Raw genomic sequence first — 1,152,382 nt, 5'->3', positions numbered from 1 at the left:
GTGAAATGAGTGAGTTCTTGTCAATGGTAGTGTTTTGAATCAGTGTGAACACCCACTTGACCAGGTTCTGAAACACAGGGCCCAAGCACCAAATTGATGATCAGAAGAGCTGACTTTGACTTTTAACGTGACCTAGGAGTCTGATTCCAATTAGACTTTCCCCCCTAGATTGTAACATACCTACAGAACTCCCTCAGCACTAACCAAAATATTCCTGCAGTTTCTGCTAATTCTGGAAAGCTACTAAGCTTTACATGATAAGAAACCTTAATGTAAAAGCAGCAAAAAAACTAAGAGGGCAACTTGGAAAGTATTTGAACCTAGTGCAATTATCCTCCAGTGAATCAGACAAAAGGGAAGTAATTAGATGGGTCCCGCTTTCTATTCCTCTGTCTTCTTACCTCCCTGATGTTTGAGGGTGCCAGCATTTGTCTATCTGTTGGGAGACATGTCCAAGTAATGCTTAGGAGCCCAAGCTTTGGAACCAGATGTGAATGCAAGCTTGGAGCTCTGCCGCTACTAGCTATATGACATTGATATGGTTTGGCTCTGTGTCCCCACCCAAATCTCATCTTGTAGCTCCTATAATTCCCATGTGTTGTGGGAGGGACCCAGTGGGAGATGACTGAATCATGGGGACAGATCTTTCCTGTGCTGTTCTCATGATAGTGAATGGATTTCACAAGATCTCATGGTTTTAAAATGGGAATTTCTCTGCATAAGCCCTCTGTCTTTGCCTGCCATCCACGTAAGATGTGACTTGCTCCTCCTTGCCTTCCCCCATGATTGTGAGGCTTCCCCAGCCATGTGGAACTGTGAGTTCTCCATTAAACCTCTTTCTTTTGTAAATTGCCCAGTCTCAGGTATGTCTTTATCAGCAGCATGAAAATGGACTAATACAGACATTGGATAGGGAGCATTGGCTCTCTGAATCTATAATGACAACAATAAATGTTATTTCACATGGGTTAGAGATGGTGATGGAAAACACTTATCACAGTATCTGGAACAACATAAAGGGTTGTATCCATTATAACTATGAATTCACTCACTCAATAAACATTTACTGAAAATTATCTTTGTTATTCATTGTGCAAGCATATCAAAGTGTGCTGGCTACACTCTATAAATCTATATTCATGAAACCTACAGACACTATTGGACTCAGAAATTATAACTTCAGTAGATATAGAAAGCTCCTAATCACAGAAGGGTGGCCCCAAGACTGGCTTTGATCTACATTTTGTAGGTCCTGTAAAAGAAGATCAGTGTCTTGAAAGGAGCTGAAATCCCTCCATCGAAAGCTTCTCTTCCTAAATACGTGTACACACATCATCTTCCTTCATGCTGAATGCTGTGCACCCTCTTAGCAAATGGCAGCAAGCATACTAGACTATACTTGGAACTTTCATCCAGTAAGTGTTAGAACACCATATTGTCAAACCTCTCAGCCAGAGTGTTCTTGGTCTCATTTTGAGATGACTGTGCTCAGCAAAATGGGCTATTTACCACTGTGACCTCTATTTTGCCATTATTTTGGGGTTCTGGGAAGTGGTTGATGAAATTATGCCAGTACCATACCTGGAACTAGACAAAGAAACAAAAGACATTAAAATGCAAGTTCTACATGGTTTGAAGCACTGTCCTGTTAATGGTGGTGAAAGGGTGTGTAGAGAACAGCAGGCAAATGGGGATTGGTGAGAGTCCTCCCAAAGTCAAAGCAGCTCAGGAGGCTGAACCAACAATTGCAGGAACAATGCCTGGGGAAAAAGCTACATCTGAAGGCACAGCCTGACTTCAGGGAACTGAAAGGAAACGAAAAGTAATTTCCAGTGTAAAATGCCCACCCTTTGTCCTTAAGGGCTACACCGTAGTAAGTGGATCCCTACAATGCTGATCCCCTAGGAGGCCATTTTCAGAAAGTAGGCCCCAGCACTAAAGAATTATGTGTATACATGTTAGGTTAGGATGACCAGTCTTCTCTGAGCAAGAATAACTTACATTTCTCTAATACCTGACTGCCTTCAAAATGATGTGCACAGTAGCCATGCATTTTATTAATATTTTAATTTTTAAATGAGGAAACTAAGACTTAGAGCATTTAAGTCACACAACTGATAAATGAGTAGAGCCCAGTTTACAGATCAGCTCTTCTGACCCCAAGTTCAAAAATTCCTTCTCTAAGCAACAGTCAAATCTCTGAAAAGGACTATTATTCCTACCAGCAAATTCTGCTGTAAGAGAAATCCACCTGCAATGCAAATAATTATCCCTAAATTATTCAGATTTCATAAACCTTTTTTGTTCATTAAAACAGAGTATCCTATACAGCAAATCTCAGATGGATAGCTTTCAGAGTTATAATAGAAGAAACACCTAGCACAAACTTGTCCTTCCACTGAGAAAACTGACTCAGGAAGGTGGAGAGGCACACAGATTACAACCAGAAAAGTAGTGACCGAGCTGGATATAGACCATACACTGTAAGAGTTCCAGGACAGCACCCTTCACATTTGTGTATACTACCAAAAAGCATTCCACAAAACCAAAAAACTTTACTATATGCTTAAGAAACCTCAGCATTTATATTGGAGGTTTTCCTGATGACCATCTACTGGGCTGGTCTATATTCTTCAGGATCTGTCTTGAAATTGTCAGAGACTTAGGTTCCTATCTACCAATGTTTTACTGTCCGCTTTTCACCTTATTTTGTGAATGATCTTGTGTCCAAGGCTCATTAGAAACTGGTACAAATCATTTAACAGGTCCAATTGCATAAGTTAAGATACATCCATATTCTATCCCCTGATATCAGGGCCTCTGGGTACCATCTGATTTCTTTACAGCTCCTGTCCTGAGGAGGAAAGGATGGCAGCATGCACAATGGGGATTTGGGTTTCAGGTGGGTGGGTGTCACATATTAATTAACTTCTTCCTAACCAAGTTTACCTAATTGCTGATTAACCTTGCATATGCTTGAAGAAATATTTTAGACAATAAAATTGGTTGGCTTATTAACACTACTAAAGTATCAGTAGAAAGATAATATGTATATAAGTAACTTAAGAATTATTTTAGCAACCACAATACCCTTTCTCAGGCTAATTTCAACCTTTCGGCTTCAAATTTTACCTTATATGCCAATGACTCCCAATTCTCTATAATCAGCTCTCATCTTAGTTCCAAACCCAAGGCCTGCATATTCCCACTTGATCTTTTAAAAGAACCCACCACCTTGTCTCCCTAACTGGTTCTTTTTTTATTTTTTAAGATGGAGTCTGGCTCTGTCACCCAGGCTGTAGTGCAGTGGTGCAATCTGGGCTCACTGCAACCTCTGCCTCCCAGGTTCAAGTGATTCTCCTGCCTCAGCCTCTAGTAGCTGAGCATGCCTGGCTAATTTTTGTATTTTTAGTAGAGACGGGGTTTCACCATGTTGGCCAGGCTGGTCTCAAACTCCTGACCTCAGGTGATCCACCCACCTCAGCCTCTCAAAGTGCTGGTATTACAGGCGTGAGCCACTGCTCCCGGCTCTTAACTGGTTCTTATATACCCTGCTGGAAGTACCTTGGAAATCAGTCCCACACCTTCTTCCAGATAGCACATATAGAACTGGCCCTTGATTCTTCCCTTCCATCACCTTCCACTTGCAAGCAGTCACCAAGCCCTTCTGCACTTGTCTCCTACATCTTGGCAAAGTCACTTCTTATTCACTGTGCCCTATTCTTAGTTCAGGTAGGTTACCTCTTCTAGATCACTGCAGTATCCTCCTCCAACTTCTCCTAATTTAAACTCACCTTCCTTCACTCCATCAGTCACACCTCTGTCAGAAATGGGCTTTCTAAAGGCAAGTTTGGTGAGACCATTGCCCTGAGGATTCTTCCAGAACCACAGCTTCGTACGCAAGGCTCCTGCCTACCTCTGCAGCTTCACACATCACCATTTTTTCATACTTACCTTTTGCTCATCACTAACCCACACCACTTGCAGCCTCACACTCTACATGCTTATATGCCTTCGAACATGCCATTTTCTCTCCTACAATGGCCCTCACTCGTACTTCCCTGGCAGACCCACATATACCTTTCAGGATTTACCAAGCTCATGACTTTTACTTGACCTGCATCAGAAACAAGAGTGTATCTTTCATCCACCACAAATTTTTTCCCTAATAAATCTTCTTGTTGTTTTGTTTTTTTGTTAAAAAGTGTGAACTCTAGTCAAGGTTCTGCTTTTCTAAAAACTGTCATAAAGCTAACAAGGTCAGTGATATGTACAGGAAGTAGTTCTGTGCTGGTCTCCACATGGTCCAGATCCTCTATATCTAAAACCACCTCAGAATAGGCTCAGAAGAGTCAACTCAACCTGGTTTCCTTCTTGTTTAATTTAAAGGTTCTGAAAATAATGTACCTTCCCTATAAGGCTATTACTCTAACCATTTCCAACACAGCCTTAAGAACTAATCAGAGGATCTTTGTGAAGCCTTTACCCCATACTGTTTTTAGCTGAAAAAAATACCATCAACTCAAATTAAAACTGATCATAAAAATCTTCACAGCCCTCTTGCCCAGTTGAACTAAGCTTAACAACGTTCCTGACTAAAACAAAAATTAAAACCTGAGAGTAAAGTGGACCAGCCTCATCAATGCAAGATGTCAACACAACCTGAAGTAATGGCATACTTGCTACCATTAGCAGGAATACTTGTTTACTATCTGACTTGATTAAGAGGCTTCTGGTCACTTACTAAATGAATTAAATCAATATATGATAGTGAACAAAAACAAAATACAAAATGTAAAGTCCTCTAGAAAGACTAATCGGAAGGATAACACTTCATAGCAGGTCATAACTTAGAGTTTAAGATTTGAAAGGTGGGGAGGAGGAAACAAATACTAAGATTTCTCCAGCAAATCTCAGAAATAAAGATATAGATGGAAAATAGGCAACTTTCCAACTCCTTTTCCTAGTTGAGGATGACATCCGGGATCCTTGGTGATCTGGCCTCTGTCTATATGGCAGAGTAACTGCTGGCAATAGTATTGATGGCAATAGTAATAGAGTTGTAATTAGATATCCAGCCTCCCTTGCAGCTATGACTACAGGCCACATGACTATATTCTCACCAATGCAAGGGGAGAGAACTGATGAGCAGCACTTCCAGGTCTGGGACTTAAGATACTGGGTATGTGCTCCCTCATAGCTCTTCCTTCCCTCAAGCTGTATTAAAGTAACTATGTTTCAGCTTTCTCCATGCAGACAAGAAAAATGCTGATGTTAGAGCAATAAAAGAAAAGGGCTCTGGAAACTGAAGGAACCTGTGGAGCAGAGCCACCTTCAACTGGGCCACTCACCTGAGGCTGATAAATGAAAGAGAAACTCCAAGGTTCTTGTGGCTACTGTATTTTATAGTCACTTTGCTACAACCTGTTAGCTTCCTAACTAATACACACATATCCAACTTCTTTTGAGATTCCCAAGGTGCACGTACCCTTCTTCTGAGTCCCCAAAGCCCACTGTTGTCATCTCGATCACAACACTCATCACAGGTCATTTCAATGGGTTGTTTAATCTTCTGCCCCCTCCCCCCACCAAAAAAACCTAACTCACTCTTAGAATTCTGAAGGCAGAAATTCATCATATCCTATGTCTTGCACAATGCCTGGCACAAGTTTGTGGCTTAATAAATCCTAAGTGAATAAATCAAGTTGGAAACTACACAGACTTTCCTAAATTGTTTGAAAATAAATAAGAATTGTTGCTATACACATCCATCAGCTCACACTCCACACTAATCATGCAATGTTAACCATTAGAAAAAAAAACGTTCAGGTTTTTCAACAGGCATGGCCTTTGTGTCTAATAGAAGTATGAGCAAAATACAATGGTTGCCTCATCTAAAAACCATGGTTCAAATGTATCACAGTAATGAAGACTGAAAAATAACTACAACTGAGTGGAGTAAAAGAAATGACAAAAATGACATTCAATAAATTACCCCCAATCAGCAACAGTTGTTATTTAATGTTGATCATTTTGGTTATGAAAATTAATATGACTATTCACGGCAATGGGTTATAGTAATGTTGGCCTCCTCCACAATAAATCATCTTTTCAGTTTTTAACATCAATGACAAAAAAGTAATAACTTTACCTCTATCTGACCTCTGGCATGAATGCAAGTGATACTAACATTGGTTTGATCCAAGTACTACACTGGATTTCACTCTATGAACAAATATTACATAAAAGTCAAATGTAAGAAATATATCATGTTTGCAGATGTGTGAAAGAAAGGAAATTGTAGTTGAGGCAATGTAACTACTATGAGGTAGAGTACTGGATGATATTCCTTTGGATATGCAAATATTGTCATCTGAAGATTTTGTGTCTTACAGACAAATATTTGGAAATTTTTTTTTTTTAACTTCCATCAGTCTATTGTGGACTAACAATACATTTTTAAATCTGAACTGCTCTGATTATTAACTGGAATTGGGCCTTTAAAATTAGTTCATATTTAACAATCCTGTGCTGTGTAAGTGCTTTGTCCCCACCTCAAACTGCAGTAAGAGTTAACAGCCTTTGTCATGTTCCTTCTGTCTTAGGAAGAGAGGTAAACAGGTAGAACCACAAGTAGTCTTGACACATGTATTCTATTCATTATAACAATTAAATTTACAGAGTTAGGCAAATGCTCTGGAGAATCTGCTTCCTCAAGTTTGATTTGGGTTGAAGCCAAAACATTTCAGCTTTGGTACTCAGGAGTATTATTTAGAAGATAAATTGCCTGATATCAGATTTTGGAAAAGGTAGAATTACCATCAAGACTTGTTACACAACAATTCATTGGAGGGAACATACCTTGTATTATTCAGTTTTTCTTATCATAAAAAAGGATTACTACTATGGAGAATTTAATTGGAATAAAGTATCACTGAATTATCATTTAGTATAGCATTTCAATAATATATAGACCACCTCCTTCTCCTAAAAAACAATGTTTTATTTTGAGGTTTGACTGTACCACTGGTATGTAATATGTATTTAGAAATGTGTTTTTATCATAAATCTTTTAACATTAAAGTAGACTGTACCAACTAATAGGAGAGCTTCAGTATTGATCTTCTACTTCTTTTGAATGACAAAAATGGTTTTAACTTTCAATGTGGCAATTTCTCAAAAATAAATTTGAGTGGAGGAGATTACATTCAACTAAAACTACATTATGAAGCAGCAGCAGCAAGATAATATAAAGTACTTTTCCTGGGTATATTTGAGATCTGTACATATTTTCAGTTTCTTTCAAGGTCTTGATTCAACAAGATTTATTAGCACTGTCTTCTTTAAAGGAAAAAAATGGCTCTCTATAAAAGTTTGTATTTTTCTGTCTCTAGAACCCACATTTCTGTACTTAACTGTCTCTAAATAAACACTGTGAATAAAAGGCTTTTCTTAATTTGGTTAAGCTGAATTACCATTGAATTGTAGCCAAGATTTACTCTTTTCACGGAAAAACTTTTAATAGAAATAGCAGGCTTTCAAATTGGAACTTTAAAATTGAAATGCTAAAGTGTGATCAAGGATAATACTAATGCTGAGGCCAGGTTCACAATGGTTTTGTGAAGTGGCCTGTTGAAGAATTAAGACAATAATGGACATAATTAAATAGAATGGGTAGAGATCAAGAAATGTGCCTCAATTGCATTGATATTTTGGCAAAGCTTTTATTTTGGCAGAGCTTTCTACATCAATTTGAATAGATAGTTCTATCTTAATAAAATTTCACAAAATGACAAGAAAATTCCTTATATACCTGGTGGGTGGGCAAGTCCTTGTTGAACATATTCGTCTTTCCCATTATGAAACATATCTGTGCATCCACAGGTGCTTCTAAATAGAGAATTCAACACCCAGGAAACAAACATCCATTTCACCATCACTCTCTTTTCCTTTCCATATGTGATTTCTAATAACATAGGAAACCATCTAGTTGGAATATCCCCAGAGGTGCAATGAGGAAGCCTTAGTAAAACAGGAATTGTCCTGCATGGAGGAATAACGAGAAGTCAAAATTTTTCCAGGACTCAGTGCCCACACTTTTACCTGTAAAGGATGTGGACATATATAATAGTTCATGTTCTATCTGGTACTGAAACCGGCCCAATTGTCCCATAGAACTGATATTTATGGTTTCTTTTTAATAAACATAGAAGTTAACCCTCCCTGTCTTAAAACTTGAGAAAGTTATATTTGTCTTATCTGAGTTCCTTTCTCAGGAAACCAACTCTCATGCTTCCCAAGATGATATCAAGGAACTGAAATTCACCAGATCACCACATCTGGACAATGAGACACCAGACTCCTCACCAGTCATGACTACCTAACTAACCACCTGCTTCCTGTTGACCAACTCCTCTTCCTTACCCCTCCCTAATTCCTGTTTTCCAAAACATGGTTACATTTCCTCCCTGCTATATAAACCCCTCAGTTTAGGGTGTTGAGGAGACAGATTTGAGGCTGATCTCTCATCTCCTCAGCTGCAGCACCCAGTTAAAGCCTTCTTCACTGGCAATACTTGTCTCAGTGACTGGTTTTCCATGTGGCAAGCAAGCAAAGGGACCTAGAGCAAATCCCTAGTGTTTCGGTAACAGTATTTCCTTCTTTTTGGCTAATATATGGTCACAGGTACCTCACCATTTTTAATTTACACTTTAAGAAACACTTTTTATGTGTACCCACAAGAAGAAAATGGTACGTAATTGGAAAAAGAATATGACAGGTTGTTGAGAACTTTCAATTTGCTAATTCAAATTATATCTGTTGAAGAAATTGTCATCATCACAAAATTTCTCGGTCTTAGAAAACTCTTGGTCATGCTTTGACTGTGTATTATTACCTTCATAAATATCTCTTCATTTCCTACTGGTACAGTGAAGTAAATATGTTCATGTACTTATAAACATTTCATAAGTAACTGACCTGAAGCTGTCCTGAGATAGAATATTATTTTCATTAGATATACAGGACAGTGAACAAATCACTAGAGGCCATTAATATGTATTAAGTTTTAAATATATTACTTGATTTCAACAATTTGAAATGGAGTCTATTATAGCTAATTCCTACCTTTAAGTTCCAATACTAATAATGATCCTCACCTCCTACTTTCACACCAATAAGCTCTGGACTAGCAGTCAGTAGACTCAGTTTTAGTTTTAGTTCTGCCACGTAGTACAGTGCAGCCTTGACAAACTCACTTAACTACTCTGTGTTGTGGTTTCCTGTTCGAGAAATTGGGAACAGTAACAAGCCAGCTGTCTGACAGGGTCATTGAGAAGTTCGGGCGCTTGGGGGAAAAACATCACTGTGAAATGCAAGTTCTATGCAAATGTGAAGGGTTATTATTAGTGTTTTAATTACCTAAATCTGCAAAGGGAAAAGATGTTAAATGTCATTCACTAACCACATTTTGCATGTAAGAAAAGCAAAGTGACAGGTTAGAAGACTTAGGTAAAGCCACATACCCGTTAGAGGGAGGTGGGTTAAGAACACAACCTTGGGGCTTTAACTTTGCTTCCCTCCATGATTCCACTTAACTCATGAAATGAAGTAATAAACAAAGTCATATGTGTATTAGTGCCTCCTGGTATGTAGATCTTTGGGGGGTGGGTATTAAAGTATCATTGATGACGCAATTGCCATTCTGTAGACTATTTTATGGTTATGCAAAGTCCATTTTCAATAGTGCTAACCAAATGCATGTAAGAATGACTCATTTTATACACAATTATTATATAAAGTACCCCAATATCTGTTGTGATCCTCATTTCATATCAAGATATTTGGAAAACTTCCACTCCTACCCAGCACTTCAGTTATCTCTTTGATTTCTAGTCTGGCAAAAACAAGTAAAGCAAGTCAGCTAAGTATACAGTTGTTTTCTTAGTATATGTAAAAATGCCTGTTATTTCCTTGAAACAATAAATTCCTCCATTCAGTAGCCTCTTGAAAACAGCTAAAATGACATCCTGAGATACTTCTGTTTCCCCCGATTCAGTTACAGAGTGATCAAAAGGGGAATACCCCTGCAGGTTACTGCCACTTCTAGTCAGTCACAATCCTAACAGCCTAACTCTGGAATCTCATTAATAAAATTCACTGTAGTAAAAAAAAAAAAAAAAAAAAAGAAAAGAAAAAAAGAAAATATTTGTCAAACAGCCTTTTCTTGAGGGAGGCCTTATAATCTGGTATTCAAAAATATTTCCATAAGGAAAAAGTAGAGCCTCACATGGAAAAAAATAATTAAATAGATCACCAAACAGAATTCTATCAAGGAAATGACTGAAACGTACAAATATACCTTGTGTCTCTTTCCCCTTCTCTATCAATCTAAAGTTAGCCAGATTAATTTAAAGGCCTGATTCCCAGACCCCAGGCCCCTGTGTGCAGTCTGCACAGGTACCGTGCCTGCTATTGAAAGTGTTTAATAATAGAGGAGCTTGCACTTTCATGTAATTCATAATTAGAAGACGACTACAACTGCATTATTTAAAATCAAGCCTTTGTTATCAGCACCAGTTTTAGACAGAAGCTGAGAATCATTTGTGAGCTGTGGCAGACCCAGACTGTTCAAAGCAATTGCTGTTCAGCATGAAAGCTGCAATGGAGGTCACGAAACAGGTCAGGAGGAAAGATAGTGTATCGATTTCACACCAGGAATAGAGGCAAAGCGAGGGCCCACTGTTGCTGCATGTGATGTATTTCACTTCAGTTTAAGGCACATTTCATTCCAGTCCAAGAGGGGGTGGGGAGCAAAGGGCAGTGGATTTCACACTGAATCATGATGAATTCTGGACTTGTGGATTCCAGTAAATATCTCCTTTCCTGGCATTAAGTATTTCTGTAGCAGAGTGAATATAATGGAAATTAGGCCTCTATTGGTAGCAAGAATGTATCTTTAAAAAAAGGTAACCATGTTGTAGGAAGTTATTTTCCTCCACTTATTAAAATGCAATAAAAGCAGACATGAATGTAAAAGCATAAAATGTAGGCAAATGATAAATTGCAGAATAACCTCACAATGAGCATCATTTACAAAGCCAGAATGATGCTATAGATCACTCAATGAAAGAAGTTAATTAACAGAAATAAACCTCTCAAAAAAGAATTCTTGGTCATGGCTTCATGGGTAAATCTTTGATGTCACACATGGGATACTGATGACATCCAGATATGTCATTTTGTCTTCCCACACTGCACACAGTCTTTTCTTCCTCATCTCTGAAAAGCCACTCATACTCAATAGGATCAGAGAATTATTTCATACCAAACTTCATCCTGGTAAGTTGCCCTAAGATAACTGATAAACTCTAATGTTTGTTCCCAATAAATGTCATTAATTTACAACAATGACCTTGTATATGCCTTGACTATGCCCTTTAGCATTTTTCTACCTTCAAAACTTAGATCAGTTGGGTGGGCTTAGGAATATAAAATATCTGATTGGATGTTTATATAATCTAAACAACTGGCAAACACAGCAGCCTTGTTCTCTGTCCTCCCATTTTCCAGTGTGCATACCCAACATATACTACAGATAAACCCAAATGCTATCCAACTATCATGGAAAATAATTTGCTTTTTAATAATAATGACATCCCTTTAAAAAGCCAATTTCACTACACATTATATCATTTTATATATATGTGTATATATATGTGTGTATATATATATGTAGATGTATAAATAGACAGATACTTTAACATTATTTCTGAAACATTGGTTTTTCCTGCCTTTTTAGAAATATTTGTTTTTTGTTTTTTGGTTTTTTTCAGAAAACCAAGATTATATTAGAAATAGCACAGGAACATTCTCTTAAAATTATTTCTCCACCTAATCATTATTTGTATTAACCTGATCCTAGGCATCCAGGTAGACCTTTTCATTCCCCCTCTTCCTGTATACCTTTCCTTTGCTATTTTGTAAGTAAGGATCAATTAGCTATCTGCCGTGGAAATAAAGAGATGGAAATTAAAGCATACATCTTGATAGACTTTTAAAAATCATTTCATTTATTCCCAAGCCTTCATCCCTAGGGGGAAAAATGAAGAGGGAATTAGCACATTTTCTTTTTATCCTACAAAGGAAAACTTTAAAAGCTCAGATAGGGAAACATGTTCAAACAGAAAAGAGGAAATAGATTTTTCCTCCACAACTGAAGCTGACAAATAAGAATCTACACACAGGCAGGGGGAAGTTAGATGGAAATAAAGTGACATGGTGCTTCTATAAACCAGATGCCTCTGATTTTGAATCCAAAGTATCAAAGAAAAGTCCAAGCATCCACAGAAATCTATAAGGGTAATCAATCCAATCAGTTATTGGGAAGAACATCAATTTAATAGAGTAACACAACTGAGATGAGTCACATAGAAATGTCCTCTTAAACTATTTACAAAATTTGGCTGATATTTCCAATTCTTTCAAATGATCTAAAGCATCAATCCGATTTCCCTTGGCATTTCATGAAAGCATTTGTTATTGGAAATGTATTTATTTGAGAATCTTTTTTCTTCTTTTTTGAGACAGGGTCTGCCTCTGTTGCCCAGGCTAGAGTGCAGTGGCAAGATCACAGCTCACTGCAGCCTCAACCTCCTGGGCTCAAGCAATCCTCCCACCTCGGCCTCTTGAGCAGCTGAGACCACAGGTGTGCAACACCACACCAACCTAATTTTTTCTGTTTTCTTTTTGCTGAGATGGGGTCTCACCATGTTGTTCAAGCTGGTCTCAAACTCATGGGCTCAAACTATCCTCCTGCCCTTGCCTCCCAAATTGCTGAGATGACAGACATGAGCCACCATGCTCAGCCAAGAATCTTTATTGTATACAGTAGGATTCATTTCTCCAACAAATATGTTGGCTAGTATAATAATTTTGAGAAGTTTGGCAAAGTGCCAATCACCTATCTTAATACATGATATGAATGCAGAAAGGATTAATGATGCTCTAATATGGATTAGAACTCACAAATATATTAACATTTTTTAAAACCTAATTAAAGTAGCTAGTTCTTATATTCATTCCTGAGATATTAATTCTTGGCTTTTGTTTTTAGATTTCCCCTACTCTACACAAGCGACAGTATGAGCTTTCAATCAAGAGTGATGGTATCTAAACACATTCTATGCAAAATCACAGTGGTTCAATTTCCAAACAAAAATCTACAAAACTAGTAAGAGGATGATAAGTCAGAATTCTAGCTTTAAACTGCATCCACAGTTCATAAGATGGCTGTGGCTTTTCTGCAACAATAATTATGATACCTTAAGTAAGATACCTAGATCTGTGTGCAGGTAGCCCCTTGATGGGATGGGTCTGAAACAGAACAAGTCAGTAGTATACGCCAATATAATTTGTTCAACTCAAGTACCTGAAAACATCATTTTTTTCAGCATCCTTCAAAGAGTCTTTTATAGTTTATCAGTAAAGGTCTGATTTTTTTTTTTTACTGTTTTTAACCTAGAAGTAGACAAAGTAATTTCCTTCCATACTATATAACGACGAATTTTAGATATAAACTTACTACACAGAGAGCTGTATTTCACAAAACTAATCTTCAAATTACCTTTAAGAAAATCTCTGTTTCAGGTATTACTTCCCACAATAATAAATGCTATACTGTGCTTTATTCTGGCCTTGGAAGAATTATGGAGTCCAGGAATTTTGCTTTCTGTACTGCCTTCTTCAGCTTTTTTCTTTCTACTATCTTGAAGTGTCCAGTTTCCTCTTTTTGGTCCTAGGCCTTTATAGTAGCAACCCTATACAGCTCCAAACAGTGCTATTATTCCTTGTTCCTTACTGGTGGGCCTCCTCTATCACCTTAATCACTGTTCTCTGCAAGCACCTTGTTCTTATCAAGCTGCCAGCAGTTATTATATACTTTAATAATACAACTCTCCCTCTTCTGGAAACTAGCCCAGAACTCACAGCCCCTTGGGCTTCCTACCCTACTGAGGCAACTGCTAGAAACAAGGATTACAGTACCCACCAGCCCCCATCCCTAACCCAGAATTCTGACCCTTCTGCTTTCCAGAGCTCTTTGCCTTAGAAGGCGACTTGGAATAAGATGAAGAATACAGCTGTGGCATAACACAAGGATCTTTCAGCTCAAACATCAGGGAAGTCCCACCAAAAGGCTGTAGCTTGTACATAGATTGTAAAGGATGTGGCTTCTAGGGCAGTTTCAAAATAAGTTACGAAAGCACAAGATGCTTTTGTTTTTGTCATCCTATTTCTGTTCTCTGAGACCAAAGAAACTGGCCTCCCACGTGACAATTCTATGAAAGCCAGACATCCACTAGGAAATGACCAAAGAGCACTGGCAACTTCCATATCTTAAAGGCGTCCCCTGTACCCAAAGCCCAGAGTGCAAAGATGCTGCTAAGGAGGGCAAAACACAAATGGTACAAAGAGAAGAACTCATGTCAATGGAAAGTCTGTTTATCCTTAAAGCCACATTTGTAGACTAGACAATTCCAAAATATCCCTTGGCAATCCCTTTTGCAAAGTAATTGGAAAATGCTGTGCCAAGTGATAAAAAGCATTTCAAGTTCCTGCCTAATGTCTGTTACAGTTTTCAAAGCCCTGAATGGCAAAACAAGATTATAACTAGTTCTGAAATAAACAACAAGTATTTACTGAAGAACAACTATGAGGCACTCTGCTGGAACTTTGGGGATTTGAAGATGTGTAAGACTGAGCTTACAATTTAGTTGGGGAGATCAGACGTGTGCACAGCAGAGGTTAAGCTCTAATACAACATGAAAATATCTGAAATGTCAAAAAACACCAGCAACTGTTTCCATCTCAGGGAGTGAGGCTACTATCCTCCAAAGGCAAGCCCTAGCCCCATCAAAATAAAAAAAAATCTTCTTCTAGGTAATAATAACGCACAAAAACAAATCAAAGAGATCACTGTCAATTTAGAAAATGTCCTCTAAAAGGCCCTTGATTTTTGCTTGCCCATTTAGTGAATATTATGTATGCATTAAAGAGATCATTTGCTAGGCTTAATTTACATGCAAAATTCACTAAATACATTCAGAAAATAAGACTAACTTTTTAAATGATGCCCTTTCATTAGATGTCTGCAAAATATCAAAATAACTGATCAGCTCAGTCATTAAGTAAAAGAAATGTATCAGATGTATGTGATTGGCATTGGTTACACATATCAAGCAATGTGATATTTTTTCTATGAAATTGACTTCTTATAAACTGACAGATGATCTTAAAAGAAAATAATAAGTTGTCTTAACACAACTTTTCCAAAGAAGCAGAATTGCTATGTTCAAAGACAAGGAGTAAAGTGTCCCAAGGTGGGCTATCATTGGTCCTATGAGGTTGGTCCTACTCAACCTCCTTGGTTGAGTCATTATCCTCTCCTTGCCCCAGTTTTCTCATTTATGAAAGGAGATCACTGCGTTAGGTGCTCTCTGAGAGTACTATAATCTGTAACTGTTCCAGGAAAGGACTATCTGGGGTTACTAAGTTGAATACAATTATTTTAGGGTTGACAAACACTTTCCTTCAAAATATCCATACCAAGCCCAATAGTGCATTTTACTTTACTAAAATATATTCTATTTTCTATTATGTAGACTACATAAATGTAAATACACTTTCATTTTAAATACCTAAAGCAACAGCTATATATTAATAAATATGTATTAATATATGGTATATATTAACTCTATTAATATATAGTTTTACATATTAAAATTCTAACTTTGAAGAATATTTCCTTATATAACTAAGATCATCTTTCTTATTTTTTAGCTGAGTGTACCAAGTTGGTTTATTTATACCAACAAGTATAAATAAAATTTATCACACTGTAATAGAATGAGCATGAAGACTCAAGGTTTCATTTACAATGTTACATAATGTTTTTGGAAATATTTTAAGACAAAATGTTTTTATAAATTTAAACTAATAATCCTACTTTAGAAACATATTGTAATTTAGCTTCTGATTTCATGTAATAATACATAATATTTTCAACTCTAAATTCTGTAATATATCTTTAAAGTGAAAAAAAGCAAATAAGAAATAAACATTAACCCCATATAAAAATAACACTTTATTCAAATTAGAAGAAAAATCTCCATTAAGTAAACATAAAAATGCAATGATTAAAAGCCATTACATTTATTTATCCTCAGAATTACTGATTATCCGATTTAAATTTGTCATCACTTCAATTTATAATAAATTGTTTTCAATATTATGTTTTCAAATAACACCTCTAAACATTATTAAATAAATGTAGTTGTTTCTTATGCATAAGGTTCAAAGGCTAAAGGCCAGTGGATAATTGTGCCTATAATAACAATCTTGTTCTTAATTTAACAATTTACTGCATGTTCTTAACACACTAAAGGAATGTCAATATACCAACAATAGGAGTAGATATAAGCAGAGCTTGACACTTGGCCAATGTTACAATGTGATGAGAGGTAACTGATATAGCTGTGGAATGCAAATATGGAAGGTATCATTATTATGTGACGTATGACAGCTCTTAGAGAGAGTGGTCATCAGTTAAGCAAATGAACCATTGGGCAGAGAATATATGTGACACTGGGGGCATGATCTACTAATTTTCTAATAGGTGATAGACATTAACTGGTTCACAGATTTAATAAGGACAAAGACAATATGTAGTATATACACATGTACAAATAGTCATATAAATATATATATATATATTTTTTTTTGAGTTAGGGTCTCACTCTGTTGTCCAGGCTGGAGTGCAGTGGTGCAATCCTGGCTCACTGCAACATCCACCTCACAGGTTCAAGCAATTCTCATGCCTCAGCCTCCTGAGTAGCTGCGATTACAGGCACCCACCATTACACCTGGCTAATTTTTGTATTTTTAGTAGAGACAAGGTTTCACCATGTTGGCCAGGCTGTTCTCGAACTCCTGACATCAAGTGATCCACCTGCCTCGGCCTTCCAAAGTTCTGGGATAACAGGTGTGAGTCACCCACGCCTGGCCCAAATAGGCCTATATATTTAAGTGAAATTATGATATTAATATATTACAATGAAAAATTTAATTTTGTTTCTACTTTTCAAAATGTTTTGAAATCTACATTTCTCTGTCGACACAAAGAGATTGGGCCAAATCACCTCTTGGAGTTCTTATTTGATTTGACAGTCTGCCTTGGATATCTAGAGACTACAGGCAAGCTGAAACTGTTTGGGGACCAAGAATGAAACAAATTGTAATTTCCAGTCTGAACTTGGTGCCAGTAAAAATTCTGACTCAGAAAACCCCTATATATAATACAAGCTCACAAGATCAAATTGGGACTTCGCATTTATCTTTGTTTAAGATCTCCCAGAAGCAGTCCATGAGCTCAAGATTTAAGTACAAATAATTTGTTTGGAAATAACGGAAGCACTGGAAGGGTACGGAGAAGTGTCACAGGGAAGACAAGGCAGCCTGTAAGAATGTGCAGTCAGTGCTACCACTGTGGACCACTGGAGCTCAATCCTGCCAAGGAACTCTGGGAGTCCATGTAAACTGCATATAAGGATTAGCGCATCCATAGAGTGGAGAAACTGGTGTGCTTACATACCATCTCTGTCAGTCCATGCAGACTGTGTTAATTCCCTGGCCAGGACTTCAGCAGTCAGAGAAAGCCTTGGAGCAAGAATGCAAGCAGTTAGAAGTCAAGTTATGGTCACTAATCACATGTGCTGTGGTGTTCTAATGCACTCAAAAGCTCCATAAAGAAATAACCCTTAGGCATGCTGGCATCTTCCTGGAAGCCTTCATTTCCTTTTGCCTTGAATGTTGTAAGTACCTTCTAACTGGTCTTCTCATGTACCTACTCTCTCCATTTCTATCTCTCCTTTGCACCACTGATAAATTAATCTTTCTAAAACCCAGTTCCAATCTGTCATTGCCTTGCTCAGAATCTTCCCATGATTTCCCTTTTGTCTGCAGAACTAAGTCAAATGTTCAGTCTGGCTCTCTTCAGCCACATCATGTACAATCCTCCTGCATTTATCTTGCATTCTGGTCACCATGAGCAGTCACTATTCACCTAAACAAATTTTTGTCCTTATTCTCAACTTCCTGTTCAGTTGACAGAATCTAGACTTTATCGTAGTCTCCTTCAAAGGGTGCCTACCGTCATCTAAGAAGATGAGTCTTCTTCACATGGGCTTTCCTTCCATACTGTCACAGCATCTGATTTCCCTTTCTATGCTGGCATTTATTGGGCTTAGAATTGTGTCTATTTATATGCAGCAAATTACATGTCTATTACATTCCACTCTGTGAGATCAAAATCTTTGTTTTAATCACTTTGTATCATTTACCCTACCTAGAACAATCTGGAGCATGCAATAGATGTTCACAAAACACATGCAAGGGCCAAGTGCAGTGGCTCATACCTGTAATCCCAGCATTTTGGGAAGCCAAGGCAGGGGGATTAACTTTGGGAACTTCGGGAACCCGAGAGTTTCAGACCAGCTTGGGCAACACTGTGAGGCCCCATCTCTACAAAAAATAAAAAATTAGCCAGGTGTGGTGCACAACTGTGGTCCCAGCTATTCAGTAGGCTGAGGTGGAATGATCACGTGAGCCTGGGAGGTGGAAGCTACCGTGAACCATGATCACACCACTGCACTCCAGCCTGGGTAATAGAGTGAAACCCTGTCTCTAAAAAAACAAACAAACAGCAAAGCACATAGTGAACTGACAACTACAAATGTAGGAAGCTGCCATGTGTCATAAAAAGAGAACTGAACTTGGAGTCTGGACATCTAAGCTGTAGCCATAACTAGGCATATAACATTGGCATCCACTTAACCGTTCAGTTGCCTCATCATAAAACTGGATAATAAACTTCCTTTTGCTACACATTTCATATAACTAACTGGAGAATCAAATAAATTAATATCCATGAAGTTGCTTCAAAATGTTTAGTGACAGAACATGAGAAGTTATTGGTATTATCATAGCAAGGTACTGTCCTTCAGGTGATAATGGAAATAACACCAGTCTGCTGCTGAAACGCCGTGAGTAATTTTACCAGTAATTGTCCTGATTGTGCTTTCCTCAATTTTGGCTCTCCTTAAAATCGATGCCTGCATGTATAAGTTGACTATCTGGAGAGAGGGCTCAGCATTTGAGTTCAGTTCAGAACGGGGTTAACTGGCCTCATATGGAGATTGAATGAAGAACCTTGACTTCATTAACACCAGGCTTCCACCAACACAGTCAAACAAGTGTGTGTGGGGGTGTGCATGTGTTTGCATGTATTAAACACAAAAAAAATGTCTATTAAAACAAAGAAGAAATAAGGCTCTCCTGCTTGTCTCTAGTGCATATGTAGGTTATTTTCACAGAATGCACTTGTGTATATGTACAGACAAAATACATGCATGTCCTCGTCCTCCATTCTAAATGGCATACACCGACTTTACAGTATAGTCATACACTGGCATTGACACACCTTTTAAATATTACTAAAAGGCTGCCTTTCTACAGTGTATTAAGCAGCTGCTTGCATATGAGTATCTTGTTGTCCAGAGTGACAGCTGTATTTTCGCCTGTTTTGACATTGAGTCTGATCTGGGTGAATAGCTCATATCCATTAAAGTGCTATTACAACACTGAATGACTGCCAGAATACTTCCTGATCAATTTTAAAAGCCAGCTAGCTGTCATCATCTAATCGCAACAGCAAAAAACAAATCTTTGGGGAATAAAATGAGATTTTTAAACATTTTTAAAGCAGTATATTAAATATAATCCCTAAAAACTATTTGAATAAGAATTCTAAGCTACAGAAATAGGAAGGTGGAAATAATATTTTCTGCACTTTGAAACCCTTACACTTGCATATTGGCAGGCAATCTCAAATACTCCTTAAATTTACCATTTCGGCAATCACTGAGTTTGAACTCCTGCCATTACATAACTTAATAAAGCAGCACTGAAAACAATCACCACCAAGCGCGATTGTGCTCACCATTAAATTTAGTTCTATAAAATTTAAGACTGAATTCAATCATCTTTCTGTCTTTGCTTCAATGGTTGAAATCCAAATGTTCAGGTTTACTTTTTACTTTCCTCAACAGCCAGACAATATGCATATTTTTAAAGCTACAATGCCAGCATTTTAGATTTGCATTTATTAAGCATTGCCAAAGGGAGGTACAACTCACTGAGACAGTTAAGACCACTTGAATCAACAGTTTAATTGGGGAAGTCTGATTCAAAGTTGTAATTCTGCCACTATTAAACCAACAATATCAACAAGTACACAATGTATAAATTGACATAATCCATTTGGAGGGCAAATATTTTAAGGATGTAGTCTGTCAATATAATTAATCATCTGGGATGGTTTTTCTTAATGGGCAGCACTCAGTTCTTCTCATTTTGGTTTTGGCATTCAGTATTTTCACACCACTGTTATGCCAGTAATACTCCCTCACAATTTGGAATGGGCTGTCTTAATTGCAGAAATGAAAAGACCCAACTCCATTTGATCACGAGGTTTGGTGGTCCTCAGTTCCTTCCAGGACCATGTGCTACAGTGTTGGAGAGTCTGAGCAAAAGACTAGAAATGCTAACATTCCAACTCATATTTTATAGAGTGTGATAAATAATGAATAATACATCATATTTTTCAGCCCCTTCAGAATATAAGTCTCTTTAATAAAAGAGAACTATTAATGGAAATACCGGGCTGATTTTTGGAGATTCAAGAGCTCTCTTAAGAAACTGAAACCTATGCTACAAATAGTCTTCTCCAGACTATTAGATGATCCCCTTCATTTTTGATCAAAGTCTCCCTTCATTTTTTACTTTAAAAGATTCTCTTCACTTTTTGATCCATTTTTAAATATTAAAATTGATATTATTCTAAGAAACTGACTCTACCCTCTTCCCCACTTAAATTGTCAATGCTCCCCACTGCATAGAGGAGAAAGCGTCCGTCACTTCACCTGGCATGCCAGTCTTTCCAGTGGTGCTGTGAAAAATGTATCCCTACCCGCCTCACTCCTATGTTCCCTTCTGTTTAGCCACATCACACAGTCCCCTGTTCTTCCCCCACTCTGGGCCTTTCCTCTACTCTGCCTTTGCTCCTGTTACACCCTCGACTAAACCACTTTTGATCACTTCCACCTAATCAAACTCCTAAGCTGTCTTCAAAATACCTCCCCCATTGGGGGCGGGGGGAAGGAGAGCATCAGAAAAAATAGCTAATGCACACTGGGCTTAACACTTAGGTGATGGATTGACAGGTGCAGCAAACTACCATGATACACGTTTACCTATGTAACAAACCTGCGCATCCTACACATATAATGGAACTTAAATAAAATTAAATTTAAAAATATATATATATATGTATGTATGTATCTCCTCCATCACCTCAAAAAAAGTCTCCCCCACTTCTTTATTTCTTGGTGTTCCCACTGTACCTGTACACAACTACTCCAGGCCAGATATACATGACTATTTTACCTACTTATCTATCTGCCTATGCTAACTGCCATAGATACTAGGTTCAGATAGGAATTATATAAATATAAATTCCACAGAGTCCAAATATATCCCAAAATGACAAAATTGTCTAACAGTGAAATTCCAGCATGAAAAGAAAAATAGTAGCAGCAGAATAATGTCTATAGCACCAAGTTTTGTGTTTATTTTGTGGTGGCATTCACTCGTTATTTTTTATCATTCCCACTATTGTTCAAGCTTTTCCCTTGTAAAGCAGAATTATCAAAACCCATCTATCAGTTTAAAAATAGGGAATAGCTGGGGTTTAGTCACAAAACACAACACAGAAATGACACAGTAAAATGTCAATGAATGACATTGAGGCAGAAATACAGAAAAGATCTCAATGTTTTTTCAAATCCACATGTTATTTTTAAAGGGAAAGCTACTGTTTATGAGCTATAAATGTATTTCACACGTGGAGGCAAAGACCAAATGTTCCAAAGTCAGAGAGTAACTAAGATTCACTACAGACACTAAAGTGTAACCTACATGATGGCCCAAGGCATGAGGCACTAAGTTTACCCCCAAGAAACTTCTTGAATTCATAAAAAAGTGACATTTTATGAGTAACTATGTGCTAAGTGAAAGTAGCCCAGGTTATATTAGTTTGAAAACTCACTACCATATATTTGATTTTTTTTCTATTTTAAGTTTGACTATACATTGGACATAGTATCATGTGATATACAAAAGAAGGTACAGGAAAAGTTTTATCTGAGAGCAGCTATTAGTGCCAATTCCCATTTCCATGATATCCAGCCTATTACTCTCAGTACAAGTTAGTTCAGCCTCCCCACATACTGTTAAAAATATGTATATTGCTTCTGGGAGATCTACTGCCCCTTGTAAATTCACATATTAAAGGGTAGCATAGAAGGGAAAGGAATCTATAATAGAGCTGTTTATAGCCAAGCACTAAATCATATGATACAGAAAACAAATGTAGATGGTTTGAAGGGTGGGGGCAATTATATTACCTCTCCTCAATGAGCATTCATAAAATAAAATGGGATTTCCAAGCTGCCAAAATTAAGTGGGAGCTGGGCTACAAGAAAATTAAAGACAGAGGAAAAGAAAGAGAGACAGAAATACCAACTTAACCTAATCAGAGTAAGTAGTTTAAGTAAATGAACCTTTAAAAAATGGAATTCCTTTCTAACAAACTCATTATACTAATATATATTGAGAGAGAGAATAAAAGCTTTAGAAAGAAAAGACTGGAAAATCAGGCCTTTTCCAGCTTTTCCAATGATTCCTATTCCTCCTGACTCAGAGCCCAAGCACGTCTTTCTCTGAACTGCCTTGCTATTTTGCCAAAAGAGAAAACTTATTTTCCATCTATGTAAACTCCTAGAAGAGGAGGGAGCAGGAAGACTACTCAATTCAGCCCAAGAAAAATAGGGCCCTTGTGCCTATCTCCAAGTATCTGGCAGTGGCCCAATTCCCTGCCAACGTTGGTGGTCCAGGCTAGAGGCTATGATCTGACCTAGGAATTAGAAGCGTTTTGGTAACCTCCCTTCACTTGGTCAACTGGAGAAAATGATACACTTACCAGGCAGGAAGGAAGGGCATGAAGCACATCACATCTAACACCACCCCTTTCCTTGAGCTGGCAGATCCTAGAGAGTCCCTGGAATCCAGCTACAAAGGATTAAGCCTTGCTAAACTCCATAATAAAAGGAACAGCTTCAATTTAACAGGGTGGGAAAAAAGGGAAAGGGCTGTAGGGGGGAAGGATGAGGAACTCAAGCTCTGAATTCAAGAAGCCAAATCTGTTGTTATTTACATGAAATGTTAATTAACAAAAGCAATAAAAAGGCATACAAAAGACTAACAATATATTTAAACTAGCTTTCTGATGAATGAGTATACTACAGCTAAGAGACAGATTGTACAGTAGGAGTGAATGAATTGGAAGGAAGAGTAAAAAGGACAGTAAATTCATTGTTAGGAAGAAGTAAAATCAGACAGGAAAGATTATAGATCTTGATTCCTCCTTAGCTCTCCATAAAATATGAAAAACCAGCAAGAAGAACACAGTGAACAGAGAGGAACGAAAAAAAAAAAAAAGGAAAATCACTTAGCACATTGTTGTTGCTGTGTAGACTCCGTTAACATGAGTGACTTCTTCCCAAACCATTCACATGAACCGAAGTTAACTGAATAGCTACTGGATCAGAAACTATGGCAAAGACTGCAGATACAAGGAGGAACCATACAGAGTCCCTGCCCTAAGAAGGCTTACGTTTAGTGAAGAACAGTTGATTAACACACAATTGCAAGTGAGCAAGATAAGAGTTACATAGAAAGGTCAAACCAAACTTGAGGTATCTGAGATGTCCTAGAAAGTGGCATCTAGGCTGGGACCTGACGGTTGAATTGGGGCCAGCCAGAAGACTAGCTATGGGAGGACATGCTATGTTTTTGCATTGAATAATGGTCATCTTATGTAAACAGTAATTTGAATTTGACATATGCCTCCTATTGATTTACCTAAAATCAACCTGGAATTTTGTTCCTTTTGTAGTAGTAGACAAGAGAAGAGGCTGCTATTGGCAGTGAAGGCCTCAATGAAGAATAGAAAATTAAAACATCTTATTTTAAATAATCAAATTACAAATACCTCTTTTTCAATATTTTGACAATTCCCTATGGAACCTACTTGGCAACTGTATTAGTTAATTCTCACACTGCTATAAAAGCGTATCTGAGACTGGGTAATTTATAAAGAAAAGGGGTTTAGTTGGCTCACAGTTCTGTGAACTATACAGACTTCTGCTTCTGGGGAGGCCTTAGGAAACTTACAATCATGGCAGAAAGCAAAGGGGAAGCAAGCACATCTTCATACGGCTAGCAGGAGAGAGAAAGAATGAAGGGGGAAGTGCCACACACTTTTAAACCATCAGATCTCGTGAGAATTCAATCGGGATCATGAGAACAATAAGGGGGAAATCTACCCCCATGATCCAATCACCTCCCACCAGATCCCTCCCCCAACATTGAGAATTACAATTCAACACGAGATTTGGGTGGGGACACAGAGCCAAACCATATCAGAAACTTATTAAGATCTCCCTGATATTTCCTAGCCTGGCAGACTTGCTCTCACCAACCTCTCTTGTAGAGGATACCAGCAAGTTAACACCTGAACTATATCTATGATTGGGAGTAGGGCAGGCTAGGCAGAAAGAACTAATACTGATACCTACTGTGTGCTTCATGCTTGGTGTGTTATGTGTATTATATATTCAATTCTGGCAACAAGCCAGCAAGGCATATCCTGATATTCCCATTTTTAAGATTAAGACACAAGACTCGGAAACTTAGAGTGCCTTACCCAAGGTCTTACAGCCAGTCAGTAGCAAAGCCAAGACCCAAACCTAGAGTCGTCTGATCAAAAAGCTTGCTCAAAACCATTTAAGCCAGCTGCCTTCCACTTTCTAAAATCTCAGTGATCACTGTACCTGTGCAGTAGCAGCCTCCTCTGTTCTCTCCCTCTTTTTTTATAAGCTTCTTATTTTAAAATCTATGACGACACATATGTTACTTTTATTAGAGGACATGGAGGCTCATTTCAAGAGCACCCTAACAATTTAGATATGCACAAATAGGTTAAGAACAGTTTAGAAAGCATAGCTATAGGATGTATTTTAATGGCAAAACTATATCTGATTTATAACTTAGATTTTAAAAACATTATATGGGTATTGTGGTCTACAATATTGAAAAGATCCATTTTCTGCATGTTTGGTGTTTTCCGATTACAAAAGTAATACATGTTCATTATGAAGAGTTTGAAAACTACAGATACACATAAACAAAATAAAAATTATCCATAATCCCAACATTCAGAATTAGCCTATGTGAACATTTTCATTGGTGTATTTCTATAGTCTTAGGTGTGTGTATCGATATATATGTAATTTTCAACTAAGATAAAAATTGTGAACAATGTTTTGTAAATAAATGTTTTCATTTAACATTATATGGTAAGCATTTCCCTCAACCCCACAGTATTCAAAAACATGATTTTCAATTAATCAAAGGTATTCTTATTTTATAGACCCATGCTCCTCAATATGGTAGCCACCAGAGACATGGAGACATGTGATGATTTAAATGTATTACTTGGGAGGCCAGGCGCGGTAGCTCACGCCTGTAATCCCAGCACTTTGGGAGGCCAAGGCGGGCAGATCACGAGGTCAGGAGTTCGAGATCAGCTTGGCCAACATGGAAAAACCCCTTCTCTACCAAAAATACAAAAATTAGACGGGTGTGGTGGTGGGTGCCTGTAATCCCAGCTACTCTGCAGGCTGAGGCAGGAGAATTGCTTGAACCCAGGAGGCGGAGGTTGCAGTGAGCCGAGATCATGCCACTGCACTCCAGCCCGGGTGACAGAGCAAGACTCCATCTTGCACACACACACATATACACACACACACATATATACACATATACACACACATGTATATATACACACACATATACATATATTACTTGAATGTGTATTGCTGTTGTTCTGTCCAAAAGACCTACCAAGTTACTCTTCTGCCAAAAACAAATTGAAGTGTCTGGTTTCCCTTCAATTTATCCATACTATGAACATCTAAGGGCCACATCAGTATCTTTTTTCATCTTTGCACTCCTACATTAGTGGCCGGCATACAGTAAATGTTCAGTAAGTATTTGCTGAGTTGATCTAAATGTATGCCTATGTGAGACCCACTGGATAATAAGGCCAGGCTACGGATGGTGGATTTTTGCATGCTCTGTAAATACATACACAATAAGCAAACAAATCTAGGCTCTCAATTGTAATACAATATTAAAAAACACAAAAGAATATTCAAGACAAAAGCTCTATCATTATTTTATACCAAGAGCAGGAAAAGATGTTTCCTAAAACCTCAAAACTACTAAAGGATTTTAATGTCTAATATGAAAATGATGTATTCTGAATACTCTTCCCATCCACTTTACCAATGCTACATTCAGGTTATAAAACTACAGAATCAATCCACCTTTATAATGCATTTTTAGAATGTATTAGAATGACAATAATTGTTAACAGCCTACAGATCTATTTCCAGCAGCAGAAAGCATCAACACATGTATGAAAAAAGGTGATTCTGACTCAAAGTCAAATTAGGAAATAAGATACATAGAAGAAATATGGAGATTAGGTCACACCTTCCAATGAAAAAAAATATTCATTCCAAAAGTGATGTCATGGGTCAGCATTGAATCCAAGTGTAAGGTTAACATTTTGTCTCACTAGAAAAAAATGAATTTGACCTTGTAATATTTATAACACACAAAAAATACTGCAGACAGATTTCTTTCTGAAAGCCTTCAGATTGCTTCTTGTCAAACCGTTTGTGTCAGAGATGTGAAATGTGATAGTAACTGGTAGCCATATTTGATGGTGACAGCCCCGAAGACAGGACTGAGAAAGGTTTTAGTGTGGCCTCTTTTCTTTTTTTAAATTTGTGTTTGCCACTATTTTTTGTTACGTCTGCTCAGAAGCGTACAGATGTCTTTGAGGGCAGCTCTCAGGTAGAATTGCTTCTTTTTGTAAAACTGTTAACAGTTTTAGACTAAAAATTTAAGGGCAGTAGATTCTGTCTGCACTCACTCAGAAAGGCAAAGTCACATGCCTCAACTTTTGACTAAAGCACAGCAACTCACTGTAAAGCAATCACAGAACAAAAACTTACAAACATGACACTGGCAAATAAAAAGCTATCATGATTTTGATGAATGTTAATAATAGTAAAATATATTATTTATGCTTTTAAATGTTTACAATGAATTAGGGGAAGGAGAGCGTTGCAAAGTTTTTAAACAGGCACTAAATAAACAATGAGTTGGGTTTTCTTACACAAAAGTAACTTTTTTTTTTTTGAGACAGAGTCTCGCTCTGTCACCCAGGCTGGAGTGCAGTGGCGCAATCTCGGCTCACGGCAAGCTCCGCCTCCCGGGTTGACGCCATTCTCCTGCCTCAGCCTCCAGAGCAGCTAGGACTACAGGCTCCCGCCACCACGCCCAGCTAATTTTGTGTATTTTTTAGTAGAGACGGAGTTTCACCGTGTTAGCCAGGATGGTCTCAAATCTCCTGACCTCATGATCCGCCCGCCTCAGCCTCCCAAAGTACTGGGATTACATGCGTGAGCCACCGCGCCCAGCCAAAAGTAATATTTTTTAATCTCCAAGAATGTATAATTTCTAACAACTTTAATGGAAATGCCCTACAGGATAATATTTAAGCAGCTTATATAGACTTTTTCTTCAAAAATCAAGGCGTATGCTCCAATGTGTTTTTCAAGTTATTTCGTATTGACTCGTAATCTCTATCTTCATTATTTTCCCACTGGCAGAAAGTTTATGCCTTATATTTTGTAAACAAAGGTAAATATACCTTTTAAAGGCCAATCACGTGATTCCTCTGACATGGTTCAACATGCAGTAGGTGAGCAGGAGGCTACAGAGATGCAGCCTGGTGAATAAGGTGGGAAAAGTGCAGGGTTTGGGATCTGACAGATGCGGGTTGGAATGTCCAGCCTGCAACTTCAGCCATACCACCTAACCTCTGCAAGTCTCCATTTAGTTTCCTCATCAGTGCAATGGGGATGATAATACCTACCTTGACATGTAGTTTTATGGGATAGCCTTTACATGTATAAAATACGTGTTCGTCATCAATGGTAACAGTTATTGTTCTATTACCACTCCTGCAATTATTATATTGGCCTTTGCTATGAGAACCTAATTGGTGAAAGCATGTTACAGTCAACAACACAAAATATTTTATTTATTATCTAATTTGATGTTAAATTAAATATATAAAAAGACCAAAAGTGCTGAGGGGCTCAGAAGAGAAAGGAATATTAGGGTGCAAATAATTACGGATGACTTCAGTGGGAAGGCACTTGATCTTTGCTTTGAAAAATAGGTGGGATTTAGGAAGTTTAGAGGGGCAAGGGGGTGGGTGCACACATGTGAAAGGCATTTTTATGTGAAAATCTCTGGTTACTAAAACCATGTACAGCCCAAACCAAATGTGTCTGTAGGCTGGTTTTGACCCTTGGGCCATAACTTGTGACTTCTATTGTGCAAGAAATATACACATTTGGAGAAAACAAGGAAACTACTCAGGGACTTAGGTGAAGGTAACAGTAAAAATAACTCCCACTTACTGAACAACTGCTGTGTACCAACTGCCCTCTGTGTCTCAACTTCCTCTTCTGTAAAATGGGGATAATAGTTCTTAATTCAGAGAAAACACCTAGAACATTTCCTAATCTTTGTACACACTGAAACACTGGCTTTGATTTTCACGCTGCTGCTGCTGCTGCTGCTGATGATGATGATCCAGTACCAGGCCCTCTGCAAGGCACTTTCCATAAGCAACATCCTCTACTTCTCACGATAACCCTTCAAGCCACATAGCAACAAATTGGAGGCAGTGGGTACAACAGAATAGAGTTGAACATAAAAATGTCAGACCTGGCTGGGTGCGGTGGCTCACACTTGTAATCCCCTGCACTTTGGGAGGCTGAGGCAGGTGGATCACCTGCGGTCAGGAGTTTAAGACCAGCCTGGGCAACATGATGAAACCCCATCTCTACTAAAAATACAAAAAATTACCTGGGCGTGGTGGCACGCACCTGTAATCCCAGCTACTCAGGAGACTGAGGCAGGAGAATCGCTTGAACCCAGGAGGCGGGGGTTGCAGTGATCCGAGATCACGCAACTGCACTCCAGCCTGGGCAAGAAGAGCAAAATTCCATCTCAAAAAAAAAAAAGAAAAGAAACAAAAACGTTGGACTTGATATGGTGAAAGGAATCACTGATGAACAGCTTTAGGCAGACCAATATTTTTTAAAGATTGGTGTGGCAGAAGCAGGCTAGCTGGGAAGCAAAACAGCCACTGAGATCTTTGCTGTCCAAGCAATGAGATTCTGAGAGGCACTTTGAGGGCTATAGAAATGGGGTGGAGAGAAAGGAACTCTGATCAAAAAAATGGGCATGACATATTGCCTTTATGATTCACCATTTATCGAGTGCTTAAAATGTGCCAAGCAATGTGTTCAATGTTTTTATGCTAATTATATCACTGGATTTTCCCTGCATTACTCTGGGTAGTTACCGTTAACATTTGCATTTTGCAGATGCGTAAACTGGGGCTAAAGTTTACATCACTTTTCCATGGTAATACAGCTGGCTAGCAGTGGGGCCAGGATTTGAACTCAGATTTGTCTGACCCCAGAACCAGCCCTCTTGGCCTCTACGCTGCCAGTTCTCGTATGGGAATATTTATGATGATAAATACACTATCTGGTTGTAAGAATTAATTGATACTGATTTTTTTGTTCTTCAGAATGCATATCTTTGGTATCTGAAGTTTTACTCTGTACTAGATATTGTCAAGGCATACCTATTTTTAAACAAAGAATGCAAATTCCAATTGCCAATCATCAATATTTTGAAAAATATAATACTGACAAGACATTTCTTGTATATATGACAAGACATTTCAAGGTATATATCTGTGGTGGTTTTCATGAAAATCAACTTATTCATGAAAATAATTATTGTTCTTCTCCATTGGGTCCAGGTTTGTAATCGGATGGAAAAGAGACTCATATAAAGGCAAAGCAAAAGAAGTTCCTATATGGCAAAATCAAAAAGTTAATTTCATGAAACTAGCTATTTTAAATGGGGTTGTTTAGAACGCATTGTTCATATCTATTCAAATAGACCCCAGCCCGACCAAAATGTTAATCTGTCACTTCTAACTGATCCTTTACAAAGCCTTAGACCACTGCTTACAAAAGGAATGTAGTTTATTACAGTGTTGCACTCCAAATGAATATTGATTTCAATCTCAGAATGCTATGAAAGGACTTGCATCAATTACATAGTACATCAGAGTCATAATGCAAGTTACCTAGTTCCAATGATGCACACAGCAAATCAATCATTCACTTTCACACACCTTTGAAGAGACACCAGCCACCAAGAGCTTCCTTTATCTAAACCTTAAAATAAGCCATGCAGTGCAAAGTGGTGATAGAAAAGGAAACCATCCCCAGTTTCTTCAAAAGCCATAGGCTACTGTCAGAAAGCCATTATAATTACTCCCTTTCAAGTGGGCTGTGTGTTAATACAAATACAAATGAGGGGGTAAAAAAATGAAGCCTTAATGACAGCATTATGAGGGGAGGTTTCTCCTTTACATTATTTATTTATTCAATGGAAAATTATTTGGCAATTATGATAAAGCAACTAGAGGACAATGACTTTCCTTTGAATCACTAATTAAAATGCTGATTGCCTGTGGAGTGAGATGTGCAGTTATGGTCAAACAAGAACTTTCATTGTGCTAAACAGCTTGGGCTGGCCTGACACCTGGGTGGGGAGGCGAGGTATGAATCAAACACACTTCATTACTAAAATCATACTCATTTTTATTCAGCAAAATTCTAACAGAATGTTATGAATCTGGGCAAGATAATACTGTAGCCAGTAATCTTAAGAGATTAAAAAGAAAGAAAGAAAACCCAAGTTCTAAAATGAATAACCTTATGAAGTCCAAGAGTATATTTGATACATATCAAGTAGCTTTTCATGTGAAAGGTTTTTTTTTTATAAATTTGCACTTCCTGTGTTCTTAGATCTCTCTACAAGTTACCTTTATGTGCATACAAACGTCAAAGAAATGTCACCTTCTTAACTCAACATAAATGCTCTTTAAACACAGATGATTTCCCTTCAATAAGGGAAGAAATGTCTTACAATTAATTGTGAAGAGGAAATTGGCTTTCTTGTAACCTAATGAATTCAGTGCTTTAAATTTTACTAACTAAAATTATGGTTTTCCCAATAACACTGAAATAGTCATCATTTTTGAAAATGAAAAATACATTTCTTATACTTTCAACTTGTTTATGTTCTAAAAAATTCAATTAAATTCATAAAGTTAAAGGAGAGTAGGTGCCTTTAACCAGTAACACTCCTCATTAGAAAATGCATTCTTTTCAAAGATTCAGTCTCTCACAGAACGATAAATTTTTAGATTTAGAAGAGAAATGAAAGTTCATTTACCCCCATCCAATTTGGGAATTTCCTCTATTGTATCTCTCAGAAAGTCCTGCCTCTGCCATGACTTGGAGAAGATGATGTTTATCACCCTGAAAAGACCATCCCACTTTAAATGGTTCTGAAGGTCAGCAAAAATGTAAAGGTCAAATTGGACTTCCCATCACTTCTACCCCTGGAGCCCATTCTGCCACTGGAGCATCACAAGATAAATCGATCCCTCTTCCAAATGACACCCTTCAAATGTTTTAAGACAGCATTCACGCTTCCTTCAAAGTTTCCACTTTTCCAAACTTATTAACTCTAGTTCTTCCAGCTAGTCCCTTTGTACTTTTGTGTCCACCTACGCAATCTGTCCCTCTTAACAAATTGTCAGAGAAAAAGAAAAAGATACATATTCTAGATGTGGCCACATTATTCAAGAGTAATGGGACCAGTTTCTTTTTTTGTTTGCTTGTTTTTTCTGTTTCTAATTCTTAAAGCCATGACATGACAATGAATCATATTCATCTCACAGTCAACTAAAACATTTAGATCAATTTTATAAAAATGATTTAATAAAAGTACAAATTTTATGAACTTTACATTTATTGCTCCTAGATTTCATTTTCTTTGCCCATTATTAATCCTAGTGAAATCTATTTCTGTCCACTTGATGCTATTTGATCTCTCTAAGGCTTAGTTTTTTCACATATAAAACACTTAGTGCAGTAAATTCTAAATAAGCACTAGCTATCATTTAGGGAATATTTCACAAATGAGAAAACTAAGGCACAGAGATGTTCAGTAATTTGCTCAAGGTCACTCAGCTAATGACAGGGCCAGGCTTTAAGTTTAGACCACCCTTAACCCTCACACCATCAATGACCATTCCTTTTAATTTTCTGACTTGTAAAACATGAATAAATGGGACTGTGATAAACTGTTGAACAGAACCATATTAAAGCAGCATCTCTTTAAAGACCAGACTTCTATTCGATTAATTTATCTCTGGGAGATCATTTGCTCAAAAGCCCATAAATCCCTCACCACACAATACATGTATCCACAAAATGCCCACAACCATAATATAATTTCTCATTTCTCAAGTGACTTGCATAAACTGAGATACACTATGCCCTGGGAATTTTTCTACTCTAGGTTCAGTAATCATTTTTTTAAAAAAGGAAATGAGGTTAGTTTGGCACGTCTAATTTTAGGCATCCATTTGTTTCAAAATATCAAGAAATTGGCTCATCTCTCCTCTTTCCTGGATTTTCCAAAGTTTTCCAAGAGTGATTCCACAGTCCCAGCTGAAAATTACTTTAGTGCCATGAGATGAATTTGTAGCGATTTAAGGCAGCTAGGAGCTCATTTAGAATCTCTACACTTACTTGAGGTTTTCAGGTTCTTTTAGTTATGGTTGTGCTGCCCTTTCTAATTTGAAAAACCATTATCATTCACAGAGAAAACAGAAATTAAATAGAATGTAGTAGTGTTTCTTTCTCTGTAGTCATCTTTTAATATTATACCATCTGTTCCAAACAATGCAAATCGGCAAATATTTATGAAACGCCTGGAATGTGCAAATATTTTTTATGAGAATGAAAGGAACACAAAGATGACACAGTGTGCTTAAAAATTAGGAAGGAGGTGGGGCAGAAGGCCGCAAGGGGAGTTACAGAGAAATAAATGGTTAAGTATTTCATAAAAGAGAAATGAACACATAGGAGAACAAAAAAACTGCTACAGGATCCCACAGAGAAGGTGCCAATTAAGCAATGGGTTAGGTCTTTCTTTTTTTCCTTTTTTTCTGTTTCCATACACAACTTTAAATCTTTTTTCATGGTTCATATTTTACATGTGTACTCTGAAAACTGGTGTGTGATGCTTTAGACAACCACTCTCTTTTTCTTTGGTTATCAATTATTGTCAGAATTTTATTATTAGAGCCTCCCATATCCACAGGCCATCACTCAATCACCTTTTCATTCATTCATTCATTCCATGAATATTGCTATGTCCACTAAATACCACGTAGTCTTTTACAGTCTGAAGTCATGGAATTACACATATCACATTTTTAGATTATCTAACATGGGCCAAGTGCTGCAGAGACACTGGCTCTGTATTAAAGGGGCAAAAAATTTTTTTATTTGGATTGTTTAAAAATCTGCTGCCTAAATTCTCAGTTACAGTATAGCTATACACAGTCTTCACTTGACCAGCAAATTCTCCCTTAATTTAGAATTAAGTTGAGGGTATTCAATTATTCCATTGTTTCCTCAATCATTTGAGAGATTGTTTTTCAGGGCAAAGCATCAATTTTTCAGATTTTAGGAGACAATCCATAGAGATGAAATTCCCTGACATTACTATACCTACATGACTGATAGTTTTACAATCCCAACAATTAAAACATTATTCGTTTCAAAAAGTAGCCAAAAACTACTCTTTTCAATTATTTTATCCATACCCAAGTGCTTTCTACTCAAATATGTTTTGATAGTTCTGGGATTTAAAAATATTACTTAAATACTATTTATATTGTCAAAGTAATAGATGTTTACTGTTGAAACATTTAAAAATATAAAGAAGCAGAGAAACAATTACCCACAATTTTACTGCCTGTAGGTAATTTCTTTAGCATTTTAGTGTATTTCCTTCTTGAGAATATGTAGGGGTGTGTATGTGAATACACACACTTGTCTGTGTATGCATATATATTCTGTGTGTGTATATATGTGTGAGTACTGCATGTGCATCTACATAATACATAGTGGGTCCTCTGCATTTTTTTAATCTGCTCCTTGCAAAGAGAAAGTTTAGTCCTTACATTGTAAGTCCTTCCCCTTAATCCTTGGGACAAGATTGGCTCACACTCCTTATGCTGTAATTTAGTTTTCTGCTTAAAACCTCTACTTTATACTCAGCATACAGATATCTGACAGTGTTAATTCCATCCCCATTATTACTGTGGTTTCCAGGGAATTTTCAGGACCTTCATTCCCCCTTCCTTTTTGGTAGTCAGGTATTAATTTTACGTTTTGCTTATTTTTTATTTTCTTCTCTTTACTAGCCCCAAATTTCAATTTAAAGCCCTCTTGGTCCTAACAACAAGCCACCCATGAAGGTCATTCTTCCCAGTCCTGACAGCTTGAAAAACAGATGAAGACAGTTTGTCTCAAACCTTGTAAGTTAGAATCTAGAACTTTAGAGATACATTCTCAGGCCTTTCTCACCATCTCACTCCTAAATACATTGATCAGCAGAACTAGTAGCCCCCCCGGCTTCAAAGAGATTTAACAGACCAGTCATTAATTCTCATATTCTCACTCCAAGAATGTAGTCTTTCATAAAACCATTTCTGATCTACATACAACCTCCTGCCACCTCCCAAGAGAGACTACTGCCAGTATCTGAAGTGTACCGAGTAAGAGTCCTCTACAACTCAGCACCTGTGAATACTCCTTACTGCTGGGCACAGCACAGAGCAGTGCTTCCTCCGAAGGCCCGGCCTCATGCTCCAAGGGAGTCTCCCTCACCTGCTGTGCAGCTCTGGTGAGGCAGAGGTACCTCTTCTCTTTCCATGTGGAATCCAGTTCCTATGTTCACCAACCTCTTGATGTTGGTTTATAATTTCCTGCTGATGTTCTTTTCTTCTTGGAATGTTTATTCCATTCATTTTGCCCTCATCAAAAAATAATCTAAGAAGTAATGTTATTACCCAGGTACCTAAAACAAGCAAACCTTCTCTTTCCACAGTTCAACACATTTATTTACGAAAAAGAATAAATATGACTTCTTATTTTAATATACTAAGTTTTCATTACGTGTCAGTCATTTAAGATATGTCATATATCACATTTCAAAGACTATATTAATAATGATTTTCATAAAAGGATGTGATCATTATCTGAAGAATTAGTTCAAACAAATGGTATAATATTTTATTACAATTGTGATATTTGAGTAGCTTATTTTATACTGAGGATACTAATTAGAAATGTATCTCTACAACTTTAGCAGGAACAAAAAACAAATTTATATTTCTCTACAATTATTTATATATTTTTCATACTAAAAGCATACTATGAAATAGAATCCTTGAACAAATATTCTCAATAAATAAACAATTCCCTTCCTCATCTGTGTCTCTGCCATAAAAATGCATCTTAGCATCCTCCCCAAATAATGTGACGGTGTAACATTTTAATATTAGCTAAAAATCAACATTTTTTTCTTTGCCTATTCTAAAGAGATTATGGGAATAATTTTTTAAATAATCTTTTCTGATTTGAGTAATACCTTATGGGAAGTAAGGAGTCAACTCTACTGATCCTGCACTGAAGATGTTTTAGATTAAATTTTTTTTGTTGTTCACTTGGACTATATAGAAAAGTGGAAATAGTTTTATTTCTTTTTTCAGCTTATTTTATTGTGACATTTCCATGTTGTTACTGACATGAAAAGAAAATGACAAAAATTTTGGAGAGCAGTTTGACAATATTTATCCAAATTTAAATGCATATTCCACCTCTCTAAATTTATCCTAACAAATCTAGTAACTGACACATACACAAATGCAAAAAGATATCCACAGCATTGTTTATAAAAACAAAATATTGAAATCAGATTAAACATCCATTAATAAGCAACTGCTTACATAAAATAATGTGCAGTTAAATCATGTGCAACTATAGAAAATGTTGATGTAAAGATTTCTAAAATACATTATTAATTTTTTTAAAAGCATAGTAAGATCAATGTGTAGAGTAAAATATATTTTAAATGTATAGACGTATAAAAAGTTTACAAGATTATCACCAAATTTTTTAAAATGGTTATATTTCTGTGAAGTGGGATCACAGGTTTTTGTCTTTACATTTCTGTACACTGTGTGGCATACAATAAGTATGTATTACATTTAAAATAAAAAAGGGAGATAGTAAAACTATCCAAAATATAAATTTTCCTTTAAACTCATTATCTTAAACTAATTAAAATAAGCCAAAACACATGATTCCAAATTCCATTTAAGACTTTTTCTTTTAATAGAAATGCTAAGTCTGGATCATTTTAAAACATTTATAAGAGAATCTGCCGTAAACCTTCTTAATAACTGGAGAAATAGACAAGACAACCTCTACGGATAAAGAGATCCATGTATTTATGAAATAACAGCCAACATTCTCATTTGTTGTATGATGAAACCATCTAATCTGATCTGCATGTATTCTTTGGGTATGGAGAAACTGAGTGAAGAATACTTTTTCTGACTTATTTTACTCATTTCATCAGTATATCTTATTAGCAAGCAGACAAAGGTCCAGTGAAGTAGACTGTTCGGATTTGCTCTCACACAAGGGTATGGAACATTTTCAGTCAGAAAACCCATCTATTCCCACTGCTTTCTCAGTCCCCAAGAACGCTCAGATTCCACTGCTCATGATACTAATCAACAAATCTGGACAGTGAATTCTCTTTCATGCTTTGCCACTGTTTATATATAAACATGTTAATCAAAAGATATGACTTTGGGCCAGGCGCTGTGGCTCACGCCTGTAATCCTAGCACTTTGGGAGGCAGAAGAGGGTGGATTGCCTGAGCTCAGTAGCTCGAGACCAGCCTGGGGAACACAGTGAAACCCCGTCTCTACTAAAAATACAAAAAATTAGCCATGTGTGGTGGTGGGCGCTTGTATTCCCAGCTACTTGGGAGGCTGAGGCAGGAGAATCGCTTGAACCCGGGAGGCGGAGGTTGCAGTGAGCCGAGATCGCGCCACTGTACTCCAGCCTGGGCGAGACAGCGAGACTCCATCTAAAAAAAAAAAAAAGACATGACTTTGAGGCTGAAAACATTATATACTTTTCCGATACCATTTAATTTGAAGATTCTCATAGGGTCTAAATCTGAAAAATGAAACTCTAAGTTAAAAGACAGAAAACAAAAAACATGGTTCCCGCTATTTAGCAAGTTATTAGTTCTTTTAAACTTTGGTTACATCCACCAATACATGCTTTCATTGCAATAATCAGCCAATATTAGAAATTGAATATTTGAAGTAGATAGCAACTAAAAACGTTGTTTTGTGCAAGTAGGGGTCTCAATTCTCTTCCACTCTACACCCCTACCACTTGAGAAGAGAAAAAAAAGTTAAAACCTATAACAAGTGTGATAAAACTCACAGTGCTCCTATATCATTAGTGAAATTATAAGGGACAGGGCAAGGCTGTTTTTAATTGTTCTGTGCAGAGGCCTGGATGCTGGAGGGAGGACACAGGTTGGAGAGAGGAAGGGAAGTAAAGGCAGGCACAGTCCCAGGCCTCACTCAACCTGAGCAGCCCCACTTCTATCTGTTGTACATGCTGGGCTCCTGCGTATGATTTTATATGGAGAAACAGGCCTATTGCTAAGGGGGGAAAGAAAGAAGAAGAAAAAAGAAAGAAAAGAAAAAAACCTTTGTGAGGTAAAAAAAAAAAGCACATGAATCCTGGCCTTTCGAAACTTGAATTTTTTATTCATGTCTGCCACAAACCAAGAGTACACCTTGGGCAGGCCGTCTCAATTCTCACAGCTTGCAATTAGAAGCAACACCAAAGTGGAGAAAAAGGCACCAAAAGCAAAAACAAGGAAGGGAAGGAAGAAGCATATCTGGTTTATAATTAAATTATTTTCTAAGCATAAGTAGGACATAAACACTAAAGACAATGGAAAAACAAGAAAACAAGTAGGAAATGCAGGACTCTGCTTTAGAAATTGCTGATTTCTTATGAATTACAGCAGGTCCTCCAACAATGTCATTCTGTTCAACCTTATTTCCTTATAACATTGATGAGGGAAAAAAAAAAAAAAAACTGATTTCTAGCCAGGGCCACTGTCTGTGTGGAGTTTGCAATGTTCTCCACAAGTCTCTGTGGGTTTTCTCCAGGTTCTCTGATTTCCTCCCATATCCCAAGGCTGTGCACATTAAGTGACCTGCTGGCATGTCTACATTGTCTCAGTCTGAGTAAGTGTGGATGTGTGAATGTGCCCTGTAATGGGATGATGTCCTCTCCAGGGCTGGAACCCACATTGCACTCTGAGTGGAGCTGCCAGGATAGGCTCTGGCTACTTATAACCCTGAATTTGAATAAGCAGGTTGGAAAAATGAATGGATACAAATTATTGTCAAACAAAAATTTAAAAGTATACAATAATCATACAAATGCATGGCGAAAAATGATGCAGTACAAAAGTGCTCAATGTGCCACCACATCAGTTATTGTTTTTGAACTGCATGACGGTTGAAAGTGCTTCTTACAATTTTCACTTTTGCAAACATCTATTCCTCCATTTAACCCACCACCACAGTAACTGCCATTACTCACAAATTCAACAAAAATTTCATAAATAATTAGTCTTTCTTAAATGTATTTAGAGCTCACATTTATGTCAATGTTTTTCTTTTTCTTTTTTTTTTTTTTTTTTTTTTGAGACAGGTTCTGGCTCTGTCACTCACCCAGGCTGGAGTACAGTGGCATAATCCTAGCTCACTGCAGCCTCAAACTCCTGGACACAAGCGATCCCCCCACTTCAGCCTCCCAAGTAGCTGGGACTACAGGTACATGCCACTACTCCCAGTTATTCTTTTTTTTTTTTTTTTTTTTTGCCCAGGCTGGTCTTGAAACTCCTGATCCCAAGTGATTATCCCTCCTTGGCCTGCCAAAGCACTGAAATTACAGGCATGAGCCACTATGCCCAGCCTACTTCAATGTTTAATATTAGAAGAGTTTGAGGTCTTTATTTAGAAGCTTGGTGATGTTTTTGCAACCAGAAATATCTCATAGGAACTTAATTCTTATTTATGCCAATTTTATATCAATTAGCCTATGGTAAAATTGTTATCACTATATATCATTTTGCTTACAGCTTCCAAGAACTTATCAATGACATTAAGTGACAGCTTATTGTATTTGTAAGTACGTACCTTCTTACATAGATTGGCTCAAAGTTAGTCTGAAGGAGAATTGGCTTGTCCACTTCTCACTTTGACTACTGAAACTATATTTGTTGGTACTTTTAGAATGCTACTGCCAAATATAATAGGTATGCAGTTACATTTCAATGAAAAAGAGGATCTCTCACAACGTATCCCCCTGGTTATGACCCACATCTGTAGGGACGTTCTCCACCCTGGATGTAAACAGAGAGGTTCATGCTAACTATGCAACATCTCCTTCATCCAGAGTTTAGGGTGTAGCCAGTAGAATAAATGTTGAGGCAATTAATTAAACTGGCTGTTTGATGATGAGATGATAACATTTTGTTTACTGGACTCTAACATTTTATTGAATGTCTACTGTTTGCCTGACACTGTTCCATGCATTATCTCATTGTCTCATCCAATCCACACAGTAAAATTATTAGCCCTGTTCTCTGTGGAAGTAACTGAATCGTAGAATGAATGCAATGAATCTTGAAGATTACACTGTCCAGTGCCTTTATTTTATGGTGAAGGAAAATGAGGCAAGGGGTTCCTTAGTGTCAGAACCAGCACTAGACTATGGTTGGACTTGTCTGCGTCTGCTTGGTGTTGGAGGTTTGGGGCTCTGGAGTTAGACAGAAAGTATTTACATACCTGCTTTGGCACTCAACCAGCCACGTGTTCTTGGCCAGTTATGTGATCTCTCTAAACCTAGGTTCCTCACCTTTATAATGAAGAAAAAGTGGTACTATGGCCTTGGACTTAGACAGAAAAGATAAGGGTGTGAAACACTTAGCATCTTGCCTGGCATAAAACTCTTGGTGAAAAAACAAGACTCTAGTATTACTACTACCACTATTTATGCTACTTCTCATGCTTCCATTACACCAGCACCAGCATTAATGTCATTATTGTTGCCACTGTCATCATTACTACATTAGGCTCTTCTTCCAAATAGATGCCTAAAGATGCTCTCTGCCTCACCATCATTGCTTGCAATCACTTTCCCTCCTGAGCCTTTCCATCTTCCCATATCAATCCAAACTTTGCATTGAGGCCCAAATCAAGACACAATTCTCTCAAGAAGCTGACCCTCAACTGTTAGAGCCCACACTGGTCCCCTAATCTGGTTTCCATATTACTGGATGCTTGCATTGGTGTTTAAAACTATGATGTCTTTTGGTTTTATTTAATTTCTTCTTATTCCCCAGTGAGGTGGCTTGCTCTTTCAGGAAAGAAGCTGTCATTCACATTTCTTTTATTAGCATTTACTTTTCTAATACAGTGAGGAGCTCATAGTCGGCCCTCAAGAAATACTTGCTAGATTGAAAATAGAGCCTCTTCTCAACCTATAAACAAGATTCTTTTTATGTTGTTATCCAGTCTGGGTCTGGACTCACATACTATGCTAGTCTATAACAGTCACATTTTAAAACAATGTGATGCTAAATTAAGGTACACTGGCATCAGATCCTCACAGATTTTACTTGAGAAGGTAGCATGTTGCAAAATAAGCTTCCCTATCAAAATGTGACACAAGCACAGGTATAAATTCCTAAGGCCAGACTGACCATAACACTGACATACAGCTCATAAATTGCTGACTACAGTGGTCAGTCTATTACCATTGCTAAGTTATTGAGTTTCTCAAATTTCATAATGTTCAAAGATTTTCTGTACATCCAAGGCCTACGCAATAAATAAATCGCATGCTCATTCTATGGGAGGTAGAATTCTTACCTAACGTTCATTTCTTATATTTCCTATAAAACCCTCAAAATTACAAAGACTATAACTTTCATGTGCTACAACTTTAAACTTAAAAATTATAAATCCTCATTCTTTATACTCTTTCAGAATGTAAATGTCTGTCTAGCTTTTGTGTACATCATTCTCTAGGGTCTTTTTAAATTTCGTGATTTCACATTCTCTTTGACCTTTGACTAACACTCCTACGACCAGTCTCTGCTCAGAGATAATCACTGTTATCAAGTTGGTATGTACTCCCCTATAGCTTCTTTATATAAATTCACAAATATGTATTTTTACCTACAGAAAATATACTGTATTCTTTTGTGACTTTTTTGTTTAGCATAAACAGTGTTGTATTGTATATGTCACTCTATAACTTGCTTTTTTATCCCTCAAGAAATGGTGCTGGGGATAAATTTCCTTGTCAGTAAAATAATACATGTAGTTCATTTTTTTTAACCATGCAGATTTCCACAATTTGTTTAACCAGTTCTCCATCAATGAACATTTAGGCTGTTTCTCTTTCCTGCTTTTATAAATAATGTTGCAGTAATAATCTCTGCTAGTGTTTCTCTATCATTCTTAGCATTTTATTAGGAATTATTTTAATTAAGCATACATCCTAATTACGTACAATTCCTTGGTAAACAATATGATACAGGATATTTTTTTTCTTTCTTCTTTAACTGGAATAAATTTAAAATATGGCTTTCCTCTAAGTTAATATTGAATTTAGAGCTCTATCCTCACACTAGAACAGGAGTTGGCAACCTTGGCCAACAGGCTAATCTCACCCATTGCCTGTTTTTGGAAATAAAGTTTTATTGGAACACAGCCACACTCATTCTTTTACATATTGTCTTTGACTACTCAGAGCTGAATGGTTGTGACAGAGACCATATGGCCCTCAAAGCCAGAAATATTTACTATCTGTCCCCTTTCCAAAATATTAATACTTTACCAACCCCTATACTAGAACATGAAACATTCTTCCTCTGAAATTTTTCTTTTGTTTATACAAAGTATAAGTTAAAGGGTCAGTATCTTTATATTTTAAGTGTAAAGCATGTAGTAGCACTTGCTTCTAAAAACCAAACAAAAATTCCACATCTGCAGAACAAAACAATATCTCTTTTGAATTCCACAACTGAAACTATGCAGTATAAAGCCATATCTGCTTTGGATCCTTCATAACTTTTCAAAATATTTAGTAATTTAATTAAATTAGAGATTTCCCTTTAAAACAGGAAGTTATCCCTCAGCCTGACTGCTGATTTAGGTCACCATTTTGAAAACATATATATACAAATTTTTAAAAAACGATGTACCTCCTATAGCCTAGTAGTATTTCGTAATATTTGAGATATGGAACAAAATTACAGAATTAGGCAACGAGTGAGTTAAGCCAACTGACTCGTGCTTCTAGGCTTCCCTGCACCTTGTGGCATCCAGGATGCTTGCGCCAGGCACTACTAAGACCCCTCCCAGTCCTCATATTCTGTGGCTCCTACAATCCACACTTAGAAGGGGGTACTTATAATAGGAACCTCATTTATTTAAATTAACACTTAAAATTATAACAACATGCACTGACAAGCTCTATTATCAAATATTGCCACTGACTGTGACATCGACATTAAAGTTGGAAAATAGGTGCTAATGGATAACAAAAAAAGTCATAATTCAAGCTTACTCTATGCTCATGTACAATAAACTAGTGTTTACAAAATTAATTACTAATAGATTCTACCACTTATTTAAAATAACACAAGGAGACCTAAAACATGCATAGATGAATTTGCTCCTATTAGAATTATAAATGTTCTGATTATTTTAAACTTGGCTTGCCAGGTTGTGTTATGCTTGTAGGAAAAAGGAAGAATGCTTCCAGCCGTTGCCCGACATAAATGTTTTTTCAACATTTCTCATTATGAAACATTATGGAAGGTATAAAGAGGGTCCCAACAGTTATATAAAGCAATAAAATCCCATTTTGTTCTCCCCTAGTGAGAGAAAGATGAGAGAAATGAGTCCACCCATTGCATTTGGCCAAAAATAATGGTAATAATAATCACTGATCAATTATTTGCTGATTGACAGTTGGCAGACTTTCTAAACTTTTTAGATGTGTTTAGTGACCAGATTGCTTAGTCTCTTAGAAGACCAGGCTGTGGTAACCCATGGTTACCCCTCCCCCTGCCAATTACTCACCAAAAAATTAGCACGATAATTTGTTGGTAGTGCTTTTGTTGTGTGGAAAGAATATGGAAGAGGGGTGGAGAAATAAATGCTTTTCTCTACCAAAGTCTTAAGTCCAGGGTGGATGCAGGATCCAGTTTGCCCAGGACAGCCAGCTTTACACCAGGTTGTCCTAGTGTTATTATGAACAGCCCCTACTTTCCCCTCAAAATGTCCCAGGCAGAAACACAAATGATGTGATCACTCTCTCTAGGCCCAGACTTTCTCCCTTCAGCTTTGTCTCTTCTAGTGCCTCCTCTTTATCTTTTCTTTGAAAGTCCTGATTAGGAACGTTCTGAAGGGAGAAGCAGGGAAGCACTGGGTTGGAAAAATCAACAGAGCCAGAGACAAGTAGACTCCAGAGATCCAGAGAGCAAGAGGAGATGAAGGAAGTGGTCAATGTGCCGAGTCAGGGGAGGAGGCTGAGGTCAATGTCAATGGCTCCCTGCCTTCTGGTCAGCCAGCTGGCTCATGGGGAGGGAGTTACATGCTTCCAAGTTTGGCTGTTGAGGGTTAAGTGTTAGGGGCAGAGTTTCCATGGAAGGACTGTTGTCATAATCATAAGGACACAGGTCAGTATCATGAGGACAGGTTATAGGAAAAACTGAAAAGAATATCCTTGTTCAAAGGTCTAAAGTGAGACTGAAGACTCACAAGTGCTATCATGAAAGCCGACATTTAAAAAAATGAGGAAAGCTTTCTGAATCCTTGGGACCCAACCACCAAGTAACGACCAAGGAGCAGTAGCTTTAACAACTTTGAGACTTCCACTGCCTACAAATTTGGAACAACTCCCCCCTTCAACCCCAGTCTGACTCTGAACTAAAGGGTTTCCTCTATTTCCCAGCACAGATTATTTCAGAGTGAGTTTCCTCTAGAAGGATGCCTTCCCTAGGTGGAAAATGTCATCTGCTTGGGGTTCCAGCTATCTCAGGGGCTGGGGACCCAACTCTCAAGCCCACCTCTCAGATTAATTGTTACCAGCTGAGTACTGGGCAGCTGAAGGACTGTGACATGATGGGACTTGTGCTCCCAACAAAGTACATAGATTCACTAAGTGATCACAGAATAACAATATAGTCATGTGCCACTGACATTTTCAGTCAAAGGCAGAACACATATATGTAAGTGGTCCCCTAAGATTATAATGGAGCTGAAAAAAATTCCTATCACCTAGTGACGTTGTAGCTATCATCGTAACATGTTACTCACATGTTTGTGGTGATGATGGTGTAAACCAACCTTGTCCAACCCTTGGCCCACGTAGTATTTGATATATGCATAGTACATAATATTTGAGAATGATAATAAATGACTAAGTTACTGGTTTAGGCATTTCTTATACTATATTTCTCATAATTATTTTAGTATACTCCATCTACTTACAAAAAAAAGTTAACTATAAAACAGCCTCAGGCAGGTCCTTCAGGAGGTATCCAAAAGAAGACATTGCTATCATAGGAGATGACAGCTCCAAGCATGTTATTACCCCTGAAGACCTTCCAGTGGGACAAGATGTGAAGGTGGAAGACAGTAGTATTAGTGACCTTGATACTGTATAGTCCTATGCTAATGTGAAGGTTTGTGTCTTAGTTTTTAGTAAAAGACTTTTAAAACAAAAAAATACAAAAAGAAAAAAAAAGGAAAACTTTTTACAATAGAAAAAAGCTTATGGAATACAGATAAAGAAAAATATATTTTTGTATACCTGTACAATGTATTTATGTTTTAAGCTGTTACTACAAAAGAGTCAAAAAGTTTTTAAAAATCAAAAGTTTATAAAGTAAAATAGTATAGTAAGCTAAGGTTATTATCGAAGAAAAATATTTTTAAAATAAATTTAGTGTAGCCTAAATGAACAGTGTATTTATAAAGTCTGGAGTAGTGTACAATAATGCCCTAGGCCTTCACATTCACTCACCACTCACTCACTGACTCACCCAGGGCAACTTCTAGTCCTGCAAGCTCCATTCACAGCAAGTGCCCTATACTGCGGTACCATTTCTCATCTTTTTTCTGTATTTTTACTGGACCTTTTCTATGTTCAGATACACAAATACTTATCATTGTGTTACAACTGCCTACAATATTCAGTACAATAACATGCTGTACAGTTTTGTAGGCTTTGAGAAATAGGCTATACCATATAGCCTAGTGTGTAGCAGGCTATATCATCTAGGTTTGTGTAAATGTACTCTATGATGTTTGCACAATGACAAAGGAGCCTAATGATGTATTTCTTAAAATGTATCCCCGTGATTAAGCAACACACACTGTACTAAAAATTATGATTAGAGTTGTTGCATAGCTAATATTTGAGTGTTTTCTACATGTCTGTTCTAAATGCTTCACACTATTAATAATTCATTTAATCTTCACACATCCCTAATAATGATGGCATAACTCCCATTTTACAGATTAGAAAACTGTGGTTAACTAATCTGCCCTAAGTCACATGTTAATAGGTGCTATAACCAGGATTCAAATCAGTGTAATGAGACTCCAGACCCTACCCCCTCAACCACTTTACTACAATACCTTTCTTATGTCAAACTCTTCTGAAATTCCAGGGTAAGTGCGGTCTTAAAACCAGTTTTGATGCTCAACTTTAAAAGACTAGAATATCAAACTGCCTTAACCCGAAGTAAGTCCAGGAAATCACACACACTATTCTTGAATTTCTCCCTTGAAAATTAAAATTAAAATATAAGGGACAATGCTTTGTATTTTCCCCTATTCCTATGAATCACATAATAATCTTAAATCATTCAACTGTTGCAAAGCTTCCACTGTGAAAATCTTACTTGGATTTCTTCTAAACCAAAATAACCTTCCAAAATATTCAGGGAAGATAACTCATGATGGTGTTATAGTCCTTTCTGAATGCTTCATTTAGACACCTACCAGAGATCCCTTCATGGACACAGAAAAAAATCTTAAACTGTCTCTATTTGATTGTGCTTGCCTAGGGCATTAAGTCCAATCCACCATGTCGCACCTCAGTAACTCAACACAGACTAGAAAATTCTTACAGTCAGCTTTCCCAAGGGATTTGTTAAGTTTCACATGCATTTAGTTGTGCAGTTGGCCTGCTTAAATTGATAAACTTGTAGCTAAATTCTTTCTGCAGCAATGGGTTGTTGGGCTTATTTCTTTTTATCAACAAGAGAATAAATACTGCAAAAGAAGCTGTTACTATGTGTTAGTGTTAACCATTAGTTTTTAGCATAATTGGGCTTACATTCCATTTTCTCGGTAACTGATAAGTATTTATTTTTTGGATGCAGTTAAAGGGTGAAAGGGATTAAAAAGGGCTAACACTGAAATATAATTATAACAAGAAAGGTAAGGAAATGTTTGTCTTCAATTCTGCAAAAAGAAAAAAGAAACAAAAATTATGAATGAAATCATCATTTGTATTAAAATTCTCAAGTTGCTATGATGCACGCCTATACAGGGAGACTCTCAATGATCTGCCCCATCAAGATGTTCTAGCCTAACTCACACAATAATATACAGAGAGTGTGAATGACTTGCCCAAGGTCACAAACCCCAACAACAACAAAGTTGGGATTAGATCACTGGTCTCCTAACTCTGCAATCAGAGCTCTTACAAACATACCAACCTACCAATGTCTGTAGTACATCTGCATCTGAAATCCTGTTTCATCCTAAACCTGAACATCTATTAAATCAACACATTACAGTCATTCAAATCATCATTTATTCCCAATTTGTTACCATCAATACTACATTTATCAGAATTTGTGGAAGCCACCTATTTCTTTCAGTCTCCAGGTATCAGTAAGTCTTATCACTTACTTTTATATCCTATGTTTCACAACTCAAAAGCCTATCAGAAATCTCTGGTCTCAGACTTCTACCTTCTCTAATTCTGTAGGGCACAGGGCCACTTCGCTGTCTGAAAAAAGCAGGCTCCTTGCTTTGACTCCATCTCTAACATGTATTTGTCTATTTGCAACTTGACAGGATCCTCCAAACAACCATAAGAATTCCCTTCCCTGAATAATTTTTGATTCCTGTTCTCAAAAGCCATCAATGGCTCCCAATTGCCTCTTGAATCAAATGAAAACACCTATCCAAATCTCTACACCTAAGTGTGTTCATCTCCATCCAATACGTTTATTCAGCAAGTATTTGTTGAGTAATCACTGTGCACCTAGTTACATGCTAGGCTCTGTGGGAAATTATGAGATATATGACATAGTCCCTGCTCTTATGGATCTTAACTATCAATGCAAAGAAACAAAACATGCACACAAACATTTTTATAGCAAAACGAGGCCAGATAAGTCTGAGCACCCAGAGAAGTGAATGAAACACACAAGTGAAGTATTACTGGGAGACAATGTGTTTGTGTGTAAGGTTTCATGAGTTATACATGACATGAGCTGAGACTTGCTCCAGAAGTGTACAAAATAATACATTCTCCAGGGTCAGAATTAGCATCCTCTAAATTCAGAGACTGCTGTGACCAGTCTGCCTGGAGTAGAGCCTTCCTGTGATTAGCTGTCAGAAATGAGGGTAGGAAGGAGGTGAGGCTAGGGAACAGTGATTGTTTAGGTACAGGCTGAGGAATCTGGAATTCATTCTCACACAAAAGGGAGGAAAAGAGATTACTAAATGAGAATGGAGCAAGAAGAAAATGATTATTTATGTAGCAGGAATATTCGGGGTGGAGTTCTAGGTAGGGACTTACTATACCAATGCCATCATTAGGAGATAAGGTCACTATCAAGAGTGTGTGCAGATGGAAGAAGAAAAGAAAGAACAGGCTGAAGAGGCATCCTGAAGGAACACTGCTAACCATAACTGCAAGGTACGTGCTAGGGTAATACAAGAATGAAGAGACTGTTGATAAAAAATAATGAATAATGAAGTCAGGAAGGGAGAGAGTGGTGAGTGTGAGGTGATGGCAGGGCACGTAAGCTCCATAGGAAAATTGGAGACTCAAATCACCTAAATTTTAGGTGAAAAAGAAGGACGTGCTCTAGATTCACAAGATACTAGCAAAAAAGTGATGGCGAGAGATGATGTGTCCCCCAAAGCCCATGCCTTTTCCCTCAGAGGCGCCCACCTACATTACCTTTCCCAGGCTCTTGCATGGAGCTGGGGACACAAGACTGAGTTCTGGTCAGTAGAATGTGGGTAGAGTTACTTCCAAGCTGGCCCCATATATACCTCCCACAGATTATCCTCCATTTTCTGTCCATTTCACCAGCTAAATGAAAGAGGTTCTTAGAACCTACAGGAAGACTCCTAGAACCTAGAATGTAGCTATTACAAACCTGCATCCCTGAATAACTGCATGGAATAGAGACACACACACACAAAGATTCCCATTGGATCTGATGTAAAAAAGTAATCTTTGATTTTATTAAGTCACCGATACTTGGCACTGATTGTTACAGCAGTTAGCCTACTCTAGTATAGCTGCTTTTCCAAAAGAAATATGTGTCCTAAAAATACTCAGCTTTTCCAGCAAACATTATTGTCATCTACAATAGCCTGCCTGTTCCTTCTGTATTTTCATTTCATTCTTACTTCCTAGAATGATTTCCCCCACACTAATCCTTGTCCTTCCTGGCCTTAATATTTTTGCATAAGTTTCACATCCTGTATTAAAACAGTTTCTGACTTACCCCAGCTGACAATAGTCACTGCAATAATTTTCTCAACTCCACAGCACTTGTGCAAATATCTCTAACCATCTGTAACTGGTTATGACTATGTTTTTATGTTTATTTTATCTGTTATCATGTATCTCCATTTATATTTGTTCCATTAGATTATAAACTCAATATGAACAAAGATTGTGTTTCCTATTTCCTTTGTAATTTCCTACATGCCTCATATATTGCCCTACACTGTCAGTGCTTCATAAACCCAACTAATTGAAGTTCAAACTTCTACTCATATACTTGCACCAGATACATAACAACTCACAAAATCTGTGTCTATAACATAAATACATGCAAAGTCTTGCAGTGGCATCCTGGTTTATCCAGCACATCAGGGAGTGAGCTGACCCACAGAGTTAATCTTGGCCATCAAATATAATGCAGTATGGAGAAACACAGTGGCTAAACAACCTGCCACACTTAGTCGGCATTTGAGCCTGAAATACTTTCTAGTAAATCACATTTTGGCAATAGTCATTAAAACAGGTCTCTACTAGACTTGGTAGCAAGCAAGTTCAAACTGATCAAAATTAGTTTACACTTATGCGACCTGGGCAACAACTGGCAAAAAATAAAAATAAAAATAAAACATTTTATGTAAGAGGCTGTTGACACTCTCCAGACACCATTAAATCCTGTTGCCAGCAACTCCTTCTTAGAAACTCAACTGCATATGGCATGGTGCTGCCATTCTCTATTCTCCCAGCAGAGTGAAGGGTTCTCTCCTTTGTGTACTAGGTCATTTTGTATAAATGTCAATTGTAGCATCATCATACTATGTGGCAATTGTGAGCCTTTCTGTCCACTTCATCACAACTCACCACAAATACCTCGGAGACAAGGACTGAATCTTTTTCCTTTTCATATCTCCAGAGTCTATGCAACACTTGTAGCATCCTAAGTTATAATACTCAGGATATTTTTTATTACAAGCAACAGAAACCCAAGTTAAACAATCTGAAGGGGAAAAAAAAACATGTAAGAGTAAGTATAACTGGGTCTAAGAAAATATATCACTAACAGATTTTCCCCGGGCTATATGTAATTTTTGGAGCATCTTTACTAAAGGTAAGAAGCTTATGTTGAAATTATTTTCCTCCAAAATATCAAAGGAAATAACTAGAAAAATATACATGTAATTACTAAAAATAAAAACACTTCAGTGGGGGAATACAGACTGGGTAATCATTTAGAAAATGCAACTGTGTTAGACAAGGAATATAACTTTTTTTTTTTTTTGAGATGGAGTCTCGTACTGTCACCCAGGCTGGAGTGCAGTGGTATGATCTCTGCTCACTGCAAGCTCCGCCTCCTGGGTTCACACCATTCTCCTACCTCAGCCTCCTGAGTAGCTGGGACTACAGGCACCTGCCACCATGCCCGGCCAATTTTTTGTATTTTTAGTAGAGACGAGGTTTCACTGTGTTAGCCAGGATGGTCTCAATCTCCTGACGTTGTGATCTGCCCACCTCAGCCTCCCAAAGTGCTGGGATTACAGGCATGAGCCACCGTGCCCGGCCGGAATATAACATTTATAATAATACCCATCTGGTTCCTCACAGTACTCCTACTGTAAATCAAGATATAGAAAAGAAGTTCAACTGAATTTTTTTACCACAATCAACAGCTGAAATTAAAGAAGCAAAAATTACTGTTTAAAAAACTAAACGACTGTTTAAAAGCAAATTTTGAGTACCCACTATGTTCCCTACACTGTACTGGGCATGAGGAATAGAAACATGAATATGATGTGGTTCCAGCCCTGATGAAGCACACAGTGTGATGATGGGAAGAGGCAGGGCCACCACAACCCTCAGCACAGCGCGAAGGGGCTTTGAGGAGGCCTCCAGAGCAAGGGTGAGCAAGGGCAGGAGGCCAAGAAAGAATGCTACTGCCTGGGGAGGGGCAAGGCAGGGGCATGCACTTCATAGAGGAGCCAGCACTACTGTTCTTCACCAAGAAAGGAGACAGGAAGAAGAGCATCAGCCGAAGTAGAGAAGGATTAAACAACAACAATAACAAAGTGTTTTGGCAACAGCAATTATTCCCCTATGGGTGAGAGGAGACTACAGGGGAAGGAAAAGCAGGACAGGAAATGGGAAATTAGGTTGCAGGTGGATTGTGAAGGTCTCCTATAGGAAGCTGGGGAAACTGGAGCCTCATTCTGTACACAAGGGGGAGCCAGTGAAAGTTTGTTGAATTGTTTTAATTGAAGTGAAATTCACATGATACAGTATTAATCATTTTAAAGTGAACAATTCAGTGGCATTTACTGAAAGAGATGTGAAACCACTACCTCTATCTAATTCCAAAATATTTTCATCACCCCAAAAGAAAACCCCATACCCATTAAGCACTTGCTCCCATTTCCTGCTTCTCCCATCACCTGGCAACCACCAATCTGTGTTCTGTCTGTATGGATTTACCTATTCTGAATATTTCATATAAATGAAATCATAGCATATGTGACCTTTTGTGTCTGGCTTCTTTCACTTAGCATGGTTTTGAGGTTCATCCACCCTGGTACATGTATCAGTACTTCATTCATTTTTATTGCTGAATAATATTCCAGTGTACATTTATAACACAATTTCTTTTTCTAATCATCTGTTGATGGGCATTTGGGCTGTTTTTGCCTTGTGGCTATTGTAAACAGTGCTGCTATGAACATGCATGAGCATGTACTTATTTGAGTACCCATTTTCAAATATTTCAGGTATATACCAAGAAGTGGAATTGCTGGGTGAGAAGGTAATTCTGTGTTTAACTTTTTGACAAACCACAGAACTGTTTTCCATAGTGGCTGAACTACTTTACATTTTAAACTAGTTTGCTTTCATGCTGCTGATAAAGACATACCCGAGACTGGGGAATTTACAAAGGAAAGAGGTTTAATGGAGAACTCACGGCTCCACGTGGCCAGGGAAGCCTCACAATCATGGTGGAAGGCAAGGAGGGGCAAGTCACATCTTACATGGATGGCAGCAGGAAAAGAGAGAGCTTGTGCAGAGAAGCTCCCATTTTTAAAACCATCAGATCTCATGAGACCCATTCACTATCCCGAGAACAGCAAAGGAAAGACCCACCCCCATTATTCAATCACCTCTAACAATACGTGGGAATTGTGGGACTTGCAACATGAGATTTGGGTGAGGGACACAGGACGAAACCATATCGTTTCACCCCTGGTCCCTCCCAAATCTCATATCTTCACATTTCAAAACCAATCATGCCTTCCCAGTAGTCCCCCAAAGTCTCAACTCATTTCAGCATTAACTCAAAAGTCCACAGTCCAAAGTCTCATCTGAGACAAGGCAAGCCCCTTCCGCCTATGAACCTGTAAAATCAAAAGCAAGTTAGTTACTTCCTAGAAACAATGGAGGTACAGGCACTAGGTAAATACAGCCATTCCAAATGGGAGAAATTGGCCAAAACAAAGGGGCTACAGGCCCCATGCACGTTTGAAATCCATCAGGGCAGTCAAATCTAACAGCTCCAAAATGATCTCCTTTGACTCCATGTCTCACATCCAGGTCATGCTAATGCATGAGGTGGGTTCCCATGGTCTTGGGCAACTCCACCCCTGTTGCTTTGCAGGGTACAGCCTCCCTCCCAGCTGCTTTCATGGGCTGGCATTGAGTGTCTGTGGCTTTTCCAGGTACACGGTGCAAGCTGTCAGTGGATCTAGCATTCTGGGGTCTGAAGGATGGTGGCCCTCTCCTCACAGCTCCATTAGGCAGTGCCCTAATATCAACTCTGTGTGGGGGCCCCAACCCCACATTTCCCATACCCACTGCCCTAGCAGAGGTTCTCCATGAGAACTCCATCCCTGCAGCAAACTTCTGCCTGGACTTCAAGGCATTTCCATACATCCTCTGAAATCTAGATGGAGATTCCTAAACCTCAATTCTTGACTTCTGTGGACTGGCAGGCTCAACACCACATGGAAGCTGCCAAGGCTTGAGGCTTGCACCCTCTGAAGCCATGGCCTGAGCTCTACACTGGCCCCTTTCAGCCACTGTGGGAGTGGCTGGGATACAGGGCACCACATCCCTAGACTGCACACAGCACAGGGACCCAGGGCCCGGCTCACAAAACCAGTTTTTCCTCCTAGGCCTCTGGGCCTGTGATGGGATGGGCTGCTGTGAAGCCTTCTGACATGCCCTAGATACATTTTCCCCATTGTCTTGGGATTAACATTTTGTTCCTCGTTATTTATGCAAATTTCTGCAGCCAGCTTGAATTTCTCCTCAGAAAATGGGATTTTCTCTTCTATCACATTATCCAGTTGCAAATTTGCTGAACTTTTATACTCTTTTTTCCTTATAAAACGGAATGCCTTTAAAAGCACCCAAGTCACCTATTGAATGCTTTCTGCTTAGAAATTTCTTCTGCTAGATACCCTAAATCATCTCCTTCAAGTTCAAATTACAAACCTCTAGGGCAGGGGCAAAACGCCACCAGTCTCTTTGCTAAAACATAACAAGAGTCACCTTTGCTCCAGTTCCCAAAAAGTTCCTCATCTCCATTTGAGACCACCTCAGCCTGGACCTTATTGTACATATTGCTATCAGGCTTTTGGTCAAAGCCATTTAACAAGTCTCCAGGAAGTTCCAAACTTTCCCACATTTTCCTGTCTTCTTCTGAGCCCTCCAAATTGTTCTGCCTGTTACCCAGCTCCAAAGTCACTTCCACATTTTCAGGTATCTTTTCAGCAACACCCCACTCTACTGGTACCAATTTACTGTATTAGTCCATTTTCACACTGCTGATAAAGATATACCTGACTGGACAATTTACAAAGGAAAGAGGTTTAACGGAGAACTCACAGTTCCACACGGCTGGAGAAGCCTCACAGTCATGATAGAAGGCAAGGAGGAGCAAGTCACATCTTACATGGATGGCAGCAGGAAAAGAGAAAGCTTGTACAGAGAAACTCCCACTTTTAAAACCATCAGATCCTGTGAGGCTCATTTGCTATCACAAGAACAGCATGGCAAAGACCTGCCCCCACGTTTCAATCATCTCCCACAATACGTGGGAATTGTGAGACTTACAAGATGAGATTTGGGTGGGGACACAGAACCAAACCATATCACATTTCTACCAGTGGAAGCTTTTAAAGAGGCCATCCCATGGAATGAACAAGGCAGTTAAGAAGCTGTTCTGGTTATCTGGAAGAAAGATGAGAGGGCCTCAGCCAGGACCACCATGGTGGGAATCAGAGAAGTAGGCACAATGATGGGGCAAATAGGAGGCAGAAATACCATGTAAGGAAGAGCCAAACATGATTCCCAGGCTTCTGGCTTAAGTAACTGGATGGATGGTTCGACCATTAACTAGGTTACAGAACAAGAAGGATAAATCCCTACTGAAGGGAGGGAGTTGGATGGGCTGATTTGGAAGAGCTGAATTATCCACTAAAGATGTCCAATGGGTCATCAAGAATTCTGGTCAAGGGATGAGGGTTTGAGCCCATATTCCTTTTTCTGTGCTGAGCTGCCCAGCTTCAGTTTCCTACTAAAACAGTCCTCTTTCTTTCCTGTCTTCTTTATAACATTTCCCAAGAGCCACTTGTTTCTTTAATGAAATAACAATTGCTCCAAAGACAGAATCTTGATTCAAGGAACTCAAAGTGCTTAAATATTTAAAATAGAAATACTAGAACGGGCTGGGTGCAGTGGCTCATGCCTGTAATCCCAGCACTTTGGAAGGCCAAGGCGGGTGGATCACCTGAGGTCAGGAGTTTGAGACCAGCCTGGCCAACATGGCGAAACCCCGTCTCTACTGAAAATACAAAAATTAGCTGAGTATGGTGGCGCATGCCTGTAATCCCAGCTACTTGGGAGGCCAAGGCAGGAGAATTGCTTGAACCTGGGAGGTGGAGGTTACAGTGAGCTGAGATCATGCCACTGCACTCCAGCCTAAGCAATAGAGTGAGACTCTGTCTCAAAAAAAAAAAAAAAAAAAATAGTAGAATGGCGAGCCTATCCAATTTTTTTTTTTTAATTTAAGGTCCCAGTAGCAAGCAGTTATCTTGCAACCTGCATCAAAGATTAGCTTCTCTTTATATAAAATCATTTTTATTCATTTAAATTAACATCTATCATAAAAAAAATTTGGGCTCTAATCTAAAATTTACAAAAGTTCAGTATGTTATTTTCATTTTGATATATTATTTTTGTCTTTTGCTGAAATGACGGAAGTATAAGTAGTATTCACTTGTCATAATTTTTGTTAACAGGATATTAATTTAATATACAGGAAGTCAGTTGGCAAGTATTCACTGTAACAGAACAGTGAAGTACCATAAAATGCCCAAACCATTTACATTTTGTTCTCAATAGTGTACATTAAGCACACTTGCACATTTAAAATATTCATGGAATTTATAATATAGTATTTCAAACAAAGTAACAAATAACTTCCTATCCCAGTCCATCATCTATACCCCCTTCCTCCAGCTCCCCCAGAAAACACCAGCCGCTCTATCACCTTTTAATCTAAAAAACTCAAACGATGATATCTCTGCATATTTACTGGTTTCCTTTCCCTGGGGCAGAAGGTAATTAATTTGACTTAAAAACCCTCCTCTTCAAATTCCTTCCAGGCTAGATAAGCTAAGATCCTGTTTATGTAAACAAAAGTGCTTTATTAAACAGAGCATGTGAGAGTGCCAAAAAGACCTGGAAAGATTTTCATGCTACCATTTTGTTGATCAAAATTTGACTATATCTACAGAACCATGAAGATGTATCGGTCTTTTAAAAGGTAACAATATCTTCTTTTTTTCCATTTTCTTAAACTAACTTCACTTTCATTCAAAATTAAAATCAATTTCCATAAAAATTCATTGGAAAGAATGCTTAATTTACTGTAGGAAATAAAAACCATAATCTGTCAGTAAAGCCCAGCACTTCTGCCTGACAAATGGAAAACAACCCTTAGTTATTTGAATATAAAAATACAAAACGGTTAATATTAATAAATGACTCTTTTGCCATATATGACACTGTCATCAAATTCAGTGGCCATTTCTAGCTCTAAAATCTTCTTTTCACTTTGTGCGTTTGCTTATAATTTTCTCCTCAATTTCTCACCACCTTAGATCTTCTGTCCCTACACAAAGGAAGGAATTTGATTGTATTTGATTATATTTACCTCTCGAATGTCTCACCTCTTTGGATTTCCTGCCCCGCTTTCAACTGCCTCCTTGAAAGTTTATTTCATATTTCCTTCCTGGAGTCTCCTGTTCTTCCTACTCTCAAACCTCTAAAACTGGTCAGTCCCAAACCTACATATTTATCCCTGTCCTCACACAGCTCCCGTTCTTGCTTTAAGGGCCCATGGACATTTTTAGTTTAATAGCAACATCAATCAAATGCAGCATAGTCTCAAGAGACCATCATTTTCCCTTTTTTTTTTTTTGAGACAAAGTTTCACTCTTGTTGCCCAGGTGGAGTGCAATGGTACAATCTAGGCTCACTGCAACCTCCACTGCCCGGGTTCAAGATATTCTCCTGCCTCAGCCTCCCAAGCCGCAACAGGTATCTGTGACCACACCCAGCTAATTTTTTGTATTTTTAGTAGAGACAGGGTTTCACCATGTTGGCCAGTCTGGTCTTGAACTTCTGACCTCAGGTGATTCACCTGCCTTGGCCTCCCAAAGTGCTGGGATTACACATGTGAGCCACCACACCCTGCCGAGAGACAATAATTTTCCTTGCCAAACCAGCCCCATATCATGGTCTTCCTATTTTGATTATTCATATTGCCATTCTTCTTGTTACATAAAACTTTGGAGTCATCTTTGACTCAATTCTCTCCATTCTAAATTTAATCATGAGTTTATGTATGTTTCATATAATGTTTTCAATAAGGGTAATATTTAGTATCTTCACATGAAGATATAAGCTAGCTTGTGTCTTTTTACCTCAGAAAATATGGTCACTACACTCCCTGATTACTTACTTTCTCCTACACTTCCAAAACATCAATAACTACAGCAACTTACCTGTCAGACAGCCTTATGCCAGGCTCTAGGACAAGTGTGGTTTCTAGGCCAGGGACAAGCAGAGAATCAGCCTTGGTTGCTCATGCCCCACTACCTCAGGTCTAGACACTACCTGTACCTGGGTGCTAGGCAGTGCCCACCCCAAACATCTGGAAATTAAATACCTATGAAATTTCTACCATAACTAGAACATATCGGAACAGAAATAGGCAAAGTCATCTTAAGAAAACAGAATGGCTTCCAAACCATCAAAATTTACCACCTAATGACCTAAAGAAATAATATGGTAGAAAACATATTCATTAACCACAGGTACTACCTAGAAAATGAGAGCAACAGACACAAATGTGGGATGTGCCCTTCCCTACCATTCTCCATGGAGGAGCAGCTTTGGTTAATAGACTTTTAGGAGTCCAGTTTACTGACCAGTCCATGTGCAGATGGCAGCATCAGGCCATCACAGTTTGATTCCTCCAACTCCCCCATTCTGACTCCAGGCTCACTGGGCCCCTTCTAAGTGTAATCGGGCTCTTCATTTTGAAAAAGAATGTTTGAGTCTTGCTAAGACAAGCATTCCATCTGTGTGATTGTATTTCTAATGGTAAGCGAATAATTTGGCATTCTGGTTTTATTAGCCTCATGAATGTAGTTAATGTGAGTTCACCCGAGAGAAACGGATCTGCCCTCTGAGTGCTGACAACATCAGACTTCTGAGTTGGCAAAGCTGAGTGACAGACCCTGCACCAGACACAGTCAAATTACCAAGGCAACGAATGCCTTACTGTGAGGCCCAAAGGGAGGTGCAATCGTATTTTTTTTAACCAACCCTGAATGATATTTTCAAACGTTGAAAGTATGGGATAGCATTTATAATCCAAATTGCTTCAAACTAATCATGGGTTATGATCTAAATGATGCAAATTAAGAGATGGTCAGTAAAATAACTGTCATTGATATTCTGCGTTATCTAGTCATTAAATGAATTACATGTGTTATTCGTATTGTTTTGGAGAGCCAGGGGGAAGAATTCTACCTACCTTTTATCTCCACTGCCATTACAAGGATATAAATGAGAGATCCAGGACACCACTACCTTGTACAGCTTCAATGACAAAGGCCACTAGTGTTATTGGGCAAACTATGGCCGATGGACAGAAAGCTAAAGACATCAATGCTGCGCTTTACCAAAGGGCCAGGTATCTCTTGACAATCTTCATTCTCTAGAGTGAAGACTTCTAAGGTAGTCTTAGGGGACATTACCCTTCATGTCCAGATTACATTTTACATGGGACTTGATTCTGCTGAAATTATAGCCCCAACACCTAGAAAGTCTTTCTGGGGAACCATCAAGAACATAAAGCAGGAGTTTGAGACTAGCCTGGGCAACATAGTGAGACCCCGTGTCTACAAAAAAAAATTAAAAAATTAATCAGGCATGGTAACACTTGCCTGTAGTCCTAGCTACTTGGGAGGCTGAAGCAGGAGGGTCACTTGAGCCCAGGACTGTATATAACTATCCTGTATCTATCTCATTGATCCTGATAAGCCTCCAGTAATACACTTCACCAAGAACAAACTTTGACAAATGGATTAATCCTCCAATCAGTGGCTTGTTTTTTTTTGTTTTTGTTTTTGTTTTTGAGATGGCAACTCACTCTGTTACCCAAGCTGGAGTGCAGTGGCATGATCATAGCTTACTGCAGCCTCGACCTCCTGGGATCAAGTGATCCTCCCACTTCAGCCTCCCAAGTAGCTGGGACTACCAGTGTGCACTACCATGCCTGATTATTTTTTAAAATTTTTTGTAGACACAGAGTCTCACTCTGTTGCCCAGGCTAGTCTCAAACTCCTGAACTCAAGCAATGCTCCTGCCTTAGCCTCCGAAAGTGCTTGGATTATATGTGTGAACTACCGTACCTGGCCTGACTTTTTAAAATCTGTACTTACTCCTAGTTTTCAAGTTTTTGATTGGTCATTTCTCTTCCAGTTATTCCTCTACCTACTGGATTTGACCACTGGTAGCCTTCCATTATTACTAAAACATTCAAAAAAATGGGCAATGAGGGAAGGAGGAATAATGGTAGCATCTAGATTAATCAACTTTAAGTACAGAGTTATGTATAGTCACATCAACCTATCTGGAAAATTTAAAGCCACAAAAAGAGTTCTTTGTGCCACTTATCTTTTCACTTTTATAATAATTAGAATGCTTCCTGTTGTGCTGTATGATTTTAAAATAATCATAGCAAGTCAATAATAGTCATTTAAACTGTAATGAAAGCTAATCACATCCATTCAATCATTCAATAAGCACTTGCTTATCAAATACATTCCATTATTTTCATATTCTGGATTAGTCTGCAAATATCTGGGTTTCTGCCATTTCACGTTTTCATGGAAGACATTGGTCTCAAAGCATCCAAAATAGGATTCATGATCTTTTGGCACATATTTGCTCCTTTTCCTACATTCCCTGTTTCAGGGAATAGAAACACAGTGTACTGAGTCAGAACCCAACCTTTGCTTATCGTGACTCCCTCCTTTACCCTCACCCCTCATATCCATTCACTAATTAGTTTGTGTAGATTTGCCTCCTATAATTTATCAAGTCCATCTCTATTCACACTGCTTTCAATGGGGGCACCAAGTCTTGCCTGGAATACTGCAAGAGCTTCACACTGATATCTCCTTCCGTGAATCTCACCTCCTTCCTCTCTCCTCCACATCACTGCCAGAGTCATCTTTCTGAAATTCAAATCTAACTAGCTCACTCCCAAGCTGATCTTTGTATTTCTTTCAGCTTAATTCAATCCACAGGTATTGTGATAGGAAGTAGAAAATAATGGTCAAAATTCATTGCGTAGAATACAAGTTTTTTTTTGTTTTGTTTTTGTTGTTGTTGTTGTTGTTGTTTTGAGATGGAGTCTCGCTGTCGCCCAGGCTGGAGTGCAGTGGCGCGATCTCGGCTCACTGCAGGCTCCGCTCCCTGGGGTTCACGCCATTCTGCCACCTCAGCCTCCCGCGTAGCTGGGACTCCAGGCGCCTGCCACCTCGCCCGGCTAATTTTTTGTATTTTTAGTAGAGACAAGGTTTCACCGTGTTAGCCAGGATGGTCTCGATCTCCTGACCTCGTGATCCGCCGGCCTCGGCCTCCCAAAGTGCTGGGATTACAGGCGTGAGCCACTGTGCCCGGCCACAAAGTTTTAATAACTTCTCAAAATATAGCTTTTCAACCTCATTTCCTGTATATGACTACATCTGTCCAGTCACAACAGCCTGTATAGATTTCCCTATGGTATTTCTGCCTCTGTGCCTGGAATGTCCTTCTCCACTTTATCTACCTGCTTAGTTCTTCCTCATTCTTCAAGACTCAAAGGGTTCCTTGCTCTTGACATCCACTCCTGAGCCTCCACAATGCAACTGGTAGCCCAGCTCTATGCCACCAGAATATCGTCTACCTACCTCTTCCACAGCATTCATCACACTAGTTGCAACTGTTGCTTTGCACATATTTCCGCTTCCACTCCTGCTCCTCCCCACACTCAGACGGGGAGATCCTAGATGGCAGATACCATGTCTAGCTCATCTGTGGTCTCCACCACCCTGCTTAGTGGCTGTGGCATAGTGGTACTCAATAAATATGTGCTGAGTGACTAGATGATAGGGAAGATTCCACGGGAGTTGTGCCATGGGTTACATAATTGGAGATATAGAATAAATAAATTTAGAGAAAAGTATAAATTGGAAGGTCTTCTTAAGGGGTACAAATTAAGTATTGGAGAGATTAAGCAAGCCCTAGAGAAGTTTTGGAGAACATTAGTCAAGTGACATCAGTGTATGACTGTGAGGACAAAAGGACATGTGTCCAGTCTACTTAGTTGCCATGTGGCTAGTGAGATTCAAAGATGACACACCCCACTGGTGATATAAAACCAGATTCAACCTCCAGGGTCCTCATAAAAAAAGGTATCGTATAAATACAAGATTTTCTCTTTTCTCTCATATAACAACAGACCAGTTGAAAGCTTGAATCCCAAACATGTTTTTGGATTAATCAGTTTCTTATTCATTATTACATTTTAATCAATCATTTTTTAAAATTTTCATTTTAATGGAGAAAAGGTTTTCATTTTAATGTATAGGATGTGTCTGTTTCTAAACTACTATTGTATACCAAAGGAATTACTTTTTATAATTTAGTTTTACTGAGAAGATAAAAGATTAAAGAAAACTGTCCTTTTCCTTTGACATAGATCTGCTGTGGACATACAGAAAAGGCAGTCTTAGAGGGCAAAAATAATCATTTTTTCAAAGTTACATGAGGACCAGATCAACTATGCCAACTGCTCAACTAGGAAAGCTTCAATCTGTTGTTCCCAAAGTATCCTAAACAACTTTAAACAATAAATAGTTAATAAACAACTATAAAATTCCTAAATTATTTATATTGTACCTACAAAACTGCAAGCACATATTTATGAAGAAACTAATTACCAGAAAAATGTGTTTAAAAAAGTAAAGTCAAAAAGGCAACAACTATTGAGGAATAAATGGCTTGAATCCATAGTTAAAGTGGAACCCGTATTCAGAAGTATATAAAAGTTATCTGCTTTGCCTTCTGTGTCTATAAACTTCCCTCATTTTGTTCTAATAGTAAAGCAGCTACGTGCTTGCCCCAAAGAAAGAGCCATTAGTAGGCATGCACCCAAGATTATGCAGCATAAGTGAGAGGTCTGTGCTGTCCCATCATTTTTTTTTATTGTTTCTCATGGTTCAATTTCCAGAAATCACATATAAAAAGTAGACAGACGTTGCCTTTTGCCAGCCTCTGTCCACTGAGACTCCAAGGTCTAGTTAAGCACGAAAGCGCCCTTCTCACAGGCTCCTCCTTCCCACTCACCAGGCACACTTTGAAGCGCCATGGGATAGAGAGGAGGCACGCCCTGCCCTTGCCTGTGTTCAGCCCACATGATCCAGCCACTTGTTTTCTCTGTTTTTCCTTCTTCATGTTTAATGTTCTTCCTTTCCATGGAGGCAGAAATTCTTTGATTCATTAATACTCTTCTTAGTGTAAACAGCTTTACCATCTATTATATAATGATTAATACTTCAAACCATAATTTAATGGAGAATTGCCATATTCAGACATTACAAGTCTTAAATATATAGGCAACAAATCACCACATCAATGTTTTCTTAAATCTTATTTGAATATTTTACATATTGGCATTTTGATATATTTTACTGAAATTGTTTTTGTTAAAATGTTTTCTAGAACTTCCATTTTCTCCTATTGATGTAGAATCAGGAGTGGAAATTAATAACAATAATTAACTTTATCTATAAGGATACCAATAGTTAAAAAGAAAATAAAAGCAGCATGCTTCTTTCATATGTTGAAACATGACAGAATGTTTAGTTGTTATTTTAATTAGTATGTACTTTATCCAAGTATAAGAAATTTCATGAAAATGCTCCAAATTAAGTCATGGTAATAGCTAAGAAGAGTAAAAAGAAATTTAAAGTATTTTTTACATACAATAATTTAATGTAAGTCTTATAAATTCATTAAATTACGCTGTCTAAAATAAAAGCAAAGATTTGGTCTTTAAAATTTACAATTTTAAGTTTGTAATTTTTGTAGAATATGTAATTGTATGCTGTCCAATTGTTGTTACTGTCATCAATTATTATCATTTGTTTTATAAAGACCACAGCACATTTCCTATTTCAAGAAAAATGCTATATTACTAATTTTCAAAATCCAATTCCAATGTTGGTATGTTTCTAATCACTGGGAATAAAAAATAAGAAAACTTGTGTAAAAGTCTGAAACTAACTGCTCTCAGGGATCATCCTTAATTTTTTAATCCATCCTGGAAAATGTAACATTTTTTTCAAGCAGCTGATGCTTTCAAACATGCAGGACTGGGCTGAGCATTCCTTCATCCTGATGTCATGGACCAGCATTTGTCTCAGAAGACATCTTTTGTAGTTGTAACCAAAAGGCAAAAGAAATCAGAGCTGTGAACAGGGAGAGAGAGGGAGAGAAGGGAAATTGCTTAGACCAATTCACTAAAAAAAAAAAAAATTCTGACACAAACTTGTGTATTTTTAGTCACTCAATGTGCATACTTTAAAATAAAGCCTTCCGACTTTTATAAGGTATTGTGCTTATTTTCACACTATTGGTTTAAAAATACTCTCTGCTCTATGGTAATGTGTCACAGGGAAGTTAGCTATAGTTTCATGAAAGACGTTTTCATCCCTGACTGGCATCTTCTCAATAGCTGGGGCCCAGGCACACCGCTCTCTTCCCGGCAAAGCCCTCTGCACTGAAAACAGTGCAGCATTCATAACTTATTCTCAGCACCGCGGGGCAGCGCCACAGAAAAGCTTCTCCAGCCTAATGGGTTACATCACTGAAAAGTCTTCCATTTGGCCTAGGTGAAAAACATGAATGCATGCCTCATTCATTTCTCCACCTTAAAAAAAATAAAGTAAAATCATATCCATCCTTAGCTAAAGACCTGCATTCCCACAGCCCAGCTCAATCAAAGCTACAACGCTGCTGTTAACTAAATGTTATGCAGTGGAACTGCTAACTTTTTTAACCACTACCATTAACCTTCAAAATAATTTTTACAATTATGCCACTATTAAAAATGTAGAATGAGACACCGAAAATAACTTTAAATTTCAATAGAAAAGTCTTTGATTGGAGCTAGCATTGCCTTTAGATTTAGGTCACATTTTAAAATATACTTGACATATAGTAACGGAATCAAAACCTCACCCTCCCCACTGACATCAACACACAAAAACCCATGCACACAGAGGTTTCCCTTTCTCCTTCTCCATAGTTTTCCTGATAGTCAAAGGAAATCAGCTGTGTCCAACTCTTTCAGAATGTGTCAAAATGTCCATGGTTCCTTGGAAGGAAGGCACCCAGTAGTCTATCCAAAATATTTTAAATTAAAGAGACTATACTTCCCTTTCTCCTCATTAAAATATGCTGAATCATAATGAATGACATGAGAACATTCCCACCCTTTTCTCAAAACACAAGCTAAAGTGTGAACACAGGTCACACTTGGAGGGAAATGGAACCAGTTTTCATATTCTCTACTCTAAATCATACAAATCAAAGTGAGAAACTTAAAGCTAGAGCTCCAGCCATGATTTCTAAAATGATGCAACACATCCAAAACCACAGCTGCACACAGACGGTTCAAGAGGCACACAGTGTTCTCCTGCACTGCACGGAGAGTTCAGAATCCTCACAGCGGCACCCATGTAGACTCTTAGGGCTGTAGTGACAATGGCTGCAGCCCCATGTCCTTACTGCTGTTTGTCTGAATGACAAGGGGAAGCCACGTCAATTAGGAAGAATCGTGGACCTTATGACTAACGACTCACTCAAAGCCATTTATATCCTTGATCGTGTAAATCCATCCTCGCTCACCAAGCCATGACATGACAGAACTTTATAGCTTCTTCTAAGCTATTTCCTTGCATTATGGAGAATCAGGCTGCTGCCATCCATGTTCAGAATCTGAATCCTAAACATCCTTGTTAAATACAAAAATCAACTCTTTGCACTCCTACAGGCCCGAAATCTTTTTTTCTGCTTTCTTTTCCCTTCCATGGTGTATCTTTTCTTATGAGTGTGTTGATTTTTGTGTTTTGTTTTGTTTTTAAAACATAATCCCTAGCTGGCATACATTAAGAAAAATCTTCCCTAGTAAGTCTGCACTGAAAATTCCAAAAGGAGCTAAATTTCTTTACTAGACATGTATTTTTGGCATTAGATAAATTCTTTACAGAAAACAAGCATAAATATTAATTCTTGAAACACTAAAAGTTCCCATTTGCAAGAGAATAGCCTAACAACAAGGCTGAATATTTTAATAACCAAAGGTCCCCTCTCTGTGTTATTTGGATAATTAAAATTTTTGTGTACTATAGATTTCTGACTTTTCAAAAATGTTCCATAGCCTCTAAATTGTGTAGCTGCACCTCTCTCCTTCAACACACACAAGCCCTACCTAAATTAAGTTAAAAATGAGACACCAGCATACATAAAGACCACAGTCACCAAGCCCATCGGTAGGATTACTTTCTTTGTTTACCATTTTCTGTATCAATATATATGAATTCCTTGTTATCTGACTATAAGCACATCAAGCTGAGACAATGTTCTGATGTCTCATATCATATGGCCCCCATGAATATCAACAAATAATCATTACCACAATTTAAAGAACTCCAAGTATGAAAGAATACATATAATTTGGCTGTCAAATTATGTACATTTTTATGCACATTATACCCATGACTTAATTAGTTTGCAACATAGATATCAAGTCAGAAAAATCCCCACTGATGCAATTGTCCTTAGCAATTAAATCAAATACTGAGCTTTTAGAACACAGGAATGACTGCACTGGAGCTGTAGACCTGGTGGCCATTCCCCCACAAACTCTTTTAGAAGACAGTGTAAAAATATACAGAATATTCACATGACTAAGGATAATTAAAGTCAACCATTTCCACCCTACAAAAGAAAATGGAGCTTCTGTTAAGAATGAACAATAAAGACATTATTTCGGTTCCACTGTGTTTTTTTAAGGAGTTTCCATCTCTAAAAAACACATGCAAACACAATAGTATTCCTGCTATCTCAATGTCATCCAATTCACTGATAATGTTGTTGGAAAGAATTTTGTGAATACCGAAGAAAAAACTGTTTTAAAATTATTTCCATTCAAAATACAGCACAAGAAAGGCTTATAGAGAACTGAAGCATAAGTATTTACTCAACTTAGCCACATCTCCAAAGACTCATGAAACAAAATGTTCATGAAAAACCAGATCTCTGTTACAGTTCATCTCTTTCCCTCTTACTTTTTTTCCCAAAGTAAGTTTGTATTTACATAACCCTATTTGAGCATTTTCACCTTACAGAAGCACTAAAAATGTGGCAAGATTTATATAAGCACATTGCTCTAATCTAAGCGGAAGATCCTTGAAGAACAGCTGGAGAAAAAACCCTCACTCTGCTTCTAACTCCATACAAAATTCTAAGATACGGCAGGGATTAAAACCAAACAAAATAAGATTGAGGCATTGTAACAGGTCAGGGTTGCATCTAAAGACTGGCAACTCTCTTTCACAACATGGGAAAACATATAATGTGTTACATATACTGAATCTAGTCAGTTAAACTTCACTTTACCACACTGTATTAAACGACTTCTCTTCTAAATGAGTTTTTCTGTACAATACTTAATAATTCTATTTGGCTGGGTGCAGTGGCTCACACCTGTAATCCCAGCACTTTGGGAGGCTGAGGCAGGTGGATCACTCGAGGTCAGGAGTTTGAGACCAGCCTGGCCAACATGGCAAAACCCCATCTCTACTAAACATACAAAAATTAGCCAGGCTTGGTGGCACATGCCTGTAGTCCCAGCTACTCAGGAGGTTGAGGCAGGAGAATTGCTTGAATCTGGAAGGTGGAAGTTGCAATGAGCCAAGATCATGCCACTGCACTCCAGCGTGGGTGAAAGAGCAAGACTCCATTTAAAAAATATATAATAATAATAATAATTCTATTTCATTCAATATGTGTTATAAATTGCATGAATATAGCACAGCATCACTAATATATAGCCATTATTGAAACAGAAGGGAAACCACACATATCACACAGTTTCAGCCAAAGATTTAAATTTATACTGTTTGGCAAAAGCTTTTAGAATGAATACCGGTGTATATTATTTTTTCAGCTAAAAAGGGAAATTTTGCACTTAATATTATTGTTAGAGGAACAAAAATGAGTGGAAACCTACAATGACGGATGAAAGTGTTTATCTCAAAAATAAATAATTTAATACAAGTGAGTGTCCTGCCCTGAATAGTGGGAATGTAAACAGGTTATTTAATGTACTAAATCATTCCATCAATATAAAGCATGCATGTACATATGCATGCACACATACACAATTTGGTGAAGTAAGAAGTGGGACAATTTTTATAGTCTAAAGAAAAATACAAAATTTCACAAGGACATATTTTTCAGGGATGTAAACCCTACAAAATACTCTAATAAAGACAGAACTTGAAGATTTTTTTAAAATAGTCTTTGATGGGGAATATATTCACTATTGTTACTAGTTGAAGGCGGTGAAAATACCCCTTGATACCTTTGTATGATGGCAATATGCTACTCAAACATCTACAGTTTTTAGTGTTGAAATAGGTTTTTCTTCTCTAATTATACCTAACAAACTTTTTTCCTTTCATCTTCACTTAAGATAACTTATAATTGTATGCCATGCTATAAACTGTTACAACTGGCCAAATCAGACACACTTCATTTCTGCTGTAGCCTCAAACTTTTAAATTATTCCTATCATTACAGAACAATAAGCAAAACTGCAAGTTACCTACAGCTTTATTTTGGCCAATAGTTTTAACTCCACCTGCACCATCTGAGTGATATTAGCAACCAGGGAAATTGAGTGATACGGGTTTTATCTTCTTTCTGTTCCTTTATCCTACAGTTAGCAATAAAATGCCTATTGACTGGTTCATATAATGCAGTGGACAGATGCAAGGGACCATGCTGAAGATAAGTGTATCAAATTTAGGAACTAATTGGATTTGAGAAGGAAGAAGTTGTCTCAAGTCTTGAACATTTATAACAGAAGTAAGAGCATGGACTAAGAGGTCAGTCACTTAAGTAGTGCAGATAGAGATTTTTTTTTTCTTTTGGTAGAGATGAGATCTCACTATGTTGCCCAGGTTGGTCTCAAACTCCTGGGCTCAAGCAATCGTCCTGCCTCTGCCTTCCTAAGTGCTGGGATTACAGGCATGAGCCACTGTGTTTGGTAAGATACTATTGTAGGGGATATCTTATTTTGGAATTTGAAAGTACTATGGTTTGAACATGTTTCCCAAAATGCATGTGTTGGAAACTTAATCCCCAGTACAACAGTGTTGGGAGGTGGGGCCTAATAGGAGGTGTTTAGGCCATCAGGGCTCCGTCTTCAAGAATGGATTAATGCTGATTATTAAAGGATATGAAACTGCAAGTTTAATCTCTTCCTCTCTCAAGCTCTCTTGCCCTTTCATCTTCTATCACGAAATCACTCCATAAAGAAGTCCCTCATGAGATGCCAGCACCTTGATACTGGACTTTCCAGACTCCAGGAGTATGAGAATTAAATTTCTCTTCTTTATAGATTACCCAGTCTGTGGTATTCTGCTATAGCAACATAAAACTAAAACTAAGACAGAGTTCCTGGTGAGATATCTTGAGAGAGGAGTTCATCAGACAGTTTGAAAGATTAAGCAGAAAATAAGGCAAGAGATGGGAAGAAGAGATGAAAAGGAATGGGCCATCAGCAGAGCTGCTATTTGACACCCTAAGAGTGGATGAGATCATCTAGCACGGAAGCCTAAAGGGAAAAGAAAATGGCCTGGATTATTTCCATTTGTGCAATTAAGAGTTGAGAGTGCATTGGTTCTGTCCATCAAGATAGTATGCTGTTGGAGTTCTTCTCACCCCCCGCTCGCCACCACCCCAAGATGAAGTAGGACTTGTGCTGCCGTAAGAAAACCCGAGACACAACTATGTGATACATTAAAGAATCTTTTTTGGCTTGACAAAAAGACTCAACAGAGATTTATTTTTAAATAGTCAACTTTCTGAGTATTTTTCTAATCAAAAGAACATGTTATTTTTTAGTAAGAATAAAAATAAAGTCTGAACATTTTAATGTGAAATATAATTGACAAAGTTCCTCAGCAAAACATTTATTGCATAAAGATACAACTGTGCTTAATACGTAGCTTGTTAAAAAATAATTAAATGGCTACCACATTTTACTCCAGAGGTAGATTCATTTCATTTCCATATTGGACTCAAAGATCACTTTCTATAAAGTAGTCTCAAGATGCATGTTCCATTTACAAAAGCCCTTCAGATGAAAGATGTTTTTGCAAATGCAAAATATGAATTATTGTCATCATCATCATTTTTATTGTGCTAGGCATGTGAATGGATTTTGCATCTAGTGGCTGGGTTAAAATCTAAATTCCTAAAGCAATACTGTAATACTTTGAACCATAGTGACATCCAAGAGGGATAATGACTTTCTGATGAAGTGAGCAGCTCCTCCGTGGTATGAGGAGAAATGCCAAACCTGGAACCTGGTGCAAACTCACTGCTAACTCCTGGCTGAAAGTGGATAATAAATGGCTGCAGGCATTTCCGAGTCCTTCTGTGTGAGCCTCTAACAGCAAGAACCACTGGAGGTCACAGTGCTGAGGAGTCTAACAATTTGAAAGATATATGTGTGTGTGTGCATGTGTGTGTGTATGCGTGTGTGGGTGTATATATAGCTAAAAAATTAAACTGAAATACTCTTTTCTAAATACCTTACGCAACATAAGTGGCCTATATCATCTTTCAAGACAGAGTATCAGTTTATTTCAAATTTAGAGATACTGGCCTCGATTCAAATTCATGGCAGTTATAGAAACCAATGTTCCGTGCCTTGATTCAGGTGGCAAGCATTAAATCTTTTTCCGGCTGTCATGCAACAACAACTTTAATACAAATTAGTACTGCCAAACTCAGTTTCCTGGACTCAGAGGTCCTTGATGCTACTCCGTGAATTTTATTCAGACTTTCACATGATCTGTATGTTTTTTAAAATGGTGGCGTCCAAGAAGAAAAACATAAGCAAAATATAATTTAATTATTCCAAATTCAATATTCTAATTTACAGCTTATTACAAAAAATTTAATATCCCCCTTTGTTATTTTGATTAATATGAAACAATCATTACATCATACAGGAGAAGGTACTCATGCAAATTCCATTTCTATAACTGCACTCTCCGTTTAAGCTGTTTACATTGAAGAGAGACATGTCAATCAATAGTAATTCAAAAATGTAGTGCGTTAGTACCTCATGGTTTCTAAGTCAAACCTTTTCAAAGCTCAAAACCCTGGGAACAACCGACCAAAATAAGAGAGCCACCTCTTTTCACTAGACAGAAAAATTCAATTACCTCTAAACCTGACACTCCAAACAACTTTGGAATGACTTCCAGGAAGGAAAGATCTGTCTGGGAAACAATATTTTAAGGTAGGAACCAATTTTTCTTGTTTCTTACATTAGTTTTTAATTAAGACACACAAGAGGAAATGTACTAGTTAGTTTTAGCTCCCCGGTCTGGATATGTGATATGTTCAAAATCATGATTCTCTGGCAAAATTTTAACAGTCATAGGAAGTCTATCTAGCTGCTTTAGAATTCATAATAATGTCATTTCTTTTCTTTACAACAAAATTTTTTGACAAGTCAATTGACATAATCCTAAAACTAAGTGACCTCCCAGTTTAGTAGCTGATTTTACTTAATAACCACTTCAAGACCCACAAAATGGGCAATGTAAAACAAAAATAACCTAATTTCAAACTTTGGCCAAGTGGTTTTATTCCTTTGTGATCTTGGAAATACAGAATTCAGTATTTTTAGACTGATCATTACAAGAAAAAGAAGTGAAAATTTCAAAACCAAAGAGAAGTTTAGGAAAATGTTATTTCTTTAAATATGTATTGTACTATGATGCATTTAAATCCCTCAACAGGGCAAATAAGGACTCTACTATATTGCAGCCCTCAGGCCCAAAGAAAGAGATGCTACAATCATGGCCCACATATGTGTATGGCCCTTTTAAATGGACTTAGAGTTTGTAAAGTACAGAACGGTGGCTTCAGACAGACACTTGCTATTACTACCGATGTGACCTTACACTGATACCCTCATTCCCCGAGACCTGGTGTTTGAAATTGTAAAACGAGAACACTGCTACCTACCACAAAGGATTTTTTCCAATGATCAAATGAGATAGTGTGTCTAATTCAGTGGTGCATATAATACACACTAAGTAACTGTAAATTCTAAATCCTATTTAAACTTTACAGCAATCAGTGAAGTAGGTAGTAGTAGTATCCCTATTTTATATAATAAGACCCAGAGAGTTCAATTTGTTTGAAGGCATAGAGGTTTTAAGCAGCAGAGTCAAGAGTTATCTTTTAAAGATAAACCACTAATCAGAATAATAACTATTAAAAGAAAGCATTTCTTGTATACCTCCAGCGTGGCAGGTACTGCACTAAGCTCTTTAATATGTTATCTAATTTAATCCTCTTAAGAATACTATGAGAGTCACACTATTATCCCCATTTTATAGATAAGGAAAACTGAGGCTCACAATGGTTGAGCAACTTTAAATTACTCAACAGTTATTTTTTGAGCCCTTATGATGTCCCAGATATGGGAGATACAAACACAAGCAGACAGATGAGATTCCTGACCTCTCGACTCTAAAAACATCACACCTAAGACATCTTCAAAGGGTGTCATCTTAGAGACGAAGGAAAATATCAGCCTGAAACTGCAAGTAGTCATTATCTGACACTGTCATAAGGGAGAGAGCAACCGACCACTTGAAGACCTTTCTCGCCAATCCATTCAATGCTTCTCTAATACACAAAGCAATGATCATTCCCATTTCAGAAAGGAGTAAACTGAGATGCAGAAATACTAATAATCTTGGATCAAAGGACTGAAAACAGTTTCATCAGTGAAAATAAAACGTTTCGGAGAGAATGGAACCTAGACACCTAGTGAGCCCCACAAGTGACAGAGACCCAGTTTCCTCCAAAGAGTCTAGATGGCCCTCCCTCCACCTAGCTTCCTAGCTCCCCAATCCACAAAAAACTGCCAATATTTATAAATACACAAACTCTATAACCCCTTCTAGCTTGTTGTGCTCAAGACAGAAGTTCCCAGCCAGTACTACCATTTTGCAGAACTCTGGAGGACTCTATTCACGCAAAATACAAGTGAAATGATGCTCTCTGAGTTGTATGTGGATGGCCCTTCTCCCAATTGTGTGTTTGGGCTTCTCCTTTGGGGTAGGGTAGGCTGTGTTTGTTTTCCCCAAAGAGGTCCGTCCCCATCCCAACTCCCAGTCTTACAAAAGAGCCAACCCTCCAGTCACAGTAGAAAGGCAGATACTAAGAAGCAGAATATATACACATAGCTAAAAAATAGACCCTTGATATTTGGAGTCCTGCCTCTTCTCCAGCTTACTAGCTGAGTGACTGAAGGCAAGTTTTCTCACCTCCCCACATCTTCACTTCCTCATTTGTAAAGTGGAATAATAATGAAAGCACTTGCCTCAAGGGGTTATTGCAAGGATTAAATGAGATAATAAAGTGGCTTGCACAGTGTCACGCACATGTAGGCTCAATAAATATTATTAGTAGTAGCTATATTTATTATCATTTTAAGTCCAACTTTGCCAGTCCTCTTCAAATTACCCAGACCCATGCAACAATAATGCTGATAAATATCAGTAATAAATAGCATTAAAATAAAAGATAATTTTTCAAATAAGAAACGAAAATAGACTTCAGATCTTCAGACACTGCCTGTGCTATGTGGCTACTAAAATATTAACAATATTGAGAGAAACTGCTGAAGTTTTTCAAATGAGAAATTTATTTATTTACTTAGAGACAGCGTCTTGCTGTCACCCAGGCTGGAGCGCAGTGGTGCAATCACGGTTCACTGCAGCCTCAACCTCCTGGGCTCAAGCGATCCTCCCGCCTCCGCCTCCTGAACAGCTGGGACTATAGATGCACACCACCATGCCCAGTTAATTTTTTTTTTTTTTTAGTAGAGTAGTAGAGACACAGTCTTTCTATGTTGCCCAGATTGATCTCAAACTCCTGGGCTCAAGAAATCCACCCACCTCAGCCCCTCAAAGTTCTGGGATTATAAGGGTGAGCCACTATGCCCAGCCTTAAACCAGAAATTGCACATGTGCTTTTTCTCCTTTATTTACAATTCCATTAAATAAATAGGTTGGGGTGTGTGTGTGTGTGTGTGTGCGTGTGTGTGTGTGTCAGAGATAAAACTCGTAGAAAGGTAATAATGGCCTTATGTCTAGAAATACTGACTAGAAGAACCTAGATAAAAAGACATGGCATCTTTGGATCCTATAGACTATTTTAAAGAATAAAAAATATTAGTAAACAAAGTCTTGATGCCAGCTCCAAAATAAGGGAAATGAAAGTTTACCTATGGGACTATATTCATAATTATAGTGACAAATCAGTGTTTTTAGTTGTTGCAATCTAAAAGTATCTTTTAAAAATAACGTTATGCAGTTAAAAAAGTGTGTGTGTGCGTATGTGTGTGTGTGTGTGTGTGTGTGTGTTACCTTGACTAGAAAATACTTTATAGGAAAGGGTCCTGTGTGAACAGAAGGGTTTATTAAATCAAGTTTTAAAGACAAAGAATGAGTAAACTCTCTAGAAAATCCACATTTATTTATATCCACTTTTGGGCCACTGAGTCACCATTACTAGAAGGTAAGTCTATTCACGGCTGAAGCGAGGGCCAGAACCTGAGAGACTGAAGTTACCTTGATTCTTCTGATTTCTCAGTAGGAGTTTGTTCAAATAAAGGTGTTAAGTCAGATAACGAACCTTAGCACACAGATACTTCTACTTGCCTTTAATTGCAAAACCTTTTTGTCCTCACAATCTTTTGCTGTGCTCTGTGTGTATGCATATAGTAGTAAAAGAAGCATTGGCTAATGTTGATACCTAAATGAAAAACAACTAAGGAACAATAAACTCTTGCAGACAGCTGGAAAGAGATATGGATTTTGGCCTTGTAAATCATTTAAAGCAGTGCCCTCCAAACTTCTTTGATCATGCACCACTATCAGTAAGACATTTTCTAGAACAGGCCTCTAATACATGTGTACCACTCTATTTCTAAAGTACGAATATATAAAACTGTACTGATACAGCATGTGTGTTACAAAACACAAATAAAAAATAAATTTTACATGGCAAAGTCAAAAATAAATACAAATAGAAGTTTCATTATTTCCTTTCTGAATCAAAATGAGTCTCCCTACAAACCACCTGGAGTGCTCACATCGCACTTCAGAGACCTCAGATTTCAGAGACCAGAGCAGGAGAGACACACTGAGGCCCAGTGCGACAGCCGTCTTCCTAACTGTCCCTACCACCTCGCTCACTGGCTGCAGGAGTGCTTCTTAAAGCGGAGTCCAGGGGCCACCTGCAACAGAATTGTGTGGAGTACCTTTAGATTCCCAATCTCCACTCTTGCCCGACTTAATAAATCAGCAGGCCTGTAAGCCTTCATGTTTATCAAGCTCCCTGAAGGATTTTCACACACACTAATGTTTATAAGCCACTGATGTATAACAATCACCAGGAGCTGATTGTCTTTGCTCCTTCATAGTTGTGGTCCCCAAGGAGGCCAGAGGAAGAAAAAGTCTAAGGTTAGGGTGGTTCAGGTAAAAAGCACGCGTGTCTGCAAACTCTCTCTCTCTCTCTCACACACACACATACACCCCTCACCACCAACAATCACAAATTACCAAGGAAGAAAATTACCTTTAAGAGGTAGAAATGCTGTAAAACATGCAGAGCTGTTTGTTGCTGTTGTTTTGTTTTGTTTTATTAACTACCAGAGCTATCAATCCTTCATATCTGTTGGACTATAAAGCACTTCATATTCCTCTACTAAAACATGTTTTTAAAACTGATGTAAGATTAATAAAAAAAAACTGTGAGCAACTTTTGCTCAATCACACTGGTCTCATGATTTAAAGATAGCAAAGATGTTTCCTTATAAAACTCCTTTGTTGGCAACATCAACAAAGGTGACAATGACCATTTGAAAGGAATAACAGAAACAAGTTCCTTCTAGAAACTGAAAGGAGTCAGGCACAGTAGTTCACATCTGTGGTGGCTCATGCTATTTAGGAGGCTGAGGCAGGAGGACTGCTTGAGCCCAGAAGTTCAAGGCTGCAGTGAGCTATAATGGTGCCAGTGCACTCCAGCCTGGGCAATAGAGTGAGACTCAGTCTAAAAAGGGAAGGAGGCAGGGAGTGAGGGAGGAAAGGAGGACAGGAGGGAGGGAGGGAGGGAAGGAATGGAAGGGCAGACATAAAAAAAAAAAACAGCCATACTTTCTCAAATGGAGACAAGAAATCAGCCAACTGTTAATGCAAGTTCTCTGCACTGGTAGTATTAAAAGACTTGATCTGTAAGTGACAGGTTCTCTATTCAGATATCCATCTCTATGATTAAAGGAGTCTTTAATCATTCAAGTGCTTGTTGTAGACTTTTATGTCACACTTTCACTAGTATGGTACTCTGTAAAACGATTCAACAAATAGCATCCACTAATACAGACAAATCTAAAGATCATCATTGATTACCCACTAAATTCTGACAGACTACTTTATTAGTCAGATACTCTATATTTATTCTCAGTAGTAACAATAAAGAAAAACTTCTTTAGTTTTTTTCTGCTTGTGATTTGTTTTTGTTTGATACTGATATTTTTAGACCTTTCTAGTATAGTCTGGATGCTACCATGATAATTAAAGATAGGCATGTGGCTCTGTTCTGACCAATGAGATGTAAAGAGAAGTCAGCTTGGGGCTTCTGAGAAAGACTTTGCTTTTCTGATAAAAAGTATGAAAGTGGATGGACCTCCAGGTACCCTCACCCTTTCTGCCTTGAGAGCAGACATGATAGAGCTGAGGTATCCATGTTGAAGAGACTAAGAGAACCAACAGAGACATTAGCTCTGTCTTTGTTTGGTTGTTAAACCAATGCCAACAGTCACCCACCTCTATACTTCTAATTATTTGGAAAAAAAAAATAACTAATCTTTGTTTAAGCTACTACTGGCCAATTTTTCTGATTATCTGCAGTGGAAAGCACCCCTTGCTGGTACATACCTTCTTTTCCTTCATCACATTTCCAAATTCAAATTCAGATATCACCAAACACCTCAACTATCCTAACACTCTGCTGAACTACAAAAGCATTATCTGTAACTTAGCTGTGGCCATCTTCATGTTTTTGTGTGTTATTATTATCACCATTTTTCCAATGGAAAGCAAACTCCTTGAGGATGGGATTTCTGTTTCATTCATCTTCCTTCCCCACAGAGCACTCAGCACAGTGACTAGTAATCTTAAGTGTTCAACTAAATATTTATGAATGAATTGATAATAAAGAATAACTTCTTTTGTCACTTAGATGACAATAATCAAACTCACAGTTCTGCTCATGTAAATGACCTCTGGGAAGGTTCTCTCTCTACACTCTGTAGAGCCATTCATGTACTAATTCCTCATTATTAACTGACCACTTACTGTGTGCAAGGCAATATCCTATGTATCAAAGGAATAGAAATCCATTTAATACAGTTCTTGACTTCAAATCGTTTCTAGAAAGTATAGTTTTATATAGAAAATGAAAATATATTCACTAAAGTTATGCCTTATGGCCTATTTCAGATGTCAGCACTTGAAATAGTTACTCAAGCTAGGATTCCTTGTGATAGAAATGATATTCAAAATTCAAAATGTGGCCAGGCATGGTGGCTTACACCTGTAATTCCAGCACTTTGGGAGGCCGTGGCAGGCAGATCACTTGCGGTCAGGAGTTTGAGACCAGTCTGGCCAACATGGCTAAACCCCATCTCTACTAAAAATACAAAAAATTATCCGGGTATGGTAGCATGCACCTGTAATCCCAGCTACTCAGGAGGCTGAGGCTGGAGAAATGTTTGAACTCGGGAGGGGGAGGTTGCAGTGAGCCAAGATAGCATCACTGCATTCCACCCTGGGCAACAGGGCAAAACTCTGTCTTAAAAAAAAAAAAAAAATCAAAATATACTCATAGAACTATAAACAGAATTGCATTTACAAGCAATTCCAAACTTACAAACAAAATTCTGAAAGTACATTTTTAGATGAAACTTGGAACACTTTTTTCAAACAAATGACTTTTTAGATTGTAGTTAGGTGTCTGATCAGCCCCAGATGCCTGTTTAACCTTAACATGGCAGAATAATGGACCATGTATTCTCAGAATAAAGACTAAGTCAGTGAAAAGGAAATTTAAAAAAAATTAATAAGAGACAAAAACCCCGTACTACCCCACTCCTGGTTTGGGCTTGGTGTTAGCTCAAGGCAAAATCTCCAAACAGATGAATGTGTCCTCAGAATGTCTCTTTTATGTAGAGTCTTCTTTTTCTTAGATTCTAAGCTGAAAGTGCCTTTATTCAAATCTTAATCACCATTCCCATTCTCTAGATGACAAAGCCCCACCACCACCAAAATCATTTTCCCTGCCCTAACAGTCAATGAAAAACTCTCTTTACCTCAGATATAAGAAAGAAGGCAATGTGACCAAACTAATCTGCAAGAATGCCTTCCAGCAGTATCCACCTTGTAAAAACAGAATATGTGCTAACCATTAAAATGAGCTGAGTACTTCAGGTAAGGTAGCGGTTGTCCACTGTGTGTGAGAGAGGGTGCTTTTTTGTGAGTAATCCTGAAATGAATGGAATCTGAGGGCAAACTATCCTATTCCAATCCTTCTATCACTTCTATCCATTTCCAATTCCTGAACTCCCAGTTCTTGATGACTCTTCTAACAAAATGTATTTTGTTCAACAAAGAAATATGAAGGATCTACTCTGTGACAAAGTGTTTCTCTTTTCCCCCCTCCTACAGTAGGTTCCACAGCAGACAAAGCAAAGATTTTAATAAGGGGGAGAGCAATGGGTGAGCAGGGGCAAACTGCTGGATTCAGCGTGGGTCATTTGAAATTTGGCAACCATCTGTACTTACAGCGTTGAAGACTAATTAAAACAAAAATGTGATTTCAAGGAATTTAGTTTAACTATTCTTTTATGCTGCAGAATTTAGCAAAAGTTTTGTGTGCATGTGCATGTGTGTGTATTTTACATTGAGCAAACTTGATTTTAAGAATCTTCAAAGATAGGACAGACATGAATTATTTTCAATATTTTTTAAACTAAATCCTACATTCATTCCTTAATAAGGCTTAACAGGGTCACTAAAACATCAAGTTTCTTTGCTTTTAACTAGTATTGTATGGGCAGTGTCTTACTACACAGGATAACTCAGGCTGATCAAGAGTCCCACCGATGGCCAGGCACGGTGGCTCATGCCTGTAATCTCAGCATTTTGGGAGGCTGAGCGGGGCAGATCATGAGGTCAGGAGATTGAGACCATCCTGGCTAACACGGTGAAACCCCATCTCCACTAAAAATACAAAGAATTAGCTGGGCGTGGTGGCAGGCGCCTGTAGTCCCAGCTACTCGGGAGGCTGAAGCAGGAGAATGGCGTGAACTCGGGAGGTGGAGCTTGCAGTGAGCCAAGATCGCGCCACTGCGCTCCTGCCTGGTCGAAGAGTGAGACTCTGTCTCAAAAAAAAAAAAAAAAAAAAAAAGAGTCCCACTGATTTAATAGATATCTGTCACTAACTCATAAAGAATGACGACTTTAACCTATCTTAATAAATGCTGTTTACCAGATTAAAATATTTTGAAATGGATCTAGAAGGAACATGGTAATTTGAGTTCTTAGTAATAAACCGTTTGGAGACCATGATAATGAATTTTGTTACAATATGAATACATTGCAGAAATAAAACATATTCTGGAAAAGTATAGTATATATGGATATTAGTCCTCAACTAAGGAGTAGTATCTAAGCATAAAAAAATTAAAATGTGATCCAAAATGGAGCTTACAAAACATCACTTCTACTATTATGCCTGCTGAAAGCTATCAGTATTATTTTAAAGTTATTTATCTTCACTTATGAAAGTAGGCATTTTTAATAAAGATTGTCTCAGGGAATTGAAGATAACATTATAAATGACTTATAATTTACAGTCCTGCTTTTCAAAGCTTATCCATTTCATTAAAAGATGCCTTAAAAGCTATCTTTATTTTAGAGATGATGCACAGGTAGTAAGACTATAAAGAAAAACACAGGCCGGGCGTGGTGGCTCACACCTGTAATCCCAGCACTTTGGGAGGCCAAGGCAGGTGGATCACTTGAGGTCAGGAATTCAAGACCAGCCGGGCCAACATGGTGAAACCCTGTCCCTACTAAAAATACGAAAATTAGCCAGGCATGGTGGGGCATGCCTGTAATCCCAGCTACTCCAGAGGCTGAGGCAGAAGAATTGCCTGAACCTGGGAGGCAGAGGTTGCAATGAGCCGAGATTATGCCATTGCCCTCCAGCATGGGCGACAGAGCAAGAATCTGTCTCAAAAAAAAAAAAGAAAAAAGAAAGACACAGAAATCATTTTCACTAAAGTCCAATCTTAACTGCCACAGAGAAGAGAGAGTGCCATACTTCCAGGTGGTCATTTCTGAAATGGTAATAACATCCTAGGTAGGTGTCATGGGTTGGACTGTGCTCTCTCAAAAAAGGTATGTTGAAGTTCCAACCCCCAGTACCTACTTAGAAATAGGGGTTTTGCAAATGCCATTAAAACGAGGTCATTAAGGTGGATTCTAATCCAGTATGGCCAGTGTTCTTACACAAACGAAAAATGTGTTACAGACACACACACACACAGGAAAAACACCACGTGAAGATGAAGGCAGAGACTGGGATGAGGCATCAAGAAGCCAAGGAGTGCCAGAGATTGCCAGCAAACCTCCAGAAGAAGATAAGAGGGAGGCATGGAACAGTTTCCAACCCTTACAGCATTCAGAAAGGATTAACGCTCCCAACACCTTGATCTCAGAATTCTAGCCTCCAGAATGAAAAGACATAAGGCTGCACTGTTTAAACCACCCAGTTTGCAGCACTTCATTACAACATCCCCAAGAAATGAATACAGTAGGGTAATTATTTTTAATAATTACTTTTAAACTATATATGTGTGTTGTGTGAATTTTTCTGAATGTATTTTTTAATTAGCAATAAAAAGTAGAAGGACAGCCACTTCTTTGAGAAAGGTAAGAGAAAACCATGGAACTGTGCAAGAATCAAAAGGGACATATTATGTTAGGTCTCTGAGTTGGAAAATTAATCAAGTTACAGAATTTGAGGGTAATGAAAGCAACTAAGGGCAGCAACAACAAAACTGTAACGACAAACATTTTGTCTTTTCTCAAAAATTGAGAATTTTCAGATATGAATTTAGTCTATCTCTAGCCTAGGAAAAAATGATATAAAAGAATCAAAATCAAGTTCAGTTGCTTTTCCATTAACACATTTGATTCCTTTTATCCTATGTTTTGAAATTGTTCCAGAGGTTTATAAAATCATTTTCCTTAATATCCAGATATCTCAATGTGTTTTAGAATTTTAGCCCCTACTGTTGCAAATGCCCTTTAAAAAGTTTTTAGTTCCATATTCAACCTGGAAGCTAGTGACTCTTTGCTCTTCTCATTAGCTTCATATTGTTTTCAGTAATTAGTAATGTGGTTTTCTTTTCACTTATTAAGTTAGAAAAGGCAATCCTATGTGACATTCTTTTCTGAATTATAGCAGAGTACTAAAAATTATTTTTAGTGCACCTTGTTTAAAAAGTGTTTCTGAGAAGTAAACATTTATTTGTCTACTATTCATCAACTAATTCCACGACCTACCACTTACTTTTCATTAGCAGGCCAGGATTTTTACAAAGTCTACAAGGCTGATGTTAGTCTTATTTTACAGATAAGAAAGCTGAGATTCAGAAGTGGCACAGTGGACATTCTAATCTAGTACTTCTAGTTCTTCTATCCTAAGAACTGCTTTTCAGTCTGATATACTAAATGCCATCTAAACCTACAAACTCAATCTAACAAAATCACCAATCCTATCCATGTGCAATGCAGAAAGAGGATTTGGTCCAGACCTTTCCATATAAAATGCAATATTTAAGTCACAATATGGGCAGTATTTCCTCATGAAAACTTTGGCACATTATTAGTACATTTTTTTCCTAATGAAATACTTGTTGTGACAATCAGTCCCTAGGACAGTTCGCAATAATCCACACCTCCTAGTACTTGGCACCCTCATGTACTCCCCACTCCCCATCCACACTTAGAGACCACAGGGTTGGTCTCTAAGTCCAACAGAATGTGGACTGAGATTTTTAAGATTAGGTTCTAAGAGACTACAGCTTCTGTTTTGGGTTTTCTCTCTCTCACCACTGTACTCTGATGTGAGTAAATTGCCATTCTGAGGACACTCAGGCAGCCTCTGGTGTGGCCTAGGAGGTGAGGGACTGAGACTACCAGGACAGCCACAAGGAACTAAGGCCTGTCCACAACCACAGGTGTTGAGCCATTTTAGAAAGCAGTGGCTTTTGTTATCCTCAGCAAACTAATGCAGGAACAAAAAAACAAACACTGCATGTTCTCACTTTTAAGTGGAAGCTGAACACTGAGAACACATAGACACGTGGAGGGTACAACACACACTGGGGCCTGTCAAGAGGGACAGCATCAGGAAGAATAGCTAGTGGATGCTGGGCTTAATACCTAGGTGATGGGTTGATCTGTGCAGCAAATCACCATGGCACACGTTTACCTATGTAACAAAACTGCACACCCTGCACAGGTACCCCAGAGCTCAAAATAAAAGTTTAAAAAAAGAAAGAAAGTAGTGGCTTCCCTGGCCCTAGCATTTGACTCCAACCTCATGACAGACTTGGAACCAGAACCACCCAGGCAAGCACTCCGAGATTCCTGCCCCTCACAGATTGTGTTAGATAATAAATGTTGTTGCACAAGCATATTAGTTATGCAAAGTAATATGATTTAAAGTGTGGAAATGTACTATTATTAAACTTTATTACTGGATTTAGAAAACAAGTAATTCATAATTATATTCCAAGTACAAAACTGATGAATTCATTGATATAGTTAAATTTCTACATAAGACACCAACCTATATCACCTTCAGAATTTTAATACTAATAGTTCAAATCAAAACATTTTATATACATTTACATTATATGACAGGTACATTAAGAAGTTTTTTAATGTTTTATTTTTAATTGACACATAATAATACATATTTATAAGGTATAGTGTGATTTCCAATATATACACAAATTAGTTAATGATAAAGTCAGGGTAATTAGCATATCCATGATCTCAAACACTTGTTATTTCTTTGTGGTGAGAACATCCAAAATCCTCTCTTCTAGCTATTTTGAAGAACAAAATACATTATTATTGACTGTAGTCATCCTACTGTGCAATAGAACACCAGAACTTATTCCTCCTAATTCTCACTCTGCACCCCCTGACCAACCTCTCCCCATCCCCTGCCCCTCTAGTCTCCCAGTCTCTGGTAACCACTATTCTACTCTCTACTTTTATGAGGTCAACTTTCTTAGATTCCACACTAGTGAGAAATGCAGTATTTGTCTCTCTGTGCTTAGCTTACTTTGCATAATATAACGTCCTTTAGGTTCATCCATGTTGTCACAAATGACACACACACTCTCACAATGTAATACTATTGCCATGATACACAATGATATCTCCTCAACATATTAATTTCATTTATTTTTGATACCTATCCAGTACTGGGATTGTTGGATCATATGGTACTACTGTTTTTTATTTTTTAGGACCCCCCCATGCTGTTGTCCATAATGGCTGTACTGTTCCTTCCCACCAACAGTGTACAAGAGCTCCCCTTTCTCTACATCCTTGCCAGTATTTGTTATTTTTTGTCTTTTTGATAATAGCCATTCAAACCAGGCTAAGATGATGACTCATTATGGTTTTGATGTGCATTTCCCTGGTGATTAGTGACATCGAACATTTATTCATGTACCTGTTAGCCATTTGTATGTCTTCTTTTAGGAAATAGCTATTCAGATGTCTTGCCCATTCTTTAATCAGATTTTTTTTCTATTGAGTTGAGTTCTTTATACAGTTGAACCTTGAACAATGCTGGGGTTGGGGGCACCAACCCCCGACAAAGTTGAAAATCTGTGTATAACTTCTGACTCTCCAAAAACTTAACTACTAATAGCCTATGTTGATAAGAAGCCTTGCCAATAACATAAACAGTTGATTTCCACATACTTTGTAAATTATATGTTGCATTATATATTCTTATAATAAAGTAAGCAAGAGAAAACATTATTAAGAATATCCTAAGAACAAGAAAATATATTTACTATTCATTAAATGGAAGTGGATCATGAAAAAGGTCATCATCATCTTTTCATTGAGTAGGCTGAGGAGGAAGAGAAAGAGGAGGGGTTGGTCTTGCTGTCTCAGAGGTGGCAGTAAATCCTCATGTAAGTGGGCCTGTGCAGTTCAAACCCAAGTTTTTCAAGGTTCAGCTGTATCTTCTGGATATTAGCCCCTTGTCAGATGCATAGTAGTGAATATCTTCTCCCATTTTGTAGGTTGTCTCTTCACTCTGTCGATTGTTTCCTTCACTGTGCAGAAGCTTTCTAGTTTGATGTAATTCCATTTGTCTATTTTTGCTTTTGTTGCCTGTGCTTTTTGAGGTCTTATTCAAAAAATCCTTGCTCAGGCCAATGTCATGAAGTGTTTCCCCTATGCTTTCTCATAGCAGTTTCATAGTTTGGGTTCTTACGTGTAAGTCTTTAATCCATTTTGAGTTAATTTTTGTAACTAGTGAGAGAGAACTGTCTAGTTTTATTCTTCCACATGTAGATATCCAGTTTTCCTAGTACCATTTCTTGAAGAGATTGTCCTTTTCCTAATGTGTATTCTTGACATCTTTGTCAAAAATCAGTTGGTTATAAAAGCATGGATTTATTTCTAGCTTCGCTATTCTCTTTCATTGGTCTATGTGTCTGTTTTTATGACATTACCATGGTGTTTGGTTACTACTATTTTGTAGTATATTATAAAGTTAGGTAGTATAATGCCTACAGCTTTGTTCTTTTTTCTCAAGATTCTTTAGCTATTCAGGGACTTTATGTGGTTCCTTGCAAATTTTAGGATTGCTTTTTCTATTTCTATAAAGAATCTCATTGGTATTTCTATAGGTATTGCACTGATTCTGTAGATTGCATTGAGTAGTATGGCCATTTTAATAATATTAATTCTTCCAATCCATTAACATGAGATATTTTTCCATTTGTTAGTGTCCTCTTCAATTTATTTCATCAATGTTTTATAGTTTTCATTGTAGAAGTCTTTCACTTCCTTAGTTATATTTATTCCTAGATTTTTTTTATCTATTATAAATGTGATTGATTCTTTCTTTTTCAGATAGTTTGCACTTTGTCTATAGAACCACTACTAATTTTTTGTATATTGATTTTATATCCTGCAATTTTGCTAAATTTGTTTTTTAGTCCCACCAGCTATTTTTAAATGGCGTCTGTAGAGTTTTCTATATACAAGATCATGTCATCTGCAAACAAGAACAATTTGACTTCATTCTTTCCAATTTGGATGCCCTGTATTTCTTTCTCTTCTCTAATTGCTCTGGCTAGGATTTCAGTACTATGTCAAATAGAAGTGGTGAAAGTGGGCATCCTTGTCTTGTTCCAGATTTTTAGAGAAAAGGGTTTCAACTTTTCCCCATTCAGTACAATGTTAGCTGTGGGTATGTCATTTCTGGTCCTTATTGTGTTGAGATACATTCTTTTTATACCTGATTTGTTTAGGGTTTTTATAATAAAGAAACATTGAATTTTGTCACATGATTTTTCTTCATTTATTGAGATGATCAGATGGTTTTTGGCCTTCATTCTGTTAATGTTATGTGTCAAATTTATTGAATTGTATACGTGGAACCATTCTTGCATCTCAAGGATGAATCCCACTTGATCACTATCAATGAGCTTCTAGATGTGCTGTTGAATTTAGTTTGCTAGTATTTTGTTAAAAGATTTTTGCATGTATGTTACTTTGTGACACTGGCCTTTTTGCTTTTTGTTGTGTCTTTGGTTTTGGTATCAGGGTAATGTTAGCCTTTTAGAATGAATTTGGATCAATTTCCTCTACTTCAATTTTTTTGAATAGTTTGATAAGAATTGGTATTAGTTCTTCTTTAAATGTTTGGTAGAATTCAGCAGTGAATCCATCAAGTCCTGAGCTTTTCTGTGCTGGGAGACTTTTAGTACTGATTCAATCTTGTTACTTGTTATTGGTCTGCTCAGGTTTTCTATTTTTCATAGTTCAATACTCTGTTTTGCTATCATTTCTTTCTTTTTGTGTTTTAGAGACAGGGTCTTGCTCTGTCACCCAGGCTAGAGTGCAGTGGTGTGATCATAGTTTATTGCAGCCTCCAACTCCTGCGCTCAAGAGATCCTCCCACCTCAGCCTCCCTAGTTGCTTAGCACCACCACACCGAGCTAATCTTTTTATTTTTTTTTGTAGAGATAGGGGTCTTGCTATGTTGCCCAAGCTGGTCTTGAACCCAGCTTCAAGCAATCCTCCTGCCTTGGCCTCCCAAAGTGCTAGGATTACAGGCGTGAGCCACTGCACCTGGCCTCAAACTGCCATTGTTTTAGGCTTCTCTAATTACACATTTTAAAATGTATAACCTTTCTCTGGCAGAATATATGGGCTGCCTATTTACAACAGATGTATCTATTAAATCTTCAGAATTTTTTCTACTCATATAGAATTTTAAACATCTTCATTAATATATTTCTTTCTCTATTTATATCACATTGTATGCATATATGTAACCATTGGACTTTTTTAACTTAAAGAAGTAATCAGGAGGTTGAGAGTTATGCCCTGTTTGCATAAATATGGTATACTGGATGGGAATGTGGGATCTGAATTCAGGAGACATAGACTGCAATCCTGGCTATCAAATTTGCTAGTTATATGACCTTGGTAATTTACTTAACCTCTCTGTTCCTCACATCCTCATTTATAAAGTGGCAATAACACCTACCCCATAGAGTTGAATAAGAAATGAAGAATACAAAAAACACTCTTAGTACAGAGTATAGCATGCATATAGCAAATACTAAATCAATTAATGTTCTTTTTTTTTTTTTTCAGTGTAGCAAAATGTACAACAAAAGAGCTGAAGAAAATTTCCCAGTTGGGGATAATATTGTTTTGGATATTATCAGTCATTTTGTCTATATTCTGATCAGCATTTTTTATAAATGTGATCACTTTGGATTTTGCATTTTAGTCAGGACAAAATAATTATTCTTTGAATATTATTTTAAGGTATACCAAGGAAGAATAGCAAAAAACTGAATCTTCCATTAATTAATGGTGTCTCAGACCTCCCAAATCATGGCTTCTCAGTGTATTTTTCTTTATCCTGTAACAATAATAAAAGTCCTAATACTGAGGATCAGGATCATTCATGCCATGCAATTATCATATTACTTGCTACTTACAGAGAACTTTAGAATCTATAAAGCATTTTCCAATGCATTACCTAATTGAATCATCTACTAAGTTCTAGTTGAATACTAAAAATTAATTTTAAATGTAAAATTAATTTAAACATTAAAATGGGGAGTCCAATTCTGTCTAACTTCAAAGTCAATCATGGCACTAATGACTGCCTCTGTCTCTTGGATTATTCGTCCAGGGGAAGAAGGGGACAAACTGGGTGGAAGCTGTGGACCACCATGTCAGTAAATATGTGCAGGGATCGCGATCTACCCTCCTCGGCATCAATTATACAGGGAATACCCACTCCATTCCCTCCCCTCACAGCCAGCTCTTTGCTGAGGTAAAAGGAAAACCTGTCTTTGAAAAAGCTAGAGAACCCAGTTTCAAAGTTTTTCTCTTCTTTTTTCCCCCATGATTTGCTTTGGAACAGCCTGATCCATTATCTTTTTTAGCAGCTCATTATTTCAATTTAATGTCCTTATCTGCTGTTTCTTTCCACTTGGCAAAGCTCCTCTTATCAAATGTTACTCTGTATTTAAAATCTGAAAGATAGCTAATATGGGGCCTATTACAGCAAACACAGAAAAAAACCTTATTTTGCCATTATTTATTTGCATTCAGAACTGCCTTCCTTTTTGGAGCAAGTTCTTTAGCCTCAGAAGATATAGTTTTTATCATTAAATTCTTTTACACTTTCTTCAGAATCGTCAGCTATCACCACTATGAGAAAAGCCACTGGATAGCAGCCATTTAAATGATAGATGACTTTCCAAAAGAAAGGAGATGAAGGGATCTTGAATTAGAAGGAAATGTGCACTTTAAAATTGTGGTTAGGCAGCTGAGGCAAAAGGATCACTTGAACCCAGGAGCCCAAGACCAGCCTGGGCAATATAGTGAGACCCCACCTCTTTAAAAAAAAAAAAAAAAAAAGAAAAACTACCCCTGGCCAGGTAGTGAGATTACAGGTAGCTCACGCCTGTAATCTCAGCACTTTGGGAGGCCAAGGCGAGCAGATCACTTGAGATCAGGAGTTCAAGACCAGCCTGACCAACATGGTGAAACCCTGTCTCTACTAAAAATACAAAAATTAGCCAGGCATGATGGTGCATGCCTGTAATCCCAGCTACTCGGGAAGCTAAGGCAGGAAAATTGCTTGAACCCGGGAGATGGTGGTTGCAGTGAGCCAAGATCGCACCACTGCACTCCAGCCTGGGTGACAGAGCGAGACCCAGTCTCAAAAAAAAAAAAAAGAAAGAAAGAAAGAAAAGCTACCCCCCAAAGGTTTGTGGTATAAACTCTGAAATTTTAGCATTTTCTTAGATTTCACAGTTGTTAGTAATCTATCTCTTGTTAATACTTGCATTTAATACGCTGCCATTTATAAACACAGTATCTTCTTATTAAGACATTTTAATCATTTATTAATGGCTTATTAAGTGGTTTGTCTTGTTCCAGCTTTATGCCAATGTTATTACTTGCAGTTTGAAATAAATCAGTAGCAGTTAATAGTTTCAAAATTCATTTTAATAACAAAAAATCTAGTCTTATGTTTTTCAATTTAAACCAATATTAATAAACCAACTCACTTTTTGGCATCCTCCTCTACAGGCAGAAATTCTTCAAAATATCACCCACATGTCCTCTCCTTCCCTTTATTACAGAAAGACCCTAAATCCACATAGAAACAGTTTCTTACTAACATCAAAAAGCAACACAACACTGTACCAAAATATTTGTTAATTCAGCTTCCTTTTTTTTCTAATCACCTGTTTTGACCCCAAAGCTGCAAATGAACATTATTTGAGGAGTTTTATATTTGTGTTTAATTATTTACTTAGAGTAAATAATTAACTTGTGTTCATTTGTATTACACTTAGGCAACAGAATATCAATATTCTATTCTGTATTTGAACTTCCAAGCCACTGTATTCACTCTTTTATGTTTTATTTACCCCTAAAATTTAGCTTCCTAAAAAGAATCTAAATGAGACGGTGACTGAGTAGCAAAGGTCATAGCTTCTGAAAGACTTAGTTCCTCATCTATAAAATGGGGATATATCTTCCTCAGAGGGTTACTGGAGGAATTAAATGAGATAATGTATGTAAAGCTCTCAGCATGGTGACTGAGACAAAGTTCAAGAAATGTTGCATTTATGGTGACAAGGATGATGAGAATGAGGATGATGACAATCATCATGATGATGATGGAGGGTGTGTCCGGGTAGGATATCACATGATATGCACACTATTGATGACGAAGAGGCATCCTCAATTGGAGATATGGAGCAATTTATCACAACACGTTACTGAGATTCAGTGTGAAAACAGCAGGACCAATATAAGGTGGCACTACTACAATCCGATACGAATTCAATTTTTTTTTTTTTTTTTTTTTTTTTTTTTTGAGACAAACTCTTGCTCTGTCACCAGGCTGGAGTGCCGTGGCGCGATCTCGGCTCACTGCAACCTCCGCCTCTCTGGTTCGAGCAATTCCCTGCCTCAGCCTTTCGAACAGCTGGGACTACAGGCACGTGCCACCACACCCAGCTAATTTTTTGTATTTTAGTGGAGACAAGGTTTCACCATGTTGGCCAGGATGGTCTCGACCTCTTGACCTCGTGATCCGCCCACCTTGGCCTCCCAAAGTGCTGAGATTACAGGCGTGAGTCACCACACCCAGCCGAATTCACATTTTTTTTCAGAGAATTGTATTTAGGCTTCAAATTACTGGTCAAATATTACTTTGAGTTTTAAGTATTTGTTTCTGTAATAGAAATAGTCACAAAATATTTTCAAAAACAAAAATGTTTATTTCAAGAACTGCCATGAAATTATCACTTACATGGAGAATTAAGCAGCACAAACATTTCTCTAAATACTTCCAGAGGTTAGTAAACATGTTTAAACACATATGCTGAGGAAAACAAAACTAACCCAAACACAAAACGCTGCTGTCAGGGTTCTTATGATTGAATAAAGCTGTCTTATTGCAGGTTTTCACCTGCTACTATTTCTTAAATGATCACTGCTAGGTTTTATGTAAGTTCTTTCCTTTTTTCTAATTCCACATCAAGCATATAAGTATATATGCACTATGAATAAAATTCATGGACATGAAATGATTTCATTCTATAGTAAGAAATCCAAATAATGTTTTAAAAAACAAATAAATGTACGACTGCGTTTGACTAATTGGTAGAATAATGAAGAAAATCCATTTTTATTACTTCTGAATTAATGAAAGCTGTAATAGTGCATGAAATAGCTGCTCACCCTTCCCTTTAAAAAATGGTCTACAATTTGACATTCCACCGTGGTGTTCTTGGTGATTTGTCAGAGACGCTCTCTCAGCCAACCACCATTAAGCACTGGAAGAGGTATGTCTTTTTAGCTTCCATTTGTATTCAAAAATGACTCTTTTTATATTAAAATCTGATTTTATTTTTACTTTTCTCCTGCTGTTCCAAGAAATATTCAAGGATACAAACATAAGACATGGCTTCTCCATGGCTACTCTAATAAATATTATTTTTCCTGCTTCTCTCCAGAACTCATTACATAACTTTGGTAATCACTGTAAGGAATATGTAAAGAATATTTAAGTCAATGGAAAAAAACTACATAAATACAAAGAAAACATAAAAGTAAGTAAATCCTCTTGGGTGATCTCTCTTTTAAAGTTGTTCCACATGTTTGATTACTATCATATAACCAATATATTACACTTCTTTTCCAAAGTTCCCTAACATATACTTGGAAGGACAGGAAGAACTACAGATCTGCCTAATTCAACAATTAAGTACTCATTACTCACCAAAAAAAAAAAAAAATCGAAACTCACATAAAACATCATTAGATATCACATGTCTCTTATGTAGCATTCATAGAATGTTTATGCCAGTTGACATAAGCTACCTGACTTCAGTCAGCATATCCCCTCTTTTTGGGTATAGGTGGGCACAGAAAGAACATAGATATCATCACTACATGAATGTTTGCTACTTGATAAATTCAGCAAATATAGTTTTCCCCTCAATAAACCCAAAAATACTCAGGAATCTCGACACAAAGTAGTGATGCTGTTACTGAGGAAATGAAGTATGCCCGACGCTTCTAAAACTAGCACTATGTGTATATTCATGCAGCTACATGAAAGTGCTCACTCCTTTACATCATAGTCGTAATTAAGTCTCTGTCTACGAGAAACTGGAACACAATTCATGCAGGCTGCAGAAGGTTTCATGAAAGAAAAGAAGTTTTAAACTGGCAAAATTAAAATAAAATCAAAGTATATGAAATATTTACTCACGTAAATGTAAACATAGTTTTCTGAAGGCTTAGCTTATTTCAGTTTTCTAACTTTAATATTATTAGACTCAAGGTCATTACTTATGTTTGGAATCTTTACTTGAACTACAGTTAAAGTGTGAACACAGATGCACACATGTGCACACACACCCCCTCACAAATGTATTAAATACCAGGCAGCCCCTAGTAACAATCAAGCCAAGTGTGGTTTCTGGGGCATAAGAAGCAAAGCAAAGGTTTCAGAGCAAGAACACTGAGGCAGAAATAAAGAAGTTCAAAAATCAGTCAAAATAAGCAAATAGTGTGTCTAAAAACCAGGAGGTCAAAGACAGATTAAAAAGGACAAATTTCACTGGTCAAAGCAAACAAGACTTACATCAAGCTTGTCCAACCCAGGGCCCAACACAAATTCTTAAACTTTCTTAAAGCTTTATGAGATTTTTTTTGCCATGTTTATTAGCTCATCAGCTATCGTTATTATTAGTGTATTTTATGTGTGGCCCAAGACAATTCTTCTTTCAATGTGGCCCAGGGAAGCCAAAAGATTGGACACCCCTAACTTACATGTTACAGTTTGGCAGAGCAAGACAATACAACCACCATCACCATTTTGTTATGAGCCTGTTCTGGGGCCACTTCATTTTCTAAAGTTTAGTGTGTTTTCCTGCCCATGTATTTATTTACCCACTCACTCATTTCATGTATAATATACTGAGCACGTACTATGTGCTAAATATTGTATAATTCAGTTTTGGGTCCCATTGAGTTTGAGGTATCCATGGGAAGTATGAATGGCCATGGATAATATACAGCTGTGTATACAGGTTTAGAGACGAGGAGAGAGATCTTGATGGAAAATGAGAAACTGGTGTTGTCAGCATCTTCAGTCTTTTTTATGAAGCCATGAGAATGAATGCCAGGGTCCTGGAGGGAGTGCAGAATGAGATGAGTAGAAAACCTAGACAGAACTCTGGAAATCAAACTGATAACTGGGAGGAATACCAGAAAAGCATGACATCACGGAAGTCCAGGGATCAAAGTAGCTCAAAAAGAAAGGAGTGATCAATAGTGTCAAATGCTGCCAAGAGATTATGGAAGATAACAACTCAAAGTGTCTATTGGCAGTAGATGACCTCAGGTTTGGAGGTATACAAGGAAGCTGAATGTAGTTGGTTAAGGAAAGACTGAAGATAATGGTAGGTTCATGGCGTTGGTGGGCGGGGGTTATTAACCCTTCTGGAAGCATTCAGTTATTTGGGGGAAGAGAACTTTCATTTTAAATAATATATAAGATGAAAAAACCAAGGTAGACCATAGGGGTCACAGGCTTTTTTAAAAAGAGAAATAAATCTTTAGGTGGCAATTAAAAATGGAAAGGCCCAACTTTGAGGGGAACTGATGAAGTATATTTAAGGAAACACTGGGTGAGTCTGAGTTAACGGAGTACAGCAAAGAGTGGTTATAATGTAAAAGCTAAACTGGAGCTTTTCTGTACTGAGTTGGAGTGGTGGACAGTGAATGTAACTGCAATAATTCCAAAGCTAGTTTTTCTACATTTATGCTAGAAAATGTCCTATCCTAAAAATCTCAGAGATAACGAGAACTTCTGTAAGCCCATAATGCTTACTGTGATTTTACCACCAAATTCAGGATTAAGAAGTGCACAGTCCCCACACTAAGAGACAGAAGTCAGCCCAAAGGATAAGGGAGTAACTCTGTTAAACAAAACTGAAAATTTTTAGCTTTCAAAGTTGTTAAGAGAATAGGCAAATGCAAAATAAAATGCTGGAATAGAAAATGAATACTTAGGCCAGGCGCAGTGGCTCACGCCTGTAATCCCAGCACTTTGGGAGGCCGAGGCAGGCGGATCACCAGGTCAGGAGATCGAGACCATCCTGGCTAACAAGGTGAAACCCCACCTCTACTAAAAATACAAAAAATTAGCCGGGCGTGGTGGCGGGCACCTGTAGACCCAGCTACTCGGGAGGCTGAGGCAGGAGAATGGCGTGAACCCGGGAGGCGGAGCTTGCAGTGAGCCAAGATCGCACCACTGCACTCCAGCCTGCACCACAGAGCAAGACTCCATCTCCAAAAAAAAAAAAAGAAAGAAAGAAAATGAATACTTATAATAACCCACACTTAAAAGATATCAAAGATAAGTTACAAATTAACAAATTCAAATGTTTAGAAAGTTAATAAAGAGCTTATCACTATGTTTGATATATAATAACAGTGAAATAACCAGTAATTATTAAAATCTTATTTTTAAAACTGTAAAACATATATATTTACACAGCTTTTTCCGGGAAGAAGAGCATAGCATAGAGATGGCATACATTTTTCAGAAAAAAGATCAGTCTTCCCACGCAGACACTGAACATCGAAGACCAGTTTCATCTGGAACTGGGAAGCCAGAATTAATTTGGACAAATTAACTAAAATCATCGTCATGCTAAGGCACCACACCAAACAGCCATTCATGGTTATACTGGTTTGTGGAACTCAGTGCTCTCACTGGAAAAATAGAAAGGTTTTGGCCAATAGATTGAGTTTTCAATATTAACACTGAATAGAATCTCTAACTGTGTTATAGAGTAGATCTCTGTCTAAATTTTCATGGTGTGTACAGGGGGCATATTTTAGATGTGTTTTCAGACATACTTAGGTGTATACATAAACATATCAAAAGTAATTTGGGTTTCGGAAAAGTGGATGTGTTTCCTTACCTGTGCATTAATAAACTGGTATTTAAATTTTATTCCAACATGTATTCAAGATATATGTCAATATGTCTGAATAAGGCTAATATGCATTAAAGACAAAATTCAGTGTCAACAGATTATAAACTTTGGAGAAAGTAAGCTATGTCCAGAGTAAAGACAGAAAGGAATAAGTATATTTGAACTACTGATCCACTCTTTCCCTGGAGCTATTAATGATTTCATTTCTTTTAACATATTAAGTTCAAGCAAGTTTATCAAGGTTTAGCTCACTACTGGTTTGTATGAAATAACAATGTTCATCACTATCAGTCAATCATGGTGAGGAGCTAAATTAATTGTGGTTATTTCATGTAACCTTGCATGATATTTTCAGTGCAAAGATTCGTGTTATAGGTACTATATACCCAAGGCCATGTGATGACTGAATTGTGCCAACAGAGGAGAAATCCCTAGAAAAACTGTCAGCCCTCTTTGTAACCTGTTCTATTTTACATGATTGAATTTTTCAATTTTGGCCTAATCAACTTAAATTATTATTGGTACAATTTTGTGAAATATAGAATTAATGCAATTCAAATTTTATGGAATTATAACTGACTATAAAATGGGTTTAATATGATTCTAATTTGAAATCATTCATTGTTCCAGAATTCATCTATTTGGTGGTATCATTTGAAAGTTAAAAAAAAAATCAATGGTATATTTGGTTGTAACTGATTTTCTTCACTCCTTGCTTAATAGAGAGCTGTGACACATCTTGAATCTAAAACTATTATCTGTAGAGTTACAGGGGTATAATCTTCAGGGACCCCACAACATAGGATATAAACAATTCAACTTTGAAACCCAAAATACACTAGGAATTACTAAGCATTAGTTAAAAATATATATTGAAAAATGCTTATATTTCTCTATTAATTTCTTTTTTACATCTGAGATCATGGGGTATGTTATGTGTGGTTGTAGATTTTTGACAGACATGGGAAATTCCTGGGATGAAATGTAAATATCAACAGGCAGAATTAGAACTGGAATTCATTTATTCCTTCATTTTCTAACTCTGTTCCAGGAAGGTGTTTCAACACTGGGGGTGCAAAATGGAGACCAATTTGTTCCCTTCTAGAAAGGTCACAATTTATGTAAAAAGACAAGTACAGAAGAAGACTATACTTTATTTCTTCATCATCCATCATTTTGGTTAATGGTCCTCGATATTGGTTATGGATATCTTGAGTTTTCGCAATAGATTCTGATAGTGAACTATGATCAGCTTCTCAAAAGACAGGTAATTTCCATGTTATGTTGTCACCTCTTCATGAGCATCTTACACCTTGATGTCTTAGCGTGATCTCCAAAGTTTATGTAAGTTACGTAAGTAGTCCCATTGCAGAGAAAGACTGCAATGTATCCAACAAAGCATATTTTGGTCTGTGTGATCTCACTACTTATTCGAGTACACTTTGATAATTAATTTGCATTAAATTATATTAATATATATTGTTATATCCTATTGAGATAGACATTGAGCTAGAAGACTAGAAAGGGAAAAAGCAAAATGCCAAAATCATTGGACATTGATTGCAGGTGAATGCTTAATTTTAAAATTGAATCTGAGTTGACCAGAAGCCACAGGTTCTTTTGACCAAGCCTTTTAAGTGAGCTACAATAACAAATTACGGTGCATACAAAAGTGTGACTCCATGCAAAAGGTAGGAATATATTATGACCATAAGAATGCCCATGCCACCATAATTTACAAAATGCATGTCTATTCACAATTGAAAAGATGGTATAAACTATGCAGGAAATAGAACTACAGATTACAACTTGCTAAGCAAGATTGTAATCTCCTCATAACCATCTTTTAATGTAATACCTCACCATTATGCTAGGCAGGATCAAACTTTTGGTCAATCTATTTATGTTATAATTGCAATCATTAGCTTTACAGGACAGTTACTATGAAACCAGAAGATAAGTAAGGTGATGATTTAGTACAATTTGAGAGTGCAAAAATGCTTAATACCAACAATGTCTATGGGAGGTATTAAAAGGCAAGATAGAAGAGGAGAGCTATAGGGTCAGCTAGACTCATACTGGGATTAGGAGAAGGGTATGGGGAAGAGAAAAACAGTGTGATGCACAACAGTTATGTGGGGAAATGGAGGGGCCCCAGAAGAAAGAATGAACTAGAAAACAACTTTACAAGAGTCAGAAGGTAGCTAACATGGTAAAAGAATGTCATCCCATCAATCCAGACTGAGGCTTAAATCCAATTTCAAAACTTTACTAGCTATGACCTCATCTACAAAGGAGAAATATTACAGAACCTATCTTATTGGGTTATGGAGAAATTTAAGTGATCTAATGTAAAGATGAAAAAGTGAACTTTAAACAAGGTAAAGTTTATGGGTAAATAGAACAAACCAGGAAGCGAGCATGCTTACAAAAAGGACAAACACCAACTGTGATAAAATAGAAGACATGAGAACAGGAATACATTAACATCATTAGGACCCATCCACTACTGAATCAGCTAAACCGAAACAAACCTGGTGTACTCCATCACACGATTAATGCTTAAGAAATTTGGGGAAGATTACATATTTGGAACCTTCATCATTTTCTCTCCAAATTGTTGACTTTGTGTTGCATTAAGCTCAAGGCAGCTCTCAACTACAGGACTACGCCACCACTAGGTCCTCTCATCCCTCTATAATAATCTCCATTTTAGTGGTTCAGATTGTTGAGAGACAAGTCTCTATGTCTCTCACATTTCTGCACATCTTGCAGACAAAGTACTATTAACTGTCCTTTGTTAAGGACTAATTAAGGTTGTACAGAGAACAGTCTTGGAAGACACAGTGTCTTCCTCCAGAGTAAAAGGAAGACATGTTTACTGCCTGTTTTAAAAGATTCAGGTTCCCTAAACTCAAGGGTCCTCTTGTAACACAACCTACTGCAATACTGTGTGTACAGGTATCATTTGACCCTCTTTTTATCACCCTGTGGGAAATGGGGCTCAGATAATTAACTTACACACTAATATTGTTAATGCTGTGAGTAATAAACTGTCCTTCATCTCCGACCCAGCATTCATTAAAGTGTGGCAGGCCATGGCTTGAAAGCAGAGTAAAATCTAAGATCCTTCACAATTCTTGACATCGATCTTTAGGGAAAACAGACCCCCTCGAATAACTGATAAAATGGTATGAAGATGCTGTTTCAGTAGATTATTGGATTTCCTGAAGCCCATTCACTGACTGCTATAACACTGATAGACCACAGGACAGAAGATGCCTCACTCAGTCAAGGCCTACTGAAAGTCTTTGTGACCACGTATGAAATAGATGCTGCTTACAAGTGAATAGCAGCAGAATACAGCTTGGTGTTTATCCTTGAAACAACACTTAGTAAATGAAAACAGTTGCAGGAGGGGGAAAGGGTCCAGATCTTGTGAAGTCTAACGTGGTTTGGTTCAACCCAAGTCTAAACACTTGCTGTGGAGGCCTTTCTACAAAAATACACTATAGCCATCTATAAATCCCAAGTTTAAATTCTATTTCAGCATTGAGTAGATATTTCCAATTCTGTTTTTTTTTTTTGGTTGTTGTTTTGGGGTTTTTTGTTGTTATTGTTATTTGTTTGATGTTTTGTTTTGTTTTGAGACAGGGTATCACTCTGTTGCCCAGGCTGGAGTGCAATGGCATGAACATAGCTCACTTCAGCCTCAAATTCCTGGGCTCAAGCAATCCTCCTCCCTCAGCCTCCCAGGTAGCTGGGACTACAGGTGTGCACTATTAAGCCTGGCTAATGTTATTTTTTTGTAGAAACGTGGTCTCACCATGTTGCCCAGGCTGGTCCCGAAATCCTGGGCTCAAGTCATTCTCCTGCCTAGGCTGTGATTACAGTGCTGGGATTATAAGCATGAGCCATAGGTATTTCCAATTTTGGTTGACACTACATATCACTCAATTCTAAATTTCTTCATTGGTGGTAGATTTTTACCACAGTTAGTGACTTTTAACTAGATAGAAAAATATGGTTAGCAATGAAAATATGTACAACACAGGTATTTAACCCAACTCATGACATTTACCCATTTTTATACTCAATGTTGTGATAAAATTAAAATTTTTTTTCTAAAACAATGTCACTATGAGACATTGTTTCCAGGGGAGGTACTTCAAAGTGTTGACTAATGTATCTATATATGTGTGGTATGGGAGACAAGCAAGGGCACACTAAAGGTTTTTCATGTTCTATTAATTGAAAACATGTTTGTTTTGATAGGCTCCTTTTAAAAATTCAAATAAAGTTCACCCCTGACTCTGAATTGTTCTAATCAGATCATCTTCTAATACCTAGCCAAAATTAGCTTCAGGAAAACAGAGTTTTGATGAGTGATGAGGGGGAAAAAGGAGTTATGGAAGTCTAGTACACATTATAACATTTTAAAACATTTTCCTAAGTGTCTTCATAACGGAAAAATAGAAAATTACCTTTTGTAGAACTGTATTTCTTTGGGGAACAATATTTTATCAGTGGTATATTCAATTATTACTGACAAGAGCTATAACTACATACTTAGAGGGATTAAATACTCTTAATCTACATATGATACATAGAATATATGTATAATCTACACACACATATAGAAATTAAGCAAAAAAGTTAATCATCTTACAAAAATATACAAGCAATACCTATTAAGTATCATTAATTGGGAATTTTCAAGAAACCATAAATAAGTGATACGTCTATTTTAAAAGTCATTAATTTACTAGATGAAAGAAATCTCATCCACTTGTAAATCTTCAAATCTGTCTGCACTACAAACCTCAAATCAGTTAACCTTTACAAGTAAAGGAGAAGAATTAGGAGAAAGTGCTTTTTAAAAACAAGGATAAAAAGAAATAAGTAACTGTTGTAGTTTGGGTAACTATCTCACCACAGAAATTTATTCCTCTATAAATGTTTTAGGAACACACAAAATCTTCAGAGATTAGTTATTCCCTTAAGCAGTTGCCTGTCCATCAAATATTACATTGTTAACTTCCTTCTTCATGGTATATCATCTAGTTTTCCAATATTTCCAGAGTTCTTCTACTGTCTCAATTGAATTTAACAAACAAATGTATTTATCTCCAAACATTTTAGTATTTTTCTTTAGTGTTACATTGAGTCATGGCATCATATGTCACTTTAAAATTTAACTTAAGGCATCCTATAGCTTCCATTGCAAAGTCCTCTGGACACCTTGAAATAAGATGTTTCCTTTCAAAGATGTTTTCATGAAGAAAAATATTTAAACATCCTATATTTTATGGACTGAAATCTGTATAACAAGCACCATATTTGACATAAAAAAATTTATTTAATCATTTTATAAATATGGAATATTTGTAAATGTTAATGACATTGGAAAAACAATCTGCCAGTTATAGCACCTCATCTCATTATTTTATATTATATATCCACATAATTCAAATCACATAATCATAGATTTTTGCAGCTGGAAGTAGGTATTAGCAACTGAATATGCAAATAAAGAAACTGAGGCTGTGAAAGGTTAAAGAACCTAGGTAGAATACAACTTCCTACAAAGATAATGGAAGACTGACACTGGTGACCAGGATTTATGCCATCCCATGCTGCTGCACCAGTTCCCAAGCAGCAAGTAACCAGTGGTAATTCATAATGTATTGCCCTGACAACCTCGATATCCATGGGCTTCTGTCTTAAGTACACATTTATTACTGAGCAATGGAACTCTTGCTTTTTGCCTGCCCACTGTTGTACACAAAGATTGACACCCTTTGGTGCATCTTGACTTTCAGAGCTCTCTACTAACTTCTGTCCTAGTGTATTTCACTGGCAGTTTAAAAATCCTGATTCAGCAATGTTATGTCAATACTATTACAGCTATCTTTTAAAATATACAAAACCACATTAGCTAGAGGATGGTGTCACTATCGTAAAAAGGGCTATGTCCCAATCATTTGTTTCAGTTGCTATGCAGCCACATCAATACGGCACAGATTAAGGCCTCAGGAAATTCTTAACATTCTGAGGTAAATATAAAGATGTGGGAAGATTATTTCTTTTTGTTAAGACTGTTGTACCTTGCTAGTAGTTGTATCACATCTGAAATGGATGCTGAAATGTAGATATACCTAACTTTTTATAGTTATAAGCTTCCCTATGTTTTATTTTTTAAATGATCCTGATCTTTCTCGTCCTAAAAGCAATAATATATGTACTGTATGAAATTAAACCCTATGGATGAAACCACATGCAAGAGCAGTATAGGTTATGGAAAAATATGCCTTTATAATGCTTCTGTTATCTGTGCTGCTAACTATAACTCTTGCATATATAATTCCATTATACTTTTGTAATTCAGGGCTTTGAAAATGCTTTTGAACCATTAATATATTTTCCTGGTTAAAATTCTTTGAGATGTTCTTAACAAGAGTCTTAGATAATGAATTTGGGCAAACTCTGGAACAGTCTTTACAGTATTATCATTCTCATTAATTTTCAGAACTACCCACTGTGTTGAGATGATTGTCATGGACCTAAGACTTCAATTTGGCTAAATATTTTTGCATATATTTCAACATATAAGTAACTAACAGATGTTTAAATGTTAAGTTCATATGGAAGAAATAGTTAAATGTATTTAATCTCATGATTTCTTTGCCACACTAATTCTTATTTTACTATTTCTTTATGTATTACACTATTTCCTCTATACTTTGGCGTATAACAAACCAAAAATTCCAAAATCCCTTCAAAGACAACAATCCTTTAAAACATTCTGGAATGTAAGACATCTATGCATATAAAAATTGAATACATGTAGCATAATTAATTTTTTTAAAAAGAATACCTTAAACAGTGATATAATTAGTAATATAAAATAATTATTTTTATAAAATATACAGAGTTCATATAAAGCAAAGGGCTGGACTTTTTCCTTTTTTCTTTTTTCTTTTTAACAGAGAAAATGGTTTCCATTTATATTCTTATTTGGCTTTATCAACCTGATATATGATACTGCCCTAACCTGCCGGTAAAAGATGGGTAGGAGACTAAAAATAATATGACTTTAAGAGAGTTAATGCAGTACACAGTTCCATACTTTCATCTAGTTTATTCTTTTCTCTCTGCTTGTTTGGTTATCTCTTAAGACTGCTTCTGTTTCCATTGTTTCATCCTTTAGCATTCACATATCAGAGCAATAAGTATTTCATTACTGGTTTATCTGTCCAGAGGCTTGAGAAGCGGTAACAATTAACCCTCCCTTCACAGTGATTGATACAGGCTTTGCTTTCAATTTGTTCCACTACACAGATCATGAAATTCTGAATGCAATCATCCTCATTGACCTACACTTTCAAACACACAGCTACAATGAGACTAAAGTAATTATTAAAAGGAACACAGGACTACCGAGATCTGAAACAAAGTCTTTTAAAAATCTGTTAGATGACCTTCTGGTAAAATTGGCACATTCTGATGCTAAGGAAAATGATAGCTTAGTGTCCCTGTCTGGAAATATTCAATGCAAGCTGATCAATGCATATTATGGTGATTGCATCGGCTGTAGCATGTACTTAGAAAATACAGAAAGCCATTCTAGAACTGTTACAAACACACAGAGTTAAACTGTTAACATTGTGCCTTATCCTGTATAAAATTTTTTCAAAGAAACTGAAGTTCCTGATTTCTGTAAAAAGTAAAATACACTGACCATAGCAAAGAATTAAAACTGGAAACACAATAGTTTTATTTTCTAAGAGTTGCATACCTGAGCCCTACATTTTCCCTCTCCCTGCTCCCTTTAGATGAAGAGTCACAGTAAGAAATGAATACATTTTTCACAAAGTCTGGAAAAATGGCTTCAAATAAATATTAATCTACTGCAATCGATATATATGAGGAATGGAGAGGGGCTGGTAGGAGAGTGGTGACTGCAGAACTATATTAAAACAAGGGTTGCAGTTAAAGAAAATCAGGGCAGAAAGCAAGGCAGCAGGCCTGAGGCTCTAATCACAGAACAGAGTGATGGAGATGAACCAATACTGCATGGATTAGCGATGAATTATTTTGAACCGTAATCATATGCCTGCACAGGAGAGAGGCAAAAACTAACCATTGCTCATAAACTGATCTGCTGATTTCCAGAGACAGAAAGAGAGAAGCAAACAGAGAGAAAAGAATGAATTCATATGCTAAACTAATTCAGAATAATGAAAACCTAAAGATGGGGTTATACTTCACGTAACATTTTATTTTTAATGTCTGCTACATACTACATAATATGGAGTGTTTTGAATATAAACTGTAAAGTTCTTAGATTCAAACAGGATTAAACCAACCATTTCTTCTAAGATTAAGATGCAATATATCTACTCTACATTCTTCGCTGCCCAATAAAACCATTTTTGGACAACTTTGACATCCCCAAAATATAAATGTTTTAAGTATTTATTTATAAAGAAGAAACAGCATTCAAGAAATTAACTTCCTCTGGATAATCTGAAAAATTCATAGCAAATGAAGATTCAATTGTTAAAACTAATTTGGTTAGGAAGAAAAAAATAAAAACTGCTGGTAGCAAGAGATTCCTGAGATTCTTATGAACAGACTGTTTAAATGAAGAGCACTTTAATCAGTAGAGGAATCCTCACGTTTCTAATGTCTTGCTGTGCATTCTGCAGGTTATAGTAGCAGCTGGTAGAGGTCATATATCTTTTGTGAGCATCCCAAAAAGGCTCACTGCCAGACTGTTAAATTATGAATAAGCAATGAACAAAAGAATGCAGATACGGTGGTGACAAGATAATCCAAGCAAATTTATCTATGACAAATTTCACAGGATTAACAAATTACATTTACACAGAACAATAAAAATGTGCAAAAAAAAATGATGAGCCTACTTTGCCTTACAGCATTAGGAAAACAAAAAGTCACCAATCCACTGCATACATTTAAATTTAACTCAATCTAAAGTAAGACATTTATAATGTTCAAGATATCTTTGTAACATTTTTCCATTTTAGATAGACATACACAAACATGGTATATCTCATATATATTTTATATATAATTTATGTTGTAAACAGTGTATATGTATGTGTATCACGTGACATATATATGCTGTGCACACTATATACAAAAATCTTGTATAATTAAAAAAATTCACGTACATGAATAGAATATATATGTTTTTAGAAGTGGATTCTGATGAATAAATTATATTTGTAAAGGGAAAATGCCCCTTCCATCAGCACAATACATACTAGTTAATAAAATATCCATATTCATTAATGTCTCCATTTTCTAGGACCAGAGAGAGAAGTTCTGCAAACAATTTCAATCATTCCACTTGCCACCATTGAAATACTGCCATCTTTCTGAGCTAAAGTGCTTCTGAATGAAGTTTAGAGCTAGCATCCTTTTCCGCAGTGTTACTTTAGCAGAAAGGAAAATTCAGAGATTTAGGGAAGAGAGTGTTAATTATAGCTATATTCACACACAGATGACCCTTAATCCAATATTAAATTTTTCTTTATAAGAAAATTATTTTTATAAATCTTACAAATGAAAACGCCCTAGTTCATCAGATATAATGAAATATTATTGAAATGACCTATAAGTTTATCAAGTGGTCTTAAAATGCTGTGGGACACTACTTTCCAAAATATGCAATTAAGATTTGTAAGTTTAATGTTTTATACTAGGTACCCAACTCACAGCCCTTTAATTCTGCATTAGCATACTGATGATAATATAATACTGTAATCAGATGTAATCTCTTTTAAGATGATCTGATGGCGGTTTAAAATTTTGTAGTCTATTTTTCACTTATACTTCCTATTGACTTTTGTTTTTTATCTTCAACATTTCAGTAAAATATCCCTTTAAATTTTAAGTCCTTTGCAACATTTTATAAGGCAACTTATCCTTTCATAAACAAGATATTTGCTGAATGTAAAAAATGAATCCAATACACAAGCAAATTACCTTGCAACCACAAATACTCAAGCACTTCTTATCTAGTCCTTTTAAGCCCAAAATTTCTATTATACCTGTTATTTTTGAAGAAGCTATTTAGTTGACAATATTACATCCAAAAACGTAAAGATAAATGTGGCATGTTTGTCTGCTACTGCAATCTTGCATATATTCTGCAATGAACACCCACATCACACGCTACAAAGTTTCCTAAAGTACAGCTTTTGTTAAAGAACTGTTATGTATCAGACCAACCCTAGGGTTCCTAGCATAGAGGAAAACAAGTTACCAAACGCTAACTTTCCCTTCTTGAAGATGACTCTGTGTGTGTGCATGCATGTGTGTGTGTGCGTGCGTGCGTGCGTGCGTGCGTGTGTGTGTGTGGTGGGGGGATGGGGGAGTAAATAACTTACCATTTATGTGTTTATTGTGGCCCATTTTAACATGTCGTGTTTTTAATTAAATGAGTGAATGCATGTAAAGCTCTTAGAAGAGTACCTGTTTATTAGCACACGGTGCTATATAAATGCTTACTGCCATTATTATAATGCCAGATAATTTGGCAGGAGGCCAACTTGTACAAATCCTTATAAATTTCAAAAGACAATGTCCAGAAATACAGTTAGGTACTAAAATGAGTTATTCAGAAAGCCTTATGAGACAGTTTCTACACAACCAGTGGCAAAACTATTACAAAATAAAAATGCTTCAACTATAATCTTTAGAGAAACTTGTGGCATACTCTGAGCCACGAATTATATGAGCAGAAGAGGGCCTTGAGAACTTCATATGCTGTGACCAAAGAGGCAGATGTACATGGCAAACTGATTCTTCTGACACCACTCAGCTACAAATCTGCCCTAAAGTATGTATAGTTATGGAGCTTGCCCACAAAACTACTGGGATAGTAAAGGGTGAGGTAACAATGCTTTCAATATTGATTCTTTCTCTAATTTCATAAACACTGTATTTCTCCAAACATCTGATGAAGGACCAAAACAGAGGGCTGTCGTTCACTACCCACAGTGAACTGGTCTTTCTGCCATTGGAACTCTCTGATATTGGCTCGGAAATCTCTGAGTTTGGAAAGTCTGAAAACGCAGGCCCTTCCACACTGGTGTTAAGGTACACTTCTACAAAGACTGTACTGCCTAAATTCACCTGAGAGACAAACCTGAATTCAGTCTCTAACTCCATCACCTTCCTTGGGAATGCTAAACCTCTATTTTCTCATGCATAAATGGGGATATTAGCACTTCCCTCATAGGTCAGTGAGGAAACTAAAGAGAAAATTATTGTGAAGCATGTAATATAGTGACTGAGACACGGCAGTGTCCAATGTTTATATTATTATATAATCATCATCATCATATATAACCTATTTTTATTTTTAAATCCCATCAAAATAACTTTCATAAGATTTACTATAATTTCACTTCAATTTATATAGTATCTTTTCTCTCTCTGTCCTCCAGGAGCCTCTAATCACTTTATAGTCACTAATTACAATATTTTACAAGTTGAATAATTATCCTCACAGAACACTAAGCTAACAGAAGTGAAAAAATAAAGCCTTATATTTCTATGAATTTATTACTTCTTACTCTTTTAGAAAAGGGTATCTTCTGGCTCTCTATAATATTTCGTATATCCAATAGAAGGGCAAGCCTATAACCAAAGCAACTGCTCTTACCAGGTATATATTTAGTACTGTACCTGGCGCGCATCGCCATGGTCCATGGTAGAGGTTCAATAAATGAAGCTAAATGAAAGAACCAGTCAATCATTACAGTCTAGGGCCAGGAGAACTGTGGGCCATAGTAACATAAGATCTTCATCTTGCTTCTCCTGATTTCATATACAAGACCACAGTATTTCAATTAATTCACCAGGACATTATGTTTTACAAATGTATACAGAAAACTTCAACTACTGTTTAATGTTGTCACTGCCCTAGTCATTTCAGATACAGTAGCAGTTACTTTATTCTTACTAAGCCACGTCCTGTTTATGCATTGTAGTATTACTAATATTACTACACATTCTTCTAACTATTCTATCAAACTTAATAGTGCAAACATCCTATTCACACTAATGAGGCTCAGCGCAGTAAAAATTCCATTCAGTTACAGTTGGTTTATTATACTGACCAATGAGGGGGGAAAAAAGGCCACTATTTACTGGGAAAATACTAACATCATCGAATGCAAACAATTGGATTTTCTGATAAATTCTAGTTCTTACTAATCATAGATGTATATATTTAAAGTTTCACATATTCCATTACGTGCAATTTTGATAGCATTTAAAATTTAAAGAATAATATTTAATCAACTAAAATTTAACATACTAACTTATTTACTAAGTTTCAGCCTTATTCATCCTAAGCAATTAAAGACATGTCTATAAAACACCTGAAGTTAGACTGTAGCCCAAATACAATGCGGAACTTTAAAAAATCAATTAGAATGATTAAATGTTATAAGCAGAAAAAGTGACTGTGTAAACATAGCATGGAGGTGGCAGCAGCTAGTTCTGCTTTCATGTGTCTTAATTTTCTTTAAATTTAGTGACATTCTGTATAAGACATAGGTTTACTAGAATTGTAGAAAAACAAAAACAGATTAAGGTTACATTAGGGTCATTATTAATAGTAAAGCACTTAAGGAAGTTAGCAAAGCATTAAAAGGATTTTGAAACTTTTGTAATATATTCTCCTTAAATATCTCCAAATAAAGGCCAGGCACAGTGGCTAATGCCTGTAATCCCAGCACTTTGGGAGGCTGAGGCAGGCGGATCACCTGAGGTCAGGAGTTTGAGACCAGCCTGGCCAACATGGTGAAACCCCTATCTCTACTAAAAATAAAAAAAATTAGCTGGGCATATTGGCATGTGCCTGTAATCCCAGCTATTTGGGAGGCTGAGACAGAAGAATCACTTGAAGGCAGAGGTTGCAGTGAGCTGAGATTATGCCACTGCACTCCAGCATGCCTGGGCAACAGAGCAAGACTCTGTCTAAAAAAAAAAAAAAAGAAAAGAAATCCCCAAATATGAAGACCTACAGCTTAAGAAAATAAATAATGCTTTCCCAAAAGTATTGCTTTACAGAAACCATAGAAAACCTCACCAGAGAGCATGGGATCCTAGTATCAGGTCCCACTTCAAACAGACACAATTGTAACATACCACTGAATCCCACACCAGGATCTGGGGCAGGGAAAAGGAGTAAGGTGGTTCATAAGTATTCTGGCATTCTCATAAAATAGCTATATTATAGTATAGAGGCAGCCATTGGGTAGAAGAATTACAGGGGAAAATCAAAATTCATATGACTAAAATTATCAAACTGCTCCAATTTCTGGATTATATTTGAAGTACAGTATAAGTCTTACCAATTGATTACTGAGATATTAATTACACATCACTTTTTTAAGACTATATAAAGGCACAGAAACCAAAACCTTACTAATAATACTACTAGGTGAAAATACCTCATGTAACTTTAAAAAAAAAAGTATCAAATAATGTTGAATTGAAGTTTGCTCATTTGCTCACTGTAAGGAATCAAATCTAGTGATTGGCATATTGCACATGTGGAGTAGTTATATGCCTTTCAATTCATAAATCAGAAATTGGAAATCTGAAAATATGTTGTAATGTGGGAGGGTCTTACATAATAAAGGTCATTATAACTCCTGGCTCTGGAGCTATATGATCTAATATCCTCTCTGGTGGATCATGATATGCCCATGCATTACAGTTCTTGTTGACAGTCTGTTGCCTTGGAAATATTTCATTATTTCAGTTTTTCCATTTGTAGACCCTTGGCCTTGTGATATGAAGGCCATCCTATTTCATATTTTCGATTATCATTTAAGCAATCTTGTGGAGCTATTTATATATATAAGGAAATGTTAGACAATGCATATAATCATTTATCACCCCTATTTAAGCTTATACTGTAGACAGAAATACCCCCAAAAAACAGTCTCCACCACCTTTACTTTTTAAACTAAAAGCCTTGTGCTATTGGGATATGCTTTGCAAATCAGCATGGGCAAATCACATGCTTGACACTTCTCTCTAATTTTCTCGGTTATACATCCACATAGTAGAAAAACTTTGTGGTAGTGCTATATAATTTGCAGTCTATTGGAGTTTAAAGAAAATCAAACAAGTTTATGTACACAAGGTTTTCAACTTGTTCTTTCAGGCTCTAAAGAGACACTTTCTGTATATATAATTCGGAGAAATGTAAGGAGCACTAAATAGTAACCAAAGACATTATCAAGAACGAGCTTATTTTTCTGAAATTCACATTATAAACATTACTATAAGGAAATGACTTTGGTACTGTATTACTATACACAGGTTAGACATTTCATAAATAAATGAGACAATTCAAAAGATATATTTTTCTCTGTAAGTTTCAGCTTACTAATATATTTAAAAAGCAGTAAAGAATAGACTGTCCATAAATGCCTCTGTGAAATCAATGATTTGGAAAACATTTTTTTAAATAAATAGGAGGATACTATTTAAAACATATCCTCAGAAAGTCATCTTTTATAAACATATTTGTGTTCAACTGCTACAAGGAAATACTACTATTAACCAACAAGTTCTAGGCACAATGTGCAAATAAAGGTGGAATTACTCACTTACTTGAAGCAAGTATGAAAAACAGCCCCCTCCTAAACAAATCATCTGATTTCCCATTTCTCATTACAAAACCAAATCAACTTACATGTGTAATGTTTACACTTAAAGTGTTAAGAGCATTTAAAACCCTTGGGGCATAAAACCCAAAGTGAACCCTTGGGGCATAAAACAACTGTTTGGATAAGGGACCAAGTTTGTGGTTGTTGCCTTTTGAAAGGCTTAGTTTATAACTCCTTCCTTCCTATCTTCTAAGGTGCTCCTGCCTCCCACCCCGCTGTTACTACTCCTCCTTCTCCATACAGGTTAAACCTTCTCAGATCCAACCTTTAAAATGACAGCATCCAAGCTGAACAAGAAGATGCTATTAAAGGGCATTAAATTAAATACAGTATATCCTCGTACAACTTCAATCAGAATTTCAGACCAAGTGTTATTTAGTTCAGCTCTCAAGTGGAGCAGAATAACAAATCGCACACTTTGATTTACCTTCTTCGAATGCCAAATGGAGACAGGTGATAAAGAACGCACTCATGCACAGGCTATGAAGTTTCCCCTAGAAATTAATTCTATCTCCGAGATTCTTATCTCAGAGAAATTCCTAAAATGGCACGCGAATAGGCCTCTGCTAGAGAGATTACTGGGACCATCCCAGTAAACATATTTATTAACAACAGAACTGGGAAGAAGGAAGGAAGGAAGGAAGGAAGGAAGGAAGGAAGGAAGGAAGGAAGGAAGGAAGGAAGAAAGGGAGGGAGGGAGGGGGGAGGGAGGAGGGGAGGAGAAGGAGGGAGGAGGGGAGGGAGGGAGGGAGAAGGGAAGGGGAGGGGAGGGGAGCGGAGGGGGAAGAAAACCAATTATAAACCTCTGATTTCAAAAAGTATTCATCTTCATGTTAGATAAAAAATAATTTTTAAAATCCTTGCACAATGCTCTGAGAAATTATTTTTTCTACTACAAGAGTAAAGTGAATTCTTCATGAAACACTGATACTTCTTAAGAAGTAAATGCTCATTTTAGCTGTATGAGTTGTCGATTTTCTACAGTTTGGGAGCAATAGTTAATGCTATACACATTTAACATCTTTAAAAACTGGATTATGTATGATTTACTCTCTGATATATGATGTTTACAGAATCATCTAGAGTTCAGAATTAGTCAATTATGTATCTACTTAACAAAAGTATTTCCTTAATCCTGACAATTCTGCCTTCCCTATTGTATGAAAGAAATAAGCAACAGTACAATAGAAGCTTTTTAAATGAATGGATGTCTGAATATCTCCTTATCGTCTTCTGATGTAAGCTATAGGTTAAATATTATGTTGAATCAAAAATAAAACTATGTTATAATAATTAAATCTTGCAACTAAGCACATCCCTTGTCTTCTTTTCAAGTTCACTTAAGCCTGTGAGGAAAATCAACGCGCCTGCTGCGGGTGGGGGTGCATATATCTTACTGTATTTGTTTTCCTCATGAATCAATGGGTAACGTTTTATACTTCCTACTGCGCCTTTCCTCTTCGGAGACAGAAAGAGATATCCACTTTGCTCAAACCAATATGCTATATGCAATTAATGTCATTAACGTTGCCAATTAATAGTAAATAGGATTCCAAAGAAAGTAGGCTGGGTGGACAGCAGGAGGGAAAACCACGTTGGTGGTGATGGGGAGGGGGTGCTGAGTTACTCTGAAAATCTATCAATGCTACTCACGTAGGACAGTTACGGGTATTTTGAACACAAACTCCCTTTCCCTGTGGCTGTACTAGTTTAACTAACTTCAAACAGACATGCTCGACTGAGCCCCTTGCCTGGATATGCAATTCTCACCAGGAACTTTTTAAAACACAGATCCCCAAACAGTAACTAACGGGGCATAGATGCTCACAGCTGACACATTTTGGATCTCGCTGTTTGTTTGCTTATTTGGATTTGAGGGTTTTCTTTATTTTTCTTTTTCCTTTGGGAGGGGTATGGAGAGGAGGGAAAGATGAGAGCGGAGGGCAGAGCGGGAGACCCACAAGTTGCCGAGCGGAGGGCGCAGCCCGGGAGGCAGGGAGGCGGCGGCCGCGCTCCTCTGGGCTCGGCCCGGCCTAGCTGCTCGCGCGGAGACGGAGCCGGGGCCGGCCCCTCCGCGACACATTCCGGGCCTGGCGCGAGCTCCGCGCTCCCCGCCCCCGGCCTCCTCCTCCTGCTCCTCGCCTCCTCCCCCTGCTCGCCGCCTTCCCTCCCCCTCCCCAGCCTCATTCCCTTCCTCGAGAGCAGCTGCCAGGGGACCTGCGGCGGCCCCGGGGATCCCCGGCCCCCCACCCTCGCTGCTGCTCCCGTCACACGGCAGCGCCTTTGCATCTCTGTTTCTCTTTTTCTTTTTCTCTTTTCTGTTTCTTTCTTCTTTTTTTTTTTTTTTTTTTTTTTTGTCAGCGAGTCACTCTATTCGCCGAGCCGAGGAGGTGCGACTGCTCAAGACAGCCCGGCCGCCGCCAGAGCCTCTCGCTGCCGCAGCCGCCGCGGGGACAATGCGCGGGGCCCCGGGCGAGCGCTGCGCCCAGACGAGGTCCCCGCGGGCTCGCGGCCCAGGAGGCGGGCGGGCGGCGGAGCGGGGCCCTCGGCGGCGGAGGCGGCGGCGGCGGCGGCGGGAGCAGCGGCCCGGCGGCAGGTTCAATAAACAGAAAAGTGTTACCGTTCTCGCCTGGAAGGATCCTGCTGAAAGCTGGGCTTGGTGGGCGCCATCTTCCTGCTATTTTTTTTCCTCTCTTACTTTTTGCCTCTCTCCCCCCTCCCGGGTGGGGGGCGTGGGCGGGCGGGGGTGTGCGTGTGCGTGGGGTGGCGGGAGAGTGCGGCCGTGCGCGGCGCTCTGGGCTGCCCGGCGGGCGGCGGCCGGCGGCCGGGGCCGTGGACGTGGCCGTGGCCGTGGCGGCGGCGGCGGCGGCGGCGGCCGTGCTGCTGAGGTGGGGAGGCTACGGAAAAGTAGTGGGGCCGGAGCCTCGCGGGCGGCCGGCCGTCCCCTCGCGCAGCCGGTGCTCCCAGCCGTGGGTCGCCGCTTCCGCCGCCGCCTGCGCCTTCTCCTCCCGCTGCTCGCCCGGCGCCGCCGCCGTCCATGCGCCGCAGAGCGCCCGCGGCCCGGGCCGCCCCGGCTCCCGAGGCATGCCCGGCGCGGAGACAGGCGACCGGCGGCGGCGGCGGAGGAGGAGGAGGAGGAGGAGGAGGAGGCGGCGGCGGCGGGGGGAGGCGGCCGCGCGGTCCCGCGGGCAGCCCGGCCCAGGGCCCAGCCGCCTCCGGGTTCTCACCCCCGCGCCGCCACCCGCCCCCGCCCCCCGTCACCCCTCTCTACCACCCGGAGCCGCCCGGTGGCAGGTGGGGCGCACACCCTCCCGGCGGGGGGCGCGGGGTCTAGGCCTGGAGGAGCGGGGAGGGGGAGGACACGCGGGGGGTTCCAGCTTGACCGCTGTGAAAGTATTTCTGGGCATTTTCCAGCTGCTTTGCTCCAGAGCGCTCTCTCGTACGCAGACACACACCTCCCCCCGCTTCTCTCTCTCTCTCTCTGAATCTCTCTCTCTCTCTCTCTCGTTGGGGGACTGGGAGGCTCGGCTGCCGGCGCAACAACGCCACTCAGTTGCAGTTTCAAACACTTCCCTTCTCTGGAGTATTGCAGCCAGGAGGAAAGAAAGAAACAAAAAGGAACTGGGAGGCCACAGGAGCAAGCTGGGGCAGGACACAGTCCCGGGAACTCCTTGGGGGCAGCGGAAACCAATACGGGTGGGGGGTGCGCTGGCCCAAGCAGGCGGGCCCAAGAGCCCCGTGGGCGGTGCAGCAGCAGCACAAGCACCTTGTGGCTCTGGCGCTCTCAGCAGCGTTCCCAAAGCCGGAGCATCTGCATGAGTCACGGACGTACAGGAGTGCAGACCCCAGGGTTCACAGGTGAATCCCCGCGCGTTTAAACTCACATACGGAAGCACCTCCCTACTTGGGTCCCGGGACTTAGGACCGGACTGCCACCCTCTGGGATCTAGCCCAGCCGCACCCCGGTTTGACAGTTCAGCAAGGCCTAGAGAAAGGCTGGCTACTCAGTGCAGGGCCCGGGCTAGAATCCTGTTACCTGGGTAGACCCTGGTCAGAGCGTTATCTCCACTAAACCAATCAGAAGCGTGTGGACAGCTTTTTACGCAGAGACTTGGGTCAGTCATGTGTCAACCAGGCAAGTAGAAAGGACTCCCAAAGCATTTCCACTTTGAATGAATGAAAGCGCCTGATGGAAAACATCAGTCCTGTGTGAGGTTCTGCATTTGACTTTAAACTTAAGAAAAAAATAAAGACCTGAAAAGGGGTCCTCCATTCGGTCTCTACGACTCCAGTAAAGTTGGAGTTGGAAACTTCCAACGGAACACATAAATGTTTTTCGTGGTAGAGGTGTTTAATCTGCATGATGGTGTTTAAGTTCTCTTTGGAGTACACTCTACAGGTAGGAGAGAATGAGAAATGAACTGGAGTGGAGAGGGTTATGGACAAGATATACATGGGCTGGCAGAGAAGGGAAAAAGTTGCCAGTTCAAAGTTTTGGCTCCAGGACACCCAGTCTAGGGGGTTTCTGCCCGAAGATGACAAATGAGAGAAGCTTGTAGTCTCCCAAGAGGCCACTCTTTGCTTGAAAAACCCCCCACTCCTGTCACTCCCGCGGCGGACTCCTCAAAAGTACTTAAAAATAATTTTTTGGTAAAATGATATGTCACTATTCACTTAACAAACAAATCAAGATGGAAACAAATCCAAGCGGAAACTAAGTCTGTCCTTCAGAACCCCACAATCCTGTTGAGGTGCCAGAGGACAGGGGACTCCTGACTCAGACCCTACCTCCAACACCTGCCAATGACCTTGCCCTACACGGCTCACTCTCTGCTCCCCTCCCCCTATTTTAACTAAAAGACAGTAACAGGTGTCATCATGTCTTAGTAACAAAATCAAAGAAGGCTACATTTTTCACAGCTATCATCTTCTCTTCTGCCAATATAACGTAAAAATCGAAGGAGGGAATAATACACCCCAAAGTCTAAAGTTTAGAGATGCTAGAAAAAAAAAAATAAAAGCCTTAGTCTTTACAACTGCAGTGGGATTCAGAGACTTCATAAGGGGCCCAAATTCAAAGTTGAAAGTGGAAAGCACCAGTGCAGCTCTCAGTGTTGAGGTGGCAGACTAGGGGACTGCCCCTGGTGCTTCTGCCTTGAGGGAAAATTGTCTCTGAGGTGATCTTTATGGTAAAGGATAACAACACTCAGAGCAAACCTGATGGCAGAAAATTCCTAATCCCCCACCCCTTTATGCCCAATTTATATGGTATAGGTTAGCTCAAGTTCCCGGAGGTCCCTGCAATCTTCCAAAGGCCATCTGACATTTCTGACCCTTGACTCCCTACTTCACAGACCATACTATTGTGACCATCGCCTGCACTTCCTAGTTAAAGTGACTGCCAGATTCTATTGTCATTTAAATGTTGTATAAGTGACAAAAAAAACATACCTGAACCATGAAAAGGAAAAATCTAATTCTTTGCTAGTCTTTTATGTTTGAAAGAGTCCCAGATCTTTTGTATTAAAGGTTCTTGTAATCACTGAAGTAAAACAAGACTAAAATAATTTAAATCAAAAATCTCTTTGACAAGGAATAGCCCCTTTTTGAGTTATTTTCCAAACTCTTTAAAAAAAAAAAAACTTCAGACAGTACACAGAGCATATAATGAAGTCTTCTACAGAATATTTGGAATACTGGGCATCAACTTGGAAAACAGTGTGTTATGCAAAATCTGCTCTGGTCACTGGGCCATTGGTTGGAAGGCACAAAATATGGCAGTGATAGATTATCTTAACCTTTTCAGTTTAAATACTGTTGGTTCAAATCAAAGGTTCTCAAATCAATGAAGTTTGAAATACAAGGTAAAAATAGGAACTGTTGTTTGAATTATGCATTGTGTATATTTTAAGTTAAATGCCATTGGCAAATCTCTCAGATGTTTAATCATGTGCAATCTGGGAAACACAAATATTTAATTTCACACTTTCATGTGTTCTTTTTTCTTCCATCTTTTATAAAACCAAGCCCCACAAATGGGGAGTTTACCTTTCATAGTACATTGTTAGTTTTTCTCAGCGCATTTTCGTGGATTACATTTTCAGTAAAATCTTGGAACATCAAAAGTTGTCCTTCAGGAAAAACTTCAGGGTTCTAAAGCTGTTGGTGGTGGTAAATTGCTTTCCCTTTCTTTCCTAATAGAATCAAATTACTATTTCAATGTCAAATACATAATTTTTAGAAAAATCTATAAATACGTTTAAGAGAACTACAAATAATACTCTAAAACTTCCTTCTCACCACCTAGCCTGACTTTGTAAAATTTGCTTCCTAACTTGTATCCCTGAATCTTAGGCATTTGCATTATAATGCGTTTAAGATGAATACTTAACAGCGCCGAAGAGACTCGGATTTCATGCTGTATTTCCCTGTAGTAACAGGTGACATGATAACACTATTATGTAGAATTGCAAGTCTACAGCTACACGTGAAAATCGTTCCTATGCTGTTTGGAAACAAATGATCAATCAGCCTCCAGTGATCAATTGCCCCCCTAGCTGTCCGTCTGCGCGGGTCCGCATCCCGCTGAGGCATTGAGAAAATTCCACTGGAAAGGGATGAGGATCCTAAACTTTGCAAAAGCACCTTGTGCGGCGTCTCAGACTTCGCTGCAACTCCTCCGCTACTCGGGGCTGAGGCTCTGGATTTGGGGCCAGGCAAAGGGCAAAGGATGATTTCACTTCGCCAGCGCACTGGAGTGCTTTTCAATCCACCAAAGTGAAGTGTGTTTTTCTTCCTCATCTGTAGAACGAGGGGCAGGCAAAGTGAGCCCTGGCAATGTGCATGTGTGTTGTAAGACACAAAACAGGAGGCAAAGTGAGTCCCACCCCAGCACCCCGGGGCGGGGGCACTATCCCAGCCCAGGCGGGACTACTCACCGCTGCTGGTAGGAGGTGATGCCCTGGACGTTCTGCGGGGTGCCGTTGGCCGCGGCGCCGGCCCTCCCCATGCCCGCGCCGGCCGGCACCCCCGCGGCCGCCCCGCCGGCCGCCGCGGCCGTCACCTGCACGCTGAAATCCGGAAAGATTCGGATCATTGCCGCGGCTTCGGCCCCCGGGCGCGGCGGCTCTGGGCTCGGGCTGGCGGGGGCTCGGGCTCGGGCTCGGGCGGCGGCAGCAGCAGCAGCGCGAGCAGCGGCGGCGGCAGCAGCGGAGCCAAGCACCAGCCTGCAATCCCATTAGTGAGCCGCGGCCACTGTGCGCGGCGGAGAGGCGCTTTGATGTGCGCGCAGCGGGCTGGGGTGGGGGGGGCCGCAAGCGCGAGGAGGAGGTGCGGGGGGCGTGCGAGGGACTTGCAAACAGCAAAACGTGTCAGGGTGGGGCCTTTTTTCCCTTTTGGGGGGCGGCGGTGCTCCCCCCTCTTTCCAGGATGTTGCTCTCACTGGCTGCTCCGGCTGCGCCGCGCGAGCCCAGCTGAGGGAAGAAGGGGAGGGGGTGGCGGAGGAAGGATGCACCGGGAGGCTTGGCGAGGACTTGGCCGGTGCAAGGGAATGACCAGCAGCGGAGGGTGCGTTTCTTTCCCGCCCCCCTCCACACACACACACACACACACGCACACACACACACGCCGCGCACTTCCGACCCAAAGTGCAAGACTCAGGCGCGCTCTCTCTCTCCTTTCTCTAGAGAAATAACCACCATCCAGGCAAGCTCGCGCCTCCCGCGGCTTCCAGCAACCTGGAAGCCAGCCCGCGTGTGCAGGAATGGGGGCGTAGAGCCTCCCTTCCTGGCCGGAACCCCTCTCTGCCCGTCTTATGCACATCAGGCAGCGCGAGGGCTGCCAAGCTGAAGTTGGGCTCCTCGAGAACTTGATACTTATCGAGGAGGGATGGTGTGCAAAGACGGAGAGAAAAAAAGAAGCCGCTTTTGTGCAATGGAGAGTTTGTTCTCCTTATAAGAATGGGCTCTTCCCGCTGCTGGTGGGTGGGCGGGTTGGTCCTGGACAAACTTGTGAGGTGAGGTCCGGCTAGAGGGATCCGGTTGTGCCCCGATGACCCACCTCTATACGCCCCTTTCGACCGATGAAACGAATAAATTAGCAGCCACCACTGAAACGCACTCTGCAAATTCCAACCACCAGGGAAACAAAAAGAGAAAACACGTGCATTTATTTCCTCGCGTCTCTCAGTTACTTCTCCACACTATTACATCAATGTTTCTTTAAGGGGTGAGGAGGGATGCCTGCGGGTTTGGGTGAGCCTTTTTAAGTGACGACTTGCATTCCAACTCGGCTAGTGGGTGGGGGCGGTGGGAGTTGATCGTTTCCCCTACCCCCTGCCCAGGACCCCCGTTGTCCCACTTCCTCCTCTTTCTTCCGGCTCGCGAGCCTGGAGTGGAGTTGCGGGCGGTGGGCGCAGCCTCCTTCGGGATGCAGGGCTCCAGCTCCCCTCATCTTGCGCGCGCCACCCTCGCCCCCTTTGCTGGCGCGGCTGGTGCTTGCCCCTTCTCGTCCTTTTCTCCTTCCCACTCCCTGCGCGCCAAGGCCTGGGCCCCGCAGCCGCAGCCGCAGCCGCAGCCGCAGCCGCAGCCAGGGGACGAGTGGCCGCCTTGCCTTCCGCAGGAACCCAAGTTGGGATCGGCGAAGCGTGGTGACCGCGGCCGCGCCGCCCCAGCCCTCGGCCAATAGCGCCTCGCCCGGAGAGGCACCTGCTTAACCCTTTGAGCCTAGGGCGCAGCCGGCCCGCCGGGACCCAGAGGGGCAGGGCGGATTGGCCAGAAGTTGCCAAGGCCGAGAGTGACACAGGCCGCCCAGCCTAGCGTCCCCGCACACGGTGTAGGGGCCAGACGCCTGCCCTTGCCGCAGACCCGGGCGTCCCCTCCCACCCTGATGACTCTCGGGAAACAGCCAACCCGCACAAAGGCAAGCCTTCGCCCTGGCGGCGTCCCGCGCCTGCTGGGGCAACCTCTGAACTCCCCTAACCCAAGTCAGTTTCCGGAGGCGCCTCCTGCACCCGGCAGCCGCTGGGAAACAGAGGGAGGGAGCCCCAGCTCTCGCTGGCCGGGCCCACGGCGCAGCTGCGTTTCCATTTTCCTTTCAAAGAAAATGCTTTGGACGGCAGATAATACCAGGAGATATGAAACTGCTTCGTCCCCCACGTGTTGCACGTAAAAAGAATCGTAATGAGCATCTGTGCCTTGTGTGAGGGATCCCACGAGTTTGTTGAAGACCTAACCGAGGTCCTGACTCCCTCCTTCCCGAGAAGAGATCATTTTCTAGCTTAACGGCATTCATTTCGGGGATACTTATTGTGCAGAGGCCAAACGCAAGGTCTTTGGGCCGGGACTGTGGGCGTGGGGGCGGAGGCCGGGCTGGTGGAAAAGATTTGATCACAGAAGTGGGTCCTCATCCCACGCGGAGCACACAGCGCTGGGCGTCGCAGGTTGACTTGGATCTCAGCGCGCTCTCCTCCCTACTTCTCTTGCTCTGAAAAGATCACAAATATCACTCCTTGGCTCTGCGCAGGCTTTCTCAGGGCGAGAAATGGGAGTTCATGTCAATTCGAGAGAGGTCAGGAATGTTTTAGGGGTTGGGAAAAGTTTCTTTCTCTGACTGCACTGGTCAAGGCCGGCGGTATTGTAGGCCAAAGGAAGTCTAGTATGTAAATGACTCATGAATGAGGCTAAAAATGAACCCCGATGCAGGCGGTGACTTTTTCTATAAAATAGTTTTGTTTTAATTGTTGCCCCATTGTGGGGTGGTGCTGTGCCTGCCACAGATGTCTAGGCCAACCAGTTGATGGAGGTTTCCAGCAAGTGGCTCCTGGATCCATGTGTACTCCAGGAATGTAATGCAATATTCCACCCTCGATCCTGTGCATCCATAGGCAGCCTCAATGTGCCAAGTGAGTTAAAGGAGGGAAAAGCCGTCTGTGGCCAAAAGTGCAGAACTTTTAGAAGATTAGTTTCCCTTTTGAAGTCTTTCTGCACAGTCAACAATGAGTTATATTTACAAAGAATATTATTGCTCTTCTTTGTTTCAGTACCAATTCTATGACTAGAAGAGGCCAGCAATTACATTTTATTCACTACTTATTTTACAAAATCGTTGGCTTGAAAATGTATCAGCCTGTTGTTTCCCGTCACTTTTGGAGGGCAATTTTTTCTTGGAAGCCCAAAGGGCAAAATTGCCCCAATGGAAAGAAAATGTGAGATTTGTTGTTGGACATTTAAAACTACATAAGCTGAAGCCTTTTCAATTATACTTTGTTATTAAAATAGTTTAATGAGCACATTCAACTTCAAAGTTCCAAGCTTTCAATAACCCATCTTTATGAGAATTAATATGGCTCCTGCCCTCCAGAAACTTTGTTTTCTAAAACAGGAATACACAAAATACTCAAAGAAGATTTGCACAATAGGTTACCTTACAATGCACATGTTAAGTCTGTTTCAGTATTTTATCCTTACATGTATAGTTTCAGAAGGTCGGTTTGCATGCATAAGAGACAAATTCCTTATTGGATCTGCTTATCTCCATGTTCATGACCTTAAGCAAAATATAAGTTTATTCTCATTAGTAATTCAGATTTCATTACTCTGCTCCTTCAGTTAAAATCCTTACATGCTGGCAGCTGTTTTGAAATATTTTGAAAGTTGCTTTGGCATTCACCCAACCAAAAGGACTCCAGTTAGCACTAAACTGTATACTCTCTCATTTTATACCCCTGCAACATATAAATTTCAGTGCATGTAGAGACTTGGAAAAGGATTATTTGATGTTTTAACCCCAAATACATGCATATGATATATAGATACACAGTTACATATTTACATCTTTATCCTTGTCAGTGTACAACTGTGCCTTTTACTCATACAATACTAATATCTATTCTCTGAAAAATTCATTTCCATATACTTAAATTGTTTGACTTTGAATTTTCACTATTTCCTGTCAGAAGGTGCCAATGACAGGTAGGAGAGAGAAGGCTACAAAGCCTGAATATATCTAATTTTTGCTTCAATTTGGTCAGATATTTAAGAAGAAAAATATATATACAGAGATCAGGAAAAGGTAAAGCAAAACAACCTAAGTAGAATAAAAATACTATAGGTAATGAATAAAGTAAAAAATGCTTTTCTCTGAAATGTTAGATGTTTTTACTGAAGTGATTATGCTGCAAAAAGTGTTTTGGTTTTTTTGTTTTTTTTTTTTTCTATAAAGAAACTCTCATAATTTCCAACAACCTGACAGTTGAGTCTTTATTATGGGAGAAGCCATGAACTAGTATTACACAGTCCCTCCATCGTATCTTGGGAAGAAGATTTTTACATTCTGTAGAGGGCTTAAATCTTTAATTTAACCAATTTTCCATCTTTGCTCCTCAATCCAAATGGAATTGTAGCTCTTACTGCTAAATTTGCCATGCTATTAAAATGTCCTTAGTACATTCAAAAGCAAAACAATAATGTCGGGGGGGGAAACAACCATAAACTTAGCAATATAATCATTCTTGGTATTCCAGAAGAGAAACTGAGGAATTAAGAGATAATGGCTAATAAATTTGTATTATATATGTATATCCATATATAATATATGAAAAGAGTTCTGAGGATTTTTTCATATTAGTACTACATATATCAAACTGAAATATCTCAAGCTATTATGCTAAACTAATTCTCAGAGGACTTTATAAATGTATAGCTAGAAAAAGAAGAGGTATAGTTAGAAGAGTCTTTTAGCTTTTAAACTCAGTAGCAGGCAGTAGGGGAGGAGACATTGTTTAGAAAAATTAGTGGGGAAGGGTTTCAGAAATCCATATGAGGATTTTACTTAAAATATTTACACGTTGTGGTACACATAATTCTAAAGCATGTGCAAATCAATATAACTATAAATGAGCTTTGATTTAAATGCAAAATAACTACTCTTAACATATTTAAAAGACAGATTTGTCTTTAAACAACAATCTTTTAAGTTTCTTTTGCTTATTTTCTCATGATAGTGGATTTGATGTTGGGATTGAAATATTTCTAATTTCTAGAGAACTGATTTGGTGTTTTCCTGTGAATATAAGAGTCCTAAATGTTGGTTCTAGTAGTTTGCTGCTTCTATTACTGTCAGCATAATTAGAACTTTGATGGAACTACTGAGACATAACTTGGTACCTGCAGCACAGATCTGCAGATCATGGCTAGTTTTTGTTTCACTGGAAATTATACACAGTGCTAACTGGAACTTGAGTTTCTACTTGACTTGGTTCTTCCTGGTAGGCATACCCATGTAGCCATTGGACTCTTCACTGAATTTTCTTATTGATTATAAAATTATTAATTCAATGCCTGATTGACTAACAGAATAGCTAATTGCTTTGGATTGAATTTTTTTCAAAATAAAAGCATTAGAGTTCTGAGATGAATTTTTCATTTTCAATAAGATAGAATATTGCATAAGCCTAATAATACAGAAAATCAAACAAATGGATTTATTAAGCTTCATGCTGAGTAAACCTTTCTGTTTTTATTAAACTGTTATGTTCCTTCACCCTAGAGAGATGATTCTCAGACTTTAGGGTGCATCAGAATTACAAGAAGGGTTTTTTAAAACACAAACTTCTGGGGCTTACCTCTACAAAATCTTATTCTGTAAATCTGGAGTGAGACCAATAACTTGCATTTCTAACAAGTTCCTAGGTGATGCTGATGCAGTTGGCCCAGGCGCCACATTTGAGAACCACTGACCTAGAGTGTTTATGACAGAAGATCCCAACTTTGCTACACTCACTGACTGAGCAGTCAAAGGCATATTATTTAAGCTCTCTTTGCATCCGCAACCTGGTATTAATTCGATCCAGCAAGAATATATTTGTCCTGTGTGATGGGAATCCAGACACACTTTCCTCCTTTAGTGAGTCAATAGTTTATTAGAAGAGGTAGATAGTAAATAAATAAATTGCAACAAAATATCATAAGGGCAACAATAGATTTATGTAAAATACACAAAACTGGCCTGGGGGTTGGGAGACAAGCCAGATGAGAAGAGTAATCAAACATGGTCAAGACACAGGGTGTGAATTATGTTCTCTGAGTTGAAGGTGATTCTACCATTTACAAGCTAAGTGACTTCAACCAATTTGTTTACTTTCTCCAAGCCTCAGTTCCTTTATTTGTAAAACTAGTATAGGCCGGGCACGGTGGCTCACGCCTGTAATCCCAGCACTTTGGGAAGCTGAGGCACGTGGATCATCTGAGGTCAGGAGTTCGAGACCAGCCTCGCCAACATGGTGAAACCCCATCTTTACTAAAAAAAATTAGCTGGATGTGGTGGCAGGTGCCTGTAATCCCACTACTCAGGAGACTGAGGCAGGAGAATCCCTTGAACCAGGGAGGCAGAGGTTGCAGTGAGCCAAGACCACACCACTGCACTCTAGGCTGGGTAACAGAGTGAGGCCCTCTCTCAAAAAAAAAAAAAAAAAGAAAAGAAAAAGAAAGAAAGAAAAAACTAATAATATAGATCTTAAAGGATTATTGTAGGCATTAATTGATATAAAGTATATGTAAAGTACTTAGTACAGTGCCTAACGCATGTTAATTACTCAGTGTAAGGTAATCATTCCCAGAAGACCAATGTCAATTCTCTTCCAAGTTTTTTTTCATGGTGATGGAAAAGGTCTTGGTGATTACTCAGACAAGTTATAAAATATTTACGTGTTCTGTTTATGAAGGTTGACAAGTCTAAACAGTTATTTCTTCTAAACTTACAACAATATAACTGAAATTATGAGTGACTAACTTTTTCATCAAAGTCAAGAAGGATGCCATGTAAAAGTCTTGCAAGTGTTCCATGAAGTCAGGAGCACTTTTCTAGAGGCTTTAAGTTTTGCTTTACACAAAAGTTAGTAATCTTCTGGCATCAATAATATACAAGAAGTGTAGAGGCATAAAATAAAATAGCTTCACAAAGTGTAAATACAATTTGGATATCAGATTCTATATTGGTTATTATTGGAAATAAGAATATTTGGATTTTATTCCAAATCTTTTTGAATCAATGAGGGTATGGATAATTGAAATCTTTCACTAAAGTATTACATAATGCAATGATTCACAAACATTTTTGTCTCAAGTCCCCTTTAATATTTTTGAGCCACTGAAAGAGATTTGGATTATATATATCACATGTATGAATATTTACTGTATTCAAATTTAAAACCTATAAACATTATTTCATTTAAAAATAACAATGATAAAATCATTACACAGCATAACATTTTTTATAAAAAATTAATTATTTTATCCCCAAACAAAAAATAGAACTGTGATACTGTTTTATATTATTGGTTCTCTTTAATATCTGGCTTTGTAGAAGACAGATATCTCTTCTGTATTCAGTCTCTTATAATGCTATGTTGTTTTGATTGTGCATGAAGAAAATCCAGCCTCACACATATATGGAGTTAGAAAAGAGTTAAGTTCAAATATGATCGCTTTTTCATATAATTTTGGGTATTCTTTGCTATTACACCAAAACTCAACAAGTAGTAATTTCTTAAAAGTTAGTCATAATGTGGGATCTGAAATAATAGTAATAATATATTCATAACTGTAGCCATTAAAATCCATTGACCTATAGATTCTTTTGTTCATGCATAATTTTTTTTTTGAGAGAGGGTCTCACTCTGCCACCCAGGCTGGAGTGCAGTGGCAAAATCATAGCTCACTGTAGCCTGGAACTCCTGGGCTCAAGCAATCCTCTTGTCTCAGCCTCCTGATTAGCTGGGACTACAGGCATTCACCACCACAGCTAGCTAAATTTTTGTCTATGGTGAAAAGGGAAAATAATGTCTTAGTTTTACTGTAAAATAGTTTTGTCCTCATAGGCACCCCAAAAGGGTCCTCAGCCCACACTCCAAGAACTGATGCCTTAATACTATGCAATTCTCAAGTTGTTATTACTAATAAATTAAAAAATTAAAATTCTCTTTGCTGTATTTTTTAAAAGAGTTAAAATGTACTTTAAAATTCTATATTACTTTACTATCAAATTATGAATGGGTTATTACCAATGTTGTACTTAGAATTTCTTTTCCTCTCCTAGTTTTTATTTCCGTGGGTATAGTTGGTGTATCTATTTATGGGTTACGTGAGATATTTTCATACAGGCATACAATGCATAATAATCACATCAGGGTAAATGGGGTATCCATCACCTCAAGCATTTATTCTTTCTTTGTGTTACAAACAATCCAGTCATACTCTTTTAGTTATTTTAAAATGTCCAATAAATTATTGTTGACTATAATCACTCTGTTGTACTATCAAAAACTAGGTCTTATTCATTCTATCTAACTGTATATTTGTACTCACTAACCATTCCCACTTCCCCCTCACCCCACTGCCCTTCCCAGCCTCTGGTAAGCATCATTCTACTCTCTATCTCCATGAGTTCAATTGTTTTAATTTTTTCAGCTCCCACAAATAAATGAGAATATGCCAACTTTGTCTTTCTGTGCCTGACTTATTTCACTTAACATAATGACCTCCAGTTCCATCCATGTTATTGCAAATGACAGGCTCTCATTCCTTTCTGTGGATGAATAGCACTCCATTGTGTATATATACCACATTTTCTTTAATTTCAATTTTATCTAGAACCCGAAATAGGTACTTTGTTCCCTTATACTATTATTATCATCCAGGAAGTGGGTACTGTTTTGATCAAAGGAACTCAATTACTTGATGTTGAAGATCTCAGGTCAGGAAGTTCATTTTTTCTCTATTCTCTGAGAAAGGTATGAGAATGCATAAGTGAGAATGATATTTCAGAAGGCTGGAAAGATGAAATATATAAGGATCTAGATTAAGTCACATATCAGAAAGAAGTTTTCCATCATTCAGAATGTGAATAGGGCCACCTCTGAAAGAGCTGAGCATCCCTTACCTGGCACATATTTTAGCAGACAAGAAGACTACCTTCTAGGTATTTAGAAGAGAAATTTTTGCACTGGGGGTCAGAGGGAGTCAATTTCCTCTAAATTTATAACTTATATAGACATAATCTTTAACCAAATCATCTCTGTATCATAAACAACACATCATAACACTATTTTCAAAGCGTGTGATCTTTCTAACATGGTTTCCACAGGCAACCACAAATAATTTCTTTATGTTTATCACTATTCTAAGGCAGGAGGATCTCAGGTTCTTGTTCAAAATGGAAAAACAAACTGAATTATTGTGCAAAGCATCTTCACTTACTCAAAAGTATAAGGAAAAAGATCTGTAACGTAAGTATTTCCAATAATTAATTTTATTTAAGTACCCTGGACAGCTGCTCAGGGTACAGACCAAATAGGGTAAGACAACCTCTTGAAGTTAAGTCACTATCTATTATCAGTGACTCATAATCAAATCAAGGATATATTTCAAACAGGTGATAAACAACTGAAGAATTAATCAGCTAACATAGAAATGAATATAATCTTGCCCCAAAATTATACCTTGTCAGATATATACATAATGGAAAGTTCTAGAAGAATATGCTTCTTTGTTTATTTATAGAGACAGCTTTTCAGTCTCTGTGCCTGGAGGGATCAAGAAAGGATATGATAGAAATTTTATCTGTGTACCTTTGCACAAAGCTAATACACTAACAAAACTTTTAATTCTATTTATTTTGACTGAATGATCCCTCCTACAAAGTTACTTGTGTGGTTATGGCCAACAAAAACTATAAAATTGAAGAGGATTCACTGAGAATTACAACTTACTATATACGAGGGAAAACATCTAAACCAAAGTTTTGTCAATTTTTTTTTTTTTTTTTTTTTTTTGAGATGGGAGTCTCGCTCTGTCACTCAGGGCACAGTGCAGTATCGTGATCTTGGCTCACTGCAACCTCCGATCCCAGGTTCAAGCGATTTTCCCACCTCAGCCTCCCAAGTAGCTGGGATTGCAGGCACATGCAAAAACGCCCAGCTAGTTTTTGTATTTTTGGTAGAGACAGGGTTTCACCATGTTGGCCAGGCTGTTATCGAACTCCTAACCTCAGGTGATCCACCCGCCTCAGCCTCCCAAAGTGCTGGGATTACAGGCATGAGCCACCATGCCCAGCAATCTTATTTTGTTTGATCTTGAAAAGTGATATAAAGTATCTTCACTTGGAGATTTCATTGTTGCTAAAGATCTTGGCTTATTATAATTTCCTTATTTTTTTACTTTTTTCTAAAAAGATATATTGAACAGTATAGAAGGAAAATATACCCTAGATGAAGCTACCTTAGCTTTGTGTAACACAAACCCAAATTAATAGTTGCTTATATAAGACAGAAGTTTGTTCCTCTCTCATGTTAAAATTTAAAAGTAGATGGTTCAGGAGCCCGGGTTTCTTCTCTCTTATTGTTCCACCACGTCAGGGGTGTTTGGCTAATCCACACAGTCCAAGATGACCAGCTACCACATCCATATTGCAGGACAGAAGTACCAGGAGGGAGGGAGAGAAGGGCATGTACACTGCCCTTTAGAACATGTTTTGGGCATGACATGTACTGCTCTCTCATCTCATTGGGCAAAATCTAGTCACATGGCCACAAATGGCTGGAATAAGCTGGGAAATGAAGTCTGTATAAAGAGTGATGTGGCCAGATAAAAATCAAGAGTTCTATTATTGTAGAATGAGACAGTTCAATTCAAAAATCCACTTAAAATTAAGAGACAAATAGAAATCCACTTAATAGGAAATGAAAATATTAGAAGTAACTCTTCACTGAAGCTTATGAGGATTAAGTTCAACAGTGTTTATTTGAAATAACCAAATTTGAAAGTATTCACCAGTGAAGCAGATAAAGATGCTTCTGATTTTCAATGAAGCCAAAGGGGAAGGGATATAGGAGTAAACTGTGGTGACATTTTTCCTTTTTTAAAAGGAAGAAGATGACAAATTTCTAAGAATTCTAGTATAATAAGAAATTTTGTATTATGAGGTATGATTTTCATTTGATTTATGATTTAGAACTTAAATTCGGGCAAATGTGCACATCAATAATACTGTGGTCATCTATTGTTCCTTTAGCCTATATTCATAATATGAGGGAGGGATAACAAGGATCAAGTTTATTCCATCACCGTTTATACTTTGTGGGATTTAGAGAAATGGCTTCAACCAAGCCTCAACCACACCCTTCATTGAAGGAGAGACTGCAGGCACTTAACAGTTTGGGAAAGAGAGAACCCCCTGTTGGTGATACCAGATGTCATGCCATTTTCAGTCCAGTTTTACACAAAGACAGGCCTCAGAGTAACTTGTTTCCTCCAGTCTTCTCTATAAAAGATGCTCTTACCTTCACCCTGAGTTTATTTTGAACTTTTACCTAAACTACAGGTTTCTTTCAAAGCACATTTTGATATTACATACACTACTCTTAGCATTTGAAAGCTGCAAAGAAAGTAATACAAATGCCTCAGATATTTTTTAAATAGTTGAGAAAAGTTCATCTTCTGCAGGGCATGTGAAGGGTCAGGACAGGGAAAACTTGAGTGAGAGTTCCTGGATTTTAATATTGGCCAGGGTCTTGGGGCAAATTGCTTAACTTCAATACTTCCTTTCATTGATGCATGAATTTATTTTGACAAACTCTCATTAAGCACCTACCATATGCCGAGTTTTTTGTTGTTGTTGTTTTGTTTGGTTTTGTTTTGAGATGGAGTCTCGCTCTATTGCCCAGGCTGGAGTGCAGTGTGCGATCTCAGCTCACTGCAACCTCAGCCTCCCTGGTTCAGGTGATTCTCCTGCCTCAGTCTCCAGAGTAGCTGGGATTACAGGTGTGCACCACCATGCCTGGCTAATCTTTGTATTTTTAGTAGAGACAGGGTTTCACCATGTTGGCCAGGATGGTCGTCGCAATCTCTTGACCTTATGATCCGCCCGCCTCCGCCTCCCAAAGTGTTGGGATTACAGGCTTGAGCCACCGCACCTGGCCACCAAGTATTCTTTTAAGCAGCAGGGCTACAGTAGGGTATAAAACGAAGCCCCTGTTCATCAAAGCTTTCACTAGAGGTAAGAGGAGATATCAATGAACAAATATGTGTAAAAGTCAGAAAAGATACCTCACAGGGTTATTTTAAGGATGAAACAAGGTAAGCAATATGAAGTGTTTAGCACAGTCTCTGACATGCAAACGTACTTTCATGGAAAAGTTATTATTGGTAGTATTACATGGATTTGGCTATAGAATCAATTAAAAAATTTGAATTTTTAATAATAGTCTAAACTGGCATGCCTAGTCTGTATTGAAGGCATTGTTCCTATTATCTAATTTTTTTTGTAAAAAATAATTTTTTTAAAAAATCCCCAATTCCAATTATTGCAATGTATAATGAAACATAATCTAACATTTAATCAAATTTGTAACTTCTCCTCTCCTATTTCTCTCACTTTTCAGTACCAAATATTTTTTTTTAAATATCATCATAAAGAATTTAATGGGGCCGGGCACAGTAGCTCACACCTGTAATCCCAGCACTTTGGGAGGCCGAGGTGGATGGATCACCTGAGGTCAGGAGTTCAAGACCAGCCTGACCAACATGGTGAAACCCCGTCTCTACTAAAAATGTAAAAATTAACTGGGCGTGGTTGCATGTGCCTGCAATCCCAGCTAGTCAGGAGGCTGAGGCAGGAGAATCACTTGAACTGGGAGGCAGAGGTTGCAGTGAGCCGAGATGGTGCCATTGCACTCCAGCCTGGGCAATAAGAACGAAACTCTGTCTCAAGAAAATAAATAAATAAAATAAAATAAAACACAAAATTAGCTAGGCATGGTGGCACATGCCTATAATTCCAGCTACCCAGGAGGTGGAGGCAAGAGAATGGCTTGAACCCGGAAGACAGAAGTTGCAGTGAGCCAAGCTCAGGCCACTGCACTCCAGCCTGGGCAACAGAGTGAGACTCTGTGTTAAAAAAAAAAAAAAAAAAAAAAAAAAAAAAGAATTAGTGGTGTTGAAATGGTTAAAGGAATGAAAATAAAACATTAATATTTCTTGATTATCTGATACTGTCAGACACTGTTAGGCATTCTGTACATACTCTTTGTTTTAACCTTCATAACAATCCTATAAAGTGCATCTAATTAAGCCTTACTTTTACAGAAAAAAACTTCGTAATCTACTATTGATTCCAATAAGTATTTGAGACAACTAAAGAGTGTTCAACATAGCTTATACTTTTTAGTTTCCAGTTTTTGTTTTACAAATAATTGACCACATATACATTTTTGTAAGAAACAAAGGAGTGCAATATCACCCACCAGACTGAGAAGATAAATGACGGTTTTATCTCAATAATTATTTATTCTAAAATAAATCAGGGTTTGTAACTTTCCCTATTAATTCAGTTATGATATAAAACAGTCATAACCCCCTAGTTCAATGAACAATGTTCATAGAAATTTGAGCTTTTTTTTTTTTTTTTTTTCTCCTACTGTGTTCTGACAGCAAAGGCATAGATCAGTGGTTCTCAAAGAGTGGTCCCGGGACCAGCATTATCATCACCTGGGAACTTGTTAGAAATGCAAATCCTCAGCCTTCCCCTATTGAATAAAACATGCTGAGAGTGGGGTCAGAAATCTGTATTTTAAAATGTTCTCCAGGTGATTATGATGTACTCCAAAGTTTGAGGGTCATTGGCTTAGATACTTACTGATATAACCAATAAGCAATGTTACAGATCATTATAATACTATTTTCTCTGAGGCAAGACTCCCTCTCCCTAGCCCACAAAATGTACATCATTAGTTTTTTTTCCTGTGGAAAGAGAAAACAAAAAACAAAATATTTCTTTAAAGACTCAAATTTCAAGAAATTTCTAAATGTCACTGGTTTGAGAGCTGCCCTGATAGTAAAACTAGAGCAAACATTTCAAAAGCAACCAAAGTCCACTTCCTGTTTTATATTCTTCTGCTTCTAAAAGGGTAGGGAATATATTGCAAAGACCCAAGATCCTGAAAGTACAGAAGAACAAACCAAAAGAGTGAATAGAGAGCCCTCACCAGAGTACTTTAGAGGCTTACTTTCCTACCTGGAGGGCCAGAAAGAACAGGTCCTGTTCAATATGTAGGAGGCCAGAGAGCGGGATTGGTTTGTTAAGGCTGTCACTGAGATTAGAGCTTCCCGGAGCTCCTGTCCTAACATCAAGTCAATTTCTTGCTAAACTCATTCTCATTTTAAATGGGAAAAAGATTAGACTGTTGAGTGCTTGGGGAAAAATATAAAACTGGCTGGTAGGCAAGCTTTCTTTTAAAAAAAAAAAAATCTCTCAGCCTTCTGAACTCAAAGATAGCTTAATAAAAGCAATGGAAAAGACTAATAGCAGTGGAAGAAAAAATAAGAGGATGAGGAAAAAAAAAGAAACTAGATCCCCCTTAAAATCAGCATTCGTTAAATACCAGTGAAAGAAAACAACTTTAAAGTTCTTACAAAGGTACTGTTGAGACAGAGGAAGAGACTAACAAATAATTCAAGTAATATTTTGAGACTTTAACTCCAGAATGATGTAGGAAACAGGAGTTAAGGATGCGAAAATATGCTTACCATTAAAAGAAGCCATAATTCTCACATGAATACTTGCCCTTCCATGGTGTGGACGCCCTTCTCACCATGGAATCAGAAACTGTCCTGAAAGAGACCTGTTGCATGATGTAACTGGAAGACAGCAACAATGATTACATTTTATTTTCTTACAAATGTGAAAAATAGTAAAGAAAGGGCTCCTGGAGGTTAACTTATCACCCCAGTCCGTTCAGGAGACAGGAGTGCAAGAGGATTTGGGGAGAAGGTTTTTTAGACCAGACATAGAGCTGAGATTTATGAAAGGCAAGTGGGGAGGATACAGAATTGAGCAAAGAGACTCAGACGCTGGAAAAGTAGGGAGTTATATAGTGTATTAAAGGAACTCCCCCATGCCTGGCAGAAGTGGCTGGCCCTGGCACCCCCATCATGTACAGTCATTGTTTGAGGACCATCAGGGAAGAGTGTGGCCTTGGTTCAAAAGTTGTAACATACTCCAAAGATACTGCTTCAGAAAGCTGTCAACCCTCTGTACTCCTCACAGGTGAGTAGCAGGTTCTTTCTTAAGAAGAGATGGCCTCTAGTACACCTCCCTGGCAGCCACAGGCCATTCCTGTGCCATTTGGATCTACTTCTCCATAAATATTCAGGGGGCAGCCCTGCAGGCTTCCCAAGGGTTGTTCTTCCGAAGGCAGTCGTTGAAACTGATATTCACTTCCCTTCTCCTCCTCCTCCCTTATCATCTCTATTGGTTTTGATGGTTTTTGAAAAAGTGTGTATTTCTCTTTTGCAGATGACTTGGATTTGTTTCAAAATCCCAGGGGTCTGCATTGAGATTCTCCAACTGGGCTTTTCCCTAAATGCCAATGTATCCTTTCCCACTACTACACAAAATCATAGGGTCTGCCTGATCGTGTGGTCTGAGCAGCGGGGCTACTTGAACATGAAGTGTGCATCTGATACCTGTCGCCTGATATTTCCGCTGAGGGAGTATTTCTAGGTATAGAATGTGTTGTCTACAGAACCCAAAGCAGCTTACCAGACACTGTGTTCCTTTCTTTCCTGTAGGGTATACAAGATGCCACAATCTGTTTTTTGTTTGTTTATTTGTTTTTTACTTTAGAGGGAATGTCTCGGCATGTCTCTGACTGCTGGGCCCCTAAAAACTTTATCCATGTGACAGGCCCCTGAATCCTCAAAGGGTTTATTTCCTTCACTCTGTAGTACATGTGCCTTACTCAATCTGTCTGTCTGATCAGCATAATATCATCAATGCAATGGATAAACATGATATTCTGAGGGCTCTTCAGATGATTCATATCACTTAAGACTATGTTATGGCAGAGTTAACATAGCCCTGGGGCAAAACTGTGAATGCAATCTGCTCTCCATACCATATAGATGTGGACTTTTTCTGTTCGCCTTTCTTGATGGGAATCAAAAGCAGCATATTTGCTAAATCAAAGGCTACATATCATGTACCTGAGGTCCTTGCCAGGGTGAAATCCTATATTCCAAGAGAGTGCCCCTAAGTCGATAAACTCTCCTTCATCCAATCTTATGTTCTGGTCTCCTTTGTCAAGCAACCTCAAAATCCAATCCCAGGAGTACTTTCCCAGCTTCTGCTGGTAGATGCTGACTAATTTTTGTAGCAACTTTTGGACACAGTTGCTGTCTCTGTGATCAGGCCAGTGCAGATGTGGCTTATGCTGAACTTAATCCTAGGTATCAACATGCAGCCAGAAGTACAGATAAACCCCGAGTGGACACCCCCGATGCCTTGCTGGGAAGAAAGCCCTCCCAGTGTCTCCTCACATGCAGAGAGCTCTAGCTCTTAACAGGGATGAATGGGTTCCCCACACAGGCTCTGAGGAATCTGGGAAACCAAACTCTTTAAGGATATCAACTCAGATGTCCCTATCCAATATTCAAGCTTCCTCCTATCCAATATTCAAGCTTCCTCATATTCCCAACTCGTGCTCGATTATTAATCCTGCCTCTACTAAGCATCTCATCATCTCTGAAGCTCAGGGATTCCAAGCCCTGAGGTTGGTTTTCAGGTTTTTCTGAAGGTAAAGTCTGCTTTTTAAGCTGCCAAAGAGGCCCCCTGGACCTCTCACTGAGTTTTCTGTTTGTTAACTGCCCTTAGCTTTTCATTATTCTTCTGCAGGGTTTCAATTCAATCTAATAAGAGCAAACCAACTTTATTGTCCTTGTATGCATTATTCCCCTCTCATCTCCTACTCAGCCTTTTTCAAAGTCCTGAATCATTATAGCAAGCACGATGTTCCCTTCCACTGCAACATTGTCCTAGGTCACAGACTGTGAAGGTTTGAGCAGTGGGGTCAGCACCTTGTGCCAGGAACTACGTGTGCTCTGTTTACCACCCACAATGGGGTCCTCATTGCTAGATGAGTGCCAAATGACCCAGCCTGAAAGCCCATCTTACCACCAGTGTAGGTTGCCCAGGTGGTAAATGCTGAGACAGAGCCAGGAATGCACAACGTTTACTGGGAGGTAACACTTGTGAAAGATACAGGGCAAGAAAGTGGGATTAGACAGGGAAAGCTTTCAGACTTTTAGATGTACTCTGAAAGTGTGTAAGAAAATGGGAGGAAGCAAATTGGAGAGCCTCAGACTGCCGTGCAGACCTAACCAATTCTTAGCCAACCCAATGGGAAGCTTCCAATCAAAGAGTGCCCATAGAGGAGCACAGCATTGGGCAGAAATATCAGGCCCTAGAACCCCGCCATGCTCAGTCATGAGGATGGGGCTGTGCAGGAAGAGTGTAGTTTGAGCTAGGGTGCTGTGGTGGATCCTGAAGTCACTGCAGATGGAGATCAGCCGATTGTAATCTGAGTGTCACACTTCCATAGCTGCCACAGTTATTTAATGAACAAATGTTTATTTCTCACTTCAGAAAACAGTGATGGGGTTGGGCTTGGTGGCTCACGCCTATAATCCCAGCACTTTGGGAGGCTGAGGTGGTGGATCACTAAAGGTCAGGAGTTCGAGACCAGCCTGGCCAACATGGTGAAAGCCCATCTCTACTAAAAATACAAAAATTATCCATGCGTGATGGTGGGTGCCTGTAGTCCCAGTTACTAGGGAGACTGAGGCAGGAGAATCACCTGAAGCTGGGAGGTGGAGGTAGCAGTGAACTGAGACTGTTTCACTGCAGTCCAGCCTGGGTGACAGCGCAAGACTCCATCTCAAAAAAAAAAAAAGATGAGGCAAGCCTAGAGTTACAAGAGAACACCACATGGAGAGGACCTGCCTGAGAATGAAGCCAAGTGAAAGGAAAGCAGCATGGAGGAGAAGAACTTGAGGACCTGGATTTTCAGGACACATTTGGAGCCCTTTGATCCCTCCAGACTTTAAAAATCTAGATCTACTCCAGGACTTTTCAGTTATGTGAGCCAATAAAGTGTTTCTTTGGCCTAAGGCTGTTTGAGATGGGTTTACTTTCAACTAGAAGATTCTTAAGTCAAAACTGGTAGAGAAAGGGCTGAGTCTGGAACAGTGGTATAAGGCATAATCCTCTTTAATATGGGTCCAGAGAAGAGTCATTTCATATTAGAGTTGGAAAAGACCTCACACAGCCCTAGGTCCAGCCCAATCCCTTTAAACAAGAGTCAATGAAAACTGAGTGACTTGTCTAAGGTCACAAAGCCACTTGGTAGCAAATCACATTTTGATTTTAAGTCTACAGGTTTCTGGGTTGCAGTTATTTTCACTGTAAAACATTATGTCCCTTGAGAGAAAGAAGGAGATTACACAATGTTTAGATTCACGGAACTCAAAAAGTGGAAAAAAAATTATAAACAATAGCAGCCAGCTAATGCTAATTTAGTATTAATGCCAGTAATCCTGGGTAATGCGGCTATTGAAGAATAGTTACTAATGTAGGCTTCATACTATAATTTAGCATTATTTAAGTAAGAACAAAATCAAAATACACACTTTTGAACAAAGTGTGAAAAATGTTTAATCCTTATTTTCTTTTTGCAACTTGTCTGAAAGTGTTTCTTCCCTTTGTTCAGCACATTTCTATTCTTTAGAACTTACTGATAAAATCTGGAATGTTGCAAGAGTAAAACTGTTTGGAAAATTAAAATTAACTTTTTTTAGTGCATTGTTATTTTCTTAATTATTGCAAAGCACTTCAGGGAGGCTTTCCTGTCTTAATAGTGCCACTATCTTGTTTCTTATAATGTATTCTTATAACAGCATTTAAAAAAAATCAGCCTTCCTAGATTTTAAAGGTTAAATTAAAAGCTAAATTTTTGAATGATGACTGTGTCCACGTAAAATACCTTAAGGAAAAGGTGAAGAATTTATACATTTATGAGTAATTGATACCTTTACAATTTTTTTAATTTTCTATAAAAGGGCTTATGAATCATTTGGGGCTTTATATTTCAGAGAAGATTTATTTGTAGGTTTTCATTTGTTTTACCTAGGCTTTATATATGTGTGTGTGTGTGTGTGTGTGTGTGTATATACATATATATACATACATATACATATATACATATATGTATATGTATGTATGTGTTATATATGTGTATTATATATATATACACATATACATATACATATACATATATATAATTTTTTTTTTGAGTTGGAGTCTCCCTCTGTTGCTCAGGCTGGAGTGCGGTTGGTGGTGAGATCTTGGCTCACTGCAACCTCCGCCTCCCAGGTTCAAGTGATTCTCCTGCCTCAGCCTCCCAAGTAGCTGGGATTACAGGCGCATGCCACCACACCTGGCAAAGTTTTGTATTGTTAGCAGAGACAGGGTTTCACCATATTGGTCAGGCTGGTCTCGAACTCCTGACCTTGTGATCCGCCTGCCTCAGCCTCCCTAAGTGCTGAGATTACAGGTGTGAGCCACCACACCCGGCCCAGGCTTTGTATTTTTAACGTTATTTCTAATTTTAAAATGTACATGAATTTTTTTTAATTACCAGATTTTGGGGGTATTTTCCAGACTTCTCCAAAAGCAACATTATGATCAATCACACCTCACTCCTGCATAATTAGCTTAGTGCATCAGTTTTACACACTGCAGAATGGAAATAAGGAGCAGGCAAAGGCTGAAGAGTGGCAATGAAGAGAGTGCACACCTTGATGCACACTCCATTTGGAACTCTCTGTGCTTCTATGTTTTAAAATAAATTTGATTTCAGGAATTTTGTCTATAATCTTTTATTCAAAGCCTATTGTTCAGTCTCACTGTATCCCAGCAAATCTTCATATTCATGGACATCATAATTGCAAAGAGATGGCAGTTTAAATTATATACAGAAGTACTATCATTGCAAACACCTAGTTAAAAATATTGATAAGCAAAAAACAAAACTTGATCATATTAATAAGAAATGAGAAAAGTAGTATCTTCACATTCCACTATGAAGAAAGCCTGTTTTTGCCTCCTCGGCTACAATAAATTCTTTTATACATTCAGTAAATATTCACTGGGCTTCTATGTTCAACACTGAAGATATGAACGGACTCCATCCTCACTCACCCCTGAGGACCTTGAAGAAGCAGGGAGGCTAGACACATAAACTAACATCTAGGGGACCATGTAGCCAGGTGGCCCCAGAACTTAGTGATGATTGATGTGAAAACAGATGAGAAGGTGAATGTGACTTGGGCAAATGGAAGGGAGGACAGAAGCAGCCTTCATGGAGGAGAAAATCAGTCTCAATTTCACAGGCGTGGAAGCAAAGGGCATTCTAGATCAGTAGTTTCTAGTAGGTGAGTGGGAGCACGCGTGTCTGTCTCACGCAGGGAATGGAGCACCATGAGAGCAGATGGGGTTGTGGTGGGCTGCAGAAGTGAAGTAACAGAGCAAAGCGAGCAACAGGAAATTAGACTCAGGTTTGCAAGCTTAGCAGGAGTCATATTTTAAAGACTTGAATGCCAGATCACGGAATGTGGATTTTATCTCACATACATCTGTTAACTGAAAGTCACGCACAAGAATGTTCATGGCCACACTATGCAAGCCCCCAACTGGAAATTTCCCAAAAGCCCAAGTATAATAATAAGAAAAAAAAGAAAAAAAAAGTATAGCATAATAAATACATAAACCCATTACATAGTCATAAAAAAAACAGTAGAATGGACAAATCAATCAGAGTATATTCATGATAGAATGAGAAAGAAAAGGAGCACAACTCCATACAATATGGCTAAATCTCAACAATGAAAGAAGTTGCACAAAATAGTACATATGTAACGTTTCAATTTACAGAAATAGTTTCAAAACAGGCAAGATTACATTATGCTGTTAGGGGACAGGAATGGGTTACTTTCAAGGTGGAAGAATGAATAGCTTCAGGGGTACTGATAATATTCTGTTTCTTGATTTGGGTGCTGATTTTACAAGTATGATTTGTAAAAATTCATGGAGCTCTATACCTAGTTTTTTTGCGTGCACATGATATTTCAATAAAAGGTTTTAAAAAATCTTCCCAGTGTCTAACACATGAGTAACATTCTGTATGAGTCATTGTTTTTAGATATATCTATGTATTTAGCTTCCAGGCATCCATCTACCTTTCAGATTAGGTCAGCATGCCTTTCTGATTAGGACAGTCCTTTCTGTACAATCAATGGTTTGTTGCAATGTGGAAAAGCATGCAGGTTTTTTCTCACTGGTTGTGACTGGCAATGCTTCCTAGTGGACAAGTGCTGAACTGGACACCGTACAATGTTTGCAGTGAACCATGTGAAAACGCTCTGCTTAGAGCCTTTCCATGTGAAACTTGCTTAATATATACCAGCTCAGGGGCTAGGAAAAATTTGTCCCTGAACATCAAAACATTAAAACCATAACCAACTAGGTTCTTGAATGCATCGGCAATTAAATCATTCTTAACAGTTGATTTGAAAGCACCTTATAAATAAATACACCTCATGCTCTGATCCTCCTTGTACACTACATTTTATTTTGATACATTCAATTTACATTATAGAAAATTAATGTTGATTCTACTGTAAATGATGCTTTCTAATTATTGTAACCTGGCAAAAGTTGTCCTATTGATTAGATTACCATGCTAAAAATAACACGCAGTTTTACAAATTAAAATATCAAGTCAGGAAAACCAATACTTAAAATTAGGTAGTTTTTAAAAGTTTAACACTGTCAGAGGTTTAAAGCCATGAAAACTAGGGACAGAAGTTTTTTTTTTTTTATTTCATATATTGCATTTCTGTGATGATATAAAAAAAAAAAACTCCAGGTTTTTAACTGAATTTTCTTGAGGTATTTAACATGTTTTATTTTAATTTTAGTTTGTGTAAAATTAACCAACCAAGATTGGAAACTTATTTGTCAAACTTGAAAGAATGCTTAACATTTGTTAGGTGAATTAAGATTCATGGATTGAATTTAATAGTACCTAAATCTTCTAATTCTTTAGCCCATTTTCTTTGTCCAAATTAAAATAAAAAAGGATTCTAGGTTTGAAATCCCACATGATTTCTTTCATTATGCTGCTTTATATTTAAAAATCATCTCTAGGTAAGGGGAACCCTCTTGAAAAAGAATAATTTTAAGTTTCTTGTAGGAGACAAATAATTTAAATGCAATATATCAAAAAAAAAGTGGACAATTAGTGGTGACAGAGGTAGTTGCACAATAGCCCACAGAAAGGAAAACTAACACAAGAAAGATTAAGAAATGTGAATACCTGTTTGCTTAAAAGAAGTTTTAATATGGTCATCTCCTGCTGGCCACGGGTCTTCCTCTCGAATGCGTATCATACACGCATTCTGTATGAAACATTCTGTTATCAAGCTGTCCTCATGTTCATGGGTCAGTGGACTGGCCTGGAGGCATTTTTAGCAACTTGGATTTACAGGTACCTGGATATGGCTTTCTATTTAAATTTGAAGAAACCCTTTGGTCTCTTGCTTCTGACTGTCCTCTAACTTCTGACTTGGTGAGGACATCGCTAGTGTTATCCCTGCTTCTTCCCACACAGTTTCTTCTTCCCCTTCTCCTTCTCTTTATTCACCCCATGGTTAGAGTCCTTATGAAGTATTTTTATTTCAAGCCTTTGTTTCACAACAAAACTTATTATGTTATTTTCTCTTTTTTTAATTTTTGGATTTCCCCACATAAATAACACCCTTCATCAGCTCCCTACGATTGTCTGATGGAAGAACACTAATTCAGAGAAGAAAAAATGTTAATGTAAAAATCACAACTTTTAGAAACAACCATTCATTTTCAGTGTTAGAGAAAATGTGGAGGAAATGCAAGTCTTACTAAATAGGAAATGGCAGTGTTAAAGAGGAAAGTGATCAGCAGTTTAAAGTTTCAAGTCAAATAACCACCAGTACCAGAAAATAATGGCAAAATCAAGGTTAAAAAAGAAGATGACAGATATGCTGATTAAAAACGATCTTAAAAATGAGCTTCCCTTGAACATTAAATGGAAAAATCCAGAGTTGGGATTGCCAACTGTTTACAAAGAAAAGATTATTCAGAAAGACTACGTGACTTAAACAATAACATCTTTCACATTCTTCTGGGAAGATTGGTAGATAATATGAAATTTAAACTAACATTTGGACTTTGTCCATTTTGTGCACAGTGAAGACATTTTTGGCATGCTATTTAAAATATTTTCATACCAGTTTATCCTTCCAAAATATAGTGAAAACACACTTCCGCAGTTGTATTCTGTGGTATAAAGAAAAAAAGTCAAAGGCAGTGGCTACTTTACCTTTTATAGAAACAAATAACAATTCTTTGTAACTATTTTGCATTTATTTGCACCCTCTAATGTATGTAAGATACAGTATGAAGAAATTCTTTGCAAGAGCAAAATCATCACTTAAACTTGGGCAAGTTACTTAACCCCTCTCCCCAAAACCATACTATGCTTTAGTTTTCCAGTCTAAAAAATGGAGACAATAGGGGTACCTATTCCTTGAGTTATTGTGAGGATTTGATGAGTTGATACCTAAAAACTACTTAGGACAGCGTATACCCATAGTGTCAAAAGTCGAGAAAAAAACATAAGACAGTGAGATGATACTTACTGTTTATAAGACTACAAGCTATCAAAACATTTGTAACTGCTAGAAAGATTAAAAAGAAGGTGTTTCAGGCCATAAGAGGCCTGCAAAGCCTAAACTATTTACTGTCTGGCCCTTTACAAGAGTGTTTACCAACCCCTGCTCTAAAAGATCATCTTGACTACAGTAGATATGTTGATTAAATGTAAGTGAATAATATATATGGAAAACTACCAATATTTAGATTTTCTCTAGGGTTACATAGCATTTACTAAGATTAAAAATTGATTCTATAACCAGATTACAGTTACTTCTATAACTTCAAATGTTACCAAAGTATTTATCAAAGGAAATCATTCTGAGGTATGTCTGACATCTGACGTCAACAAATTGTTAGTCAGTGATTTTTTTGTTTTGTGTTGAAGTCTGGCCTATGAACATAATCACCAGGAGCTAGCAGAGACGCAGAGAAGCTTCAAGAATATTATTGTCAAATTAACCTCATTCAGGCTGCAGGGCTACACAGCTCCAGGGGAACCAGCCATATTGTATTCCACATATATGAGTTATGCTTAGCGATTGCCTTTTGAGCAAAAGACAAGATGAACCAAGCCCTCGAATTCTGCAACCCAGTAGCACTGACCTCAGCTCCATTTTAAATGGTAACAACTTGGTAAATGAGGACAATAATTTAGACAATGTATTTTTATTTTAGCAGAGTAACAAACTCAGCCTTGATATCTTCTTATCAAGAAAGAGAAATATAGGTTGGATGTTAATATAATGATTTCAGCAGATTGAAGAATATTTTTCCAAAGATTTAAAGATCATGGACTCAGGGATGGATGCCAACTGGTTGGGGGTCAGGATGGTAGGACAAGTGGCCTACCATAAAACGAATATCTTGGTCTAGGAAAGCGTAACTAAGTTTTAATCCATGATCTAAATGAGGGCATAGACACCATGATTATCAAATTTGCTTATGATGTAAAACTGGGAGGACTAGAGAATTCTAGGTATGGTTGCCACATGAAAATTTTAACAAAGGACCAAAAGTAAGCAAAACAATCATAACAGAATTTTTTTTTTTTTTTTTGAGACAGAGTCTTGCTATGTCTCCGGTGCTATCTCAGTTCACTGCAACTTCCACCTCCCGGGTTCAAGCGATTCTCCTGCCTTAGCCTCCCAAGTAGCTGTGACTACAGGCACGCACCGCATGCCTGGCTAATTTTCTCTATTTTTAGTAGAGACGGGGTTTCCCCATGTTGGCCAGGCTGGTCTCGAATTCCTGAGCTCAAGCAATCTGCCTGCCTCAGCCTCCCAAGTGCTAGAATTACAGGCGTGAGCCACCGCGGCCGGCCTCATAAAAGAAATTGATCCTTTGCACTAAAGAACCTGTGAAATCATGGCTCTCTCAATATTGATATGTGTAACTGATTTTTTAACTTAACTGTATTTAGGCTTCAAAAGACTCAAGGAATATTAAAAGACTGGGGTAAGTATAGAGAAAAATAGCCCTAGATATTTAACATTTTTTATTGAGTTTAGTATATTTTTTTCCAGAGGTGAGGTTGTAAGGCAGGATTTAAAATCCTTAGTTATAAAAACTAAAGGGCCGCATGCCAGATTTAGTCCATAGATGGGTTTCATTTACCACCCTCCACATAGTATCTTATTTAACCTTTTTCATTTACCACCCTCCATGTAGTATCTTATTTAACCTTTTTAATCAGTTGCTCACATTGAAAAATCCCATGATTTCACACAAACATTGGATTTTCAGCTTCTCTTGAGTCACAGAAGTGCTGGTGACATGGGTCTCTGATTCCCCTGGGAGCATGTCTCTGGTGTAGCATAGCACCCACTCTCCCGAGGCCAGGCCTGCACCCATGGGTCCCCACAGCCCCCACCACTCCCTACTGTATTATACTGGCCTGCTTTCATCATTTCTCTAGGCATTTAAATTTGTATGTGCCTGGTCTCTAGGCATTTAAATTTGTGTGATTCCTGTAAAATTCAATTTCCCTGAAAAAATGGAATCAGACTCCAAACACAGTTGGTGCCTTTAAGAGGAGCTGAGCTTCCTGTCATGGAGGGCAGTATCGTTGAGGAACACGATATGGATGTTAGAGAAGAGTTCTGCATGGGGCTAGAGGTTAGACTAGATCAATGTTTATCAAATTCCATTGTATTTGTTTCATTTTATTTTTTGAGATGGGGTCTTTCTCTGTCACTGAGGCTGGAGTTCAGTGGCCTGATCATAGCTCACTGCAGCCTTGAAGTCCTGGACCCAGGTAGCCCTCCTACCTTATCCTCTGGGGTAGATGGGATTACAGGCGCAAGCCACTACACCTGGCTCTCAAATTTCTTTTTAAAAGAAAAGAGACTTGCAGTGTTGTTTGCTTAAATTATTTCTGCTTTTATGACTCTTAAACATCCATAAGCATACAACCCGCAAAATTCTTTTTATCTTTTTAATAAAAAATCCAAATATTTAAATCAAATTTCAAAATTATTGCTGTCAAACAGCTCTATAAGCTTTTTAAAAAGTCAGATCTTATGTTTTTAGATACTTATATTGTCATGTTTTAATTCGAGCATTTATGATGTGTAGACATAGGCTATATTTGTGATATTTTATCATCAACATAGTTTTGAATGAACACTTAGGCACTGTGCTTAGCTGGGACTGTAAATTTAGGAATGAGCCCCACGGTCCAAGACTCACACAAAGCTTGGTCATTCACAACCAACATTCAGTGAAAAATAAGAAGATAATCTTCATCATGCCAATTCTTTCCAATTATGAATTCCAGAGTGCTGGTTTATACTATTTGAGATTCAGCTGCACATGTGTAGGTTCCTCTTTCAAACAGAAAACTCTGACTCATTGAAATGGAGTCAAGGGATATTCATAGTAAGTGCTTAATAAGTGGCCACCATTGTAGGGACCATAAAAGATACATAAGATAAGTCTCTGCTCCTAAGGAGCAGACTCCCTCATTAAAGAGAAGCCACAAAAACAAAGAATTAATGAAACATAAAAATAGTGCATAGTCTAATATACTCCAGACTACATATATGATCGACATTTGGAGAAGGGAAGGATGAACACAAACTGATGTAATTTGTGGAGAATGAGTAGAATGTGGATGATCCAAAGGAAGGGCGGAAACGTTCCAAGTAATGGATACAGCATGTGCTAAGAAACATACTCCTCCTACTTGATGGAGACGTGCAAGGCGCATGTGGTGTGTGGGGAGCTGGATTACAGAGGTCCTGAACACTATACAAGGTTGCATCCTTGAGCACTGCCATAGTGATTGATGAAAGAGATGATATGAGGTAATGAATGTGACGGCATCTCGAAGACCAGCAAGGAGGCCAGGGCTCTGATTCAGGTGGGCATGAAAGGACTCCTCCAGGAGGGCACAGAAGGGAAAATATGATTTGTTTCTATACGTGGATGTGTTGTGGCGGGCCATGGATTGGTGTAGCATGATGGTGACACATCCAAGAGAAATGCCATTTAAAGTGTAAGGGACTGTGAACGTGCTGACAGAGATAGTTGAATAACAAGCTCGTATTAGACCTATTGCATTTCATTTGATATCATAGCCTTAAAGGGTAGAATTTGCCCCATGAGAAATAAGCTCATTTTCCCTCAGAGACAGACGCAAAGAGAGTTTGGGTAAGGCTACAAAGTTTGAGATGAAAATAAAAGAAGTTGAGGTGACTTATGTCACAATGTCGCTTTTTTTTTCAGTGAAGTAGAAATAAAGGGCTTCTACTGAGAATGAGTACATAAGATGATGAGTTGAAGTTTAGGGAATGCAGAAAAGGCAAGCAAGGAATCCACTAGTACAGGGATTCAAAAACACATAAATAAGATTGGTGTTTAAGCAGAGATGAAAGAGTGTGAATTTGTAGCTGAGTGTGGTATCATGGTTTTGAGAATTTTCCCCAGCATCTTGATAATAACCAAGGACACAGAACTAAGAGTATAGACAGTAGGAAAAAGTGGTGTAGGATTTTAAGGTAATATCTATATATTATTCACATTGTTGTTCATTTCAAGAAGTCCAAGCTAGGTATGAAAGCAAATCAAAACAGAGTTGCTAGGACGTGGGCTGGGAAGAAGGGAAGCACCAGAGGGCACAGCAGAACAAGGAGAAGAGCAGAGGGGACAAGGAAGGAAAATGTTGTGTACCAAAATAATCATTATAAATTCCTGTGTTCGGGGCTGGGTGTGGTGGCTCACGCCTGTAATCCCAGCACTTTGGGAGGCCAAGGCGGGCAGATCATGAGGTCAGGAGATCGAGACCATCCTGGCTAACGTGGTGAAACCCCGTCTCTATTAAAAATACAAAAAATTAGCCAGGCGTGGTGGCGGGTGCCTGTAGTCCCAGCTACTCAGGAGGTTGAGGTAGGAGAATGGCGTGAACCTGGGAGGTGGAGCTTGCAGTGAGCCAAGATCACGCCACTGCACTACAGCCTGGGCAACAGGGCAAGACTCCGTCTCAAAAAAAAAAAAAAAAAAAAAAAAGAATAAATTCCTGTGTTCAAGCTTCATAAGTACAGAAGCCCTGGGTGATTCTGTTACCACAGGTATGGCTGTGCCAAGAGTCACTGAAGTTGGTAGACGACTAAGATGAGAAATTGTGATGCCAGGGAGTTACATGGTCGTCACTGTGTGTACTGAAGCCATAGAAAACAGTGACAGAGCCCAGGTTATAGAGGAAGGTGGAGGCTTTAGTGCCACCATCATTGAGGAAGTTGGAGCAGCATCTTGGAAGCTGAGGTGAGGGAGAGAGTGGTTTAGGGAGATGTCATGGATTCCAGAAGACGATTGTTGACTGGGTAACAATTGTTACAGGGGATCAGTTGCCTTTTATATAGGACACTTCATGTGCCTCTCTTCATATCCTCTTGAGCCACTGCTTACTGCAGGAATTTGCTGCAGCAACCAGCTTCAAATAAGTGTAAGCAGACAGCATCTCAGCTCAACTGCACCACTCAGCTCCTGTCTTCTCTTTCAGAGCTTTTCTGTTGATGCACTGATGTGGCACTCACTTATGCGTGATCTAAAAACCAGGAGTTAAGACTGATTGGAACAACACTTGACCAACACTTAGCTGGTGGATAAGCACTCCCCTTTTCCATCCCTTAGGCAAACAATGGAGATGCTTTCTTTAAGTTTCCTCAGAGCATCCCGGATGGATTGCACTTCAGCTGTCCATCACAGTGATCAGTTTGATAACACATCTTTGTATTGGCTTTCCCTCCTACCTGAGTCACTCTTCCAATTCCCCACCCTGTGCTCTGGACCACGTCCTAAAATATCCTATCAGAATGCAAGCCCTTGTTGCAGACCTGCTATCTTGGAGAAACCCAAAACCCCTTATCCGTAAATGAAGCCATTGAGCGAGTAATAAGGAAGGTTTCATGGTCAAGTAAAAGCTAACTTTCAGTTAAGTAGAGGAGAAAGGAGCCCTGAAAGAGAGGAGGTTTTTACAGAACACAAGTGTCAGACAAATCCTCCTGGAATGGGTGGAAGGTCAGAGCAAGAGCAGGGCTGACACAGATGAAAGCATAAGAGGAAAAAGAGAAAGGTTAAATATGAATTGTATATATTAAATAGGCCCCTCTGCATCAGAAAATAAATGTACTAATAACCATGATGGGCACGTTTTAGACAGTTGTATTTATTGCTGTAGCTTTGTATTTGCCTTCATTTGTTCCACCCCAGGCAGGACATCAGACAGTCTCGCCTTGCTGCGTATCTCCCTTTCTTGCCAACATGCTGATGTCATCCTGTATCTAGACCTTAACATCACTTAGAGTCACATGTCTTTTGTCTTTTTCTTGGTGTCTAATTTACTATGGTTTTACTGAACTTGCTTTTCTCCAAATGGGATACATGGTCAATTCATCTAAGAAAAAGTATCAAGAAAGAAAACATAAGTATCCACAATAATACCATGTAGTATCCCCTGGGGAAATTTTTTAAATATACATTTATATATAATTATATAATTTTTAAAAATACTGTGTATTTTTTAAACACATGCAATCCTGACAGAATGATACATTCCCCTGGGAAAAATTTTTTGAATATCACCACCAAATTTTACCATATTTCTTGAACTTTCAAATTTTGAACCAAGAAATCAAGTTATTTTGAGTCCTATTTATTCTGAGCTGAAGATGATCACTTTCAGACATTTTGGTTTAAATTTTAGGTCATCAGAGGCATTGGTAATGAGTTACAAGCAAAAAACTGTCTGTTACTACTTCCTGAATCTGCTGAGTCACAAGCCATGTATATACACTGGTCCTGTGAAACCTATATCATCAGCCTGCAGGCCTGGAAGAGGGCCCCACATGTTCAATATTCAACCGAACCTTGAACTGTTATTGCTTAGAAATAATTCACAAACGAGACACATTTGGTTTGGAATAATAGAAAACTGAGATCAAGAGTCATTAGCTCTCTATCTCCTGCCAGTCTTTAACACAACTGTTTAGGTTTTTTTCTCCTGTACTGCTCACCCTAGCCTTAAGCCATTTATGTTTAGTGTTCCATTATTGGAACGCTAAGCTATTGGGAGTTATTCATATCCTACTCTTCAAGGTCACAGCCAAGGTCTGATTTTTCACACAAATTTTCGCAACTTGCAGCATAAATTGGTTAAACGTCTTCCTAGATGAGACTTTATGAAATTATTCCACACAGTAATGTTACTGATAAAACCGATTTACATTTGTAGGTCTCGTGCCCACAGTAATACTAGGTCTGGTCTTTCTAATGGAAAGCAAGGTTTTGATTTCATTTCTCATTTCCATCACCCCCTTCTCTTACCTGCCCACATTTATGTACATAGAATCATCTCACTTTCATAGTCATGGCTTAATTAGTACACACAGCTTTTAGAAGTCATCTCCTTTACCTGGGTTCTATCAATTATTTCTTCTATTCATTTTTTAATTCCTCCTCCTTTATCTCTCACCTCTCAGTGATGAGGTTTTAGCAGATTTTTTTTCTTAAAGATAATTCATCACTCCATCATCACAGCTAGTGGTGTCAGTTTAAGTCATGAATTTCAAAGTGCAAGTCAACAAAATGTAATCCTAACCATCCAACAGGCTCTAATTCTCAGAAACAGTTTTGTTAGGGGTCCTCTATCCATTCTTGAATAGCTAAGCTCTCCAAAAGCTACTCGGTCATAACAATGCTAATTATCAAGATTAAAATGTATTTATTAAGCATGTATGCCTAAGCCATATATAGAACAAGTTAGTTTAGTGCTCTGTCACTAGGAGGTAGAAATCTAAGATTGTCCATGAATAGCTAGTTGGAGGGAAACAGTAATTTACTAACATTTATTTATGTGAAATGTGTAATGTAGTAGACTTGGGCTGTTTTCCATGGCCAACATATTGACTTTTTTGTTAGGAGGGTGGAATCACCCCTACTCCATAGTCAATTCATGGGATGTCATTGGAAGCGTCCATTCCCCACATCTCCCAAACAACACAAACATATGCTCACACACACTTACATACATACTCACTCATCTGGGGGCTGGAGGAGGAGGAGGAGTTTTTCTCTGGCTTGGCCATTCAGAGCATTCTACCCACTGGCCGTGGAAATTGTCTTTGGGATTGGGGTGTGATACAATTTAGTCCAATGGGAACTCAGTAGTAGGAGTGTTGTCTTTCCAATGAAGTCCTGAGAAGATGTCATAAAAACATAGAACCACTGGTGGCTGTCTTGCCACCTCTTGGAGTCTGCCTAAAAGAAGCAACATAGAGGAAAACAAATCCAGAAGATGGACAGAGAAATCAAGACTTGATGACATCCTCCAAAAGCTAGCAGATGGTTATATTTTATGAGTCATGACTATAAAAATATTACTCAGATCAAGTAGTTTTTTTTTAAACAAAGTGACCTGTAAGTTCAAACAAGAATTCTTTTCAAATAATTGATCATCAGATTTTTAAATGTCAGCATTGATGTAGATAGAAAACAAACTAAATACTCAAGGGCATATGTGAAGAAACTGTAGTAGGACTTACATGTTTAAATAACTGCAGAAGTTCCTGATTACATTTTACCTGTAATCTAAGTGGCCATTAGGAGAAACAGACTTCTACTAGATACAAGGCTCAGGAACACTGGCAGATAAGGTAGGAGGGAAAACTTAAGTTTACCTTTAAAAGATACCAGAATCAAGGGAGACCGCAGAGGAGACAAACGACTATGCTGTGCCTTTGTTCTTTACAATGTTGAATAAACTACACCTCTCCGATGAGGCATGAATTTCCCACACGTGAATAATCTCCCAAACAACATCAGTACAAGAAAATATTCTTCCTTTTTGAGGACCCCATGGATCCTCTGCTTCTCTGGATCTTTTCTGTTACGTTTCAATACAGATGTGTTTAATTAGCTCAGTTTTGGGACCAGACATTTTGAAACTCAAGGAATTCACTTTCAAATCAGTGTCAGAGGAAATGGAACATGTAGAGCAAAATCAACATGACTCTTGTCAGCGAGTCAATAGATAAATATATTGTGATATATACTGAGCAAAAAACAAGAGAAACAACTATACTGATGAATCTAAAAAAATCAGGCTAAGTGAAATAATCCAAGCACAATAGAGTACACAAAGTATGAGTCCTATATGAAATTCTGGGAAGGTCAAAAGTACAATGAGAGAAAGCAGGTCACTGGTTACTTGGATCTGGGAGTCAGGAGAAGGCATCCACCATAAAGAGGCACAAGGGAACATTTTAAAGGAATGGGATTGTTCCATCTCTTGATTGGGGAGGTGGTTTCATGACTGTGTATAATTATGAAAATGTATTAAATTATATACCTCGAGTGAGTGAATTGTATTATATGTGTAAATCATACTTCATAAAAAGTATTATTAAAAAGTGAAACTTAGATGGAGTGAGAACAGACTTTTTTTTTTTTTTTTGTGGGGGGGACAGAGTCTCACTCTGTCACCCAGGCTGGAGTGCAGTAGTGTGATCTCGGCTCGCTGCAACCTCCACCACCCTGGTTCAAGCGATTCTCGTGGCTCACTGCAGCCTCCGCCACCTGGGTTCAAGCGATTCTCCCACCTCAGCCTCCAGAGTAGCTGGGATTACAGGAGCCTGCCACCATGCCTGGCAAATTTTTGTAGTTTTTAGTAGAGACGGGGTTTCATCAGGCTGGTCTTAAACTCCTGACCTCATGATTTACCCGCCTTGGCCTCCCACCATACCTGGCCAGAAAACAGAGTAGGACACAAGGAACAGTCTGCAGAGGCATGGGTTGTAGTTTGGGGAAAAGGTCTAGGGCCTGGAGATTTGGGCAGGTCCCAGCAAAGGAAACACCTTGGCAACTTAATGGAGAAGAAGGGGAAACTCTTCTCCTGGGGTGGCAGCTTCTTCATTTTGCTTTGTCTTATGTTGCTTGTTGGCTTCAGTGCCACACTGATCAGAGCTAGAGGAAGCCCAAAGCTCTACCTGAAGGTGATTAAGATATTTGGAATTTGCTTACTGATAGCAACATAGTAACATAGGAGGTATGGACCAGGAAGGGTTGAAGTAGACGACAACATGCAGAGTGGCATCCCGGTGTGGGCATGTGTGGTGTTCAGCTAAGGGATGTACTGGGAAGGAAGACAATACTTTCCAGTCTAAAGGACATTCGTCTAGAGACCAATGGCCTCTTTTGCAGGCTAGTCTCCTTGGGATTATTCTAATGATGTTAACAGATTATTTGATCTAGAAGCAAGTTACAAGCTACTAAATGATGCTAGAAGCAAGTTCCAATCCGCGAAAGAATGCTAGTAAACATTGATTGAGTTAGAAAGTATATCTCTGGGAAAAAAAGAAAACTTTGTAAAAGATACAGAAAATTGCTTCTGAAAAATTGAGGGCATTTAACAAGCAAGCTTGATTACAGCAGCTTTACCCCAGACCTCTCCAATGAGAATGGAAGCTATTTTTTTTTAGACACTTTCCCATAAATATCCTGTCTGCATGCAGAGAATGAGAACAGTTGAATTCTCTCCATTTCATGAACCCCTTAAAAATAATGGGGTGTCCCCATCAGTAGTGTTTTATGAGTTAGACAATAGATTTGGGTTGCCAAGTGGGATAACTTTTTATTTAAACTCTAATTTTCTTATTCACTCATGTGCTGTCACAAAGCAAATGAAATTTGGCTCTTAAAAAAAGTGGTAACTCATGTAAAGAAACAATTAGAGGGAATATTAAAAATCCATAAATCATATTCAATTTATAAAAAGCTCTTAGTGCCAATAAATAAGTCATGTCCTTATCTAGACACATTCAAACTGGGCATCCATTAAAAAAGCCCAAGGAAATGAAAAGTTCAAATGGAAGAAGAATCACCAGATGAATTACTTCATCCTAAATGTTGCAATTGGCTTCTTTAACAGGAACAATTTTTTTTCCAGAGATGATGCAGAACCTCATCAATCTAGCTCTTTACCCTTGGCGGATACTTGTCTTTCTATATGCATATATTTTTTTTCTCTTTGGCTTCAAGCACAAAACAGGGTATCATTGTGATCCGGGATTTGTTTGAAGAGATTTCATCTGGAAAGAAGTCAAGCAGGGCACTAGCAGGGGAGCTTTTACAGATTATGACCTGTAATCTGGTTAATACTCTGAAACACAAAGATGCGAATGTTGGGATAAGACTACTTCATACGTGGCCATGTGCCCCACCTCCCCCAGCCCCTAGGAAGTCATCCCAGAGGCTGACAGGAAGCCAGCTCAGGCATACTGGCAGGCTAAAAGGAACGATAATGTAAATATAATGGCATATATTCCAAATCTTGCATAGGATAATCATCTAATAATAGGATTCACTTATTCTGCTGTTATTGCCATAGGAATCAATTTCCTTTTTGGTTTAAGGACTTTACACCATATCCGTGGTCCTTGATAAAGAGAGGGTGTTGGGTTTGAGTGTAAGGCTTTATTTCCATTCAGATATTTGGACTAAACCTTCAAGTTTTACTTTTTAACTAAAAGGTTATGTAAAACCAGTGTTTAACTTTACATATCCATTTGGAGACCAGTAAATTTTAATTCATCCTCTTTTAGGAACCATCTGCTGAAAGTAAATCTTCATAACATCTAAGTTAAATTGTGAATATGTTTTCCTTTATTTAAATGCAAAGAAGTTTCTATAAGACACTAAATGATATATTTTTTCTCGATCCAAAATAAAAGATTAAAGTTTGTTTCCCAAGTCAAACGAGGGATTTTTAGGTGATTTGGCTTACAAACAGCTCAATAAAGGCCATTTTAAAGTCCCAGGACATTATTTCTGTTTTGAAAATCAGAACTGCTCATGAGAGACTAAATCTCAGAAACTCTTCTTTTGTGCAAATCCATCTTCCAGCATATTCACATGCATCCCGTGCCCTGTGATCATGGTGATTAGGCATCCCAACAGTGATTCTCCAAGAAATAAATACTTAACAATTTACATGCAGAAAAAGTTATCAGAGGAAGCAAACCCCAAACTCCTAGTTCCTGGGCACCATTTCTTCATTTCTTAGTCATAATGGAAAGTGACCCATTCAGAGGAATACTTTATCTAACAAACATAACAACAGAGTCACTGGACCTCAAAAATATTGATCCACCTGCTCTGGGAAGGAGTTGTTGTCCTCTGAGTCTGTTCCCTTTAAAGCTGATGCCACTGAAGCAGAGAGATGTGTGAGATGCTGGAGTGCTTGTGGCTCTTGGAATATTACTAGAGCTCCTAAAGGTGTACATCAACTACGTACCCACAAAAATTTTTAAATAAAAAAAATTAGACCTCCTGATTCACTGTCAGTGAAGTTTTTGCAGACTAGTTGGGGAACTGAGCCGCATTCCTAAAAACACTGTCAGGGAAAGAGTAAATACTACATTTCAGACAGCTTACATATATACTGACTCTCGGAAGTGACCCACTTGTAAATCAGAAGTATCCAGAATTATTCTTCTGAGGTCAATCATTTTTCAGTTTGGTTGAGAAACTGAAGTTAGGCTGAAACTGAAGTTAGGCTGAGTAATTTCTGCAACAGTTTCAGAGACCAAAATGAGGAGAAATTCGGAGACATGTCTAGTCTACAGATTATTCACCTCATTCATCCTGCAAATTGTTATTTTGTTTATATATAGACTTACTTGTTTAAAAAAATGAGCCAAAGCATTGCTCCAAGTGAAATTTTAAATGTGAACATTAAAAAAAATCCTTTTGGGTAGGCAGGACAGTAGATTTTAACGGAGTTCTTCTATGACTCAATGGAAAGAATCAGTTCTAACACTACTGTCACCATCCCAGTGTTCAAATAAACATCATTTTAAACTTCATGTTTTGCACATTTTGTACTTGTAGAGAAGAAAAAGGAAATGGAAAGGAGAGCTTCAATCTGAAGGTGTATGGCTGACTTTGGCACTTAGGAAGTTTCTCTGCTCTATTTTCTCTATTTATGAATGCTGCTTCTCAATGTATTTTTACACTGAACATTTTAAAAACAGATTTATTTTAATAGAGAAACAACAGAAAAAATTTAAGATGCCATTAATACACTTCCAGGATAGAGCAAAGCATTAATGCAAAATGAACATACATTAGAGAAAATGTAACCTTTCTCAGGATGGACTTCCCACATAAATCCTCCCCTACCTCCGGAGGCTGTGCGACAAATATCTTGACAAATATCAAATCAGAAAGCTTTTGATATGGGTCCCGAGGCAAATTACATATTTTTATACCATTTTTCTCATTTCTAAAATGAGGATAACACCACCTTCGTACTCTACAACACAGTGAAAACTGAAAATTAAAAATAAATAATGAGTAGTTCCAATTTTTTAGAGGTATGCTCTAAAAGATCAGTCTTTAAATTCAAAGACCACAGGACCATTTGACTGTAACTTTTAAATGCCTGAGCAGGTGAGTTCTAGTTCTTTTGAATATCCAAAGCATTTTCCCTCCTTTCTTTTAATCAATAAGCCTGTTAATTTTGGAGATTTACTCTGTTCTCACAAGTCTATGATGCACTTCTACATCCATTATTTCATTTGCTCCTCAACAGAGCTCTGTGAGGTAGACCTGATTTTTTTTTCAGTGAAGAATTGAAGGACAGAGAAGCTACTATCTTGACCGAAACTTATAACCTGGCAGCAGTGGCGGTCAGCCTTGAACCTAGGCCTGTGAGGTCAAATTGTCATGCAGTTTGTGCAGTCTCCTGGCTGGACACAGCCATTTCCTCATTAGGGAGAAGGCAGCCTTGTTTTCTTTATCCCTCTCACTTCCAGAGCCACATTAAAACCCAACAGAATAATGGGATGAGTTTTCCGGAAGGGGGAAGTGTACATGGATATATCACAAACAGAATAGAGATTCCATACAGGAAGCCCTGGAGTTTTACATAGCTCGACTAAGAATTGCTAGTCATTCCTCTGTTACCTTATTTGTTCCAAACATTTTTTTTTCAGACAGTCAAATGCGGGATGGGAGCAGGAGGGAATGAGCAAGAAAGAAATGCCAGTAATCACGGTGAATAACAGTCGTAGGGGTGAAGTGACAGCTCAAGGTTTTACTGTTGTCATAAAAGTGGTGCAGTTTTAGAGCTTTAAGATGAGCAAATCTCTGGGGTCTATGTCCACCGTGGTTCTAATAGCATTAGAAAGGGTGAGTTGGTATAAACAACAAGATTTATGTTAGTGCAAACTGCTGACTATTGAATCTGATTTTGAAGAGAGGAGAAAAGAGAAAGCGAAACTAAACCAGATTCCTGTTATGTCCCTATTTATGGGAAAGTGAGAAACTTGACCGATTCTAGTGGACATTAACAACGGGAAGGCAAGCAACAGAGTCTAATGCCTTAAGATTATAGTCAGTAGAAATAAAACGGAAAAAGAGGACAATAAAAAAAAGCTGTGGTGTGACTGTTTTGAACTGGAAGTTTCTAACCACAGAAAGGAGCTGACCAAAAGTAGCTAGACTAGGACAGTTGTACGCCCAGAGGAACAGAGATTTTGAAATCCTACTTTGGAACGGAACACCTGACCAAAAGTGGCTACCAGTAGAAGATAAAACCCCAAACAGTCTTCCATGCTGACGTGTCTTTTAGTTTGTAAAATGTTTTTGAAACAGAAGACCTAGGATTTGCCTTCACTACCTGGACTTGACTTTTATGCCAAATTAACATATAAGGATGTCATCTCCCTCCCTTTTTTATCAATAAAAAGGAGACTGAACCAGGCTCTTCTCCTTTTTGCAGTTCATTATCTATTACAAGAGGTACTTCTCTACCCCGAGGAAACTTTCCATTGGGTTTATGATTATTATTGAACTATCACAAACATTTTGGCTTCGTCAGTTTATATTAACAATCTCATTAGCTCAGATAGATATTTTCAGCAACAAAAAAATGACCCTTATTGTATTATTTTAGGTGGGAAGTCCATCTTCTTAAAAACAACCACATTGTTATAAAAACAAATATGTAGGAAAGAAGTCTTTGGCCACAGGAGGGAACTTAACCAAAGTTCCATTGACAGATCTTAGTACAGTAAAAAAGAATTCAAGCTTAAGACAGAGAACTGAAAATTGAGCACAAGATCTGCTCCCATAATCTGGGAATTTTATGACCTCCCTAAAGGAAAGAGTATGTGGTCTGTTAAATCTGATAATAAAATATCTCCTTGAGGCCTTCAAATGTAATGTGTCGGATGCTCAATCCATTCGGTACAGGCCAAATGGACAGCTGTCAGCCCCCCCCCAATTCCAGGGTAGTCCTTCTGGTATTATTGCCACAGTATACAGCCTTCAGAAAAAGGATGCAAACTATAAAGCCAATGAAATATTACCAATATTAGGATAGAAATATATGTTCATTATATATTTATTAAATGTACCTGAATATTATACCTATATATCTACTTTTCTATATAGGACCTGGAAAGATAGAAATTAAATTTTTAAGTGGTTATCTATGGAGTGTGAGATTGGTAAGCAGTCTTTACTTTTTATTTTGTATATTACTGTATTCATTTTTCTTTACAGTGAGAATTTATTAATTTAGCAATTAAAAAAAGTCAAGACAGTTTTTTTTTTTCCTAAAGAACATATTAGGTAATAAGAGACCAAAAAAAAAAAAAAACTGATTGTCTCAGACAAGTTCAGTGCACAGTTAAAACTAATTATTTTGGGGTGATCTTGTGGCTAAGAAATCATGATGTGAGAAAGATTATTTTTATATTTACTAGAACATCTCTATAAATTCACTAATTTGTCCTAATTTTTATTGTCTTTGAGATTCATTTAGATTCGAGTAGTGAGCAATTATTTCTGCCTCAGGAGGATAAATTATTACCCTAGGTAAAGCAAGTCAGAACCATTACTAAGGGTTCATCTCAACCAAAGAACATGTTAGAGTACCAATTCTAGAGATGCATGTTGTAAAAAGATACACTCTGATGGTTTGAGATTGGAAGCTCACGATCAAGAAGTAGAATAACAGCAAGACCATAGCTTTTGTGCAAGATCATGATCAACACTAAGCTACTTAGAAAGCTGGAGTATTTGGGGCCTAGAGCCCTCTGTATCCTGACATGTGCAGTCTCACACTGAACAAAGCAGGTGTTTAAATACACAAATTTCCTGTGAGAATGAAGACAAATAACCAGAGTGCAGTTAGATTTGTTTGTTTGGCAATATTTTTTAAATACGTAGTAGAAACAAAGGATCTAGTGCTGAGGTGAGGAAAGGAGAGGGGGAATAAAGCGTGAGAGGTAAGGGGGTACTTAGAGTTGTTCCAACCAATTTCATAAATCAAGCCACTGAGGAAGGTATAAGAAGTGAAGACCAAGTTCATGAAAGCCCAGAAATTGAGGATTTGTGTGTGAGACATACTCTCTAAAGCAACTGAACAAGGAGAAAAAGGGCAAGAAAGAAATACTTCATAAAGCCAAGCCTAAACTAATGCTTTTTGCCCTACACCTTCACATTTACACTTAACCTAAAAAGATTAAAATATCATAATAATTCTGAGATTCCTGGCTCTCAAGATTTCCATTATGACACATCAATAAAGCAAGGCAAGGTGACTGAGAAAGAGCGGCCGGCTTTCATTTCCTGCTCATTTGAAGGTCACTTTTGGAGATAAAGATTATATTTTTGCAGAACCACAGGATACACGAACATTTCTAGAAACTTGTAACATCAGATGTTCTGAACGAGCAAAGGAAAATGAATGATCCTATTAAGATACTTCTGACCATAAATCAGAGGTGTTAAGCTCTGACTGGCTAACTTCAGCTTCCCATTTGACTCATTTGAAAATGGAACTGATGTGAATGTAGATTGGAGGAAGATACTCAGTGCCATTAGAAGTGGCTCATAAGCTGCTCCTCACGGATCTCAGATTGAAATACAGGGTGCCTAGCACCCGGGGACAAATATTTGCATCGTATCATTGTTAAGTGACTCTGTCCAAGTAGCAGAAAAATGGGTGTCATGCCTGTAATACAAAAGAATTGGTTGTGTTAAAACATACAGGCCTGCAGGGAAGGGTGGTGAGCAAATTACTAATGCCTGGCACTTGGAAAGGGTGATTGCGTTTTCGAGGTTTTTAATAAGGGATTTTTTTTACCCCTCTCCTATTTGCACAAGCATCTATTTCTCCCTATGCTCTGATGTCACAAAATTTGCTTGCTCTAATATTTGTGATATTTTGCTTGACCCTCTAAGGGAGCAATTCTTCAGCAAGGGATATGTGGACTCATTTTCTGCCATTTGTTCTGAGTTCTTAGTATCCAGGGACTTTTTCCTAGGTAGCTTGGTGAAGTTCTGCCACTCGCTCACAGGCAAGTGACTTAACCTTTCAGAGCCCCAGTTTTCCCATCTGCAAAATGAAGCTAAAAAAATTCTCATCCCAGAGCAGTGCTTTGAGGCATAGAATTGGATTTGTTAAGGAAAAAAAAACCTGGCACTTAATAAATGGCCAACGAATGTTATCTTTCTTTTACTACAAAGGTGCCATGTGGGTAAAGATGAACTCCTTGACAACAAAACCCCCAACAATTAAGTGATCAAAGAATTATTTTTCCTTGCTGAAAACATTGAATGCATTACCTTTGCTTTTCCAGGGCTCCATGCAGTGTCGGACACACAACAGCTACTCAATAACGTTTGTCTCATAACTGTTGCTTTAAATGACCCGTATCAATGCAAACAGATCAGCCATTTCAATGGTCAACTGAGGGGGAAAGAAGATATCAGAACAGCGGAAGAAACGTCGGTGAGCATCTGTGATCGAGGCGAGTGTTGGGGAACTTGGTGAGGGCCTCTGAAGGCCTCTCTTCCGAACCACATGTGATCGCCATGCCACGTGCCACTAATCAACACAATGCGCAGGGCAGAACATTAGAAACAGCTGTTTAAGGATTTCATAAATATCGCTTATCCTTAAATGTGCCATGGTGAAATACGTATATACTAGTCCCTGCAAAGAACAGAGCAGAGACACCCAGCCATGATCTTTAAAAGAAACCAAATGGTATCTTACATATTCTAATATAACTACCACAGGTATTACAATTAGGAAAGTCACATATGAAGGCAATTAAATGATTAATTATTGAAAAAACACCCTAAGAACTAAATAATGACTCAATCTCTAAATTATAATTTTATCATCTGGGCAGTTTCTTATACTGCAAGTTGTTGAGAAATAGTGCTAAATATTTTTCATACTCAGTTTGAATTATGAACTATAGTCCTTTAATACCAACACATCTTAAAGAAAGAAGAAAACATATTGAAGGAACATTTTATCTTTCTTAATAAAGGATTTTTTGAGAAGTCTATTAAATTCTGAAAGAAATACTTCAGATTAAGTCAGACCTCACTGAAAACCCACAGCACATCTGAACTGATATTTTTTTTCAGTAAATAAATGATCAAAACGCCATGTTATACATGCCAGAATTTCTGTTTCTATCCCCTAAGAAATTCCTGAAGAGGAAACTCTAATTTCGTTTCGACGTGTTTTTGGTGCTTGTGGGGAGGACTTTTGCACCCAGGTACAAATACTGTAGTTTGTAAGGCTTTGAAAGTTATTTGTTTCTTCATTCAGTCACATGCCAAGGTTTTCTTTCTCTGTTTTCACAAGACTAAGTTTTCTTCATTCAAGTTGGAAAATTAAACTAAAATAATTAAAATATTAAATATTTCTCATAAATTCTGAAATTATTCACTAAAGTTGTTGGGTATAGATGTTAGAAGCAAGAAAATATTTGACAACTAAGCTTGTCAATTTACCATCTGTGAAAGTATTTTCAAGGTCTTTCAAACTTCATCCAAAAAAACAGAATATCATTTCTCATCTTTATTATGTAGTATATACTTGATCACATACTCCCAGTATGTTCATACATTCCTCTGAATGTATGAATTCATATTCACACCTTGATTTTTTCATTTGTGTTCATTGTGCAAAATTTTGTTGTTCTATTATGCACTAAGCTCTGGATATAATTATGAACAAATACCCCAATACTCACTGCCTTCGTGGGGTTGACGATCTAACATGGGAGAGAGATGTTAATAAAAAATCACAGAAGATAAGTAATTACACACCATGGTACACATGCTCTGGGGAAAATGCGTTAGGTGTGATGAGAGCAAAGAACAGGGGATCTGACCTGGTTTGGTGATTACAGGAAGACTTCCCTGAGAAGGAGAGTTGGGTTGAGGTATGAAGATTACTGATCAGTCATTAATGATGGAAAAAGCTGGAAAAGAATGCAGTTGACTGACCTAGTTTCAAAAATTGGGAAGAATCATTCTACTTTGAAGTAAGTAGAAACAAGACCAGTGTAGCTAGAGACTTTGAAGCAGTAATTCCCAACCCTGGCTGCACTTGGGAGTTTTTTAAAAAATGCAGACACCTGGGCTCCATCCCCTGAGATTTAGGTATAATCATCAGGGGATGAGGCATGACTCTGGTATTGTTTTAAAAGTTCCCAGCTGAATCCAATGCATAGCCAAAATTCAGAACTGCTGCCTTAGAGTTAGAGGGAGAGTGGCAAACAAAATGCTTGGGGTTAGACCGTGTAAAATCTTGAGCGCCTCGTCAAAGTTTTTGGTCTTTATGCTAAGAGCAAGGAGAAGCCTTTGAAAGAGAATGTAAAAAATGAATATGCAAATATGATGGTGGCTGAGACAGCAAATGGCTATAATAATGAGAAAATCACTAGCTTTAGTGACCTGGATACATACACTCATTCATTCATGTGGTCATTTCTTTTTTCCCTATGGAAGAATAGTTTATTGAGTTATTATTTTGTGTTTTTTCCTCCTGTATTTTTTTTTCTCTTGAGATGGAGTTTCACTCTTGTTGCCCAGGCTGGAGTGCGATGGTGGGATCTCGATTCACTGTAACCTCCACCTCCCGGGTTCAAGTGATTCTCCTGCCTCAGCCTCTTGAGTAGCTGGGATTACAGGCGCCCGCCACCACGCCTGGATAATTTTGTTTTTATATTTTTAGTAGAACTCCTGGCCTCAGGTGTTCCTCCTGCCTCGGCCTCCCAAAGTGCTGGGATTACAGGCATGAGCCACCGCGCCTGGCCTTTCCCTCCTGTATTTTTAAATTCCTAACCTCCACTAGCAGATAACCTCTTGTGTCAAAGTTGCTTGAAGTAAATGCTCTTCTGGTCAGGCTCAGTGGCTCATGCCTGTAATCCCAACACTTTGGGAGGCCGAGGCAGGAGAATCTCTTGAGCCCAGGAGTTCAAGACCAGCCTGGGCAACATATTAAGACCTTGTTTCTACAAAAAAATACAAAATCATTAACTGGTTGTGGTGGCGGCACCTGTGGTCCCAGCTACTTGGGAGGGTGAGGCAGAAGGATTTCTTGAGCCCAGGGGCAAAAGGCTACAGTGAGCCATGATCGTGCCACTGCGCTCTAGCTGGGGTGACAGAGCAGGACTCTGTCTCCCCTGTCTCAATAACAAACAAACAAACAAAAACTGCTCCTTATGTTTTTTTTTTAAAGAAATTATTTCATTATTTTATCCTAGAGAGTAAAGGAGGAGACGGCAGTGCCTGCAAAGATTAGGGTCAGCTGGGGTCAGAGCAGGTAGAACACCTCATGGGAGAGTAAAATGATGTTACAGTGGGTGTTTTGGGGGTCCCACAGCTGAAGAATTTAAGAGATGGTTAAGAGTTGGTAAGGATACCTTCCCAGAATCCACCGCCTCACCCACTATGAACAACCAATGTTGATTAACATTCTGTTTCTCACTATCCATGTGAGAAATACAGTGATAGTGAGATAGTGAGGGTGTGGATTTAAGGTTCAGTTTAACTTGATTTAAAGAAAATGAAGATATGTGACATGCCTTATATACTAAAGTTATGGTTGTAGATTCACAACCTTTATATCACATTGAGCCATATATAGTAAGCGCCAACTACATGACAGTCATCATGCTAGAGGCTGGGAACAGACCAGTGTGCAAGATAGACCCTGGTTACAGCTTATAGCACAGTGAGAAAGACAGACTGGAAATAAAATAATTGTTCTGTAAATAAAAATACTAGGAAATAAATTTGCAGGGATGGTAAATGTGCAAGGAGAGTCTATGGAACTCTATTCCACTGATCTATTTTTCTATCTTTACAACAGTGTGACACTATCTTGATTACTGTAGCTTAATAATAAGTCTTGAAGTCGGTAAAAATTCAACTTTGTTCTTTATCAATATTGTTTTACTTGTTCTAGGTTTTTATCAAATCTGTATAGAATCAGTTTGTCAATTTCTGAAAGAAAATCCCAATGGTATTTTTATTAAAATTATGTTTTATTGGGAATATATTATAAAGTAAACTTGTGGGGAATGTATGCCTTGCCAATGTTGAATCTTCTGATCCATTAACATAGTAAAATATCTCCGTTTATTTAGGTCGTTTTAAAAATTCAGCAATTTTTTAATGTTTTAAATGTGCAATTCTTGTACTCACATTTGTCCAATTTATACCTAAATATTTTATTTTATGATGCTATTGTAAGTGGTATTTTTCAGTTTTAATTTCTAATCATTTGTTGCTGGTATGTAGAAATGCAATTGATTTTTATATATTTATCCTACAGCCTTGCTAAATTTGTTCAAGTAGCCTGTTTGCAGATTTGTTGACAGTTTTATATTTCTTTTCTAATCCGTGTGCCATTTTATTTCTCACCTTATTGCACTGGCCAAGACCTCCAGTACCATAGTGAAAAGAAGTGACTAGAATTGTAGGTCTTTGCCCTTTGTCAGATTAAGGAAGTTCCCTTATATTCATAGCTTGCCGAGAGTTTTTAACACAAATGGAAGTTGAATGTTGTCACATGCTTTCTCTGTGTCTATTAGAATGGTCATACAATTTATTCTACTAATTTTTTGAATCATCTTAATTTATTTTCAAATATTAAACTAACCTTGAATTCCCGAGATACTTCACTTAGTCATTTTATATTATCCTTTTCATATATTGCTGAATTTGACTGCTACAATTTTGTTAACAATTTTTTCATTTATATTCATGAGGAATATTGACCAAGAACTTTATTATAATATCTTTGTGTGGTTTTGATATGAGTGTAATGATGACCTCATAAGATGTGTGGGAAAGTTTTCTTACTCTTATATCTTCTGAAAGAATAGGTGTATATTGGTATTATTTCTTTCTTATATACAGGTCATCTATTTCTTCTTGAGTGAGTTGTGAGCATTTGTGTCTTTCAAGCAATGTATCTATTTCATCTATGTTTTCATCTGAGCTTTATTGGCATAAAGCTACTTATACTATTCCTTTATTATATTTTAAAGTAGTATGTGTAGTGATATTTTATTTTCTTTTTTCTTTTCTTTCTTTCTTTTTTTTTTTTTAACCTCATAAGGTCTCACTCTGTCACCTAGGCTGGAGTGCAGTGGGATGATCACAGCTCACTGCAGCCTCGACCTCCCAGGCTGAGGTGATTCTCCAACCTCAGCCTCCTCAGTAGCTGGGACTACAGGTGGCCCCAGCTAATTTTTGGGTTTTCTTGTAGAGACAGGGTTTTGCCATGTTGTCCAGGCTGATCTCAAACTCAGGCTCAAGCGATCCACCAATATGAGCCTCCTAAAGTGCTGGGATTACAAGCCTGAGCCACCATGCCCAGCCAATATTTCCATTTTCATTCTTTTTGTGGGTAATTTATGTTTCTTTTTTCTTGATATTTTTACTAGAAGTTTATCACGTGAATTTTTTTCCAAAGGACCAACTTATGATTCAATTAATATTTTTATTATTTTGTTTTCTATTATATGGAGTATTGTTTTCTATTGTATCTTTTCTTCTGCTTACTTTAGGTTAATTTGTTCTTCCTTTCTTAGTTTCTTAAGGGGGAAATTTAAATTATCCTTGTGAATCCCTTCTTCTTTCCTAATATTAGTATTTAAATTTATAAATGTTCCTCCCCTCATTGATTTAATGGCATCTGACAAATTTTGATATGTTGTCTTTTCCTTTTCATTCAATTAAAAGTATTTTCTAATTTCCCTTCAGCTTTGTAATTCAACTCATGGGCTATGTAGACTTGTTCAGTTACAAATATTTGGGAACTCTCTATATGTCTTTTTGTTAACTTTAATTCTATTGCCGTCATAAGGCATAGTTTTTATTATTTAAAATATCTTAAATTATTAAAACTGGTTTATGGCCCAGAATATATTCTATTTTGGTGAATGTTTCATATGTACTTGAAAAGATTGTGCATTCTGCTATTATTGGACAAAACGTTCTATCAATTTATTATATCAAGTTGGTGATAGTATTGTTCAAATCTTCTGTATCCTTTTGATTTTTGTCTGCTTATTTTATCAAATATTTTAAGAGAATGTTTAAAATCTCCAGCTCTAATTGTGGACTTTTTTATTTTACTTTTCAGTCCATAATTTTTTTTTTTTGCTTCATGTGCTTGAAACTCATTTATTAGCAACTCAAATATTTATCATTATAAAATACCCCCACTTATTCCTGATAATATTTATTATTCTGAAATCCACTTATTCAATATTAATAAATTATAGATTTGTTTAGCCTTTTCATAGTATTTGTTTTTTTCCATCTTTTTAGTTTTGGTCCATCTTTTTTTTCAATATTTACAGTGAGTTTCTTATAGACATCAACTAGTTTGGTCTTGCTTTTTCATCCAATCTAAAATTTGCTGCCCTCTAATTGGTTGTTTAGACCATTTACATTTAATGTGATTATTGATGTGATAATTGACATTATTTGTTTTAGATTTATCATTTTGCTATTTATTTTCTATTTGTCTCATCTCATCTCCTAGTATCTTTCTGCCTGTTAACATGCCTTAGACCTCTGGAGCTCACAGTTTTAATTCCACTTTGTGGGCTTTTTTTTTTTTTTCCTGTAGTTGGCCAGTTAAGATATTGATTGATTGATTACATTGGCTATGTCACTCAATGTTTATTGCTATATTTAAATTTTGTATAGTTTAATATTTTTACAACTATAGATTTATAGCTTATGATAAACTGTAAAGTGTTATTACAATAGTATCATAGTAGGAAGTGCTCCAATTTTATTCTTGTATGGAGGATTATCAGAAGGGAGAAGAGACAGATCAACAGAGGAAGGTAGGACGTCAGAAAGAAGGCTATTGCTGTAGTCCAAGTTAGAGCTGATGATGGTTTGAAGTAGGGTGGTATTCTAGTTATTTTTTTACTGCCTAACAAACTTCCCCAAACTTAGTGACAAAAGACAACCATTTTATTTTGTTCACAGATTCAAGTCAGGACTTTGAACAGGGGCACAATGAAGAATGTCTTGTTTCTGCTCCACAGTGTCTAGGGCCTCATTTGGATAGACTCAGATGGCTGGGGTGAGTGCAGTGGCTGAGGGCTGAAGTTATCTGGAACTTTCTTTATTCACATATCTGGTGCCTGATTTCAGCTGACTCAATGGCTGGCTTGGCTGGGGCTGTTTACTAGATCACCTACATATCACCTCTCCATGTAGTTTGGGTATCCTCACAGCATGACAGCCTCATTAGTGTTGGATTATTTAAATGGCTACTCAGGGCTCCAAGTGCATGTTTTCCAGAGACCAAGGAAGAAACTGTATGCCCTTTGATGACCTAGCCTCCAAAGTCACATAGCCTCACTTCTGACCTTTTCACTTTTTTATAAGCCCACTCAGATTTGAGGGAAGGGGATAGACCACACCTGCCAATGGGATAACACTATTTACAGTTGTGTGTATATGTAAATAGAATAAAAGTAAATGCTCTCTTTTATCTGTTTTTTTTTTTTTTTTTTTCTTCTCAGTATAATGATTTTGAGCATCATCTGTGTTGTTGCAGGCATCAATCAACCTGCTGGACACACACTAAGGTGACTCTCATGAGCCACATCCTCTTACAAACCCATCACCTTGAGTGTGGGTGGGACCCATGACTTGCTTTTAACCAATAGAATGTGGCAAATAAGGGACACCATGCTCCTATTTATTTTATTTTTCCTCACTGTTAGATTTGGGTTTTCAGTTCACCTAAAATTTATTTTGAATTGGGATTTGAAAATGAGGTTCTAAATTTTAAAATAGCTAATAAGTGGTCCCAAAATAATTTATTGATTTCATTTCCTCATCATTCTGTGGTGTCTGTTTTATTGTATATTAAATGTTTATATTTAGAACAGATTCTGGATGAGGCAGGACTTTTAAACATGAAAACCAGTTCCTAGAGTTGGGGCTGGAATCATGAGAAAATATAATTAAAAAATGAAAAGATAAAAAGCAATTACTTGAGCCCAGGAGGCAGAGGTTGCAGTGAGCCAAGATCGTGTCATTCCACTTCAGTCTAGGTGACAGGGGTGAAAAAAAAAAAAAAAAGAAGCAATTAGTGGGACAACAATTTGGCAAAAAAAAGGGGAAAATAAAGGTTTGTTTTCTGATTATAAAGTTCTGAAAATATTCTGTATAAAGAAATTTACAAAAAAGAAATTGAAAAAGACACAAATAAATGGAAAGATATTCTGTGTTCATGAGTTGGAAGAATTAAATTGTCAAATGTTAATGTTAATTTGGGGAGTAGCATTGCCCATACTACCCAAATTAATCTACAGATTCAATGCAATCCCTACCAAAATTCCAATGGCATTTTTTATGGTAATAGGAAAAACAATACTATAATAACATTCATATGAAATCACAAAAGACCGGAATAGCCAAAGCAATCTTGAGCAAAAAAAGAACAAAGCTGGAAGCATCACACTACCATATTTCAAAATATACTGCAAAGCTCTAGTAATCAAAACAGCATGGTGCTGGCATAAAAACACACATATAGACCAGTGGAACAGAACTGAGAGCTCACAAATAAATCTCTACACATTCAGTGTAATTGATCTCCAATAAGGGTGCCAAGAACACACAATAGGGAAAGGACAGTCTCTTCAATAAATGTTGCTGGAAAATCTGGATATCCACATACAGAAGAGTAAAACTAGACTATTACCTTAAACTATGTACAAAAATCAAGGCAAAATATATTAAAGATGTAAACATAAGATTTGAAACTGTAAAACTGCAAGAAGAAAACATACGGAAAAAGCTACTTGACATTGGTTTGGTTAATGATTTTTTGGATGTCCCAAAAAGCACAGACAACAAAAGCAGTAACAGGCAAATGGGATTACATCAAACTAAAAAGCTCTTGCACAGCAAAGGAAACAACAGAATGAAGAGGCAACCTATGGAATGAGAGAAAATATTTGCAAACCATACATCTGGTAAGGGCACAGAAAGATATTACCTCATACCTATTAGAATAGATACTATAAAAAAGCCAAAAGCTAACAAGTGTCAAAGACGTCGAGAAAAGGGAACCCTTGCACATTGTTAATGTGACTGTAAATCGGTACAGCCATTATGGAAAATAGTATGGAAATTCCTTGAAAAGTTAAAAATAAAACTACTATATGATCCAACAATTTCACTACTGAGTATATATCCAAAGGAAATAAAATCAGTATGTCAAAGAGATATCTGCACACCAATGCTCAGTGCAGTTTTATTCATAATAGCCAAGATATAGATTAAACCGAAGTGTGCACTGAGGGACGAATGAAGAAAGAATGTGTGATATATATGCATACAGTGGAAAACTATTCAGCCTTTAAAAAGAAGGAAGTCCTGTCATGCAACAACATAGATGAACCTAGAGGACGTTACGCTAAGTGAAATAAGTCAGCCACAGAAAGACAACTACTGCATTATGCTGCTTATATATAGAAGCATTGAACCCATAGAAGCAGAGATGAGAATGGAAGTTGCAAGTGAGAAGAGTGAGGGAAAGGGGACTGAGGAAATGATCAAAGGATACAAAATTTCAGTTAGACAGCTTGAACAGGTTCCGGAGATCTGTTTTACAGTGTGTGATGGCTATAGTTAATAATAATAGATTGTATACTTGAAAATTGCTAAGAGAATACATCTTACATGTTCTCAGCACAAAAAAATGATAAGTATGTGAGGTCATTGACATATGAATTAGCTTGATTTAATCATTTCACAGTGTACAGCAGTCTTCCCAAAGAACAATTTTTTTTGAGACAGGGTCTTGCTGTGTGGCACAGGCTGAAGTACAGTGGTGTGATCACTGTAAGCTTGAACCCCTGAGTTCAAGTGATTAGCCCGCGTCAGCCTCCCAAGTAACTAAGACTATAGGCATGCACCACCAAGAACAATTTTTTAATTTGCAAAAATACTGTAAAGTTATATGAATGTGGTCTCTCTCAAAATATTTTATTGTACTGTACTCACCTTTCTTGTGATGATGTGAGATGATAAAATGCCTACGTGATGAGATGAAATGAGGTGAATGACATAGGCCTAGGATGTACTGTTAGGGCTACTACAGACCTCTGACAATATGCCAGGATAGTCAGCTGCTTCAGGTGATCTTGGATCATCAAGCCATGATGATGCCGAGGCTGTATGTCAGGAGCAGACGATGCAGTTGACTAATGGGTGTTCTGACCTAGGTATACAGTGTGGAGACACTTGACAAGAAAATGATTCATGTCCTGGACAGTATGGGTCAGGACAGCTTGAGATTCTTCACGCTCATCAGAACAAAGCAATTTAAAAGTTATGAATTATTTCTGGAATTTTCTGCATAATATTTTTTGACCCAGTTGACCACAGGTAACTGAAATCATGGAAAGCAAAACTATGGATAAGAAGGGACTATCGCACACCTATGTCAAAACATCATGCTGTATGCTGTAAATATATTCGATTTGTATATTCGATTCAATTCTCACAACAGCTCCAGAAAGTAACAGAGGCTGAATATATTTTAATATTTGCAATATATATTATTCATTTTCACTTGGTAAATTAGCAAAGTTTATTGAAATTCTGGTGGTAAGACAATTTCTTGGGTAGAACACAAAAAGCACAGGACAAAAGGACAAGCCACAAAATGGGAAAAAGTATTTGCATTACATATATCTAACAAAAGTACTTATATCCAGAATATATAAAAAAGTCCCAAAACTCAAGAAGACAAACAATCCATTTAAAAAACAGGCAAAAGATTGGAGGCGACACTTCCCCCAAAGATGTAGAAATGGCAAGAAAGCATCTGAGAGGGCTCTGCGTCAGCCGCCATTCAGGAAATGCAAATTAAAACCACAGTGAGATCCCACTGCAAACCCATTAATATGGCTAATATTCAAAAGATTGGCCATACCAGGCTGGGTGCAGTGGCTCACGCCTGTAATCCCAGCACTTTGGGAGGCTGAGGTGGGTGGATCATTTCAGGTCAGGAGTTTGAGACCAGCCTGACCAACATGGCGAAACCCCGCCTCTACTAAAAATGCAAAAATTAGCCGGGTGTGGTGGCACCTGCCTGTAATCCCAACTACTCAGGAGGCTGAGGCAGGAGGATTGCTTGAACCTGGAAGATGGAGGTTGCAGTGAGATCATGCCACTGCACTTCAGCCTGGGCAACAGAACGAGACTCTGTCATAAAAAAAAAAAAAAAGATTGGCCATACTAAGTGTTGTCAAGGATTTGAAGCAAGTGGAACTCTCATACACCGTTGGTTGGCACGTTCAGTGGGTTACAACTTTGGAAAAACAGTGTGGTAGTTTCTGATAATATCAAGCATCCACTTACCATATCACTAGGCAATCCTGCTCCTAGATGTTTGCCCTGGAGAAATGAAAGTCTCACATGAACACCTGTAAGTAAATGTTCATAATGGCTTTATTCAAAACAGCCCAAACCTAAAGCAACACAAATATTCCAAAGGGAGAAAGAATAAACAAATTGTGAATCTGCCACTCAGCAACAATGAACTTGTCACAAATAACAACAGGGATGGATAGCAAAGTCATTACGCTGAATGAGAAAAGCCAAACCCAAAAGCATATACACTGTGTGATTTCACTGACAGGAAACTCTAGAATAGGCATAGGTTATATAGTGACAGATCAATGGTTCTCTAGGCCAGGGAAGTGGGGGACACTAAGGGACACTTGTCTGATTGGAATACTCTGAGTTCTAACTATAATCATGGTTGCATGGGTATATATATAATTCAAATTCCTTGAAATAAAACTTAAAAAGAGTGTATTATGTCATAAGCAAGTTATAGCTAAATAAAGCTGATTAATAAAAAATATTTTTCATCCCAGTGGAATTTTTTTTTACATTATTGAAACTGAAAAAGCAAAAAATAAAAGTTGAAAAGGAGTTTTGCTATATAAAAGAAAGCTTTGTTAAAGCAATAATGGCATAGCCCCCTGTTGAAGTATTATACATTTATTGTACAGCATGAATAATATTTAATGACATAAGAAAATGATCAAAATGGATTTTTAAGGAAAGAGTCACACAACTATATGTGAATTATACCGCTCTTTAATATTTTCAAGTCAGTCCTTACAGCTTGCAATTTAATTTCTTTGTGCTTTCACACTCCCTTATTAGTTTTTCAAATCTTGGAAAATGCTTGTTTAACTGTGTAGCCTTTTCACAAATTATCGTGTTGCCCAAAGATACATCTCTTTGTGCCTGGATTTCTATCTATAATTGAGAATATAGAAAAACATATATACATAATGTGTTTCTTCACAACCTTAGAATGCATGTAGCCACATGGGGAAATACATTTTGCAGTCTTTTTTGTTGTTTAACAGGATTGAACCAGGCCAGACACATTAAAATTATTTCATATTAAAAATGTGGCATAAATTATAATGTGTTATGTTAAAAACACATTTAGGAAGGGAGTATAGTGATTATGCTATTTTTCTCTCTTGAAAATTAAAGTTTCTGAATTTTTGCACAGAACACAATTTTATGCCACAAAATAATTATAAACACTCAGAAGAAATTATGTTTGACTTTCTTTCCCATTTAACCTGACATTTTATCATTTTAATTGTCCTTGTGATTATTTGCGTATCAGAGGAGAATTTTACATTCAAAAAGTTAACCCAATTCTCTTTAATTGAGGGAGTAGAATCAGAAATTGAGTCCTTGGGCAAAGCCTGAGAGAGAAATTGAATATCAGCTCCATTTAGGTTTCAGAGGTGAAACTACCAATTGGCTATTATAATTCAGGGCATGAATACTCCTACTAATCAAATATTTTAAGAATTATTTTACTTTGCTCAAAACACCCTCAGTGCCTCCTAGATGTCAATTAAATAAAGTCTTCATTCTCAGTGTGGTATTCAAACCCTTCTACAACCAACATCTGGTTCTACCACTTACCGACTATGACTTTGGCCAAGGTACTTTTTTTTGTCTGAGCTTCTGGTTTCTTAGTTGTTTGTTTTTTAAGTTTTTGTGGGTACATAGTAGGTATATATATTTATGGGGTACCTGAGATATTTGGATACAGGCATGCAATATATAATCATCAGCATGGAAAATTGTGTATCTATCCCCTCAATCATTTATCGTTTATCATTTATCATTTCATAGTTGTTTTTTTAAGTTTTTGTGAGTACATAGTAGGTATATATATTTATGGGGTACCTGAGATATTTGGATACAGGCATGTAATATGTAATAATCAGCATGGAAAATTGTGTTATCCCCTCAATCGTTTATCCTTTGTGTTTCAAACAATTATACTAATTATACTCTTTCAGTTACTGTAAATGTACAATTAAGTTATTATTGCCTATAGTCCCTCTGTTGTGCTAGCAAATACTAGCTCTTATTCATTCTTCTAACTATGTACGTTTTGTACCCATTAATCATTCCTACCTTCCCTCCACTCCCCCACTATTTTTCACAGCCTCTGGTAACCATCGTTCTATTTTATATCTCCATGAATTCAATTGTTTTTGATTTTTAGAACCCACAAATAAGTGAGAAAATATGATGTTTTTCCTTCTGTGCCTGGCGTATTTCACTTAATATAATGATCACCAGTTCCATCCATGTTGCAAAGGACAGAATCTCATTCTTTTTTATGGCTGAATAGTACTCCATTGTATATAACTACCATGTTTTCTTTATCTTAGTTGGTTCAAAAAATATTGGCCAGACACTGTGGCTCATGCTTGTAATCCTAGCACTCTGGGAAACTTTTTTTTTTAAAATTAGCTGGGCATGGGGGTGTATGCCTATAGTCCTAGCTACTCTGGAGGCTGAAGTCGGGGGATTGCTTGAGCTTGGGAAGTCATGGCTACAGTGAGCCATGATCATAATTGTGTCACTGGACTCCAGCCTGGGTGACAGAGTGAAATCTTGTGAAAAGAAGAGAGAGAGAGAGAGACAGAGAGAGAGAGAGAGAAGAAAGAAGAAGAAAGAAAGAAAGAGAGACAGAGAGAGAGAGAAAGAAGAAAGAAAGAAGAAGAAAGAAAGAAAGAAAGAAAGAGAAAGAAAGGAAGGAAGGAAGAAAGAAAGAAAGGGAGGAAGGAAGGAAGAAAGAAAGGAGAAAGAAAAGAAAGAAAGAAAAGAAAAGGAAAGAAAGAAGAAGAGAAGAGAAGGAAGGAAGGGAAGGAAGGAAAAAAGAAAGAAAGAGAAAGAAAAGGAAGGAAGAAAGAAAGAAAAGGGAGGGAGAAAGGGAAAGAAAAATATACAGGGAGAGTAATATCTTGCTTATAGAATTGTGGGCAATAAAATAAAATGTTGAGCACACTATGTGTGTGGTATATACTAACTAGTCAGTCCATGGAAACTATTCATTTAATGTGTTACTGGGTTTATTTATTTATTTATTTATTATTTTCCCTACTGGGTTGTAGCTTGAAGGACTGCTGTTGTTTTTCTTTTTCTTTTTGTCTTGTCTATTCAATGGATATTTATTGAATGCCTTCCATTGCCAGGCATCATTCCAGGTGCTGAAGTGACAACAATAAAGAAAACCAACATGGCTCCAGACTTTAAGTAGCTTTCAGTCCAGTGGGGAAGACAGTCAACAAACAAGAAAAGAAATTCAAAGGGCAAAATAGCTGAAGGGGATATTAGCATAAGGTTAAGGGATAGAAGCACCATTTTGTAGTTGTTGTTAGAGAAGGGCTCTAAAAGGTAAGGCTGAGGCCTGAGAAATGAGGATTTGGACAACATGCAAAGAGCAGAAGGGAAGTGCATCCCAGTAAAAGGAATGCTATGGGCCATAGGGCAGGTTGAACTAAGAGCATGGCGTGTGAATGTGCAGAGAGGAGGGGCTGGAAATTAATGAGCAAAGGGGATACAGTCCTGAGATTTGCCTAGAGAAATCTGCAGGGACCAGGTCTTCATTGTCTTGGAAGCTTGGCTACGAGTTTGAGCACTATTCTGAATGCTGTGGGAAACCCTGGAAGGATGCTAAGCAGAGGAGTGGCAGCATGCAATTGACAAAGGAAAAAGAACATTCTGTGGAATGCTAAACACCAAATGAATGGGGCCTGGGAGTCAGGAAGGTGGTGCAGGAGGACAAAAGGGGAAGAGGAGTCTTTTCACCTGCCTCTCTTGGAGGTGTGACTATAGAATATGTTGGGTAGGGCCAACTCTGGAGCACTCAGATTCATAAAGCAAATGTTACTAGATCTAAAGAGAGAGCTAGATTGCAATACAATAATAGTGAGGAAGCACATATTCAACACTCTACTTTCAACATTAGACAGATTATCTAGGCAGAAAATCAACAAAGAAACATTAGATTTAAATTGGACTTTAGACCAAATGAACCCAAGAAACATTTACAGAACATTCTACCCAATAACTGCAGAATATACATTCTTTCCATTAGCACATAAAACATTCTTCAGGATAGACCATACGTTAGGCCACAAAACAATTCTCAACCAATTTTTAAAAATTGAAATTATATCAAGTACCGTCTCAGACCACAATGGAATAAAACTAGAAATCAATATAAAGAAAAACTCTGAAAACTATATAAATACATGGAAATTGAACAACATACTCCTAATTGACCACTGGGTCAACAAAAAAATTAAGAAAGAAATTTAAAAATTCCTTGAAAAACAAATAAAAATGGAAACAAAATATACCAAAACCTGTGGGATACAGCAAAAGCCGTGCTAAGAGGAAAGTTTATAGCAATAAATGCCTACATCAAAAAGAAAGATTACACGGCCAGGCACGATGGGTCATGCCTGTAATCCCAGCACTTTAGGAGGCTGAGGCTGGGTGGGTCACCTGAGGTCAGGAATTCAAGACCAGCCTGGCCGACATGGTGAAGCCCCATCTCTACTAAAAATACAAAAACTAGCCATGTGTGGTGGCGGGCACCTGTAATCCCAGCTACTTGGGAATCTGAGGCAGGAGAATCGCTTGAACCTGGGAGGCAGAGGTTGCAGTGAGCCAAGATAGCGCCACTGCACTCTAGCCTGGGCAGCAGAGTGAGACTCCATCTCAGAAAAAAAAAAAAAAGAATTACAAATTAATAAAAGAATTACAAATTAATGATCTACAACGCACCTTAAGGAACAAGAAAACCAAGAACAAACCAAACCCCAAATTAGCAGATGAAAAGAAATAATAAAGATCAGAGTAGAACTGAATGAAATAGAGACTAAATAATAAATAATACAAAAGATCAACTAAATGAAAAGTTGTTTTTTTGAAAAGATAAACAAAATTGATAATCTGCTCGCTAGACTAACCAAGAAGAGAGAAGACCCAAATAAGCAAAATCAGAAATGAAAAAGGGGACGTTACAAGTGATACCACAGAAATACAAAAGATCAGGTGACTGAGGAAGATGGTGGACAGGAGGCAGGATTAGCTTGCTGCTCCTGCTTGGACGGACAGAGCACCAGGTGGAGACTCACATCGTAAACTTTTGTTCCCACAACCACTGCAGGAATATACCAGGAAAGCCAAGAGAATCCATAGACCCTTTGAAGGAAATGGATCACCGCTGCCTGCTCCCTGAGATGCTGAAAGTGAGTCTGCTTGTTTTCTCAATGGGGAGGCTTGTGATCTGGGCCAAGTTCTCAGCCCTGGTCACCAGCTACCTGGAAATAGACTCTGTGCTGTTGGAGGGGGCACGATGGGACTGAGTCCAGACTTTAGGACTGTGGGCTGTGTGGGAGCAGAGTGAGGCATGTGACTGCCGGCTTTCCCCCACTTCCCTGGTGACCTGTATGACTCAGCAAAGGTAGCCATGGTCCCCCTGGGAATATAACTCCATTGGACTGGGAACCACACCCCATCCCCCACAGCAGCCACAGCAAGCCCTGCCCAAGGAGAGGCTGAGCTCAGGCATCCATATCCCTGCCCCCTCCTGGTGGTCTTTCTCTAACTGCCCTGGTAGTGGAAGACAAAGGTCATAATCTCTTGGGAGCTCTATGGCCCGGCCCACTGCCTGAGAAACCTGAATACTTAACCAGGTGTCCCAAGGGCAAGTTTGCATCTTCCGCATAGGACCACAGCTGATGCGCTCTTGAAAGCACCACCTCCTGGCTGGAGGCCAACCAACAGAAAACCAGTGCACTAAACGAAAACACAACCAAGGACCCTCACAGAGTCCACTTCACTCCCCTGCTACCTCCACTGGAGCAGGTGCTGGTATCCATGGCTTCAAGACCTGAAGATGGATCATATCACAGGACTCTTTGTAGACACTCCCTAGTACCAGCCTGGAACTGGTAGCTCCACTGGATGGCTAGACCCAGAAAGGCAAAAATAATCACTACAGTTCAGCTCTCAGGAAGCCCATTCCTAGAGGAAGTGGGAGAATACCACACCAAGGGAGCACCCTTTGGGGCAAAAAACTCTGAACAGCAGCTCTTGAGTCCCAGGTCTTCCCTCTGACATAGTCTACCAAAATGAGAAGGAACCAGAAAAACAACGCTGGTAATATGACAAAACAAGATTCTTTAACACCCCTGAAAGATCATAACAGCTCATCAGCAATATCCAAACCAAGACAAAATCTCTGAATTGCCAGAAAAAGAATTCAGAAGATTGATTATTGAGCTAATCAAGGAGGCACCAGAGAAAGGTGAAGTCCAACTTAAATAAGTCAAATACATGATAGAGGATATGAAAGGAAAATTCTTCAGTGTAGTAGATAGCATAAATAAAAAACAATCACAACTGGAAATCAAGGACACACTTAGAGAAATGCAAAATGCACTGGAAATTCTTAGCAATAGAATTTAACAAGCAGACAAAAGAACTTCAGAGCTTGAAGACAGGCTTTTGAATTAACCCAATCCATCAAAGACAAAGAAAAAAGAATTTTAAAAAATGAACAAAACCTCCAAGAAGTTTGGGATGATGTTAAACATCCAAACCTAAGAATAATTGGTGTCCCCGAGGAAGAAGAGAAATCTAAAAGTTTAGAAAACATATTTGAGGGAATAATCAAGGAAAACTTCCCCAGCCTTGCTAGAGATCTAGACATCCAAATACAAGAAGCTCATAGAACATCTGGGAAATTCATTGCAAAATGATCATCACCTAGGCACATAGTCATCAAGTTATCTAAAGTCAAGACAAAGGAAAGAATCTTGAGAGCTGTGAGGCAAAAGCATCAGGTAACTTTTAAAGGAGAGCCTATCAGATTAACAGCAGATTACTTGGCAGAAACTCTACAAGATAGAAGGGATGGGGGTTCTATTTTTAGCCTCCTTAAACAAAACAATTATCAGCCAAGAATTTTGTATCCAGTGAAACTAAGCTTTATAAATGAAGGAAAGATACAGTTATTTCCAAACAAACAAATGCTGAGAGAATTCACCACTACCAAGCCAGCACTACAAGAACTGCTAAAAAGAGCTCTAAATCTTGAAACACATCCACAAAATACATCCAAATAGAACTTCCTTAAAGCATAAATCTTACAGAACCTATATAAAATAACACAAAGAATAAAAAAACATATTTGGGCAACAAATAGCACAATGAGTAGAATAGTACCTCACATCTCAATACTAACATTGAATGTAAATGGCCTAAATGCTCTACTTAAAGATACAGAATGGCTGAATGTATAAGAATTCACCAACCAAGTTTCTGCTGTCTTCAGGAGACTTACTTAACACACAGGGACTCACATAAACTTAAGGTAAAGAGGTAGAAAAAGATATTGCATGCAAATGGACACCAAAAATGAGCAGGAGTAGCTGTTCTTATACAAGACAAAACAAACTTTAGAACAATAGCAGTTAAAAAAGACAAAGAAGGACATTATATAATGATAAAAGGACTAGTCCGCCAGGAAAATATCACAGTTCTAAATATATATGCACCTAACACTGGTGCTCCCAAATTTATAAAACAATTACTAGTAGACCTAAGAAATGAGATAGATGGCAACACAATAATAGTGAGGGACTTTAATACTACACTGACAGTACTAGATATGTCATCAAGACAGAAAGTCAACAAAGAAACACTGGACTGAAACGATACCCTAGAACAAATGGACTTATTAGATATTTACAGAACATTCCACCCAACACCTGCAGAATATACATTCTATTCATCAGCACATGGAATATTCTCCAATATAGACCATATGATCAGCCACAAAACAAGTCTCAGTAAATTTAAGAAAATTGAAATTATATCAAGTATATCAAATACTCTTTCAGACCACAGTGGAACAAAATTGGAAATCAACTCCAAAAGGAACCCTCAAAACCATGCAAATGCATGGAAGTTAAATAACTTGCTCCTGAATGATTGTTGGATCAACAATGAAATCAAGACGGAAATTTAAAAATTATTTGAACTGAACTATAATGGTGACCCAACATATCAAAACCTCTGAAATACAGCAAAAGTGGTGTTAAGAAGAAATTTCATAGCATTAAATGCCTACATCAAAAAGTATGAAAGAGCACAAATAGACAATCTAAGGTCACACATCATGAAACTGGAGAAACAAGAACAATCCAAACCCAAACCCAGCAGAAGAAAAGAAATAATGAAGATCAGTGCAGAACTAAATGAAATTTAAAAAAAACAAAAAATACAAAATGTAAATGAAACAAAAAGCTGGTTCTTTGAAAAGATAAATGAAATTGATAGGCTATTAGTGCAATTAACCAAGAAAAGCACACAGAAGTTCCAAATAAGCTCAATTAGAAACAAAATGGGAGATATTAGAACCGATACCACAGAAATACAAAAGATTATTCAAGGCTACTATGAACACCTTTATGCACATAAACTAGAAAACATGAAGAAGATGGATAAATACCTGGAAATATACAACCCTCCCAGATTAAACCAGGAAGATATAGAATCCCTGAACAGACTAATAACAAGCAGCAAGATTGAAATGGTAATAAAAAAAATTGCCAACAAAAAAAAGTCCAGGACCAGATGGATTCACAGCTGAATTCTATCAGACATTCAAAGAAGAATTGGTACCAATCCTACTGACACCATTCCAAACTATAGAGAAAGAAAGAAAGAATCCCCCCTAAATCATTCTATGAAGCCAGTATCACCCTAATACCAAAATCAGGGAAAGACATAACAAAAAAAGAAAACTTGGGACCAATATCCCTGAGGAACATAGATGCAAAAATCCTCAACAAAATACTAGCTAACCATATCCAACAGCATATCAAACAGATAATCCACCATGATCAAGTAGGTTTCATACCAGGGATGCAGGGATGGTTTAATATATGTAAGTCAATAAATGTGATACACCACCTAAACAGAATTAAAAACAAAAATCAAATGATCATCTCAATATATGCAGAAAAGCATTTGACAAAATCCAGCATCCCTTTGTGATTAAAACCCTCGGCAAAATCAGCATAGAAGAGATATACCTTAAGGTAATAAAAGCCATCTATGACAAACCCACAGCCAATACTATACTGAATGAGTAAAAGTTGAAATCATTCCCCCTGAGAACTAGAATAAGACAAGAATGCCCACTTTCACCACTTCTATTCAACGTAGTACTGAAAGTCCTAACCAGAGCAATCAGACAAGAGAAAGAAATAAAGGGCATCCCAATCAGTAAAGAGGAAGTCAAACTGTCACTGTGCGGATGATATGATTGTATACCTAGAAAACCCTAAAGACTCATCTAAAAAGCTCCTAGAACTGGTAAATGAATTTAGCAAAGTTTCAGGATACAAAATTAATGTACACAAATCCGTAGCTCTGCTACACACCAAGTTGAGAATCAGCTTGCTAGCAACCATGCTGAGAATCAAATCAAGAATTCAACCCCTTTCAAATAGTTGCAAAAAATAAAATAAAAGACTTAGGAATATACCTAACCAAGGATGTGAAAGACCAACACAAGGAAAGCTACAAAACATTGCTGAAAGAAATCACAGACAACACAAACAAATGGAAGCACATCCCATGTTCATGGATGGGTAGAATCAATATTGTAAAAATGACCATGCTGCCAAAAGCAGTCTACAAATTCAATGCAATTCCCATCAAAATACTACCATCGTTCATCACAGAACTAAAAAAAAAGTCAATGCTTTTATGAAAAAAAATCATATGGAACCAAAAAAGAGCCCACATAGCCAAAGTAAGACTAAGCAAAAAGAACAAATCTGGAGGGATCACATTACCTGACTTCAAACTATACTATAAGGCCATAGTCATCAAAACAGCATGGTACTGATACAAAAATAGGCACATAGACCAACGGAACAGAATAGAGAACCCAGAAATAAAGCCGAATACTTACAGCCAACTGGTCTTCAACAAAGTAAACAAAAACATAAAGTGGGGAAAGGATACCTTATTCAACAAATTGTGCTGGGATAATTGGCAAGCCACATGTAGAAGAATGAAACTGGATCCTTCTCTCTCACCATATACAAAAATCAATTCAAGATGGATTAATGACTTAAATCTAAGACCTGAAACCATAAAGATTCTAGAAGATAACATCAGAAAAATCCTTCTAGACATTGGCTTAGGCAAAGACTTCATGACCAAGAACCCAAAAGCAAATGCAACAAAAACAAAGAAAATGGATGGGACTCAATTAAACTAAAAACTTCTGCGCAGCAAAATAAATAATCAGCAGAGTTAACAGACAACCCACAGAGTGGGAGAAAATCTTCACAATCTATACATCAGACAAAGGATTGACATCCAGAATATTAAAAGAACTAAAAAAACAGCAAGAAAAAAAACAATCTCATCAAAAAGTGGGCTAAAAACATGAATAGGCAATTCTCAAAAGAAGATACACAAATAGCCAACAAGCATATGGAAAAATGCTCAACATCACTAATTATCAGGGAAATGCAAATCAAGGTCACGATGCAATACCACTTCACTCCTGCAAGAATGGTCATAATAAAAAAAATCATAGATGTTGGCATGGATGTGGTAAAAAGGGAACACTTTTACACCGTTAGTGGGAACATAAACTAGTACAACCACTATGGAAAACAGTGTGGAGATTCCTTAAAGAACTAAAAGTAGATCTACCATTTGATCCAGCAATCTCACTACTAGGTATCTACGCTGAGGCAGATAAGTCATTATACAAAAAAGATACTTACACACACATGTTTATAGCAGCACAATTTTCAATTGCAAAAATATAGAACCAGCCCAAATGCCCATCAATCAATGAGTGGATAACCAAAATGTGGTGTGTATATATATATATCATATATGACATATATATATCATATAATGTATATATATGTGTATATATGTATATATGATATATATGTGTATATATGTATATATGTGTATATATGTATATATGTGTATATATGTGTGTATATATATGTGTATATATGTATGTGTATATATGTGTATATATGTATGTGTATATATGTATATATGTGTATATATGTATATATGTATATATGTATATATGTCATATATGATATATATGTCATATATGATATATATATATCATGGAATACTATTCAGCCATAAAAAGGAACAAAATAATGGCATTCACAGCAACCTGGATGGAACTGGAGATGATTATTCTAAGTGAAGTAACTCAGGAATGGAAAACCAAACATCGTATGTTCTCACTCATATGTAGGAGCTAAGCTATGAGGACGCAAAGGCATAAGAATGAAACATTGGACTTTGGGCACTCGGGAAAGGGTGAGGGGTGGTGAGGGATTGAAAAACTACACATTGGGTACAGTGTACACTGCTTGGGTGATGGGTGCATCAAAATCTCAGAAATCACCACTAAAGAACTTATTCATGTAACCAAACACCACCTGTTCACCAAAAACCTATTGAAATAAAAAATAAATAAATTTTAAATACAAAAGATCGTCACAGACATTATGAACAACTATATGCTGAGAAACTGGAAAAACCTAGAGGAAATGGATAAATTCCTGGAAACATACAGACTACTATGTTTGTACAGCTTGCTAAGGTTGAATCAGAAAGAAATAGAAAACCTGAACAGACCTATAACAAGTAGCAAGATTGAACCAGTAATACAAAGTTTTCCAACAAAGAAAAGCCCAGGACCAGATGGATTCACAGCTAAATTCTACCGAAGGTACAAGAAATAACTAATAACAAATGAAGCCAGCATCACTCTGATACCAAAGTCATACAAGGACACAACAACAACAACAAAAAGAAAACTACAGGCCAGTATACTTGATGAACATAGACACAAAAATCTTTAACAAAATACTAGCAAATCAAATCCAACAGCACATCAGAAACATAACACAACACAATCAAGTGAGTTTTATTCCAGAGATGCAAGGATGGTTCAACATACACAAATCAATAAACAGGACACACCACATCAACAGAATGAAGGACAAAAACCATGTATAGAATAATCTCAATGGATGCAGAAAAACATTTGACAAAATTCAACATTCCTTCAACATAAAAACTCTCAAAAAAGTAGGCATAGAAGGAACATATCTCAGAATAATAAAGGCCATATATGACAAACCCACAGCTAATATAACACTGATGTGGAATAGTTGAAAGCTTTTCCTCTAAGAACTGAAACAAAACAAGGATGACTACTTTCACCACTCCTATTCAACATAGTACCAGGAGTCCTAGCCAGAGCAATTGGGCAAAAGAAAAAATAAAAGGCATCCAAATTGGAAGAGAGGAAGTCAAATTGTCCCTCTCTGCTGATGCTATGATCTTATATCTATAAAAACTGCAAAAGATTCCACAACAAAACTAAAAATAGGCCAGGTGCAGTGGCTCACACCTGTAATCCCAGTGCTTTGGGAAGCCAAGGCAGGAGGATCACATGAGGCCAGGAATTGAAGACCAGCCTGGGCAACATGGCAATACTCCATCTCTATAAAAAATTAGCCAAGGATGGTGGCTCATGCCTGTAGTCCTAACTACATGGGAGGCAGGAGGATAGCTTGAGTCCAGGAGGTTGAGGTTACAGTGAGTTATGATTACACCATTGTATTCCAGCCTGGTGACAGAGCAACACCCTGTCTCTAAAAAGATAAAAAGTAAAAATAGAATTACCATTCAGGCCAGGAGTCCCACTACTGGGTATTTACGCACAGGAAAGTAAATTTATAAAAGGGATACCTGAACTTGCATATTTATTGCAGCTCTATCCACAATAGCAAAGATATGGAATCAACCTAAGTATTCACTAACAGATGAATAGAGAAAGAAAATGTAGTATATATGCCAGGCACAAAAAGACAAATATCTCATGTTCTAACTTATATGTTGGAGGTATAAAATTTGATCACATGGAAATAGAGAGTGGAAAGATAGATAACAGAAACTGGGAAGAGTGAGTGGGGTCAGAGAGGAGGATGAAGATAAGTGGGTTAAAGGGTACAAACATACAGTATGATAGGAAGGATAAATGCAATATTTGTTAGCAGAGTGACTATACTTAACAAAAATGTATTGCAGTTGGGTGTTGGACTCCCAAAATACCCTGACTTGACCACTGCCCATTGTAGACATGTGACATTTCCCATGTACCCATACATTTGTACAAATAAAAATAAATACAAATAAAATGAATATTCAAATACTAAAAATGTTCTAATGATAGACCTTATTCTCTCACTGATGTTGTCACTGAGGTTAGCAATGCTGAAAATCTGCATGATCACCCAATCAGTAACTACTGACAAGTTTGGGGATGCCAAAAATGACCTCAGAGTAGATCTTCAGCTATTTGGCCTTTCCAAAGGCTGAGGTCAAAGACAACAAAATGTGAAGACCCAGACAAAAATGCGACGCCTCTCTACCTACTGCCACTTTATTTTCATTACTATACTCACCACTAACTGGGTTTTCCATGTTTTTAAAATGTTTTGTGTTCTTTGTTTAGAATGTTGTTCCATGGGAATAAGGACTCTGTCTGTCTTGTTCAATAGCATGACTCTCAAGCCCAGAAAAGTATCTGGCACACTATAGATGTCCTATTGATGTTTGCTGAGTAGATGGGCAGATGGATCAACAGATAAATACAACTGTAGTACAGGCAAGAAATGATGGTGACTTGGACTTTTGCAAAAGAAATGGAGAAAGTAACAGATTTTGTTTGCCTATAGAATCAACAGGACTAGCTAAAGGAAGTCCTATTGGAAGATGACGGAATATTATTAATCAGGGTGACTTCCAGGGTTCTGGCTTGAGAAACTTCTGTATCTTCACTAAGATACAATAGTATTAAGTAGCATCCAGCCTTACACATAGGTGCCCCCCAAATTCTTGTCAAATTAGTGAATTGAGCTGAGCTTCAACTTTGATAGATTAAATTAGTAGCTGTGTAATTGAGAAGTATCTGTGAGAATTCTGGATATGATTTTCCTAAATCTGCCCACACTACTGACGTTTGAGGCTCACATTCTCTTCTCAGTGACAGAACTATGAAGGCAGAGGTTGCTGAGTGGCAGCTTGTTGAGCCTCACTGGCCTAGAGAGAGAGAGAGCAGAAGTAGTACATTGCCATTGCTATCCTAACTTGTGGTTTTCACCAGGTTGCTATAAAGGTAAGTGGTTTGCAGTTCCTCACCTTGTTCCCTGGAGAAAAATGAAGAACAGCAATTCAGAAAAATATGGCAAATTTTCAAATTAATTATTGGAACAGTATCTGAACCATGAAAAATTCCGTTTCCAGAGAAGGATTAAAAAAGGGCATACGGCACTAATTGTCATAAAGTCCTTGTTACATTTTATGGATTTTCCATTTTGTAAAGCAGTGACTCATTTAAAGGAAAAAAATTAAACAGCAATTCCAGCAAAACGTTAAATTAATACAGACATTATCCCAGACTCCGTGTGTGTGATGTTGGCAGGCTCCACACAGCTCTTGTTCCTGTGGACACCACACATAGGGAGACAACATCCTGGGCTCACTGCTACTCAAGCCATTTACTAGAATGTGAAACCTGATGTGTCCTTGTCCCTGAAATTCATTATGTGGGCTTCATGGGCCTGCTGGCCCTCCAATTAGCCATGTTTTCTTGCCTGATTTCTGAAGAAAGGGACAAAGCTATTTGAATGCAGCAGTATCTTACACAATATGGAGTCTTTATCATTTTTCCCCTTTCAATGATTTTACAAATAATGATGTGTAGTGCAGAGGGAAGATAACCATTCCAGGATGTAACCACCAATCATCTCTTATTATTTACAAAGAATGGGCAAGTGTTATTCTACACTTTGGGTCAAAAGAAATTTTAAAAAATTTGCTAGAGTCATATGCACACATAAGTAGAAAAGTTTCATTCTTCGAATCAACAAAATCACAGTATCTTCTCCCAAATGGCCTCACTACATCAAATCTTCATTGCCTGCAATGATCCTGAAAAGCTGTAAACCTGATATCCTCTTCCCACTCCTCGATGCTCCCTACTCTCATTGCTTCTACCCACTTCAGGTGGCAAGCAGGGCAGTGCAGGGTAGATGGAAAGTAACAGGCTTTAGAAGAGATGGGCCTGACTTCAAATATTGGCTTATCCCCATCATTGCTGTTTGACCTCAGGAAAGTTGCTTGTCCTAATCTGTGGAGTGGGTTTAATAAACATCTTGAAAGGTGAGTGTTAGAGATTGTACATGTATTAAATAAACATCTTGTAAGGTAAGCATTAGAGATTGTACATGTATTAGAGATACAGTACACATGAAGTTCCTGCGATGTACTAAGTGATCACAGCTGTCATTGTGCCTGCCTGTACCATGGCCTAAATTCTCGTTGCACTCTGATTTGCTCGTTTATCAATACCACCATCTTCCCTACAGTTCTGTATTGTGAAACTGTCTCTTCCCTTCCATATATTGAACATCTCCCTGTCTTTCCTCATTTATTCGTTTAACAAATATAAACTGTGGAATTATGATGTCTAAGTCTGACATCAGTCAAACTGCTCTGGAAATCTCCTTGCCTTTTGAAAAACTGTGTCAAAAGACGTTTTTATATTTTTAAAAAGCCACAGTATTTTTATTTAAATATTTACATGTATTTCAATGTTAGCACCAATTTATTTATTGGATGCTGCTACTTTGGAAGGCATCAGAAGACTGAGATACAGACCACTAGGAATTTGTATTCTAACAGTTGATGCAGCTGTGGGCAAAGTATTTCAAACAAGTAACTTAGTAAACATGTCCATAATTTAGGTCTGGAATATTATAGTTTATTATCTCTATTGCAGGAGGCCATGTAAGATCTAAGGAATCAGAGAACAAAATGTGGAGGGGCAGAGCCAAGATGGCAGACTAGAAGCAGCTCCTGTGCGCAGCTCTCAGGGAGAAGAAACAAAGCGCTAGTGAGCACTGACCCTGCAGGCCGATCATCTGAGAAACACCTGGGGATCCGTCAAGGCAGCAAGGGGACACAGACAGCAGAGAGAAGCAAAGCTGGGCACCAGCTCGTCTGGGCTCAGTGCAGAGCCAAGAAAACCTCTCCAACACGGGAGACAGTCAGTGAGTGAGAGCCGTCAGGAGAATTCATGGTCCCCATGAGGACATGTGCAACATGGGGAATGGGAGAATCCCTCTGAACGCCCTCCACCACGCACTGCACTTCTAGACTGAAGCAGAGAGCCACCCAGCTGTTTTTCAGGGTCAGCTAAGAGGACCTCTACTAGCCTTGGGCTCCAGAGTAGACCAGCGCCCGTTCCATAGCACCAATAGAGGCCACAGTCCTGGTGCCTGGAAGCAGTAAGATTGCTCCACCCTGCCCCTTGCTGGATGGGGCTTGATGTGAGATTCCGACCCAGCAGTCCCATGTCATCTGAACATGGCCAGCTACTCCACCCACCCCTGCTACTGGTAGCCAGGCAGTCCATGCCTGCTAGAGCTTCTGGCCTAGTGGCCCCACTTCGGTGTGAACTCGGCTAGAGGACACAGCCTCCTGTTGTCCCAGAAAACACCTGGATGGCAGGGTGCATGACCCTTCATCCAACTCTGCCACAGGGAACCTGGTGGACAACACCTGCTAGAGCTTCTGGCCCAGCAGTCCCACTTCTGTGTGAATTCAGGCAGTGGACAGTGGACACAACCTTCTGTTGTCCCAGAAAGCACCCACATGCCAGGGCAGATGACCCCACCCATCCCTGCTCCTGATAGCGGGTGAGCAATGCCTGCTAGAGCTTCTGGCCCAGTGGCCCTGCTTCTATGGGAACTCAGCTAGAGGGTACAGCCTCCTGTTGTCCTGGGAAACACCCAGACGGCAGGGCAGGTGTCCCCACCCACCCTCTCTGCTGGTAGGCAGGTGAGCCACGCCTGCTAGAGCTTTTGTCCCAGCAGTCCTACTTCTGCCTGAATTTGCTGAGGGGGACAGCCTCCTCTTGCCCTGGAAACACCCAGAGAGCAGGGCGGACAACTCCACCCACCCCTGCTTCTTGTAGTCAGACAAGCCACACCCACTAGAGCTTCCAACCCAGCAGTTCCACTGCTGCTTGAATTCTGGAGGCAAGCACAACCTTGCGTTTTTCCAGGAAGCACAGGGAGAGCAGATTAAGGTCAACCTGGCAAGGATACAACTTCTCTGCCAACGGTGGCCCCTGCCTAAGGGAGCTCTGTGGACTGGAATACCCAACAAAAGAAACACGCACACAGAGACAGTAACTGGAGGAGCCTCTTCCAAGATAGCAGACTAAAAGACTGAAGGAAGATCATACCCACATAAATGAGAAAGAACCAGCTCAAGAACTTTGAGGCCTAAAACAATTCTCAGCAAATTAAAAAACAAACAAAATCGTACGAACCATCCTCTCAAATCACAGTGCAATAAAAATAGAAATCAAGGCTAAGAAAATCACTCAAAACCATACAATTTAACAGAAATTAAACAACCTGTCCCTGAATAACTTCTGGGTAAATAATGATATTAAGTCAGAAGTCAAGAAATTCTTTGATACTAATGAGAAAAAAGATACAACGTACTAGAATCTCTGGGACACAGCCAAAGCAATGTTAAGCAGGAAGTTTACAGCACTAAACGCCCACATCAAAAAATTAGAAAGATCTCAAATTAACAGCCAAACATTACAATTAGAGGAACTAGAGAAACAAGGCAAATCAACCCCAAGGCTAGCAGAAGGCAAGAAATGACCCAAATCAGAGCTGAGCTGAAGGAAATTAAAATGTGGAAAACCATACAGAAGACCAATGAGTCCAGGAGCTGGTTCTTTGAAAGAATTAATAAAATAGGTCGACCACTAGCTAGACTAATAAAGAAAAAAGAGAGGAAGATTCAAATAAACACAATCAGAAATGACAAAGGGGCCATTACCACCGATCCCACAGAAATACAAAAAAACTCTAAGAGCCTATTATGAACACTCTTATGTATATAAGCTAGAAAACCTAGAAGAAATGGATTAAAAACATACAAGCTCCTATGATTGAACCAGGAAGAGATTGAATCCCTGAACAGACCATTAACAAGTTCCAAAACTGAATCAGTAATAAAAACCAGAAAAAGCCCAGGATCAGATGGATTCACAGCTGAATTCTACCAGATATTTAAAGAAATGGTACCATTTCTACTGAAACTACACCAAAAAATGGAGGAGTGGGGTATTTTTTCCTAAGTCATTCTTTGAGGCCATCATCATCCTAATACCAAAACCTCCCAGAGACACAACAAAAGAAAAAGAAAATGTCAGGCCAATATCCTTAATGAACACAGATGCAGAAATACTTGACAAAATACTAGCAAACCAAATCCAGCAGCACATCAAAAACTTAAACCACTACAATCTAGTAGGCTTTATTCCTAGTATGCAAGTTTGGTTCAGCATTCACAAATCAATAAATGTAATTCACCACATAAACAGAACTAAAAACAAAAAACACATGATTGTCTCAAGAGATGCAGAAAAGGTTTACGATAAAATTAAACATCTATTCAATCCACTTGTAAAAAACCCTCAACAAACTAGGCACTGAAGGAACATATCTCAAAATAATAAAAGCTATCTATGAAAATTCCACAGCCAACATCATACTGAATAGGCAAAAGCTGGAAGCATCCCCCTTGAAAACCAGAACAAGACAAGGATGCTCTCTCTCACCAGTCCTATTCAACATAGTACTGGAATTCCTAGCCAGAGAAATCAGGTAAGAAAAAGAAATAAAACACATCTAAATAGGAAGAGAGGAAGTGTAGTTATCCCTATTTGCAGTTGATATGATTCTATACCTAGAAAACCCAATCGTTTCTGGCTCCTTGATCTGGTAAACAAATTCAGCAAGGTTTCAGAATACAAAATCCTAGGAATACAGCTAACAAAGGAGGTGAAAGAACTCTACAATGAGAATTACAAAACACTGCTCAAAGAAATCAGAGATGACAGAAATAGAAAAACATTCCATGCTCATGTATAGGAAGAATCAATATTGTTAAAATGGCCATCCTGCCCAAAGAAGTTTACAGATTCAATGCTATTCCTATCAAACTACAAATGACATTCTTCACAGAAGTAGAAAAAACTATTTTAAAATTCATATGGAATAAAAAAAGAGCCTGAATAGCCAAGGCTATCCTAAGAAAAAAGAACAATGCTGGAGACATCACATTACCTGACTTCAAACTATACTACAGGCAGTAACCAAAACAGTATGGTACTGGTACAAAAACAGACACGTAGAACAAGGGAACATAATAGAGAGCCCAGAAACAATACCTCACACCTACAACCATCTGATCTTCAACAAAATTGACAAAAACAAGCAATGGAGAAAGGATTTCCTATTCAGTAAATGGTGTTGGGATAACTGGCTAGCCATACACAGAAGTTTGAAACTGGACCCCTTCCTTTCACCATATACAAAAATCAATTCAAGATGAACTGAAGATTTACATGTAATACCTAAAACTAAAAACCCTGGAAGATGATCTAAGAAATGCCATTCTGGACATAGGACTTGACAAAGATTTCATTATGAAAACACCAAAAACAATTGCAACAAAAATAAAAATTGGACAATGGGACCTAATTAAACTAAGAAGCTCCTGTACAGCAAAAGAAACTATCAACAAAGTAAACAGACAGCCTAAAGTATGGGAGAAAATATTTGCAAACTATGCATTTGACAAACGTCTAATACCCCAAATCTAGAAGGAACTTAAACTTACAAACAAATCCCAAACAACCCCATTAGAAAGTGGGCAAAGGACATGAACAGACACCTTTCAGAAAAAAAAAAAAAAAAAAAAAACATACACATAGCCAACAAGCATATGAAAAAATGCTCAATATCACTAATCATTAGAGAAACACAACCCAAAACCACAAAGAGATGCCATCGCACACCAGTCAGAATGGCTACTATTAAAAAGTCAAGAAGCTGGGCGCAGTGGCTCACGCCTGTAATCCCAGCACTTTGGGAGGCTGAGGCAGGCGAATCACAAGGTCAGGAGTTTGAGACCAGCCTGGCCAACATGGTGAAACCTCGTCTCTACTAAAAATACAAAAAATTAGCCAGGCGTAGTGGTGGGCGCCTGTAATCTCAGCTCCTCAGGAGGCTGAGGCAGAAGAATAGCTTGAACCTGGGATGCGGAGGTTGCAGTGAGCCAAGATCACTGTGCTCCAGCCTAGGCAACAGAGCAAGACTCTGTCTCAAAAATAAATAAATAAATAAATAAACAGTAAAAAAAAAAATAACAGATGCTGGTGAACTTGTAGAGAAAAGGGAATGCTGATACACTGCTGGTGAGAATGTAAATTAGTTCAGCCATTGTGGAAAGCAGTTTGGACATTTGTCAAAGAATTTAAATTACCATTCAACCCAGCAATCCCATTATTGAGTATATGCCCGGAGATAAAGGGTTCTACCATAAAGACACATGCATGTTTATATTCATTGCAGCACTATTCCCAATAGCAAAGACATGGAATCACCCTAAATGCCCTTCAACAGTAGACTGGATTTTTAAAATGTGGTACATACACACCACAGAATACTACACAGCCATAAAAACGAACAAAATCTTTTTTTTTTTTTTTGAGATGGAGTCTCTCGCTCTGTTGCCCAGCCTGGAAGTGCAGTGGCGTGATCTCAGTTCACTGAAATCTCTGCCCTCTGGGTTAAAGCGATTCTCCAGCCTCAGGTTCCTAAGTAGCTGGGATTACAGGTGCCCGCCACCACGCCCAGCTAATTGTTGTATTTTTAGTACAGATGGGGTTTCACCATGTTGGCCAGGCTGGTTATGAACTCCTGACCTCATGATCCACCTGCCTTGGCCTCCCAAAATGCTGGGATTACAGGCATGAGTGCCCGGCCCAAAATCATGTCCTTTGCAGCAACATGGATGAAACTGGAGGCCATTATCCTAAGCAGACTAACACAAGAACAGAAAACCAAATACTGCATGTTTTCACCGATAAGTGGGAGCTAAACACTGAGTACAAGGACACAAAGAAGAGAACAACAGACACCAGGGCCTACTTGAGGGTGGAGGGTGAGAGGAGGCTGAGAACCGAAAAACCACCTATCAGGTACTATGCTTATTATCTGAGTGACAAAATAATCTGTACACCAAACCCCCATGACATGCAATTTACCTATATAACAACCTGGACATGTACCCCTGAACCTAAAATCTTCAAAGTAAATTAAAAAAGAAATGTGTATACAGCACGTCTTCCACTTTATGTAAGATGACAATTTCCTAAACAATACAAAATACACAATTTTTTATGTTCAGTAGAGCACCTGAAACAGTTGGATCTTCAGTTATATCTAGAAATAAAAGTCCTAGTTCTACATGTTACTCAGTTTTTATGTTGTGCCTTAATCTCTGAACTTTTGGGTCATAAATAGATTTTCATAATTATAAATATTCTGGGAAGAGACTGTAGCCCCATGCTTGATTCTCTGGGTAGTTCTTGGACAGATAAAGCGTGGATAATTGGTACCTGCAAATAGTATCTCCAAGCCCATTTTAATTGAAAGTTTTAATGTTTACCCCTAGTGAACTTTCTGCCAGAGCTACTGACAAATAGCAAAATAGATGGAGAATGCTAGTGATCCTGAACCCACAGGTGTTTGAACACAGCTGCTGTAGCAGTGAGAGTTTAGGACTGTAGCAGAGTGTATCAGTCAGGGTTCTCCAGAGGGAAAGAACTAATAGGACTTATGTATACATGAAAGGGAGTTTACTAAGGAGAATTGACTCAATCACAAGGTGAAGTCCCATGATACGCCATCTGCAACCTGAGGAGCAAGGAAGCCAGTAGTGGCGTTCAGTCCGAGTCCAAAAGCCTCAAAAGTGGAAGCTGACAGTGCAGCCTTCAGTCTGTGGCCGAGGCCCAAGAGCCCCTGGCAAGCCACTGGCATAAGTCCAAGAGCCCAAAGGCCAAAGAACCTGGAATCTGATGTTGAAAAGCAAAAAACATCCAGCACGGGAGAAAAATGAAAGCCGGAAGACTCGGCAAGCCAGCTTATTCCACCTGCTTCTGCCTGCTTTGTTCTAGCCACGCTGGCAGCCGATTGGATGGTGCCCACCCAGATTTAGGGTAGGTCTTCCTTTGTTCTAGCCACACTGGCAGCCGATTGGATGGTGCCCACCCAGATTGAGGGTAGGTCTTCCTTTGTTCTAGCCACACTGGCAGCTGATTGGATGGTGCCCACCCAGATTGAGGGTAGGTCTTCCTTTGTTCTAGCCATGCTGGCAGCTGATTGGATGGTGCCCACCCAGATTGAGGGTAGGTCTTCCTCTCCCAGTCCACTAACTCAAATGTTACTCTCTTCTGGCAACACCTTTACAGACACACCCAGAAACAATATTTTACCAGCCATCTAGGGATCCTTCAATCCAATCAAGTTGACACCTAATATTAACCATCAAAGAGAGGATCCAAGGCTTGGCCACCCCAGAGGGAAGCGAGGCATTTGCCCAGGACCCTGTAGCGGGGGCCTGGTCTTCAAGCAGGATGACAGAGCCACAGAGGGAGCCAGGACTGTCTGTGAGGTCCAGTAACTCAGCTTTATAACCTGAGGGAGAATTCCCAGCACGCTCTGTGAAGATAATTAAAACCCCTCTAGGAGGAGGGACCCAATCTTCTGAATGCTCACAATATTATATAGAAAATGCCTATTCATTTAGCAATAATTAAGTGCCTACTATGTGCAACAGCTCTAGCCTGTACCTGTAACCTAGCATTTCATGTGACCTTGAGTCTACTTTTATTCTCCTCAAGAGAGTCTACCAGCAAAATCTTGTTGTTAGGGGGAGAAAAGCGCTTTATTTGTCATTTCTGAACTGAAATGCTTCCATCAACCTTGAATTACAGGAAAAGTCTCCTATACTTAGCTATTGTTTTCATCATCATCATCATCATTATTGCAGACTCCTGAAAGGGAGCAGAGAGTGCTTCTTTTAATGCCAACTGTGATTTGCATGTTCATAGAAGGTTTGAAGTTTCAGAAATTAAATGTCGGGGTGTAAAATTCTCTTGAAGGAAGAAAGTATGACTGCATCAAACTTTCAAAGTACAATCAAAGTCTAAAGGAAATATAATTATTATTGTCGGTTTATCACCTCAAACATGTTGTTGTAAATGTCATTATATCAGATGAGTTTGGTAACAGGTTTTCCATTTTGCACTTTATTTGACAAGGTGATTCATTGTTTAGTGCAGTTTAAGATGTCAGTCCTTCTGGAAGGAATTGCGCTGAGCGATGTGCATAAGAATATTCTTCCATCAAAGTATATGATTAAAGAAGGGTTAGACTCCTGAAATATTGTTTCCAAACTTGCTTTGAATAAGAGTGGTTTATTTGTTGAGATATAATTTATCACAGTTTGCAATAACTGGGAAAGTGTACATAGACTCTACATGCTGTCTATAGTATAATACTTTGTATGGCTCTAAGCCTGGGCAAGATAATCCTATCTTGGGTAAGTTTGTCTCTATCATGGAAACCTATCTCATAATTGCAACTGTGTGTTTTTTTAAGTAAAATATCTCACAGTGAACCAGAGTGATAGAGTAAACTATTTGGACCCGCATTATTGCGTAGCATGTATTGGGCTATCATGTGTTTGTCGCCTAATATGAGACACTTCACAACAAAGCATTCAGGTTTTGAGCACTAGAAGGGAGCCAGAGCCTTCTTTTTGCCATTCTGATGATGCCACAGCATTTCCTTTTTCTCTTTGTTAATGTCCCATATCAAAATTGTAAATAAGAACATACATCTTCGTAATAAAGAAGAACACCATTTTTATATCTATACCTGCAAAATGCCAGGAACTGGGCTACTTAAGGACTTACCTCTCATATACAAATTGATCTTGTAAATTATTTGCATCTTCATTATATAATTGAGGGATCTGAGGCTCTGAAGGAGTAAGTAATTTGCCTAAAGACATGCAGACAGCAAGTGGCAGAGCTGGGATTCCAACCAAGCCTCTGTGACTCCAATGCCCAGAGCTCTTTTCTTCATTGTGGTTGCTGTGCGTGTCCAAAATGCACCAAGTTTACCCTCCTCTTAGCAGTGTGGCCTATGGGTTTTACTGTTTGCCTAAGCAATGCCTATATGTATATGTGGTATCTTTTAAAATTCCTCTTGATACCTGACTCTTAGTGTCTTATTTTAGGTGCAACAGCACACAATACATGTAAACTGTAAGAAGCAACATTCTTTCTTTCCTTTCCCCAGTTGAAATCTATGCTGATTTCAACAAAGGTCAAAATGTCCCAGGCTTCTTTAAAGGAAAATTAGATGTAAACGAACTCCCAAATATCTTCCAAATTACATTATTTAAAATTACCTAGGTGGAGGGTGTCATGTGATAAAAATTTCTTGTTTAAATTGAATTGAACAGCCTTTTTATGAGAGATGCAATGACCAACATTTTGAGAATATAAAATAATAGTGATGTATTTATGCAGTTGCAATTAAAAAATGACAGATATGTCATAGCTGAATAATATCCTCTTCAATGATGAAAAAGAGGCAGCACTGATACTTCCATGGGCTCAGGGCTGAAATATTTTCAAGGCCCCTCAGTTTTCCTTGAGTGTAGAAAGTCCAGGATATTTGCAGGACGCTCTGTCCTGATGTAGCTCTACTGCTTGGAGTTAAGGTCAAGACACCAAATTTCAGATCCATTTGAAAACATGTATACCACACTAGGGGAAGTGTGACATTTCTATTTATGTTACTGCTCTGGAAGCTTTGAAATTTGAGGTTTGTATGTGTGTTTGATCATAGGTTTCTTGGCTTACATTTCTATAAAGCCATCTCTTGATATCAGGAATTGTTTTCGTTTTATTTAAAATTTTAAAATGTGTATCTGTATGCATCTATCTACCCCTACATATCCACAAATGTACACTTTATGGTTTTAAACTCCTCATAGAATTAAAATGGTCATATACCTTCTTTAAATAACACTTTGCTCAGCAAGCAGTAGAGGACTGGATAGTGGTTACACACTTGGTTTCTGGTGCAAGCTCAGATCCCAGTTCTCACTCCACACTATTTCTGGGAACTTGGGCAAACTCCCAACTTCTCTGTACATCAGTCAGTTGCTCCATTTTTAAAGTGGCATCTAATTCACAGGCCTATATGAATTTATATGTTTTGTTTTGTTTTCTGTTTTTTGAGACAGAGTTTCGCTCTTGTCACCCAGGCTGGAGTGCAGTGGCACGATCTTGGCTCACTGCAACCTCCACCTCCTGGGTTCAAGCGATTCTCCCACCTCAGCCTCCTGAGTAGCTGGGACTACAGGCACCTGCCACCACTCCCAGCTAAGTTTTGTACTTTTAGTAGAGATGGGGTTTCACCACATTGGCCAGTTTGGTCTCAAACTCCTGACCTCAGGACATCCGCCCACCTCAGCTTCCCAAGTGAGGGATTACAGGCATGAGCCACCACACCCCACCCTGAGTTTACATTTATAAAGTACCTTGAAGAATATTTGGACATATAGTAGTGCTGTGTAACTAGGTGCTTAAAAAATGAAATTTTGTTAGAAGCACTGTAGGTATAATGGATTAGGATAATATGTTTAAAAGCATATTTTGAGAAGCATCAACTTTTTTGAAGTTTTTGCTTGGTTCTCTTGGGGAGATAATTGATCAAATGTGAAGATACACATCACCTTTAAAAGCGAATTGACAGATGGAGCCAAGATGGCCGAATAGGAACAGCTCCAGTCTACAGCTCCCAGCGTGAGCGACGCAGAAGACGGGTGATTTCTGCATTTCCAGCTGAGGTACCGGGTTCATCTCACTGGGGAGTGCTGGACAGTGGGGGCATGACAGTGGGTGCAGTGCACCGTGTGTGAGCCGAAGCAGGGCGAGGCATCACCTCACCTGGGAAGCGCAAGGGGTTAGGGAATTCCCTTTCCTAGTCAAAGAAAGGGGTGACAGACAGCACTTGGAAAATCGGGTCACTCCCACCCTAATACTGCGCTTTTCCAACGGGCTTAACAAATGGCACACCAGGAGATTATATCCCGCACCTGGCTCGGAGGGTCCTATGCCCACAGAGCCTCACTCATTGCTAGCACAGCAGCCTGAGATCAAACTGCAAGGCAGCAGCGAGGCTGGGGGAGGGGTGCCCGCCATTGCCCAAGTTTGAGTAGGTAAACAAAGCAGCTGGGAAGCTCGAACTGGGTGGAGCCCACCACAGCTCAAGGAGGCCTGCCTACCTCTGTAGGCTCCACCTTTGGGGGCAGGGCACAGACAAACAAAAGACATCAATAACCTCTGCAGACTTAAATGTCCCTGTCTGACAGCATTGAAGGGAGTAGTGGTTCTCCCAGCACGCAGCTTGAGATCTGAGAACGGGCAGACTGCCTCCTCAAGTGGGTCCCTGACCCCTGAGTAGCTTAACTGGGAGGCACCCCCCAGTAGGGGCAGACTGACACCTCACACGGCTGGGTACTCCTCTGAGACAAAACTTCCAGAGGAACGATCAGGCAGCAGCATTTGTGGTTCACCAATATCCTCTGTTCTGCAGCCACCGCTGCTAATACCCAGGCAAACAAGGTCTGGAGTGGACCTCCAGCAAACTCCAACAGACCTGCAGCTTAGGGTCCTGACTGTTAGAAGGAAAACTAACAAACAGAAAGAACATCCACACCAAAAACCCGTCTATATGTCACCATCATCAAAGACCAAAGGTAGATAAAACCACAAAGATGGGGAAAAAACAGAGCAGAAAAACAAGAAACTCTAAAAATCACAGCACCTCTCCTCCTCCAAAGGAATGCAGCTCCTCACCAGCAACTGAACAAAGCTGGATGGAGAATGACTTTGATGAGTTGAGAGAAGAAGGCTTCAGAAGATCAAACTACTCCGAGCTAAAGGAGGAAGTTCGAACCAATGGCAAAGAAGTTAAAAACTTTGAAAAAAAATTAGATGAATGGATAACTAGAATAAACAATGCAGAGAAGTCCTTAAAGGACCTGATAGAGCTGAAAACCATGGCATGAGAAATATGTGACGAATGCACAAGCCTCAGTAACCGATGCGATCAACTGGAAGAAATGGTATCAGCGATGGAAGATGAAATGAATGAAACAAAGTGTGAAGAGAAGTTTAGAGAAAAAAGAATAAAAAGAAATGAACAAAGCCACCAAGAAATATGGAACTATGTGAGAAGACCAAATCTACGTCTGATTGGTGTACCTGAAAGTGGTGGGGAGAATGGAACCAAGTTGGAAAACACTCTGCAGGATATTATCCAGGAGAACTTCCCCAATCTAGCAAGGCAGGCCAACATTCAGATTCAGGAAATACAGAGAACGCCACAAAGATACTCCTCAAGAAGAGCAACTCCAAGACACATAATTGTCAGGTTCACCAAAGTTGAAATGAAGGAAAAAATGTTAAGGACAGCCAGAGAGAAAGGTCGGGTTACCCACAAAGGGAAGCCCATCAGACTAACAGCGGATCTCTCGGCAGAAACTCTACAAGCCAGAAGAGAGTGGGGGCCAATATTCAACATTCTTAAAGAAAAGAATTTTCAACCCAGAATTTCATATCCAGCCAAACTAAGCTTCAGAAGTGAAGGAGAAATAAAATCCTTTACAGACAAGCAAATGCTGAGAGATTTTGTCACCACCAGGCCTGCTCAAAAAGAGCTCCTGAAGGAAGCACTAAACATGGAAAAGAACAACCGGTACCAGCCACTGCAAAAACATGCCAAATTGTGAAGACCATCAAGGCTAGGAAGAAACTGCATCAACTAACGAGCAAAATAACCAGCTAACATCATAATGACAGGATCAAATTCACACATAACAATCTTAACCTTAAATGTAAATGGGCTAAATGCTCCAATTAAAAGGCACAGACTGGCAAATAGGATAAAGATTCAAGACCCATCAGTGTGCTGTATTCAGGAAACCCATCTCACATGCAGAGACACACATAGGCTCAAAATAAAGGGATGGAGGAAGACCTACCAAGCAAATGGAAAACAAAAAAGGCAGGGATTGCAATCCTAGTCTCTGATAAAACAGACTTTAAACCAACAAAGATCAAAAGAGACAAAGAAGGCCATTACAGAATGGTAAAGGGATCAATTCAACAAGAAGAACTAACTATCCTAAATATATATGCACCCAATACAGGAGCACCCAGATTCATAAAGCAAGTCCTTAGTGACCTACAAAGAGACTTAGACTCCCACACAATAATAATGGGAGACTTTAACACCCCACTGTCAACATTAGACAGATCAACGAGACAGAAAGCTAACAAGGATACCCAGGAATTGAACTCAGCTCTGCACCAAGCGGACCTAATAGACATCTACAGAACTCTCCACCCCAAATCAACAGAATACACATTCTTTTCAGCACCACACCACACCTATTCCAAAATTGACCACATAGTTGGAAGTAAAGCACTCGTCGGCAAATGTAAAAGAACAGAAATTATAACAAACTGTCTCTCAGACCACAGTGCAATCAAACTAGCACTCAGGATTAAGAAACTCACTCAAAACCGCTCAACTACATGGAAACTGAACAACCTTCTCCTGAATGACTACTGGGTACATAACAAAATAAAGGCAGAAATAAAGATGTTCTTTGAAACCAATGAGAACAAAGACACAACATACCAGAATCTCTGGGACACATTCAAAGCAGTGTGTAGAGGGAAATTTATAGCACTAAATGCCCACAAGAGAAAGCAGGAAAGATCTAAAATTGACACCCTAACGTCACAATTAAAAGAACTAGAAAAGCAAGAGCAAACACATTCAAAAGCTAGCAGAAGGCAAGAAATAACTAAGATCAGAGCAGAACTGAAGGAAATAGAGACACAAAAAATCCATAAAAAACTCAATGAATCCAGGAGCTGGTTTTTTGAAAAGATCAACAAAATTGATTGACCGCCAGCAAGACTAACAAACAAGAAAAGAGAGAAGAATCAAATAGACGCAATAAAAAATGATAAAGGGGATATCACCACTGATCCCACAGAAATACAAACTACCATCAGAGAATACTATAAACACCTCTACGCAAATAAACCAGAAAATCTAGAAGAAATGGATAAATTCCTTGACACATACACCCTCCCAAGACTAAACCAGGAAGAAGTTGAATCCCTGAATAAACCAATAACAGGCTCTGAAATTGAGGCAATAATTAATAGCTTACCAACCAAAAAAAGTCCAGGACCAGATGGATTCACAGCTGAATTCTACCAGAGGAACAAGGAGGAGCTGGTACCATTCCTTCTGAAACTATTCCAATCAACAGAAAAAGAGGGAATCCTCCCTAACTCATTTTATGAGGCCAGCATCATCCTCATACCAAAGCCTGGCAGAGACACAACAATAAAAGAGAATTTTAGACCAATATCCTTGATGAGCATCGATGCAAAAATCCTCAATAAAATACTGGCAAACTAAATCCAGCAACACATCAAAAAGCTTGTCCACCGTGATCAAGTGGATTTCATCCCTGTGATGCAAGGCTGGTTCAATATACGAAAATCAATAAACGTAATCCAGCATATAAACAGAACCAAAGACAAAAACCACATGATTATCTCAATAGATGCAGAAAAGGCCTTTGACAAAATTCAACAGTCCTTCATGCTAAAAACTCTCAATAAATTAGGTATTGATGGGACGTAGCTCAAAATAATAAGAGCTATCTATGACAAACCCACAGCCAATATCATACTGAACGGACAAAAACTGGAAGCATTCCCTTCGAAAACGGGCACAAGACAGGGATGCCCTCTCTCACCACTCCTATTCAACATAGTGTTGGAAGTTCTGGCCAGGGCAATCAGGCAGGAGAAGGAAATAAAGGGTATTCAGTTAGGAAAAGATGAGGTCAAATTGTCCCTGTTTGCAGATGACATGATTGTATATCTAGAAAACCCCATCATCTCAGCCCAAAATCTCCTTAAGCTGATAAGCAACTTCAGCAAAGTCTCAGGATACAAAATCAATGTGCAAAAATCACAAGCATTCTTATACACCAATAAGAGACAAACAGAGAGCCAAATCATGAGTGAACTCCCATTCACAATTGCTTCAAAGAGAATAAAATACCTAGGAATCCAACTTACAAGGGATGTGAAGGCCCTCTTTAAGGAGAACTACAAACCACTGCTCAAGGAAATAAAAGAGGATACAAACAAATGGAAGAACATTCCATGCTCATGGATAGGAAGAATCAATATCGTGAAAATGGCCATACTGTCCAAGGTAATTTATAGATTCAATGCCATCCCCATTAAGCTACCAATGACTTTCTTCACAGAATTGGAAAAAACTACTTTAAAGTTCATGTGGAACCAAAAAAGAGCCCCTATTGCCAAGTCAATTCTAAGCCAAAAGAACAAAGCTGGAGGCATCATGCTACCTGACTTCAAACTATACTACAAGGCTACAGTAACCAAAACAGCATGATACTGGCACCAAAACAGAGATATAGATCAATGGAACAGAACAGAGCCCTCAGAAATAATGCCGCATATCTACAACTATCTGATCTTTGACAAACCTGAGAAAAACAAGCAATGGGGAAGGATTGCCTATTTAATAAATGGTGCTGGGATAACTGGCTAGCCATATGTAGAAAGCTGAAACTGGATCCCTTCCTTACACCTTATACAAAAATTAATTCAAGATGGATTAAAGACTTAAATGTTAGACCTAAAACCATAAAAGCCCTAGAAGAAAACCTTGGCAATACCATTCAGGACACAGGCATGAGCAAGGACTTCATGTCTAAAACACCAAAAGCAATGGCAACAAAAGCCAAAATTGACAAATAGGATCTAATTAAACTAAAGAGCTTCTGCACAGCAAAAGAAACTATCAGTAGAGTGAACAGGCAACCTACAGAATGGGAGAAAATTTTTGCAATCTGCTCATCTGACAAAGGGCTAATATCCAGAATCTACAATGAACTCAAACAAATTTACAAGAAAAAAACAAACAACCCTATCAAAAAGTGGGCAAAGGATATGAACAGGCACTTCTCAAAAGAAGACATTTATGCAGCCAACAGACACATGAAAAAATGCTCATCATCACTGGCCATCAGAGAAATGCAAATCAAAACCACAATGAGATACCATCTCACACCAGTTAGAATGGCGATCATTAAAAAGTCAGGGAACAACAGGTGCTGGAGAGGATGTGGAGAAATAGGAACACTTTTACACTGTTGGTGGGACTGTAAACTAGTTCAACCATTGTAGAAGTCGGTGTGGCGATTCCTCAGGGATCTAGAACTAGAAATACCATTTGACCCAGCCATCCCATTACTGGGTATATACCCAAAGGATTATAAATCATGCTGCTATAAAGACACATGCACACGTATGTTTATTGCGGCACTATTCACAATAGCAAAGACTTGGAACCAACCCAAATGTCCAACAATGATAAACTGGATTAAGAAAATGTGGCACATATACACTATGGAATACTATGCAGCCATAAAAAAGGATGAGTTCATGTCCTTTGTAGGGACATGGATGAAGCTGGAAACCATCATTCTCAGCAAACTACTGCAAGGACAAAAAACCAAACACCGCATGTTCTCACTCATTGGTGGGAATTGAACAATGAGAACACATGGACACAGGAAGGGGAACATCACACACTGGGGACTGTTGTGGGGTGGGGGGGTGGGAGGGATAGCATTAGGAGATATACCTAATGCTAAATGACTAGTTAATGGGTGCAGCACACCAACATGGCACATGTATACATATGTAACAAACCTGCACGTTGTGCACATGTACCCTAAAACTTAAAGTATAATAATAATAAAATAAAAAATAAAAAAATAAAGGAAATTGACATCCAGAACACAACAACGATGCCCACTTTCACCACTGTTATTTAACATAGTACTGGAAGTCCTAGCTAGAGAAATTAGACAAGAAAAAGAAATAAAAGGCCATCAACTTGGAAAAGAAGAAGTCAAATAACCCTTGTTTTCAGGTGACATGAACTTATATTTGTAAAAACCCAAAGATTCCGTCAAAAAACTATTAGAACTGGTAAAAAAAATTCAGGAAAGTTGCAGGACACAAAATCAACATACCCAGATCAGTAGCATTTCTATGTGCCAACAGTTAACAAAAGAAATCAAGAAGGTAATCTCATTTACAATAGCTACACATAGAATAAAATACCTAGGAGTTAACTTACTAAAGAAGTGAAATATCTCTGAAATGAAACCTATAAAAGATTGATGAAAGAAATTGAAAAGGACACCAAAAGATGGCAATACATTCCATGTTCATGGATTGAAAAAATCAATATTGTTTAAATGTTCATGCTACCCAAAACAATCTACAGAGTCAACGCAATCTCTATCAAAACACCAATGATATTCTTTACAGAAATAGGAAAAAACAATTCTCAAATTTATATGGAATCACAAAAGACACAGAATAGCCAAAGCTATCCTAAGCAAAAATAACAAAACCAGAGGAATCACATTACCCGACCTCAAAATATACTACAGAAATAGTAGTTAACCCAAACATCATGGTACAGTCATATAAACAGACACATAGACCAATGCAACAGAATAGAGAACCAAGAAACAAATCCATACATCTACAGTAAACTCATTTTTGACAAAGTTACCAAGACATACACTGGGAAAAGGACAATTTCTTTAATCAATGGTGCTGGGGAAACTGGATATCTATATGTAGAAGAATAAAACTAGACCTCTCTCTCTTGCCACATAAAAAATAAAATCAAAATGGGTTAAAGACTTAAATCTAAGACCTCAAACTATGAAACTACTACAGGAAAACACTGGGGAAACTCTCCAGGGCGTTGGACTGAGCAAAGACTAGCGACCAAAGCAAAAATGGACAAATGGGATCACATCAAGTTAAAAGACTTCTGCACAGCAATGGAAACAAGCAACAAAGTAAAGAGACAACACACAGAATGAGAGAAAATATTTGCAAACGACCCATCTGACAAGGGGTTAATAACCAGAATATATAAGGAGCTCAAACAACTCCATAGGAAAAAATATATAATCTGATTTAAAAATGGGCAAAAGATCTGAATAGATATTTATCAAAAGAAGACATACAAATGGCAAACAGGTTTATGAAAAGTTGCTAAACATCATTGATCATCAGAGAAATGCAAATTGAAACTACAATGAGATGTCATCTCACCCCAGTTAAAATGGCTTTTATCCCAAAGACAGGCAATAACAAATGCTGGTGAGGATGGGGAGAAAAGGGAGCTGTCGTCCACCGTCGGCTGGAATGTAAATCAGTACAACTACTATGGAGAATAATTTGGAGGTTCCTCAAAGAACTAAAAATAGAACTGCCATATGACCCAGCAACACCACTGTTATGTATATAACACCCCCTAAAAGGAAATCAGTGTATCAAAGAGATGTCTACACTCCTACGTTTATTGAAGCACTATTTACAATAGCCAAGATTTGGAAGCAACCTAAGTGTCCATCAACAGACAAATGGATAAAGAAAATGTGGTACATATACACAATGGAGTACTATTTGGCCATAAAAAAGAATCACATCTTGTCATTTGCAACAACATGGATAAAATTGAAGGTTATTACATTAAGTGAAATAAGTCAGGCACAGAAAGACAAACTTTGCACGTTCTCACTCATGGGCGGGAGCTAAAAATTAAAACAATTGAACTCATGGAGATAGAGAGTAGAATAATCGTTATCAGAGGCTGGGAAGTGTAGTAGGGGGCAGGTAAGGGGTGATGGCTAATACGTACAAATATATACCTATTTGTATATATTGTATATTACATATTGTTTATATTATATTATATATAATATATAATAGTTACAAAAATATAGTTAGAATGAATGTGGTCTAGTATTTGATAGCACAACAGGGTGACTACAGGCAACCATAATTTATCGTATATTTAAAAATTACAAAAAGAATATAATTGGATTGTTCGTAACACAAAGACAGGATAAATGCTTGAGGTGGTGGACACCCCATTTACCCTGATGTTATTATTATGCATTACATGCCTGTATCAAAATATTTCATGTACCCCATAAATCTATACACCTACTATGTACCCATAAAAATAAAAAATAAAAAAAGTAAAATAAACTGACATCCACAGTAGGGTAACTACAGAAAGAACCAGAGTAAGCTACACAATGCAAGTCAGTATGACCATCGTTATTCTGAACTACAGTTCTTGAAAACAGTAAGGGGCAGTGGTCAGAGAATTAATCTGCTTAAATCCAAGACTGACCTTAGACAAGTTCCTAAATGTTCCTGAGTCCCAGTTTCCTCATCTATAAGATGGAAATGTAATGTATCTACCTGTTAGGTTGCTATGAGAATCACATGAAATAATATTTGTTAAGCACTATTAATTTAATAACAGCTGTGATCAATATTAGTATTGATAGTTTTATTATTTCAGGCCCTTTTTCACATGCTTTTCTCATATGTCTGTTAAGAATAATTGTAACTAGCATCAATTGACTCAGCTTACAATGGGAAAATACACAAGACTTACTGTGGACCACAGTAAGAATTGAAGAAGCCCATATATACATACACAGTGATAGAGTTTTATAACATAATTTGTCAAACTTTGATTTCAGTATTTTTTAAAATATGTGAATAAATCACAGTGAATTTATAGAACCAAAAAATAAAAGAAGAGTAGATAAAATAAAATGAAATATTTAGTAAATAAGAAACCAGCCCTGAAATAAACGATAGAAAGAATCGGCCTCATTTACGTGAAAAGAGACTGAGAAGTGACCGGCTCAAAGTTTCAAAGGACAGTTTTTCTGAGAATGTTGACTTTCATTTATGAGAAGATAAAAGTGCTGACTGGAGATAGTGGAGATCAAGTTGGGTAACATAAGGACTTTTAGACACAAATGATGTTCCCACAGCAGGACAGTCTCTCAACAGAGATAGTATAATAACGGCCTCTAGAAATCTTTAAACATTAACAATCACTGTTCTGAATGTTTAGTAATTAAATCTAATTTCTGGACATGAAAAACTGGAACTGATAACCACTTTCTACTCCAAAACTTTGATTTTGTATATCACAGACCAAAGCCTCCCAAACTTAGTTAGGTGGAACACCAGAATGCAGCGTTACTGTTGTGCTGAGGTTGGACCTTCTTAGGCCCGTGTTGGGCCCCCAGGAGGGACCACAGGGCCAGTCACCACAAGCAGCCTCCTCCATTTACCCCAGAGTATGATACCATCTCTTACGTATGCCTTGAGGCAAAAAACATAGGGAATCGTAGACTTGGATGCATAATGTACTGAAAAATAGCTGGTATCTAAATTCAAATATATTATCAATCAACTGAAAGGTTTTTGGAGGCCAAATACAATCCTTTTGTATATATATGGGAGCCAGAACAGAAATGAGAAAATTAATGAATTTATAGCTTTCATTATTCAGACTGTCTAGGTGTTCTTTGTATTTTTCTCAGGAAAAGGACATTAGAGGAATCCAACTGGGATATTGCAATGGCTTGGCCAAAGTGACAAGGCCTGTATCTCCATGGCAAGTGCTGACAGACCCGAACCATTTTCAACAATCCATACCTTGAAAGTCTCAAGTGATACGATTCCAAATTTCCTTGACAGAAAGCCAAAACAACTTCTTGAGCTGAAGGACACAGATCACATTCATCATGTTCTTTGAATTTTTGTCTCTTTCTTCTGTGCTTCCAAATTGTTTGGTTAGAAACTTTATATTTAATCATGACTAAAAGGAGGAAATATTTATCCATGTATTCATCCATCTACCAGTCATTCATTCTTTCATCAAGCAAACATTTAGAGAAGGCATATATTTATAGAATGACTGTGAAAGCGTTGAAGAATCTAAGAAAATAGGAAGCTAATTCAAGCCATCAGATGTATGCAAACCTAACTATAATATAAGAGCATATAAAGAAGAGGCCTGAGGACAGATTAGGAAACAGGTTGTGGACAGTTGGGAGAGAGGTAAGAAATCAGCATGCAGCATACATGTCTGTGGATAAAATGCAGTCTCTCAATCAGTTAGGAGCACTTTAAGACTTTTCATGGAATTATTGATCCATCGTTGGTCATTGAATCTATAAAGAGGCCTAAGTGTATAATCTCAACATAGATTCCAGACTTATAATTCTCTCTCAGAGCCATTACTGCTGGCAATATGGCACAAATTAACATGGATAGGAAAGGCCTTCTTTTTGAGAGATGAAATGTCTATCTTAAATGGCATAAAACAGGGCTGGATCCCAAGTGCCCTCCTTTTAATTTTATAACTGAATAAGTTGGTTGTCTTTAGATGACCTAGCCACAGTGTGACAAGTACCTCTCATGTGTTGATGACATGCCTTCCTATATGATCACAGAAGTGGCTCTGACAAGCAGTTCAACCCATTGGCCAAAGTATATCAGGAAAAGCTGCTAAATATTATTTTTTCTAAAACTGAAATAATTAATTTTGGCAGACACACTTTGATGTCCAGGTGGATAATATCAAATTATTCTGCTCAACTGATAGCCATAGTTAGTTCCTAAGGACCCCAACTGGTGATTTACCTGGTTAACCCTTGTGATGCAGTTGCATTTTACAGGAGGCATGTTAAGGATCTTCTCTAGTCAAGACAGACCTTTAGTACTGCTTATCCTCAAAAGCTTTCAAGACAGGCTAACTCTTTTGTGCCTTATGGTACAGAGTTATGGCATTTGCATCAACAATTTGCACAGACCCCAAAGTGTTTTGTGAGCATTGCACTTGATCCCTTTGAAAGTGCTCATTTGGCTCACTGTTGAGCCAAAGGTGAAGTGACCTTCCATTAAAATAAAAATATCAGATAAGTCTGTTTATTTTCACAAGGAAACAACACCCTTGTCATCTTCACTTGGGATCTTTTTTCAGTCAGCAATGTGGGCTATCTCTGAGTAGAAATGGATAGTAATCTCAATTTTAAATTGTCTATTATTAATCTCTTGTCAAAAGTGTAGCTGAAGCTAAGGGGGCCACCAATCACTCATCTTCAAGATTCTCCAAAATGCAACCATATTATGCCTTAAGTTCTCACATAAGCTTATGCTACAAAGTAGCTCTATGTAGACTTCTTATAAAAAGGATTTAAATTATAGTATTCATCATGTCATTCAATGACCCTTAAAGCAAGACATAAAGGGTGCATTCCTCCCAAAGTTCAGGTGCAAGAGAAAGTTACTCCTTTTATTAGACAAAGAGTACTCCTATTGGTCATTTTTTTCTTTACTTTAATGGGTAAGAAGCTCAGAGTAAATTTATATGCTCAGTTTCAGTATTTGTTCTCTGTCTGGATTTTCATATAATTATTCCTTCACTACTTTTATTTCTTGGCTTGTGTCTTTCATTATATTAATGGTTTCCCACTTAACCATGATTTTTATTGTAAGCTGCCTCACATCACACATCACCTTTGGAAGAAGGCAGTGTCTAGATGCATATGAAAAATATTTCTTCAACCTAGACTGGATACTAGAGCAGGCACTCCCTGGAGGACTGTCTAAAAGTGTGGTCAGTGTAATACCTAGAAAAGAATAACTTGGGATATTTGTTCTGTAGATTCCTAGGCTCCATACTAGGTCTATTGAATTAGAATCAAGGTAGACTGGGAATCTGCCTTTTTGCAAGCAACTCAGATGAGTCTTCTACACACTAAAGACTGAGAACCACTGGCCTAGAATCATTCTCCAATTGATCCACAAGTTAATTGTGTCTCCCCAAGTTGGAAAATTGCCTTTAAGACTAGGATATACCTCATGTTTCACCAGCATTGTTTGCAGATCTAGCAGGGGACAAATTTAGATATTCACTGTCAGTGACCCACAAATGAAAAAGGAATTAGGAAATCTTTCTTTCTGTTTTCTTTCTTTCTTCCTTTCTTTCTTTCTTTCCTTCTTTCTTTCTTTCCTTTCTTTCTTTCTTTCTTTCTCTCTCTCTCTTTCTTTCCTTTCTTTCTTGCTTCTTCTTCTTCTTTCTTTCTTTCTCTTTCTTTCCTTCTCTCTCTCTCTCTTTCTCAGAGACAGGGTCTCATTGTGTCACTCAAGCTGGTCTCAAACTCCTGGGCTCAAGTAATCCTTCCACCTTGGCCTCCCAAAGTGCTAAGATTACAGTCATGAGCCACCACACCCAGCCAGAATCAGGAAGTCATAGCCACCATGTAAAAATCATAGGAGTCTTGTCATCAGAGAGGGAATGGAAATGAAAAGTATTTAAAAGGGTTTCAAAATATGGGGAAGAGCTTCAACCAGGACCTTTCTAGACACATTAGGGGATTTAGAGTGAGAGAAAGGGGGGGGCGGAGAGAGAGAGAGAGAAGAAGGAGAAGGAGAGAAAAAGATCAGAGATATCCCAGAGTTTGAATCTTGAACAATTAGGAAAATGTGAATGCCATTATCTGAGATAGGAAATGTTATATATAAGAGTAGAAAATCATGTTTGATTTTAAAGTATGAAGTCCTAAGGAAACCACCAAGTGGAAAGATGGACCTAGACCTGAGAAAAGTCAAGTTTAGAGATGAAATGCTAGAATTTTACACCTCGAGGTGAGCAGATAGTATAGGAATACAGAAATAACTCAGATAGGAACTACAGAGTGGAAAGAGAGGAAGGCTAAGAAGGAAACCGGGAGGAAGACATTTAGTAGATAAGGAAGGAGACACGTGTCAAAATGAAGGAGGGAAAAGAGAATTTTAGGATTCAGAAAACAAGAAAAAGGACTCTCAAGAAAGGTTTCAAGCACTAAAAGATTCTTTGTGTTAGGTAGGATTAAGATTTCCTGAGGCATTGTGGTTGAGCAGTTACAGTAGAGGGAATGGGGCAGAAATAAGACTGCAGAGGAAGAATGAATGGGAGGGATACAGCTAAGATGAAACTCTGAGAAGTCTGATTGTGTAGGGTGGAGAGATGTGATGGTAACTCTACAGGGAAGGAGGGTTGAGGACAGGGCTGCTACTAGAGTTTATAGTGTCTTTTTGAAAATTAAGAAAATGCATCCCTTCCTCTTGGTAGACATTTTTCAACATGTGAGCCAACATGACTTGGCCAGATGAATATTGGATGGATTTCATCCCGACTGGCCTCTCCAGCTAGGAGTCTTTATGCAGTGTGCAAGCCCATGCTTAAATATCTGCTGCCATCCAAAACTTTCTCTCAACAGTGCGTGCACACTGCACTGGCCTAGGGAAAGTAGCCAGTTGTTGGTAGAGGTGAGGGGGGCATCAAATTTAGTTAAGGGACAGGAGAATAGGGGTAACTGCCAGAGGAAAGTCAAAGAGAAGCATGAAAAGATGGACTTAAAGCACAGTTGCTCTTAGACAATGAACACAGCAGATATGGTCATTTATGCCAACACTTTTCTTGAAAAGTTTTTCTCATGTCATTAATCCTTTCACATAATACAGGCGTGGAATGAAATCCAATCTCCTTTCATATTTTTTTAAGGACCTCAAAAAGGTTGTGATATCAGTGTGTGTCATATAATTATAAAAGAAAGACTGAGAAAGATATCTATGAACTAATGTGGAGTGATTTCCAGAGGATATTAAATTTTAAACTCAAAGACAAAAAATACATTTAGTATGATACTTTTGAGGCTAGAAAGAAGGAAAATACAAAAATATAAATATATCTCCTTATTATTACAGAAAGAAACAGAAGAAGAATCAGCCAGAAGACAATGAATTTGTGTATTTACAGGGGCTGGGAGGAAATGGGATGGAAGAGATAGGGAAGGTAGTGACGGTTGTTTGAGTGCAGCTTTTTTATAGTTTTAAGTTGGAAAGCACATGTGTTAGTCCATTTGTGTTTCTATGAAGGAATTACCCTGAGGCTGGGTAATTTATAAAGAAAAGAGGTTTATTTGACTCACCATTCTGCTGGCTGCACAAGAAGCATGACTCCAGCATCCACTTCCAGGGAGGCTTCAGGAAGCTTTCACTCATGGCAGTAGGCAAAGCAGAAGCAGGTGTGTCCCATGGCGAAAGAGGAAGCAAGGGAGATGCCAGGCTGTCTTCCTTCCTTCCTTCCTTTTTTCCTTCCTTCCTTTGTTCCTTCCTTCCTTCTTCCCTCCCTCCCTCTCTCTCTTTCTCTCGTTTTCTCCTTCTTTCCTTCCTTCCTTCCTTTTTTCCTTCCTTCCTTTGTTCCTTCCTTCCTTCTTCCCTCCCTCCCTCTCTCTCTTTCTCTCGTTTTCTCCTTCTTTCCTTCCTTCCCTTCCCCTTCCTTCCTTCCTTCCTTTTCTTTCTTTCTCTCTCTTTCTTTCTTTTCTTTCCTTCCTTCCTTCCCTTCCTTCCTTCCTTTTCTTTCTTTCTCTCTCTTTCTTTCTTTTCTTTCCTTCCTTCCTTCCCTTCCTTCCTTCCTTCCTTCTTTCTTTCTTTCTTTCTTTCTTTTTCTTTCTTTCTTTCTTTTCTTTCTTTCTTTCTTTCCACAGGATCTCAATCTGTTGCCCAGGCTGGAATACAGTAGTGTGATCACTGCAGCCTTGACCTCCTAGGCTATAGCAATCCTCCCCTTTCAGCCTCCCAAATAGCTAGGACCACAGGTGTGTGCCACCACACCCAGTGTCTAATTTTTTATTTTTTAATTTTTTGTAGAGACAAGGTCTCACTGCATTACCCATGCTGGTCTTGAACTCCTGGGCTCCAGCAATCCTCCCACTTTGGCCTCCGAAAGTGCCAGGATTACAAGCATGAACCACTGCTCTTTTTAACAACTAGATATCATGTGAACTATCAGAGTGGGATTACTGCTGGGAGAGCACCAAGCCATTCATGAGGGATCCACCCCGGCCCACCTCCAATGTTGGAGGTCACATTTCAACATAAGATTTGGAGGGGACATATATTCAATTCATATCAGCATTCTACAGGTTCAAAAAATAAAATTAGGTCAACAAGAATGGGAGGGAAGAAAAAAATAACCTAAACTGAAAGGAAACTGGAACAAATGGACTTAACTTTAATTATTTTAAATGAATGCCATAATTAAATTGAAGGGAATAAATAAAGAAACGAGGGAAGAAAGGAAAAGAGAAGGAAGGGAAGGGAAGGGAGGAGAGGGGAGGGGAGGGGAAGGGGGAGGGGAGGGGAAGGGGGAGGGGAGGTGAGGGGAAGGGGAAGGGGAGGGGAGGGGAAGGGGGAGGAGAGGGGAGGGGAAGGGGGAGGGGAAGGGAAGGGGGAGGGGAGGGGAGGGGAAGGGGGAGGGGAGGGGAAGGGGGAGGGGAGGGGAAGGGGGAGGGGAGGGGAGAAAGAAACCAATCCATGTAGCTTATGAACTTTGGAACACAGTATTTAACCACATACCCTTAGTATTGAATAGCACTGGGTATTTGGGAAGGGGAGGGTAGGAGATGGGATAATTGTAAATGAATCCTGAACTCTTTTAAGTAGGTTGATTATAATGGTTTTTAAGCAATTCTGACACTATTTTAAATGTATTATGCTATTTAGCAAATGGGTATATATGTTGATGTTGTTATCCATGGTTCTTATAGTGAAAGAAGGGAAATACAAATATGGAATCAGGGAAGTAAAGAAAGAATCCTGTGAGAATGGACTAAAATTGGAGACATTGATGTGAGCTCTTGATTTCTAAAATATGTGTGTATACACATTTATATGTGTGTATGAATATGCCTTTGTGCATATAAAATTATATATATGTTTACATTAATGTGTATAGACATTCACTTATTTCCTAACCTTGTTGGCTGAAAGCATCAAGAAGCAAAGATACCCTAGTAGCAATAAACACACCTAACACTAAAATCTTGGCCTCTAATGCCAACCCCTATTAAAAAGAACCAAGGATCCTCAGAGACATGGCTGATTCAAGAGTTGGGACACTTAGGTACAAGACCAGAGCACTTTCTAAGAAATTAAGAAATTGTTTAAAAGAGGTCACAAGGATACAAGACCCAGATTGAAGAGGCTCCCACTGGCCAAACCTGGGACAATTTGAGCCCAAAATAATTTAAGTAATAAATTATAAATAATTGGGGAAAAGGAATTCATAAGTTTCTGTCTATGATAAAGAGGTAAATAAGTAGGAGTGAAGGAAGAGATTTTACTGGGGAATACAAAGGGCCAAGTGATAAATGTGGACAGAGTACTAGAGTTGGAAAAACAATTTCACAAGCATCTTGGTAAAGATTGATTAGACAAGAATTACCCATTGATGCTAAATATAGGAGAAAACTTGAAGAGGGCAGGATATTTGCATGGTTTTAAAGCATCTCTCCACAAAATGATCAAAATTAACATAACATATGGGGGACAGATGGACATTGCATTTCTCCAGATATGATACTCTGAGGAGAGACCACCACCCATGCAACATTTCTGCTGAGAATGCATAAATTCAATCTCATCCCGAGGAAAGGGCAAACAAAAACTGAAGAAAAATCTAGTCAAAAAGTGTGTGTGTGTGTTGGGGGGGGTCTATTCTTCAAAATTGTCAATGTCATAACAAGACAAAGAAAAGCTGGAATAATGGTTCCAGATTAAAGGAGGCTAAAGAGATATGACACCTAAATTTAATACCGAAATCATGTACTGAAGGAGGGGAAATGCTATAAAAGATATTATTAGGAAAACTCACAAAACTGGAATGTGAAAAGATTCGATAGAAATAATGCATCAATGGAAATTTATAAAGTTGATAACTGTACTATGGTTATATAAGAGAATATAACTATAGACACATTAGGAAATACACAATGAAACATTCAGGGATAAAAGGCCATGATGTCTGCAACTTACCTTCAGATGGTTCAGAAAGTAAAAAACAGATAAATACATAGATTGATAGACAGATACATAGACAGACAGGTAGATAGGTAGAGTTCATAAATGATAAAGCAAATGGGGTGAAATATTAACAAAAGGTGAATGTGGTTAAAGTGTACAATTTTTGGTTTTGCAATATTTTATACATCTAAAATAATTTTTAAAAAGTAAAAAAACAGTTGTCATTTGTTATTTTAAATGTTTATAGCAGGTGTCCTGCCAGTGGTGAATCTAGCAAACATGATGCACAAACTGTGCTATCTTAGGAAAGCAGCTCTTGAAAATAATGAGAAATTTTGAATCAAACTTTTTGGGCACTGAGACTTTAGTATTTACTCTTAAAGCCAGAATATCTTTGGGAGGAGAGGGGTGAAGTCTCATGTAAAGAAGAGTCACATAAAGGGTGCTAGGAATATAGCAAAACCCACATTTTTATTTCACTAAATTGAAATTTATACTTTATAGAATTCTCTCTCTCCACCACCTCAGATATTAAACAAAATACACAATGAGAAGTTGCATGTTTTAAAGTATTTCTTGAGCAAAATGTAATGATAAAAAAGTATGTTCATACTAGAACATTTATCTCATTCTTCATAATTAACTATTGCATTTTTCTTTCATCAGGCTCTGACCTTTAAGGTGTTCCTGTTGTGTGTGTTTTTAATGCCTAACTTTTCTGGAAAATGTGCAGAGGTCATAATGAGGCATAATTATATACAGTATACAATTTTCTTTGGCCTTTTTCCAGCACTAATTTAGCTATCACTTCTTCCTATAGAATTTTTATAAGAAATACTTTTTAAAATGAAAGTCCTGTCTTCAGTTTTGGCATGAATTATATATTTAATAAGCATTTAATATAGGCAGGAAATTTAGCAAGGTATATACGGATATTAAATGAGCACCGTTCACTATAGTAAGTCCTCCCTTATCTTCAAAGGATACGTTCCAACACCCCTAATGGATGCCTGAAATCTGGGGTAGTATGAAATCCTATAGCTAAACCGTGTTTTTCCCTACACATACATACCTATGATAAGGTTTAATTTGTAAATTAGGCACAGAGATTAACAACAACAATTAAATAGAACAATTACAACACTATACTGCAACAAAAGTTACTATACACTGTGGCTGTAACTTTACAGTTTGTAACAGCAAAACTAGCATGGATTTCTTTTTCTTCCTTCACAATTTCATGGATAGAAGATTTGCTCTTACCATAGATTGTAGCAGCCTAGGCATACTATTTGTTATCTTTCCTTTCTGAGAACTTTCATCTTTTCATTTAAAGGAAGCACTTGACAGCTTCTCTTTGGCATATCCGAATTGCCAGCATCACTACTCTTGCACCTTAGGTTCAAGGGTTGCTTCAACTCAAGCACTGTGATATCAAGACAGTCGCTCTGATAACCAAGATGCTACTGGGTGACTAATGATGGGCAGCACCTATAGTGTGAAGACACTGGACAGAGAGAGGATTCGCCTCCAGATGGGACAAGGAGGGACTGCAGGAGATGTCATTAAGCAACTCAGAACTGTATGCAATTTAAAATGTATAAATTGTTTATTTCTGGAATTTCCCATTTAATATTTTGGGACTGCAGGTAACTGAAACCGCATGCAAAAAGAGACTGGATAAGGGAGGACTACTGTAAATCCTTATTTATCTCGATCGCAAATGAGATAATTTCCTTATATAGAATGGATAGCACCAATCATAGAGTATTGTGAAGATTAAATTGAGTATGTAAAGTGCTTAGCACAGTGCCTGGCATATAGCAAGCACTCAAGGGATAATGATTTATTAGATTGATTTAAAAAATAATATCCAGAGTGTGTTTACTTATTTAGCCTGATTTCCTATAATTTACTCATCTACAACACTAAACAATAATTGGTAATCATATGGTGAAGCTGAACCATCAAGGATTAAATTTTGTTTAAAACTGTTTGAGTTGCCAGTAAGTCACAAATGAGTTAAATAATCACACCCTAAGGTTGATAAGAATAGTCTGTTGTTCAATCATTCTGAATTAAACAGAATCTGTTTTGTCTATTTAAAAAAAGTTTTACCCACTAGAGCATTATTTCATTCCTATAGAAAATGCCTCAACCTGTAAATGATTAGTAATTTAACTTACTAAAAAATATTTTTAAATATAGTTTGCATGGGAAGATGTCACTGGTAAATTAGAAAAGAATATATGGAACTTAGAACACTTAATGAAGTGTTTAGGAACGAGGCAAATGGTACATATGTAAAAATAGAATTCTTTCCTGAAAAGTTAAGGAGTTTTCACTTTATAAAACCTTGCCGTAAGCATCATTAGTTATTTGAGATCGGCAGGGATAAGAGCACAAATATGAAGAATGATTTGATTTTCACATCATTTTAATGACACGATAAATTCCACCAACTTGGCTTTCTATATAAAAAGACACTTTAAAATAAATGAAACATATTTGCAAGCAAACAAACACAGAGGGAATTATTTGTTTTGAATTGCTGACTTAGTGTAAGTAACTTGATCAACTAACAGAACCAAACTAATTCTATAAACCTGAGAGTATTTTTTATAAACCAGTGGTTAGGGAATATTGGGATTTAAAAGAGGATCTTATGCATTTTTATGTTCCTAATGCCTTCAATCATTTTAAGTCCTTGAATAAATTTCACTGAATACTATTTGTTTTACATCTGTAATGGCCCATTTGTTTATAGAGTTAGGTGTCTTTTAAAATGGCAGGTTAGGTTTAAGTAAGGACAAAGAAACATTTTCATAATTTCAGGATTGTTTCTTATTACATCATATTTTTATGCATTTGTGTTAAATTAATAAAATCCATTATCATACATCTTAATGGTATGGAAAAATTACCAAATTTACATCTGGGGATCCTAGTCAAACTTCCCCATACAAAATGAATAAAGAAGGGAGGAAGAGCAATGGTATATTCTAAAACGTTGATGAACATGACAGGTTACAAGGTATAGACACAAAAGGCTTTGGGTATATCTGGAAAACTTTGATATTCCATTATCATATGGCTCTGTAGTTAACAGCGGGCAAAGCAAGTTACCTCGACCAAGTCATCAGGACTGGCTATTTTTCCAACATCACTTTGAGGCCAAGTTCTGTTGCATTTTACATTTGCTTTTTGAATTCCTTTTTTTCTGAAGAACACACCAGGAAGCTCAAGTTCTTTGTGCCTGTGGATTATCTGGGGCAGCACATAAATGCACAATGGGGTTGATTCTCTTGTTCTTTGGGAGCCCTCTCCCAGGTTTGGGGGCACTTCATTTCAAGCAAGAGAGTGCAAGCCTCAATAGCAGTGGCTCTTAAATATGGTGTCACAAGGGCTTTGTAACCAATAATAGAGTACCAAAATTTTGGAATACTTTTTTGAGTATGAATTAGATTGGCTTCACAGTTACCCTTAGAGTAATGTCACTCCCATCTGCTGCCTTAAGATACTCTGCTTGAGTAGGAGAGAATGGGGCAGAGTATTCACTGGAAACTGTTTACTAATGTTTGGCAAAAGCCTGGAAGTGTCTCACTATCACCTCAATATTTGTGTACCCCCAAAATTGATATGTTGAAACCTAATCCCCAATGTGATCGTATTAAGAGATGGAGCCTTTGGGAAGTGGTTAAGTTGTGAAGTCTTCATGGATGGGATTAGTGCTTTTATAAAAGGGGCCCAAGGGAGCTTGTTCACTGCCCCTTCCACCAGATGAGGATGCAGTAAGGTGCATCAGTGAAACAGAAAGTGAGCCCTCCTCAGACAGTGAATCTGCTGGCGCCTTGATCTTGAACTTCCCAGTCTCCAGAACTTTGAGCAATAAATTCTGTTGTTTATAAACAACACAGTCCAAGCAGTCTGGGCAGACTAAGACAGTCTTACACATATGAACACATTCCAAGTCCTGTGTGTTGCAATGGAAAAGAGACAAAAAAGTTGCTTTATGCAGGCAATGATTTACTTCAAAATGCAAGGACAAATAAGCTCTGCATAATTTCTGCTTTGGTGAGAACCCATTAATCAAGGGCCAGAATGGTCTTACGGCATTGGCCAAAATGCCTTTGCCAAAGAAACCATACTATTGTGGGCCTGACCCGCCCACGTCATTCTATTATTTTACTCTGGAAATGCAAACATGTGGCAACTCTCAAAGTAAAGGGCCATTGTTATATAGAAGGTATGTGGTTGCTTGTAAAAAAGAAGTGGCTAAACGGTTTCTTTGAATGTTCCCTTCCCAGACGTGTGGCAGTGCTATCAAAGGTGAATTTAAGAAAGAAAAGAAGGACTATTCTTTTTGAACATCTTCTTTTTAATTAGAGTGTCCACCTATGACCACACCAGGGTTTGTGGTGAATACTTAATTCCTTGATGAATTCAGCAGTTGGGAACTGAAGGTGTACTGTATACAATATTTTGATCATGGTTTTGCCTTTGAGTTGAGAAAGGAAATTTGAAAAAAACTGACTGTGAAATGGCCTGAATTTAATTCCTTGGATTGCTTTAGAAAAACATTTAAAGAAAGGATTCCAGTTTATTGGTGCATGGAAGTGAGTTTAAGTTGTGTCAATTTTTCTGATGGTTTTGATTGAACTAATTATTTAGTCTGTAATTGACTAACCCTCTAAATCAATCAAAGCCAGGCAGTAATAGTGAACTAAATTTAAATTCTTAAACAAACTGTGGATGTGAAACAATCTTTAAGTGCTCTTTATTTTTTTAGGTAATATGAAACAAGTTGAGAATGCAATAAAATCTAGGAAGTAAAAAGAAAAAAACACACAACTGTTGCAGGTGTTTATGTATTACATTGAATTTGCAAATGGAAACCTATCCTAAGAAAATGTGTCGGAATACAGAATATCATAGACCAGGGATCAGACAACTTTCTGTAATGATCCAGATAGTAAATGTTTTAGGTTTTGCAGGCCATATGGCTTCTGTTGCAAGTACATAACTTTGTATAGTGTCAAAGCATCCATAGACTATGGAAACAAATGTGTGTGGATGTGTTCTAATAAAACTTTATACATGGACACCAAAATTTAAATTTCAAATGATTTTCACATGTCATGAAGTATTCTTTTGTTTAACCACTTAAAAATGTAAAAATTGTTTGAAGCTCGTCAATTGTTCAAACAGGTCAAACCAGAACAGGCAATGAGCTGAATTTGGCCCACGCACCACAGTTTGCTGACCCTTGCCTTAGATGGATGAAGCATGGGCTGAAAGAGTAAGCTGTGAACTTTAAAACATATCAGGAATGTCAGTTATTCAGTCAATCTTCATTAAAGAGTGGCTGTGAATGCAAAGTCACCTATGTATTTACTTGACAAAAAAAGTTTACCCTGAGTTTAACAATGAGAAAACAACTAGACCCATCAAGATTGTGGATCATTCTGCAAAACTGGCCTGGACTCTTCAGAACTGTCGATGTTATAAAAGCCCAAAGAAAAACAGAACAAAAGCACAGGGAAACTATTCAAGATTTAAAAAAAAAAAAAAAAAGACTTGGAAACTAAAAGCAGTATGTGATCTTTGTTTGAATCCTGTATTAAAACAAAAACAACTATAAGAGGACATAATTTGGGTATTTAGAGAAACTTGAATATAAACTATCAGGTATTATTGTATTAATATTACATTTTTTTTGAGACAAAATTTCACTCTTCTTGACCAGGCTGGAGTGCAGTGGTGCAATCTTGGCTCACTGCAACCTCTGCCTCCTGGCTTCAAGCGATTCTCCTGCCTCAGCCTCCCAAGTAGCTGGGATTACAGCTACCACGCCTGGCTAATTTTTGTATTTTTAGTAGAGACGGGGTTTCACCATGTTGGCCAGGCTGATCTCAAACTCCTGACCTTAGGTGATCCACACGCCTCGGCCTCCCAAAGTGCTGGGATTACAGGCATGAGCCACCACGCCCAGCCAATGTTACATTTCTTGAGTATGAAGATGGTATTGTAGACTTGTAGAAGAATGCCCATGTTCTCAGTTAATAGATGCTGAAGTGTTTGCAGATGAAGTATCATACTCTACAATTTAATTTCAAATGATTTAATCATACAAAAAAGTGTGTGTGTATACAGAGAGATGAAGTAAATATGGTGAAATATTAACAATAAATGAACCTGAGGGATGAGTACCAAGTATCTTTGTTCTACTCTCAACTTTTACATAGGTCTGATTTTTTTCAAAATGAAAATTGAAAAAAGAATATGTAGAAAAAAATACAGCAGTAAATTTAGTTGGTTCAATTTATATTTAAAATGTAAGAATTATATGACATTTGAAAAGTTAGTTTTTCTTTGAAATTCTAAAAAATTTCAACTTCTTTTGGAAGCTAAAGAAAATTGACTTGTAAGAAAGACCTGGATCATTTCATTGATATTTTCATCTAGTTTGTTTCTAGGAATTATAGAATGGGTGAAACCTAGTCCGGATGAACCAAACACAACAAAATCATCAAACTCAGGTTTCCAGAAGCCCTACATTTAGGTTGTTCTGTTGTTGTATAAGATGCATATTTATTCAGTGACCAGAAATCTAACAAATGTTTTTCTTTCTGTAATTAAAACCACTTTACTTTTTCTGGTAGTCAGACCCAGATGATTTTATATACTGTTTTGCTCACTAGATTTTCTTAAATATAGAGAAATGTCATCAGAAACTAAATGAGGTCATCATTTAATTTAGACAAAAGTCATAATCACTCTATTCAAGGACACAAAAGGCACTTTCAGAAGAAAAACGGTAAACCTTTGGAGACAGATACCATGTGTTAGTTGCCTTTATATACCTAATGCCAAATATAGTGCCTCACATAGGTAGCCATTTAATAAATGTTTGCTGAATGGCTGAATAAATGAATAAATAAGCGCAAGGAGTGCCCTACTTGGCAACAGGTTAGGTTTGTATTTGATGTAAGGAGAAGATTCAAGATGACTTAGGCACTGGACTGGGCCACTGAAGGAAGTCATGGATTCTTATTTATTTATTGTTTGAAATTTACAATAATAGAATAAACATATCTTGAATATATTTCGAGAAAACTTCGCACTCAAATGTTCAGATTCTTTTCTACATGTATGATGATGAAGACAGTTCCTTAATTTCAAGAATTCTGTCTGTTAACATTCAGTCAGGTTGGAATGGATCTGAAAACCATGACATATGAAGGGCAGTTGAGGAAACAGTGGTTGGGAGATGATGAGTAACTGGCCTCAATTATCTTCAGGGTTGCCAGGAGAAAGAGGGAGTAAAGGTAATCTGGGCTGCTCCATAAGACAGAACAGGGTAGCAGGGTACTAGGCAGATTTTAGCAACCTCAGAAAGAACTTTCTAACAAAGAGATATGCCCAACAGTGGAACAGTTTGCCTTAACAGACAATGAACCACTATCACTGGAATTGTGTAGGCAGAGGTGGTGTGATCATTTTCTAAGGGTAATTGGGGAGGTAGTGCCTACATGGGGTGGGAGATTGAGGCTATTTTTCTTCTTCCAACCTGAAAAGGCATTGTTCAACAAACCTGAAAGTCATTCTACAAATTTAGTGTTAATACTAAGCAGATAATTGACAAATACTCTCAATACTGCACGGTCTTCCATGAGCATGTAACAAGTAGGTAGAACATCATTGTCAGTTTGTTCTTTGAATGTTTTACCAGTAGATGTAGACTTGACGTTAGTTACCACCCAAAGAAAATTTAGGTTGTGTCAGTATATAAAATAATACCATATCCCAACAGAGGTCTAGAATGCCCTTAGAAATTTCAAAGACTCTAGGATTTGTTCTTTCTCTACATCCTGGGCCACTATACTTGTGTACTCTGTTATTGCAAACTTAGCTTATTTTCTCCAGCTGCCCCCTAACTAGACAATTATCTCTAATCTCTTTCCTCTATAATCCTCTTGAACACTGCAACTAGATGTCTGGCTAAAACCGCTTTTGAACAAATTACTACCTATTAAGAAGCCTAGAATAATTTATCCATTTAGAAATATGTATAGAAAAGAATAGAAGGGGCATAAAAATACAAATAATTATTAAAGTGGTAGAATTACAGATAAGCATCGTCTAAGTGATTTGGTTTGGTACTAATAATAAATAAAATCAGGTGCAAAGCAGCCTGTACAAAGTGTTCTTATTACCTAGCATTTTACATACAAAAGCTCCAAGTTAACTTTTTAAAAGACCTTTCATTAAGTCCTCCCAATTTACTTTTTCTTCTATTACCCCTGCAATGAAGTTTTATGAATATTCCACTAACTTTCCACTCTCTGCAAGCCCTTTTTCTTCCTCTTTGTACCCACTGCTGCTTCTCTCATTGCGCCTCTATCACTGCATTTGCTCTGTTCCTCAGCTCTGCAACAAATACTTCATGTCATTTGTGTGCTCACTTGTTCCTAATGCAGGAGAGCCTTCTGAGGGCAGGGCTTTGTCTGTTTGTTCAACATTGCATCTTCTGGATCTAGAATAGTGCCTTGCAGATAAAAAGTGTTTCTGAACTATCTGTTAAATGAATGATTGTCATTCCTGTGACTACATGAACCCATAACATTCTTTACCTTTTAGAAATTTGATATATATTATCTATTGTGATTTTATGTTGCATTGTACCTTTTTCTAGTTGTGCCCACGTTTTAGCGTCAAAATAAAGGGATAGATGTCACCATGTCACCTAATTTAATCCTTTAATTCAGTAAATTTTTATTGAATACCTACTGTGTCAGGCACTTAAGTAGGTGTCACGATATAAATTTAAAACTGCATTTAACAGGAGTCAGTAAAGGCCAGATTAAATATTTCTTTGTCAATTTCTTTTACACATATAAATATACCTGAAATCTATAAATAATAGTCAAATTTTCTATACTTTTCTACTAGTTTTCTATCAAACTCATTCAAAATAAATATTTAAAATAAATTAAGACATACAAGGTATCCTGAAATCCAACATCAAATCATTAATGATAAGTAGAAATAAAAAATCTAGTATAAATGTTTATTGGTTTAGGGGAACTGACATTTAATCATTTGCTGTTCCAAGATCTTTATAGTGACCAGAAAGATTTTGAAAACTGAAGGCTTTATGTCTAGTCTCTAGTTTAGGTAACGTTAAGCCTCTTAAGCAATATGAATATGTTTGGAAGCTGCTACATGCTATACTTTTTCAGAACCAGATGCAACAATTTGGTAAAGAACATAGTAGAAGAGATCACTAATTTTCCTTTTCCCCCAATAATCTGTGTTTATTATGCCAATTTTAATTACCATGCAATCTAATGGATTTAAGGCTTATATTTTCCACACCACTAGACATCACAAACATGAAAGCATTTTATACTGTCATTATACATCAATGTTTGTACTTGGTTATACATATATACAGAAATTATTCACACATCTTAACCTTGCTATTTCCTCCTTTCAAACCAACATAATTTTACCGTGAAAGCAGCTTTTTAATAAATGGTATAAGAAATACAGCAAGGCACACTTTTTTAAAAAACTTTTTTCTCATTACCACCTCAAGAAGCATAAAAAATGAAAATGTTGTACATAATTCAATAGTAGAATGTCATCAGTTTATAATATACAACACCATATGGTTGTTTCTTGAAATGCTGCATAGATTATTTTTTAAATGAAATAAATAAAATGGCGCTTTTAATAGTTGCTTAATTTTGAAAGAAGGACCAGTGTTTCTTCTCTATGCTGCAATCAATTCAAATGTTGGCTTTTTAGGTAAAACTCCTTCAATAAACACAGTCATTATACCATTAAAAAAAAATCCAGATTGAAACATGAAATTGGTCAAGTACTGGTGGGGAGTCATTCTAGACAGGAGAATTTAATGGACCACCAGTTGGTGAACTGCAGAACTTTAAAGAGTGGAAGGGAGGGGAGGAGGCAAAGAGAAAAGTCTAGCTGGAGAGAGAGGGTTGGTAGAGGTAGCTTGGGACAGGAATCCATGGGAGAACAAGCAGCTTTGCTGAACTTCAAAGACGATCACCTAAAGAGAACCAGCGCACACATTCAGATCACAAGGCTCATGTGGAGAAAACACATTTGGAAGGAAGATTCATCTTGGGAGAAGTCAATGTAATAAACGGCAGTGACAAACGTGATGGAACCAGAGACCAGCCCAGGGCGGGAGGATGAGGCCACCCCTGAGTTGCAGCCAGGCGTATCTACAAGAAACAAAAAAGTGACAAGAAAAGGTTTCAGAAATGTATTTTTCATTAGCAAAACCAAGCCCTTTGAGGAACCATTGAAGGCTGCAATTGTGGGACTACTTGCTAATGTTCTGAAATAAAAAGATACATAAAATATAAATAATTTTAATAGCCCAAGCTTCACATTACTGACAAAAAAAGTCTCGGTGTACATGTGAAAAATACATTGATTTTTTTTTTTTTAAAAAGATGTGGTTTCAAAGAAAACAAGAAAAATCATCAAGTTTGACCTTTTCTCTGGATCTCAACCACTCTTTTGCCTGTGAACTCAGTTTGGAACATCAAAATAGCTTCAAACCAATATGAAAATGTTAGGCCGCTGATGCCAAGTGATGCGGCAAAGTATTTACAATGTAGAATGATTCCACAGACTGGGAACTGATAGGCTCTCAGGCTTAATCCTTCCTGCAGTGATTTTACGTATGATATCGAACAATTCCACTATTGTATAGTGGTGAAATATTCATAACATTGTGATTATCCTAAGTGTTTCAGCCTATAAAAAGATACAACTGGGGCTTCTAGCTCAAATAGTAATGCATTTCATTTAAGGTACATACAGCATTGTGGAAACAAGACGGATTCAATTATATTTGTACATCTCATGGCTATAATATAAATTTGTTCCAAACTCAATCCATTCTGCCTATTTCTAAATGGCTAGAAGCAACTGGTCAAATGTGAGGAACACCTAAATACCAAGTTTAGGCAATGCAGGATGCAATTATTGTAAGTCCCCCAACCAGCTCTCAAAGAAAGCAGGCTTTTGCTTGTCTGGGCTTAAAGTGAGTTCTGATGTCTCACATCAGGTTGTTTTACTGTCCTTCAAGAACAAATATTCTTTGTCTTGCTCTCTGTTTTTCTACAATCTTTCAACTTAAGAGCCAGAAAAACCTTAACAAAAAGTGGTTTGGCTGGAGCCATGGGGAGTTGGAGAAAGAAGAAAAATTAGATAAAGAACAGGGGGAGACAGACAGAAACAGATGGGACGAAATTTGGTAGAGTAAAATAATGCAGTAACACAAGAAAGCCTGGTGCATTGTTCAAATGCTGAGGACATGACTCATTTGAAATCTGGCCACAGAATACGGATTCCTTAGGTGAGGCAAATCTGGTCTTACTAAATGCTGGCATTTAAATTCTCTCTAGGTAATCAATTCTTTCATCTTGGCCCACTTGGAAATGGGCAGGCCAAATTGGCTGAGGCACAGATCTGGGGTGTGACTGTGTGTGTGTGTGTGTGTGTGTGTGTGTGAGATAGATGATAGGTGATGCCCAATAACATCCTTGTTATTTAGCATAGCAGGGCTAGTTATTCAGAAGTGCCAGATAATTTAAAGACACTTCACATCCAGCAAAACATTGGTTTATTACAGTGATTTTAAAGGTAAGTTTGATAAGATTATACCTGTATTGTCTAGTGAAAAATTCATACACAATCACCAAAGGCAGTTTCTTAAACCCGGTTGACCAGCTTTGGAAAATATTAAGCACCTAATGTCAATCCAATTAACAGAATGGGAATTGTGCTGCGTACATGAGAAATGTTTGCTCTTACAGCTTTCTCAGTTTGTAAAATCTGAGCATCAGCATTTAAAACTCTTTATGTGTATACTTGAGCATGCACAAATATAAGTAATTGCCTAAAATCTAAAATCTACTGGCCACCAACTATCACATTTACAGACCAATAAAGTAGAAAAGGCAATAACGCTAAAAAATTCTAAAGGAAATATATGCACTGTAAGTAAATACAGCTCCTCACCCCACCCCCCAAAACACCACACTCATACACATACACATAGTAAAACAAAACCCCAAATCACTAGAGCAGACCAAAAGGAAAAGAAAAAGCACACACTGGCTGCATATGATGAGTTAAATTTTTATACCATGGGATTTATCCAGCCTGAAGTTTAGGGTTAAACCATTCATCAAAGATCAGAGGCTTATGATGAGGATTATGAAGAAATAACTGTCAGAATACAGCAAAAAGATTAGCGCAAAGTACATCTCTTAGGCAGGTCCTAGGAGGCACTCCAGACATACATTATGTGCTTCCTCCAAATTAGGCAGAAAGATCTGGATCTATCCAGTTACCTTTCCTTTGATGTGATTTGCTGTAACTGACCTCTCTATTTTTATAGAAACATGACACATAAATGAAAATAGTGAAAAGCACAGCAGTATGCCTGGAAATCAGTGCAAATGCATACTGTCAGATCATGTTAAAACTTCTCAAGCAGTTTCAGTGGGTTTTTCATTAGAACACAGTAAATAAAAAACCTTTGAAAATCTGAAAAACATTTTTGTTACTGTTGCAGACTCTATCTGCTATTCTAAGTTATATCTCTTCTGGATGGCATTATAATCATTTCATCATCTGAAAACTTAGTTCTGGAAAAAAAAAACCGAGCAAATGGAATTTGGTGAATTTTACTGTCCTGATAAAAAGAGCATCCCAACTGATGGTTTCCAAATGACTTTAAAAAGCACAGCTTTTTCTTTTTCTTTTTCTGAACTTGTAGAAAGAACAATGACAACAATTAAGCTCTTGTAGACCTGAAACCTCATATTTATCAAACAATTTTACTATGTATTCTTGACATTAATACTGAAGGCATGTCAACATTTTGAGATTAAATAACTTGTCCTGGTTGATAGTATTTTAACAATATGTGACTATTTATACCCAGTTATCCAATGCTAACGTCTGGTAAAAATTTCAGGCATCCAGATGTTTTGTCCACATGATACTGAAAAAAATCCTGAATAGGACCAGTAAATATGGCTATTTAAATGGCTCTAGGCCTATAACAAGTCACTTGGGGGCGATGTGAGTTCTGCAGAAGTAAAATCTGGCTGTTTCTCCCTTTGCCCGAGATAAGGCCAGGCATCACCGGGGCTTAACAAAAAATATTGCTGACTGGCAGACGGGCTGGCTGCTAGTTTGACACTGTCCCTGCTTGTAAAATGTGAGGGTTACACAGATCCACCAGCACATTCACTTCCTCCAAGTCTAAAGATGGAGCTGCTCATCATTTACATTTCATTTCAATTCTACGTCTATGTAAGAGAGAGAAGAAATTCCCAGAGGATCAAAAAAGGGAGAGTGCATCGCAAAGGCTTCTCCAGTGCCAGAGCTTCTGGAGCTCCAGATCTCAGCATGACTGGTGACTTGAGGGTCACAGTCACATGATGTCATGCTCAGAGTGGTGTTGCTTTCAAGCCTTTATCCCCTTTCAGAAAACAAAATCAGCCAGGCTCTACCAGCCCTTCTGCGGAGGTTGGCAGAGCCAGCAGTACAATCGGTTCTAATAGAACTTGTTTTGAAGCAGCTTATGGAATTGCAGTTACTCTCCCTTAATGGTCAGTTTTACTGCATACTGATGGAGAATGTGATTATAGGGTGGACATGTTTCACAGAAAATACATTTCTCTCTCTCTCTTACTTTTGTTCTCATTTGCAGCCAATTGTAAATAGAGTCTGAAACACAGAAAATTAGTTGAGCTATATTAGTAAGTGGGATGCCTTTCTTCAATTTTGCATACTGAGTTTATTTTTAGGGTATATATGGTATAGATGCCCCCCTTAGTCCCCATTTCTAGCAGCTCTACACAGAATCACACATTTTAATAAGCTTAGGGCACAGGTGTTGCAGGAAAAAAAAATAATGATGTTTGCCATTCATCTTTCAAATTAAATAATGTGTTTTTAAATAGTAACTTTTTTCATAATACATTATGGGAACAACATTTATCTGTCACATTTTAAAAGATGTATTTGTAATAAATGTAAATTACTTTTAGAAAATCAGTAATTAGGCTCATCAAAAAATAAACAATCTGCCACAAAAAAGATAATCTTTAGCATAGTTAAGTATAATAACTGTTATTTGAATAAGTTAACAAATTAGGGTAGATTGCTTCTGTAATTCATTTCCTATAGCACGAGTTTAGGTGACAGCATTAAGCTTCTGGAGTGGGGGTGGAGGTGGCATTAGGCATCTCATACTTGGGTGAAATATGACTCTCACATTTGAAAGCTCAAATTTTCTTTAAACTTGATTGAGAAAGCATATTCATCACTGGGGCTTAGAAATGGGAAATAACAGAATCTTTGTGTCACTTTTAGAGACACATCATCATCTTGGAATTATCGATCAATAGCTGTCTTATTAAATATGAAGAGTGGAATGACTTTCTTAAAAAATTTGATGGAAATCAGCCTGTCACCTTCAGGGAAAATTCAAAAATTCTGTTTTTATCAAAACGCCATTAACTTGTCATGTATCCTCTCTGCATTTGCTTTCTGCGCCTGTTCTCAATCTGTATGTGGATAAATAAGAGCCTCTTCTTTAACACCAACTTTCCCCTCCTGTTTGAATCCTCAGACATGGCCATGATTAGGAGTTGTGACAGCACAGTCTTCCACTGGGGAAGCAAATGTGACAATAGTTACATTAGACAGAAGCATAAAAGGAAGGGCCAAATCAGGAGATGCAGCCTTTACCCTAATCATTGGTCATCTGCAGGCAATGAAGAGAACAGACAGCTCTCTGTGCAGGAAACTGAAGTGGAGAGCATTGTTACTGTGCATGCATTTTGATCATGGAGTATAATTGCGATTTGGATAACCTTTTTATTCTCCCTCAATGGAAGAATTTGAGGCCTTAAGTTGTTCAACTACTTCCTCAAATTTTGTATTCTTGCCAGAATGATGTAATAAAGATAATGTCACTAAGAATGTCAATTTTCCCTGTTTTTTTTTTTTTCTTTTGCTTCACAGTTACTTTCATTGTTGGGAGCATTTCTTCTACCTAAATGTCTTATTCAGGTAACTGTCTGCCGTAATTGGTCATTCTGACTAGCCTTTTCTCCTACCATGGTTTTGCTGACCTGAACTCAATATTTTAAATACATACATGGCATGAGGACTATACGTACCTTTCAGTGAGATGATTTTCATGCTTGGGGAGGGGGTACATTCTACCTATGCATGTTTCTATGTCGTTCTTCATGAAGGGTTAGAAGATTTTCTTCACAGGTTAAAGTTTTGGGGCTGGGATGCAATGCAGCCTTGTCTGTTGGCTGATTTGCCTTCAAGGAGAGGTCTTGAACTTTAGATTTGGCTGAAGCAGCGTTATGTTCTTCTGGCATTCCAGATTCACCTGGTTTTCCGGAACTTTCCTTTTCACTGTCAAGCTTTGAAGGAGTAAACTCTAAGTTTTCTGCACAGCCATTGGAAGTTTGGGGCAAACCATTCACTTCCTTTCCAACCTCAGCTCTTTCCTGAGAGGAAGGACTTGAAACAGCCACTGTATCTGCATCATCAGCTAAAAGAGAACTATCACTGAACTCAGAAGAACAAGCTGTTGCTTGTAGTGGCATTGCAGCTTCGCTGGGAACTGCAGATTCATTTGGAGGAGCACTAGAGAAACAAGGCTCCTCTCCATCAGAGTCACCCTCAACACAGGCCTCAAAAAAGCATTCAATATCTTCCTTGTCATCTAAGCCCGAGTCAGTGGTGTCTAGCGGCAATGGAGTGCTGCTTTTCTCTTCTATGTAATTGGTGACCTCCCCACAATCACTGTCATGAGATGAGAGAGATAAGTATGAATAAAAGTCCCCTTTTCTCAGCTGGATGGGCCGGTGAGAATGCTCCAACACTTTCTCCTTGATTTGAGTTAATGAAGTAGGAGCAGCCACCTCGTTTTCAGGTTGAGATTTACTTTTTAGGGCTGTCGAAGCCATGTCAATGATTTCCTTAACAAAGTTGTGTACTGAACAATCTTCGGCATCTTTTTGATGGAAAACATCTGGCTCACAGTTGCAACAGGAAATATCGCTGATAGAAGCATTTTCCTCTGTTCCGTTTTGTTCAAGTGCTAGGCAACAACCAGCAGATTTTCCAGCCATACTTGGTGCATCATCAGATGATTTCAGCGCATCAGAGTCTTGTCTGTTGTTAAACCTGGTTTCTAAAGCCAGTTCTGAGAAAGACTTCTCAGTGGGAGTAGAGGCAGTGCTTTGATTTTCAAAATGGTGGTGATTTGGACATTTCTTTGGAAGATGTCTAACATCTTGGGAAACAAATTCCTTGCCAGCAGTATTTGAATCATCTAAACTATCCATAAGTGCTTTACACTTACAATGCTCACTCTCTGAAATCTCTTTCCCATTTGAACCAAGATTTTCTGATACCTTTGAAGTCCCATTCAGTTTGTCCTTTTGCCTTTCTGGAATACCTTCAATATTGCCATTTTCCATGTCAGCGACATATGGATCTTTATTAACTTTGAAAATAGTTTTCTTATTTTCACCCTTTGTCCCTAACTCATGGGTATGAGATGAATTCTTACCATTTCCATTATTTTCAGAGACACATTTTACAGAGCCATTTAGAAGGGTCTCAATATTCAGAGTATCAGAGGGATTGGTCATCTCACTGCTACTTACATCTTTACTGCCCTTCACCTCATCACTGACATTGCACCTTTTCTTATCTCTTGTCAAAGACAATTTTGGCCTAATCCAGGTCTGTAATTCATTCTTTATGTAGTCTAGCCCTGACATCAAGTTGCAGTCTTCATAAATTTCATCATCTGTTGCAATACTGGAGTCATCATCCTCGTCTTTGATGCACAGCTCTTCTTCAGTCAAGGTAAGGGTAGAGCTGGAGAGCAGGTCGCTGTCATCTTCATCATCAGTGCAAGCAGAGGTGCAAGAGACATTAACAATCATGCTGACGTTGACATCGCTTTCATCAGCCACTGAATGAGTCAGACGCTTCCTGAACGATGCATTCGATTCCGGGATCTTGTTCTTGTGTAACACAATATCCTCTGAGCAAAGAGAGAGCTCGTCACTGCTGCTAAGTTCGGTTAGAGATGCCGCTGAGTCTTCATTGATAGAAGATGCTATGTCCAATGACATCTGGCCAGTAAAAGACATCTTTTGGGAACTGCTTTGAAGAGTGACATCAGAAACACTTCGCTTTATCTTTTGCTCTGAGGGGCTCTGGATATTTTCCAAACGATTCAGGAGATCTAATGTTCTTTTACTTAGTTCACCAACTGAGCCACTGCTCACGCTTATATCCCCAGAGCTGTGACAGCTAAAAAGATCTTCATTGCTTTTATAGGACGTCAACCAACTTTCTAAAGAAGTGCTTCGCTGGAGGCTGTCACTGCCATTTTTAAAGATGCCCAATCCAAATAAATCACCCCCTGGAGAAAGGGACTCAATAGATGAACTATGAGATAAAAGGGAGAGCTGTTTGGCATTCTGCATGCCAGTGAATGTCTTTTCTATATTGCCACTTTTATATGAAATGCGATCCATTTCATGAGATGCACTTGCCAAAATCCTTTCATGGGGAGGTACATCTGGTTGTAACTCTGTAGTCTGATGTTTAGATTTGCATGATTTTTTATCAAAATAAAAACCACGAAGCAGGGGATCCTCCACATGTGCTTTTTCGCTTTGTGACTGTTTTATTATCATTGGTAATTTGAGTTTTGAGCCTTGGAGGTATGAGTAATCATAAAATGTAAACACATCATGTTTTCCTTGTAATTCTTCTCCCAAACAATCAGGGGTATGTTTGGTAACACTGTTTAAATCTCCAACTTTTCCATTTACACAACCCACTGGTGAAATGGACGACTGAGAGCTATTTGGAAGCTTAATGCATTCCCCCTCATCTTTAAATTTTTGCTTTAACACGTTAACTGCATCTCCCATTTGTGGGTCCAGATGTTCAGTTTCAAGGTTACTTGGGGACCCATCCACTGCATTGAGCAAGCACATTTCAGAGTTGGTAGTGGTTTCTGTGTCTCCTTCACTGACAATTCCACTCTCACTGCCTGAATTCTGGCTCATGTCTCCTCCATGACATGCGCAGGGCTTTACCAAATTGGAACCGCCTAGAAGATCTGGCAAAGATTTGGTAGATGAAAATGAAGAGTCTTTACTGAGACTCTTAGTTAAAACATTAGGCTGTGTCATGCCAGTGACCTTTGGGTTGTTTTTCAGAAATGGCATGTGGTTGTCCTCATAGAGTTCAACATTGTGGAGGCTGTACACCTGGTAAATGTGTGGACTAGACGGGGCAGTAATATTTGAGGCATACTGAGATCCCCCATGGTTATCAGCCTCCTCGTCATAACCAGGGTCCTCATTATTTGTCTCTCCAAGCTTCAAGGAAGGGATAACAGGTTGGGGTTCTTGATCAAGGTCACTTGATTCCTCATTCAAACTAATTAACTTGTTACTTATGTCCATTTCATCCCATTCCAGGGCATCCTCACTCATTCCATTTAGGTCCATCAAGCCAGGATCAATCACATTCAAAGTCTCCTGTGTGAGAGAAAGAAAAAAAAAAAAAGGAGAAGAATTAGGGAACACAAGCATGAAAATTTTATCCATTGAAAATCTCTCCGAAGACTCAGGAAAGAAAACTGCCCCAAGCATGGACTTGAAAGATAGCCTAATTATCAACTCTATTCCTCTCTGAAATAACACCCAAAAATTACTGAAAGAGGCTTTTCTATCAATAGTAATTTGTTACTGAAGGCAATAACATAGACTAAAATGTAAGATTATTATTGTCAAATTGTAATTTATGGAATTAGCCATTTCCTATTGATTCATTTACATTTTGAATCTTGGATAGAGTGAAAACTATCAGGTGAATGGAGGTAAAAAGAGTACAGCCTATGACATCTCCTAAGGTACATTCACACTGATACTATTTTAGTTCTGGAGTCCATAGTAGAATACTATCTGCAGCCACACATGGCAAACTCCTTCTTGCCTCTATTCCTGGGTTCTCCATTTTAAGCAGCTTTTGCCTGGGGACTTAAAATACAGTTGTAGCCACCATGTAGAGCATTTCATGGGCCAGAGGCACATGACTGTGTACCCCTTCCTCTGTGTTCCTATTCAGGGATCTGTCTTTTCAGATTGTGGCCCTGCTCCCAATCAGACATAAGATTAGCAACACTTCACTGTTTTCCTTACCTGTGTCTTCCTAGACCCTGAATGCTCCAGGGCAATTTCTTAGTCAAAGTTCTCTCAGCCCCTTTCTTTTCCAGCCTCTCTCTGTGACAGAGACTTCACTTTGGTCCTTGTTAACTTGGCTCACTACTGTTAGTCCTTCCCCCATTTCTTATAGACAGGAACCTCTCACTCCAGCCCACACCAGCCCCAGAATAATTATTTGAAGACTTTCCTGACCACCCCAGGATGAAGTAGCCCAGATTCCCTTATGCTGCTCTCTGCCTGCCCACTTGGGACCCTTGATGTTTCCTTGGACTTCTTGGCTCTGCCTCTGTTTAGATAGAGCTTGACATATTTTGGGACACAGTAGCTGGCTAGGCTCCTGGACTCTGTTCAAATTCCTTCACTGTCCTTACTTGCTCTCCAGCTGTCTGAATTCATGCTAGAGCCAAGAAAGATTATATATATATATACATAGTGCAGGCCTTGATGGGCTCACCTACAGACAGAAACACAAACAGAACTTCTAAGTTCAGCTTATGCTTATGCAGGGTAGCCAAGCAGATGATTATGGCACTAGAACTTGCAGACTGGTTGAAGGGCTGACTCTGCTGCTTACCATATGCATAACCTTGGGCAAGTTGCTTAATAATCTTTCTGAGCAAAAGTCTCATTGCCTGTAAAATGGGGATAGCACTATCAATTTTTGAAGATCATTCTGAGTATTAAATAAGCTAGTGCTTGTGAAGTGCTGAGGAGGCAGGCAGTATTAGGTGGCCATATATAAATATATATATATATATTTCTTTTTTTGAAACAGTCTTGCTCTGTCACTCAGGCTGGAGTGCAGTAGTGTAATCACGGCTCACTGCAGTCTCAACCTCCCAGGCTCAAACAATCCTTCCACCTTAGCCTCCCAAGTAGCTGGGACTACAGGTGCGTGCCACTACACCTGGCTAATTTTTATTTTTTGTAGAGACAGGGTGTCACTATGTTGCCCAGGCTGATCTTGAACTCCTAGATTCAAGTGATCCTCCCACTTTGGCCTCCCAAAGTGCTGGGATTGCAGGTGTGAGCTACCACATCCAGCCAGTAGCTGCAATTCTTAATACATGCAGAATCGCTCTAGTGTGGTCTTGAGTCAATTCATAAAGGGTTTCCTCTGCCTGCTTCATTCTTTTCTTCACATCATACCTTCCAATTTGCTATTAAAACCACAAGGGATTCACGATATGGTAGAAAGAGAGAGGTATCACACAGCATAACAGGCTAGCATATTTGTATTAATGCCCGAATTATTTTAACTGTCTGGTTGAAAAACAGCCCATGATGCTTTTATTCCTCAGTAGTGGAGAAAAAGCTTCACCTGCAGCACATTAGCAAAACTTTCCTAAGAAGCCCTCAATCCTTCCTGAAACTAATAAAGGGTACCACATAAACACATTAAGTATAAAATACCCATTAGCACTTTATTATACTGGGTATGTAAGAGATTATCTGTATAGCCTACTTCAGTTTAAGAGTCCAGTTACAAGTTAAACATTAATTAAGGGAAATTTTTAAATTTTCTAAGAGAGATCTTTCCCACTGCCAATGTTACAGCAGTTAATCTAGTACCCAGCAATCATCACAGTGGCTTAGGTATGGAGTACATTCACTGTGATGAATTTTTATTAGAATTTCTGTTTATTCTTTGCTTGCTGATAAAGGAAGTACTAATGACCAGTTAGTATGGCTAATGAATGTTAAAATCTTCAGCTGTAGGAACAATCAATCAGTCTAATCAAATAGTATATTAATTTCAAATACTATCTTGGCTGACACTGTACTCTGAGAGTGCTAATAAATAATTGAATTAGTCTTTCAAAGGAGCTCTTTTTGTAACTCTCTGGTTGCCTTTAACATTTAGCAGCACAGATTTTCCACAAGGATCCCAAACCTAGGGGCTCACATGGAGAAGCGGGAATTGTGTCATCTGGATGGGCTGGGAGCTAAGCCCAAGTGGCGCCTGCAACTCAGACTCATCTTCCACGACACAGTCGTTTTCTGACCAAATGCTGCCTTTATGGCTTTACAAATTCAAGCCTAAGAAACTATAAAACTTATAGCAGCACCTAAAGGAAAAAATTCCTTTGCTCAATAAAATATAGCTGGCCCTCCATATCCATGGGTTCCAAATTTATGAATTCAACCAACTGCAGATCAAATATATTTGTAAAAAAAATTTCACAGTTACAAAAAAAAAAAAACAAACTTAAAGTTTCCCTGTGTCAAGTGATGTATAGGCATTGTATGAACTACTGTAAGTAATCTAGAGATGATTTAAAGTAAAGAGAGAGGATGACTGTAGGTTATATGCAAATAATAAAGCATTTTATATCAGGGACTTGGGCATCTGAGGATTTTGGTATCTGTGTGTGTGTGGTGGGGAAGGAACACTGACAAATAGCTGTTGTTGGAGTAGAAAATTTCCATAGGAAAGATTAAACTTTTGGATGTAATATTGTTCTTTTATTAACTCTCTGCTCTTATAAACCTCTTATATTTATTGTGATTTCTGAAAATTTTTTGTATGTCAATTCCAGGAAATATCTGACAGGATTCATTAGAAAATCATTCACCTTAGACTTTAAATTTTTTCATATTAAAGAAGTGCTACTCACTCTGCCCTCGCTCACTCCCTTCCTGTTGTGGATTAGATTCTGTCAATATTTTCAATAAAATCTCCATTTCCTCAGGATTTAACTTCAACCATAAAATATACCCCTGGGGCAAGAAAGTGGGAAAAGTTTCCAAGAAAGACATTAGAGTATTTATATAACTAAACAAGTTCTCTTTGGGAAAAAAAAGATTTGCATATACAAAGATGTAACTGATGGGAAAATTATTTGGTTGAATGCTCTCTTTGATGATAGCCCAACATAACCAATAATGCTCAAGCTAATCAAACGTTTGTTTTTGTTGTTGTTGTTTTCCCAGAGGAACTATTTGGCACTTTTTTAAAAAGGCACAATGTTCCTGTCTTTGATATAGTGATAAATCTAAAAGAATTTAGACAAAATCTAAGAGTATTTGAATGGGACCAAATGGATAGGGAGTAGTAAATGAGGTTCCAAAAGAGAGCCTGCAATTCTAGAAATAATTCTGAATTATTCATGCAAGGGTCTTCTATTCATAAACTTGCTGCATGGGTACAGAATTTTGGCCCAAACCAAGGTATTATATAAATAATTACACACACACACACACACAAACACAGACACACATACACACACACACACAGAGCTATATAGATCTGCTCAAGAAACAAATGGAATTAAATAATGTTAGTTTATTTTATTATCTTTATACTTGGAAGCATTTTATTTATATTAGCACAACATATACAGAGAAAGTAATAAAAATGGCAGAGAAATGATTATGATGATGACAAAAAAAGAAGAAAGAACCAAGATTCCAACTGTGGCAGGTAATACACATCTCAATTAATATCCTCTGCATGTGTATGGCTTTAATTGAGTTAGGTCTCCCACGATTGCATTTCCAGGATTTTCTTACAATTTTAGCTTAAATGGTGGGTGTGTATAAGAGATGAGAAATACTTTATTAGCTAAAGAGTAAAGCTAAAGGAACTTGACAGTCTACAAAACAATAGAGAACTGATATAGCTGCCTCTAGATACCTTTAATTTCCTTTCAAAAGTTGCATCTTTTGAAAGATTTTTTTCTAAAAAATCTCAAAAAGACTAGGATGAACTGAATGTTACAGTCAAACTTCTGGTACTCAGAATGTGCAGAACCTTTAAGAAGGTTTTGTAATATGTGTTCCCCCTGTTTATTCTAAATCCAGGAGTTTATTGGGCAGTACCACATGCAAAAACCAGGCAGGAGAGATTTATCTGGAGAAAAGTAGAAAACAACAATAACATACAAATAAATAAAAGTGACAAAAACATAAGCAGCAATAACTGTAATTGAATAAAGGTGTATATATTTACCCCAGGGTGAAAAGCAGAACACATAGGTTTGAGGGGGTGATGGAGAGGTGGGAGAAAATAACATATAGCTCAGGATAGATGAATCCATTTAAACTAGGGGAAATGCCAACATTCATATACTTACTCTGCTTTTCTTGGTACCTTCTAACCCTGAACCTAAACCAAAGTGTCTGAGCATTAGTTACATAATTATTTTCCTAAATTAGACTGAGGTAGAAATTTTATAAAAACAAAAACAGAAGCAGGACAGGTACAGTGGCTTGTGCTTGTAATTCCAGCATTTTGAGAGGCTGAGGCAGGAGGATCGCTTGAGCCCAGGAGTTTGAGATCAGCCTGGGAAACATAGTGAGACACTGTCTCAATGTAAAAATTTTTAAAAATTAGCCAGGCATGGTGGCATGTGCCTGTTGTCCTAGCTACTCTGGAGGCTGAGGTGGAAGGATTGCTTGAGGCCACGAGTTCAACACTGCAGTGAGCCATGATCATGCCACTGCACACCAGCCTGACAATAGAGCAACACCCTGTCTCTAAACAAACAAACAAACCATATAAGAACAATGACAAACAGCTGCTTCCATCTCTGAAAATGGAAAGACAACTTTTAAGAGAACTCTGAGTTTCTAGTACTCTGCCTCTTATTGAGCAGAGAATGGATTCAGAGTCAGCAAGAAAAAATATAGAAGAAAATAGAAATTAGGATAAAAAGAATAATGTTCAATGTTTATCAGCCATTTTGCAACTGGAGGAGGTACACATACAGGTTTGGGTTTGAATCCTGGATCGGCCTTCCCATATGTTAGCTGTGTGATCCTGGACAAGTTATTTAACTTCTATATGCCTCAGTTTCATCATTTGTTTATCTGGGACAATTCCAGTACATTGTATCTGCCTTATAGATTGTTGGGAGGTTTAAATTACTAAAATGCATGTAAAGTCCTAGGGGAGAGCCTGGTACACAGTAGGGGTGCAATGACTGGCAGCTATCAGCATATATTCCCCCTGGTGAAGTGAGGAGAGGATAGTATGGCTGGATCCTAAATAACCATAACAGTGTTTAAGACTGGAGGTTGGTTGACTAATCTCTTTGGTACAACCAAAGAGTCAATGAAAGAAACATCGATTAGGCCCCTTACTCACCTCTACTGCACTGTAAATGGGGCGATACATTTGTCTTTTCATATCCTAGCTAGATTTATCCCACAAAGATAACCAAATGAGAAAAGACACTTGCCCAGTCCTCAGCAAGGCCCATAGCTCAAGAACTTTTTATTCCCTGAAAATAACCTTTTTTTAAAAAAGGCAAGTCCATTGTCTGTGAAATTCTGTCACAACTGACACATTAGAGCAATCAAATCCTGCTCACTATCTATCAGATTGACAATAATGTTAAAGTAACTTGTCTCAGCTCAGAAAATGCTTTGAAAGTCTATCTCACACTAATGATCAAAAACTGTTCTAGTGAATGCTCTTTTTCAACAACAAAGCTGATCAGAAACTCAAAACAGACAAGTAAAATCCAAAGTCATCTCACAAATCTCACTAAAATGAGTACTGACACGGACACATTTCCTAGTCTTGACTACACAGATAATTCTGAAATAGTTGAAAACGAAAAATCCATTAGACGTTGTTTTAATTTAAGTTTTATAACAGTAAAAATTGCCTTTGTTCTCAAAAGCGATCAGGGACAAAAGGGAGTCCAGTAATGGGAAGCAGGGGTTTTCTTCCCATAAATAAACTTCATGAGGACAGGGGCTCTGACTATCCTGTCTCCACTAGAGCCCCAGTACTTAAAATAGTGCCTGGCATAAAGCAGGTTCTTAAAAAATGATTACTGATTGCCCAGGCATGGTGGCACATGCCTGTAGTCCCAGCTACTCGTCAGGCTGAGGCAGGAGGACTGCTTGAGCACAGGAGTTCAAGGCTGCAGTGAGCTATGATTGTACCACTGCATTCCAGCCTGGATGACACAGTGAGACCCTGTCCCTAAAAAATAAAAAAGAAAAAAAGGAAAAATTTACTGAGTGATCTGAAGGAAAAAAGTAAAAAGACTTGCTTGTTGTCTCAAGAACTGTTGAAGGGATCTGGAGAAAGGTTCTGCGGGTAAACTGTGCTGTGGCAAAATCACCTGGAAAATCCCTGACTTTCAACTGGTACAAACTCTCAGTTATAAAAGCTAATAGCCTCAAAAACATGTTTCATGAAAGAAGCCAGACATAATAAAGTCATATATTGTATGATTCCATTTATATAAAATATCCAGCATAGGTAAATCTGCAGAGATGGATGAGACTGGTACTTTCCAGGGCCTGCGGGCGGGGAGGGAGGAATGGGATGCAATTGCTTTACAGGCTTGGGGTTTCCTTTTGGAGTGATGATAATGTTTGGAGGTAGAAGTGGTGGTTGCACAACATGGTGAATGCCACAGAACTGCTCACTTTAAAGTGATTAACTTTATGTGAATTAAGGGAAAGCCACTGAATAAACAAAAAGAAAATCATTTGTAACCTTAGAGAGGGCAGGTACTAGAGGCCAGCGCATGAGGAAACAAGTACAGGATGTGCTAGAAGGTAGCCTGAAAAAGTCCAGGTTCTCTGGCAAAATTTGAGTTGAAATTAGGAGTGTGGCCCTATCAGGTACCGTTCAACACCTTGTTTGTCCTAGCACCAGTCTTGGAAGGAGAACAGAAGTGGAGAAACTACAGAGGTCATAGAATGTACAGGAAACTCTTCAATTGTTCTAATACCTCTACCCTCAAAGCACAGTAGCCCATCTCAACTCTACATAACAACCGCCCCCCGCAAAAAAAAAAAAAAAAAAAAAAAAAATTCCTATCCCTTTTGAATTTGATTTTGTGTGTGAAGAATAAGTTGCAAAGACCTTGAATGTTCTATAAACAGGGTGATTGTAAAGTTGTAGGAAGGAATTCCGAGAAGAAAGAGCAATACAAAAAAAATAAGGATTTCTTTTCTTCCCTTTCTTACCGTAACTTCAGTTTCACTGGAGGGGCTGCCCACATAAGTGCTATTTTGATTAAGAAGCTGTGGTATAATAGGAAATATATTTGGTCCTTGTCCCAGTTCTCTGGCACAGAGCCCCTAAAGCCCTTGGAATTTCCTAAGTGATAGAATACCTTTTGTTATTCATAATGGCCCCTTTTGATCACAACTGAGTTTATGCTAATGAGAAAATTTAGGGCAGGGTCCTGAGATAGCCTCAGGTTGGGGGTGATCACCAGAAGGACCAAGTGATTAGAGGGCTGGAACTTTCAGCTCCACCTAAGGACCTCTGGGAAAGGGGTTGGGCGCTGCGGGTAGGGCTAGAGAAGAAAACTGTAGCTACTCTTGAACAAAGAGATTTGATGAGCTGAGCTTCTAGGTTGCAGAACACCTGGAGATGCTAGGTGGGTAAGGTACCTGGAGAAATGTGGAAGCTTTGCCCACAGCGTTACGCTGTGCATTTCTTTTACGTCTGGCTTTTCCTGAGTTGTATCTTCAAATAAACTGGTAAATGTAGTAAAGTGTTTCCTTGAGCTCTTCTAGCAATTCTAGCAAGTTATGGCTAGAATAACCTAAGGAAGGGTTGTGGGAATTTACAGCCTGTGGGTCAGAAGGATGGGAAATTGTGTGATTGGCATCTGAAGTGAAGGCAGTCTTGTGGGACTGAGCCCTTTCACATATGGGATCTGATGCTAACTCCAGATAGACAGTGTCAAAGTTGGATTAAAGAGTAGGACACCCAGCTCATGTCTAGAGAGCAGACAGTGGCTTGGTGTAAAAAAACCCCACACATTTGCTGTCTGAGTGTGTGTAGAGAAACTTTTAAGTGTGTGTAGAGAAACTTTTTATAGAGAAGCAATATATTTGTGCCAATAAATCAAAGAATTAGATACGGTCATAATTTCTAAAGAATTCTCAGGTGCAATAACTTCAGTGTTGATAGTATTATAGGTAGGTGGCAACAGATGAATCCCTTGCATCAAGCTATGTTTTTCTTAAACAAGTTAATTCTTGTGCAAATCATTATTCACAGTTGTTAAGCATCTACTGTAGAAAAAAGCTACTTTCCCACCCAACTCTGAATGTCTCACCGGAAGTAACTTGAAAAATAATCTACTTTTCACTGGCAAATAAATTATCTTGACTGTTGCTTTATATGTCAACACACTGAAATTTTTATTACACTGAGAAGAGCCTGAATAGGAAAACTGGTTTATTTTTTGTTTCTCAGTCACTATATTTGGTGTTTCCCTGGAATTTCCCCCCAGAGTTTCAAGAAAGTACCTAAATTTAGGACTATTTAAAAATGAATTTTTAAAAAATTTAGGAAGAGTTTTTCAATTAAAAGAATTTCTCTTTCTTACCTCTTTAGTATTACTTAGAACTGAAACAAATAAAAGAAAGTTCGAAAGAAAAATAACATCAATGAAGTTGTAAAAATCCCAACTGCAATGAAATGGTGGCATTTTCTTCATTCTACCACATGGTAAATCTGTTTGAATGACAATGACAGAACCACATGCAGAGTTGCATGCATTCTTTTCTCTCAATGATAATATCTGGCCCCATTTTTTTTCCTGACATTGCTCAGGAATTGACATAACATGTGAGTTTTGTACCCCTGGATGTAATTTTTGCCTCACCTTTGCCTTAGGGAAAAGTATACCCTTCTCCCTCCTTTATGATAACGATCTTGTGTTAATAAAAACTTACATTTTTTAAAACCTACAATGCATATTGGTAGAAAAGAGGAGGTGAATAGTCATGTAAACAAGTGAAGTTTTCTAACATACTAATTGTCCTGTGAGACAGATGTAAGGTCCCAACTTTCAAACTCAGTTTCAAGAACACAAGATTCTTGGCATGATCCTGAGGTAGTCAAATGTACAAGGAGAGCTTTGCCAACATGTGGGTTTACCTGAAAAGCCTTATATCGATAATAGAGTTCACTCACGTTTAGGAACTGTGCCCTTTACAGTTCTGATATAAGGCTTTTCAAGTAAAAAAGCAACTGTCCACTCTGCAGACATGAGCTGGGTGTCTCACTATTTAATCCAACGTTGACACTATCTATCTGGAGTTAGTAACAGATCCCATACGTGAGAGGGCTCAGTCCCACAAGACTGCCTTCACTTCAGATGCCAATCACGCAAGTCCCCACCCTTCTGACCCATAGATACAGTTGTAACCTAGCCATGGGAACATATTTTATTTATTGAGAGCCTCTTGTGTCTTCATTCTTAATGAGGACACACTGGGAGCCAACATTATATCATTACTGTTCTTGTTTGCTCCTCTCAAATAAATAGAGTATGATTTTTGTTGTTTTTTAATAATGAGACAATGATTACAACTCATTCAGAGAAAAAAAATAAAATGTTGGTCAGTTTGGATTAGCAAATTAAGAATGACCAAAAATGGCACATATTATCTTAGTCTCTTTTTCATCTTAACTAAGCCAGTCAAGGAAACTTGTCTTGCTTTCCTCATGCCTATCATTTGATTGGCCCAGGGTTTAAGCTAATTAATAGGCGGGTCAGCTATGAGTCATTTTCTTAAGATGGTCTAACCCTTGTTCTACATCTGATTTTATTTCATTTAACATATCTTTGCTTTAATAGCCTCTCATAAAGATAACTGCTTTTAGACTTGGGGGAGATTAAAAAGTCTCAGAATTGCTAGAACACCTCTGTTGAGTCCCCTCCATAAAAATGGCTGGGAAGTTCACAAATTACACTGATGCTAGAAAGGTTGCTTGAAATTTCAGGATGAATTTTCCTAGAAGGCAATACACATTTTTGAAGTAAGTTTCCAAGAGATTTTATACTCTGATTCCTATGCTAGAGTCCCTAAGCACGTTAAAAACATAGACTCCCCTGGCGGGGGTTTCTTTTTGCAACCTCAAGGGAAACACACTTAGGATCCTGTGATCCAATTAAACGTAAGAACTAAATCTTGACTGGAATAGAAGTTCTTGTCCTGGGCTCTTACACAGGCTCTTGAGAGTTTTAAATGTCAGGACCTTAATTCAAACTGTAGCCTAAATCAAAGATTCCCAAATCAAAGAAATGTACATTTCAATATAGAGAAAAAGGATTTCAAAATGTGAATTCATTTTGTAAATTAAAAAAAAAAAAGGAGCATTAGGGGGTTGGGGTCATTTTAATCTCCTAAAATTCTTTGGAAAAAATAACCAAAATAACTACAAGTCCCAAACTCTAGGACATGGGGCCTTGAGCTAGCAACTAAGAGACTATGACTGAGTTGATAGCACAGAGATGTAAGACACTGACCTGCTAGTGGAGTTAATTACCTGGGCCATGCCTGCTGAATTTATTTCTCCAGGCACTGGGCAATGGTAGCATTTGTGAATATCTCTGCTTTGCTTGCATCCAGCGCAGAGTGTAGGGTACTTTGCACCACATAAAGCTTGGTTGCTTTTTTCTCTTAATAAATAGCAAGCAATCAGGGAAATAAAATACCAGATGACCTCCGCCTTTTACCAAATCAACAATATTTCTCAAAGGCCTATTCTCCAAGATATTCTCCTGGCAAATGTCATGGCTGCGATTACTGAGCACAAGGAACACTTGGATAAACGGAGATCCCTTATGTTTACCTGCAGATAGTTTCCATCCTAAGCTGACAAAGGCTTTATTTTTTTTCTCTAAAATTGAAGCCCCCTGCTCCCAACCCCACCAAATGAATCATTTTCCTTCATTATTTAGTAAAGCCACTAGATGAGCTGTGTGTGACTCCATAAACTTTAGGAACTCATTTATTATGTTGCCTGATCAGACCTTGCATTTATTTACACAGTGTATCCATAAAACCCAGCTTTCATTAGTGCTGGGGAGGAACAGTCCTGCTCCCTTTGCTGGGGAAGGTGAAGCTGGAGAAGATAATTAACCATGAAACAATAAGGAGGCTTGCTGGGTAAGCAGTAGTGTGAAAACAGTTACTCCTCACAAAAGAGGGGAAATTAGCTTGCTGGATAAAAAAGGAAGTGTCAGATTGAAGACTGAAAGGCCTGCCAACAGAAGTAGATAGCTCTATGCATCATTAATGAAATTTTTTAACACTTAAACGCCACAGCTGTCCACATTTAAATGCATGTAAATGCCATGTGTTTCCAGAGATTAATATGCATGTTAAAATATTTCTTTCCCCTTAAACTTCTAGCTGTTGTCTCTGTCTGTTTTATTTCACCTACTTTCTTTCTAAGAATAAAAATGCGCCAGCTTTCTCAGCTTTATGTCCTCATTTCCAAAGCCCACGTACACTGAGTATCTTAGAGATGGGCAGCATGCTCATTATATTTTAACAAACACATTATTTTACATTCATAATACTGATATTTTAGTAAACAAAAAGTTTGTTTTGATTTTGCTGCTTCACAGAGTGAAGACTTATGATGTGCGTTTCCTTTCAAAACTTCCTCCTAGAGCATTAGTGCTCCCTGAAGCAGCCCCATTTTGGCAGAAATTCAGTTCTGTGCAGTGCCAAAAGAAATAGAATAAACAAACACTGCTCCATGCAGCTGGCGAGATAATTTACATATTACTGCACACCAAACATGAAGACCTGAATATGGATTAGAGCTATGGTGATGACACAAATGTCATATAGATAAAGAGAAACAAAATTCAACACATCGTTGTTTATTTTACCACTGCTACTGTATGAGTGCTGCTCAGAAAGAAAAAAAAAGGAAGAATTGCTTTTTGAAAATTGGACTCCCTTCCATATTTGAAGTGGGTTCTTTCAGACCGTAAAACAAGAAAAGAAAGGAGCAAAAAGCATGGATTATTCTGGATCTCTTAATATTCTCTACTTTTGCTTTGTGAGTTAAAACAATTTTAATGTGCATCAATTTAGACGAGGTGAGTTAGTAATCTTACAGGAATAACCTTTAAAATACAAAAACACCTGAATTTATACCCAGCCCTTTCTCCACCCTTGATAATTTCAGCTGAACACTGAGCTTTTTAACTCAGAATGAGGTCCTTGCTTAGGAGGTGGAGTAGGCAAAATGGGCCCATAAAAGTTCCTTCAGGAAATAGCATCTCGTGGACAGGAGCTGTCTTAGAGTGCTCAGCTAATGTGTCTTCTCTCTTCATCCCTGTATGTGCAGATTTATGCAAATCAATTGACCCTTTCTGACCTCAGCTAGATGTATAGGTGTTCTAGGAAAGAAGGGACAGCTCTCTGGATAATTATTGCTGTAACTCCTTTTCTAATTATTGGGGATGACAAGAGTTAAGAAAGTAACACAAATAATAATGATGGTGATAGGGTGAGGAATAAAGAGAATGTGAAATGTTTTAGTCCACACCAAATTAAAAATTCTTTAACCTGCATTGGACAAAGTTGACTTTTCTATATATGCAAAACTGCTCTTGAAATGCAGTTATTTTGGGAGCTCCTACTCCTTTAATCTTTACAGGTACAGTGTTATTATGACCACTCTTTCTCAAGTGTAAAAACAAAGGGACAAGTCAGGCCCACATAGGTGAATCTAGTTATGTATCATTAAAGTTTAATAGTTAAGGAATGATCTTTAAAATTTAGGAAACAAACAATGTGAGAAGGTTCAAGGGAGTTGGTGATATTTCACCAGGTGAGTGAAAGTCTACTTCTTTTCTAAAGTATTTGAAAAGTTATTGGACAGGAAAAGTTCTTTATTTCCACAACTCTAAAACTAGAAAAATGGAATGATATTGCCACAAGAAAAAATAGGTGAGACACACAAGAAGAAACCGTTATTAAAAAGGCAATTTAATATTCTCACAGAGTCTCATGAAAATTTGTGAAAAACTCATCACTAGACTTTTTTCAGAACAGAAGAGACAACAATGTATTTAGGATAATCACATGAACCACTTTCAAACCAAGCTTCCTAAAACAAATCCTTTGGTTTTCTTCCCTCACTAGAGAACAAAAACAGAACCCAAACCCAGAACTTTCAGTGGATATTTTCTCTTCTAAATTACTCTGACTTTAAGGTATTCCATAATTTTGTCACATAAAATGAGTGAAATTTAAATCTTTTTTTTTTTTTTTGGAGACATGGTCTTGCTCTGTCATCCAGGATGGAGTGCAGTGGTGCAGTCATAGTTCACTACAGCCTTGAGCTCCTGCACTCAAGCAATCTTCCCCCATCAGCCTCTTGTGCCACCATGCCTGGCTAATTTTTTAAATTTGTATGTAGAGGTGGGGTCTCACTACGTTGCCCAGGTTGGTCTGGAACTCCTAGCCTCAAGTGATCCTCCTGCCTTGGCCTCCCAAAGATGTGGGATTTTATATATATATACACATATATATATTTTTCCCCCGCTTTCTTTGAGATGGAGTCTCGCTCTGTCACCCAGGCTGGAGTGCAGTGGTGCCATCATGGCTCACGGCAACCTCTGCCTCCTAGGTTCAAATGAGTCTCCCACCTCAGCCTCCCAAGTAGCTGGGACTACAAGTGTGAGCCACCATGCCCAGCCAACAAATATTTTTTGAATAATGAATGAATACATAAATGTGGTTTATACTACCCTTACCCCAATCTCTCAAAATTCAATCTTAAACTCCTTTAAAGATTTCTCTGTAACCCAGATCTCAGTGATTTCCAGCTTATTTGATTCTTACATTAGAGATAGAATCACATAGTTTAGCACTTGCATTCATTTATGCATTCAACAAATATTCACTGAGTTTTTTGTGTGTGTGTAGGGGGACAGGGTTTTGCTCTGCTGCCTGGGCTGGAGTGTAGTGGTGCAATCTTGGCTCACTGCAATCTCTGCCTCCTGGACTCAAGCAATCCTCCCACCTCAGCCTTCTGAGTAGCTGGGACCACAGACACACACCAGTGCCCCTGGTTAATTTTTGTATTTTTAGTAGAGAAGGGGTTTTGCCATGTTGCTCAGGCTGGTCTCTAATTCCTGGCCTCAAGCAATCCACCTGCCTCAGCCTCCCAAAGTATTGGAATTAGAGGCGTGAGCCACTGCCCCAGGCCTCACTGAATATTTATTACATAGTACTGCTGAAGCACTCAGCAGATAAAAAGGTGAATCAAGCAGACTCACCTCTCAAGTATCTTACAGTTTTGTATTTAGTTTTGTAATTGGTGCTGTCATTTCCATCCCAGACATAGTTTGGAATAACTACTGTCTCATCTATGTCAATATTATCTTGCAAATTCTTTGAGTGTGAAGCTCATGTCCTGTTCTATTTCTGTGTAGGCAAATCCCAGAACAATGCTGAGCATATGGCAGGTACTCAAATGGTACTTCTTGATTATCTGCCCACAGGTTCAGTTCCTTTCAATCCATGGAAACATACAACGAACCATCCTTGCAAATAGATTAAATATTCAGTATCCAATATTTGCATAATCAGCAGTGATGCATTAATAGTACTAAGGTTATAGGAAGAATAGTTAATCAATACTAAAATAGCCTTCATACCACGGCCTTATGAGTTTGCTTGTACTGTATTGCACTGCTACTCTTCTCTATGCAATAATTAGCTTTTTCAATATTGGTAATTCAATGTTAACCCCCTGGGATGACTAAACATAGCATCTTTTGTTTGATATTCTGCAAACTTACCCATTTATATGTTAAAAATTCATAAACACAATTCAAGGGAAACAACAGACCTAAAATATTAGAACTAAATGAAAAAGAAAATTAGAGTAAATCTGATCTTCTATAGAGGGATAAGAAAATTATTTGACCCCAGTGGCATTTCCACTTAAATGTTTTCTCTTCAGTCAAAATTTAAATGTGACTGCTGCTTCATGATCGGGGGTTGATACTGAGGCTTAATATCTATTATTTCTAGACCAATGCTTCTCAACCTTTTTCAAGTCATAACACACAGAAAATGTTATCATAGATTTGCATACTGGGAAGGAAGTTGCTCACTGCAGAAGGCAAATAGCCTATAGTTCTCCCAGGTCTCCCCTTCCCCACCCATCTCTCCTCCTACACACAGGATGACAATTTCAATATCTTAGTCCACATCTAAATGAATCATGGTACATGGCTGGGCAACTCTGCATAAGATAAGTATAACTAGAGGTTTCTTTGGTTGGCAAAACCATGAATATATGAGAAGATGAAGGAATAGTTCAAGTAGTTCAATGTTGCGGGAAGTCAGGGACCTCGAACAGAGGCACCAGGCAGGAGCCGTGGCAGAGGAACATAAATTGGGAAGATTTCATGGACATTTATCAGTTCCCAAATAATACTCTTATAATTTCTTACGCCTGTCTTAATCTCTTAATCCTGTTATCTTCATAAGCTGAGGATGTACACCTCAGGACCAAGGTGATAGTTGTGTTAACTGTACAAATTGATTGTAAAACATGTGTTTGAAAAATATGAAATCAGTGCACCTTGAAAAAGAATAGAATAACAGCGATTTTTAGGGAACAAGAGAAGACAACCATAAGGTCTGACTGCCTGCGGGGTCGGGCAAAAAGAGCCATATTTTTCTTCTTGCAGAGAGCTTATAAACAGACGTGCAAGTAGGGAAGATATCTTTAAATTCTTTTCCTAGCAAGGAATATTAATATTAATACCCTGGGAAAGGAATGCATTCCTGGGGGGAGGTCTATAAACGGCCGCTCTGGGAGTGTCTGTCTTACAGGGTTGAGATAAGGACTGAGATATATGCCCTGGTCTCCTACAGTACTCACAGGCTTATTAGGGTGGGGAAATCTCCACCCTGGTAAATTTGTGGTCAGACGGGTTCTCTGCTCTCGAACTCTGTTTTCTATTGTTTAAGATGTTTATCAAGACAATATGTGCACAGCTGAACATAGACCCTTATCAGTAGTTCTGTTTTGCCTTTTGTCCTGTTCCCTCAGAAGCATGTGATCTTTGTTCTGCTTTTTGCCCTTTGAAGCATGTGATCTTTGTACCTACTTCCTGTTTTACACACCCTCTCCTTTTGAAACCCTTAATAAAAACTTGTTGGTCTGAGACTCAGGTGGGCATCATGGTCCTACCAATATGTGATGTCACCCCCAGCAGCCCAGCTGTAAAATTCCTCTCTTTGGAGGGTCTGGCCTGCAATGAGAAAGGTTATGTGCCTGGAGAAGCAGGCAAGATGGGATAATCAGATTGTATTTTTAAAAGATTACATAGGCTTCAGCGTAGAGAACAGCTGGAAGTGGGTAAAAGTTGATGTGAGGAAGGCAATATTACAGGCTATAGGTAAGTGGCACAGATAAGTGGTACTGATAAGAATAGGAAGAATAACAACTAACATTTATTTGATACTTCCTTTGTGCCAAGCAATATCCTAAGCACTTTATAGGTATTAACTCATTTATGAGTGATTCTGGTAGGTTGGGCTAAGGTGGTGATACTGCAGTTAGAAGAAAGTAGATGAATTTATGAGCTCTTTAGAAAGTAAAACCAATCAGATCCATTAACGGACTAGATGGACTGATAATGAGTGAGGTACCAAGGATGACCCACGATCTTGGGAAAGATTGAAGAGATTGTGCTATCTCTCCTTGAGAGCTGGAATAATGGAGAAGAATCAGTTTGTCAAGGAAGATCAGCAGCTTTATTTTTGACAAACTGAGTTTGAAATGCTTTTAGGAAATCTCAGTAGAGCTGTGGAGCTGTATGTATGTGTTTAGAGCTCAGATGAGTAGTTCTTGAAGTTATGGGCATGAGTGAGATTGCCTAGATAGAAAGAAGAGAATGAAAAGAGCATCTAGACTCAAAAGCTGGGTAGAGAAAGATAAACAGAGAAAATGGAAGATCAATGTAAACAAAAGTAATCAGACTTCTAAGAAGTATCTCCGAAAAAAAATAAGAGTAGTCAGAGAGAAATTTGGGAAGAGGAGGTATTTGAGCTCAACTCTGGGAGTTACATAGGATTTTTAGAAGAACTTTTCTTCTATAAAATGATGCATTTTACAATTCTGTAGGAATTTTTTTAACTCAGCAAAATATAAAGAAGAAAATAAAAATTATTCTTAATAACCCAGAGATAACACCTGTAAATATTTGATGGCTCGTTATGTATACATGACATGATCAGCATTATATGCATACCTGCTTTTCATTCTTTGTGCATCACAAATATTTCTGGTTTTTTTTTTCTTTATAGAGACGGGGTTTCACCATGTTGGCCAGGCTGGTCTTGAACTCCTGACGTCAGGTGATATGCCTGCCTTGGCCTCCCAAAGTGCTGGGATTACAGGCGTGAGCCACTGTGCCTGGCCACAAATATTTCTTAATTCATAAAATATTTCCTTTTAAAAAATCTTTTAAGACAGAGACTCACTCTGCTGCCCAGGCTGGAGTGCAGTGGTGCAATCTTGGCTCACTGCAGCCTCTGCCTCCCAGGTTCAAGCAATTCAACTGCCTCAGCCTCCTGAGTAGCTAGGATTACAGGCATACACCACCACACCTGGCTAATTTTTATATTTTTAGTAGAAACGGTGTTTCACCATATTGGCCAGGCTGGTCTTGAACTCCTGACCTCAAGTGATCTGCCCATCTTGGCCTCCCAAAGTGCTGGAATTACAGGTGTGAGCCACTGTGCCCAGCCTTCATAAAATATTTTTAAGAAACACGATTTTTAAGGATGTTAAATACTATTAAAGGCTTACTTAAAACTCATATTGTTAGAAATTCATATTTCCAATTTTTTTCGGTTTTGTAAATAAAGCATGATGAATATCTTTATATGCATAGCTCAGGTTATTTTCTGAGGGTAAATTTGATAAAGATAAATACTAGGCCAAAGGGTGTGAACACTTTTCAGGATATTGATAAATAGTTAAAGATTATGTGAATTTGCAATCGATTGCTACCTCTCTAACACTGAAATTTGTCTTTAATTTTCCCTCTTTTTGATGAGTAAACAAATAGCTAATGACAAACTGCCTTTCTTTGCATTTCTTTCACTACTATTTGGATTGGACATTTATTCATAGGTTTAGTAACCTTTTGTATTTATTACTTTGTGAATCACTTGGTCATATCTTCTGCCCATTTCTGGGATATTTAGAACCAACTGGATAGGTAGGCTATTCTTGGGGCAAAATATTTATATAGTCACAGTGGCACCAGACTGTGGAGGCTTGGAAGATTATGAACTTTGATTTACAAGCAAAATGAAACCAAAACATATCCTTGCTGAGTGAGATAACATAATTACAATAAATAAAAAATTCCCAAATTGAAATGCAGAGAAAAAAGTAAAAAGAATAAAATATCCTAAGAACTGTGGGAAAATTTCTAAAGGTATAACATACATATAATTGGGATACCAGAAAGCAAAGAAAGAATGGAGTAGAATATTTGAAGTGAAATGGTTGAGTGTATTTCAAAACTAATGACAGACAAATCATAGAGCCAGGAAGCAGGATAAATACCAAAAAATCTATGCTTAGGCAAATCATACACAAATTGTAGAAAATGAAAGACAAAGAGAAAATCTTAAAAGATGCCAGAGGATAAAAAACTGTATATATAGAGGAATAAGGATAAGAACTACAGTGGACTTCTCATCAGAAATCATTCAAGCAAGAAGAGAGTGAAGTGAAATATTTAAAGTGTTATAAGAAAAAAACCACCAACCTATAATTCCAAATCCACAAATTTTCCTTCAAAAATGAAGGATAAATAAAGACTTTCTCAGACAAACAAAACCTGGGTGGTTTCATTGCCAACAGAACTGCCTTACAAAAAATATTAATAATAGTTATTTAGGGAGAAGGAAATAACATAGGTAAGAAACCTGGATTGACATAAAGAAAGAATCCTCAGAGAAGAAATAAATGAAGGTAAAATCAAATCTTTCAGTTCTCTTATTTTTAATTGATCTAAAAGAAAACTGTTTAAATTAACAGTAGTAACAATGTACTGGGTGATTAGGCCATATATATAAATAAAGTGAATGACAGCAATGTTGTAAGAAATGGGAGGGAGGAATTGAGTATACTCTGTTATAAGTTAACCGCACTATACATGTGAAGCAGTATAGTATTGTTTGAAGGTAAACTTGGATTTGTTTAAAATGTTTATGGCAAGTTCTAGGATAACCTCTAAATTTTTTTTAAAAGAAATATAATTGATACATTAAAAGAGGAAACAAAATGAAATGAAATAAAATGTTCATTTAAAATAAAAAAGCAGAAAAAGAATGAAAAAAGAAACAAAGAACAAATGCAATGAATAAACATAGTTACTAATATGATATTAATCCAACTATATTAATAATCACTTCAAATATGAAGGGTCTAAATAATGCAATTAAAATATAGAGATTGCTAGAATAGACAAAAGAACAAGACCCAACTATATGCTGTCTACACAAACTCACTTTTTATTTATTCATTTCTTTTTGAGACAGAGTGTCACTCTGTTGCCCAGGCTGGCATGTAGTGGTACAATCATGGCTCACTGTAGCCTGGACTTCCTGGTCTCAAGTGATCCTCTCACCTCTGCCTCTTGAGTAGCTGAGACCACAGGTATGCACCACTATGCCCAGCTAATTTTTGTATTTTTTTTGCATAGATGGGTTTTTGCTATGTTGCCCAGGTTGGTCTCGAATTTCTGAGCTCAAGCAATCTGGACACTTTGGCCTCCCAAAATGCTGGGATTACAGGCATGAGCCACAGCACCTGGCCCACAAACCCACTTTAAATACAAAGACTCTGCTATGTTAAAAGTAAGGAGATGAAGAAAAAGATACCATGCTAACACTAATCAAAAGGAAGCTAGAGTATTTATATTAATTTCAGAAAAAGCAGATTCAAAACAAGGAAAATTATCAGGGATAATGAAGGATATTACACAATAACATATGAGTCAATTCTCTAAGAAGACATACAATTCTAAACATGTATGCACATAACAATGGAACATATTAAAATATGTGAAGCAAAAATTGAAAGAAATGCAAGGAGAAACAGAACATCCATTATTATTGCTCAATATTTCTTTTTTCTTTTTCTTTTTGAGACAAGGTCTCACTCTGCTGCCCAGGCTGGACTGCAATGGTGGGATCTCAGCTCACTGCAACCTCTGCCTCCCAGGCTTGAGCAATCCTCCCACCTCAGCCTTCTGAGTAGCTGGAACTACAGGTGTGTACCACCATGCCTGGCTAATTTTTGTATATATATATTTTTGGTAGAGACAGGGTTTTGCCATGTTGCCCAGGCTGGTCTTGAACTCCTGGGCTCAAGCAATCTGCCCACCTCGGCCTCCCAAAGTGCTGGGATTACAGGCATGAGCCACCACACTCAGCCTATTGTTGGATATTTCTACACCTCTCTTTTGGTAAGTGATAGATCCAGCAGGCAGAAAATCAATAGGTACACAGTTGAACTGAACAGCATTATCGCTTGACTTGATCTAACTGACATTTATAGAATACTTCATCCAACAACAGCAGAATACAAACATTTTTCTCAAGCTCATATTGAACATTCACCAAGACATACTACAATGTGGGCCACAAAACACACCTTAACAAATTTAAAAGAATAGAAATCATACGATGAATGCTCTCAGACCATAACGAAATTAAACTAGAAATCATTAGCAGAAAAGTAGCTGAAAATTTCCCAAATATTGAGAAATAAACAACACATTACTAAATAAAACATGAGTTAAAGAAGTTTCAATAAAAAATTTAAAATATTTTGAACTAAATAAAAACAAAAATACAACTTATCAAGATTGACGGGATGCAACAACAGTAGTGCTTAGAGGGAAACTTACAGCATTAAGTGCATATATTTGAAGATAAATTTAAAATCAATAACCTAATCTCCCACCTTAGGAAACTGAGAAAGAAAAACAACTTAAGCCTAAATGAAGCAGAAGAAAAAAATATTAAAAATAAGAGCATAAAAGTCAATGAAATGGAAAACAAGGAAACAGCAGAGAAAATCAACTGTATCAGCCAGTACTGAAAGGGATACATCCAGAATTAATTCAACTGGTTTAGCTTTGGCCCACTCTTGCTAAAAAGGAGGAAAGCAAGAATAAACGAAGTCTACCAGGAAATCCATCACTTAAGACAGGATTTCCTCCTCTATTCACTTCTCTGTCATTTGTTCATATGTTTACTAAGCAAAAATATATTGTCTACTATGCCAGACAATGTATTATTTCTAGATAATTACAAATATAAATAAGATTTAGTTGCTACAATAGCATAACTAAACTAAAATAGCAATTAACATTCATTGATTATGTGGCAGCAGCTGTTCAAAACAGTTTTTACATATTAATTCATTTAAACCTCCCATTACCTATGAAGTAGGTATTATTTTTTTTTTCCAACTTTTATTTTAGGTTCAGAAAGTACACGTGGTTTTGTTATGTGGGTAAATTGCATGTTGCAGGATTTTGGTGTACAGATTATTTTATCACCCAAGTAATAAGTACAGTACCTGATAGGTAGTTTTTTTATTCTACCCTCTTCCCACCCTCCATTCTCAGGTAGTCCCCAGTGTCCATTGTTTCCTTTTTGTGTCCATGTGTACTCAATGTTTAGCTCCCACTTATAAGTAAGAACGTCGTGGTATGTGGTTTTCTGTTCCTGTATTAATTCACTTAGGGTAATGGTCTCCAGCTCCATTCATATTGCTGCAAAAGACATATCTCGTTTTTTTTATGGCTGCATAGTATTCCATGATATATATGGCATATATGTACCACATTTTCTTTATCCAGTCTATTTGTTGATGGGCATTCAGGTTGATTCCATGTCTTTGCTATTGTGAATACTTCTGTGGTGAACATATGCAGTATCTTTACAGTAGTATGATTTGGGAATATACCCAGTAATGGGATTGCTGGGTCAAATGGTTTTAAGTTCTTTGAGAACTCTCCAAACTGGGTAAACTAACTTACATTCCCACCAGCAGTGTATAAGCTTTCCCTTTTCTCTGCAACCTTGCCAGCATCTGTTATTTTTTGACTTTTTAATAATAGCCATTCTAACTGGTGTGAGATGGCATCTCATTGTGGTTTTGATTTGCATTTCTCTAATGATTAATGATATTGAACTTTTTTCATATGTTTGTTGGCTGCATACATGTTTTCTTTTGAGAAGTGTCTGTTCGTGTCCTTTGCTCATTTTTTAAAAGGGGGTTGTTTGTTATTTTCTTGTTGATTTAAGTTCCTTCTAGATTCTGGATATTAGACCTTTGTCACAAGCATAGTTTGCAGATCTTTTCTCCAATTCTGTAGGTTGTTTGCTCTGTTAATAGTTTTTTTTTGTTTGTTTGTTTTTGTTTTTTTGCTGTGCAGAAGCATTTTAATTTAATTAGGTTCCATTGGTCAATTTTTGCTTTTAGCATCTTAGTTATGATATCTTTGCAAGGGCCTATGTCCAGAAAGGCATTTACTGTGCTTTCTTCTAGGGTTGTTTTTTTTCCTTCAACTTTTAAGTTTATGGGTACATGTACAGGATGTGCAGGTTTGCTACATAGGTAAACATGTGCCATGGTGGTCTGCTGCACAGATCATCCCATCACCTAGGTATTAAGCCCAGCATCATTAGCTATTCATCCTGATGCTCTCCCTCTCCTCTCACTGCCCTCTGAAAGGCCCCAGCATGTGTTGTTTCGCCCACATATGTCCATGTGTTCTCATCATTTAGCCTTTCAGCTCCCACTTATAAGTAAGAACATGCAATGTTTGGTTTTCTGTTCCTGCATTAGATTGCCGAGGATAACAGCTTTCAACTCCATCCATATCCCTGCAAAGGACATGGTCTCATTCCTTTTTATGGCTGCATAGTATTCCATGGTACATATCTACCACATATTCTTTATCTAGTCTATCACTGATAGGGTTTAGGTTGATTCCATGTCTTTGCTACTGTGAATAGTGCTGCAATGAATATACACATGAATGTATCTTTTATATTCCTTTGGGTATATACCCAGTAATGGGATTGCTGGGTCAAATGGTATTTCTGCCTCTAGGTCTTTGAGGAATTGCCACACTGTCTTCCACAATATTTGAGCTAATTTACACTCTCACCAACAGTGTAAAAGTGTTCCTTTTTCTCTGCAACCTCACCAGCATCTGTTGTTTTTTGATTTTTAACAATAGTCATTCTGACTGGCATGAGATGGTATCTCATTGTGGTTTTGATTTGCATTTCTCTAATGATCAGTGATGTTGAGCTTTTCTCATGTTAGTTCACTGCATGTATGTCTTTTGAGAAGAGTCCTTTGCTCACTTTTTAATGGGATTGTTTGATTTTTCTTGTAACTCTAAGTTCCTTGTAGACTCTGGGTATTAGACCTTTGTCAGACGGATAGATTGCAAAAACTTTCTCCCATTCTGTAGGTTGTCTGTTCACTCTGATGATAGTTTCTTGTGCTATGCAGAAGCTCTCTTTGTTTAATTAGATCCCATGTGTGAATTTTTGCTTTAGTTGCAATTGCTTTCAGTGTTTTCATCATGAAATCATTACCCATGGCTATGTCCTGAATGGTATTGCCTAGATTTTCTTCTAGTGTTTTTATAGTTTTGGGTTTTACATTTGAGTGTTAATCCAACTTGAGTTAACTTTCGTAGATTGTGTAAAAAAGGGGTCCAGTTTCAGTTTTCTGCATATGGCTAGCCAGCTGTCCCAGCACCATTTATTAAATAGGGAGTCCTTTCCCCATTGCTGCTTTTTGTCAGGTTTGTCCAAGATCAGATGATTGCAGGTGTGAGGTCTTAATCCTGAGTTCTCTATTCTGTTCCATTGATCTATGTGTCTGTTCTTGTACCAGTACCATGCATGCTGTTTTGGTTACTGTAGCCTTGTAGTATAGTTTGAAGTCAGGTAGCATGATGCCCCCAGCTTTGTTCCCTTTGCTTAGGATTCTCTTGGTTATTCAGCCTCTTTGTTGGTTCCATATGAATTTTTAAAGTTTTTTTCTAATTCTGTGAAGAATGTAAATAGTAGTTTAATGAGAATAGCATTAAATCTACAAATTACTTTGGGCAGTATGGCCATTTTCATAATACTGATTCTTCCTATCCATGAGCATGGAATGTTTCTCCATTTGTTTATGTCCTCTCTGATTTGAGCAGTGGTTTATAGATCTCCTTGAGGAGGTCTTTCACTTCCCTTGTTAGCTATATACCTAGATATTTTATACTTTTTGTAGCAATTGTGATTGGAAGTTCATCCATGATTTGTCTATCTGCTTACCTGTTGTTGATGTATAGAAATGCTAGCAATTTTTGCAAATTGATTTTGTATCCTAAGACTTTGCTGAAGTTGCTTATCAGTTTATGGAGCTTTTGAGCTGAGATGATGGGGTTTTCTAGGTATAGAATCACGTCATCTGCAAACAAAGATGATTTGACTTCCTCTCTTCCTATTTGAATGCCCTTTATTTCTTTCTCCTGCCTGACTGTGCTGGGCAGAACTTCCAGTACCATGTTGAATAGGAGTGGTGTTAGAAGGCATCCTTATCTTGTGCCAGTTTTCAACAAGAATGCTTCCAGCTCTTGCCCATTCAGCATGCTATTGATTTGTCATAAATGGCTCTTATTATTTTAAGCTATGTTCCTTTAATACCTAGTTTATTGACAGTTTTTAACATGAAGGGATACTGGATTTTATCAAAGGCTTTTTCTCTATCTATTGAGATAATCATGTAGATTTTTGTCTTTAGTTCTGTTTATGTGATGAATCACATTTATTGACTCACATATGTTGAACCAACCTTGCATCTTGGGGATAAAGGTGACTGGATTGTGGTGGATAAGCTTTTTGATGTGCTGCTGGCTGGATTCAGTTTGCCAGTAGTTTATTGAGGATTTTTGCATCTATGTTCATCAAGGACATTAGCCTGAAATTTTCTTTTTTTGTTGCATCTCTGCCAGGTTTTGGTATTAGGATGATGCTGGCCTCACAGAATGAGTTAGGGAGAAGTCCCTCTTTTTCAATTTTTTGGAATATTTTCAGTAGAAATGATACCAGCTCTTCTTTGTACCTCTGATAGAATTCAGCTGTGAATCCAAATGGTCCTGGGTTTTTTTTGGTTGGTGGGCTATTTATTACTGCCTCAATTTCAGAACTCATTATTGGTCTATTCAGGGATTCAATTTCTTCCTGGTTCAGTCTTGTGAGGGTGCATTTATCCTCTGGAAGAATTTATCCATTTCTTCTAGATTTCTAGTTTATGTACATAGAGATGTTTATAGTATTTTCTAATGGTTGTATTTCTGTGGGGTCAATGGTAATATGCCCCCTTATCATTTCTGATTGTGTGTATTTGATTGTTTTCTCTTTTCTTCTTTATTAGTCTAGCTAGTGGCCTATTTTGTTACTTAAAAAAAATAGCTCCTGGGTTCACTGAATTTTTGAAGAGGTTTTCAAGTCTCTATCGCCTTCAGTTCAGCTCTGAATTTTGTTATTTCTTGTCTTCTGCTAGCTTTGCAGTTTGCTTGTTCTTCTTTCTCTAGTTCTTTTAGTTGAGATGCTAGGTTGTTAACCTGAGATCTTTCTAGCTTTTTGATATGGGCATTTAGTGCTGGAAATCTCCCTCTTAACACTGCTTTAGTATCCCAGAGATTCTGGTAAGTTGTCACTTTGTTCTCATTAGTTTTGAAGAACTATTTGTTTGTTTGTTTGTTTGAGATACAGTCTCATTCTTTTGCCCAGGCTGGAATGCAGTGATGTGATCTCAGCTCACCGCAACATCTGCCTCCTGGGTTCAAGAGATTCTCGTGCCTCAGCCTACCAAATAGTTGGGATTACAGATGGGCACCACCATGCATTGCTAATTTTTATATCTTTAGTAGAGATGAGTTTTCACCATGTTGGCCAGGCTGGTCTGAACTCCTGGCCTCAAGTGATCCTTCCACCTCAGCCTCCCAAAATGCTGGGATTACAGGTGTGAGCCACTGCATCTGGCTAGCAAATAACTTCCTGATTTCTGCCTTAATTATTTACCCAAGAGTCATTCAGGAGCATGTTGTTCAATTTCCATGTAGCTATGTGATTTTGAGTGAATTTCTTAATTTGACAGTGCTGTGGGTCTGACAGACTGTTATGATTTCAGTTTTTTGCATTTGCTGAGGAGTATTTTACCTCTGATTATGTGATCAATTTTAGAGTAAGTGCCATGTAGCACTGAGAAGAATGTATATTCTGTTGTTTTGGGGTGGAAAGTTCTGTAGATATGTATCAGGTCCACTTGATCCAGAGCTGAGTTCAGGCCCTGAATATCTTTGCTAATTTTCTATCTCAATGATCTGTCTACTACTGTCAGTGGGGTGCTACAGTTTCCCACTATTATTGTGTGGGAGTTTGAGTCTCTTTGTAGATCTCCAAGAACTTGCTTTATGAATTTGGGTGCTTCCGTATAGGGTGCATATATATTTAGGATAGTCAATTTTATTGAATTGAACCCTTTACCATTATTTAATGCCCTTCTTTGCCTTTTTTAATCTTTGATGGTTTAAAGACTGTATATTCTGTTGTTTTGGGGTGGAAAGTTCTGTAGATATCTATCAGGTCCACTTGATCCAAAACTGAGTTTGGGTCCTTAATATCTTTGCTAATTTTCTGTCTCAGTGATCTCTCAAGTACTGTCAGTGGGGTGTTACAGTCTCCTACTATTATTGTGTGGGAGTTTGAGTCTCTTTGTAGGTCTCCAAGAACTTTCTTTATGAGTTTGGGTGCTTCTGTATTGGGTGCATATATATTTAGGATAGTTTGCTTTTTTTAATTGAACTGAGCCCTTTACCATTATATAATGCCCTTCTTTATCTTTTTTAATCTTTGTTGGTTTAAACTCTGTTTTGTCAGAAACTGGGATTGCAACCCCTGATTTTTTCTGTTTTCCATTTGCTTGGTAAATTTTCCTCTATCCCTTTATTTTGAGCCTATGTGTGTCTCTGCATGTGAGATGAGTCTCTTGAAGACAGCATACTGAAGGGTCTTGGCTCTTTATCCAGCTTGCATTCTGTCTTTTAATTGGGGCATTTAGTCCATATACATTTAAGGTTAGTATTGTTATGTGTTAATTTGATCCTTTCATCATGATGATAGCTGGTTATTTTGTGGACATGTTTATGTGGTTGCTTCATAATGTCACTGGTCTGTGTACTTCAGTGTGTTTTTGTAATGGCTGGTAACATTTTTTCTTTTCCATATTTAGTGCTTCCTTCAAGATCTTTTGTAAGGCAGGCCTGGTGGTGATGAATTCCCTCAGCATTTGCTTGTCTGAAAATAATCTTATTTCTTCTTTGCTGATGAAGCTTAGTTTGGCCAGATATTAAATTCTGGGTTGAAAATTCTTTTATTAAGCCACATGATTATCTCAATAGATGCAGAAAAGGCCTTCGATAAAACTCAACACTACTTCACGCTAAAAACACTCAATAAACTAGGTATCGATGAAACATATCTCAAAATAATAACTATTTATGACAAACCCATAGCCAATATCATATTGAATGGGCAAAAGCTAGAAGTATTCCCTTTGAAAACCAGCATAAGACAAGGATGCCTTCTCTCGCCACTCCTATTCAACATAGTATTGGAAGTTCTGGCCAGGGCAATCAGGCAAGAGAAAGAAATAAAGGATATTCAAATAGTAAGAAAGGAAGTCAAATTACCTCTGTTTGCAGATGGCATGATTATATATTTAGAAAACCCCATCGTCTCAGCCCAAAAACTGCGTAAGCTGATAAGCAGCTTCAGCAAAGTCTCAGGATATAAAATCAATGTGCAAAAATCACAAGCATTCCTATACACCAATAATAGACAAAGAGAGAGCCAAATCATGAGTGATCCCATTCACAATTCCTACAAAGAAAATAAATACCTAGGACTATAACTTACAAGGGACGTGAAGGACCTCTTCAAGGAGAACTACAAACCGCTGCTCAAGGAAATAAGAGAGGACACAAACAAATGGAAAAACATTCCATGCTCATGGATAGGAAGAATCAATATCATGAAAATGGCCATACTGCCCAAAGTAATTTACAGATTCAATGCTATTCCCATGAAGCTACCATTGAATTTCTTCACAGAAATAGAAAAAACTACTTTAAATTTCATATGGAACCAAAAAAGAGCCCACAGAGTCCAGACAATCCTAAGCAAAAAGAACTAAGCTAGAGGCATCATGCTACCTGACTTCAAACTATACTACAAGGCTACAGTAACCAAAACAGCATGGTACTGGTACCAAAACAGATATATAGACCAATAGAACAGAACAGAGGCCTGAGAAATAACACCACACATCTAAAACCACCTGATCTTGGACAAACCTGACAAAACGAAGCAATGGGGAAAGGATTCCCTATTTAATAAATGGTGCTGGGAAAACTGGCTAGCCATAAGCAGAAAACTGAAACTGGACCCATTCCTTACATTTTATACAAAAATTAACCCAAGAAGGATTAAAGACTTAAACATAAAACCAAAAACAATAAAAACCCTAGTAGAAAACCTAGGCAATACCATTCAGGACATAGGCAGGGGCAAAGACTTCATGACTAAAACACCAAAAGCAATTGCAACAAAAGCCAAAATTGACAAATGGGGTCTAATTAAACTAAAGAGCTTCTGCACAGCAAAAGAAACTATCACCAGAGTGAACAGGCAACCTACAGAATGCGGGAAAATTTTTGCAATCTATCCATCTGACTAATAGGGCTAATACCCAGAATCTACAAGGAACTTAAACAAGTTTACAAGAAAAAAACAACCTACACCATCAAAAAGTGGACAAAAGATATGAACAGACACTTCTCAAAAGGAGACATTTATGCAGCCAACAAACATATGAAAAAAAGCTCATCATCATTGGTCATTAGAGAAATGCACATCAAAACCACAATGAGATACCATCTCATGACTGTTAGAATGGTGATCATTAAAAAGTCAGGAAACAATGATGCTGGAGAGGCTCTGGAGAAATAGGAACACTTTTATACTGTTGGTGGGAGTGTAAATTAGTTCAACCATTGTGGAAGACAGTGTAGTGATTCTTCAAGGATCTAGAACCAGAAATACCATTTGACCCAGCAATCCCATTACTCAGTATATACCCAGAGGATTATAAATCATTCTACTATAAAGACATAAGCACACATATGTTTATTGCAGCACTATTCGCAATAGCAAAGACTTGGAACCAACCCAAATGCCCATCAATGATAGACTGGATAAAGAAAGTGTGGCACATATATACCATGGAATACTATGCAGCCATAAAAAAGAATGAGTTCATGTCCTTTGCAGGGACATGGAAGAAGGTGGAATCATCATTCTCAGCAGACTAACACAGGAACAGGAAACCAAAAACCACATGTTCTCACTCACAAGTGGAAGCTGAACAATGAGAACACATGGACACAGGGAGGGGAACATCACACACTAGGGTCTGTCAGGGAGTGGGGGGCAAGGGGATAGAGAGCATTAGGACAAATACCTAATGCATGAGGGGCTTAAAACCTAGATGACAGGTTGATGGGTGCAGCAAACCACCATGGCACATGTATACCTATGTAACAAACCTGCACGTTCTGCACATGTATCCCAGAACTTAAAGTATAATAAATAAATTAATTAAGAAAATTATTTTCTTTAAGAATGTTGAATATTAGCCTCCAATCTCTTCTGACTTATAGGGTTTCTGTTGAGAGGCCCACTGTTAGTCTGGTGGGCTTCCCTTTGTAAGTGACCTGGCCTTTCTCTCTGGCTGCCCTTAACATTTTTTCTTTCATTTTGACCTTGGAGAATCTGAGGATTATGTGTCTTGGGGTTGATCTTCTCATGGAATATCTTACTGGGGTTCTCTGCATTTCCTGAATTTGAACATTGACCTGTCTTGGTAGGTTGGGGAAGTTCTCCTGGATGAAAGCCTGTAGTATGTTTTCCAACTTGGTTCCATTCTCCCTGTCTCTTTCAGGTACCCCAATCAGTTGTAGATTCAGCTCTTTACATAATCTCATATTTCTCAGAGGTTTTGTTCATTCCTTTTCATTCTTTTTCTCTATTCTTGTCTGCCTGTATTATTTTAGAAAGATAGTCTTCAAACTCTGGATTCTTTCCTCCACTTGGTCTATTCTGCTATTGATACTTGTGATTGCATTGTGAAGTTATCATGTTGTGTTTTTCAGCTCCATTAGGTCGGTTATGTTCCTCTCTAAACTGGCTATTCTGGCTTTCAGCTCCTGTACTGTTTTGTCATGATTCTTAGCTTCTTTACATTGGGTTACAACATGCTCCTGTAGCTCAGTGACATTCATTATTACCCACCTCCTGAAGCCTACTTCTGTCAATTCAGCCATCTCAGCCCCAGCCCAGTTCTGTGCCCTTGCTGGAGAGGTGTTGCAGTCATATGGAGAAGAGGCACTCTGGCTTTATGAGTTTTCAGTATTCTTGCATCGATTCTTTCTCATTTTGTGGGCTTATCTACCTTTGATCTTTGAGGATACTAACTTTTGAACAGGGTTTTCGTGGGGTCTTTTTTGTTGATATTGTTGTTTTCTGTTTGTTTTTCTTCTAACTGTCAGGCCCCTCTAGCATAGGGCTGCTGCAGTTTGCTGGGGGTCCACTCCAGGCCCTAGTTGGCTCGTTTTTTCCTGTACCTGGAGGTTTCACCAGTGAAGGCTGTGAAACAGCAAAGATGGCAGCCAGCTCCTTCCTCTGGAAGCTCCATTCCAGTAGGGTACTGACCTGTTGCCGGCCCAACCACACCTGTAGAAGGTGGCTGGAGATCCCTGTTGGGAGGTCTCACCCAGTCAGGAGTAATGGGATCAGGGATCTACTTAAAGAAGCAGTCTGGCTGCTGTTTGATAGAGCAGGTGTGTTGCATTGGGAGAGATCCTTCCTCGTCCAGACAGTTTGTATTCTCCAAAGTTGGCAGGCTGGAATGGCTGAGTCAACTGAACTGCAGAGATGGCGGCTGCCCCTCCCCACAGGACCTCTGTCCCAGGGAGAGATCAGAGGTCTGTAGAACCCTTGCTGGAGTGGCTAAAGCCTCCACAGGGAGATCTCATCCAGTTAGGAGGAACGGATCTAGGTTCCGCTTAAAGAAGCAGTCTGGCCATGATCTGGCAAGGCAGCTGTGCTGCACTGTGGAGGACTCTTCCTTGTTCATATGATTTGTATTCTCCAAAGGTGGCAGGCTGGAATGGCTGAGTCTACTGAACCACATAGATGGTGGCCGACCCTCTCCCCAGGAACTCAGTCCTGTCTCAGGCAGACTCCAGCCTGTTGTTGGCTGGCTAGAATTCCAAGCCAGTAGGTCTTGTGAGGTGCCGTGGAAGTGGGGCCCGCAGAATGACGCTGCTTGGCTCCCTGAGTTCAGCACCCTTCCTAGGGATATGTATGGATGGATTTCCCGCCTTGCCAGGGATGCCAGGGCCAGAATCGTAAAACTCCTGGGTCTCTGTTTGTGCCTGAGTGGCTGCTTTGCTGAGACTCCACACAGCTCTGTGTCTTGGACCCAAAGACCTGGTAGTGTGGGCTCACAAGAGGATCTCCTGATTTGCCGGTTGCAAAGATTCATGGGAGAAGCATGGTTTCCTGGGTGGGGTTGCACAATCACTCACTGCTTCCCTTGGCTGAGGGTGGGGGTTCCTTTCGCTCCGTGCCACTCCCACATGGGCTGTTGCCCCCACCCCCTGCTTTTCTTCATTCTGCGTGGGTTGTGTTGTTTGCTTAGTTAGTTCCAATGTGAGATCCTGGATATATAAGTTGAAGGTGCTGAATTCCCTTGCCCCTTTTCATTCCCTTCCGTGAGTTCCGCAGGCCACAGACCACAGCTGCTTCTCATTGGCCATCTTGAACCTCCCTTCTAGGGTTTTTATAGTTTATCATTGTTATCTCTATCTTACAGATGAAGAAACTGAGGCACAAAAGTTAAATAATTTGTCATGATCACACAGCTACTAAGTGAGAGAGTCTGGCCCTAGCTCTTAATCACCATATTGTATTATAATACTCAAGAAAATTCCCAGCTTTCTTGAAAATCTACTGCATCTACTGGAAACTGTCACATTAAGGATACATGTCTTATATTCTTATATTTAATACCAAGCCCTTCATGTGTAATTTAAAAATCATTTCTTCCTTCCCACCTTCTTTTTTTTTTTTTTTTTTTTTGAGATGGGGTCTCACTCTGTTGCCCAGGCTAGAATGAAGTGGTATAATTACAGCTCATTGCATCCTTGAACTCCTGGGCTCAAGCAGTTCTCCTGTTTCAGCCTCCCAAGGATTTGGAATGACACATTTGTTTTTGGCTGTAATAAGTGGAAACAGGAGGGAGGGCGTATAGATCTCTATGTAATGCACTTTCATATATTTGAAAAAAATGGTAAGGGATTTATAAAAGAAAAATAAATTTATTGGAGATTACTTTAAAAGAGCTTTTTGGTATTTGAAGCTTACCTAGAAATACTCTAAAGAAGAGAGCTGTTTTTGACATGTATAAAGACTTTTTTTAACAGCGATCTCTCTTGTAAGTAATTAAGTACAAGTAATTACATAATTACTTGATTATGTAGCAGCACTAAAATTTTACAGGAGGTTTTTCACTTAAACTCTAGCCTTATAAAAATAATTGCCACAAGTCAAAATTATTTTCTAAATGTAGTAATTCTTTTTGCTTTTAATGTTTTTTGGGGGTGAAATCTAGATCTATTTTTGTTCAGCAACCAAACCCAGATAAATATGTATTTAATAATGTGTCACTGTGTTCAGACACTGACTTAAAAACTTAGAATGAATCCCCAAGTTACAATGGCAAGGTACACCTAGATGGGAAATGAAATTATAAGCTAAGGTCACAATCTAGAGAATTTCTTTGGTCATACATTTCTGAAATCATTAGTCAGATTAGGATAAGAATGCTATTTATCTTAATATATGCATCACCAAATAATAAGATTGAGAGGCAGAAAAAGTGTGGGGTTCCCCCCCTTTCTTTCATTCTTTCCTTTCTTTTGTAAAGTGAGCTATCTGATCATTGCAAATTTCCTCGAGTTCTTAGAACTCTAATTAAAATGCGGTAATTGGTTATGTTACCTCAATTACCATGATGCATGGACATTGATGCAAAGTGACACCAATTGAATCCTTTGGGTGTTTTACCCTGGAGCCATCCCATTTATCGTGGCCTTATTATTTTCAATTATGTGGCTAGATGTGTTATGTATTTTTGGGGCCAATAAATGTGTAAGGTTTCTCTGGACATGACGTTCTGTTTTCAATGCTAGAGTTCTGGAGTCCCAGAGCAAAAGAAAAAAATATATTTGTACAAAGAATAAAAACTTAAAACCCTAAATTCACAAAGGATTCAAAAGCACACTCATTGAAATAAAAATATTTCAAAGGAATCCATATTATTTCTGTTTAAAACATTTCATTGAAAAGCAAGAATAATTTACTTGCTACTGAAAACTACTTGTCTGAACTCAGAAAACAGTGATAGGACTATTCAGAGGCCTTCTATGAGAGTTAGAGAGGTAAGGAAACAGACAGGAAAGGCAAATTTTTCTTGCTTTTAAGATAAACGTTTAGGCCGGGTGCGGTGGCTCACGCCTGTAATCGGCACTTTGGGAGGCCGAGGCGGGCAGATCTCGAGGTCAGGAGATCGAAACCATCCTGGCTAACACAATAAAACCCCGTCTCTACTAAAAATACAAAAAAAAAAAAAAAAAAAAAAATTAGCCAGGTGTGGTTGCGGGTGCCTGTAGTTCCAGCTACTCGGGAGGCTGAGGCAGGAGAATGGCATGAACCTGGGAGGTGGAGCTTGCAGTGAGCCGAGATGGCGCCACTACACTCCAGCCTCGGCGACAGAGCAAGATTCCATCTCAAAAAGAAAAAAAAAAAAAAGATAAAGGTTTAGGTCTTTCAGAGGGCTAAGTAGAGCTGAACTGAGTATTTTACAGATGTATATTATCAGAGATCTGTCCTCAGAGTGAACATGAAAGTAAGAGTGCACCAAAATGGTTACAGAACAAAGTGTTTTCCAATGGGGATGCTGCTGGCATTTGTGGAAAAATCTGTCAGCATACAAGGTTGTTTCATGCATTGTTACTATCTCCCCAGATGCACCCACTCAATGGCAGTGGTGTCCTCAGTTGTTAGAAATGACCCCAGAACATTTTCCTAAAAAATCTGGGAGTGAATTGGACATTACTTGGGGACATCATCAATAAATGTAATACGACACTTTGTGAAATCATTTTCATTTTCTGAGAATGATACTTGTGTCTTCACCAGTTATTTTTTAAATCACATTCTCATATTTCTGAAAACTAAAGAGAAATTTGTGTCCTTTTACTTATTAGTTTATATCTTGGTTGGTTTGACTGTGTCCAAATAAGTATAGCATTCGTTTATATGGTGCAGATGATGTAAGAATCTGAACTGGAAAGTTGTGAGAGAAAGAAGTTGTCCTGTACAAAGATCTTTCAAAGACTGGCAAAGCAAGGATATTGATGGCAAAATCCCATACTATTTCCAACCAACACTCAAAGAGCCTTATATTTACAACACTTTGCAAGTACCTTCCCAACTAAGCTTCACACATATATTAACTGTCAGATCATTTTTCCCTTCATTTTTGTCTTTGGATTCAAGAAAACTGCCAACAGGAAACTCAAGAGAGTTTTACATAGAATTCATTCTATTACTTTTGGTAATATTTTAAAAGTAAAAAACATTGAATGATCATATATGATGATGTTATCCAAAGTATTTCATTAATAAAAATACATATTAAAAATCTAAACTGTAACTTATTAATTATTCAAACTTTCTCAATTCAAAATTTAATTTTTAACTTCAATTATTCAAAAGAAATGTTTTCTCTCTCAAGATTTACTTTCTTTATTCTGTTATTTCTCATTCTTTGGTTTGAAATTTTTCCAAATAATACCAATAGTTAATTCCATTCATGTATTTCTTCTGATGAATCCAACTCTTTATGTAAGAGCCAATTTTCATTGGAAGGACATGCAATAGAGAAAAAAGAGCCAATGAACAAGAATGGAGGGAAGGGCTGGATTTATTTCCAAATGGTGTTCTCTAATTCAATCCAGTCTAACTTGAGTCTGCAGATCTTTAATATGTCATGCCAAAGTCCTTAGAACTGACTAATGAATGGAAAATAGTATATTAACAAAAATTACTGTGCTATCAATCATTTATATGATTCTTCTTGTATTCAATTCAAAAAGGAATTCCAGGCAGTCTCCAATAAAAGGAATAACAACATAAATCATTAACACAAGATATACTAAACAACCAAAGTAGTCTTAAGGGGAAGAAAGGCAAGAAATTGTTATCAATAAACCCTTTAAGAACTAAAAGAACTTTACATCTTGGAGTCAGATACGCCTGCGTCCACACCTTTCTCCACCTACTGGCTGCATAACCTTGTGTAATTTATTTAATCTATCAAAAATTTAGTTTCTTCATCTTCAGTTGTTATGAAGATTAAATAACACAACATATTAAAAGTGGTAACACAGCAACTGAGAAACAGTACATGCTCAATGCTGTTAGCAAGTAATACAACAGCCCCACTCTCTTGGTGAGTGACACTTAAGATATGCCACATGGCTTTTTAGAGGGATCTCCAGCAGTAAATTAGACAAACAAAACTAATATGGAAAAAAGTTAAAAACTGAGAAACATGTCTCCTCACAATGTATAACACCCTCTTGTGTTAGCAATTTTGCAGATTCCCCTGAGGAAATTGTGTATACTAGACTGAACCTGTTCAGTAGAGAGGTTTGTTAAGATGGCATTTGAGAAGAGAAATTTGATTTGTGATATATACAAATCACTGCTGGAAAAGTGTCCTTCTTACTACAAATTCCATAAATGTCATGAGTTTCTGTGAAGCATGTGTGAATTTAATAAGAATTCCCATGGACTTATAGGAAATGCTTAAATAAGTGCCAGTGAACTACCAGTGGTCAACCAATTCACACAGCAGCCCAAATCCTCTTCTCTAGTTTCTCCAGCACTTTAAAACGGAAAGTGCTTGCTTACGCCTTTTTCTTAAAGTTCTCATAAGAAATTATTGCTTTTCATAGCCCATTTAGATATAATTTTTGACAATTAAAACTTCTCCATGTCACATGTGATACGAAAATTTGATCCATAATTTCCCAAAATATATTGAAAATAGAATCACCTAATTTCCAAATCTAAGTCACTTAATTTGTATTTATGAAAGTCTTGTTCATTTACTTGATTTAAAGGTGGCTGCATATGTACCATTCTTATCATTAAAGAAGGCTTTGTCTTAGAGAGGCAGTTTAGGATGTTGATTCAGGACACTGACTCTGAAGCCAGAGCTCCCAGGTTCAAATCTCAGATGAGTTACAAACCAGGTGGTAACTCTGGAAAAGTTGCTGAAATTTTCTTTGCCTTAATTTTTTTCTTCTGTAAAATAGAGGATAATGGCATGTAAATTATATGGTTATTAAGAGTCTTAAAGGACTTAACATTGCCTGATATATATCAAGTGCGATGTGTTAGCTGTTATTAGCATTGTCTGGTTCTTCAGAAAAGGAATGCCCATTTTCATTTACTTATTCAAAGACAAGGATACTCACTGCTGGGCTTCAGGGTAATCTATCAACTCCTTTGTAATCAAAATTCTGAATATGTGTTTTTTTTAAACAGCTTTATTGAGGTATAATTTAAATAAAGTAAATTATACATATTACAATGTAAAATGTTATGTTTTGATATAAGAATACACATACAAAATGATCACTACAAACAAGATCATGAATATTTCTATCACTCCCAAAAGATTTCTTATTACCCTTTGTTATTGCTCCAGTGATCACAAAGATTTTACCCTGTGATTTTTTTCTAAAATTTTCTACATTTTACATTTAGGTCAATTATTTATTTTGCTTAATTTTTATATGGCACATTATACAGATCAATCTATGTCTGTGCATATGGAAATTCAATTGTTCCAGGATCATTTGTTGAAAAGACTATCCTTTCTTCATTGAATTGCCTTTATACTTTTGTTAAAAATTAATTGACCATTTATGTGTAGCTCTATTTCTGAAATACTTATTCTGTTCCATTGATGTATTTGTTGACCTTGACAGCAATGCCATACTTTCTTGACTACTGTAGCTTTATTATAACTCGTGATATCAGGAGGTATAAACCCTCCATTTAACTCATCTTTCTCAAAGTTGCTTTGGGTATTCCTATGTCCTTTGCATTTCCAAACGAATTTTAGAATCAGCTTACAAATTTTTATGAAAAAAAAAATCACTGAAATTTTCATTGGGATTACATTAACTCTATAGATAAATTTGGGGAGATTTGATATCTTAATATTGTGTCCTCTGATCCATGAATTCAGTATAGTCCATTATTAATTTAGTTATTATTTGTTAATAATTTCTCTCAGCAATATTTTGTAGCTGTTTGCATACGCTTCTTCCATATCTATTATTAGATACATCCCTAAGCATTTCATATACTATTAATATTATAAATTGAATGTTTAAACATTTCAATTTATGACTATTCATCAATAATATCTAGAATATAATTGACATTTATATATTGATCTTGTATCCTATAACCTTGTTAACTTCCCTTATTTGTTCTAGTATCTTTTTGTAGATTCTGTAGCAGTTTCTACATAGATGGTGATGGAATCTCTGAGTAAAAATAATTTTGCTTCTTAATTGCCAAATGGCATGTCTGAAATTCCTTTTCTTGCTTTATTGATCTGGCTAAAACTTCCAATACAATTTTGAATAGAAACAGTGAAATTGTACATCTTTGCCTTATTCCTGATTTTAGAGGAGAACTATTCTGTTTTTTACTATTGAGTATGATGTTAACTGTTGATTAGCTGTGGATCCCCTTTATTAAGTTTTTCCTTAGTTCTTTTCTTCCTTTCTTCCTTTCTTTTTCTTTCCCTTCCTCCCTCCCTCCCTCACTCCCTTCCTTCCCTTCGTTTTTTTTGAGACAGAGTTGCTCTCTGTCACCCAGGCTGGAATACAGTGGTGTGATCTCGGCTCACTGCAACCTCCACCTCCCAGGTTGAAGCAATTCTCCTGCCTCAGCCTCCAGAGTAGCTGGGATTACAGGCGTGCACCACCATGCCCAGCTAAGATTTTGTATTTTTAGTGGAGATGGGGTTTCGCCATGTTGGCCAGGCTGGTCTCAAACTCCTGGCCTCAAGTGATCCACCCACCTCGGCCTCCCAAAGTGTTGGGATTACAGGTGTGAGCCACCGCATCTGGACATTTTTTCCTTAGGTTTCTGAGAGTTTTTATCAGGAAGGATATTGGATTTTGGCAAATGCTTTTTCAGCATTGAGATAATCAAATGGTTTTCCTCTCTGAGTGTGCAAATACGATGAATTACATTGATTTTTTTCAAGTATGAAACTATGTATTTCTAGGCTAAACCTCACAATATCATGATGTAGTTTCTATTTTATATACTTTTTATTTGATTTGATAAAATTTTGTTAAGAATCTTTTTATTGACATTCATAAGGGATATCATCCAGCAGTTTTCTTGTATTGCCTTTTTGACATCTGGGTAATGCTTGCCCAAGCAATGAGAATGAAAAATATTCTTTCCTTTTCAGTTTCTGGACAACTTTGCATAAAATTAATATTATTTATTCTTTAAATGTTTGGTAGAATTCACCTAAAAAGCCAACTAGGTCTGAAATTTTCTTTCTGGGGAGGTTTTAAACTAATGACTCAATGTATTTAGTAGACAAAAGATTATTCATAAAATTATCTTCATATTCTCTTTTTTTTTTTTTTTGAGAGTAAGTTTCACTCTTGTTGCCCAGGCTGGAGAGCAATGGCGCGATCTTGGCTGATAGTCTTCTTTTAATATTGGTAGAAGCTGTAGTGATGTCTCTCTCTTATTCCTGATACTGATCATTTATTTTTCTTTTTTTCCCTAATCAGTCTAGCTAGAGGTTTATCAATTTCATTGGTCTTCTCAAAAATAACCCCAGCTTTTCATTTCATTGATTTTTTTCTTTATTATTTTTTCTGTCTTCTATTTCACTGATTTCTGTTCTGATTTTATTATTTTCTTTCTCCTATTTACTTTGGGTTTAATTTGGTCTCCTTTTTCTAGTTTCATAAGGTGAAAACTAAGATCTTTGTTTTGGTGGCATCCCACAGATTTTAATATTTTGTTACTATTCAGTTAAAAATACTTTCTAATTTCCCTTTTCATTTCTTCTTTGGTCCATGTGTTGTATATAAGTGTGTTATTTAGCTTCCATGTATTTGAGGATTTTCCAAATATATTGCTATTACTTATTTCTAAACTAATTCTATTATAGTCAAATAACATACTTTGTACGATATGACTTATTTTAACTTAAAAAAATAGATAATGGAGTCCCGATATATTGCTCAGGCTAGTCTCAGGCTGAAGCCATCCTCCTGCTTCAGCCTCCCAAAGTGCTAGGCTTACAGGCATGAGCCACTGCACTTGGCTGAATTCTTTTAAATTTAAGACTTGTTTTGTGGCTCAGAAGAGAGTTTTAGTAGATGTTATGTGTGCACTTGAATGTATATTCTGCTGCTGCTGGATGGCATGACTGATTTTTAAATGTATATATTGTGTACAACATGATGTTTTGATACATGTAGTGAAGTGACTTCTATATTCAAGCAAATTTACATATCCATCATCTCAGATTGTACATTAGATCTCTAGATTTTTTTAATAGGACCATAACTCCAATTTCATATCTTTTGACCTACATCTTTCCATTTCCCTTGTGCCTGATTTCTGGTACCTTTAGATTCTTTGTTTCTTTCTTTTTTTCTTTTTAGATTCCATATATAAGTGAGATCATGTAATATTTTTCTTTCTGTGTCTGGTTTATTTCACTTAGCATAATGTCCTCCAGTTTCATCCATGTTTTCACCAATAGCAGGATCTCCTTTTTTTTTAAGGCCAAATATTACATTGTGTGTATGTATGTGTATAAGCATGCACATATATATATATTTTTTTTCAATTTCTTTTTCCATTCATCTAATGGACACTTCAGTTGTTCCCATATCTTGGCTATGATAAATAATGATGCAATGAGCATGTGACTAAAGACATCCGTATGAGGCAGTGATTTCATTTCCTTTGGGTATAGACCTACTAGAGAGATTTCTGGGTCATATGGTGGTTCTATTTTCACTTTCTTTAGGAACCTCCATACTGCTTCCCACAGAGGCTACACCAATCTACATTCCCACCAACAGCAGACAAGGGTTCCCTTTTTTCTACACTCTCACCAACAATTGTTATTCATTGTCCTTTTGATAAAAGCCTTGGATAGAGTGTTTTAAGTGCCAGTTAAATTACTTTATAGTATCATTCCAAGTCTTTTATATCTTTACTGATTTTTCTGGTCTATCAGCTATTGAGAAAAAGTATTGGAATCTCTGCCCAAAATGGTCTGTTTTTGTTGTCTCCTCACAGTTGTATCAATTTTTGCTTTATGTATTTTAAAGCTCTGTTTTAGAGCATAAACATTTAGTAATGTTATGTCTTCTTGATTAATTGGCATCTTTATCATTAAGAATGTGCTTCTTTATAATTTGTAATCTTCTTTGCTCTGAAATCTACACTGTTTACTATTAATACAGCCACTCCAACTTTGTTTGTGCTAGCTTAATATATATATTTCCATCTCTTTGCTTTATTATATCTTTATGTTTAAAGTGGATTTCCTTTGTTTTTTTTTTGGTCCTGAGACAGAGTCTCACTCTGTTGCCCAGGCTGGGGTACAAGGGGCACAAACACTGTTCATGGTAGCCTCAACCTCCTGGGCTCAAATGATCCTCCCACCTGAGCCTCCTGAGTAGTGGGTAGCTGAGACCACAGATGCACTGCCACCATGCCTGGCTAATTTTTTATTTTTATTTTTTTGTAATGAAGGGGTTTCACCATGTTGCCCAGGCTGGTCTCAAACTCCTGGGGTTAAGTAATCCTGCTGCCTCAGCCTCCCAAAGTGCTGAAATTACAGGTGTTAGCCACCACATCTGGCCTAAATTGGGTTTCTCATAGGCAACATGTAACTCAGTAGAACTTTATAAACCTAATCTGATAATTGTTGCTTTTTAATTGGGGCTTTTAGTCCATTCCCATTTAACAGGATTATTTATGCAGTTATTTTAAGTCTTCCATCTTGCTATTCTTCTTTTTTTTGCATCTATTTTTTATTCTCTTTTTCTTTTATCTTTTTTTTTTTAAAATGATTCTATTCATTTCCTCTGTCGGCCTACTCATTATAGCTTTTTGTTATGTTTTTAAAGAGTTATAAGCTAGGCATGGCGACTCATGCCTGTAATCCCAGCACTTTGGGAGGCCAAAGTGGGAGGACTGCTTGAGGCCAGGAGTTTGAGGCTAGCCTGCGAAAAAAATTGCTGGGTATGCTGGCATGCTCCTTTACTCTCAGCTACTTGGAGACTGAGGCAGGAGACCTGCTTGCACCCAGAAGGTCAAGGCTACAGTGAGCCATGATCGTGCCTTAGCATTGTAGCCTGAGCAACAGAGTAAGACCTTGTATCTAAAAATACAAACAAATAAACAAACAAAAACCCAAAAGCATATATTTTATTTTATCACGTCTAATTTTTTCTTTAATCCCCTTTCAAAAAAAAAAACTTTAAATGATATTATACTACCTCACATAGAATAAAAACCACATAGTTCCTGGCCATTGCAATATTGTTGTCATACGTTTGACTTCTACATATGTTATAAACAGACAATAAGCTGTTATTAACTTGATTTAAGCAGCCCATTACCACTTAAAGAGATTTAAATAATACAAAAAAATATTTCATAGTCACCCACATAGTTAATATTTTCAGTCTTCTTCATTCCCTTGTGCCTATCCAGGTTTCCATCTGACATAATTTTCCATTTGGTTGAAGGACTGCCTTTAACATTTCTTGTGGTACAGGTCGATGGGTAATGAATATTTTCAGGTTTTAATGAATGAAAACTATTTTATCTTCATTTTTGAATGATATTTTCTCTGTATATATAATTCTAGGTTATTTTATTCCACTATCTTTTTATTTTTATTTTTCTGAGACAGGGTCTGACTGTCATCCAGGCTAGAGTGCAGTGGCACAAACACAGCTCACTGCAGCTACAACCTCCCAGGCTCAAGTGATCCTCCTGCCTCAGCCTCCCAAGTAGCTGGGACTGCAAGCATGTGTCTTCATGCCTGCCTAATTTTTGTATTGTTTTGTAGAAATGAGGTCTCGCTATGTTGCCCAGGTTGGTCTTGAACTCCTGGCCTCAAGCAGTCCTCCCACCTCAGCCTACCAAAGTGCTGGAATTACATATGCGAGCAACAGCACTCAGCTTCCACCTTCCTTTTATTATTGGATTCTAATTCTGATCTTCAATTAGGCTGCTTGAAGATACCTCAGAGCTCACTGATGCTCTGTTTTTATTTTGTTTTGTCTTTTTTTCTTTCTGCTTCATTTTGCACAATTTTTATTGCTATGTTTTCAGGTTTACAAATTATTTCTTCTGTGATGTCTAATTGGCTGTTAATCTCATCCAGTGTATTTTTCATCTCAGTAATGATAGTTTTCCTCTTTATAATGTGATTTCAGGTAGATATTTTTAATGTCTCTACTTAATATGATCAATATTTTTTCCAGCTGCTTGGACATATGGAATGCGGGTATAATAACTTTTAATGTTTTTGTCTACCAATTCTATACTCTGTGACATTTCTGGATCAGTTTATATTGATTAATATTCTTATCCTCATCAGCTGACTATTCCTGCTTCTTTCCATTCCTGGTAGGCTTAGATTGGATGTCAGACACTATAAATTTTATAAATTTTATCTTGTTGTATGCTGGGTATTTGTATTCCTATAAATATTCTTGAGCTTTGTCCTGGGAGTATAGTTAAATTACTTTGAAATAGTTTGATCCTTTCAGGTCTTGCTTTTAAGTTTTTTTGGGCAAGACCAGAGCAGCATTTAGTCTAAGTTTGCCCCATTACTAAGGCAAAAACATTTCTTGGTACCCTATCACATGCCTTGTGAATGATGAGGGTTTCTACTACGAGTGAGGGAAAAGGGAACTATTTCTAGCTCTGTGCAAGCTCCAGGGACTGTTCCCTCTAATCCTTTCAGGTGGTTCCTTCTGCTGAGTACTTGAGAGCATCCCTCTGTATATCTCCGGTGCACCCTGTCTGTGTAGCCCTTTCCTCTTTGGCACTCTGCCCTGTAGCAATGTTAGCCACTTTAGCCTCCTTAGACTCCACTTAGACACTGACAGTCTCCTTGAGTTTAGGAAACAGGTCTGAGAGTCTGGGGAGGCCTTATTAAGCAACAAAGATTAAAGATCATCTTCTTGGTATTCTTATAGAAACATAACACTCAGCTACTTTGTGAAAAAATGTAAAAATTTAGAATATAGATACAGTAACTCCAAATCAAACGCCAGAATGAAACAAAATTTATTAAATGAACACATGTACTCATTCATTCAGCAAATACTTATTTGTAGACCTACTATGTGCAAGGATTTCCCAGGCCCTGGGGGATATAGCAGTGTATTAGTCTGTTTTCACACTGCTGATAAAGACATACCCAAGACTGAGTAATTTATAAAGAAAAAGAGGTTTAATGAACTCACAGTTCCATGTGGCTGGGGAGGCCTCACAATCATGGTGGAAGGCAAAAGGCACATCTTACATGGCAGCAGACAAGAGAGAATGACGACCAGGTCAAAGGGGTTTCCCCTTATAAAACCATCAGCTCTAGTGAGACTTATTCACTACCATGAGAACAGTATGGGGGAAACCACCCCCATGATTCAATTATCTCCTACTAGGTCCCTCCCACAACATCTAGGAATTATGGGAGCTACAATTCAAGAGGAGATCTGGTTGGGGACACAGACAAACCATATCAAGAAGTGAAAGTCCCAATGCACAAGCAAGGATGAAATGGGAATGGGGACATATGATAACTGAAGAGCCAACTTAGAGGATTCTGATTCTCTGCAAAGGCAGCCTCCCACATTGGCAACTTCAAAGCAACTTGGACTCTTCACTCAACCAACAGAGATAAGAAGCAGAGAAATATCTCCCACTGAATGATGTACCCTGTGCTCACCGTATTTGTTGGCATTAGACCACTCTCTTCATTCCTTTTCCAACAGTGATTTTCAACTTTTTTCAGCACAAAGGACCTTATCTGTTACCTTCATTTTTCCAGTCTACACATTCAGCAGTCACCTTAAACAAAAGGAAACACCTTTCTCTGTTTGGAATTTGTATCTACCTGTATGTAGTAGCTTGAACCCCTAAGAAGCAGCCAGGGTTTCCTCAAAGCTAAAGCTTGCTTTTACCATAGAAGTAAGATAAAAGGCTGAGTGCAGTGGCTTACACCTGCAACCCCAGCACATTGGGAGGCCGAGGTGGAAGGAGTGCCAAGAATTTGAGACCAGCCTGGGCAACACAGTGCGACCACATCTCTACAAAAAGTAAAATAAAAATTAGACAGGCATGCTGGCACATGCCTGTAGTCCTAGCTACTTGAGAGGTTGAGGTGGGGGGATCACTTGAGCCCAGGAGTTTGAGGCTGCAGTGAGCTATGATCAGGCCACTGTACCCCAGTCTGGGAGATAGAGAAAGACTCCATCCTTGGGAAAAAAAAAAAAGGATAAAAATGTCTGCATCTAGTCTGCAGAGAACTGCTCTAAAACCCCTGATTACACGATTTCAAATAAATCCTCAAAGAAACACAACTTTGTCTCCTCCAAAGCAGTCTGAATGCTTCAAAAATTTCACAACTTTGCCTGCTGCAGTTGATTTTTGCATATATCTTATGGCCACTACTATGATTACAGGCTTAAAAGTATAGAAAGTAATAATAATAATCTCATCTGCCCTTCCAAACACTCTCAAAACAAACAAAAACCATGCCAGCTAAATAGCTTTACAAAAAACAGGTCATTTCAAGAAAAGACATCTAATTATATTGACTCTGATTACTAGTAATAACTTGGAAGTCTTAAGAAATTTAACAACTTCAGCTTAAAACAATTAAACAGAACTATTGAGGATAAAATCACCCCCTAGACTCAATATATCTACAGATGCAAAAAGAATTAGATGGCTTGCTGATTCATTGTCCCTTCTGTTCCCAGTCCCAAGTGCCTAACACGTCAGAGAGCAGATATTAAGATTTCGTTAAAATCAGAATTCATAGGAGGAAAGAATTTTTCAGCGGCATTGTTTTTACATTTGATTTTTCAATTTTGGATCCTGAACTTTCCAAAGTTATAGAACTGAAAAATATAAACATATAAGGAAAACTTTCCATTCTATGTATGTGTGTATGTATGTATGTATGTATGTATGTATTCCATTTATATAAGTCAAACATGGGAGTTGGGCCTTCAACTAATAGACATTGACCTCAAGGTCATTTGGAGTATGCAATCTTTTTATCGATAAATTCTTTCCTAAAGGATATGAAGGCTCTCTGGACAAATATGCATTGTATATTACAATGAAACAACTTCTAGTTATATCTGTTTCCTTCATCTAGCAACAGCTTAAACCTGTACTCAATTTGGAAAATCCTTAAAAGGAATCTCTACTCACCACCTTGAGCACTGCATTAAAACTCTAAGAGGAAACTTGCCAATTCTCAGCAATGTAACTATCAGAAGAAGCTCTAAGCAGGAACACTAGGAGATTAGTGTACAAATAGATGATGTTAACTCACGTCATGTCAGGGAAAGGTAAACAATGTACTTTATTTTGTTGTATTATCTGCAGAGCATACACATTGCTCCATATGCTCTGACAGTACTAAGCTACTTTCTAGCAAAATATTCATGGGTTATTTTATGATTAATGAATATTGTTAGTGAAGGAATGATTGAAAGAATTAATGGCTTAGGTTGGTAAGGTTAAGCAAAATCTCCACGTGATTTTTTTCAAAAGACAATGAGATACACTAAAGGCATTTTAGTAAGGCAAATAAATGTCAGTGTTACGACAAATGGAGTTTCATTTAGTGGACAGCTAATTTGTAGTAAAACTACGAGCTTTAGTTAGTTAAAACCACTTGTAAGATGGCAAAACCACTTTAAGTTAGTTAGTAAAACCATTTATAAGTTGAACACAGTTTCCAAGCCTGAAAGAATTATTTTTTGTCTGAGAAAATGACAGACCATTACACTTAAAAAAACATCACTCACAGATTCCTTTCCCATCTTCTTTTGTAGACGTGTTTGCCACTGGACGGCTTGCATGACAATGGCTTCCCACCTTCTTTCAAGATTTACAATGATCAGCTGCATGGGCTGGTGGTCTGCATTCAGATTGCAAGTCTCCCGGTCATCCAAAAGATGCTGGCATAGTCGCAGAATGGAGGCAACTCCTCGACGTCGTTGCTTGATTTCACGACAGAGGGACTGCAACACAGAGAGAAACCAATCTATGAGTGTTTATAGGGCAGAGTTCCCTAAAACATGAAACACCTTCTTCTTCCGTCATAATTTCAAATTGTAGTGATACACTCAGCTACAAACAATAGGACAAGAAGAAGAGCTCTGATGTCTCTTTTAGGATGGAGGCCTCCTACAGAAGTCCAATATGCTAAAGAATTTAGCTGCATCCCATTCCTCCACACTTTTTCACTGATTTATCCCTCTGAAATGTAGGGTCCTCCCTTGACACCTGGATAATTAACAATTTCTAGCCTAATGAAATAAATCATTTAGGTCAGATGAATGCCAAACAGATTGACATGCTTTGACATAAGGTCAAAGGAAACACAAAAGATAGAAAAATCCTCCGAAAAGAAATAGAATTTTTCCAAATTTACTCCTACATTCTTTGGAGGCAAAAAGTTCAGTTTTCTACTGGCTGAGAACAAGTTAAACAAGATTGCAAAGAATTTTTATATATGAAATCTATTATCTGAAAAAAAAAGATAAGCAATACTCCTCTCCTGAAGCTTGATTAACAAAGCAATAATGTTCTGAAAGCGAAAATTAAGACACTGGATTATTACTGCACTATTTGTTGGTTGCTGTGTTTCTTTTAATAGACATTCACACTATTTAAGAAGGACATGCAGGCACCAAAATCGCATTTTGCCCCCAGAAGCATTTATATTGCTGCAGTGACCCTAAACTGAATGATTCAAGCAAAATAGTGGGTACACATGTCTAAAAATATTATATCCTTTCTTTGCCTACGGATAGTGTGTAAGTGATATTCTAATTCGGAGCCTTCAGGAGAAATGATGATTATATCCACAAACATCACTGAATTACTAATCTCCTTCTACTGCCACAATTGGACTGTTCTAACAGTTAACAGATTGCTTATTAATCAACAAGGGTAAACAAGACCATGCAATTTCATTTAGTGTGAGAGTTTTAATGCCTGAAAGTATTTGTGCTTACAATGTTAATCTAGATAAGGCTTCATTAGAAGAAATCTTAAAATGATTAAGTGTGGTGCACTGAAATGTGGGTGGAGTGGGGGTATTAGATCAGCAGGTGGACATTTCATACAGATGTCCCACTTATTGATATAATGCATGCTAGAGCCATTTAAATGACCCTGACTCAGTAATGGCTGGAATTCTATTATTTCTGTAATGAGAGAACTCTGTACCTTTAATATTTCTGAATTTTAAATAAGGTGAATGACAAATTCCCAAACCTCTATTTATGGCAAAATATGACTAGAAATTTTATTATTCAATTTATACCAGCACAGCAGTTTCAGTTATGTTTCTTGAACTTATCCTTATTTATTTTCCTAGAGTTCATTACTATTTTCCTATATAAGTCCTGATATAACCACCATGTCTGACAAATTTCTTTACTGCTGCTATTAATTGGTTCAGTGCTGAATGAGGAGAAATCCCTAAGACATTCAAAGATAAAACCTAAGCCTACTAAGGCAACCGGCATTGTTACCATCTCTTCCTACAACCCTGTCCAATGTCTCCCCTCAACCTCACATGCATGTTCTCTTTCTCTCTCCCCCTCTCTGTCTCTTCTTCTCACTCACACGCACAAACACACACACACATCCACACACACCCTTCAATTTATCTCTTGCTCTAGAACGACTGTTGGGCAAGTCAAACTATGAAGGCCACCTGATACCTGCCAATTTGGGGCCCAATATTAAACACTTCAAGATAACATTATGGCCAAATGAAATTGGCCCAAGTGAGTCCTATAAATATTAATATTAAGGATTTGGGGTTTTGTTTCTGTTTTGTTAACTTGTTAAGCGCAAAGGCCTAGAAAAATCAAAAGAGATGTTTCTGTGCCACAGAACTGAATTTTGCAAAACTCTCTTTAAAATAAAGTTAACTAGCATAATAACTGTATTTCTTAAGCCAACAAAAAGTCCCAAAGTTCTTAGCCGAATGAAAATTTGCAATGGATGGCACTAAAGGTATGTGCAGAGTTAGCAAAGGCTACATCAGGCAACATTTGCAAAGCACCCCAGATAGACTTCATTCACCTTAAAGGCATTTTCAAAGTTCTGAAACAGGACATCTGAGGTTGCTAGGAGAAATTTTTCATAAAGATCATTGGCCACAAATTTTTTTGTAAGTATCTAGAATGTATCCAGTATTTTAAGTATCTAGATGATCCCCACTCCTATCTTAATATGAATAATCAAGATGAATACAGTGGTTTAAAAACTGAGAAGGCAATTACTGTTGATATTCAATATCTGAGTTTTGGATATTCACAATTCTGCAGGGTTTTTTTTTGTTTGTTTTTGTTTTTTTACTTTAAATGAACACAGGGCTTAGTCTACATTCTGAATTAAAAATTTATCCTACATGTGCACTTGGAAAATAATGCTACTTTTAAAAAGGAGGGGAAAATTGGAAATTTAAATGGCCAACATATTTTTCAGTACTTTTTTATACCTAGAAGATATAATTAATAAAATAACATTCTTCTACATAAATGGGCTTCCATGACAGCCATTAAAATATACATATGCATTTATAACCACAAATGCATAATAAAATCAGTGGATTTTCTGGCAATGTTTCTTAGAATCAGTAGTTTATATTATTTCCATAATAAAATATGCATAGATAGAAACAATTATTATAACTATTTTTGGCTTCATTTCAGAGAAAATGTGCTTTGAAACAGAAACTCAAGGTAAGTAACCTAAGTAACACACAGAAATAAGACAAACACATCCCTACCTCCCTGATCCCCTCAAATGTGTACTGCACTTTCCATATGCTAGGCACCATTTCAGGAATGAAGGCTTCAGAAAGGAGCAAGTTCCCTTTCTCCCTCAAGGAGTTGAGAGTCTACTGGAAGTAAACTATACAAGTAAGTATAATATGAAATATACTTCAGAGAGGAAGGTGCTAACAGAAGTATGTGCAAGTTGCTATTGAAGAGTCAATGAAATCTTCAGGGGAATGGTGTGAACCAGATGGACCAAGATGGGTGGTGGTGGTTATATGGGTAGAAGGCTGAGAGGTATGTTAAAGTGGAAAACAAGTAAGCAGCCTCTGGCAGTGGGAGTGCCTGGTGTGTTGGGGAGAGAGAGTGAAGCAGCTGGAAAAGGAAGTAAGAAACAGAAAAGTTTGAAATGCTTTTCATTATTGCCATTTTTAAGCATTTTCCTTGATATCTAATGAGATCATGTTGGTTCCCACGCATAGTCATATCGCCTTCCCAGAAAACTATAAAGAAGAGGGAAACAAAATTTAAAAAGAAAGAAAAACACAACTATCAATATGCCTAAGAAAGGGATTCCAAGTGCTTTTATATTTACCTATAATTTGATAATCTTTAGGCAATTTCGTCTTGCAAGGTTAAATCTGTTAGAATGGAGGTCATTATCTGTCTTTTTTCCCCCTTTATAATGATCTCCAATCCACATTATAAGGTAGTTACCAATAGGCTTAAGGCTTTTGTTTCACATTTGTAAACTGCCAATTTGATTTTCAATTTACCAGTGGCAATGCGCAGGGGTGATTTTTGGTTTATCTGGGTTTTATTCCTCTACTGACTTTCTCTGTCACTCTTTTCAACTGTTTAAACCAATCGTATTATTGAGCAAATGTGCAATATTATTCTTCACATTGGCTTCAGTTTAACACCATTGAAGTTAAGACTTTCAATACTGGTATTTAGTCTTCATTATATATCAAATATGTGCATATATGCAAACATATTAGATATTTACTTATATTTACTTGTATACACATACTTGACATTGAATGTCATATAGCTTATAAAAGGATATAAATAAGCTTATAAGAAAAGAACAACTTTATTTACACCAAGAACTGTTACAGCAAATGAGATGTAAGAACCAGATCAGAAAAAAACAGATGAGAAGGAAAATAATACTTTAAAAACACCAAAACTAAGTATATATTAAAAACAGAGAGAAACAAATTTAGCTGAGAAACTCCAAAGCAATTTGTCTCCAATATTTATTACATAATTTAACTTTGTAGGTTTATTAAACATCATTAGATAGGCCAATATGAACAAAGTGGTAGGACTTTAGCTGATCTGTTAAATAAAAAAAAAAAAAACACAAAAAACAAAAAACAAAAAAAAAACCCATGAAGCAATTCCCACTTTTAGACTTCACCTTCTAAACCGATCAACTGTTTAACATCAGTTGAGCATGTCTTCCATGTGGCAAGCACAATAAAGAAGGTATAATCTGCATATATGATAATGTACCTGCCTTCAATCTAGTTGGAGAGAGAAGGGAAATGTGAACAAACACAGGCGACTTCTAGTTTAAATATTATCAAGAGGGGCCAGGCGCAGTGGCTCACATCTGTAATCCCAGCACTGTGGGAGGAGGAGGCAGGTGGATTACCCGAGGTCAGGAGTTTGAGACCAGCCTATCCAACACAGTGAAACCCCATCTCTATTAAAAATATAAAAATTAGCTGGGTGTGGTGGTGGATGCCTGTAATCCCAGCTACTCAGGAGGCTGAAGCAGGAGAATCGCTTGAGCCCAGGAGGTGGAGGTTGCAGTTGGCCAAGATCATGCCATTGTACTCCAGCCTGGGCTACAAGAGTGACACTCTGTCTCAAAAACAAACAAAAAAAATGTCAAGAGAGCAGCTCCATCCCCTAGTTGTAAGAGTTTCCTAAAATTTTCCATGTGTTTTGCTGTCTCCTCTTTGTCTGCTACCTATGACCAGATTTTCTACAACAAGGGTCCTCAGAGTACGGTGCCCAGGCCAATCAGTATTCACATCACCCAGAAACTTGTTAGAACTGCAAATTCTCTGATGCTACTATACATCTTCTGAATCAGGAATACTGGGGTGATGCCCAGTGAACCATGCTTTAACAAGCAAGCCCTGTAAGTGCTTCCAATACATGCTAAAGTTTGAGAACACTAGTCTACAGGAAATAAAGAAACTTAGTTTTTAGGTAAGAGGATTAATCTAGCTGAGTAGACTTTTAAAGTATAAAAATATTAATAGAAATTTTACGTTTTTAATTCTGGGATGAAACTGGTAGCCAAGAGCCTAGGGACCACAACTGTTGATGATCAATTCCTTTCTTATTTTTATCAAATGACTGAAAAGAAATGAGTGAATCAATGAATAGATCTTTTCATCCAGTGATATCTTTATCTTACCAGTATTTTCTTGATGACCTCCAGAATTTCCAGTGCAATTATGTATTAGGTCATTTGGATCCAGTATTTGGTGATTTTACTCTTTTTTGTCATTTTTATCAAATAAGTCATTTGCTAACTAATGACTCTAATACATATGGCATTGCGTTAAGCTAAAAAGAAACTCTGCTCCCAGAAAGTACACATAATAAAGCAAAACAATGATGATTACTTGGAAGGTACAAGGTATTCAGGTACAGATAATGTTAATGCCTGAAGCTATACTCTAACAAGAAATAGAGCAAGTGGGGAAAATAAGAGGCTATTCAGGTACCTCTATGCTTCTTTGGAAGATGCATTTGTCTGGCTGCTTTGGGATCATTGTTTTGCAGGGGAAGGTTGGCAAATGATAATTTTCATAGCAAATAAGCATTTATTGGGCATCATTTATGTGCCAAACTTTATACTTTTCATTACAGAATTAGCGTTGGTGGATAAGAGGCATGTAATAAAATGTATCTGTTCTTAACAGCTGGTGGCAAAGAGAAGACACTGATTCCTCAAAGTGAGAGAAATAAATACGAGGCAAAGGTTTTCGGTAAGACCATCAGGTTGTAGTAGGTTCTAAATAAGGTAAGGGAGGTGAATGTGCTTTGAGAATAGTGAGGCCATGACCCAAACGTAAGGTGTGATTGATACATATGCTAAACTATGGGCACTGAGTTTGAGAATAAAAAAGATCATTATTAACTGGAGTAGACAGATTAGGATTCATGGGACTAGAACCAGGCTGTGAAAGTTGCTGAAGGTAAGAAAGGTGGAGAGAAGAGAGGATAGGCATTACAGGTTGGGGAGCACACATTTTAAAAGGCCAAGAAGCCATAATTTTTGTAACATTTTAAAACAAGATGGAAGTTCAAGTGGGGTGTGGTAATAATCATTATTCAAGTATTGATCTATCCATCCAAATGTACTTATTGAGTGGCTTTTATTTGCCAAGCAGTGCTCTCAGTGGTGGGGATACAGCAGTGAGCAAGATACACAAAATGTCTACTTTCATAGAATTTACACTCACATTTGTATGCATGTGAGTGATGAGAGGCTGGAAACAAAACATGAAATATACAAGAAAATATCAGATAGTGCTAAAAGCTATCAAATAAAACAGTGATATGACAGAAAGTGGCTGGGGAGTTATTTTAGTTTGGGTTTTCAATAAAGCTTCTCTGAGAAGGTGACTTCACATAATAACAAGTTCAATGTAGAAACAAAATATCACCTAGTGTTCTGATGCTGTAATAGTGTAGACAAGAAAATGTTCATATAATCAAGACTAATTTATGCCATAAAAGACTTCTTTTACAGTTAATTATGGCATATTAAAGATTAAATACAGGATACCTTTCAATAAAATAAGTAAAATTAAAAAGCTCTGGTATAATTAAGTCAGGAAAGAATAGTTTTTTCAACAAATGGTGCTGAGACAACTGGATATCCACATGCAAAAGAATGAATTGAACCCCTATCCCACACCATCTACAAAACCAACACAAAATGGATCATACTCTTAAATGTAAGAGCTAAAACTATAAAAATCTTAGAAGAAAATATAGAGGTAAATAGTCATCATGTTGGGTTAGACAATGGTTTTGTAGATACTACATCAAAAGCAGAAACAGCTTTTGACTTTATAGGCAATGGCTTCTTCTTTATGACACAAAAGTATAAGCAACTTTTGGGCTTCATCAAAATTTAAAGCTTTTGCACTTCAGATGATACCATAGAAAAGTGAAAAGAAAAACCACAGAATGGGAGAAAATATCAAGACCAGTAACTCAATTTTTTAAATGGACAAAGTATTTGAATAGACATTTCTGCAAACACATACAAATGGCAAAAAAATATGAAAAAAGGCTCAACATAATCAGTCATCAGAAAAATGCAAATGTAAGCCATGATTAGATATTACTTCACCCCCTAGTAGGATGGCTAAAAAGGAAATAACAAGTGTTAACAAGGATGTGGAGAAATTGGAACCCTCATCCGTTAATGGGATTGCAAAATGGTGTAGCCACATGAAAAAACATTATGACATTTCCGCAAAAAGTTAAACATAGAATTACTATATGATCCAGCAATTTCCTTTTGAATATATACCCAAGAGAACTGAAAACATATGACCACATAAAAACCTACACACAAATATTCATAACAGCATTATTCATAAAGCCAAAAAGTGGAAACATGTCAAACACCCATCAACTGTGAGTGGATTAAAAAAATGCAGTAAATACATATAATGTAATATTATTTGGCATTTAAAAATGAAGTACTTATACATATCATAACATGGATGAACCTTGAGAACATCATATTAAGTGAAAGAAGACAGATACAAAAGGTCACATATTTTATGATTCCTTTTATATGAAATGTCCAGAATACGCAAATACATAGAAACAGAAAGTGGAATAGTGGTTGCCATGGCCTCCAGTGAGGGGGAAAAAGTGAGCTAATGGGGAAGGGGTTTCTTTTAAGAGTGGTGAAAACATTCTGAAATAAGATTTTCTGGTATGTAAATTATATCTCAATGAAAATATTATTTTAAGAAAACCTCTTGGTAAGGCCAGAAATATATTATCAACCCCATAAACGATTATACGATCAGAGAATTTGCCATTCTGCTAGGGTGTGTCATACAACAGATGCTAATGATATAACTAATACCATACAATCACTATGGTTCTGCAACCATGGGTGGATACAAGGATTAATTTACCAATGCAAACTTGTAGGGTTTTTTTTTTTAAAGTTATGGCTATAAAATGTCCTCGGATAGAGTCATTACTACACTATACATACATTCTGCCATATACATCTATGCATTTCTGCCAACAGATCAGACATTCTGCTGTATGATAAAAATAATGCAGTGCCATTTTTAATATAGCTGTCCTGCTCCTAGAAATAGCATAAAACATAAACAGAAAAGTAAACATAGAAGACTATGAATCTGAAAGAGGAGTTAAAGCAAATGTGGGAAATGAAGAATGTTAAGTAAATCTAATTATTGCAGCGATGAATTTCATATATAATCATATACATCTTATGAAACTGTAATCTATTGTGGTGTTAGTATCAGTACAAAAATGAGAGACCTGACATATCAGATGTACTTCATGTACTTTACCAAAGATCATTCTGAGTTGACTATATGCATCTGAACCAATACAAAATAAAAATAACATTATATTCTCTTCAAATATTTCATCAAGATTCACTTGAAGCCGGGCGCGGTGGCTCACACCTGTAATCCCAGCACTTTAGGAGGCTGAGGCAGGCGGATCACGAGGTCAAGAGTTCGAGACCAGCCTGACCAACATGGTGAAACCCCGTCTCAACCATAAATACAAAAATTAGCTGGGCGTGGTGGCATGTACCCGTAACCCCAGCTACTCAGGAGGTTGAGGCAGGAGAATTGCTTGAACCCGGGAGGCAGAGGTTGCAGTGAGCCGAGATCGCACCACTGCATTCCAGCCCTGGCGACAGAGAGAGATTCCGTCTCAAAAAAAAAAAAAAAAGATTCACTTGAATACAAAATAATAGCCTATAATAATTGGGACTTATCAATTGCTGGAGCACTATTTTTAATAATATTTTCTCAGCTATTTTCACTAATCTCCAGTAGTAATGACCAACATTTTTTGTATATTTATGCGTGCCACACATTTTAAAAGGTACTTTATATGTATTGAAAATTTAATCCTCACAGCAACACTACGATATGTGTGTGTGTGTGCGTGTGTGTGTGTATTATTGTCATCTACCTATTTGACAAATGAGGAAATGGAGACACAGAGATGTTAAATAGCTGACCATAGGTACACAGCTAATAAGCAGCAAAGGCAGGATTTTAACCCAGGCAGCCTGAATCCAAAGCTGATTCACAAAAACAATATGCTACATTGCTTTTCATAAGAAAGCTGAAGAAGCTTGTACGATTTCTACATTTTCAGACAATCTTGTCCCTGACTTCTAACCAGAAGTGGCCACAGCCATAAAGTTATTGTTCAGACAGCCAACAACCTCTTTCTGCAAAGGGAAGGAGATTGAACCTTTTTAGAGGTCCAATCTTCACAGGCCTGCAAATATGTAACAGTTAGTAAATCTATACAAAATTTAAGCTCAGGGTGGTTATAATAACAGGGATGGAAAAAATACTGATTCATTCATTGAACAAATATTTATGGAACACTTTTCATAACGGACAGTGTTGTAAGTACTTCAGATATTTCAGTGAACAAAACAGACAAAACCTTTTCTCAAAGACCTCATATTCTTGGGGACAGTGGGACTAATCTCTTTCCTGAGAAAGATGTAAATTATACAAATAATAAAGGAGAGATTAAAAAGGTAGGAAACATTCATTTAGGCAAGTGATTATCAACATTTCCAGCAAGGGGTCAGAAGCTCTTTTGGTCCTGATAGCTCTATTCTCTAGCCAATTATGTGTTTAACTATACCTTGTATATAAATGTTGCAAATAAGAATTTGTATCTTGGAATTGTAAGAAGTAATTCTTCAAAACATTAAAATACCTCAAATGAAGTATGAATAATGACTTGCATATTTTAAAGAAAATATAGGCAAATGACATCTGGGTGTTTTAACTGATTACAAACTTAAAACATAACGTCAGCCAATATAGAGATTCAGCTCAGTTGCAAACCCTGGAACTTAATCTGTATTGAAGCTAAATATTCTATAAGCATGCAGTGAAGTGCAAAAAATAGCAATTGAAAAATGACATGATTAAATGGCACGACATGCAATCATTTGCTCTCAATTATATCAATGTATCTTCTTCATTTCTAGGAGTCAGGCAGAAATATTGTTTTTTAAATGCCTCTATTAAATTGGTCACCAATAATAAAATAGATGAGAGTCCTAATAAGCTCATTTACATAACATACATCATATACTACAAAACTATTCTCTCCAAATAGTTTTGCTCATAGATTTGTCTCCTGGTTGTCATGAGTCTTTGCCACATTAGCAGATTTTAAAAGCATAACACTGTCTTCAGGACCATTTGTAGAAAAACGTTTATGAAACTTTTCTAGTTAACCCTTGGCAGGATCCTTATTGCTAATTATGGAAAAGGTATTGATATAATATCTTGGCTGTCACATTTTATTATGGTGATGGTAGAAGCAGAATCTAAGTCTGACATTTTGGAAATATCATCTAATTGCAAGTCAGAAACAGAGAATGACAGTTTTAAGTAGATTATAACTTCTTTCAAAATAGCAAACTGGTTTATTTAATATAAAAGCTAGATTTTAAAAATAGCATTAAAGCTTCCTGAGTTGGTTCACCAAGCATATTTCTATTGGCTCTTGAAGAGGAGCTGGGTAGTGTGCCAAAATAATTTTGACATTGTACATGATATTATAAGTTTAGATTCAAGCACTAAATTATTTCTTATAACCGTTTAAAATAAAAATATTTTCAGTAAATCTTTTCATTTTTAGGAAAAATTATCTCCCTTCTGTTTGTTTACCCAGTCCACAAATAAGTGAGGTCTAAAGTTACTGCAATCACCTCTACCTCCATGGCCTTATTGACCTGCCCTTTTGACCTAAAGATCTTAATTTTTCTTGCCATCTGGTATACTCACCAATCAAGTTGAATCATTAAGGGCAACCAGGATTATTAATTAATACTGTAAATTCTTGAAGATCCTTGGATGAATAGAGGCATCAAGGGAAAAGAATCATTCTTTTACAAACATTCACAATTATGTTTTAATAGTTTGTATTTTTTTCTGTTGAAAAAAATATGTATTAATTTTACTTGGAAAGGAGCATTTCTATTCCTCTTGGCTTTTGTTTAGCTGAGGGCCAAAATATAATAACCATTCTAAAAATGTAGACCCTCAGTGAGTTATCCCATGAATGCTGTGGTCATCTCTGTGTGGCATTCTTTAATTTCTTTGTTACTTTCCCTAAACTAAGTTACGTACTTTTAAATATGTTTGTTTTTAAGAGTCAAGCTCAGTTGCCAGTCAAGCTCAGTGTTTAGTTCATCTTCACATGTAATTAATAATATGTTATATAGTTCCTTTTCTAAATTAAAAACACTATTAAAATTCCAGACATATAAAACAATACGAAGATTAGGTTACGCTAAAGAAAACTGCACCCACAGCCAATATCATACTGAATGGGCAAAAACTGGAAGCATTCCCTTTGAAAACTGGCACAAGACAGGGATGCCCTCTCTCACCACTTCTATTCAACATAGTGTTGGAAGTTCTGGCCAGGGCAATTAGGCAAGAGAAGGAAATCAAGGGTATTCAATTAGGAAAAGAGGAAGTCAAATTGTCCCTGTTTGCAGATGACATGATAGTATATCTAGAAAACCCCATTGTCTCAGCCCAAAATCTCCTTAAGCTGATAAGCAACTTCAGCAAAGTCTCAGGATACAAAATCAATGTACAAAAATCACAAGCATTCTTATACATCAATAACAGACAAACAGAGAGCCAAATCATGAGTGAACTCCCATTCACAATTGCTTCAAAGAGAATAAAATACCTAGGAATCCAACTTACAAGGGATGTGAAGGACCTCTTCAAGGAGAACTACAAACCACTGCTCAAGGAAATAAAAGAGGATACAAACAAATGGAAGAACATTCCTTGCTCATGGGTAGGAAGAATCAATATCATGAAAATGGCCATCCTTCCCAAGGTAATTTACAGATTCAATGCCATCCCCATCAAGTTACCAATGACTTTCTTCACAGAATTGGAAAAAACTACTTTAAAGTTCATATGGAACCAAAAAAGAGCCCGCATCGCCAAGTCAATCCTAAGCCAAAAGAACAAAGCTGGAGGCATCACGCTACCTGACTTCAAACTATACTACAAGGCTACAGTAACCAAAACAGCATGGTACTGGTACCAAAACAGAGATATAGATCAATGGAACAGAACAGAGCCCTCAGAAATAACGCCACATATCTACAACTATCTGATCTTTGACAAACCTGAGAAAAACAAGCAATGGGGAAAGGATTCCCTATTTAATAAATGGTGCTGGGAAAACTGGCTAGCAATATGTAGAAAGCTGAAACTGGATCCCTTCCTTACACCTTATACAAAAATTAATTCAAGATGGATTAAAGACTTAAATGTTAGACCTAAAACCATAAAAACCCTAGAAGAAAACCTAGGCAATACCATTCAGGACATAGGCATGGGCAAGGACTTCATGTCTAAAACTCCAAAAGCAATGGCAACAAAAGCCAAAATTGACAAATGGGATCTAATTAAACTAAAGAGCTTCTGCACAGCAAAGGAAACTACCATCAGAGTGAACAGGCAACCTACAAAATGGGAGAAAATTTTCGCAACCTACTCATCTGACAAAGGGCTAGTATCCAGAATCTACAATGAACTCCAACAAATTTACAAGAAAAAAACAAACAACCCCATCAAAAAGTGGGCAAAGGACATGAACAGACACTTCTCAAAAGAAGACATTTATGCAGCCAAAAAACACATGAAAAAATGCTCACCATCACTGGCCATCAGAGAAATGCAAATCAAAACCACAATGAGATACCATCTCACACCAGTTAGAATGGCAATCATTAAAAAGTCAGGAAACAACAGGTGCTGGAGAGGATGTGGAGAAATAGGAACACTTTTACACTGCTGGTGGGACTGTAAACTAGTTCAACCCTTGTGGAAGTCAGTGTGGCGATTCCTCAGGGATCTAGAACTAGAAATACCATTTGACCCAGCCATCCCATTACTGGGTATATACCCAGAGGACTATAAATCATGCTGCTATAAAGACACATGCACACGTATGTTTATTGCGGCATTATTCACAATAGCAAAGACTTGGAAGCAACCCAAATGTCCAACAATGATAGACTGGATTAAGAAAATGTGGCACATATACACCATGGAATACTATGCAGCCATAAAAAATGATGAGTTCACGTCCTTTGTAGGGACATGGATGAAATTGGAAATCATCATTCTCAGTAAACTATCGCAAGAACAAAAAACCAAACACCGCATATTCTCACTCATAGGTGGGAATTGAACAATGAGAACACATGGACACAGGAAGGGGAACATCACACTTCGGGGACTGTTGTGGGGTGGGGGGAGGGGGGAGGGATAGCATTGGGAGATATACCTAATGCTAGATGACGAGTTGGTGGGTGCAGCGCACCAGCATGGCACATGTATACATATGTAACTTACCTGCACGTTGTGCACATGTACCATAGAGCCTAAAGTATAATAATAATAATAATAATAATAATAAAAAAAAAAAAAAAAAAAAAGAAAAAAAAAAAAAAAAAAAAAAAAAAAAAAAAAAAAAAACTACCCGCATTCGGCACTCTTCAGAAGAGGTCAGTGTCACAAAAAAAGTGGAGAAATGGTTCTAGATTAAAGGAAACTATGGAAAACACAAAAAAAAAAAAAAAAAAAAAAAAAAAAAAAGAAAACTGCAATAGCTTACAGATTGCTTGTATCATTACTAAAATGCTGGTATCCATTACAGAGTCTCCCTGAATAAAGTATGCAATTTTAGCAATAATCTGTTAAAAACATGTCCATTATTGTTAAAATGCTCAACTAGACTGCAATTATAGAAAGGTAACTTTTAGTAGTAAGGGGAAAAGGGTGCTGGATATAAACACAACTTAGCCATTATACTACAAAATACTTTTTCTTAAAACCCCACAATCATACTTTTCCTAAGCAGATAAGCATTAATTGCCATTTATTTTTATATTATTATATTTTGAAATCTATTTACAACACCCACTGTGCTTTTTATCTTTTATTGATTCTGTGGGAATTACTTCAAAGTAATTCTGGGGAATGGATGAAGGCGTTTTTCTTCTCTAGATTATTTGTTGATTCTAGCTACCTGAAATCATCTTTGCTTTTAATAGATCTTGGGTATTCACTGGCTAGGTCAAAGGATATCCAGGACGGTCTTGAAGAAAGGAAGGAAATGATTCAGTATGACAGGGTACGGTGCCATACACCCAGTCAGTAAACTCTATGAAAAAAGAATCATAATAAAAGGCCACAAAAGGGTATGAAATAACATTAAGAAAGAAAGCAAGAGAACACAGGAGCTAGGATGATGACCCAAGAGAAATTCCTAGGGATAATGTAGAACACACAGGCAACCTGACTCATGGGAGAGGACAGATTATTTACTAATTAGTTTCATGACTTGCTCAACCCTGCTGCATAGTATTTCTCTTGCTCTCTCATCCATACATAGTTGGCTATTCTCCACCCCTCTCCTCTAGCAAGCCCTGTTTTTCCAGACTTATCTTTAGCTAATATATTCTTAATTTTCTAAGAAGCCGCTCCTAGAATTCATCACAAAGTTCAGAGTGTTACTTGAAGTATAAAAGCTAGGAAAAGGTATTTTAGGAAAGTGTTCCTATTATTCTAGAATGCTACAGAAGGGAAATAAATGGATTCAAGAACTCTAGGGACATAACAAGAATGCAGGAAGAGAGTCAAGCATGGGGAATAACACCTTTAAAAAGAAGGAAAAATGATACTAGAGAGAAAAAGTCAACATTAGAAAAGATACACTGTTTATTCATTTACTCTGTGACTCGGAAGAGGCAAAGGTATAGATGGCTTTAAAAACTTCATATTTCTGTTTTCATTTTCATAGCATCTAAAATAAATAGTACATTTTCCTATGAGTTTGGACCACTGGGAATTTGCTTCTTAGCTCTTTCCTTTCCATTTGTGGTGGAAGCTCAAGGCAACTTGACTCCTTTTCACCAGTTTTCAGTATTCCCAGATGTGTGGTAATACTCTCAGGGTCATTTAGAAGTTTAACCAATATATAACAGCAAAATACTCTTCAAATATTATATTAGGTAGTAGAGAGATATTGACTAAATATTAGTCAACTGGTAAATTGTTATAATGATTATTTAGCTTAAAGCAATATTACAGAACCCTGTGAAAAGGAAATATAAGAACTTCATTCATCAAACACTCTCATAGCTAAAACAAAGTGAAGATCTAGGAGAATTTTTCAAGACCATTTTCTTGAATAATGTTAATTTTCCTTTAGAGGAATAAATGTTATTTTCTTCTGGGAAAAGACACCACACCTCTCTCCGCCCGCTCTCTCAAAGAAGATTGAATACATGGGAGGGTAGTACTTTCATTTATGCCATCTAACATTTTGGCAGCAAGACAGAACACAAGTCACTAATCATAAAGGCGTTTTAGTTGAACATCTGAGAAGCAACGTGGATTGAAAAACAAACCACAACTTAGAGTTTTCTCCTAGTTTGATATTAACTACTTGTGCAATCTCAGGTAAAACATGTAACTTCTATGTGCTCTCCATACTCTTTCTCTAAAATGCATTGATCCTTTAGGCTCTAACATCTTCTGGGATCAAATATTATATAACCTTATTCTGAGACAGGATAAATGTCCCATGGTGATCTAAGGTGGACTTTAAAAAAATAATTATAAAATACAACTTTGAATATCTCTCAAATAAGATATAAGGTGGTTCTCATCTTCTCTGATTAACTTATAGGGGTGATAGAATATTAATTTCAATATGCCTTTATTGCTGGCTTTAACTGGATAAGTGTGTTGTTGCAATAATTTGCATGAAACAACCTTGTTTGGGCTCAGATTCTGTTCATGTCTTGGTCATGTTTTAACACCTTCACCTTCAAAGTCTAACTCCACATAACATTATAGTGAGAACCACATGTGTAAGCAAAGCAAACAAGATTGAAAATGTAACTTCCATTGTTGCTTTGATAAAGTTTTGAAATTTGTTGCACCAGTATTTTATTAAGAGTTAGAATGGCATGTGATATAGTTCAGATAGCTGTCCCTGCCCAAATCTCAGGCTGAAGTGTAATCCCCAATGCTGGAGGTGGCGCCTGGTGGGAGGTGTTTGGGTCATGGGGGAAGATCCCTCACGATTTGGTGCTGTCTTCATGACAGTGAATTATTGCAAGATATGGTCATTTAAAAGTGTGTGGCACCTCCCCATCCCCCTTGCTTGCTCTTGCTTTTGCCTTGTGTTGTACCTGCTCCCCCTTTGCCTTCCACTATGATTGTAACTTCCTGAGTCCTCCCTAGAAGCTGAGCAGATGACAGCACCATGCTTCCTGTGAAGCCTGCAGAACTGTGAGCCAATTAAACCTCTTTTTTCTTTTTATAAATTACCCAGTCTCAGGTATTTCTTTATAGCAATGCAAGAATGGCTTAATACAGCATGACTAAACAGACACTCATTAGCTCTCTTGCTGGTGGTCTTGGCTAATAGATAAGGAATAAATGGGTCTTGAAACATCCTTCCATTTCCTAAAAGTCATTTCTCCCAATCATGACTAAAGAAAAATAAAGAAGGATATTTTGAGAAAAGGCAGAGGGCACGAGGGAAAAGAGGAACCTAGGTTACTGCCTAGTCTATGCTTCTCAAAAGAACATTCAACATCAGACCTTTCAATCTATTATTACACTTATCATCACAATATTAAATTCAAAAAAGAAAGAAAAATATCCTTGAGAAAAAAGAATGTGATATTCTAAATGTAGAGGGTATAACCTGGGATTTAATCAGCCATTTAGAGCACCAGTAAAATTAAAACAGATAAGTTAGGCTATTTTTTTTCCCAGATGGAAATAATGATTTATGTCTCCACCCTCTCTGAGAGGTTTTGGGAGGATTAATGAGCTAATGTCTGTAAAGCTCTTTAAGCTCCTTGTATGGGGGTGCAACATAAACACAAGGTGAAAAACGATAGCAAACTCTATGCTGAGTTGAGCTCCCAAAAGTAAAGCCCCTGGGAATGAGAAACTTGCAAGTTGAGATGGTAAATCTCTGAGTTCCAATGCCAGAGGAGCCTTGGTTTGTTGTCATATGTGTTTTTAATTCTGTTTAAAATAGTACTTAGTAGTATTAATAAGCATTTCTATATTTCCTGTTAATCATAGTAGCCCCTGTGATCATCATTTTTTGTTTGTTTTTTTGAGATGGAGTTTCACTCTTGTTGCCCAGGGTGGAGTGCAATGGTGCGATCTCGGCTCATGGCATCCTTCCCCTCCTGGGTTCAAGCGATTCTCCTGCCTCAGCCTCCCAAGCAGCTGGGATTACAGGCATGTGCCACCACGCCTGGATAATTTTGTATTTTTAGTAGAGATGGGGTTTCTCCATGTTGGTCAGGCTGATCTCAAACTCCTGACCTCAGGTGATCCGCCCGCCTCGGCCTCCCAAAGTGCTGGGATTACAGGCGTGAGCCATCGCACCCAGCCTCATTTTTTCGTTTCTATGCATCAAATGATATAGGTTTATTACCTACATTTTACAGAGTAAAAATTGGGATGTGAAAGTTACAAAGCCATCAAGGATAACCCACAAGAAACCAATGGTTCAACGTTATTGGACTATGGCCTGGATTGGTATTCCGATGTAGGCTGCCATCTGGTTCTGATTGTGTGATACTGGGTGAGTCATTTAATTTATCAGAGATTTGGTTTTCTTCTCTTTGGAATAAGGAGGCTAAGTTAGCTAAATGAGCTCAGGTATCAATTGGTGAGGATATTCTACCATCTTCTAAGCACTTCTTGAGTATCTAGTGACTCCAAGGCATGGTCTATAATACTATAAAGGGCATGCAAAACAAATAAAACTTCAAGATAGTTTCTAAAAGTTTATACTTTAGTCTGTTGACAAGAAACACAGACTCATAAGTACACATATCTGAATAATAGTCAAATAAGCACACAAAACAACACAGGAATTTCTTCAGTTGCTTATCTCCAGGCCTCCACACATGCATATATTGTTCTGTTTCCTCCCCTCCACTTCAGATCTCATTTTAGAGTCACTTATTCCAGGAATTTCCTCACTTCTCTTCACGAGAAAACACCCAAGCCTCCCCAGGAATGTCTTGTGCACTTCCATAGCACACCATGTTAACTCCCATCCAACCACATGCCACATCCTACTCTACTTGCATGTTTCACTGTATCTCCCTTTAGCCTGTGTGTTCCTTGGAAGAGGACTATATATGGCTCACCACAGTATCCACCGTGCCCAGCACTTGACACAGATGTTTGCTGAAGAGAAGGGTGTTGAATAAATTAAAAATATCTCTACCTATACTCCCCAAATCATCTTGAACTCGTTCTCATTTCTAACTACTAGAACCTCTCCATTCTTACATACATTCTATTACTTACAATGCCTTTCATTAAACATTCTCTTCCTTATTTAAAGGGTAGCCTGGGCTGATCCAACAGTTAGCATTCCAGGGACAGATGGACTTTTCATGGGAGTGAGGCTTTCTCAGAAGACCTCCTCCCTCTTCCCCACCCCTACCAACCAACCAGTTCAGAAATTCTATCATCTCTAACCTAGCCTCCTAGGAGGATGTCAGCAAGATGGCAAAATAGGACTTTCCAGTGCTCATCCCCTAAACAGACACATCAGTTTGAACAACTATTCATATACAAACATACTTTCACAAGAGCTAAGGAAACCAGATGAGAGATTACAGCACTTGGGGGTAGCACAGAGACAAGAAAAGATGAATTGAAAAGGGTAGGAAGGACACTTTTACATTATAGCTGTCTCTCCTTCCCCAAGCCTGGGCAGCACAACATGGAAAGACACCCACCATTTGAAGCAAGGAGAATGAATTGAGTACCTGACTTTATCTGGGACTCTAGCACCAGGCTAGCCCCTACAACCCCAGGAACCACTCTGGCCTCTGCAGCCCCAGACTATAGCTTGGCACTCAAGGACCCAGTCTCCAGGCCTCCCCCACTGTCAGGCTGGCACATGCACACCCCAGCTCCAGGTCAGCACGTGCAACTTCAGACACCAGGATGGCACTCATGATTCTAGGCAGCAGGCTGGTATCCATGGCCCCAGTCTCCAGGCCAGCCCCTGCAGCATCACACTGCAATGGACTCAGGATCAAAACCCATCCCAGGAGACGCTAGCACCAGGACGGCTACTGGGGAACCAGCCTTGGAGGCCTATTCCAGCATCAGGCTGGCCCCTGTGGCCTTAGGCTCTAAGCCAGCTCCTGCAGATAGCCTCCAGGCCAGTATGCACAAACCCAGCCTCCAGGCCCTACCCTGCAGAGCAAGGCTTCAGGTCAGCATCCATAGCCCCAGGTACCAGGCTAGAACCCATGGGCTGAAGCCCATGATAGAGGTTCCAGACCAACGCCTCATGGACCCAGGCCCCAGGCCAGTCACTGTTGCCTTAGGCTCCAGTGTGCCCTAATATACTCCAGCACTGGGCTGACACCCACACACTCAGGCTCCAGGATTACCCCTGTGAGCCCAGGATCCAGGCTGACCCTAGTAGAGCTCCAGAAGCCAGGTCCACCTCCATGACTCAGACTCCAGGCCTATCCCCAAAGACACAAGCACTGGCCTATCCCAGTGTTAGGCCAGCCCCCACAGACTCAAGCTCAAGGACCACAGAGTACCAGGTTGACACTAGAGAACCCAGGCTGCACCCAGCCGCCACAGACACAAGCTTCAGGCCTGTCCTGGTAGATTCTAGCTCTAGGCTCATCCCAGTGGACCTAGCTCCAGGCATGATCCTATAGACCCAGGCTCAAGGCAAGTCCCTATGAATCCAGGTGCCAAGCCCACCCACCTGCTGACCCAGGTAGCAGGCCAGCCTGGCCATGGACCCCACCAGATGTCACACTCAGAATCTCTAGACCAATTGACTGGTGAAGAGTTTTCCCTGATGAAGTGAGTCTGTAAAGACTGGAATAGGTGGCTACTTCTTGAAATGTGCGGGCACAAATGCCTAGCCACAAGGATCACAAATAATCAGAGAAACATGACAGTACCAAACAAACAAAATAAAGCATGAGTTAGTGGCCCTAAATGTCTTCTTGGCAAATAATTAAAAATAATTGTCTTGGCTGGGCTCATGCCTGTAATCCCAGCACTTTGGGAGAATCACTCGAGCTCAGGAGTTTGAGACCAGCTGGGCAACATGGTGAAACCTTGTCTGTACAAAAAACTCAAAAAGTTGCTGGGTATGGCGGTATTCACCTGTAGTCCCAGCTACTCAGGAGGCTAAGGTGGAGGGAACCCTTGAGCCCAAGAGGTCGAGGCTGCAGTGACCCAAGATCATGCTGCTACACTACAGCCTGGGAGAGAAAGTGAGATCCTGTCTCAAAAATTAATAATAATAATAATAATAATAATAATAATAATTGTCTTAAAGAATCTCAGTGGGCTACAAGAGAACACAAATAAACAAACAACTAAACAAAACAAACAACTAACAAAACTAACAAACAACAACAAAATTAAACAACTAAACAAAATCTGGTAAGCAATACACAAACAAAACTACAGTTCAACAGAAAGAAACAATAAAAATGAACCAAAGAGAAATTTTGGAGCTAAATAACACAATGACTGAACCAAAAAATTCCATAAAGAGCTTCAACAGCAGACTCAAGAAGAAGAAAAAAAACCAGAGAGCTTGAATACATTGTTTGAGATTACCTAGTTAGTGGAACAAAAAGAAAAAAATAATGAAAATGAGTGAAGAAAGCCAACAGTACTTATTGAGCCCCACCAAGTGAACCAATGCATGCATATGAAAGTCTCAGAATAAGCAAAGCCAGAGAAGAGGGCAAAAGCTTATTTAAAGAAACAATGAGAGAAAATTTCCAAAATCTGAAGAGGGACATGAACATTCAGATTCAAGAATCTCAAAGAACCCCAAATCAATTAAATACAGCTATCTTCACCAGGACAAATTATAATCAAATTCTCAAAAGAAAAAGACAATGAGAGTATATTGAAAGCAGCATGAGAAAAGCAACTTATTATTTACAAGGGTAGCTTTAACACTATCAGCAGATTTTTCAGCAGAAACTTTGCAGGGCAGGAAAGAGTGGGAAGATATATTCAAAGTGCTAAAGGAAAAGAAAGTATTCTTGGCAACCAAGAATACCATATTTGGCAATGATGTCCTTCAGAAATAAAGGAGAGATAAGGATTTTCCTAGAGAAACAAAAGTTGTGGAAGTTTATCACCACTAAACCTGCCTTACAAGAAATGCTAAAGGAAGTTCAAGTTGAAACAAAAGGATGCTAAAAACATGAAAACACATGAAAGTATAAAACTTAGTGTAAAGGTAAAGATAAAGTCAAATTCAGAATACTTCAATAAAGTGGTGGTGCATAAATCATTTGTAACTCTAGTATAAAAGGTAAAAGACAAAAGTAATAAAAATAATTATAGCTAAAATAGTTTGGTAATGAATACATTTTACATTACATATGTAAGATATGTGAATTGTGACATCAAAAAAATGGGGGAGAAGGAGAAGTTAAAATGTAGTTTTTTATGTGGTCACAGTTAAGCTGTTAACATCAGTTGCATACTCCATGCAAATGGTAACCAAAAGAGAGCAAGGTGGCTATACTTTTATCAGACAAAAACTTTCACAAGAGACAAAGATGGTCATTTTATAATGATAAAGGGGTAAATTCATCTAAAGGACATAACAATTATAAATATATATGCACCCAACACCAGAGCACCTTTATGTCTAAAGCAAATGTTGACAGAAATGAAGAGAGAAATAATACAATCATAGTAGGGGCCTTCAATAACCTGCTTTCAATAATGGACAGATCAAAATTCCAATGACTTTTTTTATAGAAATAGAAAAAATAATTCTAAAATTTATGTAGAACTACAAAAGACCCTATATAGCCAAAATAATATTAAGCAAAAAGTAAAAAGCTGGGGAGATCACACTCCCTGATATCAAAATATACCACAAAGCTATAGTAATCAAAACAGCATGGTACTCACATTAAAAACAAACACATGTAGTCCAACTGAACAGAAGAGAGAGCCCCAAAATAAATCCACACATTCATGATCAATTTATTTTCAACAAAGGTAGCAAGAACATGCCATGGGAAAATAACAGTCTCTTGAATAAATTGTTGGGAAAATTGAATATACACATGCAGAAGAAAGAAACTGGACCTTTATCTCACACCATATACAAGAATCAACTCAAAATGGATTAAAGACTTAAAAGTAAAACATAAAACCAAAATTGCTATAAACTTTTCCCCTAGAAAACATAGGGGAAAAGTTTCTTGACATTGGTCTGAACGAGTTTTGGGATATGACCTCAAAAACACAAGAAACAAAAACAGATTGATAGAATTACATCAAACTAAAAAGCTCTGCACAGAAAGGAAACAATCAACAGAGTGAAAAGACAACCTACTGAATGGAAGAAAATATTTACAAACCATACATCTGATAAGGGGTTAATATCCCAAATAGACAAGGAACTTAACCAAACAGCAAGAACACAAATAATTCAAATAGGCAAAGTCCCTGAACAGATATTTCTCAACAGAAGACAGGTTTATGAAAAAATGCTCAACATCACTAACCATCAGAGAAATACAAATTAAAGCCATAAGGAGACATCACCTCACACCTGTTAGAATGGCTATTATCAAAAAGACAAAAGATAGCAAGTGTTAGCAAGGATATGGAGAAAAGGGAACCCTTGTACACTGTTGTTGGGAATGTAAATTAATATAAATATTATGGAAAACAATATGAATTTCCTAAAAAAATTAAAAGCAGAACTACCAAATGATCCAGCAATACCACTTCTGGATATATATCCTAAGGAAGTAAAATCAGTATGTCAAAAAGATGTCTGTACTACCATTTTCATTGCATTATTCATAATAATCAAGATATGAAAAAAACCAAACCGATCAATGGATATAGAAAATGTGGGATAAACATATTCATACACATACACACACTTACACACACACACATAATGAAATGCTATTCAGTCTTAAAAAAGAAAGAAATCCTGTCGTTTGTGACAACATGGATGAACCTGGAAGACATTATATTAAGTGAAATAAGCCAGGCACAGAAAGACAAATACTGCATGATCTCATTTATATGTAAAATTTTAATAAATTGAACTCAGAGAAGAGATTAGAATGGCAGTTGCCAGAGACTGGGCTAGGGGATGGGGGGTGACAGGGGTGAAGAGATTTTAGTCAAAGGGTGACAAAGTTTCAGTTAGAAAGCAAGAAAAATGACAAGTATATAAGGTGATGGATATGCTAATTAGCTTGATTTAATCATGTTACAACATATACATATATAAAAACATCACAATGTACACTGTAAATATGTTCAATTCTTATTTGTCTGTTATATCTTAATAAAGCTGGGAGGTGGGGGGTGGAAATCCAATCTCTTCCCTCTCACTGTAATTGTCCCATATCAAACCCTCAGGGCATATCATCTAAGTTACAGAATAGCAACCTCCTAATAGGACTTTCTCCTTCCAGGCTGGTTGAAACATGCTGTGCAAGACCACCCTCCTGCTCTGGAACACTGAGGACATCCGTGGTAAATTAACAAAGAGTAGGCTACTTGCTTTGCTTGCAGCCCCACTTGACATCAGACAGTTTACCCTATGCTTCAGTATCAATAAACAATTTGCTATTCCGCACATATGGTCTTTCTCATCCCGAATTTTAATAAAATTGAAGAAAATCTACAATTTCCCTTTGGTTTTTGTCTCAGACTGAAATATCTGTACAGGGAGCCATTTATATAATATTTCAAAGAGGATCTATCTCAACACCCAGTGTTAGAAAACAAAAACTCCTTAAAAATGGACAGAAAAATCAACACACATCAACAGACACTGTAGTTCAAATGAGGGCCCAATTTGAAGACTCAGAACAATACCGAAATAAGTTAATACCAAAAAAGAGAAAACAATTCATGTCTTGAAAATATGCACAAGGATATTGCATTCATGGCACTGAGGTAAGTAGGCACTTTTGAAGACAGAAAAATTTAAGATCAGTAAAGATTGTATAAAAATGAAAAGAACTTCTGTTGAATGAAAAATTGCAATGAAAACAATGAATTACAAAATTAGGTTCTGCAGAAACAGAAAACAAGCTTGAGAATTCTACCAGAAGTCCCTAGATGAAGAAATAAAAATAAAAATAGATTTTTTTAAGTGAAGGCAAGATCTGGGAGATTCAATATGCACAGAGCAGGACTTCCAAAAAGATGAAACTAAACATATAGAGAAATTACGATAATCAAATAGCGGGTAAAACTTTCCTGATCTAAAGCAGGATTTTCAAAATCAATTAGGACTCACCATGTTCCCAGCAAAAAAAAAAAAAAAGTGAAAAGAGACAAATACCTAGTCCTATATAAATGAAATTAAAACAAAAGCTACAACTCACACATAAAAGAGAAGCATATCTTCTCTTTAATGACTATAAATTCCAAAAGAATCATTAGGAATTTTGATGACAAAAGATCACACTGCCCTTAGAAAAATTTTGTATTCAGCCAAGCTATTGTTTATATGTGAGGTAAAAGTAAAATACATTTTCTGACACACAAGGGTATGGCAAAAATACTAGGAATGGACTTTTCCTGTGAAAATTATTAGATGATCCAATAGCCAGTACAAAAAATACATTTTTAATGGAAAGTTGTGATATGAAAAAAACTGAAGTTCAGCAATGAAAATAATATAAATAATTAATTCTGAATTACTTTTATTTTTATTCATTAAAAAAAAATTATTTAGTAACCCAGTCCCGCTATCTTGCCCAGGCTAGAGTGCAGTATAAAGGATGAACAGGCTTGGGGTGGTGGCTCACGCCTGTAATCCCAGAACTTTGAGAGGCCAAGGCGGGTGGATCACGAGGTCAGGAGATGGAGACCATCCTGGCTAACCCCATCTCTACTAAAAATACAAAAAAATTAGCCAGGCGTGGTGGCAGGCGCCTGTAGTCCCAGCTACTCGGGAGGCTGAGGCAGGAGAATGGCGTGAACCCGGGCTTGCAGTGAGCCGAGATTGCACCACTGTACTCCAGCCTGGGCGACAGAGTGAGACTCTGTCTGAAAAAAGAAAAAAAATTAACAAAATTAATTTAGTGACCCAGTCCTGCTCTCTTGTCCAGGCTACAGTGCATAATTGTAGCTCACTGTACCCTTGAACCCCTGGGGTGAAGCAATCTTCTCATCTCAGCCTCCTAAGTATCTAAGACTACAGGCACCCACCACCACACTCAGATAATTGAGCACAATCTTTTTTTTTTTGTAGAGATGGGGTCTTACTATGTTGCCCAGGCTGGTCTCAAACTCCTGACATCAAGTGATCCTCCTGTTTTGGTCTCTGAAAGTGCTATGATTACAAGAATGAGCCTCCAAGCTAGGCCTGAATTACTTTTAATATAATGCAAATGTCAAAAGAAATACTTGAAGGTATGAAAAAAGACATAATTATATTAGTAAAATAATCATAACACCTAAAAATTAAATCTAAGATTATATAATATCAACAAAAATAGGGAAATAGGCTGGAGGACACAGGAAAAAAACAAGCTCATTTTTAAATTTTAAAAGTAGCATCTGATTCAATCTTGGCACTGTAAATAAAGAAAATATGTAATTTAAAAAATCCTTCCAATTCACTGCAGTGGAAATAAAGAAAACAACATTCCACGTAGCAAAATATTTAAACTAGCCCATAACATAAGCTTCGTGGTATTGCTAAACCCAGCCCAGTGCCTAAACGAAGGAATGTCATAAGATGAAAAAAGATCAGTAATCTTAATCAAGGGAATAAATATGAATGGGATTAATATTCTTATTAGAAGATAGAAACTGTCAGATTTGGGTAGAATGCAATTTGTAAGAAACTTGCCTAAAATAATACCATGTGGAAAACTGATACCAAAAGGACAAGCAAGGATATACTAAGCCTCTACATATACTGTGAAGGACTTCAAGTTACCTAAGAGATGAGAAAGGAAGAGGCTAGGCCTATGATTGTAGGGTTTCTGGTTAGTCCTTCCAGATTCAAATCCTCCATCTCTTCAACTTGGTCATTAATTTTAACTGAGAATTTTCTGTCTTACGTATCTTATAGATCTGTACATTTGCTTGCCATCACCGCACTAGCAATTTATTAGTGTATTTCTTTTCACTTTAAAAATGACTCAATCAAACAAGTCTCTGTTAATTTATAAGCCAGTAAAAACATATTCATGTTATCAGTACGGCTATCCAGGCTGAAATTCATAACTGGGAAGACTTTTTACTTCCCTCTTTAGGCCAGTTGTCTGTATTGAATATTATAATGCTGGAAAGAAAATGGGTACAAAGAGAAAGATTGCTACTGTGGTGCTAAAGGCAATAACATTGCAATTTTAGTTCAAAAGATGCTTCTTTCCTTTTGCAATATCATTTTCGATGAGGGAAATATAAATCCTGGTATACAGAATTGGCTATTGGCTGATCTACTTAAAATTTTGTGCCAAGCTGAAAGTGTTGTTTAAAGAAATTAAATGACATCTATAATTGAAAAATTTACCAATGGAAAAAGATAGCTCTTACAGAATCACAAGAACGCTAGAGTTGAAGGGAATCTTTTCAATCAAAAAAACCTAAATTTATAAATAATCTCAGGCAAAGGAAAATTACTTCCTGAGATTACACAGCTGAAAGTCCTAGGTCATAGGGTTGCCAACTAACAGAAACTAGGGATGATACTCAATAAATACTATTAATTGGTCAATTATAAAAGAATCATGTTGTAGTAAAAGTTACAGAAGATGACTGGCAATTCAATATGGACATTAAAATATAAATTTTGTTTCTCTCCTTAAATGAAGGTCTAATTGTGTGTGTGTGTACACTCATGTGTGCACACATAATGCAATAATTTTGGAGAAACAAGAGGTAAAAGGAGGGTTTACAAAAGAAGGTCATGGAGACAGAAGCCGGAGTAGAAAATGGACTCTAAGTAACCGGTGTGCCACCTTACTCAAAAGAGGAAAAGTAGCTTGAATGTGAAGACCCACCCTTAATAATCTGGGACTTGGTTTTTACCACCCCAAAAGAGCTCTTCCTTCCCAGGTCAAAGGGCAAACTTGGGAGGTATACTGACTATCTCCTTTTTTCCTAGTCTTGGGAGGGAAAAAAGTTCTCTTATGGTTTTATCTAGATAGTAAGTAGGTCAATGATCCAATTAATAGATAATTCAGTTCCTAGAGATCATAAAACTCACCAAAGTAGGTGAAACCCCAAGGAATTTGCTTTATCTATTTACTATAACCCTGCTTTATTAAATATAAATGCTTTTTTGAAAGTACAGTTTCATGCTTTAGAATTCTAATGCTGACTGCTAAAATATATTGAGCTCTTAGTAGGCAGGCCCTATTTTAAGCAGTCTTCATTTATATATTATCTCATTTGACACTCACAACCACTTCTTAAGGTAAGTAATATCATTATCCCTGTTTGTAAGATAAGAAACCTGGAGCTTTCAGGAAGATCATCAATTAGAAAGAGGTAGAGCTAGGACAAACCCAGGCAACTTGAATCCACACTTGAGCCTCTAAACTATGATGGATCAGATTCACTGTTCCCATCCTATACTTACTTGAGTGGAGAGCATTGAGATACCTTTGCAATTATGTTCTTCCAGTTATTTTCCTTATTTGAGTTTACTAACAAAGAAAGTTACATTTAAGTAATTTAAGAGATCAGTTAAGAGTAGAAACATTCATTCTCTGGTTTCAGAGGCCAAATGCTGTTCTGTCTGATTTTCAAGACAATAAGTAAAGATGGGTGAGATCTCTCTTTCCTTTTTCTAGATTAGCATGACAGCCCTTGACTTCCATGAATCTGGTCTGTCTGACAGCAGCAGTACAAACACCACATATAAAATGAGTACATAGCTGTATCTCTGCCTTCTCAAATCAAGGGCAGAACTCTCTACTTCATAGGAATCATTCAGCATCTTCTTCTAGCAAAATATGTAATCAGAAAGAATTGGGCTGCTATTCCATTTTCTTTTACTCTACAAAACTGCACTGGGACTGCCTGTAAAAATGTTCTGTGGGTCTTCCCACCACCCTCAGACAGTAGTGTGAATAACATTTATTTATAATAAATCTATCTTTCAATTTCAACCTTAACCCAGACAATTTTTCTTATAAGGCAGTTCTGAACTGTATCCAGTTATTTAAAATTATTTCCAAAGAAGTGTTAGGTGACAGGTTTTTAATATGTGGTGGGAAAAAAACCTAATAAAAGACTGTTGATGAATATACATGGTTTTCTTTTGATGGATACACATGGTTAATATAATAGTTTTTTTAAAAAAAATTATCTATGATATGTAGAAAGGATTAAGTCCTGTTTGATGTCTGTTGAATTTGAAAGTGTTTTGTATGCTTTTGTTATGGTTAGACTGAGTTACTGTAATTCTTTATTTGCAACTTTGCCAACAGCATCATTACTAAGTTTGTAATGGCTCCAAGTTAGAGCAGCAGGGATGATCCAGGCACCTGTAGGAATCATGGCTACTTTTCTTATACATCAAAACTGCTAAAACATTATATCCTGTCTTTCAACCTCATCTCCTTTAAATGTGGTTTTGGGGTCAGAGGAAGTGAGATTACTTATGGTACCATTTGAAATTGGTTATAGTGGACATGAGAAATTCCCCCTAAAAGACTTGATGAAATTGGTCTTATTTTTATTTCTGAAAATTATGCACTGAGGTTTTAGGAAACATTTCTTAAAGCCTATGAACTGCTTAGCTCTTTTCTTCCTTTATTCTGTAAAAGTACATTAGTGATACTTCTTTTCAGAGTAATTATTTGTCAATGGTGCACATTTTATTGTTAATTTGAAATCCTTTTAAAGGCCCTGTTCTATAAATTTTAATTTCCAAGATTTAAAATATTGACTCCCTGACTTCCTCCAGCTGGCTGTCAAGTATTCAGAATGGAATAAGGAACAAAAGAGTAAACTATGTGCTTTTCTCTTTCAAGTAATAGATCTTTGACCTAGGGACTTTTGAGTCTACATAAGGGCAGATTCTGAAACAGTTTCTAGGTGTGACTATTGGCTCTATCGCTTACTAACTTTATGACCTTGAGTAAGTTACTTCGATTTTCCCCACCTCAGTTTTCTCATCCATAATAGCAGATGCGGCAGAGCAAGATACCAGAATAGAAGGCTCCCTAATCGTTCCCCTTGCACCTCTTGACAAGTACACCAATTTAATGATGATCCACTCTGACCGTCTTGCATCTTAGACACCAGCTCAACCACAGCAGGATAGGGCAGCAGTCAAAATTGTAAGGCCCCCGTTCCAGGCCCTAGCTCCCAGATGATATCTCTAGACATAACTCTAGGCCAGAAGGAAACCCACTACCTTGAAAGGAAGGTCCCAGTCCCGGCAGCATTAATCACCTGCTAACTGTAGACCCTTTGAGCCCTAAAAAACCAGCAGTAATACCCAGGTACTGTGCAGGGGGCTTGGATGAGTCTCTGAGACTTGCGGATTCAGGTGAGACTTAGCAGATTTCCCGGTGTGGTGGCTACAGGGCAAAACTCCTTCTGCTTGAGGAAAGCGGAGGGAAAAGTAAGAGGACTTAGTCTCTCATCTTAGATACCAGCTTGGCTACAGAGGGGTAGAGTACCAAGTGGGCTCTTGGGGTCCCCAATTCCAGGACTTGACTCTTAGATGGCATTTCCGGACTTGCTCTGGGCCAGAGGGAAGCCCACTTCCCTGAAAGATGAGTCCCAGGCCAGGCAGCATTCACCATAAGCTGACATAAGAGCCCTTGAATCTTAAGGGAACATCGGTGGTAGTCTGGCAGTACTCTCCATGGTCTGTGGTGGTGGCCATGGGGTGAGGCTCCCCCGGTTTTGGAAAGGGGATGGAAGAGTGGGAAGAACTGCATCTTGTGATTTGAGTGCCAGTGCAGCCACAGTAAAACAGAACACCTGGTAGACTTCTAAGGTTTTCGACTCTAGTCCCTGACTCCTGGAAGGCACCTCTTGGACCCAACCGGGGCCTGGGAGAACTTGCCGCCCTGAAGGGAAGCACACAGGTAGAGCTGGCTTTGCCACCTGTAGAGCCCCAGGGCCTTGAGCGAATACAGGCAGTAGCCAGGGAGTGTTTGCAGCAGGCCTTGGGTGGGACCCAGTGCTGTGCTGGCTTCAGGTCTGAATCAGCACAGTCATAGCGGTGGTGGCCATACAGATGCTTGTGTCACTCCACCCCCAGCTTTAGGTGGCTCATAACAGAGAGAGAGACAGAGAGAGAGAGATAGAGAGAGACAGAGAGAGAGACAGAGACAGACAGAGAGAGAGAGAGAAAAAAAAAATGAATGAATATTTATTTGGCAGAAAGTAAGGGAAAACAACAAGAGTCTCTGCCTGGCAATCCAGATAATTATCCTAGACGTTGTCCAAGACCATCAAGCCAGTACCTCTTTGAGTCTGCAAGAGCTACAGCATTACTGGGTTTAGGGTGCTCCCTAAAGCAGATACAGCATAGATCACAACACCCTAGTCATTTCAAATATCTGGAAAGCCTTCCCAAGAAGAACAGGTACAAACAAGCCCAGACAGTAAAGATTACAATAAATACCTAACTCTTCAATTCCCAGATACCAAAGAACATCTACTAGAATCAACACCATCCAGGAAAATATGACTTCACCAAATGAACTAAATAAGGCACAAGGGACCAGTCCAGGAGAAACAGAGATATGTGACCTTTCAGACAAATAATTCAAAATTGTTGTGTTGCAAAAACTCAAAGAATTCAAGATAACACAGAGAAGGAATTCAGAATTCTACCAGATAAAGATTAAAATAATTAAAAAGAATCAAGCAGAAATTCTGGATCTGAACAAATGCAATTGGCATACTGAAGAATGCATCAGTCTTTTAATAGCAGAATTTATCAAGCAGAAGAATTAGTGAGCTTGAAGACAGACTATTTGAAAATATACAGTCAGAGGAGACAACAGAAAAAAGAATAAAAACAATGAAGTAGGCCTACAAGATCCAGAAAATTGCCTCAAAAGGGCCAATCTAAGAGTTACTGGCCTTAAAGAGGAGGTAGAGAGATAGGAATAGAAAGTTCATTCAAAGGGATAATAAAAACAGAGAACTTCCCAAACCCAAAGAAAGATATCAATAAGTACAAGAATATCACACCAAGGACCAGGCGCAGTGGCTCACGCCTGTAATCCCAGTACTTTGGGAGGCCAAGGCGGGCGGATCACGAGGTCAGGAGATCGAGACCATCCTGGCTAGCACAGTGAAACCCTGTCTCTACCAAAGATACAAAGAATTGGCCAGGTGTGGTGGCGGCCGCCTGTAGTCCCAGCTACTCATGAGGCTGAGGCAGGACAATGGTGTGAACCCAGGAGGTGGAGTTTGCAGTGAGCCGAGATTGTGCCACTGCACTCTAGCCTGGGCGACAGAGCGAGACTCCTTCTCAAAAATAAAATAAAATAAAATAATTTAAAAAAAAATAGAATATAACACCAAGCAGATTTAACCCAAAGAAGGCTACCTCAAGGCATTTAATTAACTCCCAAAGGTCAAGGATAAAGAAAGGATCCTAAAAGTGGCAAGAGAAAAGAAGCAAATAACATACAATGGAGCTCCAACATGGTGGGCAGCAGACTTTTCAGTGGAAACCTTACAGGCCAGGAGAAAGTGACATGACATATTTAAAGTGCTGAAGGAAAAAAACTTTTTACCCTAGAATAGTATATCTGGCAAAAATATCTTTCAAACATGAGGTAGAAATAGAGACTTTCCCAAACAAACAAAAGCTGAGGGATTTCATCAACACCAGACCTGTCCTACAAGAAATCCTAAGGGGAATACTTCAGTTAGAAAGAAAAGGACGTTAGTGAGCAACAAGTAATCACCTGAAGGTATAAAACTCACTGGTTACAGTAATTACACAGAAAAACAGAATATTTTAACAATGCAACTGTGGTATGTAAACTACTCTTATCCTAATAGAAAGACTAAATGATGAAGCAATAAAAAATAATAACTACAACAACTTTTCAAGACACAGACAGTACAATAAAATATAAACAGAAACAACAAAGAGCTAAAAAGCAGGGGGAAGAAGTTAAGGTGTAAAGTTTTTATTAGTTTTCTTTTTGCTTGTTTGTTGGTTTATGCAAACAGTATTGTTGTTATCAGCTTAAAATAATGGGTTATAAGATAGTATTTCTAAGCCTCATGATAACCTCAAACCAAAAAACACACAAATGGATAAACAATGAAAAGCAAGAAACTAAATCATATCATCAGAGAAAAACACCTTTACTAAAGGAAGACAGGAAGGAAAGAATGAGAAAGAGAAGACCGCAAAACAATGAGGAAACAACAAAATAGCAGGAGTAAGTCCTAACTTATCAATAATAATGCTGAATGTAACAGACTAAATTATCCAATAAAAAGACACAGAATGGCTGAAGGGATGAAAAAATTAAACCCACTGATCTGTTGCCTACAAGAAATACACTTTGACTATAAAGACACACATAGACTGAAAGTATAGGGATAGAAAAAGATATTCTATGCAAATGGAAACCAAAAAAGAGGAGGAGCAGCTATCTGTATATCAGACAAAATAGATTTCAAGGCAAAAACTATAAGAAGAGATGAAGAAGGTCACTATATAATGATAAAGGGGTCAATTCAGCAAGATGATACAATTTAAAAGATGCATGCACTCAATACTAGAGTACCCAGATCAATAAAGCAAATATTATTAGAGCTAAAGAGAGACATAGGCCTCAATACAGTAATAGCTGGAGACTTCAACGCACCCACTTTCAGCATCAGACAGATCTTCTAGACATAAAATCAAGAAAAAAACATCGGATTTAGCCTGCACTATAGACCAAATGGATCTAATAGATATTTTCAGAACATTTCATCCAAGAGCTGCAAAATACACATTTCTTTTCCCCAACACATGGATCATTCTCAAGGATAGACCGTATGTTAGATCACAAAACAGGTCTTAAAACATTCCAAAAAAAGTAAATAATATCAAGCATCTTCTCTGACCATAATGGAATAAAACTAGAAATCAATAACAAGAAGAATTTTGGAAACTATACAAACACAAGGAAATTAAACAATATGTTCCTGAATGACCAATGGGTCAATAAAGAAATTAAGGAAATTGAAAAGTTTCTTGAAACAAATGATAATGGAAATACAACATACCAAAACTTATGGGATACAGTAAAAGCAGTACTAAGAGGGAATTTTATAGTTATAAGTGCCTATGTCAAAAAAAAAGAGGAAAAACTTCAAATAAACAATATAACAAAGCATCTTAAAGAACTAGAAAAGTATGAGCAAACCAAACCCAAAATTAGTAGAAGAAAAGAAATAATGAAGATCAGAGCAGAAATAAAAGAAATTGAAATGAAGAAAAAAATACAAAAGATCAAGGAAATAAAAAGTCATTTTTTTAAGTTCAACAAAATTGAAAAACCTTTAGGCAGACTAAGAAAAAGAGAGAAGATCCAAATAAATAAAATCATAAATGAAAAAGGAAACATTATAAGTGATACTTCAGAAATTCAAAGGATCATTAATGGCTACTATGAGCAACTATATGCCAATAAATTGGAGAACCTAGAAGAAATGAACAAATTCCTAGACACATACAACCTACCAAGATTGAATCAGGAAGAAATCCAACACCTGAAGGGACCAATAACAAGTAATGAGATTGAAGCCATAATAAAAAGTCCCTCAGTAAAGAAGCCAGGGACCTGATGGCTTCACCGCTGAATGCTACCAAACATTTAAAGAAAAACTAATACCAGTCCTACTCAAATTATCCCAAAAAACAGAGGAGGGCATACTTCCAAACTCATTCTATGAGACCAGTATTACCCTGATACTGAAACCAGACAGAGACACATTTAAAAAAAAACCCTACAGGGTAATATCTCTGATGAATACTGATGCAAAAATCCCCAACAAAATACTAGCAAACTAAATTCAATAATACAGTAAAAAGATCATTCATCACGACCAAGGGGAATTTATCTGAAGGATGCAAGAATGGTTCAACATATGCAAATCAATCAATGTGATCCATCATATTAACAGAATGAAAGATAAAAACCATATGATCCTTTAAATTGATGCTGAAAAAGCACTGGATAGAATTCAACATCCCTACATGGTAAAAACCCTAAAAAAAAAACGGGGATAGATGGAACATATCTCAACATAATAAAAGCTATACACGACAGAGCCACAGATAGTATCACATTGAATGGGAGAAAACTCAAAACCTTTCCTCCAAGATTTGGAACATGACAAGAATGTCCACTTTCACTGTCACCAACATAGTTCTGGAAGTCCTAGCTAAAGCGATCAGACAAGAGAAAGAAATAAAGGCATCCAAATTAGAAAAGAAGAGGTCAAATTATCTGCATTTGCAGATATTACCTTACATTTGAAAAAACCTAGACTTCCTAAATAATCTATTCAAACTGATAAATTCAGTAAAGTTGCAGGATACAAAATCAACGTAACAAAATCAGTAGCATTTCTATATGTCAACAGTGAACAATCTGAAAAAGAGATTAATAAAAGTGATACCATTTACAATAGCCTCAAATAAAATTAAATACCAGGAATTAACCAAAGAACTGAAAAATCTCTATAATTAAAATAAGAAAACACTGATGAAAGAAATTGAAGAGAACACACACACACAAAAAAAAAGAAAAAAGGAAAGATACTCCATTTTCATGGATTGGAAGAATCAATATTATTAAAACATCCATACTATCCAAAGCAATCTACAAATTCAATACAATCTCTATCAAAATACCAATGACATTCTTCACAGAAATGGAAAAAACAATTCTAAAACGTATATGGAACCACAAAAGACCCAGAATAGCTAAAGCTATCCTGAGCAAAAAGAATAAAACTGTATACCTGACTTCAAATTATACTACAGAATTAGTAGTTAACCAAATAGCATAGTACCAGCCTAAAAATAGACACATAGATGAATGGAACAGAATAGAGAACCCAAAAATGAACTCACACACCTACAGGGAACTCATTTTCAACAAACTTGCCAAGAACATACACTGTGGAAGAGACAGTCTCTTCAATAAATGGTGCTGGGAAAACTGGATCTCTATATGCAGAAGATGAAACTAGATCCCTACCTCTCACCATACACAAAAATCAAATAAAAATGGATTAAGGACTTAAATCTAAGACCTCAAACTATGAAACTAATACAAGAAAACATTGGGGGAAATCTCTAGGGCATTGATCTGGGCAAACATTTCTGGGGTAATACCTCATAAGCACAAGCAACCTCAGCAAAAATGGACAAATGAGATCACATCAAGATAAAAAGCTACTGCACAGCAAAGGAGATAAACAACAAGATGAAGACACAACACACAGAATGCGAGAAAATATTTGCAAACTACCCATCTGACAAGGGATTAATAACCAGAATATACAAGGAGCTCAAACAACTGTATAGGGAAAAAATCTAATAATATGATCAAAAAATGGGCAAAAGGTTTGAATAGCCATTTCTCAAAAGAAGACATACGAATGGCAAACAGGCATATGAAAAGGGACTCAACATCATTGAGCATCAGAGAAATGAAAATTAAATCTACAATGAGATACCATCTCACTCCAGTTAAAATGGCTTTTATCCAAAAGACAGGCAATAACAAATGCTGGCAAGGATGTGGAGAAAAGGGAACTTTTGTTCACTGTTGGTGGGAAGGTAAATTAGGACAACCACTATGGGGAACAGTTTGGAGGTTCTCCAAAAAACTAAAAATAGAGCTACCATATGATCCAACAATCCCACTGCTAGGTATATATCCAAAAGAAAGGAAATCAGCATATTGAAGAAATTTCTGCACTCTCATATTTGTTGCAGCACTATTCACAATAGCCAAGATTTGGAAGCCCCAACCTAAGTATTTACCAACAGATGAATGGATAAAGAAAATGTGGTACATAAAAGTAATGGAATACTATTCAGCTATAAAAAAGAACGAGATAGTGTCATTTACAACAACATGGATCGAACCAGAGATCATTTTGTTAAGTGAAATGAGCCAGGAACAGAAAGACAAACATTGCATGTTCTCACTTATTTGTGGCCTCTAAAAATTAAAACAATTGAACTCACGCATATAGAGAGTAGGGGGGATGGTTACCAGAGGCTGGAAAGGGTAGTAGGGGCAAACGGGATGGTTAATGGGTACAAAGAAAAAAATAGAATGAATGAATAAGATCTAGTGTTTGATAGCACAACAGGGGGACTACAGTCAATAGTAACTTAATTGTACATTTTTAAATAACTAAAAAAGTATAACTGGATTGTTTGTAATATAAAGGGTAAATACTTGAGGGGATGGATACCCCATTCTCCATGATATGATTAGTACTCATTGCATGTCTGTAACAAAAAAATCTCATGTGCTCCATAAACATATACATCTACTATGGACCCACAAATTTTAAAAATTTTAAAAATAAAAATAAAATATAAATAGGAGATCATACTATAATATGTCTCAGGATGGTGATGAGGAATAAGTAAGTGAATACAGGTAAAACATTTAGAAAGTGTGCCTCATACATATTAGTTGTGGTTGTTACAATTATTAAAATAACTTTTTGTCCCCCTAATGCAATTGTAGCATGGTCTCCTTTCTTTAAAGACGACACAGACTGTATCTATTCCCATGCTTATAATAATTTTTGTAATCTAGAGCAGGGTCAGGAAACTATGGCCTCTAGGTCAAATCAAGCCCACTGCCCTACTTTTGTAAGTAGTTTTGTAAATTAGTTTTATTGAACACAGCCATACTTATTCATTTACATATTGTCTGTGGCTGCTTTTACACTATGATGGCAGAGCTGAGTAATTCGTACAGAGATTATATTATTATCTGGCTTTTACAGAAAATGTTTGTCAACCCCCGATTTAGAGTAAAACAAAGTTTCAAAGTTTATTTGAAAAGTCAGTGAATGACTGGATGGGAATTTGTACTCAAAGACAATCGTTTTTCCTCTGTCTCTGCTGCTGGTTGCTATGGGGGTTCAAACGAGTCACATTACCTTTCCACAACTCGAATTCTTCATTCATAAAAATAAATACCCACACATATAAGAAGGTAATCATAATTTTCTGACTTATATAATTAGTATATATTTTAAGTATAACAATATGCATAAAAGTGCTTGGTCAAATTTAAATTATTAAAGCAGATTTGGGTCATTAATCATCAACAAGGTTATTAAATCTAATCCACTCATTCACCTTCTTGATGACAAAGTCTTGTAACAGGCCTAAACTTGCTCTTCCTCAACTGGTTTTGGGACCAGGCCAGCGCTGTGGTCTTCTTTAGCTGGCAATGAATAATATCTTCCCATTTTGAGTCTTTAGAATAATGAATTTTGTTATGGGATACAAGGAACATATGATTAAGTAATTATTTTCTTTTCTCTCTGAAGGGTCGTCATTAAAAAGTAGTGCTTTCCAGCCAATGGCATTGAAGCTGTACACACACAGCTCAAAGAGGCCCTGTGCCAGCTGGCCTCATTAAATCCCTGACATGCTCTCCTGCATTTTGTTGTCAGAGTGTGTTCATTCCTTGATAATTCTGCATTCCTATCCCAGGGCTCTTAGGACCACACCTTCATGTTTCTTCCCTTTTGCTGAGTTTGGACTCCTCTTTCTTTGTTGGGTAGAATTTTCTCCTGTGTCTAATCTCATATTTCTCATACTTATTGCTTAAAGAAAAGGAAAATGTTCCACAATTGGTTTGTCCTTTTTTCTGAAAACTGAAGATCCTGATCCCTTGTCTCATCCCAGACTAATCTATTAGAAGGAAACACAGTTCTGTCTACAAAGCTATGGGTTTTCCTTTTCATATGCAGCACCTTCCCTTCCATTCTCCTGGAGAGTACATTGTAGTTTATCTATCATTACTCTTAGTGTCATATAAAGGACTTCAGTTCTGTTAAAAGGCTGAGGATTTATAGGATAAAGAATCATAAAGCTAAACCCTGTAGATAAAGCCTGTCCTCTTCTGTGTGACCAGTCATGGCAGGAGACCTTTAGGAACCCATGAGAGGCAGAGCATGGCAGAGGGTCTCCCATATGTAAAAAGGTTCTTCAGTCACTCTCCTGTCTGAGCTGTTTTATCACTTAGAAAGGCAGAGTGTACCTGTTCTTTGGGTTTGTGGTAAGTAAAAAAGTTTTACTCTGTACATGCTTATTACCAATTATAGTTTTGACAGGTTACAAACATTATATTACGTTATTATTATATTGCAAACATTTGCTTCCATTCTTCCAGTGAATGTGGTAATACACAGAACACTGGATTAATCACACACCAAACACTACGAGTAAATAGCTCAGAATTATTTAAAATTCTGGCTAGGAAAGAGATTTATTCCAACAGTCATGAATAAAATTTTCTTTAAAAACAATAAAAAAGTGCCATTATGCTAGATCCCCCTAACTTATCTGATCAAACTCCTCAAGGTCAACTTTAGAAAGGAACTAGTTGCAAGTCAAAGAAAAATCATCAGGGCTCCATAATCTCAAAAAGCTTGAAAAGTTTCATTAAAAGATTTGAAGATTCCACCTCCCTGCAGTAGAGGTTAGGATGGATCAAGTAGAGATAAAACAGCAAATCATCTGGGTATTAGATTTTAGACCACAAACCCATTTGCTTTGGCAAGACACTTTAACTTCCAGTTTGGTCTGTCAATTAAGTGGCGGAAGAGGAGGTTTTCAATGAAAGCTAATTTACAGGTGTGCAATGCAGATAGTTTATTGGGAAGTATTGTGGTCTTGTCTTTGAGGGTGCCTCCTCTAGGGTTATAGAGGTGAGCAAGATGACTCTGCCTGTTTGGCAGAGAGAAGGTGAATCACACGTGACTAAATTTTCTGACAGATTACTAGATGATTGCACGCAGGGTGGGATGAATAAAACCTGGTCCTACAATGCTTTGAGAAGAAATGGTTGCTTGGTTCCAAAAAGTTATTTCCTTCTTGGTTTTCCTTTTTCTCCCTTTAAGATTTCTCATGATGAAGATTTATTGCCACCAAATTCAAATTCTGCAACCCCAAAGCCTCAGACCGACACTAGCCAGAACCCAAATAATGACTGCATTTATGGAAAGATTCAAGCAGTATGGGCTAGGTTGGGCAATAGGGGAAAACATTCTAATGTTAAATTGCTTTTAAATAGATATTGTGTAAACAATAGAAACAAACCAGGGGAAATGCCTCTCCATGGACATACAGTGAAAATGAATATTGTATTGCTGAGGTTGGTATATTCTATAATAGAATATGCCTGTAATGTGGGAACTTGTTTTACTTTATTTCTTCCCTCCATGAATAGTTGACTCTTTCATGTGTAAAAATTATGTTTCCTTTTGTTAGCAGTAATGGACTTCGATTAAATCATGTTTTTATTGTATCAATTTGTGTAAGTATTTTTATCCAAGTTATTTACAGAACATTTAGGTCTGTCCTTCAAAGGCCTTATAGTAATCTTTAGTGTTTGCTGGTCTGCTTTTAATTCATCAAAGTCCTCCCTCAACAAGCATTGCAAAAAACACACATGCAGCAGAGACTTCCCCTCTACAATGTATATTTGATATGCTTAATGTTCATCTTTATACACACAGAGACATATAAGAAATGTTAAGGTTGTCTATAAATTCAAGGAAACATTTAGGTGCACAGTGATACACAGATACATGGGTATAATACTTTATGTACTTGATAAATATTTCATCCCTACCATAAAAAGAGCTTTTTATCAACTTTGATTGTTTTTTTATTACCTTAAAGTATTGCAGTTGTTTCTCAGTATTCATTGTTCCTTCCTTTTCTTGTCTCAGACAGGAATTGAAGATGAAAAGCTCTGTATCTCTTAGCCACCCTTTCAGTTCTTTGATCCTGACCTCCAGCTGCCTTACCAGGCTTCCGCTTTCAGGAGAGAGCAGGTCACGTGGACTCGACCCACTGTGCCCTGCCATTGTGTCCTGGATCTTCTCTCCTAGGGTTTTCTAATGCATCAGATTAAAAAACAAAAAATAAAACAAACGAACAAAAAACACCCCACGAACAACAAAAAAACAAAAACATAGATTAGCTTAGGTACCAAAAACACATCATAGTTTTGTTGGTAACAAGAGCCACCTGGAAGTGTCCATCTATACCTGCCACCTCACTACCGACATTCAGTCCAGATTAGGTCGTTGTTCCATTTAGTATTCGAATTCTCAGTGCAAGTTGTTCTGAGTACCAGCGGATACTTAAGAAGACCTCATTCACTTACTTTCCTTTAATAGAAAGGAGATTTGGCCCATAGTTCGCAAGATAAAAATTCATTTGAATTTTTTGGTCACAGAGAAAATTCATTTGAATTATCATGATAGGAGTTTATAGTAAAAAAGCCTCCACATAAAATGTCCAGGAGATATAAGTTTAATAAATGTACTAAAGAGGCCAAGAATAGATCAAGCATGGAGAATTAAATTCCATTTTTTGTTTTGTGACATATTCCCGAAACCATATAACTAAAGGGTTTTAAGAAAAGGAAGCCTCCTTGGTGATGTTGTTGATTTTACCTGACTTGGAAATTGTTCAATCCCACAATTCTTTCAATTTTGCATTTCTGCATGCTGGACTTTCTAATACCGAATATGTGTTAAAATAATCCCCAATTCACTACACTAGAAGCCTACTTAAATTAACCACCACGGCACGAGAGTGTTGTTGGGGAGGGCTCTTTTCTTTTTTGCTTTTTGGTGGAAAGCAGTCCCAATCAATAGGATTTAAATCTATAATGATGAATTAAACCTACAAAAATAAGCTTTAAAACACAAATAAAATTAAGTCAACAAACATTCATCTGGTGTGTAGTGTTCTGTAAATAATATCTTTAGGAGATTGTAGCAGAAAAATAGCCTTTCTTGGCAACACCCTTGTATTTTCATGGTGAAAATATTGATAATTTGAAGACTCTCAGTGGAATCCAGATTTAGCTATTGTTTTTACGCTGTAACAAAAGTAGCAGCAGGAGGTGAAATCAATGCCCTTGGAGGGTAGGGTCACAAAAAAGAATTTATTGCCACTTTTTTGTTCTGGAACAGTTTGCAATCATAAATTCTTCATAAACAGAATACTTCAGAGAATGGTCTGTCTTCATAAATATACGACAGAGGACATCAATTTCATTTAATTCACAATTTGTGTCAGCACAGCAGATGCCAATGCCTGCCTTGATAGGGTTGTTTAATATGCAATTGAGACAGAGTAATATGCAGCACAGGGGACAAAATTTCACAGATTAAACTGTACGCACCACTGACATTTCATTCTAATGTATTTCCATTCCACACTGTTCACCTTAGATGAAAGTAATATTAAAAACCATATCCCTCTATTTTACTATTGTTAGAAGTTAAAATCCTTGTCTTTAATTTTTTTCATGCCAATTAAAATGTAATCATGCCAATTAAAACAGTATGCCTGGTGGTGTTAGTGTGGTACAGGATTTAAAAAAATCTTCCCCCATCCTACTCTCTCACTGCAAACCTGCATGTTGTATTTGAATGATATTTTTGTCAAAATGGCAACTATTTTTAAAGCCTCTGATTCATAAAGGATAGCTAAATATTATTTCTTTTTTCAATATAATGTTGACTTAAAATTCTATTGAGGAAGCAATACACGTGACATAACTTAAACAATTTTCTAAAAATATTATTGTTATTTATCAAATTACCAATGGATATATTAAAATGCAATGTAAACAGACTTATTGCTACTTTATCAAGCATATAAGGTTGCCATTCTTATCTATGTAGTAAACAACCTTTTAAAATGTGATACACTAACCACATTTCTCCTGTCTGAGATCAATGAATGCTGTAGAATTGGGCAGATTTTGATTTAAGTCACCATATTATAAAGTGAAAGCCATTAATTATTATTAAAAGGCAACAATAAGTTAGATGAAAAACTTTTAACATTTTAAGTTACTTTGCACAACTGCAGAGTGTAATGAATTTAAATGAGAAACAAGGACTTAAACCTGCAGTTTTTTAATCTCCTAGATTAGGCATGGCATAAACAGAATACTGGCATTCCTCCAGATCATCAAGGTACACGAAGAGCTTTTTATTCAAAATATTTTTAGAGTATTATTTATCTAAAAATTTTTTTAAAAGGTAGAAAAATGGAAGGCATGCAAAATTATGCTCCATAATTGACATCGCCCATACTTGGCTGTTATAATTAATTATTTAGGTAATTGACAAATATAGCTTACCCTTGATTTGAAGTGAAGGCAATTTAGGAGAGAAGCTGATGAAAAAATACAGTTTAACTTTTCTCTCAGCTGTCTTCCAACAAAAGGACAGTACTGTCTCCTGCACAGTGCCATCCTGGTCTCTGGGTAACAGAATCTCTATATTGCCTTTTTGCCAGATTCTTGCATCTCAGTCTTTGGCTGAGACCCAGCCCATCATTGCGTGAAATGAATTACATGAAACTTTTTTTTTTTTGGCTTTTGTTAAAAGTGAGCTGGAAATTGAGGCACAAAACACAGGCTGATTCAATTCTGCAATTCAGATTTGGGTCAAATTTGCATCTTTGTTTTGGTGGCTTTAGTGTGACTTGAAAGCTGTAGTGACAACTCCACTTTTCATCTTAAGGGTACAGTAAATAGTTAAACAGTAGATGTCTCTTACATGTACCTTCAGAATAAATTCTATTAACATTCATTCAAGCATGACAGTCAGTATATATCAGATATACTGTATTATAGTTGACTTGGTGCATACCCATAATACATGGCATATTTTACTTACTTTTTCATGTATTAAAGAACCAAAATTATTAAAATCTGAGAGCAGACAAGCTCAGAAAAAAAAAATCAACAGAAGAGGAAAAGGAGTGTCTTTCCCATAATAGCATGAATAGCTTGTTTGAAATGTAGGTAGTGAATTGAAAGAGAGAGATATTTGCACCTCAAATTAGAAATCAGACAGATAGAGTACTTCACTACGCAAAAAATGTACACATAACCTACAAACAGTAATAAAAATGCAAATACCCCAAGCAGTTCCCATTTTTCATTAATTGAATCCACTTTTTCAAGGAGATCATTTGGTAGTAAAACGCCACCTTTCTTCAAAGCTTCAACCTTACTAAGCAGCTCCGTCTTTTTCAGGTGTCTGATGGACATTTCCACACTGTATCGCTAAAATGAAAGGAGAAAAAGAGATATCATTAGGGAGAGAGGTGTTCTTAGAAAATCATTGAACGCAGAATTTGTGATGCTTATGAGCATTAAAAGTTTTTGTTCCCAATAAAATTTATGGGGAGGCTAAATCTAAGTACTTTGAGTAGATGAAGTATATTGCTGAATATATTATATACACACACACACACACACAGTTATTACATTTAGTTGACTAATATTTATTTCTTAAACTCAAGTTTATACACATATTTGATCTTTAAAATATTCCAAATAGGACAGTAACTGGTCTAGGGGGGTTTAATATTACAGTTAATTTTGGCCATTATTTGGCTTCAGAGTGCTGTCCACCTCTCATCTCTGCCCCTAAAGGACCAGTCTCAAAGTGAAAGAAAAAAATTATTCATAAAGATTATGTAAGTTATCTGAAATTCTCAGTTAACATTTTGTTTTCATTTTCTTTTCCTTAAAAACTCTATGTGGGCTTGGAGAAAAGGTACATATAGAGAGAAAAAGGAAAGCCAACATTTTAGGAATAGTTACAAATCTGTGCTTCCTTATTGATTACTGTAAAATATCCCCCAAATCATAGTTGACTACAGAACCCTCTCCTCCAGTATGTATTATATTCTAACAAACTGCCAAGAGAGTCTCTCCTAAAAGATGTTTTGCTGGAGATAATGTAAGTGCTATTTAATATGACAGTTACTATGGTGATTCTCTTCAAATAACTCTATTTGGATAACTCCATAGTTAGTCCTATATTATGGATAGCCATAAATGACTATGACTGTACTTTATAAATGTACATGTAAAAACACCTCTGAGTAGAAAATCTAGATTCTGGTTAAAATATTAAACATATTTTACATTTTCAGCACATTTCCAAGATATAATAGCAATTTTAAAACTTTTTTCTTTCAGGCACCAAATTTAGGTCACTGAGTTCCATGGTAGTATTTTGTTCCTTTGCCCTAAATGACCAAGGGTGCCCTAAGATAAGCACCTTTATCAGAGTTAATGAGGAAAACTTTTCTCTGGGCAAATAAATAAATCAGTAAGTTCAAATGTCCCCAAGCACTTGGGTGATTTCACTCACCTTGAAAACATGATATTATATAGATCCCGAACAAAAATACAATTGGAAGTAGATTAAAGGAAAACAAGGTATGAAATCACTGTTTCGGTTAATAGATCTTCAGCATTTGCATGCATATGTTTGCATACTTTTAGTTTCATATTTTAATCTTTCATTTACACTAAACACGCACATCACTTGTATTATGTAAACTTCTCCAAATGTTAGTCATTTGTGGATCACAGAACAAAATGTTTTAAATGAGGTGATTTAAAGCATTTCATATTATTAATGAATGTTGATCAGGGTGTCAGAGTATCCAAAATTACATGAATATGCATAGTGGGGAAAATCAAGGGTTGCTTTAGAGCGCTTTTAGAATTTGGCCTGTGATACAGGAGAAATTCTGATTGCGTTTTCTAATGGAAGGCAATTACCAGGACCATGTTACTCCAGCACTTAGGAAACACACTGTCCACTTGAATTTTCTGGATTCAATATTCAGAAGTATTCTAGAAACCTAGATAGTGTTTTATTTGTCAGAGTGATGATTGGAGGAGAGGACAATCTGCTTTATGTAATCAGGTTCCCATCTAAAATAATATAGCTGACAAAGATTTACATAATTAATTTGGTAAGATTTCCACATAATATTGGGGGAACCAGTATTTCAGGCAGGCAGAAAAATCTTATTCAAATATTTTACTTATGCCACATGCTATTACTCATTGACAGAGAGATTCCTCTGGCTGTGCCACTTGGGAATCGCCTCTACCAGTTATCCCTTTAACTTGTGACAAGCTCATCCCCCCTCTTCACCCCAACTTTAAACAGCTCTCACACAGCAGATCAGTCAAGAAAGGAAACAGCTTAGATGTGTCCCATAAAAATGATAGTCTTACACAAATAAAAATATAAAAAGCAATTAATTTAATTTTAGATGTAATAAACCAATCTTCTCTGTTAAATGTGTATAAGTAGTCACTGCAATAGCTATTATAAAAGGTTATTACATTTAAAAGAAACTTGTCTTTATGCATGCTCTCGGTCTTTGTCACCATATAGCCAACTGTCTAAACAGCTTGATGAAAGATGTGATTGATGGACAATGCCTTCAAACTATAATATAAAAGCTAAGAGTATCTAGTTAATTGTTAGATGTATTGATATATGAATGAAAGGTACTAAAATGTTATATAATTTAACGTGAAAATATTTATTTTAATTTTTGAAGCATATTGAAGGTTAAATCTCTTATGTTTAGGGGCTCAAGCTGTATGTGTAATAATGTCAGGAGCTTATATTTTTGTTGATGCTAGTATGTTTTTGCTCTTCTGTCTCTTAACATCTTTTCAGAAGCATTAGACTCAGAAAATCTACTGCCAGCTCTATCAGTTTTCGGTCATCCTATCAAATGTGGCTACTTTATCCTGTGGTGAGAAGATAATTTAATCTTCATATTCATTCCACCCACAGCAGTAAGTGAGCAGAGGCTGCCCCATTGTGTCCTGTAGTCTGGGGATGTTATGATATAGACTACTCTTCAATAGGCAAAAATGAGATTAGCAAAGTTAAAGTCAGAAAGCTTTTCTTGAGTGCTAAGGTAAATAAGCATCCAGTATTTAATTTCCCCACAGCACCTGCTGTGGGCCTCTCTGTCTAGTCAAAAATAAAATATACTCTCTTGAAAGGCCATATTTACATTATTAAGTGTATTTGCTTGGCCAATTCAATTTTGACTAATGAAGCCTCCTAATAGATATGTGAATGATCTAAATTAAAGACGCAGGACAGTACTATTCTAAATGCCATCCCTGTGTATATAAATATAAAGAAAAACTTTAAAAAAAAGGAGTTAAAAATAACTACAACCTCTAGCCCACCATTTTAACTAAGAACTAAAGAAGTTGTAGAAAATTCTTATTGAGTACTTACTTTTAGCACAAATGCTAAAACTGAATTATAAAACAGAGCCAGCAAAAACAGGAATTTCTGAAATAAATATACTTAGAAATGCATGAAGACTTGATTGAGATAACTTTTTTGACAGTTATGCTAAAGGCTTCCCCGCCACACCGAAGTCCCCCTCCTTTTTTTTTGTTAGAAATCACACCGAAAATTCTGCCCAAATGGAGACTGGAACAATGCCTTGAAACAGTGTTAATTGTCACCATGGAAACCAGAAGAATAAGCCATTTTGAAACTGGTATAGAAGGCACACATTGAGCAACTCAAGCATTTTTCTGCCTCCCTCAATGTTAAGGAACAAGATGCCTTGTCACTGTGAGGTCAGAGAAAGAAAACATCATGAAAGGGTTGTAGATGCTCACTGTCTGGTAAATAAAAAAAATAAAAAATAAACTATATACAGCTAATGCTATAAGACTCTACCGAGTGAATCTTTTTGAAATAGAAGGATCATCAAAAGATGGCCAGGATTGGGGGATGGCTTCCACCTAAGCAAAACTTGAGGGCTATATTATGTGAACCTTGCCCCCAAAGCTCCCTGGGAATTCTGCTGTTGTAATAAAACTTCAGAAGAGGAAAGAAAAAAGGCAGCATGATGGAATTCAAAATAATGCTCTAAAAGCACACAGAGAGATTAAGACATCCATTGTAAGACTTTTGTATGGTGCTTCTGTTGGTTATGCTGAAAAGAGACCAGACATTGCTGAACAGAGAGTGAAGCTTTGGCTGCGAGAAACACACAAATTAAACTAAAGACATTTCTTGATTATTAGAATAGGGCTGTTGTATTCTGTGTCATCAGGGTTTGAGCATTTACATCTTACACCATATTACTTTTAACTGAGCTTCAGTTGACTTTATATTAGGAAAAGTTAAAACAAGGAAAATGATCTAGTTATTAGAATGACAGGATTGAATGTCTCTCCTGGTACAAACATAATACCACAAACACCTGTTTATCCAGCAAGATCCCCTTTCCTATAAATGCATGATTGACTGATAGATATGATTGATAGATAGATAGATAGATAGATAGATAGATAGATAGATAGATAGATAGAAAGAATACACTGAGAAAATAAAATATATCTTACTTGGTCTATCAGTAAGAAAGCAAATGCTAGGAACATACCAAAACACCAAACTATTGGCAAAATAATGTGTGAGAATATGCATTTTTGCAAAAAAAAAAAAAATCCAGGGATGTGTCTATTTACAACTCTCACGTGTTTTCTGGCTAGTGTTTGCCCTCCTCATTCGAGGCTTCATGGTGGCCCCTCAGCAAGTCCATGCCTAATGCCATTCAGTGGTGAACAAAGAGTCTTTTTATATAAAAGTCCAGGGTCCAAGCTCAGCTGTACATGCAGAGTGCAGGAATCTGCTAGAGGCCAGTGTTGCCTTTGCAGCAGCTCTTGTGCTGCCTCCCTTTTCAGAAGACTTGTGTGTAGCATCTCACAATGCATATGATGCTGCACATGGAGTCAGTATCACCAACACTTCAAGAAGATGTTCAAAATTGAAGAAAAGGGTTCAAGCCCAAGACAAATAATGGTCGTTATTTCTTGCAAACTCCTTGTATTTGACCATTAGAATTTATGGTGAGTAATTGCATAGAGAAATTATAAAGACTCCTACAATTGTCCTTGTAAATTAATAATAGGTTTTCCTGATTGGGATAAATTTGCTGCTGAGCCTTTGGAAAAATTAAAAAGTGCAATGTCATTTAAAATTGCCAGAACTCGCACAGCAAATTACACCTGAGGTTAAGAATTGAGTTTTCTCCCTCTTCTAGCTTATTCCATTTGCATGATCTGGAAATCACATTACACTGGCCATGTACTGTTAATTGGACATAGATTGCATTATCTTTAATATAAATCAAACTACAAATATTAAAATGAATTGCAAATTCCCTAATAGAAGATCATAAAACAATCTTTTTTAAAGCATCTCCCATTAATAATTTAATTCCAATCATACCACTCAGAAAACTTAAGTAGGAGACCTGGCAACTTATTTCTCCAATCATTTCTTTTAAATAACAAATATCTAAGCCTTTAAAAAAATATATAGCTAGACTAGAAGTCACTGTTATAGAACAAAAATAAAAACACCAATAACTGAAAACTTTCATGTCAATTTCATATAAAATACTGCATAAGGATGCCAAGTCTACCTGTCTCCTTTCTTTCCTACCCATGTCAAGGGTGAGAAAAAAGTCTCCTATAGGTAAAATTTGGTAAGTTTAAGAACTATCTTAATCATAAACTGTAAAATTATAATATTGATTATTATTTTTCTATTTACTTTTTAAAACAGTTCTCTATCCCCTTAGATATTTCCATAAATTTGATATCTTTCTGAAGCCTTTGTATGGCCTTTAATGAGTTTATATTAAATATTTAATACTGTTTAGGGCATATCCACTACTACCAAAAACAGTCATATTCCCAGCAGTCCCACTGTTTCAGGCAGAGGACTTGATTGATCCTCCTAGCCTGAATTGAGTAGAATGAAAAGAAGCAGTTGGAAAATAGCTGCAATCATTTAATGCAGATGACCTCTGACAGCCTCGCAGCTCTTCTATCTGAACAGAAATTTGCATGGGGTCTCTGTGCAGAGGAACAATGTAACCTAAATGGTAGACAATCTTTATTCTAATGAAGTGGGTGTCAAGGTCAATGTAAAACTGCAATGATAAATGGTGCACCACTAGGCAAGAGAAGTTGCATAGGCATTGTAGTGCTTTCACATTAATTGAAGACTGAAATGCACTGCGTGAAAAGCACAAGCCTCTCTTTTCACCATAATGTGTTAATGTGCCAATACCAAAATGATCTCTTCAAGATGTTTGCCTGTTGACATGTATCTTATTGCAAAAATAACACAAATATAAAATTATGGCAAAAAATGGACATTTTTAGAATTTAGTGTTTTCCTGGAATCGAATTACAAAAATTAAACAAAATGCTCCCAAATGATGTCCTGACACCTAATGTAATTCCTTTGATCCCTTTTTCTTTTCTTTTTCTATTTAGACCTGTCTTTAATTAGTTTCAACCAAGCAACCTTTTACAGAACCCTTCATTTGGGTACTTTCATGTTGAGCAAACTGTAAGAGAAGACTGAGGAGAGAAGAATCACTCAAATCTTATTTTTTCCCCTCACTTCTAAGTTTTCTGCTTAGTCTGCAGTAAAGATCTTCAGGTGTTGTTTGTCCTGAATGAAAATGTAATGAAAAGCCTATGGTGTGTAAAAGAAAATAACTATTTTCTAGTGTGGGAACTAGAAAACCTTAATCTGGTCATTGGAAATTGCCAAAATGACTGCACAGAAATAATTACAGCATGACTTCAGTTGGTCTAGCAATTTTGTGGCAGTCAATATTTTTCATTCCATAAAAATAAGGATAGTAAGCTGCTTTTTAAAAATCCTGATCTACTTAAGCCTGTAAAGGGGACATTGTTTGCTAATACACTCATTAGCAGCCAAGCACTTTAACTTCATCAATTAAACAGGAAATGGAGTTGCATCATTTAGTTTCATAATTTGCTAAAATACTGATAAGAGCATATTATTAACCATTCAGGAAACATTTCCAGGCTCAACTCATAATACCTTATAAACTGTATTTTTATGGTTGATATTTTTTTCAGAGTCTGGTAGACTCTATGATATAGCTACATTTCCAACACTACACTTCCTGTTACAAATAGATTTTAATAAAGCAATTACAGTTATAATAGTCAGGAATGGTCTGTAGGTCTGCAATCTTGGTGACAGAAGGCTATTAATATCCTTTACTATAAAATAAATGATATTGCTAGTCTGCAACCCTGATGTAAAAACAAATTGTCTCAAACGGAAATCAACATTCCTGAAATCGTAATTCAGAGAAAAAAATATCTCAACATGAAGGAGGATAGTGAAAAAGAAAAAAAAGTTACTGATGAAACTGTTTAAAAAACTGTACAGCTTCATCTGTGTGTGATTTGTCAGGTCTGAAGCTTTGACGTGCCCAAGGGGCAGACCCCAGCGGGGAGTAGGCTGCCGAGCTAAATAGCTGTGAAAGAAGTCTTAATGTAGGATGGAATTCAAACTAACCTTGACATGACCTCGGGAAAAATATGCAAAAAGTAAAATGAATGCTCTCTGCAAGATACATCCTAATTTTGTGGTAGAGCTGGTTAGTTTTACAAACATAACTGAGACCTTAAAAGAAAAATAGAAAGCTAGTAAAAGGGGAAAAGTTTAGAATTCAGGCAAAAAACGTAAGCAGGCATGTGTTACTGTGAAGGCATGTGAACCATTTGGAAAGAATCCAAATAAAAACCCACACCGAGCAATATTGTTGTCAGCCTGTCTATTCAGGAAAATTGTTTTTTTTTTTTTTAGGTTGAATATAAATGACACAAAGCCAAGATTACATCATTGCATTACAAAGTCTGTTGTGGCTTTTAGCTGAACAAGCCCCATGGATCTATTGGTTTAGGACAGTGATTCAGTAAGGAGGTTTTAATGTGCTATTTTTTCCTCCAGTGTCAATAAAAAATAGAGAAATTTAAGGAAGAAATATCCCATGTGCTCTCTATTTCTTGCTTTTGATCTGTATTTGATAAGCTGAACTCCAGTTTTAGTTGATGCATTCAGTCCTGATTTGACTCTATTATAAATTTTGCCTGTTTTGAAGTGATCAGCTTAGTAGGAAGGCATTTGCTCTAACTCCTTAGCCAAGAACTGGCTAACTCACTGGATATATGGAAATTTTAATTGAGTGTCAACTTGTGTAGAAATTCAATCCTATTACCTTCTCAATGCAATTTTGTAGCAATACCAGTTATTTACTACACTACTAACCAGATTTTAAACATAACTAAATTGCTGAGAACCTACACCCAAAATCTAATGACTTAAATCCCTTCACCAAGGATGTGAATTCCTGGATCAGGTGTATGCGTTTCCATTAGATTTTCATAAGCATAAACTGAGCAGATGGATGCAATCATTTAGAAGCACAGAGAGTTTTACTGAGGACCTGTTGAACAACCATATGTAAAGATCATTGTTTAATGGATGTTATGCCATAGGTCTCTTCTTTGGTCCATTCTTATTAAATATTTTATTAATGACATAGATAAAGAAAATATGAATATGGCATATTGATCAGATTGGCAGATTATACTAATGTCACTGATCAATAAAGTATAATATATATTTTAGCTCAGAGATCATAAACTCAAATACCTAAATGTAGCAATATGCTAGTAAACTGGTTCTCTAAGGAAAGAAGAAGAAGAAGAAGAAGAAGAAGAAGGAGAAGAAGACCTGATTTGTAGTGTTCGTTGATTTCCCTGGTGTAAATACTCCCACTGTGGCTGATTCCAATCTACCAATGGTGGTTGCTGCTGGTAAAATTCCTGAATATTTAACAATATGCTCTCATAAGTCAGCATTAGCCAGCTCTAATACCTCACCACCAGGCAGATGATATCAAGGAATTGAGTAGGGCAAGGATAAATCCTCTTCTCTCTTTCATATTCTAACTATTGCTACTGTCGCAAAAAAGAGAACTTTTTTTTAAATAAAATAAAGACAATGCATAAATGTGACTATTACTAATATCTAATATCAGTAAGAGATAAGCGGGCATAGTGTGAACCATGGAGGATGGGAGAGCACATGCCTCATCTAAAAGGGGCAACCCTTAACTCAGCTCTGCCAACTGTTACCCTGTGGAAATATGGCTTCAACATGGGATCAGTATGGCAAGACATATACATTTTAAAGCCTATACACACACACACACACACACACACACACACACACATATATATTATGTGAAGTCTCAAAATTGTTATATGTTGCATTAAAACTTTTTAACACTACACAGACCAAACTATGTCTCTGGATATGAATCTGCAGGCAACTACTTTGTAATGTCTATTTCAGATGATAACAGACTCTAAAAGGAATAAAACATGTTGCCATAATGAGTTAAACCTAAGAAGGAGAAATGACAAATGTAAAGTCAGGCAGAGTTAATAACCACCCCATTTCACCCCACTACCCCCACTCCAAAACGATAAAAAGTTTTAAACTGCATAAAGAATGGAAGTGACAAGGCTTCACTTGCCTTTAGGTTCAATGTGAGTCAACAGACAATGGAAGGTAGATGTAAATTTTTAAAAAAGTGAGACAGGAGAGTTCCCTTGACCCCTTCACAAGACTTGTGATAGAGGTGTGGCTCGTTTACTCAGCCACCTGCACTTAAACCCCTTGCAGGAGGGAGAGCACACAGGTGAGCGGGTGCAGGAGCCAGGGCAAGCGACTTTGGGTGCCAGCAGGAAAAAACACTGCACTGGCCCGCGGCAGCATCTAGGGGTTGCCCATAACCTCTGGAGCCTCAGAGGGCACATGTTACAAACAATGCTCTTTTAGCATTTGCCATCCATGGGTGGTGTTAAACAGCTTAGCAAAGAGTCAGCGTGATAGCCTTTTTCAGTTCCCGCACCCAGTGCATCCTGAATTCTTGTCCAGCATCCAGGAAGAATTAGGTCACACAAATGGATTGAAAGGTGATGTATGCGGAAGATTTTACTGAGTGATGGAAGTGGCTCTCATTGGGATGGGGAGCTGGGAAGGGGATGGAGTGGGAAGATAATCTTTCCCTAGAGTTTGGCCATCCCTGGCTGAACTCCTCTCTGACTGTCCCCAGCCAGCCGAACTCCTCTTGACATTCAGACGCTTCTCTTCTCTCTTTCTCTGCTGCACTGCTCTGCTCTGCCAGTGGAACTTGGGGTTTTTATGGGTACAGGGTACGGGGCATGGTGGGCCAGGGTGGTTTTGGAAAAGGCAACATTCGGGCAGGAAAACAGGAATGCATGTTCTCATTTAGGGCTGCGGTTCCAGGCTTGAGGGTGAAGCCCTTGCCAGGGACCCTGCCCTCTTCTACCCAATATTTCCCTGCTTCCTGTCCATATTGAAAGGAAACATGATTTGGGATTGAATTAAGACAAACACAGGGTTAAAAAGAGAAAGGTAATGGATACATTATTTTGACTGTGATTTGCTAGGCCTCAACCTTGTACTGCTTGCATTCCATTTTCCAAAAGGGACCTAGACAATGTATTAAATGTTCCAAAAAAAGCACTTCAGTAAGGGAGAAGATTCAATACTTCCCCAAGGGTCAAGCTGTTGAATGAGCTAAAGGTATTCAGCTAAGAGGGCAAATAAAAGTTAGAGGTGAAAGAAGAGAGGAAGGACATGTTAGAAGACTTTGAATATTTAGAGGACTTTTGCATAAAAAATATTAATTTGTTCCATCTGACCTCAGAGGTCAGACTGGGGGTCAAAGGCTGAAGCTTGAGTAGGAACACAGCATGAGAGAGAGTGAGTTCCCATTCATCAGAGGTGTTCAGGCAGAGATGAGAAGTCTACCTGGCTAGGATATATTATGGGCAAATGAAGCATTGAATGAGGATTGGCCTGGAAGATAGAGCCTAAAGTTCCTCTCTGTTTTAGAAAGTTGAGCTTCTTTGGATCCACATTCATAAGATCAGCCATAACAATTACATTATCCCAGGTAAAAGAAATGCCAAGACTGAAAATCACCAAGTTAAGAAGAAGCTGTCACTTGCTGGAACAAGATTCAGAAAAAGATTCTCATGCAGAAAAACCTGAGAGAACAACAATGAAGCAAAGACATAACCACATAAAATGTAAGCTCTATAATCTAAGCTAAGATGGGCTATACAGAACCAAAAGAAAGGGCAGGGCTAACTGAAAATTCTAAAACTGTCTTCAATCCATCCTACTTTAGAGAGGCATTTCATTGAATTTGAGGTACAAAATGAAACCTTTCAAGACTTTTTATCTGATAAATATAGGAGACTTCTACTACAGAATTATGTGGTTAGGTTCATATTTCAACAACGTCTTTCCTGTAAATTTTTTTAAAAGACATAAACTTCAAGATAAATATCACCTTCAAAAATTTCCTTCATCAATACAGACTTTCTTCAGTAGATATTGAAGATGTACATTATAACCCTTGCTACCAGCAGCATGGGCATAATTGCAATTTCTCCCCCATGCTATGAAACTTCAGAGTTGTGCTATATTACATTGAAAATCTACACCTCAAAGGGTTTTCTGTGCGTTCCAATGCACTTTAGTGACGATGTGGATCATTGCCATAATACATCATGACTACTCTAATTATGGTTTCATTATGATGCACCATATCAGGGCTGTTGTAATGTCATGTCAGCACATAGTAAAAATAGTTATGCATTATGTAATATCTGTTAGAGTATGCAATGTAGGAAGGAAAAAAGACTTGAGGCGCAGCAATTAATGTAATGAAACTCAGTTTTCTCCTTTAAAAAAGGTTTCCAATGTAAAAGTTTCATTTATTTTGTTTTCCATTTCCCAACATAAACAAACACCTCTAAACACAGCTATTTCTGTTGAATTTGGCACTACTACGTAATTTTTTAAAGTTTTTTTTGAGACAGGTTCTTGCTGTGTTGCCCAGGCTGGAGTGCAGTTGGCTATTCATGGGCATGATGAGCACACTCTACAGCCTTGAACTCCTGGGCTCAAGTAATCCACTTGCCTCAGCCTCCTACATAGCTGGGACTACAGGTGCATGCCACTGCACTCAGCACAACTACTTAATTTAGAATTTTCTAATAACACAAAATAAGAAGAAAAGGAAAAGAAAAATCTTTGATTCTAGCTGTTCTCCAAACATAACAAAAGAAAACATTTACCTAATATGTGCTATAAGAAATCCAATAACAAGTTAAGTGTAGTAAATTAAAGTCCACTGAAGAATTACCATTACGCAAACTTCAAACACAACAGTCACATTCTTCTATCTTCCATGACCTCTTGTGTGGACATACCACTATTTGCCTTACCCCCTAAAGCTTGATTGACCATCTATCTCCTAAATTAACTATGATAATGAAATGAGATAAAGCAATGATATGCATATTTACATCCCTAAGCTACTAAAACCATAAATATTCACTTGCCTTTTTTAGTCTAGCTGCTAAAATATACCCAAATATCTATAAAAACATAAATGTTATTTGCCTTGTAAATTTGAAGAATAAACTTTAAAAGATGGTGGCTATGTCTTCTTTAGTTGACCACAGAGTGTCTTGAATATTTGAGACCCTCAGAAAGCCTTGAGTCAGTGAATAGTTTCTCAAACTAAGTGATGTATGAACTGCTGTTTGTTGTTTCAATATACAATCAAATGAGAATTTATATATCATAGGTTACCACATATCTTTATAGCTGAATTACAGGCCTGTTCAGTGCAAGTATTTATAATGAAAATGATGAAGAAGCCTGAACTATGGATGTGTATGGTTGTGCAGCAGCAGCAGCCATTTCAAATATAGATTTATTTTTAGCATTAGGAGGCACAAAGTTTGTTTAAATCTGGACTTTTTTTTTTCTACAATTGCAAGTAATGTTAATAGCACACCGTAAATGTGAAGGCTAAGTGTGCAATGTCAAAATAGACTGGATCTCTCTGAAAATTGGAAATTCAGTCTTTTCAAACATAATCCAGATGTTTGGCTTTTATTCAGATTTCAAGAAAGAGGGAACTAATATGATATAAAATTCATACATGCATATTTCATTAGTGCCTTTTGTATCACTGAATTAAACATTCTGAAACGTGCTTTTCCCAAATCACATAGAGTTTTAAACCAAAGCAGTTGCCAAGATGCTCCACACCTCAAAAATAATGCCAAATTAATTTCGTAAGGAAGGAACTATATATTTCTTATGTTAACTCTGTTGATATTTCCTCAAAGAGATATCTTGCTTTCTCTTTGAGGATAAGAAGAAAAATGAGAAGTAGAACACTGTAACCGTTGTAGTTTATCAAAAAGGTGTTGCTGCAGAACATGGTGGCTTTTGAAATCTATGAGAATCAGTTGCCTAAATAAAGGCTGAATGTATTATCGCCCTTATTGTCATCATCAAAAAACTATCTTTTCAAGTTTCGTGCAAATGGGCATTCCCCAGGGACTAAGGACTCCAGCACTGAGAAGCTGCACCCAGAATTTACCATGTGATGGTAGGTGTTAAGACAGAGCTGATAAAGCATTTCCAGGGTTGCCTGTTCCCAAAACACAATGCAAGTGCCATTATACCTTTATGTATTCACATTGTGACTTTTTTTTTTTTGGCAGAGTATTTTTAACTTTCAAAGGGTTTTCACATCTATAATCTTAACAGATCCATAATGCTATGGAGTTTTTCTTGGTGACTGCTCAAATCCCTATATAGTGAAAATATCTGATTTCTTATGCTACTTTTTAAGAATATCTCTGGTGCTTTCACTTCAGATGAGGATAAGTATGGTTTCAGAATTAGATTATAAGCTTCTACAAGGGACTGCAGGAGGTCAGAGACCACGTGTTATTCACTCTTTACCCACTGTAATTCTTAGCATTATGGTTTAAATGTAGGAGGTTGTTGGAAAATATTTATTCATTTGAATTTCTCCCAAAAGAAAGTCCAGGCAGATATAGAGAGCTGTTGAAATATATGCCAGATACCGTGTTAGTACACAGAAATGAGTACAGTGTGATTGCTTTATCTTTGAGCTTCATTTGCTGTGAAAAACTTATTTGGTGAAACATCCAATACAGAAATATTATTCTCAATTTTCAGACAGAAACCATGAACAAAGTTAATTGTTTATCATGGCCATGAATGGTTAACACAAGAAAAGCTTCTGTGAAAACCTATCAAAGAAAAGAGGAAGGTGGTAGTAGTTCTTTGAATATTTTAAGGGCACCTTTTATGAGGCACTGTTTTCTCATAGCAAGAACATTTGATCAGAATGCGAAAGGCTAAGTCTAATTTTTAGTTCCGATACCAGTATGCTACAGACTTAAAAACCTTTCTGTTCTACCCATCCCCTGACCCCTTGGGCCTTTTTGTTTCTTTTGGGTACCTACCCATATTTGTCAGAAAAATATTTTGACAAAATAAATTTTAGAGATTTTAGGCTTTAAGGCTTAAACACTGCTGCTGCAGCCTCAGAAAGCTTGACTGTCATTTCAATGGATTGTTCTTTTTTTTTTTGTTCTCCTATGGCAAGCCCATGGGGAAAGTTAGTAATATTACTTCTGTCTTACAGATTAAAAATTGATACATAGAAGCTAAGTGACTTGCCCAAGGTCAGTAATATTGTACTAAAATCCACAAATAGAATTTCAGGAGGAATTTCAGCTTAGCTTGGTAAGCCATACTACTGCTCTTGAAAATACATCTTTAGATCTCAGTCCGGAATTCTGAAGAAATTGGTGGGCCCTAAGAGTATAATGTAAATAAAGTCAAGAATGCCATTCAAAGTGACAATGGAGTGGCCAACACATACTTAAGAACCCTACTCTTGAAGCCTCTTTAGCCAGATTCATTTGGCGTAGGCTCATCCTCAAAAAACCAACAGATTTTTAATAGCCTGAGGTTGAGGCTAAAAGGGCAGATAGGAGAGTTCTCACTGATAGTCATGCCTGTCACTCAGAAGAATGACAGTTCACAGTTTAAAGAAGCTCTAGGGTACAAGTGGAAATTTGTTGGTATAAACTAAGACCATAAAGAACAAACCTTGGTTATAACTGCTTTTGAGCACTTTTTCAGCTATGTAAAGGAGTCTGCTATAAATATTCAAGGAATTTTCTTAGAATAGCTCCATCGAAGAGAAACAGAATGTGTGTGTGTGTGTGTGTGTGTGTGTGTTTGTGATAAGAGACAAGAGTGATAAAAGTAAAGAGGAGGAAGAAGTGAAAATTTGGAGAATGTAATGATGAAGATGCATAGATGCATGGAGAGAAAGTTAATAAGTAAATAGGGGAAGTTACAAAGGTTTTGCCAGATAGGAAAAGAAATTCCTAGTCTACAGGGAATAAATCCTAAAAACTACATAAAAATAAACAGCATTGCAGGAAAGGAAGCAAATTATAGCTAGAGAAAAGGTCTTAGTGAATGGCTTCCCTGAAATAAACAGATGAGAGAATATGATGTTGATGACTTAAACATTTTGCATAAAGGCTGAAAAAAATTCATTAAGAGGATATTAGAACCAAAAGAAGCAGAAGTACAAGGATGTGGCCATTCAGCACAGCTTATAGCCACAACAAGGGATAAATTTTCAAGAAGATGTGAGTACTAAAACGTGATTTTTGAGAATTTTCCCTAAGCACCTTCAGTGGGCACCATCAATCCTGCAACTGTTACTTCTGCCTTTGTTCTCTTGGTGGCTTGCCACCTGATCCAGGGAAAGTCATTTCATATTTCCATGGTCATCCCATCTGCAAAACAGGGACAAAGCTATCTTTGCCACTTGTCTAACACAGATATTTTAAGAGGTAAATAGATCATATTTGTAAGAAATTTTAGATCTCGATATAAAATACACCATTAATAAGAAGTCTTTGATTTTAACACTCATGAGTTTTGTAATAAGATTTTTTGGTTTGCTGCCCATGTGAAAGCAAGACTGCAAATTTCCCATGGTTTTTATTTTTTGTCTTAGAAATAATGTATTGTAACTATTGTTGGGCCATATTAGAGAGTAAAAGAAATCACACGTCAGGGTAAAGTCATTAGAAAGGTAAATACAGATAGATAGATAGACAGATAGATAGATAATGTATACCATATAATATATAATTAATATACATTACATAATGTATATAATATATAATTATATATATTATGTATTTTCTAAAAGACAGGAATATATACATATTTAGAGAGAGTACATAGTATATAGTATATATGTAGTATACACTAAATATATAGTATATAGTATATTGTATATTGTATATTGTATATACAATATACAATATAGTATATTGTATACAATATACAATATAGTATATTGTATACAATATACAATATAGTATATTGTATACAATATACAATATACTATATTGTATACAATATACAATATACTATATTGTATACAATATACAATATACAATATAGTATATTGTATATTGTATACAATTGTATATTGTATACAATACACAATATACTATATACTAAATACTACATACTATATACTAAATACATAGTGTATACTATAGTATATACTGTAGTATATACTAAATATATAGTGTATACTATAGTATATACTATAGTATATACTAAATATATATACTAAATATATAGTGTATACTACAGTACATACTAAATATATAGTGTATACTACAGTACATACTAAATATATAGTGTATACTATAGTACATACTAAATATATAGTGTATACTATAGTACATGCTAAATATATAGTGTATACTATAGTATATACTAAATATATAGTGTATACTATAGTACATACTAAATATATAGTGTATACTATAGTACATACTAAATATATAGTGTATACTATAGTATATACTAAATATATAGTGTATACTATAGTACATACTATATAGTGTACACTATAGTACATACTATATAGTGTACACTATATAGTATACACTATATAGTGTACACTATATAGTATACACTATATAGTGTATACTATAGTATACACTATATAGTGTATACTATATATATAGCATATAGTATATATAGTATACACTATATAGTGTATACTATATATATAGCATATAGTATATATAGTATAAATATATAGTGTATACTATAGTATATACTAAATGTAATTGTGGTTTTTGCCATTAAAAGCAATGGCAAAATCCCAATTACTTTTGCACCAGCCTAATAGGATACAGTACATAATACATACAGTGCATATATATATATACAGTGACAAAGTTTTACTATTTTTCTTGACTCTTAACGAAGGGAGGAGGGAGCTTGTTGATATTACCTATTAATACTACTTCTTAAAACCTATACATATGTAACCATTTAATCACACATGAGTGATTTAACATAAACATGGTGACAGAAACCATGCCAAACATTTTAATTTGTAAATCAATGAGATAAAAGGATATTGATTAAGAAAATTTAAAAAAATTAAATATATGCCTGGAACCAGACTGCCCACATTTAAACTTTGCTTGCATTGCTTACTAGCTGTGTACTTCCCTGTGCCTTAGTCCTCATTTGAGGATACTGTTAATACTTCATTAGGTTGCTGTGAGGATTGGATGAGCCAGTATCTGCAAAGATCCTAGAACAATTTCTGTTACATAATAAACACCATATACAAATGTTTGTTCAAAATTTTCTTAGCATGCAGAGTTGCATGCTAAGAAAATATGACCTCTGGCATAACTTTTCTCATCTCTTTTATGCCACTAATTCCTTATTTGTGTATACAACTTCTCTTCATTATATGAAACATTGAATCTAGGAATTCACTAGAATTTTAAAAAAACTTTCCTTTTATTGACTTTCACTGAACACATGGGATAAAAGCTATATGGTTTGTCACTGAGTTTCCTCTTCTCCAGTTTGTCTTCCTGTTTTTGGTAAAATCCTAGGAGCATGCCAAGCTATTTCCTAGATCTGAGGTTTTTTCCCCCTAAATTGCATTATTTTGCAATGCATCTATCTCTATTCCAATTATTTAAATTCTATCCACTAAGGTTCAGTTCAAATATCATTTCTTCCATGAGGACTTTCTAAGAAGACTAGCACTTATTTTTCATACCACATAAATTTGCTATCTTTGCTATTATTTCATGTTTTTTCATTTTGCTTTTCTAAGTAGATTATACATTACTTAAGGAAAAGGATAATCTCCCTTTATTTGGTTCTCCACAGCACACCACAGTATCCTAACGAATCCTTATTGTCTCATCCTCACAGTCACTAAAATGAGGTAACATCATTCCTTATTCCTTTTAAGTAAAAGTAAAATAATTAGACCATTAATTCCTGATATATGTGTTAGGACATATGGACATATGTAATTTTCAAAATATATGTGATAAAATAAGGAATTCAAGTGAAAAATGTCTTTGTGCTTAGACACACAGAAAGTGATGCAAACTTCATAAATTGTTAGTTGAATTTGATACCAATTAGTACAGTTTGCAAGGTAGAAAAATTTGTAATCAATTTTTCCTCAAGCAAATATGAATCTGCCTTCGACCATATAGCTCTCCAGAGAAGCATCCCCAGTAGGGAATTTGAAATTAGAGTGATTGCCTGTCACTAGGTCTCCCAGGGTGTAGACTTCGAATTCAAACGTGAGTCTGTTCTTTACCAAAATGCCTTAGGGATTATTCAGGTCCTTTCCTCATAGACAGCTAAATGTCTTTAGTCATATTTGCCATGACATCCAATGTGACAATTCAAATACTGTATAAACTACCAATGTGTGTACCACAATACAAGCAAAAGGTAAGAAAAGGTTGCTCATATATTATGAAATGACTTAGTTTCAATGGAAGTGTAAGCGAACATATCTGTTCCGTGCTGTGAAAACAACTGAGGGGCATTTGGTAATTCTGCCTAAAGAAGAAGGTAGAAAAATTAAAATGTGTGGAAAATAAGACGGCAAAGAGAAAGCTGAATTTCCATTACAGACAGCAAAAGACACTGCATAGAATCCAATGGAAGTTATCTGCCACTGAAAAAAAGTAAAATGGAAAGGAAAGTGTCTAAGAAGTTTCATAAAATATATATTTATATTTTTATTGTCTGAAATGAACCAAAAGTAGTGTGGTATTAGGAATTATACACTTTTTATGGTACTTTAAAAAAAATACAGGCATACTTGGTTTTATTATGCCTTAGAGATACTACAATGTTTACAAATGGAAGGTTTGTGACAACCCTGTGTCAAGCAAGGCTATTGGCACAATTTTTCCATAGCATGTGCTCATTTCGTATCTCTGCGTTACATTTTAGTAATTTGGTCAATATTTCAATTTTTCATTATTATTTTATCTGTTATGATGATCTGTGACCAGTGATCTTTGATGTTACTATTGTAATTGTTTCGAGGCACCACAAACCATACCCATATAAGACTGTGAACTTAATCCATAAGTGTTGTGTATGTTCTCATTGCTCCACCCACCAGCAGTTCTCTCTGTTCCTCAGACCTTCCTATTCCTTGAGACACAACAATATTGAAATTCGGCCAAGTAATAATTCTACAATGGCCTCTAAGTATTCAAGTGAAAGAAAGAGTCACTCTAAATGAAAAGCTAGAAATAGCTAAGCTTTGTGAGCAATTCAGGTAAAAAGCTGAGATAGTCTGGAAACGAGGCCTCTTGTGCCAGTTAGCCAAGTTGTGAATGCAAAGGAAAAGTTCTTGAAGGAGATTAAAAGTGCTACTCCAGTGAGCACATAAATGAAAAGAAAGTGAAACAGCCTTATTGCTGATAGGGAAAAAGTTTTAGTGGTCTAGAAGATCAAACCAGCCACAACATTCCCTCAAGCCAAACCTAATTCAGAGGAAAGCCCTAACTCATTTTAATTCTATGAAGGCTAAGAGAGGTGAGGAAGCTGCAGAAGAAATCTTGGACACTAACAGAGGTTGGTTCATGAGGTTTAAGGAAAGACACCATCTCCATAACATAAAAGTGTAAGGTGAAGCAGCAAGTGCTGATGGAGAAGCTGCAGCAAGTTCTCCAGAAGATCTAGCTAAGATCATTGATAAAGGTGGCCACATGAAATAACAGATTTTTCAATGTAGACAAAACAGCCCTCTATTGGAAAAAAAAAATGCCATCTAGGACTTTCATGGCTAGAGAGAAGTCAATGCCTAGCTTCAAAGCTTCAAAGGAATGGCTGACCCTCTTGTGAGAGGCTAAAGCTGTTGATGACATTAAGTTGAAGCCAGTGCTCATTTCCTATCCTGAAAATCCTAGGGCCCTTAAGAATTATGCTAACTCTACTCTGCCTGTGCTCTATCAATGGAACAACAAAGCCTGGATGACAGTTTATCTGTTTACAGCATAGTTTACTATATATTTTAAGCCCATTGTGGGGACCTATGGCTCAGAATAAAAGATTCCCTTCAAAATATTACTGCTCATTGACAATGCACTAGGTCACCCAAGAGCTCTAATGGAGATGTACAAGGAGATTAATATTGTTTTCATGCCTGTTAACACAACATTCATTCTGTGGCCCATGGATCAAGGTGTAATCTTGACTTTCAAGTTGTCTTATTTAAGAAATACATTTTGTAAGGCTATAGCTGCCATAGATAGTGATTCCTCTGATGGATCTGGACAAAGTCCACTGAAAACCTTCTGAAAAGGATTCACCATTCTAGATGCCATTAACAACATTTGAAATTCATAGGAGGAGATCAAAATATCAACATTAACAGGAGTTTGGAAGAAGTTGATTCCAACCCTTATGGATGACTGAGGGGTTCAACACTTCAGTGGAGGAAGTAATAGCAGATGTGGTGGAAATAGCAAGAGAACTAGAATTGGAGGTAGAGCCTGAAGATGTGACAGAGTTGCTGCAATCGCAAGATAAAACTTGAACAAATGAGGTGTTCCTTCTTAAGAATAAGCAAAGATAGTAGTTTCTTGAGATGGAATTTACTGCTGTTGAGAATGCTGTGAACACTGTTGAAATGACAACAAAGGATTTAGAATATTACATAAACTTAGTTGATAAAGCAGTGGCAGGATTTGAGAGGATTGACTCCAATTTTGAAAGAAGTTCTACTGTGGGTAAAATGCTATCAAACAGCATTGTATGGTACAGAGAAATCTTTTCTGAAAGAGCCAATCAATGTGGCAAACTTCATTGCCTTATTTAAAGAAATTGCCACAGCCACCCCAACTTTCAGCAACCACCACCCAGATTAGTCAGTAGCCATCAACACTGAGGCAAGACCTTCACCAGCAAAAAGATTATGACTTGCTGAAGGCTCAGGTGATCCTTAGGATCTTTTTGCCATAAAATTTTTTTTAATTAAGTACATTTTTAGACATAATGCTATTGCACACTTAACAGACTACAGTATAGTGTAAACACAACTTTTATATGCACTGCAAAACCAAAAGATTCATGTGACTTGCTTTATTATGATATTCACTTTATTATGGTGGTATGGACCTGAACTTGCAATATCTCTTAGGTATGCCTGTATTATATTTACCCATGAGTTTGTTCTTTTAGCCTGTGAAATTAAGTCTTAAAATTCTGATTTTGTCCAATTGCTTATAGGCAAAGTCAATTACTAATTGAAGTAATCTTTGATTTTTTTCACCAAAGAGAAAATATTGAAGTTGGAATGGACCTGAGAGACACTGAGTCCACCCCCCTCACTTTACAGATGAAGAAAATGAGGCCTGAGAGGATAAGAATAATTGCCCGAGGGGAATCTGGCCTCCTTCTCCAGGGCTTTATCACATGGCTTCTCAATCTTCCTTTGCTAACACTGGTCTTTAGTGAAGCTTAAAAATAAGATCAAAGAAAGCTCAAAAGGGGATCTATAGAATAAAATAACATAAACTGGGGCACTGAGATGAGGTCCACCCATTCCCTTCGAGAGAAATTAACATATAGAGATCTGAGCCTCTTTGGCCTTTGTCTTTTCCTGAGGAAGCTTCAAGATCAGTTAACTCTGTATACCTGTGAGAGTGGGACTGAATCATGGCAAAGCTATTAGTGACAACCAAGCTTCTTTATTAAACATCCATTTTGGTATATGTGTGTGTATGCATTTAAAAGCATTAATTCATTTTATAAAAAGGTCCGTGTGAATTTATTTATGTTTCAAGGCCAAACATGAAGTGTAGGGTTCAATGAACAATTTCAGAGCAGTCAAGCCACCAGAGAAGTGCCTGTGAGCACAGTGACAGCCAAAGTTGAAAGAAATGTATAGGATCCACTTTCTGATTTTCTTTGGTTACCACAAGCACAATAGAGTATAGGAGGCCACCTGGTGGTGAAATGAACCAATTAACCATTTAATGTTACACTGAAAAGCAAGCAAAACAGAGTTTGGGTTGTTACAAAAGGAAAACTAGAACGTGGGGCAAGAGGATAATAATCAACAGATATTACTGCAATATAGCAGATAGAAAATTGAATTGGGAAACCATTCAAGTCTGTAAAATAATGGATATTCCTAAAGTGTTCCCATAACAGTTATTATTTATACCAGGGATTAGCAAACATTTTCTGTAAGGAGGCAGATAGTAAATAGTTTAGGCATGCTGGCCACATGGTCACTGTTCATGCTACTCAACTCTACCACTGTGTAAAAGCAGATATAGATATTTCATAAATGAATGTGCCTGGCAGTGTTCCAATAAAACTTTATTTTAAAAATCAGTGGTAGGCTGCATGTGAACTGCAGGTCACAGTTGTCAGCCCCAATTCTGTTTTATCTATTGAGGACATACTATTTACCAAGGACCAGGTGAAGCCCCTATATACATTACTTCATAGAATCCTAACAACAACCTTTCAAGGTAGGTGTTATTATCCCTACTTCCTACGTTTAAAAACGGAAGCCTAAAATGTTTCAATAATCTGGAGGAAAAGGCACTAAGCCTCATTCATTAGAAATGCTTTGTGTAGCGCCATGGCCATTTTTTTCCTCTGTGATCGCACACCCTTGTTCTGACCCTCCCTCCCATTTATCTTGCAGAGGCTGCTTTCGGTTTCCCTCAGTGGTGACTCTGCTCCTGTTTCTCCACCTCATGTTCTCTTGAAATGTTGTTTGTCTCTTAACATCTTTTTCTCCATCACTTCTTTCATGTTTAAAAACTTTATGTCAGTTTTCATAACAACAGATGTAAGCAAGCATGAAAAAGAGACAAAAGCAATGTATTAAAAATAGATAGCCACATATACAACAATAAGCCAAGGAAACTGTCATATTGTGTATGCTCCAAATGGAATGTGAGCCAAAAACACAATGCTCACTCTTACATAAATAATATATTACGCATCCACTGGGAGAAGAAGTAGCTCTGTCCCTAAATGGAAGAGGTTTTTTTTTTTTGGTCCATTTTTTATGTCATGTTCTTTTTCTTTTTAAATTTTTTTAAAGGCATATACTGTAAGTCATACCATCTCAGACAGGCTACATTCCTCTTCCAAACCATCCATGAACTATTTTATTAACTGTTAATAAGAGATAGTTGAAAAACCTGATGGAGAAATCCATGGAGCTTGTTAAAGCCTCTCAAATATATGGATTTACCAGGAGTCTTTCAATATTAGCATATTTTCTGCTACAAAAGAGGATGGAAATGGTTTCAGTTAGATGGACTGTAGACAAAACTGAAATAAATGACTTAAAAAATTTTTTTTCACCAACCAGCTTTGAGCACCAAAAAATTTTCTAACTTGAAACTGCAAAAGCTTGAGAAATGTGACTCTACAGAAAGCAGAAGAGCTAGTTACAGAGCATGGATTCTGGCTGATTTGACAGTTAATACCACCAACAGAGACGATTTACACTAGATATAAGAAGACTTTCAGGAAAGGGAGAGTTAAACATTTTAATGGAAGGCTGTGGAATTCCCTCTGGAAAGATCTTTAATGGAGGACAAATTCTCTCCTATATGGAATGGATAAAAACAATCCTTGAAAGAGAAGGAATGAAATGAAGGTCCTTTCAAGGTACTTGCAGTCCTGGAACACCACTGAAATTCTCACTTTCCATGGAACTAAATAACTGTACAAAATCTCTTACAGCTCAACTTTGGAATATTCAGGAGAAGAATCATTAAGTAGGTGATTCAAATCAGAAAGTATTTACTGAGTGCCAAATATTACCTAGCGCTGGGGAGATGTCCACCCCAGCAGGGTACAGTTCTGAGCAGCAGTGTGGACAGCAGACAGGGAACACAATTATTCACTTCAGATTAAAAAAAAAAAAAAAATCGTTGTGCTCCAATGCTCCAATCAGCTTTCTGGAACTATTTCCTGAACTTGGTGAGCTCAAAACTCCCACAAGAGCTGGCTGTCACATGAGATTTCTGGCATTACTCATGGTATCCCTGGATCTTTTTGTAAACAGAAAAGGCTTCTGACAGTGTTTCCATACTTTATTTCTTTTTCTAACCCAAACTTGGACGGATGGAGCCTAGTGAAACTATCATCAAAACTTGGATTATAAGATGCTAGCCAAATTTGAATTCTTTTGCGATACTTCCATGTTACCGAAAAGATTTCAATTAGCTCAACCCTAGAGACTCATTTATACTTAAGTTTATATGAGGATTTTGGCTCCTGGTTTACAGGACATTACTTCACAGAATGGGCCTTTAGTACCACCAGGCAGATGAGAGTGAGGAAGAGGAGAGAAAAATCATACAGACAGGAATGTTCATCATGCATATTTTCAAATTGCAGCATGTCAGCTGAGGAAAGCTAAGGAAGAAGGACAAAGTCCAGGGGGAAAACAGTAAACCCAAAAGGATGCCAAGGTGGACACAAAGAGGGCCAAGAAGTGAAGTGATTACAAATCTTTGTCAGATGCTAATTTGAAATGATGCATCTTGTAGCATTTTCTTAATTGTTTAAAATCATTAAAGTTCACAATTAATCACTAAGTAAAAAAATGACAAATGGCCATATATATTTCTTAAAATTATGAATAGTGTAAAACTTTTTAAAAATGAAAATGTGGGAGAAAGTTTCAAAAGTGTTTCAGCCCTCTCCTGATATTAGAGCAGTGACATTTAATTTTTAAATTTCCATATTCTGAATTAGCTAGCTACGGCTTTGGGAAGATAAGTCACTCTTTTACTCTCTCTCTTTCTCTCTCTTGCTCACTCTCTCCCTCTCTTTCTCTCTCATGTGCACGTGTCTCTCCCTTTCATCATAAACTTGGACTAAAGAGCCAGCCCAAGTCCAAGTCCCTTCTTGTTTTCCTCACTCCCTTCCTGACGACATTTTCGGAAGCACACACTCATCTGAAGTCATATCTAATTTTCTGCAATGAATATGTCAGTAAACTCTCCTGCCAACTATGGTACAAGTACAAATTGTGCTTCTATACCTACCATTTCTAATTACTGTTCATATTCACCTACATCTATTGTCTGATTTTTAGGTTTCACATTTGCACAACACATGTTACCTTCACATGTATAAATAATCATACCCGTATGTATCTAAATATTCAAGAATACACCAGAGAATACTAAGGTTTGAGAGGCTGGAGACTAGCCATAGAATTATGGTGATCAGTTGTGGATTTCTGTACCATTTATGTCTCAGACATGGGTGTCTTTGTCCTTCCCTTCCTCTCTGCCTTATTCTTTCCCTACCACTTTCTCTTTCTCCCTGATATCAACCTGGCCAAGCCTGAGTACTCTTGGTATTAGGAACTGTCTTTACTGCACTTTGGTTTTGCAAGGAGAGAAATATTTGTTTTATATATAAAAGAACATAAAGTTTTACATTCAATTATCACAGCATAAAAATAGATTGTTTTGTTGAAAAAGTAATGAATTGATAGCATAGTTCTGATTAATAGAGTTTAATTAACTATTGAATAAGCCTTGTTGAAAATATGTGTTTCAACATATATTTATTGAGTTTCTATTATGTGCCAGGCACTGTGCTTGGCACTGGAGGTACATTAATAAATAATCAATAAATAACACGAACCCTCCACCTGGAGTGTGAAGTCTAACAAAAAATATAATCAATCATTCTTAAATTTGGCCTACTAAGTCTGTATTTATGATCATTATTTTAAAATATGCATTTAATTAATAAACAAGTATTCACAGCTAAATAATCCCCAAGAAGAACTTTCTCAGGGAGGCACTTTTGAGTACTAAAAGGGATAATACTGTTGTAATGAAGGTCGTAAAATCCAATATGCCAAGATTTGTAACATGGAAATGTGCTCCAGACTGAAACTTGGCATATATGAAGGAATTTTGTACAGTTATTTATATATGCATGATTTAAATGTCTTGGGACTATAGCATATCTGATTCAAGGAATCTGGCTTCATTCAGATTCAATCTTGGTGAAAGATTTTTTTAAATTAAATAAGTTAATACTTTGTATACGTGTATATAAGTATACACACATAAATGTATGTGAATAAACACATTTTGTGTACTTGTACTTCCTCCACAAACTTCCCAGTTTTTAAGGCTAAAATGAGATGACAAGGGGGATATTAAAATTCACACATTTTCTTTATGTAAATGTCTATAAGCATATGGAATCGACTACTTAGGAAAGCAGCTGAAATAGTAAGTTTAGATGAGTTTCAGTAAGGTATAGCTATCCTTCTGGAGAAAGGCTAGAGCTCTGTGGTTTGAGAAACTTTAGAAGTGAAATTGAAATCAACCCAAAGGCCATAAGAGCATTAGCCTGGTTGTTTCTTTCCTAGCTTGCATGTGTGTGTATGTGTGTCTGTGTGTTTTGTGTCTTATGTAAATGAATCAAGGTTCAGCAGGAAGACCACTCCTTCCTTCTTTGCTTACCCCAGTGTGCCTCATTAGGGATAGAGTGTCACAGAAGTGCTTAGTTTAAGAATGTATGAGTTTCACAAAAGCCCACATTATTAAAAATATGCTTAGGAAGGCTCTTGTTTCTGAGAACTGAAATTGCTTCCTCGACAGGACAAAAACCATTGGAAAATGGTTTTTCTGCAAATGATATTCCTATAGAGCATCTCTCCATGGGGACCCTCCTTTAGTAACTTCCTTTGGCATAACGGGATCCAGGAGGCTGAATCCTCTGAGGGGTAATGCTGCCTTTAGTGCATCTCCCAAAAAGCATAAATATTTTCATCCTTAGCTTTCCTGAATCTAACAAAATGCAGGAGGCCCCAGTGAGGCTCTGCACGGCAATACTTCCCCAGGGTATTGAGGTGCTTAAGAAAGTTTGGGGGCTTTCACAGAACAGCCTGATGATTAGCTAAAGAGCCAACCCAAGTCTATCATCTTTTCTTTGCAGATATACCATCTAACATTTCTTTCTTCTATCTTAGCACAAAAAGCTCATATAGAGGGAGGAAATAATGTTCTTGCAAGAATCTACCTGTTGTAGAGAAGATGATATGGGGCAACAATGAGCAGGCCAGCAAAAGACCATGAGCATTGGTGCCACCCAGATTGGGTTCAAACCCCAACTTACTTAGTTCTTGTGGTAGTTATTAGTACAGCTCAACAAATATTTCTAGCTTTCTGCATTTCAGGCACATGGTAGGGCTGCATTTCCCCCATCTACTTTGAAGTTGGTTGTGGCCATGCAATTAGTTCTGGCTAAAAATTTTGAGTGGAACTGACATGTGTTTCTTCCAGGTAGAAGGCTTAATGGCCAGAGTAAGACCCGCCAGAGCTCTCTTTTCTCTCTACCATAGTAAGGGAATATTTAAGACGGTGGCCGCTCCATTAGCCTAAGTCTTAGAGCGAGGACAATGCCAAGCAGAGCCAATAGCCAACATGTGATAGACATCTAGTATGCAGGAGAAACAAATCTTTGCAGATTTAAGCCTTTGAGATTTGGGGCATATTTGTTATCTTGGCATACCCTAGCCTAGCCTGACTAAGGGACAAGTTCTGTGACTTTTAGGCTAGCCTCCTAACCTCTTTATGTTTTTGGCTCAGGGTCTATGAATTAAGGAAAATAATCAAGATCCCTGTGAGCATCAAATAAGATAACGTGAATAGGGCACTGACACAATCAAATTTATTAGTAAAATCTTACTATTTGATAAGTTTCTTTCTCCCCGTATCCTACGCCCATCTCAATACCAGACAAACATACTCACATATACATACACATAAACACACTTCTCTTTTTATCAAATGTTGAAGAAGATAACATCTGTTTTTGTTCCCTTTTCTGGATTTCTTCTCTCTACCCACTCTCTTCCCTTCCCAATGCCTTTCTATTTTAGCTAGATATTAAAATTGATACTTAATTCAATATCATTCTCCTGTGTCTTCCCCACAGAATATCTGCATTCAGTAGAGTACATTCTTCTTTACCCAAAGAAATGAATCTTAAGAATGGGATTAAAGGCAGTATGGTCAGTTGGTAATGGAGCTAGCCGGGTTGCAGAATTCCCTAATACTCCAAATTGATATCCCTAGGACAACCACAAATCTGCTTCTTTCCAAAGTTAGACAATGTTATGAGATAAGGACATAAAGGAAGTTAATGAGTTTATGTGTGAAAGCACTATGAGAAAGCTTTTCCCTTGGGCCTTACCATCTATTCTGAACAGGTTACCAGGACTTCTTTTGAAATAACTGAAACGTTACCTAGGTAACTTTTAGCCCCACATTCCTGCTTTAGGAATACGTTCAAGAAGTTCTAATAAACTATAAAAACTAGAATGATGATAAAAGACAAATTATTTAGACTAAATAGCATATGTACCTTATACACTTCCTTGTGGTTATAATTATGATAACCAATGCCTTCCTGATGTAATTACATGGAACATTAAGCCTATCATTTATCTTTTTTATATTAATACCCCTTTGTCAATGATAATACTTTGTTTTCATCTTTAAACTTTGATACTCTTTTTTTAAACAAAATAAATAACCCCATTCATACCATAGCTGTCTGTAAAGTTTAATCATACATCATATAATTTTTTGCCAGCCTCAAACCAGATTAGCCCCAATATGAATATAACCACTAAAGATAAGTAATTTAAAAACAGGACATGCTAAAAAGTAGGTGAGGGCCATTGCTCTGAAGTCACTAACCTGAAACATATACATAGTTTTGAGTAGTTCGGGAGCCAAAGATGGCAGTGATCCAAAAACTTTTTCTTATTAGAAATTTAAATGTTCCTCTACTTTCTTTTCTAGAAACTAGAAAGAAATCTACAAATATCTGGGGCTAAAGCAAAAACTATCAGCTTAACAAAAGAGGGAATACTACACATTCCCATCTAATTAAGTAAAAGTCATTTTTCAAAAAATTAAAGGCTGAAATTTTTTGCAACTTAATCCAAAATTTTATCAGCAAACTCTAATTATTATCCTGATTGGAAGTAATAAAATCTCCCAAACACGTCAACTAATTTAAGTGCTATCTGTAAGCATTTGGATTTTAACATGATGGTTATTACTTATTACCCTGAAACCAAGCAGCACAATGAGATATTGATTACTTTTAACCTTTAGATCTCCAAGGATTCAAGAAAGGTCAGAGGAGGGGAATACTCTACCTCTCTTGGCTGACAAACAGATAGCCTTCAGGAGAATTCAAATGATTCCCGTTGGCCAAGTACATCCAAGATTAGTTTATTCTATAGACTAACAAGAAATGATGATACTTTAAAAAATAACACTCAGCACATATTTAGTGAGCATTACATTTATATAACTAACGGCCTCAGATGTGCTTCACATCACAGCAAGTCTCATACTGTTAACCCTTTACCAAGTTTTGTTTGTGGAAGCCTCTTTACTGAAATGAGATAGTAAATATAGGAGCATTTATTGGAATAAACTTATCTCATTGAACTCAAGAGTTCTTAGTAGATTCCAAAAGGCTGAATACAATCATTGGCCACTGTTGACCACTAGCATTTCTTTTGGTTTTCTTTTTCCGTGACAGCATTTAGAAATATTTTTCACATTTGTGCTGCTAAAAGCAATGAGTTCTAGGTAGGGTCCAGCAGAATTACAGGCAAGAGAAACATAACTGTTATGTGTTAGATTAATTTGCAGAAAACTTGGCATTATTATTGCCAAGTCGTCAAATTGTTCCAAGTTGTTCCGGAAGGTTGTTATTAATAGTATGTTTTCTGAGGAAAGTTCTGTCTACTTTTGGAACTGCATTTCTGTTGCCAAGGAAACTCCTTTAAGCACAGTTTTCTAGGAGCACACTGCTGCTTTTGTTTGCCAGTGTCCTATTCATATCATCTAAGTAAGCGTTTTACGTGCTCCAGCCTTCAGTCCCAAATGTTGAAGTTTTAGCCCATTTAAGTTGCTTTTTCAAACATAGCTAATGCCTGCTATGATTTCCCTCTCTCCCTTTCTCTCCCCTCACTCTCTACTCTCCATCCAAGCCCCCCTCTCCCCGCCTTCTTCCCACTCTGCCTCCAACATGCCCAACTCTTACTATTCAAGTTTTATTTTTTTAAACAGTTGCATTAGGGCAGATAGTTTTCACAAGTTTTTGATAAATTAACTTTAATTTGAATAATAATTCCATAGGTTGTAGCATTAGTCCTTCAAGTGTTAATTATCTTTTCAGTCTAAAATTAATGTACTCATTTCCTACTGACTCCTCTACCCCATTTATTGAAGTGCTGAGGAAAACATGTCATTGAGTCCTGAGCCAGCCCTGTTGTTGTGATTAAGCGTGGTCACATGGCCCATCTCTGCCAAAAGGAGGGCCCTGAGAAAAGGTGACAAAGACAGTGATTTCCTGTCAGCAAAGAGTACGACAGGGCTGTCTAGAAGTGATGCAAATGAGGGGAACTTTCCCCACGGCTTGTTTGATCCACTCTAGGCCAGAGCCAGCCAGGCCAGGGAGAGAGGGAGCAGCACAATGCCTCAGAGGCCAGCCCAGAGAGCCAACGCACCTTCCGGACAGTAGCTCACCCGCTAGAGACAAAAACTGCTGGCGGGGCTTCCCTTCCTTGCCCCTCCACACACACAGCCAACTATTTCTTGGCATCCTATTCTCTTAACATCTTTTTTTTTTTCTTTTTAAAGAAGTGATTCAAATAGGAATTACAGGCTCCAGCATGAACAGTGTTTCAAACATTGTTGAGAAACCACATTCATCTACTTTTTCTTCCCCTGAACATTTTCAGGATAAGTTTTTCCCCCTCTCAAAAAAAGAAAAAAAAAAAGGAAAAAAAATATATTCAAGTATTCATAGCAAACACTGATTCATCAAAGCTCAAATTAATATGACAGTTAATCTAAGGACTTTTCAAACTTTAATAAAAATGAAACAACAAATTCATTTCTAGATAAGCAGTGGAGACAGTCTAGATCTTTCCATTCTGATCACTTTTTAAATGACTAGATAATGTTATTTGAAATATTATAATGAATTTAAGCATATTCTTATCTTAATGGAGTTTTAATCTAACATACAATTAAGCTATACAATTAATCTACCAGGAAAAGAGGTAAAAAATTACCATTAAATTCTTGTGCCTGATATATCTAGTACATTTTTACCTTGACTGCTTCAATAACTGTAATTTGTTTCATTTTGAACATCAGGGTAGAGATGTAACACTCAACACTGAAATTCCAATATAAGGCCTAATTAACAGAATTAATTTTTTGACACATCCTTCTATTCTATACACCACCATGTGAATTTTTTAAAAAAAAGTTAATGAATTTTCTTCTATTTCAAGTTTAGCTACTGTGACCTGGACCATGAACCAACCTAACATACTTTTAGGGGCTCAAGTTTAGTCATAAGAATATCAAATCACATCTGAAATTAGTTAGATCAATTTGGTCCAGAACAAAATAAAAGAGAGCTACTCTAGAAAGCTGAAATGTGTGAATTTATAAAATACAGGAGTAGTGTGATTAATCTGTTTTCTGAGATCAGTTCATATCTATGACAACATCATTTTGATATCAATAGTTATAAAATAGCAAGTCAACTATGTTCCATATTTCTTCTTGTACTCTATATTTCCTATTCTTCAGAATTTCTAATTCTATTCCACACATATTTGTATTTAATATTTGTTATGGTTAGAAATTTATTTACCATACCATTCTAAGCCCTTGTATTTAAAGAAAATCCTAAAAGAAAATGTTTTCACATCTAAGTATCAAAACAAAATTTCTTCAAAGGGAGTATTACCTCTTTTTCTTATAGAAAGTATACATTTTGCAATTGAACATATTTCCCTCTTTGCTTTCACTACCAGGAAACTCAAAATACAACACTGGGATCATGTTTTAGTAACTGTATAGGGCTTTACAGTTTATATATAGGCATATTAACTCTTCTTACAGATGCAACTTCTAGTCTATGTATATTTTCTCCAGTCTGATTTGTATTTATGTTTTTAAAATATTTATATTATTTTCATGTTGATTCTTATAAATAACCTCAAATTCATAGCAGGGTAAAAATATAATTGATCTGTTTAGTAGCCATTGTATTATATAAATGAATGGTCCTTTTCCTTTTACACAGAGGACATGTTTGGACTTATATGAATGAAGCCATATGAGTAACTAACCTTCAAAATTAAGTACAAAATCTTTAGTACAAATTCTCTGAAAGTACAAAGATCTCAGTTGAACTGGATACTTATTTAGTAGTATTTTTAAGCTGGAAGAGTTATTTTTAACCCTTTATAAATCATGTACAAATCATGTTGCTTAACAACGGGGTATGTTCTGAGAAATGTATATCCCTGCTATAATCTCTCCCTTTCTCCCCACCTCACTTTCTGCTCTCCATCCAAGCAGTGTTTCATGATTTTGTCACTGTGTGAACATCCTAGAGTGTACTTAGATAAACCTAGATGAAAGAGCAGATGGTAGAGACTATCACACATCTTGGCTATATGGTAGAGCCTATTGCTCCTAGGCTACAAACCTGTACAGCATGTTACTATACTGAATACTGTAGGCAACTGTAACACAATGGTAAGTATTTGTGTACGTAAATATAGAAAAGGTACAGTAAAAATATAGTATTATAACCTTATGGGACAACCATTGCATATGTAGTCCACCAAAGGCCAAAAATCTTGTTATGCGACCCATGACTATAATCTAATATTTTACTGATGAGGAGCAGGTAAGCTATCGTTCAAGGAACAAATATATAAGTGGGGTGTTTCAGTGAGCTTCATACTATCTGAAAACTCTTGTTCAATTATAACAATAATCACCAGGCTGCAACTTCGAATTTGGCCCTTGAAATTAACCCTTGGAGTCTGGAACTCCAGACCAACTTAGGATCACTAGGAGATCTGTCATCTGTGCTCTGTAGGTAGCAGCAAACTGGCAGTCCTTTGTACATAGGTAAGGAGCCTCTGATAGGGCACACCCTCACCATACAACAAAGTCAGCTGTACCTGCTGGGGAGGACAGTGCAGCAGCAACAGCAGCAGTCTGAGCTATAACTCTCCAATCGTTGAAATGCTTCTAGGTCACTCAGTCTATAACGCTTAGAGGATGGGGGAGGAGGTGTCATGAGCTTCCCCAAGCCCAAGAATAATGCCACCTTTGATCTGTAGAAATGAAAAAATGGAGCTTTTCCTTCACAAGTGGGTTTTAAATATTTCTCCATTAATAGTTAATGCACATGCAGACCAGCAGAGTGACAGCTCCCTGTGATTATGAATTCTGGCGTCGTAACTCTAGTCCAAATAGGAGCTGAACTTTCAAAATCATAGTGGTTACTTTTGACAAATTAAATTGTCCTACTTAGGAAGATAGGAGGAATGAAGAGAAAGAAAGTGAGAGAGTGGGTGCAAATTCTCCTTCGAGGTAATTCTCAGGTTGAGGAAGAAAAAATGAGAAAAGACTACGTTTGTGTTTTCTAGGCTGATGATATTGCCAATGTTCATTAGAAAATAGATATAGGAGGCTCCTATTCAGAGGTAGAGCAAGACAGATAAGAGAGAAGGGAAGTCATTGGCAGTATAACTCGCTGTCTCAAAACAAAGAAGAAAGTATATTTAAGGGAATGGTTAGTTTTTAATAGGAATTAGGTTGCTCTTGAGACTGCAGTTTAAAATTAACTCAAAAAATGATCTTAAATTTCTAACAATATAAAAATAACAAGAAATAGTTTAAATAGAAAGTCCACTTTATAGCCCATTGCAGTATTAAGGTTTCTGAATTATGACAAGTTGTACTAATGTAGTCTTTGCCCATTAAATCCAATTATTTGTCTTTATAAGTTCCTTGTGTATTTTGCTGGCTTTGGATAGCCTAAATATCATAAGAGATGCTCTACTCAGGATATCTGCTGAGTAGATAGTCTAGAGTTTCTGTATTTCATACAATTTGTAGTTTCATATTTAGGAGGTAAGGCTAGCTGATTTTCTAGTGCAGATCAGGATATAAAAATATATAGGTAAAGTCAGGAAGGTAATGCCTAATGTTGAAAAAGCTAAATAAGCTTCACTCTCACTGACTAGCATCTTACTAGATTTTATCTAACCTGACATTTCTAAACGCATACCTTGGGGATCAACCTAGGACTTCATAAGTGCATGAGTCAGGGTTTGGGCACAAATACTCCAGGAAAGGGGTTGAGTGATGAAATACAGAGAGACACCCAGTGATAAAAGAACAAAGGTTTTAAATGCCCTAATAGAAGGAATAAAGATTCAGTCCTGCTCTATAGTTTCCTAGGATTTTTGCCATCACTCAGCTGAAGATCTCCCTTAAAAGTTTCACCTCATCCTTTTCATTAATACTAGGGATGATGAGCTTCATTTTCATCCTTGATTTTTAAACTCACAACTGTTGCTTCAATATCAGCTATATAAGGTGTTTGTTCAATAATGTTTACAGTACAAGTTTAAGGCATTTTCCTTGGTGTTATATAAGTATTTTAAGAAACAAAGATGGTATAGACATGTTGAGATGGACTGGGAAATGCTGTAAAATGGGTTGGGAGGTCTTGTTGAGTTGTCACAATGAGTGGGGAACATGAAGAGTAAATGTTCTGTAGTGTAAAAGACAGGTCCACAAACTAAAAAAAAAAAAAATTGTTTTGCCCTAAATGTCAATGGTGCCCTTAATAAAAAAGGTTAATAAAGCACTGGTATCTTTTGGGGTCAACAAATACAAAGATTAGAGATAAATAAGGTAGTCTCAAATTGTATTTAAAACCTAGCAAGGCCTGGGCACCAATTGAAAAGCTTTATTCCTTCAGGGGTCTCTATAATCAACAGATCATAAATACCCCTTTCTCAAGGCATCAGTTCAGTTGATTCCCGGAAAAGCAGATTAGAACAGAGGAATAGGATATTGAAAATGTTAACTTAACCTGGAAATCCCTGAGGATTCTTGGGAAGACATGAAATTAATTCTTCTCATCAGTTTTTCTAATTTAGGAGCCACCTTAAGTTCTACATGACTCCTCAGTCAATATCCTCAGGGTTATTCTGGAGGCTTCCAAGCCTCTGGAATAATTTGGGAGTGCACATAAAGAAAGACCCTACAGACTTGCAGCATTTTCTACTGGTTTCTAACTCAATCTTTAATTTTGCTTATAAGCCAAATGCAAAGTTAGTGCCGGTCTAATGAGCAGAACTATGTTAAGCACCTAAAAGCAGAAGAATGGTGACAGGACGTGAGTCACAAATGAAAAATCACAGTACAGAAAATGTTTGGAAAAATACTATAACCCAGAAGTTCTGAGTGGGTGGAATAATGGCCTTCGATATGCCAGAATGGGAATTTTCAGGCAAAGTACTTATAAGGAAACCACAAGAAAAAAGAAGACTGCATTTTTGTTCAATGATTTCCTATTAATTGTGATGTAAATTATATGAATGTGATTTTGACAAAGAATAGCACTGTTTCTGAAAAAATAGTGTCTTATGTGCAAAATAAAAAATGGACCAAGAAGAAAAGAAATCTTATTTGGCATCGTGAGTGCAATAAAGTCCGAGATAATGGCTTATGGTTACGTAACCTTTTATATTTTTCCCATTTGGCTCAATTTTTAATACTTAAGTCTTAGGGATAAAATATTTTTCTATCACTAAATTAATATAGATTTATATGCATGTTTTCATATGTAATTCCTGATCCTGATGTGAAATGTGAAGTCATCTAGTTTTTGTTAAATTAGGTTGAGACTGTTACTGTAACAATACGTTATGCCAGAAGATATATTAGATAGCTGTGTTGTTAATGTGGACAGCTATCCATACAGGAAACAGCTGACAGTCAACAAACTCAATTAAGGTTGGACTGCATTCTTTAGAGAATAAAATGTCCCCATTTGCTGGGTCCCTGGGGAGCTTATATCTTCTCTTAACTGAGATGATTCCTAGGGGACACTAATTAAAGTCAACCAGACCCTTGAAAAGTACAAATATCTCTCTTTAGAGGAGGTAAAAGTTAAAATAATTTATTAAAGAGCGGTAATTTAAAATGATAACATTGAAGAAGAAAGAAGGCAACTTTTATTTGACCTTGAATGTACTTCTTATTCTATAAGAAATTTTTACAAACTAGAAGGTAGTTGTTTCTTGTCATTATACTGTTGCTGATTCTGTGGTTAGTTATTAATTTTATTTTTTATGATTCACAATCTGCTCTTTGAAATATGCCATATGCTCAAAGCAATTCAAGGATGACAACTGTCAGAATTACTCCAATAAAAATTGCCTAAATGAGGAAGATTTACTGCAGTCTGATATTTCAGTGGAAAGTCCCTCTTCCCTCCCCTTGACAGCATTTTCAGGCACTGTGAATCCTGCAACAATTTTTTTTTTAGGCAAAATCACATGATTGCTTTATAAGAACTGCTAAGACTATTTAAGTAGAATTGGTAAAATACAGTAGGTTAAGGGTGAATTAGCAGACATGGAAAACAATATAGTTATTAGATGGATTGCCTGCAATCAATACATGAGTTTCAAGCCAGTTTTCTTAAATCACATGGAAATGTATTGACTTAATATGACAACGTCTGCTCTATGTATCACTAATAAACATTAAATTGGATGAGCCCTGTACTTTGGCAGCAGCAAGCCAAACCAAAGGCAAATTTCTTTTTTCCCTGGGAAAATCTGAGGGGTAGATAGAATCCACCTGAGTGCTCCAATCGTACCACGTTTTGTTAAATGTTACTAGTCCATTTATCCTTCATTTTGTTTCAGTCTATTTATGAATGCAGTTTCATTTATTGCTATTCATCTTGAAGATAAATCTTTGTCCTTCTATAGAATTACAGCAAATAGAATGTGATAAAGGGAACTTTCTTGCAATTATGATGTCGGTGCAGCCTGTCAGCACACAAGGGATGGAAATGAGTTTGGGGACAGGGAAGGGAATTCTAATAGACACCATGATACATACAATGAACGAAAAGATATCCTGAGAGAGAGACAGACTTGTCAGGCTAATCAGATCTTCCACAACAAGGTAAAGGCAGGAAGGGTAGCTCTAACCTTGTAAAGATGCTGCTGCTGCTCCTCTGACATCATCAGGTCGTGGCTGTCCATCACAAGGGACTCCATGTCAATCAGCCAATCCCAGAGCTCCTGATATTCTGAATCAAAGTCCAGAAGCCTGAAGATAAGGCACAAAATGTAGTATGCATAAATACAGTGTAGTTGTTAAAATCTCATATTAGAATAATATATTCTTGAAAACCCATGATGTTCCTAGTGATATCTACAAAAAGAGAAGAGAAAATTTTTATGTTGTTACACAGTGGGCAAAACAGAAACTCAAACCTGCGACACAGCCACCTCTTAGATTGTGAAAACATAATATGCAATTCCAGTGCTCATACCTGAGACATGTTATGGCTATTTCCATTTTCTAACCCTTTCTGAGGATTTGCAGCACTTGAACAAAAAGATCACCACTGCATCCTTAAAAAAGAGCACTGCCATTTAATAGACTGAGAAATAGAGAGTCAGTGACTTGTAGAAGGTTACATGGTCCCGAATTTTGGGTAACAACAGCACCCTCAAAATTTGAACCCCTTTCCCCTCTACTAGATTTTCTATAGATATTACATCCTAATAGATTTATGATTAAGAATAACAATTTAACTAATTTCTCCATAATGATCACTATCAGATCCAAATATATTGATATATACCATCAGATCCAAAATACTGTTTTCACTGGGACATCACTCAATCATTTATCTGTCCCTCTGCTGTCTATCTGCCTATCTCTGCAAACATATATCCTACATTTATTGTTATGGATGAGTAGTCAGCATTTCAGCTTAACACTCAGAGATAGGCTTGAGTGACTCTGGTAAGCCAGTGAGAACCAGTGGCAGATCCAGTATTAGACAGGTGTTCCCCACAGACATGTAGGAAACAAAGGTAAGGACAGGAAGTCAAAACAATGAATCTTTGAATAGCCAGCAATCATTAAAATTCAAAGGAGGATCACTATAGTTTTCAACAAAATAAATCATTAGAATAAGGAGCTTAAAAGGATTAATGTGATTCTCTATTGAAAGCCTGGTGAATAAGTAAAGCCCAGATTCTTCTAAAACACTGTGATCTGAAAATGAAAGTACAGAATGAAAAACTATGACTTTGTCCTTTACCCCCCAAAATCACCCCACTAAAAGAAATCCTACAGTCTTGTCAAATTGTAACTGAGCAAAACCCTATCAGTACTAATGAGGCAGCAGCCTCAGGTATGAATCTGAATTTTTCAATTGAGTATTTTATTACTACCTGTTCTTGTCTCTGTACATTAAATGACTGCTTTCCATGAAAGTGAAAATCCACTTTTAATAACTTATAATTTAATCTTAATAGATCTGTCAAAAAATTTAAGGTGTGCCTGATGATGGGGTGGGAGGGAATAGATCTAGGATTGTCTATTTTATTTTAATTACTTTATCATAATTATAAAGATCCTTGATTAGAACTATAAGCACCCAAGGGCAAGGATCAACATTGGCTAACATGTGGAGTTTATTAATAAATGTTTACTGGATGCCAATGATGGTTATAGGTGATGTACTTAAAACCTTTAGTAAGGCTATGGTGGCCTAGAGCAGTGTTTCTGAAACTAAAATGCACATACAGTGCAACTGATCATCTTGTTATGAAGATATTGATTCAGTAACTGTTCTAGGGTGGGGCTTGAGATTCTTCATTTCTAACAAGTGTTGGCAACACTGCTGGTCCATGCACCACTTTTTTTTTTTTTTTTTTTTTTGAGACGGAGTCTCACTCTGTCATCCAGGCTGAAGTGCGGTGGCACAATCTCCACCTACTGCAAGCTCCGCCTCCTGGGTTCACGCCATTCTCCTGCCTCAGCCTCCCGAGTAGCTGGGACTACAGGCGCCCACCACCACGCATGGCTAATTTTTTGTATTTTTGGTGGAGACGGGGTTTCACCTTGTTAGCCAGGATGATGTCGATCTCCTGACCTCGTGATCCGCCCGCCTCATCCTCCCAAAGTGCTGGGATTACAGGCATGAGCCACCACGCCCGGCCCCATGAACCACACTTTGAGTAGCAAAGACCTCCAGCATATATGTGAAATCTGAACTAGCATCCCATTTCGAAATACTAAAACAAAACAAAACCCGACCACTATAAAAGAGACAAATAAAAAATAAACCATCTGGTTTTCTTTATTGACTCTGTGACTAATAAGGAATAACTAATAAACATTTCCTTGAGAGGTATAACCATTTAGAAATACTTCTTGAATTACAGTCGCTATTTCTCTCTCCTTGCACCCTCCTATATTTTAATCATAAAGACAGAAAAGGTGGAATGCCACCCACAAAATTAGAAGAGTATATGATTCAAGGGATTATTAAAGCAAAGGGGAAAGGAAGAGAAAGCTCACCCTTTCCACGTCAGAGGATTTGGAGAATAAAAAAGAATAAGGCAGGAGGAGCAGGTGCCCAGATGTGTGTTCTCCTCTCTCCTGGCCTAAGACCTAGAAAGGAGGCATGTGAGACAGGTTGAGAAAAAGGTCCAAAGCATAAGGATGTCAACTTCATTTCCTGGTCAGAACTCTGTGAGGAAATTGCCTCATATATTGTCCCCACAATAACCTGGAGTGGGGATGTTGTAGACAGAGAGAGATCTTCAGTTAGAATTCTCTTTGCTCTGTTGTTCCCTCATTCTCCCAAGAAGAGACTCCAAGGTTCTTGAAAGGTCAGCTGGTGAACTTGACAGAGGCATTGCCATGACAACAAAGGCACAATGACGGCCTCTCCCCAACAAAAGGAGAGCCAGGTGGGCCTCTGAATCCAGATACGGAGAGTTGGCAGGGTCAGTGAGGGCTGAGTTGAGGCTTAGTCAGCAAGAAATACCATCGGGCCCTGACCAAGCCAAGAGGTAACAACATAAGCTAGACCAGCTACAGCCCTCTGCGGGAGGAAGCCTCATAATATCCTTGACAAGACCCATTTCAATAAGCCCAGCCAGCCTGTACCTAAGCACTGTGTTAAGCCAGGGGACTCCACTGCACCCCAGAATTACAAGATCATGTAAACCCCTATATGCTCAGATGTCATCTTGGAAAAAAGAATGGAGACGAATAGAAAATCCGAAAAACAGAGCATTGATCCCAAGAGAGTATTTCCTAAAAAGAATGTTAATTTATTAGAGAGGCTATAATGTGTCTAAGAGCCTGAACTCTGATCTTAAAGCCAGTATTTTTCTTGCTTTTCTAGGAAAGTGTGAGTGTAGGGTGCCTCATAAAAATGATCAATTGGCAAGAGAAAAGAAAGAAGCTTGTTTCTTTTTCATACATGTGTACCACCGAAAAAGAAATTTTGATTATGACTAAGAAATTCAAGGGCAAGAGATGAATTTATTATCTTTGCATCCTCAGTGTCCAGCGTAGTCCCTGGTGAATGATGATAAATGAATCTAGATAAAGAAACCAAAAACCTTCAGTGGGGCAAGAATGACTTCAGAAAAGCAGCATGTGTCAGCAGACATAATAGTATCTCATCGCCAAAGACCAATACCAGCACAACCAGTGCAACATGAACAGGCTGCTTTATTCATTCTTTACGTGAGATTTTGTTTTTACTATATTAAAATGGTAAATTCACTTACTTAAAATGATTATATGTAGTAGATGTTAAATCAATGTTAATTGCCTTCCCCTTCCTTTCACCTCCTCCTCTTTTTATAGTGAAAGATAAATAAAGGAGGTTTATGAACATGAAAATTATTAATGGTTTTCAAATAAATTAAAAAATATATAAAATAATAAAATGCTCTGAAGCATGGAAATTTTTTCACTGGCTTTTTAGCATGCACTTATATCTATTGAACTGTTTCCTTCTATTATTCTCCTTATCATGGGCCTTGGAACAAAAGTCACTTAAGACTTTTTCTCAAACAGTCTACACTGGAGACCTGCAAGTAGCAAATGAACCTAATACAGATACTCACCTTTTATCCAGTCTAGTTTGTTTTCATCCTAGCTGAGAATATTTAGACTTGATATTTGATTTGTTAGATACAGTAAATGCCTTGGTACCACATTTTGTTTCACTGGTACCCAATGAGCACCAATGTGCTAAACAACAAATTCTCACAAAGTCTCAAAACAGAAGACAAAAACTTTTTTCTTGAAAGTATTTGTGCCTGATTTCAGATTCTTGGCCATGTGTTAATCCACAAGTTGGAAAAGACCTGAGATTTTTCTACATTTAGTGAAATCAAACATATAACAGTGGCAAATCAAAGCCAGGCACAGTGGCTCACACCTGTAATCCCAGCACTTTGGGAGGCCCAGGCAGATAGATCACCTGAGGTCAGGAGTTTGAGACTAGCCTGGCCAACATGGCGAAACCCCGTCTCTATTAAAAATACAAAAATTAGCCAGGCATGGTGGCACATGCTTGTAGACCCAGCTACTTGGAAGGCTAAGGCAGACGAATTGCTTGAACCCAGGAGGCAGAGGTTGCAGTGAGCTGAGATCATGCCATTGTACTCCAGCCTGGGTGACAGAGCAAGACTCTGTCTCAAAAAAAAAGTGGCAAATCAGAAATAAATTATTGAATTTCTTTGTAGGTGCTTTTGAAAGATTCTGAAATGACCACAATTTAATGTCCCCATTATTACAGGAAACGTCTTAAGTAAGGAAAGAGTTCACTTTCTTTCCTTTATATTACCTGCAAAGGTTTATATTACCTGCAAAGTTTATATTACCTGCGAAGGTGTGTTTTTTGAGTGATTTTATAAAAGACAATGTGCTCCAGGAAAAGTTCCAGCTACTCTACAGGAAAACAGAAAAGATCATGAAGAAGTGAATTTATCAAGGGTAGGACGGAACTAGTTAACAGTTCTATATTCCCTTGGAGAATATGCTGATTCTATCAGCTGAATTCAGAACCAGGATCTTCTCTTGAATTTCTCGTGACAACTGCTCACATCTCTCTCTTTTGAAGGGAGAGAGGTGATTAAAATTGTGGCGAGTAGCTTATCATCTTATAGGAATACAAATATAAGAACTATGAGTCCCTTTTGGAGGGACTTTCCTCATAAAATTTTCTTTTAATTATGCTTGGGTTTATGTCAATGCATTCACTCTCATTTGTAATCTCCTAGATGTTAAAAGACCTGTTAGGATACCATTTTAATACTCTATGAATATGTTACATTTTTTATGAAAGTGTGATAAAGCAAATTCATATATACTCTATGAAAGTGTTATAAAGCAAACATTTAACCAAAATGTATTCTTTTTGATACTTTTTATTTAAATTGCCATACACTTGATCTTAAATGGGTTCACAATAAAGGAGTTGGACATTCTGATGCAGGTAGCTTAATCATGTTATGGGGAGAAAAAGTCTTCTAACTTGAAGTCAGTTTTTCTTAGACAAATATAGAATTATAAATGTATTTGTTTTATAGTTTAAGCATCTAAACAGACAAGGCTATAGAGAAATAGATGTGCAAAATTTTTCTTTAGTGTTTTAAGTTTGGGTTTAAGTACTATGGGTAATCGCTCTAAGTATTTCACAACATCTTGCCCACCATTTTACTTTGCCTTATTTAAGATTAAAAAAGATTCCAGGGCTTTTATAAATAAAAAAATACTAACAACCTTATTTAGTATCATTTTTCTGCAGATTTGATGGTAATATATTACTTGTGAGGCCAGCATAGTTTAAGAAATAATCTTTCCTCTAAACCCTGATGGGAGTTATATTTGACTAGCTAAGTGTTTGAATACATAAATGCATTCAGCCTTTGGTATTTAAAGCAAGCATCATTAACTCAACATTTCAACTTAAACTTTGCTTAAACGATAAAGTCTCACCCAAGTGAAATCAATGGGAGGTGTGTGTGAATATATGAGGTTTCAACTGGGCTCACTAAGGAATTTTGATGAAAACAGACAACCAAATTAAGAAATAATCAAAATAGAGCAATTATTGGTTGAAAAAAATATATAATACTAAAAGTCCTCACAGGTTTCCTACTTAAGGCTGAATAATCGTGTGTGTGTGTGTGTGTGTGTGTATTTTGGGGCACTTAAGAATACATCTTTTGTATGCTTAATGTTAATTCACACTAGGACATCTAAAAACACCAGACTGGTTCCTGAAATACCACCTGTCTATATTGGGAGTTCTATTAAATGATCCAATTTTCCTAGCTTCTTTAGCATATTGATTCCTTCCCCAAATATTCACTAAGTGTTTGCTGTTCACATTATTTGCCTAGGAAAGTTTGCCTCTGGCTTTCAAAAAAGAGACGTAAAGGAGTGGTAACAAAATCTTGCAAAAATATAGTTTAAGTATTTTACTGAAGTAAAATACTAATAATAGATCAGAATTTCCCATCATCCTCTACTCCATGTGTCATATAAGCACAGAAGGGAGATATAATAGTGGTGCCTCCAATCATAATATCATCAAAGAATAAAATGTAGCTTTCCAGACATGGAATCTGATATGCACAGTTGCATGTACAATCCCTTTCCACTCTAAACATATTAAAGTATGGACACTAATTTACTATTTTGAATGAAAATTCATGAGTGACTTCCTCATGAGAAAAGCAGCCTGCCTTTGCCATTAATAAATAAAAAGGAATATGGAGTTCTTTCTAGCAGTAATTTCCTCAATTTTTATATATACCCACGTACATGTGAACATGTCTAAGAAAAATAAAATCAAGCCTACAAACTTGTTAATAACTGGCCCCACTTTCTCGTGGACCATCTGTCCACCAACACGTACTATTGAAATAAAAAGCATAAAGCACCAAGATAATCCATTAAAAATTCTAACTAATGAGATAATCTATAACATCAGAAACATTAGTGTAGATTTCTGGGTGTATTTAGAGGATTCTGTTACACTATCAGGAAGTCAAAGTCTCGTCCAAATTTTTAGATAATACGCTGGACTAAGTTCTATCCAGGGAAACAGAAAACATTCTGAAGAATTTTTAAATTGGTAGTTGGAAGAACAAATGGAAAAGTGTACTTCAAAAGACAAAGAGATGATTTTTTTAAAAGATAAACCGTCCTATGTTATCATTTGTGTGTTAAGAGGGGAATGGATCCAAACCTAATGGCACACTGGTGTGAGTTGGGCAGTTCACCATTTCATAAAAGGATTACCCTACTCTAGGCCTCACTAGTTTTCCAAGATGTAATAGGCAATATATCAACAAGCTGTAAATAATTGTCTGTTGCCCAATCCTAACAAAAGCCTGGTAGCACAATTAATATGAAAAGTTATCCTTTATTGAGGCTGACCCTACCCAGAGAGTGCTATGCTTGGACTACAAGATTTTAGTTACTTATAGAACTGTTCTTTCTGAATTCTGCTTTGACATCACTTCTGCAGCCTACATCAAAAAACTGCTTTGGGGATTTGACTTCTCTTGTACAGGTGTAGTATCACAGACACCTGTCTCTGCCTTAAAGAACTACAGGATAAATTCCTCTCAGGTCTCAACAGCATAAGAAGTTGTGTGTCATCTGATATAGATTATTTTTAATCATAGGACACTATGAATTCTCTGATAGATAAAATTTCATTTTATTCTTTGGGTATGGATAGCCCAGAGCCAAATCATAGCCCTTCTAGAGGACATACATAAGATATACATTTGTTTATTTTCTTACTTTACTTTTTCCAAAATTATTTCAGTCAAACATTTATTCTATTTTACTGTCAATATTTTTGTAAGTTGACTCAGATCCTTTGTGAAGGAGATAGGGAAATGAATAAAGGAATACATTTTAAAGAAAAGAGCTAACCTCAGTATACTAAAATGAAATAAATTAGATTTGTTTTAGGTGCCTTCTCATTGTCCGTGTTGGCAACTTTCTCCTTTTTTCAACGGGCCCAATCAACTATCCAAAACAGTACAAAAATTGATCATTGTTATCATGAAAGATGTGTGTGTGTGTGTGGTGTATGTGTGTGTGTGTATATATATATATATACACACTATATTTTATATATATATACTATTATATATATACTATTTTATATATATATATATATATATATATCTTCATTAGTTGACTACACTGTTAACTTTGAAGTCATACTTCTCCCAAAAGCATGCTTCTCTCTCTGGTTTGCCTTTTGTTGGCTCTTGGCATGGATGTCATCAAATTAGTGAAGTCTAGGTCTACAATCGATTTAACATTATTTCACATTAAAGGGGTGTAATATCATGGCCCAAGTGAATACATTTCTACTGGTAAGATTTTTTTGTTTGTTTTAGTCCAGAAAGACCCATTTCAATACTTACATAGTGGTCAGAATATCATTTGTCCAGGAAGTAGCCAGGCACATTTTACTCCTTTTGACTGTAGCCTACATTGTTACCTTACTATTTAACAGTTCCAGAGCACAAGGGAAGGGGCAAAAAGGGCCTGAATTGAACACTGATCTTCTATTAGACTGAGGTAAGGCAAGAGTCAAGGGAAGGAAGTAGAAATGCAGGATGGAAATAAGATTTCTTTGGGTTGTCTAGTGATTTAATCCATATGTGAGACTGTTATCAACATTGGCACACATAAGAATAGCACATCATTTTATGGCTGGTGTGTACCAAAAAGAAAACACTTTATGTAGCAGTGTTCTAAAAATACCCACCGGGCAGAAATTCAAAATGGTCACAGTGTGTGTGTTTGTAAGAGAGAGAGAGAAAAAAAAGAGAGAGAGAGAGAGAGAGAGAGAGAGAGATAGTTAGTATGACAGAGCATGAATATTTTGGCATGCTGCTCAACAGAAAACCAGAAAGATCACCCCATGGCAGGAAATCCAGGGTGATTATATCCCTTCTCATTTGGTTAAAGTCATTTGACATATCTTATTGCTTAATTAATTTAGATAAACAAATTTGGTCTTTAATCAAGTGATATTTTAAATCATGATTCATTTGTTTTCACTTGTCAATATCACTTCTCTTTGGGGATGTTATATTTGTATATACTTTCACGCCCATCGAGAGGCACTTCTTTTCCTAAAAGAAAATGAACTCCTCTTTCCTGCCAAACTTTTAGCCTATAATCCTACTTTAATTTAAAGTTCATTTTATTCAGCCTGTTGTGCTTGGGATTAACCTATATATACTGTTTCTATTTGGGAAGAAAATTTATACTAAACCCTTGTGTGATGAGGGGTGAACTATTCCTGTCTTCTCAGATACAAGGCATAAACCTCAACTATATCTCTATCTGTAGACATTGCCCAATTTCATCCACAGCCAGAGGAAGTCAGGCATACAGCTGATGAGACTGAGGTATCTTCTGGAACTTCACCACAGGAGTGGAAGTCCCTAAAAACTCTCTTGGAATCCTTCTAATTCCAGGAAGCAGAGTCAGAAATCACCTCCATGATCTTTTGCTTCAACAGCATCAAACTATTTGTAGTAAACTTCAACACATTCAGATACTCCCCCTAGCTAGTTCCTGTCTTATGGCTGAAATCCTCTCCCTCCCTCTACATATCCCTCTTCTACTTTTTAAATTTATTTTAAAATTTTTATTTTTAATTTTTGTGTGCACATAGTACGTATATATATTTATGGAGTACATGAGCTATTATGGTACAGGAGTGCAATAAGTAATAATGACATCATGGAAAATTGGGCATCCATCCTCTCAATATTGAGCCTTTGTCTTACAAACAATCCAATTATACTCTTTTATTTATTTTAAAATGTACAATAAAGTTATTATTGACTATAGCCCCCCTGTTGTGCTATCAAGTACTAGATCTTATTCATTCTTTGTGTTTTATTTTAACCCATTAACCATCTACACCTCCCCAACTCTGATGCCCTACTACCCTTCCCAGTCCCTAGTAACTATCCTTCTCTGTCTCCATGATTTCAACTGTTCTGAATTTTAGGTCCCAAAAACAAAGTGAGACCATGCAATGTTTCACTTTTTGTGCCTGGCGAATTTCACTTAACATAATGACCTCCAGTTCCATCATGTTGTTGCAAATGACAGAAGTTCATTCTTTTTATGGCTGAATAGTACTCCATCATGTATAAGTGCTATATTTTCTTTATACATTCATCTGTTGATGGACACTTAAGTTGCTTCCAAAGCTTGGCTATTGTGAACAGTGCTGCAACAAACATGAAAGTAAAGATACTTCTTCCATATACTGATTTCCTGTCTTTGGAGTATATGCCCAGCAGTGGGATTGCTGGATTGTATGGTAGCCCTATTTTTAGCTTTTTGAGGAACCTCCAAACTGTTCTCCATAGTGGTTGTACAAATTTAGATTCCCACCAAGTGTATGAGGGTTCCCTTTTCTTTACATCCTCGCCAGCATTTGTTATTGCCTGACTTGAATAAAAGCCATTTGAACTGCACAGACCTCTTCTTTTTTTTTTTTTTTTTTTTTTTGAGACAGAGTCTCGCTGTCGCCCAGGCTGGAGTGCAATGGCATGGATATCGGCTCACTACAAGCTCCGCCTCCAGGGTTTATGCCATTCTCCTGCCTCAGCCTCCCAAGTAGCTGGGACTACAGACACCCACCACCACGCCTGGCTAATTTTTGTATGTTTAGTAGAGATGGGGTTTCACCATGTTGGCCAGGATGGTCTCGATCTCCTGACCCTGTGATCCGCCCGCCTTGGCCTCCCAAAGTCCTGGGATTACAGGCATGTAATCCCACCGCACCCGGCCAGACCTCTTCTAATGGCTAAAATCTATGCATCCTTTAAGACAGCTCAGATGTTCCCTCCTCCGCTAAGCCTTCTTGAACCCTTTCAGCTAGGCTGGATTAGGTAGCCCTTCTCAGTACTCCCATAACACTCTCTATCTTAAATTTTCCCCTTTCTTAATTAAGTAATTTATTTTTTGAGACGTGGTTTCACTCTGTCTCCCAGGTTGGAGTGCAGTGACATTATCAAAGCTCACTGCAGCCTCAACCTCCTGGGCTCAAGCAATCCTCCTGCCTCAACCTCCTAGGTAGCTGGGACCATAGGTGCAAACCACCATGCCCAGATACCTAAAAAAATTTTTGGTAGGTTTGGTGCGAGGGGTCTTACTATGTTACCAAGGCTGGTCTTGAACTCCTGGGCTCAAATGATCCTCTTGCTTTGGCCTCCCAAAGTGCTGGGATTACAGGTGTGAGCCACTGTGCCCAGCCCTGCCCATTGTTTTATAAGGATGTATCTAAATGTCTCTCTCTCTCACTACACTGAATACCATGGAGATTAAGTCTTATGTATCTTTTTCATTGCTAGCATCTCATACTACTGTCTGCAACACAGTAGCTGGAAAATAAATATTTCGTTAATGATTTTCATATTATTTATTGCATTCTAGGTATTTTAGATATTTTCCTATTATTGCATTTCCTTTCTCAAAAAAAAAACATGAAGTACACTAGGATAATGATTCTCATTTTATAGACTCAGATATCATATCTTGGTGAGCTTAAATGTCCCAATCAAGGTTCCGTAGCTAAAAAGTAGCAGAGAGCTAACTTGAATTCTATTCTTAATTTTGAATCTAGTTGCTCTCTCTCCTCTTAGGAAATTAGACTACAGTAAATGCATGACTTATCCCTAAAAATAAACATTATTTGTGTAGTTGGAAGCAATCTGAGCAGACTCAATGCAATCTTATATCTAGGATCAGGAGCTTTTTACCTATAGCTTTAAGACAGAAAATAACAGTCAACTGTACTCCTCAATTCTGTCAATCAAGATACTACCTGGAATTCTCAATGGTGTAGTCTTTATTTTGTAATTCTTGCATATTACGGCAGGAAAAACTCTAACCGAAATAAAAACGTTCTGCTTACCTATAGTTTTAAAATAAGCATTCCTTAAAGACAATGTTATGTTCACACGGCAGGGAGGGCATAGTTTACCACAAGGTAAATTCTTGGCTCTCTCAGCCTCTGCTACCCCATAGTTACCACACTGTCCTTAATGTTGGCTGAGGAGGCCAAAACATTTCTGAGCTCCAGTTCTGCTTCCTGGGTTTTTCTACTTGGATGCTTCTGAGACCATGGAAAGAACTATGTCTCAAATACTCTGCTTTTCCTCCCTGTTATTCTTCCTCTGCATTCCCCTCCTGAGTGAATGCCACATCTGTCTCCTAGAGTGCACAAGTCTGAAATACAGAGGTCCATTCTCAAATAGCCCCTCCCTCAACAACCCCATCTACCCAGTGACCAAGCTTTGTCAGTGCAGCTTCCTTCTTTCAGTTTCTATTGCTGTTGTCTTAGCTCAGGGACTATTTCTTATTTGAATGACTGGAATAGCCTCTTATCTGAGCACTGTCTAGCCTAGGCCTAACCAATCTATTCTCCACACAGTTAGCAGATAATTGTTGCAAACTACCAGTCTAGTCATGCTGGGCATCCTTTAGTGATTCTGGCTGTTTGCACACACTGCCTCCTCTGTGAGAAACACCCTTGTCGTCATTTCTGACCCTGGGCCATCCTCCATGACACTTCTTCTGGAAGGTTTTCCTGATTTCCATATACCTATCACCTTTTGTGTCCCACTGCCTCTATGTCCCCAGTGCCTAACACAGCCTGCACTTAATAGGTGCTAAATAAATATTACATGTTGGATGACACCAAAGTCATTTGAATCCAAGTATTCCTGTTTTCTTTCTCTTTGAGCCAATAACTGGGGCATCAGAATGGTTCCTTCTCCCTCACTCTCTTCATCCCGTGGACCACTGAGGTTTACTGATACTTTCTGGCTTCAGTCTCCATCTAGTCTCCACATGCTCCATTAACTGTCAACCTAAAAGTCTTTAATGCCCAAAGCGGTGCTTCTCAAACTTCAGCATTAGATTCACCTGGGAGAGGCTGGGTGCGGTGGCTCACTCCTGAAATCTCAGCACTTTGGAAAGCTGAGGTGGGTGAATCACTTGAGGTTAGGAGTTCGAGACTAACCTGGGCAACATGACAAAACCCCGTCTGTACTAAAAATACAAAAATTAGCCGGGCATGGTGGTGTGCACCTGTAATCCCAGATACTTGAGAGACTGAGGGACAAGAATCGCTTGAACCCAAGAGGCGGAGGTTGCAGTGAGCCAAGATCATGCCACTGCACTCCAGCCTGGGCGACAGAGCAAGACTTTGTCTCAAAAACAAAACAAAACAAAACAAAAAGAAAGAAAGAAAGAACAAAGAAAAAAAAAAGAATCGCCTGGGATGCTTGTTAAACAAAGATTGCTGGTCTCCACCCCTAGACTTTCTAGTTCAATAGGTCTGAAGTGGGACCTAGAAATGACATTTCTAACAAATTCATAGGAGACACTGCTGCTGGTGGTCCAGAGACCATAACTTGAAAACCACTGAAGCAATGGTTCTCAACTGGTGGTGAGCATTAGAACCTAATCATTATCATCTTCTTCTGCCTACTGAATCAAAATTTTCAGTAGGGTCAGGCAGGCTGGCTTTTTTCTGCTTAAAAGCTCCACAGGTTATCCTGATGCACTATCTTGGTTAAGAACCATGAATTCAATGATTAACTTCTGGCTCTGGACTTCACCTTCTTCCAAAGCCTTATTTTTCACACCTCCTCTAACTTCAATACTCCTCTTCAGTCCTATGAAACAGCAAGCAGTCTGATGATTCCAGACCTTTCCTTCCTTTTAACCCCAGATCAGTTTTATTTATTCATTCATGCATCCATTCATTCATTGGGTACCTAGCACTTGCCAGGCACTGCACCAGATGCAGGAGAGTGCAGTGAACATGAGAGATGCAGCCCTGCCTTCGAGAGCTCATCCTATTTGCTCTAAGCTCCCTAGCATTCTCTATTTCCCCTTCTCTCTCACTGCACAGATCAATATCGGCTTCATGCCACACTCTCTTGCTAGACTGTAAATTCAATGAAGGCAGAGACTGTGGTATGTCTTTGTAGGTGCTCAATATGTGTTTTTCAGGTTAAACTGAAAAGCACTTCTGCTGACCTAGCCCTCTTCCAAAAACCATCTCCAGAGCCCTCTCTCTCTGCTGTCTTTCCTGACCTGCTCTAATTCTACTTGACACAGTCAGAATTGAGCTCTGCCTTCAATGAGCTCTCCCCTCTTCCCTACACAGATTTCTAACTTCACACTTAAAATCCTTGATTCCACATTGTTTACAGAGATCTGGTTCCTCCTACCAAACTGTGAGCTTCTGAAATGTAGGAACCATTTCATTTCCACCACTTCAATCTCTGCACTTCATAGAGCCTGACATATAGAAGGTACTTTAAAATGTTTGTCAAATTCAGCCTGGGCAACATGGTGAAACCCTGTCTCCACTAAAAATACAAAAAATTAGCTGGGCATGGTGCCCCACCCCAGTAGTCCCAGTGACTCAGGAGGCTGAGGCGGGAGAATCACCTGAGCCAAGAAGTTGTGGCTGCAGTGAGCCAAGATCACGCCACTGCAGTCCAGCCTGGGCAATGGGAATGAGACCCTATCTCAAAAAAAAAAAAAAAAAGATTGTCAAATTAATGAATGAGTTAATTTTGTTTTGATTTAAACCTGCTCTGCAATGTTTTGCCCAAACTTCCATGCGGTTTTAACAAACTCTACTTAAGACTTCCATTTCTCCATAGTAGAAAGATACCTTAGTTCAAATTTCACTCAGTATGGAATATGCACAACACCAGATTTGGGGGAAAAGCTTATTAAGAGTCCAGATAAATCCTTACGGAGAGGGCAAAGAGTGACTTTATAGATTATCTTCTGCATTCTTGACCCAGAGTGCTGAGTCAAGGTCTTAGCTCCACTTTAAACTTTCTATCCTTGCCTCTCAATTCTCTCCTTTATATAGACTGAAGAAAAGACATGGTTTTTAATCTACACTCAGTTCTGACATCAAGAATGATACTACTTAGCAAATTAAACTGAATTTTTGAAATTCATTAGAAAAATAAAATCAGATAACCTCTCAATAGGAAAAGGTATCTGAAAAAGAGATGGTTATACTTTACAAAATATACAGAAAGTAAGTGTTCTTGATAAACTATGCTCAGAGCATCATGCCATGCACATAGTAGGCCCTCAATGAATATTTATTGGATGAAAAAAAGGCAACTGATAAGTGCTTTCACCTAAATTGAAAAGCACTGACTTTTGCTACTGTTGATAATCACCAGAGACTCACACATTGCAGGTCCCTCCAGGAGCTATGGTTCCACTTTGGGATGCTGGAGCCAGTGCCAAGTGTTCCCCACAGGTGAACAAACTCTGAGAACTCATACAGCCTCACATATGTTCAGGGAAATCTTCCTACCACATATATTCATAACTGCTAACCACACAATTCATAGCTGTATAAGATATAAGCTGTGATAGATCACCTTGATACATATCTTTTTGTCAGGCTAAAGAGGTTATATATTCATTTCTAAAAGTTATTTTGGTTACATAAAATTCTCAGAAACTTAAGATCACCATTCAGTGTAGCAGCTCAGTCTACCCTGGAGTAGTCTTATTCATTTTTCAACTACATTAGTACATATAATCTTTTTAGCATGCTTGTAGGCATGAGAAGGAAATAAAATGGTACGAATTGTATCACCAACTTAATTTTCTCTTTAGCGTATTGGATATCTGCAAGTGGAATGAAGATCCTTGAAAGCCCACAGCATTCCCACAATTACGTATTGGAAACAATGTTCGTTCTATGTAACAAAAAGAATGATTAATGAAGTTTATGTATCATTGGAGCAGATAATTTTACAAAGCTACGTTCTTAAGGATTTAGAATTAAGGATTTGACTGTGGGAACAGAGATTTTTAAGGGCAGGACACCCCAGATAACCTCACCCACATGCATTTCTCAAACAATGCTTTTCTGTATGTAAACAGAAAATAGAAAGGAGTATATGGTTTTTGTCCTTAGTATTAAATAGCTGGCTTTCTTTCAGTGCACTCTTAAATTTCTGCACAATGCACAGCCTTCAGCACCCCAAGGAGCATAAACAAAGGATATCAGGCAAGTTCACCTACTCCCACTTCACAGAACAATGCTTGTTGTTAACTAAGCAATTCCCAGGGCAGATTTATGATTTGTGGAGCCCAGAGTGAGTGCTCAGGTTGGGTCCCTGGAATCTGGGGTCAGAAGCACGTGGTACTGCTCAAACCCCAGGGCTTTTACAAAACATGAAAATGTGACCTAAAGTTTGTGCTTGCATGTACACCAGAGGCTATTTAGGCATTTAGAGAAATTAAAGCACATTAAGGCCTCAAAGCAGTTTATTGTTCATGCTTCAAGATTTAACCTTTTCTTTCTTATTTGCTGCTATGTTTTTCCTCCGGTGAATAAATGACTACTGAATCAAGTAAGATGAATTGACTACATATATAATATGTCTCATGTATTAAAATATACTGATAGAGCAACAAGTTATAGAAATAGGTAAATGTGAAAACTTGAAAACTCCCTTTTCATTTCCTAAACAGAATTATGACTCTCAATTATGACTCTGAATGACTAAGAATATAGGAGTTATTTCCTATATTCTTAGACACTGGGTTTTTATAATAAGAAAGAATTTTTCATCAGTGTACTTAATTTATCCCAAAACTTTATATGAGGATTGTAGTTCCAGTCAGAACTATAAGCACTTTAAAAAAATAAATGCAAACAAGTGCATGAAAAGGCCTCTTTCCTCTTGTCACTTTAAGAAATATTTTGGCTAGAGTTACATCCCATAGGTTTATATAATGTTATTAACATGTAATATAACTTTGGGGAATAGTTTCTCCTTTGTGTTGTCTGGTACAAGTCTAAAAGTAAAATAGGTTACTGTTTCCATTTTTATGAGCATAACTATTATCAAATTATTAATACTCTGAAATAATTCAATTTTATCACTACACTTTTACTCTCTAAAATCACCTATTAAATATTACAATTGGGCTGGAAAAAAGAAAAAAAGGAAAAATATATATACTTTTTTTAAATATACATATATATACATATATATTTAGCTTTGTAAAATTATCTGCTCCAATGATATAAATACACATATATTTAGACAACGTTCACATAATTTTAAAAGTCATTTGGAATTATCTAAATATGTGACTTGACTGTTCAATAGTATGAATAGTTAGTATAATATAAATACAGCCGTATGTCTCAGGCTGAATGAAATTGTTGATGGGTCACTGAAGGTGTTGGGTCCTTTCACATACCATAGATAATGCAAGAGCTAGTCTATTCCAATTGACTTCATGTGAAGCTAAGTGGCTAGCCCATGGTCTCTAAACAATTATTAAATTTCTACACTATTCAGGAAAATCATGTTCTTCTAAGTTTCCAACGTGGTTCTGGTGTTTAAAAGTCCTTAAATAGGCTTTAAAATAAATTGTGAAACCTAAAAAAGAGCAAATACAAGCAAAAAACTTATAAAGAAGACAGATCAATACTAAAGGCACATTGTAGTCACAAAAACACTTATAAAATCACAACGCTGTATTTTAAAAATTAATAACGAGTCAGAAAGTTCTGGGTTAGATGGCAGAGACTGATAAAATCCACAGTCTTCAATTCTGGCACAAATGGAAAAGAACGTAAATGCCTAGTCTACTGAGCTTCTCCTTGTCTGTTTGCTAAAGAGGAAATACCTTCCTAACACCTACCAGTGGAAAATCATTGAAAAAATAGATTAGTAAGAATAAAACAACAAAAAGAATAGTTCCCTACCCATTGCTTCCCACTGAATGAACTTTTGACATATCAGCAAACTCTTCCTTTCGCTTGCTGCTGCTGGTATACTGCTCGCTGTACAGCTTGAGGGACATCTGCTCAACAGCATCTCTTTGTGCTTCCAGGTAGCATAGTTGAACCTCAGCCTGGAAAGAAAAACAAAGAGAAATTGCTGTTTTAATCCAGAAGGAATGCATTTCAAGTGAGGTGTAACAACCCAAAAAATGGGAATTCTTCACATCATTATACTGCTCCTTTTCGAGTTGGATTTAATGGGATCAGTTGGGCATATTACAGAATTATATTTTAGATCTGAATCTTATAAGTTCCTCCTTAAAATATGACCTGAATAACTGAACCCTCAGAAGACTCTGTAAATATCACAAAATATCCCTGAGATCATAATACTGTATGATAAGACTTTACATAAAAATTCTGTGAAATTCCTTAATAATATTCTTATGTTGTCACATATGTAGCACTTATTTTTTAAAAATCCCCCTCCAACCCACACATTTGCATGGACACACATTCTAAATACTTTTCTACTATTTTCCCTATGGAGAATAAAAAAGCCTAGTGTTAATTCCAGTACCTCTTCAATAATCACAATAGACTTTATTACATTTTTGGTTGTCTGTGTTACTGTCTTAATAATTTTAAAGTAATGCAAATAGTGATTTTGTTTACATGCAGGTTCGAATTGTTAAATCTTTCATACTTAGGGCTCACTGTAGTAAAGGAGAGGTAGTAAGTTCACCATGCTGTTTTCTATCAAACCAAGGCCAAAAGAATGCTGAATAATATTTGGCATGAAACTGTATTGAGTAGATGCTTTATTTATTGCAGCTGTTGTGATTCCTGTGGCTTTCAGGTTCCCTAGAACACCAGATGAGACTGAGAATGATAGCTTCTCAGGGACATGCTTGTCCATAGTAAAGGGAAAGGAGCAATGCTGAGTTCATGTACATTGTAGACCAAAGGACTCTTCTTTTAGTGTGCTTCACTAAATCCAAGCATGTCCATTAACATTTCTGATAAACCTTGAAATCTCTACTTTACAATTTTATTATATATTCTAGGAAGAACATTTCTGGGTCAGCTGTTGAGTAGTCACCAGAATTCTATAACATGTAAGAAGAAAAGTTGGGTCAGATGTGACCTTCTACTCTTAGTATCCACAGCTGACCAAAGCCTTTTGCCTGATCTCTAGTTTTACAGCCTCAACTATGGAGAAAAAGTGAATATTATAAAGTGGCAGCTGCTTAAATTCCAAATTAGGACTCTATAAAGGAAATGGGTAGCCTATGAAAAATGAGGTCTTGCAGGCCGGGTGCGGTGACGCATGCTTGCAATCCCAGCACTTTAGGAGACTGAGGTGGGTGGATCACTTGAGGTCAGGAGTTCGAGACCAGCCTGGCCAACATGGCGAAACCCTGTCTCTACTAAAAATACAAAAATTACCCGGGCACCTGCCTGTAGTCCCAGCTACTTGGGAGGCTGAGGCAGCAGAATCACTTGTACCTGGGAGACGGAAGTTGCAGTGAGCCAAGATTGCACGACTGCACTTCAGTCTGGGCAACAAAATGAGACACTTTCTCAATTTAAAAAAAGAAAAGAAAAAAAGAAAAATGAGGTCTCAAACCATTCTAGAATTCCTATGTTGTTGCTTTTTATAAGTACTTAATTATGAATGCTCTGGTTTGCTGAGAAAGAACTTAAACGCTGTTAAAATAACTATAGTTATATAATTGAAGTTTCAGAAATCAGATCAAAACTGCAATCTATTTGTTGGTTCATGTGAACTGTTCTTGTCCAAACTAATTGACTTGAATAAGAAGACACTCAATTGGATTAAGAACTATGTCAAACACTATAAACAAAGGATAATGTTATATGGAGTACATTCAGTTGGGAGTAGGGGATATGGCTGGTGGAAAGGCACAAAGAAAATGCTAGATCTAGTGATGTTAGTATCTTTATTGATGATGTGGAAGAGGAGGTATGCAGAATGTTAACAGCACATATAGAAGACTGCCAACTAAGAGGTTTGCAAACATCATGGAACCTGAAAGAATAATAACTACTGATGTAATAATATTTTATTTTTAAAAGGATAAAACTAAATGTAAAGAGTCAACAATCAGAAACACCACAGAAAAAATCTTTTAAAAGAACATACAAATTTTTATGAGAAAATTGAGATTACAAAGATATTGAGCAATAATCAAAGAACTTAAGAACAATACTCCTCTCAAATACCACCCCTTTACTTCCACTGCAAAGCCACAAAGTTTAACGAGTATTATACCTACACTAAGTATTCCACTGACCCAATTAGAATAATGCATTTATGCCATTAGGTACCAAGGGACATGTCTGATATCTAAAGGTTCCTGTTAGTTTTTAGCCATCCTAAGTCACAAGCTGGACCATGATTCATTCTGGGTAATGACCTCACAAATGTGTGCCACTGGTCACAAAAACAATCCTAACGAGAGAAGTCAACTTCATCTAGACTCAACACCATTACAAAAAAATAATCTGCATTCATCTCTGTGATTCTCAGCCATTTCTGTGTACAAAGAGATATACTTCACATATGACAGGGATATGTGAAAAGAAATTCAGAGAACAAAGCTGAGAGTAACTCGAAAAATAATTAGTCACCTTACAAAATGATTGAAACGTTATAATCTATGACTTTTACTGCATAATATCTCACAAGCATTTGTCAAAGGAAACTTCCCTGCACTAACAAGGAGATGAATTAGATGGCCCAGGTCTTTCTTATCTACCTCTATTTCTATTTCTGTTTTCAGTGATTCATTCCCAAATGAGATGATAAAAATAGAACAAAAGTAGTTCCTCCTACTAAGGTTGAATGGCTTTGCCAGGCTAAATCTCTCTGCAGACTATCTTAACTTTTTCTCATACTATATTTCAGTCCAAAGATAAATTTTTAAGAGAAAGAGTTGGAGAAAATTTAGTTCTTTAAAAACAGTAACAATCTCTGGTTAAAAAAAATTATTAGCATCTATAACAATGGATACTTTAAAAAGTGACTATATTTTACAAATGGAAACTTAGCATGATTAAATAATATTTAAGATGCACAATCAAAATACTTTGGCAACTTACTCATTAAATAGGGGGTTGGGGAAGAAGACTCGGTGATGGAATCCCCTCTTCCCTTCTAGGTCACTAAAAGACCCATGATGCCATCAATAGGAGTAGGAATATAGGAAGAGCAATTCAAGTGGATGGGAGAAATTGGCTGGATTTATACGAGTGTATTAATTTAAGGTACTGGTGGAATGCTCAGAATAAGATATTCAGCAAGCCGGTGGAAATATTAGTATTGAAATACAAACCTACAGGCAACGGTTGCCATTAGGAGATGAAGTGTGACTGCCATGGGAGAGAGCTGACAGTGAGAAGAGAAAAAAGATCAGTTTTCACTTACTGTAGTCTAGGCCTTCATTACCACTGGCTCACCCAGTGTAATGGATTATTAGTCATTCTCCCTCCCAAAATTAATTTTATTTATTGTTCAATGATCTTTTTGAATGACAGTTGAGATCACTGGTGTGTTGTTGTTTGTGGGCTCGATTCTGGGCCACTTTTCTCTATCTATACTCTGTTCCATGGCTTTAAATGCCAACTAAGTAGTAATGCCTTCCAATCCTCTTCTCCAAGCTGCATACTTATATATCCAACCAATCACCTGGCATCGCTACTTGGGTTTCTTTAGACCTTACTATTTAAAATGGAACCCTTCATTCTCATCCTTACCACATCCCCCAAACCTTTCTGTACTTAGGCCTTTAAATAAAATAAAACCTTTCCTTTTAAATAAGTGGTACTGTCTATTGCTCATGTCAGAAACCTGAGAGTCATTCTTGACTCTTCCTCTTCTTCATTTCCTTTAGCAGGTTATTCCCTCAGTTGTTGACTCCTCTTCTAAAATGTCTCTCCAGTCTCCTTCTCCAATCTGCACTGCTTCCAGCCTAGTCCAAGCTTTCATAATCTTTCACCTGCAGTACAGCAAATATCTTCTAACATGTATCTCCCTTCGCTCATTCCTAGACCTCTAATCTCTTCTCTTATAGTGGCCAAAGTAGTCTTTATAAAACATGAGTTGGTTTTAGACCGCATTCAGACCTAAAAAACAAAATTCTCCCCATAGCCTAGGACATTTGGTTCCTGCTGACCTTAGACCACGTTTCCTACCAGTCTCCCTCTTGATCACCATGCCCCTGTCATCCTTGCCTTATTTCAACACTTTAAACATTCTAGTTCTATAAACAGCCCTTTCTTGCCTCAGGACCTTTGCACGTATTGTTCCCTTTCACTGGAACATTGTCTTGCTAATGTCTTCTCATCTTTCCAGCTCTCAGCTGACATGCTACTTCTCAGAGAGGCCTTGCCTAACTTATCAAAAGTAGATCCACCCTATTTTTCCTCTATTTCAGATCCAGATTAATTTCCTTCATAACACATATCAAAATTTAAAATTCTTGCATTTGTTGGTTTACATTTTTTTCTGTCTCTTTTTCTAGACCCCAAACTCCATAAAGGATTGTTTCTGTCTCCTTTGCCATTTTGCATTCCCAGTACCCTGGCAATATCTGGAATATGACAGGGGCTCAGTAAATAATAGCTCAGTGGATGAGTTGTACATTCTTGCATTCATCCATTTATTATTATTATTATTTTGAGATGGAGTTTCACTCTATTGCCCAAGCTGGAGTGCAGTGGCACAATCTTGGCTCACTGTAACTTCCACCTCCCAGGTTCAAGCGAATCTCCTACCCCAGCCTCCCAAGTAGCTGGGATTACAGGTGCCTGCTGCCACGCCCAACTAGTTTTTGTATTTTTAGTAGAGATGGGGTTTCACCATGTTGACCAGGCTGGTCTTGAACTCCTGGGCTCAGATGATCCACCTGCCTCAGCCTCCCAAAGTGCTGGGATTACAGGCATGAGCCACCACACCTGGCCACATTCATCCATTTATTACTCATATGTTTACTGAGACTTTCTCATATCTCAAGAACTGTACTAAGAACTGTGGGAACAAGGAAGAAGAAAACTTAGTTACTTCTCCTGAGGCACCGCAGTGTGGTAGAAGAGAGAGCCATGCCAACAGATAACTACAAGTGTCCAAGTGAAATTATTGTAGGGAAGGATGAGAAACAAAAATAATTTATTGTTTGAAGGTGGGGGTTGGGGATAGGGAGCAAAGGCTTGATAGAAGTGGCATTGGAGCCCAAACTGAGATAATGGGTCTGACCTTGTCAGGTGAAGAAACAGACAGGTATCTTCATAGACAGAGTAACTCATTTGTTCAGGGGCGCAGAGTTGTGAAAGGATGTGGCATGTTCAGAGAATGGTGGCTGGAGCTTTGGGGCATTTGGATATAGAGGCTAAAGTGGATAGATGATGGAGGATGTCAGGTTAGAAAATTTGTACGCTATCTTGGCCACAATGAAGTGCCAGCGGAAGCTATTGTCATCTCTGTGATGGCCTTAATCTTCCCCTATCTCTCTTTTTCTGTCATGACAAGATAGTCGCCTAATGGATTAGTCCAAATATGCGAGTATAGCTCCTACTGGCTGGTGTACTTGGAGAAAGTTGCATGAGAAGCTGAATCAGCAGTTCCTATCAGGCTGGATGCCCACCATACCAAATAGTGGGAATGCCTAAGAGATTCTAGTAACTAGTACCTCTGGTAAACTTTTAACATAATATTATGGACCGAATTATGTCCCCTCACCCCCAAATTCCTATGTTGAAGCCCTAACCCCCAATGTGACTATATTTGGAGATAGAATCTTTAAGAAGGCAATAAAGGTTAAATGCAGTCACAAGGGTCACAATCCAATAGGATTGGTGTCCTTATAAGAAGAGGAAGAGATACCAGAAGTGTGCCTGCACAGAGGAACAGCCATATGAGAACACAACAAGAAGGCAGCCATCTGTGAGCCAAGGAGAGAGGCTTCACCTGAAATCAAACCTGCAGACACCTTGATCTTGGACTTCCAGCCTCCAGAACTGTGAGAAATCATTTCTGCTGTTTAGCCACCCAGTCTGTGGCATTTTGTTATGGCAGCCTAATCATGTTAGAAATGCTGCCTTCTCATCTGAGATTTAACACAATTGCTTTGCTACTTATCAATAATAGCATGTTTCCCCCCTTTATTTTGTATGCATTTAGCACCTAAATCACTAGAGACACTCCTTTTCAAATTCAGACTACAAATTAATAATTAATAATTTAATAAGGACACAAAATGCAGTTTGCTAAAATATTTTATGGAAATTTGGCTTGGTATGCAGTGACCCAAATTCAATGCCTGGATCATTACTCAGTCATATACTTCCCTCTGATCTTGTGTGTGTAACTAATAATAAAATAGGGTATAACACATTTGGGGGAGGAAATTTCAGTCAATCTAATCATCTCGAAGGATTAAACACATAAGCACTTTTATAATACATATAGACCTAATGCTTTATCTTTGTCCTAAAAAGCAATTTTTAGTTTGCTTTTTGCTAATTTGACTGATTTATCACTTCATTTCCCAGAATTCTTTGTTGGGTTAAGCATCCTAAAAATATTAAAATCAATTTGACTTTTTCTTAACTCATACCATTGTAGATCTCCCTGTTCACTCACACTAGACTTCGTAGTTCTCACCACATCTACTACTGCATATCTGCATCCGGGTCCATGTCCTCTGCTATTCCTTGTTTCTATAGAAGCTGTCCATATTTCTAAGGCTAATCCCTTGCATTTTGGTACCAGACTTCCCTGACCTACACAAAGATGATCACCCCCCAAAATTGCCTTTCTTTCCTGCATCAAGTTTTTTCTTCTCTACTGTATTATTCCTATTGCACATTAGCCCCAAAAATGCTGTCGTTTTTCCAATGGTAAAAAAAAAAATACAGAGAGAAAAAGAAAAATAATCCATTGCCACCAATCTATCTTCTAGTCATTTTTCCATTTCTCTGTTCTCCATTATAGCAAAACCATTTTTACTTGAATTGTTTATACTTGCTGTTTACAACATACCTCCTCTTTCTCTCTTGAACACACTCTAATCAGATTTTGGTCCACATTCCTCATGCAGTGGTCAGTCCTTGGTCCTCAACCTAGTCTAGCCTGCTTCAGCGGGGCTGGTGGGTATGCTCTCGGGGCATTTGCCTGTATTTGCATGACAGTTCAGTCCCTCACTTCTCTCAAGTCTTTGCTGAAATATCCTCTTGCATCCAAGTCTTCCCTGACCTGCTACTTAAAACTACAACTCACCACCACCCTAGAAATCCCTATCCTCCTTCCTACATACTTATCACATGTAGCTGAACACGTTACTTTTTTTATATTGTCCATCTTCCCTCAGTGAATTGAAAGCTCCATGAGGGCAGGAGGTTTTGTTTATGTGTTTACTGCTTTATCCCTAGCACCCAGCACAGCATATGTGATAAGACACTCAATACAAATTGAATAAATTTTACTGAGTTTGAACATCTAAAATGATTTCAAATGTACAAAGAAATAAAACAGATAGTTTGAAGGCTGAAGCCTCAGCTTCATTTTAAAAATTGTTGGCTTTATTCTCCCTTAAGAAGGAGACTTTTTTCTTTGACAGAAAATAAAATAATTGAAATATAGAACTTGCTTACTACTCTTCCTAGGAAAAAAAAAAGAAGAAAAAAAAGCTTCTTTAATTCATGAGCCATTTGGGCTTTTGGAGGAGACACCAACAATGGCAGAGTTTGTGTTTGGAAGAGTCCACACTAGCTCAAGATCACAGGGATCCTTCAATATAATGGGAGGAAACCCTACTTTTTTGGTAATCATTTTGTTACTTGGGGACATTTTCCTTCTTTTACTACACAGTCTTTTTTACCTTCAATGCAGTATATCTAAGCACCTGCCTTTTCCTTTGCTTCCTTACAAAAATACTTACTATGTTTCCCTTCTTTCCTCCTAATAGTATCCCCTTTAGCAACTAGTCCAGAATGCTTCCTTCTTCTGGAAAGACCTTCAGGTCTCAAGACCCTCATGGACCCTGCCAAGGACTTCCAGGGTTGATTAGAATCTATACTTGGTGATATGGTTTGGCTGTGTCCCCACCCAAATCTCATCTTGAATTGTAGTTCCCATAATCCCCATGTGTCATGGGAAGGACCCAGTGGGAAGTAATTTAATCCTGGGGACAGTTACCCTCCTGCTATTCTTGTGATAGTTTTCATGAGATCTCATGGTTTTATAAGCGGCTTTTTTTTTTTTTGAGACAGAGTCTCACTCTGTCACTCAGACCACTGTACAGTGGCAAGATCTTGGCTCACTGCAACCTCCGCCTCCTGGGATCAAGCAATTCTCCTGCCTCAGCCTCCCTAGTAGCTGGGATTACAGGCACCCACCACCACACCCAGCTAAGTTTTGTATTTTTAATAGAGACAGGATTTCACCATGTTGGCCAGGCTGGTCTCAAACTCCTGACCTCAAGTGATGATCTGCCCACCTCAGCCTCCCAAATTGCTGGGATTACAGGGGTGAGCCACCATGCCCACCTACGTTTCCCCCTTTTGCTCGGCACTTCTTCTTGCTGCCACCTTGTGAAGAAGGATGTGTTTACTTTCCTTTCTGCCATGATTGTAAGTTTCCTGAGGCCTCCCCAGCCATGCAGAACTGTGAGTCAATTAAACCTCTTTCCTTCATAAATTATTCAGTCTTGGGTATGTCTATTAGCAGCGTGAGAATGGATGAATACACTTGGAAGTATCTACTCTTTTGTTTGGCAGAGTGCCCATACTCATTCCAGGATTTAGAATTATTACCTTTCCACTGCTTTTTTCTAAGATCATGTTTATTTTGTGTGTTTTTGCTTTTGTTGTCATTGTTGGTAGTTCATAATTTCCCAAAAAAACTCACCTTATTCTAAGTGCACTTCCTTTGTCCAGAAACAAACTGTCTACAGGCATTTATTCACATACCATGATTAGCTACATTCTGGCTAAATACAAATAACATTTGGTATTACAATGAATGAGAATCTCATGTTGTTCTTCTAGTCCTGCATGGATGCCAAAGCTTTCTTCTACAGAATCAGAGCAGGGAGTCATAGGACTAAAGGAGCAATGTATTTATTTGGAGTAAAGTTGATTCAGGCCCTTCATTTATTTATTCAACAAATACATCTTGAGTGTCTCTTAGGGGTAAGACATTGTGCATGATACAAAAAAATCCAGATCAGACACAGTATCAACCCTCAGGGAATGTATAATCTAGAATCACAGAAAAACTATACTATATAATAGTAGCTCAAATATTCATTCAAGGGTAAGACCAATATTATACTTCAAAGATATTGCCAAAGAAACACTTACTAAGTTTGTTGGAATGTTATTTTAATTATTGTATAAGAGAGTTCTAAAAGTATTAAAAAATGTAAATATCTTCCCTTGTCAAAAATTAAGTATATACCAAAAATTTAATAATATCAAAGCTATTTCAATATTATTATTCAGCAAAGACCACTGCATATACTAATCTTTGTACATTAGGATATAAAACTAATCATAAAACTGATCATAAAACTATTATCACAAGACTAATCATAATCACAAAACTAATCATAAAACTGATCATATTGGCAGTTCCAAAAAAACCTAGCCTTAGGTTCTCAAGGTTTATTTATAAATCTCATGTCTAATAAAGTCAGGATAACTGCAAAAGATAAGTGATTTAAGTAAAAAATAATACATTACTTTAAAAATTCATTTTTATTTCTATTGACCTGTTGTTTGCAAATTATTAGAAACATTCACTATAATGTTTAGGAAATTCAATTTTAAAGCTGTGTCCTTAATGATATTTGTTAAATGGTAAACATTTAAACACAAAGTTGAGAAATTAACATTAACACCATTTCCATTATTTCTTCTTTTTGTGCATAAAGAAAAACATCCTTTCCTCCATTTTAATGACAGATGAGATGTTTATTAAAAATAACAGCAACAAAACACCTCCACCTAACAAACATGAAGAACAAATATATCAAACAAACATATCAAACTATTGCATTTGTGAAGAGCTTTTATCTACTACCACCCTCTCCTTTTTGTAATGCATGTAGTTAAAATCATTAAAAATTCAGCATTTTATGTCATGAGCTAGGGTGGGAAGGGAGTGCAATTATACTGTGTGGACTGAAGACGATGATTAGAATTTTTGATGTCACTCCATTACTGTTTCCTTAGCAAATCTCTGCACAATGACATAGGCAAACTCTGTTTATATTTTATGGCAGCATCCTTACTCCCATCTTCTAAATTCCTCTACAGCAAATCCTTATTTACTTTCTGGTAGAAACTAAACATCAAAGATGTATAATAGGAAGATACAATCTTAGTTTCTCTTGCCCTGCAGAACTGGCACTTCCTTCCTAAGTACAATTACGCTGGCAAATGCTGCTGTTAACTCTATGACTGCAAGACGTGCACACTAATTCCTTTGAAATTCTATAAAATATTTGTCCTTAAATGGTGATAGAGAGAAAAGAATGAAGCAGGAACAACAAGAATTACTTTACATACTAGTAATAACAATTTAGTTATCAAAACAGAACCAAACAAGTGTGCCTTTATACTGTTCTTTTAAAAATTTAGCCTCCTAGGGTTCTAATAATCAGGACCTATGGTTCAGGAATGCACAGTAGCACTCAGCTCAGTGCCTATATCCTCATTTCAAAGAGAATCATTCAAACCGACACCCACCCTGTCAAGAATCTTGACTTTGAGCTGCTAATGTAGAATAAAAATCAATATAAATTTTGATCATTTGATGAATATTTACTTCTTTCTTTAGTGTTTGGGGATTTAGAATTGAAAAGTGCTGAATCAAGTCATTTTATTTTTTTGTGTTTGTGCCAACACCAATTTACTACCCTCCAGAAAGTTCCTGAACAAGATGTCTCAGGTGGCATGCATGTTAGTTTTTCCTGTCAATCATAACAGTGTGTCAGTAGGGAACCATAATCATTTCCCTGTCATACTCTTAGTGTTCCAAAAAGGAATATTTTGATTACTTCCTTGGAAAAGGTAAACTTTCTCATTTAGACACGCTATTGTAAACCTGGGTGTCTGTTGTTTTTGGCATTTAGCTGAGCCTAAATTGATACAACCTATTAAAAGTTAAACACTCCATTTTAGGCTCCGAGGGTCATGTACAATAAACAGAATTTACAAATGGGTTCCTTTACAAGCAAATTTCAGTATTACCCACAAAACAAAGAGCTTTTATAGAAGCTGCTATATTTCTCCATGCATTTTCTGAAAAATAACAAGAAAATATCAACTGACTGCTCATATAGCAGAAAGACATCACAATAAAAAGACTTCACTTTTTATTATAAATGAAAAGAAAATGCACTACAGATAAATGACATTAAAAAAGCTTAGCAATTAAAATATGATTCCTGTGTAAGGCTAGTTACATGAGTAGAGGAGCATACCACCATTTTCATTATAATTTGATATCTGTAGCAAAAGATTACTATTCTTACAAAATAATTCCATAGTGATTTTTAAAATGATGGTCTTTTCCAATTTGAAAAAAAACCTAAATTAATTGCAAGCACCAAAAATGTAAGATAGCCTCACAAAAAAATCTTATATATGACATAGTGGCATAAGATTCTATATTAAGGATGCATTTTTGATGGTTCCTTATAAATTAAATAAAAATGACAGCAGCTGCCTTTCTCAAGAATGATATACCCCTGGACAATCACTAGATATTATGTAGACAGATGTTTTAAATAAAATAAAGTATTTAGATTGCTAGATATGAAGGCAATTATAGGATGTCTTTGTTAAATTACATTTTTCATTTTTGTGAGAGGGAAAAAAAGAATTGTCCTGGAAACAGTACCAACAGGAAATGATCCTATATCTAAAACAGCTGGAGACTGTAACTAATATAAATTTACTTGAAAATAAAAATGCTGTGTGCCTCTGGAGACATGCAGTAACATGCCATAAAAACAGATGAGAATATAAAAGTATTTAAAAAGGAGAAAATACATTTTATCTAGATATTATACTGAGATGTGAGCCACTGATAAATGACAAATATATAAAGATGAAGAAAAGAGAAAAATCAGATTAGCCATTTTAAAACTTATAATAGATATTTTATTTAAAACTATATTTGTAGAAAATATCAAAAATATTTTTCTTAGAAAAACCCTTTGCTTTTTAATATATTGGTTATTAATCAATTTACTGAAGTCATAATAATAATGTAAGGGCAAATAATTGTGTTTACTTAAAATTCTAATGGAAGCAGAAGATGCGTACTACGAGTAAGTTAAGGGCCTTAAATGTTAGATAAGAATATTCTAGTAATTCTCAAAGTCATATGTAACAGCCTCCACACAAAGGCTCCCCACTACATGTGTTCATCTCCACCTATCCCCATTCTTGTTAGCTGTTGAATTGGAAAGATATCTGATATACTAATTCATACCAAATATACACAGGCATTAATATCTTGTAGTGTTATGATATATACTGGTTTTCATCCAGAGCTCCTGGCTTCTAACTCCCGTAGCCCTTCCTTGGTTATAATGCTGGGTGTGTTAGGCCTCAGGGGCAGCCTCTGACTTTCTGCTCCGCTTTCGCCTGCCCTAAAGCAGGACTCTAATGTTCGCCTGCCTTTCTGATTGTGAGTCTTAAGACTCTCCCATGAGAGGGTCCCACCCTATACTGTGGGGGAATGAATGCTGACATCATGAAGTTTCCATAAAACCCCAAGAGGACAGAGTTCAGTGAATTTCCAGATAGCTGAACACGTGGAGGTTACTGGAGGATGACACGCCCAGGAAGGGCATGGGAGCCCCGTGCCCCTTACCCTATTTCTCGTCCTATGCATCTCTTCATCTGTATCCTTTACAATATCCTTTATAATAAACCAGTAAATGTAAATAAGTGTGTCCCTGAGCTCTGTGTGCTGCTCCAGCATATTAATCCAACCCAAAGAGGGGGTCATGGGAACCCCAACTTGAAGCCAAAAGTTCAGCACTTTGATCAGAATTTCTGGAGGGCCGAACTTTCGACTGGTATGTTGGGGGTTGGGGGAAGTCTTGGGGACTGAGCCATCAATCTGTGGGATATGACACTATCTCTGGGTAGATAATGTTGGAACTGAATTAGAGGGCACTCAGTTGGTGTCCACTGCTTGGTGTATGGGGAGAACTCTCCCCACCCCCAAATATGGTCACAGAAGTCTTCTGTATTGATGATTATTGTGGTGTGAGAGTAGAGGAAAATCACAGTTCAAGTTTTCTCTACACATATGTTAACATAGAACATCTCCAAGTACATGAATTTCAATATTCTTCACTTAAAGATTGAAATGCATTAATCTACAAGACACTTTTAAGAAAAGCTATGGGTGGAAATCTATTTGCACAGCAGGGGTGAGGAGAGCATGAAAAAGTACCTCCAAGTCTTGAGTGTTTACCTCTCTTATCTATGCCTGAGACTCATCCTGGTCCAGTTCCTAGGGGTCTGGATCTCAGACAGGAGGAGACCATGTGAAGCTGAGACTTCCCATGGGGCCCTAATTTGCACAGTCAGAGAAGATCACAGAGCTTCAGAAGCTGGTGTATGCATGTCAGCTGGAGAGAAGATCCAATAAAGGAACACAGCTTGAACGGAATAAAGGCAGAACGGAAGAGGAAGGTGAAAAGAGCATGTGTGTATGATGAATGTGAATAACAATTATCACAAATATACCCATAGAACCCAAAAAGGAATGTTCTTAAACAAAATCACGACTTAAAATTCTTTGTACGCTGAGACATTGCAGTAATATTTTCAAAAGTAAAACTCTAGAACCTAAATTAAAACGCAAAAAACATAACCAATATTCTTCACTTTTCTCTACAAGTTCATCACATGTTAAAGGAAGCTACAGTATTTTCTGGTAGATCTGTGACAAAGCCACACACAAGTACACACACAAGCATGCACACACATACACACAACTCTACAATGATTCCCATGAATTTGTATCCTCTTTATCACTGTATAGATTGATCATCACTGCTGCTTAGACCTTGTAAAGCTTGACTTGTTGCTTAGCTGCTCCTGAAAATTCTCACTACCTCTTTGCTATTATATTCAGAGGAGACTTAAAAAATACAAATATACATTTCTTTCCTCTTCAACGGCTTGGTTCCTATCCACTAGGCATATTGATATTCTAAGTAAGAGACAGGTTAAGCAAAATGATATCCTCCTGCTTTATCTCACTTTTGCTTATCTCAGTTATTATTTTTTTTTTCTGCGCCTTCTTTATTTTTGGGCTAGAGTGAAAACTCTTCCAAGCCAAAAGACTAATTATAAAAAGGTTCTGTAACATTGATATTGTCCAAAGCAGACACATTTCAACAAAAATTGCTCCAGTTATTATACTATTCCCCCCCTTATGTATGAAGACAACACAATGGTAGGTATTAGATGCTATGCTCAAAATCTATTTAAAGGAAAGATCTGACCTCAACCTCAACCAGTGTGTTGCAGACATACCTCTCCTTGGGTATCTGAGTCTTCCAGGACTTGCCTTCTTTGGCCTTTGCTGTCCATCACTCCAGCTTCCTCTCTAGCTGCTCTTGCCTTTGCCCACACACAGATTCTCAGGTTCTTTCCATTTTAATTCCTTGAATGAACCTAGCTCCTTCCCACCTTGGTCACGTTGTTTCTTCTGCCTGGAATTCTCCTCCTATCTTCTTCACATGGCTAGCACCTATATATGCTTTAAGTTTCAGTTTAAGTGTCACTTCCCATAGTGATCTGTCCCTCTAATATAAAACATATGTCTCTCCACTTTATAGTACTCAGGACTCCTCTGTCCTATTAGATTTTAGGCTCCCCAAGAGTATGATATGAACCAGATTTCTTTTGACATCACCCACAGGTTCCTGACCCACAGCAGACACTCAATAAGTATGTACTGAAAGAATGAGTGAGGCAAGGAGAGGGTCTGATATGGCTTATTTCCATCTAGGAAGAGCTGAAGATACTATTTTTAAAATCCTTTTAAAAGGGAAGGCAGGGAAAGTATAAGGTGAGCCTGGGATATCTTCTTGTACTAGAAAACAAAGAAGCACTCCTTGACTAATAGGGATCTGTCAAAAGGACACAAGTGTCATATGAAGAGGCTCCCTTTTGGCAAATGTGGGAAATATAAGCACTAAAAAAGAAGAATTATTGTAATTGATTGTTGTATATTAAATAAATAAAAATCAATTAGCCTATAATTATACTCAAGAGAGAAAAAAACATGCCGCCATTGAGGGTGACAATTACACTAACTTTTCACCACCAAAATTGGTAAATAACGAGAAAAGCATTTCACTTGCTTTTTAAAAGAGGAACTATAGCTCATCTGATATTGGTAAGAGAAAGTCTACAGGAAAAAATGCCAAGTAAATATGTGGGAGAAATAATAGAATTAGGATATCATCATTTTACAACCTCTAAAGAAAGAATTGATTCTAGCAAGAACCATCAATGTATTCTAAAACTCTTAAGCAAATATTTGACGGAAAACTGAACATTCACAGAATGCCCAAGCATTATCCTACAGATTACCTGCTAATTATAAAGAAAATCTCGTCTATAGAAAGAGGTACTGTGTCTGGCCATCACCACATTAGCATCACAAACAGTGGATAGCCTGGCATGATGGGATGCCATTTGAAGTACACATGCCAAAAATGTTTAATCTGAATCCAAACAAGCCTCTGGACCAAATTTCTAGTTTGTAGGGAATAGTGAGTAAAGGAAAAAGTTAAGAGACACCACAAGGAGACAATCAGACAAATCTAGAACATGAAACATTCCGATGATTCATCTCGTTTCTTCAGACTGGTATTTAACAACTGCTAGGACCTCAGTCTGAGTGAGGTTCTGAGATAGAATGAAATGTGTCAGAATAAAAGACAACAGTGAGAAATGAAGTTATATTTTATATTGGCAATCTGCTACTTCACAGCTTGAGAATCAGTCCTTAGAGAGAAGTGTATTTTTTTAAAATGACAAACATTCTACTATTAGTCAGAATCCCATGCCCAAAATGAACCTCTCTGCCATTTTACAGGACATTTAAAGAGAACTATAAAATTTTATATTTTACATAATTAGATATTTATATTTTATAGTTTCATTCCAAATAATCTATTATACTATGAAAGAAGTATTGATTTTGTCCTCTTATTTGCAAGAGTATGCAAATTAACAGATTCATTGGCTGTGGTAATCCTGGGTTCACCTACTTCAGTTCACTGTTCACTAGGTACCTAGATAAATGCTTAAATCATCATTGAGGGTAATATTCTGCTTGATCAGGAATCACTTGGTAATAGGATATTGATACTTTGACAATAAATTACATTTATACTTTTGTGGCTTGTGATTTCATATATATTATCTCATTTGATAATCCTAACAACCTTGTGCTATGCACAGGTAGATCAGGTGTCATTATCCCCATTTAGCAGATGCAGAAGCCAGAGGCCAAATAAATTAGTTTGTCCAAAGTCACATAGATAATGAGAAGAAGAACCAGGGGTTTCTGGCTCCAACTCCAGTGCTTTTCTACTAACCATCCTAGGTATTGCCTCTAACCAGTAGTCCTGAAACCATGATTTCCAGTCTCTAGCTAGTCCCTGACTGAGGCTGCCAGTACAGACATGGACAACTAAAAGAGCTGGGGTATGACATCAAGCCTACTGAGTAAGGTATGTACTTGGGTCACTTTCTGCAAGGCCCAGTGTACTTGTCTTACGAGTCTTGGACTTAATCAAAACTCTCTGCTCCCACTGCCTCCAGGAATGACACTGATTCTGCACCTTTGGCAGTGTGCATGACTGTGCATTCCTTGTCTGCACACTCTGATTGCCTTGCCCTGTTATAGCTTACCATGCAACCGCTTTGTCACTCCTTCCCTTTGAATGTCCAGGGTGTGGTAAGCACTGAAGCCTCTTTGTGAGAATTTTTCCTTTCCAATTCTGATTGCTAGTTCCCAATCAGTAGCAGGATTTATTATTATGTAATTATCACAATTTATTGATATGTAGGGTTTATAGGAGGTCCTGTAGTAATTTAGAAATTTAGGGCTGGAGCTGCAGCACATGTTGAGCCCTTGGCTTCTCTGCATTTTGACTTCCTACTATTCCTTTCTGGAGAAACTATCCCTGTTCCTTCTGACCTCCTTTCTACCCATTTGTCACTATTTCTCTACATTTCCCAAAATGAAATGTTACTCTCCCAGCGGTGAGTCTTGAAAGATAGAGAGGTTATGAAAAGTTAGGTGATCCTTGTGAGAAAGCAGGAGAGCAAGCAATGAGATATAGACAGACAAGGACAAATGGCTGGAATTGAGGGGGGCGGGGGAAGAAAATATATAGAGCTAGAAATAGCCAAAAAGCTTTTTAAATTTTATCTAGGTCCCAGAAAAGTCATAAGATAGTAAATTAAGAAACAGGAATGGTGAATTGAGTTGTTAAATACTCCACTTCCCTCACCCCAGTTCAATTAGCATTTCCATATTCTCTATGAACATCTAACCTTTCCACATACTCTCAGAATCTCACGTTTTAAATAGTATTCATGAATCAAATATCTTCCTAAAGTAGATTCCAGGTCCAGATAGGCCTCACAAACTCCTTTAAAAAGTTTGTTCTTATTTAGAACCTGGGGAAAAACAAATGAATGTTCCATAATCCATTTGGCCAGGCTCTAAAGTCACTTTTCAGAATTCCCTCAAATGCCTGAACTAGAATTTATTGCTCTGACCAACTTCTTCCTCCCACCATCCAACACATTGAAGTTTCTTTCCAGGCTTTTTGAGTGATTGCCCACAATTAGGAACAACCCAGCATACCCATTAGGTTGTCACTTCCTACCAGATGTTTTCCAGCTGTTCTCAATGTCTTTTTGCTAATGCTCCGCCATCTGCTACCTTAATGGTGCCACAATGGGGAATGGCTGCTTTGGTGACTTTGCTCTTCAAGTTATAAAGACCTGGCCCATTGCCTCATCCTGGAAAGTCTGATATGCACATCTGTCACATTCCTCCAACTAGTTGTTGCATTTATTCCATCTACTAACTAGCCAATGTTAAATCGGTGTGACATGAAATATGTGAGCTCTCACTATCAAATCTAAACCTGCATCACTCTTCATTAATGGACACATTCACATCTTATTTCCAGCTATCATAGGTCCTGCCATTAAGACAACAGCTAACAGCTTCTTGCCCAATCAATACAATTCACTTTTACCTTTCTTTTTATTTTTTTTTAACCAGCATGCCAATAGCACATCAGTACAGTAAGCAGTTATGTGTCTCTTGTGTCACCTTGTCGGTTACACCTTATACATGGAAATCTTATGTTTGTTTGTTATTCTCTACAGCTGAATGAAGACAAATCTTAGCCCTCTGAGACTGATGGTAAGTTATCAAAGTCAAAGTCTGCCAAGGCACAGCAGTTATCAATGCAGATTTCCAGGGACTGTAAATCAGTGTGTAATCTATTTGTATATACTTATTGAGGAGATTATTGCTCCCTTCAATTATGGAAACTATTTTTCTGAAACCATCATTATACTAGATGTCAAAAAGGTTAGTACCATTAGCTCATAATCCCTTCCAAAGGCCCAGTGGGAATGGTTGTTATTGAGACTTTGGCAAACATAAAAATAAGTTCAGGAAAACTGATATCCATACTAATTACAATGTACTTGTCTCCAGTAATCTATAATTTTAATTAATTATTTTAAGATTTGAGCTGTCACCATGTGATAGCTCCATGTCTTATCTTCCAAAATAACACCAACCCTTGATGGCTCTCTTAAAAGGACAGCTTGTTTAAAGTATTTGTGCTTATGGTCACAAGCCAGATCTGCTTGCAGTACAGTCAGAATACAAATCTAGGACCAAAAGAGGATGTTAACATCATCGCTGACAGCACAAACACATGTTCTTTGGTTTCATAACACTATTTTTACTTGAACAGGTAACTTCTTCCCCATTTCAGCTTATATTTAACAGAAATTAATGAAAACGTCAATCTTTTATTTGAAAAGCAATAAGATCTCAAACAGCAACTTCATGTTTTCCTTGGAGCAGCCATGAATGTAGCAACAGCGGAATCATCATGTGCTAAAAGTTCATTCATATCCACTTTAGTCAATAAATGTACTTACTGGTTTTACACACACTTAAAGAGTGTCTTCAGCTTACAAAACATGCTAGTGTCTTGTCAAATGTGCTTGTCTTTGTAAGTCATAAAGACAAGGTGCTTCTAGTTAAGGAAGGACACAAATTCTAACAACTAACTATAATACAAAACAGAATAATATAAAATAAGTAAGAACAACAAACTGAAGCTCTGGTAGTTGGTTGAGAATTGGAAAATACTTAATGCAAGACGTGGTGTTTTCACTGGATCTTGGTGAGTAAACAGAATTTTGGCCAGTAAACAAGAAAGAAATATAGTTAGGCTTTTTTTTTTTTTTTTAAAAAAAGAAGACTTTATAAATGAACCTACCAGACTCCACTGTGCTTCATATAATCACTGATATTTTGCACCCCTAAGAGTGTTATTTAAGTTTTCAATGCAGTTAATTGAAACCCTACTAGATGCAAATCAAAAGTTTCAGCCTTAATTGAGATATTTTGAAAATTGAACCCATTGCTTCAGGCAGGTGCTACATGAGATTCCATTAATATAGGTAATTAACATTAGCCTCTGCTTTAATTAACATGCATACTTTAATTAGCAAAGCATTAACCAACATTAAAAAATCTGATCTTCATGCATCACAAAAAACTGCAAAGTTGTGACTACTATGTTATTTTTCTCCAAGGTTGTAAATCACAAAACAGTGATCACTTCTGAAGTACACATCAAACTTAAAATATTAAACAGGGAGATATGTACAATATGAGTGAAAACATCATTAAAATAAAAAAGGATGCTCTTTAGAAATTATACAGCCAACAGCTTTCACATTTTAAACAGGAGTTACATTGTAATCTCTCAATGATCATTTGCAAGGCAGGAGACTTTTGGCTTGAAAAATCCCCATAGACTGTTGTCTTCCTCATATGTAATAAATCAATGACTATATAGAGTAGCATTATCTATGTGACCATTTACCTCCTAACCTCTTCTTATCCTTCTCAGGGATCAAAGAAAGCACCAGTTTCTGAAGACATTTAATACCTGAGGTCTCAGATGAGCACAAACTTCATTTTCAAAACAATCTACATTGCCTTGTTTTATGTTTTAAGATCCAAATGTGTTAGACTAGTTCTTTATTGTCAATCTACCATGTGTGTGACCGCCAACAATTAAGGATGCCTTTTGTTAAATATAAAATTGGCATTCATGTTCTTTCCTTACTATGATAATTAGATGTGCCAACTTTCAAATCCTGCTCATATGCTGTATGGATTTTTTTATTACTTTAATGAAAACAGCATCATCATTATATGGAATAGAAGTACCGTAGAAATGGTATCCTTGTAGCAGATCATTGTATTCTTTTATCCCAAGACATGATAAAATTATGGTAAAAAATGGTGAGCTTTTAAAAACATGTATACTCACAGAAAAAGTAATCATATCCTTCCTGATTAAGCATTAAGAAAAACAATCATAATACTGCAGATAGATCAAAATTAAAGACAACGAAGTCTGTAGTAAGCCCGTACTGGATATAAGGCAATATTTAGACACAGAGAAATCTGAAAGACCATGACAAAAAGTGTCCTGGATCTCATGAGCTTTCGTTTAAATCTAAACTGAAAATCTCAAAAATTAGGTCCATTGTGGTAAATGTTGGTGTGATGAGAGAAAAAGAGCTAGGAGCAGCACTCACAGATTTGAAGGCTCATTTGCTGCTTTAAGCTGTTACTAACACTGGAATTGCTTCCACTGACTCTACCGAGGGTTGGGCTTCTCTCTTCTTGTTCCTGCCACTGGCTATTTCATCACAGCCACTACAGGGTCAGCATGAGTCAGCATCTTTTCTGTACTCCTTTTCAACTAACAAATGGGGAAATGAATGTTTCTTGGGTTTGCAAAGCCATTCCCCAAGTTACAGTGATTTTCTTGGCCTTTTTCCCTATGTTAAATCAGAGCCGGGGCTCCCAGGAGATCATGCAGGATCTGGCCATTCTTCTGGACCTGCGCTGAGGGCACTACCCTGTAAATAGGTACAAGGACACCTCTCAGTTCTGTTTAAGTGAATTTGAGGAGTCTTTATCAAATTCTGCCCCTATTCTATAAACTGTATTATGACAAAATTCCATATATTGGATTGCCATATGTCAGTACTATCTATGCTCTGCTAATTAAATTCAATTGGGCTTTCACTCAGGAAAGGTATAATATAAGCAGGATAAACAGAGAGAAGCATATTTACAGCCAGGGCTTTAAGAAGCATAGAACCCTGCTTTATAAACGTGTGACAAACCCTCACAAACTTCCTTATTGTAGGTTTTAAGTTCATAGGGCCTTCCTTAGGGAAGTCCTTCAAAGATGTAGGAGTGGAACAATAGCATCAACCACTGAGCCATTTACTTAACTGGGTATAAACACAGGCATTTACTTAACTGTCAATAATATTTAAGACAATTGCCTATGAGTGAAAGATTGCTCTACACTAAACGTACGTATTTCCCTTCATCCTAGGTCTCAGAAAGTAGTCCTCAGATTACCAGCTTCAGAATCAGCTGGTGGGTTCACTAAAATGCAGATTCTTAGGCCCAGTGAGGCCTGAATAAATTTTAGCTTCCCGGGTGAGTCAGTTTTGACTGGCACTCCCAGGTGATGCTTACTCAGAGTAAATCTGGAGAACTGCTAAGAAGGAGAGAAACCACTGTCTTCTATTTCTCATACTACAGGCAGTGGTCATGAAAGTGAGGAAAATATTCTGTACCTAATCTCATAACTTCTTTATAGATCATTGTGGGAGAAGAAAATAGGTTTTGTTGGGACACAGTTTTCATTAAATAGAGTCACCTTTGATAATTAACTAAATTTGATGCACAGATCATAAAAGTCACATAAAAGAGAAAGATTTATGTTTATGTTTAATATATTTTTATAGTCATACATGCTATAAATATTGCTTCATGAGTGCATTTTAAGCATGAGATTTTTCCAAACACATTTATTTAAAAAAATCCAAATTAGTTCTGTTGGTATTCTACTTTTAATACTTAATTCATCACTAGATGGCTAGATTTTTATTATGTTTCATGTCAACCAACTCTGACTTTTACTGAAATATCTAGATGAGAGATATTTATCTTGAGAAAAACAGACAGATTTATCTTAAGAGAGACAGATCTAACATATATTGACTTTCTTTAGATTTCTGATTATATTCCATAACATGATCACCATAAATCTGGGACAACATGGTCCATGCAACCTACCTAGACAAAGAAGTTAGATTGGTGAAAAACACTTTCCCCAGTCTGACCCTAATCTCCTTTTAAAATTTTATCTCTCATTACTTTCTACATAACCATCTTCCCCAGGCAATTTGTCTATTTATCACCAGCTCCCAAATAGAAAGGCTTCCTACCCCTGAGTCTTTGCAAATATTTCTTCTGCATGAAACACTTTCTCTAATCTGCTCTCTTACTTCGATGAAACCAAAAAGTCCTCTAAGGGCCAACACAAACAACTCTTTCATTTCCCCAATTCTATGTCTCTATTCATCCACTATGTATCACTGACCACCTTGCATTGGCAGAGATCTATCTGCTAGTCTTAGCTTCCTAACTCAATTATGAGCTTCTTAAAGTTAAGGACTTCCCAATATATTTAGGACCCTGCCTGACACATCAGTTACTTGAAAACTTGACCTCAACATTTAAAAAGATTTACTAAGAGATTCAATAATAAATTGTTCAAATATACCATATGGTTTAACACTTAGTATCAGTTACAGTTAACATCTTGTGTCTATGCTCTAGTGGAGAAATCACATCCAGTTTCACACAGTTTACTGGAGACATCAAGGTATAAGGAAAATAAAAGGATGTTAATGACTAGGTAAGTAGGGCCTTTATACCTTAACTGAAATAAAATTCACTTCTGCGGTGATACAGTCATTCTTTGGCACAGTCAATTGTTTCCTAATCTGCTGCATATTCACTCTTCTCCTGATAGTCAATATTTTTACTTCATTAATCAATTTTACTCATTAATATCTTATTCCTATTTGACGAATTTTTCTGAAATCAACTTCTCAGTTGGGATTTCCTCATGAAAATATTTTGCCACCCAAAAATTATGTAACAAACAAGATTGTGGTTGCAAATTCTGCAAACATTATTTTTTGAATTTATAGAAGTCCTTAAAGCATGATTTTTTGGTATCCTTTATATATTGTGTAAAAATAGCTCCTTCATAATACTTTTTTTTTTTCCTGAGACAGGGTCTCGCTCTGTCACCCAGAGAGGAGTGCAGTGGTACAAACACAGATCACTATAGCCTCAATATTCCAGGCTCAAGCTATCCTGCCGCCTCAGCCTCCTGAGTAGCTGGGACCACAAGCGTGTGCCACCAGGCCCAGCTAATGTTTTTTTTTTTTTTTCAGTAGAGACAAGGTCTTGCCATGTTGCCAGGCTGGTCTTGAACTCCTGAGTTCAAGCAATCCCCTGCCTCGGCCTCTGAAAGTGCTGGGATTGCAGGCCTGAGCCAGCTGGCTCAGCCCATAATATTTCTAATTGTGTACAAGGTATCTTTTAAAAAGACTATCAGTCTGGTATATTTCACCCTACCTAATTAATTCACAGAATTGTGTGTTTTGTTTTGATTTAATTGGTTTGTTGCATTTGTGATTGGTTTCTTTTCAATACGTTTTCTCACAGAGAAGGAAATTTTCATTTTAGTCAATGCCATTTCATTCCATGACAGAACATCCCCTAGGGTAGCCCTCAGGGTATGAGAAATATGCTGTGGGACTGTGTCAGAAAAACAGACCCAGAGTGTCAGTGGTGCAGGCTTCAGAGTCCAATTCTTGTGAAACTAGAGTTTGTAATGGCTTCACATAGCTCCCCCAGCCAGTTGTAAACAACATACCAATATTAAATTGAGTATGACATTTTTTGAAAGAGAAAATTACACAGCAGATATATTGCTGCTAAAAATTATGGGCATTTTATAGGGCAAAGTCTGATTTTTAATAAAGATCTGAAATAATGACTTTAAGTTTGAGCAATTAGTTAAGAGTTTAAGGTACAATGGTTTCAAATTAGACTTGTGCGCATGGCAGAAGAACCCATGGCCCAAGACATGGGCCATCTGATTTGCTACTATGAGTCTGTATAGGTTTTTAATAGGCAGAAACTCAAAAAGTGCCACTCATTCAACTTACACAAATGTGAAATGATGGAAATCAATTACTGTGTTTTTCTGTTGAACTCAAATCATGACTATAAATAAAAATGAGGCAATATTTTATTTGCCCTAGTTTTACTAACACAAAGACCAGAGAAAGCAAATGAATGAATACAAACTTATTACTTAATACTTCTCGATTTCATTATATTCTTCAAGATAATTATTGTTATTCCCTTTTTATAGATAAGAAAATTGATTACAAACTGTATTAGGCAATTCTTGAATTGCTATAAATACTTAAGACTGGGTAATTAATAAAGAAAAGAGGATTAATTGGCTCATGGTTCTGCAGGCTTTACAGGAACCATGGTGCTCAGCTTCTAAGGAGGCCTCAGGAAACTTACAATCATGGTGGAAGATGAAGAGGGAGCAGGTGTGTCACATGGAGAATGCAGGAGCAAGTGAGAGTGAGGGGAGGGGAGGTGCCAAACACTTTTAAATGACCAGATCTCATGAGAACTCACTATCAGAAAGACAGCACCAAGCCATGAGTGAGCCCTCATAATCTAAACACCTCCCACCAGGCCCTGCCTCCAGCATTGGGGATTACAATTCAACATGATATTTGGGTGGAGTTCAAATCTGACAAACATATAAATCCAAACTATATCACAACACTTACTAATAAATAAAAGGGAAAGGAGAGAAAAATGGCCAAACATGGTAGCTAAACATTTAATGATAGAATACCTAAACTGAGGCCAAACATATATGCCAACTAATTGAGTGACTCTTCCACACTTTAAATGTTATGAAATGCAAAGTTGTCCCTGGCTGTAAATAAGTGATGGATTTATTTATTTTTACTTTATTTTATTTGAGACAGGGTCTCGCTCTGTCACCCAGGCTGGAGTGTAGTGGCACAATCACAGTTCACTGCAGCCTCGACCTCTTGGCCTCAAGTGACCCTCCCACCTCAGCCTCCTGAGTAGCTGGGACTACAGGAATGTGCCACCATGGCCAGCTAATTTTTAATTTTTTTTGTAGAGATGGGGTCTCCCTATGTTGCCTAGGCTGGTTTCAAACTCCTGGGTTCAAGTATTCCTCCCGCCTTGGCCTCCCAAAGTGTTGGGATTATACGCATGAGCCACTGCACCACTCTAGTGATGGACATTTTAGAGATGTGCATTCAGAAAGAGGAATGGGAAGAAAATAGCAACTCAGGAGAAAGGTGAGCAAGCCTAGGGGATAGCAGTAGAGCTGTAGCTTGAATGGAGAGTAAAGTCTTCTTGGCTGGAAATGAAAAATTAATTTGGTGTGATGGCTGGCAGTATCTTTAAAGAAAATGCAAAATATATTTGATTTAATCTGATATGATTATAATGGATGGAATTTCCTTGTAAGAAATTTTGTGATTTTATAAAGATCAGAAGGCAAAAGAATGCTTAAAAATAATGCAGCTCCCTGATATTCTGGATTTCTAAGAAAGTGAAGGAAAATTGGGTAAGAGGCAGGTGGAGTAATCTAGACATAAATAGATAAAGGCCTGGGCTCCTAGGCCAGATGGGGAAATAGAAAAACATGATTCCAAGAGGCCTAGTTCCGGAAGATGCAGCAGTTCTTGGTGGCTGGTGGCTCCCATTTGGGAACAAAAGGGGAGAAGAACAGTGAAGATTATTTTCAGCTTCTATTGCTAAGGAGCCTGGCATGTTGGAAGGATATAATGATGGAAAAGGTGGGACAAAAGAAAGTGGTAAACTTAATTATTATGGAAATTTTTAGGTGACAACAGTATATAAAACTAGCAGTCTTCTAGACTCAATTGAGGATGGAACCATAGCATGCAAAGTGGGTGGACACTAAACCGAAGATGTAGATCTGGACACCACTGCCTATAGTGGTGGCTAAAATCATCCCAAATGATAAGATTCCTAAGGGAATATGCATACTATATAAGGAAGAACAGATGATCTAGAATCCACAGCCAAAGGGTGGCAGGAAAAAGAGTACTCAATAAAAAATGGGCCTAAGATGTAAGGGGACCAAAAGGAAATTGCAATGATTTATTGTTAATAATCTCAACAGTTAAGTGGATGTTCTACAATACATAGAGGTACAAGTAATCCATGCTATGGTTTGAACGAAGGTGTCCCCTTCAAAATTTATGCTGAAACTTACTCCCCAATGCAACAGTATTAAGAAGTGTGGCCTTAGGGAGGTAATTAAGTCATGAGGGCTTAGCATTCTTATAAAAAGATTCAGGGTCAAAGGGAGTGTGCTCTTGCTTATCCATTCCTTCTGCCATGTGAGGACACAGAGTTCACCCTCTCTGGAGAATGTGGCCACCAGGCACCATCTTGGAAGTGAAGACTGGATCCTCATCAGACAACAAACCTGCCAGTGCCTTGACCTTGGACTTCACTTCCCAGCTTCCAGACTGTGAGCAAATAAACTTCTGTTCTTTATAAATTACTCAGTCTCAGGTACATTATTATAGTAAAACAAACAATGAATACAACCCCACACAGCATAGCCTAGACTATCTGCAACAATTAGATACTCCATTACCACCACAGTGACAAAGAGCGGGTCAAACAATTTAGAAGAGTGATGAACCCATTAAACCCATGATTCTTGGCTGCTGTGACACTACAATAATCATGAACACCTTGCTTAAAAACTAGAAAGTAGTGGGAATGTGGAGGAGTGAGCAAGGCAGACATTGCATAGTTTATAATTGTGTCAGTGGGTACCCAAGGTGGGAGCCATTAAAATATATGTTAAAAGGCAAAGAGGCCTGCACAGATTCCTATGACCAGTCAGTATGAAGAGTACCAAATAACCTATACAAGTCCCAAGGCCCTCTGGTTCTAGCAACACCATCTCTAGTTGTCTCTCTGTATTTCAATCAAAGATGGAATAATTGGGTATCATGAATACTTTTTTCCTTCATATGTCTTACCTTACGGCTTAAAAGAAGCAAACCTTACAATCCTCTTTGGTGAGTCACAAGGACTACATTTATAAAAAGCTACATTTATAAAAATATAAAATAGAGTAAATAGAGTTATCAGAACTACCCAGCCTAAACAAGTCTTTTAAATAGGTTTTGTTACTTTCTCGAAGTATTAAAAATCTATGCATAGTCTAGTTGAATGCAAAACAGGGTGAACAATGCTGCTTTCACTATTATTCGACCTCTTGGGGAACCCTGGTCCAATTAAAACACATTTGAACTAGTCATTGATTTACTTTTCTTTTTTAGGTGACATGAATTTTGGTAAATTAATGGTATTTAGCATTTATTTTTATTTTTATTTTTATTCATGTATTTTTAAACAGAGTCTCACTCTGTTGCCCACGCTGGAGTACAGTGGCATGATCTTGGCTCACTGCAATCTCCACCTCCCAAGTTCAAGCAGTTCTCCTGCCTCAGCCTCCCAAGTAGCTGGGATTACAGGCACGCCACCACACCCGACTAATTTTTGTACTTTTAGTAGAAACGGAGTTTCACCGTGTTGGTCAGGCTGGTATTGAACTCCTGGCCTCAAGCAATCCACCCGCCCCAGCCTCCCAAAATACTGGGATTACAGGTGTGAGATACTGCGCCCGGCTGTATTTAGCATCTAGAAGTCAGAATGCCACACTGGTATGTCTGAAAGACAAACCACTATGCGGTATGTTGCGCTTCTTGCACGGTACACAGCTAAGGTGAATTAGGGGGAAGTAGCACGGGTTAAAACTGGATATCCTCATTTGCATTACCCACTACTTTAGTGTTTAGGGAGTTTCATTTTAGAAAGGAAGAACTAGAACCCAAAACAAGTTATCCTTTTTATCTCTGAAATTTACAGCTGTGAGACAAACTCAAATATACAAAATTAAAATAAAAATCCAAACCCTAGATAATTAATTCAACATCTTTATTGGGGAAAGGAAAAACAAGAGCCCTTTTCAGCCTGTTTCTAAAACTGATCTATATAAAATATGAGCAGTGTGTGCTGCCTAGAGAAATCCAGTGTCACCATCAAAGACAAGGAACTTTCCTCTACAACACAATCTTGTGCCTTCTCGTCGTTTGTTAAACTGACTTAAACTTACCAAACCAATTTGCAAATCTAGCTTAGTGACCAACCAGCTCTTACTTTTTTATATTATTCTTATGAAATGGAGGTTACTTCAAAAAAGGGGCTATATATAAAATTAACCATACATTATGTAAAGTGATTTATTATTGTACATTTTTTCTATGTTTGCAACCTGAATTTACAGACTAAAACTTATATTTTATTAATTCATATTTATAAAAAAAGAAACAATTCATAAGATTTGCAGTAAGGAAAAATATGTCAATTTAACTTTATAAATAATAAACACAAAATAACAACAAAATTACATTGGAGTTTATTGTAACTTTTCACTTTATGCCTTAGAAATATAAAGAAATTTCTAGAAATTTAATGAAAACTTTGTAGCACAATTAAATGTAAAATAAGTTTTAACATGCATTTCTCCTGCCATTCGGCATACATAATAGAAAAATGGTAGAGAATAGGTTAAACAGTCTAAAAGGATTTTAACCTTAAATTTGACAGAAGTTAAATGGCTGTGACATTGGGTTCTTCTGCTTTATTCCAGCTAGTAATCCGCCCTCAAAGTTCCTGTCAGGTAAATGACCTTGTATTTCATTAACTGATAATTAAATGGATTTATTCCACTAACGGTTTTAATTAAAATGCTAGAAATATTGATTACCCCTCTCATCCTTATTCCCCCAGATGAAAAAAAGGTTTTAGGAATGTTTATTTAGAGAAGACAGAGAATTAAATTAGATTGAATCTCTATGAGACCCGAAGACTGGTTCTTTCATTTCTGCTGCTCAAGCAGAAAAAGGTTTCAATTTTTTGATGTTTGATTAATTATTTTGAAATCCATTTATGCTTACCTTGGTGTTTAATTAAAAATGTCATTTTTAGCATAATTAAATTGGCTATCTGTGGAAGACTAACTTCAAACTTATATTTTAAAAATGCAATGCCTTTTTTTTGGTAAAAGAAACTTTTTAGTTATTTGCTTTTTCAGTAGAGGTACCGCCTCATGAATGAAAAACTAAGGAGAGCTAGAGCTTAATTGGATTTCGTACATTTGAATATTAGGCCACATATGCTTGTGACTAGTCTAAGTTTATTTGGCTGTGCTCTTTAATCTATTAGTGATTCATTCATCCTAACAAACACAGAGTATGCTTTTCCAAATGTGTTGGATTTCATAGTGTTTACACTGACAAAATGTACCTCATAAAAGCTGTCTTCAGCATGCCTGGGTGCTTTTCTACAGCACTGATTCAAGTAAGCTAAGATACAGTTTCTACTGACAGTTCTGTCAAAGCACATCTAGGCAATTGGAAACCATTTTCACTAAACATCAGAGCTGATAATGACAGAGTGAGAAGTGTAATAAACAAGAAAGGAAGACCCAATCCTTCTTGCTTAAGGTGCTTACCAAGAGGAATACCCTCCTATGTGCTCACCAAAAAGGCAATTCTGAAAATGATCACCGCTATTATTAGCAAAATAGTGCTAAAATACTAATTTCTATATAGGCAAATCATAATTCACAAGAAAGCCACAACCTGAGAGACAACCAACAGAAACAGAATATTACTCAAGAATGAGATATTTTTATTGTAATTTTTAAGCAAATCCAGCTCAAATAAACATTCTTCTAAAATGTCTGTTTTTAAAACAATTCCTTCTAAATTCTCCTCCCGCTAAGTGTGAGACTTAATGCATAGTTGTAAATTGCTGAAGTCACAGAAATGGGAACACATACAATTCTCATGCTTATGACTACTGAGGCCACAAGAACTAACAGCCTCCTTTTGCATCACTTTAAATGAAAAGACAATTAAGGGAATTATACTGATCTAAAAACTCTTGATAAAGCCCTATTTTGGTACACTTCTTTTCGCACAATTTGCATTTTTTTATATTGCTTAATGGTATACCTTTTTAGGGTATACTCTTGTGATGGAGAAAAGCCCGTACAGTCATGCTGATCATGTGATACTTTGAATTGTTTGATTAATTTCAGGAGGGCTACTGATTATGTTTGTGCTCTGAATAACAAGGCATAGTTCATAGAGTTGGGCAGACCAGAATTATGTTGGCCTAATGTCCCACAGGCATGAAGTCCTGTGTTTCAATTGCTCCAAAGAATAGTAACTTAGCACTCATGTGGTGCCAATATCTGTTGCCTAGATTTTAGCAGTCTGATTTCAACACTGTGGATTTTTTTAAAGACTTAGAAATCATTGGTGCATCTTTATCCTGTCTTATTAATTATCAGAAGAAAACTTTGGTCAAAGCTTTTGCCAGACAGCTGCACTTAAAAGCTGAAGATGCCACTTAAATTCTGCTCAGTCTTCCTATTAAAAGATAAGGGAAAAGGGTAGGATGTATTCATTGGCAAATAGAAGGCTGCAAAAAGTGAAAGTGAGAAGGATTCTCAGCTCTTATTTTTCTTACCAGTTAAAGGAAACAGAAATGGTCATGTACCTCAGTTTTCTCATCTACCAAATGGAAACAATGCCTAAGGAGAACAATCTTCCAGCTCTGAAAGCACTGGCATCTGCAGATCTGAAGACCAATGAATACCATTTCTGAAATTATAATTGCATCAGAGGTTCAAATTTGCACAGAAGAACAAAGACTCAGAGATAAGGGATGTTGGTCTGAGCTAATATATACTTGGAAATTGTCACATTTCATTTTTATAATAAGATATGAAGCATGGTTTTTCATAATACCTATTATTCCTGGTATTTAAACAGCATCCACTTGTCAAGATTACTAATGGTTCTACCATAAATTTACTTTCTTGACTATTGTTTTGGGATATAGTGACATGGTATGCCCTCAAATACATATGGAAATACTTTCAAGATATCAAAATAGTTGTAGTGCCTTTCTATGAACTTTAAGAAACTAGCAAGATTAGTAACTTTATTTTTAACACTGATATATGACATATTTTAATTTGTCTATATACAAAAGTAGAGCTGTTAACAATTGCAACTTTCCTCAAGTATGCCATGAATCACTGTATTCCTTTTCCCTTTTTTCACGCACCATTGCCACTATCTTACCTTCAGCAGTTTTGCTAGATTTCAATGAAGATAGAACTAGAGGGCACACGTTAGAATTTTATATCAGTTCAAGAAGGGGAGAAAAGAAAGACATATGAAGCCAGAATGACATTCACTGAAGGTTCCCTAGGGAAGATAACACATGTTTTTTGTCTCTCACCTGCTAGGCATGCTAAATCAGTGCAATGATAAGCTAATTTATGAAATATATTTCATTGAAACCTGGACATCTTTACTGTTGCTAGTTCAGCCATTAGAATTTCAGGAATAATGGCAGCCTAATTTTTAAAACACAAAAGATTTGAATTTTCTGATATAACGCTTATGGTAGATCTTGCGTGCAGCTTCAGATTTCTAACTAAAATAATTGTTACTACACAGTTGCTTAGCCTAAACTCAGAATCTCTATTTATGTCTCTCTGAAACTTGTCATATTAGTGTTGAATACCATTATTTTTTCATCACAGTGTCAAAGTGATTGGGTTTGTGAGAATCTATATATCTGTTATATACTATTGTAGATCTATTATATATTATTATGTATTATATATTATTATAGGTGTTCTCAGATACACAACTGACATTTAGTTTTTTAAATGGTCCTTTATAATGTCTTATAGCTCCAATGTCCAAACTTAGCTTTTTACCCACTTTTTCAATACTCAATATTGACTCACTTTTCTTCAAAACTATGACTTTAACAAAGCTATCAGGCAATCACAACCAGAAGAGTTGGCCTGGAGACGATAAGATGATTCCAGTGGTGCATGCTTCAATGTTTCCAGGTGGGCACCATTAAAATATAATGCCATCATGGTAGCCCTTGAAACCAATCTTGTTTCGTTAGCAATAGAGCAGATAGTTTTTCATATAATCAATGCTTTCTCCAAGGAATGGCAAATTAAATGTGGATCAAATTAAAAGCATCTAAGCATAAAATTAGAGTCAAAACAAGAATTTTCCATTAAAAAGTGCTATTCAGCCTTGTGTGATATTTTTCTCAAAGACTCCTTTTCCCTGCCAGGCTCTGATCCTCCTGCCAGGTTCCCAAGAATTGTGTATAAACAGTGTCTGCCTCCTTTATCACCCACCTGCTCCTCTTGCCAGACTTACTTGAATTCAACACAGCCCTGGTTTGAGGCATGTGAGCTCATCAATACAGGAGTAAGTTCCCCTGTCACTCATTCTAGGCAGTGCCATCAAGGAATATACAATGTAGGTAGGTGTGGTGACACAAGCCTGTAGTCCCAGCTACCCAGCAGGCTGAGGAAGGAGGATCACGTGAGCCCAGGAGTTCAAGTCCAGTTTGGGCAACAAGTGAGACCCCGTCTGTAAAAAATTAATAAATAAATTTAAAAAATAGAAACATAAATGATAAGAGGAGCCCAGTTATGAAATAGATTGTCTGTTTACCCACAAATATATTGACAATCAGCAATGATGGGAAAATAAATGCAACAAACATTACTGATAGCTTAATGGGATTTACATAAAATATTTGAGGTTGAAAATGTCCTCGGTGCTACATTGCTCTTTTAAGTGTATTCCTTCTAGGATGAAATAGCTTTGCCTAATACTATATATACAAAAAAATATTGGGTTTTTATTTAACAATCTAATTTTCCTATATACAGAGTCAAAATTTAAATAGAATCTAACCTTTTAAGATCAGGTCCCTATAAAAAATAAACATTCTTTTTCTTTAGTTAGATAATAGCACCACCTTTAGCTGTGTACTAATGCATGTTTTATGGCAAAGATGATAGAAGATTTAGGCTGGTCACAGAAATAAATCCATAAATGAGAGAGGACTGGCTTGTAACTTCAGTGTTTGAATGATCCATTGATTATGGTATATATACCCGTTAGTCTGTCAAAGACCAGAAATATCATGCTGGCTTTTTAGAAAAGCAGAGGTCTATCCTTACAAAGACTGAAGGGAATTTTATTGGGTAATCATATGGAGAACTATTGAGCTCTTTGTGAACGCAATCAGGGACATTAATTGAGAAGGACAAAAATAAATTATATATTTAGAGAAATGCAGACATTTCAGTTTGTGATGGTTGGTGAGGAGAGAGAATAGAGAAAAGGAAACAGAGGCAGAGAGAAGCAGAGGCTAAGGGATTAAAAAAAATGTTGGTCCCCAAAATGCAATAGAGAAATAAAGCCATCCACAGCCTTGTTATACAGACTTTGTGCAACTTTATAGCAAACTAGGAAAAAACATTTTGAGTACTTAAAACCTTTTTTACTTCCTAGGTCAGCAGAACTCTCAGGAACATCCTAGAAACAAACCCCCCTGGGCAGTATTTACAGAGATCAAATGGATGTCTCAAGAAACCAGCACCATGTTAATTCTTTGCTCCAGCATTGCCAGAGATAACCTAGCTAGGTTAGAAATTACTGACAGCTTTCCTCTCTGATGCTAGCCTAGATACACTTGATAGAGAGAGAGAGCAATGACCTTCACAGAAAATGTCACTTCTCTGGATATTATCTGACAGCATTTGGAGTAGCAATTTCTTATTCCTAACACCCCTTCAAATTCCTGAAGAATAACTCCAACTCCATTTGGACTAAGCTCTGTGTGGACATTGGACTTACAGTGCTTTTGTATCACTCTGTGGCAAATAGAAGATCACCAAACAAAATCAGACCATTTAACATCAAATGATCTGTTAGAAATGGTCTACTCCAGCAAACGTCTCATCCTCAAGGGTCTGCAACTGAGTAACTTTCATAAGTCAAAATTATGTGCTCTCTAAATGTACACACATGAGCATCACAGGACTCATTAATATTTCAGTGTGTCAGGTGAATATATCTATAAGAAATAGGGGGAAAAGGCAAATAACTGCAGTCAGCATTATGAGTTTATTTAAGCCTACAGACTGAATCCTAACAGAAGATGAAGAACTATGCATTTTTAATTTCTATCTCAGATGGCTTAGTCTGAGCAGAGAATCAAGACTAAGTATCAAGTTCAGTACAGTTCACATGTCCATTTTCATAAAGGACACGTCTCTGTCTTTATGTATTCCTGATGACATACAGTTGGCATAAGGAAAACCTGTAACTCTTGTTAAATAGCTCAAATATTTAAAAACAGCAACAAAGAAAACATGCTCATAAATCAGGAGGGAGAAAAGGAAAAGGGAAAAGGTGAAAAGCAGGAGATAAAAGAATGTATGGGCCAGGTGTGGTGGCTCATGCCTGTAATCCCAACACTTTGGGAGGCCGAGGCGGGCAGATCACAAGGTCAGTTCAAGACCAGCCTGACCAACATGGTGAAACCCTGTCTCTACTAAAGATACAAAAATTAGCTGGGCATGGTGGCGGGTGCCTGTAATCCCAGCTACTCAGGAGGCTGAGGCGGGAGAATCATTTGAACCCGGGAGGCAGAGGTTGCAGTGAGCCGAGATCATGCCACTGCATTCCAGCCTGGGTGACAGAGTGAGACTCCGTCCAAAAAAAAAAAAGAAATGTATGAAGAAAATGAAGAAGGAGAGGCAAAACAAAAAGAAGAGAAGGTGGCAAACAGAATACCTTTCTCAAGATAATATCCATCTTGGTAGACGGGTTTTACCATTGATTCCTGCTGTCTACTTTCAGGGCTAGAAGATTTCAATCATCCATTAGGACAACACAATGATAATAGAGTCCCTTTTAAGAGATTCAGAGCATTAATCTTACTTATTACATTTGTTTCATAAGAGTTATATTGAAATGTACAGATTTGTTCTAGTTGTCCTAGTAAGTCTCAATTTATCCTTTTATGCTGTCATGAAAACTTTTTTTATTGTAACGAAAACATTCTAATACTATGTGAAACTCTAATTGTATTGCCAATTTCCTTGTCATATGGTATTCCCATGGTACAGTATTAATACTGATACACCTTAACTGTGCTACATGTATAAATTTATATACACAAAGGCATATGCATGTTTTAATGGGATTTACCTGAATAATGTTAATAGGGAGTCACACATGTAAATCCTTGTGCATCGAAATGAAAATATATCTCTACATATTCTCAAATAAGGTTTCTTGAGGGATCATTTAATGTTTATGGGGAATTCATTTATATTTGTAACCAATTCTAATCACCTGAAGGTCACAGCATGTGGAGGATTTTTTAAATGTTCCTTTCTGCAGTGAATGAACGAAACAGACTATGTTCAAATTTGTTGCTCTCCTCTGAGCCCATTTAAAAATGAGATGCCTAATTTTAAGGACATTTTCCCTCTGTGTAAAAAATAAATCAACTTAGTGAAAGAAAAAACTATACAGCTGCCAAGTATATGTAAGTTCAAAAGTTTTTATATTGCCTGAAATAGAGACACATGAAATTACATTAAAGTTTTAAACAGAAACAGAAGTTTTCAGCCAATGTAGATCAAAATCTATTAGAGATAAAATTGTTTTGACAAAAACTGTGTAAATACAATGCCACTGGCTGCAAGTCTATTATTGAATGCAAGTGGAAAATAGGAAGAACACTCCTGAAGGGGCATTGCTAAAGTGACACAAAATAAACACAACCATTTTGGTATAATTTTTCACATTAATTATGTTCTCTTATCATAGATGTATAACCAGCCAAGTATAACAACAATAACAAGATAGCATTGAAGTTATTTTGCAAACAGGAAAAAGCAAATAAAATAATACTGATATGCTAGTTATTAGATTACTAGCCTTTTATCTTGTGGAATAGCTTCGCTGAACAAAAAGACTATATTAATCATTTCTGTTCCTCCAAGTAAATGATATTATACTTTTGGAAAAATAATGTTAACAGTCTTTTTCCTTAAAGATACCTTCATGTATTTGCTGATTTGCCATTTCCAAATTTCTAGCCACTGAGAACATTTTCAAAAACAACTTCTAGAATAAGAATATTCATTTTTTTTCTTTCCACATTAAAATGCAATCCCCTAAAAGCGTGTTCCCCTCCCCATTTTCCTTAGATGGAATTTTTGTACCCATTCTTTACAATTTTATCAAGGAAATACCTAAAAATTACACCATTTTTAGTTTCCTCAAATAAACTGGTATTTCCTTAAGTTCCAATTGTAGCTCTTGTTATTTCTCTCAGGGTAAAATTTAGGGACCCGATGAAATTCAACCAGTCTCCATCGTCAATCTTCAAGGATTGTCCTCTGGAAGCCATTGTTTCTGTTCACTGCTCTTAGAAACAAGCCCAAATCTTAAGTCCAATAGACTTAGTTAACGTAAGTCCTTCAGCTTTTACTTAAAACACAGCAAGAAAATTTCTTTTTTTTCTTCTTTTTCTTTCCTTTTTTTTTTTTTTTTTTTAAAAAAAGCAGGGTTTCACTATTTTGCCCAGGCTGGTCTTGAACTCCTGAGCTCTGGCAATCCTCCCATCTTGGTCTCTCAAAGTGCTGGGATTACAGGTGTGAGCCACCACACCCATTCAAAATTTTCTTTTTCTTTGGCTAGAAGGTCCTAGTTTTCTGATTTCCTTTCTTGTATTGTATATTATAGTATATTCCACTTCTTCCATTTATACAATTTGCATTCTTCTTTTGCTTTCAGATCTACCCTCTGAACACTAAGCATACCAGATTTAATCAAATGCACACCTGATTACTCATTACCATCATAGATGGAGAATGGGCATGTTTTCATCAGTCCCAAAACATTTTCAGTGAAAAAAAATTCACAACGACCTTCCAGAGAGTAGAAGAGCAGTAATCTATTTCTCCTGCAGCCTCATTAAATATGGTATCCGTGATGTGCCTTGAAAGAAATCTGAGGATTCTCTAGGTGGCACATCCAATTGCAGTAGTTTATGAAAACACATCACCAAAAGGTCATCAAAGGGAAATGGCAGCAGCTAATGATTCCTCATTTATGTATTTTACATCTTCAGACTTTTGTTTGTATATTTCTTTGTTTGTACACTTTTGTTTGCATATTTCTGTAACAGAGTCCTATGCTACTATTACACAGATTCTCAGTAGTATTTCTGCGTCATTTCTGAATCACATTCTTTGAAGCTTAGCATTCATAAGATTTAGAACCTTGATCTCTTTGGAGTATAAAAGGATATTAGAATATACTACTGGAGGTACCTAAGATTCTCAGTCAATCGAGGGTTATCTGTGAGGGCTAATGTGAGCACAGGCAAGAGCACGTTGGTCTCTACAACATGAGGCATGTTGAATAACTGGCTTATTTTAAGAATTGATTAGAACAGGTGTTTATATTTGCATTTTATTTACATAGACATTTATCAATTGTTACAAAAGAAAATTGTTTACTTTCATTTCCTTAAAATATGAGAATAAAAGACACATTGAGAAGAAAATTGGCAGATCATGGACCCCAAAAAGAAATAACAGAACTCATTCCTCTCTAGGGCCTAAATCAAAGCTCTGGAGTGATTTTAAAATGTTTTTAAAATGCTTTTTAAAAATGATTTAATATAGTGAGTTGAGATACATTACATTAGATATAATTAGACCTAGACAGGAAAGGTGGTTCTGAGAAGCTAATGAAATATCATTAAGGTTGAATATAAGATTGTTGATTAGGATAAAGCTAATCCTGATTAGGATAAACAAGATAGGAGCTACAGATCTTATTTTTCCTCTTATTTATTTTACGAGTGAAGAAGAGGTGTGCTATCTTGCCTTTATTGAAAATAAAAAAATAAAGAATTTTTTTTTTTATATTCTGTTAAAATACTCTACCATGATAATGTCTTTTCCACTTTATTTCTGGGAAGGCATTTGCCTTGAGATATATCTATATTAAGGTAAAATATATTAACAAAAATGGAATTTACTTGCTGTGTATTTTGCCTTCAGAGCAAAGAACTACAAGGCCCCAAGCAATCTGGCTGCTCCTTCCATCCCAAATCTCACCCCACACCCAGTCCTACTTGCACTCTCTTCCAGTGCCGTGGTCTTTCTCCAGTTTCATAATCACCAATACTCTTTCAACCTGAAGACATTTTCAGGCCGCAGCCCCTTTCCCTGTTTAATGTCTAATCATTGTTTAGATCTTCCATTTTGCTTCCTTGGTGAACACTTGCCTAACCTCCCTGAGTGGATCAAATTAACTACTAGTTCTTCTAACACTTTGGACTTCTCCCTTGTGGTATTTTTCACAGGTGCAATTTTCTGTTTATGTGTAAAAACGTGATTACACTCTATCTTCCTCAAGCCTCATGAGGGGACAAATCCTGTCTGGTTTTGCTCACTATTGTTTCTACAAAAGCTTGTTGTGATTTCCAGCACATAGAAGATGCTCAATGAACACTTGACAACTGAATGAATAAATACACATATGAATGATTCTCACTTTTTATTGGGATTGTTGTGCTATATAGACACATTTCACTTACTGTCACCCCAATAGTGCTATATAGACAATTAATCATTAGGTCTTGTCTTGAGATAGATGAAGATGGCTATAGCATCCTTTCTCTAAAAATTTGACATATACTTGAAACCTTCTATTCTCTGAGAACAAATATCTCTATTCTTTAAGCACATATCAATGATTAGCCACAAACCATAAGTTCACTTACATTCATGCAAAAACAACGCAGATACTTCTGAATCACCTATAACTCCTTTAATCATCTTCGGGGCTTATTCCTAAGTGTTAATGGGTCATAACATTAGTGTGAACCACTCAATAGCAACAGCATTTAAATATCATATATTGTTTGTATGTCAATTATCCATGCTGTTGAAAGAAAACCAAAGTAAATTCCATATATATATATATGAAGTCACCTAGATTTTGAAATTTAGAAAGTGTTATTGCTATCTCAGAACCAAAATTCCCACTAAAACACACTAATTCATAAAGCATTTCACATTCTTTGTTTTTCCTCTATACTTCCATAAGATATCATTCATTCCCTCATTTTAGTCCATGTTTTTCTGGCACTATAGTTATATTATGTTGTATATTATAGTTATATATATTATGAATATTAACAAGTCTGTTTTCTTATCTATAACAATCTTAGGAGTAGGAACCAGGTTCTGTTCATTCTATACCACACTTTATCCTCTACCTTACCAACAACCAAGAACAGTGCTTTGGTAGTTAAAACTCAATAAATGTGTCTTATATGGAAAGGAGGAGAAAAAGAGAGGGAAAGAGAAAGAAAAAAAGAAAGAAAAGCGGTCTTCCTACTTATAATACCATTTTGCTTGGATCAGGCTATTAGACAATATCAACTTTTAGAGCAGTTATTTAACAAAAAAACAATTTTTTAAGGTTTCATGACAATATGCAATCATCTCCTGATTGTATGCTCATTTCTTCTCACTGTTTCTCTCCCTCAATTATCTGGCTGAAATGCTAATACACGGTGAAATAGGAAAAACACTGGAAGCAGAAGAGAAAAAGAAACAAAACATTGGCATACAAAATAGAGTTGAATATATTGTCTGTTAGGCCACAGGCTGCTGACATTCTCCAGTGCCTCTGCCTTTATCAGAATGGAAGTTTGGGACCAGTTAACTCTACTATGCCTCTCATCCTTGCCAGTCTTTATCAGTACTCAAAGAGAGAGATCTTCTTATGTCTTTTCACTTACTCTCACCCCAGTAATGCTCCCAGCTCATATTCCCCTTGACATCCCCACTAGCCCTTTCCTTAGATGTAGAGGTTGCTGGGTCTTCCTCTCTCTACTCACCATAATATGCAGAAGTTAGTCTTTGTGTTCTTATAGCCTTTTCCAAGCCACTGTTTCTTTACCCTAATTTAAAAATACATCCTTTGAAACTCATCCTGAGTCTCTCTGTGTGACTCACTACTGGATTCATTGGTTGAAGATTATGGCACTTGCCCTGGGATCTTTGTTTCTCCCTCCTCCATCCACTCCCATTCTGCTTTCAACAATTCCAATGTAAGTAATACTAATTCTTCCCACATCCCAGTTTCTTGGCTTCCTCAATTCCAGTGACCTACACCATTCTGTAACCAACTCCCATTATCATATTTTTGCCATATCTAGAATATAAACTCCCATGTCCCACACTCTAACTACAAACTGATTCTCCTAACTCCCACTCTCCACCCTCATGCACTTATTCCTTCCAGACAGGTCCTAAGTAATTCTAATTCCTGCCTCTATATCAGCTCTCTTCTGCCTTCCTGTTTTTTCAACTTAGATCTCATGGTTCATTATACCAATCAACCCCTTGTCACTACTTCTGGACTCTTGACTTGATTGCACATAGTCTTATATGTTACAAATACCCCAAAACAAAAACAAAAATAAAATAACAGAAAAATCTTATCAAACTTCGCCCTTTGGCTATGATATTATTTTCCTCCTTCCCTTCACAGTTAAATATCTTGTTAGAGTAATCTATCTTTTCTATAATCTTCACTCTAAATTTTATTCTTGAACCTGCTACAATCTGGCTTCTGGCCTTCAGAATCAATCCTTCCTCTAAAATTACCTATCTCAGAATATAATGCTATTCACTCATTACTTCTTCAACAGCCGGTGCTGACTACATTCTTGCTTTCTTCCCATCAGCTACCCCATTCTGCTGACATATTATGACATATCATAAGCTAATATTTATGAAATGTATTCTACGTACTAGGCCCTATGTTAAGTGGTGCTTTACATTTAATCCCTTCAAAACAACCTATGGAGTACACAGTAGGAATAGCATTCCCATTTTACAGATATGGAAATTATAAATAGAGATGATAGGCTAGGCCAAGGACTTTTTACCTCCCTAACATCTCTTGGATCCATCCTGTTTTCTCTATATTGCCAGCGTTACTGCTTTGAGGCTCCACCTTCTCACTGCTTTCCCTGACTCCATTTTGTGTCCCCCATCCATCCCCTGCACTGCTGTTAGAGACCCCTCTAAATTGCACAGCTGATCATGCCACCCCCTTCTTAAGTACCTTCACAAGTGCCTCTTAACTATCAGTGGTGTCACACAAGTCCGTTCATAGTCTGCTCCTCTCTTGCCTCCTGGCCTCATCTTATGCCACTTACTCCTACTCCCACAGCCCAGTGGAATTACTTATTGTTTTCCTGCTAGTGTCGTGCTGAACACTTTCTGAAGGCATTTTCAGCTGACTGATTTTTATTCATTCTTTAAAATTTGATTCCAGCACACCCTTTCAGAAAGCTATGTGATTCCCAGTGTAGATATCCTTTTCTATCATTATGACTTAACACACTGCACTCACAGCATGGAGCTACATGTCACTCTCTCACACTCAGCTATGAGTACCTGTAGGGCTAGCAGGAACTTTCTCAACTTTGAACCACGAATGCCACTCTCAGCACCTATCCATATAGAAGAACTCGAATATTTACTTCTCAATCTCTTCTAATTTAGCTGCCTTGATTCAAACTCACACATCAAAATAGTGTTTTTCAAAATCTATCATACACCTAAGGAAATTTAAAAAGTAATTTTCCAGTACAACAAATTATGTTTTGATAAGTTAACATTCCTAATGAAGACAGCACCCATGAATCTGGAGTAAAACAGACATCATTTGCTTGTTTTGATGGGCAAGTAATTTGATTGCCAGCAATTATGTTGTATATGTATAGATGTTTCTGCACATGTACCATTTGCCGCATTTCAAAATCTGTTATTTTTAAAGGTATAGATTTTTGGTTTAAAATGTATAATAGGGAGCACGTTTATTTTAACTAATTTTAAAAATAAGTGCAAAACATTTCTGGGCAAAATACAAAGTCCTTACAAATACTAGTCTATATACAACTGGGAGAAGAGACCACTATTTGCATGTAAATCAGTAAGCTTAATAGTGGATTTCAGTCTCTTGAGAACTATCTAACATAAAGCAACGAATAAATTGAATGGTGCTGCACTGCTCTCACAAAAGCTAATAAACATGGCTTTATAATATCCTATTCTTTGAAGTAATCTTCTCTTCTACCATTATTTGGTTTAACCTATATATTCCTACAACCTTCACACACATAAACTTACTTTTAAAAAATAAGTTACAATTAATCACTCATTTTCAACATTCTTTATGTTTATTAAAATATGTCCATTGAACACATAATTTTCTCATAAAAATGTTTGACATTCTTTTCTCCCACTATAATTATCAATTACCTTGAACATATCCACTGTCTATTTTTACCAGTGTTATTTCAGTCAGATTTTGTTGTAATTCATTAATCTAATCTAGCTACAACAGTAGCTCCCAGCTCTAGGACAGCTTCCTAGCCACAGCTAAATAAATAAATGAGTTCTCTGTGGAGGGTAGTACTTTCTAAAATTACTTTCGATTTCATAATTACAGATGGATCAGTGATATGCTTGTATCATGTGATCCTTTCTTTTTAGTGATTGATACAAATTAAAATGGACAATAAAATATCCATATGGAGCCCCAGTTACTTATTTTGTCCATAACTTATGTACATGTTAATCCCTGAAGCAAGGATTTTTACTCTAACTGTGACTCATACAGCAAGTTTTTCATAATTCCCTGTTCTTCACAGTTGCACAGAATTGGCAAGCTGCTTTTCCTTGCTCCTTTTCCCCTACTAAAATAAATTGATTCCCAGAGTTTCCTGGAAAAGCTGTAATTTTATTTTCCAATCTGAAAACAATTAATAAAGTACTCAGCAGTGTGTCTCAAATAATACAACTTGACCTTGGCAGAACATACACTTTATTTAGCTAGGAATGATCTTCTCTTTCAAAATTCCCCTGATTAAACTCAGCAATACTGAGGGTCACTCTTGAGTTTACACTGAAAACTAACCCCATGATGGGTACACCAAAATCTCAGAAGGCACCGCTAAAGAACTTACTCATGTAACTAATCACCACCCGTTCCCCAAAAACTTATTGAAATAAAAAAATTAAAAATTAAAAAAAAAAAGAAAAGAAAACTAATCCCAGTACAGGCCTCACTTAATATGTTTTTATCTTAACACCAAACCTTAGCTTCCCTGGTGGTCTGGTGGTTAGGATTTGGCACTTTCTTAACACCAAACCTCTTGTTATAGCTACAGGATTCTTTCAAATTTTAGGTCTATTTAGGAAAAGAATTGCATGACATGACAGATGTCAACAATTTTCAGAGCTGCTTAAAAGTAATATTCTATTAAAACTACGGCCATTTCTGCACTGACTCCACCCCTACTCCCTATCACCACCCCCTCCAAAAAAATAACTGGCTCTCAAAATGAATAACCTCAACAGGGTAAATATTATCGATTAACCAGACTGGATAGCCATGATGTCCTCAGCCTATAGGATACAGAGTAGGTTTAACTCACTGTTTGCCTTCAAGAAGATTAGAACCAGGGATAGCCTAATTCACAGGAAACAACAATGAGAAAGTAAAAGACACTATCAAAAAAATTGTAAGGGAAGACTTCATAGAGAAATAAACTTTGAACTCAGACTTGAAGTTTGGTTAGGATTGAGATAAGTCAGAAGGCAAAAAAGCATTCCAGATAAAAGCAACAAACAGTTATCACTTCTTGAGCATTTACTATGAGACAGGTACCACACTAAGCATTTTATATGCCTAACATCAGTTAATATTATAGCCCTGTGAGTTGGGTACTCTTATTATCCTTCTTGAATTATCCAATTTTAAGGAAATTGAAGCTTAGATAGGTTGAGTAACTTGTTCAAGGTTACCCAGCTCGTTGGCATTGGGACCTGGGTTCAGTCCCAGGCTGAATCCAGAAGCTAGTTTTAACCACTGTATTCTACTGCTCTAAGCAGATGTGTAGAGATTGTGAGACAATGAGGAAACTGGCTCAACTAGTGATGGAGGCTGTGCAGAGTAAAAACAGAAAATAAGTTTGACATAGAAATTAGACTATAGGCTTGCCTTGGAAATAGACAAGTTTCACATTTAAAATAAGGAGCCATGGAAGATTTGTGAGCTTCCTTATTTGTGACACGAACAATATTGGAGGAAGACTTAGAGATGGGAGACATGAAGAAGTGCAGACTGGTTTGCTGAGGTTGGGGTAATACATGGTCAAGCCTTTGGTAATTGTATTTGGTAAGCTTTGCTGCAGTAACAACCCTCCAATGTTAGAGGCATAGGAAAGCAAATGTTTACTTCTCACTTACATTACATGCCTGCTTAGGATGGCTGTGAGTGGGTTGCGGGTTTTCTCTATCTGTCTTCATTCTTCATTCCTGGATGCAGCCCCTATTTGGATGTGCTATTCTTGTGTCAGAAGGAAAAGAGCCAGCGAGCTAGCAGAGACATGCAATGGCTCCTAAAGCATCTGCTCACTTACCATTGTCCAAAGCTCATACCAGCCAAGCTCAAAGTTGATGGGGCAGGGGTGCATCCTCCTCCACAGGAGGCCTGCAAGTCACATGGTAATAGACAGGGGTGTATAATCCTCTTAAAGAAAAGGGGAGTGAATTGTGGGAACAATAATGCAATCTACCAGAGTAAGCCTGTGCTGTTTGCAGATGCTGTCACTATAAATTAAAGCAACAGACCGAAATGAGTAAACTTCGTAGAAGGGGATGAAATCTCTTGCTTTCCCTGGATAGAGGGCTCTGTCCTAAAGAGAACAACTACTGTTCTATTTCCATATTTTCTGACGTAAAAGCCTTATGCTGTATGATTTTATCATTTTGTGCTTAAAAATCTGTCAAAGACTGAAATGTGAATCAAAGACAGTTTATATGAATTGATGAGGTGGATATGAATCCTTTATACTGTTTCATTACAATTAAAATGAAATTAAATTAGAAAAAAGTAAACAGAGAAAGGACCCAGTTAACATGTGTCCATACTTTCTTGATTTTTCTATCCTAGATAGCATTACATTTAGAATGATTTTACTTGCTCATTCTTTGTGGCTGCTGATCCAATAAATTATTCCAGTCTCATACAAAATATATGTGATACAAATGAGTGATAGTTAAGAGTCAACTAATCTAAATACATTTTGGTACAAACAAGTTACCCCCAAATATGCAAATGATTAAATCAAATAAAAATGATGTTCTTAGAAAGAGTCATTTCCAAGCCTTTCTTTGGAATTTTTTAAAACATATAAAGCTAGAGTCTGAATCTTAGCTTTATGCTCTCTGATTGATTTTTCCTGTCCAAGTCTCTTGCCCCTGCTCGTCATTTATAGCTTTCAAGTCCTTTCCAAAAGGTCAGTGTTTCTGTGGTCCAAAGCCCGGTTTTTTGATCCCCTTTTCAGTTCCCCATCAAGCTCTCCTGTTTGGATTCTTGGATATAGATGCATATCTCTGCAAATTTACCACTTCCTCGGAGCATAAAGTTTGCTGATACCAGAACATTCTCTTTAAAGATTAATTTTGCCTGACATTTAATTAGAAAATGGTCTGTCTCTCTCCTTTATTGCAATCCTACAAAATATCTTATAGGAGAAGCCCAGGTTTTCCCATGACACAAAACTTGAAAGTCTACGGAAGACAACATATTGGGATGTATGATAGGCATTAAATACTTAATAAACATTCATAGAATAAATGAATAGACAAAGGCTAAATGAATTGACTGATCATTCCAGCAGTTAAGATCCCCCTATACAGCAAGAGCTCCTAAACTTTGATATAAAGGCAATTAAAAATAATCCAATATATGTTTTTCACATAAGATGCTCACTAGATATTTGTTACTGTTTACCTGGACAAGAAGGGAAAAGTATAGTAAATGGTTCATAGCAAAACAGACATCCCAGTTACAACATCACTTCCTAACCTCCCTCATTAAAAACAAAAAATAAACAAACAGGCAAACAAAACACCAAAAAATGTTTATAAGCCTTGAGGGAAAAGAATGAATATACTGCTGAAAATCCTAACACTGGGAAGAGAAAGTTGTCTCACGTCCATCTTCTAAAATGCCTTTTCCTAAAACTCTGTAGAATGCTATTACAATGTCATCAAGGTCCAAAAAGGCTTCTTTGGTATTACAATGATCTACTACATGTCACCATGCTTATGAAAGATCATTAACAACTCACAGCCTAACCACATCCAGAGTGTACTATATTTGCTTTCTAAAGACCTTTACCTAAATTGACAATCAAAATGTTGTTGTAAATTTTAAAATCATTTTAAACATCTCATTTATGTGGCAACTTCAACAGCTTATTCGAAGGCTACTTTCTGCAGAGTAACTCAACTAGTGTCATGAGCTACATCTTACTGGTAAAATGCTATAGTGCTGGGTTCAATCATAGTAAAGAAATTTGAAGCACTGGAAGAATATAAATAGAATCCAATCTCTGTATGCGGTAATTACTGCTCTCAGGAGATCAATAAATGTATTTCTCCTAGTTTTGTACAACTACACAACTGTAATATCCAGTGTTTACTAACTGTCTTGCTATATTTGTAAAACCTATTTAAAATATAACCAATCTCAGTCTTAAAAAATCATAAACTATTCAATCATGAAATCCAATCAGGAAATCATCAACTTTCCAAGAAGGCATTCTGGAAAGTGGAAAATCGATAAATATAAAACCTGTCATTATAACATCATGAGTTTGTTTGCATAAGCACAGAAGTGGTGCTAATCTTAATCTTACACACAGGGTGCTAATCTTAATCTTACACACAGGGTGCTAATCTTAATCTTATATACGGGGTGCTCAAAGAATAATTTTCTAAAAATAACATGGTAAACAATAGATGAGGTATTTCATATGCCATATGAAATTTTAGTAAAATAAATATGAGAACAAATCTCTCAAACAAAATGAAATGTTATTTGTGGAAAATGAGACATGGAGAGTACATTTCTTAATAAAACTATGAAGAATAAAATATCTTGATCTAATTTAAATCTCTCCATGTAATCTGTGAATTTTTAAAAATTCAACAAAACTATTAGCAGTAGAAAGAAAGACCAGAAGGATCTTCAGAATGCTACATCAGAATGTTGTAATGGCTATATCAGAAGCCAGAATGTCAGAATGTTAGCCAATCTTGTCATTTGGTGGTAAGATAGTTGTGATTTTATTTCTTTTGTATTATTTTCTGTACTTTCCAGGTTTTCTTCAATGAGCATCTATTACTATTAATATCATAAAGAACAATAAATTATTTAAAACATTAAAAGAACTAACCCCTTTGTATCAGGAAAGGGTTACATTGTTATGTAGACTTTACACATCCCATGTGGAAGGGCTTACCTACCCTTTACCTCAAATTTCAAAGAATATTAGAGGCTCACATATCACGTTATAATTTCACTTCTATTGGGATCATTGCTTGCTTCTAAGTCCTAGCAGGTGACAGCCTTGATAGGAATTTTTTCTCTCTGGTCAAAAAGTATCTCCTTTTTTTCCCTGAACTATTGTAAAAATTATTGCAAAATGTCTTGGAAAATGAAATCAATGCTGATACCCAATTCCATTGCATTAAAAAGTTTTTCATCAAATTCTACAAGTAATGCATTATATTGCCTTTTTTTCCTTACAATAGCAACATGTGGTAATTTCCATCATACCGTTTTTATAGTTGAAAAAAAAATCTTGCATTCTCTAAATGTTGAACAATCAAATAAGCTGCTTATATTCTAACTGGGACTTTATTTCTAATTCCAATTTAAAGATGGTTTGAAGTAAATTAAGTGGGCCTGTGAAATAAGATCTTCTCAAAGCCCAAGTTTAAGATGAAATGAGATCTTCATTAAAACATCTACATGTTAAATTGTGACAACTTATTTAATGGGAACAAGAAGAGGCAGTTGAGAGCTGGTACTTTGGCCTGTACACTGGAGAAGAAAAATTCACATACCAGAATACATTTCCAGATACCACACAGAAATGGTCATTTAAACCTAGCTATTGGGAAGCAGTTTTCTTTTCCTCTCATAATGAGGTCATTCCAAACTAACACTTTAGTAAGTCAATGAATTATGGCAGAGTATTATCATTCTTTTTTTAAAAAATTTAATTTTCTGTAGGCTCTTGCTTGTTGCCCAGACTGTCCTGGCCTCAAGAGATCCTCCTGCCTCAGCCTCTCAAAGTGTTCAGATTACAGGAGTGAGCCACTGTGCCCGGCCAAAGTATTCACATTCTTATAAAAGACATAATTTCAAGTCACACTGAAGTATGGAGTTACATTTAAAAATCCAGGTTCTAGTTCTTCCGGCTTCCTGACAAAAAAAAAATGCTTATATGCAATTAGCTTCACTTGAACTTGTCATAATCTTACTTGTACATTCTCTTACTAGCAACAAAGCTTAGGGTTGGCCCCTCACATTTATAAAAGAGACCCACTTACAGCTGAGCATGCAGAGATATGGGGCTAGTTCAAGCACCTAGTTCTACAGGATCTTGGGGGAAAAATACACTCGAATGGATTTCACACTGTGAAAAAAAAACATGACTGGCTTCTTTCTTTCTTTTTCTTTCCTTTTTTTTTCCGAGAAACTCGCACTTCAGCAAAACACATTGTTATACTGTGTTATGATGCATGATGTTTTCATAGTAATGTGACACGCTTAAACGACAAAATGCTGGCTATCTACCAAAAAATGTAAAATAGCTTAAATTCTTTTCCAGAGGAAAAAAGGCCACTATCAATTCTTCTAGCAAATATCTTTGCTGTAAATGGCAGCCAACCACCTTAACCGCAAATCTTCATAAAGTTTATGATTACAAAGAAACAAAGGGTTTTAGGTATGGACGATTTTGTTTATGAAATTGTTCACTACCCACAGCTCCTTCCTTGCTGGCTCACAGAGGTAAAATTATGAACCTCGAAATGATCTTTCTTTGGTTCCTGGAGGAGTAGTAATAGAAGATTCCCTCCTCAAACTGCACATCCCTCCCATTTCTCTAAGAGATCTGACTGCAGGTGGGTGCTTATTTTTATTTAGAAAACAGCTTATTTATAAATCATGAATGGTAAAGTTCTGGCATTAACTTTCATTTTTATTTGGCTTAACTTAAATATTTTAACAAAGTGTTCATTGTATTCTGACTTTTCACAGATACTGCTACCTTAATAGAAACAGCAACACACAGATGTGTTGAATTTTTAGGAAAGATAACATTCATTAAAATTTAGAGAAAAAAAAAATCTGGTGTTTTGACTTTTTTTCTATTTCCATTGAGTTGCAGAGAAAGGAAAAAAGGAAGGAAGAGAGAAAGGGAGGAAAGGAGATATATATTATGTTTAAAGGCCTGACAAATGCATGCAAATCTAGCTATATAAACAGGCCTTTTCACCTTAAAAAAAAAATTAAAGCCAAAAACAAAAGACACAACTTCCTTCCTTTCTTTTTTTCCCTAAACCTTTCAGTGGTCCAGGTTAAAATCATTTCCTAGAATCTTTCACCCAGCCCTAATTCTAATAGAAGACTTCAGAGCAGTTTGTGTCTAATAACAGCTCTGTGGAGGCCCTTGAAATTCTAATAAAGACCCATCAACCTATCAAAAGAACATGTAATTTTATGTTCATTACTTCTTGGTGCCCGACTGTAGAATTTGGATGGTTGCACCTCAATTAAAAGTTGAATTGAAGTTAATATCATTTAAATAAAAACTTCAATAAAAAGTTAAACTTCTATTCTTAATAGCTTTAATACCCTCTAATGACTGCTACGATCATTACCACCAGATAACTGACCTCCTTGACCCTTTCCTCACTGAGAAACCTGGCAATACAGTCAATTATTTAGCAGTAATGAGCACTCTATGGAAGATTATTGTGTAATCAAGTACCTTGACTTACCACTTCTGTTATCTCCATTCTTCAACAACTGTTGCATTTTTCCATTATAGGTTTTTCTGTTTCTAAAAGAGAAAGCTGCTCCGGCTCCACATCCACCCCCCTTCCTTTGCCCTGCCATATAATCCTTTGCCATATAATTGGCAGAAATTTTAGATGTAATTAAAATCGTGTAAATTAGAGAGGTCTGCTATTTGTGGGCAGTGACTGCTGCCTGTTAAAGACCTTAATCCCCACCATTTGAGACCACTCTAAAAAAGAATAAAAAATGAAAGCTTAAAAAGGAAGTTAAATGTGGCTTTCTAGATCTCTTTCTAACTGGGCTTTGCATGTGGTGTTAAACTTAGAAGTGTGAGAGACACAAAGAAAAGTCCAAACAGGTGATTTTAACAAGAGAGACTTCCATGAATCCTTTAAGAACTTAATTTCCTGTTTTCCTTTCCTGGAAACTGCCATGAACTGAGGGTTGTGCTAGAAAAAAGAGGAGAGACACTAACCCAATGTTTTGCTAAACAATGTCTTAGAAGGCTCCTGAGAAGACTGAGAAATTCTCATTCCATAATATATATTATTTTAGGGGTACTGTTTAAGGAAAAAGAACAAACTCCTCATGATGCTCTGAAATTTTATATCTTAATGAAGAGTGGGCTAAGTTGGTAGCAAATAATTCTAATTTTTGTGGCAACTCAAACCCACAATCTTGGAAAAACAAAATAATACCATATACTGATTAATTTCCACTAATTTTCTTACAAGTCAAACTGGGCTACAAATTGAAGTGAAGCAATGCTGATATATGAGATACCCCAATTCAAAGTTCATTTATTTTGTTTTTCTGATTTTCATGCTGATTATTTACTTTACTAGGAGATTATTCAAAGAATAAAGGCAAAATAATCTTTGATTCCTCTAAGGACAGATACAAGATGAATGAACTGAGCATTTGATGGTGCATTCAGATGTAAGCAAAATAACTCATTAACAAAGATTTTTCCACTAGCATGATGTGTTGCTCTGAGGAAATATATAATCTCTTCTTCTATAAGTGTGTCAGGTATGTTTAGATCTATAACCATGTTCATAAAGCCACAAATGTAGGGAAATTAAGTTGATAGTCTAACAATTCAGTGATTCCCAATTATTTCAAGATTAATAAAGTAGAAAGAAATATTGTTCATCCATTTGCCAATAAAGCAGCACCTATTACATGTTGTGTGAGGCATTGGTAAGAAAATAAAGATGAAAGGTATAGTTCCTGCCTTCAAGGAGCTTATAATCTAGTGAACATCATAGGATGAAATATGTGAGAAACCACACTGAAGCAATGTGCTGAGGGGATGCATCAAATGCGATTAATTTTGACTGAGGGAGAATTAGGAAGAGCTTAATGGGTGAAGCAGTATTTGAGCTGAATTTTGAAGAAATAGAGGTTGGATGAACAGAAAGTAAAGAAGAGCACCCACCCTGAGGAAACATCACATGTGCTGACTTGTACCTGTGGCTGAGTAGTGTTGGAGAAGCTGTGAGCAGGTCCAGTGGACTGAGGTATAGGCCATGCAATAGAACTAAGGGCCAATGAGCCTGGAGAAGTGATTTGGTGCTGGATCAAGGAAAATTGTCAACATCTTTTTAAGGATTTTGAGTTTATTCATTGGCAAGGCTTCTGAGCTGGAGTTTGAGGGATCCAACATGTATTTTAGGAAGATGACAACGGAGGTAGAGTGATTAGTATATTTTAAAAAAAGGAAAATTGAAGCTGAGAGCCAATTAAAAGCCAGTGACATAACTCAGCCCTAGCACTGTACATATGAAAGACCACTGGGTTTGGGGTAGACACTGCCAACATTAAGATTACAGTAAACAAGTCAGAATACTCTTAGAAGCTGTTCTGTAAAATAAAAATTATTTGCGATGCAATGATTCTATATGTGAGAAACTAGGTTTCTAAATAAGTCTGCAGTCCTATCTGACTTGATGATGAGGCCTGGACCAGGTATAACCAACCAGTGGGTATAAAAATGAGAGAAGACATAAGGGAAAAACCTCTCTGTGGCTCCACCAAATGCTAGTGCTTCCACTTATTTGTAAATAAAACCACCTTTGAACCATGCTGGTAAGAACCCAAGTTAGACACATATTTTGCTATTATAATGGGCTTCTTATTTAGTCCCTTGTGGCCTCTGTATACGTTAAACTAAAGCCAGGCTGAAATACAGTCACCTAAATAGCACCTGGAATGACCTCTGAAAGGCTGGTGAAATATTGTCCCTTTGGTTTAAAGGGTGCTTAACCCATATCTTTCAAACAAATGCCAGGAGCAGAAAGAGAAATGTTCTACACACAGCTGGTGCACAGGTAGGACCACAGGTGAGGTTTCCATAGACCAAAAAGAAAAACTGTCAGGCAAATATTTTTACTACACTGAAAGAAAATGGAGTAAGAAGGGGTTTTTTTTTTTTTTTATTTGGATAAAATATATTGTTCTTCCAGGCTGCAGTGAAATAGTTTCTATTTAATTGCACAGAAATCCTAAGAAGGTTACAGCAGTGAAACATTAAAATTCTAAGGGCAACTAATAACATTAAAACTTTATAGCCCCAGATAGAATAATTTAGACAAAAACAACATGAACATATGTTTTGTGTAATAATAACAAACATTTATAGCTGTCAAGAGAGAAAAACACAGGTTTATGCACACCTTAATGGTGTGCATGGGTGAGCATGAGTATATTTAAAACATAATATATTACAAAAATGACAGCAGGCATGGCTCTTCTGGGTACTATGTTAAATCAATGAATAAATTACCAAAAGTGAGCTGTGGCTGTTTGGATGTGTAATTGAGCTTAACGTATGTAGTGTTATTTCAAAAGAAACTGTTCAAGGAGTTTCTAGCCCAATCCACTCTGAATCTATCCTAGGCAGTTTACAAATAGCAATAAATTAAACCTTTTCACAGTGGGAAGGAAGTTTAGTTATACACATTACTTAAATTGAGGAAAAGTTAATTTTAATATGCTTTGCAGGAATTGAAAACAAACTTATAATAATTTGCTTATGTTCACCAAACTGGAAATTGAAATGTTAATATTTGAATTTAAATTTATTTTAATTATTCACTGTATGACTCACAAAATCACTAGGAATTATCTGTTCAACTTAAAACAAACACACACACAAACCCTTCATAAATATATGTTTATTATTCTACTTGTTTTAATTACACCATTTGAGTGTCACACTTTTTCAAAAAAATTCTTAGGACTACAGAATATAAAATAAATTTTAAGCTTGTTTGTGCCAACAAGTTAATAGCAATTGGTAATAACTGAGCTGTAGACAAAGCCATTAATGTGATTTTTAGAATAAAAATAACTTCTCATAATTTTCTTTCTAATTATAGGGTTGTTTGTCTTACTTAGCACTCTACCAAAGTATTGTGAAACAGGGAAAGAAGTATGTTTTCTTATTTTTCTCTGCCTATTTTTTCTGGCCTTAATTGTCTCACACTCTTCTGTAATATATAAAATGCTCTGACTCTTTTACATAGGAAATCTGAAATAAGATTCCAGAAGAATTAAATCTTGAATCTTTTGAATTATACATCTTGCCAGGTAGCCAAAAGGGCCACTCAACAACTGTATTTTCTTTTTAGGAGACTGCAACTTTAAGCAATTTAAAATGTTATTATGGGCTTAGGTAACAACCATCAACCATGCTGACTCTTTATTTTTCATTTCTTTTCTGTTAATGGGTCATTATATCATGGCAAATGCAGGATGCAGAAATGTCATGTTTTAAGAAAAGAAGACTATTTTTCTTGAACAGCACATTTTCCTCTGTCCTATTAGTCCTGTGCTTTGTTGTCATTTATGACCACCTAATACAACAAGTATCTTCTAATACTCTCAGCAATTCTATAGGTCCTTGACTCAAAAACCCAAAGACTTGCTTTTCATTATGCACTATGTGAATATCTAATACTAAAAATGAGTTTTTACTTACCAAGATCTCTTTTTTATTCAAAATCATAATACAGTTAGATAGGAGGCCATCCCGCTGCATTTTCAGCACCACTTTTACTCATGTTATCACTGTTAATTCACTTTGCCACTCTACTCTCTTCTCCCAAAACTTTGCACAAACTAACCAATTTGCTGACTCTGCCAAACACTTATTCCCCCAGGGTTTCCATGCTTCTATGAGCAGATGATGACTAACACAGTCAGGGCAGTCAGATGCAGACAGACAGTGGAGCCCACTTACTGCTCAGTGCTTATTAGGAGACAAAGATATGAAAATTATTAGGACAAGGAAAGCAGCTTTATGAACTGGAAGTTTAAAAACCTGGCCATATATGCTGAAACAGGTGAAGCTACCTAGAAAAATTTCCTTCTCTCACTCTCTTCTGAGTCTTCTCTAACTGCAAATTATGCCATGGTTCTCTGTCTCCAGGCTTGACCCCACAGAGGCATCACTGGTTTTTAAGCAGCAAGTGTCAAATATTTTGCAGAACAGAATTTAGTGAGGCTCTTATGGGCAATGCCATAAGGTCCAGAGACTTTCTCTGACTATACTCATTTTAGGTGACTCATTTTCCTTTCCTGATTTAAAGTGAGTCCTACAGAATTAATGGGTAAGAAGTAGGGGGATGTGGGAAGTGAAAAGAGATAAGCAGGTTAAGTCATTGTTAAGTCACCAGCCAATTGTCACGTTTCAAATATCAACCTATGGATACTAGAACTAACAACAGTAAATCATAAGCACACAATCATGGAAGCAATTTATTCTAGATCTCTAAATACATGTTAATTAGGTCTTACCATCAAAGGCTCTTGACAAAGTATCATAATAATAATTTCCCACTAACAACAACAACAAACATTGAAAACATATTTCAAGATTTCAGATCCTATATCTTTTAAGCCTCAAGATCTCATCATCTTAGGGTTTAATGCTGAAGCTTAAAAGTAGGAAGTCACAAACTGAACCTGTGGCATCTATAGGACCAGTATTTTAGCACTGAAGAGGAAGCCCAGGAATCACAGGATAGTGTGTGGAAGGCATGGCCTGTGTGGGGACTGATTTTTCACATACCCTACCACTACCACCACCACTGGTAGCACTCATGGTCCTATTGTGAGGCATCTGGCTCTGATTATTGGTGCCTCAAAGTGGTTCTCTTCAGGTTCTACTTCCTGTTTTTCTTTTCAGATTCATTCTCTCTGCTTCCTGTTGTAAACTCAGTCTTTACTTTAGACTGAACCATTAGTTCTCATGCCCACCTTCACCTTGGGTGCTGTGATCCTCCTGTTCCATGTCCCACTCAAAGCTCCTCACTGTAGCCCAGCTCATGGCCACAGCTCCCCACCTGCCTTTGCATGAGAACAAGAAGTCAGACTCCCACCCTGACAGCAACTATACGAGTTTAGAAATGTTGTATAGAAAATTATTTGTCTTCTTAGCAACCAACTCTGATAATTTCATATATTTCATGTAATCTATTCAATAACCCTTTGAGGGAGGGAGAGAGGATTATCATTCATTTGCAGATGATGAAACAGACGCAAAGAAGGAATTCTTTAACTTCTTGGTCCCTAGGGTCAGCACCTTATATTTTTCTTATGGCTTATGGTTTATATGGGCTTATATGAAGCTCTCAATTATATAGTTCTGGAATTATGTCTATTTGTCTCTATCATTATATCTAGTCTAGTCAAATCTTCCCCAGTGAAAATAACAGATAATATTGGTCTTGAAAAAAACATCAAAGTTTTCTTTCAAAGCATTTCAATCACTATATTATCACTACTATATCATGTGATATATTCTTATTCCAGTTTATTTGAAAGCTCATCAAATCAACATTCCCTTTCCTTGTCATCAGAATTATTTAAAAATATTGGTGACATACATTAAAATTATGAAGCAGTAAGTAACTAAAATGAAATAGTAGGAACTAACTAGATAGTAGTACAGTGGTACATTCCTTCTTTCATCAACTTTTGGTATTTTTATTAAAATTAATGAAATTCTCAGGTACATTCTATTAAGGAATGATAATCTTACAAAGGTTATAGGAAATAGGAAAATAAATTAAAAAGGATATATGCTTTATTGAGACTATATATTTGACTGTCCCCTCTGGGAGCTCAATAACAATTATAATACTTAAATGAAAATTAAGTGTTTAAAAATTAGAGTATTAGTACATCTGTCACACTTATCATTAATTCATAATTGGTATGCCTAGGATACCAGTGAGCTAACAAACTCATAAATAACCCTGCTTAAAATGTCCAAGTATGCTGCAACACAATAATAGCGGGCGACTTCAACTCTACTGACAGCACTAGACAAATCATTAAGGGAGAAAGTCAACAGAAAGACACTAGAGTTAAACTGCACCAGAACAAATCGACCTAACAGATATTTACAGAACATTCTACCTAAGAACTGTATAATATACATTATTCTTGTCAGCACATGGAACATTCTCCAAGATAGACTATATGATAGGCCACAAAACAAGCCTCAATTTTTAAAAAATCAAAATACTATCTTCTGTAACTTATCAGACTACAGCAGAAAAAACTAGAAATCAATCCAAAAAAAAAAACCCTTAAAACTATACAAACACATAGAAGTTAAATAATCTTCTCTTGAATGATTTTTGGGTTAACAATAAAACAAAGATGGAAATTTAAATTATTTGAAATGAATGATAACAGTAACACAAATTATAGAAACCTCTGGGATACAGCAAAAGCAATGGTAAGAGGAAAGCTCATAGCGCTAAATGCCTACATCAAAAAGTCTAAAAGATCACAAATTGACAGTTTAATGCCACACCTCAAGAGAGTAGAGAAATAAGAACAAACCAAACCCAAACCTAGCAGAAGAAAAGAAATAAAAAAGACCAGATCAGAGCTAAATAAAATTAAAACAAGAAAAAACACAAAACACTAATGAAATGAAAAGTTAGTTCTTTGAAAAGAAAACTAAAATTGATAGACCATTAGCTAGATTAACCAAGAAAAGAAGCCATAAGCTCAAAAGTCAAAAGAAGAATAAGCTCAATTAGAAATGAAAATGGAGACATTATGACCAATACTGCAGAAATACAAATGATCATTCCAGACTACTATGAATAACTCTATGCACAAAACCAAAAAATCTAGAGGAAATGGATAAATTCCTGGGAACTTATGACCCTCCTAGCTTGAATCAAGAATAAATAGAAATCCTGAACAGACCAATAACAAGCAGTGAGAATGAATCAGTAATTAAAAAAAAAAAAACTGCCAATGAAAAAAAGCCCTGGGTCAAATGGATTCACAGCCAAATTCTACCAGATATTCAAAGAAGTGATCACAATCCTATGAAACTATTCTAAAAGATTGAGAACGAAGGAATCCTCTCTAACTCATTCTATGAAGCCAGTATTACCCTAATACCAAAGCCAGAAAAGGACTTAACAAAAAAAGAAAACTACAGACCAATATCTCTGATGAACATAGATGCAAAAATCCTCAACAAAATTCTAGCAAACTGAACCCAACAGCACATCAAAAACATAATTCATCATGATCAAGTGGGTTTCATCCCGAGGACACAGGATGATTCAACATACACAAGTTGATAAATGTGATTCATCATATAAACAGAATTAAAAACAAAAACCATATGATCATCTCAGTAGATGCAGAAAAAACATTCAATAAAATCCAGCATCCCTTTATGTAAAAACCCTCAACAAACTAGGCATAAAAGGAACATGTCGCAGAATAACAAAAGCCATATATGACAAACCTATAGCCAATGTCATACTGAATGGGGAAAAGTTGAAAGCTTTCCCCCTGGGAAGTGGAGCAAGACAAAGATGCCCACTTTCACCACTTCTATTCGACATAGTACTAGAAGTCCTACCCAGAGAAATAAGGTAAGAGAAAGAAATAAAGGGCATCCAAATTGGAAAATATGAAGTTAAACTATCTCAGTTTGCCAATGTTTTGATAATAAAGAATCTTCCAAAAGACTCTTAGATTTGATAAATGAATTCAGTAAAGTCTCAGGTTACAAAATCAATGCATCCAAATGAGTAGCACCACTATACACCAACAATGGCCAAGCTGAGAATCAAATCAAGAACTCAATCCCTTTTATAATAGCTGCAAATGAAATAAAATAAAATAAAATAAAACAAAATATCCAGGAATATACTTAACCAAGGAGGTGAAAAATCTCTACAAGGAGAACTACAAAACACTACTGAAAGAAATCATAGATGACACAAACAAATGAAAATACATTCCATGCTCATACATTGGAAGAATCAATATTGTGAAAATGACCATATCGCTCAAAGCAATCTACAGATTCAATGCAATTCCTATCAAGTATCAACATCGTTTTTCACAGAATTAGAAGAAAATATCCTAAAATTCATAGGGAACCAAAGAAGAGCTCAGATAGCCAAAACAATCCTAAGCAAAAAGAACAAATCTGGAGGCATCATATTATGTGACTTCAAATTATACTACAAGGCTATAGTAAACAAAATAGCATGGTATAAAAGTATATACATAGACCAATGGAACAGAATAGAGAATCAAGAAATAAAGGCAAATATTTACAACCAACTGATCTTCAACAAAGCATTCAAAAACATAAATTGGAGAAAGAACACACTATTGGTTCTGGGAAAACTGGATAGCCAAAGTAGAAGAATGAAACTGGATCCTTATCTCTCACTATATACAAAACTCAACTGAAGATTGATTAATGACTTAAATTTAAGACCTGAAGCCATAAAAATTCTAGAAGAAAACCTAAGAAAAACTCTCCTGGATGTTGGCTTAGGCAAAGAATGTATGACTAAGACCCCAAAAGCAAACGCAACCAAAATAAAAATAAATAAATGGAACCTAATTAAACTAAAAAGCTCCTGCAGAGCAAAAGAAATAATCGTCAGAGTAAACAGACAATCCACAGAATGGGAGAAAATGTTTGCAAACTATGCATCTGACAAAGGACTAATGTCAAGATCTAAGAGAAACACAAATAAGCAAGAAAAAACAACAAATAATCCCATTAAAAAGTAGGCAAATGATATGAATTGTTATTTCTCAAAAGAAGATGTACAAATGGCCAAGAAACATGAAAAAATGCTTAAAATCACTGATCATCAGGGAAATACAAATTAAAATCACCTTACCCCAGCCAGAATGGCCATTATTAAAAAGTCAAAAAACAATAAATGTTGGCGTGGATGTGATGAAAAGGGAACACTTGTACACTACTGGTGGGAATGTAATTTAGTACAATCCCTGTGGAAAACAGCATGGAGATTTCTCAAAGAACTAAAAGTAGATCTATCATTCGATCCAGCAATCCCACTACTGGGTATCTACTCAAATGAAACAAAGTCATTATATCAAAAAGACAGCCGCATGAATATGTTTATCACAGCACAATTCACAATTGCAAAGATATGGAACCAACCTAAGTATCCATCAACCAATGAGTAGATAAAGAAAATGTGACATATATACACCATGGAATACTACTCAGTCATAAAAAAGAACAAAATAATGTCTTTTGTACCAACTTGGATGGACCTGGGGGTTATTATTCCAAGTGAAGTAACTCAGGAATGGAAAACCAAATACCTCTGTCCCCACTTATAAGTGGGAGCTAAGCTATGGGTACGCAAAGGCATACAGAGTAGCATAATGGACATTGGTGACTCTGAAGCAGGGAGGGTAGGACGAAGGAGAAGGATAAAAGAACTACATATTGGGTACAATGTATACTACTCTGGTGAAGGGTACACTAAAATCTCAGGTTTCACCACTATACAATTCATCCATGTAAACAAAAACCACTGGTATCCCTAAAGCTATTGAAAAAATTTTTTAATGGTAGAAAAAGGTAAAAATAAAATTTCCAAGTACAGACATCGTAGATTGCTTTGTTTTTCTTTCTTTTTTAGGCTGTGAAATGCAAAGATATAAAATATTTTGCATTAAAAAGTAGCTTTCCCTTTGTTTAATTGCTCTAGATTCCATCATATAATGAAATTTAATTAAATCAATTTAATCTTACATAATCTCAAAGAGTATGAATCAGCTCACAAAAAAGGAACAAACACTTAAAGAACTAAAAAAAAAAATGACCAGAAGGGCTGGGTGTGGTGGCTCACACCTGTAATCCTGACATTTCGGGAGGCTGAGGCAGGCAGATCACTTGAGGCCAGTAGTTTGAGGCCAGCCTGCCAACACGGCGAAACCCTGTCTCTACTAAAAATACATAAAAATTAGCCGGGCGTGGTGGCACACACCTGTAGTCCCAGCTACTTGGGAGGCCAAGGCACAAGAATCACTCAAACCTGGGAGGCAGAGGTTACAGTGAGTTGAAATTGTGCCACTGCACTACAGCCTTTGTGACAGAGCAAGATCCTGTCTCAAAACAAAACAAAACAACCTAAAGGACACACATAATTTAAGGGTTTTGATTTGTCTTATAAATTTTTTGTCACTCAACAAGCATTTTGTTCAAGAATAGTCTTTGAGGGATATATTATGCTGAGCATTGCAGTGTGCAGAACAATGAATAGGAAATGGTTCCCCACCTTAAGAAGAATGCAGCTTGAGGAATATCTTTAATACAAAATTCAAAGACAGAATGTGATAAGTGCTATAAATGAGGTACAAATGCTATGGGAATCGATAAAATTGACAGTCATTTTGGTATAGTTGGCTACTGGGTGGCAGACAGACCACCGAGATAAACCATGATAATGGGGAGGATTAAACAGGTGGAGATGAGCAAAGATAGGGAGCTGAACGAGAAGAGCATAGCAACAAAAGATAAACTGGGACGTTTTGGAGACTAGAGGTACCCTCATGTGGCTATAGCAAAGGAAGAAAAGGGAGCGTCAAAGGAACAAGGCTAGAAAGGAACTTTATAGATAGGCAATGGAAAGCCACTGAAGGATTCTGGATAGGAGAGGCACATACAGTGCAAATGGAGAAGAGGCAGGAGAGGCACTGACAGTAAGGTTAAATTCAGAGGCTAGTTTTAGTACTATGTCTCATGGTACCTGTGAGCTTTGCAGACGTCAGGGACAGGGAGGGCTAGAGAAGTCGCAGGGGACAGTGAGCAAAGGGCAAAGCCCCCAGGTTCTGAGTCAACTGAAAAATTCCACTCTGTTTATAAATATATACATATATGTTGGGGTTATAAGGAAGATTTAGTTTGAAAAAAGAGGCTAATTTTTTTTTTAGTTTTATTTAAGTTCAGGGGTACATGTGCAGGTTTGTTATATAGGTAAACCTGTTATTGGGGTTTGTTGTACAGATTATTTTGTCATCCAGATGTTAAACCTTGTACCCATTAGTTATTTTTCCTAATGCTGTCCCTCCTCCCACCCTCCACCCTCCAAAAGGCTCCAATGTCTTTTGCTCCCCTCTATGTGTCCATGTGCTCTCATCCTTTAGCTCCCACTTATAAGTGAGAACATATTTAGTTTTCTGTTCCTGTGTTAGTTTGCTAAGGATAATGGCCTCCAGATCCGTCTATGTTCCTGCAAAGTACATGATCTCTTTCTTTTATATGGCTGCACAGTATTCCATGGTGTTTGTGTGCCACATTTTCTTTACCCAGTCTACCACTGATGGGCGTTTAGACTGATTCCATGTCTTTGCCATTGTGAGTAGTGCTGCAGTGAACATACACATGCATGTGTCTTTATGATAGAATGATTAATATTCCTTTGGATATATACCCAGTAATGGGATTGCTGGGTTGAATGGTAGTTCCATTTTTATCTCTTTGAGGAATCCCTACACTGCTTTCCACAGTGATCAAGCTAACTTACACTCCCACCAAGAGTGTATTAAGTATTCCTTTTTATCTGCAATCTTGCTAACATCTGTTATTTTTTGTCTTTTTAATAATTGGCTAATAATTCCTAATTAAAAGCCACCTATAAATGATTTATAGAAAGGAATTTGAGGCTCAGGGACTGATTTGGTAACCAAGAAGTCATGAGGGAACATTGATGAGAATAATTTTAATAGTGTTAATGTGAACAAAGTCACCATGTAGCAATAAGTTGAGAAGAGGTTAAAAAGTAATGGTTTAGGCCGGGCACGGTGGCTCACGCCTGTAATCCCAGCACTTTGGGAGGCCGAGGTGGGCGGATCATGAGGTCAGGAGATCGAGACCATCCTGGCTAACATAGTGAAACTCCATCTCTACTAAAAATACAAAAAATTAGCTGGGCGTGGTGGCGGGTGCCTGTAGTCCCAGCTATTCGGGAGGCTGAGGCAGGAGAATGGCGTGAACCCAAGAGGCGGAGCTTGCAGTGAGCAGATATCGCCCCACTGCACTCCAGCCTGGGTGACAGAGCAAGACTTTGTCTCAAAAAAAAAAAAGTAATGGTTTAGCATTGGGGGAAAACATGTAAAAGGAAGTATTGTGAGATTCAATAGGTACAGAAATATTCAAATTATATAATACTCAACAGATTACAATATTTCATTAAGACAGAATTTGGTTTTGTCCCTAATAACAGAAAATTTCAGCTCCAACTAGAGGAAGGTTAAAAAAAAAAGAAGGAACTTATAAGAAGTGCTGAAGGTCAAACACCTCAAGAGTTGGTTCATTCAGCTGTTCAATGATATAAAGAACCCATGTTTCCCCTCTGCCATCCTTGGCATATTAAGCTTTATCCTCGACCTAGCTCCATTTATAGTGACAAAATGGCTATAGCACCTCAGCTTGTTGTCCTTGTGAAAGCATCCAGAGCTTGAAAGGGAACCTTTTCTTCTTGTTTATCTTTTTTTTTTTTTTTTTTTTTTGAGATGGAGTCTTGCTCTGTTGCCAGGCTGGAGTGCAGTGGCACCATCTCGGCTCACTGCAACCGCTGCTGCCTGGATTCAAGTGATTCTCTTGCCTCAGCCTCCCAAGTAGCTAGGACTACAGGTGCGCACCACCACGCCCAGCTAATTTTTGTATTTTTAGTAGAGACGGGGTTTTACCATGTTGGCCAGGATGGTCTCGATCTCTTGACCTCAGGATCCGCCCGCCTTGGCCTCCCAAAGTGCTGGGATAACAGGTGTGAGCCACCGTGCCCAGCCTTGTTTATCTCTTTTTGAGAAAGAAAACCTTTCCCAAAGCCCCATAGACTCTCTTCATATCTCACTGGTCAGAAGTATATCAATTAGCTGTGCAAAGGGAGCCATTATGGTTGCCTCATAGACTAACTGTGATTCACTGGCTGGGCTGGGGAATAGGGTCCACTTCACCTGAACCACACACCATGAAAGAAAGTAGTATGTGGACAAAACAGGTGATGCTGTTAGGACAAAGGAGGAAAATGGCTATTGGTTAGGCAGTCCACAATGCCTGCCAAATTAAGCTTAATAAACATTATTTGATACTGCTGTTGCTGATTGTATCATTAGTGCAACATCCCCAACACACTCCCTTTTATGAGGAGAAGTATATCTGTACTTGCTAATACCAAATTTTACCACTTATGAGAAGAAAGAACTATTGATTGCCTTGGAAAATTACACAAAACAAGAGCTTCTATTTCAAGGCATTCATTGACACAAGACTGTTAGGAGAGAAAGTTTGCTTAAAATGCAGGCTTTCCAGAGATTTCATCTTCAAACTCTTTTACCTGATTTCCCTTTTGTGTGTTAGCCAATGGAGCATAGTCATTAAGCTTTTTGTGTACAACTGAGACAAAAAGTATCTGTAGATAATGATAAAAGATGCTATTTGCCAAAGGTCTGAAGCAGGACTTCAACTGAAAACCACCACACAACTGGAAAAAATACAAAAATAATAACAAGGAAGAACAACACTTAGAGTATCAAATTTATTTTTATTCAGCGATATCTTTGTTCACATTACTGTTCTCTTTGTCCTGCATTATACAGTTAATAATTCTTAGCCTTCACCAAAAATGAGGGGAAATTTTCAATTACTGATTAATAGTAATAGTTAAAAAGTTCTCACTAGAAAATGAGATGATTTCACTCTAAAATGCAACCAAAATTAGTAGCAGCACTATTTGATGATAATTTCGAAAAATACATTTTGTTTTCTGTTCAGTCATATTTAGTCTAATTGACTTGAGAGAAAAAAACATTGTGTCCCAAGAACTTCATTAACAAAAATGAGTAGTGGTGCCCAGAAAGCTGCCATTTTAAACAGGTGTATACACCTCTCAGAAGAGTTCGTTAAGAAGAGGAACAATGTGTGATCAAAAAAGGTGGTCAGTGTGAAGGTGCTTGCTGGGTGTACAACAGGCCAGGTAAGAGAACCTCCAAAGTCTTAAGGAGGAAAATTCCAACACAGTAAGCAGGTTGGCATTACCCTACAACAGTCATTATCACTGATGCTATTGAGCCCGCTTAGCATCAGAATCACAAGTTTATATCATACTATTATTACCTTACTTTCAGCTAGAAAAGAAATGAAAGCTTTGGGGATGAGCAGCAGAAAAGAAGAAAAGAAATGAGACAGAGGAGTTTTCCAAAATTCCTCATAATTCAAAATGCATAGCCCCTCAAGTTATGAATAAACTTCAGAAGATTCAAACACTGGAAGTTCAAATATGTTGATGAAGCTTAACTAATCATTTTCTAGTCTCAAAACTGGACCAAAAATTCCCATTAGAAATAGTCTAATTCCCTTAAAAAGGAATGGTTTTAGCCAGATGAAACTATCCAGTGAAATTCCATATTATCTAATCCATCTATCTAATGATAGCTTGAGTATATACAAGAGGTATCAAGTGAAAGATAGCAGGGAAATAAATGCCTGAGTGTTTGTGTTTGTGTCTAGTATAAAACAGAGAGACTGTGTTCCAGAAAAGCGATCCAGGTCATTTTACAAAGAAGACAGCTCCCCAATCATATAGTTCCTACAAATGTCTAGAAGTGTATAAACTACATTATGTTAGCTAAACCTCATTCATCATTTACTAGAAGGATGTGTATGTACACAAGTTGCAATGGACCAAATATAATATGTCAGAAATTAGACTTTGATAGCGATTCAAATAGTGGTATGATCTAGTTCTGCCCTTTGAATTTATGTCAATTTAGAGACCTTTACCTTCTCAAGTTCAATCTCACCTAATCTTGTTAGAGAGCTTTGGAGCAAAGACTACAAACTTCATCAACCAGTGTGCTGGTCAGCTACCAAGTCATATTAGATGGTTTTAGTGTATTTCAAAGAAGCAACTCAGAGTATATCCTTTCAGCAAGGCTGTTTAAACAAAGATTTTTAAAAATCTAACAATCTATTAACATAACTAACCAACTTGACCTGCCTCAAGGAAGTATGAATATAATAATAAATTCACACTATAATAAAATCACATTTTTAAGGTATAAATGCCTAGTTATTTGGGAAAAAATAGGTGAAATGGCTCTTCTAAAAGTTGATTTAAAGATTATTTACAAAAAAAAAACAAGCGGCAAAGAAAATGGGAGAGAAGTGTAGAAAGGAAGAACAGATGTTAAGATGGGATTGTGCCATGATTTACACAGCTAAGATAAAGAAAGTATCACGAAAGATGAGACGATAAAGTAGGGTTCTGTCTTTAGCTTTAAAAAGGATATTATAACTAAACATGATATTATTATAATCAAACAAAATTAACTAAAATACATTTTAAAGCTCAAATAACGTGTGAAGTGAGTAAAACAAAGCTTAGGATGTAGTTGCTGCCCCAAGGAGTTTGCGGTCAGATGGATGGTAATCACCTGAAAAGTTAATTATGAAAGACATAAACGGAAGTTCAAAACCACAATGAAAATGGTGTTTTACAAGGCTGTGTGAGATTAATCACCAAATGTAAGGTACAAACAGTAAATGAGAAGTTTAGAGGGCACAGTGATCACACAGGACTGGAAAATTTTAGGAAATCTCTTCTGAGAGGATAGGATTTGACTCCTACTCTGTTCTCTAGTCCCTCCTCAGCTTCAACCCTCCCTCTGTTCAAATAATTGCTCCACTGACTAATCTCATTGAGTTTGTCTTCATTCTAAATTCTTTGGCTTCCTTCCCTCTTTCTGTCCTAACTCAGAAGATGTATCCTCCTTTCCTGAAAATCACAGCTCCGCTGATTCACTTCCTTTCCTCATCTGAATCATTGTAGCAATGACTATTCATCTTTCTTGTCCATGAAACTATCTTCTTCAAGTGTCCCTTTTTCACTAGTCCTATTCTTCAGTCTATAAACATGCTAAGTTCACTCTTGCTCCATGAAAAGTTCCTTTGACCTGCTATAATACTATTCCCTGGCTGCCAGCATTCTGGTCAGCAGGGCCTGAAAGTTTCACTCCTCAGGTTGTAGATTCTCACTTAATCCCCAGTTTTAGTATGGTATCCTGGCTCTCAATTACCCTAGGCTTTCCTTAAAGTTCTGTTGCACATCTACTTTATTCTCACACAATAGTCTCTTGTTAAAATCAGCTTCCAAGGTTACAGCTATTATTTCTATTTGGACTACCAAACCTACATCCTTAACATTGACCTCTACTCCGAGCTTCAGGCTTGCATTTTCAACTGTTACACAAGAACACAGAGTTGATTTTCAGGTTTCTCCTCCTTACTAAATCTTTGTTCTCAAACTTTCCTGTACTTTAGAATCACCTGGGGAGGTTACAAAAATATCTATACCCAGGTTACACACCTAGATATTCTTATTAATTGTGCATCAAGGTCACTGTACTAAACAGAGTTAATTATCTTCCCTTTCAAAGCTGTTCCTTATCGTAATGTGTCCAACCTCAGTTAATGGTAATACCATTATCCTAACTGCTCATGCTCAATTCCTTTAAGTCATCGTTAACCCTTCCCTCAGGCTCCATCCCCTAGATACCAAATCCTATTATTTCTTCTTCCAGACTATCACTCTTACTTTTTTCCTTATATTATCACAGCCACTGCTTTGCCTTGGCCTGCCTTTCATTATTGTAGTAGTTTCCTAATTCATTGTCTTAACTTCCAGTTCTTCCTCTTTCATCCTGCTTTTGCCATCTGCTTTCTATGACCAAATTCAATCATTAAAAACACACAGGGCACACCAGTAAAACACAACTCTTCAGCCTGATATCCAAAGCTGTCCAGTATATAGGTCAAACTTTTTCAGGATATATCTTTCACTAAGTCCTCATCTCTTGCTCATAAACACATGGATACTGTATGCTCAAAAAGCCAAACTATTCACTGTTCACTTTCGATGTCCCTCATATTTTCCCTTTTCCATACTTTTGACCATGCTATTTCCTATGTCAGGAATGCTCTCCTTCCAACATCTTTCTATTACCAATTTAGCTGAACATTAGAGACCTCCACAAAATCTATCTTCTCTTAGGCCTTCCCAGAGCCCATCAGATTGAAATAATGTTCCCTCTCCCAGTTTCTATATCTCTTGTATTTATCACACAGTCTGCCTTAATTTAGAACTACATTTGTGCACATCTGTCTCCAATGCTAGGCAGTGAGCAAGGAGAGGTACGGTATCCTGTCCAGAGCTACATCATCATGTTGTAGTTACATTTTAAATATTTATCTATTCTAAGGATGAATAAAAGCAGTGTAGATGGAGAGAATGAGAAAAGCCATGAGCAAGAGCAAAGAACAAAGAAAAGGAAAAATACATTTGGAAAAGGGTGGGTAAACTAGAAGAATTAAGAAATAAAACATTGACACAAATCTTAACTAAGCAGCTAGAATCAAATGATGGGCTAAGAAGTTTGTCCTTTCCCTTGTTATGGAAGGTGTCTAAGAAGACTCTCTCAATGATTATCTAATCCATTTGGAACCTAAGTATTTTTGTCAGTAAAGGGAAAGTAATAATAGGAGTTAGGACTCCTGGCATTCTTGGGAAGAATGAATAAGCACACCCAGGTAAAAGGCTTTACATGAACCTAAACTATAGTAAGCCAGTTGTGAGTGCTAACCCCATTAATAGAATATGATATATAAACACACCCACACACAATGGTTACACAATAATATCTAAGATGTCAAAAGTAAAGAAAGTTTTTCTGCTTTTGATTTCCAGAGACTGAGAAAGGAATGAATGTGTGTGTGTGTGTGTGTCAGAGAGAGAGACCTCATGAATACACTAAGGTCCATGAAACAGACTTCGGCAGCCTGTGGAACCAATGCCTCTAAAGACAGCTGAGGCAATGTTTTTTAGCTTCTACCACGTTTCACTGGACACATGCTTCCTTCTTTAATCTGTCTCCTCTGTTCCTTCTCTCTCTTCTTTCTAGTCTCTCTTTTCTTTTGTCTTAGTGTCTTGATTTAGGCTTCCTTTTTTCCCTCTCCCTCTTCTCACTCAGGGAGGTCCACAACCTTGCTGAGCTCTGCAGGAGGCAATGCTAAACAAATGTTGGCCTCTGCAGGCCAAATGAGTATAAAAATGAGAAGCCACTGCCCCAATCCAATGCAAAATGGCCTGGAACCTGCAGTGAGATGGTCCCTGAGCTCTGCCCGGCAGGACCTCCAATCTAGTTAATGTTTCCTGAGAAACATAAACCTTCATTTAGGCACAGTGGGAGCTAAGACTGGGAATGTTCTCTGAGTACTGGTGGCAAAGAGCAGTACAGTACCTTAAAAAACACTCTGTCTCTGGTAGCATCACAACCACATAAATGGCTATATTCCAACTGAATTCCAAAGAGAAAGAACAAGCAAAATGTGGACAACTCAATGCCATTTGACTACATTAGATGGGAGAGGTACTCTGGGTGTGAGAAAAGTTAAACAAGCATTTGGAGTATTTAGGGTGCTGAGTGCAGGTGTGTGTACATTTGAAAGCTTCCATTTAATAAGAAGGCCTAGGCAACTCAATAAACACAAAAGCCAGAGCGGAGTAATCCCTTTAGCAGGCAGGGCTCTCCCCAGCTCAGCCTGCTCCCCTGCCAGAAACAACACATTCCAGGAAAAAGTGTAAGTCATACACTGAGGTAATTGTTTCACACTTTCAGAGAATTCACTTATTAGTTTTAAGGTGTGTTTTAGAAGCAATTCTGTATTTTGCCTTCTTTTTTTGTGCTTAAATACTTACATTAATAGATTTTTTAAATGTTTCACCTCCACTACATAGCACAAAATGCTTCTAATGTGTTTACTCTATATTATATTTAAAATTGATCAGACTGAGGTATAAAATGTGAGATCTGCCAATAAAAATGGCTGCTTTCCACAGACTGTAAGTTTGTAAACAATACCAAGCATCTTTTCAACTTAGGTATTGCAGATTCAGAGATTAGGCATTCTTGGACTAAATAGGAGAAAAGTAAGCTACCTATTCCTGTCAATAACTTTTCCCTGTGTTGATTAGAGACACCAAAGAATTTTACTCCCAGATTCTTGCTGAGCCAAATGTTTCTATTCCAAATGTTTCTATTCTCAAGGCCACCAGCAATGGAAGTATAGTGTGAAAAACAAAATAAGCTATGCTTTTTTTTTTTTTTTTTTTTTTTTTTGAGACAGACTCTTGCTCTGTCACTCAGGCTGGAGTGCAGTGGCCCAATCTCAACTCACTGCAACCTCCATCTCCCGGGTTCAAGCGATTCTCCTGCCTCAGCCTCCTGAGTAGCTGGGACTACAGGCACACGCCATGACACCTGGCTAATTTTTTATATTTTTAGTAGAGAGGGGATTTCACCATATTGGCCAGGCTTGTCTTGAACTCCTGACCTCATGATCCACCCGCCTCAGCCTCCCAAAGTGCTGGGAATACAGGCATGAGCCACCGCTCTCGGTCTGCTATGCTCTTATACACTATACAGACCATGACCATTAGCTGTCCTTTGACCTAGTGTATATTTTTATTTTCCCAACCATTTTTTTCAGTCATCTCAAGAGAGTGGCAGACCATTAAAAAATTCCTCATCTTAGATCCACCCATACATCTTATAATATGCAAATTTAAGTGCCTCAAGGAGATTAGAGAAACTATTTTTTATTGGATTCTATCACAAACTTAGTAACCACACTGATCTTCAAAAAAGTAACTCACTTTTGTTTCTGTCTTTCAAAAAATACTTTTGAAGAAAAGTTGCCCTTCTGATAACGAAAAAAAGGGGCTATTGAAAAATCCACAGTAGAAAAAAGAGTTCTCCCTAGGTACTGCAAATCAGGACTATGTTTATATAGTTCTGCAGGAAAGGAACCAGATCGGATACTGGCTTTTAGAAAGATTTCTGCACAGAAGAGGTGGAATTGGTAATGTATTTACTACCCATTTGCTTGCATCAAGAACCCCATTCCATTTCAATCTGCTAACATCCTAATTAAGATGATCTGAATCTTAGGTAATCTATTATTCTAGATCTAAGATAGCCCAAAATACATTAGACAAGATGTTACACTATGTGCTTACACTGAAATGATAAGACCACTAAGCAGAAAAGCATGTCTTCTCTCATGTCTGGCCTGGCACTGGGCAGAGTGCAGAGTTCTCTGTCAGCACTCAATAAATAATGGCCAGGCCTTGGCCTGTTGTTTTTCTTTCCATTACTTTAGGCACAATTTAATCTTACTAGATCATTTCTGGTTTCTTTCGATAACATATACCTGTGCTCTTGTTTGCATGAGGAAGACAGAAAAGTGTCTCAAGCAGTTCCTTATAAATGTGTGCATCAGTATATGCGGGACTGAAGACACATAAATGCAATTCCCATTGATTGCATTAGTGCTGTTTCAGAAGATCTTATATTAAGGAACATGCTTAACTACATAAGCTTCTGAGCCAGAAAAGAAAAGAAAAAAAGGCCAATACTTTGTCTCACCAATGCTGTGGAAGAAGCAGGATCAAGTTCTATTCTAAGAAAATATTAGCCAGTTGCACTCTTACCCAAGACATACCGTAAAATATAGAGAAAACATCTTGCCAAGAAGCTCCCCAGATCCACTCCTTTATACCCCTTCAGTTAAAGAAAGTTACCCATAATTCATTAGCATAGATACTGGGTTAAGACTTGGGCATCTGGTAAATAAACAAACAAAAACACATGCTAACACTAGACTTGCCCTCTCTTGACATCTAAATAAAGGTCAATTGGGTACATTGTAAGCAACATACCCAAGTCAAAGGCCACATAGATGTAAATTCTCAGCCAATATCTAACACTTTCATTCATAGGGCTGAGAAAACATATATCAGGAATATCCTTAAGCTTACTGTTCTGTTATTGTTGAACAGATAACATTGATGACCTTCATAGTCTGATATCCATTTCCAAAGGAAGATGACTTCAATCTAAGAGCCTCAAAGAAGACAGATAAAATGAGCACAATCCTAGAGTTCAAACCAGCTAACTCTCTGTCTCCTTTCACTAAAGAAATGAAGACGTTAGTTGGGACTCAGGCTAGGTCATCCTCATAGTAGCTGTAAAGTTTTCTGAATTTACAATAAAATCTTCAAATATTCTTTGTTCTGGAAACTTATCTGTTTCTTTAAAAAGGGTGAAGGAACTGTTGTTGCATGCTTTCAGTGATGTAAAGTTGGATAAGTCATATGGGGAAATCCTGGTCTCCATTATAAGACACCTGTAATAATGCATGCTTTATAAGTGAAAAGTAAAGAGAAGATAAGAACATTTTAAAGGGGGCAATGTATAAAATTTAAAGATGCTTTCTTGCTTTCAGAATTTTTGTTTTTTGCCTTGAAAGGTCAAAAAAATGTAGCTTTTGTTAGGTGTTATTCACTATGTTTTGAAATCTCTCCAGCTGTAGACCATTAAAAAATTGAACATACTGAAAGCCTAATCTAAGGCGATAAACTTTCACCAATCTATCTTAAAGTAAAAATATATAATTATAAGCATATTTTCAATTCTTAGATGTGAGTGCTGAAGCTCTGTTTCTAGAACTGGTGAATTCTATTCTCTATTTCCATGTATAAAAGATCTCACAGTCCTGGGAAAACACTTTTTTAAAAAATGAAATACAACAAATAAGGTATGCTGCCGAGTCCTAGGGGAGAAGTTTCCCAGAGTCTTTGAATTTCCTCCTATCCTCCTTCTTTACAAGATTTCTAAAACCAAGTCCTTTCTGCAGTCTCTCAAACAAGGTAAAAAAGAAAAATACCCCCTAGATATATTCCTTAGATTTTCTATTATGCTTCTCAAGCTCCCAGTAGCTTCTGAAGTAAACCTAAGATGAATTCTGGAGTTATTTTTTATCATGTTTTAATTTTAGTTCCTCTTTAGGTCTAAGATGAAATAGATGATCATAACTGCTGTGCTTGGAGATGCATTTCATGGCACAATTTGTACATGTCCTGTGCGAGGTCACGTCATGGAAAGAGGACTGACATAATGGCTAAGAAGCCAAATCCAGCTTTTAGTCATGGAGAACTTCAGGGTAACCTATTTAAGCTTGCTCGATTTATTGCAATATGACAATAAAACTTTCGGCTTGGTATGTTTAGGTTTATTCTGTATAGAGAACTCACTCTGGCTTGGATTATATTAATAGAGACATAGGAGGAATTATTGTCAAATCACTGATCATTAAGGATCATTTTTTGTCACATTGTTATGTCTTGGTGCAGTCTGTGGCAGGCTGGCCTACTCATCATCTGCAACAAGGTCCTAGGTTCCAGCCACACCACAGTTTTTACACCTCTCTATCTTTGTATATGCTATTTTCTCTGCCCATTATTTTCACGTTGGCAAAAATCCTGTCTACCCTTCATTTAAAACAAGATTGCCTCCCTGTAAATTGTTCTTTGATAGCCCAAGGTAGGGTTAGTTATTTCCTTCTCAGTGTATTCGTAGCACTTTGTTCCTATCTCTATCAGAGAATTTATCAGATCCATTATAATATTTGTTTATTATTTATAATTTATTAAAATTATTTATTTGTCTCTAGAAAATGAAGGCTTGTCCATTATCCTCAGCAAACTAACACAGGAACAGAAAACCAAACACCGCATGTTCTTACTTATAAGTGGGAGCTGAACAATGTGAACACATAGATCCAGGGAGGGAAACAACACACACTGGGGCCTGTCAGCGAGGGGACAGGTGAAGGGAGAGCATCAGGAAAAAAGGCTAATGCATGCTGGGCTTAATACCTAGGTGATGGGTTGATAGGTGCAGCAAATCACTATGGCACATGTTTACCTATGTAACAAACTTGCACGTCCCGCACATGTACCCAGAACTGTAAATAAAATAAAATAAGAAAATGAAGTCTTGTATATTTACTCCTACTTAGGATTTACTACGTGCTGGGCGCTGTTCTAAAGCACTTTAGGTATGTCAACTCTTTTAAATCTGTATCACAACCCTTTGAGGTGGATATTATCATTACCTCTATTTTATAAATGAGAAAACGGAGGCACAGGGAAGTTAAATAATTTTCCCAGGAACACACAGCTAGTAAGTGCCAATCACTGAACTCAAGCAGTCTGACTTCAGAATCTGAGCCTTTCTATTATTATTATATGTGTTTGTCCAAGGGAGTAAAAGAAGCAGTTTATAAACGTTAAACAAATAGAAAGCATGAGCATTCTGATTTTTTCATAGTTTCTTAAGCTTAAATTAAGAAATATATTTTCTTTGTCTTAAATTGATTTCACATTCATCCTTGAGTATGGATGAGTTCATTTTTCCAGAGAAAATTCAGCCAAGATTGTGGAGAGAGAAGTAGTTGGGAGGTAGAGGCCTGGGGTTTTGCTGGCTCAATCATGTCAAGATCTCAAACTCTCAGAGCCTCCTTCAACTTCTGCATCTGCAGATAACTACAAAAGCCTCTCCTTGTAGCTGCTTTTAGATGCACTATGCTGTGCATACAATGTGACATGAAAATGCTCTAGAATAGAAATACTATTAAAAAGGAAAACACGAATGTTATTCTTGGTAAGCTGATATGACTCAAGGTATTTTCACTTTTGGAATAATGTAAGTGGAGGGTTTTTGTCTGGTTTTCTCTTAAGAAGTAAGGCACCTTAATCATCAAGAACCAGATATATTTATTTTTCTTCTTGATATTTAAATGCATATCTCAAGTCCCTTAGCTCACTGTCACCTCTTTTACCTCTTATCACTTTTTAATTCTTATATTTTTAAAAGTCTTCTTATTTTTTTATGTATAATAATTCTTGCTCGTTGAGAGGTTTGGAAAATTCAAAGATATTCAAAAATATATAATTGTATATCATAGGTATCCTCCAATATTTCCAATTCTCTTCTAAAACATTATTTTTATGGTTATATAACCATAACATTTCATTAGAATGAAATTTAGCATAATTTAATCAAACCATTCTTATTTTAAACATTTCAGTTGATGCCAATTGTTTGCTATTATAAGTAACAATGCAACAGACATTCTCTTACTCATGTTGGGTGAGGATCATGTAGTCCCTGCAGGAAAAGGGTCTTCTTGGTGCCTATTACAGAGGTTCTCCAAGAGCTTATTGGAATGCAGATTCTGGGGCCCCACCCATGAGGTTCTGGTATGGTCTGAGGAAGAGCCTGGGTAGGTAGGTCCTCTTTTTGAGAAATGCTGATGATGTTTCTCCTTTGATAATACTTTCTCCTTCTCACTGGGTTATCAACTTCATTCTATCTCAGTGCCTCCCTAAACAATAAGGTGATTTCAAAGTGTCCACTTCAAACTGGCCCTGGTGAATGTACTCATTTTCAACATAGCTCTTTCATTAATTTAGGCCATTGTGCCATCTCTGCAGTCCACTTTGGCATACTCCCACCCTAGCCCCACTCATCCCACCCCACCCACTCATGTCCCATACCACAGCCAGTAAGAGGTTTTTATAGTGCAATGCAATGATGTCATTTATCTTCTTACTCCAAAAGCCTCCCCTTGTCCAACAACAGGGCGCCCAGCTTCCCTTGCACACTTCTCCCTTTCTAACAACACTGGCCTGTTCACAGAATGACAATCCCTCCCTGATGCCCTAATCTAAGTCACTTCTCCTGGCCCAACCTCTTGTGACTCCCTTTTCTTTCCTTTCACGGCACATCACAATCTGTAAAGGCATGGGTTATTAAAATCTGTTTCTCACACTTCACCACAAGCTTCATGAGACAGGCATGGAAGCCAGTGGTTCATCTCTAATGCCTGGTCCCACACGTGGCCCTGAGCAGTGCCAGTGAAAGGCAGTAGGCTAGGTGGTGATGAACATGGGCTCTGCGATCAAAGGGCTCCCAGCTCTGCTACTTAGCAGCTGTGTGACCTTAAGGAAGTTACCTAACCTCTCTTTGCCCCCCTTTTCTCCATCGGGGATTAAAATAGAACCACTTAAAAATTTGTCATGATAATTAAATGACATAATACAGAAGTGCTATAGAATAGCATCTGGCATGTAAAATGTAGCCAATACAGGATAGCTTTTAAAAAGTAGGCACTCAGTGTATTCTTCTTAAATAAACAAAATACAATGAAGCTTTTTTAAAGTGATTTTCCCAACTCAGCCTCCTGAGTAGCTCAGATTATAGGCACTTGTCACCATACCCAGCTAAAATTAAGATTTTTGACTTGTTTTTTAGAGACAGGATCTCTCTCTGTTGCCCAGGTTGGAGTGCAGTGGTGTGATCCTAGCTCCCTGCAGCCTCAAACTCCTGGGCTCAAGCAATCCTCCTGCCTCAGCCTCCTGGGTAACTAGGACTGTAGGTGCATGCCACCATGCCTGGCTCATCTTTTACTTTTTGCAGAGATAAGGTCTTGCTATGTTGCCCAGGCTGGTCTCAAACTCCTGACCTCAAGTGATCCTCCTGCCTCAGCCTCCTACAACAAGTTTTTAACTGTGTCATTTCTTATCATCTTTCCCCTCCCCACTTCCACACACAGCCAAAGCATTAGCCCAGTGAACTACTCCCTACAGCCTACTCCTTAAAATAGCTCCAAGTCTGCCCTGGGAAATGTGCTGAATACACTCTCCATTCCATATTATTAGTTTCAGCTTTGATCCTTTCATCACATCACTTCCTAAAATATGTGCTCATGTGCCAAGCCACCTCTCCTCCTTCCTTCAAGTATTTCCTGAAATGCGACCTTCTTCATGGAGCCTTCTTTAAGTGAAACTGAGCTCATCATTCTATCCTGTTTCCAACAAATAAGTTAAAGGCGTTGTTTGAGATTCAAAAGCCGTAAATTGTCTGAGCTTTTCACTGGCTGCATGGGTCTCAACATTGCAGAGCTGGATGGGTTTCTCCTCTGCCTGCATTTAAAAATGTGAGTCTAAGAGGGCAAAGTGTTTGTTTAACTTGCTGTGTATACATTTAGCACAACGCCAATCTACATGGATGCTGAATAAATGTGAATTGATGATGATTTACTTACTTTGTCCAAGCCAGGAATAAAAACCATGAACTCTTAAATATGTTTCCCCCATGTTACAATAAGTTTTATTCTGGATTTATTATGAGGCTAGTTTTCTGTGTTTACTTCCACAAAGGAGCAGATGCAAAAGAAAGGAGTGATTACATGAAAATATCAAATTAATAACATTATTTTCCACATTATGAGTCCAAAGATACCTTTAGAACAGTGCCAGTCTGTATTAAAAGGTGCCTCATTTAAAGTTCAATTGCATATGTTTTATGGGTTGTTTTGGACATCTAAAATGAATAACCAAAACACGTCAATACTCATTTTTAAAGTACTTGTTGTATTCGGTGCATGTACCATTATGGAGAACTTACACTCGGAGCAAAAAGATTTGTAGCAAAGCATATGACCTTCTTCCCACTACAATGGCCATCCCCTAATTAGGCAATGCATCTGATAGTCATTAACAGGAATGAGATAATGAATCACTTTCTCTCTTCTTTGTTAATTTGCTGTAACCAAGCGGCTAATGGATGTCAGAGCTGAGTGATTGCACTGATTATAGTGATTTATAGTTGCAACAAAACAATTTAAAACCATTCTGATTATTCATGTTAAAGATGCTTTATGTTTTGTTTACTAAATGTTTTATGTCCCCCTTTCTCTCACCCCTAAAGTACTGTCCCCCACCTACCCTGTCACTTTTCAAAAAAAGACCTCTTCCTGGAAAACTTGGAAGTTGAAGGCTTTATTGTTTTAAACTAAGCTATTTCATTTTGTTTATACATAGAGAGAGATATATAAAGTTTACCCAGTAGAAACAAAAAGCCTTAGGGTTGGAAAGAAAACTTCAGTGGTGCCTAGTTCAAAAGAAGACAGAAATAAGAGGAAATAAGGCAAACTTCAAGCCACTTACCTTGGGGCTTCCAGTCCCTTCCTCATCCTCCACAGACACATCAGTAGCCAGTATCTCGGCTTTGATGGTATCCAGAGCCCTGAGAATCCAGCTGTGCTGCCGTTTGATTTGCCTCTGCAGCTCCTTCCATTGACTTGCAATCATCCGCAGCATGTCCTTCAGTCCTTCTCCAAAAGGAAGGGAAAGCAGAAGTTGTGGGCCTGAATGAATCTTTACTCATTATTTTTATTTAGTAAATTAGATGGCTATTTTAAACAATATAAATATTTTTAAATGACCATTACCATCACCTGCCATATCAGCATTTGTCACTCAGAATAGAGACAGGCAATTCTTAACATGAGGTATAAGGACACAAAAATGTGATAACCACATAGATGACTGGCTTGGAAACTGATTTAGACTCAGTATATTGACTTAAAAAAATACACGAGGAACAAAAATCACAATGTATAAAAATTAATAACATTACAGTTTCACATTCCAAATAAAAGGTTCTGTGTGTATCTGTGTAGAGACTTTATAATGATAAAAAATATCTATGGAAATAGGTAAAGTTAATTCAATGAGAAATACAGTAAATAGGCCAGAATTAAGACGGCAGTCTTTAACATTAGCAAATCCAATTAATACTATCTTTTTCCTATTTAGCTGTGCTAAGCTCAAACCTAGAGCCAAATTGTAAGTATCCTGTCTTACAGTCTTCTATTATCAGGATAAGTATATCCAAATGACAAGACTATTTTTTATTTATAATCTGTTCCTTATAAATATATTAATACTGGGGTTAGAATTGGTTGAAGTCCAAAAACTCTGCTAATGCAAAGACCAGCAAAGAACATGCAAAATGTTCATGTGTGTGAAGCGGCAGGGAAATAATTTAGACTGCTTGCCTTATATCTGTAATGATATCTATAAATACCCTAATGCGTATGCATTATAACTATATATACAGTTCTCATTCATTATCTTAATGTTATTTCCAGAGCACCTACATCAAAAAGCATGTCAATGTGAAGTTTTCAAGAATATAATTTCAATTGAAACTCAGGAGAACAGCAAGCCCAAAATAAAATGAACAGACCATTTGGAGGCAGCATTTCATCTTATAAGTATCACAGCATTGTATGCAGTATATGAAACATTTATAAATCTTGAAGGTCAATCTGATAATGTAAATATTAATAATACATAAGGAAGTGAATGTATGCAGTAATTTACAGCAATGCTTCTTCATTCTTAATAGTCTGGAGACGTAAAGACTTGCAATATTTCAGGAGGATTTACCTGCTTTGTGAGATGCAATAAGCTCAAGAAGTTGGTGTCCTTCCTCCTCCACAGCTTCCTTGAGAGCACAATGACTGTCTACATTCAACTTAAAACTCTGCAAGGAAAAATATGAACATCAAACCCTGGCAAGGCACTTACACATAAAACATCCATATAAAATTACTTGCTACTTTTTATCAAGAACCACACAGCCCAATTTACCCAATAGACAAACTAATTTGCAACACTAAAAGCTATTGATATTTGGGATCTGGGCTCAAAATGTTTCCATTAGATTAGCTGAGTGCATCTGTTTGGAAACAGCTGACAAATCTAGAAATTCATTAGGTTTTTATGAAAAGTCACATCCTGTAGGCTATAGCAAGAGTAGCAGTGTTCTATAAAATATACTGAATTTCTGCTAGCACATATAAGCTCTTTACTTCATTTCTTAGAAATGTTAGTGATAGCACTATTTATGAAACCATAAAAAATTGGCAGCATAAAATATATTAGCCTTATGTGCACATATATAAATCCATTAATATAGTAGGGTTTGATTCAGCTCTGTTTCTCAGATATCACACAACAAAGAACATAGTGGGAGATTCAGGTGCTGCAATGAGGAGTTAAATGTCTTTCAGATCTTTGCTTTTTAAAAGTTTATTCCCTATAATAGGACACTGGCTTATAAACAAATACATCAAGCACAATCAGGCATTTTTCACTCATGATAGTTCTCCAAAAGACAAAAACTGCTGTCATAGTTGAAATCTAACTCAGAGCCATTTCTTCCAGGGTGCCTTCCCTAATGCTTTATGTGGAATTAATTACTCCCCCCTCTCCGCTCCGTGTATCTGCTTCTATTGTAAAATTTATCTTACTATATGCCGCTTTATTTCTATCCTTGGCTACCAAATTATAAGTAATTTGAAAAATTGCCAGTTTTACATTTATCTCCAATTCATGTCACATACAAGTTGTTCAATAGATGTTTGCAGGAATTGTGGATATCTATTGAACGATAACACTCTGAAGGGGAAGGTTTCCATTTAAATATTTCAAGAAACACAGATGGCTTTCCAAAGATTTTTCCATCTCTGGAATCTCATAAGGCATTCCAACCATAGGAGGTCCAGTGGAGAGTAATCACAGTAACCAATCTATTGAATCAATGGTTAATTTGGGGGGCAAAAATTCATTTCTTGACTAATTGGAGCAAGCATGGATTTTGAAATATTGTGTGACCAAATTTTGGTGTCTCCATGATAAGTCTCCAAAATATATATGTTTTGCTCTCACTAAACATTTATTGAGAAGGTCTGCACAGCACTGTACTTGGTATTAAGAATATTTGATAGAAGTTTGAAATGATACAGTTCCAGGTAGAATATAATTTTGGATTAAAGAAGTAAATCAATCATAAATTGTGAAATCATGTATTCATTCATTCACTCACTGTGCCCACTCTATACACTGTGCTGGGCAATAGAGATTTAGGGAATATAAAGCATGGCCTCTGGCCCCAAAGGGCAACTGAACATGTTACTAGAGAATGAAGTGTAGCCTGAGTCATCCTGGGTGGTCAGTGGTGAGTCTGAACTCTCCTTTTCTTAGCAGAGAAAATGGATCTTTTTAAAGTTCAGAATACTGAAACAATGATCAAAAGAACCTAGAAATGAAGGAGATAGAGATATGCAGATCAAGCCTTGAAGTATAAAGATAAGAATTATAAGTTATTATAATTGTAAGTCATTATTAAAAGATGAGTCCAGAATGATGAATCATTTCATCTGACTAGAGGCATAAGATACAATAAAGTTTCAGCAGCCAATATAACAGAAAGTGACAATATCAGGTTTCCCCAAGGCTGTTCACCATTTCTTGTACTGTCCTCTTTTAGTTACAGGTATCTGGTTGAATAAAATAAAATACAATATGGCAATGTATGGGAAGCCTCATACTTCTGATCAATCCAAACTATATATTACCTATGAAAAATTAAATGTTTGTTATTTTATAGTCAAAACATGGCTGCACTTACTTTTTGCCACTGCCACGGACATCCTCAACTCTAAAGCAATGCTATGCAGAATGAGATACATGTGTGTTTTAGGGAGCAGGGACAGGGTAAAGAGAACACTTAAGATCACCCAAAAGCACCAAAATTTAGGAAGAAACTCATTGTAGAAATTTTCTCATAACTGTAAATTTAGCCTAGGGCTCTCTTTGATTCACTGTTTACTTACAATAGACCTGTTTTGAATAGTTGGCAATCATGAGCTTCCAAAGAGGTGCATGAGGTCTATGTCTCAGAGCAAATGGGAATCTAAGGAACTGTAAGTAGGTTGAATAATTTGATATAATTGAAGCCAAGAGTATAGAATAGATGCAGCTGGAACTGGCTCTGCTTCAAGATGACGGGGAAGCATTTGATTAGGAAATTGGAAAAGATGAGGTATTCATTATTAGGAAAAAGATAATCTGATAAGCTCAATGCTGTAGAAAAGAACCATTTAACATAACTATTACCCAAATGGTACAATATTGCTTGATTTTCAGGTGCACCCATTACCATTAATAATATCAACTAAGGAATTCACAATGAGCCTCTGAGAAGGCAGACGAGCAGGCACATTAACAAAATTGTCAATGAAATTTCTGGCTGCTAAAGGATTCTATAATAAGCTCTCTCCATTTTGTCCCCAACTTTTCCCAAGGGAAGGAAGCTTGGATGAAAGGGTTTTATTTTTTTGTCGCTGTTCTTTCCTTAAACTTGATACTTGAACACATTTCCATTCTTCAGCAATGCCCTATGGTGTACAGTCCCTCTGCAATATCCATAGCACTCCCTGAAAATGCAGAGCATTCTCTGAAGAACAAATTTATGGCAAGAATATTGCCATAGGCAGGTACCATGGTCCTATGGCACTGATTATATGAAATTCCATAAATATGAGTAATCTGGTTCCTGGATGACACCAGGTCTTTTTTAGCATCTTTAAAGCAGCGCGTAGATGAATGACTAGAAGAGGATAACTAAGGAAATGGAAAAACACAATGACTGAAAAAAGCACAGGATTATCAAAGGTTCACCAATGGGCATTTCTATTACTATAACCTCTAGCATCACCAGCTTGCATATATCTGGATGTACTACTTATTGGCAGGACGAAACTTTGAGAATTCCCACTGATTGTACTTTGGTCATGATCAGATTTGCAAAGCAGATAAAATAATACATCTAATCCTTTCCACTCATATTTCTGAATAGCCCAGTTTGATAGTCATGTGGACATAAAACCAAGGAAATATATGCCTTGATGGAAACAGATATCCTGGTACAAGAAAAGTGGGAAAGATCATAAGCACATTCAAAAGCTTAAATGTCCAGAGTGGTTCAATCTTAGCAGTATCAAATCATGAACACAGACTTTCAATCACCTGATAGAAATACTGTTAGTTTTTGCCAGGTCCACTGAGTTCCATTAGTCTTGTGATGTTCATGAACAAGCAGAAAAGCCAAAAAGAGAGTCTTTTCTGGCCTAAGTTTTGTTTTTTTATAAGATATAAATTCATATAATATTTATTGAGTAGTCTTTGTCAAGCCTATAGATATGAAAGTTAACAATACACAATCCTTATCCTCAAACAGCTTATATTCTATTGTGTAAAGGAGATAAGAAAACAAGTAGCTTTATAAGACCCAGCATAGAATAAATGTGTGATTAGGGTTTAGTGTATAACACAGAGTGGTCAGGCCTTAAGCAAACTAAACAGTGATATGCCTTGCCCAATGGGATTCAAGGTTTTTTTAAAAAAAATTACTTAGGAATTATTCTGGCCAAGCAAAAACAAGGCTAAATTAGCTGGGTGTGGTGGCATGCACATATAGTCCTGGCTGCTCGGGAAGCTGAGGTGGGAAGACTGCTTGAGCCCAGGAGTTCAAGGTTACAGTGAGCTATGATCATACCACTGCACTCCAGCCTGGGCAATAGAGCAAGACTCTGTCTCTAAAATAAAATAAAACACAAACAAGATGGAAGTTTATATTCTGTGTAATAGCTGGATAGGGTTTGTGGGAGCCCATGCTGGGATCCAGGTTCAGCAGAGCCTAGCAGGGAGCTTGTGGAGAAAGAACTGATTTGTACATGGGCCTGAAGATACTCCTACATTATAGCATGAAGCAGGGAGCCACAAGCAGCTCAGTGTGGCTGGGGCAGGGTGCAAGCAGCAGAGACGGCAGCTATGGCTACACAGGACTTGACCCCAAGAACCATGAAAGAGTCATGGAAGAATATGCCAGTGACATGGGAGAGTGGCTGGTGCAAATCTGTGATCTAGAAATCTTTCTAGCTGTTGCATATAGTGTTGATTTTTAAAGGGCAGACTGGAGACAAGGAAGCCATTTAGGAAGCTGCTGTGGTAATACAGGCCAGATGTTTCTGCGTGCTCATATTTTTTTTAATTAAAAAAGGTATGCTTTTCCTTCTAAGTGAATAGAAGAAAAAATGGGGAAAATCTTCTGTCTTTTTAAGTTTTTCTCAGTGCGTGAGAGAAGCATGTGCCAGAATTTAGTTCTTTGGCTGTTCTGATGATAAATACCAGAGGTTATTAGTCAGGAGTCTCCAAATGTGAAAGACATATTGAACTGATGAACTTTTACTCCCACTGTCATTTTAAAGAGATGGTATATATGCTGATGAATAAGACACTTGACGACACTTTCTCTTCACACAAAAGATTTTTACTACCCTAAGAAAATGAAAACTTGCCTTTTTACAAGGGCAGGAGGAAGAATGTGTGTTCAGTCAGAAAAGCCAAGGCTTGAAAAGTCACCTGCTATCTGCCTCAGGCCATCTCTGCCCAGGCTCCACTCTGAGCTGTGCCCAGAACCACTCTCCATTCTCAGAGGGGCTCCTGGGGGAGAAGAAAGCCATGATCCTCTGTGTAGTTTCTCTTCTCCTCTCCACAATGCCATCCAAAGAGGATGGGCAGAGGTACCAGTCCTCAAAATATATTTTTAAAATGCCACATATACCAAGAACTGGAAGATTTCTATGAGTAAACATTTAAGAACCTCCTGAAAACTTGATAAGACATTAGATAGCCATCAAAATGAAGACTAAACAATCATATGGAAAATACACAGAACATGCCACAAAAAATGAAGATTCCAAATTGCATCTATGATAAAATTACATATATGTAAGTAAATAGTCTTAGTACTTAGAAAAAGACTGCAAAAAATACGACAAAATGTTAACATAATTTGTGCAGGGTTGAACTTGGAGTTACCATGGTCTGATCTTATGGAACAAGTTCTGGGTGCTTTAGTTTTCTGAAATATAAAATGGAAATAATACTATCTAACTTGTAGGTGGCTGTAAGAATTAGAGATAATGAATGTAAAGCATTGAAACACTGAGAATTGGAGATAATAAATATAAAGCATTAAAGCAGTGCCAGGCAATGAGTGAGGCTAAAAAAATCATTGTGAATTTTAAAATTCATTTTCTCCATTTTCCAAATAGTCTACATAATAGATGGTACTTTGTGACATTTTCAGGTGATAAGGGTTCTTTATTGTTGAGGTTCTCTGAATTCCTCAAGGGCAGATACCAGGTTTCCTTTGCTGTGTGCTTCTACCCAGCACAGGCCTGCCCACAGAGGACCCCCCAAAACATAAATGCTGCTGTATGAGACATGGGGAAGAGCAAGCCCAGACTGATAATCCAATGATTGGGTATTCCTGTTGCCTCAAGTGTGTGCCCTTGGATGAGTCATTTAACCCATCAGGACTTCTGTTTCCTTATTTATCATCCAGGCATTTGGACTCAATATTTTCCAGCCCTTGAACACTTTGGTTTTATCTTCTCTAAGTCAGGCAGTTAAGCATAGGCAGCTTGGGAGAATTTTGATTTATTTTAAATCAGAGCATTTTCCAAAGGGGAAGAATCCCAAAGGCTATCTAACCACTCATCTACCCAGGGGCAGCTCTGTCTCTCAACCATCCCAGGCAGATGTGTCCCTTCTATTTTTAAGCACCTCAAGGGAAGTCTCTTCTAATGTCTCCTGAGTCCGCAACATTTCTTCTAAGGAATTTAAGAGCTCTGTGAAGAGCAGTGTAAGCTTCCCACTGCTTCACATTCTTTTGCCAAGTCATCCCTCCAGTGCATGGGTTGGAAATCAGAAGCACTGTGAGAATATTCCAACAAAATCCACACATCCAATCAATCAACAAGCCCTGACCATTTATTTCCCCTTCTTCATCTCTCCTTATTGACTGACACTGCCTTAGATTCAGGCTTTCATCATCATCCCTTGCCAGGTTAACTCGAATCACAGCCCTCCTCAAAACTAGACTTATTTCTTATTTGTTGCATGCCTATGAAGGTGCAGGTAGTGTCTTAAGCTTGAAGGATATGGCTATAAACAAGATAGACATGGTCCCTGCCCTCACAGAGCTCACAGCTGTGTGTGTGTGTGTGTGTGTGTGTGTGTGTGTGTGTGTATGTTGGGGTGGGGGTGGGGGACACTGTGTAAACAAGGAATTGCAGTCAGCTGTGTCAAGGGAGTTATGACATGGTGTAGAATGGGGCTGTTGACAAGCAAGGGCTCTGGAGCAGGACAGCCTGTGTTCAAACCCTGGCTCCTCCATCACTCACTGTGTAGCTTTGGCTAACCTCTGTGTACTCAGTTTCTTCATCTATAGATGATGGGAAATGTTAATGCCTACTTCATGGGGTTTGTTGTGAGGATGAAATGCCTTGATACATGCAGAATGGAGCCTGGCGTATTGCAATAATGCAAGTGGTTTCATTATACAAAATGACCTTCCTACAAAACAACTCTGACATTAAGACTCTCCAATGGCTTGCCAGGGTGGAGAATAAGATCCAGGCCCTGAACATGACCTACAGGGCCCTCTGAGATCCCAGCCAACTCAACTTCACAGGCCACATATCTGCCTTCAAAGGTACCTGGATTGCTTAAAGTTTCCAGCTCACACCAGCTGTCTTGCTCCTCTGATTCTACTCTGGCTGGCACTTCTGCCTGGCAAGCTCTTCCCCTTGAAAAGCCCTGTGCATCCTTTAAGATTAATCTCAGGTGTGACCTTCTCTAGCAAGCTCTCCCTGACCATCTTCCACCCAACTGGTTTCCCCGCCCTTAGCACCCATAGTACTTGTACAGAGCTCAAACCTTCACTTACTACATTGTGTTAAAATTATTGACGTGTCTGCTTCGCATACATGAGTTCCTTGAGAGTAGAACTCTTTATTTTACTCATTTTTGTATCCTCAGTGTCTAGGACAGTGCCTGGCACACAGCACATAACTAACAAATGTTCAGGGAAATGAATGCATGGAGATTTGTACCAAAAATCTCCCATGTAGCTTTTAAACAGCTTGTGGCATTTTGGGAGACACTGGTACAATCACTCTTCACTTGGAAGTAGTTGATAAATGTCCCCAAATTTTACTCAGTGAACACCATGTAAATGAGCTGTCATGTTCCTTCACTTACAAAATTACTTGCCAATTACAGTTAGATGATCCCAGGGTAATTGCCGTGTAAACTGTACCCTGGCTGAGATAGCCCAAATCATCAATTAACTTTGCCCTCTCATCATGTGGTACTTACCACATAATTAAATAAATGGTCAGCCGCTACCACAATTGTCTATTTCCCCAACAAAATGAAGTGGCTACATTTGTCATTGATTTATCAGTTATGACAATCTGTAACACACCTCTAGGTATAAAAGCAGAAGCTTTAAAAAAAAAAAAAAGGACTCTGTGCTCTTGAGAAAGATGTTCCAAGTTTTTGATCAAAAAGATAATCATTATAAAATCTTTGTTTTCCTTTTGAAAAAAAAAAAAGAGAAGACAGAGATATGAAGACAAAAAAATCCTCCTTCTTCCTGAGGAGACTCTCTTCCTGAAACCTCAGACAATAAAAACATTTCCAAGATTTGAAAGTGAATTTAGCTCTTCAAACAAGTTACAATTTATTTCAAACAAACAGTTGCTTTTTCTGGTGCAAAGTAGATGCATCTTACTGAAGCTGACATTCTTTTCTGATAGACTGGCTAATATGTTATGCAAGAATTAGATAGAAGGGAGAGATCCTGAATGTTGACGGTGGCTCCTAATGACAGAATTTTCATTTGCTTCTCTGGATGCCATCTCCACACCTGACACAGGTAATCACATTCACTTCGCAGCATGGCCACATTAGGCCAAATGGATTCCCAAACAGAGGTTCTGTCTAAAGGGACCATTTGACTTCCAGAACACACTGCTTGGAGGCCCTGATTGAAAAGGAGGTCAATGCTGGCCCAAATATTTCTCTACCCCCTGAGGTGGAATAATTGATGTGCAGCAGCCCCTACAGATGTGGATTCACAAGAGTGATGGATTGATATAAGTATATTATTCACACATATAGCTGCTAATATACAGGTCCCAGTGCAAACACCAGGACTTAAGAATATTATGTGGATTTAGGACAATCCCTGAAGGACTCCAGTTCCATTAAAAATTTGTTTGGCAGCCTGGGGCAGATCTATTCCAACTCCCACATGTTTCATGCATTTGAGAGGGGGAACCAAACCACTTTAAAAATAAATTTAATAAATTTTGTAATGTCAAGTCATTAACATCCTGCCTAGTCATACCGTCTTCATATTTTGAAACAGTAACATTTACCTCTGAAATTAAAAAACATTCAAATATCTGAGTTAACATTTTATCTGAGAAGACATTCCTGGTGTTTTTTGTCAAAGGCGATAAATTGCATCCTGAAAACAGAAGAAAACATTCCTATTTTTCCCTCTAGAGATGTTTTTCTTGTCACAAATATACCAAACAATACCTAGAAAGCCCTGTGACAAGTCCATTTTGATTTGTAAATGGTAGAGGAAATAACTTGTAGACAAGCTCAGTTATCGTTTGATGATTTATAACATTCGTTAGAATCTGTTGCCCACAATGATTCTAACACTGCTTTTATAAATGTTCATCCATTCATTTAGCAGATTTTGTTTGTTTGTTTTGTTTTTTTGTTTGTTTGTTTTGTTTCTGAGACGGAGTCTTGCTCAGCCGCTCAGGCTGGAGTGCAGTGGTGCAATCTTGGCTCACTGCAACCACTGTGAGCCACTGTGCCCGGCCTTAGCAGATATTTTTAATACCTATCATGCATGTGCAAGGCTAGGAGTTGGGGGAGACACCAAAGAGACAAAAGCCATCCCTCAAGTAGGTGACAGCATCAAGTGAACAGCTGAGGGGAGGGTGGGGAGGGAGAATCTCAACTTGTCTAAGAACACCCAAGCTTCTCACACCAAATGTTCTTGGGTCTCCCAGGAAGATTCCCCCAAATGATAAAAGCATCCTCATCCTCACATAAAACATGTTTATTTCGCCTTCACAACAACCCTATAGATATAGAACAGGCATTTTTCTGGCTAATGTAAAGATCTGGAATTTTAACTTAATATTATTTATATCAGGTGAATTATTTCAAGATTCCAAAATTCCACATAATGCAATAGAGAAGTAGGATAAGCTCATGAATCTACACATGGCGAGAGATTGTAGGTGACCACACCCTGGCTCATGTGAGTCTCTCATCCATGCACAGTGTCCTTCAGCCTGTGGACCCTCACAGTGTGAGGCTTGTCTGTAAACTTCTTCTTCAATGCTTTGTATAATACCGCCCTAAATAGGAAGTGCTTAATAAATGCAGTGTTTCCCTGGCATTCTAATTAAAACACAATCATTATTTCCTAAAGAGAAAAATAAAGTAATAAATTAGTAAAATATCTGGGCACTAACAATTTTCAAAACAATAACTACTGGGTATTATGGCCCAAGAGTCCTTAAATGGAGACAGGCAAAAGTACATTCCCAGGTGCTTTAAACAGTGCAGGAATCCTATTTAACTGAAAAGGGAAGCTAATACTATTTGTCTCCTAGATGCACAAAATTAGAGTTACATGAGTAAAGGAATGTAGTCCAAGACTTTCATATGTCCAAAATGAGCCTCCTACACTACCATTCCCACATACCAACCTCAAAATGCCTACATGCTATAAATTTCTGAAAGACCCTTCCATCCCTGTGCCACAAAAGGAAGAAACTCAAGGTCAGGAGTTGAGTGGTATTCCAAGTCCCCCAAAGAGAATTAATGTTGCCACTTTCCACTAAACTCTCTGCGACTACCCTTAAACTGGTGGGAATCAAGGAGGACAAGCAAATGGGACTTCAAACCCCTGTAAGGCCACCAGCCTGCTCATCAAGGCTGAGGGAGGTGGGGGCAGTCCAGCGAAACTCTCATAGCTCATGCTTTGGAAGTTTGATCCAGTGCTCCCGTTAGCTGAGCAGCACAGCCAAATGACAGCTGCTGGTCTTGTGAAGCTTAACTTGCTGGGGCCTTGGCTGCCTATGGAGATGCTGGGAGAGATGGGCACCAGGAAGTGGGAAAAAGAAAACCCTGTCATCTCTTAACTTCAAGCAATGAAAAATGGAGCAGAGGTAGAGACAGGAAGGCAAGCAAGAGAAAAACAGCTGAAAGTATTTGGGGAAATTTTCTTGTATGGCTAAAAACTCTGTAGGAAGTATACTGGTTTTTCTTATGACACAAATGAAAGCTGTTTAATCAGAAATATGATATAACATGAAGATCTAAAGAAATACAGATGATAAATGCATGCATATATCTTTGAGAATTTTGTTAGACACTTCATAGTTAAATTGAATCTGTTTTTATAAGTATTTAGTATAATGACACAATAAGGAAACATTTTCAAACCCTTCATGGATACCAAGACTGTTAAGCACTGTCTGTAGGAATTTGGCGCTTCTGTGCCACCATGTGGCAGTCACCTAAAATTGCAGGCATCAATCTTAAAAGGAACAACAAAGTTCAGGAAGGTGTGTTTTAAAAGTCTACTACTATAAACATGGCCTCAAAACTCATACACACACAAACCCCACTCATTTTTCAGGACTTAGAGAAAAAGCTGTCCCTGAAGTGTGACAGATTTATTACACAGAGTCTCTGAATTGTTGCTGTAGGCAGACACTAATGGGACAAGGAGGAAACTCTCAATTGGTGTTAAAATAAAGTTCATTGAGTATTATTTGCAAAAGCATAAATAAGAAGGCAGTTTGAATGCCCATCATCATGGAAATGATTAAATAAACTGTGGCATATCCACACAATAAAATATTAAGGAGCTGCTAAAATGTGCAATAGATCTTCATATACTGATAGAAGTATATCTGTGACATATTTAGACACAAAAAGCAAGTTGTTGAACAGCATGTATAATATGAACTAAATAATCCTTAAAGTGTATGCATTTTTCCATAAAAAGGTTCAAAAATGTATAGAACTATTTACATTGGTTACCCAAGGGAGGGTAAGACATTTTACTTTTAATTTTATGCTGTTTAACACAATTTGATTTTTTCCCAGTAAGTATAATTTAATGTTCTTCTTTAAGCAAAGTTCCATAATTATAGAAGTTGTATAAAAGACAGCTTGCTCCACCTTTAGCATGTACCCCTGATACTCATTGTACTTGTACGACATTTGCCCTCTCTTTTCCATGTAAATACTACTTATAATGTCACGTTACCTGGTTTCACACACCCCTGGAATGGTCCTAGGGTCTTGGTCCTGCTCCATATACAGATAGAGAAGCTCTCAACAATTCCTGCATCTTTCACTACACTCAAGTCTTGCCCAGCTGTAGAGCAGTGGGCCGTCCTGTGCTATAGCCTTAGGGGAAACTAGGACAGACAAAACATGTTGGTCATGAGATTTCTGACTAGAAAAGAGTGAGCCTCAAAAAGAGAACTGCTGAAATGTCTCTCTAATCTGTTCCTCTTTCTTGAATCTATTCCCTCTTCTCTATTCTTAACTACCCCCACCTAGCCCTTATCCACCATTTCTCTCATTACTCCAACATTCTTTAACCCACTCATTCGATTATAACTACCCTGATCTTAAGCTTGTTCCTTCCTAGTCTAAGTAAGCAAACTCCCTAGAACACACTGGTCTTTCCAGAACTGGAATCCAAACGTGCTTTTGCCCCCCAGTAGAAACCTGTTACATGCTTATTAGCCTGGCCCTCCATGTCTGCCTAACCTTTGATTCCTCAAACTGTTGAGATATCTATATGCTTTTAGAACAGAACCCCAGAATACTTTTTAAAAATTTCCTGTTCACAGAGAAGAGACTAATTTCCTTAATCTATAGAAAGCCCCTATAAATCCTGAAGCAAAAAAACAATGACCAACAGAAAAACAGGCTAAGAATTTTAAAAATAGTTCTCAAAAAGGAAATACAGATGACTCCTAAAAACATGGAGAGATATTCAATGCCACTTAAAAGACAAGAAATACAAACTAAACTACAGTAAGATGCCATCTGTAACTATCAGAGGGACAAAGTTCAACAAATGTAATAACATACTCTGATAGCAAGAATATGCAGAAATAGGCACTCTCATGCATTGTTGAGTATAAATTGGTAAAATCTCTATCAAGGACAGTTTGGTAATACATTAAAAATTTAAATATGCTTAACTTTGACCTAGAAATTTCATATGAAAGGTATTTATTCTAAGGATATACTTATAGTATCCAACATGATGAATTTCCAAGGATATTCACTAAAGCATCATTTGTAATAGAAAAAGACTGTAAACAACCTAAATTTCCATCACAAAGAACTGGTTATGTAAATTATGGCATATTTGTAAGTAGAATACTATGCAGCCATCCAAAAGGATGAAGTCATTCTGTATTTATTGACTTTGAATTATTACTAATAGAAACTACAGGAACAAAGTTAAGTACATAGATATATTTGTTTGTGTTTTTTGAGACAGTCTCCCTCAGTCGCCCAGGCTGGAGTGCAGTGACGCAATCTCAGCTCAACCTCTGCAACCTCTCTGCCTTCCAGCTTCAAGAAATTCTCATGCCTCAGCCTCCTGAGTAGCAGGGACTACAGACATGCGCCACCACACCCAGCTAATTTTTGTGTTTTTGTAGAGATGAGGTTTCACCATATTGGCCAGGTTGGTCTCAAACTCCTGGCCTCAAGTGATCTCCCCGCCTCGGCCTCCCAAATTCCTAGGATTACAGGCATTAGCCACCGCGGCTGGCCTGTTTCTAAATACCTGAAATAAATCGGAAATGATATAACGAAACAAGGAACATTAGTTGCCTCGAGGGAGGAGAATCAATGGGAACATGAGTAAAAAGGGGACTTACTGTTGACTTTGACCTTTTACTCCCTTTCTTTAATTTTTTAATTTAAACACAATTCATAAAACTGATAAAAGCTTGCCTGTACCAGCATATCCTTCAAATACTATACCCAGATCCATTTTCTTTCATGCACAGAGTTATTCTTTCACCTAAGCCACAAACCTCATCCAGTTAATCTATGCAGGCTGACCCTACCCCATCAAATTTATGGTTGATTTCATGTCGTTCTCCTGTTTTAAAACAAACCTGGACCTTCAGTAAGTCCCCATTGCCCCCAGAGAAAAGTTTAATCCGTTAAAAAGACATTCAAACTCCTTTACCACCCAGCCCCAACCTGTGAGACTCTAACCTAGTCTCAGCTACACCACATGGCTCACCACACCTCTCTTATCATGCTTATAAAGTTTCCTCCCATCTCCCATCCTCTCTTCCCTAACAAAATTACATATGGCCTTTGAGGTCTATGTCAAATTACCTCTTGGAAGGTTCCCTACCTCCAGAAAGAACCAATAAAATTTTTCTCTGTACTCCTCAGAATACTTTGCTTATCCTACAAGAAGTTTATTGATTAAAATTGTTAGTCATTTATGGGTCTACAGATGACTACATATAATCTATCGTTACCTCTCTTAGACTGAAAATCCCTTAAAGAAAGAAACCAAGCTCATTCATCATGTATTCCTAGCACCTAAATAACTGCCTGGCACTCACACTTACAGTTGTGTTATACACACACACACACACATATAGTTCATAGTCACCATTTTCTCCCACATTCCTCATTTATCAAATTGAATTAAGAACCTTGTTTCTCCAAGGCTATTTCTATGTGGTTGGTTAATGTGTGTCCAAAATAACATGGTGCTATCTATGCAACTATACCTCCTAAGTTTAACCCAGGCTCTTGTGTTTGATTGTTTTTCCTACATCTTGCACAGCTGTCTGGTATTGGTTTGACTTCACTTATTCTTACTGAATATACTGATTGGCTGTAGATAAAAGAAGCGCTGGTCTGTCTCCTTGTGAATGATTACATCTGATGAATTAGGTATGCATAACAACTTGGGAAATCAGAGTTACCATTTCAGGAGCAAATGGATATGAAATAAAATCTCTAGAGGGGGAAAGTGCTGACCTGCTCTGCTGCTTTACTCTTAATTCTAAAGATATTATAAAATCTCTTAAAGGGGAAAAAAAAACTAGTTACCCAAGAACTATTTATGACAGTTATTCACTATGCTTCTATTTATTATGCTTCTACTCAAATACAGCTTTTAGTAACTCTGTTTCTTGAGGCAATAAAAAAAGGTGGTGGGGAAAATGGCTTAAATGTCCATCAACAGGTGAATGGATAGAACAAATTATGGTATATCCATACAATAGACTACTTCTCAGCAATACAAGGGAATTAATAATTGATACATGAGACAACACAACATACCCCAAAATAAGTACGCTGAATGAAAGAAGACAGACCAAAAAAATACGTATTGTTTTATTCAATTTCTATAAAATCCTAGGAAATGCAAACTGATCTAATAGTGTCATAAAGCAGATCAACGACTGCTCAGGGATGGAGTAGAGGCTAGGGAGGGGTAGGAGGGAAGAATTACAAAGTGTCATGAAGAACCTTTTAGGTGATAAGTATGTTCACTATCTTAATTGCAGTCATTGTTTCATGGGTGTATATATTTGTCAGATTGTCAAAACTCAGAAAATTGTATACAGTAGTCCCCTTTATGCATGGTTTTGCTTTCTTCAGTTTCAGTTACCTGTGGTTAACCACGGTCTGAAAACATAAATGCAAAGCTCCAGACATAAACTATTCATAAGTTTTAAATTGCACGCCATTCTGAGTTGTGTGGTGAAGTCTTGCACCATCCTGCTGTGTCCCACCTGGGGCGTGAATCATCCCTCTGTCCAGCATCTCTATGCTGTATATGCTACCTGCTCATTAGTCACTTAGTAATCATCCAGGTTATCAGATCAAAGACATGGGATACATGAGGTGTGGTGCTATCTGAGGTTTTAGGCACCCACTGTGGGGCTTGGAATATATCCACCTCGAATAAGAGGGACCACTATACTTTAAAATGTGCAATTTATTATGTGTCAAATATACCTCAATAAAGCTGTTTTTTTCTTAAGTGTAGGAAGAAGACAGAGGTGAGAGAAGGGAGAGAGAGAAAGAAGTCTGTCCAAGAACATACCTATACAATTCTATCTGAAAGTGGATTTCAGAGAAGAGGGAATGTTCAACACTTGCAAAATACCTTTCCAGAATGACATTTTCCTGAAAATGTCATTTTCTAGGAAGGTAGGAATTGCATTTTTGAAAGGAGCAGCCAGGTTGCAAGCAGATGATTAATTATCATGGAAAATCATTGATGTATCATTGCAATTTCACAGTGTTTCTTACAGTTAAAATAAAGCTCCTCCATATCTCTTATAAAGGTATTATAAAGCTTTAATTGATTTGTGTTGGTGAAAACCCTTGGTACTATCATGTAAAATAATTGAATTAAGTATCAAAGTATGAACATACAACTTTGAGTATGATTTTTATATTTTTCTTTATAATAAATATTGGAGGGTGCCAGCTAGTCTAACACATTAATAAACCAGGGAAGACTCAGAGCCTAGAGGCTTGCATATCTGTTGATTTAATGTCAAATATAGTATCTAGAGAGATGTTTAAAGAAACTTGTGTAGCTCCCTCTACTACCAGATAATCTTGCAAATACCACTTGCCTCCTCATTAAAGAACAATAATGATTTATGGAGGGTTAACTAAAGAATACAAATCTCTAGGCTTACTCATATATTTTCTTTTATGGGAAGGTTGAGAAGAATAACTTAACATTAACTCAGCGTGACAGTAAAGAAATACAATAAAAAATGACAATATTGATCAGGAGGACAATATAGTCTCATATGGAAACAGAAAAACTAAGAATTTGATTGAAAGATGTTTGAGCCACAGGCTGTATGTAAAGTAACAGACACAGCATTCAGTGTAACAGTGACTCTTGATTGCGCTTTAAGAATATCATTCAGTGGCAATACACACACACTAGGTCTTCAGTAACTGTTAGACATTATTACTCATGATTTTGGAAGTGAAATTTGAGACTGTAATTTAACATCCAGTCGACAGGTCTGGAGATCAAAGTCCCTCACTATTTGCAAAGTAGAAATAAAGAAGATGTTCTATGATATCTCTATTCCAATCAATATAATCAGACATGGGATACTAGAGAAAACTCATCTAAGAAAATGTTGATCATCAGGCAGAAACAAAACTATTCTTTAAGAAATAAATATCTTAAGAAGGACTCTTTGCTGTGGATCTTCATACTGGTGACCCATAGCAAACTGGAGAATAACTTCCACATTTTGGGATGAAAATGTCATTACGAGGCAGGTACAGATATTGCAGTTAGTTATGGTCACCTATAAAAAGCTCTGCAATTTGTAAGGCTAGACAGAATACAGAAGTCACTAGCCACATGTGGCAATTTAAATTTAAATATAAGTCAAGTAAAATTAAAAATTCATTTCTTCAGTTGCATTAGCCACATTTCAAATGCACAATAGACACATGCAGTTAGTGGCCCCCATATAAGAGAGGGCAATATAGAATATTCCATCATCACCAAAAGCTCTAGTGAACTGCATTGGGCTAGAAGGAAGTAGAGGCTAACATAAGGATGCCAAGTAAGAAACCCTGTAATACTGTATTTGAGAAAGAGAGTGTTCATTGGTTACAAAGGGGCCATATCATTCAACCTCCAAAGGGGAAAAAGGGACCTTGGGTCCATACTCTACTAGCCTGGCTTTCAATAAATAGTCTAGAGTTAAAGCGCTCTTAATGCCCTTGTGCCCTCTGGGACCTCAAAAACTAAATGTGTGTTTTCCATAAAATATTAAGTCAAGAGAAAGTAAGACAGCACACTTAATGTGAAATAGAGTTCATATACTCCTGTTTAAACACAGATTAGAATTTCTGTCAGAACAATGCCAGTGAAAAGTTGACATTCTAATTAATACAATTTACATTATAAAGCACTGAATATCTTTATCTTGCTGTTATGAAACGCCCTCTTTAAAAAAAATTGAAACTCTACTCAACAGGGGAATGAGTACTAAGGACAGTATATAAAAACCCATGTACAAGAGAGGTGGTTAGGGTCACTGGTGTTTTTCACACCATCAACTCAGGTCTCTAAAAAGGGAAGCAATACACTCATCCTCTACCACACAGTTTTGTCATTCTTTATCATCTGCAAGGCTATTTGCATGCAGCAATAGGATTTTAAAGCTGTTTTTCTGTTATATAAACATGCTGCAAAAAACAAACACCAAAACCTGAACATTATCTCTTTCCCCTCTTTTCTCCCTCTCCATCTCTCCCTTCTCTCTCTCACTTAACATCATAGAGAACAACAGTTCTGGAACCCTGTGAACTCGCATACAGGTAGGACTCCCACATAATGTTTATTCAATCCAAATTCTGAGTGTGTAAGAGGGGCAGAAAATCAACCCCACAGTTGGGTACCCAAGGATTCATGTTCATTGCCTTTGTCAATTTTATGCTATCAGTGAAAGGAATAAAGATGAGATCCTTACAGCTTGAATTTTCATTTCCTATGACACGTGCTTTTTCTTCATGCTTTATCACACTCCACTACTTAGTTTCCACCCCTTCATAATTGATATCGGCCATTTGAAGCATTCAGTAAAAACCTCACGAGGTTCATCGAATGTCCCCCAGTCTATAATTCTTGCTTTTAACATATTCAGAAGCAAATTCATCTGAGTGTTTTCCACTTCCCCTCCATGGTTTTCTCTACGCACAGGGATGAGTGTAATGACAGTTGTATTAATTATATGCTGAAAAACCCACATAGCAGCAAAAATGATGGAGATCATCATTTTAAATATTTTATTAAAATAACCCAGTGTAGAACAGATAAAGTAGACCCTCTTGATAATGAGAGGTTCATTAATTTTACAAGAATTCTAGAAAGCTTAGAATGATCATCAAAATCATCTCTTTCATTTATTTGTTTTTAAGAAAGGGAAAACCTTCAGTTGTTGCTTTAGAGAACAAGGGTCTAACAAAATTTTCTAAGGTATTTTTAAAATAATTACTTATCCTTCCAGGAAAAGCTTTGAAAAGGTAGCTTGAAACAGAGATGATTTAGGTTTCATAGTATTACCTGAAATGCCTGTAAATTTTCATCTTCTGTGACCCATTAAAACTTGGTTTCATTGACATATAGTAACCTTTGATAAATAAAATTGATATTTCTCATAAACAAACAAGCAGTACATTAAAATCCTTTGATTATTGACAGCAAGAACAACACAATCTTGCCTACCAAGTGTGTCTCCAGATACAGTTTAAGGCCATCCATCTCTGCTTTAGGGGGAGTCCAATTCTCCGTAGTTTCCATGGCTTCATTTAACCATTGAATGAATTCATCCAGTTTGTTTACAAACCCCTTGTGAGAGGAAAGAAAAGGGGGAAAAAAGGGGCAAGAAAGGCATGTTAGTTGGTTGTTCTGTAAAAAGCCAATATTAAAAGTTCCAAATTTTATCCATGATCAAATCGATCCCACCGCACTCCCATCCTAGTTTCATCTTTGCTGTAATGGAATTTCCACTATTCCCAGACCTGAAGTTTTATCAAAATTGGAAAGAAATTGTCAATGCTTCCCTCTCAGTTTTTCTCTAGCATCACTTTTCTGAGGAATTTGGATTGGATTGTGGGGTGTCACTGTATGGGTGACCTCAAGACATCAAAACATTTCTGGTGTCTGACAAGCATCCCCCTGCCAAAAAATCAGGTCAGGTCTGCTAGGAACACTCATTGGCTTTGGGGGATTGCCAAATCCTTTGCAGGGATTGGCATTCCTGCAAAGATGGTGTTCTTCACCCAGAAGCCTGTGGAGTTTAGTTGCCATAGCTGAACTAGAAATATATTTCAAAATTACATAAGTATTTACAGGTCCTTGGACGAGTTCTGTCCACAGCCCAGATGTCTGTGTCTGAGCCTGTGTGCTACAAAGGAAGGAAGCGTAGAAAGTGGGACCAATGAACAAACATAAATACTTGACTTCGGGTATGTACAGACATAAAGATATATTCTTGGCTAGGAAGCACAAATCACAATAATCTTGCAATTTTTCAAATAGTGGTTATAAAATTTTATTGGCCATTTATAAGAATACATCTGTAGAAACAGAAAATATTTTGAAAATATGAAAGCCCAACTGCAAACCTAAGTGAAAGAAATGGGGCTGGGCTCCTGCTTTCCATGTCTGGGTAAATAGCACCACCTGGAGGTCATAAGGAGCAAGGGCAGGCTTCCACACATAATTAGGAATGGGTTGAGATGCCATTTCCCTATTAAACTTAACCCATTCTTCAGATTTGCCTTTCAAATAATCTTGATTAATATTTTTAATGCTTAACTGAGGATGTCCTGAAACTGAAGTGGAAAGAGGTAAAAGTAAATATTTTTTATAATGCTTCTCACAAGCTAGGTTTTGCCATTAGGGTTTTTCCCAGATAATATTTTAAGATTCATAAACCTTTAATTCAAGCAATTAGGTTACCTCAAAAAAAATCATGAGAAAAAGAGAAAATGGAATTGTGGAGAGTGGTAAGTAAAAAGACAAATAACACTCAGGAACACAAATTGTTTATTAGAGGGGGACAAAGCAGAGATGTGGGCACAAAGTCCCATAGAGTCAGATCATACCATACTACCATGCTCTGGTGTGTTGCCAACCTGTTTAGATAGAGCTCAGTCTATCATCCCACATAGTGGTATATCATATGGTTTCCCATATTCATACATGCTTCCAAAAGCTTTTCCTATTGAAAATCTCTCTATTGTACCAAGTCTCCAAGGACAGTCACACCCAGGGATACATATCACAACCAGATTTTACAAATGCAAGATTTCTCATTTATATTCTTTCAAAAATCTATCCCAATTGGTTAAATTTGATAAAACTAATGAGAAATATCTTCTTAGAGACATCATAATCACAAACTGAGACCTATACAATTGCAATTGGCTGAGCTGGGAACTATATGGTAGTTTAACATTCCTCCAGTCCTAGACTCCAACCCTAAACTGATTGATAATATCATTGAGGTTTCTGTTGGTCATCGCTCAGAAGATTCTCTTCCAGGTGAGGTGAAAATATGTCCAACAGAGAAGGTTTCATAAATTTCATATAATGTATTCCCTTACTAAGTGAATTTTCTGGTGATCTACCAAACTCAGCCTTTTTTTCTAATTTTCTCATATTGCAACTCTTTCCAAATTCCAATCCACGCAAGATCATTCATTTTGCCCCTTCTCCTATCTTTAGGGTATCAGTTTGTCTGTTCTTTCACCTTTCCTGCATTTGCATAAATTTGAGAGTTGCTTTGCTTTTCATTTCCTCCCAAATACTTGACTCTTTTAATATAGAAGTTACACTTATTCAAGCTCAATCTTCTCCGTAGAGTGTCCCATCTGTTCAAAATGTTATTCCCTAAACTCCTTTATCTGGTAGACTACCTTAGGGCTCAGAATATTTCACAGGTTCATATCTGACTTGGTGTTTACCATAGATCCCTTCAGATGTGTACAGTAAATCTGTGAGCAGAAATAAGGGCAGAGTCTGTTAGAACTCCAGTCCTAATTCTCAATACTCTCATAATTAAAATTTTGGTGAAAACTTAAGAGACCCTTTGCTGACCAGATGGACTTACAGAAGTATTGTCTGTCATCTGTGGATGCTAGTCAGAAAAGTAGAATTTAGATGGTTTATAAATGGGAGATGAAAATAGCACTTTATACTTCCTATAGCATTAAACAGTTTTTACTATTGTATTTAGAATTGTGTTGTTATATCTGTACATATAAATTGGTTTGGGGAGAAAATTAAGTCAGAAAGTATATTATTTAGGGAACAAGTGGTTAAATCCAAGAAGATAAATAGTGAAAGACATTATTTGAAATGTAACTAGTTAAAAACCATTCATTATCCTCTCCCCTTCAAAAACAAACAAAAATAACCTGTGTGTGTATGTCAGTGCATGGTTTCTTCATCATAAAAGGTTAGTCTTAGCCAAAGAGCACTAAACAGTGTGTCAGGTTTCCTAACAGAACCATGGTTACATAGTTAGCTGAAATCTCTGAGATGCAGATTAGACAAAACCCATTGGTCCTGGGTGAACATTTCTGGATGGCATCTCTGTGTATCCCAGCCAGATATCTCTGTATGTATGAATATGGGAAACCATATGATATACCACTGTGTGGGATGATAGACTGAGCTCTATCTAAACAGATTGGCAACACACCAGAGCATGGTAGTATGGTATGATCTGACTCTATGGGACTTTGTGCCCACGTCTCTGCTTTGTCCCCCTCTAATAAACAATTTGTGTTCCTGAGTGTTATTTGTCTTTTTACTTACCACTCTCCACAATTCCATTTTCTCTTTTTCTCATGATTTTTTTGAGGTAATCTAATTGCTTGAATTAAAGGTTTATGAATCTTAAAATATTATCTAGGAAAAACCCTAATGGCAAAACCTAGCTTGTGAGAAGCATTATAAAAAATATTTACTTTTACCTCTTTCCACTTCAGTTTCAGGACATCCTCAGTTAAGCATTAAAAATATTAATCAAGATTATTTGAAAGGCAAATCTGAAGAATGGGTTAAGTTTAATAGGGAAATGGCATCTCGACCCATTCCTAATTATGTGTGGAATTAGGTGTATCTCAGATACACCTGTGTATCCCAGCAAAACAAGGCTGTCTGATATAGGAGAAACAGGAGTCCTCTCAAGGATTCTCTCTGGGTTTCTTCTGAATTATATCCCACTCTCACAACTTTTTATTTGTTGTACATTTCCTACCTCTTTTCTTGCCAATACTAAAAAGTTTCATCACTCACAATAGAAACCTGAGATATCCCAGTGTTCCTAACTTACAATAAAAGCTAAGCACCCCTTCCCTTTAGGGAGATCTAGCTTTCCATCTCCCTTCCTGCTTCTATGTGTAGCCTCAAGAATATAAACAGAAATCATGAAAGAAAGCAAAATTGGGGTCCATTCAATTCATGATACCTTTATCACATGCTATTTTTCCACTTCACTCAGCCCCCTCTATCTGTGTACTATCACCAGGTTTCTGTGTATAGTGGACAGTGTACTAGGTACTCTCCCCCTATCATGAGATGTGCTTAGAAAGACCAAGAAAGTGCCCCTCCATACACAGACCACGTGGATGTGCAGGTGTATTCACATTTGGACACACACAACAAATATTTGATGCCCATTTTCAGAAGTTCTGCTGGCATCTTTGTGGTGTGAATGAAAGAAAATAAGGATGACATAGGAAAATGGAAAAAAATTTAAAAAAATTTTTTTGAAACACAGATCAAATCCTAATGCAACAAATATTGATCATTTATTTATTCATTTAACAAATATTTATTAAGTGCCTTCTATGTGTGAAAAAGCACACTACTAGACATTGCTGAGAATACAAAGATAAATATCATTGTGGCAAAAATTTCAGCAGAACATATAGCGTGTCTAAGCCCTAAATTCAAGTAATTTTAATAGTCAAAAAAGAATTTTACAATAAATAAAGAGTTGGGACACTTTCCTGGATGTTGTGAAATTATTATATCTGTATCGGAATTCTGTCTGTATCCAAGTTTGTTCTCATTCTTAGTACTGGCCTACCTGTGTGTGTTTCTAATATTCTGAATTCAAATTTACTTCTCTGGAAAGTCAGAAGACTATAAAAATCAGATTTTCTTCATGACATAACCCAATGCCACCACTGCACTGCAGGAAAAGTACATTTTATGCATATTCTACTCTCTGCCACAGGCTGAATTACAAACCTTTGAAAGGCTACATTTTAGCCTTCATTGTTCAAACTCCTGCTGCTGTATCTGTTCAGTGTCTTTCCTGTTATTTTCTACCAGTGTCCTTATTGTCCCTTTCTGCTTCTTCTTCCATTACTTTTCTTTGCCTCCCTGACAAGTTGTCCAGGAGCACATGGAGGGTGACCTAGTCCACAAGATCCTGTCCTCCTACCCACTCTCATGGATTAATTGTTTCCGTCTGAGTGAATCTTTGTCATATTCCTATTTTATACAGGCTTTGAGAGTCTGTAGACCCTTGTTTGGCAGCAAGCCAGGATTCAACCCCCAGAAGAAATCCCGGTCATCAAACTTGGAAGAAAATGGAACCGTGGTTGGCCCTCCTACCACTGGTTGTCAGCATACCTCCTACTTTCAAATCATTTGCATTTTGAAAGTTCCTTCGTGAGGGTAAAAACTTACTTTTAAACTTTCTAAAACATCAATCTCTTTAAAGACTAAGAAGCACAGTGAAAGTACATGCAAATGTATACTTACTGGTTTGTGAAAAATAATTTGTTAGAGGCTTTGGCTGGCTAAAATACACTTGAAGATTATTTTCACAGTGAACACTTACAGTCAAATCTTGCAAAGTGCTACACTCTCCCAACAAGTTAAGAACACTCATTATTTCTTTTCCTAACTCTTTCTCCTCTACAACAAGCCTTGTTTGGTTAAATATAAACCGTCTGGGTGGTTACCTTTGCCCTCTGGCAAGGCTGTCATATGGAGCTAGAATAAAAAGAAGGGCCTTCCTTGTGCCATATATGGTGCCAGGAAACAGCCACATAGTGGAAAACAAGATATGGCCCCTGCCTTGTGGAACTGAAAGTCGAGGGGTGATTTTTAAATGGGATTACATAATTATAGACTAAAATAAAGTGGAAAATTCTGTCTCTACAGGAGGAAATGGGAACTATACAGCAGGAAGTAAATGCTGTGTTGTCATCACAAATCTTCAAGATGGTGTTGACTATGGTCGTTTAACAGATAAGGAAACTGAGGATCAGAGAAGGTAAGTGACTTGAGATTTGAACATGGATCTCACTCCAAAGTCTGTTCCTCCCACAGTACCACATCACCCTCTAGAAACAGTGTTCCTGCAGACAAATTATCAGACCCAGGTCATGCCGAAGTAGCATTTATTCCCAGTTTTAAAGTCCTGGCACTGAGAGAGAATTCACTGAGTCCTAAGTCTCTTACCCTTCTCATTCACTATTTTCTGTTGTTTTTTTCTAAAATGGAATTTGTGATGAGACTAAATGCTTAACAAGAAACACATTTATTTTTAGAAAGCAAAGATTACTGTAAAGTTCATTTCTAAGGCACAGAAAATTTAAATGAAAAATTTAAGGGAGTTACATGCTTGAATGAGCCCATTCTACCAGTGCTCAATTACAGATGGGCTTGACTCAGTTTCACCACGGAGGAGATGGCCCTTAGTTCTCAGAAGGCAGTTGAGCCACCCTCCTGAACTGCTAATTCCTTTTGGTATTTGCTGTTTGGAAGTGTATGTGAATGTGTGTGTATTCATCCTCAGAGTAATTCATATTTATTAGTGGACAGAGAAATTAGGCATGATGTCTGATTCAGTCTAGATCAAGTTAGCTGCCTCCACACAGAAACATGCTGAAGAGTATCAAAAAAGTGAACTGTTTTCATTACATTTTATGTATTTGTTTATTTATTCATTTATTTTTTAGAGACAGGGTCTCTTTAGCGATAAGGCTAGAGTGCAGGGGCATGATCATAGATGACTGCAGCCTCCAACTCCTGAGCTCAAGGAATTCTCAGCCACCTGAGTAGCTGGGACTACAGGTGCACGCCATCCCACCCAGATAATTTTTTTATTATTTTTTTTGTAGAGATGGGGTCTCACTATGTTGCACAGGCCAATCTCAAATTCCTGGCCTCAAGTGTTCCTTCTACCTCGGCCTCCCAAGGCAAAGGTATCACAGGCATGAGCCACTGCACCTGGCCTATTTCACTATATTAAAAAAAAAAAGTCAGCATCTGCTGTTGAACCTTTTAAACTATTATGCTCTCATCTGGACAATTCTAGCTGAAACAAATAACCCTCAGATGGTACTCACTACGTGCCAGAACCTATTTTAAGTATTTTGTACAAGTAGATCATTTAAGTCTCATAATGGCCCTGTGAGGTAGGTACTATAGTTATCCCCATTTTACAGATGAGAAGAGTGAGGCTCAAGAGGTAAGGAAGTCTGCCCAATACCCTACAGCTAGAAGGTGGCAAACTCAGTACCTGAATCCAGAAAGCCTCGCTGGCACCATATGAAATCAGGAACAGTCAGCTGATTTAACAGCTTGACTATGTCCCTTGCAGGAATCAGAAGAGAAGAACTAAATGAGGATTAATTTGGGGGGATATGGGAAGGTATATTAAAAGAGGGGAAAAAGTGCTTATCATAAGCCGGTGTGGATAATGTTAAGAAAACAGTTGCTACAGCCAGACAAAACTGAATTTGATTCATTTAGTTTATACCTAATGACTTAATGTCTCTGGACCTTAGTTTCTTCATCTGTAAGATAGGGACAGTAACATTCATCGTGGGATTACATGAGGACAATAGGAAAAATATACTTTAAAGCCTGATGTAAAACAAGGGCTTGATAAATAATTCTTTAAAAAATCATTCCTAATTAATAAAAGTTCCAATTTGATCTTTATCTCAAAATTTTTTTATTATTCACTAAGTCTACAGCACTGTACTAGGTGCTGGCAATGAGATGGATTTTAAAAGTCCCCACACAGGCCGGGCGCAGTGGCTCACACCTGTAATCCCAGCACTTTGAGAGGCCGAGGTAGGCAGATCACAAGGTCGGGAGATAGAGACCATCCTGGCCAATATGGTAAAACCTTGTCTCTACTAAAAAAAAAGAAAAAATACAAAAATCAGCTGGGTGTGGTGGCATATGCCTATAATCCCAGCTACATAGGAGGCTGAGGCACGAGAATCACTTGAACCCAGGAGGTGGAGGTTGCAGTGAGCCGAGATTGCTCCACTGCACTCCAGTTTGGTGACAGAGCCAGACTCTGTCTCAAAAAAAAAAAAAAAAAAAAAAAAAAAGTCCCCATACAGTCACAATATAGGGGGTGGCAGCAAATGCTCTGGGCATTTAGAAGAGGGAGTCATGGCTTTCACCTCACATGGTTAATGAGACAGCATGACGGGGGCAGCATCTGAATCCACAGGTTAGCAAGAATTTCACCACCCAGCTACCCGACCAGTGGATCTGGAGGGGATTATGTTTCTCTACTAATTGTCACAAGTTTCAGAATAATCTGACTTAATTTTTCAAAACAGGCTACATTCTTTGGAGCCGATCTTTACATCAGCAATGGGGCTACCAAAAAATAACAGCTAAAGGACATCATGATCGTCTTATCCACAGTAAAGGTTTGTTTAGGCTCTAAATAAGGTTAAGTAAAATTAGAACCTTATTTTAAAAAGTAAAATTAGAACTTTATTTAGAAGCAAAATTATGCATTGAGATTTTTACATATATATTTACAAACATATATAATCTTCCATTTTTGAGCATAATTCTTTATACACATAGTTTCTACATAAAATGACTAGATTTAGATTTTTGCATAACAGCACTCAAATGCAATTTACCTTTCCCAACCAACTAACTATATACTTAATGTGCCACTAAGGCCTACGGGCTCAAGACAAAGTGCTAGAGAGTTAAAAGCTGTGCTTCAGACTCTACTACCTCACTTATATACCCACACTCCTACCTAGAAAATCCAACACAGTACGAGTAATTGACAGAAGAGGAGAGATAGTGTATGCTTTTAGAACAAAGATTGAAGAGAAAATAAAATGGTTTCAGTCAGTGTTGACTCTGATGCCACCAAAAAAACTCAAATACTGAAACGCCTAATGAAATATTTAGATTCTTTTCTAAAGGTTGAATGAGAAGGCTTTAGAATATAAAAATATTCCTGATAAAATTGTTCCAGAATAAAGGTAAAAACTGTCAGTGGGAAAGAAAGAGCAAAATGGCATGGAATGGTATTATCTAAAGCTACCCAGGTGGGAAGTTCTATTCTGAACTCGGCATTATGTAGAAGGAATATTACACTGAATCTGCAATTTCTTCAAATACTATTTATAGTGGTTTCAACTGGGAAAAGAAGAACCCAGAAAGATTCCTAACTCTTATGATGGGAAAGAGATTCATCTAACAAATCTAGAGATTTTGAATTCAGTTGCTCCCTATGGGTTTATAAAAAGAAATTATCAATCATTTTAAGGGCAAAACAAGATTGGAATGCATATAATCAAAGTCTAATAAAAATAGGTATGAATAAAAAATTGGGAATAAACTGGAACAAACAATAGGTTATTATTAATTGAGCACTTACTACACACCAGGCACTTACATAATCCTTACAACAACCCTATGATACAATATTACTGCACTCTGCATTTTATAGGGAGGAAACTGAAGCACAGACAAGATCAAACACTTTACAAGCTCCCAACATTGTCAGGTATGAAGCTGGGGACCTCTCATTCAGGTAGTATGACTGCCCCAAAGCTTGGCAGACTTCCCGTAGGTGAGACCTTGCTTCAAGCACCCCCAATCCTCCAGAGACACTGGATAAGCAGATCAGATCATCTTTATCTGCCTTTAAGTCTCAAATGAGCACCTGAGATACTCAGAATTTAGGATTATGATAGTTTAACGGTTTAATTGTAGGTTTTTCATATCTAGTATTATAATTAACAATATTTAACATTTAGGTACTATCTACCAGCTATTCTTCTAATAACTTGTGAAGTTATTGAATAGTCAAATTTCCCCATTGTACAGATGAAGAGGCTAAGGCATAGAGAAGTTATGTAATTTATTTAAGGTCATATAGCTATTAAGTGGTTATTAAATAGTTTTGTTCCAGGGCCTAAGCTCTGTACTACTGTGCTATATTCTCTCTCTAACTAGATTTGTTCCCACAAAGTCCATAGAGAGAAAACAAAGGACAGTCACATTCTCTGTTGTTCACTCCTATTTTCCAAGCTTCTCTGAGAACCCCAGTTCTTGTCACATAGTTCAATCATTCCTATCAGAGCTCTATTTTAGATCATTCTTCCTATACTCTGTGCTCTCTCTTTTCAGCCTTTCTTTTGTTTCTTCCTTGACTATTGTTTCTGTTTTGCCTGTTTTTTCTCTTCCTTCTTCTCCAGCTCCTCCCCTCCTTTGTTCCCCACTCCTCTCCTCTCTTCCCCCACTTCTCCTCTTTTTTCCACTTGCTCATTGTTTCTTTCTTTTTTCTACAGTTCAAAGTCTCCTCCAGCCTTGTTAGGGCTAATCAATCACTTTAAATAAACATTTCTGGACATGTCTATAAAGTTTTAGTGAAAATGGCTGACTCCTCGACACTGAAGTACAGACCTGAAAATGTTGTTTTATTCCTTGTTTAGATTAGCTCTAAATACTTTCCTGATTAGTAAGAACTCCTTGCACATCAAATATCTGGAACAAGAGTGAGTGTGGCTTGATGGGAGTATTTGTAGATTACTAAGATTACTCAAAAGATTACATGTGATTGTTGAGTTGTTGTTTATCTAAGTATTCTAAATTTCCTCCAGGGAATATATAACAAAATTATTATTCAGTAATAATAAAGTTATTATTTTTGGAAAAAAAAAATTGGAATTCCATGTGAAGAGTTTATCATACTGAATGAGCAAGAAAATGCTATGGCCAACTTTCTACCAGAGAGCTTCAGGGCGGCAAGTCAGTAAATGCTAACAACTCAACCAATGTATTGTCATGAGAGCCAAGAAGACAGAAAACAGTATTATCTAAACACATCTGCTTGGAAAGGGGTAAAGGAGAAAGAAGAGTTCCCATAGAGATTAGAAGCACAGACCCAATTTTCAAAAGGCTCTTAGAATTCATCTAGTTCAAAGCTCCGTCCATTTTACAGATAAAGAATCTGACGCTCAGAAAAGATAAGTAGGCTGGGCACGGTGGCTCATGCCTGTCATCTCAGCACTTTGGGAGGCCAAAGCAGGAGGATCATTTGAGTCCAGGATCTTGAGACCAGCCTGGGCAATACAGTGAGACTCCATTTCTACAAAAAATAAAACATTTGCTGGGCGGGGTGGTGTGCACCTGTAGTCCAGCTACTCCGGAAGCTGAGGTGGGAGGATTGCTTGAGCCCAGGAGTTCCAGGCTGCAGGAGCTCTGATTCACTACTGCACTCTAGCCTGGGTGACAGAGCAAGACTCTGTCTCTAAGAAAAAAAAAAAAAAAAGTTAAGTACTTGACGGGTAACGTTCACTCACCAGTAGGTAGCTGAGCCAGAAGAACTTAGGCGTTGTGTAATCAAGTATAGAGACCTAATTGTTCATTTTTAACATTTTCATAGACATCTTTTAGAAAAGATTTCTAGAGGTCAAAAAAAAGTATAGAACTAGAGTTTTTAAGAATAATGTAAAATTTCAAAGTACTATTGGCTTAGCAAATTGAGTACACTATTGGATAGCATTAGGCCAGCTGAAGTAAGGATTAAATTGCCTTTTTTTGTTCAAACTCCATGTGTATGAGTACACATACATGTGTATTAAGTTGTATTAAGTTGTTTATTCAAAAAAATTTATTGAGAGTTTACTATGTATCAGAAATTGTATTAGGCCCTTGGGACTCACATATTCATAACCCAGATTCTTCTCTTAAAGAGTTCAGAGCACCGTAAAGTATGAGATGTATGATAATGCAGACTCATGGTTCTCGAACTTTTAATCTCGAGTCTCCTATTCAGAATTTTTGAGATCGCCAGAAAGCTTTTCCTTCTTTGAGCTTTATCAATATTCATTTTAGCAATTTAAAAATATATATTAACTAAAAATAATAATATATAAACATAAATATATTATTAAAAAGAACGTTTTCAAAAACCGTGAAAAGAATGGCATTATTTTAGCTGTATGCAAATCTTATGAATGTCTGGCTTAATAGAATATGGCTGGATTTCTATTTCTACTTCTGCATTTAATCTATTACAATATCACATGTTACGGAGCTTTTGGAAAACTCTGCTATATATAGAATGAGAGTGAAAAAGGCAAATAACATTTAGTATTGATATGAAAATAGCTTTGACCTTGTGGACCCCCTGAAAGGGTCTTGAGAGCCCCTAGAGGTGCAAGACCATACTGTGAAAACCCCTTGCTGTAAATCATCCCAAGTGCTCAGGAGCCATTGAAAAGACATCTAACTCACTCTTTGGGCATTAAGGGGGACTTCCTGGAGGAAATCACAGGAAATTGAGCCCTGACAGATAAGTGTAACTGATGCTGAAAAAGAATAGAGGGGACTAAGAGGAGCAGAGAATGGCATTCCTAAATGAAGCCCAAGAGAGAACAGCTTTGTCTGAGAACTCTTAAGCAGCTGAGCCTGGCTAACACTCAAGAGACAAATACGAAACACTTAGAAATGAGGTTGCAGAGTCTGGCCTGGAGCTAGGCCACATACAACATGCTCTGTAGTTTTTACTTTATCCTGAAGACAATGGAATGGTCATTAAAGTTTTGATGCAAAGAGTGAGAGAATCTGATTCGCTTCTTAGAAGACTCACTCTGGCTGCAGTGTGGAAAATGATTGCCAGTTGAAAGGCTGAGAGCAGAGAAGCTAGTTAACAGGCTGCTATAGCACTCTGAAGAAGTTGATGAGGCTAAACTAAAGCAGCTCAGTGGACATGGGCAGAACCTGCTAGGTTATAGAGTACTCAAAGGTAGAATGGACAGGACTAATTGGATTTGATGGATGATGAGAAAGACGTTAGAATCTGGGATGACGGCCAACTTTCTATTTTGGTTGGAGGTACCATTCCCTGAAAGAGGAAATACAAAATTCAGAAGGGGAAATTGTTTTGCAGGAAGATCATGAATATGATATTATGTATCATAAATTTGGTTTCTCAACTTAATCAGTTGAAGCATCTAATAAGACAGCTAGTTGTATAAGACTGGAACTCTACAGCAAGATCTAGTAAGAGAAAGCAACATACAGGGTGTACTAAAGACCATGGGCATAGATGAGATAGCCTAGGAACAGAACGTAAAGGGAAGATCCACTTGTGTCATCTACATTATGAGGCCCAAGAGTGCAATGCACTCAACTTTCTTTACTCTATCCTTCATTCTGTTTCCTGTCTCAATGATTCTGACAATGGCTGTGCCTCAAAATCAACTGTGAAACTCTAAAAACATAAAAAGAATTCAGAGAAGAGGGATCTCCTCAAAGTCTCTCAAGGATAAAAAGATAAAGAGCCAACAGCTGTAGAGCACTGGAAACATTTAGTGTTGATCTTGGGAAAGAAAGTATTTGCTGCCACTTTGTGACAAGCTTGCAAGATCTGGTAATAACCAGGAGACAGGATGTTCTAACAGGAAGTACTGTGGCTTGGGACAGACAGATTCTACTTGTAAAATGAGGGCATTGAGCTGAATGATTTTTCATGCCTTCTGACTGTTAACATCTGAGGTTCTTGCATATAGAGCTTCCTTCAAAGCCTGAGACATTCAGACAACTTGCCTCTCTTCCAATTAGGGAACTGATCTTTAGAGTCTTCCACATACCCTCCCAATGCCTTCTACTCCATTCACTATATCTGTCCTTCAAGATCACGCTCAAATGCTCCTCTCCCAACAAATCACCCCAATCTATTGCTGCCTTTCCAGTACATTTTCTCCATCTTTGTATATTTAGCAGTCACGGGTTTGAGGGACAGTTCAAAACCTATTACAGGCCCTTCCTTTTTCATCCCTTAATATACTGTAATGAATCTACCTCTAGTTAAAGAGTTCTGTAAGAATTATTATTTATAAGCATATAATTATAAATATGTATTATAAATACAGTCGGCCCTCCATATCTGTGGGTTCTACATCCATAAATTCAACGAAGCTTGGATTGAAAATATTTTATTTAAAATGGATGGTGACATCTGTACTAAACATGTATAGACTTTTTCTTCTTGTCATTATTCTCTAAACAATACAGTATAACAACTATCTACATAGCATTTACATTATATTAAATATTACAAGTAATCTAGAGATAATTTAAAGCATACACAAGCTGTGTAGGTTATATGCAAATACTATACATTTTACATAAGGGACTTGAGCATCATTGATTTTGGTATCCACAGGGGGTCTTGGAACAAATCCCCCACGGATACTGAGGAACGACTGTATGTATAAATACCAATTATAAATTAATAAGTATATATTATTCATAAGGTTGTTGTGTGACAATATTATAAATTAGAATGTTGTTTGTATTTGTCTGAATGCACATTCATAGCATAAATTTCCCTATATAAACTTCCTAAGATGTCAAAGAAGTACATTAACTAAAATTATTGGGCCACTTAGAGGAGAATTATCTCTAATACAATTCAAGAATCATCTGACAAGGCAGGAAGACAAGGCAGAGTCTTACAGAGAAGAGGGTGCAGGAACCTGGGGTGGCCATCACAGGTCCCATGAAGGGGGAAGGGTACCCTTAACCATTGTAGGTGAGAGTTGTACAGGAGGCTGAAGCTTCATAATAACCAAGGTGGCTGAAGGTGGAAGGAAAAAACAAGATGGTGGCATTTGATGTCAAAAGACCAGTCATCTCTATACAAGGAGCTGCTAAGACCTGACCCTTCCCCCCCACAGTACTAATAATAAGAACAACAACAACAACCACAAGAGCTAACATTTATTGAGTGCTTACTACATGCCAGGAACTATTTTGAGCTCTTTACACATTTCAAGACATTTAATCATGACTCTCTGTGGCAGATATGATTTTTAATTCTCCTTTGCAAGAGGAAACTGGAGCACGGAGAGGTCAAGTCACCTGCTTACAATAGCACAGGTATTGTAACACAGGTGACAAGCTGAGACACAGTTTACACAATATGGCTCCAGAGCCCACATTCATAGTCACCATGCTTCACAACCATCCAGCACCAAAGAACGCCCTCACCCACTAATATGCATTCCTCCAGAAATCTCTTACTATGAATGTATCTTTTCCTTTACTGTGGAGTTCCATCTACTACTTTTCTGAATATTCAAGCTTTTGGTACCATGAGCAACGTTGTTTTTGAAGTTCTTCCCAGCCATGTTTCCCTTGTGTAAAAGTGTGTCTAGATAGTGAAATGGGCACAGATATGATTTTTCATGGACCCTGCATCCTATTAAGAAGACTCTGGTCAATAGTCTTCTTAATAGGAATAAATACAATGGCATGCACCAAACAATATAAAACTTTAGATGTAATAAGGATAGGATAAGGAAAATAGCTTTAATGAAACTTTGTGAGGTGAATGTGATTACTACACTACAGAATCCAGCCTGAAACTTTATTTATTTATCTATCTACCTATCTATTTATTTATTTATATGGAGTCTCACTCTGTCACCCGGGCTGGAGTGCAGTGGTGCAATCTCGGCTCACTGCAAACTCCGCCTCCCAGGTTCAAGCAATTCTCCTGCCTCTGCCTCCCGAGTAGCTTGGACTACAGGCACCTGTCACCACACGCAGCTAATTTTTATATGTTTAGTAGAGACAGGGTTTCACCATGTTGGCCAGGCTGGTATTGAACTCCTGACCTCAAGTGATCCACCTGCCTCAGCTTCCCAAAGTGCTGAGATTACAGGTGTGAGCCACCAGGCCTGGCCTGAAACTTTACTTTAAAAGAGTACCAATAGTCTTCTCTATGCTATAGAAAATAAATCAAAAGCAAAAGTATTTCTGTTAGTTCAACTTGTCAGTTTTATTTTGGGGCTCGGGTAGGAAGAAAAAAGAGTATTAGATCTCCAATTATGACTCCCTCCCCACCCACACACACATACGCCTTTCTCAAGCAAGTAGTACTAGTCTCCAGACAAATCCAAAAATATGAGTATCATCTATAAATGACACCTTTCCAGTTTTTCTTAAAGCATTAAAAAAAGAAAATACAACTTCCTTTATTCCTAGACAAAACATGAAGGTAAATAGTAAAGCCACTGGGCTTCCTAAAAAGCAATGCATTGAGCCTCATCAACCTGAGAATGGAAAGCGTATGAAGCAGATATTACAGGCGCACCTTTCCTGGATAAAGTTGCTTAATCACCATGCAAAATTCAAGCCTATCATTCTTAGATAGAAAATTCTATAACCTCAGACAGGGCCTGACATCATGAGTGACCTTGAAACAGAACCCACACTCTTGAAATGATTTCCCCCCATACTGTCTGAACAGAGCACAAGCCTCAGTGCTGATGGGTAATTTTAAGGCATCACAATGACAAGTGGGCCAAGGCAAATGTTTTTAACTGCTTCACTTAGCTGACCTTATTTGCCATAAATTCAGGCTAATCCATATCTAATTCTTACTGGGTAACTCACTTGTTTACTGTCACCACTGGCCCTGGTCTCTTGGCATCTTATAAACTCTAGCCAGGCCCCAAATTCCTCAAGGATGTCTGGCTCTTGTCATATTACAGGGCTAGGAATGCAGCATGGATGGCTCATTCCTCCAGGCTCGTTAATGTCACAGCCTCACATTCACTTACCATTAGAATCTTCTAAGGGAAACTTGAGTTCACCCAAAGTTCCAAGGAACACAAAGTCAGCCATGTTGAAGTGATATATGCCAAGGAATATTGTACAAAGAAATGAGTGCTTCTCTTAGTTATTCCTCACAGTTAGTCTCTCATAAAATTTCAGAACAGAAAAGTATTTATAGGTCATTCAATTCTATTCCTTTATTAATATTTATTTTTTAAAACTGAGGCTTGCGAGGTTACATTTCCAAGGTCACGATGCTACTTAGGGGCAGAATTAAGGTTCTTACCCTAGTTATTTCTAATATATATGGTGCTAATTCCCTAGATTCATAGGAAAAGTCACAATAATAATAAAACTAATATTTATGTAGCCTTTAGATTTACAATGACCCCTTTGCTCTTTGTAGTTTCATACAATAATCTGAGCAAAGGCATGACAAACATAATTAACATCTCATTTTGAAGACTAGAAGACTTATACAGTAAGCTTTAAGTGACTTATTCAAATTTTCATAATTAAAATGAGGGATTGTGAACTGAGCCCAAAGTTTAAGTTCTATATACTTGAGTAAATTACTAACTTCTGTCTCTTCTAATTTATAAAATGAAAATATAATGTAACAGTGTCCTCATCAAGGAAGAATTTTTTTCTTGAGAATTAAATGAAGTGATGTACTAAGTGAATAAACCCCTTGGCATTCTGCCTGACAGTTTGCAAGGGGACAAGAAATAACAAAGTTTTGTTTTGTATTTAAATTGTTATTTTTCTGAAACATCCTACCAGCAACACAAAGTTATGACTTCAGGATTAAAGATAAAGAATAATCCACTAATGTTCCAAGAATCATTTTAGTTGAATTTAAAAATGCAATGCTAAATAAATAAATAAATAATAAAAACGCAATGTTGAGTTTATCCATGTTTTGAGTTTCATCACGATAGTAATATTTGCCATAAAATGCAGTTAGGCACTGTTATCATCTTAATACAAGATATTATTGCATCATAACCTTTCCATACCAAGAAAATTACAAAGAACTATTTTCACCTTGATGTTTAAAGCTGCAAACAAAAGGGCAGATCATCTTCCCCATATATTTCAGAGGCCAACAGCCATATGCAGTGACTGGATACAGCCTCACGGTGGTGCTAAATCATCACTGATAACAACTCAAGACCCATTGAAGGCTCTACAGAAACCAAACTGAGGCAGGACTGAAACATTCCTAATGTTAACCAGCAAGGAATTTGCTTTGGATCCCTACGGTTCTTCTGGACCAACCTTGCGCAATGATCCTGACATGTTGTCTCAACAAATCCATTAGCAATGTTAATATACAGTTTTTGTCCTGGCATTGCAGCAAATAAAATGCGCACAAAAGATTTTTATTATCCTTAAAAAGAATTGTGCAGCCTTACCTTTTAAAATGTTATGTTGACTTAGAATTCCCAAACTGGATTTGGGCGCCATTCATCTACTGTGTATCTTAATTTTATGTATGCCTTGGAGACATTTGTTAAATTCCTTATATCTCCCAACCCCCAAATTTCAGCTTGAAATTTCAACTCTTTTGACTCCTTTCCTCTTCTACTCTCCTATTTAAAACAGCCAAAAAATTTTATCAATTTGCCCTTTATAATATCTCCCACCTATCTATTTCTTTCTTCAGTCAGCTTCCAAACCCACAGTTCAGACCCTTTTACCACATGTCTAGGCTATTTCAATAACTCGTAAGATTAGGCTTAGAGGAGATCGCGCCACTGCACTCCAGCCTGGCAACAGAGCAAGATTCTGTCTTTAAACAAAAAAAAAAAAAAAAAAAAGATTAGGCTTAGAGGACTACCTCCCAACCACAACTGTACATTACAATTGCTTGAAGAACTTAAAAAATACCCAACCCCAGGGATTCTGATTTAATTGGTCTGGGGTGGATACAGAGGTTTTTTTATTTTTTTAAAGCTTCCTAGTGATTGCAATTTGCAGTCACAGTTGAAAACTACTGCTAGAGGTGTGCCCAGCATACCACAATCAGATTAACCTTCTTAAACTACCAACTCTCTGGGCCAAACATTTTAAGTAGTTTCCCATCTTCGCAAAGATTGCGAATTAGTGACTTAAAGGCCAAACTATCCCAAAGATGTGTTTTTATTTGACCTATTTAAAAATTGTTCAGACCCAACATCTAAAAATTGGGAGATGTCACATAAAACCTAGATTTCTTCCTTCTTTTTAAAAACTCCAAAATCTTGGCACAAATGGCCCACATTCCCATGCAACTATCAGCTGGAGCTGAGTAGGGGCTGCTCTTAAGACATGTCACCTATCTTCCAGTTGATTCGGTCCCATCACTCCCCATTTACAGCTAGCTTTGTGATTCATTTATACTATCTTCTTGACCTCTTAATTTTAGTTTGTAGCCCTGATCTAGAGAATAAAGTTCAAGCTCAACGATACGTTCACTTACTCATTCCCTTAACTACTCATTTATTCATGCATTCATGAGTATTGATTTTGTGTCTATGCTATGCAAACACTTGGAATTCAAAGTCCCTCATATCTTGGCCCTATTCTTTCTAACTTCACATTCACCTTCCTCTAACAAACTTATTTCTAACTAGTAGTTAGTTTAAGAGACATCTTCCTCCCAATATTCATAGCTTAGAGGCTAATTTCCAAAACGCCTTTGAGGTCAGGTAATGCTATGTGACAAAGTGGGCCAGTGGGATGTGAGCAAAAGTGGCACGTGTAACTTCTAAGTCACATCCAGAAGAAGAAAGGTGGCTGCCCTCCATTTTCCCCTTCTTGTGAGCTGGAATGCAGACACGGTATTGGTGGTGAGCCATAGAAGAGCAACAGGGAGAAGCAACCTGGACCTCAGGACGACCTCTATCTTCCCTCGACTGTCTGCCTCTAGGTAAAAGAGAAAGAGACTTCTATCTTATTGTATTTTGGGGTCTCTTTGTTTATAGTAGCTTAGCCTATACTCCAAAACACCAACGATTTCTCTTTACTATTACCCAGACATACCTTGAATATTCTTGCCCTCCACCCTGGCATATGCAAAAGTTCCCGTCACTAACATTATGCCTCCTCATCTCTGCTATATAAATTCTACTCATCATTCAAGGCCCAGATCAAGTATTCCCTCTCCTGTGATGCTTCATCAAGCTACACTTGTATTATCTTCTTTTTCTCTGTTCTCCCGCTGCATGAATTTTCACTTGGCACTTACCAAATATTGTCTTATGTAATAGACACAGAGCCTTGAATTATGTTGCCATATCTACCTCAAGTGCTAAGTCCAGGACCTAAAGCAAAATTTTAGATTGTGCATCATAAAAATTAAAAAGTATTCAGAGTTTCTACAGTATTAAACTTCTATACTTTTTGTTTAATAATTATGTGCACTGTCAACTCATGTTCAATCTGTGATCCTTTAGGATTCTTGAATCTTCTCATTTTAGTTACAAAACTGAACCTACCCAATTCTTTAAGAATCTGGCTTTTTCCTTGATATTTAACTAAATCCTAGTTCTCTTTATTCTTGTATCTAAACAATTCCTTGACTTTTTGGATACATATTTCAAAGACTCAGAAATGCACTGAAAAGATCAAGGGCTCAAGTGTGAATGGTAATGAAGAGACAACTCATAGTGCCATCATATTTGGAATCTGAAAATCTCTAGGACAACACTAGAGGAAGAAAGTAGAAGATACTCTCAAGGAAGGAAATTTAAAAAAAAAATGGGCGACAGAGAGTGAAAACTAGATCCAGAAGAAAAGTAAAGAAAAGCAATGGGAAAGAAGACATAAGGAAGAGAGAATACAGAGACAAGAGGAGGACTAGCAACTGCGAATGAAAAAGTTAGCATAAGGGAAAGGCACATGCAAAATGGAATGCCAGTGAAGAAAAGTGGAATTCCATAACCTCAAGATGCTTCCTGATAAGGATACTCATAACAGATCATTATCAACATCCAAGTAGTGTAGAGCACACTACCACTCCATCAACACTAGGAACACTGGTGCATGGTGGGTATAAAAGAAACATCAAAGGCAAGTGAGAATTGAATTTATAGCAGAATTGTGATTGCGAGTTACTCTGTGGGTGAATAAAAAAGGGTACAGCTGTGTTTCAAACGGGACTTATTTGAATCTCAAATCAAGTAAATAATGGCTAGACAGGACTTTTTTTAAAAGAGTAGGCTATAATGGGCCATGCAGTGGCTCCTGTCCATAATCCTAGCACTTTAGGAGGCCAAGATGGAGGATGGCTTGAGCCAAGGAGTTCGACACCAGCCTGGGCACATGGTGAAATGCTGTCTCTACAAAAAATACAAAAATTAATATGAAAATTATCCAGGCATGATGGTGTGTACCTGTAGTCCCAGCTACTGGGTAGGCTGAGGTGGGAAGATCAACTGAGCTCCAGGAGGTCGAGACTTGACGTGAGCTATCATCACGCCACCACACTCCACCCTGGATGACAGAGTGGGACCCTGTCTCAAAAAACAAAAACAAACCAAAAAGAACAAAAAAAAGACTCTCAAAGTATTTTTTTTTTCAAGACAAATTCCAGAAGATGACTTGGTCTTAGCCTTGTAGCTGTGTCCTATCCTAAAAGAAAGCCCAGAGTGAGACCGTTAAAATATGGGTGGTAACCACATTGAAATTAAAAAAAAGAGAGAGAGAGAGAACTCAAAGACCTAAACATAAGACCCAAAATGATAAAACTCCTAGAAGAAAACACTGAGGAAAAACTTGATGATGTTGGGCTTGGCAGTGATTTCTCGGCACCAAAAGCACAGGCAACAAAAGCAAAAATAGATAAATGAAACCACATCAAACTTAAAAACTTGATGTATCAAAGGACACCACCAACAGAGTAAAAAGGCTATAGAATGGGAGAAAATAATTTGCAAATCATACACATAATAAGGTGTTAATAGTCAGAATGGGCTAGGTGTGGGGGCTCATGCCTGTAATCCCAGCACTTTGGGAGGTTGAGGCAGGTGGATTGCTTGAGCCCAGGAGTTTGAGACCAGCCTGGGCAACAGAATAAAACCCTGTCTCTACAAAAAATGCAAAAATTAACCAGGTGTGGTGGCGCATGCCTGTAGTCCCAGCTACTCAGAAGGCTGAGGCAGGTGGATCGATTGAGCCTGGGAGGTCAAGGCCACAGTGAGCTGTGATCACACCACTGCACTCCAGGCTAGGTGACAGAGCAAGACCCTGTCTCAATTAAAAAAACAAAAAAAGAATATATAACAAACTCCTACAACTGAACAACAAAACTCAAATAACGCTATTAAAATATGGGTAATGGACTTGACATTTCCCCAAAGATGATATACAAATAGCCAACAAGCACATGGAAAGATGCTGAACATCATTATTCATCAGAGAAGTGGAAATCAAAACCACAATGATCTATCACTTTACACCCATTACGATGGCTACTATTTTTGTTTAAAAAAACCTAGAAAGTAACAAGTATTGGCAAGGATGTGGGGAAAGTGGAACTCTGTACTCTGTTGGTGGGATTGTAAAATGGTGTAACTACTTTGAAAAATAGCACAGAGATTCCTCAAAAAATATATATGATCCTCAAAAAAAAAATGATCCAGCAATCCAATTTTTGGGTATATACCCAAAAGAACTGAAAGCAGGGTCTTGAAGAGATAATTGTACACCCACGTTCATAGCAGCATTATTCACAATAGCCAAGAGGTGGAAGCAACCCAGATTGTCCACTGAAAGATGAATGGATAAACAAAATGTTGAATAAACATATAATAGAATGTTATTCAGCCCTAAAAAGGAAAGAAATCCTGTCACATGCTACAACATGGATGAACCTTGAGGACATGCTAAATGAAACAAGTCAGTCACAAAAAGACAAATACTATGTGATTTCACTTAGAGGAGATACTTAGAATAGTCAAAATTATGGAGATAGAAAGTAGAATGGTGGTTACCCGAGGACAGTAGGGAGAGGGAAAGGGGAGTTGTTATTTAATGGGTGTAGAGTTTCAGGTTTGCAAGATGAAAACGTTCTGGAGATCTGTTTTACAACCATGCAAATATTCTTAAACTGTGCACTTAAAAAATGGTTAAGATAGCACATTTTGTTATATTATATTTTTACCACAATAAAGAAAACTCAGAAGGACATGATACTTCTTAACAGCTGCTATCATCAGTAGGGACGCTAGGATGGGTTCCTCTGGACCCATTCTACCTCTTGGAAAAGAAATGTAAAAATGAGTCCAAGTTAATCTCAGGGAAAACCTTCTCTACCTTCATATTACACAGGTACTAACCACCACTTCCCAGCTCCATCTCTAGCAAGAGCAATGGTAGCCACCTTTGTGCTGCTACCAAAAAAATTGGGAGCATACTTGATTGCAATTTTACAGTCTAGTTACAAAGAGGAAGAACTCAGCTAAATATTTGCTGCCATGAGTCCAAGATAACTTATGTGCAAGGACATCCTTAGCTGGCACTAAAGAAGTTTGTTAAATTAGGTTATAGACGTCTCTAGGACAAAATACAACAGCTAAGTCATTGAACTATAATCAAGATGCTCTAATTTGGCATATGAAGACATTTACATCTCTTGTGGACAAACAGGCCCAGCTATGTCATGCATCCATCAATTCCGTATCACTGAGTCCAACTTGACAAAGTCGTATCTTCCAGGACAAGTTTTGAGAATTTAATGGCAGCAGGAAGCCCAAAATGTGAGAGATGGACCATGCGCTATATCCCAAACGACAGATCTCCTGAAATGCTTCACTGAGATGGCATACCCTGTGCTGCCTTCTGTCAGTTCCCATAGGAATTATACAGCTGTTAACCCAGCATCAATAATTACCCACCTTACACAAGTGGCTACTTACCAACCAGTTCATTTCTCTTCAGGTCATGAGGAAGAAGTCACACTGTTTATTTACTAATCTAGTAGTGGTTTGTGGGCTTCATAAATAGATTTTATTTGCATATGTGATTATTGTCTAAATTCCCTGGCATTTGACTATATCTCATGGAGAAAACCAAGTTAGCTCTGGCATCCCAGCTAGAATACCAGCTCTCACACTTTGCAGCATTATGACCCTGAGCAAGTCATTTGCATTTAAGCCTGGAGTCCTCATCTGTAAAATGAGACCAATAACAGCTCTTCAATATGCTTGTTATATAAATTAGATGAAAGAATCTACTTCAGATCCTGGCACACAGTAGATGCTGATCAGAAATTATCTCCCTCTCTTCTTCCTTACTCAAGAGCAGGGGTCAGCAAATTTGTTCTGTAAAAGGCAAGAGAGTAAATCTTTAACCTTTTTAGGCCATATGGTCTCTGTCACAACTATTCAACTCTGTCACTGTAACACAAAAGCAGCCACAGACAAACACCATGGCTGAGTTCCAATAAAATATTATTTTAAAAAGCAGGTATTGGGCCACATTTGGCTTACAGGCCATAGTTTGCCAATCCCTATTACTTATACCACATATGTCCAGGTATCATGCTAAGTTAATTTTTCACCATTCTGTTTGATTTCATCTGTTCCAGATATATTCTTCCCTTTTATCTCCTTATTGCTTTTATTCTATTTCTTGAATGTATCGGAACAAATCTGTCTGTTTCCATTACTTGACTTCGCTTCTGGCTTTGAATTTTAGGCCTTGAGAAGTTCCCGTAGGTGTTGAGCACTCAGACCTAAGATGATCTAGTAATTTATTCACACAATGGGTTCTGGGTAAATCAGCCAGAGTTAGGCAAAATCCCCTCAACCCTCAGAAAAAGATTGAGAACAGACCATCCCTTGGGAACTCAGAGTTTACTAGGAGTTTTTATTTGTGGAGAGGGAATGGTTACAACTGATTCCCCAGTTTTAAAAATATTGCCTTAAAATCTTTGTTTTCATTGGCTTATATATGTAAAGGCCTTCTTAAAAAATATACAAGTACTAAAAACGATAGTGATCACATATGGTGAAGTGAGAATTCAAGATGGAGTGATAAGGATGAGGGGGGATTTACTGAGTATTTTTAAATTCTATGATTTAAAACCATGTGAATATATTATCCAAAAATCAATTTTCCCAAAGAATAAAGAAATCTTGGCCAGGCGCGGTGGCTCACGCCTGTAATCCCAGCACTTTGGGAGGCTGAGGCAAGTGGATCAGAAGAGCAGAAGTTCGAGACCAGTCTGGGCAACGTGGTAAAACCCCGTCTCTACTAAAAAAAATACAAAAATTAGCTGGGCATGGTGGTGGGTGCCTGTAATCCCAGCTACTGGGGAGGCTGAGGCAGGAGAATGGCTTGAACCCAGGAGATGCAGGAGGCGGAGGTGCAGTGAGCCGAGACCGTGCCACTGCACTCCAGCCTGGGTGACAGAGCAAGACTCCGTCTCAAAAAAGAAAAGAAGAAAAGAATCTTTTGTTTTACAAAATTAGCCTATTACAAGAAAGATACAAATGTGAGGGGTGGGGATTGACAGGAACCTATTGGAGATTCTATCACAGCCCCACACTCTCTTGCAGTTACTGGGCTTCTATGGGCCTCCTGCCTTCTGCTCTGTGTGACTCAGAGAAGACAGAGAGGGGCACTCTGCCATGATGAGTTAATGGACTCCACTTTCCATTTGACAGAAGTGGAATTAGAAGCAGGATATATTTTTCACTATTTTATCATTCTTGATATCAAGCCATAATTCTCCCCATGAGTTCCACATACCCTCCCTTCTTTCTCAGTGTGTCCATATTTACATAGTCTTTCTAGCTACTTCAATCTCTTTTGCTACTTCTGCCTTCAAATAAGCTTCAATTTTTAAAAAAAAAAAACTTTTGACTTTACTTTCAACTATTGCCCTTTGCCTCATATTGTGTTTTCAATCCAATTCCTGGAAATATTAGGAATGATTGTTTTTTTACTTCTTAATCACCTATATCTACTTTCACTCCTTCATTACGTCTGTTTCTTTCCTAAGGTCTTCATTAATTATTTCAGACAAATCTAAAGGTTGTTGGGTTTTTTCCCCTTAGTCTTTATTATTCTTGATCTATCTTTTGCAAAGAACAAAGCTAATGTCCATTTTATTTAGTATCTCTTTCTCTCTCTCTGTGTATTTAATACCCAAGAATTCTTTCTGTCCCTTCTGATCCCCACAACTGGATCTCTTCCTTGTTCCTGTCTCATAACTGGGCTACAACTTGAATCTCAGACATCAGTCCCTCTGCTTTTCTCCACCTAGCCTCCTTCTTTTAGGGAATTCATCTATTCCCAAGTCTTTATCTTGTGGAAGGAATAAAGCAGATGGTGGCCTGAAGCCTGGCTCTGTAACTTATTAGCTGTGCTGCATAGGAAAAACTGTTCATTCATCTTTCTAAACTCAGTTTCCTCTGCTCTAAAATGGGGATTCAGTCATTCAGTAGTCTTTATCGAGCACTTATTATACACCAGGCATTTTTCTAGGTACATGAGATTCTTTAACAAACTAAACAGATAAATATTCCTGCCCTCACAGAGTTCCCATTCTAACAGAGGGAGACAGACCAAAAATAATAAATATACTACATTAGAAAATTATATAAAATTACAGAATGTAGGCCGGGCATGATGGCTCATGCCTATAATCCTAGCACTTTGGGAGGCCGAGGCTGGCGGATCACAAGGTCAGGAGATAGAGACCATCCTGGCTCTCACGGTGAAACCCCATCTCTACTAAAAAAAAAATACAAAAAATTAGCCGGGTGTGGTGGTGGGCACCTGTAGTCCCAGCTGCCTCAGGAGGCTGAGGCAGGAGAATGGCGTGAACCTGGGAGGCAGAGCTTGCAGTGAGCCAAGATCGTGCCACTGCACTCCAGCCTGGGTGACAGAGCAAGACTCCATCTCAAAAAACAAACAAACAAACAAAAGTTACAGAATGTGGTGAGATCCGTAAAAGAAAGAAAAGGTCAGGTTACACCTTTTTTTTGTGTGTGTGAGACCAAGTCTTGATCCGTCGCCCAGGCTGGAGTGCCATGGCATGCGGGATCCCAGCTCACTGAACCTCCACTTCCCAGGTTCAAGCGATTCTCCTGCCTCAGCCTCCCGAATAGCTGGGATTACAGGTGCACACCATCACACCTGGCTAATTTTTGTTTATTTAATAGAGATGGGGTTTCACCATGTTGGCCAGGCTGGTCTCAAACTCCTGACCTCAAGTGATCTGCCCACCTCGGCCTCCCAAAGTGCTGGGATTACAGGCATGAGCCACAGCGCCCAGCTGGGTTACATCTTTTAAAAGATGGTCAGAGTAGTCCTCTCTGAGAAGATAATATTTTAGCAGAGACTTGGAACAGGTGAAGGAATTATAAATGAGGGCATCTGCTGGAGAGGATGTAGACAAAAGCAGCTGACAATGGTCCTAAAGGCAAGAAGCATGCCAAGTATGTTCTAGGAAAGGGAGTGTAGTAAGCATGGAGAAAAGTCGTTGGAAAGGATGTCAGAGAGGAAATCAGGGAACAGTCCATGTAGGACCTCTGAATACAATGGCAACCCTCTATTGTGGAGTTTTGAGCAGAGGGATGACATAATCTGATTTATCTTTTAAAAGGATCACTCTGGCTACTCTATTGGAAATAGACTGTAGTGAGAGAAGAATAGAAGCAGAGAGACCAGTTAGGAGGCTACTGCAGTAATCCAGGAAGGAGGTGATGGGGGCTAGGACCAGAATGGAACAGGAGAGAAGTGGTTAGTGGTTAATTTAGGATTAAAAACCTACCTTAGAGGGTTGTTATAAGAATTTTATGGGAGAGTTATTATAGGTAAAATGCCTAGCAGATGCCTTCTATAAAGAAGATGTTAAGTAATATCCTCTGTCATTATATTTTCCAGGCAGAATGGGTTCTCTGGGTCGCTATAAGGAGCAGACCAAAGCTAGAGTGTGATAGCCAAGGCCAGTTGACCTGGAGGTTGGCAGCTGCCCTCATCTGATGTAGTAAGGGCGGCTGGCCTGAGGAAGGAACTTGATCTTCTTTTAGCCTCTTCCCTCATATCCCAACTCCAGTATGGGATTTTTCAATTGCCTATAAACCATTTATTCTTAAAAGTTGCATCATATACTATCTATGCACAGTTTTTAAAAAATTACCTGCACCACCTCTACTTCAAACCAGCTACTCATCCACATGTTTCCTTCTATTAAAGACACACCAGTCTCCAGATGCTGAAAACCTGGCTGCATTTTTGTAGAACTGTGGAATCAAATTGGAAGTTGGTATCATAGTCATCATCTGGTTAAAACATCTCTTTTTTACAAAAGATGAAACAAGGCTCAGAATGGAACATGCCAAGCTGTGGACCACTCCAGGCTTTAATCACTGAATGGCTCCTGAATTCTTTTTAGCAAGGTCTAGAACCAGTTTTCTGGACTCATTCACTTTTTCAACACTCCCCTCCCTTCCTCTTGCCTGATCCACGTCACAGCAGCTCCTCAGGTTGGCTGCCAGAGGCCACACCTCTGCCCTGGTCGCCGCCATGTCTGCCAGGACCATCTTTCTGTTATTGCCAATTAACCCTTCTGGAAAGACTACTAGAGACCAGGGCCTACACTGCTTTAAGAATGCTGGCTATGGGTTCATATCCTGGCTTTGTACTTACTAGCTGTGAGGACTTGAGCAAGTTTCCTAATCACATTCTGCCTTAGTTTCTTCATCTGAAAAAATCCTCCCTTCCAGGACTTAAGTAGAGTAAGGCATGTACAATACTTAGTACAGAGCAAAACACAAAATAAGAGCTTAAGAAGGAGGCCGAGGCAGGCGGATCATGAGGTCAGAAGATCGAGACCATCCTGGCTAACACGGTGAAACCCCGTCTCTACTAAAAATACAAAAAATTAACTGGGCGTGGTGGCGAGCACCTGTAGTCCCAGCTACTCGGGAGGCTGAGGCAAGAGAATGGCGTGAACCCCGGAGGCGGAGCTTGCAGTGAGCCGAGATCATGCCTCTGCACTGCAGCCTGGGCGACAGAGCGAGACTCCATCTCGGAAAAAAAAAAAAAAAAAAAAAAAAGAAGAGGTATTAGTTATTACTGTCAGTCCCTTTCAGAGAATTTGCTGTAGGTGCCTGGTGAACAAATTCTAATTGCCTTGGTGTGGCCTTCAGGGCCTTTCCATACCTACTACAGGTATGCAAACTTTCACTGATCTCTGATGACAAACCTTCCAATCAAGACAGCTCTCTTTATACCCCATATCCATGCTCATTCCCATTTCTACCTCTGTGTTTTAGTTTATGCTCCTCCTACCTGAAACGCCACCTTCCTTTTCCTTTATCTGTCTGAATCCTGTACATCCTTCAAAGCTCCACTTAAGGTTTAGTACTTCGCAAGAACTGGCCAGGCAAATTCTAGCTCCACTGATATTATTACTACTCTACAACACCGCGGTTTTTATATTCAGTACTTATTGATCACTTCCTCATGGACAGGAATGGGGGCATTTAGTTAATAGTATGGGCTCTGGAGCAGACTGCATGGTCTCTCTCAGCCTGTCTCCTCAGCCATAAGATAAGGTTAATATCGGGGTTGTTGTGAGGATTAGATACACGAATATTTGATATATGTTAATGATGATTCATATGTTATTACTGCTATATATTTGATAACTTTTTCCTCTTTGTTTATAAACCCGCATTTTCTTCCTCCAGGTTATTCTATCCATATGCACTATACCTTTATCCAGTGTCTAGCACAATGCTGGTCTCAGAGTAGTGTATCAGGGTATCTATCTATCTATCTATCTATCTATTTTAGCTTGAGAAAAATCACTTAAGCTCATGAAGCCTGTTTCCATCTCTGTAAAGGGAGAATAATCTGGCATGACCTGCTTCCTTCACAGGACAGCTGCGAAGACCAAGTAAAAAAAAAAATGTATGGGCCATGCGCAGTGGCTCACGCCTGTAATCCCAGCACTTTGGGAGGCCAAGGCAGGCGGATCACCTGAGGTCAGGAGTTAGACACTAGCCTGGCCAGCATGGCGAAATCCCGTCTCTACTAAAAATACAAAAATTAGCTGGGCATGGTCGTGGGGGCCTATAATCCCAGCTACACAAGAGGCTGAGGCAGGGTAATCTCTTGAACCTGGGAGGTGGAGGTTGAAGTGAGCTGAGATGGTGCCATTCAACTCCAGTCTGGGCAACAGGAGCAAAACTCTGCTCAGAGTTAAAAAAAAAAAAAAAAAAAGCATGTGGGAGAGGTTTGCATACCATAAAGTCATATACAAATTATATGTAGCCAGGCGTGGCCATTTATATGTCATCAAACAAGAAACCATTAACAATTATCAAGTCAGCTGGATCTACTTCCAATGGTCTCCTGAGGAAAGGGCCACTACCACAGTAATCACAGTGAATCTCTTTGCCCAGATGCCTTTTAAAAGATCAAATAATTACTTATACTATGGAGCTCAGTCCTGAGTTTTTTTTTTTTTTTTTTGAGACAGGGTCTCACTCTGTTGCCCAGGTTGGAGTGCAGTGGCATGACCACAACTCACTGCAGCCTCAACCTCCTCGGCTCAAGCAATCCTCCTGCCTCAGCCTCCTGAGTAGCTGGGACTACAGGTGTGTGCCACCACTCCTGGCTAATATAGAGATGGGGTCTCCCTACATTGCCCAAGCCGTCGGTCCTGAGAATTTTGATAAGTCTGTCCTCAAACATTTCATCATATCTAGTAATTTGTTCAAAAGTACAGATTTAGCCAAAATGTCAACTTCACATCCCAGAGTCCACGGGTGGTACATGTATAGGTAATATGGTTATTAGCCAGAGTTCTCAAAGAGGAGGAAGAGTAAAGAAAAAAAGATCGCTAATAAATTAGAAATGTCTGGTCTATTTCTAAAAGAAGTTAACATTGGAGATGTGGAACATATTGTGGAGTCAGAAGAAATGAATAAAAACACTCTGGGGTAACTGGAATAGTCTATGCATATATTCCTGAGCTACTTGTGTGTGCATAGCTATCATTCTATTTAATTTTGTATTAGATCCAAGCGGTTCCAGCATTCATCAGTAGTCATGATAGATTTGAACAATGTCAACAAAGAATTCTATACTGGGCAGGAGCACATCAAGCTAATGCACTGACAAGGGCAATTCCTAGTGATTCATACTCTTTGTCATATGCATTGATCATTGTGCTTTTTTTTTCTTTCTGTGGAGAATCAGATTTATCAAAAATAGCCATACATTTTATAATAGAGTGTAGCGAGTGTGACCTTCTCCCAGCATTACTTCCAAAACTCAAGTGAGAAATCATTCATGTTAAGAAAACCACCTTACCTCTATTTTTTCCCATATGGCTTCATAGTTGTCTTGGTGCTGAATATCTTGCATCAGTTTCTGAATTAAAGCTGATTTAGTGGCAGAATGGCTCTCATTTTTCTCAGAGGATGAAGCTCTTTCTGACTTCTCATCAGCATACTTTTTCATGCCAGTGAGAGGCATACTGGACTCCTCATCAGAAAGAATGTCACTCAGGGGCCCAGATTCAATGCTCTCCCCTAGTGAAGAGGCTATGTCACTAGATGAGCTTGGAGACACCCTGCCTAGCGTTGTATGCTTCTTTTTGACATGATAGGTTGGATAGATCTCAGAATCTGAATTCATTTCAGACAGTTCCCAGTCATCAATATTCTGGATGGTTTCTCCTCTGGGTTTCTGAGGCAGAAGCTTTGTTAGGTTTTCCAACTTCAAAGCCAACACTTCTGTCTGCTTAAGGTGAGAGGGCAGTGCTAGGTATTCATCAGAGCCATACCAGGCCTCCACAACCTGACCATTCCTAGTGACGTGACTTGGAGAGGAGGCATGACCTTCTTTGCTTTTGTGTTTTGAAAGAAGTGGCACCGGAGACATGATGTTGTCTGAGCCAACAGAGGATTCACTGCTCTGAGTAAAAGGTGGTGAACTGGATGTTTCTGACTGCAATTGCAATTTGGCATTCCAACTTCTCTGATTACAAGGCTCAAGTGAGGATGTGGAAGCAGAATTTGTTTGTGGCCCCTCTGTGGCCTTGGAAGTACAAGAAAGCTCTCCATTTGGCACTGCTGAGCTCTTTGTATTTTTAGCTTGTTTGCCTGAACCAGTTCCCCGTTTAGGTGTTTGGCATGGAGGCACCTCTTCTGAGGTCTTGTGTGGCTTTTTAAGTCGAGATTTCTCTTTATAGCAGTTGTTAAGCCTTCCCAGGCTGGAAGAAATTTCTTTAATGTGAAATTTGACTGTGTTTTCAAGATTCCCATCCCCCACCTTGTGTAAACACTCGTAAGACTGGCTGGCAGCAGAAGGGCTGTTGGGGTAGGAAGACTGCAACACCAGGCAAAGTTTGGATCTGTCAGGAGGATCTACTAGCGAAGGGGTGCTTCTGCTCATCTCAGGCTTTAGATCAACCATTTGCTTCTTTCCACCATTGCCTTTCAGATCATTCTTAAAAGTTTCCTCTTTAAGAAAAAGTCCTCTTTTTGGCAATGTAGGCTGTGTGGGAGAGTCCTCGTTATAATTAAAGCAATCTCTGATGGTTCGCTTGGGGGTTGCATTTTCACAAGGAACAGGCTGCTGATTCTTTGCATCAAGATGGGAGGAGGAACTGGATTCTTGCTTCACAGTCTCAGAGGAGGGTTGAACAGCATTTGTCAGAGCTTCTCCTGAAGATGATGACACCCCCGGTGTTAAGCCTGGTTGCTCTTCAACTGCAGAAGCATTGTCTTCCTCACATCCACCTTTGTCGTCTACTGAGAGAGAAACTTGAGATACCTCCTCAATAACTGCTTCACTGCCATTGGTAGAGATAGAGTCAGCAGCTACTGTAAGTAACCCAACACTTCGGATAAGCTCAGGGAACTCCTTTTCCATCTCACTGTAGCTCCAAGAGTCAAAGGGTTTGGTTTTGACTTGGCTAGAGGTCATGTCACCTAGCCCACTGAGCAAATCCTCACTTGGACTATAGTCAGACAGTTCGAATGCAGTAATGCCACAATCCAGAGACAAGTAATTTTGAGAACATTTGATAGTTAATTGTCCTGAGTCATCCACTTCTGTTAGAGAATCAAGCCGGCCCTGAAACAGACAATGGCAATGGTTTCAGTAAATGCAACATCAATTACAACATCAGCTGCTGTTTAAATGAAATCTCAGTACAGGGCACTATAAAGGTCAAATGTATTTGTCCCTATTGCTTGTGGTTTGACATACACAAAGGGATATTAATCAATTACTACATTGCTTTATATAGTATCTTGTTCTTAAACACCTGAAGATTTTTCACTAATCTGGAGTATACAGCCTTAATAGAAATGTCAAGATCAAGCCAAAAAAATCCATTCTTGACTTAATTTTCAACTGAAAAATAATATATTATTCATTTAATAAGAATTTCGTAAACAAAGCCTTAAGTAATACAATTTCTGGGATCAAAATAATGTAAAAGTAAAATCTCCACGAATGTCTGTTTTGCTTTTTGCTATCATTCCAGTACCTACCACAGTGGCTAACTCATGGTAGATGCTCAATAAATATTTTTAAGTAGAATAATTAATTATAATAAGCCAGTTGTGTTAAATATATATTGATGAATCAAAGGAAGGTAAACTACTGAATTTGCAAATACATAACAGTTCAAGACCAGTTTCTGTTTGGCCCCACCCTTTTGAAGGAGAAAATTAATGAATGTCCAAACTTTATCATTAGAGATAGCATCAGCTCCTCCCTCTGCATGTTTTTCTCCCCAAGTCCTGCCCCCACTGGTGTTTGTGAGCTGTTAAGTGCCCATCTTTCTTACTATTCATAATTCTGGATAGGCTGATTTGATTTAAAACTCCCTCACACTAAAAAAACAGCATTACAATTAACTATTTTTAATTTGTTAAATCTTTAATTCTGTAATTAAGGCTTTTGTCTCATTACTAATGCAGTTTCTGATTTCATACAACAAATGGGAAGATTTTCACTGATGCTTTGTTTGGGGTAGAAGAGCCCTGGGAACTATCCCATTATGCCTACTGGCTAAATAACAGCCTGATCTAACCTAGCCCCCTTAGGAAATGAAAAAAGAAAACTGAAAAGTGGAGGGTTGTTACATCCCCAGATCTCCTTTTTTTCTGGAGGAAGAACTGTGGTGAGCCAACTGAAGCTGGATCCCATGTGGCTGCTGGACCCTGTGATCCTTTCAACCAGGTTTTCCCAAGATCTGGCTTCTCCAGGATCTTATATCTGGTTTTACTGCTCATTTGTTCGTTTTTGTTTTTGGAATGTTCTCTCCCTTCAGACCTTTACCCTGCCTTTATCTCCTACTCCACTCACTCTCATTCCATAACATCTAGATAAACAGACGAAAAGCCTTATTTAACTTTTCTAAGCCTCAGAGTCCTCATCTATAAATGATGATGGTCGATTACTACAATTACTTTTTCATTTAATTCTTAAAATTTTCTTCTGCGGTCTGTACTATTGTCCCTGTCTTACATAAGAGTAGCTTGGACCAAAAGATGACACCGGCCCTGGATAGAGGCTGTCCCCAAAGTCTGTATTCTGGCCATTAGATATTACTTTAAACTGGCATGCCCCCATCTCCAATTTGTTTTCCACACTGCCACCAGAGTAACCTACACAAATTGCAAATCTGTTACTTCTTTGTTTAAAGTCCTTTAGAAGCATCCTGTTGTTGTTAAGTTAAAAACCCAAACTTTTCCTCCAAAAACCTAAATATTGAACTACCAATCCCACTAATAGGTATATATCCAAAGAAAAGGAAATCAGCATGTCAAAGAGATATCTGAACTCCCATGTTTATTACAGCACTATTCATGATAGCCAAGATACGGAATCAACCTCAGCGTCCATCAACAGGTGAATGGATAAAGAAAATGTGGCATATATCCACAATGGAATACTATATTTTGCCTTCAAAAAGAAGGAAATCCTGTCATTTGTGACAACATGTATGAGCTTGAAGGACATTATGTTAAGTGAAATAAGCAAGGCACAGAAAGCCAAATACCACATGTTCTCACTCATATGTGGAAGCTAAAAAAGTTGAACTCAGAGAAGCCAAAAGCAGAACAGCAGTTACTAGAGGTTGGGAAAGGTAGCGGGTGGGAATAGCTAGAGGCTGGTTAATGGACACAAAATTACAGCTAGATAGGAGGAATAAGTTCTGGTTTCTATAGCAGGATCAGATGACTATAATTAAAAGCAATTTATTCTACATTTTTAAATAGCTAGAAGAGTGGATTTTGAATGTTCCCAACATGAAGACACAATAAATGTTTGAAGTGACAGGTATGTTAATTTCCCTGATTTGATCATTGCATTGTGTGCATGTATCAAAATATTACACTGTACCCTATAAATATGTACAGTTATGTGTCAATTAAAAATAATAAAAGCAAAAAATGACACACTTAAATGGAAAGATATATTGCTTCAATATTTGAAGATCTTCCAAGTATATGACTGAAAACAGAAATAAACGATGTCATAGATAAGTATTTTTAAAACACAACCAAAACCCTTTCGAGGCCAGGCCCAAAGAGGCCTTTGTTATGCTATTCTCCCCTCACTGGCCACACGCAGCCACAGTGTCCTCCTTTCACTTTCTGAAAATACCGTGTTCCCTCCTTCCTCAGGGCCTTGGCACATGCTGCTTGCCCTGCCTGGAAAGCTTCCAACCTATACCCCTTAACTAGTTGACTCTTCCTTATCACTCAGATTTCAGCTTAAGTTTCACTTTTTCAAGATTCCAGATCCACATGTAAGTCAGAATATTTTACTGTAAGCCCTGCTTTCTCTTTAAGCATTGATCTCAATTTATAAATAAATACTATTGTGATTATCTGATCAATTTGTTTTTTCCACTAGTTTGTAAGTACTATGAGAGTATAAATCACACAGAAAATGGTTGTCTTACCAGGGTACTTGTAGCACGTAGCATAGTGATCTCCACACAGTATGCACATATGTTGAATGAATGAATGAATGAATGATGACATTTTAGAATGTCTCTCTATGCCTTCCTATAATTTCTTTCTCTGATTAGGTAGTTTTAGTTAACTCCAATAATTAAAAGCCCAAGTTTTGAATTCTGGCTGTAGCACTAATTAGCTACGTGACCATGAGCCAGTAGCTAGATGTTGCTAAGCTTTATTTCCTTCATCTATAAAAAGGAAATGATAAGCCATGCCATAGGGGTGTTGAGAGGCTTAAAGGAGGTAATATATGTAAGATATGTAATATATGTAAGTCTAGTACATGGATGAGTGCTCAATGAATGTTCACTCTTATTACGTTATTATTTTTAATAATGAAGTATATTGAGGAGGAATCTTTCAAGATGAGAGTTATTGCTAACACTAAATTATACTGCACAAAATAAGAAATCAATATTAACTGCCAAGCTCAACAAAAATTACCTAAATGGAATTGTATAACTTTTGTGCTTCATAACTGAACTAGAAATCAGTCAGCCAAACAAAAGTTATACTTTATGCAATTTTTGAAAGAATAATAGTGAGATTCCCAATTCAAAAGCAGGTTGTATTTTCTTTAATCTTTTCATTGTTCATTACTCAGAACTTATTCTTTTACATAAATAGTATTATAAAACGATGGTTAAATTCCAAAACTATCTCATAAAACCTTTTTAAATTAATATGTAGCTGAAATTTGCAACATGATTTTCTATTACATTTATCATGGTTACTGCACTGCAGTGCTTATATGAGGTTAAAGAAAAGTGTTTACATCATAGATTTAAAAAAAAGAAATTTGAGAGTCCAGGTAAAAACTAGACTCCAAACTGAAGTGTCAGCCACCTGCCTTTGGACAAGCAGGGAACATGATAGTCTTGCAAATATATTTGGTCCCCATTCTGGTGGTTATAGCACCTTAAGACCAGGGTATTGTCTTGCTTGAGAAAAACAGATGCTCAATCAGTGATGTTACATGAACATATTGAATATATATATATATATATATATATATATATAAAATGAATATATTGTTTAATGACTACATCTCAGAGAATAAAGTATGGCTGCCTTTTCTTAAATCTCTAGCCAGTTCCTGGTTTAGAAAAGAAAACACCATACTCAAAAACACTTAATGCTTCAGAGGAAGCTCTCTCCCATCCTGTCCCACCATATCAGTCCGGCCAACCATCTCAACTAGTGAGTAAATACCATCTTAACTGGTGAGACAGTTGAGTGATTATCACTTGGCGGGTAATAACTATTTTTTATTTTTATTTATTTTATTTCCATAGGTTATTGGGGAACAGGTGGTGTTTGGTTACATGAATAAGTTCTTTAGTGGTGATTTGTGAGATTTTGGTGCACCCATCACCCAAGCAGTATAAATTGCACCCTATTTGTAGGCTTTTATCCTTCCGGGGGTAACTATTTTTTATTCAAACTGTATTTTTTAATGCGAAAAAATATCCCTCCCTGAAAAAAACAAAGCAAAACCAAAAACAGTATATAGTATTTCACTGTGCAGAGGCAACTGTAAGAAAAGAAAGTTCTCTGAAGTTTCTCAGAGCAGATGAATGAGTTTTATCTCTGAAAATATTGCTTAGTAATACTAATGTTTTTAGTTCCATCGCTTCCTTCCACATCATCTTCCCAGATAGTTTTCTAATGTGTGTACATAATAAAGTCTCAGGAAGATATGGAGTTAGGGGTGTTGCCTGTTGGTTTTACTGCCCTTATTTCAGAAATATCACATGTAATTGTGTAGTACGTGTAGCTGGGTGAGAGCTGCCTAGCCAAGTACCCACTCCACTTAAATATACCTCCATTGAACATGTTATGAAGCAGGCCAGGCGCAGTGGCTTACACCTGTAATCCCAGCACTTTGAGAGGACAAGGCAGGTGGTTTGCTTGAGCCTAGGAGTTCAAGACTAACCTGGGCAACATGGCAAAACCCTGTCTCTACTAAAAATACAAAAATTAGCTGGGCGTGGTGGCATGTGCCTGTAATCCCAGCTACTGGGGAGGCTGAGGCATGAGAATCGCTTGAACCCGGGAGGCAGAAGTTGCAGTGAGCCAAGATCGTGCCACTGCACTCCAGCCTGGGAAACAGAGCAAGACTTGTTCTCAAAAAAAAAAAAAAAAAAAAGTATATATATATATATAGAGAGAGAGAGAGAGAGACAAAGAAAGAGCACGCGTGAGCAAAGAACACCCCTCCTTTTTTTTCTAATTCAAAGCAAGACATTTTGCTTTGTTCCTTTTCCATAATTAACTGAAGCCTAGTTCCAAATGCTTTCTTAGATCTTTCTTTTTGTTAACACTATGTTTCACCACCAACTGAACATGAAATCTAACATTCGTAACTTAGACGTGGAGATCCTGAGTCCTCTGACCTGTGGGGGCTGTGGCATTCTAGTAAGAGACCCATCAATTTACATGTTAGTCTACATGGACTAGACTTTGTCAGATTCCTTTCAGCCCTACCACGTTGGGATTCTATGATTCCGAATGCATCCCAGAGAACAGCAGTGGAAGAGAAGAGCAAGTAATGACAAGAAACTGTGAAGTACAACAAAGGTTTGTTTCTCACAGGCAAGGGGAAAACATATACAAAAATCTTTCAATATTTTTATTTACACAATATTAATAGTTCTTAAGAAAACTTCCATTTTCTACATGCTGAAATTATGAATCAAATAATTAATCTTCATGATTAATTCCCAGTTTATCAAACTGAAATTATATCTCCGTCTTCCACATCTAAAGCAGGGATTATCTGTATTATTTAATTCAATTCAACTAATCAGACATTTTTACAGCAATATGAACTATGTGCTGTGGGAGACACACAGATTAATATAATCTGGAACTAACCCTCATGTAGTTCAAAATATAGCACATACTTTGGCCTGATACAATTTGGCCCATTATAAGTGCCAGTGGAGGAACCCACAAAGTGCTATGTTGTGAGCACTCTGGAAGGACCAATGCATCCCCATGGAGAAGGTATCATTTAGGCAGGTGCTTACCACACCATCTAGCAAATGGTAAGTTCTCAATCAATGTTTCCTATTGTGTTGATATTATTAAGAGTTATCACTCTCTTATCACCTGTGTGACATTACCTCTCTCGACCCCAATTCTCTCATCTACAAGATGAATAAAATCATAATACCTGTAAATTGAGGATAACAGCACTTGCTCGGCCTACCTCTCAGAACTATGTGAGGACCAAAAAAATTATGAAGGTCATTTCTAACATGTGTTATTCATCTTTGAATGCACAGAATCTTATACATAGTAAGAAATCAACAAATAGAGAAGATAGAGAGAAGGAAGAAAGGCAGGGAAGAAACAATAATTAAATAGAAATCAGTTAAAAACTGGTTTTGTTTTATTTAAGTACACCTAGATTTATATCCTTAAGTATTCACTTAACTTCTTCTTTTTTTAAATTTAAATTTAATTTTAATTTTTAGTTCTGGGGTACACGTGCAGGATGTGCAGGTTTGTTACATAGAAGTATTCACTTAACCTATTCTTAAATTCAGTTTTTCCATCTATAAAAGGGAACTACTTTTAGTATCTCTTACCTTCCTTCCTAAATGAAACAAATTTAAAGTGCTTATCACAATGTCTGGAATATAGAAAATCGCAGAACAACATATTTTTTAAACAGTTTTGAGCTTTGCCTTCAAGTGTTTTTTATTTGTTTGTTTAGTTATTGACTGGTTTTATTTTAGTAAGGTATTAGCCAATTTTTTTTTACTAGATATGGTCTGCTCCATATTTAAATAAAGTTCATATATTGTTTTTTCAAGAAGAGAAGAAGATGGAACTTGCCACTCTCCAGAGTTTCAAACTTACTCTTTAATGTGGCTCTGAAATTTAACTAACTTCCAGAAAGAGAAAAATGAATCTTCCTTCACTGGAAAGACATCCACTATTCTAATTTACCAGTGCTTTTTAAATTTGGGTGTTTTTTTATTTTGCCATTTCCCTCATCATTCTATAAATCTTTCATAGTTGAATTTATTCTGAGAAAGCTGATAATTTTATCCTAATTATCTTCCTGTTTTTTACAATTCCATTGTGCTAGCAGAAATAAATAAAACTAAGCAGTCTTTTAAACATCCTCATAGAGTCACACTAGACACACAGAAATAAAGGATCAGAAATCCAGTTTCAGGAAGTATGTTTATAGAGGCAGAACTTTAATTCATAGAAATATATCCACAAAGTGGATAACTGAAAATCTACTGTTCCTTTACCACTCACACAAAAATTTTCTGCAATCTCTACAACAGGACTAAAGACTGACTTCAAACATAAGAATGCACTAAACTGCTTCCAATCAAATCCATTCATAATTGCTGAGTTCGTGTTGTGAGAATAGACGCTACTTATTGTAAATTCACAACACAGTTGTAAAAACAGTGGCCAGCAACAGTTACCCTCCATGGCTCTTCATCATTTATTGAGCTACTACTTCATGAATGATACAAGTTCAATTAAGTGTATGATGAATGTATTCCACAGAACAATAATAACAATAAACCCTAGAGCACTGCTATATCTCCAGCTCCTACAACAGAGCTGATTATCAATAAATGTTTATTGATTTAATAAATATATGATTTGAATCAATGATTTTTAATCTCCTTCTAGTAGTAGAAAGCAGGCAGATTTGATCACTGACGAGCATTGGATGTTGGACAGAGCATTGGGTGTTGGACAACAAATGGGGAAGGGGGAAGAAAAGAATAAATAGACTTGAAGATGCCAGGTAGATATCTAAAGAAAGAGCTCTCTAGAGGTTACACAAACCTTCCTCATCTCTGATCTCCATTAGCACATTCTATCAAGGATATCAGATTTAGGGCAAAGTTGGTCAGCTTGAGATTCTTTGTAGTCTCCCATAACCATAACAGTCCCAGCTGAGAACCCTCTAGGGATCTAACTTGGGAGGGATGGCATCTGGGAACTAACACACAACTCACATATTCATCCCATGGTTACTCTACTGAAGTCTACATCACTTCCCCGCTGCCACAGTAACAGGGAGAGCTAACTGAAAACAAAGACTGTGACTTAAAGTTAGAGGTAAGCCTAGTCGATTTTGATTCCTATAGACTTCTAGGCGCTGCGGAGAGTTTGCCACAGCAAGAAACTTTATTTTGAATAAACAAAAATCAACAAGAATAAATGATTTATGAGAATAGGTACAGATTTGTTTGGTGTTGTTGATAATGTTGGAGCCACTGAAACATTAATAAGTCAATAAATTAATGAATTATGCAACACTCATTATAAGGCCTTTTAATCTCATATATTAATGTAAGTGCCTTATAAACCTGTAGAATATATATGTTTTCCACAAACTAATAGTAGAACACTAAACTGGGTATTAAGAGCCAAAGGACTAAACACACATGCCCGCGCACACACACCCACCACTCCCCACAGGCAATGTATCCATATATGGTATCCATACGTATGTGTATATGTACAGCCGCTGCTTAGCAAGCAAAAACACTTTTTTTTCTATAAACATATGTCCATTTTATTTAAGAATGAGAGAGTTCACTTGAATTCAGATGTACAGGGTCCATTCTTAAGTTATTCATCAAGAATAACAATAAAATCTTTCAGGTACTGAATATAAATAAGAAAAATCAAACATTTTGTATAATATTCTAATGTCCATTTGATTCACTGTATTTAGAATGATTCTTCTAAAACATGAATCATGGGAGTTTGCTGAACAAACACTTCTTTTGTCCTCAAAATAAAGTCGAAATCTCTTAATATGGATTTAGAAAGCTCTTTATCTTCATGATCTGACCTCAGCTTACCTATTAGCCCAAATCTGGCCTCCTGGTTCCTTGGGCTTTTTGCTCCAGTCCTACTGGTAGCTCTCCGGGCCTGCCATTCTCTTTCTTATCTCTGGGTATTTGATCATGCCATGTCCTCTGCCTAGAACATGTTCTGTCTCTGTTCACCAGTCTATTCCTGTCTCTCCTTTACATCTCAGGTAGAGTCATTTCTTCTGGAAAGCCTCCCCTGTCTGAATTAGGTGACTCTTTCTCTGTCCGCCAATGGCATCTTTTAGACTTATCATAGGTTGGTTTGAATGTCTATTCACTTGGCTCCATTCTCCTCTAGACTCAAAGCTACTCGAAGACAGAAACCCTGTTTTGATCATTATTATATTCTTGGCACTGAGTGTCTGACACATAGTAAGTACTCAATACATATATTTATTAAATCTTTGAAGAGGAAAAGGAAGCCAGGTTAGCATCAATAACAATGAATGGCATATGTGCAAATTACCAGGTATGAGCTAACTCTGGTCTAAAGCCCCATTCATATTGGAAGTGCCCTAGCTTCTAGTCACTATGCCTAGATTCAAAGCCCATCAGGGCCTGCTTATTTACCTACAAAGAATTCCTATCCTACATCTCCAAACTGAAAACATTCTCAATTGGTCATACCTGGCAATGCATTGCTTAACTTCAAGGAAAACACTCACCTCTTTTGTCTCTTCAGAGAAAGCTTGCAGAATGTCCGTCTGCCTAGTGTAGTTGCCATTGGCGTCCTGCAGACCTTGCAGAATGCGCTCCCGCAGAACCAGCACTGAGACTCGAAGCTGGTGCCAGAGGAGCTGCACTGCGTGGATGTCCACTATCACGTTGACAGAGTAAGACAGCAGCTTTAGGGAGAACTCTGTTTCAAGGAGGGCATGGATTTGCTCAACATGATCAGAAATATCTTCACAAATATCCTGCAGTAAAGAAAAGCAAAATACATGAGGACTACTTTGCCTTATCCTGGAGGGAGGTGAGGGTGGTAGAAAAGTTCACTCTTACCTAACGCCAATTATCAGGGCCAACAGTAGCACGTTGGATACCTGGGGCCTTTGTTTTAGTTCAGATACCCAGTTGCAGGCCATATTCCCGTGCACTGGGCCCTTCGGTCATTCAGGTAAATTAATCTTTTTCTAAACCACACAAATCCTACTATTCCATCAGATGCCCAAATTGAAAGTCAGCCAAGGTCAGAGGTGCATCTCTCCAATTCACTGTCTGTTCTCTTTTTTATTGTTTGTTGAGTATTCTGGAAGGGAACCAATGGCTGTTTTATTTGCTAGCACTAAGCTACACTGGGCACACAATATTTCAGGTTAGAAGCATCACCTAGACACCTTTGAAGAAAGATAACCTAGAATGTGTGCTTCAGAGGCACTCTCAGCCATTCTCAATGAACTATGGGGTATTGATGTAAGGGGCAATTGTCACTCTCCCACAAGTATACAACTTAATATTCAAATTCAGTGTTTTTTTGTTTGTTTGTTTTTGTTTTTGTTTTTGTTTTTTTTTAGATAGAGTTTCACTCTTGTCACACAGGCTGGAATGCAATGGCGCAATCTCGGCTCACTGCAACCTCCACCTATCGGGTTCAAGCAATTCTCCTGCCTCAGCTTCCTGAGCAGCTGAGATTACAGGCAGCTGCCACCAAGCCCAGCTAATTTTTGTAGTTTTAGTACAGACGGGGTGTCACCAGGTTGGCCAGGCTGGTCTTGAACTCCTGACCTGAGGTGATCCACCCACCTCAGCCTCCCAAAGTGCTGAGATTACAGGCCTGAGCCACTGCACCCAGCCTAAATTCACAGTGGATATCGAAATTTTTAACCCACACTTTGCAAGCAGAATCACTCTTATGAAACAAAGCCAGAAAAATTCCAAAGATGAAAAAAGACAAAATACAATTTTGTTTTGTTTCATGCAGACATTTTAAACAAAAACATTACTAACTCAGTCTCAATCTCCTTGACACATCCTATTAGTAGGAAGATTTGGTATCTGACATGTCACTTGTTCTTACAAGTTCCCAAATTTCCATTGTGCTGTCAGAGGCCAGCAGCGTGAAATGAGTGGCATCAATGGTAGTATTTACTTGGGCAATTTAAGAAACCATTAAGCATCAAGATGATGGTGTCAGCTAAAAGGGCTCAGTTACTCGTTTTTAGTTGTACATTAGTGATTTTTTAAAACTGAGCTTTTATTTATGATTTTTGTTAAGGCCAAAATTTGAAGATAGCATTTGAGTTCTGAGCCCTACCATCAGTGTCAAAACAGTCATTCTATGCTGGAAACATAACCTTCTGATTTCATGTAATTCAGTCACTTTTTTAAAGAGAAAAATGAAAATATATAATCTGTATTTAAAAATGTACAAGGGAAAAAATCTATTGAAGAATGATAAATTGTGCTAAATTATGAACATTAATTGTTGTACAATTCCAATGAGTGCTCCAATATTAGTTCTTGAAACCCAAGAAGTAACTGGTGACAGTGGTGCAAACTGGTGATCATAACTTGAAACAGAGCAAAAGTTTAAACTAGATGAACTTTGAAGCGCTAATTAGGTAAGGTTCTCCCAAATGTGACCCACAAGGTAATGCAGTCCAAAAGAAATTTAGGGCAAAAAATCTATTAGCCAGTACATGGGAACCAATCACAGCCAGATTAGCTTGTCTCTCCTGGCCTCATCACAAAAGAGCAGGGCTCTCATTGCTATCATCAGATATTCCACATTGCCTGGGATTTCTGGTTGGAGCATCTACTTCATGTATTCCCCACACCTCTTGACCACTACCCCAAAATAAATGCCTGTATCTTTTGTCCTCTTAGGATGTTCATTTCTGTGTTGTTCTGTGCCACTTTGAGAAACTCCCTCCCTCCCACGGCTGAGTTCTTCCAAATTCTGTATACTTCCCCCTATTCTGTTGTAAAAAAACACTCCTTAACTTCTTCACAGAATCCATCTACTTCCCGGACTCACCCAAACCTGATTCTGCCCAAGAATCCCACTTCCCCTGTTGTCCTCCCAGGGAAGGCTGCTCATTCTCTCAGTCCTCACCTGAGAGACTATAGTAGGGATGATGGGGGAAAGGCTGGCCTCAACGCCTCTTTGCCACTTTGGCACTTTCTGATCATTACTCTTTCACTCTCATACTAACACCCTTTTTTCCCAGTAGGTGCCTAGTCTGATAAACCTTACCATCTTCCTCCCTTATTGCTGTTACCTACATTCTTCACTTTTACTCCTCTACATTACATTGAAGAATGCAACTGTTTCACATTTTAGTCTCTCTGTACCACACATGGGGTTATCTTTGGTAATGTCAGTATTCACACTGATGAACCAACCAACACGGTAGCCTCAAATTTCCTTTACTCTACAGCTCCCAGGACCTTCATACTCATTCCACTGGGACAAGTCTCTACCCTAGCTCTACTGTGGACTTCACCGTCACTTCACCTGTGTAACAATATCAGAAAGTCCCCTATGCCACCAACCTCTATTTGTTCAACTTTTTCACTCCTGTCTCCCACTACAGGTGCTCTTCAACCTCATCCAGGCCACCAGCTTCTCTAGTGACGCTTTCCTCAAATACTACCCTTCTCCTAGCATCTATGAGGTATGCCTATGCTATGGGGAGCATCTATAGTTATCACTGTTCAACTACTATCTTGGCAGTAGTCTCCACTTCCTCATACTCTTGATTCATAATTCAGATTTGTTAGCCTCTGTCTCTGGCATCTCACTTTGATGCTAAAGATGCAGAATATCTTACATACCTAGGAGAGAAAAAGACTTGGGTAACCTTTATGCTACCAGCTCAGAATAGCCATATATACATTTCTCATCTACTCCACACCATCCTGCAATACAAAATGTTACATAGAGCCTTGGCACCAAGAAAGCATCATGTCAAAGCACATGCCATCTCTTCCTCTTATACATGATTTGGCTCCTTTGTAATAGATGTAGGAACGTAGTCAGAACCAGGTCATGGGTCAAGATTGCCAGGAAACTATCCAGGGAAAACAACATGTAAAGGGCACTAAGGTATCATTGGTGCCAGTTAACTTAGGTTTTCACATCTTACTCCCTACATACCTGGGCAAGGTAAATTAGCCCCATTCCCACAGAAGCAGATGGACCCCTAAGGGGAAAAAAACACCCTTCCCACAAGTGCTGACCTACCAAAGTAGATATAATGATGGCAAATAAGCACATTACAAAATCTTCAACTACATAAGCCAAGATGGAAATGTAAATTAAAACCACAACGAGATACCAGTTTACACCCGTTCAAATGCCTAGAATAAAAAAATTACTGACAGCACCAACTGCTAAGGACTTCTAGAACAACCGGAACTCTCCTATGCTGCTTATGGGAATTCAGAACAATCACTCTGGAAAACAGGTTAGCAGTTTCTTATAAAATTAAGCATACAATTACCATATGACCCAGCAATCCCACTCTTGGGTGTTTATCCAAGATAAATGAAAACTTACATGCACACAAAAATGAAAAGAAGCTCCATCCACAATCGCTAAAACCTTCAATAGGTAAACTGATCATGGGTAAGTGGTCCTTCAATGTGTAAATAGATAAACGAACTACAGTATGCCTATACAATATGCAGCAGTTTTTTAAAAAGTAAACCACTATACATGTAACAATTTGGATAAATCTCAAAGGCATTATACTAAGTGAAAGAAGCCAGTCTCAAAATGTTACACACTGTATAATTCTATTTATATAAATAATATTCTCATAAGACAAAACTATAATGATAGACAATAGATGAGTGACTACTAGAGACTGGGGATGGGGAGGGCATGATTCTAAACTGATAGCACAAGGGAGTTTTGCAGACTGATGGAACTGTTTGGTATAGATTGTGGAGGTGTTATGCAAATCTACACATGGGTTAAGCTGTACACCAAAAATAAAGTCACCTCTGCTGTATGATAATTTTTAAACTAATACAGGAAAAGCAGTTGATAGTCTCAGTAAAATACACATAAAATTCATTTTGGATCACACACTGCCTTCGTATTCTTGAAAATTACAAAAAGCACAACTCTTTAAAGTCATGACGGTACTGTGATCATCAGCACTAATTTTATATAGTAATTCTGGGTAACTTCCATATTATTTTCTAGCAAGTATAAAGGAAAATGAAGCTAATCAGGAGCCCATCTCAAAGTGAAGTAATGCAAATGACAATGGTTAACAATATCTTCAAAGTTGCATAAGATTTTTTTCCACAGATATTACTGTGCTAATGTGGGAAAGTGACACTCTACATTGCTTTGTTTAATTCACATATAGCATAATAGCACCGTGGCATTCAGTACTCACAGAACAAAATGCATTGAATACATTATGTTACCAATTGCTCACTTCACTCAACCTTCCAGATATCTTGCTGTCTCAAAATTGAAGCTGCTGTCTCCTGTCAATGAGACAGGAATCTTCTGTGGTTACTGAAGCAGCTGATACAAACACTGAGGTGACCTGAGACTGTTTACAAATAAACTCTAGTTGGCTGAGTCAGTTGGTTTTTTTGGTTTTTTTTTTTTGTTTTTTAAAATTGGGTTGTATGCTTATGTGAGAGGGGTACCTTTTCCTTTTGTAAAACATTATTGTATACTTTTTCATTGTGTCTTATTTCTTCTAAACAAATGCAGGGATGCTAAGGTAACTCGTATATATTTAACCAGTATGTCCAGTTTTCACCAGCTAGAGACAGAAATGAGGCACCCTTCTTGTGATTGCTCTGATTGCTTACTGTAATAACTCTTGAGTGTGACTTCTCAGCTCCTGCTAATTGTCCCTGGGAGGCAATCTCTTTGCTGCCTCATCATGAGGCCATCACACCCTTTCTCAACCATTCTCAAAACATCTTAAAGGTTTCCCTGTGAAATTACAAATGTACATGGATCAACATTCTGCCAAGGTGCCTCAAATTGCCAATCTCCAGGGCTCCATGTGCATCTGGAAGGAAGTCTGCCCTCCAAGCAACATCTTCACCCAGGTACTGAAGCAACACTTGGCCCCTCAGTTTCACAAAGTTGTACAAATACAACCCTCAAAAAACCAAAAAAAAAAAAAAAAAAAAGAAAAGAAAAGAAAGGAAAGAAAGGCAAATTCCCCTAATGGTTGGGTGAGGTGGCTCATGCCTGTAATCCCAGCACTTTGGGAGACTGAGGCACGAGAATTGCTTGGACTCAGGAGTTTGAGACCAGCCTGGGCAACACGGGAGACCCCATCACTATAAAAAATTTTAAAAATTAGTCAAGTGTGGTGGCACACATCTGTAGTCCCAGCTACTTGGGAAGCTGAAGTGGGAAAATGCCTTCAGCCCACAAGGTGTAGGCTGCAGTGAGCCATGATCGTATTGCGGTACTCCAGCCTGACCAAAGCAAGAAAATAACCTGTCTTAAAGCAAGAACCTGTCTCCAAAAAAAAAAGTTTCTTTACCCATATGCTCACCATATGTGTATGTGTTTATTACACAAAGCTAAAAAGAGATTCTGACCTAATACATGTACTTTATATTTTAAAATACAGATTAAAGAAAATCACAGTTAGTTGCAATAAAACTCACAAGTAAACCTTTGAAATTGAAATTGCAACTTTATACAAAAAACCTTCCTATTGCAGAGTATAAAATAATCTTCAGTTGACTATCAAAACCGTACTTTCTCCAAAAACAGAGTGATAGATTTCCCTATGGCAAAATATTTTTATTTCCCCAAAAGTGAACTATCCCTCTCAGTAAAGGAGAAGTACAGGGGAACTTTCTCAACTTGATAAAGAATATCTACAAAAAACCTATAGCTAACAGCAAACTTAACAGTGAGAAACTAGAAGCTTTCCCACAAAGATTGACAGCAAGGCAAGGATGTCTCCTCTCAGCACTCCTTTACAACATCATACTAGAAGTCCTAGCTATTGCAATAAGATAAAAAGAGGAAAGAAAAGGCAGAGATTTGGAAGGAAAAAATGAAACTGTCTTGTTCAAAGATGACATGATCGTCTACGTAGAAAATCTGACAGGATGGAAAAAAAAAGTAGACTCCTGGAACTAATAAGCAATCATAGCAAGGTTGCAGAATATGAGGTTAATATACAAAAGTCAATTGCTTTCCTATATACCACCAATGAACAATTGGAATTTGAAATAAAAAACACAATACCATTTATACTAGCATCCCCCCAAATGAAATCTTAGGTATAAATCTAAAAACATATGTACAAGATCTATATGAAAACTGCAAACTCTGATGAAAGAAATCAAGGAAGTAAATACATGCAGTGGTATTCCATGTTCCTGGATAGGAAGACTCAATATTATCAAGATGTTAGTTCTTCCCCACTTGATGTACAGCCTCAACTCAGTAAAAAACCCAGCAAGTTATTTTATAGATAACAAACTGATTCTAAAGTTTATGTGAAGAGGCTGGGCACGGTGGCTCACACCTGTAATCCTAGCACTCTGGGAGGCCGAGGCAGGTGGATCACCTGAAGTCAGGAGTTTAAGACCAGCCTGGCCAACATGGTGAAACCCCATCTCTACTAAGAATACAAAAATTAGCTGGGAGCGGTGTTGCATGCCTGTAATCCCAGCTACTTGGGAAGCTGAGGCAGGAGAATAGCTTGAACCGAAGAGGTAGAGGTTGCAGTGAGCCGAGATCACGCCATTGCACTCCAGCCTGGGGGACAGAGCAAGACTCGGTCTAAAAAATAATAATAATAATAATAAAGTTTATGTGAAGAGGCAAAAGACCCAGAATATCCAGAACAATATTTAAAAAGAACTCAACAGGGGGACTGACATTACCCAACTTCAAGATTTACTACAAAGCTACATTAATCAAGACAATGTTATATTGGCAAAAGAACAGACAAACAGATCAATGAACAGAATAGACAGCCTAGAGGTAGACCCACATAAGTAACACTTAACTGATCTTTGACAAAGGAGCAAAGGCAACACAATAGAGAAAAGACAGTCTTTTCAACAAATGGTGCTGGAAGTGGACATCTACAAGCAAATAATAATAATGATAATCCTAGACATTGACCTTACACCCTTAACACAAATTAACTCAAAATATATCACAGACTTAAGGGTAGATCTACTAGACAGCCTAGAGGTAGACCCACATAAGTAATAGTTAACTGATCTTCAACAGGAGCAAAGGCAACACAATAGAGAAAAGACAGTCTTTTCAACAAATGGTGCTGGAATTGGACATCTACTAGCAAGTAATAATAATAATGATAATCCTAGACATAGACCTTACACCCTTAACAAAAATTAACTCAAAATACATCACAGACCTAACGGTAAAATGCAAAACTATAAAATCCTATAAGATATCATAGAAGAAAATCTAGATCACCTTGGGTTTGGCAATGACTTTTTGTTAATAGATACAATGCCAAAGGCACAATCTATGAAAGAATTAATAAGCTGACTTCATTAAAATTAAATATTTATTCTCTGTGAAAGACATCATTAAAAGAATGAAAAGACAAGCCACAGACTGGGAGAAAATATTTGCAAAAGACTTATGAACGATCATTATTCAAAATATATAAAGAAGTCTTAAAGCTCAACAAAAAGAAAACAAACAACCCAATTAAAAACCAGTCCAAAGACCTTAACAGATGCCTCACCAAAGAAAATAGACAGATGACAAATAAGAATATGAAAAGATGATTCCATATCATAAGTCATCAGGGAAATGCAAATTAAAACAATGAGATGCCATTAAAACAATGAGATACCATTGCATAATCATTAGAATGGCCAAAATTCAGAATACTGACAACACCAAATGCTGGTGAGGATGTGGAGTAACAGGAACTCTCATTCATTGCAGTGGGAATGCAGTTTGGTGGTTTCTTACAAAGCTAAACATACTCTCACCATAAAATCCAGCAATCGCACTCCTTGGTTTTTACCCAAAGGAGCTGAAAACTCATATCCACAGAAAAACCTGCACACGGATGTTTATAGCAGCTTTATTCTTAATTGCCAAAACTTGGAAGCAACCAAGGATTGCCAAAACTTGGAAGCAACCAAGGAGTTCGGTAGGGAATAGATAAACTTTGGTATATCTAGACAATAGAGTATTAGTCAGTGCTAAAAAGAAGTAAGCTATCAAGCTATGAAAAGACATGAGGAACCTTAAATGTACATTACTAAGTGAAATAAGTCAATCTGAGAAGGCTACAAACCGTACTATTTCATTTATATGACATTCTGGAAAAGGCAAAGCAGTGGCTCCCAGACCGTTTGGGGCAAGGAGGGAAGACTAAGTAGAGAAGAGGATGTTTATGGCAGTGAAACTGTTCTATATAGTATAAAGATGGATACACATAATTTAATATTCCTCAAAATCTGTAGAATGCACAAGACAGACTGAACCCAATGTACACTATGGAATTGGGGTGATGATGAGGTGCCAAAGTAGGTTCATCAATTGTAACAAATGTACCACCCTAGTGGGAGGTGCTGACAATGTGGAAAGCTATGCATGTATGGAAAGTTTAATGCAAGGCGATATAAGGGCTACCTCTGTGCCTGCCTCTTAATTTTGCTGTGAATCTAAACTGGTTACAAAAATACTATTTTAAAAAACACAAACTAGACTACCTCTTCTTTGTTTTTCCTCTAGCAAATACACTTTTCTAATAAGCCTAGTTTCTTCTGTCATATGAAGAATAACTATAATGGGCTGAACATGGTGGCTCACACCTGCAATCCCATCACTTTGGGAGGCCAAGGTCAAAGGATCCCTTGAGCCCAGGAGTTTGAGACCACCCTGGGCAACGTGGCAAAACCCCATCTCTACAAAAGATACAAAAAGTATCCAAGCCTGGGCCAGGCGCTGTGGCTCACACCTGTAATCCCAGCACTTTGGGAGGCTGAGGTAGGCAGATCACTTGAATTCATGAGTTTGAGACCAGCCTAGGCAATGTGGTGAAACTGCATCTCTACTAAAAATACAAAAATTAGTGGGGCATGGTGGCAGGTGCCTGTCATTCCAGCTACTCCGGAGGCTGAAGCAGGAGGATCACTTGACCCCGAGAGGCAGAGGTTGCAGTGAGCTGAGATTTCGCCACTGCACTCCAGCCTGGGCGACAGAGCAAGGCTGTCTCAAAAAAATAAAAAAAAAAAAATTATCCAGACCTGGTGGCATGCACCTGTAGTCCTAGCTACTTGGGAAGATGAGGTTGGAGGATCACTTGAGCCCAGGAGGTCAAGGCTACAGTGAGCCATGATCACACCACTGTACTCTAGCCTGGGCAATAGAGTGAGACCCTGTATCAAATTTAAAAATAATAAAAAAAGAATGACTATAATGGAGCGCAGTGGGAATAATCCTGACTTTTTATGATAATCATAGAACTTCTCTCCAAAGTTTGAAGAACTCTATAAACAGTAGTTATTCTTTTTAGTGCTAAAATTATGAGAGTGTGATGACTAAAACAAGCTAATTTATGTGGAAATGATTTGCTATTATTATTGGCTGTTATTCATCCATCTCCCTAACTAGACTGTATCTTTCTAGAAGCAGGAAATGTGTCTTATTTGTCTTGGTTATCTATAATGCCACACTGTTAGGACACTGCCACACAGATGCAAAGGACGTTTGTGAAATTGAATTCAATTGGATAAAATATTGTATTTTACAAATTAGAGGTAAACCCCTAAAAAGCAAATAGCAGCTTAACTTTCTTTCTGAAGTATATTTACACTAATTGGCACTTACTCAGCAAGTAATGTCAGCAGTCACTGACACTGGGTCACCTCCTGCTTTGATTAGGAGAGGGTCTGAAAAAGCGAGCAGATTTGGAAGCGTGGAAGAGATGATAGAAAGAGAAGGATGAAGATGCAGAATACAGTCTTGGAAGCATTCACACTTCTGCCTTCACGTCTCTGAAAGTCTCCTCTGCCTTCAACTGGGAAAGGACCAATTAGAAGTTCTGTCAGGATATACCTGGCCATATACAAATGTAGATTGCTTTGCTTTCCATGATTTGGAAATTTTTTGCATAAAATTGTTATTAAAAAGCTTCAGAGGATTCATTTATTGAGCTATCACTTTAAATACCTAATACCAGGCTCTGACTTATTTGACCGGGAATAAACCCTAAACTAAAAGTTTGGAGGAAAACTGACCATTGTTATTGCACACTGGAGAAATTGTTTTTCTAAGCAAGCTACTGCTTAGTCATTCTTGCATTCAGTATTCTACATGACACAATACAGGTTCAAAATCTGAGTTCATTCACTAAAAAAAATCATGGCTATGGTCTTGACTCTCAATAGCTCTTCTGGAAATTGTTCAGAATGTCTATACCTTCCCCAAGACATCTTCATAGAACTGATTTTTTTAGCAGTGTTTCAGGTAGAAATTAATAGAGAAGACAGTGGTGGTTCTTACCTTGCAGTGTGCTTGTTAACCATGCATATTCCTGGGCTATAGGGCCAAAGAACCTGCATTTTCTTTTTTTTTTTTTTCCCTAGTGAAAAATACTTTTTACATGCTTTACTCAGTAATTGATAGATCAAGCAGATATAAGAGTCATACGTATGTGAAATATTTGAACAACACATTTAACATGTATGGAACATTTTACCTAACTGCTGCAGAATACCCTTCCTTTTCTTTTTTTAATTTTTTAATTTAATTTAATTTTATTATTATTATACTTTAAGTTTTAGGGTACATGTGCACAATGTGCAGGTTAGTTACATATGTATACATGTGCCATGCTGGTGTGCTGCACCCACTAACTTGTCATTTAGCATTAGGTATATCTCCTAATGCTATCCCTCCCCCCTCCCCCCACCCCACAACAGTCCCCAGAGTGTGATGTTCCCCTTCCTGTGTCCATGTGTTCATTAGAAACTGCATTTTCTTAAGCATGTGGTGGCCATCATGCTGGTGTTCTATGCACCACACATTGAAAAACACGGAGCCAGAAATGGGTCATCTGTCTAGGCTGACTGATGCTGAAGTGGGAACTACGTGCAAGCCTGCTGCTACGCACTGTAAAAACAAAACCTCCCAGCACTTGAAAGGTAGCCCACTACTGCTATTACACAGATACATCTACAGTAGAATTTACATTCTTTGTGCACCAGAAAACAACATTCCATAACTTTATTTACCCAGTACTGATAGTGTTGTAATAATCTCTAGGGCAGCATCAGGTTTGTGGATTTTTCTAACATGCCTTCTCTTTTGCTTTTTTGTACACTGTATTATAAAATGAAACAGAAGACTGTCTCACACACACAAATATATTTAATATATGTATGTAATATATGTGTATATATGTAAATATGCTATTTACATGTATACTATATGTTTATATATATGGCTTAGTAAATTATTATAAGGAAAACACTCTTGTAACAACCACTCAGGTCAAAATTTAGAACTTTACCAGCCACCCCCACCCCAGAACTGCTTCCATCTGTCCCCTTTCCATCACAGAGGCTTCATCCCTCCAAAAGGGACCACTATCCTGATTTGCATAGCAATCATTCCCGCACAAGAGCACCTGCATATAATAATTTACTTTTGCCCAGTTTTTATCTTGATATGTCTTTTAAGTCTCTTCTCCATTTTTTTTTTTTTTTTGAAACAGTTTCTTGCTGTTTGGCCTAGGCTAGTCTCAAATGATGTGCCCACCTTAGCCTTTGGAGTAGTTGGATTATAGGCACGTGTTACCACACCCAGCTTAAGTCTCTTTTAATCTGTTTTTCTATTTCTTTTTCATACAATTTATCTGTTAAAGAACTTGGGGCATTAGACCTGTAGAGTTTTCCACAATTTGGATTTGTTGATGGAAGCCACATGAAGCAGTCCAGCCTACCAGTTATTCTGTCCTCTTTACTTTCTACAAACTGGCATCTGGATCCCGAGACCTGATTCATCTCAGCTTCAATTTCTTTGACAAAACAGTAAGTACCACAGTATTTTTTTTTTTTTAATCAGGAGGAGTATTTAACTTCATGGCCAGGCATGGTGGCTCACACCTGTAATCCTGGCACTTTGAGAGGCTGAGGCCAGCGGATCGCCTGGCTCAGGAGTTCGAGACCATTCTGGGCAACAAAGTGAGACCCCATCTCTACAAAAAATACAAAAATTAGCCAGACATAGTGATGTGTGCCTGTGGTCTCAGCTATTCAGGAAGCTGAGGTGGGAGGATGGCTTGACCCTGGGAGGCGGAGGTTGCAGTGAGCTGAGATCACATCACTGCACTCTAGCCTGGGTGACAGAATTAGACCCCGTCTCAAAAAAAAAAAAAAAAAAAAAAAGAGAGAGAGAGAGAGAGGTATTCAACTTTGATTTTTGTCCTTTTTTCGATAGTTGGTGATATCAACTATTTTAGTAATTGCTGGTCAGTGGTGCCTAGATCTGTTAATGTATTGGGGGTTGTAGCATGATGATATTCTTTTTTTAAAAAATTCTACTTTAAGTTCTAGGGAACATGTGCACAACATGCAGGTTTGTTACATATGTATACATGTGCCACGTTGGTGTGCTGCACCCATTAACTCATCATTTACATTAGGTATATCTCCTAATGTTATCCCTCCCCCCTTTCCCCACCCCATGACAGGCCCTGGTGTGTGATGTTCCCCACCCTGTGTCCAAGTGTTCTCATTGTTCAATTCCCACCTATGAGTGAGAACATGCGGTGTTTGGTTTTCTGTCTTGTGATAGTTTGCTCAGAATGATGGTTTCCAGCTTCATCTATGTCCCTACAAAGGACATGAACTCATCCTTTTTTGTGGCTGCATAGTATTCCATGGTGTATATGTGCCACATTTTCTTAATCTAGTATATCATTGATGGACATTTGGGTTAGTTCCAAGTGTTTGCTATTGTGAATAGTGCCACAATAAACATACATGTGCATGTGTCTTTATAGCAGCATGATTTATAGTCCTTTGGGTATACACCCAGTAATGGGATGGCTGGGTAAAATGCTATTTCTAGTTCTAGATCCTTGAGGAATCGCCACACTGTCTTCCACAATGGTTGAACTAGTTTACACTCCCACCAACAGTGTAAAAATGTTCCTATTTCTCCACATCCTCTCCAGTGCCTGTTGTTTCCTGACTTTTTAATGATCACCATTCTAACTGGTGTAAGATGGTATCTCATTGTGATTTTGATTCGCATTTCTCTGATGGCCAGTGATGATGAGCATTTTTTTCATGTGTCTGTTAGCTGCATAAATGTCTTCTTTTGAAAAGTGTCTGTTCATATCCTTTGCCCACTTTTTGATAGGGTTGTTTGATGTTTTCTTGTAAGTTTGTAAGTTCTTTGTAGATTCTGGATATTAGCCCTTTGCCAGATGGGTAGATTGTAAAAATTTTCTCCCATTCTGTAGGTTGCCTGTTCACTCTGATGGTAGTTTCTTTTGCTGTGCAGAAGCTCTTTAGTTTAATTAGATCCCATTTGTCAATTTTGGCTTTTGTTGCCATTGCTTTTTGTGTTTTAGTCATGAAGTCCTTGCCCATGCCTATGTTTTGAATGGTATTTGCCTAGGTTTTCTTCTAGGGTTTTTATGGTTTTAGGTCTAATGTTTAAGTCTTTAATCCATCTTGAATTAATTTTTGTATAAGATGTAAGGAAGGATCCAGTTTCAGATTTCTACATATGGCTAGCCAGTTTTCCCAGCACCATTTATTAAATAGGGAATCCTTTCCCCATTTCTTGTTTTTGTCAGGTTTGTCAAAGATCAGATGGTTGTAGATGTGTGGTATTATTTCTGAAGGCTCTGTTCTGTTCCATTGGTCTATATCTCTGTTTTGGTACCAGTACCATGCTGTTTTGGTTATTGTAGCCTTGTAGTATAGTTTGAAGTCAAGTAGCATGATGTCTCCAGCTTTGTCCTTTTGCCTTAGGATTGTCTTGGCAATGCAGGCTCTTTTTTGGTTCCATATGAACTTTAAAGTAGTTTTTTTCCAATTCTGTGAAGAAAGTCACCAGTAGCTTGATGGGGATGGCATTGAATCTATAAATTACCTTGGGCAGTATGGCCATTTTCAGGATATTGATTCTTCCTAACCATGAGCATGGAATGTTCTTCCATTTGTTTGTGTCCTCTTTTATTCCATTGAGCAGTGGTTTGTAGTTCTCCTTGAAGAGGTCCTTCACATCCCTTGTAAGTTGGATTCCTAGGTATTTTATTCTCTTTGAAGCAATTGTGAATGGGAGTTCACTCATGATTTGGTTCTCTGTTTGTCTGTTATTGGTGTATAGGAATGCTTGTGATTTTTGCACATTGATTTTGTATCCTCAGACTTTGCTGAAGTTGCTTATCAGCTTAAGGAGATTTTGGGCTGAGATGATGGGGTTTTCTAAATATAGAATCATGTCATCTGCAAACAGGGACAATTTCACTTCCTCTTTTCCTAATTGAATACCTTTTATTTCTTTCTCCTACCTGACTGCCCTGGCCAGAACTTCCAACACTATGTTGAATAGGACTGGTGAGAGAGGGCATCCCTGTCTGGTGCCAGTTTTCAAAGGGAATGCTTCCAGTATTTGCCCATCCAGTATGATATTGGCTGTGAGTTTGTCATAAATAGCTCTTATTATTTTGAGCTATGTCCCATCAATACCTAATTTATTGAGAGTTTTTAGCATGAAGGGCTGTTGAATTTTGTCAAAGGCCTTTTCTGCATCTATTGAGATAATCATGTGGTTTCTGTCTTTGGTTCTGTTTATATGATGGATTATGTTTATTGATTTGTGTATGGTGAACCAGCCTTGCATCCCAGGGATGAAGCCAACTTGATCTTGGTGGATAAGTGTTTTCATTGCTGCTGGATTTGGTTTGCCAGTATTTTATTGAGGATTTTTGCACTGATGTTCATCAGGGATATTGGTCTAAAATTATTTTTTTGTTGTGTCTCTGCCAGACTTTGGTATCAGGATGATGCTAGTCTCATAAAATGAGTTAGGGAGGATTCCCTCTTTTTCTATTGATTGGAATAGTTTCAGAAGGAATGGTACCAGCTCCTCTTTGTACCTCTGGTGGAATTCAGCTGTGAATCCATCTGGTCCTAGACTTTTTTTGGTTGGTAGGCTATTAATTACTGCCTCAATTTCAGAGCCTGTTATTGGTCTATTCAGAGATTCAACTTCTTCCTGGTTTAGTCTTGGGAGGTTTATGTGTCCAGGAATTTATCCATTTATTCTAGATTTTCTAGTTTATTTGCGTAGAGGTGTTTATAGTATTCCCTGATGGTAGTTTGTATTTCTGTGGGATTGGTGGTGATATCCCCTTTATCATTTTTTATTGTGCCTATTTGATTCTTCTCTCTTTTCTTGTTTATTAGTCTTGCTAGTGATCTATCAACTTTGTTGGTCTTTTCAAAAAACCAGCTCCTGGATTCAATGATTTTTTGAAGGGTTTTTTGTGTCTCTATCTCCTTCAGTTCTGCTCTGATCTTAGTTAATTCTTGCCTTCTGCTAGCTTTTGAATGTGTTTGCTCTTGCTTCTCTAGTTCTTTTAATTGTGATGTTAGGGTATCAATTTTAGATCTTTCCTGCTTTCTCTTGTGGGCATTTAGTGCTATAAATTTCCCTCAACACACTGCTTTAAATGTGTCCCAGAGATTCTGGTATGTTGTGTCTTTGTTTTCATTGGTTTCAAAGAACATCTTTATTTCTGCCTTCATTTTGTTATGTACCCAGTAGTCATTCAGGAGCAGGTATATTCAGTTTCCATGTAGTTGAGCAGTTTTGAGTGAGTTTCTTAATCCTGAGTTCTAATTTGATTGCATTGTGGTCTGAGAGACAGTTTGTTATAATTTCTGTTCTTTTACATTTGCTGAGGGGTGCTTTACTTCCAAATATGTGGTCAATTTTGGAATAAGTGTGATGTGGTGCTGAGAAGAATGTATATTCTGTTGATTTGGGGTGGAGAGTTCTGTAGATGTCTATTAGGTCCACTTGGTGCAGAGCTAAGTTCAAGTCCTGGATATCCTTGTTAACTTTCTGTCTCGTTGATCTGTCTAATGTTGACAGTGGGGTGTTAAAGTCTCCCATTATTATTGTGTGGGAGTCTAAGTCTCTTTGTAGGTCTCTAAGGACTTGCTTTATGAATCTGGGTACTCTTGTATTGGGTGCATATATATTTAGGATAGTTAGCTCTTCCTGTTGAATTGATCCCTTTACCATTCTGTAATGGCCTTTGTCTCTTTTGATCTTTGTTGGTTTAAAGTCTGTTTTATCAGAGACTAGGATTGCAACCCCTGCTTTTTTTTTGTTTTCCATTTGCTTGGTAGATCTTCCTCCATCCCTTTATTTTGAGCTTATGTGCGTCTCTGCATGTGAGATGGGTCTCCTGAATATAGCACACTGATGGGTCTTGACTCTTTATCCAATTTGCCAGTCTGTGTCTTTTAATTGGAGTATTTAGTCCATTTACACTTAAGGTTAATATTGTTATGTGTGAATTCGATCCTGTCATTATGATGTTAGCTGGTTATTTTGCTCATTAGTTGATGCAGTTTCTTCCTAGCCTCGATGGTCTTTACAATTTGGCATGTTTTTGCAGTGGCTGGTACTGGTTGTTCCTTTCCATGTTCAGTGCTTCCTTCAGGAGTTCTTGTAAGGCAGGCCTGGTGGTAACAAAATCTCTCAGCATTTGCTTGTCTGTAAAGGATTTTATTTCTCCTTCACTTCTGAAGCTTAGTTTGGCTGGATATGAAATTCTGGGTTGAAAATTCTTTTCTTTAAGATGTTGAATATTGGCCCCCACTCTCTTCTGGCTTGTAGAGTTTCTGCCGAGAGATCCGCTGTTAGTCTGATGGGCTTCCCTTTGTGGGTAACCCGACCTTTCTCTCTGGCTGCCCTTAACATGTTTTTCTTCATTTCAACTTTGGTGAATCTGACAATTATGTGTCTTGGAGTTTCTCTTCTCAAGGAGTATCTTTGTGGCATTCTCTGTATTTCCTGAATTTGAATGTTGGTCTGCCTTGCTAGGTTGGGGAAGTTCTCCTGGGTAATATCCTGAATAGTGTTTTCCAACTTGGTTCCATTCTCCCCGTCACTTTCAGGTACACCAATCAGACGTAGATTTGGTCTTTTCACATAGTCCCATATTTCTTGGAGGCTTTGTTGATTTCTTTTTACTCTTTTTTTCTCTAAACTTCTCTTCTCGCTTCATTTCATACATTTGATCTTCAATCACTGATACCCTTTCTTCCACTTGATCGAATCGGCTACTGAAGCTTGTGCATGTGTCACATAGTTCTTGTGCCATGGTTTTCAGCTCCATCAGTTCATTTGAGGTCTTTTCTATGCTGTTTATTCTAGTTAGCCATTCGTCTAATCTTTTTTCAAGGTTTTTAGCTTCTTTGCGATGGGTTCGAACATCCTCCTTTAGCTCAGAGAAGTCTGTTATTACGGATCCTCTGAAGCCCTCTTCTCTCAACTCATCGAAGTCACTCTCTGTCCAGCTTTGTTCCGTCGCTGATGAGGAACTGCTTTCCTTTGGAGGAAAAGAGGTGCTCTGATTTTTAGAATTTTCAGCTTTTCTGCTCTGGTTCCTCCCTATCTTTGTGGTTTTATCTACCTTTGGTCTTTGATGATGGTGATGGACAGATGGGGTTTTGGTGTGGATGTCCTTTCTGTTTGTTAGTTTTCCTTTTAACAGTCACGACCCTCAGCTGCAAGTCTTTTGGAGTTTGCTGGAGGTCCACTCCAGAACGTGTTTGCCTGGGTATCACCAGCAGAGGCTGCAGAAGAGCAAATATTGCAGAACGGTAAATGTTGCTGCCTGATCCTTCCTCTGGAAGCTTCGTCTCAGAGGGGCACCCAGCTGTATGAGGTGTCAGTCGGCCCCTTCTGGGAAGTGTCTCCCAGTTAGGCTAGTTGGGCGTCAGGGACCCACTTGAGGAGGCGGTCTGTCCCTTCTCGGATCTCAAACTCCGTGCTGGGAGAACCACTGCTCACCTCAAAGCTGTCAGACAGGGAGGTTTAAGTGTGCAGAAGTTTCTGCTGCCTTTTGTTCAGCTATGCCCTGCCCCCAGAGGTGGAGTCTACAGAGGTAGGCAGGCCTCCTTGAGGTGCGGTGGGTTCCACCCAGTTCGAGCTTCCAGGCCGCTTTGTTTACCTACTCAAGCCTCAGCAATGGCGGACGCCCCTCCCCCAGCCTTGCTGCCACCTTGCAGTTTGCTCTCATACTGCTGTGCTAGCAGTGAGCGAGGCTCCGTGGGTGTAGGACCCTCTGAGCCAGGCGCGGGATATAATCTCCTGGTGTGCCATTTGGTAAGACCATTGGAAAAGCGCAGCTATCAGGGTGAGGTGATGCCCCACCCTGCTTCCGGCTCACACTCCATGGGCTGCACCCACTGTCCAACAATCCTCAGTGAGATGAACCCAGTACCTCAGTTGGAAATGCAGAAATCACCCGTCTTCTGCGTCACTTACACTGGGAGCTGTAGACTGCAGCTGTTCCTATTCTGCCATCTTTGAACTGCCTCCAGCATGATGATATCCTATCATTTTGTTTTCATTTATTAGCTAGAATAACTTCAATAGAAGATGCTTCCCTTTATCAACTATTTGATCACAGAGGTAAAATTCATAAAGGAAAGTTAAGATAAATATTTGATTCTTTAATTTTCTTTAGCTAGTTTTTGAGGAAATGAATTGATTCTGTCATATTCAGAAGGTAAACTGGTTGTCTTACTTGATATCATTGCATACTCATGGATTTAAACATATACGATCCACTTCTGATTCACTGCAGTTCTAACCTTATTGAGGCTCAGTTGCCCATCTTTAGCCAGTGGGATCTCCTTCAATCTAGCTTCAAGTTGACTATTCTGTAATAGTAGTCTTTGATAGCTTCTTTGCTCATCTTGTATGTGATGTAAAATCAGATATTTTTCTAAGAAGGCTTGGTTTCCTTTAATGGGAAAAGTTTCTTCAGACCACCATCAAGGCAATAGGGCTGTTCATTACTACTGAATTGGTCACTGTTTCGAGGCTTTTTTTCATTAATAGAGCTAGGAAAAACATGTATTGAAAAATAAAACACCTATGAGTTCATAACTGATATATCCAATTCAAATTCAGGAATACAGGGTTTTTACCTAATATCTTCTATAGTACATTCATATTTTCTTTCTTCCACCCCAAAAATTTGTGGTGACAGAATTAGAAGATCCCATACTTACTTTTCATTTTATTACACATTACATATACGATAGTTTCAGAATAGCAATACTATCTTAATATTACTACTAGTACTGGTCCTGAAGCAAAAGACTAGGACAGGTATTTATAAGATACCTGATCAAGGTGCCTTTTTTCAGTACAGAAGAGAAGGGGTTCACCTCTGATTTGTCTTTACCTGGTCTTTGAGAGCAAACAACTTATATCCTAGTCTCACTGTTCACCACAGTTCATATTATACAGTTTAAAAAATTGGGAATTTTATAAGTTCCTTTACCATCTTCAAGGTCCATCTAGAAGGAAAAAAAAGGCTCAATAAAAATATGACAAAAACACGTGATCATTAGTTCTCCAAAGGGGGAAAAGCCCTTTGGTTTTAGAAGGCATACCCTGAGAGGCTTTCTGCCTCAGCAAACCCTTCTAGTCTTTGCAGATCATCACAGAATATGCAAAAAGGACAAAAATCACTGACGATAGTCATCAATGATATACCAAAGAAACTCCACTCTAATGCTAGGTATGCCAGGTGAAGCACTCTTTTTTTTTTTCTTTCCAATATAACTACTATAGGTCACAGGGTTATGAAGATGGGTCTTCTCTTCAAGCAACAGACTGTGAGCATCTCTTCATTCACCATCTCACATGGCAAAAATTATGCAATTTATATATTTGCTTTGTTTGTTCAGTGGTCTATAGGTCATTTCTGCCTATGTCTCTTTGCCTTAGGAAATTCTTGTGGGGCAAGCACTTTGTCTATTTTGCTTCACAGAGTTTAGTACCACATGTAAATGAAGTCTTAATACATACATACTGATGTTACCGATATTGAATTCACAAACCATGAAATGAAAGCTTCAAGATGATCATGAAAAGAATAAATGAAACAAAAAATATATCTAGAACACTTTGCATCATGCTAGGCATCAGAGAGGCTGAATTCTTGGCCCCTGTGTGTTTTGGTTATCTGTATCCCCATAGATTGCTGAGCCTCAGTTTCCTCATCTATAAAGACAGTGCTAGATGGGTGAGCTGTACTCTCAAGCTCAAAGATTTTCTTTTGTTTTCTTTCTCTTTTATTTTGTGTACTCCACCCATAAGACAGCCCAAGCTTTAGTTACCCAGAAGTTTTTACATATCTCTGAAAAACCTTGTAAAATTGCGGTTATTTCTTCCAAGTAGTAGAATGAGTACTAAGTGAGAATCAGAAGACTTGAGTTCCAGTCCTAGGGACATTGAAATGTATCTCTCTGATATGGTTTGGCTGTGTCCCCAACCAAAACTCACCTTGAATTGTAATAATCCCCATGTGTCAAAGGCAGGGCCAGGTGGAGATCACTGAATCATGGGGGCAGTTTCCCCCATACTGTTCTCTTGGTAGTGAATAAGTCTTATGAGATCTGATGGTTTTTTAAATGGAAGTTCCCCTGCACAAGCTTTCTTGCCTGCCGCCATGCAAGACTTGCCTTTGTTTCTTCTTTGCCTTCTGCCATGATTGTGAGGCCTCCCAGCCATGTGGAACTGAGTCCATTAAACCTCTTTCCTTTATAAATTACCCAGTCTCAGGTATGTCTTTTTTTAGTAGCATGAGAACAGACTAATACATTCTAGGACTCCTGCGGGTCACCCTGCCACAGGCCCTGAAATAACAGTGCAGATCCATACCACCAAGCTGAGGAGGAAAGGTCTATGGTTCATTCAGAATGAAAGTTAAGACCCCCACCTTCACTCCAGGATTAATGTCCTGAGAGGCCCTTTTGGTTGTGTTTTCCTTAGTTGCTATGCTGGGTTCAGGCCATTACTCCTCCACCCTCCTACTTATCCTTTCCAAGGCAAGAGGTATACACAGATTCCTTTGAGTCTCATTTTCATCTTCCTATACCACCTGTTGCTCTTTCTTCATTACAGTCATTTAAGATTTTATCTTGTACTCTATCAATATCCATTAGCAATTTTGATTTGTTTTATCTGATGTAAATTTCTAGTAACTCTCTTGAAATTTTGGAGTGTTTCAAGGTATAAAGGATCTTACAGGTTAATTTACAAATGCTTTCTCTTGACCTATTCATTAGTCCTTTTTATACTGGGAGAAAGAAGTTAAGGAAATCAAAGTTCTATTTGGGATTTCATTGCTGACTCATTGTATGACCTTGGGCAGCTCTTTCTTAGATGTACTTTTTATCTATTTAGATCAGTAAGACCATGGCACAGCTTCTAAGGATGTGTTTCTATGCCTTCCTCCCCCACATAAATAAATATCCACAGCAACTGGCTTGACTGTTGATTTGTATTTAAACAACTACAATACGTCTGTTGAGAGCTAATATTATAGACACAAGTTTTTAGGTCTCACATCTGAGAGTCCAGAACAGGAAATGAAGCCTCATAGGATCAAAGTCCTTTGGTTAGGATTCTGAAAATTAGATAACAATAAATCCAGATTCTGAAGCCAGTATCATTCTTTCATATCGAGTAGATGGGAAGGCAAGCTGTCGATTAATCTTTGGAAAGCTCCATTACCTCCCATTGACCCAACAATTTTATTCACAGGATTCTTTTCTAAGGCAATAATGAATTTACCTACTGAAATGCTGTCAAATACTTGTTTATAATGGTGAAAAATTATAAAAAGAGAGATGAGTTTAACATGATGTGGTATTCCACATAATGAAAAAAAATGCACAGATGCTAAAAACATTGTAAAATACATTTAATGACATCAGAAGATGTTCAAGGCACATTGTTACCAGAAAAGAAGTAAGTTATAAAAGAGTTCTATATAGAAAAAAAGTATAGCTATGTATACTAAAGTAAAAAATACGTCAAAGCTATTCATAGTATTTTCTCTAGGTGGCAGCATTACAAATGATTTTTATTGTACTGTTTATCTGTATGTTTAAAATTTTTCTCCACTAGAGATGTATTTCTTTTGTAAGAAGTAAAAAAAGAAAATACAAAGTTAAACAACCAAGAAGTTAAGTCAGTTCCATGGCAAAACAGCTGTCAGGGAGTGCATGTCAAACTATGCACAAGAAGGATACAAAGTATAGTATCAAAGCAGGCAACTGAATTATACCAAAGCAGCAGGATCCTCAGATTCCCAGCATTCTTTTTGTGTAAGCAGGGACCTCTCACTCCACAGTCACCCTCATTCTTTTAGGGCTCTATGTCAGGTGGCCAGGTAACATTAGCCAGGTATACAGATAAATAACGTATCATTAATTCTGGTTACTAGGATTATTAACTGTGTTTGCTCTGACTGTTTTTTCCTTAAGTTTAGCAGGATTGAAATAAAGACATAGGTAAGGAAAATACACTTATTAATATGAAATAAGAGTGGGAATGTGAACCTTACTCATTCCATCTCCTTTTTAATTTGATTGATTGCTTTGCCCTAGAGTATAGCTGAATAGATTATCAATCCTCTTCTACATTTTCATATAAACCCACAAGGGAGGAGATAGTTCTATGGACAGATTCCATCACTTGACAAAGCAAGATCTTGTTTACCTCCTGGAGTGACCCCAACACCCTAAGATGCAGAATCTTCCACTTTCAAGCCTTTGAGTAATTACTGGGGGAGTAAAGACATCTGAGAACTTAGCGCTCTCTTGGGGATAAACTTTGCATGACTAAAATTTCATTCCTTCAAAATTCCTTAGGGTTTATTGCAACACACAATTTTTGCTAATTAGTTTATATAAACTTATGTTTACTTTCACTAACCCAAATAATTTGTACTGATAGATTTTCAATCTAGAACATTTTCTGGAAAATTTATTGCTGAGCATTAGAGCCTAAATTAAAACACAGAATCCAGCTTATGTCTGAGTTATGAAAATCTATTTTGGTATTTTGCCTGCTCCTTGCTTGACTGACTGTCCATATTATAACTACTCCTCAGCAAGCCCTAGACATACAAAACAAGACTAAAGTTATCGAATTCCAATACTGTGGTTTTAAATCTACCCTCATTGCCCTTTTCCAGAGGCCCCTCTGGGAAATAAACATGGATCAAAATAACATATCTGACCACCAAGTACAGTAATCATTCATTATTAATGTCCCAATGTCACACCAAAATGGAGGATGAAGGGTCCATTCAAATAATCCTATAACATTGGCTAAGATTTCTCAAAGGACACTGTGCTTCAGTTTTGAAATCAGTTGCCAGCTAAGAAACAAATTCAATTTCAATGCACTTTCTAAACCTCCAGATAACTTTCATCTATAAAGTAATTTTTAAACTCATTGCTTACTTAGATTGACCATAAACTTAGTGAGAAAGAACTTTCTTCTCTCTGATTATACACACAGAATTCTATTCATATCAAACAACGAGTGGAGTTTCAGAAGGTAAACAAAAGGAAAAACAGAATCAAAAAATTAGCTCTGAGTAAATATAAATATCAACCAAACCTCAAGTCATTTCTTTCAACATTAATCAACATGATTAAAAAGCACCTCTCCACAGTACCCTAAATCTTATGCCCATCCCACCACTATTTAACTACAGACAGAAACCATCTTGTGAATGTCTAGTGAAAATCCAAATGTCTACAAGTAAATTAACAAGTAAAGTAAGTAATAAAATTAAGGAAACAAAACAAAAGGGACAACTGAGCTGGAGATACAGAAAATATGCGTAAGACTATGTGAGAGATTTACAAGGATGTGACAACTTATATGATCCCTCTATGATTTATACCTTACCTGCTTCCAAAACAGAGGGGAGATGGCAGGTGACTTACAAATAGTAAGGTATACTATTAAAGTTAAAATTTTAAAACACAGGAAAGAGAAAGATGAACGAGACATTTAAAATGAGATTGTTACTGCAATTCAGCACTCAGTTTAGCTCGGTGAAAAGAGGAAAAAATGTGTGGCCAAAAGTAGACAGCCGAACAAAAAGAACTGGTATGGGGAACTAAATATATAAAGGGGTTATCAATAGTTAATACAACCTGTAATCCCAGCACTTTGGGAGGCCGAGGTGGGTGGGTCACCTGAGGTCAGGAGTTCTAGACCAGCCTGGCCAACATGGTGAAACCCCATCTCTATTAAAAAATACAAAAATTAGCCAGTCGTGGTGGCACATACCTGTAGTCCCAGCTACTTTGGAGGCTGAGGCAGGAGAATTGCTTGAACCCAGGAGGTGGAGGTTGCAGTGAGCTGAGATCCACCACTGTACTCCAGCCAGCCTGGACCAGAGTGAGACTCCATCTCAAAAAAAAACCCAAGAAGGTAGCAGTAGATGATTTCTGTAAACAGAATGAATTAAAGAAAGACCTGAAACACCGAAACAAGAAAGATCTTGCCTCTTTGGAATTGCATGGCATCTTTGTGACACTAATCAGACTCTGGAAGGCAGAGACAAGATTCAACAGAGAAAGCTAGATGTACAGAGGTCTGGCCTGAAAAGAGCTGAACTCAATAATCAGAGAGAAAACACTGACAACAAGGAAATTCCTAAGGAAAATTTATTTCTGAAACTAGCAAAAAACGGACTCTGCAATTAAATTTTGTCCGTGTTGCTTGTCCATTCACTTACACTATATCAAGGATTTGTGCTCCAGGACTGCTCACACAAATGTCAACAATGTTCTCACACTCTAAACAGATGATAGAGGGTAAGTGTGGGATGATTTTGGTCGGAGGAACATCTTCTCCTCCTTCTTCCTTCAGGTCAGTGCAAAGCTCAAGATCATCAGTGACCCCGAGGAGCCCTCGGTGTTATCACAGAATCCAAAGAGTAAGGATTAGACTGGCCAGCTTGACTCCAGAGATTTCACATAACTAGAACTAACACGAGAAACTAAATGAATGCTTCCTTGAAATGAACAAATATTCTGTGATTATATGATGAGGGCCAAGAGGTTATCTTGAAGTTAGAAAAAGTAGTTAAGTACCAAATTATAATAGCATTTGTTCTCTATAGAAAGAATAGGTCTATCTTAGGTGGAAAACATTGGTGCAGACACAGCTTAAGGTCTATAAAGAGGCTATATAAGTGGTAGAACAAAAGCTTAGAAAAACCATGTGAGCAGAAAGTAAAAACAAGTATACAGAGAAAATGTATCAAAATATCTCCAGGGAATAAGATTGTAGGTAATTCTTCATATATATATATGTATCCATATGTTTATTTATATAATTTATTATAGGAACATGGAATACTTTTTAATAATTTGGTGGCTCTTTGCTTGCCTGTTTGTTCTTTGGCATATACAAGATCTAGCATTTTAAAAATAGAAGGCAATGATGAGTGCATTATAGCAGAGAGACACTATTAGTAGTCATGGGAGAAGAGCTGGGCAGAGGGAGGAAAAAATAACACAAAGGCTTTTGTGTAAGAGCCCTGGAATCTGGTGCTAGCCAGTGCTAGATCCCCCTTTAAGCGCTCCGCCCACAAAGTATTACAGCCAAGTCCTTGCCCATCAACTGGCCTCAAAACTTCCTTTAAATGTAGCCAGAATACATTTTGTTTTTCAATCTGCGTGAGGTCAGCTGCACGGTGGGGCAGCAGCTAGGGCTTATGGAATGACAGAGATTTCCGGGAGAGGCAGCTTCAACGGGAATGAAGGAGCGTCAAGTAACATACGGCAAATGTAAATAGACACGAAGGTTGGAATGACCGGACCCTTGAAAGGACTATAAACAGCCAGCAGATTCCCAGCAGGACTCTATTTGCCTTGGAGCCAAACCAAATCTGGGAGTTCTGACCACGCTGGCTTCACCAAAGGGCAGACACAGTGCCCTAATCTACCCTAAGCAGGAGACTGGTGTCCTGGAGCCACCTCCTATCTTGTGCAAGACCTGGACAAGACACAGGACAGAACAGTGTAATTTAAAAGAGTGCACCCTCTACTCCAAATGTGTGGTCAAGGAGAATTCATAAAACACACATACCACACAAATGGCCAATGGAAGGATTTTTTAAAACTTTTTAAAGAAATTATTTTACCACAGAAATAATGTGAGTTCCTTACAAAAAAAAGTTAGAAAAGATAAGGCAAAAAACTAATAACAGACTGTGTCCATCTCGTTTACCACTTACCCTTAAGAGCCCCAAACAATGCTTGGTACAAAGTAGGTACTCAATAAACAAGCCAAGGTGGGCAGATTGCCTGAGCTCAGGAGTTTAAGACCAGCCTGGACAACATGGCGAAACCCCGTCTCTACTAAAAATACAAAAAAATTAGCCAGGTGTGGTGGCGTACACATGTAGTCCCAGCTACTCAGGAGGCTGAGGCACGAGAATCGCTTGAACCCAGGAGCCAGAGGTTGCAGTGAGCCGAGATCGCGCCACTGCACTCCAGCCTTGGAGACAGAGCAAGACTCTGTCAAAAAAAAAAAAAAAAAAAAAAGAGGCAGGGCATGGTGGCTTACGCCTGTAACCTCAGCACTTTGGGAGGCCAAGGCAGGATCACGAGGTCAAGAGATCGAGACCATCCTCGCCAACATGGTGAAACTCCGTCTCTACTAAAAATACAAAAATTAGCCGGGCATGGTGGTGCACGCCTATAGTCCCAGCTACCTGGGAGGCTGAGGCAGGAGAATCGCTTGAACCCAGGAGGCAGCTGTTGCAGTGAGCCGAGATTGCGCCACTGCACTCCAGCCTGGCGACAGAGCAAGACTACGTATCAAAAAAAAAAAAAGTAGGTACTCAATAAACAACCACTGAATGAAGAGTAATCAGATAAATCACTAATAATCCTATTATTCATATAAAATGGTATATAATTTTCTAGATCATATTCTATATTTGTGTTTTTCTAACTCAATAACATATGAATAGGCTCCCATGTAAATAAGTATGTTTCAAAATTCCCTATGGCTGCCTAGTATTTCATTTTATGAATGTACATTTATGTGGTCAATCCTTTGTAGCTAGACATCTGGCCTTGCAGTAAGTGTCATTCTCTTAAAGGCACAAATATCCTATTGGTCAATCACCAAATCCTGCTGAGTTTTTCCTTTTGTTAGAATGTAAGTTCCACAAGAATAGGGGCCTCTTCTGTCTTTCCTACAACCGGATCTTCAGAACCTAGCATAGTTTTGATGATCAACATAGAATGAATAAACAATGGTTCTAGTGTCTGTCTCCTTCTTTTGATTTCTATTTCAACTACCCTGTTCCCATATGAACTATCAGCATAGCCTTCAAGCTGGTTTCCTTCCTCCAGTATGTCTAATCCCTTTTCCCAAGGCAATCATTCTTCACTGAATTTAATACCAATAATTACCTCTTTCACTATGTGATGAATTCCCTCTTTCATTATGTGATTTTCTTGTTAAGAACAACCTTAAGGACTGTTAGGATAGATTCAAAAGTCCTAATTCCAGTTTATCAAGGATCACCATAAAAGAATCACAAAATGCTTTAAAACAGGAAGCCACCTTAGAGATTTTTTTAGTCTGAAAGCATCATTTCACATCTCAGATAATTGAAGTAGAAGATTCAATGATTGCCAAAGACACAGACTGGTTAGTAACAGAACTCAGGTCTCTGGGCTTGCAGGGCATGGCTTGTTCCTTTCTACCATTATCAGCTGCTTCCCAGTCTACCTTGCCACCTTCACCTCCTACCCAGATCCTCATTTCAGAGAACATGGGTTTCATACTATCCTTGAAATAAGCCTGACTCATTCTGGTTCTTGCCTTTTGCTCATGGCATTGCTGTTGCTTGCATCATCATCCTATCCCCTCCTCTGTGCTCAATCAAATATTTTTCAAGGTCCAATTTAAGCCCTGTCTCCTCTACAATGCCTGTCCCAGGCCACACTGAATTCTTTGTCTGATGATCTCCAGTAGCACTTGACTGCATCACTCATTCCGGCACTTAATTATATGTTGCCTTGCAATGGTAAATATTTCACAGCTGAGTGAAATAGCTTGCTGCGTGTGTAGGAAGGAAAAAAAGGATGGAAATGGAAAAAAAAAAAAACCACCACAATGTGCTGAATCAGCCAAGTACATTCTGATGCTCAAACACACCACTTAATAAGCACAACTACCCAGCCATTGCATTTTGATGTTTCCAACACCCTTATTTTAAATGTAGAAGTTAATTTGAGGCCTGTGTTTCTGTTTTTCTAATTGTAAAGCCTTCCACCTTAAAACTAAGATTATTTCTTACATTGTGAGATACTGGATGGTAAAGTCTTTGAGGGGAAGAATTATACCTTACTTATCCTAGTGTTTACTACTGTGCCTTGTGCAAACATTAGACTACAAATTTTGGAACAGGTCTGATTACTTTTCTATAAGTAATTCTATAAATGCCCAATTGAGGTTTGCTATGCTATAATTACCCGACTAATATCACTGACAAATAACAAGCAATTGTTGGATAGATACAGACAATATGTGTATAACTGACTAAGCTGGAAAGAAGATGGTCAAAAATTTTACTCGATCTTGCCAGCCAACAAACAAAAACCCTCTAATATATTTATCTTATGCTAGTCACCAGTGTCTCCTTCCTTTGTATAACTCAGGAAAAAAAAAAAGATTTTTAAGCATTTACCTAGACTTTTTTTCTTAAGGTTTTCCTAAGAAGTGTGTGTGTATATGTGTGTATGAATGTGTATAATTATACATGCACACAGAGAAAAAGAGACGCGCAATTTTTTTGAGGTAAAAGAATTAAAATGAGGGGCTGGGTGTGGTGGCTCACACCTGTAATCCCAACACTCTGGGAGGCCAAAGTGGGCAGATCACTTGAGGTCAAGAGTTCAAGACCAGCCTGGCCAACATGGTGAAACCCCGTCTCTACTAAAAACGTAAAAATTAGCCGGGTATGGTAGCAGATGCCTGTAATCCCAACTATGACAAAAGTCATAGTTCTTGAAATCCTGGCTTCAGGCAATCCTCCTGCCTCGACTTCCCAAAATATTGGGATTACAGGTGTGAGCCATCACACGCAACCCAAAAGTCACAGTTTTTGTTTGTTGGCTGGCAAGATTGAGTATTTGTTCTGTCAAGATGTAGAAACTGAAAATAAAAGACTACACAGAGTAGCAAATGCTCTACTAGGGGGTGACCAGTCCCTACCACATCTATATCAACTGTTCCCTGTCCCTTACTCCAGAATTTCAGTCATGCTTGGTTGTAAGATCTGGCCTTGATTATGTATGCATATGTGAGTATCTAGACACACCTAGACTTATCTGCCATTAGGTGAGGGCAGTCCATTCATTAATCAATAAATCTGTGAATGGATCAGTTATCCAGCCCCTGATTCAGAAACACATAAACCCAAACCTGTTTAGCTATATCAATAATAAATAACAACTTTTTGGCATTTGCAGTTTATTAACTTTTTTGTGTGTATATCTCATTTTATAATTATTATCATTATTATTATTATTATTATTTGAGATGGAGTCTCACTCTGTCACCCAAGCTGGAGTGCAGTGGCATGATCTTAGCTCACTGCAACCTCTGCTTCCCGGGTTCAAGTGATTCTCCTGCCTCAGCCTCCCGAGTAGCTTGAACTACAGGTCCATGCCACGACGCTTAGCCCATTTCTTATTTTTGATCAAGATTAATACCCAGCTTAACCCTGCTTACTTACCCAACACTTGACCCTTAATAATTTTTGCCTGTTTTTTAAAAAAATCTACCATAAAAAGCGTGAAAATTAGCCACCATGTAAGACTTTCAAAGAAGAATGCAAAAATCTCTAAAGGAGATTTCAAAAAATGAATTCTCAAACTACTGTGCATATTATCAGACTGTAATTGTGAAAAGAGCTACAATTATTTGATATAAATACCTTATGACTTCTTAACTAAATAGAATCATCTCTATTTATATATACCTCATAAAAATATACATTTTGCAAGTAACATAATACTTTACACATAACACTCAAGTGATACTTTTTCAATAATTTTTCATAAAGACAGAATAAGTATTACTAATTTTCCCTTTTGGTTTAGGCTCCAATATGGCTTGGCACAGCATTGTTCTTATTTCTGTCTTTGTTTAAAATTTTGATATTTTGTTCATCATGGATTTGGTTGCATTAATTTTGGTTTTCAAAAATACTGTATTAAAATATCATATATCTTGATTACCAAGTTTTTTTTGTCATCCTCTTAAATTGTGTGCCTGAGAAGTCCCTCATTTGCCTCACCATAGATGCAGCCCTACCTTGGCCAACTCACTGATTCAAGGCAGATACGAGATATGTGAAAAGGAAATTGCCTGCTAAGCCTGGCCAACATCAGCCACCTTGAGCCAACTGCAGTGGTTTGTCATACAGAAAGAACCAACTGATAATTAACACTAACAATTATAGGTCTATACAAATTAAATACTTGGAGCTAGTGGGCTCTAAGAGTTATGATCATGTTATTCGAAGTTTGCTGTGCCTATCTGGAAAAATTAATTAGAGATTATAGTAGATTGTACTCTTCATTTCTAATATCCAGTGCTCCTCCCTATGAAAGGACTGTACTTCCTTGCACCATTGATATCAGGCTTGGCCATATGACTTGCTTTACACAATGAAATGTGAGCCAGAATAAGGTAGCCAGAATTCTAAAAGCCATCAATTGGTTCTGTCATCATGCTTTCCTGTCTGATTTCAGAAGACTAGTATATCCCAGATGGAGCCACTCCTTCAGTGTGGTCCCAGATGACAAAGACATGAAGCAGAGCTGAGGCCTACCCTAATGGGTATGTAACATGAGCACGACTGTACCTTATTGTTGTCAACCATGAAGATCTGAGAGTTGTTTATTGTGACAAAATAACTTAATGAAAGCTAATGAGACCAGAGGAGTAACTATTGGGAAGAAAAAGGTAAGCCTACCATTATTCAAAGATGATATGATTGTATGTTTGGGAGAACTCAATAATTGACTAAAAATTCCAAAAAGCAAAAACATTCAATCAGATAATGGAATAAAAAATTAATATCTCCAAATGGCCAGGCATGGTGGCTCACGCCTGTAATCCTAGCACCCTGGGAGGACGAGGTGGGCAGATTACTTGAGCTCAGGAGTTCGAGACCAGCCTGGCCAATATGGCGAAACCTGTCTCTACTAAAAATACAAAAATTAGCCAGGTGTGGTGGCACACACCTGTAGTCCCAGCTACCTCAGTGGCTGGGGCAGGAGAATTGCTTGAGCCTGGGAGGCAAAGGTTGCCGTGACCCAAGATCATGCCACTGCACTCAAGCCTGGACGACAAGGCAAGACCCTATCTCAAAAATCAAACAAAACAACAACAAAATTAATACCTGAAAATCAATAGTAATAAAATATATAAATAACAAGCTCTTTTTAGCTATAACTGAAGGTTCCATTAACAATATAGCAACAACAAAGATCAAATACCTCAGAATAAACTTAAGAGAAATGTGGAAGACCTAAATGAAGAAAACTTTAAAGTACTATAGAATAATTTTTTAAGAAGAAAAATTGAATAATAAAATATATTATTGGATAGGAAAACTCCACATCATCAAAATAGCAACCTCACTAAGCTATTTTATCAATGTACTGTGTATATTTATAAAATAATTAATATATTAATATAATGCATTAATATGCATTAATATAAATAATAACAAACTTGCCTTTTTATGGGGGGAACGGTTGAAAGGTAGGATGGGAAAGAGTCGGATTCTAACAAAAAAATGGACAATAGGAATAGTCAGACAAAACTAAAAAAAGGGCAATAAGGGCAACCTAGTCTAGCAAATATTAAAATATATTGTAAAGTCTCAGTAATTAAAACTATGTGATTGACACAAGAATGCAGACAGATAATTGGGAAGAATAAGTCAAGAAATAAACCCAAATATATATACATGAGTATTTGGGCATGTGATAAAGGGGGCATCTTAAATCAGTGAAGAGTAACAACTAGATAAATATCTGACAAAAAGGAAGTTGGATCCATTATACATCTTGATAAATCCCAAATGTATCAAAGATTCAAAAGGGGATCAAAATGTAAAAATTACTAGAAAAAAAAAACCCTGTAAGTTACATATAACCCTGTAGTGAAGAAAGCCTTCTGAATTCAAAATCCAGAGCCATTAAAAGAAAATTTGACTACAGTAGAAAAAGAAAAGGAAATAAAAGAAAACTTCTGCATAGTAATGAAAAAAGATGCCATAAGTAAAGTCAAAAGACAAATGAAAAACTGGTGGAGAAAATATTGCAGCTTATACCACACAGCTTATCCCCATAATAAATATAGAGCTCCTATAAGTCAAAAAAAGAAAAGACCAACAACACAACTGAAAAATAGGGAAAGGATATGAGCACAGTTCACAGAAAAAGTAATACAAATGATCATTAAACATATGAAAAGATGCTCACTTTTCTCACAGTAAAAGAAATATAATGTTAAGCTACACTAAAATATCATTTTCAGACAGAGCAAAAAAACAAAAAATTTCATAACACAATCTATGGGGAAAGGCACATGAAATAGGCACTATTAAGTATTCCTGGTTGGAGGGTAAATTAGTGCAACCACTGTGGAAAGCAGTTTGGCCATTTCTATTAAATTCCAAATGCATATACTATATATATTGACTAGCAATTCTACTTCTGAGAATTTATGTCTGCAGTATGTTTACATTTTTTGTGAAATGATTTATGTTCAAGCTTATTTATTGCAATACAGTTTGTAATATCCAAAGATTGGAAACGGACTAAATATTCATCAGTATGGTACATTTTTTCAGTAGAGCACTACACAACTATAAGAGTGAGGATAATAAGAAGACTCTATATTCTGACGCAGAAAGATCTTCACGGTGTAAAAAGCTTAAAAAGCAAGGTGCAGAACAGTATGTATAGGATAAAACAGGAGGAAAACTAAGAATATATATTCACATTTGCTTATAAATGCATATACAAACTCTAGAAGAATATGCAAGAAGAGAAGAATGAGTACCTACCAAGTTGGGTTACAAAAGGGAGAAACTGTTAGAAAGGCCAGCTCTCTGCATTGGAGGATAAAAGGTGGCGTTTTCACTGTATATCTTTTCATATTTTTAAATTTTTGGCTCTGTAAATGTATTTCATATTCACAAATATAAGACAGACAGCAACAAAAACTCTAAACCAGTTTGCTGTGGGTAATTTAAAGCTAAAGGGCAGTGTTCGAATTAAACTGTCTTCAATAAAAGCTGCTCTTGATGGACACTTGTGTTATAATCAGTAATCCATGGAGAGCAGTCACTCTTTACCACTAGTCTCCTTTGAGGAATATTTATCTCATTTCTCTATCTAAAATATCCCCTTCCATTTAAGAAATAAAACAGCTTATCCAAGCACTTCGGTTCAATAATTTCACCATTAAGAGCACTTCTGTTACTATTCTTCTAAGCACTTTTAAAAAGCTAAAAACTTCAATTGAACAGACTGTTCATTATAACATAAAATACGATTTATACATTGATTGAAATGGTTTGATGAGGACCTTAATAATCTTTTGCTTTGAATGAGGAGCTTCAGTATGAGGAAGGAAAAGGCCCACTAAAAATGATAATGCAATGCTGAAAATAGTACTATTAGTTAAACGATCCAATAATAAGGCATATTTGCTTCATTACACTGGGCGCTTGTCATTTTCTAAAACAGAGGTAATAGGATACTGTAATTAAGTCAGAGAACAGCTTAGGAGAGCCAATGTGATAAAATATTGAAGACATAGGTTTACTGCAAGGGCTGCATCTACATGGACAGAGTTAAAGGGGAGGTTGAAGGACAAATAAAGGAAAGAAAGAAGGGCAGTCTGACGGAAGAAAGATCACTCCAGAGAGTGAAGACCTGGAATCTACTTACATTTTCTCATTAACAAGAGTGTCAGTTAATCTGCCTGGGCATCAATTTCCTGATCTGTAAAATATGGTAATAATAATACCTTATGCTGTGGTAAAGACTCTACTATGTACTCGCCAAACCTATTTTTTTTTCCTCCTGGGCACACAGCTAAATGACATTTTCCAAGTGCCCTGGGCAGTTAGTTAGATCGGGTCATATGGACTAAATACCGGCCAATGGAACGTGGGTAGAAGTGATATACTTTGGTGCCAGGTTGAATCCTTAAAACTTCCTTTGAGATATTTTATGCACTCTCTTTTCCTTGTCTGCTGACTGGATTCTGAAGGTCGAGGATTCTGAGGTCCTAGAACAATGAACCTCTAGATCTGTACTATCCAATGTGGTAGCACTCGAAATGTTTTTGCTAGTCCAAATTGAGATGTATTCTAAGTATAAGATACACACTGGATTTCAAAAACTTTGTGTGCAAAAAAGAATTTGACATTGTCTATTAATAATTTTATATTAATTACATGTTAAAACAATATTTTGGACAAATTGGGTTAAATAAGAGATACTAAAATTTATTGTGTTTATTTTTACTTTCTTGATTTAGAAAATTTAAAAATCACAAGTATGATTCATTTGTGGCTTCTACTGTATTTTTATTGGACAGGGTTGCTTAGGAGGGAAGGAACCTTAGTCCTTGAATAACTGATAGAGCAGAGCTTTCCAAATACTTTGCTGTGCCACAGGCTAGAATGCACTTGCAACGGGAAACTTCAGGGCTTGACCTTTGTTCTTTAAGAGTCCATTTGAAGGTTCCCTGTATACATACCTGCCCCAGTTAAGGTAAAGCAAAAAGGAATTTGTTTATACCAAGTCAGGATAAAGGGAATGGGGGAAGGTATCTTATGATATGGTGGTGACTATGACCATCATACCTTTAGACACTAGATACATCTGGCATAACTAGCAAAGAAAAACAGAAAAGGTTGGGAGACACAAAGATCAGTCAAGAATACAGAGCCCTTTTGATACAGACTTTCCCCATACATGGTAATTAAGACTGAAGTACAGAACTTCTCAGGGAAGCTTCTGTACTCAAATCTTCACCATTCTAAGTAGTACTAGCACTACACTGGCAACACCATACCAATTCTGGGTAGATATGCTGCATGAACACAACTTCAACCATTGGCATCTAAGCATCCCATATAGTAAGCGTGCCCTCCTTCCAACCAGGGACTCTTGGGGAAGTATGCTCAGTGTCACAGAGTGACAGAAGTGTAGGAAACGATCATTGGTTCACTATTATATTATCCCTCTGTCCTTGTAATAAGAATCACATTCAGACATATTGCAATATTCATTTCAAGCTAGATGTCAATAAATAATCTTATCAAGTAAATATTCCATGGCAATCTGCCAAATGAACAGGTCATGGGTTATGTGTGGGTAACTACTTCTCTACAAAGCACATTCAAGTATTTTGTTAGCAAGATCATTGCTTAAACACCCCACCCCACATTAAACCCGAATGATACTTCCTGTTCGCCTACCCAATTCTACGATCTATCCCCAATAAACTAGGAGGCGTCCTAGCCCTCCTATCTATCCTCATCCTAGCAGCAATTCCTACACTTCATATATCCAAACAACAAAGCATAATATTCTGTCCACTAAGCCGGATATAAACAGATAAAATATAATACAGATAAATAATATATCTGTTTAAATAATTATATTTAATTATTTATACAGATAAATAATATATCTGTTTAAATAATTATATTTAATTATTTATACAGATAAATAATATATACAGATAAATAATCTGTTTATATTTCCTGCTGATAACTTCACGGATCATGCTGATGAAACATGTTAAGTGAGTTTTCCTTCCCTCTTCTCGTCTCTCTTTTCTTGAAAGTAAAGACCTAGTCTAACTGGATCAAGCACAAAGATCCTGAAAAAAAGAATCAAAATCTGAGTTTTGAGTGTTTCTTAGATATATCAATTACAATTAGATTTTTATAGATAAGAGCTAAATATAGATATATTGTTTTGGTACATACAAATACAAATTCTTACTGCAAAGCTTTAGTTTTTTTAATCAGGTACATATCTATATACTTAACAAGTTCTACTCCTAATAATAGGTCTTTGGTATGAATGAGTATTCATCAACTAAAATTGTCAGAGTTTTAGGTTAAAAACCATGTAACAAATTAATATTGTGTGTAATTCACTCTCTTTTTAAGTGATTAATGATTGAAAAATTAAACATGTAAAATATATATTAATAATATTCAGTATCATTTTTAGTTTTATAATACATACCAATGATAAGATTAATAAATATTATGTAATATCTCAACCATCACGTAATATATTAATAGCGATATTTAATATTATTATTACAGTGTCAAAAATGTTATCCAAGTTCTATTCTGAGCAACAATAACACTGCTTTGTATTATCTACCATATTTATCTTCTAAACAGTGTAAATTATAATACAGAAAGATCTGTCTACATAAGACTAAAATCAAACATCATCCAAAACTGAAGGAGGGAGCAGAACAACTTGCCTAATTGTATAAAAAATGACAGCCCAGGCTGGGCACAGTGGCTCATGCCTATTATCCCAGAAATTTAGGAGGCTTAAAAATTAAAATTCCTTCTTCCACTCTTTCTCTCTCTCTCTCTTCTTTTTTTTTTTTTTTTTGCTGTTACTTTTTTTTATCATGTGTTTTAAGTTTTTGTGTTGTGAAATATAGCTTGATAAAAGTTGATAAATCATAACAAATAATCATAAGGTGAACACATGTGTAACCATTACTCTAATAAAGAAATTGAACATTGCTAACAGCCAAGATGCTTCACTTTCTTCAGGTAATACCCAGTTTATGACAGGGCTGAACAACAGCTCCAATTTTTTCCTATATCCTCCATGGTACCAGGGGCAAATATTCATTCATTTATTTGTTCAACAAATATTTACTGAGTGCCAACAATGTGTGAGTACTCCACTAGGTAGTATATGCTACATAGAGTATGGAAAGCAAAGGAAGGGTTCCAGTAAAACCCCAGACATGGACCAAAAAAAAAAAATTATTGAAGGTATGCTGATTACAAGGTACGTGAAATTTCTCAATGAATGGAACAAAGTATAGATTACAAATTAATTGCTACCTTTTTGGACATAGGTAAATGAATTTAAATTGTTTTTGGCTCTTACACCTTGAGAGATCTTGTGAGGCCAGGGGATGTCCTCTTACACCCTCCCGCTCACATGATATCTTGAGTGCACCAGAACTGGGAATAGTTCTCGCTCCCTGACTACAGTAGTTTCTTAAGGGAAAGACCAAGTAGCGTTGCTCACCCTCGAATTCCCAATGGCTGACCTATAGGAAAGCCTCAATTTAAAAAAGCAAACAAACTGGTGGATTAATGAACAAATATTTGCTACATAAAATAGTCAATATCTAAAATAAAAGTTTTAAAGCCAATATCTAAAATAAGTTCTGTTGTGGAATTTTCCCTTAATATAAAGAAGTCATGCCTTAAGATGTTGATACACATATTGATATATTTGATTACTAAATAGTGCTTAGAATTCTAAGTGTTAAAGATTATTTTAATTTTTAAGGTATCTATAGAAGCTAGAGTTTCATATGAATGACTGGAAAAAATGGCTCCTGTACCTAACTCAGGAGACGTTAACTGTTACATATTCAGGACTGATATTGAGCCAGCATGCACCAGTGAAGCCATACCTTTTATATCTGGCACTCACTCTAATTGGCCAGTGCTCATTTCATGCTAAATGTTAAGTATATGAAAATCTTGCATTATGTGGGCTGTAAAATGACAATCACATGACAATGGAGGAGGAAGGACTATAAAAGCCATAACATTATAGAAATGGAATTGTAGAAGGACGACTGAAAACTATCAGTGAATTCTACTTATACCTTGATTAATCGAATAAGTATTTTAATAAATTAGTTTCACAGTTTTTACATAAATACCTTAGATTGAAACTCCCTAAAAAAGAAAAGCCTTTCAAAGAAAGCTGAAATGGCTATATTGACATGAGAAAAAGTAAATTTCAGAGCAAAGACTATTACCAAGGATAAAAAGGATCATTTTATAATGATAAAGGGATGAGTTCATCAAGGAGCATAACAATCCTAAACATTAATTCACCTAATGAGACAGCTTCAAAATACATATAGCAAAAACTGAAAGAACTTCAAGGAGAAACAGACAAATTCACAATTTTAATTGGAGATTTTAATGCCCCTCTTTCAAAAAATTGATTGGAAAAAAATATATATATATATATAATCACTAAGGGCATAGAGAGAAGATGTGAACAACACTAGCAACCAACTTGACCTAGTGCCATTTTAGGTAAATTAGGAGAGTCAACCAAAACAGTAGAATACTTTCTTTTCTACCAAAACAGTAGAATACATTCTTTTCAAGTGTCCATGGAACATTTACCAAGATAGATTATGATCATAAAACGAGTCTCAATAAATTTTAAAAGATTCAACTTATAAAAAGTATGTTCTCTGACCACAACTGAATCATAGAAAGACTTTTAGAAAATCCCCAAATACTTAGAAAAGAAATAATGCACTTCTAAATAATCCATGGGTCAAAAAAGACAAAATGTAAATGAGAAAGCATTTTAAATGAATGAAAACAAACATACAACATGAGATTCTCACTAAAAGCAGGACTCAGGAGATAATTTATGGCACCAAACACCTATATAAAAATGAGGAAATGTTTCAAATCAATGACTTCAGATTTCACTCTAGAAAAGGAAAAAGAACACTAAGATACTATGCATAGAGAGACCCTAACACTGTGACTCACATTCGATTACTGGCAAGCTATCCAGAGGATGAACTTTCTCAAAAATAACCCAAATCCTGCTAAATATCAACTCTCAGCCATTGAGGATGTATGCCCACAGTCTCCGGATCTCATAAACACCGTAGGCAGCACTTGGCAGAAACATAAGTTCTTTTTAAGAGACCAAACAAAGAAGTTAAGAATTGAAAGAAGGACATAACACATGCATACTGGATTTATTCACAGGAAGTAACTCTGGATGATCTACTTTTTAACTAGACAGCTCTCATACTTTAATTATAAGAATATATTTGGTTCATACGACTACTGTTGGGGACTTAAGGCTAACCTTTCATTAATATGAGTTAATGCTCATTAAATAACTAGGTTGAGCCATACAAAATTGCCATTTTTATAGGTCAAAAATTGTCAAATATTGGCAATTTAATATGGTTCAAGCTAATAATTCCTGAGGCTGCAATATGTTAACAATATGTTAGATGGGCAATAATACTGCAGCTTTTCAAGTATATTAGTGACATTAATATACAAACAGTAGGATAACATTCTTTTCAACTTTTATTTTTTTAATCTCAAGTCTCAGACCATGACCCTTCTCTCCAGAAAATCTTTCCCCACCAAAGGCACAATTTAACATTCAATATATCTAATAGGCCACTCCCAAATCCCCTTAGACATCCTTCTAAGGACCCCCAAGGGCTTAATGTGATCATATAATATACATATATATACACATGTACATATACATGTACATCTGTGTGTATACTTCAAGATCATAAAAATGCAGTTTTTGTTCCTGAGAAACTTATCCAAAGTTATGCACCATCAGCGAATCTCAATTTAAGAACCTGACATGCAAAAAAGAACCATCAAAGCATAAATTTAGTTGTAACTCTCTATTCATTTTATACATAGATTCCTTAAAAGTGATAAGCTTTCCAAGTATGTGTTAAGTCATTCTAATTACAAAACCTCATTTACATGTTTTAGGAATATATCTGTCATGTGACATGAGGTATAAGTTTGAATAAATGCTGGACTAAATAACCTAATCAGGTAGAAGTCCCAAAGCATCATTTACAGTATTCACATACTTATACAGCATTTGTATACTTATTTTATGTGCCAGACACTTGAAGCCAAAACTAAATTTGATACTTTATAATACAGGTCAACATTGGGGTAAGAAGAACAACAATATTGCAGCAATTTATGTTACTTACACTGATATGGGCACAAACAGTAGTTTAACTGAGTTTATTTGGAAAAGAGTAGTGTTGATTTTCATCTTACTCGTCAAATAAAACCCAGACCCTATTAAGCAGTTTAAAAATATAAGAAAACCATATGTTCTGGAATATACTAACAGGCTTAACATTTTCTCCCACAGTTTCCCACAATACAAAAGCCTGCCTTTTGGAACAAGAATAAGGAAAATAAAACAGAAAAGAGGAAGGTAAATTTTAAGGATGCATTTTACCACATGCCAGATAAGTCGCACTTTGTGTGAATGCCCTCAGTCTCCCTTATGTCCTAGAATTTAAGTGAACTTGGGTAACAACAATATGAAGACGTTCATTTGGCATACTGTCTAGCTAGGGAGTGAAGCAGTGTCCACTAACATAAATGTGCTATGTGCAGGAAAGAGGCTTGAGATTCTCATGCCCAACTCTGAAACTGAACAGTTTAATGACTTCTGTCAGTCTTACAAAGAATGCCAGATAAACAACAGCCTACCTGAACTGCACAGCAAGAGGTCCAAAATGTGGTGTGGTCCTAAACAGGCTGCTGTCACTTCATGTCCCTCAGCCAAGCCATTTGCTTCTGTCAGCTACTCCACCACCAACCAACAGGTTGAAAGCAGAGCAGAGAAAGCCCAGATCTTGTAACTCAAGTCGCTTTGGTTTTTCATCAGCTGTCACTAGTTAACCAGCTTTACAAACAGAGAATCTAAAACATAACATATGACTTTCTTTCCATACCTGAACACTTAAGGGCTTTAGGTCTAACTGCCTAGAGGCTTGTTATGAACTGTAACTATAGCAAGGTTTCAAATCCTCAGTCACTCAGCTCCCAGACTGCTAAGTGGAATTTCATTCCACATGTGCCCCCACAATTAACAGGGTTATTTTAGGCACTGACCTAAGTTCTCAGAGAATGTAAGCTAATGGCAAAGGGTTGTCTAATGTGTCAGTTGCTTGGTTAAAATAGAAAGCTCACATGTAAAGCTTACAATCTGTGTGCAGTGCTTCCTCAACACCCCACAACATGGGGTGTAGTTTACTTTAGCTGACGAGAAACACTGAAGTTATACACCTATCTTTAAATACCCACGGAGCTTAGACCCATCACTAATAAACATAGAACTATTACAGCTTTGTTAGAAATGTGGATTGTTAAGGAGTATAGAATTCAACAGAGGCATGCAAGTGACTTGGACAGCTGTTTTACGGAGCAATTTCAGATTCTGACTGCAGTATCCAGGCACATAGTGCATCATTCCCCAGGAAGTCCCAGTAAAAGTAAACTAACTGCCCAGAATCCTATAAAGAATACTTATTCCCTTCATAGAGAAAACTATAAATACAAGAATACTCTAAGCATTTTTCATAATTATGAAACAGTTCTCCTTTACAATTTGACACATAGCTACTAAAGCACGCTACCTCTAATAAAGTACTCCACCTACTGGCTAATATGACTGTTTTGCAGAAAAGAAAAGAAATTAGCAAAAAAATAAACAGTGGAAGGAAAACGCATAGTGCCTCCTTACGATGTGAGTTCCTCCATGCCAGCACTGAGCATTCTGAATCCCAGAAGTAACACAGGATAAATTCACAAATCTTCCAACTTCATCATCAACACTCTACTCATGGTTTCCACAAAAGTCAGAACTCCAGGAGAGACTCTGGATTTCCAGAAAGGGGTGGGCATAGCTAGATATAAGGAAGAATTTCCTGGGTTGGAGATTTGCCGAGAACTACTTGTAGAAAAAATGACTCAAACCTCATTATGAGAGAAGTTTAAATAAAAGGGTAAATAAATCTGTTGCGAATGGATAGCCATGGTCTCCCAAAAGAGAGAACACCAAAGTGGATAAAGTCTGAAAGTCCCTTCTCTTTCCTCGGCTACCACTCTCTCAAACTTCCTGACAGTCAGTTCAACGGCCACCTCCTCTGGAAGCCTCATGACTCTCCTTGCCTGGCTTAATGACCCTCCTCGGCGCTCCCAGGCTTTGCCTCTGCCTGACATCTTCATGTTCTGTTTACCTCCCTCACTCCCCAACTAAGAAAACCATAGTTGGCAGTTGCTATGTCAGGGTCATCTCTGCAGAGCTGGTTTAAAACAGCACTGGGCCCTTAACAAATGACAATGAATGTTTGCTAAATGAATGAATTCTGGAATATTATAGAATCAATGGAGCACACATAGCTTGCTTCTGGGTTCAGCAAGCTACCCCCAACCAACTCCCAGTCTCCTGAGATATTGTTAGTTCAGAGTGACCAGCAGTCCTGAGGTGACATAATGGATATCACGTAGGCTTCATTATAAAATACATTATAAAACTCAATGAATATTTGATGAAAGAACAAACAAATGATCCAATCGCATATCAAATCTTTTTAGTGTGCCTTAGGCCGGGTGCGGTAGCTCACACCTGTAATCCAAGCACTTTGGGAGGCTGAAGCAGGAGGATCACTTGAGCCCTGGAGTACAAAACCACCCTAAGCAGTATAGTGAAACCCCATCTCTACAAAAAAATTAAAATAAAAAATTAGCCAGGTGTAGTGGTGCAAGCCTGTTCCCAGCTACTTGGGAGGCTGAGGTGGGAGGACTGCCCAAGCCCTGGAAGTCAAGACCGCAGTGCACCGTGATCATACCAGTGTACTCCAGCCTGGGTGACAGAGAGAGACCCTGTCTCAAAAAACAAACAAACAAACAAAAAAGAGTGTGCCTTAGAGCCCATTCTCAGCACCAGTCTTAAGCTAGGTTTGCTCCAGTCATTTCTGATGATAAATTAGAATCTACCTTCCTCAGGCCAAAAGGCTTTTAATCATAGTTCCTTCTCTGACAAACAGTTATCGTTTTTCTCCAGCACCCCAGTTCTGACTTTCCACAAGCTGAGGTTCTTCCATTTGTGATAATAATACAGAAAGGCAAGACACATCCCATAGTCAAAGCAAATTCACAATGTAGATTAATCACAGATTATAATGGTGGCATTTCATTTTTATGTGTTTCATAAACACCAGTTTGACATAAACTGGTGGCACTTTAACCTTTAAATTATTTGGATATCCTTTAAGAATAAGAAAAAGGCATATTTTTTAATAGGAGTGGCAAAAGTATTTGGACCACTGGAATATCTCTTAGGAGTTGTTTTTTTCATCACTAGATTTTATCTATATTAGATAGCACAGTCCATGGAGAATTTTTTTTAAGAGAGAGAAAGATAATCCCAGTTCTGTGGTCAGTTATATCCTGGCAGGGAAAAAAAAGGAACATGTACTTCACAGGGATCTATTTTTAATTCTCATTTAAATAGCTGTCAGCTCTTGCCAGCACAAAAGAAGAAAGATGACAAAATGAAGACAAGATTTTGTGACTAGAACCAAGTATTAACATCAGTCTGGAAAGCTATGCTTATTTGAAACATATTCCTAAGAGAACTTAAGAAAAATACAAACATAATTTTCCATAAATCTGCCACACACTGAAAGTTATGTGAGAGAGATATATATATGCATGTATCCAAATGCCTCTCTCTCTCTCTCTCTCTCTCTCTCTCTCTATATATATATAAATAGAGGCATATGGCAAAGTTAATTATAAGGAGGTTTTTTCTAAGATTCCTGTAAGGAAAATCTATTTCTTTAATAGCTCTCACTGTGAAATATATTCATTCATTTAAATATAATTTGTTTATTTGATATACATTATATATTAGACTCTGTGCTCAGCTCTCAGAATTTAATAAATGAAAAGAACATGGTCCCTGTCCTCCAGGAACTTAAGAATCTAGAGAAAGAGATAGATAGGTAAATAATTACAATGTAGTTTGAGAAGCACAGTGATATCTACAGAATGTGTCAAGAGAACAGGAAAAAGAGGAGGGACACCTAACCCAGAAAAAGAGAGAGAAGGTAATTAGAGGAGGCGAGGCAAAGCTGAGTTCTAAAGGCCAAGTAAGAGAGAGCCAGACATGGGCAATGGGAGAAAGCATGCAAGGAAGAAGGGGCATCACATGAGATGTAGAAGGACAGTATGAGGTACTTTTGTTGAGGGGGCTGAAAATACCACAGTATGAGAAGAGCTTAGTTTGCAAGGGTGGGAATGAGCGGAGAGTCAAGAGATGTAACTGGATAATAAGATAACCCTCACACTTCAGGCTAGTCCAGAGGAAGGGATTTCTAGGATCACAGGTTGCATGTATCTTAATCTTGAGGGACTTCTACAGGCCTTTTAATGGTGGAGAATGTCAATTAAAACGATTTAGTTAAATCAGGATTTAGTTTCCCACTTGAGTTATGAATCATTGCAGATAAAATCAATTGTTGCTACATAGAAATTACATAGTTGATGTCTGAGATTATTCTACATAAAATTTGTACAACCTAATATGGGTGTTGGTATAAACATAAGATTAATTTTTAAAAGCAAACAATATATTTTAAGGCAATGATTCAGAATCACAAAGTCACTGGAGTTGGAAATATTCTAGTTCAATTTCCTCTTCTTGTAAAGGAGGAAATCAAGGTCCAGAGAGGCTGTCATGTGCTCCAGTCATATGCTGGAAAGGGGCAGCCCCTGAACAAGGACAGAAGTTTCTGAGTATCCCACATCACACACTGCCTGCCTTCAGTATCTGCCGCAGGGAGGAGAGCCACATAACATATGTAATTTTATCCTATGGGTTATAGAGAGCCACTTTTGGATTTTAAGCACAGTACCAAAAGTCTGAGTGAGATCTGTATTTAGAGGGATCTTTCCTTGTTTTGATAGAGGAGTGAGAGTAGAGGTCTTTTCATTAACTCAGAACAGTTAGACCTAAGCAAAGGCAGTGGAGATGGAAAGGAGTGAACAAATTATATAAATATTGGGAGATAAAATAGATGTAATTTGGTAACCAGTTGGACATTGTGGGAGAAGATGCATAGAAGTTAGGAGAAATAACTCTTCATTTCTTGGCATGGGTAATTGATTAAACCAGGAGGAAGCATCTGGTGGGATACACATGAAGCAATTAGGGAGAAGGGAGATTCTGCCCAGCTTTTGAGATGATCAGAATTAATCTGAGATTGGTGGGATGACAGATGCCACAGCCAGATCACCTTAGCAACCCTTAGGATATTAAATGTCTTGCCTAGTATTTGAGGTAGCTTGTGCTACCTTTGCTCCTCCCAGAGGCATCGACATAAAATTATCATCACTTTTCACTGATAATACTATTGCACTTTGACTGAATCTTAAATTGCCAAATTATATTATTTCTTGATATTTCCTTCTGATTATAGCAGACTAGCCTATGTAGACCAACTGCCTCACTGAGAACAACCAAACAAGCTAGACAAATAAGAATCAGTTCTGAAGATATAGTATAAATATTCTCATAGAGAATGCAAATTTAGAGAAGTAAGACATTTGGCACCATTTTCCCCCTCAAGGTCTTTGCAGATGTATAAGCCAAATCTAGAGGTTAAGAAGCTAAACTGAACTTCTAGCCATTTTCAGTGCTGGAGCTCAGAACCCACCAAGGAGGAGAGGCCCTGGTAAAAATTTAGGCTTTCAGAAGGACCTCTAAAGGACCACTTCAGAGGAGTAAAGGTAAAGGTAAACTAGAAATATTCCAGTCCTCGTAAGATGAATTCGGCTATAAACTATGAATATAACATAAAAGTTATACATCCACTTTGGATTGATTCATTCCAGGAAAGTAAGGTCTGTTTGATGTTTGAAAGAAATTTTTAAAAATTATATGGTGATCTGAATATATTAATTTTTAAAAAGTGTTTTATAAAAAGGCAACATTCACAGATAAACCTCATAAACATGTTGAGCAAAAGACAGCAATGTCAGGCCTCTGAGCCCAAGCTAAGCCATCATATCCCCTGTGACCTGCACATATTCATCCAGATGGCCTGAAGCAACTGAAGATCCACAAAAGAAGTGAAAATAGCCTTAACTGATGACATTCCACCATTGTGATTTGTTTCTGCCCTATCCTAACTGATCAATGTACTTTGTAATCTCCCCCACCCTTAAGAAGGTTCTTTGTAACTCTCTCCACTCTTGAGAATGTACTTTGTGAGATCCACCCACTGCCTGCAAAACATTGCTCCTAACTCCACCGCCTATCCCAAAACCTATAAGAACTAATGATAATCCCATCACCCTTTTGCTGACTCTCTTTTCGGACTTAGCCCGCCTGCACCCACGTGAAATAAACAGCCATGTTGTTCACACAAAGCCTGTTTGGTGGTCTCTTCACAGGGACACAAGAGACACAAAAGAATATATGTGGCATGACTGTATTTACTTGAAGGACCAGATCAGGCAAACTATATTATTTAGAGATGCCTACATGGGCAGTAAGACTGTAAAGCAAGGAAATGATGATCAAAGTCAAAAAGTACATTACTTACGAAGGGCCACAGGGTATTCCACGTACTCTTCTCTGATCAAGAGTTTCTATTTTCCTTTCTCTGGCAAAGTTCTATTTTTGTTTTTTAATCTAGGTTGTTACAGGTCAGGTGCTTTCTGTAAAGTTTTTTTAATTAAAAACATTGCATATACACATATATAGCAATTTAAAAACATGAGAAAGGGGCTGAGCATGGTGGTGCATGCCTGTAATCCCAGCACTTTGAGAGACTGATTGGAAGAATTGCTTGAGGCCAGGAGTTCAAGACCAGCCTAGGCAACATAGAGAGACATCATCTCTATAAAAAATTTTAAAAATTAGCGAGACGTGGTGGCATCTGCCTGGAGTCCTAACTACTTGGGACGCTGAGGCAGGAAGATTGCTTGAGCCCAGGAGTTTGAGACTGTAGTGAGCTATGATCACACTATGGTACACAGCCTGGGTGACAGAGTGAGATTGCAGCTCTAAAAATTAATCAGTCAATCAAGCAATCATGAAAAAGGGAATACATATTGTTGGGAATAAAGGAAGACTTGAATAGTAGAATATACTGTGTTCTAAATATAAAGACTCAAGGTTATGGAAATGTCAAGTCTACCTAAAGTCATCTCTAAATGTAACATTATCCTAATGAAAACACCAAAAATATTTTATTTGATACTAGACAAGCGGATTATAAAATTTTAATGGAAAAATAAGCTATAAAGACGTAAAACCGGGGGATTACCGGGAAAAATGGCCAAATAGGAATAGCTCCAGTCTGTGGTGCCCAGCAAGACCAATGCAGAAAGTGGGTGATTTCTGCATTTCCAACTGAGATACCTACCTCATTTCATTGGGACTGGTTAGACAGTGGGTGTAGCCCACCAAGGGGAGCAGAAGCCAGGTGGGGTGTCACCTCACCTGGAAAGCACAAGGGGTCAGGAAACTCCCTCCCCTAGGGCCATGAGTGAGGGACGGTGCTATCTGGTCCAGATACTATGCTTTTCCCACTGTCTTTGCAACCTGCAGACCAGGAGATTCCCTCCAGTGCCTACACCACCAGGGCCCTGAGTTTCAAGCAGAAAACTGGGCAGCCATTTGAGCAGACACCTAGCTAGCTGCAGGAATTTCTTTTCATATCCCAGTGGTGCCTGGAACCCCAGTGAGACAGAACTGTTCAGTCCCCCAGAAAGGGGGCTGAAGCCAGGGAGCCAAGTGATCTTGCTCAGCAAATCCCACCCCCATGCAGCCCAGCAAACTAAGATCCACTGGCTTGAAAATTCTCTCTGCCAGCACAGCAGTCTGAAATCCACCTGGACAATGCTCCAGCTTGGTGGGGGGAGGGGCGTCCACCATTACTGAGGCTTGAGTAGGCAGTTTTCCCCTCAAGTATAAGCAAAGCCACCAGGAAGTTTGGACTGGGTGGAGCCCACCACAGCTCTCAAAAGCTGCTGTGGCCAGACTGCCTCTCTAGATTCCTCCTCTCTGGGCAGGGCATCTCTAAAAGAAAAGCAGCAGCCCCACCTCCCTGGGACAGAGCACCTGCGGGAAGGGGTAGCTGTGGGCACAGCTTTAGCAGACTTAAACTTGCCTGCCTGTCAGCTATGAAGAGAGCAGCGGATCTCCCAACACAGCACTCAAGCTCTGATAAGGGACAGACTGCCTCCTCAAGTGGGTCCCTGACCCCAGGGAGATACCTCCCAGCAGGGGTCGAGAGACACCTCATACAGGAGAGCTCCAGCTGGCACCTGGCGGGTGCCCCTCTGGGACAAAGCTTCCAGAGGAAGGAGCAAGCAGCAATCTTTGCTGTTCCTCAGCCTCCGCTGGTGATACTCAGGCAAACAGGGTCTGGAGTGGACCTCCAGCAAACTCCAGCAGACCTGCAGAAGAGGGGCCTGACTATTAGAAGGAAAACAAACAAACAGAAAGCAATAGCATCAACATCAACAAAAAGGATGACCACACAGAAACCCCATCCGAAGTTTACTAACATCAAAGACCAAAGGTAGATAAATCCACGAAGATGAGGAAAAACCAGCGCAAAAAGGCTGAAAATTCCAAAAACCAGAATGCCTCTCTCCTCCAAAGGATCACAACTCCTCGCCAGCAAGGGCAAAAAACTGGACGGAGGATGAGATTGACAAATTGACAGAAGTAGGCTTCAGAAGGTGGGTAATGACAAACTCCTCTGAGCTAAAGGAGCATGTTCTAACCCGATGCAAGAAAGCTAAGAACTTTGATAAAAGCTTACAGGAAGTGCTAACTAGAATAACCAATTTACAGAAAAACATAAATGACCTGATGGAGCTGAAACTATTCCAAACAATAGAAAAAGAAGGACTCTTCCATAACTCATTTTATGAGGCCAGCATCATCCTGATACCAAAACCTGGCAGAGACAACAACAAAAAAAGAAAATTTCAGGCCAATATCTTTGATGAACATTGATGCGAAAATCTTCAATAAAATACTGAAAAACCAAATCCAGCAGTACATTAAAACACTTATCCACCATGATCAAGTTGGCTTCATCGCTGGGATGCAAGGTTGGTTCAACATACACAAATCAATAAACGTCATCCATCGCATAAACAGAACCAAAGATAAAAACCACATGATTATCTCAATAGATGCAGAAAAGGCCTGGGATAAAATTCAACACCACTTCATGCTAAAAACACTCAATAAACTAGGTATTGATGGAACATTTCTCACATAATAAGAGCTATTTATGACGAACCCACAGCCAATATCATACTGAATGGGCAAAAGCTGGAAGCATTCCCTTTGAAAACCAGCACAAGACAAGGATGCCCTGTCTCATCACTCCTATCCAACATAGCATTGGAAGTTCTGGCCAGGGCAATCGGGCAAGAGAAAGAAATAAAGAGTATTCACATAGGAAGAGAGTAAGTCAAATTATCTCTGTTTACAGATGACATGATTGTATATTTAGAAAACCCCATTGTCTCAGCCCAAAACTTCCTTAAGCTGATAAGTAACTTCAGCAAAGTCTCAGGATACAAAATCAATGTGCAAAAATCACAAGCATTCCTATACAACAACAACAGACAGAGAGTCAAATCATGAGTGAACTCCCATTCACAATTACTACAAAGAGAGTAAAATACCTAGAAATAAAACTTACAAGGGATGTGAAAAACCTCTTCAAGGAGAACTACAAACCACTGCTCAAGGAAATAAGATAGGACAAAAACAAATGGAAAAACATTCCATGCTCATGGATAGGAAGAATCAATATTGTGAAAATAGCCATAATGCCCAAATTAATTTAAAGATTCAATGCTATTCCCATCAAGCTACCATTGTCTTTCTTTGCAGAATTAGAAAAAACTACTTTAAATTTCATATGGAACCAAAAAAGAGCCCATATAGCCAAGACAATCCTAAGCAAAAAGAACAAAGCTGGAGGCATCATACTACCTGACTTCAAACTATACTGCAAGGGTACAGTAACCAAAATAGTATGGTACTGGTACCAAAACAGATATATAGACCAATGGAACAGAGCAGAGGCCTCAGAAATAACACCACACATCTACGACCATCTGACCCTTGACAAACCTGACACAAACAAGCAATGGGAAAAGGATTCCCTATTTAATAAACAGCGTTGGGAAAACTGGCTAGCCATATGCAGAAAACTGAAACTAGACCCCTTCCTTACGCCTTATACAAAAATTAACTCAAGATGGATTGAAGATTTAAACATAAGGCCTAAAACCATAAAAACTCTAGAAGAAAACCTAGGCAATACCATTCAGGACATAGGCATGGGCAAAGACTTCATGACTAAAACACCAAAAGCTATTGCAACAAAAGCCAAAATTGACAAACGGGATCTAATCAAACTAAAGAGCTTCTGCACAGCAAAAGGAATTATCATCAGAGTGAACAGGCAACCTACAGAATGGGAGAAAAATTTTGCAATCTATCCATCTGACAAAGGGCTAATATCTAGAATCTACAAGGAACTTAAACAAATTTACAAGAAAAAAACAAACAACCTCATCAAAAGGTGGGCGAAGGGTATGAACAGACACTTCTCAAAAGAAGACATTTATGCAGCCAACACACATATGAAAAAAAGCTCATCATCACTGGTCATTAGAGAAATGCAAATCAAAACCAAAATGAGATACCATCTCACACCAGTTAGAATGGCAATCATTAAAAAGTCAGGAAACAACAGATGCTGGTGAGGCTATGGAGAAATAGGAATGCTTTTACACTGTTGGTGGGAGTGTAAATTATTTCAAGCATTGTGGAAGACAGTGTGGCGATTCCTCAAGGATCTAGAACCAGAAATACCATTTGACCCAGCAATGCCATTACTGGGTGTATACTCAAAGGATTATAAATCATTCTACTATAAAGACACATGCACACGTATGTTTATTGCAGCACTATTCACAATAGCAAAGACTTGGAACCAACCCAAATGCCCATCAATGATAGACTGGATAAAACATATGTGGCACATATACACCATGGAATATTATGCAGCCATAAAAAAGAATGAGTTCATGTCCCTTGTAGGGACATGGATGATGCTGGAAACCATCATTCTCAGCAAACTAACACAGGAACAGAAAACCAAACACCACATGTTCTCACTCATAGGTGGGAGTTGAACAATGAGAACATATGGACACAGGGAGGGGAACCTCACACACCAGGGCCTGTCAGGGTATGCAGGGCAAGGTGAGGGATAGCATTAGGAGAAACACCTAATGTAGATGACAGGTTGATGGGTGCAGCCACCACCATAGCCCATGTATACTATGTAACAAACCTGCACGTTCTGCATATGTATCCCAGAATTTAAAGTACAATAAATAAATTTAGGGGGCACAGTGGCTCACACCTGTAATCCCAGAACTTTGGGAGGCTGAGGCATGCAGATCACCTGAGGTTGGGAGTTCAAGTCCAGCCTGACCAACGTGGAGAAACCCCATCTCTACTAAAAATACAAAATTAGCTGGGAGTGGTGGCATATGCCTGTAATCCCAGCTACTCGGGAGGCTGAGGCAGGAGAATTGCTTGAACCTGGGAGGCGGAGGTTACAGTGAGCCGAGATCGTGCCATTGTGCTCCAGCCTGGGCAACAAGAGCGAAACTCCATCTCATAAAAAATAAATAAATAATTTTTTTAAAACAGACACAAAACCTATAAGAGAAAAAAAATCAATAAACTTCACTATAAAACTGTTTTACATTCCTATTTGAAATAGAAAATGGTATAAACAAAGTTAAAAGATAAACGGCAAACCAAGAAAAGTATTTGCAAATATGCACACTATTTTCTACAAATCAACAAGACTCGACAAAGTTCACAAAACCTTCATAAAGAAAAAGTATTATAATAAAGATTATACAAAAGAGAATACAAATGCCTTTTAAATATATGAAAAGATTTTCAACCTCACTTTCAATAACAGAATTAAAAATTAAATCACACTGAAATACCATGTTTTACCTATCAGATTAGCAACATTAAAATATTGGTGAGGATGTGTTGAAAGAAGCATGTTGATATCTTGTTGAAAAGAATATAAATTAGTGTAAGATTACAGAAGACAATTTGGCTATATCTAACAAAATTACCAATGCAAGATATATACATATATATATATACACAGACACACACACACACCATTTGACCCAGCAAAACACAATTCTAGAATTTTTTTTCTCACAGATATAGTCACATTACAGAAGAAGACATTACAAAGTTATTCACCACATTACTGGAAATAACATAAAACCTCCATTAATAGAGGACTAATTAAATTGTGTTTTTACATATGGTAGAAAACTATGCAGTTGTTTACAGCTCGTAGTATTCTTATTTGGGACATTTTCTGAGTTGTATTGTTATATTAAAAGTCTGTAATACTTTTATACAAATGAAAAAACAAGATAACGCATTCACTCATAAATATTCCTTGAACATATTTTCTGTGCCAAGCACTTTTCTAGGCCCTTGGAATACAGCAGAGAACAAAACAGGAAAAGACAGTAAGTAAATAAAATATAGTATGTGTCCAATAGTGTTGATTGCTCTAAAGGAAAAGAAAAGCAGTACAGTAGTGAGGATGATGCTTTATAGACAGTGGTCAGGAAAGAATCTCTGACAAGTGATATTTGAATTGAGACCTAAAGGAAATGAAGGTTGAGACAGGAGGGTATCTGGGGGAAGTATATCCCAGGAAGTCAGAAGAGCAAGTGCAAAAGCTCAAAAGTATGACTAGTCTTAATATAGAGAATAGCTAAACAAAACTGAACGAAAGGGAGAGTATAGGAGATGTAGCCAGAAATGTTGGCAGTGGGAAGAGAGGGGCAGTTCACACAGAGCCACTGTAAGAACTTCAGGCTTTTATTCTCAGATAGGACACCACCAGATAACGTCACAGGTTGTTTTCCTGAGAAGGAGATTCAAATATGGAGATTAGTGTGCAGGAAGTTTATTAAGGAGTTATCTTGGGATGACCCCCTAAGCAAGGGGAAGGAAGGAAGTAGGGCTGAGGAAAGTTGGGCTGTAATGCAGTCTCAACTAACGGGCCAGTCCACCCACATATGGAACTTTGAAACTGAGAAGGCCCTTCAATTTGTTCCAAGATGGAACAAAGGAGCCAGAATTGTATAGCTCCCATAACAACGAGTCCTTAAGTATGGGATGAAAACTGAGATCACAGTGAGAAAAGAGGAAGTGGAAACAGTAATTGGAGATAATTTTTCAAGGATTACTGCTCTAAGAGGAGCAAAGACATTGGGTGGTAGCTGGAAAGGAATATACAAGTCCAAGAAAGTTCCTCCTGTTTCAGGCTGGGAGATGTTACAGCTTGCTTGTATACAGAAGGAAATGTATATGGTTTTGCTGTGTCCCCACCGAAATCTCATGTTGAATTGTAGCTCCCATAATCTCCACAGGTCATGAGAGGGACCCGGTGGGAGGTAATTGAATCATGGGGGCAGTTTTTCCCCTGCTGTTTCTGTGATAATGAATAAGTCTCACAAGATCTGACGGTTTTATAAAAGGGCAATTCTCCTGCACATGTTTTCCTGCCTGCCGCCAAGTAAGGTATGCCTTTGCTTCTCCTTTGCCTTCTGTCACGAATGTGAGGCCTCCCCAGCCATGTAGAACTGTGAGTCCATTAAACCTCCTTTTCTTTATAAATTACCCAGTCTCGGGTATGTCTTTATTAGCAGCATAAGAACAAACTAATACAGGAATACAGGAATGATGCCATTTGTATTTGCTCTGGAAGGATGTATATGAAACTGATAGCAATGATTGCCTCTGGATCATTGGATCTGGGAACTGTGAGGCAGGAGAATAGCGGTAGGGAGAAGTGTCCTTTCAGTGTTTACCATCTTGGAATTTTATTTCTTTGCACGGATTATCTAATCAGGGGTTATAGATCAATCAATACTGAACAGATAAAGTAGATCTTTATATATGGATACAGAAATAGATCCTAAAATATACAAAGTAAGAGAGTTGGCTACATAATAGTAATAAGTGTTTTAAAAATTATATAAATATGAAATATGGACTAAAAGTCTAGAAGAATACAGACCAAGTTGTCAATAGGAGTTAACTCTACAGAACATGAAAAGAGAATTCTCACTTATCTGTTGCTTGATGTTTTTTGTAACAATCTTATACATCAGAAAGAAATATGTATTTCATATTTTTAAAGTATCTTTACCATATATTAATCCATAAATATGAATTAATTGTGTGTTGAAGCAACAAGGAAACCAGCTAGACATTTTCCTGGACCAGTAGGATCTTCAGGCTTGAGTGGGCAGAAATGAAGGCCCAAGGAGAATAAGAAGAATCAGACCTGGGCATAAAAGTATATTGAAGTCTGGCTCCTGAGAGTTTGTGTTGCATCACTTTACATACCAAATCTCACCTACCATAGTGACACCTAAATTCAAATAAATGATAAATGAAAACAGATTTTTAAACAACTTTGGGTTCTAAAAACATTCTGGCTCCATTCTGGTTTATACTAAATCACCAAACTGCTTCCTTCCCTCAGAATAGTTGCATGAGTCACTTTACACAAATATCTACAAATTACAGTAAGAAATTCAACATCAGAGCACATAACTGACCACGAATGGACACCTTCATTATGACTAGGGCACAACTTTTTAAGAAGAAAGTCCTTTGGATCCTGCATACTGTACTATTGTTTCAATCATCAGACGTGAGGGCTTAACCCAGATCTTTCATTAATGCAAGATCCCACATTAGAGAATTTACTATTCAGGTCAATTGTGAATTTTTTTCCTCTTCAATTGTGACCCCAGCATTTTTAGTTGGGGCTATGATTTTTTTTCACCCAACTCTAAAGAATTGTTCAACTGCTTGTTCTAAATATCTGATATAGGAGTTAATATTTTTCTCTCAATCAACCAGCTCTCTATCACTTGTTTGAATTAGGAAATAGACGTTTAGTAAAATACCTCAAAGACAGACTAGTAAGAGACACAAACCCCAACTCCAGGGTCCAATTCCCCTACATTTGCAGAGATACTGTTTTCTCCTCTCACAACTCAAGGCACCCAGGAAATCCTAAATCGGCCCCACAGGGCCTAAACCATCACACACCAGTATGAGGAAGGTAAAGATTTGTAATCTGTCTTAGCCCATCGGGACAACTATAATAAAATACCATAAACTGGGTGGATTATAAACAATACAAATGTATTTGTCACAGTTCTGGAGGCTGGGAAGTCCCAGATCAAGGTGCCAGTAGATTCAGTGTCTGGCAAGGGTCCTCTTTCTGACTCACAGATAGTGTCTTCTTGTTGTGTCCTCATGTGACAGAAAGGCAAGGGGTCTCTCTCAGGCCTTATAAGGGCACTAATCCCATTTATGAAGGCTCCACCCTCATGATGTGACTACCTCCCAAAGGCCCCACCTTCTAATATATCTCCTTGGAGGTTAGGATTTCAACATACAAATTTGTAGGGGGACACAAATATTCATACCATAGCAAAACCCCTTAGTAATTAATTTAGCAGAGATTTTCTGAGCATAAGAGTTGTGAGAAAAATAAATATATAGGCCCATCTATATGACACACAAAAAACTATTCAGGAAATAATATTAAGTTAAAGAAACAATGTATAAAATTGTTATAGAATCTGAGTCCAATTTTTTATTAAATGTAAATAACTAGAAAAAGTAAATATATCAAAAATGGTAATAGTGGATATCTCTAGTGGTCCACGGGTTATTTTTATTTTCTTCTCATTTTTATAAGAATATGTATTAATCACATAATCAAGAAAACAATAGAAGTAATTTTTAAAAGCAATTGTATACAACACTGAAAATCAATCAAAGTGAGGAGTCAATGTTTACTTGGTGTAAGTCATATGTGGTCCACTGATTATTTTTATTTTCTCCTCATTTTTATAAGAATATGTATCAGTCATATAATCAAGAAAAACAATAGAATTTTTAAAAGCAATTGTATATAATATGAAAATATCAAAGTGAGGAGTCGATATTTACTTGGTATAAGTCACATGTTCCTAAGTCTAAAGCCTGAGTCAATGGAATTCCTTTTCAGAAAGCATTCTCCCCATATTCCTAGGAGTCCTTTAACATGTCAAATTCTCATCTCCTCTCCTCCCAATATATTTTCTTCAGCTCCCTCTAATTTAAGACTATCTCTTTCTTTGTGGATACTAATTTTATTCTGAGCCAAAGAGGGGACATAGTAGGAATTAGGAATTCTTGGCCATTATACCAAGGGATCCTGTTTATGCTTCTCTTCCATTTCCTATCTTACACTAACCATTTTCTCTTCCTCTATCTGCACAGCCAGTCTCTATCCATCCCCATTTCCTGCCTAAAAAAGCTATAATCATCTTTCTTTATATTTAGTCATCACAATGTAGTTTATGTGTTCTAGGAGCTCTCTATAAAATCAACCTGAATGTTCACCTTCTTTCCCCGACCAGCCTTGCGCAGACCTATATTTCAGGCTAAATCTAGTTTTCTACTTGCTGATGATCTCTTTCTGGCATCGAATTACATTTTTGTGTTTTTTTATGGTAGAGGTCTCCTCTGATGTGTCTTTTACCACATTTGGTTTTCCCTCGGAAGATATTTAGCCCATCTTTTATCCTTGTCACCCATGGGCTGTTAGTGTTACTGCTGCTCCTTCACATCTTGACTCCAGTTGGAGCTTGGAATTCTCCTTCTCACTATTCACTTGATCATTCAGTCATCTGTTTAGCAGACAGACCCGCATTTCCCTGACATCTATTCCATAGTTTCACAGATCTGGGCATGATGTCTTCCTGACACATCTGATGGCAATCACACAGGGACTTGGCTTGTGGGCACACATACATGTATGTGTGTGTGTGTGACTTCTTGGCAACAACATTCACTAATGTTGGCTCTTAATCACTGAATAAGAACACCTAAAACTCCATACAAGGCAAATGCTCAGCACATGCCTTTGCTTTGAATCTTCGAGTTTGCTTTTGGCATTTAGGGCTGATGCCCACTATGTCTGTCAAGCCATGTGAAAGATTCACTAGGGAGGCTAAATCCCAGCCATGCAATGCCTGTTGACAGGAGAAACTAAGATTCTCTCATCATTCTAGCTATATTTATAAAGTGCTCACTATGGCCAGGCATCATTTTAAGCATTTCACAAATACTATCTAACTTAAGGCTCATTGCAGCTCCATGAGGTGGATACTCTTATCATGACCATCATTTTACAGAAAGAAGAAAATGAGGCATAGTGAGCTGCCTTATGTAGCCCTGTAAGAAGTGGAGCTGGAATCTGAACCCAGACAGTTGGGCGCCAAGAATCAACTCTCTTAACCTCCATTCTAAATTGCCTCTCAGCTGTAGCAAGATTGCAATAAAGAAAAATGCTTCATTACTGAAAAGATCTGGCTAAATATGATTTTTGGAACCAAAGTAATAAATATGCCAGAAGGCATTTTTGCAAGTCGGTGACACAACACCGTCTTGAAATTGCAGCACTAAATTCATTTGTTAGGACAGACATTCACGTACATATAACAGCCAAGTTGCCTAAGAGTTGAGCTCCAACCTGCCAGCCTCAGCCACTGCTTGGGAGAACTGTGAACCCCAACCTCAGCTTTCCTCTTCAGTTGCTTCTATGTATAAGATGGACCCAGGACCCCTCTTAAGGGCCTGCTATCCTCCCTCCCACACCCCCTTCAACACCGCCAGGCATGGAAATAAAGGAAGATCTTGAGCTCCTTCAATGGAAATTACAGGCACCTAGCTAGCCCTGAGAAGTAAATGAGCAACTTGATAAGCAAGAAGGTAACAGCAGCTTAAAAAATAGCCAAGGAAGTTAGGATCATGAGATGTTCCCTATAGAAATTAAAGATAACACCTTAACGTGAGCTGTTTTTCGGAAACCCAGACCCCTTCCAAATGGATCCACTGGCATGTTGACCTCAGATAAAAGGGAACTGAGGACTGAATTCTGACTGCTGTTCTTTGTTCTAAATTTCTTCCTGAAGAGCCTGGAAGAGGTCATACCCATGAGCCAGAGCTAACTTTCTTTTCTGCTGATCACAAATTTTTAGATAAAGCCTCATCTCCTTAACCAATTGCAAATCAGGAAACCTTTGACTCTATCTGTGACTTGTAAGCCCCCGCTTTAAGATATCCCACCTCTTTAGGCCAAACCAATGTATAATCTCTATGTATTGATTTATGACTTTGTCTATAACCTCTGCCTTCTCACCTTTAAAAGGTCTTACTTGAAAGCCACTGCGGAGGTTGGGTCTTAAGTGTGAGCTGCTGATTCTCCTCACTTGGCATCCTGCTATAAATGCTTCACTTTCTCTTGCAGCAATCCCTATGTCAGTGTTTGGCTTTGCTACACCAGGCAAGGGGATCCCAGTTTAGTTTGGTAACACTTATGGAAATTTCCTATTATTTTAGCACTGTGATTCAGAAAGATCTTCAACTTGCGGCCCAGTGTCTGAAGGTTTTAATCTTCATCTGACACAAGTCAAATATGACTAGATAAAATTTGATGGGAAATAGGGCTAAAATCCAGTAGGAGACTTGCATTCTATACAAAAATCTTATTGCAATATATCTTTGAGGATAATGCACACAAGGAAAGTTCAACTTAAACCTCTCCCAGATCCTACTTTGCTGTTTACTTATGTCCAAGTAGGGTCTGAGATGACTTTGGGGGCTTCCAAATAAGGAGGCACTATGCATTTCCCCCCAAGCCTCTCAACTCAGTAAGGAAGTGCTTCTATATAGATCCACCCTCCCTGCCTAGCCTTCTATGGACAAAGATTTTTAAAACTAATCATTATAAAAACTTTAAGAGCATGAGGTCAGAATTTTTGTCACTTGTGTTTACTGCTATGCCAAGAATAGTTTGACATATGGTAGGCATTAAATATTTGTTGAATTAATATAAGGTCCTAGAAAATATATCACAAAAATATGTTTAAGAACAATATATTAAATGTTTATTTCTGCATATAAACATGAAAATTTCAAGTTACCAAATAATTATATTATACAAGTACTGCTAGTTAAAAATGTACTTAAAACATTTTTATGAGTAGTTCAAAGAGCTGGAGCTGAAGGCCAGGCCCAGTGGCTCACACCTGTAATCCCAGCACTTTGGGAGGCCGAGGTGGGCGGATCACGAGGGCAGGAGATCAAGACCATCCTGGCTAACACGGTGAAACCCCTTCTCTACTAAAAAAAAAAAAATACAAAAAAAATTAGCCGGGCGTGGTGGCAGGCGCCTGTAGTCCCAGCTACTTGGGAGGCTGAGGCAGGAGAATGGCGTGAACCCAGGAGGCGGAGCTTGCAGTGAGCGGAGATGCGCCACTGCACTGCAGCCTGGGCGACTGAGCGAGATTCTGTCTCAAAAAAAAAAAAAGGAGCTGAAAATGATTTCTGTCTGCAGACTCTGCTCATCAGATTAAGCTGTAAGGATGCAGGTGAGCAGGTTGGTTGCATGCCAGTGCTGCAAAGAGAAGCTGGTTTTGCTCAATCTTCCACATTGATAGAATTCATAGGATGCTTTTTTTGGAAGCTTTGCTCTACATAGAATTGTCAATATGCACCTGCCATCAGTCCTTCAAGACATCTTGCCCAAAATATCACCTTTAAAATAACTATCAAAATAACTTTAAAATAAACTAACACTCACTAAAAAGGATTAATGGAGGGGATGCCTGAATCAGCTGTAGCCAATGTGAAGGTAGAATGGTGTTGTAAATAAGAGAGCAGAAGGCTTTAGAGATGCCCTGAAGATCAGCCTTAGCATTATTATTATAATAACAACTGTGGGTCTTTGGAAGAGAAACTTAACCTCTGTGCCTCAGTTTCCTGTGTTGTGTGTCAGGACTAAGACCCACATCACAGGATAAGGATAAAACATGATAGTGCATGCAAAGTATCTGACATATAGTAAGCGCTGAACAAAGGTTCACTGTGATTATTATACATCCATAAACCATTGAAAGTAAATTATAGACGAGTACTACACTGAGATGTACATTCCTTTGTATAAGGAATGTTCATCAGGCTGTAGCTCTATGTACGTATTTCCAGAGAGAACATTTAAATAAATATACTTCCTGTCTCAAAAGTACAAAATTGAGAACAAATGTGCTAGAGCTGTGGAAGTGAACATATGTACACCTCTCCCAAATGAATGGTAGGTTAGAATTTTCATCCGTTTTGCCAAGAAATTGATATACTTCCTATTCTCCAAAGCAAATAGCAAATAAATAAATTTATAGAAATTTAACAGAGAAATCTGGAATCAGAACAAATTTTGGAAAATGAGTGAAATGCAAATATCAAACAATTTCTAAAATAAATGCAGGACCAAATGAACTGGAAACATATTCCATGAAGGAAACTTAAATCCTCATCCCCCTTGTAGAAAAGTGCTAGTTTCCTGCAAGATTCAATCCCTATTTCTTTTATGTGTGTGAACTATAAGCCAGCTCCACCTAGAATTTAGTTTGATTACAAATAAGTTTGTCAGATGGTTTACCTTGAAATCTTTCTTCTCTCCTAAAGAATTCTAAGAATGGTACTCGCAGTCACTCAGCTTTTTCATCAGAGAACTTGCTTGTATACAGATGTTGAACCATGTGAGACTACCATTCGATTGCCTTTGACCCAGAAAAACAGCAATTTCATATGGTTCACTTATTCTACGTTGGATGGAACTGGTCTAGGAAGAGTTGAGGGGTTAAGGAAGTGGGTTGATAAAAAGAAGATATTTATTCCTTGTTAATGAATTTCACCTCCTCCAAGTTGTTGTGTCACAAAACAAAACACGTGTTGAAGAAGTAGAATCACTTCATGTGGAAAGAATTAAATTTAGCATTGATGAAAAAAGACAGTGGGCTGGGCACCGTGGATCACACCTGTAATCCCAGCACTTTGGGAGGCCGAGGCGGGTGGATCACCTGAGGTCAGGAGTTTGAGACCAGCCTGGCCAACATAGTGAAACCCCATTTCTACCAAAAATACAAAAATTAGCCAGGCACGGTGGTGCATACCTGTAATCCCAGCTACTCGAGAGGCTGAGGCAGGAGAATCGCTTGAACCGAGGAGGTAGAGGCTGCAGTGAGCTGAGATCATGCCACTGCACTCCAGCCTGGGTGACAGAGATCCTGTCTCAAAAAAAAAAAAAAAAAAAGAAAAGAAAAAAAGACAGTGATGCTCACATTGAGAACAGCAGCAGATCCATGACCCAGCCATATGAGGTGTCAAGGAAGTATACTATTAACCAAACGAAGAAAACAATGGCGTCCTGCCCACTGTGCTGGGATGAAAGCCACATATGTGGTGGATGAACAAGTTATTCTGAGAAACAAGACCAGGCAGTTACCTACCATCTAAAGCACTAGACTGTCAGTCCCCCCACACCTCCCGGTAATCCACACCCCTTCAAATGAACCTTGTCCTGGCAGGTTTACTAGAGTTGCAAAATGCTTGGATCTGCAGGAATGCAGGGAGCAAGCACCTCACCCCACTAATTTGGCATTTCAAGCTCTTCTTCCTTTCTCTCTTTCGCTTTGGAATTTTCATTAGAGTATGATATTTGACTCATCCTAAGAGCAAACATTACATTTTCTGGCTTTTCTAATTTGAAAAACAGATGGTCTCTCCTCACTGGCCCTAGGGAAAAAAGAAAAACTTAACAATTTCATCTGGCTTCTACTTCTCATTTTCTAGTTTTCAAACATGTAATTCTATTATTACCTGCTGTATGTGAGGCTGTGGGCAGGCTCTGAAGTAGTAGGCTTCCTGCACAGCACTATGTCTGAGGGCCACACCTCATTTTCTCCCATCTTCACTGCAGTCCCCATCCCCATTGCCCACAAAAAGCAAAGTAAAAAATAACTCTAAATTATCATCTAAGTATTGCTTCAAGGCTTGTGATAAGAAAGCTGTAGGTCAGTCTTAGAGAAAATACAAAAACACAGAAACTGTTTTTCACATTATAGTTCCAACATTCCACAGGGATTTATATTTAGGCAAATATGTGTGTTTGGGTGAGCTTCTGGGCTCAACTTTAATCATTCTGAGAGAGAAAGAATCCAACCAGTTTAAACTAGATTTTCACTCTTTGTAACCCATGTGGCATTCCAAACATTTCTAAGCATTAGGATTACATCATTTTCTCTTTTTTTTTCCTTTAATACAAACAGCCATTATATTCTATTTTCACGACCTTTAAGTTCCCAATATCAAATTACCCAGCTGTTGTTTCAATCTCTCTTAGTTGCTAAGAGATGGAGATGGTGGCAGACCAGACCGATTTTCTTCAACATAGAATTGCAAGCTGACATAAGAGGGAACTAAATTCAGCCAGAGCACAATGAGCCCAACAGTTGGCAGCCAGGCTGTGTCTTTTCACAGCTGCAGGAAACAGTTGGTGCAGAGAACCTCGTTGCCATCTCCCTGCCAACATCACTGCCATGTTTTCATGCATTCTCCACAATGCCTCTCAGCAAAGAGGAGCACTGCCCATTTGCATTACAGGGATCAGTCTGCTGTCATATCGCCTCTCCTAGAATTAAGTTCCGTGGCTAAAGACCATGATCTTTTCTGGGTCAAACCATTCTTTAGTAATAATAGAGAAAACACTTCTATTGAATGCGGTGGACAGCATTTATACTTGCCCTCCTCCTACCCCACCTTATGATCAAGACACTTATTTACCCCCACCTGCTAAGCAGTGTTGACTGTTTATTTTTCTCAGCTGAGACCCTCCCTGAGCCTTGCCTTCAGCTGCCTCACCCAAGGTCATGCCCTTCCCTGGGAGCTTTCCACATCCAGTATCTGCTAAATGGGAGGAGGTATAAAGCCTGGGGGAAAAGGGGAGCCACTTTAGAGTTCTGGGTAGGAATGACTGCCATCTCTGTCACAGCTGCAGTTCAACTCCTCTCTCTGGTTGATTTTACTTCCCTCACCTCTCAGAGGTGCTGTGTCTGGAACTGGTGGGTTCTTGGTCTCACTGACTTCAAGAATGAAGCCGCAGACCCTCGCGGTGAGTGTTACAGCTCTTAAGGTGGCGCGTCTGCAGTTTATTCCTTCTGATGTTCGGATGTGTTCGGAGTTTCTTCCTTCTGGCGGGTTCGTGGTCTCGCTGGTTCAGGAGTGATGCTGCAGACCTTCGCGGTGAGTGTTACAGCTCTTAAAGCAGCACGCGTCTAGAGTTTTTCGTTCTTCCTGGTGGGCTCCTGGTCTCGCTGGCTTCAGAAGTGAAGCTGTAGATTTTCGCGGGGAGTGTTACAGCTCATAAAAGTAGCGTGGACCCAAAGAGTGAGCAGTAGCAAGATTCATCGTGAAGAGCGAAAGAACAAAGCTGCCACAGTGTGGAAGGGGACCTGAGCGGGTTGCCAGTGCTGGCTGGGGCAGCCTGCTTTTATTCTCTTATCTGGCCCCACCCACATCCTGCTGATTCGTAGAGCTGAGTGGCCTGATTTGACAGGGTGCTGATTGGTGCGTTTACAATCCCTGAGCTAGATACAAAGGTTCTCCATGTCCCCATCAGATTAGCTAGATACAGTTTCGACACACAGGTTCTCCAAGGCTCCACCAGAGCAGCTAGATACAGAGTATCGACTGGTGCACTCACAAACCTTGAGCTAAACACAGGGTGCTGATTAGTGTGTTTACAAACCTTGAGCTAGATACAGAGTGCCGATTGGTGTGTTTACAATCCCTGAGCTAGACATAAAGGTTCGCCAAGGCCCCACCAGGGCAGCTAACTACAGAGTGTCGATTGGTGCACTCACAGACCTTGAGCTAAATACAGAGTGCCGATTGGTGTGTTTACAATCCCTGAGCTAGACATAAAGGTTCTCCAAGGCCCCACCAGAGCAGCTAGATACAGAGTGTTGATTGGTGCACTCACAGACCTTGAGCTAAACACAGGGTGCTGATTGGTGTGTTTACAATCCCTGAGCTAGATATAAAGACTCTCCACGTCCTCACCAGCCTCAGGAGCCCAGCTGGCTTCACCTAGTGGATTCCGCACCAGGGCTGCAGGTGGAGCTGCCTGCCAGTCCTGCGCCGTGTGCTGGCACTCCTCAGCCCTTGGGTGGTCGATGGGACTGGGCGCCATGGAGCAGGGGGCGGGGCTCGTCGGGGAGGCTCGGGCTGCACAGGAGCCCACGGAGGCGGGGGGAGGCTCAGGCATGGCAGGCTGCAGTCCCGAGGCCTGCCCCGTGGGAAAGCAGCTAAGGCCCGGTGAGAAATCGAGCGCAGCGCCGGTGGGCTGGCACTGCTGGGGGACCCAGTACACCCTCCACAGCTGCTGGCCCGGGTGCTAAGTCCCTCATTGCCCCGGGCCGGCAGGGCCGGCCGGCTGCTCCAAGTGTGGGGCCCGCCAAGCTCACGCCCACCCGGAACTCCAGCTGGCCCGCAAGCTCCGCACAGAACCCCAGTTCCTGCTCGCGCCTCTCCCTCCACACCTCCCTGCAAGCTGAGGGAGTGGGCTCCGGCCTTGGCCAGCCCAGAAAGGGGCTCCCACAGTGCAGCGGTGGGCTGAAGGCCTCCTCAAGTGCCGCCCAAATGGAAGCCCAGGCAGAGGAGGCGCCAAGAGCGAGCGAGGGCTGTGAGGACTGCCAGCACGGTGTCACCTCTCAGTGCTTTTCCCAAGAACTCACCCCAATAAACCTCCAGCATGCAGATCTCAGAGCCTCGGAATCTGATTCCTGGGAACCCAAACTATGACAAAAAGTACATTCTCAAACCTCTCATTTATCTTAAGGAACAATCCACTAGGTTTCTGTGTGCTGAAGTCTGAAAGAAATCTCATAGGGACTATTTTTCTTGGTTTACTCACAATTGTGCCAGCACAAAAATCATGACCCAGAATGCTTGCTTAACACACTGCATTATCTGTGCTTCCTTAGCACAGTAACACAGTGTCCAGTGTCTTATTAGCCAAACTCCAGTCTAGAAGCAATGTCAACAGAATTACTGTTAAAATGGAGGTGAGACAGATAATGAAAACAGTTTATACCATGGATGGAGGTACAGGTCTCAATTAACAACAACTGTGCAATGAAGACATTAGCTATAGCCCTGGGGAGGGGGGGGAGCGGGGTACAGGATTCCATCTACCCAAATTGGGTGAGAGAATGTTGAAAGGGTTTACAATGAAAATTGAGTAAATGTATAATACACTTAGGAGACAAGACAATGGCCTATGAAACTAAGTCTCAGCTCTCGCCAATGGACTTGGATTCCCCCACTGACAAGAAAGACTTAAACTATAAAAAGGTTCAGCCTGCTAATTCACAGTTTAGGAAGTAGCACCATGATCTTGCTTTTGGTCCACAGTTTCTTATTACTACAACTGTCCGTAAACGCATTACAGAACTGGTCATGGATCAGATGACTTCTACTTTCTTTAGTTGTGTGACTATGAAACACTAGGAGAATGTAGAAATAACAGAGATAATGACATAAGCCTAACCCATGGTACTTTGTGCTAACTTTGGTAGTACATTTTATGATTATGGAGATAATCTTGGTGTTTATTATTTAAAATTATTGAAATGTTTTCAAAGAATCCAAAATACAAAATTGCCTTGGAGTTTTAATTTGAAACGTTGAATGGATATCGGTCATGATTTTAATAAAGGTAAGAATTTGATTAATTTTGTAATATGAAAGAACCTAGTTTATCAGTTACGAATTTGGTTTATTACATTTTCAAAACTGGCCTAAGTTCACTGAAAGATTTGGCCTAGTTAGGTTTCTAAGTCTATCCTCATGTATCTAAAGTATTTGAGATTATTAGATGGATTAAATGTCTTAGGAAAATTAAATTTGTGAATGACATTCATTTGTTAAACTTATGAACTAATTCAACATTAATCAAAAATCAAATGGCTGTGTACTGCTCTTGTAGTAAACTAACTAGATTTTTAAATAGAAGAAAGAGATGGGTAAAAGAAAATTTAGACTTAAGAAAAATCGAGCTTTAAATTTTCCAATTTATTCATAATTCTAGCTCTAAGTATTGCTTTCTACTTCAATTGTCAGGAATTATTTAAGCCTACCTCTATTGTCTGTTCAAACTACGATTCTATCATACCAAACTTAAATATTTTGTTGGCATTTGCATGCCCTAAAATTTCAGAGTTGGCAGTTTTCCTCTCAGCTGTTTTAAATGGCTCCCTGATTACTTTCCCCAGAGATGAAGCTGACAGATCCAATGGGAAAGGACTGTGCCTTCTTTGTTCAGTTGCTGATGTGAGCCCTAACGACAGCAGTGATACAATTTACATTCAATAAGCCATGAGTCAGAGAATATCATCTAACTTTTTATGAGACTAAGATACCGTAAATTCAAACTTGTAATGAAAGACCTTACTCTTGGTTTGACTGCTGTTCAGTCTTCTGGCAGGGATGGGTAGGGTGGGATACAAGAAATGCCTGAAACGTTGCTTCTCAAATTTTAATGTGCATCTGAATCACCTGGGGATCTTGTTAAACCGCAGGGATACAAGAATCCTGCATTTCTAACAGTTCCCAGGTGTGGCCCAAGCGTCCAGTCCACAGACCACACTTTGAGTAGTAAAGCTCTAAATATCAAATAGCCTAGTTGATGTTTTGGGGGTTTTTTAGTGATGACGATTCTGTTGAGGGTGGAGGAAAGGGAGTGATGGTATGTAAGTGCTAACCCTGGATCTAATATGACATCATTTTATATTAGTAATTATATTCAGAGGACTTGATGTTTTACCACTTAAGTATTTGTTCATTGGAAGAGCAACTGAACTTAAAGCAAATCAGTAATTTCCCAACATCTACAGCCTATTTTATTAGAAAACAAAAAGATAAACATCTGATTTGAAAAGTGATAAAATATGTCATATATGCATGTCAAGCATCAGTTCTTATCTTTAGGTAACTGAAGGCATAATCTTTCATTTTGGAAACAGACATAATGCAATCTCTGTATCATAACTTTAGAAACATCTCTGAGCAGCATGTCTGGCTGACGAGCCAAGACATTCTTTTAACTAGCAAGGCAAAGAAAAATGGGAAAGCTGTAAAAGCTTGTTTTCTTTATCAACAGTAGGTGGTGCTACAATACAAGTAAACAGTAAATGTACAGCAAGTACTTGTCAGCATTCAAATAATGATTTAGTTATTATTACACTTTCTTACAGATCAAGATCAAAACTGTCTTGACTTTATTATACAGATTACTGGACATGTTTTCAAAAGTTTTCTACTACCAAGAAACGCTAGGAATCTACTGGTAGTTTAATATGTCACATAATCTAACATTTTTCAAATGTATAAACTTTTGTGTGCCTATCTTGTTTTTAATTCTTCTTAAATTACTTGGGGGAATGCTAATGATCATAGTTTGTTATACACTGGCATACCAAGGAGGTTGTTGAAAAGCAACACAAAACCCTCTATTGCTTTCACAGGACTTCTTCAAAGCAAGTTGATGAACTTTACCAGGCAATGCCTAGAAATTATTTCCTGGCACAAAGTCTAGTGGCAGGACAGGAAAACACTTCCCCAGAGTTGCAACAGTTCTCACAGTACACCCCATGAGTCAGGGAGGTATGACAAAACAGACGAGAGATCAGCAAATTTTCTAGTGGAATGCCTAGTTAATACCTCTTCCAATAGCATTCATTACTGTAGAGTTTAGGACAGTTTTTCACACATTCCACTAGGCAGAGATTAATTGGGACTAAACCTACCTATTAGTCATATATTATTAATAATCACTTAAAACAGATGCTCTAAAATCAGTATCCTAGAAATAATAATTTTGATGAAGGTGGAATAAGATTGTTAGAGCAAAGCGGGGCAAGTCCAATTAGAACACAGGACATTTGAGGAATGGCAAGTCTTTGGAAGTGGTTGTGTTTCTGTCAGGGCTTTGATGAGAAGAAAACAACATAAGGATGTGGAGTACCTGAGAGAAAGAATGGAGGGACAAAGATGGGAGGAGGGAGGACAATAAAACATAACAAAAACAAAAGTCCTGATTTGTACTTTTGTCTTAAGTCATGGTAGCACAGATGTGTAAATTACCAGGCTCTTTGTAACACTTGATCTATGCAAGAAAGTTAACATCCTGCAACATCCTGTGATTACAGGATGTCTAAGGACAGAGATCTAAACTTGAATCAACAAAGTCCCTGCCCTCAAGAAGCTCCCAATCTAGTATTTCTCTGCTATACTGACAGAGGTGGGCTAACTTTTACTACATGAAAGAGCAAGGCATTGTCTCACAGGACTTTGGTCTATTCACTTCATAGATATAGAAAGCCAGTCATCCAGGTGAAATTGGAAATCATCATTCTCAGTAAACTATCGCAAGAACAAAAAACCAAACACCGCATATTCTCACTCATAGGTGGGAATTGAACAATGAGAACACATGGACACAGGAAGGGGAACATCACACTTCGGGGACTGTTGTGGGGTGGGGGGAGGGGGGAGGGATAGCATTGGGAGATATACCTAATGCTAGATGACGAGTTGGTGGGTGCAGCGCACCAGCATGGCACATGTATACATATGTAACTTACCTGCACGTTGCGCACCTGTACCATAGAGCCTAAAGTATAATAATAATAATAATAATAATGATAATAAAAAGAAAAAAAAAAAAGGCAAGTCATCCAGGGATGAAAACTAAGTCCCACAACTCAAAAGGCACAGAGGAGGAAATATTTTTGGCAAGAACTAGCTCTTCTGAATATGTCATTTAATTTTCGCTTCATTAATGTCATCAGTAAATATTAACAGAGTACCTACTGTGTTCAAGGTGCCAGTGTTTCTCTTAATCATTTTTCAGTAGAAAAATCACAAGTTTTTCTAGATTCTGAATGCTGCTGTCTGAGCTCCTATCCTAGGACTGCCTTGTGACAGCTCCCTTTGCTGGTTTAGTTTATCAGACTCTTTGAAAGGGAGATGACAATTAGGGTGAAAATGAGAGAGAAGCAACAATATCTGTAACACATACAAGAACAGAAGGGCTGTAACCAGCATTGAAAAGTCCCTTGATGACAAAGACTAGGGAGAAAAGGGAATATAGAAGAAGGGGATGAAAGGTGAAAAAAAGAAGAAAATAGAAACTAAAAGCAAATAAAACCAAGAAAATTTAACATGTAATGGCAAAAGAAAAGAAACAGAGAGGTGAATCCTGAATGGAAGCTGAGGGAAACATTGGGGGTCTCATTGAAAAGTAAAGTGTGTGATATTGCAGGAATTACAGACCAACTTCTTGGGATTCTGACCTCTTCCACACTGAAGATCAGAGGACAGGGAGGGAGTTATCCAAACAACCAAAGAAAAGAACCATCCTGCTTTTTAAGACAGCATGGTTTATAGACAAGCAGAGACAAGATAGTGTCTGAGGATCCGGACTGGATTCCTGATTCTGACAATTTAGTTACATGTCCTGGGGCAAATCATCACCTCTCTAAGATTCTGTTTCTTGTCTAAGAGAGTAATAATGCTTTACTAGAGGTTTGTGAAAATCTTTATATAAATGGTAGTCATTCCATTTTTAAAACTTTTTATTATGGAAATTTGAAAACATACAAAACAGAAAGAAGAGGATAATGAACTCCCATGTACCCAAAACCCAGCGATAACAGGTATTAACTCTTGTCCAATCTTGTTTGTTCCTACATACTTCCCCAACCTCAAATTAATTTGAAGCAAATCCTAAGCATCCTAACATTCTGTCTAAATAATATTTCAGTACATATTGCTAAAAGATAAGAACTCTTCTTTTTTGTTTTTGTTTTTTTCCTTCCAACTTTTATTTTAGGTTCGGGGGTTCATGTGCAGGTTTGTTACATGGGTAAATTGGGTGTCACAGGGGTTTGGTGTACAAATTGTCTCATCACCGAGGTAATGATCACAGTAACCAACAGGTAGTTTTTCCATCCATACCCTCCTCCCACTATTCACCTCAAGTAGGCTCTGGTGTCTATTGTTTTCATCTGTGTCCATGTATACTCTTTTCAAATACAACCACAATACCATTATTATACTTCCATAAAAATTAATACCTTTATATTATCAAATGACCAATATATGTATATATTTCCTCAATTGTTTTTATATATATATACATATATATTAATGAATTAGTCTTGCTAAGAAAATATATATATATATCTTGTTTTTACAGCTTATATTTTGAATCAGGATCCAAAAAGGGTCTACACATCGAATGGTTAATATATCTCTTTTTTTTTTTTTTGAACTTTAAGTTCTAGGATACATGTGCAGAACATGCAGGTTTGTTACATAGGTATACATGGGCCATGGTGGTTTGCTGCATGTATCAACCCATCATCTAGGTTTTAAGCCCTGCATGCATTAGGTATTGGTCCTAATGCTCTCCCTCCCCTTGTCCCCCACCCCCCAACAGGCTCCGGTGTGTGATGTTTCCCTCCCTGTGTCCATGTTTCTCACTGTTCAACTCCCACTTACGTGTGAGAACATGCAGTGTTTGGTTTTCTGTTCCTGCATTAGTTTGCTGAGAATGATGGCTTCCAGCTTCATCCATGTCCCTGCAAAGGACATGAACTCATTCTTTTTTATGGCTGCATAGTATTCCATGGTGTACATGTGCCACATATTCTTTATCCAGCCTATCACTAATGAGCATTTGGGTTGGTTCCAAGTCTTTGCTATTGTAAATAGTGCTGCAGTAAACATACATGTGCATGCATCTTTATACTAGAATGATTTATAATCCTTTGGGTATTTACCCAGTAATGGGACTGTTGGGTCAAATAGTATTTCTGGTTCTAGATCCTTGAGGAATCACCACACTGTCTTCCACAATGACTGAAATAATTTACACTCCCATCAACAGGGTAAAAGCATTCCTATTTCTCCACAGCTTCACTAGCATCTGTTGTTTCCTGACTTTTTAACGATCACCATTTTAACTGGTGTGAGGTGGTATCTCCTTGCGGTTTTGATTTGCATTTCTCTAATGACCAGTGATGATGAGCTTTTTTCATATGTTTATTGGCTGCATAAATGTCTTCTTTTGAGAAGTGTCTGTTCATATCCTTCTCCCACATTTTGATGAGGTTGTTTGTTTTTTTCTTGTAAATTTGTTTAAGTTCCCTGTAGATTCTGGATATTAACCCTTTGTCAGATGGATAGATTGCAAAAATTCTCTCCCATTCTTAGGTCGCCTGTTCACACTGATGATAATTTATTTTGCTGTGCAGAAGCTCTTTAGTTTGATTAGATCCCGTTTGTCAATTTTGGCTTTTGTTGCAATAGCTTTTGGTGTTTTAGTCATGAAGTCTTTGCCCAAGTATATGTCCTGAATGCTACTGCCTAGGTTTTCTTCTAGGGTTTTTATGATTTTAGGTCTTACACTTGTATCTTTAATCCATCTTGAGTTAATTTTTGTATGAGGTATAAGGAAGGGGTCCAGTTTCAGTTTTCTACATATGGCTAGCCAGTTTTCCTAACATTATTTATTAAATAGGGAATCCTTGCCCCATTGCTTGTTTTTGTCAGGTTTGTCGAAGATCAGTTGGTTGTAGATGTGTGGTGTTATTTCTGAGGTCTCTGTTCTGTTCCATTGGTCTATATATCTGTTTTGGTACCAGTACCATGCTGTTTTGGTTACTGTACCCTTGTAGTATAGTTTGAAGTCAGGTACCATCATGCCTCCAGCTTTGTTCTTTTTGCTTGGAATTGTCTTGGCTGTGCAGGCTCTTTTTTGGTTCCATATGAAATTTAAAGTAGTTTTTTCTAATTCTGCAAAGACAATGGTAGCTTGATGGGAATAGCACTGAATATTTAAATTACTTTGAGCAGTATGGCCATTTTCATGATATTGATTCTTCCTATCCATGAGCATGTAAAATTTTTCCATTTGTTTGTGTCCTATCTTGTTTCCTTGAGCAGTGGTTTGTAGTTCTCCTTGAAGAGGTCCTTCACATCCCTTGTAAGTTTTACTTCTAGGTATTTTATTCTCTTTCTAGCAGTTGTGAATGGGAGTTCACTCATGATTTGGCTGTTTGTCTATTGTTGTTGTATACGAATGCTTGTGATTTCGCACATTGATTTTGTATCCTGAGACTGCTGAAGTTACTTAACAGCTTAAGGAGTTTCTGTGCTGAGACAATGGGGTTTTCTAAATATACAATCATGTCATTTGCAAATAGAGACAATTTGATTTCCTCATTTCCTAATTGAATACCCTTTATTTCTTTCTCTTCCCTGACTGCCCTGACCAGAACTTCCAATGCTATGTTGAATAGGAGTGGTGAGAAAGGGCATCCTTGTCTTGTGCCGGTTTTCAAAGGGAATGTTTCCAGCTTTTGCCCATTCAGTATGATGTTGGTTATGGGTTTGTCATAAATAGCTCTTATTATTTTGAGATATGTTCCATCAATACCTAGTTTATTGAGAATTTTTAGCATGAAGGGATGTTGAATTTTATTGAAGGCCTTTTCTGCATCTATTGAGATAATCATGTGGTTTTTGTCATTGGATCTGTTTATGTGATGGATTACATTTATTGATTTGCATATGTTGAACCAGCCTTGCATCCCAGGGATGAAGCCAACTTGATTGTGGTGGATAAGCTTTTTGATGTGCTACTGGATTCAGTTTGCCAGTATTTTTATTGAGGATTTTCACGTCAATGTTCATCAGGGTTATTGGCCTGAAATTCTCTTTTTTTGTTGTGTCCCTGCCAGGCGTTGGTGTCAGGACGATGCTGGCCTCATAAAATGAGTTAGCGGGGATTCCCTCTTTTTCTATTGTTTGGAATAGTTTCAGAAGGAATGATACCAGCTCCTCTTTGTACTGCTGATAGAATTTGGCTGTGTATCCACCTGGTCCTGGGCTTTTTTTGGTTGGTAGGCTATTAATTACTGCCTCAATTTCAGAACTTGTTATTGGTCTATTTGGGGATTTGACTTCTTCCTCGTTTAGTCTTGGGAGGATGAATGTGTACAGGAATTTATCCATTTCTTCTAGATTTTCTAGTTTATTTGTGCTGAGGTGTTTATAGTATTTTCTGATGGTAGTTTGTATTTCTGTTGGATCAGTGGTTATATCCCCTTTATCATTTTTTATTGTGTCTATTTGATTCTTCTCTCTTTCCTTCTTTATTAGTCTTGCTAGCAGTCTATGTATTTTGTTAATGTTTTCAAAAAACCAGCTCCTGGGTTCATCGATTTTTTGAAGGGTTTTTGTGTCTCTATCTCCTTCAGTTCTGCTCTGATTTAGCTATTTCTTGTCTTCTGCTAGCTTTGGAATTTGTTTGTTCTTGCTTCTCTAGTTCTTTTATTGTGATATCAGGGTGTCGATTTTAGATCTTTCCTGCCTTATCCTGTGGGCATTTAGTGCTATAAATTTCCCTCTAAACACTGCTTTAGATGTGGCCCAGAGATTCTGGTACACTGTCTCTTTGTTCTCATTGATTTCAAAGAACTTATTTATTTCTGCCTTAATTTCATTCTTTACCCCTAGTCATTCAGGAGCAGGTTGTTCAGTTTCCATGTAGTTGTGCAGTTTTGAGTGGGAGTCTTAATGCTGAGCTCTAATTTGATTTCACTGTGGTCCGAGAGACTGTTTGTTATGATTTCCATTCTTTCACATTTGGTGAGGAGTGTTTCACTTCCAGTTATGTGGTTGACTTTAGAATAAGTGCTATGTGGCACTGAGAAGAATGTATATTCTGTTGATTTGGGGTGGAGAGTCCTGTGGATGTCTGTTAGGTCTGCTTAGTACAGAGCTGAGTTCAAGCCCTGAATATCCTTGTTAATTTTCTGTCTCGGTGATCATTTAATATTGACAGTGAGGTGTTAAACTCTCCCACTATTATTGTGTGGTAGTCTAAGTCTCTTTGTCAGTCTCTAAAAACTTGTTTTATAAATCTGGGTGCTGCTGTATTGGGTGCATATATATTTAGTATAGTTACCTCTTCTTCTTGCATTGATCCCTTTACCATTATGTAATGCCTTTCTTTGTCTTTTTTTTTTTTTAATCTTTGTTGGCTTAAAGTCTGTTTTATCAGAGATTAGGATTGCAACCCCTGTTTTTTTTATTTGTTTGTTTTTTGCTTTCCATTTGCTTGATAAATATTCCTCCATACCTTTATTTTGAGCCTATGTGTGTTTTTGCATGTGGGATGGGTCTCTTGAATGCAGCACACTGATAGTTCTTGACTCTATCCAATTGGTTAGTCTGTGTCTTTTAATTGGGGCATTTAGCCCATTTACATTTAAGGTAAATATTGTTATGTGTGAATTTGATCCTGTCATCATGACACTAGCTGGTTATTTTGCACATTAGTTGATGCAGTTTCTTCGTAGTGTAATTGGTCTTTATATTTTGGTGTGTTTTTGCAGTGGCTGGTACCGGTTTTTCCTTTCCATATTCAGTGCTTCCTTGAGGAGCTCTTATAAGGCAGGACTTGTGGTGACAAAATCCCTCCGCATTTGCTTGTCTATAAAGAATTTTATTTCTCCTTTGCTTATGAAGCTTAATTTGGCTGGATATGAAATTCTGGGTTGAAAATTTTCTTTATGAATGTTGAATATTGGCCCCCACTCTCTTCTGGCTCACAGGGTTCCTGCAGAGGGATGCGCTGTTAGTCTGATGAGCTTCCCTTTGTAGGTAACCTGACCTTTCTCTCTGGCTACACTTAATATTTTTTCCTTCATTACAACCTTGGAAAATCTGACGATTATGTGTCTTGGGGTTGCTCTTCTCAAGGAGTATCTTAGTGGTATTCTCTGTATTTCCTGAATTTGAATGTGGGCCTGTCTTGCTAGGGTGGGGAAGTTCTCCTGGATAATATCCTGAAGTGTGTTTTCCAACTTGGTTCCATTCTCCCTGCCACTTTCAGGTACACCAATCAATCATAGGTTTGGTCTTTTCACATAGTCCCATATTTCTTGGAGGCTTTGTTCATTCCTTTTCATTCTTTTTCCTCTAATCTTGTCTTCACACCTTATTTCAGTAAGTTGATCTTCAATCTCTGATATCCTTTCTTCTGCTTGATTGATTTGGCTATTGATACTTGTGTATGCTTCACGAAGTTCTCATGCTGTGTTTTCAGCTCCATCAAGTCATTTATGTTCCTCTCTAAAGTAGTTATTCTAGTTAGCAGTTTATGTAACCTCTATGCAGGGTTCTTAGCTTCCTTGCATTGCATTATAACAACCTCCTTTAGCTCAGAGGAGTTCATTATTACCCACCTTCTGAAGCCTACTTCTGTCAAATTGTCAATCTCATTCTCCATCTAGTTTTGTGCCCTTGCTCAAAAGGAGATGCAATCATTTGGACGAGAAGAGGCATTCTGGTTTTTGGAATTTTCAGGGTTTTTGCACTGGTTTTTCCTGATCTCTGTGGATTTATCTACCTTTGATCTTTGAGGCTGATGGCCTTTAGATGGAGTTTTCGTGTGGGGGTCCTTTATGTTGATGTTGATGTTGTTGTTGCTTTCTGTTTGTTAGTTTTTCTTCTAACAGTCACGCTCCTCTTCTGCACGTCTGCTACAGTTTGCTAGAGGTCCACTCCAGACCCTGTTTACCTGTGTATCACAGTGGAGACTGGAGAACAGCAAAGATTGCTGCCTGCTCCTTCCTCTGGAAGCTTCGTCCCAGAGGGGCACTGGCCTGATGCTAGCAGAGCTCTCCTGAATGAGGTGTCTGTTGACCCCTGTTGGGAGGTGTCTCCCCATCAGGAGGCACAGGGGTCAGGGATCAACATGAGGAGGCAGTCTGTCCCTTAGCAGAGATCGTGGGCTGTGCTGGGAGAATCCCTCTTGTCAGGATCAGCTGCTCATTTCAGAGAACAGGCAGGAACAACTAAACCTGCTGAAGCAGCACCCACAGCTGCCCCTTCCCCCAGGTGCTCTGTCCCAGGGACATGGAGGTTTTGTCTGTAAGCCCGTGACTGGGGCTGTTACCTTCAGAGATGTCCTGCCCAGTGAGGAGGAATTTAGAGAAAAGGTCTGGCCACAGCTACTTTGCTGCACTGTGGTGAGTTCCGCCCAGTCCAGACCTCCCAGCCTCCTTAGCACTGTCAGGGGAAAACTGCCTACTAAAGTCTCAGTAATGGTGGATGCCCCTCCCCACACTAAGCTTGATAGTCCCAGACTGACCTCAGACTGCTGTGCTGGCAGCAAGAATTTCAAGCCAGTGGTTCTTAGCTTGCTGGGCTCCATGGGAGTGGGAACTGCTGAGCAAGACCACTTGGCTCCTTGGCTTCAACCCCCTTTCCAGGGGAGTGAGCTGTTCTGTCTCTCAGGCATTGCAGGCACCCATGGGGTATGAAAAAAACTGCAGCTAGCTTGGTGTCTGCCCAAACAGCCGCCCAGTTTTGAGCTTGAAACCCAGGGCCCTGGTGGTGTGGGCACTCGAGGGAATCTTCTGATCTGCAGATTACAAACACCGTGGGAAAAGCGTAGTAACTGGCCAGGTAGCACAGTCCCTCAAGGCTTCTCTTGGCTGGGGAAGGGAGGTCCCCACATCTCCTTGCACTTCCCGGGTGAAGCAACGCCCCACCCTGCTTCTGCTCACCCTCTGTGGGTTGGACCCACTACCTAACCAGCCCCCAGTGAGATCAACTGGGTAACTCAGTTGGAAATGCAGAAATCACCTGCTTTCTGTTGCTATTCAGCCATCTTGGCCGGTTAATATATCTCTTATATCTCTTTTAATCTGTACCTTTCCTCTCTCTCCATCTCCCTCTCTATCCTGGAAATTTTGTTGAAGAAATAGGGTTGTTTGTCCTGTAGAGTTTCACACAGCCTGGGGTTTTCTGATTGCAGCCCCATGATATTATTTATCTAATTCACTAATTCACATTCCCCTCTCTCTCTGTCCAATTCTCCTGGAAATTGACAGTTAGATCTAAAGGCTTGATTATATTAAGTTGTATTTTTCCTTTCTTTTTTGGCAAGACTAATTTATTGATGGTGTTGTATGGTTTTGTCAAGAGTTGTATGGTTGTCTTTATTTTTGTGTTTTTTGATCAGCCAATCACTGCCAGCAGTCCTTACATGGATATTTCTCCCATCATTCTGATTACCTAACATATATTCTCCAGGAGATTCCACAGTAACTATTTATGGGAAAAATATGTCCTTACTTCTTGCAAGTTTGTCTGTGGCCTTTATACCTGAAGTTCTATGTGGCTAAACCCTTAGCTCCCATTTTCCATCCCTGAGTATCCTAAATACGTTACTCCACTGTCTTCTGGAAAAAAAAAAAAAAAAAAAATCAGTTGACAAATTTCGGTGACAATTTGATATTCATTTTTCTTATTAATGACTTGGCTGTTAAGACTGGATGACCACTGAATTTTTTCTTCTTTTTTTTTTTCCTTTTTGTAATCCAGTGATTTTTACTTTTCTGGGTAGATTTTTTTCTTATATGTATGCCTTTCCAATAAGAAATTTTAAATCATTTAAATTTTATTTCAGGGAAGTGAAGATGTTAATATTGGTTCTATTCCACTGTTTTTGTTTTCTTTCTTTGAGATTTCTATTATGCATGTGTTGAATATTCTTAGCAATCTGTCTGTATCTATAACTTTGTCTCAAAACCTTATCCCTTTATTATTTTTTTTTTACTGAAGTGTAGTAAACATACAATAGAGTTCATCATTTATAGGTATACAATTTGGCAAATATTCATAAATATAAACAGCTGTATGACCAAACTCTAGAACATTTTCATTGCCCCGAAAAGTTATCTCATGCCCCTTTGCAGTCAATTGCCTCCCCCTTACCCACATATACATAATTCCATCTCTAGCAACCACTGATCTGTATTTTGTTCCTATGTTTTGCCATCTTTTAGAATGTCATCTAATTGAACTCCACAGCACATAGTCTTTCTTATATCTGACATTTCATGTAGCATAATGCTTTTGAGATTCATATTGTTGTATGTATAAGTTGTTCAATTATTTTTATTGCCAAGTAGTGTTCCTTTATTAATAACATTTTCTCTATCTTTCCACCAATCGATGGATATCTGGGTTGTTTCTAGTTTGGGGCTATTATGAATGTCTTTCCTCCCACCCATACTTTGTTTTTCTTAAACTAATATCTGTTGCATTTATTTGTCCTTGCATTCCTTCCTTCTAGCATAGTCTTCATTCCTGAAATTCTTTTTTCCTTTTATTTCTAATTCTTTCCTGACTTTACCTCTCTGTTAAAATCTGTCTTCTCTTCAATTATCATATTTCTGAGTTTTTAAAATTCTGATTCATGTTTTTATTTCATAGCTTCTATCATTTTCTCAATTGTTTTTGGCTCAGTTGGAAATATTAGGTATCATTTTCATTTATTTTGTGGGCATTTATTTCTGGCATGCTTTTATTGTCTGCAAAGATGTTATTCTGCTCCTTAACGTCTTTTGTAAAAAAACAATAACTTTGTATGGTAATCAACTCTTTATGTTGTTCATTTTCTTCATTCCTATTGTGACTACTTATAATACTTTCAGCGACATTTACAATTACAAATAATATAGGAAAACTTCCTAAGAATATATAAAACCAAGTATAGCATCGGCAACATATATAATTTTACAGCTTCTGTCATCTGCAGAAATTAGGTAACATCATTACCGCTCATGAATTTTTTAAAGTCAGTATTTATCCTTACTTTACTGAAGAAAAAAACAACATACCAGAAGTTAAAAGTTTCTTCAAGTTTATAGGGAGACAACATTACAACTCTCAGCTCATAATTATTGGAGCATATGTTAAAGATGTACATAATTAGAAAAAAGATCATTATCTTAATCTAAAAAATTGTTTTTTCTAAGTAGACTTTTCTTTACTTTGGGCACCCTTCTTAAAAATGAAAGCAAATTTGAAATATTTATGATGCTAATGCAGTTCTAGGATGGTAAAAGAATTTCCATCCTAAACAAATTAACTTTCTTTTATATACTTATATGTATTTGCCAAGGCTTTTCACTCACACTAACTTGCTATCAAGTAGGCAGATAGAATAAGATATGACTTTGGTTATTGGAAAATAACTGTACCATAGAACGTCTGATGTAATCCCAAAATGGCAGAGTAAATAATTGTGAGTTACTGAAATGACCAAGTCAGCTTTGCAAAATTAGGAGAAGGAGGTCTCAGGCAAGTGAATGGAAATGTTTAAATTTTTTACTTTGGCATGATATGGGTTCCAATTATATAACTAAAGTTTATAACATCTCTATCTAAACAGAGATGAAAATGCCAATGGAACAATTCAGAAATTTCATGTTTATGACGTAGATGAAAAGCATGTGGTCTGGAGACCAGGCACTGTCTGTGTAGCTTCACCAGGCGCCTGAACTCTATCAGGATGTCAGCGCCAGCAGCACACAGGGAGGAATTTCCAGCGTGGTCATCATTCTGTTTGGTTTTGCTCTCTCATCTAGTACTGTGTTGAAGTTCTAAAGTTGACCCTTTAATTAACAAGAAGGTTAAGATTTTTTTTTTTTTAGTTCAGCCTCCCCTAGCACATTGCTGGGTATGATGGGAGAGGGAATACTCTCACCATATTTGTTACATTAAGAACTCTCAGTTACCCAAGGCAAGTTTCTAATTCTGAGTTACCTCTATTCTACACCAGGGCCATTTGAAGCCAGACAGTGAAGAAGATGTAATAGGGTTCAGAATCCTCAAGACCTTACCTGATACTGCTAAAAATGTCCATTGCTAAGGGAGCTTCAGCCTTTCCCCCTCTCCCACTTGATCAATATCTACCTTTTCTATATTGGATTTCCTCAGGCCCTACTCAGTAGATACAATTCAGTAGTAGTCCAACCTTCTCTTCACCAAGAAACATCTATTGTGCCTGTTCAACCAATTAAATTTATTCAGAAATGATTTATTTTTTTCCATTTGATCAGTGACACATTTAACTGCTGCTCAGAGTTCCCTGACTAATATGATATAAGAGGTGTTAGTTACCTTGTGGATTTGATATAATTTCAGACAGAGGGCAATAAAAAAAGTCAGTCTATGAAGTTATATCTTGGCTAAATTTATAATTTCCATCCCATATTTTGAAGTTTTAAAAGTACTTTGAAGACTATCATTTATTTGAACATCATAAGTTGAAGATCATTGATTTTTTCATATAAATTATTTCTCCTAATGCATGTAATTCCCTCCTCTTGGGTAAGTTAGTATCTTTCTTTGATTAAAAATGCATAAAATTATTAGCACAAAAGAAACAGCAAGTCCATTAAGAGTTATATTTGGGGTCCTTGGACAAGATCCTCTTCTCTGACTCTGGTCACAACCAGTCCTACCTGCCAACCACAGATACATGATAATTTAAGGTACCTATTTTGAGACAGATATTTTGACCCAGCCATTTGACAAACCATTATTGAATGATAATATATACTTGATTGACTTAGATTTCACATCCACAAAAATTTCAATTTGATAGCATAATTCACTTTAAAAGACTTGTCATCAGCTAAATATTTTTGTTATTTGATAATAAAACAAAAAATTTTGCATGTTTACTTCTGAAAACAGTTGTATTTGGTGATTTGTTTAAATAGAATTATAGCTTTGTGCTTTGTATTTTGGTTTTTGTAAAAAGATTTTGATTTCTTTGGTTTTTTTTGAAGTCAAAATTTAACTATATTTCTGTGACCTAAAGACAATATTTCTATTTTTTCTTCATTTTGAAAGATTTGACAAATTAAGTAAGACGGCACTAATGACATTGAAAGTACTGTAAGACTGCTCAGCATTAAAATTAAACCATGGTGAATGTTGCTTTTCATACAAGACACCGTGATAACATTTAGGCCAATTTCCATGGATCCCATCGGCATTAGCACTATTACTGTATCTGCTTTATAATCAACTATACTCATGTATTTATTAAGTCTAGCCATTTCTAAATTTTTGAAATGCATATATATCTGTCCTTTACTACATATGCTCCTCTACCACCGAAAAAAACAGAAACAAATAAAATCTTCAGCTCTTAAAAAAATCATCAGGTTAAGATTACAATAAAATCCCTTCTTCTAATCAAAGCAGCCACTCCAGAATGTCCTTCTTTGGTGAATCACCTTTACCCCCAACCCATTTTATCTAGGCAGATGCATAGTCAGTAAATTCAGTCATTTGTTTAGGATTTATACTTCAGTACTTCCAAAGTAGGTTGGGGGCAGGTTACAAGTGTTATATAATTTTAAAATAGGACAGAACTGATAAAAACAGATCAGAGTAGATCTAAAGAAAATAAAGAGGACAGAGATTACAAGGTTTACCATATTGTTCCCCTAGCAACAACATCACAAAAGAAAATTTTAAAGTGAACCAATTTTGCTTCAAAAGAGGAGAGGGCAAGCAAATTTATTTTCAAATTAATTTTCAAGGAAGAATCTCAGGATTTTGAGTAAATTATGCTTGATGACAATTTGGCAAATACGCTGAGACAGTATTCCAATGGATAATTCTCACATCCAAATCATCACACTATCTAATTGCTGCATGTTCAAGAAAAATAGACAACCCAATTTTTAAATGAATAAAAGAAAGAAAACAATTTAACATAAAGAAGCACTTACACTGGGGAAAATAATCTTACCCATTTCAAATCTAAAATTATATGCCTATTTATATATAGCAAAAGAGAAATCTGAAATTTAAAAAGCAAAACACTTTAAAGACCTAAATATGTGTATTATCTGCGTATTTTCATATCACGTACAAATCAAGTTTTTGGCCAGGCATGGTGGCTCATGCCTGTAATCACAGCACTTTGGGAGGCCAAGGTGGAAGCATTGCTTGAGACCAGCCTGGGCAACATAGTGAGGCCCATCTCTAAAAAAAAATTTTTTTTTTAATTGAAACAAAAATAGCTGGGTGTGGTGGCCCACACCTGTAGTCCCAGCTACTCAGGAGGCTGAGGTGGGAGGACAGCTTGAGCCCAGGAGGTTGAAGCTGCAACAAGCCATGGTCATGCTACCACATTCTGGTCTGGGTGAAAAAGCAAGACCCAGAAAGAAAGGAAGAAAGGGAGAAAGGGAGGAAGAGAGAAAGCAGGTAAGGAGAGAAGGAGGGAAGGAAGGAAGGAGGGAAGGAGGGAGGGGGGGAGGGAAGGAGAGAGGGAAGGAGGGAGGGAAGGAAGGAAGGAGGGAGGGAGGGAGGAAAGCAGGGAGGGAGGGAAGGAGAGAGGGAAGGAGGGAGGGAAGGAGAGAAGGAGGGAAGGAGAGATGGAAGGAGAGAGGGAAGGAGGGAGGGAGGGAAAGAAGGAAGGAAAGTCAAGTTTTCACTGTAATTTATCTTCCTGCTGGTCTGCTCCAGCATTAGTCCTTGCCTCATGTGACCTCATTTTCTACTGTTTCATAGTTAAAAATATTAGCAAGTGCAAGACCAACTATTGCTTTGCATGTAAAGCCTTGTGGCACAGGAGTCAGGCATGGCCACATGAGAAGCTGAGCTCTGCCCAGAAACCTTGCAAGCCTTGCTATAGAAGGACAAGCATTCTCATCGGTTGTGTTCTAGCACATGACTCGCTGAAGGTGGTGTTCCTTTTCTAAATATAAAAGCTCTGCTGCTTCATACAAGACCTAGATGCAAAGAAATAGAAGGGCCATCAATCTCAATTTCTCTTAGTTATTTATTGCTAGCTTCTATCGATATTTTTTTAAAATGCCAGTGAAAAGAGAGATCCTGAGGAAGGTACCTGGGGATAGATTCAGGGAATGGACTTTGAGACATGTTCAGACAGTTCTGGGAGGACTTGGCCATCTGGTTTGTTTTGCAGGCTGACTGAAATCTCCTGCCTAACTTGAGGCCATCCATACTCATGGTTTCTTCATGTAAAGTCATAAAATGAAATGAATTAAAGTTCAGAGATGAGCCAAAGACAGACAGACTCTGAGAGCTTTACCAAATAATTCACTTCTAAGGAATGCTGTCTAACTTGGATGCCATTCATGAGAAAAAGATTTTATTTCTAATTTGGCTTAAAGAGTCAGTTTGAAAAATTCTATTATCTCTACAGGAATTTCAAGGGGCCAATAAGAATTTAGTAGCCTGACTTTCAAATAGCCCAGTAAGCCTATACAGGCATTGATTTTAAGAATACACTTCTAGATAACTAATAGTTATCAAACTAGATTACAACACTGGCTTAATTTTCATCTGAGGGATAGAAAAAAAATCCCGCCATCTCCTGACTATATCATTAGAGCTGTGGGGTATAGAGAAAAGGACACTGGATAGAGGGTCAGAGGGCTGAGGTCTAACCTAGATTCTGCCACATGTCAGCAGTTTGAACATGAGAATTCAACTTCTCAGGGCCTCTGCTTTCTCATCTGTAGAATGAGGAGCAGAGCTGGATGATATGTCACCCAATTCTAAGATTAAAACAAAAATTATCCCACTTCTCTAAATGTCCTTGAATGGAAAATCCTACATTCATATTGGTGTGCTTATGTCTACAATAATAAATTATGTTTCTGAAGCTAGGATTCTCTTTCCCATAAGGAAGTCTTTAAAGCTCATGTTACCATCATCATCACCATTCCGTATTTTGAGTGTTAAACTAAGATCACAGAGGATTCAGGGTCTCTGATTTTCATCCCTCCGACAACAGATGGCTTAATAGTATGAATACTATACATGACAGTAGAACTTTCATTTTTTAAAAGTATTTACATGTATTATTTCATTCGTATCTCATAGCTACCTAGTAAGGTAAACGGTAGATACTATTATTCCTATTTTGAACAGAAAAATTAAATGAGACTTAGAGAATTTCAGTGACTTGCCCTGGTATATAAGAATATTCACAATCAACCAAGGAATTGTTTATTAATACGGTCTCTGGAGCACAGTTCAACAACACGTACTAAAATGTAAAAACATGCATAGCCTTTGACCAAGCAATTCCTTTTCTTTCTTTTTTTTCTGTAGAAACAGGAGTTTTTGCCCAGGCTGGTCACAAACTCCTGGCCTCAAGCAATTTTCCCTCACCAGCCTCCCCAAGTGCTGGAATTACAGGTATAAGCCTCTGTGCCCAGTCTGACCAAGCAATTCCAATTTTAAATATTTTAGACAAGTATACAAAGATGTATTCTCAAAGAAAATAATCACAACACTTTTTATAATAGGGAAAAAACAGAAGCAACCTATATATCTATGAACAGGAGACTAGGAAAATATATTAAAACACAGCCAGGCAGCCGATTAATATGCAGCATTAAAAATTATAGCATAGGCTAGGCATGGTAGCCCACACCTGTAATCCCAGCACTTTACGAGGCCAAGGTCGGCAGATTGCTTAAGTTCAGGAGTTTGAGACCAGCCTGGGCAACAAGGCAAAACCCCATCTCTACAAAAAATATAGAAAAATTAGCCAAGCATGGTGACCTGGGCGTGGTGATGCATGCTTGTAGTCCCAGCTGGGAAGCTGAGGTGGGAGGATTGCTGGAGCCCCAGAGGTGAAGGCTGCAGTGAGCCATGATTGCACCACTGGACTCCAGCCTGGGCAACAGAGCAATACCATGTCTCAAAAAAAAAAAAAAAAAAAGGAAAGAAAAGAAAAAGAAAAATGATAGCATAGAGTTATAGTTGATAAAGTAGAAATATGGCCACAACTTACCTTTGATTTGGAGAAAAGGGATGAAGGAAGTAGGGTTAAGACAACAATCAGCACTATCCAATAGAATTCTATACAATTTGGAAATCTTTGCTCTCCAGTACAGTTGCCACTAACTACTATTAAAAGGTGGCTAGTGTGACTAAGAAATTGCATTTTTTTCAGTTTTATTTCATTATAATTTATTTAAATTTAAATAGCCACATGTAACTAGTGGATACCATATTGGGCAATGCAGTCAACATAGATATTTTATGTGTTATTTTATAATAAAAAATATTAAATGTTTTGTTTAAACAACAACAACAAAAAAAACAACCAACTTGTGTCTAGGAGACAACTAGAAGATACAGAAATAAATTAGTCAATGACAGCTTTACCTAAAAAGCTGCAATGCCTGCAATATTAGGCCCAAGTGCACATTTTATACACATAGTTTCTATACTTTGGCATAACTATGCTAATTTGGCAAGCTTTCTAGATACTAGTCCACATACTAGCAAATAAATAGCTGTATACAAATAAAGCTATATCTTTTGTGCAAACTCTGCAGAACAGGCCAGAAAGAAAAATAAATGGAAGGAAGCAGAAAATGGGAACTGGAACATTGAAAGTAGGATCAGGTTTTTTAAAAAAGGATAATAAATTATTCAACTCACTAAATGGATATGTAGTAATTAGGAAGCTCATGTTTTCTTCTTATGAGTTTTGATTATATCAAAATTACTGAAGCAACAAAATATCTTATTTTCTTGTATACCAGCCAGTATAAAATTTAGTCTTGACGAATCATGCAAACTAGCTAAAGGCTAATCTGACTTTCAGACCTGCACAAAGTAGGAGGCATGTTTGTTTGTTCATAAGTATTTCCAAATTCCAATCCACTTGCAAATATAAAGCAATAGAGTAAACTAATTTTTTCCACTACCAGATATTAGATAGATAAAATATAATAATAAAGCCACTTTCCTCATTTATGTTATTTTCAACATTTTACTGTTATAAACAAGATATAGTAAACATATTCATATAGAAGGGATTTTTTCTATATTGGGATTTAAAGAAGCTTTCTTAAAGACCAAATTGGCCCAAATTGTAATATTCTTAACAGTAAAACTATAATTAACCAAGGCCCTCAATTAATTGGATTCCTCCCTCCTTCTACTTTTTAGAAGGAAAAAAAGAAACCTCAAGAAAAGATACTGAAGCAAGGAGCAAACTTGCAGTATAAATCTCTTAATACATCCAAATCTGTTACTCTTACGTGAAAATGATATTATAACTGATGACTTCAAAAACTTCAGTATCCTTAATCCTGAGAAAGCTTTAGGTATGTTCAGTACTATGCACTTGATTTTTGAAAGAGAAAGTGTACTAATATACAATTAAAAAAAATAGTACAATGGGGAGTCAAATTTATTTTTATCTCCTTGTGTTAACTAAAAATTTCAAACAAAATATGCCCTGCCCCTTGCAGGCCTTGTTAATTGAGGCTATATTTCCTATATTTCATTGTGTTTTAATGACCAAAACCAAATTATAGAAGAGTGTATTTTGATTGGTAGTATATATAAGTTGCCACAAATCAATCTCTCTCCCTCTCCTTCTCTCTCTCTCACACACACACACACACACAGACACACACACACACACACACACATCCCAGCTCACCCTACCACAGTCACAAAATCAGCAAGCAGTATTTGGATTGGGATAGAATCATAATCAGAACTACTAACATTTCATGTAGCATCAGAGAAATTTCAAAATTCTTCTAAAGAATGATCTTGATTTTTACAACAACCTTCAGAGGTGAATATTTACAGCTAAGGAAATTCAGGTTCATAGAAATTACTAAATTGCCTGGTGTCCAACTTCTAGTAAGTAGCAGAAACAGGAGCAGAACTAGGCCTGCCATCTCCAAATCCTGGGGGCTTTCCACTCTGCCTCACTCCTGGAACCAGCCAGCAGGCAAGAAGGAGGCACGACGGTAGGCATGACAACTGACTATCACTAATTTGAAGAACTCCCATTCCAGCCATTAAAAGCTGGCTGATATTAAAGAGGCATCAAGCTTTTATTGCTCTCAGTGTGCTTCTGAAATCTCTGAGGCAGTTTGAACTAAATTAACCACTATCAAGAAAAGGGGCCATGACATCTCAATATGCCCTATAAATTCTGGAAGACAGCCCCAATCTAGTTTCAAGAATACTTTCAACTATTTTAGCAGTTACTACCTACTTGCTTGGAATCTAATTTGTTCTACTTAAATTAGATTATCAGTCCTCAGGCCATATGACTCAAGGTAAAAACTGGCAGTTGATTGGCAGGGCCTCTTTCTGAAGCATTTCCCTTCCCTCTTTATGGGACCAGAGCTGTCTTCTCCATCAAAAAATCTTTTCTAAGAAAGTATTTATTCTTTTCCTTTTTTTTTTTTTTTTTTTTTTTTTGAGATGGAGCCTAGCTCCATTGCCCAGGCTGGAGTGCAGTGGCGCTATCTTGGCTCACTGCAACCTCTGCCTCCTGGGTTCAAGCGATTCTCCTGCCTCAGCCTCCTGAGTGGCTGGGATTACAGGCGTGCACCACCATGCCTGGCTAATTTTTTGTTTGTTTGTTTTGTATTTTTAGAAGAGACAGGGTTTTACCACGTTGACAAGGCTGGTCTCAAACTCCTGATCCCAAGTGATACACCCATCTCGGCCTCCCAAAGTGCTGGGATTACAGGCATGAGTCACTGCACCAAGCTGGTATTTATTCTTGATGTAAATGGAAGTGAATGCATTACTTCTCCCAATGACATTGATTTTTAATGCCTAACTTCTAATTATAGAAAGCCTTTGTAGAGGGTAAAGGAAATTCAGACATTAGAGAGCAGACTGGAGAGTTAATTTGTCAGGGTGATGATCTCTTCTGCAATCTCATCTTCTACCTGGGAATGAGAGCTTCCCCAAAGTTCCTGATGCTCACGTATGTGAGGAAACCTAATGCAAACAAGAATCCAGGTATCTGTCTTTTATTAAACATTGTAGAATCAAGATTGTAGAATCAAGTATGCATTGCTAATATCTCCCTTTAGAATAATATCTCCCTTGTAGAATCAAGATTGTAGAATCAAGTATGCATTGCTAATATCTCCCTTTCTCTCTCAGAATCTTTCCATTTTGAAATCAGGAAAAAAGTAAACTGAAAAAGCAATATGATATAGTATACTACAGGTATTAACTTGGAGTTCCCCATGAATGGGTTTCAAAGGGTCTCTTGATATAGTATGCAAAATATTACTGGCACATGTGTGCAATGTCTTGAGAAGATAGTTTATAGTTTTCATCATATTCTCAAAAAATTACCAATCTAAAAAGGTTAACACAGACTTTAGGATTAGAAAGACCTAGTTTTTATTCCTAGCTCTACCACTTTGTAGTTGTGTGATTTTAGGCAAGTAAATTACCCTCTTTGTACCTCAGGTCCCACACTAGAGGGCCAGGTATTATTTTAAAGATTAACTGAGATAATTCATGTGCTTTGAGGAAAACAAAGCATAAAGGACAGGTAGCTCACTCCAATTATTACTAGAAGAGTAAAGGACTTGAGAAACTTTAAGAGGAAGAAAGGGTCCTCACCCAGATGCAGAAAGAACAGATTGGGGATCAAGGCCACAAACTTGGCAAAAAATTTACAGTTTGCTTAGGGTGTACTTGGTTATTGTCGTGAAATATTAGGGTTAGAAGGTACTCTGTAGTTCCCTCCGCTTACAGTGATGAAGCTGAGACCCAGAAAAGGGAGGCATTGCCAAGTTACAAAGTTAGTAATAAGATGTGGATGCCAGATTTTGGTTCTAGTCCAGGCAATTGAGAACAAAGAGAAGCTGCCACTGAGGTATTGTTGTCCAACTACAAATGAAAATCACTCAACTTTACCTCATTTATAGATGTTTTTCCTTCCCTGAAAAAGGACCTTTGGTCCGGGGCATCATTAATCAAAATGTCCAGTGGATTTCATTTCTAGTTCTTCCCATTTGCTGTCCTTACTACAGAAAAAGCAGTGTGCATGGGTAGATTTGTAACTGACTTAAATATGTCAGTGTACTTGTTTTAACCTTTGAAACCAAGACTCTCACTGTAGGAGCTGTTAGAGAGAAGGCCATGAGTGAGCACATCCTCTCACTTGGACAGAGAATGGATGTAAATGAATTATTAAGTTGCCAACTAGTCCAAGATGGAGGGAGATGCATAATTCTACTTTCTCTCAAACATGATTATGTGATACACTGATAATTTTGAAGAGTTGAATTAATAAAAGACTTTCAAAGGGTTTCAAAATTTAACTTGACCCAAACTTTAGGTTGTATTAACTGGAGTCTGCTATCTTTGAAGAAACTTAATTAAGGTTACCCAACATCTCATTCTTATTGTTTAAAAATGTCAAATTTTGCTCTGGGTTAATTCCAGGAAAATTCTGCTTTTTTGGCCAAGTCTTAACCCCAAAGCTTCTATGAACAATTACACTAATTTTTAAATACTTGTGAATGAAATGTCCTTGGGAAGTTATGGGTTTTTTAGTACACCAATGCCACTTAGAAAGAACAGAAGGAAAATTTAAAATCATGACACGAGGATTCAGTCAATTAGTTGACCAAAATAGAATTTGCAATTTTATACAAAAAAGTAGGAGAAACTGCCCTTAAAAAGCTCTTAGCTTTGTTTGAGGAAACTGGAAAACAACATATGAAAAAAGCAAATAAGAATGCAAGGTAGTAAACACTGGTGCTAAATTATGTATCAAGAGACAAGGTGCTCTCAGAGCAGTGCAGGCTGAGTGTGCATGAAGCTTTTTAAGTAGAGAGACGAGTTGTTTGCTAGGCCTTGAATCACTGGTTTTAAGTCAAATATGGCTGAGAATAGTTGTAAATGTGGAATTCATGCTGTGATGTCTAGCTGGGGTCATAACATGAGGAGAGGAAAACATAATTATCTTAAATAGTTTCATTTCAGAATAAGAATTTTTTGCTATCTTTGGCTAACAAATCTATAAAAAATCAATAAAAGACCACAAACAAATAATTTAAGTGTGATGAGTAAAAAAAACCACATTTGCTTTTTAAAATAAAAGTAGAAACCATAAAATTCTATCAAATAAATACATTGTCTTTATAAAGCCTTGTGCTTTAAGTGTCAATAAACTTGTTCTGGAAACCTGCAACACATTCATGGAATTGCATTTTTAAAGGTGTACTGAATTTTAAAATAACTACATTAAACAGTTATAAAATATTTATACTTTTGATCCTGTAGCAGACAAAAAAAATAGTTGCTTGTAGTTCTATAGGAAATCTAAGCCCAACAATCTTGAAAATTAAAAAAAAAACAGATGTCTACTAGCTCTAAGAAAACATCATTTTCTAACAATCTATTCTTACATGTCTATAACTTAATCTATGATAGTAAAAATAAATTTTTTTTTGAAATACAAATATCTCAGGTTTATAACTACTAAGAAGAGATACATGTAGATCACAAGAAACAGAAAGGAGAAAAATGAAAAGGAAACCTTGTATCCTACATATACAAAATAACATCTTCTGTATTAATCCATACAAAGTTTAGATTCATTTTTATTTACCTAGCTCGTTACTCACTATAAAAGAGCATAATCCAACAGATTATGGGATAACTACCAGAATTAACACATTTATATAGAATTGAGCACATCAAGTCCATATGGTATTTAGCAAATAGTTTTTGCCATTATAATGAGGTAACTGTGTACCCACTTACACAGATCCTACATTTATCTATACAAAATATTGCACAGAAAATTCAAATAAGCTAAAATACACCATCTTTGAATCTCTTCTTATGGTAATGACATCAAGACCAACATAATTTACCTTTAAATATTCTTTGATGCATTATATATAAAATTGCAAATAGGACTTTTGAGGTGAGGCTTTCTCCCTCGAATCATCTCTAAATACAAAATGTCCAGCACATCCAGGAATCTGATTCACACCCTCAGATTTCCAGTATAGGTATGAGAGCTAGCTTTCCCTAAGGAAGATCTGCCAATTATTTATAAGTCTATTAGTTTGTATGTATTTAATCAACAAAATAAAGGAAACAAGTTTTATGCTAATTGTCTCTGGATTTCAAAGTCATACAAATGTATCAACAAAAATAGGTACTTATGGAATAGAAAAAAAAAACAGCTGGAGTAGTAATATCTCAAATTGAATGCTGTGTCTATGATTACGTTATGACAGACACCATATGAAAATAAGGGGAGAACCGGCAGGGCACAGTGGCTCATGCCTGTAATCCTAGCATTTTGGGAGGCCAAAGCAGGCAGATCACTTGAGGTCAGGGGTTCAAGACCAGCCTGGCCAACATGGCAAAACCCCATCTCTACTAAAAATACAAAAAAAAATTAGCTGGGCATGGTGTCACATGCCTGTAGTCCCAGCTACTCAGGAGGCTGAGACAGGAGAATCGGTAGAACCAGGGAGGCAGAGGTTGCAGTGAGCCAAGATTGCGTCATTGCACTCCAGCCTGGGCAACAGAGTGAGACTCCATCTCAAAAAAAGAGAAAAGAACCGGAAAACCCACAAAAGGATTAACCAGCTTGACTGGCAAGATGGTTTAACCAAGCAGATGACATTTTAGCTATGATTCAGAGTATGTACAGAAATTTTTCCAGGCAGAGAAGTTTGGGGTAAAGAATAAGGTAATTTCCCAGACAGAGAAGAAACCATATTCCAAGGTATGAATTTCTGAAAGAGCACAGCTTGTTACAGATGCAGGAAGGAAAATGTCGAGAGAAGGAACAACAGGCCAGCTGGTCTAGATTTTCAAGGAACTTAGAGGCCATGCCCAAGCATTTGGACTGTGGGAGGACAGATAGAAGCTAACAGAAGTAAACACTGCACTTAAATGTATTATGAAACAGCATTTTATTCCTAGTTACTTCCAAGATAGGAGCATAGATACATACATAAGAGGTAGTCTCCTATGTGGTATTATTTGAAGGACTCAAGAATCACCCTTAGTGACAGTCTCTCTCTTCATCATGCCTGACTCTCACTATTACAGAAATAGATTCCATTTTCCCTTTGCAGAGGTAAATGTTGAAGATGCAGCCGTTGTTAATACTACTGCTTGAATTACTTTATAGAGGCTTTTAATAGAAATTACATTTTTGGAAAAGAGGAAAAAATGCAAGAAGCACTGAAGACCTTCTTCATAATTTGCCAAAGGCCAGTTTGTCAGACTTCTGAACTCATTCTCCAGTAGACCTTATAATTATTCCCTCTTTCTTGAGACAACAGCAGATCACTTCCCATATTGAATTTCACATATTCCTTCTCCATTTAATGATATATTTGGCAAATCTTCCTTATTCAAATAATGAAGAAAAATGGTGCATTAAAGTATCACAGAACAATAGAAGCAGCTTACACCAGAAAGCCCACTGATAACAGCCACATTGTTAAAGTGGACAGAGAAGGGATCTCTATTTGGTTCCTTTTTATTCTATTCACATTTATACAAAGAAAAAACAACCCTCAGCCCTAATACCAAGTGACAAGAGACATATAAGTTCAGTTTGAGCGTGATGAGGGCAAATTAAACTGAGAAAACTAATTGCCTCTAACTCCTCTGCTTGCTCTCTGGTCTGATGAACTTTTTCTTGCTTCCCACTTCCACCACCCAAGCCCAGCTACTCTGCATCACTTACTCAACAGCCTCATAACTGTCTCACATCTCTCCCGTTTCCAGACTAACCTGAACACACTTGCAAAATCATCCTAAGACACAGTTTTGTTTCTTTTTTACCACATCATTGCTTTATTTGTGGGTGTCTTTATGACTACCTTAATCAAGCCCAGACTTCTCTGAGCCATTTTAAATTTTTGTGGTCTTTCATAATGTGTTTCTGCCAGGCTCAATAATATGTATATACCTCCCATCATGCCTTGGCTCCAGACAAGAAAAGAACCATTCTGTCTTTCATATCCAAAACACCTTTGCCTATACAAAGATGTTTTTGTCTCTCATGACTGTGTAAAATAGCCACATGAGGCCCTGCAGGTGGTACACTGCACAACTTCAACAGGTGCCTTTCATATGTAACCTGCAAAACCATAGATGGGCAGCATAAGATAGTACATTTAAAGTATATAGGCAAGTGTCTGGCATGTACTTATTCCCTTCCTTCCCTTTGCGTATACTGACTTTATGAAGTTACTTGAAAAACTGAAGAAGTTCAAACAAGTCACGTGGAAGCCCTCGCTCCTGAGGGGAAAAAAGTGTATTTATATCCTTGGCTGTCTGTTCGGAAGGAAAGGGAGAATGAATGGAACAAGCAAGATGTATCCAAAAGCCCTCTGCTCTGAAGCATCTCCTCCTGGGTGCTGTCAGCTTTGGCTATGCAATGGAATCAACTGGGGAAGTCTTTAAAAGACTGATGCCTGGGTCCAAACCCAGATTCTGACATGACTTCTCTGGAACATGGCCTGGGCAATGAGTTGTGTGGTTTTTGTTTTTTTTCTTTTTGTTTTGAGATGGAGTCTTACTCTGTTGCCCAGGCTGGAGTGCAGTGGTGTGATCTCAGCTCACTGCAACCTCCACCTCCCAAGTTCAAGCAATTCTCTGTCTCAGCCTCCTGAGTAGCTGGGATTATAGGCGCCCACGACCACGCCCAGCAAACTTCTGTATTTTTAGTAGAAACGGGATTTCACCATCTTGGCCAGGCTGGTCTTGAACTCCTGACCTTGTGATCCACCTGCCTCGGCCTCCCAAAGTGCTGGGATTACAGGCGTGAGACACCGTGCCTGGCCGGACAATGGGTTTTTTAAAGCTTCCCAGGAGATGCTACTGTGCAGCCAAGGGTGAGAACCATGGTCTCTACACATGCCATAGCTTGAAATCAATTGATTTGTTAACATTTGTCATTAAAGATGTTCATTTCTTGTTCCACTCACCTCCATGTTAGGATACTAGTCATTCACATTTTACTTCGTTTTCACTTTAATTATATTACGTTTCCCCTCTTTTGAGATGTAAAATTTTGAAGACAGCAGAGTGGGCAAGGGAGCAGCATAGGTACCTTATTCAAGGTAGCTATGACGTCCCTACTCAAAGGGACCCCAGGACTTCATCTATGTCCCCATTTCAAATCGCTCACATTCCTGCTTATGATGAATTAAAATACATATAGGTTGGATCTTCTTAATAAGTCCTCCACCCTCATATCCGTTCCTCTTAACAGTCTAATGTAAGAAAACCAGAATTTTTTTTTTTTTTTTTTAAGAAACGGGATCTTGCTATGTTGTTCAGGCTGGAGTGCATTGGCTATTCACAGGTGTGATCCCACTACTGATCAGTGTGGGAGTTTTGACCTGCTCCATTTCCAGCCTGGTTCAGTTCACCCCTTCTTAGGCAATCAGATGGTCTTCTGCTTCCAGGAGGTCACCATATTGATGCTCAACTTGGTGTGGACATCTGATTGGCATAGAGCACTACTGCCCAGGATTCCTGGACTCAAGCAATCCTCCTGCCTCAGCCTCCCCAGTAGCTGGTACTACAGGCACATGCCTCTGTACCTAGCCAGAACTATTATACTTTATAGACACTCAAATTTCTCACATCTTTAAAAGGGTATGAAGCCAGTGCACCAAAATAGAAAGAATATTAGACTTGAGGCTCAAAATACATGGTTTGACTCCCAAGTTGATCACTTAACCTTTGAGACTCAGTCTCCTCATTTCTAACAGAGGGTTATTGTGAGGATTAAATAAGATACTATAAGTAAAACTCCTAGTATATATTAGATACTCTATGAATGCAATTGAAGTGAAAACTCTCAAGGCAAGGAAAGAGTTAACTCATATCCTACCTCTGGTGGATGCCCCTAAAAATATCTAATCCTGTAGGACCACAAAAACAGATAGCTATTGTTGTTCACTGAGAGCTCGTAGTGACATCATTAAACAAATATCTTTAAAAAACCCCAATAACACTTCTCTAATCAAAGTAATGCCAGTTTCTTTAGATTTTTCTCAAAATCCTTTTATGAAATGTATTACTTTTCTCTAAACTGTTTTCATTATTTCTTTCAAATTGTAAAATCTGTATTAATCTTCAGTTTCCATGCTACTTTTGCTAATGAAAAATTACACAGCTATACAATCTGTTAGACTGAGCCACCTTGACAAATAATGCTCCCATTCTGAGCTCTAAATACATTAGTGCATATGGCTAAGGTTCATGTATAGCCAAAGACCTTCCGCAATAATGTGCCAGGAACCACCAACATTAATTTTTCTATATCTTAATCAAGAGTGTTCATAAGTAGTCCAAAACAGGTACTAGGTCTGAGGCTTATATCATCTCCCCAAATCATGATGAAAATACATCAATCATTCAACAATCAAAAAAGGATTTATTTAGCACTTAGCCTGTTTTCCAGCATTGGATGGGGAAGAGAGAGAGAATTATTCGACAATTAATTGAGATAGATTTTTTCCCACATAATTGGGTCTTCTAAATATCTAAAATTAGCCATTCAAACATCAGACATCCTTTTTAATTTCAACCATTTTTATTAGTTGATGATACCAAATAGTCTTACACAATCTTAGCACTAATTGTAGAAAAAGCATTTCCACTAATAAGCACCATAATGAAACCACACTCCCTATACACTTGACCACTAGTATCCAACTTCCCTAAGAAGACACCCTAAGGAAAACGTACAGTCAGTCATTCAGACTACCATAACAAAACACCTTAGACTGGGTAATTTATAAACACTAGAAATTTATTTCTCATGGTTTGGAGGCTGGAAAGTCTAGGATCAAAGCACCAGCAGATTCTGTGTCTGGTGAGGGTTTACTCTCTACTTCCAATATGGCACCTTGTTGCTGCCTTAGCTCCCTGTAACCTTTCTTTATGAGGTCGCTAATTTCAGTCATGAGGGTAGAGCCCTTATTATTTAATCAGCTCCTAAAGACCCTACCTCTTAATACTATCACATTGGCAATTAAGTTTCAACATATGAATTTTGAGATCATAGCACCCATCCACCAAAAAAAGGATTACAGCCATAAATCTGGGCTTTGGGAAAATAATAAATGGTAATATCCTCATACCCATCAACAAATACATCAACCTCATCTTCCAATTGTCAGAGATTTGGGATATGCTTTTGGGGTTGCTGATTTGATGGGTATTTCGTGTAAATTTTAATCCCATATAAGAATTAAAACAATAATGTTACACAAACAGCACCAGATTACATTTCTTTGCATAATATGTTCCAAAATTAAAGTATATATCAAAGATCTTGAGGAAAGTTGGGAATGGCCTAAAGCAGTCACTATCAAACAGTTACGGTGTTGATTCAAAGAAATACATTTTTACACCATAACCAAGAACTTGGTTTTAATTAAATCAAGTTTTTTTTCCAAATACTTTAAGTTCTAGGGTACATGTGCACAATGTGCAGGTTTGTTACATATGTATACGTTCGCCATGTTGGTGTGCTGCACCCGTTAACTGGTCATTTACATTAGGTGTATCTCCTAATGCTATCCCTTTCCCCTCCCCCCACCCCATGACAGGCCCCAGTGTGTGATGTTCCCCACCCTGTGTCCAAGTGTTCTCATTGTTCAATTCCCACCTATGAGTCCATCAATAATAGGCTGGATTAAGAAAATGTGGCACATATACACCATGGAATACTATGCAGCCATAAAAAAGGATGAATTCATGTCCTACTCATAAAAAAAGGATGAATTCACGTCCTTTGCAGCGACATGGATGAAGCTGGAAACTGTCATTCTCAGCAAACTATCGCAAGGACAGAAAACCGAATTTTACAACATAGCACTTATCATTATTCATGAAATCCTTTTCTAATTCATTGTTTAGCTCTTTAATTCACTAAGCTGATTTCACAACCTGCTAAATGGGTTAAGATCTATTTGTTGAAAAATAGTGATCTAAAGGGCGAAAATGAAAATAACTACTCTTTCCAGAAAAGAAAGATATTTTGTCTTCAATCTTAAACCAGGGCTTATTATATTTAAGATGTGCTGGAAACCACTCAAAGATGGTATAAATTGAATGCTTCAGGCTTTAACACACAGTCAAGTTAACATTAAGATCAGAATCCACCAAGCCAGTAACTTTTAATGTCAGAGGTTTAGTTCCACTCAGAGTTCCTTCCCCTTATCAAGAATGTATGAGAATCCAAGGGCATGTTTTAGATGTGCCCATGAATCAACCCTGGCTGTTGCTCACTGTCACGACTATGGACCCTAGACTCCACAGTTGTCACCTTGGTGGCACCACTGCCATCTGAGGCAGCACTTACTAGTTATGCTCCGGCAGTGGGAGAAAGAGAATAATCTTTCCCTTTTGCACCTGCTGAACAAGGGGAAAGTTGGCTTCAGCCACTGGGAGGTACTCCAAGTCACAACCATAGCCCTTTCCCCTCATTAGTTATCCACACTGCCCTGGTGCCAGCCCAGGTTCCAGGCCTGGGAACATACTGTACCACAACTCACCATCCCCTTTCCTCCCCCCACACTGGGGCAGACTCCTTGTCCCATGGTGACAGAGAATCCTCTCCCAGGAGCCCCATCATCCTTGGACTTCCATCATCTTCAGTCCATCAGGTCCATCTGATGGTGCCAAATCCCAGCTGTGGAGAGGATTCAATCCTTTTTCCCAGTAGGCCCTCCAGACCCCATGTGATCACTGGGTATGTGCATTAACTTCAGATGTCCGAGACATCTCAGTCTGGGTACAGCCCAGTCAGAACATCTTGTAAACAGAGTCTCTGTTGACTACTCTAACTTTGAGAGTCATGTCACAATCAAAGATACAGACCCAAATCTCATGTGGAGGTGGCTTAGGACAGAATCTATCTAATGTGGTTTTGGGGGAGCTGATTCCAGAAAGTCACTTCAAGACTTCTGTCTGTTATCCAGCCGTATCATTTAGCCTATGCTAGCTAGCCTACACCTTGCCTCTTTCCTGCTATCACGTTTCCAGGAAAACAAATAATATTCTCCCTGAGAAGACTGTTAATCAGGAAGCAGAGATACCTACTTTGCCTTTTTAGCACCCAAATACATTCACCCAAACCAGAGGTCTCAGTTGAAAGCAAAACCTTTTAAGGTTCTTGATCTGGTTTTCCTGTACAGCACAGCTTCTGAATCCAAAGAAGGGGGAGAGATTCTAAATTTGGTTCAGCTGGTTTCTCATACTTCTTACTGAAGAATATCTGGAAGCTAAGAAGCAAAATATGTAGGTTTCATTTACAGTTTTAAAAATAATGGAAAAAAGTACTCAGTATAATATATTTCATTGTTTCCAATTTTCAATCTCTGTTTTTATTCACTCTCAAGAATAATCACTCCCCCATGGGAACTTTATAACAGTTGTCTGTAGTTCATTCTGGAGGTAAAATTTCCCCTAAGAACTTGGACATAAGGGAGATAAGAGTGGTCTCTAGGAAACAGACTTTAGGATCAACACAATGACCAGAAGATAAAATCACTTTTAAAGAAAAAGAGTGGCTCTGGGTTTAGAAGACCTGAGAGTATGCTTATTAACCGAAATCATTACCAAAGAAGGAGTACAACAAAAAGGGGGATGTGAGAGGGGTCAGGCACAACCATTTACAGAAGGAGAATAGACTTTCCTGGGCAGACTGCCCAGGCAAGATCCCCCAGATTTCTGAACCACTCACAGACCCTTCCTAATGGGAGAGCAATGCTCCAAACATATTGGGCCTTGATTCATCCAATGCCTTTGTCCTAATTCAATTGTCATTGAGCAGCCTTCCTTATGTGACTTGCTGTGCAAGCCTGTCTATGGGGAAAGAAGGCACTGACCACATACGCTTGGACTCACCTATACAACCACAGGTATGAATTGAGTCCTAAGCGCCTGGCCCTGTCCTAGACAACAGACATACAATAGAAAACTTGACAGTTCAGGTCCTTACGGAAAACACAAACAAGCAAATAAATAAATAACTGCAGCTAGTGATAAGAACCATTAAAAAAAATAATAAAGGCCACACCTGTAATCCCAGCACTTTGGAAAGCAGAGGCTAGAAGATCGCTTGAGCCCAAGAGTTCAAGACCAGCCTGGGCAACATGGTGAATATCTCTACTACACAAAACACAAACATTAGCTGGGCATAGTGGCATGTACTTGTAGTCTCAGCTACTTGGGAGGCTGAGGCAGGAGCATCTCTTGAGCCTGAGAGTCAAAGGTTGCAGTGAGCCCAGATTGCGCCACTGCACTCCAGTCTGGGTGACAGAGTGAGACCCTGTCTCAAATAATGATAATAATAAAGCTAGGTGATGGACTAGATAATGGCTGGGTGGTAGGGGTTTTAAGAAGAGGGATCAGGAATGGCTTATTTGAAAAAAGAACATTTAATTTAAGAGCTGAGACAGAGCCTACCCTGAGCATTTTTCAAAAGCGTTTTCCAACTATGTTTTTTAAAAAGTTATGTATTGACATGATGGTAGAGCAGAGCATGATGAAAAGACTTAGAACCAGCAATGTGAAAGGGAGTATGAAGTGTGTAGACAAGTTAGGTAATGAGTAGCTTCTTTTTTTGTGCTTGCCCTTCATCAAACACAGCACAGACCCTACTTCCTCACTGCCAATCCCTGCCCAACCCTCTCCCAGGCTTGCACCTCCAGATGTTAAACATAACTGTGCCTCTGGCTGATAGCTTGGTGAGGATCCAGAATCTGCCATGTAACAATGGGGAAAGAGAGCTTCTCCACAGAAGGAACAGGAAAAGCTGTCAGACAAGAACAAACCCAACGCTTCTTTGGAACTTACAGTGAATCTGGAGCTTCACGAACTAGGGGAAAAGTACAGGAGCCAGGATCAGAGGAACAGCCAAGAGCAGAGTCACAGGAAAAAGCTTTAGTTTTATTGTAAGTCCAATAGGAAGCAAGGAAGTGATATGACCTCATTTACATATTTATTTTTATTTTATTTTTTTGAGACAGAGTCTCACTTTGTCACCCAGGATGTAGTGCAGTGGAGCATGAGCAGCCTCAATTTCCCAGGCTCGGGTGATTCTCTCATCTCAGCCTCCAGAGAAGCTGGGATTACAGGTGCACACCACCATGCCCACTAATTTTTGTATTTTCAGTAGAGACAGGGTTTCACCATGCTGCCCAGTCTGGTCTCAAACTCCTAGGCTCAAGCAATCTGCCCATCTCTGCCTCCCAAAGTGCTAGGATCATAGTCTTGAGTCACCATGCTTGTTTACATATTTAAAAGATCCCATTGGCTACTGGGTGGAGAATAAACTGCAAGGCTAAAGGTAAAAGAAGCAGCAAGATTAGTTAGAAAGTTCTAAAAGTAGCCTAGGCAAGCAGTGATGTGGCTTGACTAGGATGGCAGCAGTAGTGTTGGAGAGAAGAGAGTAACTTTAGGGCATATTTTGGAGATGGATTCCCAGGACTTGTTGATAGACATGTATGTGGAGTGGAGAGTCATACTTTGGCTTAGCAGAGTAGTGACGTTTACTGAAACTGGTAAGACTAGGAGAGGATTAACAGCTCTTTGATGGGCTTGAGATGTCCACTAGAGACACAAGTGGAGATTAAGTTAGGCAGCTGGGGCTCCTGGGAAAACACTGGGATGAACATATGAATTAGGCAATTATCTGTGCCTAGATGATCTTTAAAGCCATGGGCATTCCCAGCCTTGAGATGGTTATTTTTCACTGTAAATTAATAAATTGGGTAACTTATTAAGGTAGTAGGAGCCAAGCTAAGATGCCCCATCACAGCTGGCCATCCCCAGTCTGGGCCTGCCCATCTGCTTTGCCAAAGGCCTCAGTTGAGAGCTGCTTCTACAAGGTTGTTGTGTTGTGTTTCCACATATAAAACTCTGTGCCCAAGTTCCCCTTTATTCTTGTGGATCAACGTGGAAATCAGAAAAAGTGATATTTATTTAAAATATTTTTGTAAAAATGCATGACAGTGCTTATTTGGTGGAATAAAGAAATATTATACAAATAAAAGAGAAACTTAACTAAGTAGATTAAGCGACATAACCAAACACTTGTGTAGACCTTTTTTGAGGCCACATGTACTAACCAGAGCTCCTTGACTTTGAACTCAATGTGGAAAGGCTCTACTGGTTAAGTAACCTAATGAAACTAGTACTCCGAAAAGTCATGATAGACATCCTAGAATAAAATGAACATAGGACAATTTATATTTATCCCCTTAATAGTTATTGATTGAGTAACTACTATGTAATTACTGTGTTGACTTCCTGCCCTCCTGGGGCTCCTTTCTCAGCAGGGGAGACAGACCATACTAAGGGATAGAGCTGATGGAGGTGGGTGTGAAATACCTTTTGACCAAGGTAAGAAGGTGATAGGCAGTTCCAATGAGAAAAAGACATATAACCCTAGAGTTGGTTTCTCAAACACTAAATATAACCCTATGTTAATTGTACAAAAACTTTACATTCTTGTTTGGAACTAAAATTTTCACTTCCAAGTTGTTAATCTAATTCAATAAAGTTAATTGACTCATTAATGTTTTTAATAGCCCTTAACAACACATTTTTTTTTACTGAGACTTCTAAAGATATTTCCCTTTATTGTCCCCACTTTTTCTGTGTAAGTCTGAAAGATTCCGGAAAGCAGTAGTTGACTTTCCTTATAAACCTAACCCCCTATCTACTTATGGGAGCCACATGTAAGGGTAGCCTTGGAGGGGACAGAGACGGGAAGGGGGCAAAGCAGAGCCTCCAAATTTCTATTTCACTTTAACCTCAAGGAGTTGGAGACCTGCTATTCTGATTATACAAACCATGTTTCACAGACTGAGTCAAATCACTCCCTGCTGCAACAGCAGAACGATGGCTGGGGTTTGCATTCTGTTGAAGCTAATTCCTAGCCATCTCTCTGTTACGTTTTTGTACTTTTTTCCCCAATAACCTGTAGAAAACAGACACTAGACCTGCTCAACCTGGGAGAAGCCCAGTCACCTTTAAGATTCTGGCTCTTTTGTTCTCTCCCCTGATCACACTCATTTGAACACTTTCTGTAATGGGGCAGCTGGGCTCAGGATCTGCTGAACCAGCCTGAGAAGGCTGAACCCGCTCTGCTCTAGGCTCTATGCTTCATTTTAAGTGCTCATCTTTCCCACTCAGGCTGATGGCTGCATCCTGTAAACCATTTAAGTGTTAAGATCCAAGAATGTTTGACCTTTCATTTCAGATTATTTAGGATGAACCAGTTTAGGTAAAGGAAGTTTCCTTAGTATTACTTCTAATTGACTAGAAATTTACTATGGGGTTTGTGGCCAGTGCCCTGATTGGTTATAAACCTGTCTTGCTCTGCAGGTCACTGACCTGAGTGTGTATTTCCTTCAAGGACCTGGGAGAGAGGAGTGACTATGGCAGGGCGAGGTTCACCTTATCTTGAAGTCCCTAGGCCAAAAACGCTATTAGTAGTACTCTTTACTAGCAACTCCATTTCATTGTTGCCAACAGTCAGGCTTTTAAAGGGCTTCTGAGTCCACAGACTTTTTTTTAAAATGTCTGAACTTTAGATGAGTTGTCATAAAATCACCTTTGTTCTACATGAAGCACTGTGCCTGGATGAAACAACTCATTGTAAAAGAACATTGCCCTTCCCTACTATGTCAGAATTCATTGTTTGCCACAAAGGCAGCATCAGCTTCAACTGAAGATAATAGTCACATACAAATACTCACAATCACAGCTGAGTTTGATATTTTACCTATAAGAGTCTCTTATTAAACCCTTTGTAAGAGTATTTAAATACTTTTATTCTGTATAACTTATTTTGATAACACTGCACAAAAATACTCCTCCCTTTCCCCATTTCTCTGCACTATCACCAAAGGCCAGTTGTATTCTAGATAATCAGCACATGTAGTAAAATCAGAGAAGAATTAATTATTTCCATGTTTACCTCTAAAGAGAATGGTTTGAAACCTGTTACTGTGCTTTTCTTCCTGGACAATTCCTCACTGGAAATTACAGAACACAGGCTCTAGGTGCCACAGCCTTTTGAAAACTCCTATCCTGAGAGGATCACAGACCTTGCCTTACCTTTAGTTGAACTAGATGTACATCCACATGCTTGCTGTCCGAATCCTGCTGGACTGAATAGGTTAGGTCTCGGACCCTCTCTGAGGTCATCCGGAGCCAGGTCTCAATTTCAGGTAAGTGGAGGACAATCTTCCAGTCAGCCCCTGTGTGTAGTGGGGGTGGCTTTTCATACTGCTGGTCAGAGTCCATGTCCTTCATTGCCTCTTCTCCCTCACCCTGCTCCACAGTAGGTGTCATGTTGATGGCCATGGGTGAAGCATCAGTAGCCATGGGATCCAGGTCCTGTGACCTCAGGGGGGAAAGTGTCACGCTCATGGTTAACATGGAGAAGTCTAAACCTCACTTCTTTCCAAAACAGCTGAAAGGCAAGAGGAAAGAAGAAAGCAAGAGTCAGTCAAGATTGCCAAATAAAGAAATGATACTTCACAGAAGAAACAAGATTTCTAAATTAAGCCAGATTTCTAAATTAAGAAACCATAGCTCATAACAAAAACAGAAAGAGGTGTTTTGATTTTCTACATGGTAGCCCCAAGAGCCAGCAAATAATATGAACATAAAACCACTGTGATATTGCCTACTCTCCCCCCACCGCCCCCATCTATTCTTACCCTCATTTCTTAGTAACAAAATCCTGGTTTTTAGCTGTTCATATTCCTGCCCAGAATTTAAAACTACATTCCCTATCTCCCTTGCAGCTAGGTGTGGCCATGTTCTGGCCAATGAGTGGAATTGTTGTGTTGAAATTCTGGGAGAGCTGCTTACAGGGAGCTGACTCAATTAGGAGGGGCTCCCTTTATGCCCTTCTACTTTCCTCCCCTTCTTCCAGCCTGTAATGTGGACTTGATGGCTAGAGCAGCTGGCAACTCAGACCCAGAGAGGCCTTTGAGTATGACAGGTGGAGGACGGTGGAACATGGGTTCCACTTGATAATGGAGGAGCTACCGTACCAGGTCTGATTGCTGCCCGGTACTTCTTTTATGTGAGAAAAAAACAAACTTCTATCTTGTTCAAGCCAGGATTATTTTGGGCTTTTCTACTAGAAATATTCAAACATCATTTTGACTATAAAATCAACATATTCAATACATGGGACAGCTACGTGGGAAGATGTTCTAATCACAAAAAACACTGAGCTGAATTCAGGAGATGTTGCTCCTTTCTATGATTTGTTAGTAAAATAATAACCTGTGACAATCCCAAATCTTTACTTTCCTAGAAAGTATAAATCATGGATTGTACTGAATAGATCTAATTAACTCTCAATTTAAATCACATTAATATTTGGTTATATGGAATTTTTAGAGGCTTCTGGAATTTTAAGGATAATAAATTGGTCTGAAATACATAAACAGTAAAATATTAATCAAATAAGTTAAAATAACATAAGTGTAATTCATCATAAAGTAAGGTTGCATTTTAAGGTAAATTTAATTAGTTTAATTATCCAGCTATTAAATTTATCTTTCTTCTGGAATCAGTCTAGTATAAAGTATCAACTTTTAGGCTCTTGTACTTTAAAATAAATAAGCACTATTTTTAGTCTCAAGAGCAGCTTCTTCTACTCAAGGCAGTGAATTTCTTTTTCTTTTATAATTTTTTTTCGGGTCCTGCATATTCAAGTTAGTTTATACCGTTATTCCCCCAAAGATGAAAGGTGACTGACCTAAAGATCAGAAATTAAATGTGATTGTCAAAAAGTAGTTCATATTTGTATAGTAACAAATATTCAGCAAAAAAAAGAAAAGCAAAATTATTTTTACATACCAAAATAGAGGGGAAACTTTTAAAAATGCTTCCAATTTGACTAGAAACATGTATCTTTCCATACAGGAATGAGGAATGGAAATAAAAAATACTTGTTGAGTTGACAAAAGCCTTAAGACTAAGTTACTCCTATGACATATTTTTTTAGAATCTTTCCAATACTGCAGCATAATCCCTTTCTCTAATTTCTCAGGCATCTAACTTTTGAATTCAATGATGAGGAGAAGGCCAGACGTGGTGGCTCACGCCTGTAATCCCAACACTTTGGGAGGCCGAGGTGGGCAGATCACCTGAGGTCAGGAGTTCGAGACCTGCCTGGCCAACATGGTGAAACCCCATCTCTACTAAAAATACCAAAAATTAGCCAGGTGTAGTGGCAGGCACCTGTAATCCCAGCTACTCAGGAGGCTGAAACAGAAGAATTGCTTGAACCCGGGAGGGGGAGGTTGCAGTGAGCTGAGCCGAGATTGCACCATTGCACTCTAGCCTGGGCAACAAGAGTGAAACTACGTCTCAAAAAATAAAAAATAAAAAAGAGAATTACAGATAAATTTTTAAAACAAAGTTATTTGCAAAAAGCAAAATATATGTTATAAAGTAGGTTTATCACTTTGATACCTGCCTTAGAGAATGGCTTCGGGCTTCAATTCAACAGCCTTCTCCACCTGATTGCAAAAGGCAGAAATCCATACCCCATACTTTTTTTCTTTCCCATGAATATAAGGCAGATACGCCACATTTTAACCATGCTTGCATTCAGTTTTAAAAGTAATAATAATACTAGACCCGGCTACTAAAACAAAAAACAATTAGAAGATAACAAAATTTCACTGAGAGGGATAAAACTCCAGGAAGAGTGAGCTACCATACCACTTCTTCATAAACCATATCCCAGCCTCAGGCTGATTCCAATTTCTCCAATTTTTTTTTTTTTTTTTTTTTTTTTTTGAGATGGAGTCTCACTCTGTTGCCCAGGCTGGAGTGCAGTGGTGCCATCTCGGCTCACTGCAAGCTCTGCCTCCCGGATTCATGCCATTCTCCTGCCTCAACCTCCCAAGTAGCTGGGTCTACAGGCGCCCGCCACCACGCCTGGCTAATTGTTTGTACTTTTTTTTAGTAGAGACGGGGTTTCACTGTGTTATCCAAGATGGTCTCCATCTCCTGACCTCATGATCTGCCCACCTCAGCCTCCCAAAGTGCTGGGATTACAGGTGTGAGCCACCGCACCCAGCCCCAAATTTTTAATATTTAAAAAAAATTATTAATCGACCCACTGCCCTCTGGGGGCAAGTTTAGAATCACAATCTTAGAGAAGGAATCTGATACATAAAGGTTAATAAGGTTTCTAGGTCAAGGACGTAGAACTGGTTATATAAATTAAGACACTGGTGTCACAGTGGTTCCCTCTTCTAAGAAGCCAGTCATTGAAACTAGAAAACTGAATGCTGAGCCAGGGCAGCATACAATGAACTGTTTAAGCTACACTGACACATACACACTCACCGCAAAACCCTGCCTCAAAGCCCTGCACAACTGAAAAACAGTGCTTAGTCACTGTGTTTTCTCTGAAACTCCTAAGTCAAGGCAGGGCCTTCTTGGGAATACACATCCCACTGTAAACTTAAAAACACACTAAAGAATTAGCTCACTGCAATTTATGCCCCAACCTGCAACATTTCCATATATACCATTAGTCTGTGCACTAAGCACACCGCAGTTTTATATGATTTGGGGCAAAATGCTCCATACATTTCTTGGCCTCAGTTTCTTCATCTGTAAAATGACAAAATTGAACTAGATAGTCAATAGGATCCCATTTGCCCTAAGAATCTGTGATTGCTTAGGGTTATTTATCCAGAGATTTCAAAGCTGTTGGAAGTTTCCTGCCTATCCTGAGAGCTGTGTAGCTACTAAATGATGGTTCTCCATTTTTTCAAAGCCTACAAGTATTATTGATAGATGTGTCCCACTTAATGAAAAGGAATAAGTTACTGTCATGAAAACAGCGTTTTGTAAGTCATTATTTACACATTTTGTGTTGTTAATTCTTCCCAGAGGAACAAACATGGGAGATTCTCCCCTCTAGAAGTTTGCCACTTAAGACTGACAAAACAGATGTGGTTATATATGTAGAAGACAAACCAGAATAAAATAAAAATATGAAACAAAAGCATAGCTGGAGAGGAGAAGATGTGCATCCTATATGAGTCAAGTACAAAGAAATCTTACATTCAAGCTGCCAAAGCAAAATTTTCCTGTAACTATAAAACTTCTAACTAGATGCGATGTTTCCACATTTAACTGATCAGACTACACACAAGAGAATTTCTATAACCCATAGAGATAAAACAAAGCGTGCTTTACTCAAGTTTCATTTCAACTTCTATTTACTTTCCTTCACATATACCTTTGCCACTAGGAAAAGAATGGTATATGTGTCATTAAGCACAGCAAGCCTGGGTAGTAGCATAAAATGGATTAATTGCCCATTTTCATGAAAAGCAATTACTACAAACATTTTTCAATTTTTAGTAGTTCACATTTAAATGTAGCATATATGGATGGTCATACTCTATTTCTGATTTTAACATAATCACATCTGATTTTAAAGATATATTATAATTTTTTTAAAATGCTTCAAATTGTAGAAACCTATAGTAACAGTCTTTGTGAATATTTTTCTTGCTCTTATCAGGACTATTCAAGTTTCTTTCCCATCAAACTAATTACTTCATTTGAATGCAAACAGAAAGCAGGAAATTGAGCATGTCTATATTTGTAAATAATATAAGTTTTGAATTCTTTTTTACAAGTCATCTTGCAATAAGATTCCTTTCTAGTCACAGAGACATTTTTTTAAAAGCTTAGACTACAACTTCTGATGGTGAAAATAAAAAAATTTGATCAAGTGCACACAGGTACCCACCGAGTTACAACTCTGGCTCCAAGACGGTGTGAAAGGAGTGATCAGACAGCTTTTTGGAACCCAGTGACCTCTCATCTCCCTCCCCCTAATCAAATGCTTGTCTGCGGCCACCTTTCCAGCATTAGCGATAATACCACCTTTATCCTAGCTGCTGTTAAAAATAACATCCATCAAATCCTTTCCTTTACACAAATCCAAAGAAGAGGCAATAATTAAAGTGCCATAGCTGAAAGCAGTAATGATTTTAAGGCTTTTTTTTAATTATAAAAGAGTTTTTCCACCTTATTCTATTTATCATCCTATAGAAACATGCCATGGATGGCTTACTAACAAGGACTGTTTCTGCGATCTCATGTCCACAAGTTTTGGGTTGGAGCTTGACGCTAGCAGAATGCATTCGACTTGAATAAACAAACACATTTAAATCAGAAAAGTTCATTCGACCAAATCAGGAGACAAAAAAATTCAGCTACATCGCCATCAAAGCTTCCCACCTCTCTCTCCTTTCTTTTACAATTTTCTCTCTTAAATAAAAGAACAGAAAAGCCGGGTATCTTGCCAACTGTACTCACTGTAAATGGTTTTGTCCCTAATGGCCCTTCAGGATTAATCATCTGGCTCCTCCTCTCCCCGGTGTTTCTCTTCTTGTGGCCAAACAATATGAAGGCCAGTGTCGGGGCTGCACCATGCTGGCAGGACACTGGTGCCAGTATAGAGTACCAGCTTCATACTCTCTTGGTGGCCTAAATCTCTTGTGCAGAGAGGGCTGCTATGCAGTCCCTATTTGGAAGCTAATGTATAAGCTTCAGGATTGTGCAGTCATAGGCAGACCTTTTGCAAACAAGCAGTGATGAGTGGACTGAGAAAAAGGAGACAGTTGCCAAAACAAGGATCACTATGGAAAAGAGTCTTTGGGTGGACAGAGTACTTCCAGTCATGGTTCAGAAGAATCAAGACTTTACTCTCAAAAACCCCAGCAATCTTAAAGCAGGATAAATTAATAGTACTGTGTTAACATGACTAGCTGACAAAGCCAACTTCAGCCAAATAGATTCCTGCTCTGTCTCAGCAAGAAACTGTTCTTTCCATGTAAGAGCATTATCATGAGTACAGTTTGAGAGGCAGTCTTTTCATCATGTAAAAGAACTCTAAGCCTAAATTCTTATTCTCAGTCTTTCTGTGCCCTGCTTATCCTGAAAACATAAGCAAGTGATTAAAGCGTAATTCTAGTCAAATTAACAGATGTGCTTGCTACATAGCACTTATTACAGAACAGAGGTAGAAAAAATTATATTAAGCATCACATAAGTTTCCTTTTTCTCCCCCTTCATTTCTTCTCTTACATTTTTATAACCACTCTCCATAGAACCTATTCATATAGACATTGAATTTAGAAATAAAAAATCCTCTGGTCTGTTTCAATTTTTGTCTAAGGTTAGCTCTCATGATTTGATTGCATTAAGGAGAAAGACAGAAACTCCAGAGGTGTACCCTGTATATGATTCCAGGATACCAGATTGGGCTCTGCAAAGAAAACACAAAAACAAATTTAATAAATTGGTTAATTAAATGCCACTGCCTAGCCAGATGAATGAGGATCTAGTTCGTCACTTAGTTTCAAATCTTACTGCCTGCCTACCTCCCAGGCCTTTTGTTGGGTCAAGAACCGGGAAACTTTAAATGACTTTAAGCTCTTAAATAGAAGAGGCAAAGAGTTGCTGCCAAGCATTACGTTAAATCTGTACTTAGGGAAAAAGTTAAAGTGGCTTCTGTAAGATGCTCCTAAGGAAATGTCCATAATTGCTGCCTGATGCCTTCTTCTCCTTTGCTCTCTTTCCCTGCTCACCCCAATGCCCTGCAGCACTCATGCAGAGTAACACTGTTTAGTGAGATCACTGCAGTAGCCCCAGATTAATCTCACTTTCTAATCCTCTTGCAATAACAGGCCAGCCTACAAGTGGATGTCAGTGAGGAGAAGGACTGCAAGTGCCCCAGGGGGGAAACAGCACGTCAATAGGGGAGCCCGAACGGATTTCCATAATTTAAAAGATCTCGGTGTTATCACTGGTGTTTCTCTCTCTCCTTTTCCCTCTTGAATATTTCCTTTTGTACAGCTGTGCCACTCGGCAGATGGGTGATTACATTCTGCTAATCACTTAGAGACCACGCACCATCTCCTGGGTCTTTCCTCAAATACCCGCTAACTCCCTTGCCCAGAGCACAATCTGCTGTCAACCATAACACACTTAATCTATCATCTTCTCCCCTCAAACCTTCCTCCTACCCCTCTCCCCAATTATTCAGATCTTCCTGTGGCAGGGATATCCAGATTGACTCAGATATTCATCAAGCCTCCTGTATTTTCTTTCCTCCACTACAGCAGTCATTTCCTGTCACACAGAGATTCATTTGGCTGCTTCAGGCAGGCAGCCACAGTGGCACCCATGGTCATCAGTATGTGGACCTGGACTCAGTGAACACTAATGAGCATTCATACTTCTCACCCTCATCCCAAGTTGCTAAAAATCAATCACCTTTAAGCATTAGGCAGTCACCTTTCTATTGTTCAAGAAATTGTCATGACAGAGACTGGATTTGTAAAACTTTAATACATAATTTGTACAATTGTTGCCTTTGTCAATGCTATTAAGGTAAAGGAAATGAAACAAGATTCATTTCAAATCAACTGACATTTAGTGGTTAGAATTTAAATCAACAGACATTACTGAAAATCAACTATATAAAAGGTATTCTATGTATATGTGACTCATCATATTCACTCTCAAGGAAATTATAACTTTACAGAAACAATCTCTCTCTCACACCTCTGTCTCTCCTCTCCCCCTCTCTCCCTGACCCAAACACATACTCATACCTACTGCACCAACAGCCTATGGTCAAATACATGAAGGACAAAAACAAACAAAAGCCCAGTAAGGCCCCAGGAGTGTCATTAATCCTAAGTAAAGGAAAGATAAGTGTGAACCTTTACTAGAGAAGGTAACATTTCAGATGGCTTATAAAAATGGGTCTGGGATTCCCTACTAAATAAATGGTGCTGGGATAACTGGCTAGCCATATGCAGAAGATCAAAACTGGACCCTTCCTAACACCATATTCAAAAATTAACTCAAGATGAATTAAAGATTTAAACGTAAAACCTAAAACTATAAAAAATCTGGGGACAACCTAGGCAATACTATTCAGGACATAGGCACGGGCAAAGATTTCATGATGAAGACACCAAAAGCAATTGCAACAAAAGCAAAAATTGACAAATGGGATCCAATTAAACTGAAGAACATCTGCACAGCAAAAGAAACTATTAACAGAGTAAATGGACAGCCTACTGAATGGGAGAAAATTTTTGCAAACTATGCATCTAACAAAGGTCTACTATCCAGCATCTATAAGAAACTTAAACTTACAAGAGAAAAACAACCCCATTAAAAATGGGCAAAGGACATGAACAGCTTCCTTCCTTCCTTTCTTCCTTCCTCTCCTTCCTTCCTCTCCTTCCTTCCTTCCCTCCTTTCTCTTTCTCTCTTTCCTTTGTTGCCCTGGCTGGGCAGTGCACAATTGTACGGTGGCACAATCTCAGCTCACTGCACCTCTTCCTCCTGGGTTCACATGATCCTCCCACCTCAGCCTCCCAAGTAGCTATAACCACAGACGCACACCACCACACCTGTCTAACTTTTTTGATTTTTGGAGAGACAAGGTGTTACCATGTTGCCCAGGCTGGTCTCAAACTCCTAGCTATTGGCCCACCTTGACTTCCCAAAGTGCTGGAATTATAGGCACAAGCCACCGCAGTCAGCCAATGAACAGACACTTTTCAAAAGAAGGCATACATGTGGCCAACAAGCATATGAAAAAAAGCTCAACATCACTGATCATTAGAGAAATGCAAATCAAAAACAAAATGAGACACCATCTGACACCAGTCAGAATGGCTATTATTAAAACGTCAAAAAAAATAACAGATGCTGGTGAGGTTGTGGAGAAAAAGGAATGCTTATACACTGTTGGTGGGAGTGTAAATTAGTTCAGCCATTGAGGAAGTCAGTGTGGTGATTCCTCAAAGACCTAGTGACAGAAATACTATTTGACCCAGCAATCCTATACCCAAAAGAATATAATTCATTCTATTATAAAGACACATACATGCACATGTTCACTGCAGCACTATTCACAATAGCAAAGACACGGAATCAACCTAAATGCCCATCAATGGTAGACTAGATAAAGAAAATGAGGTACATATACACCATGGAATACTATGCAGCCATAGAAAAGAATAAGATCATGTCGTTTGCAGGGACATGGATGGAGCTGGAGGTCATTATCCTTAACAAATTAACACATGAACAGAAAATCAAATACTGCATGTTCTCACTTATAAGTAGGAGCTAAATGATGAGGACACATGGACACGCTGAGGCAAACAATACACACTGGGGCCTTTCAGAGGGTAGAGGGTAGGAGGAGGGATAGTATCAGGAAAAATAACTAATGGATACTAGGCTTAATACATGGGTGATGAAATAATCTGTACAACAAACCCCAATGACACAAATTTTCCTATATAACAGACCTGCACTTGTACCCCTGAACTTAAAATAAAAGTTAAAAATAAACAAAACAATTTTTTTTTTTAAAGAGAAAAAGCGTCTCATTTAAATAAGCAGAGATGGAAGGGAGATGAAGGAATTCTAGGCTGGGGAAACTGCATGGATAAAGATACCTCAACACCAAGAAGCTGGGAGAATCAGCAAATAATTGAGTGTTGAAGGGAACAGGAAGCTTGATGGGGCCAAGAAACAGATTAAGCTACAAGGTAAGTTGCTGCCATATTATAAGAGGGATGAGAATGCCATGTTATGGAGTTTGGAATAAATCTTTCAGGGAGCAAGAATTCTAAAAAGATTGTCAAAAAAGAATAATTCAATTACAGTTGTATCCTAGAATGGTACAGGAAAGTCAATACATGCACTCTTACTTACCAAGAAAATGAAATAAGAAATCAGCATTATGAGAGGATCAACATCCACTTTTCCAAGCAAAGACTTTATTAACACAAAGTGTAACCTTAAAAACCTCTTTCTAGTCCAGAAAGAAAAGATAGAGAAAGAGAATGAATACAAGTTTGACTTTTGGATCAAAATGATTAAAAGACTTCTGCGCTCTGTCCTACCTACTCCATTAAATATAAAAAGAATTCTCCATTTTTAGTTCTCCACTAACCCTACTCACAATCTTAGCATTATAAAAAATTTTAAGGATGATTTCATGCAATGTTTCTACTTTTTTTCTTGTTCTAAAATTATTTTTAAATTAATTAAAGAGTAATATATAAATATTAGTTAAAACGTTGCAAAAATAGGCAAGATTGAAGATAAAAGATCCCTCTTTAGCCCCACATTCCCCACAGTCAATAAGCGATAAGAAGCTATTTATATGTTGTGACCTCAATATGTAAAGTAGGAAGAAAATCAGCCCTGAGGGAAGGGTCATCCTGAAAGATTCTGAAGTCTGAATTAGTTATCTGTATTAATTCAGCAATATAGAAGTATTTGCTAATTTAGCATTTACCAGGTGTTAGTAAGTATTCTACAAAAAAGTTGTTAATAAAAATAAGTTAGGGCTGGGCATGGTGGCTCATGCCTGTAATCCCAGCACTTCAGGAGATGAAGGTGGAGGATCAGTTAAGCCCAGGAGTTCAAGACCAGCCTGGAAAACATAATAAAACCCCATCTCCACACACACACACAAAAATACAAAAACTTAGCCAGACGTGGTGGCATGCACCTGTAGTCCCAGATACCAGGGAGGCTGAGGTGGGAGGATCATCTGATCCCAAGAGGTCAAGGCTGCAGTGAACTGTGATCTCACCACTGTATTCCAGCCTGGGTGACAAAGTGAGACCCTATCTCAAAAAACAAACGAACAAAAAATTAACTGGGAGAGGCCTGGGCAATTTCTGAGTAAAGATGGCCAACTGAATACACAGACCTAATTTTTCTCCTTCCAGAAACCCTACTAACACTACTGAAAAAAGTTTTTTGTTAAATATAACCACTCAAGAATAGGAAGAAAAACAGTATTTTGGAAGCCAGAAATTAGATGAATAAATGATAAATGACTTAACCAACTCACAAAAACTAAATCTTAAGACAGCAGTACAGAGAACAAAGAACCAACCTGATTTTTACTTCAGAATCCTTAAAGTATTTTGAAACTGATGGAACCAGGTACCTCTGGAAGTAGAGGTGGAGGGGTGTGTAGGAAAGAATTACCTTTATCTAAAGAAAAGTCGGGCCTTTGCCCCAGCTCCCAGGAAGTAACCTCTAAACCCTTGGAATTTCCCAAGTGTTAGGAATATCTGAGTTAATTATGATGGGCCCCTTAGACTATACCTGATAAGTGTATGTTAATAAGGTGACTCAGAATGAGGGCTGGCCAGACAGAAGGACCAACCATGTGGTCAAAGAGTTGAGGCTTTGGGCAACCATGTGGGTGGTGATTCAATCAATCATGCCTATGTAATGAAGCCCCAACAAAAACTATGGACACTGAAGCTTAGACAAGCTTCCCAAATTGGCGGTATTCCATGTGCATTGTCACACATCAACAACAGAAGGGTAATACATCCCTGAGGACCTGGAAGATTTGTCCTAGCCCCCGATTCTTCCCTACATGTTTCTTCCTGTGGCTGGCTCTTATTTGTATCCTTCTGCTACAATAAAACTGTAATGATAAGTAATAGCACTTTCCTGAGTTCTATGAGTTGTTCTAGTGTATTATCAAACCTGAGAGAGTCTGTGTGAACTCTCAAATTTATAGCCAATTGGTCTGAAGTGAGGATGGCCCTGGGGACCCCCAAATTTGCAACTGGCATCAGAAATCTTGGGCAGAACTGTTAGTCTTGGAGGTCTGTGCCCTTAACCTCAAGCTTGGCCTAACTCCAGATAAAGAGAAAATCATATGTTAAGAAGAGTAATCTTGATTTTTAAAAATGTTTAAAAATCAGTTAGAACTAGGTCTCTCCTTACTCTGTGTTGCTGGGTAGTTGCTTCCACCCCCAGTTCAGACAGAAGACTGGAGGTTTATTACCTAGAAAGAATGAATCACAGGGTCTCTGGACTGGCAGACGCCATGCATAGTTGAGGAGTGTTCTGAAAATAGGAGGATTCAATTAATGCAGACATTCTGAATGTTGAGATCCCCAGCCCTCTTCCCTGACTTGGCTCCTCATACACTGGGAGCAATTCCTTAACCCTCCAGTCAAGAGACTAGAGGTTCCCTCTCTAGGAGATCTGATCAGTCCAAGAAGACAAGATACTGAAACTGGCACATCCAGATTACCCTACAATGACATTCAGTCAACAGGCCCACCTACACATTCAGAGCATCCAATCAGCTTTCTAGTCTTTTACTCCTAAATATGAGCAGGCAGTCAAGGATTAGCAGAGATTTAGGGAAAGCTCCAATTTGTATAACAGAGTCACAGCAAGCAACAAAAATCTCAACCTGGAGGAAACACACTATCCATGGAAAATATGATTTGGGTAAAAAAGAAAGATTATCAGAGATAAGATATTATATCCATAAAATAAGAAAAAGATGCCATATTTCAAAAGAAATATTTGTAGAACAAAAAAAGGACTCTGGGAAAATAAAAGTATGTATAATAGCAAAAATGAAAATCACAATGTAATAGCTAAAAATAAAGTTGAGCAAATATCACAGAATGTAAAGTAAAAAGGTAAATAGATATAAATTAGGAGAGAAAAGGTAAGATAATTAGTGACCACTGCAGGAGGTCCAACATCTAGAGGAAAGGAGTTCTTGAAGGCAAGAGGAAAGAGAAAGGAGGAATCGTCAATGAAATCTTTCAAGAAAATGAAGGACATGAGTTGCCAAATTTAAAAGACCTGCCTAGTGCACTAAAAATAGACACACACCAAAGTCACATTATTTGAAACCTCAGAATATGCAGGGAAGTAAGCTTGGGGTGGAAGTACAGGCATATACAAAGGATGATAAATCAGATTGATTTGGATTTCTCAACAGCAACATTAAAAGCCAGAAGACAATTTGTTTTACATAAGAAAGAAAAATAATCCTAACCTAGAATTTTATACCAAGAATAACATAGACTAATAACCAATGAGAGGGTAGAATAAGGTATTTTCAGACACACAAACACACACACACACACACAAAAATCAATCTCATGCACACTTTTCTTAAAAGATACCAGAGGCTATGCTCTACCAAAACAAAGGAGTAAAGCAAGAAAGAAGTAGTCACAGGATGAAGCAACAGGAGGCCCACCTCCCCAGGGTGAAGAGGAAGGGAAATCCCAAAATGGTGGCTGTATACTAGGCAAGAAGGGCTTCCAGTCCAGACTACAACAGGTCCGAAGGCTCCTGTCAAGAATGCTTCAAACAGATGATGTTGAGAGAAAATCTGATGTAAATGAACATACCCAGAAGAGATTTACCCAACGAGTAGAGAATTGGGGGTTGAACTGGAGATAAACACATAGAAAACTAAGCAAACAATAATAATTATTAATTCCAGAACAAAAGAAAATGTTGTTGAAAAATAGAACAAAAATCATATTCCTCTCTGTGGTATAGCTACCAACTGCACTTAAATAGTCTTAATAATATAAACACTAAATGCTGCAATAACCCAAAATCATGACATAATTTTATGGGAGGAAAGGAGGGATAGGAATTGGGTGCATGTGTAAGTGCATACCTATGAGAAAGTGAGAGAAAGAGAGAGACAGGGTAGGGGAATGAACTACATAAATTCTCATCTTTTACAGTGAGAGGTAAATAGATAAAGCTAAGGAAAAAAAATACTCAGGGAGTAGCCATACCATCCTATTGTTTCAAGATAGAGGTAGTTACCAAAAGAATCAGCTAAAAGATGAAAAGTGGTTGCCTCTGGAGAATGGGAAATGGAAAGGAAGAGAAGCTGGAGACTGTTGTGTATGTTAAGAAACCCCAGAATTATTTGATTTAACTATTTGTATGCAAACATAAAGCTTAAAAAATACCTAGATTAAAAAATGAAAGAACTTCTTTATTACAGGACAGGGTTTTAACACTCTCAGGTACATTGAGCATTTCCAAATGGAGGATAGGGAGATAGAGTGCATTAGTTCCAAAATCTACTTTACTATGAAAATTATTATTTTTTGTTTTTTTGTTTTTTTGTAGAGAATGTCATAAGACTGGGTGGGGTACAACTTGGTTGATATTAAATTTAAACTGCTAAAAGTTGAAAATTGTGTCTATCCACTCCTAAAACATTGTATTTTTTTTAAATACAAAATGCTCACTGTGACTCAAATCAATAATGAGGTTGCATTTGCTTCATTCAATCCCTTTAAGAAAGAACTGCTTCCTGTGAAATAAGCCTGATCGCAGGACGAAAACCACAGGTGATTAAGTGATCAAATTGAAAGTAAGGTTATTTCAGTATCTGCCCCATGAGTAGATATATTGTGGAGTGAATAACTTTTATTTTTTAAGACAATTGAATCAGGCTGAGATATCAAATAATACATTAAGCCACATCTGTCATCTAATATTACATTTGTTTTTACTGTTCATACTGCAACATGAGAACACATCAAATAACTACTCACACTGCTGTTCTTTCATAAACAGAAGACATTTTATGGGTGATGAACTTCCATAAAGAGCACGATTTTCAAAAGCATTATTCCTATTCACTATTATTTCCTACTCACTATAGACTCCCAGACATGTAAAAAGAGTTTGCCTTAGAAGACTCTGATGTCAGATTTTAAAATACTAACAAGAGATAGCAAGGGCTGTTAATATCCAGAGATTTGATGTGATCAGAGATCCTCCCTCTGAATATTCTTTATTACAGAAAGAATAATAAAGGTCTTCTACTATGTCGGCTTTTCAAAGAAACAATTTCAGCAAGGTAGAACCTATTATTTAAAATATTTTATAATGGTTTTGCTTAAAATGCATCAATTTCATTACAGTCAAGCATTTCAGCCTAATTAGCCATCTAAATTGAAGGTGAATGTTTGATAAAGTATGAATTGTTTCAAGATGAATTGGTATTTTGAAAAATTATCCCTAGAACAAGTAATTTAAGTTACATATCATGGATAAATAATTTAAGTTACACAAAATGCATATTTTCTAGTGGAAACTAGATAGTACAAGCTTATAAATATTTTTGTTCTGTTTAAGCTGGTAGATAATAAAAGCATGGGACACGAACCAGCTCAATACAAATCCACCTTCATTCAATTTGTCTCTTTTTAAGTAATTATTTATTATCTTGCTCAATGAAATAAATAGCAACAATGAGAACTGCTGAGTAAGAGCTAATGACTTAAATGCCTCTAAAAAGAATCCAGTAGGTCCTTCATCAACCCTAGAAAATTAGTTATAGATTAAATATTACCATATACTTTGCCAACGCTTCCATTCAGCAAAGACAGAAACAAGATTTTTTTTTAAATTTAGGGGTGTCTCTAAGTCACAGGAATACAAAGGACAGAATGCTGAACATTATAATAGGTCAACCCATATTCTCTCCCCTCTGCCATGAGAGTGCTAAGGCCTAAGTTAAAGCAAAGACCCATCAGCCATTTGCTTTTATTACTTACCACTAACCAAAGTCTAGCTGTGATGTGTTAGGAAGGAAGCAGCAGTTTCTAAGCAGGGTCATGATTTCTGAGCCTTTCACTTTTTGCCCTCCTTTGCCCTCTTGGATAAAACTTTAACATCCCAGCACTTGAGCAGCTGGCTGCCATCCAAGAGTGATTCAGATGTTTGGAAGGTAATTGTCCCCTATGCTTTTTAATTTTTCATTCTTTCTCTTTGTTAGCAATAGTTTCTCATAATTGACATGACACTCAGAAACAATTGGTCCTTTTCAATAGGCTCTAGAAATCATCTATTTATAATTTTCCAGTTAATGCTTCACAATCATCACATGACATTGCTACTGTTGGTCTTACTTAGTCATTTGCAGCCAAACGCAAATGAATCTCAGACAAATTCTGCTTGTCATAACTCTATTCATTGTGCTCTTTGGCCTAATCTTATCATTGTTAATAGTTCCGTATGATTCAGACACTGATTTGGATACTCAAGGTCCTTTGACTGAGTTTCCTAAACAAGAAATGATACTTCATATGCCTGAAAATGAATAATCTAGAATATTTCATTAACATTCAGCTGACCAGTTTTAAATAAGAGCATTTGGGATTGCATTCAATTAAACTGGAGTCTATAAGGTAAGAGTTTTATTTATTCATTTAATTTTTTTAAATACAAAAAAAAGCTTGAAGAATATGATTTTTCTCTGTGTCAAATGTGCAAAATAACATAAAAATTTAAAAGAAAAACTTAGATTTATAAGAAGGCAGAGGAGTATATTGGCCTGACAGTTTTTACACTACAGTTAAGCAGAATAAAAGGTATTTATTGAGCAGCTCACTTTGTTTAGCACTCCCTTGCTGAGCTCTGGCTAACAAGAGAGTCAACATTTTTTGTCCCTCCACCCTCCAGAAATTTCAAGTCCAGAAAAGAAAGAACTGGCAGCTTCCTTGTGTATTTACTTCTCAACTGAATTTTACAGAGAAATACGTGGAGAAAAACTGATCTTGAACCCAAAGAAGTCTCTGTACTTTTAAACTGAGTTTCTCAGTCTACATATTTTTTTTAAAAAAGTATCTGCCTATCGCTTCATAGGGATCACATAACAAGGTTTATATTTAACCTTGTAAAAATATGACAAGATTAATATATATGTAAATATAACAAGGCTTATAACAGGATCTCTGTGTTCAGGCAAGGTTACTACAAAATTTAGAATATTTCTCTTTATGAGGACAGAACTTTTAAAAATAGCATCTTGGATTCAGACTGTGAAGCAGTCACTTGAACTAAATAATACTGTTTTTTATTATTCAAAAAGTAATCAAGGTAATCCCAGCACTTTGGGAGGTGAGGTAGGCAGATCATTTGAAAACAGGAGCTCGAGACCAGCCTAGCAAACACAGTCAAACTCCACCTCTACTAAAAATACAAAAAATTATCTGGTTGCAGTGGCACATGCCTGTAATCCCAGTTACTCAAGATGCTGAGGCATGAGAGTCAGTTGAACCCAGGAGGCGGAAGTTGCAGTGAGCTGAGATCATACCACAGTCCAGAACACCAGCCTGGGTGACGGCAAGACTCTGTCTTAAAACAAAACAAAAAGAAGTAATCAAGAAAAAATACACTTTGTGAGACTGAGGCGGGCGGATCACTTGAGGTCAGGAGTTGGAGTCCAGCCTGGCCAACATGGTGAAACCCCATCTCTACTAAAAATACAAAAATTAGCCAGGCATGGTGGTGGGCACCTGTAATCCCAGCAACTCGAGAGGCTGAGGCAGGAGAATTGCTTGAACCCGGGAGGCAGAGGTTGAAGTGAGCTGAGATTGCATCACTGCACTCCAGCCTGGGTGACAGAAAGAGATTCCATCTCAAAAAAGGAAAAAGAATAAAAAGACAAATTGGACTTCATGAAAGTTTTAAAATTTTGTGCATCAAAAGACCATATCAACAAAATAAAAAGACAGCCTGTAGAATGGGAAAGAATATTTGCATATATCTGATAAGAGATGAATATCAAGAATATATCAAAAACTCCCAACACTCAATAACAACAAAAGACCCAATTCAAAAATGGGCAAATAAACATTTCTTCAAAGAAGATGTACAAATGCCCAATAAGCACATAAAAAGATGTTCAACATCACTTATTAGGGAAGAATGAAAATCAAAACTACAAGGTATTGCCTCATACTGACTGGTATGGGTACTATCAAAAACATACAAACAAACAGAAAATAATTAGTGTTGATAAGAATGTGGAGAAATTGGAACCTTTGTGCATTGTTGGTGGGAATGTAAAATGGTACAGCTACCGTAGAAAACAGTATGGCAGTTCCTCAAACAATTAAAAATACAATTACCATATGGGCTAGCAATTCCCCTTTGGGTATATACCCAAATCGATTGACAACAGGGTCTTAAAGAGATATTTGTACCCCCATGTTCATAAGCAGCATTATTCACAATAGCTAAAAAATGAAAGCAACCCAAGTATCCATCAACAGATGAATGGCAAAACAGATAAGCAAAATCTAGTATATACATACGACAGAATATTATTCAGCCTTAAAAAGGAAGGAAAATCTGATATAGTCTATAACATGGATGAACCTTGAGGACATTACGCTAAATTAAATAAGATGGTCACAAAAAGATAAATACTATATGATTCCACTGATATGAGGTACTTAGAGTAGTCAAAATCATAGAGACAGACAGTAAAATTGTGGTTTCCAGGGGCTAAGGGAAGAATGAAATGGGGAGTTATTGTTTAATGGTATAGACTTTCAGTTTTATAAGATGAAACAAGCTATGAAGATAAATGGTGATGGCTGCACGATACGATGAATGTAGTTAATACCTTTGAACTGTACACTTCAACATGGCTAAGGTAATAAATTTTATGTTATATGCATTTTACCACAATTTTTTTAAAGTAGAAGAGAAAAGCACTGAGAAATAGAAAAGAAATGTTGTTAGCAATGTAAGTATGGATAGATAAAAATATCTGTAGATCTAAAACATATAAACTAAGTTAACATAAAGTCTCAAGTTAATACATGAATTAATTTTAATTAAAAAACAATTCCAGATACAACCTAAAAATAAAAGTAATGAAAGTCTTAAGATAACAAAGATAATTCCCAAATACTGATTGAGTATCTGCTCAGTTAAGGCACTGGTGTAGGCACACATATACAAACCTTAAGAGACACGTGTGACTGCTTACAATAGCATTGTAGGATGACATCATCCATTGGCTTAAAGAGAGACTTATGTACCAGTGTAATGCAATATCTCCCAAAGAATTTGTAAATCGTGCTGATTTAGCCCACTCTTCTTGTCTTCTACTTCTTTTCCATCAGTATTGCCAGTTATGTCTCTGTCCATGAAATATTTAAGGAGAAAAATAGCCAAAATCTCATTCTTAGGTTATAATCAGATCCATTAGCTCTATGCAAAACTAATTGGTGGGTTAAAAATACATAATGTAATTACTTGTGCTTAAAGCGAAACAGGCATCCAAATTTAGTTACTGGAACAAAGGCAAGCTAAATTCAGTGAGTGCATTAGCCTGGTAGTTATTCAAGGTCATTCACTGGCCAGGGCAAAACTAAATAGAGGGCTGAATTGCCCAAAAGTTTAGGTTTGATCATTCTCTTTTAAACTTGGCTATAAAGTGAAAGGGCTTCAAATTTTTCCTCAGTGCTTTGTGTCATCTTAATAAACACTGCCTACATAAGGACAAAAAATGTTAATTATATACACATATATTCAAAATGAAAATATCCACTCGAGTAGAGCTACTTCAAGTCAGCTGTTTCCCATTCAAATGCAAACAAAAAGACCAATTCATCCAGCTGTAAAATTTCATAAGGTGAGCTCCGATGACCAGCGGGAACAGTATATCCTAACACAATTCCGACATAAATATAAATAATATTCAGAGCATCATTTCCTGAAACATGGTTCATGTAATACCGGTTCTGCAAAGTACTTTAAGAAAATGTTTGGAGGTTGATACTTCTGGGAAATCCTGCCTACACACCCCTTATGAGATATATGCAGCTCACATTAGTTCCAATGAGTCTTCAGAAACTTGTCATTTTTCTGTAATTCAGTCTTTTCCAAACATATATTTCTTTATTAACAGAACCAGCACTCCTTGGTATACACTTTGGGGAACACTGCTCTAAAGAACTTCAAGTATTCATTGTACTCAAATCCAGTGTGATTCTAGACCTTATGAAATCAAAAGCAAGAGGCCTTTCTTATACTTTCTCTGAAACCTTTGACCTCAGCAGTCCCCACTTCACGGCCAGGCTTACTCAACCTCAAGCTACCAGTATGTAAAGGAGAAAATACTGAAGGTTGTGCTGGTTTCTCATTTTACTTACCATCTAATTTCAACTCAATCTCCCATTTTGTTTTTAATAAGCTTATGTCTCTTTCAACATTCTCTAAGTTTCAGGCTGGGATTCTATTTCTGGCATTCTAGATTCTGGCTAGCCAAATTCCTGACTACCTTCTGACACTGGACTCTTTTGTACTCAGTGTATAGCTTTTACCTTTGATCCTGCACAGAAGCCTGACAATTTAAGTCTGTCTCTGCTTTGGGCTCATCCTCCCTCCTGCCTGTGATAAAATTAATAAAGGCAAACTTCAAACTGTGACAAGGAGGATATGCTCCATAGAGACAGAGACATCCAATGATGTTTCTTGCAGCTTGGATTCATCCATCAATCACTGAAGAAATGCTCAAAGAGCTCCTTCTGTCCTCAAGACATTATGCTAAGAGCTATGGAGAATTTAGCAGAAATCGCAATGGCAGGGCACTTCATTGTGAGTTATGTTTTGGGGAGGAATTGGCCCAGGAAGCAAGGGAGAAATTTGTGATTCAGTAACTGTGAGGTTCCTCCTTCTATGGCTGTATATTACAAGGATTTAAGAATGGTTTTTGGCAAAGCACAGCGGCTCATGCCTATAACCCCAGTGCTTTGGAAGACCAAGGAAGGAGATCATTTGAGCCCAGGAGTTTGAGAGCAGTCTGGGCAACAGAGTGAGACCCGTTGATACAAACAATTTTAAAAAATAGCCAGGTGTGGTGGCACATGCTTGTGGTCCCAGCTACTCAGGAGGCTGAGATGGGAGGATCATTTGGACCTTGAGAGGTCAAGGCTGCAGTGAATCATGATCCCACCACTGCACTCCAGCCTGGGCAACAAAGCAAGACCCCGTCTAAAAAAAAAAAAAAAAAAAATTTCAATAAATACTTTCTTTTTGTCCCTAAGACCATCCCTGACCTTTCTGATGCTATTCTTACATAACATCTTTTGGTGATAAAGATAACATACTGTTAAAAATAAAGGCATTTTTAAAACAGTATCTCTACTCTTAAGGACCTCTGGATAGCCTCTAGAGTAGAAATCTAGGAGACACTGTATATAAAATGGCACATGGTGAGATTATCTTGTTTACAGTGAAAATCCCCAATTTCAAGATTGAGAAAAAAGTGCAATGTCTATACCTACTCTCAGCCCACCATACCATCTTTTTTCTTTAACCAAAGGCATTTGTATTTGTTAAGAAATATAGGTCTAGACCAAGGCATGTTGCTGATAACATCATCCATGGTGTGTGTTATTGATCTACTATGCATATGGGCACATTGCATATGCCGATTTGTTTTAGGGGAATCATTTCCTGGAGACTTGAAGAGTGTAACTATTAGAAGCTCCTTTGAAGTACACAGCAATGAAATTTTAGCTTCACTTCCTAAGAACTCAACAGAGCCCCAACGAAAGTGAATAGTAAATTTCTTTTGGCTATGGCATCTGATAAAATAGAGTCCCTTCATAGAATGCATAATGCCTGCATTATTTTTGTATACATAGCCTTGCCAAAAGATGCTCTTCAAAGTCAATGCTACAAAAGAGGAGAGTAGTAAGTATTGTGTCAATATTATGTACCAAAATTATGACGTATGTCCAATTATCATGGAAACATGTCATGTAATTTATTTCCAAAAGATACAAAAAAGATTATAACTCCTTAAAAGCAAGGATTGTGTGACACAATTTTGCATCCTACATGGTGTCTCACTCAGACTCTTCTGCATAGCAGGCATGTGATATACTTGTAATATGTAAATGAGTCAAGGAGTGAGACACTGAACGCATGAATGACTCACTTAGTGAAGAAATAAAAATTCAATAAAGTCTTTATATAAATAAGCTGGTAGACAATTGTATGCTATCTACTAAATAAGAGGGTGTGAAATAAAGAGAAAAGAAAATCCAGAAAAGCTGAAAGTAACTACTGGAAAATGTTTTTTTGTTTGCTTGTTTTAAGTAATAAAGGAAACTTTTGAGGTAGCATTCAATCTAGACCCTGTCTCACAAAAACCAAGATCCTGACAAATCCATTCTACTTACCAATGTGTTTTTTTAAAGCCATTTCCTGGTATTAGCTTGTAAATGAAGCAGCTAGCATTACAGAAAACATATTAGAGAAGAAAAACTAATTTTATACTTCTGGTAAAGACAGAAGATCAAATGTTCTCATTAGCCTCTACTCCCTTCCAAAACCCATAAAAATATCACTAAAGAATTAAAAAAAAAAAAAGAGTAAGAGAGATGGTAACAACAAGAGGATTTGGGAAACCAGAAAATAAATGGGCAAGAAGTAATTGATTTAGCAGATGTAAGAAAGCCAAATCCTAAACTGGCAGTGGGGAAACTGAGAGTCAATCAAATTTATAAGTAGAGCCCCCAAATGCCCAAAAACTGACGACATCTTGTTCCCCTGGAAGAAGGGTGAAGGTGGGCCTAAACCTAAGATAATCACCTGGAAGCCAGTTTAAGAACCAGCTAAAACCCGATTCCCTCTCTTGGGAGTCTGCCTCTCTATGCAGAGAATAAAATAGAGGGTCTCCAGATTAAAGGATACTAATGTTGAAGGCAGGGACACCTTACTCTAAACTGGGAAATTAGGTCAACATATGCTTATTAAATGTTTAAATCCTGTCTTCTTCCTCCATTCAATTCCCAGAGTGCAATCAGCAGGTGGGAATCTCATCAAATCTAAAGGAAATATCTAAAGATATTGATGGAGAAGGATGTTCCATCAATAAACAGCCCATATCAACCTATATAGCAGGATTTCTCAATCTTGGCACTTTTGACATTTGGGACCAGAAAATTCTTTGTTGTGGAGAGCTGTCCTGTGCATTGTAGAATGTCTAGTAGCAGTACCTGTGGCCTCTACCCACTAGATGCCACGACCTCTCCAGTCATGACAAACAGAAATGTCTCTAAATATTGCCAAATGTCCTATAAGGAGCAAAATCACTCTTGGTTGAAAATCACTGCTTTATAGTGAGGCTCATAGCTGACAACTCCCTCTCATATACTCAGAGTTTCAAATCAGCTTCTTAGATATTAATGGATACTAGCTGAAGTTATGCATGGTTGAGCGCAGATGCACTTACAATTTATGCTTGAATTAACCATTTAAAAAGCATAGTGTGATTTAGTTGTTTTCAACTAAGATTATTTTATGAAATCTAAATTTTTAAAAAATCTTTCCAACAAACATCATCTAGAGTATCCCAAAATAATTAAAAAGTAAAAAACAAAAACAAAAAACCTATTAATATGGTCTACGTATGGGCAATAAATCGGGATTTACTTTACCCCATAAATATCTAAATAGTTTGCTCTTTCTCACTCAAGGAACATTTGTTATCTTAATAATAATCTTTTAAAAAAGTCTCATTATACATGTCAATGAAAAGAATCAAACCCTATAAAATATTTGAAGAGATTTATTTTGAACCAAATGTGAGTGACCATGGCCTGTGACACAGCCCTCAGGAGGACCTGAGAACATGTGCCTGAGGTGGTTACGGCACAGCCTGGTTTTATACATTTTGGGGAGACATGAGACATCAATCAAATACATTTAAGATGTACATTGGTTTGGAAAGGCAGGACAACTCAAAGTGGGGAGCTTCCAGGATATAGGTAAATTTAAATTTTTTCTGATTGACAATGGGTTAAGTTTATCTAAAGACCTGGGATCAACAGAAAGGAAATGTTTGGGTTAAGATAAAGGGATATGGAGACCAAGTTTTATTGTGCAGAGGAAACCTTCAGATAGCAGACTTCAGAGAGAATAGGTTATAAAATATTTCTTATTGGACTTAAAAGGGTGCCTGACTCTTAGTTGATTATCTCCTGGATCTGGAAAGAAAAAAAAGGAGGAGGGGAAGGGGATTCTCTACAGAATGTAGATTTTTCCCAGAAGAGGTGACTTTGCAGGGCAGTTTCAAGATATGACAAGGAAATATATTTGGGGTGAAAATATTTTGATTTCCTTCCTTATTTGTTATGTGATGTTATGCCAGAGTCAAGTTGGAAAGCAGGCCACATTACACAGGGTTAAATAAAACCCCTCTGATGAGACTTTATGGTTTGCAGGGCATGACTCCCTAGGTTCCTTAGGTAGGATTTGGGCAAAATAAGAAAAAAAAGGTCAGAGTTGAGTCCTCATACATAATCAAGAGAAGTAAGTAAACCAAGTGGACTCTCCTGGAATGCCTCTGAGGTTCTGGTCTTTAAGAGATGAGCATCTGACATTAGTTGGAACATGTAGAATTTTATTACCTTTCACATTGTTTACAAGTTTTATTGTCAGTTTCAAATTAGAAGAGGAAGAAAACCTTTGTTATTAGGCCATATCACTATGTGAAATACATTTTGAATGTAAGGAAAAACTTTTTAATGAGAACTACACAATTTCAGATAGAAACAAACCTCAGAAGCCAACCTCCTGCCCAAGGAGGGAATCACCACTTCAAGATTCCTGGAACATGTTCAAGGATAAGGGGCTACTGTTTTTTGAAGAAGATGGTTCAGTTGTGAATCACCTAGAAAGGTGCCCAAGTCTGCTTTTATAACTTTTATACACTAGTCTACCCTTTAAAGGGGAAAAAAGTGTTTTTCTCTCTAATTCATCCATTTCGGTTCAAGAATTCTGGGCTCCTTTGTCATCTGTGTAGTTCTGTAGTCCCTAAGACATGTCTAAGCCTGTATCTAACTCCCTTCAAACACATCCTAGTCATCTAGGTAGCTGGCATTTTCAAAGTGAAGGGCATCTTGTATGAATTAGTTCATATGCTAATCTTTTTTGTTTTGTTTTGTTTTTTGAGACGGAGTCTTGCTCTGTGGCCCAGGCTGGAGTGCAATGGCGCAATCTTGGCTCACTGCAACCTCCGCCTGCCAGGTTCAAGTGATTCTCCTGCCTCAGCCTCCTGAGTGGCTGGGATTACAAGCGTATGCCACCACGCCTGGTTAATTTTTGTATTTTTAGTAGAGACTGGGTTTCGCCATGTTGGCCAGGCTGGTATCAAACTCCTGACCTCAGCTGATCCACCTGCATCGGCCTCCCAAAGTGCTGGGATTACAGGCGATATGGGGTAAGCCACCACGCCCGGCCTATATAAACTAATCTTATTGGGTTATATCAACTAATCATCCCACACATGAAGACTTCCACCAGCATTTTCCTTACCATGGATAAGAAAGCCCCACCCTTCACCAATATCCCTCCACCAAACCATGCTCTACATTCCTACTCCAAGACCATTAGAGTGAAGGCACAAAGATCATCTACCTTCCCTACATATACCTACCTGGAGATATTTCTAGACTAGAGCAAAGAATAGTAACTCTGGTTACAATAACAGACTAAGGTCAGGTCACACTCAATTTACTTGTATTCTTAAGAAAAACTCCACAGCTGATACCTGAGTTCTCATCCTTATGTTAAGAGTGGTTGCTCATTGAAAATTATATAATTTTATAAATTATATATTATAAATTATATAATTATATATAAGCTCCCAGTAATTAAAACCATCACCCAAAACCAGTCCATCAATTACTCTGAACACTGAAAACCTTTTTGTACAAATATTATTGCTAATCTGAAACCTATTCCTTTCTTTTAATCATTTTTAAGTCTCTGACCCAATTGAGTAAAAGTCATTTTAAAGTTCAGTTTACAACTACGTTTACAAGGCAATGCAACATTTGAAGAATCATTAAAATGTTTATTATCCCTCAGCAGATTTTTGTTCTTTTCCCCTCCTTCTCTGTTCATTTCCAGTTGAAGAATCCTGGCTCCCAGCCAGCCAGAGTCTTGGAGGAGTTCTTCAACCACCCACTCCCCGTTGCTAGCCATGGTGTGCCAAACGGAAATTTTTGCTCATGCCACTCATGCCATGATAACTACCTTCTTAGAAGTTTTCCTACCTCCCTTGTGTTACAGTTTGGGGGTGTTAGAAGGCCAATTATTTGCATGGGTTACAGAAGATTCTGACATCCCCTAGAAAGAGCCTAATCATCTGGTACCTTTCTGCACATCATTTGGCAATAAACACCATCTGCAGTTCAGCAAGGAAACTCTTTGCTGTGCCGTAGGATGTTTCTAAACTCCTAGTGGTCATTAAAAGCAATTATTTTACCCAGATTCATTCCTCCTACCAGTGTAGAAACCCTTCTCCTCCACATTGATATATCCTAATCCAGAATCTTTGGGGATTTTGTATGGTTTCTGTGTGTTTGTGGAGGTTGGCAACAAGAGATGAATACTACTCCACTGCTCTAAGTTTACATGGTACTATTTGATAGAGAGCCTGTAAGTCTAAAACTATGAGTTTCCTGAAAAACACTACGAACTGAAATGAGAAGGAGAGATAGATCAGGAAGTGGAACAAAGGAAGAAGCAGAGAAACCGAAAAAATTCAAACCACCTCACTAACATGCCGTAAATATCAGTGTTAGGAGCTCTGAAAACATGCCTGCACCTCTGCTCAGGTCAGCCTCCCCAGGTTCCTCTTCAGACTGGGCTAGGTAGGCTCAGACTCTGCCATCACACTCATTGCTCTGTGGAGGCTGAGGCTCCTTTCTGAGCCTGTGTGGGGATCTCCTCACACATAACTGAGCTGGAGAGCTGATGCAGCCCAGGCCTGAGAACAGTGGGGACTGGATGGTTTGTCTAATTTCTCTGAACATAAACTTGGCAGGAGGTTCTTTGAGTTACTAAGCAACTGAACATCTGACATGAAGCCTATTAACAACCTTTTCCATAGATTAGTAAAAGTTCCCAGAACAAATTCATGTCTGGTGCAGTGAAGAAAGAAGAAGGAAACAGGGGTAGCCAAGAAGGAGATGGGAAAGGAAAGCCAAGATGGAAAAAGGAACCAGCTTGTCCTGTGACATGTGGACGCAGGAAGATGAGGAAGGCACATAAATGGAGGCACTTGAGTGAGAGTTGGAGGCATCTAGGGAAGGAGAATATGAATAAAGTATGGTATAAAATGATCTAGAATGGCATTTGCCACAAGCTCTAGGAAGCAGTCTTATGGCAAAAAAAGAACTTCCAAGGTTTTCATTTGTTATGTAGAATTATAGATCTTTCTTCCATTTTGTTATAATCATCCCCACTCAAGCACTCACCACAAGTACATGGCTGTCACAAAAATCTGTAAGGATAGACACTAATGGGCTTGACAATTTCATGAAAACAGATAAGGAATGACTTGGAAAGTTCTCAATTTATAACTTAATGTCCTGGGTAAGCTGCCTTCCTGCAGCCCCTAGATTCACTCTCTTTCTTTTCTACCTTACTTTGCTGTGCCCAGGGTATAGACAGTAAGGGAGTGAATTGTTTGTGGAGAATTTTAAAACAATAATAAACTGACCAAAAGTCAACTTGCTTTTTATTAACACCAGGGCTAACATTCTTAAAGTAAGAATTACTGCAATTTTAACAATACATATGTAAGCCTCCAATTCTCTCTCTTTTTAAAATTTTCTTTATAAAAACATTGTATTTGCCAGGCCTAGTGGCTCATGTCTGTAATCCCAGCACTTTGAGAGGCCAAGGCGGGCAGATCATGAGGTCAGAAGCCCAAGACCAGCCTGGCCAACACAGTGAAACCCCGTCTCTACTAAAAATACAAAAATTAGCTGGGCATAGTGGCACATGCCTATAATCCCAGCTACTTGGGAGGCTGAGGCAGGAGAATCGCTTGAACCCAGGAGGCAGAGGTTACGGTGAGCCAAGATCACACCACTGCACTCCTGCCTGGGCAACAAAGCAAGACTCCATCTCAAAACAAACAAACAAAAAATTGTATTCTACATGGAAGCTAATTCAGAGAGCTTTCGTTACACTATCAGTCCTGACACACTTAAAGTCAGCTACAATCCTTCCCAGGATACATTCTAAGGGTCTAGAACCATTCAAGTTTGCTGCAGGAGCAGCTCCTGCCTCTGGCCTCCAGAGTGCTACCTATTCCTTGTTTAAACAGTAGATTAGAAACTGATTTTCAAAAGGAAGAATTGAACCTTGAGTTACATCAATTCTGTCGTTCTTCATGGACACGTGGAATTTTTAATTTATGTTTAAAATTTAAAACAGTGTGTATTAGTCAATTCTCCCACTGCTATGAAGAAATACAGGAGACTGGGTAATCTCATCACAGTTCTGCATGACTGGGGAGGCCTCAGGAAATATTACAATCATGGCAGAAGGCACCTCTTCACAGGGTGGCAGGAGAGAGAATGGGTGCTAGCAGGGGAAATTCCAGATGGTTATAAAACCATCAGATCTCGTGAGAACTCACTCACTATCACAAGAACAGTATGGGGTAAACTGCCCCCATGATTCAATTACATCCACCTGGTCCCACCATTGACACGTGGGGATTTGGGGATTATAATTCAAGATGAGATTTTGGGTGGGGACACAATCAAACCATATCACAGTGAAACAGAGAATGAACCGCAAACTGAAATATTTTTGTTTGGTAAATGAAAATTTGAGATTATACATGAAATATTTTACCAAATTTGAATAATGTCAACATTGTAATTTAGTCTTTTAAAATTGTCAATTATATTTGTTGTGAAATTTAAGAATGAGTCAAAAAAAATCATTATGACATCCTTATTGAAAATAATTTTGTCCTGTACAAGCAAGGGGAGGGGTATTTAAAATGATCTGCTCTAGGTGTCAGCCGGTATGGAGCATGTGGAAGCAGGAAGAAGAGGAAGGCACATAAATGGAAGCACTTGGGTGAGAGTTGGAGGCATCCGGGGAAGGAGAATATGAATAAAGTATGGTACAAAATGATCCCAGAATGGCATTTGCTGCAAGCTCTGCCCTCTGCCTTCTGGCTTCTGATTGGGTTCATACAGGACCATTGGCTTGAGATCAGGAAAAGAGAAGAGTGAGGTTAGGGCATTTATCCCTTCTCCTCCCTGCAGCCTTGCTCTAGTTTGCCAACATACTTTGACTTAGACCAGAGGTCACAGCTGTCATCAGAGGCCCTCCCTACACAGCTAGTTCTCAACATTCTCTCTCTCTCTTCTCTCTTCCACCCTCCCTCCCTCCCTCCTGGAATACAGCTATTGCTTGCCCATCTGTCTTGCCAGTTCAGACCCAGGGATGGAAAGACACTGCCTTCACCTTACTAGCCTAAGAATATTGCACTACCCTTTGTACTTTTCCTATACCCAGCCCACACCTTTATAAATTTAGTTTTATTTTAACTCTGAAAATTACCCAATTTTCATGTATCAACTATTTCCTGCTGACATTCTGACTTATATATATATATATATATATATATATCTCCTGACTCCTCATAACCCCAATCTCCATCACTCTTCATTATCCTAGACATCAAGTGGAAAATTTTCTCCTCCTTAAATATGTATATTCTAATTCCATAGGCTCTGAGGATCATGGAAATGGAGCAGTTGATATTAGTTATTTAATTGCAATTTCACTGATCAGGGAAGAGTGGGGGAAATATCACAGGATGTGCACTTAGCTGAGGAATCTGCTGCAGCACAGCCTTCTAAAAAACACCCTCCCTTCTCAAATGCTTGCCAGTCAACTCATAAAAGTAAAATCTGACAAACTGCCTCATTTAGCATAAGCACTTCCCCAACAAAAATCACTTCAGTATTTTTTTCTGCCTCTCCCAAAGGTGGGGATTAAGAATTCTAGGATTAATCAAAACCTTTCATCATTTTAAAGGGGTTAATCTTAAAGCTAATGGAAAGAATTAATTCTAGGCAGTAGTGACTTCAATCTGTCAGAATCCCTTGCATTTCATTTTATCCTTTTCCAAGTTAACTACAACTATAAAGATGACTAAACGACTCTACTAAAAGTTTTTCTTAGAATATTTTTGTTAATATTTTTCAAAAAAAATATTTCATGGGATAAAAAAGTGCATTCACTGAAATTCAAAGGATCTTGATTCTCTAGCCTGGTAATCTTTAAATGACTTAAATACCCTCAGAACGTGAGAACTTGATTTCAAAGTGCCAAGCAAACACAAGCAAGAAAACTTAGAATTATACCTAGCAGACAATAAAACCACATAATTTCTGCAAAATAATTCAACAATCTGATCTGACCTCAATGTGATGACTCAGAAGTGAATTTGGTGGTGAGAAGGGCTGCAGAAGATACATTTACCATGGCTAATCTGTATTCGTGAAAATGAGAGCTACAGTTGAACAACAACAAAAGCCATCAGCAATATTAATAGCTAACACTTACATTATGTTTACTGTTAATATGTGTGCAAAGCACTGCTTTAAATGTTTTTCATGCATTGATTCATTTAATCCTCAGAGCAACCCTGAGAGGTAGATCACTATAACTATTCCCATCTTACAGACGAAGAAACTGAGACTGGGAAGGTTTAAGTTATTTGCCCAAGGTCACACAGCTAGTAAGTAACAGAGCTGAGATACAAGCACAGGCTTGGCTCTGAGCTCATACATCTAACTACCACGATATACTGTCTCTACCAAAACTTGAGAACACAGTCCTTTTAATGGTGTGCAATTTAAAAAATACAATCAGTCTAATCACAGCACATGAATTCAATTTAATCTCCATTTCTCTTTCAGGAACAACTGTTAAAAATGGGAACTGAGGTATCCCAAGAGAACTCTTACTGCTATAGTATTTGTGAGGTCATGACAGTATTATCAACATCTCGGGACCTATTAATAGTTTTGTCAAGAAGAAAAGAAAATGAATAGCCTAGTTCAGTAATTCTCCTCATTTGGAAAGGAATCAAGAACCCCTTTGTGATTCTGTTGACAGCTATGGTCCCTCTCCCAAGAAAATGTCTACTTTGCATTCAATTTCAATAAATTTCCAGAAGCCTTGATGTGCATCCACAGGTTCTATGTGAGAAAACTCTCTTCTTAGATGATTTCTAAGTCTACAGTGTTGTATACTTCACAGGAATAAAAAATCAACCAACCAGCCGAGCGCAGTGGTTAATCCCAGCACTTTGGGAGGCCAAGGTGGGCAGATCACTTGAGGTCAGGAGTTCTAGACCAGCCTGGTCAACATGGTGAAAACCCATCTCTACTAAAAACACAAAAAATCTAGCCAGGTGTGGTGGCATGTGCCTGTAGTCCCAGCTACTCAGGAGGCTGAGGCAAGAGAATCGCTTGAGCCCAGGAAGCAGAGGTTGCAGTGAGCCGAGATCACGCCACTGTATTCCAGCCTAGGCAATGGAGCAAAGCTCTGTCTCAAAGAAAAAAAAAAAAAAAATCAACCACCAACCAACATTTATTGAGCAACTACTATGTGCAAAACACTGTAGTGGATCTTGTGTGGATAATACTAGAAAAGATATTATATAATCCCTGCCTTCAATGAGCTGTATAGTCAAGTTTGCGAAATAAGACAAAAGTAGGGACATTAGTTCTCCAGGCACTCAAAAGAAATATCCTTTCTAGCTTGGGTTGTCAGGCAAGGCTTCAAAAGAGGTCATGAACTACGAATTGGTCTAGATAAATTATTAGGATTGGAGAGAAAGTAGGAAAAGGCATTTGATATCAGGAAATAATAAAATTCTTCATTTTAACACTTACCTGAATTTGTGGGCTGAAAAATTTAATTTTATGAAAAATGCTGTATGTTAACTATAACTAAGAACTTTATTTTCTGACCAGATACTGTGCCTCATGCCACATCAGTACAATTTGTTCACCTTAGCCCAGCTATCTGCTGGGAAGATATCACACAACTGGAAGCCCCTGGCCTTCCTTCTCAGAAGCCAACTAAAATGTGCATTGCACTGTTTACCATGACAAGAATACCTGTCAGTAGAAATTGGTTTGAGGTTCTTAACTCACCTCTCCATGGCCAGCGGAGCCAACAGAGAGAAATTTATTTTTATTCCAAGGTGGCTTTGTATCTCATTAGCAATCCCATAAGCCTCCACCCTTTTTATTCAACTGTCAACAGTCCTTGATGTTCTGAATAAAAAGCTGTCCAAACTAGGATTAAACAGAAGAGGAGGGAAAAAATCACTGTTCTCATTCTGAGATTCCATGTGGAGATGCTAAGCTAGTTCAACTCCCTAGAGAGCTACCTTTTTATTTTCTTTGCAATCCTGGTCACAATTCAGGATTCAGGCATTTTTATCATGAGGCTTGATTCCTGCTACAATTCTTTCCAGCAACAATACAGCATAGTAGGACACGGTATATTTGAAATTCCGATAAAATCAATGTTGACTTGATTGGGAAATTCTAAAAATTAGAATTAAAGTCTAAGGAGAGACATATTAAGTTGTTAATTAGCTACGGTTGCCAGAAAACAGCAATATATAAAAAGATAATATAAGGAAGACTTCCTGTAAAACTGTCATCATGCATTCAACTAGAAATGGATCCTGCAGTCCCACATGTGGAAATGAGATGAAAGTTTGGAGTAGCTGCCTCCTTTCAAGAGATTCACAATTTTAAGTGTTACAGCATATTCCCAGAGGGCTGAGTGCGACTGTGTGTGCGGTGGGGTAAAGTGGAGAAAAAAGTGTCACAGAAAATTAGTAGTTCAAAAAAAATAAATAAAAAAACATAATTTGAAATGAACTTGCTTTGGCACTCTGTAGCTGGGGGTGGCAGGTAATAAGAGTCAACATACCCATATGATAGCTGTACCACTTAGAATCTTTGGGGCTGAAAGTAACCAGAAAACCCTGACTCATTTCAATTTTTAATTTTTTTTCTATTTATGGAGTATCTCACATAATGAAATAACAGAAGTAGGGCAGGACCTAGCCAAGGAAGAGCTATCAGGATTCTTTCTCTGCTGCCCTGAGATTCTCCTGGCTCTGCCCCTCTACCCTAGGTTAGCTTCATTCTCACGAGGGAGGTAAGAGACCTGTGACAGTTCTAGGCATCATGTCCTTACATGACAATGTCCAGAGGAAAACAGAACCACTTTTTCCTATGCCTTTTTCTCAGGATTGAGGTAACCTTTCCTGGAAGCCCCCAGCAGACTTCCCCTCATCTCTTCTGGTAGATTTAGATCATATGCCCATTCCTAATCTAGTCTCAAGTGAAAAGAACAGGATTATCATGACTGATTCTTATATTGTGGTCCCCAGGCCACCAGCAGCACTTGAGAAAAATGCAAACTATTAGGACCCACTCCAGACTTACTGGATCAGAATCTCTAGAGTTGAAGCACAGCAGCACAGCAATCTGTGTTTTAATAAGAATTCCAGGAGATTCAGATGCACTTAAGTTTGTGAACCATTGGTTTGGAGCAGAGTGGAATGGATGTTAGATTCTCAACCACAGTGAAGACACTGGTCAAGGAGTCAGCAATTAGGAAGACCACAACTATTAAAATATTAAAATAACCAAAGTCACTTTTGACTAGCATTTATAACATTTATGAATGCTTACTCTCTTCCCTTTTTTTTTTGCTAAAAGTGGACTAAATATCTTGAAATACTCCTGCCAGCAAGCACCTGGAAATGCTGCATAAAATATAATCAACAATTTTTTAACTGTATAAACTCTCAGGAATGAAAAGTGAAACCCTCAAAGTCCCAACACAAAGAGAAACCTGGAAAACAAGGACCCAAACTTTTGTAACTCTAAATGTCATTGCCAACCTAAGTAACAAAGGGTCTTGTGTGTAAATGACACATGGAGTGGCCACAAGGTAGGGTGATAAAACTGAGATTCTTATGATGAACCAGGACCCTAGAGGTCTATATCCTCTGAAAACAGGTGGACTGGAAAAAAAAAAAATCCACCCACAGAAGTAAGCAACAAGGAACCTCCTCTATCTCAGGCTGAGCTCTGGGTGAAGGGAAAAAAATTTCCCCTGAGAATTTATAACCACAGACCTGCCCTCATGTGGGTTTGAGATACAGATTTACACTACTACAAGGGCAGGTAAACCCCAAGCAGATAAATTAACATGAAAATGGATTCCCAGATGTCATTGCTGAGGTCCTGGTGGAAGAAAAGAAGAAGCCTCTTGGTAAGAACACATCCTCAAATAAGGTCACACAGGATTCTCACAGATAACAAAAGCTTGCAACCCTAACTCACAAAACACCTGGGGAAACACAGCACAATAATCAAGGCTCAGCAGAAAACAGCAAAATATGAACTTCACATAATAGAATTATCAGGAACAGTTATAAAACAAGCTGGTTTTAAACTATTTTTATAAGTCTAAAAGGGAATTAAAAACAGAAGAAAGGAATAAGATACTATTTTTTAAAAAAGAACCAAGTAGATTTAAAAGAGATACAAAAGGGAAATATCCAGCTTCTATCATCCTCAACAAGAAATGTAGGACCTCAACAAGAAATCAGCCTGGGCTGGAAAAGAAGAAGTTGTCAGAGAACCTGAGGAAGCTTGAGGTTATTCTCAACACTTTGTAAAGTGTTCTATAATTTGGGTATCTAGGTGGGGAGTCCCCAGAAGGCCCTGCTTGAGGTGGTATCCAATGCGTACTCCTACAAAGACATGAAAAGATTTATCCCCATTCTTTCCTGTAATGTGACAAGACACTGGATGACAGCTAAATTACTGCTGATCATATTTTTGAGAGTATGGGGAGAGCATTTGAGAAAAAGCTTCGTGAAACCTCTTGATCTGCAGAACCTCTTTATCATGTTTTAACCTCTCAGCTTAATAGTTATATGTTACGATACTTCACAACAAAGTCCAGTCTTTCAGAAGTACCATATTAAACTCATACCTCTGTATATTTGAATGACTCTTCTTAATCAAACTTATTGTAGTTTTCACTCTGACTCCCTAAATAAGAAGTGTTTCATTTAAAATTTATTTCTAGTAACTTGTAGAAATATAAGGGCAGGCCAGGCACAGTGGCTCACGCCTGTAATCCTAGCACTTTGGGAGGCCAAGGTGGGTGAATTGCCTAAGCTCAGGAGTTCAAGACCAGCCTGGGCAACACAGTGAAACCCCGTCTCTACTAAAATACAAAAGAAATTAGCCAGGTATGGTGGCGTGCACTTGTAGTCCCAACTACTTGGGAGGCTGAGGCAGGCAGGAGCATTGCTTGAACCCGGGAGGCGGAGGTTACAGGGAGCCGAGATAGCATCACTGCACTCCAGCCTGGGCGACACGGAAAGACTCCATCAAAAAAAAAAAAAAAAAAACCAGGAAGAAAGAAAGAAAGAGAGAGAGAGAGAGAAAGGAAAAGAAAAGAAAGAAAGAAGAGGGCAAACATATAGTGTGTAAAGAGTACCATCAATTTGCTCCAAATCAAAACTCCATTATATTATTGGAGAAATGCCACTATAAAGGCCTACAGTTTGACAATTATCATGTATTTACATATTCACAGAGACTGTCCCCTTCCCTTCTGCTGGCTAGACCCAGGAGAAGCCTGGAACCATGGGAGAGGCCTCAGTACACGGTGTGGATAGCTGGAAAGGGCAGGGATGTATCAAACCACATCCATCACATTTGATGTTTCTGTCTTAATCCATTCCTGGCTAAGGGAAATGCCACTCCTTTAGATTCCCCTCTGCATTTCCAGCATGTATGAATCACTTGGCAAAACCTGATGTTAAAAGAAAGGCAAAGAGTGGTAAAGCCAAGAAGCCCTTGTCTGACCCTGCCTCAAGGTAAACAAACACCTGGTTTAAACAGAGGCTTGGAGGAAGCAGATCCTTCCAGCCAAGGAGAAGGCCCCACACCTGCCAATTTCTTTCCATCACAAATCAGAGGCACAGCCTCACTGCATTTGGGGCCACTATTTGCTGCTTGGAAGAAAGCATGGGAGCACTCCCAGCCCTTGCACAATACCAATTATGTTTCTCATTTAAGAAACAGTTATTTGTCTGAATGCAAACTACCTAAAGGGCAGAGGGAGTTCTCTTCTCTTACAGAGTGATAGTTTGTTATTTATCTGAAACACAGGAGGCTCCCCTGATTGTAATCTTAGAGTTGATGTGTCCACAGAGGGAGTAAATACTTGAAGGAAAAAGCAACATTGCCAGACTAGTACAGCACTATCAGAGATTTATTTTGTGGCTAGTATGAAAAGTAAAAAGAGACAGGTGATGACAGGTTTTCAGAGCAAAAGCCAAAGGCTTCAAAGAGGAGACCTCAGTGTTGCATTTTCCCTAAAGGAAAAAGTTGCTGGAGCTTCTTAGCAAGGAGGTTAGCTCTTATTTACATACTCATCATCCTGGGCTAGTTTTGGCCTTCCTTATATTGTACCTATCCCTGCCTTAAAACATCCAGCTACAGAATTTGGCAAATAGTGCTTTCTTTCCAGTGAGTTAACCAAGAATTATTTCCAGTGAGTTAATTCTGTATTACTGAGTGCCTACAGTGTGCTTAGAAGTGTGTGTTAAATCCAACTGGGGAATAAAGATATTCAAGTCATATGCTTGCTCCTCATGGAATTTACGGTTTAAGAAGACAATAAAAAGTTTAGCCAGGAACAGTGGCAAGCACCTGTAGTCCCTGCTACTCAGGAGGCTGAGGTGGGAAAATCACTTGAACCTGGGAGGCAGAGACTGCAGTGAGCCGAGATCATGCTACTGCACTCCAGCCTGGGTGACAAAGTGAGACCCCATCTCAAAAAAAAAAAGACAAAAAAAGTGTTTTGATAACTTCTGTACCATTATGTGGGTTTACCTGCTCAACCTGCTTTGAGGGGCCCAATGGCTGTTCCAATGAATAGCTAGAGCTCACTTCTTGGCACCATGGCCCTGCCCACCACCCTTGGCTATCCTGGCATAAAAGGCAGCATGCTTGGAAGTCTAAGGTAGTGGTTTTCAAAGTGTGGTCCTTGGACCAGTAGCAACAGCACCATTGTGGAACTTTTTAAACATGCAAATTCTCAGGCCTTCTCCAGAGCTACTGAATTGGAAGCTCTGGGACTGCGTCCCAGAAATTTGTGTTTCAATAAGCACTGGTCTAAGGAAACTACTTTTTTGTTCTCCTACCTGCCAAATTGTCTTTCACTGGCCCTAGTTTCCACTTTCCATCTATTCAACATTAGAGAAGTGTTTTTGTTTGACTGTTTGTTTGTTAACAAGTTAGAACACTTTAGGCTTCAAGTCATAGCAGACACTTATCAAACTAGCTTAAAAAGTGAGAACATTTATTGACTCATGTAACTGGAAAACTAGCATAAGGGTGAGTTCTATGGTTGACCTAATCTACCAGCCCTGGTTTGATTTCCCCCAAATTCCATTAATTCTGCCCTCTTCTGAGGGTTAACTTCACCCTCAGGCTCCCAGTGAGATGGCAATGGCAGCTCAGTCTCACATCTGCATACAAAAGCCTCCAGAGAAAGAGAGAGAGAGAGCTTACTTCTGGAAACTTTAAGGGAAAACTTTCCTAGAACTCCCCAACACACCTTTCCTTTCCTGTTTTATCACTAGCCCAAACTGCAGCACATACACATTCCTGAACTGATCACTGGCAGGAAGGATGGGATTGATCAATCAGGTCCATACCTGCATCTAGGGGTGGAGTCCACCCTCAGAGGCACCTGCTCCATGTAGAAATGGGGTAGATGGCAAAAGAAAGTCAGGGTTCAGTTAGGAAGGAGAAAGGAGGAATGACTGATAGGTAGAAAACCCCAAAGTTAATGAGTTTCTTAATGAGTTTCCAAGAACATGCTTTTAGGAAAGGAAGTCATCTGCTCTTGACATGGCAGTGAAAGCTAAACACCATGAGGCTGGCAAGCCATGACCACAAACCCCTCAGCATTGAATTGCAATCAGTCTGGAGTGAAATTTATCATATTTCACAAGCAAACTCAGGTAAGTGAAAAGGAAAAACTATTTCCTTTTTCTTTCTCCGCCCATCATTCTCCCTCTTCTCCTACCCCGAAACAATTTAATTTTAAATTAAATAGTAGCAGTCTTTTGATCATTTCTTCACTGATATATATACACATTATAGATCATTAATGACATATTTCTCTCACAAATAATGTATCCTAGAACTATTTCCACAGATTGCCAGACATTAAGTATAGCAGCAATTCTAAGCCAGGCACAGTGTTAAGCAAAGGATATATAATGATAAATAACAGTGGGTCCTCATCTCTAGGACTCACAGAGTATCAGGGACAGACACATGAACAAATGGACATAATGCAATATGCAGTGGGCAATAATAGAAGTATGCCCACACTATATATATGTTACAAATGCCAAAGTAATGAACTCCATCTGAGGTATAAGGGATGGAGGTGATAACCCAGGAAAGTTTTGAGGGATAAATAGGGGGAAAAATAAGTGTAAGTTTTTAGATAATCCTTAGACATCAACATAGAAAACAAGGCATAAACAACATAAGATTACTTCTGGATAACAAAGCAGGTAACTGTCCCAGAGCAGGATGTTCTTTCTAGCTTAAAAAGCGAGAACATTTATTGACTCATGTAACTGGAAAACTAGCATAAGGGTGAGTTCTATGGTTGACCTAATCTACCAGCCCTGGCTTGATTTCCCCCAAATTCCATTAATTCTGCCCTCTTCTGAGGGTTAACTTCACCCTCAGGCTCCCAGTGAGATGACAATGGGAAAATGGGGCACTGTGCCCCACTTTCTTGTGGGGGCTCAAGGGCTATATCTATCTGTTATGAGATGTGTTGAAAGTAACTTGCTACTAATGATAAAGTACTAGAATATATTATACAAATAATTCAGAGCAGGTTCTCTAAGTTATTAATAACTTAGAGCAGGTTCAAGATTATCACTATTATCTTGTTATTGTCCTTTGCATTCTCATGTGCTTTCAGAGGTGAAAGAGAAAGAAGATGGAGTTATATTTAGCCTGCTTGGAACTGAACATATTCCTGGGTTTCCCATTACTGTATACATGGGATGAGCAGGGTCTAAAGGCCCGGTGGGAAAAGGCTAGGAGGGCAGCTTTGGGATAATGCCATATTACTACTTAATTGTGAAGTCAACTCCTAAATTGTGGTAACCAAGGCCCCTGAGAAGGAAACCAAGGTGGCCCTGAAATGTTTCAGAATCCACTCAGTGATGCTATTTAGCAGACATAATTATTTACACGCACAATTTGTTTTGCCCCATAATTTTGCAGAGATATTTTCCTCCTTTTCCTTTAGTTTCTAAGAATGGCAAATATATAGCCCTTAATATAAAAATAAACTCATAGCTATGGGTCAGCAACTACTTCTCCATCTTAATGATATAACCAAAAATCAAGGTAAAACTACATGTTTTTGCTGACTAGGAAAGGAACTAAAGGTCACCCCAGTAGAAACAGACACATGCAACAAACAAATGCAGCACAGCCAAGTTCAGAAGTAACTGTATGAGTGTCTATACATGTGTGTGTACATTTAGGTATAGAGAAGAGAAATGGAAAGAGAACTACCATCTGATGTGAATACAAATTTCTCTCAGAGTAGGTAACCTTGATTGTTCTTTGGTCTATTTGTCATGTGCATCAGCATCCCCACATTTTTTATTTTATTCTTTTTGAGACTCTGACACTGATGTTCCATCTCACCTTGTAGAAGTACAAGACCACAGGTCATACTCTACTCCACCCTATGGCTCCAGTTTTGGACCTTTATCTCCCTAAAGTTATAATCATACTTGCCAGGCTCCTTTGAAATCTTAAATGTTTGAAAGCATAAAGCATTTGCCTCAAGCAATCAGAGAACATATCTCTTGTGAGTGACACTCAACACATCATGAATGTTCAATCAATTTTTTTGATGATGGTAGCAGAAAATGTCCCTTGGAAGAAGAGCATCAGAAAAACTCCTCCTGAAAGAGAACTACCAAATAGCTTTCAATTTAATACTCTACTCAGATCTCACTTTAATGAATGTATAATGCCAGTTGTCAATTTCATACTCAAAAAGGCAGAATTCATGCACTATATTATATATAATCATTTAACATGACTCTGTAGGTGAGAGCATTTGATGATTATTATTGATTTTAAATATGCCATAATTAAAGTCAGGGGAACCAAGTTGAAGGTCAAAATTTGCTGTGTGATTTCTTTTCATTTTTTCCATTTAATTTCTACCCCTAATTCTATTATTTACTTATATTCAAATTTGCCAGTTAGAATTAAAACAAATAACTTTAAATACATGACAAACCTGTAGTGTTTACAAATGCACGTATCGCTTTAGAAAAAGAGTACTTTCTTCTCTTTTTATTATTATTGGTCGTGTCCAAAAATAATAATAACCAAGAAGATAACTAGAGCCTGTATTTGCCCTTAAATCTCTCCCCATTATAATTTTTCTTCTTAATTTTTTTAAATTTTAACTTTTCATTTTGAGTTACAAAAGAGTTGCAAAATAGTACAAGAAAGTCCAGTAAACTCTTCACCTAGCTTCCCTAAATGCAACATCTTATACAACCACAGTACTTGTCAAAACCAGAAAATAAACACTGATGAAATATTATGAACTCATCTACAAATCTTATTCAGAGTTTGCCATTTGTCCCACTAATATGCTTTTTTCTGGTCTAGGATCTATTCAGGGTCATTCCCTGCATTTATTTGTCACGCCTCCTTAGTCTGCCCCAATCCAAGACAGTTCTTCAGTCTTTGTCTTTTATGACCATGACAGTTTTGAAGCGTACCAGCCTGTTATTTTATAGAATGTTCCTCTATTTGGGTTTGTTTGATCTTTGCTCATGGTTAAAATCAGGTTATGCATTTTTGGCAAGACTATCATTTAATGATATTAAATACCCTTTTCAGTTTATCAAGGCAAACATGTCAATATGTCTTAATATTGATAATGTTAACTTTGGTCACTTGGTTATGGGGTGTCTGCCAGGCTTATCCAACATAAAGTTACTATATTTCTCTTTGAAATTACTAGGCATTTTGTAGAGCTATATTTTGAGATTATGCAAATACTTTCGTCCAATTGTTTTAGCATCCAGTGATGATTCTTGCCTATAACTATTATTATTATAGTATTTAATAAATGGTTGGCAGTTTTGAGGGTAATGTGCAGAAGAAAAAAATTAAAAAATAATAAATGGTGATTTTTCTATTTCTATAATTTCTTCTACATTTGTTAGAGTTCTATTGTAAGAAGAGATCTCCATTCTCCCAGTTTATTTATTAATTTTAACCCTACGAACTCATGGATATTTTTTCAGTCTATGAATTACAATTCATTACTATCTTAACTTATTTTGTGGCTCAAATTTGTTTTCAATTTGGCCAGTGGTTGCCCTTTTAACTGGGCCCCTATATCCACTTGACATATCCCAATCATTTCTTGAGCACAGCCATAGTTTCTGGTGTAATAAGATGCTCTAGGGTCATCTTATACTTTCTCAGCCTCAGTCCTGGAATCAGCCATTTCTCTGAGGAGCTGAAGTTCCCTTTATTTGGAAAAGGTATTTAGAAACCAAGATCTGAGCTAGGAGTGCTCATGGCTACTGGGCTTTCACTGTTTCTAGGACTCTCAGTGGACAGAACTGGAAAATATATGTATGTATACTGAAGCCATGCATACACAAGCATTTGTATATATTTCTTTATATTTGTGTGTATATATTAGAAACCATGAGTTCATATTCACACCTCTAATTCTAATCCATCACAGAGGTCATTCCAGCCTTCCTTCTTCCCTTATTTGTACTTTCTTCCTCTGACAAAGTACTTAGTTTTCATTATATTATTTACTGCAATATATTTACTTAATTGCTCTAAAGGACACATAATTTCAAAATTGCTAACCCTGTGAAAAACAAGCTATTAGCTAAAGAACACTGTGTGCAATTCTTTCACCTTGTAATATATAATCAAAAACTGTTTTCCAAAGTTGCTTAATTATGTCCTTCACTATCCCATTCACTGTTGTTATATTATTCATGTGTGATAGTTAGGTTCATTTATTACTAGTTGTTTTCCACTTTGGGTTTCCCCACATCCTAGATGATTTTTTTTTAAGTAAGTGAAATATTAACATGGTTCTGAAAGTCAGAAGTATATAAAAAGATATATCAAGATAAGACTCACTCCCACTTCATCTCTTCTCCATTTCCATTCCCCTCCACTTTTTCCCTCCCATATTAGTCCATTCTCACACTGCTATAAAGAAATACCTGAGACTGGGTAATATATAAAGAAAAGAGCTTTAATTGGTTCATAGTTCTACAGGCTGTACAAGAAACATAGTGGCTTCTGCTTCTGGGGAGCATCAGTAAACTTACAATCACGGCAGAAGATGCGAAGGGGTAGCAATCACGTCTTACATGGCCAGAACAGAAGCAAGGCAGTGGGGTTAGAAGTTCCACACACTTTCATCAAACAACCAGATCTCAAGAGAACTCACTACCACCACAACAGCACCAAGGGAGATGGTGTTAACCATGAGAAACCGCCCAACCAGAGTCCAGGTGGACCATAGAGCTGCTCTCTCAATTGCCCAATGGTCAGGGAAGAGCTGAGTCCAAAGAATATGCCTTGAAGGAAAGCAAACCTCTTAATGTGCTGGATTTTCACATACTTGTTTAGAAACATGTAGGAACAGAGATAACTAGAGCCAAAAAGGATATGAACTTCCAGCTACTGCTGTTGAAGACACTGCAAGATTTCCCAGTTGGTCATAAAAGCCTGGGAGGGGAAAAAGCTGAAGACTCAAGACCAAGACATCAGAGAAAAACATCTAAATAAGACAAGAGCAGAGACACTCCAGCCAAGGAATTTTGCAACTTCCAAATCAGGAGGCACTGGAGATTGAATATGAGAATGCTGTTGCATGTTATCTGCTATTTGCTTTAAGCTGACATTGAGCAATCTGAGGTTCTTTGCACTTAATCCCTCAACTGCTTTTAACAAAGTTCCTATTAAAGCACCTGGTCTTGTGTCATTGAGGAGTGACATCTGGGTCTCAGGGAACAACTGTAGGTCCTGTACCCATATTACAGAGAAGCAGCCTGCACTGGTACCTAAATAAGGTATTTTCCTTCTGGGTGAGGCAAACGCTACATTAGTAGCAAATGCAACATTCAAAAAACAGAGACACCTAGATTCTTGGGAGATCATGGAGGACAGGAGGCAGGACTAGATTGCAGCTCTGACTTGGATGGACAGAGCAGCATATGGAGGCTTGCATCGTGAATTTTTGCTCCAGAACAACTTCAGGAATAAATCAGGAAACCTGAGAGGACCCACATACCCCCTGAAGGAAACAGATTGCTTCTGCAGGACCCAGGAGACACCTCAAATACTGTGCTGGTTTCCACAGCTGAGAGACCCACAGATGGTTCACATCACAGGACTCTGTGCAGACAACCCCCAGTACCAGCCCAGAACCTGGTAGACTTGCTGGCTGGCTAGATCCAGAAGAGAGATAACACTCACTACAACTCAGCCCTCAGGAAGCCATATCCATATGGAAAAGGGGGAGAGTACTATATCAAGGGAACACACTGTGGGACAAAAGAATCTAAACAACAGCCGTCAGCCCTAGACCTTCCCTCTGACAGAGCCTACCCAAATGAGAATGAACCAGAAAACCAACTCTAGTAATATGACTAAACAAAGTTCTTTAACACCTCCAAAAAATCACACTAGCTCACCAGCAATAGAGCCAAATCAAAAAGAAATCCCTGATTTACCTGAAAAAGAATTCAGGAGGTTAGTTATTAAGCTAATCAGGGGGGTGCCAGAGAAAGGTGAAGCCCAACGTAAGGAAATCCAAAAAATGCTGCAAGAAGTGAAGGGAGAAATATTCAAGAAAATAGATACCATAAATAAGAAACAATAAAAACTTCAGGAAACAATGGACACACTTCTAGAAATGCAAAATGCTCTGGAAAGTCTCAGCAACATAATTGAACAAGTGGAAGAAAGAAATTCAGAGCTCAAAGACAAGGTATTCAAACTAACCCAATCCAAAGATAAGAAAATATGAACAAAGCCTCCAAGAAGTCTGGGATTATGTTAAATGACCAAACCTAAGAATAATTGATGTTCCTGAGAAAGAAGAGAAATCTTAAAGTTTGGAAAACATAACTGGGGGAGTAATCAAGGAAAACTTCCCTGGCCTTGCTAGAGACCCATACATCCAAATACAAGAAGCACCAAGAACACATGGGAAATTCATCACCAAAAGATTATTGCCTAGGTACATTGTCTTCAGGTTATCTAAAGTTAAGACAAAGGAAAGAATCTTAAGAGCTGTGAGACAAAAGCAACAGGTAACCTATAAAGGAAAACCTGTCAGATTAACAGCAGACTTATCAGCAGAAACCCTACAAGCTAGAAGGGATGGGGACCCTATCTTCAGCCTCCTCAAACAAAATAATTATCAGCCAAAAATTTTATATCCAGTGAAACTAAGCCTCATATATGAAGGAAAGATACAGTCGTTTTCAGACAAACAAATGCTGAAAGAATTCACCAATACCAACCACCACTACAAGAACTGCTAAAAGGAGCTCCAAATCTTGAAACAAATCCTGGAAACACAGCAAAAAAGAACCTCTTTAAAGCATAAATCTCACAGGACCTATAAAACAAAAATACAATTAAAAAAAAAAAACAAGGTATACAACCAACAAATAGCAGGATGAATAGAATGGTACCTCACATCTCAATACTAACATTGAATGTAAATGGCCTAAATGCTCCACTTAAAAGATACAGAATTGCAGATTGGATAAGAATTCACCAACAATCTGCTCCCTTCAAGAGACTCACCTAACACATAAGGACTCGCACAAACTTAAGGTAAAGGGATGGAAAAAGACATTTCAGGCAAATGGACACCAAAAGCAAGTAGGAGTAGCTATTCTTGTATCAGACAAAACAAACTTTAAAGCAACAGCAGTTAAAAAAGACAAAGAGGGACATTATATGATGATAAAAGGCCTTGATATCACAATTCTAAACACATACACACCTAACACTGGAGCTCCCAAATTTATAAAACAATTACTAACAGACCTAAGAAATGAGATAGACAGCAACACAGTAATAGTGGGGGACCTCAGTACTCCACTAACAGCACTAGGCAGTCATCAAGACAGAAAGTCAACAAAGAAACAATTGATTTAAACTATACCCTGGAACAAACGGACTTAACAGATACATACAGAACATTCCATCCAACAACCACAGAATATACATTCTATTCAACAGTGCATGGAACTTTCTCCAAGATAGACCATATGATAGGTCACAAAATGAGCCTCAATAAATTTAATAAAATTGAAATTATACCAAGCACTCTCTCTCAGACCACAGTGGAATAAAACTGGAAATCAACTCCAAAAGGAACCTTCAAAACCATGCAAATACATGGAAGTTAAATAACCTGCTCCTGAATGATCATTGGGTCAAAAATGAAATCAACATGAAAATTTAAAAATTCTTCGAACTGAACGACAATAGTGACACAACCTACCAAACCTCTGGGGCATAGCAAAAGCAGTGTTAAGAGGAAAGTTCATAGCCCTAAACACCTACATCAAAAAGTCTGTAAGAGCACAGACAATCTAGACCTCAAAGAACTAGAGAAACAAGAACAAACTAAACCCAAACCCAGCAGAAGAAAGGAAATAACCAAGATCAGAGCAGAACTAAATGAAATTGAAACAAACAAACAACAACAACCAAAAAAAAATACAAAAGATAAATGAAATGAAAAGCTGGTTCTTTGAAAACACAAAATTAATAGACCATTAGCAAGCTTAACCAAGAAAAGAAGAGAGAAAATCCAAATAAACTCAATAAGAAACAAAATGGGAGATATTACAACTGACACTACAGAAATACAAAAGATCATTCAAGGCTACTATGAACACCTTTATGCACATAAGCTATAAAACCTAGAAGAGATGGACAAATTCCTGGAGAGCTACAACCCTCCTAGCTTAAATCAGGAAGAATTAGATACCCTAAACAGACCAATAACAAGCAGTGAGATTGAAATGGTAATTTAAAAATTACCAACAAAAAAAGTCCAGGACCAGATGGATTCACAGCAGAATTCTACCAGACATTCAAAGAAGAACTGGTACCAATCCTATTGACACTATTCCACAAGACAGAAAAAGAGGGAACCCTCCCTAAATCATTCTATGAAGTCAGTATCATCCTAATACCAAAACCAGGAAAAGACATAACAAAAAAAAAAACAAAAAAAAACTACAGACCAATAGCCCTGATGAACATAGACACTACAATCCTTAACAAAATACTAGCTAACTGAATCCAATAACATCTCAAAAAGAAAATCCAACATGATCAAGTGGGTTTCATGCCAGGGATGCAGGGATGGTTTAACACATGCAAGTCAATAAATGTGATACACCACATAAACAGAATTAAAAACAAAAATCACATGATCATCTCAATAGATGCAGGAAATGCATTCAACAAGATCCAGCATCCCTTTATGATTAAAAAATATAATAAATACAATAAATAATAAACATAATACATATAAATATAATATATATAAAATAATAAAAATAAAAAATGATAAATATAATAAAAGCCATCGATGACAAACCCACAGCAAACATAATACTGAATGGGGAAAAGTTGAAAGCATTCCCTCTGAGAACTGGAACAAGACAAGAATGCCTACTCTCACCACTTCTCTTCAACATAGTACTGGAAGTCCTAGCCAGAGCCATCAGACAAAACAAAGAAATAAATAGCATCCAAATTGGTAAAGAGGAAGTCAAACTGTCACTGTTTGCTGATGATATGATCGTTTATCTAGAAAATCCTAAAGACTCCTCCAGAAAGTTCCTAGAACTGATAAAATAATTCAGCACAGTTTTCAGATACAAAATTAATGTACACAAATTAGTAGCTCTTCTATACACCAACAGCAACCAAGCTGAGAATAAACTCAAGAACTCAACTCCTTTTACAATAGCTGGAGGCATTACATTACCTGATTTCAAACTACATTGTAAGGCCATAGTCACCAAAACAGCATGGTACTGGTATAAAAATCAGCACATACACTAATGGAACAGAATAGAGAATCCATAAATAAACCCAAATGCTTACAGCCAACTGATCTTCCACAAATCAAACAAAAACATAAAGTGGGGAAAGGACACCCTTTTCAACAAATGGTGCTGGGATAATTGGCCAGCCACGAGTAGGGGAATGAAACTGGATCCTCATCTCTTCCCTTATACAAAAATCAACTAAAGATGGATTAAGGACTTCAATCTAAGACCTGAAACTATAAAAATTCTAGAAGATAACATTAGAAAAACCCTTCTAGACACTGGCTTAGGCAAGGATTTCATGACCAAGAACCCAAAAGCAAATGCAATAAAAACAAAGATAAATAGCTGGGACTTAATTAAACTAAAGAGCTTTTGCATGGCAAAAGAAACAGTCAGCAGAGTAAACGGACAACCCAAGAATGGGAAAAAAAATCTTCACAATCTATAAATCTGACCATGGACTAATATCCAGAATCTACAATGAACTCTAACAAATCAGTAAGAAAAAAGAAACAATCCTATTAAAAAGTGGGCTAAGGATACGAAGAGACAATTATCAAAAGCAGACATACAAATGGCCAACAAACATGAAAAAGTGCTCAACATCACTAACGATCAGGGAAATGCAAATCAAAACCACAATGCGATACCACTTTACTCCTGCTAGAATGGCCATAATTTAAAAATCAAAAAATAATAGATGTTGGCATGGATGCGGTGAACAGGGAACACTTCTACGCTGCTGGTGGGAATGTAAACTGGTACAACCACTCTGAAAAACAGTGTGGAGACTCCTTAAAGAACCAAAAGTAGAACTACCATTTGATCCAGCAATCCCTGGATCTACCCAGAGGAAAAGAAGTCATTATACGAAAAAGATACTTTGCAGAAACGTGAAACCAACCCAAATAAAGAAACTGTGAGATGTAGATAGCTAGACAGATATAGATATAGAGATATATGATGAATATATGTATGATATATATAATATATGAACTGTATATATGAATATATGTATAATATATAATATATGAACTATAATATATGAATATATGTATAATATATATGAACTCTGATATATATGATGAATATATATAATGATATATATGATGAATATATATAATGATATATGATGAATATATATAAGATATATATCATATATATGATGAATACTATATATATCATATATAGGAATATGATATATCATCATATATGATATACATATATCTCATATATATACGATGAATACTACTCAGCCATAAAAAGGAATGAATTAATGGCATTCACAGCGACCTGGATGAGATTGGAGGCTATAATTCTAAGGGAAGTAACTCAGGAATGGAAAACAAAACATTGTATGTTCTCACTCATAAGTGGGTGCAAAGCTATGACGACGCAAAGGCATAAGAATGACACAATGGACTTTGGGGACTTGAGGGAAAGGGTGGGAAGGGGGTGAGGGATAAAAGACTACAAATAGGGTGCAGTGTATACTGCTAGGGTGATGGGGGCAACAAAATCTCACAAATCACCACTAAAGAACTTACTAATGTATCCAAACACTACCTGTTCCCCAATAACCTATGGAAATTAAAAAAAAAAGAAATAAAAATAAAAAACAGAGACATTTAGTTGCAAATAAAAAATAACAATCTTAGTAAAAACAGAACTTCTGTTCAAACCAATGCCATCAAAAGATAAAGGGGAAGAATTCCTCTCCTTTTATGGCCATGGGACCTGAATTCTGGGGCTTCAAAGCTTGAATCAGAGTAAACATTTAAGTAAATGCTTCCAATCTGCATACTGGATGCTGCTTTTCTCTCTCAAAAAAAGGTCTCTTACACCCACCCTTTTTTTTTTCAGAGTGTCATGAGGCAAGATGGAGTTTCTTATTGAAGGTGAAGTCCAAGCAAGACCAGCAACAGCATCGTGACAGGTGAAGCACCAAAAAAGTAGTCTAGAGCTTTTTATCATTTCAAATTTGCTCCTTGCAGATCTCCCTAATGCCAAGCAGATCAAAGCATGGAGTATTCATAAAACCCCATTAATTCCATCAGCACCCATTACCATAAGTTGAATCAATTTTTGGAACTGGAGCTTTCATTATAGGCATCATCCATATCCCTTCACCCACCCTAACAGACCCCATTTTAATCTCTCCCCACCCCTGCATATACAAGCACAAAATGTTTTCAGAATTTACGTACACTTGACACCTTGCCAGTGACAATCATGCCCCCTAAAATCAAAACAAGTAATAATAATGTGGACTTTGTTCTTTTCAGGGAGCTCATTGAAGGGTGGAGCTGAACCCCCACGAAGCAGGATAAACCAGTTCCTATTAAACCAATGCATCAGAGACACTGAAATAGCACAAGTAAACACCAGCCTGAGGCTAGGAAACTAAAGTTCTGGTCTTAGCTCTGCCACATGTTAAACAAATCATTTCTCCTCTAAAACTCAAGATATAGCATTGAGGTCCCCTCTGTTACCAAAATTCTATGATTCTACGACTTCTTGTAGGTAGCCATTATCAGCTATCCTTTGCTTCTCTCCTCCTCAGATGACTAAGCAACAACAACAAAACATGAGGTGACAACTTTAGAATTTCCCACATTTTAGCCCCCATTCCCTCGTGAGAATTTTTCTAGTGGTATTAAGATCATCCTGAATACTCTGCAGATTGGGACAATGTAAGACACAGAATCTTTACCCTAGAGACTTTACCTATTGCTCCGGTATCATGAAAATTAACCTAGTAAAGAAAGAAAGCCCTCCTCCCATTATTCTAGCAAGAAGGGAACACACTGACGAAAGATTCATTCCTCTTGGGCCTATAGCCTCATTTCAACAGTTAAGGGATTTTGCTCAATCATAGCATTTACCAAATGTAAGCCCTTAGTTAGCAGTGTGCTAACTCTTAATCAGGTGCTCCTAATTCCAGCACTGTACACCACATTACTGGTGGCCGTTTGTGCATCATGAACCAGTCCACCAACAGTCTACCCTTGGTCACTTACATGCCCAATGGCAAAAGCAGATAACACTGGAGTGTTCATCAGAACTTTAAGTTCTCAAGGCAGCAGATATGGTCAAAGATGCTCACTTTGAAATCCATTAGCAAAGTGCCACATGAGATACTTGGCCTCTCAATAATGCTGTTTTCTTCTAGGATTGAAACAGATGATGACCCTTTCTTGAGTTAAGCAAAAAAAGTTGGCTTGCACTCAGGAGCCATGTTTAAACACCAGAATTACCTTGGGTTCAGGCAGATGATCCCACAAGGAGAGGCCCAAGAAAGCTGAGATCAACCAAGGAAAAGCAAACGTATGCCTCCCATCCCCAGGGAGCTCCCAGAGCAGGCCTGGGCTCACTGAGTAAATTGATATGCAGAATTACTCACGATATTTAAATTTCTTTCCAAATGCTCCCAGTTGACTTTATATATGTTACATCACATGATGTAACTCCACTGTAATGTCACTAAGGCAAGCATACTGAATTTTCTGGGATGGGCCAAATTCACATATTTTGTCTCAGCCTCAAAGTATGTGATACATTATAGGTTTCAGAGACTGCAGTCATTCTAGAAAATAATACAGTTCCTTGAAAGATAATTCACCCACTTTTTCAGACTAGATTAGGAAATGACATGGTACAGTCATAACAGGTACAGTCCTGTCTTGTTTTCTATTAAAAAGCCTTCATCTATTACTGTGGCAAGTATATGATATACTATTTTTGACAAACAGTTAAATAAAAGATATTCTTTTAAAGTTGTTTTAACACAATTCTTCTTTTACACAACTAAACATTTTGCTGATATTGTGAAGTAGTTTCATCTTCAGCCTCTCTCATTACTTTTCACCGGGACAGAAAAAACACACACACACACACACATAAAATCTGCCCCCCGATTAGAACCTCAAAATTCTAACTCTAATTCTAGAATGAAGCATAATCTTTCTAAAGCAGTAATTTTTTTTAACCAGGGGTTGTAGGGCTCTGGTGATACAGGAATTTTGAAGCTAGTGTCCAGAGGGTAAGGCTGGTGGAGATACCAACAGTGTGCAGGTGGTGGCAGCAGCACCCTTTGCGGGCCCACCCTCCTCAGCCCAGCTGCTACCACATCTCTCCTGTTCCAGGTAGCCACATCCAAATCACTGCATCCTTCCCCTGTACCACAGTTTGCTCCTATTGGTACAGTTTCTTTCCCATGAAAAACAAAGCTGGTATACACTTCCACACTCCCCCTCTACCACACGCAGTAAAACCCAGCAAGCATCTCTCAAGGATTTTCTCTGGATATGCCACTGTAACTGGCATTTGAATCCTGCCAATTTTTCCTTCTGAGATGAAAAGATGAAGCTGCAGCATAAGGACATCATGTCATTGGGCACAAAGCACTCAACAAATTTTCTAAATTGAAGTATCTACCAATGATAGCTAACATTTATTGAGCACTTACAATGTGCTGGGCATTCTACTAAACATTTTCATGAAGTAGCTCACTTAATCCTTACTATAACCCTATGCAGTAGAAATCATTATTATCTTCAAATGATAGACAAGGAAACTAAGCCTCAAACACAGTGTGCAACCTGCCCAGCGCTCACACAGTGAGAACATGGTGGGACCAGGACTTGAACCTGTGATGTCCCACTCTGATGCTGGTACAGAAATGTCCTCAATTCAGAGCCTCCCTCTGAAATCTTACTCTCAGACAGAGGGGTAGGCTCCAAGCAGAATTCCAGAGACAAATTCCCAGCAGATGGCTTAACTGGTGAGAGGACTGAAAAGCACTAGTATCAGCAGAGAAGTGAAGGAATGGAAACAGCAGCAAAAAGAAAAGACAGAAAGGGAAACCAACGTTTGCTAAGGACCTGCTAGGTGACTCACAATCTTGTAAGGTATTACTAATCCCCTTTTCACAGATAAGATTACTGAGGCCCAGAAAGTTAAATAACACACCAAAGGTAAGGTAAATCAGGACTCCACCAAACTGGAAACGAACAGGCAGAAATTTTCATTCATCTAGGAAAAGAGAGGGAAGGGACAAGATCATACAGTGAGTAGTACTCTGGACCTGAGGCAGGTGAGGGTTTGAGGATGGAGGTGAGGAGAGACACTGGTTAAAAACCAAAGGAAGAACCTGAGGAGCCTTGGGTACACAAGTCATTAGAGGAGGGTTTAGGGCCAGATGAGGTAAGTTAGAAGAAAAGGAGGGACAATGAAGCAGAGAACTAAAATAGAAGGTTTATGGAGGAATAGGGGTAATTAAAGGAATGGCCAAAAAAGCAGCAGATGTTGGTCTCTTCCTCCTCTTCTCTTCCTCCCAGCCTTTCTCTCTAATGTAAACTTCACTCTGTCTCCTAGTTCCCCCACTGCTCTACCTCCAGATCTTAGTCTTATATTTCTTTTCCTTTCCTTTAATGGCCCAAACAATGGAACCAAAGTATACTTTTACTTTATATGTCGATTGAATAAAGCCATATGCTCTCAGTTAGTTTTTAAATTAACTCAAAAGATAGTTTTCTATCTCTACCACTACCCAGAAACTTCACTAAAACTAGAACCAAGTCTCTCTTCATAAGTAAATATGAATATCTCCATAAATATCATAAGGAGACCTTACTGATTTTTTTTTTTTTTTTGAGATGGGGTCTCACTCTGTCACCCAGGCTGGAGTGTGGAGGTGCAATCTTGGCTCACTGCAACCTCTGCCTCCCGGGTTCAAGCAGTTCTCCTGCCTCAGCCTCCAGAGTAGCTGGGATTACAGGCATGTGCCACCAGGCCCAGCTAAATTTTTTTTGTATTTTTAGTAGAGACAGGGTTTCACCATGTTGCCCAGGCTGGTCTCGAACTCTTGGCCTCAAGTGATTTACCCCCATCAGCCTCACAAAGTGCTAGGATTACAGACGTGAGCTACCATGCCCAGCCGATATTTTCTATTAATACGTATCTTTAAATTTGTCTTATTCCTACCATAGACTAGGTGCTCTGAGGGCATGTTTCTTTCACTGAATTGTCATTTTTAAAAATAAGACTTTGGAGATTTGTTTTACGTATAAGCCCTGCTAAAAACACTAAGGGAAAAAAAACTCTTTTGTAAGAGGGTGTTAAGTGAAATCTTCACTGAAATCTGAGAAATCTTGAGAAGTAGAAGTTCTAAAGCAGATGGTTGCTCTCTATAACTGACTACAAGTGGTTTTAATGGTAGCAAGTTGCTTTTCTCATGTGACAGGACTCTAGCAGCAAATAATTCTGGAGGTGGTACAGAGGCTTGGGGAAATCAATAAGGACCAGCACTTTCTATCCTTCTGTGTGTTGGCATTGCTTTCCCTTATGAGAGGCAGAAATTTTATAGCTTTTCTATCTATATGCCTCTTGAAGGAAGAATCTGCTTTAAAATATTTTACTAATGTCTGAACCACCGACTTTGATAACATAAAACACAACTTCAAGCCCAAATGTAAGTAAAAAAGACCTTTCAAAATCTTCATTCGTTTATTCAGTCACTCACCAAACATTTGCTAGTTTGTACCTGATCCGAGGTAGGCACTAGGATGGAGATTGAGAGATAAATAAACTATAAAATGTTGTCTCTAGGAGCTTTCATTCTGGTGCAAGAGACACATAAAAACAATTTATCACAGGTCGCTCGATCATGTACTACAAGTAAGGAAAGAAGAGGGGGCTGGGGGGAACTCAGAAAAGGAGAAGTTACTGCCTGAAGACACTGAGGAAGCCTTCATAGAAAGGATAATCCTTCTAGTCTTGAAGGATACACAGACATTTGCCAAGTGCATTTTCAATGCCAGGAGCAATAGGCTCACAGAATAGAAAAGGAGCTAGAGATTCAAATCAGACAGTAAAAGTCTTTATATGCTCAGCAGAGACAAACGGGTTTCTTAAGTCTGAGAATGACATGGAGAGCTTCAAATTTGAAGAAGAAAACTTGCAACATGTAAAGACAAATTTATATAAGGAAGTAGCCAGAGAGAAGGCAGCTGTGGTCATCTCCAAGATGTGATAAGTGACTAGATGAGACAGAGACAGAGAGGAGTAGAAAAGATGGGCTGATTGTGAATTTCTAAGGCAGATGTGACAGGATTTGATACACGTTTAGAGGTGGAGTGATAGGGAGGAGACATTGTCAATGGCAATTCACAGATTATCAGGCTAGACGGAAGCTAGATGGAAGGTGATGTCATACATAGAGACTAAAAATAATGTTCTTGGCAGGAGTTGCTGAGCTCAGTTCTAAAGTGTTGAGTTTGAGGTTCTGAGAGGCATCCAGGTCAAGATCCAGTCAGAGATACAGAGCTCAAGCCTATGACCAAAGTCTACAGACCAAACAATGATGGAGACACCCTCTCATAGGAGGGGCAGACATCATTAAAGAGGATCAAAGGGGAAAGGAAAAGAAACAGGAAGCCCAAGGAGAGGAGGGACAGGAAGTGAGGAGCAGAATGAGATGTGGGGAGAGAAAAAGGAAATGAGGGAAGAAACAGTCTTTATACTTTACTCTGATGGAAAGGTATAAATCTATCTCAGGTTTCCTGGCTCTTCCTCAGGCAACTCTGTGTAAAATAAGACAGTAGAATAGAAACAGAGAACCTATATTACAGAGGACAGTTGACAGCAGCAAAGAAGACACAGGAAAAATGAAAATAACTTTCTACCTTGCTCCAAAGAATTTAATGAGATTTTCTTTAAAAAGATAAGTAGTCTGAAGTAATTTCATACTGCAGAAAATAATCTTACACTCATGGCTGGGCACGGTGGCTCACGCCTGTAATCCCAGCACTTTGGGAGGCCAAGGGGGTGGAATCACCTGAGGTCAGGAGTTTGAGACCAGCCTGGCCAACATGGTGAAACCCTGTCTCTACTAAAAATACAAAAAAAAGTAGCTGGGCATGGTGGTGCATGCCCGTAATCCCAGCAACTCCGGAGGCTGAGGCAGGAGAATCGCTTGAACCCAGGAGGCAGAGGTTGCAGTGAACTGAGACCGCACCACTGCACTCTAGCCTGGGTAACAAGAGTGAAACTCTGTCTCAAAAAAAAGAAAAAAGAAAGAAAGAAAGAAAAGAATCCTACACTCTTCAATTGTCTTTAAAGAAACTGCTCATTGCTCTATTAGATAAGTATTAGTTTCAGTTATCCGGAAAATTCACATAGATGAAATGTCTGTGACAGTGTCAAAATAAAAGAATGATTTCCATTTATAAGTATTATTTTTCCCCAGCTATTTGAAACAAAAAACACTATCCTAAAAAGAAGTTACTGGTTTTGGTCATCTTAATAGCTTTATAACACTAGGAAATAAATCAAACCAGTCTGAAAGTCACTTTGGTGTGCAGCCTAATAGATCATGCACATGAGGACAATCAATAAATATTATTTCCTGTTATGATTAGGCTGGTCCCTCTTCCCCAGCAGGTACCCAATCCTCAGCCACTTTCCTCTCTTCCAGGAATGAGCTCCCACTGACTTCAAAGGAAGCTTTAAAAATGGATTAAAGCAAAGATCATATACGGACTTCAAAGGGAGCTCTGAACACACACAAGATATTTCATGCAGGAAGGGATGGAGATGGAAATTTTGTTCCTCTTATTATTCCATGCTTAATGAATACCACCAGCATTTTCCATGTATTCAGCCAAAGTGTATTTCTTCCCTTTGCAACACTTTCCATTTTGATGACATCATAATAGTTGTTTATTTTAGAACAAAATCTAATACTTGCTCTAAATATTTCAGTATTATTATAGTGATGCTAAATGTTAGTTTTTTCCCTATATAATATGGCAGCCATGACAATTAGGTTTTGTCATACCATGCAAAATATTGCCATTTTAATTACATACCATAATGTCACTATGAAAAATTTTGAGTTACTCTTTAGAGCATAATGTTCTTTTAGTATACACAGCCAGATCTGATTCTCAAGACTCTCTTTCTCTCCCCAAATGCAAATAATTTAATAAGTTTAGAATTTTCAGTGTAAGTGTTCACCATGTCTACTGCCTCTCTGCATAATTGTCAATATACCACCACCACCACCTTAACATATGCAAATTCAAATAACTTACTCTTCATGGCATTGAAGAGACTGTGAAAACAAGAAAATATACTCCAAGTACAGTTTATATTCTCCATAAAAAATCTCAGACTCATTCTAATATAATAATTATGATTACTCAGGGGCTCTTAAACAAGTATTGTAAGTTAATAAAACTCCTACAGAGCCCTCTGAACTCACAAGGATTCTGGTGTTCTCCAGAAGTAGGGCACCCAGCTAACAAATAGTCAAATGAACACAGGTGTGCTCATTTGAACACAGGTGTGGCTGATGTCTGTGTAGGAGGAAAGCAGTGATTTTTACCCAAATGGGCAGCCCTTTTCTAGGAATCTCCATACTCCTGTGACTGTACTCATAGCTGGCCTTTCTCTCAGCATGACACCCTGGCTTCTCTCTCTCTCTCATGCACGTGCATATATGCACATTTCCACATGGGAGTGATGAGCCACATGATGCAAACAAAAAAAAAAAATGTGGGAGGGTGTCAGAGAAGGCTCTCTTCTATTCTCATGGGAAAAACAAAAGAGGACATGGCTGAATGTGTTATACAATTCAAAGGAGAGAAAGATCAGACACAACATCACATTTGATTAAATTCCATATAAGGCCTCACATTGGAAATAATGAAACTAGTGTAACTGCTGCCAATAGTAAGCTACAATGAGCGAGATAAATAATTGCACCAAACCAGTAAGAAAGGTTCAAAGGATACGCGTTGAAAGGCACTGATTTAGTTAGGAAATCCAAGTCTGACTTTAAATTATAAGACAAGACCAGAACCATTTAGGAAAAGTGATGTTTCCAGGACCTACTGGTATATTCCATATGCAGTCATGACAGAAATAACCAAAATGTTGCCTTCCTCAATTTACTCCTCACCTAAACCCAAAAGCAAACAGTTCAAACGAAAACAAAACCTGCAGGCTGGGCGCAGTGGCTCACACCTGTAATCCCAGTACTTTGGGAGGCCGAGGTGGACGGATCACATGTGGTCAGGAATAAGACCAGCCTGGCCAACATGGCGAAACCCCATCTCTACTAAAAACACAAAAATTTGCCAGGCATGATGGTGGGCACCTGTAATCCCCAGCTACTCAGGAGGCTGAGGCAGGAGAATCACTTGAATGCAGGAGGCGGAGGTTGTAGTGAGCCGAGATCGCGCCACTGCACTCCAGCCTGGGCAACAGAGTGATACTCTGTCAAAAAAAGAAAAAAACTGCAAACATATACCCTTCTTATTCTCAAATGAAAGCCTGGTTTGAGTATAACTTTACATCCACATTTTGAAACAGTTCTTTTATCTGGTTTTAATAGAGAACTTAGTTTTATTTAAAAGAATAAGTACTAATTTTCTCTGTTTTATCCATTTTGCTTATTTATTCAATAGACACTGACCAAACATTTATTATATGAAAGGCACTGCAATAGGTCCTATGTAAGAACCCAAAATGAAACAGATGTAGACTCCATTTTCCTGGGGCCACAGGAGGGCTACTACAGGGCACAAATAATGATATTGCAGGGGAGAATGTGTTCTATGGCCATCACGAATAAGACACAGATAAAGCTTATTATATCTCACTTAAAAGCAACTAAGGAAAAGTAAAAACTAATTTTCGTTGAAGTGTTTCAGAACCCTAGTTCTGAGGGGAAGTTTATAGATTTTCTAAGGGAGTAGGGGGTGCCCCAAGGTCAAATAAATTCAAATAATTTTGGGAAACACTTGGTAGACAAGTTAGAATAGGTTTTTTACTGTAGGACTTCCCAATACCTTTGATGAGCTAATTTAACTTGCAAATTTCCAAGAGGATAGTAGAGTTGGCAACGTTTCTCAAACTCATTTGACTACAGGACACTTTTTTTCAGAGCATCTCATGGAACTACTGATCTACAAAATACTTTGGAAGTCCTAGTACAGTTTGAGCTTGTGCACAAAATATGGAGCATTTCAAATTGACCAGTCTTAAGTAAGTGAAGAAGACAAAGTTGGAAAGGTAAGTTAGAGTCATATCACGGATGACTGTGACCTGCTGACCACTCTCTCCTGGAAACTCCCTTTCCTTAGCCACTATGTTAAGGCAAGCCTGAATGACTTTGGCTCAAAATCTGCTCTGCCACTCACTTACTAATCTTAAGACCTTCAGCAAATTATTTTTCTTTCCCTGAGTTTCCTTATTTGCATACCTATAAAATAGGGTTGTTAAGAGGAAGGATTCGATGAGCCCATGAATATAAACTACTTATCATACCTGACAAATAATAAATGTTATCTATCTTTCCATCTGGGGCGATTCCCTTTCCTGCCTTTTGAATAATCCCCTCTGCCTCCCTAATTGACACAGCATTTTCTTCAGGTTCCTTAAATATAGGCTTTCCTTAGAATTCCTTTAGCCACTTTTTTTTTTTTTTTTTTTGCTTACTCTAAATGTTCTCCTTTAGTGATAGCTTCAATTCCCTAGCCTGATACACTCCATATCTACAAACCCAGCCCTGATATTTCTCTAAAATTCCAGAGAGTACTTCCAAACAACACCTGAACATGTGTACCTGAAATGTCCTACAGGTACTTTGAGCTTATCATGTTCAAAACTGCACATAGTATCTTCTGTTGTAGTGTACTTCTATACTTCTTTTCCCTTCTGTATTATATGTCCCATTATCAAACACCCAGTCGTCAAACCTAGAAAACCTTGAATTCATTTTTTACTTTTTCTATTCTCTCAACCCTGCCTTTGCCTCCACTACTTCCCTCCCCACATTTGGGTGATAACTGATCCACCGATTCCATTTCCAGATTATTTCTTGAATTGATTAGTACTGTTTCATTCCTATTATAGGCTTTCATCACATTCTTATCACCTCTCATTTAGATTTATGAAATAGGTTTCTAATTTGTTTCACTCTTCCAATTGATCCTCTACACTATGATGTTTCTTAAATGCAAAATTATCTTATTTTCATATCTTAAAACCTACAAAGATTATAATTTTTATATCAAATACCTTAAACAAACAATGAACACTAGTTAATGAGAGTCATGCTGAAGTATTTAGAGAGGAATGAACTGAAATGTATAATCTGTTTTGAAATGTATAAAAAATAAAATGAATTGATGGATTATAAAGGGATAGATAGGTGATTAAACAAGTTTAGCAAAATGTTAATAGTACAATCTAATGGTAGTTATACTAGTACTGATTGTAGAATTCTTTCCATTTTATTTAAAAATAAAATCTGTACTTTAAAACTGTTCATGATAAAATGTTGGGGAAGGAGGAATAAAACTATGAAGGCTCCGGGTTGTCTACAGGGTAGCATCCAAATACCTTAAGTACGCCCTTCACAACTTGGCTCCAATCTACCACTCCAGCCTTCCATTTTCCTACTGATTTGACCCTATGTTCTAACCAAATGGAATGAATCAACATCCCCTTAATGCCTTATAGACTTTTTTGTGGCTAAGGCTTTGTCATCCTTCTATCTTTGCCTGGAAGAGTCTTTCATTATTTTTCTGTCTGGCAAATGTCTAATCATTTTTAACAGCAGCAGCATCTCCTCTGGGATGACTCCCTGGACAAAGTTAACTGATTGATATTCATTCTCTGTCTCTCTGTCTCTCTCTCTCTCTCTCAATTGCATTGTAGCACTTACCGTGTTGAGCTGTGATTAATACTTACGTATGTGTTTTTTCCCAACTGCACCAGCTGCTCCTTGATGACTATCTCCCAGTCTTTGTATACACAATACCCAGCATAGTCCCAACACATTTTAGGTCCTCAATATATGTCTCTGAATTAAACTGAACACCAGACTAAGAAGTATGCTATTCCTTATGCAAAGTTTTAAGTTGCTGTCTCTGGGCCTTTTTACTTTGCTCAATGGCAGTCTGTCTGTCCTCTGTTCCATATGCCAGGGGTTTTCACTATCGCTCATCTTTAACCAGGGATAAGTATATCAGCTGTTGTATTTAATCCAAATGGGTTACATACATTTCAAATCTGTCTTCTATAATTATGGAGTAAGGGTTTTTCTTCCTATAAAGACTTTACATGTGAGGAGAAGTTCACTGACAATTAGCTAATGCTTGGTCTATTTCTAGAAGTGCTAAAAATGACCTTATGAAACTGCCTTTGCAAAATTATAACAGACAGTGAAAGAGATCTAACTTAACTGACTGCATCTTGCTTCTAATCTCCAAGCTGTCCTTGCTGATTCCTGGGCATAGGCTGAACTAACTTTGGGAGAAACTTAGTTTACAGTTTAAACAAAGACAGTAACAGCCCTTTCCCAAAGCAGACCTCCTTCTTGCCTGGGGACTAGATTGCCTTTGTAGGACTAACATTAGCCAGAAGATTAAAAATTATGGTTTAGGAGTCATGCAGCTGGAGGCTACAAGATTCCAACCCTCCCTAAACTGCTCCTAAGATCAGTGCTTGAGATATTTTGCAGACCCTGCACTTGATGGATCAGCTGGCACCACCCAGATCAATAAACTGGCTCATCTGATCTTCTGGACCCCCACCCAGGAAATGATTCAGCACAAGAAGACAGCTCTGACTCCCTATGATTTCATCTCTGACCAATCAGCTCTCCTGGAACACTGGCTTCCCCCACCCACCAAGTTATCCTTAAAAACTCTGCTCCCCAAATGCTCGGGGAGACTGATTTGAGTAATAATAAAACTCTGGTCTCCCGCACAGCTGGCTCTGTGTGAATTACTCTTTTTCTATTACAGTTCCCCTGTCCTGATGAATCGGCTCTGTGTAGGCAGCAGGCAAGGTGAATCCCTTAGGCAGTTACACTTATACCCCCCCCCCCAAAAAGCCATACATTTTGAAATGAAATTTATATTATAAAGAGCTAGAACCATCAGACTCTGAAACATTGAAAATTCTCTCAAAATTTCTACCAAGGATTGTGTCTAACATCATCTTTTCCTAAAACAAGCAACAATTAGCAACAGCACTTCAACCACTCACTCAATTTCCCCCAATCATTCTCAGTATTCTCAAAAGAAAGTTTCCAAAACTACCCAAATCCCGTAATGCTTGCTCTCTCTCTTTTTCTCTCTCCTTTCTCTCTCCTCTCTCTCTCAGACACACAAGCACATGTGAATACACACACACACACACACACACACAGAGCAACAAAAAGATGTAGAAGTAAAACTGAATACACCATTCATTCTTCCAAGGTAATGTTATTTTGCTTGTGGGGTTCCTAATTCCTCCTCCTAATGCTTTCAGAAAAATTCTTGCCAATTAATAATTCAATGCTTGATTCCAAAAATCTAAATCTTGCCAGTGCCTCTACTTTGTCTCTAGCTTCCAAAAATTAAAAAAAAAAAGTGATCTTAAAGAATTATATTACTATAAAGAAGCTTTACTCTGTTAAAAAATATATAACTATTTTCAGAGTTCATTGTTATGGCCATTTGATTTGGATGACTAGTACTTCTTACCCATTACAAACAGTACATCTGACCCATTAAATTGACACTGGTCCAAGTTTCACTAAACTAAAACATCCCCTCCTCGGCCTGCTAATGGTGTATTTCTTTATAAAAAATCTTAACTAGTGACTCAGAACTCCTTTACAAAGAGTCACAGAAGCCCACAAAAAAAAAAAAAATGCATCAAAAGTAAAAGAAAAAAATGTTACATTAATAAATACTTAGTATTTACAAAGTGGTTACAATTTTGATTTGCATAACAAGTCTTCCCCAGTTCCCAACCTGTTAGCCACTCCTTCCTCAAGCTAGCCTCCTCAGGACCATGTGCATCCTTCTGTACAGCAGTTTATTTGTTCATCTCCTCTGTGAGGCCCTGACCCTTGAAGGAGCATCCTATATCCCCAGGGCACAGTACAATGAAGGAATAAAGTAGGTACTTATAAATATGTGTAGGGAAAAAAAAGAAAAGGAAGGAAGGAGAGAAGGGAGGAAGAGGGAGAAGGAGAGAAGAAAGAAAAGAGAAGTAGAGAGAGAAAGAGAAATAGGAGTGAAAGAGTAATAATCTGCATATCTTGCAGATGAGGAAACCACCCTTCAAATCAGGTAAGTGACTTCCCTAAGGAGCTTCCACACCACCCGACTACACCCGGAATCTTTGACTCCAAGCTACACCTTAGTTCCTTCTAGTCTCCACGGATTTGAAGTACCCTGCCTCTTTCTAACTTCCTCTTATGAGATCATTCTTCAAAAAACAACAGTTAATCCCACCTTTTCATGAAGCTTTCCTCACCTATTTCAACTCCCCGTGATTTTTGCATCCCCGTGTCAATTGCAGACCAATGTCACCAATTTTTATAGAATCACTTTATTTTATTTAGAAACAGCGTCTTGCTCTGTCACCCAGGCTGGAGTGCAATGATCATAACTCTGCAGCCTCAAACTTCTGGGCTCAAGCAATCCCCCAGCTTCAGCCTGCTGAGTAGCTAGGACTACAGGTGGGCACCCCCAAGCCCAGCTAATTCTTTTGGTTTTTTGTTTTGTTTTGTTTTTGTTTTGTAGAGATGGAGGTCTCACTATGTTGCCCAGGCTAGTCTTGAACTCTTGGCCTCAAGTGATCCTCCTACCTTGGCCTCCCAAACATACAAACATGTTAAAACTTAAACAAAAACAAATAGTAGTCTTCATGTGTACATTTTATGTATTTACCTATCCTTTTCTCAGAAAGATTTTAAGGTGACTTTTTACATATGTGTGTTCTAGCTCTATAAAATGCATGTATATTCATTAGGGGTTGGGGTTATGGTGCATATGTCTTACTTATGATGTTTTATCAGTCATAGAAAACAAGTCAAGAATTTATTTTTAAGACTTAGTTAATTTTCATGTTTCTGAAGTTCTCTTGCCACAGTTTAATATATACTCCTCTACCTCTCAGTATTACCATTTAAACTAACAAATAACATCCCTCAAAAGAAATCAACCAGAGTGAGTTTAAAAAGGATGATCTGTTGACTCAGTTCTGCACCTTCAGGAATCTACTGAAATTAAAACTAAGAGTCATAATGAGTCACTCCTCTTCCTCTTACACAAGGAAAGACCAATCATGAATGGAATACACAACGAATAAGGCAGGTCCCTCCAGTACTAAAATCTGCCCAAGTCTTTTCATGCCAGCAAAACTAAAAAATTCTAACCCCAAAAAGATCTTTAATCACTTTCTCATTTTTTTCCATTTTCAGAGCCTTCATAACAGTAATGTTTTCAGCTTTAAGAGAACTTACCACCACTCCATTGTTTACAGTGTAGTAAAAGATTTATCTTATGCAAGTTGCTCAGTCTTTCTTCCATTTCACCAGCACTAATACAGCCACTGGTTTCTTCTCTGATCAATTAATAAGTTGTTAACGGCTAAGCCTCAGAACTGTGCAATAAAAGACACTGCAGAGCTCTGCTAATGGTCACATATCAGGAACAACAGTTCTGGTTTGTAGGGAATCAAACTCCCTCATTATTTGTGTTCACTTCTGGTAATTAAGCATTTAAATAGCACTTGACATTCAGCAACCATTTTTATAAGCATTCCTCTTAAGAACCTAGAACACCATCAGTTCAATAGCACCGTCTTTGTAAGGCACAAACTGATGGTGGCTAAGGACCAAGAAAGCTTCTCCCTTCTGTGTGAAGGTGATGCTACTCCCGTTAGGGAAACCACTAAGCTTCTTTTCCAACAGCAGTTTCTGGTTTGTGCTAATTTGTCGACAGTCTTTCTGTCTTTTACCAAGTCTCCTCTTCACAGATGGCAGGTGTTTCAGAACCTTTGACCCTGTCCTACAAATGCCAAGCATCATATGGCCAAAGTGGAACACAACATACTGACTTAGAAATAATGGTCATGTAATGACCCCATGTTAAGCTGCTTTAGGAGGTTATAATTTTTGTTTGTTTTTGAGATGGAGTTTTGCTCTTTTCACCCAGGCTGGAGTGCAATGGCGCAGTCTCAGCTCACTGCAACCTCCACCTCCTGGGGTCAAGCGATTCTCCTGCCTCAGCCTCCTGAGTAGCTGGGATTACAGGCTTCCGCCAACATGCCCGGCTAATTTTTGTATTTTTAGTAGAGATGTGGTTTCACCATGCTGGCCAGGCTGGTCTCAAACTCCTGACCTCAGGTGATCCACCCACCTCGGCCTCCCAAGGAGGTTATGATTTAAAGGGAACTTACACATTTTGTTTTGTTTAAATCATGGAGAACAATGAAAAGAATTGTTATTTATATTTGAAGCAAGCCAACCGCTAAAGGAATAAACTCAGTGCTTAAAATGGATTGTTTTCTCCCTCACCTGTTGAGGAAAAGATTCTTTAAATGAATTTAATAAATGTACTGTGCACTAACCACAAGCCAGCACTTGGAAGAAAACAGTGACCCAGGATCAAAAGGATGATCACTGTGAATAAGTTGTGTCAGGCTAACTTCCTCCTATTTCTTTGTTTTTAACAAGTTTGCCAAATTAACAGTTTAGAAAATGTAATCCATATGTATACCTATCTAAATTTCATCAAAGATTTTAACTAAGTTGATTGAGATGTGGACAAGATAATGGACAACAGGAAACCTGTAACAGATCTAATGACCTTGTCTAACAGTTACTGGTTTCTGGGTCTTTATCAGTCTGGAAGGAGGTTTTTTGGTGCCACACTGTATTAATTGTCCCTTGCCTACTGTGAACAGATCTTTCCTTTAAGTGCTTCTCAGATCCATTCACTTCCCTCCACCTCACTGCATATCTTGGTAGCAGTCCTGGCTATCTTTCATCTGGGTCCCTGCAATGGCCAATCTCTGCCTCCAGTCTTGCTTCCCTCTGGTTTTTAACCACATTTGAAGAGTGCCCATCTTTCCTGATTTGCCCAGTTTATGCCTGTTGTCCCAGAATAATTATTAATAAAGCCCGTTCATTCTCAAAAGTGTCTCCATTGGGTGAAATTATATGCCTAACTTTAAAGAGTATGATTCTAACTACATCACTCCCCCACTTAACACTTTCAGTGGCTTATCCCTGTCCTTAAAGTCCACATTTATTCAGCATGTTTTTGTTTTTTGGTTTTTTTTTTTTTTTTACTTCTTAATATCCACTAAACTATAAGTTCCAAGAGGGCAGGGATTATTTAGTCTTATTTTGGTCTTATTTGATAACTAGCAAAACTCCAGGGCCCATAACAGCACCTAGTACATAGTAGGTGCTCAAACACATGTTGAATAATTAGCTTGTAAGGGGTCCACGGTTTGGGCACTGCCTACCTATCCAACTTCATCTCTGCCCTCTATTCACAGCCTAATCTTCAGTCAGATTGTACTATATTCAGTTCCTTTCTCACCTCTAGGCCTTTGCGTATGTTGGTACCTGTTCCTCCTTCCCCCACCTCTACCTCTAGTATCCCCCTAATCTCCTGCCTAATTCCTTTAAAGTCACTTCCTTTGGGAGGCCTTCCCCAACCCTCTAGTTAGGAAATGTCCTCGCACTGTGTATGCCCACATCACTCTGCACTTCTCCTAGACTAATACTCATCATACTTTACAGTTAACAATTTTTGGTCTCTCACTCTGGTAATCCGTTTGTTCTGTGATCACACTTATACATACTTCCAGCACCCAATACAATGTCTACCACCTGAGATGCAATTAATAAATAACTGCTGAATTAATGAAATAGGCTGATATGATCTTAAAGGTGCCATATAAAGATGAAACGGGATGACAGTCCTCCCTTACCTGCAATGGATTATGTTCAGTTCTAGGTACCATGTGTTAAGCTCCTGCCTCCTCAGAGAAAAGCAATCAGGAGGATTAATAGAGTGCTAACCAGAAATGGAGATGAGAGAGAGAGAGAGAGACAGAGGGAGGGAAGAAATGAAGGATGAAGGGCCTCCAAATTTCTAGAAAAAAGATTAAACATGTTTTGTATGACCCTGGCAGGACCAATAGAAGAAAATTAGAAAACAAGAAGTTTGGGCTTTTTAGCAGTCAAAACTACCTGAAGATAAATGTGTTGTCTGTGAGGCACTGAGTTTCCTGTCTCCAGAGGCATTCATAATAGGCCAAACTGTGAGTTGGTAGAGATTTAAAGCTGGACTATTTTTAGTAGTAAATAGCAGAGAAGAAAAGTAGTAACGATTGAAGTAGCTAAGCAGCTTGGAAAGTCAGATTGGAAAGAAAATCCAAAAAAGGCCCCAGTGCGTACCTCAGTGAGCTAGCTGGGAATTAATCCCTGTCCCCATTCCACATGTCTATGAAGGAAAATAGGCTGGATTAAGTAGAAAAAAAGGGAAGGCTTAGTAAGCAGGATACTAATGGTGATGTAGTCACTGAAGAGAAAATATGAATTATAAAAATGCAGTTGATGGCAATCCATTCCTGTTTAAAATATAATAAAAATGTACAAATAGATATTGAAATCAGTAGTCAACTTTTGACAATAACAAAGAAAAAGAAAAATCTATTCACTTTAATTCTAGGTGAAAAGAAAGATCTGATCTTTTTCAAAATAAATAATATTTGATAATGCTTATGTTCACAAACTTAGCTCCTGAACAATTAATAATTTTTAAAAAGCAAAGAGATGGAGTTGACATCCACTTAATTCTATGAGCACACACACTTCTAACCACTTCATATTCTTAACTCATGCTTTCAGTCACTGGTGTAGAAGTGCATGAATTATTGAGCCCTGCGTTAAGACTCCAGGAGGCAAACTGACGACACTGATCTATGTTTTGGAGGCTTTTTGTTGTTTTGTTGACTTAGTGGAGCAAGAAAGAAATTCCCAGCTGCCAAGTCTGAAGAAGTAGATGGGACTCTCTCATTCATGGGAGCCAGTCCAGGGGAGTAGACCACTGTTCCCAGGAGGGCTTCCAAAACAACTTCTGAATAATTCATGCTCTGAATTGGAGCAGCCCGCAGCAAGGAATTTTATAATGCCCTCATGTTTGACTACCATGCAGGCCCTTTTCAAGAACCTATTCCAGAGCTTCACGAAGAGGGATATCGGCTGATTTATAAAACACGCTGGAGTATGACCTGGAACTTATTTCCCCCCAGCCTCCTCTGAGCTGTGCTATGACCTTGCATAAGTCTGTCTTTCTCTGAGGGGGACAAGTCTGAGATTTGAACACCTCAATTTTCATAATTAATATTTTGGGCTAAACATACTAAAAATAAATGAAAATGCTTTTTACAGCTTTGATGACCATACCACTTTCCACCACTACTCCCCAATACACACACAGACACAGACACACACACACAGAGCACTTTCAAATCCACATATAAAGAGAGAAAGATTTCACTCTCTAGTTAGAAAAGAAGCACAGCAAGCGATAAAATATGCAATGCCAGTTAAAGTCAACATTCTAAAACTTAGAGGGCTTGGTTCTCAGGATAGATTGTCTTACTCTCACAATGGTATTCTAAAGACCTTGGACTGAAGTCAGAGAGTATCTGCCAAGGATCACAGACTTCCCCTACAACCCATCCCACCCACAGTCACTACCAGCCACTGGGTGGTGCAGGAGACAGGCTATCTGCACACACTCTGGGAACCCATCTGGAGGAGACTTTTACCCCATGAGGGACTGCCCCACAAAGAATTAACTCCCAGGAATCCTCAGCATGAAGCTCAGTTCAAATGTAGTGTTCTAAGTGAAGGAGGACTTGTTAGCTAATAAAATAATGGAGTCTGGCTATCAGGCATCAGGTCACTGCAAATGGGCAGCGACAGGATGAACAGGGGAATGATGGCATGGTGCCTGAGCACAGGTGGCTCTCTTCATGGAGGGGGTGCAAACAACAAAGGGTAGGAAAGAAAGGAAATGGTAGTGGGGGGAGGGTAGGAACAATGGATTGCTGTTTAATGTGTGCGGTTTTGCTTATATGTTTATTTTAGTGGGAGAGACCACGAGAGGGTTTACCTCCTCAGGGACAGGACTAATAAAGAGAAAAAGAGGTTTGAAGATACAGGGAGTAGAGAAGGGTTTGACCAGTGGGCAAGGAACCCAGGAAGTGGGAGAGAGGTGGACTAACTGCAAACAGGACAGGGACACCGTCCCCTAAGGCAGAAGGAAATAGTAGGTAAAAATGGTGGTTAGCAAGTCTGGGCCAGCCAGGAAGCTGAGATGTTCTCACTCGATGATCAAAAGCTGCTCAGTGAAGTAGGGGGCATGGTCTTCCTCCAGGAGAAGTGGGGAGGTGAGATAATGGGGAGGGGTTTGAGGCAAAGTTTGGACTGGCTGCTGAGATAACAGGAGAAAGACTGACCAGGAGGATGGCCTGGTGGCCCAGAGGCCGTTCTGACAGTCGACTTAGGTACAAGTGGCCCAGGAGTGGCACCCATGGGAGATTATGGTACAGGAGAGAATGGGGTCCCTGGGGGCCAGGGCTGCAGGGAGAAGCTGTTCAGAGGAGGTTATACAGATAGGAAAGAATTGGGATCAGTAATCAAGAGGATTAAATGACCACCCAAAGCACACATTATATGGTCAGTTCCAAAGGAAAGCTTGACAGGTCCTGGGGGTGTCAATAAGTCCTGGCGAGACATCAGACACCTTGGATGGCAAGTGTTCCTGTCAATGCTGTACAAAAGGGAGAGACCCAGCATAAAGACAGTGTGGAAATGCAGTCTAGGCTACAGAAGACTCCTAATTGGAGAATCTCTCTCCCTTTTCTCCTGTGACTTAATCATTAAAGTAACTTTATTGTCCAGACATGACTCATTTGACACAGTTACTGCCATCCTGGAGCTCAGAAAATCACTGGAGAGATTAGAGAGATTCCAGAAAACCCTGGAAGCAATTAGAGAATATGGCACTGTGTCCTGTCATCTGTAGCATCTGTTGAACAGTGAGGGAGTCCAGGTGGGGACTCAGTGCGAACCTACCTTGTTTCAATATGCTAACTTGGGCACACAGCTTAGACTCTTTGAGTGTCAGCTTCCTCTATGTAAAGTAAGGGGGTTGGTCTAGGTTCTAGCTAATTTCTAAGCCATTCCCTGATTCTATTATTATCTATAATTTCATCATTAACTCTTTTCTTATAAATTACATGCCTGATTCCAGAATCAAAGCATCTCTGGCAACCTAAATCTACCAGTTAGAAAAGGGACCCCAATGTGGCTGTCATGATTTGCTGTTTATGTTGTCAATTGTCATCTAAAAAAGTAGTCTTCCTAACTGGGACTTCTAGAATATAAATTGTGGGAAATAATTTAAAAATCCTTCTCAAGATTTTTCTTTGGAGTAAAAATCATATCTCCTTTCCTTGAAATATCTACACTTCAGTAGGGGCAGGGGGCAGCGCCAAGATAGGAAATGGGTAGTATTGGAGTGGAGAGGGAGGATATGGTCTAAATAAATAAAAGGTTGAAAAATACCTCCAGTGTGAAAGATCAAAAAAATTATAATTTACCTTAGACAAAGGGATAAATTACTTAGATATTCACCAAAATAATCCCACTGCCTCCTACCACTACCCCCCTTTCAACAGATTGGGTAGGGAACTGAGGAGGAGCACTGAGGTTACAGCTGCCAGTCTACAGTCAGATAGACTACTCTGCCCCTGCCCATCAGCAGCAACCACAGTCTACAAGCCAATCAAATTTTCCAAGGGTCCTGGTTGTGGTAAAATGTAATATGAGGTTACAATGGAAACTTCTCTGTATCAATAGCTAGAACAATCCCAGAAAGTACTATAATGAACTGTTCCAAATCCATTTCATTTTTTACATCAATTTATTTTCCCCCAAAACCTGCCTTCTTTCTCCTTCCTTCCTTCCTTTTCCTGCTCAGCTTTTACAAAAAGCAATCCAGATTCATTGTCTCTACATCCTCTCCCCAGTGTAAAGCAGCTTACCACTCCACGCTTGCTTCTCCTGTTCTCTCTCCTACCACTCAGATGAGATATGATACTGAGTGACAGACACAGCCCCCTGACTTCATCCTTCTTACAGTCTTCTGGGGGAAACCAGCTAATTCCTTTACAATGCATCTGCTTCCATTACTTTCTTGCCTAGGCAAATGTTACTCCCTCACCATGGAATGAACGCCCACTGCTCTCTTCTCTCCCTAGCAACCACCTATTTGCCTTTTTAGTTGAAGCTCAGATGGCACCTTGTGATGGTTAATACTGTCAACTTGATTAGATTGAAGGATGCAAAGTATCTTCCTGGGTGTGTCTGTGAGGGTGCTGCCAAAGGAGATTAACACTTGAGTCAGTGGACTAGGAGAGGTAGACCCACCCTCAGTTTGGGTGGGCACCATCTAATCAGCTGCCAGCATAGCTAGAATAAAGCAGGCAGAAAAAAAGTGGAAAGAGCAGACTTGCTGAGTCTTCTGGCCTTCATCTTTCTCCCATGCTGGATGCTCCCTGTCCTTGAACATAGGACTCCAAGTTCTTCAGCTTTTGGACTCTTGGACTTACACCAGTGATTTGCCAGTGGCTTTTGGGCTTTCAGCCACAGACTGAAGGCTGCACTATTGGCTTTCCGACCCTTGAGGTTTTGGGACTCAGACTGGCTTCCTTGCTCTCAGCTTGCAGACAGCCTATTGTGGGACTTCACCTTGTGATCATGTGAGTCAATACTCCTTAGTAAACTCCCTTTCATATGTACATCTGTCCTATTCATCCTATCCCTCTAGAGAACCCTGACTAATACACACCTCCTCTGTGAAACCTTCCTCTACTCCCTCTGGTAGACTTAAATTCTTGTTTTCCCATGTTCCCACAGCACTTAGTACATAGTCAACATGGGATCAGTAGTCAAGAGGGTTAACTGACCACCCAAAGCACACATTATATGGTCAGTTATTGGTAGGGGTTTTATTTGTTAGTTTGTTTTCGCGCATCTGTTTAATCATTAGGGCGGTAAATTCTGTGAGGGGAACATGTGTTTTCCCTCTGTAGCTCCAGTGCCCAGAAGAGCAAAAGCTACAAACCCCAAAGTCATCTTTGGCTTATCCTTTTCTCTCTTTCATCAAAGTCCTACTTTGATCAAAGTCTTGACATATACCTCAGAAGTACTGGCTCTCTCTACTGCTCTCCAGCCCCAAAGTCACAACCTCATGCCAGCCCTTGTCTTGTCTCACCTGACCTATAACATTCCCCACTTCCAGCCCTCCCCCCACTGACTGATCTTTCAAGTTGTCAAAAAACTGATTTTCTAAAACATAGATCTGATTGTGCAACTTCCCTATTCAATAGGATAAAGTCTTAACTCCTTAGGATGGCTCCAACTCATCTCTCCAGTCCCATGTCCTACCTCCCCTCTGTAACTTGCCTGCCCCCACCAGCTATTTATTTACCTAATATCTCAGTTACATCACCTGGTACAGGCCATGTTTGCCCATGCTTCCACACCTTTGCATGTGCTCTTCATCCTACCTGAAACTCCACTACCACTAGTCTATTCCCTCTCCTCCTCAAACATACATACAAGCATGCACACACACACCTTTTCCTGGAAAACTACTATTTGGGATAAGAGTCCAGCTCAAATGTTGCCCTCTCTCTGAAGCTTTTCCTGAGTCTGACAGAGTTCATTTGCCACATTTTACCCACATTACTTTGTATTAATGTGCTGCATTTTAATTCTGTCTATGCACCTGTGTCCCTTAACAGTACTGTAAACTTACTGGTACCCATGACATACTTTATTTATCTTTGTAATGCACACAAGTCATGTAGTATTGACATATAGGAGGTTCTTAATAAATGTTTTTACCACTGCTGAAGATGGTTGTGGGGTCTTCATGCCTGGAACTACGCAAAAAGAAAACATAAAACATTTAACCTGAAGGTTGGGGCCACTCACTGGTCTACAGGTAGAGGGAAAGACTAGACAATCCTTCAAGGACCCTCTCAGTTCTAGTCTGATTCTCACAGCATTTACTGAATACCTACAATAGGCCAAGCACTGTGCTAGGTAATTGTTTAAAACCAATCATTTTATTCATTTCTTACAACAAACCCAAGAGGTAGGCAAATTATTTCCATTTCAATGCTGAAGAAAAAAAAAACTCAGAAAAGACTTGCCCAAGTTCCTGCACTCACTCAGCAGCAGAGCCCCCGCAACCGGCATACAATTCAACAATAAGCCTGCACAACAGGAGGGGAGCCCTTTTTAAGCACTGAAGGATAGCAACACCCCACTGATTCTCAATGAATGGGAAAGAGCAATCAACTGATAATAAATGAACAAACAGAAATCAAATTATTTTTCCTGTAGCCCAAGTGAGCTCTGGTCTCTGTTGGGATTGAGCCTTATAATGTGCAAAGCAACTTTAATAAAAACCAATAAAAATTCAATCCTAATCATAACTGCAGGTAGAAATATCCCCTACAGGAAGGAGAAAGATTTCAGAGGCAATGAATAAAGCTAATTACTCTCTCATATCATACTTAGCAAAATCCAAACCAAAAAACTAGATGGCCTCCCTTTAATGGTCCCCTGATTCACTACTTACTGTGCTTTGTAACAGCTACCAACTTCCCTGTTTGCCACCTCCTTTCCAGCACTGGCCTCCTGAACTCTGTTTTTCACTGACTGATGCTTCTATGCTTCCATGGAATGCTTCCATGCCTTTGCATGTGCTCTTCATCCTACCTGGAACCCCACTACCAATAGTCTATTCCCTCTCTTCCTCAAACATGCACACAAGCATAAGCACATGCATGCACACACACACCTTTTCCTGGAAAACTACTATTTGGGATAAGAGTCCAGCTCAAATGTTGCCTTCTCTCTGAAGCTTTTCCTGAGTCTGACAGAGTTCATTTGCCATATTCCCCTCATCCTCCGCATTCCCCTCATCCTATGCCATTTATAGCAGAGCCTGACATTGATTCCTTGATCTCCCTAGGTTCCACCTGTCCAATCTAAGATGACCTTATGACCTTCCAAAGCTTCTCAAATATATATATATGTTCAGGCCTTGTGCAGTGGCTCACACCTATAATCCCAGCACTTTGGGAGGTTGAAGCAGAAGGATCACTTGAGCCCAGGAGTTCAAGAGTAGCCAGGGCAATATAGTGAGACCCCCATCTCTACAAAAACAAACTTTTTAATTAGTTGGGCATGGTGGCACGTGCTTATGGTCCCAGCTACTCAGGAGGCTGAGGTGGAGGAACACTTGGGCCCAGGAGCTTGAGGCTACAGTGAGTTGTGATCATGCCACTGCACTCCAGCCTGGGCAAGAGGGCAAAACCATGGCTCAAAAAATGCATGCACACACACACACACACACACACACACACACACTCTCAATGGCCAAAACTGGAACAATCTGGGCAATGTATTAAATAATAAATAACCATAGTATTGGATTATAATTCAAGAATAAAATTAATATCCATGAGCCTATACTGATATAAATGATTGAATAAATAAATGCAGGAGTGAAAAAATTCCTTACAGAAAAATTTCAATTAATAAATGTAGGGGAATGAGAGAAATAGAAAATCACCAATATAACAGTTGATTGCTACAGGCAAGATCTATTGATGAATGCTACAATCAATGGGTAAAATTTTTAGGAAAAAGAGGATAGGCCAGGCGCAGTGGCTCACGCCTGTAATCCCAGCACTTTGAGAGGCCAAGGCGGACGGATCCCTGAGGTAAGAAGTTTAAGACCAGCCTGGCCAGCATAGTGAAACCCCATCTCTACTAAAAATACAAAAATTAGCTGGATGTGGTTGCGGGCACCTGTAATCCCAGCTACTCAGGAGGCTGAGGCAGGAGAATTGCTTGAACCCACAAGGCGGAGGTTGCAATGAGCCAAGATTGCACCACTGCACTCCGGCCTGGGTGACAGGGCAAGCCCCTGGCTCAAAAAAAAAAAAAAAAAAAGAAAAAAGAAAAAGAGGATAACTGCATATCCTCAAAATATCTCCCACCAGATTTACTAATGACTATGGTGCTTTTAACAGGAATCCACAGATTCTTTGATAGACCTCCCTCCAAGAGGTAGAACTCAATTTCTCTCCCCTTGAGCGTGACTGAACTCAGTGACTTGCTTCTAAGGGACAGATCATAGAAAGCGAAAAATACGAATTTTAATGACAAATACCATATTAACTGTGTGATCAAGGTTAAAATCACCAGTAATCTGTTGTATGGCTATTACAAGCCCTCTAATCTGATGTGATGAGAAAGGTACATCACTTTTGTGTTACTCTCCTGAAAACTGATAACCTCAACCTATTCAGGAGGAAACACAAGACAGACTCAAATTGAAGGACATTTTACAAAATACCTGACCATTAGTCTTCAAAAGTGTGAAGGTCATAAAAGACAAGGAAAGACAGACAAATTACCATAAACTTGAAGAAACTAAGGACATAGGATGACTAAATGCAATGTAGGACCCTGGATTGGATACTGGAACAGAAAAGAGGGTATTAATGGAAAAAAAAAAAAAAAAAGTCTATGCAGTAGTTTAGTCAATAGTAACGTATTAATATTAATTTCTTAGTTTTGATAAATATACCATAATTATGTCTGATGTCAACATTAAAGGAAGATGAGTGAAGGGTACATATGAGAGCATTCTTTATTAGTTTTATAATTTTTTCATAAATAAAATTATTTTAAAATAAAACTTTTTTAAAGTATGACTTTTCTTTTTTCTGCTTTTTGTATGTATTTTACGCTTCTATTTAAAAATTGTTTTTAAATTGAGCATGTTTTTCTTCAAAAATCAGAAACGAACAGGAAAATGTTCATTTTTAAGGACCAACTTTTTGGAGAAGGCTTCTCTCAGAAGGATAAATTGCTCTTCATCCTGTACTTCCCCAAAATTTTTTTTGTACTAAAACTCTACTGTAACACTCAGTTCATCCTACTTTATTTTAGAGTTGTTATGCGTCTCTCTTTTTGGCAACTCTACAGAGGCAAGGGCCCTTTTAATCCCACGCAGCACTTAGAATCCAATGAGTGTTAGCTGAGTTTTTGTCATGGAAGGAAACCTAATAAAGGCCAGTCCCTGAGCCAGCCCTGGCTTTGGGACCAGCCTGCCAGATGCTCATTTCTCCAGACCTCCTCTGCACCTGGGACCTCAGCAGGTGTCTGCTCTGCTCTGATGCAGCGTTTTACCAGAGCTCTAAGGCCAATCAGTCCAACAATGATTGAAATCTCTACCATATCTGCTTAATATTTAAAATACATCCTGTATGATGATTGACCCTTAGCAGTAGGCTTCTCATGCTGATGCAGGTATCTTTTAATCTGACTTACATCTCATCATTTTTCCTCCCTTCTCACTATCCACTGAGGAAACCCACCCACCACCCTAGCTCCAAAGTAAGCAAGCCCACCTACAACCTGCACGTATCCTCAGAATGTTTCATCCACCTCCCAGTGTTACTGGAACCATGGCTATCCTGTTATGACAGTCCTCTTGAGAGGCTAAAAATCAGAATACACCCACAGTCAACTGCTCTGGCTCACTGCATACCTAACCCCACCCCCCCCCCCAACCCAACACAGGTCAGAAACCCAACTGGGAAAAAAACAAGGGAAATAAAGTATACCCAAATTCCTTTAGATCTAAAACTTCATTCTTTATAAGAAAATAAGCAAGAGTTCATTTCATTTTTATGCCGAGAACAAGCAGTTTTTTGGTTTCGTGTGTTAAGCATCAACCACAGGATTTGCACAAGAACAGGATTCCAAGTTCTGAACTAAGCAAGTGTAAGAAGTGGCAAAGACCAAATTCTAGCCACAACTTTTGGTGCTTTACCACAGTCCTAACATTTATAATTGGAAATATATCACAGAGTTCCAGAATAGGAAGTTGAGAGCTGAAGGTATACCCTCTGTGGAGCCATAGTTAATGCACATGACATTTCAGAACCCTTGAGGCTTTAATACTTTTCAAGCCAGGTAAGCAACAACCTAAAGATGGTGCTCTTTGATGCCCTCTTTCAATTCTGTAGGACGCAATGGTCTAGATGTGGTTTCAGAGTCACTTGGATGTGCTGAAAGTTAGCTTCTTCTTCCTCTCAGTAAAGTGCAGCTGGTATTTTTTCTTTTTCATCTGAAAACCTTCACTATCATTTGAACAATAAACAACTGGTAGCAAAACCACATACAAGGAGAGAATGATCATCCCCTGGCAAAGGCAGCCATATATGCTACAATGCAGATTGTGCATTACACACAGGTGCCACTACTAACAGATGTCCTTCACATCACAGATACCACAGATTTGCATATTAGTGTGACTTTCCAGAAGATGGCAGTTGGAAGTACCCTATTCCAATTAAGTCAATCTATTATGACAATTTCCTAAAGGTGGATGTAAGGTGTTTCGAGAAAGGAACGTCTTTTTCTAATTTTCATAAAGGGGCCACACGGGTTAGTAGCAGCCAAGATTTGATTGCATGCTGTAAGATTGTCTTCTGTTCAGTAATTCTGTCTCTAAATTTTTAAACATCAGTCCACAGTAAAGACTTGCACATATTCCTGACTTTTTTGGCTATTTCTCTAAGAGTTTCCACTTGCAGTAAATCTAACTTCAACTCGATAAACATTTATAGATGTGATATGGGAGAAAAGAACATCATACAAAATAATAATGTATCTAACTAAATGATAACCTTAAAACAGACACGGTTGGCTGAGCTTTTATATATAGAACTCATACCAGCTTTTAAGACATCTACGTTTTCATTTTCCCTGCACAGCAACAGTTCCTCGACCTAGTTTCTCCACTAAAGAGGTCCAATTATGTTACACGGTAAGACTAAAATTTTGTCCTAAATTTAGAATGGAAGAGACTCATTAATTTGCTCCTATCCTTAAAACAAAGACACTCTCTGTGTGAACTATATGATAGTGATTTTTTTGTAACACTAAATATGTCAAAAAATATTTGTTGGCAAAAATGACTATACATGGTAAGAGTTCCTATTATGCTAAAAACTAGAAACACATAAAGAGAATATGGTCCTTTTCCTCAAGAATTTTATACTTTAGTGGCAAAGAGAAATATATGAAGACATGATTATAACTCACTGTAATATGAACTTTACTAGAGGCATATGTTCGGTGCAAGCATGGGAATGAAGAAGGAGTGTCAACTACATGTGAGGCGTCAAAGAAGTTTCCCTAGGAGACAGCACTTGGGCCCATCTTGATAGATGAGTACAAATTAGCAAGTGAGCAAGGCTAGGGGATACAATAGCCTGTGCAAAGATTTAGGGCATGAAAAATCAAGCGACATGCATAAAGTCCAAATATGTTTAAATGGTTAAAGCAAGTTGTGCAAGCAGAAGGCATAAAGTAAAGGGAATATGGAGAGAGCAAAGAGGCAAGAGATGGAACCCATCACGTTGCCTGTGGAGGGCTTTTTATGACATACAATGAACTATGAATTGCAATCTGTAGGCAAAGGAGAGTCATTGAAGATTCTTATGTAAGGAAATGATACACTCAGATTTTAGAACATACCAGCTTTTTAGAATTATTCTGGCAGCAGTATTAAGGGAGTACTGAAGGGAACAGTACTGGAAGTTAACCACAGAGCAGATGAGAGATGAGAAACCCCCAGGAAGAGGAGGTATAAGAAGCAAATGCAGGTGTAGACATGTAGAGGGGGAGATGCCTGTGAGACAAACAGAGGAAGGTCTCTGTATATAGATGTCCAGGCTGAGGATATAAACCTGTGAGTCCGCAAGACATGGATAGTAGGAGCAAGCCCTGGTATGGATGAGAAACCATAAGGAGAGGACTTAGGCAGAGATTCTTCACCTAGAGTCCCAGGACTGCTGAGGATTCTGTGGATAGAATTCAGGAAGTCTGAGAATGTGAAGGGGAAAAAAATATGTTCTTGTTTTCATGAACTAAAATTTCTCTCAATTATTAATATAGGAAACAAGTCAAAGAAGTATTAGCAGTACTTGTGATTAAATCACAATACCTGCCAGGTATGGTGGCTCCCACCTGTAATCCCAGCACTTTGGAGGCTGAGGCAAGAGGATCACTTGAGCCCAGAGTTTGAGACCAGCCTGGGCAACATGGTGAAACCCTGTCTTTACGAAAAAAATATATAAAAATTAGCCGGGTGTGGTGGCAGGCGCCTGTAATCTCAGCTACTTGGGAGGTTGAGGTGGGAGGATCACTTGAGTCCAGGAGTTCAAGGCTGCAGTGAGCTGTGATCACATGACTGGACTCCAGCCTAGGTGACAGAACAACAACTTGTCTCAAAAAAAAAAAAAGAAAAGAAATCACAATACCTGTGATCACCAACAGAAATCTCAGATATTTTCATATCACATTGAAGTTATTAAAGCTATCTTGAAATAGCATTTATACTCATTATTGGTTCAAAATTATGGTAGTTGTTAGGCCCACCACTAGATCTTGTCTATTGTGTTAATAAAAAAGCACAAATATTACTATATCACAATTTTTAGAAATATTTTTGTAATTACATTTCAGCATATTTTGATTTTTTTGTAATTCTATGCATTTTATTCAAAACATTTAGAAACACTGGAGGGATTTAGAGGCCTCCCCCTCCTGCCAGACGGTCTGTGGCACAATTCAAGAACACCTGGGATAGCATGAGAACAAGACCAAGAGAGAAAACTTAGGGAACAAACATTTATGTAGTGGGGCTTGGAGCCGGTGGGGGGACTAAGAATAATGAGGTAGAGAGGGAAGAGAAGAACCAAAACACTGCAACATTGCAGGATTTACACACAACAACAGAAAATTTCAAGGATGACATGGTCTATACTATAAGAAAATAAATTATATAAGTATTGAAATGTTTCCCTTTAATTTACCAATTATACTTTGTATCAGTTAGAATCCTTCTTCTGTAAGCAACACGGCCGTCTAAGGTACGTAAAAAGAAATGTATTGAAGGAATATGAGGTAGATCACAGACTCCAGGGAAAAATCAAAGAATTAGTCCATAGAAAGGACAGGAAATGAGGATGTCCAGGAGAACTAGGGTAGCTAGCAGGAAATGTCACCATCTGTCATTCCCCTGACTTGTTGGCTTGGCCTGACTCAGGGTCACATGTCCACCCCTGGGCTGGGAGAAAGCAGGGCAGCTGAACTGAACTGACAGTTAGTTACACCAGGATCCACAGAGGAGGGCAGCTCCCCGGGATGGCATGCTGCCAGAAGGCGAAAGGACACTAGGCAAACAGAAGCACATGTCCACTTCAGGAGGTCCTACTGGCAACCTTATGACAGCAGTTTCAGTGTAAGGGGGCATGAAATCTGGATTGCTTTAGTTTACAAGCTGACTTAAAGTGAGGCAGAGAATCCCACTCTGTCAAAAAGCTTGATTATGAGAAAGAAAAATAGAATAACAATAAGAAAGGAATGCAAGATCAAGGGAGGGTTGAAAGAAAGATTTGAGCATACTTACAGGTAGAGGAAAGAGCCAGAGCAATAGGATAAGTTTAAGATCTGGATAAGCCCTGGAAGATGGGTTGAATTTGCACAGAAAGAAATTATCATTGTCGCTTACCATGCCAGGCATTTATTGTGCCAGACACCATGCTAAACAGAATTCAACAGCATTATCTTTTAATACTGCCAGTTAGGTAGTATAATTATCCCCATTTCACAGAATGGGGTAGCAAGATTTAAGTAAATTGTCCAAGGTCACACAGCTATAGTGGCAGAGCACGGAACAGGTAGCTTTCCCTGCAAAAATTGTTACTTTTTTTTTTGAGACAGGGCTCTGTTCTGTTCCATTGATCTATATCTCTGTTTTGGTACCAGTACCATGCTGTTTTGGTTACTGTAGCCTTGTAGTATAGTTTGAAGTCAGGTAGTGTGATGCCTCCAGCTTTGTTCTTTTGGCTTAGGATTGACTTGGCAATGTGGGCTCTTTTTTGGTTCCATATGAACTTTAAAGTAGTTTTTTCCAATTCTGTGAAGAAAGTCATTGGTAGCTTGATGGGGATGGCATTGAATCTATAAATTACCTTGGGCAGTATGGCCATTTTCACGATATTGATTCTTCCTACCCATGAGCATGGAATGTTCTTCCATTTGTTTGTATCCTTTTTTATTTCGGTGAGCAGTGGTTTGTAGTTCTCCTCGAAGAGGTCCTTCACATCCCTTGTAAGTTGGATTCCTAGGTATTTTATTCTCTTTGAAGCAATTGTGAATGGGAGTTCACTCATGATTTTGCTCTCTGTTTGTCTGTTATTGGTGTATAAGAATGCTTGTGATTTTTGCACATTGATTTTGTATCCTGAGACTTTGCTGAAGTTGCTTATCAGCTTGAGGAGATTTTGGGCTGAGACGATGGGGTTTTCTAGATATATAATCATGTCATCTGCAAACAGGGACAATTTGACTTCCTCTTTTCCTAATTTAATCCCCTTTATTTCTTTCTCCTGCCTGACTGCCCTGGCCAGAACTTCCAACACTATGTTGAATAGGAGTGGTGAGAGAGGGCATCCCTGTGTCTTGCTCTGTCCACCAGGCTAGAGTGCAGTGGCATGATCTCGGCTCACTGCAACCTCCACCTCCCAGGTTCACGCCATTCTCCTGCCTCAGCCTCTCAAGTAGCTGGGACTACAGGTGCCCACCACCACGCCCAGCTAATTTTTTGTATTTTTAGTAGAGACAGGGTTTCACCGTGTTAGCCAGGATGGTCTCAATCTCCTGACCTCATGTCTGCCCACCCTGGCCTCCCAAAGTGCTGGGATTACAGGCTTGAGCCACTGCGCCTGGCCAAAAAGCCATACTTTCAACAATATTTTTCCTCTTTCTATAAAACCCAGAGAAAGGAGGTAAAGAAGGGTGTACCAATTTGTAGGTTTGTACCAAGGAGGTAGGTAGGACATGGAAGGTATTCCTATCACTTAGCTTCACTGTTCTCTATAGGGAAGTGCCAGCCACTGGTGGAGAAATGGGAGGTTGGCACCCCAACTAGAATGGCTATTATCAAAAAGACAAAAAAAAAAATGCTGGTATGAATGTGGAGAAAGGAAACCCTGATACACTCTTGGTAGAAAAGTAAATTAGTACAGCTATTATGGAAAACAGTATGGAAGTTCCTCAAAAACTTAAAAATAGAACTACCATTCCAGCAATTCCACTACTGCGTATTCATCCAAAGGAAATGAAATCACTATGTCAAAGAGACATCTGCATTCCCACATTTATTGTGTCACTATTCACAATAGCCAAGATATGGAATCAACCTAAGTGTCCATCAATGGATGAATAATGAATGTGGTACACATATGCAATGGAATATTATTCAGCCATTAAAAAATGAAATCTTGTCATTTGCAGCAACATAGATAAACCTGGAGGGCACTGTTAAGTGAAGTAAGCCAAACTCATAAAGACAAATACAACATGATCGCACTCATTTGTGGAATCCAAGAAAGCTGGTCTCGTAGAAGTACAGCATAGAATGGTGATTACCGAAGGCTGAAGACAGAGAGAGGGAGGGAGAGATGGAGGGAGATTGGTCAAGGGGTATAAAATTACAGTTACATAAAAGGAATAAGTTCTGGTATTCTATTGCACAGTACAGTGACTATAGTTAACAATCTTGTATATTTCATAATAACTAGAAGAAAGGATTTTGAATGTTCTCACCACAAGGAAATGATAAATGTTTGAGATGATGGATGCGTTAAATACCCTGATTCGAACAGTACAAAATACATACTTGTACGGAAACATCACACTGTACCCCACAAATATGTATAATTATTGTATCAATTAAAAATAAAATAAAACTAAAAAAAAGGAATGGGAGGTTGGGAAAGGCACAGTGAAGCTAACCAATGAAAGGCTGTTATAATCTGGGCTAGGAATGAGAGAGAACTGGCTATGATAGGAGAAAGGGCCTAGATACCCACCCCCTTCACACACACACACACAGGGTCTCCCAAGACTACACAAAAGCAGTGCCCACAGCTGTGGAACTCTCTATAGCTTCTACATCAGGGCTATCCAGCAGGCATGGGAGTACTGGAGACAAACCCAAGCTCAAATCACAGCTCTGCCTGTTACAAGGAGAAATGAAAAAATAAAGAAAACCTATTAATCCAAATAAATTAGATTAGTAATTTATTTGGATCTGAGATCAGATAATCAGTGGTTACCATTCTTATCCTGTCTGAGCCAGAGCAAAGGAATGCTTTTAAATTTTATAGCTATAATTGTGTATGTATATATACACATACACATACACACACATATATATTCAATTTCTATCACTAACAACTTCGGCTAGCTAGCATTCATCAACAAAGTTAAGATCAACCAGCAACATCTTTCATAATTCTATGTATTTAAAGATTAATACATTTCTCTTCTTACTCTTTACTAAAAATCTACCATTCCAAATGTTTAGAGCACAGCAGGTAATAATTTTTTTTTTTTTTTTTTGAGATGAAGTCTTGCTCTGTCTCATCCAGGCTGTGCAGTGGTGCAATCTCGACTCACTATAGCCTCTGCCTCCAGGGTTCAAGCGATTCTCCTGCCTCAGCCTCCCAAATAGCTGGGACTACAGGTGTGTGCCACCACACCTGGCTAATTTTGTATTTGTCATAGAGATGGGCTTTCACCGTGTTGGCCAGGCTGGTCTCGAACTCCCGACCTCGGGTGATCCACCTGCCTCAGCCTCCCAAAGTGCTGGGATTACAGGCATGAGCCACCATGCTTGGCCCAGGTAATAATTTTGACTAATATAACAAAAATTTAGGAACACCTAAATGATTCTTTTAGACCTCTAGGTTAGAAGAAATGAAAAACTATTTAATGTCTATAAGATATATATCTAAAATGCTTAAAAATAAAGTAAGATGTAGACTCGACAGTTTGATACCTTTGTGGAAGCAATATTCTCTCACAAACATTTAAAAATCATCTGGAAAATCACTATATTCTGTCTGAAAACCAAGTTCGAGATTCAGGGTTTAGTAGACAAAAAAATAAGCCATAGGACAGAATGAAAAGCAGGGTTCCAGATTTAAAATACGTACCTACACATCACAGAAAATATCTGGGAAAACATATGCCAAATTGTTAAGCTATTTACCTGTGCTATTAGAATGGGGTAGGCTTGGAGTTCCTACTCAGAGAAGTTCTACTTTTCATCCTACCATCCTCTGATTTTTAAAAAATAAATCTGTTTTACCCTGTTAAATCTTCAACTATTTATACATATATATATTTATTTGTTTATTTACTTATTCATTTAATACATTTTTTATTTTGTTATAATTTTATATTTAGAGAAAAGCTGCAAAGATAGTACAGAGAGTTCCCATACCTCTCACCCTGTTTCCTCCATTGTTAACATCTCATGTTATCAAGGTACATACATAAAAAGTATAAAACAGATCTTAGTACAAAACTATTAATTAAACTCCAGACTTTATTTGTATTTCACCAGTTTTTTCATTAATGTTCTCTTGCAGTCCCAGGACCTAATCTTGAGTACCACACCGCATTTAGTTGTCATATGTCCTTAGTCTCCTCTGGTCTATAATAGCCTTTTAGGCTTCCCTTGTTTCTCATGACCTTGATAGTCTGGAGGAATACAGGCCAAGTATCCCTAGAATGTCCCCAGTCTCGGTTTATCTGATAATTTTCTGATAATTAAAATGGATTATGGATATTTGAGAAGAATACCATGGAGGTGAAGTAGTACTCTTCTCACCACATCACATTAGGGGTATACAATATCCGCATAACATCAATGGTGACAGCAACCTTCCTCACTTGGTTAAGGTTATACTTATCAGGTTTCACTACTGTAAAGCTACTATTGTTCACTTTCATATCCTGTTTTCTGAGAGCAAGTCACTAAGTCTGGCCCACCCTCAGGAGTGGGTTAAACTCTTCCTCCTAGAAATGGGAGTATTTACATATATTATTTGGAAGTTTCTGTAAGAAAGATCTATCTCTTCTCCTGTTTATCTATTTATTCAATTATTCATTTATATTAGTATACACTCATGTATATTTATTTTATATTTTAACTCAATACTACATTATTTATTAGGTGTGGCCAGTAGAAGCTCTTTCAGCTTGGTTCCTATGTCTCTTCAACAGCTCCATCCTTTTGTTTTTTGAACATTTCCTTACATTCTTGAACTACATGATACTCACTAACGCACATCTAAAATTTTTCCCTGCCCCTAGTATTAGCCATTACTTCAAGGAGCCCTGATTCCTTTTATTGATGAATGGTGTATAGCACCAAGATCTGGGCATTAGTGTGTTCCTTCAACTACCCTCAAAGTTTGTTGAAGCTTCCAGTTAGTGTATATCAAGCACTTCCTAACACAGAGCCTGACACATAGTAATCACTCAATAAATGAAAGAATCCATCATTATTATTTTTATGCACATTTGTAATAAATTTGGAATTTCCAGCTGCTAATCCAAAATTGTATCCCATTACTCATTGCATCAAGCCCTAACATGTCCACAGATCTTTCTATATTTCTTTCTATATTTCTGAGGCTAAGGACCACAGAAGGCCAAGAAACAGACACTCTCCATCCTCTGGACCAGAAGTCTGCATTCTTTCACCATAAAACATTTTCCCTCCTTTCCAAGCATCTATGCAGAACAATGAAATCAAAAGAGCTTGGTGGAAAACATCTCTTGTGATCTTTTAGTTTTTAAGTTTAAATGAAATGTTTTGAAAGGCACTAAAAAGAAAAGAAAAAATATCCTACACACAAGTCAAACTCTCTTTGGATCTATAGAGTTCAGTTTTGAATTCCTGTCCAAAATAGCTTTGTTTTTAAATACTGCAATGTCATTGCTTTGGAAATGGCCATTGCCCTACAGATCTATAAAATGCCCCTTTAAACAAATTCTGTACATCAAACATCAATGTCATTGTTCTTATTGAGTAATAACTACTAGAGAATCTCTTTTATGAATTATAAACCAGTAACAAAGGTCCTAAGAGGGTGATTTAAATGATGCCTCTACCTCAAGCACTCTGTCTGGTCAGAGTGGCTGCCGGGAATCCCATGGCATAGGAACCAGATGGAGTACTGAGAGATCTGTGAAAAGGACCCTAGGACTCACAGGCTGGCCTCAGGACACAAGAATAGGAATAAGTAAAAAATTTAGGGCCACTTGGCACCTCTCAGGGAGTTATCTGGGCCCTGCAGAGTGCTGGGTGGGGAGCAATGTGGAAAAAGCACCCTGGTTTAGCATGTATCAGAAGCCTAGAGGGTCCAGGGCAAAAGCACTGCAAAAGAAACACAATGGGGCTGGGCGCGGTGGCTCATGCCTATAATCCCAGCACTTTGGGAGGCCAACGCGGGTGGATCATTTGAGATCAGGAGTTCAAGACCAGCCTGACCAACATAGTGAAACTCCGTCTCTACTAAAAATACAAAACTAGCATGCGTGGTGGAGCACCCCTATAATCCCAGCTACTCAGGAGGCTGAGGCAGGAGAATCACTTGAACTCAGGAGGCAGAGGTTGCAGTGGGCTGGGATTGTGCCATTGCACTTTAGCCTGGGCAACAAGAGCAAAACTCTGAAAAAAAGAAAAAAAGAAAAAAAGAAAAGAACCCCATTCAGACAAAAGACTTTTGAGTTTTTCAGTATCCACGTTCTTCTTACTAAACATTCTCAGTTTGGGATTCCTGCTTTTTGCGCCCAGTATCTTAAAATGTGCTAATTTTACACTGGTTATTCTTGCTCTATCCTAAAACCTACATTCTTCTGGGCAAGGCCAGGTGATCCCTGCCATAGGCTGGAACCTCTAAAATCCCATGGTACCTGTCCAGCATATTTCTGGTCTAGCCCACCTTGAACTTCTCACTTTTGCTCCTGGCATGGTCCCACCCAGCTGTGTCTTCCAGGTTCTTGACCTGCCCAGCACTTCATCTGTGTCTTATTATCCACAGCAGCCCCTGCCCTTGGGTCATGGCCTTCAGGGTCCATGTGGCTACACACAAACATCCCTCAGGGCCTAGAAAATGTATCCCGATTTCCTTGAGGAAAAGAGTTATAAGAACTAAAGCAACTGAAGTTACCTTTGGAAAATCTAAGCAAAGCCTCATAAATCTGATACGTATTGTCTTTCCTCCCCTCAGGAAGAATTACAGGAGGAACCAAGTCAACAGAAGACACAGATTCCTTACTTTTTAACATTGGACTATTACTACTAATTAAACTTTAGACTTTTTAAAAAGTGGCCAAGGGCCAGAGTGCCTCAATCCCAAGAGGTCAGCATTGGAAGTGACCATATAGTCAGGGGCATTGGTATTACAAAGACAGCATGGAATTGAGAGTCATTTACATCCGGGTTCAGTGTCTTATCCCCACTCACAAGTTGAAAAACTTTAGGCAAATCATAGATCATAAGCTTCAGTGTCTGTAAAATGATAATCCAATGTTACAAGCTCTATAATTTATTTTTAAATACTTCATTATAATTGGTTTGATATATGTGACAATTAATTTAAGTTTCATTTCTAGGCAAAGTCAGCTAAAGCAATGCCTGAAATGTACAGTCCGAAAGTGGGTGTGTGTGTCAGGCAACAATACATCAGAAAGGGGATGGACTCCTACTTCAGTCAATAACCATTACCATTTAGCAAGCTGAAAGTTTAGAAATGGGTTTTACCTGGTGAAATTAAAGGTATTCAAGACGTATGGGTTAGCTAAAATAATTTAGAAACATGTGTAAGAAAAAAGGGTAAGACTTCTCTGATGCAACTTTGTACCCTTGAGTGATGTTGCCTGAGACTTAATCCCTAATCTGTCCTTGTCTCCAACCATTGATTTAAAAGGATTTCTGATTTACAAACAAAGGATGCAGAATCCTAAATAGAGCAAAGCTTTTATTTTTTTTTTTTTACTTTATAGTTAGAGCACCTAAAACAAAATAGAGCTGAGAGTTCATCAATCTATCAAACAGACTGTAAGAAATATTTTGTGCCTGCTTTGCTAATTAATGCTAGCCTAATAAATATCTCTATATGATATTTTGGTCTAAGGCTTGAATTCACTACAACTTGGTATCAAGCCTATAGAAGAAGTAACTATCACCACCCCAAACTTTTTGGGTGGTTACTGTGATTTCCAAAATGAAGCTGAAATCTGAGTGTAACCAAATTGGCTTAAAGAAATTCTCAATTTCCGGCCGGGCGCGGTGGCTCACGCCTGTAATCCCAGGCGTGATTACACCTGGGATCTGAGGTGGGCCGAGGTGGGTGGATCACGAGGTCAGGAGATCGAGACCATCCTGGCTAACATGGTGAAACCCCGTCTCTACTAAAAATACAAAAAATTAGCCAGGCGCGGTGGCGGGCGCCTGTAGTCCCAGCTACTCGGGAGGCTGAGGCAGGAGAATGGCACGAACCCAGGAGGCGGAGCTTGCAGTGAGCCAAGATAGCACCACTGCAGTCCGGCCTGGGCGAAAGACCGAGACTTCGTCTCAAAAATAAATAAATAAAATAAAATAAGACATTCTCAATTTCTATCCTTCATATCCCACAGAGTTTTTGGGAAGTTACAAGTGAAAGTGCTTGGTAAATTCTAAAATGCAATACAAACATACTGTCTCAGAAAGATTTTTAATTTGTACAATTCAAGTTCCTCCATGGCTCACCAGCCTGGAAGTTCAAATGGAGTAACATTTTTGGTAATGTGCTACATTTCTCTGCATCTTTATTTTAACCCCCTTATCAGAGTCTTAGCTCCCTGAAAACAGGGCCCTAAGTAGAATTTCATGAAGCTCCAGCATGAATTTCACATGTATGCACACTCACTGCATCATGGGCACCTTTACCAGGAAGAGCTGCTATTTCTGGGCACTGCCAGGCCCCTCCCACTAATGCTCTAGAGTAGTGGTCTTCATGATGGGAGACTCATCATAAAGGGGGATGCAAGGCAAACCTTTGGGGTGTGATGAAAATATTAGAACTTCTGTTTAATTTTTATTTTAACCTTTAAGATTTTTACTTCTATATGTTTTGTAAAATATGTAAGACATTAATACATGAGAAAGCTCAGACGTTTTTTAACAGATAAGTATGTCAATCAAAACAGTTTGGAAACCGCTGGTTTCAAGCATCTGTGGATAGAGGGAAATATGCCTTTCTCTCTCTTATACAATATACTCTCCTGAGGGCTATTGCAGCAGTGGTCTTGTGCTCAAATGACATACAGATAGATTCTTTAGTGGAAGAGCTCTTATATTCAGCCCACTCACCCCTCCCCAGCTTTTCTAGGACTCAGGCCAGACAGAGTCCAGGGAATGGCTGAGACAGGACACTTCCTCATGACCCACATAGAAACTGACATCAGAATCACTCCACCCTCTGGTGATCAGAGCTTACTGTGGCTGACTCCACCTTTCTTAGGATACTTTCTCTCTAGGAACCGCTTTTGACTCTAGTATCAATACACTGATGGGACAGACCACCAACTCATCACAGATACAGGGCAGACATTCAGCAGACATGCCCAAACATGTCTGAAGCTCAGTGATGGAGACAATTCAAGCTCAGATGCTACTGGCTACATCACAGCTGACAGCCTAAAGAAATACTAACCCCTCATTGCTAAGTCATGTAATCATTTCCAAGGCAATTTTTACCTGTACCTGGGGAACAGCCTTCAGGCAATTTTGTTCCTTGAGAGTTATCCCTGTGTCTGCTTACATATTCAATATCTGTGGGAAAAATGTGAAGTTAACTAGATACAGCATTTTAACACCTGTGTATGCGACAGACTGTGTGAACTGAATTGGTATTAGAGAAGTAAATGCACATTTTAAAATATGGAATTTCCCTTGACAACATTGTGTTTTAACTATGAATTGTAATATTCATTGGCCTTAAAATCCCTTCTATGAAAACATTTCCCCAAATTAGAAAGGAAGCATAGGAAAAACAAAATTTGATAGTCATTTTACACAGCCATTTTTTGACATGCCCTTCCAAATCACATCCAAGCCTCCTCTCTGAGCCTCATCCTAAACACATAATCTCTATACCATCATTCTCCTTATATATACTCTCTTTTTTTTTTTTTTTAAGACAGAGTCTCACTGTGTTGCCCAGGCTGGAGTGTAGTGGTGCTATCTCAGCTCACTGCAACCTCTGCCTCCCAGGTTCAAGAGATTCCCATGCCTCAGCCTCCTGAGTAGCTGGGATTACAGGGGTATGCCACCACACCCAGCTAATTTTTGTATTTTTAATAGAGACGGGGTTTCGCCATGTTGGCAAGGCTGTTCTCAAACTCCTGACCTCAAGTGATCTGCCTGCCTCGGCCTCCCAAAGTGCTGGGATTACAGGTGTGAGCCACTGCGTCCAGGCCTCCTTATATATATATACTCTCATACTCCACTTGCTTAACACAGTGGGCACCCATACTCAGGAATGCCCTTCTCTATACCCAGCTGAAATCCTCAGTCACTCTTTAAGGCTCAGGTCAGATTTTACTTCCTGTTTAGACCCTGAACCCTGACTGAATTAACTGCACCCTCATCTACCTTCCCATAGCTCTTTGTACTTACTGGGACTAACTAGGTGGTTTTATAATTTCTCTGACTCCCCATTATCTTGCTCAGCTACGTATGTCCTGCACAATCATGGCACAATCATGCCACTGTGTAGGCATTAGATCAATGCATGTTGGATTGGTGTTATATTCAGGACACTGCAAGAATCTCTTGGTCTTATAATCACTACTTGTCTGGACAGCTCCCAGAACATCACAGCTAGAATGATGACAACACTGTATGGATGGATCATGGGACATGGCCTTGGGCAACGCCTGATGGCAGGCTCCAGAAAGAGCTTCCAGACATCCATGAGTAGCAAAAGAGACTGGGAACACAGGGAGAGTAGGTCAAACTGCACCTGTCCCCAGTTTCACACAGGGGCCAGCTCCTTGGGGAATACAACAGCCAGAGCTTTTGCCAGAGGTGCTTCCAGTTGCTTGAGGAGACAGACTTACACATGTGAAACAACCTCAGAGTATATGAACAAGTAGTAAATCATGATAAAAAGCATTATTGCTTTAGGAATTCAGAGAAGGTTATGACCACAGAGAGCTAGAGAAAAGGCAAAGGTTGTAAGAAGAAACTGGGATTTTAATGGTGTGTGAAGCATGGGCCAAGACAAGCAGAGATACTGCTAGTCTCCCCAGTTCTTTACAGTTGATACAGTTGTTCCTCTTTTTTTTTTGAGACGGAGTCTCGCTCTGTTGCTCAGGCTGGAGTGCATGGCACAATCTCGGCTCACTGCAAGCTCCTCCTCCCGGGTTCACGCCATTCTCCTGCCTCAGCCTCCCGAGTCGCTGGGACTACAGGTGCCTGCCACCACGCCCGGCTAATTTTTTGTATTTTTAGTAGAGATGGGGTTTCACAGTGTTAGCCAGGATGCTCTCGATCTCCTGACCTCGTGATCCACCCACCTCGGCCTCCCAAAGTGCTGGGGTTCCTGTCTCATTTAAGGAGGAAACAGGGCAGCTGGAGTAGATTATAGTACAAGACTCACTTGACCACCGATATCCCACAGGTCTGGAATTGGAACAGAAACTCTCCTAAAACCAGGGCCAGGCAGGCTGACCACCAGTTAGCCGTCTGCTTACATTCTGAATAATCTAGGTCTCCACTAACCACTCCAGAGCACCTCCTGTATCCTAGGCACTCTGCTAGGTGCTTTACACACATTGTTTCTAAGTCTCACTATACTTGACAAGGAAGGTACCGTGAAGAAAATAGGACCCAGAAAGGTTAGGCAAGTTTCCCTGGGCACAGAGCTAGTGGGGGTGGGACTGAGATTTGAACCCAGAAGATCTAACTGGCCCCAAGCCCAAGCTTACCAACATCCTATCTGCCTTCCTCATGGGAAAATCCTGAAGGGGAAAAAAGGTTGCTGTTTTGTTCTATTGTGAACATTAGTGTGAATAACAATGCCAGGGTTGTAGGCCATGGAGTTAAAACTGGCTCCTGCCTACTGGAATTAATTCCAAAGACAAATGATAATTGTGCAAAAAAGAAATACACTCTGGTACTGAAGTCAGCACTATGTAATCCCCTTGAATTAGGATGTAGTAACTTATGTAGTAACTTTACATATCAACTTGGAGAATTCTCTGATGAGACAGACTTTTATTTCAAAATTAAAAAAAAATAACAAACCCTTTCTATCTAGGATAACACATCTCTTGTTCAGTAGAGTCCCCATCCAGCGCTGACACTGCATTTTCTTCCTCTCTTCACCACAGTGCATAGCCACACTGGATACTTGAGGCTGTCCTAGACATGGGCTTTAACAAAGCTGGAAAAGGTTCAAAGAGCAGCAGAAAGATCATGGAGATAGGAGGGCCTTCATGAGAAAATGTCTAATAATATCAGTTGTATGGTTTAGAGAAAGAGAAGGCAGGAAGTAGAAGAGCATGACCTAGATCTATCACACAATCAAAAATTATATGAGGTGATCTTCAGCTCATTTTTACCAAATCCCAGTCACTTAGAAACAAAACAGAACTTGGTGACTCAACAGGACTTAGGTGAGGTAGACATGGAAGAGAGGGCTTAGGATGACTCCCAGTCTCCACCCTAAGGGCAGGGACTGAAGACAATGCTTAATTCCAGACAGGAAGTTCAGAAAGGATGAGATCATTTCAGGTGTGCTAAGTGAAAAGTACCTGTGGAAGATTCAGGAAAAGACATACAGAAAGCAGGAGCGATACAAGTCTGAATCTGGGAGAAAATAACCAGAGGCTAGAAATCTGAATTCATGAGTCATCAGCACATGGAAACAGGAGAAGCCATCAACAAGCATAGATCATCCAGAGAAAAGGTAGAGACTCAAAGATTCGTCCCTTCCAGTCTGGTACCAGACTCATGGACTCAAGATAGTTATTTTATTTATGTATTTATTTTCAGAGTCAGGGACTTGCTCCGTCACCCAGGATAGAGTGCAGTGACATGATCACAGCTCATTGTAGCCTCAGACACCTGGGCTCAAGCAATCCTCTTGCCTCAGCCTCCCTAGTAGCTGGAATTACAGTTGTACACCACTACACCCATCTAATTTTTTACTTTTTTTTTAGGGACAGGGTCTTGCTATGTTGCTCAGGCTGGTCTCGAACTCCTGTACTCAAACAATCCTCCCTCCTGAGCCTCCCTAAAATGATGGCCAGGCCTGAGCCACTATATCCAGCCTGAGAGTCATTTTAGACAAAATAAAACATTATTCTGGGAGCCAGGGGCATTCCTCTCAGCAAGCTTGAGAGGCAGGCATTATCATTTTTATTTTACAAACAAGGACACTGAAGCTCAACAAAACTCAGCAACTTGCCCATGGTCACAATGTTGGCAGTAGAGAAGCAGAATTCAATCCCAAATCTATCTTTCACCAAGGACCCTGTGTGCTCTTTGTACTACTTCACTAGTTCATTTAGGGACTGGCTCTCACCACTGAGTTATAAAAATAGTAACATTGTTATGATAATGAACAAATTATTGGAAACTGTTATCAAAGTATCATGAAACTGTTAATATTTGGCCATTTTTTGACAACAACAATGGAAATTCCATACAGTTTGACCTAACAACGGCACTTTCACTTGTATTTTATGTGAACGTCTACAGCAGCAGTGTAAATTTCTAAAGAAATTCTATACCCAATAGGAAGGGTAGAGGGGAACCAAATACTTCACCCAACTCATTAACAGCAAAAATATGTTCTGGCTAAAAAGAGAAAAAACAAATAGAAACACAAATTTGCAAGATAAGGAAACTCTAAAAAAATTTTCTTGTGAAAGACAATAGCTTGTTAGTTTAAGTGAAACTTTATGTGTTGACTTTAGGTTGACCACCAAAAGTAGTATGAAATATAAGCTAATAAAACACACAAGTGTGAAATATAAATGGTATATAAATACTATTGTCTGAATGTTTTGTGTTCCCAAAATTTATATGTTAAAATCCTAACCCCCAAGGTGATGATATTAGGAGGCAGGGCCTTTGGGAAGTGATTAGATCATAGGGTGGAACCCTCATGAATGGCGTTAGTGCCCTAATAAAAGAGGCCCAAGAGAGACTCTTCATTCCTTCCATTATGTGAGCACACAGCTAGAAGGTGCCAGCTGTGAACCAGAAAGTGGACTCACCTGACACCAAATCTTTGGTACCTTGACCTTGGACTTCCCAGCTTCTGGAACTGTGAGAAATAAATTTCTGTTGTTTGCAAGCTACCCAGTTTATGGTATTTTGTTATAGCACTCCAAATGAACTAAGATAATAAATTAAAATATGTTTTCAGCTACATGAGCACACTAAGGAAATTTAAAATATTCTATGGAACAGATTTTTGGAAAATCGTAAGACTAAACAAACAATGGAGAAATATGGAGAACCCTGTAAATGAGGCATAAAATACTAGGGCTATCAGGAAACAAAAATCATTTAAATTTTACCCTTTTGTTTTACTGTGGAGGAAACCAAGATTCAGGAAGAGTACGTCAGCAGGGACTAAAAATTCAGGTGCCTTACTCCCAGTCCAGTGCTCTCTGAAATAGATTAGAATAACATGCTATTTGAACACAATAATGTGTACATTGCAACTGACCATGCCATATATTGCAGATGTAAGAAAATTTTCATGAGGTATAATTTTTATTTTGTAGCATAAGGTTGCTGAAAGTATATTAAATATGTTTTATTTAATACATTAAATAACATTTAATAAAAACAAATATGTTTTATTATCATAAAATAAAAACACTGAGTTTTAAATTTTAACAGCATTACTTTTTCTTATTTAGCTTGTTATGATTACGGTATAACCAGAACACTGCCTTCTCCCAAGATGTCTTTCTACCGCTTTTGGATATTGCTTGTCTTTTTAAAGAAAAAGCCATTCTAAAAATAGGATACTGTCAAAATGGTTTGAATTTCAAGGAAAAAAAAAACCCTAACACCTGCTCCCTGAGAAATAAATACTCAGTTCGAAAGCATGACATTTAGAATATGCCTTTGGTACAAAATTCAGCTGCAGATATCCACTTCGAAGATTGCTTTAAATCTAATTCAAAATAAGTATAGAATTAGGCTATCTTAATTATTCCTTCATTTATGAAGCTGTATGTTCTTCACGAAACAACTGTATCATTGTGTTCCTGTGCTTTGCTCCATTTCTCATTAGAGCATTTTTAATAGCAACAGAGAAGGGCTGACTATCATGGCTTATCACTCTCCCTATCTGAAACTTTCATCAAAGAGTCTTTCAAATTCCACCAATCCATCAATCTGAGATTTACAGCTGGGAATTCATGATTTAAAGGAGAATAAATAACCCTGTTCCTGAAGGGGACCCAAATTCACTAAAGAGAGAAAGGAAGAGACAACCACCAGTAAAAGAATCAATGATCTATCGAATGACCTGTGAAACCCCAGCTTCCTCACAGAAACCCTTTAGAGAGGAGGGCATCAGAGCTTCCCAGGCAATATCCCTGCTTCCAATAGAAGAATTTAGAATAATTGGATGGTACATGATACCCTAACCATCAGCCACAAGAACTTCTTGTCACATTATCTGGAATAGCAAGAATAACTCAAGGGTGTTTAGTACCTTGAAAAGGACCACAGCAAAAGAGAATTAATTTTTTATTACTGAATACAATCATGTTGCCTCCTCTCACAGGGTTATGTGGATTCATTTACTCTTGTAACAAATGTTTATTGAGCACCTACCATATGCCAGGCACTATTCTGGGAGCTAAAGAAACATCAATGAACAAAATAGACAAAAATCTCTGCCCTTATACAAGTTATATTATACCAGGGAGAAACAAACAAACAACAGGTAAAATGTTTAGCTTGCAGAAGGTGATAAGTGTTATGAACAAAATTTAAGCAGAGAAAGGAAATTAAATGAAATAATATATATGCTTGACACAGTAAAAACATTTAAAATATATTAAAGAGTTCTTCTCTTAAAAGCTCTAAAAATGATTTTCTTGGTTTCAGGGCTGGAGTTGAGGAGAAATTGCATTTTCTTCTTGAGAGAGTAATAATCTTACCCCACTACTTCTAAATATATGAAACAATAACTTTCATTTATCAAATTCTCACTTTGTGCCAAAAACTTTACATAAAATACTTCATTTCATCCTGTAAAATGGATATTCTCCTTACATACGGGGAAAAATGAGGCTCTAAGAACCTTAAGATCATAACTCTAATAATTTTATAGTAGAGCTAAGATTCAAAGGTAAATATACCTGGCTCCAAAACCCACCCTGCCAGGCTCTGTTTTTGTTCAGTGTTTAGGTATAGGGTGTCAGGAGATGGAGTAAGTCAAGAAGGGAAACATGACGATTATTCTCATGGTACTGCCTATTCCCTGCTCACCTCCCCCACCACTAATCTCTTGCTCAGAGAATTTCAGTCTATAAACATATGTGTAAATTGCTGGATGTTAGGATTCCAAACCCAAAATGGAAACCTCCTATTTGATGCAAGCTATTGCAAAAAAATCACTTTAGATTTGGGTATGTAACATTTCCATCACCATTTAAGGTTCTAGAGTAGACTTTTTTTGAAAGCTTGTTTTCTCCTCAAGCTGGCTGATAGCACTCAATTTACTACTTCTTGTTTGGGTATCTGAGCATATACGGTATTTAGGCAGGATGGTGTTAAGGTCTAAGAACCAGAGAAAAACATCATACCAAAGATAATAATTTATGTTGTTTTCTTAAAGAATTTTTTTAAAGAAAAACAAAATATATGGGTATATTCACCTTTACAACAAATCAACCAAATGATATTAACTAAAGCAAAAAACAAAAGGAAAAACTCTCTAAGTAAACAACAACAAAAAACCAACCAAACAAACAAAAAGACAGAGTAAAACATGTCTTGTTTTATTTTGTTTTGTTTGAGCCAGGGTCTTGCTCAGATGCCTAGGCTGGAGTGCAGTGGTACAATCATGGCTTACTGTAGCTTGGACCTTCTAGGCTCAAGCAATCCTCCCCACTCAGCCTCCTGAGGTGCTGAGACTACAGGCATGAGCCACCATGCTAGGCCTGTTTCTCTTCTTATGCTGGTTATGTTATCTTTTTCTCCATCCTCTGCCTTTCAGCCTATTTTCAGTTTAGTCAAAATTCAAATGTTTAAAAATCCTGTTATCAATTATTTATTACTAAATGAATATAAACCATACATCTTAATTCACCAATCTGATTCTTTATTTGTTCTCAGAGGAATCATATCTCTTTTTGTGGTAGTTTTTATTGTTACCTTTGTTTTCAGATCTGTCCTTTTTTCTTGGAGAAGCTGCCCTTCTGAGGCAGGTGTTCCTCTACAGTGTTCTAGAAGCTGTGTGCTCCTACTAGCCAAGCCTGAAGAAATGTGAATTCTTCAGTTTCTTCTTGTGCTGCCCATCTTCTCATCACCACCCCCTTATTTTTATTTACTTTTAATTTAAAATGAAATGTACCAATAACCCTAAAGGACAAATTTTTAAAACTGTACTTGCACACCTGTTTTCATTGTTGAATACAGTCTTCTACCACATCATATACCACCTCCCCTGCTGTTTCAGTTATTTCTAGTTGATTCTCCATATAGGCTGCCTGCAAGACTGACTAATAGGAGTTTTAAAAGGTCATTCCCTTTTAATTCACACAAAGACAAAAACAGATTAAATACAAGGAATTATTTGAATTAACTATTAAAAGCTAAAAGCAAGCAGATTTCTTCCAAGGGACATATCAGAGATACTGCAGGGTCATTTGGTTTTCCATGGGCTACTTTTATGCTAATGTAATAGGAATAAACAGTGGCAGGGAGATGAGGGCCTCAGGGGCTGCTGGTGGGGAGGACTGTGATGAGTTCAGAACTGCCCCAGAAGGTAACACTGATAAGAGACGAGGTGGGGTAGTAACAAACTATGAGCACTCAAGATTGAGAAAGCTGAGAAAGGGCTGAGAAACAAGAATTTTGAGTGGGCCAGCAAAAGTAATGAGTTACCAGACAAACACTTAAATCAAGAAATTGGATGAGAACAGAAGATGAGAGAGCCTCCACAGATATGCTTGGAGCTCCATGTCAAGGTATGTTCAGAAAAACGGAAGAACTAATCGTGACCATCTATATGCACAGCCCAGGCAACACCATGTTAAATGTATGTCAAGTTCTCCAAGTAGTATACATGTGTGTGTGCCTATAGTCATCGTTATTTGTAAAATGTTTGTTCTCTTAGCATATGATATTGTACATGGTAGACATTTGATGCATTTGTCAATTGTTGACTACTGGTGAAATTATCTGAAACAGATAGTTTTACAGCTTGTACAGTGATGGACATAGTGAGTATCAGAATTGTTCAGGGGTACAAGGTCTTATGTTCCTGGGGCTTGATCCTTGAAGAAGACTCTATTCTTAGGCTTCTAAGAGGTGGCAAGAGCCCTTTCTGGATTTGTCAGGATCCTGTTTACTCATACAGTAAAAAAAAAAAAAACTTACCTTTTTCCTGTGCAGCAAGTGCCATCATTCATACTCATTTTCTAACAACTGTCTGCAAATCTGTAGATTAACAGATTAACACAGCCACTTCTCACTGTGACATGATGGGTGGGAATGTTTCACCTACCATAAGGTCCAGGAGTTGGTCACCAGCATCTCATTATTATAAACAGTAATGGCAGATCTGGACTTCTGAACTTTAGCATGGCTGGAACTACCTTGCTGGAGAAGGGTTCATTATAAATATTGACTATAATTCCCTTGTAAATTGAAAAAAAAATGAACTTTTCCTGTAGTAATATAACTTCAAATTATAGGCCCTCTGGCCTCCTGGAGAGAGAGAATTTAAAAAAAAAAAAAAAGGAAAAAAAAATACCCAGACAGCATAAATATATTCTGTAATTTAAATGAGAGTTAAACAAAGCAGGTGATAAAAGTAATCAAGTAGTAAACAAAGGGCAAGAGAATTAATATAAATATTGAACCAACAGGATGGTTAATTAGCTTGCTTTGCAAAGAAGATTTGATTTCTCCCCTGAAAGCAATGGTGGTGACAAATAAACCTCACCTACCAAATATCTTCAAGTATAATGTAATATATCCCCCATTGCCTATAAAAGAAATGTCACTGAGTTCCTGTGCACGCCACTGAATTACCATCTACAGGGGCCTTGCTCTGGGTTGTTTTGACAATGGTCCCTTAGTTTTTCTAAGCACTACAATTTCTATTTGAATTGTTCCAGAGTAGGAGGAAGTGGGGAGTCTGAAACTCAAACATCTACAGGGCTCAGGCAGTATCAGTGGGGGCACCAAAAGGGCCATATGGGACTGGCTACATAAGGTCCACTCTAAAATAAAAATGTGGAGCCTCTTATTAAAAAATTATTAAGAATTCCAAGATGGTTACAGCAGAGTATTAAACTAAGTGTGGACCCTTCTCAATGCAGGGCCCTATGCAACTACACAGGTTGCACACCCATAAAGCCTGCCCAGCAGCCATACAAAACAAGCTGCAGGCTAGGTTCAGCTCATGCATTAGCCAGTTTGAGACCCCATTCTAAAGGCTCTACTAGCCAGGTGGGGTGATGTGCACCTGCAGTCCTAACCACTTGGGAGGCTGAAGTGGGAGGATCGTTTGAGCCTAGAATTTCAAGGCTGCAGGGAGTAATGATTGCACTACTGCAATCTAGCCTGAGCAACAGAGTAAAATCCTGTCTCCAAAAAAAAATCTGAAAATAAAATAAAGGTTCCAAATTTTCTCCCTACTTCCCCTTGTGACTCAAAGCACACCACTGCAAGATGGCTGGAAGAGTTTGGAGCATGCCCCATGGCTGAAGAACAGAGAAAAATATGGCTGGTGGCTTATGAGGAAAACAAAGTCTGTCCTTTATCTTCACCAAGTCTTAAAGCCAACTCAGGAATTCAATTACTGACCGCTATGTGCTTGTGGAGAACAAACTGTATGCCTTATTAATTCAAACTGCAATAGTCCTCCTCACTATCAGGGGATACATTCCAAGACCCACAGTGAATACATTCCAAGACCGCCTGAAACCATGGATAGCACCAAACCCTATATATATTATGTTTTTTCCTATACATACATACCTGTGACAAAGTTTAATTTATAGATTAGACACAATAAGAGATTAAAAATAACTAATAATAAAATGGAACAATTGTAACAATATGCCAGCATCGCTAATCTTGAGCTTTGGAGTCATTATTAAGTAAAATAAAGGTTATTTGAACATAAGCATTACGATTGCGAGATAGTTTATCTGCAAACCAAGACAGCTATTAAGTGACTTAACAAGCTGGTAGCATATGCAGCATGGATATGCTGGACAAAGGAATGATACATATCCCAGGCAGGACAGAACAGAATGGTGTGAGATTTCATTGCACTATGCAGAATGGCACATAATTTAAAACTTATTGTTTATTTCTGCAATCTTCCATTGAATGTTTTCAGACCATGGATAACCATAACTACAAAAGGCTAAATCACAAATAAGGGCGCGGGAGGGGCTACTGTACCTAAAACTCTGTTGCCATGGCCAAAGTCCTATATGGATTGCTATTCCTCTGAAAAACCACACTCAGGGCCCATCTACAGAGTTCAGTCAATATGATTGTTTCGAGAAAAGCTTCCCATTTAAAGCAATACTGTAAGGCACACTAGGGTGATTAGATGAGACTGAAGGTAACTGGTATACCTGTCCTTGTACAACTAAGTGTGTAGTTGGTACCTTGTATGATACATACCTCCATCAGCAGGCTGGCTGGAATGCTCAATTTAGAGGGCTCTCTGGACAGTTTTTAAGGGTGATGAATATCTTTTACAAAAACGAAAATATGTCTCCTTAACTGATCTGCCATACACATTTCATATTTCCATATGTCAAGTTTGTCAACTGAGATAGACATGCACTATTTGACTGATTATAATTTTATTTCTCAAAATAGCTTATACCAAAAAAATGCTAATTGCCTTATTGGTATTGTCCACATCCAGAAAGATTCTAATCCAAACCCATGAAAGAAAAAAAAAAAAGTTATTATTTAATGCAGTAAGTTTACCTCCACAAATAAACCATATAGGTACACGTACCTATACAAATGTGCACAGATAATGGGCTTCTCTAATAGCACATGGGATAAAAAGTAAATAGAAATAGTATTGCAGTATTAGAGGGAACAAATTATTTTACCAATTTAACCGTTTTTCCCTTCCCCTCTAGAATGTAGTTGGGGAAGAGATTTGCATCTGTCTTGCTCATTTCTATAGATTCCCTGACAATGCCTGGCATACAGGAGATACTCGATAAATATTTATTGAATTGAATTGAATCCATGGGATCAAAACAAACTGCCTTTCATGGGTTCTAGGATTATAAATAGAAAAAAATCAGAGACATGTAGCAAGACCACCAACTTCCCTAAATTCCACTGGCTATTTTATTTCCTAATTGGAACCTAACTCCTGTAGTCATTGCACCTAGCAGCTTTGATGCTTTCTGATCAGCCTCTCATTCCTGTACCTCATGCAGACACAAGCTTGGGCCTCTTTGGAGCAGGTTAGGACAAAGGTTAACTTCTTCCTGGAACCTAGAAAAGGCTAATGAGCCCTGTGGAATAATATTTCTAAGTATTCACCATACTGGAATCAATATCAACATGCTGTCAGTGTGTGCATTAGACCCACACTCAAACAAAGAACAGCCCTTAGAGCCCAATAATGACGCTGGGCGTGGATAGCTGGGGATGAGCAAGATGTTACAGAAATGACTATATCAGCTCTCCTCAAACACAAGGCTTCCAGGATATTACACAAGACTGTCATTCTTGTACTTTGTCAGAGATAGACAGAGTTTGGTTTCAGCCACTGATACATTCAGCAAAATAAATTCTCTATCTTCTTAACCTAAGAGATAGATTCAGATTACACTTTCCAGACTGTGAGAGAAGTTTCTGCTTCTGTTCTGTTTGTATTCCCTGGCAACACCGGGGAATACAAACGTCTTAAAGTTAACAAAGCACCACAAATATAGCTGATAAGACAGGTTTATAACAAAGTTGAATCATTACTGACTCAGGTAAGACCTGCTTTGAGTGCAACTCCATCATGCCCACAATTATTGATGTAACATTTTCCATACAGAGATCCTGCTAGAAAGTTATGTCAAGCAAGGGCAGTGGCAAAGGTCTAAGCATCAACTCTTCATTACTTAAATCTCTGGGTACGAAGTAAATATTCACATCTGATCAAGATTCATGCTCATCCTTACAGTGAAATCAGTCTTAGTGTTGCAAATGACATTTCATTCTACATGTGAAATCTGATTTTCCAATTAGAATGAGGAGGGGTGGGGTACGTGTGATAGAGTATAGATGACTGATCTGTATGGTATACACAGTAAAGATGTCATAAAACTGAGATGACCATGGGTAAGCATGTGTGCTGCATGGCCAGATCGCAATGGTTTGGAATCCTGGCCCAATCACTTATTAACTACATAACCTTAGCCAAGTTTATTCGCCTGGCTAAGGACTGGTTTTTGCAAAATGTGAATAATAACACCTACTCCTATAAAGTGAGATTATTACTCTCTACTTCATAATAATGATAATTATAAGGGCTAAATAAGATATACACAAAACTTAATTCAGTGCTGATACACAGTAAGAACTGAATAAATGATAGCTATGATTGTTATTATGATTATTATTTTTATCGTCCCTATGTGGCCTAGTTATCAGCAAAGAATTAACTTCTTCGTAACTTTGTAATTTGTTCGTGAAAGCCATAACCAAAAGTATAGAGGACATTAACTTCTTGTGAGGCTTCCATGGCCTAAACTTTGTTGAATAAACATGGTCTTGATGATCTATCATTACTGTGAAACAAAATTCCTTAAATTGTAGAAAGTTTCAGTGAGGCACCAATAAATACAGCCATAGAGAAATCTCTCCCTTCCCCTATACACACACACACACACCATCTACCCCTTGGGGATATATTAAAACTAAGACAACTGAAATAGCCTTAGCCAGTAATTAAGACATGCAGCTAATCAGAGAGCAGCGCAGGCTGTGGCCCTCTGCAAAGAAACGAAGAAACGAAACATTAGGATGACAGCTCCCATTACCAGGGCTTTGTTCTCCTGGAGCAAAAAGAGCACAAAAGCATAAAGTTGGAGAACTGTAATTGCATTTTGAACATTTGCGGGGGGAAAAATTACAGGCTTGTCTGAACCGGGAGGATGTTCCACTAGATAACTGCGTCAGTCCACACCCACCAGCGCCCTTCCCCACCCTCAAAGCATGACTCCACTTTTTCTAACACTGCCCTTAAGGAATCTAGCTTTTGTGACTTCCAGTAATTGAACAAATCAACCATGATGAAGCAGCTGAAGAGCACTTTAGACAAAAGAGACAAGAATTAAGCAAATAGAAAACTCATTACAATGCTGCCTTTTGCTTTTTTTTACTCCTAGAAATTCATGTTATCAAACAAGTCTTTCTTCATTGCTCTTCTTCAGAAATAATACTTTAAGAAAATTCTAAAAGGCACTAAGTGATTTTCTCCAGATTTATAATCTAGCTACAAGACATACTTTCCCTTCCCCCATCACCATCTAGCACTCTTCCCTGTCACCTTAGAGCTTTTGACTTAGATGTGTTCACACCCAGCAGTCCCAGCAGAGCTTTCTGCTCACATTATATGACATAAAAAAGCAGGCAATGAACAATTCATGCTCCTAAGTGCTTGCGATAAAGCCAGGCTGAGCTGACCTCTCCCATCCTATACAGCTGCGTGTCAGAAACATAAGCTTAAAGGACTGAGAGTAGCAAGCATGTGCGTGATGTGGTATAAACAAATTAAAATCTGAGGCCTTTCCTCTGGCTGGTGCCTAATGGGACTAGCATGCTCAACTCTGTGCCAAAAAAAAAAAAAAAAAAAAAGAAAAAAAAAAAAATCACTCCAAGCTAGCTAAAGGTATTGCTTTTCCTGCTTTCCACGATGTATCTCTTTAGCCCCAATAAACAGACTAAAAGAAGAGGAATTCAATGGTTGCCATTCTTTCGTGTAAGACTTTTTGAGTAAAAACTATCAATTTGGCAGCATTAAGCCACAAGACCACTCCCTGATTCTAAGTGGACATATTGATCAATTGAACTGACATGTGCCTCCTCCTTTCTCTCCCCTAGTAGCAATCAGCTGCACCAGAGAATCCATTTCATTTCCCAAAACAAAAGGCAACATTCTGCTCCTTATCTGACACTGTCAGACTAATTTTTTAGAAAATGATAATAATAATAAAGACGCCTAAAAACAGAGCTAGGAGTTGAAATGAAAATGATACATGTTTAGAGTTTTGGAATTGAGTTGAGGTTATGACTGAGTCCAGAGATCTGTATTCCCTACAACCACTGAGGACACTGATATTTATTCATCATACCCAGATTTTTGTTAAAGTTAAGCAAGGGATGGCAACACCACTGCCACTTCAGAGGCTCTCCCAGGGTTACCCTTCACTGCAACTGCCGCAGAGAGGAGACTTGTTCCTTTCTCAGTTACAAGTCAGCCTGCAAACAACTCCAGCTATTTCAGAGACTAGCTAGAGATGGAAAAATATGTGGCAGTCTTTCAACTAACTCTGAAGGACCTGGGTTGAAGAACTACCATATAGATCAAAAGGCTCAAATAATTTCATTTGGTTTAGGTTTTTCTGCTTTTAATAAATTCTGTCTTGAATATGCAAGAGATCCCCTTTCACATCAGGGTTATGTCAAATGCTTATTCAGCATTTGTTCCTTGCCATGAAGAAACTGAAATCCAACCGAGGTAAATAATGAATTTCATACTGCAAATCACTGAATATTTCATAATTCACAAGAGCAAAGAGGGGGCCAATTAGCTCTGCCTCCCAAAAAGAAATCTATATTTTTACAATGCTTAAATACTGTTAACTACTCATTTTAAAGCTTATTTGGGGTTTTGCAATTGAAAAATCATCTTATGTTTATGAAAAATTCTGTAAGAACACTTAAAAATAACAGACAGAGCTGGAGCAAGAATAATTCTACATATTTTAATTCCTATATGACTCTTACAGGCCTTTGTCTTAACCCGGCAGCCTGAAAAACAGATTTAGGTAAAACAGCCCTTCTTTCCCCAGTCCATTTTAAGCAGAGACAACATCCCCCAATCTCCGCCTTAGCAGACACCGACTAACCAACAAAACAGCCGTGCAATTAAGGCCCAGACATTTAACACTCACCATCTCCTGATCCCACCGTCTTCTTTTGATGTTTACAGCACATCTGTAGGATGCAATACTAGGAGATGCCTTGTTTGACCTGCTGCATGATGCTGTGACATCAGTTCAGATGATGCAGCTCATTATGGGAAAGACTGCTGTTGCTATGGCAACTGGGATGTGCTAGGAATCCTTGCTGCATTTCCAGTGGAGCCTGAGACAATACGGAAGCCCTGTAAGAAACAGACGATATGCAAAATTTAGACCAAAGGAAGAGGATTCCTCATTGGACTAAAATCCATAGGTTTAAAAGGGATTTCCCTGAAAGCATTTTGGAAAAAATAAAAATTATCTCCCCCTTTGTTGTTATACATTTAGAAAAAAAGGTGGGAGGAGAAAATAGAATTAGTACTAAGCAAATAAAAACTGAAATGTACAATGTTTCCTTATTAGACAATTTGATCACTTTTTCCTCCCTGATCAGCACTGGGATAGCTTTTTAAAAGTTATTAAAAAGAATTTTTGCTCATCTGTCAAAGACCAAAAGAACAAAACAGCGAACACAAAAATAATTAAAAATGGAATATAAACAGCTGACCGAATGACTCTAACTCTCAAGTAAACAAGTTTTAATTCTCAAAACATGGCAAACCCTTGGCCAATGAAGTCTGTCCTGGTTATTTTCCCTGAACACCAACCCACAGAACCTTCTCATGCAGAGTAAACCCAGCTTTCACATGGTCATCAGATAGGCAGCAAAGGGAAGTTTGGAATCTAGAGGGGCATAACACACCACCCTCAACTTCTAGTGACCCTTCCTTTGGCCTGCAGGGAACCCCTCCCTCTCATGGCCAAAACGCATGTGAGTCTTTTCTGGGATCAAACCTAGTGGTTGGAACAAGTAGCAGACCTGCTAGAAACTTCCTAAATCATTGGCATTCCAAACATTGGGGTCTGTTTTCTTCTTTTCTGAACAATAAAACTGCCTACCACACAGATTATTTGTGCCCCTCCCCAACCCCAAAAGCTGGAACTGTGTGAAAAGCCACATTTAAACAAGACACAGTAAGGTATTTCTCCAGTTGGTAAAAGAAAAGCAAATCTAAAGCAATCACTTCTTTCCAGTCCTGAGCAGAAACAAACGTCATGTGGTGAGAACTGGGGGGAAGGAGATATGGACAGAGCAGGCTATGTTTTGCATATTTAATATTTGCAGGCCATTGACAGAGAAAAACAGAATCAAGCTGACCTGTATCCACTCCGTCTTCACAACTCTGAAAAAGAACAACATTCCAAAAGCTTAAAATATGAGACAATTATGTTGTCTCCTCCTGCTTGAGATTTTAAAGTGGCACTGTTAACCACCAGCATAGGGGGTGTGGGATGAGTGGCAGAAGGAATTCAGGCAGTGTCTCTGTAAATAGGGGCTAACAAAATGCCTGAGAAGTGCCAATATCCCAGCAGGGTGCACCATCAGCCTCGCACAGAGCAACCCTGCCTTAGATGGGAAGACAGACTTGTTCTTGCTTCATCTAGAGAGGAATTAAGAGACCAAAAGCAGGAGGTGAATCTGCCTGCGTAGGTCCTTAGTGGCATCAGCAGAGCCTGACTCCCTCCCTTTATCTTAGACCTCAGACCACATGCCACACACAAGGAGAGAAGTAGCAGGCAGCTACCCCAGTGCAAAGAGTACAGATCTGCGAGTCAGGAAACCCAACTGTAAATGTCAGGTCCTCCTAGAGCATCTGTGTGATATCAGGCCAATTGATTAACTTCTTGGGGCCTCAAGTATTTCATGTGCAGAAATGATTGATTTAGCTAACAACCATAGTTTTCAGGTTTTTCATTAGTAATATAACCTTTCTTTTAATCATACAGATCAAAGCTGAACTGCCTTGGTTGAGGCAAGATAAGAAGCCCAGAGCCCAGACTGATGAGCCATTCTCAACCACTGCCTCCAACCTCATTTGCTATAAGCTGACTCTTTAAGATATCTCTGAAGAACCCTTCAGTCTCTGGAGAAGATAGAGACATGGATCTATTACAGAACAAGATTAGTCTTTCCAGAGCTGAAATCCACATGCTATAAAGACGAGAGGACAGGGTGGGAGCAGGTGTTTCAGATTTGAATATGGCTTCTCAAGATGGTAAGAATCTTGTTAATCTGTTTTGCCAGAAGCAAGTCAATTGTTTGATGGGAAGAAATGGATGGCTCATCAAACCTGAGGCCAGGTCAAACTTTTAACAACCTGAACTAGCTAAATTGCTCGCCCACAAAATGGCACTCACCAATGAAACGGAAGTGGAAGTGGAAACCATCACCTCCAAAGGTGGCTAAGACCAAGTGTCTCTTCTTCATATTTTCCTGTCCTGCTAGCTGGATGCAAAGAATCCAGTGGAACTCTGAAGCCCAGAAAGATAATGGCCACACATTGTGGTTGGAGCCTGGGGCCCTGAATGACTGCATGGAGCTCAACCATCCTCTCCCAACTACCTATTGACCTATCTTGGGCTGCAATGAGTGAGAAACAAACACCACCAAGATTTTGGGGTAGTTTATTCTGAATAAATTATCTATTTATAGATAAAATTATAATAATTTAATAAAATATAATAAATTTTCTAACAAGATTATATTATATATCATTATTTATGATGAAGTGACAGTGTTAAAAACATGTTCCTTTATTGCAGACTTTCTTTTTTTATATTACTTTAAGTTCTGGGATACATGTGCAGAACATGCAGGTTTGTTACATAGGTACATATGTGCCATGGTGGTTTGCTGCACCTATCAACCCGTAATCTAGGCTGCAAGCCCTGCATGAATTAGCTATTTGTCCTAATGCTCTCCCTCACCTTGCCCACAACCCCCCGACGGGCCCCAGTGTATGATGTTCCCCTCGCTGTGTCCATGTGGTCTCATTGTTCAAATCCCATTTATGAGTGATAACATGCAGTGTTTGATTTCCTGCGCCTGTGTTAGTCTGATGAGAATGATGGCTTCCAGCTTCATTCTTTTTTATGGCTGCATAGTATTCCATGGTGTATATGTGCCACATTTTCTTTATCCAGACTATCATCAATGGGCATTTGGGTTGGTTCCAAGTCTTTGCTATTGTAAATAGTGCTGCAATAAACATACATGTGCATGTGTCTTTATAGAATGATTTATAATCCTTTGGGTATATGCCCAGTAATGGGATTGCTAGGTCAAATAGTATTTCTGGTTCTAGATCCTTGAGGAATCACCACACTGTCTTCCACAATGGTTGAACTAATTTACACTCCCCAAAACAATGTAAAAGCATTCCTATTTCTCCACAGCCTCTCCAGCATCTGTTGATTCCTGACTTCTTCATAATTGCCATTCTAACTGGCATGAGGTGGTATCTCATTGTGGTTTTGATTTGCACTTCTCTAATGACCAGTGATGATGAGCTTTTTTTTCATATGTTTTTTGGCCACATAAATGTCTTCTTCTGAGAAGTGTCTGTTCATCTCCTTTGCCCACTTTTTGATCAGGTATTTTTATTCTTGCAAATTTGTTTAAGTCCCTTATAGATTCTGGATATTAGACCTTTGTCAGATGGGTAGATTGCAAAAATTTTCTCCCATTCTGTAGGTTGCCTGTTCACTCTGATGATAGTTTCTTTTGCTGTGTAGAAGCTCTTTAGTTTGATTAGATCCCATTTATCAATTTTGGCTTTTGTTGCAATTGCTTTTGGTGCTTTAGTCAGCAAGTCTTTGCCCATGCCTGTGTCCTGAATGGTATTGCCTAGGTTTTCTTCTAGGGTTTTTATGGTTTTGGATTTTACATTTAAGTCTTTAATTCATCTTGAATTAATTTTTATATATGGTATAAGGAAGGGGTCCAGTTTCTGTTTTCTGCATATAGCTAGCCAGTTTTCCCATCAGCACTTATTAAATAGATTGCAGATTTTCTAAGAGTTTTCAATCTGCTAATATGCATTGAGACTCTCCTGTAGAAATACAGTATGCAGTATTTTCCTAATTTATATTTAATCACAGAATCCTTTTTTCATAGACTAATGTTCCATTGGGTGTCCATCTACAACATAGCAAATATGACTGTAAACAGCAATGAGCTAGAACACCACTAAACCTCCAATTCAGCCTGGGGCTGCAGAAGAAGGAAAAAATAAAACTTCTCCCACCTTCAGCGCAACTCAGTCTGCCTCCAGTCTTTCTCTGCCATCCTGAACTGACAAGACAGAAATCTGGTAGTATCATTTGCAGACAGCAACATTTATAGAAATGTTTCCTCCTGGCCATTTTTTCCTACTTGTAAGTAGGCCTTGGCTATAGTTTGAGTGTTCCCTCCAAAATTCATGGGTTTGGTTTTCTGGGTTTGGTTTGTTTGTTTGTTTTAAGAGGAGGCATCTCAATATGCTGCCCAGACTGGATTCAAACTCCTGAGCACAATGAATCCTCCTTCCTCAGCTTCCCAAGTAGCTGGAACTACAGGCTCATGTTGAAACTTAATTGCCATTGTGATGACACTTAAGAGGTGGAGCCATCGTGAATAGACTAATACCACTATCATAGGAGTAATTTAGTGACTGCAGGAGTTCAGCCCCCTTTTTCCTTCTCTGCATTCTCACCCTCTCACCATGTGATCTGTTCCACAATGTTATGATTCAGCAAGAAGGTCATCAGCAGATGCAACCCCTTGATCTTGGACTTCCAGCCTCCAGAACAAGTAAACTTCCATTGTATATAGATTACTCAGTGTTAGATATTGTTATAGCAGCAAAATATGAACTAAGACAAAGTCGTATTCCAAATTCTTATTATTTCAAAAGCAAATTAGTATTATTTCCAAATCATCAGCTCATGATGTAAACATACATCTTGTGTTTGCATGCTAGGGTTTTAAAAAATCTTAAAGCCATTTCTGAAAATGCAGCAGGCCTGCATCTCTTGGTATACAATGAGAAAATTTGTAGATCTGAGGAATGTGTCTGTTAGTTAAGGAAGTACTAATGGATTTCACAGCTAAGCCACTAAATTACTCTGGCTAAATATAATTGTGTATGTCTTATTCATTTGAACTCTAACTGAATATTCCTGACTGCAGATGACCTTCTCTGTGGTCATTCAAGACCTCTCTCTTAAGGTTTCACCTTCCTCTAATGCCTTAGATTCCTGGGCATCAGTTGACCAACTGAGGAAAGATAGGAGATGGTACAGGGGAGGTTTTCATGGGCTAGCTCTGAAAGTACCCTTCTTCACTTCCACCCCACATTCCACTGGGTAGAACTTGGTCAAATGGCCATATCTATTGCAAGATAAGCTGGAAAATAGAATTTAGCTTTGTCCCATGAGAGAAAAGGAAACAGCTAAAATGCATAGTTATCCAGTTCTGCCACATCATGAGATCAGGAATATGATCCTTGCTTCAGGCTGCATTTTACATATGTGTCTGCAATACCTTCACTGAGCCTTCTGAAGCTCAACTGAACATTCAGGTGTATAAGACTATCACAGCCAACATTTGGCACCAGCCTACTCAGAGAGTTTGCCAACAGAGCAGCATCAGGCATTCCTCTTCTCTGGAGTCTTGTGGTAATCCATGGAACAATCTATACAGTGTCCAAAGCTATTCTATCTGGCCCCCTGGTGACAGTTTAAGAACTGAGGTAAGAACACATTAGGCAAGTTCAAGAGTGCCCAGCCTTGAAAACCTCATTCCTCACAGGAACCAATATCTTTGTAACAACTTCATAGGCATAACTTCCAGATCCCTCCAAGAGACACACCTGGTTACAAGAGTCATTGCACTCAGAGAAGCCCAAAACTACAGCTTCCTCTTAGAATTTATAGTTATCTCAAACTAGCTACTAAGAAGGGCTTACTCCTCATCTCCCATTTCAGATGTAGCCAGGGAATATAATGAATGGAACAGGGCTATGACAGAGTAAACAAACAGCCCGTCTTGGAGAGCAGAGTCAGGGCCAGACCAGGTAAATTCCCCTTCTCCAAGGCAGTCATTTTCACTAACCAAGGGTCATTTTTACCCTAACCAATGTTACCCAACAACATGGTTGACATTTTACTGTTTTCAAGGGAACAGAGTTACAGAGTTAACCAAAGGTCAAAATCTTATGCAGAAGGAGAAAGGGTGTAGTGAATCCTCTACCAACAGCGCCCAATTTTGGCTTTAAAAAAGACGTTCATTCACAAAATAGAAAAGTATTCAAACACTCTAACCACATGCCTATATGATCATAAGCCCATGCTGACTGTGGATGCTGCTTCAATCAGTACACTTTCTGTACTTTCTGAGAGTATTTGGAGGCCAAAAATATTTGGACATCAGATATTTAGGCACAGTGCATATGTGTGGCTGCTATTATTGTCGAATGCTCATCATCCCTCTGCTTTATGTAGGTAGCCATGTAAAGAAGAAATTATTACCGGATGATTATTAATCATTGACAATTAGAGCAGAACTTGCAGCAGCAATAATGGTATACAAATTCAGTTATTTTGTTACCTAATTTTTGCATTTATTATTTCCTCTTAGATATCACCTTTTCTACATTCAAACTTACATGCTTTGGGTGGGAATCTAACCAAAGGAATGGAGTATGTGACCCAATCAATCTTAAGCTAATCAGTTTATTACTATTCTCATGAGCCACGGAAATTAGTTCAGAGGTGTACATGGGATACCATTGAAGCCACCGAGAAGCAATGAAACATTTTACTGAAAATCACTATTGGCTCCTGATTTTGAATAGGAAAGGATGTCAAGTCTAAAGTTGCTCATCCATTTTGTATTCATGAATGAAGAACCTGTCTAAGAATAAAGTCAACACAAGGAGAAGAGGAGAGCTGAGTTGAGAGAAAGGAACACTTTTCTCTCACCACTTATGCCAGAAATCAGCCTTACTCTGGTTCTGTTGGTTATGAGTCCAAAAGTGCCTGTTTCTGCTTAAGGCAGTGTATGGCTTGGTTTCAGTCACAGTACACAGAGGCCTAACTGATTCACAAAGTCATCTGAGAAATTGTGTAATGTATAAGTAGGCACCAGTAGCATGCAGCTTCCTAGGAAGGGAAAAGAAAAGGTATTAGGTCCCAGAGGGGTTCACAGCCTCAGAGCTGAGACCCCTTCAAAGAGTTAGGTTCGGGGCCAGAACTGGTTAAGACCTACTCACAAGGTAGATGCAAGATATTATCCTCCTTTACTCCTGAACATTCCCAAATTTATGATAATGACCACCATCTCAATGAGCTTGAGTTCCATTCCTCTCCTTTCCCAGGCAAAATTCCCATTGGCAAAGACGAAAACCTTAACAAGCCCAGGGAGGGTAGATGAGATCTTGAATGAACATTAGATTTGGAATCTGAAATGGACCTTGCGGTGATTTTGCCCACAGAAACTTGCCCTAACCAGTTCAGAGATTTCTCTGACGTCCTTCTGAATTCAAGATTTTCTCTTGTCTGACTTTATGGAACTTTATAGTGTTTTTATTTGTTTTTGTTTTTGTTTTGTTGTTTTGAGACAGGATCTCACTCTGTTGCCTAGGCTGGAGTGCAGTAGTGCAATCACACTTCACTGCAGCCTCAACCTCCCAGGCTCAGGTGATCCTCCCACCTCAGCTTCCTGAGTAGCTGGGACTATAGGTGTGCCAACATGCCCAGCTAATTTTTGTGTTTTTTTGGAGAACAGGGTTTCACCATGTTGCCCAGGCTGGTCTTGAACTCTTGGGCTTAAGCAATTTGCCTACCTCAGCCTCCCAAAGTGCTGGGATTACAGGCAGGAGCCACCACACCTGGCCGACCAGTGTTTTGCTGTTTCATTTTGATTTTAACTACAAACACAAACATTTGACATGGAACCAAGTGGCTTTAATGTGTTAATGGAAGCACAATTGTGCTGCTAATTTATACAGGCAAAGGAAAACACTGAGGATGAACATATTAGATAGGAGTTTACAAGCTTTTTGAACTGGGGCTTTCCTGTTTTAGCATTCGATGTTTTCATAGGTCTTAATCTTGCCTCCTCAAGTACGCAGCTCTTTATGGTAATGCTATTTTGGTCACACTCCTAGGCATAAGCAATTTCTTAATAAGTCCTTCTTAATTCTTAATTATTTGAGAAAAATAGCATTATTTCTATTCCAGGCAATGATAAGCTTCCTGCAAGCTTTCTCTTTTTCACCCCAGTGTTTGAAATGTTGTAAGATTCTACTAAGGTTTATATGTGTAAATCTTTATCCCTTCCTTTACTGCCTAAAATACCAAAATATAATTTGCTACTGAAAAGATTAGACCTAAAATGACAAAGCAAATTAGCAAGAAAACACCTACTATGTGTCATCAGAGTTCTTATTTGCAGGAAATAAAGTTGTGCTCATGATACCTGTTTTCAAGTTATTCACAACTGTCTTGTAACACAGCAATTTCACCCCACAAGTTCTTTTAATTTAGTCTCTGCCCCTTACCCGAGAAAAAATATTGATAATCAATCCTCATTTACAAATATTCTCCCAGCATAAACACAATACATTATAGAAAAATGGAAATTTCCAAGATAATTTTAAAGGTGTACCTTTTTCTAAGGAAAATAATTATATCATGCTTACAAGGTAAAAATCCTTCAGTAAATAATATATTAAAGGGTACACTACAACAAAATCACAGCAGCTCTAACAAAAAAGATTTATTTATGGCGTAGAAACATTTTCTTTAGTGAATAATCCAGTTTGACAAATACACTCTTAAAAATCAGCTCTATGAAGTGTAGGGTTGTACACTATTCACAAGTCTTTCCATTTGCTAGGGTTCTATGAAATAAACAAGAGCTGAAATCCTACATCCTATTATAAGTATCAACTTCCTTTTACCTCTAGCTGAGACTTTACATCAGCCTGCCTTGTATTCCACTAAACAGATGTTTGTCTGTCACAGAAACAACTTCAACCTCCTTTGGGTCAAGGACTGTCTTCCAGAGTAGCATAGGTTGTGTAGCAAGCACTTGTTGGGCACCTCACCTAGTAAATGCTTTTTATCTGAGTTTGCCAAACTCAGCAACTTAATCCTCCCTCCTATTCTCCACCCCTGGCCAGTTAAAGACATGCAATCAAAAATTCCAAAAAATTCCAAAACCAGCCAGGTGCAGTGGCTCATGCCTGTAATCCCAGCACTTTGGGAGGCTGAGGTGGGTGGATCACCTGAGGTCAGGAGTTCGAGACCAGCCTGGCCAACATGGTGAAACCCCGTCTCTACTAAAAATACAAAAATTAGCTGGGTGTTGTGGCACATGCCTGTAATCCCAGCTACTTGGGAGGCTAAGGCAGGAGAATCACTTGAACCCAAGAGGCAGAGGTTGTAGTGAGCTGTGATTGTGCCACTGCACTCCAGCCTGGGTGACAGTGCAAGACTCTGTCTCAAAAAAAAAAAAAAAAACCCAAAGTCAACAGTCAAACACAAACATGTGTGTATATAAATACACACACATACACATATATATTTAAAAATATATGTGAGAATGAATTTTTGCACATAATATCAATCCTTCTCATATTAGTCAATGACATCATTTTACATTTGTTTACTAATTTACTACTGAAATAAACATTCTGTCAATGTACTTATTATGAAAACATTTCACAATAATACAAAATATTATTGTTCATAGAATTCTTCTGAAAAGGATTACACAGACACAAACATAAAAGTAAATATATAATACATGTCACAAAAAGGACATATACAATAATACATACATTGAGATATAAAAAGAACAAAATCAAGTAATAAAATCATTGCTTTACTCAGTTCTATATTTATAGTGCTTACTTACCCAGCTCTTATTTGGAAGTTGGCCAAAGAGATCAACCTTTTTCCCAACACTATAAGACTAAAACAATTCAGGACCTGTTTTACTGGCATGTTGACTTGGCTTAATGTCTTTTTTTTTTTTTTTTTTGAGACAGAGCCTCACTTTGTCACCCAGGCTGGAGTGCAGTGGCCTGATCTCAGCTCACTGCAGCCTCCGCCTCCCGGGTTCAAGCAAGATTCTCCTGCCTCAGCCTCCCAAGTAGCTAGGACTATAGGCATTCACCACCACGCTGGCTCATTTTTCTATTTTTAGTAGAGACCAGGTTTCACCATGTTGGCGAGGCTAGTCTCAAACTCGTGACCTCAAGCGATCTGCCAGCCTCGGCTTCCCAAAGTGATGGGATTACAGGCATGAGCCACCGTACCCGGCCTTGGCTTAGTGTCTTAAACCACCTAAGAAGTGTGGCATAACTGAAGCATACCCACTGTGGTTGACCAGCACTAGAATAATGTGTGGTTTAGGATTTGAATTGTTAATGGGATGCTGTAGAATAACACTAATATACTACACCAGATGAGTTAGACTGAAGAAAAAGATGATGTCCCAAGGTGAAAATGAGCCAGCACTATTTACATATGTGATATTTCAAGTGTTGATCTTAGAGCAGGTAAATACTAAATCCCCACCCCCCACCCAAAGAGGGGCCACTCTGCGCTCCTGAGGAAGCGCTGTTTCTGATGCTCTGTAAGGCTCCCATGCACTGCAGCCTTGGAAATCAGCTTTGGAGTCCTCTTCCTCTGCAGGCACCAGCCTTATGAGTAACTGTCACTCAGATGGTGGGATCTGAGGAGAATCTGAGTGTAGTTTGCCCTACAGTCTCCCTCACAAACCTGCTTTGGTTTCTAAATTACCTCAAAATTCAGTCCACTCAGCTGGAAGCTAAGGAACCTTCTAAAGGAGAGGTATCACCATCGGCCATCCACAACCACTGATATCTGCAAAGCAGCACATGCTGTGGGAAAGATACTAACTAGACTAGTGGGAAGGTAATTAGGTTGGAGCCCCAGCACTAACTAGCCACGGGAAATCAAAATAACTGCTCTGCTTACCTAACATGGCTATCATCCACTAAGAAGTAAAAGGCTGTATTTGTGTTTTAAGGGAAAAGGGAAACCAGTAAAGGGGCATAGAAAAGCAAAGAAAAAAGAGGGGAAAAAAGGGGGAGAAAGGGAACTGAAAGAGATTAGGTGAAAAAAGGTGGAAAAAAGGACAGGGAAAAGGGAGGAAGGAAAGGAGAGGGGAAGAAAAGGGGATCAACAGGGGAAAATGGAAGGAGACAAGCAAAGAGAAGGGAAAGAGGTAAAGGTTGGGGGAGGAATCAAAGAAGGTAGGCTTTAAAATCTGAATTTCTTTCTGGACGTTACTCCCACCTAAAATCTGCCCTTGGACAAAGAATTTATCTGTGCTTTATGTTTTTTCCCCTCTGGGAAATAGGGATAATACCTGCCTTACAAAATTATTATAAAGATTAGCAATCATATCTCCAGTCAACAAATCTTTATTGAGCATCTACTATGTACCAATCACTGTTCCAGGTGCTTGGGATACATCAGTGAACAAAACAGGCCATGGTCCCTGTCCTTGGGGAGCTCATATTCTAGTACAAGTTAAAGTATCCAGCATGGTTCCTGGCATATATCAGACATGCAATAGATATTGGTTAATATTTTCATCAAGACTAATAACGTACAAGGTGTTATGAAATGTAAAATATTATTATTAGCCCAAATTAATCAGATTAGCCAGATTGCATTCCTATGGAGAAATGAAACTGAGAAGAGGTAAACTTTGATGTGTAGGGGAAGAAAGGTCTGGCAAACCAGATGGTGCCTGGGAGAGACTGAGGTAGAGCCCTGTGTATCCCCAGGAAGGACAGCCCTGCATCATCAGTAGGAGGAAACTGCTCTTTGACCAGAAACATCCACTGTGGACAATTAAATGAAGAGAAATAAACTACCATAATACAGATGCTCCCTGGCTTACAAAAAGGTTACACCCCAATAAATCCATTGTAAATTGAAAATATTATAAATAGAAAATGCATTTAATACACCCAACTACCAAACAACATAGCTTAGCCTAGCTTACCTTAAACATGCTCAGAGCACTTACATCAGCATACAGTTAGGCAAAATCACCCAACACAAAGCCTATTTTATAATAAAGTGTTGACTGTCTCATGTAATTTATCAAATTTGGTACTGAAAGTGCGAAACAGAATGGTTGTATGGATACTCAAAGTACAGTTTCTACTGAATACATACCACTTTTACACCATCCCAAAGCTGAAAAATCATTAGTGAAACCATTGTTAAGTAGGAGACCAGCTGTATTTGAGCTGCTGTATTTATTTTCCTAGACCCCCAGGTTATTCTAAAGATCAATCAGGACTAAGAAACACTGAACTAAATAATTAATGTGTGAATAATTGAGATACTTTGTCACACTATGTGAAGCATAAGTAGATAATTAGTGTACATGAAGAATCACCACAAACTTTGTTTGGCTAGAACAGGAACTTTTGAGGTTTTCTACTAAGCATGACATATTTGCATTGACATACTTTGTTCACTTGACTTACAGAAGGTGAGGGGGAGTGTGCAAGATAAGGCTAGACAGCGGGGCAGAACGGATCTTAAATGTGCCTCACAGAGGGCTCATTCTAAGGGGAGCCATTTAGCATTTAAACCAGGAAAAGGCGTAATCTGAATACTATTCTTCTAATAGAGTTTCCAAATATTTATTTCTCATTTGGGCTTCCTATAAATGGGCTCTTCTTTTTGTTGTTGTTGTTTGTTTGTTTCTTTGTTTGAGACAGAGTCTCACTCTGTTGCCCAGGCTGGAGTACAGTGGCATGATCTTGACTCACTGAAACCTCCACCTCCCAGGTTCAAGTGATTCTCTTGTCCCAGCCTCCCAAGTAGCTGGGATTACAGGCGTGCACCACCATGCCTGACTAATTTTTGTATTTTTAGTAGAGACAGCGTTTTTCACCATGTTGGCCAGGCTGGTCTCAAACTCCTGACCTCAGGTGATCCACCCGCCTCAGCCTCCCAAAGTGCTGGGATTACAGGCGTGAGCCACCACGCCTGGCCAGGCTCTTCTATTAATCTCTAAATTGGTATGTTTCTCTCATTTTTAATTTTATCTAGAAGCTATCTTTTAATTGGAGTGGGCAAAGTTTTCTTGAGTAATATCCCACAAACACAGGCAACCAAAGAAAAAATGGACAAATGGGATCACATCAAGTTAAAAAGCTTCTTCACAGCAAAGGAAACAATCAACAAAGTGAAGAGACAACCCACAGAATGAGAGAAAATATTTGTAAACTACCCATCTGACAAGGGATTAATAACCAGAATATATAAGGAACTCAACTCTGTAGGAAAAAAGATCTAATTATCTGATTTCAAAATGGGCAAAAGATCTGAATAGGTATTTCTCAAACAAAGACATACAAATGGCAAACAAGTATATGAAAATATGCTCAACATTATTGATCATCAGAGAAATGCAAATGAAAACTACGATGAGATAGCATCTCACACCAGTAAAAATGGCTTTTATCCAAAAGACAGGCAATAACAAATGCTGGTGAGGATGTGGAAAAAAGGGAGCCCTCATACACTGTTGGTGGAAATGTAAATTAGTATAACCACTGTGAGAACAGTTTTAGGGTTCCTCAAAAAACTAAAAATAGTGCTACCATACAATTCACACATCCCATTCCTAGGTATATACTCAAAAGAAAGGAAATCAGTATATCAAAGAGACATCTGCATTCCTATATTTATTGCAGCACCATTCCAAATAGCCAAGATTTGGAAGTGACCTAAGTGCCCACCAACAGAGGAATGGTTAAAGAAAATGCACTATATACATAAATACACAATGGAGTACTATTCAGCCATAAAAAAAGAATGAGATCCTGTCATCTGCAGCAACATGCATGGAACTGGAGGTTGTTGTGTTAAGTGAAATAAGTCAGGCACAGAAAGACAAATTTCACATGTTCTCACTTATTTGTGGGAGCTAAAAATTAAAACAACTGAACTCCTGGAGATGAAGAGTAAAATGATGGTTACCAGAGGCTGAGAAGGATAGCAGCGGGTTGAGGGGAAGTGGGAATGGTTAATGGATAAAAAAAACAATTGCAAAGAATGAATAAAACCTAGCATGTGCTAGTACAACAGGGTAACTATAGTTGGAAATGATTTCACTGTACATTTTTAAATAACTAAAAAAGTATAGTTGGATTGTTTGTAACAGAAAAGATAAATGCTTGAGGGGATGGATACCCCATTTACCCTGATGTGATTATTACACATTGCATGCCTATATCAAAATATCTCATGTAACCCATAAATATATATACCTACTATGTACCTAGTATAAAAATTAAAAATAAATAATAAAAATTAAAATAAAAGCTATCTTTTAAAGACAAACCCTCAGCTTAAACTACTAAGGAAGCATATGCACAGAAGAGGTAGAAGAGTAAGGCATTCAAATATTTTAATCAAATATGAGTTACTTTTTGACCAGGAATCAAACCCAGACTGTGGTAGTGAAAGTACAGAATCCTAGCCACTAGACCACAGGGTGAAGTATCTTTTAAGAAAGGAATCATAAATGAGATTTTAAAGATTATTATTATTATTAACTATTATTATAGCTACCTATATAACAGGCATGGTCAGGATATGTATTAGCTTATTTAATCATTAAGTAATCTTGTGAAAGAAGTATTGAACCTCATTTTATACACAAGGAACAGGGGCCCCCAGAGCTGCCCAAGATCTTGCTGCTATAAGTAGCAGAGTCAGAATCTGAACCCAGATGTGCTAACTATAGAGTCTGTATTCTTAACCTTCAAGACACCACATATAATCCCCAAACCGTATTTACCTCTGGAACTCACCCTCATTAACACCCTCATTGCCCACCTTCATTAACACCTGTCCAGGCATCTTGCCCTCACCACCTCTGTTCCCCAGCAGCAGCACAGAATTTAGCTAGTAGTGGAAAGAAGAGGCAGCACTCACTCCAGTAATCCACAATATGTTAGCTACATACATGGAGAGAATACTGTGTCTTAAACATCTTCCAATGAATCCTCACATTTTAGAGGTCACCAATTGAAACAAACCTTGCTTAAGAAAACTTTGTTGGTACAAACAGACACTGGTGGATGCCTACTAAGTTTTCAGTAAAGTCTTGTTGATCAAAGCAATCGGCAGATTTCCAGACTATTCAGCCACCAGACCAATTCCCACTGGGTATTTATTTCCACACAATAGTACCAATTACTGCTCAAAGGACGAAGATGCTGTAAAGACAACGCTGTTAACCAAAGTCAGGATGGCTGCACAAAGTACGCAACATGGCAAGCAGACAAGGAAGTACAATCTCAATATTTGCTATGTTGCCCTAGCATAATTTTCAGGCTCCAGGCCTATGCTAATTTGCAGGATTAATGTATAAAGACAGAGTCAGTAAAACAACTGTTGCTCCGTAGAGAAGTAGAGCACAGGGCAAGGAATTGGGAGCCCTGAGTCTCACTCCTGTAACTAGCTCTGAGGTTCATCAATATTCTCTCTTTGTGTTTGTTTGTTTATTTTTCATGATACATGCCCTGCCATTTCTGGGGAGTATTGTAAACAGAAATGTGCTTTCTGAGTTTAAAGACAGTCTAATGAAAATGGCATAGGTTTTAGAGCCCAACAGACCTAGGCTTAAATCCAAGCTCTGCCATTCACTTGTTGTGTGAACATGAGCAAGTTGTTTGCCCTCTCTGAACCTAGTTTCTTCATCTATTGAAAAGGGATAGCAAAGCCTATCTCCTAGGATTGTCAAGATAACTAAATGAGCTAATTGTACAAAGCATCTGGCACACAGTGGTGCTACATAAATGATAATTATTGCTTGCCAGTCATTAGTTTAATTTCATGTAGACTAAACATCTTGAAGGCTTAGACAATGAATTGTTTTAAATCCCTACAGCATCTAGCATAGAACTAAAAATGTGAATGGTGACTGGTAGCAGCAGTAGCAAAAGGAACAGTATTAGCTGCAACAGAATCAGCTGCAGCAGCATCAGCAACAATCATTAGTGCAGCAGACAGCAGCAACAATAATAGCAGTAGCAATACTAGTAGGGCAGCAATAATAATAGTTGCAATAATCGCAATGCTGTCACAGCTTATTCCTTGTTATGCTATGGATTATCTATCCCTACACCAAGAAGATAAAGTCTTCCATGCAGATAAGCATTGATCTATAGGCACTTTGATCAATAAGAAATCGAGCAAACTCTACAAGTTGAGGAAGCTCAAATGCTAATGGATGTTAAATACAGGTTTCTCCATACTAGTCTAGTAAGTTGTCATTCCCACTAGTATCAAATGCAGCATCTTTATGCCATTATTAAATGTAGAAGACACTAATGAAAGAAGCTGGTAGAATTTTGAACGGAATGGCAAACCTGATTCATTTAATATGTGAGGAGAAAAGAATCCTGGCACTTGTGCTCTCAAACTTCAACCTAGATCGGATCTTTCTTTTCTGACTTTCAAAACTCCCAAATTTTAAGAGGCTATACTCCTGCAGGCTCGAAGTCATTTTTTCAAGTATCATAAAAGGAACAGAAAGACCCAGATCACCAGCTGAATGAGAGGCCCAAGTTGGTCCAGGGTACCTTGGGGAAAATGACAAAGAGGTTGGGAGAGTGACCAGAGTGCAGACAAGAAAATAAAATACTGGATCATTCCTCCATCCATCCTCCCATGCAAAGTTTTCTTTCTATGGGGAAGATTTTAATCATTGCTTGAGAAAGTAACCAAGAGCATAGATGCACCTATGCAATGGAATTTCCTCTTTTTCTTGCATTCCTTTTATATATGGCTTCCCTTAGGGAAAATGGGGGAGGGGAGGAAGTTTATTTAACAATATATACATGGCTATATGTTTAAAAAGAAAACAACTACAAAGAGCCAAATGTGAGCAAAGCTTGATCATGAACCACATATTTTTTAAAATCCTTCCCATAAGGGCAATTCCAAAGGGAAAAACACATTTTCTGCTTAGCAAATGTGTATATAAAGACACTAGTATGCCCATCCCGGTACATGTATACAAGTAAATATAGCACAGTAAATATAGCACATGAAAAATGAAAACACACCATGAAATAAATATCCTAATGAAATAAATTAATTCAAACAAAATATATCAGGAAAACTCTCACCACTACTGGATAGTATTTTTATTAACATGCAGGTGAGAAACAACAATTTGCCTTTTGAGAACAAACAAGTCAGAAGCCCTGTTTTCTGTACAGGCCGATGAGTTCTCCATTACCCTGCATCTTCCTCTTCCCTCAGCAATAGGAAACTGAGGTCACAAAGAAGATTCCATTTGGCTGAACCCCAAAGGGAGGAGCAGTTTTGATCAGAACTCTCTGAGCAGTCAGAACAAGGGATAGAAAGCTCAAGTTCTCTCCAGTTCTGCAGTGGATACACATGAGTAGTGATCCTGGGAGTGACACAGAAAGAAAGTGTTCACAGAGCAAAACCTACCTACCATCTCTATCCCATCATCATGTCCCCGAGGTCAGTAAGGGCTCACAGATCTTGAAACTTCCTGTGGCCACCACAGGAATGGACTTCCTGATTCTAGATTCCTAATTTTCCCAAGCTCAGTATTTGCCAACAGTGGGCCTCAGCTGGGTAATGGAAAAATACAGAAAGTGGTGGCATCGAATGCATACGTACTGGCAAATAGCCATCAAATGGCTGACAGTGAGCCAGGATGAATACCTAAGTACAAGGATCTGGATTAACAGTTTCAAGTTCAGTCTAGTAACATGGTTGTCTCACAGACAATGTTGGCAAAGACCCCCTCATCCCTTGTTGGTCCCAAAGGCAAGTAGTGGCAGGGCAGAGAGAATAAAGTAACCTAGTAGAAGCTGAGGGAACACTGGGGCATAGGATGAGGCAAACTATGCCCACCTCCACAACAAATATCCACTAGTTATTTGAATGATAAGATCTGGAGTTACCAGCTTGGGCTGAAGCAAAGTACTCATCCCTAAAATAGACCTGGTGGCAACCCACAGAACATTTTGTAAACTCTAAAGCACTATATAAATGTACTTGTTATCTTTACTACTGTTACCAAAGAGGCAATATCCAGACTCAACCATTTGGAAATTATATTTTACTCATTTTTGTTTTTAAGCTATTAATGGTCTAGGTGGTGTCTTCATTGAACTTTGGAGCATTTATTAGTCATGTCAAATATTCTCTACAGAAATTCTAGAGCAATCAATCAATCAATGAAGGGGGAAAACACTTTTAAAAATGTGTCTTTCCCTCTAAAAGACATTGAATTTCCATTACTAAACAGAACACTTACCACACAGCCTGAAATATTTATATGTGGATGACTTTACCAATATTCAAGGCTATTCCAAGCAACAAGGAGTCAGTTCTTTTATTACAGCTCTATGACCTAGAGGGCTTACAAAACAACTGTGCTCTGAATATTATTCCTGCTTCCACCCATTACATACACAGAAAACACAGTTCTGGAAGCTTTAGTATAGGAGTTTTGTCCTTCATTCTAGCCATTTCAGAGATGCAGAGATCCGGCTTCAGAGACTAAAATATTGCACTATGTAATTCAGTACCAGACTCAGGCAACGTAAAGCATAATGTGAGTTCTGACCACTCCTAAGATTATCCAATATTTGAGGCGTAAAATCTGAGTGGAGGGGATGATGAAAGGGAGGCTAGCATGTGAGTTCTGGAGGCAATTCTATCTGCTCAGATACAGGGACTTGAATTCTCTTTGGAACAGGCAGAGCCGTTGTTTTTTTTAAAAAAAAAAAAAGGAAAAGAAAAAGAACCCTAGGTTACATCTACCAATTTTTCTTGAAGAAAAATGTGAAATAGACCGAGTGCAGTGGCTCACACCTATAATCCCAGCACTTTGGGAGGCCAAGGCGGGTGGATCACAAGGTCAGGAGATTGAGACCATCCTGACTAACACGGTGAAACCCCGTCTCCACTAAAAATACAAAAAATTAGCCAGGCATGGTGGCGGACAACTGTAGTCCCAGCTACTCGGGAGGCTGAGGCAGGAGAACAGCTTGAACCCAGGAGGCAGAGCTTGCAGTGAGCTGAGATCATGCCACTGCACTTCAGCCTGGGTGACAGAGTGAGACTCCACACCAAAAAAAAAAAAAAAAAAAAAAAAAAAAAGTGAAATAACCTAAATGCAGTTGTTTCAAACTAAAAATACAAGTATTTTGTTTGGTAGAGAATATTTTCATTTTGGGTTGAGCTTGCATGTTTTTTAGAGACATTTTTGTCATTTTCTTGGAGGGGAGTTATGGATTGAGACTAAAGTTCCCCTAAAGTAAGTTCACAATCCTGGGATGAGACAAAGACTTGGACAAAACATAGGGACTCAGAAAGTCAACCTTGGACTTGGAGGAGAACTTCCTTCTCTTTCTGGACCTTGGAGCAGGTATGCTTAGATTCTTACGAGTAGATATTCTCAGAGCACTGAATATGTGTATCATCAGCTGGCCTCTGCCACATAGAAACATGCAGAAAACTAAGCAGGCAGGCACTAGAAAGGTTTCTGAAGGTACCCTAGCTATGTACGCTGAAGGTAGCCACAGTACTATGGACTGAACTGTTCCCCACTGCTGCCAGTTAATAGGTTGAAGCCTTAATCTCCAATGTGACTATATTTGGAGATAGGACCGATAAGAAGATAATTAAGGTCAAATGATATTTTAAGATTGGGGCCCTGATCCAATAGTATTAGTGTCCTTTCGTCACCAGAGAGTTCACTCTTTCTTCACCACTTGAGGACACAAGGAGAAAGCAGCTGTGTGCAAGTCAAAAGGAGGACCCTCACCAAAACTGAGTTGGCCAGCACCTTGATCTTGGACTTCCCAGCCTCTAGAACTGTGAGAAAATTAATTTCTGTTGTGTAAGCCACCCAGTTTATGATATTTTGTAATAGCTTGAGCAGACTAAGACATACATCTAGTAACTGTTTCAGGATGCTTTTTGTATTGTATTGGTTTTATTACTCCTTCACCTTAAGGGGTCCTGTTAAATCCGACAGTATAGCAGACCATTCAAGTATTTGAATGGCTAGTATGCTCCAGGCACTGCACTATATAAGGGAAAATAATGATAAATAAGATAATCACAGTTCCTAACCTTATGAGAAGTCTAGAGTGAAAGATATTAAACAAATACATATACAAGTAAGTCATGACAATTGTGACAAGTGCTATGAAAGAGAAATGTTTCCTGCACATTGAGAGCATACTGTAATCTCTGCCATGCTGTGCAGAATGAAGGGAAGATGCTGCTCCCTTTGTGGCCCAGTAAAGAATGGGGCAAGGCCAGTGTGGTGGTGGGGGCACCCACATCATGTAGGAGATCAGAGATTTCTGGGTTATGGGGCATGACAGCAAGAGCCAGATGGCAGCTTGATGAGGAGACTGGAACACTAAACTAAAAGCCCCATGAAGGCACAACAATCTCTTGTTCACTGCTACATCTAAGGGGACACTCAATACGTACTTGTTTGATGGACGGATGGATGGATGGATGGATGGGCACAAGTGACAAGACCAGAGGGGAAACCTCAGAAATAAGTGGAAGATAATCTGAGGTGACTATAGTCCTATACTTCAGCATATAAAAACACAAAGTGGCTGTAATAAAAATATGAAGAGAAAGTGACACCTTATTGTAATTTCCAGGGACATTCCGGTAACATTACACCGTGATTTGTTCGTGGGGCCATGTGAAAAAATGTCCGTAATAAACACCTATTATTTCTGTCTAACAAGCATTTCCAAAGTTTCCAAGGGATCCAAAGATTCCTTTGTAAAAGAGGATCTAAAATTTCCTTTGGGAAACCACCCTCCACCATTCTCCAGTCATATGGTTTCCATGGAACTGATTCCGTCCCTAGCAACAGGGGGGTCCTGGACTGGTTTATAATAATACCATAGCCATCCCTGTGGCTACACTGATTAGTTCCAGTATGGCACATAACCCAGTCACAGCCAAGAAAACATATTTACTTTTCTTCTGGAATTCGTAATGTGAGGATTAAATCACCAAGTGAGCCAGTAAAGCTGACAGCTAGACAAAGCAAACATAGAGAGAGATCCTGGTGATAATATTTGAGTACTGGACAAAGTACACTGGCAGCAATAAATTTATGTGAACCAATAAATTCCCATTTTGCTTAAAGCTCTTTGGGTGGGTTTTTCTAGCACTTGCATTCTAAAGAATACTAATGAACACATACATGCCTTGCTTGCTCTGTCCTCCATTATCTTCCAGGCTGAAACAAGTTGGGTCACAGGAGCTGTGGATCTCCCTGCCTTATGCCTTTCAGCAAGGGCTGCTGGGATTTCTCTGGCAGATCACCAGTCATCCTGCCATGAGTGAATGTTCTGGGTAGGGCTCCCTATGCCTTTATGATTAAGGGCCCCAGGTTACAACTTGCCCTCCATGCATCTGCTTCCTATGGCAGGAAGGCAAATGCCCCATATGAGATAACTGGGGAAATTCCTAGACTTGAAGCTCTGTTACTGTTGCAATAACAGATTTCAGCTTTTTCTGTCCCCACTCTGTCAGTATCACAACTACTCAAAATCAAGAAAGAAGAATATTAGGGACCCAGTAGGATTACAGAAACAAGGGGCACAGCCCCTAAAGGCAGAGGGGCAGTTTCAACTCCTCTTACACTGCACCGTAGCCCAAGATTAAACAACAATGGCCCTTTTTTCTTCAGTTCTCCATCACAGATTGGTAGCACAGTCTATGATCAGAAGATGCTACGGGCTGAACTGTGTCCCCCCAAGATCATATGTTGAAGCCCTACCCCCAATATACCTGTATTTGGAGATAAGGCCTAAACAGAGATAATAAATTTAAGTACAGTCATCAGGGTGGGGACCTAATCCAATGGGACTGGCATCCTTATAAAAGAGGGAGAAACACCCTGGAAATGGCCATGTGAGGGTGTAGCAAGAAAGCAACTGTCCACAAGTCAGGAATAGAGTCCTCACCAAAAACCAAATCAGCTGGAATCTTCATCTTGGACTTCTAGCCTCTAGAACTGTGACAAAATAAATTTCTGTTGTTTAAGCATCCAATCTATGTATGATATTTTGTTATGGCAGCTCGAGCCAATTAATACATAGGAGGTTACACAGTAGCCCCTTTATCTGCAGTTTTGTTTTCTGCAGTTTCAGTTACTTGCAGTCAAGCTCAGTCCAAAAATACTATATTTTGAGAGAAAGAGAGACCACATTTACATAACTTTTATTACAGTATATTGTTATAATTGTTCTATTTTATTAGTTATTGTTAATATCTTCTGTGCCTGATTTATAAATTAAACTTTATCATAGGTATGTATGTATAGGAAAAAAACATAGCATATAGCATATACTGTATAGGGCACAATTTCAGGCATGCACTGGGGGTAGTGGATCATATACCCCTCAGATAAGGGGGGACTACTGTAGTTACCTAAAGCCAATGGGAGCAAATTGTGAGAACACGTTTTCCAAAAAGCTAATGCAATCTCAACCTGCATTGAGAAAGGAATAAAGTAGTACTGATGGACAATAATAATCATATTTTACTGTACCAGCCATAAAAAAAGACAGTCAGTAGCCCAGCCAGGGTGATGAGTCACCATTGATGAAAATTGGAGTTGCTGGCTCGGAAAAGAGGAGGTAGTTGTTTTCAAGTAGCAAAGCGATGTCATGAATAGGGAGCTAACCTTCTTCTGGGTACCTCAAAAACTAGATCAATGAAAAAAGAAAGGGTAAAGCTGGTTTTAGGTTAACATTGGAAAGCTGACACAAAGAACTGCCCAAAAATTAACAGGGTTTCTCATTGGGCCAGTGAGCACTTTATTACTGAAGACAGACAAGCAGAAGGTGAATAAGGAACTCTCAAAAATATTAAGTTACTTAATATTAATTAACTCCCACTGTGGGGCATAAGGTTGAACTATAAAATCTTTATTTCATCTTCCAACATTATGATTCTATCACTAATTAATAATCAAGAACCAGACTACTGGTTTCAAATTCCAGCTCTGTCATTTACAAGCTGTGTAACTACGAGCAAGTTACTTAACACCTCTTCATCAGTTTCCTTGTTTGTAAAACTGTGGCATCAAGAGTATCTTCTTCATCTTATGGTGGTAAAATGAGTTAATGTATATAAAGAACCTTCCAGGAACCAAGCACCTGGCCCACGGTAAGCCCCCAGTAAGCATTAGCCATTAGCCATTATTATTAATAGTTGAATGACAACTTTGTGCTCAGTCCCATTATAACTAAAATTGGATACCAAAATATACATGTGGCCCTGGTTCTCAAGACTGATATATGAAAACAGGAGCAAACAATGATAGCCACCAATTTTTGAGTTCCTATTACAAACTGAACACTATAGTGTTTTTTGAGCAACCAACAAAATAAGTATTACCATTCCCATCTAAGATTAAAAAAAATTATAAAATTAAATAATTTGCAGCTAGTTACAGGAAGATGGTAAGCTTTTTCAGGCTCCAAGGGGTGGGCTCTTTCAAGTCTAGTAGCCATCTCAAAAGTAGCCTGTTCCTTTCTATTATCTAATTTTATCTTTGCCACACTCTCTTAGGTAAATAGAGTGGACAGTATCATATGAAAGTTGAACATGTAGGCTCTGGAGCCAGGCAACCTAGGATCCAAAGGCAGCTCTATCATTCATTAGCTATATGACACTGGGTAAGTTACTTAACTCAGGGCTCACCTCCTTCACTATAAAATAAAGAGGATAAGAGCACCTGTATCAAAGGATTTCTGGAGGATTAAATGAGCTAATACATAGCAAGTACCTGGCACATGGCTAAGTAGCTGTTATTGTCATCTCAGTGATGGATAAAGAAACTAAGATAAATCAGTGAAGAATCTAGACCACAAATCAAGTTTGTTGTTTCTCAGCCATTTTTCCACTAGGTCATATGGCTGTACTGATATAACATGTTAGTGTTTTTCTTCTAAAATAAAAGACAACAAATTATATTTCCACAAACTCGAATATTCCTAACACTGAGCCCTTAGTCAAAATGATTATATTTCTACCACCCTACAAAGTTCAAATATCCAATATGTTTTAATGCTAATAACTTAATCTCTAACCATAAAAAAATAGGTCCCTGATTGCCCCTTTTCTCCCCATCCCTCCAGCATCACTCAGTAAAAGAAGGAGCCTTCTGGTCCTCCTGGCCCAGCCACAGCTTCCACAGTCAAGGATACTTTCAGGCCTCAGTACCCTACTTCCTGCCCTGGTACACATTTGAACATGTGGCTGTTACAGAAATCCTACTTTCCTCACATCCAGCTTCCATTTTCTTTACTAAATGGTGGAGTTTTCATTTGGTGATCTTTCCAATGATTCCTGGTAGACTTCTGAACAAACCCACCATGGGCAAACATTTCCTCTTAGTGAAACTCCTTGCCAACCTGACACTGATTATTGTTTTTCCTTATTGTAGTCCTTGATGATGGCAAAGTAACACTCACCCCTCTCTTCTATTGTGACTTAGGGACCAGAATAACTAGTCCTTGAATTAAAAAAAAATTTTTAAAGAACCACTGGGAATTATTGACAGTACCTATTCTCCCCACTTTTCCTCCCTCACTCTCAAATGAGGCCTCTGACCCACATTTTCACATACACAATGGTGTTTGTACCAGCCTGAGGATGCCAATTCCATGCCCAATCTTGCTCCCCCCATATGGCAGAAAGGGCTGCCACCATGGGACAGCTGCTGAGCTGTGCTAAATCCTGTATGGAGTACTTGTGGCCCAGAGGGTGTCACCTCCAAGATGTTCAGGGCTCCATCTCTCCCTCCCCGCCTGCCTATTATGCTTGGAAGCAGGCGTGCAGCATAATCACCCCTGCCTCTCCTGGATCCCTGAGGGGAGCCTCCTCCTCAGGGTGGAACGTCTGTCATATGGCCACTAGGCATCTGGTTTTAAGCAGATTTTTGTTGAGAGGTGAAATGGTGCCAGTATTGTACTGTTTCCCTTCCCTGTGGACATTTGTCAGAGTAAATGACAAGAGTAGATTAGCCCATTAAGGATCTGAGTCCCACCGGCTAAAATTTTGATTATTTATATAAAGGATCTTAAACTTCATGTACTAGGGATCCCTTCCAGTGTTAAAGTGTAGGGGGGCTTGAGTTGTCTTTCAGAGTTTATATTCTTGTCTGGGTGCCCCTACACTCACATATTTTGCAACCTACAGTTGGTTTCATTTTCTTCCTTACAACTTCTCTGTGTCCTTGTTACTGATGTGGAAACATTTTGTACTTCAAACTCAGGTTGATGAACATTGAAGCTTTCTGGCTAAATCGGCAAGAGGCTGAGAAATAGGTCAAAAAGGTCATCTCTTCACTCAGCATCAGAAAGTGCTGGAACTGGAGGACTGACAAAGCAGTATGGTTGGGGACAGATACAAAAGCAGAGACCAAAAGCCTAGAAAAAAGTAACATTGTCCAATGATATGAAGAAAGAAAGGAGAGAAGGGATAGAAGGGAGCAAAAAGAATGTCCATTGTCATGTTTGCTCAAAAAAAAAAAAAAAAAAAAAGAATGGTGAGAGAGGGAGAGGGAAGAAGAAATGAACATTTACTAAGCATCTACTGTGTACCTCATAGTACACAAAACCTTACAAGATGATTCCATGTATGTTTAATCCCTACCAGGACCTCGTAAGAAAGATGGCACCCCATTTTTACAGAAAAGTAACTTGCCTGGAATTAATTTTGCTAACAAATATGATACAGGACCTAAATTCAAGTGTGGTCTATATAAAATCTCACTCTTTTAAATGAATCACTTTCTAAGTCTAAATGATTGTTCATCCTAAGCCACTGAAAAAATGAATATAACTATGGATACATAACATGTTAACATTTAGAGGAAGCTGAGTGACGGGTTTTTTGAAACTCTCTGTACTAGCTTTGCAAATCTTCTGTAAATCTAAAATTATTTCAAAATAAATAGTTTTTCTTTTAATGAAGTAACTGCACTTCACAGAGCACATGTAGCCCACACAAGGAGCTGGTGATATTGTGGATTGAAAGTCCAGTGACTCAAGGATCAATAAACAGACATTATATAATTTACTTACTGTCCTTTTGACCTCAGATTCTAATAAGCCCAAATGTTTCTTCTCACTAAGATTTAAAATAAATGCTTTAAAAACTGCTCTCAATCTTAAGATACTTCCCAACTAAATCTGTTAATGTTGCTAATTTAAGCATAGTATGAAAAGCTGCAATGATTTACAATGCCACATGCATATAATGATTATACCTCACTGCTTTGAGATATATGCCCAGGGGCCAGGTACAGTGGCTCATGCCTGTAATCCCAGCAATTTGGGAGGCTGAGGCGGGTGGATCACCTGAGGTCAGGAGTTCGAGACCAGCCTGGCCAACATGGTGAAACCCTGTCTCTACTAAAAACTGCAAAAATTAGCCAGGCACAGTGGTGCGCGCCTATAGTCCCAGCTACTCAGGAAGCTGAGGCAGGAGAATCGCTTGAACCCAAGAGGCAGAGGCTCCAGTAAGCCAAGATCATGCCACTGCATTCCAGCGTGGACAACAAAGAGAGACATCACAAGAAAAAAAAGAGAGAGAGACAGAGATATGCCCAGGAATCTCATTCATATGATAAGCAACTAAATATTGTAAAAAAGTAAGTTGCAAAAGAGTATATGGTCAATTTTGTCTTAAATATATAATATATACAGAATATATATTCTATTATAACAGAATATATATTATATAAAACAGAGAAAGAAAATGTGCCCCATTTAAGCTTTTGGAGTGATGCTATGGTTGGAACATGTCTCCCCAAAATTCGTATGTTGGAACCTAAGACCCAATGTGATAGCATTAAAGGATGGCACCTTTAGGTGGTAAGTCATGTGGGTTCTACCCTATTAAAGTTTTATGTGTTGAGTTAACATAATCTTTTAAGATATTAGACAAGAAAAGAAGACACAGATCCTTCAGAGGACACAACCAGGTGAAACAGAGTAACAGCCATCTAACTTTGCTGCTACTTTTCCTGCTACCACTTTTTACATTTCTAAAGGGATATTTTACAATCCTGTCTTTCTTTGGGGGATGTTGCCCTTCCATCTTCCGTATGTTACTCTCAGCCTTGACATCCTATCCTGGCCAAGGGGTAGGTATATAGACAATCAAGATCTGATCCTTTCCCCCAGGAATTGGAATATTGGGCCAACGAAGGAACAGATGGAAGGTTAGTGGAAGTCATCCATTCTGACAACAGCAATCACTTTCTGTGATTCTTTCTGTGAGTTCCACCAAAGGAACTACCTGGAGCTACCATGGCTTCTATACTTGTGAGATTCTGTTTTTTGTAACTATGTGAGCTACACAAATCTATTTAATAACTTTATTTTTTAAAGTTAGTCAATTTCAGTTACAAGCAAACTTAGAGGATCAGAACATCATATTTGGAAGGCATCTTAGAATTGACTTAACGTATCTTACTTCTAAACATTATGTTGTAATTAAAGAAAATCATTTTAATTGTTTTTAGTCTTGATATATGGAAAGTCAATATTTTGACCTTGAGGCTAACCGCACTCTTGTGTAAACAGTCCCTGAAGGTCTAACTGTATGCCTAGGAAGGAAAGAACACAGGTATTACTGAGTTCCAGTGGGCTTCGCCATAAGCAGAAAATTTCTTGGCTTGAAAAAGAAGATGAGGGGGAAGCTATCTGAGATCAATTTTAGTGTAATTTATCCCTACCGAAATGCAGATTTCCCTACTTGAATTAGCTACACACAAATATTGTTTTTAAAATACTTGATTTCTACAATGACACAAGAAAAGCAATCTCAGCAATCAAGATATACAAGTTTTGTTGAGTACACATGGACACAAAGAAGGGAACAACAGACACCAGGACCTACTTGAGGGTGCAGGGTGAGACCAGGGTGAGGATTGAAAAACTACCTATCAGGTATTATGCTGATTAGCTGTGTGACAAAATTATCTGTACACCAAACTCCCACAATATGCAATTCACCTGTGTAACAAACCTGAACATGCACCCTTGAACCTAAGAGTTGGAAAGAAAAAAAAAATGCAAGTTTTTTTTCTTATTAAACAATGAAAGCAAAAACCTACTAAAATCTAGGGAAAGTTGAATGATTAGGCCTCAAGTGAAGAAAGAGGCTATTTTCACAGAGCCAGTTTGGTTTTGCTTACCCCATCTCTTTTGATTTCAAAATAATAATTACCAATAAAAGGGGTGGGGGGGCAGAGAATCAAGATTATAGAAACTCTGGTGTAGTCAGAAAATGACTAGAGTAAGCTACAATTTTCCAACTGTGATGTAACGTGGTTTAAGGGAGCACAGTTCTGGAGTTCAGGAGCAGAGAGGAACCTTTTGAGCAGAACTTCTTGTCTTCTAATAGACCCTCTGAATCTTCCTCTTCCATTTCCATTGTCATGTGGGTAGTCACGATACTAAACCAGATTCAGGTGTTCCTTATGTGATTAATTGCTATGTAACTCATTCTGCTCTGCCACCTTCAAATTAGTAAGATCGTTGTTCTCTGTCTTGTGTTCTTCCTTGGGCTTCTCATGGGCTGTGGTGAATGTGACAGCATCCCATAATGGGGGCCTTGGGTCCACAGGGAAGAGTACCAAAGAAGATCAGTTCTCTTTTATAATCTTAACACCCCAGGAGTATCGCGTCCAGTTATTAGAGTACGTGATGTTGCTCACTCGAATAAGATCTTTGGCTGTGGTCATCTCTAAGATCTCAGGTCTGGGATTATCCCTAGTAATGACCCAGGGTCTGAATGCCTCCCTCCTGGCACACCACACCCTAAAGAATAAAGCCCCCCAATTCCCTGTATTTTCAATTGATGATCTGCAGCACAATGACTTAGAAAGAATGGGAAAGACCAAGGTATGGTGGTCCAGGCCAGCAGGCCTGCTTTGGAGGCAGCCAGCAGGCTGGGCTGGCAGCCACTCAGAGCCTGCTGCTTTCCACCAGGGGTTTTGCTGACCAGATCGGAGCAACACTCAAGAAGGCAGCAGCTGTGGCTAGAGCCAGCTCCCCTAATTCCTTCTTAGCTAATGAACTGGAAGGATCCAAAGGGAGCCAAGGAAGAATGGGTCCCCTGGGGCATACAGAGAGGCCTCTCCTCCCATGAATTTTCCATTTTTAATTAGGCTTGATGGTCTAGTCAGAATAAGACTTTTTAGATAAACTGTCATAGGGAGCAGGGATGTCCAAGGCCTAATTCATCAGATCCCCCAGGATCTCAGACCCAATATTCCCCCTGGTTAGACCTCCTGACTTGCTTTGATGGAGCCAAAAAATAAATAAATAGGGTATTTTTAAGTATTTTTTTATTTCAAAAGGAATACATGATATTAGAAATCAAAAAACACTTTAAAAATATATAACAGAGAAAGAAAATGTGCCCCATAAACCTACCTCCCCAGAGGATAACAATTACATTTATTTAGCTTTTCTAAATAGATATACAAAGATACCTGTGTGTGTTATTCTGTATATGTTAGATATTCAAGACAAAATTGACCATATAATATACTCTTTTGCAACTTACTTTTTTGCAGTTATTATAGTTACTTATAGCTCTATCTCACTCACTTTAATAGCCGAATAGCATCTGATTCCAAGTTTATGCCTTTATTTGACCAATCTTTTACCAACTAGTAACATTGAACACTTTTCAGATGGTTTTAGTAGAACAAATTCTTGATAGAGGAATTGCTAGGTCAAGGGATTATATATTTCTGTGTGTGTATGTGTATTTTTTTCTATTTTAATAGACATTGCGAAATTGTAATATTTTAATATTTTGCTCACTATGTTTCCAAATCAACTCTAGGGCAAGTTATTTGAATGATATGGTTATGAAATAAAATCACCAGAAAAGTTCCTGCCTAATAAGAATGATACAATGGACTTAGGGGACTTGGGAGGAAGAGCAGGAAGGGGTTGAGGGATAAAAAACTATACATTGGGTACGGTGCTCACTGATGAGGTGAAGGGTGTATGAAAATCTCAGAAATCACCACTAAAGAGCTTATTCATGTAACCAAACACCACCTGTTTCCCCAAAAACCTATTGAAATAAAAATGATAATAAAATAAAAAGTTCCTGCCTAAATAATTGTTTTCAACATCTAGGCATGTGGCTATGGAAACAGTCAGCATGACCATAAGCAGAGAATCCACTCAAAATAGAGATATAAATGTCTATGTGAACAGACAAATCACTTTTATAATTTTATATTCAATTTCTGATCCTGGAAAATATTCACAATTGTACAATGTTAACTCCTTTTAAAATACAAATCCTGCCCCTCTGTGTTTCTATAAAAAATTCAGTTCCAGGTAGTTTGGAAACCAGAAATAAAACAGGATCTATAAGGAAAAAAAGATAATGTTCCCCACTCATGGCATGAAAAAAAGAGTGGTCTGAAATAAAATAAATATGAAATGAGAAGGGTCCTCTACCTGACAAACAGTTCACTTAGGTAGATGCTAGATGTTCCTTTCCTGGGCATGGGATCAGGGTATCAGTGATATCTCTGTCTTTACATTAGAACAGATGGAGACAAGAAACCAAGAGAACCAGCCCCAAACTGCTGCTTCTTGGGACCACAAATCTGCAACTCACCCAAAATTCAGCTCTTGTTTGCCTCCCTAACTTCCCTCACTCCATAAACAATGGGGCAGGTCTGTATCCTCACTTTCCTAAGTCACTGCTGAGCTACCTTCCCCAATACACAGTAGCCTGGATCCAATCCCAATTGGTGTGTGTGACTAGTAGAGGTCGGAATGGCAGCTTTTGACATTACAGGAGCCAAGTAACACCATGGAAGAAACAATTGGTGCATCTATTCTCATCCAAGCATGTTTCAGTCTTTATAGACTATAAAAATTGTAGTATCGTAATAACAGGAAAACAAAATAATGTGCTGTATGGATGTGTTTGGGAAACAGCAATATAAATTTATTTAACCTTATATATTTACTTTTTCTACTACTCACAACTTAAACATTTTAAAGTGTGGTGAAAAAGTAATGACTACTGATTATACTGAAGCTCTGTGTAAACTGAAGATAATACAACAAAAAGCCAAAAAGAAGGAGAAGGAAAGGAAACTTCTAAGAGTGGATAGACTTAGGTTTTGAATAAGGTAATTTGGGGAGTCAGTACCTTTCATTATTTTCAAATCAGAAATATGATACAAATAATTAAGTAATTTATTGGAGTTCATATAATAATTTGGTGAGAATGCTGATGATCACAGTTTAAGTTAAATTTAATATAGAGAATTTAAAAGAGAACAGTATGCTGAATGCCATGAGCAGACATCAATGTTAGCACACAAATGCTTACATAACAGTTTATGTATATAAACACACACCTTACAAATAACTCCCTTCAAAAAAAAAAAAAAGGAAAGAAAAAGTACTGTTTTACCACCATGCCCTCTTAATATTTTGTTTAATGTAGGCTTATTTTGTTTAATGTAGAGACAAATTGGATAATCCCTCTCCCTAACAGAAAATATGTGAGTGTGTGAATGTGTATGTATACATACATAAACACACCCTACTGTTTTATTTCAAATCAGTGTATTTAAATGTATTATCTTGTAATATACCTATAAGGAACTTTACTAAGGAAACCCAAGCTTACTAGAATCAGTCCTAATTTTTTTTAATTAAACTAAAAAAAAAAGGGTTTTGGAATCATACAGAACCATGTTCAAATCCCAGTTCCACAATTTACTCTTTTTTTTTTTTTTTTTTTTGAGATGGAGTCTCACTCTGTCGCCCAGGCTAGAGTGCAGTGGTGCGATCTTGGCTCACCGCAAGCTCCACCTCCTGGGTTCATGCCATTCTCCTGCCTCAGCCTCTCAAGTAGCTGGGACTACAGGTGCCTGCCACCACGCCCAGCTAATTTTTGTATTTTTAGTAGAGATGGGGTTTCACCGTTAGCCAGGATAGTCTCGATCTCCTGACCTCATGATCCACTCACCTTGGCCTCCCAAAGTGCTGGGATTACAGGCGTGAGCCACCAGATGGAGTCTTACGCTCACCTAGGCTGGAGGGCAGTGGCATAATATTGGTTCACTGCAACCTCTGCCTCCTGGGTTCAAGCAATTCTTGTACCTCAGCCTCCAAAGTAGCTGGGACTACAGGTGTGCGCCACCATGCCTGGCTAATTTTTGTATTTTTAGTAGAGATGGGGTTTCACCATGTTGGCCAGGCTGGTCTCGAACTCCTGACCTCAGGTGATCCACCCACCTTGGCCTCCCAAAGTGCTGGGATTACAGGTGTGAGCCACTGCACCCAGCCTCACCATTTACTCTTCAGGACTCAAGACAAATGAGTGCATTTGGGGTGTAAAGGGAAACTCTAAGGCATGGTTTTCTCTGTTGTACATTGGAGACCTACTCCCCACAAGCTTGTGATGTGAATTAGTGAGATGAGGACACCTACCATGAGCCAGACAAATCCTAGGCATTCAATAAAATTTTTCTCTTCCCTTTAATTCAAACATGATTTTTGCAAAAATGCTTCCTACATTTATTAATAAGTGACTATAGTTAATATTGCTGATAAACACAATTTGAATTTTTTTGCAATATTTGTCTTGTGAGATCATTACTCTGAGTTAAATATATAGCCACTTAACCTTAAGCACTATACTGTGTTGCATTTACCAACCAAAATAATTCAGAGAGAGGGAGTTTATCCTAACTATGGTCTTTCAATCCAGTGACCAAAAAGTAATATCAAATGTAAAATGGACTGTAACCAGGATTGTTAAAGTATTATGTATCATTCCTGTTCACTGAAGAGAAACAAATGACTCAGAGAGCTGATTTTTAAATCACTCATATGCCTTAGCAAAGCAAAGGTAAACAAAGGAAACCGCCTAATGAAACACATGAAATGTATGGTTTTTTAACTAATACTTTCCCTTTCCCCAGTATGCTTCCAGAAAACCAAGCCCTTGAAGTTTTAGTAGAGGCCCCTAATCAATGCACATTACCAATTCTAATGTTTAAATCTGCCAGTGTTTTAAATGTTAAAAAAGTTCAAATGCAGGGGGAAAAAAGCCAGGAATAGGCATAGATACTGAGTACCTCAAATACTGGAATCTGAGTAATACTGAACAGACTTTAAAGAAAGATCAGAAGCAACAAGCATTTGCACAGGTTCTGTTCCTCCTTGATGGATCTGGATCCCACTCAGGCTGATGATTCCAGCTTATTCTTGCTCTCTTGCATTTTGTACTTTGTAGCCATCTTTCCTTCCCCGCCTACACTGTATCCACAAGCTTCAGTACCAGACTTGAAGATGACAGCCTTCCAGATACCGCTTGACCAGCTACCACAATTACATAAAGTCACATCCCTATAACAAGTCCCTCATTTACGTATGCGTATGTGTATATATGTATGTACGTGTATGCATCTGTACGTATATATGCATAGTGTGTGTGTGTGTGTGTGTGTGTGTATATATATATATGAAGGGACTTATTACAGGGATGTGGCCTTATATAATTGTGGAACCTGGGGATCAAAATATATATATATTTATCTGATAGAACCCTGACTGATAATAACACCCATACATTTAAAATATATTATTTTTCTTTCCTTTCTTTTCTCTAGATATCTCAAATCTTTTTGCCCTCTTCAACATGAGGTGAGGGCTAAATAATTAAACAAAAAAAAACACCTCTCTCTCCTCTCTGTCCTTCAGTTTTTTTCCGTCAATTAGTGGATAATTAGTGGCCATTATCATGGTGACATTATAGAATAAAGTATACCCAAAGCCATTTTCTACCTTTCTTGTTACCAGAAACCCAATATGATTCAGGTGTCAGAGGCCCACTTTCCTCACAAAAGCCTGGGCCCTCCTCAGCCCCAGGAGATAGTTTTTTTTTTTTTTTTTTTTTTTTGAGACGGAGTCTCACTCTGTCACTCACACTGGAGTGACTCACTATCTCAGCTCACTGCAATCTCTGCCTCCCGGGTTCAAGAGATTATCCAGCCTCAGCCTCCTGAGTAGCTGGGATTACAGGCGTGCACCACCAACACGCCCAACTAATTTTTGTATTTTTAGTAGAGACGAGGTTTCACCATGTTGGTCAGGCTGGTCTCAAACTCCTGACCTCGTGATCCACCTGCCTCGGCCTCTGAAAGTGCTGGGATTACAGGCGTAAGCCACCACGCCCAGCTGGAGATAGATCTAGTCCAAGCATTGATAATTTATTTTCTTTGCCAGGGATTAGGTGAGAAATAAGCACATGACATAATTCTGGAGAGTAAAATGATGGTAAAGCTTTAGGAAATTTTCCCCCACTCCTTCTTAAAAGAAGAATCGGCCCCTATTCAGTCTTCAGATGTTATTGTGTGAGGAGATGGTATCTGGATCTATTGTAGCTCTTATGGTAGGCAAATGACCCCCACAGATGTCCTCATCCTAATCATCAGGACCTGTGAATAATTAGGTTACATGGAAAAGGAAAATTAAGGATGCAAATGGAGTTAAGGTTGCCAGTCAGCTGACCTTAAAATAGAGTAGCCTGGTTTATCCAGGTGGTCCCACTGTAATCACAAGGATCCTTAAAAATGAAAGAGGAAGGCAGAAGAGGAAAGTCACAGGGAGATGTGACTATGAAAGAAGGGCACAGAAAAATGCAACATTGATGGTCTTGAAAATGGAGGAAACAGGCCACAAGCCAAGGGATGTGGACAGCTTCTAGGAGCTAGAAAAGCAATGAAATGGATTCTTAGAGCCTCCAAAAAATAATGCAGACATGGGGACCTTGATTTTGGCCAAATGAGACCCATGTCAAACATATGACCTACAGAAATAGAATAAATTTGTACTGTTTTAAGACACTAAATTTGTGCTAATTTGTTTCAACAGCAATAGAAAAGTATAAGAGTATTCTTTGACTACAATGCTGATCCAGTCGAATTCAAGAAATCATTGGCAGGAGTAAGATAAGGTAGAAGAGATCTGACTTATCCTTGGGGTCCTAGTTGACCCAAATTCAGTACGTTCAAAATAATTACTAAAGTAAACACAGACCGCATTACTAGCCCAGTGTAACATTCCTACTAAATTCTGCACTTACGGATTGCTATGTCCAGTTCTGAGCACCATATTGAAGAGGAACATTTACAAACTAAAGTGCTCATGTGACATCACAGGAACATGACAGCCCTCAGGATGCTTGCCTTGGAGGAGACTTGAAGGAAGGCAATAATATCTATAATCCTTATGAGGCTATCATGTGAAAATGGAACCGAGACCGTGTTCTCCCTGGGACAGAATATAACTCATAGGTGGAAATCACAATATATGGAAAAGCTTTTTATCAGTAAGAGATGAGCACTGTTGGAGAGTGCTGCCTTTGAATGTCGAGTACTCAGTGTCACTGGAAGAGACTCGTAGATACAATGGGTCTCAATTACCTCTTCTAAAATCCCTTCTAAATCTAAGGCTTTATTGATGTATATTTTAATAAGAGTTTTAGAGAGTAGCACAGTGCCTAACATGTAGTAAGTACTACATAATTATGTTGAATAATTGAGCAAAGTAGGTACTGTGGTCTGAATGTATCCCCCCACAGCCCCCCAAAGTGATGGTATTACAATGTGAGGCCTTTGGGGAGGTAAGTCATGAGGGAAAAGTGCTCATGAACAAAATTAGTGCCCTCATAAAATAGGCCCAAGCTTACCTTCTCTTTCCACTTGAGGACACAGCTAGAAAACGCCATCTGTGAACCAGAAAGTGTGCCATCACCAGACACCAAATCTGCTGGTGCCTCGATATTCTGGTGCCTTGATATTCTGGAGACTTCCCAGCCTCCAGAACTGTAGGAAACAAATTTCTGTTGTTTATAAGCTACCCAGTTTATGGTATTTTGTTATTATTAGCCCAAATGGACTAAGACGATAGACTTGGAGGCGTAAGTCATAGAATGCAAAATTCATCTCCTTTACAGTTTGCCTATGTTAGTGGTTCTTTGATGGGCACTTTTGGCCTTTAGAAACGGGTCTGAAAACACTAGCAGCCCAATTATCATTAACAAGGCACATAGTGTCCAGGCATTCCAATTGTTTTTTCTCACTCCAGGCTTTCCAGAGCCCACAGGGAGCCATAAAATTTATTTTATTACATCTCAGATGGTCTTAAACCAGCAGTCACACGTCAATCAAACCTAGCTATTCATCATTCTGTGCAATCCTCCAGTAAAGACAAAACAATGAATTGCTTAACAAGTAATATTTGGTAGTGATAAGGTTGAACTGTATCTTTATATTTATCCCAATGTTAGGACGCTTTTCAAAACTTCCACTGAGGACTAAACCAAATGACAATGCTGATTTGTTGGCCTGTCCAGGTTCCATGCCTTGTTTTTCCCTTTTGGTTCTCCCAAATCCAAGGCTCCTCTGATTCAGAGGGTTTTTGTTATTTTCAATTTTGTTTTGGGCCCAGACATTACCCTTAATTCCCTCAGATTAAATATTAAATTGCCTATATTAGTCCATTCTCATGCTGCTATGAAGAAATACCCATGAATGGGTAATTTATAACAATAAGAGGTTTAGGCTGGGCATGGTGGCTCATGCCTGTAATCCCAGCACTCTGGGAGGCCGAGGCAGGCAGATCACCTGAGGTCAGTTTAAGACCAGCCTGGCCAACATGGTGAAACCCCATCTCTACTAAAAATACAAAAATTATCCAGGCATGGTGCGCATGCCTATAGTCCCAACTGCTTGGGAGACTGAGACAGGAGAATCGCTTGAACCCGGGAAGCAGAGATTGCAGTGAGCCGAGATCATGCCACTGTACTCCATCCAGCCTGGGTGACAGAGCGGGGCTCCATCTCAAAAAAAAAAAAAAAAGAAAAGGAAAGAGGTTTAATTGACTCACAGTTTTGCATGGCTGGGGAGATCTCAGGAAACTTACAATCAATCATGACAGAAGGCACCTCTTTTCACAGGGTAGCAGGAGAGAGAATGAGTGCCAAGCAAAGGGGGAAAGCATCTTATAAAACCAAAAGATCTCAAGAGAACTCACTACTACAAGAACAACATGGGGGAAACCACCCCCATGGTTCAATTATCTCCACCTGGTCCCACCCTTCACATGAGGGGATTGTTACAATTCAAGGTGAGATTTGGATGGGGACACAGAGCCAAACTGTATCATTCTGCCCCTAGCCCTTCCCAAATCTCATGTCGTCACATTTCAAAATACAATCATGCCCTTCCAACAGTCCCCCAAAATCTTAGCTCATTTCAGCATTAACCCAAAAGTCCAAGTCCAAAGTCTCGTCTGAGACAAAGCAAGTCTATTCCACCTATGACCCTGTAAAATCAAAAGCAAGTTAGCTACTTCCTAGATACAATGGGGGTATAGGTGTTGGGTAAACACACCCATTCCAAATAGGAGAAATTCACCAAAACAAATGGGCTACAGGCCCCATGAAAGTCTGAAATCCAATAGGGCAGTCACTAAACCTTAAAGTTCCAAAATGATCTCCTTTGACTCCACGTCTCACATTCAGGTCATGCTAATGAAAGAGGTGGGCTCCCACAGCCTTGGGCAGCTCCACCTCTGTGGCTTTTCAGGGTACAGCTGCCCTTCTGGCTGCTTTCACAGGCTGGCATTGAGGAGGGCCTGCGGTTTCTCCAGGCACAAGGTGCAAGCTGTTGGTGAATCTACCATTCTGGCGTCTGGAGGATGGTGGACCTCTTCTGACAGCTCCACTAGGCAGTGCCCCAGTGGGGACTCTTGTGTGGTGGCTCCAACACCAACACATTTCCCGTCTGCACTGCCCTAGCAGAGGTTCTCCATGAAGCCTCAACCCCTGCAGCAAACTTCTGCCTAGACACCTATGTTTTTCCATACATCCTCTGAAATCTAGGTGGAGGTTCCCAAACCTGAATTATTGATGTCTGTGAACTGGCAAGCCCAAAACCACATGCAAACTGCCAGGGCTTGGGCCTTCCATCTTCTGAAGCAATGGCCTGAGCTGTACCTTGGCCCCTTTTAGCCATGGCTGGGATACACGGCACCAAGTCCAGAGACTGCACAAAGTAGAAAGGCTCTGAGCCTGGCCCATGAAACCACTTTTTCCTCCTATGCCTCTGGGCCTCTGACATGCCCTGGAGACATTTTCTCCATTGTCTTGGTGATTAACATTTGGCTCCTCACTACTTATGCAAATTTCTGCAGCTGGCTTGAATTTCTCCTCAGAAAATGGGTATTTCTTTTCTAACACACTGTCAGGCTGCAAATTTTCCGAACTTTTATGTTCTGCTTCCCTTTTAAACGTAAGTTCCAATTCCAAATCAATCTTTGTGAATGCATAAAACTGAATTTTTTTTTTTTTTTTGAGACCAGGTCTCACTCTGTTGCCAAGGCTGGAGGGCAATGGCACAACCTTGGCTCATTGCAACCTCTGCTTCTGGGTTCAAGCCATTCTAGTAGCTGGAATTACAGGCACCCACCACCTAACCTGGCTAATTTTTGTTTTTTAATAGAAACAGGGTTTCACCATGTTGGCCAGTCTGGTCTCGAAATCCTGACCTCAGGTGATCTGCCTGCCTCAGCCTCCCAAAGCGCTGGGATTACAGGCATGAGCCACTGCACCCAGCCAAAACTGAATGCTTTTAAGAGCACTCAAGTCACCTCTTAAATGGTTTGCTGCTTAGAAATTTATTCTGCCCTAGACACAACAAAAAAAGAAAACATCAGGCCAATGTCTCTGATGAACATCAATGTGAAAATCCTCAGTAAACTATTGGCAAACCGAATCCAGCAGCACATCAAAAAGCTTATCCACTATGATCAAGTAGGCTTCATCCCTGGAATGCAAAGAATGTTCAATATATGCAAATCAACAAACTTAATCCATCACATAAACAGAACCAATGACAAAATCACATGATTATCTCAACAGATGCAGAAAAGACCTTCAATAACATTCAAGATCCTTTCATGTTAAAAACTCCCAATAAACTAGGTATTGATGAAACATATCTCAAAATAATAAGAGTTATTTATGACAAATCCATAGCCAACATCATACTGAATGGGCAAAAGCTGGAAGCATTACCTTTGAAAACTGGTACAAGACAAGGATGCCCTCTCTCACCACTCCTATTCAACACACTATTGCAAGTTCAGGCCAGGGCAATCAGGCAAGAGAAATAAATAAAGCATATTCAAACAGGAAGAAAGGAAGTCAAATTGCCTCTTTTTGCTGATGACATGATTCTATCTTTAGAAAACACCATCATCTCAGCCCCCAAACTCCTTAAGCTAATAAGCAACTTTAGCAGTCTCTGGATACAAAATCAATGTGTAAAAATCACAAGCATTCCTATAGACGAACAATAGACAAGCAGAGAACCAAATCATGAATGAACTCCCCATTCACAATTGCTACAAAGAGAATGAAATACCTAGGAATACAGCTAACAAGAGATGTGAAGGACCTCTTGAGGAGAACTACAAACCACCACTCAAGGAAATCAGAGAGGACACATACAAATGGAAAAATATTCCATGCTCATGGATAGGAAGAATCAATATCATGAAAATGGCCATACTACCCAAAGTAATTTATAGATTCAATGCTATTCCCATCAAACTACTATTGATATTCTTCATAGAATTTGAAAAACTTCTTTAAATTTCATATGTAACCAAAACAGAGCCTGTACAGCCAAAACAATCCTAAGCAAAAGAACAAAGCTGGAGGCATCATGCAACCTGACTTAAAACTATACTACAAGGCTACTGGTACCAAAACAGACATATAAACCAATGGAACAGAACAGAGACCCCAGAAATAACACCACACATCTACAACCATCTGATCTTCAACAAACCTGACAAAAACAAACAATGGGGAAAGGATTCCCTATTCAATAAATGGTGCTGGGAAAACCAGCTAGCCATATGCAGAAAGCTGAAACTGGACCCTTCTTTACATCTTATACAAAAATTAACTCGAGATGGATTAAAGATTTAAATTTAAAACCCAAAACCATAAAAAACCCTAGAAGAAAACCTAGGCAATACCATTCAGGACATTGGCATGGGCTAAGACTTCATGACAAAAATGTCAAAAGCAATTGCAACAAAAGGCAAAATGGACAAATGAGATCTAATTAAACTAAAGAGCTTCTGCACAACAAAAGACACTATCACCCGAGTGAACAGGCAACCTACAGAATGACAGAAAATTTCTGCAATCTACCCATCTGACAAAGGTCTAATATCCAGAATCTACAAGGAACTTAAGCAAATTTACAAGAAAAAAAAAATCAAAAAGTGGGCAAAGGATATGAACAGACATTTCTCAAAAGATGACATTCATGCAGTCAACAAACATGAAAAAAATCTCAACATCACTGATCATTAGAGAAATACAAATCAAAACCACAATGAGATACCATCTTATGCCAGTTAGAATGGTGATTATTAAAAAGTCAAGAAATGATAGATGCTGGCAAGGCTGTGGAGAAATAGGAATGCTTTTACACTGTTGGTGGGAATGTAAATTAGTTCAACCATTGTGGAAGACAGTGTGGCAATTCCTCAAGGATCTAGAACTAGAAATACCATTTGACCCAGCAATCCCATTACTGGGTATATACCCAAAGGATTATAAATCATTCTACTATAAAGACACATGCAAACATGTTTATTGCAGCACTATTTACAATAGCAAAGACACAGAACCAACCCAAATGACCATCAATGATAGACTGGATAAAGAAAATGTGGCACATATACACCATGAAATACTGTGCAGCCATAAAAAGGAATGAGATCATGTCCTTTGCAGGGACATGGATGAAGGTGAAAGCCATCATTCTCAACTAATTAACACAGGAACAGAAAACCAAACACTGCATGTTCTCACTCATAAGTGGGAGTCAAACAATGAGAACACATGGACACAGGGAGGGGAACAACACACACCCAGTAGGGGGAAGGGGGTGCTGAGGGGAGGGAGAGCATTAGGACAAACTGGTAATGCATGTGGGCTTAAAACCTAAATGACGGGTTGACAGGTGCAGCAAACCACCATGGCACATGTATACCTATGTAACAAACCTACACGTTCTGCACTTGTATTCTGGAACTTAAAGTAAACTAAATAAATAATTTAAAAAGTTAAAAAAATAAACTTCTTCTGCCAGACACCCTAAGTTATCCCTCTCAAGTTCAAAGTTCCACAGATCTCTAGGGCAGGGGCAAAATGCTGCCTACCTCTTTGCTAAGGCACAGCAAGAGTCACTTTATTCCGGTTCCCAAGAAGTTCCTCATCACCACCTGAGACCACCTCAGCCTGGACTTCATTGTCCATTTCACTCTCATCATTTTGGTCAAAACCATGTGACAGTTCTCTAGGAAGTTCCAAACTTTTCCCCATCTTCCTGTCTTCTTCTGAGCCCTCCAAGCTCTTCAAACCTCTGCCTGTAACCCAGTTCCAAAGTCGCTTCCACATTTTCGGGTATCTTTATAGCAGCACCCCACCCTCTATGGTACCAATTTACTATATTAGTCCATTCTCATGCTGCTATAAAGAGACTGGGTAATTGAGACTGGGTAATTTTTAAAGAAAAGAGGTTTAATTGACAGTTCCACATGGCTAGGGAGGCCTCAGGAAACTTAAACAATGATGGTGGAAAGCACTTCTTCACTGAGTGGCAGGAGAGAGAATGAGAGCCAAGTGAAGGGGGGAAGCCCCTTATAAAACCATCAGCTCTTGTGAGAACTCACTCACTATCATGAGAATAGCATGAGGGAAACGACCCCCCATGATTCATTTATCTCCATCTGGTCCTGCCCTTGATGTGTGGGGATTATTACAATTCACGATAATATTTGGGTGGAGACACAGAGCCAAACCCTATAATTGCCTTTTGTTATTTCTCTCTAAAAATGCAGATAACTCTTGTTCAAAGTGGGAGTCAGAAGGTAACATATTGATTGCTTTCCTAGTCCTGGAGGGACTGGGGCATCAAAGCTGAGTACTGCAAAAGGGAAAAGAGTGACAAGTAAGAAAACAAAAATACACTGCACTACTCAAAACCACAGGGTTATCTAGGCTTCACTTGTATCACAGCTTGCTGAGGAATAAATTTTAGAACAAATTTAGCTGATAAACCAATTCTAGAAACTCCTTGAGTGTACTCTCATTAATGGTCTGTTTCTCTCACAATGGTGGATACTGCTCCCGGAAGCATTTTGTATAATGTGACTCCATCCCCTAACTGGACAAGAATAAGCACAATGTCTAAGCTGGACCAATCAGAATCCATGTACCAATATTTGAACTAAAATAGTCAAGAAGAGAAAGACAGAGACAGACTGGCTTAGTCTCTTGGGATGCCTCCTCTAGTTCCCATAAATATAACCTTGGGACCTGTGGGCTGGCCATCTTGCACTTGCTATGTAGATCAAAAAGGCAGAGGAAACAGGCTTACAAAGAGAAAGAAGAAGCTATGCCAAGAGGCAGCATTGGTGTGATTCCAGGCTCTCCATAGGCCTGGATGCATTCTTGCTCTGGATTACTTGAGTTGCCCTTGTATCTTGAAAATTATTTTTTCCTTAACTAGTTTTCGAGTCTGTTTCCTGACACCAAAACAATCACAGTAGTACACATCTTTAGTGGGCTTTGTAATGTATCAAATTGGCTATGCTGAACTACATTTCCCAGAATTCCCTGTCCTGTGTATTTCTGATGAGCATCAGAGACAGAATGATTCCTGTGGGCAATTTAGTGTACAGAAATGATGTAGCAGCCATTTTTTGCTCACACAGGTTGCTGCTTATCTCTGCTGTTGCACTTCATTGGTGTGAAGCAGCAGCTGGGCCTACAGCTTGCTCTACTTTCCCATGGATCTTCCTTCAGCTGCTCCAGTTCCTGGGCCAGGTGTATATGTTTAACTGTGTAACAAAGAATTCCAAATGTTACTTTTATCCGTACACTATTTTATCCTGTTGATACTAGGCCCATGCCCCAACCTATCAAAATCATTTTGATTGTCTGTCATTGTGTACATTAGCTACCTAAGCTTTGTTATACCTATAATCTGACTCCTTGCTGTCTTCCTCATACTCTTCTTATTAATACTTCTGGAGGCCTTCCATCTTCTAGCAATCTATTAAAGGCATTGGGCAATAATGAAATGAGATCTAATATATTAATGTACTGCCCCTTCCTATTCATTTAAACCAGTGTTTCTGAAGATAATAACAGCTCAAAGTAATGACTTCTGCAGAAATGGAAATTTCAGTCACCAGATCAGGCTTTATGGCAAAAGAAGGCATCAAGGTAAATGTCCATCTATTGTGACTACTCTTGTGGTAAGCTTTGGCCACCACACCAGAAAATGAGAAGCCCCAGCTTCTCTTATCTCTTAACATGGTGAACACTCCTGACCCTTTTATTTTCCTTGCTCAGAACTGTAGGATAATGAAGTCAGGGAAAGGATCTGATTTGTTCCCAGCCTTATCCCCCACATCTTGCATATACCTTGCACCAAAAGGTACTCAGTAATGTTTGCTGTTTTTTGCTCACATAAGCTTGCACAAAACCCATTTTGACATGAAGGACTCCGAAAATTTTAGCCAATCCTGAAAAACTGCAGTACAGACACCACACTCCGAGTCCACAGCAACAGACACATTTCCAGCACTGACTCATAACATTTGGGAGTAAGAAAGGGAGAGAAGAAAGGAAAGATGATTTACTCCTTATGAAGCACAAAATTCCAACTTAAAACTAGAGGCTAGTCAAATAAATTGTTATCCTCAGGCCCTTTTAATTGGTCCTTGAAATTAATTTAAATTAAAATATACCACTTAAGAAAAATGAGTGTAGTATGTTAACTGTTTATCTAAGAAGGGACAGGGAGATATAAGATATGTAGATAGTAAGATACATATATAGAGATCAAAAAATACAAAGTGGGCCAGGATTAGTGGCTCATGCCTGTAACTCCAGCACTTTGGGAGGCCAAGGTGTGCAGATCACTTAAGCTCAGGAGTTAAAGACCAGCCTGGGGAACATGGCAAAAACCCGTCTCTATAAAAAAAAAAAAAAAATACAAAAAATTAGCTGGATGTGGTGGCATGTACCTCTAATCCCAGCTATTCAGGTGAGGTGGAAGAATCACTTGAGCCCTGGAGATTGAGGCTGCAGTGAGCTGAGATCATGCCACTGCATTCCAGCCTGGGCATCAGAGTGAAACCCTGTCTCAAAGAAAAAAAATGGCTATCTATAGAGGGAAGAAAGGAATAAAGTGGAGGAGACAAGAATAAAAGCTAGACTTCTTTGCATACACTTTGTTTTGTTGATTTGACTGTGGAATCATGTAAACATTTTATATCATTATAAGAAAAATATAAATTTGTAAAAGCAGTCCTTTTATGTTAACAGTCTATACTTAAAAACTATATACTGTATGATTCCATTTATATGACATTCTGGAACAAAGCAAAACTACAGGGAAAGAAAACAGATATGTGGTTGCCAGAGATTTGAGGTTAGGGAGAGGAGTGATTACAAAGAGGCTCAGGGCAGTTTTAGGGAGTGATAAACTGTTCTATACTTTGATTTTTGGTGGAAGTTATATTTATGCATTTGTCAAAACTTATAGAACTATACATTAAAAAGGATTAGTTTTATGGCATGTAAATTATATCTTAATTAAAGAAGTATAAAAAAGCAATCCTTAATAATAAAAAGTAAAAAAAAGAACCTAAACATATGTACAGTTGGTGGCATTACCATCAGAAACAAAGCATTTCAAGTAACTTTAAAACACAGTAATGCATCTGGTCATTTTTTTGGTGACATACTCAAATTATAAAAATAACTGCAAACAATTTTAAAAGTTTTAAACCAATCATATTATTGGGAGTAGCATTTGTAACATTACTCTCAGACACCTGTGTGTTTAGTATGGGATAAGGAAAATACGTACTTACATTGGTGTTAAGAACAGATTTCAATATAGAAGAAAGGAAATATGGATCAACAAAATTAAGCAAAAACACTTTTTTTTATTAGAAGCATCAATGCATTTTATCTTAAAAAAATGTTTCCTCTACCTGCCCACTGAAAAGACCTAGAAATAATGACCAAACTAGACAGAGGCCACAGGTAACCACTGTACCCAGGTAATGGTCTCTGAAATACTTCAGGACTCCCTGGAGAAATAGAAGATTCAGGTCTAGAGCAGGAAATGTAAAAGATGAGCCTGGCAACAATTTGTTACACCAGAAAATAAGCAAGTCATCAAACACTACTGGAGTTGTAGTTAAAGGACCCAGGAGCCAACTTGAATGTTCCCACTGGCAAAATATGGGAAGTTTAGGCACCAATAAGGATTATACCAGCAATAGATTAGAACAAAATACATATGTTTAAATCTGTAAGTTCATAAGGATACTTTCAAAAGCTCTGGTGATTACTGCTGCATGCTAGGGAACCACTTCACATTTTTAAAGCTGGTCAATAGAGGGAAAGAATCAAGCATCTCTCCTGCCTTTGTGAATTGTAGCTCAGAGAATGCTAGTAGTAGGAGTTGAAGGCAAGTTTTTCTTTAGCTGTAAGTATTCCAACTAATAAAGGAAGAAGTAAAAACAGAATATCACCCTTTAGAATGTGGGGAATATGCCTTATGAAAGTAGAAAATAATCATCAGCAGTTGCTAACATCCTCTTAAAAGGGTCAATATCAAACGTTATATACCTCCTGGTAGAGTACCCAATACAATAATCTATGAAGTATCTGAATCTGATCAACCACTAAATTTAACTAACAATTTTTTCTTTTTGAGACAGTCTCACCCTGTCACGCAGGCTGGAGTGCAGTGGCACATTCTCAGCTCACTGCAACCTCCACCTCCTGGGTTCAAGAGATTCTTGTGCCTCAGACTCCTGAGTAGCTGGGATTACAGGCATGCACCACCATGCCTGGCTAACTTTTGTATTTTTAGTAAAGACAAGGTTTCACCCTGTTGGTCAAACTGGTCTCAAACTCCTGACTCCAAGTGATCCACCTGCCTCGGTTTCCCAAAGTGCCGGGATTACAGATGTGAGTCATCACACCCAGCCTTAACTACCAATTTATAGTAAAAACAGGGCACAGAGGGGTACATGCCAGCAACACCATGGAGATGCAATCAGAAAATACAGACCATGGGAACTCTCCAGGCCTGATTACTTCAGCAACAAAAAATTTGCAAAGGGAAAAAAAGACATGGAGGTGGGTGGGACCATAGATTAAAATAAATGTAAGAAATGCAATTACGTCTAAAAGAAGCCCAATACCCATTAGTGGTCATTATCATCACTCCCTCATTGCCACCCCAGCCCTAGGCAACCACTAATCCACTCTCTGTATTCTGGATTTACCTATCCTGAACACTTTATACAAATAGAATCATACAATATGTGGTTTTTTGTGGCATCTGGCTTCTTTCCCCTAACATATTTTCAAGGTTCATCTATGTTGCATTATCAGTACATCATTCCTTTTTAGGACAGGATAATATTCCACTGTATAGACACATGACATTTTATTTACCTATTCATCAGTTGATAGGCATTTAGGTTGTTTCTACCTTTTGGCTATTATAAATAGTGCTGCTATAAACATCTGTGTGTAAGTTTTTGGGTAGATATATATTTTTACTTCTCTTGTTTATATACCTAGGTGTGGAATCCTAGGTCATATAGTAATTCTACGTTTACACTTTTGAGAAACTACCAGACTGTTTTTCCAAATGTTTGCACCAATTTACATTCCCACCAACAGTGTAAAGAGATCCAATTTCTCTACATCCTCACCAACCCTTGCTATTATCTGTCTTTTTTATTCTAGCCACCCCAGTGGATGTGAAGTGGTATCTCATTGTGGTTATGATTTGCATTTCTAATGATGACTCTTAAGTGTGCAGAGAAATCATTTTTCTTGAGCCTTTATTACTGAAGGTGAGGAGAGAAGATACTTTTGAAGTGAGAACGAATTGTTTCACACTTCAAAAAAATAAGGCGAAATTTTTTGTGTGTGAGGGACAGTCAAGATGGTTTTCAGGAACAAGAACTTATTTAAGAATCTATCCTGTAAGGAAAAAAAGGTGAAGAGCATGAGAAAATAGGGTAGGTATGTCTTTTGATCATAACTTGACACCAAAGAATTACAATGAATAAAAACTTTTACTCCCAAGAACTGATTTTTCAATCAAATAGTGTCAGAATGAGCAGAAAACTCCTAAATTTAACTGACAGAAACAAGGGATGGAAGGAATTGGTGGGTAGGTGGATAGGTGTAGTAGGTAACATTTGTGTTTTGAAACATTTCTTATTAAAGTTACAACTGAGGAGTCTGAAACTGGATTAACAGAAAGGAGATACCATCAAAACTCTCAAGTTGACTAGAGAAGAGAATTCCAAAAGTGTCACTGTAATGTCTTGGTATGCTAAAAAGTTGGAAAAGGACTTGGAGAAAATTTTAAATCAATATTTAGGGAAATCTAAGAGATTAACTATAACATAAATTGTCTAATTCAGATAAATTGACAGAACAAACTCAAACATCCCAAGACCACCATATTTTGACATTCTTGATGTAGTGCTTAACTAGGTGAGCCTCTCTAACATGAGAATATGGAGTAAGCCATCTGGTCTCACCAAAAGAGGAGGCAAACTTTGAAAAATCAGTCTTCACAAGTGACTGTTTATATACTCTCTCTCTCTGTTTTTTGTTTGTTTGTTTTTTGAGACAGAGTTTCACTCTGGTCACCCAGACTGGAGTGCGATGGCGCCATCTTGACCCACTGCACCTCCGCCTCCGAGGTTCAAGCGATTCTCGTACCTCAGCCTCCTGAGTAGCTGGGATTAAGAGCATGGCTAATTTTTGTATTTTTAGTAGAGATGGGGTTTCAACATGTTGGCCAGGCTGGTCTCAAACTCCTAACCTCAGGTGATCCACCTGCCTCAGCCTCCCAAAGTGCTGGGATTACAGGCATGAGCCACTACACCCTGCCTGTTTATGTACTCTTTAAGGAAAACTAGAAAATGGAATTTAAGAAAGGGGACCTACCAGAGGCCCAGAGAAGAAGTTATGTTAGGGTCATCTTCCTAGAATAAGAGGAGAAATCTCTGGCATTTTGTGTTAGAATCACTCTTTTGATAAATCAAAGATAATTCAGAAAGAGGAAAGTTTTGTATACTCCATGAAGAAGACAAAAAGGTAAAAAGAGAATAAGATAGAATTAAAGGAGACATCCAGAAAGATGAAAAAATAAAGTTTCAGTAAAGAATATCTTTCTTAGGAATATAATAGACTAGACAACTCTTTGAAATCTATTGAAAGATTTTCCAAATATAGAAAATCAATGGGACTAAAAATATTTCAGCAAGAGGTAGGTTAACTACATATCAGAAGGAAAAAAGGAAAGTGAAAATAGGATGATGTCTTTGGAGAGAGGAGCCAAAGAACAAAAGATGGGAAGAAAAAAAGCAGGGGTGTAGGGGAGTAATTTGAGAATCACTTGATTTACTCAAGGAAAGGTTGACATGAGCTTCTACAGCTTTTTAAAAGTGAGAATATAGACAATAAATGTACAAATGTCACAAAATGATAAGAAAATATAGGTGAAGAAAATGTTTTGAGAAATTATCATCTTGAAGAAGAAAGGGAAAGAACATCAATGAAAATAATCATTAAGAAAAAAGGTAGCCTATCTTTTGGAGGAAAATAGAAATGAATAAAAATACAGGCTCGGCATGGTGGCTCATGCCTGTAACCCCAGCACTTTGGGAGGCCGAGGCAGTTGGATCACTTGAGGACAGGAGCAGGAGTTCAAGACCAGCCTGGCCATCACGGTGAAACCCTGTCTCTATTAAAAAGTAGAAAAATTAGCCCAGAGTGGTAGCACGCACCTCTAGTCCCAGCTACTCAGGAGGCTGAGGCAGGAGAATCACTTGAACTTGGGAGGCAGAGGTTGCAGTGAGCAGAGACTGTGCCACTGCACTCCAGCCTGGGCAACAAGTGAGACTCTGTCTCAAAAAAAAAAAGGAAAAGAAAAATGAATAAAAATAGAGAAATTGATAGTTTAAAGCAAATAATAATTGTCACTTAGACGTAAAAATATAGATGAAATTTTTCTCAAACCCTGAATTCTGACAATTTTTTAAAAACTTATTTTTCTTTCAGCAAAAAAATCAGGGAAAATTGTAAATACAATTCCTTACTACCACAAATTATGCAGGTTGACAATGTTTATTCTTTCCTTCAATTACATACAAGGCTTTTTTTCCTTTCCAGCCAAAAATCTTCAACCAATTCATTCTGTTGATTGTTTCCTTTGCTGTGCAGAAGCTTTTTTGTCTGTAATCTTACTTGTAGAAAGAAATACTGGATGATTCCACTTATGTGAGATATCTAAAATAGTCAAACTCATAGAAACAGAAAAAAATGGTTGTTGCCAGAACTTGAGAGGAGGAGGAAATGGGTAGTTGCTGTTCAATGGGTACAGAATTTCAGTCACACAAGATGAGTAAGTTTGATCTGCTGTACAACATTATGCCCATAGTTAATATCGTACTGTACAGTTAAAAATTTGTTAAGAGGGTACATCTCATGTTAAGTGTTCTTACCACAACAATAATAATAATAATAATTTTCAGCCAAAAGAGGTATAAAAACTATTTCCCTCAAAGTTACCACAATTAATACAAGGTAGGCAATTCCTTCTGTCTGCCCTGTTTAGGAGAGATCTGAGAACTATGATCTCCATAAACTGAGAGATACTCATCTTTATAATCCAGGCAAGTACGTGATAGGCACTCAACAAACAATGAATAAGAAATCAAATGAATAGAAAAATAGACATGCACCTAAAATGCTACCTTTTCTTTGAGATATCACTCAAGATTTCTGTCACATCAAAGAATAGCAAGAACTATTTTTAAATTCAACTAAAGGAAAATATAATTCAATTAAACAAAATGCAAAGCTTCTCAGACATGGATCGATTTTTTAAAATATTATCTTTTGACAGATCATGAAAAGAAATTTCAGAATTAAAATCCTGGCTATTACTGAATAGGAATACAAATAACCATTTTGTTACCTAAGATTAGAAATAAGATACCACCTAATTCATTTTTATCTTTCACTGCATTCACCAGCCTTAGTTAAATCCTGTTTAGAGGCTCCTTTTTGAACAATGCTGCCAGGAGCGCTTTTTATTACAAGTGTTGTAAATTGACCTGGAGACAGTTAGGTCTAGTCAGAAGCTTGCACAACGACCATAATTTTTTATCAACAGAAATCTCTCTGTACTTTTAAATAGGTTAATAATTATATTCCAGATAACGACATCTTTTTTTATCTGATATCTACTCTGTTTGGTTAGCTACAACGTGGCGGAAGGAAGATTTTAATTCTAAGTATGACACCTGAAATAGGCTTCCACATGACATCAAAAATCTCTTCTTGTACTAAATGAAGCAAGATAAATCTAACCGGCCCTGTCATCATTCACGAGCGTCCATCCCTTGCCTTACCTCTACCATACAAAAAAGGGGGGTGACAGAAAAAGATAATCTATGGCATATATTTGCCTGCCTCCAGCCACTAGACTCTGAGTCCTTGAAGGCACAAACCAAACATGATTCTCTTTGATCTTGGCCCTCACAAAAGGCCCTAACAAAAGGATGCTTTTGATTTAGCTTGGGTGAAAGAAGATAGGTCAGTTTTGAATACAAGATTCAAACCAGACAGTAAACTGTGAGGACATTTGTTGTGGTCCCAGGCAATAGGATTTAATATTCTATTTAGTTTCCTAACCTGGAAAGCCTGTCCTTTCACCCATCAAGCATTAAGCATCTTCTAGAACCAGGCACTGTTACATTGCTTCAGATACATAAGATAGTAAAATTCCTTTCCCCGATAGCCTACATTCTATCGGAGGAAGACAGATAATAAAAATTAAGTAGAATAACTTATATCCTATGTTAGGTAATAAGTGCTATGGAAAAAGAACAGAATAAAGCAGGTTAAAGGGGATCAGGAATGCAGAGGAGAATGACTGTGATTTTAAATAGGTTGGTCAGAGTAGGCTTCCTTAAGAAGGTCACATTTGAACAAAGACACAGAAAAAGTGAGAGAATGAGCCATGAGAATATTTTGGGAAAGGCAGCAAGAGGAAACAGTTTCTGTTTTCTGCATATGGCTAGCCAGTTTTCCCAACACCACTTATTAATAGGGAATCCTTTCCCCATTGCTTGTTTTTATCAGGTTTGTCAAAGATCAGATGGTTGTAGATGTGTGGTGTTATTTCTGAGGTCTGCTTCTGCTCCATTCATCTGTATATCTGTTTTGCTACCAGTACCATGCTGTTTTGGTTACTGTAGCCTTGTAATATAGTTTGAAGTCAGGTAGCATGATGCCTCCAGCTTTGTTCTTTTTGCTTAGGATTGCCTTGGCTCTATGAGCTCTTTTTTGGTTCCATATGAAATTTAAAGTAGTTTTTACTAATTTTGCAAAGAAAGTCAATGATAGCTTGATGGGAATAGCATTGAATCTATAAATTACTTTGGGCAGTATGGCCCTTTTCACAAGACAGAGTCTTCCAATCCAAGGGCATGGAATGTTTTTCCATTTGTTTGTATCCTCTCTTATTCCCTTGAGCAGTAATCTGCAGTTTTCCTTGAGGAGGTCTTTCATGTTGTTGTAAGTTGTATTCCTAAGTATTTTATTCTCTTTGCAGCAATTGTGAATGGGAGTTCACTCATGATTTGGCTCTCTACTTGTCTGTTATTGGTGTAAAGGAATGCTTGTGATTTTTGCACATTGATTTTGTATCCTGAGACTTTGTATCCTGAATGAAGTTGCTTATCAGCTTAAGGAATTTTCAGGCTGAGATGATGGGGTTTCCTAAATATACAGTCCTGTCATATGCAAACAGAGACAATTTGACTTCTTCTCTTCCTATTTGAATATTCTTTCTTTCTCTTGCCTGACTGCCCTGGCCAGAACTTGCAATACTATGTTGAATAGGAGTGGTGAGAAACGGCATCCTTGTCCTGTGCTGGTTTTCAAAGACAATGCTTGCAGCTTTTGCCCATTCAGTATGATATTGGCTATGGGGTTGTCATAAATAGCTCATTATTTTGAGATATGTTCCATCAACATCTAGTTTGTTGAGACTTTTTAGCATGAAGAGATGTTGAATTTTATCAAAGGCCTTTTCTGCATCTATTGAGATAATCATGTGGTTTTTGTCATTGGTTCTGTTTATGTGATAGATTACGTTAATTGATTTGCATATGTTGAACCAGCCTCGCATCCCAGAGATGAAGCTGACTTGATCATGGTGGATAAGCTTTTTGATGTGCTGCTGGATTCGGTTTGCCAGTATTTTATTGAGGGTTTTCACATCATGTTCATCAGGGATATTGGCCTGAAATTTTCTTTTTTTGTTGTTGTCTCTGCCAGGTTTTGGTATTAGGATGATGCCGGTCTCATAAAATGAATTAGAGATGAGTCCCTCTTTTTCTATTGTTTGGAATAGTTTCAGAAGGAATAGTACCAGCTCCTCTTTGTACCTCTGGTGAATTCGGCTATGAATCCATCTGGTCCCGGGATTTTTTTGGTTGGTAGGCTATTAATTACTGCCTCAATTTCAGAACTTGTTATTGGTCTATTCAGGGATTACACTTCTTCCTGGTTTAGTCTTGGGAGGGTGTATATGTCCAGGAATTTATCCATTTCTTCTAGATTTTCTAGTTTATTTGCATAGAGGTGTTTATAGTCTTCTCTGATGGTAGTTTGTATTTCTGTGGGATCAGTGGTGATATCCTCTTTGTCATTTTTTTATCGTGTCTATTTGATTCTTCTCTCTTTTCTTCTTTATTAGTATGGCTAGTGGTCTATCTATTTTGTTAATCTTTTCAAAAAACCAGCTCCTGGATTCACTGATTTTTTGAAGGGTTTTTCGTGTCTCTATCTCTTTCAGTTCTGCTCTGATCTTAGTTATTTCTTGTCTTCTGCTAGTTTTTTAATTTGTTTGCTCTTGCTTCTCTAGTTCTTTTAATTGTGATGTTAGGGTCTCAATTTTAGATCTTTCCAGCTTTCTGATGTGGGTACTTAGTGCTATAAATTTCCCTCTTAACACTGCTTTAGCTGTGTCCCAGAGATTCTGGTACGTTGTCTCTTTGTTCTCACTGGTTTCAAAGCACTTCTTTATTTCTCCTTATTTTCATTATTTACCCAGTAGTCATTCAGAAGCGGGTTGTTCAATTTCCATATAGTTTTACGGTTTTGAGTGAGTTTCTGAACCCTGAGTTCTAATTTAATTGCACTGTGGTCTGAGAGACTGTTTGTTGGATTTCCGTTCTTTTGCATTTGCTGAGGAGTGTTTTACTTACAGTTATGTGGTCAATTTTAGAATAAGTGTGATGCGGTGCTGAGAAGAATGTATATTCTGCTGATTTGGGGTAGAGAGTACTGTAGATGTCTGTTAGGTCCACTTGGTCCAGAGCTGAGTTCAAGTCCTGAATATCCTTGTTAATTATCTGTCTCATTGATCTGTCTAATATTGACAGTGGGGTGTTAAAGTCTCCCACTATTATTGTGCTGGAGTGTAAGTCTCTTTGTAGGTCTCTAAGAACTTGTTTTATGAATCTGGGTGCTCCTGTATTGGGTGCATATATATTTAGGATAGTTAGCTCTTTTTGTTGCATTGATTCCTTTACCATTATGTAATACCCTTCTTTGTCTTTTTTGAACTTTGTTGGTTTAAAGTCTGTTTTATCAGAGACTAGGATCACAACCCTTGCTTTTTTCTGCTTTCCATTTGCTTCCTAAATATTCCTCCATCCCTTTGAGTCTATGTGTGTCTTTGCACGTGAGATGGGTCTCCTGAATACAGCACATTGATGGGTCTTGACTCTTTATCAAATTTGCCAGTCTGTGTCTTTTAATTGGGGCATGTAGGCCCATTTACATTTAAGGCTAATATTGTTATGTGTGAATTTGATCCTGTCATCATGATGCTAGCTGGTTATTCTGTGTATTAGTTGATGCAGTTTCTTCATAGTGTCATTGACCTTTATATTTTGGTGTGTTTTTGCAGTGGCTGGTACTGGTTTTTCCTTTCCATATTTATTGCTTCCTTCAGGAGCTCTTGTAAGGCAGTCTTGGTGGTGACAAAATCCCTCAGCATTTGCTTGTCTATAAAGAATTTTATGTCTTCTTCACTTATGAAGCTTAGTTTGGCTGGATATGAAATACTGGGTTGAAAATTCTCTTCTTTAAGAATGTTGAATATTGGCCCCCACTGTCTTCTGGCTTGTAGGGTTTCTGCAGCGAGATCTGCTGTTAGTCTGATGGGCTTCCCTTTGTAGGTAACCTGACATTTCTCTCTGGCTGCCCTTAACATTTTTTCCTTCATTTGAATCTTCGAGAATCTGATGATTATTGTGTCTTGGGGTTGCTCTTCTCAAGGAGTATCTTAGTGGTATTCTCTGTATTTCCTGAATTTGAATGTGGGCCTGTCTTGCTAGGTTGGGGAAGTACTCCTGGATAATATCCTGAAGTGTGTTTTCCAACTTGGTTCCATTCTCCTCGTCACTTTCAGGTACACCAATCAATTGTAGGTTTGGTCTTTTCACATAGTCCTGTGTTTCTTGGAGGCTTTGCTCCTTCCTTTTTATTCTTTTTTCTCTAATCTTGTCTTCATGCCTTCTTTCAGTAGTTGATCTTCAGTCTCTGATATCTTTTCTTCCTCTTGATCAATTCAGCTCTTGATACTTGTGTATGCTTCACGAAGTTCTCATGCTGTGTTTTTCAGCTCCATCAGGTCATTTATGTTCCTCTCTAAACTGGTTATTCCAGTTAGCAGTTCCTGTAACCTTTTATCACTGTTCTTAGCTTCCTTGCATTGCATTACAACATGCTCCTTTAGCTCAGAAGAGTTTGTTATTACCCAGCTTCTGAAGCTTACTTCTGTGAATTTGTCAATCTCATTCTCCGTCCAGTTTTGTGTCCTTGCTGGAGAGGAGTTGCAATCATTTGGAGGAGAAGAGGATTCTAGTTTTTTGGAATCTTCAGTGTTTTTGCGCTGGTTTTTCCTCATCATCGTGGATTTATCTACCTTGCATCTTTGAGGCTGATGACCTTTAGATGGGGTTTTTGTGTGGGGGTCCTTTATGTTGATGTTGATGTTGTTGCTTTCTGTTTGTTAGTTTTTCTTCTAACAGGCCCCTCTTCTGCAGGTCTGCTGTAGCTTGCTGGAGGTCCACTCCAGCCCGTTTGCCTGGGTATCACCAGTGGAGGCTGCAGAACAGCAAATATTGCTGCCTGCTCCTTCCCCTGGAAGCTTCCTCCCAGAGGGGCACCAGCCTGATGCCAGCCGGAGCTCTCCTGTATGAGGTGCCTGTTGACCCCTCTTGGGAGGTCTCTCCCAGTCAGGAGGCATGGGAGTCAGGGACCCATGTGAGGAGGCAGTCTGTCCCTTAGCAGAGCTGGTGTGCTGTACTGGGAGAATCCCTTGTCAGGACCAGCTGTTCTCTTCAGAGCCGCTGAAGCTGCTCCCATAGCCGCCCCTTCCCCGAGGTGCTCTTTCCCAGGGAGATGGGAGTTATATCTATAAGCCCCTGACTGGGGCTGCTGCGTTTCCTTCAGAGATGTCCTGCCCAGTGAGGAAGGATCTAAAGAAGCAGTCTAGCCATAGTGACTTTGCTGTGCTGTGGTAGATCCCACTAGGCCAGACCTCCCACCCTCTTTAGCACTGTCAGGGGAAAACCACCTACTAACGCCTCAGTAACGGCAGAAGCCCCTCCCTCAAGCTCGATCGCCCCAGGTCAACTTCAGACTGCTGTGCTGACAGTGAGAATTTCAAGCCAGTGGTTTTTAGCTTGCTGGGCTCTGTGGGAGTGGGCCCCACTGAGTGAAACCACTTGGCTCCCTGGCTTCAGCCCCTTCTTGCCAGAGGAGTGAACGGTTCTGTCTCACTGGGGTTCCAGGCACCACTGGGGTATAAAAACTCCTGCAGCTAGCTCAGTGTCTGCCCAAACAGCTGCCCAATTTTCTGCTTGAAACCCAGGGCCCTGGTGGTGTAGGCACACAAGGAAATCTCCTGATCTGCAGATTGCAAAAACTGTGGGAAAAGCATAGTAACCGGCCAGGTAGCACAGTCCCTCATGGCTTCCCTTGGCTGGGGCAGAGAGGTTCCCCTGGCTCCTTGCACTTCCCGGGTGAAGCGACGCCCCACCATTTCTGTTTGCCCTCCATGGGTTGGACCCACTGACTAACCAGTGAGATGAACTGGGTACCTCAGTTGGAAATGCAGAAATCACCTGCCTTCTGCATTGGTCTCCCTGGGAGCTGCAAACTGCAGCTGTTCCTATTCGGCCATCTCCTTGCAGACTTTTTTTCTGTTATTGTTTTCTTGATTTCATTTTTGGATGCTTCATGTGTATGTTGATTTTGTATTCATTTATTGGTTGTAACAGTTTATTTGTTAAGTCTTTAAAGTTTTCTACATATAAGATTATGTCACCTGCAAATAGAGATAATTTTACTTCTTCCTTTCTTATATGGATGCTTTTATTTTTTATTTATTTATTTATGTCTTCCTGCTCTGACTAAGGCTTCCAGTATTACATCAAAAAATAAGTGGTGAGAGTGGGTATCTCTACCTTGTACTGGATTCTAGAAGGGAAGCTTTGTTTTCCCCCATTGATGATAATGTTAGCTGCAGGCTTTAGATATATCACCTTCATTGTGTTGAGGTTAGTTCCTTCCATATCTATTTTGTTGAGAGTATTAATCATAAGTGGATGTTGAACTTTGTCAAAGGTTTTTTCTGCCTTTGTCAAAGGCATTTTTCTGTCTATTTAGATGATAATATTTTTCTTTGATTTTATTAACATGTTGTATCACATTGATTTGTATATGTTGAACCATCCTTTCATCTCAGAGATAAATCCCACTTGGTCATGGTGTATGATCCTTTTAATATGCTGTTGAATTCAGTTTGCTAGTATGTGCCTGAGGATTTTTACATCTATGTTCATCAGAGATATTGGCCTGTAATTTGCTTTTCTTATAATGTCTTTGTTTGGTTTTGGTATCAGGGTGATGCTGGCCTCATAGAATGAGTCTGAAAGTGTTCCTTCTTCTATTTTTTGGAAGAGTTTAAGAAGGATTTGTATTAATTCTGCTTTGAATGTTTGGTAGAATTCATCGGTGAAGCTATCTGATTCTGCACCTTTTTTTCTTTTTTATTATTATTATACTTTAAGTTTTAGGGTACATGTGCACAATGTGCAGGTTAGTTACATATGTATACATGTGCCATGCTGGTGTGCTGCACCCATTAACTCGTCATTTAGCATTGGGTATATCTCCTAATGCTATCCCTCCCCCCTCCCCCCACCCCACAACAGTCCCCGAAGTGTGATGTTCCCCTTCCTGTGTCCATGTGTTCTCATTGTTCAATTCCCACCAATGAGTAAGAATATGCGGTGTTTGGTTTTTTGTCCTTGTGATAGTTTACTGAGAATGATGATTTCCAGTTTCATCCATGTCCCTACAAAGGACATGAACCCATCATTTTTTATGGCTGCATAGTATTCCATGGTGTATATGTGCCACATTTTCTTAATCCAGTCTATCATTGTTGGACATTTGGGTTGGTTCCAAGTCTTTGCTATTGTGAATAGTGCCGCTACAAACATACGTGTGCATGTGTCTTTATAGCAGCATGATTTATAGTCCTTTGGGTATATACCCAGTAATGGGATGGCTGGGTCAAATGGTATTTCTAGTTCTAGATCCCTGAGGAATCGCCACACTGACTTCCACAATGGTTGAACTAGTTTACAGTCCCACCAACAGTGTAAAAGTGTTCCTATTTCTCCACATCCTCTCCAGCACCTGTTGTTTTCTGACTTTTTAATGATTGCCATTCTAACTGGTGTGAGATGGTATCTCATTGTGGTTTTGATTTGCATTTCTCTGATGGCCAGTGATGGTGAGCATTTTTTCATGTGTTTTTTGGCTGCATAAATGTCTTCTTTTGAGAAGTGTCTGTTCATGTCCTTCACCCACTTTTTGATGGGGTTGTTTGTTTTTTTCTTGTAAATTTGTTTGAGTTCATTGTAGATTCTGGATATTAGCCCTTTGTCAGATGAGTAGGTTGCGAAAATTTTCTCCCATTTTGTAGGTTGCCTGTTCACTCTGATGGTAGTTTCTTTTGCTGTGCAGAAGCTCTTTAGTTTAATTAGATCTTTCTAGGGAGATTTTTTTTACTACTGATTCAATCTCATTTGTTATTGGTCTTTTCAAAATTTCTATTTCTTCCTGAATCAGTTTGGTAAGTTGTATGTTTCTAGAAATTTTTCCATTTCTTCTAGTTTATTCAGTTTGTTGGCATAATAGTATCTTATGACTCTTTTTATTTCTGGGGTATCCATTGTAATAATGCTCTTTCTTCTTGAGTCTTTTTTTCTTAGTCTAGCTAAGGGTTTATCAGTTTTGTTTATCTTTTCAAAAAAACAGCTCTTAGTTTTGTTTTTCTATTCTCAATTTATTTCTGCTCTAATCTTTATTATTTCCTTCTTTCTGCTAGCTTTGGGTTTGGCTTATTCTTCTTTTTCCAGTTCCTTGAGATGTAAAGTTAGGTTGTTTATTTGGCATCTTTCTCTTTCTTTTAATGTAGGCATTGATTGCTATAAACTTCCCTCTCAGTATTGCTTTTGCTGCATCTCATAGGATTTAGTATGCGGTGATTTTGTTTTCACTTGTCTTGAGATAGTTTTGAAATTCTTTTTTTATTTCCTCTTTGACTTAATGGTAGTTCAAAAGCATGTTGCATAGTTTCCATGTATTTGTGAATTTTCTGGTTTTCTTGATGTCTTTTCGTTCCACAGTGGTCAGAAAAGATGCCTCAAAAGATTTCAATCTTCTATTTGTTAAGATTTGTTTCAAAACAAATGGCACGTGTTATATCCTAACATGTGATATATCCTTGAGAATGTTCCATGTGTGCTTGAGAAGTTTATTCTTCTGCTGTTAAATGGAAAGTTCTGGGTATGCCTGTTAGCTCCATTTGGTCTACAGCATTGTTCAAGTCAGCTGTTTCTTTACTGATTTTCTGTCTGGATGTTCTATCCATTAGCATAAGTGGGGTAGTGAAGTTCCCTACAACAATTGTATTGATGGCAATTTTGGTCTTCAGATCTATCAACATCTGTGGACATAATCAGGTGCTGTGATGTTTGGTGTGTATATAATTAAAATTGTTATATATTCGTGTTAAATTGACCCTTATATCATTTAATAATGACCATCTTTTTCTCTACAGTTTCCAACCTAAAATCTATTTTGTCTGATATAAATATAGCCACTTCTGATTTATTTTGGTTACCATTTGCATGAACTACATTTTTCCATCCCTATAATTTCAGTCAAGGTGTCTTTCAATCTCAAGTGAGTTTCTTGTGGACAGTATATATTGTTTTTTAATCCATTCAGCCACTCTATGCCTTTTGAGTGGTGAGTCTAATGGATTTACATTTAAGGTAATTATTGATAAATGAGGACTCACTATTACCATTTTGTTAATTGTTTTCTTTTTTGCTTTTATTTTCCCTCTTTTCCTCTTTTGCTTTCTTCCTTTTCTTTAGTTCTTTTTATCCTTATTTTTTGTTTACCTATGGTAGGTTTTTTCTTTATGGTTAGCTTGAAGATTGCATAAAACAATCTTGTAGTTATACTTTTCTAACTTAAGTTGATAACTTAATTTCAATTGCATACAAAAACACTACATGTTTACTCCCCTCCTCCCACACACACTTTGTGTTTTGTAGTGAGAGTTTGTTTCTTTTTGTATTGTGATTCCATTAACAAATGTTTATCTTTTAACTTTAATATTAGGGTTAAAGTTAAATTATGCACCACCATTACACTGTTACATAAATATTTGTATGTCTATATATTTATATTTACAGTGAGATCTATGCTTTCATATGCTTCTGTGCAGCTGATTGGCATGTTTTCATTTCTATTTTTAAAACTCACTTTGGGATTTCTTGTAAGGTACATCTAGTGGTGAAAAACTCCATTTTTGTTTTTCTGAGAAAGACATTAATCTCTTCTTTTTTAAAGAACAATTTTCCCAGGTATAGTATTCTTGGATGGCAGTTTTTTCTTCTTTCAGTACTTTGAGTATATCATCCCACTCTCTCTCAGCTCACAAAGTTTCTATTTAGAAATCAGCTGCCATAAAATTTTATGGGGATTTCCTTATTTACGATGAGTTGCTTTTCTCTTTTTGCTTTAAGAATTATTTTTTCTTGACTTTAAACAATTTAAGTATAATGTGTCCTGGTGAAAAATTTCTCAATGTTCATGCTATTTGGGGTGTTTTAGGCATCATGGATCTAGATGTTCATTTCTCTAATCAGACTTGAGAAATTTTCTGCCATTACTTCCTTAATTAAGCCTTATGCCTCTTTCTCTGCTCCTTCTGGAACTCCCATAATATGCATATTGTTTTGCTTAAAGTGGCCCTAAAAGTCACTTCAGATTTATTAATTCTTTTTTTGTTTTGTTTTGTTCCTCTGACTTGGTCATTTCAAATGATCTGTTAAGTTTACTGATTCTTTCTTCTATTTGATAGAGTCTGCTGTTGAAGCTCTCTATTGAATTTTTCACTTCAATCACTGTATTCTTCAGCTCCAGAATTCATTTGGTTCTCTTTTATGGTATCTATCTCTTTGTTAAACTTCTCATTTTCTTCATGTATTATTTTCCCAATTTTTGTTTAGTTGTCTATCTGTATTCTCTTGTAGCTCAGAGTTTAAGATGACTCTGAATTCTTTGTTAGGTAATTTGTAGATAACCATTTCTTTGGGGTCAGTTACTGGAAAATTATTGTGTTCCCTTGTTAGTGATACGTTTCCTTGATTTTCTGTTTCTCATAGCTTTGCGTTGATGTTTATACATTTGAGGGAGACATCACCTCTTCCAGGCTTTGGATAGTTTCAGTGGAGAAGGACCTTCACCCATGGATGAGTGTGAGGGTATTGTCTGGGTGGAGCATGGCAGTTCCGGCACTGATGAGGTCATAGCACTGTAGTTTCTTGCAGCTCCATCACCTGAGGTCAGTGTCAGCTAAGATTGCAGGTGTCTTCAATGGCAGCAAAGGCTATTGAGATCTTCAGTGGTGAAGGCTGCTGGAGTCCTCCTGTTCTCTTTATCCCCCATGGCCAGGGGAATCTTTCTTGGAGACACATCCAGGGTCTGGAGCAGAGGCATGCATGGAGTGATTGTGGCTCTGGAATCCAGGGCCCAGGTGTACCCACTATGGTGGTGTCACCAGTGTGTGAAACACAGGTGTTCTTAGAACAACTATGAAGCTGAGGAGTGCAGGCACATCTGCTGTAGCAGTGGTACCTGTGTCCAAGGTGCAGGCACGTCCATGGCGCCAGTGACGCTGGTGTGCGATACATAGGCACTCATGAAGCAATTGAGAGTCAGGGTCTGGAGCACAGGTGTATGCAGAAAGACCAGGGTACAGGCATGCATGCAGTTGCCAAGGGGGTGAAGTGGTGTCTCCAGCCTGAGTGGTGCAGCAGCAACTCCTTCTCAGGGGGCAGGAGGGCAGGCCTGCAGTAGTGTCTCCTTCTCCAGGGGGCTAATAGCAGCTGTGATGACTGCTGAGGTCCTTTGCAGAGCAGTCCACTGGGAACCATGGCAGCACCCACTCCATGGCTGATAGTGATACTGATAGCCCCCACCCTTCTCTTTTGTTCTTATCTGTTTCTAAATGTCTCAGTTATGCTGATCTCCTCAGCAGTATTAGTGGAGTGAAACCAAAGAAGGTCCTTTAGGCAGTCCCTCAAAAAGGCTGGGAAGCAGGTTGCTCACGCTGCTCTACTTTGCTCTATGAGGGGAACTCACAGGCCTGGGAGTGCTCTCTTGGTGCTGAGCTATGCTGGCCTGGGGAATGAAATAATGCAGGCAAAATGAAACTATTCTTCCTAGCCTTTCTGTGCAGTGCAGTTATTCTCATGCCACCCGTTTTTTAAAAAAAATTCTCCACTATGTTGCTGCAGCTTCTTTTTTTTTTGAGATGGAGCCTCGCTCTGTCGTCTCCCAGGCTAGAGTGCAGTGGTGCAATCTCAGCTCGCTGCAAGCTCACTGCAGCTTCTTTATTGGACTCCTGGGCTTTCCTAAAGCTATTTTCATTCATGGTTAGCTGTCTAATTGTTGTGTGGTGGAAGGACTCTGCCATCTTGCTGACATGACTCTCCACTCTCCCCCAGTAAATCTCTTGAAATTCTAATTCCATCTTGACATATATTCCCAAGAATCTGAACTGGCACAGGAAGGGAGATTTAAAAATTCAGTTTTAGAGATGGTAATTTTGAGATACCTACTAGACATACAAGTGGAGATGTCAAGTTAGATATACAAGTTGACTTAAGGAGTAATGTTTGGTTGAGTCATATAAATTTAGGATCCATCAACATATAGGTAGTATTTGAAGCCACAAGAGATCACAATGGGAGTGAATATAGATAAAGAAGCCTTAGGACTGAGTCCTGAGCACAACAATTTAAGAGTCCAATGAGAAGAGTAATCAACAAAGGTGTCCAAAAACAGTGACCAGTGAGGTAGGAGAAATCCAAGAATGTGAAATCCTGAAAGCCAAGCAAAGAAACTACATCAAGGAGAAGGGAGGAATTAATCATATAAAACGCAACTGATACATAAAATTAGTTGGCAACAAGAAACTGACCATTGGATTTAACAAACTGGAAACTGCCGGTGATCTTGGCAAGAGCAGTTTCAATGGTGTGGGCCGTGGGGAGAGTGAAAAACTTGAATGCAGTTTTTAAAGAATAGAGGAAGGGGAATCAGAGACCACCAAAAGTAGACAACTTTTCCAAGGAACTTTGCTGCAAATGGGGAGGCAAGAAAAGGGTTAATTTCTGGAGTGGAAAGTGACTCAAAAAATGATTTTTTAAGATGAGAGACAAGTTTGTGTGCTGATGGAAGTGTCCTACTAGAGAGGAAGAAACTGATGATGTATGAAGAGAGGAGAATCTCCGGAGCCATGTTCTTGACTAGGTGAGAGGTGGTGGAATCCAATGCAGAAGAGGAGGAACTGACTTTTGACAGGAGAATGAACAGTTCATATATAATAAGAGAGTGAAAACAGAATGCAGGGGTACAGATGTTGGTAAGTACATGATTGAAAGCATGGGTCTATGGGCATCCCTCCTGACAGCTTCAGTGTTCTCAGTGAAATAGGAAGCAATGTCACGAACTGAAAGCAAGGATGAGGAAGGGAAAGTTAGTAGTTTGAAGAGAAGATGCAAATGGTTGTTTTATTGACAATACATAAAATGTATAATAGACAATATCCAAAGTATTCTTAGCTTACTTTGTGTATCTCCTTAAACTCTCTTACCTGTGAGGAACTTTCTATTTTTTATAAATGTCAGGCCTCTGAGCCCAGGCCAGGCCATCGCATCCCCTGTGACTTGCACGTATACATCCAGATGGCCTGAAGTAACTGAAGATCCACAAAAGAAGTAAAAACAGCCTTAACTGATGACATTCCACCACTGTGATTTGTTCCTGCCCCACCCTAACTGATCAATGTACTTTGTAATCTCCCCCACCCTTAAGAAGGTACTTTGTAATCTCCCCCACCCTTAAGAAGGTTCTTTGTAACTCTCCCCACCCTCGAGAATGTACTTTGTGAGATCCACCCTGCCCGCAAAACATTGCTCTTAACTTCACCGCCTAACCCAAAACCTATAAGAACTAATGATAATCCATCTCCCTTCGCTGACTCTCTTTTCGGACTCAGCCCACCTGCACCCAGGTGAAATAAACAGCCATGTTGCTCACACAAAGCCTGTTTGGTGGTCTCTTCACACGGACGCACGTGAAAATGAACATTCAGTGGGACTAGATTATCCAAATAATACCATCTGAGGCACCATACCATGGAATCTACCACAACCAACATTAGAACCCATTTGATTTAGTTTATCTCAATGCTGCTGGATGAGAGCTTACTAGAAGACTTAAACATGACTGCTCCCCTATAAATGTAGGTCCTGAAGCCCCTCTTTTCTTGCCCTTCCCTGGCATTGTGAAACACTCTCAGGGAACCAGGGTAGTGACAATAATAATAGCTGAAATATGACCTTAAGAATTCTTGAAGGTAGATATGTATATGCATGAGAATATGTGTGTCTGTATTTATATCAATGCCCAGTTGCTATAGGGCGTATGTGTGTGTGTGTGTGTGTCTCTGTGTGTGTGTGTGTTAATATCAATGTCCAGTTGCTATAGGGCCTACCATTCCCTGCCATCTTACATCTGGCGTGGTTTACTAGGATATTAACTGCATGGCCCATGAAGGTACTTAAAGTCACAAGCCTTCTTTCAAGGGATAATAAAGGGAGTTAAGAAAAACTAAAATAGGCCAGATGCAGTGGCTCATACCTGTAATCCCAGCACTTTGGGAGGCCGAGACAGGTGGATCACAAGGTCAGGAGATCAAGACCATCCTGGCTAACACAGTGAAACCTCATCTCTACTAAAAATACAAAAAAAAAGCTGGGCATGGTGGCACATGCCTGTAGTCCCAGCTACTCAGGAGGCTGAGGCAGGAGAATTGCTTGAACCTAGGAGGTGGAGGTTGCAGTGAGCCAAGATCATGCCACTGCACTCCAGCCTGGGCAACAGAGCGAGACTCCGTCTTAAAAAAAAGAAAAGAAAAGAAAAAGAAAAACTAAAATTTTTGTGATCTTTAATATAAATGTCCATATATTGGACACCTGGTTGTAACTGTAGTATAGTTCTAGTGTTAACTACCCACCCCCACCTCACAGAAATAGTTGCATATTCCCCAGCCAAATGTTACAAGTCTTGATCCTCTCTTTCATCCTCCTGGTGATGCATCCATCTTCTTGCTCAGTTTCAAACTGATTTGTTCACTCCTTGATCCCACGTTGGTCATTTTCTTTGGTATCATACATAACCTTCTAAATATAGAGCCCCTCATTCCCTGTCTTCAATTTGGGATTCAAGACACAGGCAAGACATTACCAATTACGTTTCCATGGCTCATGACTGAATAATGTGTGCAATACAGAAATCTCACGTTTGGGGTCCCTTTTGCATCTGGTTCCATCACTAATTTATAATATGTTTGGGCATGAAAAGATTATCTTCTAGTTTACATGCATGCTGCTTACAAAACTGCTAAGTTACTTAACTGCCTTCCTCAAGGACTGTTTCCTGTAAAAGTCCCAGATTAGTGAAAGATCAAAAGAACCACCTGCTGCCTGGGGCCAGAGCTGAGTTGGTTGATGAGTCATAGCTTATCTATTTAACTCTTTCCCATTTGCCAGATGTGAGTGACACTACCTCCTCTCTTAGGAAGCAGAAGAGGAAACATGGCATGATAATGAACATCTGAGACATTTAAAATAATGAGCTTTTGCTGTAATGAATGGAATGTTAGAAATCATGTGCTTAACATGCAAAAGCTAAAATGAAAGGTCAGTTTTTCTGTATTGAATCAGTAAGTGAGATGTTTTTTGACTGTGGTATTAGAAAGAAGGCAGCATTCTGACCACACTCTTCCTCCTCCTAAAGATCTAAGAACATTTGTGATATTTTGTTGTGGTGGGTGGCTGAGATATTGAATTTTCGAGTCATGAGGAAATTGAAGAGTTAAATCTCACTAGCTCACAGAACCAAGCAGAAAGATAAATGCAGAGTTTAAATGTCTTTTCTCCTTCTAAAACAAATAGTGCAGAGTCAGGCATTTAAGGCACCTTCCATTATGGTAAATTTTGCACAAACAGGGTCTAGAGTACGTGTCCTACAAAATTATTCCTTTTAGAAAATTCATAATCAACAAAGTAACAATAGATGGCTACTACGATGCAAAAACAGAAGCAGTCCAGAAAGGACCCCCTTTTTGGAATTAGCTTTGTACCCAAATAGAATTTCATGTTTACAGGCCAAGGGTCTGAAAGAGAAAAGCTAAGTTTCTAAAGATAAATGGGTTAAAAGCTGGGGAGTCTGGATGGCATCCCCTGAGATACCATTTACTTGGCATCAGGAACGTTCAGTTTCTGAGTCAAAGCTATGTCTATGCTATAAGACAGACAGTTGTTGTTTTCAGGTCCTTCAGCAGAGGTTCAATTTCCTGGAATGCCAAGGGAGGAAAGTTCAGGGCAACCCAGCTTGTCTTTACTGACAGCTGGACAAACTCTAGTGACGATCTGATTTGGACAGCCAAGAAGTCTTAGTTTTGATCTTTTGTAACGAAAAGCTGAGACTCTGCCCAAGTCAACAGAAAAGGGAAGAGGCCAGGGTGGGCGTAAATCTTAAGAGATGATGCCTGCCGACACACTGGGAAGGCTTGTCCAGTTTGAGGCCTCTGGCTTGCCTGCTTACACTTTGGACAATTACTGAGCTGCTGTTTACTAAGCCTTTACATAGAGGATGTATTCATTTACTGTGTCTTTGACATGCTGTTTTAAAACATCTTAGAGAGGAGTCTTACCAGTGACAGATGACCCTGAGCTCAAGAACAGGGTCCTGTCGCTTTTCCAGAACCCTTTCCTGGGAGGTCTAAATCAACCTTCTGCTTCGCTTAATGTCAGAAATAGGAGGACGGTAACCAGGCTGGGAGCCCAGTAAAAGGCAGCTGGCTTCAACCGGCCTGTGGAAGTTGCTTTCTCTGTAGCATATAACTGGACAGACATATGGTGTAACAGTTTAAAGCACAGGCCATGAAGTCAGAGATGGGTCAGTTCCCAGTTCTGCCCCTTTCCAGCTTTGTAAATTTCAGTAATTTTTAAAATCTCTGTAAGTTGGCTGGCCACAGTGGCCCACACCTGTAATCCCAGCACTTTGGGAGGCCGAAGTGGGCAGATCATGAGGTCAAGAGATGACCATCCTGGCCAACATGGTGAAATCTCGTCTCTACTAAAAATACAAAAATTAGCTGGGCGTGGTGGCATGCACCTGTAGTCCCAGCTACTTGGGAGGCTGAGGTAGGAGAATTGCTTGAACCGGGGAGATGGAGGTTGCAGCGAGCCAATATCACGCCACTGCACTACAGCCTGGCGACACAGCGAGACTCCGTCTCAAAAAAAAAAAAAAAATCTCTGAAAGTCACTCTCTCCTCTGAAAAAAATGGGAATATACCTATCTCACAAGAAATAATAAAATAAAATAATACATGTAAAGTGTTTTGGCATTAAGTAAGTTGTTAACATTTGTGTTATCCTTATTACTAGTAGAACAATGAATTGAGAAAAAGGGAGACAGGAAAGTCATTCTTGATCTGTGACTCTATTTCTCAAGTTTTAAAATAGGAACATGAGTACTCTACCCATTTACCTTTACCCATGAGTTCTTTACCATTTACCTGAGATGACAGAAGTGAACTTCATTAGGATAGAAATACAAGATGATGTCATTAATTAGGCTATCACCTGAGGAAACCAAGATAATATCATTAACGAAAGGCTATCACCTAAGGAAAGATGGCCTTGATATTTGTCTGCTTTCTAATTTTCCTACTACATGAGAATTCACATTTTCAGTTTGTATTTGTCACATGCTGAGATTTTAAAATGATATCAAAATGTCTCTAAAAAGAAATAAATTTTTAAGAAAAGGAAAAACCAACAGGCGATGAAAAATGAAGCCTCCACATGACAAGACTTTGCTGAGTCACTAGGCAAACTTTGATCAGGTCAACCTCAGTGAAAAAGAATTTAAACTGACCTAAATCTATCAGAAATGAGATCTCTTTTCTCCCCCTCTGGGGAAAAAACAAAACAAACAAACAAACACCAAAACGGGCCAGGCGCGGTGGCTCACGCCTGTAATCCCAGCACTTTGAGAGGCCGAGGCGGGCAGATAACCTTAGGTCAGGAGTCCAAGACCAGCCTGGCCAACATGGTGAAACTCCATCTCTACTAAAAAAATACATAAAAATTAGCCGGGCGTGGTGGCACACGCCTGTAAACCCAGCTACTCGGGAGGCTAAGGCAGGATAATTGCTTGAGCCCAGGAGAGGGAGGTTGCAGTAAGCCGAGATCGTGCCACTGCACTCCAGCCTGGCTGACAGAGCAAGACTCTGTCTCAAATAAATAAATAAATAAATAAATAAATAATTTTAAAAACCTAAAACCAAAACAAACACATTTTCTTACCAAAGTTCTGATGCAAAAGCTAACAACACCACAGTGTTTCGCTTTTGTTGAAACAAAAATTCTACAGTTTATTGCCTTTGCTTGAAAATAATATACACAAGGTCTTAAATATTTACCAGATGATGCAGATCTGCCAGGGTTTTCAGCCAAGTTTCAAAGTTTTATGAAGTCACTTCTTGGATATATTTCTAACAATCTGGCCCATGAAAATTAACTGGGGAAGATATTTCCATCTTCTTCACATGGCCTTGAGCTCACAATCTCTGTGTGCGCCCATAAGAAACCCACACCCTGTAATCATAAATTTCCTAGCTCATTCAAAAGCAGTTGTTACTACTGATAAATAAATACACACAAACAAAAGTTTATTCTTTGGGAACATTCATTTCCAGTGAAGACACCATGTGTTCTGGCTTCAGTACAAACTCATTTTCCCAGCCTCTACCTACTTAGATCTCAACTATCTGCTCTCTTTAAATATCTTCTCAAAAATAAATCTCAATTCAGGTTTTCTACACTAGCAATTTTCAATTTAGACTCCATAAAGCCAAACACAAAACCTGTCTCAATCAGAGTAGATCCACATTTTTTCTTTAAACTTTACAATTTATTTAAATTGAGGCTGTAAAACATTTTTTAAAAATAATATTCTTCTGTAATTATATCCCTTAATACAGAAGAAAGTCTGTTTCATTACTTCGGTTGATAAAATTTTTTAAATTAATCATAGATATTAAAATGTTTTATTCCCATTTAAAAATCTTTCAAAAGTATTGTGTGCCTCTGAGAAATTTCAAATAACAGGGAGGCTGAGCCTCCACATCCTGTCCCAGTTGCCTTGAGGGTCTGGCTGCCAAAAATCTAAGTCTTGCCCATGGGAGTCCCACATACACATCCATCCAGGAAGGTCACATTCCATCCAGAACTCCAGAGGAAGAAAATGATCCAAAGGGGTGCAAAATCAGGCCAACCATTTACTCTAGACCAAAATTTATCTATAAACCAGTGACCCAGTTAGGGAAGAAACATTATCCTCATTCCACCACACTATTATTTTTGTGTTTCTATGTGGGTCACAGCACAGAAAAATCCATGGAGAATTTGACAGGGAAAATAAGGAAGTTACAACTGAGGATTGTTGACCCCACTTTTCTGCTTAAGTTGTCAAATAAAAGGAAAGGTAAGACTGACCACAGGGAGTAGCAAACTGCATTTGGCCAGACTTTGGTATTTTACAGATAGGAAAATATTTTAAAAGAATTAGGGAACTGATTTACGTTTGCTTTTTCTTTTGCCAAGCAAATATATGTTTACAGTGATAACCCTCATCTCTCAGCATCATTTTGTAAAAATGCATTTTAACACTAAAAAGGAGGGAGACTATAATCTCAGGAAAAAAAGGCCATTCCTTTCCTGAATAGGTCAGTTGGCCCTCTTCTAGATGTCACAACAAAGGTGGCCACCCTGCCTCTTACTTTGGATTTAATGTTTTGTTTTGTTTTGTTTTGTTTCCACTTTCTACCAGTGAAAAGTATTTCAAGGCGATCCCAGTCAGCATACTGGATACTCAGAGGAATGAGGCCAGAGCATGATGTGAGCGGGGCTCACAAAGTAGCCTGGGCCTGAGGTGGCTGGCCGTGAGCTCAGCAGGCTGAAGGGGAAATCCCTGTGGGATAACTCTAGTTGCCAATTAGGGAGATCCAACAGAAAACCAAGCACATCACAGCATTTTGTGAGTTTTCCTGTACTCTGCCCAGTCCTAGAAGAGGGCTGAAGGAGCCAGATTACACAACTTCCTCTGCTTTGCCAGCCAGCTTCCCAAGCGTGGTGATCCTTTTCCAGCAGGTGGCAGAACACACACATAGAAAATTACAAAGCTACCCAAGGTTTCTGTCTTTCAGTTGGTCCATTGTGTTACTTCTTTAAAAGTTAGCCATGTATAGTAAGAAATTTTGCAAACAAAAAACCTACTCATATTCCACCCTGGAATCCTGTTTACACAGGTACTTTGGTCTTCACAGAGAGGCTGAAACCCTGCAAAGAGGAGGACCACCAAATAAAGAAAATCCTGGCCAATAAACTAAGAATACCAGAACCCACATCTTCCAGCTGTTAAAGAACCCAGCAAATAACTCCTGCATTTCACTTTGTTGCCCACACTGGAGTGCAGTGGCATGACCGCAGCTCACTGCAGCCTCAACCTCCCGGACTCAAGAGATCCTCCCACCTCAGCCTCCTGTGTAGCTGGGACTACAAGTGTGTGCCACCACTCTCGATTAATTTTGTATAATTTTTGTAGTGATGAGGTCTCACTATGTTGCCTAAGCTGGTCTCAAATTCCTGGGCTCAAACAATCCTCCTGTCTCAGCCTCTCAAAGTGCTGGCATTACAGGCTTGAGCCATCGCACCTGGCCTCCTGCATTTCTAAAATTTCTAAACCCAGTGAAAACTTTCACTAATCTTCATCACATGCACCTATAAGGGTGTAGTAACAAATTGTCTTTTCTAAAGAAACCCATGGATTTTACATTGCCTCTTTCCAAGGAGAAAAGTCATACAGTATCCAAAGTTACACAACGGGTCAGGAGAACAGCCCAGAATACCCGTCAGTGTCTCTCGATTGAAGTGTTTATTCACAAAAGCAAAGTCATGTTTAAAGCTGAAAAAGTATTTCCTAAAATATACTCTAGTTGAATATTTCAGGTACAATAGTAAGTAGGTCACTTGCTCTCTAGGATTCAAAGAATATGGGCCTGCATTACTCTGTTTCTGCCCTGAACAGGAAAGTTAAAAGGAAACACTGCACAACAAGAAAATCCACAGCACACAGCTATTTAAGCAGCTGTGGCTTGGGGGTCAGGTCTATCACTGCAAGCTTTATAGATAATCTTCAAAACTAATTTGACCCACAAAAGTAAAACCAACTGGGCTTTCCCAAAAAATCTGCAAAAACCATATTCATAGTATCACCCTCCCTTCCAGATAATTTATAGTCAGAAACTGAACCCAAGAATAAATGCCCTAGAAATATTTTTTTAAATAGCCTAAATTTGACTGTCAAATCATGTTCCTTCTCCATGTTTTTTTTCAGTGTCTAATCTGGTCCTACTCCTACCCCCAAATAATTTTCTAGGGGTCCCAGAGGTGCCCCATGCTCTGCACCTTCTTTTTTTTTTTTTTTTTTTTTTTTGAGATGGAGTTTCGCTCTTGTTACCCAGGCTGGAGTGCAATGGCACGATCTTGGCTCACTGCAACTTCCACCTCCCGGGTTCAAGCAATTCCCCTGTCTCAGCCTCCCAAGTAGCTGGGATTACAAGCATGCACCACCACGCCCGGCTAATTTTGTATTTGTAGTAGAGACGGGGTTTCTCCAAGTTGGTCAGGCTGGTCTCAAACTCCTGACTCCAGGTGATCCGCCCGCCTCGGCCTCGCAAAGTGCTGGGATTACAGGTGTGAGCCACCGTACCCGGCCCTACATCTTCTTGGATGCTATCTGCCACACAAAATAGAATAAGAGCTAGAAGGGACCTGACAGGAATACAGCTACTTCTATAGATAAGAAAAACTTGGTCCAGAAACAAACTCACCAAGGCTACAGCTTGCTAGTCCCAATGTTGTAATTCCACCCGCTAGTGTCCCATCCCTCTAGGTCTCATCAGGTCATTCATTTTCACTAGAAGTAAGTGTAGGTCAAAGCAACTGGATTCATTATTACTCCTCTCAGAAAACAACTAACAAGTGGTTTTGGTTGAGAAATTTCAGAAAAAAACTGGTTGGTTGGAGGGGAACAATTTTGAACAATGGGTACTTTCCATGTCCTCAAATCACATTCTGCCTGTAAATAAATCACACTTCAAAAATACAAACATAAGAACTGATCTGTAGTGACCCGCTTATTGGCAACTGTAAAGAATGTAAGCTCCATGAGGACAGAAACTCTGTTTTATTCACATCTGTATTTCCAGCATGTAGACTAGAAGCTGGCACTGAATTGCAGCTCAACAGCAAATATTTGTTAAATGAACAAAATGACGAAAACATCCCTCTTTTCTTCTCTCTATAGTCCATCTCCATTCCCATTTTGTTCTCTTAAGGCCTAGTTTCCTTAATCAAAACTCTGTTCTGAGGTAAATATCTACCTGTCATTTATACTTTCGTAGCCTTTAAGTCACTGCTTGGAGTGTCTGGAATTTCAGTTTCACATCCAACAAAAGGCTTTGAACCCCCATCGCAGGTCTCCAGTCTCAGCCAACAATGGAAGGCCTTTGTGGTCAGGCCTTTCTGTGCATATGGCCAAGCTTTGGATTCTTTGGAAGAATAGCAAACTATTCACTGGAACAGCTCCCTTCCCCAGTGACCTCTTGATTCCCTCCTGTGGCTCTCCTTAGCCTTCATATCCTTGTAAAGTAATCTAAAACCCTGTCTTCCTGCTGTCTTTATCTTCCTTTCTCAGCTGTCAAAACCTGGAAGACATGCTGCTGTTGCATATTTAGCCTCAACTATATTGTTTAATAAATGCCAAGTTGCCAGTTTCTCACACTCCACTCTGTGAAGCCAGAACACCTCACCTTACTGAGTTAATCAGGAACCCATCCTCACCCTATAATACACTAGGGGGTGCTGTTGCTATATCCAGACCCAGTTGCTGTAGCCCGATTGGAAACAGGAAAAGGAAACAAGGGAGCCATCAGGGTCCTGAGAGACATTTCTAGATGGGCCACTCTCTGCACAAGCCCTCAGCACAGTTCCTCGAAGCAAAGAACATTATACCTTACCAAGCCACACAATTCCAGAATGAAGTTCACAAATGGTACAAAAAGAAGGGAGGGCTGAAGATCTCCAAGCGAAAGGCTTTATTGTAGGACTCATTAACATACATGGGCCTACACAATCATATTTATGCCAGCTGCTAGATGTGAATAATTAATACTCACCCTGCTACCAGTTAAAACTCTGTTTAGACAATCAAGTGGCAAATACTGTCAGGCAGAATCGGATACATCAAATGCAATCATAACAGGAAAGAAATACTTGAGTTTATCCCTGCTTTTCACAATCATCTTTCCTGGTATGTGATATCTAAGACTTTGGGAATGAAAGTTTTATATACAAACAAATGAGTATCAACCTCTCTCAGCCCACGGCTTGGCTACTGCACAAAGCTTCCAAGCTGCCAGGGAAGCCTCCTTGGCCTCACTTAACTCTTTGCTGAAATGACTGGTAGATCCCATATGACAGAGAAAGCTCTCATATACATCAAAAAGGCTTTTCAAATTTCTGAATAAGTCATCATGAAAAAAGAAATATTTTGTTGGGTTTGTGGATTTAAGATAAGTTTTAAAATGTGTATTTTTAAAAAATTATCTGAACGAGACCCTCACCTAACAGTGTGAACGTTAAACATTCCCACACAGAGAAGAATGGATCTGCACCAAGGGAAATATGTCTGGTATTAATCCAAGAAGAAACAATCTAGCTCACCCTCCCTGCCCCACAAGCTAGGGTTTCACACCCTTTGTGGTGTGATTTGCAGTACTCCTCACAAAATGCTAGTAAGAACTCATTAATACTAACAATTGAATTGAAACTATCTTTGGCTCCAAAAGCAACCCAGCCAAGCTAGAAACTTGAAGGATCCCAAAGTAAATCAAGAGGAACTAAGACAAAGGTGCCATTCTAGGGCAAATCTTCACAGAATGGTTTCCCTTTTGCCCTGAATCCCATCCCTAAAAGAGACCGAATCCAAGCTGTAGCTGCATCATACTTTCAAATGAAATGCAAGGAATTTCTGAGCCCAGGTTTTTCCACAACGACTAGATTGACATTTCCACATAAAGCTCTACAAACAAGGATTAATATGTCACATTTAATAAAGAGTCAAGGGCTCTCAACATAATTTCTACCTTCAAATACCCAAAAGATACACTCCAGGGCTGATTACTTCAGTTACATAACCCAGGCCCACACTAACCTAGAGAGCAGATTACAATGGGGGAGGTTGGTGGGTGTGCTGGAATGTATAGTTTGAAAAAATCTTAACTCTGAAATAGCTACTCAGAAAAGTCCTTTAGGGGCACTCTGCTCAACTTCATTGGGAATCATTAAGGTTAACATAATCATATACCAAAGAGAGCACACAGATGGTTAACACCAATATATCCACAATCCAAGGTCCTGATAAATGGCAGGTAGTTATTTCCAGTCTTAGTGCTAGAGTATGTAGCTAGGCACACATGAGCAGGGCAGGAGAGGTCCCCCCACCACCCCCAATGTCAGGCAATTGTTAAACTGTCTCTCTAAAATAATAAAATAATAATTGGTCACAACCAGTGACAGGGAAAGGCAGTCTCCCAATAGATAAAAAACACCTGAAGCTGATGATCAGCAGCTTCCTGATAAGATCTCAGGAGCTGGGCAAGTGGGCTCAAGCATTTACTCTAAGAGGCAAATGGCAGAGTTTAACTGATATATGACCTTCCTCTAGGAACACTCAACTGGTAAGGCCTCAAATGAGCACGTGCACAACTTCGGTACACACTGCATGTGGCCCCTCCCAAGTGCTGGCAGGCCATTTTGCATGTGGACAGCTCACCCCAAGGAAAACTCAAGGGAGGAGAGATGCACCCCAGAAGCATGCCACTGTATAAAAGTCCAAGTCAAAGGTCACACAGGGCACAACTGGATCTCTCAAGTTGCTCACTTGGCCCTCTTCCAAGTGTACTTCACTTCCTTTCGTTCCTGCCCTGAAACTTTTTAATAAATTTTCACTCCTGCTCAAAAACTTGCCTCGGTCTCTCACTCTGCCTATGCTCCTTGGATGAATTCTTTCCTTTGAGGAGGCAAGAATCGAGTCAGTGCAGACCTGTATGGATTTGCCACTGCTAACATACTTTGGTGTGTGACTCAGATATGTTCCGTAGTGGTAAGACACCTCTATGCCTCGCCTTCTTTGGCTGAAGGTGTTCAACTCCCATACATGGTTTCCCTCTCCTCAGTTTCTCTCTCCTGCTTACTAAGCAACCACCAGAATGAGTCCTCTCAGCCACAGAGGCTCGGCTCCTCACTGGGCTGATCTCTCAGCTCACCCTGACGGGTGGCTCATGGGGGTGGGAAGGACCTTGGAGTCTGCACCAAGTAGACCTGAGACACTAAAGGCCTTCCTGAACAGGAGGCTTGCAAGAGTCATAGGGCTAAACCCTAAGACTGTGCAATGTCTGGGGTTTCCTCTGCTTTTTCAATGAAAACTGGCTCTTTTCCAAACGCCCGCACCACTTACTCTCCTGTTTTCTCTGTGTATATTCTGAAATGGCCTTGTACACCTACAGGACTGTCCGCCTTAGGGGCAAGTCTGTCTCTTCTCTGTTTTCACTTCACATGACACATGACTTCCTTCTCTGCCTTAAACACACACTCCCTATTATTTGTGCAGCCATAGCTCTTGCTGTGCTTGCACAGCAGCGAAGAAATGGGCTCCCTTGCAGATGTCTGTTGGCTCACTGATGGGACAGACACCAATTGGAACCCCAGCTCTGCCAGCTCCTTATGATTTGCCATACGCTTGTCATTCCTATTATGCTCCAGGGCCAAGTTTTTGGTGGCTTTTCAAGCAGTTCTGCATAGGATCTCATTCTGTGGCACTTTAAGGACTCCACCTACTTGCTTTTTTTTGAGTTAGCAACCCTTTGGAATGAGGGAAAATTCTTCCTTTGCCATCTGTGAGCCCTTATCCCAACCCCCAATCCTCCGGAGGTTCCTCCTTTACATCAAGAAGGTACATAAATATTGCCCTCTCAAATTCAAGGGCTGCTGTTTTTGTGAGCATATGAGGCTTTCCGTGAGTATCCCCCTTGCTTCCTTCTGCTTCCTCCTGGAGCAGAGAGATTGACCTATCTACTTAAGCATTTGTTCTGCAGATTACCCTGGGAGGATGAAAAACCCCAAATACAAATTTTCCTCCATTTCTCTAATCACTTCCACGCTCTCAATATACATCAAGACCTTCAAGGTCATATTCAAAGAAAGGGGAATTCAGTCCCTTATAGCAGTTAGCTGAAAAACAGGCTTCTCATCTACTAAAAAAACATGGGAAATGGGATTATAAGAAAAGAGATAATCATTTTGTGCTAGAATGCTCCAAGTGAGAGTCACTGTAAGGTCATGGAGACAAGGATATAGGCCAGCTCAAGGTCATAGGTACAAGAGACAAAAGTACCCATAGGACAGAGATAAAGGCTGGTCCTAGGCTATAGGCACAGAACAAATTACCATTAGAACAGAGGTGAAGTCAAGGTTAGTAGTACCTGGTAAGAATAGTTCATTCCAGAACCCCAAAGATGAATAGGGGGTCCCTATTTACTCTGTTATCTCTTCTGTTCTCAAGTGGGTAATTGTGATAAGACAGGATCAAGGTTAAGGGTACCTGGTAAGACTGGTTCATTTCAGAATCCTAAGGATGAATGGGGGATGCCCTGTTCAGGAAAGGATGATAGGGAAATAAGAGGATATACCTTCTTTTTCCTTTTTGTCTCCTCTGTTCTCTCTTCACAGATGGATAATCATGTCTCCATACCACAGGACACACCCCTCAGAAGCATCTTCAAGAACAGGGAAAAGTTTGACTCCCAAACGCTAAAGGTTTGGATTTATATTTTTCTGTAACACAGAAAAGGTTAATATTTTCTTGTAACACAGCTTGGGTTGAATACAAGCTCCAGGACTAGGAAACTTGGCTAGAAAATGGAAGCATACATTTGAGTACAATCTATCAACTACATTTGTTTTGCCACTAACAGGGAAAACGGACAAAAATCCCCTATGTACAGGCCTTCATGACTCTAGGAAACAATCCTGACCTTTGTTGGGCTTATAAAATGGATCCAGCGATGATAGCAGCCATAGTCAGGCAGCCCCCTCTGGTTGGTTTGGGAGACCCTTTATAAGGTTTACCCAGGGCTCAAGCCCCAGAGGAACCAAGGGCGGAGCTTAGCACAAACCCCACTGCCCCTTCTACCCTATTATATCCAAGTCTCCCAGCCCTGGTGCTCTCCCCTCCCTACCCAGGGCCATCCTCTGGACCCCACCCTCTTAAGTATGCCCCCTTCAGGAGGTTAATGACCCTAGTGTACCCACCAGAGTCCAGACTGACTGCAAGACCTGAGCCAAATTAAAATGGAACTAGGGAAGTTTCTGGAGGACCCTGACAAATACATCAAAGGGTTCCGTAAACTGGGCTTAACATTTGAACTCACCTGGAGGGACCTCTCAGTCATACTAGGACAAACACTGTCTAAGGGAGAACACGACTCCATTATGGAGACAGCCCAACAATTTGTAAACACAATGTACATGACTGACTCTGGTGGATACCCTGCGGGGTCACCACAGTTCCCCAGGTCAACCTCAATTGGGAATACAATAACCAGTGGGGTATATGGGCAAGGAACCACATGTTCTTCTGTCTGGTAGAAGATTGAAAATTAGCAGAGCAAAGCCTGTGAACTATACTAAATTTGCCTTAATAAATCAAGGCCCTCTTGAAAACCCCACCACTTTCCTAGAGAGGCTATAAGAGGCCCTAGTGAAACATACTAACCTAGACCTAGAGACACAAGTAGGGTAACTGGTCCTAAAGGGCCATTTCCTAACTCAAGCAGCCCAAGATATTCAGAAGAAACTCCAAAAACTAGCACTAGGCCCCAACACCCCTATGCCTGACATCCTTAAAATAGTTTCCTTGGTCTTTTACAACCAGGACCAGGAGGAAAAGGAAAGGGCTCAGCAAAATGAGAGGCAAAAGGAAAAGCTCTACTGGCTGTCCTACAAGTCTGCCAGCTCTCTCCAGGTTGCACTCAGAATACTCTCCCAGGTAACTGCCATCAGTGTGGGAAGCCAGGCCACTGGAAGGCAAACTGCCCCAATGGGACAGAGGGAAGAAGCCCTGCACGGCTTGCCCCCTCTGCCACAAGCTCTGCCACTGGAAACAGAACTGCCCTGAGGGCTGAAGGGTCCCAGGGACAGAATCCCAACCCTGATGGCCTTGAGCTAAAGGGGCCCTATGCTCTGGTCTGCTCCTGGATTGAACATCACTACTGAAGGGACAGTGCCAAGGGCTGCTTTGGATGTGGCAGGTAGTACTATAAGTTTTCTTTTGGACATGGAAGTGGCCTGCTCAGTGCTTATCTCTTTTCCTGGGCAATTATCCTCCAAATCCTCCAAATCCGCCAGGTGACGGGGGTAAATGGAGAGTATCCATAACCCACAGGTTTACTCTTCCGCCGTGTTGCCTATGGGCGAAAACTGTCTTTGCTCATTCATTTTTAGTGTTGCCAGAATGTCCTCTGCCCCTTTTGGGTAGAGATATTTTGCATAGACTCAGGGCTCAGTTAATCTTTCCTCCAGGGCCAACACTCCCTTTTCCAAATGCAATCTTATGCCTCAAGGAAACCATTCACAAGGATGAGCTGCCCACAGACCTTCCCAATAATCCAGAAGTCCGGGCCCCAGGAATACCAGGAAATGCCATAACGGCAATGCCTGTAGTAATTCAGCTCAAAGATCCTTCTAGCTATCCTTGTAGAAGTCAGTTTCCTCTTTGGCAGGAGGCCAAAGAGGGACTTTGGCTGCTGATTGAAAAATTTCTAAAACATGAATTATTACTACCCTGTAATTCACCCTGTAACATGCCTATCTTACCTGTTAAAAAGAGCAATGGAGAATACAGGATGGTCCAGGGCCTGCAAATCAAAAAAGAGGCAGTAGTCCCTATATACCCAATAGTCCCCAACCCATATGTAATTCTAGCAGAAGTCCTTCAGATGCTCAGTGGTTTTCAGTCTTAGATCTCAAACACACTTTCTTTTGTACCCTCCAAGACCCACCTTCCCATTTTCTATTTGCATTTGAGTGGGAAAATGAAAAAGGAAGGAGTCAACAGCTCACCTGGACAGTCCTTCTACAAGGCTTCAGAGATAGTCCCCATTTGTTTGGGCAAGTCTTAGCTAGAGATTTGCAGGACCTAATTCTTGAGGTGGGGGGGGGGGGAGGCATCTCCTACAGCACATGGATGACCTATCAATCTGCTCCCCTACAACAGTTAGGAGTCCAACATCTAGTCCAGACACTAAATTTCCTCACAGACAGAGGGTATCCAAGGACAAGGTATCCAAGGCCAAGGCACAGCTACCAAGTTAAGAGGTCCAATACCTGGGAATAATCCTGACCCCCAGAGAACATAAGCTCTCCTCAGAACAGATACAGGCCTTCCTTAGAATACTTACCCCAACCACCTGATAGTAACTTTGCACTTTTCTGGGGATCACAGGATATTGCAGACTTTGGGTACTGGGATATGGTGGAATTGTTAAGTCTTTATATCAGGCACTAAAAGAAGGGACTGATAGGGATCCATTTCTCTGGGGAAGGGATCAAGAGCAAGCCTTTAGACAGCTAAAAACTGCCCTCTCACAAGCCCCAGCCCTTGGGCTACTCATACTAACCAAACCATTTCAGCTTTTCATCACTGAAAGGCAAGGTGTAGCCCTAGGATTTCTAACTCAAACCATTGGGCCAATCAAACATCCTATAAGTTAACTTTTCAAAGAACCTAGACCCAGTAGCACAAGGATGGTCACACTGACTCAAGGTAGTGGTTGCAGCAGCCATCCTACTCCAGGAGGCCCTCAAAATCACCATGTGACAGCCAATCCTGCTCCTGACGTCCCACCAAATAGGTCCCTTATTGGACATAAAAGGACCACGATGGCTCACTGACAACAGACTGCTAAAGTCCCAAGTCTTGTTAGAAAACCCACAGTTGAGTGGTGCCCCACCCTTAACCCAAGCTCCTTACTGCCACTACCAGAAGAGGATAACTCAACACATTCATGTTGTGAGATACTTAGTCACACGTATGTCAGCTTGGAAGACTTAAGAGATCAGCCCCTAGATAATCTGGATGGTTTTCAGATGGGAGTAGCTTTGTCAGAAATAGAATTAGATATGCAGGGTATGCTATAGTGTCTCTTCACCAAATTACAGAGGCTAACGCTCTGTCCCTGATGACCTCAGTGCAACTAGCCAAACTCATCACACTGACCAGAGCCCTAAAATTAAGTGAAAGGAAAAGAATAACCATCTATACAGATTCCAAATATGCCTTTCTGGTGCTTCACACCCACCTGCCTGTCTGGAAGGAAAGCGGGTACCTAACAACTTGGGATACTCCTATTAAGTACAGGCCTCAAATCTCAGACTTACTAGAGACTGCTCATTTGCCCCAGGAAGTGGCAGTAGTGTGCTGTAAAGGACACCAGAGAGGCTCCAGTGAAACTGTATGGGGAAATAGGTTAACTGACCAAAAAGCTAAAGAGGCAGCCATCTCAAAAGATAACTTCATGGGACCCTTGCTCCCCTGTCTCCCCAGTGAACTGCCCCCTCTCCAATAAGGAATAGATTGGGCCATCCAACATGGGTATAAAAAAGAAACCAGTGGATGGTACACGTTGGGAGAACTTCTCTATCTACCTAAAGACTCCAAATGGAAAGTCAGCAAGAGTTTACACAACTCCTGCCACCTTAGATAGGACAGTCTATGGCAAATTTGTAAACAGGTGCTCAGTGGGAAGAGACTAAACAAAACTATTCAATAGGCTTGTCAAGCCTGCACCTTGTGCACCATAAATAATCCCCAAAGACAGAAGCCCCCTCCATTAATAGATCCAATCCAACATACCCTGGGGAGGACCGGCAGATGAATTTCACTCAGCTCCCTGCATGCCGGGTGTAAGTATCTCTCGGTCTGTGTAGACACCTTCAAGGAGGGGTAGAAGCCTGCCCCACAAGGACTAAAAATCACAGGAGGTAGTTAAATTACCCCTAAATGGACTCATTCCCCAATTCAGGCTCCCCAGGTCATTGCAAAGGACAATGGTCCATCCTTCATTTCCCAAGTAACTCAACAGTTAGTAGTGCCCTAGGCATAAAGTGGTACTTTCACTCTGCCTGAAGACCACAATCTTCAGGAAAAGTAGAAAAACTAATCAAACCCTCAAATGCATCCTCAATATACTCTGTCAGGAAACAAAACAGCCATGGGTGGACCTCCTAACTTTAGCCCTCCTTCAGATTCATATTGCCCCTAAGTCTCCCTTCAATTAAGCCTCTTCAAAGCCTTCTATGGTATTCTTATATTTAGACTTATTACTAAATGAAGAAACTGCCAAAATCACCCAGTATGTCTCTTTAGCAGGCTTCCAAAAGGCTCTCTGGGAATATGGATTACAAACAAACCCAAAATCAGAAGGGAAAAAATCTCCACCGCTATATCCTCCAGGTTCACTAGTTCTCATTAAAGCTTGGAAGGATGGAACCTCGAATTCCCAACTAACTCGAATCTGGAAGGGCCCCTTCACTGTGCTATTATCTACCCCTGCAGTCATTAAAGTACCAGAGATTGCCAGCTGGATACATCGTACCCAAGTGAAGCTGTGGAAAAGCCCTGAAACATCAGAACTGGAACCAACACCCTCAGTTATAGAATATACTCGAGAGGCACTGGAAGATCTGAAACTCCTCTTTAAGCAAAAAGATAAGTAATGCCCTCAACCATCCTTTCACCTCAAAGTAAGGTGATCTTAATATTAGGAATTTTACTCACAATAGCTCTGATTGTTATCACTATTTTCAACCTAACTTGTACACCGCCAGGAGTTCCAGTGGCAGCTTGCTTTGTGACCAATTTCTCTTTTTTACAATCACCTTAGGTCACCATGGGCCCACTCCTGCGGGTTCTCATTCTCACTCCTTTACTAGCAGTGTATTACCATCCTCATTTCCTGTTATTGGCAAAAGCTCAACAATTGCTCCAAAGCACAGAATCCCCTTACTCCACCAACTGCTGATTACGTACTAGTTCTTCCGCCAAAACACCAGGAAGAGCTTATGCAGCCTCACCCAGAGACTGTACAAGCACAGAGGCAGAATCACATATTTTCTATCAGTGGGATCCTAATCTGAAAGGGATGTTCAAGCCTGCAAGCCTTCTTGCAAAAGTAAGGCAAGATTTCCCTGACATCCACAAGGAATCTCCCATTTTCAGAGCCATCTTTTCTAATATCACTTTAATGGGAATAGCCCCTATCTGTGTTACAGGTACATGGAAAAATGGAATGGATATAGGTGCTCTCCCCAGTACAGTTTGTAATGTTACTCTCACTGTAGATCCTCATCAACAAATTTACCGAACATACATCTGCAACGAATTTTGCCATCAGCCAAGATTCCCAAACCTCCAACTATTACCTTTCCTCAGCGAACTTTGCTAGATAAGTCCACCCAGTTTTGCCAGGGATGCCCAAGCTCATGCAGTGCTCAAAATTTCTGGTTTTGGCTTGGTGATTATAACTAATGTCTGCAAATTGCCAATCTCAGCTCTACAGCAAAATGGGTTCTACTGGACCAAACTCAAAATTCTCTTTTTTGGGAAAATAAAACCAAGGGAATTAACCAGAGCCAAACCTGCATCCCATTCTTAGCAGGCATGAGTATGGCCACCAGCTACCTGGGTGTGTCGGCAGCCTTGGGATTTTTTGGAGCTGTCCTCACCCCCTTACTTTGTTTGTCCATATCTACTTGTCTTAAAACCCAAAGAGCCTTCTGTCTTTGTGGCCAATCTATTCACCAATGCCTCCACACTAACTGAACTGAAGTATGCCCAGACGTCCTCAGAGTCCCTGGCAATCTGTCTCTTCCAGTAGCAATCCATGGGCATTTCATCTTGCCCAGGATGAGGAGGGCTATCCAATTAATTCTCCTTCTCATGGGACTCGGCATTATAGCTGGTACAAGAACTGAAATTGCTAGAATTATAAAGTCCTCTTTAATCTATAGCCAACTCTCAAAGGAAATAGCCAACAACATTGATGCCATGGCTCAGACCTTAACAACCATGTAAGAACAAATAAACTATTTAGCAGCTATAGTCCTCCAAAAATCATCAAGGGCTAGATAGGTTAATGGCAGCACAGAGAGGAATTTGTTTAGCCTTAGAAGAAAAATGTTGCTTTTAGGTAAAACAATCAAGAAACATACAAGGCAACATCACACAACTCCCAAATCCAACCTCCAGTTTACAGGAACAAGCCTCTCAGGGTTCGTTAAATTGGGAAGGAAACTAGAAATGGTTCAACTGGGTTCTTCCCTTTTTAGGCCTACTTGTTAGTCTCCTACTTTTGCTCCTTTTTGGTCCATGTCTTTTAAATCTAATAAACCCATTTGTCTCCTCTCATGTTCAGGCCATCAAGCTCCAGATGATTCTCAGTGAGGGATACCATCCTCTCAATATTCAAGTCATCTTTCTACAGAAGAGCCCCAGACTGCCCATCAGTGGCATGACAGAGGCAAAATCCTGCCTATATCCCTTAGACCTGGCTGTATACCACTGTTACCAACCCATAGAGCTACCCTGCCCTGACAACTAACAAGAGACCAAGACCCACAGAACAACCATCACTGCCCCTCTGTCAGCAGAAAGCAGTTACAGAAGACTGACCTTTATCCATTCTCCCAAAGAATTGGGTCTTCAACTCTTTAGGGAGGAAATGTTAAAGTAGATAGCTAGACAGACATGAGCAGGGCAGGACAATCCTTGCATCCCCACAAACACACACCAAGGAATATCAGGCAACCATCAGGTAATAGGCAGTTGTTAAACTGTCTCTCTAAAATAATAAAATTATAATGGGTCACAGCCAATGCCAGGGAAAGGTAGCCTCCAAACAGATAGATAACACCTGAAGCTGGTGATCAGCGGCTTCCTGATACGATGTCAGGAGTTGGGTGAGTGGACTTACGCATGAACACAAAGAGGTAAAATGGCAGAATTTAACTGGTATACGACCTTCCTCTAGGAACACTCAACTGACAAGGAAAAACCACCTCAAATGAGCATGTGCACAACTTCAATAAACACACTGTGCATGCAGCCACTCCCAAGTGCTGCCAGGCCACTGCAAATGTGGACAGCCCACCCCAAGGAAAACTCAAGGGAGGAGAGACGCAACACCCCAGAGCATGCCAACATATAAAACCCCAAGTTAAAGGTCAAACTGCGGGGGAGGAGCCAAGACGGCCAAATAGAAACAGCTCTGGTCTACAGCTCCCAGCGTGAGCGACGCAGAAGATGGGTGATTTCTGCATTTCCAACTGAAGTACCAGGTTCATCTCACCGGGGAGTGCCAGACAGTAGGTGCAGGACAGTGGGTGCAGCACACCGTGCGTGAGCCGAAGCAGGGCGAGGCATTGCCTCACCCGGGAAGCGCAAGGGGTCAGGAAATTCCCTTTCCTAGTCAAAGAAAGGGGTGACAGACGGCACCTGGAAAATTGGGTCACTCCCACCCTAATACTGTGCTTTTCCAATGGGCTTAAAAAACAGCACACCAGGAGATTATATCCCGCACCTGGCTCAGAGGGTCCTACGCCCATGGAGTCTCACTCATTGCTAGCACAGCAGTCTGAGATCAAACTGCAAGGTGGCAGCAAGGCTGGGGGAGGAGCGCCCGCCATTGCTGAGTTAGTTGTTTCATTAGGTAAACAAAGCGGCCGGGAAGCTCAAACTGCGTGGAGCCCACCACAGCTCAAGGAGGCCTGCCTGCCTCTGTAGGCTCCACCTCTGGGGGCAGGGCACGGACAAACAAAAAGACAGCAGTAACCTCTGCAGACTTAAATGTCCCTCTCTGACAGCTTTGAAGAGAGTAGTGGTTCTCTCAGCACGCAGCTTGAGATCTGAGAATGGGCAGACTGCCTCCTCAAGTGTGTCCCTGACCCCTGAGTAGCCTAACTGGGAGGCACCCCCCAGTAGGGGCAGACTGACACCTCACACAGCCAGGTACTACTCTGAGACAAAACTTCCAGAGGAATGATCAGGCAGCAGCATCTGCAGTTCAAAAATATCTGCTGTTCTGCAGCCACCACTGCTGATACCCAGGCCAACAGGGTCTGGAGTGGACCTCTAGCAAACTCCAGAAGACCTGCAGCTGAGGGTCTTGTCTGTTAGAAGGAAAACTAACAAACAGAAAGGACATCCACACCAAAAACCCATCTGTACATGACCATCATCAAAGACCAAAGGTAGATAAAACCACAAAGATGGGAAAAAAACAGAGCAGAAAAACTAGAAACTCTAAAAATCAGAGCACCTCTACTCCTCCAAAGGAACGCAGCTCCTCACCAGCAACGGAACAAAGCTGGATGGAAAATGACTTTGACGAGTTGAGAGAAGAAGGCTTCCGACAATCAAACTACTCCGAGCTATAGGAGGAAATTCGAAACAATGGCAAAAAAGTTAAAAGCTTTGAAAAAAAAAATTAGACGAATGGATAACTAGAATAACCAATGCAGAGAAGTCCTTAAAGGACCTGATGGAGCTGGAAACCAAGGCACGAGAGCTACGTGACGAATGCAGAAGCCTCAGTAGCTGATGCGATCAACTGGAAGAAAGGGTATCAGTGATGGAAGACAAAATGAATGAAATGAAGTGAGAAGAGAAGTTTAGAGAAAAAAGAATAAAAAGAAAAGAACAAAGCCTCCAAGAAATATGGGACTATGTGAAAAGACCAAATCTACGTCTGATTGGTGTACCTGAAAGTGACGGGGAGAATGGAACCAAGTTGGAAAACACTCTGCAGGATATTATCCAGGAGAACTTCCCCAATCTAGCAAGGCAGGCCAACATTCAGATTCAGGAAATACAGAGAACGCCACAAAGATACTCCTTGAGAAGATCAACTCCAAGACACATAATTGTCAGATTCACCAAAGTCGAAATGAAGGAAAAAATGTTAAGGGCAGCCAGAGAGAAAGGTCAGGTTACCCACAAAGGGAAGCCCATCAGACTAACAGCGGATCTCTTGGCAGAAACTCTACAAGCCAGAAGAGAGTGGGGACCAATATTCAACATTCTTAAAGAAAAGAATTTTCAACCCAGAATCTCATATCCAGCCAAACTAAGCTTCATAAGTGAAGGAGAAATAAAATCTTTTACAGACAAGCAAATGCTGAGAGATTTTGTCACCACCAGGCCTGCCCTAAAAGAGCTCCTGAAGGAAGCACTAAACATGGAAAGGAACAACCAGTACCAGCCAATGCAAAAACATGCCAAATTGTAAAGACCATCAAGGCTAGGAAGAAACTGCATCAACTAACGAGCAAAATAACCAGCTAACATCATAATGACAGGATCAAATTCACACATAACAATATTAACTTTAAATGTAAATGGACTAAATGCTCCAATTAAAAGACACTGACTGGCAAATTGGATAAAGAGTCAAGACCCATCAGTGTGCTGTATTCAGGAAACCCATCTCACATGCAGAGACACACATAAGCTCAAAATAAAGGGATATAGGAAGATCTACCAAGGAAATGGAAAACAAAAAAAGGCAGGGGTTGCAATCCTAGTCTCTGATAAAACAGACTTTAAACCAACAAAGATCAAAAGAGACAAAGAAGGCCATTATAGAACGGGAAAGGGATCAATTCAACAAGAAGAGCTAACTGTCCTAAATATATATGCACCCAAAACAGGAGCACCCAGATTCATAAAGCAAGTCCTTAGAGACCTACAAAGAGACTTAGACTCCCACACAATAATAATGGGAGACTTTAACATCCCACTGTCAACATTAGACAGATCAACAAGACAGAAAGTTAACAAGGATACCCAGGAATTTAACTCAGCTCTGCACCAAGCGGACCTAATAGACATCTACAGAACTCTCCACCCCAAATCAACAGAATATACATTCTTTTCAGCACCACACCACACCTATTCCAAAATTGACCACATAGTTGGAAGTAAAGCACACCTCAGCAAATGTAAAAGAACAGAAATTACAACAAACTGTGTCTCAGACCACAGTGCAATCAAACTAGAACTCAGGATTAAGAAACTCACTCAAAACCGCTCAACTACATGGAAACTGAACAACCTGCTCCTGAGTAACTACTGGGTAAATAATGAAATGAAGGCAGAAATAAAGATGTTCTTTGAAACCAACGAGAACAAAGACACAACATACCAGAATCTCTGGGACACATTCAAAGCAGTGTGTAGAGGGAAATTTATAGCACTAAATGCCCACAAGAGAAAGCAGGAAAGATCCAAAATTGATACCCTAACATCACAATTAAAAGAACTAGAAAAGCAAGAGCAAACACATTCAAAAGCTAGCAGAAGGCAAGAAATAACTAAGATCAGAGCAGAACTGAAGGAAATAGAGACACAAAAAACCCTTCAAAAAATTAATGAATCCAGGAGCTGGTTTTTTGAAAAGATCAACAAAATTGATAGATCACTAGCAAGACTAATAAAGAAGAAAAGAGAGAAGAATCAAATAGACACAATAAAAAATGATAAAGGGGATATCACCACCAATCCCACAGAAATACAAACTACCATCAGAGAATACTATAAACACCTCTACGCAAATAAACTAGAAAATCTAGAAGAAATGGATAAATTCCTCGACACATACAACCTCCCAAGACTAAACCAGGAAGAAGTTGAATCTCTGAATAGACCAATAACAGGCTCTGAAATTGAGGCAATAATCAATAGCTTACCAACTAAAAAAAGTCCAGGACCAGATGGATTCACAGCCGAATTCTATCAGAGATACAAAGACGAGCTGGTACCATTCCTTCTGAAACTATTCCAATCAATAGAAAAAGAGGGAATCCTCCCTAACTCATTTTATGAGGCCAGCATCATCCTGATACCAAAGCCGGGCAGAGACACAACCAAAAAAGATAATTTTAGACCAATATCCTTGATGAACATTGATGCAAAAATCCTCAATAAAATACTGGCAAACAGAATCCAGCAGCATATCAAAAAGCTTATCCACCATGATCAAGTGGGCTTCATCCCTGGGATGCAAGGCTGGTTCAATATACACAAGTCAATAAATGTAATCCAGCATATAAACAGAACCAAAGACAAAAACCACATGATTATCTCAATAGATGCAGAAAAGGCCTTTGACAAAATTCAACAACCCTTCATGCTAAAAACTCTCAATAAATTAGGTATTGATGGGACGTATCTCAAAATAATAAGAGCTATCTATGACAAACCCACAGCCAATATCATACTGAATGGGCAAAAACTGGAAGCATTCCCTTTAAAAATGGGCACAAGACAGGGATGCCCTCTCTCACCACTCCTATTCAACATAGTGTTGGAAGTACTGGCCAGGGCAATCAGGCAGGAGAAGGAAATAAAGGGTATTCAGTTAGGAAAAGAGGAAGTCAAATTGTCCCTGTTTGCAGATGACATGATAGTATATCTAGAAAACCCCATCGTCTCAACCCAAAATCTCCTAAAGCTGATAAGCAACTTCAGCAAAGTCTCAGGATACAAAATCAATGTACAAAAATCTCAAGCATTCTTATACACCAACAACAGACAAACAGAGAGCCAAATCATGAGTGAACTCCCATTCACAATTGCTTCAAAGAGAATAAAATACCTAGGAATCCAACTTACAAGAGATGTGAAGGACCTCTTCAAGGAGAACTACAAACCACTGCTCAATGAAATAAAAGAGGATACAAACAAATGGAAGAACATTCCATGCTCATGGGTAGGAAGAATCAATATCGTGAAAATGGCCATACTGCCCAAGGTAATTTATAGATTCAATGCCATCCCCATCAAGCTACCAATGACTTTCTTCACAGAATTGGAAAAAACTACTTTAAAGTTCATATGGAACCAAAAAAGAGCCCGCATCGCCAAGTCAATCCTAAGCCAAAAGAACAAAGCTGGAGGCATCACGCTACCTGACTTCAAACTATACTACAAGGCTACGGTAACCAAAACAGCATGGTACTGGTACCAAAACAGAGATATAGACCAATGGAACAGAACGGAGCCCTCAGAAATAATGCTGCATATCTACAACTATCTGATCTTTGACAAACCTGACAGAAACAGGAAATGGGGAAAGGATTCCCTACTTAATTAATGGTGCTGGGAAAACTGGCTAGCCATATGGAGAAAGCTGAAACTGGATCCCTTCCTTACGCCTTATACAAAAATTAATTCAAGATGGATTAAAGACTTAAATGTTACACCTAAAACCATAAAAACCCTAGAAGACAACCTAGGCAATACCATTCAGGATACAGGCATGGGCAAGGACTTCATGTCTAAAACACCAAAAGCAATGGCAACAAAAGCCAAAATTGACAAATGGGATTTAATTAAACTAAAGAGCTTCTGCACAGCAAAAGAAACTACCATCAGAGTGAACAGGCAACCTACAGAATGGGAGATAATTTTTGCAACCTACTCATCTGACAAAGGGCTAATATCCAGAATCTACAATGAACTCAAACAAATTTACAAGAAAAAAACAAACAACCCCATCAAAAAGTGGGCGAAGGATATGAACAGACACTTCTCAAAAGAAGACATTTATGCAGCCAAAAAACACACGAAAAAATGCTCACCATCACTGGCCATCAGAGAAATGCAAATCAAAACCACAATGAGATACCGTTTCACACCAGTTAGAATGGCAATCACTAAAAAGTCAGGAAACAACAGGTGCTGGAGAGGATGTGGAGAAATACGAACACCTTTACACTGTTGGTGGGACTGTAAACTGGTTCAACCATTGTGGAAGTCAGTGTGGCGATTCCTCAGGGATCTAGAACTACAAATACCATTTGACCCAGCCATCCCGTTACTGGGTATATACCCAAAGGATTATAAATCATGCTGCTATAAAGACACATGTACACGTATGTTTATAGCGGCACTATTCACAATAGCAAAGACTTGGAACCAACCTAAATGTCCAACAACGATAGACTGGATTAAGAAAATGTGGCACATATACACCATGGAATACTATGCAGCCATAAAAAATGATGAGTTCATGTCCTTTGTAGGGACATGGATGAAACTGGAAACCATCATTCTCAGCAAACTATCACAAGGACAAAAAGCCAAACACTGCATGTTCTCACTCATAGGTGGGAATTGAACAATGAGAACACATGGACACAGGAAGGGGAACATCACACACCGGGGACTATTGTGGGGTGGGGGGAGGGGGGAGGGATAGCATTAGGAGATATACCTAATGCTAAATGACGAGTTAATGGGTGAAGCACACCAACATGGCACATGTATACATATGTAACAAACCTTCACGTTGTGCACATGTACCCTAAAACTTAAAGTATAATAATAATAATAAAAAAAAAAAAAAAAAAAAAGGTCAAACTGGGCACTTGGATCTTTCAAGTTGCCCACTTGGCCCTCTTCCAAGAATACTTTACTTCCTTTCATTCCTACTCTAAAACTTTTTAATAAACTCTCACTCCTGCTCAAAAACTTGCCTTGGTTTCTCACTCTGCCTTATGCCACTTGGACAAATTCTTTCTTCCAAGGAGGCAAGAATCCAGTTAATGCAGACCTGTACATATTCGCCACTGCTAACATTAGTACCCTGAAGTTTTACTCTTTAAAAACACAGGCCGGGCGCGGTAGCTCTGTAATCCCAGCACTTTGGGAGGCCAAGGCAGGCGGATCATGAGGTCAGGAGATCGAGACCATCCTGGCTAACATGGTGAAACCCCCTCTCCACTAAAAATACAAAAAATTAGCCGGGCATGGTGGCAGGCACCTGTAGTCCTAGCTACTCAGGAGGCTGAGGCAGGAGAATGGCGTGACCCCGGGAGGCGGAGGTTGTAGTGAGCCGAGATCGCACCACTGCACTCCTGCCTGGGTGACAGAGCAAGACTCTGTCTCAAAAAAAAAAAAAAAAAAAAAGGAAAAGAAAAACACAAAGCCTTGTAACTAATGCTGTCTAGAAACCTTCATTTGCAAAATGCTGATTGGTTTGAAAAATAATGTCAGAAAACAAGTTTTACCATTATCAGCTACATTTTAAAAATTGGTATTTATTCATATAATTTCCTCATTCAAACAGTGAAAATTAAAAGTCCTGCCTTCTTGGTAAATTCAGCAGTGATTCTTAACCCTGTTTGCCCATCAGACTCAAATGAAAAGATTAAAATACCCTGCCCCTGACACCACCCCAATAGATCATGATTTTTAATTGGCTTGACGCAGGACACAGGTATTGGCATTTTTTTCAAACTCCTCACGTGTACAGCCAGGTTCAGTACCACCAAACTGATACAGAATGAGAACTGAATTTAGACCCATGATCTGAACATAATTAACTGCCTTCTCTTCACTTTCCCATATCTGAATTTTATTCTGCAAAATGACGTTAATCAAAGGTCAATTCTCCTGACTGAATATAGTTAAGATAAAACTATAATCATAAAGAACTCTGAAGTAATGGAAACAAGGAAGTGGTTACTGTTATCTTGATAATTGAAACCAATTGTTGGCATTGCTGACAATGAAGCCACAAGATTTTGATGATGGTGAGATTATACAGCAAGCATGAAGCAAATCTGTAATTTTGAGATAGAAATATATTACATCACCTTACCAAAGAATTTATTGCATTGCCGAATTTACCATTAAATTCAAACAAAGAAGCAGCAGAGGGACAGACAAACAAAGGAGTAGTAGAGGGACAGAGAGAAGAAAGGGATATGAGAAGCTTGGACCATGAGAAGTGTAAGCACAGATCCAGATGATAGCAAAGCGCCTGAGAAAGAAGCTATTAGTACCAAGGCTTGCCTGCCTCTCCCTTGCTTACTCTTCCCTTCCCACATCTCCCTGAAAAGCCAATGGACTAAGTGGGGTTCCTTACTGAGATCATAACCCTCAGATTGCCTCTGTCCTCAACAGTGGAGGGAAGTCAGCCCCTCACTGCTGGCAGAAGTTAGATCCCCCTAGAATCTAAAACATCACTTAATATCAAATCAGATTTCAGAAGTGAGAATCAATAGACTGAACCCTAGAATCAGGATTCTCTGAGTCTCAATGCAGCTTCAGAAGAAGAGGGCAAGTGGCACCTCCAGATGTGTAAGCTCTGCACTGGCAAATCTCACCTTCTCTGAGAATGAGAGTAACAGACCCACTTGGCCTGCAGAAGACGGCATACTTCCACTCTCACACACCAGGAGCATCACCATGACAGTAACACAGCTGGCTCCATAAGGACAAAACACGAGTAACACCTCACACAATCAGAGAGATGCAGAAAGGTGGCAGATATGGACCTGTGTTGGAATTTCACATGGACAAAAGTCTCCAGCTCCTTCCAAATATATTTTTAATGACTTAATTTGGTCAGGATTTTGGTGATACAGCTTAGCAACCAGCACAAAGTAACTTCCCTATCCCTTCCTTCAATACACCCACAACTCCTCATTCAGGTCTTCTCACTCTTTCCCAGTCAGGGTAACCTCCAGGTTTTCAGTTTCCTAAACAGGGCCTGGGCTACTGCAATGATTCTTCATGCAGTCATGATTGAACTCTTATTTCTAGGAGACTGAAGCAGGCTTCTAATAGCCACCAGTTATCAAGTACATGTTATGTTGATAGTTTATCTCTATTTATCCCTATTTATGTTGATAGGTTATCCCTATTTTATAGAGAAGGAAGTTGAAGCACAGAGAAATTGAATAATTTCTGCCTATGGTCACATCATTACTAAGCAGTAGAGCAGGCTTTCAACTCAAGCTTGTCTGATCTTTAAAATAATAATGGTGGGTTCTTATATAGCATTAAGTGCCAGGCACTGGTCTAAACACTCTAAATACTAACTTACTCAATCTTCACAATAACCGTAGGAGAAAGGTACTATTTTTACCACTGCCACTATACAGATGAGAAAACTGAGGGGTAAAGTTCAGCAACTCTTTTAAGGTTGCAAAGCTAAAAATTGGCAGCACCAGAATTCAAACCCAGGCAGGCTGGTTTCAGCATCCATACAGGCCTTACCCACTGCCCATACTGCCCCCTCCTTCTCTCTGTAACTTGGTTCTTTCTATAATCATTCATTCAAATATTGCTTAGGCCTCTACTATGTACCTAACACCTTACCAGGAATTGAACAAAGATTACTAGTATTTGACAGGATATCTCCCTCAGAGAGCAGTAATCTAGATGGGCAAAACCAGTGAAAGAATACAAGAAGGCTGTTACTAAAATGTGAGGTGAGGCAATGCATGCTAGGGTACCAGGAGGACTTGAGCACTGGCACAGACTGGAGGGCCTCACTGAGCACTGAAGGTGAGTTTCCGGTAGGGAGAATAACATGTGAGCAAAGATGAAAGTGAAGAGGACTGCAGGAGGAAGGAGGTAACTCCTTCCCATGCCAGGCTCTGCATTCCTGTTTCACATGTGTTATGTATCTCATTTAATCCTCCTGCAGGCCTATGAAACATCCTTAAAAAAGAAAACGAGGTGCAGAAATTCCAACAATTCATACATGATCACACAACAACCAAGTGACAGAGCTAGGTTTGTCTGCTTCCAACACTCTTTCTCTAAACCTGGAACCTCTTCACACAAGTAAATACCAACAGATGAGGCCAGGGTAACAGGCAAACGTCGATAGGGCCAGGAAGAATCTAACCATTCTGATTTCTAGTATCCTTAGTGGGCTCTTTGTCCTTCCATTCCCCAGAGGAGGAGTACCTGCATTTTCAACTTAGAAATCTCCTCCTACGGTGTTCCCACTGCAAACAAGCTCCCTCTCTACAGACTGACAAATAGTGACTTGCCTATTTGCTGCCCTCTAAAGCCAGCCAAGCCAATCAGAGAATGGGCCTGGCTGAAGCAGGCTCTGGCTGGTGGATCCAGCTGGTGAGGGGATACAGGCCAGGCTTAGGGAAACTCAAGGATCCCCTAATCCAGCTCCTTTCCCTCCTAACAGGGAAAAACTAAGGCCCAGAGAAGGGCATGAGTCACTCAAGGATATACATTCCCCCACCTCCAACACACACAAAAAAATTCTTAACCCCATAAAAGTGCTTTGGCAAGCAGGGATCTGAAATTCCTGCAACAGCTTGGGGAGGAGGAAACTAAGAATCTGCCTTCCCACATAGTCTGTCTTTAGACTCCAGTGCTGCTAAGAGTAACAAGTACAAATCTGTTTACTTAGCAAGGTTGAGGCTTGACTCAAATTTTGTGTTGTCAGGATGGGGATGGGGGTGGAAGGGCATCTAAATGTGAATCATTAGCTCTTAATCAGCAACGTGGGGAGTGGGATGTTTTGGGAAAGTGTACCTTCTTGAGCACCTTGGACTTGCTTTCTTCCCTCTGCAGGGAAAGTAAGCCTGATGGTACAGCAACCACTTGCAGCCTCTTATAAGAGACTCATAGTACTCATCACTGCCTATAACAGAAATATAGATGTTGTGATGCTTTTGCTTGTACCCTTAGGTGGCCCTCTAAACAAGCTTTAAGTAGTAGACCTAACTGCAGCAAAGGAGACTGCTGGTCAAAGAGCAAAAGAAGCACCTATTACTTCATTGTCAGAGTGTTTAAAATGTGTATCAAGGTCATTACTCATCAAATTTTCCCTCTGGGAACAGATAAAGTCTGTTGTTCTTTCTAAGGCCAAAAGACTGTGTACTGCCTGCCATTAATATTTCCTGTCACTCTTCAATTCCATTTTCACTAATCATCACATTAGACCATAGCCAAAAGACAGAACTTTAAAAAAATGTACTTACCTTAATGTGCTCAGAGTATTTATAGGTCAATTTCCCTGCTGGCTACTATTAGCATAGTTTTATAACGTATAAAGAGTATTTCTTCTCATTCTCTTTAACATTAGGTAAAATCCTCAGAGGGAGCCGAACCTAGATATGTTTAAATAAAACAGACCAATGACCTAGGGCTATAACATTCACACAGCAGTGGTTTGATATGCTTTTTTTCTCCCCCTAATCTAGGACTTACTGACCAAAAGTAAACTGAAATATTTAGGAACCTAGAGACTGGATGACCCAAAGGTGAGGAAGGTGGACCATTCCCTCTGTCTTTAAATTCTCTGTTCCCCAAGTATGCCTCTCTGTGTTTGCCTCCTAGCTCTCTGGCTACTCATAGTTCGGTTTATTTTGTACCTTCCTCTCTGCCAAGACAATAAATGTTGGTATTTCCTTGAAAAAATGCATCTACTCCCATATCTATTCCCATATCTACATCATAAACTCCCAAATTTGTACTTCAATTGATAGCTCTCTTCAGAACTTCAGGTCCATTCATCCAACTGCCACCTACACATCTCTAGGATGTCCCACAAGCTCCTCAAACTCCAACTGTAGAAAACTGAACCCACTGTTTTCTCTATCACCTTTCCTCACCCATTTCTTTCTATGGTCCCTGTCTTATTGATGGCACCACACTCCATCACTGCCCAAATCAAAGACCTGGGAATCATGCTTCACCCTTTGCTCCTCCTCACCCAAACCTCCTCACATCCTGCCAATTCCCTCTCTTGAATCTATCTACTTTTCTCCACTCACTAGCCTAGTTCAGGCCAAAATCCTCATTTCCCCAAATTGCAATAACAGCACCCTCACCTGTCTTCCAATCCATTCTTTACATTAATCCCAGTAATCTTTATAATGCATATATCTTAGCATGTCACACCCCTTGCTAAAAACCCTTCTGTTACTCCACTCTGTTTTTAGGGTGAAGCCCAAATGCCTTCACCAACTGAAGAGACCTGTACAAGTTGGCTTTCAGGCTAGGTGTGGTGGCTCACGCCTGTAATCCCAACACTTTGGGAGGCCGAGGTGGGCGGATGGCTTGAGGTCAGGAGTTCCAGACCAGCCTGGCCATCATGGTGAAACCCCATCTCTACTAAAAATTTAAAAAAATTAGCTGACAGGCACGGTGGCTCACGCCTGTAATCCCAGCACTTTGGGAGGCCAAGAGAGGCAGATCACAAGGTCAGGAGTTCGAGATCAGCCTGACCAACATGGTGAAACCCCATCTCTATTAAAAATACAAAAAAATTAGCCAGGCGTGGTGGCGCATGTCTGTAATCCCAGCTACTCAGGAGGCTGAGGCAGGAGAATTGCTTGAACCCGGGAGGCGGAGGTTGCACTGAGCCGAGATCACGCCACTGCACTCCAGCCTGGGCAACAAAGTGAGACTCCATCTCAAAAAAAAAAAAAAAAAAAAATTAGCTGGGCATGGTGGTGCACGCCTGTGGTCCCAGCTACTCTACTCAGGAAGCTGAAGCAGTAGAATCGCTTGAACTAAGGAGGCAGAGGATGCAGTGAGCCATGATTGTGCCACTGCACTCCAGCCTGGGCAAGAGTGAGACTCCATCTCAAATGATAATAATAATAATAATAATAAGTTGGCTTTCATATACCTCTCCAGCCTCATCTCTCACCAGAATTCCTTCACATTCCATGTTTCAGCCACAGTGAATCTCTTTCCTATTCTCAAACCTGCTGCTTTCTCTCTTGCCTCCTGGCCTTGCTAGAATCACAGAATTGTAGAGAGCAAAAGGACTGAAAGATACCAAAATCAGAACTCTCCACCAACTTGCTTCTTACCTTCAGAAAATGCAATCCAATTTATTATTTATTGAGTGTCCACCAAGGGTAAAACACTATCTTAGTAGCTGCAAAGAAACTTAATGAGTAGGTCCATGTCTAAAGAGTATGCAATCTCATTGCTTTTCTTAAACTTGAGTTTAAAAGTTCAAGTTCCTGAAATTTAGCTCCCTTCCTCAAACCTAAGTTCAAGTTACACTAGGAAACGACCTGTCCTTGACTAAACTGGCTTGAGCCTATATACAGTTTTACCAGAATAAAACTTCCCTGTCAATCCAGAGCCCACATATCTCCTCCCAATCTGTATACTTCAAGAAAGCCTTCCAACATAGCCTCACCTGGCTGTTTATGCTTACATTAAAAACTCTCTAGGTTTCTGTTGGCTTTCTCAGCTGTTGCTGAAAGCACAATTGGCATCAATCACCAGGGATTCTCGGGAACTAGAAACTCTGCATTTAGTAGGTATATGTGGTTTGGTATCAGTCAGGGCTGAATAGGAATTTTTTTTTTTTGAGACGGGGTCTCCCTCTGTCACCCAGGCTGGAGTGCAGTGGCTCCATCTCTGCTCACTGCAACCTCCACCTCCCGGGTTCAAGCGATTCTCCTGCCTCAGCCTCCTGAGTAGCTGGGATTACAGGCACATGCCACCATGGCTGGCTAATTTTTTTTTTTTTCAATAGTGACGAGGTTTCAGCATGTTGGTCAGGCTGGTCTCGAACTCCTGACCTCGTGATCTGCCCGCCTTGGCCTCCCAAAGTTCTGGGATTACAGGTGTGAGCCACCGCGCCTAGCCAGGATTTTTAAGTGTAAAATTATGAGGCCCAGAAAAGGGCATGGAGGCAAGAGCCATCCAGAAGAAATTTAATAGCCAGCATTCCTGAATTGCTCCTCATGACAGAACAAAATGATGGAGCTAGGCAAAGACCACCTATCTGGAATCAAAGGGCTATATTCTGTGTCTTTGCTGATTCGGGAATGTGCCTTGATAATGGAGACACAGATCTTGGTGGTAGTTTTCCTTCTTCTTGGTAGGCTTAATATTACTACCATTGAAAAAAGGCAACCACTCTGGGCAAATAACAGAAAGTCTCCCCTTCCTCCTGACTGACTGAGGGAAGGGGCACATACTTGGGTGACTAGAGATGGGCTTTGTGCAGGGACGCTGCATGTCCATGCAGACTTGGTCCTTTATGACACCTCTTTGCCCGCCAAATTCATGGCTTTCACTACATAAATACATGAAATACTATCTCAAGTTTCTTAACACCCAGACCTAAAAAAGAGGGAGTCGACTTTCCAAATAGAGAAAGTGGCTATAATACATTTTTGCATATATCTTATGTACTTGGAAACTCATTTGAAGTTCCCTAATCCTGCACTATCTTCATTCTTCATAATGGCCAATCTCTCACCATCTCCATCAGTGAAGCAGAAATTTGTATTGCTCGCAAACACAACACAAATAGAATTCCCAGCAACCAGAGTTTTATCTAGAAACAGTAATGAAACATAATAATCCCCAGATGACAAGAAGCCCAATGACTATTAATAGAGAGAAACAATATGAAAGTGTCAAATAGGGTAGAAAGCAAGCTACAGCTGGGTTGAAACACTAACTTATTAGGAATAGAATGTAGAATCAAGTGGCAAATTGTCCTACGTCTTTTTTTCTTTGTTGTTAGTCCTGATTGATCCCCAACCAGTTCAGGATGGGACACATACTAGCCTAATTTGATTTGGGAGCCAACAACCCAGGTTGTCAGATGCTCTGTTAAGGCAGGTCCCAGGCCCCAGTTTGGCTGAGTGTTCCTGGGTCTAAGATACCTTTCCTACCATCCATTGCAAAGTGGGGTTGTGTGTATATATTAGCAACAGCTGTAAGCACGACAGTGAAAAGATTAGACGTGGCACCAATTCCATGTTTTACCTGCATCTTTAGAGGACTGAAGATTCTGCACCGAGGGTAACAAAAAAACCCCATAGAACTGCACATGGAGTGACTTTCATATTTTCCAGACTTTCTGGCAAGGCCTTATTGCTCAAAGGACGTTTGAGTGGTTAACACTCAAGTGGTTACACTGCATTCCATCTAAGAACCTTTCAGTGAGTCTTTCAGTATGAGGAAGCATCAAATAAAGGAACTACTGATTTACAGACCAAAGATATGTACTGAGTTTAGAAACATTCAATTATCTTATCTGTGGAAAACAATGTACTTAGCACTAGCATGAGGAAGAGCTTTAAAGATGACAGAGACACAAGAACACTCCCCTCAAGGAACGTTACAAAGGAAAGAAACAGGCATTAACACCAACAGAAAACAAGCGAGGAAGAGAGTCCAGATGTCAGGGGCTGTGATTGCTGAAAGAGAACCAAATTTGGAACTTGCCATACCATCAACACCTTTTACATATTTTTCATTCCTCTAGAGTAAAACCTTATCTCTCCTTACCTGCCAAGAAGAGAAACTACAATAAACAGAAATATGTGCCTTGGGGAAGATTTGTCTGTACTCTTTTGCTATTCCCTGGACAGAGACCCGGAGGCCTATTTTCAAATTAAGTTGGTTATGATGTGTGTGAATGATATGGTTAGTAAAACAAACTAGGCAATAGATCAAAAAGATAAGACCCACTAAGGCAAGATTGTGATCCATCTGCCAGCAGTTACCTGAGTTCTACAGCAGGGCTAGGAAGGACATATACCTATTGATCCAAGAAGATGGCACTGTAACTGTGTGCCCCAAGGCTCTGCCAGTATTTTACACCCTGGCGAGACAGTAATTGTGGTCCTGGCAGGAAAGCCTGTGAAACCAACTGCAGAGCTTCCCAGTCCACTAGATTTGAAAATAAGAGGCTTTGCTGATAAGACAAGTGGAGCATTGAAAGTAACTTGGGATACTGAAAATCCTCTGCCAGACTCAATTCAGCTTGATTGTAACTGTTGACTCCAGGCCTATCTCTGAAAGACATCAAACACAAAAAGAAAAAAAAAGTCTGAGAAAAAAAAAACACAGCTTATTCCATTTGGGGGATAGAAATTGAGACATGTAACAGATGGAATGGGGAAGGGCAAAGGGCTTAATAAGATTCACTACAGGATTAGGCTTTCGTTTGATTAAAACCAGCCTATGCAGGGCAGAGGCAGAACAAAATCACACGGCTCTGACTCATCACGCTTCAGCGTGTGCAGCCACCACCGGGGGCAAGACCAGGTGGAAGCCATATATGCACAAGCCCTGCTAAGCAGAATCATAATTGGTGGACTCGGCTCTGAAGGTTTTGCCTTACTTTTCCATGTTATGAAAGTCTAGGCTGAAGAAAGAATAGCTCATATGGTACTAACACAGAAGCTGTCAGCTTTACATTCTCAGTGCCTAATGCAGTGCCAGATGCATCTGTGCTTGAATAACTGTTTTTGAATGAGCAAAGGCCTAACCTCTCAGTTATGTCCATGAGGTCTGGGAGGATGTATAGGTATAGCCTGTGACTAAATGTTCGGATCTGACAGTCCCATAACTGTGTATCAGCACAATCAGTAATGCCCCCTTTCATGTGCAAAAGTGTGTCAGTTTTCAACTTACCAAAGACCTCTCCCAAAAATTAGTGATAATAAAGAGAAGGAAGAAAAGAGAAAACCTATCTTTCTACAAATGGATAAATGAAAAAATAGCTTGAGTAAGGTCTACATATGGGTAAGAAGATAGAGTTTCAGCTCTGTTAATTTTTCTTACTATCAGAAAAAAATATTGACTTATGTGCTTGCTTTTTTAAGCAAGCAGTCTGATTCATTCCTGGGACTTATATCTATTTCCATTTATTTAGATTACAGTTTACAGCAGCAGGATTCAAGAACAATTCTATTTTGTTCAAGACAAATCATCATTCACTCTGGGAAGCCCAAAGACATCACAAAAATAAAGAGACGTAGCAGGAAAAAGGAATGTTAATAAGAACTGGATCCACTAATGGGTTGGGATATTTATATTTTTTACCTTTTATATTTTACATAAATTTTTTTCAACCTTTCTCTCAGACCACGAATAGGAGTTTATTATCTGGTGTGTAAACCACTTATGAGCTTCTGGTATGACTGTTAACAAGAAAATAATATTTTCTTTCTTAAGAAAACAAAGCACAAGACTCATTTGGCCATATCAGATGCAGGACTGAATTAGAAACCTTGAAAAAATAAATTCAATTTCACATAGTATGGCATAAAGTTAGACTCTGAAGATATGGTTTGGAATTCTACTCTGTCTATTCCCAAGTGGCCTTGGACAAATCTCTTGGAGCCTCAGTTTCTCATCTGCACAATTAGGGAATTATTTGCTAAAGCTCCATCCATCACTGAAGCTCTATGAGTCTATGACTTGATCATTTGGTCAGTAAGAATTAATTTCTCCCATCAGCCTTTTAGAGAAGATGGTTCGCTCCCATTCCCTATGCCCACATGCTACTAGTCACCTTCTAACACTCTGAAAAATAGCCCATGGAGGGGCATGGAGGCTCATGACTGTAATCCCAGCACTTTGGGAGGCTGAGGCAGGCAGATGGCTTAAGCCCAGGAGTTTGAGACCAGCCTGGGCAACATGGCAAAACCCTGGCTCTATAAAAAATACAAAAATCAGCCAGCTGTGGTGGTATGTGTCTGTAGTCTCAGGTACTCGGGAGGCTGAGGTGGGAGGATTCCCTGAGCCTGGGAGTCAGAGGTTGTAGTGAGCCAAGATCGCACCACTGCACTCCAGCCTGGGCAACAAAGTGAGACTCTGTCTCCAAAGACATATAAAAATAGCCCCTGGGGAAAAAAATAAAATAAAATAAAAATAAAAATAGCCCCTGGGATCTCTATGCTCTCTCAATGCCCCCATCTTTCCCTGAATCTGATGCTTTGGATTACACAATTCCATCAGAGTGACTTCTAGTAAATGAAAACTCACCATGCCTGGCTATACCTTGGCTATGGGCTCTCTGAGCACAGCAAAATATTTCAGATCAAAGATTCCATCTGTCCTGAGCTAGAAAATAGAGTCTGAATAACAAAGTTTACTACAAATTAGCCAGCTCAGGTCCACTACTGAGAAATAAATTGCTCAGTCTTCCATGTCTTCCAATGTATGTTCAGTGGATTCAACAATACAGCAATTTCAACCCCTCTCCTCCTCAGCAAAGAATATTACTTCATTCCACTTACCTAGAAAGGTGCCAACATTCCCTGACTTACTACTTACACCCATTGATTCAAACCTGACTCTTAGATGTGTTTATTTAAAAGACCCTAAGCAAAGCCTAAAAGTTATTCATTTTCCATTAGTGAGAGTGGATCTTCCAGGACCTTCTGCAGTGACCCTTGTCAACCTGGTTTAAAATGGTGGTCATGATTTGCTAGTAGCCTCTGTTCCTGTGAGGTGGAAACACTTTTATATAGTCAGGCCCCCCAGGGGGGCCTGACTGTAAACACCTGATTTTAAACATCACTTGGAGATTTTCTGAAAGATCTTTCATAGTACTACTTCTTGGAATTGTGGGGACTGTGAAATAAGATGATGTATTTAAAGCGCACAAAGCCTGCATTACAAGAACTCATTTTTTTTTTTCCAGTGGATGGGAAAGTTACCTTAGAAGAGGTAGATTGCGGAAGCTCTTTTGATGATGATGGGGAAGGATTACTGTGAGTAGGTGGTAAAATGGTAGGGGTAGGAAAGAAGGCATTGAGGCTTATGTAGATAGAAAAGTAGAAACGAATGGGAACAGATATAGAATAAAACATGAACACAATGTGGGAAAGTTCTTCCAGACTCTAGGTTTTCAACATCTCAAATGGCACATTCACGAAGACCTTACTTTCTGGTGGGACTCGAATTCCATCCTCATTACAGAATCTGTAATCTACTTACAAACTTCCCCTTTCTGCTCTCTAAATGTGGCAGTCATAAGAACACACTCTTTGTTCCCTAGTTCTTATGCATAATTTCTCCATCTCCCCCACAGTACCAATAGCATTCACATCTATACATTTGATTTCTGTAGTCTAAGTGGAAACAGATACCTGAGATTCTATTTTACAGGTAATTTGGTAAATTCCATAATGTCAGGACCCATGCCCATCTAATTCTCCAGGAATTGTATCCACCACTGCTCTCCTGTATTCGACAGCCCATGCTTGATATTTTCTTTATGGTAATCATGGGAGGCATATATAGACTATAGCATTTGCTCTGTGACTAGCTGAAAACAGCTTCCCATTCAAAAATTGTCCTACTCCAAACTTCAGTGTTTTCCCTCATCCCTCACCCTGCTGGTAAAATCTTTTTAGCCAAATAAAATGCTTCCCAAAAGATAAGTTCATCAAAAGCCTTCACAACTCTAAACATTAGTCTTGCTAGGCTGACTCACCCTTCCCCCATCCCAGTTATATGAGGTAGATTCCTTGTGGTCTCTCAATCTCATACCCTTGTCCCTACTAGCTGGTTTCAAGGATAGTGGCTGGTACAAGATATTCTTAAACTGACACTCCCCACTCATCTACCAACCACTACCTGAAACCCTTGGATTGAATAAATTTGTTCCCAGTGTCTTTTCCTTGATTTTCTTTCCCTAGCTTCCTCTGTCCTCATAATTACTGTTTTTCCTCGATTGCAAATGAGTCTTTCCTTCCTTATGTCATCTCCTAAACCTCCCTGAAGGAATTCTCTTGTGAGTTCTGGCAACTATAAAAAGTAGCAAGGAGCCAGGCGCAGTGGCTCACGCCTGTAATTCCTGCACTTTGGGAGGCCGAGGCTGGTGGATCAGGAGGTCAAGAGATTGAGACCATCCTGGCCAACAGGGTGAAACCTCATCTCTACCAAAAATACAAAAATTAGCTGGGCATGGTGGCACATGCCTGTAATCCCAGCTACTTGGGAGGCTGAGGCAGTAGAATTGCTTGAACTTAGGAGGCAGAGGTTGCAGTGAGCCAAAATCACGCCACTGCACTCCAGCCTGGGGACAGAGCTAGACTCTGTCTCAAAAAACAAAGTAGCAAGGATGCTAAAGACCAGTTTTAAAAAAATGAAAGTAAGTGTACATTTGATTCTGGAAACCACATGCTTTTATGCTATCTTAGTCACTAACAGAGAAGGGTCCCTTGACAAGGAATCAGGCTATAATATTACTTAATACTTAGTATCAAGGCAGGACTGCAAGGTGATATTTACCATGACTTACCTTGTACCAAGGGCTGGATTTCTAGCAACTCCTTCCGTGGGGCCAAAGTCTAATACTTTTATGGTCAAAAGAAGTTATGTAACCAGTCAGAGGAGATGAAGGCAGGAATTAGATCCAGGTCCAAAGTGTCAGTGGCATTGCACACAAAAAACTGACTCCTAGAGGGAATAAAGGTCAAAGCTGATCTGACCACTTGGCAGTTTGAGGATGTCATTAGTTGGATAAAATGTCTGAAAGTCTGGCCAGGCGTGGTGGCTCACGCCTGTAATCCCAGCACTTTGGGAGGTCGAGGCGGGCGGATCACCTGAGGTCAGGAGTTCGAGACCAGCCTGACCAACATGGAGAAACCCTGTCTCTACTAAAAATACAAAAATTAGCTGGGCGTGGTGGCGGATGCCTGAAATCCCAGCTACTTGGGAGGCTGAGGCAGGAGAATCGCTTGAACCCAGGAGGTGGAGGTTGTGGTGAGCCAAGATCGCACCATTGCACTCCAGCCTGGGCAACAAGAGCAAGACTCCGTCTCAAAAAAAAAAAAGGCTGAAGTCTAACCCGTTCAAAAGGGGTAGCTGGCACCTCATCTTCCAGCTCTACACTGAAATAAGAAAGGAAGCCCAGCTTCTGACACTTCTTCCAGCAGTCAGTAGGATGGCTTGACAACCGGCGCCAGACCCTAATCATCCCTTCACCATACCCCAGTGGGAAAGTATCCCTAGTACAGGGTTCAACAACACTCTGTCTCTAAGGGTGACAAACAAGAGGTTTTCAAGCTATTTTAACTGAGGTGAAGGGAGACCTGGAAAGAGGCAGCAGATGTGTCCTTGGATGGCCACACTTGTCTAATTGATGTCTTTGTGTGAATTATAAGGTTCTCATTCTGGGCGAGGCGTGATGGCTCACACCTGTAATCCTAGCACTTTGGGAGGCCAAGGCAGGCAGATTGCCTGAGCTCAGGAGTTCGAGACCAGCCTGGGCAACACGATGAAACCCCATCTCTACCAAAATACGAAAACTTAGCCAGGCATGGCAGCACGCACCTATAGTCCCAGCTACTCGAGAGGCTGAGGCAGGCGGAGGTTGCAGTGAGCCAAGATCACACCACTGCACTCCAGCCTGGGCAACGAGCAAGACTCCGTCTCAAAAAAAAAAAAAAAAAAAAAAAAAAAACCCTCACTCTGGATGGACATAGCACCATGTGTGCCCAGCTTGGATGGAATACTAACTGGATTTTAGCCCCCATGGCTTTCTATACTCGGGAACAGTGCACAACACACAGCCACACAGTGCTGCCCCATTCCATAGTTCAGAACTAGAAATAAATTAGGTACAAGGCAGTGTTGAAAAAGACAGTAGGTCTCATGTCTGGGTCAGCCCAACCCAAAAGCAGCCTTCTCACATTCTTCTGCAGACTCCTCTGAGGCATCGGTCTGTGCCATGTGAGCTAAGAGAAGAGGGTGTTAGGAGGAGCAAGAGTGAAGGGGACATGGTGGCCCTGCCAGGACTCACACGCAAGCCAGCCATGTCCTAACCATACTTTGACACAGCCACTGAGGCCCAATACACACCCATCATCAGCTCAGTCACCACCATCTGTCCCTGAGGAAAATTATGGAACAACTCATGCTTGCTTACTCTGGGATACATTTGGGGATCCAACAATGATATATGAAAAATCAGGCTGAATGGCATGGTCACCAATTAAAAACAAATAGGGAAAGGCATGCAAATCAGGATCTAATGAATTCTAAAAGAAGAGGAATGGGACTATACCCATCCCATCACTACTCCAAACACAAAGAACAGATAAAACATAAAAAGATATTTAAAAGGGATGCTCTAAAGCAAGATAATGATCTCTTTGGACCCAACTGATTTCAGCACTTCAGGATTCATGGGAATTCCACACATGGTGGGTACCCTGAGCCAAGCTCACTATGAGAAATCAGGACTAGACCAGTGTCTCCCATCCATCCCACCAGTGACATAAGAGCTACTACAGCTGCTGCCTGATGTTTAAGCCTCCTGTGAAGCTGCAAACAAAGGGAGACAGAAGGAAACTGTCACAGTCCTGAAATTAAAGTAACTTATCCTGAGCAAGCTGCCACAAACGCAGGGACTGGACTTGTGACCTATTCAGTCCCCACTACCCATAAAATACCTGGTTCTGAGCTGACATTCCAGGGGGACTAAGGGAGAGACAACCATTCAGGAAGGAATGAGTGAAGAAAGAGGGAAAGAGGGACACTCTCTAAATGAAGAAAACCAACAAATGTCAGCCAACACAGCAAATGCAATGGAAAAAATAATCCAAAAAGGGTATATATATTTTCAGGATCTTCACAGAGATAGTGGAAGGAATAACATTCATTTAAAAGATGAAATGAAAATATGCACAGATGAAATTAGAAGAGGTAAATGAAAAATATGATAAATGAAAAATACAGAAACCGAAAAGCTTAATGAATTAGATCACCTCTAGTCTGTACACTCTCAAAAAAAGATTAAGAAACTGAAAAACTATGCTGAGAGTACACTACTGAGAAGGAGAAAAAATTATGAATGGGCAGTTAAAAGACATGGAGAATATACAGATACCCTTCAAAATATAATCAAGTGCAGAAAAACAGAGAGTTGGAATTGGAAGAGCAGCAGTATTCAAAGGATTAGTGGCTAATAATTTGCAAGAACTGAAGAAATATAAGAAACCACATTTCGAAATGCATTCTGTAAAGCAAGGTGAATCAATAAAAAAAAATCCACAACCATAGTGTGTTGTCAAACTACAAAACATTGTAAAAACTACTAGAGAAAAGACAAATTCCTATGAAGGAATGACAATTAGACTGACAATGGATTTTTTATCAGCCACAATCAATGCCAAAAGAAAATGGAGTACAGTTCCCACATACTGAGAGAAATTAATTACCTACCTTGAATTCTACATGTAGCTATTTAGGCATAATAGACAAAGAGAGTTTACCACTCACAGACTCCCACTGAAAAAAACATTTAAAAACTGAAGAATGCACTTCAGGAAGAAACAATCCAGAGAACAATGAGGAGAGAAATTGACAAAAATATAATAGTGGTATATTTAATTATTAACCATAAAAATAACTATTTTGTGGGGTTTTGGGGGTTTTTATTTAAAGGTAAAATAAAACTCTAGACAACAACAAGAAGAAAGATATGTGGAGTATCTGTACAGGGGGAGGGGAGGAATCAATAGATTATTTTCTTATCCATAGGAGAAGAGATATACTGAATAAACACAGGCGTTATAGACATTTCAAAAATGAAGTATGTGTTAAAACTGTAAGGACAACTAATAAAACAAGAAAAATACATCATATATATTCCAAGTCAACAAAGGGAATAAAGGGGAATAGAGAAAAAAAATCCCACAGAAGGTAGAAAAGAAAAAAAAGGCAGCAAGGAGAAAGGATGATTGTGGCAGAAGTGCCCAGATGTCTGCCAAAGGTCTGTGCTCCTCTACCACATGAGGGAGTGTCGTTGGAAGTGGCTGCCACAGTAACTTTATTTCCTAGGTCCCTCTTGCATCTAGGTGGGACCATGTGACTAGTTCTCATCTATGAAACGTGACAGGTGACATAAATTACTTCCAGGCTAATGTGGTTAAAGCAGCAGGTGTGTCAACTCCACTGCCTCTTTCCCTTTCTATGGTGATTATGCAACCCACACATTGGGAGTGACAGAGCCACTAGATTGAAGGAAGGAGCCTGGGTTCCTGAATGACTGCAAGGGGCAGACCATCTATCCCATCTGTGCCACTTACTGGATTTCACATGATAAAATATAACTGTTTTATATTTTAGATAAAATATAACTGTTTTATATTTTAGATAAAATATAACTGTTTTATATTTTAGATAAAATATAACTGTTTTATATTTTAGATAAAATATAACTGTTTTATATTTTAGATAAAATATAACTTTTATATTTTAGATAAAATATAACTTTTATATTTTAGATAAAATATAACTTTTATATTTTAGATAAAATATAACTTTTATATTTTAGATAAAATATAACTCTTATATTTTATAATATACATAAAGTATAATTATTTTATAAACTATATAAGTATTACAATATATACAAACATTAAATATAATTATTTTATCATGTAAAATCTAATCTTCAATGTGCTGAGCCACTGAGGTCTCTGGATTAATCTGTAACCTCAGCCAACACTGCCTTAAGTAATATAAATGGTAAACAGAAAACACAAAATAAGCCAAATATATCAACAATCATAAAAATGTAAATAGATTAAGGCAGGGGTTGGCAAACTATAGCTGGCAGAACAAATCTACCCATGCCCATTTATTCATGTGGCCTGAAGCTGCTTTTGAGTAGCTGTAACAGATACTATATGACCCACAGAACCTAAAATATTTACTGGCTGACAGAAAAAAGTTGCTAACCCCCAGATGAAATCTACATATTTTAAAATGGAATGAGATTGGTTTAATTTTTAAGATCCAAACAATGCTATTTATGACAAACATAATTTTGAAAATCACACCAAAGACTGGAAAATAAACAGAAGGATAAAGATATTCCAAGCAAATATTAACCAAAAGGAAACATACTTAGCAATATTAATACAATATAAAAGTTAACCACAACTGCATTAATATGGATAAATAAGTAAACTACATTAAAAAAGTAAACTACATAAAAATAAAATTAAAAAGATATACCCACAAAATATAACAATCTTGAACTTATAAGTGCCTCATTACATAAAGCAAAAATAAGAGTTACAATGAAATTTTTTTCAGAACTATTAATAAAGAGGCAAATTTTACCACAAATCTTTCAGAAACTGATAAACCAATAAACTTTGGTTAAAGCAGCAATTACGAGATTTGAAAGCTGTGAGAGAACAGGTGAAGGTTTCAGAACCACCTGAGGGGCTTGTTCAAATAACACATACACTGCCCACCTTACCCAGAGAGAAGAAAAGGGAGAGATCTTTTGAGAACAACTGACTCAGTATATCTCTTTGATTGTGGAAGAGGAGTATACCTTAAGGGTGTTATACTATTGTCTTAGTGTGATTTGTGCTACTATAACAAAATACCTAAGACTGAGTAATCTATAAAGAAGAGAAATTTATTCTGTCACCGTTCTGGGGGCTGGAAAGTCTAAGATCAAGGCATCAGCAGGTTCAGTTATCTGGTATGGTCTGGTCTCTGCTTCCAAGATGGCACCTTGAATGTTGTGTCCTCACATGGCACAACATTAAGCCCTCCTTGAAGGCTTTTTATAAAGGCACTAATCCCATTCACAAGGGATGGAGCCCTCCTGACCTAATCACCTCTTAAATGTCTCACCTCTTAACAGCATCACATTAGCCATTAAGTTTCAACATTTGAATTTTGGAAGTGGAAGGGACACATTCAAACCATAGCAGCTATGATTGAAAAATAAAAAAAAAAAAAGGTTAAGAACTGTCTTCTTCCAGGTGGGGAACAGCAGTCAATCTCAATGATAAGTGCTCTCAAAAGAAACATATGTTGATTTACCAAGTATTTAAATCGTTTCCAACACAAGCTTCTCCATAGCTACCAGGGATATAAAAGGACTGGAATAAGAAGAACAAAACATCTGTTATAACAGTGATCAGGTATCTCTCCTGAATTTCTGGATAATTGTTCCTAAAATTCAAAATGGGTCAAAGCTTTGTCTTATTATTACAGATTCAGTTTAACTAATTAAGAACGGCTCAGAACAGGTAACATTTTTTAAGTTGTTCAAAACAATCTATATATTGACCTAAAATGTTGGCCATCCAGCCTTAGGGAAATTTTATCAATAAACAATGTATTAAAAGGTACTCCATTCCCTTTAAAAGTTCAAGGTCCAGAACGGGCGCGGTGGCTCACGCCTGTAATCCCAGCACTTTGGGAGGCCGAGGCGGTGGATCACGAGGTCAGGAAATCGAGACCATCCTGGCTAACACGGTGAAACCCCGTCTCTACTAAAAATATAAAAAATTAGCCGGGCGTGGTGGCAGGCGCCTGTAGTCCCAGCTACTAGGGAGGCTGAGGCAGGAGAATGGCGTGAACCCGGGAGGCGGAGCTTGCAGTGAGCCGAGATGGTGCCACTGCACTCCAGCCTGGGCGACAGAGAGAGGAAAAAAAATTCAAGGTCTCAGCCTGGCCAATATGGTGAAACCCTGTCTCTACTAAAAATACAAAAATTAGCTGAGTGTGCAGGCGGTTGCCTGTAATCCCAGTACTCAGGAGGCTGAGGCAGAAGAATCGCTTAAACCCGGGAGGTGAAGGTTGCAGTGAGCCGAGATCGTGCCATTGCACTCCCGCCTGGGTAACGAGAGAGAGACTCTGTCTCCAAAAAAAAAAAAAAAAAAAAAAAAAAAAGCTCAAGGTCAAAGTTCATTGAGCAAAATAAATCTAATTTAGTCTAAGGAAACCACCAAAGGGTAGTTTAACTCTGTGGCAAAATAGAAGAATGGAAGGTCCTCCTCTAATCAGCATCAGTCCATTTGATTTCCCTTGCCATAAACAACTCTAGCCATTGCTTATGGGAAGGGATTTATAATAATGTAGTCAATGTAGCAAAATCTCTTTTACCAAAGTAAGTTCTGTGACCATTGAAATTTCTAATGAATATATTTTGAGAATATATCATCAAAGGCAAGAGTAAATAAATTTTGTGTAAATAATGGACTGTAGGCAATATTTTGGAGTAATGAGGAGTGCAGTTGATAGAAAAGAAAATTCTAATGTGGAAGGCAGAGAATCACTACTGTTTCTTAAATAGATGAGTGACATGGTGAAAATGGTGTTTGTACAAATGACAGACAATTATGCACAAAAGGGATTACAGGAAGAAGAGAGAAGCTAGAAGACTTCTGTTTTTGGTGGTGGTTCTTTTTTTTTTTTTTGAGACACAGTCTCACTCTGTCACCCAGGCTGGAGTGCAGTGGCGCGTTCTCAATTCACTGCAACCCCCACCTCCCAGGTTCAAGCAATTCTTATGCCTCAGCCTCCTGAGTAGGTGGGATTATACAGGTGTGCGTCATCAAGCTGGCTAATTTTTTGTATTTTAGTAAAGATGGGATTTCACCATGTTGCCCAGGCTGGTCTCCAACTCCTGAGCTCAAGCAATCTGCCCACCTTGGCCTCCCAAAGTGCTAGAATCCACAGGCATGAGCCACCATGCCCAGCCTTAAAGCTAGAAGACTTTTGGATAGTTCAGGTATGAGGTGGTGTGGGTGGGGGCTTAGAGCTCCAAGAGAATGAGATGTAATGTGAATGAAGCCTGGAGAGGAGGAACCAACTGGACTTTGTGAACAACTCCATGAAAGAGGAGGAGGAGGCCGGAGAAGAAAGGAGGAAGGCAGAATGGAGGAGAAGAAGATGACTACATTTTCAAAACTTTGGTCCAGGCAAGGTGACAGGGAAAAGAAACCTGTATTGACTTGTGGAAGGTTAGTTAGTTTTAGGCTCCTCGAATGTAAGATAAAAGAAAAAAAAAAAAAAGCAAAGATTAAAAACCAGGCCAACAATTGGAGAACACAGTGATTTACAAAGGGTAGCTAGCCCACAGAGCCCTGCATCAGAATCCCCTGGGTGCCTGTTCAAATACAGATTCCAGGGCTCCTCTCCAGACCTACTAAATCACAGTTCCCAGTGTTGGGACCCAGGAATCTGGATCATATGAGTTCACAGAAGGGACATACTGAGCACACTGGAGTGTATCCCCTATTGAACCAGGGATGCACATATGCACACTCTGTATACCAAATCCCAAGAGGCTAAGCTTACCCAAGGTTATTGAAGTGGAAGCAGGATCCAAGCACTAAGGCTGGGGGTCTCAGTGGTTATGGGTTATGGGTTATGGATAGAGCAGCCAATGAAGGATACAGAAAACAAGAAGTTTATAAACTTAGCATGAACCAGGATTATACATTATCACAAGAATGAGGACGTTTCTAGTGGAAGCATCATTGGATAGTTGAATGTTGGGTTTTGCCCCACCCCCCCCCCCACTCTGAAGTACTAGGTGATTATACTGGAACTTTAACAGCTGACTAAGAATACAGTTTGAGCCTGCTGATACTCACTCTAGACAATAACAAAGATCAATTGGCTAATAGTAGGTACAAGTAGTAAAACATTTAAGTCTTAATTTCCTCAAAGAGACAGCAGATCCTACCTCTCTCATTTTCATCATGTATTTAATAAACAGGACCCAAATGTACAAAACGTTTGTGTTAAAAAAAATGAAGAAACATGTTAAACAGATAATACCTAATATTCTAAGCTTTGGGTGGCGGGGAAGGTGACTGGCCCTAAGTTTGCTTTTCCTTAAAGTTACACCGTTTCCTTTCCAATGTTGTTTTTAACTGGTCATAATTTACAAGATAACAGCTGACTACTGGTTGTATTCCTCAGCTTAAGAACTGTAGGCAAGTGCTCTTCAGGATGTAGTGAAGGTCTCTGATGCAAATGCCCAAATGTTTTTGAATTAATGAATTATAAAAATCCGGCCGGAAATGGTGGCTTACACCTGTCATCCCAGCACTTTGGGAGGCCGAGGTGGGCAGATCACGAGGTCCAGATATTGAGACCATCCTGGCCAACATGGTAAAACCCCATCTTTACTAAAAATACAAAAATTAGCTGGGTGTGGTGGCGTGTGCCTGTAGTCCCAGCTACTCAAAAGGATGAGGCAGGAGAATCGTTTGAAACCAGTAGGCGGAGGTTGCAGTGAGCCGAGATCGTGCCACTGCACTCCAACCTGCAGGCAGAGCGAGACTCCGTCTCAAAAAAAAAAAAAAAAAAAAATTGAAATAAAAAATAAATTTAAAAAATTCCAATCACCGCAAACCTTAAAATTGAAAAGTTTCCCACCGCAACAACAGCAATTTACACACCTGCTATGCTTTGCAATGTATAAGGCACAAGCGTTTCTCACAGATCTTTCTGTCAACCCTAAAAGGCAAGCAGGGTAGTTATTATCCCCATTTCACAAGAGAATGTGGGTTGTTCAAGGGCTGGGACTGCGGTTTGAACTCTGACCATCAGACCAAAATATCGTTCCATGACACCCAAAACACACAATTAATTAAAAAGAGATTTTTTTTCACTCTGTAAAAATAATTGGACAGGAAGATTTCATTAATAAATGTTTTCCTTGCAGTTAACACTATCAAATACGACAACAGGTGCAGCCTCAGTTTTTTTGGTAGATTGAAACTTAGACTTCCTGGGAAACAAAAACCTTCATGAGCTGTGTGAATGAACAGAGTTGATGGGGGGAGTGAAATCACAGCGTCAATAAAGAGATGTGAAATGCAAAGGCTTTATTGCACCTTGGGTCCTAGCATGAGAAATTAACTCCTACCCACCTTTACAACCCAGGAATATACAGAGCCATTCCTAGAAGCAGTGAGGCTGGTCCCTAGAGGCGATCGTGTGGGAGGGCCTAAACAGCCTCCAGGGGAAGAAGTGAGTGGAGGCTCATAATAGTGAGAGGTGACAGCGTGCTGGCAGTCCTCACAGCCCTCGCTCGCTCTCGGCACCTCCTCTGCCTGGGCTCCCACTTTGGCGGCACTTGAGGAGCCCTTCAGCCCACCGCTGCATTGTGGGAGCCCCTTTCAGGGCTGGCCAAGGCCAGAGCCCACTCCCTCAGCTTGCAGTGAGGTGTGGAGGGAGAGGCGCGATCGGGAACCGGGGCTGTGCGCGGAGCTTGCGGGCCAGCTGTAGCTGCGGGTGGGCGTGGGCTTGGCGGGCCCGGCACTCAGAGCAGCCGGCTGGCCCTGCAGGCCCCGGGCAATGAGGGACTTAGCACCCGGGACAGCGGCTGCGGAGGGTGTACTGGGTCCCCCAGCAGTGCCAGCCCACCTGCGCTGCACTCGATTTCTCGCTGGGCCTTAGCTGCCTTCCCGCGGGGCAGGCCTTGGGACTGCAGCCCGCCATTCCTGAGCCTTCCCACGCCTTCGTGGGCTCCTGTGCAGCCTGAGCCTCACCAACGAGCGCCACCCCCTGCTCCACCGCGCCCAGTCCCAACGACCACCCAAGGACTGAGGAGTGGGAGCGCATGGTGAGGGACTGGCAGGCAGCTCCACCTGCAGCCCCAGTGGGGGATCCACTGGGTGAGGCCAGCTGGGCTCCTGAGTCTGGTGGGGCCTTGGAAAACCTTTATGTTTAGCTCAGGGATTATAAATACACCAATCAGCACTCTGTATCTAGCTCAAGGTTTGTAAACACACCAATCAGCACCCTGTCTCTAGCTCAGGGTTTGTGAGTGCACCAATCCATACTCTGTATCTAGCTACTCTGGTGGGGCCTTGGAGAACCTTTGTGTCCATACTCTGTATCTAACTAATCTGGTGGGGAGGTGGAAAACCTTTGTGTCTAGCTCAGGGATTGTAAACGCACCAATCAGCGCCCTGTCAAAACAGACCACTTGGCTCTACCAATCAGCAGGACGTGGGTGGGGCCAGATAAGAGAATAAAAGCAGGCTGCCCCAGCCAGCAGTGGCAATCCGCTCCGATCCCCTTCCACACTGTGGAAGCTTTGTTCTTTCACTCCTTGCAATAAATCTTGCTACTGCTCACTCTTTGGGTCCACACAGCTTTTATGAGCTGTAACACTCACGGTGAAGTTCTGCAGCTTCACTCCTGAAGCCAGCAAGACCACAAGCCCACCAGGAGGAATGAACAACTCCAGACGCGCTGCCTTAAGAGCTGTAACACCGCGAGGGTCTGCGGCTTCATTCTTGAAGTCAGCGAGACCAAGAACCCACCAATTCCGGACACAATAGGAGTCCAGGGGTGTTTGTCACTCAGACCCACTATTCTAGAATGATTCAGGTTAAACCTAGCTAGAGTAGAAGTGGCTAAAATTAAAAAGTTAATTACAGGCCGGGCGTGGTGGCTCATGCCTGTAATCCCAGCACTTTGGGAGGCCGAGGCGGGCGGATCATGAGGTCAGGAGATCAAGACCATCCTGGCTAACACGGGGAAACCCTGTCTCTACTAAAAATACAAAAAAATTAGCCGGGTATGATGGCGGGCGCCTGTAGTCCCAGCTACTCGGGAGGCTGAGGCAGGAGAATGGCATGAACCCAGGAGGCGGAGCTTGCAGTTAGCTGAGATCACACCACTGCACTCCAGCCTGGGTGACAGAGCAAGACTCCGTCTCAAAAAAAAAAAGTTAATTTCAAAGAACAATCTCATTAATAGCTTCCTAAGACCCTGAGAACCCAAGACAACATTGTTTTGTGATACTGATTGCGCTGAAGAGCAGCATGAGAAGACACCACGGTGTAGAAGTTATTTCTGAAATCACCCCCATTGTGAGCAGAGCCTGTCTTACCATGAAGTAAGTGAGGTAGCGTCATGGAAAGATGTTGTTACAGTTGTGTGACTTTATTATGCATTAATTCATTCAGAAAGTATTGAGGTCAGACTTTGTGACAGGCATTGCTGTAGACAGTTGGAATACAGCAATAAATAGAACAGATGAAGTCTTGCTCTTTGGAAATGTTATTCTAGTTGGGGAAGACAGAAAGCAAGCAAAGAAATACGTGTGTGATGAAAGAAGCTGCCATGAAAAAAGTAAAGCAATAAAGGGAATGTGACTTGGCAAAATACAAGTTGTGTTTCTGCTTTAAATCTGTTTTTATAAATCATTGAAAATCCATTTGAATAATCTTAGTAGTTGTGAATGTTGAGGATCATTTCATAATGATAACAGAATCAACTCATCAAGAAGACACAGCAATCCTAAATATGTATGTAATAGGAGAACTTCAAAATACATGAAGAAAAAAATGTCAGAACTGAAAGGTCAGATTGAGAACTCTGGAATTACAGCTAGAAATTTAAACAGTCCTCTCTGAATAACTGATGAAAGATATACAGAAAGTAAGTAAGGATATGCATGATTTGAACATTATCAACTAAGTTGGCTAAATAACCCATGTGACAAAGAAAAATATTTAAAAATATAAACACAGTACAATAAAATTTGTAGGATTCAGCTAAAGTAGTGCCTAGAAAGAAATGTATGGCTTTAAATGTTTGTATTAGGAAAGAAAAAAGGTCTAAAATTAACAATCTAAACTTCTACCATAAGAAACTAGAGAAAGAAGAGGCAATTAAACCAAGAGTAAACAAAAGGGAGGAAATAATAAAGAGCAGAAATCAACAGAAAATGAACAATTCTATTTTGGGTTTCCAAAAAACCCAAAAACTGGTTTTTCAAAAAATGTAATAAAACTGATAAATTTCTGGCCAGATGGATCAAGAAAATAAGAGAGAAAATACAAAATACCAACATCGGCAATGAAAGAGACCACACTACATATACTACAAAGATTAAAAGAAAATAAGGTAATATGAAAAATTTCATGCTGCTACTTTAGGACAAAACTACTCTTTTCCTTGAAAAAAACAGAAGCATATACAGAGTTATATTTCTCTGAAATAGCTGTTTCTAAGTGTAGTCAACCATGTAACTATCACTTTTAACCACAGTAACTTCTATTTTGCAGAGAAAAGTGGGGGGCTGGATAATTGTGAACTGTCACAACCCAGCATTTTATCAGATTAGCAGAGGTCGTCAATATGCATAACACAACTTTCTACAGTGGCTAATATCCCTAATACAACTTCTCAAAGTGGCAAAAATAAACACGTTCCTTAATATGACCCAAAGAGATAGCCTGTCTATAGCATTTAAAAATAAAAAGCCAAGTAAAGCTATAATTATGCTTAATAACTAATATTTTAATCGTTACTTAGAAATTATCTAGATATGCACTGATTTTTCCATTAATTTAGCCCAATTTAAAACCAATCCAAGACTTTAATTTACCTAGATCTCGGAAACTTATCTTCAATCTGACATGCTACAGACCAATGACTAACGAAAAGTTCACCAAAACAAGTATGCAACTTGGTCAAACACAAATTTACATTTTTCATAAGCAAGTATTAAGTAGAAGTAATGCAAGCTTATTTGATCAGTAAACCTGCATACACTTAGAAAAACATACCCAGGCACAATAAAAATCTACACTTGTATTATATATAACACTGATAAGTCAAAGAAGACACAGCTGTTTTTACTAAACCAAATTAATACAACAGTCTAGTTTACCAAAGATTTGCCTAAATTATGTGAATTTGAATTCTTAAAATGTTCCTAAGCTGGTTGCTTTTGGAATACTTTTTAAATATAGCACATTGAAATTTTTAGAAATTCCATTTCTTGTTTTCTGGGAATTATTGGCATACTATGCTTATGTAAGCATTTATTCATCTCTTAAACCAGCAGTCTCCAACTTTTTTGGCACCAGGGACTGGTTTCCTGGAAGACAAATTTTCCCTGGGGTTGGCGGGATAGACGGTTTGGAGATGAAACTGTTCCACCTCAGATCATCAGGCATTAGATTCCCATAAGGAAGGTGCAACCTAGATCCCTCACAATCACAGTTCACAATAGGGTTTGTACACCTATGAGAATCTAATGCTGCTGCTAATCTGCCAGGAGGCAGAGCGCAGGTTGCAATGCTCGCATACCCTCCGCTCACCTCCTGCTGTGTGGCCGGGTTCTGAACAGGTCACAGACGGGTACCAGTCCATTGCCTGGGGGTTGGGGACCTTTGTCTTAAATCAATCAGAACCGGACTCCTTTAATGTAGGAGATTTCATAATCTAAGTTGTTAACACCCTCTGGATTTAGGAAAGCATTACACATTCATATAATGAGATAAAGACTTTTCTGAATTACAAACATGCAGACATAGAGTTTATAGCTTTAATTCTAAAATTTCACTCATGGGTCAAGAATAAACACAGAAGCACAAAAAAAAATTACCAATTCAGATATCAAAGAGCTGTTCCCCTTCTTGATGGGCACAATATTCTTAATTGATTCGAGCCCAAAATGGACAAAAGGCTTATAAACAAGACTAATAAACTAATTTCTCTGTAGTCTGTCACCCAACAGAGACTAGATCTCTACAAATATTAATCCATTCACAGAGCTTACCAAATGATTAGACCATGACACCAAATTCCCAATCATTGTTTCCACCCAGTACAGCAGACACACTGGCTGGAAGCAAAACAAAGACAAACCACAAACTTAATAGAAAAAAATATTAAAATTAGAAAAACAGAGTCACCAAAGTTCCATTGTCATTTGGCAGCCAAGAAAAAAATGTGTTTGGGCTTTAAGCAGCCCACAAGCTAGTCTGGTGAAATGTATATCTGGTTTTGCTAGATGAATCCAATAGACATTGGAAGACCTCCAAACTTTTAAAAAGACAATTTTTTTAAAAAGTGGATAAAATCATGCCTCTCATACAGATAAAAAATGAACACGTTAAAGATTTTATTTATCATGAATCAATGCAGAAACACAGGAGATGTTACAACCAGTTCAAAAGAGAAATAAAAAAATTATGTGGAATAAAGGAAGGTTGAATGTGCAAATGGAAGCAAAACTGGGTTCTTCCACAGTGGTGAAGAGAAGTCAATTGAACTTCCAGTCAGGAGAGAATTTGCACAGCTATAAACAGAAATTATTAACTGCCATCACTTATCTACAATCTACAGAGTTGTAAAATAGCTTCCATAGAATGTGAATCAGATTTTGTATTTTCCAGACAATCCAGTTTTCTACCTGGGCACAAGTGTTTTTTCCATACAAATAACATCTATTTGTAAATAACATTTTTCTGAAATAACATTTCAGAAAAGTGGATGAGTGTATATAGAGTTAAATTTGTAGTAATTACAAGAAATTAAGAAGTTCCTCTCTGACATGGTTTTTTCCCTACCATAAAACAGAACATGAGGTTTACACATCTTCTACACATTAGGGAACTGGTTGCCGTGAAAGGGCTCCAAGCACCAAAATATCTCACATCAGCTTTACCAGAGTGACTTTCTCATTTCATTAAAAGTAGCCATTAAAACACAGGTCATATGGGTGATATGCCAGTGATCCTCTGAATACACTGGCATAAGTCAATCCTCTGGAAACTGTAAGAAGTTAGGTCTGGGAATCTATCACTAAGAAAGCTTGAGAAATACTGTTCTAGTATATTTTAGTTTGTGGAGTTAGTTAGCAGAGCCCTGAAGAAATAAAACCCAGACTTGTGAGTCTTTAAATATCCTTGCAATTGTAAGTGGGACATTTAGGAGGAGTCTTGGGGAGCCAGTAGGTGCATTATGAGGGAAGGAAGTATGGCCATAAAAGGAAGCCAGTAGCAAAGAAAGGGGCCTGGTGGGGAACTCGAAACAAGCTTCACCTGATGTAGTGTGTCTGATGGAAAAGAAAGGAGAAGAGAGGAAAGAAAGAAGGGTGCTGACAAGCCCAAAGAAGATCTTATAAAGGCTGAGAGCTCACAGGAGGCGTGGAGAGAAAGAGAGAGGCAGAGAATGCAAAAAGATATCTCACAGACACCCCGGCCGTACTCAGGACAATTAAATCAGAATCTCTTTCCAGGCACATGGTGTGCACCTGTAAACCTAGCTACTTGAGAGGCTGAGGCAGGAGGATCATTTGAACCCAGGAGTTCCAGATCAGCCTAAGCAACCTAGTGAAGACCCTGTCTAAAAACAACAAAAATAACAAAGTCAGAATCTCCAGGGGAGGACTCAGTCACTCTTATCTTTAAAAGCTCTTGTGATTGCGACCTGCAGCCCGGGTTGATAACCTTTGTTCCCCACCTGGAGTTCACCAATTTCACACCAGGTGACGCTGGTTGTTGCTGTGGTTCTAAATGACTCATCTGTTCCTTGCTAAAGAGGATGTGAGGATTTAGGATGACTTTCTTCTTCTTTTTAATTAGAGCAAAATTCCTAAAGAGGAAATGACCTGTGGTTTTTGACTTTCAATTGTGTCACATCACCAAATGTGGCCTTTCTGTGAGTAAAAAGAAAAAGAACAAGGTCAGCTTTCTACTTAGTGTGTGCTGTCTTGTTTTGCAGTCAAATGAGCAGAACTCAGAAATATAATTGTAAAATGGCAGGCTTGAGGTCTTTATCTTTTTCTTTGTAGTTTACTGCAAATAGTATGACCTAGTAATACTACAAGTGGCGCGGTGAAAACAGCAATGAATTCGGCATCAGAAGATGGTAGGACCAGTGGCCAATCTTGCCCAGGGAGATCACTACACTTATATCAGCCTCAGTTTCCTCTTCCAAAAAATAAGATACATCTCTTTGGATCTAAAATGTCATTGATTGCGAAATGCACCATAGTTTTACATGTCACAAAGGAAAGGTAGTTGTTTTAGTTAATGTAAATAGTTAAAATTATTATGTTTATTGATGAGTTCAAATGTTCCAGAATATAAAAATAAAACATTTGTCTCACTGAAAAAATCCTTTAAATAAATTTCTTAAAGCCAATTTGTTAATAATTCCTATTAAGTAAGACTCATGGTGGGAGGAACGCGGTGGCTCACGCCTGTAATCCCAGCATTTTGGGAAGCTGAGGCAGGTGGATCACCTGAGGTCAGGAGTTTGAGACCAGCCTGGCCAACACGGTGAAACCCCGTCTCTACTAAAAATACACAGCCGGGGCGTGGTGGCGCATGCCTGTAGTCCCAGCTACTTGGGAAGCTGAGGCAGGAGAATCACTTGAACCTGGGAAGCGGAGGTTGAAGTGAGCCGAGATCACACCGCTGCACTCCACCCTGGTTGCCAGAGTGAGACTCCGTCTCAAAAAAAAAAAAGACTCATCGTTCTCAAATGAGTCAAATCATACAAAATATTATTTAATTAAATAGCCACCTACCTCATAACTTTCCTATAAGGATGTGATAAAGAACACCATTTCCTCCTAAAAAAAAAAACTTGATTGGAAATTCGTATATGCTTAACAACGGGTACTAACACTAGAATTGTTTTTGTCAAAATGCAAATACGGGATCTTAAATATTTTTGAGTTTAGCGGAAGCCAATAATGTTTTAATGTTGCACATGTGCAGTGTGAAGACATGCTAAACTCAAAAATGTTTAAGATCTCATACTTGCATTTGGCAAAAACAACTTTAATCTAGCCTAATAAAAGTAATTTGTTAGAACAAGTAACCAAACAACTATGGAAAGCACCTGGTCATGGGATCAAATGATCCAGAGACTCAAATGACATCAACACTCTTTCCTAATTTCTTTCCCTGATCTTATTATTCTCTCAATTCTCTTCCATGGGATACAGAACTTGGCCACCATAGGCCAGGGGTTACATCCTTATAACTCACAAGTAAACTTATAACTCACAAACTCACAACGTTTGTTTATAAACACTGGTTAATGGGTACAAAGGTACAATTGAAGAGGGAAAAAATTCTGATTCTCTATTGCACGGTAGGGTGAAAATGGTTAACAGTAAAATTTTGTATACCACAAAATAACTAGAAGAGAGGTTACTGAATGTTCTCACCACAAAGAAAGGATAAATGCATGAGATGGTGGATACACTACCTTGATTGGATCATTATACAACATAGATATGTATCAAAACATCAAACTGCACCCCATAAATATGTACAATTACAACGTGTCCTCAAAACAAAACAAAAAGCAAGCAAACCACCAGACCAGACATTCTATTTGGATTGTTCATGGGTGTATCCTAAAATCATTAAAGGAAAGATTTCTGGGAGACTTTATAGTGTGAGGGGTCAGACGGCTGACCCCACCTGCACCCACAGGTCAGGGGTAGGCATCACTCACACCGGGACAGCGAGCGGATACACGACTCTTGCTGAGGTGCAGTAAGCACGCACCCTACCACTGTGTTTGAAGCCGTGCGGGCTTCAAAACAAAACACAACACAACTGAACCAGAGTTAATGAGTCCATTACCCCTAACTATAAATTTTCAAGAAACACGGAGGCTAGAGAAACAAACGACACCATCAGTAAGTAATGGGCCAAATCCCAAGATCTGCGAAATTCCACACGGCAAATATCCCTCAGTATATGAATGACATGAAGAAAAACGAGGCGAGGGCAATTAGAGGACAATAGAGACCCAGGGTCGTAACAACCGAATACGACGTGGGACCTTGCTTGGATCTCTACAATTCGACTGTAATAAGGAATTTCTGAAATAAGGAAATTTGAAGTAGACTGAATATTAGGTGCTATGAAGGAATTACCTTAACTTTTCTAGGTGTGATAATGGTCGGTTAATTACTTTTTTTAAAAAATTACTCATCAGAGGAAGTTAATGGTGAAACGACCTGTTCTAAAGGTGTCGCGCCGACCCCGGGCCGGCCCTCTCGGTGCCGCAGCAGCCTCGTTATCAGGGTGTCTCCAGCTCGCCTGGGCGCTGGACCCCGCCGCGCGCTCAGAAGCTGCCGCAGCATTGGTAGCTCCCAGCATGCTCCGCGGGCTGAGCTCCGCGGCACGAGAACTCAAAGCCCCGGGCCTGGGTCCCACGCGGGGCCCCTTACCCAAGGTGCCCCGGGTGCTCATTTGCATGTCCCACCCAACAGGTAAACCTGACAGGTCGTCGCGGCCAGGTAAGGCCTGGCGGTCACAGCACCAAAAGTACGAGCCTTGTGATGAGTTCCGTTGCATGAAATTCTCCTAAAGGCTCCAAGATGGACAGGAAAGCGCGCAGTTCGGTCACCGTAAGTAAAACAGGTGAAAGACTCCCGTGCCTTATAAGGCTTGTAACCAGACCTAGTTGCGTGCTTGCTTCGGCAGCACATATACTAAAATTGGAACGATACAGAGAAGATTAGCATGGCCCCTGCGCAAGGATGACACGCAAATTCGTGAAGCGTTCCATATTTTCCGCGGTTCAACGAAGGTTGTTGGACAGGATACGGTGGTGCTCGTAGAGGTTGGTCAAAGGTCTCTCTGGGTCTACGTTTTCCTGCTGGCGAACTTGGCCCACTGGACACCTACGATGCTGTTTGGGCCTCCTACCAGTCCTGTCGCCCAGTGGGCTCACTTTCTCGACAGCCTCCATCTTCAAGGCGCCTAGTCACGTTACTATTAAGTTACCTAGGTGATCCTTGTATCTGCGTCCAAATACTTGTTTTCATTGATTAAAATATGCTTTCAGGCTGGGCAATGAACATTCCTCCCAATCAAATTTCCCATCACAGAATCTGTCCGATTTATGTAAACCGGCCCTAAGTACTTCTTAGAGGATACATGAAAACAGAAGACTCGTGAAAACAGATCCAGATGGGCTTGCTACTTGTGGCCAGTATTCAAATGGGTCCTGGAGCTCTTGAATCTATATGCAAAGACCAACATTGATTTCGAATAATACCAGCCCTTAGTAACATTCCTTTCCTTTGTGCAGCTCGCAGCCTAAGAGAAAGAGGTGTAAGCACTCAGGTCTAAGATGATGGAGAATGGCACAAAGTAGGCGCAAGAAATGAGCGCTAATGTTGCCTTCCTTTAGTAGAGATTTATTAGTTTAGGAAAGATTTAGTAAGGATTTATTGAACAATTCATATGCCAGTTGGTCTTCTATTGAACAAAAGCCAAACAAGCTGGGGCTCTGGAGTTTGTGTTGTCTGGTGAGACAAGACCGTAAGTCTATTTCAGAATGAAAAGTTCAATGAAGAAGGCACAAGGTGACCTTTCTCCATTTCCAAAATGCGTATTAACGATCTATTCGCACACAACATTCTACGGGTGACTCTGCTCCGTTCCCACTTCATAAATTTCACAAATTTTTTTTTTAATGAAAACCACAATTTCGTCATTGGGTACTACCTGTTTTGGCTTAGATTCACACTATTTCCTTAGTGCTAATTAGCAGATACTGAAATAATCTTGACAGACTGCGCAAAATATGGAACGCTTCACGAATTTGCGTGTCATCCTTGCGCAGGGGCCATGCTAATCTTCTCTGTATCGTTCCAATTTTAGTATATGTGCTGCCGAAGCAAGCACGCAACTAGGTCTGGCTACAAGCCTTATAAGGCACGGGAGTCTTTCACCTGTTTTACTTACGGTGACCGAACTGCGCGCTTTCCTGTCCATCTTGGAGCCTTTAGGAGAATTTCATGCAACGGAACTCATCACAAGGCTCGTACTTTTGGTGCTCTGACCGCCAGGCCGTACCTGACCGCGATTGACCTGTCAGGTTTACCTGTTGGGTGGGACATGCAAATGAGCGCCCGGGGCACCCTGGGTAAGGGGCCCCGCGTGGGACCCAGGCCCGGGGCTTTGAGTTCTCATGCCGCGGACTTCAGCCCGCGGAGCATGCCGGGAGTCTGGCAGTCCGTGCGGCAGCAGTGGAGCGCGGAGGATAGGGCTGACCTGGAGCGTTTGGCGTCTCTCCGAAGCCTCTCTCAGAGCTGGGGAGGCGGTGGGCCCGCTAAGTCATTAGGTCGAGTAGGGATCTTCCCCAAAACATGGAAGTTTTCACCGCTATTTCGCTGGTGACATGGGGGCATTGTGCTAACAGACTTTGCTGAAGTGAACCCACAGTTCAACTCTCCGGGAGAGTCACTGCAACGATTCGATCACTCAGTTCTGGAGCGGTCGGCACCACATTCTAAGTTGCCGTGGACTCCACTGGCATCTGCGTGACTATCTCCGGCCGGTGTGAATAGGCCCCCGTTGGGTCGGGGAGTGAGGACCTTGGACAGGGCGGCCATACCCCTCTCGTACAGCAGCTCCTCTGTCTATTCTGCGCAGGCGCTTCTGGGGTCACGGACGGAGGAGCCCGGGCGAGTAGCCACGCCCCTTCACAGGTGTCTTCCCTCGACCGCTACTTTCGCCCCTGGCAGACAAACACAGGAACGCTAAAAAACAGGCTGAGAGGTGGATTTGAGGAATTACATCGTTCACTTAGAGTTGAACTGGAGAAGCATTCTTGTACGTCCTTATACCTCCCTGCACTCTCATCCTAACCGTGTTAGGATACAAACGTACAGGACAGACCTACCCGCAAGAAATACTGTTAAGAGTTAAATATTCTGATTTTTAACTACAGCGAAAATCGTACTGTTCAAGTCATATCTCTGAGCGTTGTGAGATGAGAGCCAAAGATCAAAGCCTTTGGTATTTATTTGGTTACAGTATTTCATACATTGAAGTAAGTAAAGGGCAAATGTTTGCCTGTGTTGCGTTAAAACGGCACGTTGAATGAGGAATATGGCACATTTACCAATAACTGGGGTTATGCTTTTTTTCCTTCCTGTGGTCGTTTTACCCCTTCCTATAACAATATTTTGAAGTAAAAACCTACTAAAAATCAGTAATTGAGAACAATTTTAATTGGTATCCAATTTTCTGACGTACCAAAAGAAAATAGTGTGAAATCATATACGAGTTTCTGGTATTGCTGAGCCAAAAACAGAAAAAGGAACAGAAAGTTAAGCCCACAGGAATTATTACTAAACCTATCCTTTTCTGTGTTTGTGGTTATAATTCTTTTCTTTCACAGCTTTTGAAAAGTAATAGAAACACTATGTTCTTTCTCCCCTCAAAGAAATTAGGCAAAAACGACATTCCTGTTGAGTTAAATTGTCCAATTACAAATAAAATGTGCTTTGATATATTTCTTCTAACGCCCTGTCTTTCCAATAAGCTATTTCTGCTTTGTGACTTCAAAGCTAGGAAGCAGTAAATTGATGTTCAATTTTATGATTGAAGAAGTATATCAAAATTCTTTCATGTTCTCTCTTAAAAACCTTACAACTCATCAGTTTATTAAAGGATACATGGTTAGAAGAATCTATAGAAGGACGATCAGAGTTACAGGGTCATGAACTTGATGTCTCTGCAAGCTATATGCGCCTTCAGAGTTAGGCTGCATTCCCAGATGACGACTTATAAACTCTTTCCATTCTGAAAAGAGGGAGAAGACTTAGCACATACAAGAAAAAGAAATGTTTGAAGGTTGGCAGGAGATAAATCCATTAGGGGAAAAAAATCTTTATAAACGGTTGTAGGCCTGGTGAGGTCCCAGAGTTTTGTGAGGCCAAGGTGGGAGGATCCCTTGAGACCAAGTGTTCAAAACCAACTGGGAAACTTAGTGAGACCCCAGCCTCCCTATCTCCCTCTATATATAGCTATATCTATATCTATCTATATATAGATAGATAGATATAAATATAAATATATATTATATATTTACATAGATATATTTATATATATAATCTAGATATATATTATATAGATATATAGATTATATATTATATACATAATCTATATATTATATAGATATATCTAGATTATATATTTATAGCTAGATATATATTATATATATTTATAGCTAGATATATATCTAGATATAGCTAGATATAATATTTAGATATATAAAATATATATTATATATATCTAGATATAAATATAGATATATCTATAAAATATATATCTAGATATATCTATAAAATATATATCTAGATATATCTATATTTATATCTAGATATATATATCTTCAGGTATATACACCCAGTATATATCTCTCTATATATATATGAATATACACCCAGTATATCTACATATTTATATAGAGGTATATACTGGGTATATATACCTGAACATTACCTGAAGTTAGTTTAATTATTAAGATGATTTTTAAGCTATTTTTAAACTTTCAGTCTTGAATTTATAGTTAGACCATTGGAGATAAAGAAGAAACAAGGCTTCTCATTATGTTTTATTTATATCTGTGTGGGACTCTGTATACTGCGTGTATATGTATATATATATATATATACATACACACTCGGCCCAGTGGCATGCTCCTATAGTCCTAGCTATTTGTGAGGCTGAGGATAGCTTTAGCCCAGGAATTAAACGCTGCAGTGAACTATGATCAAACTGCTACACTCCAGCCTGGGTGACAGAGTGAGAACCCTGCCAATAAAAATAAAAATAAAAATAAACTAAGTTGTTTTAAATGCTCAGATGTGTACAGAAATACTAAGAAAACGTAATTTTAGAGTTATGGCGTTACTGAACAATGTAATGTTAAAAGAGCTAAAACAGAATTTCTCACAGGTGATTTATGTATGTCCTCTTTTAAAGCACAAAATTCTCCCAAGATCTCCATTGTTACTTAAATTTCCTCTATTGTTCTTTAAATAAATATAGACACAAAACAGCATAAACTCCTTTCTCCTATAGCTGTTACACAGCTCTAAAACAAAAGCAGATTTGCAAATTCGACATGAAGGTACAAATCAATAAAATTCAAATTAACAGCATTAATGTATTAATGTATTGCAGAACATAATGCAGTTTGAGTTTGCCAACATATTAGCCATATCTTTTTTTTTTTTTTGAGACAGAGTCTTGCTGTGTCGCCCAGGCTCACCACAACCTCCGCCTCCCAGCCTCCAGCAATTCTCATGCCTCACCCTCCTGGGTAGCCAGGATTACAGGCATGCACCTCCACACCCAGCTGATTTTTGTACTTTTAGTAGAGACGGGGTTTCACCATGTTGGCCACACTGATCTCAAACTCCTGGTCTCAAGTGATCCGCCTGCCTTGGCTTCCCAAAGTGCTGGGATTACAGGTGTGAGCCACCGCGCCCTGCCTAAAGCTGTATCATTGGGATTACAGGTGTGAGCCACCGCGCCCGGCCTAAAGCTGTATCATTGGGATTACAGGTGTGAGCCACCGCGCCCGGCCTAAAACTGTATCATTGGGATTACAGGTGTGAGCCACCGCGCCCGGCCTAAAGCTGTATCATTGGGATTACAGGTGTGAGCCACCGCGCCCTGCCTAAAGCTGTATCATTGGGATTACAGGTGTGAGCCACCGCGCCCTGCCTAAAGCTGTATCATTGGGATTACAGGTGTGAGCCACCGCGCCCGGCCTAAAGCTGTATCATTGGGATTACAGGTGTGAGCCACCGCGCCCGGCCTAAAGCTGTATCATTGGGATTACAGGTGTGAGCCACCGCGCCCGGCCTAAAGCTGTATCATTGGGATTACAGGTGTGAGCCACCGCGCCCGGCCTAAAGCTGTATCATTGGGATTACAGGTGTGAGCCACCGCGCCCTGCCTAAAGCTGTATCATTGGGATTACAGGTGTGAGCCACCGCGCCCGGCCTAAAGCTGTATCATTTAATGCAGCATGGAGTTAGTATAACAGTATAATTTAAATCACCACTAAATATACATCCAATCAGATTTTGCTGAAATTTGGAATAGGAAAGATTATCTGAAGTTAGTTTTAATTATTAAGACTATTTTAAAGCTATTTTTAAAGTTTCAGTCTTGAATTTGTAGTTAGACCACTGAAGATAAAGAAGAAACAAGGCTTCTCACTGTGTTTTTATTTATATCTGTGTGGGACTCTATTTGGCAAATATTGCAACAATTGTTGGCAAAAAAGAAAAAGATTAATGGAGATAGTCTGTGTCCTCAAAAATTCTCTCTCACTCTCAAAACAGGGCAGACAGGTTTCTGTAGTGAAACAATTCTGACACAGGCATCACACAGCTTGTGGTTTTTCAAACAGGCTTAGCACCATGTCTGCCATATGAATGAGGCTTGAGAGGCAGAATTTCAGAAGGTGATTAGTAGATACCAAAAGTCACTCATTTACACCATTTCAAAGTTAATCATAAGTTGAATTTTATTATTTTTCCATCCTGTTTTCTTTTTAGAATATTCAAATTACTGTTAACTTTTATTGGTACAACATGTCTGAAAGCATTTGGCTTTTGCCTGGTACAAATATATCACTTATATTATTCAATCTGTCCCTGTTCATTTCTTATTAGCCCCTACAAAGTAGTACATTAGTCAATCGTGTTATTTTCATTATGTGAAATCAAAGTATTGATTTATTAAAACCATAAGAAACTAAAGTCTTGGTAATCAGAAATGTTATTCTTGTGTGTATTATCACTGAGAAAAAGAAATTTTGACTTCATTAACAAGTAATTCAACATAAGCATGGTGGCAGACACTAGCCATTGCTGTCATTTAGATAGCAGGACATGCCCGCCTAATAGCAGCCAGTTACAAATACTGTCACACTGACAATCCGTTAGCTAAGTTAGATGGCATGGCAAACAATGAAGATTCATATTGAAATCTCATGACAATATTTAGTTATAAGGTGAATATTCAGATGTTTTAGACCCTGCCTATTTTAATATTTTAAGATGATCATCCCAATAAAAAACAATTTATTTCTAAAAATCCTCTAGAGAATCCTCTAACCCTTAAGAATCTGTCTGAAGACTCCAAGAGGTTCTAGATCCTAGTCTGAGGAACACTGTATAGGCTGATACAGAAAAATTCCATTCCTGGAATTTGTGTATCATTATATTTATTCTTTCCTAGAGGTAACAACTCAAGAGTTAGAAAATGTGGTGGAAGGGTGTAATATTTATTAATCAACAAATACTTGACAGGTATTTTTTTACATACAAGATTGCATTTAGTATTTGCAATAATTCCGACATAGCTATTACCCATTCTACAGCTGAGGAAACTGATGCTCAAAAGAATTATGTACCTTGCGGCCGGGCCTGGTGGCTCATTCCTGTAATCCCAGCACTTTGGGGGGACGAGGCGGGCGGATCACGAGGTCAGGAGATGGAGAACATCCTGGCTAACACGGTGAAACCCCATCTCTACTAAAAATACAAAACAATTAGCTGGGTGTGGTGGCGGGCACTTGTAGTCCCAGCTACTCGGGAGGCTGAGGCAGGAGAATGGCCAGAACCCGGGAGGCAGAGCTTGCAGTGAGCCAAGATTGTGCCACTGCATTCAAGCCTGCGCGACAGAGCGAGACTCCGTGTCAAAAAAAAAAAAGAAGAATTATGTACCTTGCTTAAATGCGTACTGTTAATAAAAGCAGGTTAGGGGAAAGACAACATTCAAACTAAGGATCCTCAGAATCCTAATCTCAACCTTTTTCTATTATTCTGTCATTTAATTTAACATTAAAGATAACCAAATACTGTATAGCTTTAACAAGGAAAATTTTTATGGACTGATTTGAAATTCAATCAATACATAGGACATAATAAAAGGAAAATCTTCAGTCAGGTCTATGTGTTCTAGATTATGAAGGAAAATAATTCAATATCAGACCACCTTCCAAAATGTTTCCGGGCTACGTTCTTTAAACTACTGATGCTTACACATGAAATGAAAGGTAATATAATTGTCATAGAAATAAAAACAAAGGAAAAAGCCTGCAACTATAAACAACAATAATGAAATTATCCGAGACACATCATCTGTGCCCATGTTAGTCTCCATTAATAGAAATGATTCAGAATTGTCTTAGTGTTCAGTTTTCGAATAAAGTGACTAAATAATAATTTAATTATTTAAATGCATGTTTCATCAATCAAAATCACCTTTATTTTAGGCAATAAACTTTTGTTTTAATAAAATAGTTTTCATTACAGGATCCCAGGAGAGTTACATAGAGTCCCAGCATTTCTGAGAGCTTCTACAAAGGTAGATAAAGCAGTTATCTTTTTTGTAAGTACACAAAAATTAATTTGGGATGGAAATTCTAAAAGAAAACATAGGAAAATAATTTTGCAACCTTGGGCTTAGCAAAGATTTCTAAGACAAGACACAGAAGGCAGAAACCATTAAAAAGTTAATAAATTGGACTTCACCAAAATTTCAAACTCTGCTCATTAAAAAAAAAAAAAAAAAAAAAAAAAAAAAAAAAAAAAAAAAAAAAAGGCAAGGCAGAGACTTGGAGAAAACAATCATAATCAAATATCAGAAAAAGGAACTGTATCAAGAATAAATCAGAAACTCTCATAACTCAACAATAAAAAGAAGAACCCGAAGAAAATATGGGCAAAAGTCTTAAACAGACACTTCATCAAAAAATATACAAATAGTAAGAAAATGAAAAGATAACGTCATTAATCATCAGGAAACTGTTAGTGCAATGAATACAACACCTATTAGAATGGCTAAAATTTAAAAGACTGATAATACCAAATACTGGCAATTATATGGAATAACTAGAACTCTCATACATTGTTGGTTGGAGTGTAAAATAGTACTTCTTTTGAAGAACTATTTGGCACATTTTTATAAAGATAAACATATACGACTGGGTGCAGTGGCTCACGCCTGTAATCCCAGAACTTTGGGAGGACGAGGCGGGCAGACCACAAGTTCAGGAGCTCGAGACCATCCTGGCTAACACAGTGAAACCCCGTCTCTACTAAAAATACAAAAAAATTAGCCGGGTGTGGTGGCGGGCGCCTGTAGTCACAGCTACTCGGGAGGCTGAGGCAGGAGAATGGTGTGAACCCAGGAGGCAGAGCTTGCAGTGAGCCGAGATCACACCACTGCACTGCAGCCTGGGCAACAGAGCGAGACTCTGTCTCAAAAAAAAACGAAGAAAAGATAAACATACACTTACTTAAACTGTGACCCAGCAATCCTGCTCCTATATATTTGTCCAGCAGAAATTAAGACATATGTCCACAAAGATTCATATATGAACATTTACAATTGCTTTATTTGTAACAGTCTCAATCTGGAAACAATCAAAATGTCCATCAACAGGAGAATGAATAAATTGTGATATATTGATAGAAGGGAATATTACTCAGCAATAAGAAGAAACACAGTAGTGGTATGCACCACATGGATGAATTTCACAGACACATTTCACAAAAGAAGCCAAAAATGAAAGAATATATATTGTGTGCTTCTATTAATATAAAGTTTAAGAACAAGCAAAGCTACTCTAGTAGTGATGGAAAACAGAACAGCAATTGCTTAAAGGCAAGGGGGAATGTGAATTGACTAGAAAATGGTACAGAGGAACTTTCTGAAATGATTTAAAGCTCTATATCTTGATCAGCATGTAAGTAACATGTGGGTGTTGGGTATATTCATTTGTCAAAGCACATCAAGTATATACTTGAGATCTGTGCATCTCACCATTATGAATTATATCACAATAAAAAAAGCATGCTTAAATAAAAAGAAGAGAACATCAAAAACAAAAGACAAATCTGTTGCTGAAGTCTAATGCCAAAGGATTTACTGTTTCTAACCAGTGTACCATGGTTTTTGGAACTTTGTACCCTACCTGTACCCCGTCACTAAACATGTATTGATCCCATCATTACAAGGTATTAAGCTAAGCTGGAAGACATTGTGTCTGTGGAGGCGTCAGTCAAGTTGAGTCAAGAAACATATAAATATACTTCTAAAGTAGTTCACTGAATGCTTTTAACTTATATTAATTCCTTTATTTAATAAGTATTTACTGAGCCCTTATTTATATGCCAGGCAATGTTCTAGGCACCAGAGGTTCAGCAGTGACCATGACACTGCACCCCTTGCCTCATGGGAGTTTCATTTGACTATGGAAGAGATAGATAATTTAAAAGTATACAAATAGGCCCCGTGCGGTGGCTCACGCCTATAATCCCAACACTTTGGGAGGCCGAGGAGAGCGGATCACCTGAGGTCAGGAGTTCGAGACCAGCCTGGCCAACATGGTGAAACCCCATCTCTGTTAAAAATACAAAAATTAGGTGGACGTGGTGGCGCGCACCTGTAATCCCAGCTGAGGCACAAGAATAGCTTGAACCCGGGAGGCTGAGGCACAAGAATAGCTTGAACCCGGGAGGCGGAGGCTACAGCAAGCCAAGATCGCACCACTGCACTCCAGCCTGGGCAATAGAGTCAGACTCCATCTAAAAAAAAAAAAAAAAAAAAAAAAAAAGGATACAAATAAATAAATGAGGTAATTTCAGATGGTGAAAAATACATTGAAGAAAATGAAATATTTAGAAAATGAAACATTTGATCACATTTTACTCATTTCTGAGGAAGGGTGTGTGAATCACATATTTGCTTGTCATATTATACTTACTGCCATTGACTTCAAAGATCAACTCTCACATACTTTTATTCTCACTGTGCAGTGAAAACAGTTTCAAAATGAGAACGAGGCCATATTTTACCAGTGCACATTTATGTACATCTTATTTTCTTACATGCTCCTTTAAAAAGGACAGATTGACAATTCACTAGATCATTACACACAAATTAAGAGCATATAGACCGTGTGTTTAACCAAAGCACACCACACTGTTAAAATCCACTATGGTCCCTCAATTTCACTGGGAACTCACTTTTTCCTCAGGGCTCAAGTATTTAGAGAGTTATACTTGTAAGTGACTAGAGATTTTTAAAACCTACTGGCTTGAGATAACTCATGAAAATCAGACTACATACCAACCCCTCATCCATTATATCATGCATAGTATAGAGAGTAAAGGTTTCAGACTGTGGAAGTCTTATTAGCACCTAGTACATTGGAATTGTTTGAGAGACATACAGCTGTCCCACACTATTTCACCAGCCTATGCATCTGTTACCACTCAACAGTATTGTTGCTTTTGATCTTTTAATGTTTATATTGGTTCTCATCAAAATAGAAACAGAGATACCAGACATTAGAATTTTAGCTATGTTTAACATCATTGAAAGCTCAAATTGTAGTAATCTTGACTAAAATCTCGAATCTTGTCATAAAGCCAGCTTTCTCAAAGCCAAGCAAATCTGTGCAAGGCAAAACATGGGTGAGATTATTTCCTATTATTTTAATTTCTACTATGGTTTATACCATTTTGAGAAATGGTGTTATCTTTCATTAAGCTCTATTAGCACTTCATGGAAGACAACAGGTGACAAGCATCATTAGTCATTGCCTGCTTGGAAACAGAGACACTTCCAGGAGGCAACACAGTCAGCCTAGTGGCTTACTGGCAGAACTGAAGTTACACCAGAGTGCTGAGTTGTCCTTTCTGGGCTAATCTTCTGGCATCCCTTCTATACCACACAACTCATATAACTTTTGCTGATTGTTAGTTGATTCTATACATGATGAAAATCTATATTTATGTTCATTTGCCTTGCAAAATAATGATAACAGTGTTGGTAGCTCTCAAGAAACCTAGAACAGGTATTCAAGTGGAGGCAAGCAATTGAACAGAGAAGGACACTCAGGCCGCACAATCACCTGAACAAAAAGAAAATTAATAATAAAAATGACCACTTACATAAGAATGAAAATGAAAATGGACCCCTACAATTTATACAGGAAGGCTGAGTTGGGTTTTTCCATTCTATTTTATGAAAACATATCCAGCGTGTTCGTAATCACATGAAAAACAATCACTTGTGTCCTTTTAAAGCAGAGTTTGAAGCTGATGGCAGATGCAGGAAAATGCCTGTTTATCAGATCTTGCTTCACGTTTTCCAGCAGAAATGTGTCGTATTCTAGACTGAGAAAATAACTCCAGGTCGCCTTCCTTGGCTGGCACACATGATGATGTCTGAACTCATCGTAGAATGTTTTATCCTCTTTGGTCCTTTCTCATCATTCTGAGATACATGGTCAGTAAAGATACCCCCTTTTGCTAGATCATATGGCCCTTAAACCTTTGGAGTTGTTAGAAACAATGCTTTTGGGCAGGACATATCTGGATTTGAATCTCAGTGTGCCATTTACTAATGTGGTCCTGGGTAAGTTCTTTGTGCTTCCCCAGTTCCTTGAATTGGATGTAAGACCTACCTCCTCACATTATTGTAAGATTGAAGTAAGATGACATTTGAAACATACCTGGCTCATGAAAAGTACTCAAATAACTATTGGCTCATTTCCAATCTGCTTCTTTCTCGTAATTCTTATCACACATTGCCTCATATAAGTAGTTATCTGTGTTATGTTTTATCTTTACCCCTCACTAGACTATAACCTCCCTAATGGTTGGGATGACAGCTCACTCATTTTTGTGTCCCCTGGACCTCCCCCACATAGTGCCTTAGACAGAGTGGGCACTTGGAAACTATATATTGAATGTTATTTTTTCTAACTCAGCATATATTCAGCAATTTAGTGAAATAAAACCATAGCCAAAATGTCCAGTGATGTCTCTTTTCTCCATTAGGTCAGCTGCTTTTATTTTTAGAAGGGTCTTTCTGAGCATTCACTTAGACTGATGGCCATTTACTGCAGGCAAGCAATCTTCTCAGGTTAGATTGGACTATCTATTTTCACAATTCAGATGAGGCTTTGCTTTTATCCTGAGTTTGTGACATGCATGTTTAGATGAGCCCAAAGGGTAAAGCAGCCGAATTATCCCACCTTTTGTCAACTGAACATTCATTACCTACACTGGCAGATTTCTAGCATGGCTGACTATATACATGACTCTACATATGACTATATGTATGCAAATAAAACATATACATAGAATTTGTATAGTCTTTTATATATAAAATATATTTTAGGGAAACATAAATGTGTCCAAAATTCTTTGATCCAAGAAAAAAACGTTTAAGTTCTACAGAGGTAAAATAAATGGCAATTCTATAAATACTTCAAAGAGGCAAAATGAAATGAAAAAATCAGTCACATTGAGCTATGCTTTGTGCATTTTACCTTGAAAAAATTTAAATACATTAGACTTGAATATTTATGAATTAAGTACAACTTTTCTTTCCTTTACCTTTCCCTTTGGCTCTTTGACCTTAGAAAACCTCCATTTTCTTATCTCACAGGGCTGTTTTAGGGATTAAATGAGATAAGTTTACACAATCCCCAACACAGTGCCTACTACACATTACAAACTCAAGTGTGTGGCAGGCTGTACTGCTATTTATGGCACACCATAAGCCTGGGACTTCCTTTTAGTGAAAAAAAACCAAAAAGGAAGTGCTCAGCAAAAATCAAGCCAGGAACTTCCCAATCCCTTCTCCCTGAGCCCACAGACATTCCAAATATCTTTGTGTTGACATAGTGTAAGAATTCTGGTCCCAGCAAAAGTTAGCAAGAATATTACCTTGAAACAAACAAACAAACAAAGATACCATCTTGAGGGGAGAAAAGCAAAGAAGGGATTGCCAAGGTTGGTGAGGGCACTCAGGGAATTTCTAAGGGCTACAAACAAAAACACCACCTTTGCCGGGCGCGGTGGCTCATGCCTGTAATCCCAGCACTTTGGGAGGCCAAGGAGGGCGAATCAATTGAAGTCAGGAGTTTGAGGCCAGCCTAACCAACATAGTGAAACCCTGTCTCTACTAAAAATACAAAAATTAGCCAGGTGTGGTGACGCGCACCTGTAATCGCAGCTACTCAGGAGGCTGAGGCAGGAGAATCGCTTGAACCTGGGAGGCGGAGGTTGCCATGAGCCGAGATTGTGCCATTGCACTCCATCCTGGGTGACAGGTTAAGACTCCATCTTAATTAAAAAAAAAAAAAGATACCACCTTGGGGGAAAAAAGCAAGGAAGTGATTGCCAAGGTTGGTGGGGGCACTCGGGATTTCTAGGAGCTGGCAGTATTCTAGATCTGGGTTGTGGCTACATGGTTTCACTTTGTGATAATGTCAATGTTTTATGTACTTTGCTGTATGTGGGCCATATTTCACAATGAAAAAGATTTAAAATGAGGGGTGTGTGTGTGTGTGTGTGTGTGTGTGTGTTTTGAAAAAAAAGAATACCTTCTTGGATTTTTAGAGTGTTTTATGCTTCTCAGAAGGCTTTCAAACAGGTGATACACTGTGAATCAAATAGGACTTCCTCTATTTGATATAAAGATGCTAAAAGAAGTATCTGAGGTTACATTCTGCTAGTTCCTGATAGAGCCTGGGGTTTAGGACAAAGATGTCCTAAGTTTAGAGTTCTGTTTACTTCTCCAAACTTTCTTCCAAACCAAGATGTGCACTTTGTACCATGTTAATATTATGCAAACTAATATCTTAAATAATTTTAAAATTATGAAATATTTCAAACATATAAGCAAGTATAGAGACTATAAGGAAAACCACATAATCTTATTTACTTACCCAATTTGCCTCAAACTTTGAAAAAATAATAACATTGTACATATATCTTAGACTCTGTGTACCTCTCCTGGCTTCCTTTCTCCACAAATTTCAGTTTCTGTGAGTTTAAAAAATAATTTTCCACATACGTATATATCCATAAACAATGCACAATATTCTTTCCCAGGGTTTAAAATTTTATTTAAATTGTGTCATATTACAATTATAATATTCTCCTGCAACTTTATGGTTTTTGTTAGTTTTGACTCAAAATTATATTTTTTCTATTTACCATGCTAATTCATGTAACTGCTAGATAGTATTCCCTGCCTGAATATAACATCATTTTTTTTTTTTTGAGATAGAGTCTTGCTGTCGCCCAGGTTAGAGTGCAGTGACATGATCTCTGCTCACTGCAAGCTCCGCCTCCCAGGTTCACGTCATTCTCCTGCCTCAGCCTCCCGAGGAGTTGGGACTACAGGTGCCCGCCACCATGCCCTGCTAATTTTTTGTATTTTTAGTAGAGACGGGGTTTCACCTTGTTAGCCAGGATGGTCTCGATCTCCTGACCTCATGATCCGCCTGCCTCGGCCTCCCAAAGTGCTGGGATTACAGGCATGAGCCACCGCGCCCAGCCTATAGCATCATTTTAAAATTTATTCACTCGGCCAGGCGTGGTGACTCATGCCTGTAATCCCAGCAGTTTGGGAGGCCGAGATGGGCGGATCACGAGGTCAGGAGTTCAAGACCAGCTTGGCCAACATGGTGAAACCCCATCTCTACTAAAACGCAAAAAATTAGCCGGGCGTGGTGGCACGCACCTGTAGTCCCAGCTATTCGGGAGGCTGAGGTAGGGGAATTGCTTGAACATGGGAGGCAGAGGTTGCAGTAAGCTGAGATCATGCCACTGCACTCTAGCCTGGCAACAGAGCAAGACTCTGTCTCAAAAAAATAAAAAAATTTATTCACTCACAGAAAGAAGATTTAGGTTGTATCTATTATTTTGCTACCAAACAAGACTGATGAAAACATTCTTATAGAAGAGAGGTTGGAAAATTACAACTAGTGGACCAAATCTAGCCTGCCACCTATTTTTGTGTGCTGTGGTCCATGAGCTAAGAATGGTTTCCACTTTTTTTTGAGACACGGTATTGCCCTGTCACCCAGGCTGGAGTACAGTGGCCAAATCTCGGCTCACTGCAGTCTCGACCTCCTGGGTTCAAGCCATCCTCCCACTTTAGCCACCCGAGTAGCTGGGACTACAGGTTTGTGCCACCATGCCTGGCTAATTTTTTGTGTTTTTGTAAAGGTGGGGTCTCACCATGTTGCCCAGGCTGTTCTTGAACTCCTGAGGTTAAGTGATCCACCTGCCTCGGCCTCCCAATGTGCTGGGATTACAGCTGTGAGCCACTGCACCTGACTGGTTTTCACATTTTTAAATGGTTGAAAAAATTCAAAAGAAGAATAACATTTTGTAACACATGAAAGTTATATGAAAATCAAATCCCAGTGCTGATAAACTTTAATTGGAACACAGCAATGCCTATTTATTTACATATTATCTAAAACATTCACAGCAGAGCTGAGTAGTTGTGCTAGAGATCATGCAGTCCATAAAGCCTAAACTATTTGCCACCCAGCCCTTTACAGAAGAAGTTTACTGACCCCTATTATAGAGGTCTCTTAATGTATATATGTGAGAGCTTCTCTAGGATACATTTCCAGAAGCTGAATTATTGGGTCTTCAGGTACTAGAATCTTCAGCCTTACCTGATGCAGTCTAATTGGTTTCCAGATAATTATTCCAGTTCACACGACCACAAGCAATATATGAGAATGCCTGTTGATTTACTTGGTAATCCTTAATGTTATCATATTCTTAAGTTTGTGCCAGTCTGATTGGTATGAAACAGTATTACATTATGATTTTTATTTGCATTTCCATGATTACTTAGGAGAACAACCATTGTTAATTGCCTTTTCATAAACTTTTGTAATTTTCCGTTTTGATTATCATTTTCTTATTGATTTTCAAGAATTATTTATGTATTCTGTAATACTAATTCTTTCTAGGTTATGTTGGTTACTAATGTCTTCTCCCTATGTTTTTGAGTCTCATCTTTTAACCTTGTTTGTGGTATCTTGTGTACAAATATATATTTGAATATAGTCAAATTTGTTAGTTTTCTTTATGGATTGTATAGCATTTTTTTCTTTTTCTTTTCTTCTTTTTTTTTTTCTTTTTATTTTTTGAGATGGAGTCTCACTCTGTCACCCAGGCTGGAGGGCAGTGGTATGATCTCGGCTCACTGCAACCTCCACTTCTCAGGTTCAAGTGATTCTCCCACTTCAGCCTCCCAAGTGGCTGAGATTACGGGCATGCTCCACCACACCCAGCCAATTTTTGTATTTTTAGTAGAGACGAGGTTTCACCATATAGGCCAGGCTGGTCTCGAACTCCTGAGCTCAAGTAATACACTCACCTTGGCCTCCCAAAGTGCTGGGATTACAGGGGTGAGCCACCGCATCCGGCCAATATTTTTTCTTATCTAAACATTATTCCTGGCCAGGCACGGTGGCTCACACCTGTAATCCAGCACTATAGGAGGTCAAGGAAGGTGGATTGCTTGAGGTCAGGAAACCAGCCTGGCCAACATGGTGAAACCCTGTCTCTAGTAATGATACAAAAAATTAGCCAGGCCTGGTGCACATGCCTGTAGTCAGCTACTCAGGAGGTTGAAGCTGCGGAGCTTGCAGTGAACCGGGATTGTGCTGCTGCACTCCAGCCTGAGCATCAGAACGAGACTCCCTCTCAAAAAAAAAAAAAAAAAAAAAAAAAAAAAAGGCCAGGCACGGTGATTCATGCCTGTAATCCCAGCACTTTGGGAAGTAGGATCACCTGAGGTCAGGAGTTTTAGACCAGCCTGGCCAACATGGTGAAGCCTCGCCTCTATAAAATTCAAAGAAAAATTGTATTGTTGTATTCTAATGCCATAAAGATAATCCTTTATGTTTTCTTCTAAAACATTTGTGAAGTGATAACAAGCACTTATCTAACTACCTAGGTCAAGATGAATAGAGGACAGTTACTAACTTCAACTCCTACCTGTGCCACCAGAGCATGGAGTAATTCTAGCCAGCAAAGGAGCCAGTATTGCAAGAGTGAGAAAACAAGATAATAACTAAAAAAAATATATACTGATGACCTTGATTGGGGGAGTGGGTGGAAGTATAAGCTGCAGGTGCAAATCATAGAGGTGAGATGTTAAGTTAATGGGAGACAGGAAGTGAAAATGAAATCATTCTTTCAATAAGCTTGGCCATAAAGGAAATGAAAGCTGCAGAAGCAGATATAAAGTAAAAAAGAGACTTTTTTTGTTTTTTTCATTAGAGAAACTTGAGCATGTTTATATGCTGATGGCAAAGAGTAGAGCAGAGAGTGAAGATTCAGAGATGAGGGGAGATCACTGATGGAGGAAGGTTCCTAAGGAGGCCAAGGAGGTGGGATGGAGATTGGATGGCAGGGGAAATCTACTCTTTCTCTTGCTGTAGTTACACCTCCCTGGGCTACCTCTCCCTCTTTCCTTTGCCTGTCAAAAAGCTATACATTATTTATTAAGACTATCTGGTATTGGCACAAAAGATAGACAAATAGATTAATAGAACAAAAAGGGCACCTGACTTATGACAAGGTAGCACTGAAGGGCAATGGGGAAAGGGCAATCTCTTCAGTAAACAATATTGGCAGCCGGACATGGTGGCTCATGCCTATAATCCCAGCACTATGGGAGGACAAGGCGGACAGATTGCCTGAGGTCAGGAGTTCAAGACCAGCCCGGCCAACATGGTGAAACCCCGTTTCTACTAAAAATACAAAAACCACTGTAATCCTAGCTACTCGGGAGGCTGAGGCAGGAGAATCACTTGAACCCAGGAGGCAGAGGTTGCAGTGAGCCAAGATTGGGCCACTGCACTCCAGCCTGCATGACAGAGCAAGACTCCATCACAAAACAAACAAACAAACAAACAATAAACAATATTGACTCAACTGTATCTGTTTGCAGAAATCTTAATTTCTACCTCATGCCATACTTGAAAATTATTTCCAGATAGAATGTGTATCTAATATAAAAGGTAAGATAATAAAGCTTCTAGAGAATAATAACATAAGAAAGTATGTTAGTGACTTTGAAGTAAAGAAGGTTTTCTTAGACTGGAAGCAAAAAGTATTAACTATTGATAAGGAAAAGATTAGCTACACTAAAATTGGGGATTTATGTTCATCCCAAAAAAATCACCATTAAGAAAATGAAAAGGTAAGCTCATGAGTAGAAGATATTTGCAATACATGTAACCAACAAAGGGGTCATATAGAAAGAATTCCAGCAAATCAATAAGAAAAAGACAACTGAAAAATGGGCAAAACACCTGAACAGGCACTTTACAGAAGAAGATATCCAAATGGCCAATACATATATGAAAAAGTCTCATTGTTATTGGTCATCAGTGAAATGCACATTAAAACTATCTTAAAAGACTGGCACCCAGGGTTGGCAGACATGTGGAGTATTCTAATTTTCATACAATTCCAGTGAGAGTATAAATTCATGCAACCATTTTGAAAACTATTTGTCAGTATCTGTTAAAGCTGAACGTACACATACTCTGTGATCCAGCAACCCACATGTGTATCTACACATGATTATGCATAGAAGCATTGTTCCTAAAAGCCCAAATGTCTTGTCTTCAACAAGAGAATAAATTAAGAAATATGTATTCAGTGCCACAACAACATAGATGAATCACACAAACATAACGTTGAGTGAAAGAAGCCAAACACAAAAGAATCTACTCTGCTTCATTTTTATGAAGTTCCAAAACTAGTCTACTGTGCAAAACTAGGCAAAACTAGTCTACTGTGTTGGAAATCAGAATAGCCATTATCTTTTAATAAGGAGTGTAGAAAATGACTAGGCATATGGTGGGCTTCTGGAATTGTGATATTCAATCTATTTAACTGTGTGGTAGTTATACTGGTGTGTTTATTCTTCAATAATTCATCAAGGTATATAATTCTAATTTGTGCACTTTTCTATATATGTGTTAAACTTTGATTAAAATGTTCATTGTGAAAAATTAAAGCTATTATTCTGTCATAAACAGTGTCATCCACATAAACATTTTGTACTTTTCTACTTACCTTATGTACATATCTAGTCATTTCTCTATTAATCTTGTTTTTCTAATTGGAAGTATGAGATTAGAGGCTGAGTGCTACTTGTCTTTTGGTTTTCTGAGGGTCTTTGCACAGAGTAGGTGTTTAATAAATATTTACTGAATTGAAACTTTAAACGATATATTAGAACTCTCTCTGGGAAGTTTTCAGCAAACATGTCATCAAACAATTACTACTGATTCATCCTTCTTCACCAACTGATCCTCTCCTTTATAATGTCCTAACATAAGATGAACATCCACAAACACTAAACAATCTATTACTGTTGCTTTGGAACATAACTATTTTGAAAAAGTTTCTCTAAGTGTTGCAAATTTTTTTCTGGGTCCTGGACTGGTGGGTATATGATCTATGGGTATAATTTGTCCATATACAGAAGTCAGGGACAGCAGCAAAATAATTTTTAATTGTCAGAATATTAAATATGTATCTAAAACCTCTACTGAGAAGCCAAGCTGTCTGTTCAATAGAATAAATATCTTTTATTCTTCATTTAAAAAGATGCTCCTATCCACACTGCACCACAAGGCCATCTGCTCTAAGCTATTTCTTCTAGTAAGAGTGAAAATGTGATGGCTCCATCCATCTCTCTCTTTTCAAGGCCCATGGTTATCATATGTTGCATGTGTTTGCAGGAAGTCTGATGTAAGTTAAGTATACCATTTGTGACCACAGACCATGGCTAAGATAAGAAGCTTCTGTAACATGTTGCTTAGGGATACACAAAACAAAACCAAAAAAAAAAAAAAGTAAAATAAGAAGCTTCTGTAGAAAGGAATATATGAAGTTGGCCTCAAATCATATCCTAATCAATTGACCAAATCAGGTTTTGTTAACTATATTGCTGACAGCAACTTTTTTGTGCAACCTTGCCTTCTAAGAGAGTCCTCCCACTTTTACTGGAGTCTGGATTAGGTGAACTTTTCTGAGCTCTCACACCCCCCGGGGCAATAACACTGAACTGTAATTTTCTCTTTATTGGTCCATCTCCCCCTCTAGATTATGAGGACCTTGGAGATCACGTCTTTTAAAAAAATATATCTCCAATTTCTAGCATCATATTTGGAACAAAGTTGGCATTTACTAGAATTACATATTTGAATGAAAGTATTAACTGCAGACTTCATCTGTCACATTCCGAACTTAAACAAGGCTCCATTGTTAATATTTAGTCATGCCTGGAGACTAACTATTAACTCACAATTCTGAATTTGTAGTGAGGTGTTTAATAGTAGAATTAAACTGAACATCTTGGAAGCAGAACATGAAAGGGTATTGACTGCTAATCACATAAAATTAGACTTCTGTTTCTGGCATATGAGAGCCAGATACCCTGAGGAATTCTCTTGGAACAGAACAGCAGGGGGAAAAGATTTTAAATAATACATAAGTATGATTTAAAAATGTCTATGAATGCAGAGCTGATCTGGCAAGAAAGCTACCCCCAGATAAATAACGAACATTGGAGATGATATATGCCTGAAGCATCTGACAGTCTCTGGTGGCATGAAGATTTTGGTTTTAACTAACTGCATGCAAGAGTCAGGAGACAAAACTGAAGGTTTGTAGAATGTAGGAAGTCAAAATAAGACCTCGACATAAGCTGAGACTCTGAAAGGCATCATTTTAGTGGAAGGATGAACTTGAGGGAAACTCTCACCACATAGAAGATGATAATTAGGGAACATGCCAATCTCAGCCTTATTTATAAATAGAATGGGAAAAAATGTTCTCTTGAGTATAGGTTCCAGGACTGAATTCATATTAGGTAAACCGAAATTTTAGTTTAAAGGGCTGCCAGGTTGACAGTGACTATGTTTAAAAAAAAAGAGGGTATCGAGGGTATACCCAAGGAACAACAGACAATAAAAAATTATCAAGTAGATAGATCTAGTGAAAAAAATTAAAGACAACATCTAGAAATGAGATGTGAAACTAAGATCAGAAACTCAATGATTAGATTAAAATATCAAATTGTCCATAATTAAAAAGAGAGTTACTAAAATAGAAATTAGAATGAAAAAAAGTACACAGAATGTAGCACAAAGATATTAAAACTTATATAAAGGAGAGGTTACACAACCTGGAGAATAAAGTGAGAAGTTCAAAATACATTTTTAGAATATAGGTATATTAGTTTGCTAGGACTGCCATAACAAAATACCACAGACTGGGTGACTTAAACAACAGAAATGTTCTCCCAGTTCCAGAGGCTAGAAGTCCAAGATCAAGGTGCTGTCAAGGAGGTTGGTTTCTGGTGAGGCCTCTCTAGAGTGTAGACAGCTGCCTTTTCATTGTGCCCTCACATAGCCTTTCCTCTGTTCGTGTGGAGGGATTGGGGGGAGAGTGAGCACAAGCATACTTTGGTCTTTCTTCTTCGTCTTATAAGGACACCCGTGCTATTGGATGAGTTCCCACTCTTACAACTTCATTTAACCTTAGTTATTATACCTCCCTAAAAGCCCTGTTACCAAATACAGTCACACCGGGGGTTAGGGCTTTAACATATGAATTTCGATGGGATGAAATTCAGTCCATAACAATAGGCAAAACTAGATAGAACAGGAAAAAAGACAATATTTAAAGACATAATTGAAAACTTTTAAAACTGATGTTCAACACACATAAAAAACCTAAAGCCGTATAAATGAAAAGAAATACTTGCTTTGACACATCATACTGAAACAATAGAATACCAAAGACGAAAATAAGATTAAGGACAAATCATGAAGACAGATTATCGACAAAGGAAGCATTATTACTACAGCCAACTTCTCATCAGTTTCAATGGAAGTAAAAGATAATGGGATAGTATCTTCAAAATTCACTGCCATAAAAAAAAAAAAAAAAAAAAAAAAGTGAAGCTTGGTTGTGGTGGCTCATGCCTGAAATACCAACACTTTGGGAGTCCGAGGTGGAAGGATTGCTTAAACCCAGGAGTTCAAGACCAGCCTGGGCAACACAGTGAGACTCCATCTCTCCAAAAAGAAAAAAAAAAAAAAGAAAGAAAAAAGAAAAAATTTAGCTGAGCATGATAGTTTGTGCCTCTGGTCTTAGTTAGTCCTGAGGCTAAAGTAGGAGGATCCCTTAAGCCCAGGATTTCAAGGCTGCAGTGAATTAGGATCTTGCAGTTGCACTCCAGCCTGGGTGACAGAGTTAAACTCTTGACTCTAATAAAAAAAAAAATTAAAGTATAAAACTCACAGGTCTTATAAAACAATTTCACAAAGAAGGATGAGAAACAAATCATATGCCAACAGAAGAGGACTCCATCAAATCACAAAGACAAACAGAAAAAAAAAAAAGGGAGAAACAAAGATTCTTGGAAGCAACTAGATAATAACATTATGACAGGAACAAAAGTTTACATATAAATATTAACCTTGAACATAAGTTGATTAAATGCTCCACTTCAAAGATATAGATTGGCAGAATGGACTAAAAGAACTTCAAAATTTGAATCTCCAAAGCCAGTATTACACTGATACCAAAACCAGACAAAGACACATCAAAAAAAGAAAACTGTAGCCAATATCAATGATAAATATTGATGCAAAAATTCTCAACAAAACACTAGCAAACTGAATTCAACAACACATTACAAAGATCATTCATCATGACCAAGTGGGATTTATCCCTGTGATGCAAGGATGCTTCAACATATGCAAATCAATTAATGTGATACTTCATAACAACAGAATGAAGGACAAAAACCATGTGATCATTTCAATTGATACTTCAAAAGCATTTGATAAAATTCAACATCCCTTTATGATGAAAACCCTAAAAAACCCCTGGATATAGAAGAAATATGCCCCAGCAAAAAGAGCCATATATGACAGACCCACAGTTAGTATCATACTGAATGGGGAGAAATTAAAATCCTTTCCTCAAAGATCTAGAACTGACAAATATGCCCATTTTCACCACTATAATTCAACGTAATACTAAAAGTCCTAGCTAGAGTAATCAGACAAGAGAAAGAAATAAAGGGGATCAAAATTGGGAAGGAAGAAGTCAAATTATCCTTCTTTGTGGATGAGATGATCTTATATTTGGAAAAACCTAAAGACTCCACCAAAAAAAAACTATTAGAACTGATCAATAAATTCAGTAAAGTTGCAGGACACAAAATCAACATGCAAAATCAGTAGCATTTCTATATGCCGACAGCAAATAATCTGAAAAAGAAATCAAGAAAGTAATCTCATTTACAATAGCTATAAATAAAATAGAAGAGCTAAGAATTAAATTAACCAAAAAAAGTGAAAGAGCTCTACAATGAAAACTATAAAACACAGACGCAAGAAATTGAACAAGGAAACACAAAATTGGAAAGATATTCCATGTTCATGAATTGAAAAAATCAATATTGTTAAAATGGTCACACTACCAAAAGCAATCTACAGATCTAATGCAATCTGTATCAAAATGCCAATGACATTCTTTGCAGAAATAGAAAAAGAATCCTAAAATGTATATGAAACCACTCAAAAAAAAAAAAACTCAGAATAGCTAAAGCAAAAACAATAAACCTGGAGAATTCATATTACCTGACTTTAAATTATACTACAGAGCTATCATCACCAAAACATCATGGAACTGGCATAAAAACAGACAGATCAGTGGAACAGGATAGAGAACCAGAGAAAAATTCATACATCTACAGTGAATTTATTTTTGACAAAGGTGCCAAAAACATACATTGGGGAAAGGACAGTCTCTTCAATAAATGGTGCTGGGAAAACTGGATATCCACATGTAAATGAATGAAACTTACCCTATTTCTCACCATATACAAAAATCACACCCAAATGTATTGAAGGCTTAAATTTAAGATCTCAAATTATGAAACGACTACAAAAAAACATCAGGAACACTCCCCAGGACATTGAACTGGACAAAGGTTTCTTGAATGGGGCTTGTGCCCCACAAGCACAGGCAGCTAAAGAAAAAATTAACAAATGGGATCACATCAAGTTAAAAAGCCTCTTCACAGCAAAGGAAGCAATCAACAATGTGAAGAGACAATCCACAGAATGAGAAAAGATAATTGCAAACTATCCATGTGACAAGGAATTAATAACCAGAATATATAAGGAGCTCAAAGAACTTTACAGGAAAAAACATCTAATAATCCAACTAAAAATGAGCAAAAGACCTGAATAGACATTTCTCAAAAGAAGATATACAAATGGCAAACAGATATATAAAAAAGTGCTCAACATCATTGATCATCAGGGAAATGCAAATGAAAACTACAATGAGATATCATTTTACCCCAGTTAAAATGGCTTATATCCGAAAGACAGACAATAATACATGCTGGTGAGGATGTGGAGAAAAGGGAACTCTTGTACCCTGTTGGTGGGAATGTAAATTCATACAGCCACTATGGAGAACAGTTTGAAGGTTCCCAAAAAAACTAAAAATAGAGCTACCATACAACCCAGCAATCCCACTCCTAGTATACATACCCAAAAGAAAGGAAATCAGTATATCAAAGAGATATCTGCACTCCCATGTTTATTGCAGCACTTCATTATAGCCAAGATTTGGAAGTAGGCTAAATGTCCATCAACAGATGAATGGATAAACAAAATATGGTACATATACACAATGGAGTACTATTCAGTAGGCTAAGTGTCCATCAAAAGATAAATAGATAAACAAAATATGGTACATATACACAATGGAGTACTATTCAGTCATAAAAAAATGAGATCTTGTCATTTGCAACAACATGGATGGAACCAGAGGTCATTATGTTAAGTGAAATAATACTTGCACAGAAAGACAAACTACATGTTTTCACTCTTTGGGGGAGCTAACATTTAAAACAATTGAACTCATGGAAATAGAGTATAGAAGGATGGTTACCAAAGGCTGAGAAGGGTAATGCTGGGAAGGGTGAATAAGAAGTGGGGTTAATGGGTACACAAAATAATTAGAAAGAATGAATAAGACCTAGTATTTGTTAGCACAACAGGATGACTGACTATAGACAAAAATAATTTTATTGTATGTTTAAAAATAACTTAAAGAGTATAATTGGATTATTTGTAACACAAAGGATAAATGCTTGAGGTGACTGATACTCCATTTACTCTGATGTGATTGTTACACATTGCATGCCTGTATCAAAACATCTCATGAACCCATAAATATGTATACCTACTATGTGCCCACAAAAAACTTTTTAAAAAATGAATCAACTATATGCTGCTTACAAGAACTCACCTTATTGGTGAAGACACAGACTGAAGGTAAAGGGGTGGAAAAAGATACTGCACACAAACAGAAAGCAAAATTGAGCAGGAGTAGTTATATCAGATAAAACATACTCTAAACCAATAGCAGTAAAAAAAAAAAAAAAAGGTAAAGTCATTATATAATGAGAAAGGGATCAATTCAACAAGAAGATTTGTCAATTCTAAGCAAGTATGTACCCAACCACTCACTGGTGAACCCAGATTCACAAAACAAACATTACTTGACCTAAATAAAGACATAGACAGCAATACAATCACAGTGATGGGAGAGCCTCAACATTCCACTGACAGCACTGGACAGATCACTGAGCCAGAAAATCAACAAAGAAACACCGGGCCTAAATTTTAGACCTAAAGGACCTAACAGACATTTACAAAACATTCTATCCAACAACAGCAGAATATGCATAGTTCTCATCAGCACATGGAACAGTCTCCAAGATAGACTGTATATTAAGTCAAAAAACAAGTCTCAGTAAATTTTCAAAAAATCAAAATCATACCGAATATTTTCTGAGACCACAGTGGAATAAAACTAGAAGTCAATTCCAAGAGGAGCTCTCAAAATCAAAATTATATAAATACGTGGAAATTAAGCAAACTATTCCTGAATGATTTTTGGACAAATGACAAAATTAAGATGAAAATTTAAATATTTTTCTTGCAACAAGTGAAAACGAAGACACAACATACCAAAACCTCTGGGATACAGCAAAAGCAGTGCTAAGAGGGAAGTTTATAGTGTTAAATGCCTAAACCAAAAGAATAGAAAGTTCACAGATTAACAACCTAACATCTCACCTCAAGGAGCTAGAAAAACAAGAACAAACCAAACCCAAAGCTAGCAGAAGACAAGAACTAACAAAGATCAGAGCAGAACTAAATGAAATTGAGAACAAAAGAATACAAAAGATCAATGAAACAAAAAGTTGGTTCTTTAAAGTGATAGAATTGATAGGCTAGCTAAACTAACCAGAAGAGAGAAGATCTAAATAAACATAATCAGCAATGAAAAAGGAGACATTACAATTGATACCACAGAAATACAAAAGAGCCTCAGAGACTACTAAGAACAACTATACACCAACAAACTAGAAAACATAGGGGAAATTGATAAATTCTTGCAAACATACAACCTCCCAAGATTGAACCAGGAACAAATAGAAATCCTGAACAGACTAATAATGAGTAGTGAGACTGAATCGGTAATAAAAAATCTCCCAACAACAACAAAAATCCCAGGATGAAATGGACTCACAGCTGAATTCTATCCTATAAAAAAAGCCCCGGTACCAGTCCTCCTGAAACTCTTCCAAAAACTTGAGGAGGAAGATATTCTCCCTAACTAATTCTACAAAGCCAGCATCACCCCAATGCCAAAGCCAGACAAGGACACAACAAAAAAAGAAAACTAGAGACTAATATCCCTGATGAACAAAGATGCAAAAGTCCTGAACAAAATACTAGCAAACTGAATCCAACAGCACATCAAAAAGATAATCCACCACAATCAAGTGGGTCTTATTCTAGGGATTAAAGGATGGTTCAACATTTGCAAATCAATAAATGTGATTCACCACCTAAACGTAATTAAAAACAAAATCTATCCCAATTGATGCATAAAAAAGCATCGGAAAAAGTTCAGTATCTCTTCATGATAAAAAGCCCTCAACAAATAAGGTATAGAAGGAACATACCTCAAAAATAATAAAAGCCATCTATGACAGACTCACAGCCAGCATCATACGGAACGGGCACAGCTTGGAAGCATTCCCCCTAAGAGCCAAAACAAGATAAGAATGCCCACTTTCACCACTCCTATTCAATATATTATTGGAAGTTTTAGCCAGAGCAATCAGGCAAGATAAAGAAATAAAAGGCATGCAAATTGGAAAAGAGGAAGTCAAATGATCTGTTTGCTCATTATGTAATCTTATACCTAGAAACCCCTAAAGAGTCCTCCAAAAGACTCCTAGATTTGATAAATGAATTCAGTACAGTTTCAGGATACATAGTCAAGGTACAAAAATCAGTAGCATATCTATACACCAATAACAATCAAGCTGAGAACCAAATCAAGAGGTCAATCCCATTTATAATAGCTACCAAAAAAAATTAAAATCCCACCTAGGAATATATTTAACCAAGGAGGTGAACGATCTCTACAAGGAAAATTACAAAACACTAAAGAGACACAAACAAATGGAAAAACATTTCATACTTATGAATCACAAGAGTCAATTTTGTTAAAATGACCATACTGCCCAAAGCAATCTACAAATTCAATGCAATTCCTATCAAAATACAAATGTCATTTTTTACAGAATTAGAAAAACAATCCTACAATTCATATGGAACCAAAAAAGAGCCCAAATACCCAAAACAATCCTAAGCAAAAAGAACAAAGCTGGAGGCCTCACATTACCTGACTTCAAATTATACTACAGGGCCATAGTAACCAAAACAGCATGGTGCTGATATAAAAATAGACATACAGATTAACAGAACAGAACAGAGAACCCAGAAATAAAGCCACATGCCTACAGCCAACTGGTCTTTGACATAGTAGACAAAAACATGCACTGGGAAAAGGACACCCTATTCAATAAGTGGTGCTGGGAAAACTGAACTGCCATATATAGAAGAATGAAACTGGACCCCTATCTCTCACCTTATACAAAAATTAACTTAAGACCTGAAACTATAAAAATATTTGAAGAAAACCTAGGAAAAACTCTTCTGGACACTGGCCTAAGGCAAAGAAATCACGAGTGAGACCTCAAAGGCAAATGCAACAAAAACAAAAGTAGATGAATGGGACTTAATTAAATTAAAAAGCTTCTGCGCAGAAAAAGAAATAATCAATGGAGTGAACAGAAAATCTTAAGAATGGTAGCAAATATTTGCAAACTATTCATCAAACAAAGAACTGATATCCAGAATCCACAAGGAATTCAAGCAGCCCAACAACAAAATAACCCCATTAAAAAGTGGGCAAAGGACATGAACAGACATTTTTCAAAAGAAGACATAAAAATTGCCAACAAGCATATGAAAAAATGTTCAACATCACTAATCATCAGAGAAATGCAAATTAAGATCAAAATGAGATATGACAAACTAAAACCTAAAAATTACTTCTAAGAGAAATTCAAAGGAATATATTCCAGGAAGAATAAAAATGAATCCAGAAGGAAGATCTGAGGTGAAAAAAAGAATGGTGAGCCAAGAAGATAAATATGTGAGTAAATAAAAACAAATGTTACAATAATAATGTTGATTACCTTATAAGATTATAACTTAAAGCTAAAATACTGGAAAACAATAACATATATGTGGGGATGGGGTTGATCAGAGTTATAGATTATTTTAAGCTCTTATAATGATCAAGAAAAAGATACATGTATTGACTAACTTTGGAATTTGTTAAGAAAATGTTAAAATTTCAAGAATAACACAAAAAAATAGACACAGAGTATACAAATTTACAATTAGTAGAGGAGAAAAAAAATTCAGTCAAAGCCAAAAGAAGGCAAGAAAAGAAGAAAGACAGAGGGAGGGAGAGAACATGGAACAAGTGGAAAGCATAAAACGAAATGGTAAATATGAATTCAAGCAGATAAATGATTACAAGACATATAAACAGGACTCTTTAATCCAAATACAAAGAAACTGTTACCCTGGGTTAAACAAAATTTCATCTCAATGTCATTTACACAAGCAGCATCTAAAATTTGAGGACACACTATGGTTGAAACTGAAGGGTAAAAAAAGACATACCCAGCAAATGTTAACCAAAAGAAAGCAGCAGAACTTAATAATGAACAAAACAGATTTCATGTCAAAAGGGAGAAACAGGGCTATGGAGAGGTATTATAGGATAATAATATTATCTACCAAGAAGTTTTAACAATTATGAGTTTTTATGTACCTAATAAAAGGATGTCAAATTATGTAAAGAACGACAAAACTTAAGGAGCAACTGGCAAACTCCAGTTCTGTAATCACATGGAAAAATTTAGCAAACTTATCTTAGTAATTGATAACAATAGACAAAAAAATTCTATAAAAGTATCAAAGGTTGAAGGATACCACAATTGAATGAACTTAGTATAATGAACATGTATAGGCCACTGCATCCAAGAATTAGACACCTCATATCTTTCCAAGTGCCTGTGGAAAGAAAGGTGACCACATATGTAAAATATATCTCAACTAATTTCAAAGAACTGATATTAGAAAGACTATGATCTCTAAAAAATTAAACTAGAAACCATAAAAAATGTAACTACAAATCTTCTGTACATAAAATATTAAAATGCTTCCAACGAACATAAAAAATTAGAAAATATTTCAAAATAAACAATGATTAAAAACATATCAACATTTATGAGATACAGCTAATGTGCTACCCACAGGAAAACTTACTGTAAGTGCATATTAAAGAGAATAGAAGAACTAAAAATTGTCTCAGCAAACAACTTGAGGAATTAGAAAAATAACATGACAACCCCAAAGAAAGTAGGAGGGAAATGATAAAGATAAAAGCAGAAAATAATTAAATGAAAACAAAGACACAGTAGGAAGAACCAACAAAGTGAAGGGGTAAGTTTTTAAAAACACCAGTAGGCCGGGCAAGGTGGCTTACACCTATAATCCAAGAACTTTGGGAGGCCTAGGTGGGAGTATCACTTGACGTCAGGAGTTTGAGTCTCTGTACTCCAGCCTGAGCATCAGAAAATGACCCCATCTCTAAAAATGAATAAATAGAAACGTTAATAACATCAGCACACTTTTGGTGAGACAAAAGAGAATGCGTACAAATAATTATTATTTTTTCTTTTTTTGAGACGGAGTCTCACTCTGCCACCCCAGGCTGGAGTGCAGTGGCGCGATCTCAGCTCACTGCAACCTCCGCCTCTCGGATTCAAGCAATTCTCCTGCCTCAGCCTCCCGAGTAGTTGGGATTACAGGCGCCCACCACCATGCCCGGCTAATTTTTGTATATTTAGTAGAGATGGAGTTTCACCATGTTGGCAAAGCTGGTCTCGATCTCCTGACCTCAGGTGATGCACCCTCGTTGCCTCCCAAAGTGCTGGGATTACAGAAGTGAGCCACCATGCCCGGCCACAAATAATTATGTTTATAATATAAGGGGGGACATTATAGATTTAGCAATAATAGAAATTATGAAAAACTTTGTGCGAATAAATTTGTAAACTTAGATGAAGGACATAAATTCAGGAAAAATATTCTTAATCCTATCAGATTGATATGATTACAGAATGGTGTAAATTGGAAATTCACTAGGAATATTCAGGCTCACACCAAAGAAGGGATCACCTTCAGTTATCATTTAGATGATCCTCCAAGATTGTTTGAATACTTCCTGACCAGAAAAAGAAGGATTGACAGAATTCTCAGGTTTCATGCTAAGCCTCTCTTAGTGTGTGGAAAGACAAATTTACTATCTGAGGGTAGGAGTGAGGTGGGAAAGGACTAAACATCAGCACCCACCCCGTCAACCATGAAAAGCAACACAAGAATTCTATTGGTGTTCTTAGTGAAAGAATACCCCACTGCTCATCTTCTTTTCATTATTTTGTGCAACCTCAGAAATTCAAAAGTTTCAGCCTTAATTTTAGAGTTGGATTTTTCCAATTTCATCAAAACTGAAGCAATATCAGCCTGGCAGTCTTACCTGTCACTTCCTGATGCGGTAAGAATTCATAGCATTGTGGACGTTATCACATGACTGTTTCGGGAGAAACAGCTCTACCCAATTAACAAATCAAATGATTGGAGAAGTGGATGAGGCTGTGCAAGACATGGGTTTTGAAGTCAGAAGAACCAGGGTTCAAACCCACCATATATTTTGCATGGTTGTGTGAATATAGCATTGTTAATAGGATTACTAGACCCAGTACAGAAAGTGTTTAGCCTGTAGATGCTCTATAATAAGTTCTTGTCCCTGCCCCTTCTCAGTGTTGGTGCATATTTAGAACATGTTTCTAAATGGATGCTTCCCATAGGATCTTGCCTAGGAAATTCTATGCATCACATATTTAGTAATCCTATTGTTTGGACACAAGGTTCAGTTTCCAGAAATTTTGCATTTTTAGTTTATCACGCTTCCCAGGAGGCTGGTTAACATTTTAGTCTGGTTAGTATAAAAGAGAACATTGTGCTTTCTAAGTGGCTGTGGAAGAAGACACAGGAGCATCAGTGAAGTGGCTGGCTGCTTATGACCAAGAGGCTGCCCCTATGGTTTTGTGTGTGTGCGTGTGTGTGTGTGTGCGTGTGTGTGTGTGTGCGTGTGTGTGTTTGTTTGTTTGTTTTGAGACAGAGCTTTGCTCTTGTCGCCCAGGCTGGAGTGCAATGGCGTAATCTCGGCTCACTGCAACCTCTGCCTCCCGGGTTCAAGCGACTCTCCTGCCTCAGCTTCCCGAGTAGCTGGGATTACAGGCGCCCACCACCATGCCCAGCTAATTTTTTTGTATTTTTAGTAGAGACAGGGTTTTACCATGTCAGTCAGGCTAGTCTTGAACTCCTGACCTCAGATGATCCATCCGCCTCGGCCTCCCAAAGTGCTGGGATTACAGGCGCGAGCCACCGCGCCCTGCCAAAGCTGCCCCTGTGGTATTCTTTTTATGTCAATAAATATATATGGAAAGACACTTTTGTGGGACTGGTCTGCTTTATATCTTTAAAAATATATTCCCCCCTTATGGGAAATGTATTCCCAGTCTAAACAACTGACTTTCAAGAAATAGTTCATATCTGACAAGCTAATCTTTGAGTACATATTGATATCAAGTTATACTTAGAGTCTAGAATTTCTAGACCTGTAACTCTCAACGTTGGTGTTTTTTTTTAACTGTGGAACCTAACCTGTTACTGGGTTGTGAAGTGACAATCTGCTGAAGAGGATTGCAACGACAATTAGTTCGTTATATCAATACTAAAAACATACAGAAAAAATATTAGAGAGCAAAATATATAGTAAGGGAAGGTATTGTTTAGGAAAACTTTCACATCTGCGTTATATGTGTGAGTGTATAGGTGTGTGCGCACATATGCATACTGGGTCATAATGTCAAAGGTATTACTTTTTGAACTTTTGGATCTTGATCATTTGAAATGAAAGCTGCAGCTTCGTGTGAACTGATAGAAAGATTTGGATTTCTTGCCCAGTATATGGGCCAGGGGGTAAGATTTTCTCCTGTGGCTGAGAGCCCACAACACATACCTCACACACATACCCACACATACAGTAGGCAGTTCCCAGTGTTCAAACTGGTTTGTAGGGGAGTTTGGGGGTGCTCAGAATACATTATGAAACAGAAAGTCTTATCGAACCAGCCCACAAAAGCCTCTTTAAATTAAAATGTGCTGCCACAATAGTACTAAACACCCCAAGAACTGTGTGCGACAGTGTTCCATAGGGACAATGCAATCATTTTCAATTTAGGAAGTGAGAGACTCACTAAGCTATTGACAACTGCCTAAAGCAGTTCTGTCTCTGAACTCAGCTGTCTTGGGGTGAAATGTTGGAGATTTTTAGTGTTTCTTCTCTCTATATAATATGAGAGTCCAACATCTTACTGTGCAGCCTTCCTCTCCACAGTGGAGTCGGGTGTGTGGGTGGAGGGAAGAACACAAAGTTAATGCATTAGTTATGAGCCACTTTCTACATCTACTCTCATTGGTTGGTTCTCTTCACTCTTTGCTATCCCAGAACAATCCTGAGTTTTCTTACTACAAAGATAAAATACATTTCTGACTCAAGAGACTATTGTCCAATATAGAGAATCATCAATTTAGCCATAATATTATAAAATGCTTTTGAATATTGATACTTGCATTTGACTAGAGTTAACATTCTAGACTGGGAAAATGAAAATTAAAATGCCAGGTATCAAAATTTGAAATGTTCTGTTAGCAAGGAGTTGAGAAAGCTTAAAAAGGGAGAATAAGAACAAAGAAGATGAAGGAAATGTCTGCCAAGCCTCCAGCCTGGCTGGTATTTCCTGTTGGAGAGCAGATGGTCGTAAAGAGATAGTACTCCTTGTGGTTGATTACAAGATTGAGAATTCATTCTGATTTGGCCATGGCCTCACTGTGATAGATGATGCATTTGGATTTTTGACATGAATTGTGCTCTGTACAAACTTGAGTCCCAGACTCTGGAATTTATTACCTAAGACAGGGTCTCAGTTTCCACTCTCATAGAATAGGTACAATTAGATCTCTGGACATTGTGAAAAAGAACTTCGAGACCAAGCGCGGTGGCTCACAGCCTGTAATCTCAGCACTTTGGGAGGCCGAGGTGGGTGGATCATCTGAGATCAGAAGATCAAGACCAGCCTGGCCAACATGGTGAAACCCTGTCTCTACTAAAAATACAAAAAAAATGTAGCCGGGCATGGTGGTGGGCACCTGTAATCCCAGCTACTCAGGAGGCTGAGGCAGGAGACTCACTTGAACCTGGGAGGTGGAGGTTGCAGTAAGCCGAGATCGTGCCACTACACTCCAGCCCGGGTGACAAGAGCAAAAATTCCATCTCAAAAAAAAAAAAAAAAGAAAAGAAAGGAACTTTAATACTCATTATTTGCAGTCACCGAAGCTATCTAAAATCTAAAGCCAGGGTCACTTAGCTTTCTCCTACAGGCTCAGCTTTGCCTCACATTCAAGGATGGGTGAATTAATTAAGGAATCCCTGAACTAACATATAGCAGCCCTGAATCAACCCAGTCTAGGAAATGGTCCTACCTCAAACTATCCATAGCTTGTAGACATTAGACTCACATGTAGTTCCTTGTGATTAAGCCGTTGCCTGAATTCTAGTTCCAGTATCTAAAAGGCCACCTTGTGTCATTATTTTTTTGTTTCCTGCTCTACTATTCCATCACTTGGCCCTCATCTTACCCTTGCTAATACTCTGGGGTACTAGAGCCCTGACCTTGAACCCAGCCCCATGGCAGCATGCATTCTTCTTAGAGGTCTAGGCCAGCTTGATCAGACTACTACTTACAGCCATCCCTAGTCTCTCCAAATGCATCTTTCCAGTGCCACCTCAAAACACCTGCCCTAATCAGCAGGCAGTCCCACACCTGAGGCTTTGCTTTCCTTGCTCCAGGTTCCTACTTGCATACTAAGGTGACCAACAGTCCCAGTTTACCTGGGACTGCAAGGATGTAGGACTTTCCTGGAATGTGGGACTTCCCATGCTAAATCCAAGAAAGTCTTGGGCAAACCAGAATGAGTTTGTCATGCTGATTCAGCAAGCCAGTTTGTCTTCTTACTAAGTTCTGATTTGAATTTGTGCCTTCATTCAAGGACCTCTTCTTGTGCCTCATTGCTGTGTAGGAGGTTGTCGATACAAAGATCTATTACCGCCTGAATACATGTGTCAGAAATCAGGTTCCCTGGGAAGCTGACTCAGACACAGATTAGCATATAGGAATTTTATTATGGAGTGCTCTTGTGATAACACCTGTGGGCAGTGGCACATTGGTTTTGCTGATTTGCGGGGCTTGCTGATGTCTGTGGTATAAATACCATGACTGATTTTAAGCTGCCAACTTGACATCAATCAGCTTGCAAAATCCCTGCAAATTTAACAATTGGCTCCCATAATGCAGTACAAACCAGCTCCAGCATACCCTTGCCAATGATGAAAAAGAAGAAAGCAGGATTGAACAGAGGGAGAAGGTGGGCTATGAGGCAATCACAACACAGGCCTCAGCCAACTGCACCAGGAGGTCTGAAACCAATATGGCCCTTCAGTATTATCCCAAGTTGGGGTGAAGGTGAAGTCTTGTTACCAGGTATCACTCTCAGAGGTTAGAGAACTGAGTTTTTTCATTGCTACAGTGGGAATGTGGGCAGTGTGGCATGGCATCCTCCACAGCCCACCCTTTCACAGCTCAGATCACATTTCCTTATAAGTTCTAGGAGCATCTATTCTTCCTTTGTAGTGGGCTTCTTTTTCTGGGGGAAAACTTATAAGAAGATTAGCAGTGGGACTCTAGTGTCTATAGAAACCACAGCCATTCTTGAAGCCACAAATGATCGTCATAGTCTTTCTCCTCTACATTCCATTGCAGATTGCCCTCACCCTGAGCTAGCACCTCAGGTAGTACTAGTATTCAGGTGGTACTAAAAAAGGAGTACCAAGAGACACTCAGGTAGATCACTTGAGTGCCAAACATATTCCTTCCTGGCCCCACTGTATAACAGCAGTTCTGCTTCCCCCTGATGATTAAGATTAATTACCCCTGTCAGGATGGTGATTATTCTTCTTGTGTGCTGGATCACTTGGCATTGAAGCCTTAAGTCACTGGTGGTAGCTGTAGCTTACATTTCAACAGTGTAAGCATTCCCCCTTTGGGGAACACAACCTCTAAATTCATGGAGCCCAAAGTTATAGGAACAGGAAGCACAAACTCCCCAAGATGATCACTAGGAGCAACCCTGAGGTTTCTGAACTCATGCATTCTACCTATTATTGGTGAATCAAACACTCTGTATCACTCAGTGAATCCATACTGAGAAAATGTGTCTTTTCCAATCAAAATGAGTCACTATCCCTTTCAGAGTGGTACAAAATAATCAATATGCTACCAAGTAGTTGATTGGTCTTTTTGAAAGATTATCTCCTTGAAAAATGGGACTGTGGACTCTGTTGCTAGAAGACTGGACAGGTTGGAGATTTGGAAGCAGTGGTAGTTAGATCAAACTTGGTAATTGGGATCGTGTGTGGTTAGGCCCATGAATAGCCTCCAGCCCTGCCATCATGGCAATTTGTGTATCCATTGTGCCAGCACTGGAGTGGCCAATGTCAGAGCCTGGCTGATGTTAACCAGTCAAGTCATTCTGTGTAATTGGTTGTTTAGTGGCTCTTCCATGGCACATGCACTCTGACGGATATCAGCACCCAATACAAAGATCTTTACATTTTGTATCCACTTCAATAAGTCCATCCACATGTCTCTGCCCTAGGCATCTGTGTTCCTAATATTTCAATCCTTGATCATTTGTCATTGCCCATGGGTCTGTATATATGCTGAACTTGAGCCACTTCTTTTTTTATGAAAATGGATAACCAGGTAAACCACCTGAACCTCTGCCCACCAAGAGGATTTCCTCTCACTGCTACCTATTAATACCACTCCTAAGCAAAGCTGAAAGGAAGTTTCAGTTCACTTTTGGTTTGTACCTATGTACAAAGACAATCCACTTATGAAATGAGCCTAGGTTTTTTTTTCTCTTCCATCATCTGGTTATGTGGGTCCTCCCTAAGCAGCCTATGTTAGTGTGAGGTCTCTGGGAAGTGGACACCAAGACAGAGTTGGAAATGCAAGGTATTTACTGAGGGTAACTCTCGTGAAAGATAAAGAGAAGTGGGGGCAAGGGTAGGCAGGGAAAGCCTGTTAGGCCGGTAGCTTCTGGATGATGTGATAACTGATACAACCAGAGGGTCCCGTGGTCATGGGTGCATTCCTGCACTTCTTTCACTGGATGCTATGTTATGTGGGATTGCATGTTTATTGACCTAGCATTCCATTAAGTCCTCAGATAGTGGCGCTGCTGAGGTTCAGGGGATAGGAAAAGACAAATTTATACCTGGAATTAATGTTTATTCTTGGGCAAATGAATCCTGACCCTTCCAGGACAGAAGAGACCAAATGTAATCAAAATGTCAGTAAGTAGCTGGTTGGTCTCCTCAAGAACAGTTCCATATTGGAGACTCAACTTTGGTCTCTCTTGCTGGTAGATTGGATATCCAGAAAAGCTGAACCAGCCTGATTCAGTAACTAGGACAGGCTTGTTCAGTGAAAGTTATGCTATTAGGCCCATATATAGCCTCCGCCACTGCCTCAGTGGCCACTCTGCTCATGAGCACATTGTGCCACAGGGGTAACTAATGACAAAAGCTGGCTAATGTCAACTGGCTGAGTCATGTTGTCTATTTGGTTAGTCAGTGTCTTGACTATAGTTTATGCTTTCTGGTGAGCATTACTATGTAATATACCCTCCAAAATTTATACTTCATGCTCATTCCCATATGGCCATCTATATTCCTATACCCCAGACCTCCTCGTCACGGATTTTCAAGCCCTTTCTCTTCCAGGCCCTGACCAGCCAGTTAGGCTATTTGCTACTGCCTATAAATCCATAGATGTTCTCACCTCAGGCTACTTCTCCTCTACACAAGATGGATGGCCAGGAGTACCACTCATAGCTCTGCCCATTGAGAACATTTTCCTTCACCATCGTCATTCAAAGCCACTCCTAACAGTGTCTATTTCCTTTTCTTTTATGTAATGGTCAGTCAGGTGTGGCTGCAAGAGGAAACACAGGAGAGGCTCAGGAAAATAAAGTTCATTGTACTCACAGGTCCTAGAGACAGGAGGCATGGCATGCTATGCAGGGCCACATGGGAAAGATGCCAGTATAGCCAGAAGGCAAAAAACAGACGCGAGGGGAAAGCATTAGGTCAGAAGCTTTATTGGGGTTTCTGCACGAATGGCAAGGCAGGGCAGGGTGTACAGTTGAGCACTGGCTAGTTTCAATAATTTGGGTGGACTCTAAGCTATTGGAGTGGTCCCTAGGTGTCCGGTACCTGGCTCTTGAATGATTAAGACGGAGAATATTGTTTCCTGGGGAGTATGGGCAGGATAGAGGAGGTATGGCTCTGGATTGGTTAGTTTGTGTGTCAAAGATATGTTCCCATCTTGTAAATCAAGCTTGGGTTTTTTCTCCTCCTTTATCTCATCATAGGAGGTCCCTCATACAACCATAGGGGTGAACTGAGGGAGGTAAACATGAGTAGTGGTGGTGGGCGATCTGCCTGCTTATGTATTAGGTTGAGGCAAAAGTAATTGCAATTTTCACCATTAAAACTAATGGCGAAGGCCAGGCACAGTGGCTCACACCTGTAATCCCAGCACTTTGGGAGGCCAAGGCAGGTGGATCACGAGGTCAGGAGTTCAAGACTAGCCTGGCCAACATGGTGAAACCCTGTCTCTACTAAAAATACAAAAATAAATTAGCCAGGCATGGTGGTGTGCGCCTGTAATCCCAGTTACTCTGGAGGCTGAGGCAGGAGAATTGCTTAAATTCGGGAGGCGGAGGTTGCAATGAGCCAAGATCATGCCACTGCAGTCCAGCCTGGGCAACAGAGCAAGACTGCCTCAAAAAAAAAAAAAAAAAAAAAGGAATGGCGAAAACTGCAATTACTTTTGCACCAACCTAAATAGCTTACTCATGCTGGGTAGTCCGATTTCCGTCTTACAATGGATTGCTGCTGGGCCTGCCCATCTTTATGAATTGATGGGTCTAACAAAACCCACTCATTATGGGCCACTCCAGACACATGGCCAATGTTCTTTTCTCTACTAGGGTCCAGGAACATACCAGGAGCTGTTTTTCAGGTAAGAGAATACATTTCAATTAGGAAAGAAATGTGATTATCAAGATTATGTTGGCCTCATAAAATGAATTAGAGTATTTTTTCTTTTTTTGTTGTTGTTCTACTGAAACCTTTATAAAGGATTTGTGTTATTCCTTAATTAGTAAAATCCACTTGCAAAGTCATGTGGGCCTGTGTAAGCGAACTATGAAATTACAAATTCAGTTTAATAGGTATCAGATTATTTGTGTATTCTACTCTTTTTATGTAAGTTTTGATAGGTTGTGCTTTTGGGGGAATTTTCCTATTTCCCTCAGAGTTCACATTGGAAAGTTCTTGCTTGTCCAAGAGGGTAGTAACAATTAAAATATATTAGCATTGTTTATAATACCATCTTTTTCCTCTTAACCTCTCTGTATCCTTATAATTTTGGTATGGCCTTTGTGAATAGCCTGTAATTTTGTTGTTTTTTTTTTTTTTTTTTTTGACTCATCTAATGTCCCATTCAAACATTTATTTTTTAATTTGATGCAATGTTTGGGTTTAAATGTACAATATTATATTTTTGTTCTATTTGTCTGTTCTGTTTTCTTTTATTTTCTCCCCTTTAAACATTTTCTGGTATTCCATTTTTTCATTCTTACTGGTTTGAATGTTATATTCTTTTTACTGTTATTTTAGTGGTTACAACAGAAATTACATGCATCCCTGACATATCAAAATCTAACATTAATTGGTATTACCCTCCTCTGGGAGAAGCAAGGAATTTCCAACATGAACTCTAGTCGCATCTCTTCCAGTTTAGATACCTTATTTTAGTTCATTATGTATTTAAATCCATAATACATTTTTGTTTTGTTTTCATATTAGCACTTAGATTTAACCACATATTTGCCATTTCTGTTGCTTTTTATTCATTCTTATATATCAACATTCCACCTGGGGATAGTTCTCTTGCCTGAAAATCTCTTTTCAGTATTATTCCTAATAAACCCTTGGATTTATAAAAGTATAATTCAGTATTTCATTGTAGGAGAATTTTCTACTTTTCTTGAAAACAACTTTGACATTTTTTTTTTTTTTTTTTTTTTTTTTGAGTTGGAGTCTCACTCTGTCGCCCAGGCTGGAGTGCAGTGGCGCAATCTCGGCTCACTGCAAGCTCCGCCTCCCGGGTTCGCGCCATTCTCCTGCCTCAGCCTCCCCAGTAGCTGGGACTGCAGGCGCCCGCCACTGCGCCCGGCTAATTTTTTGTACTTTTAGTAGAGACGGGGTTTCCCCACGTTAGCCAGGATGGTCTCGATCTCCTGACCTCATGATCCACCCGCCTCGGCCTCCCAAAGTGCTGGGATTACAGGCGTGAGCCACCGCGCCCGGCCTGAAAACAACTTTGACATTTTTAAAGGTTATTTTTGTTAGACATTAAATTCTAGGTAAAGATACCACTTCACTATATTTTGGTTTCTGTTTTGATTAAGTAGCTTTTAGTGAAGTGGTAGAATTTTGAAGGTAATTTTTTTCTCTCTGGTTGCTTTTAAGATTTTTTTCTCTTTGGTTTTCAGTTTTATTATAATACGCTTAGGTATGAATTTTTCTTTCTTGCTTGAGATTGATTCAGGAGCTTCCCCAAATCAGTTGCTTATCTTGACAGCTATGGAAAGATCTCAGTAATTATCTATTAATATATTGCTTTTGCATCTCTCTGCTGTTTTCCTGGGGTGTTAAATTTGACAAACATTTCTTATCTTCTATATTTTCTGTTCTTGTTTTATTCTATTTTCTTCTCACCAGTCTTTCAGTTCACGAATTCTATCTTCAGCTGTGAGTAACCTGCCACAAGAACACTGAGTTCTTGATTGCAGCTAATATTATGTTTGGCTATATAACATTGGAAATTTTTCTGTAATTTTCCAGATATCTGCTAAATTCTTCATCTTGACTTTTATCTCCTTGGACTGAGTAAGCATATTTTAAAATCTGTGCTGTCTTTGATTCATATTGTCGTCTCCACACGCCTTGTTATTTTGTGGTAAACATCAAGTTTGCAAAACTACAGAAATACTTTAAAGCTTTAAAAGGTCTTTAATTCCAATTCCTGTTCACCTATGCCTGTAGGACACCATCACATATATTGTCATCCTCTTGGACACCTCCTCCAGAATTCGCCAAAAAACTCAAGGAGAAAGTGGCCCCCAAAACAGGCTCACCGACTTGGGTGTTATTTTCTCTCCCAACTTCTGGTTGTAATTTTGTGCTTACTGGCTTTCTAATGGCCTTCAAATTGATTTTTTTTTTTTTAAAGTTTTCTCCATTTTGTCTAGATGCCCTCAGTTGGAGGGTTGGTCCAAATCATCTTACATTACTATAAGTGGAAATTCCTTCTTGTTGCTGTAAGTCACTTATATTCTAACTATATGGGAATTTGGCTTTCTCCAAGTAAAGGTGGTATGAGACAGCTGTAAATATCTGGAAGCTGTGGTTAAAAAAATGTATAAACAAATTTGGCTTCTTTTAAATTCCATTTGAGTATTCACAAAAAATGTTTGAGGTCACACAGACCAATTTTGGTACACTGAAGTTAGGGGACTATGCAAGAAGTTAACCAGGAGCTAGGATCATTGGGGGCCATCATGGAGGCTGGCTACCATTCAATAAGCAAGTTTAGTTTGTGGTTGACAGCTTTTCCACACTCAGTATGTGGTAAGTCTGCCTTCAGTATGACATTATGGTGTACACTGAGTTGTGACTTCTGGCCAGAGTGAATGCTCTGATATGCAGTCAGACCAATTTTTAGGTGAAGGCCCTTTCAATACATTCATAGGTCTTTCCAGCCTGAGCATTATGGCATAGAGATATGTAATCTTCTGTTGACCTTTCCCCCCGCAATACTTAACACATATGTATTCCTTGCTCTACAATGGGACCAAGTTCTGATAAACCAATTGTAAGTCAAGGAGTGCGCTGAATGTGTATGGTTTTCGCACCACTGTAAAGTTGAAAAATCTTGAGTCAAACCAGTCGAAGTCGGGACCATTATAAAATTTCTCTCCGGGATGTTTGCCGACATTGATTGAGGTGTTACTTGGAAGAACTTCCCACAATTACTACATTTATGTTTCTCTACATTATGAATTCTGTGACCTTCAATCAAATTTATCCTCTGAATAAAGGCCTGCCAACAATCGGTACACATATAGTTTCCCTTCTATATGCATTCTCCAAAGGCACCTAAGTAGACTGGTTAGTGATGCCTACACCTTGGAGAGACCACCAATTAAATAATAATCACATACTTTTAAATCGATTATGGACATGATTTTGTTAAGTGTTAATAACTTCATTAATCTATGCCACAATTTATTGAAATATTATGTGGTCATGATTAATGTACAGAATGTGGAGATGTAATTACTGCCCTGAAAAATCTTTGTTATCCTTAATAAGGCTGTTGAAAACAATCAGTTCTGATGTGTACAACTGTATCACCAGTCCTACCTTCCAGATGCAGTTTTTAATGTTACTAAGAGCTTTTAAAATAACCGTTTCACATAGCTCTCCTTATTTACTTATTACTAAGTAAATGAAAATAGAGAATTTCCTTTGGAAACAATGGCAACAGAAACAGAGGGTAATTATCCTGTGTAAAATTGTACTCCAACCGATATTATTTTGAATTATCTATCATAAAATATTCCACATAAAGTTGGAGGAGCTAATTTTATTAACAATCTATGCCAGGGACCAGCCAATAATACCTGTGGGCCAAATCTGGTCTGCTGCTAGTTTTTTACAGACACAATTTTATTGGAACGCAGTTATATTCCTTTCATTTCTGCATTATGGCTATTTGTGCACTATAGCAGAGAAGTGCCACAGAGACCATACGGCCTGCAAAGCCAAAGACACTAACTGTCCTTTCCCCAAAAAGTTTGCTAACTCCAGAAAAATAATCTAAGTGGATTCTAAGGTACACAACAGTCATTTTTAAATTAAAGTACTAGATATAACATTTTAGTTTGTATTTACGTTTTTAGAGCAGGGTCTCCCTTTGTCTCCCAGGCTGGAATGCAGTGGCTTGACTGTGGTTCACTGCAACCTCCGCCCCCCGAGGTTCAAGCAATTCTCATGCCTCAGCCTCCTGAGTAGCTGGGGCTACAGGCGCCTACCACCATGCCAGGCTAAATTTTGTATTTTTAGTAGATATGGTTTGGCCATATTGGCAGACTGGTCTTGAACTCCTGACCTCAAGCGATGTGCCTGCCTCAGCCTTCCAAAGTGCTGGGACTACAGGCATGAGCCACCATGCCTGGCTTTAGTTTATATTTTAAAAGTACATTGCTGGTAATGTTTCTCTCACTTCAAATATTACAGACCAAAAGACATTCAGCAGCTATGCCTGTGACTGCCAACAAATGAAAAATCTCGAAGTCAAATTTCCAAGAAGGATATCTAAAGACTGTATTCTCTCAGATAGGTTTTTTTTTATCCTTTCACCTACATTTATAAATAATCCCAAATAATAACAATATGATAGTGTGTACAGCTTCTGATTTTACTTATTTTAGGGAATTAAACAGAAGTCTACTTCTTAGAACACCTAAATATTTATTTGGATAAAACAAAATAACAAGAATCTGGAGAAAAGAAACTAAGAGCCCCAAAGTTAAAGCTGGTAAAATAGTTCAAGAACTTGCAGCAAGTACCTAGAAAATATTAAATGGTTAGGACAAAACATTCACAGTTCAAGGTCCCAAGAAAATGATCTGGTGAGCAAATACATATACACACTTAAAACTAATCTGGATGAATTAGTGAAGCAATGAATAAATAATTCAATTACTAAACCCACATAACTTATTCAAATAAAATCTAATACAAAAAATAAACTTGAAAAAAGGTTAAAACACTAAATCTTAACTAAAATATTAGGCAAACTAGAACAGGAGGGCCATTATTAAATTGTTCACAATAGCTTTTACTATTTGAGACAAAACTGAATAGAAAATCTGAACTGTGAGAATAAACAAGTTGTTTCTCAACTACAATTCTTTGACAGCTACTCAAAAAGTGCATATACTGCAGGTCTTAATACTACTAACTACTGGTAAAAATGACTAAACCAGAACTGCCAGCACCAAATTAATTTCAAGGGTTATAATTTTATGCATTTAGTATTAACTAAAATGCTAATTATCATTGGTTAGCTTTTCAAAATCATTCTCACTGCCTACAGAATTTCCACAAAAGACTAATTTCACACAATTAAGATGTGAATATGAGATTCTGTGACTCTCCCCACTCCTCTCCCCCTGACAAAGAAAACTCATATAGTGGAGGAAAAAATGGAGTCATGCAAATAGGACAATGATGAGGATCAAATGAATAGTGAAGACTCCCAAAGTTAATTAATTAGATTTTAACTGCTTTAAAAAGACCAGGGTACTTGGATCACATCAAGTAACTGGATGTTGGAATATGAGATTAATGCTTGTACAATCCTCTCATTGTATGTAAAGATGCTATCCTAAGAAAATGATTTGAATAGTATCTTCCCTTATTAAATCTTAGAAAATTTTACTTTCAGGTATTTGATAATCTGAAAAGGCTAAGAACTTCCAAGAGTTCTAATACAGTAAAAAAACAACCATGTCCCATATGTATTGAGACAAATTAGAAACTGTTAAGCCTAAGGATTTAAGTATGTTGAAACTACTAAATTCAAGATAACACAAAGATTCATGTCGAACAAACCTCACCAGATCCAGACTGACAACATATACCACAAAATTTGGCCTAATAGTCACAAACCACGAAGACATAAATATATTCGTTAATATTAGCAGCTCTGCTATAACTAGAATAGTTTTCAAAATATTTCCAGTGGCTCTAAAGACTGTCTAGCCACAGCTCAAAAATTACATCCAGGTAAGATCTTAAGTCTTAGAAATCTGTGCATTATCTTGTTTTCCTGATAATTTAAAAAATCAAATTTTCATCTATATACATCCCCAGAAAAAATTTTGAATCTCCTTTCCAGGTACAGTGAAAACTCAATAATACATCTCCTTAATAAAATTTCCATCATATTGATAAATTTATATTTTTATTTTTCATATTTCACTTGAAAAAAATCAGCTAATTTTTACCAATGAAATGGTAAAAATAGAGGCAACTATAACTTAAAATTACACAGCTTCTTAATGTTTTATTCATAGCATTCTTTATACATCAGAAGCTTCACTGATATTTAATTTACTGCAGCATCCTGTGGGTGAAGCACAGAAATTACATTAAACAAAGAAACAAAAGCACTTTTGACTTTTTAAAATTATATGTATATTTATATCCAGTTGACAAATAGCATCACAATTATTACTGTATAAAAAACTAAAAATCACCATGGAAGCTAAGGCCTAAATTCTCATTCCAATTGTTCCCTTTTGTTGATACCTAAGAGATACTAATTAGATTCCAGTACCTCAAAAAAAAAAAAAAAAAAAAAAAAAAAAAAACCCAAACAAACAAAAAAACCCAGGTCTACATTATTTACATACAGTATGGGAAAAAAAGCTGCTTTTTGCCTAACTTAGATTGCGGTTACCTGCAGTATTTACACTGTAAATCTTAAGGGGAAGAAGCACTACTAACAAATACCATTTAAAAAAAAATATATTGTGCCTGGAATTTTATTCTTAAATTAGTTGTATATCCTAATAAGTGTCTGTTGAATAGAATTTCACTTCTAATAAATCTACTGAAAGTGTGAAACAGAGTACCACTATGCTTCTTTATATTGCTAATCTAGATCCTGTTAGGTCCAATATTGTAGTTAACTATAAGCACTGAACCTTAAATGAAACAATGGCAACATGTGTGTAGATGAAATTTTATTTAGTATTGTAAAATATAATGCCTTGATGTTTACTCACAATTATGAGACTATCCTATTCTTTTACTCCTTTAAGAAGTCTCATATGATAGGTCCCTCAACAGTGAAACCTTCCAGTAACTTACCAGAAAAAAGTTTAATTATGTTATTCTGTTCTTAGATGTTTCTAATATTTAAAAACATATCTAAACCCTTGGCAAAAACAAACACAATCAATTCAGTGTAACAGACTGAGCTTTAAACTGTACTTTAATTTTCAATAACTGTAACCTACTGGTTAATTGAACCAAATGTAGAGTATTTAAATGACTCACTATGAAGTGTGTCAAATCAATGATAGAATGCATAGAAAAGTGGAGATAAGTTTGGGGGAAGGTGCAAGGTGGGTTAATGTGAAAAACGGTAAATGCCAGTTTTAATAACAAAAATGGTACTAAACGCAGATGAACATTAAATTAATACAGTATAAAAGAGAACAGCTTAAATAAACTGGTATTCACATATTACAATAGCAAAGTTATGACAGAATGAACTGAAGACACGAACAGTTTTGAAAATTCTCTTTTCAGCCTACTTCCAATAGAAATAGTCAGGCTTTTTTCCTGTACATAGTTTGATGCTTTGTCTATACCATATATAGTAGAAAAATAAATTCTTTAGCAACCTAGAAACAGTTTATAAAACTCTTAAAGTTTAATTTTCTTTGCCAGACATGCCAATAGTTAAACTGACAACTATAAATTAAAGCTATATAGACAATAGGTATAAGTAATATAGAACAGGTTAAGAATACTACATTTACCGGATTTTTTTTTTAAAAATTACTGTACTTTCTTAATTCCTGTGTGCTTTGCAATAGGAATAATAGGGACTTTGTTTTCTTAGAAAAGATAACATGTAGGAGTATAACACAAATAAGATAATTTATAATATACATGTACTTCAACAGCAGCCTGGTTCATGCCAACATCTTGGTTCTGAAGTTAAAATTGGAAGTACAATACCTAGAACTTAACAGTTGGGAGAGATAATATTTATTTTAGGAAAAAACGGAGCAAATCAAACTCTTAGGAGCCTTGAATCTGAAAATCATCTATTTACTATAATACACATAAGATAATCTTAAAATTGTAGTATGAATTAAGATAACATTGACCAAAGAATTTCTTTACTACACAAAATATAACCTAGTGAAATTTACCTGTGCCACCTATTCTGAAAATTTTATCCATAATTTAGTGTTCTGGTTTTATCTTCACGAACAAAATGTTTACCCCCAAAAGCAGCAGTCACTTATAGTAATTCTGGTACCAACATCAAAGGAAAAAATTGGCTTAAAAATGGTGCAAAAGCCATTTTGGATTTTAGTACAACACATCACAGAAAAGAATATGAATACAAATTTGTAATATAAACACTCCAAAGAGTCTGTCAGTACCCAAAGTATTTTTATTGCTATATTAGCAATGGGTTTTTTGGATATTTTTTAAGGGCCACATAAAAATAGATTCAAGGAACAAATTAAATTGAAGTCCTAGATTTAAATGTTTGGTTTAAAGAATTTTCTTCAACAAATTTCATGTTTATGTATGAAAAGTTATATAACCTTATATGAAAATGTCATGAAGTATTTTCTACACTATACTAAATGTGTTCCCCAAGAGGGAAAAAATTAAAATATCTAAAATATATTAGATTAAGATTACAAGACCATCATAGATCTTTTGAACATGCATCTGTTTACAGAATTAACAGTATACAAAGTTTTTATTTCATTATGGACCATAAAGAAATGAGTTGGTGACAACTATCCTTTGCACAACATTATCAACTCACTGTAGCCACAAGCATGTCCTTGGTATGTGTGTAAAAGAAATAGGTTCATTTATCCCTCATCAAATCATCCACGGTTTACTTGGAAGTAAAGATGAAGGTACAGAAATGTGAAATATGTCAAGTGTATTTTTTCTTTCTTTCAAACAACATCCCAAGCATGGCCTCAGTAGCCTGAAATTATAAAATACTTAACTGGGCTTTTAGTTATCTACACCGACTGCCAGAATGTAAATTAAGTTGCCCAAATTAGCACATCAAATAACAAAATCAGCCAGAAAGCAGGCTGAAAAGCATTAAATGTTTCATATAGGTGAGTTTTTAAATCATTTAATTTCTATAGAAAAATTTTATTCACAATATAATGTGACAGAAATTGCCACAGGAATGATATACTGATTGCAATAAGGTTGCATGCAGCAGCAGCTTTGTACTTTATAGCTATTTTTGTTTATAAAAATTAAACCTCTCCAGTCATGCTTATCACATGGTCTTAGATTTGTAATGTAAGTGAATAAGGAATACCATCTAGTTCAAAGAGAAAATGTAATTTTGAATGTGAATTATCTGTATGAAACATGAAGTATACTACTGAACCCTGAAACATGCATGTCTAGATTTGCTTTTTGTACAAATCCAGCCTGTTTGCAATCACTTCCTACTCATATAATACCAAGAGGATCCGTTTGTAATTGTGGTTGTATCAGCTGAGGTTGCAATGGTGGTGGCAACTGAAGTGGTACCATTGGTTCCACCAGCTGTCCTGGGTTTGAAGGTGGTGGAGGAGCCACAATGTTTGTCGTTTCTACAATTTCTCCATTGTAAAAGAAAAACTGACACTGCTGAATGAATGTTTCAACAACAGATTGATGAATCTTAGTAGTAGACAGAAACTCTCGATTTTCAAAATCAGGTCTCATCAAGGTTGGCCAAAAACAGATGGATAAGTTGTCTGCTGTCATTAGGTTGATTTTATGTTGCTGACTAACCCTGAAATTATGAAAGGAAAAAACATTTAGAAATCAAAACTCATTACAATCACAGAATTCCAGAGCTAGAAATGATCTCAGATTTAATGTTACCTTTTATCCTACTTCAAACCTGGGGTTTAAAAATTTGCATAAAGAAGCGTCTTTAATTCGTATGTAAAAAACTTTTCCTGGGCCAGGTGCAGTGGCTCACGCCTGTAACCTCAGCACTTTGGGAGGCTGAGGCAGGCGGATCACCTGAGGTCGGGAGTTCGAGACCAGCAGGACCAACATGGAGAAACCCCATCTCTACTAAAAATACAAAATTAGCCAGGCGTAGTGACAAAGCCTGTAATTCCAGCTACTTGGGAGGCTGAGGCAGGAGAATCGCTTGAACCTGGGAGGCGGGGGTTGTGGTGAGCTGAGATCGTGCCATTGCACTCCAGCCTGGGCAACAAGAGTGAAGTGAAACTCCGTCTCAAAAACAACAACAATAACAACAAAAAACCTTTCCTGATATGACAAATTGTATTGAGTTTCTGGCAACAGAAACAACAAATTCTAATTGTATATGTAACTTCTTTGACTACTGTGAGAGATGAAAAGATAAACCAGAGTATGCTCTCTCTCTCAACTAGCTTTGGAAAAATTACTACCATAGGCGTTTGACACTAATATCAGGCTAATTTTCCCTTCCTTCCTCCGTTCCTCTCTTTTTTCTCTCTCCTTTCTTTCTTTTTTTTTTGAGAATCAAGTCTCACTATGTTGCTCAGACTGGTCTCAAACTCCTGGCCTCAAGTGATCCTCCAGCCTCCCAAAGTGTTGAGCCACCACATCTGGCTGAGAATTTTTAACTTTCAAAAAACCTGGTTGTAGCAGGTGCGGCAGCTCACGCCTGTAACCCCAGCAGTTTGGGAGGCCAAGATGGGTGGATCACAAGGTCAAGAGATCAAGACTATCCTGGCCAACACGGTGAAACCCTGTCTCTACTAAAAATACTAAATTTAGCTGGGTGTGGTGGTGTGCATCTGTAATCCCAGCTACTCGGGAGGCTGAGGCAAGAGAATTGCTTGAACCCAGGAGGTGGAGGTTGCAGTGAGCTGAGATCGTGCCACTGAACTCCAGCCTGGTGACAGAGCGAGACTCTATCTCAAAAACAAAAAACAAAAAACAAAAAAAAAACAAAAAACCTGGCTGCTAGCATTCCATAAAACAATCTTTTTTTTTTTTTGAGACAGAGTCTTGCTCTGTTGGCCAGGCTGGAGTGCAATGGCATGATCTCGGCTCATTGCAACCTCCGCCTCCTGGGCTCAAGCAATTCTCCCGCCCCGAGTCTCCTGAGTAGCTAGGATTACAGATGCTCACACCACGCCCAGCTAATTTTTGTATTTTTAGTGGAGATGGGGTTTCACCATGTTTCCATGGTATTTCCTCAGGGAAAGGTTATAAGAAATGTTAATACAATTTTATACCACGTTGCTAGTAGAAAGTAAGCTTTAAACGTCAGTTAATCCTCTTTTAGGAGGTACCAGCTGCAATGTACTTGGTTTGGGTGTTGATACTATTAGTTTAAAAAAAAAAAAACAAAAAAAAAAACATACAGTTCATTAAAATGCCAGTAGAAAATATTACAAGGAGACTTTTCAAAAAACTAGTACACATACACTAATAGTTCCATTCAGTCCTCAGAACTTTGTGAAGTGTTGTTATTTTCATGTTTATAGTTGAGACAATCAAGACTTAGCAAGAATAAGTTATTTACCCAAGGTCACAGAACTAGTAATTTTTCAAACCAAACCCTGTTCCAACTCCAAATACGTCAATCTGGTTAGTTATCTGAGTGTCATTTCATAGCTAAAATTCTAAGATTTTACAGAGAATGTGGTAAAAAAGAAAATATACTTACCACACTTACTATTTATATAATAATTACATTACAAAACTAATCACATATCTTTTTAGATATAAATTAGAAAACCAAAATTCAACTGTATGTTTAGTCTGAGTCCCCTTTTCTATCTGATAATTATCCAATTTATAAAATTTACATGTTTGAAATGTGTAGTGCATTTTATTTGCCAAAAAACCCTAAAAAAATAAAAATACCTGTTTAGATGTGTTATCACGTATCTGAATACATCATAGTTTACAGGATGAAATTTCTTAACAATTTCTTTCAAGGCATGAAGACGTTCTGTTTTATCCGGGATTTCTGTAAAATTAAAACAGTGAAGAATTTGCGTAAAACTTACACATTCAAAAATATTTGATAAAGCTTCCTGCTATATTTACTATAACAATCAAGAATGTGTTTAAAGCATATTAGGATAGGTAAACAAAATCAAAGAAAATGTTCTAAAGCAGCAGTCCCCAGCCTTTTTGGCACCAGGGACCAGTTTTGCGGAAGATAGTTTTTCCACAGACGGGTGGGGGAAGGTTTCAGGATGATTCAAGTGCATTACATTTATCATTAGATTCTCCTAAGACATGCACAACCTAGATCCGCCGCATGCGCAGTTCACAATAGGGTTCCCACTCCTAGGAGAATCTAATGCCGCACCTGATCTGACAGAAGGTGGATCTCAGCTTCCCTTATCCAACTGCTCACCTTCTGCTGTGCAGCCTGGTTCCTAACAAGCCAGGCTGTGTGGCCTAGGGGTTGGAGAGCCCTGTTCAAAAGAACCTGCTGAATTATGTAAATTAAGAAATCACTTCAACTAACATTATCTATTTCTATTAATGTTATCATTTATTACTATAGCCTTTTTATAAGGAAAGCTAATCACTGAAGACCAAAGTGACCCAGCATTGACAAAATGGGAAATGGTACATTAGCAATTTATGTAACTAGATACTGATTTATAATTAACTAATTACTTATAAATGTGTTAGGCTCTTAACATTTATGCTACAGAGTAACTATTTTAGGCTTTGTGGGCACACTTACTCAACCCTGTGTTGTAGCACAAAAGCAGTAACAGACAACATGTAACAAACGGGAGTGGCTATACTCCGATAAAACTTCTGATATTTTAATTTCATGTAATTTTAATGTGTCATGAAATTTTCTTTTCTCTTGATGTAAAAACGACTCTCAGCTTAAAAGTCTGCCAAAAACTGGCGATAGCCTAAATATGGCCCTCAGGCTATAGCTTCGCCTATACTACAATTACTTGTAATCCATTTTGCTTATCAAAGATTTTCCTTCACAGGCAGTTTAAGTATTTAACTTACTCTCCAAATCTATGCAATTATGAAACAGAGTAACTAAAATGTGGCCCTGAAATAAATGAGATAAAGGGTGCTTTCCACCTCTTCCTTATTTTGGAGACCAGTGTGCACACCACATCATTATGGTACCACAACCAATTACTAACAAAATTTCATTTGTTACACATTACTTCTAAATCAGTCCTCAAAAATTTCCTAAGTAGGAAAGTTCTGAGGTTCCTATTAATGGTCAATAGATAAGAACATCTAAACTATCAATTAAACCATTTTCCCACTTTACCTGAGAGTATGTATAAGGCAACTATACCTTGTGACAATATACTGAATTAAAAAAAAAAAATCACTGAGAACTTAGAACAATACAAAGTAGTCTCACCTAAAATAACTTGAAGACTTGCAACCAAAAGGAAACAGTAGAGAGAAGTATTTAGCAACTATGCTAAATTTTTGTCACTGAGAAATCATGTGGATGAAACTGATGCCCAAACAGACTTTAGTTCTCATTTTCCAGATAAATGAATATCTGTTTAGTGGAAACATCTGAATGAAAGATGCCAAAGTAGGAATAAATACTAAATAAATATCATGTTCTTTCCCAAAATGACTTACAACACATGGTCTGCTATGGTTTGAATGTTTCCCCCAAAGTTCTTGTGTGGGAAACTTAATCCCCAAGGCAACAGTGTTGAGAGGTGGAATCTTTAAGAGGTGACTATATCATGAGGGTTTTGTCCTCATGAACAGATTAATGCTGTTATCTCTGAAGTGAGTTAGCTATTTTGGGAATGAGTTCCTGATAAAAGAGTAAGTTCAGCCCCCTTCCTGTCTCTTACTCTCTGAGTGTGCTCTCTTGCCCTTCCACCTTCCGGCATGGAATGACTTTGCAAAAAGGCCCTCACCCAATGAGGCCTCCTTGACCCTGAACTTACCAGCCTCTAGAACTGTAAGAAATAAATTACTTTATAAATTATGCAGTCTGTAGTATTCTGTTATAGCAACATAAAACAGGTAAGACAAGGCCAAAGTAAATTTCTTTGACCTACAATTTGAAGAATTTATTTAATTTTCTTACAATGCCCTTAAGTTTGAATTAAAAACACAAACCTCAAACTTCTAGTACAATGATCTTCTAATTTCTAGGAGCATTTAAGTCACCTATGGGGCTAGCTAAAACAGAATATTCCTGGAGGCCATCTCCAGGGATTCTGATTTTAATTTGGAGGAAAATACCTTTAAGAAATAGAATTCTAGTTAAGTTAATTTTTATTAGCTACATACTCTAGTACATGATGATTTTAACACTTAGCAATCGATACCCAAAAACTGCCATTATCATCCCTCTCATAAAAAGGAGGTTTATACTTACTTGCTGCTTCCAATAGTTCTGGATGAAGAGAATATGGAATTAAAGGATCTGGCAGATCTGCAAAGAAAGCTTTAAGGGCTCCAGCTACAGCATTTACTGTTACTTCCATTGACACTAGATTGATATTATGATCTACAAGACAAAAATTAACATTTTAAATTATATAATAAAACTTTATTATAGAAGCAAGCTAAATAGTTACTTTTAGATCAAAAGATAACTTTAAGTCTTGGGCCACTTTTCTTTTTCTTTTTTTTTTTGAGACTGAGTTTCACTTTTGTTGCCCCAGCTAGAGTACAGTGGCACAATCTCACCTCACTGCAACCTCCACCTCCCGGGTTCAAGCAATTCTCCTGCCTCAGCCTCCCGAGTAGCTGGGATTACAGGCGACTGTCACCACGCCCGGCTAATTTTTTGTATTTTTAGTAGACATGGGGTTTCACCCTGTTGGCCAGGCTGGTCTCGAACTCCTGACCTCAGGTGATCCACCTGCCTCAGCCTCCCAAAGTACTGAAATTACAGGTGTGAGCCACGGCGCCCAGCCCCACTTTTCTTTTTAGGCTTACAAACTACATAGATCAGGGAAAAGACAACCAAGCAATAAGCCTTTTCTATTATAATAAAAAAATGCTGTTAGGCTTATTAGTATATTGAGGAACTTTACTAATACCTATCTTTTTTTTTTTGTTTATACAGCTATTTAAAAGAGGCCACAAGAGGCAGGTGAGGTGGTGCATACCTGTAGTCCCAGCTACTCAGGAAACTAAGGTGAAAGGATCACTTGAGCCCAGGAGTTTAAGTCCAGCCTGGGCAACATAGACCCTGTTTCTTTGGAGGAGGAAAAAAAAAAAAAAGAGGCCATAAGTAACTAGAAAGAAAAAATAAATATGCATACAGGTTGACCTGAAACTTGTTCACTGGAACATTTCGTATCTGGGATAACTGCTAAGTAAAATCCACATACTCCAAAATTTGAAAAAAATCTGAAATCCAAAATACTTCTGGGCCCCAAGAATTTTGAATAAGGGATACTCAATTTGTATAAATTCTGATTTGGACCTTTTAAGCTTACAGTTCAAAATTTTATGTAAAATGGTTTAAATTTAAGTAGTTGGTGAAGTTCTGACTAAAAAAATCAAGAATGGAACATACTAAAGGTGTATCATAAGGTTAATCTGCTATCAGTAAATCACTTTAATATAAAAAATAGGCCAGCAAAAAGAAAAAAAATTTCCCCATCACTTAGAGAGAAGCATTGTTTACAGTTTAGCATGTTTCCTTTCAGCCTTTCTCTGCTCATTAAAAAAACTGCCAAATCAATTGCTAACATTTTGCCCTACATAAACAATTTTAATGGCTGTGAAATATTTCCTTAGATTATACAATTTACATAATATTCTATTATTGAACATTTAGATTTCATTTAAATATATTACAATAACATGAAAATGATATCATGCTATGCTTTAATACATACAAGCTTATTTCCTTAGGCTACGTTCTTTGTAGTAATAGCTACCCAATGAACATTTAATATGGTGCTCGGACAGAAAACTCTTCATATGCATTATCCCATTATCCTTATAGTTACTCTCATCACTCCCATACTAGACATGAAGAAATTAAGATTTAGAAAGATTAACTTGCCAGAGGCACAAAAATAGTGGCAGTGGTGGCAGGACGAGAAAACAAAACAAGAAAGTCAAACTCAAGAGCCTTGGTATTAACTATAACCACGCATTCATTACTGGAAATGAAATTCTACCAATTTAATATCATTGTCTAAACAGTTTTTTAAACACTATATATATATATATACACACACACACACATACATAGATTTCTTTCTTTTTTTTGAGATGCAGTCTCGCTCTGTCACCCAGGCTGGAGTGCGGTGGTACAATCTCAGCTCACTGCAACCTCCCGCTCCTGGGTCCAAGTGATGCTCCCGCCTCAGCCTCCCAAGTAGCTGGGATTACAGGTGTGCACCACCATGTCCGGCTAATTTTTTGCATTTTAGTACAGATGGGGTTTCACTGTGTTGCCCAGGCTGGGCTCGAACTCCTGAGCTCAGGCAATTCGCCCACCTTGGCCTCCCAAAGTGCTAGGATTACAGGCGTGAGCCACTGTGATTGGCCAATATTTTTTAAAAATGGGATACTAGACTATACGATACTCTTTGGCAACAAGGTGTGTTTTTGTATACACACAGTCACACACACACACACACCACTCAACAACTGATGTTTTGCCATTTCAACAGGCATAAAATCTTTATTTTACATGGCTTCTTAGTATTCATTCTACTTATTAGACCCGAGTGGTATCCCCCCAACACTCCTTTTGAAAAAAACTTACAATACTGCAAGGAAGAGCCTTGTAAGTATATCTTGGCATGCTTATTGCAAAGACTTCTGTAACAAATTCCTAGAAGTGGAATTTCTCTAGCAAAGCTACCTGAATCCTGATATTCACAAACTGCCTCTCAAAAGGCACGTACAACCAACCAACAGTGTACAAGATAAATGTTTACTTACGCTCTACTAACAATTCTTTTCATTCAAATAAAACAAATATAATCCTTTAATTTTTATCGTTAACAGAGGCTAAGCATATTTTCATGTATTTATTGGTTGCTCTCTTCTGATGCGAATTACTTAAGCTAGGTATGTCACACCCTGTTTTAGCCACATGTCATACAGAATTTTTACATTTTTGTAAAATTTTAGCATGTACATAGTCCAGTCTATCAACTTGTGTTCATGCTTTCTAGGTTTCATATCAAGTTTAGGCTTTTCTTTAAGACTATAAAAATATTCACTCATTTTTCTCCCTAGTACTTATGGTTTTCATTTTTTATGTTTAAATCTTTAATCGCATATAGAATTTACTGAATATGAGTAGAAAATTCGGCTTTTTTTACTCCTAATGGCTAAGATGTCGATCAATCATAAGTCAAATTATTGCTTTTCTAAATCTGGTGATGGATTTATATAGGTTCAGTCAAGTCTTTTATTTGTGAGATAGTTTAATGTATTAGGAATATGAAATTTGGGAAGAAACTCAGAGTATATGTGCCATAAAATATCTAATCTGACATCAAAATATTGTATAGTATTCCCTTCAGTCTTAGGGTAAGAGATAGTTTCTGGTTATTTCAAAAACAAAATTTATTCTACTGCATTCCATTCCTTCCAGGCCTGATGGACTTTGCTTCAATACTGAATGCCTGCTTTTCTAGTACCTCCTTTCTTATTTACTCTTATTTACCAAATCCTCTTCTGTCTTCATACTTACATTAAAAATTTATACAATATTGTATTTTCTTGACTCAACTGCCTCGTTTTCAATCTTTTCTTCTATTGCAATTGTATTTTAAAAGTTTCTTATCATCTATTTCCTCTTATAAATCCCTAGTACCAAGGCCCCTTAATTCAAAGGCTCTAGAAGTAATCAGTGACTTCCTTGCTAATGTAAAGAAAATAGACTTTCCCTAGCTGTTTTGTACCTTTACCATGGTATCTATTCTATTTAGTGCTTCTAATCTCACTTTGAAACCCTCTCTCCTCAACATCCATATCCTTAGGAAGTTTTCAAATGAAAATCAATCTTCTCACCATGAATTCTAACAAGGAAAACATAAAACAACAATTTTTATTTCACATAATTATCTTCTTACCTTGATCAAACTGCTTTTGAATATTGTCTTGGTCAGTTTTGTTTCCGCTGACACGGTAAAGTCCTTCGGTACATAACCCTAAGAGAATAAAGAAATATACATACTTTAATAAACACATATATATCCACAAGGCTGGGCACAGTGGCTCATGTTTGTAATCCCAGCACTCTGGGAGGCCAAGGTGGGAGAACTGCTTGGCCCAGGAGTTTGAGCCCAGCCTGGGCAACACAGGGAGACTCTGTCTCTACAAATAATAAAGAAAAACTTAGCTGGGCATGGTGGCATGCACCTGTAGCCCCAGCTACTCAGGAGGCTGAGGCTCAGGCTCCTCACCTGAGCCTGGGAGGTCAAGGCAACAGAGCAAGAGCAAGACCCTGTCTCCCAAAAAAAACCTCAACCAACCAAACAAAAAACCAATATATATCTATAACAATAAATGTACTTAATCTTATGTACAATTTAGTTACAAATTTATAGTGGTAAAATATTTGTAAGAATAAAATATTTTTTGAGCATTTTAAAAAAGTAAGTTCTTAGTGGACTACTTTCTATTTTAAACGATTTAGGACATTCAGCTCCTGACAAAATGAATAGACTTATTTCTCCCTACTCTCCAACTAAATACAGCTAAAAAACCTGAACCTAACATGTAAAAAAACCAAACACAAGTAGTCTCTGAATGGTGGAGAGAAGAAGGCGAACTGGGTAATGACTTAGAAACTTGAAGGACGACATGACCATAAGTTCCCTGATTTTTGAGGGGGCAGGGAGAGGCTCATATCGTGACTGGGCGTTGGAGAGGCCTGCAACCCAGAAATACTAATGAGCAAAGGCAAAAACACCACCACCACCACACCCAAAACTAACAAAAACAAAAGATAAAACCCAACAACAACAGCAACAAGAAGTCTGCTTTCCCTAGAGAAAGGATTAGAAGAGGTACAGCCTAGCAAAACAAAACCTTTTTGACTATAATTGCCCTACTCAAGCCACAGAGCATGGAATCCCTCCTCACTCTTGTCAGTGGAGGCCAACTTGGAAGCCTAGACTTCTACCGCTGCCAATCAGTAACAAGGAGTTCTTTACCCTTTCTGGAGTGTCAGCAGAGGCTGAGTCGAGAGCCTAAACTTCCACCACCAATCCTAGGTAAGAGATGCCCTACCTACCCCACCATGCTATTATCAGTGAAAGCCAATGGAAGCCAACAGGGAGTCTGAACTTCCACTCCCACCTTGCAGCCCTCCTCCCCTGCTGGTGCAACGTCAGAGGAGGCCTGCTAAAATAGATTTGAGTAATATTCCAAAGTCTCTGAACATGATATCCAAAGTGTCTATGATACAATAATAAAACAAAAGTCCCTCATATCAAAAACCAAGAAAAATGTCAACTTGAATGATAAATGACATTTAACAGACACCAACACAATGGTGGCAGTTATGGAATTATTGAACAGGACTTTAAAGCAGTTATTATACAATGTGCAATTACAAACACACTTGAAACATGAAAAATAGGAAGTTTCAGCAAAGAAACAGAATATACAAGGAATAACTAAATGGAAATTTTAGGCCAGGAGTGGTGGCTCCCGCCTGTAATCCCAGCACTTTGGGAAGCTGAGGTGGGTGGATCACTTGAGGTCAGGAGTTTGAGACAAGCCTGGCCAACATGTTGAAAACCCACCTCTACGAAAAATACAAAAATTAGCTAGGCATGGTGGTGGGCGCTTGTAATCTCAGTTACTTGGGAGGCTAAGGCAGGAGAATCACTTGAACCCAGGAGGCAGAGGTTGCAGTGAGCCAAGATCACACCATTGCACTCCAGCCTAGGCGACAGAGCGAGACTCCTCCTCAAAAATAAATAAATAAATATAAATATAAATAAATGAATAGAAATTTTATAACGAAGAAATACAGTGACAGAAACAACTCACCAAGTGGGCTCAATAGCAAGATAAAGATGACCAAAATAATAATAATAATAATAACTGAACTTGAAGATAAATCAATAAAAATTACCCAATTTAAAGCCAGGCATAGTAGCTCTCACACCTGTAATCTTACCTCAAAATAACTATACTTCATTGTTCTCTAGATAACATTTATCCTGACTTTGTGAATGTATTCTTTTACAGAATTCTTATTATTCCACGTATATCTACATATCCCAGTTGAAACATTTCTTCCTCATTGACATGTTCCCTGCTATCTCCAATTAGACGCAATTTTTTCTTCCTTTGAACTCCTGTAGTACTTTATCTATAGCTCTATTACCACTCAGTAAAAGTCATAGCAGTACCTTTCCATCCCCAGGGTTCTTCACACAGTGCAGTGGTTCTCAGCTGGGGGCATAATGCACCTCAAGGAACACTTGGTAATGCCTAGAGATATTTCTGGTTGTCAAAACTGGAGGAAGGCTATCTAACAGGCAGAGGCCAGGAATGCTGTTAAACATCCTAGAATGCACAGGACAGCCTCTAACAACAAAGAATTAAATAGCCTCAAATGTCAATAATGCTGAAGTTGGGAAACCCCTTCCACAGTGATAAACATTTATTATTATTTGTTAAATGGATATTATAAGGCTCTTAACTATCCACACTAAAATCTTGCCCTTTACTCACTATTAACAGTGATTTCAAAAAACAAAAACATAGACTAAATTATCCAGCTGTGAATTATCCAAGTTTTATGTGGCCTTAAATCACCCAAAGTATCCATCCTGGACCTCCAAGCAATAAAGGGATTAGAAACCTATCCCAACATTCCCAAACTAAATATAAAATTTTAGTAATTTAAAATAATATTGCCTTTTGGCTGGGCACGGTGGCTCATGCCTGTAATCCCAGCACTTTGGGAGGCCGAGGCGGGCGGATCACGAGGTCAGGAGATTGAGACCATCCTGGCTAACAGGGTGAAACCCCGTCTCTACTAAAAATACAAAAAAAATTAGCCAGGCGTGGTGGTGGGCGCCTGTAGTCCCAGCTACTTTGGAAGCTGAGGCAGGAGAATTGCTTGAACAGGGAGGCGGAGGTTGCAGTGAGCCGAGATCACGCCACTGCACTCCAGCCTGGGCAAAAGAGCAAGTCTTTGTCTCAAATAATAATAATAATAATAATAATAATAATAATAAAAAAATAAAATAATGTTGCCTTTTAATTGAGTACCTTTTTTCCTTTTCATTAGAAAAGGTCACTACCCCTTAAGTAACCCAGATTATTACTGATATCTGAAGTTTTAGAATGGCCTAAGTTTTATTTGAGTTGCTAACAGATACAAAACTAGGGTTTCACTGCCTGTTCCCCTACACCTTCAGGGTGACATAATTATTTAAGTCATAAAATAGATTACAAAGGGTAACAGAGATGCAAGGTGTATAAATAATCCATAAATTTGATAAATGTGTCCATGGGGAGTGATGTCACCAAAAGTGGTGGAGAAGAGAATTCCAGGGCTCAGTCCCCCAACAAAAGCGACTAATGAGCTGCCAGAAGGGTCAGAATCAACGTTTGCAGAACTCTGTAATCTATTAAAAAATTACAACAACCAGTAGTTGTCTTGGTGAAGAAAGCTTTAAATTACCTGCCATCCCCTATACCCCAGATTAGTGACAATCATGAGGACAGTAGCCTGCACTGTGGGTGTAGGTTACACAAGTGCCGGAGAGCAATACCAACCTTATTCTGAAAGAACTGGTCATGGATTTCAACCTGTCTGTTGGCTCTCTGAAGGGAAGGCACAAGGGCTTGCCTTTGTTTCACCCACAAGACTTGGAAAGTGTTGTTTTTCCCTTGGCTCCAGATATTTAAAGAAACTAACAAATCACCGCAAAGTGAACAGAACAGACTTCAGTGGCAGCAAATGGCAAAAAATACAGACTTCACAAAAATAGTTTACAGAAGTCTCTAAACAAGCAAACAGCATAAACAACACACAGCAAAAGCAAACCCTGGTGAGGGGAAAGAATTTCATTTCCAAGGTTGCCATATTATAATCTTTTAAATGTCTTTATTTTCAACAAAAGAGGCATACAAAGAAACAAGAAAGTAGAGTTTATTACTGGAAAAAAAGAAATTTAGAGAAACTGTCCACAATGAAGCCGTCATTGCATTTACTAGACAAAGACCTAAAATCAAAAGTTCTTTTAAAAAATCACAAAGATCTAAAGGAAACCATGAACAAAGAACTAAAGGAAACCAGGAGAATGATGACTCAACGAACTGAATATCAATACATACACAGAAATTATAAAAAGACCCTAAAAAGAAATTCTGCAATTGAAAAGTACAATAAATGAAAAGAAAACTTCACCAGAGGGGTTGAGAGATTAACAGCAGACATGAGCAGTCAGAAGGAGTAATCAGTGAATTTTTAAAGACTGGTTGAGATTATCCAGTCTGAGGAGAAAAGAGGAATGAATGAAAAAACAAGAAAGAAGCAACTGTCACATATAAGGTATATTCAATAACATTAACAGCCTATTTGATCTTCAGAAACCATGGAGGTTAGAAGACAGTAGAATGATATATTTAAAGTGCTTAAAGAAAAAAAAAAAACCCTGCAAACCAAAAATTCTGTGTCTGGTAAAACTATGTTTCAAAAATGAAGGAGAAACTAAGACACTCTTAGATAAACGAAAGTTGAGAAAGTTTATCACTAGTATACATGTCCTACAAGATACGGTAAAGAGAGTTAAGAAGTTCTCTAAGCTGAAATGAAAGGGCACTAGACAGTAACTTGAAGCCATACAAAAAAATAAATAACGAAGGTTATGGCAGCTAGATAGGCAAGCATATAAGCCAGCAGTATTTCATTTTTGATTTATAACTACTTTTTGTCCTGGTATGATTTTAAAAGTACATAAAACAATAATTGCAAGTCTATGTTAATGGGCATAAAATGTATAAAGATGTGATTTCTGACAATAACAAGGATGGGAAACGAAGCTGTAAAGGAGTGGTTTTTGTACACTTTGAAACTAAGGTGCTTTCAATTAAAACATGACTGTTATAAATATGTTAATTGTAATCTGCAGGGTAATGACTAAGAAAATAATTTGAAATCTCCTATTAAGACAGAGATTGGTAGAATGGATAAAAGAGAAAAACAGCATCCAACTATACACAGTCTATAAGACAATCACTACAGTACCAAAGACACAATATGTTGAATGTAAAAGGATAGAAAAGTACATTCCATATAAATAGTAATTAATAAGACAGTGGGAGTAACTATCCTAGTATCAAAAAAAATAGACTTCAAGACAAAAACTGTTACAAGAGCATAGAAGGACATCATACATCAGTAACAGGGAGACTCCATCAGTAAGATATAATTATAAACATAAATGCACCTAACAAGAGTCCAAAATATATGAGGCAAAAACTGACAGAATTGAAGGGAGAAATAAACATTTCAACTATAAAACTTGGAGACGATAATAGTCCACTATAATAATGAACAGAACTAGACAGATAACCAAGGAAAACAGAGACTTTGAACACTATAAACCGACTAGACCAAAGAGACATACAGAACACTCTATCTAACAACAGCACAATATACATTCTCTTTAAATGCACATGTAACATTCTGGAGGAAACACCATATATTAGGCCACAAAACAAGTTTAAATAAATTTTAAAGGCCTGAAATAATAGAGAGTATGTTCTCTGATCACAAGGGAATGAAAACAGATATAAGTAACAAAAGAAAAATAAATAAATATGTGAAAATTAAACAACATTCTTTTTTTTTTTGAGACGAAGTCTCACTCTGTCGCCCAGGCAGTGGTGTGATCTCGGCTCACTGCAAGCTCCGCCTCCTGGGTTCACACCATTCTCCTGCCTCAGCCTCCCGAGTAGTTAGGACTACAGTAGGCGCCCGCCAACACACCCGCCTAATTTTTTTTTTTTTTTGTATTTTTAGTCGAGACGGGGTTTCACCATGTTAGCCAGGATGGTCTTGATCTCCTGACCTTGTGATCCGCCCGCCTTGGCCTCCCAAAGTGCTGGGATTACAGGCGTGGGCCACTGCGCTTGGCCAAACAACACATTCTTCAACAGCCAATGGAACAAAGAAGAAATTACAAATAAAATTAGAAAATACTTTGACATGAACAAAAAGAACAATATACCAAAACCTATGGGATGCAGCCAAAAGATTTTCAGACGGAAACCTGCATCTGTAAAAACCTTGATTTAAAAAGTTCCAACTTTAAGGAACTAGAAAAAGAAGACAAAGCTAAACCTAAAGCTAGCAGAATGAAAGAAATAATAAAAATTAATATAGAGACAAAATAGAAAGTAGAAAAACAATAGGGAGAATCAAACAAAACCAAAAGTTGGTTCTCTGAAAAGATTGATTAAATTGACAAACCTTTAGCTAGATTTACCAAGGAAAAAAAAGAGAAGACTCCAATTACTAAAATCAGAAATGAAAGTAGACACATTACTACTGAAATATACAGATAAAAAGGGTTACAAGAGAATACTATGAACAACTGTATGCCATCAAATTAGGTAAGTTAAATGAAATAAACTTTTTTAGAAATACACCAACTACCAAAACTGATTCAAGAAGAAACAGAAAATCTCAACAGCTCTATAAACACATAAGCTTGATCTAGTAATCAAAAGCTCACAAAAACCAAAAAGCCCAATACAAGATGTTTTCACTGATGAATTATGCCAAACCCTTAAAAAAGTATTAACAATAATTGATCTCAAACTCTTCTAAAAAACGAAGAGAAACACTTCCTATGAAGCTGTGATTACCCTAATGCCCCATAGCCAAATTAAAAATACAAAGTGAAAACTATAGGCCAACATCCCCTACATATACAGATTTTTAAAATCTTCAACAAAATACTACCAAACCAAATCAATATTAATTGAATATTAAGAATAGAATATTAAGATTATACATCATGACCAAGTAGGATTTATCCAAAGAAAGCAAGGGTAGTATGAAATATGGAAAACAATTAGTCTGATAGGCCACATTAATAGAATAAATCAGCAGGGGGTGGGGGGAACCATATGATCATCTCAATTGATGTAGAAAAAGCATTTGACAAAATTCATCACCCTTTCATGATAAAGTCACTTAAACTAGGAATAGAAGGTATCTTCTTCAACATGATCAAGGACATTTATGAAAAATCCACAGCTAATATACTTATTAGCTGTGATGAAATATGGTGAAATAATCAGTTTTCCCCTAAGATCAAGAACAAAACGAATATGTGTGTTTTTGCCACTTTCGTTTAACATTACACTGGAGTTTTAGGCAAGGAAAAATAAATAAATAATATCCACGTTGGAAAAAAATGAAGTAAAATTATCCCTATTTAGAGATGACATGACTTACATGCAGAAAATCCTAAAGAATCCGCAAAAAAAAAACTAGTAAGAGTTGGCCAGGCGCAGTGGCTCACGCCTGTAATCCCAGCACTTTGGGAGGCTGAGGTGGGCAGATCACTTGAGCTCAGGAGTCCGAGACCTGTCTGGCCAACATGGTGAAACCCCATCACTACTAAAAATATAAAAACTAGCTAGGTGCAGTGGCATCCACCTGTAATCCCAGCTACTCGGGAAGCTGAGGCAGGAGAATCGCTTGAACCCAGGAGTGGAGGTTGCAGGGAGCAGAGATTGCACTGCTGCACTCCAGCCTGGGCAACACAGTGAGACTCCGCCTCTAAAAACAAAACAAACCACAAACAAATAAAAACTAGTAGAAGTTAATACAAAATTCAGCAAAGTTGCAGGTTACAAGATCAACCCATAAAAGTTAGTTGTATTTTTATACTGTAGCAATGAGCAATCTGAAAATGAAATCAAGAAAACAATTCTATTTACAACAGCATCCTAAAGAATAAAATACCTAGGAATAAATTTGACCAAGAAGGTACAACACTTGTACAATGAAAATGACAAAATAGTGTTAACAGAAACTAAAGATCAAGATCTAAATAAAAGATATCCTGTGTTTGTGGATTGGAAGGCGAAATTTTTTTTTTTTTTGAGACAAAGTCTCACTCTTGTCCCCAGGCTGGAGTGCAATGGCATGATCTTGGCTCACTGCAACCTCCCCCTCCTGGGTTCAAGGGACTCTCCTGCCTCAGCCTCCTGAGTAGCTGGGATTACAGGTGCCTGCCACCACGTCTGGCTAATTTTTGTATTTTTAGTAGAGACGGGGTTTCATCATGTTGGCCAGGCTGGTCTTGAACTCCTGACCGCAGGTGATCTGCCCACCTCGGCCTCCCAGATTGCTGGGATTACAGGTGTGAGCCACCCCGTCTGGCCTGGAAGGCTAAATATTTTTAAAATGGCAACTTCTACCCAAATTGATCTACAGATTCAATGTAATTTTTATCAAAATCTAATTAGTTGTTTTTGCAGAAATGGAAAGGAAAATCCTCAAATTCACATTCAATTGCAGGAAACTCCGTAGCTAAAGGAATCTTGAAAAAGGAGAAAAAACTGAAGAACTCTATGCTTTCTGATTTCAAAACTTACTACAAAATTACAGTAACCAAAACAGTGTGGTACTAGCAAAAGTATAATATACAGATCAATGGAATAGAACTGAGAGTCCAGAAATAAACCCATATATCTATGGCCAACTGATTTCAACAAGGGTGTCAAGACCATTTAATGAGAAAAGGATACTCTTTGCAATAAATAGTGCAGAGACAGGCGAATATCCACATGCTTAAGAACGAATTTAGATCTCTACCTCATACTATATATAAAAATATATTAAAGACCTAAATGTAAGAGCAAACCCTATAAAACCTAGGGATAAAGGAAAAAGTGATAAATCTTCATGACCTTGATTTTGCCAGTAAATTCTTATTTATGATACCAACAGCATGAGCAACAATATACATCCAATTTATTTAAAAATAAATTGGATTTCATTAACATTTAAAACTTTTATACATTAACAGATATCATCAAGAAAGACAACCTACAGAATGGGAGAAAATACTTGCAAATCACTTACCTGATAAAAGTCCAGTACTAGGAATCAACTTAACAACTTAACAAAAGATAACCCAATTTAAAAAGGCCAAAGACTTAAAAAAAAAAAAAAATTTCTCCAAAGAAGGTATACAAATGGCCAAGAAGCACATGAAAAGATGCTCAACATCACTAGTCAACAGGAAATGGAAATCAAAATCACAATGAGGTATTACTTCATATAATTTAAAAATGGAAAACAGCAAGTATTAGTGAGGATGTGGAGAAACTGAAACACCTGTACACTGCTGATGAGAATGTAAAATAGTGTAGCTGCTGTAGAAAATAATGTGGTGCTTCTCTACTAAGTTAAACATAGAATTACCGTATGATCCAGCAATTCCACTCCTAGGCATACCCTCAAGAACTCAAAACAGGTACTAAAACAAATACTTACACACAAACGTTCACAGCAGCACTATTCACAATAGCCAAAAGAATGAAAACAATCCAAATACTTGTCAAAGAATAAACGGATACATGTGGTATAGCTATATAATGGAATTTATAAATCATAAAAAGAAATAATGTACTGATACATGCTATAACGAGGATAAGTCTAAATAATATGCTAAATGAAATAGCCATACACAAAAGGTCTCATTTTTTTATTTCAGTACATGAAATTCCTAGAATGGGCAACTTATAGAGAAAGCAGACTGGTTGTAAGCGCTGTGAGAGGAGTGAATTGAGGAATGACTTTAATGGGCACAGGATCTCCTTTTGGAGCAATTAAAATATTTTACAACCAGAGGTGATAGTTGTACAACATTGTGAATATACTAAATGCCTTTGAATTATATACTTTAAAACGGTTAACCTTATGTTATATAAATTTTACCTCAAAAAAATTCTAAAAGCCCATGCTGGGAAGAAAAAAAACAAAACAAAAACTAGTAGTAGCATATAAACTTATTGAACCTAGCTCCCACTGAGTTAAAAGTACATTCTTATGTTTGATTAAGTATAAAAACTACAGAAGGAGGTCCATGAGTAAATGGTAAAAATCATTATTTCAAGAAAACTGCACAATGCAATATGCATTTTAACACAGTAAAACATATCCTACATTCATCAGTTATCAAAAAATTAAATAATTATTTGATCATTTGGTAATGTAAAATTAAAAATTAACTAGGCACTATGCTCACTATACTGTACTCATCAGATTATCTCTTCTGGAAATTTGGAATTCGAATTCAAAGACATGTGGTTAGGCTTAGCATGTGGTTAAAACTTAGACCTAAAAATCGGCCAGGAGTGGTGGCTTGCACCTGTAATCCCAGCACTTTGGGAGGCCAAGGTGGGTGGATCATCTGAGGCCAGGAGTTTGAGACCAGCCTGGCCAACATGGTGAAACCCCGTCTCTACTAAAAATACAAAAATTAGCTGGGTGTGGTGGCATGTGCCTGTAATCCCAGCTACTCAGGAGGCTGAGGAAGGAGAACTGCTTGAACCTGGGAGGCAGAGGTTGCAGTGAGGCTATATCACACCACTGTGCTCCAGCCTGGGCAACAGAACGAGACTACACCTCAAACAAACAAAAAAACAACTAAGACCTAAAATTCTAGGATCTGTGAACAGACCAGGTGAGTCTAGACATAAAAAAGAAGAGAAATGAAAAGAGAACACTGCCTGGTTCTGGCCCAACAGATGAGTTGCTTTCAGCTTCTCTAAGTTACCCTCATTCCAGTTAAATGTATTTTTTGCATTAGTGTTTGCTGACTAGCAACTAAAATAATTTAAACCAAAAAAGCCTCAATTCCTCGGCAATGAAAGTTTGGTCTTTTTTCTTTCTAGGCACTCAATACTTTTTAATAGGAAAAATATTTGGGAGTGATGAGACAACTGGATTGGAAGGAACAAAATAAATGCTATATACTGAGTCTTCCCTGTAAAACAGATGTTAAGACAAATATTGCTGGGAATGGACAAGCATGGGCAATTAATGGTATGTGGGCACAATGGGTGAAAAACACAGATTAATGAGATACCTGAGGCCTGGACAACTGGGAGAATTAAATATAAGAATGAAATATAAGAACACTCTGGAATGTGAGAGATAAAGATCTGGGAGTCATTCTTGTAAATGTGATGGCTCAGGCCCAATAACAAATGTAAATCAGATATGCATAAATGACATCAACAGTAAATGGAATGGCTATAAATTACTCAAACTACTTAAAGATGCACTTAGGAGAAGCAAAAGATAAACACATGAAGACATACTATGATGAGACATTGTGATGACACTTTGATTTCAAACAACATTTAATGTTCCTTAAATGCCCACTATGTGCTGTGTTTAGAGTACATATGTGTGATACAAGACATAAAATATACTGTCCCTGATATTGTAAAGTTCAATAGGCCCGCTATTTTGAGTTTTGAAACAACAGCTGAAGTAAATGTGTTCATGCTGTTTTTAATGATGCATTACTAATGGGGCTTCACTTAAGCTAAGTGAAGAGAGATTTTTCACATGCTAAAAAGCTGATAGGGATGAAGTAACATCAATAGAGCAAGAGTTTTTTGCAGTGATACTTGACATTTCAGGCACAATGCCATCACAGGAATAAGACAAAAGGCAGTATTTTCTTTTCTCAATTTATCAAAAACGAGTTTCTTAAAATCCCATGTGGGGAGGGGGATAAATATATTATTATAAGTTCAGTTTACTGAACTAAAATGTGTCACTACTTTCTAGCCAAATAAAATTTAGGAATATTCTGCAAAAAAAGGCTTTGAATTTTTTCATGAAAAAATTCATGACCTGAAAACATATGCACAAGATTAGAAAACTATTCCAGATTAAAGAAGACTAAAGAAGTATGACAAGTCCACTTGATCATGGCGGATAAGCTTTTTCATGTGCTGCTGGATTTGGTTTGCCAGTATTTTACTGAGGATTTTTGCATCAATGTGCATTAAGCATATTGGTCTAAAATTGTCTTTTTTGGTTGTGTCTCTGCCCGGCTTTGGTATCAGGATGATGCTGGCCTCATAAAATGAGTTAGGGAGGATCCCCTCTTTTTCTATTGATTGGACATCCCTGGGATGCAAGGCTGGTTCAACATACGCAAATCAATAAATGTAATCCAACACATAAACAGAACCAAAGACAAAAACCACATGATTATCTCAATAGATGCAGAAAAGGCCTTTGACAAAATTCAACAACCTTCATGCTAAAAACTCTCAATAAATTAGGTATTGATGGGACGTATCTCAAAATAATAACAGCTGTCTATGACAAACCCACAGCCAATATCATACTGAATGGGCAAAAACTGGAAGCATTCCCTTTGAAAACGGGCACAAGACAGGGATGCCCTCTCTCACCACTCCTATTCAACATAGTGTTGGAAGTTCTGGACAGGGCAATCAGGCAGGAGAAGGAAATAAAGGGTATTCAATTAGGAAAAAGAGGAAGTCAAATTGTCCCTGTTTGCAGATGACATGATTGCATATCTAGAAAACCCCATCATCTCAGCCCAAAATCTCCTCAAGCTGATAAGCAACTTCAGTAAAGTCTCAGGATACAAAATCAATGTACAAAAATCACAAGCATTCTTATACACCAATAACAGACAAACAGAGAGCCAAATCATGAGTGAACTCCCATTCACAATTGCTTCAAAGAGAATAAAATACCTAGGAATCCAACTTACAAGGGATGTGAAGGACCTCTTCAAGGAGAACTACAAACCACTGCTCAAGGAAATAAAAGAGGATACAAACAAATGGAAGAACATTCCATGCTCATGGGTAGGAAGAATCAATATCGTGAAAATGGCCATACTGCCCAAGGTAATTTATAGATTCAATGCCATCCCCATCAAGCTACCAATGACTTTCTTCACAGAATTGGAAAAAACTACTTTAAAGTTCATATGGAACCAAAAAAGAGCCCACATCGCCAAGTCAATCCTATGCCAAAAGAACAAAGCTGGAGGCATCACACTACCTGACTTCAAACTATACTACAAGGCTACAGTAACCAAAACAGCATGGTACTGGTACCAAAACAGAGATATAGATCAATGAAACAGAACAGAGCCGTCAGAAATAACGCTACTTATCTACACCTATCTGATCTTTGACAAACCTGACAAAAACAAGAAATGGGGAAAGGATTCCCTATTTAATAAATGGTGCTGGGAAAACTGGCTAGCCATATGTAGAAAGCTGAAACTGGATCCCTTCCTTACAGCTTATACAAAAATCAATTCAAGATGGATTAAAGACTTAAACGTTAGACCTAAAACCACAAAAACCCTAGAAGAAAACCTAGGCATTACCATTCAGGACACAGGCATGGGCAAGGACTTCATGTCTAAAACACCAAAAGCAATGGCAACAAAAGCCAAAATTGACAAATGGGATCTAATTAAACTCAAGAGCTTCTGCACAGCAAAAGAAACTACCATCAGAGTGAACAGGCAACCTACAAAATGGGAGAAAATTTTCGCAACCATCAGTGTGCTGTATTCAGGAAACCCATCTCACGTGCAGAGACACACATAGGCTCAAAATAAAAGGATGGAGGAAGATCTACCAAGCAAATGGAAAACAAAAAAAGGCAGGGGTTGCAATCCTAGTCTCTGATAAAACAGACTTTAAACCAACAAAGATCAAAAGAGACAAAGAAGGCCATTATAGAATGGTAAAGGGATCAATTCAACAAGAAGAGCTAACTGTCCTAAATATATATGCACCCAAAACAGGAGCACCCAGATTCATAAAGCAAGTCCTTAGAGACTTACAAAGAGACTTAGACTCCCACACAATAATCATGGGAGACTTTAACACCCCACTGTCAACATTAGACAGATCAGCGAGACAGAAAGTTAACAAGGATACCCAGGAATTCAACTCAGCTCTGCACCAAGTGGACCTAATAGACATCTACAGAACTCTCCACCCCAAATCAACAGAATACACATTTTTTTCAGCACCACACCTATTCCAAAATTGACCACATACTTGGAAGTAAAGCTCTCCTCAGCAAATGTAAAAGAACAGAAATTATAACAAAGTGTCTCTCAGACCACAGTGCAATGAAACTAGAACTCAGGATTAAGAAACTCACTCAAAACCACTCAACTACATGGCAACTGAACAACCTGCTCCTGAATGACTACTGGGTACATAACAAAATGAAGGCAGAAATAAAGATGTTCTTTGAGACCAACAAGAACAAAGACAACATACCAGAATCTCTGGGACACATTCAAAGCAGTGTGTAGAGGGAAATTTATAGCACTAAATGCCCACAAGAGAAAGCAGGAAAGATCCAAAATTGACACCCTAACATCACAATTAAAAGAACTACAGAAGCAAGAGCAAACACATCAAAAGCTAGCAGAAGGCAAGAAATAACTAAAATCAGAGCAGAACTGAAGGAAGTAGAGACACAAAAAACCCTTCAAAAAATTAATGAATCCAGGAGCTGGTTTTTTGAAAGGATCAACAAAATTGATAGACCGCTAGCAAGACTAATAAAGAAGAAAAGAGAGAAGAATCAAATAGATACAATAAAAAATGATAAAGGAGATATCACCACCGATCCCACAGAAATACAAACTACCATCAGAGAATACTACAAACACCTCTACGCAAATAAACTAGAAAATCTAGAAGAAATGGATAAATTCCTGGACACATACACCCTCCCAAGACTAAACCAGGAAGAAGTTGAATCTCTGAATAGACCAATAATAGGCTCTGAAATTGTGGCAATAATCAATAGCTTACCAACCAAAAAGAGTCCAGGACCAGATGGATTCACAGCCGAATTCTACCAGAGATACAAAGAGGAGCTGGTACCATTCCTTCTGAAACTATTCCAATCAATAGAAAAAGAGGGAATCCTCCCTAACTCATTTTATGAGGCCAGCATCATCCTGATACCAAAGCCGGGCAGAGACACAACCAAAAAAGAGAATTTTAGACCAATATCCCTGATGAACATTGATGCAAAAATCCTCAATAAAATACTGGCAAACAGAATCCAGCAACACATCGAAAAGCTTATCCACCATGATCAAGTGGGCTTCATCTCTGGGATGCAAGGCTGGTTCAATATACGCAAATCAATAAATGTAATCCAACACATAAACAGAACCAAAGACAAAAACCACATGATTATCTCAATAGATGCAGAAAAGGCCTTTGACAAAATTCAACAACCTTCATGCTAAAAACTCTCAATAAGTTAGGTATTGATGGGACGTATCTCAAAATAATAAGAGCTATCTATGACAAACCCACAGCCAATATCATACTGAATGGGCAAAAACTGGAAGCACTCCCTTTGAAAATGGGCACAAGACAGGGATGCCCTCTCTCACCACTCCTATTCAACATAGTGTTGGAAGTTCTGGCCAGGGCAATCAGGCAAGAGAAGGAAATCAAGGGTATTCAATTAGGAAAAGAGGAAGTCAAATTGTCCCTGTTTGCAGATGACATGATTGTGTATCTAGAAAACCCCATTGTCTCAGCCCAAAATCTCCTTAAGCTGATAAGCAACTTCAAAGTCTCAGGATACAAAATCGATGTACAAAAATCACAAGCATTCTTATACACCAATAACAGACAAACAGAGAGCCAAATCGTGAGTGAACTCCCATTCACAATTGCTTCAAAGAGAATAAAATACCTAGGAATCCAACTTACAAGGGATGTGAAGGACCTCTTCAAGGAGAACTACAAACCACTGCTCAAGGAAATAAAAGAGGATACAAACAAATGGAAGAACATTCCATGCTCATGGGTAGGAAGAATCAATATCGTGAAAATGGTCATACTGCCCAAGGTAATTTATAGATTCAATGCCATCCCCATCAAGCTACCAATGACTTTCTTCACAGAATTGGAAAAAACTACTTTAAAGTTCATATGGAACCAAATAGAGCCCGCATCGCCAAGTCAATCCTAAGCCAAAAGAACAAAGCTGGAGGCATCACGCTACCTGACTTCAAACTATACTACAAGGCTACAGTAACCAAAACAGCATGGTACTGATACCAAAACAGAGATATAGATCAATGGAACAGAACACAGCCCTCAGAAATAACGTTACTTATCTACAACTATCTGATCTTTGACAAACCTGACAAAAACAAGCAATGGGGAAAGGATTCCCTATTTAATAAATGGTGCTGGGAAAACTGGCTAGCCGTATGTAGAAAGCTGAAACTGGATCCCTTCCTTACACCTTATACAAAAATTAATTCAAGATGGATTAAAGACTTAAACGTTAGACCTAAAACCATAAAAACCCTAGAAAAAAACCTAGGCATTACCATTCAGGACACAGGCATGGGCAAGGACTTCATGTCTAAAACACCGAAAGCAATGGCAACAAAAGCCAAAATTGACAAATGGGATCTAATTAAACTCAAGAGCTTCTGCACAGCAAAAGAAACTACCACCAGAGTGAACAGGCAACAAAATGGGAGAAAATTTTCGCAACCTACTCATCTGACAAAGGGCTAATATCCAGAATCTACAATGAACTCCAACAAATTTACAAGAAAAAAACAAACAACCCCATCAAAAAGTGGGCGAAGGACATGAACAGACACTTCTCAAAAGAAGACATTTATGCAGCCAAAAAACACATGAAAAAATGCTCACCATCACTGGCCATCAGAGAAATGCAAATCAAAACCACAATGAGATACCATCTCACACCAGTTAGAATGGCAATCATTAAAAAGTCAGGAAAAAACAGGTGCTGGAGAGGATGTGGAGAAATAGGAACACTTTTACAGTGTTGGTGGGATTGTAAACTGGTTCAACCATTGTGGAAGTCAGTGTGGCGATTCCTCAGGGATCTAGAACTAGAAATACCATTTGACCCAGCCATCCCATTACTGGGTATATACCCAAAGGACTGTAAATCATGCCGCTATAAAGACACATGCACACATATGTTTATTGTGGCACTATTCACAATAGCAAAGACTTGGAACCAACCCAAATGTCCAACAATGATAGACCGGATTAAGAAAATGTGGCATATATACACCATGGAATACTATGCAGCCATAAAAAATGATGAGTTCACGTCCTTTGTAGGGACATGGATGAAATTGGAAATCATCATTCTCAGTAAACTATCGCAAAGACAAAAAACCAAACACCGCATGTTGTCACTCATAGATGGGAATTGAACAATGAGAACACATGGACACAGGAAGGGGAACATCACAGTCTGGGGACTGTTGTGGGGTAGGGAGAGTGCGGAGGGATAGCATTAGGAGATACACCTAATGCTAAATGACGAGTTAATGAGTGCAGCACACTAGCATGGCACATGTATACATATGTAACTAACCTGCACATTGTGCACGTGTACCCTAAAACTTAAAATATAATAATAATAAAATTTAAAAAAGTAAAAAATAAAAGTAAAAAATAAAAAATAAAATGTGAAAAAAAAAACAAAACAGTAACGTGATATATTTTATGTTACGTATCTTTTAATACAAGTATAAATTGATTTTAACAAAATGAACACAATTAAAACAAATCTTAGAAATGCAAAAATAAAATAAAATAAAAATAAACCTAAAAAAAAAAAAGAAGTATGACAAGAAAAGTAATACATGATCCTTGCTGGGACCTTGGATTGATACAACAAAAAAACTCTAAGAGGACACCGTTGAGACAATTGGGAGAATTTGAATACAGACATTATATTAGACAATAGAATTGTATCAATATTAAATTTCTTAAACATGGTATTTATTTTGCAGTTATGTGAAGAGAATGTTCTTGTTAGTGGGGAAATCTATGCTAAATGACTTGGAGCTGAAGTGTCATGCCATTTTTAACTGAATTTCACATTGTTTAGCACCTCCCACCAGCCTCCCAAAAAGCTGGAGAACTGTGGTAAAAAGTTTACTCAGTGAATCTAGATAAGGGTAAACAAATGCTCAATAATACTATTCTTGTAACATTTCTAAAGGTCCCAAAATTTTGAAAAATGTGAGAAAATGAAAACAGGCTGGGTGCAGTGACTCATGCCTATAATCCCAGCACTTTGGGAGGCCGAGACAGGTGGATCACAAGGCCAGGAGTTTGAGACCCAGCCTGGCCAATATGGTGAAATCCCATCTCTACTAAAAATACAAAAATTAGCGGGGTGTGGTGGCACGTGCCTGTAGTCTCAGCTACTCGGGAGGCTGAGGCAGGAGAATCGTTTGAACCCAGGAGGCGGAGGTTGCAGTGAGCTGAGATCACGCCACTGCACTCCAGACTGGGTGACAGAGTGAGACTCCATCTCAAAATAAATAAATAAATCAATCCCAGGCTGCGCGTGGTGGCTCACACCTGTAATCCCAGCACCTTAGGAGGCCGAGGTGGAAGGATGACTTGAGGTCAGGAGTTCGAGACCAGCCTGGCAACATGATGAAACCCCTTCTCTATTAAAAAAAAAAAAAAAAAAACCCAAAAAATTAGCCTGGTGTGATAGCAGGCACCTGTAATCCCAGCTACTCAGGAGGCTGAGGCACGAGAATCACTTGAACCTGGGAGGTAGAGGTTGCAGTGAGCCGAGATCACGCCACTACACTCCAGCCTGGGGGACACAGTAAGACTCCATCTCAAAAAAAAAAAAAAAAAATTTCCTTATGAATGCAAGGGATTCAACAAACAAATTTACTAGGTAAATTGGAAATATAAGATGATCACTTAAGCTGCTTAAGATATGTGGTCATATATATTTTATTACATATATATGTATTCACTTCAGAGGCAGAGTCTCACTCTGTTACCCAGGCTGGAATGCAGTACTGTGATCATGGCTCACTGCGACCTTGAATTCCCGGGATCACGCAATCCTTTCTTGGCTTCCCAAAAGTATTGGTATTACAGGTGTGAGCCACTGTGCCTGGAAGTGTGGTCATACAGTCAAAGTGAACTGCATGGTTTGTTTTTCTATAGCCACGATCCCCTGTCCTGGTTCAAACACAGAGTAACCAGAGGTTTAACCAAAGTTGAGGTTTTGCCAAGTGAATAAAATGGTGGAAGTTTTGAGGAAGTATGCAAGGGAGTGAACATAAAAATGGATTGAGAAATATCCAGACAAGGTAGGGCAGGAGAAACAAGGGATTGATATTTAGTGAAAAAGTGTTGTAGTGATTAAAAAAAAAAAAAGTGGGAGTTCTTGAAAGCATCAAGTGGGAAAGCTGAAGTTTAAACAAGAAGGTTTTACTTAAGGAAGTTGCAATAACACAAAGATTCATTCATCCATTTTCATCCCATATTGGGGTGGTGAAACAACACACAAGTTTTAGACCAATATACAGAGAATGCTACTAATGTTTATCCTTCTAATCCACTTTTACAAAAAATATAACTGCTATGCTTTAAAGATAGTCTCTATTTCTTTATAATTCATTTGTCATAGTGGGGCGTTCCAGATTAACTGCAACCACATGCAAATAAAAATTCTGGCAAATAGAGTAATACCTCACCTATCTGGAATTTGGTCACCTGATCACCTACTCTAGCATAAGTGAAAAAAAAAATGGGAACAAAAAGGACTACGAACAGCCAATAAGAATGTCACAAAGCCTTTCCACTAAAATATATTATTTCACTTATAAGAGAAACACCTTGGGTTTTTCCACAGATTCTATCTAACCTAACCAAAAGCACAATTTAACTCTGCCATATGTTTTCCTGACTCACAGGAGATTAGAAGTTGCAAACTGGAAAAGCAAAAATGAGATACACAGCAGCAGGAGGTATACTGACAATAAAGCAGGAGGCTGAAAAACTAAAAATGCAGAAAAAAATTTAGAAAGCATAAGTCTCTAACACAGGAATGCCTCAATAGATTCTGAAGACAGTGCACTTTTAAAACCAGGGAACACAGTCATTAAATATACCATTCTAAAAGTAGAAACACTTCCTAACTTCTATGAGGTCAGTAGCATCCTGACATTAAAGCCAGACAAAAACACCACAAGAAAACAAAACAGACCAGTATCTTTTATGAATATAGATGCAAAAGTCTTCAACAAAATACTAGCAAATAGAATCTAACAGCATATTAAAGGGATTATATACCATAATCCCAAAAGCATTTATTCCAGGAATGCAAGGGGGTTTAATATAAGAAAAATCAATCCATGTAATACATCAATAAATGAAAGAAAAGAAAAATAACATGATTATCTCAACTGACACAGAAAAATAATCCAATAAAATCCAATGCCCTTTCATAATAATAATCATTGTCATCACTCAACAAACTGGGAATGAAAGGTATTATGAGTTGAATTTTGTATCCCAAAAAGATATGCTGAAGTCTTAACCCCCAATACCTTAGAAGGTGACCTTATTGGGAATAGGATCATTGCAGATGTAGTTAGTTAAGGTAAGATGTGGTCACTATTGGAGTAGGGTGAGGTCCTTAACCCAATACGACTGATGTCCTTATGAAAAGAAGAGAAAACACACCCACGCGCGCACATGGAGAATGCCAAAGGCAGAGATTGTAGTAATACAGCTGCCAACCATGGAACACCAGGGATTGAAAGCCACCACCAGAAGCAAGAAAGAGGCAAGGAAGGTTTACCTAGAGTCTCAGAGGGAACATGGCCCTGCTGACACCTTGCTTTCAGACTTCTAACTTTCAGAACTGTGAGACTCTGTCTCAAAACAAACAAACAAACAAACAAACAAACACACACACACCCACGGCTGATATCATACTCCATGATGAAAAAATAAAAGCTTCCCCTGAGATAATGAACAAGACAAGGGTGTGCTCCTTTCACAACTGCTATTCAACATTGCACTGGAAGTTCAAGCCACAGCAATTCGGCAAGACAAAGAAATAGCATTCAGATTTGAAAGTAAAGGTATCCCTATTCACAGAAGACAAACATATATAAAAACCCCCAAATGCACACAAAAAATAGAGCTAATAATTCGGCAAAATTTCAGGATACAAGATCAACACACAAAAATCAGTTCTACACACCACCATAAACATGAAAATTAAATTAAATTCCATTTACAATAACATTCCAATAAAATACCTAGGAATAAATTTAACCAAGGCAAGACTTGAACACCGAAAACTACAAAACAGTACTGAAAGAAATTAAAGACAAATAAAAAAGACATCAAACATTCATGGATTCGAAGACTTAATATTGCTAAAATCACAATACTGACAAAGTAACCTACTTAGTGACTAAATGGAATCCTTATCAAAAGGGATAAGACAGCTAGAATTAATACACATACAGAACACATATAAGTGTTGGCAACAACATGGAGAAATTTGAACCCTTACACATTGTTGGTGGGAAGTAAAACGGTGCATCCACTGTGGAAACAATTTGACAGTTCCTCAAAAAGTTAAACACAGAATTACCATATGATCTAGTATTCTACTCCTAGGTACCCAAAATAATTGAAAACAGGTACTTGAACGAATAGTTGTACACATGAATGTTCACATCAGACTGTTCACAATAGCCAAAAGGTGAAAACAACCCAAATGTCCACCAAACAACGATTGAATAAGCAAAATGTGTGTGCATGTATGTATGTATATACACATAATGATACATGTTACAACACAGATGAGCCTCAAAACAATAATGCTAAGAAGCAGAAGAAAAGGTCATACATTGTGTGATTCTACTGATATGAAATATCCAGAATTAGTAAATTCAGAGAGACATAAAGCAGATTGGTTACTGCCAGGGACTGGAGTAGGGGGGAAATAAGAAGTAACTGCCTAATGTGTACAGGGTTTTCTTCGGGGTAAATGAAAATGTTCTGGAACTAGATGAGGTGGTGGTTATCCAACACTGTGAATATACTACCTGCCACTGAATTGTACATTTCAAAATGGTTAGTTTTATGTTATTTATGAATTGCACCTCAGAAAAAGCAATGTAAAAAAATCATTCTCATTCAAATGTCGATAATCATGCTTCTCTCTTAGTAAAATTTTTCTTCTCCCTAGTGTTTTAGGGCTCCACTCTTGTATAGCCTGTTTGCACTGTGAACTTTTCTTCCTACCACCCTAGATGTCTACCCTGAATTATATCAACATATAGTTTACATTAATATCTAGACACTGACAATTACCAAAATCATATCTAAAGACCAAACCACTTTCCAGAGATCCATAGCCATACATACCACTGTGTCTCAGGCTTTTATATGTCCCACAGGCACCTCGGAAGATTTAACATGTCCAAACACGAATGTACTATGAAACTGCCATTTCTTATTACAACTTCTATTTTCATTAATAGAATGCCATCTACAGTCACCCTAACAGAGCAATCTGAGAGGTACTTCTGAGCCCTCCTTCAACCCAATATCTATCAGGTTTATCATCCTTATTAACTCCTCGAAAAGACCTATTATTCCCTTTCTCTTCAGTTACTCTCTTCTGCACTATCCCTTTTTGTCTACTGTAAACTTATATTAATATTTCAAGGGTCACTTCCCAACTGGAACCTAGCACAACTTATTAAGATAGTACTATTATAAAAATAGGGACATCTGCTTCCACCATGATGCCCTGATTAACTGCTGTGGAAATTGCCCTCCCACAGTAAAAAACTAAAGACTCGAAAAATTATATGAAACACCAGTTTTCAGACACTGAACGCTGATCACTGAACATGAACATTAATCACAGTTCAAAACCATGATCCATGAGGGAAAAAGCAGCAAATGAGGCAAGCTGTCTGAATGCCTCAACGTAGTGTCTGGAGAGTCTTGACGTGGTAGGTAGTGATGGGAGGTGGAATCACAATGGTCTATGAGAGCTGAAGAGAGATGAGAGTTCAGAAAGACTGAGAAGGCTAGAATTTGTGGGATAGAATACCAAAAAGATGAAGAAATACACAGAGAAAGAGTATCGGATATGCAGAAGAGTCTCTGGGTTCTTTGGTTTGAACACTGCACACATATGAGAGAAAATTTCTTGAGGCCAAGAGCTGAGAATGGTTCAAGTTTTATTCTCAGAAGACCTTTTAATAAATGGGGCACAGGGTCAAATCTCATTTTACTGTAGGTATAAACAAGTATCAGAATAAAGGCTGCTCTAGATCTGCCATACAAACTTACAATCCATCTTAGAAAGGACCAAACTGATTCACAAGGTACTTAACACATGAAAAAACAAATCAAACTTTCTTTTTTTTTTCTTTTTCTCCACCAGCCAAGGAGAAGCACCGAGCAAATCTAACATTCTTTAAAGAAACACTAATAACATCATCCAATAAAAATTCAGAAGACTAAATAATGTAAAATTCAGAATTCTGACATCAAAACTATCAAAACAAGAAGCAGAAAAATATAACCCAGAAAACAACAAAAACAACAGAAAGAGGCCCAGAAATGATATAGAACAGAATTAGTAAACCAAAAATCTTAAAATAGCTATTATAAATTTTATATGCCCAAAGACATATATACACAGGAAAACATCAATATAATGGGTATAGAAATGAATACATAAAAAGAAAGACTTAAATGGCATTTCTACATTTGGCCATACAGAAAAAAAAAGTTTTAAACAATTCCTAGAGGTCTAACACACGAATAAGGAGTGGGAAATGGAAGAAGAGACAAAAATACTTCAAGAAATAATGGCCCCAAATTTTCCAAATTCGAAAATTATAAACTAAGAGAGCTAAGACGCTCCAGAAACCTCAAGCAGATGTCGTTTTTAAAACACACATACTAAGATTATTAAAATTATGTGATAATTTTATTATTTTTAATAAAATTTCTGAAAACTAGAGAGAATAATCTTATTATTTATTTATTTTTTATTTATTATTATTATTATTATTATATTATTATTATTATACTTTAGACTCTATGGTACATGGGCGCAACGTGCAGGTTAGTTACATATGTATACATGTGCCATGCTGGTGCGCTGCACCCACCAACTCGTCATCTAGCATTAGGTATATCTCCCAATGCTATCCCTCCCCCCTCCCCCCACCCCACAACAGTCCCCGAAGTGTGATGTTCCCCTTCCTGTGTCCATGTGTTCTCATTGTTCAATTGCCACCTATGAGTGAGAATATGCGGTGTTTGGTTTTTTATTCTTGCGATAGTTTACTGAGAATGATGATTTCCAATTTCATCCATGTCCCTACAAAGGACGTGAACTCATCATTTTTTATGGCTGCATAGTATTCCATGGTGTATATGTGCCACATTTTCTTAATCCAGTCTATCATTGTTGGACATTTGGGTTGGTTCCAAGTCTTTGCTATTGTGAATAATGCCGCAATAAACATACGTGTGCATGTGTCTTTATAGCAGCACGATTTATAGTCCTTTGGGTATATACCCAGTAATGGGATGGCTGGGTCAAATGGAATTTCTAGTTCTAGATCCCTGAGGAATCGCCACACTGACTTCCACAAGGGTTGAACTAGTTTACAGTCCCACCAACAGTGTAAAAGTGTTCCTATTTCTCCACATCCTCTCCAGCACCTGTTGTTTCCTGACTTTTTAATGACTGCCATTCTAACTGGTGTGAGATGGTATCTCATTGTGGTTTTGATTTGCATTTCTCTGATGGCCAGTGATGGTGAGCATTTTTTCATGTGTTTTTTGGCTGCATAAATGTCTTCTTTTGAGAAGTGTCTGTTCATGTCCTTCGCCCACTTTTTGATGGGGTTGTTTGTTTTTTTCTTGTAAATTTGTTGGAGTTCATTGTAGATTCTGGATATTAGCCCTTTATCAGATGAGTAGGTTGCAAAAATTTTCTCCCATTTTGTAGGTTGCCTGTTCACTCTGATGGTAATTTCTTTTGCTGTGCAGAAGCTCTTGAGTTTAATTAGATCCCATTTGTCAATTTTGGCTTTTGTTGCCATTGCTTTTGGTGTTTTAGACATGAAGTCCTTGCCCATGCCTATGTCCTGAATGGTATTGCCTAGGTTTTTTTCTAGGGTTTTTATGGTTTTAGGTCTAACATTTAAGTCTTTAATCCATCTTGAATTGATTTTTGTATAAGGTGTAAGGAAGGGATCCAGTTTCAGCTTTCTACATACGGCTAGCCAGTTTTCCCAGCACCATTTATTAAATAGGGAATCCTTTCCCCATTGCTTGTTTTTGTCAGGTTTGTCAAAGATCAGATGGTTGTAGATATGTGGCATTATTTCTGACGGCTCTGTTCTGTTCCATTGATCTATATCTCTGTTTTGGTACCAGTACCATGCTGTTTTGGTTACTGTAGGCTTGTAGTATAGTTTGAAGTCAGGTAGCGTGATGCCTCCAGCTTTGTTCTTTTGGCTTAGGATTGACTTGGTGATGCGGGCTCTTTTTTGGTTCCATATAAACTTTAAAGTAGTTTTTTCCAATTCTGTGAAGAAAGTCATTGGTAACTTGATGGGGATGGCATTGAATCTGTAAATTACCTTGGGAAGGATGGCCATTTTCATGATATTGATTCTTCCTACCCATGAGCATGGAATGTTCTTCCATTTGTTTGTATCCTCTTTTATTTCCTTGAGCAGTGGTTTGTAGTTCTCCTTGAAGAGGTCCTTCACATCCCTTGTAAGTTGGATTCCTAGGTATTTTATTCTCTTTGAAGCAATTGTGAATGGGAGTTCACTCATGATTTGGCTCTCTGTTTGTCTGTTATTGATGTATAAGAATGCTTGTGATTTTTGTACATTGATTTTGTATCCTGAGACTTTGCTGAAGTTGCTTATCAGCTTAAGGAGATTTTGGGCTGAGACAATGGGGTTTTCTAGATATACTATCATATCATCTGCAAACAGGGACAATTTGACTTCCTCTTTTCCTAATTGAATACCCTTGATTTCCTTCTCTTGCCTAATTGCCCTGGCCAGAACTTCCAACACTATGTTGAATAGAAGTGGTGAGAGAGGGCATCCCTGTCTTGTGCCAGTTTTCAAAGGGAATGCTTCCAGTTTTTGCCCATTCAGTATGATATTGGCTGTAGGTTTGTCATAAATAGCTCTTATTATTTTGAGATACGACTCATCAGTAGTTGGGGGTTGAGGGAGAAAAGAGAATACATCCCATTCAGAAGAACACAGATAAGAATGACAGCAGAAATCTCATTAGGTATGAGATATCATAACAAGCAGTCTTTAAAGAGATGAATGAAAAGGAAAAAAACCCATCAGCCTAAAACTCTGTACCCAGAAGAACAAAGTTGAAACAGTCACACTTCTTGATTTCAAAACTTACAACAAAACAATAATGAAAACAGACAGATAATATCATGTATGGACAGACATATAGATCAATAGAATATAAGTGAGTCCAGAAATAAACCTTCACATTTATGGTCAACTGATTTTGAACAACTGTGCCAAGGCAATTCAGTAGAATAGTCTTTTTAATAAATAGTGCTTATATAATGGATATCCACATGCAAAAGAATCAAGCTGGAACCTTTCCTTAAACCACACACAAAAATTAAGTCAAAATGGATCACAGACCTAAATGTATGTGCTAAAACCGTAAAACTCTTGGAAGATAAATAGAATAAATCTTTGTGACCTTGGATTAGGCAAAAACCTTCTTAGACATGACACCATGCACACAGGGACAAAATTTTAGAAACAGACAAAATGCATGTCATCAAAATTGAAAACTTTATGCTTGAAAGCATATCATCAAGAAGTTGTAAAAAATGATCCACAGAATGGGGAATATTTTAGCAAATCATATTTGAAAACAATTTGTATCCAAAATACACAAAGCGCCCTTAAACTCAACAGTAAGACAAACAATCCAACTAAAAAGTGGGCAAAGGATCTGAATAGATATTTCTTCAAAGATGTGTACAAAAAGCCAATAAAGCACTTAAAAAGATGTTCTGCATCATTAGTCATCAGGGAAATGCAAATCAAAATCATATGAGATACATTTCACATTACCACTTATATGACTATAATCAAAAAGAAAAATAAACATTGGCAAAATGTGGAGAAATTGGAACTCACATTGCTGATGGGAATGTCAAGTGGTGCCACCTCTTTGAAAGAGTCTGGTAGTTCCTTAAAAGGCTAAACACAGATCCAACAATTCCACTCTAAGTAGATACCCAAGAGGTGAAAACATATGTCCACACACAAACTCTGACAGTAATGTTCACAGCAGCACTCTTCACAAGAGTTAAAAAGTAGAAACAAACCAAGTGTCCATCAATGTAAAATTATTCAGCAATAAAAAGAAATTAAGTACTGATAGATGATACAACATGAATAACTTGAAAACTGTTAAATGAAAGAAGCCAATCACAAAAGACCACATTATATATTATTCAATTTATATGAAATATCCAGGAATAGGCAAGCCTGTAAAGGCAGAAAGTTGATGGGGGGAGGTGAGAGTGGGGAATAGAAAGTGATTGCTTAATCAGTATAGTACTTCTTCTTGGGATGATGAAAATGTTCTAAAATTGATTGTGCTGATGCTGGTACAACTCTGTGAATAAACTGTACGCTTTAAATGGGTGTATTGTATAAAGTGAATTATATTTCAATAAAGCTATTACATTAAAGAGAATTCTAATCTAAGAAAGTATCTTTCAAAAACAAGGACAACAATCTGTTTAAAGCAAAAATTATAAACATGTATGGTGATTTTAAAACATTATAGATTTAAAATATATAACAACAGAACAAGGCATGAGGGAAGTATACTGTTCTAAGATTCTTATAAAACACATTAAAGTGGTATATCACTTGAAGGTAAACTATAAAGATGTATACCACATTAGAAATGAAGATACATAAAAGCATAAGTAAAGAAAAAGATATATCACAAACACTACTCAAAGGAAAAAACATTGGCTATATTAATAGTAGGCAAAGTAGACTTCAGAACAAAGAATATGACAAAGCATAAAAAGAAATGCTTTATAATGATAATACGTCAGTTCGTAAGACAATCCTGGCCAAGCACGGTGGCTCACACCTATAATCCCAGCACTTTGGGGGACTTAGGTGGGAAGACTGCTTGAGCTCAGGAGTTTGAGACCAGGCTGGGGAAAATGGCAAAACTCTGTTTCTACTAAAACCAAAAAAGGTGGCTGGGTGTGGTGACAGTCCCAGCTATTCGGGAGGCTGAGGTGGGAGGATTGCCTGAGCCGGGGAGGCGGAGGTTGCAACTAGCCAAGGTTACACCTCCGCACTTCAGCCTGGGTGTTAGAGAGAGAACCCTGTCTCAAAAAAAAAAAAAAAAAAAGACATAATCCTAAATGTGTGTGAAATTAAAAGATCTTCAAAATACATGATGTAAAATCTAATAGAACTGAAAGGAGAAACACACAATCTACAATCATGATTGCAGATTTCAACAGTATTCTTTAATTTTACAAAAGTTAAACAAGAAAAATAGGATATAAAATAGGACATACAGGACTTGAACAACACACTCAAAGAATTTGATCCGACATTTATAGAACCCTTCACACTATAATAAACATTCAGTTCAAGGTCTCATTAAACTCTTCAATAAACTTATCCTGGAATCAAACTCCTTGTTTTTCAAATGCAAAATAATTAAACTAGAAATGAACAAAAAAGATGTGGAAAACCACCAAATATTTAGAAATCTAATAACCGATGAGTTAATTTTTTTTAAAAAAATGGAAATTACAAAGTATTTTGAATTAAACAAAAATGGAACACAACATATCTATATGGAATACAGCTAAAACAATGCTTAGAGGAAAATCTGGACCATTAGATATTTACAGTAGAAAAGAAAACTGGTCTAACACAGTAATTTAGATTTCTATTTTAAGAAACTTCAGAGAAACCAAAGAAGAAAGAAACAAGTAGAATTCAATAAATTAAAAAATGGGGAAAAAAAAGGAAAATTAGTAAAAGCAAAAGCTGGTCCTTTGAAGTGATCAATAAAATTGATAAACCTCAACCACAACAAAAAAGACACAATTTAGTAATATCAGGGAAGAAAGGCGTCACTACAGATGCTAGAAGGCACTAAAAGGATAATAAGGAATTTTAATAAAAACCTTGTCAATTTAGATGAAATGAATGAATTCCTCAAAACACACAAACAACCAATGCTTACTCCAGAAGAAATAAAAAATCTGAATAGCCCTATACCTACTAAAGAAACTTAAATTAAAAACCTCCTCACAAACAAATTCCAGGTCAAAATCATTTCACTGATGAATTCTACTAAAATTAAAGAAAAAAATATTACCAATTCTACATAAACTCTTCCAGAAAATAAACTTAATCTATGGCGCCAGCTTTTCACTCTGATACCAACCAAAGACATTGCAAGAAAAGAAAACTACAGACTAAAATCCTTCAGGATGCAAAAATCCTTAACATTTTAGAAAATGAATCCAGCAATACATAAAAAGGATAAAACATGACCAAGTGGTATTTATCCCAGGGATGTAAGGTTAGTTTAACATATGAAAAATCAATATAATTCACCATCCACAGCAAAAAAACAATCATAAGATAACCTCAACAGATGCAGAAAACCACGTGACAAAATCAACACCTATTTTGTATAAAAACTCAGCAAACTAGGAATGTTACTTTTTCAACCAGATAAAGTTCATCTACAAAAATCCAACAGCTAACATTATACTTAATAAAATAATAAAACACCAGACGCTTTTGGGGGTGATGAAAATAAATCTTGATTGTGGTGGCAGTTATATGACTACAGATTATAAAAATTCATACTGTACGATTCAAACTAGCAAATTTTGTTGTATGTAAATTATATCAATAAAGCTGATTCTTAAAACTGTCAATATTTTCTTCAGGGTTGTTCAAGAAAGGTTAGTCTTTTAAAGAAGAGGACTGATTATAACAACACAATTACTGATCATTTATATCACTACATCTAAGGATCTATAAACAGCAAAATATCACAATTTTTAAGTAATGGGTATCTGCAATATATTTACAAGTTGAACCTTAAATATAAGAAGGTTATGCTACAGTCCATTTTGAGAGCTGTAAATTGATGAAATTTAGATGAAATGAACGAATTTCTCAAAAGACACAATCTCATAGGCAATTAGGAATTTCTGCTAAAACCGCTTAGTAGTTTTAAAATCGGTAATAAAATCAAACAATATACTACAACGACAACAAAAGAACTAGTTTAATCTTTTACCCTATTCTACGGTCTATGTTATCTTTCTACCAAAGCACTTAAATATATAAATTGCCTGAGAGTTGACCTAAACTAATTCAAGTTGTTTTAAGAATTGGACTAGACCCGCATTTTATCCTATATTTGGAATTCATTTATTTTCCTCAAACCGAATCACTCAACTACTATGAAATATTCAAGAAATAGAAATTTTAAATAATAAATGTACAAAACGCTAATCTATAATTTTATTATTGCTTTTCAATCACTAAAGGAAAGTATTTTCTAATTGTTCAGTTGTATCCATAAGCTTAATTATAATACTAGAGAAAATGAGAATTCTTTAAATCCAAAGCAGGAAGCTAATATTTTAAGAACCTTTGCATTTCTGCTACATTAAAGGTGGACAGAAATATAGACAAGAAATTTGTCTAATAACACTTCTCAAGTATTTGCTGAAGGGAAAAATAAATGATAAAGAGCATATTCAAATGTAGCCTCTATAAATTAATACTTATTAACTGAAGGCAGAAGACACATGCCATTTCAACTACAAAACTAGTGGATAATGGAATTTCTTCTTTTTTTTTTTTTTTTGAGATGGAGTCTCACTCTGTCACCAGGCTGGAGTGCAGTGGCATGATCTCGGCTCACTGCAACCTTCACCTCCTGGGTTCGAGCAATTCTTCTGCCTCAGCCTCCCAAGTAGCTGGGACTACAGGCACAAACCACAATGCCCAGATAATTTTTGTGTTTTTAGTAGAGATAGGGTTTCACCATGTTGGCCAGGATGGTCTCGATATCCTGACCTTGTGATCCGCCTGCCTCGGCCTCACAAAGTGCTGGGATTACAGTCATGAGCCACTGCACATTCTACCCTCTCATTAAAACTGAAAGTGTCAACATTCCTTACCAAATAGATAACTCAATATATATACAACTTAAGCTGATAAACCGACGGGCAAGGTGTACATGTGAGTAAAAATGAGCATGATTTTTTAGCGAGAACAAGAGTATCCTACTTTTTTTTTTAAACAATGCTTATCTATCAAGGGTTCATTAGTAACAAAGCTAAAACTGACTTAGCTCATGTTTTCAAGCCATTAAAATGTGTAGTACATTCAGTCACTAAGGTTTCATGGTTAACTCGTGTTAATTTTAAATACACTCAAAAACAACAATCTTCTGTCCCTATTTTCCACCTTTAACTTGCCTATTTTGTTTAGTTTTGAGATTACATTAGGCAAAGTAAACGTAAGAGCAGGCTTGTTTTTAAAATGAGGATATCTATGCATTCTTTAAAAATACAACTCAAATCATATAAATCATGTCAAGCTAGAACTGAATAAATAGTAGCATCACAAATAGAACAAGCTGCCTTTTACGCATTTACAACTATTGCTGTAAGTTTTAAAAGAAAAATCCATGTGTAAAATGGGTAATGCAAGTAAACAGTATTGGACTTAAAAGTATGAAAAACTTCCACCACACTATTCAAACCATAACTATATCTCTTCATTAAATAGCGTAACTAAAGTTATTCTAAATTCCAGAATAAGGTAAGTTTAACATTTTAGTATTCAACTTAGCCATTTATTACTTCAAGAGAAGTCCAATAAAAGCATTATTGGTCAACAACAAAAACTTCTTTCAAATATCAGATGGTTACCTGATCAGATGGAGTTAATACAAAACAGTCCTAATAATGAGAACTATATTAACAAATCACAAACATTTGACAAACTGTTGGTGTATCAAAAGTGAAATTTAAAATCAGATCTCTTGCAATGATTCTTCTATCCTACCTGTATCTTCAATAAATTCCACACATTTCTCAACAAATAGTGGTATGGGCTTCTCAGCTGTAACCAGATCCTGGAGGGGCATCCCAAAGTAATTACTTTCCCAATTTCTACGTGTTGGTGGATTGAAGTTCTTAGTTTTCTTTTTCTGCTATAAGAAAACATATTTAAGTTAACACTATTAAAATTAATTTCAGAATAATAGTAATAAGCAATGTAAATACACAGTTCGGATCAAAAGAAAAATTTTATAGCCACATCCAACCTAAATGTCCACCAATATGACTCGCTAAATAAATTTTGCCAGAAGTAGCAACTTGATTGGAGACATAAGTGAACAGAAAAAAATGGCTTATTGGAAGAAAATGTTCTCTTTGGAAAATAACAGACTTGATAGGTCAGGAGAGAACAGAAAATATCACTTTTCAATGCCAACACAAGGGACAAACTAGGGGCAAGCAATACCTGATTCAGTTTAGGTGTGATATATTAATTTCATTTGGTCTCTTGAGGCAAGTCCGAGTGAGTTTTCTGTGTCTATCTATATTTGTAAGAACGTAAGAGCTCTAATTATTGATTGTATAATGATGCTATATAACTCCATGAACCGTTAGTTCCATCATTTGTCCCTTATTTTTCCATTTTCTTCCTACCTACTGACGCTTTTTATTTTTATTTTTTTTTTGAGATGGAGTCTCGCTCTGTCGCCCAGACTGGAGTGCAGTGACGCGATCTCGGCTCACTGCAAGCTCCTCTTCCTGGGTTCACGCCATTCTCCTGCCTCAGCCTCCCAAGTAGCTGAGACTACAGGTGCCCACCACCACGCCCGGCTAATTTTTTTTTGTATTTTTAGTAGAGACGGGTTTCACCGTGTTAACCAGGATGGTCTCCGTCTCCTGACCTCGTGATCCGCCCGCCTCGGCCTCCCAAAGTGGTGGGATTACAGGTGTGAGCCACTGACCCCAGCCTTATTTTTTTTATTTATTTTATTTTTTGAGACGGAGTCTTGTTCTGTCACCCAGGCTGGAGTGCAGTGGCGCAGGGTCTAGGCTCACTGCAAGCTCCGCCTCCCGGGTTCATGTCATTCTCCTGCCTCAGCCTCCAGAGTAGCTGGGACTACAGGCGCCCGCCACCACGCCCAGATAATTTTTGTATTTTTAGTAGAGACGGGGGTTTCACCGTATCAGCCAGGATGGTCTCAATCTTCTGACCTTGTGGTCCACCCACCTCGGCCTCCCAAAGTGCTGGGATTACAGGCGTGAGCTACCGCGCCCAGTAGCTTATTTTTATTTTTTTTAGACGGAGTCTCGCTCTGTCACCCAGCTTGGAGAGCAGTGGTGCAACCTCAGCTCACTGCAACCTCCGCCTCCCGGGTTCAAGCAAGTCTCCTGCCTCAGCCTTCCGAGTAGCTGGGATTACAGGCACGCACCACCAAGCCCAGCTAATTTTTTTTTTTTTTTTTTTTGTATTTTTAGTAGAGATGGGGTTTCACCATGTTGACCAGGCTGGTTTCGAACTCCTGACCTCATGATTCACCTGCCTCAGCCTCGCCAAGTGCTGGGACTACATGCATGAGCCACAGCACCCAGCCGATGCTTTTTTTTTTTTTTTTTTTTTTTTGAGACGGAGTCTGGCTGCCACCCAGGCTGGAGTGCAGTGGCGCAATCTCGGCTCACTGCAAGCTCCGCCTCCCAGGTTCACACCACTCTCCTGCCTCAGCCTCCTGAGTAGCTGGGACTACGGGTGCCCGCCACCAAGCCCGGCAAATTTTTTTGTATTTTTTTAGTAGAGACGCGGTTTCACCGTGTTGGCCAGGATAGTCTGGATCTCCTGACCTCGTGATCCACCCGCCTTGGCCTCCCAAAGTGCTGGTATTACAGGCGTGAGCCACCGCTCCCGCTCCGATACTTTCTTAAATGTTAGGGTAACATTCATAAGTAATGTACAAAACATTTTCAGTATAGTAAAAAGACAAAATTAAGTAAGAATTTTCAGTTTAACTTCAATGTAGCATTAGAGGGAAAATGATTCTTAACCAAAGAATGAACATCTCAAAAACTTAAGGAAGTATTTTTGGGAATCAAACTACTGAAGAGATTCTGATTCACTCTCTAGAGTAGAGTATAGCAAGGATTCCTACAGATGACTCTACTGTGCACATCCCACTGAGAGTTTCTGAAGTATACAAAGATGGGCAAGTTTTCAGAAATTCAGAGGATATTAGGCCACTTTTATTGACAGCCCTTGTTTTTCAGTTTAATCTGCAAATTTTTATTTTCTCTGGCATAAATCACAAATCTATTAATATTTGTCATATGTGTCGTACTGGTTTTCAAGTTGGACAAAAATGTATCATTTTTAATCAGAAAAATGTATATGTGTGGGCAGGGGAAGGCGCACAGGCAGGGCTTTCAATGCCTGAAAACAATGGTCTTCATCTTAGTTTCTCATTATTTCTGGAAGTCTGTCTTTTGAATGCATACTTCAACGTATTCTTCTGAGTCTCTGAATATCTTAAATATCTTAAATACTTAATTAAATCCTTTCAATTTCAGGTCACTCCATCCAGCAAATCCTCAGAGCTCATGAAATCTAACTTCTAAATCCTCTTACACCATCATTCTCTGGTGATGCAGATTATATGCAACTCTGTTAAGTGCAGATTAAACCAAACACAACTAGGTGTCTGGAATGTTATCAAGGGGGCATTGGAGTGTTTGTTTCTGGCTCAAGACCTAACTCAGCAAGACAAGTGCAAGTGAAGTGGTGTGGATCCTTATTCCTTAAATGATCCCTCCACTTCAACCACCACCAATACAGAACAATGTGCAAGGAAGTGGAAATGAAGAGACTATAACCTCAAAGTTGAGGCAGGAGTACGGTGGCTGAGTTCTTTTCTTTCTCAGGAACACAAAGGTGCATTGCAGCCTACCAACTATTAGCTATATTATCATTTGATTAGAAAAATGAAAACTGAAGCAGATGTTTTCTGTTTGGAGATAAATGCAGTGGTAAAAGAGCTTACACTTAGGTAGATTTTTTTTTTTTTTTTGAGACGGAGTCTAGCTCTGTGGCCCAGGCTGGAGTGCAGTGGCGTGATCTCAGCTCACTGCAAGCTCTGCCTCCTGGGTTCACGCCATTCTCCTGCCTCAGCCTCCCGAGTAGCTGGGACTACAGGCGTGTGCCACCACGCCTGGCTAATTTATTGTATTTTTACTAGACATGAGGGTTTCACCGTGTTAGCCAGGATGGTCTCAATCTCCTGACCTCGTGATCTGCCCGCCTCGGCCTCCCAAAGTACTGGGATTACAGGCGTGAGCCACTGCGCCTGGCCTACACTTAGGTAGATTAATGAAAATGGCAATGCCTAGACTATGGTGGGAACAGCAGGAAGGAAGGGATCTTAACAGTCTGTAATACCATCTGAGGAATATAAAGTTTTAAGAAAAACAAACTAGCTAGCCAACTCTAAATGTTCCAATCACCTCTTAACTCCTTTTCTTAGTACTAGCATTTAGGAGTCAATTTAAACTTTCCGATGATTCTGAAATAATTCTGTCCCTATCTGTGGGGTCACAGGAAAGAGGAAAAAGTGAAGTCTCAACCTTATCCAGACAGCCCTGAATACTTAATTAAAAATTGGGGGGTTGTGACAGGAAAGCAAAATTATAGATTCTCTGGCTTATGCCAGTAAATACGTCCCAAGGTCCATAAAGTTATAAGGGCAAATTATTTAAATCTGCAGTTACACCAAGATTCAGAGCTAGCAATCTAATGTAATGAAAGGCTAAGTAGCTTACAGCAAGGAATTTCTGGCCAACTCAAAAGGGATACTTTAGAAATAAAGAACTGCTCTGACAGTCAAATTATAATCCATACATATAACAAGGGGAGGGGAGCCTATGTGACTTCTAATTTTTCCACTAATTAATGACACAGCTACGAAGGAAAATTCTATGCAGAAAAATACAGTTTTGGATTAGACACTCCTATGGTAGCTTTTGTGATGAACAAAAATGTATACGATTCCTTTTTTCTGTAAGTGATAGTTCTTAATCATTTACACTTCAAGGTGCTCTTTTAAAACATGTGACTTTTGAAAAATTCTCCACAAAATTCTGATAAGCACCCTTTGGTTGAAGAGTTCCTGATCTGTAGCTATAAACTTGTAACTCAAAATGATATATGTAACTAGAAACCTATTTCATAAACTAAGACTAGATGATTACAATTGCTATAAAATGCCATCAAAGTTCTGAAATGTAAGAGAAAAATTAGTAGCATGGTATTGTTTATATCTAGTTTTTGATAAACCTTTAGTTAGAAATGGTACCTCCAATAAAATAATTGGGCCGGTGGAAAACAAATTCTGAAGTATGAAAATCCAATTTTTTTTTTTTTTTTTTGAGGTTCTATTGCCCAGGCTGGAGTGCAGTGGCGCCATCTCAGCTCACTGCAAGCTCCGCCTCCCGGGTTCACACCACTCTCCTGCCTCAGCCTCCTGAGTAGCTGGGACTACAAGCGCCCACCACCATGCCCGGCTAATTTTTTGTATTCTTAGTAGAGACAGGGTTTCACCACGTTAGCCAGGATGGTCTTGATCTCCTGACCTTGTAATCTGCCTGCCTCAGCCTCCCAAAGTGCTGGGATTATAGGCGTGAGCCACCGCGCCCGACTGAAAATCCAGTTTTTGATTCATTACTACATTCATTCATATCTGAACTTCTACTTAAATGCAAATGCCCAGTCTTTTTTCTAGCCACTTAAGCGAATTTCTTATCCGCAAAAGCACATCACAGTAAAACAAACATTCCATTCAGCAATTACATCTCTTTAAGTGTCCAACATATTAAAAACTCTCATTTGTATACGTAAACATGACTAGGAAGAAGAAAACAGCCCTTTCCAGAAACTGCTCTTTCTACTTTAGTAATATCAGCAACACAAGGGGTCACCTAAGCAACATCTTCAAATAAATACTACAGTAACATTTTTAAAAAACCAAACACCTCAAATGCTTCACCAGTAACCAAAAATTGAACAAAACTTGAGCAGCGAAATGCAGTTGACTAGGCTCTCAAAGAACCAGTTGTGGAAATAAGAAAACTGGATGTCTATTTTCTTACATGTGATTCTTGAAATTAAAAAAATCAAAGAGGCCAGGCGTGGTGGCTCACGCCTGTAATCCCAGAACTTTGGGAGGCCAAAACGGGTGGATCACAATGTCGGGAGATCGAGACCATCCTGGCCAACATGGTGAAACACCACCTCTACTAAAAATACAAAAATCAGCTGGGCATGGTGGCGTGAGCCTGTAGTCTGAGGCAGGAGAATCGCTTGAACCCGGGAGGTTACAGTGAGCTGAGATTGTGCCACTGCACTCCAGCCTAGTGATAGAGTGAGACTCCGTCATGACAACAGGAGATGAAATGTAAAGAAACTAAAAGAAAAAACTCATCACAGAAACAAAAACCTGCTTAGAAGTAGCAAATAAAAGATTCAATATAATTGAAAAGATCAAAATAAAATGGAAAAGACCATCAGAGAGTTCCTTTTCCTGCTATATCATTCTTATTATACACACCACAAAACACTGGGTTTTGCTCTCATTTAAAAAAGAAGTCTCAATCTTCTACTCCCTTTTGCAGACAAACTATATACAAGTAATCTATACAAGATGTCGCCAATTCCTCTCCTTCCATTCATTCCTAAATGCACTCAAATTAGTTATCACCCTCAAAACTCCACTAAATCAATCTGCTCTTATTAAGGTCACCAAAGACTGTCTTCCATAATTAGTTCTCAGTTCTCATCTTGACTTTTCAGCAGTCAGTCTCTTCACTGGACTTCTAAAGGGACCACCCCTGTTATCTTACTCGCTCTCCCCATTTTAGTCTCCTTTTCTGGTCCCTCCTCATCAACACTGTAATGTTGTGAATATCCTAATCAGTCTCTGACTGTCTTTTGCTGCTGTTATTTGAGACAGCATCTTGCTCTGTACTCAAGCTGTAGTGCAGTGGCACAATTATAGCTCACTGTAGCCCTGAACACCTTGGCCTTAATTCTCCTGCCTTGGTCCCCCAAAGTGCTGGAATTACAGGTTGAGCCACAGCCCCAGGCTCTGATTGTCTTCTTTTTTCCATCTATACTCACCCTCTTGGTAACATCATCTATATGCTGATAAGCTAAATTATTACTTCCAGCGTAGCTCTTTCTCCTGAAGCCTAAACTAATGTAAAACACCCTAACAACATCAGTTTAAAGTCTAAGAAAAACCTCTCATGCTTTCCTTAAAATGTAATCTATCTGCAGCCTTCTCCATCTCAGTTTTTGAGAATTCTATCCTTTCAGTTGCTTGGAATACAAATCTTGGAGTCATCCTCGATCTCCTTTTTCTCTCATACCCTACTTCCAACTGTTAAGCAAATGGATAGATACAGAATCTACTTACTTTTTACCATCTTCATTGTTAACTCCCTGGCCCATAAAGCTATCATCATTTCACATATATGGATTACTGCATCACCTGCTTAATATCCCCTGCTTCTACCATAATTCCCTACAGGCCATTCTCTAGAGAGCTAGAATGTTGGCTCCTTGAATAGACATGTACAATCTGCATGCCTTGGACTCCGCTCCTTTACATTTTGACCTAATTTCCCTCATCATTTACGCCTTCCTCAAGTCACATGGTTTCCTTGCTATTTTAATATGCCAGGAATGCTCCTGCCTTAGCACTTTTGTAGTGGCCGTTCCCTTTACCTTCTCAATGAGGCCTACACTGACCAACCTATTAAAAATTGTAATCCAATCCTAGCTACTTGGGAGGCTGAGATGGAAGGATAGCTTGAGCTTAGGAGTTTAAATTCCAGCCTGGGCAACACAGCAAGATCCCATCTCTTAAAAAAAAAAAGCAAAAGCAATCCTACTGCTGTCTTTCCCAGCCCCTTCCCCCCAGTACTCTGTTCCTCTTACCCTGCCTTTTCTCTCCACAACACTATGTAACTACTCATGTATCTTTTTTTTTTTTTTTTTTTTTTTTGGTCTCCTCCGCTACAATTTAAGCTGTATACAAGGGCAGGAATTTTCATCTGCTTTGTTCATAAACATACCTCAAACATCTGGAACACTATGAAATAAATTAGTACAAATGGTCCAGAAAGAGATACTTGAGGTCTCTTCTAAAATAATGAGCTTAATTTGTAGATTAAACGACCTTACTATGTACCAGGAAAAATAAACAACAAATAAGAGTGAATCAACAAGTTAAGGGCATATCATGCTGAACTTGGTAAGCTACAAAGAATCTTAAAAGCATCCAGGCAGAAGAAACAAATGACCAACAGTGGGGGAAAAAAAAAGCAGGACAGCCTCAGAGTTCTCCGGAAAACTGGAAGCCAGAAGACTCATCTACAGGAATGTTCATGGGAAACATGTGTCAAGAATTCTTAGCCAATATGTCATTTAGGCATGTATAACTCGCAACTTATACATTTTTTTAAAAAGTTTGCAAATATGTAATAATTATATTTAAATTATAATAGTTTCAAACTCCTGAAAAATCTTAACAACATGATACAAAATCAACTAAAAAAAACTTACACTGGAGAATTTATGATATGAAAAATGTAAGAGTGAACACTGAATATTGTAAAACTAATTCTAATTACCAGTGGTATGGCTATAAATATAATTTATAATTTTGTAGGTAAAGCTATAAAATGTAAAAATAACCTGATAACAGGCCAGAACTAAAAGCCTCAACCTACCCTATATAAAGGGAGATGAGGGATGAGATATGAGAGATAATATAATTCCACCAGTGCACAACAGGTACAATAATATACTATTTGGGAGGTGGAATAAAGATGGTAAACTGTAATAGGAGTTCAATATATTTAAAGATAAAAATATGAAGTACATAAATTAATAGCTCCTTCCTTTTTCTCTTTTTTCTTTGCTAATGAAGAATAAAAACTAGAAAACAAGAAAAAAGGAAGCCAAAACTTATAAAATAAATATAAATGCAACAGGATCAACTATAACAAAAAGATTCTCGGGCTTAGTGTAAAAGTAAACCCAATCAACCACATGCCATTTAAACAAAGGACTCCAAAGAGTTGAGTAATATATACGTATATTTTAAAAGAGCAGTATTAATACTGGAGTTGTTAAGGCAAAAAGCCTTTAACCATACAAGCAAACTCACTTGACAATGATCTAGAATTCAATCTATCAAGCAGCAACAAATTATAGCAGAAATAAGTAAACGTCTATGGAAACAAAGAGTCAGCAATTTTAAGGGATCTCCTTTACTTTGTCAGGTCAAGTACGCCCAAATTAAGAATAAGCACTGAACGTTGATTTTAATAGATTCACACATATACCAGATAAATTTTAAGTCTTATAAACAGTATAATCCCATTTCTATAACATCATTTATATTCATGCAAGCATAGCAAAAATTATATAAATTTTAATACTTCTCTTTCCAAAAAGGAAAAAGATCTGAAATCATAATTTACTCCAATGACTTTCAATCTGAGTTTCCTCTGGTCCCTATATACTGTCTCATACTTGAGACTCTCCACATATCACAGCATATTCTGAAATTAAAAAAACCCAAGTAATACAGGCACTACCTATCTTCCTCTCCCTTCCTAATGGCCTGAAATCACATTTAATTGAGAAAGCAGAAAAAATAGGAACTCCCTCTTATTACTGCCAGGACCAATCTAACTATAACCCTACTCTATTTCATCTTTTCCCTCTATAATAACTGCAGTACCTAAATCCTGATTCTCCTTCCTCTCTTTCTTCTCCTTCAGCATCACTCCCATTCCCCATTACTTTTCTCCTATAGCATCAATTTGTCCCTCTCCTGGGTCATTCTTATGAACATATAAATACTCTCCAATCTGTCTCATCTTTTAACACAAAAACCTTCCTTTGATCCCACATTGCCTTCTAGTTACTGCCCCAATTCTTCCTCCCTTTCACAGCGGAACTTCTTGAATATGTCATCTACATCCATTGTCTCTACTTTTTCCATTCCAGTAAGTCTTCAACCCACTTCCATCTGGCTTTCCCTACCATTCCCTTAAACCGCTTGTCAAGACCAGATACTATCAAATGAATAAGAAACTTTTTTCTTCATCCTTGATCTCTCAGCAACATTCTTTCTTGAACTTCCTCCTTAAACACTTGATCTGTTGGCTCCCATATCATCCTCTTCACTAGCTTTTCTCTTTTCCCACTAAGGATTTCCTTTCAGTTTAATCTACCAAAAACTCTTCTACCCAAACTCAGTTGTGAGTTCTCCCTTCTTCTCTAGCTGTACTCTGCCCTTATGTGAATTTATCTAATCCCAAAACTTTAAATCCTTTATACATCCTGATAACTCTTCCTTGGAGTACCAGACTCATACATCTAATTTTTAGACTTTGACACTTCTACTCATTTGTCAACACAGATATTTTAAACATAAAAAGCAGTTGTCTTTATTCTTTCTAGTCTGAATCCTTTCACCCTTAGTCTTTGCTATCTTAGTAAATCTACCCAACTGCTCAAACCATAAACCTAGGAGTCAATCTTGGTTTTCTCTTTTCCTTTACTCTCCACAGCAAACATATCACAAGCCCTATTTGGTACAACTTCCAAAATACTATTTAAAATCTGGTCACATTTCCTTTTGGTTCCTGTAACTGGCACAATATATATAGCACATGGTAGGTACTCAGTAAACATTGACAGAAGCAAACAACTAAAAACAGGCACCAGATGAAAGCCTTCACCACGTAAGATTTCTGTTAATATACAAAGTACTATTGGCTTATATACCATTTATGGTAACAGTTTCATTTACCTAATTCTTTATTCCTATAGGAGTTACTAGACAGGTATGTCTAAGCTTAAGCATCCTAACCTAATCAGGATTCATATGAAATAATGATTACTCACATCATCAAGTTACAGGAAGAATAGCCAACTGTATGTGAATTCACTTGGAAAAAAAGGTGGTGTACTTTCAACAGTCTGTAAGAACTGAAGAAATTACTATACTATGTGCATAGCATGTTAGTTTGCTGTAAAGGATATTAAAAATCAGTGGAATTTAATGCCCTTGAGAAACATATCATCTGTTATAATGAAAAAACACCTCGCTACCAGTCATTAATAGCACATACAAAATAATATGTGATTAAATGTCAAAATAACTAAATGTAAGACTTAAATCTGGATTCAAAGGGTAGAACTTATATAGGAATGGATGAGGCCAGTGACATTTTTGGAAGTTAGAAAGGATCTAGTGCGTAAGTCATTTACTCATCTAAACATTTGGGTGCCTACTATATGTCGGGATGAAGACTATGAAATCACCAGAAACTGCCATTTATTTACTGCTTACTATCTGTTAGGCACTTGTTAGTACTATGTGCATAATCTTAATCTTCACAACAGCTCTGAGCCAGCTACTATTTTCCATCTATTTTGATGTACCTGGAGCTTAAGAGTATGTGTGGGAATGAATAAGGTTAAAAGGTCAGCAAGGGCCATACTGCAAATGGCTTTAGATGCCTAACTCAGGTATTTGGAACTTTATACAGAGGTTACAAATACACTTTGTACGGACAGGGATCAGGAACTTCTATTTTAGCACTGCCCCCCAGAAAGCAACATAAATAACAGTTTGAAAAAAATGATGAATAGAACACGGAAACCTAATTTAAAAAGTTGCTGCACCACAAATATTGGTGAGGATGTGGAGAAACTGGATCCATCATACATTGCCAGTAGGGATTTAAAATAGTATACCCAGGCCGAGTGCAGCGGCCCATGCCTGTAATCCCAGCACTTTGGGAGGCTGAGGCGGATGGATCACGAGGTCAGGAGTTCAAGACCAGCCTGGCCAAGATGGTGAAACCCTGTCTCTACTAAAAATACAAAAATTAGTCGGGTGTGGGGGTGGGCACCTGTAATCCCACATATTCAGGAGGCTGAGGCAGAGAATTATTTGAACCTGGGAGGCAGAGGTTGCAGTGAGCTGAGATCGCGCCACTGCACTATAGCCTGGGCAACAGAGTGAGACTCCATCTCAATAAATAAATAAATAAAATAGTATACCCACTCTGGAAAACAGTTTGGCAGTTTCTTATCCTGTATTCGAATGTTCATGACAACTTTATTCAAGATGGACAAAAACTGGAACGACCTGATGTCCTTCAACAGGTTAAAACACTGATGTACCCATATTATGGAATATTATTCAGCAATAAAAAGAACAAACTGTTGATGCATGCAACAACTTGGCTGAATCTCAAGGGTATTATGCTAAATGAAAGTCAATCCCAGAAAGTTATATGCCCTGTGATTCCATTTATATTACATTCTTGAAATGACAAAATTACAGAAATGAAAAACAAAGTAGTGGCTGTCAGTGGTTAGGGATGGGTGAGGAGAAGGAAAAGCATGTAGTTATAAAAAGACAAAACAAGTAATTTGCTAGTGGATGGAACTGTTTTACATCTTGACTATGGGAGGGACACACAAACCTATACACATGAAAAACTGCTAAGAAAAAATATACACATGTACAAATTAGTACAAGTAAAACTGGGGAAATCTGAATAAGATCTGTAGATCATATTAATGTCAACACCCTGGCTGTGATATTGTACTACAGTTTTGCAGGATATTACCATTGTGGGAAAATGGGCAAAGAGCACATGGGGTCTTTTTTTTTTTAAACAATAGCATGTGAATCAACGATTAGCTCAAAATAGAATCTTTATTTCTTTAAAAAAGGCATTTGTGATAATGCAGGTAAGAAATAATGACAACCTCAACTATTATGAAAATGGAATGGAAGCAACACATTTTATAGCAGAATAATGAATGATAAACAGTCAAGTATGATAAATGACAACAGCATGTAGCTCTGGCCCACAGTTAACATAATCCTGAAAATATATTCTTACCCAATCACGGTGAGGCTGGGGAAGAAAAAGCTATGACCTATATGGAAAACCCTACCTTTCTTATTGAACAGATACAAACATGCCTTGTATGACTGACTTCTAGAACTTCATAGACATTTTCTTCAAGACATAGTCTCCTACACCAGGGTTTCTCAACTTCAAGATTATTGGCACTTTGGGCTGTATAATCCTTTGTTGTGGAAGATGGCCTGTGAATTCTGCAATGTTTAGCAGTAACCCTGGCTTCTACCCACTAGATGCCAGTAGCAACCTCCTACTTCCAGTTGTGACACCCAAAAATGTCTCTAGACATTGCCATATGGTTCCTGGAGGGCCAAACTGACCCTGGTTGATAGCCACTGTGCTAGACTAGTAAAAACAAAGACCAATAACTCAAGTTTGGGAAATAGCTACAGATATATTTCTGAAAAGCCTGAGAATATTAACTTTAAAAAAGGTCCACACATGACTCAAGACTGAGAAACAATACTTCAGGTTATACAAAGTTGAATGATAACCATAACTGCCCTCAGAAAGGTTATAATATAACATAGAAAAACAAAATTAAACTACAATATAAAGTGATCAGGCAGTGAGAAGCAGCATTACATTATAGTTTCACACACTGGTGTAAGAAAGAAGCCTTCAGGGGACCCAGCACTCTAAAGGTTTATTTAATCCCCTTTTGAAGCCTATAAAAGCTGTAACTGCTGGCCGAAAGTCCAAACACACTTCAGAAAACTTACACTGTGAAGACTCTCTCACACCCTTTATGCTAACACTAGGTGAAAAGAGGAAATAAAAAACAACAGAGAGTAAATAAATAAATGTGGTCTAGGTTTTTGTACATACTTATCAGGCAAACTAATTTTAACCTTGACTCAGGAACCTTTATTCTCTAAGATAACATCTTCCTAAAAAGCACTTCAACATATATTATATATGTGGCAGATATTTTATTAATGCCATTAACAACTTAACAAAAAATAAACCTGGAGTCACTTGGAGAAAGTTCTAGCAAAGCAACTAACTATTCAAGTGAATGGGTGGATTTCTACCCAGCTTCCCCAAATTTCAGTGTCTTCCTCCTCCCTCTCATCTTATAAAAGGAGTTTCTTAAACTGGGATCCACAGGCCTTTAGAAAGTATTTGAAACCGTTAAAACTCCAGTAAAATTTTGTGCATGTGCATTTTTCTAGGGAAAATACCCAAACCTTTACTCAGATTTTCAAAGGCTAAGGACAATTTTCAAAAAGTTCAAAATAATTATGTTATACAATGTATGCAAGTTGTACCCTTTGTTTTGACTAAGATACAATCATAAGATCTCTTTTGTCATATCCTTATATTTTGTTGTAAGGATTCTAAACATCAAAAATTACTACGATTTTTAAAAAGCAACCCTCCTATGCTCTGGGGTTTCTCTTTTTTAAAAGTCACAGATTAAGCCCTATTTACTTGAGTACTCCATCCACACGTTAGCTGAGATGACAGGAAAACATTACAGAGCAAGAAATCATAACACTGCATCTACTGTAAAAAATCTCTCCTAGGATTGACACAATTTTTTGTATACAAAATTGTGGTGTACATAAATTGGCAAACCTATAAATTTACCTATAGTCTTGCAATACTAACAACTGTCCATTAATGTAAGAACACAATTACCTATGTTATAGAAGTGCCTCCTTGACACATACTTAACATTTACTATTAATCTGCTGAAGAAATGAGTAACTTCAATAATCTGTACTATGCTTTTACAAAATATTCAGTATGCTGCTATAAACACTAAGAAAAAGTTTGTATAGAAAGCCAAATTTAAATTAGCGAAAATGTATGCCACTGACATAATCTTTCAAATTAAGTCTCAACAAAATATATAAATCAGAAATATACTTTAAAAATTAACCATCTAATTACATTTCAATCTGAATTTGAAAAGCAATAAATCATGATCAAATGGACAACACAGAATTCAAAGAAATGGCAAATAGTAAAATACTGCCAGAAATACTTGCACTACATATCCACACTTATGTTATCATAAATTGGTGTAGCCAGCACCAAAAATGCTGAAGAAACAAATTTTAACTTTATGAGAAATTATACAAACACCATACATCTAGTTAACCAGGTAGACCAATTTAGCCAGTTACCCAGGAAGAAAGCAACAGAAATGGTACTGAAGAAAGCCTAAGTAAATTATTTCCAGATGAGATAAAATATGAGAAAGAACCAGAAGTCTGGCTAAATTTGTTGAAAACATAAAACATATTTAATTTTCAGCAAAATCAATTTTATTAGACTGAATTTCTTGAAAGCAGATCCAATGAATGACCAAGTCATGCCCATATTAGTTTCTAACAGTGTTCAGGCACAGTAGGCATTTACCAAAATGCTTGTTGAATAAAATGAGTTTTCCTGAGACAAAATAAATGGTAATTAAACACATGAACAGTTCTTTTACAAAAACAAAGGCCATACATTTATGCTGACTTCAACTGATCACACTATGACACGGAGTACTGTGCTAGGCCATGGAGATCAACTATAAACAAGATACAAATCTTGCCTGCAGTAGACGTTGTGGTTTTCATATCTTAGAAATTACCTTAATTTCACAGAAAGCCAATTTCACTCAGAGCTCTCAGGATAAAGACTAAAACCTAAACTCGTTTTTCTTTTTTTTCGAGACAGCGTCTCGCTCTGTTGCACAGGCTAGAATGCAGTGGTGCAGTCACAGTTCACTGCAATCTCAAACTCTTGGGTTCAAGTGATCCTTCGGGGCTCATCACTATGCCCAGCTGAGATTGTACATTTTTGTAGGGATGGTATCTCACTATGTTGCCCAGGCTGGTCAGACCTAAATTCAGTTGGATGATTCTACTCCCCTGGACAGACTGTATTGGTTAGGAACAGGTGCAGGACCTAACTCAAGGCTAGAAAAGATGCTGGTTGAAGGGTCTAGAAAAGAATGCTGGTTGAAGGGTCTAGAAAAGAACCTTTCTCATTCTTTTAAACACACTTCCTGTACAAAGGTGATTTTCACTTTCTCCCCTAAGGGGATGTTTTCAAGGTAACAATGGATATAATGAATATTCCATATCAACTCTGAAGAAATTAAGCAAGGTAGAGAAAATAGGTACAAAAAAAGAAAATTTGAAACTTTCAAGCACTTCAAGACTTTGTTGAATAAAGAATCTTTGCTCATTCAACAAAGTGTAAGCCTATCCCATCAGATCTGTTAAGTACTGCCTTCCTATAGTAAGCTTTTTTTTTTTGGAGTCTCGCTCTGTCGCCCAGGCTGGAGTGCAGTGGCACGATCCTGGCTCACTGCAACCTCCACCTTCTGGGTTCAGGCGATTCTCCTGCCTCAGCCTCCCGAGTAGCTGGGATTACAGGTACACACCACCAGCCTGGCTAATTTTTATATTTTCAGTACAGATGGGTTTTCACCATGTTGGCCAGGCTGGTCTTGAACTCCTGACCTCAAGTGATCTGCCTGCCTTGCCCTCCCAAAGTGCTGGGATTACAGGTGTGAGCCACTACATCCTGCTTGCTCTTTCTATATAGTAAGCTTTTTACATCCAGTTTTTTTTTGGCCTTCACAAAATTCTTTCAAGAACCTAAATCAGGTTCTCTCAGATGTGAACACTGTCAACCTAATGACTGTCAAGAAGTTAAATGATACACACTAAAAAACAAAAAGCATGCTTTTCTCATAACTTATGCATTCTGATATAGACAAATGACAACAGAAACATTTTCATATACTTCATTACTTTTATATCTGGAATGAACAATTTACAGATAGAGTGAGGTTCTAGAAATCAGAAGTTAATGCTAAACCTAAGATTTACTATATTAATATAATGGCATGGTATGAAGTCATGATTTGTTAATATCAGATTAATACCTTGTGACTCAATATATACATATTAACATTTACCTAAAACATACTTATTTTGGTTTTATTCTTCTGCCAGTCTCCAAACCCCATTACAGTGCCTAAAGCAGCAAAATCTTTTAAGACACTTAATTGATGGTGGATTTAGATAAGACGGGAGCAGTAAAATACAAAGAAAAAACACTGATTAGAAGGAATACAAGTTGGTAATTGCTAATATAAAGAGGAGGAAAATATTCAGGGCCTGGAATAAGACAGGAAAACAATTTAAAAAGAGGTTAAAAATAAAAAATCATCTGAATACCAGCTTATACTAATACACCATAAAATTCACCAAGTATTTTACTATTTATCTGAATCAAGCTAAAAATAAAATAGACAAAATTGATACTGAAGAAAAATCAAACCAACTTAAACACAGGTGTTTAACACATTCCTTGAATGTGTTCAAAACTGGCAATTTTATTAATAATAATACAACTCAAATTTTCTCAGGAAATTTCAAGCAGTTCTCTTAAAGGGCTGCTTTTCAAACACTAGTAGGTTACTAAATTAATTCAGATTTTAAGAAGTAAAAAAGTACTTCTTTTTTCACTGTAATAGACTAGAAAATCAAAATAACATATACAGTTGTCCCACAGCATCTGAAGGGGATTGCTTTCAAGACCTCTGTGGACACTAAAATCCGAGGACACTCAAGTCCCTTATATAAAATGGTATAGTATTTGCATATAATCTATGCATATCCTTCCATATACCTAAATCATCTCTACATTACTTATAATAACCTAAAACAGTGTAAATGCTGTGTAAACAGTTGCTACACTGTTTTTTAAATTTGTATTATCAAGCCAGGCATGGTGGCACACACACGTAGTCCTACTACTTTAGGAGGCCAAGGATGGCTTGAGGCCAGGAGTTTGAGATCAGCCTGGGCAACATAGTGAGACCCCCATCTCTACGACAACAAAAAATTAGCTAGGCATGGTGGCTAATACCCGTAGTCCTGGCTACTCAGGAGGCTGAGGCGGGAAGATCACTTGAGCCCAGGGGTCTGAGACTGCAGTGAGCTCTGATGGTACCACTGCACTCCAGCCTGGGCAACACAGCAAGATTACATCTCATAAATAAATATCCATTTTTGTTATTGTATTGTTATTTTTGGTAGTTTTTTTCCTGAATATTTTCAATCTGCAGTTTGTGGAATCTGTGGATGTGAAACTCATGGATACAGAGGGCACAATGTACAATAAAGTTAAGTATTGTTTTGTGAAACTGCATTTCAATTATGTAGAAATATTTGTGTATATAATGGGTCATGATTTTAAAAAATAATTCTCATTGCCAGTTACAATCAAAAACATCTTAGAGGTTTTGTTACCATAACTAACACTAACTTCATTTGGGTATAAAACAAAAGATAACGAAACCTAAAGGCTTCTGATTGGTAAGAATGACAACGAAGCTCAGTTTAAGAAAAACATATCTGAATCTTCCTTAGATGCCATTAATGCCCAAAAGCTATGGTTTTCCAGGTATCAAGGAATCTGAGAAAACATTCCTAAACTATGGCTCAAGCAAAGCACATAAACTTAAAATGAAAAATTATAGGAGTATTTAACTTAAAAATGAGTCAAGAAAACTAATCCAGCAAACAGGGCAAAGGACTGTTCTGAGATACAGACTGAGTATATTGAGGTATTTCAGGCACATTATACTATTTATTGAGCACTGCTCTGTCAGACACTTGAAACACTTATTTCTAATTTCTACACAACTCCAAGGGAAGTATTATAATTCCTAATTTATAGGTGAAGGAACCAGCTAAGAAAGGTAAGTGGTTTATTCTTTCTGTCTACTGTTTTTAAGGACCATCTCTGATATTTGGCCGTTCCACATTGACAGATCCTCAAAGGTCTGTGTTAAGCAATCGTCTGTATTCACTCCCTAGGAGATTTCATCTATTACCATTTCTAGTTCACTGTCTCCTATGTATCTACAACTCAGACTTCTGCTGAAGACCCATAACTTCCTACCTGATTGACATCTCCACTTGAACTATAAAACCGAAGTTATAATTGTTATAATTTCCACTCCTCAACTCCAAACTTGGCAAATTTCTAATGTTCTGTATCAAGAACAGCACCATTACTGATGAAGCTGAACAAGCTAGAAACCTAGGAGATATTTTTCCCATCTCATTCATTATCCTCACCTCCCCATATGCAACACATCCTACGCATTTTGGGTATCTCTCGTATCCATTCCATTCTCCATCGCCAACACTCTCCCTCCCAACTCCAACTGCTCCAAGTTTTCATCATGGTTCGCTCAGATTACTGTAATATTCTAAACGGTCTTCCACAGCCTCTCTAGCCCTCACTCAACCCATTCATCACACTGTAACCGAGTGATCACAAGAAACAAATCTACTCACTCTCTATGTTCAAATTACTCTTAGGCTAAATAACAAAAATCTCTAACATTGGTAACAAGTCTCACAGTCTGGTCTGCATTCTCGTCTCTCCTTATACTACTCTCTCCCCTAGAGAGTCAGCAAATTATATGGCCTGGGGGCCAAATCCAGCCTGCCACCTTTTTTGAAAATGGTTTATTAGAACACGGCTATGTTCATCGGTTTACATGAACATAGTTTTACATCGGTTTACATCGGTTTTACATCGGTTTACATCGGTCTATGGCTGCTTTCACAATATAACAGATATGACCAGGTACAAAAGACTATATGACCCTCAAAGCCTAAAACATTTACTATCAGGCCCTTTACAGAAAGTTTATCAATGTCTGCCCTAGATCAATGACTGAACACACTGACCTCCTTTAAGAACATACTATGTTCCTCTCCCACCACATGTACATCCTATGTATTCAGCATTAAATACTCTCCATTCTATGTCACCAACCCCCAGTTAACAATTTAGCTATCAGATCTGACTAGAAATGACTTTTCAAGAAGGCCTTTCCTCACCATTTAGATTAGCGCATCCTAATCCAAACTAGCCACATTTCAAGTGTCCAATAGCCCCATGTGGCTAACATGTTTGAAAGACAGCAGTAAACTAGAGGTCTGTTTGTTTCCAGACTCTATTATATTGGTCGATATGCCTATCTCTGTGCCAGTAACACACCGTCTTGAAGTCTTACATGATAGAATGAGCATACACACTACCACCATTCCACCCTGCCTTTCTTCTTCAGAAGTGTCCATGCTATTCTATTAATAAGCCCTTTACTCTTCCATTTATCAAATCGGCATGTGAAATTTCTTAAAAACTTTTGAAACTTCCAATGAAACAACACTGAATCTAGAGCTCAGTCTGAAGAACAGTGACTTCTCTATGATATGCCATATTCATGGACAGGAAGGCAATAGCTCTGTCATTTATTTAGGTCTTTTTAATGTCTTTCAATAACATTTTGTACTTTTCCAATACAGAGGTTACACATTAATTATTCCTGGGGACTTGATAATCTGCCATGTTTTTATAAATGGTGTCTTCTGTAATTACTTTCTCTATTTTTCCGTTGGTAATGTATAGAAATGCAACTTATTTTTGATTACTGATCTTAAACTCTTTTGTTAACTCTAATAATTTATCAGTAAATACTACTTTAGTAATACTAATCCTTTTTGGCTTTTACATTGATAATCATTATTACGAGCTAATAATGACAATTTTGTTTCTTCTTTTCCAACACTCATGCTTTTGTTTTTCTTATCTTTTGCTCTGAGTAGGATCTCCATATAACACTGAATAGAAGTGACGTTTTTGTCTTCTTTTTGATTAAAAAGGGAATGTATTTCCCCATTTAGGATGACAGATGATGTTTATTATAAATTTTGCTTGTCTGTGTACACGTTTTCAAGAAAGTTCTTACCTGTTCCTAATTTAGCAGTTTTCCCAAGAATTGTTCAATTTTATCAAGTGCTTCTTCTGCATCTATTGTCATTATAGTATTTTTTCTCATTTAGTTTGTTGATGAGGTAAACTACATGTACAGATTTTTCTATTAAAAGCCACCCTTTGTACATCTGATATAAATCCAACATGGATATGATTTTCCTTTTACACACTGTTCAAGGTTTTTCTGCTATTAAATCCCCCCAAATCCCTTATTTAAAACCCTTGGAATAAGCTATGTTTCAGAAATCAAACATTTCTGGTCACTAGTAATAATGCATGGTGCAAAAACTGTATATTTTTTAACAACCTTAGCAAACTGAGTGTCAGTATCCAGTATTCAAACACATTCATGTTTTCACAGTGAACTGTACAGATACTCACTCTAAACAATGATCGTAAGCAGACTTACATCCATTCAAGTCAGGTTTTGTCATCAATGAGAATAGGCCAAATCAGGTTGTGCTGCTAAGTTCTTAAATCTTTGGTTTTCAGAGGTTAGTCGATTTCAAAATTGAGGTTAAGGGTTTGTAGACCTGTATTTAAGACTTTGGCATGTATACTCATAAGCAAAATGGAACTATAATTTTCCTTTTTTAAGCCATTCTTGTCTGGTTTTAGAATTAAAGATAGATGACTTAGAGAATAAACCTAAGAATGTATTCCCTTGTCTTCTATTCTCGGAAACAATTTATGTAACATTGGAATGATCTGTTTTTGAAAAATCTGCAAAATTGTCTGGGACTAGTATTTCCTCGGTAGGAAATTTAACTACTACTTCACAATTTATTTAATACTTACAGGATTATTTGAAGCATATTTATTTAGGTAAATTACATTTTTCCAGGACTTTGTTCATTTTGTTTAAACTTTCAAACTTGTGGCATGGAATTGTTGATAGTATTCTCTATTATCTTTTAATCTGATCTATCTGTAATTATGTTCTCCTTTTTATTCAGTGCTTATTTATGCCTTCTCCTTTTTTCTCACATCACTATTACCAGAGGTTTGTCTATTCTGTTTAGTCTTTTCAAATAATCAGCTTTTAGCCTTTATTTTTCATATGGTCTCTGTAACTCTACCACTTTACAACTGAATGCCTACATCTGCCTCCTGACTAAAAGTATACAAAATTATACTAATACTGTAATTAGAAAGACTATGCAGCAGTATGGAAAAACATGATTGTACTACTGCTATTGAAGAGAATGTTTCTGTTCTTAGGAAATACACAATGAAATATTTAACAGCAAAAAGAGTCCACTATCTCCAACTTAATCTCAAAGGGCTTAAAAAAATAAAACCAATAGACACGAAAACACACACACACACGTGCGCGTGCACACACACAGCTCCATCAAGTGGGGCAAAATGTAGATAATTGGCAAATATGGGTAAAGGTATATGGATTCCCCTTTTACTATTCCTCCAACTTTCATTGAAATTACATCAAAATAAAAGGTTACCAAAGCAATTAGGCTTGTGAACAAAAATGGAAAAAAAAACACAAGAATAAAAGCAATTTAAAAATGGAAAGGCTGTGTTTTACTTTTCTTAATAAACATTAAGTAGTTTTAGTAACATAAACCAATAAAGAGAAAAATATTAAAGTTTTTGTCAGTGATAAAATGGTACTAGTGATAATAGGTTAAGTGTGAAGAGATGCCAGAGAGTAGCATGTTATGAGTTGAGTATGTACTGTAAGTCTAGATCAGTATTATTTTAAAAGTTTACAGCTGGGCGTGGTGGCTCACGCCTGTAATCCCAGCACTTTGTGAGGCCAAGGCGGGCCTCGGATCATCTGAGGTCAGGAGTTCAAGACCAGTCTGACAAAACATGGAGAAACCCCGTCTCTACTAAAAATACAAAATTAGCCAGGCGTGGTGGCACATGCTTGTAATCCCAGCTACTCAGGAAGGCTGAGGCAGGAGAATCGCTTGAACCCGGGAGGCAGAGGCTGCGGTAAGCCAAGATTGCACCACTGCGCTCCAGCCTGGGAAACAAGAGCGAAACTCCCTCTCAAAACAAAAACAAAAACAAAAACAAAGTTTATATGCCTTCTCCAGAAAATTTGCTAATGACAAAAAATGGTAATACTTTAACTTAAACTTAGAAAATAAAGCAGAGTCTATTCAACTATAATGGGCAGTTACTATATTTAGGAAAATTACCTAGAATAAGCTTACTCAAAATATCGACACCTTTAATTGGGTCTGCTAAACAGCAGTCAGCTGTAGAAAATAAGTACTGATAATTTACAAGATCATGGACTTAACCTATGAAGAAATTACCAACACATTAGCATAAAAGCCTACTGAATGCTATCTTAAGACCATAAAATCCTTAAATAAAAGTTTGTTTGCAATTAAGTGTCAAACAGTATTAGAAGTGAAGTTGCTAACATACCACTGTGAAAAATATCTAATAAAAGTCAAAATTATTAAATACAACTTTAACAGCATTCATATTTAGGTTTCAAATGCCTAATACCATTAGATGGATTAATACCTACTGAAAATGTAAAAGATGAAAGAATGCTTGCTATTTGTTTAGAATTCTGCAATTCAAATTTCAGAAACCTTTCTGTATACCTTCAGGTAGTATACCACCATCTGCAAAGAAGCTTCCTGGAAAAGTTAATAAATATCCAAGACTATAAACTGTTACAATTTTATTGTATTATTAATATCCTTGAGTGAGACAGGTATGTCAAATTAATACTGCAAAACTGGTAGGGCAGAAGGGAAAAACAGAAAAATAGGATGATTACAAATGGAAAAATTAAGAACAAAATCACTTCATATCTGGGTTTCTGTAAAAAGAAAAAACACATTCACCCAGAATTTTTATGCTGAAGAATATGAAATCAAACTCTACCCCAATAAAGCACAAAAATAACAAAAAATCACTTATCCCCACAAAATACTCAGAAAATTAAAAAGGGCTATTAATTATATGTATGGAATGAATGAGACTAAATTCTAAGACTGATGTCAGTATTTTAAAAAAGCAACAACAAGCATTTTTATAAACATCACTGACCTTAAGTTAACCTTACCTTTTTATCTTCTTTCACTTTGTGGGTTTTCTTCTTCATCTTCTTATCATCTAACTCCTGGTCAGAAGTGATTGCAGGATTATCAATACCACCTTTCCAAGTTTCAACAGGAGAAAGAAGTGGATCTTCTTCACTTCCACGATGTCTTCCTTTTCTTTTTGTTTTAGAAGTGGTGAAAGCCTCATCATCACTGGCATCTGAATGTGTTCTTCTATAGTATGACTTGGCTTTACTAAACAAGGTTTTAGATTTATATTTGTATTTTGAAGGCCTCCGTTCCCCATGACTTTTGGAGGTTCTATCAGAAAATCCATTTTCTTCGTCTCCTTGGGTATTATTTACAAATGAGTTTCGAATTTTAATGCGATTTTGACTATCATCTGGGACAACATAAATCTCATCAGAATAGCCCTTCTGTTTGAAAATTGTATCAATGGGTTCCGCATAGTTATCTGAAGGATCCATATCTTCAGGATGTGCCAAAGGCACCCGGGAAGTCTGCTTTCTTGGATTTTTACCAATACCAGCTTCAATTGTTTTTAAAAGGTTTGGATCCAGTTTTTTCACATTTGTCTTAGGTACAACTGGTTTAGGTTTAATAGGTGGAGGCACTTTATGGTTGCGTTCATGGTCATGACAGTTTGGGGTACTATGAATAGGATACTCATTTCCTTCCAAATCTAATCTATATCTGGAACGGTCACTAGGTGTTGGAAGCAACTGTACATCATCCCCAATTGGACTATAAGGAGGTGGTGCTTCTGTGTCATCATCTGAATCAGGGTAGTTATTATAGGGAAAACAGTCTCTGGGAGATGGTAGAAAAACATCTTCACTTTGATGGGTTGATTCCCTTGTATTATCAGACAAATAAGAATTTTCTATCATATTTTTTTTCTCTAGAACATCACTAAAAAACAGAGTAAAGACCTCAGTTTGCCGATGATACTGAGATAAAGAATACAGTGCTGTAAATTTAGCAGTGATCTCAGTTGCAATGTGTTCTCCTTCAGTCATTAACTCTTTGATAGCCTCATTTTCAAAAAAATCTGCTTGGCTGTCAGTAACTGCCACCAGCTGTACAGGAATGGTGTCTTGAACTTCTGATAGAAATGCTCGAAGCATTCCCATTGAAGCTTTCCGTTTTGCAGAGTAAACTAATATATACCCATGAACTAGTTCATCTTTTCTTACTCCAATTGAAGAGTGGTATGATAATATTGTGATCTGTATTCGCCTCCTTTTTTCACCAATGATTTTATCAAGCATTAGGGAATTATTCTGTCCAGCTTGAGCAGCACTGCAAGAATGAGAATCAAGGAAGGGTGAAAGAATAAGATCCACACTAAATGGATCTCCACACATGGCGCACATGACAATTCTCAAGTCAGCTTCTGATATGTCCTTATTGGCAGGAACTGGGCTCACCACATCCAAATTGTGTTTAACTGATTCCAATACTCCTCTGAGAGCTTGCTTTATTTGGGTTTCATTAAATTTACGAGGATATGTACCAGAAGGTACATCTACAAAAGGACATTGTAACTTGTTTGCCAACTGCTGCCCTTGGTGCCTGAGAATTGGTAGATTCTTACTAATGGAATCTCTCTGATTAGCCAGAATTAATGTAAATGGAAGATTAGCCATGTATTTATCTTTTCTGATCTGAGAAGCTTCAGTTCTTATTTTCCCAATAAATTCCCCAATAAAACTCAATGACTCAATGGAATTAAATACACAGAAGCACCCATGTGGTTTAAAGGCGGCAGTCCATAACTGACTCAAAAAGTAAGGCGATTTGGCATCAACCGGCCGAAGATCAAGTTCATAAATTTTTCCATCTAAGGCATACTCATCATCAGTGGATTGTGTCCTTATCTCATTTGCTAGTTCTTGGGCAAGGCCATCTTTCCCTAAAATAAAAAGGTTAACTTTATCTATATTGGTACTATCATGATATAATCTTAAGCGGCCATGATCCAACTGTAAAAGACTACTAGCAAGTAACTGCTCCACTTTAATGTCTGTACAATTTTGGCCACTAAGACATGTTTCTTTAGTGGGATGATAAACAAATCCTATATGCTTAAGTAGAAGAGATTCCCTATCAGGTGCAAGTTTCTGTAAAGCTTTATATCTAGGTTCTTCACTCAGAACTGTATGAATTTCACTCATTTTATCTGAACTAGGTGTTGCATTAAGATCTAAATCATAAAAAAGTTCAGAATGCTCAAAAAGCATTTCTTGAAACTCTTCTTTGGCTTTTTCAACTATTTCTCGCTGATGCCTACCATATACCTCTTTGCTATCAGTCTCAGTGATATATTTGAAGGCTTCATCCTCCATAACAAAGCACATAACTTCCTCCCACGGCTGCCCCGGTGAAATGAATTGAATTTTTTCCAAAGTCTTTTTGAATTTTTCCTTCATTTCCACCCTCCTCTTCTCGGATATTAGATGCTGTACATGGTTCTGATAGACTTTTTCAGCTTCTAAAGTGCTCAGGAGGTCAAATGGAATCCGCCTATCATTAATTTTGTCTATATGGTCAGTTTCATCCCAAGGAGTTTTTTCTAGCACCACAAAACATAACTGGAAATCTGCTCTCTTTTCCATTAACTTCAAAGCTTCTGACCAATTCAAATGTTCAATCTCTTCTAGATTTGGCAAAAGAGTGTTAAAAGCTCTTGGTAAAGTATTTATATACTCTTCTCTCCTTTTTCTTATATGTTCCTGTTTAAGTTGTTCTATATGTTTTGAGAATGTATTTCTGGCCTTTCTTGTTCCCTCTAAGTTGATGTATTCTTCATAATCAGGATGATTTTTTAATTTATTACTAACAGTTTTCCAAGTTGCATGATAATCTCTCACAGTCTGCACAAGTTTTTCAAACTTATCTGTTGCTGTGACAACAAGTTGTCTCTGTGTTTTATAAGCATCCAAATAGGGAATAATTTTAGGCTTGCTACGAGTTTTATCCAACATTTGTACCAGTGCAGTGAAACATGTTTCAATGTTGACATTAAATCGTGCTGATGTTTCCACTACAAGAAGGTTCTTTTTGTTTGAAGCAAATGCCTGAACTTCTCTAAGATAATGATCCACGCATTCATCACATTTAGTTGCTGCTATTATTACAGGTTTTTTTGATTTTGATAACTGGACAAAAAGGTTATTCACAAATTTAAGTTGATCATCAAACTTCCTATTGCATCCCTGACTTACATCAATGCATAATAAAAATCCATCTACGTTGAGCTTCCCTTCAGGCATTTGCTTCTGTTCAAAGTCTTGTTCTAAGCCTAGTTGATCAGTGCAAATGTACATTAGTTTTTCTGCTGACTGCAATTTAGATGCAGCTGCACGTTTTATATATGGTTGCAAATTCGTACTCCGATGAGGCAAGAAAGTCTGGTCATCAATGAACTCTGTTTGTTCAATGACATGAATTTTGCATTCTACTCCATCTTCACCATTTTGTATTATGTCACCCCAGTACAAAAAGTGATCATTGTTTACTACTCGTCCTCCAAAGTCAATGGTGCTAAGCACAGAAGTATGCTCTGGATAATATTCATCTGCTTTTGAGCGTACAAATCTATTGCACAAACAAGACTTTCCAACTCCACAGTTACCTTTATCTTTTTCAGTCCCAGAGAGTCCAACTACACTGATGGTATAGGATGGGGGACGAGGCTCTTTGTTTTTTGCCATCATATCTCTCTTCTCATGTCTCTACATTCATAAAGGTAACAAGATATGCTTCTCATTCTGAAAATAAAATCATCTCAAAATACAGATCCCAAATTTCAGAACTGTATTTGGTTCTTTGTATTTCCCTCATTTCTGTGCAGAAACATCTTCAAGATCATAGGGATCATCTTCCTATAGAGAGGGGAGAAAAAGAACAAATCTTAATCACTAATTACATACACTGAATTACAATAAAGATGTTTACAACAAAGCACCATACAAGTTAATAATAATGATACATGTATTTTAAGAGGTAACTACATAAACAGTTTATGATTTACTGTTATAAATACAAGATGACCTCAAAATTTAAGGCAAACCTAACAAAATACAAAATCTAACGTAATGTCTCACAAACTTTAAAATAAACCTCTATTAAACCAAATGTGCATTTTGCCTCTAATTACCCCTTCCTATGAGTTTGAAGAAACAGCTAGTCCTTTCCACTCCCTTAATTTTCCTGCCTTCTGTCACTGGAGGCAATGCTGGTGATAACTAAAATGTACTAGTTGCCTTGCAACTCCCTCACAACTTAAAAATACAAAACAGCCTGCTTTTTACATTATAGGGTTCCTTAAAACTCATTCCTTAAAACAGAATTTCATAAGAATTTGGTAAGATTTTAGAATATACAAATTTTTGCAATAAATTTCAAGTCTTTTTTAAAAAATCTACCAAATGTTATGCCCCCCAAAAATTAAGAATATTTAAATACTTAAACAGACAAAATAGAAATAAGTGAACACTTAATACGAATAATGATAGCATTTACATAGATCACTGCTTCTTAAACTAGGGACCAAATTTTATTTCAAACCTATAAGATCAACTGCAAAATATAACAAAATTTATTTTTACATCGAAGCCTTGATTTTTTATTAGATTCAAGAAACTTAAAACTGCCAAACTGTTCCTAAATGCTCTTAATTTCTGGATATATTTCCTCTCATAATAGTTACAAAGGGCACAAAGAACACATTTTGAGTAGCACCCTGCTAAATAATTTTAAAATGATATATCTCAGACAATCTTTTAGAATTATTTGATATACTAGCAACACAAGATAACTTTTAAGAATTGTGTAAAATTTAATTTTGATTACTTGTTTTCATGTAGGTAATAAATTGGTCTTTTAAAAAAGTTTTTAAAGATTTTTCACATTCTTTTGAGGCCAAATTAAAAGAACTACATCATTTCCACCACCTCCAAATTTCATAAGATAGGAAAAAATCACTAGCAATGTACATCAGCACATATGAAAAGTATCCTCAATCCAGACAAAATAAAGAACAAAAAAAGTAAGAAAAGTAAGAAAAGACCACTTCCTCCCCTCTCCCACAAATACCTGCTTGTCCACTGACCTCTGTTGCAAGTAAACATCTATTTCAATTACACTGAACATATGTTACACTAATGGTGAAGATAAACTGTGTTCATAATTTAAAATCTTGACTAATATTTCTGATAAAATTATAATTTTTAAAAATAAAATTTCAGATTTATTCTCATATATTAGAAGTTTATTCCATCAACCTCAACTAAATATTAACTTTAATAGTCAGCCATCTGACAAACAAAATATATATTAGGTTCACTTTTGTAATAAATATTACTATATTGAAGTGGCAATACAAGGAAGTAGAAACCACGTGTAAATACAACTAATTTCAAAATCCGACTCCTATCATTTACTAGTTGATGACAACAGTAAAGCCCTACACCTCTTAAGACATAGTTCCTTCATCTATAAAACAGGGCTGTATCTATAAATCATTTTTTAAAATGTGAAGTGCCTAGCGAAGGGGCTTAATAAATATTAGTTCCAGTTCTTTGATTCTTGGAACCATGGGAAGCTGCTTAAGATTTATGAAAAATAATGTGATGAGACTTGTGACTTACAAATATTTATGTGGCAGCAGTGTATACATGTAATAAAGGAAACTAGGGCAGTCCCATTCAATGCTATTAACTTTTTTCATTAAGTAAAATGTTTACAAATCTTAATCTGGCCAAATTGAAAATTTGTACCTAGCATCAGCTTTAACGTTCTTTACCTGAACTGTGTAAAAGAACAAGTGAACACTTTATTTATGGATATTTACAGAGAAGAAAACATAGTATATTCTGGACAACAAAGTTATATATACAGTGATAGAAATGGAACTTAGTATGGAAAACAGCACAATGATTCCATATCTAACAATTAAGGAAAATATTGAAAACACAAGAGAATACAAGATCTATTCTTTTTTATTAGAAAAGCAAAACCTGCAGATGATATACTTTAAAATGTACATCATAAGAAAACTTATCTGGTGATTACTTTGGGGAATTTTTACAGTACAGTAAAAACACTACAGTTACATAATGAAATGTAACTCTTTATTAAACAAACATCTATTCTGAAAATCAAGAGTAATTCAAAGACGTATGAAAGTAAAACCGTCCCTTGTCTTCCAGTCATATATGCTTACCCAATTAATATAATTCTGAATACTATTACTCATTAAGACTCACTTCTGCTCTCCAATAGCATAAACCCCAAAATACTGAGATATACTCTATATGTTAAGATAGAAAGGTAAAGTAGGAATGAAAACACTCTATCATAAAATGTATTTTTAAGGTTTCAGAAACAAAAGGGTCTTAAATGAAGAGTGGAGGCATTAAGTCATGACTCTTTCATTGGTCACTGAAAACTGGAAAGCTTTTTATTTGACAGAAATAAAACTATAATGAGGCTAAAATTTAATACTAAGGCTTCAACACATCCTAATTAATTTGACAGTGGCAATATGAATCTTAAATGTTCAAGTTTAAATTAAAAATAAGGTAATTTCACATGACTTCTATGGTTTCCATAACAATTCACAGTAAAATGCTCATTAGATACAGGGAGGAACATCCTTATCCTTCTAACAAGGCTATTAGGCAGACCACTTGCTGGTATTTTGAAATCAACTCCAGAGCTTATGTCATGAGTCACCATATAGTGATTTTCAAACTGTGAGAGAAAAATTCTTCCATCTAGATGTGGGAAGGGTGTTGGAAGAATCCTTCCAACTCTCACCAGAGGAGTGCCTTCCTTATCTGATTTATAGGTTTACTTAATTCAAGAGGCTTTGGTTTGAAAAAAAAAAAGGGGGGGGGGGCGGGGGAATAGTTTGAGAAACCCCAAAATAGAAAAAAAAAAAATTGTGTCACCTTGCCCTCAAAAGGGTTTGGCTATTTGTTTGGATGAGTATGGTATTACCACCTCAACGGACAAAAGATCTCATGAAGTTGGCTGTAACAGGTTTTAAGGGAATTTCATTTCAAACACTGAGATAGTTCATATATATATACAAATTATCCATTGGCCCCTTACAACCAGATCAAAACTGTTCTCTATTAGCCAAGCAATTTTTTTTCAGTGCTAAGAACAAAAAATTTATTGTTTTTTTTCATGCTCCCACTAATAAACTAATGCCCAGTGTCTTCAATGATATGAAGGCTGTTTGAGTTAACTTAAAAATTCCTTTCAGTCTTAATATCTATGTCAATCATGCACATCTATTTTTGACGTAGGCTTACTTTCATGCAACTTGTTCTTATGATATCTAGCATCATGTTTATTTTTAGTGATGAAGAAACCAAGACAAAAGTAGCAATAACCTACTAGAAATTATAAGGTTAGAAGGAAAATCTCTTCATTCCCAATCTTTTACTTTTTTAAGCAATAGTGCTGCTTTTAATAGCTTGCAATGCAGTCTCTCATTCTGCCTTTAAGATTATCTTTAGGATAATCTTATAGAAATTATCTATATCCTTATAGAAATTAAAATTGTGTCAAAACAAAACTATCTTCACAACTAAGTTTTCTAAGATATTTTACTAGACCATTCAAACACTGCATCCTCCTTTGCAAATCAAGAAAAAAGTTCTACAAGGAATCTAAAAAAATAAAATCTCAATAAATCAGAACAAACTAAAACATGTACCTTTTCACAAAACTGATGCACTCATTAATAAAAGGTACATATTTAAAAATATTTTATGCTTTTAAATTATTATACCATGTCAGGAAATTCCTAATGGTCCTATCTTTAAAATATATCCTTAACTTTTCAGTTTTTTCTACTTTTATTGCTCTCACCCATCAATATCTCTGGCCTAAGGTTACTCCAAAGTCTTCTAAACTAACTCCTCTGCTTCACTCCTGCTCCCTTTTCCCAGTCTATTCATATCAGAGCAGCCAGAGTGCTCCTTTTAAAACATAAATCAGAGCTTCCCATTCTTTTGTTTAAAACTCTCAAGTACTGCTAAAAATAAAAAGCAAGTCCTTTCAATGGCTTACTACTACAAGATCTTCTCCAACCCTCTCTCACCTCTCTGGCCTCCCCTAATACTATTCTACCCTTCTCATTCTGCTTCAATCACACTGGAGGAAGACAACATGCTAAGGCATGTTCTTTGCACTTAACTTTTCACAATATCCCCAAAGATCCCCACTGCTAACTCTTTACCTTCCTAATTTACTATACATCTTATTTATGTCATTAACTCTATCCCTCTCCGCATCCCACTCTTAATAAAAGAGTCACAAGGCACAAATCTTTATTTCACCAGTATATCAAAAGCCTACAACAATGCCTCCCTTATAACAGCTACTAATTAAATGCATAAATCCTAATTTAAATTCAAATATTTAGTCAAAAATGAAACCATGAGAATGAAAGCTAACTATAATCTATAATAATGTACTTAGCCAGCATAACAATCTAATTTTAATTTATGACATCTTAAAAAAATTTTTTTTCAAAAGTGAAGTTGAGTACAACCCCAAATATAGTTAACTCAAAATTTTTGGCTGTTTAAAAGACTTTAGTAAAATCACAAAATTTATGATAAGAAATTACATTCCAAGACCTAATTACACAAAGGGAACTTTGTAATTACATGCTGTATCTTCTTTAAATCAAATAACTATCCCTTATGTAAACAAATATTCAAAAGAAACAAGAACAAAGCCCAAAGATTATCATATATTCTACAATCTTAAGCAAACTTTTCGCAAGCAGCTGAAGAATAAAAAAACAACTGCACACTAAAAGATATTTGTTCAGCAGCAATAGAAAACAACAACAAAAAGATGAACAGAGTGTAGTACTGATGCATTACTTTTCTGTTTTTTGTTTGTTTTTGAGATAGGTCTCTTAATCTGTCATCTAGGCTGGAATGCAGTGGCATGATCATAGCTCACTGCAGCCTTGAACTCCTGCGCTCAGGTGATCCTCTCATCTCAGCCTCCTGTCTAGTTGGGACTCTAATTAGGCATGCACCACCACACCCAGCTAATATTTAAAAATTATTTTTGTAGAGAGGGGTTCTCCTTATGTTCCCCAGGCTGGTCTCAAAGTCCTGCGCTCAAGCAATCCTCTTCCATCAGCCTCCCAAGGTATGGGGATTACAGACGTGAGCCACCTCCCAGCCTGCCTTTTCTTAATGTTGCTATTTCTGGTAAATTTATCAATGCTGTGAAAAGTGAGAAGAAATCAAAAAGTCATTCTAACACATATAAAATAGCTAAGTAATTCAACAATGTAATACCTGTAGGAGAGTAACTCATATCCCATAATCTCTCTCTTTTTTTAAATAGGGTGTCACTGTCACCCAGTCTGGAGTACAGTGGCAGGATCATAGCTTACTGCAGCCTCAAACGCCTGGGCTCAAATGATCCTCCTTCCTCAGCCTTCTAAGCAGCTGCGACTACAGATGTGCTCCACCACACATAGGTAATTTTTAAACTTTTTTGTAGAGAGTCTCACTATGTTGTGGTCTCAAAGTCCTGGACTCGAAATAATACTTCATCTTTGAACCACAGTTTATACCAGAAAGCATACAATTTGTATGTTGAAATGAGCCCTAAAAAGTCATTATTCCTATAAATTAGTCTTGAAACAAGAATATAATCAGGCAAATGAAGAGAGAATCAACCTATTAAAAATTTGAACAATTTATGTGGTGACTAAATAACCTAGAAGCATTGGGATTTTGTTTTGGAATCATATCTCCAGCAACAGTGCCTGATACACAGTGAGGGTTCAGTAAATATTTGATGAATAAATGACTCAATCTCCAGACTAAGAATAATCAGCTTCCAAACCACTGGATAATCCTGAAGTCACACTTGCAAACACAATTAACAAAAATTACGTACTGCTTTGGGCCCATTACATCTAGTACAGCAAAATATACTAACATAAAAAATTCAGTTTTTTCCCCCAGGACTATAATGTGATCTTTAATACACAATGGGGTATACAAACAGTAAGTCTAAAGGTGTGTAGTACTTCAAGGAGGGTCCAAGTAGCCAGTACTCTGGGAGCTCCACAAACCCACTCAGCAAAGGTAATTCTGCTTTTAAGCATTTTTATCTTTTGATATTTCAATTTGTTTGAAAAAAACTTCACTGCTGAAAATATGTGAAAAACCAATGACCAAAACTATTCCCAAACACATTAACTTCCACCCTATTATTTAATGTACACCCTACTCTGATAACATGTTATTTCCCTGAGGCCTTGGTGTGCAAGTCATTCTAAATTCTTTCATTTCTGTATGGGAAACAGAAGGACCAAAGGTCATCCCATGTTCACCAACCTAGGTGAACAAGTGTAAAGTATTTATTTACTGTGCTTAGCTACTATCAGTTTAACTTTGTCAGAGATTTTGAATGTATAAAGGTACATACAGGAAAGTCTACCAAGCCAGTAACTATGGCTTGGTAGTTCACCTCCCTTCTAGTGTCTGAGTCCTTTTCTCTCCACCTTGGAGAACCAAGAAGTGGGGAGAAGGGCATAATTTGATACGTAATATTACAATGCCATATAGTAGAGGAACCGTCATTTTTATCATACAAACAACTTTAGGTAAGGCTTAACAATTTTCAAAATGAGAGCAACTGATTGAATAAGAGTATCAACAAGAGGTGTAAGCTTTAAAGGAAGTATGGATTAAGGAAAAAAAAAAAGACTGAAAAGCACTTTCCACACTATATTAAAAAGCATAATAATAAACAGTACCATAGCTGAGGAGATAAAGGCAATGTGCTATACCATGGTACTAATAAATGCAACAGGAATTCAAAGAAATGAAAGTGCAAGCTGAAATAACTCAGGGTTTGGACAACTTTTTCTGTAAAGGGCCAGGCAGTAAATATTTTAGGCTTTGCATGCTGCACAGTGTCTGTCACGCTACTCAACTCTGCTGTCATACTGCAAAAGCAGTCATAGACTATACTTAAATGAATGATCATGGTTATGTTACAGTAAACTTTACTTAGGAAAATTTGAATTTCATATAATTTTCACATATCACAAAATATTCTTTTAATTTGCCCCCCAACCATTTCAAAATGTAGAAAGCCATTTTACAAAAATAGAGAGTAGGCAAGATTTGGCCCAGAGGCCATAGTTTGCAGACCCCTGAAACAGATGAATGGTTTCAAAGAAGAGGAAGGATTTGAGTGAACCTTAAAAAATAGACGAGATTTGGATTGTCAAGTCATCTCTCCAGGTGTACAATTAGGGTAGAATGGCTGAGCACAGTACCCATGATGGAAAGAAATACTGTTTTGAACATATAAGTTATGACCCTAGGTCTCAAGGGAAAACAAGAGTTAGACTTTGTCATAAGCAATAGAGAAGCCACTACAGATTAGTCTACAGGAGGAATACAAGATTGGGCACAGAGCCCAAGACATAGACAAATACTACAGGCTAAATGCACCTGAACTATCACAGAATTTAAAAGAGCAATCCAGCCGGGTGCGGTGGCTCATGCCTGTAATCTCAATACTTGGGGAGGCCGAGGCCAGCAGATCACTTGAGGTCAGGAGGTCGAGACCAGCCCGGCCAACATGGTGAAACCCCATCTCTACTAAAAATACAAAAATTAGCCAGGCGTGATGGCGTGTGCCTGTAATCCCAGCTACTCAGTAAGATGAGGCAGGAGAATAGCTTGAACCCAGGAGGCGGACTGCAGTGAGCTGAGTGCCACTGCACTCCAGCCTGGGTGACAGAGCAAGACCTCATCTCAAAAAAAAAAAATTAATTAATCAATAAAAGAGCAATGCAAGACAAAGAGAGCTTGGTAACTGGCTACTAGACATAAGAAATACAAGGCAACACATTAAGCCAGTGTTTCTTAATGAAAAACTAATCAGTTTCAGTAATAGATGGTGGTTCATTTCACTTTCAGGTGTTATTTCCAAAGACAAATGAAACTTCGGTAATGAAACAAGGTAAGTTCAGGATTATTAACATAAATTTCAGCATCATAAACTTCAGAAAATTACCTATGAGACCATTTGGTGTAATACTCTTATTTTCTAAAGAAAACATATGAAGAATTAGATACTTGGTTAATACAGAAGAGTAGAAATCTAGATCTTAAATTCTCTAGATCAGGGGTCCCCAACCCCTGTCTGGTAACCAGTTGTGGCTTATTAGGAACTGGGCTGCACAGCAGGAGGTGAGGGGTGGCCTGGAAAGTGGGCATTACCACCTGAGCTCCGCCTCCACAGCAGCAATAGATTCTCAGAGGAGCAAGAACTGTAGGTTGCTTGCTCCCTTTGTGAATCTAACTAATTAATGCCTGATGATCTGAGGGGGAACAGTTTCATCCCAAAACCATGCCCCCAGTTCCGTGAAAAAACTGTCTTCCACAAAACCAGTCCCTGGTACCAAAAAGGATCGCTGTTCTAGATTATAGTAATGTTAATTTTTTTACTAATTCTCTAAAAGAGGTATTACCTTGGCTCTGAAAAGGTAAGTATAAAAAGAAACAATTTTGAATCAGTAAAAGAACATAATCAACAGAAAGAAAATGAACAAGTTATGCCATATCAGAAGCCAAGGTGAGAGTTTTTCCAAGGCTGCTTGACAAGCCAAATACAGTAACTAGACAAACAGTTATGCCAACGTTACGTGTTTATTTCTACATCACCCCTTCTATCACTCTTGCATTAATACCTTCTCCAAATCTTTCACTCTGGCTCATAAGGTACAAAACTGATGCTCTTACATTTTTATCTTTTTTTTTTTTTTTTGAGAAGGGGTCTCGCTCTGTCGCCCAGGCTGGAGTGCAGTGGCGCGATCTCGGCTCACTGCAAGCTCCGCCTCCTGGGTTGACGCCATTCTCCTGCCTCAGCCTCCCGAGTAGCTGGGTCTACACATTTTTATATTTTCTTCCCATCTGCTAATCTGTCCTCTACTTACCTGTGCTTTCAGTCCACACTGTCATTAACTTCCCTAAATGTCTTTTTCCCCCTTCATTATCCCAATTGTATGCTACTTCCAAGAAATACTTCCTTTAGCTAAATAACTTTCTACTATCAGTATGTAATCCAAGTAACACTTCCTGTAGCTAAATTCCTTTCTACTAACTTTTAAATCAGTATGTACTTCCCTAAATATACCTCAAATTCTTAAAAGCGTCATGCTTGCTGTCTCTCCACAAAAGTTAAAAGATCTTTGAAGGGAGCAATATTTTATACTTTTTGTATCACTCAGTGCCTACCTGCTCAATAAAATATTGGTCAGGGATAATAAAATAGGCTAAATCCAATCTAACACTAGAAAAAACGAATAATCCATTTTTACCATTAACTCTTCATGATGAAAAGCTTGAGACTCTAAGCAAGTGACACACTAGTCATATTTTAACCACGAAATTACAAGGTTATGCTCTTTTTCCCAAGTAATAATTCTATGAAGTAAAACACAGATATGACCAAACATCAACAATCTGTTTCATTTCCCTGCAAATCTAAAGTACGGTAGACAGCTTCCAAAACACAGTGGGAGAAAAAAAAAAAAAAAAAGATTATCCTTTTTGGTCTCTCTTACATCTAAACTCCTACTTGCAATTAAAACTCAAAATGTTTCTTCTTCTGTGAAGGATTCCCAGAGGTCCTGAGGAAAACAGGCATTCTCTTTTCTGTACCTCTTAATACTTTTAACTATTTACTCCTTTATACAGCTTGAGCTATTATACCTATATCTAATTTATCTTGGTATTTCCAGGGCTAGGCACATAGTAAGTGCTAAATAAAAGTAATCTGAACAAATGAATAACAAATCAGAGACTTAAAAAAAAATTAATGCAGATGAGTTTTTTTTTGAGGGGCATTTTTTTTTTAACTTTTAAGTTCAGGGGTAGATGTGCAGGTTTGTTTTAAAGGTAAACTCATGTCAAGGGCGTTTGTTGTTACCCAGGTATTAAGCCTAGTACCCATTAGTTATTTTTCTTATATTTAAATAATAAATATTTTTCTTATATTTAATTAAGTTGAATATTCTTATATTTAAATACAATACATTTAATACATAAAAATAGAAGCTGTCCTGGTTTGGGAGAGTGGGTTGTCATAGGAAGTCTCAAGGCATCTAGGAAAAAACCCACAGGAATCCAAGGAACAGAGTTTGAAAACCAATTAAAGTTCATACTTAAAATTCTTAGCATTGAAGCATTTTTCTTAATTTCTAATATGGTTTTTTCTACTTCAATAAAATGATCGACAAAAGCCTGCACTTAAAACAAGAGCCTGATTACTCAAATTACTGAATGATGAATCTACTGATGTTTCTTCACAGTTCTTTTAAATTCCCTTGGTGTACTTTAAATATATAATACGAGTATCTTTTAGGAACACAGACATCACTAAAACAGAACACTGTACAACAATGCTTCTTCAGCCAATTATATTACCGCACACCTTCTTGGTACGCAAAGAAAACTGTGGACCATACAACCCAAATAAATAGTTCTTAAAATCGTATCTATGGAAACTACAGTTGTGACAAAACTTATTCTGTAGCTACCAAGAAAATCTCTATTATGCCACTTCATATTTAAGAAGTGACCACTAAAGGCCAACACTCATCTTACATCCTGCTAATGTTGGAAAAGTTTAGTGAAGTCTTTACCAGACCTAACTTTTTCTTCAATTAAAAAAAGTGAGTTAGAAAACTTATTATCGCTACTTCAAATCCAAAAAAGGAATGCAAATATAATATTCATTCCTTAAATAATCTTAACTTTCAAGGTCAAAATAACTCTCCAAAAAAATGACTGTGCTAATATGCTCTTCAAACACAAATAAGAAGGGGAGACGGTTTTCAAAACATTTAGGATAAGTATCTTGTGACAGAATTAAGGTAATAATTTTGCAACACATTTTAAAAATTGCTAAGGTCGTTTAAATGGGGAGGGACACTACAAAACTCATAAAGATAACAGAATTCTGCCGCAATTCTTACATCAAAGTGTAACCCACCTCACTCCCCAGTACTCTTAATAATTAATGTACAAAGAATGGCAAAATAAGACATGTTGATCTGGGTTTAAAAACACAGCCTACACAAGACAACCAAATCAATAGTTATTTAATCATCTGTACCGTCTGATTCTGCTTTAAGTCAATTAGATCAATAGTGCTATTTCTTGAAAGTTACAAGCATAGGTATGCACAGCCTTTCACTCCAGTGCGTTTAGTCATAAATTGCTCCAGTGTCTTTGCAAGTTTTTGGTGACACATACTTACCGCTCTTTGTACTATAGACAAAGGTAATGGAGGTCAATTAGTATACAAAGGATAGATGAAAGCAAAAAATGAGAAAGGAATTTAAAATGAAAGCAAAATCTTACTCAAGAAACTATCTAGTAGGTTACCTAGACGGTTAGTATACTTATCTACAAACACTGAATAAGAATACCGTTTTATCGTATTACAGTACAAATAAACTAAAATTGACAGCAAAAGGTTTCATTAACGTATTTTTAAACCAAACATTATTCCAAATGTCTAATCGCTGCATCTAGATGAAATTTTTGTTAGGAGAACCATTTTAAGTGGAAATGTAGAGCAAGCTCCCATGAAGTGAACGAGATCCTTCATGCGGATAAACACCACCTAACATTCTGTTCTAACTGAATACTGGTTCTGGATTTAAGTGGAATTGACAAACTCGCCCCCCGCCCCCACCTGTAGAAAGCAACATAAGCAAGTACTAGTAAATACAGCGAAGCATTTTGCTGTTTTACACCTGAACATTTAAAAAAAATTCAGTTTCCTACCTATCACAAAGGAAAAAGTAAATGATCGATGAGAATTTAAACTTAAAACGTGAGCACAAACCCATCTATATGCCTATCTTGCTCTATCTCAAAATATTTGAATTCCCATTTATTAAGCGATGGCCAAATCGGAATTTCTATCACATGGTAGAAGTGTAAGCGTCTCCCCTACAACTTTTTCGGGATTTTACTAAACGTCCTAATATCAGTTTGCCCTTACTTCCGTGCACCTTTCAACCTCAGCTACACCCCGAGCCTCCAGCTCTCTTGCATTTCTAATAACGCTGTAGAGGGAGGGTGAGACGGAGTATTTCTATGTGGATAAGTGCGCGCGCGCTCCCGCGCGGCTCCCCACCCCCACCCCGATACTTTTCTTTAGTGGAAAGAGAGGAAGAATCTGGAGGTTATTCTAGCGAAAACTCGGTATCAAAGCCTCAACCCAGTCGCAGTCAGCCCATAGGACTCTGGGCTCTGAATGCGCAGTGCAACTTCTCATATCTTACTCCAAGCTTCAAAGCAGATGGAAAATTGGTGAAGAGAACCCAGGGAGGAGTCGGGGAGATGAGGGAAAGTGAAAGGGCCGATCCCCCTACAAGGCGTTTAAGTTTGCAACCGAGACTGTGTTTCCGCGAATCTGCACCCGCCCCGTGTACCCTCTCCAGGTGGAACTCGTTAACAGCAGCAACCCGGCCAACGGACACCGCCACCTCCCCTCTAGACGGACCACTCGAGACTCGAGCAAGTGAGGCGGCGGGCGAGAGCGGACGCCTGGCGGGGCCGGCGATCCCCAGCCAGCACCAGGCCTCCGCCGACCCTGGCCCCGTCACCTGTGGAGAAAGCACCCCCTCCCCCGGCCTCTCTGCCCTTCACGCCGACCGTATCCCTAACGCTGCAGCTGCTGCCCGCCCGGCCTGCGAAAACCGAGCGCAGCGCCAGGCTCCCCTCGGCGGCCGCGGGGCCCCAGCCCCTTCAACTGGTTACAACCGGCAGCGGCGACCGAGCGGGGCAGCTAGCCGCAGGAGGGTCCCCGTCCGGGAGGGGGCAGGCAGGCTTGGAGGAGCGGGGGCCGCAAGGTCCTACCTAACAACGTCGGTCTCCTCCGTCTCCTCCTCAACGGCAGCGGCCCCGGCGGTGGCGGTGGCGGCGGCAGCGACATTCCTGGGGAGCGCTCCCGCCGCCGCCGCCTCCTCCTCCACTCTCTGCTCGCCTCTCTTCCCCGGCGCGCTCACCGAGCGGCGCGTCCCTTCAGCCACCTCCCCCCGCCCTCCCCGACACACACGCCCCGAAACCCTGAGCCCCACGGCTCCCGCAGCCAGCTCACCCACCCTCCCTCCCTCCCCGCCACCAGCAGCGGCCCGTCCCTCCCCCCTTCCCCAGCGCCCGCCGCCGCGCCGGGCTCAGTAATGGCGGCCACTCGGGCTCCCTCGCGCTGACGGATTTCTCTCCCTCTCTCCCGAACTTTACCTCAGCATCTCTCCCGGCGCGCGCAGCCACACACCCGACCGGGGGCGGAGCGGCGGCGCAGACTGGACGGGACGCGCGCGCGCGCGCACCCGCGCTGCCCTCCCCACAGTCCCCCGCCCCCGCCCCCTCACCTCGCGACGCCTCCCGCGCCGCGCGCCCGGCACGGCCCCGCCCCTGCCCTCGTCTCCCGGGAGCCTGGGAAGGCGCGAGCGATCCAGTCGGAGGGAGGGGGATGAGCACGCGGGGCCGCGTCCTCGCTCGCGTCCCCGCTCCCTCCTCCCCTCTGCTTCTCCCTCTCCTCCACTCCCCCATTGGCTTCTACCCCTCCCCCTTCTTCCTCCGCCTCTCCCACCATTGGTTCCCTCCCCTACTCGATTCCTTCTCACCTTTTCCCTTTTACCCATTGGCGTGAGTATTTTTCCTCAGCTTCCCTCTTTCTCCGTATTCTGCTCCTTCTCAGTCCCATCCTCCACGCTTTGGAAGCTGCTGCCTTGCTGCCCGGAGCGCCGTCGTCCCCGAACCTCCCCTGCTTTCTCCCTTTCCTTCTGTTCCGGTTTCTGGTCGTAACTCAAGAGCAAACCACCGTACTGCAAAGGAACCAGATATTGTGCTCGCGGTTCCAAACCGGGCATGGGCACCGAATGCTTCTCGATAAATCCCCTTATGGTCTCTGAGCATTAAAGAAAGCAAGGGAGGAAAACATGCGCCCAAGCTCGTTCGCAGGAACATGTTCGCGTGTCTGCGCCTGTGTGCGCAGCCAGTTTTCTGGCTGAGGATCGCTCGCCAACTACAGATATCACCCGCCCAGGACCCGGTGCCACACTCACCCAGAAGACGAAACTCCACAGGAGCGAGAAGAGGAGTCCCTTTCTCCGTCGGCTCGGCACGGCACGGGGATGCAGGCCCCTGATTCAGTACGTTCTGTGGAAGTGGAGCGAGAAGCCAAGACGTGGATCGAGAAGTCCCGTGGGGCGGGTCTCAGGGTGGTCCAAAAGACCCCTGTTCACGCCACTACCAGCCTAACTTTAGGAACTGTCGGCCACCTGGCTTTTATTATACTGCCTTAAACATATTCACTTTTTTGAGACTCTATAAATTTCACAAGTTTTGGGGTAGAGCACACTGGGCTTTGGGTGTGTTTCTCATGAGGGCACTGACGCTGAATGGTGCAGTGAGAAAGGACGGTAGAAACCACTGCCTTTGCTTTTACCATTGAAGAAACTGAGGTCCTGTGACTTTCCTGAGGTCATCGGAATCTGCCTTGCACAGGAGACTTAAAATAGTTGCCAGCAGATAAAAGAATGAGCAAAACCACATCTACTCCAATTTATTAAGTCTGAAAGAAAGTAATTGAGGGGGGATTCCTCTTTGGGGAAATATTTATTTCCTGCATTGAAAATAGTTTATTGTTAGTAAACATATAAAAAGTATTTTAAATTCAAGTTATTCTTTATTTCTTATGTTGCATAAGGTACTGAAGTTAGCCAAGGTTGCTTTTTAGTGTTATAATGATGCAGCTGCTGCCAACCAGAAGTACATTTACGGTCTGTCAGTAAAGAAAACAAAAACTGCCTGTTGGTAAAAATCTGTTAGAAAATATTTGTCAGTAAATCTGTCACAATATTCCAGCAGAAGTTCTGTTCGTTTTTCCGTCTTCCTGCCCTTCTTCATATTTCTCAAAGGTAAACTTAATAGATAAAGGTAGAAGAGACATTTCTAATTTTTCTATATATCTCTTGCTCCCTAATTTCTAACAGGCATAACTAAAATCCTTTATTCGAGCCACTCCCTTGCATCTGAATGCTACCTACCAAGTAGGTTAAGAGTAGGTTAGGTAAGGTCTGTAGCTACTTCTTTCTTTCAGTTACAAATTGTAGGTGGGAAAGAAGGATGCGGAAGGAAACTTGCAATGAAAGTAAACAGAAAGAAAAAGAAGTAAAAAAGGAGAGAAGGGAATTTGGTGGGTGGTCCAACCATCAAAATGTGGTACTAATGCCATAGGTATCTACACCACTTATGTAAGTTGGAATGTTAATGCATTCCAACGCATGTTTTTATCTTTGTACTAAAAGCCCTTAAAAATACCTGAAGTAAACATATAAAAAGTATTTTAAGTTCAAGTTATTCTTTATTTCTTATGTAAGGTACTAAAGTTAGCCAAGGTTGCTTTTTAGTGTTATAATGATGCAGTTCAAAGTCATAACCTGAATAAGATGTTAAGTACTATAGAGTGTACACCCTAAAGATACCTTAAAAATTATGTCCTAAATAATCAGAAATTTTAATAAGCATGGACATGTATCAACATAAACCAAAGCCAAATAAATCAGGGCTTCTAAAGAAAACATTAAAAAGGTGTAATGTTCAGTTATAGGACATGATACTGGAGGCAGGGAAGACTTGAAATCTCATTTATTTTCTTATAATGAAGACACCAGAAGACGTTAAAAAAAAAAATCACGATGTTCAAACAATGATTTTCATAGTCAACATTATTTTTAGTTCTTTATCTTGATTTAGGGAGCCTGGAAATTTAGGACTTTGTTTCTTATTAATACTAATAGTCTAAAGGTGTTTACCAGTACAAATAAGTTATTGTATGTAATTTGCTCTTCTCAAAAAATAGAGTTTTCTGTATCAATAAAAATCTGAAATGGGGGCCACAATTCTGTGGCTAATAATGCTTATATATCCATAAATAAAAGGCATTAAAGAGCAAGAGGAAAAATATGTAAGATGGCATCTTTAAAAATTGATCAGGAGCCAAGACTTCAGAGAAAAAGCTTTAAAACACCCACCCTCCCTACTCAAAAGGAGAGTTTTTAAGAAAATAAGTAACTTATTTACACACACACACGCGCGTGCACAAATATGGGAGAGAAATGGAAATGGAATAAATATTAACAAGCCCTCTCAAATCAACTACTCTTCTTATCTAGAATAAAAAAGTTAAGCCTCTCTTCTGCTGTACTGGATAATTAAAATAACTGGACTCTTTGTTCCTCATTTACTTTGAAAAAATTAGAATAAGATTTGTCAGGCATTTTCGGTTTTTAATTTAAATTTTCTTCATAAATCTCTAGTTCTTCATCACATCCTAATAAAGTATTAATATGCATGGTCTTTTTGAGATCAAAAGACACGACAGTCATAAAAAAAAGTTATCATAATTCCAGCTTCTACCATTAGTGGTAATACTGCAATATTCAAATGTTTCATATGTTGTGCCTTCAAAAGAACTTACCCTATAGAGGCAGCTACACCCCCTGCTGGAAATCTTTGATCATAACAACTTTGGCTTCTGTAGTCTCAATCAAGAACATATGAAAAGCCAAATAAAGGGCCTTACCACTCATGACAGAATTGACCAATACTTTAGCCTGTCTGATACAAGACAGGCTTTTGGAGAACAACCTATCTCAGAATATCACCTTGATTACAGACAAAATACACAAAGAGGATGGAGAATAATGATGTAAATAACTAAATAGCCAAAACACTTATAAGATATTTGCTTAATTTCCAACTGTATTTCCACTCTTTACCTTATCCCCATCTCCTGCCTAGACTTCTCTTTTTCTCTCTATCTCATACAATTAGGCCTACTTGAGGGGAGGAAGAAGGCAGGATAAGATGGGATGTTAATCCTTCAGCTAGGCAAATAATGGTGTATCAATCCACAGTAGCCATTTGCTGCATTAAGGTGCTTAAGGGCTTTCCCGAAATTTGTTTTATGGGTACCAATGATATTTTCAACATGAAGAAAAGGTGCTAATTATGTCTTGGCTGTTACTGTAGAAAATATTTTGACAAGAGTTAAGGTAATTGTGAGCATGGGACTGGAACAGGAGGAAAGTAGTGCATTGACCTTCTTGGCATTTTGTTCCACAGAGCTTTGTTCTGTTGATATTCCAGAACTGTATTTTCAGACTGAAATCCCAAAGATGGCATCAGAGTCTAGCTTCAAAATGTCATGCTCATGCAACTCTAGTCCTAGGACATAACTGAAATACTGAAAGCAGCACACTATTTTTAAATAATTAGTATTTTGTAAAGATTATTTGTAATGCAGACTCCTTTTAAAGGAAAAACAATTCATTCAGATCCCACCAGCACAAATACTTTAATTAGACAAAAATCTTCAAGTTATTTCCTCTCACAAAAGGAGGTATTGTTGGGCCATCTGGACTCTCTATTGAGTTTTTATGAAAGATCACAGCTTGAATTTAATCAACCCCAATAAAGTTAACCCCATAAAGCTAAAAAATAATTGCAAGGGTTGCTAACTGAAGGATTTGAATTCTCTGTTTGACATTGTTACCACTGTCATTTGTAAATCATTACAATGGGAAACAGGAACTTGTATTGCTTGACTATTTAACCTCATGAACATAATTTTTGTGAATTTCCCACTCTCTTTAGACCAAATTTAGATTGTGAGTCTCTCTACGTAGGAATAACAAAATGAATGTTTGGCTCTATATAATAACTAGAAGATCATTAGCAGAAAGTTGAATAAGTGTTTGATGATAATAATAACATGAAACACTCTAGGTTTTATGGATTTCTGTGGATTTGTGGCTAACAGAAGGCTTTAGATTATATTTTGAAGTGCCAGCTGAGATAATCACTTTGGAAAATACAAATCATTTAAAGAATCGCTGAATTCACCTGTGAAAGTTCAGTTAGATGTCCTTCCTCAAGTACAATCGACATATCTCCACATAACATCTCTCTAGTAGGTAAATGTGAGTTACTAACAACAAATAACTATAGGTCTGAAACATCTGGAAACATTCTAAAGAACTGGTGCAGTATAGTTTCTGAAACCAACAATAAAGTGGCTAATCACTTCTCAATTAAGTCTCTGTCAGTTTTCCCTATTATTTTAAACTAAAATAGATGGTAAATACTTATTTTGCCAATTCACATGTTGCATTTTCTTCAAAAAGGCAAAAATACAACTATTTTTCTAGTTCAATAAATATATACATACTTCTAAATACAGAAGGCCCCTGACTTACGATGGTCCAACTTAAGGTTTTTTGTCTTTATGATGGTACGAAAGCAACAGTGACAGCATTCGGTACAAACTATACTTTAAGCACCCATACAACCATTTTTTTTTTCACTTTCAGAACAGTATTCCATACATTACATGAAATATTCAACATTTTATTATAAAATAGGCTTTGTGTTAGATGATTTTGCCCGACTGTAGGCTAATGTAAGTGTTCTGAGCATGTTTAAGTTAGGCTAGGCTAAGTTATGATGTTTGGTAGGTTAGGTGTATTAAATGCATTTTTGACTTTACAGTATTTACAATTTATGATGTGTTTATTGGGAAGTAACCCCATCATAAGTTGAGGTACATCTGTACTTCTGTATGTCTCAAATTACAATGTGATTCTTTTGATGAACACATAGCTTCTTTCATATACATCTGTTATACAGTGAGGAATAAGAATACTCACCTTCTTTCTCCAACTAGGCTTCTTACTCCTCTTCAGCACAGCCCAGGACAGGCCTATATCACATACATCATTTGTTTCTGATTCTAATTCTTATAGGAATAGACATTAAATAACAGTTTTTATGCTATGCCACAAAATATTTATATTAGTTATTCTGAGATTTTACAAACATGACAATAATGTAAAAGTGATGTAGCAAAAGCATATAAAGAGCTATATGTATCCTATAAATTAAATTCTTATAGAATTAAATTTAAAAGGAAGCAATTATTTAAAATGATATTTTAGAAGCATGTATTTATTGAGGTAGAAAAATAGTCATAATACTTTATGTGGAAAAAAATGGTACAAAGCAATAAAAGCTGTATGTTTTTGTTGTTGTTGTTGTTGTTGTTGTTGTTGTTTGAGATGGAGTCTCACTCTGTTGCCCAGGCTGGAGTGCAGTGACTCAATCTTGATCTCAGCTCACTGCAAGCTCTGCCTCCCAATGGGTTCACGCCATTCTCCTGCCTTAGCCTCCGAAGTAGCTGGGACTACAGGCGCCTGCCACCACGCCCGGCTAATTTTGTATTTTTAGTAGAGACAGGGTTTCACCATTTTAGCCAGGATGGTCTTGATCTCCTGGCCTCGTGATCCGGCTGCCTCGGCCTCCCAATGTGCTGGGATTACAGGCGTGAGCCACCGCGCACGGCCTTAAAAGCTGTATGATTCTTATAAAAAGAAAATGTCTGAAAATAAGATGACAATATTATTGACCAACATGTTATTAGAGATTTTAACTAGATGGTGAGATTATAGCTAATGTTTATTTTTTTCTGTGTTTTCTAATTTTCTACAATGAACATAGTATTTCTTGTACAATAAAAATTCGAATTATAGTGGGGTTGAAAATTGAGAAAGACAAAGAGACACTGTATAAGGCAGGATAAGGTAAATTGTCTTGAAGCAACTGGCTGCCTACCATATATGTCTCTGTTTTCTCTTTTACCCGTCTCTTTTCTTCTCTCTTTTTTTACCCCCTCCTACTCTTACTTTAGGTGTTTTTCCTTTTTCCTTTCCTTTTATTTTTTAATTCTCTGTCTTCTTTTCCTTCTCTCTTAATTATCTCTTGGGCCTCTTACAGGCCACATTAGGTATTGCCTGGTTCCGTTTGTGGCAATCTGTGATATTGCCTGGAATGAAATGGTCTATGCAAACATCTTCTTGCTGCCACTGGATTGTATTGACTTTAATGACCCTTTAAAAAGTTCTTTTAGAGCAAAACATACCAAGCAAAGAACATACATTTTATTATCCTTTTATTTTTAATTATGTAAATGTGCCAATCAGTAGCATTGCCTATATTGTAGGTGGTCTCACTGCAACTGTGTTGAAAAGTTTTCAGATATAGACAATAGGTAGTTTTCTCCAGTACTGATAAAGCTGAGCTGATCTTTCCACCTGCTTTAGTCTTTCCTTTTTGGACCACAAGGTTTGTAATAAAATGTGTCCCATCTGGATTTGTTGACACTTGAGTTACCTTCGAATTCCACCACATCAGTAACTAATGGTTGCTTTTCCAAGTTGCGGCATTTCTTTAGTAGGGCTCCTCCTCTAGCTACTACATTCTCCTTAGCAGAGCACAATCAATTACCAGCTTAAAGAAAAGGTAAAACTGTCTGACTACCGTGCAAAGGAATTATTATGTACACAGTAGTCTGTAGTAGAAAGACCACTGAACTGGGGAGTCAAGAAACCTGAATTTTATCTCAGGTTCTGAAACCTGAGATAGTGGTGGCTAGGTGGCTAATCACTTCACAGTTAAGTCTCTGTTCGTTTTCCCTATTATTTTAAGCTACAATAGATGGTAAATAACTTGTTTTGCCAATTCACATTTCTGCATTTTCTTCAAATGCAAATACTGTGTGATCTTCAGAAGTCACTGAATCTCCCTGAGCTGGTTTCCTCATCCACAAAATGGTCCCTTTGCTGTTCTAACATTATTTAGTTTGAAGTGATTTTGCCCAAAGACCAGGCTTCCCTTCTTCCTGGTTTACCCTAAATTTAACACCCACCTATACCCACCACCACACCTGGAACAAAGCTGTTACCTTTTGCTCCACCTTTGGTTTTGTCCGTGGCCCTTACCCCATCCCCCTCCACAAAGATAATTTTTTATCGCCATATGCATGAAACCAAGTAAATTGATATTCATCCAAATCCCATACCTAAAGTCTATTTCATTTGATTTGGATCTCCAGATTTCCCACAATAAACCTGTCCCATTCGTGTTATAAAGCCAGTGATTCTGGACCCTGCTTGCCAAAAGGTTGCCTTGTACTGTCTAAGCCCATGGTTCCTTAAATTTTCTAAATTTATTCATCACTTTGCCCCCTCACCCCGCCCCAGCAGTACAATCCAGAGCATCCAACAGCCCATCCTGGGCCCCCTATATAACCCTGTTTAGTAATCTATTCAGGCCGTACTTTTTGTCCCTTATGCACGTTTATAGCTAGTCCCATTTTCATCCTTAGCCCCAGGCAACCACTACTCTACTTTCTGTCTTGAGAAATGTACCTATTCTGGACATTTTGTATAAACTGAATCATACAATATGTGATCTTATGGATCTGGCTTATTTTACTTAGCATAATGTGTTTGAGGTTCATAAATGTTTTAGGATGCTTCAGTGGTTCCTTCCTTTTCATTGCTGAGTAGTATTCCATTGCATGGATATGTAGAATTTGTTTATCCATTCACCACTTAACTGATGTTTAGCTTGTTTCCACTTTTTGGCAATTATGGATAATGTTGCTCTGAGCAACCAAATATTTGTGTACATATGTTTTAATTTCTCTTGAGTAGATACTTACAGGTAGAATTGATGGATCCTATAGTCAATTTATGTTTAACCCTATAAGAAAATACCAAACATTTTTTCAAAACTGCTGTATCATTTTATATTACCATCAGCAATGTATAAGGGGTCTAGTTTCTCTGTAATCTATGATATAGTATGGCCAACACTTGTCTATCTTTTTTATGATAGCCATTCTAGTGGATATGAAGTGGTATCTCATTGTAGTTTTATCTATCTATCTATCTATCTATCTATCTATCTATCTATCTGTCTCTCTATCTAGAGACAGGGTCTCCCTCTGTTGCCCAGGCTGGAGTGCAGTGGCATGATCATAGCTCACTGCAGCCTCAAACTCCTGGGCTCAGGTGATCTTCCCACCTTGGCCTCTCAATTAGCTAGGACTACAAGCATGTGCTGCCACAACTGGCTAATTAAAAAAAATTTTTTTTTTGTAGAGACAGGGTCTCGCTTATGTTGCCTAAGCTGGTCTCCACCTCTTGGCCTCAAGTGATCCTCCCACCTCAGCCTTTTGAAGTACCAGGACGACAGGTGTGAGCCACAGCATCCAGCCTCTCATTGTAGTTTTAATTCATATTTCCCTATATGACAAATGAGGTTTGGCATCTTTTTATGTGACTATTAGCCATTGGTATCTCTTTTTTGATAAGTTATCCATTCAAATCTTTTGCCCATTTTAAAATTGGGAAGTCAGTCTTATAATTGAGCTGGGCTTCCTTGAATTGCAAATTCTTTGATTGAATTTTTAAAACAAATCCTTAAAATGTTTTTCTTAATGCAGTGATGACTTTTTAAAAAAATTTTTTTTTTAATTTTTTGAGATGGAGTCTCGCTCTGTTGCCCAGGCTGGAGTGCAGTGGCGCGATCTTGGCTCACTGCAACCTCCATCTCCCAGGTTCAAGCGATTTTCCTGCCTCAGCCTCCGGAGTAGCTGGGACTACAGGCTCACACCACCATGCCTGGCTAATTTTTGTATTTTTAGTAGAGACGGGGTTTCACCATGTTGACCAGACTGGTCTGAAACTCCTGACCCTAAGTGATCTGCCCGCCTCAGCCTCCAAAAGTGCTGGGATTACAGGCGTGAGCCGCTGCGCCCGGCAGATGACTTTGTTTTAATATTTTCCCTATACCACTTCCCAAGAATCATTTTCTTGCATTAGCAGTACTTCTTTTTCCCAAATTGCAAAAAGTTATTAAAGATACAATGCCATTGAGTAAAATACTCTCTTTGAGGGCATTCTTACAGTCATTCTACTTCACTGGTAACATGTGGTTGTTTAGACCTTCCCTTATTCTTCCGTCCTCAAACAGGATAGCTTCATGCCAGTTATCCTATTTGATTTTGTTGTAGAAGCAGTGTATTCATTCTATCAGAAAATCTAGGTGAAGAACTATTAAACAGTGAGCAATATGCTACCTGATCCACTTACAATTGGATTCTCCATCTCAATAACATGAGCCTTGAGCAGGACTTTTTAGACATATCAATCAAAACTGAGTGACTACCAATAACCTTCTTTTCCTTGGTGCCTAATTCATTTTCAGTTAGTAAATGTCTCTGAAAGTGAGTTAATTCTTTTAAGCCAACAGAATACAAATTTAGTAGTAGTTCAAAGTGATCTTTTCATTTGACTCAAAATAACGCCATGCCTTTTAATATTTTGCGGTGCAAGGCAACTTCTTGGCCCCAAAGAAATCATGTGCCACAGTGATTTAGGAATTAGAAAGAAAAGAGGTTACTGCAGTTTGGATACTCACTTCTGATTTACTGTGTGTACATCTGCAGTGTGGCCCGCAGGTTCATATTATTGTGGTTAGCATCCCAAGTGTCATCCTACTTCTAATAAAAGAGCTCTGGTGTTGACAGTATTCTGTATGTTTGCTTTGTAATGGAACAGGCTGCTGACAATTCTTTGAATTTACCTGAGGGTAAAACTCCTCACCATACCCCACTTCTCCACTAGTCACCTCATCAGTTAACTCAGTATAATCAACGGTTGCAATCCACCATTCAGATTTTTAGCTAAATCATCGCAATAGATATTTGCAAAGGTATTTTTTGGTCGGCTGCCATTATGTACACCTGCAACTTACTAAAAACTCTTGTCTATCAAACTCTCCTAAAACTCAGAGAATAAATACTCCGTAAGATACTAAGAGGAAATGTCCTCATTTGAAAGTGGAGTCTTCCTACAAAGTAGCAACACTTTGGCAATACTGACAATCTAGAGCTCCAGGAACACTCCTCAGTCCCCTTAGTCCTATTACATTGATCCAGATCTTACTTAGTTTTAGTTTTTACTTTAATTTTGTTGAGAGCTCTTGTTTTAAAGTGGTATGTGTTAAGTATAAGCTGGTAACAGGGTGATTCATTTTAGTTTATTCTGCGTTATTTTATATATGAGATCTACATGTGGTTTTATATATTCTGGAAATTCCATATGGTCCCAAATTTATACAAATATTAAAAACAAGTATGGCCTGGGCAACATGGCGAAATCCCATCTCCACAAAAAAATATAAAAATTAGTCAGGAGTGGTGGTGCATGCCTGTACTCCCAGCTACTCAGGAGGCTGAGGTAAGAGGATCACTTGAGCCAGGAGGTTGAGGCTACAGTGAGCCGAGATCACACCACTGCATTCCAGCCTGGGTTATGGGAGTGAGACCCTGTCTCAAAAAAAAAAAAAAAAAATTAAATAGCCTGGAAAGAAATATATCAAAATATTAACAGTGGCTATCTCTGGGTAATTTTCTTTAAAATATATTCACCTTATATATTGTCTTATATATTCATTTTACCTTCTTATATATATATGTTCTTATACATCTTTATACTTTTTTAGAATTTAAAAAAGAGGATTTTTTTAATGCTGCACATGTTAATCATGTCTTCTCATTTAAAACATTCCTTACAATTACAATGATTGGTAGAATACAATCAACATGAGTTAGGAATCCTACGTAGACTTTCTCTTTAGAGTACTACTTTGAGACATTCTCTCATTCAACAACCATCAATTTGCACCCACTGTGTGCCAAAGACAATGCTCCAGCCAGATACATAAAGGTGAAAGGCATGATGCCTGCCCGCAACAAGCTCATTTTCATGTTCTAGGATTGGATCTTAACTGAGAAATTGGCCCATAGATTACATTTCTGTTACAGTATAATAGCTTCATCATTTACAATTTCTCATTTTAAACATGACAAGCATGATAAAAAGAGATGATAGATAGATAGATAGATAGATAGATATAGATAGATAGATAATAGTCTTGGAGAGTGACAAATTTGAACAGAAAATAATACTTTATCAAACTGACCAACTAACTTGCTCAAATTACTTATGTGATTAGTGTGTTTTCAAAACTCACATTCTGAATGTTAGAAGCACTTTGAATCAACTCTGTTGTTTTTCTTTTCTACTGTCAGATTTGTAGACTCATGGTTTTGTTTTTTGTAGTCGTTAAGGTTAGTGCCATGCCACCAAATGACATACAGGCCATTCTGAGACTGAGCGAAATATTGTTTTAACTGGCATATAACTGTTTTTATTTGGGTTTCTGTGGAATTTGAAAGTCTGCAACTCATCCAAAATGAGAGCATTCCACAAATTCCATTTCCTAACAGCCATCCCTCCTTCATATACTGTTGCCATTTCTTTCAATGTAACTAAATTTTTAGCAGGACATTCCAAGAAAAGTTATGAAGGGAGGTGTTTTAAGACAAGCAAAACACAGAATTCGTCCACAAGTCCTCCTAGTGGTATTAACAGTATTAACAGTAGCAGCAGAATCAGTGGTAATAGTAGTATAGAAAATAAAAATCATAATATAGTCAAACATTTAAAACATCAACCCTTTTAAATGACTTTAGGAAATTCCAGAATTAAAAATATCAACACTTGTACATGTATTGGTTGATTTAATACAAGTAATAGTCATAATTCTTCAGTAATATGTGCTATTTCTCAAACAGTTTAAAGAAAAACTCTTCTTCTATGTTCCCCAATTTTTAGCCTAAAAAATCTGTTTTTCTTTCCTTTTCTTTGTGTGTGTGTGTATGTGTGTGTGTGTGACAGTCTCACTCTGTTGCCCAGGTTGGAGTGCAGTGATGTGATCTCAGCTCACTGCAACCTCCACCTCCCGGGTTCAAGCGATTTTCCTGCCTCAGCCTCCCGAGTAGTTGGGATTACAGGCGCACACCACCACGCCCAGCTAATTTTTGTATTTTTAGTAGAGACAGGGCTTCACCATGTTGGCCAGGCTGGTCTCGAACTCCTGACCTCAGGTGATCTGCCCATCTCGGCCTCCCAAAGTGCTGGGATTACAGGTGTGAGCCACAGCACCCGGCCTGTTTTTCTTTTAAGTGCAAAAATTTATCTGCACTCTAAACATTTTAAATGCAAGGAGAGGCCAGGTGCAGTGGCTCACACCTATAATTCCAGCACTTTGGGAGGCCTAGGTGGGAGAATCTTTTGACCCCAGGAGTTCAAGACCAGCCTGGGCAACATGGTGAAACCCTGTCTGTACAAAAAATTCAAAAATTAGTCAGGTGTGGTGGTGCACACCTGTAGTCCTAGCTACTTGGCAGGCTGAAGCAGGAGAATCACCTGAGCCCAGGGAGGTCGAGGCTGCAGTGAGCCGTGATAGTGCCACTGCATTCCCACCTGGGTGACTGAGTGAGACTCTGTCTCAATCAACACAAAGAGAAACTGAGGGACAAATTCTGCTATGGAGAGAAAGCCTTAAAGAAGACCTTGGCTTGGTGTGGTGGGTCATACCTATAATTCTGGCACTTTGGGAGACCAAAGTGGGAGGATCGCTTGAGGCCAGGAGTTTGAGACCAACCTGGGCAACAAAGTGAGACCCCCTCATCTCTATAAAATAAATAAATAAAATTATCTGGGTGCTGTGGTGTATGCCTGTAGCCCCAGCTACTCAGGAGGCTGAGGTAGGAGGATCTCTTGACCCCACATGTTTCAAGGCTGCAGTGAGCTATGACTACACCACTGAGCTTCAGCCTGGGCAATAGAGTGAGACCTTGTCACTTAAAAAAAATTTTTTAATTAAGAAAAAAGAAAACTCTGGCTATATTTCAATGTAACATTACTCCCGCAGCATCTTGTTTCCTGAGAAATTTCGCTAATGGCAGCTCCCCATACGGGAGCCGGTCTCTTCTGATGTGCTAGTTAAACTCATGAAAATTAATGGTTATGAGGCACATACATCAAGGCGAGCATAGAATCCACAGAATATAATAGCAGAGGAGACACTGAGAACATTCTGACTGTGACTGTCTAGTTGGTTTGCTGAATGGTAATAAGTGTTTTATTCTGGTCCTTGTTTCATCTGGGAAAAAGCCTTGGCATGTTTTTTCCAGTTCTGTGTTTGTGCAGGCTCATGGCAGGATGTTTTGTTGTGGTGATATGCTGCTGCTCACTGTCTCTTCACTGAACACTATTTTTATTATTTTTGAGACACAGTCTTGCTCTGTTGCCCAGTCTGGAGTGCAGTGGCACAATTATAGCTCACTGCAGTCTGGATCTCCTGGGCTCAAGTGGTTCTCCCATGTCAGCCTCCCAAATAGTTGGGACCACAGGTGCATACCACCACAACTAATTTTTAATTTTTTTGTAGAGATGAGGGTCTCACTATGTTGTTGAGGCTGGCCTTGAACTCCTGAGTTCAAGTGATCCTTGACCCTCGGTCTCCCAAGTGCTGAGATTACAGATGTGAGCCATCGCACCCAGACTTGAACACAATTTAGTACAAATACTTCTGAGTACACTAAATTATGGGAAGTATGCTCTGTAAGAACTGGAGTAACTTGAATTCTTTTGCTTGAGAAAAAGAAGACTATTTTTAAGCATATAAAGGATGCTGTGATGAACAAAAGAAAATGAGCTTACACTTCCATAAAGTTAAAAAGAAAAAAAGAATGTCCTGACAGTGCTAAGTATAAAAATTAGACTCCATAGGGTTTTGTAGGCTTCTCTAGAGGTGTTTAAAAAAAATCAGAGAAAGTCAGGTGTGCTGCTGGTAAGTCAGGATAAAAGACGGTATATGTTCCTATGATAGATACTTAAGTGAAAAATGCCATTAAAACCAAATGTTCAATGTATCTTAACATGCCTATAAAACAAGGAGATTACGTTTCACTTGGTATGAGCTCATGGTAAATAGTGCTCTAGTGGCACATTGTACATACCGATATCAAAGTACTTGTCATATTATAACATTTCATTGGGTTATTTGTCTGAGTCTTTGGTCTCAGACTAATCTTTGCAACAGTACTACAGGTCCTCTATTCCCATAGTTAATAATAATAATGATAAATAATAATAATAAATGAGGGATTAAGTCATCATTCCATTCTGTATTTGTAACTTTTTTTAAAAACCTACACCTGCTCAGGTAACAATATATTTGTGACATTTTGAATCATCCAAAGTTTAATAAATAGGCAGGAGAAGGGATGCTGTGCCATGCCTATGAAACTTCATATTCACTTCCAGAAATTTCAGTAGTTTCCTTGTGGTATTTCGTGTTTTGACAAAATATGGGACAAATACAAAATGACAAAAAAACCCCACAAATTTCTTATCATTTTAAAATGAGCAGATTTTGTTCATTCTAGTGGCATTTAGGCACATTTGAAAAATAGTGCCTGTGGGACACTGTATGTGAGGTCTCCAGACAATGCTCGGTATGCATATATAAGGATTCTTAGCAAAAGTCTCAGGGATCTGGATTAACAGGTTCAAAATAACACCCGGAGCTGAGGAGACCTGGATCTGCAGTAACTCCCTGAACACATATGAACGTATCTTCTCTCTGAATCTTAATTTTCTCATCCATAAAATAAGGAGATTGAATGGACTAGCTGCTCTTTCAGAATCCTTTGAGTTCTAAAATTTCTTTGATTATATCAAGCTCTTTATTTGGCAACCACACACAGTGAATTTAAATGTCATAAGTGGATGTAAATGTCAATATGTGGCAATATTAATGTTTTTCATGCTAGGGAAATTGTTCTTATTAAAAATCTATCAATATTCCTATACATTTATGTTTAGTGAACCCATTATAAATATTAAGCATGACTATCCTTTTTTGTTGCTGTTTTGTTCTATTTTGTTTTTTTGAAATGGAGTCTGCTCTGTCGCCCAGGCTGGAGTGCAGTGGCACTATCTCATGTTACTGCAACCTCTGCCTCCAATGTTCAGGAGATTCTCCTGCCTCAGCCTCCCGAGTAGGTGGGATGACAGGTGTGCACCACCATGCCTAGCTAATTTTTGTATTTTTAGTAGAGATGGGGTTTCACCACGTTGGCCAGGCTTGTCTTGAACTTCTGACCTCAAGTGATCTGCCTGCTTTGGCCTCTGAAAGTGCTGGGATTACACATGTGAGCCACCTTGCCTGGCCAAGAATGACTATTCCTAAACAATGTTTTATATTTTATATTTCATTTAGGCAGCGTCTTAGTCTATTTGGGCTAATATAACAAAAATACCACTGACTGGATAATTATTAACAGATTATTTTTTACAATTCTAGAGGCTGGGGAGTCCAAGATCAGGATGCCAGCAGATTTGGTGTCTGATAAGGGCTCATTCCTCACAGATGGCGCCTTCTCACTGTGTCCTTACATGGCAGAAGGGGCAAACAAGCTCCCTTGGGCCTCTTTTATAAGGGGATTAATCCCATTCATAAGGATTCCACCCTCATGAACTAGTCACCTCCAAAACGACCCACTACTTAATTCTACATGTGAATTTTGAGGGGACACAAACATCAGACCAGAGCAGTCAGTACATCTTTAAATTAGGTTTCAACATTTTTATCATTATATTTTATACGGAAACATTGAAGTCGGTCCAAAAGATTACACAGGAAGTCAGTGACAGAAATCATAACAGTGCTCTCATTAGGAAGTAATTTCTGCAAAGAATGCTAAAATAATCTGTTTATGCTCTCTTCATAGTAATAAATTATTGAAATAATAATTGGTAATTTTCTTCTCTAAAATTAACACTTTCATAATTACTGATTACTATTAATGCAGTGTTTTCCTAGTTTATGCTATTTGATTATAATTGATTAAAATATTATAATTGCTGTATCAAGGTTTGTCTATGTTTTTTAAACATTGAGGTTGAACTATACCTTAAAATATTGATTTAATATTATTATTACTTATGTAAATAGCATTTGCAAGAAAATTTTGGGAGTAAATGAGTTCATAAAATTCTAATAAGTGCTTTCTCAGTAAATTTCAACAAATTATTATACTTTTTAATTTAAAAATATCAAGTCGCATTTAATTCTAATGTTTATAGAGCTATTTGATATGTTTACTTTCCTTCAGTAATATGATTCCAGAGTTATCATTAGCATTTATTTTATCCGTTTGACCATATTTTTCCTAAAGTGTGTTTGTATACAAAACCAACATGACTTTATACACAAACACACATATTTAATAGCTAAATGCCATGTACAGATTTCTTCTTTTTCTTGATCATTTTGTACTCTCAGTAGATATTCAGGTAGCTATAGGAATAAATTTACTGTATCATTGTAAAACCTAATTACAGGAAAACATGTTTGTCTTAAAATACTGGGAGTCTAGAAATGAAGAGATTTCTACTCAGAAATTTGGGAGAGACAGTGTTTTAAAAGCACCTGAGCACTCACTGTACCAGGGAGAAGAGTAACTTTCAATTTGGAGCAATGGAACTACTGTCCAGAATAAACCAGTACCAGTTTAACAAGGGCTTAGTGTGTTTATATTTCACCCAGGTATAAAACATTGCATTACGAAGCTAAGAAGTCATGTCAAGCTAAGATAAGCATGACAAAGTTCCAGGGGTTTAGCTGGCCATGGCAAGGAGAAAAATAGAGCCTAAGAAATGAGGAACTTAAACCTAGAACAATTCCACAAAGCCAGGGAATATGGCACTGAGACATCCGTCACCTCAGCCTGCCCTTCTTTTTACCTTGTCTCATTTCTGAATGAAGTAGAAAGACTGGACCACATTGTAGGCCCTATAAGGGGTCAGCCGCCTTCACAGTCACCCTGCTGTGTGGAGATAGATGCATTTATGGAAACTTGACTCTTCAAACCAGAGGAGCAAGCTTTGCATACTGATTAAGCACTTGCAGATTTAAAGCTGCTGAGCAGTCTCTTCGAGAAGCTTTCCCAGGATTACTTGGCAGAATCAGCAGAAGAGGATTTTCTTCAGAAATACACTGAGTAAGGAATGGTTGAGATACAAACTGGAAAGTGCTGCATGAGATGATTAGGGTCAGAAGCAACTCATTAGAAACTCACAAGGGTATAAATAGGTGTTGATTGGCCACTGCACGATGAAGAGGAGCCAAACAGGATTCTAGACATAGACACAAATAAAACTTCTCAATTCTTTAGTTGAGAAACACTACTATAGTTTTAAAGACTAAAAGAAAGAAAGTGCAGAATTTAACTTCAGCTTTATATAATCACACAGGAAGCAATTAAATGAAACAAGACAACTTGCTTGTTCAGAAATTAATTTCTATGCTAATATTGAACCCCAAATTTTTGCTAATCCTGTTTTACTTTAATCACTTTTACAAAAGCACACACACCTAACCATGTTTTCCAAATGTCACTGTTTAGCAGTTTTCACAACATATTTAGTTCTGATACAGATCTTATCATTCTTATAATCATCCTAACAAATAAAAAGGGCAATCAAACCTAAACGCAATTGCACACAAATTTTGAAATGCTTCTTGGCACAGATGCCCCAGAAAAATTTTATACCTCAGTTTGGCCCAGTCCAATTGATCAGAGGACCCTGCAATCAAACCTAAACGCAATTGCACACAAATTTTGAAATGCTTCTTGGCACAGATGCCCCAGAAAAATTTTATACCTCAGTTTGGCCCAGTCCAATTGATCAGAGGACCCTGCAATAAGCCTCTGGAATCACTTCTATGGGCTGAGGGGGAATCCGACAAATAACCAAATGATGGATGGACAATTGCTGTCATGATGCCTTTTGGCCCATCAGCAATCACTAGATCATGCAGAAGTCATTTTCCAAAGTAATGGTTATTTCCCTCTACACAAAGTCTTAAAAAGGTATAAATAAAATGACTATAGCTTTAATATGGATTCAGACAGGGACCTCTAAACCATTCTTCTTCCTCTAGGTTGAAACACACGTATGACATTTGAGAAAGAACTATTTGTCCAATTAGTTTACTCAATCAATTGTTCATTCATCCATTCATTTAACCAATATTTACTGAGTGTTGGATATTGTGCTTGGTGCTGAAGATATTAAGATAGAGACAAATCCCCTATCCTCGTTGTTTAATGTGAGAGGCAAACAGAAGAACATCAAACTATAGTGTTAATCATGCTAGAACACTTTTCACTGGGTGTGAAGATGCACTGAGGAAGGCTTCCCTGAGGAGTTGAAGACTAGCCAGAGTCTGAAGGAGGAGAAAGAGCCATCACGGTGAACAGAGTAGGGAAGAGCCAAGGGACAGGCACTTGTCCAGAGGGTATAGGGAGGGGGCAGTATTTAGTTTTGATTTAATTTCATTCTGTTCTCATTACCATCCTTTTTAATGAAAAAAAATTAAAAGAAATAAACTTAGTAGGAAGCATTTGGAAAGATGAACTGTGACTGCACTGAACTTCAGCTCATAGTTTTATTGCTTCAGGCCAGGGAAAGGAGTCAGTAGTCTCCAAAGACCCCTTCTCCACTTTAAAATTTTCTGATTTTTGAAGCTGTAGAACAGGCCTAACGATAAAAGTGATAAAGAAGATTAACTTGCATTTGTGACGATAGCAGACAGGTTAGGTAGGAGAGGGTGCAGGGATAATACAGGAGGAAGTCCGGGAAGCATGGTCAAATGGCCCACAGTTAAGTCATCTTCCAATATTTTTCCAAAACTCTATGGCCCTGGTTCCTCAATCCCCCTTGAACATTATTTATAACTTTCCATGTGAGAGGTTGCAATACATCCTCATTCTTAGAAAACTCCATGCCCATTTAAAAACACAATTCAAAACATGACCACTACAGTTGTAGCCTGAATGTCTCATTTTTTCAACACTTTAAACTTCAGACTTCTTAGATGTCTCTCTTTATCCATTAGAAGTGAAATCATGGAAGCATTTTTTTTTTAAACCCCAAGCTGGGCACGGCGGCTCACACCTGTAATCCCAGCACTTTGGGAGGCCAAGGCAGGTGGATTGCCTAATTTTGGGAGTTTGAGACCAGCTCATCTTTAATAAAATACAAAAGACTAGCCTGGCATGATGACATGCGCTGGTAATCCCAGTTACTCAGGAGGCTGAGGCAGGAGGATCGCTTGAACCTGGGAGGTGGAGGTTGCAGTGAGCTGAGATTGCGCCATCGTACTCCAGCCTGGGCAAGAGAGCAAGACTGTCTCAAAAACAAAAACCAACCAACCAACCAAACAAACAAAAAAACAGAAATTAAATTTAGCAGCAATCATGTCGTGGGGCTTCAGTAGAACTGCACTGCAATTGTCTAATATACTGAAAAGTACTTTATTCCATTTTTGCCTGCCTCTTCAAATCCATGCTATGGGATAATTTTTTAAGGGACTACTTCATTTGAATAGTTAAATTATCCTTGGATGTTGCACAAGATAGAACAAATATAAAACTGAAACTGAACTCAGCATTAAAACAAATCATTATGATAAAAACCCAAGTAATAAGACATCATTAAAACTTTCTGATTAAATTAACAGAAGTGGCACAATTTTTCCTTTGTCTTCCTTCTTTATGAAGCTAAAGCTTCTTTATGATGACATCTGAACGTATCTGAGGGATCAGTTAAACCACGGTAGAATTCCAACCTCCTATTAAACAGGGAAGAATAACAAAACAAAGGGCTATTATTATTAAGTGTTGCAATAGACAGTTCAAAGTGGCACTCAAAAAATTGGTATGTCCTTTAACCATTTATGTGAGTAAGTATATGTATATGTACATATATCTATAAATTTAATATACGGGAAAAGGTTTGGATAGATGCACACTTGCAGAGAAAAGTGGATAGAGTGCAAGGAAAAGGGGTAAGGAGATGGCAAAGAGGAATTTGTAACTTAGGCTTTTATGCTGTTTAAATTTTTATTATTAAAGCTTGTTTAAAATTAAAAAACATACAACAAAAACAACCAAGGCTGGGAGTCATGATTGCACCACTGCACTCCAGCCTCAGCAACATAGCAAGACCCTATCTCAAAAAAAAAAAAGAAAGAAAGAAAAAACAAAACATACCAAACCAGTATGCATCAATTATTAATCAAGAGAAAAGAACAACATTAGCGGATATGGTGGCTTGCGTCTGTAGTCCCAGCTACTCTGGAGACTGAGACAGGAGGATTACTCGAGCCTGGGAGGTAGAGGCTACCACTGCACTCCAGCTTGGGTGACAGAGTGAGACCCTGTCTCAAAAAAAAATCAGGCTGGGTGAGGTGGCTCACGCCTGTAATCCCAGCACTTTGGGAGGCCAAGGCAGGCGGATCATCTGAGGTCAGGAGTTCAAGACCAGCCTGGCCAACATGGTGAAACCCCATCTCTAATAAAAATACAGAAAGTAGCCGGGTGTGATGGCAGGCACCTGTCACGTATAGTCCCAGCTACTCAGGAGGCTAAAGCAGGAGAATTGCTTGAACTTGGGAGGCAGAGGATGCAGTTAGCTGAGATTGTGCCACTGCACTCCAGCCTGGGTGACAGAGCAAGATTCCATCTCAAAAAAAAAAAAAAAAATCAATAGCCAACTGATAAATGGAAATGAATGAATAGAGTCTAGCTTAGACTCAATGACACATCAGGGTATAGACCAGAGCTCTGCCCTAAAATCTGTTCAAAAAAAACCAAACTGGCCCCAGCACTTTGGGAGGCCAAGGTGGGAGGATCGCTTGAAGCCAAGAGTTCAACACCAGCCTGGACAACATTGTGAGACACTGTCTCTATTTAAAAAAAATAATAATAACAAAACAAAACAGAACAACAGTAACAAAAAGCCTAAAATAAAGAAAGTTAGGGTCCATAGCATACATTAGGGCAGGTGTACTAGAAGTCTATTGGAAAAAGTTGAAAACTATCGTTGTAGCAGCTTCTTGTTCTTTTCTTGCTATCAGATAAGGTACTTTCAAACGCTGAATTAGGTAACCCAAAAGCATAACATCTCTGATTTGGTATGCATTGCAACTTTATACTATACAGATTGCATCATTTTGTACTATGTGTCAAGTATGTCACTGAAAAGTCATAAAACACATGCATTTTACCTGTGATAAATCACCTTGACTAGGTCACAGAAGAAGTAGATTGCATACTGCAGAGTTTTCTAAGCGCCATGTAAGAACCCTGAAACTTAGTGACACTTCTCTTATTTTGCTGACATAAATGACACATACCATCAAAATCATGGCCCCATCTCACATTTGTTACATTTTTGACAAGCAATTTTCATTCAGTAATGCTTGTTCATGTATACTTGCATAAAATAAAGGAGACATATAACAGTTTTTTTCATACATAATTGTAAAGGAGTATTCAACTATATATTGTATAATGCTGGTCATTTCTTAGAACTAATGGAATTAATATGATAATACATAAATAACTAAACTATAATAACATTTTATGTAGGGATTTTTGTTCCATCGTACTCAGTTGTACCTAGTACTTAATTCCCTCATTTCCTCCCTTTTTTTCTTTTTTTTCCCCTCCTGTATTAGTCTGTTTTCACTCTGCTGGTAAAAACATACTTGAGACTAGGAAGAAAAAGAAAGAGGTTTAATGGAGAATTTGCAGTTCCACATGGCTGGAGAGGCCTCACAATGATAGTGGAAGGCAAGGAGGAGCAAGTCACATCTTACATGGATGGCAGCAGGCAGAGGGAGAGAATGTCCAAGGAAACTCCTGTTTTTAAAACCATCAGATCTCATGAGGCTCATTCACTATCACGAGAACAGCAGGAAAGACCTGCCCCCATCATTCAATCACCTCCCACTAGGTTCCTCCCATGACACATGGGAATTGTGGGAGTTAACAATTCAAGATGAGATTTGGGTGGGGACACAGCCAAACCATATCACATCCTATCCTTTCTTCCTGCCTTCCTGCTTTCCATAAATATGTATTAAATACCTATTATGCAGCAAGTAGTATGCTGGATACTGGGAATCCGCAGATAAATATGACATAATCCCTTCCTTGGATGAGTTTACATTGCAGTGGGGTAGCCACATATGTAAACAGGTGAATCTGAATAAAACATGGTGTCATAAACAAAATCTTGATGAGAAAGAGAATAATATTAATCGGGCATGCCACACACCATGTTAGTTTTTTTATTGTTAATAGCACCAGTCGCTCTAAACCTAAGATGTTTTATGTACATTATTCACTTAACCTCACACTTAACTTTCATACCTTCACATAAGTATTTTTACCTTCTTTTTGCAAAAGAGGAACTTGAATTGCAAAAATATTAAATTGTGTGAACAAAATTTCAAAGCATCTAAGAAATAATCAGCAGTACTATTAGGATGGTAAACTATAAACTTGGCTGGATTAATTGGCTTGTCAACACTTGCTCCTGAACTAGAACACATTGTCAAAGCTCACTTTTAGACAGACAGAAAGAGGCTGCTATAGTTCATTACAAGGAAATACAGTATTTGTTTTAATCATTTTATTTTGTACTTCAAGTATAAGAAGACAATAGTATCATTTTATCAATAATTAATTCAGAATAGAAATGTATTGATAATTGGGTAACTAAATTTTCCTGAAAACAAAAGCACTGTACTCTATATGGAAAATAGAGGACTCTAGAAATGCTATTGAATGATGATATAGTTTGGGTATTTGTCCTCTCCAGATCTCATGTTGTAATGTGATCCCCAGTGTTGGAGGTGGGGCTGAGTGGGAGGTGTTTTGGTCATGGGGGAGGATCCCTCCTGAATGGCATAGTGCTCTCACTGCTGTAATAAGTGAGTTCTCGTTCTATTAGTTAATGTAAGATCTGATTGTTAAAGATTCTGAGACCTCCCTCTTTCCTCTCTCTTGCTCCCTTTCTCACTGTATGACATGCTAGCCTTCCTTGCCTTCCATCATGAGTAAAAGCTTCCTGGAGCCTCACTAGAAGCTGAGCAGATGCTAGTGCCATGCTTCCTGTACAGGCTGCAGAACCATGAGCCAAATAAACCTTTCTTTATAAATTATGCGGTCTCAGGTATTCCTTTATAGCAATGCAAAACAGACTAACACAAATGGCTTATCTGATCTCCATTTTACCAACATTCTTTAACTTCACAGTTTATATGCATCCTTATAATGGGAGATAATTTTTCTTCCTTTTTGGGGAGCAGTATTGGTATAGTTTCTATAGCCAAGAAGTATCCAGAGGCCTTAAGGCCCTGTAATTTTTTGCATATTATATCTTATAAGCTTTTTTGGGAGTTGGGGCTGGCATTTTATAGCTGGTAAAAGTGAAGAGCTGAGAGTATTAACTAAAAGGTGAAAGAAAGGACAGTTAATGAACCTTCCTCCTAACTATAATATAGTTTAACATTTTCTCTTCTTTTTAAATATAGATGAAAGGTACTTTGTCTGCTTCCTTCTTTCCTTACAACAAACATATATTAAACACCTATTGTGTTCCGGGCTTTGTGCTAGATACTGTGTGTACAAAAATGAAATAGCTCAGAGTCTAACAAAGATAGGCCTACAAAGAGATTATTATATGATAGTAGAGGTACTATTGAGCAGTCAGCACAGTTACCATGTTCTAGACACTGTACTACGTGCTTTACATGGATTATTTTATTTAATACATAAAACAACTCTGTTTAGGTAGATACTAACATTGTCTCCATCTTACGAATGAGGACAATAAAGCCAACAGAGGTTAGGTACTTGCCCAAGATCACACATCCAGAGAGTGGCACTGCTAAGTGTGTTTGTATTTTAATTACTACAGGATGCTGCTGTAATAGCGATATAGACAAACAGCTGTGGGAGCCAGAAAGGGCTAAAGGGGACTTGGCTTCCAGGCAGTCCAGAGATGCTTTACAGAGGAGACCACATTTGAGCTCTACCTTGAAAGAAGAAATAGAGGATATTCACTGGGTGGAGAAGAGTGGAAGAGCATTCCAGGCTGTCAAAAAAAGATATGCTAAGGCACAGAGGTGTAAAAGGGCATGGCAAGGTTGAAGAAACAGTTCAGGATCTGTAAGAAATCAATACACCAAAAGCTGGATGTGGAAGATTTGCATGCTTCAACAAGGAGCTTGGCCTTTATCTTCTAGGCTGCAAAAAACTAAGCAGGTAGTATAAAAAGTGTGTGTGTGTGTGTGTGTGCTTATAAGTGGGAGCTGAATAATGAGAACACATGAACATAGGGAAAGGAACAACACACACTGGGGCCTGTTGGTGTGGTGGGGGAAGGAGAGCATCAGAATAAACAACTAATGCGCGCGGGGCTTAATACGTAGGTGATGGGTTGATAGGTGCAGCAAACCACCATGGCACACATTTGTTTACTTATGTAACAAACCTGCATGTCCTGCACATACATGTATCCTGGAATTTAAAATTAAATTAAATTAATTTTTTAAAAGTGTGTATGTGTATATTTGTGTGTGTGTGTGTGTGAGTGTGCACACACGTGTAAATAATGGTTACAGCAATGTAGAATGCCGGCTAGCCTACAAAGTTTACCCATAGCCTACCTGAGATTCTAGTTCTGGGGACTAGAACTAGATGCTAAGAGGGCAAATAAAACTAGGTAATAAGGGAAGTTTTGTTTATGTTCACAGCTTATCATGCCATGTTATTGTGCTAAGCATTTATACATATATCATTTCAGTTGATCCTCACAACAACCCCAAGAAGTTATTTATTTCTCTATTTTGAAGAGGAGAAATCTGATTGTTAAGAAAGTGATCTGTGGTCATATATGTGATCACTAGCTGAGCTGAAATCTAAACCACCCAAGTCTGTCTTCCTCCAAAGTCCATGGCCTTCCCACAGAGAACATGTTCAAGGACACTACAATTTAATGGTTCCATTCATTCCAGTTTGCCTTCACTGAATTTAAATAAATTGCCTTCAAGAGTCAAAGTACTAAAGCAGCAAATGGACATGATAAAATAAGGGTCACAAAGCAGATCTATAAAATTCAGGACTAGTTAAAGCTCTTTTTAAAAATATGCTTTATATTTCACCTTTGTTGGCATATTGCCATCCTCCTAAAAGGGAAATTTCTACAGATGAATATGTCATTTGCATTAGCAGTTTTGGAAACTTCCCAGAAAACTATGATTTGAATAAAAGGATGTGGCATTGGGGCAAAAATTACACTTAGCTTTACCTAGCACCCAGCTCCCAGAATCAAAGTTATTACCAAAATGATTTTGAATAGGCTTTTGCATTTATCTGTATATGTATATACACACACACAAAAGCATTTGCATGTGCACATACACACAGTGTCTGTTTAGGGAAACCATACTAGCCCACTGCCCTTAAGATCTGTTTGCAAGAACATATTCCTGTGACTGAATGCCCTTGATACCACAGTATATCAAGTTTCACATTGCTGCGGCAAAGTGCCATTACACTTCTATTATCATTCATTAAGTTTCACAAATGGATTGGGGAAGATAATCCACATGGTGTAAGTGCCATGTAACTGTTAGTTGCTCCTGTTGCTATTTTTGTTACTCACCATCATTATCGTTATCATTACTTTTCAAATAGACCAGCATTAATACTACCAGGGGTAGACCCTAACACCTTGTTTGGAGGGTATAGCCATAGCAGGAATCTCATACGCCTTTGCCCAAAGAAGTATCTTCTTTTATCTGAAAAGAGCATTTTCTTCAGATAATCAGATTGGCTCAATCAAGCCAATTATCATTCCATGATTTGATTTCCCTCTTTCAATTTTTCCCCTCTTCTTTCTTTCTTTCAATGAGTATCTTTTAACCCTGATGTTTACTTCATCTATTTATTCAGTAAATATTTACTGGGTACCTACTCCAGGCCAGACCCAGTTCCAAATGCAGTGAATAAAGCAGACAAAAACACCTGCCCTCAGGAAGCTGCTATTCTATTGCATTGGTCATGCCACACATCAGATTGTCAGTCAACCTGAGGGTGCGTGTCAGACATTCTTCCAGGACCTAGGACTGGCAACAGGTAAAGAGTGGGGAGGAGAAAAGACCAGGCCTCTAGACAGCCCCCAGTCCCTACCTGCACCCTCCTGCCGCACCAGGTTGCCAGAGGGGTAAAAAATTTCCCCTCTTGTCACACTCACCTTTGTGTGATGCCCTGGGTTGTTACTGCCGCTGGAGTCTCCCAACTCTTGCAGTTGCGGATGTGGCTCTCTTACTTTCCAACCAGCAGATGCCTAATACCAAGTACCTAGGATACAAAGCTTTACCTGAGGAAAAATCTGAAGATTTGAAGGAACTGAGGGCGTTTTTCATGAAAATCAGGACTTCTGGCTGCAGGCCCTGTGCAGGCACCTTCTCATTAGGTTAGAGCCCATGCTGCAGTCTAGGAATCCTTCCACACACAACCCACCTCTGCTGAGTGAGAAGCCCACGTCAGCAATGCCTGAAGGGCACTACCAGGGAGACTGAATTTGACCTACTTCATACTCAGATTCCATCTCTGTAGGATCTTAATGAGCTTTGTTCAACAAATCTTCTCAGTTCCCCTAAAAATTAAGGAAGGAAACGAGATTCAAAATGATTCACTTAGTATATCCTTTTCTTATGCAGTGTTGATTAAAATCACTGTTTTTAAGCAAGGATATTTCATTATAAGAGCCAGAATGGAAACTGACTAAAAAATAGGTAAATTAAACTCTTAGAAAACACAGTGATTCAGCTTCATCACTTCAAATCAAATCTTTTACTAAGAGTAATAACATATGAAGAAAATGGATGTTTTGAGTTGCATTTCTTATTTCCTCTTTCCTCCTTCTGGTGGAGGTGACTAATGAACAATGAAATGGCGAAGAGGTAGGCAGGAAGCCACAGAGGTGAGGAGGAGGAGCGAATGATAGGAATAATCCACAAATAGTTGCTAGGTCTGAAACAATGAGGAATTCTCTGTATTTCCACTTTACAAGGTAAGGGAAGAGGAAAATAATAGTTATATTAGCTTAGGTAATGACAGTAATTAGTAGTTGCATGCTTTTAATAGGCCAGGCCCAGTGCCTGCACAGTATTTTATTTCTATGATCTCTCAGCAGTTGTGCAAGGTTGGCATTATAGTTATTTCGAAGAAGAAAAATTGAAGACTTAGAGTGCTCAGTAAGTAAGTTGCCCAGGTCCACATAGCAAGGTTAGCCTGGATTGGAACCCAGATTCAATGCCCTTCACTTTCACCATAGGTCTCCTCTGTACCAGTCCTTAGAATCTAGTGCAAAACCGTACAAATTCCCCAAATGGGAAAATGTTAACACATCAGTTTAAAACATATTAAATAACATTCTAGAGGAATATATAGGATATCATTAGCCTATGGAATGTAAACCTTAGTGTACATAAAAGTTATCTAGAGAGCTTGTTTAAATGGCATATTCATGGGTCCCACCCATTGAGATTCAATCTGTCTGGGAACCTAGGAAGAGTCTAGGAATCTACATTTTCAGAAAGCATCCATGTGATTAACAGAGGCGATCCTCAGATCATACTTTGACCTTACCCCAAATTGTGAATTCTCAATTTACCATTCCTTTGCCTCAACCACTTCATTCTCATGTATATGAAGCTTTGTCAATGAGATAGTCTAGTGTAGCTGAAAAAAATACAACACTGGCATAAAGAAGCCTAGGGTTCTAGGTAAAACTCTGTTGCTAACAAGTTGGGAAAACTCAAATAATTTCTTTGAATTTATTTGAATTTCTTGCAAATAATTTCCTCACATGTAAAATTAAGCATTTCATACACCTATGGCTGAAGTAAGCCAAATTTTTAAATAACAAAGCCTAAACATCTCAATGGTGACATGTAAGAAGCAAAGTCTACTTTATTTATAAATTTGTAATATCAACAAAGTGCTTCCAAATATCATGGATTTGGGAGAAGGAAATGGGAATTCAAAGATGGAAGCAGATATAACTTAAATTATATCATTAAGGCAATTCCGTTGTTTGCTTAGCAATGGATTTCCTCAATTGGGTAGGTGCACCTGTAATTAAGAATGTTTCAAGTATATGGTATTTCCAGTCTTAAAAATCAAGTTTTTGTTCATCTTAAGAAACAAAAAACAAAATCCTGCATGAAATAAAAAAAATTAAAAAGGCAAAAATAAATCAAGTTTTTGCATAATCATTCATTCTAATTTTCAATAGTATCTTGAAGTTTAAAGCTATTTTGAGCTTGTTTTTAAAAAACTAAAGATACCCCTTGATTTATATTAATACACCACTGGATGTTAAAAGCACAGGTTAAGAATTGCTGATTTATATCTTAGAGAAAAATGCTCACAGTATGGCATATCGGGTGGTTAGTGTTCATGGAGACAAACTTAATGAAATGAGTCACACAAATGAAGTCACAAGTTATAAACGCGAAGGAAGGCCACTGATGCAAAAAATACGTAGTTCTAAATCAATGAGGAAAACCACAAAGTGAACTTGTTGTACCATCAGAAAATTGTTTATATATTTACCTCCCTTGAAATATTCCTCTTTGCTCTGTGACTTATTAATACCTTCCCAGGAGCCACTAATTTGCTTCTTCAAACACACTAATTTGACAGCAGAATTTGGTTGCAGAAAGAGACAATAAAAAAATGTATTACTACATAGGAAATCTGAATCACTAGAAACAAAAGAAAAAATTCACTCAATTATGAACTAAGTTAAGATGCGTTACTTACAGCAATGTTGAGAAAAACATTAATTTCGCATTTAGATAGTGTATAATATTTCCTCCAACATTTTGCAGTATAATTTAACAGCTCTTATTTAAAAAGGAACTTCTCAACTCAATCAATGCCAGTTTTATCTCCAAAGCTTTCAATTATACCACATTCCCAAAAGCATTCTATTAAGTAAACTCAATGCATTCATAATCTTACATAGCCTGTATAGCATAGTAGAGTCATTTAGGGAAGTGTACTGAGATTATTTTGCATGTATCACAGGGATAAATATACTTTTTTAATGTATTTTCTAGCTATTTCTTTAGCAAGATCTTGGAGAGTTCATAAATTGACTTTGACTTCTTCAGTTTATGATTTTGCAGCATCCAAGAAAGATAAAATGTTTTCTGCTGCAGCTAAGGAGGATAATATTGCTACAGTCTATTTGCTTGAAAGGTAAGCTCAGAAGTTAAAATGAAAACGTTACTGTTTTAGGTCAAAAATTCTAAGAAAACAATTTTTAAAATATGTATACTAATCTTTAATAACATCCATGAATTCTATGCCTTAAAAATCCAAAGGAACTGGGTGTTTCTCTGACTTAAAAAAATTTCAGCCAATAACCTCTAATTCACACACAACCTAAAATACGAAACATCAGAACCAAACCACTGACAAGCCATCAAAGGCCAGCGAGGCACCAGGCTCTGTAGATGCTTAAGCACCTTCCTCCTTCACATTTTTCTGCATCTTCTAAAGTGAGAAAACAGTTCTGTGAGCCTGAAAGGGGCTGGTGGAACTGCAGAGCTCTCTTTACCAAGACAAATTAGATGAGTATGCCCCCAGTGGACCAAGGACTTCTATAATTATGACTTTCAGAAATCATTGGAATGCAACTTGGCCTGCAAAATTTGCATTTAATTACCTAATTTCTTAGAGACTCTGGTCCACTTAAACAATTTTGGATATAATTATGGTCTAAGGATATCCTATCAATGTTGAGGGAAACAGAGAGACAGGCCTCAGTTGGTAATGTGTCTATTTTGTAAATTGGTAGATGAAGTAATTCTGAAGAATAATTCTGAATAACTCTGGTGTCTGAAAGGCCAGAAGAAGGAAGAAGGACTATCAAAGTAGACAAAATGTATTAATTATAATGGCAGCTAAAATTTATCAAATGTTTGACATTAATGATCTTGGTTAATCCTAATGGTAATCCTTTGAGCTAAGGATAAGTATATATTCTGTTTTACAGAGAAGGAAACTGAGGCTCAAAGAAGTTAAGCAGCTTGTCTAAGGATTCACATCGGGTAATAGCAGAATCAGCTATTTTTTTTTTTTTTTTTTTTTTTGAGAAAAGGTCCTGCTCTGCCACCCAGGCTGAAATGCAGAGGCATGATCTTGGCTCACTGCAGCCTCAACTCTCTGGGTTCAAGTGAACCTCCTGCCTCAGCCGCCCAAGTAGCTGGGACTACAGGTGCTTGCCACCACACCCAGCTAATTTTTAATTTTTTTTGTAGAGACAGGGATCTCCCTATGTTACCCAGGCTGGTCTCGAACTCCTGAGCTCAAGCGATCCTTCCTTCTTAGCCTCCCAAAGTGCTGGGATTATAGGCATGAGCCACCGCACTCAGCCCAGAATCAGAATTTAACCCAGGCAGCTGGGTTCCAGATCTGATATGTTTAAAAAGTATGACATACTACCTTCCAGAAGTGAAGAATAGAAAGGAAATTCCTCTTCTGTTTCCATAAGCCCAGCTCTACAACAGTTAGCTTATCTCTGCCTACACATCATTAGTTGCCAAAGTAATGAGACAATCTCCAAGGTAAGCATCATAAAATGTTCAAATGAGATTTAAATAAGAAACTTATATTTTTAGTTTATGCTACATTGTGCTTTACTAAAAGCAATTTATTTCATTCAGTACTTCAGAAGCCATACTATTAATTTTGGAATGTGAAATTAGCTAAGGAATCCTGGGATTCCTTACTTGCCCTATTCAATCTGTTACTCTTTTTGATAGATATTTCTCTAGCACTGAGGTTCAAAATTTTGGGGCATGGAATTACAGCCTCTGTGAACACATTTCAAGTTGTAAAGCTCCTTGTGAAGGGGTGGGGAAGACAGGGCAACTCTCTATCTAAAATGTGGGGGAATTGGCCATAAGACAAATAGAATTCTCATTCATTTGACTCTGACTGGGAAAATCTCACTGCCTGGAGGTGCCTAGAAGAAATTTCTTGCCAACTCTGACTAGGGAGCTTGGGATATCCCAACAGCACTCCTTCAGCAGTGGGACCCTTACAGTCCACCTCTCACCTTTAAGGACCAGTGTTTCTCAGCCCGAGCAGAGATGCTAAGGAATCCCAGGAACCCTGTGCAATTCCTAACATCTTAGGGGCACAGCTAAACAGTGCACACTATTTTCTTCCCTAACCTTTCTATTCTGAATTTTGGGGTTTTGTGTTATCTGCAATCACACAGATCTCAAGCTTCGAAAAGTGACAATGACCAATTTCTCTTATGATCCATTCATTTAAAGCTTGTGGTCAAACAGACAAAGAAATTACTGAAAAAAGCTGGAAAGCTTAAGAAGGTTTTAGAAATTATGTAATATATTAAATTGCCTAAAAGTGCATGTGCCTTTTCAAAAGATAGCATCCTTGTTTGTAATCACGTTCTTATTGTCTAGACACAAGTTCAGCCTATATTTCATGAAACATGTTATTATTTCCTTATCTGGCAATGATTTTTCTTGAACCTGTGGTCAGATTAGAAGGTTGGGCAGATGGTATCTTCAATTTAAATACAATGTTTGCTCTGCCTAAGAAGAGTATTGACTATAAAAGTCACAGGCTCCGGACCATTTCCTGTGGGATTTTTCCACTATCCTTCCAATTAGTCAAAATGATGTTTCTCTAAACAAGATCATTTATTTTTCTCTGGAGGGTTGCCTTCCATCCCATTCAAGAAAGATAATCCTGGAAAATAAAGGAAGCTTTCTACTCTCCATGCCCTGGTCCCGTGCAATATTTACGATTAATTGCAGCCCCTATGAATGAATGACGAAAGAAAAAAGCATTTAGTTTCCTTGTTCTCCTCACATAAAAAAGCATTTGTTGCAATTTGGGTCCCAGCCAACTTTCACTGTTTAGGCAATAATTAGTCAAATTATAGCAATCACTAACAATCATAACAGAAATCATATAATTGTAATTTAGACCAATGACCTTGGACTTATGAAAATAGGATGTGGGGTATTTAACTGCACAATGTTGCACTATAATTCTATACCTATAAACTCTAGGTTTGTATATTTGTTGATTAATTTACAATACCCTGAACCTAAACATTTCTGAAAGTGACCAAACAATGTAAGTTCCACAAAAGATCCAAATAGCATCTTGTTGCAAACAAACTGAGCCATATTAGAAGTAAAATAAGACTCTCATGTAAATAATAACTTCAGATATTTCAGAAATGTGAATTGATTTGCAGCAAACACTTAAATTGAACTGTTTCGGGAAATTGGATCTAGTATAAATTATTGAATGATCATAGCAAATCAACATATCTCAGTAGAGTTCACCTTTAAAAACAGAATGGATTACACAGACAAAAACAAACCTCAAGTTGGATACCTCCCATCAACAAAACGATGAATAAAAGACTCTTCCAGCACAGTAGGCAAATTTCCCCTTTAATAAGTAGCCAGGAAAAAAAAGCAATATTTCAATGTTTGCTTTCCTTCCTCTAAGGGAGAAGGTTTCACTATGACTTATTTTACTTCCTTTTGATTCTGTCCTATTTTCTTGGCTCTCACAGACAGCTCCAGTAGCAACATGACAATACCACTTTGCACTTGCCGAAAGCGCCTTTTCTCTAAAACTCTCAGCTGTGGTCTATGCGAGGAGAGTATAAAACAGGGGAAATGATGCAAACGTTGAAGTTCATCCTCTCGTACAAACATTTTGAGAAACCCAGAATCATCTTAACCCAAGGCTGGGAATGAGGGACACCCTCTAAAAACAAAACAAACAAAAAATTTTTTCCCAGAGTTCGTGCTTAGTATCCTTGAGGCCTCTGGCAAGATTTATCATTATCTCGAGCTCTGGCTCACATATAAAATAAAGCAATGTCCATTTCCTTATGAGGATGTGAAGAGTAAGTAGATTGCCTTTTCTAAAATAAAAGTTGGAGGTAAAAAAAATTAGATTACTGGAATTCTAAAAATAAGCCTTAAGTGGGTACCTAGAGAGAATCAATCTTGAATGCGTGTTTCTGGAGTAGGGAAAACTCATGTACCTATATAAAAAGAAAAGAAAAGAAAAGAAGTACTTGTCCAGGGAAGAAACACCTCACAACAAAAAATGTTTCAAAATAAAAGTTTTCAAAAGATTGTTAACGCTGTCTCTCCATATGTGTGTGTGTGTGAGTGTGTGTGTATACACACACATTTATATCTATCTATACAGTATTTTTTAATGGAAGAAAGAAAACTTTCTTTACAAATATCAGAGCTATCTGATGCATATTTAAGTTTGTTACTTAAGGTTATCATCATAAGACAGAGATTTTGGACTCACTAGACATCTGATGAGTGAGTGCCTGGATTTCAAAGATTGGTGCTCACCCCTTTCCTCTTAGCATTTATAATGACCTTCAAAACTCAGAGCAGTTTCCTCTTCACATTTTTTCAAAGATACAAATAATTTATTTCAGAGTTTGTCAGCTAATTAGAAGAGTTGGTGTGTGGGGGTTGAAAATTTCTCATCCCAGTTTTTGAATTTAATGAACTTGAACCAAAATATGCATAGTAACTATCTTCTCCCCTATTATAAGAAAGCACAGGGAAGAAATAAATCTACTGGCATAATCAGAAAGAACTTTTCTTACAACTATGAATTTCTTTTAGATTAAAAAATATGATTTTTCAAAAAGAGATTACAAATCAGTATATATAGTACCATTCTGTTTTTGGTTTGAAAAAATACACGTATATACAAGTCAAACACAGTAACATATAGAAGGATAATATATCGTGGCTAAGTGGGATTTATCCTGGGAATGCAAGCCTGGTTTAACACTGAAAAATTAATTAATATAATTTGCCATATCAACAGACTAAAGAAGAAAAATCACATGATCATCTCAATATTCATACAAAAGCATTTGAGAAAATTCTACATCCATTCATGATACTCTCAGCAAACTAGAAAACAAAGGGAAATTACTTAACCTTTATTGATTAATAAAGGGTGTTTACAAAAAACCCTACAGCTAACATCATATTGAATGGTAAAAGACTAAATGCTTTTCCCCCAAGAACAGAAACCAGATAAAGAGTCTCACCACTTCTATTCAACATTATACTGAAGGTCCTAGCCAATTCAATAAGGTAAGAAAAAAAATGCATATAGATTGGAAATAATACAATTTTCTCTGAAGATAAATGAACACATCTAAAGATGTTCAATGATATTAGTTATTGGGGGAAATGCAATTAAAACTACCATACTATATTCCCTCATACCTATTAGAATTGTTTTTTTAAAAAATGATCATACCGAGTGCTGGTCAGCATGTGGAACAACTGAAACTCTATACTTGTTGGTGGGATATAAATGGTACAGCTACTCTGAAAAACAGTTTGACATTAAACATGTACTTAACATATGATCCAGCAATCACATTCCTATTACTCAAGAGAAATGAAAACTTATTTCCACACAAAACCTTTACTTGATTGTTGTAGTGGCTTTATTCACAATTGCTAAATACTGGAGACAACGCAAATGTTCTTCAACTGGCAAATGGAAACAAGCTGTGGAACATGTATACAATGAAATATTACTCAGCAATAAAAAGAAATGAACTACTCATATGTGCAATAACATGGATGGATCTCAAATGCCTTATGCTAAGTGAAATAAGCCAGACTCAAAGGACTACATTCTGTATAATTCCACTTGTGTGACATCCCAGAAAAGGCAAAGTTTTAGGAACAGAAAATAGACTGGTTGGTCATCAGGGTGCTGAAAGTAGGAATAACAGCAGGGCTTGACTACAAAGGCAGCAAAAGGAATGTTTTAAGGGTGACAGAACTGTTCTGTATCTTGATTGTGCTGGTGCTTATATGACAGCATATATGTGTTTGCCTAACTCATAGAGTGGTACCCCAAAAGTGTGAATTTTACTGTAAGTAAATACAGTAAACCTAAAAAGTGAATTAGCACACACAGACACAAACATAAAAGGATATATATCAAAATACTGATGGTGATTATCTCTTAGAGATGGTGTTACTCATGATTTTAATTTTCTTCCTTGTCCTTTTCTGGAATTTTAAAATGATTCCCAATCAATAGGTATTATTTTTGTTTCTATGGGGAAAATAAAGTTGCATTCCTTTCATATATTGAATATGAGCCTCCAGACCTAGTGAAGATGGCAACTGCCTCTTGGAGACTCTTGGATACCAGTTTCCCTCCCCTTTTTCTCTCCTGTCCTTTATCCTTTATAATGGTTTCAACATATCAGTCCGTCAGTTCAAGAAGCTGCAACTGTTGCCAAATGCCTTTTCAAGCAACCCCTAATTTCTTTGCTGCCATTTGAGTCTATTTCTGACATAGTAATAAGATTAGGCAAAGATTTATTGAGCCCTTATATGTGCTAGGCACTGCTAGGTGTTCTACGTGCAATATCTTATGCATCTCTAACACAGCAACCTTAAATGTTGTACTTTTTCTATCCTCAATTTATAGATGCCCATGGTCACAAGCTAATAGAGACAGAAGTTGGATAATTTCAGAGTCTAAATTCTCAACCGCTGTAGTGAAGTGAGGTGGTTAAGGAGCACAGCATCTGGAGGAAAGCTGCCTGGATTCTAAAGCTTGGCTCCCTTTAGTTGTGGGGTCTTGGGGAAATTACTTAACTTCTCTGAGTCTGTTTCCTGAGAATAAGATAAGGATAATAGTAGTAACCACTTCATCAGTTGGTTAGGAGGATTAAATTATATTATACATGTGACGTGCCTGATACATAATAAGTGTTGTCGTTAATCCCACACCTCAGCCCCAAGTCTTCTTCTTCGGGTGTAGCAAGAACCTTCAGCTTCCATCAAGGTGATTTCTTAACTGTTCAGTAACAGCACCAGGCTCTTCTTGCTTCAGGATCACTGGTATATTATTCCCTCAGCCCAGAACATCCTCCCTTCTCTTTTTCACCTTCTGTCTTACCCTAGCCTACAAGGCTCAGTTCAAGTTCTCCTCCATCCAAAACAACATTGCTTCATATACTTCTTTCTAAGCGGTCACAAATAGTTTCATCGGCATTAATTTCGTCTTTGATTAAAATGGTCATCCAATAAAGTAGTTTGTAGCCTCATGTAGTTATTTAAACTTAAATTGATTAAAATGAAATGAAATTAAAAATGTACTTTCTTGCTGTGCACGGTGGCTCATCCCAGTACTTTGGGAGGCCGAGGTGGGCAGATCACCTGAGGTCAGCCTGGCCAACATGGTGAAACCCCGGCTCTACTATAAATACAAAAATTAGGCAGGCATGGGGTGGGCACCTGTAATCCTAGCTACTCAGGAGGCTGAGGCAGGAGAATCGCTTGAATTTGGGAGACAGAGGTTGCAGTGAGCTGACATGGCACCACTGCACTCCAGCCTAGGTGACAGAGCAAGGCTCCATCTAAAAAAAAACAAAACCAAACAAACAAATCACTTTCTCAGTTAATGCTAGCCACAGTTCAAGTGCTCCCACGGCTGGTGTCAGCTATTGGATAGCACCACTATTAAGCATTTCCTTCACTATAGAAAGTTCTATTGAGTGCTTGTCTAAAATGTAAACAAGGGCAAGAACTATAGCTAAAGCTCTGGAAACCCAGCAGTGCACAACCCAGTGATTACATAGGAGGAACTTTGTTGAGTACTTGTGTTTTGTTTTATTGATTGACCAAGGGGTTTCACATTTGATGGAAAACCTAATGTGGGCATGATCTTTTGACCTAGGCTACAAGTTACTGATTGATTAAATCATTCACCCAATTTTAACTTTGGTCTTGAAGGATCAAATTTCCAAAAAGGCAAGCCCATCTTTCCTTTTTAGGATAATGCAATAATTATCCTGTCAATGACCCCTTCAGTTAGGAGCTGAAGTCCTCTATGACACACACAATGCATACAGAATTTTAGATGGGAAGCTACCTATGTTAAATAATCTTTTGCAAAACCTAAACTAAAATAATTCTCTTAAAGTGAAAAGATTTCCATGTGCTTGGCAAATACTGCCCTGATAACTTGCAGCATTTCAATAAAATATATTCACCTTATTTTAGAGGTGAAGAATCAAGGTCAAGTGATTTACCCAAGGTCACATTTCAGTGCTACTTCTGGATCCAGCTCCCTCTGACACCTGAGCCCCTAGCTTCCCTCTTTGCTGAATCCCAGAGTTCTAAATCACTCCCATACCCTTAGGGCATTTTACGCCCACTAATGATACCACTTATTCTGAGTGTCTACAATTTGTAAGCTCTCTGAAAAAGCAGCAAAAGCTGAGGCTGATGCATACCCCCCACCCCCCCACCCCATCATGTAAACATCTTGGCTGTATCCCAGCTGAGTCACTGCCACCGAGTAAAGGACTCACACAAAAAAAAAAAAAAAAAAAAAAATCAGACCAAGCTTAAAGCACTCCACTAAAGCTGCTGCAGATAAGTAGGTCATTAAAATATAAAACATAAAATTAGCAAAACAGCATTTTTCCCCCACCATATGCTAAGAGGTTTCACCAAATGATAACACATACAAAAAATCCATATACCAGACAGGAGGGTGAAGTGAGAAAGTGGCTTCAGGGATACGTTGATTGAGATACTTAAGCAAGATAAATTGCTTTTTGATAATTAGATTTGAGGAAATCTTTTTTTTTCTTCTGTGATTCCATTGTTGTATGTATTGCAAAAAGACTTAACATTCTAAGGAGGTAGAGGTCTTTCTCCATGTGCGTCATCTCTTTGTGCTTATATCCAAGACATTATGATGAGAATTTTCATAAAATTTTTCTTAAGCTTATTTGCCAAATATTTTCAATGTTAAATGGTTGAGTTTTTCAACCAAACTATAATTAAGATTTGAAGAAGAAAATTATTCCAGGGTACATCATTATTTACATTCCAAAAGAATAAAAGGGGGATAGATGTGAGTTTCAACAAATGAAATTAGCAATGTGAACCTGATTTAATATTTTAGGTATTCCCTGATAGCTTCTGGAATCATGGCATAAATAATGGCCCCAATTATTAAAACTGAGAAATTTAACAAGGCACAAGATCAAAGTGCACACACACTGAGCTAACTTCACACTCATTCCGTCACAATTACTAAAAAATGCTTTCAGCTGGGCTTGCACTTTGAATTAGAGGGGATTTCTTAACTGACAGCAAATTTATAGTCTTTCTTTATTGCAGCAAATTTGCTTGACTTTTGGTCTTTATGCTGACATTTTGACAAACTAGTACTCCAGTTCCATCGAGAAATAGCATGATAATAATCTACGGCAAACGCGCAAATTTTAAAAAAGAGACAAATAGCTGGATAACACAGAATTTTCCAGCATCAGAAAAAATAATCAGCAGTACCAACAAAAACTTACTGGCAGCCTCTTTGCTTTTGTCCCTTTTGAAATCCTCCTGACCACCCCCAGCCCCTGGGAGGTATGTTGCATCTTTTCATTAAAGAGATTGGAATAGGGAGGGAGGAAGAAATCGATTCAGAGGATGTAGACTGTGATGAAGAGATAGAGAGAGAAATAGACACAGAGACAAGGGGGAGAGATAGAGAAGCAGAGAGAGCCCAAGACAGATGATGTGGAAAGAGGTGCAGAGAGATAATTAAAACTTCTAATGTAGAGCTAGTTAGTGTTAGGTTGGGAGTTGAGTGTAATATTCTATTGCGAAATCCAAGAAACGGTGAAAAGAAGATGGATGTACTCAGCTGAAACTGATTTGCTCAGAGGTCCAGTTATATTTTCCCCGACATTTCATTGTGCCTTCTGTTCATGCTCAGGGTCTCTCTTCTGAGCAGCAGCATCCAACCTTGGAGTTTTCACTCTTGATGTTCCAGTCAGGTCAGTCTCCAGTGAGTGAAGAATACTAACTTATAACCTCACAGATATTTGGATCAGGAAGTTATTTTTCATTTGAAAACTCAACAGCCTGAGCTACTCATCCCTGACACAATTATGTAGCACATATGCCCGGTTGCTCTCAGATCCTGGCATTTCATTAATTACTACAAGAGATGATTGCCTCTTACGCTTTCATTTGACAAGGCATCCTCTTCAGTGAAGCAGTAGATAGAGATATTGTAGGATCAACTGATTCTGGGGGGTTGACAATATGAAGCAAGAGTTTGTGTGATTTGTTTTACATCTGGGGACATTGGCCTATTTGTTATTCACACCAGAATATACTGAGTATCCTGGTGGACTTCATTTTTAAATGCAGACCAATAGTATTTATTGTGTCCGTGGTTCTCACACTTGAGCATTCATCAGAATCACCTGGACTGGAGGGCTTGCTAGAACACACATTGCTGGGTCCTCCCCCAAGAGTTTCTGACCCAGTAGATCTGGGGACCACCTTGAGAACCGTTGACCTAAGCAATCCTGGGCTATTTAAGAGGAGAATGCTGTGGGGAAAACTGATATGTTCAAGGATGCAAAGAGGGAAGAAGATGCCTCCTCTAGACCAGCACTTTTTAAAGTTGAAGGTGCCTATGAATGCAGATTCTGATTGACAGGCCTGGGTTGGGTGCTGAAATTCTACAGTCCTAACAAAACTCTCAGGTGATGTTGATATTGATGCTGCTGACCCAGGAACCACACTGAGTTTCAAGGCTCTACATTAACCAGGGAGTGTTTCTCAAAGTATATCCTGAAGGCCATTTATAAAAAAATCATATGGTTGTTTGGGGGAGTGAAGGGGATTGTTATTAGTGCAGATTCCTTGGTCCACCCCTAGATATACTGTATCAGAAACTCTCTAGAGATTCCTAAGTGGAGCCTAGGAATCTGCATGTCAAAGAAGAGTTTTTTACATTCTTTTACAGATTGACAGAGAACAAATGACATCAACAGGTGGATATTCAGAGCTCAGTATTTCCAGGCACTGTCTACTTGGGTCCCTAGTTATGTTCTCTGTCTTAGACCTTCTACTGTCTTTTTTTTTTTTTTGGCTGTTGATGACATCACCAGAAAAGGTAAAGAGAATTTTAAAAGAAGGGGTGAGGCCAGGCGCGGTGGCTCATGCCTGTAATCTCAGCATGTTGGAAGGTTGAAGTGGATGGATCACTTGTGGGAGGCTGAGGTAGGTAGATCACTTGAGGTCAGGAGTTCGAGACCAGCCTGGCCAACATGGTGAAACCCCGTCTCTACTAAAAATACAAAAATTAGCCGAGCATGGTGGTGCGTGTCTGTAATCCCAGCTACTCAAGAGGCTGAGTCAGGAGAATTATTTGAACCTGGGAGGCGGAGATTGCAGTGAGCTGAGATGACACCACTGCACTCCAGCCTGGGCGACAGAGCAAGGCTCTGTCTCAAAAAAAAAAAAAAAAAAAAAAAAGTGAGGAGTGAAACTTCTAATGATCTGTTTTACTCTGCATTAGCCAAAAATTCATAGGGGAAAATAAGATGGAAACCGAAGGCAATGTTTTAAAAAATCTCCATAGACTTAAATTTTTTTCTGTCTTACCTATCCTCTGTTTCTATAGGCAAGCACAGATTGTTGTCTAGACTGCTTTTGTTAGTGGTAAGTGAAAAATATTTTTGTAATGATTATTTAATACGTTGCTAAATCCAGAAGACAGGAACTGTCTGCCAGCAAGTGCCATATTGAAGTTTCCTAAACACTACGGAAAATAGAAATTATTTACAGTTAGCACTCAACATTGGCAAACAAGTCATGCTATTAGAGATGTATTTGCATATGTTATATTAAGAAGCATGCAAATTTATGTGGAAAACTACATATAATTGGGCATAATTAATCACTTCTACCAATGATAAATATCCCATTTCCCAATATTGCCATCCAATTCTCCCTTTCTTTTGAGCATAGACATGTGTGTTTCTAACCTCCTGGGATGGCAGCATTATGTAAAATACCTCTCCCTCCACCCTCCACTGCTGTACCTACATCTACATTTAAAGGACTAACCACTGGATCAATTTCATGTTTTCATTCAAAGACTAAGAAAATAAAGTTTGAACAGTAGTAACTATGGACAAGTTGTTTCTAATTATTGTTCTTACTGTTAGGACCATCTAGGGAGCTTTCTAAAAGTTCAGATTCCCCAACCATGTCAAGATTCAGATTCAGTTGGTCTGGGATAGGCCAGGAAATGTATAACATTCCGCATGACTCAGATGTTCAGCTAGGTTTGGGTACTACCAGTATACATAAAAGACCATTGGACAGAATCAAGGAACTTCAATAATATTGTAGTTATTATTTTTGCTGTTAATAGTATTTGTTAATATTAGTTTTCTTTCTGTCAGACATTTGCAGATATCTGTCAGACATTTGTCAGACTAAGCACTTTACATACATTATCACAGAATTATCAAAATAGCCTTTCATCTCATGGATGAGAAAACTAAGACTTGGAGAGGTTAAGTGATTTGCCTAAAGCCACAGAGATAGTGAGTGGCAAAGGCAGGAATATGGTTTTATCACTGAGTAATATGTAGGTCATTTAAGTAGTTAGGTGAGTCACTTAAATTATTAAGTTTTCTCATTTGGAGATGAGGGGCACTGGACTCGACACTAGATCACATCTAGGCTTCCTTGCAGCTCTAATGTTCGCTTCCGCAATTGAACTAGAAGACCTGGTTTTTGGCCTTCTGGAGCTCAACATGCATTGTTAAGCTTCCTCACCGTCCTTCCCATTTAGGTCTAAAGCACCATTTCACCTATGGCTCCTCATTTTCCACAGAGCAAAAACTCCTTCAGAACAGCCCTAATCCCTTTCTTGAGCTTTGGCTCCCAGTGCCTCAGGCACACCCCCACAACCTCCAGTCCACTGCGTAACAGGTGTTTTGAGCTCCATGCCCTTGCTCAGTGTTTGTCTCAATGCTCTGCCCTTCTTGGTTCGATGGAATAATCCTGCTCACTCTTCAGAGACAACCCACATAGCAGCAACTCCTTTGTAAAGACATCACTCTTTTCCTGGTCAGAATTAATTTGTTCTTTTAAGATTTTGTTTGGTCTTGTGTTATAGATAGAATGAACTTCAGACCTAGCTCTCTGGCAACTTCAGTTTCAAATATCCTGTCAGCTCATCCACATAAGCATGCCAGTACTTGGCAGTCTTGATTTAGACAACATGGCAACTGTAGTCATGGCATATATCCCATGAGGGGTGGGAATTATTTTCCTTTTGGTGAGATTCTAGAGGGCTGAGGCACTTACCTTATCTGACTGTTCTTTCATCCACCCATCCATTCATTTATTTGCATATATGTTAAATTATGTATCCCAAATTTAAATTGCCTATACTTGGCACATAATAGACTCAATTTTTGTTGCATTAATATTAAATGCTTTTATATGACTCTCTTAGATACATCTTTTGCAATCAGCTTATTTTATACCACCACTCCTGCCATCATGGATAAAAACTGTTTCTTCTGAATAAGTAGGTAACCAAATAGCAAAAGAATGACAGCACTGGAAAATGAAAGGAAGGACAAAAATGTTATATTTGATTAGTGCAGGCTCCTGGCATAATAAAAGAGACAAAGCTGATGTGTTTTGGTTAAAAGACAACAATGAAGGCCATGCTTTTCAACTGGACCTGTGCCCAGCACTGCTTTGTAACAAGCCTGGAAAAGGAGTCAGAGCAGCATGCCACCAATGTGACCTGTAAGACTAAGTGAAGGTAAGCAAGGGGCCACCAACAGGTCCTCGGGCTAGAGCCATCCAGCTCACCACAGGACAGGGTGGTGGTATTCAGGGAAAAAAATCTGGTAGGCTTCTAAAAGGGGTTTCTGTGCACTTGGACACCAAGGGAACAACATGCATAAAGGGGATAATTTTACTCCATTCCGAATCGTCTTTTCACAACTCATTGTTGCTTGGTAACTTGCAGTAGCTATCACCGACTTCCTAAGGTCTTCTTAGGCATCTCCCCCTCTGGGTTCCCAGACTTCTCCCCATTAACTACCAGGCTCTGGTTTCCTATGATTGTATCTATTGCTCACACTAAACTGAAACTCTATGAGGATAAGGATTAATTCACTTTGGTATTCCCAAGGAAGGCCTAGCAGAGACATGGCAGCTACTCAATATATGTTTGATGAATTAATGAAGGGAAAAATTAGCCACCTGTAACTATCACAGGTAGTTCCTTTAGTTCCTTTTAATGAACAAGGGAGACTTTTAGAGTGGGAAGTGTAATGTTTGTGTTATCCTGATGAAAATGTTGGTTGTTTCAGACTAGAAGTAGGTGTCTTACCCTGGGGAGGTCTAAGCTTAGTGACAATGAGGTAGAAAGGATCAAAGCCTAGGAGGCCTAGTTGGACAAAATCTCCTTTAAAACAGAATATCAGATCTCTATTATCCCAGTCATGGCTGGAAAATGGTTCTCCTTCTGATTTTATTATTTATTTGCTTGTTTGTTGTTGTTGTCACTGTTGTTTTAGAGACAGGGTCTTGCTATGTCACCCAGGCTAGCGTGCAGTGGCATGATCATAGTTCACTGCAGCCTCAAACCTGGGCTCAAGTGATCCTTCTGCCTCAGCCTTCCAAGTAGCTAGGACTCTGGGCATGTGCCACCACACCTGGTTAATTTTTAATTTTTTTTTTTTTTTTTTTTTTTGTAGAGGTGGGGTCTTGCTCTGTTTCCCAGGCTAGTATTAAACTCTTGGTCTCAAATGATCCTCCTGTCTTGGTCTCTCAATGTGCTGGGACTAATTCTGATTTTATTCTAGTAGGATAAATGTTTCCTTTGCAAGCGTTTGTCCCCTTCTTTCTGGCTTTGGTGAGTATCCAAAGAATTTTTGTAGAGGTAGCAAATGGTCTTCTCCTTGTTTCAGATGAGAACTAAGATATTGATGCTTACTCCCTCTTAACCAGGGCCTGGAAATCCTGAATCAATAATTTCAAAGACTAAATGAGATGGCCTTTGCTTTATAATGTGTTTTTCTGTTTCACTATCCATATACCTTGCTATTTTCTTTTTGCAATAATCGGCAATTAGCTTTCTGTTATGCTCTATTTAGAACAGGGGATGCATTTCCATTGATCGTCTACTTGAATATTGTATACTTACTCTGTGTTTGATGGAACCTATGTTTTTAAAAAATAAGTGGACACAGATTTCAATATTTTCTTGTAGGGAAGAAGGGAACTAGTTTTTGAGGCTTGCATTAGGGGCTAGTAGCAAGTCATAAAAATGTTGACTTTTGACATTCTCTCAGCAAGGCCTCTAACACATTCTAAGTCAGCTTCACTGTGTCTCAGTCAGAAATCATAGATACGTGATTCCTGCCTCAGCTCTATTAAACAAGATGATATATTTAAAAACACATGGTCTATGGTGGATGATCAATACATTGACTCTCTTGCTCTTTTTTTTTTTCATTTCCCATTCGTTTCTCTAATGCATGCCTAAAGAATATGACCCAGCCGAAAGTCAGTCAGTGGAAGTGGAAGAAAAATAATGATGTGTGTGTGTGTATGTGTGTGTGTGTGTGTGTGTGTGTGTAATGTTTCTCTCTTCTGTGGGAATATTACATAAACTATAACACTCCCAAGTTCCTTCTGGTTGGGAAGTTTTAAAGTCAAATTAGATCTAGATTAAGTTTTAAGAGGAGTCTTTCAATGCTAAAATATAACAAAGCATTTATGAAAGCATATCTACATACAAATGGTTTATACCTTCAAAGGGTATTTTGTTCTTTCTAACATTCAACAATCCTGACCATTTCAATAGGCCATATGCAGAAAGTATAATCCTCCTTTCCCTACTTTATTATTTCTGATAGTGATAACACAGACTAAAGGATCATCAAAATCGGGCCCTCGATTTTTTATATTCTTCAAAGGGAGACATCAAGATAAAGTATACACTTTTAAAATCAGCTTATCACTGACAAGTCACTCTTTAGACTATTAAAGTTGCAAGAACTTCCACAAACATCATTTACTGTTTATAGAAAAAATTTAATTATTATGGTAAGAAGACAATAATAATGTAAGACTACTCAGAATTGTTGACAGGCATAATTTACAAGACATTATGCAGTACTTTGAAACTCCATCACCTCTCAATCATTTGAGTTCCAATTGTCCACCCTGTGTATGATTGAAATCTTTTGCGACTGCTTGTCCTATTAGAGCCAGAGGTCCTTTCTCCAGACTCTCTGGGGCATTGTTTCTCAAATTGGTGTTATGCAGAGTACTAGCCTTCAGGATGGTGGAAGAGACATAGATCAGAGTGATTGAAACCATATTGGTTATGGGCATGAGATTTAGATGGATCAATGACAAGGTATGCAATGGACTCAGGATACCGATTAATCCAGTTCCATGAAGATGATGTCAAAAACATTTGTGAAGTAGACTTTAATGCAGCTATTGTCCTAGCTCTGGCATTTCCACCTCCCTGATTTTTAAATAAGGTACCCTCTCTAATCCTTAGTTTCATTATTTATAAATAAGCATGATAAAACAGTCCCTGTCTTGCTAGTTGTTGTGAGAATAAGATAATGTATGCCAATTTTTTGTTTAAGTATTTGTTTACTTGTTTATTGTCTGTCTTCCCTCTATCTCACCCTCAAGGTAAAAATCAGGAATTTTATCTTTTTCGTGGAGGTATCTCCAGTGCCAGGAACAATGCAGTGTACATAGCAGAGTTTAACAAATATTTTTAAAATACATAAATGAAAAAACTAGTATATGAAATGTTCTTAGCATGATGCCTGGCAAATAGTATGTGCTCAATAAATATTAACATAAAAAACAACCTACTTCTGTGAGATGTTTCTCAAATAAAGGATTTTGCGCAGTTATACATTAAGAAGACTGAGATATCCTTCAGGGAAGAAATTGGTAAAACTTATTTTAACTCCATATACCCATGTTATTTGGCCACAAAACCCCTTCTTCCCAGGTATACCTGTTAATTAATTAACATTCTGTAACATTAGTGTACCATTGAACACACTTTGGGAAATAATGAATTAGCCTAATGTCCCTATTTTAGAAGTAAGAGGCCTAGATATTAAATGGTTTGCTTAAGTCAAGTAACCAGCAGCAGAAATTCCAAAACCAGAGGCAAAGCTCCCATTTCCCGAGCCTGTGTCTTTACCCAGCCAGGTGAGGAGTGGTGTGTGGGCAGTGACATTGTATGTCAGCATTAGAAGGTAATTTAAATCTCACCTGCATTTTCCAGCATTGAGGCCTGTATCAGACACTACTGCTGACCCACCTCATATCCTTTTTTTGGTTAATGGGGGCCTCTTTGACACCTGAGCATAATATACCTACTGGCCGGCCTTCAGGAATATGCAATCTGGAAGCAGAAGGGTCTTAACACCCTATGGGGCAACCCTTGGCCAAAAGAGGATGAAAGTTAATGGGTAAATGCTTTCTCTTCTTCTGCAGGCAGATAACTCTGAGATGCATTCTGTGTCCTTTGAGAGTCCTGGTAGGATCAATCCCAGTTGCCCACATCATTGACACAGGCCACAACTGAGCAACATGGCAGTATAGGCAAACTTTCCAAATTCCCAGCTTTTCTGCTTTCCAGTCATTCTGCCTTTTCCCAGGTGTGTTACTCTTTCGCTTACTATTGAAAACAGCTGTGTCATCTCTTGTGCGCCCATTAAACAGGTGCCACGTTTCACACCAAAGGTGGCTGCGATTCGGCAGGCGGGGGTGTAAAATGGGAAATAACATCTAAATATAAATCGGACTAGAATGGAGGAGGCTTCTAACAGATGAGAGGTGCTACAAGGCTCAGTGCTCTGTTGATTTTTTTCTCCTGAGTTTTCAAGGATTTGGGGAAGGCATGAGTATAAATGTGTTTACAAACATACTCTGCGTTTATGACGCCTGGTTTTTGTGTTATGCTGAATAAAAACAGGGAGCTACTCTTGGTTTGGGAAAACAGTGCAAGCTGAGGTAGTTTCCACAATGTTTCAGCAACTCATTGAGTAACCTACTGCTCTCAGCCCCCAAGGCAAGAAAGGGAGGCAGTGTAGCTGTATTAGTTAAGCTGCGGAAACAAATAGACCCCCAAATTCCAGTTTATTTCTAGCTCGTGTGATAATACAATCAGGTGCTCTTGTTTAGCAGTTTTCTTCTGTTGTGACTCAGAGACCTGGGCTTTTCCACAATGTGCTTCTGTTGTTCCCTGGAGCCTTGTGGTCTCGGCATTGAGCTGGCAAAAAATGAGTTGTGGAGCAAGCATTTTCAGCCCACAGGTGACACTCAAAACCAAAACGCATATCCCACTGGCAAAAACTAGTCACATGGCTCCCCCTGGAAGCAAGGAGAGTTGGGAAATGTAGTGACCAGCTAGGTAGAGACTTCCCAGCAACAACTGTGTTCTGTAGAAGGTGAAGCACCACTGCAGGGGAGCATCTAGCCATCTCTGCCAGGTACATTTGTCAGGAATGCCAGTTCTAGAGCCCGGTGGACCTGGATTCAGACCCCAGTATGCCATTGACTAGCCCTGTGAATGTGGGCACATTATTTCACTTCTCTGACCCCCTCTCCTCATATGTAAAATGATGATAATGGAAGAATCTGTCTCACAATGTTGTCATGGGGTTTAAATGAGATCGTGTACATACGACTCTTGTCACAGTACCTGGCACATAATGAGCACTCAGTAAATGGTAGCTGTTTATTATTATTATTAGAGATGAGGTCTCACTCTGTCACCCAGGCTGGAGTGCAATGGGGTAATCATAGCTCACTGCACCCATGAACTCCTGGGCTCAAGTGATCCTCCTGCCTCACCACCTAAGAAACTGGGACTATAGACACACACCACCACATCTGGCTAATTTTTTAAAAAGTTTTTTTGTAGAGAAGAGGGTCTTGCTATGTTGCCCAGACTGGTCTTGAACTCCTGGCCTCAAGTGATCCTCCCGCCTTGGCCTCCCAAAGTGCTAGGATTATAGGCATGAGACAATGTGCTTGGTCTGTTTTCATTATTAACTATGAAGCAATGCTGCTATCTCACTCGGTGAGATGTGTCAGTTTCCTTCGGTTTGCAAGAGACTACACAAGTTATCTCAGTTAATTTGAATTTTTAGAGACACAGAAAATAAAAGCAGGAAAAAAAAATCTAAGCAGCCAAACAGCCAGCTTATTGGCATCAGAACACTGCATAGGTGACATGAAGAGCTCTAATTGTGGGACAATAGTCCTGGAAGCTCAGGAGCACCTGTCCAGAGGACATTGGCTGCCCCACCCACAGGACTCAGCTCTTCTCTGGCTCAGCATCTTTCTTTCCTGCTGCTTCTAACTGGCCTCTCTGCTTTTCTCAGCATCTCCAGGTTTCTTCTCATTCACAGCTTCTATGAGCTTTTCTCTTTGTGCATCTTGGCTTCTTTGCCATTGTGTTTTCTGCGAGTCTCTGTTGCTGTCTTATGCTCAGACACTGTGAAAGGATTTGTTAGACAGACCTTATACAATAAAGGGCACCTGTCGTTGGTCAGAACCCAGAGCCAGTCCACCCAGGATATCAATAGTTACTTTTCTTCCGGGTGTAAATCTGACTCAACAAGCTGTGACTACCATAGTGGGGATATAGCATACAAACATCGTGACGTGGTGTAAGAAAATGCTTCAGTGCCTCCTTGTTGAGAAAGGAACAGTGCTTAGAGCCAACACTCACAATATGAATAACAAGGTAAATCATTAAACATTTCACTGGTGAAAATCTTCAAATTTATTATCTGCCTTCAATTTGCCATGGATTTGCTTGGTTTCCTAAATCTTCTTAGGATGAGTGCTTAAAAGTGAAGTATATACCTTCTTACCCCATCTGAAAAAAGAAAAAAAGTGAAGTATGCAAGTCACTGTCACTTAACTGGTATCCCTGGCTAAAGTTTGTCTGCATCGGGCTGGGCACGGTGGCTCATGCCTGTAATCCCAGCACTTTGAGAGGCTGAGGCGGGCAGATCATGAGGTCAGGAGTTCGAGACCAGCCTGACCAATATGGTGAAACTCCATCTCTACTAAAAATAAAAAAATTAGCCGGGCAAGATGGCATGTGCCTGTAATCCCAGCTACTTGGGAGGCTGAGGCAGGAGAATCACTTGAACCCGGGAGGTGGAGGTTGCAGTGAGCCAAGATCGCGCCACTGCACTCCAGCCTGGGCTACAGAGTGATACTCTGTCTCAAAAAAAAAAAAAAAAAAAGTTTGTCTGCATCTACCCAACTTCCACACTTCTACCAGAGTTCTTATCCCCATGTAAATCTGGTTATTTTACTTTCTTGCTTAAAACTCTGAATTGGTTCCCTTCTAGGTATAATATAAAGCCTTGACTTCTGAGCCTGCTGCCCTTACTCATTTTCTACCCTCCTCTGCACTACCCTTCCACCAATGTCCCACCGCACTGAATTTTCTCCATTCTCTTTCACACTTTTGTGATCACACATATGCTGTTCTCTGGTTGGAATGCTATTCCCTACTCCATCACCCCTTGGTAAATGCCCATCTATCCTTTAACACCCAACTCAATGGATATCTTCTCTCAGAAGCTTTCCCTGGATCTGCCAGTCTCCGCCTCTCCCTCCCCCAACACACCCCTATGGCTGGGTGAAATCACATGTCCCTTCACCAGATCCCCATACCCCATAAACAGACCCCATTTGTGGTGTTGATTATTTTATATCCTGGTTATCCAAGTGTCCATCTCAGGCACAACTGTGAGCCTCAAAGGCAGAGAACATGACTTATTCATCCTTTACACTGCCAGGGCCCAAGAGCACATCTGTCTTCTTTAGCCCCCAATACCTGGATGTTAAATTTTATTGGAATTCAAAACCCTGCTGCCACAGAGGGATCTGGAATATGAAAACAAAATCCACTCATTCTCCTGTGTGTTTCCTATGCAGGATCTTTACTTCCAAAGAATCATTTTATAGTCAACCACACTTAATCTATTGTACAGACTACGAAAGAGAAACTAGTCTACATTTTCCATAAAGTAACATGACAAGAGGTCCCATTCCTAGGTCTAGAAGAAGCGTTTGATTTGCTATAAACCAGGTGATTCTCAAATGTCCTCTCTTATGATTTTTCTCTTCATGTAAGTGTCATCATCCAGGGAGCAATGACGTCGTGAAGATGCATTAATTGGAGACATGGGCTGGAATGTTTGAAGCCACATTTCTCCACATACACACAGAGTCTCTTCAGGCTTTTGAAAACCAAATTCTTATTCTTGGGCCTCTTTTCTCCAGAGGGACTCTCCCAATTTGGACTCTTTCAGAGAAGCTGGCATTTGGAAATGTGTGCGGAACTGGGATGGTTGTCACAATGATGGTTGTCGTAATTATTTAGTGGGTGGGAGCCAGGGATGCTCACATCATACAATGCATGGGACCATCATACAGACCAAATGTTGTCCCACCCAGTGGGAACAGCCCTCTAGGTGAGAACTATTGAGTTAAGGGATATGTTTAAAGTCCAAATGGAAGCTCCTGTCTCAGTTTAAGAACTTCTGACTCAAATAAATTCATAGTTATTTCTTCTATGTCAAAAGTGTGTGCTTATATCAAATCCACTGGAAACCAGAGATTTTTAAAAGAATCAACAGGAAAAAGCATTTAGCATGCCATCTTGCTAGTGAAAAAAGACAGAACAGTGGAATAAAATGGCCCTTTCTTTGAAATGCATTTAATTTAATAAAACACGAAATGAAAGGTAGGACAGTCTCATCCCTATTACAAAATAACCTGCAGAGTGAAAACTGAGACATGCACAATTTCATTAACCTTCCATTGATAATGCATAATGTACGGAAAATGCCATTTTAACATCCAACTGAACAAGGCTGTTTCCATGCCTTGAGAGGGTTTCACATATTAGCATTATTTGTCAGTGAGGATACAGGAAACAGCATGAAGAAAAAAGGTCCTGGTCACACAAAGCGTTTATCCTTTTCATAGTCTATTTTTTGAATGAAGATATTTTTCTTATTATATAGTGTTTTATCTCTTTGTTAAACATTCTTAGCAGCATACAGAAAAGCATGTCAGTAAAATTTGGAAATTTTGGTAAATCCTGACTCAGAGTGTGTAGCATCATTGAACATTAGAACTTCAGAACTTCAAAGGTCCTGGAGATCACAAGCTTCAGAGATCATGGAGTCCATAGGATCATGGATTCCTATTTTGTAGATGAGAAAACTGAGGCTCAGGGAAATTAGTGACAGTGGAGGTGATAGCTCACTAGGGCCCAGGAGAGAAAACAGAGCTGGATAGGTTTGCTTTGTGAGTTCTCAGTGTCTTCTCGTTACAAACTGTCTTCAGTGTACCTTTAATTATTTTCTGAATAGACAATGGCAGTTCAAAACCCTGCTCATTTTATAGCATTCCTTAGCTGTTAGTACTATTATAATGACCAAAAAAGAGAAAGAAAAATTGGGGCAAAAATGAACAACTTTGCGATTTATAAAACTGCAAAACATAACTGTTACAGGAAAGGGGTCCCAGTCCAGACCCCAAGAGAGGGTTCTTGGATCTTGCACAAGAAGGAATTCAGGGTAAGTCCACAGTGCAAAGTGAAGGCAAGTTTATTAAGAAAGTAAAGGAATGAAAGAATGGCTACTCCTAGACAGAGCAGCCCTGAGGGCTGCTGGTTGCCCATTTTTATGACTATTTCTTGAAGATCTGCTAAGCAAGGGGAGGGTTATTCATGCCTCCCCTTTTTGGACCATATAGGGTAACTTCTTGATGTTGCCATGGCATTTGTAAACTGTCGTGGCACTGGTGGGAGTGTAGCAGTGAGGATGACCAGAGGTCATCCTCGTTGCCGTTTGTGTTTTGGTGGGTTTTGGCTGGCTCCTTTATTGCAACCTATTTTATCAACAAGGTCTTTATGACCTGTATTTTGTGCTGACTTCCTATCTCATCCTGTGACTTAGAATGCCTCAACCATCTGGGAATGCAGCCCAGTAGATTTCAGCCTCATTTTACCCACTTCCTATTTAAGATGGAGTTGCTCTGGTTCACATGCCTCTGACATAACCACCTAACATTTGAAAAATGTGTCATATTTTATTAAAATATCGTGTTGCAGTGAAATACAGTCATTGCAAAAGGATGCAGCATCATTTACTTTCTCTGGCTTTAATATGTTGGAACAAGCCAAGCACATCCCTTGGTGCCCACCTCTTCCTCCAACCCCCAACATGTCATTTGCAAATGAATTGTACACCTAACATTTGCTTTGTGCAAGGAATTTTAAACCCAGGAAACAATACAGTATGTTTTAGTATATTATAGCAATAGGCTTCAAGTTTAATGAGCTTTGGGTCTAAATGTAGCAATTTGGAAGTCTCTTCAAGCTTATAAAATGAGATTCTAACCAAGTTTATAAGCAGGTACAATAACACTTGGAATGTAACTGTGTCAGGTATCTGAGAGGCTTTTTTTGAGCGTATGTAGGACAAATTGCCTATGTAATACTCCTCCTTCCTTCCCAGTGTTTTATTCCACAAACACTGACACTGAAACAAAATGTCCCTATTTGACAGGTATTGCAACATTTTGGTAATTAGCTTAAAATACAGCTGATTTGTCCTCCTGCTGCCTTCCCCTGTGGCAACCAGTATCTGAAAGCTTGTTTTAAAGCCGTTCAACAAGCACAAAGAACCATACCTGTTGCATCTGCTTTCTTCCCCATTAAATCAGGATGAATAATTTAGTAAAAACTGCTTATGCACAGATACTCCAGTGACTGCATGGAAGATAAGACTGTGAGGCTGCTGGCATTTTCACCACTTCTAGCTGGTTGTCAGTGGAATCTTGGCTTTTCTCTCAATGGCAGTGAGCCAAATAGCCCAGTGACCTTGGCCTTTCACCTAAGGGTCCTTAGTGCACCAGACCTTTCCCCTGTAACAAAGCCCATTGCTACTTTTGTAACCGTGGTGGATGCTATTGGTTGGCTATTCAACTGACCTTCACAGCCCCCATCTTCCTTAAGGTTGAAATAGGCAGTTACTTGTATTCTCTCAGCCTCCCTTGCTGCCAGGCAGTCATGTGACCCAGGTCTAAACAATGACATATAAGGTAAGGTGTATTGAGGTGCTTCTGGGAAACCTCTTCTTCCCTAATGGAGAGGTGGTTTGACACCGTAAGGGCTCTGGAGCTGAACTGCCAGAGTTTAAGTCCCAGTTCTATCACTTCTTGCCTGTGTCATACTGAGAAAGTTAATTCTGCTTTTTGTGCTTTGTTTTTTTAATCGGCTGTAGAATTAAAACCTACAAAGTGCTCAGGATAGCACCTGACATACAGTAAATGCTGAGAAAATGTTAGTTACTATTATAATTAATAAAAAAAAAAGAAGGCATGTGATGAGCATTCTGCTTCCTGCTTTTGGAAATGGCTTTGTGAGGCTAGGATGCCTGGAGTTATGGCAACCATTTTGTGACCAAAAGGGGAAGAGCAAGAGAATCGCAACGACTCTCAGTGTCCTTGCATTGGCAGAGAGGCCGGCCCAGCCCTGGGACTGCCTAACTCAAGATTTTCTTAAGTAAACTAACTACAGATATAGTGGATTTTCTGTTACTAGCTGCAGAACAATCCCATCTTATATATATATATATATATATATATATATATATATATATATATACACACACACACACACACATAAAAAAATTATATAGAAGCAGGAAGCAGAATGCTCATCACATGCCTTCTTTCATATATATGTGTATACGTATATATGTGTATACATATATGTGTATATGTGTATACGTATATATGTGTATATGTGTATACGTATATATGTGTATATGTGTATACGTATATATGTGTATATGTGTATACGTATATATGTGTATGTGTATACGTGTATATGTGTATACATATATGTGTATATGTGTATACATATATATGTGTATATGTGTATATGTGTATACATATATACGTGTATATGTACATATACACATATATACATATATGTACATATACACATATATATACATATATGTACATATACACGTATATATGTATATATACACATATATATACATATGTGTGAAAAAAATATATATATATATTTTTTTGTGAGAGAAGGTCTCACTCTGTCACCCAAGATAGGGTATGGCAGCATGCTCACAGCTCACTGCAGTCTCCACCTCCTGGGCTCAGGTGATCCTCCACCTCAGCCTCCCAAGTAGCTGGGACTACAGTGTGAGCCACCATGCCCAGCTAATTTTTACTTTTTGTAGAGATGAGGTCTCACTATGTTGCCCAGGCTAGTCTCAAACTCCTGGACTCATGTGAGCCTTCCGCCTCAGCCTCCTAAAGTGCTGGGGTAATAGGCGTGAGCCACTGCACTCAGCCATCTTGTCATTATTAAGCCAGGGTTTAAGCCCTGCCTTCTCTGGTTCTAGCTGCTCTGTTGGCTTTGTTCACCATGTACTGCTTCCTCCTCTAGCAGAGATGAGATGCTCCCTCCTAAGAGGCTTAGACTGATTTTCTTTAATCTGCCCTGGGAGCATTCTTAAATAGACTGTGGGCCTAATAGCAGCCTCATGTGTGGAAATCAGGACTTAATGGGGGGAGGGTGTGTAATTAAGCCCTCGTCCTACTTCAACTGAGCAGGATCTAGTTCTGCAGGCCTTCCTGGCTCCCATAGGGCTGGCTGCAGTATGTAAACATCTTATGGGAGGCAGGGGTCCCAATCTGGCTGCTACTGGGATCTCTTTGAGAGAGGAGAAAGAAAGAAACTGGTCAAGAAGGGAGTTAGGGTGAGTCCTCAGTTGAATTCTTTCAAACAAAAGAACAGCCTGAAAACTCAAGCTGCAGGCACAGATAAGGGAACTTGCACAGGGCGGGGGGCTTACCTAAGACATACCCACAGCTGCACAGATAAGAAAGGCTACACAGGTGACTTGCCCAGACATGCCCACAATGGAAAATCCTGTCCCCTAGCACATGCTCAGTAAAGGGAACAAAGCAGTATGGAGTAACTCAAGCTAAGGGCCCACATGCACACTAGAATGACAGGGTGGAGCTACCAGAAATCCGTGCCTTATGCAAATGAGACACCCAGCCCTCAACAGTTTCTTGTAAAAGCCTTTACATTCAACTGTAAAAGCAGCAACCTTCTTCCGGGCTCTATCTCTGTGGCGGAGAGCTTTCTTCTTTCACTTAGGAAACTCTCACTACAACCTCACCCTTTGTGTCCAAGCTCCTTAATTCTCTTGGTTGTGAGACAAAGAACTCCGGGTGATACCTCACAATGAGAGACTGCTACATTGTTGTGCACTGGCAAGACTATAACATCTTCAACCTCCAGGTGCCATAGCACAGAGGCTTTGCTGGGAATCCAAGGCCCCCATGTGAGGGTATGGAGGGGAGGATTGAGTGGCCCCTAAGGACCCCAAGTGCTTTCTTGCCAAGATCACAGCAAAGCTGCTCCACTTGTGCCCCCCAGTGCACTTCTGTTTCTTCTGGCAAAGTTTGTTCTCCACACTTCTTTGTTTTCCAGATCATACCTGGGCAGACTGTTCTGAAAAATGTTGAAGATAATGATCTTGTGGAATGACAGAGGAAGGAAGAATTATAAAAGTAGAAACTCTGGGACTCCCTTTTCTTTAGACAATTGGCTTCTTGTTGGGTGCCTTACTTTTCTGTTTCTATATCCAACTTAGATGATAAGCCCCTAAGGATTTCTGTCGTTCTGTTCCTCACTGAAACCACTATAAAATTACAGTAAAAAATAAGGATAATGAAAAGAGGATCACTTCATAGCCTTCCTCGGTTCTGGAATTAAATCCAGTTCAGGTCAGGAATGAGCCATGAGATCCAGTAGTTTTCACCCATTATCAGACTTCAATAAAATTATTTTCAGTATTTCCAATGTAGACCTGTAGATGGTTTTCTATCATATAAAATTCAGAATGACATGGAAGTTTATCTAGAGAAATTTAGAAGAAAGAAAGATATATTCATCTATTGCCTGAAACAGTTTTTATTTTTTAAGCATATCAATGTATTTATTATTTAGCTAAACACCCACATGATGTCACATATAAGGATCAGCACATTGCCATGGGCCCCATTCTCAGAAGAGAATGGACCCTTCTGGGGTCCAAGCTGACATGAATAATTGAGGTTATTAGGGTGCTGGTTAATGAATTGTCCCAATGTTTTGGCACCCTATGTCCCTGCTAACTCCCTGACAGGGCTTCCTTGAGAGAACAGTTTAACTCAATGTATTTAATAGATATATTTCCATGTACTATGAGATGACTCAAGGCTGGACAGTAACCTGGGTTTTTAGAACAATAAGAAAGAAAAATGGAAGCTCGTTGGTGGCTTTTCCAGCCCACGGTGTTAGCCTTGCCTAAGCCCTCTCTCCAGCTAAACAACTCGTCTTCCCCCAGTGCTTCCTGAGTCCTTATTCCTTTTACTGAGAAGCCAGAAAAAGAGGTCAGCGCAAACGGGTGCTGAAAAGAAAAAAATCCTGGCTCTCTTTTAACCAAGAAAAGCAGAGCATTTCTGAATTCTGGCTCTGACACAGAAAAGCCCTGTCTCTAAGTCCCTGCTCGTGATGATTGCCTGGGGACTTGTCAGAAAAGTATTCTGGCTGATATTAACTGCCACGATCACGTATCCCGGGAGAAACACTTTCAAAGAACCCAGAGCCAGCTTTTTGGAAGCAAGTAGGCCAAGCAGTCTACTATACATCAAGTTTAAGTGAGAACATTTCTGTAAAAAGACTTTAAGACCTGTAAAGTCTTAGGTGTGTGCCTCGTACTGTGCCCAGCCCTCGAGCACTGAATGTAGAAGAAAACTCAGAAGACATGCTTCCTACCCTCCTCACTCCCTCCTAGAGCTTAGATTCTGGGAGACAGACAGGACCATTCTGTGCAAAATAATTAAACAATTAAATGTTTGACTGTGTGGCTGTAAGTAGAGTTATGCCAGGTGGCCATGAGAGACCACTGGGACTGAACTTGTCAAGAGATGGTTTGTGGAGAAGTCACAACCCCCATGGCTGGTGTCCTGTCAGGGAGATCACTAATTAGAAAGGATCAAGATGGGGCAACTTGTTTTATACACAAAGGATATCCATGTGGGTCAGGAATGCAATCAGACAACTTGCGTTGGTTTGACTCAAACTTTGTACTTAGTTCAAGATATGATTTATAGCTTCAAACACTTACCTACAAACACAAAGACACCAACAAAACAATTTGAGTATTTAAAATAAACAATTGAGAGCTGGTTTAACTATAGCATGTGGGTTCATAAGAACTAATACGTTTGAGGTTCTTTTCACTATGAAGACGACAAGTCAGGACTTTAGTTTTCAGGAAACAAACATTTATAGCTTTGGTCACCTGATTGCTAGAGAAACAATAGGAGGAGGGGCTGAATTCATTCCATCCATGTCTTTCACTTTGTCTTGATTTCTAAAGTAGTGAATGAGTTTTTAAGCAGCAGTTGCTGAATTCTTCTTTGCTTTGTCCTGACATGCAGACAATCTAAGAGGAAAATCAAGTCAGGGAAGTATTTAGAGAAGAATGCTGATACCTGCAATTTGCTTTGAAATCGATAAAAAGATGGATTATTGGGTAAAGGGATGGATAGATATGTAGATATGTGACAAAGCAAGTATAGTAACATATTAATGATACATATAAGGCTATGCATGTAAAATTATTTTAATTTCCAAATTTACTACAAAAAATGTCATAATACTATGGTGGGAAAAAACTGAATCAGGGTTTTCTTTGTGTTGCCCTTTCTTGTAATAGTTAAAAATCATTATCTGAAAGGACACATAAATAAAACAGCTTGGACTAAGTCCTAGACATAAATGAAAAGTAATAATTGTGTGTGTTATTTGTTTAAAGAACCCTCAAATCTATCTCTACTAGCCAACTGTTGATGCTAGGTATTCCACTATTAGAAACAGTCTTTTGAGCTAAGGGCTTATTCTGTAAAAACCTCTTGGAATTCTTGGAGAACTACCAGATTAAATTCAATTAGTCATTAATACTCAACTGCAAATCAATTTAAGTGATCACTTCAAAGTAATATAGAGCTAAAAGGTCTGGAATAAAGGAGAGGGAAAAAGAGAACATAAGCACCAAATGTCTTAGGGGAGGAAAGGGAGATTCTGAAAGATGATCTGTAGAGGCATTAAAGATCAACTTCACCTTCTTTACAGGGTTACTCTGGGCCAAACTAAATCCTGATATTAGTGTTTGCTGTTCTTGAATTCTATATTTAGAATTTCTGAAGCTCCAATGAAGGTGTCCTATGGCACTTTAAGAAGGCTGTTGAACTGCCTTTTGGTAGTTCTTGCTGCTTGATACTAAGGACTCAAGCCCAAATCTTACTCCACAGGGGATGCTGTGGACCATGGGCTGTTCATCTATGGTTAGGTTTAAACTTTGACTTACTTTCCCTCTATGGAGGGGAATATTTTCTTTTCTTTTCTCTCTCTGGTTTTTTTTTTTTTTTGAGACAGAGTCTTGCCCTGTTGCCCAGGCTGGAGAGCAATGCTGTGAGCACAGCTCCCTGTAGCCTTGATTTCCCTGGCTTAAGCAAACCTGCAGCTTCAGCCTCCTGAGTAGCTGGGACTACAGGCATGTGCCAGTACGCCTGGTTGATTTTTTAATTTACTGTAGAGGTGGGGTCTCACTATATTGCCTAGGCTGGTCTCGATCTCCTAGGCTCCAGCAATCCTCCTGTCTTGGCCTCCCAAAGTGCTGGGATTACAGGTGTTAGCCACTGCGCCTGGCCCATATTTTCATTTTTTACATTACTCTATTTTTCTTTCTTTAGAGACACTTTCTCCTTAGCTGGTTTCTTCAGAAAGTAGAGTCTGAGGCAAGGGTTTATGTGCCACGATTTTATTAGGGAGCATACATTAAGGACCAGGAGAGAAGGATAAATAACGTGAGACAGAAAAGGAGATAAAACCAATACAGGTACGAGGAAGTGTATTCAACTGGCTACCACTAAGGATAACGGATTGTTTGATATCACAGAGTTATCTTCAATGAAGCCATGTAAAAAATGTCTCAGGAATGTCTCTTTGGGTGAGAAAAGGGGAAGAATTTATCCCCTGCTCCCATATCTTATTGGTCAAAGGCTCATTCTAATGGGTCCATTCTCCTGCACTCCCAGATTGTACAGGTGTGAGGGTTGCTGTGAATTTCTATGCCTTGTTATCAAACAGAGAAACCTCAGAGTAACAGGTGAGAGTGCATGGGGTGGGCGTGGGCAAAGTGCCATCTGGTTGTGCCTTCAGGAAGCTGCTTGCTGAGGTGACAGTTGGAACAAGAGACGAGTGAAGCTGAGAGGTCTAAAGTGTTGAGTGAGAACAGTCTAATGAGCCCACCCCTCACACCACGCAGCCTGCTGGTGCCCTCCATTATCTATTTCACTTGATACACTCTGGAGCCTCTATTATTCTGAGAACAAAATAGCCTTTTTTCCCTGATGAAGGAGGTGTGAGTATAATCTGTCACAGAGTCTCCTTCAAGATGGTGGTAGTTGCATTTCCAAAAAGGTCCAAGGCAAGGAGACTAGTGAAGCAAGATGCAGTCCCTCCATTATAGCTGATCCTAAGGCCATAATTGACATCTGCCATCCCCCACCTTTACCTCCCATTTTAGATTTCTATCACCTTTGGTCAGCACTTTGCCATTGATCTGCACTGCTTGCCCAGTAATACGATCAAGACCTACATCAGCAAGAGGCCTGAGGTCTGTATTGCTTTGTCCTTGGTCTGTAATTGCAACAATTACCTATTTTTTATGGATACAACAAAACACATCCTTGTGAATCAGGTGGATTCCAGACATAGTCTCCCCTGCTCACATTGTGCAGAGTAACCATGGCTCCTCATGGTGCTCAGGACAGGAACTCTCTTTGCTTGCTGATCCACCAGTATGAGTTCAAAGTAACCCTGTGGCAGTTGCAGTTTTAAGTGCAGCATAAACCTTATTGATCTCTGGGAACATGCGCTTCTAAATCTGGAAAATTCTAAGTTTGTACAAATGGAAAACACAAATTCCATAAGAAGGTCACTGGGAGTAATGATGGCCAAAGCCATGCCTTTTTCCCAGACCCATGTATTCTAACTACTGGGGCCCATATATTAGCTGTTAGTTCTACACATATATTGCATGCCCAAAGGAGAGTGCTCCAACTTTGTGGCCTATTTTCCTTGAGCTGGATGGAGTCTTAGCTGAGCTTTCAATAGCCCATTCCACCATTCTAGCAGACTGGCTGCTTCTGGATGGTGAGGTCCATGGTAGATGCTGTAGTTATGTGCCTATTGTCACCACTCTTTTGCTGTTGCTGTAAAATGGGTCCCCTGTTCATAGGTAATGCTGTTGAAGGCTACCATAGCTATATTTATCAGGCATTGTGAAAGGCCTTAGATGATTATGCTGGTGGAGACACGATGGGAAGGAAAAACAAACAACCAATATGTAAAATAGGCAGCGATTCCAGTAAAGATGAATTGCTGCCCCATTAGGATAGAAGGAGTAAAACATAGCCGTCTGGCCATGAAATGGCTGGCTGGTCTCACTGAAGAATGGCATCATATCAAGGAATCAATGTCAGTCTCTACTTCTGGCAGTGACAATGGGGACAGTATCAGCAGCCTTGATAAGAAGCAGCCCATACTTTTGGGCTCATGGATAGGCTCCAACCTTGCTATCTTGGTCACTCTGTTTATGAGGTTGCTGCACAAATGCTGGGGTGGTTGAGGACAGACCCTTGCTTATCTTCACCGGATCAGTCATCTGTGCCCCCGATTGTTGAAATCCTCCTCTGTGGTGGATACTCTTTAGTAATCTTTAATATTACACACAAAGATCTGCACAATTTGCCTCCAGTCCTATAGGCCAAGCAATATGTCTCTTCTCCATATCTTCTTGCTCCATCTGGGGGACCAGCGTCTAACAACAGTATAAATTACATCTCAAGGACGGTCTGGTGTCTTGGAATGGGGGGGAAAAAAAGAGGAAAAATTGCTCCACCAGCTCTTGTTTCCCACTGGTCAAAAGTTTAACCCACGAGATTGTTAATTCTCTTGTCCATACATGGACACCAAGTGGGGTCCTATGTCTTTGTGTCAACAGGGAAGCTGCAGGAAGAAGGTAAAGGGTTTACAGTGCAGTTATGAGGCTAGACAGTGTTAAACTATGCAGAGCTGGTCATTGGTGTAGCAGCTGGAACAAGACAAGTGAGGCTGAGAATATCTGAAGTGAAACATAAGTGTTGGATATACCTCTCAAAAGCACACTTCCAAAGAAGTGTGACCCAGCTGTCTCCAGGATATAGAAATCAATGAAGCAATTTCATTCTTAATATGGAGTCCATTCTTAATACGGACTCCATCTGCATGACTCCCCCTCCACAGCCCCTCACTCCGTAGGCAATCTTGGGAGCCTCAGAGGATGTCTCAAAAGTGTTTGAGATTCCTTCTGGGCCTGTGCTTACGGTGACAATGCCTCTGTATGCATCCTGTTTCCTACACTGCCAGCCTTGGCCCCTCCAGCATGATCCCCTGCTACTGCCGGTGCTCTGTTCTAGAGGCCAGCCTTGTTAAGTGCCTTGGCCACGTAGCTTACATCTACAAAGAAAGAAAATGGTGTTCTCTCTTGCATCATGCTATGGCAGGGGAGAGGCCTACTCCTGCAGTGGAGTCCTTTGGGCTCCATGGTGTTACAGACTTTGGTGACACAGCATTGCCAGTTTTATTTTTTTTCTTCTCTCCAGGGCTAGCATACAACACAAAGATAATTGGGCCAGGGTGGATTCAAATAACAGCTTTTGTGCTGAACCAAGGGTCATTACTCCTTTTGATCCTTAAGTCCTATTGCTAAGCCCAGCTTGCTGTGCCAGAATTTTTCTTCCCCCAGGATAAATTTTCTCCTAGGAATTGCACAGCTCTTGCAATGTAGTATTTGATGCATCTTTCTCCCTCCGATCTCCTCCAGTTTGCTAGATGACTTTGTACAGTTTTCTTTTTTCTTGTTCTGTCGGCCAGGCTGGAGTGCAGTGGCACAATCTCAACTCACTGCAACCCCCGTCTCCTGGGCTCAAACAATTCTCCTGCCTCAGCCTCCCAAGTAGCTGGGATGATAGGCATGTGCCAGCACGCCCAGCTAATTTTCGTATTTTTAGTAGAGATGAGGTTTCACCATGTTGGCCAGGCTGGTCTCGAACTCCTGACCTCAGGTAATCCACCCACCTCAGCCTCCCAAAGTGCTGGGATTACAGGCATGAGCCACCATGCCCAGACATACAAATTCTTTATCCAAGAGGTTCCTGAGGACTCTTATAAACCAGAACTACTGAGGGATGGGGTGCCACTGAAACTGCCCCCATAGGGTTGACAAGAATTGCATGCTAGGTTCTGGACAGAAATATAGTTATAATTAAACATCAATCAGGCTGTACTGTGGCCACTTCCAGTAAAAGTCACTAGATACTGACCATTTGCATTCCCATTGTTTCTATAGATAGGATTTCTGACATTAGGGTCATAAGACTGTTTAAAAATTGATTTGCATCCCCATTGTTCCCACAGACAGGATCTCTAACATTAGACTCGTAAGGTTTTTGTTGAAGGATCACTTAAGAGTTTTTTTAGACCTGAATTCCAGCAACCAGTTTGAAGACCCCCACAGGGTCTTACTATATTTCTGTAAGCATGCAATTCTTGTCAACCCTGTGGGGGCAGTATCAGCAGCACCTGGCCCTTAGTAGTCCTGGTTTGAGTCCTCAGGAACCGCCAGGAATGGGATCAGCGTGGGAACATGGCTTCTTCATCTCCCTGTTCCATGATGCCACTCTGCACTCTTCGACCAGTCAATGATCTCCACATTTCAGCCTACTCCCAAACTCCTAAAAACTCGAACCCCAAATTCCTTGGGGAGATGGACTTGAGGCTTTCTACCATCTCTTCATTCAGTGACCCTACAGTTAAACCTCTTTCTCTGCTGCAACTGGGTGTCTCTGAGTATTGACTTGCCATGTACACCAGTCAATGACTCTTTTATGGACACACTACTGCCTTAATTCCTCCCACCAATCATATCTGACCCTCGGTTCTGGCCCCACCCTAGAGCTTCCTAATTCTTAGGAAAGGAGAACAGAGAAAATATCTCTTACACACACACACTCTCTCACTAGCAGGTTAGTGACTTAAAGGTTTAAATTGGAAGCCATGTTTTAAGAACTCCTATTAAATGTTTACAAAACTTTTGTATTTGCACGGCATCCTTTCCCACTGTTCCCACTTTGATAATCACTCCCTCATTGGTTTTTGGTACCACTCAAGTTAAAATATTTGGGTCTTTGTGATACACAGAGACCAGGAAAGCAGAGAAAGGTCTACAGGAAAATGTGCAATGGATATCCTCCATGCCCAGGTGCCAGTCATCATCCGTCACCACCTCTTAGGAGATGGAACCCAATGGATGGTCCCAACACAAAGGAGATGCTTATTATCCCCTGCAAAGTTATCATGGATCTCAGGCCCTATCTTTTTAGACTTTGGGTGGGAACTTCCCCTTTGCATTTCTGTTGTCCCCTGGACAAAGGAAATGGAATTTTATGTCAGCCATGATTCAAATTTAGTCAATACAGACCTGGCTGACACACTATTGAAGAAAGCGTTTTTATATGATGCTGCAGGTAGGTGTGCCCTGGAATTTTAGCTGCCTTCAGCTAAAATACTCATGTAAATGCTCACTTCAAAATGTATGTGCAGGTCAGATCCTGGGACAGATGCCAAGATGCTGCTAATATTGTTTTATTAGGCCATGATTATGTGGTGGTTTCTTAAATGCAGTCTTATTGCCATCTTCCTTTCAACAGCACTGGAAACACAGTTGGTATTAAACATGCTTATTAAAGAACTGGATGAAAGAAGTAGTGGTAGAAATCATCTCTTAAATTAGATGCCACGATTTGGGGATCTTTTCATTTTTTTAATGATACAGAAATTTTCATTGTAGGAAACATTGGAAAGAGAATTGATATAGAGCCCATTTGAATATTGTCTAGACATTGATAAACATGGACTAACACACAGTCACAATTCCAATATACAAAGACAGTGAAATAATATAGCTATGTCTTATTTATCATTTCATTTGGATGTACTTCTATGCTTTAATAAGTTACAATATCAGAGCTGGAGGAGATTTGCCAGATGCAAAAACTGAGGTGTAAAGAAATGAAGTGACTTGCCCAAGGTCACACATTAGTTAGTAGCAGATTCTGGACCACAGTTCAGACGTCTCAATGCCTACCGGCATTTTCCCCTCTATTGCTTGCTCATAATGAGGCTTTCTCCTTAGCTGTATTTTTGCTACCATGTCACACAAATGTCTCCCCCTTTAATTTCGAAGTCCACTGTGCCAGAGGCGAGCCAGTCTCACTCTTTCAGAAAGGCTGCTGAAAGCAGTTTTTATTTCACCTTCTATCACCAGATTTTAGTCATTCTCTGGCTTAATAACATCTCTGATGAACTGGTGGAAACACTGCTGTCTGAAATATTTCTGAGTCACAACACAGCTCTTCATTTCACGAACTATGCTAATTTTAAGAGGGGCAACATTATTGTGGAAACAATTTGGTTAGAAATGCCATGAGTTTTCCTTCTCTTCTTCTTACCTTCTTATTTTTTTCTCTCTCTCTCTCATCACACACATACAAACACACAAACCCCAATTATTTCCTGCCTTCAAAGGTGTAAAAAGGAGCCTGGAAAATTATCCATGTTGTTCCCCTTAGATCTGACCACACCTGTACATCTCAGATACGAGCAAATTTGGCTGTTTGCACAGAGAAATCCTTCCTCAGAAGCGCCTTCGGCTTCTAATAACTCTCACTAGGAGTGAGGCCCGTGTGAGTGCACAGCACACACAGGCACAGTGTGGGCAACCAGAGAACGCCCCCAACCCCCACCACTGGAAGCCCACTAAAGGCTGTGCAGATGGAGAGGGGTAAAAAGTTAACCCACAGCTACGTTTTCTACACACATAATGCCGGGCTCTATCAGGAAGCTTTTCCTGGGAGACATGCCTGAACAGTCACACTGGCTCAGAGCTTGTTTCTGGTGAAAGATTCTTCGAATTTGTCATACCATCTTCTTATCAAGAAATCTTTCCTATTCTAACCTCTCACAGGAAAGGTCATTGCTATCACTTCTCACTGACCACTGTGAACACGCAGGGGAGGAGGTGACTATCTCTGAGTCACTGTGGGCTGTTAGCTTCCTCCAGGGCAATCATCTCCCCAAGAAAGGCACATCTGTCCTCTTACTATGATCTAGCAGCTGCTGATGTGAAATCTATTGAATAGACCTTTATTGAGAGCATCTGTGTGCTGAACTCTTAGTAGATGAAGATAAATAATGTGAACCCTGTATCTGAGAAACTTATGATGAAGTAGAAAAGATGATATCATTAATGATGATGGTAATAATGATTAGTATATGGCCAGGCCTTTTACTAACTCATTTTAATTCCCACATCCACCCTATTAAATATTATTTGTAAGGAAGCTGAGGCTCAGAGAGGTTATGTGACTTGCCTAAGGTCACACAGCTAATTAGTGACAAAGCCATACTACCTTTCTCCAAAGACCATGGTGCCAACCACTGTGAAAAAGCAGACAATTTCAGCAGGTGGTAAGAACCGTAGAGGAGTGTGTTCAAGGCACCTTGGGAGCACAGAGAGGCCATCTCACAGTCCGGGGAGTTAGAAAAGGCTTCCTGGAGGAGATGTTCTCTGAGTGGCCTCAGGCCCCAATCCCTAATCCAAAGGCAGAGTGACTCATGCAGTCACAAAGGGTGGTCATCACCTCTACCTCCACGAAGACCACTGAGTCTCCACCCACATTTTCCTCCTCCACATCTTGGCTGGACATGACCTGCCCAAATCGCTGTTGGTCCTGGTACCAGATTCTTCTTCAGTGGGATTTACCCTTCTTATCCTTCTGCACCCTTGCACCCCCAACTTGGGTGGCTCAATTTCTGTACAGTCTAAAGCAAGTAAAAGAATTGGCTGCTTTGGCTGCCGCCTCCCTTTCACCATTAAGTGAACCCGAGTGGCAGGGGAGGAGAATCAATGCATTGAATCCGAATATATCTGGGATAGAGTGACTCCATTACAAACGCATTGTGTCATACTCGAACAATATAAGGATTCTTTCCTTCTCTCTGAGAGCCCACAGCTGCAATATTTCTATGCTGCTTTGCAGACTGTTATCACAGTTTTAATGAAGTGTAGTTGGTTTGAAGTAAAGTCTGTCAGTTCTCATGAAAAGAATTAAATTTTGGTCTTGCACTGCATATTCAGCTCTAAAACAGGACTCAGGGCTCATTATTCAGCAAACAGTAATTTGTTTTCATCCCCAAAATATTAATTGTGCTGCTGCATTTTCACCCGATGGGATGATGAGCTCATTATTGAGAAGGGTTTGCCCATAGGAAACGATTGATTACAATTATCTAGAAACCAATTGCTCAGAAAGAATTTGAAAGGGCCAGACATGGCAATGCCTAAGGGGCCCTCAGCTGGAAAAAGAAAACTAATTACCATTCACAATCTAGTGACATCCAAGGCAAACCAGTATGACCATTAGGATGTTTATAATATTTGTAAAAGTTCTCTGGGGGCACTTTGTTTTGTAGCAATAATTAGTGATTATGAACATAGGACCAGGGAATAAAACAAGGTTGTTTAGGACAACCCTTAATCTTCAATTAAGCCTATATGTCACATGGGTAAAACTATCTCTCTTCTGGCTTATAGGTTGCCAATAACTTTAATCTCAGGGGTCTGCACATAAATAGCTGCTCAATAAACATATGTTGAATGAATAAACAAATCTGAAGGCCTGTTCTGGCTATCCCGGCTTTCCCAGAAGTGATTTTCAACCAGACATTCTACTGTAGATTCCAAGAAGCAACCTAATTTTTCCAACCATGGCTCTGGAAGGTGCAGAGAACATGGTTTATAAGGGAAAAAGAAAGAAAGAAAGGGAGAGAGAATGAGACAGAGAGAAAGAAAGGAAAAAAGGAATGGAGGGAGAAAGGGATGGAGGGAGAGAGGGAAGGAGGTAGGGAGGAAGGGAAGGGAATGGAATGGAAGGGAAGGGAAGAGAAGAAGAAAGGAAGGGGAAGGGAGGAAGGAAGGAAGAGAGAAAGAGAGAAAGGAAGGAAGAGAGAAAGAGAGAGAGAGAGGGAGGGAAGGAGGGAGGGAGGGAGGAAGGAAGGAAAGAAAAGAAAAGAAAGAGAGAGAGAGACTTGGCATATTGGCTCATGCTTGTAATCCCAGCACTTTGGGAGGCTGAGGCACGAGGACTGCTTGAGGCCATGAGTTCGAGACCAGCCTGGGCAACATAGCGAAACCGTGTCTCTATGAAAATAAAAATAAATTAAAAAATTAGCTGGTGTGGTGGTGTGTGCTTATAGTCCTAGCTACTCAGGAGACTGAGGTAGGAGGATCACTTGAGCCCAGGAGTTGGAGGCTGCAGTGAGCCATGATCATGCCACTGTATTCCAGCCTGGGTGACAAAGCGAGATCCTGTCTCAAAAAAAGAGAGAGAGAGAGAGAAAGAAAAGAGAGCTATTAGGAGAAGATAAGGGACAGGAAAAAATAAAAGGGGTTGCAGACAGTCAGGAGGGACGGGGAGAATATAAGAGGAAAGAAGAGCAGTGGGGCGGGCAGGCTGAAAAGAGGAGGGTGACTTGGGAGAGCAGGCATCTAGTAAAGCAGTTAAAGGCCTAAGAGCAGCTTTAAATAGCTCTGAGTTCATCAAAAACAAGTGATATGACCTGGTAGTCTCAATAAATGAAAAGCAGAAATAGCCCCTTGGGAGGAATCTGTGTCTCTGGTGGTTTAACAGACTAAATAAAAAGGTTAAAAGAAAGAAAGAGAGAGAGAAAAAAAACTGTCTCAGCTCAAAAAATCTATAGTCTTCCTAGAACTGTCAGGGAGTTCACTTACACAGTGATGAGAAAGGCCCTAGTTTCCAAAAGGGACTTTTCTAGAGAGAGACTCTAAAATAATTGCCACACCCACAGGTTAGAGCGCTGGTTGTGGGGAAATAAAGTTTGCTTATGCCAGAAAGCAGACCTAACTTATTCAGATAATATAGACTCTTTCCTTCCATGAAATTTGGCTGGTATCATTGCTTTGTATACTGGCCACCACCAGAATTATGGTTTTGCCTGCCCTGCTCAGCAACTTAAAATGCTCACAATAGGCAAGTTCTTCATTATGTCTAACCTATATCTCTCTTGCTTTAATACAAGTTTCTTTTTTTCCTCTCCAGCCTCATCAGAGGAGATTAATTAGTGTCTATCTTCTGTACAGTATATTCCTTCACAGTCTTTACTCATTCATTAGCCTTCTCCCCCAAGGAAAGCTTTGAAAAATAACTAAATAGATAATGAGACCTGTTCCTGCTGCCTTTTTCGAACACATCCTAATACTCAGTATTACAGATCTGCCATGGAGAAGAGAATCACAACAAAGAAATTTTCTGATTAAGAATTAACTGCATATTTCTTAAGCATTTGGTATAGATTATCACCCAAACATTAACCACATAATCTTCCAAACATTTTTATAAGACTGATCCAGGCAGGAATTATCACCTCCACAAGAGGGAAGAAAATAGAACTGTTCCTTTCCCTAGCAGGTTATCAGCACAGCCAGGAGAAACCCCCAGTGTCTGGGCTTGAACTTTCTTGCCCTGCCTACAGCCCAAAATATCCTTCAGAAAGAAAAAATCTCTTTCAAAATGGGCATGTCTTCAAGTTAAAAGTCCAGAAAAAAATCTCAAGGAAAATCTGAGAGCCACAGCCACAACAGGCAGCTTGTTCCCGCTCTCTTGGCCATTCTAACTCTTCTCTCCACCTCCCGACTCATCTTCCTGTCATACCAGCTTTCTCACCCTGAAATCCTCTTTCTCCAGAAAAGAGCCTTTGCAGGAAATGCTCCAGCCATTGAACTGGTTCATAAGGACAACTTTCTCAAAATTTTCCATTAAGCACCAGCTGCTCTTTAAGGTAAACTGAAGAGAAAGGTCATCGTCTTTCTTGCTGCTTAAACTAGAGCATGACTCAGAAGAACAAATAGGGAAGAGATGGCGGTAATCCCCACATTATTTTTTAATATTCCACGTGCTACCGCAGGCCCCACACAAGACCCAGGACTAAAGTAAGTCTTTTTTTCCTTATGTAGCTGTTTACCTTTGCACAGACTCTCTAAGCTCCCAAGATGTGCAGGTGCCTACAGAAAAGGCACTCCATTCCTCCTCCCTCATACTAGACAGAAACCCACCAGGCAAGACTGGCTTCCTCTGGGTCAGGGAAGCAGATGTCCAAACCCACGTCAGAACAGAAAGTGTGAAGCTGAGTGTGGGAGTGTGAGCAGATCGTCTCCTAGTCAGAGAAGGTGGTAGAGACTGCGGGGAGATGAAAAGGCCCTATCCCCAACCAACACCGCTTCCCAGGCTCAGCAGCACCTGTGAAATGCCATCATTAGAGATTCTTCGCCTTTCATCTTCTGGAACAAACCACACAGTGAATCATTAACAAGCCAATGGGAATTTGCTGATCAGATCACTCCCTCTGGAAGGGGGTGGGCAGAGGGAGGAGGTGCTCCCAGGTGCCCAGGCTGCTGGACACGGGGAAAGAAAGGTGGGGGGGCATAAAGGTGGGCTTTTCCATCAGCAGTGTTGCCCAAGCCCCAAGTAAGAGGATATAAACTGGAGCTATGGAAGAAGTGGGAGAAGGCATCCAGGTCTCTCTCCTTGGTCCAGGCAGTCAATGGTTTCTAAGACTCCGTGACTAGTTTCTCCTCACTGGCCTGTTAGACTGGCACATCATTTATACACACACTCAGAATAGTTCTGCTCTCAGAATGCACCCCTCACAATCTTGATCTGTGGCCCTAGGTTTTCAGTATGGGCTTTCCCTGGGTACGATGTCAAGTTAGGTCGATAGAATCAACTTTGATACCTTGGCAATTCTCTCTGAGATTTACCCTTTGAGGCTTAGCTTTGCAAAAGGAAAAAGATTAAAGAGAAAAAAAAAAAAAAGGAAAATTGATACCTGCCCAGCTTGGGTGAGTAGGATCTACTTGCCCAGTGAAGTGTTAGCCCTGCCCACTTAGTCTGAACAGGCTGCATGGGCTGGAAGCCTCCTTTATGCTTCATATTCCTGATAATATAGTGTCCAATTGACAACTTCCAAAACATGGCATGTGAACTCTCTTCTTGATTTTAAGGCTGGAATTTCAGAACTGATTTCAAGTTTGATTGCTGAGTTTTCATTTTCTATGGATTTTGGCAAGCCAGCGTGCCTGACAGTGTTTTCACCTGCTAGCCCTTACCCCTGCTGGTGAGCATTTCAGACGGAGGCAATCCCCTTCTGAGCCATGATGTCTCTTGCTTCATTTAAAAGAGCAAGTCTTCCAGGAATCAGCCTGCAGGCGAACCTCTAGGTTAAATCATAGCCATTTGTCTTCAGCTTTGGCGGGTGTTATGATTTCCTCTCAAGTGTCCTCCCTTTCCTGGGACATTCCCGCAGGAAAATGTATCCTCAGCCTTGTGGTGGAATGCCTCCTAGAATTTGCTAGGTGGTTCAAGTGACATTTCCAACTAGAGAGGAGAAAAGTAATGGAATGGGAAGCACATTCATAATTAAGTTTTTCAAGGAACTGGCCAATTATTCTTCTGGCCATGGTATGTTTCAAACAGTTGCATTCACATTCTTCATTTGGGGCAAGCTCTCTTTGGTCATCTCAGTTGACATGGGACATTGGGTAATCTGGGCCATTTGGGCAAAATCTCACCTGTGTCTGAGTCATCTAGGTTAATTTAGGAAACAGACTAGAATTTCACCTGATACCTGTCTCTAGATTCTGTTTTACTTTGAAGACATGGCTTTTTAGAAACAAGTGGAGTCTTCCAGGTCTATCTCACATGGATTACCTGAACCAAGCTGGTCATATTACGAAGTTGAGAAGGGATTAGCTTCTTGCTTGAATTACTTTGCTTTTTTCTCAGTTTTTATCCTACTTAAGGAAAGATGGAAACTCCCCGTCTTCTTTTATGCTCATTATTTCCACTCCAAAATGAAAAAGGAAGAAGTTGGCGACCAAATGCTTTTGACCTTCTCTGTCTCAGAACATTCTGCATAGTTCTATCCAGAGACGACAGAGGCTGTGTCAATTCTGTCTGGGAAAAACTGAGACAAGTGGGTTTCAATAATGCGCAGCTTTTCAATCTATTAAGGGGGTAGACGTGGTTGTTTATCATACCTAAATGACTGAGAACTGGCAGGTACTGCCATTCAAATGATACCAATATGAGCGCACAGGATGGAAAGGAGGAGCAGTGGTGGTGGCAGCAATAAAGTGATGACTCATTAGACGATTGCATCCTTCTCCCCACAGACACAAGACCACATTTCTGTTGGAATCACTACTCATTTCCATGATGTTCTGTTTCTCAAACCAAAGCACAGCACTGCCCCCTTGACAATGCATAGTCATGTGTCAGGTACTGGTAGCCAAGGGACAAACAAGCCCATTTTCCTGCAATACAACTTTTTCCTCAAAGATATGGGGGTTGAGATATATAAAGTGACTTAATTGCTGATTTAAATAATTTTCTATTTAAAAATAATATATTATGGAGTAAAGTATAGCATGCTAATGTATTTTTAACACAAAAGGGGAGAGTGGGCCAGGCGTGGTGACTCACGCCTGTAATCCCAGCACTTTGGGAGGCTGAGGCAGGTGGATCACCTGAGGTCAGGAGTTCCAGACCAACCTGACCAATATGGTGAAACTCCATCTCTACTAAAAATATAAAAATTATCTGAGCATGGTGGGGCACACCTGTAGTCCCAGCTACTCAGGAAGCTGAGACAGGAGAATTGCTTGAACCTGGGAGGCGGACGTTGCAGTGAGCTGAGATCGTACCACTGTACTCCAGCCTGGGTGACAGGGCAAGACTCTGTCTCAAAAAAAAAAATGGCGGAGGGGGAGAGTGTACCCAGATTTTCCCACTGAAGTAACTCTTCTGCTAAGTGCCAGGCTTCCAGGGAGTTGCATTTCCTTGCTCTTTCAGGTGGGGTACTTGGGCAGAAACACCTGAGAAGCATATCCTGCTCCACGTAACAAAGAGTACCTCACATGTAAGTGTTCTGAGGCTGCTCAGCAGCTGGCCTTCTGGTGGACAGGCCTGACCCATGCATGCGACTGAAGAGCTAGTCGCACGACATTGGGCCAAAATGAGCCATTCCACTCTTCCTGCTCTAAATAGATGCCCACTGTCTGTCTGTTGCTATTGCTTCTCACTTGACAGTAGTTATGAGGCCATTAGTAGAAAACAAGAATCTGCTCTTACCCCATCTGCATATTGGACAAGTCCTGCACTATTTAGCTTGTGAGCCCTGATAAGAAGCCAGCACAATCTGCCCATTGACTGCTGACCTTCTTTTCCAGTCCCAAGTACCAGAGTCTCCTGGCTTAGACTCTAATTTTGCATGTCGCTAGCTGTCCCCAATTGAATCCCTTTCAGTTGCACCTGCATGGTACTTGCAAGAGAAGAGAAAGGGCTCCCATTGAGCTAATTCAAACTTCTGGCCCTCACACTTGTTCCACTCTTGTGTGTCTCGGGAATCTCTAATTTAAAGCCTAAACATGTTTAAAGAATGCTGTTTTCATGCCTCCACAATGCACTGTTTATTCTGACCTATACTCCTAGGAACATGGTGGGTACTTCCCTTATATTTTTTTTTTCCAAAGAAGGAGGCTAAGTAGTGATGACTGGGCTCTTTCACCTTCTCCTTCATCATGATGGCCTTGAGGTCAGCTATGCCTGCGACCAGGTCTTCAATGAGGGTTTGCAATAATCTCTGGGTTTAGCATCTTAAATATCTATTCTGGATCTGGTTCTCCCATTGTTGGTTTTAAAGTAAAGAAACTTACTTGGGACACGAATAGCCCACTGCCATATTCCCATGAGGGCTTAACACATTTAAAAATTGTGACTATAACAGAATATTAGATGCCATGATGAATTAGGAAGTTCAGATGCCAATTTATAATGTAGTGAGCTTTAAGAAGAATTACTATAATAACTCTTGCTACTAGAACTCCTTTGGTGAAGAGAACTAACTGCTAAGTTCCATAAAGGTAGGGACCTCTTTCAATACCCAGTGCCTAGCTCAGCATTGGCGCATAGTAGGTGCTCAATAAATACTTGTTGAAAGAAATGAATGCATAAAAAACATATCAATGGTCCATTTGGATAGACCAAATGCAGCATCTGGAAGGAGACAGCAGAACAAAGGAAAAGCTAAATGGTTACGCATAAGAAAATGGAAGGGTCTGGATGCGGTGGCTCACGCCTGTAATCCCAGCATTTTGGGAGGCCTCACTTGAGGTCAGGAGTTCAAGATCAGCCTGGCCAACATGGTGAAACTCCATCTCTAATAAAAATACAAAAATTAGCCGGGTGTGATAGTGGGTGCCTGTAGTCCCAGGTACTTGGGAGGCTGAGGCAGGGGAGTCGCTTGAACCCAGGAGGAGGAGGTTGCAGTGAGTTGAGATTGTGCCACTGCACTGCAGTCTGGGTGACAGAGTGAGACTCCATCTCAAAAAAAAAAAAAAAAAAGAAAAAAGAAAATGGAAGGAAACTGGTCCTTATGAGAGAAGATAAAAGGAAGAGTGAGAAGGCTAAACAACACTTAATGAGGCAGGAACGGATATTTAAACTCAGGTACGCACTGAAATCAGTTTTAAGTTGTTTATGTTTCAGGGGGCATAAAATACCTCCATTTTCCCATATTTATATAAAGTCTGCCATTCACGCAAAGGTCTCAAGTGAGGGCTCTCCGTTGCTTTATTTGCTTAGTGGCAAGCAGTGAGAGGTGCTGAGTTTCATTGTGGGAAACACCCAATGAGAAAGGGCTGTACACATGATGGTTAGATGATCCATAAACTGTTTTGCTTGAAGCAGGAAACAAGAGCGAGAGATACCACCTCCTCCTTTCCCTTTTCCCCAGTTCCAGGAACGTTTGGTTAGCATGGATTACACCCTGCACATGAGGGATGGGTTTCATTTGATCCCACTGGCATCTAATCATGGTAAGGAACGACCTACTTCATTGGTGTCTGATATTGCTCAAGACTTGTTTTTTATTTGAGGGGTGGTCAGAGGGAGGGACAGCATCAGGAAAAAATAGCTAAGCTAATGTATGCTGGGCTTAATACTAGGTGACAGGTTGATCTGTGCAGCAAACCACCATGGCACACGTTTAACTATGTAACAAACCTGCACATCCTGCACATGTATCCTGGAACTTAAAATTCAAAAAAAAAAAAAGAGAGAGAAACTTGTTTTTTTTTCTTTCAACCCTTCTCACTATCCTCCTCTCCCATTGTTTACAATGTCTTCAATAATTTTCACTATTATGAAAAACGAAAGGTTGCACTAGGAAGAGAAAAACAACAAGATGAGAAATCTGTGTAATTATTCCCAAAATCTCTGAGACAGTTAGGCCCAGGATTGTCACTTATGAAATCTATTATTGTCTTTTGTAAGACCCAGTTTAATATAGGTTAGAATGGCTTTTGAAAAGGGCTTATCTTGAATCCAAAGTAATAATTAATTGGTGTAAACAAATATGATAAGAAGTTATGACAATATCTAAAACTTCAAATGAGTTTTGTTCAATAAAAAAAATCTTTCAGATCACTGAGGAAACATGCTTTTCCATCTCCAGTCACCTCAACCACTATCATGGATTACTGTGATTAAAACAGTAACTCTCTCTCCACCATTGACTATGATAATAGGTGTCCTTTATCATATCTCTTTATTGAAACCTTTAAAAATGAATTTGATTAAATTTGAACTTATGGGAAACTTGAATACCAAGAGACAGTTTAAAGATAATGTTGTTAAAAATTATTTCAGGCTTTTCTCCAAATTCTCCAAAGGTTTTTCTCAGGACAATATTATGGAAAATAAACAGGGAGAGGAGACCTCTGGCATTTGAGGATTTAACAGTGGCATACTTTACAACTTCTGCTACTTGTGAGTTCTACGATAGAGACAAATTTGTCATTTTGAACCTCATCTTAATGTGGCTCTGTTGTTCTCTACCGCTCTGCTACTCAATAACTTTCTAGAAATGATAAACTTTCTTGAAAATTGAAAAGGTGGTTAATTCATGGTGTGAAGGAAGGTACAAGAAACAGACTATCATTGGAAATGTGGTTCTAGAAAAACCTGGATTCCCCAAAGTAAAGAGAAACAATCACTTCAAATATTAAGAAGTTGTCTGCATTTCTCAAAAGAGGACATACAAATGGCCAACAGGTATATGAAAAAATGCTCAACATCATGAATCATCTGGGAAATGCAAATCAAAACCACAGCGTGATATCATCTCACTCCAGTTAAAATGACTATTATCAAAAAGACAGAAAATAACAAATGCTACCGACGATGTGAAGGAAAACATTTTTGGTATGATGTTGATGGGAATGTAAATTAGTACAGCCACTATGGAAAACAGCATGAAGGTCCCTCAAAAAACTAAAAATAGAACTACTACATGATCTAGCAATCCCAATGCTAGGTGCACATCCCAAAGAAAGAAAATCAGTCTACTGAAGAGATATCTGCACTCCCACGTTTATTGCAGCACTATTCACAATAGCCAAGAACCTATACGTCCATCAATGGATGAATGGATAAAGAAAATGTGGTATACATACACGATGGAATATCATTCCACCACAAAAAGAAAGAAGTCTTGTCATATGATTGTATATCTAGAAAACCCCATTGTCTCAGCCCAAAATCTCCTTAAGCTGATAAGCAACTTCAGCAAAGTCTCAGGATACAAAATCAATGTACAAAAATCACATGCATTCTTATACACCAACAACAGACAAACAGAGAGCCAAATCATGAGTGAACTCCCATTCACAATTGCTTCAAAGAGAATAAAATACCTAGGAATCCAACTTACAAGGGATGTGAAGGACCTCTTCAAGGAGAACTACAAACCACTGCTCAAGGAAATAAAAGAGGATACAAACAAATGGAAGAACATTCCATGCTCATGGGTAGGAAGAATCAATATCGTGAAAATGGCCATATTGCCCAAGGCAATTTACAGATTCAATGCCATCCCCATCAAGCTACCAATGACTTTCTTCACAGAATTGGAAAAAACTACTTTAAAGTTCATATGGAACCAAAAAAGAGCCCGCATTGCCAAGTCAATCCTAAGCCAAAAGAACAAAGCTGGAGGCATCACACTACCTGACTTCAAACTATACTACAAGGCTATAGTAACCAAAACAGCATGGTACTGGTACCAAAACAGAGATATAGATCAATGGAGCAGAACAGAGCCCTCAGAAATAACGCCGCATATCTACAACTATCTGATTTTTGACAAACCTGAGAAAAACAAGAAATGGGGAAAGGATTCCCTATTTAATAAATGGTGCTGGGAAAACTGGCTAGCAGCCATATGTAGAAAGCTGAAACTGGATCCCTTCCTTACACCTTATACAAAAATCAATTCAAGATGGATTAAAGACTTAAATGTTAGACCTAAAACCATAAAAACCCTAGAAGAAAACCTAGGCATTACCATTCAGGACATAGGCATGGGCAAGGACTTCATGTCTAAAACACCAAAAGCAATGGCAACAAAAGCCAAAATTGACAAATGGGATCTAATTAAACTCAAGAGCTTCTGCACAACAAAAGAAACTACCATCAGAGTGAACAGGCAACCTACAAAATGGGAGAAAATTTTCACAACCTACTCATCTGACAAAGGGCTAATATCCAGAATCTACAATGAACACAAACAAATTTACAAGAAAAAAACAAACAACCCCATCAAAAAGTGGGCGAAGGACATGAACAGACACTTCTCAAAAGAAGACATTTACGCAGCCAAAAAACACATGAAAAAATGCTCACCATCACTGGCCATCAGAGAAATGCAAATCAAAACCACAATGAGATACCATCTCACACCAGTCAGAATGGCAATCATTAAAAAGTCAGGAAACAACAGGTGCTGGAGAGGATGTGGAGAAATAGGAACACTTTTACACTGTTGGTGGGACTGTAAACTAGTTCAACCACTGTGGAAGTCAGTGTGGCGATTCCTCAGGGATCTAGAACTAGAAATACCATTTGACCCAGCCATCCCATTACTGGGTATATACCCAAAGGACTATAAATCATGCTGCTATAAAGACACATACACACGTATGTTTATTGCGGCATTATTCACAACAGCAAAGGCTTGGAACCAACCCAAATGTCCAACAATGATAGACTGGATTAAGAAAACGTGGCACATATACACCATGGAATACTATGCAGCCATAAAAAATGATGAGTTCATGTCCTTTGTAGGGACATGGATGAAATTGGAAATCATCATTCTCAGTAAACTATCGCAAGAACAAAAAACCAAACACCGCATATTCTCACTCATAGGTGGGAATTGAACAATGAGAACACATGGACACAGGAAGGAGAACATCACACTCTGGGGACTGTTGTGGGGTGGGGGGAGGGGGGAGGGATAGCACTGGGATATATACCTAATGCTAGATGACGAGTTAGTGGGTGCAGCACACCAGCATGGCACATGTATACATATGTAACTAACCTGCACATTGCGCACACGTACCCTAAAACCTAAAGTATAATTAAAAAAAAGAAAAAAAAAAAACTAAACTAAACAACAACAAAAAAAGAAGTCTTGTCATTTGCAACAGCATAGATGGGACTGGAGGACATGATGTTAAATAAAATAAGCCAGGCACAAAAAGACAATGTTGCATGTTCTTCCTCATATGTGAAAGCTAAAAAAAATTGATCTCATGGAGATGGTGAATAGAATGGTGGCTATCAGAGGCTGGGAAGGGAAGTGGAGAAGAGGGTGGATAAAGATAAGTTGGTTATGGGTACAAAAACACAGTTAGGTAGAAGGAATAATAACTAGTAGCACAATAGGGTGACTATAGATAACAGTAATTTATGGTGTATTTCAAAATACCTAGAATAAATGGAGTATTTCTAACATTCCCATTAGAACTGGAATGTTCCTAACACAAAGAAATGATAAATGCTTGAGATGATGGATATCCCAATTACCCTGATTTAAACATTATACATCATATGCTTTCCTCAAAACATCACATATTCCATAAATATGTACCACTATTATGTACCCATAAAAATTAAAAATAAAAATAACAAAAAAGAAGTTGTCTGCTGGTTCTGAGTTTAAAAAATTAAGATTCAGGTAGAATCATTTTCACTTTCAGTCCTTAGCTGAAACTTTAACACAGAGGGATACTATAGCAGAAGTGACATTATACTCAGATTCTATTTCCTGCTCATCCACTAGCCAGCTGTGTGAATTTGGGATAGTTACTTTGCCTCTCTGGTCACTGTCATCATCATCACTTCCATCATGGCCAGCAACTAATGAGCTCTTTCTATGAGTTAGGCACTTTGCTAGGATTATCTCATTTAAAGCTCACAACAACCTGATGCAGTGGGCATATTACTATCCACAGAAGCCAATAATACTGGAGGACAACAGCTAATATTTATTGAATGCTTATCATGAGGGGGTATTATGGCAAGAGCTTTAAATGCATCATTTCATATAATCCATATAATAATGCACTGAGTCTTACGAAACCTCTATTTAACAGATAGAAAGTTGAGGCTTAGAGAGGCTTATTAATTTGTCCAAGGTGACCACAGCCAGTAAAAAGTGAGGAAGGATTCTGAATTAAAAATTATCTGACTCTGAAGCTCAAGATCTTAACCACTAGGCTCTGCTGGGTATAAAAATAATCATACTGAAAATTAGACATTTGGGTACAGATGTGGAGTTCCTTATATTTACATAAACACTGGTGTTGGCATTCTTATGTCACTTAATTGGTATGTCATATAGACAGCATTTCACATTGGCAAGGCCAGACCTTGGATTGATTTCCTCATAATTTTCATGGAGCCAAACTCAATGTGGCTTCCTAAATGTGGCCAACAACAAACACTTCGAGGACAGCTAGTTGAAGTTCAGGTGGTAAAAATACTGACTGTTAAGCTGGTTTCATCTCTGACTTTAGGTGGCACATAAAGGATTGAACCTGTGCTCTGATCGAATTAACCATGTACTTTATCCAAAGGAATGAATTGCCTTCGTCAAATCCTAAGTGTTAACTTGAGCAGTTTCATTTTTTGTACCCTGGCAAACAGATGGCAAAAATCCGTGTTTCTGACAATTGAGCAAACTTTCTTTTTGCCTTTCTTAGCTTGCAAGAGCAAAGGAATAGAAAATGGAAATTCACTAGGATGAGTAGAAGGCAGATTTCTAACGTAGATGCTTCAAATCCTACATATACACAGAGTCTGTCTCACACACACAAACACACAGGCACATGCACCACACAAATACACTCACATGCCTTGATATGCATGTGCGTGCACACACACACACACACACACACACACAGCCCCCAGTAGCAGAACAGCAGACAAGAGTGACCAGTGATTCGTCTATCACAAGAACACAGTGGGAGATTTGGTAAAATTCCATTTTCATGCATTTTCTTTATAGGATCACAGGTCAAAGTTTAGACTTTTCATAGAAGACACAGAAACAAATACAATCTGTTAGACTGATTGTAAATCTGAGAAGCAGTTGTATCCAGATTATAGTTATTAGTGGTATTTCTGTCTCTGGGGAAAGATAAATTACATTCAAGTCCATTACTTAGCAGAGTTGTTATACATTTAGGAACTTAATTTGGGGACAGTTTTGATTTTCTTTGGAAGAGAAAAGACAGAGTCATCCTTTGGCTGAAGCACAAGTATTTTGGGTTCTAGTCGGATATCATCTTCTTGTGCGAGACTGGCCAAGTGTCAGTCTTTTCTGCCACGGGTGGTGCCGATGAAAAGAGGAGGCACACGCAGGGGATTTGTTCTCGGCTTCATAATGATACTCTTCCTGTATCTGACATTCACTAAAAATAACATCTGAATGAAGGAACTGGGTCACCTGGTGACATTTTTGGTAGTAGCAGAGCATTGTGGGAGAAAGCCTTTATGTTTTCACGCAGAATTGCACACGTTCAATGTGTTGGGTTTATGCAAGGCACTTCCAGAGAAAGCTAAGGAAATTCCTCATTTGGATCTTCTCAAAGCAAAGGAGAGAGGGCTGCACTTCTGGGGCAACTTGAGGACACTCCCTCACAGAGGCAGGGGCTGAAGTAGATAAAGAAAACTTTAGGCGGGGCACGGTGGCTCATGCCTGTAATCCCAGCACTTTGGGAGGCCGAGGTGGGTGGATCACGAGGTCAGGAGATGGAGACCATCCTGGCTAACACGGTGAAACCCTGTCTCTACTAAAAATACAAAAAATCAGCCAGGCGCGGTGGCAGGCGCCTGTAGTCCCAGCTACTTGGGAGGCTGAGGCAGAATGGCGTGAACCCGGGAGGCGGAGCTTGCAGTGAGCCGAGATCGTGCCACTGCACTCCAGCCAGGGCGACAGAGTGAGACTCCATCTCAAAAAACAAAACAAAACAAAACAAAACAAACTTTAACATCCCATTTCAATTCTGCAATTCTGTATTTTTTTTTCCATGTGACATACTGGCCCCAGTAAGTAAGTGAATCACTCAATTGCTTTCTCTCTCCTAATGCACTTGTTTCCTTTTCCAAGTACCAAGGTACAAGCTGCAGATTATTTTAGTGTCACATGGCTGGAATGAAATTTATTTAGAGCCTTTGAAGACAGAAGATACTTGTAGCCTAATTCCCAACTCCAGGAACTGTCAGGATACCTGGCACATAGTAGGGTTCAGTAAAGATTGTTGAATGAATAATAATAATCTAAAACCTTCTACAGCCTCTCTGATGTATCTTCCACTGCTTTTACCCTCACTCAGTCAGCCCATCCCAGCCACGTGGGTGCCCTGGCTGATCCTCACACACATGAAAGCATGTGTCTCCTTTTGCATTCACCGTGCTTTGGGCCTGGAATGTTTCCCCCATGTATTTGTGGGATTGGCTCCTCTACTTCCTAAGGTCTCTGTTGAAATCTCACCTCATCAGTGAGAACTTGGTCATTTCCTTCACTCCTCCCTGATTCTCCACATTCTTTCATCATACTCACCAGCGACTGATATAGTATATATTCACCTGTTTATTTAATATCTTCATCTTCCCACTAGAATGTGAGCTCCATAGGAGCAGCGACTTTGTCTTGTTCATTGCTGGATTCCCAGAGCTTAGAAACAAATATTGATTGAGTGAGTGAAAAAATGATTGAATGCATGTTTTAGTCATGATTCGTCTGGTCGATAGGAACACTCACTCAAGCAAGCTCAGGTAAAGGGGATTCAACTTAATAGGAAGAATCTTACAGAAATCTAAGAATAGGAATATCAGCTGGGCATGGTGGCTCACGCCTGTAATCCCAGCACTTTGGGAGACCAAAGTGGGTGGGTCACTTGAGGTCACGAATTCAAGACCAGCCTGGCCAACATGGTCTTTAATATAAAAAAATTAGCCGGGCATGGTGGCAGGCACCTGTAATCCCAGTTACTCAGGAAGCTGAGGCAGGAGAATCGTTTGAACCCGGAAGCAGAGGTTGCAGTGCGCTGAGATTGTGCCACTGTACTCCAGGCTGGGTGATAGAGCCAGACTCTGTCTGAAAAAAAAAACCACAAAGAGGCCGGGCGCGGTGGCTGATGCCTGTAATCCCAGCACTTTGGGAGGCCGAGGCGGGCGGATTACTTGAGGTTAGAAGTTCAAGACCACCCCGGCCAACATGGTGAAACCCTGTCTCTACTAAAAATACAAAAATTAGCTGGGCATGGTGATGCGCACCTGTAATCCCAGCTGCTCCAGAGGCTGAGGCAGAATCGCTTGAACCCAGGAGGCAGAGGTTGCAGTGAGCTGAGAGGGTGCCACTGCACTCCTGCCTGGGCCACAGAGTAAGACTCCATCTCAAAAGAAACAAACAAACACACACACACACACAGAGAAACAAAACAAAAACAAAAACAAAGCAAAACAAAGGGAATGTTGACAGCCTCCTTGGTAGGGCCAGGCATCCTGGAGGCAGGAACCAGAGAGAGCTGCCAGGGCAGGGAAGGTCTCACTTCCAGCACTGTGCCATTACCACATTGCACACCTTCTCCTCTCGTCGGCTCCCTGTTTCCTTGAACTTCGGCTTGTACCATGCCACATGACAGCCCCAGCTCTGAGTTTGCCTCATCACCTCTCTATTGGCTCTCTCAGTCTCAGTTTATCAAAAGAGGAACCAATGGTCTCAGATCATCTCTGCAGGCCGGCGGCTCCTAGTCTCTAACTTCTCACCTGATGGGCAGCTACCCTCCCTGGGTCCACTCACCTGTGCTGTGGCGCAGGCAGCATGTGGTCTGCTCCTCATTCAGAGGTCACTCGAGGGACAACTTCTAAAAGGAGCAGGCCATTGACCTCCCACACACCATCCTCCTCCTTCTCTGGGATGCTCTTTTAACTCCTACATTCCCCTTTAAAGGCTGTAGGAGTCTTGCTGCACTTTTTACATTTGTTTGACTGATGTTTTAAATCAGTTTTGCTCAAAAGTGCTTTAAAAATTATAATATGTGTTAGTTTAAAGACTTACAGTTAACGTGGAACCAAATATCACATGAGCGCTCTTTTTGTCTGTGGCTTCACAGGCAGATTCTCGAAGGAATCTGACAAGTACAGTTGATGTGGCAGGTCCTGCACCACTCCTGGGCTGAGAGACTGTCACAGACACAATTGGCCAAAAATGCCATATGTAGGAGGCATGCTTGTCTTCCCAGTTAGGAGGACTGTCTGAGCTTGGGAGAAGGAATACACGGAGATAGCTATATTTAAAGCAAAGAGCCTGGCAGCAGACAATTATTTTGTGCGGCTCAGAAGCTGGGATCTAAGTCTCTTGAAAGGTGTGTGATTAATCCCTTACATGTCCTCTTTAAGTTTCCTCTCAAGCCCAGGGTTTGTTTTCCTTTCTGGTCTCAAGAGTGTATAGTGGGGGATCCTGAGCTAAGCACATTGAAGGCCAGCATGGACCCTGATGATGTTCCTGGCTGTTGCCCTCAGTGCTCTGCAGAAAGCAAGCAACAACGAGAAATGTGGCAATGGCCCCGGGAAGCCCACAGGTGCATTCAGCAGATCAGCCAGTCACTCCTACTCTGTGGCTTTCACAAATGATAGCCGCTTTGCGCCTCAGCTTCCTTATCTCTAAATCTCAGTGTTATCAGGATCAAAATCTAGGTGACACATGGTGTGTGGAAAATTCCAGGTTTTAAGCTTATCAGGTAAGGGACTTTATCTTTTAGAGCAGGGATTGACAACTATGGTCCAGGGCCAAGTCCAGCTCACTGCCTGTTTTTTCATGAGCTACAATCTAAGAAGGGTGTTTACACTTTTAAATAGTTGGAACGAATCAAAAGAATAATAATATTTCATGACACGAAAATTATATGAAATTTTAATTTCAGTGTCTGTAAATTAAGTGTTTTACTGGAATACAGCCATTCTTATTGGTGGTTATATATTGCCTATGACTGCTTTAGCACAATGACAGAGTAGCTGGGACAGAGACTACATGGGCCACAAAGCCTAAACACATTTTCTGTCACTTTACAGAAAGAGGTTGCCAACTTCTGTTTTTGAGCATGCAGCCTGGGTCACCCACACCTAGATTCAAATCATATACCCCTTCCTACCTGTGTGACCTTGGAAAACTATTTAACTTTTCTAAGCCCCAGTTTCCTCACCTGTAAAATAGATGAAAACAGTCCGTATCTCAAAGAGTTGTCGGGAGAAATTGAATGAGATCATCATGAAGCACTAAGCAGAGATCCCAGCATGGCTGAATAAACCAATGCGTGATTCCACGTCTATTATCCTCAGCTTCCAGATCGGCAGCTGGCACAAAACAGGTGCCATATATATATATATATATATATATATATATATATATATATATATATATATATGATAAATAAATAAACTGTACAGTGTAAAGTTAGTATTATTTTGACGTATCATTCTGAAGGTGTCTGGGGCCGAATAGTCAGCGAGACAAGCCAGAGGTGCAGGACAGGTCAGGACCAAGCAGAGCCAGACCAGTCATGGATCTGTTGCTGTTTCTACTCTTGCTCCCCAGAGCCAACTGAGGCATGGGGGTGGCTATCACTGGACACTGAAATTTTTTTCTCCCGCTCAGGCTTGTCATAGTACTGTCTGGAACTAGAGGACATTTACTCACTCACTCACTCACTCACCCACCCACCCACCCATCAGGAAATTCTTTTGGATTTACCTTTAAAAACATATCCAGAGTCCTCCCTTTCTCTCTCCTCTGCCATTCCTGCCACTCTGCTCTGAGGCACCCTATCATCTCTCACCTTGATTATTGCCTCACCCTTCTAACTGGTCTCTCTGCTTCTGCCCTCATTCTCCCAGAGCCTATTCTTAGTACAGCAGCTAGAATGACCCTTTAAAAAGGTCATGTCGTGTCACTCCTCTGCTCAAACTGTCCAGCGGCTGACCATCTCATGCAGAGTAAAAGCTGAGGTTCTTATGACGGCTCACAACTCTCTACCTGCTGTGTCCCACCCCACTGCCTTTGACCTCCTCTGTTACTCTCCCCATTACTCACTGTGCTCCAGCTACAGGGCCTCTTTGCTGTCCTCAAATGGACCAGCAGTCTCTTGTCTAAGGCCTTTGTCTTGTCTGTGCCTTCCATCTGGATGCTCTCCCTCCAGATATCTCTGAGGCTAACTCTCTCACCTCCTTCAACTCTTTCCTCAAATTTCACTCTTTGATGAGATCTATCTTGGCCACCCTGGTTAATCAGCGCTGCTTACAATCAGAACTGTACCCTTCCAACATTCCAATATCCCTTGCCTTATTACTTACTTATTTATTTTGTTTTTATTGTTTGTTCCCATTCAAATGTAAGTGCCATGAGGGCAGGAATTTTTGACTCTTATGTTCAGTGATGTATCCCAAGCATCTAAAACAGTGCCTGGTAGGTACCCAATAAAATTTGGTGATTGATAGTTAATGATCTAATATTTTATAATACAATAGTTTTTCCCCCAGACCCAGAATCTGCCTCTCATTGAGTCTGCCAGGAATCTGACCACCTTCTCGAAACCTTTGAACCAATGGCTTAGAGTCTATAAAGGAAACTGTGGGGAAAACTTCCTCCTCCTCAGAGAAATCTGAGAAAGCCCAAACTGCACCCCAGCGACAGCTGTACCCTCTGGTACAGAAATGACTGCGGTTCCTGCTCACTGAAGGAGGATAATCCAGCATCAGACTATTCAAACTCTTTCACTTGCTTTGTTTTTGCGCCAGTATTATTGACAAGATCTGCATAACTTGAGCAAAGGACTGGAGAAAGACAAACCTCAATAGCAGTGATTTTCCATCTTGCATAAAAGATCTGGCAGGAAAAAGAGTTTGAAATATTGACAAGAATTAGGGGTAGAGTCTGTGAGTTATCCCATTTACCCCAGATAATGGTGGGGTCATATTATCATCACCTCTAGGAAGGATGAAAGAAAACTGTGATCTCCTCAGGTTCTGTACCCTACCAAGCACACCACAGGCACATCATGCACATCAATCTCAAGAAGGAGGCCATCGCTCACTCACAGACACTCAGTTCCCAGTTGTCATGCAGTAAGGAATCCTGTCAATGTTAACAGGAGACATCCCCAAGGCTCTACTCCTCTGGCATATGTTCCACGAAAGACGGCTGTGGTCAGAGTCATCATAAAGTGTTAAGTACATATGAATCATAAATAGTGATGAATAGCCACATTATAAATTGTGCAAGCCTTGTTTTACTGGGATAAGATTTATGCCTAAAGATACTGGAAGTGAAGTCTCCCTCTACCCTTTTAAGACCTCAGAATACTTGGCAATAAACAAAGAAAGGAAGTGGCCTGAAGAATTTATTGAGCAAAGCCCTTGACTAGACACAGCTTAGGGCATTCCTAGTGCTTCTCTCTATATAAGGCAGAGTAGGCTCCCAAGGTGATGCATGGACTCCTTCTTCATCTTCCCCAAGTGTTCTGTTCTTTTTCAATTTGGTATTTAAGGAAAGGGGCGGGGGAAGGGAGATTCTTAAGGGAGAGCAGAGTGTAGACTGCATTTCTGGGCTTCTCTTTAGAACCTGCAGGTTTGAGGTAAAGCTTGAATGCTTCTAATGAATATAGAATTATTTACTGATGTAGAGCAGGCATCTACAATATTTTTCCAACCATCACTTTTGTGAGTGTGCTTTAAAAAAAAAAAAGAAAAAGAAAAAAAGAAGCCAAGCTGTTGCTCCTCTCTGCTCCTTCCTAGTCAGAACATAAGGAACAAAATAAGTGAAATCTTCATGCTTTATAATGCCCTCTCGGCAGTGCCCCCTTCACCCTGGGCCAGTGAGTCTATTTGCAAAGCTTATTTAAGATGAAAAGTGAAATGCAGTGAACAAGCTGTGTTCCTCTGCCTTGATGAATATTTTCTAAGGGAACTTTGACCAGTCTCAAACTTCTTCACAAATTCAAGAGGAAAAGGCATCAGGCTTCTAAATGGCCTGGATCAGGTTTCCATAGTAGCTTGGTTAGACAACAGACCTTTTTCCAAGAGTTATGCAGATCTTGTCAATAATGCTGGTGCGAAAACAAGAAAGCCAACAATGAGGTCTTGTTCATTTTAAGCTGAGTCATGAAAAATCGTGCACTAAAACCATCCTTGGAGAAAGACCTGATTGGTGAAACAACAGCCACTAAACTTGGAAGGAATTTCTGAAAGGAAATGTTACCCTGAAACGTACTGTGAAAGCCATTTAAAGCAATGAGAGATTTAAGAAAAATAATTTGACACCACACTTCTCAACCTCATAAAACATTTTAGAAATGAACTCATTATAATAATTTATAGCAGGAACTAGTCTCTTAAGTCTCAATGGACAGTCAGTCTGACATCACGGTCCCATTTGTATGATTCATTTTTTTAAAAAGGCAATCTTGCCAGACCATTACAAAGTAAAACAATTAATTACTTTTATGATAGTTGGTTGCCTTCTAGTTCCTCGTTTTTCTCTTCCGGGAACATTATCACTCATGCAGCCTTGCCTGGTATTTCTCCCAACACATATCAGAATGCTCTCTGTACATAATAAACACAGACCATCCAAAACCTGCAAAATGAAGCCCTTATTTCTTTGGGCATTACAAATTTCATACTGTTCCTATCTGGTGTTGCTTACAGTTTCTGTCTTCTGCTTCAGGATCTCTTCACAGCAAGCAATTGTTCAAACTGACCTGCAATACCATTACACCAAATGTCACCATTTATCCCAACAAATAGGAAAGCATTCGTGAAGGACAGAGCTGTTTTCATTGGTCCCCTCTCAACGGAGACAGTGAGAAGGTTGTGGTGATGCAGAGTAAAGGATTAGGAAATTATTCCTTCGGAGACTGTTTATCTGCTTCTACCTCCAGGGAAAAGTCAGATGCTATCTCATTCAAAGCAAGTCTGGTTTTCATTTCTCAACCCCTTCCTTCTCCCTTCCTAATCTTCTTTATAATTAGAGAAAAAGTAGAAAACCACCACTGTTGTACGTTTTTTAATTGCTTACTGTAATTATTATGACAACAATTGCTGGGTGGATTTCCATCTCTGATGTTTCACCACAATGAAGAAAACAAATCCTCTTATGAACATGATCTCATTATTTCCCATAATGACACATTATTCTGACATGAAGCAAGGTCTAAGAACTTCAATACTCACTCTCTTTACAGATGGGGAAAGTGAGTCAAAATTCTGGGAAGCAGCAAAGCAATTATCCAAGCTGGAATTAAAGCCTAGCGTTCTAATGCTCATTTAGTGCTAGTGCTACCCAGAATGATTCTACATTTTATAAGCAGGTAATAAATAAATAAATATAAGCAGGATCAGCCAGGATGAAGTGAAAATAAAAATAATTCCATGGAGTTTTAATAGCTTTTCTGTAACTTTTGACTGCAGCTCTTTGCCTGAAGTGTAACATACAAAACCAAAAGAGAGTAAAACAGAGCATACTGAAACCTTGACACCTCTCAAAGAACTGGATGGTTCACCCTTTTACATAGGAAGCAAATAAAGGAGAAACCGTCAATGACTGATGGGAACATAGTACAAAATTTAAGTTAGTGGTTTATTTTTAAAGCTTGTATAATATGGACTACAAAGGGCATTTTTGAGGAATGCAAAGGTCACCCACACACTAGTTCCTTCGAACTAGCTTTTTTTTTTTTAGACGAACCTTCGGTTTGATCTCCTCCATGAAGCCTTCTTTGACTTCTATAGCCTGCAGTAATTTCTATCTTGGCTTAATTCCTACAGTGCTTTTCACCTAAACTGTGATTCTAGTTAGAGTGTATTTCACTATATGGGAGGAAAACCAAACACTAAAACCATCTCAAGTAAAAAGAGAGTTAATGAAAGGATACTGTAGACTATTATAGGAATTTAATATTAGAAGCACAAAGAAGACTGAACTGGAAAATTCTCAGGTAGAATTCTATAGTTTTCCCTCTGCCTCTGGAATATTGCTATTTCTCTTGGTGTATCTACCCTAGTCTCTCTGAAGACTGCTCACCTATGGTTCTTACTCCTTCATAGCCACAACTTGGCCATGACTTTGGCTTGACCTAGTGCCCATTCCATTGCCAACTCGACATGATCTTACTGGCCAAACATCTACTACCAACTGACTGCAATCTCTGAGCCTGTTAACTCAAATCCTTAGTGGGAAATCTCACTGGTTAAACCCTATCTATAGGTTGGTACCCTTTGGGTTAGGCATCCGATTTTAGTCCAGCTCCTGTGACTTGGGTGTGTATGGGGAATCGTGTTTGATACAGAGATGCCCCTCCAGCTAGAAGGGGAAGTTAAGCCAGGCTTGCCTCATCTATTTGTTCCAACCAGGCTTAGCACATAATCATATTCTGCTTTGCCTTCATATTTAACTCATTTTGTATGTGTGACCTGTCTTTCCTGATACAACAAAAGCCTCTTGATCTCAGGCCCTGCCTTATTTTCTTTATGCCACTTTCAGAGCCTTAAAAATGGGTTATCAAGAATATTTGTGGAACTGATTTTATCTTTAACAAATGCAAAATGTAGACTCTACTTAGCTATTTGATGAGTGAATTAATGGTGTTACATTTTCAATTGCAATATTTTAAAAATATTTATTAAAGAAGATCACAGATAACCATATTTTTCTTTATAGAAGTTTTGTCTTCTCATTGGCAAACATCACATACAAGCAAGTATGTGTGTGTGTGTGTGTGTGTTTAACCATATTTCAAAAATGGTTTTAAGATAATGTGTTCAAAGACTTTAGCGTCCCACAATGTCAGAATAACTGATACCTGACTTTCCTTCCCACTAAAATAAACTATAACAATGAACAAAATATATGAGGCCATTGTTTTTGGAAAAAGAAAAATAGGCATCTGTATTAGGCTGTTCTTGCATTGCTATAAAGAAATACAGAGACTGAATAATTTATAAGAAAAGAGGTTTAATTGGCTCACAGTTCTGCAGGCTGCTTAAAAATTTCCACTTCCAGATACCCTAAATCATCACTCAAGTTCAAACTCCCACAGATCCCTGGAGCATGAATAGAATGCAGCCAAGCACTTTGCTGAGGCCTAACACACATGACCTTTGCTCTAGTTCACAAATAAGTTCCTCATTTCCATCTGGGACCTCATCCGTCTGGCCTTCATTGTCCATGAAGGCCAGCATTTTGGTCACAATCATTTAACCAGTCACTAAGAAGTTGCAACCTCTCCCTTATTTTCCCTTCTTCTGCTGAGCCCTCCAAACTCTTCTAATCTCTGCTCATTACCCAGTTCTAAAGCTGCTTCCACATTTTTAGGTATCTTCATAGCAACGCTCCATTCCTTAGTACCACTTTTCTGTGTAGACCACTCTTGTGTTGCTATAAAGAAATACCTGAGACTGGATAATTTATTTAAAAAAAAAGAGGTTTAACTGACTCACAGTTTTGTAGGCTGTACAGGAAGCACAGCACCAGCATTTGCTTCTGGGGAGGCCTCAGGAAGCTTACAATCGTGACAGAAGGTGAAGGGGGAGCAGGCAGCTCATATGGTTTGAGTGGGAGTAAGAGAAAGAGAGAGTGGAAGATGCCACACACTTTTAAACAACCAGATCTCATGTGAACTCATTCATCACCAAAGGAATGAAGCTAAGCCATTCATGAGGGATCTGCCCCCATGATCCAAATACCTCCCACCAGGCCCCACCTCCAACACTGGGGATTACATTTCACATGAGATTTGGTGAGGACACAGGTCTAAACCATATCAGCATCATAGGACCATAATTCCTGACAGAAAGGAAACATGAGGTAAGCCCCACAATTTCCCCCGCTCTCTGCCTGGGACATATTCTTGCCACAGCATCGGGAAATGAAATGAAAGCAGAGTGACAAGGTGAGGCAGAGATTCCAGGCTGCTAAAACAGTTGGAATTTGTGATCCTGGGTGCTAGAGAAGCAACTGTGCAGAGGGTAAGTCTCAAAAGTCTGAGTGAGAAGGCACCATGGATCCTTGCACAGGTCAAATCTTCACGAGGCCTAGCACAGATCGATTGCCGCAAGGTTGAAAGGTGAATGGTAATACTAGAGGTTGTGTGGTGCTGGGAGATATTGGAGTTTCCCAGTCTAGAATTCAGTCAACATTGCAGAAAAACGGTGACTTAGGAACAAAGTCTCTACTTAGAAATAGGAACCTTAGGAATAAGGACTGTATCACAGAGAAAGAGCATACCTAGGACTAAATCAAAACCAAAATAGACCTTCCCTAACATAGAACAAAAGTGAGCCAGACAGAACCAAAAAAGATCTACCAGTGATTTAACAAGGCACAATAAAACTCAATATTCAACACACAGCCTAGCATTCCTATAATGTATCATCTGTAATGTTCAGGCTACAATAAAATTTTACTAGACATACAAAGAAACAGAAAACTGTACCCAAACTAAAGAAATAAAGAAAAAAATAAGAAAAGAATCCAAGATTATCCAGATGTTGGAATTATTAGACTACGACTTTAAAGCAGCTACTACAAATAGGATCAAAGACTTAAAGTAAAAGATAGTCAAAATGAGTATACAGATGTGGAATCTGAGCAGGGAAACAGGAAAAACAGAAAATAAGTAAATGGAAATTCAAAAACTGAAAGTACATATATGAAATGAAAATTTTACCAGATGAGTTTAGCAGCAGATTAGAGACTTCAGATTAAATGATAAATACACTTGAAGAGAGATAAATAGAAATCATCCACTCTGAAGATAAAGGATAGGCTTAAAAAATGAACAGACCTCAGTGGTCTATGGGACAATCCCATCTAATATACATACAACTGGAGTTCCATGGAAAAATGATAGAAATAATGGAGGAGGAAAAACATTTGAAGAAATAATAGTCAAAATTTCTCCAAATCTGATGAAAAGCATCAAACTACAGATCCAAGAAACTCAGTAAACTCCAAGAAGGATGAATACAAAGAGAACTACATCTGGGAACATCACAATCAAAATCTAAAATCCAAAGATAAAGAGACAATATTAAAAGCAGCCAAGAAAAAAAGAGATACATTACTAGTAGAGATGGGATGTTTGTGTCTCCTCCAAAATTCATAGGTTAAAATCTAATCTCCAACTTGATGGTATTTGGACATGGGGTTTTGGGAGATCATTGGACATGAGGGTGGAGCCCTGATGGAGAGGATTAGTGTCTTTATAAGAAGAAGCCAGAGAGCTAGCTTGCTCTCTTTCTGCCATGTGAGGATACAATGAGAAGTTAGCACCTGCAACCAAGAAGTGGGCCCTCACTAGATACCAGATTTGCCAGAGCCTTGATCTTAGACTTCCTAGCCTCCAGAACTATGTGAAATAAATGTCTGTTGTTTAAGCCATCCAGTCTATGGGAATTTGTTATAGCAGCCTAAACTGGCTAAGACAATTACATATGGGGGTAAATTACACATTGATTACCAACTTCTCATAAAAAATATTAGAGGCTGGCAGACAATTGAATGGCATCCTTAGAGTACTTAATAAAAGAAACACTATCAACTCAGAATTTTATACCAAGCAAAAATATCCCCCATAAATAAGACTGAAATAACTTTTATAAATAAAAATGGAAAGAAATGAACACCAGCAGATATTCACTAATAAAAAAGGCTAAAGAAAGTTTTTCAGGCTAAAGAGAAATGACACCAAATGGAAATTCAAATCTGCAGGAAGGAATCAAGAGCACTAGTAGCCATAAATATGTGGATAAATAAAAAACATCATCTTTTAACACTTTCCTTTAACTTCTTTGAAAGGCCACAGACTGTTTAAAGCAAAAATTATATAACTTTATCATAGAGTTTGTATCCTAGATAGATACAAAATACATGACAAGAATAGTACAAAGGATAAGGGCATGAAAAGTGGAACTTTACTGTGATAAGATTCTCACATTTTACATTAAGTTGTACAATATTACTCCAAACAGACTGTGAAAATTAGGAATTCATATTGTAATTCCCGGAGCAATCACTAAACCAAACAACAACAACAACAACAACACACACACACACACACACACACGTATAGCTTTAAAAAAATTAGTAGGAGAATTGAAATGGAATACTAAAAAGCATTCCATTAACTTAAAAGAAGTCAGAAAAGGAGAAACAGGAACAGAAAACAGATGCTACAACTAAACAAAAAAATAATGAGACAGTATACTTAAAACCAGTAATTATGTTATGTGTTAATGAACTAAATATTCTGAGCAGCCACCCACCTGGGACTAGTGGGGAGCCAGGAGAAGCTCCCTAACACATGGAAAGAGTGATACAATAAGAGTTCCTGAGGGATCCACACTTCCCATTGGAACCTTTGCAATCCTAGGAATGAGAGAAGCCCTTTGACACCCTCCTCTCAGTCTCTTGACTGGCACAGCCAGCCACCTGGAGTTTTTGCAGAGGCACCCCTCAAGACCACAGGGAGCCCCACAGTCCCTGAATCCCTGAGCAGCCCAGAACCAGCTGCCATAATGCCAACAGAGGCTACAGTCATGGTGCTGGGAGGCAGTCTGACTGCCCCACTCCTCCTTGCCACAGAAGGCTCCCTTCAGCTTCCAGCACAGCAACTGTGCCCCCTGCTTGAATTCTGTGGGTGGGCACAGCTCTATGCTCCCTTGGGAAACACACTGGTGGCAGATCTTGTGACTCCCCCTGCCCCCACTGTGCCTAGTCAGGCAAGTCTTGCTGGCTTGGGCTTCCAGTGTGGGTTCAGGGAGTTCCACCCCAACCTGAATCCTATGGATGGGCATAGCCCTGTGTTCCCCAGGGAGCTGCCTGGATGGCAGACTGTGCATCCTGTCCCCCACTACTCCTAGCCAGGGAAGACCCACTGGCTTGGTGGTAACCAAGTCAGGAAAGAGCCCCCACTCTCAGAACACTGAGAGAGGTTAGATGCTTGGGTTTGTGGGCTGGTGCAGGAGCAGGGCATGCCTTCCTCGGCAGGGCCAGCCCAGGAAGCAGGTAGGCTGTCTGTCAGCCATGGCCTTTCCCCAAGGGAGCCCTGTGGCCCAGAACATCTAACAAAGGAAACACAGGGGTGGCTCCAGTGATTGGAGGGGGCTAATCCAAGACCCAAGAGTGAACCCTGTGAGGGAGTCATCTCTCTCCTCTGCTCCACCACAGAGCACTACAGCAAATGTGCTGAAATACAAAAGAGCCACATGGCTAAGGGCCTATCTGCTAGCCATCACTCTTAAGTGCCATTTACTGTACTGGATCACAGCCCTAATTAAAACATCAAAAATATTTTGCCAGTATACAGCACCTGTGAACCTAAGACAAGAATCCAGCCACAAATAAAGATCCTATACAGAGCCTTGGCCCTCTGAAAGCAACCAGAAATGAAGCCAACTAACTATACTCAACTTACACCACAGTTAAAGGAACAAGAGCCCTCTCAGATGAGAAAGAACCAGTACAAGAACTCTGGTAATTAAAAAAGCCAGGCTGTCCCCTTATCACCAAATGAGCATCCTAGCACCCCAGCACCCCAGCAATGGTTCTTAACCAGATTGAAATGACCAGTGGCTCACGCCTGTAATCCCAGCACTTTGAGAGGCCAAGATGGGCAGATCACCTGAGGTCAGGAGTTTGAGATCAGTCTGGCCAACATAGTGAAACCCTGTTTCTACTAAAAACACAAAAATTAGCCAGGTGTGGTGGCACACGCCTGTAGTCCCAGCTACTTGGGAGGCTGAGGCAGAAGAATTGCTTGAACCTGGGAGGTGGAGGTTGCAGTGAGCTGAGACCATGCCATTGCACTCCAGCCTGGGTGACAGAGCTAGACTACGTCTCAAAAAACAAAAAAAAGAAATGACGTGTCAGATATAGAATTCAGAATCTAAATGGCAAGGAAGCTCACTGAGATCCAGAAGAAAGTTGAGACCCAATACATAGAATCCAAAGAATCCAGTAAAAACAATCCAAGAAACGAAAGGTAAAATAGCCATTTTAAGAAAGAACTAAACTAAACTTTTGGAAATGAAAAATTCACTATAAGAATTTCATAATACAGTCAGAAGCATTAACAATAGAATCGACTAAGCTAAGGAAGGAATCTCAGAGATTGAAGACTGGGTCTTTGAATCAACTCAGTCAGACAAAAATAAAGAAAAAAGAATTTTTAAAAAATGAACAAAACCTCTGAGAAATATGAGATTATGTAAAGTGCACAAATCTATGACTCACTGACATTCTTGAGAGGAAGAAGAGAGAGAGTAGGCAATTTGGAAAACATTTTTGAAGATAAAGTCCATGAAAAATTTACCAATCTTGCTAGAGAGGTTGATATGCAAATTCAAGAAATGCAGAGAACCCCTGTGAGATAATATACAAAACAACCATCACTAAGGCATAGGTCATGAGATTCACCAGGTGAACACAAAAGAAAAAAACCTTAAAGGCAGCCTGAGGAAAAGGTCAGATTACTTACCTAAAGAACCCCATCAGGCTAGCAGCAGACCTCTCAGCAGAAACCTTACACGCAGAAGAGATTGGGGACCTGTTTTCAGCATTTCAAAGAAAAGCAATTTCAAACAAGAATTTCATATTCCACCAAATTAAGCTTCATAAGAGAAGGAGAAATACGATCCTACTCAGACAAGCAAACACAATGGGAATTCATTATCAGCAAACCAGTCTTACAAGCTGTCCTTAAGAGAGTACTAAACATGTAAGTGAAAGATTGATACCTGCTACAACAAAAACACACTTAAGCACATAGCCTACAGACAATATAAAGCAATATACAATAAAATCTACAAAACAACCAGTTAACAACATGATGACAGGATCAAATCTCACATATCACACATCTCACATATCTTGTTTCTTATGCAAATTTCTGCAGCAGGCTTGAATTTCTCCCCAGAAAATGGATTTTTCTTTTCTATTGCATCATCAGGTTGCAAATTTTTTAAACTTTCATGCTCTGCTTCCTTGTGAATGCTTTGCTGCTTAGAAATTTCTTCTGCCAGTTACCCTAAATCATCTCTCTAAAGTTCAGTTCCACAGATCTCTAGAGCAGGGGCAAAATGCCACCAGTCTCTTTGCTAAATCATAGCAAGAGTCACCTTTACTCCAGTTCTCAACAAGTTCCTTATCTCCATCTAAGACCACCTTAGCCTGGACTTCATTGTCCATATCACTATCAGCCTTTTGGTCAAAACCATTCAACAAGTCTCTAGAAAGGTTCCAAACTTTCCCATATTTTCCTGTCTTCTTCTGAGTCCTCCAAACTGTTCCAACCTCTGCCTGTTACCCAGTTCCAAAGTTGCTTTCACATTTTTGGGCATCTTTATAGCAGCACCCCATTCTCTGCAGTACCAATTTACTGTATTGGTCTGTTCTCATGCTGCTATGAAGACACACCTGAGACTGAGTAATTTATAAAGAAAAGAAGTTTAAATGACTCACAGTTCCACAACCTGGGGAGGCCTCAGGAAACAATCATGGCAGAAGGCACCTCTTCACAGGGCAGCAGGAGAGAGAAGAGAGCTGAGTGAAGGGGGAAGCTCCTTATAAAACCATCAGATCTCCTAAGAACTGAGTAACTATCATGAGCACAGTATGGGGCAAACTACCCCCATAATTCAATTGTCTCCACCTGGTCCCTCCCATGACATGTGGCGATTATTGGAACTATAATTAATGATGAGATTTGGGTAGGGACACAGCCAAACCATATCAGACCTAATAGATATCTACAGAATACTACCCAACAACCACAAAACATACATTCTTCTCATCTGCACGCAGAACATATTCTAAGATTGACCACATGCTCAGTCATAAAGCAAGTCTCAATAAATTTAAAAATACTGAAATCATACCAAGCATACTCTCAAATCACAGTGTAATAAATACCAAGAATCAATACCAAGAAGATCTCTCAAAACTACACAAAAACATGTAAATTAAACAACTTGCTCCTGAATAACTCATGGGTGAAAATTTAAATTTAGGCAGAAATCAAAAAATTCTTTGATATTAATGAAAATAGAGTCACAACTTACCAAAATCTTTGGGATGCAGCTGAAGCAGTGTTAAGAGGAAAGTTTATGGTGCTAAATGCCATCATCAAGAAGTTAGAAAGATCTCAAATTAATAATCTAACATTGCACCTAGAAGAACTAGAAAAAAAAACAACTCTAAAGCTACCAGAAGAAAATAAATAACTAAAATCAGATAAGAACTGAATGAAATTGAGACGCAAATATCCATATAAAAGATCAATGAAACCAAAAATTTGTTCTTGAAAGAATAAACAAGATTTAGACCACTAGCTAGATTAACAAAAAAAGAAAAAGAGAAGACCCAAATAAGTGCAATAAGATATAACAATGATGACATTACAACTGATCCCACAGAAATACAAAAGATCCCCAGAGACTATTATGAACACCTCTATACACACAAATTAGAAAATGTAGAGGAGGCCGGGCGCGGTGGCTCACGCCTGTAATCCCAGCACTTTGGGAGGCCGAGGCAGGTGGATCACGAGGTCAGGAGATCCAGACCATCCTAGCTAACACGGTGAAACCCCGTCTCTACTAAATATACAAAAATGTAGCCAGGCTTAGTGGTGGGCACTTGTATTCCCAGCTACTGCCCAGCCTTAGAGGCTGAGGCAGGAGAATGGCGTGAACCCAGCGGGCGGAGCTTGCAGTGAGCCAAGATCGCGCCACTGCACTCCAGCCTGGGCGACAGGGCAAGACTCCGTCTCAAAAAAAAAAAAGAAAATGTAGAGGAAATGGATACATTCCTGGAAATACACAACCTTCCAAGATTGAACCAGGAAGAAAGTGAAAACCTGAACAGAGCAATAACAAATTTCAAAACTGAATCCGTAATTTAAAAAACCTACCAATCAAAAAAAGCACTGGACCAGATGGGTTCACAGCCAAATTCTACCAGATGTACAAACAAGCACTCGTACCAATCCTACTGAAACTATACCAAAAAATGGAGAAGAGGCTCCTCTCTAACTCATTCTATGAAGCCAGCATCATCCTGTTACCAAAATCTGGCAGAGGCACAACAAAAAAAGAAAACTACAGGCCAACATTCCACCGTGTTTGGAGATTTCTCGGAGAACTTAAAACAGAGCTACCATTTGACCCAGCACATTACTGGGTATATACACAAAGGAAAACAAATGATTCTACCAAAAAGACACATGCACTCATACGTTCATTGCAGTGCTATTCACAATAGCAAAAACATGGTATCAACCTCAGTACCCATCAATGGTGAATTGGATAAAGAAAATGTGGCACATACACATCATGGAATACTACACAGACATAAAAAACAATGAAATCGGCCGGGCGCGGTGGCTCATGCCTGTAATCCCAGCACTTTGGGAGGCCGAGGTGGGCGGATCACGAGGTCAGGAGATCGAGGCCATCCTGGCTAACACGGTGAAACCCTGTCTCTACTAAAAATACAAAAAATTAGCCAGGTATGGTGGCGGACACCTGTAGTCCCAGCTACTCAGGAGGCAGGAGAATGGTGTGAACCCAGGAGGTAGAGCTTGCAGTGAGCCGAGATGGAGCCACTACACTCCAGCCTGGGTGACAGAGCAAGACTCCGTCTCAAAAAAAACAAAAGATAAATAAAAAAATAAAAATAAAAAATGAAGTCATGTCCTTTGCAGCAACATAGATGCAGCTGGAGGCCATTATCCTAAGTGAAATAATGTAGGAGCAGAAAACCGAATACTGCATGTTCTTACTTATAAGTAGGAGCTAAACACTGAGTACACATAGATGTAAAGATGGGAGCAATAGACACTAGGGACACTAGAGAGGGGAAGGAGTTGGGTACGGGCTGAAAACTAGCTACTGGATACTATACTCACTACCTGGGCGATGGGATCATCTGCACCCCAAACCTCAGCATCATGTGATATACCCATGTAACACACCTACACATGTATCCTTTGAATCCGAAATAAAAGTTGAAAAAAAAGTGAGACCCAGCTATATACTATCCATAAGAGATCAACCTGAAATATAAAGACAGAGATAGGCTAAAAGTGAAAGGATAGAGAAGATAGATATGTAAACAGTAAGCAAAAGAAAACAATTGTGGTTTATTAACATCAGGAAAGGCAAGGAGATAAAAAAGGACATTTCTTTTTTTTTTTTTTTTTTTGAGACAGAGTCTCACCCTGTTGCCCAGGCTGGAGTACAATGGCGCAATCTCAGCTCACTGCAACCTCCAGCTCCCGGGTTCAAGTGATTCTCCTGCCTCAGCCTCACGAGTAGCTGGGACTACAGGTGCTCGCCACCATGCCTGGCTAATTTTTTGTATCTTTAGCAGAGACAGGTTTTCACCATGTTGGCTAGGCTGGTCTCGAACTCCTGACCTCATGATCTGCCCACCTTGGCCTCCCAAAGTGCTGGGATTATAGGCGTGAGCCACCGTGCTCAGCCCAGGACATTTCTTCATGATAAAAGTGTTGTTCTGATCAGAAAGACATAACAATTCTAAATGTGTATTTATCTAATTACAGAGCTTCAAAATACTTGAAGCAACAATAAGCAGAACTAAAGATAGAAATAAGTGATCATGGTTGGAGATTTTAACACCCTTCTCTCAGTAATTGTAGAGCAACGAGATACAGAAATCAGAGTGGATAAAAATAATTTGAACAAAACTAACTTAACCCAATTGCAATCGAGAAAACAGTCCACTCAACAACTGAAAATACATATTTTCTCAAGAGTACACATAATGTTCACTTTGAAAGACCATATGATGGGCCATAAAATAAGTCTCAATAAATACAAAAGATTGAAATCTATCTTACAGAGCATGTTCTGGAACTATAATGGAATTCAATTAGATGCTTTTAGAAGACTGTTATCTGGAAAAATGCCTAAATATTTTGAAATGAAACAATGCATTTTAAAATAACTCATAGAGTCAAAGGAAAAGTCACAAGGAACATTTAAAAATGTTCCAAAGTGAATGATTATGGTATACAACACATCAAAATTTGTGTGATGCAGCTAAAAGTGTGCATAGAAGGAATTATAGCCTTAAATTTAGCTTATACTAGAAAATAAGAATGATTTAAATTCAAAAATCTGTTTTTACCGTTTAAAGATAGAAAAAAGGAGCAAACTAAACTAAAGTAATTTGAAACAAAGAAACAAGAAATAATCTATCAATGAAATAGAAAGCAAAGAAACAATAAAATTAACATAGCCAAAACTGGTTCTTAGAAAAGATTAGTAAAAGTGATAATACCCTAATACGATAATACCCAATACGATTGATCAAGAAAAAAATGAGAAAATACAAAATAATTCATATTAGGAATGAAAGAGAGAGAAAAAAAGAAACAAAAAGAAGTAACAACAACAGCCAGGCAAGGTGGCTCACACCTGTAATCCTAGCACTTTGGGAGGCTGAGATGGGCAGATCACTTGAGGTCAGGAGTTTGAAAGCAGCCTGGCCAACATGGGGAAACTCCATCTCTACTGAAAATACAAAAAAATTATCTGGGTGTGGTGGTGGGCACCCTTAATCCCAGCTACTCGGGAGGCTGAGGCAGGAGAATCTCTTAAACCCAGGAGGCGGAGGTTGCAGTGAGCCGAGATCACACCACTGTATTCCAGTCTGGGAGACAGAGCAAGACCCTGTCTAAAAAAAAAAAAAAAAAAAAAAAGTAACAACAACAAAAGAATGAAAGAGAGGATGGCACTGTGGATTTTACAGACATTTAAAGAGAATAAGGCAGTATGACAAAATTTTCATGCTAATAAATTTGGCAATTTAGAAGTACTGGAAAAATTTCTTTAAAAAACTCCAATTGCCAGAAGAAAAACAAAAATAAAGAGAAAAATTTTACTAGTCCTGTGCCTATTAAAAAAATTGAATTTGTAATTTAAAACTTCCACAAAGGTAACTTCAGGCCCAGGTAGGGCCTGAAATTTTTTACAAAAATTTCTCTTAAACATTTAAGAAAACAATCTTACAACCATCAAGGACTTTAAAGATGCAGAGTAGTGATTCCTACCACATCCCCACTCAACTTTCCTATTTGACTGTACAGACATCAGATGGATCTTGGATAATGACACTCAATTACCATAATCTTAACCAGACGGTGATTCTAATTGCAGCTGCTGTTCCAGATGTAGTTTCATTGTTTGAGCAAATTAATACATCCACTGGTACCTGGTATGCAGCTATTGAGCTGGCAAATCCCTTTTCCTCTATTCCTGTCAATAAGGACAACTAGAAGCAGTTTGCTTTCAGCTGGAATGGTAAACAATATACCTTCACTGTCCTACCTCAGGGATATATCAATTCTCCAGCTCTATGTCATAATTTAGTACATGGGTAATGTGATTATCTTTCCCTTCCAAAACATATCACACTAGTTCATTACACTGATGATATTATGCTCACTGGATCTGTTGAGCAAGAAGTAGCAACTACTCTAGACTTATTGGTAAGACATTCGAGTGTCAGAAGGTGGAAATAAATCTGACAAAAATTCAGGGACCTTCCACCTCACTGAAATGTCTACGGGTCCAATGGTGTGGGGTATCCTTCGCCATGTAAGGTGAAGGATAATTTGTTGCATCTAGCCCCTCCTACAACGGCAACAAAGGCTAATACCTAGTGGGTCTCTTTGGATCATGCAGGCAATATATTCCTCACTTCAGTGCACTACTTTGACCCATTTACCAACGGAAACTGAAGAGCAGCTAGTTTTGAGTGGGACCAGAACAAAAGAAGGCTCTGTAGTAGTCCAGGTCACTGTGAAAGCTGCTCTGCCACTTAGGCCTTATGATCTAGCAGATCCGATGACGCTTGAAGTGTCAATGGCTGATAGAGGTGCTGTTTGGAGCCTCTGACAGGCCTGTATAGGTGAATCACAACAGACTCTTAAAACTTTGGGAAAGTCTTGCCATCTCCTGTAGATAATTATTCTCTCTTTGAGAAACAGTTTTTGGCCTACTACTGGGCCTTAGTAGAGACTGAATGCTTAACCATGGGCCACCAAGTTACTATCTGTGCAAAGCCTGAGCTTCCCAATATGAACTAGGAGTTATCTGACCCACCAAGCCATGAAGTTGGGTATCCTCAGCAGCACTCCATTATCAAATGAAAGTGGTATATATGAGATCAGGCTTGAGTAAGGCACAAGTAAGTTATGTGAAGAAGTGGTGCAAATGCCTATGGCCCCAACTCCTGCTATACTACCTTGTCTCTCCCATCCCACCTCTATGACCTCATGGGGAGTTCCCTACAATAAGTTGACTGAGGAAGGGAAACCTCAGGACTGGTTTACAGATTGTTCTGCATGAAATGCAGCCACCACCTGAGAGTGGACAGCTGCAGCACTATAGGCCCCCTCTGTGACATTCCTGAAAAACAGTGGTGAAGAGAAATTCTCCCAGTGGGAAGAACTTTGAACACTGCACCTGGTTGTTCATTTTGCTTAGAAGAAGAAATGGCCAGAGATATGAGTCTATACTGATTCATGAGCTATGGCAAATGATCTGGCTGGATGGGAAGGGACTTACAAGTAACATGAATGGAAAATTGGTGACGAGAAAAGTCTGAGGAAGAGGTATGGGAGTAGTCTTCTCTGAATGGGCAGAGAAGGTGAAGACATGTGTGTCCCATATGAATGCTCACTGAAGGATGACCTCAGCAGAGGAAGATTTTAATAATTAACAACATAGAATGACCCTTTCTGTGGATGCAAGTCGGTCTCTTTTCCCAGCCACTCATGCCATTGCTCAAAGGGTTCATGAACAAAGTGGCCATGGTAGCATAGAAAGAGGTTATGTATGGAATCAGCAACATGCATTTCTATTCGCCAAGGCTAATCTGGATACAGTTACTGCTGAGTACTCAACTGGCCAGCAGCAGAGTCCTTGATATGGCACCATTCCCTGGGGTGACATAGGGACAAGTTGACTACATTGGACCACTTCCACCATGGAAGGAGCAGTGATTTCTTCTTACCAGAATAAATAATCTGGATATGGACTTGCTTTCCTTGTGTACAGTGATTCTGCCAAAACTATCATCCATGGTCTTACAAAAACGACATATCCACCATCATGGTATTCTACACAGCATTGCTTCTGACCAAGAAACTCACTTCACAACAAATAAAGTGTGGTGGCTCATCTAGAGGGGCTGCTGTGGAGATGCCAGCTACAGTGGGAGAGGCGCGGGCCAGGGCTGTAACTCTGTGGAGCCAGCAGGGTCCAGGAACAGATGGTCCCACCAGGAGCCCCACACCCTACCGAGTTGGTGGAGCAGGAGCTCATGCTCCTGGGTGCAGCTGCAGCTGCCCCTGCCCAGCTGCAGCTCATGACCCAGGCATCCATGAGCTCTCGGAGGCCCAGGAAGCTCCCTCCCCCTGCAGGTCCAAAAGTGCCTGCTCCTGCTCCCTGGCCTCTCCCCACTCTGGGCGCCTTTTCTGGTGCAGAGCATGGTTGTAGCTGAGCCCGGGCACTATCATGACCCAGCTGGGTGTGCGTACACTTGGGTGGCACTGACACGCCAGCACCCCCACCCACTGCCTTAGCTCTTTCTGAAACTTTGGGCACTGACGAGCTCAGCGAGGGAGGTGGGGGGTGCTGAGGGCAGCTCGTCAAGGGCCTGCAAGTGCCCCTCAGCACAGACAGCCTGGGCACTGCAGATGGCATGTTATTGGCGGTGGGAGGCAGAGACAGATTCTTAGGTGGGAAGGGGCAGGTCCCTGGTGAAACCCCACCTTCAAGCTAGGGACTGCCTAAAGCAGGGGGGCCAGGCTGCCAGTTCCTGCTGGAGTCCACCACCCAGGTGAGAATTTAATCGATTCCTCTAGGCCAATTGAATAGTGCTTTTTCCAGGCCTTCCTATGGCTGCCCATGGACCAATCAGCATGCCCTTACTCCATTCTGAGCATATTAAATCTCAGCCAGACTCAGACAATCCTAGGGATGACCTGCCTTTGGGAAGGTGCTACCCACTTCGGGTCTCCTGAGAGCTGTTCTGTCGCTCAATAAAGCTCCTTTCCACCTTGCTCACCCTCCAGTTGTCTGCATAACCTTATTCTTCCTGGACATGGGACAAGAGCTCGGGACCCACTGAATGGCAGGAGCAAAAGTGGCTGTGACACATTCCTGGCTGGCTTGCTGAGCTGCAGGCAGTGACATCCTCCCAGATTACAGGAGTGAAGAGTGGCAACCCTTCCGGGGCCCAGACCTCAGGGTTCCCCAAGCCAGAGCTGCTGTAACACTATAGCCCTCCTGCCCTCGGCCAGTGCTGGGTGGCCACCCCACATGACAGGGAGCAGTGGTGGGGCCAGGCCAGTCCAGGAGCTGCAGGCTGGAGCGGGGCAGCAGGACTGAAGGAGCTGTAACACAAACGGGCCGAAACATGCCCCCCCACAAACACACCCCTGCACTGCTCACCATGCTGCAGACAGCAAGAAGGAGAGAAGAGCTGCAGCCCTTTCTGGGGGCTCAGATCTCAGGGGTCCCTGAGTCTGGGATGTGACATACTGTAACACCCTCTTTGGGGTTCTGAGGTTCCTGGCATCTCTGAGCTTTTAGGTGCCACCACATTCCCAGGTGCCTGTAGCAGAAGCCGCTTGCGGTACGCCTGGTCTAGCCACAGCCTTGCTCAGAGATGGCCACCTGTGCTGGTGCCTGGAGCTGTCCACCCTCCCTCAGCCATCATGCCTGGCTGTGCACAGTGGCTGGATCCCGTGCTTGCTCGCTCACACACCTCTCGTCGTTCCATGCCTGGCTCACCCTTGGCAGGCATGGGATCTGGGCCAGTAGTGCAAGCCACTGCAGCCTGCCAAGCCAAGTGGGCAGAACGAGCCCAGGGGGGATGAGCAAAACCCAAGTAGAGACGCCACTGGCCACAGAGGTTTCCGGCTGGCAGAGTGACACCCTATATATCCTGTGACAGCAATGGGCCTATGCTTATGGAATTCAGGGGTATTACTATGTTCTCCACCATTCTGAAGCACCTGGCTGGATAGAATGGCAGAATTGCCAGTTGAAAACTCAGTTATGGTGCCAGCCAGGTGGCAATACCTTGCAGGACTGTGGTAATGTCCTCCAGGAGGCTGTATATGCTTTTAATCAGCATGCAATGTGTGGTGTTCCTTCTCCCACAGTAAAAAGTCATAGGTCCAGGGATCAATGGGAGGAAAAAGCACCAGTCACTATTACCTCTACAGCTCTACTTGCAAGACTTTTGCTTCCCATTCTTGTGACCCTGTGGTCTGCTTGTCTAGAAATCTTGTTTTCAAAGGTAGAAATGTTTCTACCAGGAAACACAAGAGTGATTTAATGGAACTGGAAGTTATGACTGTCATCTGGCCACTTTGGGCACCTCATAACTCTGAGTCAACAGGCAAAGAAGAAGATTACTGTACTGACTGGGGTTACTGGTCCGGACTATCAAGGAAAAATTGGACTGATACTACACTATTGAGGTAAAGAAAAGCATGTCTAGAATAAAGGAGATCCTTTAGGATGCCTCTTAGTACTACTGCTATAGACTAAATGTTTGTATCCCCCTAAAATTCATATGTCCATAATCCCCAAGGTGGTGGTATTTGGAGGTGGACATTTTGGGAGGTAATTAGGTCATGAAGGTGGAGCCCTCATAAATGGGATTAGAGCCTTTATAAGAAGAGACACAAGAGAGATGATCGATCTCTCTCTGCCATGTGAAGGTACAGCAAGGTATCTATCTGCAAACCAGGGCAAGATCCTCAACAGGAACCAAATCAGCCAATCCCTTGATCTTGGACTTCTCAGCCTCCAGAAATGTGAGAAATAAATTTCTATTCTTTAAGCTATCCAGTTTATGGTATTTTGATTTAGCAGCCTCAGCTAAGACAACTACCATTTCCTAAGACTGAAGTCAGTGGGAAACCACAACAACCCAACTCAAGCAGGACTGCTAATGCCCCAGTTCCTTCAGGAATGAGAGTTTGGGTCACTTCACCAGGCAAAGACTACAACCAGCTGAAGTGCTTGCTACAGGTAAAAGTAATATGGAAATGGTCATGGAAGAAGGTAGTTATAAATAACAGCTATGACTATATGACAAGTTGTAGAAACAAGGATTGTAATAGTTATATCTCCTATTTTGTCATAATAAATGTGCATGTATATATCTAATTTAATATATATTTTAAATATTTTTGTTTTCTTCCTTGTCTTAGCCCTAGATCATCTAACATAACATGTATTAGTAATAGTTAACATTACACCACAGTATTTAAGTTATTGGATATCATAGAGAAGAGTGAACATCATCCAATGCCTTCACATCTTCACTGGAGGAAAGATCTGTGCATTATCGGATATATATATACAGGATAGTTGTATAATGTTAGATGGAAGTATGGCTTTGCTGTTTTCTTTATTTGGAAACTGAGTATGGTTTAAGTCGTTATGGGAGCTAAGCTGACAAGGGGTAGACTGTGATGGTGTTTTATGTGTCAACTCTACTAAATAATAGTTCCCAATTATTCAATCAAACACTAATCTAAGTGTTGCTCTGAAGATATTTTGTAGATTTAACATCTACAGCCAACTGCCTTTAAGGAGATTATTCTCAATAATCTGAGTGGGCCTAACCTAATCAGTCAAAAGACCCTAAAAGCAGAACTGAGGTTCCTCTGAGGACAAAAAAACTCTGCCAGTGGACTGAAGCTTTAGCTCCTGCCTGAGAGTTTCCAGCCTGCCCTTCCTGATGGGCTCCCCTACAAATTTTTGACTTGACTAGCCAACATTCACAATTGGATAAACCAATTCCTTATAGTCTACCTATCTTTCTGTCTGTCCACCTGCCTAGCTACACACACACACACACACACACACACACACACACACACACATACATACTTGGATATACATATATTATACATACATACATATGTCCTATGGTTCTTTCTCTGGTGGAACTCTGATTGACACTCCCAGCTCCTCTTATGAGACCAGAAAACCATGAAACCAATATGCAACAAAAATATAGAGGAAAAGAAAATTTCAGACCAACATCTCTCATGAATATAAACATAAAAATTCATAATAAAGTGTTAGCACACCAAATGCAGCAATATAGAAAAGGTAATACATCAAGGTCAAGTAGGTTGATTCCAGAATTAAAATTGGTGCAATATATGAAAATCAATCACTGAAATTCATCACTTTAACAGAATAAAAGAGAAAAGCCATATCATTGTCTCAATAAAACAGCAAAAGCACTTGACAAATTTTGCATCCTTATGTGGTAAAAATTTTCAGCAAATGAGAACTAGAAGGAAACTTTGCTGAGTGCGATAAAGAACATTGTAAAAACCTACTGTAACAAACATTATACTGAGTAGTGAAATACTGGCTGCTTTCCCCTAGAGAACAGGAACAAGGCAAGAATGTCCATTCTTATCATTTCTAGGCATCATTGAACATAGAGATTGTAACCAGTGCAATAATGCAAGAAAAGAAATAAAAGGCATAAGGATCTGAAAAAAAAAGTAAAACTGTCTTTATTTCATATTATGAATTTGTGGCATAATTGTTTATGTTGAATCATGACTCTACCATTTACTAGCTTTTTGATCTTGGGCTAATTACTTGGTGTAACAAGCTTTCTTGTCCTCAACTGTAAAATGGTGATACCAAATTATGAGCATGAAATGAAATAACCCACATAACGTGCTTAGCCACCATGACAGGCTCATGAAATGTTAGTGCCGATAATGACGGTGGTAGTGGTGGTGGTAACTTAAACAATCCAGGACTTTATCCAGAGTTTTCACCTCTCTATGTCTTAATTTCCTTATGTGTTAAACAGTGACAATAATATTGCTTGCCTCAGAGGGTTTTATGAGGATTATAAGCATATGCATATAAAGTGCTTAGAACATTGTCTGATACAAAATAAGTGCCAAAAAGCACTGCTACTTTTATTATTTCTCTAATTTTATGTTCCACATGTAGAATGATCTAATATTTTGAAATTGTTCTCTGATAAGCCACTCTAATAGAAAAGACTTGGGGTTCAATCTTCTTGGTGAGAAATATAGTGAAACTTCTCTAGAATCCTAAAGTAGTTTGTAGCCAAAGAAATTTAATCAGATTCAGTACATATTTATTGAATACCTACTCTATACCAGACAGAGCTAGGCACATTTTATTCTCCTTTAAAATTTTAATCTCTTTTAATCCTTAAATAAACTTTAGTTGGGTTCCACCTGCAGGCTCATTTTATGGGAATCTGAGACACAGAAAGCTTAAATAATTTGCCCCAAGTCCCATTGCTTGTAACTGGCTGAGTTAAATATCTCTAAGGCCTCTACATCAAGCGTTCCCATTGCTTCTTAGTCATGTACAACATGAATAGCTCCCACTAACCTCACCAGATTGTGTTTATTCTTTGTGTACAGATAAAATTAGTTAGTCCTGAGCATTTATTCTAAATGTCCAAATTAACACTGCAAGTTATGTCAAATGAATCCAAACTGTTGCTGGGGGCGGGGGAAGAAGGAGGGAGAAGGTTTCTCTCCATCCCAAGTGATTTGGATCAAGACCAGACTTTCTGCCCCAGCCTTAAAGACTCTATGCTATGAGAAAGAGAAATCAGGGCCTATAGTAAATGGAGTCTCACCAAACTCCATTCCCAGTTCTGGCCAAGGAAAAAAAAAAAAAAAAAAGCAGCAGCTAAAAATGTAACCTGTACTGGAGCTTGCACAAAGTCAGCTTTCATTACTTACTGCTACATGTTGGTCTAGAAGAAATATTTCATTAACTACACTCTTGCTGTAGATGTTATCTAGTTGCCATAGAAACTTTGGAAGAAAAGCTTGTTTTTAACCCTTGGACTAGGTTTGCCACCCAGTTTTATAGCTCTATTTAAAGAGTCCCCTTGTTATTTTAAACGCTTCCCCTTCTGCTCACCTGTTTTCTCCTCCTGTTAGACAGCTGGACAGAACCTGTTCATGACCTTCAAACTGCCACTTATTGTGACTTCCAAGGCACAATTCCTGAGGGTGGATGGCTACAGCCAACAGTGCTTTTCTGTGTTTATCTGTGAGATGGGCTCTGGTTACAACAGCTTTTTTTTAAAGCTGAAGTTTCACTTTATCCAAAATAAAAATGAACTATCCTTTTTGTATTGCTTCAGCCAAGCAAACTTCTACACTTAGCCCAAGTCTTTATAGAAGGCATCACAAGTCCCCATCCAGCTCCTCAGATAGCTTTCAAATTGGAAGTGTCTGGTTTCTAGATGCCCTACGTACTCCTATCCTTCCTCTGGCCCGTCCTCACTTCTCCTGGAGTTCCCAAATACAACACTAGGACTGCGCTTGCCTGTACAGCTTTTTCTTCCCTGGAGAACACACACACATCTCAGAACGGTTTACACTAGTGGGCCCCCAGGATGTGGGCTCCTGCCTGTCTCCCTACTGGGTGACATCTTTTCAACACTGTCTCTTTGTTCTCCTGCCTGGGGGCTCAATTTGGCACATGGAAATTCTCATCTGGTTGCAATTGATTTTTTTCCTCAGGAGAGAGGTGGGTGTTGAACAACTGGGTTATATTTAGTGGGGTCATTCAGGGCCTGGCCTTGCTCTGGTTGGAGGGAAGGTTGAAGAACAGATGTTGGACATTTCCGGAAGCTAGAAAGTATTAACCTGTGGAGGGCAGGATTCTTCCAAGCTCTTTTAATTTTGGTCATGATGGAGGTGTGCTCAGGTCCTGTGGCTGAAACAATTTCATGCAAATAACACATTGCGCCTGCAAAGGCAGATCCTGTCTCCCAGAGAGGAAGTGAAAGTAGGGCCTCATTGTGTCCAGGTCATGACTGCTACTCAAGTGGACTTAACCCCTCAAGGTGAGGATGAAAATTAGGTCCAATGACTAAGGAGCTTGAAACTGCCAGGCAATTCCACCTCGCAGGAGTGCTATCCACTCAGGAGGACGTCTCATTTTAGAGCTCTCTCTACTGAATTTCTGCATTATGGAGCTCCAGAGAAAAGCTTGGATAGTTCCCACAAGAAGATTCATTGCAGCCAGCTCTGTTTCTGTGATTATCAAGTAACCACTGAGATTAGCCAGCTCATCAGTGAAACACTCCCTGGAGATGCAAGGGCTTCAGGGTTGCCAAAGACAGGCAGTATCTCTCTGCTAGGAAGTCCAAAGGCAGTAACTGTGCCCACATCTGGCTCTAAACTGACACAATTCCAGATAAGCCTTAGATGTGGGCAAGGAGGAATTTTGGTGCATCTCTGAGCTAGAAACTTCTTGTTTGCTTTATTTCTGAATGCCTCTCATGCCTCAGACAAAGCCTGGTGCATAGTAGATGCTGAACAAGTATTTGTTAAATGTGAATTAGGGATTTTTTTTTCTTTTTTGCTATAGATCATAGATTTCTTTTTGAAAATAATGACTTTATTGAGATATACTTCACATATCATAAAATTTACCCTTTTAAAGTGTTCAATTCAGTGGTTTTTAGTATATTCACAGAGTTGTACAGCCATTACCACTATCTAATTTTAGAACAGTTTCCTCACCTCCTCTAAAAAACTCTGTACTCATCCTCCCCTTCCCCCAGACTTTGGTAAACACTAACCTACATTGTGTCTCTGACCACAGATTTCTGACCGTTACATTCAACAGTTTTATGGATCTCTGTATGAGCACACAATGCAAAATTTCTACCAGGGTCATGCTCTTCAGAAAGCATTGCTTGTATTTTCCTGGTTCTAGCTAATTCTGTCTCATCCTTTCTATCACTTAAGAGAACAGATGGCTTAAGCCTTCTCTAGGCCAAGGCTGTGTCTCTGTATTGCCAAACATGTTGATGAGCACTGAAATTCAGCCCAGAATCACAATGAAAGCAAATGTGAAATACCTGGACATCGCCAAAGTAATTCAGGCATTTCCCCACGCTCTGGCACTATTTAGCAACTGCATGGGTGACCCATTCTGGTGCAATGGCTCTTACCAGAAATGAAATTTGGGCATGCCAGGTCAATAACAGCATGTCAAGCTTGGCCTCAGAGGGCAGCATTGAGGTGGTGGCAGCAGCATTAACTGTGGAATTCACATGAAAAAGCCCCAAGCACTGTTTTGGGAGGAAGTTCCCAATCTGAAGCCCGGGGGGTGAGGTTGCCCTCGGAATAGGGGGCATAGCCTGAAGGTCTCAAGCCCAGGGCAGAGGTGGTCCAGGATCCATGGTGGCAGCCAAGTACTGAGCACTAGAATCTGTGGAGGCTGAACAGGGTGAACAGGATTGTTCTGAGAATTGTTGCCAAATAGCCTATTGCTACCCCAGTCAGATTTATTAGCCCAGTTTGGCAGTTTTTGCCTGAGAGCATTTTAAAGGCACTATGGGATCTTTGACACTAGGAACTAAAAATCACTGACAGGATAATAATCTGGAGGAAGCAGTTCTTCCTTCAACAGCTTAGCCTCTTCAGAAAATGAAAGTTGGTAAGAAGCATTCTCCAGTTCCACGAACATCATGGAGGCTTCCCTTAGAGAAAGTGGTGAAGCTTCATGTCATGTCTATAGTTGGTGGTTAAATGTGGTTTTTCCAGACTAGAACATGGACTTCTTGCGAGGAGAGTCAATGTCATTTTCATTTTTGTATCCCCAGTGCCTAAAAGTGCCTGGCACATAATAACCACTCAATAAAGACTTAGTGAGTGAATATGTTCCTGGGCCCTGTTTCCAAGATTTCCACAGAACTCCGTGGCAAAAAGAGTACCCTTCTTCCAAAAATTGCTATATTGAGGAGGATAATTATGATAAAATGTAAATGTGTACTTTCAAATACGCTACTCTTATCAGGGGAAAAATGATACTGCACATCCAAAGGGAAAGTATGTGAGCTGAATAAAGATTAAAAACAAAACAAAAAAAAAACACTGAAAGCTTGACATAAGGCCAAGGAAACAAGCTTACTGCTAGTGCAGAGACAGCAAATTCCCTTCGTGCATGTAGGCTGTCTCCCTCCCAAGGCTGTGAGGACACTGCTAATCAAGTCTAGGCTACTCTCTCCCGCCAAACTGAGGCTAAACTTGGACTCCTTGTCAATGCTGTATTTCATGTGGTCACTACTGGGTAGTTGGTGTTGATACACACAGTGTAACCTAGTGTTAGCTGTGGCTGAGCCGGGGTGTAGGAAGGACAAGGCCAGTGACAGCTCATCTAGGCACGATGAGGAGGGGACCTGGGAGGAGCCTGCTGGGCTGACTGAGATCATCAGGTTGGCTCCAGCTTTCTATGCAGGTTGTTGGGTATGTTCAGGGCAATTTCAGCTGCACCCAAGGAAGAGCCCTAGGGCTGGATCTGAGATCCAGTCAGAAGAAAAAAAGTCTGGGTTTGAAGATAAGAAGACCTCAATTCCAGCTTTAGCACTTACTAGCTGTGCAGCCTTAGGTGCTTACTTTCACTTTCTGAGCAACTGTAAATCACTTAAAATACAGTTTCTGGGCAACTGTAAATTTGGGATACTATTACTTAAGTGTTGTCCTAAGAATTAACAGTATATGTAAATAGCTTAACATATCAAACATAATCAATAATGCTAAATCTATCCATCCTAGGCAAAGATGGAGGCTGGTGGCTCTGTTCCTATGAAGTAGGCAACACAGGAGAAGTCAGTGTAAGAGCCAATTCTGGACTCCTGGGTTTCTAGATGTCCAAGCCAAAGCCCTTTCCTCTTCTTGATGTCTCTGCTGTCTCAGCTTCCCGCAGGCTCAGGACGGGGGTAGGGGAAGCAGGTGGAGGCAGAACTCAGCAGGCTGATGGGCCTTCCGACTCCCAAGGCCCTAAACGAAGCCAGAGCCTTGAGAATCGGAAGGCCCAGCCACCAGCTGCGCCCTGCCTTCAGGGCCGCTTTGGGGGTCACTTCAAATGATGCACAATTTGGAGAGAATTACAATCATTTTGTTGGGAGGTGACAACACCATGAGAGTCTGAGGGAGCAGGAAGAATTAAGGAGAGCCTGGCAGGAAGCCATACCACGTTGGTGACCCTCGTCACTGGGACTGCTCCAAAAGACATTCTAAGCTGTTTGCTTCATGAATCCTCTTCCTGGCTCAGAAAGCACAAGTGTGTTTCAGAGTCCCTTCCCAACTTCCTCCCCTTCCTCATGAGCTCTGGGAGCGCCCCTCTGCTGGGCTCAGCCTCTGGCAGCTTCCTCAGCCAAGTCCTACAGCATGCCAGGAGGTAAGATCCAAAACACAATTGCAACAGCTATAGCAAAGGCTGAGCAAACAGCCTCAAAATGAGGATGAAAAGCTGAACGGGGGGAGCAGGCAGGCTGTCCGGGAATGACACCAGAATGATAAATCACGGCATGGAGGCCCCAAGTTCTCCAGACCAAAAGCTTAGCTGGGAGTGATGGTGCCCAGGAAATGGTTAGTCTCCCTCAGCACATACTTGAAGAGTGGCTCCTTCTCTTTTAAAGTAAGCTGTCGATGTCAAGGTTGTTAAGACCACAGTGAAACACCACTGGAAGAAAGTGTGAAAACAGGACCATGAAACCTTAGAGTAGGCGGTCAAAGGCTAGTATATTTAAAAAAAATAATTCTTCCTCAGCAACCACTGGTACAGTCTGCTGTACCCTGCTAAGCACCTGGACTTCAGGTTCTACTTATGTTACTGCATGTTCTAAGCCAGCGTCATCACAGCTGAGAGTCTCTTCTCAGCCAGCTTTGATGGTGGGGCGGCTCCCATGTCTGCAGCTGTGGTCCAGAGGATGTCTGTGCTGAATACAGAAGTTGCCACGACACTGGGCACAGCCATCTGCAGCATCTCTTTCTTCTTGAAGCATCCCTCTTTTGAGCACCAGTATGTACACAAGCACTTCCAGTACAGACTGGCATGAGGATGCTGTGGTGGAGGACAGCATGCCATGGGAGCACATAATGAGGGCAACTAACATAGTCCTGGGAGACAATGAAAGGTTTCCCAGAGTTGGTGTTTCTTAAAATAAGACTTTGATGAGTTAGCTGGTTGGGGAGTCTAGGGAGAATGAGAGAAGAGTAGCTTAAAAGAACTGAAAGATTTAGTGTGGCTTGATCATTTGGTAGGAATGTCACCTTGGTTTCTATTTATTTAAAATACCTCTATGCCAAAAATAGTTAGTAAATGATAATGTAATTATCTGTCTCTAACGATTTATCTATCCATCCATTCATCTATTCTGTACCTTGTTCCAAAAGGGATATAAGCTGACTTAAAGATGCTTAACTAGAAGCCAGTAGAGAAAATGTGTTAGATGGAATAAGGGTTGGAGTGTGGAATGGAGACAGAGGGAGGTGAATTAGCTAAGTGTATGCCACGAAATGCCGTGTACTTGCTAGGCGTAACCTGGGTAAGTGTGTGAGGAGGCATCTTTTGTAAGATCTCTGTAAGTTTTGATTCCTGCCTGCCTATGATGTTTGAGATCATGTTGCTTACAAATGGAGGGTGGGGAGGAAGAGGGAGGAGAGAGGAATGGATTGGATGCTCACTCACAGTACACTCCCGTCCACTGGTTCCACATGCTCTACTGCTATTCATAGTATTTCTTTTTCAACCAAAACGTAGGAATAATCTGACTGCCAAGCTATTGCGGATAAAATGAAGAGGCTCCCTATGTACAAATCAGTATTCCCTTCTGTTACTGAGAGCCAAGGGGCTAAGGCCTATCCCAGCTGGGTTTTTATACATCACCCATTCCTCAGAGCATGGAGTCACAGTCTGGATAACTAGTGTTTTATTATGCTGCTTCTGGATTATTTATTTAATATTGTTCCATTAAATTTTAGAGAACACAAGTGGTTTTACAAATAAAACATGAAACGCCAAGGTACAAAAATGGATGGTTAATTTCAAAAAATATTTTCAAGTTTCTGAAGGAACTGAAGTATGATGCCTGTGTGTTTATGCAGGAGAACAGATAATATTTTGTGACTAAAGATCCTTCTAGTCACGTTGAGACCTGTGAATACAGAGGCATGGTGCTGCCTAGCAAACTGAGCTATACCCTAATTTGTCTAAAAACCACAACCTTCCATTCCCGTGCAGAGTAAACGGCTAGACTTCAGCATCTTTATTCAGGGCACACACATCAAACTCGTCTTTGTTTTCCATGGGGATGGCAAAAGGCTGTGAAACACACTCAAGGGCCCACAACTCTATTGACTGGTTTGGAAACAGGAAGGCCCTGGCTGTGATATTCAACCACATTAAATGACCAGCATTATCCAGAGCCCTGCAACATGAGTTAATTGTGCTTGCCGGGCTTTGAGGCTGAGAACACTGGAGAAAGGCTGTGCGTAATTAGGAGCTGGCCTCATGAAAAGGGCTTCGCTCACACCACATGCCCAGTTTTTGTCCTCAGAGGAGGGTGCCAATCTGAGAAAGGGTGAGCCCCTAGGGATATCCATTTATAAAGAATTTTGAAGATGTGTGACTATCTTGTTACAGTGAATTTGGGGCGGGGAAAAGATTCCTAGTCAGAATTTAGGCCATGCCGCTTGCAGGTGATAGACTCATAGAATTCTGCTGGTGACCACCGTGCACAGTGAGATACAGGCTCCTATGTTGAGGGATTGAGATGTGTTTTTCTAATAAATTCTTCCCAGTCCAATGTGAATTGTTTCCAGGTACTTAAATGACTCAACGACTTAATATTTCATTTTAAACCATGCTCTGCACAGGAAACAAGGTTGACATTATTAGGATTTTCAGATTTAATATGTGCCTCATCCAGGTTATTTTCAAACCCTGAGGTGGCATTAAAGAAATATTTCTTATAAATGCTAAATAACTCACATTGTTCTTTAGAAAGGCAGAATCAGTCTTTTCAATGGCTTGAAAAAGCCTTGAATTGAGGAGAGTATGGAGAATTTTAGCACTCTTCAGACATAAATATAATCCCTCTGAATGGGGAGCCTCCCGCCCATTTTGTCAGCTTTCATTTGCCAGACCGGAAGCTCCCTTAATTCCTGGGACTCTTTAGCTTGTAATTTTTTCAATAGCCAAATATATTCCCTTTTATGAGGATCCCAATAATCTGAACAAGCTAACAAGCTTTCAGTCCCTCTCTAATCTTGATGTGGTTGTGATCTTCAAAAGCAGACTCCATTATCTACCATTCAGTTCCACCAATCCGGCTGTGGATTCCTATGCTCAGAGCTCTGAGCAGGCATGGGTATGCCGAGACCAGCTGTTGTGGCTTAACCATGAGCAAATTCAGGCCTAAGCATTTGAAAGGTCCATCTGGTTCAATATTCTTCCCTGACAGACAGTAATCTCATCTCTACTTGAAATCCTCACTGTTTGATAAGCGAGTCTGCAACAGTTGGACATCACTAATTACCATACAGGTCTCCCATCCCTCACCCAGTGGCTCTCCTTTCTGTCATCTCATATTCCTCACATATCCCTGGTGCAGCTCTCTCCATGATCATCATAACTAGTTGTTTATACGTATTTTTTCTCTGCTGAACTCCTGAAGGCAGGAGCCCTGTCTTATTCATCTTTGCTATCTCCATTGTCCCTGACAAATGCTGAAAAGCAACGAGCAATTCTTCTTTCTACTTCAGCACTAATCCACCTCACTCTATCAGTCGGCCAGATCAATCTACTTACCTATTCCATAATTCAATATACATTTCTCCGACTTGTCTGTAAACACATCATAAAAGATTCTGTCCAATAGCCTCCTTTAACCCAAATGTATCCCCCTGATCTTTGGGTTTAATATCTAATATGGTTTGGACGTGTGTCCCCTCCAAATCTCATGTTGAAATGTGACCTCAGTGTTGGAGGTGGGGCCTAGTGGGAGGTGTTTCGGTCATGGGGGCAGATCCCTCATGAATGGCTTGGTGCCCTCCACACAGTAAACAGTTTGTCTCGCTCTACAACTTCACATGCCATCCGGTTGTTTAAAAGAGTAAGCTAAAAATACAAAAAATTAGTCAGGCATGGTGGCACGTGCCTGTAGTCTCAGCTACTTGGGAGGCTGAGGCAGAAGAATCGCTTGAACCAGGGAGGCAGAGGTTGCAGTGAGCCGAGATTGCGCCACTGCACTTCAGCCTGGGCAACAGAGCGAGACTCTGTCTCAAAAAAAAAAAAAAAAAAAAAGAGTAAGTGGCTGGGCGCAGTGGCTCACGCCTGTAATCCCAGCACTTTGGGAGGCCGAGGTGGGCAGATCACTTGAGGTCAGGAGTTCAAGACCAGCCTGGCCAACATGGTGAAACCCCCTCTCTACTAAAAATACAAAAATTAGCTGAGCATGGCGGCATGGTGGCACACGCCTGTAGTCCCAGCTACTCAGGAGGCTGAGGCAGGAGAATCGCTTGAACCCAAAAGGCGGAGGGTGCAGTGAGTCGACATCATGCCACTGCACTCCAGCCTGGGTGACAAAGTGAGACTCCATCTCAAAAAAGGAGTATGGCGCCTTCCCCCACTCCTTGCTCCCTCTCTCACCATGTGACATGCTCTTCATCTTCTGCCATGACTGGAAGCTTCCTGAGGCCTCACCAGAAGCATATGTCAGCATCACACTTCTTGTACAGTTTGCAGAAGCGTGAGCCAAAATAGACCTCTTTTCTTTATAAATTACCCAACCTCAGGTATTCCTTTATAGCAATGCAAACAAACTAACACAAAATTTCAATGAAAAGTAAAAATGAAGTTAATTTGTGATCATTTATTTTTGGTGAATGCATATTAGAACGTAATAATCATGTCTCCCCTTTTCACATATTTTAATAAACTATTTGTTTGATAATCCATTCTAGAAATTTGCTGGTAGCTAATGTGAAGATTATCAGCCTGTAATTTCCAGAATCTACCTTTGAAATGTGAGGTAACAATTTCCCTCTGATCTGTGGATATTGATTCTTTGGCAACTTGTTCAAAGACTGTTAAAAGCAGTTCCTCACTCATATCTTTAAATTGTTTTGGTTCTCTGGAAAGTAAATTTATCTGATCTTAGAGACTTGAATGCATTTCAAATGGCTAGCTGCTCCCTATATCTTTGCCCTCAATTGGGGCTTCACTCCACCTCTTCAGGGTGTGTCCCCACTGATGAAGGGAAACAAAAGTCAATTCATTCCTGCCCATTGAGACACTGTGATTCTGGGATGTGGTATGTGGTGATTGCTAGAAAGAGGGCTGCTGGAGAGTCCTGCCAGGTTTTGGCAGAAGTGGATTTACCGTGAAGCTAAGGAAGTTTAACCTTCAGAATCTTCATGAGTTTTGTATTATTTTTCTTAAAATTGGTCTGCCAAACTGTGTAACCTGGATCTGTCCCTGACTCTTGTGTAAGTTCAAACACTGAACTCTACAGGAGCAGTTCTTATGGGCATTATGATAACCAGCCTATCAAAGCAAGACATGAAAATCTAGGGGTACTTTATGGGCTAAACAGGAGGCTTAAAATACCCAGTGCTGATACCAACATTTTACCAGGCATTTAGGAAATCCACTTAACCTCACGATTCTTTCACTTTTTTCTTTTTTTTTTACCCACAATATGAGGATGATAATCCTTATTTTAGTCTTAGTTGACATTGAATATTGACCCATTATGCGATACATTATGGGTGTATGCCACCTTACAACAACTTGGTAAATAAAAATAAATAACTGTTGACATTACATACACACACATACAATAGAAAAATTAACTTGGCAGAATGACCATTTACTCTATGAAGGAATTAATTTAACTGAGTACAGAATAAACAAAAAAATAAGATTTACAGTCAGGAGAACTGATTTCCACAAGCCAGGAAGCAGCAGCTGGTTGAGCACATTACTCAATCCCTGTGAGTCTTAGTTTCCTTGTTTGGTAAATAGAGATGACAATATCTCTTCACAAAGACACTATGAAAACTGAGATCCTATATACTACAATGTTTCGTAAATTTTGGAAGTAATTTATAAATGTATGGTATTACTACTACCCTTTAGTCATTAAAATTATGATTGACTTACAAAAGTTCAGTGTACACAAAATTTTCTAAAGCACAAACTATACATATTACTGGCATTCATGCAAGGCAGGAGTTAGAAATTTAGTGAATGACAATGCAAATATCAAATGCTACACAGGCTGGGAGCAGTGGCTCACACCTGTAATCCCAGCACTCTGGGAGGCCACTCTAAGCCAGGAGTTCGTGACCAGCCTGGCCAGCATGGCAAAACCCTGTTTCTACAAAAAAAAAAAAAGACAAAAATTAGCCAGGCATGATGGCACATGCCTACAGTCCCAGCTACTAGGGAGGCTGAGACAGAGAATCACTTGAACCTGGGAGAAGGAGGTTGCAGTGAGCCAAGATTGCACCATGGCACTCCAGCCTGGGTGACAGAGCAAGACTATCTCAAAAAAAAAAAAAAAAAAGATATACAGACAAATATCAATTTTAAAAATCAATGAGGCTGGGCACAGTGGCTTACGCCTATCATCTCAGCACTTTGGGAGGCCGAGGCAGGCGGATCACGAGGTCAGGAGATCGAGACCATCCTGGATAACACGGTGAAACCCCATCTCTACTAAAAATACAAAAAAATTAGCCAGGTATGGTGGCAGACGCCTGTAGTCCAAGCTACTCAGGAGGCAGAGGCAGGAGAATGGCGTGAACCTGGGAGGCAGAGCTTGCAGTGAGCCGAGATCGCGCCACTGCACTCCAGCCTGGGTGACAGGGTGAGACTCCGTCTCAAAAAAAAAAAAAAAAATCAATGAAATATCCTTTCTGTAAAGCAAATCTCTCCAGTCCAGACCACACTTCTCTTGTTTTGCAGAGTAGAAATGTTAGTGATGTTGGGAGTTATACTGGGAGTCCAGGATCATAGATTTGTTATCTGACCTTGTCAGAAGATAAACATCCCTGGCCGGGCGTGGTGGCTCACACCTATAATCCCAGCACTTTGGGAGGCCAAGGTGGGTGGATCACCTGAGGTCAGGAGTTCAAGACCAGCCTGGCCAACATGGCAAAACCCCATCTCTATTAAAAATACAAAAATTGGCTGGGCATGGTGGTGAATAACTGTAATCCCAGCTACTCAGGAGGCTGAGGTGGAAGAATCGCTTGAACCTGGGAGGGGGAGGCTACAGTGAGCCGAGATTCTGCCACTGTGTTCCATTCTGGGCAACAGAACAAGACACCATCTCAAAAAAAAAAAAAAAAAAAAAGATAAACATTCGTTCAGTCCCTTTTTTAATGTGCCTCAAAGTCTGGGATATTTTGTTGATACCACCCCAGACCAGAAAACATCTCTCTAGATTCTCACCGAAGTGCTTATGCCTGAAATTCTGCCTCCTTTTGTTTGCCCCATAATCTCACAAGCTTCCAATTTAAGGATGTCCCTCCATTCAGAAAAACAACCTTGGAGTTGTCAGTTGCCCTTGAGATGCTTAATCTCCTTCGTGACAGAAGGAATTTTGCACCTGTTCCCTTTCAGAGGTTGCCAGAAGATTTGAGAAGCCTTCAAGCCTCTTAGAGTTTTCCAAGCACCTAGCTTGCAGGATTAATCTGTTGAGTTGGAAGGCTATTGCTTGACTTTTCTTAGCTCAGTTTAACAGCAATTTAAACATAGATTCCTCTCCTTACAATCTGTTGTTCTACAAGGAAGGCCTCGTTTCACAAAGTCCCATGCATAGTGGAGCTTCTGGGCTCAGTAGAGACAACTGCATTCATTATCGCCAGCCCTGACTTTCAGTTCAGAGAGGAATCCTGTTTCAGTTCATTATCTCTCTGAGTTCCGGCTTCATCAGTCTCCATGAGGAAGTACCTTGCCTTTCCGCCAAGGGGCACCGAAGATGAGTGGCCCAATTCCCTACCACAGGTGCTGGCTGCCAGCAGCCTCCTCCCTGCTAATCACTTCCCTCTCCACCACTCTGTCTTCTAGAGGCCAAAACCCCATCTTCCTCTTTAGGGAGAATATGTCTTTTCTTCAGAAATCACCCTGACATGCTGGGCCTAAAGAGCAGACTCTTTCCGTACCTCCCCATTCCCTTTCATTCAGTGAGCCCCAACCATTTGGCACCAGGGACTGTAAGACGGATTTTCCACAGACAGGGAGTGGGGGCAGTGGGGAGTGGGGAATGGTTTGGGGATGAAACTGTTTCACCTCAGATCATCAGGCATTAGATTCTCATAAGAAGAATGAAACCCAGCTCCCTCATATGCTCAGCTCACAATAGGGTTCGTGCTCCTATGAGAGTCTAATACCACCGCTGATCTGACAGGAGGCAAAGCCCAGGCAGGAATGCTCACTCATCTGCCACTCACCTCCTGCTGTGCAGCCCAGTTCCAGACAGGCCATGGAACTGGTACCATGGCCTTGGGCTTGAGGACCCCTGCTTTCATTCACTTGCATATTTTAAAATTCCTGCCATTGAATGTTACCTCACTATGTCTCTTGTTGCCTCACATAAAACCCTGGTTTCCAAAATGATCCAGACTTAGTGTTTGAGCTTCCTCTCTCAGCATCTCTTCCTGATTATTCAACCCATGTCTTTCAAAGAAGAAAAAACAAGGAAATAAATAAATTAAGAACAATTGTGGACAGAGAGGAAACAATGAAAGAGTAAAAGAAAAACCAAGACGTGGGGTGAGAATCTTAGGACACGGTGAGGGGGTGGGCACTGCATGCTGAATCAGGAACTGTTCCAAGCAGGGCAGAGACTATCAGCTCATGGACTAGAGACATGTTTCTAATTGGCATGAAAATTAGGCTCATCAATCCTTGATTTTATGTAACAATCGAGAAGGTGGAACTAAAATATGCTCATGTTTGTGGACTGGTGGGGCTTTCTCTCATCTTCACTTTTGTCATTTCTTTCCCTCCTCTGAGTTTTCTAAAACAAATTTAAAAACAGACCCTCTTTAGCCAAAACACATCAAAGATTTGCCAGGAGAAACAGGACACACACATGAGTAGTAGAAAGGCATGTTTGTTTTGTAGATTCTCCAGTCTAAGAATCTAAATACTCCCTCGGCCTTGCACAGGAGAGACTTTATGCCATCCCTTACTGGGCGGCATCAAGAACCAGAATCTTTTTTTTTTTTTTTTTTTTTTTTTTTTTAAGAACCAGAATCTTTGGGATTCATCACACACCCAGTGGAGCAGATCTCCTTCCCCTCACACACCAGCTTTGGCTGTGCTTTCTCTCCCAACAGGCAGCTCGTGTTCTCCTGTTAAAGGACCACCTTCAGGCCTGCACAGAGAGCTGAAGTGTCTGGGAATTGCCATCTGGGGGAGGAAGATAGGAGTCATGCCTAAACAACAAATGACTGTTGGTTGCAGGGGTGTGAATGACTTCAGCTCTTTGTTCACCCCTTCCCAATGATGATGACTCTGATGTGTGATCTTCTCTGTCTCCAAGAGTGCCTCTGTGGGACTTTGCTTGATACCTCTCTATACTTCCCCTCCTGATCCCACTCCACCACCAAATTTTCCTGGAAATGCTTCCTAATAAATCACTTTCACGTGATTCCTTTTCTCAGAGGCAGCCTCTGAAGAACAAGACACTCTAGAACGGAGCTAAGAGGTTGCAGGGATGGAAAAGAGAAGAATCTCCAAGAAGTGGTAGGACAGGAGATGTAGGAGGAAAATGAGAGCGAAGGGCTTGACATATGGACTGAAAGAAGCCTTGATGGACAACTAAAGAAACATTTTGTACCATCTTCCAGATCCCTTGTGTCTTCTAAGAAGAAGCTGTGTGTGCATACACTCACATGTGGGTATATGTTTTTCCCTCTCTCTGGTAAAGGACTGCATTGCATGCCCTTCAGATACAGGCATAACTGAAGAGTTGCATATTATTTTATTCTAAAACATATATTCTTTATACTTTCCTAATTTTGGTAAAAAACAAATACAGGCATACCTCAGAGACATTGTGGGTTTGGTTCCAGTAACCACAGTAAAGCAAATATTGCTAAAAAGCAAATTTTTTGGTTTCCCAGTGCATATAAAAGTTATCTTTACACTATAATGTAGTCTATTCAATGTAATAGCATTATATCTAAAAAATGTACATACCTTAAATTTAAAAATACCTTATTGCTAAAACATGTTAACAATCATCTGAGCCTTCAGTGAACCATAATCTTTTTGCTGGTGGAGAGTCTTGCCTCTATGTTGATGGCTGCTGACTCATCAGGGTGGTGGTTACTAAAGGATGGGATGGCTGTGGAAATTTCTTAAAATAAGACAATGATGAAGTTTGCCACATCAACTGACTCTTCCTTTCAGGAAAGATTTCTCTGTAGTATGTGATGCTGTTTGATAGCATTTACTCACAATAGAACTTCTTTCAAAATTGGAGTAAATCCTCTCAAACCTTGTCACTGCTTTATCAACTAGGTTTATGTAATATTCTAAATACTTTGTTGTCATTTCAAGAATGATCACAGCATCTTCACCAGGAGTAGTTTTCATCTCAAGAAACCGCTTTCTTTGCTCATCCATAAGAAGCCACTCTTGGCTAGGCGTTGTAGCTCACACCTATAATCCCAGCACTTTAGGAGGCCGAGGCAGGCAGATCACCTGAGGTCAGGAGTTTGTGGCCAGCCTGGCCAACATGGTGAAACCCTGTTTCTACTAAAAATACAAAAATTAGTCAGGGTGGTGGTGCACGCCTGCAGTCCCAGCTACTCAGGAGCCTGAGGCAGGGGAATTGCTTGAACCCAGGGGGCAGAAGTTAGTGAGCAGAGATTGTGCCACTGCATTCCAGCCTGGGTGGACACAGTGAGACTCCATCTAAAAAAAAAAAAAAAAAGAAGAAGAATCCACTCTTATCTGTTCAAGTTTGTAGCAATTCAGTCCCATCTTCAGGCTCCACATCTGCAGTTACTTCCTCTAGCTATGAATATCCTAGATGCCATCTTCTGATTTCAATAGATGGCTGTTTCATCTACATTGAAAATCTCTTGTTTCGTGTAGCCACCTTCATCAGTCATTTTACCTAGATCTTCTGGATAACTTGCTGCAGCTTCTATATCAGCACTTGCTGCTTCACCTTGCACTTTCATGTTATGAAGATGGCTTCTTTCCTTAAACCTCATAAGCCAACCTTTGTTAGTTTCCAACTTTTCCACAGCTTTCTCCTCTCTCTCAGTCTTCATAGAATTGAAGAGAGTTAGGGTCTTGCTCTGGATTAGGCTTTGGGTTAAGAGAATGTTGTGGCTGGTTTAATCTTCTATCTAGACAACTAAAACTCTCTCCATATCAGCAATAAGGCTGTTTTGCTTTCTTATCATTCATGCATTCACGTTTAATTTCCTTCAAGAGCTTTTCCTTTATATTTACAACTTGGCTAGCTGGTTGGCACAAGAGGCCTAGCTTTTGGTCTTTCTGGGCTTTTGACATGCCTTCCTCACTAAGCTTAATTATTTCTAGCTTTTGATTTAAAGTGAGAACTTGCAACTCTTCCTTTCACTTGAACATTTAGAGGCCACTGTAGGGTTATTCATTGGCCTAATTTCAATATTGTTGTGTCTCAGGGAATAGGGAGGCCTGAGGAGAAGCAGAGAGTTGGGGGAATGGCTGATGGGTAGAACAGTCAGAACACGCACATTTCTCAAATAATTCACCGTCTTATATGGATGCAATTCATGGTGCCACAAAACAATGAAAATAGTAGCATCAAAGACCACTCATCACTGTAATATATATAATAATAATGAAAAAGTTCAAAATACTGCAAGAATTACCAAAATGTAACACAGAGACACCAGGTAAGCATATGCTGTTGGAAAAACGGCACAAATAGACTTGCTCAATGCAGGGTTGCCACAAACCTTCGATTTGTTAGAAAGAGAGACAGAGAGAGACAGAAAGAGAGAGAGAAGAGAAAGAAAGAAAAAAAAGAAAGGAAAGAAAGAAGAGAGAGATAAAGAAAGAAGACAAAGAAAGAAAAGAAAGAAGAGAAAGAAAGAAGACAGAGAAAAAGAGAAAGAGAAAGAAGGAAGGAAAGAGAGAGAGAGAGAAAGCGAGCAATATCTGCGTAGGGCAATGAATTAAAGGGGAGTTAAGACAAGGTATGCCTGTAGCTTTGACAGGAAATAAAATAAGTGAAAACACAGTTTAAAGAAATAGCATTATACGAGCCTTTAGCCAAGTAACTTTAGGATATTAAGACAGGACTAGGGGACAGGAATGGAGAGGTACCTCCTTTCTGGCTTCACATTTGGTCTGCCTGCCCCTGAGCTGTGAGGGCCAGTCCCAGCTCTGCGGTGGGTCTGGGTGCCAGTGCTTTACAGTATTAATGTATTTGACTCATGCAACAATCCTCTGAGTAGGTATCATTACTATCCTCTTTTCACAGATGAAGAAATGGAGGCATAGAGAATACAGCAAAAATCTACTTTTCCTGTTTCACACAGTTATTGCTAGGATCAAATAAAATAATGTATGTGAAAATGTTTTGACGATGCACGACAGTGGTGTACAGTATGATCTGCCCAGTGTAGTTATTATTGACCACATTCACATTTGCTTTCAGGGTGATAGACCAATCCTTGGTATAAATGATCTTTCCCTACAAGTCTTACAAAACAGAAAGACTGCATTCCTGCTGGACTTCTAATCTCCAGAACTGAGACAATACATTTCTGCTGTTCAAGCCACCTAGTGTGTGGTACTTTGTTACATCAGCCCTGGCAAACCACTGTAGCCTCTCACTGAGAAGCTGCCCCACTCCCAGCCTAATAAGAAGGCAGGAGACCCTTGTGGCCCCCAGCTTGGGTCCAAGCTATGGGGCAAGAGAGTGGGAAGGAGTTCTGAGCCAATGACAACCAATCCACAGAGAGATGACTCGGCACCATTACATTCTTAGACAATAGGAAGCTGTAGTGGGTGGTAGGTGCTAATTTAGAAGTTCATGTAGACCCTGGCGTGTGGCTGCTATTCTGGGTTGTGTACAAGATGAGCAAACAGAGGATGCCGGTCATGAGAAAGCAAAGAGGACAGAAAGAGGCAAAGAGGCCACGGGGTGAAGCCGGGCTCTAGTATTGCCCTGGTTTCGCCCTTCCTGAAGCCAGACTTCTCTAGGTTCCACATGTGCACATCCTTTAATAAGTGCTCCTTCTTTCTTTCCTCTGGTAATGACTTCTTTTTCTTGCACTAAAGTGGCCTGAGTATGACAGCTCAAAAAGAAACCTGCAGAATGATGCCTAGTAAAGCAGTGACATGGACATTTCACTTGGTCCGGCCTCCCAAGTTCTCATTTTAATCTGAGAAATAGTGGAGTGGGTAAATTCAAAATCTTAAAAATGGCTTTATCTAAAAGCCCTAAGATATCAGGCACGAATTAGAATTGTTCTGGAACCCTATGACAAAGTATAACTCCAAAACAGGGAGGAAGAGAGGGGTAGGAGAATGAGCACATTGGTGGGCTGATGCTTGAAATGGTTCTGGGAGCCTAGTCCTAAAGAGCCTCCTAGACCATTCTATTAAACAGTTTGACCTTTTCCTAGAGAAGGGGAACAACCCAAACTGATATACATTTTAGAGATTAAGATATCAGCAGGGTGTCGAACAGGTTAGAGGGAAACAAGACCGGAGGGAGGGAGTATGATTAAGAAGCTGTTGCAGGAATCCAGCCGTGGGATGATGACATCCTGAGATGAAGGTGGGACCCTGGAAGGGGAGGCAGGAAGAAACGAAGCTAGGAGACATTAAGGTGGTAATGTTCAGGGAGCCTGGGGCATGTGGTGTGGAGGGGAAGGAGGCGTGGGGGAGGATATACTCTATGAGGGGACTGGAGGGAGAGGCAAGCCCTGAGGCCTGGGGCGGAAGAGCCAGGAAGCTCTTCCCTTGTCACTGCAAGAACCAGTCCCTAACAGTATGGCCCCATCCCTAGGGGCTGATCACATAAGCCGGCCCCCCAACAGCCAGAAAAGCTGCTTCAGGCTGCTGCCTGCTTGGAGCCTCGCACTAGAGCTCTGTGTTTACACATTCGAGAGAATCGAATCTCACATAATCATATATGTGACAAAGGCCTCCGCTATAAGCAACATTAATGAAGACAAATGAATCAGCCAAATGCTGCAGCTTGCACAGCAGCACGCAGGGAGGCTGCTTTGCGGGGGGAGCTCGTTTCTGGCTGCGGCTCTTGCCTTTCCTGACAGAGATGTATGAGGAGCCTCCCACGGAGGGGGGCCCCTCAGCCACCGCCTCCACAGCCCCAGCTAGGGGGCAGGCGGTCAGGGGGCTTTGAGGGAATTTTCAGAAGACTCTCAGAGCATGTTTACACATTTTTATGAAAGTTATCTTAGGGGACACATGCAAATAGAGATTAGTTGGATCCAGTGGTCTCATAGTGTTAACTAAACAAGCTCCCTGCATCCTGGCAGTTGCCGACTGGGAAAGTAGTTATGAGAATTCTCATCCCAGCCAGTGGGTAACCGCGCCCCATTCAGGCTTACTGAGCGCCTGAATCAGGCTGGGATGGGGCTTGGCTCTGTGGAGTCCCCTGCTCGCCTGTAGGCCATTTGTATTGTTCTTCCCAACCATTTCTCTTTGTGACAGAAGAGCAAACACTCAACTTTGAGACTTTTACTCCAACTTCTCCTGAGGGGATGACAGCCCATTAAAAAAAGGCATTTATAAATCAAGTGGCATGAGACTGGAGCTGGTGAAGCGGCCGTGGCTCTGTCCTGGCTCTCGATGGCTATGTTTTGACGCTTACCAGCAGCTCAGACAACCTCTAGAGGTGGACAGATGGCATTCTCATGTGTTTCTGGTGAGAGGACATAAAAAACTGCCCCCTGAAAGGCAGATCTGCTTGTTGTGGAAGCATTTGACCCTGGCAGCAGGAAATCCCGCCATCCTTTCGGTGTTTGCTCTGCGTAATTCAAGAGATGGCAGGAAGGACAAGCTCTCCCTCCTAAGGGATGTCTCCGGCAGGACATTAAAAAAAAATGTACCTTATCAGAGTCTAAATGAAACATTCTCAGAAATTTCCTGACACAAATTAAACAAGCCAATTTTATTAGATCAGTATGAAGGGGCTTGAAACTAATTAATCAACGTAGAGATCAGATCAGCCAATGACGGTGAGACAATGGAATGAAAACTTGGCAGGTCAGTGAAAGGCCTGGATTCACGCAGGGAAACAACACTAGGTTTCATTCCCCATGGAAGAAATTCCTATTGCTCAGGAAAAGATACTGAGTTGGGTGACAAATCCACTGTCATCAGCAATCTTCTTCAGGGAATATGCTCTTAATGACACTCAGATTGATTTTCCATTCCTGGGAGGAAGAGAAGGAAGTAGAAGTGATCAGAAAACATAAATATCTTTTAATAAACCCAGGCAGGCTGCTGGAAGAATACATGTATACAAGAGAAATAAACAATAAAAACAATGCACTTGGGGAAATGAGTTTCCAGCATAAACAGAGTAACTATGAGTCAGTAAAACTGGAATGAAAACAGTGTGGGGCATCTTCTGATAGGACTTAGCAGCCACACCCTCTCAGTGGAGGCAGAGGGAAACTCACAGGTAGCCTTGGGGCTCATCTCTGAGGCTCCAGTTTCCTCCTTCCCTAAAACAAAGGGTTGAGCCAGATGAACTTTGTGGTCCTTTCTTTCCTAAAGATGCTACTATTCAATACTCTTTCAGAGCTACCCTGAGAGGTGGCCAGGTCAGCAGTAACTAAAAGCTGGTGATCACTGTGTTGTGGGAGTACACAGAGTAGGGACTCCAAAATCAAAGCTAGACCTGGTCTCACACACACTCATCACTTCATTTATCAGAAGCCTCTCAAAACCTAATCAAATTGTAGCACATTATTTTATACTTGCATAACACCATGCCAGCCATGTGATGGTTCAAAATGTACACATCCCTCATGTCCCCTGGAACGGTGAAAAACACTCAACTTTTGGAGCCAGAAAAAAACTGGATTCAAATCCCTGCTGCCCCACTAGCTGGTGTTGTGTTTCTACACTAGTCACTGTCATACAGCAAACTATTAGTCAGCCATTAAGAAGAATGAGGTGATCTACAGGAACTCACATGGAAAGATGTCCATGATATACTATTTGAAAGTAAATAGCAGACAATTGCCAAAAGGCAGAAGCAACTCTGATGATGGATACATAGGTAAACTAAATGTGATATATACATACAATGGAATATTACTCAACCATGAAAAGAAAGGAAATTCTGACACATCCTACAGCATGGATGAACCTTGAAGACGTTATGCTAAGTAAGCCAGTTACATACAAATACTTTGTGATTCCATATATGAGGTACTTAAAGTCGTGAAATCCATAGAAACAGAAAGTGAATGGTGATTGTCATGGTCTAGAGGGAGAGGAGAATGTGGAATTGGTGTTTTAATGGGTACAGGGTTTCAGTTTGGGAAGATGAAAAAAGTTGTGGAGATGGATGGTGGTGATGGTTGCACAACATTGGAAATGTACTTAATGCCACTGAACTATACTCTTAAAGATGGTTAAAATGCTAAATTTTATGTTATCTATATTTTATGACACTTAAAAAAGTAAATGACAGAACAGTAAATATAGCATGATTCAATTTTGGTTAAAAATTTTGAATCTATATATTGTCTACGTATAGAGGGAAGTCTGAAATAATATATATGACAACAGTAATAGGGGTTACTCTAGGGGAGTAGGATCAAGAAGAGGTGGTAATGGATGACACAATTTACAAGTTTCATGTACCTCAAGACATGAAACTTTGTGTTTGATAGGACAATGGCAATAAATTCTGACTCTCAAAAACCTCTCTGTCTCAAAAGGAAAAGGTATTCCTCATTTTCTGGTCCCTCTTTCTGGGGATGCTATCTATGACTCCCCCCAGCATTTTTTTTAAACCAAATATAGTCTAAACTCCTTAGCCTGGTATTTAAAGCCATATACAACTGGGTTGCAACCAGACTGTTAGCATTCCCTTTTAGCTGCCTCTATGCACCAGTATAGCAACCATTCCATGTTCCCTGAGCAGTTTTTTGCCTGCACAGCTTTAAGCCATTCCCTCTATAAATTGTCATTCCTTCCAATCTATGCCTGCAGATATCTTGTCCATTCTTCAAGGATGTAGTCTCTGAATCCCTTGGTGGAAGCGACGTCTCCTCCCTCTCTCAAGGCAATCATCACATCTCCCAGTCCTGGCTTGCTTGTATACATACATGTCTTCTCTCCCCTCAGGGACCCTGTGTTCCTTGAGAGAAAAGGCCATGCCTTATGTAGCTCAGGAATGCCCGTGACACTACAGTGTAATTACACAACTGCAACAATGATGATGGTGCTGACAGCACCACGCAGCGTCACCTGCACAACCATGAGAGTGGGTACCTCCCTAAATTTTGCACCCTAGGCACTTTGCTCACCTCACCTAGACCCAGCCTGCTACCATTCATTGAATGCCTTCACTGAGTGCGTCAGGCACTGTGCTAAGAAAGGACATATATCACTTCATATATCTTCACAGGAGTTTACTATTCAGGTATTACCCACATTTTGCAAATGAAGAAACCACAGCTTAGAGATTAAGTAACTTGCTTAAGATCATATTGCAAAAGTGGGGATTTCAACTCAGGCTTGACTGATTGCAAAATGTGTAGTTCCAATAATTATAGCCCACTGCCTTATCAGTATACTTGAGAACATAGTAGGCATTCAATACTTGAGAACACAGTAGGCATTCAATACTTGTATGTTTAATGAGTTTAATTGGAGAGAGGTCAGCATGCTGCTGGAAGAGCACAATGACTGTCGCCCTGGTCCTGTCACAAACCTCACAGTGCTCTGGAGTCCTTTGGCAGGGGTAGGCACCAGAAGTACCAGCGTCATTCTTGCTTGCAGCATTCGAAAGAAACTCCATCCTGGTTCTACTGTTCGGCCCAACTACAGCTTCCCCTCACTGTCTTCCGCAATCCATTCCAGACACCCATTTCTCTCCAACAAAAACCCGGCACCCAACTCATCTCTACACATGGTGAAGTCAGGAAAGAGAGTGGGAGTGGCTATGAAAACCTCTCAGATTCTGACCTCAGATGCACCGACATGAGGGAACAAGCCCTGCAGACCTGATTAAACCCAGTTAACCTTTTGTGCTGTCCAAAGCACCCATAGTAAAGAACACCAGAGGGATTCTCAGATGCTGAGAACAGATTACAGGAGCTCTGAGAGGTGTGGAAGGAGGGGCCGTGTGCTGCTGGGAGAAGTGAGGACCTTTGTGATCAATCCTACTTCAGGGGCAGACGGCCCCAGTACTTAGGGCTATCCAGGCTGGCACTGTCCATGTGCGGCCATTGAAATGTGGCTGGTGTGAATTGAGATGTGCTGTAAGTGTAAAACACATGTATGATTCCAAAGACTTAGCATGAAAAAGGAGTGCCAAATATCTCCTTAATCATTGTTTATGTTGATGACTGTTAAAATAAGATTTTGGGTGGTTAAGATAAATAATATAGATTATTAAAATTAATCTCACCTGTTTCTAGTTTTTTCAATGTGGTTATAATATATGAAGTTACATAAGTGACTCACACTTGTGCCCTGTATTATATTCTCACTGGACAGAGCTGATGTGTAGCCCCAGACTGTTTCAGACCATGCCTTACCCCACCAACCAGGGTCCAGCTGCTGGAGCTCAGCTCTATCCTAGCTTGGGTCTCTGCACAGTGGCAGCTTTGGTGACCAATATACTCTGTAACTGCTGTAATTTAGGGGTGTCCCTGACTCTGAAGCCAACTGCAGAGGTTGAGAATAAGAAATAACTACATTTTCATGCATTCACTCACATTTCTCCTCCCAGCCCACCTCTCTAACTGTCTTTCTTTTAGCACACCTGTTCTAAATACATGATCCCCAGAACAGCAGCATCACATCACCTGGGAACTCATTAGAAATGCAGATTACCAGGTACCATCCAGAAACTCTGAATCAGAAACTGTGCCCAGCAATCTACGCTTTAACAAGCCCCTCCCGACAAGGACATTATTCTGATGAATTCTAATGTTTGAGAACCAGGGTCTTAGGGCACTGTTTCTGAAACTTTGTAGCGTATTAAAATCATGTGGGGTGCTTTAAAAAATTCCAATGCCCAGGCCACACCCCAGGTCAAGTAAATCAGGTTCTGTGGGGGTAGAACCCAGGCATCGGATTTTTGGAAAACTCTCCACTGATTCCAATGTGCAGTCACAGTTGAGCCCCATTGCCTAAGGGTAAAGAACTCAAGAATATTAGTCGGCCATTTCCCCTATGGTGGAGAGCCTGTAGCTTTGGGCCCAGCAGAGAGAAGCCTTCCTGTGGGAGGAGAAAACAGTGTGTAAAATGAAGAAAGGGGCCGAACTGGGCTTGCCTAAGCTTGGAAGGCCTCTTTCATTATAGGCTAGCTGCTGTAATGAAACAGGCAATTGCACCTGAGATTTTTCTGAAGTTGGAATGACAGCGTGGAAAGGGGACAGCTTCTCTCCACAATCCATCAAGAGGGGAGTGGCCAATGGGCCGCTTGGAGGACAAAGACCAGGGACACGCCCATTATCTGAGGCTTCAGGTATATTAAAATGAAGAAATGCCCAAATAGGGTTTCAAAAATTGTGATATGCTATATTTTAGAAGTTTACATTTAATAAATTAAAGCTTTAACACGTGTAAGCTTAAAAAAAAAAAAGCACAGGGTAACATAACCATCCTGTTCACAGGATAATGGCAGGATTAATTTTAAAAATTCATGGGCCTGGTACCAAAATCAGGCATAAGTTTAAAGCTGATGATCATTTCCATCTTTTCAGTCTTACTAGCATATCTTCAGAGATAAATTTTTAAAAATCCAAATGTGAAGTCTCTGTGAGTGTGAGATCCCTGGATGAAAGGCCTTCCTTTGCCATGCCCCTGGGGCAGACTAAGAGGACCGCTGGAAAGAGATCCTAAGTGTGGCCCTGGAGCAGCTGTGAATGATTAGGTTGTGGGAAGACGACTGACATCTGGGTGCCTTGCGGCAGCCTGCCCAGGAAGGTCTCAGGGAAGCCAGAGCACCTCCCCCACCCCCAACACCAGTGTGTTCCAGGGCAGTACAATACCTGCCTCCCTACACACAATGGGTGCCTGCCCACCACCCTCTGTCCTCAGGCACACTTGGTTGCTGACAACAGGAAGTGAAACAGCCACACCCTCCTTTTACCCTATTGAGGTAACTCCTAGTTTGATACACAGGCTTCCAGGGAGGGAAAGAAATAAGGGAGACACTTACCTTGTGCAGCACCTGCAGTGCTGTTGGTTTATAATAGCACGAAATCTTCTGTCCCAGAGGCTGGACCGGGCTCATGACTGCATGTGAGATTGTGCTTTGGGAAGAGAAAGCAATCCCAGACTGAACAACAATTTCCTGGTGGCAGGTGCATCCATGAGGAGCTGCAGTCGGTCCCAGCAGCATATGCTTTCTCCTCTGGGAGGGGAACTCGAAGACGTGCAGACTAACGGGACCACCAGCTGCAAGCCTCAGAAACCTCTCAGGAGGCCCCTGGCAAGGCCTGTGGCATCTGAGCAGTGCAGGCAGCCTGGGCACCATAGGACAAAGGGGCGGGGAGTGGGGCAGGGAAGACACAGCACAGAGGAAATAGCACACCCTGTTCTCATTGACTTGGAGTCAATGGCTGCCCACAGACTCTATTTCCTGGAGATTCAGGCCTCACACTGTCCTGTGCTCTCCCGAGTAAGGCTTCCAGAGAGTAAGGGCCACACCCAGGCAGAGGTGGGTGAGGCTGGGGTTCAAAGTACACAGCCAGCCCTTTTATCTCATAGGCAGAGGGAATCATCCACTGTAAACCCACAGCGTCCTCCACCAGGGCAGCGTTTGATTCCTCTGTCTCATATCCCCGCTTGCCTTCCCTGTGGGTCAGTAGTTCTGAGTTTCTCTAGCCTATAGAAAACATGAGGAGGAGGGGAAGAGATGGAGGGGGAGGAGGAGGAGGAGAGAAGGGAGAGAATGAGCACATGGACTGCCCAGCCCCAGCCCCATGGCACCAGCATGGTAAACACTTGGAGGGAGGCCAGCCGTCTGGCGCCTCCAGTCTTCCACATCACCCCAGCCAAGATTCAGACCTGTATATTCTGGGCTGTTTCTGCTCCATTTCACCCAGGCTTTAAATTACCCAGACTTGGGTCTGGGTTATTCTATCCAAAACTTTCCTCTGAAATCTAGATTGTGATGCAATGTATACGTTCTCTAAAACAGATTTCTGAGGACTAAATGCCTGACCGTGTGACGTAGCAGTCTGGCTGCAAACCATTTCCGTCAGCCCAGCAGAGGAACACACAACAAGGTGCTCATCCCCACAGCCGTGCACAGGCGACAGCAACAGTCCAGGTAAATTAGAAAGGCCTAACTTGAGCCAGCTAGTCATGGCAATTTAGGGAAAGTAAGGACTACACAGAGGCTCTGGGACGGCTTGCGGAATCAATGCCTATGTTGCTGGATTGCTCCTTGTTTGGCTATGGAACTAGTGGTTCCAAAATCTACCCCTTAATTCCATAAGAGGGAGGACCATTTAGACAAGCTAAGCCAAAACCCAGAGTCTTGGAACAAGCCTGTAACAATAATAGTAGCAGTAATGACAATGATTTTTAACATTCCTTGCTTAACAAGTGCTGGCTACAGTTCATGCTTTACATGGATTTACTTGGGGAATTTGATCGCTGGAGCGAGGTGAGGACCACCCTCACTCCTCAGCTCCCCGGAGGACAGTCCCTTCCCCTCTGCTATTCCTTTGACACAGACCCATTTTGACTTTTCAACTTCAACATTCTAGTTCAAGTCTTGGCCAGCTGTCAGCCTGGGCTTGTTTCTTCTCATCACAAGAAAAGAAACAGGGCTGCAAAGAGTAGCAAGCCCCTGACTGCCGCCCTTAAATGAGCTAGCCTTTAGGAGAAACACCCGAAGGTCAGGAGGCAAGCACTGTTTGCTCATGGCTCTTGTTCCTCTGGGGAGCTGTGAGGGTGCGGTGAGTGGGGGAGGGTCTCTCATTTTGTGAATACACAGTATATAAAAAGCTGAAGTGAAAATAATTCAGAAATTATTGTTGTCTTTATAAAACAACAATAATTCTGTTCTGGGGTACCTTTCTGTACTTCCCTAAGTATATTTAAAACACAATTTTAAAATTCAATTTAACAAAGCCCCATCAAGACACATGCACTGCATCGTGCACATCTGTATAAGTGCTCTTAAAGTGCAGGTTTGCATGAACCTTACTTTTCTAGAGGAGTGTGTCCTGTTGGGGAAGGCGGGAAAGAAGACAGTAAAAATAGCATTGTGTCGCTGCTGACTGTGCATTGGCCACACAGCTAAGCACAGAGTGCCTAGAGAGCTTTGGCAGGATCATCACATGTTGTCCTCACAACAGACCCACGAGGGAGGTATATCATCCCAATTTACAGATGAAGAAACTGAGGCTCAGGAAGATCAAGTGACATCTTCATTATCACACAGCCATTAAGAGCAGAGCTTGGTGGGAACTCAGGCTTCCGCGACTCTGAAGACTAGAACTACAGACAAGCTGCAAAGCAAGATCAGGTCAAGATATTCTCCAAAGTTGTATCCCGTGGCTCCTCAGTTACAGATGTGATTGCAGAATCCTGCCACTTCTTTTCTTTTTGGTCTCCTTGTTTTCCCAATCCAGTCAGAATGAATTTTAGATGTGTCCCAAGTGCAGTCTGCCTTCAGCTGCCGAGCCACTCAGACACTTGGAGCTAGCCCAAGTAGCCCAAGTAGTAGGTCTGTGAATAAACGTCACTTCTGGAATCATTCTTCAGCAAGTACAGCTTGACTAGAAAGACTCAAATACCTGCACTGGTCCCAAAGAGCCATCACCCAGTGCTGCCAAGTCTGACCAAGAGGCATCCTAGCTAAGGAACCAGTCACACCACTGGCTCTCATGCCATGCCTGAGAGGAGCACAACAGGAGTTTCTCCAGGAAGCTTCCCAACGTTAAGATGAGTTGCTCTCCATGTGGATTCAGCATCCTGATGAGCTGACACCAATTCCAGGCCTGGCATGTCTAACAAATGCAGCATTCAAGCCCAAGACACTGAAATTGTTACCTCATGTTATAAAGGACCTGAAGCCGCATGCAATTAGCACTGCATCTGTGAGACTTGGGAAAGACAACTGAGAGAACAGGGTCTTAAAAAGACTATTTTGGTCCATATGGAAAATTGGTGTGTTGCATGCATGGTAAAATCCTTTCAGATATATTTTTAAACCTTGTGTTTTTAAAATGGGGACTTAAATATTATTATAGGAAAAGCAGCATGATTCCTTTAACATCAGAAGGAGCTCTGTAAGTTAAAACACTGTTGGAACCTTGTAAAGAAATTAACATTGTGAATGAACTCGGGCATTAGTGCAAATTAATCAAACTGCATACATTACAATTTTTAATCAGTCATGGAATTTCAATACTTGAAGGGACCTTGGAAATCATCTGTCCCAAGAGCAAGAATTATGGAAGATAAATGGGCAGGTGGAGAAAAACCTCCTGGCTAGAGAAAGGCACAAAAAACCAAAGAGTTGGGAGGCAGCATGCACAGTGGTTTGAAAGCTCAGGGGTTTGCACAGACAGCCTGGGTTCGAAGCTCAGCTTTGCTTTTTGATGGCAGTATGAACCAGGCTGAGTTGTTTGACCCTCCTAGGTGACAGTTTATAAACAAAAGGTTATTCTGAGTCTTAAGAGAGACCATCCATAGAAAGGGCTTAGTATGGTCCCTGGGATACCATATGGTGCCTGGGACATCAGTGCTGAGTAAAGATTAGCTCTATAGAAAAAGGAATTTCACAAACATAATCTGAGTGAGCCAGACTGACACACTATGTAGAACTGTGGTCTCTTTTATTTGGCCATGAAAGAAAAGCAAAATGCAGTATATCGAAGCATTCAGATTTCTGACCATGAGAACAGGACATAATACCCAACGTCTTTTCTGGAATAAAAAATGATCTTCATAAAAGGGAATCACATTTCAGCTGTAAATAAAGTCAGACCTGGTAATCAAGAAAAGAGGGCCCCATGGAGATGGTGAATCATGTATATGGGGAAGTGAAAGCTGCTTCCAAAGGTCTTGATGCAAAGCTGTCCAAGGTTTAGAACTCTGGGCACATTTCTGGCCAAAAAAGCTTCAAAATCATCATCCACGGTGTTCTGTTCTAGCCTTAAGATGGAACTAGTGCTGCATTAAGTTCTGATTGGGAAAAGTTAATGGTTAACAAATAAGATATAACTGTCTGGGACATCTTGATATAAGTTTAGTTTAGCCTTATAGTATAACAATTATTAATTATGCTGAGGGAGGGAACATAGATTGGTGGAAGACTTGTAGGCTCTGGAATAGAACAAATCCTAGAACTGTCAATTGGTACTGTGAGATCTTAAACAAGAGATACAATATCTTCAACCTCAGTTTCCTCATAGTTGCTGTGAAGGGCCAGCACAGTGCCTGCCACACAGCTGGTACCCAAGAGGCATTCATTTTCTCTTTGCATTCATTCTACATTTGTTATATTAAACAGCTCTATTTTTTAAATTTAAATAGGTTTCTGGGGAACAGGTGGTGTTTGCTTACAAGAATAAGTTCTTTAGTAATGATTTCTGAGATTTTGGTGTACCCATCACCTGAGCAGGAGGGTGGGAGGGGGTGAGGGATAAACAGCTCTATTTCTGGGTGGAAAAAGAGGGCTATACTTGCTTGACTCAGTTTCCAATACAGATAGGAAGCCCAGCAGTTCAGACCAACACTAAGAATAGACAACACTCTCTATTCAGCAGCAACACACGTGAATTACAGACACGGTGTTTGTGTGGGAATCAGCTCTGGGCTACTAATTTCCCAAACCCAAACCTACAGTGGCAGAAAAGACAGCTGTACTCAGAGCAAGAGACACATCTTCATCCTATTTCTGTTACTAGCTAGTCTTTTTACCGTAGGCAATCCACTTAACATTTAACCTGTGTGTCTGGCTCCAAATCTACAAAATGAGGGCTTTGACCAGATAACATCCAAATTTCCTTAGAGCTCTCAAAATTCTATGTTTTTATAGTTTTGGTTCATGCTGTTTGTTAACGTGTGTGACCACTTCTACTCCAAAAGCCACAGGGCCCTGCTCCATGTCCTCCACCTTGGTTCAAGCCATGATTTGTTTCCTAGGTTAGCGGCTCCATGTTAACAGCAGTTGCACAAACAGAATCTAAGTGAGCGAGGCTGCCAGCTGTCACTACTGTATCTTCTGCTTACTCTGGAGATCAGCTGAAGCTGTGTGATCCGAGAATAAATAGATCTGCCATGAAGATAGGATTTTACTGCGAAAATGAGGTTTCTGATGAGTTTAAAGCAGCAAAAATACTCTGAAGGCTGTTTTATACCTAAATCGTGCTATATGAATTAAAAAGTAAAACACAACCTCTCATACTTCTTCAGGTTTCAGTTTCTTGTGGCTGATATAAATTTCACTTAACTCCCAACTGACATACCCAAAAACATTTTTTGGGGTCAGAATTCAAAATAAAATAGGGGCACATGCCAATTGTAACCCCATACAAACCAATGGGGGCAAGGGCTGGTTTTATAGAATGTTAAGCGCTCATGAAACTAAGGGTTTGATTCATCACTGTAGCTTTATAGTTTCCTTGACACTTAGCAGTGTTTTGTACCTAGCAGGCTGGAAGCTGTTTGAAGGCAGAGATGATACTTCATTCATATCTAGCATAGTGCACTGGTATAGCATAGTATTATCTAGCATATCATATCTAGCATAGTGCACTGGTATATTGGAAGTACATTAGTTTGCTAGGGCTACCATAACCAAATACTGCAGACTGAGTGGTTTAAACAACGGAGATTTATTTTCTTACAAGTTTGGAGGCTAGAAGCCTGAGATCAAGGTGTCAGCAGGGTTAGTTTCTTCTAAGGCCTCTCTCCTTGGCTTGTAAAAGGCCATCTTCTGTCTGTGTCTTCTCGTAGCCTCCTCTCTATACACACCTGTCCAAATTTCCCCTTCTTATAAGGATACTAGTAAAATTGGATTAGGGCCCACCCTCACTTTAATTACCTCTTTATAGACATATCTCCAAATATAGTCACATTCTGAGGTACTGAGGGTTAGGACTTCAACATATGAATTTGGGGTGATGGGGGGACAATTCAGCCCATAACATATGCTGAGTAAGTAGTGTATGCATAAATGGTGGATGGATGGATGGATGGATGAATAGATGGATAGATGAATGGATGGATGGATGGTTAACAATCAGGTGATCAACAAATACTTGATGCATTGAGTAAATTTACACAATCACTTGTGGAGACTGGGTTTTACTATAATATCACTCCAAAGATTTTAAATTATATATTTTAATGCAGCCTTACAAGAAAGTTTAAAAATCATTGCCTATCAAATTCTATCAAGCTAACAAAAAAATAGCCACACCCAGACTCACCAATGCCATTTCCCTCTCCTAATCATTCCCATCTTTAATGACTTCCTATAGCTGAGAGAATATCAGTATTTGCCTACAACAAATAACTACTACTTCTCCCATGAATACCTACATACTTAAAACCTTCGCATTAAGAAAACAGAAAGGAGGCCGGGCATAGTGGCTCACGCCTGTAATCCCAGCACTTTGGGAGGCTGAGGCGGGTGATCACTAGGTCAGGAGATCGAGACCATTCTGGCTAACATGATGAAACCCCGTCTCTACTAAAGATACAAAAAATTAGCTGGGCATGGTGGTGGGAGCCTGTAGTCCCAGCTACTCGGGAGGCTGAGGTAGGAGAATTGCTTGAACCCGGGAGGCGGAGGTTACAGTGAGCTGAGATCACACCACTGCACTCCAGCCTGGGTGACACAGCAAGACTGTCCCAAAAAAAAAAAAAAAAAAAAAGAAGGATTAAGAGAATAGTTTTCGTTTGCCTTTAACTGAACCTGGCTAGTACTTAGTTTCTAGGTTGCCTTAACACTTTGATTCCATTCAACAAACTACAGAAATGCCCCACAGAATTGAAGGTAAGAGGAAATATCCCTACCAGGGACCTTAAGGAATCTTCCTTCTGATTCATCTGGTCACTGTGAGTGTTTGTTACATCTCTAATGATATAGAAATTCATAAGCCAACCCTCCATCACCAACGTTCCTTCTCTATTTTTCTGTCTATCAAATGAAGTTGGTCATACATAAACCTATCAAGGGAGTTGTAGGTGCACACCTAGACAAGGGTCAGAGGAGTGCCTGAGCTCCCCTGCCCTAACCTCAATGCCCTGAGTCATGTTGCTGGCTGCAGTTCTGACTCAGAGCTCCCATAGTATCAGCCTACATCATGACAGGAAGTGCTGCCAGAAGTCATGCTCAGCTCTATTGAATGAACTGTTTGTCACAGCTAGTATGAAACTGATTCATTGGTGTCATGGGACCATGTGGGCACTCACTCATTCATTCATTCATTCATTCTTCAGTCATCCATTTCCTACTGGAATCTTGTCTAACAGAAAAGCTATAGTATAGCATCTCTTGAAACAAGTGTGATAATTTTAAAAGTCCTGTTATGATTTATACCATTTTTGTCCTTAAGAATTATAACACAGCAATAGATGGGTTGTGTGAGTTCTGTCTGTATAATATGTGATTTAGGTATTAAAATTTAAAGACAAATTTATGGAGGCCTTTTGTCTGTGACAATGATGAATTATCTTGGCTCTGATCCTTGGGCAAACTGGCTACACTAAACTTAGAGTTAACACATGCGGTGGTTCCTCTGCTGCATTCCCCGAGGCTTCCTGAGACAGATAGTATGAATTAATATTTTCACAGGCATTGCTAGGCATGATGTCACTTGATTTTGACTCCAGGTGTAGGATGGGGCCCATGAGGTTCGAGGTTCCCCACTCTGCAGAGTTTTTTCCCCATTCCTACACACCCAGACATTTGTATCGGGAATTGATCAAAATGCATTCATGTGCTATAACTTCTTGTCAGGGATTCAAACCAAGTGATTTCTGACCTCTCTCCATCTGCCTCTCTTTTAAAACTATGTTTTAATTGTCTTGTTTTAGACATGTTTTATTGTAAATTACTTCACATTCTTTTTGAGAATAGGTGGCATGTAAATCATAGTTGAAGAAAAACCTTCAAGCCAGCATAATATTCCCAGAGCACAGAAAGTTCAGTAAGGAGGGGGCAAGGAGAGGCTGGTTGCCCTTGGGTCCACCCATTAGGTGTACCTGTCACTCCCACCATCAGGCTCTGTTCTCTGCAGGCTGAGAGATGATGGAAGAACAATCCAGAGGTCTGTTAGGAGCCCCACTCTGTCAGAAGCAGAGCGACCAATTCACTCAGGCCTTGCTCTACTGACAACTTCATGTCACAGAGGGACAAGGATGTTGTAAGAGAGCTACTGCTTGGATCTAATTTTGGCCATTAAAGGTGAACTAGGTGGATAACACAATGGAAGTGACTGGCACTTAGACAGAAAAGGACCTTGTCACTATATGATTCTCAAGAGCCAAGGAAGTGAATGCGAGCCGTCTATGTTCCTGATACTGCAAGAATGAAGAACTCTATAAGTCCAGAGAAAAGAAGGTGATTCAGTGGATTAAATCTCAGAGGGCAGCAGAATGTGGAGGTTAAAGTACATGCTCAGGAATCTGGACAGACCTGAGTCAGGCTCTTGGCGCTGTCCTTATGGCTGGCTGTGCAAATGTCACCTCTCTGTATCTCAATATCCTCATCTGTAATCGTGAATAATAAGACCTACCTTATATGTCAACAGTGAGAATTAAATGCGATCACATATATAAAGCCCCTAGTATGGTTTACTATTATGGTGAACACTCAATAAAGGTTATTATTGTTGTTATTATTGTTACCATTATTGCAGACTTCCTATATGTAAGGCACAAGGCTAAATGCTCTTTGATTCCATGGTCAGAGACTCTAATCATGTAGAACTTGGTTCTAGAAAGACTGGAGGCTCCTCCTAATTTAATTCTGACTCTACTCTGGAGAGGAGGAAGAGAGGGAACTATCCAAAAAATTACTGTCTCCAATGAGCTTATATTTTACAAGGACACTCACAAAGGCAGGAAGGAGGAATTTGCAGCCAACAGCAGATACAAAGGAGTGGCATAAAAAGAAAGAATCAAGTCACAGAAGTAGAAGGCTGGGGCACAGGAGAATGCACACATAAAATACAATAAGAGCCACTGGGGTGGGTTCAGAACAAGAGAAAGAACAAGAGAAGAGTTGGCCTCCTGCTTGGGGCAGACGACACAGTTAATTTAGAGATGATACAGTGAAAACAGAATTACTCAACTCCTAGTTTGCTTCCATCTTCTTTATCAGGAATGACCTTCGAACCGGAAAGAAGAACAAAAACATGGCCAAGAGGAAATTAAAGTCTGTGATAGTGAGGAGATAGGAGGAGAGCACCTGGCTGCTGCATTTAAGTCTCCAGGCTCAGATGAGTTACATCTCAGCACCGTCTATACAGGCACCCCAATACTCACGGCAACAGGAACAGTAAAATAAGCAGCTCTAGGACCCTAAAATAACAGGAATTCATTTACAATATCTGACATCTGAAAAAAATGGAAATATTATAATATATGAGACTTTATGAAGCATGGTAGAACTTACAGAAGCTTGCAGAGGCGCAAATGTCTCAGTTTTATTAACAGGGACTTTTAGCAAAATTCTAACGTAGCTTAGACACCTTGTGTTGACCCAGGAAGATCAGTGCTGGTCAGACTAACCTCATCTCCTCTCTGACAGGGTTCCTCAGGTAGTAACTGTTCAAATGTCTAGTTAGCAAATGGTGACAAACAAGTCAGCACACTTTCTTTGTGGACAAGGTAGAGAAATACAAGCTCCATGATAGTAAAATAAGGAACATTCAGAGGAGCTCAACTATAATCCCCTAAAAGGACTGGAGAACAGGATAATATTATTCTCTACAAAGATGTGAATTGGCACATGACTCGGTCTTCAGTGCCTCTCTATACAAAAACAGTAATGACCTGCAAGACAAAGGAAGTTTGCTGACATCTGCTGGGAGAAAGATCAGGAGGCAGCTGGTAAGGTGGAGGAGGGGTTGAGAGCTCAGGCTGCGGAAGTAGAGACCTGTTGGAATTCCAGCTCTACCACTTACTAATTGTGTGATGTTAAAGAAGTTACTTACACTCTCGGACTCAATTTCCCTATCTGGAAAATGGAGATAATGATTGTATATACCTCACTATATGAGGTAGATTAAATTAGTATGTAAAGCATTTAGAACAGTACCTGATTATAGAAATTATCATTATAAATAGGATCCCAATCACTTCTGTCAGGAAGTGATGGAATCTCACAAGATGAAAGCTATAAAAATAAGATATTGACTATAACTTCTACTACCCCAGAAGGAAAACAACCTAAAAGTCTAACAATAGGAGACTTATAGTACATACATATGATAGAATATTACAGCCATTAAAATCATGTGGCAGGCAACAAAAGCAAAAATAAACAAGTGGGACTATATCAAATTAAAAAGCTTCTGCACAGCAAAGGAAACAATCGAAATGAAAAGGCAACCTACAGGCTGGGAGAAAATATTTGCAAACAATATATTTGATAAGGTGTTAATATCTAAAATATATAAGGAAAACACACAACTCAAAAGCAAAAAAATGAATAACCAGATTGAAATATAGGTAAAGGACCTGAATAGACATTTCTCCAAAGAAAGTATAAAAATGGCCAACAGGTATATGAAAAGGTACTCAACATCACTAATCATCAGGGAAATGCAAATCAAAATCACAATGAGATATCATCTCACACCTGTTAGGTTGGCTATCATAAAAAGGCAAAGAGATCAGTGTTGACAAAGGGATGGAGAAAAGGAACCCCTTTGCAATGTGGTGGGAATGTAGATTGGTGCAGCCATTGTGGAAAACAGTAGGGAGGTTCCTAAATAAACTAAAAATAGAACTGTAATATGACCTGGCATCCTCTTCTGGGTATATACCCAAAGGAAATGAAATCACCGCCTCGTAAAGATAACTGTGCTCTTATGTTCACTGCATTATTCACAATAGCCAAGATATGGAACAACTAAAGTTGTCCTTCAACAAATGAATGAAAACAGAAATTGTGTTGTATATATATCTATATATCTATAGATATATATACACAATGGGATATTAGTCACCCTTAAAAAAGGAGATCCGGCCATTTGTGACAACATAAAAAGGACATTATGCTAAGTGAAATAAGCTAGACACAGAGAAAATATTATATTATCTCACTTATATGTGGAATCTTAAAAAAATCAAATACACCGGGCGTGCTGGCTCACGCCTGTAATCCTAGCACTTTGAGAGGCCAAGGTGGGCAGATCACAAGGTCAGGAGTTCAAGACCAGCCTGGCCAATATGGTGAAACCCTGTCTCTACTAAAAATACAAAAATTAGCCAGGCTTGGTGGTGGGTGTCTGTAGTCCCACCTACTTGGGAGGCTGAGGCAGGAGAATCGCTTGAACCCAGGAGGCGGAGGTTGCAGTGAGCCGAGATCGTGCCACTGCACTCCAGCCTAGGTGACACAATGAGACTCCGACTCAAAAAAAAAAAAAGAAAAATCAAATACATAGAAGCAGAGAGTAGAACAGTCATTACCAGTGGCCAGGGGTGGGAGAATAGGAAGATGTACATCACAGGGTACAAATAAACAAGCAAATAAATATGTACATAAATAAAAATACAGTCATGTTACAGAAGACTATTTAATTACTCTAATAAGGAAAATGAATCAGGGAAAGGGAAAAGAGAATGATGGAGGCAGAGGTACTGTTTGGGCAAGGTGGTCCCTGAGAGAGGGTATGGGATCAGGGGCTGAAATGGACTGAGCCATGTAGCGCTGGGAAAAGCAAAGGCTCTCAGCAGGAAAGGGCTTGAACTGGAAAGAAGCCCTGGAGATGGAGTAGGTAAGCAAAGGGGAGAACAGAAGGAAACGAAGAACGAAGCTGGAGAAGGCCCATCACACAGGCCCCTGCAGGCCAGAGTAAGGAGCGATTGGGGTTTCATTTTATGTGATATGGGAAGCCACTGGATGACTCTGAGCAGGAGAGAGTCAGGATTTTAAAGGATCACAATGGTTATTTTTGGGGGAATAGAGTGTAGGGGAGTAAGAATGGAAGCAGGGAAACCAATTTTAGGGGATAGTAGTTTAGTAGTTTTACAATAGTTTAAGAAAAAGATAGAGGTGGCTTATGTTGGGAAAAAAATGGTGAAAAGTGTCAGACTCAGGATATATTTTGAATGGCAAACAGCATGATCCTAATTTTATAAAAAAGAAACATATACACATATTGGAAATATATATATGCAGATATTAACAGAGGTTATCTCTGGATCATGCTGGTCATGGTAACTTTGATTTCCTTCTTTGTACGTTTCTGCATTTTCAAAGTTTCCACAACAAACTTGTAGTATTTAATCAGAAAAAAAAGAAGATATTTTTGGAAAAGGTATCTTTTTTTTTTCTAAAAGGAAAAATTAAAGGCAGGCCAAGTGAGGTGTGGATGAGCAACAGCCTAAGTAAAGAGATGTCAAGGATCTGACTGACCACAATTTCAATACTGACAGTGTAAATGACTAGCAGAAATAGTAATGTCTCCTAAGACAGTAGGTAATAGGATATCGTGCACTCTGGGGAGGGAGGTGATTGTCCCCTTCTACTCTGCTTTGTTCAAGCCCACCTGGTGTAGCATGTACACTTCTGGCACCAAAATCTAAGATCCGATTGAGGCTGGGTGTGGTGGCTCGTGCCTCAGCTGGATCTTAGATTGGATCTTAGATCCCAGCATTTTGGGATGCTGAGGCAGAAGGATCACTTGAGGCAGAAGGATCACAGGAGTTCAGGACCAGCTTGGCCAACATAGTGAGACCCTGTTTCTACAAAGAATAAAAAAAAAAAAAAAAAAAAAGCTGGGCATGGTGGCTACTTTAGAGGCTGAGGTGGGAGGATTCTTTGAGCCCAGGAGTTTGAGACCTTAGTGAGCCATCAATGCACCACTGCACTCCAGCCTGGGTGGCAGAGTGAGAACCTGTCAGAAAGAAAGAAAGAGAGAAAGAGAGAGAGAGAGAGAAGGAGAGAAGGAGAGAAGGAGAGAGGGGGGAGGGAGGGGGGAGGGGAGGGGAGGGAAGGAAAAGAGGCCTGGCGCGGTGGCTCACGCCTGTAATCCCAGCACTTTGGGAGGCCGAGGCGGGTGGATCACGAGGCCACGAGATCGAGACCATCCTGGCTAACACGGTGAAACCCCGTCTCTACTAAAAAATACAAAAAATTAGCCGGGCATAGTGGCGGGCTCCTGTAGTCCCAGCTACTCAGGAGGCTGAGGCAGGAGAATGGCATGAACCCAGGAGGCGGAGCTTGCAGTGAGCCGAGATTGCACCACAGCACTCCAGCCTAGGCCACAGAGCGAGACTCCATCTCAAAAAAAAAAAAAAAAAAAGAAAGAAAGAAAGAAAGGAAGAATCCAACTGAACTAGAGGAGAACAGTCAGGGCTGGGAGGGGACTTCAAAGCACGCACTGTAATAATGGGGGTAGTTACTACCCACTGAGCACCCACTCTGTGTCAGGCACTTAAAAAATGTGCAGTATTTAAGATATGAGATGCTCATTTGAATGGAAGGAAAAGGGTGGCAAATGAACATTTTCTGAACACTTACAGAGCCAGTGCTAATCACTTGTCATACTTTATTGCATCTAATCCTCACCACAACACTCTGAGACAAGCATCTCTGTTCTATAAATTTGAGTTAGCGATACGGTATTGCATCGCTGTGGGCTCTGGAGCCAAAGAGGCTGTGTTCAAATTCTAACAGATATGTGACCTTAGCCTTACTACTAAGCCTTCCTAAGTCTCAGTTACCTCATCTACAAAAAGGTGACCTTTTTGTAGATGGGGTTGTTTAAAGACTAAATTTGTTAATATATTACAGCACTTAGCACAGTACTGGGCAAATAGTAAGGTCAATAAACATCAACTGTGATTGTTAAAAATGTGACTAAGATTACCCAATGAGTAAGCTGGGGAGCCAGTGGAGAACAAAACAAGCTGAGGCCCCTGGGGATTCATTTGGTGAAGTTTTGTCATAGGAAAGAAGTTCCTACTGACATCAGGAAGTAGAACCAGGCTGGGTGAGTTGGTTCATGCCTGCAATCCCAACAATTTGGGAGGTCAAGGTGAGAGAATCACTTGAGGCCAGGAGTTTGAGACCAGCCTGGGCAACATAGAGAGACCTCTTCTTTTAAAAAGAAAAAAAATTAAATTAGCCAGACATCGTGGCATGCACCTTCCAACATCATGGCATGCACCTTCCAAGCCTTAGCTACTTGGAAGGCAGAGGCAGGAGGATCACCTGAGCCCAGGAATTAGAGGCTGCAGTGAGCTATGCTCTCACCACTGTACTCTAGCCTGGGCAACACAGCAAGACCCCAGTCTAAAAAAAAAAGTAGAACCAGACCCAGTAAACAGAAGTGTAACAGGGTATCTGGTAGGAAGCAACCTGAAATTAAATAGCAGGGTAATGACAGTTACTTTTCTGTCTAAGTGGACACCGATCTTCCCCATTTGGCAAAGAGTCATAAGTGGCCACTCTTACTTATGATGCTGTGAGATATTTAACATTCTGTTGCCCTGGAGAGGACAGTCTAGTAGAAGTTATATGTGGCCTGACAAAGCCTGCCCCTCCAATACCCCTGTTATGCGGAGCTGGTCTCTGATGAAAGGTTGAACTATTGCAGGGAGGTCGAGGAGCCTCCTAGGGGGAGACATTATTAGAACCTTCCTGATGGGTTAGGATAGACCCCACAAGAAGCCCGGAGGAGAAAAGGACATCAAAAACTCCAAAGGGGAAACTCACCATGAGAAAAGGGACAGTCCAGACTGATGATCCAGTGTTACCAGCAGGATTAAGGGTACAGAGGTGTGAGAAGGCTGGTCCCATGTATCCCGTGGCTGAGACTAGAAACTCTTCTGGTTGTGGGTGTGATTTGAGAACAATGACTGAGCACTATGAACTAAAAGAGCTGTAATCTTGAAGTCCAAGTCCTAGGTCCATGAAGAAGACCTAGGTCAGTGAGAGAATCCCTGCAGCAGTGGGGAAGTGGCTGCTGGCCTGTGTAGAGCCAGTTTTCAATATTACCCCACAGGAAGAAGCAGAAATATTGGCAGACCACTTGGACTCCTCAGTTTTTTCTCTGCTTGCTTTTAGAACTGGGACTGGCCCTTTTGGAATAAATTAAGACCAGAGTGTTCTTGGCAATCTTGGATGTTTAGAAGAGGTGAGAGGTGGTAGGGCCTTAAGAGAGAGATACTGGGCTTCCTATTAGTATTATCAGGAAGATGTTCTGTCAACTAATAGGAGAATAAAAGATATATCTATTATTTGCACTCCCCAGGTCATTAAAGTGGGTTATATCATGGGTTATATCAGTTGTATATAACTTAATAAAACTGAAATAAGCTTAATGTTAAGGACTTTCTAAAAATCAGAATTAATAATAATAATAGCAGCTAGTATTTATTTGGTGCTTACTATATGCCAAATTCTACCTCCCTTAGCTCATTCATCATCACAAAACCCTATGAATGTAAAAGCAACACAATGGTACATGGATGGATAAATGGATAAACAAAATATGGCATATATATATATATGTAAAGGAATACTATTCAACCTCAAAGAGGAGGGAAATTCTGACATAGGCTACAAAATAGATAAACTTGGAAGACATTATGCTAAGTGAAATGAGCCAGTCACAAAAAGACTATATTTTCCATGTATATAAGGCACTTAGAGTATAAAAAAATCATAAAGACAGAAAGTAGAATGGTGATTCCCAGTGGCTGGGAGGAGGTAGAAATGGGAGTTATTGTTTAAGAGGTATAGAGTTTCCATGTTACAAGATGAAAAGAGTTATGGAAATGGATGGTGGTAATGATTGCAGAACATTATGAATATATTTAATATTACTAGACTGTTCTCTTAAAATTGAGTAAGATGGTACATTTTATATGTATTTTACCACAGTTAAAAAAAAAATGTTAGGGAAAAAAACGGCTATGAGGTAGCAATTGTTTCTATCACCATTTTACAGACGAGGAAACTGAGGCAGAAAGAGGCTAAAGTATCTTGTTCAAGGTCACACAGTAGACATGGGTGGAACAAGAATTACATGATAGGGCCTCCTGATCACAGAACCTATTCTTTTACCTCTGTCCTCTTCTCCCTTTCTGTAAAGATGGAGAGATGCAATGCCCCATGGGGATGCAGTTGATGGGATTAGAATAGATGGGTGGTTGGAGTATAACACCTACAAAATCCATTTCTTTGCTGCAGCACTTCCTTCCAACCTGAAGAATTTGTGTGCTTCATTTAGCTCTACGAATTACTATCAAAATGAACTGTTTGCTATGGTTGGAAAACAAGCTTCGGAACTACTGCTAAGGAATATAAAGATAAACCACATATTGAGATGCATTCTAAGTCTACAGGTCAAACGTATTACAACAACCTTTAGAGAAACAGCATTTGTTTATCCAACAAATATTTATTACATGCCTTCCACATGTATTGTTCTAGGTGCTTGGTTTACAGCAGTGAACTAAATGGACAAAGATTTCTGCTTTTGTGGATTTTACAGTCTTGTGGAGGAGAGAAAATAAACAGTAAACATAGTAACTGAGTAAATAATATAGTACATTAGGAGGCAATAAGTACTTGATCACAGCTGCAGTTTTAAATTAGGTTGGCAGGGGAGACCTCATTGAAAAGGTGACATCTAAGCAAAAGCTGAAGGTGTCAGAGGCAGCCACGTGTGAAGGAAGAACATTTCAGGCAGAAGAAATATCCAGTGCAAAGGCCTAAGACAAGAGCCTGTGCGGCTGGAGTTGCTACAGGGAGGCCCATGTGACTAGGGCAGAAATGGGGAGGGGGTGAGGAGTGGGAGGTCGGTGCAAGCAGTGAAGGAGGGGTTGATTATACAAGTCTTCCAGGCCACTGTAAAGACCCTTGCTTTACACTGAGTGAGATGGGGAAGCATTGCAGGGTTTTCAGCAGAGAAGTGATATGAGCTGACTCACATGGTATATATGAAAACACACCGTATTTAATATTGTTTTGACTTGAAAAGATTCTTTATCACTGAGATCACTGCTCATGAGGAAATGTAGCTTACATCTAAGCAAATGTCATCACGATGTGCTGAGAACCCCACTGATCCTCTGAGTGCAGTGGAAGGAGAAGGAGTTGGGGGAGTTGAGTAAAAATAGTTGTGCCATTTTTTTCAAAGAGCTGCTGGGAGGAATAACTAATAACAATAGCTGTAAAGGTCACTGCAAATATTAAGTGCTATCAAATGCTAACTATTATTTAAAAATAGAAAGCCTGTCATTATTCTTTGGCCCAGGAGTCAGGACCTCTGGCAGCCTGCACGCCTCGGCCAGCCTGTTAATGTTTCAGTGCCTTTAAAGGACTTTCCCATCAGACTATGTTATCTGATGGCTGTATCTCCCATCTACAGCTATGGTGGAAGGAACTGAGCTATTTACCACATATACTCTGCAACAAAATACAATCCTGAGGGTAGGGGTTGATGAGCATTTGTTTTTTGTTTTTGTTTTTTTAAAAATCATTAATTCTTAGGCTGCACTTACAAAACTCCCTGAAAGCACTGAACATTTGAATGAATGACATGGGTTTACATGTAAAAAGTTCTTGCAGCGAGTTGTTTACATCAATCTATTGGGTCATGGAAATTTTGTTCAAGATTTGTTTGTGTGGGAATAACACTGAAATACTAGCTTGTCGGAGCCAGCTTTGAAACTAACACAATGAATAGCTATTGTTCTGACAGAATATCCGGCAGCTCATGTCTACATACACTGAAGATGACCTTCCTCTTTAGAAACAGTTCCAATCATTATATATATATTTTAAAGTGTTATTGGTGTACCCAGTGTTCTAGGTGCCTGGGGAGAAGGGGCATTGTATAAAGATATTTCAGTTTCTCTCCTAAAAGGATTCCGCAGCTACTCTATTTGGTAAGTCAGGTTGCCAATATTACTGCATTCCTGGTATGAAAAGATATGTTACAGAGATAGAAAATAAAGAAAGGAAAAGGTAAGCTTGTCATTTACACCAGGTTAAATGTTATCATATCATTTCACTATCTATGTTAGCACAACCCAATGAAAATAGATACTGTCCACCATTTTGCAGATGAGGGATTAAGACTTAGATTATGTCACTTGCTAACTTTAGTTAAGTAACACTTACTAATTTAGTAAGTGTCAGAACTGGGATTTGAACTTTGTGCTGTTGATTCTAAATCTGTGCTTTCCCACCACACAGACCTGCCGTCAAGAAGACTGCCACCTAGTGGGTATGACAAGACTTAGGTATAGAAATCAACTGGAGAAAAACACAAGCAGCACGTAACCAAATGTTTAATCCACATGACTCCAAGAAACCTGGGTTTAATTCTACAAATAAGTACAAAGGCCTACAAAAAGCTAGGCTTTAAGCAGAGTACTTGCAGGGACATTAATGGAGTAGAAGAACGAAAGGAGGTAAAGATTTTTCTATCAATGACATATATGCCTCAGATAATCCAAGATGACTGAGAAGAGAGGCGCAATGTTGTAGGCCCAAGATGACGCTGCTCACTTTTTGACGTGCTAGGCCCATTCATTTCTTACACCTAAAATTCCATCGTCTACAAGCCAACAGTCTTGCAGGGTGAGATGTGAAAAAGTCCTATGCAGTAAGTCTTCACACATTAAAGAAAATGAGAATTAGAGGTCACAAAGACAGCTGTAGCATCCATAGATAATGATGAATATAAGTCTAAAATGTGATTGATTACCTGTTAATGTTTTAGGAAATCTTTAGTTCCTAGGATGCCTGTCCTGTTTTTTGTAATCCACTGATATCCACTCTGGGAATGGCAATTGTGCTAGTTACGAAACTATAATCTCTCAGCTCTAAACTTCTATGCTCTGACTTGTGGCTTTGGGCTGGGACTCTCTTGCCTGCTGGCTCCAGAGTAGGCTCTGTCAAGGAGTGCTAGACAGAGACAGTAAGGCTGGAAAAGGAAGAAGGAACCTGCCTTTTTCTGTTTGCTTTCTGGTTGCTTCCTACTTGTCACTGCCTCTGCAGTCTACTTCTTCACCTTGGCAGAGGCAGTTCATTTGGTAGCAACAGGTGATTCTAGTTTGCAGTTTCTCCAATATTCACAAACCTCATAGTGTACAACCCCCACCACCATCCTGCCCATCCCCCAAAGCTTTTTAAGTTTTAATAATTCTGACCTCTTCCCATGTCCCTCTAGTTCTAGGGCTGTCCTTCAGTTACTACCAACACGAATACTGTAATGTACTCTTTGTCTTTTCAGTTCCTCCACACCTAGTTAACAATTCTTTATATTAAATTCTGTCTGTTAAAATAATTGATGTAGTTTCTGTCTGTTGACTGACATATAATTAATTTCACTGTTATTTAAATTAAAGCACATTGGAAAGCTGTTTAGTGTACGCTAAGGTCCAATACAAATGTTTGGAATAGGAATATTTAGTTAATCTCCTGCACATGAGGCTGATGGTTCATGTCCAACTGACCATGTCCCTGTCTGGTTTAAGACCTTACAATGACCTCCCCATTCCATAATGGATAAAGTCCAAACTCCTAGCACCAGGCCCTCCATGACAATCTCTGCTCCTCTCCAGACCCATCTGCCTCAACCATGCCTTCTCTGAACCGACCATGCTGTTTTTCATACTCCATACCTTTGCCTAGGTTGTTTCCTCTGCTAAGAATTTATCCGTCAAAGTCCAGCTCAGGTGTCACCTCTTCTAAAAAGCGGTGTCTTCCCTGTTTTCACTCTCCTTCTAACAGGTAAACACTCCCTACTCTGTACTCCTGGTACTTCTAAGTCTAAATGTGCTCTCCTATCAGACCACAGGCTTCTTGAGGCCAAGGTAGACATCACATTCTATCATGTTTTAGTACCTGGTATAGTGCTGGGCACTCAGTAGGCCCTTAACTAATGTTTGGTGACTTACAATTATCTGTAACTTTTTCATTATCCAAGTTTCTTTCTACCCAATTGAAGCATAGAGTTAAACAACAACTCAATGTTCAGAGAATTTTAAAACTCATTTCCTTTCCTCTTCCATTGGGATGAAACACTTCTCCAAATCCAAAGCTGTATATATTTGCACTAGGTTTTATCCTAGGAGCGAGGACATTATAATCTCCTTAGTACAGTACAAGGAGAACTGACAGCACCCTGAGTGAAAAAGCTGTAGTTGACAAAGGAGTAGAAATGGCATTCCAGGATCTTGGCTAAAAGGCAAGTGTCTCTCTGGCCAGGGCAGGCCACCAGAGTGCTGAGCAGTCCTCACAAAACTCTTCTTAAGTCAAATATGATAGCCATCTTGCAAGAAGTTACGTGATTTGCCTAACTGGAATCTAGAACTCAGCTCTCCCCTGTCACCAACAGTGGGGATAAGAATGTTACTCCTGGGAGGCCGGGGGTGGTGGCTCATGCCTGTAATCTCAGCACTTTGGGAGGTTGAGGCAGGTGGATCATGAGGTCAGGAGCTCAAGGCCAGCTTGGCCAACATGGTGAAACCCCGTCTCTACTAAAAATATAAAAATTAGCCAGGTGTGGTGGTGTACCCCTCTAGTCTCAGATACTCGGGAGGCTGAGGCAGGAGAATTGCTTGAACCCAGGAGGCAGAGATTGCAGTGAGCTGAGATCACGCCATTGCACTCCAGCCTGGGTGACTGGGTGACAGAGCAAGACTCTATCTCAAAAAAAAAAAAAAAAAGTTACCCCTGGGAATAACTGGTCCAAACACGCTACTGTGGCCAAGGGTCCCTCATGGATTAAGGGAGTGGCAATATTCCCAAATTAACTATGTCATTGTGGCAATAGGATTTTTTCTGTCCCACATCTTGAAAGCCATTTCTCCTGCTGCTGGCTAGCCACACATGTGCTCCACTACCTTGTCGTTTCCTCAAAGTCTGAAGGTGCCAAAGGAGTGTACATGGCAATAGATAATTGGAACCTGGAGGCAAGTAGCAGGCAGCACAAATCTACTCTGACCAAGGCTGCTGGATGCTCAACATTTTGAAGGTGAGGCTAGAAAGGAACAAAGGCAAAAAGAAGCACAGTTTCTCTTTGGCCTATAATCTATCTCTTGGTCTTTCAATATGTAAATAGTAAGCATCTGTTCTTGTATGGGGAAGAAATGTGAGTTAGTATGGTCAGAAATAATTGTGAGCTTTCCAAGACAAATAGTGTGTTTTTACTCACAGAGATGGATTTTCACACTTGCAGACATCACAAGGACTCAATCTTATGGAGAATAAATAATTACACTGCCCTACCTCAGGAGTAATTACATCTGTCAGTTTCTGTGACTTTATTTTCAGGAATCTCTGCTGAACAATTGCATACCTGTTTGTTCTTGAGCATGTTAATATTGAAACTTTGTGTAAATCTGATTGTGAAAATCAATTTGAGAGAAATACGTTTGGTTTGGTATTAAATATAATATGGAGAATGAACTTAGTTAACAAAACAAAAAGATACACATTTCCTAGTCCAATGTGATACACCTAAAGAAACAAGCTAAATTTTAATATTTCATCCTTGTGAAATGTAGAGCACTTCATGTGGGATATGAACTATTTTTAAAAATTCCACAGGAGAAGGGCAATGAATGGATGGTGGGCTGAGTGTCTTCCCTTTGGCCATCCAGGTCCATTCTCCACCCTCTCCACTCTGAGCACTGCCCCAGGAGCCACAACCTATAGACCATGTCAATGGGCTATCATATTTCCTAGCTTCCCATTGGGTTCTGCCAATGGGGATCTTAAAGGAAATAGGCCTCCGCATTGTCCACGGCTAATCGCTATCCCTGCCTTTAGAGTTGCTTCAGGTTGACTGTCCTTGATTTAAGGTCACTTCTCTCAAGGCAGCCTTCTCTAGATTATAGCCACCCCTCCTCCATGCACTGGGGCCCAGGGTGAGGGCAGCTTTGCTGCTCTTAGCCCTGGGTTACTGCACTACCCCCTGTGGTTCCCCCTGCCCCACCCACACACCCACCTGCTCATGAACATCTTGTAAATAGTTCCCTTATAAATAGACTCTGATCAAATTATCTTAATTTCAGTGTGCGTCCCTTTCCTGTTAGGAACTTGAATGGATAATTCTATACTGATCAATATTGAGGGGTAGAAACATTCCAGTTTTTCATTGGAAGTCTCCTTTCCAGAAAGTTTGGCAATATGTAGGGGTGCTATTCAAAATATTGAACATAATGCTCCAGCAGGGTTCTGGAGCCCTTGCTGTACCAGGCATCATCCCTTTAGTGGCTGGATTATAGTAAAATCTAGAGGGTCCCAAGGGAGGAGCTGGGGCAGCCAGGGCAGATTGCACTTGGAGGCGTCAGGATCATAACTATTTACTGAACAACATGAAAACGTGTAGTGTTTCAGCAGCTGGTGCATCCCAGCTGAACATTAGCCCAAGTAATGTGCCTACCTATTTTCACCTTTACCTTAGTAATTTCAACCAGAAAGTTCATTTCTTTGGTTACTTAACATACTCTAATGGCAGAACCGCAGCCGAAACATTAGCAGGGAACAGATGTTGCCATGTACATATAATGAATGAGCAACACATTTTTCATTCCCTCCCCCTACACCCCAAATGAACCAAGAAAGGACCAATTTTAAGCCTGTGGCAGAACGGGTAGCGTACTGACAAGCACGACATATGAACCAAATTTCAAAGGCTGCCCAGTGCTACCAAGTGATTTTTAGAACTGTGACATTTGCATCAAAGATTGTGTCTGTACTAAGCATTTTGTATCCCTCATGACAGTCCTTTTAATCCTGGACTTTGGTTTTGGAACTTATTTGTGTGACCATACAAAATAAAGCACTGTTTGATCCTTAGCCACATACAAGACATTTCTTGATTCTTTTAGAGCTGATCCTGTATACTATAATTGGTTATTCCTCCTCTGAAATATAATTATATCACATATTTTTATATTTCCTTCTGCTGCTTCTATGCTGACACCATTTACATATCTCAAGTGATTAGTCATGAAAAGGAGCCATATGCTTATAACACATACTATCTGGGTTTTTAATCCTGTTAGCTTAAGCCACGGACAATTAAATAAACTCCTTTCTTATTCATTGTGTTGTAAATGCTGAATAACTAAACTATCTTGCTAATGAAGCATCACATTTAAGAAAATGAGACATCTAATGATTTTACCAGAATTTAACGGTGGATCTTTAGCTACATGACAATGGTTTAATGAGAAAGAATACCCATTCCAGGAGCTGGTGTTGCAAATAAGTAACAGGGTGACATAACAGGATTGGGCAGGAGACACAGCATGTGTGCATATACGTCCGAGATGCTAAGCGATACAGGACAGACTAAGCTAAAGCATAAAATATTCTGACTATCACAAATTATATAGTGCTGTACACAAGTCATGTATTTATTATGAATGTGCAGATTAGCTAATATCTATAATATAATTCATACATTGTACTTTTGTTTAGGTTTCTATTCCAAGGCTAATTGAGGATGAAGAGGATATCCTGTCTTAATATGAAGATATGTTCTTCAAAGTTTATTTGTTGAGTATGTTTCCTTAGTGTAATATATGAGATTCATAAAATCAAACAGTTTTCCCTATAAAGAAAAATATTATGCCACAAGCCTTTAATTAAACCACCACCTCTGGAAATAGAAAGGTAAACAGAAATACAATTAATTGTGCTAACTATTCTTCCCCGAGGACATTAGCCGGGTCTTCTGGAATTACTTAGAATAATATTAATGAAACAGAATTATCAAGCTACATCTGGTACTTTTCAATCTTATAAAACATTTCCAGGAAAGATGGGTACTTGATTCAGTAGTGAGTAAATTCTTTCAACATTTCTAAGTATATTGTGTCAAAATTCTCTGAGAACCATGGCAACTCCAGGGTCATTGTTAGTTTCCCCTGCCAGTACATTCGAAAACACACCATACAAAAGATCCCAAGACAGGGAAATAAATAAGCAATCTTTTGGTTTCTACTAAAAAGTTAGTTGTTCTGGGAATAAAATGTACTTTTACCCAAACTCCAAGTGGGAAAACTCAATCAAAGGGCAGTAAAAGCGTAAGGTAAAATAGGCAGCAAAGTAAACCCTTGACTTCTAATGCTGCTGACAAGTAGCTGCTGACCAGCCAGAGACAATTACAGAAGCCCCCACAATTCATTACCTCAGTCAAGTGAATTCCCTTTTATTCCTAAGGAGTAGAAGCTATAAATTTTCCTATAAATGTGCTGCCCTAGCAAATCTGTGACCAGAAGACGCCAACACTGCTTTGGCAACAGCCTTGGCTCCCCCATCTGACAGCACTCCAGTTCTGGGACTGCCTTTCTAAAATAGTCTTAGGGGACTTCCTTTAGTTAGAAGCACACAACAACCAATTCAATAAAATAAAAGCATCAAAGCAATTCATTTTCCAGGTTAAAAAAGATACTGCTGACACTACAGTCTCAAAAAATTCAGATACTGAGCCATCCGGAGTCTCAGTGTGGACTGCTTGCAATGAAAACAGATCAGGAGGTGCACAAGTCAAAGGGTCTTCTGAGGGGACAGCCAACCCCACAGAGATCACTTCTATGTTATTCCTGGCAAATGATTCCACTGTCAGGGAGGCTTTTGCAAGGCAGTCCATGGCTGCTTGGGTCAAACTGACAGTTGTTCAAATGGATCTACAACATTCATCCCCGTAACGCACCCTTTGGGTCTCACTTTTCGTTTTTCTTGGGAAATAGAAAAAGTCTAGCCTGCTTCTCCCTTAGAGCTCTGCATGAAGTTGATGCCTACCATAAAGTCTTCTTTAAGCCTTAGCTCTTCAATCCAAAAGAACAAATGCTTATTGGCTACCTCTATCAGGTTAAACATAGGGGGTTCAAAAATCCCCTATGTAGCAGACATACATAATTAAACTTAATACAAGAAGATTGCTGCTATATCCACATACAAAGTCCATTAGAAACTGCTTTTTAAAGTGTTTTTAAATTTTTTCCCATAGCAATGTAAACTTTTTCACAATCTTATGGGAACACAATACACAAATCAGACTGAAGTAGAGCTGCTCTGGTTGAAGGGGGATGAAGGGGCTCAGAACCTCACCTGCTCAGCCTCCCTCTATTCCATTTAGAGGCCCTAGAAACATCCCATGGAACCCCAGGGACCCGTGCAACACAGTGTAACAAGCACTGCTCTAAAACTTGAGAGGAGGGTGAAAGTAACGGCTGGTCAGATGTAAAGTGATGGGGAGGGGGCAATGGTATAAAAAGCAGGTAACAGAGAAAACCTCCCTAAAATCAGTGGCATTTGGTGATACAGAGTTTATACCACAGAATGGAACAAAATTATAGAAGTTTATAAGGAGATTATTGCAATAGGTGAGATGATGCAAGCTTGTTGGCAGGCTGTTTCGGGGACGGAATTAATAAGAGTTGCTGGTTGTTGGATTAAAGTAGAATTCTAAGATAATGGCAAAATTTCTTATTCATTCATTCATTTAATGGGCATCTGCTGAGAACCTAGTATGTGCCAGGTACAATTTAGAGATGAATAAGAATAGCTTTTGCTGTCAAACAGGCTACAGTCTAGTTAAATGAGAGGGACAGATAACGAGGCAGGTAGTAGAACATGAGTGGTAGGCAATATTGTGGAAGGTGTACATGATGGTATGAGAGCATAAAGAAGTGGGAGGCAGATACATGTACTGGCTCCCTGTACTTTATTCCAACCTCCTTCTAACATGCCTTTCTGCTTCTTTGGGACTGGAAAACTAAAGACTACGCTTCATAGTTTCCTTGCAGCTCCATTTCCCCTCATGGACCTAGCCTCTGCCAAACAGAAGCAAAGACTGAAAGACGTGGAACATGTGTGTGGCTACCACGAGGGAGAGACCATCTATTACTGCTGCCATTGTTTAGACTGACATGCATGGCTGTGGAGGTTTTTGATTTTTCAGTGACAGCGGTGCCAGTGTTTGGCCCCTGGCTTCCTAGACGCTATGCTGACATGGATCTCAGCAGAGGCAGTATGGACCTAGAGCTAAGAATAGTGGTGGTACCTTCCTTCTTTTCTGGCTTCCTGATCATGGCAGAGGCAGCGATCCCTTGGTGAGCCAGTTCTGCAGTGTTAATCTGAGAGTCACTCCTGGAAACCCAGCCTATAGTCTGCTCCTCTAACCCTTCCAATAATTTTATAAGCACCTAATCCTCCCGACTCCCTGCCTTTTTTTTTTTTTTTTTTAGGCTAGCTAAATAGATTGTTAGCTGCAACTAATTTCTAACTGAATCAAAGGGATATTTAACACAGGCTAGAGGTGGCCAGGGAAGGCTACCAGGAGAAGATAATGCTTGGATAAATCTTAGGGGTGAGTAAAATTCAATCGGAGAACCAGAAAAAGACATTCCAGGCAAAGCCAGGAAGGTAAGACGAGAGAGAATCACAGGGTATGGTGGTGCATGCCTGTAGTCCCAGCTACTCAGGAGGCTGAGGCGAGAGGATTGCTTGAGCCCGGGAGTTTGAGACCAGCCTGGGCAATGTTGAAAGACCTCATCTCAAAGAAAAAGAAAAAAAGGAAAGACAGAAAATGATGTGTTCAGAGAAGTGCATAGGATTTACAAAGGCGAATGCTAGAAGGTAGAGGCAGAAGGGCAGGCAGGGACATATTCATGAGAGCCTTGTGTCAGTCTAAGCAACTTAAGAGTTTTATTTAGAGGAGTTATTGGAATGTGTAAGCAAAGAAATAATATAAGCATATTTGCATGTTAAAAAGACATCTCTGCAGAATTGTAAAGTGTAGATTGCTGCAGCTGGAGTTTAAGTGGGGAGACTTAACAGGAGGGAACTGCAATAATCCTGGCAAGAAATATTGAATATTGTGAGAACTAGAGTGTAGAGTAGAAGTAGAGTGGTGGGAACAGATTTTAGAAGTAATAAGGAAGCAGAATCTTTAAGACTTTAAGACCAGCTAGGTATCAAGGTAGTGTGAGTAAGGCATTGTGGAGGATGGCACTCCATTTTCTGGCTTTTGGCAACAGGTGGATGGTGGTGCTATTTATTTGTATATGGAATAAAGAAGGGGGAGTATGTTCAGTGGGGAAGATGAATAGTTTAAGTTTGGATATGAGAAATTTTAAGGAGCCTGGGACACAACTAAGTAAAACTGTAAGTAGGCCTTGGAATAGATGAGTTTGGAATTCAGAGTTCAGTTTGATAGTCCTCTCATATAAGTGGACAATGACGATGTGGGTAAGATTATAGGACAATGGGTACCCTGAAAAGAAGGCAGGGTTCACATGGATGTAGTGTCCAGTGATAAGACAGTGAGGCTCAGAAGGGTGAGGAAGTAGGAGGCGGGTGGATGGTGAGAGACTTCTTAATGGGTACACTGGACATTATTTGGGTGATAGATACCCTAAAAGCCCTGACTTCACCACTACACAATCTATGCATGTACCAAATTACACACGTACCCCACAAATTTACACAAATAAAAAAATAATAAAAAGAAGGCAGGGCTAATGACAGCCCTGAGAATAACAACCATATCAGAGAAGCATAGAAAAAGACAGGAAGATTGGGCCAGAAAGATAAGAGAGAGAAAAGAAAATGGTATCTTGGAAGGCCATGGGACAGACTTGAGGAATGAAGAAGTGGTTTAATGTCAGATACCCCAGAATGGTCAATATAAGCATATGCACACGTGCACACACACACACAGAAATTGGTTTTTATAAGCTATAAGCAAAAGTAGCTTAATGGGAGAGTTGAGAAATGCATTTGACAAAGAGGAAAAAGTAAGTACTAGAGCAAGGCAAAAATATCAAAGGCTGCTTATTTTTTTCAAGAAACTTAAATGTGAAGGGAAGAGAGATAAGGGAGTTGCTAAGAGAAGACATGTATGAAAGTTTTTTTTAATTGGAATGTCTCACAATAATGTGCAATTATTGAGAACTTGCTGCATGCCAGGCACTGTTCCATGTGTTTTACATTAATTCATACAATCCTCCCAACCACCCTATGAGATAGGTACACTGTTCTCCCCATTTTACAGAAGAGGAAGGTGAGCAACAGTGAAGTTATTAAACAAAGTAATCTGTCCAAGGTCACAGAGTTAGGAAGCAGCAATGCCAAGGCCCATACCCAAAAAATCAGGATACGGGGGTACCTGCATAGTCTTGGGCTTTACTGCTTCTCACACCTACAGGATGAGCAGAAAAAGCAGAAGAGAGGAAAAGGTTGAAGATGCTGGAGAGTGAGGTATTTGCAAGGAGCCTAGATAAGACAGAGTCCTTAGGAGGAAGAAAATAGTGAGAATGAATACAAATAAAAAAAGTTGTAGCTGCACGGGTCTGAAAGTAGATTTGTATACACTAGACCTCCTTTTTTTCTGTCCAGTAAGAGGTAAGAACATCTACTCAGTGAGAGAGGACATGGTGAAGTAAAGCCCTTGACATGAGCAGTGAAGGGCTGAGGTAACTGCTGGGCACAGGACAACAGCAGGCATTACTGAGAGACAACTAAAGAACTGATGATGTGCATAGGGTCTCAGCTGAGGCTGGAGCTCATGAGTTTTCACTGCCCTCACTCTGCCTGATGGGTGATTTTACTGAACAGAACTTTTGGGGCGACAGAAACTGGGAGTTTTTCAAAGTGAGGGAAAGTTAAGAAAATTAACATATTGGAGGGGCTGGGCGCGGTGGCTCACGCCTATAATCCCAGCACTTTGGGAGGCCAAGGCGGGTGGATCACGAGGTTAGGAAATCGAGACCATCCTGGCTAACACGGTGAAACCCCATCTCTACTAAAAATACAAAAAGTTAGCCGGGCATGGTGGCGGGCATCTGTAGCCCAGCTACTCAAGAGGCTGAGGCAGGAGAATCACTCGAACCCAGGAGGTGGAAGTTGCAGTGAGCCGAGATCGCACCCCTGCACTCCAGCCTGGGCGACAGAGTGAGACTCCGTCTCAAAACAAAAACAAAAGGTTGGGCGTGGTGGCTCACGCTTGTAATCCCAGCACTTTGGGAGGCCGAGGTGGGTGGATCACCTGAGGTCAGAAGTTCCAGACCAGCCTGACCAACATGGAGAAACCCCGTCTCTACTAAAAATACAAAAAAAATTAGCCAGGCGTGATGGCACATGCCTGTAATCCCAGCTACTCAGGAGGCTGAGGCGGGAGAATTGCTTGAACCTGGGAGGCGGAGGTTGTGGTGAGCTGAGATCGCGCCATTGCACTCCAGCCTGGGCAACAAGAGCAAAACTCCGTCTCAAACAAAAACAAAAACAAAAACAAAACAACATATCAGAAATAAATCATAATATTAATTTAACAAACACTAAATGGTAATTACTATATGCCAGGCATTGTTCTAAACATTTCTAAATATTAACTCCTTTAAAAATTATCATTGGGATGTCAGTGAGATGGCCAACTAGAAACTCTTACCTCTCTCCCCTACTCAACAAAAACCCTCCAAAACAACAAAAAAACGACATTTTGACCAAAATAACTAAAGGAGAGCTCCAGAGAACAGCAAAGAAGCAGAGAAATAATGTAAAGCACGGAATCCCAGGATGGCCACATAGAGAAGGGAAGGAAACACCTTGCCTCTGCCACCCCATCTCCCCACGTGGAATCAGCTCAGAAGTAGGAAGGACTCCTTTCAGGGAAGAGGTTAAGCAAGAGGACCCCAGCAGCCCCCATCACCACTGTGAACACCTGCAGTCTTCACTTCTGGAGACTCCAGTAGTCCTCATAGGATCAGAGACCAGCTGCGGGGCCTCCCTGGAGTCCACACACTTAGCTACCTCCAGAGAAAGAGCCAACACTGTGTCCTGCCCCACTGTGGCCCATGCTGCCACTGCTCTGTGCCATCTTGGAACCAGATCCACTGCTATGGTGTGTCCTGCTCTGGAGGCAAGCAGCCATTGCACCCCTCCATCCCTGAGGCTCAACTACCACTGAACCATGCCCAACCAATAGCTCACCATCCCAAAGTTGAGCTGGTGCAATCTCCTACCCGCTAGGGCCAAGCTACTACAGACCTGCTCCATTCCACCCAACCCAGTCATTGGTACATCCTCCCCTTACAGCCAAGCTGCAGTGTTGCCCCATCCCTGGGGACCTGGAACATTGAACTACTGGAGCAGCCACACCTCCGACCTGGTGCTACAGTTGGAGCAGTGCCCCACCCTCAGGGACTTCAGGCATCCTGCATAGTGGAATAGTTGTACTTCCCAGCACAAAAGGAAGTACTGCTGAGCCACATAGCTGTGCTTTCTGGGACTGAGAAGATGCAGTGTTTCACATCTCAGGAAATCAGAGACTTGGCTGGGCTATACCACCCTGCTCTACAGGCTTCAGCCAAAGCACCCCACCTGTATGGAACTAGATTAGCCCCACCACAGTCCCAGCTAATGAGGTACCCCACCTCTCCAGGGAGTGGTCATTGCTGTAGTGCTCACCTCCCTCTGGGGCCCAAGACACAGCAACATCTTGCCATTCCTGGGTCCTTGCTGCTGCTGTACCTGGTCTCACAGAGCCTGGGCTAATGCTGTGTCCCACCATCCCAGGGCTCAGAGTCACCACTACATAGTACTTCATTTCTCAGATCCCAAGCTGCCCCTGTGCCTTGTTGGTTCCAGGTTCCAAACTGAAACTGTTCCCTGCTCTTCAGGGCCCAAGCCTCCAGAGTGTACCTTCTTCCCCAGAGCTGTGTCAGTGCTATGCCCTGGCTCCCCATGTCAGAACTACAGCTACATCTCAGGCTTCTGGGCCCAAGCTGCTGGGGTGTGGCTCAGAGCAACAGACCTTGGCTTAGTGAAAGAACAGCATCAGCTCGTGCCTTGGAGAGTGAACCTGCATGGCAAGTCCCAGGTGAAACAGTAGCTTCACAAGACCTTGACACCAAGAACCCAGCTCCACAGTCACTCGGAGCACCTATACCCTGGATTGCAGTGCTGCAATCCTATGAAGACTTCCTATGAGTCTTCCAGACCCAATATCAAGAGATCCCCTCAGCTAAGATTTCCTACTGCGAGGAAGACTAGACTAAAGGACCCCTAAAGCCCTTTCCCTAATAACCTACTCAGCCATGATCACTGCCACAAACTCCTGCAGCCTAGGCCATCTGAGGCACTCACAGTCATTGTTAACATAAATAACAACTGAAGAAGCTACAAAGAAACTACACCACTAACCCACACAAAGCCAGAACCACCACACCCTGCCCAAGTGACACCCTTAGGCCCTCTGGAGGTAAAAGTCTTTCCTTACAAAAGCCACTCTGTTAAGTCTGGAATAGGTAACTGCACCACTAGATGAGCAGACATCAATGCAGGGACACAAGAAACAAGGAAACATGACACCACCAAAAGAACACAATAATTCTCCAGTAACTGACCCCAGGAAATTTACACAACGCCTGAAAAGGAATTCAGAATAATAATCTTAAAGATACTCAATGAGATACAAGAGAACACAGACAATTCAATTAAATCAGGAAAACAACACATGATCTGAATGAAAAATTCAACTAAGAGATAGATATCTGTATTCATCTGTTCTCGCATTGCTATAAAGAAATACCCAAGACTGGGTAACTTACAAATAAAAGAGGCTTAACTGGTTCATGGTTCTGCAGGCTGTATAGGAAACACAGCAGCATCTGCTTCTGGGGAGACCTCAGGAAGCTTACAATCATTGCAGAAGATGAAGGGGGAAGAGACACATCATATGGTGAAAGCAGAGGCAAGGGAATGAGGGGAGAGGTGCTACACACTGTTAAATGACCAAATCTCATGAGAACTCACTCACTATCATGAAGACAGTACCAAGGGGGATGGTGCTAAACCATTTATGAGAAATCCGTCTTCATGATCCAAACACCTTCAACCAGGAACTACCTCCAATATTGGATATTAAGAGATTTGGGCAGGGATACACATCCAAACAATACCAATATCATACAAAAGAACCAAACAGAAATCTTAGAGCTGAAGAATTTAATCAGTGAGATGAAAAATACAATAGAGAGCTTCAGCAGCAAACTAGATCAAGCAGAGGAGAAAGAATCTGTAAACTTAAAGACAGATTTTTTTGAAACGACTCAGGAGAAAACAGAGAATGAAAAAGAGTGAAGATGGCCTGTGGAACTTATGGGATACCATTAAATAAATTTTGCATTATGGGAGTTTCAGAAGGAAAAGAGACAGAGAAAGGGACAGACAGGTTATTTAATGAAATAATTGCTGAAAACATCTCAAGTCTTGGGAGAGATATGAACATCCAGATTCATGAAGCTCAAAGGTCCCCGAGTAGATTCAACTCAAAGAAGTCCTTTCTGAGGTACATTATAATCAAACTATCAAAGTCAAAACAAAGAGATAATTTTTAAAGCAGCAAGAAAAAAATGTCAGGTCACATAAAAGTGACTCCCCATCAGACTATCAGTGGATTTCACAGTGGTAAGTTTACAATCCAGTAGAGAATGGATGATATATTCAAAATTCTGAGAGAAAAATCAAAGAAAAAGGAAAAAAAAAACTTCCTAGCCAAGAATACTATACCCAGCAAAGCTGTATTTCAGAAATGAGGGAGAAATAAAGACTTTCACAGACGAGAAAAAGCTGGGGAAATTAACTGCCATTATACCTGCCTTATAAGAAATGCTCAAGAGAGTTCTTTAAGCAGAACTAAAAGGATGATAATTACTATCATGAATACACATGAAAGTATACAACTTACTAGTAGAGGTAAACACATAGTCATATTCAGAATATTCAAATGCTGTAATGGTAGTGTTTAAATCATACATACCTCTAGTATGGAGGTTAAAAGTTGAAACAGTAAAAAATTACTATGATAGTCATTAAGGGATACACAATATAAAAGATGTAAGTTGTGACATTTGTAAACCAAAAATAAAATTCAAAGCCCCCAACCAACTGATGGACCCTCCTCTTGGCCAAAGGCATTCCAAAGTTAACCTGAAAAACTAGTTCAGGCCATGATAGGAAGCAGAGTGGGCCATGCCTTATTATTCCCTTCTCCCTTTTGGAATTCGGGCACAGCTGACTAGCATTAACATTAAAACAGATGTTAAGACTGACAAAGCAGACTATTTATAGCAATAAGACATCAAATTCCAGCCTGACTCTAGTATAGCATCACATGACAGATAGCAGACCCTAAAAGAAATCAAAATATTTTGCCCCAAATTATATTTCTTTGATATATTTTGAAATGGTCTTGCAAACCTGTCTCTTGTGAGGAAAATATACTTTATGTAGACAATCCTCATTTCTTTCCATGTCTTTTCCCTGATCCAGGAGAGAATTAACTGAGTCTGGCACCTTTTTTAGGTCTGATAAGAGCTCTGAAGCCTGCTACCAGGAGGTTTCACTTGCATGATAAAACCTTGGTCTCCACGACCCCTTCTCTTAATCTAGACATTCCTTTCTATTGATTCCATGTCTTTAGATAATAACTTTTTCAACCAATTGCCAGTCAGAAAATCTTTGAATCCACCTATGACCTGGAAGCCCCCTGCTTAGAGTTGTCCTGCCTTTCCAGATCAAACCAATGTACATCTTATACATATTGATTGATGTCTTATGTCTCCCTAAAATGCATAAATCAAGCTGAAGCCCAGCCACCTTGGGCACATGTTTTCAGGATCTCCTGAGGGCTGTGTCATGAGCCACTGGTCACGCATATTTGGCTTAGAATAAATCTCTTCAAATACTTTACAGAGTCTGATTCTTTTTCTTGACACATCAAAAACATAAATGATGATGGAGAGTAAAAGTCTAGAATTTTTTGTATGTGACAGAAATTATCAGTTTAAAGTGGTAGATTATAAGATGTTTTCTGTAAGCTTCATAGTAACCAAAAAACAAACAACAAAAAAACTACAGGAGATAAACAATAAAAAGAAAGATATCAAAGCTTAGTACTACAGAAAATTATCAATTCACAAAGGTAGACAACAAGAGAGGAAGAAAGGAACTGAGGAGCTATAAAACAACCAGAAAACAAATAAGAAAATGTCAGTAGTAAGTTCTTACCCATCAATAATAACCTTGAAGGTAAATTGATTAAATTATCTAATCAAAATACATAACAGTGTATGAATGGATTAAAAAAAATAAGATCCAACTATACTGCCTAAAAAATAAGAGACTCACTTAAGCTTTAATGACACACACAGGCTGAAAGAGAAGGGATAAAAGAAGATATTCTATGCAAATGGTAACCAAAAGAGAGCAGGGATAATTATTTTTATATCTGATAAAGCATATCAGACCAAGAAAAGAAAGAAAAAAAAGAAAAAAGACTGAGCACCCAAATCAGAAAGGAAAAAGTAAAATTGACTACGAATTCAGTAAACTTACAGGACACAAAATCAACATACAAAAATCAGTAGCATTTTTATACATGAATAACATGTATAAGAATTTTTTAATTCTTAACTGAAAAAGAAAGAAATACCATTTACCAAAGCAACAAACAAAATAAAATACCTAGGGTAAATTTAACCAAGGAAGTGAAAGATATGTACACTGGATATTATAAAACATGGATGAAGGAAATTGTTGAAGAAGACAAATAAATAAACGGGAAGATATCCTGTGCTTATGGATTAAAATAATTAATATTGTTAAAATGTCCATACTATCCAGGCAATATACAGATTCAATACAATCCCTATCAAAATCCCAATGACATTCTTCACAGAAATAGAAAAAAGTCCTAAAATTTGCATGAAAACATAAAAGACTAAATAGCCAAAACAATTCTGAGAAAGGAAAACAAAGTTAAAGACATGACACTTCCTGATTTAAAATTATACTACAAAGCTAAAACAGTGTGGCACTGGCATAAAAACAGACACACAAACCAGTGGAACAGAATGGAGAACCCAGAAATAAATCAAAACATATATGGTCAACTAATGGTGCCAAAGGACAAAATGGGGCAATGGCTTTTTGGGTATTACACAAAAAGCTTAGGCCACAATATCATTCTGCCCAAAGCAATCTACAGATTTAATGCTATTCCTATCAAAACACCAATGTCATTTTTCACAGAATTAAAAAAAACTATTCTAAAATTCATACAGAACCAAAAAAGAGCCCAAACAGCCCAAACAATCCTAAGGAAAAAGAACAAAGCTGGAAGCCTCACATTACCTGACTTCAAGCTATACTGTAAGGTTACAGTAACCAAAACGGCCACATCATGGTACTGGCACAAAAACAGACACATAGACCAATGGAACAAAATATAGAGAATCCAGAAATGAAGCTACACACCTACAACCAACTGAGCTTTGACAAAGTCAATGAAAATATGCAATGGGGAAAGGACTCCCTATTCAGTAAATGGTGCTAGGATAACTGGCTATCCATATACAGAGGAATGGAATTGGATCCCTACCTTTCACCATATACAAAAATTAACTCAAGATACATTAAAGACTTAAAGACTTCTAACTATAAAAAAACCTACGGCCAGCTGCAGTGGCTCACACCTGTAATCCCAGCACTTTGGGAGGCCAAGGCAGGCGGATCACCTGAGGTCAGGAATTCAAGACCAGCCTGGTCAACATGGTGAAACTCCATTTCTACTAAAAATACGAAAATTAGCCAGGTGTGGTGGCGGAAGCCTGTAATCTCAGCTACTCGGGAGAGATTGTTTTGGCTGTTTGGGCTCTTTTTTGGTTCTGTATGAATTTTGTAATCGTTTTTTTAATTCTGTGAAAAATGACATTGGTGTTTTGATAGGAATAACATTAAATCTGTAGATTGCTTTGGGCAGAACGGTATTGTGGCCTAAGCTTTTTGTGTAATACCCAAAAAGCCATGCCAAGGCCAGTGTCCAGGAGATTTGCCCCATGTTCTCAAGTGAGGCATGAGAATCACTTGAGCCCAAGAGGCAGAGGTTGCAGTGAGCCGAGACCATGCCATTGCACTCCAGCTTGGGTGACAGAGTGAGATTCCATCTCAGAAAAACAAAAAACAAAAAAAAAACCTAGAAGAAAATCTAGGAAATATGCTTCTGAACACTGACCTTGGCAAAGAATTTATGACTAAGTCCTCAAAAACAATTGTAACAAAAACAAAAATTGACAGTGGGACTTAATTAAACTAAAGAGCTTCTGCACATCAAAATAAACTATCAACAGAGCAAACTATCAACAGAGTAAACAGACAACCTACACAATGGGAGAATATATTCACAAAACTATGCATCCAACAAAGATCTAATACCCAGAATCTATAGAGAACTTAAATAATTCAACAAGCAAAAAAATAATAATCCTGTTAAAAAGTGGGCAAAGAATATTAACAGACACTTCACAAAAGACATACAAGCAGCCAACAAACATATGAAAAAATGTTCAACTTCACTCTTTATAAGAGAAATGCAAATCAAAACCACAATGAGAAAACATCTCACATCAGTCAGAATAGCTATTATCAAAAAATCAAAAATAACAGATGTTGGCGAGGCTGCAGAGAAAAGGGAATGCTTATACACTTTCGTGGGAAGGTAAATTATTTGTTCAGCTACTGTAAAGCAGTTTGGAGATTTCTCAAAGAACTAAAAATAGAACTACCATTTGACCCAGTGATCCCATTACTGTTACATACCCAAAGGAAAACAAATCATTCTATCTTTTTGGTAGATATGTTTGTATGTTCATTGCAGTGCTATTCACAATAGTAAAGACATGGATTCAACCTAGGTGCCCATCAACTGTGGACTGTATAAAGAAAATGTAGTACATATATACCACGGAATACTATGCAGCCATAAAAAGAATGAAAATCATGAAAAGAATGAAATCATGTCCTTTGCAGCAACGTGGATGCAGCTGCAGGCCATTATCCTAAGCAAATTAACACAGAAACTGAAAACCAAATACCACAGGTTCTTACAAGTGAGAGCTAAACACTGAGTACACATGGACATAAATATGGGAACTACAGACACTGGGGAATACTAGAGGAGGGAATGAGGCATGGGCTAAAAAACTACCTATTGGGAACTATGCTCACTATCTGGGTGACAGGATCAATCATACCCCAAACCTCAGCATCATGCAATATACCCATGCAACAAACCTACACATACACTCCCTGAATCTAAAATAAAATTTAAATATTTTTCTAAAAAGCTCAGGCCACAAAAGCAAAAATATATAAATGGAACTACAGTTCACCCTTGAACAACATGGATGTTAGAAATGCTAACCCCTGCACAGTCAAAAATCTACATGTAACTTCTGACTTTCAAAAAAATTAATAGTCTACTGTTGACCAGAAGCCTTATTGATAACATAAACAGTTGACTAACACATATTTTGTATGTTATATGTATTATATACTGTATTCTTACAACAAAGTAAGCTAGAGGAAAGAAAATATTATTAAGAAAATCATAAGGAAGAGAAAATATATTTAACATTAATTGAGAGTGGATCCATCATGAAGATCTTCATCCTCGTTGTCTTCACATAGAGTAGGCTGAGGAGGAGGAAGAAGAGGAGGGCTTACTGTCTCAGGGGTGGCAGAAGAAGAAGAAATGAAATTCAAACCTGTGTTGTTCAAGGGTCAGCTGTACATCAAACTTAAAAGCTTCTGCAGAGCAAAGGAAGCAATGAACAAAATAAAATGGTATCCTAAGAATTTAGAAAAAAAATTTGCAAACCATATATCTAATAAGGTGATAATATCCAAATTTTATAAAAAGCTCATACAACTCAGTAGTAGAAAAACAGATACAGTGGTTTAACTTACAATTTTTCAACTTTAGGTTGGTAGGAGTATAATACACATTCAGTAAGCTTCTCCACTTATGATCGTGTTCCAATACTGTAAGTGGAAAATGCACTTTTGATTTAGCGTATTTTCAATTTACAATGGGCTTATTCAAACACAACCTAAGTCAAGGAGCATCTGTAAACCGATTAAAAAATAGGCAAAAGACTTGAACAGACATTTCTCCAAAGACATAAAAATGGCCAACAGGTATAGGAACAGGTGTTCTTCATCATTAATCATCAGGGAAATGCAAATCAAAACTGCTATAAGATACCACCTCACCCTGTTAGGATGGTTATTAATAAAAAGGCCAAAGATAACAAGTGTTGGCAAGGACGTGGAGAAAAGGGAACTCTTGTACATTGCTGGTGGAAATGTCGATTGGCAGAGCCATTATAAAGAATAGTATGGAGGCTTCTAAAGAAATCAAAATTAGAAGTACCATGTGACCTAGCAATCCCTCTTCTGGGCATATACTAAAAGGAAATAAAATTACCACCTCACAAAGATATCTGCACTCTCATGTTTATTGCAGCATTATTCACAATAGCCAAGATATGGAACAACCTAAGTGTCTGTTGACAGATGAAAGGATAAAGAAATTGTGGTAGATACAATAACACTGAATATTATTCATCCCTAAAAAAGAATGAGATCTTGTCATATGCCACAGCATGGGTGAGCCTAGAGGACATTATGCTAAATGAAATAAGCCAGACACATAAAGAAAAATTTTGCATTATCTCATTAATATGTGGAACATAAAAAATTTCAACTATACAGAGAGAACAAAACAGTGGTTGTCAGGGATGGGGCACTGGGGAGAGAAAACGGGAAGACATAGTTCAAGAGGATACAAAGCATCAGATGTGTAGGATGAACAAGTCTAGAGATCTAATGTACCCTATGAGGACTAGATGTAATACAATTGTACTATATATAGAATTCATGCTGAGTTAATTTTAGCTGCTCTTGCTACAAAAACAAAAAAAAGAGTAATTATGTGAGATGACAGATATGTCCATTTGTTGCACTATGGTAACCCTTTTACTATCTATATGCATCTTATAACATCATTTGTATACCTTATATACAATAAAATTTATTTAAAAATTTGTATAATTAATAGTCATTTACATTTATTGCTGTCTATGAACTTCATGCTTTTCTAAATCACATGCAGTCCTCACAACCTCCCTATAATGAAGCTGTTATTCTCATTTTATACTCAAGGAAAGTGGGGTTCAGACAGATTAATTAATTTGCCCAAGATCACATGATTTAACAAGTGGTACAGCCAGACTATGAACCTGTGTTTGGGTCTGTAAAGCCTTTGCTTTCCATCACTGCAGCACATTTTTTCTATATAAAATGAGGTAATGAATCAGGTATTTAGGGCAGATAGAGGAGGACATAAAGCCAAAAGGGGATGATTGTCTGCTAGAAAAATGGAGGAGACTCAGGTGGAGGTCTTGATGTGTTTCAAGGTATTTGCCCTGCCTTGAAGGGGAATAAACTGAAAGAATAGAAGGTTGGGGTCAAAGAGTGGTATTCCATAGTTTAGGATTTCAGAGCTAGAGCAGGGGCCATGAGTCTGAAGGCAGCTATGCTTACCACCATACCACCAACGTACCACACGATGGGTCTGAATTGAAGGGTGTTTGGGTAAGACCCTGGGTGAATGTGGGGTCTAGAAATGACAGCAAGAAGGCAGCTTCTTGACAGGTACCATGAGGCTCAGAGGAGGAAGGGTTTTTGCAAGAGGATGAAGAACCAGTGGTTTAGAAGGGGCTGTGGGGGGACTGGGGACAAACCAGCCAATTCCTTCCCCGCCGCCTCTTTCACAACTCCACTCCCTCACTCATGATAGAGTTAAATGATGAATTTATCTAGGGTTAAATGATGAATTCAACACAATCCAGATGAGATCAATCACGTGCAAAAGGTGTCATACATACACAATGTCTTCCCATATCAGCCACAGAAAGAACAAAAACTTTGTATAACCCAATCAAGGATGTTTCTATATTTAATAAATATTGATTGAGCTCATATTATATGCCAATAAATGGTACTCGGGAAACAGAAAATAAACAAGTAAGAAAAACAAGGAAGGTGGTAATTGTTACAGGTAAAAATAAAGCTAGTTAAGGGAATCAGGAGTAAAGGAGAGGGGAGGGTGTACGTATTGCTATTTTATAAGGGACATTCTGGGAAGACCTCACTGAAGGGTGACATTTTCCCAGCCTTGCAGATATCGAAGAGAAGATATGAACATGAAAAGGGTCTAAGGTTTAAGGTAGGTGAGTGCTCGGTGTGTTCAGGGAACATCAGGAAGGCCAGTGTAGTTGGAGCAGAATGAGTGAAGGGAAGAACAGCAGGAGTAGAGATCAGGACACAAGCAGAGCATGCAGGGCCTTCTAGAACACTGGAGAATTTTTTTTGCAAATCATTAGCATGATTTCACTCTTATTTTAAAAGGCTTATTCTCACTATTGTATGGCAAACAGTGTGTGTGAAGTAGGAGTTAGGGAGGAAGGACGCCATTTAAGAAGCTATTGCAACAATCCAAGTGGAAGAAGACAGAGGCTTAGATCAGGGTGCTTAGAAATGGAAGTGGTGAGAAGTACTTAGATTCTGCTTATTATTTTGCAAGTAGAAATGACGCAATGTGCTGTTAGATTGTGTGACTGGCAGCCTTTATGATGGCCCACAGTGATCTGTACCTCCCCCTGCATGTAGCTTTGACCTAGTGAGTCACTTCCAATGAAAGGAATATGGCAAAAGTGATAGTATATCAATTGTGAGTTAGGTTACAAAATGTGACTTCCGTCTAGCTGCCCTCCTTCACACACTCTCTGGGGGAGACCAGATGCCATACTGTGATCTGCATTTGGAGAGGCCCATGTGGCAAGGAACTGTTGTCTCCAGCTAACAGCCAGCAAGGACCGGAGGTCTGCCAACAGCCACGTGTGTCAGCTTGGAAGTGATCCTCCCTAATCAAACCTTGAGGTGACTAGCCCTGGCCAATGCCGGGATTGTAGATTTATAGTCTAAATGAGACCCTGAGCCTGAGATCCAGCTAAGCCATGCCCACATTCCTGACCCACAGAAACTGAAGTGTGATATTTGTTGCAATAGATAATTAATACAGGTTGGATATAAGAGAGAATAGTTGAGGATGACGCCACAGGTTTTGGCCTGTGTAACTGGCACCTGGAGTTGCTATTTACTGGAGAAGGAGCAGGTTGAGACGGAGAAGAGGAAGCAGGAATTGTTTTGGGTGGGTTAAATATAAGATGACTACTCAATGGAGATCACGAATATGCAGTTGTACATTCAAGTCTGGAGTTTGGGGAGGAGATCTGGGCTGTTCCAGCCCTTTGTCCATTTTTCTATTGCTTTGTTTACCTTTTTCTTATTATCTGTGGGAGTTGTTTATATTATATAGATACAGGTCTTTTGTCAGATATATGCATTATAAATATCCCCTACTCTGTGGCTTACCTTTTCACTGTGAAGAGTGTCTCTTGATTTATAGTCTAAATTTTAATGCAGTTTGACTTTCTTTTTTTCTTTCCCTTTAAGGTTAGTACATTTTATGTTCTGTTTAAGAAATCTTTTCCTACCCTGTGGTCATGAAGATATGCAAAAATATAAATTTGAGTATTGTCAGCTTTCTGGATAAGAAAACCTATGGAATGACTATAGAAAAAGAAGAAATCTAGGACTTAGGTCCAGGGCATGCCAATGCTTAGAAAACAAAGGGGTGAAGGGAACTGGCAATGAAACTGAGGAAGAGTAAATGGCCAGGTAGGTAGGAGGAGACAACTGAGAGAGAGCCCCAGAGTTTCCAGGTGAGGGTATTAACACTGACTCATGCTGCTGGTAGGTGGAGAGAATGACTCAGAGGGGAACACTGGATAAGCACTGTTTTAATGAGCCTGTGTACAGTGGGGGAGGGCAACTCTAAAGTCTGATTGGAGTAGAATGGGAGAAGAAGTGAAGTACAGACCACTCTTTTGGAGGAACTATGCTGTATAGGAGAAAAGAAAAATGGGGTGGCAGCTAGAGAGAGATGTGCAATCAAGGGAGGGATTTCTCTCCATGAAAGATGTTACAACAAATGTGTAATAGCTAATATGTGTACAGCTAGTGAGAAAGAGCCAATTGAGGAAATAACTGATGTGAGGAGAGGCGGTTTAAGTGCTTGAACAGCATCCCTGAGTTGGCAAGAGGAGATGAGATCTAGTGTACAAATAGAAGATAGAGTCAGGGATGCAGTAGGCTGGTATATGTGGTTGTGGAATCAGGGAGTTCCTTTATGATTGCCTTGGTTTTCTCAAGAAGTAAGAATAAAGGCCATCTGCCGAAATGAGAAGCAGGGAATTGTCAGAGTCAGTGATTGTAAAGAAATAGAACAGAATGTTTGAGAGTCCAGACTGTGGCCACCTGAATTCATATTACAGCTCTCCTACTTGAGAATTGTGTGACCTTGGACACGTTATTTAGCATCTCTGTTTTCTCAGCCTCCACATCTATGAAATACAGATAATAATAGTACCTATCTCATAGGGTTGCTATGATTATTAACTGAATTTATGTATACGAAGCAAGGTTTTACTTCTATGACAGACAACATTGAGTTTTTGGACCTGTTATATTAAGGAACTAAACACCAAAGTGGTGCCACAGGCATTTAGGCCTTTCCCTGGAATACATATTAGTTTATCTCCCATGCGGTTTAGGGGAAAAGGAGGCCTAGACAACCCAGTGAGCATTCCCTATGACTCCTACACACCACGATCCTCACTCTGGCTGGATGTTATGCTGTCCTGGGAAGCTTCACAAAAATGCCCATGCCTGGGCCCCATCTTTAGAGATTCTGATTCTATTAAGCTAAAGGGGAACCCATGCTGGTACTTTTGAAAAGCTCCTTTTGTGAATGTGACGTGCAGCTCAAGTTGGGCAGTGCTGGTCTACTAGGCATATCTATGCCGTGGAGATGGGTGGGCCAGCAGAGTCATACTCTTGGAAACACTTTCTTCATCCAATAAACTCTAACTCTACATCTACAAAGCTCATTTCTAGATTTATTTTGGTTCTCTAAATGGTTTTGTCAGAAGATGAGAGTATGTGTCAGGGCAATCCAAATGTCTACTCCAAGTGGCAGTCACCTTCTCATTCTAAATGAGGAAAGTGACTGTGGTCATGTGCAGTGGAGCAGCTCTCTAGGGGCACAGACAAGACTGTCTCTGGACTTATAACTGAAGGCCCTGAGGTGGAGTCATCTTCTCAGGCTCATCTCTGCACACAGGTCATCAGACCTTTCCCTGAAGACCCTTCTAACTCCAGGAAGTGAGTAGCCAGCCTTGAAAACCACATTTCAAAAAACTGTGAGAGTGAGAGGAGAGGATGCTCTCACATCTATGATGTTGGCAGTGACATGGATGTAATTTCTCACAGCCTAGAACCATGGTTCCTAATGCATGGCCCATGGACCACATGTAATCCATGCCAAATTATAATATCTGGAAATAGGGCCAGAAATCCACATTCTTATAGGCTCACTGAGAAAATATTATGTACTATGAAGTAAGAGAATCTAGAGAGTTGAACTGACTGACTTCTAATCAAGATAATACATGATGGCATTACTAGTACCAGTACTAGTGGCATTACCCAAAGGTGAACTCTTTTTTTCCCCCAGATTAAAGGCTTTTATTACTGAATTTCTTTCACAGTGTTTTGCTTTTTGGGTTTCTGTTTTTAACTCCTTTTCCCCCTTCCATGCTAAGAGAATGGCAATTATAGCTTAGAGCTTGTACCTTCCTTATTTTTATTCCTTTAAAGTAGTAAGAATAGATTTTAATCGAAGCTTAACAAAAATACTCATGTCTGGTTAAACTATTGCAGTAGGAAAGAGGGTCCAGTGTGAACTGAACCCAACTTCGATTTGTGCAGAGGTAACTGGGTGTTTTTATTTTTAGGGTATATATATTTATGGGATACCTGAGATATTATAATACACATCTATGTGATACATACATATACATATACAGTGCATAATAATCACATCAGGGTAAATGGAATATCCATGGCAAACTCTTTTAATATTTTTATTTTTATTCTTCTGGAAGTTGTCTCCTCTGGATAATTTGTTGGATAAAATTAAGAAACATTGCTGTTTCTTAATTTATCAATGAAAGCAATTTTAATAGACTCCCTAATATGAAAGACAAGGATTTTGTTTATACTACCTTATTCCTCTCTCCTCTTCTTAATGTTTTAATTTTTTAAGTTTTGTTATTGATAACCACTATAACATAAAATAACATTTAAATCTCTATTTCATTTTACACAAAATTTGACATCCCATTTTGACTCCCCATTTTTCCTCCTCCCTTCTATATCCCACCTTGTGTCAGGTCCATTTTGACTTTAATATTGACCTTTTTTTTTTTTTTTTTTTTAAAGGCAGAGTCTCGCTCTGTCTCCCAAGCTGGGGTGCTGTGGCGCGATATCAGCTCTCTGCAACCTCTGTCTCCCGAGTTCAAATAATTCTCGTGCCTCAGCCTCCTGAGTAGCTGGGACTATAGGTACCTGCCACCATGCCCAGCTAAACATTGATAAATTTGTCAACAGATGAACTTTCAATATATGTACCTGCCTCCCCACATTCCTCTGTCCCCATTTTTGGTTCTCCTACTCAGATCTGCCTTCCATAGGACCTGTTGACTCTCAACTCAGTTTCCTCCACTGGGCAGGTGGCTCCCTCATCCCCTGAAACTCATGCTAGACTATTGTTTTTCCTTGCCTCTCATCTGTCAACTCACTCTAAACTACTTTTCTTCTTCCAGATACTTATTAAAATGTCTCATTCTTTTGTAAACCCCAATTCCATTCTCTTCCCTGTTATAGGTTTATTTCTTCTGGTACTTTTTATTTCAGTTGGATCTTGGGAGTAATGGAAGATAAATGTGTGCACCCAGTCCATCTTCATGAAGCAGATGTCCTGTGACTCACTCTATCAAACAAGGAACTGGACACTCAGTTGTTTTGCATCTCACTTACTTCCAGTTCCCTCTTAATTATGTTTGTTCTGCTATTTCTCATTTGAATACTATTCTTGATAGAACATGTGTTAACTTTTCTTTGTCATCAGTTTATAGCCTACTGATCTTGCATACACGATTTAAAAATCTATCATATTACAATTGAAAGCATTTTTTTCCCTCATAGCTCATCCTAGCTATAATTCTTGAATGTTTGTCCCACATTTGAGTATTTAGCTTTGGCCATACCTCAACCTCTCCTTTCATTTTGAATCTGACTTTAAAAAAATAAAGTAAAACCTTTTTTAAAAAAGTTACACATATGGTATTTAATAAATGTAAATAAGTATGTATCAGTAGGATCTATCAGCAGTATTCTTCAAACTTGAAGTTATTGAACAATGGATAGAAAATTCTAAATACTGCAATCCCAATACTTGGGGAGGCTGAAGCAGGAGGAAATCAGCAAATATAATAGTAGATAACTTCTATCAAAATTTTAGTTTTTGTAAGTCTTGAGAAGGACAAATTTCCTTGGGATTATTTTTAAAGAAATACTTTATATTTCTGGAGAAGTTTTAGGTTCATAGCAAAATTGGGAGGAAGATAGAGATTTCTTGTGTACCTCCTGCCCCCACACATGCATAGCCTCCCCATTATCAAGTTGGGGGGAAGAGGAATAGATGGAACACAGAAGTTACTATAATGATAGATACATGTCATTATACATTTGTCCAAACTCATAATGAACAGCCCCAAGAATAAACTCTAATGTAAACTGTGGACTTTGGGTGGATATGATATGTCAGTGAGGGCTTATCAATTAAAATGAATTTATCAATCTGGTGGAGAATGTTAAAATTTCCTTTTTAAAAGTAAGTAAAAGCAAAAGATTGAATATCTCATTTCCAAAGACAAGGAATCTGCTGCTCTATAAGCCAATAACTAAGGGAGTCAGTTTTTAAACTTTTGGTCTTCTGCAATGTGGAGGCATAGCCCTGTGGTTAAGATGGTCAGCTTTAGAACAGGACTGACTGTATTCAAATCCTGGCTC

General features: G+C 38.6%; 3 protein-coding genes, 2 long non-coding RNA genes and 2 other non-coding genes across 34 annotated transcripts in view; 3 read left to right on the top strand and 4 right to left on the bottom strand.

Moving 5' to 3' along the window:
* Positions 1 to 115,591, bottom strand: part of NPAS3 (neuronal PAS domain protein 3) — an 876,176-nt gene extending 760,585 nt beyond the window's left edge. For 6 of the 14 annotated variants that reach the window (XM_024231982.3, XM_024231983.3, XM_054530003.2 and 3 more), the window contains exon 1: positions 111,049 to 111,540. In XM_024231982.3, the coding sequence (XP_024087750.1) occupies positions 111,049 to 111,098 (50 nt within the window). In that variant the 5' untranslated portion in view covers positions 111,099 to 111,540. Of the gene's footprint in view, positions 1 to 111,048; positions 111,541 to 115,366 lie in introns of those variants that run through there. The other 8 variants (XM_054529993.2, XM_054529994.2, XM_054529997.2 and 5 more) reach the window with 4 other exon arrangements.
* A 103,458-nt stretch (positions 115,592 to 219,049) lies between these two features.
* AKAP6 (A-kinase anchoring protein 6) lies at positions 219,050 to 845,679 on the bottom strand. Of its 6 annotated transcripts, XM_054529989.2 has the most exons (18): positions 843,278 to 843,453; positions 799,971 to 800,011; positions 797,786 to 797,930; positions 763,799 to 763,928; positions 720,913 to 721,124; positions 616,847 to 617,204; positions 513,610 to 513,861; positions 502,399 to 504,168; positions 471,913 to 472,035; positions 453,264 to 453,360; positions 451,977 to 452,143; positions 374,371 to 374,519; positions 356,678 to 356,798; positions 319,443 to 319,589; positions 316,162 to 316,386; positions 275,855 to 276,070; positions 225,543 to 228,956; positions 219,050 to 220,550 (listed from the first exon to the last, which is right to left on the bottom strand). In XM_054529989.2, the coding sequence occupies exons 6-17, from the start codon at positions 617,168 to 617,170 to the stop codon at positions 225,585 to 225,587; spliced, it is 6,963 nt and encodes a 2,320-aa protein (XP_054385964.2). In that variant the 5' UTR covers positions 617,171 to 617,204; positions 720,913 to 721,124; positions 763,799 to 763,928; positions 797,786 to 797,930; positions 799,971 to 800,011; positions 843,278 to 843,453; the 3' UTR covers positions 219,050 to 220,550; positions 225,543 to 225,584. The 6 variants fall into 6 exon arrangements, with proteins under 6 accessions (XP_054385964.2, XP_054385967.2, XP_054385966.2 ...); XM_054529992.2 differs by lacking the exons at positions 763,799 to 763,928; positions 797,786 to 797,930; positions 799,971 to 800,011 and adding an exon at positions 710,074 to 710,166 and having other exon boundaries at positions 843,278 to 843,454; XM_054529991.2 differs by lacking the exons at positions 763,799 to 763,928; positions 797,786 to 797,930; positions 799,971 to 800,011; positions 843,278 to 843,453 and adding an exon at positions 845,325 to 845,679.
* Positions 576,048 to 677,360, top strand: LOC134760069 (uncharacterized). Of its 2 annotated transcripts, XR_010136954.1 has the most exons (4): positions 576,048 to 577,228; positions 665,442 to 665,514; positions 674,530 to 674,657; positions 677,113 to 677,360. It is a non-coding gene; the product is annotated as an uncharacterized LOC134760069 (long non-coding RNA). The 2 variants fall into 2 exon arrangements; XR_010136955.1 differs by having other exon boundaries at positions 674,530 to 677,360.
* On the top strand, positions 843,731 to 843,837 carry LOC112128974 (U6 spliceosomal RNA). Its single transcript, XR_002911404.3, has one exon. It is a non-coding gene; the product is annotated as a U6 spliceosomal RNA (small nuclear RNA).
* Positions 844,849 to 844,955, bottom strand: LOC112128975 (U6 spliceosomal RNA). The gene has a single exon (XR_002911405.3). It is a non-coding gene; the product is annotated as a U6 spliceosomal RNA (small nuclear RNA).
* Positions 845,680 to 889,610: 43,931 nt separating the features above from the next.
* ARHGAP5 (Rho GTPase activating protein 5) lies at positions 889,611 to 978,731 on the bottom strand. Of its 7 annotated transcripts, XM_063715552.1 has the most exons (8): positions 973,710 to 976,251; positions 973,269 to 973,469; positions 955,546 to 959,430; positions 932,680 to 932,827; positions 900,703 to 900,780; positions 897,024 to 897,155; positions 894,533 to 894,638; positions 889,611 to 892,448 (listed from the first exon to the last, which is right to left on the bottom strand). In XM_063715552.1, the coding sequence occupies exons 3-8, from the start codon at positions 959,260 to 959,262 to the stop codon at positions 892,121 to 892,123; spliced, it is 4,509 nt and encodes a 1,502-aa protein (XP_063571622.1). In that variant the 5' UTR covers positions 959,263 to 959,430; positions 973,269 to 973,469; positions 973,710 to 976,251; the 3' UTR covers positions 889,611 to 892,120. The 7 variants fall into 7 exon arrangements, with proteins under 7 accessions (XP_063571622.1, XP_063571624.1, XP_054385961.1 ...); XM_063715554.1 differs by having other exon boundaries at positions 932,680 to 932,824; positions 973,269 to 978,731; XM_054529986.2 differs by lacking the exons at positions 973,269 to 973,469; positions 973,710 to 976,251 and adding an exon at positions 973,014 to 973,171.
* Positions 978,732 to 1,106,293: 127,562 nt separating this feature from the next.
* LOC129049742 (uncharacterized) lies at positions 1,106,294 to 1,111,674 on the top strand. Of its 3 annotated transcripts, none has more exons than XR_008513033.2 (3): positions 1,106,294 to 1,106,413; positions 1,107,458 to 1,107,589; positions 1,111,423 to 1,111,674. It is a non-coding gene; the product is annotated as an uncharacterized LOC129049742 (long non-coding RNA). The 3 variants fall into 3 exon arrangements; XR_008513032.2 differs by lacking the exon at positions 1,106,294 to 1,106,413 and adding an exon at positions 1,106,438 to 1,106,974; XR_008513034.2 differs by lacking the exon at positions 1,106,294 to 1,106,413 and adding an exon at positions 1,106,447 to 1,106,556.
* The last annotated feature ends 40,708 nt before the right edge of the window (positions 1,111,675 to 1,152,382 follow it).

The sequence above is a fragment of the Pongo abelii genome, chromosome 15, assembly GCF_028885655.2.
Source record: "Pongo abelii isolate AG06213 chromosome 15, NHGRI_mPonAbe1-v2.0_pri, whole genome shotgun sequence".
Classification (NCBI taxonomy): Eukaryota; Metazoa; Chordata; class Mammalia; order Primates; family Hominidae; genus Pongo; species Pongo abelii.
Note: the sequence above shows the minus strand (reverse complement) of the source record. Positions and strands in the feature narration are given on the sequence as shown.

What these genes read in the sequence shown, in the direction of transcription:
- AKAP6 (XM_054529991.2), bottom strand. Translation starts at nt 617,170, where the DNA reads ATGTTAACCATGAGCGTGACACTTTCCCCCCTGAGGTCACAGGACCTG. An exon ending in TCTCTGAAGAGACAAAAGAG is followed by an intron (nt 504,169 to 513,609) that starts GTGAGTGTTTTC and finishes TGTCTGTTTCAG; the next exon opens with GGCCGGCTTGATTCTCTAAC. An exon ending in AAAAATGGGAACTGCTTGGG is followed by an intron (nt 316,387 to 319,442) that starts GTATTTGCATTT and finishes CTGATGCATTAG; the next exon opens with AAAACCCTAGGAGAGAAGAT.
- ARHGAP5 (XM_063715552.1), bottom strand. Translation starts at nt 959,262, where the DNA reads ATGATGGCAAAAAACAAAGAGCCTCGTCCCCCATCCTATACCATCAGT. An exon ending in TCAAAAGCAGTTTGATCAAG is followed by an intron (nt 897,156 to 900,702) that starts GTAAGAAGATAA and finishes TTTGTCTTGTAG; the next exon opens with ATCATAATATCAATCTAGTG. An exon ending in AGAACTATTGGAAGCAGCAA is followed by an intron (nt 894,639 to 897,023) that starts GTAAGTATAAAC and finishes TTAATTTTACAG; the next exon opens with AAATCCCGGATAAAACAGAA.